The sequence below is a fragment of the Odocoileus virginianus genome, chromosome 19 (genome assembly GCF_023699985.2).
Source record: "Odocoileus virginianus isolate 20LAN1187 ecotype Illinois chromosome 19, Ovbor_1.2, whole genome shotgun sequence".
Taxonomy (NCBI): Eukaryota; Metazoa; Chordata; class Mammalia; order Artiodactyla; family Cervidae; genus Odocoileus; species Odocoileus virginianus.
This window is the reverse complement of record NC_069692.1, coordinates 48492832-49646264: the sequence shown is the minus strand read 5'-3', so window position 1 is coordinate 49646264 and position 1153433 is coordinate 48492832. Positions and strand designations below refer to the sequence as shown.

At 40.0% G+C, this 1153433-nt stretch overlaps 5 protein-coding genes, 2 long non-coding RNA genes and 1 other non-coding gene across 18 annotated transcripts; 4 read left to right on the top strand and 4 right to left on the bottom strand.

Moving 5' to 3' along the window:
- Positions 1-31218: 31218 nt before the first annotated feature.
- On the bottom strand, positions 31219-163883 carry LMBRD1 (LMBR1 domain containing 1). The gene is made up of 16 exons (XM_020897090.2): positions 163714-163883; positions 155430-155606; positions 140212-140272; positions 117398-117495; positions 114971-115038; positions 98369-98457; positions 94767-94840; positions 84748-84873; positions 76152-76304; positions 62720-62784; positions 62266-62368; positions 61622-61726; positions 59361-59510; positions 57986-58064; positions 31814-31905; positions 31219-31682 (listed from the first exon to the last, which is right to left on the bottom strand). Exons 1-16 carry the CDS (start codon positions 163786-163788, stop codon positions 31566-31568), a joined length of 1632 nt encoding a protein of 543 aa, XP_020752749.2. The 5' UTR covers positions 163789-163883; the 3' UTR covers positions 31219-31565.
- Positions 163884-163990: 107 nt separating this feature from the next.
- Positions 163991-166445, top strand: LOC139029720 (uncharacterized). The gene is made up of 2 exons (XR_011481937.1): positions 163991-164097; positions 164834-166445. It is a non-coding gene; the product is annotated as an uncharacterized lncRNA (long non-coding RNA).
- Positions 166446-186976: 20531 nt separating this feature from the next.
- LOC139029735 (U6 spliceosomal RNA) lies at positions 186977-187083 on the bottom strand. Its single transcript, XR_011481940.1, has one exon. It is a non-coding gene; the product is annotated as a U6 spliceosomal RNA (small nuclear RNA).
- A 95311-nt stretch (positions 187084-282394) lies between these two features.
- On the top strand, positions 282395-707251 carry COL19A1 (collagen type XIX alpha 1 chain). Its single transcript, XM_070450224.1, has 50 exons — positions 282395-282670; positions 296535-296661; positions 310877-310951; positions 311790-311889; positions 351324-351447; positions 352979-353254; positions 359730-359810; positions 365454-365579; positions 395869-395913; positions 398634-398678; positions 464617-464670; positions 475764-475817; positions 478057-478092; positions 523478-523531; positions 570999-571052; positions 594742-594795; positions 616007-616051; positions 621926-621988; positions 626828-626863; positions 628076-628111; positions 628201-628254; positions 629105-629158; positions 634677-634730; positions 635383-635472; positions 636232-636276; positions 636382-636459; positions 638471-638506; positions 638610-638663; positions 638764-638817; positions 640169-640210; positions 643045-643149; positions 643238-643291; positions 643524-643577; positions 648148-648201; positions 649566-649619; positions 651732-651776; positions 654058-654108; positions 654194-654238; positions 654658-654684; positions 658992-659045; positions 663449-663493; positions 666377-666421; positions 666523-666585; positions 671355-671390; positions 671526-671570; positions 674342-674512; positions 676246-676312; positions 686961-687089; positions 699065-699142; positions 699315-707251. Exons 2-50 carry the CDS (start codon positions 296571-296573, stop codon positions 699440-699442), a joined length of 3360 nt encoding a protein of 1119 aa, XP_070306325.1. The 5' UTR covers positions 282395-282670; positions 296535-296570; the 3' UTR covers positions 699443-707251.
- A 1107-nt stretch (positions 707252-708358) lies between these two features.
- On the bottom strand, positions 708359-770788 carry COL9A1 (collagen type IX alpha 1 chain). Its single transcript, XM_070450223.1, has 32 exons — positions 770622-770788; positions 769206-769280; positions 768894-768929; positions 768697-768759; positions 762356-762409; positions 762053-762088; positions 759752-759775; positions 759327-759380; positions 758067-758120; positions 757399-757431; positions 756619-756675; positions 754696-754749; positions 749928-749981; positions 748488-748541; positions 745907-745960; positions 744475-744528; positions 744307-744360; positions 744127-744180; positions 743272-743325; positions 742105-742149; positions 741002-741055; positions 740845-740898; positions 732029-732082; positions 731381-731452; positions 730849-730884; positions 729953-729997; positions 728549-728581; positions 725199-725345; positions 724879-724933; positions 723191-723379; positions 716588-716665; positions 708359-709256 (listed from the first exon to the last, which is right to left on the bottom strand). Exons 1-32 carry the CDS (start codon positions 770697-770699, stop codon positions 709069-709071), a joined length of 2046 nt encoding a protein of 681 aa, XP_070306324.1. The 5' UTR covers positions 770700-770788; the 3' UTR covers positions 708359-709068.
- Positions 770789-900523: 129735 nt separating this feature from the next.
- On the top strand, positions 900524-1052051 carry FAM135A (family with sequence similarity 135 member A). Of its 8 annotated transcripts, none has more exons than XM_020897086.2 (22): positions 900524-900608; positions 920414-920504; positions 922299-922415; positions 939683-939762; positions 973157-973296; positions 973409-973479; positions 974996-975169; positions 978173-978299; positions 978981-979134; positions 982819-982896; positions 986975-987024; positions 993792-993947; positions 1015822-1015895; positions 1017185-1017339; positions 1018143-1019913; positions 1022763-1022929; positions 1025158-1025249; positions 1025738-1025835; positions 1027836-1027987; positions 1029809-1029919; positions 1043469-1043582; positions 1050040-1052051. In XM_020897086.2, the coding sequence occupies exons 3-22, from the start codon at positions 922339-922341 to the stop codon at positions 1050243-1050245; spliced, it is 4047 nt and encodes a 1348-aa protein (XP_020752745.1). In that variant the 5' UTR covers positions 900524-900608; positions 920414-920504; positions 922299-922338; the 3' UTR covers positions 1050246-1052051. The 8 variants fall into 8 exon arrangements, with proteins under 8 accessions (XP_020752745.1, XP_020752744.2, XP_070306323.1 ...); XM_020897085.2 differs by having other exon boundaries at positions 1017555-1019913; XM_070450222.1 differs by lacking the exon at positions 982819-982896.
- LOC139029719 (uncharacterized) lies at positions 995520-1007841 on the bottom strand. The gene is made up of 2 exons (XR_011481936.1): positions 1007493-1007841; positions 995520-995842 (listed from the first exon to the last, which is right to left on the bottom strand). It is a non-coding gene; the product is annotated as an uncharacterized lncRNA (long non-coding RNA).
- Positions 1052052-1062126: 10075 nt separating the features above from the next.
- On the top strand, positions 1062127-1094909 carry SDHAF4 (succinate dehydrogenase complex assembly factor 4). Of its 4 annotated transcripts, none has more exons than XM_070450216.1 (4): positions 1067518-1067675; positions 1067830-1067959; positions 1080806-1080970; positions 1094479-1094909. In XM_070450216.1, exons 1-4 carry the CDS (start codon positions 1067622-1067624, stop codon positions 1094586-1094588), a joined length of 459 nt encoding a protein of 152 aa, XP_070306317.1. In that variant the 5' UTR covers positions 1067518-1067621; the 3' UTR covers positions 1094589-1094909. The 4 variants fall into 4 exon arrangements, with proteins under 4 accessions (XP_020752734.2, XP_070306317.1, XP_070306319.1 ...); XM_070450218.1 differs by having other exon boundaries at positions 1067577-1067675; positions 1067798-1067959; XM_020897075.2 differs by lacking the exons at positions 1067518-1067675; positions 1067830-1067959 and adding an exon at positions 1062127-1062276.
- The last annotated feature ends 58524 nt before the right edge of the window (positions 1094910-1153433 follow it).

Genomic DNA, 1153433 nt, shown 5'->3' with positions numbered 1-1153433 from the left:
GAGTTTATTTCCATAGCAAGAACCATCTGTATAACACAAGACCTGGTCATCAGTTTCATTTCACATAAGTCACTGGATAGGAATATACAGCCGTGATTAATTTAGCTTTTATTTTTGCTCCAAGCAAAACACTTCAAAACAAAGTAGTTTAAATGAGCAAATGGAATATTCCTCAAGTGTTATCAGACAAGCAGGAAATCTAATAAAGTAAACCCATATCTAGTTTGAAGAGATGTCAGGTAAGTGGATATTTTGCAGGTTCTGAGCAGTTTTTTTTCATGGTACCTTGAGCATCTACTCTGAAAAGATAGTTTCCAAAATAAGTTAATCCTCATATTTTGAAGAGGAGCTTTAGAATTAGAATTAAAGTAACAGTGGTAATAATAGAATTTGTTGGAAATCATACAATGAGCTTGAGATATAGGGAAGTAGCCCTACCTTATGAAGAGATGGGTCGTTTGAAGGGTAGGCAACAAAAGAATATAGTATTGTTTCTTCAGGGGCAATTATCCAGCTCAGAAACCTTGCACTGTTAATATGAGCTCACAGCTTTGCCATGTTAAGCAGGTATGTATTTCCCAACGGCCAATAAACAAGCAAGCAAGCAAAAAGTACGTAGATAGCTACATCTTAATTCGTGTGTATGTGTATGTATATGTGCGTGTGTGTGTGTGTGTGTGTGTATACATATAACCTCTAACAAATAAACTGCCAGGTATTTCTCCATCAAAGATGAGTTTATTTGGGATCAGCAGAGAATTGCTATTCAGGGTCTGCAAACATGGTGAGCCACATACAAGTCTCCTGACGGCAAGGGAGAAAGATCACCTATTATAAAGGGAAAAGGAAGCTGGGAGGGCTGGAGTAAACAAAGTGTCCATGGCTTTTCATTGGCTGAGTCCTTGCCAGGAAAAAGGAATCTTTCTCTTTCTGACGGTGTGTGACAGCTCCCCCTGCTGGTCTCTCGACTCTATTTAATTGAGGTTTCTATTTATTTACTTACACATATATTTATCTATTAATATAATATATGCATATATTTATACATATTGATTTCAATACATATGTAATGAAATAGTTCATGCAAAGGTCATTTTCTACAGAAGCACAAAGCTGCATAGGTGAAGGTAGGGTGAGTAAACAGAGCAAAAATAATATGGATCATTGAGAAGCTTTTATAGCACTAAAGTAGAATAAAACTGTGAGAGCTCAGAGATAAACATAACCCAACAATAGATTTGCTACAAGAAGCTTTTAGAAAAGGGATAATAACTGTTCTCAAAGAGATCATAAAGGACAGGACATCTATTAAAGAAGAACAATCCAGAATAAAATAAAAAACAAAATGAAATCTGCAATAGACCAAATAAAATCACCGTTGGAAGCATCCAAGAGCTGGTTATTATGAGAGGCTGTTGCGTGATGGAGTGGATAGAATGTGAGAGTCGGAGTCCGAGAATCTGGGATTAAACCTTGTTTGGTTACTTATTCACTGTGTGACCATGAGAAAACCCCTCACTGTCTCTGAACTGATTTCTTCATATGTAAAATGAGTTAATGGTACATCCTAGGCTCATCAGAAACATCCCACTGTACAACCCTGGGAATATAACGTAAATGGTGCCCCTGGTGCCATATGACACAGCCGGCTAAAGGTCTACCATAAAACAATGATATTGCATCTATTTCTAATACATGGTAGGCAGTTCAAACATGTTAGTTCTACCAAAAAGCTTAACAAAGCAGGCCTCATGACAAAATGCTGAGTCAATAGACAATGAAAGTGACAACCATATCCTGGTCACCAGAGGAATAAATGTAGATATTTTAAAATATGCAAAAATATGACAAGCCGGGATAATAAATCTACAAATGACAGTATTTTCCAAAGAAGAACACAGGAGGAATGCATGTCGGCATTGGTAACTTGAAAATGTAAATTAAACAGTTGCAAACATAAATAAAATAGTAACTAAGCTTAGAAATAGGCATCACCCATGTCTCAGGTTTTAAAAAAAGTAATTGGCTGCAAGTAAAAATAATTTTGCAAACATACAATTTGAAAACCGTGTTATATTAAGGAATGCTATGTCACTTCAGTCGTGTCCGACTCTGTGCAATCCCAGCCCTGGGATTCTCCAGGCAGTAACACTGGAGTGGGTTGCCATTTCCTTCTCCAATGCATAAAATTGAAAAGTGAAAGTGAGGTCGCTCAGTCATGTCTGACTCTTGGCAACCCCATGGACTGCAGCCTACCAGGCTCCTCCGTCCATGGGATTTTCCAGGCAAGAGTACTAGAGTGGGGTGCCATTGCCTTCTCTGATATTAAGGAATAGAAAAATAAAAATTCAGAGAAACATCTTCCCCCTCTGGATGAACCCAGGCCAGAAAGTGAAGAAATCTCACTTAAAAACAGTTGAATGAATCAAAGTGTTGCTTATGTGGAAAATCACCAAAATGATGCTCCCAGATATGTAAATATATTAACCTTTTTAGAGAAGTCAGGTGAAGACCTATTCCAGAACGCTAGATATGAAGACAAAATTTTGAATGGAGGCGGCCAGTTAAAACATGTAAAATTAGTGCTGATATACATTTAATGGGAAAATGGGACATATGAAGAATATTCAAAAGGATTAAAAAATACCCAGGACCCTAGGGATTCCAGGAAGATGATGACCTCCTTTCCTAGCACCAGTTTCAATCATTCTGCCCCACTTGCATCAAATGGCTACTGGTGGCAACAGGCAACCAAATCCAAGTAAAGCTGTGGCTCCTGAAAGACGTGAGGTGAGGCTATGCCCAGGGTTGGGTCAGCACCCGGTCACCGGCATGGGAAGCCCGGGTGGACGATCACAGCCACGGTGCTATCAGCCTCGGGTGGAAAGGCGTGACCATGTGCAGACTGCCTGCCCCTGGAGGGATCAAGAAGGATCTGGAGTAATGGGCCTAGGGCACAGGAGAGATGAAAGAGACCAGAACGCATGGAGGCTTCATCCAGGTGTCCTGGTCAGGAGACTGACAGCCTGCCTGCCTCTGCAGTTGGACCAACAGAGGAGACAGACCTATGCCCCACTGCTGGAGTGATTCCCAGTGAGCTGGAAAAGAAAAATAACTTCACATCGGGCCCAGCACCTAGACAGAAAAAGCATCAGTCAGGGCAGAATGCTCAGCAGGAAAGGAGGCACAGGACAAAATGAATGAAACAATAATAGGCACCCTTGAAGAAACTCAAGAGTGCACAGAAAAGTTGCTGGAGCTACCACAATTTAAAGTATAAGAAGATGGTGAATTGATTTCCTACTGCTGCTGTAACAAAGTACCACATATCCAATCACTTAAAACAACACAGAGTCATTATCTTACACTTTTAGAGGTCACAAGCCTAAATAGGTCGTTGGGGTTGCTTTTCTTCAGGAGGCTCTAGGAGGATGTGTCTCCTCATTTTTCCAGCTTCTAGAGTCACATGCACTCCTTGGCTCATGGTCCCTTCCTCTGCCTTCAAGGTCGGAAGCACAGCATCTTCTTTCCTCTCTGACATGCCTTTATGTAAAAAGGAAATCCCTATAAAAGGACCTTTATGATTACCTTGGCCCACCAGGATCATCTAGGATGATTTCTGCATGTCAAGATCCTTATTTATATCTGCAAGTTAGCATATTCATGGGTCCAGGAATTAGAACATGGACATCTCTGAAGGGAGGATTGTTTGGCCTACACCAGACAAAATTATGGAAAAAGACTAGTTGGGTGATAGAGCCAGGATATGTAACATCAAAATTGTGGTCATTTCCAGTAAGAGATAAAGGAACACAGGAACAAAAGCAATTGTTTAATCCTGGAAAAGAATTACCTAAACTAAAGTTCAGGCAGGGTTAATGGGAAAAGAGAAACCTAGGCATTTTCTAATCTGATTCTCAAGTTCTTAGAACAAAGGGATAAATCTTTAAACAGAATAGCGAGTTATTTAGGTAAAAGACTTATGTTAATGTTGGGCTTCTCATATATAATACTGGTAGTGGAATGACACAGTGGAATAAATCTAGGCTCTGAGGGTCCACATCTTTCCTGCCACCAGTGCTGCTTATGAAAATCTGATGATAAACTAGGACTTATTTTTCCCAAATAAAGTATGGAAGACAAGTGGGAGAAAAGTATTGCAATCCAAGAACTCTATACCCAGCCCAAAATTATTCACCAGCAAGTCAAAAAGATGCAAGAATTAGAGAGCATATCACATTCCCCAACTGAGAGAAATACTCTAGAAAGGATTTTATTCAAACTAAAAAAAATGGAGAAAAAAATTTAAAATGGAGCAAAACAGAACCCTCAAAATGGGTGTCTATGAGGAAGAGAGAAATAATGGAGAACATGGATGACTCTGAATGGATTTATCTTAGACCTTCTGAGAAAATGCTTTTAACCATATGATGTTCGTGTAATATTATTGTATATATGACATCAAATCACATATTATTATTAATGCTAATATTATTTAAATGTAAAACAAGCACCCTAAAGCAAAATCACTTCTGAAAAGGAAATTCAATGGAAATTCTGATCTAGAACTAAAATATTAAATTGATTTAACAAAACCAAAGAAGTGATGTGGAGGAAAGGATACAGGAAAGTAAAAATTTTCTGGATGCCTCATGTAGCTGAGAGTGTAGTAGACAGACAAGAGAGGAGGAAAGTTAAGATGCTATAAAGGGCCCAGCTAATAAAAGGTGGGAGCAGGGAGACGTCAAAGAAATGGGTGGGAAATAGAGCATCTTTTAAACATTTTTTATTGAAGTGTATTTGATTTATAATGTTTCAGTTGTTCAGCGAAGTGATTCATACATATAATATATATAATGTATATTTATATATTCTTTTTCAGATTCTTTTGCATTATAGGTAATTGCAAGATACTGAATATAGTTCACTCTGCTATACAGTAGATGTGTGCTGGTTATCTATTTTACATATAATAGTGTGTATCTGCTAATCCCAAAGTCCTAATTTAATCCCCCCATCCTTTCCTCTTTGGTAACCATAAGGTTGCTTTCAATCTATGAGTCTCATTTTTGCTTTGTAAATGCACTCATTTGTATCATTTTCTTTTAGATTCCACATTTAAGCAGTATCATATGATTTATTTATCTTTCTCTGTCTAAATTACTTCACTTAATCTGATAATCTCTAGGTCCATCCATGTTGCTGCAAATGGCATGATTTTATTCCCTTTATTTCATTCTTTTTCTGTTTACTTATTTAGTTGGCTGCAAAGGGTCTTAGCTGCAGTATGTGGGATCTAGCTCCCTGACCAGAAACTAAATCCAGGCCCGCTGCATTAGAAGCACACAGACTTAGCCACTGGACCACCAGGGAAGTTCCTCTTTTTCTCTTTTCAAAGAACCAGCTTTTAGTTTCATTGATCTTTTCTTTGTCTCTATTTCATTGATTTCTGTTCTGATCTATATGATTTCTTTCCTTCTACTAACTTTGGGTTTTGCTTTTTCTTCTTTGTCTAGTTTCTTTAGTTATAAGTTTCGGTTGTTTCAGACTTCTCTTGTTTCCTGAGGTAAGATTGCATCACTATAAATCCCCCTTTTAGAACTGCTTTTACTGCACCCCATAGGTTTTGGGTTGTCGTGTTTTCATTCTCACTAGTCTGAAGGTATTTTTTGATGTTCTCTTGATTCATTGGTTGCTTAGTAGCATATTGTTTAGCTTCCACATGTTTATTTTTGCAGTTTTTTTTATTGTCAATTCTTAATCTTATAGCATTGTGGTCTGTCTTTTGCTTGGAGTATTTAGTCCCACTACATTGAAGATAATTATCAACATGTGTGTTCTTTCTGCCATTTTGTTAATTGGCCTGGTCACAAGGCAGCTGGTTGCAGAATCCTATAGGGTCCCTGTGGTTACTGCTGGTTCACTAGTGGGCAAGCAGAGTCAGGGCCCCAAAGACTCTGGAACTGTTGGCCACCTCTGGCATGTGCAGCTAGATCCTGGGGTTGGTGCTGACTGCAGTCAGGCAGAGCTGGTTCCGGAGTGTATGCACATAACCAAAGCACTTTGCTGTACACTTGAAACTCATACAACATTGTAAATCATCTATACTTCAGTTTAAAAAAACTAAAATTAAAGATATCAAAGAGAAAAAAGTGGGTAAAGAAAAATCATAAACATGGATAAATCTAAATGCGTACTAGTATAAAACAATAAATAATAATAATAAAATAATGTCCACTTTGTATAATTTTTTTAAAAGGATACAGATAGATGGTCTGGAAACATTTGAGTGTAAGCTACAAACTGATGGGGTGACCAGAGATGAAGCACTCTACTTAGTACTTGAAGTATATGACAGAGGTTTATGAGTTACATCCTTTGGCTGAAACTCATTTGCCTCATATATATATATACACATATATATATATATATATAAATATATATACATTTTATATACATTATATATACATTAATATATATACATTTATATATATATAAATATACATATATATATTAATAGAAATTTATGCTCTCAATTTTCAAGGCTAGAAATCCAAAATCAAGGAGTTTGCAGGACCCCATTTATAGGGGAGAATTCTTTCTTATTTCTTGTTGGATTCTCATAATTGCTGGCAGCTCTTGCGGCTCCTTGGTTTGTAGATGCATCACTCCAATTTTCGCCTCGTTCTTCATGTGGTCATCTTCTGTCTGTGTACCAGCTTGTGTCCTCTTGGCTTTCTCAGAAGGGCACTAACCATCAGATTTTAGGATCCATTCTAGTCCAGTATGACTTCATCTTGATTATGTTTGCAAAGCTTTTATTTCCAAATAAAGTCATATTCACAGATCCTGGGATTAGGACTTCATCACATCCTTTTGTGGGACAAAGTTCAACTCACAACAGTCTGTGGCTTGATATTCTACTCTCAGCCTGTGGAATTGGAGAAGGCCCCGCACTCTGGACCCTTGGGACAGCTCAGCATCAGTTCTTATAAGCACAGTTTTCTTGGAGCACGGCTGCATCTGTCTCTATGTAGTGTCTGTGGTTGCTCTCATGTTACAACGGCAGAGCAGCAGCTGCAAAAAATACCCGAAGGATAAATATTTACTACCTGGTTTTTTATTTAAAAAAAAGTTTACATATCCTTGGTTTAAGAGAAGCATAAGGATACTATGTTTAGAATTTAAATTTCCAGAATATGAACTAAAATAATAGAAACAGAGATTGTTATTCCCAATGCAATACAGCCTGATTAAGTCAAAACAAGGAAAGAACGGAGAGAAAGAATGAAGGCTCAGAGGAAGAAAAAAGAAATAACAACAAAAAAAATCAGGATAAATAAAAACCTCAATAAATATGCAGGAATAATCCACATTATGAATAATAACATATATTTAAGTGAGACAAAATTTTAATTAAAAGAGACATATTGTCAGAAATGTTAAGAAATAAACTAAAAATACAGCTATATGCAGATTGTATAGGATAGTGAAAGTATGAAATAAATGAATAAAAAATACTTAAATATTTTTAAAAACTTATAAATCCAAATTAATGTTAGATGAAATAAATAGCAAAACAAAAAGGTCTGTTTTAACAATGTTAATATATGCTATTTTCATGCAAATTGAACTTTATATGTCTAAACCCATCAACTAAAGCTGGATACTATTATAGATAAATATTAAAAAATCAGTAACTTTTAAAAATTTCTAGATGTAAGTATCTATAAACAAAAACAGGAAAATTTTTAATATATCAAAAACTATAAATCTACTATAACATTGCAACATGAAATGCAAAGAGGTAGACAGGTAGTTCCAGAAATATATCTGAGTGTATAACATAATTTTATATTATAACTTAGTGGGAAAGGGATGAATTAGCTAATAAATTGCTGCAATGCTAACTCAGAATGCATCTGGAATAAAATTAAAATTTGATTTAAATTAAAATTTGGTTTCTCTTATATAATAATCCAAAACTAAATTTCAAATACATTAAAGATTTCAATGTCCAGAGAATTAAGTGTTATCAGAAAATATAAGATATGTACAAACTAGTATTTAGGGAATATTTAAAAACCAAGGCCTAGAAGTTTTTAATGAATTGTACATTAGTCAGAATCCTGTCACAAAAGAAAGAAATGCACTAGTTATTTCAGGAGAGGGAATTTAGTATAAAAATTGGGTACATAGTTGTTGGAGGGCTTAGCAGGCAAGAAGACACTGAGAAAACCCAGAGGTATTAACTGCAGAAGCAGTGGTGAACACACACACACTCACACACACACACTCACACACACACACTCCCCTACCCCAGGGTGGGGAGAGCAGAGAGAAGAGGTTGGCATTGTCAAAGTCTAGGAGCTCAATTGGGAAAGGAGTCCATCAAGGCTGTATATACTCACCCTGCTTATTTAACTTGTATGCAGAGTACATCATGCAAAATGCTGGGTTGGATAAAGCACAAGCTGGAATCAAGATTGCTGGGAGAAATCTCAACAACCTCAGATAAGCAGATGAGTAATGGCAGAAAGATAAGAGGAACTAAAGCGCCTCTTGATGAGGGTAAAAGAGGAGAGTGAAAAAACTGGCTTAAAACTCAACATTCAAAAGAGGAAGAGCATGGCATCCAGTCCCATCACTTCATGGCAAATAGATGGGGAAACAATGCAAACAGTGCCAGACTTTATTTTCTTGGTCTCCATAATCAGTGTGGTTCGTGACTGAAGCCATAAAGTTAAAAGACACTTGTTCTTTGGAAGAAAATCTAAGACAAACCTAGACAGTGTATTTAAAAGCAGGCACATCACTTTGCCTACAAAGGTCCATCTAGTCAAAGCTATTGTTTTTCCAGTAGTCATGTATCAATGCGAGAGTTGGACCATAAAGAAAGCTGAGTGACAAAGAATTGATGCTTTCAAACTGTGGTGTTGAAGACTCTTGAGAGTCCTTTGGACTGCAAGGAGATCAAACCAGTCCATCCTAAGGAAATCGACCCTGAATATTCATTGGACGGACTGATGCTGAAGCTGAAGATCCAGTACTTTGGCCACTTGATGCAAAGTGTCAACTCACTGGAAAAGACCCTGATGCTGGGAAAGATTGAAGGCAGGAGGAGAAAGGGGTGACAGAGGATGAGATGATGGGATGGCATCACCGATTCAATGGGCATGAGTTTGAGCAAACTCTGAGAAATGGTGAAGGACGGGGAGGCCTGGCATGCTGCAGCCCATGGGGTTGCCGAGTCAGACACAACTCAGCCACTGAGCAACAACAATGGAAGCTCAGGCCCCTGCAAGCTTGGGCCACAGCCCCTACAGGAGCCTGGCTGCAAGGAGAAAAGTGACCCAGAGATGTCTCAGCTCTGATGTTTGCAATCATCTTGGACTTTGGGACTTAAAAACAAAATGTTTAATAACTGGCCCAGATAGATTTAATTGAACTACATTAACATTAAGTGTTTTGTGTGGCAAAGAGATTTTAAACAATCGGTAGGCAAAAAACAGAATTAGAATAGGACAAAGCCATCATATTCTTGGTGATCTATCCCAACTTAAAAAAAAAAAATCAGAACAAAATGGATTTTTTACAAGAGTGTATTTATTGTTATATTCATTATTTGTACTGCCAGAGGGAAAGAGAAAAAAAATTCCCATCAGTCTGAGAATAATTGAATAAATATGTTTACACACCATGGACTGTCATGCAGGGTTTATGTATAAAGCTTGAAGATTCAGGTTCTTTTAATAGTGGATTAACAAGTATAGAGTCTTCCCTGGTGGTTCAGTGGTAAAGAATCCGCCTACTAATGTAGGAGGCACAGGTTTGATCCCTGAGTTGGGACGATCACCTGAAGAAGGAAAGGCAACACACTCCAGTATTCTTGCCTGGGAAATCTCCTGGATAGAGTCTGGTGGGCTATACAGTCCATGGGGTCCCAAAGAGTCAGACACAGCTTCGCAGCTAAACATCAAACAGGTACATGAGGAGCCTCTGTCAACGGCTGAGGGCAGTCAGATTTTAACTCTCTTGAAGCGAGCAAGTTATTCTGTCACAGTTTTCATAGATGCTGGCACAATAAACCAGACTGCCAGGTCAAAAATGAAGGACTTTACTTCTCATGGCATAACAGAGCTTCTGTTTCTATATCCCAAGGTTGTTTTCTATTCAAACATCAGTGTAAAGATTACCTGGGAGAAAAGTTGCCATGAAATGTGTAGAAACGTGCCCTTCAACACCCTCCTGCATACAAAATCACAAATTCTGAACAAATATAAATATTAAAAAAACTATTTAAAAACTATGGAGAGTGACCAAAAGCAGGCAAACATTGGAAGGAAATCCATCCTTGGAAGAATGGACCTGCATAGAGACCCATTTTCAGACAGTTTTTCCCTGAGGCCCTCTTCAGCCCACACGAACAGAGACACTAGACCTCTGGCAGAAAATGTCTTATTGACTTGAGGATAGAATTTGGGGCCATCAGACTGGAAGTTGAGAGGGAAAACCCTGAAAAGGAGGGAGCCATTCATTGGAAGAAGCCCCAAAATCTATGAAAAAAGCAAAAAGCAATACTTCTTTTAAATCATTGGCTGACCTCTAAATTGTATTTGCATACTGGAGACGCCAAAGGCAATAAAAAGACATTAAAGGCTTTCATATTGGAAGGGCAGAAATAAAACTGTCTTTGCAGATGGAAGCTACAAAAAATATCTTGAAACAATTAAGTCACTTAAATAAGGTTGAAGAATTGAAGGTCAGTATAAAACATCAGTTGTTATAGCAATGAATGGCTAGAAACTGAAATTAAACAATACCATTTACAATTGCATTAAACTATTAAATACCTAGGGATAAGTGTGTCTGGAGATGTATAAAACTTGTACTCTGAAACTTCCAAAACATTGCTGAGAAAAATTTAAAACTTAGATAAATGGAAAGACAGTATTGTGTCTATGGGTTAGAAGACCCAATATCATTAAGATAGCAATTGACTTCAAATTAATCTGTAGATTATAGTAAAACTCATCAAAATCCCAGCAGATATTTTTGTGAAAATTGACAAGCCAGTTGTAAAAATTTATAAAAAAAACAAAGGGCCAAAAAATTTTTAAAGAGGATCAAAGTAGAGAGCTTACAATACCTTACTTCAAGACTATTATAAAGTAATTGAGATAGGGTAGTATTAGCATAAAGATGAACAAATAGTTCAGTAGAAATGAATAGAGATTATAGAAATACATCCAAGCATTGAAAGACAGCTGATCTTTTGCAAAGGTGCAAAGGGTATGCAGATCCTATCTCCGGTTGGGAGGATTCCCCGGAGAAGGAAACAGCACCCCACTCCAGTATTCTTGCCTGGGAAATCCCATGGTCAGAGGAGCCCGGTGGGCAACAGTCCATGGGGTCTCAAAAGAGCTGGACACATCTTAACAACTAAACAACAGCCACAGTAAAATATTTTAAACTTTATTTATGGCTTCAGAATTGGATCTAAATCTCCTAAATTATATCTTAAGCTTTTCTGACTCTTAACCTAAATATGATGCATACCTAGAAATACAATGATATGTCCCCATTTTTTCTCCAGTGTAACAACCAGGTTAAATTGGATCCCAGCTTGAGTTTGAGCTAGGTTGTTTTGCTTTTTAATTGAAATATAGTTGATTTACAGTGTTATGTTAATTACTGTTGTATAGCAAACTGAATGTGTGTTTGTGTGTTTTTAAATATTCTTTTCCATTATAGTTTGTCACAGTACACTGAATATAGTTCTCTGCTATACAATAAGACCTGGTTGTTTAGGCATCCTATATAGAAAATGTTACATCTGTTAAATCCAAACTCCCATTCTGTCCCTCCCCAACCCCTTCTGCCTTAACAGTCACCAGTCTGTTCTCTATGCCTGTGATTCTGTCTCATAGATAGGCTGATTTGTATCATATTTTAGATTCCTCATATAAAGCCATAGTTGTTTTGGAAAAAATAATAAAATTAAAATCTTAGCCTTTGTTCATAAAAGGAAATAAAGATATCACACTTATATATTACTTCTGCATATATAGGAAATATAAAATAATCTATTAAAACTATTAGCAATAATAAATATATACATAATGGTTTTTGGATTCTTTTCCATTATAGTTAAAAGATATTGAGTATAGTTCCATGTGCAGTACTGTAGGACCTTGATGTGTATCTATTTTATATATAGTTATTTGTACCTGCTAATCCCAGACTCCTAACTTGCCCTTCTCTCCCTCTCCTTTTGGCAACCATTTGTTTTCTATGTCTGTGAGTCTGTTTCTGTTTGGTACTTAAGCCCATTTTTGTCATTAATATTCCGCATGTAAATATCACATGGTATTTGTCTTTCTCTGACTTACTTCACATAGTATAGTGTCTAGGTCCATCCATGTTGCTGCAAGTGACATTATTTCACCTTTTATGGCTGCATAATATTTCATTGTGTATATATACCATATCCTTTTATCCATTCATCTATCGATGGACATTAAGGCTGCTTCCAAGTCTTGACAATTGTAAATAGAGCTGTACTGTGATAGTCCTGCACCCATGGGGTGAATGTATCTTTTTCAATTAAAGTTTGTCTCTTTTTCAGATATATGCCCAGGAACGGGATTACTGGATCATATAGCAACGCTCTGTAGTTTTTTAAGGAAACTCCTACTGTTCTCCATAGTGACTACATCAATTTACACTCCCATGAACAGTGTAGCAGGGTTTCCTTTTCTCCACACCCTCTCCAGCATTTTTGTTGTTTGTTGACTTTTTGACGATAGCCAGGCAGACAGTGACTTCAGCCATGAAACTAAAAGATGCTAGCTCCTTGGAAGAAAAGCTATGACAAAACTAGATGGCATATTAAAAAGCAGACACTTTACTTTGCTGACAAATGTCCATATAGTAAAGCTATGGTTTTTTCCCAATAGTCATGTACAGAAGTGAGAATTGGACTGTAAAGAAGGCTGACAGCAGAAAAACTGATGCTTTTGAGCTGTGTTGGAGAAGACTCTTGAGAGTCCCTTGTACTGCAAGGAAATCAAGCATGTCATTCCTAAAGGATATCAACCCTGAATATGCTTTGGAAAGACTGATGCTGAAGCTGAAGCTCCAATACTTTGGCCACCTGATGCGAAAAGCTGACTCATTTGAAAAGACCCTGTTGCTGGGAAAGATTGAAGGCAGGAGGAAAAGGGGACGACAGAGGATGAGATGGTTGGATGGCATCACCAACTCAGTGGACATGAGTTTGAGCAAATTCCGGGAGTTGGTGATGGACAGGGAGGCCTGGTGTGCTGCAGTCCATGTGGTCGCAAAGAGTCAGACACAATTTAGCGACTTAACAACAACAAATTCTGACAGGAATGAGGTGATAGCTTGTAGTTTTGATTCGTGTTCTAAGTCTAATAAGGAGTTGTCATCTTGATGTCTAAGGCATCTGGTGTATCAGAGTTGGTTTTAGGCCCTGTCTTCTGTTACAAAATCAAAACTTGGACTCCACCAGGTTGTATGCGGTGAAACCAGTTTACTGATGCTGGGTTGTGGTGATGGAAAGTGCAGCCTCTTCTGCAGGATTGTAGGAACCAGACGAGGGGTCCAGGCAGCTTAATCCTCAAAAAGCCTGAACTCTGATGGGTTTCAGGGAAGCGTTTTTAAAAGCCAGGTGAGGGAGCGGCATCCTAGGGCGTGTGATCAGCTTGTGCACTATTCTCTGGCTGGTTGATGGTGAGGTCACAGGGTTGTGTCATAGGGGTTAACATCATCAACCCTCAGGCTCCAGTAGGTCTGGGGGCTAGGTGCTCACGGTCACCGAGTAGCTAATTTCTATCATTTGAAACTAACTGTGAAACAGCCGAGGAATGTACATCAGACACTATTCTTTAAGTTCTTCGGGGGGAGGGAAAGCAGTGGATGTGGGACAGGGGTCTGCCCCAGAGGCCCTGCAGGGTCCTACTTGGGTGCATTCCTCCAGGACTCAGGCAGATCGGAGTGTCCGTGGTTCTCAGAGCGACCGCAGGTGCAGTGTGGGGCTGAATCTGCTGGCTTGCTACCTCAGTCCTTATAAGGACTCGCCATCTGCTAATCACCCAGACACTCCCTGCTGACAAGGATGGAGTGTCCAAAACAGGGAACCTACCATGAGCAAGCAAAGCAGAATCAAAATACGCTTAAGAGGATGTGTAACCGGAAAAAAAGTCAGATTGATCATGTGAAAGATAACATTCCCTTTGAGAAAAGTGAAGACACACACAAAATTAAATACAAATCTTAAAGAGAAGACATTAGAGCACAGAAGTAGAGTTTCTGGGGGGAAAGGGTGTACATTGTTCAATTAAATGATTTTATTTAATAATTTGCCATGTGACAATTAAAATCATGTAATTATATAAGCACATAATAATGTATACCATAGAATTGTCAGTCAGTCAGTCAGTCAGTTGCTCAGTCGTGTCCAACTCTAATTCCATTAATTACTATAATTATATAATATAATCATATAATTGGAGAAGGAACTGGCAACCCACTCCAGGGTTCTTGCCTGGAGAATCCCAGGGACAGAGAAGCTTGTTGGACTGCTGTCTGTGGGGTTGCACAGAGTCGGACATGACTGAAGCAACTTAGCAGCAGCAGTAATCATGTAATTATACAATAAATAGTTAAAATTTTAATGGACAAACTAAAAGAGAAAATGATCACAGCTGAGAACAGGGTTACTAGTCTGGAAAATAAAAGATAATCCAAAATATGAAGGAAGAACGCAGAGTGCTGGGGGAACAAAGGGACAAAGGGAAGGATGGCTCCAGGAGCCAGTGGCTCAGCCCCTGCACCTGAGCTCCGTCCTCTGCCGCTTCTCCTAGATGCTGCTTCTGGTCTGTGAGCTGAACATGGGGAGCATGAAGCTGGAGGGATCGTGTGCCAAACAGCCGCCACAAGCTGCTCTTCTGCCTTGCAAATGTTAACTCAGTTTTAATAACAGAAACTCCACAAAAGGACTCATACGTAAAAAGTAAATAGTTAAAGATATTTAAATCGAGTAAAATTATAGAAATAACTTATTTTATCACACCAGCCTAAACTTTTTTCCAAAAGGAAGAGCAGAGTACAAGAAATTTTACCTAAAAGATTGTTATTCGAGCTGGCAAGAATCCTTCCGTCACTTGTTCAGTCAAACACACAACTTAACGCTGATGTGTCTACCAGGCATATCTCCCCAAGCAGTTTAAAATAATCTTCCAAAGAGTAGTGTGTTTCTGAAAACCAAAACCACCAACCTTTCTCACTTTTAACTGGAGATGATTTCCTTTCAAAAATGTTGTTGCCAAGTCTTGATAAGAATGAAAATATGACTGAACACTTACGCAAAAAGTATGTTATTGAAAAGTGGATTTGAGTAACACTTCGAGACTGGAATACCAGACCACCTGACTGGCCTCTTGAGAAACCTATATGCAGGTCAGGAAGCAATAGTTAGAACTGGAAATGGAACAACAGACTAGTTCCAAATAGGAAAAGGAGTACATCAAGGCTATATATTGTCACCCTGCTTGTTTAACTTATATGCAGAGTACATCATGAGAAACGCTGGGCTGGAAGAAACACAAGCTGCAATCAAGATTGCCGGGAGAAATATCAGTAACCTCAGATATGCAGATGACACCACCCTTATGGCAGAAAGTGAAGAGGAACTAAAAAGCCTCTTGATGAAAGTGAAGGAGAGTGAAAAGGTTGGCTTAAAGCTCAACATTCAGAAAACTAAGATCATGGCATCTGGTCCCATCACTTCATGGCAAATAGATGGGGAAACAGTGGAAACAGTGGCTGACTTTATTTTTTCGGGCTTCAAAATCACTGCAGATGGTGATTGCAGCCATGAAATTAAAAGACGCTTACTCTTTGGAAGGAAAGTTATGACCAACCTAGAGAGCATATTAAAAAGCAGAGACATTACTTTGTCAGCAAAGGTCCATCTAGTCAAGGCTATGGTTTTTCCAGGAGTCATGTATGGATGTGAGAGTCGGACTGTGAAGAAAGCTGAGTGCTGAAAAATTGATGCTTTTGAACTATGGTGTTGGAGAAGACTCTTGAGAGTCCCTTGGACTGCAAGGACATCCAGCCAGTCCATCCTAAAGGAGATCAGTCCTGGGTGTTCATTGGAAGGACTGATGTTGAGGCTAAAACTCCAATACTTTGGCCACGTCATGGGAAGAGTTGACTCATTGGAAAAGACCCTGATGCTGGGAGGGATTGGGGGCAGGAGTAGAAGGGGACGACAGAGGATGAGATGGCTGAATGGCATCACTGACTCGATGAGCATGAGTTTGAGTAAACTCCGGGAGTTTGTGATGGACAGGGAGGCCTGGTATGCTGCGGTTCATGGGGTCGCAAGGAGTCGGACACGACTGAGCAACTGAACTGAACTGAACTGAACTTGAGCATTGTTTATAATAAAGCTCAAACTACCCTGAACCCAAATCACCTGGGGCTGGAGGAGCAAGAGAGAGAGACAAGGAGGTTCCAGCACCGTTTGTATTTTCTACAGGTAAAGGATGGGGCAGCTGCTCCTCCCTGGTGTAAAACGATTCATTCGCTGTCTGTAAATGTTTGTTTTCAAAATCCTAACATCATAGATCAAAGCCCAGCGTTAATATTTCTTAACCCTTCACTTTTCACACGGTGTTTACCTAGAGTTTTTGAACTTCAAAGGCTCCTCACACCTTCAATTTATTTGTAAAACTCCTGACTTCTTCCCTGCTTCATTATCAGTGAAGTGGAATAAACAGCTACAGTGGGTATTTTGGCCGGAAAATGAAAATGGTCAGGTGTGCTGACTGCCAGCTTGCTGGGCACAGCTAGGAGTGTAAACAGAGGTGTACACGTGTACTTCCCAAGGTGGGTTCTAGAGTGCCTGTTGATTGATAGAACATGCCATCGAGTGATTCACAATCACATAAAGAAATTTTGGTGAGCAAAGCTCATAAATTATTTACGAAGCAGATGCTGAGGAATGTTGGAGACCACATACACAGCCACCGACCCAAGGCGGGCAGGAGCCTGGGCGCTGAGCGCCGTGATGCTACTGGCCTCACACGCTCTGTCAGTGAGAATCGTGCAATCTGCTTTCCTGAAAGTTCCGGAGCAAGCCTGCTTATAACATGAGACTTCCTCTAGGTGTGAAAGGATTCTGTCTTGAAGGCTGCATTTGTCTTTGTAATCTCAGCATCTCCTGGAAGCTGGCACACGGTAAACGTTCACAATATGTTTCTGATTGACAGCTCATTGCATTTGTTAAGTCACCATGACTCCTTATAATAATGTCTGCACTCAGGCAAATAATGCCAAAGGAATGCTGCTGTAAATGTGAAGAGAGATGTAGCTTGAAATGCTTAAACAGCCACAGCTGGATTACTTCCTTGGTACATGTTAATTGCAGGTCCAACAAGACACTGCCTAAGTGAAGGCCTTATACTCTTAAAAACATAACTCTTAAGACAATTGCAAACGTTTCTTTTCACAGAAGACATCTTCTGTGCCATAATGCCTGGACATTCTCAACAGTGATGATTTTTAACCAGGAAGGTGGGGGGACATGGATGGATGAAATCAAGTAGCCATTTCCCAGCTACTAAGAGAGATGGCTGGATAGACTGAGTTCTGTTGGCAGGAACATCAGTGTATGAAGTAGTAGCAACTACCTTTCACGGAATGTCTACAGAAGCCAGGGGTCACCTTAGGGACACTGGGGTTGTTGTGTAAATGGCCACGCAGACTGGAGAGCCTTGTGGTAGGGGGATGTTCTGAGGCTACATCCAGGGCAAGCCCTTGACCCCAGCTCTTTCTTTTATGGGGTCTTCTGTAAATTTCTATAGACTCTAACTTATTTTTCTTTAATGATTCTAAAAGTGCTTAATCTTATAAGTATATATCTATTTCAAAAGGAGTCAGGACAAGACTGTAACCTTGAAGTTCCTGTGATTTTTATGTGGTGAGAGCAAATCCTGGTTTTGGTTTGGCTTTTGTTTACTTCATTTAAAAATATATGGTAGTAGGACACGTTCACGTCTAGGTCCTAAATGCGTTAAATTGTTGAAATGTGTGTTTTAATATTGTTTTAATATAGTTGGAGAGAAATTCTGGTTCTTTTACATCTGAACAACTTGGATCAGGGAAAAAAGTTGCAGTAGTTATAAAAAAAATTCAAGAGAAGGAGAGGATTGACTGTAACTTGGAAAAAGTGAGAAATTGCTTTTACTGAGTAGAAAAGTGGAGTCATGCTGGGAAATGTGGAGCCTCCGTGGTTGAAATTTCTTCTTTTTCTGTCAAACCAAAGGGAAGAGAAAGACAGTTTTGAAAGAGCGAAGCACACAATTCTCTGAGGAAATTACTTCCGCCACTAAACAGGGCGACGCTGAGATAGCACACCCCTGCCAGGTCCAGGAGGAGTCCTGGGGGTCATTTGTCTTTGATAGTGTGAAACTGCATTCTTACACTGAAAATTGGCACCTGAAGTAGCGTAGATGAAAAGTTAGAACTTTCATTTTTGAAACTTTAGGAGAAAGAGTTTAGAATTAAGGCTAAGAAGAGTTAAAGCTAAAACAGAAAACTAATTCTTTATAGTCTGGTATTTGTGCGTGTTTAAATCTCACTACACATATTTGATCATAATATATTATGCAATTTTAATCCCAGCTGTTACAAAGTCATTGAGTGGAAAAGTTCCTTGGATAGGAGTGTCAGGAGGGGGGGAATTTCCCCTCTACCTTTCTTGAGCTTTTGTGGCTAGAATAAGAATAAAATTGACACAAGACAGATTAAGGGGAGAAAAATCAATTTAATATTGTGTGCACAGGAGATCATAAAATGATGCACAGAGATTGACCAAAAGCAGGTAGTTTTTTTATACTTTATAGAAAAAGAAACAATAAATTTGTGATGAATTGATAGGACAAAAAAAACTGAGACTTTGGGGGCTTAATTAGTGAAGAATTGACACATGTGGGTTTGGGGTACAAAATTGAAGCAGCGTAGTTTGGTTTCTTTGCACAGGCTTCTCAGCCCAGATTCCCTGTTTGGCGGTGAGGGTCCCTCTGCCTCCAGGTGCAGGTAGGTTCCCTTTCACAGGCGAGATTTATTTCCTGCTTTCATGGAGACAAATGGGAGAGTCAGTGTCTGCTTTGCATTGGCCGTTTCTTAGGTAACTTTAATTCAGAATTATCAATATGCCATTGAGGCACATGTTGAGCAGCCTGCCCTAGGGGTCCATGCCTTATACATCTTTGTAGGGCTCCACTTCTGCTCAGATGGTCCACAAGTGTGGTTGTAAAATGGATGGGGAAAGAAACCTGTGCTGTTGGTTTGCTCCTTCGGGAAGCTTGTCCATCTGAACTCTGGGACAGAATCCACAGCCAAACTCAGAAGGCTTCCTGAAGCCTGTATTTGCAAATGTGTGATGTTACTGGGTTAGAAGTATGGCTACCTGGAGAACAAACACCCCACCCAAAGCACTCGCATCCATTTTGGTTTGAAACCCTGGGCCTTCCTATGTCTTCCTAAGGCTTAGATTGGTCTTTGGTGATAACTGGCTGAGTGCCTACTGTGTTGAGAGTGCTTTGATAACAGCATAGGCAGTGCAAGCCCATTTTACAGGTAAAGAAATAGGCTTATAGAAGTAAAATAACTTGCCTAAGTTCACCCAGATACTACGCATCTCAGGTCAGATTTTGACCCAGGTCAGTCTTCTCTCTACTTTTCTCACACTGCCGATGGAAGCAAGTCTGTCTGAGATGTGAGTACGAAGAAACAGAAGCTTAGGTAAGAAACTGCAAGTTCCAGCCGTTAAAGGGGCTGATGTTTCATTTGATTTCACTTTGTTTTTGAACTCCACAGGGATGTGTAGAATGCTTATTCGCTCTGAAAGAGAAAAAAGATTTACAAGTGTAATTTTTTGAATTCACAATGTTCCCAAGAGAAACTGAAGAGAAATTCTCCACGCTGTACACTTAGGCAAACAGAAACACAAATATGTAGACGACAAAGGCTGTACTGTGGTCTTTTCATGGAGACCCAGCGAGGGATCTGGGCGGGGGAAGGAGGCACGCAGTGCTGGGCTTGGTAATCAGGGCCCTGAGTGGAACTCACTGCTCCTATCTCTGAAGTAACTGGGATGCTTTATTCTTGGGTTTCATTATTTGGAGTTTTGAAATACAATTTGAGAAAATAAGATCTCTAAACAGAAAGAAACAGGCATTAATAGCGATCATTCACATGACAAAAGCTTAAGTCTCAAGGGTATTTCCTCTCTAGGGTTTCTCCCCCTCTGGGCTTTCATAACACAATTAAATGTTTTTAAATCTATTGGGTACCTAAACTAGAGGTGAGAGTGCAGGAATATTTCTTGAATATAAAATTTCTGGGGCCCTGATTATTAAAGAGCATTATTAATACAAGAAAGCATCTTAGACATAACAGTAAAAGCAAATACATATTGAGAATTTATCACCTAACAGGCATTATACTAAGCATTTTATGCTAATTGTGTGCCTGCAATAATCCCATGAAGGGAATAATATTCTTATCCCAATTTTAAAAATGAGAAAACTGTGACACAGAGAGAAAAATCACTAGTGGAGTTGGCCTTTCACATGGGAGGGTCTCACACCCACAGATTCAACCAACCAGGGGTCAAAAATGTTCAGAAAGAAAACATTCCAGAAAGTTCCAAAAACCAAAACTTGAATTTCCTGTATGCTAGCAACTTTTTACATAGCATTTACATTGTATTAGGTATTATAAGTAATCCAAAAATGACTTAAAGGATACGGATGGATGTGCAGTAGGTTATATGCAAACACTGCCATTTTACATGTGGGGCTGGAGAATCCACCAACTCTGGTATCCATTGGAGGTGTCTGGGAAGCAATCCCTGCAGATACCGGAGGGCAACTGTACTCACAATTTTCAATCCTGGTGTCACATTTATAATTCTCTTTGACCAAAAGAGAGACACAGGGCACAGAAAATGGAAGTGGAACATAGCTTGGACATAATTCTGTCCATTTCTCCCATTGGGCTCTACATGATAAGATACAGGACAGATACTTGATCAAATAAATTCAGAGATCACTGCATATTCTATTTATTATTATTTCTCTAGGTCAGTTATAACCTGTGAGTTGTCTGAACTCTTTTACAAGTTCATATCACCTTTAAACTCAAAGTTATGTTTAGTCACAAAAAAATATGAAACAGCATGCTATAAGCATTTGAAGAAAATTATCTTCCACCTAAGTTACCAGTGCCCCTTCTGTAGTTTTATTATTATGTCATTAGCCAACTTTTTTTAGTTTACTAAAACTACCTTTAGCAAAACGATCTTTGTAAATTGAAGTACAGTTGATTTAAAAAGCTGTGTTAGTTTCAGGTGCACTGCAAAGTAATTACACATATATACATTTTTTTGCAGATTCTTTTCCGTTATAGGTTATTAAAGGACATTGAGTAGTTCCCTGTGTGATACAGTAGATCTTTGTTGTTTATCCATTTTATACATAGCGCTGTGTGTCTGTTAATCCCAAACTTCCAATTTATCCCTCCTACCTCTTTCCCCTTTGATGACCCTAAGTTTGTTTTCTATATGTGTTGGTCTATTTCCATTTTGTAAATAAATTCATTTGTATCATTGCTTTAGATTCCACATAGAAGTGATATCATATGATATTTGTCTTTCTCTGAGTTACCTTACTTAGTATGATAATCTCTAAATTCATCCATATTTCTGGAATGGCATGGTTTCCTTCTTTTTGGGGGGCTGATTAATGTTCTATTGTATATAGGTACCACATCTCCTTTATTCACTCATCTGTCGACGGACAGCTACTTAGCTCCCATGTCCTGGCTATTGCACATAGTGCAAATGAACAGTGAGGTGCACATATCTTTTCAAATGAGACTTTTCACCAGAATATGCCTAACTGTGGGAGTGCTGGACCATACGATAACTGTAATTTTAGTTTTCTAAGTAACTTCCATACTGTTCTCCATAGTGGCTGCACCAGTTTACATTCCCACCAACAGTGTGGTAGAGTTCCCTTTTCTTCACATCCTCTCTGGCATTTATTATTTCTATATTTTTTGATGATGGCCATTCTGACTAGGGTGAGGTGATACTTCATTGTAGTTTTGATGTGCATGTCTCTAGTAATAAGTGATATTGAGCATCTTTTCACATGCCTGTTGGCCATCAATACGTTTTCTTTGGAGAAGTGTCTATTCAGAACTTCTGCCCATTTTGTAATTGGCTTGTTTGCTTTTTGATATTAAGTTATATGAGTCATTTTTATACTTTGAAAGGTAACCCCTTTGGGCAGCATCATTTGCACACATTCTCCCCTATTGTGTGGGTTCTCTTTCCATTTTGTTTATGGTCTCCTGTGCTGTGCAAAAAGCTTTTAAGTTTAGGTCCTATTCTTTATTTTTGCTTTTATTTTCATTACTATAGAAGACAGATCAAAAAAAATTGTTGTGATTTATGTCAGTGTTCTGCAGTATTGTCGTACAAATGTAACATCTTTAATGCACATTGTGTTTATTTTTGTACAGTGTTAGAGAACACTGTAATTTCATGCTTTGACATGTAGCTGTCAGGTTTTCCCAGCATGACTTATTGAAGACAGTCTCTTCTCCAGTATATATTCTTGCCTCTTTGTCATAGATTAATTGACCATAAATGTGTTGGTTTGTTTCTGGGGTTCCTATCCTGTTCCATTATCTATGTGTCTGTTGGGTGCTAGTACCATACTGAATTTTGATGACTGCAGCATTATACTGTAGTTTGAAGTCAGCAAGCTTCATTTATCCAGCTCTGTTCTTTTTCAAGATTGTTTTGGTGACTTGGGTTCTTTTGCACTTCCATACAAATGATAAATTGTTTTGTTCTAGTTCTGTGAAAAATGCCATTGGTAATTTGATAGGGATTGCATTAAATCTGTAGATTGCCTTAGGTATTGCAGTCATTTTAACAATATTGATTCTTGCAGTTCAAGAACACAGTTTATCATTCCATCTGCTTGAATCATCTTCAATTACTTTCATCAGCACCTTATAGTTTTCAGAAACAGGTCTTTTGCCTCATTAAGTAGGTTTATTCCTATTTATTTTCTTCTTTTTCATGCAATGGTAAATGGGATTTTCTTTCTTTATTTTCTCTGACATTTCATTGGCAGTTATACAGATGCCACAGATTTCTGTACATTAATTTTCTTTTTTTTTTGTACATTAATTTTCTATCCAATATCTTTAGCAGGTTCATTGATGTACTCTAGTATTTATCTGAGCTATTTAAAATCCTAAAAGATGATGCTATTAATGTGCTGCACTCAGTATATCAGCAAATTTGGAAAACTCAACAGGGGTCACAGGACTGGAAAAGGTCAGTTTTCATTCCAATCCCAAATAAGGGCAACGCCAGAAAATGTTCAAACCACCATAGGATTGTGCTCATTTTGCATGCTAGTAAGACTATGCTCAAAATCTGTCAAGCTAGGCTTCCACAGTATGTGAACCAAGAACTTTCAGATATACAAGCTAGATTTAGAAAAGGTCAAATAATATCCATTGGATCATAGAGAAAGCAAAGGAATTCTAGGAATACATCTACTTCTGCTTCACTGACTACACTAAAGCCTTTGACTGTGTGGATCACAACAAACTGGAAAATTCTTAAGGAGATGGAAATACCAGAATACTTTACCTGCTTCCTGAGAAATCTGTATGTTGCTAAGGAAGCATCAGTTAGAACCTTACATGGAAAACCTGACTGGTTCAAAATTGGGAAAGGAGTAAGACAGGGCTGTATACTGTCACTCTGTTATTTAACTTATATGCAGAATGAGTGAAAGTCAAAGTGTTAGTTGCTCAATCATGTCCAACTCTTTGCAACCCCATGGACTATAGCCTGCTAGGTTCCTCTGTCCATGGGATTCTCCTGGTAAGAATACTACAGTGGATTGCCATTCCCTTCTCCAGGGGATCTTCCTGACCCAGGGATAGAACCCAGGTCTCCTGCATCATGTGAAATGCCAGGTTGGATGAATTGCAATCTGTACTCAAGATTCGCAGGAGAAATATCAACACCTCAGATATGCAGATGATACCACTCTAATGGAAGAAAGTGAAGATGAACCAAAGAGCCGTTTGATAAGGGTGAAAGAAAAGAGTGAAAAAGCTGGCTTAGAACTCAACATTTAAAAAAATGAAGATCATGGCATTCAGTCCCATCAATTCATGGCAAATAAAAGGGGAAAAAATGGAAAAAGTGTTAGTCGTTCTAACTCTTTTGCGTCCCCATGACGGCAGCCTGTGAGGTTCCTCTGTCCATGGAATTCTCCGGGCAAGAATACTGAAGTGGGTAGCCATTCCCTGTTTCAAGTGATCTTTCCAGCCCAGGGATAAAATCCAGGTCTCCTGCACTGCAGGCAAATTCTTCACTGTCTGAGCCATGTGACAGATTTTATTTTCTAGGGCTCTGAAAATCACTGCTGACAGTGGCTGCAGCCATGAAATTAAGATACTTGCTCCTTGGAAGACAGGCTATGAAAAATCAAGACAGTGTATTAAAAAGCAGAGACATCACTTTGCCAACAAAGGTGTGTCTAGTCAAAGCCAAGGTTTTTCCAGTAGTCATATACTAATGTGAGAGCTGGACCATAAAGAAGGCTGAGCGCCGAAGAATTGATGCCTTTAAACTGTGGTGTTGGAGACTCTTGAGAGTCCCTTGGACTGCAAGGAGATGAAACTAGTTAATCCTAAAGGATATCAACCCTAAATATTCATTGGAAGGACTGATGCTGAACTGAAGCTGTAATACTTTGGCCATGTGATGTCAAGAGCCAACTCGTTGGAAAAGACCCTGATGCTGGGAAAGATCGAGGGGAGGAGGAGAAGGAGGTGACAGAGGATGAGATGTTTGGATGGCATCATCAACTCAATGGACATGAGTTTGAGCAAGCTCTGAGACAGTGAAGGACAGGGAAGCCCGGCGTGCTGCAGTCTATGGCGGTTGCAAAGAGTTGGACATGACTCAGTGACTGAATACCAACAACATAGATTTTGTATGGTTTTGTTTTCACTGCCATTAGTTTTCAAAGTATTTTTAACTTTCCTGTTTGATTGCATCATTGACCGACTGTTTTTGTTTTTTTTTTAAAGTAACATGTTGTTTGGTCCCCTTGTAATTGTTTTTTTCTTGTTTCTTTTTCTGTGTTCAATTCTAGTTTCATGCTGTTGTAATCAGAAAAGATGCTTGAAATAATTTCTATCCTCTTACATTTGCTGAGCAGCTGTATCCAGTCTGGCCCCTGTTGCCCAGAACATCCCCATCAGGGAAATGGAGGCTGGGCTCTGCTCTTTCCTTTCCACCTGAGAGACCAACAGTCTTGGGCAATTTGGTGTTGCCATGACAACCACACACTTTCTTCTTTCTACTTAGCAGACTTAGCATTGTGAGATGCCGATTAAGTCCTGGGGAGTTGTCTGTTAAGAAGGCATGTGGCTGCTTGGAGAGATCTATGCATCTTTCGATTCCTAAGTGCCTCCTGATGGCTGAGGCCAGCGATATGTCCTGCATCAGCCCCTGTGACCCATGGCAGGGTCTGGCTGGCCTGGTTTCTATCTGATGACACTCTGGGGTGCAGCCTCAGGGGCAGGTAGATGGTGGTCACCGGAAGCCCCAGACTACACCCAGGCCCCTTCTGTGTGAGGCACAGGGTTTTCCAGCAAGCGCTCTGGACTCCGAAGGCTCTCTGCCCCCTCGGGATGTGTGCTGCCTTTAGGGACTTGGTGGTAGGTCTCAACAAATTTAAGACAATAGAAATTATTTCAAGCATCTTTTCTGATCACAGCATCACAAAACTAGAAATCAAGACAGAAAAAGAAACAAGAAGAAAACAATTACAAGGGGACTAAACAACATTTTATTTTTAAAAAACCATTGGTCCATGATGAAATTGAAGAGGAAATTTAAAAATATTTTGAAACTAATGGCAGTGAAAACAAAACCATACAAAATCTATGTTGTTGTTCAGTCACTGAGTCATGTCCAACCTTTTGTGACCCCATGGACTGCAGCACGCCAGGCTCCCCTGTCCTTCACTATCTTAAGAGGGAAGGATTTCAGATCTCTGCAAGGAGATCCAACCAACTGATTTGAAAGGATATCAGTCCTGAATATTCATTGGAAGGACTGATGCTAAAGCTGAAACTCTAATACTTTGGCCACCTGATGCAAAGAACTGACTCACTGGAAAAGACCCTGATGCTGGGAAAGATTGAAGGTGGGAGGAGGAGACAACAGAGGATGAGATGGTTGGATGGCATCACTGACTCAATGGACAAGAGTTTGAGCAAGCTCCGGGAGTTGGTGGACAGGGAGGCCTGGCGTTCTGCAGTCCGTGGGGTTGCAAAAAGTTGGGCATGACTGAGCGACTGAATTGAACTGATGTGGTCAATGTTAGAGAATGTTCCATGTACATTTGAAAAGAATGTGTGTACTGTTTCTTGGGGATGTAGTTAGCTGAAATTATCAATTAAGTTTACCTTTTTATTAGATCATTTAGGATCTGTTTCTTTTTTTTTTTTTTTTCAGGATCTGTTTCTTCACTGATTTTCTGTACAGAAGATCTGTCTGTTGATGTGAGTGGAATGTTAAGTCTCCTATTATTACTGTATTCATGTCAGTTTCTCCCTGTGTGTCTCTTAGTATTTATGTAGTTGGGTCCTCCTGTATGGGTGCATATATATTAACAAGTGTAACATCCTCTTCTTCTATTGATCCTGTTAATCATCATATAGTATCCTTTTTAAATCTTTATGGCCTTTGTTTTAAAGTCTATTTTATCTGATATGAATATTGCAACCCTGCTTCCTTGTTATTTCCATTGGCATGAAATATCTTTTTCTGTTCTGATACTTTCCATCTATTTGGGTCCTTTGCCCTAAAGTGGGTCACGTGTAGGTAGCACATTGTAGGCTCTTGGTTTTTTATCCAATCTGCCACTCTCTGACTTTCAATTGTAACATTCAGGCCATTGACATTAAGGTAATTTTTGATACATAACTTTTTTTTTTTTGCCATTTTAACATTGTTTTCCATTTGATTTGTGTTTCTTCTTCTTGTTTTTTGTTGTTTCTATTGTGATTTGATAATTCTTGTTTGTATTATTCTTGTTTTTTTATTTTTGTGAATCTACTGTTTGATTTTGATTTGTAGTTACCCTGTTTTTCAAGTGTGTTAACCCCTTCCTATAGTTATATAGTTATGACTGTTAGTCATAGAGGCTCAAGCACATTCTTTAAAAAAAAAAAAAATCAAAATTTTCTTACTCTCCTCACCAACATGTTTTGATTTAGATGTCTTCTTTTACATCTTTGTGTTTATCCTTTTGCTGTTTATTGTGGTTATCATTACTTTCACAAAATATACTTTTTTTTAAAAAGTCTGTTTACTGGCTTAAGTGATTAACTTTCCAATTGTGATTTTCTCTTTCCTATAGATTCTTCTTTTTTATTTAGAGAAGACCTTTCAAAAAATTTTTAGGGTTGGTTTAGTATTGCTATATTCTCTTAGTTTTTGCTTGTCTGAGAAATTCTTTGTCTCTTCTATTCTAAATGACAATCTTGCTGGGTAGGGTATCCTAAGTTGTATATTTTTCCCTTTAGGGTCTCTGAATATATCATGCCACTCTTTTTTGGCCTGCAAAATTTCTGTAATCAGCTCACAGCTTTATGGGGGTTCCTTTGTAATTAACTTTTTGCTTTTCTTTTGCTGCCCTTTTAGAATCCTCAAACTTTCATTATTTTGACTGTCTTAGTGTTTGGAGTCATCTTGTTTGGGACCCTTTGTGTGTCTTGTACTTGGATGTTTCTTTCTTTAGGTCTGCAAAAATTTCAGCCATAATTTCTTCAAATGCACTTTCAAACTCTTTTCTCTTTCTTCTTCTAGATTACTGAGTATATGGTTCACTTTATATTATCAGATAACTCTCCTATATTGCTTTCATTTTTTTTATTTGTCTTTCTGCTGTTCTAATTGAGTGATTTCCATTATTCTATATTCCAGATCACTTATTTGTTCTTCTGCATTATTCAATCTACTTCTAAGGGCTTCTCTGTTAGCTCAGCTGGTAAAGAATCTGCCTGCAATGCAGGAGACCCTGGCTCAATTCCTGGGTCAGGAAGATCCCCTGGAGAAGGGAAAGGGTACCCACTCCAGTATTCTGGCCTGGTGAATTCCATGAACTGTACAGTCCATTGGGTTGCAAAAAGGTGGACACCGAGCGACTTTCGCTTTCATTCACTGTCTTTTGCTCAGCTTTTGTCTCAGCAAATGAGTTTGTAATTTTTCTCAGCTCCTCCTTACAGTTTCTGGTTCCTGTTTACAGTAATCAGCATCTTTTTTAAAAGCTTTTTATTTTGTTTTGGGGTATAGCTGACTAATAATGTTGTAATAATTTCAGGTGAACAGTGAAGGGAGTCAGCCATACATGTATCGCTTCTACCTCAAGCTCCCCTCCCATCCAGGCTGGAATATAACACTGCAATTCTATTGATAACCTTTCTTCCTCTCCTCCCTTCCCCTGAAGTTCAGCATGTCCTGAATGGTTTGATGCCCAGCTGCTCAGACAGTCTCTGCTTCCTCCCTCCCTCCTTCGCTTTTCTTTTCTGGCGTGTATGATCTTAGTTCCTTGATTTGAACCTGGGCTCTCAGCACTGAAAGTGCATGGAGTCCTAACCACTGAACCACCAGGGAATTCTCTCAGTAAACTTTAATTCCTCTGCTATTTTCATTATCTCCTTTTAGAACAGACTGAGGAAGTCTGTGTCTTTGTTCTTTCAGGGGAATTCTCTTGATCTTTTAATTGGGAGGGGTTCCTCAGCTTCTTCATTTTACTTATATTTCTCTGACTCTATGAGTTTAGAGGCGTCCCCAGTGGCTCAGACAGTAAAGCGTCAGCCCACAATGCCGGAGACTTGGGTTCGATTCCTGGTCAGGAAGATCCCCTGGAGAAGGAAATGGCAACCCACTCCAGTACTCTTACCTGGAAAATCCCATGGACAGAGGAGCCTGCTAGGCTACGGTCCATGGGGTCACAAAGAGCTGGACACGACTGAGCAACTTCACTTCACTCATGAGTTGAGAAGGTGGTCTTGAAGGGCTGATTTACGTGGGTGCATGCCTGTGGAGACTGCACAGTTTCAGTATTTGGGGTTTGAGGGCTGGCTGTGTGTGGATGCCCGCCACGTCTTTCCTCGGCATGCAGGCCGCTACCCCCTTAACCAAGGGTATGCCTAGCGTGGCGGTGGTGAGCCCGCACTAGACGGCGAGCAGCAGGGCTGTCCCCGTGCTCTGTGGCTGTCAGCGCCCTGTCGTCAGCGGTGTCTGCTCTCCAGTCGTTGCAGTAGAATACCCAGACCACTTCTGAGCTGTGGGTGAATAAGTGGGTTCGGGGCTCTCTCACTGAGACAGGAGCCCCTGAGTATTCCTTCGCTGGAATATCCACTGGGGAGCGTGCTCTGTGGTATCACCTGAAACCCGTTTTGCAGGCTCACAAAGGACTCTGTCTTGGGCACTGCCATCAGCCCTGCTTCAATCGTGGGAATGCCGGCAGTCATCTGTATCCCTCAGGTGCTTTGTTCACCAGTGCAGAACCAGTGAAGGCAGGTGCCAGGGCCGCAGCAGTCATATACGTGGATCCACCAAGGGAACCAGGAGGCAGACTAGACCCCAGCCTGCTTTCAGGGGCACGTGCCCGAGCTTCTAGGGCCAGACCTGTCCCAGCTGCGGGGGCACCTGCAGTCCACTTGGATGTCCTGTAGGCGCTGAGTTTACAAAACTGGTGACGGACTGCCCAGCTGTGTTGGGGGAGAGCTCAGATTCACCCCTTACTTCCTAAGCCACACGACCCCGGGGGGTCAGCTCTGACTTCAGTCCCACCTTGGCCTGTGGGCAGCCTGCTGGTGCTCACGCACTGGCAGAGCCTGCAGAGGCGGCATCAGGTCAGACGGGGATGCGTGGAGAAACAGGCTGCTACGGAGGCCCCGCCGCCCCTTCCCTCCCGTGTGTAGACAGCGGGGACTCAGGGGCCAGGTCACAACCGCTGTGAGCCCTCAGAGAGAGGCTGCCGCCGGCCCCACCCCTCCTGCTGCGCTCCACTTCACATCTGTGCTCACTTCTACTGCAGACCTGGGCTTCCTCACGTACACCCCTGGTTGCAGCCACAGCACACTCCATCCCCTTCAAGCTGTCTCTGTGCGGCCAACAGCAGCCCTCTCCCGGTCTGTCCCCTGAAATCTTAATTTCAGCACCCAGCCCCTCTACCCCTCCAATGCAACAATGGCTGTAGATGGAAGCCAAGGGTATATGAGACCGTCCAGAAAGAAAGTGTGAAACAAGGACAGAGGGGAATAGAATCTTGGTGAAGCACTTTAAGGGTCACCAAAGGAAGGGAGTGAGGTCTATCCAGAAAGACAAAGCATCAGAGCAAGGTGGCACAAAAATTAAGGCAGAGAAGAACTGAGTGGGAGACGGTGCTAATTCCTACGTCTTTTTCAGAGACTCAATGGTACTTTATTTCAAGAATCATACTATGTGCTTTTTATGAGTTCTGATTTGCCTATGTCAGTAAACTAGTAAACCAGAATATAACTCGTGATGAATTCTCACTATCCAGAATGTGTTCAAAATGCCCTATCAACACTATACAGCTTTCCCTATATCTTTTGTAAATTCTAAATCTTTAGAATGAAAAACTATCTTTAATGCCAAAATATGATGTCATATGTTTTAAACTGATCAGTTCACTCATTTTTTCTGGACTACTTATTCTTGACAATACTCCCATTTATGCTGGAATACAAATTTTGAGATTAGTTATTTACAACAATGCATGTGCCTTAAATATTGAGAGATGACAATATATCTAATGGATTACTATATGAACAATATATCTGAGACAGCAAGTAGCCTGAAATTTGCTCGTGAAAGCTATTTCAATGGCACTAGTAATTTAAACTAGAAACTAGAAAACAAGCTGCATAAAGGAGTAATATTTAGTTATCAGCTATACTGTGAATATTATTTTTTGACAATCAGATACAGACACTTGAAAATTCCACAGTACTCTAGAGACCAAAAGGCACAGGCACAAGTGATTTATTATGTTTTTAAAAAGTGTTGAAGGGAATATTAATTCTGGAGGGTTTTTTTAATCAACTCAACACTATTATACACTAGATGAAAAAAAATCTCCACGAACATTCCCTCACAAAGCTGGTGGTTTTATATTTACATAGTTATTATTATAGCAATTTTAAATGTTAATCTATGATACAATAATGTTACTTCAGAAAACATAAAAAATATAGTTTTTAATAGCCATGCTCCCATTTTTGATGAAAGCTAGTCAGTTCATCCTAATGTTAGTCTGACACTTTGAAACGCACATGAGACGCAGCCCGCTGTGAGCGCTGCAGGACAGAGGCCCTCACGCGGAGTAGACAGAGGGCTCGTCGTCACTGAGGTCTGAGTCGTCCTCGTCCACCCCTTCAATGACCGACTTCTTGCCTTTGCAGCAGGACACGATGAACCCGATGACGAACACCTGCAGGGGTAAACAGGCAGCGTGCTGTTTCTCAAACTTGAAATCTCCCAGGAAGTGCTGACTTTAAAACCCAAACCCAGCCACAAATGGGCCAGTGGTGGTCATGGCATCCCTGGGACGCCCGCACTTACCCCAAGAAAGGCCCAGTTCCCAAAGTAGTAGGCGGCACTGAAGAACCAGAACTTGTGAAGGAAGAGGTAGGTCCGCGTGACAGTACACTGATCTAGGAAAGCAAATCGGGGACCCAGGTGAAACGGTTTCTCTCTTCAAACAGACTATGAACACTTTACCTAAAAGGTTGTTAACCAAAACTAAACCAGCGTTAGAGACAGGATGGAAATCTAGGTCTATCTCCAAAGCCCACTCTTTCAATCACTTTACTATAATGACATTTTTAAAAGTGAGCACCACCAATGTAATTCCTGCTGTTAGGTATAAAAAAATTGTATTGGCTAGTGCAATGTAGCTAAACTAGAAAAAGCATTTTAACCTGGAATGCCAGATATGTCCTAAAACAAAACAGTTTTCCTGATGAAGAATGAAAAAAAGAAATGAAGAAAGTAAGCAGATGTGGTTTGTATTAGTTTGCACTTTTCTAAGAATCCAATTAAGAGATTTTGGGGGGAACCTCCCTGGCGGTCCAGTGGTTAAAAATCTGCCTGCTAGTGCAGGAGACCTGGGTTTGATCTCTGGTTGGGGAATTAAGATCCCACAAGCCGCAGGGCAACTAAACCCGCAAGCCACACTACGGAGGCCCGTGGGCTTCAGAGCCCAGGCTCCACCAAAGCCCATGTGCTGTAAGGAAGGTCCAGCACAGCCACGATACACAGATAAACGTTAACTGAATAATTAAAACAGTAAAGTGATGATACCTTTAAAAGGAGATCTTTTTGAGCTTAAGAACACTATTGAAAAGATGGCTGACTTGCTTACTCCCTGAACTTTAGACAGTATTATAACTTGAATCTAAAAACAATCATTTATTTTTTTCCTTCCAAACACACACACACACACACACACACACACACACATGCAATGTATCTCTTAAGGAGAAAGCAGCAGACTGGTTATTTGATATCTGTGTGAGACTCCATACTATTTTATCTAAATTCACTGTTTCCATCAGCTTACAAAGTCCTTTAGGTATCTAATATATGACATCTAAGGAAATACTTGTTTATTAAAACTGCGGCATGGATTTCTGAAAGGCAGCATTTGGTCCTACTTTATTCCAGTCTCCTCCCCTCCCATGAAGCTCAGCATGTCCTTCTGAATGGTTCAGGGCCCAGCTGGACAGGCAGCCTCTGCTTCCTGCAGGAAGACGCGCAGCGTAGCAGGGACGCACCTTCTTTTCATGGGCAGGGCAGCCAAACTAATGCCAGCCCACTGAGCCCCGAGGGCCCCCCTGCACATTCCTCATTCTCTTTTTCAACAGAAAAGTCTAGAAGGAATAGTCGAAGCTTCCTAAGGAAAACCAAGAAGGACTCGAGCAGCAGTGTGGAACCGTTCCCCTCCCCTCAGCTCCGCAGTTCCTGGCCCCCACGGTGACGCCCTCACACCAGGCCGGGCAGCTCAGGCGGCAGCACAGCCTCCTGGGCGGGAACGCCGCCGGGCACTCACTCTGCCCCCAAGTGACAGAACGTGCTTCACAAGAAGGTAACTTAGGAAATCTGTCACTTTTCCCACTAGGTTGGCCCGCATATTCCAGAGTATGCCACAGAGTACCTGGCACTCATATTTAAGATGACTGATGAAGTAAACTAAATTGTCCAAAAGGGAGGTATTTGGCTTAAAAATCATACTGATAAATAATGCACTTTCTAACTTCTTTTGACTAAAATCTGAGAAGACTCCAAGGATGTCAAAACAAGATGCTTGAATCCACGTTGAAAACGAAAGCATAACTTAAATGTCCAGCACAGGAAAGGAGGTGCAGACCCTGGTCTCACAGATCCGGGGTCAGTGCTCACTCGGCCACTTCTCTGCCACGTGAACGGGCACGTCCGGCCACTGACACTCTGTGCATCACCACCTTTCCTCACGGGCTCATCCGAAAGGCCAGATTAGTCTGCAGGCTGGCAGTTCATACTGATTTTCTTCTTTAAGATATAACCAAGCCCACGATAAAGAATACAGTTTTCAAGAGCAGTTCAAATGGTGCCAATAAAAACTCATCTTAAAATTTTAGAAGGTGACTAGTACTCCTTAGTACTAAGGAAAATACTTGCTTAGCTATTACTACTCTGCACGTGTTCATTATTTTTCTGTCTCTACAGTCAAAACAGATACAAATGGATTTGGTGTAATTTAAATTGTATAATTCAGTAAAAGGATACTTGCTAAACAGTAACATAACTTTAAATAAAAATAACCAACTTTTAATGAAGAGAGGAACAGGCTGTTTAAAAAAAAAAAAGCCTGTTCACAATTAATTTAAAAACATCAACGGTATCTTTCATGGGTTAAGTATTACATAAACTCTGCTGTTCAAGCACAAACCCGTTTTTAAAAAAGTTACTCAACCCTCTCAACACTGCTGATGCTCTAAACTTAGAAAATAAAAGTTGTGTTACTCATTTCCACACCTAAAGGTATCTGGGGGGGTCAGAACTAAAGTGAACTGGAAGCTTCAGGGCCAGAACAGGAACAAGATGGTGGCTGAGCTGGCAGAAGCAGGTGAGATCAAATGGCTTTCCCCAAGGCTCTAATAACCCACTCAGTGACACTTTAAGTTGGCTACACCCACTGTTACTTTCTCCTCCACAAAGAGTGTATCTTATTTTTCCTATCACATTATTTCACATGTTATCCCTTCCATTGTTTAAAGATCCGACACAAGCATTCTAAAATAAGAGGGGGAAAAAAAAGGTATGATCATTGTATTCTGCTTTGTGTTGAAAAGTATGTAACAGCTTTTATACTTATCTTTACATGTATTTATCAGTATATTTATATGCACATAAAGGGGCAAATGTCCACAGAGGAATTCTGGTTAATAATCCTCATGCAAATATTTTACGTTCAAGCTACGACTCCACACTGAGCAATACATGGAGGGGCTTCTCTCCTCTTCCCTATCTGCCCTCTCCGAGCTGATCGTCTGCATCACAGGTATCTAGGAGATCTAGAGAGGTCTTTCTACTGTTATCTCAAACACTAGAATAAGTATTTTGAACTTGGTTTAACCTTCAAAGTAAATGTGAATTGCTCAATTTAGGAACTGCAATCTAAAATCACAGGTGTTCAAGAGATTCTGGCTGTTATTCCTCAAAGGGACACACAAACTTCCAGTTAAACCAGAGAGGGCATGTTAACAATTAACAACTAAAAACAGGGGTTCAGACAAAAGCTTTTTTTTCAGACAAGGTGGCCATATGAAAAAGACCAAAATTAAAAGCGCCAAGAAAGGGCACGGAAGCTATCTGAAAAAAAAAAAATCAAGACTTGACTCCTGCTTCTCCACCTTCCCTCACCTATTCTCACTCATCAAATGAGATGAACAACCAACAGGAAGCACAATTCAGCCTCTGTTTGTCACACAACAGCCTTTACAAATGTGCCTATTAAGTTTATACACTTATTTCCTTTTAGACTGCTGGTTATGTCACTGAGAGTGTGTGCTGACTGCCACTAAGATAACTTTGGTTATTAACTATAATAAACAGCACCTTCTACTTTAAATATATTTTGAAAAACAACATTTAGTGCTGATTTAAGCCAATATTAAGTCACCATCATGTTACACCTTCACTTGAAATCAGCTTAGAATTAAGTCTGTTATTTGTGCTTTATTTATAAAATGAATCCTTATGATACGTACGTAATAAAGGGAAGGTATTTGGGGAAATTTATGTGCCACAGAGAATTTTAAAGCAATTTCTTTGACTAGTGAAAAAAGAACTGGGAGAAGACTGGATTCCTTAGAACAACGCTTCCTTTCTCATGGCTGCGTGTGATTATGCTAACTTTAGGTCTTGCTACTATTGGATATTTATAACACACATACAAATCTTAAATGTCAACAGGCTAAGCACCTCGGGCTTTACTGTGACATGATTAGGAATCATTTATCAAATGGCTCTGAGAAGGGGGAAAACATGCTATTGGGATAGAAGGAAGGCTAGCCCTGGGAATCTGAGCTTTAAGCCCCAGTTAATCATCACTGTCAAATGGATTTATAGCACATGAAAGAGAAAGAGCGTATACGAGTATATATAAGAGCAGAGAAAGATTTGAGAAACCAGCAACATATATCCAGTAAGAAAAGGGAGGGCAGAAGAAAATTTTTAATTTAAATATTTGCATAAAAACCAAAATTGTAGGTTTATCTTGAAATTCAACAAATGGCATATAGTTAAATCATGTTTTGTTAAATCTCACTGCAGGCACTGAGTAAAAGGGAAAGAGCAAGCTGGTGAGCATCAAAAGTCACAGAAATTCTAAAAGGAACAGGTTTTATTCTATGAATATATAAACTGTACCAGGCTAACAAACCTAGCACTTGGCCACACGCTTTGCACTGAAAAATAAAGTCTCACTGTGACTGTGTTAAGAACCAGTATAATCAAAGCTCAACACAAATTAAGTAAGTTTAATGTATTTCAAAAGTGCTAAAATATGCATTGCTCCTTTAAGAAAGAATGTACCTAATTTCATTTGTCCTGACCATATAAAATATAATTGGCCATACACAGGTTATAAAGGATAGTTCCAAAGGTAAGCATTAGCATATAAATGTAGGAACAATCTCAAACTGTATTAGTGAACTCTAAATTAATGAGATTTTCTATCACTCTTAATTGTCCAAGATGGTAAAATATGAAGCAACTGCTTTCTATTACCTTAACTTTTTCATAAAATGACAGCAATTTAACAGGTACAGTAGAAAATATTAGGGACAGAAAATGGAGATTTGGTTCTTGAGTTCGCTGTTTATATTTACTGTGAGAGTCTGGACTGAGTCATTTAACGTCTAAGTCAGTTTCTTTCTAAGTGTCATTGATATAATATCTGCTTGTGAAGGATTGTGATAAGATAAACTGACCTTCTGAGAATTAAATTTAGAGAGAATTCTAAATGTGATTTTAAAAAAAGGTTGATGCTTTATGAGCTAGTTCCTTAAGCAAGGATCTGTAGAAAGTAGCTGAGAAGTCTCACAAAATCACCTGGGCTGCTTTAGTGTGGGTTCCAGAAAACTGAGCAACGTTACACCTCGTTAACTTCATCGCACTGTCCCTGCTGAACTTTCATCAACACAACCAACACGCCACCTAGCAAAAGAGCTTCGACAATGAAGAGACTTTCTGTATCTCAAGCAAAATCCAAGAGGAATATGCTGTGATCAACACTTAATTTTCTGGTCTACATGGCTTCCCCAGTGGCTCAGTGGTAAAGAACTCGTCTGCTGATGCAGGAGACATGGGTTTGATCCCTGGCTTGGGAAGATCCCCTGGAGAAGGAAATGGCAACCCACTCCAGTACTCTTGCCTGGAGATTCCCTGGACAGAGGAGCCTGGTGGGCTACAGTCCACAGGGCCGCAGAGAGTTGGACACGACTGAGTGCACGTGTGCATGTGCGCGCGTGTGCACACACACACACATGCGCACACACACACGGCAGCCTCACCTGACACTGGACACACCACATCTGGCTTTCTCAGCTGGATGATACCAGCCAGCATCATTGAGGCCCTCTCCTGACTCCAGGCCCACCTAGAAAGTGTGTGACTGTAAAATTACCTTTCCATACAGATTCCTTCTCTCTGGTGAGAAGTCACTAACCATGAGCCTCTAGCTGCTTTAATGTAATACTTCCTATGGTAAATTAATAAACTGCCATTTGGCTAATACTTTAGTTTACTCTCTCTTTACTTATCTGAGTCAAATACAGATGCTGGAGGTCAGGGTATGACAAGATTCTTAAATAATAATTCTGTCTCACCACTCTAACTTCAATACTGCTCTGCCCCTTTGATGGGTAGAATTAAATCAAATGAGGCTATCGACACAAAGCTATTATTAGTCAAGTAAAATATTATAAGCTTAAAGCACTTAACCATGAACTATTTTAACTTGTTGAACACAATAGGTTTACGAGAACAGTCATTTGCTTCCTGTCCTGTTTCCCAAGACCTCATTAAAGTTACAGAACATGAATAAAGCCAGGAGCAACCTTTAACAGCAAACAGAAAGGGAGAAGGCCACTCAGTGATAGGAGACCTCAGCGATATTCTGGAAGATGGAAGGCCACACTTAAAAGGTCTCCAGTAAAACAGCTGGTTTCCCTCTCATTTATTTAAAAATACAACTTAAGGATCAAGAAACCCCAATCACAGAGTCCCCTGAGATGAGGCTTCCTAGTTCCTGATACTTAAACACAAATTAACATAAATATGAATAAATCATCAGATATATATAGGAGTCTATCAGCATGAAGGGAAAGAATGAGATAAATAGAACTGCTCCAAGATGAACAGAACTCTAATTCTACTTAAATGCAATCATTAAGAAAAATGTTTAGTATCTTCATATACTGACAAGGATATTACATCATAAAACAAAGATGTTTGGAAAAAAATCAGAAACATAAAGTACCCCAAGGAAAGTACAAATGTGTTATATGAAATAAAAAATTCAGGGTATAGTTTGAAGATAAAGCTGAGTACATACCTAAGAATCTAGAGCAAAATGGTAGGCAGAAAATATGAAATATGAGAGGAGACAGATGATCAATTGAAGACATCCAGGAACTAATGGACAAAAGCTCCCCAAAGGGAAAATGGAGAAAAGAGAAACTATCAAGTTAACTTCAAAAGAAGAAATAGATGCACTGGATTTCTCACCAATCAGAAATGAAACATAGATGGTACAATACTTTTAAAAGTTCTTAAAAAAAAATGATTTTTTACATAGCACAAACTGCCCATCATATCATCAAATGTGAGGATGTTGATATCCAAGGACTTTTCAGATATATATTTTCTACAAAGCATTTCTTTTCTTTCTCTTTTTAAACTCTTGGAAAACTAAGCGTTGGGAAGGAAATCCAGAAAGAAGATATGGTTTCTAATGCATCAGAAGTCCAATGAACAGAAATTGTAACATTAGAGCTAAATAGCATAATTAGAAAGCAATCGTTTCAAGTAAGAAAAGGGGTCAGTAGGTACGGAGCAGCAAGTTAATACAATGGATTTCATTCAATAGATAAAGTGAGCAAAAAGAGACAAGATATTAGGTGATGTTAATCTTATGTTACTTCAGGAACATTTTTTTAACAAGATAAAGAAAAAAGGAACAAATTCTAAAAAGTGATTCAATTCTACAAATGCTGGCTGAACAAGACAGAAAAATATACTTCATATATATATTAATGTTTTCTTAATTCGAGGAGCTGACATTCCTACAAAAGAGTAGGCTAGACATAAGATATATAAATGACTACAGATTTAAGACAGAGTAAAGGTCACACCATAACAAGTAAAATTGCTATGGGAATTCAAGTGAAAAAAAAAAAAAGAAAAACTGTACACATGTTTGGAGACTCAAAAAAGAGGGTCAGATTGGAAAGAAACCTTGTAAGATGACCAGGAATTTGACTGACGAAGATGGCAGGAGTTGGCAGAAACTGGCTGCGACGTTTCCAGAACAAACAGTTGCAAAGCAATGATGGAAAAGATGACCAAGTTCAGAAAACTCATGAAAAAAGACTGGAAACATGCAGGATGGGTTAAAAGCAGAATCCTTCAATCCTTGGTGGAACAATGTTATAGGGGAACAGTTAAGGTTCCTACTGAAGGAAGGGCATTGACAAATCACACTGGCTCTACCTTCAAAATCGACCCAGAATCTGGCCACTTCCTGCAGTTCTACCACCACGAGCTCTGCCTTGGATTCCTGCAAAAGTTCAGTTCGCCTTTGCCCTTGCTTTATTATAGTCTATCTCAGGGGCTAGTACATTATACCCAAGAAGGATTCACTCGGTCCATCACGTGTTTTGTAAGTTACGCTGAAACATGACACGCTGTCCACGGCTACCTCTGTGCTTCAGGGGCACAGCTGAGCAGTGTAGACACTACTCCAGGCCCCACAGAGCCTGAAGTATTTATTAACTGGTCTTTTACAGAAAAAAGGTTCCCACACCCTGGTCCACATGCAACACAGCAGTCACAGTGACCCCCTGGGGATATAAGGCCCAACAGGTCACCTGCTCAGTCTTCCAGACTTCCCGTCTGAGCATAAAGGCTGAAGTCCTTCTCTCTGATGACTGGCCCTTCCCCCTCCCCTCCTGCCTCCTGCCCCCAACACCTCTGCACCTGCTGCCCCACCATGGCGTGCAGGCTTCTCTGCAGGCATCTGCCTTCCTTCCAGGCATCTGAACGCACCTCCCTCAGGCCATTCTGCCCAGATGTCAGCTTCTCAGTAAGGATTTCCTTTCTACCCTGCTCAACACTTCAAACCATCCCTCCTTCCAGGCACCACTTACTCTCCTCTGTGCCTGATATACTTATTTGTCTCCTTCTAAATGAGCTCCATGGGCACAGCACATCTGAGCTTTGTTCACTAGTATCACTAGCTTTGTATCAGTAGTATTTAGAATAGTGCCTACCACATAACAGATACCAATTAAAAAAGTTAACTGAAAAAGCAAGGAAAAATAGACGAGAAAAATTAAATAGTCATTTACTTTTCCTTCAACAACTATGCTAAAGCCTTTGACTATGTGGATCACAACAAAGTGGAAAATTCTTAAAGAGATGGGACTATCAGACCACATTACCTGCCTCCTGAAAAATCTGTATGCAGGCCAAGAAGCAACAGGTAGAATATGGAACAATGCACTGGTTCAAAATTGAGAAAGGAGAACATCAAGGCTATATATTGCCCCCTGCTTGTTTAACTTCTATGCAGAGTACACCATGCAAAACACTGGGCTGGATGAAGCTCAAGCTGGGATCAAGATTACAAGGAGAAATATCAATAACCTCAGATATGCAGATAACACCACCCTAATAGCAGAAAGTGAAGAGGTAATAAAGAGCCTCTTAATGAAGGTGAAGGATAAAAGTGAAAAAGCTGACTTAAAACCAAACATTTAAAACCACTACAATTATGGCATCTGGCTCTATCACTTCATGGCAAATTGATGGGGGAAAAATGGCAGCAGTGACAGACTTTATTTTCTTGGGCTCCAACATCACTGCGGATGGTGACTGCAGCCATGAAATTAAAGGATGCTTGCTCCTTGGAAGAAAAGCTATGGCAAATTTAGAACAGCATATTAAAAAGCAGAGACATCATTTTGCTGACAAAGGTCTGTCTAGTCAAAGCTATGTTTTTTCCAGTAGTCATGTACAAATGTGAGAGCTGGAACACAAAGAAGGCTGAGTGCCGAAGAAATGATGCTTTTGAACTGTGGTGTGGAGAAGACTCTTTAGAGTCCCTTGGACAGCATGGAGATCAAACCAGTCAATCCTAAAGGAAATCAACCGTGAATATTCACCGGAAGCACTGATGCTGAAGCTCCAATACTTGATGCTACTTGATGCAAAGAGGTGATTCACTGGAAAAGATCCTGATGCTGGGAAAGATGGAGGGCAGGAGGAGAAGGGGTCAAAAGAGGATGAGATGGTTGGATGGCATCACTGACTCAATGGACTTGAGTTTGAACAAACTCCAGGAGATAGTGAAGGACAGGGAAGCCTGGTGTGCTGCAGTCCATGGGGCTACAAAGAATTGGACACAACTGAGCGACTGTACAACAAAAGCAAATAGAATCTTGGAAATTTAGACATTTATAAATTTTAGAATTTCAAGACACACAGGACTGTGATTCTCAGTATTATGAAAACTGATATGTCAATACCTTCCAAATGTGTTTAAATTGCAAAGGCTGTTATTAATTTTGTATTCCTTAAATAAAGAGGATAGCATTCTAAATAAGCCTATCAAAATTACTATAATTCTAGGTGACCTCATTTATCCTCATCTTTAGACTAAATCTAACTGTCCTAAACTATCTCGTCCCCTCCCTCCAAATGTGCAGAGTATAAGACAAAAAGACCATGTAGTATTTTTAAAGGCCACTACTCCATGTACTTGAGTCAGAGGGAAAGAATAACTTATATTCTCTCAAATTGGATCTTCTTGTTACAAAACTCCACAGAGCTAAACTTAATTAGCTTTACTTAATAAGGTATTAATTCTGAAGTCCATATTCAAACCTGTCTTTTAAATCCACAAAGGAAGAGTTTGGTACCATCTTCATTTCAAATTATGTTTACAGATCACCCACTTGGGCACTCAGCATCACAGCAGACATTAACAAATACTGTCATCACAGACCATCAGTGTCCATTCTTAACCTCAGCCCATAAGGCTAAGATTCTAATGAAATTCCTTGACCAGCTTCATTTCAGCCTGTTAAAACTAGCTTTCCTTAAAATGTACATTTTATTTAAAACTATACATCAAACACCAAGTATAAACTAGTATAGTAACTCCTCTAATGAAATTGGTTTTAAACAGAAATAAGTCTTTCCTGCAAAACACATTTTTTTTCTTTTTTGCTTAGAGATGAAGTATACGTAGAAAAAAAAAAATCACCTGAATCCACTGTTGGTGATAAATGTAAGTACTTGAGCAATACTACTTAGTCACCTTGACTTCTAAATAAAATTTCCTGGAACCAAGTATAAGTAGAAACATTTCATATTCCAGGAAAAAAAATACTACCAAGATTTTGAGAATTACATTTTTTCAAAGTCTCAGAAACTACCCTTTTCCACTGTTACTTTTCAACAAACTGGAAGGAAAAAGGTCTTCTCTACAACCAATAGTTACTGGGCAGAAAGATGCATGCCACTATCTAGACTCTCACTGTTTTCATCCTTAAAAAGGCTTATTAATGTTTTTTTTTTCTTTACTTACAATGAACACTTATTTCTTGTCCTTATTCCACATTTTGTTCTCTGCGGTACAGCCTGACTTTTATATGCTGTCTGTGTGTACATATATATACATATAAATGTATATGTATAAATGTGTATACATATATATATGTATATATTTATGACACAGAGCTGATTTACACTGATAATTTCTGCTGTACAGTAAAGTGACTCAGTTATATGTAGATATACATTCTTTTTATTTTCTTTTCCATTTTGCTTTATTGTAAGATATTGAACAGAGTTCCCTGTGCTATACAGAAGCAACTCAGTGGAAAAGACCCTGATGCTGGGAAAGACTGAGGGCAGGAAGAGAAGAGGGCAACAGAGGATGAGATGGTTGGATGGCATCACCGACTCAATGAACATGAATCTGAGCAAACTCCAGGAGATAGTGAAGGACAGGGAAGCCTGGTGTGCTGCAGTAAATGGAGTTGCAAAGAGCCGGACACAACTTAGCCACTGAACGATGACCAAACACAGTGGAATCTTGCTGTCTATTATTCTGCATGTAACAACAACACCTGCTACTCCCAACCTCTCAATTCACCCTCCCAAACTTCCCCAGCCCGCGGTGACCAAAAGTCTGTTCTCTATGTCCATGAGTCTGTTTCTGTTTTGTAGACAGCCTCACTTGTGTTACATTTTATATTCCAAATCTGAATGATATCATACAGTATGTCTTATTACTTCATTTAGTATGATAATCTCTAGTTTGCATCAGTGTTCCTGCAAATGGCATTATTTCATTATTTTATGGCTAGCAGTGCTCCATTGTACACAGGCACCACATCTTTATCCATTCCTCTGCTGAGGGGCATCTAGGTTGCTTCCATGTCTTGGCTGTTGTGAATAGTGTTGCTATGAACATAGAAGTGCATGTATCTTTTTGAATTATAGTTTTCTAAGGAACTTACTTACTCTCCTCCATAGCGTCTTTACCAACAGTGCAAGAGGGTTCCCTTTTATCCATACTCTCTGCAGCATATTTGTAATTTTCAATGATGGACGTTCTGACAGTTGTGAGATGATACCTTATTGTAGTTCTCATTTGCATTTCTCTAATAATTAGCGATGCTGAACATCTTTTCATGTGCATTGGCCATCTGCATGTATTCTTTGGAGAGATGTGTATTCAGATCTTCTGCTCACTTTTTAACTGGTTTATTTTGTTGTTGCTGAACTGTAGGAGCTGTTTGTGTATACTGGAAATTAATCCCTTACTGGTCACATTATTTGCAAATATTTTCTCCTATTCTATAGGTTGTCTTTTCACTTTGCTTATGGTTTCCTTTGCTGTGTAAAAGCTTGGAAGTCTGACTGGGGTCCCATTTATTTATTTTTGTTCTTATTTCGATTGCTTGGGAGACTGACCTAAGAAGACACTGGTATGATTTATGTCAGAGAATGTTTTGCCAATGTTTTCTTTTAGGAGTTTTTTGTTGTTATATCTGATGTTTAAGTCCTTAACTCATTTTGAGTTTATTTTTGTGTATGGTGTGAGGCTGTGTCTAACTTTATTGATTTATATGCAGCTAAACTTACTGACTGAGCACACATGCGCATCCAACTTTCCCAGCACCGCTTGCTCAAGAGACCACCTTTTCTCCATTGTAGATCCTTGCTTATTTTGTCAAAGACTGACTGACTGTAGGTGTGTGGGCTTATTTCTGGGCTCCCTGCTCTGATTCATTGATCCACATGTCTGCTTTTATGCCAGTACCAAGCTATTTGGATTACTGTAGCTTTGTAGTATTTGAAGTCTGGACAGGTTATGCCTCCTGCTTTCTTCTTTTCTTCAGGATTGCTTTTGCAATTCTGGGTCTTTTATGGCTCCACACAAATTTTAGGATTATTTGTTCTAGTTCTGTGAAAAGCAACCAAGGTAATTTGATAGGGACTGCATTAAATCTGTAGATTGCTTTGGGTAGTATGGTCATTTTAACAATATTAATTCTTCCAAGCCAAAAGCATGGGATATCTTTCCAAACTTTGAATCATCTTCAATTCCCCTTATTAACATTTTTATAGTTCTCGGCATATGTCTTTCACCTTCTTGGTCAGGTTTATCTCTTAAGTATTTTATTTCTGAGGATGCGATATTAAAACGTGTTGTTCTTCTACATTCCTTTTCTGTTATTTCATTATTAGTGTAAAGAAATGCAACCACTTTCCTTATATTAATCTTGTATCCTGCTACCTTGCTGAATTCACTTATCAGTTCGAGTAGTTTTTGTGTGGAGACTTGAGGGTTTTTATATGCCATATGCATATAATGACAATTTTGCCTCTTCCCTTCCAATCTGGATCCTTTTTCTTTCTTTCTCTTGTCTGACTGCTGTTAGGATTTTCAACACTATGTTGAATAGAAGAGGTCAGAGTGAGCATCCTTGTCTTGCACCAGGTTCTAGCACACAGGCTTTCAGCTTTACCACTGAGTATTATGCTGGTCATAAATAGCTTTTATTATGCTGAGGTATGTTCCCTCTATACCCACTATGCTAAGAATTTTATCATGAATGGATGTTGAATTTCGTCAAATGCTTTTTCTGTGTCTACTGAGATGCTCATGTGATTTTCGTCTTCCCTTAATGTGGTGCATCATATTGACTGATCTGCATATACTGGACTATCCCTGTAAACTTGCGCCTTGACTTTTACACTATTTATGCACAAAGTATAAAACATGAGATAATATACACACTCTTCCACTATCATCACGTGGTGAATATTCTTCTGTGAAAACATGCAAAGCTGTATTATTACACTGTGTGTAACGTATTTCAAGCACCATCACTGATGGGTATATACCCAATTGTTGCTTTTTGTTTGCTATTTCTCATCTAACCTTGGTGGGATGTAGAAAATGGTTAGTATTGGAAAAGTAAGAAAATGCAAAAAAGATGTCAAGATTTCTGAGTAAATAAATAGTTGAGGGCACACAAAAGGTTTCCCACCCTATGACATGAGGGAAACGTGTGGAAAAGCTAAATGGGTGAGCGAAGGAAAGGAGCTCAGCCTTGGAACTGAGGTTTGAGAGGTTGACAGGACACGCATTTCATTATATGTAAACCAGATGGTGGTCAGAAAACAGGAACAGAAATCTAAGATTATTAATTTACTGATTAAATTATTAAATCCCCCTTAAATTATCCAGCATCACTAGGCTTATTTATTTTCAACTGTCAACACTCCAAAACACAACTTAGAAAACCTCATCCATTTAATAAAACTATATTTATTAGACTAAGTACTGTGAGGAGAATAAGAAGGGGAACGGTAAAGAGTATTTATAAGGTTTAAGGGCCTGGGCTGGGCCACTTTAATCAAGGTCATAAAAGGTGGAGAACTACATTTGGGCTACGTTTATGACACAAGTTTTATGTTGCTGGATGCAGTGAAATGACAAGTCTCAAAGCAAGCCTTCTGAGGCAACTTATCTTGGTAAGGAGGCTAATGGAGTTGTTTCAGTCAGGAGTTGTCAGCCATTTGTGTTTGTCCTCAGGGGTATTTAACCTGAGGGCAGAGGCGTGCGTCTGTGTGTCTGTTGAGCATTAGCAACATGATATTGGTGTCAGTTCCTCACATTTTATGGGATTCAAAAGCTTAAAAGTTATTGAGCAACATTCAGGAATCATTAAGATTGTGGATAGTCTACTACAAATTGTTACAACAGAATGCCCTGGAATAGATAAAATGTTGGAGTTAGAGTAAATATGGAAAATATCCAGAAAGAGGGTTCTAGGTTTCTGACACTATCATAAGCAACAATTTTGGTTAGAATATCCTGTTTTAGCTCACAGTTTTCAAAGCAAATGCTTCACATAAGAAAGTGCGGAAATTGCTCTATCTTTAAAAATAAGTGAGAACTTTATAAGAATATCTTGAATTGTTTAAGTTGAATTGTACTACCAAATACAGAATATCATCTTTGAATTTAAATTGGTGGGTTATTTAAAATATGAAAAAATTCAACCACCTTTAAAATGCTATGCACTTTTAGAGGTTTAATTTCTGAAAAGTTTTTAATATGTTCTTTGTGGATTTAAACTGTCCTTTTAAAGAACCTCAAACGGAATACATTCTATAAACCAAGTCAAAGAATGACTCATTTTCCACAACTGAATATGTCTATAATTAAATCAAGGTTTACTTGATGCTAACAATCTATATCAGAAATGACAAGAAAATGTGAGAGATCAATTATTTTTCGCAGATTCAAAATTGAAACTACACACACCATGGAATATTACTCAGCCGTTAAAAAGAATTCATTTGAATCAGTTCTAATGAGATGGATGAAACTGGAGCCCATTATACAGAGTGAAGTAAGCCAGAAAGATAAAGAACATTACAGCATACTAATGCATATATATGGAATTTAGAAAGATGGTAACGATAACCCTATATGCAAAACAGAAAAAGAGACACAGATGTACAGAACAGACTTTTGGACTCTGTGGGAGAAGGCGAGGGTGGGATGTTTCGAGAGAACAGCATGTACATTATCTATAGTGAAACAGATCACCAGCCCAGGTTGGATGCATGAGACAAGTGCTCTGGGAAGACCCAGAGGAATGGGGTGGAGAGGGAGGTGGGAGGGGGGATCAGGATGGGGAATACATGTAAATCCATGGCTGATTCATGTCAATTGAAATGTTGTGAAGTAATTAGCCTCCAACTAATAAAAATTAAAAAATAAAAAATAATAAAAAAATAAATACAATAGATTTTTGCAATATTTTAAGTTCAAAAAAAAAAAAAGAAATTACACACAAAAGATCAACTCACTTTCACAAGAAGATACACCTTTTAATCTAAATTGCTAGAGAGTTACCACATAGCATATATGATATTCACTAATTCTTATGTTCAAAATATGTTCCTGTCATTCTGCGGGGCAAAATACATCATGCTGAAACACTGCACATATAAATTTTAACTTTTGGAATTTAAGAAAAATAACATATATTGATAGAAGTGTAAATTTTTAAAAGGATGTATGCATGAAGTCACTTCAGTCCTGTCTGACTCCATGCGACCCTATGGACTGTAGCCAAACAGGTTCTTTTCTCTACTGGATTTTCCAAACAAGAATACTGGAGTGGGTTGCCATTTTCTTTTCATAAAAAGAGGTAAGTAATGTATAATTATATAAATAATGTAACTATAATTCTACTAAAAAGGTAATTACAAGTAGTTATCATCAGTAATTCCATATCCTGGCCTGCATTCGGTACTGCCGGTTTTTAGAACACTGAAAGGAAAGGAGAAAACAAATGTTATACCCTCTGAAGGCAGAGTTCCAGAGAACAGCAAGGAGAGACAAGAAAGCCTTCCTCAGTGAACAATGCAAAGACACAGAGGAAAACAAAAGAATGGGAAAGACCAGAGACCTCTTCAAGAAAATTAGAAATGCCAGGGGAACATTTCATGCAAAGATGGGCACAATAAAGGACAGAAACAGCATGAACCCAAAAGAGGCAGAAGATATTAAGAAGAGGTGGCAAGAATACACAGAAGAACTATACAAAAAAGATCTTAATGACCCAGATAACCAAGAAGGTGTGACCACTCACCAATGGCCAGACACCCTGGAGTGCAAAGTCAAGTGGGCCTTAGGAAGCATCATTATGAACAAAACTCCTGGAGGTGATGGGATTCCAGCTGAGCTATTTCAACTCCTAAAATATGACACTGTTAAAGTGTTGCACTCAACATGCCTGCAAATTTAGAAGACACAGCAGTGGCCACAGGACTGAAAAAGGTCAGTTTTCATCCCAATCCCGAAGAAAGGTAATGCCAAAGAATGCTCAAACTACCACACAATTGCACTCTTGTCACATGCTAGCAAAGTGATTCTCAATACTCTCCAAGCTAGGCTTCAACAGTACATGAACCATGAACTTCCAGACGTTGAAGCTGGATTTAGGAAAGGCAGAGGAACCAGAGATTAAACCACCAACATACGTTGGATAACAGACAAAGCAAGAGAGTTCCAGAAAAACATCTACTTCTGCTTCATTGATGACTACACCAAAGCCTTTGACTGTGTGGGTCACAACAAACTGTGGAAAATTCTTAAAGAGATAGGAATACCAGAGCACCTTACCTGCCTCCTGAGACACCGTATGCAGGTCAAGAAGCAAGGGTTAGAATGAGACATGGAACAACAAACTGCTTCCAAATTAGGAAAGGAGTACATCAAGGCTGTATATTGTCACCCTGCTTATTTAACTTATATACAGAGTACATTATGCAAAATGCCGGGCTGGATGAAGCACAAGCTAGAATCAAGACTGCCAGGAGAAATATCAATAACCTCAAATATGCAGATGACACCACCCTTATGGCAGAAAGCAAAAAGGAACTAAAGAGCCTCTTGATGAAAGTGAAAGAGGAGAGTGAAAAAGATGGCTTAAAACTCAACATTCAGAAAACTAAGATCATGGCATCCGGTCCCATCACTTTATGGCAAATAGATGGGAAAACAATAGAAACAGTGACAGACTTTATTTTCTTGGGTTCCAAAATCACTGCAGCCATGAAATTAAAATATGCTTGCTCCTTGGAAGAAAAGCTAGCACAAACCTACACAGCATATTAAAAAGCAGACATTACTTCGCCAACAAAAGTCCATCTAGTCAAAGCTGTGATTCCAGTGGTCATGTATGGATGTGAGAGCTGGACCATAAAGAAGTGTGAGTGCCAAAGAATTGATGCTTTTGAACTGTGGTGTTGGAGAAGACTCTTTTCAGTCCCTTGGACTGCAAGGAGATCAAACTAGTTAATTCTAAAGGAAATCAACTCTGAATATTCCCTGGAAGGACTGACGCTGAAGCTGATGCTCCATTACTTTGGTCACCTGAGGGGCCATGAGAAAAGACCCTGATGCTGGGAAAGATTGAAGGCAGGAGGAGAAGGGGACGACAGAGGATGAGATGGTTGGATGGCATCACCGACTCAATGGACATGAGTTTGAACAAGCTCCCAGAGATGGTGAAGGACAGGGAAGCCTGGCATGATGCAGTCCTTGGGATTGCAAAGTGTAAGACATGCAACTGAACAATAATAACAGCCATCTGGTGATGTATAGAGGGCCTCATGTGGTTTTTTTTCCTTTTATCTTTTTCTCAACATGAATATTTACTTCTGTTTTCTGAACCATACATTATAATGCAATTTAGCCACTTAACACAGCATTTTTTACCAGATGGACCTTCTCTTCCATAACCAGAGAAGAGCTATTAAATTTAGGACTTTTAATACTGATGTTATATTTTAATTAATTAATTAATTTTACTTTAGAATATTGTATTAGTATGTATTATAATGTATGTTATTGTACAACATACAATATTGTATAATATTGTAATGTATGTATTGCCATACATTGACATGAATCCGCCATGGGTGTACATGTGTTCCCCATCCTGAAACCCCCTCTCACCTCCCTCCCCATCCCATCCCTCTGGGTCATCCCAGTGTATCAGCCTCGAGCACCCTGTCTCATGCATTGAACCTGGACTGGTAATTCATTTCACATACGATAATATACATGTTTCAATGCCATTCTCCCATATCATCCCGCCCTCACCTTCTCCCACAGAGTCCAAAAGACTGTTCGATACATCTGTGTCTCTTTTGCTGTCTCGCATATAGGGTCATTGTTACCATCTTTCTAAATTCCATATGTGTTAGTATACTGTATTGGTGTTTTTCTTTCTGGCTTACTTCACTCTGTATAATAGGCTCCAGTTTCATCCACCTCATTAGAACTGATTCAAATGAATTCCTTTTAATGACTGAGTAATATTCCATGGTGTATATGTACCACAGGGTTCTTATCCATTAGTCTGCTGATGGGCATCTAGGTTGCTTCCATGTCCTGGCTATTATAGACAGTGCTGTGATGAACATTGGAGTACAAGTGTCTCTTTCAATTCTGATTTCCTTGGTGTATATGCTCAGCAGTAGGATTGCTGGGTCATATGGCAGTTCTATTTCCAGTTTTTTAAGGAATCTCCACACTGTTCTCCATAGTGGCTGTACTAGTTTGCATTCCCACCAACAGTGTAAGAGGGTTCCCTTTTCTCCACACCCTCTCCAGCATTTATTGCTTGTAGACTTTTGGATAGCAGCCATTCTGACTGGCGTGAGATGGTACCTCATTGTGGTTTTGATTTGCATTTCTCTGATCAATGAATGATGTTGAGCATCTTTTCCTGTGCTTGTTAGCCATCTGAATGTCTTCCTTGGAGAAATGTCTGTTTAGTTCTTCGGCCCATTTTTGACTGGGTCTTTCATTTTTCTGGAGTTTTTTAAAAATTGGCCCTATGGTCCATACTGCTACATGTCATTTATCTGAGTGTACTCTCCCTAGTCCAGTCACCCCTTAAGGGCAGGACCCGATCCAGGGCAGTGTATCACATTCGGCTGTCTCCTTACTTCCCTGAACCTGAGCCCCTCAGCCCCTGGGCTCCGAGGACACTGACGGGTCTAAAGCTCCGCTTTTCCAGCACGGCTGTCAGCCGTCAGCCTGGGTCTGTGTCCTGTTCCCTCAGGATCTGAGCCCTGTCCTCTCACTGCCAGGCGGTCACGCCCGGAGGCCCAGGCCGTGCTGCCGCTGGATGGTGGTCACCTTGTTTACCTGGCGGGGCCTGGGCCCATTTTCCTCTGAGATGAGCTACCTCAGCTACCCTTCTTCCTCCCACAGTCAATGAACAGTAAGTGGAGATGCCTTGCTGTGGTTTTACTCTGTAGGTCTCTACACCGAGTTTAATTTCAATTACTGTGTGTTCACTTTCAAACACTGCATTTGGTCCATTGATAAATTTGCTAGGGTTCCACTCATTCTTCCTTCTTCCTTTAATACTCTGTTATCCTCTGCAGTATGCTGATCTGGTCTTATTTCTTTCATCACAGTTACTGTTCCATAATCTGTGTTGATAACTCCAGTATCAGAGCCTGGCAGGTCTTTCCTGCTACTTCTGTTAGCTCTCTCATGTGTGGGGCTTTGCTTCCTTGTGTGCGTGAATATCTGACTCTGACATCGTCACTTGCGCTCCTTTGTGGGAATTCTGTGAAGCCAAGAACTAAGGCACGTTCCTCTCATGAGGATTATACTTACTTGCACCACTTACTGCAGTGCCAGTCTGAAACTTCAGTGAGACAAACCCACTCTGCTGACGTGCGTGTGGCCTGCACACCTGCAAAGTGCTAGTCTGCAGCTACAGTTTCTTAGGACTCTGGTTCTTTCTCCTTCTTCCTGACACTAAGGTCAACTTTGCTTCCCGTTTTTTGCAAGTAATACATTTAACCTTGCTTGTGGCTCACCCTCACATGATGGTACCGTCCTCAGAAGAGGGAGGGGCTCTGCTTGGTAAGAGGCTGTTTCCTGTGAGATGCCAGCCACTCACGTAGGCTCCAGACTGTGCTGTCCAACGTAACTCCCACTGAAGATGTGTGACTTTTCAGCACGTGACATGACTACTGAGCCGAGGGAACTAAATTTCTATTATTATGTACTTTTAATTACTTTAAACTAAAAACTGAAGCAGTACTTTAGTAGAACTGTATTTCACCTTTTACTTACTTAAATGGTCACATTGACTTACTTAATGAAGATTAGTGTTTAAATTAAAATGTTCCTTAAATATAAAATACACACTAGGTATTGAAGACTTAATATGAAGAAGGATACAACGCATGATGTAGAGAAGGCTCTAGGACACCCCTTGTTTACCTGCAAAAAAGCCAGACACAAGCCCCCAACATTCTCAGCCTTTGCGTCACGAAAGATTAGCTGAGCTATTTGTCCATACTGATCAATCAGAACAAGCGACCTGCAGATCTGACTTAAGTAACCCTTAGCTAGATTTCCCTCTTTCGCCAGGCCCTGGAAGTCTGCCCTCTTCTCAGTCAGCCAGCAGACAGCCCTTCCTGACTGAGTCCTCCTGGCTGGACCTCAGGAAAAACATGCCATGATCATCCCACTCTCACAGCTGGTTCTTTCCAGCCACAAACTGACATAGTATCTCAGATGACATAGTATCTTCGAGAAAAGTCTGCAGAAGGATAGGTACTCGAAGTTCTGAGAAAACAGGTCCACTTGCTTTTATTAATGATAAAAGCAAAACAGCATGGTAAATACATTTTATTTATTTTGAGAATAAATGTATTTTGAGGCCCTCCCTGTTAATGGGTTTGTTTACTCCAGAACTTAGTATCCAACTACTCTCTAAAGTAAGTATTAAGAGTAAAAGTATGCACATTTTATTTTATTAATTTTCCTCTAACATTATTTTTATTCAGTATCAGTCTTACTTTTCCCTTTGTAGTTAGTATATGTAATTATAACTCTGCTTTAGCGCTTTAATTTTAAATCTGTTCAGCTTTTTGTAATTCATGTAGTTTAGCTTAACACATCAGTTTTTATTTTAGCATTGTCAGTTAAATTAAGTCATCTTAACCATTTGTCCTAGTGAAATTATATCCTAATGCTAAAATCTAAAGCCATAGATTGATGATTTTTAAGGCTGGCTATATACATTAACAAATATACTTACCCAGAATATCCCACAAAAATCAAGCTTGATTTATACAGATCATCACATTTCTAGGTGCTTTACTGTCCAAATAAGACAAGTTCACGTCAAAGAAAGGTAAAATAATTAAACAGGACGGCAGAAATTAAACTTGCAGTTCACAGATTTTTTAAAATGTTCATTTGGAAAGATATAATCTTGCTTCATCCTGTTCTATACTTCCCAAACATTCAATGCTCCTGCTGCAACACACTTTTTCCATAACATGCCAAATAAATTTGTTAACACAGGTTCCTTCTCTGTTTGGTACAGTCTCCAATGTTTTGTTTGGTCATTTAGATTCACTTGTGCTTTGGGGCCCAGTTAAAATGTTATACTGTAGGGAAAACCATTACCTCCTTTGCCTTCCCACAGCATTCTGTCTGTAATTTCATTACAGCATGCCATTCACTTTCCTATTACTATTATTTATTTTCACATCCAAATCCATTAGTCTGTTTGCTTTACAAAGGCAGGGACTGTGTGTATGTCTCTGATGCTGTCTCTCTTTCTGAGAACCTACACAGTGCTCTATTCTGCCAGACGACAAAGGGACACTGATCATTCATCCTCCTTCCAGACTCAAATATTTCTGTATGTTTATATTACTTTTCATAATTCTGTTTGTTTTAACTATTTTTCTCACACCAGCATATAAATTGTGCATGTATTAATGTCTATTAGATTAAATAGCAATTAATGAATATAAAACTAAGAATGTAAAAATTCTTTTGTCATAATTGCATATAAAATCTAAAAATGGATTTCTAATTTGCTCAGGTGGCTCACTTAGAACTGATAAACACTGCATTATGTGAAAGGATAAATTTAAAAAATTGTTGTTTTAAGAGAACTCTGTAAACATGGTATGATAGGCATTGTTTATAACTGCTAAATTATTCTTTAAGAGATCATTTTAAACACAAAAAACCTGAACTGTTTTTAGAGGACTCTTTTAATTCTCAAACACTGTAACATTTAAAAAATGCCAGACTACCTCATATATGAATGCAATATTACTTAAGAAAAAAAGTCTCTAAAATGTACTCAGTATTGGTTAGAGATCAATATATGTGTGTTTTAGAAAAATCACTGCTTTAACATCTTTCTAGGAAGATTATCTCTACCTAGAAATAATGTTAAGTATAACACAATAAATTATAACTTTTTTGTTTCTAAATTGAAAAATTGTTCTCCAAAACTACTTGCAACAGGTGCATAACAAAGATAACATCAAGTGCCTTGTGGGGTATTTCTGTTATAGTGTCATCTATCTTAGTCAAAGTGCCCACCAAAACGTCACAAGTAACAAACAGCGTTGATTTTCTTCTCCCAAGCTGAGGTTTCCTAGTCCACAGTAAACGGACACTGCGGGATCAGTCTTTCACCACACATTCTACAACCAGCCCCACCCACATTTCAAATCTCATGTGAACTGATCATTCCTCTTTCTCCACTATTAAAGTTTTTAACGTATAAAACAATGATTTTCATTCACTTATATATGAATTAGTAGGATTAACATCTCCTTTATGAGTGGCAGTACCCAGAGCATGCTTAATTGTGAATCTGGCAGGAGCCCATCATTGTTTTTATTTCCTTTCTTAAGAAACCTACCCTGACATCCCAAAGTTAATGATCCTATCTCTACACAGCCTCTTCCAAGCATGCACAGGCAATCTGACATTTAGAGATTTGGTAGAGAACAAAGACAAAATATTGGGAGAGATAAATCCATAAATCTAAAGGGTATGTTTTGTACTGCAAAGTAACATTTCAAAGCATAAATCAACTAAAATGTTTTAGAAAAATATTTAACAATTCAAAGGAGATCACTTAAACCACTATAAATTAGACTGAAAAAGAAAAATATCAAATGGGATTCATATAAAAGTTATGGCCAAGTGTATCATTTAACTAAAGCTTACTGATCACACAAATTCATTCAGTTCGGCAATACAGGGGCATTTTAAAGCCCCTTTTACCAGTGCAACTTGATTTTGAAATTTGACCTGTTTTTCTGCTAAGGTTTCAATAATGTAAGAATCTAAGAAACAGAACTTATATTAGAGCTTCAAGATCAGAGCCCTCTCAAAAAATTACAAATCAACCCAACAGTAATTTTTCATTCTATTCTCACTTAGCAAAAAACGACAACACATTTCATGTATCAACCCTACTTGTGAAGTGTGTGTGGGGTGGGGGTGGGGCTGTGTACATTTCAAAGTTAAAAATCTGGACTAAAGCGTCTTTGCTGCTACCAAAGCAGACCGGGAAAATGAAGTCACATTTACTTATAACAGAAACATTTTACTATGGCTTTTTCATGTTTGCTTTCCCTCGATTCTGATTTTGGCTCGTCTCTCGATCTTGTCCTTTCCTCCCAGCTTTGGTCTCGGCCCGTCTTTCCCCTGCACCCTGGACTCTGCGCTTGGTCTCCTCCTTCTCTGACTGTCGGCCTGGCCTGTCTCTAACTCTCATCCTCCTCCAGTCCTTCAGATCATCTTCCCAGACAGCCCAGGCTCTGATGAAGAGCACCAGCTGTGCAGACACACCCAGCAAAAACACAGAGGGATAATTTCATCTCTGCCCCTTGACATATATTCATTTATCACCAACCTATCTCCAGTCAGATCCTTCCCTGTTCACCTAGCAAAACTTTCCCCACTTTCTTTAGCTTTGTGCCCAGTGGCCCACATGATTCTCAGCAAATGACTGAAATCACACCTCAAAGCAAGATGAGACAATCACAGAGAACTTCCTGCTCACCCTCACTAAGAAATTACTGAGTTCATATTGTTGCCTCCTTCCTTGCAATCTAGAGAAAGAAGGATCCTTCCTTCTACCTAAAGCATTCTCTGATGTTCTAACTACTATCTCCTCCAGAACAGAATGACATTGGCTCATCATTCATCCTTTCTCATATTTTTCTTCAACTTTTCCTGCTCCATGAATTCAACCCATCATCCCTAAAGTCTCTCCTCATTTAAAAAAAAAAAAAATTTCTCTCCTGATGCTGCACGCCTTCTCCAGTTTCCATCCAATCCCTCTCAAGCTCTATGAAGAATCTCTGGGAAGACTGTAAACTCAGTCACCGCTTTACACTCCCTTTTATTCAAGGCACGGAGTTTTCGCCTCCAGCAGCCACATCGCTCCTTCCTCTTTCCGCTCCCTCCCCATAGTTCTGTCACCCGCTTCCTCACACTCTGCCCTCTGAGTTCAGCCTGTAAACACCCAACTGCCCGTGAAATCTCCATCTCAAGTCAGCTAAGCAGTATCTATACTTTTTTCTTTAATCTTAGTATCTATTTTTACCTCAGCTTGGTGATACCAAAATTTACCATATTACTCAGAAACTGGAGGCCGTTCCGGAATATTCCACCTCCCCCGTCACTCTTCAGACCCGAGCAAGAACTTCTCTCAACTCTGCGTTCTTTTCACTCTTAGGACCGCCCTTTGCTCCAGGCTTTCGCCATCTCTCCTGGATTACTGTCAACTGCTCCTCCTGGCACCCTCTCCCAACTGGTTTCTATGCTCTGGTCTCAATTTCTCAAATCCATTCTCTCTCTTCTGTAATTTAAGTTATTGAAAACAAGCCAGACCACAGTTTCCACTTTCTTGTGTAAAACCATCCACTGGTTCTTTCCCAGACCTTTCTGATTTGAGTTCTAACTCGGCAACCCCATCCTCCTCTTTCCTCCAACCCCCTACATCTCCACAATTAAAAACTAAATAATAATAATTGTTTTAAACTGTCTGAACACAAAACTGTACGGTCTAAGGTAACTTTGTGCGCGCTGTGTTCCTCCGCCTGGAGCAGCCGTCCCTGGACTCTCCTCTCACCTCGAGAGGCGGCCCTGCCATCCCCGTCTGAAGCCTTTCTTTCTGACCAGCCCACAGCGACCTCCAGGCAGAGCTCATCCCTTCCTCACTGGGCCATCCCATGTTCTGTTCCTATTACTGTTACACCACAACATTCTAGAGCTGACTTCTGCTAAAACATTCCAAATTTATCTTTTTCATAATGGTAGCCCTGAATGACTTATCAAGAAATATATCTGACATACTACTTTACTCTGGAATAAAAGCATTTTGAAGGCAAAAGTAGAAAAAAGTTTTTGCATATCTTGAAAGAATAAATCTGGAATCCTTAATCAGGAAAGAATGCTATAATAGTAAAAGGAAAAAAAATCATCTTAGCAAACAGAAGACAGAAAAAAATGACCCTTTCAAAATTTACAGAGATGAAGACACAGGATCTCAGAGCTTTTGTCAGAATACACAGGAGATACTTACAAAGCCTGGCTCACAACTGCACATTCTTAAACGTCAGTGGCTGTCATCACTAACTTTATTATTATTTTATTAACTAAAGTGACCAGAGTTGGATGGGTGAAAAGCTGTTCTAGGTCATAGGTACTTTTGTTCTCAGTCCTAAAAATTACAGATTCTACCAAAAGTCTCTTGAATTTTTTAAAACAACAACAAAAAAGGCATTTAAGAATGATTTCTTATTACACCAGTAAGTGTGGGGTAAATAATAACCACCTTTTGTTCTTCAAGGGTAACTAATTTATAATGATCCTCTCCCTAATGGAAATTATTATATCACCAAGAAATTCTATTGAAGAGACCAATTTCTTCTTATTAACAAAGTTCCTTTGTCACCACATATGAAAACAAATGCACCAAATGCTTAAGACACCAAAATTCAAAACAAATCTTTTCTTACAGTTATAAATTCTAAGACAGGTGACACAAGCTGCTTTACCTTCAGGGGCATCTGCATCACATCTCTTCGGCACAGAAAGGGTTGAATTGCCTCTATGGTCATTGAAAGTCATATTGCTCTAAAAAATGAAGATGTAGTTAAAATGTAAATACTTATATATTAACATATATATTTTGATTAAAAAGTGATCACATTATGAACTTCATACTCTGTTTTCTATTAAACCACATCTGGCTAATATTCTAAAATGTAAATTTTATGTAAAATTGCAATTAGAATAAAAAGATTCATGGTAAATTTGACATTAAGGCTTTCCTGCAACAATGTTTAGGCCCTGTGTTAATCAATGGAGCTTCTGCCCAGAGAAAACAGCCCTTGGTTTTCCACTGTGGAACGAGAAGAGAATAGCGTTTATCCATGCAAAAGTGTGATCTCATTTCATCAATTCATAGAAGAATGTTTCATAACATGAACTAGAGAACTAGGTGCAAGGGCTAAGACAAGAAGATAATAAAAGGTATAAGAAATGAGAAGAATGACGGAGGTGATCTTTTAGCAATTTATTTCCCAAACTTGGGTCATCTGTGTCCCGCTACTGTGATGTGTGTCTTCTCTCTGATCCACTTACACTATTGATATTTCTAAATGAACTAACTACTAATTACATGTTAAAGAAAGAATGAAGGATAAAAAAGGAATGATCTGGGCAGAATGCATTAATAATGAAAGACTCCATTAAAGTAAGGCTTGAACTGGGCCCTAAAACACAGATTTGATTTGAACTATTAGAAAGCAGAGCAAGAGATATTTTAGGAAAAGGAAACTAAATAAAGGCCAAATTAGATATCGTCAAAATATTTTAAACTGTCAAAATATTCAAACTAGCTCTCCGGTTACAACTAGGAATCACAGGTGGCTTTTGAAAGATAAGACCAAGGAATCAGTGTATCAGGTAAGAGGATCCCCATCAGGATAAGAGAAAGCATAATTACCCACAAATAAAACATTTATAAAGTTTCTCCTAAGGCATTCATGGTACCAGAGCAGACATTTTTTGCTCTTTGCTCACCAAAACATTTTGGGGAGCCGTATTAATAAACTTACTTAAAATATCATTTCAAAGTAAATATTGTGAGTTCTAGTAAAGAGATGAGATAAAGCTCAGCAGTTTGGCAGCATGGGATCCATTTAAGGAACAACTATTATGAAATTCAGTGTTGTTTTTAAAAAGAATTTTTGTATGAAACAAATGTAAATATGCCCAACAATGGAATGTAAAACTAGTTTTAGCAGCATTAAATTTAATTTGATGAGCTAATATTTTATGCTAGCTTTCACAAATTAGAATTTGGTTTTAAAGATTACTATGTTTAAAATGTCAAAATAATGACTTTTTTTTAAAGTTTGTACTTACCTCTATTAAGTAGTTTTGGCTTCCGTACATAACATACTGGGGAGCAAGACTATAAATCATGTAGCTAGTGTGAAGGACAATAAGCAGAAGTATCATGCAGAGAAATAAGAGCGCCTGGGGCCTGGTTCTACCTCTTCTGATTTTATACAACTGGAAGGAAAAACACAGTGACAATATTTCAGCAATACGTTTTACGTGAAGGCACTGAATCTTGCTCATTTGATAGGATGAATGCAGTTCAATCCACCAATTCTTTTTTCCAAAATAAATACTAAGATTTCTTAATCTTTCCAGATAACTGTAAGAATAACAAAGACAATTCTTTCCCTGTAAAGCTTTTAGATTCAGATTCATGTTTATTTTAAAAACTCAAGACCTAGAGAAATATATTAGTATTTTCATGGTTTGTTTCAAAGAATCTTCTAAACTTATTATGTAACAGAATCTGTTAAAATTCAAAGAGCTAAGAATGGTGAACTATGTCTAATTCTATCTACAGGTTAAAAGAGTGAGTTTAAACTCTAAGTGTTAGTAATATATTTATAGTTTTCTATATATTATTGCACAAGGACACACATGTCATGTTTTAAATACTCATTTCTATGATATACTCATGATGTCCTCATATTGTATGTGTGTATATGTGTGTGTGCACGCATGCGCGCACATGTACCCACACACATGCTTAGTTGTGTCTGCCAGGCTCCTCAGTCCATGGGATTTCCCAGGCAAGAATACTGCAGTGGACTGCCATTTCCTCCTCCAGGGTATCTTCTTGACCCAGGGATCGAACCTGTGTCTCTTGTGTCTCCTGCATTGGTAGGCAGATTCTTTTATCAACTGCGCCATCTGGGAAATCCATCCTCATGTTATACTCAACTATAAAACTAGTTTATCATCTAGTTTATGGTAATTTATGATCATCTGACTATAGCTGTTTTCATGTGCATCTTGTATGGATGGATGGAAATTGAAATATGTGGGAGCAGATACAAGAAGCCTGGTGACAGGCCTCTCATTTCAAAGGCAGAGCACACTTTAGCAACTGAGACAGCACCTCCCTGTTTTATTACTCGATTGAATATAATAGTACAATATAGAACAATAGGACTCTAATTCTGGATGGGATATGATCACCTAAAAATGCACATTTCCTGGCCTCCCTATGCCCAGTAGTGGTTGGCAGTGATGAAACATCACCCATCAGAAAGAAAGCAGTCTGCGGGAGATTTCTGGGAAAGTCACGCCTTCTATCAGCCCTTCTCCTAGCTGCTGCTTCCTCACAGAACACAGGATAAATAGAGCTGAAGGAGCCATATCTCAACCATGAGGGAGAAGTCAAGAGGAATAAATACAGAGATATTAGATTTGATGTTTTTGAGTTACTGAAGCAATGCTAGATTTAAAAAATTTTCCACAGCAGGAAGTCTTTCATTAGTTCAAGCCACTAGTTAATTGCATTTTACACACAGCTGGAAGTATGAAGTGATATATCTCATTTTAATACCAAAATAAGAAGAAAATAACCCTTTCTCCAATGGCACAGGAATCTTTCACTCCCAGTGGCAGGGCCATCTTTCAAACTATAGTGTATCCAGTTATGCTGCAATGCAGTTGCGCTACAGCCAAACACAAGGAAAATAACAGAACTTCTAAACCACGGCTTCTCAGCCTCAGCACCACCGACATTTGGGCTGGATAAGTAAGTCTTTGTTGCGGGGCTGCCTGTGCAATACAGGACATTGACCTGATTCCCTGGTCTCCACCCAGCAGTGGACACCAGCAGTGCTTCCTAGTTGTGACAACTGAAAACATCTGCAGACCTTGCCAAATACACCAGGAGGGCAAAACTGCCCCATTTAAGAACTGCTGCTTGAGACAAAGGGGCTTCCCAGGTGACTCAGCAGTAAAGAATCCACCTGCCAGTGCAGGAGATGCAGGTTCGATCCTTGGGTCAGGAAGATCCCCTGAAAGAGGAAATGGCAGCCCACTCCAGTACTCATGCTGGGATAATCCCATGGAAGGAGGAGACTTGCGAGCTACAGTATATGAAGTTACAAAGAGCTGAACACAACTGAGCATGCACGCTCTGGACAAAGAGCGCTTTTATGTTAACATGAAGTGAAAAGGCTATGACTTCCACCATTTTGGTATCAAGATATTTATAACTTCTGTATTATAAACCTAACATAATTTGCAATAATGGAGGTTATATACAAAATGATAGAAAAAAATTAAAAACTATTATAACATATACTCACTCTAATCCAAAAGAACCATATGCCAATATTTCGAATCCCCGCCATTGAAGTAAAAATAAAGTACATAATAATAATTGTTATAAGAATATAATCAAGAGGGAACACCTGAAAAAAATAAAAGTAAACTTAATACACAAACAATAAGGGCTCCAGGAGTCATGCATTGAATACAATTAAGTGAAACTTCATTATGCATATTTGGCAATGTTTAAAATATCAAACCCTGATCAGGCTACTATGATAATACAAATAAATAAATAAATAACCTCTAAGAAGCAAACTACCAAACTACTACCAAATTGTTCAATATTATTATCCTAACAAAAACCCTATAATAAACTAAAAACTACATTTATATATGGAATAAAAGACTTTATTAAAAGGCAAAATCAGAAAATGCTTGAAAAAGTGCACCTTAAGTTTAAATGTATCCCCAATTAAAATAATACATAACTTAAAGATTCAGTAATACACCAATACAATAATTTTTAGAACAACATATCAACGTAGAAGTTATATATAAATAAAAAGCCAAATCAACAGACAGCCCAAGCATATATTGCCAACCATTAACAGGTTTGTCAACATAATAATTTGACAGTGTGTTTGCTAAAGTATAAAATGATTTTTTTTTTTTTACTTACAGTTTGTAGTAAAGGCAAAAGCATATTCAGTGGGTTACTCAGGTTAGCTCCAAAAATTATGAAACCAGAATCTATTCCAGCTGAATGAAGAGCTTTATCCAAGCTATAACAAAGTATATAGTGAATTTACATATTATACCATCACATTTTCAGTTAATTCAGAAAGAATAACATCACAACTTAAGCATGTACATTCAACTGAGTCCAAGAAAACCATGAATAACAAATCAAACATCACTTAAATATCTTACAGATATTGTTCAATTGATATAAACCAAAGAATACTGTCTATTATTGGGCCTTTTTAGTCATTCTTTGAGTTAATGCTGTAGAACAGTTCAAGTAAAATAGCTACTTAAGATGAATAGGCTACATTAATGGAATTCAGCATGGAAAATGTATAGTATCACAGGAAATGTGTAAGTGCTTTAGAAAATGTGTCTACTGTACTTACTTTGACAGGAAGAGAGAAATTACAAACAGCAATGCAACAAAGATGAAAAATATTCCCCAAATGATCTAAAAGCAAAAAAAAAAAAAAAAATCATTAAAATATACTTGTAAAAGTTGATATTAAAAGTACAAAACCATTATGCTCCATGAGTCGGTACCATGTGAAAATGATCTAAAAAATGACCTAAAAATACATTTTAGTCTATAATCCTAGGCATATGTCACTAAATTTTCATTATGAGACTATCTGAGAACAAATACACAGAAGAGAAAAAGCATTTAAAGTCTTCATTGGTAAATAAACAAATGAGACTCTTTGCTAGGTCAAATAAAAGTTCATGTTGACTTATATTCAAATACAAGAAGTTAACTGAAAACTATATTAAGACTAGTACACATAGACAGAAAACCAAAACCAAGAAACTCATCAAGTTATATTAACCTGTTGTTAAAGAACTTGTAACATTTTCTCACAGAAGTAATGAGATATACAGCTGACTCTTGGACAACCCTCTACATGTCAAAAACCTGTGTAGAGCTCATTGTCAGCCCTCTGCACACGCAGTTCCTCCATATCCACACAGTCCCCCAACTGTGGATGACAGAATGCCGTATCATGGGCTACAGAAAAGTGACCCTGTGTAAGTGGACCTGAGCAATTCAAACCACGTTGTTCATGGGTCAACAGCTTATATCTTATAAATAAATTATACCACAGCTTTAGAAAAATCTATATTGCTGGTAATATTTTTGAAATAGAGTATAACAGCACTGAGGAAAATGTCACTAACTCTGTGGAAAAATGTGCTAAGTACTGTAATCAATGGAATATACTTCCTCATACTCTACGCATGAACTTGACAGTGTGAATGGATATGTATGAGACATGAAGAATATGTATGAGCTGTATACAAGGAAAACAATGGAACTGTGTCCCTAAGGAATAAAATTGCAGAATAAAAATGATGAAATCTATGTTTGGGACTCTCAAGATTCCCTTGGACTGCAAGGAGATCCAACCAGTCCATCTTAAAGGAAATCAGTCCTGAATATTCACTGGAAGGACTGATGTTGGAGCTGAAACTCCAAAACTTTGGCCACGTGATAGGAAGAACCGACTCATTGGAAAAGACCCTGATGCTGGGAAAGATTGAAGGCGGGAGGAAAAGGGGACAACAGAGGATGAGATGGTTGGATGGCATCACCAACTCAATGGACATGAGTTTGAGTAAGCTCCGGGAGTTGGTGATAGACAGGGAGGCCTGGCGTGCTGCAGTCCGTCGGGTCACAAAGAGTTGGACACGACTGAGCGATTGAACTGAACTGAACTATTTTGGCTTTTCCTTTGCCTGGAATTGACAGAAATAGATGGAAAATATTATGAATGTTAGGGAGATTTTTCATCTTATTTCACATGATCATTGAAGAATATTTTAGAATTCTGATATGATAAAAGAAAAGTAGAATAACAACACATTATCCTACCCAGCATAGAAAGATAAATCTGGAAATAAATCTTAGGGTTGTGTTCTAGGGAATTCTTTGGTTCTGAAAGAGTACCTTTAGAGCTTACTGGAAGCAGCTTGGCAAGAGGACCAAAAAGGCTATAGCCATCATTCAAAATATGCTGCATATATCCATTTTACATACTGGGATTTCACATGAGCATTTATTCTAAAATGTTTCATTGTAAGTTTGAAGTGACTCCTTTATAGTAACAGAAGATTATTAGTAGCAGAAATAAAGGAGCATACACAATTTTTTCTACCAGGTTTGAGCACTGTATTTGATACCCAGGAGAACTGAAGCCAACATCCATACACTGAGGAAACATACTGTTTCTCAGCAGCCTGTTGATAGCAAATAGCTTGTAGCAGGAGGTAGTACTAGCACCAACTGCCAGCGAGCAGCAAAGCAACAGACAGAGAGCAGGAGAAATCAGCATGCCCTGCCTGGACGCCCACTGTGGAGAAGGGAAAGAGAAGAAAACCCTTCACTACATTCCCAAGCAATTGAGATGAATGAATCAGAGTTAAGACTGTTTAACCATAGCTACTTAACAAAACAAAGAAAAATATTGAAAAGATAAATGTTTTATAAAGACCAAGGAAACTATATATATTTAAATATAAGGACTTAAGTTAGTAGTACTTACAGGATCAAGTCAGTGGTGACCACCTTGGGATGACCTAAATGCTACATATTCCACACTAGCTATGATATCAATTTTGAAAAAACAATTAAGCCAGAGAGATGACACCAGTAAAAGTAACAGAGTAGGAATCTCTGAAAATCCTTTCCTCTTAAAAAGCAATTTAAAAACCGGCATAAATTGTCAGAATCAACTTTTTCAACACTGAAAATGAACCAGAAGCATTCAACAATCCAGGGGCATTTATTTAAGGAAAACAGCTGACTCTTGGTAATGGCACAGAACACTGGCATTCAGATTTGCTCCAGTACCAACCCTTCCTCTCTGTAAGCTGGGCAGCCACCTGAGAAAGCAGAAGTGGCTGGGGCACTTTTGGTCTCCTTCCCAGAGAATTGCCGTTACCTGACCTGCCTGGTAGGTACATGGAAGATCCCACTTGCAAGACTGTGTTTGGCCTGAAATGGAGCTCATAAAGTGCAAGAATTCCTTTTTCCCAGGAAGCACTGAACTTCATGGCCATAAGAGCTAGTCAATATCAGGCAAAAAATAAACTGACCAAAGATTAAAATGGAAACGTAAGGAATGAGATGTCCACAGGGGCTCTGAAAAGTTACTATATATTCCCGGGAATGAAGAAGGCCCTGTGCATGCTCAAAAGACAGGAGAGACCTAAGTGCTAACTCTGGTCGACCCTGAGGTTCTGTCTGCAAGAGCAAGAGTGTGGGCTAAGGTAGCGGTGTAAGTGCATCCCCTGAGTGCTGAAGTTACGTCTGCACTCACATACGGCCCCTCAGCAAGACTGGGAGACTTACGGATTCTAGGTGTTTAAGAAAATCTGTGTCAATAATTAACTAAACCAACCAGGCAGAGACTCCAGTAACTGCAACAACAAAGAAGACAACTTCACAGCATGCACAAGTCACTACACAAACAACGAAAGATGATAACAGCAGATCCGGGGAGAATCTAATCTCCAGAGCTGCTGCATTTTGCGACTTAAAATCGCCCAGGTTTTAACTAAAAACAATAAACAGAAGAGACATGCAAAGCAGCAAAAGAGTATGGCTAATACAGAGAAGGAAAAATAATCAATAGGCACTGTAGTTGAGGAAGTCCTTGAGGACGTTGAACTTACAAGACAAAAACTTTAAAGCCACTATTTTAAATATGTGTGGCTCAGATCATGAACTCCTTATTGCCAAATTCAGACTTACATTAAAGAAAGTAGGGAAAACCACTAGACCATTCAGGTATGACCTAAATCAAATCCCTAACGATTATACAGTGGAAGTGACAAATAGGTTTAAGGGACTAGATCTGATAGAGTGCCTGATGAACTGTGGATGGAGGTTCATGACATTGTACAGAGACAGGGAGCAAGACCATAGCTAAGAAAAAGAAATGCAAAAAGCAAAATGGCTGTCTGAAGAGGCCTTACACATAGCTGTGAAAAGAAGAGAAGCAAAAAGCAAAGGAGAAAAGGAAAGATATACCCATTTGAATGCAGAGTTCCAAAGAATATAAAGGAGAGATAAGAAAGCTTTCCTCAGTGATCAATGGAAAGAAACAGAGGAAAACAACAGAATGGGAAAGACTAGAGATCTCTTCAAGAAAATTAGAGATATCAAGGGAACATTTCATGCAAAGATGAGCTCAATAAAGGACAGAAATGGTACAGACCTAACAGAAGCAGAAGATATTAAGAAGAGGTGGCAAGAATACACAGAAGAACTGTACAAAAAAAAGATCTTCACGACCCAGATAATCATGATGCTATGATCACTCACCTAGAGCCAGACATCCTAGAATGTGAAGTCAAGTGGGCCTTAGGAAGCATCACCATGAACAAAGCTAGTGGAGGTGATGGAATTCCAGTTGAACTATGTCAAATGCTAAAAGATAATGCTGTGAAAAATACTGCACTCAATATGCCAGCAAATTCAGAAAACTCAGCAGTGGCCACGGGACTGGAAAAGGTCAATTTTCATCCAATCCCAAAGAAAGGCAATGCCAAAGAATGCTCAAACTACCGCACAATTGCACTCATCTCACGAACTAGTGGAGAAGGCAATGGCAACCCACTCCAGTACTCTTGCCTCAAAAATCGCATGGACAGAGGAACCTGGTAGGCTGCAGTCCATGGGGTCGCTAGGAGTCGGACACAACTGAGTGACTTCACTTTCACTTTTCACTTTCATGCATTGGAGAAGGAAATGGCAACCCACTCCAGTATTCTTGCCTGGAGAATTCTAGGGACGGTGGAGCTTGGTGGGCTGCCGTCTATGGGGTCGCACAGAGTCGGACACGACTGAAGCGACTTGCCAGCAGCACACATTAGTAAAGTAATGCTCAAAATTCGCCAAGCCAGGTTTCAACAATACATGAACCAAGAACTTCCAGACGTTCAAGCTGGTTTTCAAAAAGGTAGAGGAACCAGAGATCAAATTGCCAACATCCACTGGATCAGTGAAAAAGCAAGAGAGTTCCAGAAAAACATCTATTTCTGCTTTATTGACTATCCAAAGCCTTTGACTGTGTGGATCACAATAACTGTGGCAAATTCTGAAAGAGATGGGAATACCAGACCACCTGACCTGCCTCTTGAGAAATCTCTTTGCAGGTCAAGGAGCACCAGTTAGAACTGGACATGGAACAACAGACTGTTTCCAAATAGGAAAAGGAGTGCATCAAGCCTGTATATTGTCACCCTGCTTATTTAACTTATATGCAGAGTACAACATGAGAAACACTGGGCTGGATGAAGCACAAGCTGGAAACAAGATTGCCGGGAGAAATATCAGTAACCTCAGATATGCAGATGACACCACCCTTATGGCAGAAATTGAAGAGGAACTAAAAAGCCTCTTGATAAAAGTGAAAGAGGAGAGTGAAAAAGTTGGCTTAGAACTCAACATTCAGAAAACTAAAATCATGGCATCTGGTCCCATCACTTCATGGCAAATTAATGGGGAAACAATGGAAACAGTGGCAGACTTTATTTTGGGGGTCTCCAAAATCACTGCAGATGGTGACTGCAGCCATGAACTTAAAAGAAACTTACTCCCTGGAAGAAAAGTTATGAGCAACCTAGACAGCATATTAAAAAGCAGACATAAAAAAAGAAAAAAGCAGAGACATCACTAACAAAGGCCCATCTTCTCAAGGTTATGGTTTTTCCAGTAGTCATGTATGGATGTGAGAGTTGGACTATAAAGAAAGCTGAGAGCCAGAAAATTGATACTTTTGAACTGTAGTACTGGAGAAGACTCTTGAGAGTCCCTTGGACTGCAAGGAGATCCAACCAGTCCATCCTAAAGGAAATCAGTCCTGAATATTCATTAGAAGGACTGATGTTGAAGCTGAAACTCCAAAACTTTGGCCACCTGATGCGAAGAACTGACTCATTTGGAAAAGACCCTGATGATGGGAAAGATCGAAGGTAGGAGGAGAAGGGGACGACAGAGGATGAGATGGTTGGATGGCATCACCAACTCAATGGACATGAGTTTGAGTAAACTCTGGGAGTTGGTGATGGACAGGGAGGCCTGGCGTGCTGCAATTCATGGGGTCGCAAAGAGTCAGACACAACTTAGTGACTGAACTGAACTAGAAGAACTAAAGAAAAGCGTTTCTTAAGAACTAAAACAAATTGAAAACAATGTCTCACTGAATACAGAATATCAACAAAGAGACAGAATTTCTCAAGATGAAAAATGCAGTAATTGAAACAAATAGCTCATTAGAAAACAAAATGAAACGTTCAGCAGATTTGACTGGTCAGGAGAAAAGAACCATTGAACTTCAAGATGAATCAATTGAGATGATCAAGTCTGAGGAACAAGATAAAGCTCCTTGAGGGTAAGAGCTGAGACCTTCGCCTCTTTGCTGGCTGTCGGCTGGGAGCCTCTCAGTCCCCGAGGCTGTGTGCGTCCCTCTTCACATTCCCTCCATCTTCAGTCAGTAACAGCAGCTCAGTTCTGAGTGTCTCTTGCTCACACTTGACTACACCTTTCCGACTCTAGCCATGGAGCTTCTCTGTCTTTATGTATCCGACTGCACTGGGTCTTGGTGGCAGGACTCGGATCTTTGATCTTGGGTGGGGCATGTGAAACCTTCAGCTGTGGCATGTGGGAGCCAGCTCCCTGACTAGTTATCAAACCTGCGCCGCCTGCATTGGGAGCACAGAGTCTTAACCACTGGACCAGAGGGAAGTGCCATTCATATTTACTATTATGACTAACACATTTAGTTTAGAAAATATCTTGTTTGATAACAATGTATGTATTTCCTGCATTTCTTTCTCCAGCTAATATGAATTCCTTGCTCCTGGATTTTTAGTCCTTTTGTGTTAAGAAAGTTTATATTTTTGTTCGTGTACTTGAATTTTCAAGTGCTCCTAGCCCCCATGTTCTTATTCACGCCTTTACGAAACAATGTTTTGGTTCTTATGTGTTCAACTCCCACCTACTGCCTACACAGTAATCTATGAGAAATTCTATTTTCTTTCTCTCCCTTAATTATTCCTATTCCTTGGCTCATATGTTTGTGCTTCACTCTCTGCCGCAGCCCACACCTTCTCTTCACACAATACTAAATGTTCAATATGGTCCTTTTGCTGATGTTTACCTTAACACCTTTTAATAGGCCAGAACTTGGCAACTGGGGATTTCTCAACAAGAGCTCAGGGGTACAGAATCCCCTGAGTTCTTAAATGTTTAAAAACTGTTTTTCTAAAGGATATTTTGGCTAAATACAAATTCCTTGGTTCTGCCAACTAAAACTGGGCACTTGCCATCAGTCTCTGCAAGGACTAAGTCACAAACCACTGCAGCTGCCTACCTTTGACAACCCCTGAGAAGGCTTCGGGTGGAGATCAGGAGTGAGGCACTCTGTGACCCAGGAAAACAGGCAGAACAGGCCTTCAGGGAGTTAGGTATTTTCAGGAGACAATTGTATGAGCCTGATTCCTGCATCTCTTCATTCAGTTCAGTTCAGTCACTCAGTCGTGTCCGACTCTTTGCGACCCCATGAATCACAGCACGCCAGGCCTCCCTGTCCATAAACTCATGTCCATCGAGTCGGTGATGCCATCCAGCCATCTCATCCTCTGTTGTCCCCTTCTCCTCCTGCCCCCAATCCCTCCCAGCATCAGGGTCTTTTCCAACGAGTCATATCCAGCACTAAAATCATTAATGTTGACTTCTGCTCCTCATGACTAGCAATAACCTTCTGCCAACATGTGTGCCTGCCTGCATGCACCCCTTCACTAAAATCATAGATAACACTGACTTTTCCTCACCTCTTCTGAGCAGTTCCTCAGAGCTACCTGAGGAGCTGTCTCCGAGACTGGTCTTCATTTTGCCCCCAATAACACTTAGCTCACAACTCACATTGTGCGTTTTTTTTCAGTTGACAGTTCATACATTTTCATTGAAATTCTTTTTTTTAATGTTCTTCCATTCCTGCCTAGCTTTGTATGTTTCTTGAGAAGTCTAAGTCTAATAATGTTTCCCTCATGAGCTGATCATTTTGCTTGGGAATCTTGAGGATTTTCTTTATATTTGAAGTCAGTTTTAACAGGAAATTACACACAAATTTTTCTGGATACAAATTGGCTATTTCCTGTCTATTCATGAAATAGAGTATTCATGACATGTGGATTCATGTCTATTTATTTTAGGGTTTTTTTTTGGGTGAGGTATTATACCTTTAAATAGTCTGCTAATTTGTTTTGTTTTGCCACTGTATGGAAACCACTACACATATGTAGTTTTTCTTTCTCTTCCATTTCAATACTCGTTTCCTGATTCTTTTTACTTCATCGTATTTTTCTTCTCTTGGTTATCCTTCTGCCTTTCTTCAAACACTCCCTCTTACTAAATTTTGTTTGATCCTATTCTCTTTTGGACACACCATACATTTGTTTTCATTTCTAAAACTAAGTGTATTTTCCTCCCATTTTCCCCTGAGTTGAACTCTATTTCCATCTGATTTTTTTGCCATGTCTGTTTTCTTGCTTTTTAAATAGTGGCAAAATACAAACATAAAATTTACCATCTCAAACATTTTTAAGTGTGCAGTTTAGTTGTATTAAATTCACTCACACTGTTCTGCAACCTATCTCCAGAACTCTTTCCACTTTGCGAAACTGGAACCCTGTACCCATTAAACAACTCCCTAGACCTCCTGCCCCACAACCCTTGGAGAACCACCAGGGTTCTCCAGCTACCTCTTAAAAGTTGAATTATACAGTATTTGTCTTTTGGTGATTGGCTTATTTCACCTAAGATTGGGGGTTTAAGATCAATCATAGGCTCATCTCCAAATTTCCTCTTCTCTCTACCAGAATTTTCCCAGATTGTCTGTTTAACACAGAGTTTTGTAGTAAGAGCTAGAGAGAAAACTTGCTGGATTTGGGAGGTTTTTTATTGTTGCTTTTACTTATAAGTAGTTGATTCTCATTTGCAGATTCTGCATTTATAAACCTACTGCCCACTAAAACTTATTTATGGCCTTAAAATCAACACAGATGGCTCTCGGCGGTCCTTTGAAGACACGCTGTGCATGTGCGCTCAGTCTCTCAGCCGTGTCCAACTCTTTGTGCCCATGGACTGTAGCCCACCAGACTACTTCTGTCCATCGAAGTTTTCAGGCAAGAATGTTGGAATGAGTTGCCATTTCTTACTCCAGGGGATCTTCCTGACAGGGACTGAACCTGCATCTTCTGTGTTGGCAGGCAGATACTTTACCAGTGTGCTGCTTGGGAAGTCCTTGCAGATACATGCAAAGAGGTAATAAGTCCCTGATGCTCACATTCCCAGCTGAGGTTGAACCAGGCAATACTCTGCATTCTTGTCTCAGCTCTCTTACTATAAACAAGTATCCTGTAAGTGGACTATTTACTGCTTCATTCTTTGCATTTTTGTACTTTCTGTACTTTCTGGCAATTTTGTTGTTTAAAATAGCCCCCAAGCATATTGCTGAAGCACTGTCTAGTTCCTAAGACTAAGAATTTATTCAGTTCTCCTGGGTTTCTTCAGTGTATGCATGTTATCAAATTTTTGTATGAAATTCTCCTGTTAACCTGTGTCATGTCAATTTAATTCTTAGACCAGAGAGAAGAATCGAGAAGGATAGAAAAAAATTTCTTTCTCCCCCACAACAAAACATTGCTGAAAGAAATTTAATGAGACATAAACAAATGTAAAGTTGGCTCATACTTATGGTTTAATATGACTTAATACACTAAAAATGACAATACTACTGAAAATGTTCTACAGATACAATTCAATCCCTACCAAAATCACAATGACTTTTTTTTTTTTTTTTTGCAGAAACAGAAAAACCCATCCTAAAATTCATATGGAATTTCAAGGAACCCTGAATAGTCAAAACAATCTTGAAAAAGAACAACAAAGTTACAGGACTCATGCTTCCCTATTTCAAAATTTACTACAAAGCCACAGCAACCAAAACAGTATGGTACTGGCATAAAGACAGACATATAGCCAGTGGAAAAGACTCCAGAGATGAATGCTCACACATATGTTCAAATGATCTTTGACAAGGGGACCAAGGTCACTGAATGGGGAAAGAACAGTCTTTTAAAAGCATAATGCTGGGAAGAAGACAACCTCATGCAAAAAAATGAATCAGACTGTTACCCTTCACCATATACAAATACCTCAAAATAAATCAAAGATCTAAATGTAAGAGCTAAAACTATTAAACTGTAAGGAAAAAAATCTTCATGGCATTGGATATGGTAATTATTTTTTGGATATGACACAAGAACACAGGTAACAAAAGAAGAAAATGCATTGGACATCATCAAAATTAAAAATCTGTATATCAAAAGACACTATCAACAGAGTGAAAACACAAGCCAAGAATAGGAGAATATTTACAAATCATGTATCTGATAAGAAGTATTCAGAATATTAAAAATGAAACTTGAATAAGCATTTCTCCAAAGTAAACATACAGAGCCAACAGTCTAATGAGAAGATGCTCAATGTCAATAATCAAATGAAATGCAAATGAAAAGCATAATGAGATATCACTTCACAAGCATAAGGTTGGCTATTATCAAAACAAAGGAAAATAAGTGTTGACAATGATATGGATAAATTAGAACCCTTGTGTATTGCTCATGGGCATGTAAAATGGTATAGTCACTGGAAAATAGTAGGTTCTTCAAAAAGTTATACCAGAACTGATCAAGAGCTAGCAATTCCATTTCAATATATATACTCAAAAGAACTGAAAGCAGGGACTCAAACAGGTATCTGTACACCAATTACCTTGGAAGCACTATTTACAACAGCCAAAAGTTGGAAAAAACTCAATGTCCACCAACTGATGGATGGATATAACAAAATGATGGATGGAAAAACAAAATTAATATTATTCAACCTTAAAAAGGAGTAAAATTTCAATACATCAAAAACATGAATGAACTTTGAAGAAATTATGTGAAGTCAAATAAACCAGACATAAAAGGATATATAATTCACTTAAATAAGGTAACTACAATAGGAAATTCAGAGAGACAGGAAGCAGGATAGAGGTCATTAGGGGATGTGAGCAGGGCAGGTGAATCAGGAGGCAAGGAGTACAACCTTTAAAGGAAATCAGAGCGTTGGATACGACATAACCTGGTCAGACCCAACTAGGTCTGAGAGGGCAGAAAATTCGACTTCCAGTGGACTTTAAGCCTCATTATATGCTTATTGTAATACATCAGCTAAATGACACCCCACAAGTGCCATAACAACTCCATAAAAGGTCAACAACTGGGCGATGGCTCAATTCCCAGAAACCTCCGCACCTGCCAAGACAGTTAGAATAATCCTCCCACTCATTAACCTATGAAGTTACTCAGCCCATAAAAACCACCCACTCTAATTTCGGGGCCTCTCACCTTCTGAGATGCCCCACACTATCTGAGGAGTATATTTTTCCTGGCACCATTCTCACCTTTTAAGACAGATGGAATTCTGTCTGTGGAATGTGTATCTCTCTAAATAAATCCACTTCTTACCTATCACTTTGTCTCTCACTCAATTCTTTCTGCTATGAGACATCAAGGACCTAAGCTTCATTAAGTCCTGAGAGCAGGTGTATGATCTCAGTTAAAAGACAGTGGGTTCAAGCCCCAATCTGAGCTGTATGGTTTCAGGGGGATGGGGGTGGGGTGGAGGTGAGGAATGGAGAGTTACTGTTGAGTGTTCTGTTAGAGATGATGAAGGTTCTGGAAATGGGCAGTGGGGAGCGTTGCACAACACTGTGAATGTATGTGATGCCACATCGACAAATAGTTTAAATGGTGTATTATATGTTATATATGTTTTACCACAATAAAAAGTCTGACAAGATGAGTGATGTAACTATGGATATGAATTTATAACTTTCTATATGAATATAAGAGGTATAAATATAACAAGCGGTACATAAGGAGCTTTAGGTTATCCAGGCCAAATAGTTGTATACACTAGAAGAATGTGCATCTGTCAGAGGGCAAGTTTAATCAAGTGAATAATGTAGACTGTATGCTTAGAAATGTGCTCAGTACTACACATAAACACTATTTTAAGGATCCATTAACTTATTCTAATTAAATGCTTATTTCTATAAGACTCTTCAACTCAAAACTAATTTTCTTCCTTGAGTTCCATGGCTAATTTGTGTCTTTGTTATGGCAGGAACCAACACAACGTTGTAAAGCAATTTCCCCCAGATAAAAATAGATTAAAAAAAAAACTGGAAAAAATGAGGTACAAACAAAAAGAAAAATAAGTCCCTCTGCTGTTCACCTGAAACTATCACAACATTGTTAATCTGCTAAACCCCAATATAAAATAAAAAATTCAAAAGAAAAAAATGAATAATGAAGGAATCTGTAAATATCTACACCAAGATTTGTACACAAATGTTCACATCAGCATTAATCATAACAGCCTCAAACTGGAAACAACCTGAATCCCCATTAGCAGGTGAATGGATAAACAAGCTGTGATACAGACACAGCAGAATGGTACTCAGCAAGAAAACAGAATGAACCGCTGAAAAGAAATGCAGTAACATGGGTGAACCTCAAAAGCACTGAGCTGAGCCAAGGCCAGACAAAAGTCTACACCTTCCATGATTCCACAGAACATGTGAAAGTTAACCTCAGTGACAGAAGGACGCCAGCGACTGGGGCCTGATGCGGTGGGACCGGGGAGGACGCCCAGCTCTATGCATTGACGTGGATCTTCTCTATCCACAGCCTACATTCTGTGAGATCACTCTGCACACTTTATAAAGTTGTGACCGTCCCTCTAAACACAGGTACAATGAAATGGCACAGAGCATTTAAAACAAGGCAGCTAATGTTAGTGACCAGGTTATAAGTATCTATAAAGAAGCTAATATATAAACAATTTAAAATTAAGTTAAGGGTGAGCACAGTTTCTTTATACCTTTGGTAGTATGAAAACAATCACCTTGGGAAAACAGACTATGGTAAGTCTTTAAAAAGAAACTGGTTCTAACTGACAGTTTTAAAGTGATATACAGTAGATCTAGCTGATTATGTTTTTGAAGAACTCTTTCAGAAAAGGAGATTTTTAGGGTAAGCAGTCAGGTAATTTCCCCATTTCCTTTTGAATTATGAGAGGAAGACCGCAGTCTGAAGAATTTAAGGCTAGCAAATGATGGTTTCAAAAAAAGGGAAATTAATGGTTTTTCATCTTAATATTTTGTACATGTTTTCAGAAACATGCCACCACACAATGAAGCAAATTCTGTTGAAATTTTCAATTTGAATACTGAAATCTATCTGATCGAAAAAGTTCTAGTATGGGTCCCAGATCTCCTATAGAAAAGTACAAAGTTGTAAAACTAAAAGCATATTACATTACTTACCTATATTTTAAGTTTCCCCAAGCCTCTAGCACTTACATTGCTGCTGCTGCCGCTAAGTCACTTCAGTCGTGTCGAACTCTGTGCGACCCCATAGACATCAGCCCACCAGGCTCCCCCATCCCTGGGATTCTCCAGGCAAGAACACTGGAGTGGATAGCACTTACATTACACATGAGTAAATAAAGCTCAGAGAGGTTATGCACCTTACCCAAACTGCCAGGCATCGGAGCTGTGATTTAAAACCAGATGATTTTAACTCTGAAACCCATGCTCTAGGCGCCATGCTGCAATGCTTCCACAAGAACTCAATCTCTCTGAGAGGTCTACGTAAACTTGGAAGAGTGACAATGTAATTCTGTAAAACTCCACTTACCTTCAGGGGACGCAGAGCACCACAGAATTTTGTCCACCAGCTACTTTCAATGAATTCTAAGTGCCTCTCTCTTTTCCGAAGTGTTCGTAGCCTTTCTTCAAATTGTTTTAAGGCGCGTCTATCCCTTGCTGGCAAAGGTCGACCATCTTTGCTCTGCAAATAATAGAGCAAAATAAAAGTTTTTTTTTTTTTTTTTTACCATTAAGGTCTTAATAAAGTACCCATCAGATTTAGCAAGATTCAAACAACAAAAACTTTTTTAGGTTGGACTTGATTCCTGAGGCAAATTTACAAACTGAAGGAAAAAAGCAAAACCCAATAACTTCTATGTGAGAATACACATCTCTGAACCAAGGTCAATGTCAAAATGTGATGTGAATGTGTGCACATTTAAAGCTGAACTTTTCTTGATCCCTATTTTCCAAATACTCAATATGGTAAAGTTATATGGAGACAGATAATATTTTTTTTTAAACACCCCTTTTATGAGGCACTTTATGTTCTTTGCTTGATTACTCTCCTTCACCTCCAAATTCCTCATGCTATCCCTTCACATACCCAGCACTACGCTCCTCCTCCCCTTGGTCAAGAGACTGCGTTCCAGTGTTTACCTGGGCTGATGCTCCTCAGTCCCTGACTCAAACACCAGCAGAGGGATGTAGGATTAGCATGTGCTGTGCATAAGATTTTACAACAGTTGCTAAGAACTGGCACTTTCCTACTCTCCTGTGAATGAGTCAGGTTTCCTTTGGCTTACCTGTCGGAAAGACAATTCCCCCATACTTTCATATGCTATCTACTGTAACCGTGAGCAGTACCTTTCTGTGGTGTCAGGGACACGTCCCTCGCAAACTCCCCCTGCCCCGAAGTGCCTTCCACCAGGTACAGGAACAAACCACAACCATCAGACAACTGCGAAACACTTAAGAAGGTGAAATCTACATTCGCTTTTATTGGAAGGACCAAGAAAGTCTTTACACAGGACACTTTTATTACTTTTAATTTTGGGGCAGCACCATATGGCGTATGGGGTCTCAAGTTTCCTGACCAGGGATGCAACCCTTGTCCTCAGCAGTGAAAGGGCAGAGTCCTAACCACTGGACTGCCAGGAAATTCTCAGCATCGTTTTACAATGTAAAAACATTAGATAATTAGAATGTTAAACTCCTTTCAAGGTTCAAATAGGATGCTGGGAGAGACAGCACACAGTGCTCTGTAACACAGCCCGGGGTACCTCGTGTGAAATAACAGACACATGCAGACCGTGCCCGGACACCCCTTCATCAAGAGATGCGCATGGTCACAGTGATCACCACACAGAGGCACTGCCAAGCTCTTCTGGACCCAGCCATCTCTTCCTTACTACGCTGTTTCCCAAACTTCATCATACCCAACAATCAACAGGACATTTCATTAAGCACAGGTTTCTAGACCCCACCCCGAGAGAATATGACTCAGTTAGGTCTTGAGTGGGGCCTATAGTTTGCTTTCCTACCAAATTCCCAGGAGGTCCTAATGCTACTGGTCCAGAGACCATGCTCTGTGTGGAAAGTGCAAAGTGTGAGTCACTCAGTCATGTCTGACTCTTTGCAACCCATGGACTGTAGCCCGTCAGGCTCCTCTGTCCATGGAATTCTCCAGGCAAGAATACTGGAGTGGGTTATCATTCCCTTCTCCAGAGGATCTTCCTGACCCAGGGATCACACCCGGTCTCCTGCATTGCAGGCAGATTCTTTACCAGCTAAACCACCAGGGAATTACACGGGACTATATTTAACTATTTTCACTGCTTTAAGTACACTGCTTACTATCAAAGTGCATCCTCAAAGGAACCTTACAGAAGGGTATTTTCTGAAGACTAAAGGAATGAAACACTCCCCTCCACAAGACAGATCCAGGCCACCACACTTCAATCATGCAGTACTTCACAGTTTTTCTCACAACTGCCATTCTAACATCAAAAGGACACCAACAAGGTAGATTTACTTCATGGCTGGTTTTCGATTTTTCAGGGAAAAAAATCTTTTTTAGTAAACTGATTTAAGGATCCACTGAAACACAGGCTCAATTTATCTGCCTATTTGACTGAGGGATGGAGCCCGCACTGTTGTGCCAACAGCATAAACCAGTGTCGGAAGAAATGTGCTCAAATGCACACCAGGAAAGGCACCCAGAAGTCAACCAATTATTTCCTTTGGGGGAAAAAATGTAGTTACATTGTATATGGGCAAAAAGGCTTCCCTCCACATGGTCCCCAGTGACCACTCCCTCTTTTGAGGTCACCACCGTCACCGAAACCAACAGAGACCAACAACATCCAACACGAAATCCTCCATGTCCCTCCAGGCAAACTCACTGATGGTTTACACAACAGCTAACATCTCCTGTGCCCAAAACTGATCTGTTCTTTTATGTTTGTTCTCCTTAAATCTTCAGAATAAAACTCTGAGACTGGTAACGGCAATTTATTCATTTATTCAGTCAGTTCAGTCGCTCAGTTGTATCTGACCGACTCTTGACAACCCCATGGACTGCAGCACACCACGCCTCCCTGTCCATCACCAACTCCCGGAGCTTGCTCAGACTCATGTCCATGGAGTCGATGATGCCATCCAACCATCTCATTCTCTGTCACTCCCTTCTCCTCCTGCCTTTAATCTTTCCCAGCATCAGGGTCTTTTCCAATTAGTCGTTTCTTCTCATTAGGTGCCAAAGTATTGGAGTTTCAGCTTTAGCATCAGTCCTTTCAATGAATATTCAGGACTTATTTCCTTTAGGATGGACCGGTTGGATCTCCTTGCAGTCCAAGGGACTCTCAAGAGTCTTCTCCAACACCTCAGTTTAAAAGCATCAATTCTTTGGCGCTCAGCTTTCTTTATAGTCCAACTCTCACACCCATACATGACCACTGGAAAAACCATAGCCTTGACTAGACAGATCTTAGTCAGAAATGTCTCTGTTTTTTAATATGCTGTCTAGGTTGGTCATAGTTTTAGATGAGGAAAATAAGAGCACGTTTTCCCCTTCTATTTCCCATGAAGTGATGGGACCAGGTGCCAGGATCTTAGTGTTTTTAGTTTCTAGCCAACTTTTTTACTCTCCTCTTTCACCTTCATCAACAGGCTCTTTAGTTCCTCTTCGCTTTCTGCCATCTGAGTGGTATATCTACATATCTGAGGTTGTTCATATTTCTTCCAGCAATCTTGATTCCAGCTTGTGATTCATCCAACCTGGTATCTTGCATTATGTACTCTGCATATAAGTTAAATGAGCAGGGTGACAGTATACAGCCTTGACGGATTCCTTTTCCAATGCTGAACCAATCAGTTGTTCCATGTCCAGTTCTGTTTTTTTTTTGTTGTTGTTGTTTTTGGGGTTTTTTTGAGCCAAATATTGGCTTCTCAGAGAGCAGTTTGTAAGGTGGTCTGGTATTCCCATCTCTTTAAGAATTTTCCACAGTTTGTTGTGATCCACACAGTCAAAGGCTTTAGTATAGTCAATGAAGCAGATATAAATGTTTTTCCTGGAATTCCCTTGCTTTCTCTGTGATCTAATCAATGTTGGCAATTAGATCTCTGGTTCCTCTGCCTTTTCTAAAACCAGTTTGTATATCTGGAAGTTATGGGTTCATGTACTGTGGAAACCTAGCTTAAAGATTTTGAGTATTACTTTGCTAGCATGTGAAATGAGACCACTTGTGGGATAGTCTGAACATGCTTTGGCATTGCCCTTCTTTGGGACTGGAATGAAAATTGACCTTTTCCAGTCCTGTGGCCACTGCTGAGTTTTCCAAATTTGCTGGTGTATTGAGTGTAGCACTTTCACAGCATCATCTTTTAGGACTTGAAATAGCTCAGCTGGAATTTCATCACCTCCACTAGCTTTGTTCGTAGTGATGCTCCCTAAGACCCACTTGACTTCACACTCCAGGATGTCTGATGTTAGGTGAGTGACCACACCACTGTGGTTATCTGGGTCATTAAGACCATTTTAGTACAGTTCTTCTGTGTATTCTTGCCACCTCTTCTTAATTTCTTCTGCTTGTTAGGCCCTTATTGTTTATGTCTTTTATCGTGTCCACCCTTGCATGAAATGTTCCCTGATATCTTCAGTTTTCTTGAAGACATCTCTAGTCTTTCCCATTCTATTGTTTTCCTTTGTCATTTTTCATTGTTCATTTAAGAAGACCTCCTTATCTCTCCTTGCTATTCTCTGGAATTCTACATTCAGCTGGGTTTACCTTTCCCTTTCTCCTTTGACTTTTGCTTCTCTTCTTTTCTCAGCTATTTGTAAGGCTTCTTCAGACAACCACTCTGTCTTCTTGCATTCCTTGTTCTTTGGGATAGTTTTGGTCCCTTCCTCCTGTGCAATGTTAAGAATCTGTCCATAGTTCTTCAGGTACTCTGTCTACCAGATCTAATCCCTTGAATCTGATCATTTCCTCTACTGTTTAATCATAAGGGATTTGACTGAGGTCATACTTGAATGGCCTAGTGGTCTTCCCTAATTTCTTCAATTTAAGCCTGAATTTTGCATAAGGAGCTCATGATCTGAGCCACAGTCAGCTCCATGTCTTGTTTTTGCTGACTGTATAGAGCTTCTAGCCATCTTTGGCTTCAAAGAACATAATCAATCTGATTTCAGTATTGACCTGATGGTGATGTTCATGTGTAGAGTCATCTCTTCAGTTGCTGGAAAACCATGTTTGCTATGACCAGCATGTTCTCTTGACAAAACTCTGTTGGCCTTCATCCTGCTTCATTTTGTACTCCAAGGCCAAACTTGCCTGTTATTCCAGGTATCTCTTGACTTTCTACTTTTGCATTACAATTCCCAAAGATGAAAATATATCTTCTTTAGGTGTTAGTTCTAGAAGGTGGTGTAGGTTTTCATAGAAATCAGTCAACTTCAGCTTCTTTAGCTTCAAGGGGGTGGGGCATAGACTTGGATTACTGTGATATTGAATGGTTCGCCTTGGAAAAGAACTGAGATCATTGTGTCACTTCTGAGATTGCATTCAAGTACTGCATTTCAGACTGTTTTGTTGACTATGATGGCTACTCCATTTCTTCTCAGGAATTCCTGCCCACAGTAGTAGACATAATGGTCATCAGAGTTAAAGTTACCCATTCCTGTCCATTTTAATTCATTGATTCCTAAGATGTCCATGTTCAATCTTGCCATCTTCTGCTTCACCACATCCAATTTGCCTTGATTCATGGACCTACCATGCTAGGTTTCTATGAATTATTGTTCTTTGCAGCATCAGACTTTACTTTCAACACCAGACACACCCACAACTAAACATGTTTCTGCTTTGACCCCGCCCCTTCATTCTCTCTGGAGCTATTCATAGCTGCTCTCCACCCTTCCCCAGTAGGATACTGGACACCTTCCAATCTGGGGGGCTCATCTTCCAGTGTTGTATCTTTTCACCTTTTCACACTGTCCATGGGGTTCTCCAGGCAAGAATACAGGAGTGGTTTGCCATTTCCTCCCCCAGTGGGCTGCGCTTTGTCAGAACTCTGCGCTGTGACAGGTCCATCTTGGGTAGCCTCAACATGCGAGTCCCTTCACTACAACAATGCTGGAATCCACCAAAGCATGCAAACTGCTGTATTAAACTTTAATTATTAAAAGGTACATGTTATGTGTTTGGGCACATGTGACAACATCCAATTTTCTTTAGAAATCTGTGTATTTTATATTCGCACAAACTATCCCCATACTCTCACATGACAAAGGTAAAATTTTTAACACTTTCAAAGGATTAAAAAAAAAATAGAGTTGCTTTAATTTCCAGCCATCCTCGTTTTAGTATTGAAAGTCCCATGTTCTGGAAAACTCCTTACAAAGCATGCAAAGTGGGATCTTAGTGAACTTCATTACTGAATGAATGAATGGGCTGAAAGATCATTTCATATTTTCACTGATCAGGTTAATTTCTCCTTCAGTATACTGTCTATTTAGGTCTTTTGTTCATTATTTCTATGTATTGCTTGTCCCTTCTTCTTCTTAACTTACAGATGTTCAGTCTATATCACCTATTTTGCAGATTCAGTTCAGTTGTTCAGTCATGTCCAACTCTTTGCGACCCCATGAATCGCAGCACGCCAGGCCTCCCTGTCCATCAGCAATTCCTGGAGTCCATTCAAACCCATGTCCATTGAGTTGATGATGCCATCCAGCCATCTTATCCTCTGTTGTCCCCTTCTCCTCCTGCCCTCAATCTTTCCCATCATCAGGGTCTTTTCAAATGAGTCAGCTTTCCACATCAGGTGGCCAAAGTACTGGCGTTTCAGCTTCAACATCAATCCTTTCAATGAATATTCAGGACTGATTTCCTTTAGGATGGACTGGTTGGATCTCCTCACAGTTCAAGGGACTCTCAAGAGTCTTCTCCAACACCACAGTTCAAAAGCATCAATTCTTCGGCACTCAACTTTCTTTATAGTCCAACTCTCACATTCATACATGACCGCTGGAAAAACCACACCCTTGACTAGACAGACCTTTTTTGGCAAAGTAATGTCTCTGCTTTTTAATATGCTATCTAGGTTGGTCATAACTTTCCTTCCAAGTAGTAAGTGTCTTCTAATTTCATGGCTGCAATCACCATCTGCAGTGATTTTGAAGCCCAAAAAAATAAAGTCTGACACTGTTTCCCTGTTTCCCCATCTATTTCCCATGAAGTGATGGGACTGGATGCCATGATCTTCGTTTTTTGAATGTTGAGCTTTAAGCCAACTTTTTCACTCTCCTCTTTCACTTTCATCTTTGGTTCTTCTTCACTTTCTGCCGTAAGGGTGGTGTCATCTGCCTATCTGAGGTTACTGATATTTCTCCCGGCAATCTTGACTCCAGCCTGTGCTTCTTCCAGCCCAGCGTTTCTCACGATGTGCTCTGCGTATAAGTTAAATAAGCAGGGTGACAATATACAAGCTTGATGTACTCCTTTTCCTATTTGGAACCAGTCTGTTGTTCCATGTCCAGTTCTAACTGTTGCTTCCTGACCTGTATACAGGTTTCTCAAGAGACAGGTCAGGTGGTCTGGATTATTTCCTCTCAAAATATTGTTAGTTCTTTAAATTCCTTTTGGTGCCATTTTTTTGGGTACATAAATTTAAAAACATAAAAATTTAAAACTTAACAATTTCTTAATTTGCACTTGAGTTCTGAGTCGTGTTTAGAAAACTCCTCTACAAAACAAAACACAATTTTACTTTTACTTTCTCCTAATGTTTTCTAAATGTATTTGATTTAAATTTTGAATGTGTTTTATTACATGGTAGGAAGTTTATGAAAATTTCATTTTTTATCTTTTATACATGATACTCAATTTCCACCTAAACTTATGAAAAACTCTCATCTCTACATTATTGAATCTTCCCAATTAGGAACTGAGGAAGTTCTTCATTTATTTCAATCCTCTATTATATTATTTCAAAAAATTTTATAATTTTCACTAGGAAGATTCTGACATTTCTTATTATTTTATAGTTCACAGTTACTGTGAGTGAGATCATTTTCTATTACATCCTCCACCCGGATGGATTTTGTGTGATTTTTGAATGATTTTGTACATATGAATGGGCACCTTGATGAACTTTTATTAGTTCTATTAGTTTGTCAGTTTATTCTTTTCGATTTTTTTGGTAGATGAGATCTTCAAATAACACAAGTTACTTCCCTTTTCTCCCCTCTTCCTCCCATATTTCTTATCTGACCAAGACCTCCAGGAACAGGACAGACACCACTGTCCTATATGTGCCTTTAACAAAAACATTCCTTTCCTCATTAGGTATGAAGCTCACGGAGGCTTCCTTTGCTAAATAGCTTCTTCTTTTCCCATTTGCTAAGACTCTTCTCTAAACATAGTAACTACAAATTGGCTCTAAATAAAGACCCATTGGCATCTATTAGGATGTTTATATTTCTCATTTATTCTCAATATATTGAACTACTTTATTTTCTAACATATCATCTTTGCATTCCTGGGATAAACCTAATCTGACAATTGTGAAATATTTCCTTACTACAGCAACATTTTTGAATTGCAAATATTTTTACTTATATTGAATTATTTGCCTCTACTTTCATAAGAGAGACCAGTCATATAAACAGTTTTTTGTGTGTGTGTCATATTACCATCTGGTTTCTATATCAGGATTATCATAGTTTAACAGAATAATTTAGAAAACTTTCCATTTTTTCCTATGTTCTATAAATAAGATTTACATCTTACTTGAAGGTGATAGAGGAAGAAAAACTAGTACATAAAACCTGAACATAAGTGATACAGTGCACTCTGATATTGCACATGAAATCAGCATACCTGGGAACTAGCAAAGTAATGGCCATACATAAGTAGAATTTCTGTGTTTTAGTTGTTAGACACAAATGAAAATTCTCCAACTGTTAGTGTCCTACATTTTACAGAAGGTAGTTTTTTAAAGACATGCTTCTTTAAGGATATGTTGCACAAAAATTCAAACTGTATCAAAATATAGGCTCACCAATGTCTAAAGCACAACAGAAAGCAGCACAAAGACAAAGTGCTTTCATGACCCTCAATGGCAATAAAACACCAGCTCACCTTTGATTTAATTGTTTGGATGTGCTGCTCCACTTCTTCGATATCTTCAGTGTTTTCCAGACGCTCATAAGCAGCACTTCGCGTGCCTTTAATCAGATTTAAAGGTAGCGCTGACATGCCATAGGCCTGAAAGAAACAAAAGTAAGACTAATGTTAGCAATACTATTTTAAATATATTAATACACAATTTTCAGGTAAAATAAATGTCCTTTGAAGTAGTAACACAGAGTGAGCAGTTGTGAGGGTCACAGTTACTGAAGAGCAGAGTCAATGGGAGTGAACTGTGAGCGTGTGGTCTTGGGATTCTCCTGTTTATTACACATCTAGTTACACAGAGTGATGTCTGTCATACTAACTACTCCTAGAATAGACTATTGCTCAAAGGACAAGTTACAAAATTAATGCAAATATAATACTTTATCAAAGCAACACATCATAACTGCAGGCTAATCAGGGATTAAGATAGTCTAAATCAATCAGTAAAAAAACCAAATTTACAAAATTATTTTCTGTGGAAAAAACAATTTTATCCAAGTAAATGCAGTAAACTCTCAGTAAAATGTATTTTAATACATGTTATTTCATTAGCATACAATTATTTGTACATAGTTTATTTGTAAGTTCTAAACATTTATAATCTTTTTGCCAAGTATTTTAATCCCTACAAGAAATTTTAAAATGTTACTCAGCATTAAGAATAAACATTATTTTATATTACCCAATTCTATCTAGCCAGATCCAAATGTGAAGTTTTATTTTAACTATTAAAAACACTTAATAGCAATTGCCATGTGACCATTATCCAAAATCGATATTGACCTTAAATCCTTAGAAACAAAATTGACAACCATCACCTCCTTGTTGCAGCAACAGTAAATACAAAATTATGCATTTAAATCTTTTACATTTTCTACCTGAGATACTGACAAACTACTTTAGCCATCATGGTCATGTTAGGCAGGGTTATGAGACTGAGTTCAAATAATAAATGTGGGCAGAAGTGACCAATGCTACTACTTCTTAGGCTTAAACCCAGGCTTAACTCCAAACTCTTAAAATGTCCTGCGTGACCCTGCAGATTTTCTCTCATGCTCTCTGCTACCTGGTTTTTGACTCCCAGGATGATCTCAAATACGTTCAGTGTCATTTTTAATCATTTTGATATTCTCACTGGGTCTCCTTTAGACATTGATTAAATATTGACTATATCACAATTCATATATGTAACTATAAACTCTGACATATCAGGGTTCTTTTTTAATTAACAGAGAATGCAAACAAAGAATATGATTAAAAGGAATTCAGAAATCACCGTTCTATCAAGTAAGAGCAATCCTATAGCTTGTTGTATTTAGATAACTAACTAGCTGAAATTATTACCCAATATGCAAATCCTTGCATTTTCTAAAGGAGAAATACTTAAAATCTTGCATTTTAAATATTGTTAAAACATAAGTTAATGTCCTCATGATTTCCACATCAGCCAAAAACAAAAAGGAGAGGTTGGGGAAAGGTTCTGTTTGTATTTGAAAAAATATATAATTTGGACAGAGTAGAATAATTTTCTTCTAATTAAATTCTCATCAAGTTTATACTCCTAATGACCTTAGTAAAATACAAAAAGGAAATACATAATAAGGTTTAAATTATTTTTAACAGTAAATTTTATATCCTCAAAACACTGAAACTGTAAAGAAAAAAGTCTATGGAAGACAAGGTGCCCAGAGATTTCTGTTGTATAGTCACCCAGTTGTGTCCGATTCTCTGCGACCCCATGGACTGCAGCACACCAGGCCTCCTGTCCATCACCAACTCCCAGAACTTGCTCAATCTCATGTCCACCGAGTCAGTGACGCCATCCATCCATCTTATCCTCTGTCGTCCCCTTCTCCTCCTGCCCCCAATCTTTCTCAGCGTCAGGGTCTTTTCCAGTGAGTCAGCTCTTTGCATCACGTGGCCAAAACACTGGAGCTTCAGCTTCAGCATCAGTCCTTTCAGTGAATATTCAGGATTGATTTCCTTTAGGATGGACAGGTTTGATCTCCTTGAGTGCAATCCACAGAGGTTGTTACCATCCCCTTATCAGTTCAGTTCAGTTCAGTCACTCAGTCGTGTCCGACTCTTTGCGACCCCATGAATCGCAGCACGCGAGGCCTCCCTGTCCATCACCAACTCTCGGAGTTTACTCAAACTCATGCCCATCGAGTCGGTGATGCCATCCAGCCATCTCATCCTCTGTTGTCCCCTTCTCCTCCTGCCCCCAATCCCTCCCAGCATCAGGGTCTTTTCCAAAGAGTCAACTCTTCACATGAGGTGGCCAAAGTATTGGAGTTTCAGCTTCAGCATCAATCCTTCCAATGAACACCCAGGACTGATCTCCTTCAGGATGGACTGGTTGGATCTCCTTGCAGTCCAAGGGACTCTCAAGAGTCTTCTCCAACACCACAGTTCAAAAGCATCAATTTTTCGGTGCTTAGCTCTCTTTACAGTCCAACTCTCACATCCATACATGACCACTGGAAAAACCATAGCCTTGACCAGATGGACCTTTGTTGGCAAAATAATGTCTCTGCTTTTTAATATGCTATCTAGGTTGGTCATACCTTTCAGGACTGTCCTATTCCTGTTCTTCTAGCAGCTCCACATCTTTTAAACATTACTGAAAAAAGTAAATCCTTTAAGACTTTGATGAGTATCACATGATGATCATTCACTCATTCTCCAGTCTTACATATCATTTTATCACAAGTCCACATTGCTATTTATAACCAACTGCCAAGGCAAAAAATACTTTGCTGAACCCACTTTATGCCCAGGTATATTTCTCTGTCTTACCAACCAGTTTCAAAGGAGGCTTATTTTATCCCAATGCTTGCTATTCTGTTTGATGGATCTGGATCTCTAAATATACTAACCTCAGAACTCAATAGTATTTCCTAAGGAATCTGTACCCTACTCAGCATTAAAAACGTGGCCCCTACTTACAGTTTACTGTCAAATGTAAAGTAATCTAAGTTTTCTTAACCAGTTTGCTGGTCTCCCTCACTACAAATTCATCTTCCACACTGTTTCTGAAGCAATCTCTCACACTCAAGTTAGATTGTGGCATTCCTCTAGCTAACATCCACTGAGTCTCCCCAGGACCAATAAGGGTGTTTGCGCCAGCGCGAGTCCCTGGGATTCTGGGCTGGGGCCATCAGAACCAACAGAGCAGATAAGAGGGCAGGGAGACGAGGGGTCTGCTGCCAGTCCCGCCAGAGTGAGGCTACTCCATTCACCTATTTTTATATGTATCAGAATTTCACGGATGGCTGTTTGAAAAAGCAGTTTTGCAATTTTTTTCTTTTTTTTCCAGTGAGAGGATTACCAGTCTTATGACTAGGCACTATTATCTAATCCTGGCCTATAAAAGCTCTTGAAGACCCAGCCCTACCACCCAGATCTGTGCCTCCAAATGCTCATAGCTCCTCATCACTGCAGCTTCAAGCCTTCAGCTCTGCCCCAGGGCCACACTCAGAACCTGCAGTGCCTTATCTAAAACTGCTTCCCTGCTCACCTTCCCAAGTCCAATGCCCTTCAGGTCTCAGCTTAATCACACCATGTCTGAGAAACCTTCCCTGACTTGTAAATGTGCCTTGCTTATAAGTGCAGAACACTGGACATGAACATTACTGTTCTGCACATCTGTTTTATTACTAGGTCTTCCAAACCTGTAACTCATCAGAATCACGCAGCAAGTTCCTGACAAGACAGATTTCTCAGCCAAAGGAGTACCAACTGCAGCAGACTGTTCGATATGTAAGGACTAGGTCTGTTTTTCTTTTTCCAACCCTTTTCAAGAGCGAACATAAAATAACTTCTCTAAGAAAATAATACTTAACCAAAATATCATTTTAAAGAGTTCTTTATTCATATGAACTCTCTTCCTGACATGGAATTTATACATTTTTTAGAAGAGTTAAATTGAATTCCTATAGCTTACATAAATAGAGTAATGCAAAAATTTGGGGGAAAAAATGTATGTCCTTCACAACACCCTGTGGTAACATAAGGCTAGAATACAACATCTTTTTGGGAATTACTCTCTAAAGACAACATGTGAAAGAAAGTAATTACTGATTTGGTTACCTAGCTTGTATCTGGATTACATGCTTAAGTTTCAGTGACTATCAGGAAATTTAACTATAACATTTAGATTATGATAGATGACATAACACATTATACAAAGTATTTATTCATTACAACTTTAAGATCCTTAAACAACAATCTTTTAATTTTAACCTCAGATTTCTTTGAAAAACTTGTGTGAAAACTATCATTTTTCAGAAGCACAAAACTTTCATTGCTTACTACTGCCCTCTAGTGAAATACCAGAAAGTCAACAAGGCTAAAGAGATTATATCACTTAAAATGCTTCCAGGTCAGCCATACTTGCCTCTATAATATCATTTGTTCCAATTTCCAAAAATAAACCATCTGTATTTTAAAACTCAAATGTTTTGAAAGAACATATACAAACTAACACATCTCTAATATGCTCTTGCCTCATGAAAACAGCACATTTTCCCTGCCATCTCTATGTTTTGTAGACAACTCAAGTATTGCCTATAAACTGAACACATGTCCTGCATATATTTATAAAACCTATTATTCAAGGACATGGATGTTGAAAGTAGTGAAACAACATGTATTCAGTGAAGATTTCCAGTCTAAATATTCAGATTCTAAAATACATGTATGTATGTATATGTGTGTGTGTGTATGTCGTTGGTAGTTTAGTTGCTAAGTCGTGTCCAACTCCTGCGACCCCATGGACTGTAGTCCACCAGGCTCCTCGGTCCATGGGATTTCCCAGGCAAGCATACTGGAGTGGGTTGCCATTTCCTTCTCCAGGGGATCTTCCCAACCCAGGGTCTCCTGAACTGCAGGTGGTCTCCTGAATTACAGGCAGATTCCTTACCAACTGAGCCACCAGGGAAGCTCTGTGTGTGTGTGTGTGTGTAATTTTTTTCCCTCACATTTAAGATCAGAGAAATCTGAATGCATCTTATGAACACAGGCAAAGCAGAAGTCATGGCACAGTGGTCATTATCCAGATATTCACAAATTTGGTCATAGCTGGTTATATTACACGTACTTCTCTAGTAGAGTTACAAGCATTTGTGGTACAGCTACTGAGTTAAACTGCCACTTACAATGTCTTGTAAGATAGTACTCTGATTTGACATTAAAGCAAAAAGTTAATGTGTAAGGAAACACAGAACAAAAGAGCAGGCAGTGAAGCAAAAATTTACTGGAACAATTATGATTCCACATTTTCTTGCAATGCAATAGTCAAAGGCTTTATAAGCTTAAGAAAGGAAGGTACCCAAAGTAGAAGACATTTTTGTATTTTGCTACTCAGGTTACAAGAGAAGAAACAATAATGAAACAAAAACAAGAACAGCTTAAATTTACACAGTGGGTGTGTCAGCAGCTTCAAAGAAATTCCAAGAGACAAGTTGAGCACTCAAGAAAAGCTGTCTCATCAATTCTCTTGACAGCATAAAAGCACTCTATAGTGAAACACGGACATGACTGGTCAACTCAAAAAAGTGATTGAGAAGACATGTTCCAAATGTGAAGTTTTAGGAATACCTTTACAACTTATTTCACGTATATTTGCCTTATTTTGCATGAAGAAGATTGGTATGATTTTTTAAGTATGTAAGGCTAAAACACTTCTATCACTGATATAAAACAAAAATGCTAAGTGATAAGACAGCACGGCAGGGACCTTTCCCTTACAGTGGTACCAGCTGAGCTATCAGGGAAGCGCATGAAAGAGGTGCATCTTACAATCAGGTCGGAGACTCAGGGAAGCACGCCGTACGGGAAGGCTGAACAACCTCACATCCAGAGCAAGAGCTCTATCTTCAAAGGTTATGGAGAACCACTGCTTTAGTTCTATGTTCAAATCCTTAATTTATCACTCTAATTTTCTCCACTATTCTTGCCTGGAAAATGCCATGGACAGAGAAGCCTGGAGGGCCACAGTCCATGGTGTCACAAGAAGAGTCAGACATGACTTAGCAACTAAACAACAACACAATTTTCTTTAATCCGTTGGTTTCATTTATAGTAAATCTATAAAGGTGGCGCTAGTGGTAAAGAACCCACCTGCCAATGCAGGAGACACAAGAGACACAAGTTCAGTTCCTGAGTCAGGAAGATCCCCTGGAGGAGGAAATGGCAACCCACTCCTGTATTCTTGCCTGGAGACTCCCACGGACAGAGGAGCCTGGTGGATGACAGTCCACTGGGTTGCAAAAGAGTTGGACACGACTGAGTGACTAAGCACAGCACATTTAGCATAAATATATCTATATCTATACATATGTATGTATAGATGTACATAATTCATAAACTCCTGGAAGACATGTTCATTTTTTTTTTACTGGTAAGTGTACATAATTAAAAGGGCTTTCTAGGTGGCACAACGGTAAAGAGCCTGCCTGCCAATGCAGGAGATGGAAGAGACACAGGTTCAATCCCTAGGTCAGGAAGATCCCCTGGGGGTGGGGGACATGGCAACTCACTCCAGTATTCTTTCCTGAAGAATCCCATGGACACAGGAGCCTGTGGTGGGCTACATGCTATAGAGTCACAAAGAGTCAGACACAACTTAAATGACTTAGCATGAATGTACAAATAAAAAGTTCAGTAGTCTCTGCATTTATAGGCATTTCAGTGCTCCGTATGATACATTTTATATGAAAACAGCATTATTCAACATTTCCCCACTTGGTGGCACCAAAAAATTTAAATGTATGCATAAATAATTTTGCCTAGAGGTTCTGTTTTTAATTTTTTTTTTAATTTAAAAAGTAGCAGATTCTCTTTCAATTTAAGCTGAAAACACTATGTAAGACAACATGTCGTTTGATGTTCTTCTAAAATTGAGTGCTCAATCATCTGGCTATTCCTTTAGATGTGGTACAGTGGATATTATCTTGGTAAAATTTAAATAATCAACTAGTTTCTGAACTAAACAACGTGTATCTAAGTAATTCATACTCAACTGATACATATATTACAAAAGCTTCTGTAGTTTCAATACTAAGAGCTACCGATTCTAGAACAGACATGATTTTACCTTTAATAATTAATTTCTTGTACTCAGGGTCAAGGGCTTCCCTAGTGGCTCAGCAGGCAAGAATTCCCCTGCAATTCAGGAGACACAAATCAATCTATGGGTCGAGAAGATCCCCTGGAGAAGGATATGGTAACCCACTTCCAGTGCTGGAAAATCCCATGGACAGAGGAGCCTGGCACGCTGTAGTCCACGGGGTCGCAAGGAGTCAGATATGACTGAAATGACTCAGCACACACGCACAAGGGTATTTTAACCAAGCCAGTGTGATCATTACACTTGGTTTGATGGCATACATGATAGCTTTCAGTTTCCATTTCAATATAAAATATATGAGTTTGAAATACTTACCTTAACAATAATATTGCTCCTGTAGGGAAGCTCTCTTTCAAAGAGTTTTAATCATTTCCCACATTTTCCCCACCCCCATTCATCAGCCCCACAGCTTAATTTCCACCCACCAAAGCAACACTGTTACAATGTTAGTCAGAACCTATTAACTTTTCCATTCAGAAACTTCCATTGGTTTCTCATCTCAGCAGAATAAAATCCAAAATCCTAGGCATGGGCCACAGGGTGTGCAGAGCCTGCCCTCTGGCCGCTCCTCTAGGCACTCACCTCCTCCCCCCAACCGGGCCTGCCCGGCTGGCCGCACCCCCTGCTCCTGCGAGCACAGCGCGGTGCCCTCCCCAGAAGCCCGCACTGCCCTCCCCGCACAGCTCTGCCCGTCCGCCTCAATCCAATCTCTGCTCAGAGGTCAGAGACACTACTTCCGGCCCTCACTGCCATCTGTGCTCACTATCTTCACAGCATCTGCCTCTTGACTGTCAGAAGACAGTTTTCAGTGGTCTCTGAAGCACATGTTGCAAGCCAGGCACTCACTGCCCTTTTTTATTTTCTGCACGATCTTTTCAAGAATGTTTGTGCAGCAAAGAGCCTGAGAAACAAAGAAAGTATCTTCCTCTGGAGCAAGGGCAGGCACGTCTCCTGGCCACTGTAAAGATTCAGCTCCCCTGCACCCTGGGGTCCCAGCTCTGTGACAGTCCTGCTGGGTGCTCTTCACGTGTCCCTGTGAGGGTCGGGACTCAGGAAACTGGCGCAGGGCAACGTGGTCCCGCGGTCGCTGCCTCTGCTGGGAAACAGAAAGTTCTTCGTCCCCGACAAGCAGTCCTGCCTCTCTGACCAACACCCATGGAACTGTAGCAGTCAGGGAAAGTCTCAGATTCCTCTTGGTTCCTGATGAAGATCCCACTTGTTAGTTTCCTCTATTTCTGATCATTTCTCTTGACTAATCCTTCACTGACTGCGATATCCTCATTTCCCTACAGTTTTCAGAGCAGTTTACAAAAAGTATCATTTGATGTGGACCTTTAAAAATCCTTAAGAAAAATTCACATCTAATGGGGAAGAAATTGACCCACAAAGGGTAAAACACAAACGTATGATCAGCATAACAGATCAGTCACAGGGCAGCAGAGTCCAGGCAGGTCTATCCCTATTATGTTATTAACTTGTGACTGTTTCCTAAAACACAATTCTCCTGCTGCACATGTATTGTGTCAGATGGGAGGTTAATTCCCCAGATATCTTCTTTGTGTAGCAAACATGAAAAAAGCAAAAATGGCAATGAATAAGAAAACTGAGTACTCAAATAAGCACCTGAAAGATACTAAAATGTGCATATTTCAGACTTCTTTTATTACACATTATGACACTTGAATGATTATCTAACAAAACTAGATTCTGCTATCTAACAGCCCATTTCTTTTATATTTCAAGGAAGACGTTCGAACAATCCCCAAAATGTTTTCTTTATAACCAGTATTTTCCATCTTTGCAACTTCATTAATCTGAAAAAGGTTCTATATAGTTTAAAGCTTCCTGCACAACTTTCTTTTGGGAGGCAGGCAAGAAGCATTTTTACTAGCTTTTCCTCTATAATTTGAGCAAAAAATGGAAAAAGCTGTCTGTACACAAGTTAGTGAGGCTATTATAATTCATGTCATACCATTCCCAGAGAGACTGAAGAAGAAAAGAAAAAAAAAAACAAGTCTCTGAAAGTGTAAGATTAGATTCTTTATACTGGAGAAATATCAAGTTATGAAAAATACCTGACTTAAAAAGCCCTGTATCCCCATATGGGCTTTCCCAGTGGCTCAGCAGTGAAAGAAACCTGCCTGCAATGCAGGAGACGTGGGTTAGATCCCTAGGTCGGGAAGATCCCCTTGAGGAGGAAACGGCAACCCACTCAAGTATTCTTTCCAGGAAAAACTGATGGACAAAGGAGCCTGGAGGTCTATACAACCCGTCCACAGGGCTGTAAAGAGTTGGACACAGCTAAGCAACTGAGCACACACACATGCATGCACGCTAACTCACTTCAGTGAGTCCGGCTCCGAGACCCCACGGACTGCAGCCTGCCACACTCCCCTGTCCGTGGATCCTCCAGGCAAGAATACTGCCATGTGGGCTGTGCCGGAGCGGGGTGCCGTGCCCTCCTCCAGGGGATCTTCCCTACCCAGGGACTGAACCCCCATCTCTTACGTCTCCTGCATTGGCAGGTGGGTTCTTCACTGCCAGCACCATCCCCAAATAGGATGAATCTACTCAATTCATTCTAATATGCTTATAAATCACTAAATCTACTACTGCATAGTATATAACCACTTCAAGGTCACAACTTATAAAATTTATTTCTGAACACTAAATTTCACAAATACAGGTAAAATGACTAATTAATTAAAAATGTACCCTCTTCTCAAGAAAAATGAAGAAAGTACTAAATATTAAAGAAGAAAACAGAGCCAAATTCAATATATTAATTAGGTAAAAACTGCTTCATAAAGTGATTCTTTAATTATAGCTCAATTATCACCATCACACTTACTGTGTAGATTATAGCTGCCAACATTCCAATCAAGGTCAGAGAACTAATGGAAAATGACAAGGCAGCTAAACCATCTGCAAAGGAAGAAAAAACAATGTTAAAAACGTATAGCTATTCAAATGTTTATATTCAACAAATCAATATAAAAATTGGGTTTCTCACACATTCCAAAGGAATAAACCCCATAGGCATTATCCTGTTCTTGAAGTGCTAACTCCAAATGGAAAAGTTTTAAAATAGTTTTTCATAAATGGAATTCTTAAAGATCTTTCAGAGTAAGACTTTTTTTCCTTCACACCTCTTAAAATTAAAGGAAATCACTGCCTAATTATTGAGCCTAAAAAGAAATCAGCAGAATATTATATACTCAAAAGTTGACCAAAAAATTCCCTGGCCTTTCTCAACGGCAGACCTTGAGAAATAACATGATAGGAATGTCACTGTCCTTGACCCTTTCTTCCCCTTCTGCTCAATCTCAAACTCCTAGTTTCTTTGTTCTTAACTTTCAAGTAAGTTTGAAAAATAAAGCTTATAACTAAAATCGTAAAGAGTTTATTTCCCTCTTTAACATGAAAGGAGCTAGCATTCTCCCTTACGGAAAAAAAAAAAACACAAACAAATAGGAAATTGTTTCAAAGATAATACAAAAACAGAAATACTATGCTACCAAGTTATATTTAAGAAACCTCTTAAAGGAAGGGGCTACCCCCCGTGACATGAACAGGTTACAAATCTCCCTTCCCCATCACTGCCTTTTCAGCGTATAGTGTGCCCTGGATATCCTCTACTATGTGGGATGTACTACCTTATCTGTGGCTATCACTCCTTTTGCCTTTATGATGGTATAAGTTGATCTTTTGTGACTTTTCAAAGAAACAGTTGGATAACTAATAAGAACCTGCTGTAGAGCACAAGGAACTCTATTCAATACTCTTTAAAGGCCTATATGGGAAAAGAATCTTAAGGAAAAAAAAGAGCGGATATATGTAATAGTGGATTCAATTTGCTATATACTTGAAACTAACATAACATCGTAAATCAACTATACTTTAATAAAAGTTTTTTTAAAACAAAAAAATAAAAAAAGGAAGGGGCTTCCCGGGTGGCTTAGACAGTAAAGAGTCTGCCCACAATGCAGGAGACCCTGGTTCGATCCCTGGGTCAGGAAGATCCCCTGGAGAAGGAAATGGCAACCCACTCCAGTCTTCTTGACTGGGAAATCCCACGGGTGGAGAAGCCTGGTGGGCTACAGTCATGGAGTCACACAGAGTCAGAGATGACTGAGACGCTAACACTTTCACTTTCACTTTAAAGGAAGACCAAAGAGTGGGTTGTGAGAGTGACACTTTCAAATAAACATGCCAGATAATGGAATGAAATACTATGCAAATTTGAGAATTCTTAAATATTAAGAATATTAAAATGTATATATTCTTAAATATTCTAATACTATTAAATATTATTCTAATAGTCAAATTAGAACAATACTAACTCTTCTAGTTTTAATACAGGTTCTACTAGACCAGTATTGACCTAGTTTAAATGCAGTTTAAATGCAGGTCCTGTGGAACCAAATATAATTATTAAATTAATTCATTGTATCAATATCAAATAATAATAGAATTAGAATGACCTACCTTATTAAAGCTAACATCTCAGTTTTAAAATATAATACTTAGGGAGAACATATTACTAACAAGTTCAGAAACTATGCAAGGCAAATTTTTAAGCCTCAATTTTTCAAACTGTAATACTACATTTTACCAAATCAAAGACACTGACGCCATTACTTTTTTGATCTTACTAGAAGTATCAACAAAAAGTATTCATACAACTAAGAGAGGCCTGGCATTTGGCTAATAGCAATTTTAAAATATTTTCACTTATAAAATGCATCATAAAATCAGAGATATGAAGACATGTAAAAATATGCATCCCAGAATTGATAAAAAGGAGTGCTCTGCTAAGATATCTGGCCAATCAAAAAAATTAATATTACTAACAGTAATAAACAAAATGTACTCTAAAATATAGTGTTTAAGATTTGAAGTTTTTTAAATGTTAATTAAGACTAAAGAGATTACAGCAAGTAATTATATAGATAGCATTACAACAGTAATGCTACCTGTAAAACCATAATGCTACCTATATAATTACTGATTCAAGTTATGTGTGTATTATGTGTTAGTCACTCACTCATGTCCAACTCTTTGCGACTCCATTTACTGTAGCCTGCCGGGCTCCTCTGTCCATGGAATTCTCTAGGCAAGAACATTGGGGTGGTAGCCATTCCCTTCTCCAGGGGATCTTCCCAACCAGGGATTGAACCTGGGTCTCCTGCACTGCAGGCAGATTCTTACTGTCTGAGCCACCAGAGATTCAAGTTATACTAGCACTCAAAGACCAGCAAAACTTAGAGAAAAACGTTCAGGGCAAAAGGGCAGTTACTCAAGAGACCTGAAGGAGTTAACTGCAGGAAAAGAAGCAATTTATTTCTCAGCAACAGGGTCAGATGCATAAATCCTGACATGCAGTATCATTAGATGCCAGGCCTGCTACCATCTTCTTGCTGGTATCAGCAAGATGTTAATGGACCACAATTTACAAGATGAAATCTTAAGTGGAAAGCAAGAAAATTAAGAAGTTGTATAGCAAAGACTTTAAGACTTAATTTAATCATCATTTAATACTGTATCTAGGTAAAGAGAAAGAGGTGCTAATCAAAGAATGTACAGTATCTATTAAAAAGAATAAATATAAAAGCAGTAAGAATTTTCCATGTTTATAAATTTTCTAGGTTTCTTTGAAAATAAAGTTACTATGTTCAAATGTACATGAAATTTTGGATAACAAAATACCCATTCTTATTTAATAGCAGTTTCTAATACTAACTATATTTTTTAATGATAAAAAACTTTCTTAAACTGACTTCCTAAACCTGCTTTCTTTCCCCCTCTAAAAATGCAGGCTATGCTGATTAACGTAAGGAAAACTTTTGGAAAAGGAACTTCAAAATGTTTCAGTGAGGTAAATTTGTAATAAAGTATCATTTCATCCACATAAAACCTCTGTAATTGGGGAATTCTCTGATGGTCCAGCAGCTAGGACTCTGTGCTTCCACTGCAGGGGACACAGGTTTGATTCCTAGTTGGGAAACTAAGATCCTCAAGCTACAAACAGCAAAAGCAAAAAAAAACTCTCCAATTTATATTCCACAAAAAATTACCTAATCATGATCAAAGAGCAATATAAGGTTCTTTCAGTTTAAAAATAAAAACCGGTATCTAGCATATTTAACATATTACTCTATATTATTTTAAGTGAATTAAAGACCACACAGAAATTATAAAACCTTTACTGCTAAAATACTTTGAAGATCACCTTTTATTTTCAACATGGTACTTTTATAAAGAAGTCAAGAGACTGACTGTATAACAGCTAGATGGATTCCTCATCTGCCTAGCATCCTTTAAACCATGAGTTAAAAGAATTATGAAGTTAAATTCTTAGCAGTGTAAAAACAGACAACTTCCAAAGAAAGTCACAAGTATCATGAAATATGAATTACTATGGACTTTTTTTTTTTTTTAAAGAATACTTACGACTACTTCCAAGTTCTTCAAACAGGAACTTCACCTTTTCCCACTCTGTAGAATTTTTGTTATCAGGAAGATTCAATGGAATGAAAGCACTACAAAGGAGAAAGTAACTCTGCTTAATGGTTTTAAAGACAAAAGGTTAAATAAAAGGAAATGACCTGAAACTCCATTTCTAGTAATTTTTTTAAGGTGAGGTCAACTTTCCCCCTCAAAGAATTAGCAAATCCAATCTACACCATGTACAGAGGGGTGTGAGAAGTTTCCCATCCGCGTGTTTAACATATCACACATTTGTTCTCATGATTTAATTTCTATATTTGGTATAATTAGTTTCCTTTGTAATACTATGTATTTTTTGCATTTAAAGCTATTTTGTCCACAGCACAAGAAGGTTAAGAATCTCTTGTTAAATCAGAATAGAAGTCATGCTTTCAGTATATTTAAATGCATTAAAACAAATAGAAGGATAATACACTAGAATTAACAGTAAATATCTCATTGTAGAACTAGGTGTGATTTTTACTTTCTTAGTATTTTTCTGGGTATGTCAAGATTCTGTCTAATATACATAATGAAGTAGTTTCACTTATTTTTCAATCTATAACTGAAAAAAAGAGGCAGACAAAAAAAGAAAAGCACTTCATTATCTAGCTCAGAAACAAAACAAGAGACTAAAAACTTAGTACCCCCTTTAGATTGTGCATGTGAACTCTACCTCCTAATACTACCTCCTATCCAACACAATCTTAATTGTAAGCAAAGCTGTAAGACCTATTTTTTTTTCCATTTATTTTTATTAGTTGGAGGCTAATTACTTTACATCATTACAGTAGTTTTTGTCATACATTGAAATGAATTAGCCATGGATTTACATGTACTCCCCATCCCAGTCCCCCCTCCCACCTCCCTCTCCACCGGATCCCTCTGGGTCTTCCCAGTCTACCAGGCCCGAGCACTTGTCTCGTGCACCCAACCTGGGCTGGTGATCTGCTTCACCCTAGATAATATACATGTTTCGATGCTGTTCTCTTGAAACATCCCACCCTCGCCTTCTCCCAGAGTCCACAAGTCTGTTCTATACATCTGAGTCTCTTTTTCTGTTTTGCATATAGGGTTCTCGTTACCATCTTTCTAAAGTCCATATATATGTGTTAGTATACTGTAATGGTCTTTATCTTTCTGGCTTACTTCGCTCTGAAAGGAAACTATAAGCAAGGTGAAAAGACAGCCCTCAGATTGGGAGAAAATAATAGCAAATGTAATAAGACCTATTTTTTTGTAAAGGGGTAATACTGAATGAGTTCAATAATATATTAAGATAGTTATTCTGATAATGTATGCAAGTAAAACAAAGTAATTACTCTAATTAAAAAAATTTTTTTAGATATTTGCTTGCAGGCAGATTCTTTACCAGCTGAGCCACAAGGGAAGCCCAAGAACACTGGAGTGGGTAGCCTATCCCTTCTCCAGCAGATCTTCCCGACCCAGGAATCGAACTGGGGTCTCCTGCATTGCAGGTGGATTTGTTACTAACTGATCTATCAGGGAAGCCCTTACTTGGTAAAACTTATATTTTTTATCCTTATAAAAAGATGAATCAGCAGACACATCATGAGGTTATTTAAATTTCTATTTGCACTGACACCAATTCACTACACTCATCTCAATCTGTGAGACTTATTTCTCACTACTTTTACATAGAGAAGTGATTAGCCACAAGGAAAGAGCAAGACATGTAAAAAATTCATCATTTGTTTCCCTGGTTATAAAATCAAAAACAATTAAATAAAACCATACAGATGGAATCAAAAAATAAAGAACAGCTCATGCATAATATACTGCTATAATGACATTAACTTATATATTAGCACTTGAATAAAAATGTAAATCAAAAAAATATATAAATCAAGCCAGAAAATCTATATAACATTCTTCTATTTTATTTCGATGCAGTTTTTTCAGAGATATACATACATATATATATATGGAAAAAATTGTACATGTATATTTTTGAAAAGTATATTTGAACTTGTTAGTTGGAATATGCGGAAAAATTCTATGTTGCACAAAATATCATCTCCAGTACTATTAAGATAGAAATATGTATTACAAATATCTAAAAACAGCATTCCTACTTGGAATATTCAGTATCTATATCAGTTTTATGTAACCAAAGGTTCTGTCCAATGGGAGAAGAAAGTAATTAACTCTTGCTCTTGACACTTTCATGTTCAAACTGCTGAACAGGGCTCTTAAACAATTCAAATATTTAGAGAAACTTGACATGCCCCAAAACAAAAATCTTAAATGGCCCAAACTACTGTCAGAATAACTTCAAGAAAACACTTACTCTGAAGCAACCAGCAGAGTGCTAACATTCTAGCACTATTATCTTAGGTAGAACTAGAGGGAACAGCTAAAGCATAAACCCTAAGCATGTTCATCAGCCGCCTTGCCACCAGGACCATGTAGTCCAAAAAGACATAAAATACCTTCTCATAAACTAAGAGCAATATCCAGAAGCAGAATCCAAGAGTTATAACTAAATATGTCTACATGTCATGGGCGATAACATTCAAAACATTTAACAATGAATCTCAAGCTTCCCTGGTAGCTCAGATGGTAAAGAATCCGCCTGCAGTGCAGGAGACCCAGGTTTGATCCCTGGGTTGGAAGATCCCCTGGAGGAGGGCATGGCAACCCACTCCAGTATTCTGGCCTGGAGAATTCCATGGACAGAGAAGTCTGGCAGGCTACAGTCTGTGGGATGGCAAAGAGTCAGACATGAGTGAGAGACTTTCATTCACTTCCCACGGCAAAGGCATTCACATGGCAACATACGCTGGCCTTGGTTCTGAAGACACATGCTGAACCAGGATTTACACTCTGACTGGGCCAAGGGTGGGGTAACTCAGGAGTAGCTGCTGACTCACGTGGAAGCATTTCAACCTTTTAACAACCAGAAGAGGTCAAGCAACGGTCACCAGTCAAATATCAGCCCCACAGAACTAGACTGAGACCTGCCAGGCAAGCACCTCCTGACAGATACAGAGGCCACTTCAGTAGGAAGAGCCCAGAATACAGACACTTCCACTCTGATGAGGAGGCATTCACTGACATAGTTATATGACTACCAGGTATTTACTGAATGGTGATGATACTAAAGAAACCAAAAGTGTAATGAGACTTGTGTGATTGAAAGCTACAGATATTTTCTTAACCTCAGTCTCTCTCTCTCAAAAAAAAAAAAGATCCAGCAAACTGTTTATACCTTTATACAGTTATACCCATACAAGTATCTATTCTTTAATAAAATTCTTTTCCCATTTAGGTTATTATGGAATGTTGAGCCAAGTTCACTGTGCTATACAGTAGGTCCTTGTTGGTCATCTATTTTAAATATAGTAGTGTATACACTAACTGAATCACTTTGCTATAAACCTATAACTAACACATCATTGTTAATCAACTATACCCCAACACAAAGAAATGAATACAGAGAACCTCAACTTTCAAAGACACACACTACAAGATCAAGCTAAGAACTAAAATCCTCATAAGATTATAAATTTCCTTTCTGCTCTTAACAATAGTAAAACTGCTTAGAAAAAATCTTCAACACCTAATCTGAGTGAATTAGCTTAATACAGATTATCTCTTCAAGAAGAGACAAAGGAAAGGCTAATGAATTTCAGTAGATATGAAACTGAAACCATGAATTTAAGCAAAATTGAAAATAAGATTTTTACCTCCTACACTCAATCACCAAGTCACATTTATCTTCCGAACAGCCTACCTGTGTGTTCCTCTCTGCTCTCTGGAACTACTCCAGTTCAGACTCTCACCTCCTGACAGCGGTAGCTAACTGACTGATCTTCCTACCCACCATGTGTGTCTCACTGACCAACTCCCAAATGCCCCTTTCCACGCATCTTTCAGTGTTGCAAAAAATTCACACATATTTGCTTTCATGGGTACAAACACCAATATACCCACACCTGCACTGCCTTTCAGTTGCTCAGCAGGATAAAGCTCAACGTCTTCAACTCTGTATGCAAGATCTGGAGCCCACCTACGTGGCTAAGGTCTGGCCTGTCACTTGCCAATACAAACACTTGAAATGCTATCTTACAATTTTTTTTTTCTTTTGTACTGAAGGATCAAGAAGAGATGGAAGGAATACATGGAGGAACTGTACAAAAAAGATTTTAATGAACTGGATAACTATCATGGTGTGGTCAGTCAGCCAGAGCCAGACATTCTGGAGCATGAAGTCAAGTGGGCCTTAGGAAGCCCTGCTGTTAATAAAGCTAGTAGATGCAATGGAATTCCAGTAGAGCTATTCAAAACCCTAAGGGGTGAAATTGCTTTAAAAAAGTGCTGCACTCAATATGTCAGCAAATCTGGAAGACCCAGCGGTGGTCACAGGACTGGAAACGGTCAATCCTCATCCTAATTCCCAAGAAGGGTAGTACCAAAGAATGTTCTAACCATCGGACAACTACACTCATCTCCCATGGTAGTAAGGTCATGCTTAAAATCCTGCATACCAGGCTAGAGTATTACATGAACCAAGAACTCCCAGGCATCCAAGCCAGGTTCAGATAAGGCAGAGAAACCAGAGTAACACTGCCAACATTTGCTGGGTCATAAAGAAAGCAAGGGAATTCCAGAAAAACATCTACCTCTGTTTCATCGACTACGCTAAAGTCTTTGACTGTGTGGATCATAACAAAATGTGGAAAACTCTTAGAGATGGGAACACCAGACCATCTTATCTGTTTCCTGAGAAATCTGTATGCGGGTCAAGAAGCCAACAGTTTGAACCCTGTACGGAACTAATTGATTGGTTCAGGACTGAGAAAGCAGTACCACAGGGCTGTCTGCGGTCACCCTGTTTATTTAACCTATATGCTGAGCATATGTCATAAGAGATGCCGGGCTGGATGAGTTACAAGCTGGAATCAAGACAGGCGGGAGAAACATCAGCAGCCTCAGATATGTGGAGGATACCACTCTAATGGCAGAAAGCAAAGAGGAATTAAAGAACTTCTTGATGAGGGTGAAGGAGGAGAGTGAAAGCCAGCTTAAAACTAAATATTAAAAAAACTAAAATCATGACATCTGGCCCCATTACTTTATGACAAATAGAAAGGGAAAAGGTGGAAGTAGTGACAGATTTCCTTTCTTGGGCTCTAAAATCACTGTGGATGGTGACTGCAGCCATGAAATGAGAAGATGTTTGCTTCTTGGCAGGGAAGCTATGACAAACCTAGACAGCGTGTTGAAAAGTAGAGACATTATTTTGCCAACAAAGGTCCGTATAGTCAAGGTTATGGTCTTCCCAGTGGTCATGTACAGATGTGAGAGTTGAACCATAAAGAAGACAGACTGCCAAAGAATTGATGCCTTTGAACTGTGGAGCTGTAGAAGACTCCTGAGAGTACCTTGGACTGCAAGGAGATCAAACCAGTCAACCTTAAGGGAAACTAACCCTGAATACTCATTGGAAGCACTGATGCTGAAGCTGAAGCTCCAGTATTTTGGTCACCTAATGGGAACAGCCAACTCACTGGAAAAGTCCCTGATGCTGGGAAAGATTTGAGGGCAGAAGGGGAAGAGGGCGTCAGAGAATGAGATAGCTGAATTCCATCACTGAAGCAATAGACATGAACTTGGGCAAACTGCAGGAGATGGTGAGGCACAAGGAGGCCTGGTGTGCTATGGGGTCGCAGAGTCAGACACAACTGGAGACTGAATAGCAACTGGGGAAGGGAGGATCTAAATTCATGTTACACTTTTCACACCATTCTTGAACTATTCCATGCTAACTTCAGTTTCTCCGTTACCATACAGAAGAGACTCAACCTTGTCCCCTCCCCCTCAAACTCCTATGCTGAAGTGCTAAGTCCTCATGTGAATGGTACCTGTACACAGGGCCCCAAGGGTGACTCTCTGACCTGATGGGACTGATGTCCTTGTAGGGAGAGGAACAGATACCAGAGCTCGCTGGTGGCCAGCAGAGAGGAAAAGCCATGTGAAGACACAGGGAGAAGGTGGCCATCCACAAGCCCAGAGGAGAGCTCCCACCAGACACCAAACCTGCTGACACTTTAATTATAGACACTCAGCCTCCAGAACTGTAAGAAGTAAGTGTCCACTGCTGAAGCTAGCAAGACTATGGTATTCTGTTAAGACAGCTCAAGTAGGTGGCTAAGTGGTAAACAATCCACCAGCTAAAGCAAGAGATGTAGAAGACATGGGTTCAGACTCTGGGTCAGGAAAATCCCCTGGAGAAGGACATGGCAGCCCACATCAGTATTCTTGCCTGGAAAATTCCATGTACAGAGGAGGTGGTGGGCTACAGGTCACGGAGTCACAAAGAATTGGACAAAACTGAGCACACATGTACATTATTCCCAACCAAAGAAGACTGATACAGATTTTGGCACTATGAAGCAGGTTTCTACTTTGTAACAAATACCTAAACGTGTGCATGTGACTTTGGAGCTCAGTGCTAGGGAAGGGCCTAAAGACATCAGAGGTTGCGTGCCAGAAAAAGTCTAAACTGCCGTGAAGGGACTACTGATAAAAATGTGGATGTTAAAGGCAATTCTGGTGGGAACTCAGGAAGGAAAGAGTGTTCTAGAGAAAGCCTCTATCATCTTAGAGAAGATATACAAGCTGTTAGAATGCTGGTAGAAATATGGACATGAAAGGTCATTCTGAGGAAATCTCAGCTAGAAATGAAGAATATGTTAATGGAAACTGAAAGAAAGGAGATCATTATTAGAAAGTGACGAAGAGCTTGGCTGAATGGTTTTATAGTGCTTTATGGAAAGCAGAACTACTCGTGAGAGATAAGACTGGATATTTAGCTGAGGAAAATTCTAAGCAAAGTGCTGGAAGGAGCAAGTTGCTTTCTCCATACCATTTATAGTAAAATGCAAGAGAGAGATAAGCAAAAAGGAACCAGCCTTTTGAAAACAGTGAGAAGGCACGTTCTAAGAGCTTGGCTGAACAATCACTTCTCAAGGAGATTAGCACTGGCAGAAACCATCGATTTAATCAGCTGTCTCAGAGAAGACAGGAATAGACAGGGTGACACCAGCAGACACAGCCAACCTGAACTAAGGTAAGGGAGCGCAGATGAGACACGGTAAGGGAAGGCGCTGAGACTCGAGGTTCGTCAGGATGGGGTCACAGGGTTATTTAGCTGAGAATAAGTTTTCATCCTTCAAGAAAGACCCCAAAGTCACTTCAGTTACCATCAGGGCTGCTGCTCCTACTAGACTAGAGGACAGAGCGGCTTCCTCCTCAGTTTCAGAAGACAGGGGCCTCTGCTCAGTTTAGCTGCCAAGGAGCTGAGGCAGAGTCAAGGGGGCAGGGCCAACACCCAGAATCAGGGGGTGGGGCCCGCAGGGCTGCGGAGGGCTGGGGCAGGGACCCACCCCTCGGCGAGCCTGGAGGGAAAAGCACCCAGCAAGGAAGATGATTATTCCTGAGCCTTAAGATCTAAAGGAATCTGCCTTGCTAGGTTCTGAACTGATTTGGCACATTCAAATCTCCTTCCTGATGTCTCCCCATAGGATGGAAATGCCTATCCTGTGCCTGTCCCACCACTGTATCTGGGAGCACATAACCTGTGCTGCACAGATTCACTGCTGGGGAAGGATTCTGACCAGGATGAGGCATCACGTCTCATCCACTTCGGATCTAGATGACATTCAGATGAGATTCAAGACCCAGATTCGATACTGGTCAAGACTTTTGGGCCTTGCTGGGATGAGGTAACTGCATTTTGCACCTGAGAAGAAAATGGATTTGGGGGTGGGGGACAAAAGAAGAGTGCTATAGACTGAATCTGTCCCCACAAAATCGATGCTGAAGCCTCAATTGCCAACAGGACGGTATGTGGATACAGGGCCTGTAGGGAGGTTCAGTCAGTCCAGTTCAGGGGCTCAGTCCTGTCTGACTCTTCGCAACCCTATGGCCTGCAGCACGCCAGGTTTCCCTGTCCTTCACCAACTCCCAGAGCTTGCTCAAACTCAAATCCACTGAGTTGGTGATGCCATCAAACCATCTCATCCTCTGTCATGCCCTTCTCCTCCTGCCTTCAATCTTTCCCAACATCAGAGTCTTCTCCAATGAGTCAGTTTGTCACATCAGGTGGCCAAAGTATCGGAGCTTCAGCTTCAGCATCAGTCCTTCCAGTGAATATTCAGGGTTGATTTCCTTTAGGATTGACTGGTTTGATCTCCTTGCTGTCCAAGACACTTTCAAGAGCTTTTTCCCCAATACCACAGTTCAAAAACATAAGTTCTTTGGCAATCAGTTTTCCTTATGGTCCAACTCTCACATTCATACATGACCACTGGATAAGCCACAGCTTTGACTAGACGGACCTTTGTTGGCAAAGTAATGACTCTGCTTTTTAATATGCTGTCAAGGTCGGTCACAGCTTTTCTTCTAAGACGCAATTATCTTTTAATTTCAAGGCCGCAGTCACCATCTGCAGTGATTCTGGAGCCCAAGAAAATAAAGTCTGTTACTGTTTCCATTGTTTCCCCATCTATTTGCCATGAAGTGATGGGACTGGATGCCATGATCTTAGATTTCTGAATGCTGAGTTTTAAACCAGCTTTTCACTCTCCTCTTTCATCAAGAGGCTCTTCAGTTCCTCTTTGCTTTCTGCCATAAAGGTGGTGTCATTTTTCCATGAGGTTACTGATATTTCTCCCGGCAGTCTTGATTCCAGCTTGTGCTTCATCCATCCTGGCATTTCGCTTGATGTGCTCTGCACATAAGTTAAACAAGCAGGGTGACAGTATACAGCCTAGACGTACTCCTCTCCCAATTTGGAACCACTCTGTTGTTCCATGTCCAGTTCTAACTGTTGCTTCTTGACCTGCATACAGACTTCTCAGGAGGCATGTCATGTGGTCTGGTATTCCCATCTTTTGAAGAATTTTCCACAGTTTGTTATGATTGACACAGTCAAAGGCTTTGGCATAGTCAATAAAGCAGAAGTAGATGTTTTTCTGGAATTCTCTTGCTTTTTCAATGATCCAGCAGATGTTGGCAATTTGATCTCTGGTTCCTCTGCCTTTCCTAAATTCAGCTTGAACATCTGGAAGTTCTGAGTTCACACACTGTTTAAGCCTTGCTTGGAGAATTTTGAGCATTACTTTGCTAGTGTGTGAGATGAGTGCAATTGTGTGGTAGTTTGAGCATTCTTTGGCATTGCCTTTCTTTGGGATTGGAATGAAAACTGACCTTTTCCAGTGCTATGGCCACTGTTGAGTTTTCCAAATTTGCTGGCATATTGAGTGCAGCACTTTCACAGCATCATATTTCAGGATTTGAAACAGCTCAACTGGAATTCCATCACATCCACTAGCTTTGTTCGTAGTGATGCTTCCTAAGGCCTACTTGACTCTGCACTCCAGGATGTCTGGCTCTAGGTGAGTGATCACACCATGGTGGTTATCTGGGTCATGAAGATCTTTTTTTTGTATAGTTCTTCTGTGTATTCTTGCCACCTCATCTTAATATTTTCTGCTTCTCTTATGTCCATACAATTTCTGTCCTTTATTGTGCCCATCTTTGCATGAAATGCTCCCTTGGTATCTCTAATTTTCTTGAACAGATCTCTAGTTTTTTCCATTGTATTGTTGCCTCTATTTCTTTGCATTGATTACTAAGAAAGGCTTTCTGATCTCTCCTTCCTATTCTTTAGAACTGTGCATTCAGACTGGTATATCTTTCCTTTCTCCTTCACCTTTCCCTTCTCTTCTTTTCTCAGCTATTTGTAAGGCCTGCTCAGACAGCCATTTGCCTTTTCGCATTTCTTTTTCTTCAGGATGGTCTTGATCACTGCCTCCTGTACAATGTCACGAACCTCTGTCCACAGTTCTTCAGGTACTCTGTCTATCAGATCTAATTCCATGAATCTATTTGTCACTTCCACTGTATAATTGCAAGGGATTTGATTTAGGTCATACCTGAGTGGTCTAGTGATTTTCCCTACTTCAAGTTTTGTCTGAATTCAACAATAAGGAGTTCATGATCTGAGCCACGGTCAGCTCCTGGTCTTGTTTTTGCTGACTGAATAGAGCTTCTCCATCTTCAGCTGCAACGAATATAATCAGTTTTGTTTCAGTGTTGACTGTCTGGTGACGTCAGTGTGTAGAGTCTTCTCTTGTGTCGTTGGAAGAGGGTGTTTGCTATGACCAGCGCGTAGGGAGGTAACTAAAGTTAAATGAGGTCATACGTTGGGACCCTAGCCAATGAGCATGATGCCCCTTGAGAAGAAGAAGAGCCCCTGGAGACACGCTCCTCCATGCGGGCATGACGGGAAGGAGACCATCTGTGAAGAGAGGCCTCGTCAGAAACCAAACCTGCCTGCACCCTGAGCATGACCTCCACCTCTAGAACGGCGAGAAAATAAACGCCTGCTGTTCACAGCCGTGTGAGCAGACTAATACAGGTGACCCTGAAACAGTGTGGGGGATTGGTGGTACCAACCCTCCAGGCGGTCAGAACTGACTTACACTCGTCCTCAGATACGTGCTCCCTCCACACTCACAGACCCTCAGCATCCCAGTTCCACATCCACATTATCAACCAACCTCTCAGGAGCGCAGGGCTGGCCACTGCAAAAACCCACATGTAAGTGGACCCACACAGCTCAAACCCAGTGTTCAAGGGCAAACTGTTCATTACAGCTGCTATCCACCACTTTTCCTTATCTAGTCTGCTGACCAATTTCCACTTTACCGAATTCTGATTCAAAGATTAATTCCTTTTATGTCTTACCTGATTCTGTAAAGCAGAATTTGCTACCCCACCATCAACCCCTGGCATCTGTCTCTTATCAGAGTCCTTAAACATGGTAACTCAAGTATCTGCATCTCTCTCCACATGAATGAGGACAGAGTTCACAACCCTGCATCTTTATTACTAAGACGGAAAAACCCACAGGGGCTCCAGAAGTGTTAGCTGCATGATCTGCTTAAACCTAGACCACATTCTGGCCATAAAATTATCTACTGTTTTATCAATAAAAAGTTCATCACTTAACAAAGACTAGAAGTGTGTCACTTCAAGAGAGTTTCAGCAAATGCAGCCGATCACTTACCCTAATGCACCTCACACAGACACTCACATGGGCTAAGGAGATAACCGAACAGCACTCTGTGTCCTCCGGTCACAAGCTTCTGGCTGGTGAACTAGAGGAGCCCACGCCCGCCCCGCACATCAGGGCCCTCAGCAGACGTCCCACCGCAAACATGCAGGAGAAAACAAGAGCCCATCAGAGAGGAACACTGTCATTTGCCCCAAAACCTGTGCAACGACCTGGACCTCCTTCCATTCCCATCCTCCTAGACAAGAGGAGGAAACGCCCTTGCCCACGCCGCCATCACAGCCGCCCACTGTCTGAGAGCTCTGCATGCCCCTCCTTCTCACCTGCTACTCCTCTGACCGTCAAGGCTCTCAGTATAAGCACAAAAGGGCTCCAGGGCTGAGAAAGGAGGGAGGCAGCACAGGGTGCGACAATCATCCGACTCATTTCCCAAGTTACAAAGGATAAAGCTCTATTTCTCACTGCATGCTGCTACTGGAAGAACAGAGACTAAAATCTGAGTTTCCTACGGCCTGACCTGGCTGCCTACTCCACATCCTTCCTGAAGGCTAAGACTGAACGTGAACCAAGCTGAGCTCGTGAGGGTCCCTCAGCAAACCTGCTCCTCCTCCAGATCTGCCTGTGGATGACAGTCACCATTCCTGTGGAGTAAAGAACCTGGCCTTGCCCAAAGCGAGGTCTGAATTTTGCCCACGATGCTGGCATGTCATCCAAGTCATACCTGATGGGCATCTGTGTTCAGGACAGAGACTGACCAACCCAGCCTCACGTGGTGGGCCAGAAAGACCAGCATGCAATTTAGCGTGGAGTTGAGATGACCACACAAGCAATTACAGGCTATTGGTCACTCAGACGTGCTGCAATAAAAACACCATGTGAGCTTCCCTTGTGGGAAATACAAGTAGCCCTCCAGCATTTTGAAAGTTCACTTTATTCCATTTCACTTTTCTGAAAGACCTACATTAGTACCTATTTTCACTAGGTGAAAGAAATCTAAAGAAAACTGTCACTTTTATGAAGCAAAAGGCAAAGACAATGTCAGAGTTGGTTCTGGAGTCAGCTGTTACAGAGGCAGTGTGCACCCTGAGCAGAGAGTGACACCACCCAGTTCTGCCCTAGGAACCACACTCAGGTCTCAGCATCCAGCCACCATGACCCGGACCTGGGTCTGAGGCATCTGTGCCCCCTCTGGTTTATTCTGTGCCTCCGTGAGCAAGGCGGGCCCTCAGGTACTTGTTCCTTCCCTTTATGCTATTTCAGTTTAGGAGAGGTTTCCGAGCAACCCTCTAGTTTGGGATGGCAGGGAATCTGTACCCCACACATGTCGTCACACATGGAGGCCACAGGGTGATGGATCCAAAGGACAACAGGCACCTAACATCTGGAATCCTCCCAGACTCTGTCTTATGCATCTCTCAAGAGGCTGATTTTAATCTGTCTTCTTTACCTGTAATAGATGGTAAGTGAAGTGAAGTTGCTCAGTTGTGTCTGACTCTGGGCGATCCCATGGACTGTTGCCCACCAGGCTCCTCTGTCCATGGGATTTCCCAGGAAAGAGTACTAGAGTCGGTTGCCATTCCCTTCTCCAGGAGATCTTCCCAACCCATGGATAGAATCTGGGTCTCCTGCATTGCGGGCAGGCACTTCACATTCTGAGCCACCAGGGAAGCCCTTGGTAGCCATGGATATAATTGATTACAGTGAGTTCTGTGCATCCTTCTAGAGAATTAGCAAAGCTGAGGGTGGTTTTAGGAACCCTCACCAAACAGCTTGAGGTTGGTTTCAAAGGTGAGAGGGGTGCTCCCTGAAGTCTGCAGTTGGGCCAACTCCAGAAGCATCCTCCTTTCCTCCCTGTCTCAGCCCCTCCATGCCTGCCCTGTCAGAAATCCCCGCCCGCTCTCTCCCCAAACCACGGGCAGGATCTCCCCACTGCTGCAACCATCCCATCTGCTCTGGGTGACTGCAAGAGCTCCTAACAGACCTCAAGTTTCTAGCCTGACCACCACAGAGTCAACTCTCAACACACCATCCAGGGATCTCTGCCAAGCGTCAGATCATGTTACTCCCTGAACAAAGGCCCTCAGCAACTCCCGCTCCCAGAGGATGAGCAGCAGAGTCCTGCCAATGCCCCCAGGCCCTGCTCAGGCAGCTGCGACTCCCTCTCTGCACCGTGGCTGGGCCCAGCCCCTCCACTCCAGCCCCCCACCACCCTCGCTTTGTCCTGAAGGCCCCAGAAGCACTCCCACCCCGGGCTCACCAGCCTTTCCTCCGGGTAGAGAACACTGCTGCCCTCCCCTCACACACGCACAGCTGGGCTCCCTACCTCCTCCAAGCGTCTCCTCATCCTGCCTTCTCACAGGGTCACACCCCAACATGGCCTAGTCTTTCCTTTCTTTCTCTGCTCTCCTAACCCCCTACGAAGAACCAATAAATTGCAGAAGAAACTTCAGAATCTGTTTTGTCTGGGAAAGATATCCTGGCTACTATGAAGATTTGTGATTTCACTGATGGTTCTCAGTCATGTTCGAAATAAGGAGCCAGCAAACTACTGAGGGCTCATGTGTGTAAATAAAGTTTCACTGGCACTCAGTCATGCCCTTCGGTTTATGCATTGACTGTGATTTACTGTAGAGCCACAGGAGAGCTGAGCACTGCTACACGGGCTACTTGGTCCCCTAGCCTGAAATACTATCTACTCTTTAAGAAAAGTTTGCTGATCTCTATTCTAGGTAATTTAGATTTACAGACAAGGGACCCCACACACTGACAAAGCAAATTCACATAACTAGATCTGGCTTGATTTAAAAAGCCAAAAATGACTTTAAAAATGTATTCAATAGCTAAAATAAATAACAATACCACTAGAACACATCCTTTCAACAACTGGAAAACACAGGGCCTCTCCCAGCTGACAAGGAAAAGGTCACATCTCTTCCAGCAGTGACAATAACTCAGGAACAAGTTGATAAGGGCTCACAGTGTCCAGTATGCAAAGAGGATCACACAGGTGAGAAGGAAGTCCAACAGTTACCCTGAAACCACTACTCTGACAGCAGTTGTATTGCGTTGCGGTTACAAGTGCATGATGCATGTCCTGTATGCAGGAAGAGCTTACAAGGCGAGGACACTACTCAGCAAACAGAGCTCTAGGGCTTCTGCAAACAACAGATTTAGCAGTGACAGCCAGTTACATGAGTTCCTGTAGACGGACTTTGTGAAACTGAAGACCACCTCTGAGCCAGGGCTATGGTAGACTTCTTATCACACCGTTAATTGTATCACAGGTGGATTTAGGAATCACTTAAGAAACCCCAACTCATAATATTAATTCACTAAGTGTTTTTCTTCTCTAAATCTAAAGTTAGTATCTACAGATGGAATTGTATCTGCAACCCAGTGCCTCTTGTTCCTGAATTCATAGTGATAATTTTGCAAATGTGAAACTTAATTATGTGGGTTTCCCTCATCAAAATAGAATTGGTTCCTTAAAGTCTACCGAGGGTCCTGCTAGCTGTCACGTTACCCTGTGACGGATGTTTCCACCTCTTTCTCCAACCTCCACCCTGTCATCAGTGTACTTTATAGCAAACACAGTGGAACCAGAGCCCTAAAGTCCTGCTGATATAAAGTCCTTCAGTTTTAATTGTACAAAAGCATCTACTCTTGGCCACATTAGCCACGGAGTGAGGTCACATTAATTCAGGAATCTGAGAGTAATGATTTTGTTTTTTTCTTAAATCTTTACAGAGCAAATCAAAGCAAGGTTACAGTGGGAAGGAGAAAGTGGCTTCTTATGGTATTCTTTGGTTTTTTTCATTTTTATTTTTAAAGACTACTTCACAAGATGCAGCTTCTGCAGAAACCAACATGACAAATGACATGTCTTAGGAGTCTTATGTTGGTAGGAATCTGATTCTGGTTCCTTTTTGGGAATGAACTGGGCGGCATACAGGCACAAAAAGACAGAAGTTTGAAACCTTCGGTTCTAAGGTTTTTTTTTTTTTTTACTGATTCCCAACTCACTGTTTATCCTAGGGATCTTAAAATAATTTCCCCACAGAAATTATTTTATTACTGCTTCCACAGCAAATGCATGTTTTTTCTAATTCACTGGTCTTCAGGAATTGAGGTTTTATGCTGTCTCACTTTAATTTTTAAAGCCCACTTATTATCTCTGAAACCTTTCTGTTTGCTTGGTTCTGGCTGTGTTCGGAGTCACACTGATTATTGTGATCAGGCCCACAACCTGACCCAGGAGAGGCAGGCCTTCTTTTTCAGTCTAACAGTGTTCCATGCACATGCACAGGCTCTCTGGCGAACTTAGGTGTTTGTGTGTATGTGTTAGTCGCTCAGTCCTGTCCAACACTTTGCAACCCCATAGATGTAGCCCACCAGTCTCCTCTGTTCATGGGATTCTCCAGGCAAGGATACTGGAGTGGGTTGCCATTCCCTTCTCCATAGGATCTTCTCAACCCAGGGATCAAACCAGGGTCTCCCACATGGCAGGTAGATTCTTTACCATTTGAATCACCAGGAAAGACTATTAAATGTTTAGTTGAATAAATGAAGAAACTTAAGAATGCTGCTAGGAAAAAAAAAAAATCAAGATCTATTTTAACAATGAGAAATGTCTTCCATTAACAGGGACAAATGTTTTCCAAAATGAAATTTTTTAATGTATTAAAAAATATACAAAAACTTACTAAGTTTATAAAAACGTAAGGAAAAAGAATTAAGAACTCATTAGAAATTCCCTGGTGGTCCAATGATTAGGATTCCATGCTCTCACAGCTGAAGGCCTGGGTTCGATCCCTGATCAGAGTACTAAAATGCCACAAGTTGCCCAGCATGGCAAAGAAAGGGAAGGAAAGAGAGACTGAAGGAGGGAAGCAGGGAGAAAAAAAGAAGAGAGACAGAGAGAAAAAAAGAAAGAACTTGTTGACAAAGATTAATTCAAAGTTTTAAAGACTGATGCAACAAATCTGAAAAGAGATGCAGACAAGGATTTTTCATCAAAGTGTTGTTTACAAAAATGGAAAAACTGCACAACATAAATGTCCAAGTAGCCATCACTAGAAGACCAGCCAAATAAATTGCTACATCCTAAGAAGGGAATGCAATATACACAAAAATGATGCATCTGTCCTGAAGAGATGCCTGCAATGTGTCAACCAGTGATTACGAAAAATCACATGAAAAGTAATCGCATCTATGTAAAATTACAACACAGAGGGTATATGGGAGAAGGGGCTTTCTGCAAATATTTGAGCACATTAAAAAATATCTAGATAGAACAATGCAGTGGTTATTGATTGTTGGTGATATAAAAGGTAGCTTGCTCTTTTAAGATTTTCTTGATTTTCTTTCTTGGACTTTTATTAATGAGCCCTTATTACTATTATCATTATCATTAAAATAATGCTGTTTCCACTTTCAGGAAAAGAAAAATCAAAACTTACCCAACTAAAAGAAGAAGTGCACAAATCACAACAAATCCCAAAGTATACTTGAGTGCCATTTTAACTTGCTAGATGTGAAAGGAGAAAAAACATTCCATTTAGTAAAACTTTTAAAATATAAAGTATTCTTGCTACAATGTAACAGTACTTTCTGTCCAATGTACATTTATTTATATTCCACTGTGCAAAGTTCCTCTTTATTGAAAAACAATGTATATAACACATCTTAAGTATCTTTCACACTATACTAGATTTTTTAAATCTTTTCAATGATTTGACCTCATGAAAAGGCAGTACACCTAAAATATAATTAATTCTTTGTGGGAGACTTAACAGTAATTAATTTACTTTAATAAGTACCAGAATATTTAATAAAATATTCCTCAAAATAGAGAGCAATCAGAATCTACAATGCCCAATTCATCAAAATGGGTTAAGTAATAATTAAGCAACAATTATAATATTTAATTTATGTATGCTTGGATATACATATAATATATAAAACATATACTTATAAAAATTTATTTTATAAATATGCATACATATATATAAGGCACATGCCATGCCAGGACTGTTTCTAAGAACTGTACATATGTTAAATTCATTTCATACTTACAACACCCCTGAGATAGGCATTCCCATCCCTCCTTCAGAGATAAGGAAACTGTGGCCCAGAGGTTAAACAGTTTACTATATGTCACATACATGCGAAGGGATTAAACAAGGACTTGAAACCAAGAACTCAGTTCTTTAAATTCTGTGCTTTGCTTGGTACGCATAATATAAGCCAAAGTTTAACAAAAACACAAACTAGACACTCTAAATATATGGAAAGAAAAGTTAATCTCAAAGGAAAAGCTACATCAGCGAGCAAAGAAAACATGACTTGTCTCTAGGCCTAATGAGATCTCTAAAATAATCACCTTTTAAAATTTAACTGTTTGCTTCACATGATAAATTCTTATTCACAAAGGAGTTGAGACAGTCTTTAGGAAAATACCTAAGGTAAAGTTAAGGAGGGTCAACCACAGGGGATGGGGAAGATGCACTTGAGAAGCAGTGAAGAAAGGAAGCACCTGCTCAGCCCATTTTCAACAGCAGATATGTGACTAGCCACTCTACCTTACACACCCTGGGTCTTCAAATACAGAATCACACACTATCTGCAGATAATAATCCAACTTTCTTTATAAATATTTAAACACTTTTTCCTCTAACAAATTGAACTGACTACCACTCTGGGAATCATTTAAAATATTGCTGATGTACTCTGATAATGATCTTAATGCAAATGCTGTAAAGTTTTAATAAGCACGGCTATGTCTAATGCTGGCTTTTGAGTGAATATATTTGCTTATGTATTTAAATATTACAAACCAAAAACAAGTTATAAAACAAATTCCTGTAACTCAATAAAAAGACAAAATAAATTTATTCTTTTTATGCTGTTTTTCCCTTAAACTAGAAATAAAGTGTTCAATTTAGGCAAACACCTTTCAACATACAATTTCTTCTAGGACCTATTAAATTACTATATATTAGCAAAAGTGCTGGTTCTAAACCACCAATGCATTCCAGAGACAGGCCCAACTCAGTTATATACTATATTAATGTGCTTCTAAGATCTTCCTGAAATCTACATGCCAAGGTTTCAGTGAAGTTTTATACCAAGACTTAAGTGACCTCGGTCTGCAGGTTTGGACATGCACGTGCACTCAGGTTTCTGTACTACTGTGGGATCAGTAAGGACAGTCTGCAAGTCCCCCTTTCCATCGGAGAACGCGTCAGCAAACCGCATCCTGCGGGCCACACGCGGCCCCTCCTACCGCACGTCACGCCCACCCAGCACTCCTTACACAGAAGTATGCACCCTGTAGGCCAGGCGTGGCCCCTCCTACCGCACGTCACGCCCGCTCAGCACTGGCCTTACACAGAAGTGCGTGTGCTGGCCCAGCTGTAGAACTGCTGGAAAACAACAGCCACAGTACCGTGACTCCTGGGCACTGGGATGTAGTTAGTTTGACCCGGGGTGTGCTGCAGGTGTAAACTGCACTCTAAATTTCACAGAATGTGAAAAAGAGTAACGTCTCATTAATAACATTTTTGACTATCTGAAATAATACTTGAACATATATTAAATACAATGTGTCATGAAAAATAATTTTAATTTTTAATTGTTTAAGTTAAAAAATAACATTTTATTGTGGCTACTAGAAAATTTTAAATTCACATGTGGATTACATTATATTGCATATATATTGTATATATTCATATATATATATTCACATTATATTCATATATACTATATATATTACATTATACTTCTATTAGACAACACTGCTTGAGAATTCAAGGTCACATTATTTGAAAACAGGAGGAAATAATCCCTCACCCCCAAATTGAGACCTCTAAAATAAAGCTACTTACAGTGCATTTACCAGTATCATCATCATCCTTTTCTTCATAGTAGAAGTAGACAAAAGGGATCCAGAAGAACACACAGAATAATATAACAGAATATAAGGCTGTAGAAAGAATGAGATGAGATATAATAAAAACATAGGAACTTAACAAACGTTTCAAACATATAGGTACACACACCCCAGATTCACTCATCTCTATCTGACCCCTAGACCTGCAACTTGATATATATGTGTAATATCCAAATCAACCTTTTCTGACCCCTGCTTCAAGAAATCAACACCATTATTATCACACAGCAAATCATAATTCAAGTTAACGTTGGGGCAATTTTTAGCAATAATCATGGTACTAAATATGTCGATAAACTGTGGCCTCTAACATCTCAGGTCTTACGACATACACACCACAGCACTAAGAACTTTCTGTGAACGACCTTATGTAAATAAACTAACTTTTATATTCTTTCCAACTTAATACTGAGTACAGCTGACACATTTGCCAGTCACTCAAGTTAAAGAAACAGCTGTAACTGATACGATTCTTTTGTTACAAATAATTTCCCCAACCTATGTCTAAAAGGAGTAGACAGGAGCAGGGGAGGAGATGGTTAGACGGTATCATCCACTCAATGAGCACAAATCTGAGCAAACTCCAGATGACGAAGGACAGGGAAGCCTGGCATACTGCAGTCCATGGCGTCACGTCACGACAAGTCGACAAGTCGAACACGACCCAGAGACTGAGCAACAAAGTTTAAAATATGCACTGTTATGAACTGATCTTATAAAAAAATTAGGGTAGAGAAATTGTAAGAAACAGTAAAATCAGATACAAAGTTAACTGATATGAACTTCTATTTATCTGCTTTAAAATAACATTAGATTTGAGATACTTTCAACCAGTAGTCAAAGTATTGCTTTTAATTCAGCATAGAACTTGAAATTTCAACAGCTATAGATACAATATATATCTATATATACATATATACATATATACATACATATCTATAGCTATAGATATATATAGATTTAAAACAAAACAACAGAAACAATTTTTCAGACTCAAGAAACCTAAGAAATCTGTGTATTTACATTTATTTTCATACACTATTTCATGGGAAATAGTGACTATGCAATTATATAAAGGAACCACAGGATGAGAATCATTATACCCCTTTATCCAAAAAAGTATTATTAAAAGTTTGTTAGTAATATATAATACTTAAAATAAATTATTAACAAATTAAAATAGCTACTTTTAATTACTAACAAATTAAAAGTATTGTTAGTAATGTATAATAAAGCTAAATTACTCCTATTCTCTTGGGAAGAATGACTATAAATTACAGAATTTTTAAACATGATCTAAATACTAGCTAGCACTGTTTCATTTTTCTGGAAGTCACTTATGAAATAGCCCCCACTAAACGCAACATAGTTAAAAAAAAAAAAAAAAACTCAGAACAACCAGACTCTTAACTGATAGAAAGGTCAGAGTTAATTTATACTGCCCAATCACAGCATGACTGTCAGCATACTCAATTCTGGGATTACAGATACTTTGTGAAATCTATGCAGCCTCTGAATATTGTAAGGTACTAAAAATGACAGCAAATATTTAAGGGTAATGAATACTGATGTTTCTACTATAAACCACAGAGTAGCCAGAATTAACATTGTTATTACAGATCTAAGAGCCAGTGGAAATAAACAAGTATTCAAAAAAGTACCAAAATACTAGGTGGGCCATAAAGAAGGCTGAGCTCTGAAGAACTGATGCTTTTGAACTGTGGTGTTAGAGAAGACTCTTGAGAGTCCTGTGGACTGCAAGGAGATCAAACCAGTCAATCCCAAAGGAGATCAGTCCTGAATATTCACCGGAAGGACTGATGCTGAAGCTCCAATATTTGATCACCTGATGCAAAGAGCCAACTCACTGGAAAAGACCCTGATGCTGGGAAAGACTGTAGGAGGAGAAGGGGACAACAGAGGATGAGATGGCTGGATGGCATCACTGACTCAATGGACATGAGTTTGAGCAAGCTCTGGGAGTTGGTGATGGACAGGAAGGCCTGGCGAGCTGCAGTCCACAGGGTGGCAAAGAGTCAGACAGAACTGAGTGACTGAACAACAAAAAGCTTCAAAAAATTAAACATAAAAGGGAAAACACTATAAATCACCCTAAACACTGTATCAATATTAGGACTGAAATAATCAAATAATTTATTAAGAATAGGAAAAACCCTAAATTATAACAGAGTTTATTGGGCTGACAGCCATATGCCAAGCTTGATAAACTGACAGATGCAGTAAGGTCTGGCTTCAGCCTCAGCATGCCTGTGTCTACTACTTGGTGGCCTTGGCCTTGACAGCCACAGAGTGCAGTGACTGTTTCATAAGCATTCCCAGTATTTAGGGGCCAATAAGCATCACTGACAAGGTGCTCATCATTAATCCCTGGGGGCTCAGACGGTGAAGCATCTGTCTGTAATGTGGGAGACCCAGGTCCAATCCCTGGGTCAGGAAGATCTCCTGGAGAAAGAAATGGGAACCCACTCTAGTATTCTTGCCTGGAAAATCCCATTGATGGAGGAGCCTGGCAGGCTACAGTCCATGGGGTCACAAAGAGTCAGACACGACTGAGTGACTTCACTTTCTTTACTTTCATTAGTCATTAGGAAGATTCAAACTAAGCCCATAATGAGAGGCTATAGACTCCAGAATGGCTAAAATTAAACTGACAATACCACGTATTGACAAGAATGCAGAACATACTTCCCCATGCTTTTCAAGAGGGACTATAAACAGCAAAACCCTGCGGAGAACTGTCTAGCAGTTCCTCCCCAAGTTAACATATACCTACCACGTAACTAGACAGTTCCACTCCCCCGGCAATGAAGTGGAGCAACACAGGCAAAGTCTTTCTGCCCAGAGAAGCCTGCCTGAGTGGCAGAGTCCAGGGTTCTTAGTGGTGATGTATAATGCAGGCACAAGTGCCTGAGTGACCAGTTAAGATTACCAGAAGTACAGACTCCAAGAAGGAAAGCAGCTGTATCACAAGTCACATACACAAACAATCTAAACAAGCTGGACTGCATGGTTCTGTATTCAGCGGTATATATCCACTAATCAGTGAGTACTATCAGGTGACATCCAAGGGCCAGGTTTCCAGGTACTGGTCAAGGCTCACCCACATAAGCAGGTTCCCCCCTCAAGAAATGTGAGAAGGAAACAATATCAAGTCTGATTCACAAGAAAGTTGACAGCAATATCATTAACAGTGATCAAAACCTGGAAATGGCCCAAATGTCCAACAACAGGTGAACAGACAAACCGAGTGGTAAAGGCATACAAATGGCAATGAGAAAGAAAAACCTATGAATACCTGTGATAAGGATGGACCTCACAGACCTTAGGCTGAATAAAAGTAGCACAGACACTGGAAGATGTACACCTTCTGAAAGTCGCTCAGTCGCATCCGACTCTTTGTGACTCCGTGGATATAGTCCATGGGATTCTCCAGGTCAGAATACTGGAGTGGGTAGCCTTTCCCTTCTCCAGGGGATCTTCCCAACCCAGGGATCAAACCCAGATCTCCTGCATTGAAGGCAGATTCTTTACCAGCTGAGCCACAGGGAAGCCTACACCTTCTAGTACCTTCTAGTACAGCTTAAAGAAGTTCCAGAACCTAGCAAAACTGGCTTATCATGACCCAAGTCAAAAAAGTATTTGGGGGCAGTTACTGACTTCCCTGGTGGCTCAGATGGTAAAGCGTCTGCCTACAATGTGGGAGACCCGGGTTCAATCCCTGGGTCAGGAAGATCTCCTGGAGAAGGAAATGGCAACCCACTCCAGTATTCTTGCCTGGAAAATCCCATGGACGGAGGAGCCTGGTGGGCTACAGTCCAAGGGGTTGCAAAGAGTCGGACATGACTGAGTGATTTCACTTCACTTTCACTGACTATAAAGAGACATGAAGATATACAGCAACCAAAAATCTCATATGTTGCTATAAGAATATCCAGAAAAAGTTTAGTGGGGACGACACACGGTTCTGAAGAGACTCTGGGATATTGGTCTGTCCAGGGCTGCCCTGACACCACATCCTCAGCCATTTATTGTAATCGGACTGCTCTTTTTCAGTGTCCTTCAAAAAGAGCTCTTCCTTTAGCATGTAAATGTTAAACTGTAAAGAAAGAAACTAAAAATACATTAACATTTTCATGTGCTTCAGATCAGTTCTAATGCCAAGTTGGTACTATATATCTATAAATTTAAAAAATGCTATCATGAAACAGAGAAACTGATTCTTTTAAAGTTATACTTCAAACTGATAGCTATTTTCAAAGGAAAATTATTCTTAACTCCAACAGGAATGACACTCTCAAATCCTGACATCTTTATAAAATACATTTTCCTTGTAATAGTTTTTGCTAAAAGATTGCTACTAACAAGTAAAAGATAAACAGACTTTTTGGTTTAATAGTCCCACTAATATCAAAGAAAACACACTAAAAATGAAATTTTAAACTTCATGTCTACGGAAATTGGCAGAAATTAGACTCATAAAACAAGTTATTTTTTTAAAACAAAACTAGCAAAAACAAAAGAACAGAAAGCCATCAACTCTTAAAAAGCCAGACAAAAACTGTGGCAAAGAATACATGATAATTCTTATGATTTTTTAAATACACACAAACAACGTATCTTTTGAAAACTGCATTTTTAAACTATAACTCACATAAGAATTAACTTGGACAAATCAGGCTTCAGAATTTCTAGACATTCTTTATTCCTCCTGACTACCAACGAGAAATCTGAGACATAGAATAGCTCAGTCAATACTGTAATAGTATAATTAATCATTACAAAGCTTTTTGTTTTAGAGGGTCAAAGAATTAAGATATTCTGGGAATTCTAAAAGCCTTCTAAAATTATCCCACTGGCCCAGCTGAAGCAATCTGGGGTCAAGACTGCCAGCTGCACACACACCACCCATTTTCCTTTCAGCTCACTCTCCTTTTTGTCTTTCCTCCTTCGACTTTCTGCCTCAAATGTGCACACGACAGCTTAAACTCCAGCCACACCTCTGGACTCTGTGGTGACTTTAAGGTGGCAATCAGGTACTAAGGAGGGAGAGCAGAGGGAAGCGAGTGGAGGCCCTGCAGAATGCTGCTACACCAGCCCGGGTACCTCTCTCCAGTCTTACTTTAACTGAGACTGAAAAACCATTCCAGCCATTTATTTCCAATCTGTTCACAGCACATTGCAGGAGAAATGGGGTAACCCAAACATTCACCCCTGAGCCATGTCCTTGGTGATCCTGTCTGGGAGTGGTCAGTAGACGAAGTCCGTGCCCCCGAACACGGCAGTATCGTGATGGGCCACCTAGTCCAGGTTCAAAACATACTTGCCCTGATAACCAGCAGTCGTCTAATAAACGCCAGGCCCTCCAGCTGAAATGGGAGGTATTGTTGCCTGATTACTCAATGGAATAAAGAGACCAAAATCTGTTATTGTCATTCAGTAACACAGAGGTGTGCAACTCTTTGCAACCCCATGGACTGCAGCACGCCAGGCCACCCTGTCCTTCACCATCTCTTGCAGCTTGCTCAAACTCATGTCCATTGAGTTGGTGATGCCATCCAACTATCTCATCCTCTGTCAAGGTCTTTTCCAATGAGTCAGTTCTTCACATAAGGTCACTGAAGTATTGGAGTTTCAGCTTCAGCATCAGTCCTTCCAATGAATATTCAGGACTGATTTCCTTTAGGATTGACTGGTTTGATCCCCTTGCAGTCCGAGGGACTCTCAACACCACAACTGTTGTTTTCTCCAATACTACAGTTCCAAAGTGTCAAATCTTCAGCGCTCAGCCTTCTTTATGGTCCAGTTCTCACATTCATACATGTCTACTGGAAAAACCATAGCTTTGACTAGATGGACCTTTGCTGGCAAAGTAATGCCTCTGCTTCTTAATATGCTGTCTAGGCTGGTCATAGCTTTTCCTCCAAGGAGCAAGCATTTTTTAATTTCATGGCTGCAGTCACCATCTACAGTGATTTGGGAGCCCAAGAAAATAAAGTCTCTCACTGTTTCCATTGTTTCCCCATCTATTTCCCATGAAGTGATGGGACTGGATGCCATGATCTTAGTTTTCTGAATGCTGAGTTTTAAGCCAGCTTTTTCACTCTCCTCTTTCACCCTCATCAAGAGGCTCTTTAGTTCCTCTTTGCTTTCTGCCATAAGGGTGGTGTCATCTTCGTATCTAAGGCTATTGCTACTTCTCCCAGCAATCTTAACTCCAGCTTGAGCTTCATTAAGCATGGCATTTCTCATGATGTACTCTGCATAGAAGTTAAATAAGGAGGGTGACAATATTCAGCCTTGATATATTCCTTTCCCAATTTTGAACCAGTCCGTTGTTTCGTGTCCGGTTCTAACTGTTCCTTCTTGACCTGCATGTAGATTTCTCAAGAGGCAGGTCAGGTGGTCTGGTATTCTCATCTCTTTAAGAATTTTCCACAGCTTGTTGTGATCCATAGAGTTAAAGGCTTTGGTATAGTCAATGTAGCAGAATTAGTTTTTCTGGAATTCTGTTGTTTTTTTCTATGACCCAACAGATGTTGACAATTTAACTCTGGTTTCTCTGCCTTTTCTAAATTCAGCTGAACATCTGGAAGTTCTCAGTTCACATACTGTTGAAGCCTCGCTTGAAGAAGTTTGAGCATAACTTTGCTAGCATATGACATGAGTGCAATTCTGCAGTAGTTTGAACATTCTTTGGCACTGCCTTTCATTGGGATTGGAATGAAAACTGACCTTTTCCAGTCCTAAGGTCACTGCTGAGTTTCTAAATTTGCTGGCATATTGAGTGCAGCACTTTCACAGCATCATCTTTTAGGATCTGAAATAGCTCACCTGGAATTCCATCACCTCCACTAGCTTTGTTTGCAGTGATGCTCCCTAAGGCCCACTTGACTTCACACTATACCATGTTTGGTCCTAGGTGAGTGATCACACCATCGTGGTTATCTGGGTCATTAAGATCTCTTTTGTAAAGTTCGTCTGTGTATTCTTGCCACCTCTTCTTAATATCTTCTGCTTCTGTTATGTCCATACCATTTGTGTCCTTTATTGTGCCCATCTTTGCATGAAATGTTCCCTAGGTATCTCTAATTTTCTTGAGGAGATCTCTAGCCTTGCCCATTCTATTGTTTTCCTCTATTTCTTTGCATTGTTCACTGAGGAAGGCTTTCTGATCTCTCCTTATTATTCTTTGGAACTCTGCATTCAGATGGGTACATCTTAGTTTTCTCCTTTGCCTTTCACTTCTCTTTTCTCAGCTATTTGTAAGGCCTCCTCAGACAACCATTTTGCCTTTTTGCATCTCTTTTTATTGGGGGTGGTCTTGATCTCTGTCTCCTGTACAATGTCAAGAACCTCTGTCCATAGTCCTTCAGGCACTCTGTCTGTCAGTTCTAATTCCTTGAATCTATTTGTCATTTCCACTGTGTAACCATTAGGGATTTGATTTAGGTCATACCTGAGTGGCCTAGTGGTTTTCCCAAATTTAAGTCTGAATTTGGCAATAAGGAGTTCATGATGTGAGCCACAGTCAGCCCCCAGTCTTGTTCGTGCTCCTGTACAGAGCTTCTCTGTCTTCAGCTGCAGAGAGTATAATCAGTCTGAGTTGGCGCTGCCTATTCGGTGATGTCCACATGTAGAGCCGTGTCTTGTGCTGTTGGAAGGAGGTGTCTGCTGTGAGGGTGTGTGCCCCTGCCTTCTCACGGCAAACTGTTGGCCTCAGCCCTGCTTCATAGTACTCCAAGGCCAAACTTGCCTGTTATGGTCACACATAAATCATGCCTCCTCATTTGATGAAAGGGCTTCTATGGCAGCTCAGTGGTAAACAACCTGTGTGCCAATGCAGAAGCAGCAGCTTTGATCCAAACGTCAGGAAGATCCTCTAGAGAAGAAAACGGCAATCCACTGGAGTATCCTCGCCTGGGAAATCCCATGGACAGAAAGAGTTTGGCAGGCTACGGTCCATGAGGTCTCAAAAGAGTTGGACACAACTTACTGGCTTAGTGAGTAACAACTTCAACAATTCGATGAAACCACTGTTTTCATCCTTGCTGGAAGTATTCCCATACGGCTATAAAGAATTCTAGAGACAGCAGAGTTCAGCTGCAGGGTTTGAAGAGTAACAGTTTTGTGAAAGGGTCGCAAGGAGCACTAGCACAAACCGCCATGCTCACATCCATTCCCTGGCTGCCAGTAACACGTGAACAGTTCACGGGAGAAAGGAACCATATGGTGGGGTGAGGTGCTTCCCAGCACTCTCTAACACACGCCAAGGGCACCTGTCGATTCATTTTAGCAAACTAGCAGTCGTCATATTCCAACCTGATGAGAAAAAGATAAAGGAAAATCACAGGCCAGTTTCACCTCTAAATCAAGCTTTAAAAGAAACCTAAACAAGATAGCAGCAAATGAAATCTAGCAAAAAAATTAAAAACAAACCCAAAAAGCCACCACCATGATCAATCTAGCATTATCCAAGGAATGCAAAGATGGTTTAAGAACAATCTATTCCTGCAACACATCACTCAGAAGAGCGAACATATGAAACAAACTTCTCATGATTATCTCCCCCGACAAATGCATTCAGTTCAACAAACATCTACTGAGTATGTTCCAGGCATCATTCTAGGGGTCAAGGACCAAAGCTCACATTTTCCCTCCTCTCACACAGCTTACTTCTAGTGGGGGAAAAAAAACACTTAGAATCACTAAATTAAACTACTCAGAGTACATTTTAAAAAAAATCTTAAATCAGTAGCAAAACCACATCCCAACTGCCAAAAGGCACTTGAAGAAGAAAGCTAAAAAAGCCAATAAATCTTAAAAGATATGCAACTTCATTTCCAAATAAGAGAAATGCAGATTAGTGAATGATCACCTCACGTTTGCCAAACTGGCAAAAACTACAAATACATGGTGATATCAAAGTTTTGGGTACAGAGCAACTAGAAAGAGTACAGCCTCCTAAGAGGACTTAAATTGGTACATTTAGAAAAATGATAGTGCACTGTTTAGGGTGTTGAAGCTGCACATGACCTATGACCCATCGATTCTACTGTATGTATGTATTTTTGCATACATGCAACAGGAAACATGTACGAACATGTTCACTGTTTGCCCAAATGTCCAGAATGATGAGCATGCAGTACACAGTCACGCATAATGATAATAAAGTACACCTTATGCAGTAGCATGGATGAACTCTAGAAACACGTGACTTGAATGAAAACAAGCAAATAATTTCATAGACACTTCAAAAAAGGATAACTAAGGATATAGCCCATACTATAAGGCAAGTAAAGAATTAACACAGACTGAATTTAAACAGTGTTTATTTCTAAGGGGTTGGGGAGGAGATGGCACTGGGGAAAGGCACATAGGGGACTGCAAAACGCTGGCTTCAAACCTCATACCTTGTCTGCTTAATAAATACTCTGCAAGTATGAAAGTATTACGTGTTGAGTAAATACCAAAGCTGTCAACATTTGCAAAACAGCTGTGGCGGGCAGCCTCTGAAGAGGCCAACATCTCTGATACTCATGCCCTGCTTCTGGGTGTGGGCTGGACTAGACTCACTGCTGACAACAGAGTATGACCAAAGCAGGCAATGAGTGACTAAGAAACTCTGGTTTCCATCTTGTTTGCTCCCATGTTGTGAGCCGCCCTATGCAAAGAACATGCGGCAAAAGCTGACTTTGCTGAACACAGACAGCCCAGGCCTAAAGCCGCCTCTGCCCACGCCCCAGGACACCGCAGTCCCTGCTGAGAGCTGCATCTGGACTCTTAACCCACAGGAACGTGAGATAACGTCCGTCTGCGGTCTTAAACTGAGAAGTTTGGGGGCAATTCATTACACGACAAGAGATATCAGCACCACTGCTAATACAGCAAAGTGGTTAACATTCTGATGCATGATCTGACAGTATAGAACTTTCAGAATAAAATCGTCTATAGGTTCTGACTTAGAATACGTCATCTGAAGAACAATTGTTTCTCTTAAGGACTATTTTGGCTGGTTGTTCCTCTCTTTCCAATTAATTCCAAGGTTTATGCTGCAATGCTATTTTTATAACAAGAAACTGTTAAATTGTTAAATTACACAGTCAGGGAAAAGGCTAAGCAATTTACAGTGTAACACACAATTGTGTAGAAACTAATGATGACTAGACTGTTGACTCCAAAGCTACTTAGAAACATTAGCTGAAATACCGGTACATAAAATACACATAAACAGTACATAAATAGACATAATGCACATTAGCGTTACTAACTGACAATTCTTGGAAGCCATGTTGTGTGATACACAAAGAACCACATTCCAGTTTATAACAAACCTTGGTGATTCATAACTTTTCAGCCCCATTTTTCGCATAAGATTCTAACTTTAGAAAATAAAAAGAAATAAGAAAAATGCAAGTCCCCTCAAGTTTTAGGTCATAATAATAGCAGCTGTCCTGCACTGACAGCCTATCATATATCCAGCACTGTGCTATACTCCTCACTTATATCTGCTCATTAAATATTTTCCCAATGACTTTGTAATAAAATTGACATACCACAAAATGCACCAATTTTAAGTTCACAATTCAATGATTTTTAGTAAATGTGTACAGTTGAGTAACTATCACCAGGATCCATTTTTAGAGCAGTTCCATTACCTCAAACAAGCTGCTCTGTGCCATTTTGCAATTAACCCCACTCAACTCCTAGTTTGAGGCAAGGACTGATCTGCTTTCTGTCTCCAGAGATTTGCCTTTTCTGGACATTTCATATTGAGGTAATTAAACAAGATGTAGTCTTTGCATCTGGCTTCTTTTACTAAGCATGGGGCTGAGAGAGTTTTCTTCTTTCTTTCTGTGAAGAGTCAGATCTTATTTCAACTCTGCAGCCTGTACATCTCTGTCACACCCACTCAAGCCTGATGCTAGAGCATGAAAATGGCCACAGAAAACAGGAATGCCAGTTTGCTGAACTCTGACTTAGACTGCACACACAGAACACATTTCACTTCGATACTCCATGATTGCTGGACATGTGGATTCTTTCCAGTTCTGTGCTATTACGAAAAAAGCTGCTATGGAATTTGCATACATATCTTCATGTGGACATTATATCCATTTCTTGAGCATATTCCTTAAAGTGTAACTGCTGGATCACATAGATTAAACTAAAAAATTTAACATTTTCAGTTCAGTTCAATTCAGGCACTCAGTTGTGTCCGACTCTTTGTGACTCCATGGTCACAAAGCCTGCAGGACGCCAAGCTTCCCTGTCCATCACCACCTCCTGGAGCTTGCTCAAACTCATGTCCATCGAGTTGGTGATGCCATCCAACCATCTCATCCTCCTGCCTTCAATCTTTCCCAGCATCAGGGTCTTTTCAAATGAGTCAGTTCTTCTCATGAGGTGGCCAAAGTATTGGGATTTCAGCTTCAGCATCAGTCTTTCCAATGAATATTCAGGACTCTTTTCCTTTAGGATGGACTGGTTAGATCTCCTTGCAGTCCAGGAGACTCTTAAGAGTCTTCTCCAACACTACAGTTCAAAAGCATCAATTCTTCTGCACTCAGCTTTCTTCACAGTCCAACTCTCACAACCAAACATGACTACTAGAAAAATCACAGTTTTCACTATATGGACTTTGTCAGCAAAGTAATGTCTCTGCTTTTTAATATGCTGTCTAGGTTAGTCATAGCTTTTTTTCCAAGGAGCATCTTTTAATTTCATGGCTGCAGTCACCTCTGCAGTGATTTTGGAGCCCAAGAAAACAAAGTCTATCACTGTTCTCATTGTTTCTCCATCTATCTGCCATGAAGTGATGGGACCAGATACCATGATCTTACTTCTTTGAATGCTGAGTTGTAAGCCAGCTTTTTCACTCTCCTCTTTCACTTTCATCAAGAGGCTCTTCAGTTCCTCTTCATTTTCTGCCATAAAGGTGGTGTCATCTGCATATCTGAGGTTACTGATATTTCTCACTGCAATCTTGATTCCATCTTAACTTTTTAGGAAAGTTGAAAGCTGTTTTTAACCCAACACACCATGTGACATTTCTAACAGCAGCACTTGAACTTTCTAGTTTCTCTGGATCTGTCAATACTTGGGATGGTAGCTGGTTTTTATTACATCCATTATGAACTGAATGTAGGTTTGCCCCCAAATGCACAGGTTGAAGCCCTAACCTCCATTGTGATGGTATCTGGAGGTGGGACCTTTGACAATCAGGATTAGATCAAGTCACGAGCAGGACTCCATGACATGATCTGAGTGTTTAGGGTAAAAGGAAGATAGGGCCAGTCTCTGTCTCCCTCTCCTTCCCGCGCTCCCCATGTGAGGACACAGCAAGAAGGTAGCCCTCTGCAAGTCAAGAGAGGAACTGAATCTGTTGGCACCATGATCTTATGCTTCCCAGCCTCTACGACAGTGAGAAATACATGTTTAAGTCACCCAGTCTGCAGTATTTTGTTACAGAGCCTGAGTTGAGATAATCATTCTAGTGGGTGTGCAGCAATATCTCACTGGGATTTAATCTGCATTTCCATAATAATTAACAATGTGAATATCTTTTTATGTGCTTATAAGCAATTTAGAAATCATTATTGATGAAAGTATGCTCAAATACTTTGTTGGGGCCCAGCCCCAGCAGGATCCAGGGGAACCCTCAGGATCGGCGTCGGCGAATGAGAGAGAGAGAGAAAGAAAGAGACCAGACCGGGATGTGCAGCAGAGTCTGGCAGTGTTTTATTTTTCACCGGTAGCCTTTATACCCTAAGTTGGTACATTTCTAAGGGGGAGATAAGCACACAGACTTAGTTTAACATTACATCAGCTTGTCCGTCACAAAACCAGGTGTTCTCTGTATATTTTTTGTTTATGAGAGTCTTTTCCCATAGATTTTTTGTACATTATCTTCTGGCCTTGAGCTTAGCAGAAAACAGAAAAAGTGGCAGTCTCATGATACAGCAGGTTGCAACATAATAGAAATACAATCCTGTTAACATAAAAGTCAATCTTTTTGCAGAAGTTCTCAGCTAAATTTATCTAAAAAGTTTAGCACACAAAGACTCTGCGGCTCCGGTGAGGCAGCCTCTGTTTTAGCACTCCTGGTTAAAATTAACAATTATCTTATTGTTTTTACACTAGGGCTAAACTCTTATTTTTCTAGATCTCCTACTATATTAACAATAGTTTCCATTGCACAACCTCAGCACATTAACATCAATCAAACGTTGATCCAATAACCACTTTTAAAACAATATTTTTTGTATTCTCTAATAGGGCTTCCTCACCCCCCAAAGTGCTCTGTGCCTATTAGGGCCTTTTTTATGGTTAATCTCTATGTGTAATATCTTTTGGCCTTCAGACCTGTTGACAATTTATGGCTTGCACCTGGTGTAACTTTAAGCAACTTCAGTAGCTGACCCTGTCTTTTTTGTGGTTAATCTATTTTCTTTCTATTAGGTGTCATCTCCATGGGAACTAGATAGGATTACATTTTTACAGAACAGAAATGCAAAGGACTGCAAAAACAGCAGATATAGCACAAAACAGTCTCTTAGTCTAAAAGTTAACTACCTGCAAGAAGTCACCAGCTAATGTCTATCTAAAATATTTTCTATTAGGCACATTTGTGACTATTACTTGTGGAGATCTTCTCAACCCACGGAGGGACCTATGCTTAATAGTTTCTTTTGTTAGTGTACTGTGCTTAGGATGTTTAGAACAATCATGAGCATTTTTTGCAATGAGAGCACACATTTATCAAACAAGCCAGAGTGCCAGCAAAAGGGTTTGAACTGAAGCATTTCCTTCATCCCTGGCCCCTTCATAGGGCACCAGCAAATCTAGGAGATTTGTTAATTAGGGTTTTAAGTTGGTCTTTATTCAACGAAAGAGGAGCAGGAGAGCTCTCGGCAGGCAACACAAGAATCTGCAGCAGGGCAAACAAGAACAACCGCAGAAAAGGGGGAGGATACAGGGTGGGGTAGAGGCGAGGCCAACCTGGAGGGTCCCTTATCCTAGACGGCCTTGCCTGTCAGGTATTTTCCTCATGACCTCATCATGGATGGGATCCTGAATGGCCTTGCGTGTCAGGTATTTTCTTCATGACCTCGTCATGGGTGGGATCTCCCACAACAGCTCCCAGCAATACTTTGCTCATTTTTAACTGTTTTTCTAATTAGTGATTGATACAAATTGTTATTATATTCTGTATACAAGCCTTATACAACATATACGATTTGCAAATATTGTGTCTGTGACTTCATTTTTTTAAACTATCTTTTGAAAGGCCACATTTTTAATTTTGATAAAGTAGAATTTATCAAGTTTTCTCTTACTGGCACCTCATAAATTGTGAGAAGTAGTATTTTTATTCTCATTCAGTTCAAGCTCAGGAGGGAAGAAGTGCTTAGTAGGAAGGCAACAGACCTAATCTAAAATATTACACACTAACCACTGTCCTTACTGGTTTGCAAGTATAAACAGTCCTCTGTCTGGGTGATTTCCAAAGCACTGAAGTTGTTCTTTTGTCAATTCTGTATTGCTTTTTGGGAAGAGGCTCTGTCAACCTTCTTACTTGGCCATATGTGAAGTCACATCCCAACCAGATAATTCACTCTTAACAACATGGGAAGTACGAATTATCCCTTCTCATATACACAGTGTTGTGGACCATTTCTGTCTCCCGAAGCTCATGCACTGAATCTAACCTCAGTGTGTTGGTGTTTGAGGGTGGGAGGTAATTAGGTCACGAGAGTGGCGCCCTTGTGAACGGGATCGGTGCGTGACAGAAGGCACAGGAGAGAGCCCGCTCTCTCTGATGTGTCAGGACACAACGGGAAGGCTGCCATCTGCAACCAGGAAGCAAGTCCTCACCAGACTCCACATTGTCAGCACCCCGATCTTAGGTTTCCAAGCTTCCAGAACAGACAGAAATAAATGTCTGCTGCTAAGCCACCTAGTCTGCAATGCTTTTGTTACAGCAGCCCCAATTGATTAAGACAGTACTAAAAAGTGGTCAGATTCTGGATAATTGTTTTTCTTTTTTTTTGCCACACCTGAGACTAGTAGGATCTCAGTTCCCCAACGGGATCAAACCCAGGGCCACAGTAGTGACAGCCTGGAATCATAACCACTAGGCCACCAGGGAACTCCCAGATTCTGGATAAATTTTGAAAGCCAAGCACAAGAGAACATTATACATATTTGATACAACTTGTGAAAAAATAAAGTCAAAGATGGATTATGGACTGAGGTAACTCAGTAGTCAAGGCTATGGTTTTTCCAGTAGTCATGTATGGATGTGAGAGTTGGACTATAAAGAAAGCTGAGGGCCGAAGAATTGATGCTTTTGAACTGTGGTGTTGGAGAAGACTCCTGAGGGTCCCTTGAACTGCAAGGAGATCCAACCAGTCCATCCTAAAGGAGATCAGTCCTGGGTGTTCATTGGAAGGACTGATGCTGAAGCTGAAACTCCAATACTTTGGCCACCTGATGCGAAGAGTTGACTCATTGGAAAAGACCCTGATGCTGGGAAAGATTGAAGGTGGGAGGAGAAGAGGACAACAGAGGATGAGGTGGTTGGATGGCATCACTGACTCGATGGACATGGGTTTGGGTGGACTCCGGGAGTTGGTGATGGACAGGGAGGCCTGGCGTGCTGCGGTTCATGGGGTCGCAAAGAGTCGGACACGACTGAGCGACTGAACTGAGCTGAATGGCAACAGTCCTCGGCAGACCTTTCATGATTGAGCGACTGAACTGATAGAACTCTGCTGCGATTCACTGCCCATCAGGAAATTTACAGAATATTAACAGCTTGAGGATCAGCGGCTCTAGAAATGTTAAGTTTGAGATGTGAACTTTTTGGTAGAAATTGTCAAGTGACCACTGGACACGGATATGAAGTTCAAGAGAGGCCTGCAGGGCAGCGACACCTGCTCAGCACTCAGCGTCTCACACCCCTCCCATGGTGCAGAGGCACTGCTCCAGATCATTACACACATGGGGAAGTCAGAGAGAAGTGAAGGGACCTCAAGGTGCCACGGCACGATTCACCAATTAGGCAGCAAGTTCAGAATAACTGCATAAACTCCAGCTACAAGTTTTCAGCAACTAACTAACCAATGTCCTAAAAACTCTCTTGTGCATGTGCTAAGTCACTTGGGTCATATCCGACTCTTTGCAACCCTGTGGACTGTGTCCCACCAGGCTCCTCTGACCATGGGACTCTCCAGGCAAGAATACTGGAATGGGTTCCCATGCCCTCCTCCAAGGGATCATCCTGACCCAGGGATCGAACCTGTGTCTCTTAAGTCTCCTGCACTGACAGGCGGGGTCTTTACCACTAGTGCCACGTGGGAAACTCTCTTAGGTGCTCCAGAATGCCTGGCACAGGAATGGTTTTGAAACAGAATGGAAGGGAACAGGGCACAACCTTTAAAAGAATGACATAGCCTGAGAATACAACATAAAATGATTAGCACTAAATGGGTCCAAGATGGCAGATGAGTCCACTTCCACTAGACCCTGAGCCTCAGTATTTGCTCACTGTAACACATCAGCAGACTAAGTGTAATGCCCACAGGCACCATGACAGTTCCAAGGCTGACCACAGCATTAACAAATTGGGTGCTGGCTCAATCCTGGAAATCTCTGGCCCTTCCCCAAATAGCCAGACTACCCCTCCCACTACTCACTATCCTAGGAAATTACCCACCCCATAAAAACACCACCCCATGCCCCGGGGCTGTTCTCACCTGCTGAGATGGCACAAATTCTGTCTGTGGAGTGTGTTTCCTCTCTAAATAAATCCACTTCTTACCTGTCACTGTGTCTCTCACTGAGTTCTTTCCATGACGAGACATCAAGACCCTGAGTTTCATTAAGTCCTGAGACCATCTATATCGTGATCTCAACTAGAAGATCATGGGTACAAACCCCCGTCTGGGTCTTGGTTGGGTTCTAACCTGGATGTGTGGGTTCAAGTTCAAATCTGAGGTGCATGGTTTCAGTTTGAAAACTTCTTGGTCAATCTCATTTGTCCCAGTTCCATAATTTAACTCACCTAAATACACACACACTTGGAAAACTATTTTCACTATAGAATTCCTTAACAGCAAAAGGTGAGAATTTATTAAATATCTATGTGGGGTTGTTTGAAAAAGAGCACCCATAAAATGGAAAATAATGCAGTATATATACACCCATACCCTACACACATATATATAGCAGTATTGGAAACAGCCAATTGCTAAACAAGCCAGTTGATCACCAACAGGAGCATGGATAAACCATGATATGTTGTTACAATAAAGTATTATACAGCAATGAGAATCAACAAAGTACTGTTACCTGCAACAATACAGATGATTTTCAAATGTAACACTGAGTGCTAAAGAGGCCAAACAGGAAACAACACACAGGATATGACTCAATTTTTATGGACACAAAAAAGATAGCCCAAAAATCAGTGTCAATTTTCTCTCTCTCTCTTGCAGAAAGAATTCATTTGAATCAGTTCTAATGACATGGATGAAACTGGAGCCCATTATACAGAATGAAGTAAGTCAGAAAGATAAAGACCAATACAGTATACTAACATATATATGGAATTTAAAAAGATGGTAACGATAACCCTATATGCAAAACAGAAAAAGAGACACAGATGTACAGAACAGACTTTTAGACTCTGTGGGAGAAGGCGAGGGTGGGATGTTCTGAGAGAACAGCATTGAAACAAGTATACTATCAAGGGTGAAACAGACCACCAGCCCAGGTTGGATGCATGAGACAAGTGCTCACGGCTGGTGCACTGGGAAGACCCAGAGGGATGGGATGGGGAGGGAGGTGGGAGGGGGGATCGAGATGGGGAACACATGTAAATCCATGGCTGATTCATGTCAATGTATGGCAAAAGCCACTTCAATATTGTAAAGTAATTAGCCTCCAACTAATAAAAATAAATGGAAAAAAAAAATCAGTGTCAAGAGACAGGTTCGCTAGAAGCAAGTGACAGGACAACTACAGACGAGGCAGCACAGCAGCCGTGAACAGCCCTGTGTCTAAACTGCCCTGCACTCACAGCAAAATCAAAACACACGTAAAGAAAAATGATTAAGTAAAAGGAAAATTCACTTAAAAGAAACTAAAGGAAAGTAGATGGTGAAAGAATTAAAACTAAAAATTTCAAGAACAGTCAGAGAAGAGAGAAAAACATTTACAATAAATTATAATAAGTAAAAAGAAAGAATTTAAAGATAAAAATTAATTTGAGGCCAAAACAGAACTCAGATAAAAGGCTAAACATATACAGAGGAGTTATAAGAGGCTGAAATGTGAAACTAAAACAGAACTGAGAGCCAAAGACTCAGGCAAGAGAAGCTTTAAAAGAAAATATCAAAGAGATTTGAAGGCAAAGGTGAATAAACAAAAATATCCCAAAGGAAAAGAAAAACGAGTCAATGTTTCTGGGGTGGGCACAGCATCCTCTGATGAGACAGTCTTCTTCTGAGTACAGGGTCATCACGAGTACAGGTTAAAGGGGCACAAGTAGGCAATTCACCAGCTTCCCAGGTGGCACTAATGGTAAATAACCTGCCTGACAATCAGGAGGCTAAGAGACGCAGGTTCAATCCCTGGATTGGGAAGATCCCCTGGAGGAGGGCATGGCAACCCACTCCAGTACCCTTGCCCGGAGAACTCCATGGACAGAGGAGCCTGGCAGGTTACAGTCCACAGAGTTGCAAAGAATGAGACACTACTGAAGTGACTTAGCACGCACACGTGCGCACGCACACACACACACACACAAGCTAGTCTACCCTCTCAGCTGTCTGTGAGCTCCAGAAAGCTGTGTCTTTGTAGGCAGCTTCAGTTAACACAGCCTGGTAATAACCAATCAGCAGCTGAGGTATCCACAGCAGGATTCACTTCCACAAAGTTTACAGAAAAAAACACCCAAAGTTTTATTAATAAAACAGAAGTTTCTTTAAAACTGTGGTTTCAGGACCTCAGTATCAGCACAGATCAGCAAGGTATCTGCACATGAAATCATCTTCATGACAATGTTAAGATGCTATTTCCCTTTCCACTAGCAGTTACTACATTCTTCACCCCCTAGCACCCCCCAGCACGGGGCACGTGTAATCAGGAAAGTACCCTTAAGCAGAAATGATTCTGAGATGTCCACCCATGAGTGCTCATCTGTTTAAAGTTCTGTTTGAGGAAGTACACATGTAGCATTCTTGTGAGAACCACTTGTGCTATTTCAGTTGTGAGCTACCCTAGGCACTTTTTCTCAAATAGTATCATTTCTGCTTCAAAGAACAAAGGACAGAAAGGCAATAGTAACCCAGATTGGAGTATTAGGCAGGCTCTCTCAGAAAAGGACAAAGTGAACCTGTCACTTCAAAGGAAGTGACAGTATTTGTTACTAGTGGTAAAACTTGAGGTCTCAAGAGAGAATCAGAGATTTTGGGGAAACTGGAATCCAGCACCTCAAGCCTTCTACTCTTCCCATATATAAGTGCTTCTCTGATAAGAAGAGTGGTGATGGTAACAGAATGCCAACGTAAATCAGTCTCTCTGGATGTAATCTACTATTCCGTATTATTTAAAAGGCCTCCAGGTGATGTTTGAAGCTGCCCCAGAAGTTCCATGCTAAGCATTCCTACAGGTAACAAATATCCCCAGAGGAGTTTATTAAAAGACAGCTCACTAAATGGTAAGCTCCAGCTTATGAAACATTATAATAATAATATAATAATGCCCATTCTGGACTAATCATTCACTAATAAGGTGATCAGTAACATCTTGAGGTATTAATTTGTTCACCTGTAAAATGTAGAAAATACATCCACAAAACGTCATTCCCAAAGATCAAAGAAAACGTTGGATGTGAAAGCCTTGCACAGTACCTGGCAAGGTCAGGCAACACAAATGTGTTGGTATGTTAGGAGAGATTAGATGAACTACAGAATCTCACAGAAGGGAACGGGTAAAACAGCACTCTGGATTCTCTGGAATCTGTGTGGCGCTCAGGATGCAGAAGAAGAGAAGCAATGGGCAGTTAGGTACTATCGAGCATTTCTAGGAGACAGCTGGGCTTGAGAACAGTTACCATCTCAGAAGCTATGATACTTAGTTATAGGTCATCATCCGAGTCAAAAACCTACCTGTCATAGCTAAAATGCAGTTAAGTAACTTTATGACAACCATTAATATTATTAATTTAAATCCTCTTGCTTTGATTCCAGAGTCATCAGGAAATCTTTTTTTTCACAATTTGGCTTCTCATGCAAAATTTTTTCCTAGATCAGTGACTCAACTATCCTATCCCAAAGTAGTCTCTCACTACAATCCAAATTATACAGAGAATCAAATCCTAAATCCCTAAGTAATCTTGTTTATAAAGATTAATTTTTCCCCATGCATTTAAAATGACACTAGAGACATACTATCCTTAGGAGGATTAAGAAAAATTATCACAAATCATTTTCTGTAGACTTAATTCTCTCTATAAAACAAACTGGAAAGACTGATGAATTAACACTCCAGTGTAAAAGTCTTTGTACCCTTGACTATGATGGATCAATCCAGTAGGCTCTAGGTTCAACGATAAGACAGGGTTTGTAAACCTGGACTGCACCTAGATAAAATCAGGCTTATCTTGTCACGTTTTGCAGCACAAATGCAGTTTAGTGTCACAAAGAGACAGGCCCCACCCATAAAACTGTTTTGATGATGGGATTTATATCCTGTCAAACTAGAATCAAGATTGCCAGGAGAAATCTCAACAACCTCAGATATTCAGATGACACCACCCTTAATTATAGAAAGCAAAGAGGAACTAAAAAGCCTCTTGATGAAGGTGAAAGAGGAGAGTGAAAAAAGCTGGCTTAAAACTCAACATCCAAAAAACTAAGATCATGGTCATCCAGTCCCATTACCTGGCAAATAGATGGGGGAACAGTGGAAACAGTGGCTGACTTTATTTTCTTGGGCTCCAAAATCACTGCAGATGGTGACTGCAGCCATGAAATTAAAAGACGTTTGCTCCTTGAAAGAAAAGCCATGACAAACCTAGACTATGTATTAAAAAAGAGAGATAGCGCTTTGCTGACAAAGATCTATATAGTCAGTTTTTCCAGTAATCACGTATGGATGTGAGAGTTGGACCATAAAGAAGGCTGAATGCCAAAAAATTGATGCTTTAGGATTGTGGTGCTAGAGAAGACTCTTGAGAGTCCCTTGGACTGCAAGGAGATCAAACCAGTCCATCTTAAAGGAAATCAACCCTGAATATTCACTAGAAGGATTGATGCTGAAGCTCCAATACTTTGGCCACTTGATGTGAAGAGCTGACTTACTGAAAAAGACCCTGATGCTGGGAAAGACTGAAGGCAGGAGGAGGAGCGGGCGACAGAGGATGAGAGGGTTGGATGGAATCACCGACTCAACGGACATGAGTTTGAGCAAACTCTGGGAGATGGTAAAGGACAGGGAAGCCTGGCCTGCTGCAGTCCATGGGGTCACAAAGAGTCGGACACAACTGAATGACTGAACATGCATGCAGTAAATCTGTAACAAAAAGCAACAGTCTGCTTAATATACCACCATTTCAAAAGTTTTCACTTAACAGGTCAAATATAAATTTTGATACATATTTAATGTATTCATTAGAAATAATGAATTCTTTATTAAAACACGGTAAAAATACTTCTAAAATCTACACCAAAGAAACAGAATTTCATAGGTCCTGCAGATTGTAGACAGGTAAGAGACAAAGTTAGAGCCAAAGCAGCTAAATTAAAATCCAATGACATCCTTGAAAAACTCATCCTATCAACAGAAACTTCTACAGATGTTTTTTCAGTGTCCTACAAAAATATTTTTCAACCTCTTGATTCACTGCTGACCAAATAAACAGGACATCCCTTTTCTAATTCAGCACTTAAACATTTTTAAAAAGCACACTTATATGTTTTCAAAGAAAAAACCTGGGAAACATTTAAGTGGTTCTTATAAATAGCTTCCCTAATCCAACACTACGGAAGGAAGAAAGGAAACAGAGGAGGAAGGGCCCGACCACCATGCTGTGCTGGGCTGAGTCACTCAGTTGCAAAGGACTCTTTGCAACCCGTGGACTGCAGCCCGCCAGGCTTCTCTGTCCATGGGGATCCTCCAGCCAAGAATCCTGGAGTGGGCAGCCGAAATCCCTTCTCCAGGGGATCTTCCCGACCAAGAAATCAGACTGGGGTGCCCTTCATCACAGGTGGATTCTTAACCAGCTGAGCTACCAGGGAAGCCCCCAACCCCCCATGACTCCCAGATTAACAGGTTCTGTAGAGTATAAAAAAGGTGATGCTGCAAACTCCCAGACAGTATACTCTACTACTGCCAATACTTAGAAGAAATTTCTAGAACACAGATACTCAAAATCAACACTTCAAGTGGGAAAATGGAAAGGAAGGTTAGCAAACAATGCTATCAGAGGCAGACAGCTGAGGCTTAACATGACTAAACCTCTAGAGAGGGGCAGCAGGTGAACCTTAATGAAGCAAAGTATCTTACAGAAGCTTCAAGATGACTAGGTGAATCCTATACTACTTATTTCTGGTGCTGAAACAGTCATTTCAAATGCAATATCAAAATTTAAAGTTTATATGTAGCTTTATTCTACACTTTGGTGAGCAGCCCAGACAGGAAATGAAATGGAAATTTACTCACTATAGTAACCATACAGTACAGTGTCCTCGATCTGTCTGCTGACGTTCGCATTGGCCCAGTCCTAGGACAAAAAGGAAACAGAAATATTAATGAAACATCTAATTGCTTAACAGTTATACTTAAGTCTTAATATGATCACATATCACTTTAAAATGTATCATTGACACCGACAGGTATGGTCTGTGCCTTCAACAAGTGAGGGACTGATGAGTAAAAAGACAACTGCATTAGCAGGTAAATGTGAGCGAGCATGGGCAGGTGGTTCTGAGGAAGTTCAGGAGATGGAAGTCGACCGTCAGGGGTGGCGTCCCAGGGCAACTGAACAGGGTCTGAAAAACACGGCAGGAAGGCGGGAAAAGAGGGAAGGCACATACATGGGGAGTGAAAACCCGCAAGAAGCAAAATCCAGACTCCCTGGAGCTCCTGGAAGGGGACGAGGAAGCGGGAGTGAGGGAGGGGAGGGGCAGGCGTGAGGACATGTGAGTCGGCTGAAGCACTCTGGTCTCTGGCCGGAGGGCAACGGGAAGCAGCAGAACACTGCGATGCAGAGGGACCGGTATGACTTGCAACTTAGAAACAAGATATTCAGCATAATATACATTTAAAAATACCTAAAAGAAGGAAATTAAACTCCTTTGCATTCAACCCAATTATTTTTTAATTAGCAATTTTAGAAAATTAATTCAAATAAATCTCAAATTTTAAAAAAACTACATTAATTAATTAGAAATGAGGTATAATAGCAAGTCTTTTTGAATACCCTAATTTTACACATATAAAAAATTAAACCTGGAGAGTCTACGTGACTTGCTATTAAGTAACAAGGCTCATTTTAGTATTCAGGTCAATTCTATTCCATCAACACTTTAAGAATCCCACTTACAAGTCTTTTAAGGCTTTAATTATCCTAAAATAATTTAGGTTTTTCTTTTTTTCCCCTTTTTCACTTATAAACACCTACAACAAGGATCTATGAATTTCTAATTGAAAAATGCCTAAAAGAACAAAAGCATGCAAAACTCAAATTTAGCACTACAGACGCAAACCTTGACACACAGTGCACAATAAAAATGCTATTTCTCCAACAGCAATGAAGACTGTGAAAAACAAGAACAGGCTAAACTTTAAAATTATGTTACCTGTATAAAGAAACAAGTAACTACAGAATATTAAGAAGATCCAAATGAAAAATCAGCATTTCCATATGAAAAGGCTGTAAATACCAAATCCATGAAACCATACACTGCCAATCAAAATCCCAACAGCAGGGACAATGCTCTAACATGGTGATTCTAAAAGTCATCTGGAAAACACACAGGCAAAGAGCTAAGAAATTTTTTGTAAAAGACCAACAAGGAGGGATTTAGCCAATTACCAAATCTTATTAATAAAGCATGAAAATCTATTATTAATATCATAGTGACCTTCCATTCACCTAAATGACAAGATTGAAATCATTAAAAAATATCCAGCAGTGGCAAATGGAGGAAAAGCCATCTACACACAGTAATAATAAGGAAGACAATCCGTGACACAGACCATCTTTGCTGGAATCTGTCCTAAAAAGATTCACACAAATCAGACAGATATCATGCACAGGGATGCTGTGAAACAAGCAGTCCTGCCCACTGAACAAACTCAAGACCTCCAGAGGAATGCCTGGCAGCTCTCAAGCCCAGACCCCCCGGCCCACAGCAGGAGGGCTGTCCTCCACCTCGGTCACTCACAGGACCACGGGGCCCAGAGGCTGACCGGGTGCTCAGCCCCTGCGGCATCTGGGGCCCGGAGACAGCGGGTATTCCGGCTTGAGTGGCAGGGCACCCATGTCCAGGGTGTCGATCTACCTAAGGCCACTCTTCCGCCTGCCCCGCAGCAGAGGCGCCTCTGCTGAAGCTCACCACTTCACAGAGCGGGAAGCGTGTAAGAGCATGGGAACCTGCTGACCCTCATTCCCATAAATTACAGCCTCCACCCATCAATGTTGACTGATCTTTCTTCACCCGACAATATTCGGGGTGGTCCACTGGTTAAGAATCTGCTTTGCCATGCACGGGACACAGGTTCACTCCCTGATCAGGGAACTAGGATCCGACATGCCTCCAGGCAAGTAAGGCCACGCGCCACAACTAGACAGTCTGTGCACCCCGACAGAAAGATCAGTAAACAACAGGATAATGTCGTTTAAAATGCTGAAAAACAGTAAGAAACAACAAAAAATGAGACAACCAAATCACCTGGGGAGAAACGATAAAATGTATTATTGTACATTTACAATGTGGAATACCATATGGACATTAAAATCTCTAAAATGTATATAAACTGGTATATATGGATATCCATGAAGTACTTCTGAATGGGGGTAAACAGAACAAGTTGCAATCAATAACTTTAACACTCACAATCCTTGACTAAAAAATGTAATCAAAGAAACACCAAATATATACTACAGAAAAATAAAAATAAAGTTAAGCAGTGCTCACCACACAACTAGAAAAAGCACTGTGGTAAATTCTAACCAATGACGAGAAACTTTTTCTTCAGGTATCCAAATGAATGAACACAACCAAAACTTCAGCTCCCAAAAGCTGTGTTTCTTAAGTGATTGTTTATATAGCAGAACAAATTTTTAAAGATTTTTGAAACGTGAAGATTTTTTGAAACAGAGGATAATTATAGCTATTCCTCTGCAAGATTCCAACCAACGAGGTATTAATGTACCCACTGATAGTCACATAAAAGTTAAACTTAAAAACTGAAGAAGACAATAACCTCAGAAAAAGACAAGTAGAAAGACTGAAGGTAATTTAAAATCAATGGGCTTCCCTGGTAAAGAATCCGCCTGCTAATGCAGGAGACGCAGGTTGGATCCCTGGGTTGGGAAGATCCCCTGGAGAAGGAAATGGCAACCCACACCAGTATTCTTACCTGGGAAATCCCATGGACAGAGGGACTGGGTGGGCTACAGTCCATGGGGTCGTAAGAGTCAAACAACTTAGCACTAAACAACAACTATTTAAACTCAAAGGTTCACTGACATTTAGTGTCTTTTACCCTCAAGTGTTCTTTTATTTAACCAAATCTTGCAGCAGTTAGAGAATATTACTGTTACTATTTTAAAGCAAAAATACGTGTAAAATATACAACATCACTCAAGTACTATTTGTATATTTGGCTTTTATATATAACCTTGCCTTCAAGGTATCTATCTGATTTACTGTCAAAAGAGCTCAGTTTATGACACTTCCTTCTATATTTTGAAAATTGCTAGTTATGCCCTTAATACATTTTACAAACTTCTGCCTCCCAAAGTAGAGACCAAAAAAAAATTCAGGAGACCCAAAGGAATGTGAGAGAAATAAGAACTAATACTAAGTAGAGAATACGCAAGAGGAACATTTTAGAAAAAAGGAAAAGGAGATAAAGTCCATGACGAAAAGGTAGTGATTTGTATACATAAAGCTCCCTAAGCTCCCTTTTCCATCCTTCCAGGAGACCTTTCGAAATGCTCAGTCCAACCCAAAGCTACACTAGGCCCCCTGAACTTTACCAGATAACCTCACTTTAGACCTAAGGCTCTCACTCACAGCTGACTCTGTCCCCGAGAGGACATCTGACGATGTCTCGGAGACAACGGGGCTGGGGGAAGGGACGGCATGCTACTGGCATCTGAAGGAGGTTAGGGTCTGCTAGACATTTGCAGCACACAGGGCCACCCCGCACAGGAAAGCAGCACTCAGGACACAAGCCGGGGATTAAGAAGCCCGGACTTGAAGGTCTCTAAAATAATCTGAGGACCAAAAACAAGTTACTCAACTCACTCCCAAATCGAGACCCCGCTCCACCTGTACTCAGAGACTAGCCCTTCCTTCTGCTGAGTGCATGCGCTATTCACAGCCACGCCTTTCACGCTGAGGCCCGCACCCCTCTGCTTCTGCAAGGACACAACAGCGGGCCTGCAACAATACCCCTCCCTGACCAACATCTCTCCCACTCTACTGAATCCTATAGTGTACGCACTCCAGTAGCTTCCATCAAACACCAGTCACCACAAATAAAACACCCCTCCCTCAGCCCACCTCCTACTGTCCTGGAGGATGAAGCTCCCTGAAAAGCAGCCAGGATCCCGTCGCTGATCCCTCACCTTCCTGCCCACACTGAGCTCACTCCCACCTGACCACCCGCTGCTCCGTAGAGATTCAGTTCAGTTCAGTTGCTCAGTCCTGTCCGACTCTTTGTGACCCCATGAACTGCAGCACACCAGGCCTCCCTGTCCATCACCAACTCCCGGAGTGTACTCAAACTCATGCCCATCGAGTCGGTGATGTCATCCAGACATCTCATCCTCTGTCGTCCCCTTCTCCTCCTGCCCCCAATCCCTCCAAGCATCAGGGTCTTTTCCAATGAGTCAACTCTTCACATGAGGTGGCCAAAGTACTGGAGTTTCAGCTTCAGCATCAGTCCTTCCAATAAACACCCAGGACTGATCTTTAGGATGGGCTGGTTGGATCTCCTTGCAGTCCAAGGGACTCTCAAAGGTCTTCTCCAACACCACAGTTCACCACCATCAATTCTTGGGCACTCAGCTTTCTTCACATCCCAACTCTCACATCCATACATGACCACTGGAAAAACCATAGCCTTGACCAGATGGAACTTTGTTGGCAAAGTAATGTCTCTGCTTTTTAATATGCTATCTAGGTTGGTCATAACTTTCCTTCCAAGGAGTGTCTTTTAATTTCATGGCTGCAGTCACCATCCACAGTGATTTTGGAGCCCCCCAAAAATGAAGTCTGACACTGTTTCCCCATCTATTTCCCATGAGGTGATGGGACCAGATACCATGATCTTAGTTTTCTGAATGTTAAGCTTTAAGCCAACTTTTTCACTCTCCTCTTTCACTTTCATCAAGAGGCTTTTTAGTTCCTCTTCACTCTCTGCCATAAGGGTGGTGTCATCTGCATATCTGAGGTTATTAATATTTCTCCCGGCAATCTTGATTCCAGCTTGTGCTTCTTCCAGCCCAGCATTTCTCATGATGTACTCTGCATATAAGTTAAATAAGCAGGGTGAAAATATGCAGCCTTGACATACTTCTTTTCCTATTTGGAAACAGTCTGTTGTTCCATGTCCAGTTCTAACTGTTGCTTCCTGACCTGCATACAGGTTTCTCAAGAGGCAGGTCAGGTGGTCTGGTATTCCCATCTCTTTCAGAATTTTCCACAGTTTATTGTGATCCACACAGTCGCAGGCTTTCACACAGTCAACAAAGCAGAAATAGATGTTTTTCTCTCTTATTAGATACTTAGTAAATACTAAGTGCAAGAATACATTTAACGTGCAGTAAAAACACAAAGTTCTAAGGTACAATTATCTGCATCTGAGAGCAGGAATGAGGCAATATGAGAGCGTTCAACCCAAACACCTGATAATCTCAGGCCATAAAGAGATTAATCACTGATGGATGGAAAGAAGAAATGAATATTTTAGCTACCAAAACAAATATTTTCATGCCACATCTTAACTAATTTTATACACTGTATAAAATAAAAATATCTGTTCATGTTAATGGCTATTTCTTTTTTTTTTTTTTTTTTTTTTTTTAGTACACTTTAGCTCAGTGGTAAAGAATCCGCCTGCAATGCAGGAGACACAGGAGATATGGGTTTGATCCCTGGGTCGGGAAGGAAGAGGAGGAAATGGCAATCCACTCCAGTATTCTTGCCTGGAGAAGTCCACACACAGAGGAACCCGGAGGGCCAAGTCCATGGGGTCATAAAGAGTCGGACGTGACTGAGCATGCACACTTTGTATGTTTCATGAGACAAAGTTATTGGCCAACTACACAAGGCACTGTAATAGAACACTTTCAGCTATTCTTTACGGTTTTGTGTGTTGTTTTTTTTTAATCTGTGAAGTTAATTATTACACAGAAAAACTAGAAGCAATGAAATTACCTGGCAAAAAACACCCATAGTGCCAGGAGCTAAAAAAGAGGTCAATGGAAACACTTCAAACATTATCACAATATACCCTTGACCCAAAGGCAGGCAGAAATAACTAGGAAGGTAAAGTAGACAAAACAGAGAAAGTACAGTTGACTGCCTGCCTGGTGTCCTCAGCTCCTAAGCACAACGTCAGCAGTCCTTGATGTCTCAAGTTTCCAAACAACTGTACCTGATAAACAGGTTCCTAATCAGTTTAGAGGCTTCAACATCTGAGGTGGAAACTGAGAAACACAGATGACAGACATATTCATTCAGAAATAAGAAATGCAGTTTGTAAAACTTAGGTCACAACATAAGGCATCATGGAAAACAACAACCTGCACATTTTAACAAGGATGAAAGAGATTAAAGATGCTGCGGCACACTTTACCCTGAGACACCTACAGCTACGGCATGAAGTCTGAAACTAGTTCTTAAATACTAATGTTTAAATACTTTAGTCTTTTACTAAGCATCTCAAGAGAATTCATTAATAATTCTTTGCAGAAAATACTCTTTACAGTTTATCAGATGTAGTTTTTGAAAGTCTCTTCAGTTCTCGTTTAACTATTAGCACAGGCCAGCTTCAAATGGCAACTCTTAGGAAATTCACTAGTCCCCCAGCCAGTGCTCCAAAAAAGAGAAAAGACAAAAAGGGAAACTAAGAATATTTTAAAACATCAATTTATATACATCAAAGTATTGGGGAAAAACTGGTATATCATCAAAGCTTTCAGCTGGCTAAAAACAGACATAACTAGACAGAGACAAATATTAATAAGTAAATGAAAAGTAGAAACAAATGAGTCAATTCCTAGGCAGGTTGATAAGAAGTCTGTGGTGCCTGAAGAGGAGAAAGGGGTCTAGGGCTCTACAAGTGGAAATGGGGGCCTGGAATTCTTGAGGAGGAAGAAAGGACAAACATCTTTTTTTTCCTCTACATTCCTTAGTCTTAGTCACATAAAACATTTTTTTTCTTTAAGCCCAGAACTGATGATTAAGCAACAAACAGCTCAGTTTAAACTCTGTACCAAGGATTATACTACAACAACTATCCTGCTTGAGGACAGTTTCTCCTTCCTGACATCCTTCTGGCTAATCCTGTTATCTTAAAATGTAAATTGTGGGAGTGGGTCTAGTAAGATCTTTACAACCTTGGACATTCTTTTGATATATTGTAATAACCAATTAAAACCGTATATAACTCCCTTGCTAACACCAGTGAGGGGGGCATGCTCCCCCCCTTCCGATGTCTATGTCAGAACCTTTCTCTGTCCCTTTTTATACTTTAATAAAACTCTGCTACACAAAAGCTCTTGAGTAATCAAACCTGGTCCCTGGTCTCGAAGTTAAATCTTCTTCTTCAGAGATCATGAATCCGACACCGTTCACCATAAGCTATCACCTTGGGGGCTCGTCCGGGATCTTCAGGCCAAGGTAATAACACTCAGAGCTGTCTCTCTGCTTTCTCAGTACACAGATGTTCTGCTTTACTAACTCTACTGTGTGCTTGTGTGAATGGATGATACGCCCTGCGTGAAGCAAGCATTGAGCCCTGCTCTGCAGTTTCACGATGCCTCAAAATGACTGAAGGCAGCCCCAAAATGGGGAACCTTTTTGGGGGTTTATACTGACCTGCCACTGTCAAGAGATAGCCAACGTCCCTGCGAGGGGAGCAGCCAGAAAAGGGCGAAGCACGTGGATGGAACTGTCCCTTCTTGGGTCACCTTGTCCTGGTCTCTCTGACCACTTCATAACTGCGTGGGGAATCAGAACTACTAACATAGTCTGCTGGATCATGGACTTTCAAGGGACTTGTAATCCATGCTGCTATTATGTACTTTTACTTGGACCCCAAGTATGGAAGCACCTAACCTTGCTAGAAGCCGAAAGTTCCAAGAGCATGTTTGGGCGCACAGCGGAGCTCTAGCTCCAGGAGCGTCTCTCAGGCTAGAGGGCACGCTCTTGGCTGCAGGCCTCAGGGCCAGCGACCTGAAGGCAAGTCTCTGTCACGGCTGTTTCTCCTACCCATGTGGACAGAAGCACTGCTGGTGACCGTGAGGCTTTTGAGGACACGGATCGGGAACGGCAAGGTGTGGTTAGGTCGGGACCACAGCGGGCTCCTTTTGGTGGTGTCGGCTCTCAGCAGACCAGAGGAGGCTCTCTGATAGCTCTTGTCTCAGCTCCCTAGGTGCTCCTCCTGTGCAATCTGTGGACGGGAACTGAAGGACTGGCCCTAGCAGCTTGAGGACAAACACCGCCTTGTCCTCGCTCGCTGACCCTTTTGCTGTCACTCATGCTGGCGTGCTGACGCTCAGAAGGGGCATCGTGGTTGCTGTTCGCCCCCCTCTGACTCACCGCTTCTAGTGCGGTCAGCACTGTGCTCAGGAGTGTGCACAGGCACACGTGAGACGGAGGCTTCCCCTGGCAGTACTAGCTTGGGAAACATTCCCGAAGCTACTCTGGCAAGTCAAACAGATGTCTCGGTGGTAAGGAACTGGAAATCAGTCTGGGATGCATGAGGCCTACCCCTGGGGCACCGCCACCCCACCTCGGTGAGGGAGGGACAAGTAAGATGCCTGCATCGGTAAGGGACAGACTAATTCCGACCAGGGAAGGAAAGCTTTGGTGGAGAGTCTGTCTACACCCCCATCTAGAGCAGGGAAGGATGCTTTTGGTGGAAAGAAGCCGTGGCTGTGGATGCCACTTTTTTCTCTCTTACAGATGGGAGCTAACAGTTCCAGAACCACTCCTTTACAATGTATTTTTTTAAAAACTGGGACAAGTTTGATACCCAGAGTTTAAAAAAACATGCCTGATCTTCTTCTGTGATACTGAATGGCCACAGTATCCGTTAGAAGATGGGGAAACGCTGGCCTGTTAAAAGGTCTCTTAATTACGATACTGTTTTACAACTAGACTGGTTCTGCAGAAAACAAGAGAAATGGGTAGACGTGTGATATGTGTTGCTCTTTTTCTCTCTGCAAGACATGCCAGACTTATGTCCTAAGGGTACAGATTTGGGTATGAAACCTTCAGCTCCCTCCCGTCCTATTTACTTTGCCCCTGTATCTGGGGCTCCCAACTGAACAGGCTGAGAATCAGGGCACCCTTCCAGGAGGAGTTGCCTCACTCTACATAGAAATTCAAACAGTCCCAATGCACTCAAGACTATTTAGAGGGTATGTCTTAGGATAGACATTGACTCCTGACTTGACAGCTCGATTCTGGGGGAAGCTACTGCTTCTGGAGATAAATGGCTTGAACATGAGACAAGGGGAAAAAGGGAACATGAAATAGCCCTCCTCCCTACTGGGAGTCAAGCACTTCCCATAACTGTGCCAGAATGAGGCTAAAACATGGTTGAAGGAAGGTAGGATCAGAGTCTTTGCAAGAGGTAACCTTCAAGGACTCAAGCGAACACCACCAAGACTCTAAACTATGCTAAGCTGGCTGACATAGAACAGGTAGAGAAGGAAACTCCTAGTAAATTCCTAGATAGACTACGGGAGGCTCTCCACAAGTTTACTGACATTGATCCTGAAAGTGCAGAGGGAGAAATGATCTTAGAAGATTTATCACTCATTCGGCTCCAGATATCCACCATAAGTTACAAAAACAGGCGTTTGGACCAAATCAGTCTTTAAAAATTTTAAACTGTTGCAGCTGGCTCAGATGGTATATTATGGTAGAGAATATGAGGAAAATATAAGGTTGAAAAAAAAAGACCAGGAAAAGGCTGAAGCCCCAGCATGACTGTTAGACCTGCTCTGAAACAGCTTGAGAAGAATGCCCAGAGGGACCCAGGTGAAAAGGGATGGGCTTGCTATTACTGTGGAAAGAAGGGGCACCTCAAGCAGGATTGCCCTCAGGCCTCTAAGCTGCCCCGGCTCCATGTCCAGTCTGCAAGGGACCACACTGGAGAAGAGACTGCCCCAGAGGCATAGGTTTCAGGGGTCGGACTCTCAAGACAATCAGGACTGAAGGTGCCTGGGGGTCCCCACACAAGTTCCCGTCCTAATTACACCTGAGGAACCCAAGGTATTAATAACTGTGGGGGCCAATCCATCGATCTCTTTTGGACACTGAGGCAACTTTCTGCTCACCAAAGCCCCTGGTCCACTTTCCTCCCAATCCACTGCCGTAATGGGGCTGTCTGGACAAGCCAAACACTATTATTTCAGTCGTCCCTTAGGCTGCAACTGGGACTCTGTGCTGTTTTCTCACATGTTTCTGATCACGCCAGAGCTTCCCCCACCCCTTCTGGGGAGGGATATACTGAACAAGGTCCAGGCCTCTGTTTTCATGAATATGGAACCTGCTCTTACAACTGAAGAAAATGTAAATCCTCAAATGTAGGCTGATGGAAAAACTATGAGTCAAGCACAAAATGATGTTCCTGTCGTTATCAAACTCAAAGACCCTCACCTATTTCCACATCAAAAGCAGTATCCATTAAAACCTGAGGTTAAGGAAGGGTTAAAACCCATCACTGAAAATTTAAAGGAACAAGGACTATTAATTCCCTGTAACAGTTCATGCAGCACTCCTATTTTTGGTGTAAAAAAAAGTCAAATGATAAATGGAGACCTGTTCAAGCTACACAAATACTAAGTGCCTAATCCTGATTCTTCATTGTCTGAAATTTCTGACTGAATCAAATATTTTTCAGTCATTGATTTGAAGTTTGCTTCTTAGAGTTGAATCTATACTAAATCATCCTCTACCTATGACTTTAAGATGACTGAGAGGATTCTTGGGCATAATAGGCTATTGCCTCATTTGGATTCTGCAGAACTTGCCTGGCCTTTATATAAACTTCTAACTGAGACTCAGCAGGCCCAAATCAACAAGCTGGTTTGGTCCCCAGCTACTCAAAGGGCTTTTAAGGCTCTTCAAACTGCTCTCTTACAGGCTCCCGCTTTGAGCTTGCCCACAGAATCAGAGTTTAGTTTGTTTGTTACTGAAAAAAGGCTATGGCCACATTGCATAAGGGTAGTTGCTATTACTGTCTTGCTAATGCCTAAAGCTCATAAGTTTACTAGTGGGCGAAATCTTAACGTGCTGACTTCTCATGATGTAAGTGGGATCTCAAACTCTAAAGTTCAGAGCAACAGTGGCTCCATCTTTAAAGCTGCTGTAACTCAAGGAGTGTTGAAAGCTCTATGAATAGAGTATCATTCGCAGTGTTCCTGGAGACCCCAATCTTCAGGAAAGGTTGAAAAGACTAATGACATTATTAAGAGGCATCTTGGTAAGCTAACTCAGGAAACAGGACAGTTGGTTTAGTTTTACCCATACCTTTAATAATGAGGGTATGAACTGCCCCCCCAAAATGGGATTACCTCAATGACAGACTAGTTTTGCACACAGATATTGTCATAGATCCTAAAGCCTTATAACTATATGACTCAACTTTCAGCTTTTTCAACAGACATTACCGGGAGGTTAACTCCTGACCCAGACTTTGAGTCAAACAAGCCAGTATTTGAGCCAAGAATGGACATGGGTCTGAGAATCTATGTGGGCTTGCTTCTGCTGACTCCAAAAGTCCTGAGTCTGCCATTTGACCCTCAAGACAACGCTTTCCTGTCCTGGGCTCATTCCTATCACATTCCATAATTCTGGAATCATAATTGCTGGGTCTGTGGAGCACTCCCCCTTCTCATCAATCAAAGACTTCCCATGGTAGGTTTCTCCACTTCAAGGAAAAGACTTTCTTCAACTCTGTGATGACATCCAGCAATCCTGGTGTAACATGGACTGGTTATAACATATGGACTGGTATAACACATTGTACCTTAACTATGGACATAATGTAACTTTTAATTTTGATTAGGTTTTAACTTGGCTTAATGACTATTTTGCCTTGCATCTGTAGCTGTAAAATGGGGTTTGCTTCTAACCATCTGAAAGCTTTTAAGTTACAAATGGTTGTCCAGGCTCCTATGAGTGCCCAACTATTATTTGAGGCCCCCAGATCAGAGACCCTCCATATGAGGGTTAGCAGAATATGTTGCTTCAACAATTTAGGGACTATGCTCCTCAACAGCAGGAAGCAGTTATGCAATGAAAACAACACCCCTTTCCCTTGGCAACATAATTCTCCTAAAAGAAAAGGAGGGAATCAAAGAGTCAATTCCTAGGCAGGCTGATAAGAAGTCTGGGGTCTCTGAGGAGGAGAAAGGAGTCTAGGGGTCTCAAAGTGGAAATAGGGGTCTGGAATTCTCAAGAAGGAGGAAAGGACAAAGATCTTTTGTCTACATTCCTTAGTCACATAAAATGTTTTTTTCTTTAAGCCCAGAACTGATGATTAAGCAACAAACAACTCAGTTTAAACTCTGTACCAAGGAGGACAGTTTCTCCTTCTTGAAAACCTTCTAAGCTAATCTGGTTATCTTAAAATGTAAGTTATAGGAGTGGGTCTAGTAAGATCTTTACAACCTTGAAACATTCTTTTTATTGTAATAACCAATTAAAAATGTATATAACTTCCTTGCTAACACCAGCCGGGGGGGGGGGGGGGGGGCACTCACCATCCCCCTTCTGATGTCTGTGTCAGAAGCTTTCTCTCTCCCTTTTTATACTTTAATAAAACTCTGCTACACAAAAGCTCTTGAGTGATCAAGCCTGGTTCCTGGTCCCAAAGTTAAATCTTCCTTGGAGATCACAAATCCAACACCGTTCACCGTAAGCTATCACAAAGGCCATACAATTGCTGAATGAACCCCTCAATAATGAAAAAGTTTTTAAAAAAGAGAGGAAAAACCTTAACATGGAATTTTTCCCTTCTAATTATTGGTGCCACATTTAGATTTTTGTTGTTGTTTAGTCACCAAGTCATGTCTGACTCTTTGCAACTCCATGAACTGCAGTACTGGCTACCCTGTCCTTCACTATCTCCCAGAGTTTGCTCAAACTCATGTCCATTGAGGTCAGTGATACTGTCAAACCATCTCACCCTCTGTCACCCCCTTCTTTAGCCTTCAATCTTTTCCAGTATCAGGGTCTTTTCCAATGAGTTGACTCTTCACATCAACTGGCCAAAGTACTGTGGATTCAGTATCAGCATCAGTCCTTCCAATGAATATTCAGGGTTGATTTTCTTTAGGATGGACTAGTTTGATCTCCTTGCTGTCCAAGGAACTCCCAAAGAGTCTTCTCCAACACCACAATTTGAAACTATCACTTATTTAGTGCTCAGATTTCTTCATGGTCCAACTCTCACATCTGTATATGACTACTGGAAAAATGATAGCTTTGACTATAGGCCTTTGTCAACAGTGATAGCTCTGCTTTTTAATATGCTGTCTAGGTTTGTCCTTCCAAGGAGCAAGCGTCTTAATTTTATGGCTGCAGTCACCGTCCAAATTTATTTTGGAGTCCAAGAAAATAAAATCTGTCACTATTTTCACTTTTTCCCCATCTGTTTGCCAAGAAGTGATGGGCCTAGATGCCATGATCTTAGTTTTTTGAATGTTGAGTTTTAAGCCATTCTGTTCACTTTCTTCTTTCACCCTCATAAGAGCCTCTTTAGTTCCTCTTCACTTCTGCCATTAGAGTGGTATCATCTGCATTATCTGAGGTTGTTGATATTTCTTCTGGCAATCTTTATTCCAGCTTGTGGTTCACCCAGCCCAGCATTTCACATGATGTATTCTGCACAGAAGTTAAATAAGCAGGGTGACAATATACGTACGGCCTTGTCATACTCCTTTCCCAATTCTGAACCAGTCCATTGTTCCATGTCTATTCTTAACTATTGTTTCTTGATCTGCATGCAGGTTTCTCGGAGACAAGTAGATTTAACAAACATAAAATAAGCACACTAACTACAGCTATACATTTTCTTCTCTAATGGAGTGTTTAATAGAACAAATGCCATAAGTCTTAATAGGAAATACTTTTGTTTCTTTATGCAGGTGAATTCCTAAAGTCTTATTTAAACAAATATAATGTAACCTCACAAATTAAAAATAAATAAATGAAACAAAAAACTAGTATCCAAAAAGGGACTGATTACTAAACTAAGCATGGTCCTAGAACAACTACATGATCTAAGGGAAAGCTCATAATTTCATTAAAATACTTTAGAAATTTCCAGATGAAAATGTAATTCCACAAAATCTAAACAAACCAAATATTCTAAATTTAAAAATTAAAAAAACTCTCCTGCTCAAACAATAATTATACACTGCATATAGGAAATCCCAGTAAAAGCATACACAAATGCCAGACCTGAGATGGGTTATGTCACCTCTCTGAACCTTGGCTTCCTGCCCAGGAAAACCGAGACAACTATCTACCTCACTGGGTTGTTGGGACATTAAGATATGTAAACCATTTAGGAGAGGGTCTGACACACACTGAGTACTCTATGGACACTAGTTACTATCTCTCCACAGCATTCTGCACATAGTAAGAGCTCAATTAATACTTGCTAAATGAATGTCTAACCTATAGAAAAGAACTGCCGTTTTCACAGCAATTGGAATCTAGCCAAACCTAACGCAAAAAAATTACCAAATTATTTAAGTCCAGTTGGCCCAATTCAGGAAGTTATTTTGGAACCATGCATTACTGAGATAATTAAAATAATATTTCATTCAAATATTTAAGTACCTACTATGTGTCAGATGTTGGGCACCTAGAAACAAACAAGACACACTTCCTATCTCATAAAGCTTACACTAGTAAGAAATGTAAAAGTAATCTGCATAACTGAAAAGGAACTCAGAAGCCTTCCAGTCTAATACCATGCATTTTAAATATAAGGAATATGAAGTCTAGAAAAGCTCAGTTTGGCCAAAGACACAAGCTAAGTAGTGAGAAGCCAAGACTAGAACTGGGGTCTGATCATCTGCAGCCTGCATCGCAGTGACTCAAGGTCTTCAATATGACATAGAGATGAAGACCATAATCTGCCACTAACAAAGGTCCTTCTAAGTTGTCTTAATTAGATAATGCAAATCAAGTCAGACTTCAAGGGAGCTACGAAAGGCACAAAAATAAAACCTATTGTGACCACTCAGCAAATTTTCTGATTAACAAAAGGACTTCTTGGATGGCTGAAAATCAGTGAGAAGTCTGTTCCACACGAGCTGTCACATCGTCAGCCTGTGTCCATTTCCATTCTCGCTTACTCCCAGCGACAATAAAACCCAACACACACTGCACCACTACACATTTAATTAAATACTTAATTGCCAAGAACATGAAAGGACAAATAATTACCTTAAATGTACCATTTTGATTTTTCATGTAAGAAACCAAAAATATATCCACTGGAAGAAGTGCTGAAGTGATCAGTGCAATGGCCAGAGAAAAAATGGCAGTTATGGTGGAGACAACTTCACTTTCCCGCTGACTCTGATATTTGCGAACATATATCCAGCAGAACGCCAAAATAGCCTGAAACAGACAGAAAGAAATGTTTTGTTACTGCCTTATCTATGCTCTAATACTGATTTTAGAATGTGTTTTAAAGTTCCTGGTGGGAAACTTCATGTCAAATAAAGATGCTTTCAGATGTACATGGAGAAGTCCCCTACCCCTCATAAACTCATTCAGGATTTATCATTTACAAGGCCAAGTTCATTAAAGCAGTACATTATCACTGGGGTGCCAAGAATTCAAAAGAAACAAGCAAAGGTTGTTGATAACAGTGCTCAGTTACATATTTCCTCACAAACACAGAATGACCATTAATGGTTGACACATTACAGTTGTAACTAGCTCTGAATACTTTTCCCTATACATTTTCCCAAACTAAAGAGGATGTAACTAAAAGCTGTTTCCCACTGTTCATTGCAGCACTATGTACAATAGCCAGAACATGGAAGCAACCTAGATATCCACCAACTGATGAATAGATAAAGAAATTGTGGTACACATACACAGTGGAATATTACTCAGCCAGAAAAAGGAACACCTTTGAATCAGTTCTAATGAAGTGGATGAACCTATTTATTATACAGAGTGAACTGAGTCAGAAAGAGAAAGATAAATATCATATTCTAACGCACATACACGGAATCTAGAAAAATGGTACTGAAGAATTTACTTACAGGGCAGCAATGGAGAAAGAGACATAGAGAATAGACTTATGGGCGTGAAGAGAGGGGAGGAGAGGGTGAGATGTATGGAAAGAGTAATATGGAAACTTACATTATCATATGTAAAATAACGGGAATTTGCTGTATGTCTCAGGAAACTCAAACAGGGTCTCTGTATCAACCTAGTGGGGTGGGATGGGGAGGGAGATGGGGGGAGGTTCAAAAGGGAGGGGATATATGTGTACCTATGGCTGATTCATGTTGAGGTTTGACAGAAAACAACAAAATTCTATAAAGAAATTAGTCTTCAATAAAAAAATTAATTAAAAACAAAAGTTGTTCTATCCTGTTCTTACTACAGAAGCATCACAAAACACCACCCAAATGGAAATTAACTGCTGTTCCTTTGTGACAGTTTAAGAGTTTATCATTTAGCTAAAGATTAACTGTCAACAGTCACCATGCAATCAACATGTTATACTGTAATTCACATTTTAAAGGGTAGTAAACAAAAAAGAATGAATACTGAAAAACGGATGCATGTGCATTACAAGGAACTTTCCACGGAAAAAAGTACACTCCGAGGTACGGAGGCTGACATCTGTAATCCATCAGGTCTTTTCAATAGTCGCCAACATCTTTCTAGAAATTAACACAGAGTAAAGAACTTTATTCTTGCAATTCTAGCATCAGAATTCAAATTCTGGCATCAGGATTCCCTGGAGGGCCGCTACAGCAGTTTCAAATTCAACAGGTCTGGAAAGGGTCCAGAAAACCTGTATTTGTAACAAGTTCCCAGGAAGGCTGATGCTGGTCCAGAGACTACACTTGGAGAATCTCTGCTTTACTCAATCATAGGGGATGGCAGGCAGATCCTAAATGGGTGATTCTCAACCTTGGCTATGTTAGAATCCCCTGGGTAAAAACTCAAAATTCCTTTACGGCCTTCCCCAAATCACTTCCATCAGAGACTGAGGCTTCTCCAGGCATCAGCACGGAGGATGCCAATCTGAGGCAAATTTGAGAACCAAGGTTTTAAATCAGCTCTATAAAAGCTCTGGGACACAAGCTTTGTTCTCTCCTTTCATGCTGTTCAAAAGATTTAACTTTCAGTGTAGACAAGGTATGGGTTCCCTAGAGAAAGAGATCCAGGCATGGCTTCCTTGACATATGAGAAGCCATTTTTGGCATAAGCTACTTTGTGATCTAGGCCTGGCCACAATGCTTGCCCTTGGACAGATTTCAGTAATTAAAGATCTAAAGGGAATAAAATGATGCAGAAACAAAAGACTCTACAGGCAAGAGAAGTAACTACAGCAGACAGTACCTCAGTTGTCAGCACTCCCAGGTCTGTTTTGAAGACTGTCCTGCAGAGTTCAGCTACAAGATCAACCAGAACCTGAGGGATGACGCTCATCTGTCCTGACCCTCCTTGGATTCTGTCTACCACTCAAGCCCCTTCATGAATATCTATGACCCTTAGCTTTATTTTTTTCCCCCAGCAAAAGACATGTTTATTTAAAGAAATCCTATACATCCTTAACATGTTTTCTGAATCTAAAAGTAATACATTTCTTTTTTTTTCCCCAGTTATTTTTATTAGTTGGAGGCTAATTACTTTACAACATTGTAGTGGTTTTTGCCATACATTGACTTGAATCAGCCGTGGATTTACATGTGTTTCCCATCTTGAACCCCCCTCCCACCTCCCTCCCCATGTCATCCCTCTGGGTCTTCCCAGTGTACCAGCCCCAAGCACTTGTCTCATGCATCCAACCTGGACTGGCAATCTGTTTCACACTTGATAATACTCATGTTTTGATGCTGTTCTCTCAGATCATCCCACCCTCACCTTCTCCCATAGAGTCCAAAGGTCTGTTCTATACATCTGTGTCTCTTTTTCTGTCTTGCATATAGGGTTATCATTACCATCTTTCTAAATTCCATATTGTATTGGTGTTTTTCTTTCTGGCTTACTTCACTCCGTATAATGGGTTTCAGTTTCATCCACCTCATTAGAACTGATTCAAATGAATTCTTCTTAATTGCTGAGTAATATTCCATTGTGTATATGTACCACAGCTTTCTTATCCATTCATCTGCTGATGGGCATCTAGGCTGCTTCCATGTCCTGGCTATTATAAACAGTGCTGTGATGAACACTGGGGTACACGTGTCTCTTTCAGATCTGGTTTCCTCGGTGTGTATGCCCAGGAGTGGGATTACTGGGTCATATGGCAGCTTTAAACTTCCCCAACCTTGCCGAGGAGGACTGGGTTAGGAAAGCCCCCCAGTTTTCTCCCTTCTCCTGATTTTTGGCTTGGTTGTGTCTGCTGACTCAACACTCATCAACAGGCAAACCTAGTTTTTCATGTAACATTATTTCCCTTTTGGGTATCATACTTCAGGAGCCAGAAAGGAACTAAGAACACCACCTAACTAGTTACAGTTTCCAAATTCTCCTACCATAATCAAGAGAAAAGAACAGTTCCATCACTGCAGAAAAACCTCCTTTGCCCCTCCGTAATTAACTCCTCTCTCCACTTCCCTGGTGGCTAAGTTGGTAAAGAAGCTGTCTCCAAAACAGAAGATCTGGGTTCGATCCCTGGGTTGGGAAGATTCCCTGAAGGAGGTCACGGCAACCCACTCCAGTATTCTTGCCTGGAGAACCCCTTGGACAGAGGAGCCTGGTGGGCTATAGTCCATGGGGTCACAAAGAGTCAGACACAACTGAGTGACTAAGCGCACCACTCGCTAGCCCTTGACAACCACTATCTATCGTCTGCGCCCACAGCTTCTGCTTCTTCTAGAATGTCAGTGTACTTACATAGTATGTCTTTTGAGTCTGGCTTCTTTTACTTAACTTAATGAACTTGAAATCCATCCAAGTTGTTGCAAGTAATTTCTTTACATTACCCATGTTTCAGCTGGTGTCAGAACAGCAGGAAAAAATAAAGTGAAAAGAAAAATGTGCACTTCGGAACATGAATGGTGGACAGAAAGAAATAAAAGGAAATGTAGGGAGGGAAGGAGGAAAAAAGGAAGGAAAAAGACCTTTATTCAAATTCTTAACAATTTACCAATTTCATTTTGTTTCGGAAAACACTCTTTTTAAAAATGTTACTTATATTAATATTTAATGGGCTTGTTTCTAAATTGACAAATATAGCTTTCCCCAAATTATTTTGGATGTCACTGGGAGATGAGCTTTCTATCCTTAGCAGCAGCTAAGACAAAAAACTGAATAAACTCTTTGTTGGACCTGAAGAAGATCTGCACTTACACAAAGTCTGAAGCGGTAGGTATTACTGCAGAGGAAGGAGCTTGCCAATAACAGGCAAACAAGCAGAAAAAGGGCAACCTAGGCAAAACAGTTCAGCCAGAGGTTCCCAAACTTTTAGGGTTTGGGGAAACTTTACTAAAACAGACCCCAAAGGGCTTTTTGTTTTCAGGTTAAATCTATCAATAGTTACTACATTATAAAATAAACCAACTGTCTTCATCTGTAAGATAAGAATATTTCTTTCATAGCAGGTTATGGGAATTGAATGTAATTCAGCACAGTGCCTAGGCTAGTAATTGCTCAACAAAGAGCAGAAATTATTATTAAATGTCATATGAAATAACATTTTAGAGAATTTCATGAAAGAAACTAATATATAATTCTGCTAACAGTCATAAGGAAAGATTTAGAGCAGTCCCCAACCCCTCCCAAGTGATTCTGACTTAACTGGTTTGGGCCTTAGGGCTTTTAATACTCCCCAGGTGTCTGTAATGAGCAGTCTAGGTGGAGAAGTACCTGGGCAGAGGCAGGAGAGAGAATCACGGAATCAAGGAACACATACTGCCTGGAATCTTGTCAAACTGCAGATTCTGATTCACAGGGCTGGCGTCCCATATCTGTATTTCTAACAAGTTCCCAGATGATCCCCTCACTTGGAGTAACAAAAGTAAACTTGCTTTACAGAAACCGAGACTCAATCGTATATAGTAATGGGAAACACAATTTGAGAGATGGTGTAAGCCAAATTATTGACAATCCTGTGGGGGTGGGGACTAGGGTGAAGGGCTCAGATGGGACATAGTAAATATGGACAGTTAAATTAGAGGCTTGGAGGAGCCAAGTCTAACCTTCCCTTATGTGACAGATGAAAATGAAGTCCATCCTATTTGCCCAAGGTTACAAAGCTGTCAATTTCAGAGTTCTGAATCTTTAACAGGTGATTAGCAGTTCTCAGTGTTAAGTCCCCAGACCCCCAACAGTCCCACAACTCTTTCTGGGGATCTGCAAACTGAAAACTGTTCTCACAATACTACTGAAGTATCATTTGCCCTTTCCACGTTGATATTTGCACTTGTGGTGCATAAGTTATGGTGGGGAAAGTGAAAGTTGCTCAGTCCTGTCAGACTCTTTGCCACCCCATGGACTATATATAGTTCATGGAATGCTCCAAGCCAGAATACTGGAGTGGGCAGCTGTTCCCTTCTCCAGCCGTTCCCAAACCCAGGTCTCCCACACTGCAGGTGAATTCTTTACCAGCGGAGCCACCAGGGAAGCCCAATAGTAGGGAAACTGCTGGCCAATTAAACACAAATCAAAACAACCAGAACCAAACGGGCCACCACACACTCACAGAAGGAAAGAATGACTAACTTCAAACTACAATTGACAAAGCAGTAAATATCAACTTCATTAAACTTCAACCCCTGACTTTTTTAATATTCCATGGAGGAAAACATGAATGTGCTCAAATAGTGATGGCTGTCTCCAGGAAAAAGCACCCTGTATTAAGAGCTGAAAGCCAAAGGAGGCACTATTTCCAAGAAACAAGTTTCACTTGAAAGCACAAATAACTATGTATCAATGACTGGGAGCTTGGCAATTTCTCAATACTTATTTCTGAGACATTTCTTCTGACAAGATCAGTGGTGATACTGATGGATGTGATATTTGATTTATGTAAATAAATATATCCATATTTTGAAGATCTGCTTAGCTCGGAGAACCAGTTATTTTCTAAATGACCAAATGCATCATGTTATAAAACCACCCATAGGGGAAAGAACAAAAGATCATTGATAGGGTTTCAAATCGCGTATTTCATACTAAGAAGCTTCTACTTACTGAGTTTTGATGTGACATTATATAGAACAATGTCACAGTGACCTAAAAGATACTCTGCTTCCAACTACATATCACTAAAACCTCATGTACCTCAACCAAAGTAACCTCTCAAAAGCTTGGATCCAGAAGCAGACACAAGAATCCAGTTCTCTTCTAATAATCCACAAGTTAAAGAGATTTGCAGAAAATTAAACAATGACCCTCATTACTAATTTAGTCCTATTCTAACATCTAATTTCAAACCTTTATTCTATTTTCATTTTGTTCGTGTTAGTATCACCAACTTAAATGCTTTCCCTTCCTTTTCTATCCAGTTTGCCTCTAATCCACTTTCTCCCAAAATTGTTCTCTATTCTCTCAAGTCCTATTTGATTTATAAAATCATACTTCAGTTTTCAGTACTTAATAGACCTGTTTCAAGAATTCTTATTTTCCCACCTATCTTCAGGCCCTCTTAAAGGCCCTCTTAAAGGCCACATTTTGTTTTATTTGCATCCTTCTACAATTTATAGCATAACTGCTATATCTGAAATGCTTATTCGTTGATAATTGCCAAGTTGTTCTCCCTGGACTTTGATACAGGTTATGCGCTCCTTGTTTTCCTCTAAACAGGAAAGAAAGAAATTTAATTCTTCAGGCAGAAAGAAATTTACTTTTACTTCTTAAGTTCTTTTGGCTGGTCTAACGATTAAATTGACATGAGCCAGATCAACAGGAGAAAATCAAATGTTTTATAACATGTATACGGTACATGTTATACATGTATCTCTTGGAGATACCCAAGAGAACTTAACAAAATGGCCAAAGCCCTCACCTTCAATGCCACCTTCAGCTATAGACAGAGGACGCCGGAAATGACAGCTTGGGACCTGAACTGGGAGGAAGGCATTTCCCATGCAAGTAGAAAGCTAAAGTTTGGTTAACAAACTTCTGCTGGGCCAGACAGGGACAAAAGGACACAGAGGGACTCTCTGAGCTCTAGGCCCACCACACCTAGCCCATATTCTTTGCAGGTATCTCTGGTGATAAAACTTACTTTGGAGACAGGGCCCTGATCTAAATTCTTTCAGCGGCTAAGGCAGATGTAAAAAGAAATATTTTCTGAGTCTTCCATTTCTTACAAATAACCAATCTAAGCTAATCCCCATGCCAGAGACATTTTGGGGTGCCAAATTTCGTTCCCCTACAAAGTCACTTGACTTTGTAAATACAATACAATACAAATAAAGTAAATACAATAGTCTGGAAAAGCGCAAGTACAGGCTGTTGAAACCAAAGCCAAACTTCAGGTCTTTCACTTTCTCCAAGCAGAATAAAGCATGTTCCAAGGTAAAGGCATTATTACTTTCTGGGCAGGTGGTAAAGGCTACAAAAGAAGCCTTTTCAAGTTTTCACACACTGCAGGAAGGAGGTAGTTTCTGTTGCACAATCTACAAGAAAAAAAACATACTATACAGATTGCAGACACGGCAACAGAATCTTGAAAGTAACGTAAAATGAGGCACTTGTTACTTCAACAAGTAAACTGGATTTTTTTGTTGTTACTGTTGTTTTCCTACTGCCAAGTGGCATTAATACTTCGGGACACTGAAGCAACAACAGGTCGGGCTGAAGACTACAGGGAAGAGTGAGACGGGGGAGGGGAAGGAAGAGAAATAAACTGAACTCCCAATTAAAAGCGTTTTAACATGGGTTAGGGAAATAAAAGCTAGGCCATCTGGCCCACGTTTTGCTCCATGTTTTGCTGCCAGGATAAGCAGGAGTCAGGAGGCTGGGATGCAGGCACCTGAGGTCAGACAGGTGGGCACACAGACCCTGACCCTGGAAGTAACCAGGACCCCACCTCCGCGGCACAGGTGTCTCAGACATCAAAGACCAGGAAGGAAGTCGAAAGCCAGCGTCAGAACGCACGTCACCAAGGCAATACCGTACAATGGGGGAGAGAAGGCTGCGACCCACAGCCCTAAATGCGGGGACACAGTGCAGCCACTCAGAGCGCAGAGTCGGCTCCTGGGCCGCAGACGCGGCGCCTGCGGGACGCACGCAGGCGGGAGCTGCCTGCCCCCGGGGCCCGTCCTCTGGGCGCCCCGCTCCCCCGAGCGCAGGGGCCTCCGCCCGGGCCCGGGTCCACGGCACTGCCTGCGCTCCGGGGACCACCCCGCGCCCTCAGCCAGCGGCCAGCGCGCCCCTCCAGCGGCCCGCCCCAACCCGGCGCCTCCGCGGCGGTCGCCGCAGCCGGAGGGGCGGGACGAGGAAGTCGGGGCCCCGGCGGCCAGCGGCGGGGCCGCCCCCCCCTTCCCCCGGCCGGGCCCCGGGTCACGCCAAGCGCCTCCCCTACCAGGAGGAGGAGGCCGAAGATGCACCAGCCGATCACCAGCTCGGCGGACGCCGCGCCCGCCGCCGCCGCCGCCATCTTCGCTTCCGGCCGGGACAGCCCCGGTTAAGGGGGGACAGAGAGGGGAGGGAGGAACCGGCGCAGGACGCGGCGCTCGCGCACCCTAAAGGTTAAAGGGGCGGAGGGGCGGAGCGCCGGTTGCCTAGGAGACCCGCTGGGAGCGGCCCCTGGCGACAGCGGCCGGGGGCGGGGCGCGGCTGGGCTCCGTGACGTCACGCACGGCCGGCAGCGGGGCGGTGCTGGGCTCTGAAGGGCGTAGTTTCCCGGCGACGTCACGTAAGTGGCTGCTGACCAGAAACGCCCAGGCGCCCGTAGGCTAAGCAGCAGGTGCGTCAACAGAGGCAAGTCGCCTCAGGGGCTTCCACTGCCATTTTAAGGGAAGAAGCGCCCTAGTCTCCTTGGCATAAGAGCCCCTCAGTTACCAGAAGGCCTCCCCAGGTTGTAGGAATGGCAGGCTTTCCCAGCTGCCCAAATGACTTTCTGATTTGCTGGCACCTGGGCCCAGCCTGAGTAGCTGCTGAGGTGGGCACTGCCTTATCATGGGATGTTATGGCCTTTGTATGGTGGCTCAGATTGTAAAAAATCTGTCTGCAATTTGGGAGACCTGGGTTCCATCCCTGGGTTGGTAAGATCCCCTGAAGGAGGGCATGGCAACCCACTCCAGTGTTCTAACCTGGACATTGGTCTAATCCAATGGACAGAGAAACCTGGCAGGCTATACAGTCCATGGGGTCGCAAAGAGTCGGATGACTGAGTGACTAAGCAAACTTAAATCTCTACATGCCTGTGATAACTTTATACCCTAATGATACTTGACTTTCTGAAAATATTATATGAAATCACAGATTCTAGTGATGTTTGTGAGTGAATGAGATAATCCACATAGACCCAAAGTGAAGCACAGGGAATGGTCCTAAGATGGCCTGCCTAGGTCCACTGGAGTGTGGGTACATTGATAACCAGTGAAATTAACAAAACGTACTTGTAATTAAACCACAACTTTATGTATGAATCTCACATCTCTTTACAATGCATTATGTGGTGATGCTATCCCCTACCCAAGATCTGTTTTAGGCTGGAATCCTGCTGAATGGAAGGAGTGCGGCGTCTCCCTTCCTGCACGATATGAAGGAAGAAGAAAACAGAGAAGATAGTTTTACTGTGACATGTAACATCAAAGGTGGCTTCCTGCTCTCTGAACTTGCCCATGTTTGAATGAGACTCTCCTGCAGGCCATTCACTTTTGCGGAGACCGCCCTCATGGTTTACTGAAAGTGAATTGTAGAGACATCTCTGCTCTAGGAGGCCGCTTGGAAATCCCCCCACCAGCTGCAGGAAACACTACGGCCACTTAAACTTTTGCCTCTCCATGCTAAGCTCTCCTATTACTCTACTAAAGGCCCACTAGCTTGGAGGGGAGATTTAAGATAATGCCAGGCCAGATCTCGTCAAGAAAATTAGAGATACCAAGGGAATGTTTCATGCAAAGATGGGCATGATAAAAGACAGAAATAGTATGGGCCTAACAGAAGCAGAAGATATTAAGAAAAGGTGGCAACAATACGCAGAAGAACTATACAAAAATGATCTTCATGACCTGGATAACCACAATGGTGTGATCACTCACCTAGAGCCAGACATCCTGGAATGTGAAGTCAAGTGGGCCTTAGGAAGCATCATTACGAACAAACCTATTGGGAGTGAGGCAATTCCAGTTGAGCCCTTTCAAATCATAAAAGATGATGCTGTGAAAGTGCTGCACTCAACATGCCAGCAAATTCGGAAAACTCAGCAGTGGCCACAGGACTGGAAAAAGTCAGTTTTCATTCCAATCCCAAAGAAAGACCAAAGAATGTTCAAACTACCACACAATTGCACTCATTTCACATGCTAGCAAAATAACGCTCAAAATTCTCCAAGCCAGGCATCAACAGTGTGTGAACCATGAACGTCCAGATGTTCAAGCTGGATTTAGAAAAGGCAGAGGTATCAGAGATCAAATTGGCAACATCCGTTGGATCATCAGAAAAGCAAGAGAATTTCAGAAAAACATCTACTTCTGCTTTATTGACTACGCCAAAGCCTTTGTTTGGCTGTGTGGATCATAATAAACTGTGGAAAATTCTGAAAGAGATGGGAATACCAGACCACCTTACCTGCCTCCTGAGAAATCTGTATGCAGGTCAAGAAGCTACAGTTAGAACTGGGCATGGAACCACAGACTGGTTCCAAATCGGGAAAGGAGTACATCAAGGTTGTTTATTGCCACCCTGCTATTTAACTTATATGCAGAGTACATCATGAGAAATACATTTAAAAATGATTTTTTTTAAGGAAGCTCCATACTGTTCTCCACAGTGGCTGTCCAATTTAAATTCCCACCAATAGTCTAGGAGGGTTCCCTTCTCTCCATACACTCTCCAACATTTAAAATTTGTAATTTTTTGATGATAGCTATTCTGACTGGTGTGAGGTGATAGCTCATTGTAGTTTTGATTTGCTACAATTATTTTTCTAATAATGAGTAATGTTGATCATCTTTTCATGTGTTCATTTCAGCATTATTTAAAATAACCAAGGCATACCTAAATGTCCATTGACAGAGAAATGGATAAAGAAGATGTAGTACATGTATACAATGGAATATTACTCAGCCATTAAAGACAATGAAACAATGCCAGTTGTAGCAATATGGATGAAACTTGTCATACTGAATGAAGTAAGGCAGAGAAAGAGAAATATCATCCTGGTATTGCTTACATGTGGAATCTTACATGTGACAAATTGAGAGAGTAGCATTGACATATATACACTGTGTGTTCAGTTGGGTCCAACTCTTTTACCATGTATAAAATAGACAGCTGGTGGGAAGCTGCTGTGTAGCACAGGGAGTTCAGCTCAATGCTCTGTGACGACCTAGAGATCTGGAATGGAAGAGTGGAATGTGGGATGGAGTTTCAAGAAGGAGGAGATGTATGATATGTACAGCTGATTCCTAGGCAGTGCTAGTGGTAAAGATCCTGCCTTGCCAATGCAGGAAGCATAAGAGATGAGAGTTCTGTCACTGGGTCAGGAAGATCCCCTGGAGGAGGGCATGGCAACCCACTCCAGTTTTCTTGCCTGAAGAATCCCATGGACAGAGGAGCCTAGTGGGCTCTAGTCCATGGGGTCACAAAGAGTTGGACATGACTGAAGCATCTGAGCCCTGAACACTGTAAGTTAATGATTGCTCAAGAAAGCAGGTTTGCTTAGCAACAAAATCATGCAACAAAAGCATGAGACATGCCCCAAAACAAAACAAAACGGTGGTAACATGAGACCTATATCTTGCTCAGTGAGTAAATGATCAGTAAATTAATGATCCTTAGGGCATGCTGTCTGCACACATTAAAAAGAGGTAGTTTGTGGACCTACCTTGGCCATGTAGGAGCAAGAAAATTCCCCTGCCCAACTTGGAGGAGGAGCTGATGATGGAAGCATGACATCTACTTAAGAGAGACCAAAATATTCTTCAATCCTCTCTACTTTTCCTTTGATTGTAACACTGTAGCCCAGTAAGTTTTGGGGGCATGGCATTTCTCACCCACCTGTGTGTAAGCCTCACAAGCATCCTATTGAATCATTTCTTATCTATCAGGTTGCCTCTTACTGAATTCTTTTCTGCACTGAGACAAAAAGGACTGTGGTACCAGAGCTCTTTGGAACCCTTGAAACTACACCAAATGGTTTCACCACAGAGCCCACACCCCCTCTACACATGACTTGCACCAATAACCTTTGAGAACTCAAGCCATTCCCAGTGTAGCTGCATTGTCCTAGTTCTACTACTAAAACAATCAGCCCTTCCTGGATATCCTGGAGGGAGTCAGCGTACACTTGAGAGTCTGCTGAAGTTTCCCCACGCCTGAGTTGGGTACCAGTCTGCTTTCAGATGCAAGGACCATACTTCAGATTTTCCAAGTAGGTTCGTTGAGGCCTCCCCTACAAGGCTAGGGACTAGATGGCAACATCTCACCCTATCTTTCCATGCACATACACACATCATTTCTTGGTGTTAGAGGTGGGAACTCATAGCACCAATTCTCACAGAAGAATTCTCTTCAATTTCTGTTCTCCTACTCCAGTCTATTTGTCAATATTTTATTTGGCTGAAAGGCTCAAGAATTTAGAATAAATTCTTCTTACATCTCTTTTTAATTCTATATACAAAGGAGAATTTATGGTTGGGAGGGAATCAAAGAATTGAATATCATAATCTCACTACCACTTTATGTGAAATTGGTGAGTTTTTCAATCCTGGAATGAATCTTTTTAAATAGCTGATGTACCTTAAGATTGAATGAAGCTTATTTAATGAACTGGGTTCACTCTTTTGCTGACTCTGAATGTCTAGGTATTGGAGTTGTATTGGGCAGTTGTTTGATTTTCAAATTAGAAAAGCCTTATGGACTTGTGATGCTGATAAGAGAGTGATTAGGTACAAGGATAGTAGTTGTTTGAATCAGGAAGATTGGGAGAGAGGAAAAAGAGAAGGTGACACATGAGCAGGTAGAAATATGCACATCAACCCTCTCTACATTCATCTACCTGGTGGGGGTGTACTACTGATTCATAAGACCAGACCGTTAAGGACTGGAAACAGTCTCCTGAGTGATGTTCTTAAATCTAGGGAGCCTTTCACTACATACCAGAGTTCTTTAAAAATAATAATCATCTTTACTGATTACTGACAATTACAGAAGGAATAGGGCTTCCCAGGTAGCACTAGTGATAAAGAACCTGTCTGCAGATGAAGGAGATGTAAGAGACTCAGGTTTGATCCCGGGGTCGGGAAGACCCCCTGGAGAAGGGCACAGCGACACACTCCAGTATTCTTGCTTGGAGAATCACTTGGACAGAGGAGCCTAGCAGACTACAGTCCACAGGGTCGCAAAGAGTCGGACACGAGTGAAGTGACTTAGCATGCAGGCACACAGAAGGAATACATGCTCATTAATAAATTTGCACACATGAATAACTTAGAAACTGAAAATCTCCTCATAAATGAACACAATCTTCATCACCCCGAGATTCTTGTCTTTAAGTGTTCAAAGGCTTTTTGTGTGCTCATTCTAATGTATTCCATGAGGATGTAAAAGCCCAATAGATAGTCCTTTATTGAGGCTATAGATTGAATATTTGATGTGTGTTCCCAATTCCATATATTAAATTCTAAAGCCCAAGATGATGGCATTTGGAAGTAGGGCTTGTGAGAGGTGCTCCAGTGATAAGGGCTGAGACCTCAAGATGGTTAATGCGCGATGCCAGAGAACTCTTAATCCCCATCTGCTGCATGAAGTTCAGTGAGAACATATTCATGAGTGTCTATTCAGACATTGGGTCTGTCAGCTCTTTGAACTTGGCCTTTCCAGCCTCCGGTACTGTGAGAAAAATATTCTGCTGTCTGTAAACCACCTGTTGCATGGTATTTTTGTTAAAGCAAGCCAAACGGACTAGACCCCTGGAGCTACCATAGAAGCCCTCGCCCGACATCCTGCAAGTCACGAGAAGGAACCAGGATTTCAGTGGACTCTGTTCCATTCTGAGGTCAGCAAAATGGCCTTGTCCAGCCCACTCCCAGGGGGTCTAATAAGAGGAGTTGTTGCAGAAAACTGTGGGCCTATCCAAACCTGGGTCCTCTTGACTGAATGAAGAGGGGCAGAGGCCTTTGGAGGAAGGCAATGTGTGTAAGGGAGCAACTCTCTTCCCCTCATTCCTCTGTCTCTCAGCTTTTGCGTAGTCTTCCTCTAAAGCCAATGGGAGGAGGTTATGCAAGAGAGTCACCCATCAGGTTGGAGCGTGTGACCTAAATTTGGGGAAAGGCCCAGCATAGCTGCAGGTGTGGAGGGTGGCCGATTCACAGAGTGCCTGGTGCTGAGCTGGCATAAAGGCTCGTTAAGGACTATCTCAGTGAAGAAAGGGCATGATTTAGCTCCCCCCCCCCCCCCCACACACACACTAGTTCATTAAACTCACCCTGAAGGTTTTAGTGGATGCCCTTGAGATCTACCCTTTCCATGTGCTTACTCCTGTGAAGGGCTGAAGAGAGATGCAATAACCTCCTTCAGAGAGGGCCTTCCAGATGATTCTGTTGGTTTGATCAGGAACATGTGGGCAGTGGGAATTTGGGGTGTGGTCCAGGTGAGAAACCAAACTGGCAGTGATGACCTGTAGAAAGGTTGTCTTGACAGCAAAACCAGACAAAGACAGAGGGAAAGAAGAAAAGTACAGTGGATATAGAAACCAACTCTCAGCAAAAGAGTTCATGAAGCGAAGACTATCACTCCTCTCTGCCAATCCCACCAGCACTCAAGAGGCTCCCCTCCAGAAGCTGGCAGTGGTGGGAGAGGGGAGGTTTGTGAAACAGGGGGACATAAGAATGGTTTCTCATTCATTCCCTTTATGAAGTCCTTTCAGAAAACCAAAGGTAGGATGAGGGTCAAGTGACAAGTACTATGAACAACAAGGTCCTACTGTACAGCACAGGAAATGATAGTCAATGTTGTATAATAAACCATAACAAAAGAATCTGAATATAAATATATATATATATATACATATATATATATATGTATGTATGTACAAAGGAATCACTTTGCTGTACACCAGAAACTAACATTGCATTGTAAATCAACTATATTTAAATTTTTAAAAAATTTAATGGTAAAAACAAAACAAAAACAAGCCCTTCCAAATAAGGCACTTTGTGCATGTTCAGTTGCTCAGTCGCGTCCTACTCTTTGTGGCCCTTTGGACTGTAGCCCACCAAGCTGCTCTGTCCATGGAATCTTCCAGACAAGACTACTGGAGTGGGTTGCCATTTTCTTCCCCAGAGATCGAATCTATATCTCTGTGTCTTCTGCATTGGCAGGCGGATTCTTTACCGGTAGAGTCACCTGGGAAACCCATATTTCAATTTAAAAAAAATTAATGGTAAAAACAAAACAAAAACAAGTACTATGACGTAAATTTTACAGAAATAGTCTTACATAGGAACTGGTGGAAAGGAAAAAGAAAATTGAAAGTTTTGATTAAAAGGAAAGAACAAGCTAGAAGAAAAATTTATGTCAATGATACATAACAAAAGAAGTAGGATATAGAGGTTTAAGTGGGCCTAGAACTGGAGAGCAGAAGGTGGATGAGTCAGAAACACGGGAGGCTCAGGGCTGTGGAGGGGTCAGCCATCTGAAAGAGCCCCATAGCAATAACTTCAGAAATGAGGCCCAGAAAACAGTCAATCGACCTGTAAAATGGTAACTGCACAGGTTGCTATGGCTTGCACCCTGAAATTACATTTAGATAATAGCAAAATCTAATTATTGATCCATATTAACTGTATGTATTATACCACTGGATGTTAGCATGCTATGTTTCAGAAATAACTGACTTTTATACATCACTAAATTTTTTTTTTGACAGAAATTTAAAATATCAGATTATCCTTCCAAATAAGGCACTTTCTATGTGCTCAGTTGTGTCCGACTCTGTGTGACCCTTTGGACTGTAGCCTGCCAGGCTGCTTTGTCCATGGAATTTTCCAGGCAAGAAAACCAGAGTGGATTAGCCATTTCCTACTACAGGGGCTCTTTCCAACCCAGGGATCAAACCCGTGTCTCTTGCACCTCCTGTATTGGCAGGCAGATTCATTACCACTGGGCCACCTGGGAAGCCCCAAAATAAGACACCAGAAAAGCCTCAAAATGTGTCTTTCTGTCATTTTGTTTGTGCTTCCCTTGCCAACTGATAATCCTCCTTCAGATTTTGCAAATTCTTCTTTAGCAATTTTAATACCTTCAGTCAGGTTACAGTTAAGCCTTGTTGGCCTCAGCTCCTAGGGTCTGTCTTGCTCCATTATGTGTTGATTTAGAATTTCTCTGTCTGTTGTGCTCTGTGTTCTGTTTACGCTTAATCTTCTGTCCAAAGGATTTAACAACGATCCGTGGTGAACATTACCATGTGCCTGAGGCAGTTTGAGCAAGTCTTTTCTTCTGAAAACTCCATCATCACCCCACACCCCACCCCCACTTCCACCCCCCACACACGCACCAATCCTTCCACTGTCAACCAACTTAATGGGTCTTCACAACCCTAAGAAGTTCTCTTTGTGGAAGAGCTTACAGTGTGTTTATAAGGTAATTGGCACATATGGTTGAGAGCCCATTTGGTTCTGCTAGCACGTTTGCTCATTTGTATGGAACTCAGTGGAGAGGCCAGAAGTTTTTGCACAAGAGCCAATCCGTGAAAAACTAAATGTCTAAGCACTCCGATTTTTCATTTAAAATCAAAATAGCTTTTATCCGAGTCCCAAAATATAAGTTATATTAAAAAATGTAGTTCACCTATTTTGTTGTGTAGAAAACTGACAATAAAATGACACTGAAATGTTAATATCTAAGTGTTTCTGACTTGCAGACACAGAAGCAATTTTCCAGTTTCTCATCCTAAAATTAAACTGCATGCAGTATCATCGTGTGAGTTGTAAAATTTGCATTTCCATATTCTTGCAATTATAAACTCTTAATGGATACTGTTTATATAATTCTCCTAACGGGACAAATTTCCCGCATGAGCTGGTGACACAAGTTAGTTTTCTTCTTAAGCTTTTTCTTCTGGTTATGCAAGAAATGATTTATTCATAGTCTAGACATGTTAAAATATCATTTAAAACCTTCAAGTGTTTTTCATTGTGTCAGTTCCTAAATCTGGTGTTTATGTACTTCAAGGTATAAAAAATAAATGTGATTATAGAACTTAAACATAAAGTAATGTCAAAGTCACTTTATGAGTAGAAATTACAATAGAAACTGATTTTAAATGTATGCTATTTAAAAATGATCCAGAACACTCTCAATAACTTTAACAAAGCAAGATTTTTTTTTTTTTTTCATTTATAACACATGTATTTCTCTTTTTGCGAACAATGGGGCTCCTTTCCTGACTCCAGTAGCTATTCTTTTTCATCATGGGAGTCCATTTGCTTCATTTCTGGGCAGAGGTTCTCAGATTATATTTGAAACGAAAGTATAACTGTTAGTGTTTAGTTCCCACATGTTAATGATTTATTGGTTATAGGCTTTTGTAAGGCCAGTTGGTCCTCGTAGTGTCTATGGGGCTAAAGTAGCCTGCTCTAATGCAGATCTAGATCATAAAGTAGGTCTGGATCTAACCATACCTGAAGTCTGCATGTGTGCCCAGTTGCTTCAGTTGTGTCCAACTCTTTGCAACTTTATGGACTGTGTAGCCCACTAGACTCCTCTATTCACAGGATTCTCCAGGCAAGAATACTGGAGTGGGTTACAGTGCCCTCCTCCAGGGGATCTTCCTGACAGGGACTGAACCCACATCTCCTGCATTTCAGGCAAATTCTTTATGGCTGAGCCATCTGGGAAGGTCATCTGAAATATAATGTGAAACAATTTAAAATTGATCCTTAAGTTTTTAAACATTTAATAGACTAAGGAGATTTATCTTTATATTTTCATTTGTTTCCAGATATATATTATCTCTTTTCTATTGTCTTTTTAATGATATAGGGAGTTTCAACCATTATAATAAAATTCTCCTTTTAAAAATATTGTGATTAAAAATAGGAAAGGGGGACAAGATGGCGGAGGAGCAGGCGGACGTGGAGTACATTTCTCTCCACAGATACATCAGGAATACACCTTCAGACACAGAAGTAGGAGGAGGGATACCTGGAGACGCAGGGTTGACAGGAGAATCTGACCACCAGAAAAAGAATATATAGAACCAGGTAAAACTCGGTAGGACAAAGGAACTAGTTGGGGGAACAGGAGTGTTAGTAGGACTGGACCTGAGCTCGCTGGGTGGGAAAACTGAAGCAGGGGTCCAATTGCCACATTGGTAAAATTGTCTGGGTCAGAGGAGAAACATTTGAGGCTGAAAATGAAGCAGCTGATCTGTGACAGCCTAAATGGAATGAAAATCAGACAGTCCTTGCTGCAGCCATACACACCCCGGACAGGGATGCTGGTTCCCTTGAAGACGCAGCAGCTGGGAGCTGGAGTGTAGCATTTGTGGAGCAATCCCAGGGAGAGGGCTGCTGTTGAAGGCAGAGAGGTGGACGGAGGGGACGGGCGGGAGGAGATTGTGGTGGGAAACGCCTGAGGAAAATGCCTGTGGGAAAGGCCAGGCAGCCACGGAAGCAAGGTGATAGTGCTGAGTCATGTGTAGGGGGTGGAGCCATCACCACAGCCTCTCTTTCCCCACAAGCCAGCATTGGCAGCTGAACAATAGACAGGCTGGCCCATCAAGCGCCTGATGCTCAGAACAGCAGAGTAGGACCCCACCCAGGGTGCCCCTATAAGTACCTGGAGCACTGAAAAACAGAGTAGGACCCCAGCCAGGGGAGCCCTCTGAATGCCTGACCAGGTGGGATAACAGAGAAAGACAAGCCAAAGAGGCCTCTGATCACCAGCTGCCAAAGGCTCAATAAAAGCCTCTGATAGGCCCGTAACTCCTGTGGCGGAGGCAGTCCATGTCCCCGTGACCAAGCAGTGCACCACCTTCACTCTCAACCCTCACTGGGGCACAGCTGCCACAGGCAATAAAAAGGTCTTGTATCTATGCACGTGGGATCACTTGTTTGCGACCCTGTGGCCTGTGGCCTGTCAGCCTTCTCTGTCAGTGGGGCTTTCCAGGCAAGAAAACTGGAGTGGATTGCCATACCCTTCTAGAGCACTATATTTCCTGCTGCCCTAGCTGCCAACCTCCCTGAGTAGCTGGTGCTGCCAGAGCCCCTGCAACCCAACCAGCTGCACCACCTCCACACCTGGCCCTCACAGGGCAAACCCAGGTCCTCCAAGGGCAGACTCAGGAGCAAACCCCAGGGGTTGACCCACATGCAAAAGTGGAGATAAAACCACAATTGAGACCCAGGGGCAGTGTGGCTAAGGAAGAAGGCCCAAACCCTTCCCACCAGCCATACAAGCTGCAGCTTAAACCCACTTGATTGACTAGGCAGACTTTGTGTCTATGGAATATATAAAAGGTCATTGAGAACGCCCACAAAAGAAAATGCACTATTTCTGACAGCTGCGGACAATGGAGGCAAGAACACACAGGAGTAGGACCAGATTAGCCCCACAGCAGGTTCAGAGACCCGCGCAGGGTTGGCGGGCATCCTAGGGAGGTGAGGTGGGCTGTGATTCCCAGTGAGGGACAAGACTCTGAGAGCAGAGTCTCAAGAAAAAACACGTATTACTGTTATGTTTTGACTTGCTCTGCAGTTTCTTTTGGATATTTTTCTTTTCTCTTTTTCTCCTTTATTTTCCGCCCCTCTGTTGTAGTAATCTATTTTATTAGCACTATGAAATCTATTTAAACGTTTGAGGTTTTTTCCTCAAACACACATTTTATGGCTAGTATAAACCTCTGCCTCTATATTGGCCTTTTGCAGGTCTGTAGAGTTTTCCTTTGTTTCCCTCCTCTTTTTTAATTTTAGTTTTTAAATTTTTTAAACTTACTATTACTTTTACTACATTTATTCTTTTGTTTCCTTTCCTACTTTTTTCCCCCCTTGCAGTTAAATCTGTATTATATATAAATCTTCATCTACCTCTGTTTAAGTTTTCAATTCCATTCTTTCTTTTCTTTCTTTCCTTCCTTTTTCTCACAATATTTGTTAGTTTTGTTTTCCTTGCTTTATTCCACAGTTAGCACCTTGCTTTAGTTTTGTTTTCCACTTTGTGCTTTGTTAGTTTTGTTCTTAACTGGTGGATATCATTTTTGGTTTCCTTGGTTTGCTGGGTCAATCTATTGTACTTTATTTTTGTTGGACTATTTTGATTATGCTTATGGGCATACATGTGTATATTCCATTTTAAATTATTATTTGCTTGATTTTGTCTGCCATTTGTCTTGGCTTTGTCTTTGGTTTCTCATTTTTGGGTATTTGTTTTAATCCCATTTAATGCCATAATAAACCACCTGTGGAATCTCTTTCCTGACCAGAGATCAAGCCCCAAGTCTTTGAAGTGAGAGTGCTGACTCCAAGGCCCTAAACTATCAGAGAACTTCTAACCCCTTGGAGTATCGAATAGTGAGAACTCCCACAAAGGCAGCCAGTAGTCCTCAAGACATAGCATCACCCAACATCCAGCAGCACCCTGTGCAGGATGCTTCATCCAAACAACAAAAAGGCAAAAGTACAGACTCAGTCATCAGCAGACGGGATTACCACCTCACTCAGCCTTGCCCATCAGAGGAAAAAAAAAACCAACCTAGACTCCTCCCACTAGAGTGCAAGCACAAATCTCACCCTACACGAGGATTACACAAAGCACTAGACCAACATTACGAGGGCAGAAACCAAAAGGAACAGGGATCCCTGAAGAAGAAGAGAAAAAGAAAGGGTATGAGAAAATTTTTGAAGAGATTGTAGTTGAAAATCTCCCCAATATGGAAAAGGAAATGGTCAATCAAGTCCAAGAGGCACAAAGAGTTCCATACAGGATAAACCCAAGGAGAAACACACCAAGACACAGACTAATCAAACTAACAAAGATTAAACACAAAGACTATTAAAAGCAGCAAAGGAAAATAGACAAGTAACATACAAGGGAAACCCCATACGTTTAATAGCTGATCTTTCAGCAGAAACTCTGTAGGCCAGAAGGGAATGACAAGATATATTTAAAGTACTGAAAAGGAAAAATCTACAACCAAGATTACATTACACAGTGAGGATCTCATTCAAAATTGATGGAAAGATCAAAAGCTTTATAGACAAGCAAAAGTTAAGAGAATTCAGTACCACCAAACCAGCTTTACAACAAATGTTAAAGTGAATTATACAGCCAGAAAATACAACAGAAGAGAAAGATCTACAGAAATAAACCCAAACAATTAAGAAAATGGAAATAGGAATATATGTGTATCAATAATTACTTTAAATGTAAGTGGATTAATTGCTCCAACCAAAAGGCACAGACTGGCTGAATGGATACAAAAACAAGACCCATATATATGCTGTCTACAAGAAACCCACTTCAGACCTAAAGACACACATAGACTGAGAGGATAGAAAAATATATTCCACACAAATGGGAAGCAAAAGAAGGCTGGAGTATCAACCCCTATATCAGACAAAATAGACCTTAAAATAAAGAAGATTACAGGAGATAAGGAAGGACACTACATAACGATCAAGGGATCAATCCAAGAGGAAGACCTGACAATTGTAAATATCTATGCACCCAACATAGGAGCACCTCGATACATAAGACAGACACTAACAGACATAAAAGGACACAGTAATAGTAGGAGACTTTAACACACCACTCACCAATGGACAGATCAGCAAAACAGAAAATTCATGAGGAAACATGAGTCTTAAATGATACATTAGATGAGATGGATCTCACTGATATCTTTAGGATATTCCATGAAATGTGGAAGAATACAGCTTCTTCTCAAGTGCACATGCAGCATTCTCCAGGATAGGCCACAGGTTGGGTCACAAATCAAACCTAAGTAAATTTAAGAAAATCAAAATCATATCAAGCATATTTTCTGATCACAACGCTATGAGACTATATATCAATTACAAGAAAAAACTGTGAAGAACACAAACACATGGAGATTAAACAACACATTTCTAAATAACCAACAGGTTACTGAAGAAATAAAAAAAATTCCTAGAAACAAATGACAATGAAAACAGCAAAAGCAGTTCTAAGAGAAACAGAAATACAAGAGGATAGTTTATAGCAATACAATCCTACCTCAAGAAACAACAAGAGCATCAAATAGACAATGTAAATTTACACCTAAAACAATTGGAAAAAGAAGAACCAAAAAAGCCCCTAAAATTAGCATAAGGAAATAAATTATATACATCAGAGCAGAAATAAATGAAAAAGAAATGAAAGAAATAATAGTAAAGATAAATAAAACTAAACCTTGTTCCTTGAGAAGATAAGAAAAATTGACCCTTTAGCCAGACTCATCAAATTAAAAAGAGGGGAGGAATCAAATCAACAAAATTAGAAATGAGAAAAATCCTCAACAAAATTCTAGTAACAGAATTCAACAACATGTTAAAAAGCTCATACACCATGATCAACTTAGGTTTATTCCAGGGATGCAAGGATTCTTCAATATATGCAAATCAATCAATGTGATACACCAGATTAGCAAATTGAATGATAAAAACATATGATAATCTCAATAGATGAAGAAAAAGTCTTTGACAAAATTTAGCACTCATTGATGATCAAAACTCTTCAAAAAAACAGGCATAGAAAGAACCTAATTCAACATAAAAAGGCCATATATAATAAAAACAAAACAAACATTATTCTCAATGGTGAAAAACTGAAAGCATTTCTTCCTAAGATCAGGAACAAGACAAGGGTGTCTACTCTCACTTCTATTATTCAACATAGTTTTGGAAGTCCTAGCTATGGCAATTAGAGAAGAAAAAGATATAAAAGGAATTCAGATGGGAAAAGAAGATGTAAAGCTCTCAATGTCTGCAGATGACATGTTACTATACATAGAAAACCCTAAAGATACTCTGAGAAGGCTACTAGAGCTAATAAGTGAATTTAGCAAAGTTGCAGGATATAAAATCAATACACAGAAATCACTTGCATTCCTATATAATAACAATGAAAAATCAGAAACAGAAATTAAGGAATCAATCCAATTCACCATTGCAATAAAAAGAATAAAATACCTAGGAATAAACCTACCTAAAGAGACAAAAGAACTGTATACAGAAAATTATAAGACAGTGATGAAAGAAATTAAAGGCGACTTAAACAGATGGAGAGATATTCCATGTTCCTGGATAGGAAGAATCAATATTGTGAAAATGACTGTACTACCAAATGCAATCTATGGATTCAATACAATCCCTTTCAAATTACCAATGGCGTTTTTCAGAGAATTAGAACAACAAATTTCACAATTGATATAGAAGCAAAAAGACCCCGAATAGCCAAAGCAGTCTTGAGAAAGAAGAATGGAGCTGGAGGAATCAACCTTCTTGACTTCAGATTATACTACAAAGCTACAGTCCTCAAGACAGTATGGAGCTGGCACATAAACAGAAATGTAGACTAATGGAACAAGATAGACAACCTAGAGATAAACCCACATACCTATGGGTACCTTATTTTTGACAAAGGAGGCAAGAACATACAATGGGGCAAAGACATCTTCTTTGATAAGTGGTGCTGGGAAAACTGGACAGTTAAATGTAAAAGAATGAAATTAAATCACTACTTAACACCATACACAAAGATAAACTCCAAATGGATTAACAACCTAAATATAAGTCTGGAAACTATAAAGCTCATAGAGGAAAACATAGGCAGAACACTCAGTGATATCAATCAAATCAAGATCCTCTATGGCCCATCTTCTAGTGTAATGAAAATAAAAGCAAAAGTAAACAACTGGGACCTGATCAAACTTAAAAGCTTTTGCACAGCAATGGAAACTATAAGCAAGGTGAAAAGACAACTCTCAGAATGGGAGGAAATAATAGCAAAGGAAACAACTGACAAAAGATTAATTTCCAAAATATACACACAGTTCATACAACTCAATACCAGAAAAACAATAAACCAAATCTAAAAGTAGGAAAAAGACCTAAACAGACATTTCTCCAAAGAAGACACACAGATGGCTAACAAACACATGAAAAGATAATCAACATTACTCATTATTAGAGAAATGCAAATCAAAACTACAATGAGATATCACCTCACACCAGTCAGAATGTGTTATATGTACGTTAGTTGCTCAGTCGTGTCCAGCTCTTTGTGACCCCACAGACTGTAGCCCACCAGACTTCTCTGTCCCTAGAATTCTCCAGGCAAGAATACTGGAGTGGATTGCCATTCCCTTCTCCAGAGGAACTTCCCAACCCAGGGACTGAACCCTGGTCTCCTGCATTGCAGGCAGATTCTTTACCATTTGAGCTACAAGGAAGTCTGTACTGGTCAGAATGGCCATCATCAAAATGTCTATGAACAATAAATGCTGGAGAGGGTGTGGAGAAAAGGGAATGCTCTTGCACTGTTGTGGGAATGTAAATTGATACAGCCACTATGGAAAATGGTATGGAGATTCCATATAAAACTAGGAATAAAACCACCGTATGACCCAGCAATTCCACTCCTAGGCATATGCCCTAAGCAAAGCAAAATTGAAAAAGAAACATGTACTCCATTTGTCATTGCAGCACTGTTTACAATAGCTAGAACATGGAAGCAACCCGATGTCCACTGACAGATGAATGGATAAAGGCTGTGGTACATGTATACAATGGAGTACTACTCAGCCATAAAAAGGAATGCATTTGAGTTAGTTCTAATGAGGTGGATGAACCTAGAGCCTATTATACAGAGTGAAGTAAGTCAAAAAGAGAAAGATAAATATCATATACTAATGCATATATAGGAATCTAGAAAAATGGTACTGAAGAATTTATTTGCAGGGCAGCAATGGAGAAACAGACATAGAGAAATGACTTATGGACATGGGGACAGGGGAGGAGAGGGTGAGCTGTATGGAGTGAGTAACATGGAAACTTACATCACCATGGGTAAAATAGATAGCCAATGGGAATTTGCTGTATGTCTCATGGAACTCAAAGAGGGGCTCTGTATCAACCTAGAGGGGTGGGATGGGGAGAGAGATGGTAGGGAGTTTCAAGACACAGGGGACATATGTATGTCTATGGCTGATTCACGTTTAGGTTTCACTGAAAACAACAGGATTCTATAAAGCAATTGTCCTTCAATTAAAAAATAATAATTTTTTTAAAGAAAAGTATTCATTGAGGTTTGGTAAGGATTCCAGAAGGTGGTGATGTTGGGCTAGTATTTTTTAATTAATTAATTTTTTAATTGAAGGATAATTTTGCCCCATTGTATATTCTTGCCTCTTTTGTCAAAAATAAGGTGCCCATAGGTGCATGGGTTTATTTCTGGGCTTTCTATCTTGTTCCATTAATCTATATTTCTGTTTTTGTGCCAGTACCATATTGTCCTGAGGACTATAGCTTTGTAGTATGGTCTGAAGTCAAGAAGGTTGATTCCTCCAGCTCCATTCTTCCTTCTCAAGACTGCTTTGGCTATTTAGGGTCTTTTGTGTTTCCATATGAATTGTGAAGTTTGTTGTTCTAATTCTGTGAAAATTGCCATTGGTGATTTTATAGGGATCACATTGAATCTGTAGATTGCATTTGGTAGTATAGTCATTTTCACTATATTGATTTTTCCTACCTTTATAAGCCCCTTCATATTTGTTGTAAAGCTGGTTTGGTGGTACTGAATTCTCTTAACTTTTGCTTGTCTGTAAAACTTTTGATCTCTCCATCGGTTTTGAATGAGATCCTTGCCATGTAGAGTATCTTGGATGTAGATTTTTCCCTTTTTCCACTTCAAATATATCCTGGCATTCCTTTCTGGCCTGCAGAATTTCTGCTGAGAGATTAGCTATTAAATGTATGGAGTTTCCCTTGTATGTTACTTGTCTATTTTCCCTTGCTGCTTTTAATATTTTTTCTCTGTGTTTAATCTTTGTTAGTTTGATTAGTCTGTGTCTTGGTGTGTTTCTCCTTGGGTTTATCCTGTATGGAACTCTTTGTGCCTCTTGGACTTGATTGACCATTTCTTTTTCCATATTGGGGAAATTATGAACTATAACCTCTTCAAAATTTTTCTCATACCCTTTCTTTCTTCTTCTTCTGAGACCCCTATAATTCATATATTGGTGCATTTGGTATTGCTCCAGATGTCTCTGAGGCTATCCTCCATTCTTTTTTTTTTTTTTTTACTTTATTAATCTCTTCAGCAGTTATTTCCACCATTTTATCTTCCAGCTCACTGATTCATTTTTCTACCTCAGGTATTCTGCTATTGATTCCTTCTAGAGTATTTTTAATTTCAGTAATTGTGTTGTTTATCTCTGTATGTTTATTCTTTAGTTCTTCTAGGTCTGTGTTAATTGATTCTTGCATTTTCTCCATTCTGTTTTCAAAGTTTTTGGTCCTCTTTACTATCATTTTTCTCAATTCTTTTTCATGTAGTTTGCCTATTTTCTCTTAATTTATTCTTACTTCTGTGTTTCTAGTTTGTTCCTTCATTTTTGCAGTATTCCTCTTCTTTTCATTATTATTTTTGAACTTATTATGTTTGAGATCTCCTTTTCCCAGGCTTCAAGGTTGTATTCTTTCTTCTTTTTGGTTTCTGCCCTCCTAAGTTTGGTGCAGTGGTTTGTGTTAGCTTTGTATAGGGTGAGATTTGTGCTGAGCTTTTTGTTTGTTTGTTTTTCCCCTGATTGGCAAGGCTGAGTGAGTTGGCAATCCTGTCTGCTGATGATTGGGTTTGTGTTTTTGTTTTGTTTGTTGTTTGGATAAGGCTTCCTGCACAGGGTGCTACTGGTGGTTGGGTGATGCCGGGTCTTGTATTCAAGTGGTTTCCTTTGTGTGAGTTCTCACTATTTGATACTAGAGGTTAAACTGTGTGCCTGGAATGCGGGAGACCCCCCGGTTTGATCCCTGAGTTGGGAAGATCCCCTGGAGAAGGAAATGGCAATCCACTCCAGTACTCTTGCTTGGAGAATCCCATGGAGAGGAGAGCCTGGTAGGCTACAGTCCATGGGGTTGCAAAGAGTCAGACACCACTGAGCCACTTTACTTTCTTTCACTTTCACAGGGTTAGTTCTCTGGTAGTCTAGGGTCATGGAGTCACTGCTCCCACTCCAAAGACTCAGGGTTTGATCTCGAGTTTTGTGTGGTTCTATATATTCTTTTCTGTTGGTCAGGTACTTCTCTCTGCTCTCGACTGGTGCTCTGTCTGGACTTCTGTGTCAGAAGGTGTATTCCTGATGTATCCATGGAGAGAGGTACACTCCACATCCACCTACTCCTCTGCCGTCTTGTTCTCCAGGCTAGGATTTAAAGAATGAAAAAGAATTTTTCAAACAGCTTACAAGAAGAGTGAGCAAACATTCCATCAAGGGGACAGAAGGCATAAAGGCAAGAGCATGAGGTACCCTGTTCTGGTTGCTTAAGCAATAGGGATGGGAGTGAGAGGAATTAGCCTGTTTAGAGACTAGGTCTTGAGTGGATATATGTTTCCTACTGGGAAGCTTGGGCTTCATCCTGTTCCTGGTGAGAACAGTGAAATATTATAAGCAGAAGAGAAGTCGAATAAATCTTGAATATTAAAAAGTTCCCTTTAGGAAAACCTGAATGCTCGGGTTGGAGGGAGAAAACTTGAAGCAGGGATTTATTTCAGTAAAGATGCTCTTGCTACAGTCAAAGCAAGAGATGATGAAAGCTAACTAAGGCTGTCGGCTTGAAAGGAGGAGTTAAATTTATGAGTAAAGACTCATTTTCAAATATGATATCTAAGTGTAGAGGGTGTAGAGTGAGAAGGAAAGGGGAAGATTTATTGCAAGACATTGGTTTATGCAACTGTGAGAGCTGGCCAGGCAAATCTGAAATGCCATGGAGCAGGCCTTCAGAAGGCAGACTGGAAACTCTCAGGCAGGAACTGACATTGACAATCTACAGGGAGAATTTCTTCTTTCTCAGGGAAACCTCAATTCTGCTCTTAGTGTTACCCAAAAACTGGCTTCACATCTTGTTGGGTTCTGAGCTAACAGACACAATCAAGCCAATGATTGGGAGAAGGAAAGGTTTCTTACTTGCACCAAGTAGGGAGAACACTGAGGATATTTCCCAAAGCAGTGTCTCCCTGAACTGCAAAATTGGGGGTGTTTTAAGTGAAGGGTACATGCGTATTCATAAAGGAGCTTGAGCAGAAAGAGAATTCAGCATAGGATTGTGGCAAAGATTGACAGAGTCCAAGTTTGACTTGACTGAAGTCAGGAGGGCCAATATCATCCCCCCATCCTCCCATCCTCCACCTGGATGGGAGTCTTAGTTCCTGCAGAAGTCAAAGATACATTATTATGTACTATATTCCTTGAGGAGGAACTAGGACTCTGCTTTATGACTGTACTCTTGTTTGGCTTCCTTTTCTCTGTTCCTGTATTCCTTTGTTATTTCTGTATTCCTTAAGATCATTAAACAATTGAGATCTGTTCAAAGGCAAGCACTGTAGCCAGGCTTAGATCACAAAATGGTTTAGGCCAAAATGACTTCTGTTTGCCAAGAAAATCATTCCTGATTCTCCTTCTTCAGGGATCCCCTAATTTATCTGCTTACATTAGGACCTTTCAGCTGACTGGGTCAGACCTATCCAGATTATAGAAAATAATCTCCTCTACTTAGTCAACTGATTGTAGATATTAATCACAAATACAAAATGCCTCCACAGCAACATCTAGTTAGTATTTGATTGAATAATTAAGGACTCTAGCCTAGATAAGTTGACTCATAAAACTGACCATTGTATATCCTTTTTTTTTTTTTTTTTTGTAGAATTCTGACTTAACAGATGTGGAGTGTGGCTGTGACACTAATTGAGATGCAGAACACATGAGGAGAAGCCCACTGGAAATAACAATGATAGGAAAATTGACAGTGTTTCATAGATTCTAAGATGCACTTTTTCTCTTTACATTTAATGTTTCTGAAATTAGGATATGTTTCATAATGGATGAACTTTTACCATTATAATTGACTTTTTTGTTATAATTTATAGTTTGATGGTGTGTTTTACAGTTGATAGCTTATGGTTGACAGCTCATCTTAGCAAGTGAGCTATATACTTTTTTAATTGGTTATTACAATAAATCAAAAGAATTTTAAGGTTTGACAGAAAACAGCAAAATTCTGTAAAGCAATTATCCTTCAATAAAAAGTATATTAATTAAAAAAAAGAATATCTCAAGGTTGTAAAGATCTTTACTAGACCCACTCCCGCAATTTACATTTTAAGATATCAGGATTAGAACTATCAATAAAAAGATCTCACCAGGCCCACTCCCATAAAATACATATTAAGATAATGGGATTAGTCAGAAGGGTTTCCAGAAGGAGAAACTGTGCTCAAGCGGGATACATTATTGTTCTATAATCCTTAGTACAGAGTTTAAACTGAGTTGTGTTGTGTAATCATCAGCTCCAGTCTTAAAGAAAAAACCTTTTACGTGACTAAAACTAAGGAGTATAGAAAAAGTCCTTTCCTCCTCCTTGAGAATTGCAGACCCCTATCTCCTCCTTGAGAGCCCCAGACCCCTTTCTCCTCCTCAGGGACCTCAGGCTTCCCATCAACCTGCCTAAGAATAGACTCTCTCTCAGTCAATGACACCTTAGATTAAAGGAAACACCACAGTGGTTTGGTTTGGTTTCTTTCATTTGAGATGCCTGAGGCACATGGATAGTGCTAGTTCATAGAACATAAGGGTTGAAAACTTACTGAAACTCAGCTAGGAGGCTTGCCATGGAGATAGAGTTTTTATTTATTTATTTTTTAATTTATTTATTTTTAATTAGTTGGAGGCTAATTACTTTACAATATTGTAGTGGCTTGTTATACATTGACATGAATCAGCCATGGATATACATGTATTCTGTAGGAAGAACAAAATGGAATGTAGAAAGAGCAAACAATAACGCCATGATAGGAGGCAGAGGCGGGAAGGGAAAGACCCTCCTCTGGCAACTAGGACGATTATCAGGCCACCCAGATACAGCCAATCAGAACCTGTTTTCGGAAAAGTCCCGCGCGCGCGAACATGTAACCAATCCGCTTCGCTAATTGACCCCTGCTTATGTTTGAAATTGGATGGCCTATAAATATGGGTAGAAAAACCGGGCTCGGGGCTCTCAGCCTGTGCGCCACTGCGTTGGACACAGCGGGGGCCCTAGCTCGAGCTAGCAATAAACTTCCTTCTTGCGTTTTGCATTGTCTCTTGGTAGCTTTCTCTCTTCCCGCTCGGGGATTCGGACATCGGGCATAACATATTCCCCATCCCGATCCCCCCTCCCACCTCCCTCTCCACCCGATCCCTCTGGGTCTTCTCAGTGCACCAGCCCTGAGCACTTGTCTCATGCATCCAACCTGGGCTGGTGATCTGTTTCACCCTAGATAATATACATGTTTCGATGCTGTTCTCTTGAAACATCCCACGCTCGCCTTCTCCCACAGAGTCCTAAAGTCTGTTATATACATCTGAGTCTCTTTTTCTGTTTTGCATATAGGGTTATCGTTACCATCTTTCTAAATTCCATATATATGTGTTAGTATACTGTAATGGTCTTTATCTTTCTGGCTTACTTCACTCTGTATAAAGGGCTCCAGTTTCATCCATCTCATTAGAACTGATTCAAATGAATTCTTTTTAATGGCGGAGTAATATTCAATGGTGTATATGTACCACAGCTTCCTTATCCATTCGTCTGCTGATGGGCATCTAGGTTGCTTCCATGTCCTGGCTATTATAAACAGTGCTGTGATGAACATTGGGGTGCATGTGTCTCTTTCAGATCTGGTTTCCTCGGTGTGTATGCCCAGAAGTGGGACTGCTGGGTCATATGGCAGTTCTATTTCCAGTTTTTTAAGAAATCTCCACACTGTTTTCCATAGCAGCTGTACTAGTTTGCATACCCACCAACAGTGTAAGAGGGTTCCCTTTTCTCCACACCCTCTCCAGCATTTATTGCTTGTAGACTTTTGGATAGCAGCCATCCTGACTGGCGTGTAATGGTACCTCATTGTGGTTTTGATTTGCATTTCTCTGATAATGAGTGTTGTTGAGTATCTTTTCATGTTTTTTTTTTGCCATCTGTATGTCTTCCTTGGAGAAATGTCTGTTTAGTTCTTTGGCCCATTTTTTGATTGGGTCATTTATTTTTCTGGAGTTGAGCTGGAGGAGTTGCTTGTATATTTTTGAGATTAATCCTTTGTTTGTTGCTTCGTTTGCTATTATTTTCTCCCAATCTGAGGGCTGTCTTTTCACCTTGCTTATAGTTTCCTTTGTTGTGCAAAAGCTTTTAAGTTTCATTAGGTCCCATTTGTTTATTTTTGCTTTTGTTTCTAATATTCTGGGATGTGGGTTATAGAGGATCCTGCTGTGATTTATGTCAGAGAGTGTTTTGCCTATGTTCTCCTCTAGGAGTTTTATAGTTTCTGGTCTTACATTTAGATCTTTAATCCATTTTGAGTTTATTTTTGTGTATGGTGTTAGAAAGTGTTCTAGTTTCATTCTTTTAAAAAATATGGAACGCTTCACGAATTTGCATGTCATCCTTGCACAGGGGCCATGCTAATCTTCTCTGTATCGTTCCAATTTTAGTATATGTGCTGCCGAAGCGAGCACAGAGATAGAGTTTTGAAAGTCACCTATACTCAACTGACAGAGAAGGCAATGGCAACCCACTCCAGTACTCTTGCCTGGAAAATCCCATGGGCAAAGGAGCCTGGTGGGCTGCAGTCCATGGGGTCGCGCAGAGTCGGACACAACTGAGCGACTTCACTTTCACTTTTCACTTTCATGCATTGGAGAAGGAAATGGCAACCCACTCCAGTATTCTTGCCTGGAGAATCCCAGGGATGGCGGAGCCTGGTGGGCTACCATCTAAGGGGTCACAGAGAGTTGGACACGACTGAAGTGACTTAGCAGCAGCAGCAGCATACTCAACTGAATATTGAAGCAATGGAAATGGATAAAATCTTTAGGGAAAGCAGGCAGAATGAGAATAGTCGGTGGAACAGTCAATCCTAAAGAGCACCCAACCTTAAAGGAGGAACAAAGGGAAGGACGTGAGAGAAAAAGGAAAGGAAAGTCACAGAAGCAGAGGGAGCACACAATTTTAACAACAGTGCACTGTTGATCAACGTCAAATGTAACGAGAGGACCGGTAAGTACCCACCGAGCATGTAACTGATGACTTCCAGTATCACTTCATGGGGTGGGGAGAAGGAAGTCAGGTGCCCTGGATTGAGGAGTGACAGATAAGTAGGAAGGCAGGGGTCACAGATGCTGTTGCTGATCAGGATACTGTAGCAGCAGCTGCTAATCAGGAAATGAAGAGGATGCAGAGACAAGGAAGGAGCAGCCAAGAAACAGTGGTGCAGCATTGGGGATACAATAGTGCCTCAAGGGATACACACAACAATATCTTTGAGTTGTTTGATAGAAATAATACCCCAAACAAATGGAAGGTGTTAGCATTCTTCATTTCAAAGAAGGTCAGTTTGATAACCCCAAGAAACTCATCATTCTTTAAGGAAACTTAACTAAGGAGGAAAGAACTGATAAAAGAAACAAATGGAGGGGACAATGTCAAAGGCGGTTTCCTTGGAAGTGACCCAGACTTTAACCTGTTTCTAGATCAATAGTAAGAATGTGGGCCTTGGCTAACACATCAAGCTAAGTTTGGTTATCAGATCATTTGACTGACAGCTTGAATTCTAACAAAGTGTGCTCACCAGGTGAGAGGGAAGAAACCAGTCAGTTAGGCAGAGGTCACCCAGAGACATGATTCAACAGTTTAATGACTGGACTATTTACAAAGATGGGAGCACAGGGAAACTAACCCTAAGGTTGGCAGAAGCAGTGACTCCTCCAAGAACAAGGACAAGAAGTTCCTGGAATCTGAGAAGCCCGGTAAGCTTTGGAGAGAGCCGCCACAGTTCCCTAGGGAGAGAGCTCTGGGTGAGAGTCTCTGACCTCCCCTCCTTCTGCTCTCTTACCTCTCACGGGGTCTCCTTTTGAATGAATTTAGCAGGAAGACAGACGGGTGATGAGTGGATTTCATGAAGCAAATGGAAGGCACTCAGCAGAAGAGAGCTGTTTCTGAATGGGAGACACCCTGGGACAATGTTACTCCCCATGAAGACAAAGAGATTCTGTGATGTCTTCTAGCAGTAGTGACAAAAAGTGCTATTCTAATTTTTGCCTAGTTAGTGAGAAACTGATATTTGTATCAGTTTGTATCAGCCCTGATATCCTTGCCTTAATTCAATTCCATTCCTCATGTGGTATTTTATATAATGAAAACAACCAATAGCATATGGTTTTAAAAAGATTCTGATTCTCTGCAAAGGAAATAAATTACTGACAATGTTTTATCTTTATATAAAAATACAGCTTTCTTTTCCATTAAGAGAATTCTCCTCCTTTCAAAAATTTGAACAAATTTATGTTTTAAAAAAAATTACTGAAACTGGTTAGATTTAGCCCTGAAAAAAAATTCAGTGTTAAAATTTCCTGTAGGTCTTGCAGACCAAGTGACTTCAATAATGTTGATTCCATATCTGTTTCATTTTTGGTATCATTATAGACAACTTTAACTAGCAGATAATTTAAGGATTTTATCAGATAAAAAGCCAATGCAATTTCTACAAATATGAGACCTTAGAGAAACTGTACTTAGAACTAGCAGAGTTCAAATTTTGATTCTTAAAATTACTTGCATCAACATACATGTCCACATGCACACTTTCTGGATCAAAAACTCATTATTATTCAGAGAAGATTTTTCTCATATTAATGTGGAAGGCAGAGTTGGTAATAAATTTGTAGATAATCCTCAGGAAATTTTCCTTTCATAACTTTCAAATGATATGTTAGGGGACTGTCTCACCATTGCAAAGATTTGAAATGGTGGGCTAGTGTTACAGCTGGGTTACAGCTCAGAGTTTTATTTGGCAAGCAAAGGAAAGTACACCCTCAAGGTGGGAGGGTGTGTGACCCCAAAGGAAAGGCCTTGGCTTCCTCTTTTTATATGTTTTTGTCTCCTCCCATTGAGCCTGCCCTGTGCAAATTGGGCTAGCCAAGAAGGGAGCGAGTTTGTTTCACCCTAAGTTCTCACTCCAGTCCATGGATTTTCTTTTGTTCCATTTTCGCGGACTTTTTCCTTTCTTTGTCTTTTAGCCACTGCCATTTTGGACTCCTTTTTCTTATTCTAACTACATAACAAAACTAAAGCAAAAAAACCTCACTACTCTTTCTTTGCTAAGCCTTAAAAAACAACCAACTTCTGGCCAATTAAAGAATATGCTTAGTTTTGAAGGGAATATAGGAGGCTTGTAGAAGATAAAGAATTGTCACGTTTCTCATTTCCAACTATTTTTTTCCTCAAGTCAGATTGAAAATTCAAATTTTCACAACTTTTTTTTGAGAATCATTGAGTCTTTACCTTTATTTATCTACCAAAGTCTGTTTATTCTTATCTAATTATCTTGTAACTGAAACTGAACAGGACACTGTGGGGCACCTAGGCCTGAAAGACTTTCTGGAGAGGCCAGGTTATAGGATTGCAGGCCCTGCAGACATCCTGATCCTTACAGCAACCCCACCCTTGAAGCCTTGCTGTAAAACTCCTCACCAAATTCTCTCTGGTTGGGACACACAGTTTTGAGGGGCATGAGCCCACTATGTCCCCCTTTACCTGCAAAACAATAAAGTTATTCTTTTCTGCTTCACCCGAAACTCTGTTTCCAAGATTCAATTCAGCACCAGTGGACAGAGGCCGAGTTTTTGGCATTAGAACCTCTGTGATTCCAGGGCTACTCCCCTTTAAAGAATTACCAGTTGGGCATAAAAGTCTAATTAGAAGCAAGTGAAATGTTTACTCAGTCCCTTGACAAATCACCAAAGGATAATTAGGATAATCCTAATTCTTTAAAGTCCTCTTTAGACCTTACTCTCATTTTCAATCACAGGTCAGCAGGGAGAGAATTAGAGCAGTGCTTATGAAGTTTAAACTTCAATGACCCCTTTGCGCAGGCATGTCCACAGTCCCTTAAAGAAGCCTTGGTAATGGTTCATATGATCTTGGTTTTTCAGTAAAATTTTTGAAAAATAATGTGCTTTCACTGTCATCTTTTGACACCAATATCTCTTTCCATCTAGTCTTTCTCTCCATCACACTCACCTTACATGAGTGCTGGTCAAAGGCATTCTGAGGATCCAGTTCTGGGTGAGTGGGATTAGGGTTCCATTTAGTTTGGGTTTAACAGGATGTATTTGTGTGGTTCACAGCTATCCTTGCACATTATCAAATTATAGCTAGGCATACAAGTGTAGCAGTGGCTTCCAGGAACCCTCTCTGCACACTATTCCAATTGTGATGTGATAAGAAATACATTTTTTTGGTCCCTGATTTCTAGCACAGTGCTCCTTTGAAAACCACTGGAATTTTCTGAGTAATAGGACTGTCTTTTGTTATTCATAATGAGCTCCTTTTCATCACTCTTAAGTTGATACTTATGAAGTAACTTTGGGTAGGGTTCCTAGATAGCCCCAGAATGGGATTAGTCACAGAAAGACCCTGAGATTGGAGGGTTAGAACTTTCAGCCCCACTTATAGATTTCTGGAAGGTCAGACAGGATTGGAATAAGTTCTGAAAAAAGTTCTTAAAGCATATTTGTGAGCTTCCTGGTTGGTGAACACATCCAGGTGCTGGGAGGACGCCATGGCCAGAGAGGGTGTGGAAGCACCGTGGACTCACCTACCCCACACCTGTCCCACGCAGCTCTTCCATTCAGCAGTTGCTGAGTAGTGTTCATTATTATCAACTGGAAAACATAAGTCAAGTGCTAGTCTTAGTTCTATGAGCCATTCTAGCAAATTATGGAGCCTAGCAAATTATCAAGGGAGTTGTCGGAAACTCAGACTTAGAGTCAGTCATTCAGAAGTACAGGTGGCCCACTGGCACTGAAGTGGGACTGAGCCCCTTAATTGATGAGATCTGATGCCAATTCCAGGTAGATGGTGTCAAAGTCGAACTGAATTGTTGGACACCCGGTTGGAGTCAGGAGGATTGCGGAGAGTTGGAGTCAGGAGTCAGGAGTCAGGAGAGTTGGTTGCGGGTGTTAGTAAGTACCACACAACTTCATGACACAAACACACAAAGGCAAAAACCAGATTTCTGTGTTGCGATAGGAAAAAACTTCTGCTTAGCACCAGAAGTTTGTGAGTGGTGGGGGAGACACAATTTTTAAAGTATGAAGCCAGAATTAGGCCTGGGATGTGTTTGCTTGGGGATTTATTGAACTGTGACATTTGTCAGCTATTACATTTTCTTTTCCTTTTCTCCTCATTTTAATGAAAATTAATATTTGAGTTTTTAGGGAGCAAAATTTGCCACCCCAAAATCTATCTCTTTGACAAGCAGAGCTGAAAACAATCCAGGCTCAAAATACTCAGTAGGAATCTGTGACCTCCCCTCAATGGCCTAAAAGAATTTGGATAGAGGGCCTGTTCTTAAGTAGAGCTGTCACCAGAGATCTCTGCAAAAACTATGGGCTGGACTCCAAGACCAGAGTCCACTCTGTTATCCATTGTCCATGGTGGCTCAGAAAAAGCACTTGTTTACTGAACATGTGCTTTCCCATCTGCATGTGAGAACTGCCTTCTTCCTTTGAAGTCCCAAAGTGAACTCCCATGCCCTACAGCATCCTCCTTTATCTTTAACTGAAGATGGTGTTTAAGAAAAGGGCTTCAGGGGCCTCACTGGTGGCTCAGTAAAGGCTCCACCTGCCAATGCAGGAGACTCGGGTTCAACCCCTGGTCCAGGAGGATCCCACATTCTGGGGAGCAACTAAGCCTGTGTGCCACAACAACTGAGCCTGTGCTCTGAAGCCTAAGAGCCACAGCTGCTGAGCCTGTGTATTGCAACTGCTGAAGCCCAAGAGCCCTAAGGCCCATACTCTGCAACAAGATAAGCCACTGCAATGAGAAGCCAGTTTACAACTGGAAAGTTGTCCCCACTTACTGCAACTAGAGAAAGCCCACACACCAACCAAGACAAACACGGCCAAAAATAAATAATTACTTAATAAAATAATATAAAAAAGAAGGATGAAGCCATTTCATAAGCTTGGTTTCCCTGGGTCTCTCCCATATCTTTGTGTTATTAAACCTTTCCTTTTTCTGGCTCTTCCATGCAGCTTGCTAGATCTCAGTTCCTCAACCAGGAACTGAACCAGGGCCATGGAACTGAAAGCACCAAAGTAAAGTCTGATGCTGCTGTAAAGAGCAATATTGCATAGTAACCTGGAATGTTAGGTCCATGAATCGAGGCAAATTGCAAGTGGTCAAACAGGACATCGACATTCTAGGTAAACATCGACATTTTAGGAATCAGGGAACTAAAATAAATGGGAATGAGCTAATTTAATTCAGATGACCATTATATCTACTAGTGTGGCAAGAATCCATTAGAAGAAATGGAGTAGCCATCATAATCAACCAAAGAGTCTGAAATGCAGTACTTGGAAGCAATCTCAAAAATGAAAGAATCATCTCTGTTCGTTTCCAAGACAAACCATTCAATATCACAGTAATCCAAGTCTATACCCCAACCACTAATGCTGAAGAAGCTGAAGTTGAACAGTTCTATGAAGACCTACATAACCTTCTAGAATGAACACCAAAAAAGATGTCCTTTTCATCATAAGGGACTGGAATGCAAAAGAAGGAAGTCAAGAAATACCTGGAGTAATAGGCAAATTTGGCCTTGGAGTACGGAATTAAGCAGAGCAAAGGCTAACAGAGTTTTCCCAAGAGAACACACTGGTCATACCAAACACCCTATCCAACAACACAAGAGAAGACTCTACACATGGACAAGACCAGATGCTCAATATTGAAATCAAGTTGATTATATTTTTTCAGCCAAAGATGGAGAAACTCTTACAGTCAGCAAAAACAAGACTGGGAGCTGACTGTGGCTCAGATCATGAACTCCTTATTGCCAAATTCAGACTTAAATTGAAGAAAGTAGGGGAAACCACTAGACCACTCAGGGATGACCTAAATCAAATCTCTTGCAATTATACAGTGGAAGGGACAAATAAATTCAAGGGATTAGGTCTGATAGGCAGTGTCTGAAAAACTATGGATGGAGGTTTGTGACATTGTACAGGAGACAGGGATCAACAACATCCCCAAGAAAAAGAAATGTGAAAAGGCAAAATGGTTGTCTGAGGAGGCCTTACAAATAGCTGAGAAAAGAAGAGAAGCAAAAGTCAAAGATGAAGAGGAAAGATATACCCATTTGAATGCAGAGTTCCAAAGAATAGGAAGGAAAGATCAGAAAGCCTTCTTCAGTGATCAATGCAAAGAAAGAGGAAAACAATAGAATGGGAAAGACGAGATATTTTCAAGAAAATTAGAGATAACTAGGGAACATTTCATGCAAAGATGGGCACAATAAAGGACACAAATGGTATGGACCTAACAGAAGCAGAAGATATTAAGAAGAGGTGGCAAGAATTCACAGAATAACTATACAAAAAAGATCTTCATGACCCAGATAACCACAATGGTGTGATCACTCACCTAGACATCCTGGAATGCAAAATCAAGTGGGCCTTAGGAAACATCACTTCAAACAAAGCTAGTGGAGGTGATGGAATTCCAGTTGAGCTATTTCAAGTGCTGAAAGATGATGCTGTGAAAGTGCTGCACTCAATATGCCAGCAAATTTGGAAAACTCGACAGTGGCCACAGGACCGGAAAAGGTCAGTTTTCACTCCAATTCCAAAGAAAGGCAATGATAAAGAATGCTCAAACTACCTCACAATTGCACTCATCTCACACACTAGCAAAGTAATGCTCAAAATTCTCCAAGCCAGGCTTCAACAGTACATGAACCATGAACTTCCAGATGTTCAAGCTGAATTTAGGAAAGGCAGAGGAACCAGAAATCAAATTGTCAATATCCGCTGGATCATCAAAAAAGCAAGAGTTCCATAAAAACATCGACTTCTGCTTTATTGACTATGTCAAAGCCTTTGACTGTATCAATCATAACAAACTGTGGAAAATTCTGAAAGAGATGGGAATATCAGACCAACTTACCTGCCTCCTCAGAAATCTGTATGCATGTCAAGAATCAGCAGTTAGAACTGGACATGGAACAACAGACTGGTTCCAAATCAGGAAGAGAGTATGTCAAGGCTGAATATTATTGTCACCCTGCTTATTTAACTCATATGCAGAATACATCATGAGAAATGCTGGGCTGGATGAAGCACAAGCTGGAATCAAGATTGCCAAGAGAAATATCAATAACCTCAGATATACAGATGACACCACCATTATGGCAGAAAACAAAGAACTAAAGAGCCTCTTGATGAAAGTGAAAGAAGAGAGTGAAAAAGTTGGCATAAAACTCAACATTCAGAAAACTAAGATCATGGCATCCAGTCTCATCACTTCATGGCAAAAGATGGGGAAACAATGGAAACAGTGACAGACTTTATTTTTTTGGACTCCAAAATCACTGGAGATGGTGACTGTAGCCATGAAATTAAAAGACGCTTGCTCCTTGGAAGAAAGGCTATGACCAACCTAGACAGCATATTAAAAAGCAGAGACATTACTTTGCCAACAAAGGTCCATCTAGTCAAAGCTATGGTTTTTCCAGTAGCCATGTATGGATGTAAGTTGGACTATAAATAAAACTGAGTGCTTAAGAATTGATGTTTTTGAACTGTGGTGTTGGAGAACACTCTCGAAAGTCCCTTGGACAGCAAGGAGATCCAACCAATCCATCCTAAAGGAAATCAGTCCTGAATATTCATTGAAAGGACTGAAGCTGAAGCTGAAACTCCAATACTATGGCCACCTGATGCGATGGACTGACTCATTAGAAAACACCCAGATGCTGGGAAAGATTGAAGGCAGGAGGAGAAGGGGACAGCAGAGGATGAGATGGCTGGATGGCATCACTGACTCAGTGGACATGAGTTTGAGCAAGCTCCAGGAGTTGATGATGGACAGGGAGGACTGGTGTGCTGCAGTTCATGGGGTCATAAAGAGTCAGGCACAACTGAGTGATTGAACACAACTGAACTGAAGACCCACAGGGAACTCCCATGGTATTAGTCTGTTGTTTGATTTTATACTGTTAATCTATCCAATGTCAATTTAATTTTTAGACCAGTTAGAAGAACCTAGATGGTAGAGAAAAGTTCCTTCCTCCTTGGCAAGTCTAACTTTGTATTCATAATTTTATATTCTTTAAAAAGACCCTCTCCTCCAGAGTTGAAAGTTTCATTTTCCTGGATCTGCCTTGCAGGTAAGAAAAGATTTCTCCTCTGGATTCCAAAAGCTCAGCCTCTGTACACTGGGGTCAAAGCAAATCTTGGAGGCAGAATTTTGGGCGAGGTTGAAGAAAATAGCTTTATTGCTTTGCCAGGAAAAGAGAAATATAGTGGGCTTGTGCCTCTCAAAATTGTCTTCCTGACCCAGCAGGATTTGATGAGGTGTTTTATAGCAATGGTTTAGGGGTGGAGTTGCTTATAAGATTAGATTATGTGCAGAGAACTTTAATGGGCTTCCCAGGTGGTGCTAGTGGTAAAGAACCCACCTGCCAATGCAGGAGATACACAAGATACAGGTTGGATCCCTGAGTCAGAAAGATCCCCTGGAGGACCTACTCTAGTATTCTTGCTTGGAGAATCCCATGGATAGAGGAGTCTGGTGGGAGTCCACAGGGTTGCAAAGAGTTGGACATGACTAAGGCGACTTACCACACACACGTCCCACCCCCACAACCTTGAATCTCACCTCAGGTTATCCTGATGTGTTTCTCTGGTTCCTTTAGTCTGACTACAGGTGGTCTTCTCTGGTATAAAGAATGCTGACATCTTCCATTTTATGAGCTTTAATTCCATTGTCCTGTGCATCTCTTGAGCAGAACCTGGATGCTGCCCCAAGGCTGCACTATTGTTTTTTGGCTGCACCTCCATGTCTTTGCATCCCCTCCATTCCCTGATTAGCAACTGTTTGAACCTGCCTTTTGGTACTCAGGAAAGAGGAGACTGAAATGTGTTCCCTACAAACAAGGAACAGAGGACACAGAAAGGCTTCCAGGCCCAGGAGCCCCACAGTCTCCTTCTCAGTTTCATTCTCTTCCTCCCTCTCTGTCTCCTCCCCAGAAAACCTACCTGACACCCATACAAGCTGGCTTTCTGTGCTAAGTCCCACCCCCTCTTTGATGGGGCCTCTCCCCCACATCTCCCATCTCCATGCTGTATTTCTATGTGCACTGGTTCCACTTCACTAAACTGCTAAATGTCTGGGTTTGTTCCCCCCCTCCCCTCTTCTGACTGCTCTTTTCTTGAGAAGTAGATGTCTGCTCTGAAATTAAATGTAAATAAAATTACTCATCTTTTACATGATTAAGCCATGTTTTCCAAACTTGAATAATAAATGGGCAGAATTTTTTTTAAAAGGGAAATTTCTTAGAGAGACCCAATGTCAACAAGTTATTTTCATGATGCTATTTAATAAGTAAAAATACAGAACTATATATATATATATGCTTGAACTTATACAAAGTATATAGCTTTTAAAACAAATCTAGAAATAAAAATTAAGCAAAATTTATGAAGAAAATGAAATCCATGTTAATAGCATATTTATGTGAGACTCGATAGTGTTTTCCTGAAACAAAATCACCTAGTCCTGAGCTTAATAGTAAGAAAATGCCATCTGGTATATATAATTAACCTATTTTTACATTTTGATTTCAGTATTCAAATCTAGAAAGTGTTTATATCCAGAACTAGTTAGTAAAAAATAGTATTAATGGTATTAATTTAAGTCTTTGTTTGCTAATTAAATATAATCTGGCTTAATGCTTAACAAAAATCCCTGCTAGTGAGCAATTTAGAATTAAGTCACTTGATAATTGTATGAATTTTCTTCTTCACTCGCAAATAATGCAAGTGTTGGGACCACTGGAGTACATGTTAAATGGTTTTGTAATCCAATTATTACTGGAATTGGGAATAGAAAGTTTTCAGTTCAGTTCAATCGCTCAGTCATGTCCAACTCTTAGCCACTTCATGGACTGCAGCACACCAGGTTTCCCTGTCCATTACAAACTCCCAGAGCTCACTCAAACTCATGTCCATTAAGTTGGTGATGCTATCCAACCATCTCATCTGTAAGGTACAGTTCTGGTGAGGCAGAAAAGGAAAGATGACCTCAACAGAAGTAGGTTACCTTTATTCAGGCAAGGAGGGGCGACAGTCGGCCTAATGACCAGGCTGAGCGCCAAAAGGGATCAGGGAGGCTTCATACTTATAGGGAGGTTTGTGGAAGCGATGAGGGAAACGTCAGTCAGGCGGGATATTTTGAGTATTCTTTTGTTGAGATGACACTTGTAGCTGGGCAGGGGGTGATAAGTCTTCTGGGCAATTGGAGGGGGTGGTAGGTTTCCAGACAGGGGGTGATAAGTCCCAGATAGATGCAACTGGCCTGGAGCATCAGGATGGAACTAGAGTTATGCTTTGTTTTCTCTGAAGTTAGATGCTTCAGCAAGGGGCCTTTGAGACTGCTGTTCTCTTTTCTAGGCCCAAAAGACTCCCTCATCATCCTCTGTCATTCCCTTCTCCTCTTGCCTTCAATCTTTCCCAGCATCAGGGTCTTTACTAATGAGTCAGCTTTTCACAATAGGTGGACAAAGTACAGGAGCTTCAGTTTTGGTTTCCTGAGTATATGTCTACTAGTGGGATTTCTGGTTCGTATGCTGGTTTTATTCCTAGTTTTTAAAGAAATCTCCATATTGTCTTCCATACTGGCATGTATCAATTGACATTATCACCAGCAAGAGTGTTCCCTTTTCTCCACACCCTCTCCAGCATTTACTGTATGTAGAGTTTTTGATGGTGACCACTCTGATGGGTGTGAGGTGGTATCTCATTATAGTTTTGATTTGTATTTCTCTAATAATGAGTGATGTTGAGCATCTTTTCATGTGTTTATTAACCATCTGTATGTCTTCTTTGGAGAAATGTCTGTTTAGGTCTTTCCCCACTTTTTGATTGGATGTTTCTTTTTCTGGTATTGAATTGTATGAGTTGCTGATATATTTTGAAAATTAATCTTTTGTCAGTTGTTTCCTTTGCTGTTATTTTCTCCTATTCTGAGGGTTATCTTTTTACCTTTTTTGTAATTTCCTCTGCTGTTAAAAGCTTTTAAGTTTATTTAGGTCCCACTTATTTTCTTTTGTTGTTGTTTTTCTTTCCTTTATTCTAGGAGGTGGATCATCTTGTTTTGATTCATATCACTGAGTGTTCTGCCTATGTTTTCCTCTAAGAGTTTAATAGTTCCTGATCTTATCTTTATGTCTTTAACCCATTTTCAATTTATCTTTGTGTGTGGGGTTAGAAAGTGTTATAATTTCATTCTGCTGCATATAGCTGTCCATTTTCCTCAGCAACACTGATTGAAGAGCCTATCTTTGACCCACTGTATATTCTTGTGCCTTTACCAAAAATAAAGTACCCGTAAGTGCACAGGTTTGTCTCTGGGCTCTCTATCTTCTTCCATTGATCTATATTTCTGCTTTTGTGCCGGTACCATACTGTCTTGATTACTGTAGCTTTGTAGTACATTCAGCTCCATTCTGCTTTCCCAAGACTGCTTTGGCTGTTCGGTGTCTTATGTGTTTCCACATGAAATGTGAAATTTTTTTTTCTAGTTCTGTCAAAAATGCCATTGGTAATTTGATAGGGATTGCATTGAATCTATAGACTGCATTTGGTAATATAATCATTTTCACAATATTGATTCTTCCTACCCAGGAACATGGAATATCTCTCCATCTGTTTATGTCATCTTTGATTTCTTTCATCAGTGTATTATAATTTTCCATATACAGTTCTTTTGTCTCCCTAGATAGATGTATTACTAGATATTTTATTTTTTCTTGCAATGGTGAATGGGATAGACTCCTTATTTTCTGTTTCTGATTTTTCACCATTTGTATATAGGAGTGCAAGTGTATTGACTTTGTATCCTGCAACTTTGCTGAATTCACTGATTACCTCTAGTCATTTTCTGATAGTATCTTTAGGGTATTCCGTGTATAGTATCATGTTATCTGCAAACAGAGAGAGTTTTACTTCTTTTCTGATCTGGATTCCTTTTATTTCTTTTCCTTCTCTAATTGCCATAGCTAGGACTTCCAAAACTATGTTTAATAATAGTGGTGAGAGTGGACAACCTTGTCTTGTTCCTGACCTTAGAGGGAATGCTTTTAGTTTTTCATCATTGAGAGTAAAAGTTGCTGTGGGCTTATCATATATGGCTTTTACTATGTTGAGGTAAGTTCCTTCTTTTTTAAAGAATTTTTATAATCAATGGGTGCTGAATTTTGTCATAGGTTTTTTTTCTGCATCTATTGAGAGTACCATATGATTTTTATTTTTATCTTTCAGTTTGTTAATAAGGTGTATCACACTGATTCATTTGCGTATATTGAAGAATACTTGCCTCCCTGGAATAAACCCAACTTGATCATGGTGTATGAGCTTATTAATATGCTGTCAAATTGTGTTTGCTAGAATTTTGTTGAGGATTTTTGCATCTATGTTAGTCAGTGATACCGGCCTGTAATTTTCTCTTCTTTTCTTTTCTTTGTTTTGTCTTTACCTGGTTTTGGAATCAGGGTGCTTATGGCCTCGTAAAATGAGTTTGGAAGTGCTCCTTGCTCTGCAATTTTTGGGAAGAATTTCAGAAAAATAGGCATTAGCTCTTCTCTAAATGTTTGATAGAATTCCCCTGTGAAGCCATCTAACCCTGGGCTTTTGTTTTTGGGGGAGATTTTTTATCACAGTTTCAATTTCAGTATTTGTAACTGTCTTGTTCATAATTTCTATTTTTTCCTGGCTCAGTCTTGGGAGGTTGAACTTTTCTAAGAATCTGTCCATTTCCTCTAGGTTGTCCATTTTATTGCCATATAGTTGTTTATAATATTCTCTTATGATCCTTTGTATTTCTGTGTTGTCTATAGTAACCTCTCCCTTTTCACTTCTAATTTTGTTGATTTGATTTTGTCCCCTTTTTTCTTGATGAGTCTGGCTAGTGGTTTGTCAATTTTGTTTATCTTCTCAAAGAAACAGCTTTTAGTTTCATTAATCCTAACTGTTGTCTCCTTCACTTGCTTTTCATTTATTTCTGCTCTGAGCTTTATGATGTCTTTCCTTCTGTTGACTTTGGGGGTTTTTCTTCTTTTTCCAGCTGCTTTAGATATAGTGTTAGATTGTCTATTTGATGCTTTTCTTATTTCTTGACGTTGGATTGCATTGCTAATTTTCTCTCTTAGAACTGATTTTGCTGAATCCCATAGGTTTTTGGTCATCATATTTTCATTGTCATTTGTTTGTAGGAATCTTTTGATTTCCCTTATTTCTTCAGTAACCTCTTTGTTATTTAGTATTATTTAATCTCTATGATTTGTGTTTTTTGCAGCTCTGTTCCTGTAGTTGATATCTGGTTTCATAGCATTGTGATCAGAGAAGATACTTGATATGATTTCCATTTTCTTAAATTTATTGAGCCTTGATTTGTGACCCAAGATGTGGTCTATACTGAAGAGTGTTCCACATGCACCCGAGAAGACAGTGTAGTCTTCTGTATTTGGATGGAAAGTCCTGAAGTTATGAATTAGGTCCATTTGGTCTAATGTTTCATTTAAGGTTTGTGTTTCCTTATTGATTCTCTGGCCACTGATGTAAGTGGGGTTAAAGTCCCTAATGGTTATTGTATTAATGTAGATTTCCCCTCTTATGCCTGTTTGCCTATGTATTAAGGTACTCCTATGCTGGGTGCATTAATATTTATAATTGTTATATTTTCTTCTTGGATCGATCCCTTGATCATTATACAGTGTCCTTCTTTGTCTCTTTTAATATTCTTTATTTTAAAGTCTATCTTGTCTGAATAAGGCTTGTCACTCTGGCTTTCTTTTGGTTTCCATTTGCATGGAGTATCTTTTTCCACTCTTTCACTTTCAGTCTGTATGCATTTCTAGGTCTGAAGTGGGTCTCTTTTAGGCAGCATATATATGGGCCTTGATTTTGTATCCATTAAGTCAATCTGTGTCAGGCTGTATCTTTTGATTGGTGCATTTAATCCTTTTACATTTAAGGTAATTATTTAGATATATGTTTGTATTGGCATTTTCTTAATTGTTTTGGGTTTGTTTCTGTAGGTCTTTCCTCTCTCTTGTGTTTATTGGCTACGTAAATCCCTTTACTGTTTATTGTAGGGCTGGTTTGGTGGTGCTAAATTCCCTTAACTTTTGCTTATCTGTAAAGTTTTTTATTTCTCCATCAATTTTGAATATAGTCTTTTCAGGGTATAATAATCTTGGTTGTAGATTTTTCTCTTTCAGTACTTTAAATATATCCTGCCATTCCCTTTTGGCCTGCAGAGTTTTGGCTGAAAGATCCACTGTTAATTGTATGGGTTTTCCCTTGTATGTTACTTGTTGTTTTTCCTTACTGCTTTTAATATTCTTTCTTTGTGCTTAATCTCTGTTAACTTGATTAATATACATCTTGATGTGATTCTCCTTGGGTTTATCCTGTAAGGGACTCTCTGTGCCTCTTGGACTAGATTGACTATTTTCTTTCACATGTTGGGGAAGCTTTCAATTATATTTTCTTCAAAAATTTTGTCTCTGCCTTTCTTTTTTTCTTCTTCCTCTCAGACCCCTATAATGCAAATGTTGGTGCATTTAATGCATAAAATGTTAGTGCAAATGTTGGGACTATTGTCCCAACAGTCTCTGAGGCTATCCTCAATTCTTTTCATTCCTTTCTCTTTATTCTGCTTTTCAGCAGTTATTTCCACCATTCTTTCTTCCAGCTCACCTATCCATTCTGCCTCACTTATCCTGCTATTGGTTCCTTCTAGAGTATTTTCAATTTCAGTAATTTTTCTATTCATCTCTGTTTACTGTAGTAATGTTAATCACTCGGTCATGTCCAACTCTTTGTGATCCCCATCGACTGTAGCCTGCCAGGTTCCTCTGTCCATGAAATTCTCCAGGCAAGAATACTGGAGTGGGTTGCCATTTCCTTCTCCATCATCTCTATTTACTTATTCTTTATTTCTTCTATGTCCTTGGTGATTGTATTAACTGTGTTAGATGTTTCTTGCATTTTCTCCATTCTATTTTCAAGTCCTTGGAGCATCTTTACTATCATTATTCTAAATTATCTACCTGAATCTACCTCTTTCAGGTAGATTACTTATTTCCTCTTGGTTTATTTAGTCTTGTGAATTTCAACCTTGTTCTTTCATTTCTGCTGTAGTTCTCTGTCTTTTCATTTGCTCCACTTGAGGCTTCCTTTCCTCAGATTTTAGGGATGTATTCCTTCTTCATTTTGGTTTTTGTCCTTGGAAGGAAAGATTGGTTGAGTGGTTTATGTTGATTTCATGTTATGAGTGACTTGTGCCTGTGTTCTAGTGGGAGGAGATCAAGCAGATAATTATAAAAATAATGAGAGAGATACACACACTTCCACACCCACAATTATAACCAAAGTATTGTAAAGAAAAGAATAAAAAAATTGATTTGGGAACAAGGGATATCATAAGTGATATCGATCAGTTAAAAGCAGATCTAGCTAGTGTTCAATCTGGAAAACTGGAAAAAGGGGAGAAGAAAAGAGAGTAAAAAATAAAGAGGAGAAGGAAGGGAAAAGAGAAAAGGAAGGAGTAGAAAAGAGGGTAAAAAGTAATAGAGAGAAAAGAAAAAATAGAAAAGCAAAGATAAACAGATGTACGTGAAAAGACATATATATTCAGGAATAGATGTAGCTAGTCAAGAAGTATAAGAAAAGCAGTTGAATATGCCAAAAACAAAATCAGAGAAGTCAGCCCCAAAAAAGGTGAAAAGAATGAAAAAAAAAATCTTAAAATGATTTATTTTTTTTTTGACAAGAAAAACAAAGAGGAAAACTCTATAGCACCGCAGAAGGCTAATGTGAAAGAAATATGTAGGGAGAGTGAACAGTGTGATTTACAAGGAAAAAAAAAGGTTCTCAAGGTCATAGTTCTTGGTTGTGGAGTCTGCCCCTGTGGATGGGGTTGGCTTGGCGTCCTGTGATGTTTTCCTGGTTGGGGGAGCTTGTTCCTGTGTTCTGGTTGAGGGAGCTGGATCTCAGCTGTCTGAAGGGCAGTGGAGAGTCCAGTAGTAGGTTTTGGGGTGTCTGTGGGTTCTGCGTGTCTTTGGGAAGTCCTTCTGGCCCTGGCAGTGTTAGCCACGCCTGTTTCCTCAGCCGCTTCAAATGGCACTCTCAGTCTATCTTCATTGCCACCAGCCCCCTACCTGTCCCTGGAATCATTGCTTGAGCTTCTGTTCCCCAGTCCCACCCTGCATTGAAGGCCAAAGCGTGCTAGTACGGTCTTGCGTGGATCTTTTCTTGGCTCCCCAACCCTGCTTTCTGCATCATGGAGACTTGTGTGGGCTTCCCTCAGCCCTCTGAGCTCAGCGTCTGCGTCACGGGGCTTGGGCGCACTTGCCTTGGCTCCCTGAGCCCACCCTCTGCATCGAGGGGCTTGTGTGTTCTTTTTCTGGCTCCCCAGCTCCTCTGTACCCCGTGGTTTGTGTGCCCCGGAGAGGCCTGTATGCCGCCCCTCTCTTGGCACCTCGGGCCTGCCCTCTGAGCTGCAGGGCTTCTGTGGCTTCTTTCTGTTCCCCAAGCCCACTGTCTGGTCAGAGTCACAGACCATGGCTGAGAAGTGCAGCTTTGTCTGTTTTCTGCCCTCTGAGTCCCTGCTTTCTGAGATTCTGCAGCTCCTCTTTGGGGCCCGTGTGAGGGAGCTTCTCTGCGCGTGGGGATCTCATGTTTCAGGACTCCCTCCCTTCCGGCATAAGCTCCTGCTCAGTTCTCCATCTTTTCCCTTTTTATGTCTCCATCCTTTTTGCTACCTCATTTCATGGAGCTTAGCCTGTCCCCCTGGAGGCCTGGCGTCTTCTGCTGTCGCCTAGGGGTTGCCTTGTAGGAGTTGTTCCATGTCTTGATGAGTTTTTGATGTGTTTGTGAGGAGGCTGGCGATCTCCCCATCTTACTCCTCTGCCATCTTCTTCTACTCCTCCTATCATCACATTCTTATCCCAACCAATGAACCACATTAATACATTCAGTTTCATGTGTCATCGGAGCTTCACTGGGTACAAATGGGGCAGTAAATACAAACTGCAAAAATTATTCAGTTATCAGGGGCTTCAAGTGATTTGGATTATTAGGTAGCTAGTCTGACATGAGTGGGTACCACCCCATCCTGAATGGTTTGTCTTTCCCTCTCCTACTGCAATGCAGGAGATCTGGGATCAATCCCTGGGTTGGGAAGATCCCCTGGAGCAAAGAATGGCCACCCACTCCAGTATTCTTGCCTGGAGGGTTCCATGGACAGAGGAGCCTGGCAGGCTGCAGTCGATGGGGTCACAAAGAGTCGGGCACGGCTGAGTGACTAACACTTTCAACAACAACACCTACCTGGATACTGGTGAGCAAAACATGCCCGGAGACCCTCCCTCTTGTGGTCAAGGACCACTCCTAGGTTTCCAGCCACGTTAGGACCAAACAAGATAAAACCTCCAAAACAGGTGGGTGCAGGCACACCAAGATGTAAAGGTGACTCAAGGTAACTCGGGGTTCACTATGCTGCATTTGCAATAAATCAGCATTTGAATTTTTGACCCATAATGGTTTCACTGGTGTGCTTGTGAGTAAGCACCTGCACACAAAGAGAAAAGTTTTGTAACCTAAAGCTGTCCATCAACTTGTTAAATGATCCAGGATGCAAGGGGGCACTTTCCACCACTGTAAAAACCCAATCCTACCCCACCATGGGGCTGTTGTTTCTGGTTTCCAAACAACCCATTCTCACCCTTTTTCAGGAGTGTACTTTTACTTCACTAAATAAAATTCTTGCTACTTTAAAATGCTCTATGCCTCTTGTCTGAATTCTTTCCCTTGAGAAGAGCAAGAATTGAGGAAATCACCAATCTGCTGGTGACAGGATAGTCCAGCATATACTCAAATTGCTTTTGTAAGATTTCATGAATATATAAGCACAGAATGAAAATAATGGACCTAGAGAGGTCTCAATCTGTAATTGTAATTTTGTCTTACTAATAAAATAATTATTAAAATATTTTGAAGGTTTATTACTAAAATTATGACTATCAGTTTAGTCTGTTGTAACAGTTACACTTAACTATCTTATAGACTCCCCAGATAATTATTTATATATTAAGTATGTGTGGTCTGTACATAAAACCATATGGCAGACAAGAGTGCCTGATCAACCAAAAATTATAACTCTGGAATCTCACAGAAATCTATGGCTTCAAGTCAAGATCTTGGAATCTGCAACACAGAAGTCCCAAAGCTTTTTAGGCATTACTTTCTAAGGGTATCTTGACACCCTTGTAAAAATTATATTTCCCCAGGGTTTTGTGATTGGTAATTTGAATGTTGTGTAAGCAATTCATAAATTCTTATAAATATTGAAATTGATCTTTGTCTTGTGAAAATCTAGCCTCAAAGCACCCATCATGCCCACAAGCCCTACCCACAGGGAAGCTCAGAACACGTTAGCATCTGTGCCATGTGCTGTGTGATTCTGGTTCTGTGGTCAGTTGATGATACTGGAGAAGAGGGAGGGGAGGCAGCCATCTGTCTGTAAACTGGAGAGAAGAAAATAAGAGGGGTGGGCTAGGTAAATGCCCAACATTGACAGTGGGATAAAGTGAATGTAAACTTAGAAAGTTTTGAAATCAGAGAGCTGGCCTGTTAGCAGAGAGCAGGAGGAGAAAGGAACATGGAAAGGAGGCAGGAACCATTACCTGACAATATAAGTTACAAGATAGAAGCAACCAATTACCAAAACTCAGAAGGTAGAAACATCCTATATCTCAAAAAGGAGATAAGAGAAAATTTATTATCAGCAGTGGCAAGTAAGGTAAAGGATCAAAAACTTCCATAGAAGGGGAACTGATGCTAGGAACTGGCTGGATACTGAATAATTATCTATACTCCTGAAGTCCATGAAAAACAGCCCTACGAAGGAAGATTTCAGTTCTTCCTGTGAGGCCTGGTTTGGAGCACTTCCTGGATTCCCAGGAGATCAAGACACATGATGGAGATTTCTCTATTTTTTTTTTCCACATGGAGACTTTTAATAAATTCCACATGACCTAAGACATTCTGAGGAAACTTCTGTCTTTCAACAACAAAGATGCCTAATGAATGCAACCTTTTTATAATTGCACAACACTGTACTCATTAGCCACATATGCACTTACTTACTTAAAATGATCTATTTATCAATTTCCCCCACTTGAGTCTCTAGGCCTGGGGCCTTGTTATCAACATGCTCAGCATTGGCACGTAGGAAGTCATCCATAAATTCTCACCAAATGAGCGAATGAAACAGCCACTCTCAATAAGGACAAACACATAAACTAGTCTTTAATCACCTCTATGTATTGTCCCTTTTATTTGTGCAAAATACAGTGACTGGTATGGCAGCTACATGACACATGCATATAAACACACACACATTTTAATAAGAGGACTAGTGCTTCTTCCGGCAACTTCAGAAAATCAGAACAGAAAGCAGATGTTTGTCCCATGAGAGTTACTGAGGACAAAGAGTGACTGAGCCTCTCCCTCACGTATGCAACAGAGACGACAGACTCACTAGTGATGGGCCGTGGGAGAGATGCCCCAGAAACATATATCATTTCTTCAGTATTGCCCGTCCCTGAAGTCTTGGTTACTGGGGAAAAGAACCCAAAGCCTTCTAGAAGGCAAGCAAATCAAACCCACACTGAGACATGATGTTGGGAAACGCAATTGTGATTTCCATTAGATCTGGGGTTTCCAGGAAAAGCAAGAAACTTTTGGAAAAGCAAGAAACGTTTGAAATAAAATCATTTTGGGAAAATTTGGCCCCTGAAAAAAACATAACCTAAGTAGGTCCCCAAGGTACATGTGAGGATTTATGTTGACTAGATGGGAAATATATCTCCTGATTCTGCCGCAGTGGGTGCCCTTTGGAGAATAAAGGCTGATCAAGGGAAAGTTAATAAAAAGAAGAAGCTGCTATGGATCCCCATGAGCATCATTGTGACCCTATGCCCAAACTTGGACCAGAAAAGCATCCTTGAGGCATCTGGCAGGACTCTGGATCAGCACCAAACCAGAGTCCAAGGGCAGCACCGCCCAACAGGGGCAAGCCACGTGGTCATGGACCATCCCCAATCCTGCACCTGACGTGCCAGCTCACAAGTGTGACTGCTCTCACAACGGGTCTCCCCCAGTGGGTACTGGACGACAGTGGGTGGGGTGGGGGTGGACGAGGAATGCCTCAGAGGGTGAGACTAAACCTCCTGCTAGTCCTCTGGAGGTTTAGTCATTCATTTTTAACAATAAAAGATACGTGACTGTATTGTACCCCAATTTTGTGAAGGCCATGATGTATTTCTTTGTACGGTTTTTGTCTGTTTATGAATATATAGGTCCTTCATTTCCCCCACAGTCTTTTTTGCTTCTGCTCTTTTGTTTCAGAACCTATTTGTGGAAGAGAATACTGTCTCTCTTACGGGCTCAGGGCCAGCTCATCCTGCCCATGCAGCTGGGCGGGGCCGCCGGCCCTGTGCTGCCGGATCCCAGTGAACGACCCTACTTCAGTCACACACCCATCTGCTCCGCTTTGCCTTTTCTGGGAATACCCCAGCTGCCACTTTTTTTTTCTTTAATTCTCCAAGCGATATGCTTGGAGTCATGACTCTCAGGTACATTTGTCTGACCTCCATGTTTTTATCCAGTGGCCCTAAAGAACTGGTTGGGAGTGTCCAGATTCCAGACTCCAGGGTGTTCCAATCATTGCCTTTTATTTGGATATTTTATCAAATCATTCTACTTCTGAGCATGGCATAAGTGATGTTTGCTTCCAAACATGTCCACAAGCAACTGCTTCACGTCAAATATTCAGGTTTTCCTTAATAATATGTAATAATAGTCTCTAGTGCAGTGGGTTTTTTGCCACAGGAGAGGTTTACTATTACCAAGTAACCTTAACATTGGATTTAACACTACTTTTCAGAGTTTACATATATAGTAATCAAAAATATTATTTTGTAGTTCAATAGCATTTTTTATAAATTAAAGACACTTCCTGCTTCATGACAGCATGATCTCTTCAACAACTATTTTCATCAAAATACCATTGACATACACTATTACATTAGTTTCAGGTGTATTACACAGTAATTTGATTTTTAAAAACTTATTATTTTGTACTGGAGTATAGTTGATGAACAACGTTGTGTTAGTTTCAAGTGTACAACAAAGAGATTCAGTTGTACGTATACGTGTATCTATTTGTTTTCAAATTCTTTCCCCCTTTAGGTTGTTATGTAATATTGAGCAGAGTTCCTAGGCTATACAGTAGGTCCCTGCTGGTTATCCACTTTAAATACAGCAGTGTGAACATTTCGATCCAAAACTCCCTAACTATCCCTCCTTCTAAACCTTCCCCACAGTAACAGTAAGTTAGTCCTCTAAGACTGTGAGTCTATTTCTGTTTTGTAAGTTCACTTGTGTCTTTAAACACAGTTTTATTGGAGTGTAATTGTTTTACAGCTTTGTGTTAGATTCTGCTGTGCGTGCCTGCATACTGAGTGGCTCAGTCCTGTCGGACTCTGTGCAACCCCATGGACTGTATCACCACCACCCCCCATCAGGAAGCGTTTAACAGGAGGCTTCTGTTGTGTGCTGTTTCGGATCTGTCAAGAGTCCTCTGTTCCTTATTAATTTCTGAATATTCAGGAATTTAGAGGAGTGGCATGCTGCTCCCTGGACTGAGAAATGCATGCATTTCCTTCATTTGTTTCTCCATATGGTGATAAGTAACTACTTATTACGACCCTCTTCCTTTATATGAACTATACGGTAAAAGTGATTATTTACAACCCTCTCTTTTTGATATGGATTGCCTTATGTTTCCTTGACAATTTGTAAGTCTGGACTTTTGATCTTTATCTTTGCTGAAAAAAACCACCTTGTAAGACAGTATATATTCCCACACTAAGTTGAATAAAACACACTTGTTCCATCAGAGCTTAGGTATGCCTTGGTTATATTAATTTACCATCCTACAATTTTACTGAATTCATTTATTAGTTCTAATAGTTTTTTGATGACACAGTTAGGATTTTCTATGTATAGTGTCATGTATCTGCAAACACTACCAGTTTTACTTCTTCCTTTATGATTTGGATTCCTTTTATTTATGTTTCTTCTCTAATTGCTGTGACTAGAAGTTCCAAAATTATGTTGAATGAAAGTGGTGAGAGTGGGCCTGCTTATCTTGTTCCTGATCCTAAAGGAAATGCTCTCAGCTTTCACCATCAAGTATGATGTGACTATGGGCTTGTCACATATGGCCTTAACTATTATGTTGAGATTTTTTCTCACTACAGGCACGTTGCTGAGAGTTTTTATGATATGAATGTTGAATTTTTAAAAAATTTTTCCTGTATCAGTTGAGATAATCATATAATCTTCATTCTTCAATTTATTAATGTGGTATATTACACTGATTTGCAGATATTGAACAATCCTTGCATCCTGGGATAAATGCCACTTGATTATAGAGTATGGTTCTTTTAATGTATTATTGAATTTGATTTGCTAATATTTTGCAGAAGATGTTCGTATCTAAGGTCACCAGTGATACTGATATATATATATATATATATATATATATATATTGTTTCTTTCTTCTTTTGCTTTCTTTGCTTGTGATTGGGTGACTATTTTAATGGTAGATTTGGATTCTTCTTTTTGTTTGTGTATCTATTACAGGTTTTTGGTTTGAAACTATCGTGATATTCTTATACGGGAACCTGTCAACAGTTGACCCTTGAACAAGATTGGTTTGAACTGCACAGGTTCACATATATATAGCTTTTTGTTTTGTTTTTTTTTTTTTTACAATAAACATACAGCTGAACTTCTGTATTTGCAGATGCAGAACCTGTGGGTACTGAGGACCAGTTGTAAGGAACTTGATTATCTGTGGATCTTGGTAATACAGTGGGTCCTGGAACCTATACCCTCATGGTACCTAGGGACAGCTGTATGCACGTGATTATTTTAAGTTGATGATCTCTTAAGTTTGAAAGCATTCTAACAATTCACTTTAATCCTTCAAAGTTTAATGTTTTAGATATCATATATTACAAAATATATGTTTTGTTTAATACATCCTTAACAGTTTATTGTGGATATAGACAATTTAACTATTTTTGCCTTTCAAATTTTCTATTAGCTTTATACATATTTCATTAAGCTTTACTGGATGCTTTCCCTTACCAGTGAGACGTTTTTCTGTCATAATTTTTATGCCCTTTTCTTTTCTGCTTAGAGAAGTCCCTTTAACATTTTGTGTAAAACTGGTTTAGTTGTATTGAATTCTTTTATCTTTTGCTTTCCTATAAAACTCTCTTTCCTTAAAGTATTTTAATAAATAAATATTCTTAGTTGTAGCTGTTTTCCTTTTATCACTTTGAATATATCACTCCCTTCACTACTGAAAAATTTCTGCTGAAAATCATCCAATAGTCTTGTGGAAATTCCCTTATACATAACTAGTTTCTTTACTCTTTCTACTTTTTTTTGCCATTAGTTATGATGTTTCTTGGTGTGGACCTTTTTGAGTTCATTTTTTGAGACTCTCTGTGCTTCCTAGATGTATCTTTTTTTCCTTTCCCAGATTAGGGATGTTTTTAGCCATTAGTTCTTCAAATGAATTCTGTGACCATTTCTCTCTCTCTTCTCCTTTTGGGACCCCTAGAATGGGGATATTAGTAATGTTGATATTGTCTCAGTTCAGTTCAGGTCAGTTCAGTCGCTCAGTCGTATCTGACTCTTTGTAACACCATGGACTGCAGCATGCCAGACTTCCCTGTCCATCACCAATTCCCAGAGCTTACGCAAACTCATATCCATCATGTTGGTGATACTGTCCAACCATCTCGTCCTCTGTCATCCCCTTCTCCTCCCGCCTTCAATCTTTCCCAGCATCAGAGTCTTTTCCAATGAGTCAGTTCTTTGCATCAGGTGGCCAAAGTATTGGAGTTTCAGCTTCAGAATCAGTCCTTCCAATGAATATTCAGGACTGATTCCCTTTAGGATGGACTCGTTGGATCTCCTTGCAGTCCAAGGGGCTCTCAAGAGTCTTCTCCAACACCACAGTTCAATAGCATCAATTCTTTGGTGCTCAGCTTTCTTTATAGTCCAACTCTCAAATCCATACATGACTACTGGAAAAACCATAGCTTTGACTAGATGGATCTTTGTCAGCAAAGTAATGTCTCTGCTTTTTAATATGCTGTAGAGGTTGGACTAGATCTGATAGACAGAGTGCCTGATGTACTATGGACAGAGGTTGGTGACATTGTACAGGAGACAGGGATCAAGACCATCCCCATGGAAAAGAAATGCAAAAAGGCAAAATGGTTGTCTGAGGAGGCCTTACAAATAGCTGTGAAAAGAAGAGAAGTGAAAAGCAAAGGAGAAAAGAAAAGATATTCCCATTTGAATGCAGAGCTCCAAAAAATAGCAAGGAGAGATAAGAAAGCCTTCCTCAGCGATCAATGCAAAGAAATAGAGGAAAACAACAGAATGGGAAAGCCTAGAGATCTCGTCCAGAAAATTAGAGACATCAAGGGAACATTTCATGCAAAGACAGGCTCGATAAAGACAGAAACGATATGGATCTAACAGAAGCAGAAGATATTAAGAAGAGGTGACAAGACTACACAGAAGAACTATACAAAAAAGATCTTCATGATCCAGATAATCACAATGGTGTGATCAATCACCTAGAGCCAGACATCTTGGAATGTGACGTCAGGTAGGCCTTAGAAAGCATCACTACAAACAAAGCTAGTGGAGGTGATGGAATTCCAGTTGAGCTATTTCAAATCCTGAAAGATGATGCTGTGAAAGTGCTGCACTCAACATGCCAGCAAATTTGGAAAACTCAGCAGTGGCCACAGGACTGGAAAAGGTCAGTTTTCATTCCAATCCCAAAGAAAGGCAATGCCAAAGAATGCTCAAACTACTGCACAATTGCACTCATCTCACACGCTAGTAAAGTAATACTCAAAATTCTCCAAGCCAGGCTTCAGCAATACATGAACTGCGAACTTCCAGATGTTCAAGCTGGTTTTAGAAAAGGCAGAGGAACCAGAGATCAAATTGCCAACAACCTCTGGATCATCAAAACAGCAAGAGGGTTCCAGAAAAACATCTATTTCTGCTTTATTGACTATGCCAAAGTCTTTGACTGTGTGGATCACAATAAACTGTGGAAAATTCTGAAGGAGATGGGAATACCAGACCACCTGACCTGCCTCTTGAGAAACCTATACGCAGGTCAGGAAGCAACAGTTAGAACTGGACATGGAACAACAGACTGGTTCCAGATAGGAAAAGGAGTATGTCAAGGCTGTATATTGTCACCCTGCTTATTTGACTTATATGCAGAGAACATCATGAGAAACGCTGGGCTGGAAGAAGCACAAACCGAAATCAAGATTGCCGGGAGAAATATCAATAACCTCAGATATGCAGATGACACCACCCTTATGGCAGAAAGTGAAGAGGAACTAAAAATCCTCCTGATGAAAGTGAAAGAGGAGAGTGAAAAAGTTGTCTTAAAGCTCAACATTCAGAAAACTAAGATCATGACATCTGGTCCCATCACTTCATGGGAAATAGATGGGGAAACAGTGGAAGCAGTGTCAGATTTTATTTTTTTGGCTTCCAGTATCACTGCAGATGGTGATTGCAGCCATGAAATTAAAAGACTTACTCCTTGGAAGGAAAGTTATGACCAACCTAGATAGCATATTAAAAAGCAGAGACATTACTTTGCCAACAAAGGTCTGTCTAGTCAAGGCTATGGTTTTTCCAGTAGTCATGTATGGATGTGAGAGTTGGACTATAAAGAAAGCTGAGTGCTGAAGAATTGATGCTTTTAAACTGTGGTGTTGGAGAAGACTCCTGAGGGTCCCTTGGACTGCAAGGAGATCCAACCAGTCCATCCTGAAGGAGATAAGTCCTGGGTGTTCATTAGAAGGACTGATTCTGAAGCCGAAACTCTAGTACTTTGGCCACCTCATGTGAAGAGTTGACTCGTTGGAAAAGACCCTGATGCTGGGAGGGATTGGGGCAGGAGGAGAAGGGGACGACAGAGGATGAGATGGCTGGATGGCATCACCGACTCAATGGACATGAGTTTGGGTAAAGTCCAGGAGTTGGTGATGGACAGGGAGGCCTGGTATGCTGCGATTCATGGGGTTGCAAAGAGTCGGACACGACTGATTGACTGAACTGAACTGAACTGAACTGAGAAGTTGATCACAGCTTTTCTCCCAAGGAGCAAGGGTCTTTTAATTTCAAGGCTGCAGTCACCATCTGCAGTGATTTTGGAGCCCCCTAAAATAAAGTGATTTGTAAATTATACTCATTTCCTCTTTTTTTTTTTCTGTTCAACTTGGATGCTTTCCACTACTCTGTCTTCTGGTTCATTGTTCAGTTCCTCTGTTATTTTCTAATCCAGTCTCAGTTCCTCATGGTGCACTTATTATTTTAGTTGTTGTGTTTTTCAGCTCTGTTCAGCTCTTATATTTTCTCTTTGTTGAAATTCTCACTATGTTCATTGATTCTTCTCACGTGTTTGCTGATCGTCATTACAGTCATGACTGTTTTTTTGGCTGTGCAACACAAGTTGTGGGGTATTAGTTTCCTGACCAGGATTTGAACGAGGGACCATGGCAATGAAAGTGCCGAGTCTTAACCACTGGCCTGCCAGGGAACTCTCAGTGGTCATTACCTTGAACTCTTTATCAGGTAGATTGCTCATCTCCACTTTGTTTGGTTGTTTGTTTTCTGAGGTTTTTTCTTGTTCCTTCATTTGGAACATATTCATCTGTCTTCTCATTTTGTCTAATTCTCTGTGTTTATTTCTGTGTACTAGGTAAGATCTGCTACTTCTCCCACCTTGGAGAAATGGGCCTTATGTAGGTGAGGTCCCATGGGGCCCAGTCAGCACACTCCCCTCTGGTCACCAGCTGTATAAGTTCTAGGGGTGCCCCTACCTGGGCTGTGTCTCCCCTTATGTTGTGGCAGTGCTGACTACTGTAGATGGCAGGTAGTAGGTGGGGCTGGCCTCTGGCTTGGTTACCTACAAGGATATGCCACATTCCTTGACATTGGGCTTGCTGGAGTGTGGGACTCAATCCCAGCATGGCTGGTTGCATGCGCTTTGGGTACATAGGGCTCTTACCTGCCTTTAGGTGGTTGGGACCTGACCTCCATGTGGCTTCCTGAATGGCGTGGTGCTGTCCCAGTAGTGGGGAGGGTAAGCCCTGGTGCTTTTAGTTTAGAGTGAGAATTCGAAAATAATGCTTGCCAGTACTGCTTTTATTGTGGTAGAATGAGCTCCCAACAGTGGCTGCCGCCAGTGTCTCTGTCCCCAGAGGGAGTTCTAGCTGTCTCATGACTCTTCAGGAGGCTCTCTGAGCAAGTGGGTCTGACCTAGGCTCCTTTCAAACTACGGGGTCTGCACTGGGACTTGGAGCCTGTGAGATTCTGCATGAGTCCTTTAAGAGTGGAAAATCTGTTTCCGACAGCCCTCTGACTCTCCTGGACACAAGCTCTGCTGGTTTTCAAGGCCGGATGTTCAAGCGGCTCATCTCCCAGTCAGGACCTTGGACTGGGGAGAGTGATATGGGGCTCGGATCTCCCCCTCCTTGAGGAGAACCTCTGCATTTGTGATATTCCTCCTATTTGTGGTTCCCCAATCCAGGGGTGAGGCCTTGCCAGGTGGCGCAGAGGTAAAGAATCGACTTGCCAATGCAGGAGATGCAAGAGATGTGGGTTCAATCCCTGGGTCGGGAAGATTCCCTGGAGTAGGAAATGGCAACCCACTTCAGTATTCTTGCCTGGAAAATCCCATGGGTAGAGGAGCCTGGCAGCTACAGTCCATGGGGTAGCAAAGAGTCGGTCGAGACGGAACACAGATGCACATGCAACCCGGAGTGGAGGTCCTGACTAGACCCCATCTTTGCCCCATCTCCTTCTTTACATTTTTAGTTGTAAAAATTTTTTTCTGATAATCTTCAAATCATTCTCATCAAGAATTATTCTGTAGTAGCTGTAATTTCCAGGTGCCTGTGGAGGGAGGTGAGCTCAGAGTCTTCCTGCTCTACCATACTGACCACACCCCTTCAGCTCCTAATTACTGATATCAGCTTTAAACATACATTAAGTGTATATTTCAATCATTTTGGAGGAAGTAAGTTCCTTATTACCATTATACTTTGGACTGGTTGCATAATTTTCAGGACCCAGGGAAAAATGAAAGAATTCCTTGTTCTAAAAGCAGGATAAAAGTACAGTTAAAGATACCAAAATATGAAGATTTTTTTGTTTCTCCCACTTCTCTCCTCTCCTAATTCACATGTTTTCATTTTCCCATTGCATGTTACTTTAAAAATTCAAAAATATAATTTTTGATTTGAACTTCAAACAAATTAAGAGTATTGTGAATAATTTCAAAATAATGACAATAGATCTTTAAACCAAGCATGAGTTCATCCATATGATTACATTCCCATGAAGCTGACCCTGATTATATACTTTAGCAGCATTTTGCTTGTCCATTTATCTGCCTGGAAGAAATGACAAGTCTCTCTCTATCAAAGATGATTAACAGATAAAATATATTGTATTTCTCTGGGATCCTGTCCATCCAAACAGAAGTTCAAGGATAAGTACTTGTCCATGATGGTTTCCCTGAGCCAGCAGTACTTGGGAATCATCCCGCTTTCTGCCAGTTATGGTCTGAAGAGCTGTGTCTCTGCACCGTGCACATATTGAAACCTTAGTGCCCAATGTGACACTGTTAGGAGGAGGTTGCCTTTGGGAGGTGATTAAGTCCTGATGATGGAGCCCTCAAGAATGGAATATGTGATCTTATGAAAGTGACCCCACAGAAAGAACCCTTGTGCACTGTTGGTGGGGTTATAAATTGGTTCAGCCACTAGGGGATAGAGTGCAGAGGACCCTCAGAAAATGATCGTCGGTGCCACGTGACCCAGCAGTTCCACTTCTGGGAACATAGTGAAAGGAAGGAGCACCAACTCAAAGAGACATCTGCACCCTCATGTTCATAGCAGCCTTAGTCATGGTAGCTGAGACATGGACGGGAATTCCTGGTGGCTAAGATGGTAAAGAATCCGCCTGCCAGTGCAGGAGACCTGTGTCTGGTCCTTCAGTCAGGAAGATTCCCTGGACAAGGGAGTGGCAGCCCACTCTAGTATTCTTGCCTGGAGAATTCCATAGACAAGTAGGCTACAGTCCATGGGGTTGCCAAAAGTTGGACAACTAACACACAGAAGACATGGAAGCAGTCTAAGTGTCCATTGATAGATGAAAGGATAAAGAAGTTGTGAGATTATACACACACAGACACACGCACACAAATGGAAAAATGGAATAGTATTCAGCCATAAAATGAGGAAATTCTGTAACACAAAGTAAAATAAGACAGAAAAAGGCAAATATGGTATGATTTCACTTATATGTGGAATCTCGAAGAAATAAACTAATAGAAGAAGAAATCAGACAGATTACCAAAAGCAGAGGGCGAGGGAGGGGAGAGCTGAAGGGAGGTTGTAAAAGGCACAAATTTCCAGTTATAAGATAATTAAGAGCTAAGATGGAAATGTATAATATGATGACTATAGTTAATGGTGCTATATAATCCATAGGTAAGTTAATGAGAGGGTAACAGGCAGGAAGGCCAGGGGTCTCCAAACAGAGGAAATAGCTGCAAGTGCCACACATTTTTATCTCTCTTAAGCGGCAGGAGGAAACAAACCAGCGATATTTTTTTCTTCTCTATACAAATTTAAAAGGAGGTTTCTCTTAAAATGCTGTGTTGCCATGACACCTGATTTCACCTGAAGCTAACTATTCTCAAACCTTGAGTTAACCAATACATTTCATTTTTCTTATGGAAATGTTTGTCTTAAGCTATGTTAATGTACCCCAGACTCTGTCTTCAAGTTGGTTCTGCCAAATGGCCAAACCTACTTACTCAGATATTGTTCCCCTAATCTATTGAAACGAAACTATTTGTTTGGTAATCTGCCCTTCTACAAGATTCAAGTCAATCATTTTATGGCCGGGGATGAATTATCTGGTGCCATTCTAAATTCTAAGACATTCCTTTCTTTTCATTAACAGACCATGAGTGATTATATAACTTACAGCTAAAGACTAGGAGGGGGTACTCTTTCTGCCCCCTTCTGATGCCTATGTCAGAAGCTTTCTCTATCTCCTTTACACTTTAATAAAACTTTATTACACAAAAGCTCTGAGAGATCCTGCTTCGTCTCTGGCCCCGGATTGAATTCGTCTCCTCCGGAGGCCAAGAATCCCGGCGTCTTATCGTTCAGCAACAACCTTTCATCAAAAGACTAAGTCCTAGGAGTTCTCACCACAGAGAAAACATTTTTATTCTTTTTTTCTTTTCTCCTTTCTTTTCTTCTTGCTGTATCTGTATGAGCTGATGGATATCGGCAGAACCTATTGCAATGATCATTTCACAATACACACGTATATAAATCGAACCATCGTATTGTATGCCTTAAACTTTTTGTGATGTATGTCAACTGTTTCTCTATAAAAGAGGAAAAAACCAAAAGGTTTTACAAAAAAAAAAATAGGCCCCACCGAGTTCCCCAGCCCCTTCCGCCCTGTGGGGGTTCAGGAAGTCTTCCTCCCAGAAGGGACCTCACCTTACCGTGATAGCACCCTGATCTAGGATGTTCAGCCTCCAGAGCTTTAAGGAAGAAAAGCTGATTGTTTACAAGGCACTTGGTTGGTGGTGTTGTGTTATAGCAGCCTGGGCACCCTCACATCTCAAGGCGGGCTCCAGAAACAGGTTTTCCTGGTGACTCAGCAGGTAGAGAGTCTGCCTACAATGCGGGAGACCTGCATTTGTCCCCTGGATTGGGAAGATTCTCTGGAGAAGGGAATGGCAACCCACTCCAGTACTCTTGTCTGGAGAATTCCATGGCTACAGTCCATGGGGTTGCAAAGAGTCAGACACAGCTGAGCAACTAACATTTTCACTTTCCAGAAACAAAAAGAAGAGATGGCACAGGTGTTTGTCCTGTGTAAGCAACAAGCCACTGGCTCTCCAGCATTTTTACTGGTAGCATTTCCAACCACATTTCACCTATTTTGCGGCCTATCTACACAGAGAAGCAATGTGTGCTTTCCCCCATGTATATGCATGAATGCACACAAAGGAGTGTCTCCATTTTCAGGGCTCCTCCCCCCGCCATCTATAGCAGCCCTGGGTAAAAATTTGAATATAACACAGCAGAAACAACACCGGTTTTAGAATCAAATAGCATACAGCCCACTGGCAGGGGGCTCTTGCATATAAAACTAAAAACATCAGAGGCTCAGTTTGTTGTTTGTGGTCTTATATGGTGTTGTCTTTGTTAGGCAGGAATTACATCTCCTAGTATCCCATAGCTTTCAGAGTTTCAGCTACTGTCAGCCACATAAGATAGTTTGCATGAGATTTGGAGGGCAGAAGTGCCATAGCAACTGTATTTGTCATACTCCAAAATTCAGTGCAGGGCACCACGCTCTGCGGCAACTGCCACCAATCTCCTCGAGAGTTTATATGAAGTTCTAGAAATATACTGTGGGTATTCAGTCTGGAGTATCTCCATCTCAAGGTTGCATATTTGAACCTGAATTCAGAATTTTGTCTGAGAATCTACCCCTTAACTTATTGAGTTATTTATTATTGATTCATTCACAAAAAAACGCTATGGTGAATAACCTTGTGCATACTCTGGTATAATTTCGTAGGAGTTAATTTTGCAGTTAATTCCCCAAACAGGAATTTGGGGGTAAAAAGTCCATATTCTGTTTTCCTTAAATAATAAGTTTCTCTCCACAGGGAATGTATCACCGATTAGCAATGAATGAGTGCTTTCTCAACAGAATGTGTTCAAGCTTTTTTGAATGCTTACAAATCTAAGAAATATATCAATACAATTTTCACTGGCACTTCTCTTATTATGATTGAAGTTGAGCCTTCTTTTTATATGTTTAAAGCCATTTTAATTTCTCTGAGATCTACTTGGGTTTTGTATTGCTTGGTTCACATTTCCTATTGGTTTTTGTCTTTTTCCCCTCCCCTGATTTTTAAAATTGAGGTATAATTTGCATATAACATATTAATTTTCAGCGTACAATGCAGTGACCTGATTTTTAAGACACTGGCTAAACTGTAGAAGGTGTACTTCTCATCCTTGTGCTGTGCTTGGTCGCTCAGTCCCGTCCGACTCTCTGTGACCCCATGGACTGTCGTGCCCCAGGCTTCTCTCTCCGTGGGGCTCTCCAGGCCAGAATACTGGAGTGGGTTGCCATGCCCTCTTCCAGGGGATCTTCCCGACCCAGGGATGGACCCCAGGCCACCCACACTGCAGGCAGATTCTTTACCACCTGAGCCACTGGGGAAGCCCACAGGCTTACCTTTTCTTTTCTGAAATCTGTTCTATTTGACCTTGCTTATTGTGCTTTTTTGCCAAGTAAATTTTACAAAATGCTATATAATTGAATTAATTAGTTCTTTTTTTTAAAGTCAGAATTATAAGGGTATCACCACACTGTAGTTATAAAAGAATTCCCCCACATTTTCCTCTAGTATTTGTACAGATTTGGCTTTTTCATTTATATCTCAGATCACTTTATAGTTTATTGCAATATGTGATGTGAGATATAAGTTCACTTTTATCTTTTTCCAGAGAGCTGTTATCCAATATAAATTATTAAAAATCCTTGTTCCTTTTGTGACTTGAGATGTCACCTTTTATCACATACCACATTTTTATGTACCTGGGTCTAATTTCTGTACTTCACTATTCTGTCATATAGGTCACACTATTCTAATCAGTATCATGCATGTAATGTGTGTAACATGCAATGGTGGCAACAATGGTAGTTCCCACTTGTTACACGCTGAATTTTGCCTTCCCCGAGTTTGTATGTTGTAGCCCTAATCCCCAGGGCCTCAGAGTGTGACCTTATAGGGATATAGGGACTTTACAGAGGCCTCAAGTTAAAACAAAGTCTTAGCTGAGTACCAACCCAATATAACTGATGTCTTTATAGAAACAAGAAACTTGGCCACAGAGGCATACAAAAGGAAAGACAGTGAGAAGAGACACGGGAGAAGACGGCCGTCTGTAACACAAGGAGAGAGGCCTGCAACAAATCCTTCCTTGCAGCCTCAGAAAGAACTCATCCAGCTGACACTCTGAGTTTGGACTTGCAGCCTCCAGAACTGAGACAGTGCATTTCTATTTTGTGAGCCACCTGGTTTGTGCTACTTTGTTATAGCAGTTCTAGCAAATGAATTGAGCCCCACTGCCCTCCTTCTGCAGGATTATTTTAGATATTCTTGCATATTTAACTTTCTGCATAAACTTTAAAATTGAGAACTTAAAATTGACTTCAGAAAACAAAACATGTTGGTAATTATATAGACATATGATGCATCTATGTGTTTAAGTTTCAAATTTACTCAATATTCTAGGAAAGTTTAAATTTTCTTTATAGAGTTTTGCATATTTGTTGTTAAGTTTACTTCTAAGTATTTTTATCCTTTTTGTCTTGATTGAAATTTGGGTTTTCTCTTAACTTATATATTCTAACTGATTACTGTGTGTGTATTTTAAGGCTACTTGTTAATTTTATACCTGTTTCATATAAATAATTTGAAAGTTTCCTCTGTATTTTATAAGTCCTAAAATAGTATAGGTATCCCTCAATTATTAATTTCAAAGATTTTATAAAATTCCCTTGTGAAAAAAACTATATTTTTTGTGGCAGTTGTTTTTGTTTTTTTTTTTTTACGAAAACTTGATTTCAAGGTACATGTATGTCTAGCTAGTAGAGACTCCTAACACAACTTTTCTAAGCCATGGGAAATAGCATGTTAAAATCTTCTGTATAAACTACTTTCAATGCTGGTCATTTTCATTTCCTAGAAAATTAAATAAAATTAAGTAATTCATACTTCAAAAATTATTTGGCTTCTGGTTGAAGATGGTGGAATAGAAGGTCGTGTGCTCATCTCCTGTGAGAGCACCAAAATTGCAACTAGCTGTTGAACAACTATCTACAGGAAGATGCTGGAACACAGGGAAACGTGATACCTTACTTCAAAAGGCAAAGAAGAAGTCACAGGGAGATGGTAGGAAGGGCACAATCATGATAAAATCAAATCCCACACCCACTGAGTGGATGACCCACAAACTGGAGAAGAATAATACAAAAGAAGTTCTCCCACTGTTGTGAAGGTTCTGAACCCCCATCAGGCATTCCAGCCTGGGGACCTGACAATGGGACTGGGAATCCCCAGGGAATGTGGCCTTGAAGGCCAGCAGGATTTGATTATGGGACTTCCACAGGACTGGGGAAACAGACTCCAATCTTAGAGGGCACGAACACAATCTTGCATGCACCAGGAACCAGGGGAAAATAGTGGTGAGGCCACAGGACACTGAACCAAAACAGCTAAATGAAGCAGAGATGGGCAACCTTTCAGAAAAAGAATTCAGGATAATGATAATGAAGACACTCCATGATCTCAGGAAAACAATGCAGAAGAATGCAAGAAATGTTTGCCAAAGACCTAGGGGAACTGAAGAATGAACAAACAGAGATGGCTAAATACACTGGAAGGAATCAACAGCAGAAAACCTGAAGCAGAAGGGGTAAATGACCCAGAGGAAAGAATGGTGGAAACCACTGCCACAGAACGGAATGTAGAAAAAAGAATGAAGGAAATGAAGACAGCCTAAGAGACCTCCACAACAACATTAAATGCATTTGCATTATTGGGGTCCAACATTTGCATTATTGGGGTCCCAGAGGGAGAAGAGAGAGAGAAAGGACCTGAAACATTATTTAAAGAGATAATAGCTGAAATCTTCCTGAACACGGGAAAAGAAATAGTCAAACAAATGCAGGAAGCACAGAGCGTTCCAGGCAGCATAAACCCAAAGAGGAGCGCACAGAAACACAGAATCAGACTGACACATAATCACACTGACACGAATTAACGACAAAGGTGAAATATCAAAGACAGCAAGGGGAAAATGACCAATAACGTACAAGGAAACTCCTATCAGACGATCTCGATCTCAGCTGATTAAACAGAAACTCTACAAGCCAGAAAGGAATGGCACTGCATACTCAAAGTGATGAAAGGGAAGAACCTGCAGCCAAGAATTCTTTACCCAGCAAGACTCTCCTTCAGCTTTGGTGGAGAAATCAAAAGCTTTCCAGACAAGCAAAAGTTGAGAGAATTCAGCAGCACAAAACCAGCTTTACAACAACTGCTAAAGGAATTTCTCTAGGCAGGAAACCCAAGTGAAGGAAAAGACCTACAAAAAATAAACCCAAAACAATCAAGAAAATAGGATCATACATATTACCTTAAATGTAAATGGATTAAATGAACCAACAAAAAGACATAGTCTGTCTTTTACATGTGTTTGTATAGACTTCTATTTACCACAGCATTCCACTACATCAAATTGTATTTAATTACTTAAATTGCTAAATTAATCATGTTCCCATATGGCTTGCAATTGTAATTATCTTTTGTTTTTTGTCTGGCTATTGATTATGAAAACTGATATACATCTTTTACTACTGTGAAAAAAAGTTGTTTGCCAAAGTTTAGTGTAAAGTAGTCCAATTTAAAAAAAAAAATAGCCTTTCTTTCACTGGTTAATGTCTCCTGGTTATTTTTATTTTGTATTCTTGATATTTGTTTATTTTGTTGATTTTTAAACCAATATTTTTATTTATTTGTTTTATTTTTCCACTTCATTAACTTCAGCTTTTATAGTTTTACTTTTCTATAATATGTTTGAAGATTATAATTTTTGCCTCAAATTGCTGTTTTGATTATACCTTAATGATTATTTTATATAGTATTTTTTATTGTTGTTTTAGAAATTCTGTAATTATATGTACATTTCCCCTTTCATTGGAGAATTTTTCATTTTTATTGCTATCTATCAGCTATAATACAGTGCCCAGATTTTAAGTTCTTATGTTGATGATATTTTACTTGTCTACTCCTTATAACCATCACCCAGATTAGGCTGTAGAACATATATGTTACCTCAAAAAGCTTTCTACAGCCTCTGCCAAAGGACAACCATTCATTTCCAAATCACTGTGGTAATTATTAATCTGGCCTCTGTCACCACAGATTAATCTTGCCTATTTTTGACCTTAATATATAAAGACCCTCATAGTATATATAGCCAATAACATATGAAAGGATGCTCTGAATCTTTAGTAATGAGGAAAATACAAATTAACCAATACTTGAGAAATGATTCACACTACCCAATGGGAAAACATTTTAAAGGCTGAAAAATTCAGTGCAACAAGAATGTGAGGCGACTGTTCTAGAGGTATCTTGGGAAACATGATCATTCTGGAAAATAGAGCTATTGTTAAGTAACATTGCATGCCTACAAAGTCACTTCAGTCATGTCCCACTCTTTGGGACCCCAGGGACTGTAGACTGCCAGGCTCCTCTATCCATGGGATTTTCCAGGCAAGGATGCTGGAGTGGGTTGCCACTCCAAGGGATCTTCTCCAAGGGATCTTCCCAACCCAGGGATTGAACCCATGTCTCTTCTGTCACCTGCGTTGGCAGGCAAGTTCTTTACCACTAGCACCACCTGGGAAGCTCTATGTAAAGTTAAATCCATACATATCATACAACCTGTTATTTTAACTTTTAGTTTATACCTAAGAGAAATCCCTACATGTGTTCACCAGAAGGCACATATCAGAATGTTGTAGCAATATTATTTAATAATAACAAAAATGATGGAAAAATTCATATGTTTCTTCCCTCTAATAGATAAACAGTAGAGCATTTACACAATGAAATAATATACATGGTGATGAAAATAAACTACTGTTACTCATCATTTTGATAAGATCACAGAAATTAATCTTGAGCAAGAAAGCAAGTTATCAGAAAGTACATAAAGTTTAATTATCTTAATGTAATAGTTTAAAATGAATAAAATTATGCAATATGTATTTTTCAAAGTTACAAACATAGTAAAGCTACCAAGAAAGCTGAGGATTGGTAAATGTGAAAATAATGGTTTCCTTTGTTGTGGAAAAACAAAAGTGTTGTGAGTGGATAGCATACAGGAAGCTTCAACAGATTTTTAAAGCTCTGTTTCATTGTCTCAGTGATGTTTGAGTGCTCATTTTGTTATCACTCTTTAAAATGCACTCAGGCATTACACATACTCACCTATGTCTGATATATTTCATAATTATAAGATAGTTTTAAAAATACACAGTGTCTATTGAAGTAATGCAAACAACAACCTGAACTGTAAGAGACATTACCAGTTATGTTATAGGAAATGTCAACTATCAGATAAATGTAATTAAAGTGTTGTAAATCTTGGTATTACTTGTGAAAGGAATTAGAAACATTCATGTAACACTTAGAGAAGTAATACATAATTTTAATTTCTAGTAGAATCTTGAAAAGGAAGAAACAGTATACAATTTTCAAACTAGCAGTAAAGAAAAAAAGATACTAAAAATAATTGAAAAAAAAACAGAACAGAAAGCAAAAAAAAAACAAAAACAAAAAACAGAAAATAAGATGGAAGACTAAAGCCCAACTATTTTTTGTACATTAGCCAATGCTTCAGTGAAAGGCAAATATTGTCAGGCTGGATTTTTTTTTTGCATGCTGTGTGATTTGCAAATTTTTACTTCCTTGACCAGGGATTGATCCTAGGACCACAGCAATTAAAGTGCTGCATCCTAACCACCAGGGAATTCCCAGATTGAATTTTTAAAATTCTAGTTAAATTCTCTTTACAACAGACATATATAAAAACTAAAGTTACAAATGGGTTTAAAGTGAAAAATGAAGAAAAAAAATCCATCAGCAGACATATTTTAAATGAGAGATAGGTTAAATATTTAATATGCAAAATATATACATATATATAATATATTTGGTATAATTGATATCATATATCAGTATAAAAGATTAATTCTAAATTATTTGCTAAGGAAAGGAGACTAACTTCATAATGACAAATGTTTACTTTATAAACATGATATCAAATATTAAATGTGAGTGTGTGTCTGCTTAGTTGCTTAGTTATGTCCAATTCTTTGCAACCCCATGGACTGTAGTTTGTCAGGCTCCTCTGTCCATGGGATTCTTCAGGCAAGACTACTAGAGTGGGTTGCCATTCCCTTCTCTAGGGGATCTTCCCAACCCAGGGATCGAACCCATGTCTCCTTCATTGCAGACATAATCTTTACCATCTGAGCCAATCAAATGAGTATCTACCTAATAGAATTTAAAATTTATAAGAATTGGTAGATTCACAAGAAGCTATAAACAGTATCTAAATCATCAGATCTCTCTAAGCAATTGTTATAAAATGCAAGCAAAAAATTAATGAGGCTATAGAATTTTCAAGAATAGAGCAAATACAGTTAACCAAACGGACACAAACAGAACATGATAAACAACAAACACAAAATACGTGTCTTTCTAAACACATAGGAAACATGCACAAAATTGTGTCTTCTGGAGCTTCTAGGTTTCCATTCATCTCAAGATGTGTTCAGCTTTACCTCAGTGACGGGGGTTATAAATGCTACTGCAAAGTTTTGCATGATAATTCCAACATTTAGAGCATCTTGGAGTTTCCATCTGTCAACTGTCTTTTCCCTTGTGGCTCAGAGGGTAAAGAATCGGCCTGCAATGTGAAAGACCTGGGTTTGATCTCCAGGTCAGGAAGATTCCCTGGAGAATGAAATGGCAACTCACTCCAGTATTTTTACCTGGAGAATTCCATGGACAGAGGAGCCTGACAGGCTACAGTCCATGGGTCGCAGAGTCAGATATGACTGAGTGAATACCACTTAGGGCACCAGGACTTTCCCTTGAAAGGCGTCATATTTTTGGTATGTCAAGTAATGTTGCACTTAATCATGAACATTTTGAACATTATATGTGAAACTCTGGAGCCTGTTACAAATCTCTGAAGAATGTTGATTTTGTTTGTTGTTTTCACAGGTGATCAGTTTTGGCTTATCTTCTGTGTTATCACTGGAGGACATTGAGAAGGTGTGATCCGTGGTTGACTCTTCAGTTGGACCCAGGTAATCAGAGGCTCCTCACCTCTCCCAGGTCCTTAGAGTGTGTGTTCCACACACCATTCCATATTAGAAGTCAGTTCAAGGATGCAGTCTTGGGATAGAAATGAGGTGTTGGGATTCCCTGTATGGTATAGATTAAGGTCTCTATATAAACTTCTATGGGGCTGGCAGGCAGGTGCAGCAGTCTACTGGTCTTGCAGTGTCCAGGAGAAGCCTTGGAAGTAAGTTTCTTTGCTCAGTATACCTACTACCTCCCCATCTGGGTTGCTCTGCCTGTTTCCTTTGGTCTCTCTTTGCCCTCTGTGTACAGGGGTCAGTTTCAGATGTCACCAGGAAGCTCCCAAGTTTGTGAACCGACCTGAATGAGATGTTGGTTCAGTTGCAAAGCCCTGGCCCCATGTCTGAGTCACTCAGAGGCTAGCCTGGGACGTGAGTGGTGGCTTAGCTTCTAACTGAGCTCTCCAAGCTCTTGCTGCTCTGGCTGTGTTCTGTCATGCTCAGTTTGGGAGAGAGCCTGCAAATGACATCAGCTCTCTGCTCTTTGGAATTTGTCCCTTGTTCTCTGGCTCACAGGGATACCTGGTTTTTCTGGCCAAAAAATTTGGATTCTCTCAGAGGTTTAGTCCCCCATGCTGTTGTGCAATCTGTGTGTAGCTTTGGTGTGAGGTTTCAAGAGAACAGAGACCAAAAAAATAACCAAGATGTCCACCCTCTATTCTTTCCCTTTGTACAACAGGCACCCTTCCTGCCCTTCTCCCAGATCCTTTATCCAGATTCTCAGGATGTGGGTGCCCGCAGTCACCACAGGTGTGAACTGCACAGTGACAAGAAGTTCTTCATTGTCACAGACTCCTTAGTAACAGCAATTCAGTTCTGCAACAAAGGGGGATCTCAGGAGGGCTGGAGGTAAAGAAGAGAGGGGAAAATAAATAGAGATTTCCCCCAACCTCTGTGGCTCACCAGTTTGCTGGCCCTGTGGGTGGAAGGCCAGTTTCTCTTAAAGTTTTTGGTTCGACTTCCAGCTGATTCTGCCCATTCCTAGATCCAAAGCCAAGAGATAAGAGAGGACAGAAAGAAAGGGCAAAAGAAAGAAGGAAAGAAAGGAAGGAAGAGAGGAAAAAGAAAACAGAAAACTTGCCCCACTGTCCCAGCCACTCTTCCATTCCATCTGTCTTCTCCAGTCTTTTTGCTGTTCAGTAGTCAGGTGGCTTCTTTAATTAATTTTGTCCAATGTCTGGCTCTCACCCATGAGAGGAGCATGGTGGCTCTAACTGGGTGGCACTGAGGTCTGGCACAGACTTTGCAATGACACCTGTCCTACAGGCTGTGCTGAAGAACCCACACTCCCAAGGCCACTGTGCAAACACCACACCTAGCACCTTTGGGAGCTAAGAGGGGGTGCAGATATAACGACACCCAAGAGCCAGGGCAGTGGCTGAGGAGGTGCCACCCTGACTGGTCCTGGAGGCTGCTCACCTCCCCCTTAAGTGACTCATCAGCCAGCAAGGAGAGTTGGTGCAGCTGATGCCAGTGCCTGGGTTCCAAGGTGACCTTGTTCTACACCAAGACCACCGCTCAGACAGGGGCCTCCACTCTTACATTCTCGTGGAAAGGTCCCCTGCCTCCCTGCCCTACGGCTGTGTACAACAGCAGAGAGGAGAGTCTCCTCTGGACTGGCAGGCCTGGTGTCTGCAGGCCGCGCTGACCCGAGTCCTGGGACAAGGAGCTCAGTGTTCTGGGCCCTCCACTTCTTCATCACCACGTTTCCCCCGGACAAGCCCAATGTTATGTCTGCACACATGGTTTGGGCGGTGTGTGTTTGTGATCCCTTTTCATAAACCATATTGAAAAGACAGCAATTTTTCCATCTTCTGTGAAGAACCTATATGCTTTCTTTTTCCAATTTTGTGGCTCAGACTTTATAAATTACACTTCAGAATGCTCTCAAGTTCCTCCTCACATCTGCCCATCATTCTTTCTGCTGCAGTTTATTTAATTGTTTCCTGAATTACTCCAGTGGAAATCTCTACTCATTATCAGAGAATATATCTGCATCTTTCCAGAAATAGTCAAATCCCTTGATAGCTTTGTGTCTGCAGGCTAAATTTCAGACACATTTCTCAAAATACTTTAATATAAAATATGAATTTATTTTGGCATCTTGCACTTCAGAATTCAATGTAATTAACTTATATGTGTAAATTTCTTTCAAATAAAGCTTTTTCTTTTCTAACATTGCATTACTGTTGATCATTATGCATATTAAGGAACCACTAGAATCATAAACACCCTGAACTATCAAAACACTTCTGAAGAGAACTTAAAATGTCATTTCTTCTAATGGAATATTGATTTCCATGTCTCACATTTCACAGTGTTTTGTGTTAATACAACAATGAAGGCCATTAACACTGTAATGTTTAATAAATACTAAATAATTTCAGGTTCATTTTTTTAAATATAAATCAAGTGTATATGCCTAAATTATTACAGTCAAGGCAGGAAAGCCCAGGATACAAAAGCAAAGCAAAATTTAAATATCTGTTCATCTCCTTGAAATGCAATGCAATGAATTTGTTACTTTTTGAATGTCACCTATGTGGAAGGATATTGCAAAGCAACGCAGGGCATAGATAGGAACAGATGTAGCTTTTATTCTTAAGACCCTTACAGAATAAAAGTGAAAAGACAAGTATACAAATAATATTAGATTGTGACAAGCATCAATAGAAGTATAAAAATAAGAACCATCATTTAGATGGTTAGCATTACTTTCCAGGTCATTTTCTTCAACATTTTCTTCTTGCCTTTGAAGAAATTGTGACTTAGAGAAGTTGAGGAACTTGCCAAGAAAGAAAGTCACGTATTTGTTGACCTCTAGTAAATGTATCCTGGAGAGGAAATGGCACCCCACTCCAGTGTTCTTGCCTGGAGAATCCCAGGGATGGCGGGGCCTGGTGGGTTGCGGTCCATGGGGTCGCTCAGGGTCGGACACGACTGAAGCGACTTAGCAGCAGCGGCAGCAGTAAGTGTATCCACCGACCGGCTCCCCTACCCTGAGCCTGGCATGCGGTGTGTGTGCTTCTCAAAGAATGGGTAGGACTTCACAGGTGCAGTTTGGAAGGAAGAGGGCATTCAGAAAGGGGAGGAGCATGGACAGAGGGGAGGAGGCGCAGATGCACTGTCAATGCAAACAGTCCATTCAGTCTGAATTTTGGACAACAGTTCTAAAACTTTAGAATATATAATAAGATTTTTTACACCCGAAGACTCCAAGCCTGTAATCCTGCAGATTTAGGTTCAGTAAATAGAAATACAAATTTTGACAAAACATCCAGGGATTTGGTTGGGCACAGGTACTGCAGGGACACCCTTGTTGATCTTTGGACTGAATGGTGGAGGATGAGGTCAAGAGGCAAGAGGAGGGGGTCCCCCAAAAACAAAGCATTAATTTGAAAAGATACACACACCCCAGTGTTCACTGTAGTACTATTTACAATAGCCAAGACATGGGAGCAATCTAAGTGTCCACTGACAGGAATGGATAAAGAAAACATGGTGTATCCACAATGGGATATTGTGCAGCCATAAAAAATCATGGAATTTTGCTATTTGCAGCAACATGGATAGACTTGGAGGATATTATGCTAACTGAAATAAGTCAGACAGAGAAATACAAATATGGTATGATTTCACTTATATGTGAAATCTAAAAAAACCTACAAAAAGAAGTAAATGTAATAAAAAAGAAACAGACTTACAGATATAGAGAACAAACTAGTGTTTCCCAGCGGGGATGGGTTAGGGGTAAACTAGGGACGGGGAATAAGAGGTACAACTAGTCAGTGTCGCATGAGCTACAAGGACATATTGTACCTGGGGAATATAGCAAATATTTCATAAAAACTGTAAATGGGAGGTAACTTTTAAAACTTGTATAAAAAACTAAAAAAAAATTTTTTAAACAGTAGGCCAAAAGGGGCTGTCAAGATGTCAGACAAGATTTTATACAGAATTTGTAAACGGAGAAGACATTCAGAGTTATCAGTAGGAAAGCGACACAATTACCCCTATGATTTAAGAATCTGTGTTGTAACAATATGTACCATGCCTTCTAGGTGAGAACCCAGTGGAAAACTATTGTAACAATCTAAGCAAAATGGGCCTGAACTGCAGAGTAGCTTTAGAATGAACATGAGGAATATGTGTGTGTGTATATATATATACACACACACACATATACACACATAATTTTTAAACTAAAATGTATTATTATAAGCAACATAGGAATAAGGAAGTAAAGAAAAAAGACCTGAGCTTTCATGATTAATGAATGGGAATATAGTATTAGTGATGGTACTTCTAACATTGCTTTTTTGAACTGTGAAAGCAAAATTTCTTTCTTTTTTATTTCTGAGAAGTGAGAAAGAACATGGGAGTAAAGAATAATTTTGGGGAGTGTTAAGTTGGATGTTCTGTAAAGCTGACCAGGCAATTCAAACTGTAAATTTAGAGATTAGAAGAGGTCAGGGCTAGAAAAGTGAGATGAGATTCACTCTCACAGAGGAGATGGTGGGAGACATGAGATTAGACAAAATCATCAAAGCAGAGGGTTGACCAGTAGGAAAAATGAGAGCCCAGGACAGTTCCCTGGGGCAGGCCCACATTTTCGGAGATTGGAAAGCAAGAGTAACAAAAATTTAGGAAAGTCCCACGCACCAGAAGTTCTGCATCCCAGATGTACTTCTCAAGATGAATGCCCCGACATCAAAGCAAGAGGAGCAGCTGGGTCACAAACCATCTGCAGAAACAGAGAAGGTGCCATCAAAGTTCATTCTTATCAGAACCGGTAAAAAGAGGAAGCAGATGTCACCAGGTGGTCCTGTTTTCAGAGGAGGAATTTCAGGATGTTGGAAAAAGTGTTATCCATTATGTCACATCTAACAAGAACACAGGGTGCCCTGAAATGCAAGCCAAGGCAAGATAAAAATCTCAACTGTATTTGATTCCCCCCCATCAAAGCCCATTGACAGAACTAACTGTGATGAAGAAGTAAAAATGATGAAACGGAAAAATATGAAGCTGTTTGATGATTGCATATACTTTAAAATTCAGAGCATTAACTCCATCTTAAGCCACCTGATCCAAGTTATATTTCCATTACAGTTTTTAAAAATTAGTATCCTTATTATTTAAGGACACTTTATAATCAGAAAAAAGTTTCAATTTCATATTCAATATGTAACCTCTTTCCAAACAAGTTATGCTGCTAATATCTACACTTTTATGTCAGTTATCATTTCATTATTTTTTCTTAAGGGCCTATCAAGAAAGGCTTGAATCAAACACTTTGGCTCAATTCCATGTGCACTATGCGTTTGGTTTTAAATCTATCTGCCACCAGCCTAGGTACACTATTTTTTTTTTAAAGAAAATGTATTATCTTGGCATATCTTATTTAACTGACTCACTAACTCATTTAGTATTTACTACACAACTTACCCAAAGTTCACAATTTCTCTATCTAATGAACATTTTTTCCCCTGGCAGCAAGGTCTACCTCAATTTTCTTCCAAGACTTACTTTAAATATCTTTCTTATTACAACTTGTTTTTTTGAGCAGTTCACAGCAAAATTGAGGGGAAAATACAGAGATTTCTCATAAACTGTCCTTCCCAACATGTATAGCCTCTCCTATTATCAACATCTACCATTAGGTGATACATTTTTACAATTTTAGAGTGAAGAACCTATATTGATCCATTATTATCACTCAAAGTCCACAGTTCACATTAGAGTTCAGGAAAAAACTTGGTGTTTTATTTCCTATAGATTTGGACAAAGCTGCAATGACATGCACACATTACTATGGTATCATGTAGAGAATTTCCACTGCCCTAAAAGTCCTCTGTGCTTGCCTATTCATCTCTCCCCCAACTCCCTAATCCATGATCTTTTTACTATCTCTATAGTTTTGTCTTGTCCAAAATATCAGATAATTGGAATCATACAGCCTTTAGCTTTTTGAGATTGGTTTCTGCCACTTAGTCATAGCTATTTAAGGTTCCTCCATGTCTGTTCATGACTTGATGCTCATTTCCTTTGAGCTGATACTATCCATTATCTTGATGTACCACAGTTTATCCATTCATCTTCTGAGAGACATCTTGTTTGATAAAACAGGTTTTTGTGTGGACAAAATTTTCAACTGCTTTGGGCAAATACCAAGGGGGCACAGTTGCTGGGTAGTGTATGGTAAGAGTATATTTTTAAGTTTTGTAAGACGTTGCCAAAATGTCTTCCTAAGTGATTGTAGGATTTGCATTCCTACCAGCAACAAATAGCTTCTGTTGCCCAACGTCCTTGTCAGTATTTGGTGTTGTTAGTATTCTGCGATTTAGTGTATTCTAAAGATTGGATGCAGGAGGAGAAGGGGATGACAGAGGATGAGATGGTTGGATGGCATCACCGACTCAATGGACATGAGTTTGAGTAAGCTCTGGGAGCTGGTGATGGACAGGGAGGCCTGGTGTGCTGCAGTCCATGAGGTCACAAAGATTTGGACATGACTGAGCGACTGAACTGAACTTATTCTAATCTATGTGTAGTGGTATGCGTGGTTGTTTGAATTTTCATTTCCTTGATGACATGATGTGAAGCATATTTCCATATGTTTATTTGTCTTCTGTTTATCTTCTTCGGTGAGATATCTGTTGAGGACTTTGGTCATTTTAAACTGAGTTTTTTTTTCTTGTTGTTGAGCTTTAAGAGCTCTTTGTGTATTTTGAATAACAATTCTTTATGAGATGTGTCTTTTACAAATATTTCTCTCTGTATGTGGCCTGTCTTTCCATTCTCCTGATACTTGTGTTTTAAAATCTACGTTAAAAAATTTAAGTGACTTATCTATTTTTTTTTTAATTGAGACTATATTTACTCATCTTTGTTTCTTCTCTTCTCTAAAATATGATGACGAACTCTCCAAGCTTTATCTCTGAGGTAGTTTTTCAAAGCATGTTTTGCTTTCTTTTCTGCAGTCATCTCAATACTACCCAGTTTTAAAAATCAGTATCGACCTATATCCTGAAGGATCCATTTTTACCTCTGAGGCAGTGGATTGTGTCATTTGGGACTCTGAAAATAGCCTTGTTTTCTGTATCAAGAATCTGATTGCACTGCCATAACTCTTGCACTATTCTGTGACTGTGCTATCAACTGTCCATGGTAATATTACATCTTTATATTCCCTGCTCAGCTTCTGTACAAGTCTAGATTACCCGGCTGGGTCCCAGTCTTCTTTTTTTGTATATTAGCCCTTAATTATTTTAGTTCTCTTGTTTTCTTGAATAATACAGTCTCTTGAGACATCAGCTTGAACACAGCTAATTACTGCTAAGTCCTCCTGCCCTAGGGAATGTCAAGAGGTGAGGATTCTGCTCACTTTTGAATTGGACAAATATGAATAATCAGACTCCTTGCTACTTAACCCTGCGTCTGAAGTTAAATTGCCTGGTGTCTTGCTGGCTAGAGTCTTGCAGGTGCCAATTCTGAACACTTATTCCTCTCAATGGGGCTTGTGTTGGTGGTTAGGGTGGCTTCCTCCAGTGTTCAAATTCTGAATACTCAAATTCAGCTTCCTACTCACTCCTTGGTCCTAACTGCTCTGTCCCTCCCTGCATTTTCAGGGACTGAAACCTGCCTAACAAATGACTTAATTCACTTGTCTGGGCCTGGATATATAAACACCATAAAGTTTACATGTACTCTTACTTCCTCACCTACGTTTGACTGAATGAGCATTTAAAGGTATCATTTAACTTTTCTATATAAGGAGAAAATATTGCAAAATTCAAGTTAAAGGTTTTGTGAAAGGAGTTGACTTAGGTGAATATTAATGCTTTATCCCACATCCCACTGTGAATTTCCTTGAGAGAATTGCATGTCCAGGGGACAAAGTCAGACAAATGCATAAACTGGCTCCATAAATGTGGAGCAGCATTATCCTTGGCTATCTGCTTTGATCTTGTCATTCTCTTTATGTAAAAACTTTATGGTGCCGTTAGAAATAACTGCCCCTTCCCACAGCCCTTTAATTCTTTAAGCCCTTCATTCCACCCCAGGAGATTGACCACTTAATTTCCCAAAGCCTTGTCTTTGGTGGGTATTTCATCACAATAACCTAGTAAATAATTTGATGCTCTGAGTTCCTGAAATTCCATCAATTAATCTAAGCTAGATTTCCACTGCTCTCAACTCCCCCCTCCTAGATTATGTTCTGCAAACATGCCTCCTCATTTACTCTATCAATCATTCAGCAAAGGAAACTAACTCAGCTTGATGGAAGCAGAAAAGTCCCTTGTTAAACAGATACTGGGTAACTCACCCAGCTTCCTCAAGGTTTTACAACAAGGAACAATGACTAAATCACACCACAAAAATAGTCTGGTAAAAATACCCTCATTGTGAACTTAGCTGGGAGAGACTAGCTCATATTTTCAGCTTTCACAGTGGGAAGAGGCTTTAGCCTCCTATCGTGGGAATTCCCCAAACATGGAAAAGGAATTCATGTGTTGGATGGCCAAAGAGAATAAAAATGTCCAGGACACTATCTTCAGCTTGTACTGTGGCAGATAAAAGAAACTGTAATTGGGCTACATTCTTCAAAAGTATACATTTGTGCACATATTAATTTTTGAATGACATATCTGATTCAGGAGTTAATGGGAAGCTCTATCTGTTGTATACATTTATAACAGAACAAAATGAGAAACTGTGGTCTCTAGTTTTACATGATAGAAGAATGGATCAAAAATACCATACAGACAATGTGGGAATTAGCTTGATCTCTTTGCCATTGTTAGGTCAGTCTAAATTCTGGAACCACTGAGCATTCCAATAGTTGCAAGAGGAATATAAATCAACAAAGTATTATATTTCACTTGATAGACTTGACTTTGTCCGTTAACCTCAGTGTTTTTGGATTATTTTTTTATGCTTGATTGAACTGATTTTCATGACAAATATCACAGGGAAAATGTCTGATCAAATACTAAAGCTCTGTTCTTTCCCAGTGTCTCAGCAGCAAAGAATCCACCTGCAGTGCAGGAAACGCAGGCTCAATCCCTGGGTTGGGAAGATCCCCTGAGAAGAAAATGGCAACCTGCTGCAATATTTTTGCCTGGAACTCCCATAAGCAGAGGAGCCTGGCAGGCTACAGCCCATAGTGTTGCAAGAGAGTCACACACAACTGAGTGACTAACCAACAACAATTCTAGGTAAAGAGGAAAAAATAGAGCCAAAGGAAGCTAATACCAGAGCTGCAGAGTTGTTGTCTTTCTCAGCAGATGTGAGGGGTGAGCCGCATCCTGCTGAGCCAGCACTTTACCCGTTCTGTCAGCTCTGTCCTGTTGCTCAGGCTGGCCACTGCATCGCATACAAGTCTATGTTAGCTATTCCTTTCTTCCCAATTTCACCTCTTCCTGTTCTCACTGTCTGGTCACCTTTTGATATCAAATCAACACTAAATGACAAGACTCCATATAATTAAAGACTTGATTGGTGATATCATTATAAAATTCACACATTTATTATGGAACACCCTTAGTTTCATGGTATCATTAGCAGTTAATTGACAGTCTTACTAACAGACTATGGCTATCCCAGGAGAAATTTTGGATTAGAGAAAGACTCCTTACAGCAATAATCAGGGACATGATCCCCTACAAAATACAAAGCAAAAGGAAGAAGTTCCCAAAACATAAACCTTGGTTCAAGATTCTTTCTGACCAGATGATATAAGCTTACACATCATGGTTCAAGAGAAACAGTCTTAGGAAACTAACCAAAATCTGTGCCTTTGTGCATTTGGTTCAATTGACGGATCATTACTGTCTTATTACCAACTGCTGTAGTCCTTCCATAAAGATGAGAATTTTTTTACAAATTTCTTAAAGAAGACTTTTCAAAAAAATCACATTTCTGCAGATTCTGAGAAACATACCCATTTGGAGCACTTATTACACAGATATACTACAGTTCATGTATTATTTTTGAAGTTTCTATCTATATGAATAAAAATTTTAATTAATAATTTTTAGGCAGCTAGATGTTCAATGACAGTTCCTGAACTGCAGAAAAGCATAAGATAAGAACAATTCTATTTTGGAGAAAAAAATATTTGCAAATTAAATGTTATCTTCAAAAATTGGTTAATTCTTTGCAAAGTAAGCTATATGTCCGTGGGAGCATTAATAAGTGGTTAAAAATACTTTTAGTCCTTGACATTTCAAATATTTGTGCCGAGTATCAAAAGCTAATTTGAAAATTAAAATGTAACTATCTGCAAACTTCATTCAGAGGTCCAAAACATCCTGATTTTATTTTGACAAACTTGATGACTCCACATTTTGTCCCTTAATAAACTAGAGTTTTTGTCTTATTAAGAAAGTCAGTGATTTGGCCATTTTCTTCTTACTTTTCCCCTTGAATTTACTTCCTGCTCATCTGATAAGTATAATTTATTTTACCCCAAACTGTCTCAGTAATACTTGCTTTGGAACCCCAGACAATGTTTGGGAGAAAATTGGAAATATTTTTTTCCATGGAAACTAAAAATATGATATGATCGTGAAGGGTTGGCACTTAGTTAAAGGTGATTATTTAAGAAAAACTGACCAAGTATTGTATCCTCTTTAGAGCGAAGCACAGTTGGCTCAGGAGGTGTGAAACCAATTCATTGATGCTGTAGAAGCTACTTACCTCTCATCAGAACAAGTTTCAGCTTCTGAGAAGCTTCAAAATTGCATAGCTTGGATACTGGGGCTTCATTTCTCCCAATATCCACTGAACCCTAGTGTCAGATAGCTATATACTTTCCTGGTGAAAGAAACAGGCTTTTAACTACAATAACAAAACTGATCTCTAGAGTTTTACTAATTACAGATAGAATAACTGAAGAATAGAAAAGATAAAGTTTAAAGTGGTCTCTTATGTAAAATAAATTGTTTTGTCAGAAAATCAATCCTTTTTCTTTGATGAGTGATTTATTAAACATTGCTTTAAGATACCACAATGCTATATGAATGGAAAATATTATGATTTTGAAGCACTGATTGCTACATTTTTCTTATGTCAATCTTTGTTTTTGAAAGATTTTTTCAGACTGCAAATGATTATCCTCATTGTAGCTAATGAATAGTTTTAAAGCTTATGTAGAAATACAGCATGGATATTATGGTGAGTTGTCAACACAAAGGGCATATTTTTATAAATGGAATTCATCTTCACCAAATCAACCTGCATTCTCCTTCTTTAAAAAAAGTCCTTCTTTATAAAAATGTCATTGCATTTCTTTAAATTATTTCCAACTATTTGCATATGCACAATAAACCTAACTGGAGGAGTATTTAAGTTGACCTTAAAGTGTAGTATATATTATTAACTGAAATGAATAATGTAATCTCTAAGCCACAGAAAAATGAAGACACAGCATTCTCTGTTTTAAAATATTTTTAGAGAGGCTCGACTTAATTTTCCATTCAAGATTAAAACAAATTTTTGAAATCAAAACGGTTAAGTGAAATCTTTTTCTTTTAATAAAATGTTGATTGTATTAAAAACTTGATTTTTTTCTAAAATATGCTTGAGTTCATTATAAACTACACTACTGTAAATTAAAGCAGCTGATCCATTAGCTCTGGAAAAAAAGCAGTTCATACTGGAAGCACTGGCATTGTCTAAAACACATCAACTTTGATATTTACCTATGTATCATTTAGTTTTTTGTTAGAAATCATTGATTTTGTACTACATCAACAAAGAGCTACTGCAAGGCATGCTTATTCTTCTGAGGCAATAGGGACTCAAAGGGTGTCATTTAGAATTTTAATAATTAAAAAATTCAAAACACTAAAATGGAAGTTTCTCTGTCCCCACCCCCCAGAGAGAAGACTGTTGAGAGTCTCTTGTACAGCAAGGAGATCAAATTAGTCAATCCTAAAGAAAATCAACCCTGAATATTCATTGGAAGGATTGATGCTGAAGCTGAAACTCCAATACTTTGGCCACCTGATGTGAAGAGCCTACTCATTGGAAAAGACCCTGATGTTGGGAAAGACTGAGGGTAAAAGGAGAGGGGGCTCAATGGACATGAGGTTGAGCAAACTCAGGAGCAGTGAAGGGCAGGGAAGCCCACAGTCAGGCATGACTGAGCCACCGAACAGTAACAACCCACCGGAGAGCTTATTTCACACAGCCTTCAGTTCAGTCAGTTCAGTCAGGTCAGTTCAGTCAGTTCAGTTCAGTCGCTCGGTCGTGTCCGACTCTTTGCGACCCCATGAACCGCAGCACGCCAGGCCTCCCTGTCCATCACCAGCTCCCGGAGTTTACTCAAACTCATGTCCATCGAGTCAGTGATGCCATCCAGCCATCTCATCCTCTGTCGTCCCCTTCTCCTCCTGCCCCCAATCCCTCCCAGCATCACAGTCTTTTTCAATGAGTCCACTCTTCGCATGAGGTGGCCAAAGTATTGGAGTTTCAGCCTTAGCACCAGTCCTTCCAGTGAACACCCAGGACTGATTTCCTTTAGGATGGGCTGGTTGGATCTCCTTGCAGTCCAAGGGACTCTCAAGAGTCTTCTCCAACACCACAGTTCAAAAGCATCATTTCTTCCGTGCTCAGCTTTCTTCACAATCCAATTCTCACAGCTATACATTGACCACTGGAAAAAACCATAGCCTTGGCTAGACGAACCTTTGTTTGCAAAGTAATGTCGCTGCCTTTTAATATGCGTTAGGGAATCTGAAAACTCAGTTGCAGTTCTAGTAGCCAATACTAGATGGCGCTCTACAATTGTCAGTGCTTCAGATCAATTTCCAGAGATTTACTGTCATTGGAATCAAGAGTTTAAGGATGAGTTTCAGATTTGACTCTCTCTTTTTCTTCTTCTGGGATTTTTTAAACTTTAATTTTTTTAATCGAAGTGTTGTTGATTTATGGTGTGTTAGTTTCAGGTATTCAGCAAAGTGATTCAGTCATGCATATATATATTCTTTTTCAGATTCTTTCCCTTTATAGGCTATACAAAATATTGAGTATAGTTCCCTCTGGTGGCTCAGACGGTAAAGCGTCTGTCTGCAATGCTGGAGACCTGAGTTCGATCCCTGGGTTGGGAAGATCCCCTGGAGAAGGAAATGGCCACTCACTCCAGTACTCTTGCCTGGAAAATCCCATGGACAGAGGAGCCTGGTGGACTACAGTCAATGGGGTCGCAAGGAGTCGGACACGCCTGAGCGACTTTACTTTACTTTATACTCAGTCTTACTTAGGGAATTAGAGGCATACGTTACTCCCAGTTATTGCCTTAGTTATTCTTTGCCCCACTTCTGAGTCTTAACATCTGTAAAATTATCAGATGTATTAGTATTGATAAAGAAATTAAGCCCTGCAGTAATATTTCAGGGAAAAATTCACACTGCACAGCTAGCCAAACTCTTGGCTAGAATTCGTGTTCTTGTCTTTGTCCTCTCAAGACTAGCCACCTCCCTGACAAGCACTGCGTTCGTCTATGGGAAGAAGTTCGGCAAGCCCAGATGAGACCTGGATGTTGCTGTTCCTGCGGCATCAGGGTGGTTTCGGCTCCTTTCTCTGAATAATGCCAGGGTCTCCTGTCTCCACCCTGAGGATCCGTTGTAGAAGGGATGGAGGAAGAGCAGGAGGAAAGGACTAGGAATAGCTCACAGAGAAGCGTCTTCTGTGTGCCAGGCAAAAGCTGGGCACTTGACGTGTGTTTCCTTACTTATTTTTTGAAGTAATCAAAGGAGATGTGAATGAGTGATCTCTCGGAAATCTGGCACTCGGGTGAACAACTCCCCAAGGTCAATAAATGGCATATAAAGGATTATCAATGGGATTTTCTACCACTGTAAATAAGGCATCAAGAAGACCGATCATTGTCCCTTTCTTAGCATCTGTCTGTAGTGAGTATGCCATAATTCCAGGTCAATACTGTACACTGTACAGTCCTAACTATTGGGTAATTCAATATAATAGTCAAGTCTATTGGGCTATGAATAGACAGTGAAATCTCAAAGTTCAGACTGTCAGTCAGTGGTAAGGCCAGGTAAGAATATAAGTCCCTTAAATTTAATTTCTGTTTTAAGATAAAACTAAAGCACATGAAATGATCAACTCATATGTCTTTGCTGTTTGCCTTATTTATTATAACTGCTTCATAAACTTTACCAGTCAATGAGTGATCAGGAATCTTTTATGACCATAAAGTAATTTCTTTTCATTTTTTTTCATTTATTTTTATTACTTGGAGGCTAATTACTTTTCTTTGGCCACCTCATGCAAAGAGTTGACTCATTGGAAAAGACTGCGATGCTGGGAGGGATTGGGGGCAGGAGGAGAAGGGGACGACAGAGGATGAGATGGCTGGATGGCATCAACGACTTGATGGGCATGAGTTTGGGTAAACTCCGGGAGTTGGTGATGGACAGGGAGGCCTGGCATGCTGCGATTCAAGGGGTCGCAGAGTAGGACATGACTAAGTGACTGAACTGAACTGAAATGAATTACCTTACAATATTGTAGTGGTTTTTGCCATACAATGACATGAATCAGCCAGATTTCTTAAGCATACAAATAGAACTCTTCATCAATCTTTTTCTTTTTTATTGACGTATAGTTGATTTCAGTTCAGTTCAGTTCAGTCACTCAGTCATGCCCAACTCTTTGCAACCCCATGGACTGCAGCACGCCAGGCCTCCCTGTCCATTGCCAACTCCTGGAGCTTAACTCATGTTCATGGAGTTAGTGATGCCATCCAACCATCTCATCCTCTGTCATCCCCTTCTCCTCCTGCCCTCAACCTTTCCCAGCATCAGGGTCTTTTCAAATGAGTCAGTTCATCACATCAGGTGGCCAAAGTATTGGAATTTATTTACAATGTTGTGTTAATTTCAAGTGTATAGCGCAATGAGTCACTTACACACACATGCGCAACATACATTCTTATTCAGATTCTTTTTCTTTTTTTTTAATTTTTTTTATTTTTTTTTTCAGTTAACTAATCTGATTTATTTTTTTTTCTTTTTTTTTTCCAATTATTTTTATTAGTTGGAGGCTAATTACTTTACATCATTGCAGTGGTTTTTGTCATACATTGAAATGAATTAGCCATGGATTTACATGTATTTCCCCATCCCGGTGCCCCCTCCCACATCCCTCTCCACCCCATCCCTCTGGGTCTTCCCAGTGCACCAGGCCCGAGCACTTGTCTCATGCACCCAACCTGGGCTGATGATCTGTTTCACCCTAGATAATATACATGTTTCGATGCTGTTCTCTTGAAACATCCCACCCTCGCCTTCTCCCAGAGTCCACAAGTCCGTTCTATACATCTGAGTCCCTTTTTCTGTTTTGCATATAGGGTTATCATTCCCATCTTTCTAAATTCCATATATCTGTTAGTATACTGTAATGGTCTTTATCTTTCTGGCTTACTTCGCTCTGTATAATGGGCTCCAGTTTCATCCATCTCATTAGAACTGATTCAAATGAATTCTTTTTAATGGCTGAGTAATATTCCATGGTGTATATGTACCACAGCTTCCTCATCCATTCGACTGCTGATGGGCATCTAGGTTGCTTCCATGTCCTGGCTATGATAAACAGTGCTGCGATGAACATTGGGGTGCACGTGTCTCTTTCAGATCTGGTTTCCTTTTCCTTATAGATAATATATATCAGTAATATATTATATATATATCAGTAATATATTATATATATCATCAGTAATGAGTATAGTTCCCTGTGCTATACAGTAGGTCCTTGTTGGTCTTCAGTGAAATTTTAACAGTTTTTTACAATTGTGTTTATTATGCCATATACACTATTGTTGTTCAGTCACTCAGTTGTGTCCCACTCTTCGTGACCCCATGGACTGTAGCACACCAGGCATCCCTGTCCTTCACCATCTCCCAGAGCTTGCTCAAACTCACATCCATTGAGTTGATGATGCCATCCAACCACCTCATCCCCTGTCATCCCCTTCTCCTCCTGCCTTCAATCTTTCCTACCATCAGGGTCTTTCCAGTGAGTCAGTTCTTCACATCAGGTGGCCAAAGATTGGAGCTTCAGCTTCAGCATCAGTCCTTCCAGTGTATATTCAGGGTTGATTTCCTTCAGGACTAACTTGGTTATGCACTATAAAAGATGTAAAGAAATAGAAGATGTGAATTCTTCCTATACGTTCTTTAAATTACTGGGTAAAGCATATATAAAGGTTTATCCACTACACATGTATTTACTGATGGCTGCATCCAAGATAGGTACTGCAGGTGGTCAGAGCCCTTGGCCAAGCGGACTGTAGGACAGGCCCCTCCAGGTACCACCACACCCAACCATGGATGCATTTCTCTGAACACTGTCCTGGGGAAGTCACTTTCCAGGTGGGAGAAATGTCACTGGCCTTGGGATAAGACTTTCACTTCCTGCCTGGCTTAGAAGAAACCCATATTTGTAACGGGACCCTTAAAATTATTGCCCCTTTCCAGATGTCAAGCTGTGTTTTCCTTCTTTCTTCAACCTTTCAGCCATGTCTGCATGGCATGTCACGATTGCGATGTATTTGGAGACTTGAAGAAAGTGTTTATTATCTAAGTGTAGAGTTTTGTTGTTTATGTTGCATAGTTGAAAGTCTTTACTTCCTCCAGTGATTTATTAATACTCTTCACTTTCTGATTATTCAGAAGTTTGGCAGCTAACCTTCATATCACCTCAGTTATACCCAGTGAGACCTTTCTCATGGCTAATTATCAGGACGAACTTACTTCCAAGCAACTTCCCTTTCTTACTTGTCAAATTTGACTCACTAAAATTAATTTTACAGTTGACATTTTGCAGTATTCCACTAGCTTTTCTCAACGTTTGATTATCATCTTATCACACAAGTGGGAATGATGCTCATACTGAAATGAAAAGCTATGGTTATTGTGTAAGAAATGAAATGTTTAATATTTTGATTGTCTGTGGGAGGTGGATTTGGACCGGTTTTACATTCACGTGTTACTGGGCCCATGTGGACTGTACTCACAGAGTCACAGTGGGCGAGCAGGCTGTCTAGGTTGCTCAGCATCACGTGTGGACGTTTGACTTCTGACACCAAAACTCCTCAGATATCCTGGTCAGTTTTTACTCTTACAGATGATGCATTTTATCCCCCTAAAATCTTCAGGACACCTCTGTGAGGCATTTTTTTTTTTCCCAGTCAAAATTCTGTAAAGCAATCATCCTTCTGAGAGATTTTATTTTATTTTTTTAACCTCCAAATAACCCACGAGGAAACCAAGAATCAAATGAATGATTGGACTTTTCCCAAGGTACATGACCAGTAGGTTCCATGGAACTGGTATTCAAAATTATCCCTGACTCTATATTGAGTACAAAGAGCTCATATTTCTGAGCACCTATTATGCCAGGCAGGACTCAAAGTACTTTACATGTATTAACTAACTTGAACCTCACAACAAGCCTTTGAGGGAGGTACTATCTTTCCCCCCATTTCACAGATCAATAAACTGAGGCACAGAGAGGGTAAGTGGCTTCTCAAATTCCTTCAGTCACTAACTGGCAGGGCCTGGCTGCAAACGTGTGCTGAGCTCTTCTCTGCTGATTGTCTGTGTAGAAAACAATAGGTTTGATGACCACTTTGACACCTCACAGAGGTGTTAGGATTTAGGAGAATAAAATATATCATGGCTGTTTGTAAGAAATCAGGGTCAGGAAGGAAGTGTGCTTCTGTTTCATTGGTGAAGCACATTCCAGCCAGGTAAGGGTGCCTGTATATGGTTCGACAGAGTCAGAAAATGTGTTGTCAGGAGATTTCCCTTCTTTTATCACCTTCATATTTGGAATTCCTCTGAGTGGTTAAGAAATCAAGATCAAAAGGTTAAGGTCAGGAAACATAACCTAGTTGTAGATCATAGGTCTACTTTATATTATTATCAGTTTATTCTGCCCCTGGCTTTGTTTTTGAATTATCACCTTCTCACCAAGACTGGCTTTATAAATGGCCTACTTGGAAATTCGAGAGGCTTATAGTGAAACTCAAAATTTTTCCATTCAGATTCCACAAAATTTTACCAAGAGATTCATTTTTCTCTTTGTATTAAATGTTTCTGGCACCATCTCCACTGGTGTGTCACGACAACTTTTGACAGTACTTTTACATCAAGTTTTTAAAGATATTTAACTCTGATTATCTCCATTCTCAGTTCCTAGATGGGTCCCCCAGTGGAAAACTCACTTTTCTTTGCCCTGGGTGGACAGCTTCTGTGCATTTATAACTCAAAGCTGCCTGGGTAGCTGGTTGATTACCCAGTGAATCTGGTCAATATAAACAGCCAAAGTAGATAAGAAAGGCTGAAGTAACTTTTAAAAATTAAAATTTTACTGCTCATTCTCTCCAGATCCTTGTCTCTGCGGTTCCTTGTTGATGGAGCTCCATGGCTCTTAATAAATGACCTCAGAGAAAGTGGGCCTCCCTGTGGCTCCGCTGGGAGAGAAGCCGCCTGCAATGCAAGAGACCCGGGCTCCATCCCTGGGTTGGGGAGATCCCCTGGAGAAGGGGAAGGCCACCCACTCCAGTATTCTGGCCTGGAGAACTCCACGGACTGTGTAGTCTAGGGGTCGCAAAGAGTTGGACATGACTGAGTAACTTTCACTTTCTTCAGAGAAGGTGTCCCTCTTTCTCACTGTATTCTTGAAATACTGCTATGCTGCCTATATATAACCTGCCGACACAGATGTTGGTTGGCTGTCGTGTTTAGGAACACGTCATAGAACCCACCAAGTCTCACCAGGCTGGTGAAACCCTCCAGTCCAAAATCATAGCTGACCGCTTTTCTTCCACTTCCTGATGCTATTTGCCCTAAAATACTTAGGGCTGTATCTTGACAATAGGCATTTAATAGGATTTAGTTGTTAGTGAGACACTGACCATGTATCATGCTTATATGGTGTATTTCCACCGTAAAATTTATCCTCCAAATGCTGTAGGAAGGTTGGGCAAACCAGATATAAGGAGTAAAAAGAAAAGACCCTTAGAGATCTGGGACTATTAACACGTATAAATCATAAGTAGATTTTCTTCCTAATCCGAGGAGTATACCCTAAGGATAAGGATTTAAAGTTCTTGTAACTTTATCTACAGTCCTTGTAACTGTAACTCCTATTTCTATTCCTAGCTATATAGCTGTATTACAATTTTTTCACTCTCACAAGACTATTTGCTTCAGTATCTTCTAGCCAATAAATTCCACATGTGTCTTAAGCTTTAAAAGGCAGGAGAGTTTTCTAAAGTTGGTTTATTTTGCTGACTTTTGGAGTTTTTTCCCTATCAAGGTCATTTAATATTTCTTTTTATCGTCATTATGGATTTATTTTTGCATTAACATTTTCTCATCCCTAGCACAAATCTCAAGCTCCCTTTGGCCGCTAAGTAACTTAGCTGAGAACTTAAAAAGAACTTAGCTGAGACCTTAAGAAGAACATACATGATCAAAGTATATTCACATTTGAAAAAAATTGCCCTATCTCTCAGGGAAGGTGATATGTAAATATAGTTGTCATAACCCCCAGATTGCAAGGTGTCTCCTCACCAGGACAAAAGGTGGATTCTCAAATTGTTCTCAAATCATTAAGTTCTGCCTACTCCAGTTATGCTGGGTCACATAAACTTTTGCAGTGAATGGGCGGGGATTCTCTCTCTGAGTACCTCTGGAGACTGCTTACCAGTTAGAGCAAAACCTTAGCTCTCAGTGGTTTTCAAATGCTAGTGTGTATCAGAGTCGTCCAAGGAGTTTGTTAAACCACCTAGTGTGGGACCCATACCCCAGTGTTTGATTCAGTGAGTCTGAGGTGGGACAAGAGAATGTGCATCTCTAATGAGGCCCAGATGATATTATCACTGCTGCCTTGGGAAACACACTTCAAGAATCACTGCTTTCATACATGCAAAGAGGGCTATTTATTTACCTGTTTGCCCTTGATCAAAAAATATATATATATATCCAAATTATATGTATATATATATATCTGAATTATAAATATATATTATATATGTTCTTGATTTTTTGCTTTTCTTGATGAGAAATCATGTTAAAAATGATAAAAAACAATAATGATATCTCAGTGTGGTTTTTACTTGCATTTTCCCAATGATTAGTGATACTGACCATTTTTCATATATTTGTTGGCCATTTTGACCTGCGGTCTTTTTTCTTTGGAAAGATGTGTGTACAGTTCCCCTCTCCAAATTTTTAAAACTGTTTGTTTGCTTCTTTGTTTTTGTTATTGAGCTGTATGAGTTTTTTATGTATTTTAAATATTAATCACTTATTAAAAAGCAGAGACATTACTTTGCCGACAGAGGTCCGTCTAGTCAAAGCTATGGTTTTTCCAGTAGTCATGTATGGATGTGAGAGTTGGGCTATAAAGAAAGCTGAGTGCCAAAGAATTGATGCTTTTGAACTGTGGTGTTGGAGAAGACTCTTGAGAGTCCCTTGGACTGCAAGGAGATCAAACAAGTCAATCTTAAAGGAAATCAGTCCTGAATATTCATTGGGAGGACCAATGCTGAAGCTGAAACTGCAGTACTTTGGCCTGTGATGTGAAGAACTGACTCCTTGGAAAAGACTTTGATGCTGGCAAAGATTGAAGGCAGGAGGAGAAGGGGACAACAGAGGATGAGATGGCTGGATGGCATCACCAACTTGATGGACACGAGTTTGAACAAGTTTCAGGAGTTGGTGATGGACAGGGAGGCCTGGCGTGCTGCAGTCCATGGGTAGCAAAGAGTCAGACACGACTGGGTGACTAAACTCATTGGGTATATGGTTTGCAAATATTTCCTCCCATTCTACTGGTTACCTTTTATTTTATTATTTTTTTTTCCATTTATTTTTATTAGTTGGAGGCTAATTACTTTACAACATTGCAGTGGTTTTTGTCATACATTGAAATGAATTAGCCATGGATTTACATGTATTCCCCATCCCAGTCCCCCCTCCCACCTCCCTCTCCACCCGATCCCTCTGGGTCTTCCCAGTGCACCAGGCACTTGTCTCATGCATCCAACCTGGGCTGGTGATCTGTTTCACCCTAGATATACGTGTTTCGATGCTGTTCTCTTGAAACATCCCACCCTCACCTTCTCCCACAGAGTCCACAAGTCTGTTCTATACATCTGAGTCTCTTTTTCTTTTTTTGCATATAGGGTTATCGTTACCATCTTTCTAAATTCCATATATATGTGTTAGTATACTGTAATGGTCTTTATCTTTCTGGCTTACTTCACTCTGTATAATGGGCTCCAGTTTCACCCATCTCATTAGAACTGATTCAAATGAATTCTTTTTAATGGCTGAGTGATATTCCATGGTGTATATGTACCACAGCTTCCGCATCCATTCGTCTGCTGATGGGCATCTAGGTTGCTTCCATGTTCTGGCTATTATAAACAGTGCTGCGATGAACATTGGGGTGCACGTGTCTCTTTCGGATCTGGTTTCCTCAGTGTGTATGCCTAGAAGTGGTATTGCTGGGTCATATGGCAGATCTATTTCCAGCTTTTTAAGGAATCTCCACACTGTTTTCCATAGTGGCTGTACTAATTTGCATTCCCACCAACAGTGTAAGAGGGTTCCCTTTTCTCTACACCCTCTCCAGCATTTATTGCTTGTAGACTTTTGGATAGCAGCCATCCTGACTGGCATGTAATGGTACCTCATTGTGGTTTTGATTTGCATTTCTCTGATAATGAGTGATGTTGAGCATCTTTTCATGTGTTTTTTTTGCCATCCGTATGTCTTCCTTGGAGAAATGTCTGTTTAGTTCTTTGGCCCATTTTTTGATTGGGTCATTTATTTTTCTGGAATTGAGCTGCAGGAGTTGCTTGTATATTTTTGAGATTAATCCTTTGTCTGTTGCTTCATTTGCTATTATTTTCTCCCAATCTGAGGGCTGTCTTTTCACCTTGCTTATAGTTTCCTTTGTTGTGCAAAAGCTTTTAAGTTTCATTAGGTCCCATTTGCTTATTTTTGCTTTTGTTTCTAAAATTCTGGGATGTGGGTCATAGAGGATCCTGCTGTGATTTATGTCGGAGAGTGTTTTGCCTATGTTCTCCTCTAGGAGTTTTATAGTTTCTGGTCTTACATTTAGATCTTTAATCCATTTTGAGTTTATTTTTGTGTATGGTGTTAGAGAGTGTTCTAGTTTCATTCTTTTACAGGTGGTTGACCAGTTTTCCCAGCACCACTTGTTAAAGAGGTTGACTTTTTTCCATTGTATATCCTTGCCTCCTTTGTCGAAGATAAGGTGACCATAGGTTCGTGGATTTATCTCTGGGCTTTCTATTCTGTTCCATTGATCTATATTTCTGTCTTTGTGCCAGTACCATACTGTCTTGATGACTGTGGCTTTGTAGTATAGTCTGAAGTCAGGCAGGTTGATTCCTCCAGTTCCATTCTTCTTTCTCAAGATTACTTTGGCTATTCGAGGTTTTTTGTATTTCCATAGAAATTGTGAAATTATTTGTTCTAGTTCTGTGAAAAATACCGTTGGTAGTTTGATAGGGATTACATTGAATCTATAGATTGCTTTGGGTAGCATAGCCATTTTGACAATATTGATTCTTCCAATCCATGAACACGGTATATTTCTCCATCTGTTTGTGTCCTCTTTGATTTCTTTCATCAGTGTTTTATAGTTTTCTATGTATAGGTCTTTTGTTTCTTTAGGTAGATATACTCCTAAGTATTTTATTCTTTTTGTTGCAATGGTGAATGGTATTGTTTCCTTAATTTCTCTTTCTGTTTTCTCATTGTTAGTGTATAGGAATGCAAGAGATTTCTGTGTGTTAATTTAATATCCTGCAACTTTACTGTATTCATTGATTAGCTCTAGTAATTTTCTGGTAGAGTCTTTAGGGTTTTCTATGTAGAGGATCATGTCATCTGCAAACAGAGAGAGTTTCACTTCTTCTTTTCCTATCTGGATTCCTTTTACTTCTTTTTCTGCCCTGATTGCTATGGCCAACACTTCCAAAACTATGTTGAATAGTAGTGGTGAGAGTGGGCACCCTTGTCTTGTTCCTGATTTCAGGGGAAATGCTTTCAATTTTTCACCATTGAGGGTGATGCTTGCTGTGGGTTTGTCATATATAGCTTTTATTATGTTGAGGTATGTTCCTTCTATTCCTGCTTTCTGGAGAGTTTTAATCATAAATGGATGTTGAATTTTGTCAAAGGCTTTTTCTGCATCTATTGAGATAATCATATGGTTTTTATCTTTCAATTTGTTAATGTGGTGTATTACATTGATTGATTTGCGGATATTAAAGAATCCTTGCATTCCTGGGATAAAGCCCACTTGGTCATGGTGTATGATTTTTTTAATATGTTGTTGGATTCTGTTTGCTAGAATTTTGTTAAGGATTTTTGCATCTATGTTCATCAGTGATATTGGCCTGTAATTCTCTTTTTTTGTGGCATCTTTGTCTGGTTTTGGAATTAGGGTGATGGTGGCCTCATAGAATGAGTTTGGAAGTTTACCTTCTTCTGCAATTTTCTGGAAGAGTTTGAGTAAGATAGGTGTTAGCTCTTCTCTAAATTTTTGGTAGAATTCAGCTGTGAAGCCATCTGGTCCTGGGCTTTTGTTTGCGGGAAGATTTCTGATTACAGTTTCGATTTCCTTGCTTGTGATGGGTTTGTTAAGCTCTTCTATTTCTTCCTGATTCAGTTTTGGAAAGTTATACTTCTCTAAGAACTTGTCCATTTCTTCCAAGTTGTCCATTTTATTGGCATAGAGCTGCTGGTAGTAGTCTCTTATGATCCTTTGTATTTCAGTGTTGTCTGTTGTGATCGCTTCATTTTCGTTTCTAATTTTGTTAATTTGGTTCTTCTCCCTTTGTTTCTTAATGAGTCTTGCTAATGGTTTGTCAATTTTGTTTATTTTTTCAAAAAACCAGCTTTTAACTTTGTTGATTTTTGCTATGGTCTCTTTAGGTTCTTTTGCATTTATTTCTGCCCTAATTTTTTAAGATTTTTTTCCTTCTGCTACCCCTGGGGTTCTTCATTTCTTCCTTCTCTAGTTGCTTTAGGTGTAGAGTTAGGTTATTTATTTGACTTTTTTCTTGTTTCTTGAGGTATGCCTGTAATGCTATGAATCTTCCCCTTAGCACTGCTTTTACAGTGGTTACCTTTTAATGTTGTTATTTCTTTTGCTATAGCTTTTCAGTTTGATGTAGCCTAACTTATTGATTTCTGCTTTTGTTGCTTGTGTTTTTGGTGCCATATCTAAAAAATTATTGCCAGGACCAATATCAAGGAACTTCTTTATATTTTCTTCTAGAAGTTTTGCAGTATCAGATCTTAAATTTTTAGTCGATTTTAAGTTAATTTTTGTGAATGATACAAGACAGAGGTCCAATTTCATTTTTATGTATGTGGTTAACCAGTTTTCCCAACGCTACTCGTTGGGAAGAACATCTTTTCCCCACTGAGTGTCCTTGGCTTACTTGTCAAGAATTTGTTGACCATATATGTATGGGCCTTTATTTATTATTTATTAATAAAGTAAAGTTATTTATTTATAATAAATAAATGTATATATTATTTATTCTTTCTTTATTCATTATTTATTATTTCTGGGCCTTTTATTCTGTTCCATGATCTATATGTCTATTTTTATGCCAGTATTGTACTGCTTTAATTGCTCTAATACTGTACTTTGAAATCAGTAAATGTGACACCTCTGACTTTATTCTTCTTTCTCAGAATTACTTTGGCTAATCAAAGTCTTCTGGGGTTCCATATACATTTTAGGATTTTTTTCTATTTCTGTGAAAAATACCATGTGGATTTTGATAGGAATCACACTGAATCTAGAAACGGCTTTGGGTAGATGAACATTTTAACAATATTACTTCTTCCAATTCATAAACACGGAATATCTTTCCATTTGTGTATGTCTTCTTTTATTTTTTTCACTAATGTCTTCTGGTTTTCATTGTACAAATCTTTCAGTTCCTTAGTTAAACTTGTCCCTAAGTATTTCATTATTTTTGAAGCTTTTGTGAATGAGATTTTTTTTTAAACTTCTTTTTATATTTAATTGTTGGTGTATAGAAACACAAATTCTATGTTGATTTTAAATCCTTCAACTTTACTGGATTCATAGTGAGTTTTCTCACTTGCACATGATCCTCGTTATTCTTTTTCTCTTTCGTAATCGTTGTGATGGTCACTGTCTCTCCTTTCATGCAGCCTATGGGTGTGGAATGTTTGCCACGCACATGTATTTCATAGGTGAAGAAACTGAGGCACAGAACTATTCAGTAACACACCCAATTTCTACAGCTAGTAAGTGACAGATGTGAGATGTGAACCCAAGTGTCTAACCCTGGTGTTTGTCCTTAAACAATGTGCTCTATTACCATTCAATTTTCAAATGACCTAACAATTAACAAATGGCCTTTGAAATAGCTAGAGATACACATTTAGCTGTTGAAATTGCCAATTTTAAAAAATATTTTTGAGGTTAACGGTTAGATCAGATTACACATGTTGCAAAAAATTTGTAGTTGCAATCAGTTGCCAAAAGAATAAAACATGACAGTTCTTGCAAGGCCCGACCTCTGACAACTTTCCAGACTCATCTGCACCACAGCCCACAGTCCAGTTGAAGTCAGTCTGCTCATGAGCCCGTGGAGGAACTGTGCACTTTGGCCCTTCTCAGCCTTTGCTTATGCTGTAGTTTAAGGCAGTTTAAATAATTTTTTCCTAATGCTCTCTAATGCAATAAGTAATCATTTCTTTTTTGAAGACTCACAGTGTGTTAGTCAACATATCTTTCTGTTCTGAACCAGAAAACCCTTGTCACATTTGTCTATTCCTCTGGAACCTAGCAACCCACTCCAGTATTTTTGCGTGGGAAATTCCATGGACAGAGGAGCCTGGCAGGCTACAGTCCACAGGGTCGTAAGACTCAGACATGACTTAGCAACTAAACCACCACCACTAGAAGCCGAGGGCAAAGTCGGACCTCACTCATACCATGCTCCTCCCTGTCTTGGTTGTGCCTGACTCAGAACTGAATCAGTGCAAGCTGAAGTGTATATCACTGAGTGATCCTCCACAATAAATAAGTTGCCTGCTGACTTAGCACTCATGCATGCACGTGGTCGCTCAGCTATTTCAGCTTGGGGCTGAGATTTCAAAACCAGGCCCTCTGAATTAGCATGAGATCTAAGATCTTTCCACAAGGTCATTTTGGTGACACCGTGCTCGAAAACTCTCTATTGTGTTTCTACCGATTTTCACTAGGATGAATTTTTTCCTGTTTCTTCTGTTTGTTTGTTCTATTTCCGTAATATAAGCAGGCTGCCACATTCAATCTGTCGTTTTCTCTCTCTCTCCCTTTTGCACCAGCCTAGCTCTGAATTACTTACATTTCATCCTGCTATTCACAGAACCAACCCATCTCCAACCTCAGTTTTTAAATATGTTGAAAGCATTCTTATCCTTGTACACCCCTGACTTTGAGGTCATATACTTTGAACTCCTCCACATACCCTGAACATTCCTATTTCTCTTAGTCTTCTCACCACTTTTTTCTCAATTAGTCAGTAGCTCCATTAACAGGACATCCTCATATTTTTCCCCTCCCATTTTAATTAAGAACCAGTGTTTAAAGATATTTCAGAATCACTGTCTACTAGTTAACCCAAAATATTTTCACATCTTCTGATTTCTTTGATACATGAAACAAATATGGAAAAATTTGAGATTAAGCAATTATTTCCAATAAAAATACTTGCTTAGATTTCTAAGGTTAGGCCTGAGAAATATTTTTCATATTCTTTCTCAAAGAGTCAATTTTTTTTCTGTAGTATGTTTCTCTCTTTACTACAGGAGTCTTTTTATGTCTTTCAATCTTAAAAGAAAATTGATAATGTTCTCTCACTTGAATTTCTTCTCAGATTGTTTTTTTCTTTATTTTCTCACTCATTTATAATCATTTTCTATATTTTCATCTGTGAGTAGCAGATGTGTGTAGGCTTAGTTATGCTAAAGCAAGAATTAAGTGCCAAAATAGAATTATTCATCCTATGTTGTTATATTTGATTCAGGCAAGTAGATAATGATTATTTTCAAGGCTCACGAGTCAGTATTTATCTGCATTTAAATTTTAAAATTTTATATTACTGATAGAGATATGGATTCAGCGTGTAGGATCCTTGAATAGTCGGAATTAGCAATATCAATGTAAAAGAAAAATTTTAGAGGTTAAAAAATTATAAAATAAGCAAGAAAAAAGGTTAAAGTTGATCATTCTTTAATAACTTAGAAACAGGTGTTGAATCCATATCACCTGCAATCACTGTGCGTGCATGCTAAGTCACTTCATTCTAGCTCTTAGGGATCTCATGGACTGTAGCCTGCCAGGCTCCTCTGTCCATGGGGTTCTTCAGGCAAGAATACTGGAGTGGGTTGCCATTTCCTCCTCCAGGGGATTGTCCCAACCCCGGGATTGAACCCAAGTCTCTTACATCTCCTGCATTGGCAGTTGAGTTCTTTACCACTAGTGCAACCAGAGAAGCCCATCTGCAATCACCAGGGAAGGTACAAAAACCTGAATGAGATCTGCCTTCCTACAGCTCTTTTTTGTTGGTTAGTCACTAAGCCATGTCTGACTCTTTGTGACGCCATGGACTGTAGTCTGCCAGGCTCCTCTGTCCATGGAATTTTCCAGGCAAGAATACTAGAGTGGCTTACCATTTCCTTATCAAGGGGTTCTTCCTGACCCAAGGATTGAACCCACGTGCTTTTGCCTTGCAGGCAGATTCTTTACCACTGAGACACCCAGGAAGCCCATTCCCAGAGCTCAAAATCATATTAAATTTATTTATTATTGGCATCAGATAGATATGGAACACAGATACAGAGGATACTGATGGATTTTAAACAGGATAGAAAAGATACTAAGTTCAGGAAGTTTTATCCTTATACAGCTATGAGATATTAGAATAGGATATGCATTTAAGATTGTTTGCCCGAAAAATGTTCAGACTGTAGCTCTCTTGGGGATTCATAGACCTTTAGGTCAGGAAAAGCTCAGCTATTATCTAGTTCAACTCCCTATCACTTTACCATTTAGGAAACTGAGACCCAGGGAGCTGAGATGCTTTATCCAATGTTGGTGCCGTGTAAGTAACAGAGGCAAGAGTGGAAACCGGGACTCTACATTTTTTGTTTACCTTTCTAGGTACCTACTCATTCTTTTGGCAAATATTAAAATAGACTTGACAATACAAAATATTGGGAACACAAAGTATATAAATTATTTTTGTTTTCAAATTAGTTCGTGTGCAATAAACTAAAAAGGATGGGACAGAGCTGAAGGGGGAACTAGCCAACTGAGAAATAAGTGGTGGAAGGCTGCTCAGAGGTGGTTGGCAAGGCCAAACTTGGTGCCTCTGAGGCTCACAGATCTGGACATTAACAGGGAAGTTCTGTCTCTAGTCTGTATCATGCATCTGCAGTCAGTTCAACTTGAAAGCTGATATTGAGTTATGAAATTAAGACAATCTGGAGAGGAGATAAGATGGTAGAGAAGAAGGACTTGAGCTCACCTCCTCTCCTGAAAACACCAAAATCACAACTGTGAATGCTGTTGTTCAGTCACTAAGTAACGTATGATTTCTTTGTGACTCCATAGACTGCAGCATGCCAGGCCTCCCTGTCCTTCACTATCTTTTGGAGTTTTCTCAAACTCATGTCCATTGAGTCAGTGATGCCATTCAACCACCTCATCCTCTGTCGTCCCCTTCTCCTCCTGCCTTCAATCTTTCTCAACATCAGGGTCTTTTCCAATGAGTCAGCTCTTCACATCAGGTGGCCAAAGTGTTGGAACTTCAGCTTTAGCATCAATCCTTCCAATGAATATTGAGGGTTGATTTCCTTTAAGATTGACTTGTTTGATCTCCTTGCTGTCCAAGAGACTCTCAAGAGTCTTCTTCAGCACCACAATTTGAAAGCATGAATTCTTCAGTGCTCAGCCTTCTTTATGGTCCTACTCTGAGGTCTGTCTATACTGAATAGGAAAATCATAGCTTTATCTATACTGAATAACTGTAGACAAAAAAAGATGAACCTACTAAAAAAGTTATTCTACATTCATACTAAGAAGTCACAATGAACTAGTAGGAGGGATGCATTGGTAATATAATCATATTTCATATCCCCTGGGTGGGCAATCCACTAATTATATTGCAAATGTTCTCCCACAGGAGTGAGAGTTCTGTGTTCCACATCAGGCTCCCAAATCTGGGGTTGCTGGCATGGGAAGAGGAACCCCCAGAGAATTTGGCTTTGAAGACTAGTGGGTTTCATCACAGGAGCTCCACAATAGTTGGGAAAACAAAGACTCCACTCTTGGTTGGCACACACAGGGTTTCACATGCATTGGGCCATGGGGCAAAGCAGTGGTTCCATAGGAGTCTGGGCCAGACATACCTGCAGGTCTTGGAAAGTCTCCTGAGAAGATGGGGGCGAGTTTTGGCTTACTGTGGAAGCAAGGACACTGGTGGTGGAAATATCTGCATGAGGTCTCCTGAGTGTCCTCATTGTCACACCTAGTTTTCACACATTGCCCCACCTAATAGACTGTAGGCTCTAGTGCTGGAACACCTCAGGCTAAACCACCATGAACAGGGTGGGAACACAGCCCCACTTATTAGCACACACGCTGCATAAAGTCATCTTGAGTGTGCAGCTGCCTCTAAACACACCCTTGACATGGCCTGCCTATCAGAGGGATGAGAACCATTCCCACACACAAGTGGGCAGGCACCAGTCCCTCCCAGCAGGAAGCCTGCACAAGCTCCTGGAACAACCTCATCTACCAGAGGGCAGATTCCAGAAGCCAGAGAAACTACAAATCTGCAGCCTGAGAAACAGTGGCCACGCAGAAAGTTAGACAAAGTGAGATGACAGAGAAGCATGTTCTGAATGAAGAAATAAGATAAAACCCCAGAACAACTAAGTGAGGTGGAGATAGGCAATCTGCCTGAAAAAGTTCAGAGTAATGATCATAAAGATGATCCAAGAACTTGGAAAAAGAATGGAGACACAGACCGAGATAAAGCAAACATTGTTTATCAAAGAACTAGAAGATTTAAAGAACAAACAGGGATGAACAATACAAATAACTAAAAGTGAAAAATACACTAGAATCATTAGCAGAACAAGCGAAGCAGAAGAATGAATAAGTGATCTGGAAGAGAGATTAGTGGAAATAACTGCTGCAGAAGAGAATAAAGAAAAAGAATAATGATCTACCCAGAATGGCTCTCATTCAGCTTTGGTGGAAAAATCAAAAGCTTTAGTGACAAGCAAATACTAAAAGAACTTATCATCACCAAACCTGTTTTATAATAAATGCTAAAGGAACTTCTCTAGGCAGAAAAGAGAAGGCCGCAACTAGAAACAAGAAAATTAAAAATGGGAAAGCTCAGTAGTAAATGCACACATATAGTAAAGTTGAGAAAAGGAGGGTATAAATGCAGAACACTGGAAATGCATTTGAAGTTAAAAAACTAGCAATTTAAAACAATATTATATATAAATATAGACTGTTAAAACCAAAGCTTCATGGTAACTGCAAGTCAAAAATCTATTAATGAAATATATATACACATACAATGAAAAAGCAATCCAACACTACTCTAAAGATAGTTATCAAATCACTAAAGAACAAGAGGGAGGGAAGAAAAAAGACCTACGAAAACATATCCAAAACGATTAGCAAACTGTCAATAAGAACATACATATTTATAATTACTTTAAATGTAAATGGATTAAATACTACAACCAATAGACACAGACTGACTGAATGGATACAAAAACAAGACCTATACATATGCTGTCTGCATGAGTCTTATTTCAGACCTAGGGACACATGCAAACTGAAAGAGAAGTGATGGGAAAATGTACTCAATGCAAATGAAAATCAAAAGAAAGTTGAAGGAGCAATGCTTATATCAGACAAAATAGACTTTAAAATAAAGACTGTTATAAGAGACAAAGAAAGACATTACATAATGATCAAGGGATCGATCCAAGGAAAGATATAACAATGATAATTATAAACATGTATACACCCAAAATAGGGGCAACCTCAATATATAAGACAAATGATACGAGCAATAAAAAAGAAATAGCAAAACAATAGTGGGAGACTTTAACACCACACTTACATTAATGGACAGACTATCCAGATAGAGAATCAATAAGGGAAGACAGGCCCTAGATGACACACTACTTGACACTTGTAGCTCAGCTCAGATGGTAAAGCATCTGCCTGCAATGCAGGAGGCCAAGGTTCAATCCTTGGGTCAGGAAGGTCCTCTGGAGAAGAGAATGGCAACACACTCCAGTATTCTTGCCTGGAAAATCCCATGGACAGAAGAGTATAGTGGGCTACAGTTCATGGGATCACAAAGAGTCAGACATGACTGAGCAATTAACATTGCTATAGAATGCCATCTGAAAGCAGCAGAATACACATTCTTCTCAAGTGCATATGCAGCATTCTTCAGGATAGATTACAAGCTTTGCCACAAAGCAAATCTCAGTAAATTTAAGAAAATTAAAATAATATCAAGCATCTTTTGACAACACTATGAAATTAGAAATCAAGTGAAATTAGAAATATATGGGGAAATCTATAAAAAACACAAACATGTGGAGGCTAAAAAATATGCTACCACCAAACGAATGGATAACTGAGGAAATAAAAAAGAAAAAAATCTATAGACAAATGAAAATGAAAACTAAATGATCCCAAAACCTTTGGGATGCAGCAAAGCTATTCTCAGAGGGGAGTTTATAATAATACAATATTACCTCAAAAAATAAGAGAAATATCAAATAAACAATCTAACCTTATACAAAAAGCAACTAGAGAAATAACAAACAAAACCCATAGTTAGTAAAGGGGAAAGAGCTCATACTAATGAAATTAGAAATGAAAAAGAAGAAACTATATGTCAATATGATTGAAAACTTAGAAGAAATGGACAAATTCTTAGAAAGTGACTATCTTCTAAGAACCAGGAAGAAATGGAAAATATGAAGAGACAAATCACACATACTGAAATTGAAACTGTAATTAACAAGCTTCCAACAAACAAAAGTCCAGTACCAGAGGGTTTCACAGGTGAATTCTATCGAACATTTAGAAAAGGGTTAACACCTATCCTTCTGCTGCTGCTGCTGCAGCTTCTAAGTCACTTCAGTCGTGTCCAACCCTGTGCAACCCCACAGACAGCAGCCCACCAGGCTCCGCCGTCCCTGGGATTCTCCAGACAAGAACACTGGAGCGGGTTGCCATTTCCTTCTCCAATGCATGAGAATGAAAAGTGAAAGCGAAGTCATTCAGTCATGTCCAACTCTTTTGTAATCCCATGGACTGCAGCCCAGCAGGCTCCCCCATCCCTGGGATTCTCCAGGCAAGAGTACTGGAGTGGGGTGCCATTTCCTTCTCCAACTATCCTTCTGAACCTACACCAAAAAACTGCAGAGGAAGGAACACTCCCAAACTCATCATATGAAGCCACCACCACCACCTTGATACTTAAGCCAGACAAAGATACAGCAAAAAGACATTACAGGCCAATATCACTAATGAACATAGATATAAAAATCCTCAAGAAAATATTAGAAAACCAAGTCCAACAATACACTACTAAGTTGATCATATACCATGATCAAATGGGATTTATCCCAGGGATGCAAGAATTTTTCAATATCTGCAAATCAGTCAGTGTGCTACACCACATTAACAGATTGAAGTTAAAAACCATATGATCACCTCAACAAATGCATAAAAACCTTTTAACCAAATTCAACACTAATTTATGATAAAAACTCTCCAGGAAGTGGGCATAGAGAGAATCTACCTCAACACAAGGCCATATGTGACAAATTCACAACTTAACACCATAGTCAACTGTGAAAAACTGAAAGCATTTCCTCTAAGATCAGGAACAAGACAAGGATGACCACTCTCATCAGTTTTATTCAACACAGCTTTGGAATCCACAGAAATCAGAAAAGAAAAAGAAATAAGGCATGTAAATTTGATAAGAATAAGTAAAAATGTCACTGTTTGTGGATGACATAATACTACTCAAAGAAAACCCTGAAGATACTACCTGAAAACTACTAGAGCTCATTGATGAATTTGGTATGGTTTCAGAATACAAAATAAATGCACAGAAATCTGTTGCATTTCTATACAATAACTGTGAAAGATCAGAAGAAAAAATATTTGGAAACAATCCCATTTACCATTGCAATAAAAATAATAAAACACCTAGGATTAAACCTACTTACCTAAAGATGTAAAAGACCTGTACTCTGAAAACTGTAAGATGGCAATGAAAGAAAAATAATATTATAAAAAAGATGGAAAGATATACCATGTTCTTAGATTGGAAGAATCAATACTGTCAAAATGATAATACTCTCCAAAGCAATCAACAGATTCAATGCAATCCCTATCAAATTGCCAGTGGCATTCTTTACAGAACTAGAACAAAAAAAATTTTTTTAATTTGTATAGAGACACAAAAGACCCTGAATTGCAAACTTAATCTTGATAAAGAAAAGTGGATCTTGAGGAAACGGGTTCCCTGACTTCAAACTAAACTACAAAGCTATAGTAAATAGAAAAGCATGGTACTGGTACAAAAATGGAAATATAGATCAATAGAACAGTATAGAAACCTAAAGATAAATCCATCCACCTATGGTCCAACAATCTATGAGAAAGGAGCCAAGAATATACAATGGAGAAAAGACACTCTCTTCAATACATGGCACTGAGAAAATTGGACAGCTACATGGAAAGAATGAGATTAGAACATTCTATAACACCATACACAAAAATAAATTAAAAATGGATTAAAGATCTAAATTTAAGACCAGATACTCTAATACTCTAGAGAAAACATAGGCAGAACACTCTCAGACATAAATTGCAGCAATATCTTTTTGGACCCATCTCCTAGAGTAATGGAAATAAAAACAAAAATAAACCAATGGGACCTAATTAAACTTAGAATCTTTTGCACAGCAAAGTAAACCATAAATAAAATGAAAAGACAACACACAAAATGGGAGAAAATATTTGCAAACCAAGCAACTGACAAAGGATTAATATCCAAAATATACAAACTGCTCATGCAGCTTAATATTGAAAATAGAAACAACTCATTTGAAAACTGGGCAGAAGATCTTTGACATATCTCCAAAGAAGATATATAGATGGCCAATAAACACATGAAAATATGTTTAACATTGCTAATTATTAGCAAAATGCAAATCAAAACCATAATGAGATATTACCTCACACTGGTTAGAATGACCATAATAAAAAAAATCTACAAATAATAAATGCTGGAGAGGATGTGTATAAAAGGGAACCTTTCTACACTGTTGATGGGAATATAAATTGCTACATCCATCATGGAGAACAGTATGGAAGTTCCTTTAAGAACTAAAAATAGGGCTAGCATCTGATCCAGCAATCCCAGTCTTGGGCATATATCTGGAGAAAAACAAGGTGCAATAGGACACATGTACCCCAATATTCATTGTAGCACTGTGTACAATAGCTAAGACATGGAAGCAACCTAAATGTCCATCAATAGATGAATGGATAAAGATGTGGTACATATATACAATCAAATAATACTCAGCCATAAAAAACAATGAAATAGTGTCATTTTCAGCAGCATGGATGAACCTAGAGATTATCATACTAATTGAAGTAAGTCAGACAGAGAAAGTTAAATATCTGATGATATAACCTATATGTAGAATCTAAAAAGATGATGCATATGGACTTGTTTATAAAGCAGAAAAGACTCACAGACTGAAAACAACCTGATGGTTACTAAAGGGTAAATGTGGGGAGAAGGGATAAGTTAGTACTTTGGGGTTGAAATGTACACACTACTATGCATTAAATAGATATGCAACAAGGATGTACCTATAGCACAGGGAACTCAATATTCTGTAAAAAAAAAAAAATACTGTTGTTGTTGTTCAGTTGTTAAGTCATGTCCAACTCTTTGCAACCCCATGGACTGCAGCACACCAGACTTCCCTGTCCTTCACTATCTCCCAGTATTTGCTTAAACTCTTGTCCATTGAGTCAGTGATGCTATCCAACCCTCTCATCCTCTGTCCTTCCCCTCCTGTCCTCAATCTTTCCCCAGAATCAGAGTCTTTTCCAGTGAGTTGGCTCTTTGCACCACGTGGCCAAAGTATTGGAGCTTCAGCATCAGTCCTTCCAATGAGTACTGAGGGTTGATTTCCTTTAGGATCAACTGGTTTCATCTTCTTGCTGTACAAGGGACTCTCAAGAGTCTTCTCTAGCACCACAGTTTGAAATCATCAATTCTTTGGTGATTCGCCTTCTCTATGGTCCAATTCTCACTTCCATACATGGTTACTGGAAAAATCATAACTTTGAAAAAAGGACTTTCTGTCACCAAAGTGATATGTCTGCTTTTGAGTATGCTGTCTACATTTGTCAAAGTTTTTCTTCTGAGGAGTAAGAGTTTTTTCATGGCTACAGTCACTGTCCACAGTGATTTTGGAGCCCAAGAATATAAAATATGCCACTGTTTCCACTTTTCCCCCATTTATTTCCCATGAAGTGAAGGGAATGGATGTCATGATCTTCATGTTTTCAATGTTGTGTTTTAAGTCAGCTTTTTCACTCTCCTCTTTCACCTTCATCAAGGGCTCTTTTAGTTCCTATTCACTTTCTGCCATTAGAGTGGTGTCATCTGCATATCTGAGGTTATTGATATTTTACCCAGTAATGTTGATTCCAGGTTGTGACTCATCCAGTCTGGCATTTTGCATGATGTACTGTGCATATAAATTAAGTAAGCAGGGTGAGAATATGCAGCTCTGACATTCTCTTTTCCCAATTTTGAACCAGTTTTCCCCATATCCAGTCCCTCCCATCAGGAAGCTCTTGCACAAGCCTCTTATCCTTATCCATTAGAGGGCAGACAGAATAAGCAATAACTAAAATCCCATAGCCTCCAGAATGAAAAACACAATCACAGAAAGCTAACCAAAATGATCACGTGGATCACAGCATTGTGTAACTCAATGAAGCTATGAGCCATGCAGTGCAGTGCCACCCAAGACGGATGGATCATGGTGGAGAATTCTGACAAAACATGGTTCACTGGAGAAGGGATCATTTCAGTATTCTTGCAATAAGAATCCTATGCACTGTATGAAAAGGCAAAAAGATACGACACTGGAAGATGAGCCCCACAGGTGTTCAATATGCTACTGGGGAAAGGCATAGAAATAGCTCCAGAAAAAATGAAGGGGCTGGGCCAAAGTGAAAATTACGCCCAGATGTGGATGTGTCTGGTGGTGAAAGTAAAGTCTGATGCTATAAAGAACAATATTGCATAAGAACCTGGAATGTTAAGTCCTTGAATCAAGGTAAATTGGACATGGTCAAGCAGGAGATGGCAAGAGTGAACATCGACATTTTAAGTCAATGAACTAAAATGAGTGGAAATGGGCTAGTTTAATTCAAATGACTATTATACTAAGGGCAAGAATCCCTTAGAAGAAATGGAGTAACCCTCATAGTCAACAAAAGAGTCTGAAATGCAGTACTTGGGTGCAATCTCAGAAATGACAGAATAATCTCGGTCCGTTTCCAAAGCAAACCATTCAATATCACAGTAATCCAAGTCTATGCCCCAACTACTAATGCTGAAGAAGCTGAAGTTAAACCACTCTATGAAGACCTACAAGACCTTCTAGAACTAACACCCAAAAAAGATGTCATTTTCACTATAGGGGGCTGGAATGCAAAAGTAGGAAGTCAAGAGATATCTGGAGTAATAGGCAAGTTTGGTCTTGGAGTACCCAATGAAGCAGGGCAAATGTTAACAGAGTTTTGCCAAGAAAATGCACTGGTCATAGCAAACACCCTCTTCAAACAACACCAGAGATGACTACACATGGACGTCACCAGATGGTCAATACCAAAATCAAATTGATTACATTCTTTTCAGCTGAAGATTGAGAAGCTCTATACAGTCAGCAAAAACAAGACATGGAGTTGAGTGTGGCTCAGATCTTGAGTTCCTTATTGCAAAATTCAGGCTTAAATTGAGGAAGTAAAGAAAACAACTAGATCCTCCAGGATAACCTAAATCAAATTCATTATACAGTGAAGGTGATGAATAGATTCAAGGGATTAGAGCTGGTAGACTGAGTGCCTGAAGAAGTATGGGCAGAGGTTCATAACACTGTCCTGGAGGTAGTGACCAAAACCTTCCCAAAGAAAAGTAAATGAAAGAAGGCAAAATGGTGGTGTGAGGAGTCTTTAAAAATAGTTGAGAAAAGAAAAAAAACAAAGGAGAAAGGGAAAGGTATACCGAACTGATTGCAGAGTTCCAGAGAATAGCAAGGAGAGATAAAGCCTTTTTAGTGAACAGAGCAAAGAAATAGAGGAAAACAATAGAAGGGGAAAGACTAGAGATCTCTTCACTAAAATTGGAGATGCCAAGGTAACATTTCATGCAAAGATGGTCATAATAAAGGAGAGAAATGGTAAGGATCTAACAGAAGCAGAAGAGATTAAGAAGAGGTGTCATGAATATACAGAACTGTACAAAAAAGTTCTAATAACCAGGATAATAACCAGTTCTAATAACCACGAAGGTGTGGCCACTCACCTAGAGCTAGATATCCTGGAGTGTGAAGTCGAGTGGGTATTAGGAAGCATTACTATGAGCAAAGCTAGTAGAGGTGATAAGCTGAGCTATCTAAATTCCTATAAGGTGATGCTATTAAAGTGTTGCATTTAATATGTCAGGAAATTTGAAAAACTCAGCAGTGGCTGCAGGACTGGAAAAGGTCAGTTTTCATTCCAATCCCAAACAAGGGCAAGGCCAAAGCATGTTCATACTACCATAAATTGTACTCATTTCCAGTATTTTTGCCTGGAAAATCCCATGGACTGAGGAGCCTGTCAGGCTACAGTCTGACTCTTTGTGACTCACACACTGAGCACATGTGCTAGCAAGGTAACGCTCAAAATCCTTCAGGCTAGTCTTCAACATATGTGAACCAAGAACTTCCAGAGGTACAAGCTGGATTTAGAAAAGGCAGAAGAACCAGATCTCAAATTGCCAACATCCGCTGGATGACAGAAACATCAAGGAAAGTCCAGAAAAGCATCTACTTCTGCTTCATTGACTATGCTAAAGCCTATGACTGTGTGGATCATAACACATCTATGTGGAAGAAGAATTTGAAAAAGAGTGAATTTATGTATATGTATAACTGAATCACTTTGTTATAAATCTGAAACTAGGACAACCTTGTAAATTAACCATACCTCAAAATAAAATAAAAATTAAATTTGAAATAAATAAACAAATGATGTGATAACATTGCAAAAGAAATTAAACATCACATGAAGAATGTGAATATGAAAGGGGGTAGTTGTATTGGTGAGGATCTTCAGCTCCCTGCTCTTAATACATTGACAGAGAGAGTCCTGTAATTAAAAGATTAGGTCACATCAGGAAAATTTCTGTAGACAAAATTCTGTCAACATCTTAGACAAATAAATTTTCACTTTACATTTCTGCTAAGAGTGCAGCCAAAGAAACAAGCATTGCTTGAACTGTTTCATTTAACATTTTGGGTTGGATATAAACCAATCAGGTAGATTTCTTTTTATTAAAAGTTTCAAGATAGTGTTTAAAACACACAAGAAGTCCAATAAAAACAAAATGCTATATTTTATTATATTTTCTAAATTTTTACTTTTAAAGCTTAAAATTTGAGGTAGTAGTAATTTTGCTGCATCAATAGATTATAATTTGTAAATCACAGAATGGTTTATATCCATTATTCATGAAAAGAAAATTCCATGTTTGACCGTTTTTATTAAAGAAAGATATGAAGCTATTTATTATTGATCACATTTTGCTGATTGAATTGCATGGAGTAAAAAGAAAGTAGTATCTTTCTTTCTTAATGTATTCTGACATTCAATGCTTAGTCCAAATTTTTTTCTCTTAATTTTTTTTGTTTATTTATTTTTTATTTTAATTGGAGGCTAATTACTTTACAATATTGTGGTGTTTTTTGCCATACATTGACATGAATCAGCCATGGATGCACATGTGTTCCCCATCCTGAACCCCCCTCCCACCTCCCTCCCCATCCCATCCCTCTGGGTCATCCCAGTGCACCAGCCCTGAGCACCCTGCCTCATGCCTCAAATATTTCTTGAAATAATAAAAGGCTGAGTTTCAAACTTAGTTTATTTTTATAATGCTACTAGGTTTCTCATATTTAAATTTTGATGATAGCATACTAGTCTTTATTTTATTAACATTGTTGACTTATTTTGTTATCTTTTGAAAATATAAATAGCAATAAAGAGCTATGAAAATTTTCTTTTTGTTCCTAATGAGACTACTCAGAACTGTTTTGCACAAAGCAGACTTTGTAAGGTCAAGCATATCTAATTTTCAAAACAGAGTGGACATGGTTTAATATATTATGTACCTTTTACAATTACATGGTGAATGTGAAAAAAATTGGTAATGATATACTATATCCCTTCCCCACTTCCCCCAAAAAAGCAATTCCCAAAGGTAGAAAACATGGTCTATTTTTAAGATAGGTATAATTATTTCTGAACCCTAACATTTTGCTGGTAGTTATATCTATGATCTTGATGTCCCACGTGTCTTTATGATGGCTTATTGAAAATGAAAATCTTGACTTTTACAGAATTTATAAAAACTCTAATCTAGACAAAGGTCATTTTTTAAATAATGGTTAAATGTTGTTGCTTCTGTTAAAAGTTAATAAACTGGCCCGTAATCTTCTAGGAATATATAAAAATGCTTTAGAATAATATTTAAAATAATTTGCAAGCAAATATTACTTGAAATAAGACTTTCAATTCATCTGTTATATTTTAAATGTAACTTGAATTTTACCATCATATTTAAAATATTGTAGTAAACAATTCCCATTAATGTTGTAATTTCTATCCCTAGACTTTCATTTACATTTGTAGTAGCAAAAATATTGCCTTTTGGCACTTGAAATGACATGACTGGCAGAGGTTAATTTGTAATATCTGGTGAAATTGTTGTTGCTTGCTTTTTGTTCTTGATAGTTATACATGCACAATTTGCAAGGCACTATTTTCACAAAATTACAAGAGTATTTCTTGAGAGATAGTAAACAAGGACTCTATTTTTCTTACATGGATCAATGCATATAAGGTATTTCCTCATAAGTATAAATTTAGTCCTCTGGAAAGAATGTAAATAAACGAAAAGAGAGGCTGATAAAATCTTTGGAAATAGTGTGGGGTAAAGTAGGAGCATTATAGTCTACATTATTTGACAGTTTTTGTTTGTTTATGAGCAAAGTAAATGTAAACTCAAATTGACTAAGATGAAAAAGGGGATTCATTGACTAACATGATGAAAAACTGGAAGGTTAGGTTCTGCTTTGGGAAATGTTAAATTCAGATGCTCAAGAAATCTCTTCTTCATTTCCCAGCTCTCATTTATTATGACTTGGTTATAATTTTCAAACAAGTCATCAACCTAGGGAAGCTCTGGAAGCTCTAGGCTCACTGTTAGAACCCACGTCTCTAGAGTGCTAATGAGACCCCAGCTCCGGGTGTTGTGGGGTGACCTGGACCATGCACACATCCTTGCAGCAAGGACGAGGACTGCACTCATCATGCTCAGTGAGTTCACACATTCACTTCTAGACCAGAGAGCTGCTGTCAACTCCACAAGGTCACGCAGACTGTCTACAGGGAAGAGCTGGCTCCTGGGAGGGAACCATATGATATTACCAAAGAAAGAGGCTAAATAGGAAAAAAACAAACATCTGTCTTATGCTCAAGTGTCGGTCATTTTGGTCCACTTACTGCTTGATGACTTCTGCTGACTCATTCTCTTTTCCTAAGACGATGCTTGATTTGAGTGTTAATGACTAGCAGTAAGAATGTGGAAGGAATTGTATTCACTATCCTGTGATTCACTATCCTGTGATTAAACCATAAGAAAAGAATATGAAAAAGAATATATACATGTGTAACTGAGTCACTTAGCTATACAGCAGAAATTAACACAACATTGTGAGTCAACTATACTTCAATAAAATAAAAATATATATAACGGGATAAAACTCAGCCTTTCTCTTGAAGGGTGAAAAACGGTGCTTGACTGACATGGGAACTGAAAGAAGAGGGAGGAGTTAAGAAGTGAGAATCCCTATGCTCAACTGATGCTAGATACTGTTCTGAATGTTCCATATACATTATGTTGTATGATACGTACAGCTTCTCCATAAGGCAAGCATTTAGAATGAGGTTAGGTTTCCGACCTGAACTTTGCAAAGTTGGAATCCAACCTTAGGTATGTCTAACCCCAAAGCTTTTAACCGTTATGCTATGATGTGTAAGCATCATAAGGACATAAAAAGCATGAGGATAGAAAAATATCTTTTTATATGGAATTTAAAATTTATGAACTTAATTATATACGTATAGATAGACAGATGAAGATATACATTAACATACATAAAACAGAATTATTCCTTGCTTCTGGAGGATTTACTTTTTTCCTCTTTTGCCGGGAGCCAGCACACGAGATCCCACCCCTGACAAGGTCGTGAGGAGGAGACCTGACAAGCAAGGCAGATCGGGACCTCAGGGATTTCGAAAAGCTGCCCCGGCAGTCACCTTAAAGATGATCTCTATCTTTCTGATGCTTGCTGTATTAGACTACTCCCTAATTTCTGTGACACAGGTGGAAGGCCTTCCCCGATCTCTTTCCAAACAGAATCAACTTAGAACTTTAATTAATATGTCCCCCGGAAGGTGGTATCCTATAAGATTATCCAGGATGAAAGGAGTGTTTCAATTTAGACCCCTTTGCTGGCATTCTAGCCTGCTTGGCAAATGCGTACTAATGCACATGACTGCTCACAACACCTTAATCATAAACAGCATAAAGAACCTGATCACACAAAAGGCCCTAATAGGCACAGAGCCCTTCGGGGGTGAGGAAGCCCTATTAGAGAACATAAAAATATTATTCTAAAAGTGGTTATAGTTAAAGATTTAGAAAAATAAGAGTTTAGAATTGTTAATTTTAACCAGGAATGCTAAACAGGGGCTGCCTCACTGGAACTGCAGAGCCTTTGTGTGGTAAACCTTTTAGATAAATTTAACTGATAACTTCTGCAAAAGGACTGACCTTTGTGGTCATTAAAGAATAGATTACCGAAAACAGCTTTGCATTCACCTAGGTCATAAAATGTCAATAGGCTCCTAGGCCAGAAGATAATGTACAAGACCCTCATAAACAAAGAAGCATGCAGAAAACACCCTGGTTTCATGAAGGACAAGCTGATGTAATGTTAAACTATCTTCCCCTTAGAAATGTACTAATTAAGGGTATAAAAGCCATGGTAAAAAATAAAGCATTGCCAGACTCTGCCAGACCCTGCTGCATCCCCCTGTCTGGTCACTCTTTCTCTCTCTCTCTCTCTCTCTCTCTCTCTCTCTCTCCCTCGCAGACTTGGCCCCCCATCAAGGCTAGTCTCACGTCTCTCTCTCGCCGATGCCGTTCATCCTGAGGGTATCCCCTGGATCCTGCTGAGGCTGGACCCCGGCACTCTTTGGTACTTTTACTAACACTGTGAGAAAGTACTCAGTATCTTCCCCACCAGTCCATAACCCACCTGCCAATGAGTAATGAGTGTTTAAAGATTTTATGCAATTTGAGATGCGGCTAAGTTCTTCATGTACTAGGAACAGATTTTTAAAATGCAACTGTACATATTACATATACACAGTTATACATACAGAAGACAGGCCAGAACATCTTTTATTTGTCTAGTAACTTAACATATGATTTCCAGAATTGGGATAAATGTTCTTGCTTTATTTTTCAAAAATTATTTTTTGAATGACAGTTTAGGGAGTGGATGTTGTATTTGCCCAAAAAAAAAACCCTCAGGAAAGCAAAGTTATTTCAGAAATCTCATTTTACAGCCATAGCCTGAAGCTGACATATTTTTATCGCAAGGATGAGAAAGGAAAAGCCCAGAAAGAATTTAATAGGATAAACAAACTAAAAAAGAGTCGAACAGTCTCTTCTAAATTATCCACTCTCCTTCAGATGAGTGACTTTTTATTGCCAGTATATCTTTCCCACATGACCATACCCAGCAATTAAAGGCGGTCCAACTCTTCAGCCTTGTTCTCTCACCCCACTTCCCATCATCAGGACCTCTGGCATTTGTGGTTTCCCTGAATACATTAAATATGTTCCAGACTCAAGACTTTGGCACGAACTTTTCCTTCTGCCTCAATATCTCCAGTTTACCACAGTGTCTCCACAGTTCACTCCAGGCCTTCTTTCAGGTTTCTGTTCAAATGTTACCTTTCCAGTGAGCCCTCTGACCCCTCTCTTGAAAATGCAACTCCTTCCTTGCTTTATTTTCCTCCATCACATGTGTCACCATTTGACTTTCCATTCATGAGTCATAACTTTCTGAAGTAACTACCCATCACTTCCTAAGGGACAGAAGTTGTATGAAAGAAGAAAAACCATTTTGTTCATTTTTGTGTCTCAACAGTAACTAGGACATGGTAGCACTCTGTAAATATTTGTTGAATCAACGAATGTTGAATACACAGTAAGGAAGCATTTTCAGAAGGTTTTTAATTTTTCTAAGCCATTGGGAGATAATAATTCACAGAAATTAAATTCCATTTTCCAGTTAGAACATAGCATTGGCACATGAAAAACTGTTATGTGTTCATCTCACCTAGAAGAATCTGCAGCTGTTAAACCAGAAGTATTGATGGAAATATTTGGAGCTGTCTCCATCTCAATTAACTTTCCCATCACAATTCATCTTACTTGCCCTGTTAGTGGTTGCTTCCCAAGAAGTAAAAACAGTGGGAGGAACTCAATAAATATTTATTGTATTAAACCATATTTTTATTAGAATATATATGTGTGCATGAATCCATACACATACATGTTATGTATTATCCTACTGTATACAAAGCTTTTGGTCTTTAGAACCTCTTGATTCTTCATGAAGAGAGATTCTATTTTCTCTTTCATCTTCAACTAAACCACAAAGCCAAATGTCCAACCTTGTAAATTACCAAAGTGTTAACCAAAGCCAGCTGCAATTTACAAACACCCCTTTTATAGGAAGTCAGTTTGAGTATGTGTTCTCCTGAAGTGCTGCATAGCACCTGATCTCTCTAGGTCATGCACCCATTTTTTATAGTTCACAGTCTAACTTAATGAGGACTCCTAAGGCTCCGTAACACTTTCAACATTCTTTGGAGCTTGCACGTGCACATACACACACATGTATATTCATTTTAGAAATCCATTGTGCTTACACATCATGAGGTGACATAATATAGAATTGAAGTTTTTTAATTTTATTTATAAAAAAAGTACCTGTGATACTAATTAATTCATTTATATGGGTGTCAATATAAAACCGTGAGGAAATGGGACAACACAAACACAGTACAATAGGAGACTGATTTTTATTTTTTTAATTGGGGTATGGTTGCTTTTTAATGCTGTGTTAGCCTCTGCTATACAATGGAGCGCATCAGCATATACCTACATCCCCTCCCTTTTGGACCTTCCTCCCACCCACTCCCATCCCACCCATCTAGGTCATCAGAGAGCGCAGAGCTGAGTTTCCTTGCTGGATGGTAGATTCCCACCAGCTATCTATTTTGAAGACTCAATTTTGCTTAGAACACAACAGAAGTCACTCTCTGGTGAAAGGCGCTTAGAGAAGCACATTAACTTCTGCAAGCATCCCAAGAGTTATTTTGGAACAGGAGGATACACAGCTCAGGCCCTGGAGATAAGCTGGCCAATTAACACGGCTCTTAGGAAAGCTTACAGCACTGGAGCAGCGATCAGGGGCCTTCACTGGGCCACAGATACTCGGGTCCCAGTCTGATTCTTAGAAATCAACCCTAAATATGAAGGATCTGTATGTAAAGGCCTGTCCGTCTGTCGATATTTTGTTTTGTTTATTGAGCACACACCAAATCTGCGGCTGTCTCACAGGCATTTATACCCATGGTCCTGTTATAATAGTCACAGAACCTCCTTTCACTCTTGAAAGCGTGCCTGCTTGGAAAGAAATGATCTGGTCCTCTTATTCAAACCCATCTGCGTCAAGTGAAAAGATTCCTTGTCTCTGGCAGTATCTAATCACAGCCCCTTTGTAGCCCACACTCTTGAGGGGACTCATTAAGAGGAAAGACACAGAAAGGCCTAAGAACTGATTTACTTTTGATCACTTAAAGAGTACCTCTTGCTGTTTGTAAATAATTTCAAAATTTTGGTTTCATGTGTGTATATAAATGATTTTAAAATGTGAATAATTTTACCTTAAATGAGATTCTGCTCATATGAACCAAATGTGACTTCAATATTAAAAAAAAAAATTTCATGAATACCAGTTTTTTAAACCAGGGTTATTTTTTCCTTCTCTTTTCCCAAAATAAACCCACAGCCTCCAAAATACTGAAGGATTATTAAACAAAGGAGGAAATATCAGGAAATCGAGTCCTACTATTTTTTCCCCACTGACCACAGCGTGCCATGGTAGGAATCACGTCCTTCTAACATAACTGAGGCTGCTACGCTGAGCCGTGGCCTGGGCTCAACCAGCCACATACCCAACTTCTTTGCTTTATCAGGTTGCTGTGTGAGTGCATGTGGGCGTTTACATAGCTTAAAAAGAGAGGCTCAAGGCTTAAATCGCTGGATTATTAAAATAATGTTTTGCCAAGTCTTGTGTTAGGAAACCTAAACACTAGCTCAACACAGAATTTTTAAGTTTGATTTATTTCACCAAGCCCATAAAACACATAAAATACAGTGTTTAATTTTCTCTTTCACTCTTTATATCTACAAGCGTCTCTGCTGTGTGACAATAATTAGGGTCCGTGAAATGAAAGCAGTCTGTTTCTGGGGCTCTCTTTTTCTCCAGCACACCCTCCTCCTTCTCCCCTTATTCCCTCAGTTTCTCCAAAGAGGTTGGACAGGAATCATCCAGGTCGATAGCAACTCCCATCCAGGTTCAAGAAATAAAATGGCTACGAATGTTGTACCTTCCATGGGAGAAATCTGGTTTCAAGGGCAGAATCTGCTGCTTCCTATCTGTTGGAGCTCAGAGAAGACCACATGATTCTGGGTCATGCCTTCCCTCTCCTGACCCCCTATCCCCTCTGCCGTGATGGGGGCTCACTTAGGAGGACTCATGTCTCTGATGCTTAGTCACAAGCTGTGACACACAGGGCTCATCTGTCATTTACCAGGAAGTGCTCCCTCCCCCCTTTTCCTTAAAGAATGAGCTTTTGAAAACAAAGCAACTTTGTATTTAATTTGTATTGACTAAAATGAATATCAAAACGTGGTTGGCCTAAGCTATTATTTAAAGTCTCTTGGGCTCACCTCTAAAATGTGCCTTGAATTGTTGATTCTTTCCTTCTAAAACTACCCCCATCATCACAGCCACCATCCTTCTTTAGATACAACAGCTTGAGAATTGGTCTCTTCATGATCACTCTCACCTTGCTACACTCCCATTGTCCATGGTAAGCCAGAGACCAATGACCAGGTGATGCTAGTGGGAAAGAATCTGCCTGCCCATGCAGGAGATGCAGGACTCAAGTTCAGTCCCTGGGTTGGGAAGACTCCCTGGAGAAGGGAAAGGCTATCCACTCCAGTATTCTGGCCTGGAGAATTCCATGGACTGTATAGTTCATGGGGTCACAAAGAGTCGGACACAACTGAGCAACTTTTCACTTTTAGGCAAGGAGACCTTTTTAAGTTCATGAACCAACCCCACCTCAGCCTGCCCAGAGTCTCTGCACCAGCTTCTCTTGCCTCTCATCTTTGCAGAGTCGGCATTCAGGTCTCAGCTCTAACATCACCCTTTAGGGATGCTTCCAAAGATTATTGCACCTAGAGTTGCCCTTTGCACTCTCCCACAGTAAGTTTTATTTTTATTTTTTTTAAATCACATCACCTCCATATTATTATAGAGAGAGCAGAGGTTTTTAAAATATGCCAAATTCCCAAGGCTAGGTACAAAAGGCTGTTCTCCCTTAGCTTCCTGAGTCCTTCTCAGTTTGAAAAAGGCTCACTTGGCTTGACAGATTGTCACCAGCAAAGTCATGGGAGCTACAGAAGAAAGAGGGTTTCTTCTGGAAGAGAGGGAGTGAAGGGCTGACAAACTGCCCTCCTCACTCTGTTGCGGGGCTTGGTCTGTCTCCCTGGAGGTGTAGTCAGACTTTCTGAAGATGATCCCAAGGGAGAGGGGCTGGGTTGGCCCCTGGTTGGACAGGGCCTCCTGCAGCCGGTTAGGGGCACTTCTAAAGGCAACAGGGACCCACGGGAGGATGAGGGATGCATCACTGTGCGCTGAGTGAAGATGCTTGTTGTGTGTCCTCCTAGCTATGAAAGATCACCAGTGGCTCCAGGGCTTTACCCTCTTGTATTGGTGCTCCTGGCAATGTGACTCTGAAGCTTCTCCCATCAAGGGATGGAACCTTGACCCTGACTAATTTTGGCAGATAGAATGTGGCTGAAGTGACCAAGGCCAATTCTGGGCTTAAGCTCAAGAGGCCTTGTAGTTTCCACGTGGTCCTGAATTCCTGTGACCTCCTGGATCAGCTAGCTTGTTGGGGAATAAGAAGGCATGTAGAGGAGAGATGACTAGTGCCAGTTAAAACACCAACTACCTGCGAAGCTTCCTCGGATCTGCCTGATAATACCATTTGTGTCAGCTACTGTGTGACTGTCATTTTAACAGAAACCAATGACAGCAGACTGACGTTGATGGAGAAAACAGACCCTTCCTCAACCTCAGATGACACCTACCTCCTGGTAAACCAACATCTCCAGGGTTGGGGTTATAATGCAGAACCGGCTGAGCCGTGACGTCAGCTAGGGACAAGATTAGAACAAGCGCATCTGTCTGGCAGCCCATGCAAGCGAGTCTTTAGATAAAAGACAGTAGGTTTTAATACAGCTATCAAAACACTAAAATTTATGGTGAAGACTTTATAAAAATAAAGAATGGTTCTGTACAGGAAAAGAAAAAAAATATTCTGTAGCGTTTAACACCTGAAGTGCTTAAAAATAAGTATAGATTTATGAACTATCATTATTTCCTTCACTAGCTATGTTTATGACTTCTCATAATTACTTGAAAGGGACTTTATAAACATAGAAGTTTATATTTAATATGGATAAAAATGGGTTTATTGTAAAATAATTTGACAGCAAGAATGTTCTTGAGTATCAGAAAAGTAGGTAAATCTGTCACTTTTGATAGAGAACAGAGTCTAGTCAAATTTACCTTATCTTGCCTTAGTTCACTAGCACTTTGCCTTGTTCACTATCTTGGAATTTCTTTTCCAAGTCAACTTGAAAGAGACTAAAGCATGTTGCAACACAGCATCTGAGTGCATAAAATAATTTTAGGACTAACCGATTTAGTTCATGGTTTTATCTTAATTGCAGTTGATTCCAGTCTTAAAGCAGAGGTGTGTAGGTTTACTTCATGTCATCTTGTAAGGGGATTATATTGTCGCCATGCACCTTTGAGGCCCCTCCTTGGTCTTGCATTCCCTCTCAGTCATCTGTTAGGTAGCTGTTTAAACAGTTTTACAAATAGTTTGGAAAACAAAAATCATGGCATCTGGTCCCATCACTTCATGGCAGGTAGACAGGGAAACAATGGAAACAGTGAGACACTTTATTTTTTTAGGCTCCAAAATCACTGCAGATGGTGACTGCAACCACGAAATTAAAAGACACTTGCTCCTTGGAAGGAAAGTTATGACCAACCTAGACAGCATATTAAAAAGCAGAGACATTACTTTGCTGAAAAAGGTCCATCTAGTCAAGGCTATGGTTTTTCCAGCAGTCCTGTAGGGATGTGAGAGTTGGACTCTAAAAAAAGCTGAGTGCTGAAGAATTGATGCTATTGAACTGCGGTGTTGGAGAAGACTCTTGAGGGTCCTTTGGACTGCAAGGAGATCCAACCAGTCCATCCTAAAGGAGATCAGTCCTGCATGTTCATTGGAAGGACTGATGTTGGAGCGGAAACTCCAATACTTTGGCCACGTGATGCAAAGAACTGACTCATTGGAAAAGACTCTGATGCTGGGAAAGATTGAAGGCAGGAGGAGAAGGGGACGACAGAGGATGAGATGATTGGATGGCATCACCGACTCGATGGACATGAGTTTGAGCAGGCTCTGGGATTTGGTGATGGACAAGGAGGCCTGGTGTGCTGCAGTCTATGGGGTCACAAAGAGTCAGACATGACTGAGCAACTGATCTGAACTAAACAGGCATTTTCAGAAAAAAGTCGCCAAAGCAGAGGGGCTGAGGGCTTGGGCTGTGGATTAAGACAGACTTGGGTACAAATCATGGCTCCATCAGGGCTTGGTTCAGAGTCTTAGTCCTAAGCTGTAAAAACTGGGCAACAGGATTTTCAAAGGATTTAAAAAAAATAAAATATGTGAATCACTTCCTAGCATGTGGTGATTTTTTAAAGTGATTCCATGCGAGTCATAAAATGAGCTAAATAAATTGAGTTGAAAATAAATGTTCTAGAAAGAGGTTACAGTGAAAATAATCACAATTTCAGAGACATTAACTTGACATAATGTTCTAGCTAACTAATCATTTTATGATGTACCAACTTTGATTTCTTTTCAGATGTCATATATAGGACTGGCTATTTTAAAACATTCAGGAGTTAGAATAAAGTTTAATTCGAGGTCATTTTGCATGTTTTAAGAATAATAATGAGTGTTCTCATTTTCAATAATGAAAACTTCCCTGAGGTGTAGAAAAGGAGTGAAGAGGGCATAGGATGAAGACATTTTCAACTAATAAGAACCTGTTGTGTTGATATGTTGCTGTCCTCAGAGTCTCTGTGCTGGGAGTCTTTACACATGAAAATAAGTTATTCTGTAATTAGTGCTATTTTTTAAGACATCCATTAAAAATTATTTATTTTTTAGGTGTGCTGGGTCTTTGCTGCTGTACACGGGCTTTCACTAGTTGCAGCCTGTGGAGGATACTCTTTATTACAGTTCATGGGCTTCTTATTGCAGTGGCTTTTCTTGCTGTGAAGTGCGGGCTCCAAGTGCACAGGCTTCAGCAGTTGCAGCTTGCAGGCTCTAGAGCACAGGCTCAGTAGTGGCTTCAAGGCACGTGGAATCTTCCCGGACCAGGGATCGAACCCATGTTCCCTGCAGCGGCAGGCAGGCTCCCAACCACTGTACCAGCTGGGAAGTCCCTCCTAAAATTATTTTGTCAATGTGGTAATTTAATTCTCTTAGACATAAGCACCAAATGAACCCACCATTTCCCCATACTAACTTTGAGAGTCAGCCTATATGAAGTCATTAGAAAATTGGAAGCCCTCAGTTACTTAACCTCCACACACCCCATTTCAACAAATACTTGAAGATTATACTAAGGACAAATATTGTATTAAATGCTGTGGGTATTAGTAAAAAGAAGACACAGTTCCAGCTCTCAAGGAATTTACAATCAAGTCAGGACCAAACACAGAAAAGTTTGTGAAACGAAGTGTCAAGTAGAGTAACTGTGTGTGCGTGTTTCTGTTCAGTTGCTCAGTTGTCTCCCACCCTCTGCGAGCCTGTAGCCCACCAGGTTTCTCTGTTCATGGGATTTCTCAGGCAAGAATACCAGAGTAGGTTGCCATTTCCTCCTCCAGGAGATCTTTCCAACCCAGGGATCCATCCCACATCTCTTGAGTCTCCTGCATTGGCAGGCAGACTCTGCACCACTGCGCCACCTAGGAAGCCAGGGTGTCTTAAAAAGTGCAAATTATACTCTGCTGTATGGGGGCAGGGGAGGGTCTGTTTGGTGGGAAGAGGTTAGGGAAGGAACTATATTAGAGAACAACCTCAAATAAGCAGGATTCCAACAGCCACCTGGCGTTTCGGTAGGCTGCAGCAACTAGAGACGGAGAAAACATTGGCTATTCATTCTCTGGTCACAGGTCATTGATTTGGTTGGGGCATCGTGTGCATTTAAGGGAACTGAGGTAAGAAGGTGGAGGTTACACTGTCGAGAGCCTTGAATTTCAGGGATAGCTCAGTGGGAAACAAGGCAATTCACGTCCTTCATCTGAAAAGGAGAGAAATGAGCTTGCTCCTTGTTGGTTCTTTTACAAATCTTTATTACAGAAATAGTTAACTCATCCTTTCACATACAATTATTTACTGACAGCGCCCCTTCCAGCACTAGGATGCTGGGATGACTCATGAGTCTATTTATTGTGAAGGACAAAAAATGGATGTACAGTTGACCCACGTGTGTGGGTGTGTCGGGGGGGGTGGGTTAGGGGCGCTGAACCTCCATTCTGTGGAGAATCTGCGTATAACTCTGCAATCAGTCCTCCAAATCTCTGGTTCTGTGACCACAAATTCAACCAACTATGGGCTTCTGCAGTACTGTAGTATGTATGCGGTGAAAAGAATCCACGTGTAAGTAGACCCATGCAGTTAAAAAGCCCGTTGTTCAAGAGTCAACTGTATTTTGTTCACTGAAATCTTTTGACTCTGATGCTTCCACATTTGAATATAGTTTCCCCTTCCTTTAAACTCCTCCATATTTTAGATCTTCTACTGCTGCTAAGTCGCATCAGTTGTGTCCGACTCTGTGCGACCCCATAGACGGCAGCCCACCAGGCGCTGCCGTCCCTGGGGTTCTCCAGGCAAAAACACTGGAGTGGATATTTTAGACCTACTTTGCTTATTACATGCTATATTTTTATTTCATATTGTCATTATGTACATATACATTTTCCCTTTCTTACCCAATGTTCGAACCCAGGAGGTGGGGCTCATGCCCAACCTATCTTTGTATATCCTACAGTGCTTAGCTTAAGAGGGGTTCAAAAATACATGTTGAATGAATAAACAGTTTAATATTTGCTTCCTAGTCAAATCATTATGCTAAGTGTAAGAAAATTTCTCAGTTCTCTTAACCCCATTGCTTTGTTAATTTGTCGGCGATACATAAAACACCATTTTGTTCATGCTTGTTGTATTTTTTATTACAACAGTAATACAGGTTCACTGTAGAAAATTACAGATAAGCAAAAGGAAGAAATCAGAATCTCCCACAGTCCTAACTGAGAGGTAACTACAGCTACTGTTTCAGAAGGGTTTGTGAGGCAGAGTCGAAGTACATTTTTTAAAGCATTTAATACACGTGGCTAATTTGCCCTTTTGAAAGGGCAACTATATTGTGTCCCTTCTTTTGGTGTTGAGAATATTAATCCTGTCAAAACGAGGGGAGCAAAAATCACTCCTTTATCGATGTGCATTTCTTTTGCATAGTAATTTAGTTGAATAATTTTTCATGTGTTCACTGACCATTTGTATTTCCTCTGTGAGTTGTCTTGTCATAATTTTCTTTTTTGCCTATTTTTTATCAGGATCTCTCTCTCTCTCTCTTTAAAAAAAAAATAGTTTTGGGAGCCGGGTGTGTATTAATAAACATTTTCCCCAGTCAGGCATTTGTCTTTTAGCATATTTCCTTTCAGCGTCACCGATCCCTAGGAAGAGGGTCTAATAAACTAAGTGAAAGTCAGACCTGTGATCACCTCTTCCTCTCATTTCTAAGCTGAGTCAATGTCAGGAGCTAAACATCTTCCAGGAACGGAAGCAAACATAGCAACCACCAGTGGAATATTATTTTCTCTATGAGGACATTTTCTGAAACAATGATAAAAATAGCAATGAAAAAATTTTAAATGCCCTATCTTTTGCTGGTTACTAAAAATTTTGAACTAATCCAACAATTTTCTTTTCACCCTTATTTGTATGATAGGAATATCATACATAGTACTGGCTTTAAAAGGAATAGAAAGGGAAGTACAGACTCTTGGTGACAAGTCAGAGTTGGTAATTACAGCTGACAGTGACGTCTGTCCCTCCTCTACGGACGCATTGAAGAATTCCATGGGGTCGGTAGGGGAGTCATGTATGGTTGGGGCACTCCATTCAACAGAAAATGAGCACGCTTATGGTGTGGGAACTAAGAAGTTAGCTGGGGGCAAAACTGAAATTCTTCTCGGAAAATGGAAACCATGAAAGGGGAGGAAAGTGAAAGAAATTACAAAAGGGAAAAAGCAAAGCAACATGGTTGGGAGTATAGAAGTACACAGAAACGAAAAAAAGGAAAAAGAAATAGCCATGAGAAAACAGAAGTGACTGATAAGCAAGGCTTAGAAAACACACAATCTTTACATTTATTATGGGGCAATCATCAAAATGTAGTTCAGTATTAATTTGAATTGTTTAATTTATGTAGGCGGGGAATTAAAAATATGGAACTTTTTAAAAAATGCATTTCAAATGAATTTAGCCCTCTTAAGGCATAAAAATACTGGTTAAAAGTGTCTCCCATGGGCCACAACTGTTGAAAACAGTTTGTTTTTGAAATCTTTAAAAAATTTTTGTCACACATGCATACAGCTAAACTGGGTGTTAGAAGCCCCACAAGCTGTTTGCCGGAATGCAAAGTGCTGTCAGATTCTCCTATTATTTTCAGATGTTCCTTTACCAGCAGTATCTTCAGAAGCAAATGGGAAAACCGATCGTTTATAACTATATTGGGGTTAGATAAATAAAAGGTGCCTGGTTAAGGGATCTTTTGACTTGAAGTCACTTTAAAATTCAGTGAAAAGAATTGGATAAAGGACATAGACCTAGGGATATGATAGTTTGTGATCACAAAATGCAGCCCAGAGTCAAATAATTGCCTGAAAAAATAACCCAGGAGGATTTATTAACCTGGGGATGCTGGCATATCTAGCGACAAAGAAAGCAACAGATAATCATTTTTAATTGTATTTATTTTTCACTTTCTTCCAAACTCAGTTCAATACTTTGAGTAGGAAAATGAGAAATTCAAGATAGAAACAAAAATGTAAGTTTGGCTAGGTTTAAAACCTCTTAAAGGTTATACAATTATTAAAATATTTATGAAAATAATGCTAACATGAGGATGATTTACTTGTATTAAAGAACAAATCAGAGGCAAAATTTCAAGCTTCCTGTTAAGTAGTCTTAAAGCCTTATTTTAAAAATAGTACTAATTAAATGTAAATGTAAAGTTAATAGTCCATGGGAGAAATAAAACCTGGATGCTTTTATTTCAATTAAAAGGTAAAGGACAATTGCTTTGAGAGGGGGAAAAAAAGTCAAAAAAGGGTAATACTATTTAAAAACTTACAGACAGGTCACCACAAGTCTGAGGCAGGTCTGGGAATCCTGCGTTTTCAGATGGCCATCTGAGTAGTGTGACTCATTCAACAGCCTCCTTCCTTGGCCTCTTTCCACAGTGAACCAGAAGCCAGTGATGAAAATCACAGGAAAGCAAAACATCAGGAGCTTTCAAGTTCTGACATATAAACATGGTTTGCATCATCAGGGATGCCAGACTAAAACTTGCAGCATGAGTTTTGATCAGGATGAGAGACAGGTTTAAAAACTACTAGCTGACTCTTCATAGTTGCACTTCAATGAAATGCAAAAAAAGCTATCTTCTAAAATTTTTTTTAACGTTTATTTTTTTTTCCCCAGCCTGATTTTATTTCCTGACCTGTGAACCCAGACATTTACAAAGCCTATTGCTATGGTTTTAAAATAACTTTTAACTTTAACGATTTTCACGATTATGGATCAATACTACAATTTATTTTGTCAACTATGGCAATACTGAACATTAAACCAATTTATCTGTTTTCTAGTGCCTGACTTATCTGAATTCTATAGTGTTTTCACTTTTCTTTCAAATACACATATATGTATATACAATACATATGTATACCTACAATATACATACTCTACATACATGCCCGGACACAGAATATGCTAAAAAATGTCACCATCACATGTTATAAGGGGCCCCAAAGAGTCCAGGATTTGTAGCGCCAATCCATAGAAAGATACAATATTTAAAATCACAAAATACTTCTGTGGAGTCTGAGACAAAACCACACAACTCTGTACATCCAAGCATGATCGGAACACTGATTAACTTTATCTAAACTGATATAACAGCACAAAATGAAACAGAAATGATGTCCCTCCACAGCCCACGTGTTAAAAAACCAGTAATCTACCTTCGAATGTCCGCCGCATACCACACACTTCACCATCACAAAGTGAGAAACTCGAAGCCTTTGTAACCAGCCGTTTCTACGTGATGGGAAACAGCGGATGAAGCGGAAACCTGCAAGGCTCTGGGGCGACGTAGCTGTAATTAAGGAAAACCCGGGCCCGAGTTGGCGGAGTCCCGTCTTGCGGAGTCCTCGTCCTCGCCGAGTGGGAGGGTCACCCGGGGAGAGACTAATAAGGGCAGCGGCGCGCGCCCCGGCCCCACTCGCAGGGCGCTCCGTGCCGCGGTGCTCAGCCGCGCGCCCGCCCGCCCGCCGGCCGGCGAGCCCCGCACGCGGCCAAGGTAAGTGCGCGGCGCCGCGACCCCGCGCCCGCCAGCTCCCCCGCGCGCACGCTCCCCGGCCTCGCTCGCGGTTCTGCGTCTCCGCCTGCCTGCACCAGTTTCCCCGGAGAATCTGGACGCGGGGCCCCGCTCGGGTCTGGGTGCGTGCGGAGCGCACACCTGCCATTTCGCATTCCCGTAGGTAGCTGTAGCCCGGGAGGCCGCCCTGTGGGCACGACGGGGCCGCCCGAGCGCGCGGCGTAGATGCTGGTGGGTCGTGTTCGTGTGTGCCCGCCCTGCAGGCTGCGGGCTTTACACTTAGTTCTAGGTGCTTCTGCCGGATCTGTGTGTCTGTGGAGCCGAGCTGAGAGCCCTGCTGATGCAGTCAGGACACCGAATACAGAAGGAAAAAAAAAAAAAAAAAAATCCGGGGTGAAACGCAGAAAACAAATCCACTCAAAAGAAACCCGTGCCGTTAGAGCTTATTTTTTTAATCTCTGTCTAGAGACGTCCCCCGCCCAGAAAGCGAGGAGACAGTGAAGGGGCGTACACTGGGGGGCGCGGGGCTGCGGCGCCGGCCCAGCGGCTGCTTCTCCGAGCGCGGCTCTCAGGGCTGCGGCGCCGCCGGGGGGTCCCGGGGCTGGGCTCCCCGGCCCGCTCGTCCCGGAGCGCCGGCCCGGCGCCTCGATGGCCCCGCAGCGCGCGGCTCCGGCTGGCCGCCCGCGCGCTGCGGAGTCGGAGAGAAGTTTGTTGGCTCGGAACCCAGCCGGCCGCGGCCGCGGGCAGCCCAGCTCATCCGGAGCGCGCGGCTTGGAAGCGAAAGCTGCCCCGAGAGGGTTACGGCCAGGGGAGTCGGTGGGCCGACCAGCGGGGGGACGGGCCCGGGATGCGGCAGCCCCGGAGGCACCGAGACGCGGACCGCCGGAGGATGCAAGGAGCCGGGTTCCGGAACCCAGCCGCAGGGGACAGCGGGCTGCGGGAGACCCCGCATCCTGCAGATGCCTGGAGTGTTAAGGGCGCCATCCCGGGATTCCACCGGCGAGTCCTCTGAGGCTGGGAACTGGGAGCTTAAAGGAAAACATTGCGGTGCCTCCATCCCCGCTCACACCCACCTTCCCCCGCCACCCCCATCCCAAGACTACCTGGTTCCCTCTTTGGCCTGAAGGAGAAGGCTGCGGAGCCACCAGATGGGAGGGTGGTTCGTAGGCGGGAAAGGATTTTAAATCTGCCCAATAATGGAGATAGACCCTCTTCATCAGCCCCCTTCCCACCCATCCTTACAAAAAACAACAGGGGCCGACCAAAATTGCTTCTTCTGCCCCAAACGAGCGCCGCTGTCGTTCTTTAAGGGATTTAAATAACCTCTTAACTGAGTGAGTCTTTCAGCATCTCCTTCTGGTCCGTAGGGAGAAAACGGTTGGACCTAAGTAGAGATCTTTGATAGGTGCATGCAGAGCCGGAAGGGAGATGTTTAGGTCCCCAGATGCTACGAAACATCCCTAAAAGTCCCTTCCTCGGGAATATCTCTCTTCTGAGTGGGAAAGAGGGCAGTGATCCTCAGGGGTGGAAAGTTCATTCTCTCCCTGGGGGGATAGAAAATGGAGAAAGTTAACAGGTAGGTGCTTTTGTGAAAAGTGGCCAGAAATCTAAGCGGGGTCTCCTGAGAAAGGAGGGAGAAGGTGGACCATGGAGCCGGGAGAGAGCCTGAACCTGGTGAGAAAAGGTCAGAAAAAGAACCAAAGGGGACAGAAAACCCAGTGTGATGACTCTCACAGTTGGGACAATATCTCTGTGCCTGAATCACCGTCATGGAAGCAAACCACCTAAGACACATGGAAGCCCCTGGTAGTCTTCAGAAATGGAAAATTCCCATCTACTTTCAGGTCCTTCAGTTTAATTTTTCCTGCTGCAATTTTAGTTCATTTATTTCCCCAGCAGACAGAAAAGCCTGAGGGGTACACAGAATGGACGTCTTAAAGGCAGGAGAAGATAAGGAGATAGAAGCCATGGTTGTATGGCCAGTTGGGATCATAGGTACAAATTCAAGGGAAGAATGAAAAATTAGCAGGAGTAGAAACTAAATAGAGCTAGCAAGATGCTAGTATAGAACTTTTGAAGAGGATGCTGGAAAAAAAATATTCGGAGTGGGCCTCGTTGAGGAGTATATGTTAAAGCGGCGGAGAATAAGGAGGCTTAGCAGAACAGAGCAGAGGACATTCCAGTCAGAAGGAAAGGCATCCGTGGAGGCGTAGAGGCGGGGCCGGCGTCATCTGCCTGGTAAGATGGAGAATCCAAGCTGGAGTGAAACCTGAGATGAGAGCAGAGAGTCCCTGCCCAGGGGAGACCCAGGAGGAGGGCCGAGAGGCCAGGGGCCCACGGGCGTGACTCTGCAGGCCGTGAGTGAGATAGCCAGGTGAGGAAGCCGCACACTGCGTTTGGAATGATACAAAGATGGCAGATGCGACAGTGATACTAAAAAAAAGAGCAAAGGGGAACACCAGGCCTGCCTTATCCACGCAAGCCTCGGGAGGCCCAAAGCTTCTCTGATCTCTCTCTGGGAGAAGTCAAAGATGATCTTGAAATGCGAGAGTAGTTGATTAGAAAGTTGGTAGAGGCTTCCAAATGGAAACATCAAGAAAAGTTGATAGATTAGGCAAAACCATCATGTGCTCAGTTGCTAGTCATGTCTGACTCTTGGCGACCCTATGGATGTAGTCCCCCAAGCTCTCCTGTCTGTGGAACTCTCCTGACAAGAATACTGGGGTGGGTTCCCATTTCCTGCTCCAGGGGATCTTCCCCAACCAGGGATCCAACCCGCATTTCTTGCATCTCCTGCATTGACAGGTGGATTCTTCACCACTGTATCACCTGGAAAGTCCCCCCAAACATTAATATATTTATTTAAAATTTGAAGTGACATTGGGTCACTGATACATAAATACCTGTTTCAAGCAGAGCTAGAGAATTAAAACCTGACAAAATCCAGATTGGTTATGACAGTCAAATTGAGAATAGTATCTAGAAAGTTGATGGCGACAACTGTCGTTCAGAGAAGTGAGTCAATAAAAGAAACAGTTGTTGAGGGTGGAGAGAGTTGCTTAAACCTGCTGAAGTGTAACCTAGGCCTGGAGATCCCCTGAGAAGTTGGCACTAGTTTTGAAGTGACCGGAGAAATCACAGAACTTTGAAAAAATGTGATAGAGTTGATCAGCTTTAAGAAATATAAATATTAAGAACCAAGGAGTATGTTTTCAGTTAAAGAAGAAGACAAGTTTAAAGTATTCTTTTTGTCTCACTGAAATTATAAAATCTCACTGGTTTATAAGTGAAATTATGTTCACTAAGCCTTCTTTTTAGTAGTTTTTTCTTTACTTCTCTGTAACTGTTCACTTTATCCATATATTGCTGTAATTGTTAAATCTCTATATGGATATATTTATTACTTGATTTCAACCTTTCATTTGTTTAGTTTTAGCCCACATGTATTGCCTTAGACTATATTCATCCTACAAACTTATCAAATGAGGATCTATTAAATGCCAAGTTGAAACAAAATGCAGATATCAGATGCAATCTATTTTCTTCAAGGTATTCAGTACAGAGAGGAGACAGAATACCACAAAGGAGTGTAGCCCCAGCTGAATTGGGGCTGGGTCCCGAGTGCTGGTGGATCGCAAGGTAATGAGCTCCAGGATGGAACTTGCAGACTTCAGAGAGGACGTCGAGCGTGAAATACATGTGGAGGGCAGAGTAGGTGGAGAAAGACTTGGAAGAACGTTCCAGCATGTTTGAAAGCCCAGAACATTTTGGGAACTGGAAATAGTTTGATGGAATAGAGTGTGTTGGAAGGAAGTAGCAGGACATGGAGCCTGGTCAGATGAGCTGAAGCCCAGCTGTAACACAGCCCTGAGCGCCTGCCTCCCTGAGGAGTAGGCGTGGAAAGCACTAGGAGACCCTCAGATGGCAAAGCACAAAAGCCAGGTCTTTGCTTTAGAAATAGAAGTCTTGGGCAGTAGGGTGATGGAGCTTCGGAGAAAAGGACTGGAAGAGAGGAGATTACTGAAGCCTATCACACTTTTCCAGAATCAAAATGGTGAGGATGTGAACTAAAGCAGCTGTTGGGAGGATGGGGAAGTTGGTATGCATTCAAAAAATGTCTCGAAAGTAGACTTTATAGACTTTGATAGAGATTTGATATGAGGGATGAAGAATGAATTCAAGATGATTTTGAAATTTCTTACTTGAATTCCTAGGTTAAAGATGATGCTTGTAATTAACAATGTCAAGAGGTTTCCGTCAAATGTAAGAAGGGCAGAAATGTTGCCAGAATTGCAAAAGACCTCTGCAAACTTATTTCAACTTCATGACTACACTCTTCAAACTCACTTCAATTTCATGACTACACTCTGGAAACTTACTTCAATTTCATGACTACAGTCGATGGCAAAATTATGAAATAAGCTAGAATGAGTCCTAAGCTCTTGAGGATTTTTTGTGTGTATGTGTGTGTGCTATTGTGGACTTGGAATTTTAACTGTATAGACATGACTTTCCAGCCAATTTTCTACAATAGGTTATAGACTCTAGCTTCACTAAAGATAGAGTCTAAAGATTGGTAAAGAACAAATGTGTAACACCTGTTGCTTTTGCTTATTTACAAGATGTGTCTCTTCATAACAGTATGGCCAGATTTCCTTGGTGGAGTTATGTATAGGCACATTGGAGGATAGTCAAGAAGGTTTGATTTACAAATCAACCCACAAAAAAAAATAAATAAATAAATAAAAATCAACCCACTCCCCACTCACACGGCATTTCTTTTTGTAATGAATGCTCTGAAAACAGAGGTTCTCTCAGTCATTTCAAAAATCCAGTCATGGTTTCTTTGTTTTTTTTTTTTTTTGGCTGCTCCACAAGTATGGGCAGAAGGCAGAGATTGAACCCAAGCCTCCTGCAGGAAGTTCCCTTAACCAGTGGACTGCAAGGCAAGTCCCAAGCCTGCTTTTTTATGTCAAAATACTTTGTTGCTCATTTAGCAGCCTATGTAAAACAAATGAGTGTTCCCTTTCTATTTTCTCCTCTTGTTTTTTTTTTTTTTCTTTCACTTGGCTTTGCGGTATTATTTTCTATTTTGGTGTTAGATCTAATGCTTTAAGCCTTTAGCTAAAGCCAAATTTCAGAGATGTAAAACAAGCATTGTTAACTGTTAGATGGCAAAATAGTAAAATTGGAATTGTGGTGCTATGGAAGACTCTTGAGAGTCCCTTGAGCTGCAAGAAGAACAAATCAATCAACCCTGAAGGAAAACAACCCTGAATATTCACTGGAAGGACTAATGTTGAAGCTCCAATACTTTGGCCACCATGTGTGAAGGGCTGACTCACTGGAAAAGACCCTGATGCCGGGAAAGAATAAAAGCAAAAGGAGAAGGGGGCAGCAGAGGATGAGATGGTTGGATGGCATCGCTGACTCGATGGACATGAGTTTGAGCAAACTCTGGGAGATGGTGAAGGACAGGGAAGCCTGCTGTGCTGCAGTCCACGGGGTCGCAAAGAGTCAGACACGCCTCAGCGACTGAACAATGACAACAACAGTAAAATTTTCATGTTCCATTGTAGGAAGATTTGCTTTGGTTTCCTTTGATGCGGTCCTTGACCATCTTATCCAGCAAGGTTCCATTCTGTCATTTTGTCTACATATTGTGTGTTCCTTTGCTTCCTACTGTCTGTTTCTCAAAGATGACTGAAGAGTTCGTTTACTTGCAATCTCCCTGACCAGAGTGACCCAGGGACTGTTTGGCTCACTGCTATATCCCCACAGGCACGTAGTAGGACCTCATCCTGTTGATGGGATGAAAGATTAAGATTTCCCATTGTTCCTTCTGTCTTCTTTGTGCTGTCTGTACACAAATATGGATTACTTTTTAAAAAAGGAATTTAAAAAAAAATCTATGTCCTAGTTCAAATATTCTTGGTTTCGATAGTTGCTTTCTGGAATTTCAAGACCTGGATTAAGAAAGTTTAAAGGATAGTGGCTTTTTAGAGTTCCCCAAACCCAACCAGTCTTTAAATATTCTGGTTGGCAAAGGATGGTGAGAGCAAGGGATGTCGGTGGAGGTCACAGGCCAGCCTTCAGGCGGCCATTGTCTCTCGGCTGTTAGGGCAGTGAGAAATCCACTGCAGGCAGGGCAGTCTGGATGATGTGAGAGGGTTCCTGGCCTCCAGAAGTGGTGTCTGCCCAGGATGCCCTATGTTGGGCACACGTACAGTGGTGACGCTGGTACTCTGCAGTGCTGGGAAGAACCGGTGAAGGCTCCGGCTAGAATCTTGATGGAGATGAGCTAAAACCTCAGGAGGAAGCATATAGGGGTGTGATAGGTCTGCTCACATCCTGGTAGTAACCGTCATGCTGTATCAGCAGAGGGTTTCCAGTTAAGCAGACCTAGGCTTGAACTCCAGGGAGCTTCTGGATGACATTAAAAGTTTCGTGTCTGTGCCAGGCAAGAAATTTCCTTCTCTGGGCCCTACATTTTAGAAGGCTCTGACATGGCCTTGCTCTGTCTGTGCATCTACTCTCAGGGGAAAGAGTCCATAGAGATCAGGGACCCTGCCCTTACCCAAAGCCAGAGCTTTTAGACCAGACTCTAGGCACCCAAGATCCCGGCATACCCTGACCAACTGGCCTTCAGTCATCTTGCAGAATCTGGCAACCTCCTCCTTGGGTACCCCTTCCCGGAGACAGACTAAGCCACTGTTGTGAACATTCCTAAGTCAAAGGGGCAGTCAAGGAGAGGCATCTGCAGGTGCTGTAGACAAAAGTCAGCTTTCTGGCAAGCTCTCACACATGTGAGTGAAGCCCCTCATGGTGCAGATGGAGCCAGGGTGGTGTTTAATCGCTAAGTCATGTTTGTCACTAACTCTTTGTGACCCCGTGGACTGCAGCACACCCGGCTTTCTTGTCCTTCAGTCTCTCCCAGAGCTTGCTCAAACTCACGTCCATTGAGTCAGTGATGACATTGAACCATCTCATCCTCTATTGTCCCCTCCTGCCCTCAATCTTTCCCAGCATCAGGGTCTCTTCCAGTGAGTCAGCTCTTTGCATCAGGTGGCCAAAGTATTGGAGCTTCAACTTCAGCACCAGTCCTTGCAATGAATATTGATTTCCTGTAGGACTGATATGTTTGATCTCCTTGCAGTCCAAGGGGCTCTCAAAAGTCTTCTCCAGGCTCAGCCTCTTTTTATAGTCCAACCCTCAACATCCATACATGACTACTGGAGAAAGCATAGATTTGACTATATAGATCTTTGTCGGCAAAGTGATGTCTCTGCTTTTTAATACACTGTCTAGTTTTGTCATAGCTTTTCTCCCAAGGAGCAAGCATCTTTTACTTTTGTGGCTGCAGTCACTGTCCGCAGTGATTTTGGAGCCCAAGACAAGGAATTCTGACCCTGTTTCCACATTTTCCCCATCTATTTGTCATGAAGTGAATGGCATGGAGGCAGGAATGGGGAACAGTGCAGGAGGAGCTTTGGTCCAGGCCAGAGGCCAGTGCATCCCTTGCAGCCTGCTCTGTTCGGTTTTAAACGTGACCTTGGCTTTTAGTCTTCATGAAACATGTGCTAAGAGGAAAGGAGAAAACACACATTTCTCATCAGTTTTATTAGCTTTATTTTTTACTTTTAAACATTTAGACATGTAATATAGATTTCTTGCTTTACACCCTGCTAATGTTTAGAGCCAGCATGCCTGGCTCTCAACTTACCATGAGTATTAAATAAAATACCATATATAAAGGAAATTCTGCTTCAGAAAACGAGACCATGTGTGTGACCAGTAATCTCCATATCTTTCTTAAAATGCATCAAAAGCTGTCTCTGTACAAGTTTGAAAAAAAGTGATTCGGGAGAGTCACTTGATCGGTAAAGCATTATATTGAAGATTAAAATTTAAATCTTACGTGGGAAGAGTAACACATTATACCATGATAACATTGGCCAGGATGCATTTGTAAAAGTATCTTGATAGTCAGCAGGCTGGGGTCTGAGGGGACAGCAGAGAAAAGAGGCAAGCTTCAATGAGGACGGAGACTTTTGGATGGCGACGAAGCCCAGAAGTGAAAGATCCAGGAAAGGCCCCACAGGTGGGTGGAGGACAGCAATGAGTAGCCGGAGGACCGTCCCCAGCAGGCATCTGGGGACAGTGGGGAGGAGCTGGGGGAGAGGGCCAGGACAACCCCAGAGGAAGTTGTGCCCTTGAGAGCTGTATTGGAGTCGACCTTGGAATTGCCTGCAGCAGAGGGTTAAGATCTAGGAAAGGGGTGTGTGTGTGTGTCTAAGTGTACAAGGATTCATTTTGAGACCTTGATAAAAAGTTTCTTCAAATCTTCCTGGCTGAGTGGAGTACATCTCTAATCAGGACTGGGACAATAGAAACCCCCAATAGCAAACACATTAAAGACATACAAAAAGGAATGATGCATAGTATAATGACCATTGAAATAGTGTAAGATTCTGAAATGCCTTAATAATTATAAAATATTCAGTTATTTTTACTAGAGATTCAAATGTTAAGTGTAATTCACTGTGTCTCAAGATTTGCAAGTTGGCAGTTTCCAATACTTTTGAACTCAAAGAATTATCTATTGAGTCCCTGTTTTTCCAGGTACTATGCTCAGCACCAAGATACAGTGACGGACAAGACACATAGTCTCTGCCCTCAAGGAGTTTAGAGTTGAGTGAGGGCAATAAACTTGGGTACAGACAGAAGAGTCTGAGCTAGAGAACAGCAGGGCCAGGGCATATATCGGTCAGGAAGGGGCTGTTCCGCATAGTAATATTTAAACTGAAAGATGCAGGATGAACAGGACCCAGCACATTCCTGCATGAGGAAATAGCACATGCAAAGGCCCTGAGGCTAGAAAAAGTCAAGAAATTTGAGGTACAGGACATCAGCTGGAGAGATGCTTACTCGGGGCTTCTTTCTAGGCCATAGAAAGGCTTCTGGATTACATCCCAAGTTTGGCCGCTACTATTTAGTTGCTAAGTCATGTCTGACTCTTTTGAGACCCCTTGAGCTGTCCATGGAATTCTCCAGGCAAGAATACTAGAGTGGCTTGCTATTCCTTCTCCAGGGGATCTTCCCCATCCATGGATCAACCCCACAGCTCCTGCTGTATCTCCTGCATTGCAAGTGGATTCTTTACCCACCAGGGAAGCCCTCCAAATTTGATGGGAAACCGTGAAAGGGCTTGAGATGGGCAGGGACATGATACAGCTTTGATTTTAAGGAATGCTCTCCAGTGCTCTGTAGAGAGCAAACCTGGCCAGGAGCCTGTAGTGGAGGGGAACTGTGAGGAGGCTACAGAGGGGTCTACGCCAGGGCAGTCTGAGCCAGGCAAGCGGCAGAGGCGTAGAGAGCAGTGGGTGGCTCTCAGCGGTGTTTGGAGTAGCATTGATGCCACTTGTTGGATGGGGATGCGTGAGATGGCAGTAGGGAAGGCAGAAGAATGCTTAGGATTCTCGTTGGAGCATCTTGATGAGGGTGAATTACAGAGATGAGGAAGAGCATGGTCAAGAAGCAAGCCTTTAGTTTGGTGTTGAGATATACACAGATGCCTGTGTGATGTCTGAGAGGGACTACTGAGTGGGTGGCTGGATGCACAGTCCAAAGTTCAGAGACGGCTAGGCTGGAGCCGTGAATTTTAGACTCATTATCTGACAGATACTACTTAAAGCAGAGAGAATTGGTAAGATGACCTAAGGAGACATTATAGACAGAGAGGAGAGGAAGGCCCACAGATATCACCATTAAGAAATCAGGTAGAAAAAAGATCTGAGAAGGGGATTTAGAAGGAAATACCAGCAAAGGTGAGGGAGGGAGGCTGATGAGAAGGGAGGGTTTCAAGGAGGGAGGGGTCAGCTGTTGAAAATGTCACAGAGGGTTGAGTTAGACACCGGAAGAAAAGGATTCTTCTTTCAAGTTTTTGCTGAACTTGGTCAGAAACATTTCAATAGAGTGGTGGAATGGCAATTCTTTAGTAACTAGAACATTTACCCAACTAAATATAATGTCAATTCTTCAAACGTTTTGAATAAGTGAGATTGAAATTAAGTACTGTTATCCTCCAAGTGGCTCAAATATCTTGGGAAACCTCAAGATTGAACTCATATGCTTGTGCCTATATAACTCTCTGCTTCTTTGTTGCTGAAACAGGAACCAAAGCTTCAATGAACATAGATTTTCAGGATACTTTGGCACTTCTCCATTCTTCAGTTGTCGCTATCAGTCTCAGGCTGAATAGATAAACACAATAGTAAATTTTTACTAATTGTTATTTATGAATATGTGGTGTAAATAATTATAATGGCAGAAACTTTTTTGAACACTGAGTGTGTTCAGTGCCCTGTGATATACTTTTTCCAGGTATTAAGTGATATAGTTGTAGAATTACTCTCAGTTTTCAGATGAATAAATGAAATCTTGATGAAATTACATAATGTTCATAAGCAGGCAGAGCCTGGGCATGAAGTTTTAAACACTGTACTACACTGCTAATTTATTAACTCATAAAAATCACTTCAGTTAAAAATGCAAACAATCAAGCATATCTCTGAAATTGAGATCAATATTTGTGAGCTCATTTATTTGAAATAGAACTGTTTTAACAGTTACCAACTGACTTGAAATAATAGCTGGGATAAGTTTGTAAAGTTATATGAGGATTATGACTGTAGATGGATGAGAGAGTTCAAAAGAAATAAGCATAAAACCAGCTGTTTGATTTTTAGAACCACACATGTGGTTTTCATATTGAAATTACTGCTTCTAGCTATTCATGCAGAAATATCTAAATCTTGAATTAATTTTAAAACGCTGATCTAGGTATTTGGCACAGGCAGAATATCAAAGATGGTAGCTTTAGTTTTTTTTTTTTTTTCCTAAAGAGTGTCTACTGACAACATCTAGCCTTTGGTGCCATGCATTCTTTTCTGTTTGACTTGAATAAACTTTGAATTTTGGCAAAAATGGTGTACTATGATTTGTATATTTAAAACTCTTACAATAGCTGTTCTAATAACACTGCAATTAAATATACTGAGAGGGCCGTTATATTTTCACTTGCAGTCTGTTTCCATGTATTTGTTGTTGTTCAGTCACTCGGTCGTGTCTGACTCTTTGAGACCCCTTGGATTGAAGCACCCCAGGCTTCCCTGTCCTTCACTGTCTCCCAGAGTTTGCTTAAACTCATGTCCATTGAGTCGGTGATGTCATTCAATCATCTCATCCTCTGTTGTCCCCTTCTCCTGCCTTCAATCTTTCCCAGCATCAGAGTCTTTTCCAGTGAGTTGGCTCTTCCCATCAAGTGGCCAAAGTACAGGAGCTTCAGCTTCAGCATCAGTCCTTCCAATGAATATTCAGGGTTGATTTCCTTTAGGATGGACTGGTTTGATCTTCTTGCTGTCAAGAGTCTGCAGTGCTGGGAAGCACTGCAGTTCGAAGGCATCAGTTCTTCGGCGCTCAGCCTTTTTTTTATTGTCCAGCTCTCACATCCATGCATGACTACTAGAAAAACCATAGCTTTGCCTATATGGACCTTTGTAAGCAAAGTAAGGAGAAGGAAACGGCAACTCATTCCAGTATTCTTGCCTGGAGAATCCCATGGACAGAGGAGCCTGGTGAGCTACAATCTATGGGGTCACAGAGAGTCGGACACGATTGAAGTGACTGAGCAAACATGCATGTCTGATAAGAGATTAATTTTCAAAATATACGAAGAATTTCTACAATGCAACAAAAACAAAAAAAACTGGATTAAAAAATGGGCAAAGGATTTAGATAGACATTTATCCAAAGAAGATATACAAATAGCAGATAGAAAGAAAAGTAAAGAAAGTGAAAAACGCTGTCGTGTCCAACTCTTTGCGACCCCGTGGACTGTAGCCCACCAGACTCTTCCGTTTATGGGATTCTCCAGGCAAAAGAGTTGGAGTGGTTTGCCATTTCCTTCTCCAGGGGATCTTCCCAACCCAGGGATCGAACCGAGGTCTCCTGCCTTGCAGGCAGACGCTTTACCCTCTGAGCCACCAGGGAAGCCAATAGCAGGTAAAAGATGTTCAAATCACTAATCCTCAGGAAAATGAAAACCACAGTGAGATACCATCTTCCACCCATTAGGATGATTGCTATTTTTTTTTTAAAAGGCAAAAAAATGAAACAAAGCAAAAAATCATAAGCTAATAATGTTGACAAGGATTGGAGAAATTAGAACCATGGTTCACTTTTGGTGGAAATGTAAAACGTTGCAGCTGCTAAGGGAAACAGTATGACAGTTCCTCAGAAAATTCAAGTCGAATTATCATATGACCTTTTCTGAGTATGTACCCAAAAGAATTGAAAGCAGGGACTTGAACAGATTTTTGCACATTCATGTTCATAGCAGCATTATTAACAATAACTAAAAGATGGGAGCACCCAGTGTCTCTCAGTGGAGGAATGAATAAACAAAATGTGGTATGTACATAGAGTGGAATGTTATTCAGCCTTAAAAAGGAAGAAAATACTGACACATGCCACAACATAATTGAAAGTTGAGGACATTATACCAAGTGAAATAAAGTCACAAAAAGATAAATACAGCATGAGTCCCCATATATGTGACTTAGGGCAGTCAAATTCGTAGAACCAGAAAACAGAATGGTGGTTGCCAGGGGCTGGGGGTGGGAGAAATGATGAGTTATTGTTTAATAGATACAGAGTTTCAGTTTTGCAAGATGAAAAGTTATGGATGGTGGTGGTAAGTATTAAGTGGGAAGTACTTAAAATCATTGAACTATACTCTTAAAAATGGTTATGATGGTAAATTTCAATATGTGCATTTACCAGGTTCCTCTGTCCATGGAATTCTCCAGGCAAGAATATTGGCGTGGGTAGCCATTTCCTTCTCCAGGGGATCTTTCTGACTGAGGGATCAAACCCAGGTCTCCTGCACTGCAGTCAGATTCTTTACCATCTGAGCTGCTAGGGAAGCCCCCTTGCCACCACCACCCCCCCCCATAAAAATATATATGCAAATCACTGTATGTGGAGTGGTTTTAAAAAGATTTCAAAGAAGAGAAATAGGAGGCTCTATGGACATTAATAAATAGGAACTAATCTGAAAATATTTTCAGAGCTTTTTCATGCATAATAAAGTCTACATTAATATATAGTGTCTAATTATAATAAAAGCTATGACAAATGTGGACAGCATATTAGAAAGCAGAGACATTACTTTGCCAACAAAGGTCTATGTAGTCAAAGCTCTGGCTTTTTCAGTATCGTGTATGGATGTGAGAGCTGGACCTTAAAGAAGGCTGAGCACCGAAGAATTGATACTTCTGAACTGTGGTGTTGGAGAAGACTCTTGAGAGTCCCTTGGACTGCAGAGATATCAAACCAGGGAAATCAACCCTGAACATTCATTGGAAGGACTGGACTGATGCTGAAGCTGAAGCTCCAGTCCTTTGGCCACTTGATGTGAAGAGCTGACTCATTAGAAAAGACCCTGATGCTGGGGAAAGATTGAAGGTGGGAAGAGAAGGGGACGACGAAGGATGAGATGGTTGGATGGCATCAACAATTCAATGGACATGAGTTTGAACAAGTTTCAGGAGATGGTGATGGACAGGGAAGCCTGGCATGCTGCAGTCCATGGGGTCTCAAAGATTTGTACATGACTGAGCAACTGAACAGCAACAGCAAATTATATATAATCAGATATCCAATTACATAATTATATATAATGTAAAAATATATTGTGTTCTCCTTGGTGCTGAGGATTTTCTGGGGATAATAATGGAAGGAACTGCATACACTAGCTCAATTCAGACATTTTGTTCTGTTGCAGATCTGTGGCTACTGGCCCCCATGGTTCAGAGGCACCATGAGGCTCGCTGACTCTTGGAAGCTTTGGCTCTGGGCAGCAACGTTCCTGCTTCCTGTTTCCGCTTCCGTCATGAGCAGGGACAAGCCAGGTATCCAGGTTGCCTTTGTGTCCAGTCTCCAAATGTTCCTTATAGTCTTTATTTTAAAAAATTATTGAAGTAAATCTTACTATTGTTGAGGAGGACATAGATTAAATCTACAAGTAAAAAACAGATAAGAACTTATTGTTTTCCCCATTGACCTTCAAGTTACACATTGAGAATGCCTAAATTTACATTTTTCAATATATGTATTAGTCTAAATAGCTATTGTTTATCTCATTGATATTTACAAATATAAGGGTGCATTGTACATCCGTGTGTCTATTTCTCCCTTTCACCTTTAAATGATGTTATTTAAATTATTCAGCTTTTAATATGGAAACTCATTCCCAGTTAGTATTAAGGGATGTTTCTAATGTTAATTAGGGAAAAGTGAAAACAGACTAAAATAGAAAAAGAAATTTAGCTTAATTGTATGTCAGTTTTGTAGTGTCTGAGATGAAGTGAACAGGAAAATAACAGCCTTGAGAGTACTTTTTGACCTAAATAGATAATTGTTATTTAGTGGCTGCATTGTGTCCGATTCTTTTGCAACCACATGGACTGTAGTCCGCCAGGCTCCACTTCCATGGGATTTTCCAGGCAAGAATACTGGAATGGGTTGCCATATCCTTCTCCAGGGTATCTTCCCAACCGAGGAATTGAACCCATGACTCCTGCATTGACAGGTTAATTTTTTACCACTGAGCCATCAGGGAAGCCCTAATATTTACTTACAGTTGTTAAATTATCAACCTCATAAATATCTCCAAAGGATTTGAAGGCAATTTGAAACATTTATTTCCATCTCTGATTTTTAAAAATGATCAAGTGGCTAATTTGGAAAACTTTTCTTGAACATTGAGTTTGTGTAAGTTACTGAATCAGATGCACTTTATATTATGAAGTTTAACACTCTGAAAAGCCATTTGTTAAACAAAGAGAAGCTCTGATTTGCCTTCTGTGCAAATGACTACACATAATGGATTCTGACAACAGTCACACATGATGCTATGTCCTGAGACTATGAGCTGTCTTGTGCTTATTCTTTCGAATATTTCTTTCAGAATTTTGGCTAACAAGGTATATAGAGGTTTATAATACACCCCAGTAGAGACTTTTGAGACTTTTATAACAATCTCTTATAAAGATATAACACATCTGAGTCTCTTGAATATTTTGTAAGTCTTTATGATTTTTCACTAATTTGGCAGGAGGTACACTTAATAAAATAATGTACATGGGAGTTTGAATATGCTAACACCATACGAAGGACATCCTGTGGCTCTCACAATTTCTTTTATCAGAAAAATCAGAAAGACTCATGGCAAAAAGAAGTACATAGGGCAGGGAGTTTATTCTGATAATGTTTTACTCTCCTGAATTTTTTTAATGTCTCTTCATTTTAAGAGACATAGCAGGTAATGCAAGTAATTACTTAATCAGAGGCAATAGGACTTTTTTGGCTAGAAAGGAGAATGAATCAGTTTCCAGGCACATGCTAGTGTGTAATAAGTATTCCTGATGATGATCTGAAGGATCTACACAAATGGTTTTCCAGTTTTAGTGTGAATAAGGATCATCTTATTCTAGGAGTATTGATTCCCTAGTCCCACTCCAGAGACACCTATGATGCAGGGCAGCCTGGGGCAGAATTCAGTAATTGACATTTTTAACCAGCTTCCCAGGTGAATCTAATGCCATATGTTTTAGGAAAATAAAGAAACACTCACCTCTTTGATAATTGTCTCTTCTTTCCTCAGCTTATGCTGCCAGGTTCCTTTTATTTTTATTTGTTTACTTATTAATTTGCACTTTAATAAGTTTTTGGAGGAGTAAGAATATTTAACATGAGCTCCACTCTGGTAACACATTTCTTTATAGCTGATGTGACCTTCCGTTGATTTATATTTAAAATGTATTATCACTTATTGATTTTTGACTCTGCTGGGCTTTCGTTGCTGCAAAGGGTTTTTCCTAGTCGTGGCTGGGGTGCCCTCCGCAGTTGCGGTGCACGAGCCGCTCGTTGCAGAGGCTTCTCCTGCTGCGGAGCTCAGGCTCCAGGGCACGTGGGCGTCGGTACTTGTGGCGCGTGCGCTCAGTAGCTGCAGCTCATGACCCCAGAGCACAAACTCGGTAGTTGCAGCGCACAGAGCTGTTGCTCCGCGGCGTGCGGGATCTTCCTGGATCAGGGATCGAACCCGTGTCTCCTGCACTGGCAGGCAGATTCTTCCCACTGAACCACCAGGCAGCCCCACACTTGTACGTGAATAGTACAGCGTTGTTGGCTACGGATCTCTAGAATGTAATCATCTTGCAGAACGGAAGCTCCCCCAGCTTGGGATTTGCCTGACTGTGATGCTTTTGTACTTTGCTAGCCCAGTTCTTTAATCAGGGTTACCTTAACAAAGGTCCGTCTGGTCAAGGCTGTGGTTTTTCCAGTGGTCATGTATGGATGTGAGAGTTGGACTGTGAAGAAAGCTGAGCACCGAAGAATTGATGTTTTTGACCTGTGCTGTTGGAGAAGACTCTTGAGAGTCCCTTGGACTGCAAGGAGATCCAACCAGTCCATCCTAAAGGGGATCAGTCCTGGGTGTTCATTGGAAGGACTGATGCTGAGGCTGAAACTCCAGTACTTTGGCCACCTCATGAGAAGTGTTGAATCATTGGAAAAGACCCTGATGCTGAGAGGGACTGGGAGCAGGAGGAGAAGGGGATGACAGAGGATGAGATGGCTGGATGGCATCACCAACTCGATGGGCATGAGTTTGCGTAGACTCCGGGAGTTGGTGGTGGACAGGGAGGCCTGGCGTGCTGCAATTCATGGGATCGCAAAGAGTCGGACATGACTGAGCGACTGAACTGACTGACTGACTGTATATGGGGAAATTGGAATGCATATGTTCTGGCTCAATTTACTCTACCAAATTAATCTTTCTGAAAGATTTTCCTGGGTGTGAATTCCAAGTTGATCGTAAGTCTAGTAAGCTTTATGTAACTCGAAGCATGGAGGGAAATGACTAAAGATGAAGAGTTGATTTTATCAGACTGTCTGGTAGGAGGTTCTCTGAAACAACTCACCCTAAACGTGCCGTGGAAGTTACTTGATTGGAAGTATCATTTGCATTATTTGAAAGCGTCAGCACAGCCTGTGGGGAGGATTGCTGGTGAGGATGGCATCCCGAGCCTGGCCTGCCAGGGGCTCCTCTCCTGCCTTGTGTGTCTGATTCACGCGCAAGCTTCCCTTTTTAGTTTCCTCATGTGCAGACCTGTGCGTGTGGTCACTAGCCATTTACCGGAGGGAAGTGATTACAGCTAAAAATAAAATATAACAAATCTGAGGGAGAGGCTAGGATGTCAGCTCTGGAGCCTGTGAAGTTGTCAACAGTCTGCTGTTAAACTTAAATATACGAAGGATCATTTGAGTCTTTTAATTGCTTTACTGAACTCAATGGAGTACTTCAAGGTGACTTGCAATATTGGCTCAGCTGGGGTGGAATCAAGAATAATACAGAGAGATTCAATAACACCTTGAAAATTAAAATCCTGACACTATTCAGAATTAGTGGTTTCATATTCTTTGGTCAGTATTACCATTATGTTGAGATTATAAGGCATACTTGACTCTTTTCACACAGCAGGTAAACAATTTGAATGTGGCTGTTTCAGCTCAGTTGTCAAAAAAACGGTGGGGAAGAGACTTGGATTAACAAATATATATCGCATGCATTAGCTCCAGACTGGCTTTAATCACTTTCTTAAAACATTCCTCTATGATAGAAGCTTATGTATCATATGTATCCTATGGCTTCTCTTTCTGCCCCACTCTCCTTAATCTAGGAGCTTCCCAGTTGGTTCTGCGATGTGCTGTGCTAAGTGGCTTCAGCCGTGTCCAACTCCTTGCAACCTTATGGACTGTAGCCTGCCAGGTGCCTCTGCGCATGGGATTCTCCAGGCAAGAATACTGGAGTGGGTAGCCTTTCCTTTCTCAGGGGGTCTTCCCAACCCCGGGATCAAAGCCAGGTCTCCCGTATTGCAGGTGGATTCTTTACCATCTGAGCCACCAGGCGCTTGTAATAAAGAACCCACCTGCCAATGCAGGAGAAGTAACAGACGCTGGTTCTGTCCCTGGGTCAGGAAGATCCCCTGCAGGAGGAAATAGCAACCCACTCCAATATTCTTGCCTGGAGAATCCCATGGGCAGAAGAGTTTGGTGGACTACAGTCCACAAAAGAGTCGGACACGACTGAAGGGACTTCACGCACACACGCTCCTTAATCTCAGGGAAGTGTGCTAAATTATCATCAAAAGCAATAAAAACAGAAAACAAGGTGAGGAGGCATGCTATTATATAGAGAATTTTATTCTATGTTTTGAAGAATTTCTCATGTTCAATATGGTACGAGGTTAAGAGTCTTTCCCTGGTGGTTCAGATGGAGTAAAGAATCTGCTTGCAGTGCAGGAGACTTGGGTTCAATCCCTGGGTCAAGAAGATTCCCTGGATCAGGAAGATCCCTTGGAGAAGGGAATGGTTACCCACTCCAGTATTCTTGTCTGGAGAATTCTGTGGACAGAGGATCCTGGCGGGCTACAGTCCGTGGGTTTGCAGAGCCAGACAGAACTGAATGACTTTCACATACACGCACACACACACACAAGTCCTACTGCTGATAAATGTACTTTGTAACTCCTCAATTTTTAAAGTGCTGGAAAGCTTCACAGTTATCAAATAAAGATTATGGCTCCTAACCACAGTTATTAAATAAAGCTTCAGAATTTTTAAATAAAGATTATAGCTTCTAACCAAGTATTCTCCTTTGGAGGAACAGCTCTGGACAAAAAATAAACAGTGAAGGTTCTGTGACCCCTTTGTTACCTCTTTGTTAAAATAGTTGTGTTGCGTTTTTTTCTTGTTTGGTCACTCGTCCATATTTCTTTGGTTATATTCTGGTCTGATGTTCTTTACCTCTTTTTGTTGACCATTGTTTCTCTCCCAGCCTAGGATACTCCATAATCCTTTATCATAGGTATTAGCAAAGTATAGTGTACAGAGGTCCTAAGGACAACTAGTAACAATCAAAGGAAAGGCCTCTGTCAATAGGAAGTCTGTCAGCCTGAAAAAAAGGGGAAACCGCCTGAAAGTTCTTATTTTGATCCATTTATGAAAAAAATACAAGCTCGTTCTACATTTGCAGTAAACTTCTGTTCATCTCCTCAACTGTAATCCTGAGACAAATGTTGCCTCATGAGTTTTGTCAGTAAAGGTAAAGAGAACAACTTTCCTCAATACATGTTAGAAAACAAGAGTGACGCCTGTCGGAATGGCTGCCCCCAAAGAGACCACACGTGGCGAATGTTGGCAAGGGTGTGGGGAAAAGGGGACCTTCGTTCACTGTTGGTGGGAATGTAACTTGTTGCAGTTGTTGTGGAAAACTGTGTGGAGGTTCCTCAAGAAACTAAAAATAGAGCTACCACATGACCCAACAATTCCACACCTGGGTATATATGTGAACAAACCCCACTAATTTGAAAAGATACATGCCCCTCAATATTCATAGCAGCATGGTTTACCGTAGCCAAGATTTGGAAGTAACCTAAGTGTCCATCAGTGGATAAAGAATGAAAGATAAAGCAGGCACACACACACACACACAATGGAACACTCAGCCATAAAAAAGAATGAAATTTTGCCATTAGCAACAATATGCGTGGACTTGGAGGGTATTATGCTAAATGATATGCCCCATGGACTGTAGCCTGCCAGGCTCCTCTGTCTGTGGGATTCTCCAGGCAGTAATACTGGAGCCAGTTTCCATTTCCCGTTCTGGAGAATCTTCCTGACCCAGGGATCAAACTTGCATCTCCTGCATTGGCAGGCAGATTCTTTACCACTGCGCCACCTGGGAAGCCCATAAGTCAGACGGAGAAAGATGGAATCTAAAAAGCAAAATGAACTCCTGAATGTAACAAAAAAGAAACGGACCCACAGATGTAGAGAACAAACTAGCGGTTACCAGCGGGGAGAGGGGGTAACATAGGGGCAGGAGGTTAAAAGGTACAAACTATTATGAATAAAATATGCTACAAGTATAAGCATTGGTGCTTGGAATATAGCCAATATTTTATAATAACTGTAAATGGAGTGTAAGCTTTAAAAATTATACAACTATGTTGCACACTTGAAACATATAACATTATACATCAACTATACCTCAATTAAAAAAGAAGAGTGATAAACAAAACGCCTGTGAAACTGGACAGACTTAACTGTGATTATAAAGGTAATAATTGCATAATACTGGAGAAGGAAATGGCAACCCACTCCAGTACTCTTGCCTGGAAAATTCCATGGATGGAGGAGCCTGGTAGGCTATAGTCCATGGGGTCACAAAGAGTCGGACACAACTGAGCAACTTCACTTTCTTTCTTTCTATATAGCTCCCTTTGGAGAAGGAGGTGGCAACCCACTCCAGTGTTCTTGCCTGGAGAATCCCATGGACAGAGGCGCCTGGTGGGCTGCGGTCTCTGGGGTTGCAAAGAGTTGGACACGACTAAGCAACTAACACACACAATTCCATAACACAGTATGTGTACTCCTGAGGATATGAAGAAATAGAAAAAATGAAGCAGTCAAAACAGACAAGAGAGAGACATGTTGCAGTTTGTCAGGAGGCAGCTAATGCCTTCCTTCCCTTCTCTCATCGCACGCATTGCTCCCATGTAATCCCTTCCATCCCTGTGCTATTTGAGAGGAGAAAGAAGGAATACAAACTGCCTTTCGGGAATACCAAACTGACAACTTTTACATATAAGTGGGCGTGGAAAGACCAGAGCAATGATAGGCAAAATATGTTTCGAAAGGCATGTGATCTAGTTTCTGGATTAGAACGCTTACCAGTTGAATAGGAGGCCAAGTCAGCAGGTGAGAACAAGGAGAAGGATTTAGAGATTAAGGGAACAAGTGATATTTTTCAAGCACATGTTTCAAACTGAGAGCAAGGACAAAATACATTTCTACTAAATAATGAGAACAGTATCATAGGTACTTTGTTAGTTTGTTTGGAATGTGATTTTGAGAAGCATGTACAGCACAGAGGAAAAAACAAGGATATGGGATATGAGTTTTGTTTCATCACTGCCATCAAGTCACTCTGTGATCTGGGGGGAAGTCACATAACTTCTCTTAAACGACTTGCTTTCGGGCCCTCAGGTTTCTAATTTTTAGAGGAAGAAAAGGATAAAAATATTTTTAAAATATATGTAATTTTTGTAGGTAATCTCGATGAAATCAGATAATCTTTCCTAAATCTGACCTAGCCTTCCTGTCTGGTGCTTTACCCCCTTGCAGTATGCTTACAACCCTATGAACTGCCCGGGTCCTGCAAGCTAAGTCAGGCAGAAACGAGGTCTGACAACCACTGACCGCGTCTTAAGATAAATCTGTCAAAGACTTCTGCACTAAAATTTGAAAAGGTCTGTTGATTAAGGACCTCTAAGTAGTGCATCTTTTGTGGTGAATTTTTAGTAATCACTTTTGCAAGGTTACCACGAGCCTTTAGAATGCTGCTGCTGCTGCTGCTAAGTCACTTCGGTCGTGTCAGACTCTGTGCGAACCCGTAGACAGCAGCCCACCAGGCTCCGCTGTCCCTAGGATTCTCCAGGCAGGAACACTGGAGTGGGTTGCCATTTCCTTCTCCAATGCATGAAAGTGAAAAGTGAAAGTGAAGTCGCTCAGTCGTGTCCGACTCTTCGCGACCCCATGGACTGCAGCCTACCAGGCTCCTCCGTCCATGGGATTTTCCAGGCAAGAGTACTGGAGTGGGGTGCTATTGCCTTCTCCTTTGAAACATTACCCCTGCCTAAATTCTCCTGTCTACCTGATAAGATGCTGAGATATTTGGGTCTTATCAATAGTTCTTCAAGATACATGCACATTTACCCCAAAAGTATGATTTACTTTATATTAAAATGTGCCATTGCTTAAAGAAATTAACATATCCAACTTTTTGTATCCATTTCTATTGTATTGCCATTATATGCAATGAACCACGAGACCCATGCATTCAGCTTATTGTACCATGAGTCTCATACCCAAGGAATTAGCATTTAGTTGTTTTATTTTCAACAGAAATATAGTTGACTTACAACATTGTGTTAGTTTCAGGTGTACAGAAGAGTCATATTTCTTTTTCAGATTATTTTCCGTCATAGGTTATTATAAGATACTGAGTATAGTTCCCTGTGCTATATAGTAGGTCCTTGGTGTTTATCCATTTTATATATAGTAGTGTGTATATATTAATCCCAAACTTCTAATTTATCTCTCCCCAACTTTCCCTGTTGCTAACTGTAGAAGTTTGCTTTCTATGTTTGTGGGTCAATTCTGTTTTGTAAATATGCTCGTTTGTATCATATTTTTAAATTCTACACATAAAATGATATCATGATATTTGTCTTTGTCTGACTGAAAGTGAAGAGGAACTAAAAAGCCTCTTGGTGAAAGTGAAAGATGAGAGTGAAAAAGTTGGCTTAAAACTTAACATTCAGAAAACTAAGATCATGGCATCTGGTCCCATCACCTCATGGGAAATAGATGGGGAGACAGTGGAAACAGTGTCAGACTTTATTTTTTGGGGCTCCAAAATCACTGCAGATGGCGACTGCAGCCATGAAATTAAAAGATGCTTACTCCTTGGAAGGAAAGTTATGACCAACCTAGATAGCATATTAAAAAGCAGAGACATTACTTTGCCAACAAAGGTCCATCTGGTCAAGGCTATGGTTTTTCTAGTGGTCATGTATGGATGTGAGAGTTGGACTGTGAAGAAAGCTGAGTACCGAAGAATTGATGCTTTTGAACTGTGGTGTTGGAGAAGACTCTTGAGAGTCCCTTGGACTGCAAGGAGATCCAACCAGTCCATCCTAATGGAGATCAGTCCTGGGTATTCATTGGAAGGACTGATGCTGAAGCTGAAATCCCAGTACTTTGGCCACTTCATGCGAAGAGTTGACTCATTGGAAAAGACCCTGATGCTGGGAGGGATTGGGGGCAGGAGGAGAAGGGGACAACAGAGGATGAGATGGCTGGATGGCATCACCGACTCAATGGGCATGGGGTTGGGTGGACTCCGGGAGTTTGTGATGGACAGGGAGGCCTGGCATGCTGCGATTCATGGGGTCACAAAGAGTCGGACATGACTGAGCGACTGAACTGAACTGACCTGACTTACTTCATTTAAATTTAACATTTAGTTTTCATTTTTTTTGTTCAGCTTTTCATAACAGAGCACATATACTAGAGATATAAAGCTATATTTGATTTTTATAAACTGAAGACTTTAGTGAAAAGCATTTTCATAAATATTACTGGAAATGTTCAATTTTATTTACTTCAAAGTGACAGGTGTATTATCTTGGCATCATCATATATTCATTAAGTCTGCAGAAGAATTTAAATAAGATATATACTGTTTCCAACTTGGCAATAAGCTAACATACCTTCCAGTCATTACCAATGCATCATAGTAGGAAGTTCCTTCCATAGTCTGGATATGTGCTTGCCAATCATCTGTTGGAGTCTCCCTATATACACTGTGAAGAATTTAAAGTTAACCTCATTTACAACAGTCATATAGTCATTCAAAGTCATTGTAAAAAATTTGATCAGAATTTTGGTGTTTTGTTTTATAAAAATTACTTTTAGCTTACAGTGCTTTCTCAAAGACAAGCTGTTTTCCTCACTCTGTTGAGGTATTACTCACACAAAGGTCCACAAATCTTAGGTTCACAGTGCAGTGAATTTTTGCATAATGTATTTACACATCTGTGAAACTGTCACTTAGATCCAATTATAGAACTTTCCAGAACCCCAGAAGACTTTCCTGGATCCCATCCCAGCTGACACCCTACCAAGGTAACCAGTACTCTGATATAGATAAGTCATGCAATCTCTTGAACTTCCTATAAATGGAATTCTGAAGTTTGTATTGTTTGGAGAATGGTATTTTTTTCCACTTATTATATCTATGAAATTCATCCAGGTCATTGCATATAGCAGTGGTTCATTCTTTTTTATTGCTACACTTTTTCACTGTATATACCACAATTTGTTTATTTATTCTTGTCAATGAATATTTTGTTGTTTCTAGTTTTAGATGCTTATGAGTATTGCTGTGAGGAATATCCCTTCTAAAAGAACCTTTTGCACTATTTCTGTACTCCTTTTTCTTGAGTTATTGATGTTCCAGGTCATAGAGTTCATGACTGTTTAGCTTTAAGAAATGCTACCAGTTTTCTTAAGTGGTTGTACTGGTTTCCACTCCCATGAACAGCAACATAGGGGATCTTTCCTGCTCCACATCCTCGTTAGCACTTGTGCTGTTCTTTACTTTTTAGCCATTTAGTGGTGCCTCACTGTGATTTTGCTTTGCATTTTCCTGATTACTAAAGGCATTGAGCACCTTTTCTTGTGCAGGTTGGCAATACGAATATTCTCTTTTGTGAACTGCTTAGTTTCTTTTTTTCATATTATCATAGGGTTTTCAAACCTTTCCTAATCAAGTTGTGAAAATTCTTTGTATGTTCTGGATATGATCCTTTGTTGGAAATACATATTGTAATAGTCCCTGGATAGCCTTTTCACTCTTTTAACATTGTCTTTTGATTATTAAGGTTTCAATGAAGGCCAATTTATCAACCTTTTGTGCTTTCTGTGTCCCTATCAATGAATATTTTCTACCCTCAGTTCATTAAGATTTTACATATTTCTGTAGTCCTTTATTGTTTTACCTTTCACATTTATGTCTAAGATAATCTCTAGTTAATTTCTGTGCATGGTGTGAGGTAAGGGTTCAGTTTTGTTCTACATTGATGTTCCACTGATCCAGAATCATTGATTGAAAAGACCATCCCTTTCCCATTGGAACTGCACTGGCCCTTTTGTGGTAAATCAGGAGACCATATGTGCACAGGTCTGTGTTTGGACTCTCTATTCTACTGATTTGTTTATATGTGCACCAGCACTACATTATAAAAATCCCTGTTGTACAATATTGTAGAGCCTCTGGCTTATTCTTCTACAGTTTTGTTTTAGCTATTCTAGTTTTTCTGGAGTTCCACTTAAATTTGAGAATCAGCTTGTCAGTTTTCACACACACACTCACATAGGAATACACACACAACCTGCTGGGATTTTAATTGGTGCTGAACTACACCTAGAGATAAAATTGAGAATTGACATCTTAACAATATTGAGTCTTTCAGTCGAAATACTTGGTTAATCCATTAAGTTATTTAGGACTTTAATTTCTCTCGGCAACACCATCTAGTTTTCAGTGCAGAGATCTTGATGGGATATTTGGTTTTTATAAAAATGATGATGAACTCAGATAAAAATGGATATGACTTCAATTTTCTTAAAAAAAAGGGCAGCATTTACAAAATATCCAGTTTTGATATTATGTAGGACTTGATATCATGTTAAGATTTCTGAGACAGGAGTTTCAAAGTAGCTAAATATTCTTTAAAATTATTCAGCACCATATGTTTTAATTGTGTGTGTCACATCTTATACCTCTGATTAAGTGGTAGCACTGTTTATAACTTGATTTATTCTTCTGAGGCCGTGTCACCACCCTTGAAGTCTACGATCCGTTTGTTAAGTGAGGGACTGAGAGGATGAGCAGCTGACCAGGAGAATCAGTAGTTTCCACTTTCCATAGAGCAGGACACAGTTTGATTTTCAGCAGCTCATCTCTGTGTCATAAAAACTTCGAGGTCATTAAACCCAAACATGAATTTCAGAAAACATGAATTTTTGGGAAAATAAGGTTGTGATTGTAAGATGGCGAAATATTTCATCAATTTAGGTTAAGAATTGTCTAGTTGTACAGTTAGCATATTATAAAAATTGGCTGAAATCACACCTGAAATGGCTATTAATTTCCTAGAATCTTCTTGTTCAGTCACTAAGTCATGTCTGATTTGAACTGCAGCACACCAAGCATTCCTGTCCTTCACTATCTCCCAGACTTTGCTCAGACTCATGTTTATTGTGTTGATGCTGCCGTCCAACCGTCTCATCCTCCATCGTCCCCTTCTTCTCCTGCCTTCAATCTCTTCCAGCATCAGTGTCTTTTCCAGTGAGTTTGCTCTTCGCATCATATGATCAAAGTACTGGAGCTTCAGCTTCAGCATCGGTCCTAATGAATATTCAGGGTTGATTTCCTTTAGAACTGACTGATTTGTTCTCCTTGCTGCCCAAGGGACTCTCAAGAGTCTTCTGTAGCACCACAGTTCAAAAGGATCAATTTTCAGTGCTAACCCTTCTTTACAGTCCAACTCTCACATCCATACATGACTACTGGAAAAACCATAGCTTTGACTATATAGACATCTGTCAACAAAGTGATGTCTCTGCTTTTTACTAAACTGTCTAGGTTTCTCATAGCTTTTCTTCCAAGGAGCAAGCATCTTTTAATATTGTGGCTGCAGTCACTGTCAGCTCAGTCACTCAGTTGTGTCCAACCCTTTGTGATCTCATGGACCAAGGACTGCAGCACACCAGGCCTCCCTGTCCATCACCAACTCCCGGAGTTTACTCAAACTCATGTTCATTGAGTCATGATGCCATCCAACCATCTCATCCTCTGTCGTCCCCGTCTCCTCCTGCCCTCAATCTGTCCTAGCATCAGGGTCTTTTTCAATGCATCAGTTCTTCGGATCAGGTGGCCAAAGTATTGGAGTTTCAGCTTCAGCATCAGTCCTTCCAATGAATATTCAGGACTGATCTCCTTTAGGATTGATTAGTTTGATCAACTTGCAGTTCAAGAGTCTTCTCCAACACCACAGTTCAAAAGTATCAATTCTTCGGCAATCAGCTTTCTTTATAGTCACTTTATAGTCACTTTTGCAGTCACCGTAGTCTGAATTAAGTTTAAATATACCCCAGATAATAAGAAATTAGTGTATACATGTGTATTATTGTATTAGTATATCGGGATATGTAAATCCACTGTGAGTGGAAGCAAACTTGATCATTTCTTTGAACATCATTAATTGCCTCAACACATACTTAGTATTTTCTCAGTGATTTTTTGGAGAAAGCAATGGCAACCCACTTCAGTTCTCTTGCCTGGAAAATCCCATGGATGGAGGAGCCCGGTAGGCTGTAGTCCACAGGGTCTCGAAGAGTCTGACACGACTGAGCGACTTCACTTTCACTTTTCACTTTCATGCATTGGAGAAGGAAATGGCAACCCACTCCAGTGCTCTTGCCTGGAGAATCCCAGGGATGGGGGAGCCTGGTGGGCTGCTGTCTATGGGGTCGCACAGAGTCGGACACGACCGAAGTGACTTAGCAGCAGCAGCAGCAATGATTTTTATCGCATTTACTTTTCATTATAGACCACTTTATTATGGCAGAAGTCTGCTTTTGCTTTTTAGTTTTATTTTAATAACTTATTTCAGGCTGCTGTAACAAAAATACCATAGGGTTTGGAGCTTAACCTACAGACATTTATTTAACACAGTTCTGGAGACTAAGGCTGAGATCAGTGTGGCTAAGATCTTGTGAGAGCCCTCTTCCTGATTTCTTCACAAGATGGAGATAAAGAACTCCTATTTCTCCAGTTTTTGTAAAGGATATTAATCCCATCATGAGGGCTGCATCCCTATGACCTCATTAAACTTAATCACGTCCTAAAGGCCCCACCTCCAAATACCATCACACTGGGGATTAAGACCTCTGCGTAGGAATTTGGGGAGGGACGCATTTAGTCCATTGCTGTCTCCTTCTGCTGTAAAGTTTAATATCACTAATGCCAAAACCTGAATAGAAGTTGTGTTAAAATAGTAGTAGTTCACTTGTTCTAATATTAGAATATACTTTGACTATGAAAATTTAACAATATTAAAGCTAGCTAATTTCCTACTGTCAAGTGTATTGTAGCAATTAGAATATTAGAGCAATAAAATTCTAAAAATAGCTAAGACTAACAAGCATTGTCTGTATTCCAGACGCTTCACGTATATAACCACATGTAATTCTCATGAACACACAATGAAATCGGTAATACTCTTATCCTCATTTAAAAAAAATTTAATAGAAGGATTTAATTTCTTTCCATTTTATCTTACATTTCTGATTGTATTAAATGATTCACATTTATTCAAAGAAAAACAATAGACAATGTACTGAGAATTCTCAATATATTTTTTTTAATAGAAAAACAGTGTCCTGTACTGAGAACAGAGGGACACCAGTTTACACAAGACAACAGAGATAAACTTGAAGTTTCAGGTAAGCATGATAATCTTTCACAAGGAAGCATTTTTGTGTAAAATTATAACCAAACATGTTGTGTCTTGTAGATGGCTCCTTGACATTGTAATTTAAGATGATAAGACCAATATCAATAAATTAAAAGGAAAGCAGGCAGATGATATACAAAAATTTCTGAGAGCAGAATTCTACATTGTTTAACCTGATGACGAACAACTCAACCTCTTGGAGAACAAAAGTTATTTGAAATTATAAAAGTTGTATCTACTGTAGAAAATGTGAAATAAAGAAAAGAAAATGTATGAAAAAGAAGATCTCCATACCCCCATATGGCGATGGCACTCATTTTGGCACGTGCCTGCCCGTCTTTCTCTTTCTTTCTTCCCTTTCCTCCTCCATTCTCTCTCTCCACTTTCCTGCACCCTGACTCTTGCTCACGTAGTCATAATCCATAAACTGCATTTGAGATCCATGCATTTCCCCACATGAACACATATTTTTCTAAAGCATGATATTTTTAAAAAGGCTGCTTAGATTTCAACTGGATGGGTATAGTGCTTTTTATTTAACTAGTTTTCTGTCTTTAGCTATCAGAGCTGGTACAATAAGCTACTCTGATTATTTATTTAGAATCATTCCTAGATCAAAGAAAATTAACACTTGAATCTTTTGAAATATATTTTGTCCTCCTATATCCTAAAGAGAGGAAATGGAAATCAAGAAATTTATGATTTAACCTGAAACAATCAATCTGCAGATAATGACTACAAAAGAATCCGATTTAAAAATCAGTATCTCTGTGAGTTTACTATATTTAATAAAACTGCTGGATTAAATCATTTGTCACACTTCACAGGTTTTGACCTAGGAGAGCGCTTTTCTCTGAGACATATGTTTTGTGAAGGTGATAAAACCTGTTTCAAATTGGGAAGTTCACTTCTTATTAGAGACACCATGTAAGTAAAACAATAATTTTTCTTAATGTTTTTTAATATTACATAAACTACTCTCTAAAGAGATTCCAAATAACTTGTTTAAAAATAAAAATTATCTTGACAGTATCACAATCACTTGAATGCTGCAGTAAATGTGATGTTTTTATACTGTGGTTTTCAATAATCTTTGCAAATTGATCTTGTTCTGTGGTGTTAATTTACATGTATAGATAGAGGCATGATTATTATAAAATAGTAATTAAATCTATTTTTGAAGAAGTATTATTTATGTTTAAATAGACTAATCAAAATTAGATTTTAAAATGTGAATTTGGAACATAAGACCAATGTAGACTTAGAGACAAAGACTGATATTTATTACATTTATTTTCACATGCTTCATGCATAGAGATAAGCTTTATGTTAAATTAAAAGAATTTAGCCCTTATTCACTGTATATATTGTATACACAGTAGGATAAAAAAAAACTTTCTTTTTTTTTGATCTTGATACTTATTTCAAAATGGATTTACCTAAGGCTTTTTTTATTGTTAGTTATCTTTATTACAGTTTTTCTTCTGATAAATGAGATTAAAAAAAATCACTTTCCCTTTAAATATTGCCAATTGGTCAGCAATTATACAAGGCAAGAATTCACCATATGGTTGACTATAGGTAACTGGCGGATGGATCCAGAGTAAATCAGAAAGCCTGAGTCATCAAGAAGGCAGACAGAACATACATGGTTCTGATATTCAGCCTTTGAGTCCAGGATGAACATTCCAGTGTATGACTAAACTGCAATGAATAAAGCATAAAATTCTGCTTGGTTTAATATGCAACACAGATGTTTTTGTGTGAAAACACACGTGGATGTTTCCACTTCCTGATGGGTATCTAGTATTTGAGTTACTGGGTAGAGTTGTTGAAAATCTCAGCTTTGAAATTCTCGAAGAGCAATAGCATTAATTATCTTGTTACCCATCCTCAGATGTATCATGTAAAGCAGGTTCCTAATTCCTTGAGAAAATTTTCTTTTAAACTTTCTATTTTGTGATCCTTTAGATACTTTTAGTTTAATGATATGGTTCCTTGAAAGTAAACTGCTCATTAATTGGTAAGAAATCAGAGGGCTAAGAGAGAGGGTAATTTGATATCAGGGGATGTAACGGTGATTGTCTGCTGGAGAAATTCAGCAGATGTCACTCCACAGACCTGTGCTATCGTGGGTGTCTTAAGCCTGAAAGTGCCTTCACACGCACGCATTAAACCTTCAGGGCTTGACAGCTCCCTGTCTGGGTGCTAATATGCAGGAAAGAAGAGTCAGTTTGTGTCTCATATATTTCATATATATTGCTTTAGATGTTTCTTAAACATAAATTTAATTAATGAATTTAAGAAAGGCAGTAAATCCTTTTCCAAAAATTAAAATGTATGTTCTCTCTCACCTTCTGATGATTTAAACCCCTCTAATTCTGGCCAAGTGGCCAAAGTATAGGAGTGACAATTTTAAGCAGCTACATTGGAAAACTTGTTACCACATTTAGACAGTGCCACTCTCTTTTGAATATGTGTGGTAATAAGTACTATGTATGACTTGAAATTTATTTTTTGATTTTGGGCTCTAAATCATTGTGCAACTGCTGGACAATCAATGTAAGTTAATTCTCCAGCTCTGCACAGGAGAACTCTGGTCCCTCCACTGCAGGAAACTGGAGGGGATCTGGTTAAGCTGACAGCAAGTGTCAAGTAGCTTGGCTCATCTCCACTTACATTTTGCTCTGTGAGCCAAAGATGCTGGGATGCTTCTCTCACATGATGCCATCTTGGTTTTTCAATGAGACTGGAGTAAAGTTGCAGCTATTTATATATTTGTAAATGAGCTGCCTTGCAGAATCAGCATGTGAAAAGGCAGATGCTAATTCACATGGAAATTGGGACTTTTTCTATGCCCAAGCTTGTTTTTTTTATTGTTCTGGCGTCTTCCAGGTTTAGGAGGGGAGATATCTTATGAACTGTTGGTCATTACCCAGTGGACACTTAGTGCCTTTAGCCTGGCTTAACCTGGGGACCCAAAGGCAGCTCTTGAAAGGGTCCTTCAAGTAAACATTGCTGTCCCCAAAAAGGTTGGACAGGTTCAGGAACATCTGACCAACTTTCTATATTTGGTTTTCTTTTCAACTCATGTCCATCTTCAGTATTCCTTAGGATAGGAAATGATAAGTACTGGGGGCTTGCTACCTAGTTTTCTAGAAACATCTTTCTGGAGGAAATTCCCTTAGCATTTTTTTATCTACAAGTTACATATCTCTGGTTATGTAGAAGAAATAATGATTTCTATACACATTGAGAGCAATATTCCAGATGATCATGCTCTGATTAAATTGTGTTTCTGTAATTATCAGGGAAAGTGGTGAAGTTTTGAGAGAAAATTACATAAAACATGCATATGGTGTGGAGCACCTTATTTATTTGGTATAATATAATTCTTTCATTCGTTGTTTGTATATAAGCAGGTTTTTAAATAAAAATGTCTTAGTAGTTGAATACATAAATTTAAAATGTAACAGAAAAAGTGAATTTCCTGATTTATTATTGAATTCAAGGATGGTTAAGAGCCTTATCTCTCAGGTTTGGTGTCTGTACAGAATAATGTGTTGAGAAGGATTCTGAGGCCTTATTGAGTTCAGTATGTTGGAGGGTTATGGCCCATTAGCAAAAAGAGGGGGGAAGGGAGGTTCACATATGTCTCAAGTCTGTAGCTTCTCTAATTTTAGGATGATATCTATGAGTTGGTGGCTTTTGCTACTGAAAATAGTTCTCAAGAAAGGGGGAAAATGAGGCTATGTGTGAAAAAATAATCAGTACAGATTTATAAGATTTTATGCACTTGGATGGTGTAGCTAGAAACAGTTGGAATAACTGACAGATATGGGCCCCTTTGCTTTTGTTACAAACAAATACATCTCCAGTGAAGAGGAGTTGTCTCTATCCCTTTCATTAAACTGGTGGTTGCGTTCTGGAAGCAAAGGTCTATTTAATTTCACAGCTTTACATGGAGAAAATGAGCTTGCGGGGGCTCTTTTCACTTGTGTCTCGTAATACATAATACTCCTCAGCAATAGGAAACCCCACACTATATAGAAAATGTATAGAGTTTTTAAGGAGATTTTCAGTTTTTTTCTTTTTAAATTGTTCTGGCATCTTAAGCCTTAACAGTTCCCTTGGAAATATTCCTAAATATGGGAAAACTGTTATGTGTATTGCATAGCATCATCAGTCTTTGCTGCTATTGAATGATTTACGCTATGGGCATATCTTTTCTACACAAGCCTTCACATTACGCTCAGACTTTTATTACTGTATTATATTAAACAACACTACAATGTACCAGAAGGTTGTCTCCCCTGTTTTTCTAACTAAAGAGGCCAGTTAAGACCCACCACTTACTCATCCATCGCCTCCTTGTTTATTCTTCACATGTCCATTCATTCAGTAAATGTTTATTGAGCCAAAACAATCCATAAGATTGATTTTTCAAGTAGAAATCCAAGCTTGTTTTTAGAGATCTTGCTCTATACTTATAATTATGTTCCATTATTTTTTACCCATCTATTTGCATTTGATATGCAGATATCACCCAATTTCTTCAGTGGCATTAGAATTTTTTGTTATGAAGTTCTGTGTTTTAACTCAAAACTTGTAACAATTATAAATACAAGTTGTAGCTTACTGTAAAAGGTATTTTAGGGGTTCCTGAAATTTTCTTTTCTGATAAGGGTTGAATAAGAAGGAGTATTCAATAAGTCAGTGAAATGAATCCAGTCTAGTCCACAGCTCATCCTTTCATTTGACATTTACTAGCTTACTATGGACTGAGCACTTCCTTAAGCTCTGGGATTGCACTGGTGAAGGATGCAGGTGTAATCTTGCCTTCCCAGAGCCTGCTGGAAAGATACACAGTGCAAAGAAAGCTATGCTTTGTTCTTGCCTTGACCTGAGAGGAAACTGGGCCGTGTTCTCTCATCTGAGCAAAGGCTGCCGGACTCAGCTCCTCTCGTAAAAGCTACGCCTCCTTAAGCACCGCACACAGGTTGATTTTCAGTATTTTCATTCCTTCCCTCATAAGAGCCAGTTTTCCCACCATGTTTAATTTTTATTACTCTTTGGGACCTCTCCAAGTTCTCAAAACCAGTTAAATTCTAAATCTCAAGATTACATTCAGAACTCTGATACTAAAGCTTCTCATTGCTGAAAATTTTAGGAGGATTACTTCATCATTTCATTAAACTATAGAAAATGAATATTTATGCATTCCTTGGATTTCATTTGGGGCATTCTATATAGGAAGTTTCCCATGTAATGAAATGTGACTCAGTAAAAAGCTGTCCAGCTGTTTACATGAGATTGACTGACAGCTGCACATAACTCTGCCAACCAGTCCAGGCTCATACTGCTCACTGCACAGCAAGCCAATGAAGTGAGGGAAGATGGTGGACTCGTGTCCCAAAGAACCATCTTACCCGAGGTGGAGTTCAGGCTTCTTTTCTACTGAAAGGGGAGGCAGTGTCTCTGGTCGTTGAAACTTCTTGGTGTTGGAATCCTTTGTTCTCACAGCATCCACAGGTCTGGTTTCATGGTATTCCTATAAATCCTCAACAAGACAAATGTTATTCTCTGTTCTGCAACTTTTTATCTCTGTATGAATGGAAAAGCACTTTACCTTTAAAGGTTAGAGTCATAAAAATGGGCTATCGTGTATATTGTGGGCTATAGGCAACTTTTTTTTTTATAGATTAACTTAGAGCAAAAGCATTAGAACCTTTAACAAAAGTTAAAGAAACAGATCCAATATAAAATCATATTTGTTCTTCTCTGTTATAATTTTTCTGTCACTATATTTCCTTAACTATAGTTTGGCATACCAAAAATGTACAGTGAGTCATTAAATCATTCATTCTTAAGACAAAGGAAAAACCTGATAGGTTCACAATTAAAAACTTTTAAAAACCATACAACTTATCCAAGTTTTATTTTATTTTTTATAATTTCTTTTATTGGAGTATAGTTGATTTACAATATTGAGTTAGTTTCTGCTATAAAACAAAATGATTCAGTAATACATATATATTAATAAATTCTTTTTCATATTGTTTTCTTTTATGAGTTATCACAGGATATTAAATGTAGTTTCCTGTGCTACCTAGCAGGACTTTACTGCTTATCCATTCTATATGTTATAGTTTATATCTGTTAACCCCAAATGCCCAATACATCCCTCCCCTACTTCCTCCCCACCTCTGCAACCACAAGGCTGTTCTGTACGTCTGTGAGCCTATTTTTCTGTTTCATAGATAAGTTCATTTGTGTCATATTTTAGATTCTACATATAAGTGATATTGTATGGTATTTGTCTTTATTTTCTGACTTACTTCGCTTAGTATGATAATTGGTCGGTCCACTTGTGTTACTGTAAATGGTGTTATTTCATTCTTTTTAATGCAATTTAGGAAAATTTTATATATTAGAAAATAATTTTAAGAGTATTATACAGATTTTAAGAATGCATGGAAATATTTACTTCTGTATCATAAGAACCTCTTATCTTTTTCTAGAAAGTTAAGGGGTATTAGTACATTCCATTAACAGTTTATGTTGAGATGGTTACTTACTGGTTCACAACCACAGAAATTCCCCAGATGAAATCTGAAATTGGTCTCTGTACACAGGGGGCAAGGGGAGACTGCAGAAAGGAGCAGAGCAACCCAGATGGGCAGTCGGCAGGTTTCCTGAGCAAGGCAACTTACATGTGAGGCTTTTCTTGCATGCCACAAGAGCAGTAGATCTCAACAGCCACCGGCCAGAATCACAGTTTATATAGAGCCTTCATGGGGCTCAGTCATGTACACTGTCCAGATGGTCTCAGCTACACATTACTGTCTCAAGGCTGCACCCTTGAAAGAACTCCTACCATGGAAACGGCAGGCAGAAAAGTACATTCCAGAGACAGGGGAGAGGGTTGCCTCTGGTGACCCCGCTGGTTGCCCGGGACCAGCTCACAGGTCATCTGGTGGGCAAATCTTGTCAATGACCTCTTCCAGCACTTCTAAAATATACTATGAAATATTATCAGCTTAGTATGTCCATTTAACAGAAACATTTAGTATTATCATCAATTTAAGTAAGGACTTTCCTCCTTCAGATTTTATATAATTATATAATTGAATTTTATTTTATTTTATATAATTAAATAGTTGGGGGTAAAATTAAAAAGTGTCAGTAATTGATCATATGTATATAGATTCTACCTGGGTTGGGAAGGGCAACCTTTCCATGGAGGAGGGCATGACAACCCACTCCAGTATTCTTGCCTGGAGAATCCCAAGGACAGAGGAGTCTGGCAAGCACATAAAGATTCTACAACATTCATATCTAATTTATTTTGTTTTATTTTATTTTGGACACATCATTTACCATATCTACCATCTTGAAAGAAGTGAAAGAAAGTGTTAGTCACTCAGTCATGTCCAACTCTTTGCAACCCCATGGACTGTAGCCCACCAGGCTCCTCTGTGGAATTCTCCAGGCAAGAATGCTGGAGTGGGTTGCCATTCCCTTCTCCAGGGGATCTTCTCCACCCAGGGATTGAACCCAGGTCTCCTGCCTTGCAGGTGGATTCTTTACCATCTGAGCCACCAGGGGCCCATCTACTGTATTAATGAGTGTTTAAGTGAACGATATGCCGTTGCTGACTAGAGGTATAATGTTGTACAGAAACCTCTAGAGTTTATCTTCTTTTCAATTATAGCTAATTACATGTGAATTATCTCAAATATCCTTATGCCACTTATCTTGAGAATAGTGAAGTACCAGTTAAATCTACTACTTAGGAGTCATAGTAATGCAGGTATTATGATACGGTAATAAAATTAAGGTGTCCTATCTTGGTAATTACTTGGGCCACTTTGATAGTCATTAATTAAATGTACTTGTATGGTGGGATTATATATTACATTTTTTACTTCACCTGTCTTTTTATCCTATGAATTAAATCTTATAAGGGACAACAGCAAAGAGGTTGTGGGAAATATATAGGTATCTGTGGAATGTGCACTGCAGGTTTCCAGAATATACAAAGGAAAGAAAGCATGGAGACACATCCTTGAGTCATCTTTAATCTTATTTGCCCCATAAAAATTCTATGAAGATTAATTAGCTATTAATCTTTAGTGGTGGTAAATGTACTGCTTTTACAATGGCTATAAACCCAAATTTAAGCATGACTTTAAATTTATGAGTTAACCAGAGCACTGATTGTAGTAATATATGATGTTTTGTTATACTAGTGCTTGAGAATACCTTTAGATTTTTTTTGATTGACAGAACTTCCTGTTTCATGAAATAGCACTGGATAGTCTAATCCTCATTCTCAGACACAGAATCAGATAGGAAGATGCAATTATGATTTCAGTGATAAACTTTGAAATCTATGTCGATTCAAGAAAAATAATTATGCCAACCAATAAGTCATTAATTTAGTATCACTTCAGTTCTTTCAGCTTAACCATAAAGGCTAATCAAAAATAAGCATGGAAGTCATAAAGCGTCTCATGTTATTTTATGTGACTCACACCAGTATGGTAATACCTTGTCCATGTCTTGGTTTAACTAGCACTTACATTTCCTAAAATGCATTTTCCAGATCAGGTTAAAGTTCTTATCATTTTAAATGAAAAAGCAATATATTCAAATAATTGACTTTAATAATTTCTCTCACACTAGCTCTGTAATTTGGGAGCGATCACAGGTTCAGTGAAACTTTTAACTTATGTGGACATGTGTGATCATGCCATGCAGAATTACCATCTGGTTGGTTAACTGTGAGACTGAATTGACCAGATGTTGTGTCAACAATTATTTCTCTTATTTGAACCTTCGCAATTTGGGCTTTCCACCTTGGAATTTTTCTGCTTCAGCTGTCCTCTTCCAAGGGGAACCTCTGGTTTCCAAAGATTAACCCTTCACTTGGGCTTTTAATCTTCTCCTTGTCAACTTCCTTTTAGACCTTGATCCACACATGATCCCCTTTGCTCATTTTTGATATCCTCTTCACAGGATCCTGTCCCCTTAATCTACAAATACATATTTAATTCTTCCTTGTTCTAGAAACATGTTCCCTTGACAGTCCCTATTCCTCCCAAACTGCTCAAAGGAAGAATGTAACTGACCACTTTCACTTCCTCACACACCCCGTAACCCATTCAGATATGACTAGGACTCCTGAATACTGTGGAAATGTCTCTTTCCAAGTCACTGGTGACCACTGTTCTGCACCAATGCCAGTGACCTAAGTGGGGCTCAGACCTGCCTTTGTGGATTCATTTCTCTCTGTCACAGTTGTCCACCATTTCTGCACATTGGAGTCCTACACATTCTAGAAAGCTGACCTTCTACACTGCCCTCACTGATGTCCTCAAGCAAGTCTCCTTCTTTTTCTGTGATCCAATATACTTCTAAAATACTTTTTATATAATGCTGAGCTCTCACTCTGGCTCAGATAATGTAAATATTCCCAGGACTCATTACTGTGTGGGCTCAAGTCATGTCATAGTAAGATCAGTGCCTACATTGCCATGACTCCTACTTTTTACCTGCACAACTGCAGAACCTCAGCTCCCTCTTAAAGGCTGTGCTTCTTATTTCCTGGAGCCCCATGAGTGTTGCACGTGCACTCATGTACAAAAGGAAGTGTGTCTCTGTTCTTTGTGTGTGTGTGATTTATTGCTTTCTTATAACATCACAGTTACAATTTTGACCATTTGTCAGTGTACAGTTCAATGGCATTAAGTAACTTCACGATGTTGTGCAGTCATCACCGCCGCCACTCCCAGAACTTTTCTGCCTTCCCAAACTGAAACCGTACCCATAAAACAATAACTCCTCATCATTCTCCCCTAGCCCTGGACAACCATCATTCTACTTTCTGTCTCTTGACTCCTCTAGGGGTGTGGAATCCTACAGCACTTGTCCTTCTGGGTCTGGCTTATATCACTTTGTGCTTCGGTTCCTGTATCCTAATCTCCTTCTAAGTGCTTGTCATCTCTGCCTCTGCGCTCGTCTCCTCCATGAAAAGGCTTCTCCCTAGGATCCAGTCAACCTCCACTCATGACTGCTTATTATCAGCCTTCAGAGCCAAAGCTGCTCTGCAGTCTGTGGCTAAATGGGGCTTGTGTGTGCTTTGGAGGACGGTGGCATGGTCTCTGTGACCCTTAGCTGTCCTGTGGATCCCAAGGCGGTGCTGCTTGCACACAGAACCTCACAGTGAAATTTTGTTTGGCTGTGTGGCAAGGCTTGTGGATCTTAGTTCCTGGACCAGGGACTGAACTCAGGCCACTGCAGTGAAAGTGCTGATTTGTAACCACTGGACTCCCTCTCATAGTGTACTTAACAAATATAATTCAACTAACTCTTGGCAACCAACTCTGTGGCGCTCAAAAGCCCGTTGATATGGATACTAGGCAATCCTGTCTAATATTTTCACAGACAATAGCTCTCTTTCCGTTTATCCATAATAAGAATATGAAATTCCCTTTGCTTAAGAGAGCTGTGTAGGAAAAAGTATTTCATGATACTGTCCCCATTATTTCCAAGTTCACCTTTAATGCCAGTGAAATAAGAAATTCTAATGAAGTATTTCACTCAATTCCCAAGTAATATTGAATACTCACTATGTACCAAGCACTGAGAATTTAAAAATAAAGGTCCTAGTTATTTCTGTCTGGGAATTACAGCACTGTAACAGTCTTTAGATATTAGGTATAGTGGATGTTGGAAGAACCAGAGAAGCCTTCGGGGAACCAGGAAAAGCTTCATAGGGGATATGAAAAGTACAAATCTGAGGATAAGCACAGATTTACCTGGTGGTAGTTGGAAGACGTACTGTGGTGGTTTTAAAGGTCAACGTAATTTGCATACTGGTGAGAAATCCCACGTGGTTAGTAAACACAGCCAGGAGACTCTAGGGGTGAAGAAGGCTGAAGGGCGTCTGAGCTGCTGTTTTGAAAGGCCTTCTGGGTCAGGCTAAGGGATTTGAACTTTACTCATATAAAAAAAGGAAAGGAAAGGTGAAAGATGTCTGGACTCTGAAGAGAAATCAATTATACCTCAACAAAGACATTTTTCAAGAGTGAAAGGGAAACAATAGTGTTGTCTTCTAGAAAAACTAAGTATGCACCACTGGGAAAATCAGACCTTCAGTATTGACCTGGGGCTCCCAGGTTGATTCTAAGACAGAACCCAAACCTGCAGACTCAGGACACTTCACAACTGAGAGGATCTTTTGGGGGGTTGTTGGGTTTGACATGGGATTTGTTCTATATTTTAGGGGGTCAGTCAGTCAGTCAGTTCAGTCACTCAGTCATGTCTGACTCTTTGCGACCCCATGAATTGGAGCACGCCAGACCTCCCTGTCCATCACAAACTCCCGGAGTTTACTCAAACTCATGTCTATCGAGTAGGTGATGCCATCCAGCCATCTCACCCTCTGTCGTCCCCTTCTCCTCCTGCCCCCAATCCCTCCCAGCATCAGGGTCTTTTCCAATGAGTCAACTCTTTGCATGAGGTGGCCAAAGTATTGGAGTTTCAGCTTCAGCATCAGTCCTTCCAATGAACACCCAGGACTGATCTCCTTTAGGATGGACTGGTTGGATCTCCTTGCAGTCCAAGGGACTCTCAAGAGTCTTCTCCAATACCATAGTTGAAAAGCATCAATTCTCCTGTGTTCAGTTTTCTGCACAGTCCAACTCTCACATCCATACATGACTACTGGAAAAACCATAGCCATTTTGGGGGGTAGGAAACCCTTAAAAAAAACTTTTTGAAAGGTAGGTTCTCTGGTCCATCCTCAGTTTTTGTTATCTGAATGTCATCTAAAAGGAGGGCTTGTTTTCAAGGGGAAGTCATTTACAATGTCACAATGAACAAGTGCTAACTGTAACAGCCATAAGATTAGAGAGCCATTCAAGCTTTGTTTTCCCATTAACAACCTATCTGCCTGAATCCCCTCGGCAAACACAAAAAGGCTAAGATTTCAGAGTCTCTGTGGCTCTGGAACTCAAGCATCATCCCCCAGCCTGGGGAGAAGGCATTTCAGACAAACCCTCAGCCCCATGAGCCAAATTGCTTGTAACGTGACAGGTGATGGTGGATGTCAGCTGGACAAGAAATGACTTACTATAAACTCCAAGCATCTCTCACTTCACTCTCAGGAAATGTAACTTGTATCAGATTTCTCTTCCTGGAAGATATTCAGCAAGTCAAAGGCTCCATTGATACTTGTAAATACGGAAGTTCTTCATAAACCCTGCCTCACGCCTATTTAGAATGGAAGAATTAATTTGGAAGCCAGTTCTTGATATTTAAAAATAGACTTTTTTCCATTTAGCCATTTCATTTTTAAAGCAAAGAAAAAAAAAATAAAGGTTGGTCTTACTAAATATGATCTGGAAAACTAACTTCAGCTCTACCAAAATAGACTTTTTAAAAAAGGGCTTTGCTTCAAGGCTTGTGCTATGAGCTAGTAGAATTGCCCCTGGAATCATTGTGATGAGTAATTAAACTTTTTAAACATTTTTGTTCTCCAAGTGTATATCACACTTGATTTTTGGAACACCACTTACAAAATGAAATTTCTTGAGAATAGTTATGTCATCTTGTTTTTCAGTCTATGATCACTGTAATTTTAAAAGTTTGTTCATCTTTGTGGGTTTTTTTTTTTTCCTTATTACATTGCACTTCTTGCCTTATACTCCTTGTTATTTAGTTAGATGAAAGAGCAAAAAAGAAACTGGTGGTCATGGGTTTTTCTTTCTCATCTTCTCTCATTCTGTAGTTTGGTTTTGTCCTTTATTTTCTTATACATGAGATAGAGATAGTACTTGCCACATGACAAACTGCGATTCTTTTAGGAATACTGAACTGCTGCATATGTCAAATTGAACTTGTTGTACAATGAAATTGCCAGTTATTTAATATTCTAATACGTAAAGAAATTTGTAACTTTCTTTATGGTCTTATCTTGACACAAACCACCAGGGTATAGTGGGAAAAAATAAGATCTACTCCCTAGTTCCATCTCTCCATAAAGCAACTTTATCAATAAATACTTGCGTGTACTTTGCAAATATTGCAATGGTGCAGTGGTGCATTATTTAGCATTTTTAAAGATTTTTTTTTTAATGTGGACCATTTTTAAAGTCTTTATTGAATTTGTTACAATATCGTTTCTTTTTTTTTTTTTTTTTGGCTTTTTGGCCATGAGGCATGCGGATCTTAGCTCTCCAACTGGGGATCAAACCCACACCCCCTGCATTGGAAGGTGAAGTCTTAGCCTCTGGACCACCAGGGAATTCCCTAGAATGCATTATTTTTTAAATTTACCGATTTTACCTGGCTTTTGCATGCTTGTGATGCTCTCCATCTGGAAGAGAGTATGGAAAAACACTTTATCCTCATATAGCAGTGCTTATTCTCACGAACTAGACTGCCAGGACCACCCATTATTTGTTCAGTTGACATACTCCTGTCCCTGAGAGACCAGATACCTCTCCTTCCCTAAAGTAGCTTTATGTATAGCTTTGTTAGTCATGGATTCCACAGCTCAAGGGATGAATGGAATGGAAGCTTCCACTGACCCTTGGGCCAGGGAAGCATTAATGGAGGGTCAGTGCTCAGGGTTGTCTTTCTTTCCATAATCTCTTGAAATAGTCACACTAAGGATCATTAATTTTATATCTCAGGGAATTCCATGTCTTTTTAGTTTGGTAACCATTCTAGTGATCTTCTTCTGAAGGTATTAAAATCCCAACATATTACTTCTCACCAGTGGGATAAACAACAAAGACAGCTTTTATCAGAATACTTCATGCTTTTCTTCACATTACGTGGTTTTTGGTATGTACACTGTTCTCACATTTTTCAGTCTTTCCCCCAAATTGTACTCATTTTAAAGGAAATGCTTGGTGAAAAATCTTATATTTTTCTAATAAAGGATCTCTAAGGAATACAGAGAGAATATTCCTGATTGGTTATCATCTTCTGTAGAATGCATGTCTTGCTAAAACCCAACAGACACTATCCCTATTTTAAAGATATTACTGTGTGGTTTATGATACTTCCTGATATGTGCTCAAAATATCATTAGAAGAAGGAACTGTAATAATCTACCCCTCAGGACTACTGGTCACCTAGGATGTGCAAATGTCATGATGAATCCTTACTCAGAGCCCAAAATATGATTTATTGTTGTTACTAATATTTTTATTACTTATTCATTTCTTGATATTAATATTTTACATTTATTTACACTGTCCCTGCCCCCACCCAATACTCAGAAAAGTAGTTTTTTCTCCCTTATAGTCCTCAAACATTACTTTTAAGTCAGGTCAGTAATGATGAGGGAAACTTTATCTTTAGCCTAGAGGATGCAAGCAACTTGATATACTGGAAACATCTGACCTTGGAATTAGGAGTCCCGAGTTCAAGTCCCATCCTGACCTCTGTTATTTAACAGAGGTCATTATTTCACTTCTGTGGCTTTAATTTCTCATTTGTCAAGTGAGATGGTTGCTCTAAATCACTGTTCAGGTCCCTTTCAGTTTTACCAGTGTAGGACTACAGGAAATTGTCATTGTGATTTCTTTTTTAAAAAAACAGTTTACAATAACTGTATTTACTTACTTCGGCTGTGTTGGGTCTTTGTTGCTGCATGGGCTTTTCCCTCGCTGCAGCAAGTGAGCAGGGGGCTACTCTCTAGTTGCTGCACAGGCTTCTCATTGTGGAGGCTTCTCTTGTGGGGCAGGGGCTCTGGGGTGCACAGGCTTCAGCAATTGCAGCATGCAAATGGGCTCAGTAATTGCGGCTTCCAGGCTCCAGAGCACAGGCACAGCAGTTGTGGTGCATGAGCTTAGTTTCTCTGTGGTCCATGGGATCCTGCTGGATTAGGGATTGAACCTGAGTCTCCTGCATTGGCAGGCGGATTCTTCACCATTGAGCCACCAGGGAAGCCCTCATGTGTGGTTTCTTGTAACTGAAACATTTCCGAGGACAAGGAGACTTCAGCTCATGGACACTTTTAGAGAAATCTTGAAGCAGAGATTTTATTTTGTTATAGTCTATAGAGATGTTAAACTTCTTGTCGAAAGTAAGAATACTGATCGTGTTTTTTCCAGGAATTGTTTTGTGTCAAATGTTTTTGTTAACCTGCTTTAGGATTGCATAGGGTTTGTTTTTCCTTGCACTCTTTTTCATCCTGAATGTGACGCAGCCCAGTCTTACAAGGCCTTGGCTTTTAAGGCATTGTGCAGAGTAACACAGACTTCATACTGAATAAAATGTTTGACACCTGCCAAGACCAGCCATAGGCATCATCATGGATTTTCTATGAATGGAAATGCACACATTTTTATGAATGCATCCTATATGCCAGGGGCTGGTCTAGATTCTTGATTTAGAGCAAAAAGTCTGGCAGAGCCTCAGTTGTCATGAAAATCACATTCTAGTGTGTGGAGACAGGCAATACATGTGTAAACTAATACTTCTTTAAAAAAACAGTTGGATGGTTATAAGCCTATGAAGAAAATAAAACAAAGGTAAGTCTTGTATTATATAAACCTTTCAGAGCAGGGACATTAGAGCTGAGATCTGAATAGTGAGGAGAAGCATCTTTGGGATGACTTCTGGGAACAACCATCCTAGGAAGGAATCAGGAAGTACAAAGGCCCAAGACCTCAATGAAAATGATGCGTTCAGGAACAAAATTCAGATCACTGTCACTGAAGTGTAGGTGCCACCCAGACACCAGAATAGGAGGGGATGTGTCAGAAGAAGGCCAGAGTCAGAGCATTAGGCCTTGTGAGCTATGATCAGTGATGTGCATTTTATTCTAGGAGCCGTGGGGCCCTGCAGGAAGGTGATAAGGAAGGGAGGGACCTGGTCTGATATTCACTTAAAAAGTTCATTCTAGCTACTGTGTGCTGGCTATACGTCACAGGAGGAAAAAGAGGGAGAGGAATCAAGACATGTAGCAGCAGTCCAGGGCAAGAGGTGGCAGCTCGCAGTGGGGAGTGAAGGTGGAGCTGGAGAGAAGTGGACAGAGTCAGCATCCACTTCGTGGTGGAAACACTTGCCAGGGATGTGGATGGGGTTGGGGGGCATAAGGGAAAGGCAAAAATCAGGTATTTTTTAGGTGTTTGCCTAGAGCCCCTGGGTGCATGGTCATGTGTTTTATTGAGATGTGCAATCCTTATAAAGTCATGTGTTTGGTAGAAAACGGAGTTCATTTCAGTTATTTAATTAGAGATTCTTTTAATATCCAAGTAGAGATGATGTGTAGGAGTGTAGGTGTGTGAGTTCACAGTACAGGTAAGGGGAATAGTTAAGGTTTATCTTGGTCACATCTACTCTTTGGCTTCACTCCATCTCTTTGGAACTTTCCTCCTAAACTTTCACAGGACACTGGCTGCCCAAGGCATCTCATCTGGGTCTGGCTAACTTAGGGCATTTCCTGCTCTGGATTTATTCTTGCCTTGTGCCTGCCTTATTTAAACTTCTGTGCTTTATAACAATTCCTATAGATCCTGCATCCATGCTTTCCAAGGAGAAAATTAATTATTAGATGGTTTGTTCTTAATAGTAATGTGTGACTGGTTTCTGGGGACTGTTTTAATGATAACAGAGCTTATGTTTATAAAATGCATTTTCCAGACAAAGAAAGCTCCCTCATAGTGGAGTACTAAGTGTTTTGGTTATTCAGTGAAAGAACTTCACAGTTACGGAGAATGTCGTTATCTCTGAGTTCATACCATGTATACAAAAGACAGGGTTTCCCAGGTGGTGCTAGTGGTAAAGAACCTGCCTGTCAATGCTAGAGACATAAGAAATGAGCGTTTGATCCCTGGGTTGGGAAGATCCCTGGAGGAGGGCATTGCAATCCACTCCAGTATTCTTACCTGGAGAATCCCCATGGACAGAAGAGCCTAGCAGGCTACAGTCCACAGGGTTGCAAAGAATCTGACATGACTAAAGCTACTTAGCACAGCACATACAAAAGACAGTGAGTGAAGAATTCCATTGAATATATAATAACAAATACACACACACACAGGGACTTCCCAGATGACTCAGTGGTGAAGAATTTGCCTGCCAATGCAGGAGATGTGGGTTGGATCCTGGTCTGGGGAGGTCCTGTGAAGAAGGAAATTGCAACCCACTCCACCATTCTTGCTTGGAGAACTTCATGGTCAGAGGAGCTTGGTGAGCTACAGTCCAGGGGTCACAAATAGCTGGACACAACTTAGGTCCTAAACAACAGTATACACACAGAGTGATGAAATGCTTCATCCTGTGTCAATATCGTTCCTGTAATACAAATGCCTTATACATCATCGTTTGATTTGTATTTTCTAATGATTTTAAATGACAAACATAGACAGCATATTAAAAAGCAGAGACATTACTTTGCCAACAAAGGTCCATCTAGTCAAAGCTGTGGTTCTTCCAGTAGTCATGTATGGATGTGAGAATTGGACTTTAAATAAAGAAAACTGAGCACTGAAGAATTGATGCTTTTGAACTGTGGTGTTGGAGAAGACTCTTGAGAGTCCCTTGGACCGCAAGGAGATCAAACTAGTCAATCTTAAAGGAAATCAGTCCTGAATAGTCATTGGAAAGGGGCTGATGCTGAAGCTGAAGCTCCGATTCTTTGACCACCTGATGTGAAGAGCTGACTCACTGGAAAAGACCCTGAGAAAAGATTGGGAAAGATTGAAGGCAGGAGGAGAAGGGGACGACAGAGGATGAGAAGGCTGGATGGCATCACCGACGTGATGGACGTGAGTTTGAGTAAGCTCTGGGAGTTGGTGATGGACAAGGAAGCCTGGAGTGCTGTGGTCCATGGGGTCATAAAGAGTCGGACATAAATGAGTGACTGAACTGAATGATTTTAAATAAATTCTGAACAAGAGAGGATTTTTCATTAGTCAAGTGGGAAAGAAGATCTAGAGAATGTAGTATATGTGTGCTCCTGTCCAATTCCTTGTGACCCTATGGACTGCAGCCTGCCAGGCTACATGGGATTTTCCATGGGATTTTCCAGGCAAGAAAACTGGAGTGGGAAGAAAACATTTCTTCCCCCAAAGGATATTCCTGACCCAGGGACTGCAGCCCCATCTCCTATATCTCCTTCTTTGGCAAGCAAATTCTTTACCACTGAACTTCCTGGGAAGCTCCCTAGAGAATGTAGCTATCATGCTATTTGGACAAATATAATCCATTTTTAAAGTCCTATAAGTCCCTTATGATTAATAAGATGATAATTTTTTATCTAACTCCACAAATATGGTTACTAGTACTTTATAACTAAATATTCTGTTGAAAGCATATGGAGAAAGTATTGGAAAAGGTGTATTTTTATTTGAAGTTTCTCACCTTCTGTTAATACCTCAGTGACTTACTTATCATGAAAGCTATGAATTGGGATTTGTAGATTTTATGACTCATATTTTACCTCCCATAGTAGCAAAAATAAGGTTTGTTAGTGTTAATTCTTCCTCATTTCTGTCCTTGAAGAATATAAGATGAATTTATAGGTCATTTAAGGTTAGGATTATTTTTTCCTAAGCTGAAAATAGTAGTACTTTGTAAAACAATGGTCACTCATATAATTTATGCTCATTGCAAAAATTGAGAAAGTAGAGAGGTTACAAAGAAGAAGAAAAATCTCTTAATTTTAATACCAAGAGAGAAGCATTGTAATGTAAATATCTTCATGAAATCAATTTTGAGGTCAAAGTCTCAAATCTGGACATTGCCTTCTGCCATAGCTGGTCATTATAAGGAGTCCCACTTCTGATCTTCCACCTCTTTCCCTACAGTTTTATAGCATTTCCTCCAACATTATGATTGAACTGAAGGCTGTTATGAATACCAGAAATACCAGATACTAGAGAATACCAGAAAGCAGATGAAAACTAAATTTTACAGTTTTTTTTAACAATCTAATAAATTTCAAGTTCAAAAGAGTCTAAAATATGCAAAATACAAAGGGTTTCAGAGATACTCCAGGACTCTCAGGAGCCAGTGTAAAGAGGACTTCAGAGGCAGTAAGTTTCTTGGGCATCTTTGGGTAATTTGAAATGACTTTATTTTGGCTCTCTATGACTTTTACTTACTCATATTTTTTAAAAATTTATTTCAGATTGAACATTTTGTTAATTTGGTATACGTCTGCACCTGTCCATAAATATTTAAGTGACTTTCATTTATGTGAATAAAAGTAGAAAAAAAAGTAGAAAAGTAAAAATAAAAGATTAACTATATTTAAATTTCACTAAATTTTGAGCTCTTCAAAAATAGGTCAATATTAATTTCTGTGAATGAATTATTCGTTTACAACTTTGAACTAGATCCAATGTGTATAAAATGGAGGGAAGGTAGAAAATATTCCATTGAGAATTTCTAGCCTAATATACTTATGAATGACTTTGGCAATCAAGGCTCAACAATATTTTTCTTAATGGGCATATCACTGAATAAGCAATGGATAGAATTTCTTATAGGAAATTACACTCCATTCAAAAATATTCAAGCATGGATATCTTAGACATTGCAAACTGTCATTATATCTCTCTGGTAACAGCCCAGTAATCCAATATGGCCTCTTTTATAACAGAAACTTTGGCAAGATGCAAGGAAATTATTCTGTGTCACATTAAGTGTTTGTGCATGTGTGATATAAACAAAAAGCATTTTTTGTAGTCTGTAAGAGTTGATACATTTTGTAACTTATTATTTTTTAAATGCAAAAATTTTTCTTCAAAAATCACAGTCTTGGCAAACGAAAGCCAGAAAGGTAAATATAGTAATTATAAAGATTTTCATCCATTATAAACTTAGGATAAGAAAAAATAAAATTTCTCTAAACATAACTAAATTTATTTCAATGTATTATTTTAAAACTATATTTATTATAAACATTATTGATACTAATAATATTATTTTGTTTTATTATTTTTGTCAGAAAAGAAATCTTTGATAAAATATAAAACATTTCTAATTTTTGAGTTATATTTTAATTTTTTGAAATAATTATATTTAGTTTTATTTATGAAGTATTAAAGAATCATATCAAAATAGCTGCTTCATTTGCTGGATTGCTCACACCACTTATTTGACAAGTGGTTATAGAGTGCCCTGTTGGTATTGTACTTAAGCTTTGTGGGTGACATAAAGATAGATTAAATGCTGTGTTTGCCTTCAAGGAATTGTAATCTCATGATGAAATGTGACAGGTACCTCTGTGACTATAATCCTGAGTAGCAAGTGAGGGAAAAGGTGTTTTCATTATTTTTTCTTTGTAGCAAGCCACTGCAAAACTAAGTGGCTTATAAGAACAATTTATTATTTCTCGTGATTTTGTGAGTTAGAAGAGGTCCAGGATTTATCTACATGGTTCTGCTTCCTGAGCTGTTCAATCAGGTCACTGAGCAGAATTAAGCTTGCTGTTGGTCTGAATTGGAAGGTGCAAGAAGATTACTGATGATGTCAGCAGGAATGGTAAAGTAAGAAAAGCTCAGAAAATGTACTCATTCATAAAAACAATGAGAACATAGTATAAATGGTCAAAATCAATATTTCAGAACACTGGAAATTAACCAAGGGCTTGCAACAATTATGGGTTTTATTTAAGAAAAACACTGACTGTTAATAGAATAGCTTTGTGGCATTTTAAACTTGTCCTATTCACATGCCTCTCCAACACAATAGTAGGCTTGAAAACCAACAGCTCTATAATCACGAGTGCAACCTAGCAGTTACTGAAGGGAGGAGAATGAGTTTAGAGGTCAATAAAAGCCCTATTTCTAGAGAGTTGTCATTATTTTACCTGACTAGTTGTTTCTCAGAAACCCCTACTTGCAGGGTTTGTCTTTATTTGACCTTACTCAGCTTACGCAGTAAGAACAGCCCTTCCCCCCTGACATTTGTTGAAAATAATCAATAGCAATTGTTTAATATTGCAGTTTCCCAAGACAGCAATTACAATTGGGGCAAATGAGAAGATGACCAAAACATTTAAAAGGAAAAGTTGGGAGAAGAGCTATCCATAGAAACCATTAGAAACCTTCAGTGTATTTTTGCAAATCTACACCTATATGTGTGCAGAGGGATTTGTGGAAACCCAGGAAACATCTGAAAAGGCCCTATGCTCATTGCCCTGACCAAGTCTGAAACTCTTTACATGCAAATAAAGAAGGCTGAAGAGGCTTGCATATTAAGGTTTGGAAGCAACCTAGGTGTCCATCAATAGATGAATGGGTAAGCTGCCTTCCTGAGCATTGAAGACATTCTTCAATATGCACGCACAGTACCTCAGCAGAGGCTTGAATGCTTATAGATCAAAGTCACTTAATTGTTTGATCATTAGCTCCACTAAACTAACTGAGCAGACTCCAGTGGTCACAAATCACAAAGAATGCACAATTTACAAAATTAGTTCAGGAAAGTGACTAAGCAAACAAACAACCACAACCACCACTGTGATAAAAATAACAAATAGCAACAATAGCATAATACTGATGGATGGGGAATAATCTGATTCCCAGAGTTGCCACATTATATTATTTAATATTCCTACTTTTCAATAAAAAATAAAAAATATGCAAAGAAAAAAATATGGTCTAAACACAGAGAAAAGAGCAGTTAATAGAAACTGTTGCTTAGGAAACCTAATTATTAGACTTATTTGGTAAAGACTTTAAATCAGCTATTTAAATATGTTCAAATAACAAAAGGAAACTGTCTGATGAGCTAAAGAATATTATAAAAATGGAGTCTCATCAAAAGGAGCAAAGGATATGCAATGGAAAAAGGATAATCTCTTCAATAATCAATGCTGGGAAAACTGGACAGCCATATGCAAAAGACACACAAAAGTCAATTCAAAGTGAATTAAAGACTTGAATATAAGACCTGAAACCATAAAATTCCTGAAAGAAAATATAGGCAGTATGCTCTTTGGCATCAGTATTAGCAATAAGTTTCTGGATGTGTTTCCTCTGGCAAGGGGAACAAAAACAAAAATAAACAAGTGGGATGGCATCAAACAAAAAGACTTTTACACGGCAAAAGAAACTATCAACAAACAAACAAAAAAGACAACCTACCAAATTGAAGAAAGTATTTGTAAATCATATATTCAATAAGGGGTTGATATTCAAAATATATAAAGAATTCATATAATTCAACAGCAAGAACAAAAAACACAATTTGATTAAAAAAATTGTCAGAGAAGATCAATAGACACTTTTCCAATGGCATACAGGTGGCCCCAGGCACATGAAAACATGTTCAACATCACTAATTATTTGGAAAATGCAAATCAAAACCACAGTGAGATATCACTTTATGCCTGTTAGAATGGCTATTATCAAAAAGGCAAGAAATAATAAGTATTGGTGAGGATGTGGAGAAAAGGGAACCCTTACACACTGTTGGTAGGGATGTAACTTAGTGCAGCCACTGTGGAAAACAGTAGAGATTTCTGAAAGAGTTGATTTATCATATGATCCAGCTATTCCACTTTTGAGTATTTATCTAAAGAAAAAAGAGCACTAATTTGAAAAGCTATATGCACTACTATGTTTATCTTGCAGCATTATTTATGGTAGACAAGATATGGAAGCAACCTAACTGCTCATCAATGGATACAGATGTGGCACATATTTATATACACAATGGAATACTACTCAGCCACAAAAAAGATGAAATCTTGCCATCTGCAACAACATGGGTGGATCTAGAGGATATTATGCTAAGTGAAATAAGTAAGATAAAGACAAATACTGTATGATTTCATTCATATGTGTGCTGTAAAAAACAAACAAAAATAAAATGAACACACCAAACGAACAAAAAACCATGTAAATACAGAACACAAAGTAGTGGTTACCAGAGGGGAAGGGGCAGGGGGACAGCTAGTGAGTGAAGGAGGGCAGCTGTATGGTGATGGATGAAAACTAAGTCTTCATAAATGAAGATGAAACTAAGATATTTCTAGATTAAAACCTGAGAGAATTCATCACTCGAAAATCTGCCCTACAAGAAATATTAAAGGAATTACTTCAGACTGAATGAAGGGAACTAGACAGGAACTCAAATTCACACAAAGAAATGCAGTTAATTGCATAGATAGATTTAAAAAACAGTATGCATTTGTATACAAAACAAAACATATTTTGTTTGTTAACTTTTTCATTCTCTTAGATTTAAAGTATAATTGTATAAGAAACAAAAAATAAATAAAGCAGTAATGATAAATCTAAGTTTATAGGCATATAAAGTCTAAAGATATAGTTTGTATGACAATAATAGCACAAAGGAAGGAAGAGGAAACCACTTTTTAGGAGCAATATTTTTGTATACTATTGAAACTAAATTAGTTTACATCTGAACTCGATGGTTGTAAATTTAAGGTGTCAGTTGTAATTCTCAGGGCAACCACTGGAGAAATAACTAAAAAAAAATTATAGTAAACAATACAAGGGAATAAAAATGGCACACGGGAAGATATCTACACAAAAGACGGCAGTGGTAGAGGAAGAAAGAAACTTAAAAAAGGCATTAAAGATGTAGAAAACAAATAGGAAAATAACAAACACAAATCCTAGTTTAGCAGCAATTATATTAAATGCAAACATTAAATATTAACCACAAAGGCAAAGATTTGCAGGATGGATTAAAATAGAAAACATAATTTAACTATGTGCTATCAAAAAATATACACATTAGATTCAAAGTGAAACTAAAAAGGATTCATTAAAAGTAAATGGAAAAAACATATATCATGAAAACAGAAATTGAAAGATCTTTGAGTGGCTACACTAATTGTTTTTGTCCATTTGGGCTGCCATAACAAAATACTATGGACTAGGTAATTTAAGCAATAGAAATATAGTTTCACAGTTCTGGAGGCCAGACATCCAGGAGTAGGGTACTGGCATGGTTGGGTTTTGGTGAAGTCTCACTTGATAGCTGCCTTCTCTTTGCATCTTCATGTGGCAGAGAGAGAGAGAGACAGAGAGAGACAGAGAGAGGGAGGCTGAGGGAGAGCTCGCTAGTTTCTTGTGAGGGCAGTAATCCCATCATGAGGACTCCACCTTCATGATCTCATATGCACCTAATTACTTCCCCAAGGCCCCCATCTCCAAATACAGTTTCGTTGAGGGTTAGGGCTTTAGCACTGTAATTTAGGGGAGACATAATACAGTCCACAGCACTAATATCAGACAAAATGGATTTAAGGAGAAAATAATAAGGAGACAAGGAAAGGTGTTTTAGTAATGATGAGATGTCACCTCACACCTGTCAGAATGGCCAACCTCAAAAAAAAAAAACCCACAAATAAAAAATGTTGGCAAGGACATGGAAAACACTGAACCTCTGTACACTGTTGGTGGAAATGTAAATTGGTACAGCCCCTATGGAAAACAGTGTGGAGGTGGCTCAAAAAACTAGAAATAGAACTATCATATGACCCAGCAATTCCACTCCTGCGTATATAGCCAAAGAAACCAAGCCACTAGTTAAAAAAGACATATGCACCCCAGTGTTCACAGTGACATTATTTACAATTATTAAGGTATGGAAGCAACCTGCTGTTAAGTCACTTTAGTCGCGTCCGACTCTGGGTGACCCCGTAGACGGCAGCCCACCAGGCTCCTCTGTCCCTGGGATTCTCCAGGCAAGAATACTGGAGTGGGTTGCCATTTCCTTCTCCAATGATGCGTGCATGCTAAGTCGCTTCAGTCGTGTCCGACTCTGTGCAACCCCACGGACAGCAGCCCATCAGTCTCCTCTGTCCACGGGATTCTCCAGGCAAGAATACTGGAGTGGGTTGCCATTTCCTTCCTAGGTGTCCATCAATAGATGAATGGGTAAAGAATATGTGGTGTATATATAAAATGGAATACTACTTAGACATAAAAAGAATGAAATAATGCTATTTGCAACAAAGTGGATGGACTTGGAGGGTGTTATGCTAAAATTAAATAAGTCAGAGAAAGACAAATACTGTGTGATATCACTTATGCATTGAATCTAAGTAATACAACAAACTAGTGAATAAAACAAAAAAAGAAGCAGACTCACTGATACAGAGAACAAACTAGTGGTTACCAGCAGGAGGGTGAAGGGGGAGGGAAGGGGGAAGAGCAACTTTGGGGTGGGGGGTTAAGAGGTACAAACTACTATATATAAAATAAGTTAGCCCAAAAAGGTTGAAAGCTGACACAACAGGGCACACTCACCGCTCTAGCAGCAGCACCCTCAGTGGCTCCTCTCATTGTGGGAGCACTCCATTCATGCAGATCAGAAATGCAGCTCAGAAATGGATCTGGGAGCTTCTAGTCCAACAACCAAGGAGCAGAGCCCGCCCCTGACAGGGCAGTGATAACCACAGAGCAAAAAGGAGGTCCTGCTCAATATCCAGTGCAGGCTCTGCTCACCATAACATCAGTCACACTTCCTATCAGGGACATAATGGTCAGCAGACACTGAGGGAAGAGGTGTCAGGCATCCATACTAAAAACAGCTCTCACATCAAAAAATGCTAAACTCAGGCAGGCTACACAGGGATGTTCCCATGTAAAAAAGAGCCCTCCAAGATTACAGTAGATAATTGTTTCTCCTAAATTCATAGATAAGAGAAATATAAGTTAAATGAAGAAGCAGAGGAACCACTCCCGATTAAAAGATCAAGAACCATGAAGCAGACCTCCTCAGTCTAATAGTCACTGAGTTCAAAACAGAGATAATGAAAATGCTGAAGGAATTAAGAAAGGTTATCAATAGAAGTGCAGATGACTGTAAAAAGGAAATAGAAAGTATAAGGAGAAGCCCAGAAAAATTAGAGAACTCATTTGAAGAGACAAAAACTGAACTAAAGACTATGAATAATATAACTAATAATGCAGAAGGATGAATAAGTGATCTAGAATAATCTTCTAAATCAAGAAGCCATAACAATGGAAATCAGCCAATTAGAACAGCAGACAGAAAACCGAACAAAAAAAAATTGAAAGCAATATCAGAGACTTATGGGATAATACAGAGCATGCCAATCTGTACAAAATAAGGGTCCCAGAAAGAGAGTAAAAAATAAAGGAACTTGAAAATGTATTTGAAAAAATTGTGGTTGAAAACTTCCCAGACCTAAAGAAAGAAACAGATACCCAGAAACAAGAAGCACAGAGGGTCTTGAACAACATAAATCCAAACAGACCTACATCAAGACATGTTACAATAAAAATGGCAAAAGTTAAAGACAGGATTCTAAAGTAAGCAAGAGAAAAAACCAAGAGTCAATTATAAGCCCCCCCAACCCCACCAAATAAGGCTGTCAGCTGATTTCTCTACAGAAATGCTGCAGACCAGAAGGAACTGACAAGATATAGTCAAAATCCTGAAAGGGAAAAATGTGCAATCTAGGATACTCTACCAAGCAAGACTAACATTTAGAATAGAAGGAGAAAAAAAGAATTTCTCAGACAAGCAAAAACTAAAAGAATACAGTGATACTAAATCTACCCTAAAGGAAATATTGAAAAGTCTTCTCTAAGTAGAAAAGAAGTAAGAATACTTAGGGAAGAGAAAATCACCACTGTGAACTAAATCACTTAAGGCAGTATACACTTAAGGCAGATTTAAAAAACAAACAAACAAAAACCAAAAAAAAAAAAAAAATTATGGGAAAGTGATGATAACAACAGTGAACAGTAAAAAGATGAATATGAGGATGCAAAAGTGGACTTCAAAATCATAAAATGTGTGGGAGGAGAGTAAGAAAACATAGATTTTTTTTTTTCTAGAACATATTTGGGCCTATATGACTACCAATCTAAAAGCAAGCAGATATAAGAAGGGATTAACATACTTGAAAAACAGGACAGCCACACACACACACACACACACACACACACACACACAATACAATAGATTCACAAAAGACAAAAAGAAGAGAACAAAGCATAATACAAAATAAAATCATCAAATTACAAAAGGAATAGAGAAAAGAAACATAAAGTCAATGGAAAAACAAGGTTTAAAATGGCAATAAATACATTGCTGTTGTTTAGTCACTAAGTCATGGTCTGACTCTTTCGTGACCCCATGGATTGTAATCCACCAGGCACCTCTGTCCACAGGATCCTCTCAGGCAAGAATACTGGAGTGGGTTGCCATTTCCTTCTCCAGGAGATCTTCCTGACCCATGGATCAAACTTGCATCTTATGCCTTGCAGGCAGTTCTTCACTGTAGAGCCACATCTATCAATAATTACCTTAAATGTCAATGGACTAATTGCTCCATTCAAAAGACACAGAGTAGCAAATCGAATTTAAAAAAAAAAAACAAGAGCTTACACCATGCTGCCTACAAGAGACACAGTTATGGAAAAGGAGGCACATAGATTAAAAGTGAGGGGAGGGAAAAAGATATTTCATCCAAACAGGAATAATAAGAAATAGGGCTCACAATACTCATATAGACAAAATATATTACATCTAAAAAATGCAGAATACACATTCTTTTCAAGTGCACATGAAAGATTCTCTAGGACTGACCACATACTAGGGCACAAACCTGAACTGATTTAAGAGTATAGAAATTATTTCAAGTATCTTTTCTGACCACAATTATAGGAAACTAGAAATCAATCACAGAAAAAGAAACAAACAAAAAATACCCAATTACATGGAGATTAAACCACATGCTATTAAAAAACCAATCAGTCAATGAAAAAATCAGAGAAGAAGTTAAAAAAATACCTTGAGGCAAATGACATTGAAAACACAACCATACAAATTCTATGGGATGCAGCAAAAGCAGTTCTAGAGAGAAGCTCATAAGGATACAGCTCTTCTTTAGGAAACAAGAAAAATCTCAAACAACCTAATCTACCACTTAAAAGAATTAGAAAAAGAAGAATAAGCAAAACATAACATCTGCAGAAAGGAGATAATAAAGATCAGAGAGGATGCAAAGTAGAGAGTCAATAGAAAAATAAATATAAATAAAAATAAAAAATAGGAAGTCGATAAAACCAAGAATTGGTTCTTTGAAAGGGCAAATAACATTGACAAACCTCTGGCCATTATCACCAAGAAGAAAAGAGAGAAGACCCAAATAAGAAATGAAAGAGGATCAATCACAACTGATACCTCAGAAATACTAAAAATACCTTAAGAGAATACTATCAACAATTCTATGCCAAAAAATTTGACAACCCAGAAGAAACGGGCAACTTTCTAAAAACGCAGAGGCCACCAAAACTGAATCAAAAAGAAATGGATAATTTGAACAATGTAATAAGCATGGAAACATATACACTACCATATGTAAAATAGAAAGCCAGTAAGAATTTTCTGTATGACTCGGGAACTCAAACTGGGGCTCTGTGACAACCTAGAGGGATGGGGTTGGTTGGGAGGTGGGAGGGAGGTTCAAGAGGAGGGGACATATGTATACCTAGGGCTGATTCATGTTGATGTATGGCAGAAACCAACCCAATATTATAAAGCAAATTATTCTTCAATTAAAAATAAATAAATTTTTAACAAGCTGCTGACAAACAAAAGTCCAGGACCAGATGACTTCACTGTGGAATTCTACTAAATATACAAGCAATAGCTTATACTGATTCTTCTCAAAAATGCTCCAAAAAACTGAAGAGGAAGGAGCACTCCCAAAGACAGTCTATGAAGTCACAATCACCCTGATACCAAAACCAGACAAAGACACTGCTAAAAAAAAAAAAGAAAACTATAGACTAATATCTTTGATGAATATAGATGCAAAAATTATTAAGAAAATATTAGCAAACTGAATCCAACAGCACATAAGAAAGGTCATATACCAAGGCCACGTTGGATTCATCCAAGTCACAAGGATGGTTCAACATATGCGAATCAATCAATGTGATGCACCAATCAAGAAGAGAAAGGATAAAAACCACATGATCAAGATGCAGAAGAAGCACTCAATAAAATCCAACACCCATTCATGACAAAACACTTATGAAAGTGGGTAAAGAAGTAGTATATTTCAACATAATAAAAATTATTTATGACAAACCCATAGTCAATATATTACTCAACGGTGAGAATCTGAATGCCTCCCTGCTAAAATCTGAAAGAAGACAAGGATGCCTCTCTCACAGCATCTCTTCAAGATAGTATTGGAATTCTTAGCCACAGCAATCAGACAAGAAAAAGAAAAGGTATTGAAATTGGTAGGGAAGAGGTAAAATTGTCATTATATACAGTTGACATGATAATATATATGGAAAACCCTGAAGACTCCAAACAAAGGCTATTAGATAAATGATTTCAGCAAGGTAGAAAGATACAAGATTAATAGGATTAACAGGATTTGGTTGAATTTCTTTACACTAACAATGAAATATCAGAAAGGGAATGTAAAAAAATAATGCCTTGTAAATCACGCCCCTCCCCCAAAATAAAATACTTAGGAATAAACCTCACCAAGGAGGTGAAGAACTTATATGCTGAGAACTAAAAAACATTAGTAAAGGAAATTAAAGATGATTTAAAGAAAATGAAAAGATATCCCATGCTTTTAGATTGGAAGAATTAATATTGTTAAAATGTCCATATTACACAAAGCAATCTACAGATTTAATGTGATCCCTATTAAATTACACATGATATTTTCACAGAAATACATCAAGTAGTCCTAAAATTTATGTCGAATAATAAAAGACCAGAATTACCAAAGTAGTCCTGAGGAAAAAGAACAAAGCAAGATGCGTAGCCCTCACAGACTTCAGACTATACTATAAGGTGATGGTAATCAAATAGTGTGGTACTGACACAGAAACAAACATACCTATCAGTGGAACAGAATGGAGAGCAAAGAAATAAACCCATAGACTTAGAGTCAATCAATCTTCAACGAAAGAGGCAACAATATGCAGTGGTGAAAAGACAGTCTTTCCAGCAAGTGGTTTTGAGAAAGCTGGACAGCCATATGCAAATCAGTGCTGTGAGAACACCCCCTCATACCATTCACAAAAGTAAACTCAAAATGGATTAAAGACCTACATATAAGACAAGACACCATAAAACTCATAAATTGTACCAGTGTTTTCTTAGTTCAGTCTCCCAAGGCAATGGAAATTAAAACAAAAATAAACAAATGAGATCTAATAAAATTTATAAGCTTTTGCACAGCAAAGGAAACCATAAGCAAACTCAAAAAGACAACTTACAGACTGGCAGAAAATATTTGCAAATGATGTGGCCAACAAGTGATTAATTTGCAATGTATATAAACAGCTCATATAACTCAACAACAAAAAACAGACCCAATCAAAAAATGATCAGAAGACCTAAATAGATATTTCTCCAGAGACACACAGATGGCCAACAGACACAAGAAAAATGCTCAGCATGCTAATTATTAGAGAAATGCAAATCAAACATACAATGAAGTGTCACCCAACACTGGTCAGAATGGCCATCATGAAGAGTCTACAAACAACAAATTCTGGAGGTGATGTGGCGAGAATGTAAATTGGTGCAGCCACTATGGAAAACAGTATGGAGGTTCCTCGAAAAACTAAAACAGAGTTGCCATAGGATCCCACAATCCCACATCTGGACATATATCCATACAAATCTATAATTCAAAAGTACATGCACTTCTGTGTTCAAAGCATCATTATTTATAATAGCCAAGACATGGAAGCACACTAAGTGTCCAAATACAGGTGAATGGATAAAGAAGATGTATCTTCTTTACTCATTCACACACACACACACACACACACACACACACACACACACACATGGAATACTGCTCAGCCATAAACAGAATTACATAATGCCATTTGCAGCAACATGGATGGACCTGTATAGCTTGTCACACTAAGTGAAGTAAATCATACTAATTGAGCAAACTCACAACGTGGCAGAGTAGGAGGACATGTGCTAATTCTTCTGTGAAAACTCCAAAATGCAACTAACCACTGAACAACCATTGACAGGAGAATGTTGGATTCCACCAGAAAAAAGATACCCCACATCCTAGGGCAAAGGAGAAGCCCCCAACAAGATGTTAGGAGGGGAGAAATCACATTTAGAATCAAACCCCATACCCGCCAGAGACTCTTGGAGGGTTCAAACAAAACCTTGTGTGTACCAGGACCCAGGGACACCACAGGAGACTGAGCCAGACCTGCCTCTGAGTGTTTGAGTGTCTCCTGCGGAGGAACAGGTCAGCAGTGGTCTGCTGTGGGGACAGGAGCTCTGGCTGAAGCAGACTTGGGAGGGGAGGTGTGTGAGCCCCACCATAAAGCCACTGAGCAGACAACTCACAAACTGGAGAACAATTGTATCAAAGAGGTTCTCACACTGTTGCAAAAGTTCTAGGACCCACAACAGATTTCACAACATGGGGATCCTGCAAAAGGACAGAGAACCCCCAGGGAATTTGACTTTGAAGGCCATCATGATTTGATTACAGAACTTCTACAGGACTGCGGAAACAGATTCTTGGAGGGCACAAACAAAACCTTGTGCACACCAGGACCCAAGAGAAAGGAGCAGTGACCCCTCAAGAGATTGAGCCAGACTTGCCTGTGAGTGTCCAGGAGTCTCTGGCAGAGGTGTGGGTCAACAGTGGTCCGCCATGGGGTCAGGGCACTTAATACAACAGTCCTGAAATGAGGAGGACTTATGACTCCATAAGTCCTTTTGACTATATTACCCCCACCATAGTTTGGCCTAAGGCCAAACTACAGGGAGGGAACACAGTCCCACCCATCAATAGAAAATTGGATTGAAGATTTACTGAGCATGGACCCATCCATCAGAGCAAGACCCAGATTCCCCCATAGCCAGTCCCTCCCATCAGGAAGCTTCCACAAGCCTATTATCCTTATCCATCAGAAGGTGGAAAGAATGGAAACCACAGTTACAGAAAACTAACCAAGCTGATCACATGGATCACAGTCTTGTCTAACTCAATGAAACTATGAGCCATGCCATGTAGGGCCACCCAGGATGAATGAGTCATGGTGGAGAGTTCTGACAAAACGTGGCCCACTGGAAAAGGGAATGGCAAACCACTTCAGTACTCTTGCCTTGAGAACCCCATGAACAGTATGAAAGGCAAAAAGATAGGACACAGAAAGATGAACTCCTCAGGTTGGTAGGTGCCCAATAAGTTACAGTGGAGAAATATCTCCAGAAAGAATGAAAAGGCTGAGCCAAAACGAAAACAGCACCCAGTTGTGGACTGGTGATGGAAGTAAAGTCCACTGCTGTAAGAACAATACTGCATAGGACCCTGGAATGTTAGGTCCATGAGTCAAGGTAAATTGGAAGTGGTCAAACAGGAGATGGCAAGAGTGAACATTGACATTTTAGGAATCAGTGAAGTAAAATGGATAAAAATGGGCAAATTTAATTCAGATGACTATTGTATCTACTACTGGGGGCAAGAATTCCTAACAAGAAATGGAGTGACCCTCAAAGTCAACAAAAGAGTCCAAAATGCAGTACTTGGATGCAATCTCAAAAACAGCAGAATGATCTCTGTTCGTTTCCAAGGCAAACCGCTCAGTATCACAGTAATCCAAGTCTGTGCCCCAACTACTAATGCTGAAGAAGCTGAAATTGAATGATTCTATGAAGACCTACAAGACCTTCTAGAACTAACACCAAAAAAGATGTCTTTCTCATCATCGGGGACTCGAATGCAAAAGTAGGAAGTCAAGAGATACCTGGATTAACAGGCAAGTTTGGCATTGGAGCACAAAATGAAGCAGGGCAAAGGCTAACAGAGATTTTGACATGAGAATGCACTGGTCATAGCAAACACCCTCTTCCAACAACACAAGAGACAACTCTACACATGGACATCACCAGATGATCAATACTGAAATCAGATTGGTTATATTCTTTGCAGCCGAAGATGGAGAAGCTCTATACAGTCAGCAAAAACAAGACCAGGAGCTGACTGTGGCTCAGATCGTGAGCTCCTTCCTGCCAAATTTCAGACTTAAATAGAAGAAAGTAGGGAAAACCATTAGACCATTAAGGTATGACCTAAATCAAATTCCTTATGATTATATAGTGGAAATGAGAAATAGATTCAAGGGATTAAAACTTATAGACTGATAAACAGAGTGCCTGAAGAACTATGGATGGAGGTTCATAACATTGTTAAGGAGGCAGTGATCAAAACCATCCCCATGAAAAAGAAATGCAAAAAGGCAAAATCGTTGTCTGAGGAGGGCTTACCAAGTGCTGAGAAAAGAAGAGAAGCAAAAGGCAAAAGAGAAAAGGAAAGATCTGAATGCTGAGTTCTGAAGACTATTCAGGAGAGATTTAAAAATTTTAAAAAAGTCTTCCTAAGTGATCATATAACTTATACTGTACACCCAGTCAACTCACAAAACTGAAGGGAGAAATAAACAATTCAACAGTAATAGTTGGAGACTTCAATACCACATCTTAAAAATCAATAGAACATTAGACAGGAGATTAGTAAGGAAATAGAAGCTTTGAGCAAATCTACAAGCCAATTAGACCTAACAGACTGTAGAACATTTCACCCAACAACAGAACAATATACATTTTTCTCAACTGCAAGTGAAACTTTCTCCAGAGTAAGCCATATATTATGTTATAAAAAGCAAGGCTCAAAGATTTAAAAGGACTGAAATTTTCCCACTGTTACAGGATTTTAAAAGCAATCCCATTCCTAATAATACTTTTTCCACTCATAACCTTGAGTTCTAATTTTGTCCAGGCACTGTATTTACCTACTGTCTTCCAATTCGTATCATTTCCTTTCATTTTCTGTGAATGTTTTCGTCTTCTGATTTAAAAACCAATTTGGGCAGGAAATTCCCTTTTACCATCTTTATAAACTTCTGTGGTATTTAAGAAACATTTGTGCATATCTGAACTTTGCTAACTAGCAGTCAGTTGCTGATTTGGTTTTACACAACATTGGTCTGGACAGTGTTTATGAAAAATCTGAAATAGTTGCCAAGATTAAAACTCTAAGCTTTTCAGAAAAAAGTCTGGGCTTTTGGCTTGTCTTAAGAAAGTGGGCTGAACTGGCAACACTGGACCTGCTTCCCTACATGGTAAGAGGTGGCTGAAGCTAATTAGCAGCTGTTCCTCTGGATGTGCTGGGCTCTACATTTCTCTTTTCTACATGTGTGTCCTCTACATGAGGACAGCTATCAGTGCTGTTAGTAACTCACTTGCTCTATTTGTTTTTCCTAAAGAATTCTTAGGAGGAAAGTGAAAATTTCTTATATGCACACTTTTATTCATGATAGAAAATCTAAAGCTAGACTTAGAAGGGGCCATGTGTTACTTTTCTTTTTTGTTTTTGTTTTGAGATATTTAAATCTGAATTAAGTTCATAAACTGATTCCTTTAATAATATTTACTGAGTGAATAGCATAGACAAAGAACCTCAGGAAGCTTACATTACAGTTTCCTGGCTGGGCCCTAACACCATGCGGTTGTGACTCTTGTTTATATGAGCGAGGGAAGGATGTCTTCAGTGTTAACACCTCTAGAAGGATGGAGGGTAGTGAGGCTGGAGAAGAGACCAGTGGGTTAGGTGATTGGGTATGGTTTATTTTATAGGTGGGGACGAGGGAGGGGGATTCTTGACTGATTTTTTCAGTTTTACCCAAAGGACCTTAAAGACAGATCAGCACAGAGACATCTGCCATCATGCTGATCAGAAGCTGGTAACAGAAAGCGACACTTTTGAAGTCACCATTTTGGGTTCTTCAGCATGGTGCCAGGTCTCTCCTTCTGTCCCCCTCACTCTGGGTGAGCGTTTTCAGTTGGGCAGCCTTGCTGACCAGAACTGACCCCATCCAGTGCCCCCTTCTATTCTTCTCACTGTCTCGCAGTCTCCTCAGCAATCTTACTGGCTGCTTACCAGGGACAGCCCTGCAGAATAGGTGATGTGCAGGGAGCTAAAGGTCCCAGCCGTCAGTCACTACGTGGCTAAGGTGGCTGGCACCATGAATTAGATGTGAACAAGGCTCCCTGGGCAGCACCAGCGCACTGGTGACCATGTACACAGGATTGTATGCTCCTAATGACCTTCCCTATTGGAAAGAACTCTGCATCAGAAGTCACAGGAAATGGCCTGCCGCCCCACTCCCTCGCCACTAGCTATCTGGGAGACAGCGTCCCTGGGTGAAGAGTGAGGAGCGGAACTCTGAGTCGTCTGGACTCCGGCAGCGCTGGTCCGCGGGAGATACTCACCCTGGAGCTGCACCGAGGTGGGAGTGGCGGGGGTTGCGGCCCTGCCTTGTGGGAGCTTGGGTGGGGGAGGAGGAGCTCAAGGACCATGCCCCGAGACACAGTTCTCTGGGGCTGGACTCCGGGGATAGCGGCTCAGGACATGGTCCTCTGGGGCCAGACCCCACGTCCCGAGCACGCCGGGTCTGGAGTGTGGAGGAAGGAGACAAGCCCAAGGTTGGGTGGCCAGAGCATCCTGTAGACCCACTGTGCACCCTGTCCCTTGGATGGAATGACGCTCCATTCTGGCCAGTCCTCCCCGAGCGCAGTCTCAGCCCCCGGCAGCTTGGGAAAGACCCTGCTCTTCCACTCCCTCGATTAGTGCTCCCTCCTTGGTCCGCATCGAGGGTAAAAGGGCCTTCTCAGGATATGTCAGCCGGGCCTTCCACCTGGCCTTCAGCAGCCACGGCACCTCCAGCCTCTTCTGTGGCGCCAGTGACATCTTCCTGCAGTATTCAGTTCACTGCAGCCACTGTGCTGTCTGGTGGGTCACTTGACTTCTCCTCCATCCAGGTGATGGTGACCATGGCCTCGCCCACAGCATTTTCAACTCGCCTTCTTCAAGAGTTACCCAGAAAACCCTTCCCAAGGCCAAGATTTGGCCTAAAATCTTTGTCAGATCCCACCTGACAACTGTTCCTCAAGTGGCTCAAAGGTGCTTAGGACGCGGGCACTTGATGCAGGGGTGAGCAACCTGAGTGCCCAGGGTTGTCAGTTTTCTCATTGGAGGAGATTTAGGCACAGGAATGGTGGAAACGGAAAGAGAAGGAGGTCATCTTTTTAGTGTGAGTGTGGAGTGACAGACGGTGCTTCAATATTCCACATGCTTCAAATGACCAGCTTGCCAATGTCTGGGTGAGGAGGACTTAATAAAGTTTAAAAGGGGGTTATCGTTTCATTATTTCATTGTTTTCCAATTAAAAGCAGAGACAAAACATAAAAACGAAACGAACAAACAAAAATCTGGCAAGCTTTCACAGCAGGGATACTTCTAGAATTTCAAAGGAGACATTTCTGATGGGTTCTGCAAACAGTACAAGTCCCAGAGTTATTCATTATGGGTGGAAATTCCATTTGGAGATAAGTGCATCTGGTTCTTATATTAACTTCTTTTTAATTAATTTATTTTAATTGGAGGCTAATTGCTTTACAATATTGTGATGGTTTTTGCCATACATTGACATGAATCAGTCATGGTTGTACATGTGTCCCCCATCCTGAACCCCCTCCCACCTCCCTTCCCATCCCATCCCATCCTGTCCCCTTGGGTCATCTCAGTGCACCAGCCCTAAGTGCCCTGTCTCATGCATTGAACCTGGACGGGCGATTTACTTCACATTTCAATGCTATTCTCTCAAATCATCCCATCCTCACCTTCTCCCACAGAGTCCAAAAGTCTGTTTTTTACATCTGTGTCTCTTTTGCTATCTCACATATAGGGTCATCATAAATTCCATATATATGTGTTAATATATTGTATTGGTGTTTTTCTTTCTGACTTACTTCACTCTGTATATTCGGCTCCAGTTTCATCCACCTCATTAGAACCAATTAAAATGCATTCTTTTTAATAGTTGAGTAATATTTCAAAATCACTTCAGATGGTGACTGCAGCCATGAAATTAAAAGACACTCCTTGGAAGGAAACTTATGACCAACCTACATAGCATATTAAAAAGCAGAGACATTACTTTGCCAACAAAGGTCCATCAGGTCAAGGCTATGGTTTTTTCCAGTGGTCATGTATGGATGTGAGAGTTGGACTGTGAAGAAAGCTGAGCACCGAAAAATTGATGCTTTTTAACTGTGGTGTTGGAGAAGACTCTTGAGAGTCCCTTGGACTGCAAGGAGATCCAACCAGTCCATCCTGAAGGAGATAAGTTCTGAGTGTTCATTGGAAGGACTGATGCTGAAGCTGAAACTCCAATACTTTGGCCACCTCATGTGAAGAGTTGACTCATTGAAAAAGACCCTGATGCTGGGAGGGGTTGGGGGCAGGAGGAGAAGGGGACGACAGAGGATCAGATGGTTGGATGGCATCACCGATGGGCATGAGTTTGAGTAGACTTCGGGAGTTGGTGATGGACAGGGAGGCCTGGCCATGCTGCAATTCATGGGGTCTCAAAGAGTCAGACATGACTGAGAGACTGAACTGAACTGAACTGAATATTCCATTGCATATATGTACCACAGCTTTCTTATCCATTCGTCTGCAATGGACATCTAGGTCGCTTCCATGTCCTGGCTATTATGAACAGTGCTACAATGAACAAGGGTACACGTGTCTCTTTCAGTTCTGGTTTCCTCAGTGTGTATGCCCAGCAGTGGGATTGCTGGGTCATATGGCAGTTGAATGAACAGGCTGGTCTGTCTTTGCCATCGGTGGCTGCAGCAGCTCCCAGCTCGTCTGGAGCTCGCCTCAGAAGGTTGCTGCCACTTGAAGGTCCGCTGAGGAGAGTTCTTTTATTTGGCTGGAGAAACAGCAACTGCTGATTGGGTGAGGCTGTATCACGTGATGGTCGTCGCGGGAAGGAGTGGGCTGAGCATCCTCGCGAGAGCAGAGAGCGATGCTTCCAGATTGCAGGAAGTCTGACAACTCAGGCCTTTGACAGTGTAGGTGTTCCCAGTACTCATTTAAGAGGTTTGACGGATATATACAGGTAATATTAATATAATGCAGTAGTGAGGATGGAGAGAGCTTTGTCTGTTTTACAGCAGGGAAGAGGGTGAAGATATGCATATATTTGTAAACCAAGATAAGACGGGTATTGGTGAGGGAGAGGTGGGAGACATAAATGGAGTTTTAACATCTGAAGTACAAAAATGGCGGTAGAATGGGAGATGAAGCAACAGGAAGAGATGATACATTCTCGGAAGACAGGAAGCCGTGGAGTCACAAGCACTTAGAGGAGGAAACTGCTAGGTAGGCGCTGTTGGCACATGGGCCGGGGTGCTTCCCCAGGCACCGGAGAGGCTCAACCCAGGGAGGAATCAGGGCGCCTCTGTGGAGGCTGGAAAGGGTGTGTGTGCGTGCGTGTGTGTGTGTATGTGCACCGGGAAAGATTCAACCCAGGGAGGAGTCAGGGCGCCTCTGTGGAGGCTGGAAAGGGTGTGTGTGCGTGCGTGTGTGTGTGTGTGCACCGTGAAAGATTCAACCCAGGGAGGAATCAGAGCGCCTCTGTGAAGGCTGGAAAGCGTGTGTGTGCGTGCGTGTGTGTGTGTGTGTGTGTGTGCGCGCGCGCGCGCGCCCGCGATGAAAATGAGGCCCTGAGTTACTTCCTCATTCATCATCCAGCCAGACATGAGAGCCGGATAGCCTCCAGGCTGGGGGTAAGCAGATTAGTGAAGAAGCTAAAACTAGAGTTTATATCTGTATCTGCCTATATACAGACCAACCTCCTTTTATTGTGCTTCGCTTTCCTGTTCTTCACAGATATTACTGATTTTTCTTTTTTTCCATATTGAAGGTTTGTGACATATGTGTGTTGTCGGATGGTGGCTAGCATTTTTTCTTAGCAATAACATTTTATGTATGTTTTAGATATAATGCCAGATATAGATATAATACAGTACAGTATTGTGTAAGTACAACTTTTACATACAATAGGCAACCAGAAAATTTGTGTGACTCACTTTACTGTGATATTCACTTCATTCTAGTAATCTGGAACTAAACCTGCAATATTCTTGAGGTATGCTTGTGTACATGCATGAACATATACATATATGCATAATATGTGTGTGTATATGTATTTAACCAAGTAAGAACTTTAGGCTAGCATACCTTTTTCATGTTTTTTCCTGATTTCCTTACTACATGTGACTTTGTCTCTAACACAAAGTGTAAAACAGAAGTTTCAGAATTTTCCATCTGTTTTGGTTGTCAGTTTCAGTGGAGCTTGGTGTGATATTCCCAGTGTCTGACTCTTTGCAACCCCATGGACCATAGCCCGCCAGGGTCCTCTGTCCATGGAATTCTCCAGGCAAGAATACTGGAGTGGGTTGACATTCCCTTCTCCAGAGGATCTTTCTGACTCAGGGATCAAACCTAGGTCTCCTGCACCGAAGGCACATTCTTTACTGTCTGAGCCACCAGGGAAGTCCCAGTTAGTAGTTCCTATCTCAATGTATGATATTTTATTTATATAAACAACCTCTGGCTGTGTTAGCCTCAAGAGAATTTGTATCTGCTACTCATGATTTTTTAAAAGAAAAGCAAGATTCCTGCCTTGCAGAGTGTTTATATACAATGTGGATAAGTTTAAAAGTCAACATGAAGGAATGTATTTCTCCATGGTTTCAAATGAAAGTTTAAATATGATGTGTGTTCACTGTGAATTTTTTCCCTGAAGTTTCTTCATAGATCCAGTGAGACCAGTATTTTGAAACAAGATTGAGGCAAAAGCATACTTGGACTGACTTTAGGCTTCTCTGCTACCTAGGAAAAATTTGCATATTTTTATTTTCTGTAGGAATGAAAAAATGAGCTAAAATGCCTTTATGATATTTAATTTCAGTCTTAAATTGATACCTACTAGGAAATCAGAATTAGGAATTTATTTTGCAAGAGTTTAACATGGTAAAACTTCTTTGGAATAATATACATGTAATTGTTAATAGTGCTCTTTAAAATGCCCTGTACTTCTCTCTACTAATAAAACCAGGAGGTATTATTTATTTTCTTTATAAGTGTCTACTGTTTGCAAGACTGCAGTGAATTCTAAGATTCTATGGGAATATCATGTTGAAGGAATATCACCCCATAGTACAATAGTCTGAAAGTTGCTTGCTTTTACACACCTCAAGCTTTAGCAACACTTATCAGGAAATTTATAAAAAGGGAAAGAACAGGATAAAAATTCCATAGGTAACTGTAGCTGTGACTGCTTCCATATTCATTAGGTAGATGTCTGTAATGAGTTATAAATTCATTGAGAAAATACGGCTGAGATACTGAGTTGCAGAAACCTTCATACTGAGATACTCTGTTCTTGCCTGCTTCAGTTTCCACACAATGGTTCTTTGTTTTCCTCCCACAGTAAGATATTTCCCAAAGGCCTTCCTGAGGAGTTCGCCATAGCTGCCATGTTTCGGGTGCGAAGGAGCGCGAAGAAGGAACGGTGGTTCCTGTGGCAGGTTTTAAACCAGCGTAATATGCCACAGGTAAGGACGGAACCAGAGAGGTATGCTGATGAGTGTTGTCGCTTGAAACTGTGGGCATAAATTTGGGAGCAGACCTCATATCAGAGTATTCTTTTAGAGGAATCATCCACAGAAAATGCAAGTATTCTTAGAGTTAGGGGGCTCTCACTGAGATATGTAATTGGAGAGCCTGGTGGGTGAGACACGATTGAGTTTTGTTTTGTTTTGTTTTTTCTGGATTCCTGTTTTGTCTGAAGACACTCAGACTGGTTGCCCTTGCTTTATAACTGCTTCATTGACACCAAGTGTATCTCACTAACAACTTCTTCATCTCCTATCATTTCTGATATCTCCTATTATATACTTAAAAGCTGTTAATTGTTTCATCTGAAATCCCTAATGAATTAGAGAATGAGATATAAATATTGATTCCATCAATAGAAAATAATTGAACACATGCTAGATGCTAGTTGGTGACAAAATAAGAAATTGGCAAAGCTTGATTTCTGTTCTCAGGGAGCCTAAGGTCTGGGGATGCCACATTGGAGCACGAGTGCAGGGTTATGGTGGCCGAGGACAGTTTGGAATTGGGTGAGAATTGTGGGAGTGTGGAAAAGACAGCTCCCCCAGATGGCCATGAGGCGAGCAGGGATCTAGGAATACTTGTGAGAGAGGTTGATCAGAAAGGAAGGGAGCAGGTACTCCAGGGAGTGAAGGTGAACATCACAGTTACTGATGGGCATCATCTATCTGTGTTTATTTCTGTACATATCCATCAAAATGTTTTTATTACCGTATGTGAAACAGATCTCCAGCCCAGGCTCAATGCGTGAGACAGGATGCTCAGGGCTGATGCACTGGGATGACCCTGAGGGATGGGATGGGGAGGGAGGTCAGAGGGGGGTTCAGGATGGGGAACACATGTACACCTGTGGCGGATTCATGTCAGTGTATGGCAAAAACCACCACAATATGGTAAAGTAATTAGCCTCCAATTAAAATTAATTAATTAAAAATTTTAAAAATGTTTTTCATTTTAATGATCTTTTATATCTGTTATTATAGTCACAATTTTATGATGGAAACATGACTTGAACAGGAAGAATATGCACTCTGTGAAAATGTATTTTCTCTGCACCATGCAAATCATCAAAGGTTAACGAGGTTGATCTCAGTTTCCATGCTAAGGGAAGTGATCATCTCTTATTCTTTTAAAATTAGTGGCATTTAATTCTTGAATTACTTATACAGAGATTTTTACACACACACACACACACACACACACACACATGCGCGCGCGCGTATATACTCCTAGATGTCCTCTCACAAAAGGAGCATACTACACTCACCAAATACCACATATTTAAATAATTTTTGTAGCTGGATGTTTACTGTTCTTTTATCTTAAGAAACCTGATGGACACAAATGTCATTTAGAACATTTTACTGAGTGCCCCAGTTCTACTAACATGCAACTTGAGTTTTTATTTGTATCTTTAATAAGTTTTAAAACTTAATTTCAAACATTTAAAGATCATTTGCATTTTTGCAGGTTTCTGTAATAGTTGATGGTGGAAGGAAGGTGGTGGAATTGATGTTCCAAGCTGCCGAGGGAGATGTGTTGAACTACATTTTTAAAAATCAAGAACTCCGTTCTTTGTTTGATCGTCAGTGGCATAAACTTGGCTTTGGTATACAATCCCAGGCCATTTCGCTCTATGTGGATTGTAACTTAGTTGCAAGCCGGCATACTGATGCAAAGAGTACCGTGGACTTCCGTGGAAGGACTGTTATTGCTGCCCGAGCTTCAGATGGCAAACCTGTGGATGTGAGTTGTGAACTAGTAACATTTATAAATTTAAAGAAAATGTCTTATTAAAACCTTTTTGCCTTTAGTAGCTATGTAAGATATTTCTTTCTTAGCACTGCTTAATTTGCTATCAGATGTGTGAAGCATAGCTATGTATTTCCAGTCATATTTTCACATATATTATTTTCTATCTGTTTTCACTTATTTTTCTCTAGCCTGTGAATTTGAAAGAACTAGGTAATGCCTTAAAATAAGTTATTAAAATTAAATTTTAGTAAAAATTGAAAATATTATACAAAACTAAGCTTGATCTGGGCTTCCCAGGTACTTCAGATGGTAAAGGATCTACCTGCCATGCAGGAGACCTGGACTCGATCCCTGGGTTGGGAAGATCCCCTGAAGAAGGGAATGGCAACCCATTCCAGTATTCTTGTCTGGAGAATTCCATGGTAGGCTACGGTCCATGGGGTCGCAAAGAGTCAAACATGACTGAGCGACTATATACATACACATAAGTTTGATCTAAGTTCATATGTTTTGAATAGAAAGACTGGGAAAAGATGAAGTTAAATGGTTCCAGATTATCTGAAGTTTTCATTCAAGAATAATAGGCTATTTATTCATCCTCAGATTCACAAGTGTTTGTATTGCAGACTATTTTTCATTAGTTTATAATGGTTTTTCAGAGTTCTGTTGGATTGAAACACAACCACTATCTTTAAAATGGGGGGGGCTATATCTAAATTTGATGACTTCACATGTTCTTATGGGTGGAATGATGGGAAAACCCATACAAATAATCTGAGTGCAGACCACCAATAGGAATTGTTAACACAAAGCACTTCACAGTTAGGTTTTATTTCAAAAATATGATTCTGTGCAAGTACGTGTTTGGCTAGCATATTATTTTTAAAGGTTCCTGTGGAAGGCATCAGAGATAGATGACAGATAGATATATAGACAGATATTACATATATATATCACCAATAAAATATTATTTTTAAACTGTTTACTCTCAGAGACAATGAACAAATCAGTGAGAATGACTTAACTAGGGTTCACTGATGATTATTAAAATAGGCTAGAGCAGAGACCAGTTCTGGAGATAAGACATCTTAGTATCAGAGAGAGTGAGCTTGCTTGGGGATCAGAAAGATGGGGTTTTAAATCAGAGCTCATCCACTTAGCTATTATGACTTGGTAATTTATCTTGTTCCTATTATTTTTTCAAAGTCTCAGTATCCTCAGTTATAAAGCAATAATGGTAGATTAAAAATTTCATGGAGTATGTGCCATAATGCATGGTGTATGGTCAGTTCTTTGTATATTCATTTATTTATTTAGGGCCCGACATACCATTTGGTGGGCTTCCCTGGTGGCTCAGATGGTAAAGAATTCGCCTGCAAAGCAGGATACCTGGATTTGATCCCGGGGTTGGGAAGATCCCCTGGAGGAGGGCATGGCAACCCACTCCAGTATTCTTGCCTGGAGAATCCCCATGGACAGAGGAGCTGGCGGGCTACAGTGCGCAGGGTCACAAGGAGTCAGACACGACTGAGCGACTAAGTACAGCACAGCACAACACATGCTGTTCAGTCCTGGCATAAAAGACTGAAAAGCAACAACAAGAACAACAACGCCTACTACTCCTCTCTCAAAGGTCTTAGAGACTAAGTCTGTATCAGTAAAGATGGAATAAGCCTATGTCAGTAAACGGCGGCTGCCAGTAGTAATCAGTATTAATCGACTGTTATGGTCAACACCAAAATCAGACTGATTATGCCAAAGGTGGAGAAGCTCTACACAGTCAGCAAAAACAAGACCGAGAGCTGACAGTGGCTCAGATCAGGAACTCCTTATTGCCAAATTCAGAGTCAAATTGAAGAAAGTGGGGAAAACCACTAGACCATTCAGGTATGACCTAAATCAAATCCCTTCAGACTATACAGTGGAAGTGAGAAATAGATTTAAGGGACCAGATCTGATAGACAGAGTGCCTGATGAACTATGGACGGAGGTTCGTGACATTGTACAAGAGAAAGGAATCAAGACCACCTCCAAGAAAAAGAAATGCAAACAAGCAAAATGGCTATCTGAGGAGGCCTTACAAATAGCTGTGAAAAGAAGTGAAAAGCAAAGGAGAAAAGGGAAGATATACCCATTTGAATGCAGAGTTCCAAAGAATAGCAAGGTGAGATAAGAAAGCCTTCCTCAGCGATCAATGCAAAGAAATAGAGGAAAACAATAGAATGGGAAAGACTAGAGCTCGATTCAAGACAATTAGAGATACCAAGGGAACATTTCATTTAAAGATAGGCTCAATAAAGGACAGAAAAGGTAAGGACCTAACAGAAGCAGAATATATAAAGAAAAGGTGGCAAGAATACATGGAAGAACTAAAGATCTTCATGACCCAGATAATCACGATGGTGTGATCACTCACAATCACCTAGAGCTAGACATCCTGGAATGTGAATTCAAGTGGGCCTTAGGAAGCATCACTATGAACAAAGCTAGTGGAAGTGATGGAATTCCAGTTGAGCTATTTCAAATCCTGAAAGATGATGCTGCGAAAGTGCTGCGCTCAATATGTCAGCAAATTTGGAAAACTCAGCAGTGGCCACAGGACTGGAAAAGGTCAGTTTTCATTCCAATCCCAAAGAAAGGCAATGCCAAAGAATGCTTAAACTACTGCACAATTGCACTCATCTCACACACTAGTAAAGTAATGCTCAAAATTCTCCAAGTCATGCTTCAGCAATATGTGAACCGTGAACTTCCAGATGTTCAAGCTGGTTTTAGAAAAGGCAGAGGAACCAGAGATCAAATTGCCAACATCTGCTGGATCATCAAAAAAGCAAGAGAGTCCCAGAAAAACATCTATTTCTGCTCTATTGTCTATGCCAAAGCCTTTGACTGTGTGGATCACAGTAAACTGTGAAAAATTCTGAAAGAGATCGGAATACCAGACCACCTGACCTGCCTCTTGAGAAACCTGTATGCAGGTCAGGAAGCAATAGTTAGAACTGGACATGGAACAACAGACCAGTCCCAAATAGGAAAAGGAGTATGTCAAGGCTGTATATTGTCACCCTGCTTATTTGACTTATATGCAGAGAACATCATGAGAAATGCTGGGCTGGAGGAAGTGCAAGCTGGAATCAAGATTGCCAGGAGAAATATCAATAACCTCAGCTATGCAGATGACACCACCCTTATGGCAGAAAGTGAAGAAGACCTAAGAAGCCTCTTGATGAAAGTGAAAGAGGAGAGTGAAAAAGTTGGCTTAAAACTCAACATTCAGAAAACTGAGATCACGGCATCCAGTCCCATCACTTCATGGCAAATAGATGGGGAAACAGTGGCTGACTTTATCTTTCTGGACTCCAAAATCACTGCAGATGGTGATTGCAGCCATGAAATTAAAAGATGCTTACTCCTTGGAAGGAATGACCAACCTAGACAGCACATTAAAAAGTAGAGACATTACTTTGTCAACAGTGGTCAGTCTAGTCAAGGCTATGGTTTTTCCAGTGGTCATGTATGGATGTGAGAGTTGGACTGTGAAGAAAGCTGAGTGCCGAAGAACTGATGCTTTTGACCTGTGGTGTTGGAGAAGACCCTTGAGAGTCCCTTGGACTGCAAGGAGATCCAACCAGTCCATCCTGAAGGAGATCAGTCCTGGGTGTTCATTGGAAGGACTGATGCTGAAGCTGAAACTCCAGTACTTTGGCCACCTGATGGGAAGAGCTGACTCATTTGAAAAGACCCTGATGCTGGGAAAGATTGGGGGCAGGAGGAGAAGGGGACGACAGAGGATGAGATGGTTGGATGGCATCACTGACTCGTTGGACATGGGTCTGGGTGGACTCCGGGAGTTGGTGATGGACAGGGAGGCCTGGTGTGCTGCGGTTCATGGGGCCGCAAAGAGTCGGACACGACTGAGCGACTGAACTGAGCTGAATGGCAACAGTCCTCGGCAGACCTTTCAGAAAGGTCTCTCCAAAGTCAGAGGGGAAGTGGGTCTCAGCAGCTAAGCCTGAGGTGTGATTTCCAGCAGTGGGGGGGAGCGTAGACAGACAGGAAGTGATCCTCAGGGAATTCTGAGAACAGCAGTAGGGAGTGATGGTTGCTCTTGCTGGAGCACTGCTGTTGAGTGGCATCTGATTTCCCGCATGGCTAGTGAAGGCAAAGTGGGGAACTGCGGGAACCAAAGAGCTTTAGGACTAGGCTGTAAGTGCCTAGCCTTTGAAGGAGAGGCAGCAATGCGAGAGGAACAAGTTATTGCAAGAGTGGGTTCTGGCTCAGAGCTCTGCTCTGGAGGTTGAGTGTTGTGTCCTGTGTTTCATTAACTTCTTACTCAAGGGAACAGTCTGAGACTAAAGGATATCGTTGTGTGTCCTGATAAAAAGACACTGTGAACATTGTGGTTTTACAATGGTTTTCTGGTTTAATGTGGAATCTTAGTTCACTTAAAAATAATATTATATTCACTTAATAATATTAAGTTCACTTAAAAATAATATCACAATGATGGAGCTTTTAAAAGAGATATTCACTATTTAAGTTAGGCAAGTAAAATACATTTTATTTTTCAAAGATTCTAAATCCTACTAAAACTGTAAGTAAACTAATTATTTTTATCATCTCCATACAAACCCTGTGATTTATAAGACCTGTTGTAATGTGAAAATGTTTCATTTTTTTGGAATGTAATTTATTGAAAAAACTTCTAGTGATTGCATTTTATTGCACGTGTACTACCCATGTGCTTTTGTGTAGAGAGATAGGTGACAAAACTGATAAAAGTATTTTTTAAAACAAATTCTTTGTGACAGAGTCAGTGTATTCTTATCTAAAACACTGTGTCAATGAAAAATTCTAAAGTAACTAATGAATTAAAAAAGCATAATTAAACTAGGCTGCTTGTAGTTGCAGTGTCATAGGTACTTTATTAGGTTCTAATTCATAAAAAATTGGTCATTTATCTTCAGTTAAGTAAAATACTTCATATGAAGGCCCTAGAACAGTGGATGACACATAATAGAATTTCAGTGTTTATTGACCATCCAGGTAACAGTGTTGATGATAAATTAGTTTTAGTTAAGGAAAATGTTAATGGGAGTCTCCTCATTCTTCATTCTATATAATGGGTATGTTACTGCCTGATGTTTCATTAGACTATGTAAGACAGTGTATTTAAACTTTATAAATAAAAGCTTACTTCAGTAACCTTGGAAAAGGTTATAGAGAAGAAATCATTGCGTTTCATTTTTCATTTCATCAGAATTTTGCATTGGCTGCAAATCTTAAGCTGCTCATGAATCTGAAAGACGTCTGGCATTCTTAATGCTTTCTGAGCTGAAATTATTCTGTTCATTTCAGTGTAGAGAATAGTTACAGCCTTTTTCCTCCTTTCTTGCTTTTTTGGTGTTGGGATAGAGATTCCGAGCTAACCACAGATATTTGCTTTCTGTTATCATAGAATTAACTGTTATGTTATTACAGTTGGGTCTCACTGTAGAAAATGATGATCTCAAAGAAATACATACTCTACCTCTGTTACATTAGGATATAGAGAAAGAGGGGGAAGAAAAGAGGAGAGAGAGAAAGAGAAAGATGGGGAGGGGGATGAGAAGGCAAGGGGGAAGAGGCTGTTTATGGCCTATATTATATGTCAAATCATCATATGTTATTAATAAATTATTAAATTTGCAACCATAGACTAATTTAAAACAGTGCCTCTGCCCATCTGTCATATTGAAATTTTGTCAATATTCTGTACCGTTTGCTTTCTCTGATGTGGTTATTTGGCCTTGCCTTTACAGGAATGATTGTACTTCCCTGAAACTACTTTTAATTTCATATCCAAATGCCAACAAATGTGAATTTGCTGAGCAAAGAGAAGAATCAATTATTTTTGCAAAAAGATTGTGAGTCTTGGCCAGGAGTATGCCATATAACATAAAATCCATAGGTATTAAACAGAATCCATGAAAAATAGATAAAACTAAATATCATTTTTTTTCCCCACCTTGGTAAGTGAGCATCTGTTTTAGTCCCTCAAGTTGGAGGTCTGGAACTACAGATAAAGCCTTTTCCATCATGAGCTCATACCTTTTACTTTACTTTTTCTCCAGAATTTTTTTACTTTGAAATATTCCTCATTTTGTGAGCATACTTTATTGTAGTGCATTATCTCTAATTAAATACTTCTTTTTTTTCATGGTTTGAAACAAAGAGCAAAGATTTGCAATTGCTCTTATTATGTGATTTTCTTTACATATATATCTGTCTCAACAACTAGGTCTATTGCTGTTTCTGAAATGGTCCATAAAATCATGAATCCTAAATGAAATAAAACCCAAAATATCTGCCAGTGATTTATTTGTACTAGCTAATTTTTTGCTTTCCAGTTAACATCATTCTCAAATGCCCAAATGTGATTTTCAAACAATATTAATGATATGTCTTATTACTAATTTTTTAATAGATTGAACTTCACCAACTTCAGATCTACTGTAACTGGAACTTCATAGCCCAAGAAACATGTTGCGAGATATCAGACATTCAGGTAAGTTCATTTTCTGGTGTGTGAAGACCATAGAAGGCCAGTTGCCTGGGCTGTAGAGTGATGTGTAGAGCAGCCCAGAATGTGTGCTGTTGAAACCAGTTGAGCAAACAGTTCCAAGCCAGAGACCCCTCTCGAGGCCTTCCCATCATTTCTTGCCACCATTTTAATCCCAGTGTTTTATCCTGAACTTCAGGAATGATATGGTCTTACTTTGGACTCAACATGAGTAAAAGAGAATCCATCCGTGCCTTCATTCCTAAACTATGTTCTGACATGTTCTGATGGAAGGATCATCACTTTCCAGTTGTAGGGGTTTGACATCTGTGATCACTTCTCTCTCCTAGCCTGCCACCCGTTCTGGGCAGTTTTCCTTTGTGAGAGGTTTTTTCACTGCATCTTCCCTGCTCCTATTTCTGGCTTTACTTGGTGCCTAGACTGTTGTATTATCATGCCATCAGCCTTTCCCATCCCCAGGATAACCAGAATAAGTCTCCAAATCACTGCTTTGTAGATTCATTTACATTCTTCCACTGAACATCTCTTATTCAAAAGCATTGATCTTTTGGGCATTGTGCTAAGGAACAAGGCTAGCTAACCTCAATAAGGCTCATTCCCTGCCCTCTACTCATCTCTGTCTCCAAGCCTTTGGTCAGTGTCTGTTCACAACGTTATAAATTCAGTTACTTAGCCTCTAATTCTTAATATCTTCCACCTAACTCTACAACTATTGCTTTCTTGTACTAACCTTTCTTTCAAAAAATACTCAATTCAGTACTTTAGGTATCTCTTATTGCAATGGCCATTTGTGCACCTTATCATTATAGTTGTATTTGTTTTTAATTTATTCAACTTCCTTTTAAATTCATTGATGAGATTATACTTTTGTACGCTTCTTTTATGATTCCTGGTGCTTTGTTTGTAAAAGGGGTCAAAACATTGTTTCTTGACTTCTTGACTGTAGTTTGAAATGGATTAATTCTAAGAAGTCTTTAACAGAAAGAACATATAAAAAGTAAAAGCAAAATGTGAAAATATTATTCTTTGTGTCAGATTTCCCAGAAGTTCTACACTTTAACCACTGAAAATAAAATTTTATTAATAATTTAGTAGTCAAAAATGTTTTAAACTTTTATCACTCACTTTGGGTAGTAGAGTAATAATGTGACCAACTGACTCAAAGCATAGCTATATCTCTAAAAATTGTATATTTTGCTTAAGTAACTTGGTTTAATAAATTGTATCTCTAATCTAGTTCATGGCTCCCATTACAATGAAAGCCAGCCAAATATCTTTCTATAAATATCTGAAAAGATAATTTAGAATGCCAATCTACAGACTTGAAATACCTAGACTTCCTGGAGCCACACATTTAAATATTGAAGATGTGACTTCTTCAAAAAAGTTTCTTTCTTTAGTTAATTGGTTTTTTTAAGCCTTTATGTGAGAGCTCTTAAAACTAATAATTTTCCTTGATTGAAAAGTAATATAATGTTTTTTTATTATTGGTTCGTTTTCTTAAAAAAATTTTTTAATTGAAGGATAATTGCTTTACAGAATTTTGTTGTTTTCTGTCATACATCAACAAGAATCAGCCATAGGTATACCCATGTCCCCTCCCTCCCAGACCTCCCTCCCATCTCCCTCCCCATTCCACCCTTCAGCCTGTTGCAGATCCCCATTTGAGTTCCCTGAGTCACACAGCCAATTCCCATTGGCTATCTATTTTACATATAGTATTGTAAATTTCTATGTTACTCTCTATACATTTCCCCTTCTCCCTCCTCTCTTCCCACCATGTCCATAAGTCTGTTCTCTGCCTGTTTCTCCATTGCTGCCCTAAACATGAATTCATCAGTGCCATCTCTTCAGATTTCATACATATGTGTCAGTATATGATATTTATATTTCTCTTTCTGACTTACTTCTCTCTGTATAATAGGCGCTAGATTCGTCCACCTCATTAGAACAGATTCAAATGAGTTCCATTTAATGGCTGAGTAGTATTTAACTGAATACTAAAGCACCACAGCTTCTTTATCCATTCATCTGTTGATGGACATCTAGGTTGCTTCCGTGTTCTAGCTATTGTAAATAGTGCTGCAGTGAACATCGGGGTGCATGTGTCTTTTTCAGTTTTTATTTCCTAGGAGTGGGATTGCTGAGTCATATGGTGGTTTTATTCCTAGTTTTGTAAGGAGTCTCCATACCATCTTTCATAGTGGCTGTATCAGTTTACATTCCCACCAGCAATGCAAGCGTGTTCCTTTTTCTCCACATCCTCTCCAGCGTTTATTGTTTGTAGACTTTTTGATGATGGCCATTCTGACTAGTGTGAGGTAATATCTCATTGTATTTTTGATTTGCATTTCCCTGATATTGAGTGATGTTGAGCATCTTTTCATGTGCTTGTTAGCCATCTGTATGTCTTCTTTGGAGAAATGTCTCTTCAGGTCTTTTTACCACTTTTTTATTGGGTTGTTTGCTTTTCTGGTGTTGAGTTGTCTGAGCTGCTTGTATATTGTGGAAATTAATTCTTTATCAGTTGTTTCATTTGCTATTATTTTCTCCCATTCTGAGAAAATTGTCTTTTCACCTTGTGTGTAGTTTCCTTTGCTGTGCAAAAGCTTTTAAGTTTAATTAGGTCCCACTTGTTTATTTTTGTTTTTATTTTCACTACTCTAGGAGGTGAGTCATAGAAGATCTTGCTTTGATTTATGTCATCGAGTGTTCTGCCTATGTTATCCTCTATGAGTTTAATAGTTTCTGGTCCTACATTTAGGTCTTTATAATCTATTTTGAGTTTCTCTTTGTGTATGGTGTTAAGTAGTGATCTAATTTCATTCTTTTCTATGTAGCTGTCCAGTTTTCCCAGCACTACTTATTAAAGAGAGTGTCTTTGCCCCATTGCATATTCTTGCCTCCTTTGTCAAAAATAAGGTATCCATAGGTGCGTGGGTTTATCTCTGGGTTGTCTATCTTGTTTCATTGGTCTATATTTCTGTTTCTATGCCAGTACCACACTGTCTTGATGACTGTAGCTTTGTAGTATAATCTGAAGTCAGAAAGGTTGATTCCTCCAGCTTCATTCTTGTTTCTCAAGACTACTTTGGCTATTTGGGGTCTTTTGTGTTTCCATATGAACTATGAATATTTTTGTTCTAGTTCTGTGAAAAATACCAGTGGTAATTTGATAGGGATTGCATTGAATATGTAGATTGCATTTGGTAGTACAGTCATTTTCACTATATTGATTCTTCCTACCCAGGAACATAGAATATCTCTCCATCTGTTAATATCATCTTTGATTTCTTTCATCAGTGTCTTATAGTTTTCTGTATACAGGTCTTTTTCTCCTTAGGTAGGTTTATTTCTAGATATTTTATTCTTTTTGTTGCAATGGTGAGTGGTATTGATTCCTTATTTTCTCTTGATTTTTCATGTAATAATGTTTTGATGTACATAAATATTATATTCTTTACCAACAGTCGCTCCAGCTTGAATTACAAGAAAATTGTTTAAGGAAATAGGCGAATGCATTCAGTGGTATGATTTGGAATTAAATTTGGAATTAAAAGCAGTGACATGACCCCACACATTATGAAAAAAATCATGTTTTAAAGGGATTTAGTTTTAAAGAGTAGAAAATAAGATAGGAATTCATCTCCAAGCTTGAAAAAAATTATAAAAGACCTCTTTTCCTGCTCACAAGTATTTAGGGGGGACATTACCATTCTGTTCCTGTTTAACAGGAAATAGAACATGCTGCATTTACGTTTAATGGAAATGTATGTTTTGGAAAGCTAATTCAGTACATTTGCCATCATTCTGGCATCAACTATATATTTTTTTAATATTTGAACTTAGGAAATTTTAATATACTTACTTAAAAATCTAATTTTGTCCTGTAATTTCAACTCAGACATCCTTTCTGTTATTAATATTTTGTAGCATATTTCAAAAGTGAAATTTATTCAGTATAATCTATAAATATACTTCCTTGCTGCTATTAATTAGATTTTCTTTTTCTGAAGCAGTCAGGTTTCATGACTACAGACCTAGACAGAGAGAATGAAGAATAAATAAGGAGAAAAGGAGAAAATCAGCAACATTTGCTGAAAATAAATGGAAGAGATTATTAAAATGTTGAAGGGCTAATTAACTGAAATCAAAACCAGAGGTTTTATGAAGAAAGGGGTCCCTACTTGTACGTCTTTTGTTCCCTGTTGGCACTTTTTGGAATGTGTGGGCAGTTTTATAGTGAAGCCGGAGACGTGTTTTTGAAGTCATTTAAATCCTAATGTAAAGTAGTGAATCAGTTACCAGAACAAAATTGTGAGCTTCAACTGCATCTTAATTACCTTAACTGAACCCATGGGACACAGGGCAGGACCTGGCTGGAAAACTGTATCAAATCATATGAGATAAATGGACCATTTTAGTGATAATCCTGTGTATTTCATTCTAATGTAATTTTTAGACTCATAGACTTGGAAGTTTAATGTCAATAACTAAATAGCTAATCATTAAATCTGCAGACAGTAAATTTGATAGAACTAGTGAAAAAGACAGGAAACTAATTGCAGTTTTTCTGGGAGCTATTTTTCTTATAGTGTTTACTGTGCTCAAAAGCATTAGAACTACCAATTTTTCAAATTTTTTTGGTTTGAAAAGCAATGTATGTTTACTATGTAAAATTTGGAAAATATAGCCAGCTTCAAAGAAGGAAATAAATATCAATTGTGATATCACCACAATAAATAACCACGGACAATATTTTAATTTTGTATCCTGACAATATTTTCCCAGGCATATATGATTTGAAGTATATAAAGTAATGTGTGAAGCCTTCCCCATAAACTGCAAATTCAGAGATATGAAATTGTAAATTCATGAAAATGCAGATTCAGAGTTACAGACTGTGGTAAGGACTCTTGTAAATGATGTTGAGGGGAAAGGAAACATTTATCTTCTTCAAATGCTCCATCTGGGTTTATTTTTTGATAGAAAAAAAAGCTCATTGCTTTGTAACCAAATTTTACTTCATGTGACCCCACACCTTACGAACCCATTGGAGAAGTGATAAAAGTCATCACTTTGTTACAGGGAAGATTTTAATAACTTTATAGAACAATGGAATGGAATAAGATATACATATTTTGAGTAACTATATACCATCTTAGAGCATAAAAGAGTTTATTTTTTACTTTTACATGTCTTTATCATCATCTTGTTGAAGTAAACAATGTTTTAAAAGTTCGAATTACATTCTTTTTTTCTAAATTTGTTTCCAGAACAGATATACCAATGTTATTTGTGTAAAACATTTTACTGTAACAATTCAGTTCTTATAAATATTTGATGTTGCTGTACTTGTCATAAAGTCACATATAATAGCTTTAGAATTTCTCACCAGACCTGGCATTTTAATACAATTCTAGTATGTTATCGTTGTAATAGAAACACAGGAGGCTAGTGAAAGGGCAAAGTCGTTGTGGACTTTCACATGCTGGTGTGAACCTTGGTTGTTAGAAGCAAGTTCTTGCAGGTAAACCCAACCATGCCTAGTTTGGTGGGAGTCAGTGCTGGGAACGTCACAGTGTTTGGAATTGACTCTGTATCCTAAAGCCTCTTTCTGGATTTCAGTGCCCAGAGCAGCCTGGCTTTGGAGGTCCTGCAGCATCACCAGCACCTGCTCATGCCAGCAGAATATCTGCATTCCTGCCAGCAAAGCAGGGACTCACAGACCAGTGCCAGTGCGTGCCACTCAAGGTATGCTCTTCACCTGTGCCCACGGGAAAGCCACTCCACACTATGAGCCAGGCCTGTGAGTGTGGCCCTGTGCGCAGAACGCAACTTGCCATCTGCTGCGCGTTGACTCAGGTGCCTGGGTCCCTCCGTCCCTGGGTGGGTTAAAGAGAAAGACTTGGGGTTAGGATTCCCTGGATTTCAATCTGGATAGTTCTGAGGCCATCTGACCTTCTTTCCTGGGAGGGAAGTAGAATGAAAAGGAAAATAAAGGGAGGAACCACCTGTACGACAGGATGAAACACCTGCCAGGAATAGGCTTCAGTCATGGAAATTCTGGAGAAGAAAGTGGCAGCCACTCCAGGACTCTTGCCTGGAAAACCCCATGGATGGAGGAGGCTGGTAGGCGACAGTCCATAAGGTCGCTGAGAGTCAGACACGACTGAGCACTTCACTTTCACTTTTGGGAGTTCACAAGCTGAGGGAGTCACAGTGCCTGCCCTCCAACACATCCAACGGTGCTCCACACAGTGTATCTCTGTGCTGTGGAGACTGCATCTGTCCACTCCAAATACCCACCCAGACTTCCCCTCTGCTGTGAGTTGTATAGGGAATGCAGAAGGGTTGTGATTGCCCAAAGAATTTGTTTCGCTTGCCCTTTCCTGGTCAGGAAGCCTGGGTCCATCGAGGGACATGAATGTCTTTTGTGGATGTTGATGACATTATGAGACCTGTCCTTGAAGTAGGCTGAGTGACCTCTGGACAGTTTCCCTTATACCAGTACTCAAGGATAGGAAAACTTGTCCTAGCTCCTAGAGGTCCGAGGTGCTGTTACTTCTTGCATGCTCAGGCTCAGGGCTTCCTGCTACCACTTCCCGTCCTGGCTGGAGGAGTGGGGAGGAAGGTGAGTTAGAAGTTTAGAGGAACCTTACATTTCCTCTAGCAACCAGTACTGCAGTGTGAGCTCTGTGAGAAAGGCTATACGAGGTGCAGGGGGTGTGGAGGAGACCATGCGTCCCAGCCCATGACAGGTCTCCAGGAGGAGATGATGCTGGCAGGTGTTTGCAAGAGGTGGGTAGTGAGCCTTTGGCAGGGGGAGAAGAGACTCCCTGCAGAGGGATCTGTATCAGCTCCCAGGAGAGCAAAGCTTTGTCTTGCTATTGTCAGCTGATTTATAAACTATATGTATTTAGTTCAGTGTGACAGAATATGTGTTAACACAGAATTCATTTCTGCTCATGGAGAAGCAGGCTCACCTGGACAGAAAGGAGAGCAGGTGAGACACCACCGAATGCTGTCAGGATGAAAGAGGATGTGTTCAAAAGTGACTTCAAAATTGTTTCCATCTGATTTTTCTGTGTCCCACACAAATATGAATTTCTGTAAAAAGCTATTGAATATATTTAAGTGCTGATTATTGAAGTAAGGAAGACTGTATCAGCATGTAAATCTGCTTTTGCATTCCTAATTAGGCTGGTCTATTCTATGGTAGCTCATGTGGTGCCAGCGTCTGCCTGCAATGCAGGAGACCTGAGTTCAATCCCTGGGTTGGGAAGATCCCCTGGAGAAAGAAATGGGAACCCACTCTAGTACTCTTGCCTGGAAAATCCCATGGATGGAGGAGCCTGGTAGGCTACAGTCCATGTGGTCGGAAAGAGTCAGACACGACTGAGCGATTTCACTTTCAAAATGTACCTGTAAACCACAAGCAAAATTGTGAAGCAAGAAAGTCTGTTTCTTAGCTGGGGTTTAGCTTTGTTTAGCATTTTCTTCTTCAAATACTTGACAAACTCCTGCTTGCTGACAAGTCTTCACTGGAGATTTTTCATCACTCTATTCAAACAGCTTGCCTTTGTTGAACATCTTATCTGCATGAGGCCTAGTGCTAGATGTTAGAGGAAATACAAAGAATAGGATATGTTCCCTGTTTGTGAGGATTTTTACATCTGCAGGGAGATAGAAGACCTTACAAGGCCACATGTAACAGGTCCTGTAGAGGGTTACAGGGATCCTAAGGGAACAGCTTGGGGGCTGGAGAGAGAGTATGCTGGAGGAGATGGGGACAGCCAGATGGGTGTGGATCTGGTTCATGCTTAGAGACTTCCCTTCCCTTCTCCCCATCCTTCTCAGAATGCAGCTGTCCTCTTCCCCTCTTCCTCTTCTCTGAGTCATGTCTTTTGTTAGCTAACTACTAGATAGATTAATTTCTGCTAAGGTTAAGAATTGATTATGTTCTTACTATTTTCCAAGGTAAGGCAGATTTAAGTTCTTTTCATGTCTTAACTTGGAAGTCCATGGTTTTAAATTATTTACATAATCTCCATGGGCTCCTTATTTTAAAAGAAACTGAAGTCTGCTAAATGACTGATTCATCAAAGTTGCACAGGAAGCTTCAACCAAACCATCCTCACCAGCACTTGATATATTTTGTCTTTTTGATAATAGCCTTTATAGCAGTTGTGAGATGTTACCTCATTGTGGTTTTGATTTGCATTTTCCTGATGATTAGTGATGTTGGTCTTCTGTATGCCTTCTTTGGAAAAATATCTATACAGATTTTCTGCCCACTTTGAATAGGATTGTATGCTTTTTTTCCTGTTGAGTTGTATGGCCTCTTTATGCATTTTGGATATAAAATTATATATCTTACCAAATGTCTGATTTGCAAATAGTACTTCCATTCAGATTTCATGTATAAGCAGTATCATATCATATTTGCCTTTCACCGTCTGGCTTACTTCACTTAGTATGGACCTAATCTCTTGATCCATCCCTGTTTCTAAAATGTCATTATTGCATTCTTTTTTTATGACTGAGTAATAGTCCATTGTATATACATAGCACATCTTCTTTTTTTTAACTTATTTATTTATTTTTTTTCCATTTATTTTTATTAGTTGGAGGCTAATTACTTTACAATACTGTAGTGATTTTTGTCATACATTGACATGAATCAGCCATGGATTTACATGTATTCCCCATCCCGATCCCCCCTCCCACTTCCCTCTCTACCCGATCCCTCTGGGTCTTCCCAGTGCATCAGGCCCAAGCACTTGTTTCACTTAGCTTATTTTATATTGGAGTATAACTGATTAACAATGTTGTTTTAGTTTCAAGTGGACAGCAAAGGGATGCAGCCATGCATATACATTTATCCATTCTCCTCGAAACTTTCCATCCACCCAGGCTACTACATAACATTGAGCAGATTTCCCTGTGCTATACAGTAAGACCTTCTTCTTTATCCATTCTTCTGTCAATGGACAATTAAGTTGCTTCCATGTCTTAGCTGTTGTAAGTAGCCAACACTATATATTGAAGAGACTATCCATTCCTCAGTGTATATTCTTGACACCTTTGTCATAAATTGATTAACCATACATGTGTGGGTTTATTTTGGGGTTCGCTATTCTGTTCCATGAGCTTCCCTGGTGGCTCGGTGGTGGAGAATCTGCCTGCTAATGCAGGAGATGCAGGTGTGATCCCGGGGTTTGAAAGATCCCTTGGAGAAGGCAATGGCAACCACTCCAGTATTCTTGCTTGGGAAATCCCACGGACAGAGAAATCTGGCAGGCTGTAGTCCATGTGGTAACAAAAGAGGTAGACATGACTTAGCAACTAAACAATAACAACATTCTGTCCCATTGATCTATACGTCTATTTTATGTGAATACCATACTGTTTTAATTACTATAGCTTTATAATATAGTCTGAAAACAGGATCCATCTAAATACTACCTAGAGCTCACTCATTTTAGATATAAATACACACACAAACTGAAAGTGAAGGGATGGAAAAAGATACTCCATGCAAATGGAAATTGAAAGCTGAGGTAGCTATACTAATCAGACAAAATACTCCTTAAACAATGTCAAAAGAGACAAAGATGACTTTTATATAATAAAGTGGTCAGTCCAACAAGAGGATTTAACATTTGTAAATATTTATGCACCTAATATATATAAAGGTAAATACATTAAGAAAATATTAACATACCTAAAGGGAGAAGTAATCAGTAATACAATAATAGTAGGGAATTTTAATGCCCCACTACATCAATGGATAGCTCGTCCAGACAGAAAGTCAATAAGGAAACATTAGTCTTAAATGACAGATGAGCCAGATGAATTTAAGAGATATATATAGAATATTTCCTCTTAAAGCAACAGAATATATTCTTCTCAAGTGTAAATGGAACATTTTATGGAATAGATTGTATTTTAGGCCATGAAACAAGTCTTAATGAATTAAAAGGATTGAAATTATATCAAGCATATTTTTCTGACCACAGTGGTATGAAACTGGAAAATCCATAGATGTTGAGATTAAAGAGCATGCTACTGAGTAATATCAGTGAATGAAAGAAAAAATAAAGAAAGAAATTAAAAAGTACCTTGAGACAAATGAAACTGGAAATATAACATACCAAACCTTGTGGGATGCAACAAAAGCAGTTCCAGGAAGGGAGTTCATAGTGATAGGCGCTTGCCTTAGGAAACAAGAAGAGGCTTAAATAAATAACCTGACTTTCTGCCTTTAACAAATTAGAAAAAGAAAAATGAATGAAGTTGAAGTTAGTAGAAGGAAGCAAATAAAAATTAGAACAGAAATAAATAGAATAAAGAATAAAAATACAATCAAGAAAATCAATGAAGCCAAGAGCTGATTTTCTGAAGAGATAAAAAAAAAGTTGACATGCCTATAGTTAGCTAAATTCACAAAGGAAAAAGAGAGGACTCAAATAAAAAATGAAAGAGATATGTCACAACTGATATCACAGAAATACAAATGATAATTAGCATGTTTATTAAATCCCAAATATATAAAATATACAAAACTGTGTGAGTTATAATGTATTAAAAAGTTTTCCATTTATGACACATTTAAAAAACATTAACATTTGTTTTAACATCCAGACTACCCAAAAGTCATAATGACAAGAAATTTTAGTGGCAAGGCAAAAACAGCTGGGATAAAATATATTGATAATCTAGAGAACAAGGCAAATAATTAAACAGTATACTTACTTTATTGTTTCAGTATGTGCACCAGTATTTAATTAAGCCAGAATAACCCTTGCTGTGCAAATATGAATTCAGATGACCATAGCATGAATGTTATCAGCTTTCTTTGCACTTGTAGTAAACATGCATGCATGCATGCTAAGTCGCTTCAGTTGTATCTGACTCTGTGCGACCCTATGGACAGCAGCCCACCAGGCTCCTCCGTCCACAGGATTCTCCAGGCAAGAATACTGGAGTGGGTTGCCAATAAACATAGGTGTATTGTTTTCTTTTGAGGATTTGATTTTGAGTAAATTTCTGTTCTTATTGTACTTTCTGATTCTACAGCTTTAATGTGCAGTGAATAAAGATGGCTTTCCATCTGTGTTTGGGTCTTGTGTATAATTTTCATAATTTATTAGAGTAGATGCTCAAATTAGTGCCTGTATAGTTTGAAGATCAGAAGTCGTTTTTGCTCTTAGGCATATTGAATAGTCGATTTTGTGAAATGATCAGAAGTAGAGTGTTACTGAGGCAACCAGATGGTATTCTCAAAGTTTTCCTTTTGGTCTGTTAAGACCAAGAAAGGATATTTAGGTTGGTGGGGCAGTGTATTAGCAAGAGTATCACTTTGGAGCCTGAATCATTTAGGATTCAATCCTGTCTACTTCTTACTTGCTTTGAAACTGATGCTTTATAATGCTGAGTCAGCAGCTTATTGTGATGAAGAAATACTCAGTAGGAATTTGCACAGAGTAGATATTTAATAAATGTATGTTTTCTCTGCTTTCCTATCTGCAGTGTAATTGCTTACACGTTGAAAGAGAGGTGGGGATAATCCTTTTACGTTGAGTTTAGTTTCTTTTGTGGCTTGATCAAAAGCAAACAGATCTCTTTGTGAAAGATTCCCTTATAATTTTCAATTGATTAAATGTTTTAGGTTATAAAAATTTTGAGCTGTTATTATATGGCTACTTATAATAAATATTAATAATTTAATGATATTTATTTCTTCAAAAGGTCAATGATTTAAGTCTTTCATTCAAATCTGTGTTTATTTTGTTCCCAATATTATTTGACAAGACTTTTCTTTAATATAGTGTGCTGGTTTTTCAAGAGATTCCTTACATTGTTATGCTTAGATGATGCTGGTTAGGAACCATCCAGAGGTAACTGTAATTTAATTTTTCTTATTAACTATAAGGTATATATTACTAGTCTTTTGGTGCACTTTACTTTTGGCTCAAGGAGATAAAACAAGACAAGTTTTGAAAACACAGTTCCCAAGTCTCTTTCCCAATTATGTACTACTCATTACAACATTCCTAAAGGTGTTAAGTTTTGAGAATCCTTACTGTGATCTGTGAATGCTTTATAAAGAGCAAATTTTACTTTTATTTATGCCAGTTTGCTATGAGTTAGACAACTGTTCTGAATAGTCCTGTAAGTAAATCCTGTTCCATGTGTATCAGAACCCACCAGTGGCTTCCTGTTTCCCTCAAGGTAGGACTGACGCTCTTTCCATGGGCCACAGTGTTCCCCGCAATGAGTCAAGCCCGTCCTACCCCACTAACCGTCTCTATATTAGCTCCCACACTCCCGCCATTCATGTTTGTTCCAGGGTCAGTGTACCAGGCTACCTATACCCGGAATATTCTTCTAGATTTTCACTTGGCTCTTTCCGTCACATCATTTAGGCTCTGTCTCATAAATCACTTTAAAATAGAAAGGTCTTTCTGGCATTGTTATGTAAAAAGCATCCTTTCCTTCTACCTCTATGTTCTTTATTTTCTTAGCACTTGTATTGTTACTTGCCATCTTATTATTATGCCTCTGTTTATTTCCCCACTAGAATATGAGTTCTGCAAGCACCATACATAGAACAGCACATAATAGTAGCTAAAAATAGGTTGAATGAATGAATGAATGTTATACCACAAAGAAAGACTAAGTCATCAACTCAGCTGTTTCTGGAACCTGTGAATTCTGTGCCCCAGTTGCCCAGGGGCCCTTGCCAGGCAAGGTGAAGAGTCAGGTTGTAGAGAAAGAACTAGGCAAGCTAAATCATAAAGAACTGTTAGATTATTCACTAATGTTCTACTACACTTTTCCTTTAAAAAGCAAAAGCTTTAGAAAAAAACTTTACATAGCCTTAGTTTGATATTGCCAACTAGTTAGCGAAGAATCAAAAATATTTGGAAAAATGCCCCAAGTTTTGGCTTGACTTAATGTTTACCTATACTGCCTATTTTTCTCCCCTACACTGTGAAGCTTCATTAGTCTGATTTACGGCTGCTTTTTTCTTCATAAAGCTGATGACCCGCTCTCATGGAGAAAGGCGATTTGAGATTCAACTGCTGCTCGTAAAACACATAACTGTGATGAGCATTCTGTGTCAGGTCACCTAATCAAACCGCTCTAACCATGCCCTCTCTCCAAGACTAAACTCTGGATGACATTGCATGAAATAATAATTAATGCTTTTCTTTAATTTAGACTCAATTATTGTAATTTTATGAATCTTTTAATTCCCTTTTCTTTGCAAGTATAGTTAGCAACCTAATTACTTAGCAACCGCTTTACTTTCTCAGTTTTTTAAGACCCTTGTTAATACCTTCACCCACTTCAGAGTTAAAATTCCCTCAGAGTTTTATAAAGGAGCACTTAATTTCAATGTTCCTGGACCTAAGGGGAAGTATGATCTGAGGTCTATTTGGGGAATAATTTTCCAGTTTATTTTTGTATTATTATCTTCCCTATCAAGTTAATTTCCCCCAAAGTATAGGCTTTATGAAATAATTGCTTTGCTGGTATAGTTTCAGAGAAAAAGCAAAATAATTTAAGCTGAAATAAGTCAATTTACTTGACTCTATAATGAAAAACTTGAGTATTGATTTTTTTCTACTACCCCTACCTTCTAATCTCAGTCTATGAAAGTTTCCACTCTGAGTGGTCTAGTCTGTTAACCCAGAGATTACTAGTGAATTTCCCATTATTTCTAATCCAACATTATTTACATGCCCCTTCCAAAGACACATTGCACCAATAATAAATAATTTTTCATATTCATAATCAAAATATGTTCATAATAGTTAAAGAAGGAATATTTTCCCTTTAGTGATAACCTCAGAGAAGTAGGATTTAATATTTATGGTTTTGACTTTTTGTCTATGTCATTATGGAAGTAAAGAATAGTTTTCCATCCTTTCTAATCCAATATTGAACATGTTAGATTAATTGACAAGTTCTTTTTTGTTTTTGTAATTTTATTGCATCTGATATAATCTCATCTAATCTGTAGGAACTTGAAGTTGACATTTACTTGTGTACCTTAAATCAACGTAATAATAGTATTATATACTCATAAAATTCTGATGCATTTATTAATCTCTACTAAGCATTAGTGATAGAGAAATTCAAACAGTTTACATTAGTTTCCACTGTCTCAAGGATAAGTTTATTAGACTGAATTTGTGAAGAGTCATTTAAGCAATTAAAGGTTCAAATCAGCTTCACTGAGCAAATTTTTCCAGGCAAGTGGAAGGGCAGGAAGCAGACAAATGGAATAATGCGGCTTCGGGGATTTTCCTTGAGGATGCAGTGGAAGGTCAGGTACACTAAATATAAAAATATAGGTATCTTGGAGTCTGAAATTTCCTAACTCATTTGATTTGAAAGCACCAGGTACTAGTTGAAGGAACAGAGAAAGAATCATTCCTTATCTTTGACAAATGTAAAAGAAATAGCAAAGCTAAATTGTTTATGTCTGTGTGGAGAAGGTTTGAGTTTTGATTAGCACGTTGATAATTACTGCTAACTTTCTATTGCTTTATTGTCAGCAGTTTGTGAATAATATGAAGAAAGAACTTAAGGTATACTCTTTGGTGTGTGCAAAAGGAACTCATCTATGCCAACCTGAGCAGTTAGTACATTGTTTGAAAAAACTGCTAATGACCATTTCTGTATTTCAGGGTGCAGTTGGTTTTAAAGGTGAATTGGGTACTCCTGGAATTCCTGGGGAAAAGCTATGCTGATTTGCTACTTGATTAAACTTTGTGACTGTTTTACTCAGTTGTACCACATAGGAAGGGAAAGTGCCCAGAACAAGTCTGGTATTTGGGAGGAGGTGGAAGTGAGTCAGCAAACTGTGGCCCTGCCGGAGGGCTGCCAAAAAAATGCCTGCTGTGTGATTTTGTAAATCAGGTTCTACTGGAACATAGTCATGCTCATGTGTCTTCATCGAAGCTAAGGCTGCTTTTGTGGTACACAATGGCGTTCGGTGATTGTGGCAGAGATTCTAAAATGTTTGCTGTCTCGTCCTTTGCAAAAAAACAGTTGCTCCAGAACACTGGCCATTATTCTAAGAGACCTAAGGCTTCTTAATTTCACAGGTTTATATTTGGTATAGTATCTTTTCTGTGGTTGTGGTTTTCAGTCTGCCCTCTGATGGAGATGGATAAGAGGCTGATGGAAGCTTCCTGATGGGAGAGACTGAAATGAGAGGGAAACTGGTTCCTGTTCTGATGGACAGGGCCGTGCTCAGTAAATCTTTAATTCAGTTTTCTGTTGGTGGCTGGGGCTGTTCCCTCCCTGTTGTTTGACCTGTGGTGGAGGTAATGAAGATAGTGGCGACCTCCTTCAGAAGGTCCCATACACTGCTTCAGTAAGTGCCCCCGACCCTGCAGCGGGCCTCCGCTGACCCACGCATCTGCCAAAGACTCCTGGACACTCACGGGCAAGTCTGGGTCGGTCTCTGGTGGGGTCGCTGCTCCTTTATCTTCAATCCTGGTGCACAAGGTTCTGTCTGTGCCTCCAAGTCTCTGTTTCCCAGTCCTGTGTAAGTTCTGGCGGCTCTCTGGTGGGGTTAATGGCGACCTCCCCCAAGAGGGCTCATGCCATGCCCAGGTCTGCTGCACCCATAGCCCTGCGCCTGCAGCGGGCCGCTGCTGACCCATCTGTGCCTGCACAGGAGACACTCAGACAGTCAGACACTCAGGTCTGGCTCAGTGTCTGTGGCGTCTCCTGGTGCGCACAAGATTCTGTTGAGTCCTCCGAGTGTCTCTGGCAGGGTGTGGGACTTGATTCTAAATGCAGTTTTGCCCCTCCTACACTCTTGCTGGGGCTTCTCCTTTGTCTTTGGGGTAAATTTTTTTGGTGGGATCCAACATTGTCCTGTCAATGGTTGTTCAGCAGAGAGTTGTAATTTTGGAGTTCTTGCAGAAAAGCGCATGTCCTTCTGCTCCACAATGTGCATGGGGAGAGCTCTCTGATGAGATGTAAAACCCACAGGGCAACTGTGAACTCAACTGAGCTTCCCAGGTTGCGTGGTCCTGGTTTGGCATCGCCGGCTCCGAGCCTCTGGTTATGCCTCCTCACAACACCTGTCAGTCCCTCTGGCCCTGCCGGGTGCATGGGGAAGGAGGAGGAGGAGTACGGAGGGAAGGGGGGAGAAGGTGAGAGGAAGAAAGTAGGGAAAAGCTGTAGACCATTCAGGTATGACCCAAATCAAATTCCTTATTACTATACAGTGGAAGTGAGAGATAGATCCAAGGGACTAGATCTGATAGACAGAGTGCCTGACGAACTGTGGATGGAGGTTTGTGACGCTGAAGAAGAGGTAGTGATCTAGACCATTCTCAAGAAAAAGAAATGCAAAAAGGCAAAATGACTGTCTTGAGGAGGGCTTGCAAATACTTGAGAGAAGAAGAGAAGCTAAAGGCAAAGGAGAAAAGGAAAGATATACTCATTTGAATGCAGAGTTCCAAAGAATAACAAGGAGAGATAAGAAAGCCTTCTTCAGTGATCAATGCAAAGAAATAAAGGAAAACAGTAGAATGGGAAAGACTAGAGATCTCTTCAAAAATATTAAGAGATACCAACGGAACATTTCATGCAAAGATGGGCACAATAAATGGCAGAAATCGTATGGACCTAAAAGAAGCAGAAGATATTAAGAGGTGGCAAGAATACACAGAAGAACTATACAAAAAAGATCTTCATGACCCAGATAACCATGATGTTGGGATCACTCACCTAGAGCCAGACATTCTGGAATGCGAAGTCAAGTGGGCCTTAGAAAGCATCACTAGAAACAAAGCTAGTGGAGGTGATAGAATTCCAGTTGAGCTATTTCAAATCCTAAAAGATAATGCTGTGAAAGTGCTGCACTCAATATGCCAGCAAATTTGGAAAACCCAGAAGTGGCCACGGGACTGGAAAAGGTCAGTTTTCATTCTAGTCCCAAAGAAAGGCAATGTCAAAGAATGCTCAAACTACCACACAATTGCACTTATCTCACATGCTAGCAAAGTAATGCTCCATATTCTCCAAGCCAGGCTTCAACAGTACATGTGCTGTGAATTTCCAGATGTTCAAGCTGGTTTTAGAAAAGGCATAGGAACCAGAGATCAAATTGCCAACATCTGTTGGATCATCGAAAAAGCAAGAGAGTTCCAGAAAAAACATCTACTTCTGCTTTATTGACTATGCCAAAGCCTTTGACTGTGTGGACCACAACAAACTGGAAAATTCTTCAAGAGATGGAATACCAGACCACCTTACCTGCCTCCTGAGAAATCTGTATGCAGGTCAAGAAGCAACAGTTAGAACTGGACATGGAACAACAGACTGGTTACAAATTGGGAAAGGAGTATGTCAAGGCTGTATATTGTCCCCCTGTTTACTTAACTTACATGCAGAGTACATCATGCAAAATGCCAGGCTGGATGAAGCACAAGCTGGAATCAAGATTGCTGGGAGATATATCAATAATCTCAGATATGCAGCTGACACCACCCTTATGGCAGAAAGCAAAGAACTAAAGAGCCTCTTGATGAAAGTGAAAGAGAAGAGTCAAAAAGTTGGCTTAAAACTCAACATTCAGCAAACTAAGATCATGGCATCTGGTCCCATCACTTCATGGCAAATAGATGGAGTAACCATGGAAACAGTGAAAGACTTTATTTTCATGGGCTCCAAAATCACTGCAGATGGTGACTGCAGCCATGAAGTTAAAAGACACTTGCTCCTTGGAAGAAAAGATATGACCAACCTAGATAGCATATTAAAAAGCAGAGACATTACTTTGCCAACAAAGGTCCATCTAGTCAAAGCTATGGTTTTTCCAGTGGTCATGTATGGATGTGAGAGTTGGACAGTAAAGAAAGCTGAACACCGAAGAATTGGTGCTTTTGAACTGTGGTGTTGGAGAAGACTCTTGAGAGTCCCCTGGACAGCAAGGAGATCCAGCCAGTCAATCTTAAAGGAAATCAGTCCTTAATATTAATCGGAAGGACTGATGCTGAAGTTGAAACTCCAATACTTTGGCCACCTGATGCGAAGAACTGACTTACTGGAAAAGACCCTGTTTCTGGGAAAGATTGAATAAGGAGAAGGAGGCGACACAGGATGAGATGGGTGGATGGCATCACCGACTCAATGGACATGAGTTTGAGTAGGCTCCAGGGGTTGGTGATGGACAGGTAAGCCTGGTGTGCTGCAGCACATGGGGCCACAAAGAGTCAGACACAACTAAGGGACTTCACTTACTTTCTTTTTCTTTGATTTACAAGGTTGCGTTAGTTTCAGATGTGTAGCAAAATGATTCTGTAACACACAATGATATATATCTATTCCTATATAGATATATCTATTTATATAGATAGATATAAATAAAATAAATCTACACTTTCCAGCTTCTTTTCTCCTACAGGTTATTACAAGATATTGAATATAGTTCCCTGTGCTATATGTGGGCCCTTGTTGTTTATCTGTTTTATGTATAGTAGTATGTATATGTTAATCTCCGACTTCTTATTTATCCCTCCCCTCCTTTCCTCTTTGGAAACCATAAGTCTGTTTTCTGTATCTATGACTCTATCTCTGTTTTGGAAATAAGTTAATTTATATTAATTTTTTTAGAATCCTCAAATAAGCAATCATATGATATAGTATCTTTTAATATGCATTTCACTGCAGACATAAATTAAACATTTGAAAATATAGTACCACATGAGATATGATAAATAACAATATAAGAAATCTATTTCAATCCATGAGTAAAATGGTTTTTACATTCTTCGCTAATATTGTAAAGATGATTCTAGGGTGGGATGTTTCGAGAGAACAGCATCGAAACATGTATATTATCAAGGGTGAAACAGATCATCAGCCCAGGCTGGATGCGTGAGACAGGTGCTCAGGCCTGGTACACTGGGAAGACCCAGAGGGATCGGGTGGAGAGGGAGGTGGGAGGGGGGACCGGGATGGGGAACACATGTAAATCCATGGCTGATTCATGTCAATGTATGACAAAAACCACTACAATATTGTAAAGTAATTAGCCTCCAACTAATAAAAATAAATGGAAAAAAAAGAAGTTAGCATACTTATTCAGCAAACTTGAAAAAAAAATGCTATTTTTGTAAATTAAATTGCAATTACCTTGTCTTATTTTTCACTTAAATTGTTAAATTACTAGAGTTCACATGTTTGATGCTAAGAAAATTCTCTTCTTCAGTAAAATAAGTTTAACATAAATTTCCATAGCTCTTCTAGCTGCACTAATTACTGCCTCGTTATCTAGATGGTCATGACCCTGTGGTTATTAACCTAACATTGTCACTAGAGTGAGGCTGAAGTGCTAGGAGGTTCAGAAGGTACTTTCTGAGTCCTGCTTAAGCATGTTTCTGATGTCTGAATGCTTCATTGTTGCTGCTTTTTCTTAGGAATTATTCAGTCCAATATGCAAATTCTCTACTCTTGCAAATGTCAAACTCTGTAAAACGTAGCAGACTTTGTCAGACAGTGATACCGTGCTGCAAGGTATTTGGGCTGCTGTCATTAAACGAAAACTCTTCAATAAGTAAAAGTTCCTTCAGACACCTGTTTAAAGGTCTAATTCCTTCAAAATGCAGTGTCCTCCAGAGAACACTACTGAATCTCCTAAGTCTTAAAAGAGATCACTCCATCCACATTTGCTCTGTACATTCATTTCACCAGCCTCTTCCTAAAGTAACAATCAGATTGTTAAGATTTCAGATTAATGGGGTTTTAAAAATTACTTGAATATGGGAACTCTTTTTTTTTTAAGCCAAGTACAGAATCACTGGAGAACTTGGACTATAAAATAGATTAGACTTCTTTATTGTGGGGTGTAAAGTAAGATTTATATGCATTTACATGATGAATGATGGGAAAACAGATAAAATTTGCCTGTTATACTCTAAAACATAATTTACTAAGATTGGTATTGAATATTGTTAATTGAATTCTGTGCACCAAGATGGCATTTCTTGGATCCTATTTGCAGAAACTCCAAAACTTACAAAACTAGGTATAAGGTTGTCTGTGAAGGAGGCTCTCAACTCCTGAAAAGGTGCTCTCAGCAAACGGGGCTCAGTACAAGAGCTTCAGAGGCTCAACCCTGGCAGAAGTTGATCAAATCCATCTTCATAAGGGCCATGAGAGTAAGAAAGCAGCAGGCAAGGAAGTTAAGAATGCAAGTCAAGAAACTCTCCAGAAAAATACAGGGTTTTTTAGAAAACAGAGGGCATTTTAGGCTGAGCAAAGGAACTGGAGCAAAAATGTGGTGTTACAGAGACAAACACGACTCAGAATTCAATATGCTGCTGCTTTTTTTAGAAGCCCAAATTTGTAGAGAACATTTCATGTGATGATTCATCCTACACTCTACCTATAGTAAGAGTTCGATAAATACAAGAGAACATTCCAGCTGGAGATGATTCATTTGGACCTGGTATTTCTGGGAACAGGAATATTCAGCCCCAGGGGCCCACTTGGTCAAAAAGATGGCAGGAGTGAGTCTCCCAAGATCTGAGTGAAGACACCATCTCCAAGGAACTTAGATGCTAGCGTGGTGCAGTTGTCCTGGCAAACCCGTTTTCATGTTTCCCCGAGCAGTTTGCTTGGCTCGAACTTACTTGTGTTGCCCTCAAAGAGCCTCACAGACAAGCAGAGAACCTGTGAAGCCTCCTGTGATGCTAAACACGGTATCGGGCCGCACTCAGCTTTTGGGTCCTGGTTTTGGCATCTCCCGGGACCTTCGCAGTGTCTGTAGAATCACCAAGTCGTTGACCATATCCCTTCTTCAAGGTCACATAGCCGCTGATGGGGCTAGGTCTGCTTCTAACTTGTCATTCATTTAGCTGTTAAAGGACTGATGGGGCTAGGTCTGCTTCTAACTTGTCATTCATTTAGCTGTTAAAGGACTTCACTCATCAGTGAAGAAATGTCACCTCAAGAGTGTTTTTCTCACTTCTGTAATCCACAGGTTACCATTTATTTAAAATATCTCTAATAAATATATGAAAAATGAAAAGAGCAATAAAGCTGCTATGCTATCTGATGGCATGATTCCTAAGTTTTAAATATTTGACTCTAATGAAGATATATAAATTTTTTTATTTTAAACTTTCAGAAATTTTAAATTAATGGTAAAGATGGGTACTTATGTCTGGGGTAAAATATTTCCATTGTTTTATAATGAAAATAACTTGATTCTGTGTTTCCAAAGAAAAATCTTTCCTAAAGTATCATGTATCCTCAAGGATGTGCTCCCACACAGTCTTAACGCATCACCCGGAGTAACCACACAACATCTCCAAGCTCGTCTTGGACTCTGCTTCTCCGCGTTTGTGATTCTCTGGGATTCTTGTCTTAGAAGTGCTTAAGAGTTCTGTTAAAAGACAAAATTAAAGAAAGATGAATTGGTTCACTTGGAATAAGAACATATGCAAAGTGCCATAGAACATACATCTCAGGTATAATATTCTCAAAGTGAAGTTTTTTTTAAGGTTTAATATCTAAACTAGAAAACTTAGTCATATTAATGAAGGGAAGCCTATCTGAGCAGCACAGAGTAGAATTTGTATAATAACTGCACTTTACACTTACATACAATGTGATACAATGTATTAAATTCAATGATTTGTATGTAAATCCCATTATCCTAAAATAAACCTTTACTTTGATAGCAGTAAATATTTTTAAATCAAGGCCCTGAACAAAGTATTAGTTTCTTGAGGTGGCATTTTTTTTCTGGGGCCCAGGAGAAAAATAGTATAGTGAACACTATATTATGAAATCAGTTGATAGATTAAAGAATCATGGAGACTTTAAAGATAAGAACTATAATATTTAGTTATGCTCTTTTGTAATTATAATATGTATCACCTTTCACAGATTTGCATAGATTTTGTAACCTGATAATATATGTGACCTTACTGCCAACACATGGCAGGAAAATAACTGTTCCCTTTACAGTTATTCAGCTTAGCTAGGATTTTGCCTAAGAGATTTGGTAAGTTTCCTGTTCTGCATTCATATAAGAAAATCTACTCTATGTAGCAAATGTTCTTAGGTGTTAGTCACTAACGACCTCTGGTAAGCCTACTTGGACAGAAACCATGGTCAGTCAAAACGAGTCCTTTGGATGGTCCAGTTTCCAGAAAGAGTGAGTGGTTTAATAAGATCACCCAAGTGCATACATACATAATACAGCATGCACACAAACATACATGTACTCACAACTCAGATCCTCATGACGCGCAGTGGGAGAATGAGATCTGGACACCGGGAGCAAATCCTGCCCTCTATGTTACCTCCAGACTCCTCACTCAGAGCATGCTTGCCTTCGGTACTTGAATATTGCAGATAAAAAACTGCTTCACTCCCTGTTTCATTTATACATGTCATGTATCAGATATGTTTTTTAATGATAGTTTTTAAAAATATGAATAATTATAATCTTCATCCAATAATCTTCATCCCAATAATGTGACAGTAAAGAATTGAATAAATATAGAGCCTAATTTATGCTAAAACCAATTTTTTAATCTTATGAATTATTTGGAATTTGTCCTAAAGTACTTATTATTTTTGAGGGAAAACTTTTAGAATGTTAATTTTACTTTTCATGGGGCAAGTGTGCAGTAAGTGATAGCCATCATTGTTCTACTATCCAGTTGTTAAGTACCCAGAATTAGAAACAACTTGGGTTTGAATCCCAGCTCAAAGCCTTGCTCTGTGTAATTTAGGGTACATCTCTTATTGTTTCTAAGTTCTCTTTTTATGAAGTAAAAATTGTATTGTGTCAGTTTCCAATTTTGTCTTAAAGATGAGCTGAAATAATTCATGAGAGTACCAGCTCAGAACTGATATATAAATATTTGGTAAAAAATAGAAAAAATTTTAAAAGAAAGCAATTTGATTATTTTAGTATCCTAAACTCTAGCTTACTAAAAGACTAAATAAACTAGAATGCATTTGAGCAAATATGTATTATTTATTCAAAACACACTGAGTGGAAAATTTAAAATAAAAGTTGCATATCTTACATAACTTTGGCTTCTTAAAACAAACTGGATATTAGGGCTCTAATGAATTTTCAACCTAACTGAAAATTTCATGAGTACAAACTTTTACAATAATAATAATAATAGCAGCCATTAACTAAATGATTATTATGTGTTAAATGTTTATTATGTGTCAAGAGACTTCTTTACATTATTTCATTAATTCCCCACTATATCTCTATGAGGTATGATTTATTATCATGGTTTCATAGATGGAGAAAATTCCCCAAATTTTCACCACTAACTCTGGGAGTTGGTGATGGACAGGGAAGGCCTAGCATGCTGCAGTCCATGGGGTTGCAAAGAGTCGGACACAACTGAGTGACTGAACTGAACTGAATAAATGGTGGAATCAGAATCTGAATCTGTGCCCACATGAATCCTTTACTATGTTTCTTCTCTGAAGTGCCCCTGAATTGCTCACATTTTTTTTGCAGGCAGTTCCAAATTAGATCTTAAATGTGCTTGCCTGCAGCCTAGACAGGGAGCTGCACAAGGGGCTTTCCTTCTTCCTCTTCAGGGAGAGCGGTGTCCCTTGTCTTGAAGTCTATGGGTTCCTTTTTTTATTCTTTCTTTTTCTTTTTTAAATTATGAAAGTGTGATAGCACACTTACAGGAGACTTGGAAAGTACAGAACAAAGTTACATATAGTTCAACTGTATATTGCAATTACTTTTTATGTAGATAAATTAAGATTTTAATTGGAGTTTCAGTATCAAACTCCAAAAAATTTATAAAATGGACAGAAAAGTAGGAGGATATAGTAGACCTGAAATGCACTATGAACCAATTCAGCATAATTAAGATTTATACAGTTTTCATACAACAGTAAGATACAAGTTCTATCTAAGTTCGCATAGACTAAGAGACACTGGAATATATTCAGGGGGACCAAACAAGGTGCAAACACTTCATGGTCTAAAGATATTGATATCACATAGAGTCTGTTCTCTTATTACTGTGGAATTATGTTATTATAGAAATTCAGTATCAAAAGATATTTGAAAATAGCCCACATAATTTAAAGTGAAATGTGACATTTACCAAGAGAGATCTTTGACTTAGCCATTGAAAGCCTCAGTAAAGTTAAGAGACTGACAAAACACAGGGGGTGATTGCAGAGAAAAACATTTAAATGAAAAATTAACATCAAAAGGAGAAATTAATATCAAGTATACTTTAGAAACCCCAGGTATTTGGAACTTAAATGTGAAGTCTATAGACCCTTTTTTTTAGGCTCAATATTTTGATTTATTAGGAAAAAATGATATTTAGTTTGCTTATTTAAAATACATTTGAACTAATAGTACATAAGTGTTCCTTTTTTCCTTCATCTTCGGCAACACTTCTTATCTTTTGTCTTTTTTTTTTATAAAAGTCATTCTAACAGATGTTAAATGAAATTTTTTGTAGTTTTGATTTGCATTTCTTTAAGTTAATGATCCTGAACACCTTTTCATGTACATGTTGGTCATTTGTATGACTTCTTTTGAGAAATGTCAATAATTTGCTGTCCTTAGAGATAACCCTCCCAACCTCAGAAAATTATGTCCACCTCTTGAAAATTATCATCATGTTTTTCACCAAATGAAAGGATTTTTTTTGTAGCTTTACCTTCTGAAATAAGTAGTATGAAAACAATACAGTTTTATTTTGTTTGGTTTCCAAGTTCAAAATTATACTTGAAATATTCTTTCAAGCTTGCCACATCTGACTCTCTGGAGATCTTGTCTGCCCTGCACGCCCACCTCCAGGCAGGCCAGTCATGGGAACACTCTCCAGATTAACCTAATCTCAACATCTAACCAAAAATTCTCTTTATGCTCTCCACCAAATATGCTTTTGATATCTAAATATGTATAATTTTTTATTCGTTTGACCAAAAAGATTTAGATATTCATTTGATCAAAAATACAAGTGTTTCACTTAGTGCCATGACTTTATTAAAAAAAAAAATCAAACTTGTAGAGGTAAAAAGTCATGTGCAGTAAGACGCCAGAGTACTGTATCTGATAGCGCGGTGAGAGTTGCCAAGTTGCATTCTTAAAAATAGCCCGACTAACTATGCTTATTGTGATCTGTTTTGTGTGACGGGTCTTTTCACCATAAGCTCTGAAGCCCCCAGTATTTGTAGCAGGATGAGACTAAACCGGGCAAATCCATTGTTCCCTAACTGTCTTTGTATTTCTTTTCTATTGGAAAATAAAATGACTCTGATCTTTGCATCTTGATTTTCCCTTAAAAAGACATTTTATGAGAAGACTGCAGCTTCAGGAAATAAAGGCAGATGCTGTTACAATTTATGAAAGCACAGACAAGGGTAGTAGCTGTTGTGAATTATAATGAACTCTGCAGCAGCCCTGGTCCAGATGTAGCATTAATGTCTGGGAAACTCTGAAACTTACAGGAGTGTTTTGAGAAAACTACAGAATTTTTGTCATTTGGCTTTCTCCCTGTATTATCTGGTTTCACCCAGCTTGCCAGTGAAATTAAGAATTAAGACTAATTTCAGAGTTCTTCCCAAGTTAAAAAGTTAAAGTATCTATTTATATGTGACAACTTATTGTCTGAATTGCAAACTAAATAAGGAGAAAAAAAAGTGCAACACAGCTTTATTCTAAAAATGGGATATTTCCGTTCTGTGAATTGTCAAGATTTATAAAACTGGTGTGGACTCTATGTTAGAGAAAATACCTCTTAACAGAGAATCACATGTATACTCTGGTATTTCAGAGAATTCTGCAGTAAATGAAGGTATAGTTAAATCTGGACATAGGATTGAACATCTTATCATAACCAATGTCTATTTATGGAAAAAAATGACCACAAAGAAAACAGTTTTGTCAGACTACTTGTTGGCTTCACTTACTAAAGTTACAAGAATGACACTTGAATGATCAGTGAAAAGCAACTGCCTTTACCTAGAGTGAGTCTCATTTAATTGTCTTATCTGTGGGCAGTATATTGATACAGCTAGCACCAAAATAAACAGAAACCTGAGAATGACAGAGGTAACAGAAGAACAGGAAAAAGAAAAAAAAACTTGCTCACTCTGCAGTTGATTTTATTTCTTAATGGTTTCTTATTCCCTCCTAATGCCTTCCACTCTCACCCCAAGTGGAGCAGTTGGCAGAGAACACAACAGATGGATGACAGGCTCGACACATGCAGGCTCTCTGGCACCCAGGCACTCGACTTTTATTTGCTAAACAGTTAGCCGGATTTTAAGACGCTAGTCTGCTAATGTTCCTGTTTGGTTTAATGCACTGTGAGAATCTAGCACACAAATATTAAAACATTGCCATAAAAATGATCACACAGTCTCTGTTTCTCTGCGTAGGTTAGTGGCTAATTGTTTTATTCTTTTTTAGGATTTATTTTATTGAAGTATAGTTGATTTGCAATGTTGGCTAATTGCTGCGGTGTGGCAAATTGATTGAGTTATACATATACATATATATATATATATATATACACATACATACATATACATTCTCTTTCATATTCTTCCCCATTATGGTTTATCACAGGATATTGAATATAGTTCCCTGTGCTGTGCAGTAGGACTTTGTTGTGTGTCCATCCTGTATATAATAGTTTGCATCTGCTCGTCCCAGACTCCCACGCCACCCCACCCCCCCTGCCCTCCGGCAACCACAAGTCTGTTCTCTGTGTCTGTGAGTCTGTTTCTGTTTTGTAGATATATTCACGTGTGTCATTCTTTTAAGATTCCACATAAAAGTGACATCATATGATACTTGTCTTTCTCTGTCTGACTTACTTCACTTAGTATGGTAATCTCTAGATTCATCTATGTTGTTGCAAATGACCTTATTTCATATTTCATCTTGTTTTATAACTGAGGCTTCTCTGGTGGCTCAGTGGTAAAGAATCTGTCTGCCAGTTCTTTGAGAGTGCAAGAGGTGTGGGTTTGATCCCTGGGTCAGACAGATCCCCTGGAGAGGGAAATGGCAACCCACTCCAGTATTCTTGCCTGGGAAATCTCATGGACAGAGGAGCCTGGCGGCTACAGTCCAAGGGGTTGCAAAGAGGCAGATGAGACTTAGAGACTAAACAACAGCAAACACCGACATACCCCGTTCGATACGGGCACCACATCTTCTTTATCTGTCCATCCGTCAATGGGCGTTCAGGTTGCTTCCACGTCTTGTATTGTGGACAGTGCTGCTTGAACATAGGGATGCACATATCTTTTCTAATTGCAGTTTTGTCCTCATTATTTTATTCCTGGTGTAGATTGCTGAGATATGCAGTAGTGGATTTAGAGACACACTTGATATTTTCTATAGATGTCTACAAGCTCAGATATTAGGATTTTCTTAATGTGGATAGGTCTAAACAAGATTTTAGCAGCTTTGTCAGGGACATCATAGCCCATGGAAGGGCCTTCCTGAGCCTACTGGGTAAGAGAAGAACCACAGACAGTATGTTTCTTTCCTCCCACCATCACTGCATCACAGTGGTGTGATTCAGCATACTGTGATTCAGTAATCACAGATTACTGAATTGAAAACACAAGAAAAATTGCATCTTTTCCACGAAGCCTTCTTGGCCACGAGGCAGAATTAGCAGCCCTGGACTCTGCTCATATAGTACTTTGTTTACGTTACCCACATAGTCTGTGTCCCGGTCCCCAGTGTGAGCTCCTGGAGAACAAGGGCTAGGGGTGCCTCTCGTGCTTGTCACCCCATCACCTGGCCAGCACATGGCACCTGCTTGGTTCTGCCTAATGCTTGTTGAGCTGTTCAGAACTCAGGGCGACTTAGCTCCAGGACAATAGAGAAGAGAAACACAGAGTGATTGTTAGAAAATCATTCTGAGGGAGGATTGGAAAGGCCCCCAAATGCTGAAAGGCTTCAGTGAAAGTCTCCGGTACTGTCTGTAGAAGTGGGGTTTGGGGAAGCAGAAACTGAGGGGAGAGTGTGCAGCCCCAGAACTGGCTTCCCATTTCCCCAGGAGCAAACAGGCTGCCCCTTCTCTCTCAGGCGAAAGTCTCCACGTGATCTTGCTGTCTTGTCCTCTGTGTTAGGTTTGGAAATCTGACTTTCTTACGGCATTGCAAAGGTGTGTTCTTCCTCCGGACGTTCACAACCGCTTCCCTCAGGACTAAAGATAAGTAGCTGATGCCTTCAGCGTGTTGAAGTAACTGGCACAGAGTAGAACTGTAATTACTCAATTACTCAGCACTATGGACTGGAAGTAGTTTGCAGTTACAGGTGTCTTACTGTCCCCAACAGGAGCTTACTGATGATACCGTCCCCCTCGTTATGTCTTCCGTTGTCTCCCACGTGTTAGAATGCTTGATTCAGATGTCCGCTGCTCCTCTCCAGACATTTCAGTGGATGATTCACTTCAGTTGTCTTCTGTTTCCCTGGTACTTTCGTGATACTTCAAGATCACTTCAAGACTACCTTCCAGCTGCTCTCAAAAGAAAGTGAAATATCCACACACTCATTCTTAACAGATCCACTTTAAGAAAGCCATTCTGATGACAAATCTGGAGCCCAGATTTTGCAATGAGGTCAGCAACCTTGGCCAAAATTCAACTCCCTAACTTGGCTATAAATGGAAAGAGATGTTTACTTCCCCAAACTATTTCAATTTTTTTTTGTTTTTTATTTGAATAATGTGGCTTAGATGGCACAGAGTCCGGCTGCAACGCAGAAGACTTGGGATCTTTTGGTCAGGAAGATCCCCTGGAGAAGGGAATGGCTGGCTCCCCACTCCAGTATTCTTGCCAGGAGAGTGCCACGGACAAATAAGCCTGGCGGGCTACAGTCCATGGGGTCGCAAATAGTTGAATTGACTGAGCGACTTTCACTTTCTTTCTTTTTTGTTTTTTCAGTGTAATTTTCACTCCAGTAATTTGAAAAAGGATTGTAAAAATATCCTGTTTGAAAGGAGAACTTAGCACTTTAAGTTTACTACAAATTTAGTGTATATACAAGCAATTTAGCCTTGAAAAAGTAAGTCATAGTAATGCAAGTATAGTGTAATATCCAGAACAAGATTGCATGTGGTTCTGTGTGTCAGTCCTAATCTCTACACTGTGCACTGAGATCATGTGTGGAATAAATAATGTGCTGAGTTCTCAGTGTCACATTTTACAGGAGAGTGTGTGCCCAGGGGACAATTACTATGATATTAAAGGACTCCAAACAATCATTTGAAAAATGATTGGTTTGCTGAATAAGCTTGATGGTGACAGAAAGGGATGTCATGTATAAGACCCATATGATATTTGTCCTGTGTGATATAAGACCAGTGGGCAGGAATTTTGGGTTCAGAAGACATTGTTTCAGTATCCACACATCAAATTGTGTTGTTTTGTACTCCAGGATACAAATTAAACCGTGAACATGCCTGACTTTAAAGAGCTTTCAGTAGGGTCAATACCTTAATATTCTTTGGTGAAGCTGGTGGATACAAATGTATAAATTTACCCCTGACCCTGTGTTTAAGAATACTCTCCCTGCTTGTTTTCTAGTGTGTTCCTCTGCGTATACTGTGCACACACATAGACTCAGGTTAAAAGTTTCTACTTACAGTAGATGTTGAGTTCATCTGTTCCTAACTCCCCACATTTATATCACTGTGATTAGGACATGTATTGACCATGTGTTACCTTTGGTGGGCTGGCTTTGTCTTCTTTGAAAGATTCACAAACATAAGTGATAATAGGGTCTCATTCATTTTTTTTATTAAGAATGTTTTAAATTTGCCTTATCGTGAGCATTCATGTGAATATGTCCCCATGTGTTAGCCAGCAAATACAGGAATTAAAAAAGCTTGAAGTTGTCAATCCTATGCAGTATATAGCTTTTTTAATTTAACAATTTAGCTTTTGAAATGAAGTCTTTACACATAGGAGGAAAAAATACTCCTCCCTGAAATAAAAGAACTCTGATTGGATGAAATATCTGAAAAAAACATAGGGGGTGTATGTTTTATTTCCTAAAATATTTAGTTGAGTGGCAGGAATGTAAGAACCATATAAAAATTCAGTCACAAAAGATTATGGTCTAAATACAGCAGGACTGTTGTCGGAAATTCAGAGGTCAGGTTAGCGATACACAAAATCAGATTTACTTTTCGCTTCCTCCTTTATTGGTTTTCATGCTAGGATTCTGGCATTTCACTTCAGATATTTGTTCCAGTGAAAAAACTCAACACTCAATTTAAGTAAATTTTCTATTAATGAATATGAATTAATTAGTGGAAAAATATTGATACACTTCCAAGTGTACATCAAGTTCAAACAAAAGAGTATGTTCCTGGAAGACTTGCTCTAAGTAAAATGATCTGTCCAATAACAGTGTAAAATATGGAAACAGTGTTATAATAGGATCTCAGACTCTTAATCGAAGATTGAATGCTTAATTTTTAAGGAAAAACATCACCACAAGGTAGTATATAAATCTGTATTTTCTGGGCTTAGGTCTAGTTATTAGTAAATTCTCGTTTACCTGCTTCATTTGCTTAATCTTGGCTTGGTCTGCTTGGTCCTAGGTTTGCAAACCAAATCCTAGGAAGTGTGATTCTTTATTGTCTTTCAGACAACATGGATTTCCTCCATAAGAAAAGACATTGATTCCAGTGTCAAAGAAATCAGGAAAACTGATGATTTATTTTGTATGTCTAGCTGCACTTACTTCCAGGAAATGGGCAGTGATAAAAAGGCTGTGAAATGAAATCCTTTGATCAGTTTTTCAGAAAGCCACCAGCTATGCCTAAACCACACTTCAGTTTTTTAATTTTTTTCCTGATGAGGTTACTTTGAATTCTGGAAAGGGTTTTTTAGATTGCTCTGCAAAGTGAAGTGGGCCTTAAGAAGCGTCATTACAAACAAAGCTAGTGGAGGTGATGGAATTCCAGTTGAGCTATTTCAAATCCTGAAAGATGATGCTGTGAAAGTGCTGCACTCACTATGCCAGCAAATTTGGAAAACTCAGCAGTGGCCACAGGACTAGAAAGGTCAGTTTTCATTCCACTCCCAAAGAAAGGCAATGCCAAAGAGTGCTCAAACTACTGCACAATTGCACTCATCTCACACGCTAGCAAAGTAATGCTCAAAATCCTCCAAACCAGGCTTCAACTGTACGTGAACCGTGAACTTCCAGATGTTCAAGCTGGATTTAGAAAAGGCAGAAGAACCAGAAATCAAATTGCCAACATCTGTTGGATCATCGAAAAAGCAAGAGAGTTCCAGAAAAAACATCTACTTCTGCTTTATTGACTATGCCAAAGCCTTTGACTGTGTGGACCACAACAAACTGTGGAAAATTCTTCAAGAGACGGGATACCAGACCACCTGACCTGCCTCCTGAGAAATCTGCATTCAGGTCAAGAAGTAACAGTTAGAACTGGACATGGAACAACAGACTGGTTCCAAATTGGGAAAGGAGTACATCAAGGCTGTATATTGTCACTGTGCTTATTTAACTTATATGCAGAGCACATCATGAGAAACACTGGGTTGGATGAAGCACAAGCTGGAATCAAGATTGCCAGGAGAAATATCAATAACCTCAGATATGCAGATGATACTACCCTTATGGCAGAAAGTGAAGAAGAACTAAAGAGGCTCTTGATGAATGTGAAAGTTGAAAGTGAAAAAGTTGGCTTAAAGCTCAACATTCAGAAAACTAAGATCATGGCATCCGGTCCCATCACTCCATGGCAAACAGATGGGGAAACAGTGACAGACTTAATTTTTTTGGGCTCCAAAATCTCTGCAAATGATGACTGCAGCCATGAGATTCAAAGATGCTTGCTCCTTGGAAGAAAAGTTATGACCAACCTGGACAGCATATTAAAAAGCAAAGACATTACTTTGTCTTTGTCAACAAAGTTCTGTCTAGTCAAAGCTATGGTTTTTCCAGTAGTCATGTATGGATGTAAGAGTTGGACACTGAAGAACTGATGTTTTGAAGTGTGGCGTTGGAGAAGACTCTTGAGAGTCCCTTGGACAGCAAGAAGGTCAAACCTGTTCATCCTAAATGAAATCAGTCTGGAATATTCATTGGAAGGACTGATGCTGAAGCTGAAACTCCAATACTTTGTCCACCTGATGCGAAGAACTGACTCATTTGAAAAGACCCTGGTGCTGGGAAAGATTGAAGGCGGGAGGAGAAAGGGCTGACAGAGGATGTGGTTGGATGGCATCACTGACTCAATGGACATGAGTTTGGGTAAACTCCGGGAGTTGGTGATGGACAGGGAGGCCTGGTATGCTGCAGCCCATGGGGTCGCAAAGAGTCCGACACGACTGAGCAACTGAACTGAACTGAACTGTGAAGTTGAAGACACACTGTATTGCAGTAATAACTCTCAGTTATTACTCTCAGCAACAATGTTAGATTTTTTTCCCCCTGCTTTCTATTACTCATATTCATCTGTGGCCCATTTGGAGCTTGAATTCATGATAAGAAAGGAGCACAGTCCCTTTGATGGAAAAACCTGCAGTAGAAAGTACATGCCACAGAAACAAGCTTTGAACATTACAGTAGAGACAAGAAGCATTGATTGGAGTTTTCTTTCAATAATGGGCTAAAATGCTGATGGGAAGCTAAAGAAGCTTCTTATTTCTTCCTGTGCTGAGACTGGGAGCACCAAGGGACAGCAAGAGTTTAGAAAAAAACAGCTAATGTCAGCTCCTCCAGTAATTTCAGGCAGGCATTCATTGAATAGAATTCAATTCGATCCCACACTGGATGGGCACCAGAGTTTTGAAACTGATTCAGAGTTAGGAAGGCTCATTCTGTTGACACAAATTAGGTTTTAGATAAAGTCTTGACAGGATAAACATAGTCTGTTAATCTCTTAAACAAAATTTTGCTCTTTAAGACTACTATTTCCTTCAGCTGTTATGCTATGGGGTGCTTAGTCGCTCAATCGTGGCTGACTCTTTGCCACCCCGTGGACTGTAGCCCGCCAGGCACCTCTGTCCATGGGGATTCTCCAGGCAGGAATACTGGAGTGGGTTGCCGTGTGCCATGCAATCCTCCAGGAGATCTTCCCAACCCAGGGATCGAACCGAGGTCTCCCACATTACAGGCGGATTCTTTTACTTTCTGAGCCTTCAGGGAAGCCCAAGAACAGTGGAGTGGGCAGCCTATCCCTCCTCCAGAGAAATCTTCCCGACCCAGGAATCACATGGGGTCTCCTGCGTTGCAGGCAGATTCTTTACCAGCTGGGCCACCAGGGAAGGCCAGTTATTATGCTACTTAATATTATTTTGAGATAGAGTCAAAAACAAATATGCTAACTTGTCCCTCAGGGACTGGAAAAATGCCAAATGATTTTAAATAATCATACATTTCTATGTCAGACCTCTCTAGGAACTTTGAGAAAATCTGTGAGAAGAAAATGAATATGTTTCTGAATACCAGAGTTGCACACTTAAAGCATCAAAAGTTTCCTGGTATCTCAAAATCTTTCACATGTTATTGTGTCACATGAAGCCAATTCATTTCCTGGGAGAGTGATCAGTGGTGTTGATTGGGGTATCATGGTGTTTAGAATAATGTTTACAAAAAAAATTTTTGAATTTTGAGTCAGGAAAGAGCAGAGACAAATTAACACTGGCCATAGGAAAACATTTTCATTATAACAGTCAAAAGACCAGCATCCATCAAAAAGAGAAGCATTCTTCCTTTTAAGGACTTTTGGTACCCAGGTGCCAATGCATCCAGGTATGACCCTAACCTGACATCACCCCAGAGGTGGGTCTTTAGGTGCCAGTTCTCATAGCACATGGCATATAAGAGTGAGCCATGAGCAAAGAAAACAGGGAGCTTCTGACACTACTCTCTTTTTTCCAGAAAGCATTTTTGGCAATGTGCACTGTGTCAGTGTACTTTACTGGATTACACACCATATCTTGTCATCATGTATAACTTGTAATATGATATAAAACGTTATGTTGAACCAACCAACGAAAATAATTCTGTTCCTCATGGACAAATGGGCATACTTCTGTGATGAGTAACAGAGGCTGTTTCCATAGCATGCACCCTGGGGTCAAATCTTAATGTGCTTTGACTAGCACTTTATTAAACAAAATGGGAAGTTTCTAATGCAGTTGTGGGATGCCTGAGGTCTAAAACTATATACCTTTTTAAATAATAGAAATATATTTGTTACATAGATAAGTACATTGTATTTTATTGCTGCTTCAACACATCTTAAACTTAGCCACAAAGTTTTACCTTTGATGTCTAGTATATTCTGTGATAATAGCAGTTTTACTGTGCAACATAGATAACTTAATTTAACTGCAGAAAAGCTTTCATCTTTAAAATTATGCGCATGTATACAGCAGTATGGGGCATCCCAGGTGGCTCAGGAATCTGCCTGCCAATGCAGGAGGTGTGGGTTCGGTCCCTGAGTTGGGGAGATCCCCTGCAGGAGGAAATGGCAACCCACTCTGTATTCTTGCCTGGAAAATCCCGTGGACAGAGGAGCCTGGCGGGCTACAGTCCGCGGGGCCACAAAGTACTGGACACGACTTAGAGGCTGAGCACACATAGAGCAGTAGGCTGCTGCTCAAAAGGATGGAACCAGAAATGTACTAACTGATGAAATGATAAAGATCATTTTAGGCTTAAACAGATTATATTCTTGCTATTTTAAAATTTGAAGACATTATTTTTTTCTTCTTATATTGGAATTTTATTTTAAAAATTCTAAGTGATATCTAACTTCCTTCTAGTTAGTACTTTAAAAAGCTATTGTCTTAAAAAATGTTCGCTTGAAATAAAGAGGTCAGTGGAATTGCTAGTTTGTTTTGAGCTTTCTAAACCTGGAAACTTGGGAGCCCAAGTCGCTTCCTTGAAGCAGCTGAACTCCTGAGGCTCCACTGGGAATGTGCACATCCTCCCAGGGGTATCTCATTCTAGCTTGTGTGCTGTGTGCAAAACAGGCTTGTCAAAGAGATGGCCCATGAATTCCAGCAATGGAAACCGATAGGCCTCTGCTGAAAACCTTCATACCCAGCACGGGAACCAGATGGACTGAAAAGAACTGAAAATTCTCCCAAGTAACTGTTTCCAGTAAAACAGCAACAGGCATGTCTTTAAAACTGATCTAAAGACAATCGACAGGAATGAGCAAGAAAGTATATGCTCTTTGTGTGTGTGTGTGTGTGTGTGTGTGTGTGTGTATAGTTGTTGCTGTTGTTATTAAGTCACTCAGTTGTATCCGACTCTTTGTGGCCCCATGGACCGTAGCACGCCAGGCTCCTCTGACCTCTGCTATCTCCCGGAGTTTCCTCAAATTCATGTCCATTGAGTCGGTGGTGCTATATATATATACACAAACATATATGTACACAAACGTGCACACACACATACACACATATATACACACACATAAGTTTTTAGATAAGAGATCACCAGAACAAAATCTTTTTCATGAGACAGTGCAGAGGGGTGGTTAGATGCACAGAAATGACTTATGTGAACTCTAATTCCAGTTCTATCTCCTGATTGTATAATCATCTGTAAGAAGATGGTCATAACAATTTGTTGTCAGAACAGTACTTGGCCCATAGAAAACCTGTGTCAGACTAGAACATTATGCCCAGAGATTTGAAAGAGAAAATAAAATGAAGGACACTAAGTAGCATATGGGAATCCATGGGCTGTTGAATCAGAGAGATCTACGTTCAAATCTTAGGTGATGCTCCTAGTTAGGTGAAACCTGTCAGAGCCTCTGTGTTCTTATTTTTTAAATGAAAGCACTAGTCCTGGGGTTGGCAGCTGAGGGGTGGATGCAAAGCCCCTGTGCTCACCGAACATTCAGCATTAGAACGCCTTTCCTCACGACTCTAGAACAGGTGGTTAGAAATGCAGAATTTCTTCATTTGTTTGTGTTTTGTGACTAATGAAATTTATTCTGTGTGTTTCTTTTAGGGTGAAAATGGTTTACGTGGCACTCCAGGCTTACCTGGTCAAAAGGTAAACAGGTTTTTTTTATTGTTTCATGTTAGTTAAGAACTTTAATGTCTCAAAAGTTGAAGTTGCACATAATATAGTGAAGGAAATCTGGTGAGACTGAATCAGTCCCCTGACTTGACCACCACTTGATCTTTCTTCCCAAAGAAACCCATGGTGGCGATCCCTTCTCAGAGGAGCTACTCTAGGGGAGAGCTTTACCAGAGGGGCTTGTCCACACACTTCTCTGGAGAATGGGTAGTGGTGCTTTCTGAGGCCTGGGAGTGTGACAGCTGCTCTGGGAATGTTTTCACCCAGAGTCTAAATTTTGGTGGTATTTAGTCACTTAGTCATGTCTGACTCTTTGGCGACCCCATGGACTGTAGCCTGCCAAGCTCCTTTGTTCATGGAATTTCCCAGGCAAGGATAGTGAAGTGGGTTGCCATTTCCTTCTCCAGGGGATCTTCCTGACGCAGGGATCGAATTCATGTATCCTGCATTGATTGGCAGGTGGATTCTTTACCGCTGAGCCCCAAGGGAAAGCTAAATGAAGACTAGAATAGGATTGACTGCTTTTGACTATTTGTGGTTACTTTTTTGTTATTTCCCAGATTGAGCTAAATGTTGTAATAGTTACAATGACATAAAATATTAAATATTGCAAAGATGTTGCAACTGATCTCCTCAAAAAATGTTTCAGAATGATAAATTTGTAAATAATAAGGATTTTTGCATTGGCCAGATTCTTTGGGCCTAGAATCTTTCTCTTCACCAAGGTGAATTTCATTTCATCCTTTACTGTCCAATGGCTGATTTCTTCTCCTGGGGAGAAATATGATTGGATGTGACCAGCATTATTGGAAACAGGAAGACTGGCTTATTCCAGTTTTCTGAAGAGATGAGGGGCCACTTTGGGTGGGGCCATCTGTCATGATATCACCCAGATAACCCACCACAGGGGAGAGCATTATTGATGCAATATTAGGTGCCCACCAGTCATGTCATTTCTACGCTCTGGAGATGTTTCACAGACTTTAGAAACCGAAGTCAGAAGTTACTATAGCATCTAGGTTTTGCTCTGTAGCTAAAAATTACCATAAAAAGACAGGCAGTTGTCTATAGTTATAGCTTTCGAAAAAATCTTCCTTTACTCGCTTGATGAAAATACCAAGATTGATTTGGCAGAGAAGAAATGGCAAGCCTTTGCATTTCTTCCAGCAGTTCTAAACAAAACCCAGTAATACGGCACGCACTGCATCTGTGAGTCGAGTTGCCAGCCAAGGGATGTGTAGATTTATCTGCTGGGAAACAGTTTTGGACTTTCCAGCAGTTGTTCGTGGTAGCTGCTCATGCTGGCATTGTGGCTGAGGTACTGGGCCATTTAGCAGCTTCGTGTCAGCTTGAATCAACAGATCAAGTTAAAGTCTATATTTTGGGAAAAATGGTAGAAAAAAGATAGACCACACATTCAGTGGCAAATGTACCCAAATCTAACTTATTTTATTTCCTGGTACCTTTTTTGAGGATAGATGAAGCAGGAAGTGAAAGTGTTAATGGCTAAGTCGTGTCTGACACTTTGCGATCCCATGGACGGTGGCACATCAGGCTCCTTTGTCCGTGGAATTCTCCAGGCAGGAATACTGGAGTAGGTAGCCATTCCTTCTCCAAGGGACCTTCCCTACCCAGGAATTGAACCTGGGTCTCCTGCGTTGTAGGCAGATTCTTTACCATCTGGGACACCAGATGAAGCAGAAGTAATTATTTAATCATGTGTATATGTGTCCATATATACACATACATATGAGTTTATATATAATAGACTATATATAGACATAGGGAAAAGCTGCATTTCTTTTCTAATGTATGAATGTAAATTATATTGTGCCACTTTGTTTGAAGAATTGCAGAAAAAACCTGGAGATAAAAGCCCTTCATCCCCTTGTCTTGGTGCACTCAGAAAATGTTTACTGAGTGCTGCTTCTAGGTGGAGGGGTGTGTATGACCCTTCCCCAACACTTACTTGCTACCTATATTGTCATGAGTGCCTGGCATACGTTTGGGATTCAGTGACTAGTTATTGATTGTATGAATGAAGCATCAGTGCTCTAAATATCTCTACAGAGTTAAGTGGGAAAAAAAGCTTGTCAGATCAGAGAGGTTTTAGTTGAAGAACAGGGGGCTTCTACCTCTCAGAGTCAGTATGGTGAGTGAGAGCCCACCCTGTTCTGTGCTGGAGAGGCAGGCCATCTGGGCAGGAAAGAGCCTGGCGCTGGCCTCAGAGCTGGAGCCAGAACTCTCACCTCGTTCATCACACAGCTCTCCCTGGAATGGCCTTCATGGAAGTCAGCTTGAGAAGGACGTTCCTGCTAGGTCTCGGGGAATAAACAGTGAGAGTAGTAATAGCGATAGTGACTGACAGGCTTTTCCAGGCACACTATTTGATGCATTCAGTTGTCAAAAAGCCTATGAGGAAGGTCTTCTGGATGGAGAAATTCAGGCTTATGGGTATCAAATTGCATTGGAAGTAGTGAAACTAGACCTTGTACCCTGGAGAATTATTCCTTCAGTGAGTAATTAAAATTTTGTGTAATGTTAATATTGGTTTTGAGCTTATATTTTAGAAGCATTTTAATATATACAGTTATTGATTTTTCAATTTTAGAAACTGTTATATTTATTGTAATAACTACATGTGTTAAAAGTAGGGTGCCTATTATTATACACGTTGTATTCCTCTTCTACAGGGAGAGCAAGGTTTTGAAGGCAGCAAAGGAGAAGCCGGTGAGAAGGTAAAGATCACTTTTCATACTTATCTGTGAGAACAAGCTGTGTTCTTGAAAACATTCTGAACTAGGATATCTAACTTGTTTTTGTGCTATCCATAAAATCAGTTCAATGATTCTATAGAAATTCGGTAAAATATTTGTCTCGCTTAGAGTAGACTTGCCAAATCAATGACTGTCAGACATCTTTCTAAACTTGCTTAGGTGGCAGTTATTTCTGCACACGTCTAGTGAGATCATTCCACTGATACAAAAACAATTCAAATATTTACTATGTTTTTGTGCTATAACAGCACTAAGGCACACATGATGTGTCCAAGCCTCAATAAATGCTTTATTTATATGTCATTCTACTTTATCAGTGGAATTTTACCTGAGGAAATACATAGGTAGAACTAAATAAATTGTAGTAGGATCCAACAGAAAATGGGTGGCACATTCAAAATAGAACAGTATGAAAGAGTTGAATAAAGGGAATGTTTAAAAGGTAGAGGCAGTGTTTTGGAAAACCAAGACTGTGCGGTATCACAGATTGGATGTAGGGAGCTCCTGAAATCCCCTCATGCTGGTTCCCAGACTCAGAGGTAAAGAAAACTCATGTGAAAAGGGCTGCAGATTGGAGCCGAGGCAAGTTGTTAACCCCTCTGTTCAAGCAATCATTCTGAATCAATTCAAACTGAAATCATTTGAATTTCAGTTCAAAGCCAATTGCTTTGAACTGAAAGCACGGAAGATCTTCTATCTTATTGTTGTTTAATTGCCAAGTCATGTCTCACTCTTTTGTAACTCTATGAACTGTAGCCCGCCAGGCTTCTCTGTCCATGGAATTTTCCAGGCAAGAACACTGGAGCGGGTTGTCGTTTCCTACTCCAGGGCATCTTCCTGACCCAGGGATTGAACCTGCATCTCCTGCATGGGCAGGTGGCTTCTTTACCAGTGAGTCACTATCTAGGATAGAAGTGTCTTAGTCATCCGGAATTTCCCTTCACACAATCATTTGCCTTCTTCTGCATTTCATATGTCTAGCTTTATTTTCAAATAGAACAAAAACAGTACCATTCCTTTGTTTCATAAAATGCCATGTAATTGGACAGCAAGAATGGAGGCTGGAAGGGGAAAAATATCATCTCAAATTAGACTGGATAGCCTGTGTTGAGTTTTCTGGGCAGTGGTCAGTAACTTGCTTCTTCATTAGGTATTTATAGAGAGAATGAACATCTATTATAATTATAAGATAAATTATGCATGCTATAAGCTATTTGGTAATTACGTTTCTTCACAGAACAGTGAGAGGGAGGAAGGACAGCTATACCATAAACCTATAACTGAGGAGGACTCCACTGAATGATGGTTATTTTTTAAAAGAATCTTCCTTCTTAGGAGTCTCTTAAATATTCTTGCTTTAGAATAACAGTCATTTCAAGACCGTGGCATTAAATGAATGTTTTATTTACATACATTCCTATTTTGTTAATGGGACTTTACTGTAGGAATAAGAGAGAATGAGCAAGAAAAACATATATTTTCTGTAATTTAAAGTCACCTTCTCACTAAAATCTTGGTTGCTATTTTGATATTTTACATATAGAGTTGGTATTGCTCAGTAATAAATAGTTTCTCACAGGTTATGAGTTACAGAAAAACATTCAATACATTTGGCTTCAAAGATTTTCCTTCTAATTCCTTATATCAGTTAACTGTTGCCTTCAAATAGTCCATTTCACCAAGAGTGAAAATACTTATGGAGAATGTGGTTGAGATATCAGAAAAAAAGCAAGCACCAAAGAGAAAAGACAATATCTTGAATGATAAGTACAATTCAAGTGGTTAATAGTCAAATGTAAGATTCACATAACATCTTTATGTTAGAAAATATGTTCTGCTTTGATTATCATTTACCATTTGTGGGACGTTTTAGCTTTTTCAGTGTTAATGCTGTTTAATTATGATACATGACCACACATATTTTTCCATAAGATAAATGACTGACATCAAGCCTTTGTTTTTAGATTAGTAACTTTTTGTTTCTGGATTAAACAGGAGAATTATGTGAGGTACTCATTTCGGTGTGAAGCCAGAATGAAATTTTTGGACTGCTCGTTGCACAATTTGTTTTCTGAACAAAGACAATCTCATTTGAATTTCAGTTCTTTGTGGAAAATCGAGTATACAGGGAAAATAAGACTCACTGTTCTTCCTTAGTTACTTTAATGCGGCATTTACTATGTTTAAAATCAGACTGTTATAAATGACATAATTCATTAGTTGCAAAGTGAAATAATTTAGGAAGTTATTGTTAGAGATATCATATCTTCCACAGCCACATGGCTTCTGACCAAAAAAGGAAAAGTTTATCAACTAAAAGAAAATGCCACATGATGGTTTTCAGGTGATATTTCTATAAACTAATATAATAAACCAAGTAGAGAAATCTGCTGCTTTTCTTTATGGCGAGAAAAGGAGCTTTCAGGGTGGCTTAATCCAAACCTGTCACATGGTTCCTCAACGTGTTGAAGATGCTGCACTCAGTTCAGACACACACACACACGATGAAACCTGAACAACTACAGAGGACCTTGTTTGCAAGCATATTCCTGAGTCTATTGCACTTTATAACAGGACAGAAGCATAATAATTCATTAGCTGCACATGGACCAGACAAGTCAGTCCTGAAGTGAAAATTACTTGAGGGAATCATTCTTCCTCTCAAAGGTTCATTTACGGTACTGGTAGGACTCTCCCAGAAGACAGCCCTCTTCAGATTCGCCATGTTTTGGTTTATCTGAGGAGCGACCTTGACTCACTGCCCTGCTCCCGGCTAGAGCTTCATCCAGGGATCCCCGGATCTCTGACGGCATGGCCCAGGAGACAGGAAGTGAGGTCTATATTCTGGCTGAGGAATTGACCCCAAGCTGAGGTCCACGTTGGAATTTCTCTGTTTCTGTCAGACTGGTCATAACCATCCCTTCTTTGAGAGATTTTCCTTAGGTTCCTTCAGTATTACCATAGATGTGATGTGGCTACTGCTAGCGATAAACAAAGAGAAGAGTTCACTCTTATTTTTTGAATACATGTTATTAGAGTGTGGTTGATTCACAGTGTTGTGTTAATTTCTGCTGTACAGCAAAGGGACTCAGAAATATATATATATATACACACACACACATATATATATTCTGTTTCATATGCTTTTCCATTATGGAAAATTCCACAGGACGCTGACTGCAGCTCCCTGTGCTATATGGTGGATCTTACTGTCTATCCACCCTACATGTAGAAGCTTGCCTCTGCCATCCCAGTTGTTAACCTGTCCCCCCCAGCCCCGCCCCCTGGTAGCAGCGAGTCTGTCCTCTGTCTGTGGCTCCATTTCTGTTTGTAAATAGCTTCATTTCTGTCATATTTTGGATTGCACAGCCTTTCTCTTCCTTTTACCTAGTTTTCTCTTGGATTTGCTTCAGTTCATGTGATAATCTCTCAGTCCATCCATGCTGCTGCAGATGTCATTACTTCATGCTTTTTTATGGCTGAGTAATATTCCATTGTGTGTATATATATACCACATCTTCTTTATGCATTCCTCTGTTGATGGGAATTCAGGTTACTTCCAGGCTTCTTGGCTATTGTAAATAGTGCTGTGGTGAACATGGGGGTGCATATGTCTTTTTTGAATTATATTAATAGTCTTGTCTGGATACATGCCCAGGAGCAAGATTGCTAGGTCATATGGTGGTTCTAGTTTTGATTTTTCAAGGAACCTCTATTCTGTTGTCCCTAGCGGCTGCACCAATTTATATTTCCACCAACAGTGCAGGAGGGTTCACTTTTCTCCACACCCTCCCTAGCATTTATTGTTTGTAGATTTTTTTAATGATGACCTTTCCAACTGGTGTGAGGTAGTTAAGAGTCAGCCAACTCTTTTGATGTAGCCGAATCATTTCTTGTTATATGACCAAAATAAAGGCAAGAATTAGATTCTGAATATCACTTTAGAAAAAGACCACTGGGCAGAGGTTCAGTAAGGTGATATTTATTCCGAAACCTTGATCCCAGTCTTTACTTTAGATCTTTGTGAAAATAGGAATATTACTTGGCTGCATTTATGAAAGAAAAGAGTAAATAGAAAAGCAAATGTAAACATCTGCTTTAAAACAGAATTCAAATATTTGTAAACCATTGTTTCAGATCATGTAATTTAGTTTGCTTTTAAAATTATCATTTTTATATTATCAATCAAGCCTTAACTAAAGTTTAAAAACTAATTTCTTCATCATTAAACTTGATTCTGCTGTACTTTATTATTAAATATCATTTAATCATGAAAAGCCTGCAGTAGCAACTGTTACTCATGTCACAGTGTTCCTGATATTTTCTAGCTAAAATATTGCCCATTTTGGTTTATTCAACAGTGACATTTAAGAAAACACGGGCACATGTGTGTGTGCTAAGTCACTTCAGTCATGTCCAACTCTTTGCAACCCTATGGACTATAGCCTCCAGGGCTCCGTGGTCCATGGGATTCTCTAGGCAAGAGTACTGAAGTGGTTAGCCATGCTCTCGTCCAGAAAATCTTCCCGACCCAGGAATCAAACCCACATCTCTTATGTCTCCTGCATTGGTAGGTGGATTCTTTACCACTCGCACCACTTGGGAAGCCCAACATGGGCACACATAGCAGCAGATCCTTACAAGGATCTCAGACGCTTCAGCAAGTGTGCAACTTTTCCATTTGGTATTGAAGTTATTTGATCTCTTCAAGATCTTGTAAGTTTAGTGAAAAGGAAAAGAACCACCAAATTACTTTTGTCCACAGCTCCAGGAGATGTGACAGGGTGCAACAGTTGACATATTCTGAAGCCCAGAGTGTTCGTAATTCAGCAGGTTCTAACTCATTTTAAAAATTACAGGCAGCATCTTGATCAATGATCTCTTCTTTTACTCTGAGTTAAACTAATAACAATAACTGCAAAACTAACAAAAGTATATGATTCCTGCTTTAATCCATCTATTAAAACTTTGGAAAACAGGTTGCTATAAATTTCCAGTGACTTACCTGTGATTTGTATTTTCTTCTTACAAGAATATTGTCTAACTCCTAAAGTACCTTAAAATATATTTGTTTAAGCTAGAAAATCACATTTAAATATTTATTACTCTGGTTTTATAGCTATTGAAAATATTGTATCTGACAGAAATTCACTGGAAAAAGTCTCACTGTTGCCTGTTTTTAGTGAATTTATTTAACATATATTGCCGTATTATATTACCATCATATAAGTAATATAATCTGTAATATTCTTTTGTAGAAAATGTGATATTCAAATAAATAACTATTGTAATGTACAGTTAAGTATGCCTTATTAATCCAGAATTTTCTGTATCTAATCATTTGTATTTCTTAATTTTCAGATAACATATCTCAACTTTTCGTAGGCCAGCCTAGAATAAAATATGCATTTAGACATAGTGTTGATTTTATGTATGATGTGCAGCTTTTTGCCTTTGATGGGTGCTTCTAAAGGTGTGATAGGAGAAATGGAAAATGCTTACTATAAAATATCCTTCCTATTTCATAACTCATGAACTCTTGCTTTCCACTCAAGTGAATATTGAAGAGCAACAGCACTGAATACATTTCCTGTTATTCTGTTGCTTTTTATTTTTAATATCAAAGTATATCCAGGACACATCATATATTGTCTTAATACATAAATGCTAGGCTAATGAGAATGATCCAACCAGTCAATCCTAAAGGAAATCAGTCCTGAATATTCATTGGAAGGACTGATGCTGAAGTTGAAACTCCAATACTTTGGCCACCTCATGTGAAGAACTGACTCATTTGAAAAGACTCTGATCCTGGGAAAGATTGAAGGCAGGAAGAGAAGGGGACAACACAGGATGAGATGGCTGGATGGCATCACAGACGCAATGGACATGAGTTTGAGCAAGCCCTGGGAGTTGGTGATGGACAGGGAAGCCTGGTATGCTGCAGTCCATGGGGTCGCAGAGACTCGAACACAACTACGTAACTGAACTGAGCTGAATGAGAATGATTGAGGGAAGGAGGTGAAGAGGGAGACAGAGGACGAGATGGTTGGATGGCATCATTGATTCAATGGACATGAGTTTGAGCAAATGTCGGGAGACAGTGAAGGACAGGGAAGCCTGGCATGCTGCAGTGCATGGGGTCGCAAATTGTCAGACATGACTGACTGAACAACAATGAGAATGATGGGCATTTCTTTAGTAGTATTTTATTTATTTATTTCTCATAGGTTGATTTAAATTTTATATTTAACTGATAACAAAAGTTAGAAGTTGACTATTTTATATTAGTACCACAAATAATTGATTTTGCCTGCCTATCAGTTCAGTTCAGTCTCTCAGTCACGTCCGACTCTCTGTGACCCCACGGACTGCAGCACACCAGGCCTCCCTGTCCAACACCAACTCCCGGAGTTTACTCAAACTCATGACCATTGAGTCAGTGATGCCATCCAACCATCACATCCTCTGTCGTCCCCTTCTCCTGCCTTCAGTCTTTCCCAGCATCAGGGTCTTTCCAAGGAGTCAGTTCTTCTCATCAGGTGGACAAAATATTGGAGTTTCAGCTTCAGCATCAGTCCTTCCAATGAGTATTCAGGACTGATTTCCTTTAGGATTGACTAGTTGGATCTCTTTGCAGTCCAAGGGACTCTCAAGAGTCTTCTCCAACACCACAGTTCAAAAGCATCAATTCTTCAGCACTCAGCTTTCTTTATAGTCCAACTCTCACATCCATACATGACTCCCTATAAATAACTAAAATATTGACTTCTGGCATTGAATATCATCTGGTTATAGTCAGTAAGTCAATCAAGAGTAATCATTTGCTACTAGAAAACAACAATTATGTTTTCAACTAAATTAAGATCTTTTATACTGGAAGATATTTTCACTTTATATTAGTCAATTTTCCATCCAGTGGTTGTTACTGTAAGTGCACATAGAACTTGAGAATTTGAAGGCATAGCTATAATATTTTTCCCATTTAAAAATTGTTGGAGAATGAGAAAAGGCCCAAATGAGTAAGCCTATAAAATATGCATAAATTAGTCTCCAGAACCTTCCAGGGTAGCATCTAGGTCATTTGACGGGGAACAAACATTCCTAGTTTCTATAGAACTGCTCCAGACAGAACCTACACTGAACAGTTCATTGTGGAACTGAAGGTGAGCTGTGGTGGGGTAAATGGATTCACATTCCTGTGTCCCATGTTCTAGCCCAGCTCTGCCCTGCCAGCTGTGTGAATCTGGACATGTTCCTTGCTGTCTTTACCTTAGTCTCCTTTTCTCGAAAATAGAGTTCCTATCTTACAAGATTATTGTGGGAGTAAAATAAGTAAATAAAAGGTGTTCAGGAAATATTTATATCCCCAATAGCCAAAATGTGGGGAAAATGTCAATATTGATATCTGAAAAAAATAGATTTGGTATAATTATGGTCTAATTTTTATTTGCCTAGTACTACTTCCTATTCTAAATAAGTAAACAAAAGACAAGAGGATATATTAGCTACCTCGTATATGTGTGTAATCACTGCAAACTTCAGTGGCTTTACATGACATTCATTTGTTCAGCCCATGCTCCTTTGGTTTAGCAGTTTAGACTGGGCTTAGCTCAGTGAGTTTGTTCCCAGCTGGTCTTGTTGAAGTTTGCTCGTGAGCTCTGTTTGGCTGGCAGGTTGACTGAGGATGGCTGGTGTAGGCTGGGCTTTGATGGACAACATGCAACTCCAGATGGTCTCCCATCCTCCAGAAATTATCCCAGTCTTGGTCTCAAGGTAAAGGTGGACCAAAGAGAGCAGGCAGAAGCATATAAGGCCTCTTGAGGTCCCTAACTCAGAGCCAGCATGCCTCATTGTGCTGGCCAAAGCAAGTCCCAAATCCATCCCTGATTCAAGGGGTGGACAAACAGATGCCACCCCTTGATGGCTGCAAAATCGCATTGCAAAGGGTATGGATACTTAGAAGGATGAAAAATGGGGCCATTTTGTAGTAAACTGAACACAAATGAAACAGAGATTCCTTGTCTGAGGATAATAGTTGAACTCTACCTCAGAGCAAAATGGGTGAATAGATATTTACTGACTTCATTATCCTTCTCTTTCTCCCCTGACTTGCAGTATAATTCTTAAGTTATGTTTAGACAATGGGACTTGTAGACTATGTCAAAAGATATTTCCATACTTGAAATGCTAGAGATGCTTTGTGTATAATAGGAGAATATTATAGAAAATGAATTCGTAATTAGAATGGAAATAGAGTGTTACTATGTATCAAATAACTAAGTCAAGGAATAACTTAGTTCAGATCAGTTCAGTTCAGTCACTCACTGAACTGAGAGTCACTGACTCTTTGCGGCACCATGGACTGCAGCATGCCAGGCTTACCTGTCCATCACCAACTCCTGGAGCTTGCTCAAACTCATGTCTATTGAGTCGGTGATGCCATCCACCCATCTCATCCTCTGTCGTCCCCTTTCCCTCCCACCTTCAATCTTTCCCAGCATCAGGGTCTTTTCCAATGAGTCAGTTCCACCCATCAGGTGACCAGAGTATTGAAGTTTCAACTTCAGCATCAGTCCTTCCAATGAATATTCAGGAATGATTCATTTAGGATGGACTGGTTGGATCTCCTTGCAGTCCAAGGGACTCTCAAGAGTCTTCTCCAACACCACAGTTCAAAAGCATCAATTCTTTGGTGCTCAGCTTTCTTTATAGTCCACCTCTCACATCCATACATGACTACTGGAAAAACCATAGCCTTGACTAGATGGACCTTTGTTGGCAAAGTAATGTCTCTGCTTTTTAATATGCTGTCTAGGTTGGTCATCACTTTTCTTTCAAGGGGCAAGCATCTTTCAATGCAGTCACCATCTGCAGTGATTTTGGAGCCCAAGAAAATAAAGTCTGTCACTGTTTCCATTGTTTTGCCGTTTATTTGCCATGAAGTGATGGGACCAGATGCCATGATCTTAGTTTTCTGAATGTTGAGTTTTAAGCCAACTTTTTCACTATCCTCTTTCACGTTCGTCAAGAGGCTCTTTAGTCCTTCTTCGCTTTCTGCCATGAGGGTGTGTCATCCGTGTATCTGAGGTTATTGATATTTCTGCCGGCAATCTTGATTCCAGCTTGTGCTTCATCCAGTCCAGCGTTTCGCATGATGTGCTCTGCATATAAGTTAAACAAGCAAGGTGACAATATACAGCCTTGATGTACTCCTTTCCCAATTTGGAACCAGTCTGTTGTTCCATGTCCAGTTCTAACTGTTGCTTCTTGACCTGAATGCAGATTTCTCAGGAGGCAGGTCAGGTGGTCTGGTATTCCCATCTCTTTAAGAATTTTATTCTCTCTAAAAATGACTTAGTACTTTTTTAAATATAATATTGTGTGCTTATCAGTTTTAGCTAAATACTGAAACCAGAACAACTGGAAAAAGCAGATCAGAGTTGAAATGTATTTGTAACATTTCACCATTAAAGCTTTCTTGGCAATTATGCCTAGTATTTAAACTAGTGCAAGAATGTAAAATACTGTTATTAATAAGTATAGTACTTGCCTATTATCACTTTAAAGCAGCTGTCAACGTGTCATCTCATTTCCTGTGAATTCTTTCTTGGTTCCCCTTGTAGAATCTAATGAACATGTTGGATATTGGAGAATGGTTTCATTTACCTTGGTAACATGTAACATTTCTGCAACTTTTAGGAAGGGCTCACTTGTTTAATTTGACAGCTGACTTGAAAAATGGGCAGAACAGATGGAGCAGAACAATAACTATGATTTCAAAATACACAGCAATTTATCTGTGGCCAATGCCAATTGGTATGAGAGCAACCATGCCAATTTTCAATTAGCCATGGTAGCAGGCAGTGGGGAAGTGTAATGATAATCCCACAGCCAAGCTGGAGGCTTAACATTAGTCCCCACTGATCGTGTATCATTTTCTTCATTCTTTACAGGGCCAGTGAATAACTCTAGATTATGTCAAATATGTTGCTGTATATTTTAATAGCGATTATAGAAAAAGTAAAATATCAAAAAACAAGATATGAAAAAGAGAAGAGTGACCATCAGGGGATTTCTATTTCATGATTATTAGTCTTTTAAAACATTATTTTTAATAACTGCTTAATACTTTACTGTTTGGATATATAATATTTTACTTGACCAATCCCTTGTTGGAAATATATCCTTCCTGTTTGTATTTTTTAGATTGTTTCTGCTAGTACATGTAATGCAGAATCAGCATACTTTGACAGGCATCTTTAAGTATATCTCTTGTTCTTTCTTTAAATTGGATGTCTGGAATGGGAATTATTGGGTTGATGAATATGCAAAATTTTAAGATTCTTGGTACATGTACTTAAATTACTTTCACCAGCGTTTTATTCAATCCATTTACAAACTAGTGTTAAGTATTACATTTTTCAATTTTTAGTCAACAAACATTATTTCCTTTTAAATTTTTTACTTCTTTAATGACATCAGATTAAGCATTTACACATACAACAGTTCTACATCATATATATTATGAATATTGTTTTCATCTTAAGGTTTGCCTTTAGTATTTACTGTTAATTGATATACAGAAATTCTAAATTTCTTGGTTGATGGTGTTTCTTTTCTAATTCTTTCATTCCTTCTATGTTTTGATATCCTATGCTTTCAAGAAATCGATTAAATACTCACTCACATTTCCTTCTAGTTTTCCTTTTACACATTGTAACTCTTTCTTCCACCTAAAATGTATTTTGGTGACTTTACTGAGATGAAGATGAAACAAATTTTCCTTCAAAGCCTGTCTGATAATAATTTCCTTACACATTTGTTCATGATGCTTTCTTTTCCATATACTAATTCTTACATACCTAAGATCATGTTAGGGGTATCTATCTGTTAGCTGCTATATTTCTGCCACATTATTTTAGCTTTTATGATGCATTTTAACACTGCAAGCAAAGGGGCTTCCCGTGTAACCCAAGTGGTAAATAATCTACCTGCAATGCAGGAGACATGGGTTTGATCCCTGGGTCAGGAAGATCCCCTGGAGATAGGGCATAGCAACCCACTCCAGTATTCTTGCCTGGAGAATCCCCACGGACAGAGGATCCTAGTGGGCTAGAGTCCATGGGATCATAGAGAGTCAGACATGACTCTGTGACTAACACTCACACTGCAAACAGTTTCATTACTCTTCTTTTAAAATGTTTTCTTGTATATTTTCACCCATTTATAGTGCTACTTCTTACATGTTTAAATTTGGGTGGTTACCCACTCTTTGATTTCCTCATCCTTGAATGGAGAATGATAATGATACTTATTTTCTTGGTGTCAAACTTAAATGATGTTATCATCAAAGTATCCTAATCAGTTCCTGGCATAGAGTAAGATGTTGAAAAAGTGCTTTTATTTTTGTCTTCTTTATGAATTTAATTTTGTTCTCCTAGTTCCAAAGTATGACTATTGGTAATTTTATTGGCTTTATTTTAACTATACACATTGCTTTGGGGTAGAACAGAGTGTGCTGAGCCTCAGAGGATTTGGTTGGAGTCAGGAACTAAAGAGCCATTAAGAACCAGGACACTTCTGCTTCCTCCACTTTCTTCTCTGGCTGCGCATTCTCTCCTTTTGTGTGAAACTGCTCTGTCTTAGCGCCTAGTTCTGCCTGCTCGTTGGTACACATAGTATTAGATGGGAGAGTGGCAGCCTTGTTCCCCGGCTTACACTCCTGCATTAACCCATGCCAACCACGCACTGCCGTCACTGGGTCTCATGCCCACATTCTGAATATGGAGACTCTAGGTGATGCACCTCTGGTTCCATCACTTGAGTCTGGAAAGCCATGAAGCCAACTTACAGAGAACTCACAGAATTTTCAAGAAGGGGTGTGAGGTGAGAAGAGGGTAATACGCAGTCATAGGACTAAGTATTGCTGACCTAGGGGAAAGCTCTTGATTTTTCTATCTTTATTTACTCTCTAGTCACTTTACCCAATTCTCTTATTGATTCTAGTTGATAATTTTATTAATTCTATTAACTTTTCCACTGAAAGCAGTGGGCTGTTTGTGACAGTGTCTTCTTCATGCCAATTACTTTAATTCCCTTCATGTTTCATGTCTTGCTATATATTTGTGAAAAAGGCAGGATGCAAAGAGTACCTGTAGGGTGAATACTTAGGAGATTCTGCAGTAGCCAAGGAAGAGATAATTGCAGCTTGTAATTTTTCTGGAGGTGGAGAGAAGTAGACTGATTTCAAGTATAACTTGGAGAGAGCTCCAGCTGATTTTGGTGATACGGGGATGAGAGAGAAGGTGGTGGTGGTAAGAGGTTATTGTCACATTCTGGCTTTTGTATGTTGGAAAATGAACAAATTTGGGTGGTGGTTTATACCATGAGTTTGAGGTGTGTGATGCATCTAATTAAATCTGAGCCTGGTATTCAAAATTCCAGTTCTCCAGTTGAAAATGGGGGGGTGATAGGCTGTAGGAATGGGATTGCATAAGGAGAGGAGTTGGAAGTAGAAATCCTATGCTTGTGAGCCAAGAAGCTTAAACATCCAGAAGTTGAGTGGAGGGAGAAAAGCATAGGTAAGACGCATCTGGGGAAGTACAAGGAAAATCAGTAAAATGTGTTACAACATAGAAAAAACTGCTTAGATGTTCAAAGTGTTGCTTAGCAGTCATATTGGATCAGAATACAGTAAGCTCCCTACATACAAACGTTCAAGTTGTACACTTTCAAAGATGTGAACATGCATCCCATCAGTGTCAGACGTGAGGGAAATTGCAGATTACCCTTCATCTCCTATTGCTGAGGATCTGTCAGTTCTACCCTCATCACATTGTCTGCACCGTCCAGTCAGTATCTCTTCTCACCTGTTCACTCACTGCCAGCCACTGCACTGTACTGCAAGATTAAAGATGCTGTATTTTTTGTGTCTTTTGTCTTTTATATGTTATTTGTGTGAGGAGTCTCATAAATCAATTACAGGACAGTACTCTATAGCCAATTGTGTTAGTTGGGTATCTAGAATAACTTTGTTGGACTTACAAATGTATTGGACTTACGATCGTGCCCTCAGAATGGAACTCATTCACACATAGGGGGCTGTACTGTATCTACAGCTAATATTTACTGAACATTTACCGCATTTTTCTTCTGTGAGCTTCATAGGAATTATTGCCTCATTTAACCCTCCCAACAGCTCTCTGCTGGCATTATCCCCATTCCATAGATGAGAAAACAGGGGCAGAAAGTAGGGGAAACACCAGAGCTCTAACTCACTGCTTCCCTAGATGAGCACATGAAATCGTCCCTATAGGGCACTGGTGACTTTGGGGGAAAATTAAGGACTGACTTCAAGTGCAGTTTGTTAAAGAGTAAGTCACAGGTGGAAAAGTGAAGAGAACGTGCAGAAAACCCTCTTGAGAACTGCCTGTGAAGGGGGCACAGCAGTAGCTGAGAGGCGTGGATTATGGAAGAAGAAACTTTAATGCACCAGGATCGAAAGAAAGCATGAGAACTCGAGAGGAAAATATGCTTGATGAAGATGGAATCCAAAAGAAGAGTACGGACCAAGCTCACTCATACAGACAGCTATAAATGTCTTACATTTCATGAGGAAGAGCAGACTTACGCCAATAATAATATAATATCTAAGACATTTCTGTGAAAATCAAGAAGAAAAAGGTATCACCATTACTATGTAACAGTGTTCTGAAATCTTCAGCAAATGTCAGTTTCCCTTCCAAATTATGGTTCGACTCTATCCATTCCTCTCCACAGCCCCAGATCCCAACAAGCTGTCATCATTTTTAATCAGCCCCTGACTAATCTTCTCTTTTCACTCTGGCTCTCCTCTCATCCATCCTCTGATTATAGAGCCAGATCTTACAAGGCTACTCATGGGCCCTTTGTGCTTGAAATATTTAGTTGCTTCTCATTAAGTTAAAAATTCCAAATTCCTGTAGTTGCCTCTCATCACTCATTCACTCCTCTTTTCTCCTTCTGCTCCAGCCACTGACCTGGTTTCAGTTCCTTGAACTTGCGGACCTTCCTTCTGCCTCAGAACTGCCCATTGCAACACTCTTTTACTTATCACATCTTTAAAGTCGTTTTCTCAAGGGAGGCTTTCTTGATGTTCCAGTGAAAATCAGCTCCTCTTGTTTAATTTTTCATTGTACCTTGGATATTACCCTTACACCACATAAATTTACCCACGTGGGTTTGTTTTTTTTCCTATTTTCCCCAGCAGAACAGTAGCTTCATAAGAGAAAGACCATGTCTGTTTACATCTTTATCTCAGACAACCGACATAATGCTGAGAGCGTAGAAGCATTCAGCTGGTTAATTCAGTGCTGGAGGAGATCAGCGTAGACAAGGCTTAGTGTTTCCTTTCAACCTTCTGAAGTATTTAATAATTGTTATTTTGATTTATCCAGCTCAATATCAAACCTTACTTCTTCAGATTTCATCTATTGAATTTGTGAGGTGGATATAAAAATTAGTTTCATATGTATGAAACTTAAAATTCTGTTTTTTATGGTATTTGTCTTTCAAAGATGTCACTTATATGTGGAATCTAAAGTATGACACAAATGAACTTATTGATGAAATTGAAACAGGCTCACAGATGTAGAGAATAGACGTGTGGTTGCCAAAGTGGAGGGTAGGGGAAGGGTTAGATAGGGGGTTTGGGATTAGCAGATGTAAGCTATCATATATAGAATGGGTAAACAACAAGGCCCTACTGTATAGGACAGATAACTATTTTCTGTGATGAAGCATAATGGAAAAGAATATGAAAAAGGGTATATATATATATATGTGACATATATATATGACTGAATCAGTTTGCTATACCCCAGAAACAAACACAACACTATAAATCAACTATACTTCAATAAAATAAAAAAAAGAAATTGTGTTTCAAAAAAGACAGTATATAAAACATGGCTATATTTAGTAGTATACTAAAATGTGCAGAGAAAGAATCAGTTAACATAGCTCCATTTTTCACTCCTTGCCTTTGGCAGCCACTGTTTAGCTCTTTATTCTAAAATGACAAAATAATACAGTTTTTTTAATACCAGCGTCTTTTAACTTCGTGCTGGTGTGAAGGGTGGTCTGTTGAGTCTGGTGTCATAATTTTTAGTTGCAATTACAGTGGAATTCTGGAACCGTTAATAACAGTGACCTTAGGTTGGTTTTGCAAGGGAATTTATTCAATAACTATTTTATGTAATTTAAGGACAAAGAAATATGGAAATTTGGGACACATCATTATGTAGATGTAGATAAGTAGATAAGTAGACAAGGCACAATCCTCATTTATATGATGATTAAGACAACTTGACTTTGGATAGTTTTTTGCATTAGTAGGAGCTGAGTGTTCTGAAGGGGTGGCTTACTGTTTGAAGTTTGCTTTTGCTTTGACCTTTATTCCAGTTATCCTGTTTCTTCCTTCCAGGCTCTGGTGCGGGCTCATGCATCCATTCCTCTGCTGTAGGCTTCCCCTGCCTTGCTCAGGATCACCCTCTGCATAGATTCAGTCTCCTCCACTCTCCCCGGCTCCTTTTCCCACAGCATCTCCGTAATCTTGCTGCCTCTCCAGCTTTCTTTCCCACCTCTTCTGCTTTCATTTCATCCAAGCCTGAGTGTCTTTTCCAGTTCCTTTCTTTCCATTTTTATTTCAGGTGCTCTGAGAAGGAAAGATAAATTTTAATATACACATATAAACTCATAAACTGGTGACTTGAGTATTTTGTGGATTCAGTAATAAGGAAAAGATCTGTCATGTAGGTCTCCTCTCATATGAGAATGTTCCTTAATCAAACTAGGTGTTAAATTAAGAGGAAGGTAAAGGTAACATATTTTAGTATAGAAGAAAGATATGGTTTTTACAAATTAGAAAAAGAAATAGACTTGAAAATTAACCTGGCATTGCTTCTGCTTAATATAATCATCAAATATTCAAAATGTCTCACTGTTTGCACTGAATCTCAGTTAATATATATACCTCATTAACTACATCTCTTTGTTGGAGGTGATTCCAGATGGTAGGGAAATAATTAATTCAATGTCACCAAATATTAGATGACAGGTGCATCATTTTTATTTAGAACCCAGTGGCATCTGAGCTTCTCTCACAGTCAATGTAAAAGCAACTTGCTGTATAGTCTTCACTGAACAAGTGTCCTGCCAGCCTGACGTAGCAGAATTCCACTGAGCAGAAAGCAGAGGTTTCAGGCAGCTGCTGTCTTAGTGGGCATTGTACAAACAACCGCCTGTGTGACAAGTTATTGCCTGGACTTGTGATCATCTCTTGCTTCTGAGTTTAATATCTTAAAGAATTTAGTTTTGGTTTTTATTTTGCTTGCTAATCCTCACAGTCTTTCTGTAAGACGTAAAAGTAACTCCCATCACCTGTTCTAATAACAATAGAGGATGAATGAGAGAAGCTACAGAAAGCAATCAATACTGGCTTTGTCTTTTCTATGTTCTTCCTTGATGTTCTTCATGTTCTGCTGAAAATCATACCGTGAGATCAAAAATAATGGCAAAATGGTAAAGGATGAATGCTTTGAGCAAGCATTTTGTGGAACGCTGTTTTAAGTCCCGCACTTGTCCCATCCTGGTGTGGACTCTGGTAATGCAGATGGCGTCACCCGCTGGCTGGGTTCCAGGGCTCACAGGTAGTGGTCCTTCCTCCTATTTAAGGTGTACTTGTGTGTATTCATGGAGCTGGGTTCTGGTGAAAACTGAGGGCCAAGTCCCTGAATAGCACCCAGTAGACAGAGGTCAAAGCAAGGTCTCTTCCTTCTGGGGAAAACTCAGTGGGTCATTTCCTCTGACCCTCTATCTTTGTTTGGATTTTGACAACTTCCAGGCTCTGCTCACTAATGGTAATAACAGACAATTCTAAGTTCTTTAAGTCAAAAGGTATTCCCTGTTATTTTAATCAGCTTATCCCAGTTTGACCAATTTATGCCCTTAGCATTCTCAGATTGTTCTTCAAGAGACTGACAGACTTTTGAAGAGTTGACAATAGTGTAATGCCTTCTCCTGACCACTTTATGTCAGGATTGCAAGTTTTTCTTTCATACCTCATGGTTCCATAAGCCCTCATGATCCTCATAGCCTTCACCTTGTGTTGCTGTGGCTTATCAGGGTACTGTTGCTGTGATACTTACAAACTGACAAGATCTTCCAATGTGTTTGTGGAGTGGATAATACAGGCTGTAAAACAGAGTGAAGAAACGTGGGTTTAGTGTGGGTGAGTCCTAATCCTGGCTCCAGCTCTAGTTGATTGCATGGCTCTTCCAGAATCTCATCTGCTAAAGAAGAGGATGAGGCAAGATTACCTCTAAGAACCACAAATGTTTAGAGCTAGAATGAGCCTCAAAATATAAAAGGTCTCTACTATTATCAGGCAGTAGTAATTGTGATACTGCACTATTGCTTGCATCCAAGTGTAAGCATTCATATGTGCTTTTATTTTGGAGTTTCCTCCTGATTTTCCTACTTTTAAACTTTAACTCATGATTCTGACATCTATTACAATAGTCACTTTTCAACTTCGTAATTTTGTAATTTCAGCCATTAATTTTGCATACATAGATTCTGAGTTTTTGAGTAACTGATATAAATATTGAATAAGACAAGGCCTGGTGCACAGGTCTGTAGCTCTGTAGCACTCTCTTGGAGTACTCTTTCTATGACAACTAAACATAAATGGATATAAAATTAGTTTATTTAAACACTTACCTCACTGCAGTGTAACCCACATTTATCTGACATCCCAAGAAATTTTGTTAAATGTCTTACTGAATGAAATAAACCAATCTTTTAACGTTGAATAATTTTTGTTTCTCAGTTCAGTTCAATCACTCAGTCATGTCTGACTCTTTGTGACTCCGTGGACTGTTGCACACCAGGCCTCCCTGTCCATCACCAGCTCCCGGAGCTTACCCAAACTCACATCCATCAAGTGAGTGATGCCACCCAACCATCTCATCCTCTGTTGTCCTCTTCTCCTCCCACCTTCAATCTTTCCCAGCATCAGGGTCTTTTCCAATGAGTCAGTTCTTCCCATCAGGTGGCCAAAGTATTGGAATTTCAGCTTCAACATCAGTCCTTCCAATGAACACCCAGGACTGATCTCCTTGAGGATGGACTGGTTGGATCTCCTTGCAGTCCAAGTGACTGTCAAGAGTCTTCTCCAGCACCACAGTTCAAAAGCATCAATTTTTCGGTGCTCAGCTTTCTTTATAGTCAATTCTCAATTACATACATGGCTACTGGAAAGACCATAGTTTTGACTAGACCGACCTTTGTTGGCAAAATAATGTCTCTCCTTTTTAATATGCTGTCTAGATTGGCCATAGCTTTTCTTCCAAGGAGTAAGCATCTTTTAATTTCATGGTTGCAGTAACCATCTGCAGTGATTTTGGAGCCCCTCCACCCAAAAAATGTCTGTCACTGTTTCCATTGTTTCTCCATCTATTTGCCATGAAGTGATGGGACCAAATGCCATGATCTTAGTTTTCTGAATGTTGAATTTTAAGCCAACTTTTTCACTCTCGTCTTTCACTTTCATCAAGAGGCTCTTTAGTTCATTTTCTGCCATAAGGGTGTGTCATCTGCATATCTGAGGTTATTGATATTTCTCCTGGCAATCTTGATTCCAGCTTGTACTTCCTCCAGCCCAGCATTTCTCATGATGTACTCTACATGTAAATTAAATAAGCAGGGTGACAATATACAACCTTGACATACTCCTTTCCTGATTTGGAACCAGTCTGTTGTTCCATGTCCAGTTCTAACTGTTGCTTCTTGACCCGCATACAGATTTCTTAAGAGGCAGGTCGGGTGGTCTGTTATTCGCATCTCTTGAAGAATTTTCCACAGTTTGTTGTGATCCACACAGTCAAAGGCTTTGGTGTAGTCAATAAAGCAGAAGTAGATGTTTTTCTGTAACTCTCTTGCTTTTTCAGTGATTCAGAGCATGTTGGCAATTTGATCTCTGGTTCCTCTGCCTTTTCTTAATCCAGCTTGAACATCTGGAAGTTAATGGTTCATGGTTTTTGTTTCTAAATATGATATATCTCCTGATAATCATCTTATTCTTTACTAAAAGTATAAAACCAACTTTGTTAATAACTAATTCTAGAATTTTGGCAAGAATAAATATTCATCTTACTCATTATTCATGGATATTTTTTAAATGAGTAAATATTGTTAGATCTAGATTTTTTTCCCAGATTCTCAGAAATTCATGTCAGTGGCTAATTTCCATGAGCTCTTAGTTATCTGTCCTTAATCTGTCTTCTTGTACCTTAATGTTTGTCTTGGTCTCAAAGGTAGTTGTCTAGAATCAATGAATTAAAAAGCCTTCAATTTATTTTCAAAGTAATTTGATGGCAACTGGAACCCAACTTGATACTGGTTTCCTTCAAAACACATGCTAGATTTTAGAACACATTTGTTTGTTCAGTTGTCCATTTACTTGATCATATATTATTTATTGTATACTGGACACTGTGTTCAGCACTAGTACAACAGATAAACGAGAATACATATTCAGAGAGCATATGTGAAGTGTTGGATGGTCTGTATAGGACGCTGTGGAAGGAAGAGAAGGGAGTGAAAACTCTGCCTGGCAGAGGGAAGTGAGCTGGGGAAGGCTCATTAGTGAGTCTTGATGTGTTGGTAAGAGTTCTCCAGAACAAGGGAGAGGAAAATGGTATAGTCCACTTATAAAGCATCAGAGTACATCATGAGAAATGCTGGGCTGGAGGAAGCACAAGCTGGAATCAAGATTGCCAGGAGAAATATCAATAACCTTGGATATGCAGATGACACCACCCTTATGGCAGAAAGTGAAGAAGAACTAAAGAGCCTCTTGATGAAAGTGAAAGACGAGAGTGAAAAAGTTGGCTTAAAGATCAACATTCAGAAAACTAAGATCATGGTGTCCAGTCCCATCACTTCATGGGAAATAGATGGGGAAACAGTGGAAACAGTGGCCGACTTTAATTTTTTTGGACTCCAAAATCCCTGCAGATGGTGACTGCAGCCATGAAATTAAAAGACGCTTGCTCCTTGGAAGGAAAGTTATGATCAACCTAGACAGCATATTAAGAAACAGAGACATTATTTTATTAACAAAGGTCCGACTAGTCAAGGCTGTGATTTTTCCAGTAGTCATGTATGGATATGAGAGTTGGACTATAAAGAAAACTGAGCACCAAAGAATTGATGCTTTTGAACTGTGGTGTTGGAGAAGACTCTTGAGAGTCCCTTGGACTGCAAGGAGATCCAACCAGTCCATCCTAAAGGAGATCAGCCCTGGTGTTCACTGGAAGGTCTGATGTTGAAGCTGAAACTCCAATACTTTGGCCACCTGATGGGAAGAACTGACCCATTGGAAAAGACCCTGATGCTGGGAAAGATTGAGGACAGGAGGAGAAGGGGACAACAGAGGATGAGATGGTTCAATGGCATCACCAATTCAGTGGACATGAGTTTGAGTAAACTCCAGGAGTTGGTGATGGACAGGGAAGCCTGGCTTACTGTGGTTCACGGGGTCGCGAAGAATCAGACACGACTGAGTGACTGAACTGAACTGAAAGGGTAAGAGTAGGGCGAGTAATATCAGTTGAATGGGGAACCAGACAGAGTGTATTGTACCAAAAAAAAAAAAAAAAAGGAAGAAGAAAAACAAGGACCTCCAGAAGGAAAAACAAAAGGAAATAACTTAAGGAAAAACTGACTAAAGCACAGCTTCGGACAGAGCACTCAAGCAGGAGAGCTGTCAGCAGAGAATAGCAAGAGGCTCTCTCTGAGCGGCCAGTTCCGGTCGCTCTCCCCCGGCGGGGGCACTTCCTGATGCCAAGCAGGCAGTCAGTACAGTGGGGGCCTTCTATTCTGAGAGAATCCTCCTACCAGAACACCCATCTGAAGGCCAGTGTCCCTATGAAAGACTCAGGCTGGATTTATTAAGACTAGTTCAGCCTTTTGCTTGGCCTGTCCCAGAAATTTCTGAAGCTCTCTAATTTCTTTATTCTTGCCATTTATAGAAACCGACAGTGTTAGTCTAAGAGGGGAAATGGATTTGACCTGTAGTTTAGGTTTTTCTGCTGTTTGTGGTTCTGAGGCTATTTAATCTAAGTTAGTTTATCCTTTATTCAATTAAAGAAAGAAAAGGTCATGATATATAGCCACTTCTTTTATGAGTCAAATGAGTTTTTAGCCTTTGAACATAAGGTCTAAGGGGTGAATTCCCATGCTAACAAATAGCCATGGTCATTTTTATAGACAAACCCAATTACTGATCTAAATTTCAGTAATTACTAACCAGATGTCGAGACTTTTCTTGTAATCTTCCTCCTAAAATTGTCACTAGACCCCTCAGGAACTCTCCATGTGTTACCTCTGGTCACTGTGTGAGTCAGCAGTAGGTCTTGATGCTGCCTTTCCCTCTTTCAGTTCTTGAGAAGAGGAAGAAATTTCAGGTCTAATGTGAGCTGGCTCCTGCAGGTTTCTATGTTTCCATTCCCTTAGATTGATTGCTGGGCGTGAGAGACAGCCAGAGAGAGAGGGCGAGAATCAGTTATCCAATAGACGATCATTTTGTATGTTCATAGATTGTTTAGTAAAAATTATGATTCCTTGGGAGAAAAATAAGTTTAAAAGGCAGACATTTTGAAAGATACATTCCTGGATATAAACAATAATAAATTAGGAAATGAAGAAAAACACTCCTAAATATAACCCTTGAGCCAAAGAGTAACTAAAAAGGATAATTCATAGAAATTAATGAACGAGAAAATACTTTATATCAAAATATATGGAGCATGAAAAAGCTAAACTGTGGGTGAAAATATGCAATGCAAAACATGTTTAAGTATAAAGGAGAAAATATAAAAATAAAGAGAATAAACTTTTATACAATAATGAGAGCAACAAATCAAAATAAAAAGGCAGAAGAGTTTAATAAGCATAATCATTAAAGTTGATGAAACAATTTTTATTGACATATAGTTGATTTACAATATTAGTTTCAGGTGTATAATATAATGGTTCAGTATTTTTATACATTATATACCATTAAAAAGTTATTAAAAGATAATTCTTTGTGCTATTCAATATATCATTGTTGCTTGTCTAATTTATATATAGTAATTTGTATCTGTTAATCCCATACCCCTAACTTGTCCCTCCCCCTGCCCCTCTCACTGCTGGTAACCACTAGCTTGTTTTCTATATCTGTGAGTCTTGTGTTTTGCTGTATGTATTCATTTATATTATTTTTTTTAGATTCCATGTGTAAGTGATATAAGGTATAAGATACTAATACCTTATACCTCCAACTTATTTCACTAAGTATAACATCTTCTAGGACTGTCCACATTGCTGCAAATGGCAGAATTTCATCCCAACAGAATTTTTTAAAAATTTGCTAAAAGAATAAACAAATCCAAAATCTGGTTTAATAAAATGGCCAATAAAATAAATAAATAAAATTAAGTTAGGAAATAGAAAAATTAAAAAAAGAAATGAGACAAACTGGAAATAAGAAAGAAAATTTATAAATATAAATTTGACAGTAGATAGCATGTGAACTAAAAGAATTCTGAGAGACTACTAGATGTAATTCTAAAGAAAGAATTTTGATGACCTGGAAAAATGGACGATTTTCTCCCAAAAATACAAAAAATGTATCAAGAATAGTTAGAAATTATGACTTCACTAATTAGGTGGAAGAAATTAAAGAGATGATTCAAGATCTACCATTGAAATAAGGACAAGGACTAATTGACTTCTCAGCAGGGTTTATTTAGCTCATGTTATTCAAACTATTTAAACCAAAGAAAAGATGGACAGAATTTAAGAAGTCAGCACAATTTTAATAACAAGCCTAATAAAAAATCTATAACTGAATTTCATTTATGAATATAATATAGATACATATTTTAAAAATAAAATACTAGCAAGTAGAATTCAACAATTCAGTAAAAGAAAGTTCAATACTAGAAAGTCAGTTCAGTTCAGTTCAGTTGCTCAGTCGTGTCCGACTCTTTGCGACCCCATGAATCGCAGCACGCCAGGCCTCCCTGTCCATCACCAACTCCTGGAGCCTACTCCAACCCATGTCCATCGAGTCGGTGATGCCATCCAGCCATCTCATCCTCTGTCGTCCCCTTCTCCTCCCACCTTCAATCTTTCCCAGCATCAGGGTCTTTTCCAATGAGGCAACTCTTCGCATCAGGTGGCCAAAGTATTGGAGTTTCAGCTTCAGCATCAGACCTTCCAGTGAACACCCAGGACTGATCTCCTTTAGGATGGACTGGTTGGGTCTCCTTGCAGTCCAAGGGACTCTCAGGAGTCTTCTCCAACACCACAGTTCAAAAGCATCAATTCTTTGGTGCTCAGTTTTCTTTATAGTCCAACTCTCATATCCATAAATGACTACTAGAAAAATCATAGCCTTGACTAGTCGGACCTTTGTTAGCAAAATAATGTCTCTGCTTCTTAATATGCTGTCTAGGTTGATCATAACTTTCCTTCCAAGGAGCAAGCGTCTTTTAATTTCATGGCTGCAGTCACCATCTGCAGTGATTTTGGAGTCCAGAAAAATTAAAGTCAGCCACTGTTTCCCTGTTTCCCCATCTATTTCCCATGAAGTGATGGGACTGGACACCATGATCTTAGTTTTCTGAATGTTGATCTTTAAGCCAACTTTTTCACTCTCCTCTTTCACTTTCATCAAGAGGCTTTTTAGTTCCTTTTCACTTTCTGCTATATGGTGGTGTCATCTGCATATCTGAGGTTACTGGTATTTCTCCTGGTAATCTTGATTCCAGCTTGTGCTTCTTCCAGCCCAGCGTGTCTCATGATGTACTCTGCATAGAAGTTAAATGGTTCAATTTAAGGGATTTTATCAACATACTACATGATATCAACCACATAAAGAGTAAAAGTTATGTGATCATATAGATAGATACATAATCTTTGGATAATACATAATAATGCAATAATCACTCATAATCAAATCCAGGTAAAATAGGAATTGATGGAATATTTTTACTAAACTCCAATAGCAAATATTTTTCTTTAAAATGGGGAAAACTATATTAGAAATTAGTCAAGCAAAGTTAAGATCAAAGGAGGTAAAATTGCCATCACCATTGTATCACAAGAAAATAAAATAACTTGTATGCTTTGGAAGGACTTTCCTGGTGGCTCAGATAGTAAAGAATCTGCCTGCAATGCAGGAAGCCTGGTTTGATCCCTGGGTCGGAAAGATTCCCTGGAGGAGGCCGTGGTAACCCATTCCAGTATTCTTGTCTGGAAAATCCCCATGGACAGAGGAGCCTGGTGGGCTAGAGTTCATGGTGTTAAAAGAGTCAGACATGACTACTAAGCAAGCACAGCCCACATGCTTTGGAAAAAAGAGATGAACCTCTACCTTTTTTTTACTAAAGTCTGGATTGCATATGTAGAAAGCCTAAGGGACTTTGGTAGGAAAAAATTCTCGATTTCTAAGAGATTTGGGTAATCAATTAGAAATCAGAGTTATATTGAAAAAGCAATAGATTCTCTTTATCTTAACCACAAACATTCACAAGGGTAAATAGGAAATAGTCTATTAATATAAGTTGTAAAAGCAGTAAGAATTGGAGAATTTTGATTAAGAAAGGTGTATGGTATATACAAAGAAAATCAAAGCATATGAAAAAGATCTAAGTGAATATATAAACCATTTTCTTAAAAGCTTCAATATTAAAAGTTCAGTAATTCAGAGTCAATATGTAATTTTGATGCAATACAAATAAAAATGCTGAGATTTTTAAAAATTTGTTTTGATATTGAATAAGATTGCTTAAAATTTATAGGGCCAAATAAATACCTAGAAATAGTAAAAAGGAAAAAAATTAAGAACAATAGTGTACATTTGCTCTGCCAGACATTATAACATCCTATAAAGTTACCATAATAATATAAATGTTGTAACATGTAGTAAAATATAGGTGGAACAAAATTGAGAATTTAGAAATTAACCTCTGAGAATGATTTAACCTCTCTGATTTTATGAGAATTTAATAAATTTAATAAATTTAATAAATACTGTATTTCAGTTCAGTCAAAATGGATGGGTTATTCCACAGATGTGCTGGTACCACTGACTCTACATATGAAAAATATCTTATACCCTATACAGAAATAAATTCCAGATGGACCAAATTCCAGATGGAACATTTTTATATAAAAATCAAAACAAAAGAGTAAATATTTTTCATTTGTACAATCTAAGGACACGGATATATTTACCATGATTTTGAAGCCAAAAACTGTAAAGTAAATGACAAATGTATTAGACATAAAAATTAAACATTTCAATGGTGAAGGGCTGTAGTCAAATCAATTAAAAAATTATTGTTCTGGTAATATTATAATGTAATTACAAGGCAGCCTGTTAACACATGTAACTTTTCAGAATTTTTTTTTTAAGATGGACAAGAATGGATGAACAATTTTATTTTTAAAAGTGAAGAAAAGATATGAACAGGTCGTTGAGTAAAGAGAAAACTCAAAATATTAACAAACGTATAAAAGGCTCAGATTCACTAGTAGTCGGTATGTAATTTAAGGCAATTTTGAGTTATGACTTTACACCATAGCCTGGCACCTGTTGCTGGATGTGATTCAAAGACAAAGGCATTCCCATACATTGCTAGTGGTATGTTTAGAGCTGCAGACTCTTTTGGAAAGCAATTTGGCAACATCTATTTTAAAAGATGTTTAATGCTTAATCTTAAGACTCTGATCTAGGTAAAGTATACTGTATGTATAATGTTCATTGCAGCGTAATTTTTAGTGGTAGAAAGGTGGAAACAGAATAATCATTAACTAGAAAACACTTGAACAAATTATGGTACATCTGTATCAGAGAATATTATGGAACTATTGAAGAGAATATATTAGGACTGTACTGGATAATCTAAATTGATTTGTAGAAAGCAATGTTGGGGGAGAAAATAAGATGCAGAAAATTTGTAGATTATAACTAATTTTAAGGCAAAAAAAGAGAGATATGAAATTCATAGTGTGTGTGTAAAATCCCGTGGGGGTGTGTGTGTGTGTGTCCAGCAGTGATTATATGAGTTTAGATGGAAAATTTGGAAGATTACCTACAAAGTTGATAGCAAAGGTCTAGCATTCAGAGAAGGAATAAAAACAAAAAAATGTGGGAAAAGGAATGTTATTTATTATTATACTTTGTTATTTACATTATATATGTATACTTTATATTTTAAAATATTTTATATCTGAAATATTTTGTATTTATAAATTTAATATATCAAACTTATAAATTTTATATTCATAAAATATATGTATAAATATTTACCTATTATATAAATTTACAGGTACATATATTTTTGAGAATATGTTGAATATTTTATACAACAACATTTTTAAATCTAAATATATTTTATGTGATCATGTTTAGGAATTTATGTAAAATTTCCATATGTTTTAGGTTATTTTTAAATTTCTTAAATTTTATTTTTTTTTAATTGAAGGATGATTGCTTTAGAGAATTTTGTTGTTTTCTGTCCAGCATCAACATGAATCAGTCATAGGTGTATGTATGACACCTCCCTCTTGAATCTCCCTTGCATCTCCCTTCCCATCCCATCCACCTAAGTTGATACAGAGCCCATTTGAATTCCCTGAAACATACTGCAAATTCCCATTGGCTATCTATTTTACAGATAGTAATGTAAGTTTCCATGTTACTCTCTCCATGTATCTCGCCCTCTCCTCCCTTCTCCCTGTGTCCATAAGTCTGATTTCTATGTCTGTTTCTCTCTTGCTGCCCTGAAAATAAATTCTTCATTACTGTCTTTCTAGATCCCACATATATGCTTTAGTATATGATATTTTTCTTTCTCTTTCTGACTTACCTCACTCTGTATAATAGGCCCTAGGCTCATCTACCTCATTATAACTGACTCGACTGTGTTCCTTGTTATGGCTGAGTAATATTCCATTGTGTATATGTACCACAGTTTCTTTATCCATCCATCTGTCGATAGATATCTAGGTGGCTTTAGCTGTTGTAAATAGTGCTGGAATGAACATTGGGGTACGTATCTTTTTAAATTTTGATTTCCTCAGGGTATATGCCTAGGACTGAGATTGCTGTGTCATATGGTGATTTTATTCCTAGTTTTTTAAGGAATCTCCGTACCATTTTCCATAGTGGCTATATCAATTTACATCCCCACCAACAGTGCAAGAGCATTCCCTTTTCTCCACACCCTCTTCAGCATTTATTGTTTGTAGACTGATGATGGCCATTCTGACTAGGCGCTTCCCTGATAGCTCAGTTGGCAAAGAACCTGCCTGCAATGCAGGAGACCCTAGTTCAATTCCTAGGTTGGGAAGATGCCCTGGAGAAGGGAAAGGCTACCCACTCCGGTATTCTGGCCTGGAGAATTCCAGGGACTATACAGTCCATGGGGTTGCAAAGAGTCAGACACGACTGAACCACTTTCACTTTGACTTTGACTTGATTCTGACTAGTGTGAAGTGATAATTTTATTGTAGTTTTGATTTGCATTTTTCTAATAATGAGTGATGCTGAGATCTTTTCATGTGTTTGCTAACCATCTGTATGTCTTCCTCAGAGAAATGTCTGTTTAAGTCTTTTTCCACTCTTGGATTGGGTTGTTTGTTTTTCTGGTATTGAGTTGTATGAGCTGCTTGTGTAGACTGGATATTAATCCTTTGTCAATTGTTTCATTTGCTATTATTTTCTCCCATTCTGAGGGTTGTCTTTTCACCTTGCTTATAGCTTCCTGTGCTGTACAAAAGCTTATAAGTTTAATCAGGTCCCACTTGTTTACTTTTGTTTTTATTTCCATTACTCTAGGAGGTGGGTCATAGATGATCTTGCTTTGATATATGTCATTGAGTGTTCTGCCTATGTTTTCCTCTAAGAGTTTTATAGTTTATGGTCCTACATTTAGGTCTTTAATCCATTTTGTGTTTATCTTTGTGTATGGTGTTAGGAAGTGTTCTAATTTCATTCTTTTACATGTAGCTGTCCAGTTTTTCTAGCACCACTTATTGAAGAGGATGTCTTTGCCCCACTGTATAGTCTTGCTTTCTTTGTCAAAATTAAGGTACCCTTAGATGTGTGAATTTATTTCTGGACTTCCTATCTTGTTCCACTGGTCTATATTTCTGTTTTTGTGCCAGTACCATACTGCCTTGATGACTAGCTTTGTAGTATAGTCTGAAGTCAGGAAGGCTGAATCCTCCAGCTCCATTCTTCTTTCTCATGACTGCTTTGGCTATTTGGGGTCTTTTGTGTTTCCATATGAGTTGTGAATTTTTTGTTTCACTTCTATGAAAAATGCCATTGGTAATTTGATAGGGATCGCATTGAATCTGTTGATTGCATTTGATAGTAGTCATTTTCACAATATTGATTCTTCCTGCCCAGGAACATGGAACATCTCTCCATCTGTTTATGTCATCTTTGATGTCTTTCATCAGTGTCTTATACTTTTCTGTATACAGTTCTTTTGTGTCCTTAGGTAGGTTTATTCCTAGATATTATATTCTTTTTGTTGCAACAGTGAATGGGATTGATTCCTTTATTTCTTTTTCTGATTTTTCACAAAGTATATAGGAATGCAAGTGATTTCTGTGTATTGATTTTGTATCCTGAGACTTTGCTAAATTCACTGATTAGCTCCAGTAATTTTCTGATACTGTCTTTAGGGTTTTCTATGCATAGTGTCATGCCATCTGCAAACAGTGCAAAAATACTGCTGTGATATTATCTGAGACCACCCTAAAATCTTTTCATAAGACATTGATAGTTTTCTTCACTTTAAAGAAGGAGTTATTGCAAATACAATAACCAAATTAAGAGCTTCATTTAAGAGCTGGTAGCACTTGAGGGCAGTTGACTGTTTTTTAGACTTAATTTGGATAAGTATCAGTACAAAAAGTCTCCCTACCTGAGGAGGTTAGGGTCAAAATATAAAATATACATCAAACATGCCTTTTGGGGAAGAGATATTTTCCCCTGAGCATTTTAATACTTGAAAAAGAGTTTCTCACTATTGAAATTCTGACAGTACAAGGTTAAAACTTATATTTAACCTGAGTTTTATTGTGTGGGATGGTTTTGGATTCTTTAGCTTACTGATTCCACTTGTAACAGGTTCTAACTTTCAGCAGAAGAGACTCCAAGTGAACCAGTGAAAGACTAATGCCAAACATGGAGGCATTACTATCACTTCTTTACTGTTTCCTCTGAGTAGAAACACCCTTCTGGACATCCAGTTCCATGGTCCAGTGTGAGTTCAGCGCTGTTAGAAAAGCAGATGAGGATGAGAGGAGACACAGAGACTTTGCAGTTAGGTCTATTGGAGAGAGAGCTTAATCCAAAAAAACCAGGACCACTGGAGAGAGAAGACGATGGGAAGTAAAGACCCACAGGGACCCTGGAGCCTGTATTCCTTCACCATCACTGAGCATCTTCAAAAGTTCCTGAAACATTTCTTTGTCCGCAGAATTGTAACAATTTACCTTATTTCAAAAATTTCTCTTAAAAAATATCTTCCGGGAGTCTTTGAAAGTTCAGGTCATTTAAAATGCATATTATTAATTTTACTGAGTTAATATCCATTATGTTCTAGCAGTATGTATAATATATACCAGGGGACATCTTAAACGCATATTATCATAAAATGAATATTTAAGGACTTTCCACCTACATAAATTGAATTTAATAAATTGTAACAACTACAGTGGGACTATTAGGGTCTTTGGAAAAATACAGTTCAGGGTCTTGTTAAAACATATTTTTTCTTGGTGTCATATTCTACTTAAGGAGTTTGTTCTAGTAACCAAGAGCTTGAATGTGTTTGTCTTGCTGAGTTAAAAATAAAAATTGAAAAGTAAGGTTTTTTTCAGTGACACAGTCTAAATCAAGAAGAAAGCAAATTTTGCAAGCAACTGTATTGTTTTTAGTTTCAAATCACGAACAGAGAAAGGGTCAATTGAAAATAATAGCTGTCAGTAAAAGTTTTATTATTATGTATTTAAAAAGTCTTCCTTCTGTGTGTCAGAAATGTGAAGGTATCTGTGTTTCAGGTTAATCTGAGATTATTAATTGTTACTTATCATTGGGTATATTTAATGAAATCACTGAGTGTAAATTATATTCAGTGGTTTTCAGAATGTGATCCTCAGACCACCTACATCAGGACCTCCTGGGTGCTTAAAATGCCTGCTTCTGAATCCCAAGCTAGGTCTACTGGATCAGAAGTCTAGGCATATGCCTTGCAATTTGCATTTTAATCAGTTCCCCCACAGATTCTTTCACATTAAGAAAAATTTGAGAGCAGCAGTCATTTTAATCTACAAGCCTATAATGTAGTCCGATCCTGGAGTCCTATCTGAACTGAACCCTGCTACCTGCGCATGCACTCAGACCTCAGAGTGTATTCTATCGCGCCTAAAACATTCTTCACAGGATACATATCATGTTGATTCTTAAAAATCAAAAGACACCACTCCAGAGGTGTCCACTCAAGCCCTAAGGATGTTTAGCAATGGTTCTGACTCTCACCTACAGCATACCATTGGACCCACCAACATCAGACACAATGAACAAAACCTCTGTTGTGTTGTCTCGCTCTGTAATCTTCCTCAAATTGAATTATATTAATAACAAATAACCCTATCTCTAATTTTTTTCTCTTGTTTTAGAAGGACAAGCAATAGCCTCTCACCAGTGAAAATTGCATTTATCTGTGGCCCAGCTACAGGGCTACATTGAAGGAAAATTCCTCATTTGCTACTGAGAAGCATCAACTTTGATGGCTGAAATAAATTTAAAACAAATTTCACACTGATGGCTTAAAGTCCTTAAAAGGATGCCCTGGTTACTGGTTTCACTCACAGCAAAGTGGTTGTAACACAGAAAATCATCTAGAGGTGCTTATGTGCTTGAGAAGTTTTTTAAAAGTTAGAATCATAAACACCACCACTGGTATCAAAGCTCTTCAGTTCACAGGCTTCTAGGACCAGGACCAAGCAAAATGCCTCCCAACTGTGCTTAACTGCCTCGGAGGGGAGGTGATGGCTCTTGATTGTGGAGAAGGATTCCCAGGTGTGCTTACTTAGGAGCCCTCTGAATAATACTTTTCCTTCCCCTGTGGAGAACCCCTATCAGAATAGAGTTGTTAACACCATAAAATTGCCCCATAAAATCTCGTGAAGTCATGGGCTTTCATAACCCAAGGTTGCAATAAATGGGAATGTGAAAAGTTTGAAGTTAAGTATGAACATCAAGTTCTGACATGGGAGGAATAAACCAAGTTCAAAAAATATATTATTTGGATCCCATAAAACTTTAAACTAAGTATCTGACATATAAATTCTGGGAAACTCTCAGAAGTGATTTGCTGTTGGCTTTGCTGTTAGAAACAGGCCTTTTAGTTTTTAAAGATTTTAAACTTAAATTAGAAATTACTAAAATGTGCAAAAGCATAGAGTTCTTACAGTTTTCTCTCCTCATTCCTGTAGTTTCATTCTTAACTAACTGCAGCCTTATTTGTCAGTGGGTTGTTATGTTAGAGACAGGTGAAAACTTGTATCATTTTCTCTACTTTTCCTACTGGCTAGACTTGACCAGTATTCTTGCCTGGAGAATCCCATGGACAGAGGAACCTGGCAGGCCATGGGGTCGCAAAGAGTTGGACACAACTGAACAACTACTTGATGATGTGTGAGACTTGACCAACAATTCAATAGTGAATCCTGACGTGATCACTTTTTGAGTAGTAAAGGCCAGAATATAAAGATAGCTCCGTACAGAGTAGAGTTGTGTATCTGAATGATCTGGAAAGGGTTCTTTGTCCTGCACTGCAGGTTTGGTTTTGGATTGGCCTTTCCCTATTAGTTGATTCCCAGATGAAACAGTAAGGAAAAAAAACAAACACCCTCGCTATTGATAAATAAATGCTGTACTGGAATCATTTGGGAGATCAGAACTCTGCTTATGAAAAGACTCCTAGCACCTCTCATATCTCCTTATGAATCACACAAGAGAGTTTGCCGAGTCCTGTGCTAGATGATTTGGGAGAATTGTAAAAAATATATGCTATGGAAACAATCTACATGTCCATCAACAGATGAATAGATAAAGATGTAGTATATATATTACACATATATACCACACACACAACACACACACAATAGAATATTCTTCAGCCATAAAAACAATGAAATTTTGCCATTTGCAGCAACATGGATAGACTTGGAGAGTATTGTGCTTAGTGAAAAAGTCAGAGAAAAACACTGTAAGATTTCACTTATGTGTGGAATCTTAAAAAATTAACAAATTAGTGAATAAAAAAGAAGCAGACACAGATGTAGAGAACAAACTATGGGTTACCAGTAGGGAGAGGGGAAGGAACAGAAATGCAGGGGTAGCAAAAAAATGTTACGGAATTATATGAAATCATGTGTGTAAAACTTTTGAAAATTGTAAAACGGTGTAGAATTTAAAGAATCTTTCTTTCTATAAAAAATATTGAAGGAACATCTCTGTGTGTTAGTAAACTCATAACACTGTTGGAAATTCAAACCAAACTACCTCCCTGCTTCCCTCGGGTAGACTCAGTTTCTCATATCAGCTCAGCCGTCACCTCTCAGGAGGATGATTCCTGAGTCTACGCCCTGCACCTGAGTTCTCTCCTGGAGTTTGGTCCACTTTCCAAACAGCCCTGTCCTCCTGGGTATCAGCGCCCCAGACAGAACCCTTCCATGTCCCTCTCTGTCTGCTTCTCTTCCTGCACTTGCTCTTCTGTGCTTGTGGTAATGACCTCACCACCCTCCTAAGCTTTGTGCAGGCCCAAACCTCCAGTTTCTGTTAACTCTTTTCTCTTCATTCAGTGGCATCTCATTTCTCACAGCTGCCCTGCTTTTTCATTCTTGCACTGTTGCAAGAATGTGTCCTACAGGCCTCACTCCTTTCATCTCCAGAAAATACAGTGCCCATCTTCTGCTCAGAAAGTCATTGCCCCCGCCATGGCTACCCAAGGACCTTCTCACTCCCTAACTGACCTTTGCAACTTAATCCTCCTGGTCTTCTGACTTCATTTCACAGCATTGATCTTGTGCAGAATCCTGTGCTTCACCCAAACCTAGGAACTTGCTAGTCCTTAGATCTCTGCCTTACTCTTGCCCTTCCCTTGTTTTGGAAGAGCCTTCCCTCTTATTGTGATCTGGACATGCATAAAACATGCAGACTTGCCCAGAAATTAGGTACAGAGTTGAATATAGACTAAAATTGAAAAGCCTGAGCCCTAGAATGGAACTGCTGGAGTTCAAATCCTAGCTCTCCCACTTATTGATAAGATATTTTATCTTACTCTACCCCAGTTTCCTTATCTAGAATATGGGGAAAACAAGAGTACTTACTGCATAGTGCTGTGGTAAAGATTAATTACTTGAAGTTAAATCTCTGAGAATAGTGTCTCATGCATGTAAGATCTATAAATTCTAGACACCAGTTGTGAATGGGTAACTGTTATCTTCATTTGTAGAACTTTACCTTCTAAGCAAATTCTCATATAGGTATCAGAAAGTTTTAATTATTAATATGTATGAGTATATAAATTATCTCAATAGTTGTCTAGTTGCCAACCTGTGTCCAACTCCCTACAACCCCATGGACTGCAGCACGCCAGGCCTCCCTGTCCCTTACCATCTCCCAGAGTTCGCCCAAACTCACATCCACTGAGTCGGTGATGCCATCCAACCATCTCATCCTCTGTCATCCCCTTCTCCTCCCACCTTCAATCTTTTCCAGCAGCAGGGTCTGTTCCAGTACGTCAGTTCTTCGCATCAGGTGGCCAAAGTATTGGAGTTTCAGCTTCGGCATGAGTCCTTCCAATGAATATTCAGGGTTGATTTCCTTTTAGGATTGACTGGTTTGATCTCCTTGCTTCTCCACCACCACAGTTCAAAAGCATCAATTCTTTGGCACTTAGCCTTCATTATGGCCCAACTCTCACATGCGTACATGACTACTGGAAAAAACATAGCTTTGACTATACAGATCTTTGTCAGCAAAGTGTTATCTCTGCTTTTTAATACACTGTCTAGGTTTGTCATAGCTTTTCTTGCAAGGAGCAAGCGTCTTTTAATTTTGTGGCTGCAGGCACAGTTCATGGGTGTGAAAAAATACACTTCCCCTATCTTTATGTAAAATATAGAACCAGTACTCAGGCATATTAAAGAAATTATTAAGGACAATTTCAAACAATCACAAAAGTCAATAGAGGAGGATTATGAATCCCTCTGTGTACATAGCTGGCTTTGACTTCTGGCTGATCTTGTCTCAGCTCTGTTTTACTGTGGGACGATCCCTATGTTTCATCTATTAACAGTTCAGTATGTGTCTTCAAATGAGAGCTTTTAGAAAGCATAATGACTATACTATTTTCACACTTAAAATTTTAAACAATAGTTTCTTAGCATCATTAGGTCATCATTTGTTGTTCAGATTTCCAAGGATGGGATAAAAGTCATAAGGTTTTTTAAAGCAGTATTCTTTAGCCAGAATCTAAATGAAGACTCACACATTCCATTTGGTTACCATGCTTTAAGGTGTCTATTAATCTGTTGTTTCCTCTCTCTGTGTCATTTTGTTTTCATTATCTTATTCGTTAAAGAAGCAGAGCTGTTTGTACTGAGAAGTTTTCCAGTGGGGATTTGGTTACATCTCCGTGGTGTAATTTAATATGTTCCTCTCTCCTGTGTGTCTCCTTTAAACGGAGCCTTAGGTCAGCCTCAGGCATGCTGTTTGGGGCAAGACGAACTCAGAAGTGGTGTGGCATTCTCCTACTAGAAGGGACCTAAGGTCTGGAAATCCCTCTTTTTGTGGGGATAGCAGCCACTGATCATCAATACCTATGCCATTAACTCATTTAGGGTTGCAGAGTGGTAATAGTTTAATTCCTCATGCCCTCTATGTTTATTGGCTGGAATATTTCTATAGGGAGGAACTTCCCCTCATCTACCCTCTGACTCGGCAGTGGTGTGGCTCATACAGGAAAGTCCTGCTAAATGCTTGATTCTTTCCATTCCTATACCACTTTTCAAAATAATGAATTGATTCTCTAGTGTCTTCCAGTGTTTACTGCTTATTTTCTGTTTTGCTTTTCAGTTTTGTGAGCCTGTTTTTCTGTATTGTAGTCATCATTGAATCAGTTTGATTACTTCATTTTCTCTAGTTACATAGATTTAAAATACATAAGCCTTCAAGAATTTAATGGAAATAATCTTGCTTATTATAGGGCTTGAGAATCTTAACTATTGGTAGTGTAAGACATCCTGATCTTGTGTGTATATTCTTTCTTCAGTCAAGATTCAATGAGTAAAATTAAATGACAAACTTTATAAAAATAATATCAGCAAAAGTTATAAACAAAATATATTACATAAAACACTGATATATTCTTTACCTCATATGGTAGATGACTTGTGTTCTCCTTCTCTCTTAATGTCACTCTCCCTCCCTCTTCATATCTGTCAAATACACATATATATATCTATAAATGTATGTAACATATTTAATATCATATATTACACAATGATATACATAATATACTACATATGAAATATATGTAAAAGATTAGTTTTCTAATGTAAATATAATTCTAATATAAAATATTAATATATAAAATATATGTGTTAATATATTATACATATTTATGTTATATAATCATGTTTACATACAATTTTTTCCAAATGATTTGAAAATAAGTTATTTAAATCATGGCTTCTTAACCCTGAATACTTGATTGTGTATTTTCTAAGAATAGAGCTATTCTCTTGTATAACCACAGTATAATTATCAGCTTCATAAGTTTACATTAATTTATTACATGTTTTGATATTTAATGAAGAAGTAACACTTGTGGGGAGGTTGTAAGCACCTTTCACAGACAGCAGCTCAGCATCAAGCCAAGAGATAGAAGGTATTATTAGACTAAGTCTATTCTGATCCCTGATTCTCTTCATTCAATCTATTGCCATAATTATTTAACGTTCCTAATGTCACCCTCTTCCACCAGTCTCAGTCAGTCTTTCATCTTTTCAGGTCCTAACACATCCTAGGGCTTCCCAGGTGGCACTAGTGGTTAAGAGCCCGCCTGCCGATGCAAGAGACACAAGAGATGACGGTTCCATCCCTGAGTCGGGAAGATCCCCTGGAGGAGGGCATGGCAACCCGCTCCAGTATTCTTGTCTGGCGAATCCCCATGGACAGAAGGGCCTGATGGGCTACAGTCCATGGCGTTGCACAGAGTCGGACACCACTGAAGCAACTTAGCACGTATGCACATTTATAAGGAAACAAGCTTACAACGGCTGTGATTTTACTGAGGTTAAGTTCTTGGCTCTTTGCTGCTGCTGCTAAGTCGCTTCAGTCGTGTCCGACTCTGTGCGACCCCATAGACGGCAGCCCACCTGGCTCCGCCATCCTTGGGATTCTCCAGGCAAGAACACTGGAGTGGGTTGCCATTTCCTCTCTTGGCTCTTTACATCTTGCTAACTCAAATTAAAGTGAGACTTCATAGAAAAGTTTATAGAAGGTTTATTTTCAAAACAAGCAAGGAAGAGTTTCATCCTAGTCAGGCCAAGAGCTGGTTAGAGGCAGCCGTGGGAAGAGTGAGTCATTGGGCTGGTTGAGATTTGCCCTGGATGACTGTGGAGAGTTTCCTTGTAGATCTGTCATTCTGCCTGGGTTCTCAGCAAGCATCTGCTGTGGACTGAGCTGTCTCTCCCATATGAGGATAAGGTTTCAGCTCTTTTCCTCATCAGCAAAATGAAATGAAATGGAGAATTTTGCACAGGCCTGAAATATTATTACAGACATTGCTGTAATGTGAACATTTTCACACAAATGCACAGATGATTTGGCAGTTTTGAGAATTCATTCTACATGTACTCCAAATCAGCCTTCGAGGCTGTCATTTAAAGTGCCTTTTTTTAAACTCAGAATTCTTGCTGATGATACTTCATACAGGGGACATTTGTGGACAGCCTACTGTGTGCCTCCGACCGCAGGCATCTGAGATGAGGCCGACAAACCCATGCTGCTGAGGGTACATCTCACATCCTGCCCAACCTCAGGCCCTGCCGAGGCTTGGTCAGCCTGCTTACACATCACCTTAGGCCTGGCTGCCACAAAGACTCAGGATTAGTCCTGCTCTTGTGGCTCCCTCCTTTTTAAAGTCTGGTTCATTCATATTCTTTCTCTCTTTCTCTCCCCTCAGTCACTATAAAAATAACATGTGTCTTCTTATTTGTCATTCCTAATGAAGTCACCACAATTTTACGCAAAGGAGGAGAGTGGGCCATGACATACCAGCTTGTCAGCATGGTACACTGGGACCATTTCTACAGATGCATCAGTTTACTGTCGTGTTAGTCTCTGTAGAAGTTACAGCATCAGTTCTTTGAATGTTTCCTTTGTCTCTGTACTGTAGAATCAGTTTCTAAGAAGCTTCGAAATTCAGAGGCTACATTAGCAAACAGAAAACACCACTAGCTAATAGTAGATTTTCCAAAGGCTAAGCTTTCTAGAAGAGAATCTTGACCTCATGGAAATATCAGTTGGGTGTCTTTCTTTTCACAACAATTAGCCAGCTAACTGGTGAGCCACAGCTAAGGAAACTTGACAATGGTTGACTTAAGCTTGTGTAAAACTATGTGTTTGTTTAACCAGAATTATGCCATTGTTTAGTGAGTAAATCAAAGCATAGGCCACTTCTTCCTAATTTGAACTCCAAGGGCTATCTAAGTTCTTTTAAGTATCCTCACATTTTGTGTTTAAAGTTATTTGACCATCCAGTAATGGACTGCCAACTAGATCTGGGGAAATCATTAGTGATACATCAATAAAAGTGTTTCTTGAAAGGATTTGCTCTTCTGATATGATATACACAACAAATTAAGTTTACAATCTATAGTTATCAATAGATCTGCATTTTTAGTTATTAAAGGAATTTGGTATAAACTGATTTTGTAAAAGTTATTTTGTTAGACTAACTTCTTTATCTTTCTTAGAGAGATAACATAATTAGGTTGATGTGACAAATGTAATTAGGTGAGTGATCTTGGCTCCTATCCATTTAGATAAAAGAATTTCAAACAATTTGTGATATAACAAATAAGTTTATCAAGACAAACTCTCTTTGAGACTTCAAAGAGCAGGGGTATGTCTCTGAATGCAAAGTTGTCTCAGCATTTATCTCTATTCATTCTTTGAGTCTTAGGAAGTCATTATTTTAAAAGAACCTTGGGAATGTAATTCATAATGTAACACTTTACATATAAATTCTTTCATAAGATCATTGCGAGAACACTCTTCAGGAAGGTTGAGAAGTTATTTGCTTCTCTTAAAATTGATTCTTTTGAACCGTGGTGTTGGAGAAGACTCTAGAGAGTCCCTTGAACTGCAAGGAGGACTGCCCAAAGAAGCGCAATGCCAAAGAATGCTCAAACTACCATACAACTGAGTTCATTTCACATGCTAGCAAAGTTATGCTGAAAATCCTTGAAGCTAGGCTTCAGCAGTTTGCGAACTGAGAACTTTCAGATGTCCGAGGTAGATTTAGAAAAGGCCGAAGAACCAGAGGTCAAATTGCCAACATTAACTATATTGTACAGAAAGCAAAGGAATTCTAGAAAAACATCTATTTTGGCTTCATTGACTATGCTAAAGCCTTTGACTGTGTGTATCACAACAAGCTGTGGAAAATTCTTAATTAGATGGGAATACCAGACCACCTTACCTGTCTCTGAGAAGCCTTTATGCAGGTCAAGAAGCAACATTTAGGACTAAACATGGAACAACAGATTGGTTCAAAATTGAGAAAGGAGTATGTCAAGGCTGTATATTGTCACCCTGCTTATTTAACTTATATGAAGATTACACCATACAAAATGCCATGCTGGATGAATCACAAGCTGGAATCAAGATTGAGGGGAGAAATATGAACAACCTCAGAAGTGCAGATGATACCACTCTCATGGCAGAAAGCAAAGAAGAACTAGAGAGCCTCTTGGTGAAGGTGAAGGAATTCTGTCTTGAGGTCCCATCATTCCATGGGAAATAAAAGGGGAAAAAGTGAAAGCAACGATAGACTTTATTTTCTTGGGCTCCAACATCACTGCTGATGGTGACTGCAGCCATGAAATTAAAAGACACTTGCTCCTTGGAAGGAAAGCTATGGCAAATTTAGAAAGCATATTAAAAAACAGACATCACTTTGTTGACAAAGGTCTGTATAGTCAAAACAATGGTTTTTCCAGTAGTATGTACATATGTGAGAGTTGGACTATAAAGAAGCCTGAGTGCTGAGGAATTGATTCTTTTGAATTGTGATGCTGGAGAAGACTCTTGAGAGTCCCTTGGACAGCAAAGAGATCAAAGCAGTCAATCCTAAAGGAAATTCATTTGAATATTCATTGGAGGGACTGATGCTGAAGCTGAATTTCCAATACTTTGGCCACCTGATGTGAAGAGCTGACTCATTAGAAAAGACCCTGATGTTGGGAAAGATTGAAGGCAAAAAGAGAAGGAAGTGGCAGAGGATGAGATGGTTAGATCACATCACTGACACAATGGACATGAATTTGAGCTAACTCCAGGAGATAGTGAAGGACAGGGAAGCCTAGAATGCTGCAGTCCATGGGGTGGCAAAGAGGAGGACACAGCTTAGTGACTGAATGACAACAAGGAGACCCTCATGATTAGATTCAGGCCTTTGACTTCCTAGCACCAAACTCACTTCACAAGATAACAGCTGAAACTTTAAACTCTGGCTCAGCAGTTTTTGAGAATCTATCCTGTTTCTAGCTAGAGACATAATTCAGTTCAGTTCAGTTGCTCAGTCTCGTCTGACTCTTTGCAACCCCATGGACTGCAGCACATCAGGCCTCCCTGTCCATCACCAACCCCCAGAGTTTACCCAAACTCATATGCATTGAGTTGGTGATGCCATTCAACCATCTCATCCTCTGTCATCCCCTTCTCTTCCTACCCTCAATCTTTTCAAATTAGTCAGTTCTTCACATCAGGTGGCCAAAGTATTGGAGTTTCAGCTTCAACATCAGTCCTTCCAATGAACACCCAGGACTGATCTTTAGGATGGACTGGTTTGACCTCCTTGCAGTCCAAGGGACTCTCAAGAGTCTTCTCAAACACCACAGTTCAAAAGCATCAATTCTTCAGCACTCAGCTTTCTTTATAGTACAACTCTCACATCCATACATGACTACTGGAAAAACCATAGCCTTGACTAGACAGACCTTTGTTGGCAAAGTAATGTCTCTGCTTTTTATTATGCTGTTGAGACATAATTAGTCACATCTTTATTGTCATCATTATCCCTAATAACAAACCGCAAAATTGGTACCAATTGTAAGCTATATTAAGATGCTAAGTCACAGATATTTTAAGTTAGAGACAAAGTTCTTATTTGGAAAAGAAAAGTTGTATTTTGTAGCTGCTTTTCATTAATCTTTCATATGTGGGTTAGTGATGCAGTTACTTTTAAATTGTGCAGGTTCACTTACATGCGGAGTTTTTCAACAGTAAATACTGCAGTATGACACAATCTTTGGTTGCTTGAATCCATGGAGGTGGAAACTTGGATGTGGAGGATCTGCAGATATAGAGAGCCAACTATAAGTTATACATATATCTCCCATTGCTGAGAGGATCAGTGCCCCTGACTCCCTCACTGTTCAATAGTCAACTGTATACTACATATGTATTCTTTTAGTTTTCAAATTTGAAACACAGGCAAAAGAATTTTGCTTAATATGGTATTCCTTAACTTATTGATTCTTAATGGTGAATGGAAAACAATATATTTTAGTAGTTTAAATTACTGAGAAGTTAATTATGTTGCAAACTTATTTGAAACCTTTAAACCTTAACAAGAAAGGCTGTTAAGCTTTCTTCACAAAAGAAATGTGTTTTAATTGTTTCTGATTTCCTATATTGAGTAGATTTATCTTCATTCCAATAGACCAGATAATAATGAATCAGATAGCTCCCATATTAAGTTTATTTTGTTAAAGGTTTAGACTGATACACACAAAGTGACCTTTGAATGACTCTAGGTATTAGGGGTGCTGTCTCTGCAGCTGACAATTCTGGTATAACTTTATAGTCAGTCTTCTGTATTTGTAGTTCCTCAGTTATAGATTCAGCGAACCACAGGTTTGTAGTACTGTACGTATTTACCACGAGGAAAAAATTGCATATAAGTGGACCCCTGCAGTTCAAACGTTTGCTGTTCAAGATTATGTTACATGAAACATAAAATACATATATAAGGTAGAAGGATTGTTGAGAAACTCTATGCATATGTTGGAGAAATCCAAATAAACCCAATAAAAAGAAAAGTCCAAAGTTGACTTGAAAAAGGACTGCAGCTTTGAATGCATTCTCCAAACCATCCACCAGAAAAGGATGAGAGCCTTATGGGCTTGAGGTGCTAGAGCACAGCTCTTTTCAGACCACTGGATGATGACTGAGCTATTTGGACAGAGGAGTGATCTCAGTGAGACAAGCCGGTTATGTAATGAGAATCCCAGAAGGAAGAGAGATGGATCAACAAGCCAGAAGAAAGAGTCAAAAACTTCCCAAGTTTGATGAAAAATATGAAGGTACAGACCCAAGAAGCTCAGTAAATTCACAGTAGGATAAATACAAAAAGAACGACATCTGGACACATCATAGTCAAACTTTTGAAAAGCAAAAATAAACAGTAAATCTTGAAAGCACCAAGAAACAACTCGTGTATGTGGAACCACATTAAAATAATGGCTAATACCTCTTCAGAAAAAGTGTAGACCAGAAGGCAATAAAATGACATATGCAAAAATATCAACTAAGAATTATATATCCAGTGAAGCTATATTTTAAATATGAAAGCAAAAGTAAAGATAACAAATAGCAAAAATTAATTATTTGCTAGCAAACACAACTAGGAGAGTTACTAAAGAAAGTCTTTCAAGTTGAAAATAAATGGTATCGGGACTTCCCTGGTGGCACAGTGGATGAGCATCCACCTGCTAGTACAAGGGACATGGGTTTGATTCCTGGTCCAGGAAGATTTCACATGCCTTGGAGCAACTAGGCCCACAAGCTGCAGTGACTGAGCCCGTGTGCCCCAGCTACTGAAGCCTGCATGCCTAGAGCCTGGGCTCAGCAACAAGAGAAGCCTCTGCAGCGCGAAGCCCACACCCCACAGCAAAGAGTAGTCCCCACTTGCTGCAACTAGAGAAAGCCTGTGAAAGCAATGAAGACCCAGCATAGCCAAAAATGAATGAATAATTTTTTTTTGAAAAATAAAATAAGTGATACCAGATACCCGTGGACTTAAGTCCATAGAAGGAATGAAAAGGGTTAGAGCTTTAAAATAATTTTAGCAACTGTCTGAGATGCTTTACATCTAAGAAGGTGTGTACTGAATTCATACTATTCATTTGCCTTAAAGTTTCAGAAGGTCTCAGACTTTCAGGAAACATTGGAGTGTCCCTTACATTTTCTTTCTCAGGATGTTGGGTAAATTCTGCTTTTACAGTTCAGCAGTCTACTTCAGGGCTTGCTTTCAGGTTCTTTAATAAGAAAGCTGGATTTTCATTCAGCTGTCATGTTGCTTCAACTGAAAATTATAAATATATAAGTAAACATAAAAGATTTTGTGTACAGCTATTTCTACCTATCTGTTTGTATCCTTTTCTATTGATTTCTAAAAGCATACTTTAAAGCAAAACAATAATACTGTACTGTTAGGTTTATAACATGTGGATATAACATATATGACAATAATGGTAACAGAAAGGGGGAGGAAATGGAATGTGCTATAGTTCACTGAAATTAAGTCAAGATTAGCTAGAATAAATTGTGATAATTTAAATTTGCATATTATGTGTTAGAACATAATTGTTTTACAGAACTTTGCTGCTTTCTGTCAAACCTCAACATGAATCAGCCATAGGTACACATATATCCCCTCCCTTTTGGAACTCCCTCCCATCTCCCTCCCTGTGGTATGTATACACAATGGAATATTACTCAGCCATAAAAAAGCAACACTTTTGAGTCAGTTCTAATGAGGTGGATGAACCTAGAACCTATTACACAGAGTGAAGTGAGTCAGAAAGAGAAAGATAAATACCATATTCTAACACATATATATGGAATCTAGAAAAATGGTACTGAAGACTTTATTTACAGGGCAGCAATGGAGAAACAGACATAGAGAATAGACTTATGGACGTGGGAAGAGGAGAAGAGAGTGAGATGTATGAAAGAGTAACATGGAAATTCACATTACCAAATGTAAAATAGAACAACCACTTAAAAAAAATCTCCAAAAACACTAAATACTCATAAAATAAAATATTATGTTAAAAATGCTTTTTGAGCAAGTTGAGGCAGTAAAGAAAGAACAAAGGTGTGAAAAAGTGAGATATTGAAGTCAAACACAAAACAGAGTCATTTTCCTAGCCCAGTGTCACAAAAGATTTCTTTTATATTTTATTTTAGAAATTGTATAGTTTTGGATTTTACATTTGAGTCTAAAATCCATTTGAGCTAATTCTCAGTAGGGCATAATATTATGGATCGAAGTTCATTTTTTGCACATGGATATTCACCATACCAATAATTACATTAAACGTGATCTAAAAGTCATGCAGAAATACAAGTGACCTGGTATAGACAAACAACTCGGGGGAGGGGGGAAACAAAACTAAGTGACTACAACTCCCTGGTTTCAACATTTATGATAAAGTAATCAAGAAACAGACAAATGGAAAAGTGTAGAATCCAGAAATGACCCCAATGTATGTGTATAACTTACTTTCAACAGAATTACAAAGGCAATTCAGTCAATGGATAGTTTTTTCAACAAGACTATTGGAACAATTAGACATTCATGTCAAAAAGGAAGAATTTTAATCCACATCTTCCACATTATCTATTACACTTATCCATTTATTTATAAATAAATTTATGTATAAATTCTGAGATATGACACTAAAAGGACAACCCATTAGAGATAAAGTTGCTTGACCTTATCAAAATTAAAACTGTCTCTTTGATTAGGCTTTGCCAAGAGAATGAAAACAGATCGCCAGTCCAGGTTGGATGCATGAGACAAGTGCTCAGGGCTGGTGCACTGGGAAGACCCAGAGGGATGGGATGGGGAGGGAGGTTGGAGGGGGGTTCAGGATGGGGAACACAGGTAAATCCATGGCTGATTCATGTCGGTGTATGGCAAAAACCACTACAATATTGTAGAGTAATTAGCCTCCAACTAATAAAAATAATTGGGAAAAAAAGAAAAAACAAACCACACACTGGATAAAATCTTTGCAAACCACATATAAGGTGAAGAGCATTTATCCAAAATATATGAATTAAGCTAAACAATCCAGTTTTAATATGAATGAATAATTTGAGTAGACCACTCAAATAATAGAGATCACAAATAAACATGTGGAAAAATGCTCAACATAGTCACTATGGAAATGCAAAAACAACAAATTTTATTGGGATGGGGAACACATGTAAATCCATGGCTGATTCATGTCAATGTATGGCAAAAACCACTACAATATTGTAAAGTAATTAGCCTCCAACTAATAAAAATAAATGGAAAAAAAAGACCATACAAATAGGTGTTATTTTAATTGTTTTGGTGGTTTCATGGTTCTATACATATGTCAAAACATAAAATTGCATATATTTGTTATGTGCAGTATGTCAATTATACCTCAGTAAATATGTTAAAATTTTTTTAAGTTTAAAAAATGCCATTATAAAAATAAAAAGCCAAAACACATTCTGGGAGCAAATATTGGCTAATCATATCTGATAAATGACATGCATATGTAATAGTGTGTTATTTATTCGCTCAGTTGTGGCCAACACTTTGAGACCCCATGGACTGTAGCCCACCAAGCTTTTCTGTTCATGGACTTCTCCAGGCAAGAATACTGGAGTGGGTAACCATTCCCTTCTCTAGGGGATCTTCCCAACCCAGAGATTGAACCTGGGTCTCCTGCAATGCAGGCAGATTCTTTACTGTCTGAGCCAACAAAATGACCTGGATAGCCACGATGGTGTGGTCACTCACCTAGAGTCAGGCATCTTGGAATATGAAGCCAAGTGGTCCTTAGGAAGCATCACTGTGAACAAAGCTAGTGGAAGTGATGGAATTCCAGCTGAGCTATTTAAAATTATAAAACTTGATACTGTTAAAGTGCTGCACTCAAAATGTCAGCAAATTTGGAAAACTCAGCAGTGGCCACAGAACTAGAAAAGGCCAGCTTTCATTCCAATCCCAAAGAAAGGAAATGCCAAAGAATGTTCAAACTACTATACAATTGCATTCATTTCACATGCTAGCAAAGTTATGTTCAAAATCCTTGAAGCTAGGCTTCAGCAGTATGTGAACTGAGAACTTTCAGATGTACAAACTAGTATGACATGAACCACTACAATATTGTAAAGTTATTAGCCTCCAACTAATAAAAATAAATGAAAAAAAAAACATTAGAAAAGACCAAAGAACCAGAAGTCAAATTGTCAGCATTCATTATATTGTAGAGAAAGCAAGGGAATTCCAGAAAAACATTTTATTTCAGCTTCATTGACTACACTAAAACTTTTGACTGTGTGGATTACAACAAACTGTGGGAAACTCTTAAAGAGATGAGAATACCAGACCACCTAGCCTGTCTCTTGAGAAACCTTTATGCAGTTCAAGAAGCAATAGCTAGAACCAGACATGGAACAATGGGCTGGTTCAGAATTGGGAAAGGAGTGCGTCAAGGTGTGTATTGTCACATTGTGTATTTAACTTATATGAAGATTACAACATGCAAAATGCCAGGATAGATGAATCACAAGCTGGAATCAAGATTGAGGGGAGAAATATCAACAACCTCAGATATGCAGGTGATACAGCTGTCATGGCAGAAAGCCAAGAGGAATTAAAGAGGGTGAAATTGATGAGGGTGAGAAAGGAGATTGAAAAAAGCTGACTTAAAACTCAGCATTCAAAAAACTATGATCATTGCATCTGATCCCATCACTTCATGACAAATGGATGGGGGAAAATGTGGAAGCAATGACAGATTTTATTTTCTTGGGCTCCAAAATCACTGTGGATGGTGACTACAGCCACAAAATTAAAAGATGCTTGCTCCTTGGAAGAAAAGCTATGACAAACCTAGACAGCATATTAAAAAGCAGAGATATCACTTTGCCAACAAATGTCCATATAGTCAAAGTTGTGCTTTCCAATAGTCATGTACAGATGTGAGAGTTGGACAATAAAGAAACCTGGACACTGAAGAATTGATGCCTTTGAATTGTGATGCTGGAGTAGACCCTTCAGAGTCCCTTGGACTGCAAGGAGATCAAGTCAGTCAATCCTAAAGGAAATTCGCCCTGAATATTCATTGTAAAGACTGATGCTGAAGGTGAAGGTCCAATACTTTTGCCACTTGATGTGAAGAGACAAATCATTGGAAAAGACCCTCATGCTGGAAAAGACTGAGAGCAGGAAGAAAAGGGGATGACAGAGGATGAGATGGTTGGATGGCATCACCAATTCAATGGACATGAGTTTGAGTAAACTTCAGGAGGTGGTGAAGGACAGGGAAGCCTAGCATGCTGCAGTCCATGAGGTTGCCAAGAGTCGACAAAACTTAGCAACTGAACAACAGATGTAATATTCAAAAACTTTTGAAGCTCAATAATAAACATTAAAATAAGCAAAATATTTGAATGGACACTACATTGAAAAAAATAATGTGAATGGGCAATAAGCACATGAAAAATCATTAATTATTGAGAAAAGGCAATTGAAAACCAGTGAGATACCTCTATGCATTCACTAGAATGACTATAATTAAAAAGACTGAAAATACGAACTACTGGTGAGAAGCAGTAGTAATCTGACACCTTTACATTGATGAATGATACAGGCACTTTGGAAATTGGTTTGGAAATTTCCTAAAAAGTTACAAGTACACTTACAGTGTGACCTGGCTATTACACACCTACACTTTTGCCCAAGTGAAATAAACCCCATGTCTTACAAAGATGTTTCTGCCATTGTCCATAGAAGAAGTTTTTTAGAATTACTGGAAAATGGGAAACTGGTGAGTGGATAAACTAAATGTGATATATGCATACAAAGAACACACTCAGAAGTAAAAAATGTAAGAAAGAAAGTAATGTAAGTAATGTAATTAAAGTAATGTAAGTAAGTAATGTAATGAAAGTAATGTAAGTAAGTAATGTAATGAAAGTAATGTAAGTAAGTAAGAAATGTAAGAACGTAAGTAGTTACTTACCCATATAGAAACAGAATTATGCTGCATCAAAGAAGCCAGACTGAAAATAAAAAGACTCCATGTTGTGTTGTTCTATTATATGAAATTTCTAGGAAGCAGGCAAAACTGTAGACTAAAATCAAATCGCTGGTTGCCTCAGCTGCAGCTGTGAGGGGCAACTGACTACAAATGGGGACAGGAGAACTTTTCTACATGAGGGCATTTTAATTCTGAACTGTGGTGATGCTTACAGAAATATATAAATTTACAGAAACTCAACCAACTGTACCTATAAAGCATGTCAATATTATAGTATATACATTATACCTTAATAAAACTATTAAAAAGATGTTTAGCCTGTAAGTAGAAATTTGAGGCTCATCCCCATCTAGATGACTCTAGCTGTAAAAGTAGAGATGACACAGGAAAGTCTGCTGAAAAGGAAAGCAGAAGAAACTGTTTTATACAGATCCCTGTAGGATAGCAGTATTCAGACGATGCAGCAAAAAAAGAAAATGTGGCTACAGAAGTAGAATAACAATGAAAGGAATATAGCGTCTCACTAGCAAATAAGCTGGTTAAAAATGTATCCAAAAAAATAAAAGCTAAAAAAAAAAAGTATCAAATGCTACTGATGGATCGAAGGAGGAAAAAGACTGAAAGGTATTCAGTGGTCACACAAGACCTTAGCATGAGTGGTTTTTGAGCAGCAGGGAGGTTCCAAGTCAGTCTGGAGTAGCCTGCAAACTGAGTGAGAGGTAACAGAATGAAGACAGGAAGTATGGGAGGCTGTTTCCAAAAGTTTATCTGGAAATGGAAGGAGCAGATGAAGCAGAAACTGACAGGAGAGAGGGAATTGAGAGATTTTTGTTTTAACAGAAGATTCAATAGCATATTTCAACGGAACCAGGAGGGTGGAACAGAGGGTGAAAGGATTCTTCATGCTTTAGAATAGAGGAAAGTGCAGTATAAACGTAAGTGAATTCATAGGTTTCAAGGCATTAAGGGAACGCTTGTGTGGCAACCTCTGTTTTCTCTGTAGGAAGCATGGCCATGAAAGGAAGAGCAGGAGTCTTCATACCGAGGGTTTGAAGGAAGCAGTAGTTTAAGGACCTGGAATGAGGTTAGTGATCATGGCTTTATGGTGGCACTTATCTGCCCAGTTGTGTGATGCTCTCTAGGATTAGTCAACAGCCAAAGAACACAAGAGGAGGTGGACAGTTGGACTCACTGAGGGACGAGAACAAGTGTGTTCAGAGTGGTGGTGACAGCAATTGAAGTGAGAGATCATGGATGCGGGCAAAAATGAAGACATTGTGGGCTAACAGACATTTTTCTCACTTGAGTTCTTAGAAGCAGGTAGTTTATTTAAGAGGGATCTCAAGAAATAGGAATAACGGGGTGGGGAGAATAAGTCAGGAAACAAGAAATAGATCATAAAAAAGGCACATTTTTAGCTGCTTATCATTGTAGGCAACTGAGGCTGAGTCTTGCTGGGGACCCCTGAGGGGTTGACACATTAATTTACTGACTCCTGTTAGTCTTTGGTAGAGGATTACTTCAAGGGGTCTTAAATCCCCCGACCCCCTTATATGTTGACAGCATCTAGGAGTCCATAGGAACTTAAGTCAGCTTCAGCTGAGAGCTGAGCCCAGGGCATGTGGTACAAGGTAAATTATAGCAAGTGAATGAAATCCCCATGAAATTAAAGTAACTGAGCAAATAACTTGGGATGATAGGAGGAGCTCTTTGGCTGTGTGAAATTTACATTTGTCCTGTTGGCTGTTGATTTGTCATTAACAAAAGGCGATGAGAACGTGCCAACTTGCAGAGTTACTTCTAGAATTAACATGGGCCCTTTCTATGTAAAGTGTTTGGCACAGAGCCTGGCAAATAGTAAAGCACATAGAATGGAAGCTAGTGCAATATTGCTACTATCTATTAAAATATCAGTAGCATTAATAACTATCTGCATTGTGGATAATAACAGATTAATTCAAACTCTAAGAGAGCTTCACTACTTACTGCAATTTTGTTTCAAAGTACATTAAGTTTTGGTATCATTTTTTTTCAATTTTTAGATTGAATTATAGTTAATTTACAAAATTATGTTAGCTTCAGATGTATAGCAAAGTGATTCAGTTATGGGTGTGTGTGTGTGTGTGTGTGTATTGAAGTAAAAGTTGCTCAGTTGTATCCGACTCTTTGTGACCCCCTGGTCTATACAGTCCATGGAATTCTCCAGGCCAGAATACTGGAGTAGGCAGCCTTTCCCTTCTCCAGGGGATCTTCTCAACCCAGGGATTGAAACCAGGTCTCCCGCATTGCAGGCAGATGGATTCTTTACCGGCTGAACCACCAGGGAAGCCCAGTGTGTGTGTGTGGGTGGGTGGGAGTGTATTCGGAAGCCCTTAGTGTGTGTGTGTGTATTTGGGTGCCCAAAAAGTTCCTTCAAGTTTTAAGTGAAAATAAAAGACCCATTTTTCATTTTCACCAAGAACTTTACTGAACAGTGTAAACTGCTTTGTTCTGCTGCCTTCTTCCGTTTTTCAGGCAACTTCATAATTCTTTCTTCCCAAAACTTCTTATCTTTTTGAGAAAAAATCTGTTATAGATGTTTTACAGAAGCCTTTCCAGGGAATTGAATTTTTTCCATAAGAGAATCTTGTAAAGACTGAAATAAATGAACATTCAAAGGTGCAGTGTCTGTTGAATACAGTGGATGAGTCAGAACTTCCACCAAGCTGTAACCATTTTTACTGCTCATCAGAGAGACATGAGGTCTTGCATAATCCAGATGGAAGATTATGCATTTTCTGTTGACTAATTCTGGACGCGTTTTGTCAAGTGTTGCTTTCGGTTGGTCTAATTGGGAGCAGTACTTCTTGGAATTAAACTTTTAGTTTTCTGGAGGGAGCCCATAATAGAGAACTCCCTTCTAATCCCATCTTATACACACCATCACCTTCTTTGGATGAAGACCAGCCTTTGGTGTGGTTGGTGGTGATTTATTTCACTTTCCCTGTGATCTCTTCAGTTCCATATTATTGTACAGTATCCACTTTTCATTGCCCATCACAGTTTGTTTTTAAAATGGAATATTTTCTTTATATTTCAGCAGAGAACCACATGGAGAAATATGATCAAGAAGGTTCCTTTTCCCCCTTTACTTATGTGGAACCCAAAATGGATAACATAACCAAGCTGGTGTAAATTACTTTCAGCATTTTATTTGGCTATCTTGAGTATGCCAACTGTCTCCCACATATGTCTGCATTGATTGTTCTCAAGTCTTGATATGTTCACAGTCAGCTGCAATTGGTCTCCCTGACCTTGGCGCATCATCCAGTGGGGAATTGCCAGCACAAATTTGCAAACCACTTTTGATGCATTTGTTTAGTCACAGCACCATCTCCATACACTGCACAATTTTTTTTTTTGCATTTCAGTTGCATTCTTACCTTTCTCGAAATAATAAAGCATAGTATGCCAGAATGTTGCTTTTTTTCCTTCCATCTTCAGTATTAAAATGGCTACACAAAAATTCACCAATTTTGGTAAGTTTTTTTTTTTTATATATATATATATTTTCTTTTTTTTCTCCATTTATTTTTATTAGTTGGAGGCTAATTACTTTACATCATTGCAGTAGTTTTTGTCATACATTGAAATGAATTAGCCATGGATTTACATGTATTCCCCATCCCGGTCCCCCCTCCCACCTCCCTCTCCACCCGATCCCTCTGGGTCTTCCCAGTGCACCAGGCCCAAGCACTTGTCTCATGCACCCAACCCCATTTGAATCAGTTCTAATGAGATGGATGAAACTGGAGCCCATTATACAGAGCGAAGTAAGCCAGAAAGATAAAGACCATTACAGTATACTGACACATATATATGGAATTTAGAAAGATGGTAACGATAACCCTATATGCAAAACAGAAAAAGAGACTCAGATGTATAGAACAGACTTGTGGACTCTGGGAGAAGGCGAGGGTGGGATGTTTCAAGAGAACAGCACTGAAACATGGTAAGTTATTTTTAAAAGGCACACTGATATGACAACTGTCACAATACAATCTAACAAAATTGTTTTGAATTAAGTTAAAGACAACCAAGTGCTACTTAGTTCAGTTGCTCAGACACGTCTGACTCTTTGTGACCCCATGGAATACAGCACGCCAGGCTTCCCTGTCCATCACCAACTCCCAGAGCTTGCTCAAACTCACGTCCATTGAGTCGGTGATGCCATCCAACCATCTCATCCCTGTCGTCCCCTTCTCCTCCTGCCCTCAATCTTTTCCTAGCATCAGGGTCTTTTTCAATGAGTCGGTTCTTCCCATCAGGTGGCCAAAGTATTGGAGTTTCAGCTTCAGCATCAGTCCTTCCAATGAATATTCAGAACTGATTTCCTTTAGGATGGACTGGTTGGATCTCCTTGCAGTTCAAGGGACTCTCAAGAGTCTTCTCCAACACCACAGTTCAGAAGTGTCTATTCTTCAGCACTCAGCTTTCTCTATGGTCCAACTCTCACATACATACATGACTGCTGGAAAAACCAGAGCTTTGACTATGTGGACCTTTGTTGGGAAAGTAATATCTCTGCTTTTTAATATGTTGTCTAGGCTTAGTTGGTAAAGAATCCGCCCGCAATGCAGGAGACCCCGGTTCAATTACTGGGTCAGAAAGATCCTCTGGAGAAGGGATAGGCTACCCACTCCAGTATTCTGGCCTGGAGAATTCCATGGACTGCACAGTCCATGGGGTCGCAAAGAGTTGTACATGACTGAGCAACTTTCACTTCACTTTGCTTTCTTCCAAGGAGGAAGTATCTTTTAATTTCTTGGCTGCAGTCACCATCTGCAGTGATTTTGGAGCCTAAGAAAATAAAGTCTGTCACTGTTTCCATTGTTTCCCCATCTATTTGCAATGAAGTGCCATGATCTTAGGTTTTTGACTGTTGAGTTTTAAGCCAGCTTTTTCATTCTCCTCTTTCACTTTCATCAAGAGGTTCTTTAGTTCCTCTTCACTTTCTGTCATAAGGGTGGTGTCATCTGCATATCTGAGGTTATCGATATTTCTCCCGGCAACCTTTATTACAGCTTGTGCTTCCTCCAGCCCAGAATTTGTATGATGTGCTCTGCATGCAAGTTAAATAAGCAGGTGACAGTATACAGCCTTGGCGTACTCCTTTCCGAATTTGGAACCAGTCCGTTGTTCCATGTCCGGTTCTAGCTGTTGCTTCTCGACATGCATACAGATTTCTCAGGAGACACATAAGGTGGTCTGGTATTCCCACCTCTTGAAGAATTTTCCACAGTTTGTTTTGATATACACAGTCAAAGGATTTGGTGTAATCAATAAAGCAGAAGTAGATGTTTTTTCCTGGAGTTCTGTTGCTTTTTTGGTGATCCAGTGGATGTTGGAAATTTGATCTCTGGTTCCTCTGCCTATTCTAAATCCAGCTTGAACCTCTGCAAGTTAACAGTTCACATATTGTTGAAGCCTGGCTTAGAGAATTTTGAGCATTACTTTGCTAGCGTGTGGGATGAGTGCAGCTGTGCCGCAGTTTGAACATTCTTCGGCATTGCATCTTACGGAAAAACCAAATGAAGTCTTTGGCCAATCAAATTTCATTTGGTTTTATATATATATGATATATATATATTGGGTTGACAAAAAGAATATTATATATACATATGTGTGTGTGTGTGTGTGTGTGTGTGTGTGTGTATATATATATATGTATCCTTTTTCAGAGTCTTTTCCAAGTTTTTACAAGGTATTGAATATAGTTTTATGTTCTATACAGTAGGTCCTTGTTGTTTGTCTCTTTATATGTAGTGAGTTTGTACATGTTAATCCCAAACTCCTAATTTATCCCTCGCTGTCCTTTCTCCTCTGGTAACCATAAGTTTATTTTCTATAATAGTGAGTCTAATTCTGTTTTGTACATAAGTTCATTTGCATCATTTTTAAAGATTCCACACGTAGGTGATATATGATATTTGTCTTTGACTTAATTCACTTAATATGATAATCTCTAGGTCCATCCATGTTGCTGCAAAAGATATTATTTCATAAATTTTGGTATAGTTTTGAAAATAGTTTCGTCAAAGAATGGGTATTGGAAAAATTTTAATGTAATCTAACTTTCATTTATCTTCTTTCCTTTGGTTGGGATCATATTTAAGTTTTGTCAGACTAGAATGATTTATTGTATTTTCAAAGAAATCTCCCGAGATGTTCTGTTGGTTTTGTTCTTGAATCTTTTCTGCTTTTGAACTTATCTAAACACTGAGAAAAAATATATAAATGGAACTGCTGTCTAACAACCTCTGATGTCAAATAAGTTTTCTTTAATTCTAGCTCATTAAAGCCACAGTTTTGTTTTCACTCATTTTCTTCTCAATGGAGGAAAAAAGGAACAGCTGGTTACTATTGTCAACTTTCTTTTGTTTGGGATTTATTAAGTATGCAATTCTTGAATATCTTTTTTTTTTTCTGTCTGGATGTAGAACTCCCACTGCTTTCAAAGAATGATAGAATTTGCAATAAAGAAGCTTTAGAGCTCACTTAGTCCCAATATATAACCTGTTGAATTAGTACCTGTTAAAATATTCACAATTGTCATTTAGCGTTTCTTTTGTATTCCTTGTGGGTAGTTGCCTGATGTATCCTTTGCTCAACTTCCAGTTGGTATATTATTGTTTTTCTTATGAATTATAAAACCTCTGTGTACTAATGATGTTAAACTTTAAGCCATCATATGAGGCTTTTTCCATTTTTCCCATTTTGTCATTTACCCTTTAGTTTATATTTTTGCCTTACAAGGTTGTAATTAATATTTTGTAAAATACATTATTTTTTCTTATGAATGTCTTCTTTTGTCTCTACACCTAGACACCTTACTCACCATGAGCTCACTTATATTTCCTTCTGCTCCTTTAATATTTTTGTTTTAAGTGGGCTCTCTGACCCATCCAGAATTAACTTTAATGCAAGTTTGCACAGTTACTCCTAATCAAGTCCATGGTGTTTATTATAGCATATTGTTTCAGTCTACTGTAACATTTCATGTCATGAATCTGTTTTATATATACATATATATTCATAATACATATCAATAGCTCTCAGGTGGAAACAATTTCACCATCCATGTGAAATTTGGCAATATCTGGAGACATTTTTATGTCAAGACTGAGGACAGAGAGGGTGTAGAAGAGACTGGCTACTGGCTTCTAGTGAAAGGAGGCCAGGATGATGCTAAACATACTGTAATGTACAGGACAGCCCCCACAAGGAAGAATTGTTAATAATGCCAAATTAAGAGAACTTGATAAGAGGGAGGAGAGGAGAGAGACCTTTGCCAGTTCCAAGCTCAGTAGTGATGTTACCTGGCTGATGCCTGTGGGAGGCACTGTCAGAGACTTTGCCTCCTGCTGTGCAGAAACCCAGATTTCTACGTTGTATTTTCAGTTTTCCCTGGGCTGTTTGAAAACGAATGGGTTTATTAGTTTTAGAGCACAGGCTGTGGAGCCTGGGCTGAATTGGGATCCTGCCCCTTTTAAGTTGTGTGACCTTGGGCAAGTTACTTAACCTCTGTGTTTTCAGTTCCTTTATCTGTAAAATGAGGGTAGCAGTTGTATCTGTACTCTAGATTGTCATGGAATTGCAGGATGCTTAAAGCAGTGCTTGGCACTTAGTAAACATTATAGAAACGTTGGTAGCAATGATAATAGTCAAGTAAATGACTTTTTTTGAACCTTACTTGATCACAGTGGCCCCCTAAGTATAACTATATACTTAGTTTTTACATTAAAAATAATACTTTAAAAATTGATTGCCAGTTTTTGCCACTGATTAATCTGAAGGACTTCCCTCGTGGCTCAGACGGTAGAGTGTCTGCCTACAACACGGGAGACCCAGGTTCGATCCCTGGGTCGGGAAGATCTCCTGGAAAAGGAACTGGCAACCCACTCCAGTACTCTTGCCTGGAAAATTCCATGGACGGAGGAGCCTGGTAGGCTACAGTCCATGGGGTCGCAAAGAGTCGGACATGACTGAGCGACTTCAATGTCATGTCATGTCAATCTGAAGTGGCACATTTCTTCTTTAGCTGTCTGCCATATCTCTTGTCCTCTTCCCATGCAATGTAAACCCCATCAGAATATCAACTCTGTTCTCTATATTATTGTTCATATTATTATTATCATTAAACTTTTACTACTGTCAAGTTGAAGGTTTTCTCATAGACACTTATCTCTTTAGTATATAGAGTTGCTTATGTTTTCTATCAGAGCCTTTAATTTTAAATAAAGACTGTATTTATTTTTTAGTTGCATCTGTAAGTTGATGATTATATCTATGGAATTATATTTGTCTTCTAGTGTCAAAAATTTCAATTTATTAACTTATACTGAAAACATTTTATATCAATATGTAGACATGTGGTGTTTTGGATCCTCTTACTAAATATTTTCTTCTGGGTATTTCTGAAGCTCTTAATTCCCATTTTATTTTTTGTCATATATGCCACTCTCTGGATTAGCATAGTCCAGTGGAATTTTCTATGGTGATGTAAGTATTTTAACCTGCACAGTCCAATATAGTCAGCACTACTGAGCACTTGAAATGTGGCTAGGGTAACTGAAAAACTGAATTTTAAATTTTATTAAATAGCCATGTGTGGCCAGCGGCTACCATCCTGGAGAAACCACTCTATAGGCATCTCTTTACCCTCCATTTCCATTTCAGCATCTTCAGTTTCATTCTAACTTAACCCTATTTCACTGACTGTGTCTGTGTGGCCTTTTGTTTACCTTATATATAATATGTATTTCTTATATTCCAAGTATAACCAAATTATTTTGTGCTTCATTTATTGCATTTTCAATGTGGTAATCATGCATAGTCTTAGATGATTGTTCAGTGGTCGAACATCTTCCCCTTCTTCACTTCTTGGTCTTTGGTCTAATAAATCAACAAAAGACAAATTAACAGGAGAAAAAGTTTTAGTACAAGAGCCCTATAAAAATATGACACCTAAAGTTTAGCTGAGGTTTATCTGCCCTGAGAGCTAAGGAGTGCGATGGGCCAGGCTTCAGAGAGAAGACCACTCACAGGATGAGAAGGGCATGTGTGTGGTAATCAGATGTTTGCCTGCCATGCAGGTAAGTTTTTGGATAAAAGGTGAGCTCTGGTAGGAGCTCCCTTTCTGGGCCAAGCCCCCTATTAAATTCTTTTAGGCAATTAAGGGAGAGAACAAAGCTGTTCCTGAGAGTTGTTGTGTCTTAATTGCCTTTAGCATGAAACAGTCCACATACCCAAGTGGCACATTTTGGGGTGGCGTTTGCTATCGCCGCTTAATTGGGACTGCACCTGTGTATTTCTACTTGTAGAATATTTAAAATATTATATCTTAAAATCAAGTGCTTGCTTTTTTAATTGAAGTAGAATCGATTTTTAGTATTACATTAGTTTCAGGTGTTCAACATAGTGATTCAGTATTTTTTTAGAGTATACTCCATTTAAGGTTACTACAAAATAATGCCTATGTATTCTTTTCTGTATAATATATTCTTGTAATTTATTTATTCTATTCTAAGAGGTAGTTTGTACCTCTTAATCTCATATCTCTATCGCGCCCTTTCCCCGCTCCACTGGTAACCATTAGTTTGCTTTCTATCTTTACGAATCTGTTTCTATTTTTTTATATTCATTCGATTTATGTTTTAGAATCCACATGTAAGTGACAACAGAGAGTATTTGTCTTTTGTCTGACTTATTTCACTAAGCATAGTGCCCTCAAGATCTCTACATATTGTTGCAAATAGCAGAATGTCATTCTTTTTATGGCTGAATAGTATTCCATTGTGTGTGTGGTCTGTGTGTCTGTGTGTGTGCACCACATCCTCTTTATCTATTTGTCTGTTCATGGACACTTAGATTGCTTCCATATCTTGGCCATTGTAAATAATAATGTGAACATTGGGGTACATGATACATTCTCAAATTAGTGTTCTTGTTTTCTTTGGATAGATGCCCAGTAGTGGAATTTCTGGGTCATATGGTAGTTTTATTTTTAGTTTTTTTTAATAACATCTATACTGTTTTTCACAGTGACTACACAAATTTGCATTCTCCCCAACAATGTAAAACAGCTCTTTTTTCTACAAATCCTTGCCAATATTTATCATTTGGGGTCTGTTAAATGATAACTATTCTCACAGGTGTGAGGTGATATCTTATTGTATTTTTGACTGTCATTTTTCTGAAGATTACAGTATTAAGAATTCTTTTTTCTTGACTGATACATATCTGTTTGTCTTTGGAAAAATGTTCACTCTTCTGTCCATTTTCAATTAAATTGTTCATTTTGGTTTTTTTTTTTGTTTTTTTTTGCTGTTGAGTTATATGAACTGTTTATGTATTTTGGATATTAACCCATTATCGGTCATATCGTTTTCCCCATTCATTAAGCTGTCTTTTTGCTTTTGTTGCTGTGCAAAAGTTTTTATGTGTAATTAGTTCCAATTAGTTCACTTTCTGCTTTTGTTTCCTTTGCCTTAGGAGACAGATCCGTGCAAACTTTGCTATTATTTATGTCAGTGTTCTATGTTTTCTTCTAGAATTTCATGGTTTCCAGACTTACATTTAGGCTTTATTTTTTTTTTCCATTTATTTTTATTAGTTGGAGGCTAATTACTTTACATCATTGCAGTAGTTTTTGTCATACATTGAAATGAATTAGCCATGGATTTACATGTATTCCCCATCCCAGTCCCCCTTCCCACCTCCCTCTCCACCCGATCCCTCTGGGTCTTCCCAGTGCACCAGGCCCGAGCACTTGTCTCATGCAGCCAACCTGGGCTGGTGATCTGTTTCACCCTAGATAATATACATGTTTCAATGCTGTTCTCTTGAAGCATCCCACCCTCGCCTTCTCCCAGAGTCCGCAAGTCTGTTCTATACATCTGAGTCTCTTTTTCTGTTTTGCATATAGGGTTATCGTTATCATCTTTCTAAATTCCATATATATGTGTTAGTATACTGTAATGGTCTTTATCTTTCTGGCTTACTTCTCTCTGTATAATGGGCTCCAGTTTCATCCATCTCATTAGAACTGATTCAAATGAATTCTTTTTAATGGCTGAGTAATATTCCATATGTACCACAGCTTCCTCATCCATTCGTCTGCTGATGGGCATCTAGCTTGCTTCCATGTCCTGGCTATTATAAACAGTGCTGCGATGAACATTGGGGTGCACGTGTCTCTTTCAGATCTGGTTTCCTTGGTGTGTATGCCCAGAAGTGGGATTGCTGGGTCATATGGCAGTTCTATTTCCAGCTTTTTAAGAAATCTCCACACTGTTTTCCATAGTGGCTGTATTAGTTTGCATTCCCACCAACAGTGTAAGAGGGTTCCCTTTTCTCCACACCCTCTCCAGCATTTATTGCTTGTAGACATTTGGATAGCAGCCATCCTGACTGGTGTATAATGGTACCTCATTGTGGTTTTGATTTGCATTTCTCTGATAATGAGTGATGTTGAGCATCTTTTCATGTGTTTGTTAGCCATCTGTATGTCTTCCTTGGAGAAATGTCTGTTTAGTTCTTTGGCCCATTTTTTGATTGGGTCATTTATACAGTAAAGTTGCAGGATATAAAATTAACACACAGAAATCTCTTGCATTCCTATACACTAACAATGAGAAAACAGAAAGAGAAATTAAGGAAACAATACCATTCACCATTGCAACAAAAAGAATAAAATACTTAGGAGTATATCTACCTAAAGAAACAAAAGACCTATACGTAGAAAACTATAAAACACTGATGAAAGAAATCAAAGAGGACACAAACAGATGGAGAAATATACCGTGTTCACGGATTGGAAGAATCAATATTGTCAAAATGGCTATACTACCCAAAGCAATCTATAAATTCAATGCAATCCCTATCAAACTACCAACGGTATTTTTCACAGAACTAGAACAAATAATTTCACAATTTGTATGGAAATACTAAAAACCTCGAATAGTCAAAGTAATCCTGAGAAAGAAGAATGGAACTGGAGGAATCAATCTGCTTGACTTCAGGCTCTACTACAAAGCCACAGTCATCAAGACAGTATGGTACTGGCACAAAGACAGAAATATAGATCAATGGAACAGAATAGAAAGCCCAGAGATAAATCCACGAACCTATGGTCACCTTATCTTCGACAAAGGAGGCAAGGATATACAATGGAAAAAAGATAACCTCTTTAACAAGTGGTGCTGGGAAAACTGGTCAACCACCTGTAAAAGAATGAAACTAGAACACTTTCTAACACCATCCACAAAAATAAACTCAAAATGGATTAAAGATCTAAATGTAAGACCAGAAACTATCAAACTCCTAGAGGAGAACATAGGCAAAACACTCTCTGACATAAATCACAGCAGGATCCTCTATGACCCACATCCCAGAATTTTAGAAATAAAAGCAAAAATAAACAAATGGGACCAACCCATTTTTCTAATAGTTCATTAATGTATAGAAATGAAGCAGATTTCTGTATATTAATTTTGTATCTTGCACTTTTATTGAATTTATTGATGAGCTCTAGTAGATTTTCGATGATGGCTTTAGGGTTTTCTGTGTATAGTATTTTGAATTTATATAATATGAGAAAATGTCCTAACTTTATCCTTTTACATATCCAGTTTACTGAGCACCACTTACTGAAGAGACTGTCTTTTCTCCATTATATATCCCTGCCTCCTTTGTCAGAGAGTAATTGAGCATAGGTTTATGGATTTATTTTTGGGCTTTCTTTCCTGTTTCATTTCTCTCTATGTCTGTCTTTTGTGCCAGTGCCATGCTGTTTTGATTATTGTAGATTTGTAGAATAGTCTGAAGTCAGGGAATGCGATACCTATAGCTTTTTTTTTTTTTCCCCAAGATTTCTTTGGCAATTTGGGGTCATTTCAGATTCTATATAAATTTGAGGGTTAGATCTTCTAGTCTGGAAAATTTGGTCTTCTTGTCATAGGTATTAGTGTATAGAAATGCAGCAGATTTCTGTATATTAATTTTGTATCCTTCAATTTTACTGAATTCAGTGATGAACTCTAGTAGATTTTTGGCTGTGTCTTTAGGGCTTTCTATGTATAGTATCATATATGTGCAAAAGTGACAGTTTTACTTCTTCCTTTCTAATTTGGATGATTTTATTTATTTTTCTGTCTGATTGCTATGGGTAGGACTTCTAATATTATTTGACTTTAATGCTGATAAAAGACATCCTTGACGTGTTTCTGATCTTGGAGAAAATGTTTTCAGCTTTTCCCTATTGATTATGGTGTGAACTGTGGGCCTATTATATATGGCTTTCATTATGTTGAAGTATGTTCCCTCACTACCCACTTTGTGGAGAGTTTTTGTCATAAATGGATGTTGAATTTTGAAAAATCTTTTCTGTATCTCTTGAGATGATTATATGACTTCTATTTTTCACTTTGTTATTGTGGTGTATCGTACTGACTTGCAAATATTGAACTATTCTTGTGTCCCTGGGATAAATTCCACTTGATCATGATATATGCTCCTTTTGATCTATTTTTGGATGCAGTTTGCTATTTTATTAATGATTTTAGCATCAGTGACATTAGTATATAGTTTTTTCTTTTTTGTGATATTTTTGTCTAGTGATGCTAGATTTGTGGAATGAGTTTGGGAGCTTTCCTTCCTCTAAATTTTTTAAAATAATTTGAAAAGGATAGATATTAACTCTTCTCAAAATCATTGGTAGAATTCACCTGTGAAGCTATTTGGTCCTTGACTTGAGTTTTGTTTTGTTACTGATTCAGTTTCTTTACTGGTAATTAGTCTGTTCATATTAGTATTTCTTCCTGGTTGAGAGATTATACATTTCTCAGAATTTGTCCATTTCTTCTAGCTTTTCCATCTTATTGGCATATAGTTGTTCAGAGCGATTTTTTATTGTCCTTTGTATTTCAGTGGTGTTGGTTGTAACCTCTCCTTTTCCATTTCTGATTTTATTGATTTAGACTCCTCTTCCCTTTTTTTGTGATGAGTATGGCCAAAGGTTTATCAATTTTATTTATCTTTTCAAAGAACCAGCTGTGATTTCATTGATTTTTCTATTATTTTATATTGTTTGTCTTTATTTCATTTATTTCTTCTCTGATCTTTATGGTTTATTTTTTTTTCTAGTAATTTTGGATTCTGGTCATTTTTCTTTTTTCAGTTCCTTTAGATATAAGGTTAGATTGGTTATTTGAGATTTTTCTGGTTTCCTGAAGTAGTCTTGCATATCACTATAAACTTCACTCTTAGAACTGCTTTTGCTTCATCCCATAGGTTTTTGAATTACTGTGTTTTCATTTTTTTCCATTTAATTTTTGATTTATTCTCAGATTTATTCAGGGATTCATTGGTTGTTTAGTAGCATATTGTTTAGCCTCCATGTGTTTGTAGGGTTTTTTTGAATTTTTTTCTTGCAGTTGATTGCTAATCTTAGACTATTCTTGTCAGAAAAGATGACTGATATAATTTCAGTCTTCTTAAAATTGAGACTTGTTTTGTGGCCTAGAATGTGATTTATCCTGGAGAATGTTTCATGTGCACTTGAAAATAATATACATTCCTTTGTTTTTGACTGAAGTGTTGATATATTTAACTCATCTGATCTAATATGTTACTTAAGGCCTCATTGATGTTCTGTGTGAATGATCTGCCCGTTGATGTATGTGGGATGGCAATGTCCCTCTACTATTATTGTGTTGGTTACGATTCTTCACTGTCTGTTAACACTTGTTTTATGTATAGAAGTGTTACTGTGTTGAGTTCATATATATTTACAATTGTTATATCTTTTTAGATTGAGCCCTTGGTCATTAAGTAATGATCTTTGTCTCTTGTTTGCAGTTTTAAAATCTATTGTGTATAAAAAATTATTGCTACTCCAGCTTTCCTTTTTGTTAATTTAAGTGTAGTTGATTTACAATATTTTATTAGTTTCAGGTGTAATACGTTAAAAGTGAAAGTGAAGTTGCTCAGCCGTGTCCGACTCTTTGCAACCCCATGGACTGTAGCCCACCAGGCTCCTCCATCCATGGGATTCTCCAGGCAAGAATACTGGAGTGGATTGCCATTTCTTTCTCCAGGGGATCTTCCCACCCCAGGGATCAAATCCATGTCTCCCACGTTGCAGGCAGATGCTTTAACCTCTGAACCACCAGGGAAGCCCAGTGATTCAGTATTTTTGCAGATGATTTTCTCTTCAAAGTTATCACAAAATAATGGCTATATTTCCCTGTACTGTACACTACATTCATGTTGCTTTTCTATTTTACCCATAGTGATTTATATCTCTTGCAACTGGCCAGCAGAGCCAGGTCCTGGGGTCTCTAGGTGCAGAGCCCAGGGGTTCCAGAGCTGCTTTGGGACCACTGGTAGAAGAACCCGATTCCTGACATAGCTAGCTGCAGAGTCTGTGGTGTTCTGAAGCTTGTTTCAGCCTAGTGATGAGTGATGTCAGGTCCCAGGACAGCTGGCTGAATGGCCCAAGGTGTCTCAAAGCTCATGTTGGTCATCTGTTGAGTGGAGTTGAATCCCAGGGTGTCCTGTAACTGGTGCCTGCCTACTGGTAGGGGAGACTGGCACTGAATCTAGAGCAGGCTGGATGGTAGGCCCAGGCCATAGGTCTCTGGCTACAGGGGCCTGGACATCCCAGGTCCAGTGTGTGCACACTAGTGTGTGAACTGAATCCTCAGTCCCCTGGTCGGCAGAGATGTATCCAGGGGCATCTGTGGGCTCAGGTTAAGACCAGGGAGTCTTATTTTCCTTCCCCATCACCTGTCCCTCTCTACTCTGCCTTTTGACTTTAGTTCCTCACTGCTTCTCTCTTTGGTTCTATAAAAGAACCTGGCATTCAGACCCTAACAGATGGTTATTGTGCGACATTAGTCTGCCGTCTTCTCAGACAGTTTTCTGAATCCAGTCTTATCCTTGGCTTGACAACAACAACAATAAAATCCAGGGAGTCTTAAGGCAGTCTGCTTCCTTATGAGCTCTGTCCTCACCCAATTAGTTGTTTGTTCTAAGACATCCCAGCACTGGCATCTACAGGTTGTCGAGTTAGTGCAGTCTGGGTTCTAGGGCTGATAAGCCAGAGAGGATTCCAGAGCTTTACTTGTCAGCCCCAGTGTCCACACGGTAGAATGAGCTGCCCATCATGGCTGCTGCCAGCGTCTGTGTCCCCAGGGTGAGGTCTGCCTGCCTCCTTATTCTCTGAGAGACTCCCCAAGATCAGCAGGTGGGTCTGCTTCAGGCTCCTTTCAAATTACTGCTTCTATCCTGGGTGCTAGATCATGTGAGTCTTTGTGGGTGCCCTTTAAGTGCAGAGTCTATTTCCCACAGCCCTGTGGGTCTCCTGAAAGTGATCCCACTAGCCTTCAAAGCCAAATATTTTAGGGGCTCATCTTTCAGGTGCAGGATCCCAGGGCTTGGATCCCTTGCCTCTTAGGAGAACTTCTGCAATTGTAACTATTCTCCCCTTTGTGGGTTGCCCACCTCGGGTATAAGATTTGACTGTACATCATCTCCCTTCTCCATTCCACCTACCTGTCATTGTGATTCTCTCTTTATATCTCTAGTTGTAGAAGAGCCCTTCTGTTAGTTTTCACTGGTAGGTGTTCTATAAATAGTTGTGATTCTGGTGTATCTAGGGAAGCAAGTAAGTTCAAGGTCTTCCTGCTTCACCATCTTGGCCCAGGAAGTGCTTGCTTTTCTTTTCTTGCAGATAAAAATAATAATGTTTATTGTCTTAAAAAACAAAGAGTAGCAGAATATATAAAGAAGAGAATAAAAATAACCCTAGTGGCACAAAGCAGAGATAACTATTAATATTACTGCTACTGCTACTATTACTGCTTTACACACAGAGAGTAATGTGTGATGCACTTAGGGATGAATGGGTTCTCTCTACACACAGCATATTCTCCTATTTTAAAACACTTTACAAATTATACTCATGATACATGTTTATTTTAAGAATTGAAAAACATCGAATATACTGAAGAAAATAAAATTGTCCATAGTCATAGAATGCATAGATTATTTACTTTTATTTTTCTGATTTGTTTTCTTTCATTAGTTCTTCTGAGACTCAGGTAGATTTAGACACAGGTAGACAGGTGGATGATTAGGTAGACAGACTTATATTTTTTTTTGTTTTAATTATGCCATGGATATGCAGCATGCATGCTCATCCACTCAGTTGTGTCTGACTCTCTGTGACCCCGTGGACTGTAGCCTGCCAGGCTCCTCTGTCCATGGGATTTTCCAGGCAAAAACACTGGAAAGTGAAGTCGCTCAGTCGTGTCCGACTCTTTGCAACCCCATGGACTAATGTAGCCTACCAGGCTCCTCCGTCCATGGGATTCCCCAGGCAAGAATACTGGAGTGGGTTGCCATTTCCTTCTCCAGGGTATCTTCCCAACCCACAGATCAAACCCAGGTCTCCCGCATTGTAAGCAGATGCTTTAACCTAGTGGGTTGCTATTTCCTCCAACAGGCAATATTCCCAACCTAGAGATTAAACCCACATCTCTTGCATCTGCTGCATTGGCAGGCAAATTCTTTACCACTGTGCCACCTGGAAAGCCCACCATAGATATGCAGGGTATACCAATAAAAGCATACACCTTTCAGACAGTAATCAAACAAAAATACAGGCAACTATGAGATGTGTCATCAACAATGTTATTAGTGGCCCTTATGAACACTTGTAGCTTTACAGTAATAAAAACAGGTATTCATTCACTAAATTTGTTAAACAATTGTATCTTTTTATATCATGAGAGCTTTCCTATAGTATAAACTAAAATTCATAAACATGATTGTAATGGTTGGAGCATATTCCGTTATATCTCTATGCTGTAATTTAGCCAGTTCCCTATTACTGGACATTTAGAATGTTTCTCTTTTTACTACTATGAATAGCACTACGCTGTACATCTTAGTGCTAAAACTATTCATCTCTGTTTATTTTCTTGGGATTCATTCTTAGCAGTGAAATCACTGGTCCCAGTGAAATGAATATATTTAAGACCCTTATTATATATTACCAAATTGCCCTCCAGAAAGTTCTTTGTTGCTTGTAGGAAAAAAATAAAATAATCCTTGTTCTATTTATACACTTTAATCATTTTTATACAGCTTTTCTTTGAACCCTTAAACTTCTTTTTGGTTTTAGGACTCAGAATTGTTTTTTAATAAATGTTTCTTTCAAGGGATTAGCAAAGTAATCATGTTGTTATAAATACCCAAACAATGTAACTCTTTTATTTTCTCTTAGTAAAGATCTGCAGATATAACATTTTTCACTGTATAAATTGTTTCTTTCTAGGGTGAACCAGGAGAGAAAGGAGATCCAGGTTTGTCAGGCGTTAATGGACAAGATGTAAGCCTTTCTTTTTTCTAACATAGTGTTTACATTTGGCCACTGAAATATGGTTATTGTCTAATGCTACTGAGACTTGACTATGCTTGGAAGAACTAGCTACAATTACTCAATTACTGCGAAGTAAGAATCAAGGTAGTTGTTTTGTGTGTGTGTGTGGCTCAGTAGAGGCCTAGTTTTTTTGTTTTTGTTTCTGTTTTGAAGGCCACTGACTTTATTGGTTTAAAAAGCTTTACAAGGACATTGACTCTTCTGCCAAAAAGCGGGCAAATAGCATAAAACAGACCAGGGAATGGGGGGAGGATCGTGTGATTGTTGGTCAATTTCTGGTGCTAAAGAAAATTGAAGACCTTTTCCGGGAATGACTGAAGGACACTGCTTGCCAGTGCCAAGCAGGCCCAATATTTCTACTGTCGAAACTACCAGGTAGTTCCCTGGTTTTATATACCTCCTATTATATTCATTCTTCACGGTCTTTTCTGCCTTGATATTCTGGCTTCCAGTTCTCTCTCTCCTTTCTGGGTCTTTTTACTTTTTACATATATGCTGCTGTGACCTGTGTTATGAGCCAGGCTTACCCCCAGTCTCGATCTGCTGAGGGGTCTGCCGAAGTCGTATCTCAGGGATGAAAAGGAAAAGGGAGGGGACCCTGTATATCTGTGTCACTCCCCCTCCATTGCACCTGTTCCCCAAGCTCAGGGCTCCTGTCCCAGGTAACGTCAAGTCCTCCCTCCTGCCCCCTCCCCCAAGGCAATTATCCCCCCAGAACTTTACTTGTGTTCTTACAATGGAATTTGGAGGGTAGATAAAATCTGGGTTTTCCTCTAAATGTAGATTACTCTCCTTTCAGGCCATAAGATTCACCATTTACAGTAGATATACTCCTTATTAAGGCAAGTGTCCACAAGGAGAATTATTTTTTCCCATGGTTTCCCTCCTTCACCTCATAAAAAATGTTTTAAGAAGGTTCTGAAGGGTCATACTACTTACTTTTTGGACAGAGGAATAAGGAATAAGCTAGATCGGGTTCCCTAATGCCCAGATGTTGTAAAATCCATCTGGTCTGCAGCACAGTGGGAAGGGAGGCTGAACACTGTAGTCCTGGGGCTTGTGAACAAAGTAAGACCTGGAGGGTTTGTTGTTGGGTTCCTAATTCATGTCTGTTCTTTGCGACCCTATGGCCTGCAGCAGGCCGGGCTTCCCTGTCCTTCACTGTCTCCCAGAGTTCGCTGAAGTTCATGTCTGGTGAGTCAGTGATGCCATCCAACCATCTCATCCTCTGTCGTCCCCTTCTCCTTTGGCCTTCAATCTTTCCTAGCATCAGGGTCTTTTCCAATGAGTCAACTCTTCACATCAGGTGGCCCTAATTGGAGCTTCAGCTTCAGCACCAGTCCTTCCACTGAATATTCAAGGTTAATTTCCTTTAAGATTGACTGGTTAAATCTCCTGCTGTCAAGGGACTCTCAAGAGTCTTCTCCAGCACCAGAATTCAAAAGCATCAATTCTTCAGTGCTCAGCCTTTTTTATGGTACAGCTCTCACACATCCATACATGACTCCTGGAAATACCATGCCTTTGACTATAAAGACCTTTGTCAGCAAAGTGATGTCTCTGCTTTTTAATACTCTGTCTCGATTTATCATAGTTTTCCTTCCCCTGGAGGGGGAGGGGTCCAAAGAGAAGTATCCCAGAAGCTAACCCTACTAATTCACCCAAGCTTGAGGCTCTAGCCCCCACAGCTTTCTTCTCTTACTTCCTAAGAAGCCCTATCTGCACCTTTAACATGACACGCTTCTTGTTCCTATCTTCTTAGAAAGGATTTTTCTCCACCAGAGAGAGGGAGTTAGAAACCAGTGTCTTGGAGCTAGGGGAGTCTGCATCTTCTCTGCCTCCTCACAGGACAATAGGGTACTGAATTGGCCCGTACAGGTAATAGAGCTACTACTTCCCCACTACCCTGTCACTGGAGATACCTGGAGTAGTGGTCAGAGTTCTTCGGTGGGAAGCAGAGCTCAATGTGTGTCCCAGTTCTGTCACTTGTTGAGAAAATCACTTCTGAGAACCTGTTGGGTTCTGAAGTCCCCATCACTGCAATGTCCTTTCATCCAATGCAAAGAGATCATTAAGATTGATTAGGATTAGAGTTTGAAAGTATGATGAAATTTGAAGCCTTCATTCAGGCTTTTGGAACTCTAGTTGCTTGCAGGGAAAACACAGTGAGAGTCCAGCTGGAGTTGGGCATGGACAGTGCTCTGTGGGTGGAGATACGCCCTTGCTCCTCTGAAGGGGGGCGTGTGGCTCATGCTGTGTCTACATGAAGACTGCTTTTGCAGTGTGTTCTATAAAATGGACAGAACTGAAGCTTTTGCCTGTGACTCTGTTCTTTCTATCATATTCTTTATGACCATTTCTTGGAATTCCTAGTGTTAGTAAATGTTTGGAGTAAGTAGTAGTTATTTGCTAAATTTTCATATTAAAAATTAAGAGATTATTATAATCGTCTAAAATACAAGGAATTAGAACCTAAACCAGGAAAACAGATTGAAGAGAGTGCACAGTGATATTACAGAGGTTAAATATATGCAATTTAGTGTTTGATTGTGGCAAAAACATAAAAAGTAGCCCAAGGTTTTGACCATTCATTATGTAAGGATGTTATCTTCTGATAAGTGTAGGTTGTTGAGAGAGATTAACTCCAGTTGCAAAAAGTAACCAAGCTACATGTATGGTGACTCCCTGGGAGAGAGGAGCAAAACAAAGATTTCTAGAAGTTTGTTCAGATAGCATTAGAGAGAAATAGAGAAAGAATTTATCCAGACACTCAAATAAAACTCTGAGAAGGTTTGAGGGGGGATGCAGCCTGACGTTAACTTAGAGATTTGGAAATTTTTCCTTTGGGGTCAGAAAGTAAGGTGATTTGACTTTTCAGAATTAATCAGTTGTCCACACATTATTTGCCTGCTTTCTACTTGCTCAGATCTAAAACTGTCTTGCTGAGAGCGCTCCCAGCTCTGACAATGATCTGGGAAGAGTCCTTCACATAGCCCCACCCATAAGCATGTTATTCCTTCAGCACTATCACTGCCTCTTATAGCTCATTAGGGACATTATAAAGCATGACAAAGCACATTTTCTCACTTGGTTACTTAATTAACATGTCGTTGATATCATTTTCTTTTCCTTAATTTTGCGAAAGGTATTCAGGAGTCATGACTAAGGAGGAATAAGAAAAAGTAATGACAGTTCTCTTTTTCCCTTCTATTTTAAAAAAAGTACTTTGCTATTGTTCAATTACTCAGAATGTCCAGCTCTTTGCTATCCCATGGAAAAGAGATCCCATGGCAAAACATCAGGCTTCCCTGTCCTTCACTATCTCCTAGAGTTTGCTGAAACATGTCCATGGAGTTGGTGATGCCATCCAGCCATCTCATTCTCTGTCACCCCCTTCTCTTCCTGCCCTCAACTTTTCCCAGCATCAGGGTCTTTTCCAATGTGTTGGCCCTTTGCATTAAGTGGCCAAAATATTGGAGCTTCAGCTTCAACACCAGTCTTTCCAATGAATACTCAGGGTTGATTTCCTTTAGGATTGACTGGTTTGATCTCTTTGGTATCCAAGGGACTCTCAAGAGCCTTCTCCAACGCCACTGTTCAAAAGCATCAATTCTTCAGCGCTCAGCTTTCTTTATAGTCCAACTCTCACATCCATACATGACTACTGGAAAAAACATAGCTTTGATTATACAGACCTTTGTCAGCGAAGTGGTATCTCTGCTATTTAATACACTATCTAGCTGTGCCATAGCTTTACTTCCAAGTAGCAAGTGTCTTTTAATTTCATAGTTGCAGTCACCATCCAGTGATTTTGGAGCCCCCCAAAATAAAGTCTGTCACTGTTTCCACTATTTCCCCATCTATTTGCCATGAAGTGGTGGGACTGGTTGCCATGTTCTTAGTTTTTTGAATATTGAGTAGGGATAAAGAATCATATGCTGTTATTTATTCCACTGGTGGTGGTGGTGGTTTTAAATATTTTGCCATTCTTCAAAAACTGGTTTCATGAGGAATTTTAAATTCAATCCTTACCTCAACATTATGGGCTAGAAAGTGCAGGCGGTGAGAGTATCCCTGTTTTTAGAGTAAGAAACAGAGCTTAAGAAAGTAAGAAATTTTCTTTCAGAAAATGGTGAGGTGAGTCTTAATCCCTTGTTTGACCAAAAAGTCTATTTCCCCACTTAGTCACACCACATTTCTCATTGTCTGTTTTTCAATGCTAAAATAAACTGACTCCACAAACCAAAATCACTCAGCATTTATGACAGTTCACTCTGCCTTTCAGTAAGTGTAGGTGCACATTCTTAGGGAATGAAGGGCATTATAATAGCTCTCTCAGTCTGTACTGAAGTCAAGCCATGATGGGGATCATAATTTCAGGAATATTCTGTTGGAGCACAGACTGAATAACCTCAATACGTCAGCTCGCTGCAGCTACTTAACACCTCAGAGAAAATTAAAAGAAATTAATATTCCCATGAAATGAATTCAGGGTCTTTTTATGGTCTTTATTCTTATATATTAAACATATATTGATATAAATGTACCTTTTGGTAATAATTTCTTCTGTGCCAGCTTTAACACATAGTGGACAAGCTCACTTTGGAAAATGTAAACCTCCTTTAGTTTACATCCTTCCCTCCTTTAAAGGGAAGTATGCAGCAGTTCAGCTTTCTTAATGGGACACTCTTGCATTTTGGTCAAGATGGTACTCTGCCTCATGGGGCTGTCTTGCAAGAGCAGAATGTATAGCATCCTTCGTGCTCAGCAGTAACAACTCTTAATCATTAGGGCAAAAAAACTGCTTTGATATCTTACTCAATGCACTCTTGACTCTGTGTGTGTGTGTGTCTGTGTGTGTGTGTGTGTGTAAGAACTTTGATCCTCATGGCACTGGGGTATTGGACTCATATTTACCTTATAGTTTAAATAATGCATATCGCACATATTGCAATTGTCAAAATTTTGAGTTGCTAGAATTTAGCCTTCAAAATATAAGACCTCGACTTTTCACACCTTACAGTTTGTAATTAAATGATTTTGACTGTGACCTACCATGAGATATGTTCAACATTGGCATCTGAGAACACACTTGAGGGAGCATCTCATAAAGTTAATGTGATCATTGAAACCAACAATCTGGGCTCACATTCCAGCTCTGCCACTGCCCACCCGGTGTACTAATTAGCACATTACTTATTCTCTATGTGTCTATTTCTTCATTTTCACAATGGAATGATAGTATTAAGAGCACTTAACTCATAGTCTTTTTTTTTTTAGGGCTAAAGGGGTCATCAAACATAAAGCATTTAAGTTAGAGTCTTGCATACAGAAGAGCTATATGAACATTTGCTAGTATTAGAAACTGGGTTAGAAAACATGTTTTCTCTAGTAGATATAAATAGATCTTTTAATTTATTTTTTGTGGACTTATGTAATCTTGGAAAAGTGAATTTCAATCATTCAGTTTAGTCTCTTCCTCTGCAACTTTATTATTGTCTTTCAAACAAGTCTTATCAGAATTTTAGCATCTGATGTTTCTAAAATTGTCGCGTTAATCTCCTTCCACCAATGCAATCTGTATACTGAATACAAAAATGTTGGAATCACAAAGCTGCAATACTGGCTGCTGACAGCTGGTGCCATTGCTAGGGAGAAAGAAGCAGTCAATAGAGGATGGGGAAAATGATGAATAGATGGGTAAATCTTTTTAACAAATACCATTACTTTGTATCAAATGATCTTTAAAGATGCTGCATACTGTTAGTAAGTAGCTTTTCCAATGAAAATTAATTCATAGTCTACGTGCTTTTATAACTAGTTGCAATACTGTCCTTCAGCTTTCATCCTGCATTTAAAATTTTTGTTGAAATATGGTTGATTTGCAGTTCTGTGTCAGTTTTAGGTATCCAGTGATTCAGATATACATTATTTCTTAGATTAATTTCCATTATAGGTTGTCACAAGATACTGAGTGGAGTTCCCCGTGCTATACAGTAGGCCCTTGTTGATTATCTATTTCATATATTTAATCCCAAACTTCTAATTCATCCCTCCACCCCTTCTCCCTGGTAACCATGTTTGTTTTCTATGTCTGTGTGTCTCTGAATCTGTGTGAATCTGTGTGAATCTGTGTGTCTCTGAATCTGTCTCTTGTTTTGTAAGTAAGTTCATCTTGCATTTGGATAAGAGTACCTGTCTCTCATAACATACAGAGCCCACTACTGTGCTTTTGAGCATCTTTGTGTACAAACATTTTATAGCAAACAGTGGTAATAGATGCCTCTCTTATTCATTATTAAATTCAGAGTCTGATGCATTATATTCTGTATGCTTTATGGTGAGTGCTATGTCTTTTTTTCTCCAGTGCTGAATAGCCATTGATAGCAACACTAGCGTCACATGGGGAGAAAAATTACACTTGAGAAAAGCATTACTGATCTGCTTCTTAGAGCCTGTTATGATGCCATGACCTTAACAGCATGGTACATGAGCTCCATGGATGCACTTCAGTGGCCAGTGACAAAAGTAGAGGCTTGATGAGTGCAGTACTTCCCAATTGCATTTTATTCTATGTGAGTGAAAGGACAGCTGTCGCATGTCCATCAAACTGGCTACAAAACTGGACAGAACAATTAAGTATCCCTTGGAATTCAGCTTGAAAAGCACAAGCAACATTTATCAAGTACCTTAGATGTGTCAAGTATTTTTAAACATATGAGTGTCAGAACAACTTTTCAAGACAGATATTATCTTTTATTGAGGTATAGTTGATTCACAATGTTCTATTAATTACTGCTGTACAAAGTGACTCAGTTATATGCATATATGCATTCATATATATATATATATATTCTTTTCCATTATGGTTTATCATAAAAATACAGTTCTCTGTGCTATATAGTAAAACCTTGGTTTTTAATCCATTTTGTATATAAAAAGCTTATGTCTGCTAACCCCGCCCTCCTCCAGCCCCCTCTCCACTGGCCACCACCAGTGTGTTCTCTGTGTCTGTGATTCTGTTTCCCAGGTAGGTTTATTTGTGTCATATTTTAGGTTTCACAGATAAATGACATCATATGGTAGTGGGCTTTCTGGTTTGGACTGAACTTCACTCAGTGTGACAGTCTCTGTGTCCATCCATGTTGCTGCACATGGCCTTATTTCATTCTTTTTTATGACTGAGGAGTCTTCCATTACATAGATGTGCCACATCTTCATTCATTCATCTGTTGATGGACATTTAGGTTGTTTCCATAAAGACAATGATTACTTATACCTATTTTATAGGGAAACTTAATTAACTTACTTGAGAAAAATGCATGAATCCTTTATTGACTCTTCTGAACTCGACATGTCTGAAGTCATGAGCATCTTCTAGAGAATTAGGCATCTCTGGGACCTGCCCCCTGCACGCCTGCTGGCACATTTACCACGGTCCTCAGAGTTAACGTCAGCCTGTGGCTGGTTGCTCTATTACTGCACCTTGTCCCTGACCATAGATGATTGAACCAGGGATAGTTCAGGTACTTGCTTGACATGTCGGCACATAAGTCCCTTCTCCAGAAGTTGCAATTACAGTTAGTCTGTCAGGTAGGAGTGTTGAAAATTTTTAATGTATTAGTTTATACTTCAAACAGTATTTTTCTAACGTGTAACATATATGATGCTTGTGAATCGTAGAATGTACTCAGAACTCAACATAATGCCATGCCCACTCCAGAGTTAATCATTTTCCTGAATATTGTGTTTCATATTCCTTCCCATTATTAAAAACAATGTCTTCCTACTCATCTGTTCATGGTAATACAGGTTTCTGTCTTGCATGTGTATAGATGTTCCATATCTGTTGCAGAAATGAATATTCACTGTCTTTCTCAGCTATTTCTTTCTTCATGTTTGTTTTTTTCTCCCCCTCTGGATGATGTTCTACCAGTAGGAAGAGAAAAGACCCCTCTTTAGTACACTTCCCAGCTTAGTAAACAGCCCAGCCTCCTAGCCAGTCACTGAAGCTAAGTACAAATCAGCCTTGGGCCCTTCTTTCCCAGGGCCCACCTCCAGCATTTGTAAATCCGTTCTCACTTCTGGCCATCTTTTTCTCTTGCCTGCAAAGCTGTGAGAGCCCCTTTCTGCTTCTGCTCTTGCTGCCTGCAATCTATTTTCATGTTGTAGTCAAAACTCTCTTTTTCTAGAAACACCATCAAACCCTAAATGGCTTCCCCTTGCCCTTAGATCAAAACCCTGCCTTCTCTCCACAGTTTACAGTTCTCTATGTGCCATGACCCCTGACTACCCTTGAGTTCACATCCCACTCCTCGCCTCCTCACTTGCTCATGACACTCCTTCCATCCAGGGGCTGTTGTGCTTGCTGGCCCCTTACCCCTCCCCCAGCACTGTTTCCCAGGCTCAGTGCAAGGCTGGATCCTAGACAACAGCAAACACTCCCTCCTCACTGAGGCCGTTTCCAGCCGCTACCCCCGCTGCCCTGCACTCAGCGCCTTCAGCCTGTGGACCTGGTCACGGTCAGTCACCCTCCTCTACACCAGGAACTCCACTGCAGCAGGAAATCTGACTTTGCTAAGGGAAAAATTATTCTGACACTTACTGAAATGGTGAAAAAGTAGTGAAAGTGTTAGTCGCTCAGTTGTGTCTGACTCTTTGCAACCCCATAACAGTAGCCTGCCAGCCTCCTCTGTCCGTGAAATTCTCTAGGCAAGAATACTGGAGTGGGTTGCCACTTCCTTTTCCAGGGTTTCTTCCCAACCCATGGATCAAACCTGGGTCTCCTGCATTGCAAGTGGATTGTTTACTCTCTGAGCCACCAGAGAAACCCTAAAATGGTAAAGAAGAGTTTTATTCAAGATTACCACAATATGAGTATTACAATGGGGAAGAGAGATTGGCCTCAACTCTGAATATAGCAAGGATGACTGGGGATCTACAGCCAAGGAATAGAGAGTTGTGATCATTGAATGGAATACGCTAAGAACAGACATCAAGGCTGAGGGATTCTCTCTAAACTGACTTAACAAGATTCTTGCTAAAACTGGGCCAGGCAGGCCATGGATGGACAGGGGCCAGGGTTGAGGCCAAGTCAAGGAGAGGGCTCATAGGAACCCGACTCAAGTTTGCTTAATGAGAGAGTCTTTTTGAACTTCTTGTTCTTTTTTTAATGTCTCTCAATAACACTATCTAATATAAATAAAATATATATTATATAATACTAAATGTATATAATAGATTTTAAATACAATTTTAAGACAAATATAAATATGCTATACTTTCTCATAGCCACATTTTAAAAAGTAAAAAGAAGCAGGTGAAAAGAATTTATTAATATATCTTATTTAATCTCATGTGCATGTTATCTTTTCAATACATAACCAACATAAAAATTACTAAGGAGCTACTGTACATTCATTTCTTTGTACCAAATGTTGAAAACCCAATGGTATTTTACACTCATGGCATATCTCCACTCAGACCAGTCACATTTCAAGGGTGAAAAGCTACATGTGGCCCTGGGCTACATATTGGGCAGTGCAGATCTGATGATTATAGTGGTGACTCTACAGAGGGTATCCAGTAAATGTCCACTGAATAAATGGATGACTGAACTAAGAATAAACTTGATTCACAGAAATGGCCATTTTCTTTCTGCGAGTGTTCAGAGTATGTTGGTGCCAAGTTTTACTCCAGAGGCATGTATAAACAGAGTATGTGTTGCTTGATTTGGAAAGGAATGGATATTTCAAATAATAAGAGAGTATCACATTTCATTTATAATTTAATTCTTCACTCATCTTTGTTTTATAAATACCCAGAGGTAATAAAGGAAGAAAGCATAGCTATGAATTTTATTCACGAAGGAGTCTATGCAACCACAAAGGTGTTTTGATTTTTTCTTTTTTAACCAATTAGGTATTTTCATCTATTAAATTTTTTTCTTAAAGTATAAGACTGCAGTTTTCACAAGGTAACAAGTTTTAACAAGATTATTTTACATATCTGGTTTTATTTTGTTCCTTTAAATTCATCATCAGCTTCTATATTGGGTAGCTACAAGTGATAGCATTTGGCATTGTTTATTCACTGTAAAATGTCAGAGCAGTAAGAGCTGGATTCCTCAATTGGGAACAGTAAGATGCCTGGATTTACTGTGTACTCGATGGCTTCAGAATACTTTTTTCTGTTATTGTTCTTCCCTCATCCAGTGTGTTAAGGATGAGAAAAAGTATTTTTCCTGTTTACCACACAGGACATGCCTGTCTTTCCTTCCTATTTGTACTGAAAACATTCAGCTGTAGCACTGATCTCCAGTGAAACCTATTGTGGTATTCCTGACAGCTGTCAAATTCTGAGTCAGATCAACCAGATGCCCACTAAAACACCTAACAGTCCAGAAGACTCATGAGTATGTTTATCAGATATGCTATGTCTTATATAGTTTTACTGCTGTCTTTATAAATCCAGGTTAAAAAAAAAAAATAAGAATTAGAGAAACAAACCAGGCTCTAAAACAGGAGAGAAGACTGCATTTTAGCCCCAACTTTATGAGGGATGGGAAAAGAATATATTCTTCATCCTTTTCCCCTCACAATTAGATTTCTCCATACAGACAAAAAAATGTTTTTGATTTAAACCTTGAATTTTAGGGGCGAGCTTTAAAAAAGCCAAATGAATACTAAATCAGAGATATTTACAAGATTGACAAATTTAAGCCCAAGTGGATACTTCAAAGCTCATATAGATCTTTAGATGATGCTCTCCCAGATGGTGAATTAATGTAATTTTAGCAGGAAGCAAAGTTACACTAATATGCAGTATTGCGGCCTCGCACTGACTTAATGGATCTGTACCCACCACAGCACAGATGTTGTATATCATTTCAGTGCCAGTTTTTCTATACCACACACTGAAGAATGGGATTTGGGAGTAAACACAGTAAATTATGATTTTAAATCTCAGCTAATAACTTGTCAGAAATTGAAGCTTTCTGTGAACTGTGTATAGAAATCACATTGGTTGTGTTCTTTGTACAGGGTGTGAAAGGTGACTTGGGTCCTCGTGGTCCTCCTGGCCCAAAAGGAGAAAAGGTACTGTATTTGCCCAGTCTTTTCTCAAGAAAACCCTGAGAACCTATGCACTGATTTTTCACTGATCCTGTTTAACAGCCGAAATGTAACTTTGTTAAAATTAGCCAAAGGCTATTATGTTTTTAAAAAAAAAAACTGAACAAGAAAAGCCTTTTGGTTCATTCAGTTAGTTTGAAGAGACTAAATGCACAATTGCTAGTCAACAGTAATTTGTTTATAAGATTTCCCTTTTTTCTCCCTCTCTCAACACCATTAAGTATTCATTCCATCACAAATTCGCAGTTATGTCCTGCACTGGGGAACTTTGCCAGTAGCACTGAGATGCTACCATGGTGAAGCAGGTGTCCTTTGTGGGGAAAGAGGTTAATTGTGCATTTCAGTCTTAATCTGAATGCCACTCTTCCTGCCGCATTTTCTCATGTCATTTTATAGTGGCCTATCGGCAGGGACCTTGAAAAGAAAATTAGGAGACAGTAAAAAGCATGAGTTGTTTGGAGTAAGGTCACTGGGTGATCCTAGTTTGATGACAGTTGTACATATGGGCATCTTGAACTGTATTTTGTTCTCCATTCTCAGCATGTTTAGAAATCTTTGTCTGTCTCCAGTATTTACCTTTGAAATAAAGTTGACTGCAAACTGGTCCCCAGTGACTGACTTAAACTTCATCAATGTTCTTTCACAACTGTTGGTTATTTTTATTCAGTAGTTCCCAAAATAATGATCACACAAGGCCGAGTCTTCAGTTTTCAGGTGATTTTGTTAAGTGAGAAAAGCGAATGTTGTAGAGAGACTCCCACATGAGACTACAATATCCAGTGCACCCTGCCACACAGTGTTGATTCCATGGTGTCCACTTGAAGAGGGGTTATGGCAGCAATACTTGATTTTTTTTTTTCTTTATGCAATAACTTTATTTAATTCACCATCAGCACTCTGGGGTTCAATATATTTATCTCCAAAATGAGGGGATTTGATGAGATGGAGGGTCTCTAATTGTCAAATTTAACATTCTAAGACTTGCCTTTTTAAAAAGTATTTCTTTTTTATTGAAAAAGTGAAAATGGTAGTTGCTCAGTTGAGTCCATCTCTTTGCTACCCCGTGGACTCTAGCCCATGAGACTCCTCTGTCCGTGGGATTCTCCAGGCAAGAATACTGAAGTGGGTTGCCATTGCCTTCTTCAGGGGATCTTCCCAACCCAGAGACTGAACCAGGGTTTCCTGCATTGCAGGCAGATTCTTTACCTTCTGAGGCACCAGGAAAGCCCTAAATTTTTTTTTAATTGAAGTATAGTTTAATTTGCAATATTTTATTAGTTTCAGGTATACTAATCAGCATAATGATTCATTTTGAATCAGCACAGTGATTCAAAATTTTTATAGCTTATATTCCATTTAAAGCTATTATAAAATATCAGCTATCTTCCCTCTGTTGTACTATATATCCTTGTAGCTTATTTACTTTGTGCAGAGTGGTTTGTACCTCTTAATTCCCTACCCCTGTCTTGCCTCTCTCTGTGATGCTTGATCTTAATGACCAAGAGTTCCCATGAAATAAATACATACGCTGATACAATAAAGCATATAGGTGACATATATGTAAATTGAAAAATAATAAACATTTGGGTTAACCATATTCTTTAGATTTTGAATTGTTTTTCAATATATCTACCTGGTAATTTGTATTCATGTAATGGTCAGCAAAGCAACGTTAGTATTTAAAATTTCATGACTGTAGGTAAAGCCTCTTACAAATGTTCGCAAGTGCAAGGCCAGTTCAGCAAAGCTTTATGAGGCAATGGGGCTGCTGAACGCATAAAGTGGGGAGACCCACTTATTATTTTTGCTGACCCACTTATTATTACTGTGCTAACTTTGTCAGAAATATAATCTGTCATTGTGACACTTCCCAGCTGCTCCATTGGCAAGTAACCATATTTGAAGAGATACTCTTTCTAATTTTGGATTAGTAGACAAAAGAATAGAAATTAGATTATTTTAGCTTTTCAAAACAAGTTCTGCTGCTGCAGAAAGCATGGGGATGCACAAGGTGATTTTTATATCATGATAGCTAAAAGCATGTGATAAATTTTTCATTGTGAAGACATGTTATCAAGATAAAATTATACTCTTCTTTCTACCCATATTTATCTAGATATTGCCTTGATCCATTCATAAAATTTGTAAATAATGTGAGCAAGAAGGGACTATTGGTAATTGCAGCTTTTCTTTTGTCCTTTAGGGAGATATGGGACCTCCAGGACCACCAGCCTTAACTGTAAGTATTCTTGAAATAAAAATTCATCACTGAAATATGTTATCCTGTTGACTACTCACAGTACATCATGACTATTCCAGAATTTAAGCTATTGGATATTTTGAGAACTGAAAGTGACTTCAAAGTAGATCTAAGCAAACCTCCAGATTTTAAAGATGGAGCTTCTGCCCATAGCAGTGAAGGGCTTAACCTGAGGTCATGCAGGTAGTCACTGGAAAAGTCTGGAAGCAGTACTTAACCTAAGCAATTTTCTTCACCCTGCATATGGTTCATAATTTTTCCCCTTAAGGGTTTGATTATACATTCTTAACATGACATTTAAAGTTGGAAATGGAAGCAGAGACAGTTCTTCTTACTCTAAAAACTATAAAAGAATAAACTAAAATCACCCAATGTGTAAAAATAGCTACCTGTCTAAACTGACTGTTACATTCACCAAAACCCATTCAAGCCCATTGCTTTTCCCTATGTGAGTTGCTTCTAAGATTTGAAAATGATAAAATAGAGATATTTCAGTGACAGATTTATGAGAAAAGTTTATAATGTCCACATAATGGCATTGCTCTCAATTAAATGGTTCATCATTTATTAAACATTTAGTCATAAATATGTAATGCTTTCATATTTGGATACAATTTGCTGTTATAGATTTTCTTCATAGGCCATTAAGGTTTCTCATTTAAGTTAAAGATTTGGTCTGAGAATGACACTAAACTTAATGGAAAAGAAGAAAGATGTTTAACTAAGATCATGTGTAGCTTGAGGCCTCTCAGATTTTATGTTGATATTAGTTAATGACATAAATTAAGAATTTAGATCATCAGTTTCCTGAGCCCTATCCTGATCATAGAAGGCCAAGTTTAAAGGAATCTTCTAGCATCTGGATGAAGGGCCTCCCATTAGGGCAGCACAGGACTTGCAAAGGCTATGTGGTTTTGGTAACATTTATATTTATTTTTGTACTTGAAAATATCATTCTGAACACTATGTTAATATTGTCTTACACAAATAATCTTTGCAGTGCTCACTTAGAATGCAAATATTTCTTCATAAATGGAAAATCTAAGGAAACAAACAAATGACTTTCTTAGGAATAACCAAATTCAATTTAGAATGGAATTCTGTGCTTGAAGCTTTGATTTTCAAGATAGGAATAAAAACTATTTGAGAGGAGGCTTTAACTGCATATTATTCAATTTTTTAGGATTTGTGGAGCTTATTTCTTAAATTATTTGGCAGTGATTTAAATTTTGCTCATTTTATTTAAATCACATGTTTATTTTTGTTAAACTGAGTTATGTGCTCAATCATTCCATGTAGTTATCTGATTACACAGTCATTTGCAACTTGTGTTTGAAGACTAAAATGCAGTCTGTCTGTATCATTTCACCTAATAAGCAAATTTGGCCCCTCAGCCAGAATATTATATTGGACGATATCAATGTCAAGTGACAATTGACATCTTTCTGCCAAGTAACACCGTTTAGATGTCTCTTTGCACTATTCAGCAGCCAGACACCGAAAGAGTACAAGCTGATTTTCATAGTTATCTAAAGACATGAGAAAGACTCCAAAATGGGAGGTAAAGAGAGTGAATTAGAAGGATGTGCCGCTTACCATCTTCCAAAACACATCAAAAAGACATCTACATGTGCTAAAATTGTCATTGGAAACTAGCAGAAGACCTCTTACACAACCAAAGCTGCAAGAAAGATCCCCACACAACTGGTAGGGTAACAAAAAGGCACCGGAGCAGGACCAGTGCCCCGGGAGCAAGCTGTGAAAGAAGAAAAGTCCGTACAGGTGACCCCTCCCCTGGGGAACCCCCTTCACTGGCTGGGAGGTCCATTTGGCCAGACGGAGGATCTGGAGGGGCCTGGACTCTGCCCATGAGGAGTCTGCATGTGCTGGCTTGTTAGCTGTCAGGACAGAGACACTGGCTCTGATGGCGGCCACCTCAGTGCACTTCCCAACCTTATATGTCCTTCAGGTGGAGCTGCTAGTACATTGAGTGGACGACTGCTGAAACTTGGGCTTCTGTGGATGGATGCCAGGAACGGACTCAGTCTAGATGTGCAGAAACAGCCCAGAGGGCAGGAGTGTAGTCCAGGCCTAACCTCCAGGCCAGGCTTATATTAGGTCAGGGACAAGCACAACAGAGAAAAGGATGCGACTTGAACTGCTTCTGCGCAGAACCGGGGGTGCCTGCACCAGGGGTGCATAGGTTCGCAGTGACCACGTGGGTCTCTGTTGCTTCGGCACTCACCCCCTTGGGACAGAGCGCCAACTTAAGGGCCTTCTCAAATGCAACCTTCAGGGCTTCTACTGCAACAACTGGGGAGCAGAGCCTGTGGTTGCCACACACAGGGCAGGGTGTGGATTTACCATTAGGAAGCCCACTGTTAGTCTGCTTGTCGCAGGGCCCAGCTCCACCGGCAGGCTTTGTGAGTACACACACTATGGGGAAGAGGCTGATATCTGAGCCCATAATCAGTGCTGTCACAGCAGGGACATGTAGGGGTCAGGGGGTCCTGCAGCAGCAGACTTTGTTGGCATGCATATCAGGTGAGGGCATAATCCACAGAATCACATGTCTCCAGTGGACAGACCCTAGGGAGAAGCTTGCAGTGGTTCCTTTCCCAGCAGGAGTGCTCCAGTTCCACCCACCTCACACAAAGCCTGAAGCTAGAATCTGGGGGGGACAGGCCCTGGGAGAGCCCTACCACAGAGGCAACTCAGGTCTCAGGTGGCAGCTCAACCACTTCAGTTTCTGCAGCCACAATGCCCTGATCCACAGGGCCAGCCTTACACTAGGTCAGGGACAAACACTGCAGAGAAAGGAATGCCACGTGGGCTGCTTCTAAGCAGAACCCTGGACGCCTGCTTAGGTGGTGCATGCATTCGCTGTGGGCATATGAGCCTCTCTTGCTTCAGCACTCATCTCCTCACCACAGAGCACAAACTCAAGGGCTCACACACAAACTTCAGGGCTTCTACTGCAACAACTGGAAAGTAGACCCCATCCCCAACACGGCTGTGACCGTCACAGAGAGAAGAGGAGGCGCTGCCCAACGTCCAGTGCAGGACCTTCACACAACACCGGTCATAACCTCTATCAGGGGGATAACGGCCAGCACACTCTGGGCAAAGATGTGACAGGCATCCATAGCAAAGACAGCTCTCGAGACAAAGATACTAGACTCACATAGTCTATATAGGGATGCTCCCACATAAAAACAGCCCTCAAGACTACGGTAGTAACTATTTCTTCTAAATTTGTAGAGCCACAGAAGTGTAAGTAAAATGAAGAAGCAGAGGCACTAGTCTCAATAAAAAGAACAAGCAAAATTCCCTAAAAATAATCAATGAAACAGACCTCTTCAGTATACTAGATCCTGAGTTGAAAAAAAGTAATAAAAATGCTAAAGGAATTAAGATTTTCAGTAGAAATGCAGGTCACTGTAACAAGAAACTGGAAACTATAAAGAGGAAACAATCAAAATTAGACAACGCAATTGCTGACAGAAAAACAGAACTGAAAGCAGACTAAATAATGCAGAAGAACAAATAAGTGATCTGGAAGATAGAATAATGAAAATCACACCATTCAGGACAACAGACAGAAAGACAAATTGAAACAAAAAATGAAAGCAGCATATGAGATCTGTGGAGTCATTTAAAGCATGCCAACCTATACACGATAGGGGTCCCAGAAGGGAAAAAAAAGAAGAGGATCAAAAACGTATTTGAAGAAATTATGGCTGAACACTTTCCAAACCTAAAGAAGGAAACGGATATACAGGTATAGAAAGTGGAGAGGGTCCTGAACAAAATGAACCCAATAAGCCCACACCAAAACATATAATTAAAATGACAAAAGTTAAACAGGATTCAAAAGTAAGGAAAAGAAAAACAAAGAGTCAGTTACAAGGGAATCCCCACAGGTTGATTTCTCTACAGAAAATTTGCAAACCAGAATATATATTTTGCAATATATATTCAGAATTCTGAAAGGGGAAAACTTGCAACCTAGGATACTCTCCCCATTAAGATTATCACTTAATATAGAATGAGAAACAAAGAATTCCTCAGACAAGCAAAAACTACAAGAATACAGCATTAAGTTTATCCTAAAAAATAATGAAAGATCTTCTCTAAATAGAAGAGAAGCAAGAATATGTAAGAAAGGGTAAAACCACAATAGGATAGGCCAATTTAATAGAAGGATTAAACAGCACTTAAAGAAACTAGTACATAGATTTAAAACAATAAAAATTTTATTAAAGCAACTATGACTACAATTAACAGAAAAAAATATATACATGATGATGTAAAATAGGATTTAAAAATCACAAAATGCAGAATAAGGAAGTAAAAACTGTAGTTTTTTTTTTTTTTTAAGAATATGCCTGAACTTATACAGCTGTCAGTGTAATGCAAACAGATATAATTCTGGGTTAACATACTTGAAAACCAGAGTAGCCACAAATCAAAAACATTCAATAGATTCACAAAACAAGAAGAAAGAAGCTCAAGCATAATTCAAGAGAAAACCATCAAATGACAAAAGGAAAGAAACAGAGAGAACTGAAAAATCAACTGGAAAATAAGGTTTAAAATGACAATAAATACATATAATCAATAATTACTTTAAATGTCAATGGACTAAAAGCTCCAGTCAAAAGACATTGAGTGGAAAGTTGGATTAAAAAACAAAACAAGTATCTTCAATATGTTGCTACAGGAGACTCACTTTAGGGTTAAAGATGCTATATTGATAAGTGAGGGGGTGGGGAAAGGTATTTCATGAGAATGAAAACAACAAAAAACAAAGATAGCAATACTCATATCAGACAAAATAAACTTTAAATCAAAGTGAATAACAAAGGACAAAGAATGAAATTAGATACTGATAAAGGGATCAATACAAGAAGATATACTTATTAACATATATGCCAATATAGGAACAGCCAAATGTGTAAAACAAATACTAACAGACATAAAAGGAAAAAATAACAGGAATACAATGATAGTGGGATACTTAAACACTGCACTGACATCAGAAGACATATCTTCCAGACAGAAAATCAGTTAGGCAACAGAGATCCTAGATGACACAATAGAACAGCTGGACTTAATTGATATCTACAGGAAACCACATCCAAAAAACCCAGAATACACATTCTTTCCAAGTGTACATGGAATGTTTTCTAGGATAGACCATGTACTAAGACATAAAACAAGTTTCAACAAATTTAAAAGGGTATAAGGGTGTAAGTTATTTCCAACATCTTTTCTGACCACAGTGGTAAGAAACTAGAAATCAACCACAGAAAGAAAAGAAGGGAAAAAAAAGGAGATTAATGTGCTAATTAGCATATCAACATGCTATGAAAAAACCAGTGGATCAATGATGAAACAGGAAATCACTCAAGACAAACATCAGTGAAAACACAGTCTTACAAAATTTAGGGGAAGTAACAAAAGCTGTACTAATGGGGAAATTCATAGTGATGCAGTCTGTCTTCAAGAAACAGGAAAACCTCAAATACACAACCTAACCTGTCACCTGAAAGAATTATAAAAAGAAGGACAAAGTCAATAGTAGGAAGGAAATAATAAATATCAGAAGGATAAATAAATAAAATTGAGATAAAAATAATGGAAAAGATCAATAAAACTAAGAGCTGGGTTTTTTTAAACAGAATAAATAAATCTCTAGCCACGTTCACCAACAAGAAGACAGATAGGACCCAAATAATCAAGAAAAGAAATGAAAGAGGAGAAATAACTACCAATACCACAGAAAAACAAACAAAAATAACATTATGCTGTGAACAGTTACATGCCAACAAATTGGACAACCTAGAAGAAATAAACAAGTATCTAGAAACATATAGCCTGCCAAAACTGTGTTAAGAAGAAATAAACATGTATCAAGAAACATATAGCCTGTCAAAACTGTGTTAAGAAGAAACAAATCTTTGAAAAAGATTGACCACTAGAAGTGAAATAGAATATGTAATGAAAAAAAATAACTTCCTACAAACAAAAGTCCAGGACCATATGGCTCTCTGGGAAATTCCACCAAATATACAAATAAGAATTTATATTCATCCTTCTTAAATTATTGCAAAAAATTAAAGATGAGGGAACACTCTTGAAGTTATTCTATGAAACCACCATCACTCTGATACCAAAATCAGAGAAAGATACTACAAAAAAAGAAAATTACAGGGAAATATCTTTGATGAAGATAGATGCAAAAATCCTCAACACAATATTAGCAAACTGAATCCAGCAGTACTTGAGAAGACTCATACACCATGATCAAGTTGGACAAATACCAGGGTCATAAGAGTGGTTCAGCATGCACAAATCAACCAATGTAATATATCACATTAGAAAAGGAAGAGACAAAACCCACATGATCATCTCAATAGACACAGAAAAATATCTGATAAAATTCAGCATTCACTTTTGATAAAATATCTCACCACAGTGGGTATAAAAGGAACATATCTCAACATAATAAGAGTCGTTTATGATAAACCCACAGCCAACATAATACTTACCAATGAAAAGATGAAAGTCTTCCTGTTACATTCTGAAACAAGCGAGGAAGCCCCCTCTCACTACTTATATTCACCATTGTTTTGAATGACTCAGTCACAGCAGTCAGACAAGAAAAAGAAATAAAGGGTATCCAGATTGGAAGGGAAGAGGTTAAATTGTCATTATATGCAGATGACATGATACTCTATATAGAAAACCCTAAACACTGCACACAAAAACTATTAAAACTGATAAATGAATTCACCAAGGTTGCAGGATACAAGATTAATATATAGAAATCTACTGCATTTCTTTACACTAACAGTGCAATACCAGAAAAGGAAAGTTAAAAATCCCATATAAAATCACAGAAAAAATAGTAAAATACTTAGGTATAAACCTAACCAAGAAGGTGAAAGACCTATATGGTGAAATCTATAAGACACTGATAAAAGAAATTGAAGATGATTTTTAAAATGGAAAGATATCCATTTCTCTTCTATTGGAAGAATTGATATTGTTAAAATGGTCATACAGCCCAAAGCAATATACAGGTTTAATGCAATCCCTATCAATTTGCCCATAACATTTTTCACAGAACTAAAACAAATAATCCAGAAAGCCATGTGGAGCCATAAAAGACCCAGAATTGTCAAAGCAACTCTGAGGAAGAAGAAAAAAGCTGGCGGCATAGCCCTCCCAGACTTCAGATAATACTGCAAAGCTATAGGTATCAAAACATCATGGTATTGGCACAAAAACAGGGATATAGGCAAATGGAACAGAATACAGAACCTCAAAATAAGCCCTCAAACCTACAGTCAGTTAATCTTCAACAAAGGAGGCAAAAATATACAAATGAAATAAGAAAATCTGAAACTAGAAATCAATAAAAATAGAAAAACTGGAAAATTCAAAAATATGTGAAAATTAAGTAACACACTCCTGAATAGTCAATGGGTCAAAAATTAAAAGGGAATACAAAAATATCTTAAAATGGAAACAAAACATACCAAAACTTATGGGGTCCAGCAAAAGCAATTCTGAGATAATTAGCTACAACTAATAAATAACTATAAATTCCTAAATTAAGAAAAAATGAAGATCTCAAACACCCTATAGCTATATACATAAAGAAACTTGGAAAGAAAGAACAAAGTCCAGAGGTAGAAGAATTAAAAAAAAAAAAAAAAGAAAACAACTATCAGAGCAGACATAAATGGAGAATAGAAAAACAGTAGAAAAGATCAATTAAACTAAGAGCTGGTTTTTGACAAACTTAGGTAGATTAACCAATAAAAAAAGAGAAAAAAACTAATATAAAATCCGAAATAAAAGAGGAAACATTACAAATAATACAATATAAACACAAAGGATTATGAAAGACTACTATGAACAATTATACAGCCACAAACCAGATAGCTGGATCATGAATAAATAGAAAATTTTAATGGGCTAATAATGAGTGAAAAAATTGCATCAGTAATCAAAACCCTCTCAACAAATACAAGTCTGGGATCAGGTGTTTTATGGATGAATTACACCAGACATTTAAAGAAAAATTAATGCCAAAGAATATCAAATTATTCCAAAGAATTTAAGAGGAGGAAACACTTCCATGCTCAGAACATTAGGGCAACATGACCTTGATATCACAGCTAGATACAGAAACTATAACAAAACTCGAGACAAATATCCTAGATGTGACAGTTTTCAACAAAATACTAGCAAACTGAATTCAACATCATATTAGAGGAATTATACACTGTGATCCCTAAAGTACAAGTAGGTTTCCACATACAAATAGTTTGTTACACTACATTAAAAGAATGAAAGATGAAAATCATATAATCATCTCAATAGATACAGAATGAAACATTTGATAAAATTCAAAAAACCTTTCATGATAAAAACCCTCAACAAATTCAGTATAGAAGGAACATACTTCAACATAATAAACGGCATACATAACAAGTCCAGAGCTAACATCATCAACATTGAAAGGTTGAAGCTTTTCCTCTAATATCAGGAACAAGTATGAAAAGGTGTACTTGAATTGTATTAAAAGGCGAAAAGATGTGATAGTGAAGGATGAGCTCCTCAGGTTGGTAGGTGCCCAATATGCTACTGGAGAAGAGCAGAGAAATAGCTCCAGAGGAACGAAGAGGCTGATCCAAAGCAGAAACAACTGCCAGTTATTGGATGTGTCTGGTGGTGAAAGGAAAGTCCGATGCTGTACACAGTATCACATAGGAACCTGGAATGTTAGTAAATTGGAAGTGGTCAAACAGGAGATAACAAGAGTGAACATTAACATTTTAGGAAACACTGAAGTAAAATGGACCAGAATGGGTGAATTTAATTCAGATGACCATTATATCTACTACTGTGGTCAAGAATCCCTTAGAAGAAATGGAGTAGCCCTCATAGTCAACGAAAAGAGCACGAAATGCAGTACTTGGGTGCAATCACAAAAAGGACAGAATGAACTCTGTTCATTTCCAAGGCAAACCATTCAATATCACAGTAATTCAAGCCTATGCCCCAACATCTAATGCTGTAGAAACTGAATGGCTCTCTGAAGACCTACAAGACCTTCTAGAAATAACACCACAAAATGATGTCCTATTTATCATAGGGGATTGGAATGCAAAGGTAGGAAGTCAAGAAATACCTGGAGTAACACAGAAGTTTGGCTTTGGAATACAGAATGAAGCGGGGCAAAGGCTAACAGAGTTTTTCCAAGAGAATGCACTGATCATAGCAAACTCCCTCTTCCAACAACAGAAGGGATGACTCTACATAGGAAGATCACCAGATGGTCAATACCAAAATCTGATTGATTATATTCTCTGCAGTCAAAGATGGAGAAGCTCTATACAGTCGCCAAAAACAAGACTGGGAGCTGACTGTGGCTCAGATCAATTCAGTTCAGTTCATTTCAGTTGCTCAGTTGTGTCTGAGTCTTTGCGAGCCGATGGACTGCAGAATTCCAGGCTTCCCTGTCCATCACCAACTCCCAGAGCTTACTCAAACTCATGTCCATTGAGTCGGTGATGCCATGCAACCATCTCATCCTCTGTCGTCCCCTTATCCTCCACCTTCAATCATTCCCAGCATCAGGGTGTTTTCAAATGAGTCAGTTCTTTGCATCAGGTGACCAAAGTACTGGAGTTTCAGCTTCAGTATCGGTCCTTCCAATGAATATTCAGGACTGATTTCCTTTGGGATTGACTGGTTGGATCTCCTTGCAGTCCAAGGGACTCTCAAGAGTCTTCTCCAACACCACAGTTCAAAAGCATCAATTCTTCAGTGCTCAGCCTTCTTTTAATTAATTAATTTATTTATTTTAATTGGAGGAAAATTACAGTATGGTAGTGGATTTTACCATACATTGACATGAATCAGCCATGGGTGTACATGTGTCCCCATCCTAAACTAACCTCCCACCTCCTACCCACCCCATCCCTCAGGATTGTCCCAGTGCGCCATTTTAGAGTGCCCTGTTTCATGCATCGAACTTGGACTGGTGATCTATTTCATAGGCCAACTCTCACATCCATACATGACTACTGGAAACCAAAGCTTTGACTAGATGAACCATTGTTGGCAAAGTAATGTCTCTGCTTTTTAATATGCTATCTAGGTTGGTCATAACTTTCCTTCCAAGAGGCAAGTATCTTTTAATTTGATGGGTGCAGTCACCATCTGCAGTGATTTTGGAGCCCAAGAAAATAAAGTCTGTCAGTTTCCATTGTTTCCCCATCTATTTGCTATGAAGTGATGAGACCAGTTGCCATGATCTTAGTTTCCCAAATGTTGAGTTTTAAGCCAACTTTTTCACTCTCCTCTTTCACTTTCATCAAGAGGCTCTTTAGTTCTTCTTTGCTTTCTGCCGTAAGGATGGTGTCATCTGCATATCTGAGGTTATTGATATTTCTCCTGGCAATCTTGATTCCAGTCTGTGCTTTATCCAGCCTAGTGTTCCTCATGATGTGCTCTGCATGTGAGTTAAATAACCAGGGTGGCAATATACAGCCTCGACGCGCTTCTTTCCCAATTTGGAACGAGTCAGTTGTTCCATGTCCAGTTCTAACTGTTGCTTCTTGATCTGCATGCAGACTTCTCAGGAGGCAACTCAGGTGGTCTGTTATTCCCATCTCTTGAAGAATTGTCAACAGTTTGTTGTGATACACACAGTCAAATAGTTTGGCATAGTCAATAAAGCAGATATATATGTTTTTCTAGAACTCTCTTGCTTTTTTGATGATCCAGTGGATGTTGGCGATTTGACCTCTGGTTCCGCTGCCTTTTCTAAATCCAGCTTCAACATCTGGAAGTTCACGGTTCATGTACTGTTGAAGCCTGGGTTGGAGAATTTTGAGCATTACTTTGCTAGCTTGTGAGATGAGTTCAATTGTGCAATAGTTTGAGCATTCTTTGGCATTGCTTTTCTTTGGGATTGGAATGAAAACTGACATTTCCAGTCCTGTAGCCAATGCTGAGTTTTCCAAATTTACTGGCATATTGAGTGCAGCATTTTCATAGCATCATCTTTTAGGATTTGGAAGAGCTCAACTGGAATTCCATCACCTCCAATAGCTTTGTTCATAGTGATGCTTCCTAAGGCCCACTTGACCTCGCATTCCAGTATGTCTGGCTCTAGGTGAGTGATCACATCATCGTGATTATCTGGGTCATGAAGATCTTTTTTGTATAGTTCTTCTGTGTATTGTTGCCACTTTTTCTTAATATCTTCTGCTTCTGTTAGGTCCATACCATTTCTGTCCTTTATTGTGCCCATCTTTGCATGAAATGTTCCCTTGGTATCACTAATTTTCTTAAAGAGATCTCTAGCCTTTCCCATTCTATTTTTTTCCTCTATTTCTTTGCACTGATCACCGATGAAGGCTTTTTTATATCCCCTTGCTATTCTTTGGAACTCTGCATTCAAATGGGAATACCTTTCCTTTTCTCCTTTGCGTTTCACTTCTCTTCTTTTAGCAGCTATTTGTAAGGCCTCCTCAGACAACTATTTTGCCTTTTTGCATTTCTTTTTCTTGGGAATGGCCTCCTTTGTACAATGTCACGAACCTCTGTCCATAGTTCATTGGGTACTCTCTCTGTCATATCTAATCCCTTGAATCTATTTGTCACTTCCATCATATAATTGCAAGATATTTGATTTAGGTCATACCTGAATGGTCTAGTGGTTTTCTCCACTTTCTTCAATTTAAGTCTAATTTAGCAATCAGAAGTTCATGATCTGAGCCACAGTCAGCTCCCGGTCTTGTTTTTGCTGACTGTATAGAGCTTCTCCATCTTTGACTGCAAAGAATATAATCATAATCAATATAATATATTATATTGATATAATTATAATTATAATATATTATATTATATTTATATAATAATTTATAATAATTATAATTATATAAATTATATAAATATAATTATATTAATAATTATTATATTATATTATATATATAATTATATAATCAATATAATTTCTGTATTGACCATCTGGTGATGTCCATGTGTGGAGTTTTCTCTTGTGTTGTTGGAAGAGAGTGTTTGCTATGACCAGTGTGTTCTCTTGGCAAAACTCTATTAGCCTTTGCCCTGCTTCATTCTGTACTCCAAGGGCAAATTTGCCTGTTACTCCAGGTATTTCTTGACTTCCTACGTTTCTATTCCAGTTCCCTACAATGAAAAGGACATCTTTTTTGGGTGTTAGTTCTAGAAGGTCTTGTAGGTTTTCATAGAACAATTCAACTTCAACTTCTTCAGCATTATTGCTCGGAGCATAGACTTGGATTACTGTGATAATGAATGGTTTGCCTTGGAAATGAATAGAGATCATTCTTTCATTTTTGAGATTGCATCCGAGTACTGCATTCCGGACTCTTTTGTTGACTATGATGGCTACTCCATTTCTTCTGAGGGATTCTTGCCCACAGTAGTAGATATAATGGTTGTCTGAGTTAAATTCACCTATTTCAGTCCATTTTAGTTCTCTGATTCCTAAAATGTTAATGTTCACTCTTACCATCACCCACTCCTGAAGCTTGCTCAAACTAGTGTCCATCAGGTCGGTGATGCCATCCAACCATCTCATCCCCTGTTGTCCCCTTCTCCTCCCACCTTTAGTCTTTCCCAGCTTCAGGGTCTTTTCCAGTGAGTGAGTTCTTCACATCAGGTGGCCAAAGTATTCAAGCTTCAACTTCAGAATCAGTCCTTCCAATGAATATTCAGAAGATTGACTGGTTTGATCTGCTTTCTGTCTAAGGGACTCGCAAGAGTCTTCTCCAGCAGCACAGTTCAAAAGCATCAATTCTTCAGTGTTCAGCTTTCTTATGGTCCAACTCTTACATCCATACTTGACGACTGGAAAAACCATAGCTTTGACTAGACGGACCTTATTTCAGCAAAGTACTGTCTCTGCTTTTTAATATGCTATCTAGGTTGGTCATGGCTTTTCTTCCAAGGATCAAGTGTGTTTTAATTTCTTGGTCTGCAGTCACCATCTGAAGTGATTTTGGAGCCCACGAAAAGAAAGTCTGTCACTGTTTCCCCATCTATTTGCCATGTAGTAATGGAACTGTATGCCATGATCTTAGTTTTCCAAATGTTGAGTTTTAAGCCAGCTTTTTCAATCTTCTCTTCACTTTGATCAAGAGGCTCTTTAGTTCATCTTCACTTTCTGCCATAAGGTTGGTGTCATGTGCATATCTGAGGTTATGGATATTTCTCCTGGCAATCTTGATTCCAGTTTGTGCTTCATTCATTCCAGTATTTCATATGATGTACTCTGCATAAAGTTAAATAAGCAAGGTGACAATGTACAGCCTTGATGTATATTGGAATATACATTTCCCAATGTAGAACCAGTACTGTGGGGTAACAAATAGATTCAAGGAATTAGATCTGGTAGACAGAGTGCCTGAAGTACTATGGGCAGTGGTTTGTGACATTTTACAGGAGGCAGTGATCAAAGCCATCCCCAAGAAAAAGAAATGCAAAAAGGCAAAATGGTTCTCTGAGGAGGCCTTACAAATAGCTGAGAAAAGAAGAGAAGTGTAGGGAAAGGAGAAAAGAAGCGATGTATCAATCAGATGGCAGAGTTCCAAAGAGTAGAAAGGACAGATAAGAAAGCCTTCCTCAGTGATCAATGCAAAGAAATAGAGGAAAACAACAGAATGGGAAAGACTAGAGATCTCGTCAAGAAAATTAGAGACACCAAGGGAACATTTCACGCAAAGATGGGTTCGATAAAGAACAGAAATGGTATGGACCTAACAGAAGCAGAAGACTTTAAGAAGAGGTGGCCAGAATACACAGAACTATAAAAAAGATGGTAATGACCTAGATTACCATGATGGTGTGATCACTCACCTAGAGTCAGACACTTTGGAGTGTGAAGTCAAGTGGGTCTTAGGAAGCACTACTGCAAACAAAATTAGTGGAGGTGATGAAATTCCAGCTGAACTATTTCAAATCCTAAAAGATGATGCTGTGAAAGTGCTGCACTCAGTATGCCAGTAAATTTGGAAAATTCAGCAGTGGCCGCAGGACTGGAAAAGTTCAATTTTCTTTACATTTCTAAAGAAGCGCAATGCCAAAGAATGTTCACACTACCACACAATTGCTCTCATGTCACCTGCTGGCAAAGTAATGCTGAAAATCCTCCAAGCCAAACTTCAACAGCATGTGAACCAAGAAATTCCAGATGTTCAAGCTGGATTTAGAAAAGGCAGAGGAAGTAGAGATCAAACTGCCAACATTTTTGGATCATAGAAAAACCAAGAGAATTCCAGGAGAACATCTACTTCTGCTTCATTGACTAGAGTAAAGCCTTTCACTGTGTGGATCACAAGCTGTGGAAACTTCTTCAAGAGACGGGAATACCAGAGCACCTTACCTGCCTCTGAGAAACTTGTATGCAGGTCAAGAAGCAGCAGTTAGAACTGGACATGGAGCAGCAGTTCCAAGTTGGGAGAGGAGTACGTCAAGTCTGTATATTGTCACCCTGCTTATTTAACTTCTATGCAGAGTACGTCATGCGAAATGCTGGGCTGGATGAAGCACAAGCTGGAATCAAGATCATCAGGGGAAATATCAATAACCTCAGATATGCAAATGACTTCACCCTTATGGCAGAAAGTAAAAAGGAACTAAAGAGCCTCTTGATCAAAGCGAATGAGGAGAGTGAAAAAGTTGGCTTAAAACTCAACATTCAAAAAACTAAGATCATGGCCTCCAGTCCCATCACTTCACGGCAAATAGATGGGGAAACAATGGAAACAGTGACAGACTTTATTTTCTTGGGCTCTAAAATCACTTCAGATTGTGACTTCAGTCATGAAATTAAAGGACACTTGCTCCTTGGAAGAAAAGCTATGATCAACCTAGACAGCACTTTACTGACAAAGGTCCATCTAGTCAAAGCTATGGTTTTTCCAATAATCATGTATGGATGTGAGAGTTAGACCATACAGAAGGCTGAGCGCCAAAGAATTGATGCTTTTAAGGTATGATGTTGGGGAAGACTCTTGAGATTCCCTTGTACTGCAAGCAGATCAATCCAGTCAATCCTGGAAGAAATCAATCCTGAATATTCATTAGAAGGATTGATGCTGAAGCTGAATCTCCAGTACTTTGGCCACCTGATGCAAAGACCCAGCTCATTGAAAAGACCCTGATGCTGGGAAAGATTGAAAGCGGAAGGAGAAGGGGAGGACAGAGGATGAGATGGTTGGGTGGCATCACTGACTTGAATGATACGAGTTTGAGGAAACTCCAGGAGTTGGTGAAGGACAGGGAAGCCTGGTGTTCTGCAGTCCATGGGGGTGGAAAGAGTCAGACTCAACTGAGCGACTGAACAGCAGCAATAGGAACAAGAGCAATGTGCCTATTCTTCCCATTCCTATTCAACATAGTACTGGAAGTCTTAGCATGAGAAATTAAGGAAGAAAAATAAATGAAATGCATCCAAATCAGAAAGGAAAAATGTAAAATTTTCTTTATTTGCAGGTTTTATGATCTTTTATACTGAAAATTTCAAAGCCTCTAACCACAAACTCTTAGAACTGATAAACATGTTCAGGAACCCTGAAGGATACATCAATTTCATTTTGGTACACTAACAAAATACTGAAAAAGAAATAAAGCAATCCTGTTAACAATAGCATCAATAACAGTAACATTCTAGAAATAAATTTAACCAAGAAAATAGTAAGATCTGTGTGTTGAAAACTATAAGACTTTAGTAAAAGACATTGAAGAAAACACAAATAAATAAATATATATGCTGTCTTCATGAGTTGGAAGAAGTAATATTGTTAAAATATTAATACTCCCCAAAGCCATCTGTAGATCCAAAGCAATCCCTATCAAAATTTTAATGGCATTTTTCACAGAAATAGAAAAAAAAAAAAAAAAACTCCTAGCACTCTTATGGAATCGTGAAATATCCTAAAGAGCCAAAGCAATCCTGATAAAGAACTAAACTGGAGGTATACACACTTCTTGACTTCTAACTGTATTAAAAAGTTTTATTAATCAAAACTACGTTTACTGTTGTAAAAGTAGACACATACTGCAACTTAAGTAGACACTGCAACTTAACTGGGAGCCCAGAAATAAATATGTGCATATGCAGTCAACTCATACTTGATAAGGAAGTCAACAGTACTCAGTGGGGATAATATAGTCTCTTCAGCAAATGGTTTGGGGGACAACTGGATAGTCACATGCTGGAGACTGAATTGGTCCCTATCTTACAGCACTCACAAAAATCAGCTTGAAATTATTTAAAGACTTACATTTAAGAGCTGAAACTATAAAACTCCTAAAAGAAAACATAAGGAAAATCTACTTGACATTGGTCTTAGCGTGAATTTTTGGCTATGATTCCATAAGTACCAGTAACGAAAGCAAAAATAAAAATGTGCGACTACATCAAACTCAAAAATTTCTGTACTGCTAAACAGTCAACAAAATAAAAAGCCAACTATGGACTGGCAGAAATATTTCAAACCGTAGATCTGACAAAGGCGTAATATACAAAATATATAAAGAACTCAATAGCAAAATCCCAGATAGTCACATTTTAAAATGAGCAAAGGACCTGAATAGATATTTTTTTCAAAGAAGACATTCAGTTGACCAACAAGTACGTGAAAAGAGTTCAGCATCGCCAGTCATCAGGGAAATGCAAATCAAAACCACAATGAAGTATCCCCTCACACTTGTCAGAAGGATTGTTATCACACAGGCAAGAGATAACAAGTGTTGGCAAGAATATAGAGAAAAGAAAATCCTCATGCACTGCTGGTGGGAACGTGAATCAGTGCAGCCAGTATGAAAAATAGTATGGAGGTTCTTTTAAAAAATTAAAAATAAGACTACCATATGATTTAGCAGTCTGATTTACGAGGATATATCCAAAAGAAAAGCAGTCAGTACAGTTGACCCTTGAACAACACAGGTTTGAATTGCACAGGCCCACTTATATCCAAATTTACTACATGATCCATGGTTGCTAGGATCCAAGGATGTGGAACCATGGATACTGAGGATATCAGCTGTAAAGTTGTACACAGGTTTTTTACTGTACTCCTAACCCCTGTGTTGTTAAAGGGTCAACTGTACTTCAGGGGAATATCCACAGGTCCATACTCATTGCAGTGGTCTTCATAATAGCCAGGACATGGAGACAACCTAACAGTGATTAATGGATAAAGAACATGGAGACACACACACAATTTTTTAGCCGTAAAAAGAAGGAAATCCTGCCACTTGTGACAGTATGGATGAGCCACTGGGCTGTTACACTAAATGAAATAGGCCAAAAACACAAATACTGTATGTTCCTACTGGTATGCGGAAGGTGAAAAGCTGAATTCATAGAAACAGGTAGCGGAAGAGTGGGTGGGAGGGATGGAAAGTGGGGGAGATAGGAAAATGGTCAAAATGCACAAACTTCTAACTTTATGATGAGGAAGTTCAGGAAATATAATATTCAACATGGTGACTCTAGTTAATAGTGCTGTATTATATACCTGAAAGTTACTAAAAGACTGGATCTAAATATCACCACCACACATATAAAAGAACGGTATCTACGTGCGGTGGTGGAGGTGTTAACTAACCTTATTGTGGCAATCATTTCACTGTACATGTGTGTATCTCAAATCATCAAGTTTTGCACCTTAAACTTACACAATGTATCAATTATATCCCAATAAATCCAGGAAAAAAGTGAGTTCCTGATAAATTTGAAATGTCTCTTCTGTTGATATTTTTAACTTACAAAGAAGATATTTATTTCTGTAAGCTAAAACCAAAACTCAATAAGGAAAACTTATTATATTAATAATAACATCCAAATTTGTTTGATCAAAATACAGTTTATTCTAAGATCACAATGTGAATTTATATTTTAAAAGATTCTGATAATTTTTTCTGAAACCATGAAGATTTTGACCTAATCTTTTATTAAAGATAGATATTTTATTATTTACTTACTTATTTGAATTATGATATTTTACACTAGCTTTTTATGTTTAAATATTAAATAGAAATCCTTTACATTTAAATATTCAGATATGATAAGTAAATTTTCTTTATTCTTTGTCATTTGTTGTTAAAATCTTAACTTTGTGTAAATGTAGTGTATCTTTATATATATGACTTTTTTAACTGTTGTGTATGTTTTGTATTCTTATTACTATGAGATTCTCCTCAGCTGGATAATATACTACTGTTTTTCCTTAGAGCTTTGCTAAAATCCCCAACAGGAGCTTTAGAAGCAGGGCAGCGACTGTTCTGAAGTGAGGCCGTCAGCTCACCCCACTCACCCTCCTGCTTTCTTCCTCTGGGATTTACACCTGTGTCAGGAGCAACAGGTGAAGGAAGGTGGGACAGTGCTCTCTCATATACTGTATACCCGAATTCCAGGCCCAGGAAAGTGCCTGTGTGGCTCCAGCCTTGTTCCCTTGGGGAGTTATTAAATTCTCACCCAGATGGCAGCAAATGTTGACACAGAAGCCAGAGGTTAGGTTAATCAACAGCAGAAGCGTCTCAGGCATGCATGCTAAATGACACTTTAAATGCAGTCCTGGGGTCAGATAAATCCAGCTTATATGAGTTTTAGGCACAGAGGGGACACAGACTTCACCCTAAAACCTGCTTAAATACCGAAAGTGACTGAGAGAGGATCTCAGCTGGTCTTTTATAAATCAAATGACACAAATTAACAGATGGCCCTAGTGCACTAGAGATCATATAGTGTTCACCTAGTGAGAGCCTTGAAATAATGCTTTTTTCTAAACTAGTGTGCTGCGTTGCTTTGCCTGTGTGCTCAGTCATGTCTGATTCTTTGTGACTCCATAGACTGTAGTCCATCAGACTCCTCTGTCCCTGGAGTTTTCCAGGCAAGAAAACTGGTGTGAGTTGCCATTTCCTCCGCCATGCGATCTTCCCGACCCAGGGATCAAACTTGCATCTCCTGTGTCTCCTGCATTGCAGGCAGATTTTTAACCACTGAGCCACCAAGGACCCCCAAACTGGTGTGTACAAGATACAAATCAGTTTAGTAGGTGATATGGTCCCTTTCCCTCTCCTCCCGCCCTTTTACCTACTTCTACTTATTCAAAAGCTAACTATGTATCAGTTACTATGCTAGATCTTCAGTCAGTTCAATTCAGTTCAGTCGCTCAGTCGTGTCCGACTCTTTGCGACCCCATGAATCGCAGCATGCCAGGCCTCCCTGTCCATCACAAACTCCCGGAGTTTGCTCAGACTCATGCCCATCGAGTCGGTGATGCCATCCAGCCATCTCATCCTCTGTCGTCCTCTTCTCCTCCTGCCCCCAATCCCTCCCAGCATCAGGGTCTTTTCCAACGAGTCAACTCTTCGCATGAGGTGGCCAAAGTATTGGAGTTTCAGCTTCAGCATCAGTCCTTCCAATGAACACCCAGGACTGATCTCCTTTAGGATGGACTGGTTGGATCTCCTTGCAGTCCAAGGGACTCTCAAGAGTCTCCTCCAACACCACAGTTCAAAAGCATCAATTTTTCGGTGCTCAGCTTTCTTCACAGTCCAGCTCTCACATCTATAGATCTTGGGGACACAGAAATAAACATTCACTGTCACTGCCTTCACAGGACCTGTATAGTTTAAGAAAAGGCTACCAGTTAGTTAAAGCTGATCATTTTATAAACTGGTCATTTGCAATTAGTATACAAATAGTGTACAAATATCAGTACAACTATATTTTCAAAAGAGATTTTTTACTAGGATTTTTATGCTCTAATTTAAAATTATTTACTTTGAATACATTTAAATCACATTTCTCTGATAATGAGTGATGTTGAGCATCTTTTCATGTGTTTGTTAGCCATCTGTATGTCTTCTTTGGAGAAATGTCTGTTTAGATCTTTGCCCCATTTTTTGACTGGGTCATTTATTTTTCTGGAATTGAGCTGCAGGAGTTGCTTGTTTATTTTTGAGATTAATCCTTTGTCTGTTTCTTCATTTGCTATTATTTTCTTCCATTCTGAAGGCTATCTTTTCACCTTGCTTATAGTTTCCTTTGTTGTGCAAAAGCTTTTAAGTTTCATTAGGTCCCATTTGTTTATTTTTACTTTTATTTCCAATATCCTGGGAGATGGGTCATAGAGGATCTTGCTGTGATTTATGTCGGAGAGTGTTTAGCCTATGTTCTCCTCTAGGAGTTTTATAGTTTCTGGTCTTACATTTAAATCTTTAATCCATTTTGAGTTTATTTTTGTGTATGGTGTTAGAAAGTGTTCTAGTTTCATTCTTTTACAAGTGGTTGACCAGTTTTCCCAGCACCACTTGTTAAAGAGGTTGTCTTTTTTCCATCGTATATTCTTGCCTCCTTTGTCAAAGATAAGGTGTCCATAGGTACATGGATTTATCTCAACATCACTCATTATCAGAGAAATGCAAATCAAAACCACAATGAGGTACCATTACACGCCAGTCAGGATGGCTGCTATCCAAAAGTCTACAAGCAGTAAATGCTGGAGAGGGAGTGGAGAATAGGGAGCCCTCTTACACTGTTGTTGTTACTGTGTTGGTGGGAATGCAAACTAGTACAGCCACTATGGAGAACAGTGTGGAGATTCCTTTAAAAACTGGAAATAAAACTGCCATATGACCCAGCAATCCCACTGATGGGCATACACACTGAGGAAACCAGATCTGAAAGAGACATGTGTACCCCAATGATCATCGCAGCACTGTTTATAATAGCCAGGACATGGAAGCAACCTAGATGCCCATCAGCAGATGAATGGATAAGAAAGCTGTGGTACATATACACCATGGAATATTACTCAGCCATTAAAAAGAATTCATTTTAATCAGTACTAATGAGATGGATAAAACTGGAGCCCATTATACAGAGTGAAGTAAACCAGAAAGATAAAGACCAATACAGTTTACTAACGCATATATATGGAATTTAGAAAGATGGTAGTGATAACCTTATATTCAAAACAGAAAAAGAGGCACAGATGTATAGAACAGACTTTTGGACTCTATGGAAGAAGGCGAGGGTGGGATGATCTGAGAGAACAGCATCAAAACATGTATATTATCAAGTGTGAAACAGATTGCCAGTCCAGGTTGGATGCATGAGACTTAGCCTCCAACTAATAAAAATAAATTGGAAAAAAAAAAGAGAATATTGGGTTCAGATTGTGGGTCACATGTATACTGATGGCCAATTCATGTTGATGTATAGCAAAATTGTCACAATATTTAAAGTAATTATCTTCCAATTAAAATAAATGAATTAATTTAAAATAAAAAAAATAATAAATCACAGCCTCAACTATTAAATGATGCTTTCTTATTAACATCCCTAAAGAACTGTAGCTATCTCTTTTTAGGTAAATGAAGTAGAAGTTCTTGTTAAATGTCCATAAAGCATATTTTCTCTTTCTGCTTTAATGAGAATAAATATATGCTCTATAGCATTTTACATATTTATATATACCTAAAAAATATGTATTATAACTTAGTAATTGACAAGCAATTAAATTTGAGATTATTTTGAATTATTTACATATCAAAATCCTTTGTACAGTCTTTCTATGAATTGCCTGAATTTGAATTAATACTACTAGTCTAATAAAGTTGTAAAACCCATATTTAATTCTTATTAACAGGCCAATACTGAGATTATTGAGATTTTTAGGGTACTGGTATGTCAGTAGAAAGAAGGCAGTTGAAATATATTTTAAAATTTAATCCTTTTTTAAATTTGTGGGCAAAAGACTTATGTAGATGAATTAGTTAATAAAATAGAGGGTGTTTCTGTATTGTAGAACTATTTTTATTGACTCTTTATAGAAATATAGGGGAGTTGCTGCTTATGGCCCTAGGAAGATTTATGCTTAGCCTCAGAGAAGATTTATGTCTTGCAAAAACTTACCATCAGCTCATTTGACAAGGAGGTGATTTATATATTTTTCATTAGGTGAATGATTTGAGAATAGCGCCTTCTGCCCTTTGTTTATAGTTTGCTTCTACTTCAAGCAATATTTCAAATTGTTTTCATCAGAATTCTAAATTGTCCATCTTAAAATTCAGTAGTAAAACTTTCTTTCCTAAAAGTGCTATTCATTGGCAATTTAAGACTTTTATGAAAATGAGCTATTTTATTTCAGGTTGAGATACTCAGCAACCTAGAAAAATGCATTAAAATATATCTCAAATGCCATTAGAAAATTATAAAATGAAGATGTCTTTTGAAAAATTATGTGCAGAAAACATGTACTTAAGTCAAAAATCTGCACAGAAATTAGTTTAATTCAATTCTATTCCGTTTAAGCATTAGAAAAATTTTCAGTAGAAACTTTATATTGATCTATAAAGCAGAACCTTAAAATGGTTATTCTCCAAAAGGATTCTAATTATATTCATTCCAGTTACCCCTTACGTTGATTTTAGCAAACCAAAAATTCAGGTGTTATAGCTTAGGAGGTACACAGACCCTTGATCCAGATTGACTGGTAGTGGCTTTGAACCTGACCATGTTGCCTGACTTTTCTATGCCCACATTTGATCATCTAAAAATAGGATTATATTTCTTATTGCATAGTGTTGTAGTGATGATTAAATTAACTAGCACATGTAAAATCTTTTGAATAATGACTGGCTCCTAGTGAGCATAAGTAATGTTCAACTTTTAGCAAGTGATCTTACCATCATTACACTGCTATTCAGGAGCATAGATATCAGTAAGAATGAGGCCTGTATGAAGGAATCACCAAGAAACATTTAAAGAGAATTTTTACATAATCATCTTTATGGTTAGCATTCTTTTATCTGAGAAAACTAATTAAACTGAATTGAACTATTTTATTTTTTACACTAGTATAATCTCCATGAGGGAAGAACCTTGTCTACCTTATATGCAACTGTCGCCCCAGAGATTAAAAATACTTGGTGCAGTGTAAGGATCCAATAAATATGTCTTATTCATAGGCAAAGGAAACAAATATTTTTCACTGATGAAATATTATGAAAACAGTTCAGTTCAGTTTAATTGCTCAATTGTGTCTGACCCATTGTGACACCATGAACTGCAGCACGCCAGGCATCCCTGTCCATCACCAACTCCTGGAGTTTACCCAAACTCATGTCCATTGAATCAGTGATGCCATCCAACCATCTCATCCTCTGCCGCCCCCTTCTCCTCACACCTGCAATCTTTCCCAGCATCAGGGTCTTTCCAAATGAATTAGCTCTTCGCATCAGGTGGCCAAAGTATTGGAGTTTCAGCTTCAACATCAGTCCTTCCAATGAACACCCAGGACTGATCTCCTTTAGGATGGACTGGTTGGATCTCCTTGCAGTTCAAGGGACTCTCAAGAGTCTTCTCCAACACCACAGTTCAAAAGCATCAATTCTTTGGCGCTAAGTTTTCACTGTAGTCCAATTCTCACATCCTTACACGACTGCTGGAAAAACCATAGCCTTGACTAGATGGACCTTTGTTGGCAAAGTAATGTCTCTGCTTTTTAATATGCTATCTAGGTTGGTCATAACTTTTCTTCCACAGAGTGAGCATCTTTTTATTTCACGGCTGCAGTCACCATCTGCAGTGATTTTGGAGCCCTGAAAAATAAAGTCGGTCACTCTTTCCACTGTTTCCCCTTCTATCTCCCATGAAGTGATGGGACTGGATGCCATGATCTTTGTATTCTGAATGTTGAGCTTTAAGCGAACTTTTTCACTCTCCTCTTTCACTTTCATCAAGAGGCTCTTTAGTTCTTCTTCACTTTCTGCCATAAGGGTGGTGTCATCTGCATATCTGAGGTTATGGATATTTCTCCTGGCAATCTTGATTCCAGTTTGTGCTTCATCCAGCCCAGCAATTCTCATGATGTACTCTGCTGCGGGGAGCCAGCCTGACTGCTCAGGCTCCTTCTTGGCTCTGAGAGAGATCAAGAGGTCCCTCTCTGTCCCGCCACCCCTGATTTATTAAAGCACAGGTTGGCCTTTCTCACCTCCATCAAGGAAATTGCTGTAGCGATCTTTCACCTGTTCACCTGTTGCTGATAAACTCGTCATGATTGAAGCCTGTTTTCTATCCAGTTAATGTTCTATTGATTTCAGTTGGGTGCTAGGGTGATGCTTTACTGATCTTAAGTGGAGGAATTTAAAACACCTGTGCCTGTAGCTCTGCACATATGCAAACCTTTGATCTATTAGCAACTCCTGTTAGCATATATATAGGTGTGGTATTCTTCAATAAAGTTGGCAGAGTCAGACGCAAGCTGACTCTGTCCCTCTCAACCCCATTCTTTTCTAGTCTTTTCTTTCCTAGTCCTTTCTTTCCTAGTCCTTTCTTTTATTTCTCAGGTATTTCGGCGATTGCGCCCGTGACCGGTTCGTTTGCCGGCAGGCTCCGGCACTCTGCATATAAGTTAAATAAGTATGGTGACAATATACAGCCTTGACATACTCTTTTTCCCTATTTGGAACCAGTCTGTTGTTCCATGTCCAGTTCTAACTATTCCTTCCTGACTTGCATACAGATTTCTCAGGGGCAGGTCAGGTGGTCTGGTATTCCCATCTCTTGAAGAATTGTCCACAGTTTTTTGTGATCCACACAGTCAAAGGCTTTGGCATAGTCAATAAAGCAGAAATAGATGTTCTTCTGGAACTCTTTTGCTTTTTTGATGATCCAGTGGATGTTGGCAATTTGATCTCTGGTTCCTCTACCTTTTCTAAATCCAGCTTGAACATCTGAAAGTTCATGGTTCATGTACTGTTGAAGCCTGGGTTGGAGAATTTTGAGCATTACTTTGCTAGTGTGTGAGATGACTGCAATTGTGCAGCAGTTTGAGCATACTTCGGCATTGCCTTTCTTAGGGATTGGAATGAAAACTGACCTTTCCAGTCCTGTAGCCAATGCTGAGTTTTCCAAATTTGCTGGCATATTGAGTGCAGCATTTTCACAGCATCATCTTTTAGGATTTGGAAGAGCTCAACTGGAATTCCATCACCTCCAATAGCTTTGTTCATGGTGATGCTTCCTAAGGCCCACTTGACCTCGCATTACAGGATATCTGGCTCTAGGTGAGTGATCAAACCATTGTGATTATCTAGGTCATGAAGACCTTTTTTGTACAGTTCTTCTGTGTATTCTTGCCACCTCTTCTTGATATTGTCTGTTTGTGTTAGGTCCACACCATTCTGTCCTTTATTGAGCCCATCTTTGCATGAAATGTTCCCTTGTTATCTCTAATTTTCTTGAAGAGGTCTCTAGCCTTTCCTATCCTGTTGTTTTCCTCTACGTCTTTCCACTGATCACTGAGGAAGGCTTTCTTATCTCTCCTTGCTATTCTTTGGATCTCTGCATTTCTCTTTTGTTTTTTTGCTTCTCTTCATTTCACAGCTATTTGTAAGGCCTTCTCAGACAGCCATTTACTTTTATGCATTTCTTTTTCTTGGGGATGGTCTTGATTCGTGTCTCCTATACAATGTCAGGAACCCCCGTCCATTGTTCATCTGGCACTCTTATCTATCAGATCTCGTCCCTTAAATCTATTTCCCACTTCCACTATATAATCATAAAGGATTTGATTTAGCTTATACCTGAATGGTCTAGTAGTTTTCCCTACTTTATTCTACTTAAGTCTGAATTTGGCAATAAGGAGTTCATGTTCTGAGCCACAGTCAGCTCCTGGTCTTGGTTTTGATGACTATAGAGAGCTTCTCCATCTTTGGCTGCAAAGAATATAATCAATCTGATTTCTGTATTGACCATCTGCTTATCTCAATGTGTAGAGTCTTCTCTTGTGTTGTTGGAAGAGGGTGTTTGCTATGACCAGTGTGATCTCTTGGCAAACCCTATTAGCTTTTGCCCTGCTTCATTCCATACTCCAAGACCAAATTTGGCTGTTACTCTAGGTGTTTCTTGACCTCCTACTTTTGCGTTCCAGTCCCCTATAATGAAAAGGATATCTTTTTTGGATGTTAGTTCCAAAAGGTCTTAAAGGTCTTCATGGAACTGTTCAACTTCAGCTTCTTCAGCATTACTGGTTGAGACGTAGACTTGGATTACTGTGATATTGAATGGTTTGTCTTGGAAACAGAGATCATTCTGTTGTTTTTGAGATTGCATCCAAGTCCTGCATTTTGGACTCTTGTTGACTATGATGGCTACTCCATTTCTTCTAAGGGATTCTTGCCTACAGTAGTAGATATATTGGTCATCTGAGTTAAATTCACCCATTCCAGTCTATTTTATTTCACTGATTGCTAGAATGTCAATGTTCACTCTTGCCATCTCCTATTTGACCACTTACAATTTGCCTTGATTCGTGGACCTAACATTCAAGGTTGCTATGAAATATTGCTCTTTATAGCATCAGACCTTGCTTCTATCACCAGTCCCATCCACACCTGGGTGTTGTTTTTGCTTTGGCTCCATCTCTTCACTCTTTCTGGAGTTATTTCTCCACTGATGTCCAGTAGCAAATTAGACACCTACTGACCTGGGGAGTTCATCTTTCAGTATCCTATCTTTTTGCCTTTTCATACTGCTCATGGGGTTCTCAAGGCAAGAATACTGAAGTGGTTTGCCATTCCCTTTTCCAGTGGGCCACATTCTGTCAGAACTCTCCACCATGACCCATCCATCTTGGGTGGCCCTACACGGCATGGCTCATAGTTTCATTGTTTTAGACAAGGCTGTGGTCCATGTGATTAGATTGGTAAGTTTTCTGTGATTGTGGTTTCCCTCTGCCCTCTGATGCCCTCTCTCAGCACCCATTGTCTTCCTCGGGTTTCTCTGACCTTGGATGTTGTTATCTCCTCATGGCCGGTCCAGCAAAGCACAGCTGCCGCTCCTGACCTTGGACATGGGGTATCTCGTCACAGCCCCAACTCCTGACCTTGGACGTAGGGTATCTCCTTTTGGCTGCTTGCTGCTCCAGCACCACGCAGCTGAAATATTATGAAAACAAAATATCACTAAATCCCACAATTAAAATGTCAGTGCTGTACTGTGCTTAGTCACATCTGACTCTTTGCGACCTCATGGACTGTAGCCTGCCAGGCTCCTTTGTCCATGGGGATTCTCTAGGCAAGAGTATTGGGGTGGGTTGCCATGCCCTCCTCCAGAGAATCTTCCCAACCTAGAGTTTGAACTCAGGTCTCACACATTGCAGGCAGATTCTTTAACGTCTGAACCACCAGGGAAGCCCAGGAACACAGGAGTATGTATCCTATTGAACTGGGGTCTCCTGCATTGCAGGCAGATTCTTTACCAGCTGAGCTACCAGGGAAGTCCTAAAATGTTAATAGGAAAAATTAAAATCACTGAACTTGAGCTTCATAATGAAAAGTAGATGCTCTCCAGCTGAAGCTAATTAATTTATGGCAGGGATTCTCTTTCTCCCACTTTGAAATTTTTCAACAATGGAAGTCCTGATATCACTTATTGTCCCTGATTTGTTAAAAATCAGTTTGAGAATCATGTTGTTTGTGGGAAACTGGGATTATCTTCTTAGTTGAAGAATCCTACCTTTTGTTTACTGTGCTGTAGTTGTGAATAGAAGTTTTATATTTTCTAATACATTATTAAAGTCAACTTTTGAGAAATAAACAGTGGATGTGGAGACTAGAAACCTAATCTATCCTGAAAGGTGGAACTATTTTTGTTTATTTATTTGTTTGTTTATTTTATCTTGGGCATGTCACTAATATTAAGGGTTTTAAAATTTCCCCACTCTAAAATTCTATTATTTCCTCTTTTGCATTTCCTAATGGATTCTAATTTGTCTAGCTACATATAATCTAATATCTATCCCTTTGATAATGTTTTTTCTTTAGACTCTATTTTGTCACATTATGTTAAAAAAATGAAGACTAAATATAAATAGTAAAGTCAGGTATGGCGCAAATGTGGAGAAAGGGTTTGACTTACAGTCTCAAGAACTGTGAAGGGTATGAAATTCTACAATTTAGCCTGCCACAGTTTCATGGGTCCTGGCAGGGGACATGAGACTCCTGGGTCAGAAACAGTTATTACTGTTCATAGACTCAGGTAGCACAAACTTCATGTTTCTGTGGGCTGCCCTTGCAGCCAAGTCTCAGGAGTAGCTGCTAAACATCCTTAAAAAGAAGAGTTTAGAACTAAAAGGAAATTTGTACTTCCCTCATGAGATATACAGAAATATGCAAGAGCCACTATCTCCCAACAACATCCACCTCTCCTATCTCTGCTGTCTGGACTTTAAAAGGGAAATTTTCCCACGAGTGTGTCACTCATTCAGCCTCTCGGATTGGCCTCACCAAAAGAGGCTGGAACCAAACTTTCAACTAGTCTCATCTAGCATTTAACAAGGGCTACTATTAATAGGATGCCAAGCAGCCTGAGGTGAACCTGTAGTATTGATCTCACCATGTTCCCCAGAATCCCACACCCAACCAGCTGAGCAAGTCACCTGGAGCATTCAGCTCTGTTTTAGAAAACCAGGTGATTTTGTCGGGTTTCTGAACTGACCTTTCCCCTTGACTTGAAACATTAAACCAGGTGCATCAGTAAGGACATACAAATTTTAGTGCAACTTACAGAGACCCATTCTGTCTCTCACTTTAGCCAGGTAGGCTGCTGGAAGGGTGCTGAGTGATCAGTGTTATAAACCAAGTGGCCATTATCTTTTCCATCTAGGGCCACATCCAGCCAACAAGAACATCTAGGTGGCTGAGCTAGAATTAAATCTGAATTCTCTAAGTCACCTTCTGGTTAGGCTGCCACCTGCAGGGTGAGAAGATAGCTCAGAACACGGAGCAGTTAGTGCTCACTAACAACACAGGCAGAAATGCAAAAGGTTTACGGAGAATTGTCTCCAAAACAAATCCTAGCAAATAATTGCTTTTTTGTTTATGACACTACTGCTGACTGTACTGCTGCCTCATTCAGCTTCTGACCAGTTCTAATTCTCAAATGTCAGGTTTGCTGCTCTTAACTTCCCTTCAGTCTATGCTATTGGCTTTTAGTTCCATTTTTTTAATAGAATGCCATCCTGTTTCACAACCACTGTTAGTTTCCCAGTATAATATATTCTGGAAATTTTAATATCTTCATATATCAATAATGTTGAGGATCTTAAATATAAGATTGACCTGAAATGCAATTCATGGATTAAGACTACACATATTCAAATAAATCAAATGTTCCAAGTAATTCTTTGGAAGTGGAAGTAGAATGTTATCAAGGTAGAATAGGGCTTGGGGGTCAGACACATTTGAGTTTAGACCTCAGGTCCCTCACTTATTTTCGGTGTTATCTTTAGGAAATTTGTTTTCTCATCTATTAAAAGGGAAAATTATATTTCTTATTTTTTTTATTTTTTTTCTATTTAATTTTATTAGTTGAAGGCTAATTACTTTACAGTATTGTAGTGGTTTTTGCCCTACATTGACATGAATCAGCCATGGATTTACATGTATTCCCCATCCTGATCCCCCCTCCCACCTCCCTCTCCATTCCACCCCTCTGGGTCTTCCCAGTGCACCAGCCCTGAGCACTTGTCTCATGCATCCAGCCTGAGCTGGTGATCTGTTTCACCCTTGATAGTATACTTGTTTCAAGGCTGTTCTCTCAGAACATCCCACCCTCACCTTCTTCCATAGAGTCTAAAAGTCTGTTCTGTACATCTATGTCTCTTTTTCTGTTTTGCATATAAGGTTATCGTTACCATCTTTTTAAATTCCATATATATGCGTTAGTATACTGTATTGGTCTTTATCTTTCTGGTTTACTTCACTCTCTATAATGGGCTCCAGTTTCATCCATCTCATTAGAACTGATTCAAACAAATTCTTTTTAATGACTGAGTAATATTCCATTGTGTATATGTACCACAGCTTCCTTATCCATTCATCTGCTGATGGACATCTGGGTTGCTTCCATGCCCTGGCTATTATAAACAGTGCTGCAATGAACATTGGGATGCACGTTTCTCTTTCAGATCTGGTTTCCTCAGTGTGTATGCCCAGAAGTGGGATTGCTGGGTCATGTGGCAGTTCTATTTCCAGTTTTTAAAGGAATCCCCACACTGTTCTCCATAGTGGCTGTACTAGTTTGCATTCCCCCAACAATGTAAGAGGGTTCCCTTTTCTCCACTCCCTCTCCAGCATTTATTGCTTGTAGGCTTTTAGATAGCAGCCATTCTGACTGGTATGTAATGGTACCTCGTTGAGGTTTTGATTTGCATTTCTCTGATAATGAGTGATGTTGAGCATCTTTAAAGTTATTAGAATTAAATAAAATCATGTAAAGTGGTTAGTAGAATTCCTGACATGATAGCAGCTACTCAATAGTGTCACTTCCTATCCTGTTCCTACTTTTGACTGTGAGTGTGTAAACATCATCAAAGGGTTTGTTGAAATGATGATGAACTGTTTGATTAGAGCAGTGGTCCCCAAGTTTTTTGGCACCAGGGACATTTCCTGGAAGACATTATTTTTCCCATGGACCAGGGTGAAGAGGATGGTTTTAGAATGATTTAAACCCATTACATATATTGTGTACTTTATTATTATTATATCCACTCCACCCCAGATCATCAGGTATTAGATCCCAGAGGTTGAGGACCTTTGCACTAAATCATCTGCCTTTTGGTTCTGTACTAATAGGAGAGTCTTTTTCTACCCTGTTCACGTTGTTTTTTACTCACTTTTATTTGTTTGCTTGTTACAGCTTTCTGTTAGTACACTGACTCAAATTATCTTGATTTGTTCACTTGATACATGAGTTATTATTTTTCAGAAGTTTGAAAATAACTTTCTGATGCTCCATTTCATTGAAATATTAAGGAAACATCAATTATAATTTACTTTCAAACCAACTTTCTAGTGTTTGATTGGTAGCTTGAAAATTAAAGAGTTTATTCCTAGCTTTCATAGAATTACATTCTGGTTATTTGGAAGCTACATCATTTTACCAACCCAACAGATTGAAAAGTGACACAGGAAGAGCATCCTGGAGGGTGTTTGTGACACATTGAAACTAATCTCATAGATGTTATGTGCACTGAAGTGGAGGTACACAGACATGACGTTAATTCATTCACTCTATAAAATAAATGTGAGTATGTAGGGTAAGGTTTGGCCCCATTTCTAAAAGGTTGTGTTTAAAATAATACTTACATATGGACTAATTTGTCCATTGAACTTCAATATAATTTCCACAGAAATGGAGTTAAGCTCTCAAAAGTATTTAACGAAGTCTCAGGATTCTAATATTTTTTCAAGGATTAGTCTTATTTGGTCAATATAAAAAACCATTAGCATGCATTTTCTCATTTAACATTCACAACAAATCAATAAACAGATAAGGCAACTACTTTACCCATTAGTGCATAAAGCACCAAAATGCACCATATAGTTCATTCTTAATTCACAGAGAGTTCTCACTGATTTTGTGAATAAGAATTATCTGTTCAATATTTAAGCAGCCACCCTGGCATTCTTCAAGCATTCTGCAGAATTAACGAGGCTTGTGTAATCTGTAAAGGCCAACTCCTTTGCTCTGCCATCAGTAAATACAAAGGAATGCCAAATCACTTCAGTGTTCCTGCCTTGAGAACCCCATGAACAGTGTGAAAAGGCAGAAAGACGTGACACTGAAAGATGAGCTCCCCAGGTCAGTAGGTGCCCAATATGCTACCAGAGAAGAGTGGAGAAAAAATTCCAGAAAAAATGAAGAGATGGAGTCAAAGCAAAAACAACACCCCAGCTGTGGGTGTGACTGGTGATGGAAGTAAAGAGCTGATGCTGGAAAGAGCAATATTGCGTAGGAACCTGGAATGTTAGCTCCATTAATCAAGGCAAATTGCAAGTGGTCAAACAGGAGATGGCAACAGTAAACACTAACATTTTAGGAATCAGTGGACTAAAATGGGCTGGAATAGGTGAACTTAATTCAGATGACCATTATATCTGCTACTATGGGCAAGAATCCCTTAGAAGAAATGGAGTAGCCATCACAGTCAACAAAAGAGTCTGACATGTGGTACTTGGGTGCAATCTCAAAAACAACAGAATGATCTCTGTTTGTTTCCAAGGCAAACCATTCAATATCACAGTAATCTAAGTCTATGCCCCAGGCACTAATGCCAAAGAAGCTGACGTTGAGCGGTTCTGTGAGGACCTACAAGACCTTGTAGAACTAACACCAAAAAAAGATGTTCTTTTCATTATAGGGGACTGGAATACATAAGTAGGAGGTCAAGAGATACCTGGAGTAGCAAGCAAGTTTGACCATGGAATACAGAATGAAACAGGGCAAAGCTAACAGAGTTTTGCCAAGAGAGCACACTTGTCATAGTAAACACCCTCTTCCAGCAACACAAGGGAAGACTGTACACATGGGCATCACCAGATGGTCAACACCATAATCAAATTGATCATATTCTTTGCAGTCTAAGATGGAGAAGTTATATATAGTCAACAAAAACAAGACTCAGAGCTGACTGTGGCTCAGATTATGAATTCCTTGCTGCAAAATTCAGACTTAAATTGAAGAAAGTAGGGAAAACCACTAGACCATTCAGCTATGACCTAAATCAAATCCCTTACAAATATACAGTGGAAGTGAAAAGTAGATTTAACGGACTAGATCTGATAGACAGAGTGCCTGAAGAAATATGGACAGAGGTTTGTGACATTGACAGGAGGCAGTGATCAAGACCATCCCCAAGAAGGAGAAGTGCAAAAAGGTAAAATGGTTGTCTGAGGAGGCCTTACAAATAGCTGAGAAAAGAAGAGAAGCTAAAGGCAAAGGAAAAAAAGAAAGATATACCCATCTGAATGCAGAGTTCCAAAGAATAGCAAGGAGAGACAAGAAAGTCTTCCTCAGTGATCAATGCAAAGAAATAGAGGAAAACAGTAAAATGGCAAAGACTAGAGATCTCTTCAAAAAATTAGAGATAGCAAGGGAACATTTCATGCAAAGATGGGCTCAATAAAGGATAGAAATGCATGGACCTAGCCGAAACAGAAGATATTAAGAAAAGGTGGCAAGAATACACAGAATAACTATACAAAAAAGATCTTCATGACCCAGATAACAATGATGGTGTGATCACTCACCTAGAGCCAGACATCTTGGAATGTGAGGTCAAGTGGGCCTTAGGAAGCATCCCTACAAATAAAGCTAGTAGAGGTGGTGGAATTCCAGTTGAACTATTTCAAATCCTAAAAGATGATGCTGTGAAAGTGCTGCACTCAGTATGCCAGCAAATATTGAAAATGCAGCAGTGGCCACAGGACTGAGAAAGGTCAGTTTTCATTCCAATCCCAAAGAAAAGCAATGCCAAAGAATGCTCAAACTACCGCACAATTGCACTTATCTAAGATGCTAGCAAAGTAATGCTTAAAATCCTCCAAGCCAAGCTTCAACAGTATGTGAATTGAGAACATCCAGATGTTCAAGCTGGATTTAGAAAAGGCAGAGAAATCAGAGATCAAATTGCCAACATCCATTGGATCATCAAAAAAGCAAGAGCGTTCCAGAAAAACATCTATTTCTGCTTTATTGACTATGCCAAAGCCTTTGACTGTGTGGATCACAAAAAACTATGAAAAATTCTGAAAGAGATGGAATACCAGACCACCTGACCTGCCTCCTGAGAAATCTGTATGCAGGTCAAGAAGCAACAGTTAGAACCAGACATGGAACAGCAAACTGGTTCCAAATTGGGAAAGAAATACATCAAAGCCATATATTGTCACCCTACTTATTTACCTTTTATGCAGAGTACATCATGTGAAATGCCGGGCTGGATGAAGCACAAACTGGAATCAGGATTGCTGGGAGAAACATCAATAACCTCAGATATGCAGATGACACCACCCTTATAACAGAAAGTGAAGAAGAATTGAAGAACCTCTTGGTGAAAGTGAAAGAGGAGAGTGGGAAAAGCTGGTTTAAAACTCAGTGTTCAAAAAGCGAGGATCATGGTTACAGTCTCATCATTTCATGCCAAATAGATGGGGAAACAATGGAAACAATGACAGACTTTATTTTGGGGGGCTCCAAAATCACTGCAGATGGTGATTGCAGCCATGAACTTAAAAGACGCTTACTCCTTGGAAGAAAAGATATGACCTTCCTAAACAGCACATTAAAAAGCAGCAAAATTACTTTGCCAGCAAAGGTCAGTCTAGTGAAAGCTATGGTTTTTCCAGTAGTCATATATGGATGTGAGAGTTGGACCATAAAGATAGCCGATGGGGAAGAATTAATGCTTTTGAACTGTGGTGATGGAAAAGACTCTTGAAAGACTCTTGCAGCCCCTTGGACTGCAAGGAGATCAAACCAGTCAATCCTAAAGGAAATCAGTCCTGAATATTCATTGGCAGGACTGATTATGAAGCCAAAGCTCCAGTACTTTGGCCACGTGATGCGAAGAACTGACTCATTGGAAAAGACCTTGATGCTGGGAAAGATTGAAAGCAGGAGTAGAAGGGGATGACAGAGAATGAGATAGCTGGATGGCATCACCAACTGGAAGGACGTGATTTTGAGTAAACTCCAGAAGTTGGTGATGGCAGGGAAGCCTGGCATGCTGCATTCTATGAGATCACAAAGAGTCAAACATGACTGAGCATCTGAACTGGACTGAATTGAAGTACAAAACTAAATCTAAAGACAAGCAATGATTTTAAAAAGTGTGTTAAAAGAATTCCTAGAATAGGAAGAATAAGATCACTCAACATATTTAAAAAAATCTTAATTCATGTTTCAGTGCTGTTCTGAAACGGATCACCAGCCCAGGTTGGGTGCATGAGACAAGTGCTCGGGCCTGGTGCACTGGGAAGACCCAGAGGGATCAGGGTGAGAGGGAGGTGGGAGGGGGGACTGGGATGGGGAATACATGTAAATCCATGGCTAATTCATTTCAATGTATAACAAAAACTACTGTAATGATGTAAAGTAATTAGCCTCCAACTAATAAAAAATAAAAAATAAAAAAAAATCTTAATTCACTTATAATAAGATCAATGTAAACTAAAAATGACTCTGAAATACTAGTTTTCACCAGCAAGTTTGGCATTGCTCTCAATTCCTTTGGATATGTACTCAGAAGTAGGGTTTCTGGTCATATGGTGGTTCTATTGTTAGTTTTTCTAGTAACCTTTACCCTGTTTTTCATAGCAGCTGCACCATTTTACCTTCCCACCATCAGTGTACAAGCGTTACAATTTTCCGCATTTTTGTTAACATTTTTTTTTCCAGCAGTAGTCATTCTAGCAAGTGTGAGCTGGTATCTCACTGTGGTTTTGGCTTGCATTTCCCTAATGATTAGTGGTATTGAGGATCTTTTTCTATGTATGTGGCAAAATATGGAAATAACCTAAACGTCCATTGATGGATAAATGGCTAAAAAATATGGTGCAAAGGTGGTGGTAATAGTTTTAGTCCTAAGTCATGTCCAAGTATTTGTGACCGTATGGACTGTAGCCTGCCAGATTTCTCTGTCCATGGGATTTCCCAGGCAAGGATACTGTAGTGGATTGCCATTTCCTTTTCCAGGAGATCCTCCTTATCCAGGGATCAATTCCACATCTCCTGCTTGGCAGGTGGATTCTTTACCACTGAGCCACCTGGGAAGTCTGGTGTATATGTACAGTAGAATATTATTCAGCCTTAAAAAGGAAGGAAACCCTGTCCTACAACATGAATGAACCTGAAAGACATTAAGTGAGATAAGGCACTCGACAGAAGGACAAAGACTGTCTGATTCCACTTGAATCTGAAATAGTCAAACTCATAGAAACAGAGAGTAGAGGATGGTTGCCAGGAGATGGGAGCAGGGGAAATTAGGGAACTGCTGTGAAAAATAGAAAGTGCATGTTATACAAGATAAATAAGTTCTAGAGATCTGCTGGACACCTTTGTACTCAAAGTTAGCAATACTCTGTTGTGCACTTAGAATTTTATTAAGAGGGTAGATCTCATGATAAAAATTCTTACCATAGTAAAAAAAAAAATTGATCAGTAAGAGTCTAAGAGTTTGATAGTACAGTATATGTACACAAATGTAAAGAAACACAGTCATATATTCTGAGAGAAGAATGCCAGGATGCAGTCTCTGTGGATGAAGATTTGATTCTGCCTACCAACATTTCAAATTTTCTCTGAGCCAGAAAATATAGCTACAGATAGTCTCTCTCATTTATGAAATTATGCACAGGCAAGGGTAAAATGTCAGCAGTGTTTGAAATAGTAAAAGAATGGAAACAGTCTAGATGCCCACCACAGGTGAATGGTTAAAGGAGTTGTAGTATTATTCTTACTGTAAAAATAGAAAATGTTCACATTTTCATGACTGCATGAATATTTGCAGAGCCAAGTAGTGTATTTTCCCTTCTTGACTTGTTTTACTGTTGTTTGCTGCTGTTTCTAGTTATCTGTTTTCCCTGCAGTTACCTTCCATACTTTGCAAATGCTCTCACCTGCGGCTTTCAGAGCTCTTACTCATCCTTGGCTGTAAGCTTTCTAGGCCAACTATGACATTCTCATTCTGTGATTCCCTTCATTTCTTCCTGGGCTGATTCCAATGTTTCTTTGCCTTGTCATCTCCTATCTTCATTTTATTCTTTCGTTTATATGAACACACCCTTGAGAAAATTATTAAGAAGATGTAAAAAGGAGGTGAATTTTCTGAGTTTTTACATGTCTAAAATGTTCCTGTTCCACTCACAGTCAGTTGGCAGTCTGTCTTGGTACAAAATTAAGAGATCGAGAATTACTTCCCTCAGAATTACAAAAGTTTCGCTCTGTTGTCTGTTAGCATCGGTGATGTTGCTGAGAAATCTGATGTTTTATGAATTCTTGTTTCTTCCTAGTTTTTTAAGAAGAGAGAAAGCAAGCAAGCATTCTGTTTTCTGATTATCTCACCATTCTTCTCCTAAAACTCTTAATTCAGGGAAACAGAGGGGAAAGACTCTCTTTTCCACTCCTTTTCCAAATGGATAGAAGTACCCTTGTATCTGCTCCTTCCTCTGTGCCGTGTGATTTATGGTTAAACTTTTTGATCTATGGGAACATCTCCCCATAGATGGTGATGACATTTAGATACACTCTTTTGTTGATAGAGTCTAATTTTCAGCCCCCATCTCTGTCTGTGTTGACTCTTCCATTGTCTTTACATTTATACTATTATTACCTTAGTCTTCCTGAGTAAAATTAATGCCTTTGGCAGAAAGGAGGGAGGTCAAAAGAAGTTAAAAAGTGAAAAGTCTCAATTATATTTTAATATTTAGAATTTTTTCTTTGTTATTGTATAGAACATTTTCTCCACTGGAAGTTTGGTTTTCCCCATCTTACTCAGTTTCAGCTTACTTAACCTCATGTTGTATAAACCCATCTTCAGTTATCTGCTTAAACTCCTAGATCTTTTATTAGGTGTATGGATATCTCTGTATACTTATTTCTTTTTTAATCCTAAATTTACTATGTTATTTCCTTCAGCCTAGTTATTTATGTTGCATAGCCAAAATGCAAACATTATTGATACTATTACATTTAGAATTTTATTTCTAACATGATGTCTATTCTTCAGAAGACATTGGAAGATGTATGAAAACAGCCTACGTACAGACTCTCCCTCTTTCTGCAGTAAAACTGTCTTCCTGTGGTCACTGAGCTATGCAATGCCAGCCCAAGGCACAGATTGTTATGAGAATCAAACTAATCATTAAAACTAATATATCATATTCTCCCTCACACAAATCATTAAGGCAGATGATACAAATGGATTTGACAGACCATGGCCCACCAATTTTTTACTTGTCAACAGAGGCTTGAGTTTAACTGAAATCAAGCTGTTTCATGTATTAAGTTAGGGCCAACATAAAGATTTTCATAGCCAAGAATAATTACAAACATGAAATTACTAAAATACGAAATTGCTTATGACTAATCAATAAAAGTGAGTCAAGAATAATTGCCAAATAGGAAGCTACATTATTTTAGATGATAATAAGCATTTAAAATAACTCAATTGGATCTATTTCTTTGTAATTAATGGTTTACATGGATACTTTAATCTCTGAAGTTCATGTTGTATTTTCAAAAAGTAAGTACTTAATTCTCATCAGTGTGAGATAATTTAAAGAAAGAAGCTTGTATTTCTTCTTCTGATGAAGGGCAAACTCCTCCAAATAGAAGTGTAGCATCTACTTTGCAGTACTACCACATAAGAATTTTAAATAACTTGAATTATTTTGGTACCAAGTGGGATTTGAGGATGAAGAATATAGGTTTCTAAATTGGAATTTCTGTAGCTATGGCAATTAATATCCTCAGTAGAGCAGAAGTACAGGGTAAAGTGTAAAGAATCAGAATCTTAGCAGTCATTCATCCATTCAACACCTCCTAGATACAGTCCATATTGCTAAATAATATGCAGAGGGAAATGGAGCTGAGGATACATAGAGGGAAAAGTCACTGTTAGAGAAAAATCTGTGGGACATACAGATGTCCCACAGCATTCCAGAGTCAGAGGCTATGTTCTATTATTTAATTTAGAATATTTCCAGTTTTTATTGGTTGAAACAATAGTGACTGAAGAAATGCTATTTCAGAATCTATATAATAAGAAGAAATGTGATTTTTGAGTTCAGAAAACATAGAAAAAGATTAGTGTTAAAATTTACCCTGCAATCACAAGGAACAATAATTCATTATGTTTCATGTCTAAACTGCTGCCAAAGCTTTCGAATGAAATTGTTAAGTTTTGAAAGCACAGCGAATGACCTCCATTTTTTAAATTGTTGAAGGTAAGATAAAATTGTCCATCCAATTATGGAACCCGTTTACTGTGACTGAGAATGATTGAAACATTCCTGTTCACACAAATCTGTCATAAAGGTTTCTTTTTGGTGACAGCTCTTATCCTTCTCTTGGCAGTGTTACTGAAAAGGTTTGCAAGGGATTTTTCAATATATAGAAAAGGTTCTGCTGTTTTTATTCCAAAAGCATCTGTTTCTTACTGTGTGACAACTGCTTATGATAAAATGATAGGCTTTTTGTGTGTGATATAGAATTCCTTTGCTGAATGCTTACACACCTTAAGGGAGGTTCTTTCTTGTGTTAGTCCTGATAACTCTGTGAAATGGTATAAAACTGGCCACTCCTTTTTCATCGTAAACATTTTTTTTCCATTTATTTTTATTAGTTGGAGGCTAATTACTTTTGACATGAATCAGCCATGGATTTACATGTATTCCCCATCCCGATCCCCCCTCCCGCCTCCCTCTCTACCCGATCCCTCTGGGTCTTCCCAGTGCACCAGGCCCTAGAGGAAACCAGATCTGAAAGAGACACGTGCACCCCAATGTTCATCGCAGCACTGTTTATAGTAGCCAGGACATGGAAGCAACCTAGATGCCCATAAACATTCTTAAATGCTGCTTCTCAGAACTTATATGAAAATTGCTTCCCAGGACTGTGGACTTTATTATACTTTTACTTCGTTGTTTTTGTGTTTTGTTCTGATACCTCCAACTAATGAAATTTGTTCCCATTATTCTCATATTAAAGGCATGAAATTTTCTATAAATACAGATAACTTTGTTTTCCATCTTAATTTTGTGCACACTATTAGAAAGACAGAAAATGCCATGGTGGTAGCCAAATAATTTATACAGATTCTTCTTAATTTTGTGTTTCAGGCCTATGAAGCATATTCCAAAGTAATAACCATAACATTTAAAATACACCTACTTGCATAACATTTTTGTTGAAGTGGGTTTTAGGGATCATATGTTCTGCAACATTTCTGGAAAGAGAGTACAAAGAATATTTTAAAATGAAACTTTCAATTTTTACTTCAGCTCCTTTTTTTGATTGAGAAGTTATGAATATATTTTGCCCTCAGTTCACAAATGAAAATGTGTTAAAATGCAATTAATCTACCATATTAACTCTATGAAATATTGTCTGTATTTGTTAAACACTTCAAAATTCTGCTGCGAACCAGTTAATTCTAAGTAATTTCTCAGTTAAATATTTACATGGGCTTTCATGATGATAAGCTCTCTCCTGTCTTAAATAATCAGCAGATTGTCCAGTGTAACACACTGTAATAGCAACCCACTAGGACTTAAAATGGTTTAGCTGGTTGGGACTATTTTTTGCATAGTTTTATCCTAGCTAAAAGAGGTAACAGCTTTAGGAATTCCTTTCCTTGTCAACATTTCTAATGTCCAGAGTTCTGTTTAAAAATGAATGCTTGTGAGGGGATGTTTACATCATGAATATCCTAAATACAGTCTTAAGTTTCTCTTTCGGAAAGGCAATAAATCTTTATGATTGTAAAATTTTAGGAATAACTCAGTTTAAAGTTATTTTCATAAAGCCTAAGTAGATGGAAAAAGTAAAAAAAAAATGGATAGAAATTATTCTTCACCAAATTAAATTGAAGAAGAAAATAATGCATAGATTATGCAAAGATTCTATATGCACAAAGATACTTAAGACATGATTCTCCAAATGGGAAAATGGTATAAACATGTAAAGCATCAGTAGTAGTCAAAGATTTAAATAATCATAATAGAGATGATGTCACAAATAGTAGATGATTAATTCTTTTTTATATTTGAGCTTTCATAGACTTCAGAGTTTTTTGTTTCTTGAAGTATAACATATATACAGAAGAGTATATATCAAAAGTTGTAGTTCAAAAGATTTTTTGCAAATTGAATATATCCACTTTACCAACATACAGATCAAGAATAAGAGCAGTTAAACCTACCCATGATACCAAAATCCAGATCAAGAATCAGAGCAAAAGCTCATGGTTTTTTGATTCTATTACAGTAAGATTAATTCTTAGATGAACTGTAAGGCAGTTTTACTCTTAGACATCAGAGAGTGAAATGATCACTTTGGATGAGAAATAGAGACAAGACTGAAAGTCCTCCAATGTGGTATTTAAGTCCAAGGCAAATTTTTGAAAATAAATATAATTATATGTAGACCAGGAACCTGTTTCCTACCACTGATGCTCAGTATTATTCTATCTCTGTTTAGTTTCTTATGATCTAGTTTTATAAGTACTTATTAATTCTCTTCTGTAAGTATGATAGAAAAGATAGAAAAAAGTGATTTTTTGTCCTCTAAAACTCATAGTCAACTAAGAGGATGAGTAAAACATACATATGACAGCATTTACAAGGTTAGAGTAAGAAGGAATTATTGAAGGGTTCTGAGGCAAATGCTGAACTCTGCCCAAGTTTAATTTGAGGAGCTTCAGCCTCGGTATAAGTTTTGCTAGGTGATAGGTTAATACATTGTTTGACTTTACTAAATGCAAGGAATAGTTAGCTGGAGAATTGCAAGTAATGTTCAGTTCAGTTCAGTTCAGTTCAGTTGCTCAGTTTTGTCCGACTCTTTGCAACCCCATGAACCGCAGCACTCCAGGCCTCCCTGTCCATCACCAACCCCCGGAGTCCACCCAAACCCATGTCCATTGAGTCAGTGATGCCATGCAACCATCTCATCCTCTGTCATCCCCTTCTTCTCCTGCCCTCAATCTTTCCCAGCATCAGGGTCTTTTCAAATGAGTCAGCTCTTCGCATCAGGTGGCCAAAGTATTGGAGTTTCAGCTTCGTCAGTCCTTCCAATGAACACCCAGGGCTGATCTCCTTTAGGATGGACTGGTTGGATCATCCTCAAATTTTAATTTTCTAATTCCGGAAAAAATATTATTTTTCAATAATTGGTTGACTGATGGTTTACTAATGATAATATTGATATTATTTTTCTTTGTAAATCATCTAATATTTAATACAGTCAGATAAAAATATTCTGAATATTAAGGTAGTAGAGCTAGGGTTAAAATTTTGTCAGGATAATCCAAATAGTGAATTGGATCAAAAATATCATTGGAGATGAAAAATAATCCCACTTTTTCATCAAATTCCTTGCTAGGTCCAAGAGTTAGCAAAGGTCAGGAGTGGGGGAGTACTCAGAATCATGACTGTCTGGGAGGCATGTTAGTGGGTTTATCTGTGAGTATGTCATATCTTACTTTGGGGCTTTTAACAAAAAGTTTCTCATAAATTTTTTTAATCCATTGAATACATTCCAAGTCAAGTTTAATATTTTCATCTTATGTAGGCTTTTGCTATGTAATTTTTCTTAACTAGTAAAGGGAATGGAATTTTTATTACATGTGGCTCAGAATTAATTGTACTCCCTTGATGAATGTTCAGTATGTGTATGTTTTAGTAGCTCACATTTAAAAACACTGAAAGATCTGTCAACATTTGGATGTATATCAAAAATGTTATGTGTAAGTTTGACTATTCATGAAATTATAATAGTTTCCAAGGGTAAAAGGGAAGAGTTTTATCTGAAGCCAAGATTGTGTCAATCTTAAAAAAATGACCCAAGCCCTTGTGATTATCTTTTGGTATATTTTGATTTGAAAATTTGTTTTTCTTATCACGTCAGGAATTTACCATCCTAAAATTGACCTAATTAGGCAACTTTCTTTGGTTATCTATCATTTGGCAGGTGTTTTTGGTTAAAAAAATAAAAAACGGAACTGATCACATTTTTCATTCCCTGGTTTTTATTCCTCATAAATCAATAAAACATAGTCTCTACATGCCCCTGTAACATTAATTTTTCCAAAAATAGGTAAAAGAATAAATACGTACATTTTATGAATACCTGGTCAGTTGTTCAGTCATGTCCAGCTCTCATGGATGGTCCCCTCTGTCCATGGGATTTTTCCAGACAAGAAAACTGGAGTAGATTGCCATTTCCTTCTCCACATTTTGTGAATACTTTGTGGAGGAAGACTCAGGAAGATTTGGGGAACACTGAGCATTGTTGATGGCTTGCCAGGTGGATCAACAGTGATGAATTCACCTGCAGTGCAGGAGGCACAGGAGACATGGGTTCGAGCACTGAGTCGGGAAGATGCCCTGGAGGAGGAAATGGCAACCCACTCCAGTATTCTTGCCAGGAAAACCCCACGCACAGAGGAGCCCAGCGGGCTACAGTCCATAGGGTCACAAAGAGTAGGACTTTACTGAGCGATTGATCACACACACACGAGCATTGGTGATACATGCAGAATTTTTTGTGTAAATTCTTTTTCAAAATTAGTTATAGGAATTTATATTAAATTCTGACCACTTTAATCAAAGAAAAGCTGTCAGAGTGAAAAATTAAAATATATTTGTGATATTTTTGTTCTAAATAAAATTGGATGGTGAAATTACCATGCCATGACATTTGTGAAAAGTTAATTTCTATGAAAAACCAAAAAATGTATACATAATAAATACATCCTCACAAGCACACCTGATGTTTTACTTTAAATGTAGCTATGACTTTTAAGGAAAATGGTTACATTATAAAAATGAATCCTAATTTTCAAAAATTAGATGATAATGCTTCTCTTGAAGGGATGAAGGTGAATCAGATGTTCAAGTGTGTCTTTACTAGATTTCTCATATTCCAAAGTGTTTAAGGCCTTTAATATATTGTAGATTAACCATACATATTTTTAAAACCCTTTAAAAGTGCCACCTTTACCCAAAAGCCTTTTTTTTTCCTCTAACAGTGGATTGATTTCTCATTATGATTTTTTTTCAATAATTAACAGGTACCTGGTATTAAATAAGACAGTGATTCTACCATTTTCCTTATAGCCTGGTGAATCATTTCCTAAATAATCATTTAAAGGGAATTTGGGAAGACCCAGAGGAATCAGGGGGTGAGGGAGGTGGGAGGGGGGATCGGGATGGGGAATACATGTAACTCCATGGCTGATTCATGTCAATGTATGACAAAACCCACTGAAATGTTGTGAACTAATTAGCCTCCAACTAATAAAAATAAATGAAAAAAAAATAATAAAGGGAATTATGATAAATAATTTAAAGAACAAGTACAGGCACCTTAAGACTGATGCAGTAAGGCATCATTCATCTCTTTATGTGGACAATCCAGGGAGGTCAGGCTGGATTTTTCTTGAGGTCAGTTTGTGTTCTGGAGGATGGAGGGGTCTGTGTCTAGTGTCACCTAGAAAGCTCTTACAGGTGAGCAAGCGAGAGGGTGATGGAGCAGAAGGATGGAGGAGAATAATAGATGGTCAAATCCATCTATTTGGAGCTACATCAGTTGGACTTGGGGACTGGATGTGAAAAAGAAGTGAGAGAGGCAAGTGTGGAAGACAAGTTCTAGGTTCCCAACAAGAGCTCTAGCAGGATGGTGCGTGGGTTTACAGAGTTGGGGTGCTGGAAAAGGCCCCAGTTTTGGTGGGAGGGTCCTAAATGTGGTATTGCTGTGCTAAATTCAAATGCTGGTGAGAGCAGAGTAGGTGTATCTGGCAGGCAGTTGGATGTGTGGACCTACAAGCTCAAAGATAAGTTGAGTAAAAATCTTGGCATCATTGGCCTGGAGAAGCCAAGGTCCATGGTATAATATGAGATCGTGGCAGGAGAATGGGGAGAAAATGGGCCTAAACCCGCACGTTGAAAGGCTTAATAGGGAAGGAGGAAGCAGCCAGAGAGACTTGAGAAGCCTCCAGAGGGGTAACATCTTGCCGTCAATCCCAAAGACTTTAAACAGCAGCAGTATTAACATTCTGGTTTTTGTGCTGAGAATTTTTGTGTAAAAGTAATTATCTGTGAGAATCAGGAGATTCAGATTAGTGAACCTGAGGTTTCCTGCACCTTTTGTATAATTGAACAAAAAAAAGGTTATTTTTTTCTACCACTTGGAAAAAAATACTTTTCATGAGAAAGTATTAAGTAATGTCTATGAGGCTAAAAATTAAGTGTTATGAATAGATGAATGTTGAAGCTGATGTCATAACCAGGTGTTTTCTCAGAGGAAAACTACAGAGCCACTCTCAACCAAAAATGCTGTTGCATTTATAGAGTTTAAATACATGAAGAGGCATTGTTTTTCTGCCCGTAATATTGTTACCATTTATTGACAGCAGGTTGATCAAAAAAAAAAAAAAGACATGATTCCAGTGATATGAGAGTCACCCCTGGGAGTGATCACTGGTTAGGAATCTTTCTTTTCTTTTGTTGTGTTAACTCTGAAGATAAACCAGTCAAAGAAGGACAGTTCACTATTATTAATGTATTGTATAGTCTAAGCTTAGAAGAGCTCAGATCACTTTAAAAGTTTTTGTATAATCAATAAAATTAGTATTAATTTTCACAGCATTCTTTGCAAGGCAGGCATGCTTGAAGCAATCTACTAATATGTGTCCTTTTTTCCTTGTAGGGTTCCCTGGGGATACAAGGCCCCCAAGGTCCACCTGGAAAAGAGGGTCAGAGGGTAAGTAAACTCAGAACAACTGGCAGGCATACTAACTCAGAGGTTACTTATTTCTGAACACTTATAAAAAATAAATTGGAATACGGCAGGCGAATGGGCAATGGGAGAATGTCAACTATCTGAAAGCTGAAATTTGAGATTTTGACAGAGCTTTTACAATCCAGAAAATTCTATATATTTTCCAGATTGGCAGCACAAGTGTGGAGATACTGTTTGGGTGAAATGAATTAACTGTCATTTAATCTGGAACACGTGATCCTATTTTGGGGTTTTTTTTGAGTTAAACTCATCTTTGCTGATTTAAGTTTAATGAGTTATCTTTGTGGCGTTTTAGCCTGCTCATGAATTCTGGAAAGGCTGTGGATATTAACTGCATTCTTTAGCCAAATTAAATTATTGACATTAGTGACTCTTTGTGGTTAACTTTTCCTACCTTTGAGATATGTATGTATCACATGAACACATCGTACTTGCCGAGGGAGTATAGCAGTCACCTTCCAGTTCAGTTAGGCTTACTGGATCCCAGTAAAAGGAAGCCTGGCGGTGAGACTTGGTCAGCCCTCCATGAACACTCTCTGCAATGGGGTACCCCATTCCTGTGGCTAACTGTTATTAACTATTTTCAAATCATGCTAAATATTCCAAACATTTTATATGTGCTTTGTTACATGAGTAGTATTTTTAACTTTTGTTACCTTATAGATGAGAATTGCGTGACTCATGGAGTGTAGATACCTTACCTAAAGTTACAGAACTAATGAAAAATCAAGCTAGGACTTGAATTTGGGCTTTCTGACTTTGGATTTCATGTTCTCTTTTACTGTCTCAGCATGTTAACCCCAGATCTCTTTCTTAGTCATTTAAACTTATTATTCCCTGTTCTGCCCCCTGGCAAATAAGTCTGTTGCCTCAGATACATGAGTCCTTCAAATATTTGAAGACCTATGGTATTTTTACCAAGGTTTGCCTTTTGTCGGGTTGATCCACATTCTCTAAGCTCCTCCTCCTGTCTAGATTACTGACTACCTAACATGCCAGTGGTCTTTCCCAGAAAACACTCATGAACCTTCTGAAGGTGTCAGTAATGGAACTGGAGGTATATATGGTATTTAGGGCAGAGTTAAGTGTGGCAAATATTCCCTGTGCCTATGACCACAGGCTTCTTTTGCAACCTAAGCACAGTGCTTCTGTGAATGGCATCACACTTTGTTTTTCCTAACTCCTTCTACTAGGGCAGCTCTCTTTTTTAGAATTTATTTTCCAGAGTTACAGTTAAAAGTTTATTAGGAAAAAAAATGAACTAGATGACATCCAAGTTTGTTCAGTTAAAAAATTCTGTATCCAGTTCTTTTTCCCAGTGGCTATTTCAGTGAACATAGTAGGTCTTAGTAAGTTTGGATGATGAAAAAAAAGAAAACTGTTGTGAATAATAGCTAACATTTATGGGCTACCTATTTCTAATTTCATTTATTTCTCACAATAGCTCTGTGAGATAGATTGTACTACAGGGCTCACAGGGAAACAGAGTTTGTTCAGGAGCCTGAATAGAAGACATTGCTATTAAGTGGATTATGTAGATATTTTAAAACTATTTACAAAATAGTCACGTCTGGGTTCTACTCTCAACACCTATGTGTATAATTATAGTTTCCCTCTTTTTAGCTCTCCAGCTCACTATCCAAGAGTTCATTAATCCACCTGATCAAAGTTTTAAATAGTCTAGGGAAAAAATTGAAGATTACTTCCCTAGATCTGTGCTTTTGAGGCTGTCTTAAGCATTGTACCTACTGGAGGCAGAAGACTAGATGAAATGACCTTGTGTATTTAATGCCTAAGCTTCTTATTTTGTCACAGTCATGGCCAAGATGACTGTTCCATCTAGGACCATGTTTCTGAATTAACTTCTGTCTTCAGCATCCAGGGGACATTTTGCTTATAGTAACTACCCCTTCATGGAAACTGAGTGATCAGTTATACCCCCTAGTTAATCTATAAGGAGCAAAATACATAAGGAACACAATAACAAAATATCCAAAATATGTAAGGAACACATGCAACTCAGTAGCAAAACATGCAACAACCCAATTTTCAACTGGACAAAGGACCCGAATAGACACTTCTCAGAAGAAGACATACAAATGACCAACAGCTGTATGAAAAGGTGCTCAATGTAGCTAATCATTAAGGAAAACTATTCAAAACTGCTGTGAGCTATCACCCCACATTTGCTAGAATGGCCAGTATCAGAAAGACAAGAGATAAGCATTGACAGGTTATGGAGAAGAGGGAACCCAGGCTCCCTGCTGGTGGGAATGTAATTTGGTGTAGCCACCATGGAGAACAGTATGGAGGTTCCCCCAAAAAGTAGATCTACCTTATGAGCCACGAATCTCACCTCTGGGTGCATATCTGAAGGAATGAAACCAGTATTTTGAAGAAATATGCATACTCCCATGATATGGAAGCAACCTAAATATCTATTGACAGGTGAATAAATAAAGAAAATACAGTTAAACACACACACACATACAGTGGAATATTATTTCAGCCTTAATAAAGAAGGAAATCTTGCCATTTGTAACAAAATGGATGAACCTGGAGGATATTATGCTAAACGAAATAAACCAGTCATGGAAAGACAAATACTCACTTATATGTGGAATCTGAAAATGTAAAAATCCATAGAAACAGTGAGTAGAGTGGTGATTACTATAGGATGGGGGAGAGGGCAGATGTGGATCACAGGGTACAAAGTCTTAGATATACAAGATGAATAAGTTCTGGGGACCTAATGTACAGCAATGAGAGTGTAATTAATATTGTGTTGTATACTTGAAATTTGATGAAAGAGTATATCTTAAGGGTTTCCACCACAAAGAGGTAACTATTTGTGAGCAGATGGATCTGTTAATTAGCTTGATTATTGTAACTATTTCACAATGTGTCAAGTATATCAGATCAAGTTGTATACCTTCAATATACACAGTTTTAATTTTCAACAATGACTCAGTAAAGTAGAATGATAATAAAACTAATAAACAGAGTTTTAGTTTCAACTCCAGAAAGTAGCTTACAGTCCCTGGGTGGTTTGAGATGGAAATTATGGAGCTAAGTGGGTGAAGGTAGGCAGTGTGTCTGAATTCCTCCCTCAGTAGCAGCGATTTTTTTTTTTTAAATTTGAGTGGTAAGAACACTTAACATGAGGTCTACTCTCTTAACAAATTTTAAGTTTACAGTGAAATTGTACTTGTTTTTAAAAATAAAGTATAGTTGATTTGCAATGTCATGTTAATTATCGCCGTACAGCAAAGCGACTCAGTTATATAGGCATTCCTCTTTAATATCCTTTTCCATTATGGCTTATCATAGGATATTAAATATAGTTCCCTGTGCTTAGCATAGGAGCTCGTCGTTTATCCATTCTGCACATAAAAGCTTGCATCTGCTAACCCCAACCGACCTCTCTCCACCTCTCGCAGTCCCCTCCCCGTTGCAGCCACAAGCCTGTTCTCTATATCCCTGAGTCTGTTTCTGTTTACAGTGAAACTGTACTTCCAACTTGGGCTGACGTGGTCATTTCAAGGCACCGCCTCCTTTATTTTAATGAAAACTTCTTCCCAGTCAGATCTTCACCGGTCCTACAACTGTGAATCACAGAATAGGATTGATCCTTGTCATCATTAAATTTCATCTTCTGGGTGTTAGTTTCTAACACCATTCTGTTAGCTGTTTTCCCAGTGAAATAGCTCTACTCCACCTTAAATTTTGCTAAGCCTGCCCTCTGAGTCTTCATTCACATCACTAATAAATCCTGAGCAGGACAGGCCTGACTCTCTGTAACCCCAGCAAAGCTGCCACTTTACCGTTGATGTTCGTGTGGCGTGATACAAATCATGTACAAATACATTTGACCTCTCCTTCCTTCCCACCCACATTTCTTAATTTGTCTTGTAAGATAATTACAAGAGTCTTTGTCAGACTAGCTGAAATGAAAAGTATTCAAATGAGGTTCTTTTAAAATAATGATGCTTCAGATTGAAATTGTACCCTAGCAAAGCTTACATTTCAGAAGGTGAGTTAACGAATAATTCAAACTTATGTATTCTTCATGATAATTATGAAGGAACATATTCAAATTATAAAGTTCAACCACTATATTATGCAAATTTACTCCATTTATAAATATGTATAGTCCAGGTAATTTTATATTACTTTTTATTCTATCTTATCAAGAGTAACAGTGTCAGAAACTAAAGAATGTAGTAGAATTTTACAGATAATGTTAGGCAGGCTTTATTATTATTACTACTGCTTTTTCGCAAAGGCTGTATAGTTAAAGGAAGGCATTTAGGGCAGGTATTATTGATGTTATCCACATTTACAAATGATTATTTCCAAATGTGCTCAATGATTCATTCTGCTTTTCCGTTATTTGAAGGGGAAGCACATTAAGGACTTGACATTGACATTCGACATTGACATCCCTCAGTCGTGTCCAACTCTTCACGACCCCATGGACTGCAGCCTACCAGGCTCCTCTGTCCATGGGATTTTCCAGGCAAGAGCACTGGACTGGGTTGCCATTTCCTTCTCCAGGAGATCTTCCCGACCCAGGGATTGAACCCGGGTCTCCCGCATTGTAGGCAGACGCTTTACCGTCTGAGCCACCAGGGAAGTCCACATTAAGGAATAAGTATTCTTAAATATTTTCATTTAGGCCCAGCTTACTGCTACGATTTCTTCTCTGCTCAAGAGTTCAGCACGCAGCTCTTTTGGACACACAAATGTACATCTCTGTATATGTGTGTGTGTGTGTACATACACACAGACACACGCATTGAAAGCTAAGACCAGTAATTTTTCATTTCTCTGCAATTTGCGATAGAAAACAACAGAAAAACCTAGGAATTTAAAATTCTTTTCTATTGACCTATTCTCAAGAAAACCCATATTTTTTTTACAGGTGTTTGATCAGGAAGGAGTTAACTACCACTAAGTTTTTTGAAATGAAATATATAATATGTGCAAGTTTATGTTCCTTACTCCTCGGTATAATGTCTTTAAGGAAAGTAGAAGAAATCATTGATTTGTTAGTTTTTCTCAACAATTAAAAAGAGAGTATCTTCTATTCTACAATATCAGACATGAGTGTCAAATGTAAACATACCTTGAAAAAAATGTTTCCATAAAACATTATAGAAAAATGTTAATAATACTACTGTTATTTCTATCAAGGTGTAAGGACTCTGATTGATAGATTCCTTTTATTTTTCTCTTTAACCCTTTGTGTAGTTTTCTATATGCACAATAAGACCATTAATTTTTCACAAGTACCACACCAAAAATTCTGTTTAAGTTTTCATTAGTTGACTTTATCTTCTTCACTGTCTTATAAGCTACTAAATTTTAGATTATGTGTTCACTTAATAAAGCATAGGAGCAGTGTACTTCTTGTACTTGAAAGCTGCTGTTAACCTTAACAATGTTTGGTGGTGATGTATATCTGAGATTTGTGTTCTTCTGTTTGTGTTTAACCTCCTTATTTCTTCTTTGAATCTTTTACATGCCATTATTTTTTCCCTTTGTTATCTTTTTGAAGTCCTACAAGTAAAACATTTGACCGACACATATTTGGGTCTCACATCTTTTATGGATTAACACAGTTTTTAAAATTCAACTAATGTTGAATATTGACCCTAAGCCTCAGATAAGGATTTATCAGGGAGTAGTGGAGAAGGGCATCCTGGGGACACTTGCCTGGAGACCAAGGAGATGTCCAGCTCATGATGACAGAGAGGGCCCAAGAGGGTGACCAGGACAGGGTCAGGAAGTAAGCAGAAGAGAGTTTCAGGGTGCATAAAGGGTTCAGCAGCATTAAAATGGGGAACAAGGTTGGGGGGGAGATATTGGTTTAAAGAAGAGGTGACTGGAACTACTGCCAAAGTTTTAGTTGAATAAATGGGAGAGAAGTTTTAGTTGAATAAATGGGAGAGCATTGGAAACAAAACTTGCAAGAAAAGATAGGAGAGAATTAGGGGGTGCATTGTGAGGAAAGAGAGGCCGCAATGGGGAATCTAGGGGGAGAAAAGGATGGGAACTGCATGGGAGCCCAAGAAGATGTCTTAGTGAAAAGTGGAATATTTCAGACGGCTGAGCATGTTTGTGAAAGTTTACAGGAAACACCTCAAAAGAACTGGCATTTGTACAAATTCCCTCTAACACATAGATCCTTATGTTTCCCTGGTGGCGTGGCTGGTAAAGAATCTGCCTGCAATGTGTGAGACCTGGGTTGTATCCCTGGGTTGGGAAGATCCCCTGGAGAAGGGAATGGCTACCCACTCCAATATTCTGGCCTGGAGAATTCCATGGTCTGTATGGTCCATGGGGTCACAAAGAGTGAGACACGACTGAGAGACTTTCACTTTTATTTTTCTTAATAAAATTTCCAAAAACATAAAAAAGATTATCAGTTTTTGTCTCCTTGGATTTCTCCTTACAGTCACATTAAGTGCATGTCTGAACAACCTCATGGTTTGAAACAACCAGGGCCTGTTGTTAGTCGCTCTCGATCTCTGAAAGAACATTTATTGGAGAATCAGCTAGGGACTGCCCCAAACAGGAGACTGTTTGGCTAGACCTAGGTGACACCACACTCTTACTTTCTCTGCTGCTGGATCCTAATTTCAATCCTGTATAGAGAATTTATATTTAAAATGCCATATAAGTCATCTTATTAGAGAAGGAAATGGCAACCCACTCCAGTATTCTTGCCTGGAGAATCCCATGGACAGAGGAGCCTGGTGGGCTACAGCCCATGGGGTCACAAAGAGTTGAACACGACCAAGGAGTACGTCAAGGCTGTATATTGTCACCCTGCTTATTAGCTTATATGCAGAGTACATCATGAGAAATGCTGGACTGGATGAAGCACAAGCTGGAATCAAGATTGCTGGGAGAAATATCAATAACCTCAGATATGCAGATAACACCACATTTATGGCAGAAAGCAAAGAAGAACTAAAGAGCCTCTTGATGAAAGTGAAAGAGGAGACTGAAAAAGTTGACTTAAAACTCAACATTCAGAAAACTAAGATCATGGCATCTGGTCCCATCACTTCATGGCAAATAGATGGGCAAACATTAGGAACAGTGACAGACTTTATTTTGGGGGTTCCAAAATCACTGCAGATGGTGACTGCAGCCGTGAAATTAAAAGACGCTCGCTCCTTGGAAGAAAAGTTATGACCAAGCTAGACAGCATATTAAAAAGCAGAGACATTTCTTTAGCAACAAAGGTCCGTCTAGTCAAAGCTTTGGTGTTTCCAGTGGTTGTGTACGGATGTGTTGTTGTTTAGTCACTAAGTCGTGTTCGACTCTTTTGTGACCCCGTGGACTGTAGCCTGCCTGGCTCCTCTGTCCATGGGATTTTCCCAGGCAAGAATACTGGAGTCGGTTGCCATTTCTTTCTCCAGGGGAACTTTCAGACCCAGGGATTGAACCCAGGTCTCTTGCATCTCCTGCATTGGTAGGCAGATTCTTTACCACTGAGCCGCGAGAAGAGCCCTGTATGGATGTGAGAGTTGGACTATAAAGAAAGCTGAGTGCTGAAAAATTGATGCTTTGGATGCTTTTGAACTGTGGTGTTGGAGAAGACTCTTGAGAGTCCCTTGGACTGCAAGGAGATCCAGCCAGTTCATCCTAAAAGAAATCAGTCCTGAATATTCATTGGAAGGATTGATGCTGAAGCTGAAACTCCAGTACTTTGGCCACCTGATGTGAAGGACTGTTTCATTGGAAAAAATCCTTATGCTGGGAAAGACTGAAGGAAGGAAGATAAAGGGACGACAGAGGATGAGATGATTGGATGGCATCAGCAACTCAATGGACATGAGTTTGAGCAAGCTCCTGGAGTTGGTGATGGACAGGGAGGCCTGGCGTGCTGCAGTCCATGGGGTCACAAAGAGTTGGACACGACTGAGCGACTGAGCTAAACTGAAGTGACTAAACCACCAAGTCACCCTCTGTCTAGCTGTCAGTTTAGCTTCTCTGCCTGTGCCTGTCTGTTTTTTTTTTCCTGTTAATCCCCTCCAGGCAGCCATCCCTTTAATTGTCTGCTTTTAACATTCTTCTGCAGGTTTTACTTTTTACTCTCCCTCGAAGTGCTTGCCCCAAGCCGCCTCGCAGCCTGCATGTGGGGTCAGGGTTCCTTGTGTCCTATGAGGCATGGAGGACTCACCCTCCATATAAACCCAGAGGGAGAGCATGTTTTTTTTTTGCTTGGACCCATGTATAAATATGTAAACATACATGTTGTGAATGACGACGAGAGGTTTTGCATGCTGTAACTAGTGGTTCATGTTTATTGCACATGTTAAACTTCTGGCATTCAGCTGGTAGGTTTTTCCATTTCCTGAAGATTTCTCCTTACTGATTACCTTGAGAGTTTTGGAGCGATACCATCCATCTTTGACCCTATCTGCCATCTAGACGGGAAACTGGGCAAGTGTGTACCCTGTGCAGGCCCTGAGAGCTATGCCTCTTTCCCCTAACAGCTTCTCTGAATGCGCAAAGCTAACATGAGGCTCATTGGATGGAATCCATCAAATCTCCACATGTCCCAGCTCTCCTGTTTGCAGCGCTGCATAGATGACCTCAGGGAACTGTTACTGTTGTTCCAGTACCTGATATAGCCAACTTTGCCTTTATTTGACTTTCTTTCTAGAAACTCACCATTTAGGATTATCTAGTTATCCACAGTTTACCTATAAGACTATCAAAATTAGCACTTACAAAAGGTCAATAATTGAGAAAACATTTATTGAGTTAAATTAATATTGGTGAGAAAATATACTGTGATATGAATTCTACAATATAATAAATCATATGTTGGTTTATCTTGTTTTTTAATTGAAATGTAGTTGGTATTATATCAGTTTCAGTTATACAGTGTGGTGATTTGACATTTTAATAGCTCATACTCCATTTATTAGAGAATAAACACTGTATTCCGCTGTACTATACAATATATCCTTGTCGCTCATTATTTTATTCATTATCGCTTGTATCCCTTAATCCTATATCCCAGTCGTGATTCCCCCCATCCTTCTCCTCACTGGTAACCACTAGTTTTTTCTCTATAGCTGTGAGTCTGTTTCTGTTTTGTTATATTCATTTGTTTCTTTTATTTTTTAGATTCTGCATATAAGTGATAGCATACAATATTTGGCTTTCTCTGTACTATTTATTTCACTAGGCATAATACTCTTTAGGTTCATCTACATTGCTGCAAATGGCAGAATTTAATTCATTTTATGGTTATAAATTCCAATTTATATGTTTAATATATATCACATCATCTTTATCTATTCATCTGTTGATGTACACTTAGGTTGCTTCCATATCTTAGCCATTGTAAATAATCCTGCTATGAACATCGCAGTGCATGTATCTTTTCAAATTAGTGTTTTCATTTTCTTTAACTATATATCCGGGAGTGAAATTGTGAGATCACATAGTAGTTCTGTTTTTAGTTTTTTTGAGGAACCTCAATACTGTTTTCCACAATGACTGAACCAATTTACATACCCATCAGTAGATAAGGCTTCCATTTTCTCTGCATTTTGCCAGCATTTGTTATTTTTTGTCTTTTTGATGATAGCTCTTCTAACAGGTGTGAGGTGATATTTCTTTGATTTTTACCTTTCTGTGATGATTACATCTTTGCATGTGCCTCTCTGCCATCTCTATGTCTTCTTTAGAAAAATATCTATTCAGGTCTTCTGCCCATTTTTAAATTGGATTTTGGGTTTTTTTGACATTTAGTTGCATGAGCTGTATATTTATTTTGGATATTAACAGCTTATCAGTCATATCATTTGCAAATATTTTCTCCATTCAGTAGGTTGCACTTTTGTTTTGTCAGTGGTTTTCTCTGATGTGAAAAAGCTTTTAAGTTTAATTAGGTCACATTTATTTTAGTATTCGTTTCCTTTCCTTAGGAGACAGATCAAAAAATACATATTGCTATATTATGTCATAGAGTATTCTGCTGTTCTCTTCTAGAAGTTTTGTGGTCTTCAGACCTGAAGACTTATATTTAGATCTTTAATACATTTTAAGTTTATTTTTGTGTACTATATAAGAATATGTTATGTGTCCTTTTTTACATGTAGATGTTCAGTTTTCCCAGCAACACTTACTGAAAAGACAATCTTTTCTCCATTGCATAGTCTTGCCTCCTTTGTCACTGATCAGTTGACCACAAGGGTGTGGGTTTATTTCTGGGCTGTCTATTCTATTCCATTTATCTATGTGTTTGTCTTTGTACCAATACAATGCTGTTTTGATGACTGAAGCTTTGCAGTATAGTGTGAAGTCGGGAAGCTTAGTAACTCCAGGTTTATTCTTTTTTCTCAAAATTGCTGTATCAATTAAAGGTCTTTTGTGGGTCCATGTAAATTTTAGGGTTATTTGTTCTACTTCTGTGAAAAATATCTTGGATATTTTGATAGGGATTATGTTAAATCTATAGATTTGGGGGATAGTATAAACATTTTAACAATATTAATTCTTCCAATTAAAGAACATGAAATATCTTTCCATTTCTTTGTATATTTTTCTGCATCTATTGAGAACATCATGTGATTTTATTCTTCAGTTTGTTGATATAGTATGTCACATTGATTGATTTGTGAGTATTGAATTATTACTGCCTCATTGGAATAAATCACACTTAAGCATAGTGTATGATTCTTTTTTGTGTTTTGTGGAATTGATTTGCTAATGTCTTGTTCAGGATTTTTACATTTATAGTCATCACAGATATTGGCATGTGATTTTTTTTGTAGTGTCTTTGTCTGGTTTTGATATCAGAGTAATGGTGGGCTCATAGAATGACTCTGGGAGTGTTCCTTCTTCTTCAGTTTTCACAATAGGTGGAAAGAGATAGATAATACCTCCTCTTTGTATGTTTGGTAGAATTCCCCTGTGAAGCCATCCAGTCCTGGGCTTTTGTTTGCTGGGAGTTTTTTTAAAATTACAAATTCAGTTTCTCTGCTAATAATCAGTCTATGCAGGAGACCCGGGTTTGATCCTTGGGTCGGGAAGATCCCCTGGAGAAGGGCAGGGCAACCCATTCCAGTATTCTTGCCTGGAGAATCCCATGGACAGAGAAGCCTGGGGTCCATAGGGTCACAAAGAGTAGGACATGACTGAAGCAACTTAGCACTCAGTGATCAGTCTATTCATATTGTCTATCTCTTATTCAGTCTTTGAAGGTTGTGTTTTTCTAGAAATTTGTCCATTTCCTCTAAGTTGTCCAATTTGCTGGTACAGAACTGTTTATAATAGTCTCTATGATATCAGCTGTTTTTTTCTTCTTTTATTTCTTATTTCATTTGAGTCTTTTCTTTTTGATGAACCTGGTTAAAGTTTTATCAATTTTGCTTATCTTAAAAAAAAACAGTTCTTGGTTTCATAGATCTTTTCTATTGACTGTTGGTCTCTATTTTATTTCTTTCCTCTTTGATCTTTGTTCTTTCCAGCTTTCTTCTGACTCTGGGTTTTGTTCGTTCTTTTTCTAATTCCTTTAGATAGTGGATTAGGTTATTTGAGACTTTTCCTATTTATTAAAGTAGGCCTGTATTGCATCCCATAGATTTTGTAGTCTTGTGTTTCGATTTTCATTTCCCTTGAGGTATTTTCCTATTTTCTCTTTTATTTCTTCATTGACCCACTGGTTTTTTACTAGCATGTTATTTATTCTCTACTTCTTTGTATTTCTCCCATTTTTCTTCCTGTAATTGATTTCTAATTTCATACCACTGTGGTTGCAAAATTATGTTTTTATAATTTCTGTGCTTTCAATGTATTTATATTTGTGTTGTAGCCTCGCATGTGATCCATCCTAGAAAAGTTTCATGTGCTCTTGAGAAGAATGTGTACTCATCTGCTTTTGGATAAAATGTCCTCCTAGATATCTATAAATCCATTTGGTCTATTGTGGACCAAGGCTGCCATGTTGATTTTCTGTCTGGATGAGCTGCCTACTGATGTAAGTAGGCTATTAAAGTCCTCTACTATTACTGTGTTTTTGTCAGTTTCTTCCTTTATGTCTGTTAATATTTGCTTTATGTCTGTCAATATTCGTTAATATTTAGTGCTCCTGTTTTGGTTGCTTATATATTAACAAGTGATATCCTCTTCTTGTATTGATCCCTTTATCATTATATAATGTCCTTGTTGTCTTTCATTGTAGACTTTGCTCTGAAGTCTATTTTAGCTGATATGAATACTGGTATCCTTGCTTTCTTGTCATTTCCACTTTCATGAAACATCTTCTCCTATCTCCTCATTTTCAGTCTATATATTTTAGCTCGGAAGTAAGTCTCTCGTAAGCACCATATAGATAGGTCTTGTTTCCAATCTAACCAGCCACCCTATGTCTTCCTTGGAGTATTTAGTGCATTGACATTGAAAGTGACTATTTATAGGTATGTACTTATTTCCATTCTGTTATTTGTTTTCTCATTGTTTTGTCATGTTCTCTGTTCTTTTCTTCTTCCTCTAGGTTCTTCTCTTCTGGTTTGATAATTGCCTTTAGTGGTATGCTTGTGTTCCAAGTTTTTGTATATCTATTGTAGGTTCCTTTTTGTTTGTCTGTTTCATAGAGTTTTTCACCCTTGGTCTTGCCCTAGAGGGAAAGGAATGGTAGAGATGATCCTTCCCAAGCTTCACTTACTGTGGGCAGTGTATTTCAGTGTTTTCCCCTGAGATTCCTCACTTTGTGTCTTCCCCGGGGGACTGGAGGGCAAGGAGGTCAGAGGTAATGCTCCCTAAACTAGCTGTGGACAGCTCCTTCCAACTGGTTTCAAAGACTACCTCACCTAGGTTAGAGATGATGAAAAGACCCTTCGTCCACAGCTCTTGGGCTTCCCTTGCACTTTCCTTCCCATCCCACTTCTCTGTAGGATCTGAGCGTGGGATGGCAGACATGCCAGGGCACTGGGATTTGCCTCCCTGGAGCTATAGCAGGTGCAGACAGAGACAGTGGTGGAGGACTCAGGCCTGACATGGATTGTGGGGTGCAGGCCATGGGGTTCAGGGTGCAGGTATATTATAGGTTCTTAGTTTTTGGTCACTGTGAGGTTCACATATGTTGACTTATCACTGTATCTATGTATTTGTAACTGATAATCTTTAAGTTTAAACATATTCTAAAAGACATTTTTAAATTCTCCTTTCTCACTTTTTACTTCCCTTTCTCATGTTTGTGCTAGTTACAGTTGGTTTTACACTTTTTGTCTTTTAATCCTCATACTTGCCTATTTAAGTGTTGGTCCATGCGTGCTCTGTTCCTTCGGTCATATCTGGCTCTTTGCAACCCCGTGGACTGTAGTCCACCAGGTTCCTTTGTCCATGGAATTCTCCAGGCAAGAGTACTGGTATGGGTCACCCTTTCCTTCTCCAGGGGGTCTTCCTGACCCAGGGATCGAAGCCGGGTCTCCCATATTGCAGGCAGATTCTTTGCCATCTGAGCCACCAGGGAAGCCATAGCATTTACCACATATTTGTCTTTACTAGTGGGATTCCCGGTGGCTCAGATGGTAAAGCGTCTGTCCACAATGTGGGAGACCAGGGTTCGATCCCAGGGTCGGGAAGATCTCCTGGAGAAGGAAATGACAACCCACTCCAGTACTCTTGCCTAGAAAATTCCATGGATGGAGGAGCCTGGTGGGCTACAGTCCATGGGGTCGCAACGAGTCAGACACAACTGTGCAACTTCACTTTCACTTTCAGTGGGATTTTTCCTTTCTTCTAAATTCTTACTTCTTGTTGTAGTCTTTTCCACTTAGAGAAGACCTTTTAACATTTTTTGTAGAGTCAGTTTAGTTTCGATGAACTTTTTTAGTGTTTTGCTCATCTGAGAAGTTTATCTCTCCTTTAATTCTGAATTTTCCTCTAATTCAGTCCATGGAGTCTCAAAGAGTCAGACACAACTGAGTGACTGACCCACAACAACAAAGTTCTGAATGATTACCTTTCTGGGTAGGATATTTTAGATTGTAGATTTTCCCCTTTCAGATCTTCAAATATATCGCACCACTCCATTCTGTTTGGAAAGTTTCTGAAGAAAAATCAGCTGATAATCTTAAGATTGCTCCCCATGACCCTTTTTTTCTTTTTTGTTGCCTTTAAAATTCTATTTATCTGTAACTTTTGCCATTTTAATTGTATAGATTGGTGTGAGTCTCTGGCTTCATCTTGTTTGTGCCTCTCTGTGCTTCCCATATCTAAAATTCTCTTTCCTTCTCATCTTTGGGAAATTTTTAGTCATCATGTCAGCAAATATATTTTTTACCCCCTTTTCTCTCCCTCGTTTCCTTCTGGGACCCCTATATTGTGAATGTTAGCATGCTTGATGCTGTTACATAGAGCTTTAAACTGTACTTTTGTAAATATATGTCTCTTTTTGCTCTTCTATTTGAGTGATCTTCATTATTCTGTCTTCCAGATCAGTTATGTGTTCTTCCTTATCACCTAGTCTGTTATTCATTCCTTCTAGTGTGTTTTTCATTCAGTTATTGATTATTTATTTCTGTCTGTTTATTGTATTTTCTAGTTCCTTGTTAGAATTCTTAACTGTGTTCAATTATTATTTTCTCTAATTTAGTTAGCATTCTTATTGCTAATGCTTTGATTTCTTTATCTGATAAGTTTTTATTTCTGTTTCGTTATATATACATCAGTTCAGTTCATTTCAGTTCAAGCACTCAGTCATGTCCGACTCTCTGTGACCCCATGGACTGCAGCATGCCAGGCCTCCCTGTCCATGACCAACTCCCGGAGTTTACTAAAACTCATGTCCATCGAGTCAGTGAGGCCATCCAACCTTCTTATCCTCTGTCATCCCCTTCTCCTCCTGCCTTCAATCTTTCCCAGCATCAGGGTCTTTTCCAATGAGTCAGTTCTTCACATCAGGTGGCCAAAGTTTTTGAGTTTCAGCTTCAGCATCAGTCCTTCCAATGAAGATTCAGGACTGATCTCCTTTAGGATGGAGTGGTTGGATCTCCTTGCAGTCCAAGGGACTCTCAAGAGTCTTCTCCAACACCACAGTTCAAAAGCATCAATTCTTTGGCACTCAGCTTTCTTTGCAGTCGAACTCTCACATCTTTATAGTCCAAATCTCATATATATGTGTGTGTGTGTGTGTGTGTGTGTGTGTGTGTGTGTGTGTGTATGTATATATATGTTAGGGGTTTTATCTTGCTCTTTCAATTGAGACAAATCCCTGTAGCTTCTCATTTTGTCTGTCTCTATGATATTAGGTGAAACAATTACCTATGATGGTCTTGGGGAAATATCCTTAAGTGGGAGTGCCCCTGTGTAGTCTGCATGTACCCTGTGACTTTGGCGGGATTGCTGGCTTGATGTGAACAAAAGCTGTGTCTTGCCTCAGGGTGTGCTATCTTTCACTTGATAGGAGAAGGGGCTGCAGATGGTGGGGCTGGAGTCAGACCAGGTTTGAACCTGTGCTTCCCCTCTGCTCAGTGATTTTCATTACCCTCTTGGGGGTGGAGCCAGGTCTCAAGTTGCTAGAGCAGGAACCTTGAGGTTTAGGTCCCTTCCAGTGTGTGCTGTCTCCACTCCCAAGCCCCAAAAGCCTCACCCCACAGGGAGCTGTGCTGAAAAAAGAGGAGGGGTGGGTACTCGGCATGGGTCAGGGTGGGATCCGTGGTTGTCCACCTGTGTTCAGAGATGCATTTGACCTCACCATCAACTATTTCACATAATAAGATATGATTTAGTACTAGTGAGATTTCTTAATAGTATTTTGGAGTTCTTGTCAGTTAGATGTTCTTCAAGATATAGAATAAGAATTTCAGAGAACTTTGAAAAAACACTGTAAGGAATGACATTGTTAAAATTCGTACTTCACAATTTTCTCCGAATATCCTGCCACCCAGGTGTTCCTGCTCACTATAGCTTGATTTCCCACAAAACTGCCCCAAATATAGTTGCTGCAACAATGGAGTAAGGCAGGAAGAAGAAAAAGAGGCTAATATATGTTAATGTCAAACAAATGTCTCCAAGGGAATAGTTGTATGACCAGAAAAAGAATCCTCCACTTTTGCTCACATCTGGACTGGAAGGAAAGATAAATTGAAGGAACAAAATGTTGCAAGACAGAGTCTAGCTCAGTCTAATAGAATCAGGTGGAAAAGACAGACACAGTAGAGCTGTAACCCTGACTTTGTGAGACCAGGCAACCCCTTAGATAAAGTTGAAGATCACATCTGTTAATGACAGTGAGCCTGTGGTCCACTGTGATGAACTTCATTCTAATTAGGGAGTCTCTGCAGTGCCCTTGAAGCGCAGGACGCAAGTGACCTAGAAAGGCTCCAACAGGAGTGAGATTGTAATCAGTGGTTTTGTTCCAATGACACTTATATAGATCATAAACAACAAACTTAGGTTCTTATTTATTTACCTGAAGGGTCAGATGACACTATTGATGATAGGAGCAAGGCTTTGTAAGCTGTCTCTGTTATTTGGCTTGATGAAGAGGAAAGGTTTCATGTGTTCCAAATAGGGTCCTGACTCTGAATGGCTTACTTATTGATGAGAGTGTGCCCAAGAGCTGGTCTCTGCTGTGGAAGAAGACCACTATCTCAAGGGGACTCCTCCAAACTGGAGGCACTCAGACCCTGAGCCCCAGAGAAGCTGGGGGCCATTTCAGATAAATAGGTTGGGGGGTACATTTCAGGGAGATAAAATTGTCACATTTTAGAGCCACAAGGCAAGTCGTCATGTCATTCCAATCTACCAATAAAGGAAACTGAGGGTAGGAAATATTTGGCAGTTTTCCAAGGCTGCAGACTATTAATCTCATTATTCTGTATGACAAGTAGTACCCACTGTCTGTTTTGTGGCCTCATGCCAAAATCCAGATTTGCATGTGGAGAATTTAACCAAAGCCACATTATTTCTCTAATTAAGGCCACATATCAAAAGGGACAAATATGAATAGGTACAATTGGTCCTTTTGTGGTCTCCATGCAAACAGTGTAAAGCCTGCACTTTCAGCCCCAAACCCTGCTTATCTTGCACCAAGAGTTGGGATAGCACTGCCTGGCCAGCAAGGGGGTGGGGTGGGGTGGAGATCAGGGTGGAATCAGAGCTTCTCCCTTTCCAGCTGTTCAGTTCAGCTCAGTCGCTGTTGTGTCAGACTCTTTGTGACCCCATGGACTGCAGCACACCAGGCCTCCCTGTCCATCACCAACTCCCAGAGTTTGCCCAAACTCATCTGCATTGAGTCGGTGGTGCCATCCAACCATCTCATCCTCTGCTGTCCCCTCTCCCTCCTGCCTTCAGTCTTTCCCAGCATCAGGGTCTTTTCAAATGAGTCAGCTCTTCACCTCGGGTGGCCAAAGTATTGGAGCTTCAACTTCAACACCAGTCCTTCCAATGAATATTCAGTACTGATTTCCTTTAGGATGGACTTGTTGGATCTCCTTGCAGTCCAAGGGACTCTCAAGAGTCTTCTCCAACACTGTAGCTCAAAAGCATAAATTCTTTGGTGCTCAGCTTTCTTTATAGTCCAACTCTCACATCCATACACGACTACTGGAAAAACCATAGCCTTGACTAGACGGACCTTTGTTGGCAAGGTAATGCCTCTGCTTTTTAATATGCTGTCTAGGTTGGTTATAACTTTCCTTCCAAGGAGTAAGCATCTTTTAATTGCATGGCTGCGGTCACCATCTGCAGTGATTTTAGAGCCCCAAAAAATAAACTCTGCCACTCTTTCCACTGGTTCCTATCTATTTGCCATGAAATGATGGGACTGGATGCCATAATCTTAGTTTTCTAAATGTTGATCTTTAAGCCAACTTTTTCACTCTCCTCTTTCATGTTCATCAAGAGGCTCTTTAGTTCTTCTTCATTTTCTATTTTTTTTCCAGCTGTAGTGGTGGATTAATTTGTGACTCAGGCAAATCACTCAAGATTCTTATCTAGTTCATCACAATCTAGCCCTCAGGTAGATTATAAGATTAAGCTAGAAGCACTGAATGAATTCTGGCAACCTGTGTTCTATGAAAGAGTCTTATAAATATTGCCTACTCAGCCACAGAAATACTCAAGGAGAATGGAAAAGGAGGAAGCACTGTCTGCCAGGGTGGCAACATGCTAGTGCTCTTGCGTACATCAGTATCTTTATTCAGGGCTTCTCGCTGAAGATCTTAGTAGCTCTCTACCACTCTTTGTTTGCACAATGGTAAAGAATTTGCCTGGCAGTGCAGGAGACGCAAGAAACATGGTTTCAATCTCTGGGTTTGGAAGATCCCCTTGATAGGAAATGAGAAATGGGAGATAGGAAATGGCAACCAGCTCCAGTATTCTTGCCTGGAAAATTCTGTGGGCAGAGGTGTGGTGGGCTACAGTCCATAGGGCTGCAAAGAGTCTGGCATGACTGAGCAACTGGGCACACACACATTAAATTAATCTGGGAAATAGAAACATACATGTTTTCAAAAATGCAAAACATTTGGAACATGAAACATTTTTATGGCCTAATGACTTAAAAGCCAGCAAATTATGTTTGTTTCTAATAAGCGTTACAAGGCTTTGACTTTGTAAAGTTCCATAGTATCTTGAGATACTGTAGATGTTAGTACAGAATTCTCAAAGCAACTTTAACTTTCTAGCACTTTAGTCTTTTCAGTATGTTACATTTCAATTCTCAGGGGAGAATAGAGCCATAGCAAAATAAATATGGTATAACAATTCTAAGAAAAGTTAGAAATTTCTCTTTTATGGATTGTAAATTTGAAATTATATTCAGAATAACTTTTGGATTCCACGAAAATAGCTAAGAAACATTTTTCCTAATTTTCCTTTAAAAGCAGTAAACTTTTAATTGGATTTTTTCATGAATCGTTATAGATACATTTGACAAGCATTTGACACTTTTTAAAATGTTCAGCAGAAGCATATGCTTACATGTATGTGTGTGAGAGTGTTATCTCTGTGCTTTTCAAGTTCATAAGTGTATACATGTGCTCAGACACTATGTACCTTGTCACTTGTGGTCCTAAAGTTACTAAATACGTTGGATGCTAGCAAGAATTGTTACTTGTATTGGTATTGTCAGAGACGTTAGCAGTGTGTCTATGGGATAATGAAAAAGAGCATCTGAAAGTATATTTCATGTCTTGAATGCACATATAATTTATATACATTCAATAATAATAATACATTTTAATTCAATAATAATGATGTCTTATTAAAATTAACCCTAAAAATATAATGAAAAGAGCTAAACACCATTGAAGGAAACATTCACCCTCCTCTGCAGTACTGAGGTTTCTGCGATTTCAGCTCCCCACTGGCTGCCCACTCCAGTATTCTTGGGCTTCTCTAGTGGCTCAGACAGTAAAGAATGTGCCCACAATGCAGGAGACCTGGGTTCGATCCCTGGGTTGGGGAGATACCCTGGAGGAGGGCATGGCTACCCACTCCAGTATTCTTGCCAGGAGAATCCCATGGACAGAGGAGCCTGGTGGGCTACAGCTCATGGGGTCGCAAAGAGTCGGACATGACTGAAGCAGCTTAGCACAGCACATATTTAAGAGTGGGTGTGCAGGTGAATGAGAGGGTTAAAAGTATAGAGAAATAGAAATAAAGGAAAGTTTTGAAGTGGGAGGGAGGTGGTCACCTGATGGGAAATGCTTTTGAGTCATCAGGGCAGATGAGGGCTAAGTAACTGCCCTTGGTGACCTGGATGAGGCTGGTCTCTAAGAGTAACTGTGCTGTGCCTGGGTAGGCGTGACTTTTCACACCTTGGGAAAAGGTCTTGGGAGTGTAGTGGGCACTGAAAAAGGGAGTATGGACTGAAAAAAGTACACATACAGCCTAGAAGTTGTGAGTTATGTTTTTTTTTGGGTGGCCTTAAAACATAAGAACTCTATATGAGGACTATACCCTGGGAGACAGCCTCTCAGACAAGTCTGAGGAACTGTTCCAAGAGATAAGGGAGGAACCAGGATATATAGGAGTATTGGCTGAAAAAAAAATCTAGTCAAATGCCAAAAGATTACTGCTAGTTACAAAAAACAGACATCCAAAGTTAATTGATTTTACTGCTTTTCTATGTATGGGAAGATGCAAGAATCTGGGCTCATTAAAATTACTAAGATATGCATCTTAACTGTCTAGGACCAGTATCCAGCACAGAATGTTTCCTGTGTCTCTCCATCCTGAATTCCCCTCAGGACACACTATTGGAAGGGGAGGGGAGTGGCTACAGTGGCTGATGGCTTGATGTCATGCAATGTTCATTGTTTATTGGAAATAGAGGCGGCATTCTTTATCCACAGGATTGCTGTGCTTAGTCGCTTAGTCATGTCCAACTCTTTGTGACTCCATGGACTGTAGCCCCACAGGCTTCTCTGGCCATGGGGATTCTTCAGGCAAAAATACTGGAGTGGTGCTGGTGGATTCTTTACCAAGGAATCCCATCCACAGGATTATGGACTATTCTTTTCAGAAGCTGGGCTATAAAGAGAGGTGGTGTAAGATCACATTTGGAGAGGTCAAGGAAAAGATTATTTTTTATTTGAGTCCATTTGCAAACTGAAGCAAAGAAGTCAATAAATAGGGGGAAACTGAAGTTGCAAGCAACATAGATTATTATTCATGATAGTAAGCAATCTAGAAGTACCAGAGGTTGAAAGATAAGACACAAGATTAGAACATATGGGAAGTGAGGAGAGGCATGGACACTTTGGGGACAAAGCAGGAATCAAGGCAGTGTGTGTCTCTTACAGAAAGGATTTTCCAGTGTAGAGATAATTTCATGAGACTTCTGCTGCGAATAAGAGGCAAGGGTCTCAAGACTGCATTGTTTTCAGGCCACTTAGATTTACACCTACTACTTCCTTCTTCCATGAACAGCAAACCCAATTCTGCCAAGCAAAAGTAGAGAGAAACACAAAAGTTAGAGGAAGCTGAACTGAAAAATAGGATAGGGGGCATAGGGCATTGGGAGAAGGAAAGGCCTATTGTGATTTCAGAGTTTTTCTGGATGCCTCAAGCGACTGGTAAAATGCAGGCACCTCATTTTACTCCCATCTCCACCTTTTTTCCTTTGTAAATTACCAGTGGTATCTTAGAAGAGCATTTCTGTTATCAGCTGTTGATCTGAATTCATTTATTTTGTTTTATAACTAGAATACATTTGGCTAGAATACAACCCTAACTCCTTGGAAAACTTTGCTTTATTGATATAATATAAATGATGACAGTGTAAAATATTACCAAAATTAAATTGTTCTTAACTTTATTGCTTTTAGCAATTTAAACTTTTAATATTTCTGTACGCATTCTGGAGCCTGCCATTCATTTTTTTTTTCCCTCAAATTTCTGAAACATGCTAATTTATTATAATTCCCAAGCTGGGAGATTTCAAGGAAATGGTTTACCATCTAAGTATTTCTGCCTGTGTCTTTTTGTCAATAAATTCTTATGGTTATAAATTTTTGTATACTATACTGTTAACTTTCTATAGGCTTAAAATCTTTTTCTTTGGGAGCTGATGGAAATAAATATGGTATATTTCTCTGCAGTCATTTCCATAGAGATAAAACTTTTCCAAAGTAAACCAAGGATGCCATAAAAATTGCTAATTCAAAAGAAGTTATGCTTCTACTTTAATATTGAAAATGATGCCCTACTCCCTTTTTTATTTCTCAAAATTGCAAGACCAGAGTGTGTCCAATATGCTTCTGTTAGATAACGTCTATTATTAGAAGAGCCGGGGCTTCCCAGGTGGCTCTGTGGTAAAGAATCCACCTCCCAATGCTGGAGCCACAGGAGACTCAGGTTTGATCCCTGGGTTGGGAAGATCCCCTGAAGGAGGAAATGGCAACTCACTCCTGTATTCTTATCTGGAAGATTCCATGGTCAGAGGAGCCTGGCAGTCCATGGGGTCACAAAAGAGTTAAACATGACTGAGCACACATACACACACACATAAGAAGAACTAAGACAAAACAAACAAACAAAAAAGTGAAATAGGTGAATTCCCCCACAGTATTCAGTGGATTGAAACTTTCAGTTTAAATATTTTCTTCTTAAAACTTACACATTCCTAATTATCTGCCTCATGTTCCACCTCCATATTCCTTCTTCATATCTTGCTCTTCAATTTTAAATCTAACTACCTATAATGAGTTTTCTCAAAAACAATTGATGCTTTCTTTTTATGCCATGTCATTTACAACAATTAGACATTTTCTAGCAATAGCATAATTACAAAGTTGAACAAATCTATGAAACTTTCTCAGATCTTATGGTCATTCATGTTCAGATTTTAAAAGTTTTCCCTTGAAAAACCAAATTAGTACACTCTTGGAAAACATTCTGGCTTAGAACTGTTTCACTCAATCATTTGATTCGTTAAAAAAAATATCAGCATCATCACTTTCTAGAGACATTGGAATGAGCTAAACCAACACTAAGATAGATGATTAATTTGATGGGGAAGAGTCAATCAATGAAACAAGACTGTCATGGACCCTGTGCCTACAGCATCCCCGGGAGGCCCATGTGATGGAGAAAGAGGAAAGGAGACAAAGTTATAGTAAATTGACCCTGCCTTATCTGCATTTTCTTCTAACCTAGCCTTGTGTTTGCTTTCTTTTAAAGCATAGACTACTGTCCACCTAGTGAGAAGGATCTAAAAGAAAGCAGAAGAATGGAAATAGTTGCTCTTATACAAGAGATAGGTGTTAATAAACCAGAGGTGCTGTGTAGTAAAATGCTGCTCAAGTGTACTCAGAGTGTTACTGGACCATGATAAACAAAGAAATTGATAATATGTGTTAGAGAGTTTTATAACAAGTTAACAATTGTGTGATTATTACGTTTATTCAGTAGAGCAGGCTGTGGATGAGTTGGTCTGTTGTTAAACAAACACTGGGAGTTGTAAGAGTGCTGGCTGGCTGCAAGTCACAAACAGTAGGGCCACACTACTAACACGTGACATTCTAAGGTTAGCTTGTCAGTTGTAATAAAAAAAATCTGAGAAACTGTAATCATTTACTTTCCAAATTATACTTTTTATTATTTTAAATTTTAATTAAGTTACAGAAGTAAAATTTACATTTATTTTTAATCATTTTAATCATTTTTTTTAATCTTTAATGAACTAGTGGTAAAGCAGGCTTCATAGGATTTTTTGAACATATGTTTTCAGTATGGAAACAAACTGCCTGATGTCCATGGAAGTGATTGCAAATAAATGAAGAGCAAAAGAATGAATACTGATTTTACTAGGAAATACGATCGCCCGTATACTGAATTCAGTTAATTGAAGGTGAAGTATTAAATCATAGCAAGTTATGTGCAGAAGTCGATTGGCTAATGAAGCAGTAAGATCATTGAAAGTAAGCAACATCTTATACAGGAAACATAAGTAAATTCAAAACTAAAACAGTTTTGAAAGCATGAACACAGACTTAAAAGGCAACTGAAGCAAGGTTCAGTATTTCGTATTTAAACATTAGTGTTTTGGAGATGTCTTTTTAAATCATACTTCAGATTTCTGAGGCTAGAAAACAGCATGCAGTTGTGGAGCCATTAGTGAAAGATGACATCAGATATATTTGCTTGGAAATATTGAACACACGCATGACACAATTGAGTGAATATGTGGCAAAGATTCCATTGCTTGACCTATTTCAAAAAACAAGCTAATACCAAGTCAAAGAACAAACAAAACTAGCAAGACGTTTTTGCTGCATCCTGATAAATGCACTGGTGAAGACCATGTTGCAGTTCTTTGGTAAACGCGCAATTGTCAATGATCGTAATATTAGGAAGAATTTTTTCTTCTTCTACTTTGCTGACAAATATAACTAACTCTGAGCTGGAAAAATAACCTATGAACACAGTCATTAAACTGTGTGAAAGCCTTGTCAGCACGCATGGTTTGGAGTTCAGTTTTTGTCCAGGAGCCTGTTCTGATAGCGCAGCTGCAGCGGTGACAAAGTGTGGAGCAGTTTCCTGATTAGGGAGTTTGGGCCAGAGTGAGAACTAATACCCTGCTCCCTTCATCAAGAAGTCTTGCTCGCAAAGGAGTGTCAGCTGAACTAAACAAGAGGCTTAATGACATGGTAAAAATTGTGAATTTGTAAAGATTAAGATGTTAAACATGAGATTTTACATTTTTGAGATAATATGGAAAATGGTCAAAACGATGATTATTGCATACTGAGGTACTTTGATGGTTATCAAGGAGAAAAACTTAGGAATGATGGTTATCAAGGAGAAAAACTTAGGAATGTTAACGTTAGAGAATCAAATAATTGTTTCTGGCAGTTAAGAAACCAGTCACTAATTACCAGGGAAATGCAAATCACAACCACAACCAAAATGAGATGTCACATCACAGCTGTTAAGATGGCTGTTATCAACAGTTAAGAGCGAACCAGTGTTGAAGAAGATATAGCGAAAAGGAAACCCTGGTTCACTTATGGTGGGCTTGTAAATTTGTGCTGTCACAATGGAAAACAGAATGGAAGTACTTCAGAAAACTAAAAACAGAAGTAACTTTTGATCTAGAAATTCCACTTTTGGGTGCATATTCAAAGAAAATGAAAGCAGGACCTCAGAGAAATATATGCACCCATGTTGACTGCAGCATATTCACAATAGCTAAGACATGGAAATAATCTGTGTTTGTCAATGAATTATTTTTTTTTCCGTAATATAATCATTCCTTTAATTTTGACCCTCAAGATGGCTCCAATATGTCAATGAATTAAATGGATAAAGATTGTATATATATATACACACACACACACACACACACACACACACATATATATATACAAAATATACAGTGAAATATTATTCAGCCATGAGAATGAAGAAAATTATGCTGTTTGAGACCACACAGATGGACCTGAAGGTATTGTGCTAAGTGAAATAAGTCATACAGAGAAAAACAAATACTGTATATCAGTTATATGAGAAATCTAAATCAGTCAAACTCATAGAGACAGACTAGAATGGTGATTACTAAGGACTGTGGGATGAGGGAAATTGGGGAAAAAAACAAAAACAGAAACCAATTGCTTTTCACCTTTTAAAAAAAATGTAATTTGGACAATCTGATAGGTGAAAGTGAAGTCACTCGGTCGTGTCTGACTCTTAGGGACCCCATGGACTGCAGCCTACCAGGTTCCTCTGTCTGTGGGATTTTCCAGGCAAGAGTACTGGAGTGGGTGCCATTTCCTTCTCCAGGGGGTCTTCCTGATCCAGGGATTGAGCCTCTGTCTCCTGCACTGACAGGCAGGAGCCACTGGAAAGCCACTGAGCCACTGGGAAAGCCCAATAGTATCAGTACTTACACGCAAAGTAAGAATGCAGTGTGTCTTTCAATAACTGAAAAAACTGAAGAGCAAAAACTGAAGTTTCTACAGATTGTCACAGTATAGTCCCTTAGTTTCACAATAGTTATCAAAGAAATGATGATTCTTATATTCTTCTGGGTTTGTTGAAGCCAGTTTGAAAGGTGTCAGTCCATCCCTTTCAATATACCTCTGTTAAAGTGATGTCTGTACTGAATGTCACTCAAACAGAACAATCTGAACTGTAGATGAAAGCTGTGTCCTCCAAGTGTCACTGAGCCCAAACCCACAAGTTAATAACGTGAGAGACGAGTTGGGGCAAGGAATAACAGCTTTATCCAGAAAGCCAGCAGACCAAGAAGATCTTGAACTGGTGTCCCAGAGAACCATTGTCCCCTAGTAAGAATTCAGGCTTCTTTTACACTAAAATGGGAGGGGGACAGTGGGTTGCTGTAAGCGTCTTAGTGCAGGAATCCTTTGTTCCTGTAGCTGTCCGTGTAGGTCTGGTCACCGTGTTACTGTGAACCTCGAAGGACAAAGGTGTTACCTTCTGTCCTGCAGTTTTATATCTCTATATGAGTAGGAAAGTGTTATGCCCTTAAAGGCCAGGCCCTTGAGAATGGGCTGTCCTGTACATTTCAGGCAGTAGGCAACATTCTTCACTTGTAACAAAAACAACAGAATACAGAGGTTAAAGTAAAAGAAACAGACCTAATATGGAGTCAGATCTGTCCTTCCCTATTACAGGTCCTCACTGTCAGTGATCCATAGGACAATCCTGTAGGAAAAGGGGTGATTTACACAAGTAGTCTTGACATGTCAACAAACAAGAAGCAAGCTCATTTTCTTATGTTTAAAATTTTAAATCCAATGTAATAGTGTGTGTTTGTTCCAACAGTATATATAGACATTTAATATGGGGAATCACTATTTTGCTCATAAATTTTCTATTATAATTGCAAAGCAACAGAAAGTTCCGAGTATAACAGTGAATCTTTTATTAGCATGTATACACATTTTCAACGATATGGACGATTTTGTACCTTGTTCCTTCCTCCATCTGTTGTTAGTTTGATTATATTTATTAAAGTATAATTTTATGTCTCTTGAGTCCAGTGATAAACGTTGGGACTTACACTCTGTATGTCCTTATTTCTTTTTTCCTAGTAATTTAGGTTAACTGTAGTTTATAAAAGTACCAGTCTACAACAAAATGGAAATTTAAAAACTAATTCTCCACCACAGAGTAGAGAATTACATTGATTATAGGCTAAGACTATAATAACAAACACTTTATTACCAGCAGAGAGAATTTATTTTATTTAAGCAATGCTAATTAAGCTTTTTAAAATAGTTTAACCTTGTAATAATTAAGAGAAATGTGCACATATCCTGGTAAACTCTAGGAATTAACTATTAAAATATACAGTGAGTTCTCAGCTATGCAGTATATGCTAGCAGCCGTGTTCTATATAAAGTGCGGAGGGGTAACATGTTTTACTGTCTGCTCTGCTTTATTCCTGCTGCCTAAGTTAATTCTCCTGGAATCTCAGTGCAGATCAAGACAACTAGTAGGGCCAAAAGTGATTTAAAGGAAGTCTTTTTGTAAATGGAGTCACTGAAAAAGTATTCTAAGAGGAGAGTGCTTTCCTGTCTCACTCTTTGTTTTCTGCCTGGAAAGAAGAAAAGGAAGTTGTGGGTAAAGTGTGAACACTTATCTTCCTTAATATATATATAAACACATATATTTTTATTTATTTGACTGTGCCATGTCAGTTACAGTATGTGAGATATAGTTCCCTAATCAGGAATAAAATCCAGGCCCCCAACATTAGGAGACCAGAGTCTTAGCCACTGGACCACCAGGGAAGTGCCTGACTTACCTTTTTAAGATCTGAGGATCCATTTACACAATGTGATGGATATAGGTGTATAGATAGGCAAACAAGAAGATATAGTTGAAGGTATCCAAGTAAGGGTCTATGAAGAGAACCAAAATTCATGCCCATGTCAGGCTCAGGCTGACTACTTTCTTTGGGTAAGATGATGCCTAAGTTTGACAAGACTAAAAATGGCTTGGTCCCCAAACTGCCAGATTTTGGACCATCTTATCAGTAGTGGGTGCTATATTACAGTGATAATAATAATACATGCAGTATTGTAGCAATAAAAATAATATGTATGGTAATTCTACATTACCCCAATCACTCACAACATCCTTCTGTGTTAAGGATTAACCTCTCCCCTTCTCAGAGGAACACACTGAGGCTTCAGGAATTTAAAGTGATTTGTTCAGGGCCACATAGCAAAATGTTTTTAGAGTCAAGTTCCAAGCAAAGTCTGATGCCAAACTCTGGTCCCACAATAGCTGTTTTTTCAGATGGAGTGTCATGATCCATTAACAGGTCAGAAATCAGCTTCATGGATCACATTCGATCTTTTTGTTTGTTTTTATAGAATATACAAAACAATTTAACCAATCTCAGGGAAAAGGGCGATGTCGGAAGCTTGTCCTCTTGTTTCCTCTGCCCAGCACCAGCCGCCTCCATCGGGGCTGGCCTGATTCCCTCTCTCCCGACCCTGTCGCTCTCCGGGTCTTCCCAACTCCCGCTCGTGCACATAAATTCTGATCGGTGAGTGGAGACGCTGCTCCTGCTGTAGAGTGGCCTGGCTGATGGTAGCTAGCCAATGGAAGGACCATTCTACATTTGATTGGTTCATACTCCATGTGGGGAAATAGTTCCCTGAATTTTTTCATTAGTGAAATGTCATCCTCGGCGTCAGTGAAAGCCGTCAGAGGTCACAGGTCCTGGAATGACGCACCTTCCTGGGTAAGCCTTGGCTCTGTGACCCAGGGAATGGTACCCAGCTTCCCTGAGCCCCTGTCTCCAGTTATACAACCAAAATGATGCTAATGACACCCATCCCAAAGTGATGATTAGAAAAATATGTGGGTAAACAACCAGCTCTAGGCCGGTCACACAGCAGGGCTTCAATGACTGTTATTTATGATGTCATACTTTCAACGTTAATTTCCAAGTATTACAGCACCAGAAAATCCACTAGCACTGAAACATGGGAACCATTTAGTGCTTCTTTGAGAATCCCAGAGACATTTGTGGATTTGTCACCTGGCATAGTCGCTCTGAGGACTCCCCTGGTGGCTCAGACGGTAAAGCGTCTGCCTACCATGCGGGAGACCGGGGTTGGATCCCTGGGTTGGGAGGATCCCCTGGAGAAGGAAATGGCAGCTCACTCCAGTACTCGCCTGGAAAATCCCATGGACGGAGGAACCTGGTAGGCTACAGTCCATGGGGTCGCAAGGAGTCAGACACGACTGAGCAACTTCACTTTCTCTTTCTTTCTGTAGTCGCCCTGCCGCGAGTCAATGGGTATTTAGGGGCTGAAACCCACTAACTAGCTGTGTGCCCAATGTGAGATTGCTGCCAGCAGGAGGAAGGTGCCTTTTCCTCATTTGCACAAGAGCTCTGGATCAGCTCACTGATGGCCCATCTTCTGGGTCATCAAAGTCAGCACTCGTCTGTGGGAGCTGGAAGTGCCGTTCGGTGGCCTTTTCCAATAATAAAGTGCTAGATGAATACAGTTTCACTGCAGTTGGTTCCCCCCAATATTTTTACTTCTCATGGTGTTCAGAACAGTTGTGAGAGGTTCTTTGTCATCACACAGATGCCACACCATCAAGCAGTACATCAGGGATAACTATTTATAACGTAAGTTGATAGAATATTTTTTGAAGTGTTTTATGGACTGCAGATGTTTCATAAAGATTCTTCATTTTTTCTCCTCCTATTCCTTAAAATGTTATGAAATATGACAGAGGCTTTTTTAAGGTCACCATTTATCTAGCTTATTGAAAACGGATACTCTGATTCAAAGCTCTAAAGAAACTGATACTTGGATCAGTAGACCCAGATTTGATTTCAGCTTGCTCAGTTTACACTTTAAACCCCATTTAAAATATTTGCTATTAATGTGCTGTTACAGATACCACTGTTTTGTGTAACTGGAAGTTTTTTTTTATCCCCAACTAGGTGTTTTAAATTTTAGCTGCATAAATTGAAATATTAGAAGTGAGTTATGCTCTTGCCACACTGACTGTATGTTAGCATTGAATTGAGGCTTTACAGGATAAAATTTTTCCAGCAGAGATAAGTAAAATGGTGCTGAATTCCTGGATTCCTTGGGCCATTGATTCTTTTCTTGGGTGAAAGACGTAAGCAACACTAAACCTCAACACAGAAAACCTGAAAAAACAGTGGAGATTGCCTTAGAATAAATAGTGCTGCACTTTTTGTGCTTCTATATTTTGCTACTTTGAAAATATTTTTATTTGTAAATGTTATCTATATACACACACTCAAACATTTCCAACAAGGGTAGATCTTAGAAACATAATATTGAGTACAAAATATTTTGTTAAAGGATACATATAAAAAATAATTTTTACAAATTTCAAAATATCAGATACTACTTATTTATTCATATACATAAACATATATGTGTACATATGTGTGTGTGTAATCTATATGTGTGTGTGCTTATCAAGTACATGAACCAGAAGGGTAACAGCCAATTCCTGAGAGTTATTCCCATTAAATCTGTAACATTTTATTTAGTTTTAGAAAGACTTGAAGGAAATATTGCAAAATACTACCAGTTGTTAATTCTGTGCCGTGCAGAAATAATTATCTGTTACATTGCTCTTTTTATATATGTGCGTTTTAAAAATTTCTCAGCAAAATAATTTCAAACTAATGGAGTTTTTGTCCTGTGTTCTCTGCAACAGCATTAACGACAACAATAATAAAAACACCACCAGATCCTAAAGAACTTTTGAGACATAATCCCACCATTTGAGTGTTGATCCTTGTCCTAAAGTACAGTAATGAATTAATGAATGAAATCATGCTGTCTTCCTCATTAGTGCAGAATCTTCATTTGTCTGGTATCTTTTCAAAGCATTACGCTTAATTCCATTTTAATTGTTAGCTCAGACCAAAATCAGAACATTTCTCGAGCACCTACTATTTCCGAGGCATTAGTAGCCGTTGAAGATAGCCAATGAAAATAGTAGACCGAGCCTCAGTAAACTATGGCCCTCAGGCCAAATCTGAGCCACATGTTTCTGTAAATAAAGTTTTATTGGGACACATCCATGCTCATTTGCTTATATATTGTGTATGGCTGCTCTACAACAACAGAGTACTATGCCAGAGTGAAGTATTTACCATCTTACCTTTCACAGGAAAACCTTGCAGTAGACAAAAACCTCTCCCTCCATGGAGCTTACAGTCTATTGCAGACAGACAATAAGAAAATAAATATCTTAGAATGATTGGTGATGAAACGTGCAGCTGAGAATAAGGAAGCAGGAGAAGGGGTTAGGGATTGTTGTGGGGAGGTCGGAGCAAGCCAAGTCGCAAAGATGACCTAGGAGCAGAGATCTAAGAGGAGAGGGACAGACTGTGTGGCAATCTGGGGAAGCAGCTGCTGCCGCAGCTTGAGGTGGAAATTTCAGGGAGCTGCAGGAAGCTGTGTGTGGCCGGGTGTGAGGGAGAGGATGTGGAGCGGAGCCCTGCGCGCTGTTACGAGGAGCTGGTCTCTTACTTCGAGTAAGGGCCTTGGTTTGTCCTTTGTAAAATCAAGAATATTAATTTCATTCAAAGACTGAGGACAAAACTATGGATCCCACATTTTTAGGCAACATGCTGTTTACATTTGAAAATTTCAACTCTAAGTCTCTTGGCCATCCTGTCAATTCTGACCAGTGTTTGAAGACGAGAACAGGCGAGCTGGTTTGGCTGGATGTTATCACATTTGAAATACATTCCTGCACATGTGGCTTATCCAGTGAGTCAGCCACGCTGACATACTAGTGTCAGTGTGTTCTCTGTAAGCCTTTGATTTGGGTCAGGAGATGAACCCCAATAGTACTAAATTTCAAAATGAGTATTCGAAATATATTTTTTCTTGTTATTTGCCAAGACTGTAGTTGATCCACCAGCTGTATACCTGAATGTGCTGGACCACCTTCCCCATGTTCCATGGAGTATAGCCCCTCCCTCTGGGCGAGTTGGATCATCCTATTCAGGAGGAAGGATGGGCACCAGGGGAGAACTTGCTTGATGCCAGATACCGTCCCTGAGTTCAAGGAGGTTACAGGCTGATTATGGGGAAAGATTACAGAAGGCTCTTTTAAAACTTTGATATTTCTCTTAAACATTTCTCAAGGGCTCATATATTCCAGCCCTTTGTTTTTAGGCAGGTATATTTTTAGTCCTTTTGAAAAAATGGTATAGATGATCTTATTGGAAAACAGAAACAGACACAGACAAAGAGAACAAATGTGTGGACAACAAAGAGGAAGGGAGGGATGGGATGAACTAGGAGGTTGGGGTTGACGTGATAACTGTGATAACTCAAGAGAACATAACTCAGGGAACTCTGCTCCTTGCTCTGTGATGACCTGAATGAAAGGAACTCCAAAGAGAGGGGGTACATGTGTACATAGGGCTGATTCACTTTGCTCTATAGCAGAGAGATCCAGAGACTAACACAGCATTGTAAAGCAACTATAATCCAGTAAGAGCTGTATATATGTATATAGTTCTGGGCTTCCCAGATGGCTCAGTGGTAAAGAATCTGCCTGCCAAGGCATGAGGCAGGAATTCAACCCCTGTGTTGGGAAGATCCCCTGGGAAAGGAAAAGGCTACCCACTCCAGTATTCTTGCCCGGGAAATCCCATGGATAGAGGAGGCTGGTGGACTATAGTCCAAAGGGTTGCAAAAGAGTCGAGACATGACTTAGTGACTAAACAACAATTATATATACATATATATATATATATATATATATATATATATGGGAAATGATGTGATTGACTCAGGTTTGCTTAGCTGATAAACACAAGAGAAGATACTAATGGTACTAATGGTCAAGTCTCTACCTTCTCCGTATATTGTACACTTTTCTATCCTGTTTTTGTTGTTTGTCAGTGATCAATTATTTCGTCACAAATATATAAGTTAAAATTTATATTCACTTCCACCTATGCATAGAGAAACATGACCACAGACAAGTATACCACACAATTAAAGCATGCCAGAGGTAAGATCTGTGTCAATTTTCTCTTTAATCTCCAATATTCAGCATATCGTAAGCAGTTAAATGCAGCGGTGCTCATCATTGATGAAGATCATCTGTTTACTGCCTTTCTCCACTCATTGTATTCTTCTGGCAGTTGATTTCTCATTCTAGTTCCAAACAGATCTGTTATTTTGATTGCTTTCAGCATTGACTCTTGTAGTTCTAGCTGTCGGTGTTTCTGAAGGACTTAAATTAAGGTTCTGTCTTTAGAAACCCAGACGTCCAGATGAACGTGCAAATATTACCAAATAGTTGTATGTTTAGAATCATATAAACACGTGTTCAGATTTTTCTTTTTGCCTTTGATGATCTTGACATCAAATAGACCCCACCTCACATGCTCTCTCCTTTCAATGGACTTAACTTAATCTTAAATGTGATTTTCTCCAAATAATCATCTGGTAAAAGTACTTTATTATGTGTAAGGACAAGATAATGACAGAACTGCATGCGTGCTCAGTCGCTTCCGACTCTCTGTGACAGCATGGACCGTGGCCTGCCAGGCTCCTCTGTCCATGGGATTTCTTCAGGCAAGAATATGGGAGTGGGTTGCTATTTCTCTCTCCAGATGACATAAGTACTTCAGTGTAAACTTTTTCCCCTAGCTTTTGATTTTTCAGCTGTGATCTAACATTGAGAGCTTTTTTTTTTTTTGCACATATATAAAAAGAGTAATGTAACAATTATTTCTGCACAGCCTCCCAGAGTTCCCATTCTTGAAGTCATTGAGACCTTCTGTCATCTGTTACTTTCAGACATCTTTGTAACTTTGATTCTATATTTTAAAAGATGTACAAGCTATGGCATCCTTTCTCAATAGAGACTCTAAGTCATTAGTTAATCATAATATAAAAAAAGATTATAAATTGCTTTTGCATAGCTCTGTGTATATTAATTTAAACATCCTTTTTTTTTTTCCCCCTGCAAGGTCTTTCACTTGACTGAGGCCAACCAACTGATATATTGCTCATTAATCATACATATTAACAGGAGTAGTTTAAGCTTTAAAGTCTAACTCACCATTCTGTCCGCGGGGACTAGTTCTTGTTTTCTAAATGTGATGACATAGTCTTCAGACACTGCTAATTAGGTCTTTCCCTTGAAAATTCATCCTGACATGTTTCAAGAACATTTCTTCCCTTGAGTACAAGTTCATTAAATTATTAATGTCTTTATGTAAGTGTTGCAAGACTACTTAAATAATACAGCTTCCTCTATTTCAAACCATAGTTCCCAGTGAAGGATAAAGTATATCTCACTTCCTCATGTCTTTTTTTCAGTCAAACACAATGGCCTGGGGAAATATCAGAGAATAATAGATATTATGGTCAGTAATGTTAAAGGAAGGTAAAAAAATCCTTTGTACCAGTAAGTGGAAATGGGTGTTAGTTCTCTAGAAAAAAGAAACATAACCAGCAGGATGTGTATACAGAGAGACAGAGACAGAGATTGATTTTAAGGAATTGGCTCACACGGTTGTCGAGTTTTGGTAAATCCAAAATGTGTGAGGCGGAGACCCAGTGAAGAGGTGCAGTTCAAGTCCAAGGCTGTCTGCTGGCAGAGTTCCTTCCTGCCTGGGGGAGGCCAGTCTTTCATCCATTCAGGCTTTGCACTGGTGGGTGATACCCACCTTACTGAGTGCAGCCTGCTTTACTCAAAGACCACCATCTAAACATTAATCTCATTCGAAAACCACCTTTACAAAAACGTCTAGGAAAATGTTCAGCCCAATACCTGGGTACCCTGGCTCAGCCAATTTGAGGCGTAAACTTAACCATCACAAAGTGCTATATAGATAATCAACTCCTGATTATCTACACAAATGGAAGGAAATGTTGCCCTAAGCAATCTAAATCAGATAACCTACAACCAACCAGTTCTATTGAGCCTCTGAATTAAATGATGAGTTTGCAGCAGTTGTTCCTGTGTTATCTACACAGGCAAGTACTTAGGTCAGGCTCATTATGTGGCCCCAATTACAACAACTCCCAATGGTTTCCCACCACAATCAAAGTAGCTAATCTGCTCTGCCAGCCACCCATCAACTGGCTTGTTGTTCTCCAGCCACCCCTGATTCTTGCTGACTCTTCAATCACTTGTGCTCAGGGCTGCGTTCTCAATGTTTCCTCTGCTCCATGTCCCTTCTCAGCCCTTGCACGGCCCACAGATTCACTTGGTTCAGTTGTCTGCTGAGCTCCCCTGATTTTTCTGTCTGAAGCTGCACACATTCTAACTCTGTATCCCTTTTCCCTTGCTTTGCTTTTTGTGATTCATATTGCTACTCAGGATTTATGTCTCTACTCACGTAGTTACCAGATTTGCACAGAAAAGCACAGTTATCAGCACAGCACAATGGTGATGACCAGAAATGACACGGCCAAGTCTCCTGAATTCAAGTCCCAGCTCTGCTGCTTACTAGACATGTGACCTCAGGCAACGTGCTCTGTCACTCAGCTGTCTCATCTGTAAAACAGATACCTCACAGATATTTTGAACACTTTGAAGATTTAATGGATCAGTTTGGTTCAGTCGCTCAGTCATGTCTGACGCTTTGCAACCCCATGGACTGTGGCACACTAGGCTTCCCTGTCCATCACCAACTCCCAGAGTTTGCTCATATGCATGTCCATTGAGTTGGTGATGCCATCCAACCATCTCATCCTCTGTCGTCCACTTCTCTTCCTGCCCCCAATCCCTCCCAGCATCAGGGTCTTTTCCAAAGAGTCAACTCTTCGCGTGAGGTGGCCAAAGTACTGGAGTTTCAGCTTCAGCATCAGTCCTTCCAGTGAACACCCAGGACTGATCTCCTTCAGGATGGACTGGTTGGATCTCCTTGCAGTCCAAGGGACTCTCAAGAGTCTTCTCCAACACCACAGTTCAAAAGTATCAATTCTTCGGCGCTCAGCTTTCTTCACAGTCCAACTGTCACATCCATATGTGACCACTAGAAAAACCATAGCCTTGACTAGATGAACTTTTGTTTGCAAAGTAATGTCTCTGCTTTTTAATATGCCATCTAGCTTGGTCACAGCTTTTCTTCTAAGGAACAAACATCTAATTTCATGGCTGCAGTCATGAGCTGCAGTGATTTTGGAGCCCAAAAAAGTGAAGTCTGTCACTGTTTCCATTGTTTCCCCATCTATTTGCCATGAAGTGATGGGACCAGATGCCATGATCTTAGTTTTTTGAATGTTGAGTATTAAGCCAGCTTTTCACTCTCCTCTTTCACTTTCATCAAGAGGCTCTTTAGTTCCTCTTCACTTTCTGCCATTAGGGTGGTGTCATCTATCTGAGTTTACTGATATTTCTCCTGGCAGTCTTGATTCCAGCTTGTGCTTCATCCAGCCCAGCATTTCTCATGATGTACTCTGAATATAAGTTAAATAAGCAGGGTGACAATATACAGCCTTGACATACTTCTTGTGCAATTTGAAAGCAGTCTGTTGTTCCATGTCCAGTTCTAACTGTTGCTTCTTGACATGCATACAGATTTCTCATGAGTCAAGTAAGGTGGTCTGGTATTCCCATCTTTTTAAGAATTTTCCACAGTTCGTTGTGATCTACAGAGTCAAAGTCTTTGGTGTAATCAATAAAGCAGAAGTAGATGTTTTTCAGAAATTCTTTTGCTTTTTCTATGATCTAACAGATGTTGGAAATTTGATCTCTGGTTCCTCTGCCTGTTCTAAATCCAGCTTAGACATCTGGAAGTCAACAGTTCACATACTGTTAAAGCCTGACTTGGAGAATTTTGAGCATTAGTTTGCTAGTGTGTGAGATGAGTGCAATTGTACAGTAGTTTGAGCATTCTTTGGCCTTTCCCTTCTTTGGGATTAGAATGAAAACTGACCTTTTCCAGTCCTGTGGCTGGATTCAATGGGTACATAGATGTAAACTGTTTTGAATGATGTCTGGCAGAGAGGAAAAACTTTGTATTATGTATTACTATCAGTGTTCCCACTAGAATAAAAGCTCCATGGGGACAGAATGGATTCGAGGTAATTCCAGAGCACAGAGAAGGATCTGGCCCACAGTAAGGACTCATTAAATGTTTGTTGAATGAATTAATGGTTGAATCTGGGCACAGGCCAGCTGAGAATGGGAACTATGCTCTATTACAAAAATGCAGTGAAGAGGTGGCAGGGTGGTGGACTGCACTCCACAGGCCTTTAAGGCCTGCACTTGCCCAGCTTAAAGACCAAAGAGCGAGCCAGGGTCAGCAACAGAGGCATTGGTGGTCTAATGGATGGGGAGCTTACATGTTTGAAGCAAGGTCCTGGGGCCATTACTAGTTATGGGGGAATTGATGTCTCAGAGCGTCGGACACAACTGAGTGACTGAACTGAACTGCTGAAGGGTGGGCTGGTTAGTTACCAGGGAAACAAACAAAGGGCTGTGAGACCCCTAACTGCCCTTTGATAAGAAAAATCACAGCTGGGACCTGGAGCAGGTCCGTAGGAAGGTCAGTCATGTCAGTTGATACAGGTGAAGCAGGCACTGGTTGGGCAGGGGATGTACAGAGAGCAAGAGAACAGCCATCTTGAATGACCTGACTAAGCACAGCTGAGCAAATGATGAGTTAAAAGTTATCAAGTGGTTGAAAAAGCAGTTGGTTAGGTTTTATGTGCGTATGTATATATATATGTATGTATGTATGTATGTATGTATGTATGTACATCAGAGAAATCAATGGCACCCCTCTCCAGTACTCTTGCCTGGAAAATCCCATGGGTGGAGGAGCCTGGTGGGCTGCAGTCCATGGGGTCTCGAACAGTCAGACACGACTGAGCAACTTCACTTTCCCTTTTCACTTGCATACATTAGAGAAGGAAATGGCAATCCTCTCCAGTGTTCTTGCCGGAGAATCCCAGGGACGGCGGAGCCTGGTGGGCTGCCGTCTATAGGGTTGCACAGAGTCGGACACGACTGAAGCGACTTAGCAGCAGCAGCAGCATGTATGTACATACTGTGTAGCAGGATGCTTGGGAAAAGATGTATCTGGGGTTTCTGCCTGAAGAATTCTTCTCTAGAGGGGATGGAAAAGTCAAAGGAGAACATAGAAAGAATCCAGCAAGTGAGCCACAGCTGTCTCTTGCAGGGCTAACTGAGGTAGTACCAGCTCTGCCAGGACACCCTAACCTTACTCTGGGGAAAGGTTGGGTCTGAAAGAGAAACCGTGGGAAGGCTGATGGATGAGGACAAATTCAGAGTTCCCTTTACCCAGTCACACTGGCAAGTGACCTTGGATGCTAGGTTTAAGGAAATGAAGAGTATTCAAGAAAAAGCATACCTAGTATTTACATAATGGCATTCAATGTTTGAAGGTCATCAATACGTAGTCCCAATACTTAAAGTCAGTTATGAAAGAGCAAGTAGTGGTGGACTGGGAAATGCCTTCTGAGCACAGTACTTGACAAGTTGGCAGTAAGTATCAGAGGACACGCGTCTGAATCAGGGCACAAGTGTCTGGGGAAGCCATCTCTGTCAGAGGGACTCTAGCCCCTTCTCATTGCCAAGGGTGTGCAGATAGCTTTCTCCCCCAACATTTCTGTCCCATCCCAGTGACCCCCCACCACACACACTTCCCCTGCCAGACTAAAAGCTGGAGAGAGTTATTGAAAGGTTTGGGAAGGAACTAAAGTCTCACCATCCCTCCCAGGAACTCCTGAGTTTACCTCCAACGAATGAACAACACTTTCCAAACAGCTGTTGTGAATAACTGTCCCTCTTCTTCTACCTTGAAGGCAAGATCCAGGCCTTAATCATTAATATATTTCCCCTAGTGTTAGTCACTCAGTTGTGTCCGACTCTTTGCAACCCTACGAACTGTAACCCACTAGCCTCCTCTGTCCATGGAATTCTCCAGGCAAAAATACTGGAGTGGGTTGCCATGTCCTCCTCCAGAGGATCTTCCTGACCCAAAAATCACACCCAGGTCTTCTGCGTTGCAGGCAGATTCTTTACTATCTGAGCCACAAGGGAAGCCCTATTTCCCCCTAGAACAGTATGTAAGACACAGTACATTTCTACTGAATAAATTTTCTCATCTTTTTGATAGGGTTTGAAGTCAGTTTAAATTTCTAAATGCAATTTAAACCATTAAATTCAAATTGGCGTATTGAGAATTATGCACTGAAAATTCTTGTGTCTCAAAATGGGATGACCCTCATCGTTTCATCTTCTGGATCCTCAGGAGTTCTCTTTGCTTACAGGCAGTTGTTGCATAGCTACAAAATGTATTCCTACGAATTTATTTGGTGCTGGTCAATGCAGTCCTTCTCATCACAACTGCAGTGCTGAAATTCCACCCCTTGAGGGTACATTTCATATGTTAAAGTGTGTCGTCATGTCATAAATGATTTCTTTGTTCCAGTGCTGACTGATAGAGCTGAGCTCCTTCTTTTTTTTTTTTTTTTTTTTTTTTTTAATTTATTTTTTTATTGGTTTTTTTTTTTTTTTTTTTTTTTTTTTTTTACATTTATTTGCGTGTTTATTGGTTTTTTTTTTTTTTTTTTTTTTTTTTTTACATTTATTTGAGCTCCTTCTTATTTAAGGGCTGTGCCTCTGGCGTGACTGAAGCGTACTGAAGAATCGCATCTTCTTGCTTTCCTGTTAATGTTTCTTTTAAATAAGACACTATTTAAAAGTCCACTATTTAAAGTGGTCTATGTGCAGTTGTTTGTCCCTCTACATGTTTATTTTACCTACTCTAGGTGTAGAAAATGGGACAGTTCCCTTAATAAAAGTGAAAGACGCTTGAGGCTCTGACAGTCCTTAGAGATGAGCTCTCAGAGCATAGTTCTTGGACAAGGAAGGCAGTGTCCAAGCCTGGTTCTTCCCCTCCAGTCTGTGAGCAGCCTGAGGTGAGCTTCCAGATTTTGGGGGAGGGATGTCTCTAGCACCCTCTCTCTGTTGCTCAAAGATGATAAAATGTGTCACAGATGGTCAGGAAGCAGTTAAGTCACACCCTCCCGCCGCCCCACCCATGAACTGAGATGAACCAAATGCCTTGGCAGAGATTGGCAATGGCGGGCACAGAAAACAGAGCTCACAATTGAGTCTGAGAGAGCTGGTGGTTTGGCAAGACTATCAGGAGTCCAGACAAGTCTACGTGGAAGCTAGTGGTTGGCCTGCTGGCAGCAGGCAGGGGTGCACAGCCATCATGGGAGCGGTGAGAACCAGGAAGACCTAAATTCCAAAAGGCAAAGTAACAAGCTACAGGGACATCTGAAAATCTGGCTTGGTGGTGAGAAAACAAGAGAACCGCCACAGTTAAAGCAGCAAAGTAACTGAAATTGTGAACGACCAGGATACCGCGTGCCCCTAAGGAAGCCTTAATCCTGAGGATTATGGGTGTTAAGATCAGATACACTAGGGTTTAAATTTTAGCCCCACCAATTAAAAGGAGAGTGATTTGGAGCTCAGTGTTTAATATGTCTCTCTGTGTAAAAAGGGAACAGTATCACCCACCCACAGTGGTTTTGGACAGATTAAAGGAAATAATGTAAGGGGCTTCCCAGGTAACACTAGTGGTAAAGAGCCCGCCTGCAGGAGACAAAGAGATGCGGGCTCGATCCCTGGGTTGGGAAGATCCCCAGAGGAGGGCATGGCAGTCCACTCCAGTATTCTTGCCTGGAGGATCCCATGGACAGAGGAGCTTGGTGGGCTATTGTCCATAGGGTCGAAAAGAGTCAGACACGACTGAATGACTTAGCATGGACGCATGTGTATGTGTCACTCAGTGACTGGACCTTGGCAAGCATTTGATCAGTGGTAGCCATTTTAATAATCATGTGTCATAGATGTTTATGTTTCATGGACAGCTTGGAGCATACAAGGAAAAGTTGATTTTGGTTTCATCCAATCAGAGGGCACTTAAGAGGCCAGACCTTGACTAACTTATCTTCATGATCAAATTAGCAACACTATACATAATAAACAGTGACTGTAGGCCGTATTGACCACAGACCAGACCATTTGGCCCAGACCAGTGCTTCAGTGAAGTGTTGTTTACTCAGATTATCATTTACTCAACTGTAGCTGAGGGGCTAGTTAATATTGTCACATTTCTATCTTGTTTTTGAAAAGCCACATTAGTTATAGGTAGAGTCCATCCAAGAGGAAGAAAGGAAGGGAACAAAGAGATGGAGAAATTGTGACATGATTTAGACATTTTAAGATCCTAACTTAAACGAAAAAAGCAACACCAGGAATAGCGCCACAATATGGATTCATCTTTCCTTAGCTCTGAGCCTTTATCAGATTCTTTGTTCATGCTGAATTATATCCTCTTCCCATGTCCTTACAAGAGCTACTTGTCTGATCCCTGAAATAATGAGACCTTTATGACTAGCCTCGTTGCTGTCTTAGATGTATTTTTAAAGATGTTAAGACATAAAATTCACTTAGGCTATTATGCATTGCTCATACGGGTATTCTCCCATTTTTTCACATGTCGTTGATTTCAAAATGTGCTAACGTTTTACATCAGTCATAAATCTTATTTCCGTTCACAATGTAAAAAAGGAAAACTAACCTTCCAAGATAGCCTGTAATGTTTTCCTGTGTAATTAACACCTCCTTCACAGTTGTGGGTGCCACTCAAGGGCCTGTCTCCTCTTCCTTGACATTTCCTTGGTACCTTGTTCAGGCTGAGTTGATGCCTAAGAGTGTGCTACATACACACGTGGTAATAGGAGAATTCTGGAGAGTAGCCAGCTGCTTTAGCAAGACCTGGCAATTTAGAGAGATTACTTATACACATCTCCTCTGTGGGCTTGAGGTCTGCATGTCACCCTTTATTTCAGTCTGATTACTTCTGAAACTTATCCTTCTCATCATCATCCTTATCAACAACAAAAACCATCTGTCAGATAAGTACCAGTCATCCGTTATTTGCATTCTTGCCTTCTTAATGCTCTTGGATGTCCAAGTGTTTATAAATCAAGTAGCTAATTTAAGATCCATGTGCTCTCACACTGCAAGTCATCCTGGAAGCATCAGGTTATTTTTACTGTTGAAAATTTGTCGATGTCATTTATTTAAATAGACATTGATTTTTTTCCCCCCTTCTGCCAGTATTGACCCATGCAGAAAATGCAGATGGGTGAAGTCACTTGATAATTCAAGTAAAATCATTCCTTTGTAGAAATCTCCTGTTTTTTTTTTTAAATTTTATTGAAATATAGGATATGTTCAGAAAGATGCATGTATCCTGATGATAAAAGTTTGGTAAGTTTTCACAAAGCACGAACACCCTTATAACCAGCACATGGTCCAAGAAACAGAACATCAGCACCACCAACCCTGTAAGCCCTCTAATGCTCTTCAGTTCAGTTCAGTTCAGTCGCTCGGTCGTGTCTGACTCTTTGCGATCCCATGAATCACAGCACACCAGGCCTCCCTCTCCATCACCAACTCCCGGAGTCTACTCAAACTCATGCCCATCGAGTGGGTGATGCCATCCAGCCATCTCATCTTCTGTTGTCCCCAATCCCTGCCAGCATCAGGGCCTTTTCCAGTGAGTCAACTCTTCACATGAGGTGGCCAAAGTATTGGAGTTTCAGCCTCAGCATCAGTCCTTCCAATGAACACCCAGGACTGATCTCCTTTAGGATGGACTGGTTGGATCTCCTTGCAGTCCAAGGGACTCTCAAGAGCCTTCTCCAACACCACAGTTCAAAAGCATCAATTTTTTGGTGCTCAGCTTCTTCACAGTCCAACTCTCACATCCATACATGACCACTAGAAAAACCATAGCCTTGACCAGACAGGCCTTTGTTGGCAAAGTAATGTCTCTGCTTTTTAATATGCTATCCAGGTTGGTCATAACTTTCCTTCCAAGGAGTAAGCATCTTTTAATTTCATGGCTGCAGTCACCATCTGCAGTGATTTTGGAGCCCCAAAAAATAAAGTCTGACACTAATGCTCCTAGTTCCTCCCAAATCCCACATCAGTGACCTGTTGCAACTTCTAACAATTTAGATTAGTATTGCCTGCTTTTATTCCTTACATAAATTGATGAACATATGTTTACACAATTCAACCATATCGATGCATGCAATTGTATTCCATTAATTTCCATCACATATTGTGTTACCTTGTATGAATAATCTACAATTTACTTTATTTTTAAATTAAAAAAATAGATAATTAGCTAAAGGATGGTAGAAGGACACGGCAAAAAAGAACTAACATTTATTATTACTATTTTATCAGATATTATAGTAGGACTGTTTTTGTTTTTAATTGTGGGAAAAAGCGAGTAGCATAAAATTTACCATTTTAACCATTTTCAAGTGTACAGCCCAGTAGTGTTAAGTATATTTGCATCACTGTGAAAAGATTTCCAGAACTTTTCATCTTGTAAAACTACAACTCTGTTCCTATTAAATAACTTCCCAGATCCCCCAACCCCCCAGGTCCTGGACAATACCATTCTACCTTCTGTTTCTATAAATTTGACAACTCTAAGTACCTCATATGAGTGAAATCATACTGTATTTGTCTTTTAGTGGCTTATTTTACTATGTCTGTTTCAGTTAGCATGATGTCATCCAGGTTTGGGCTCCCCTGGTGGCTCAGATGGTAAAGAATCTGCCTGCAGTGCAGGAGACCCAAGTTCAGTCCCTGGATTGGGAAGATCTCCTGAAGAAGGGACTAGCAACCCACACAGTGTTCTTGCCTGGAGAATTCCATGGACAGAGGAGCCTGGTGGACTATAGTCCATGGGGTCGTAAAGAGTTAGACGTGACTGAGTGACTAAACACACACACACATATCAAGATTTACCCCTGTTGTAGCATGTAACCGAATTTTCTTCCCTACTGAATATTGTCCCATTGTATGCACCTCATTTTCTTTTATGTACTCAACTGTCCATGGACGTTTGGACGTCCACCTCTTGGCTATTCTGAATAGTGCTGCTTATGAACATGGGTGTGCAAATATCTCTTCAAGACCCTGATTTTCAGTCCTTTTGAATATAGACCCAGAAGTGGGATTTCTGGATCACATGGTAGTTTTAAGAATCTGCATAGTGTTTTCCATAGCAGTTGCTCCACTTTACAATCTCACCAGTAGTGCATAAGCATTCTGGTGTCTCCAGATCCTTGCCAACACTTATTTTCTGTTTTTTGAAACTAACCATTCTAACCATGTTGTGTGGTAGGAGTTTCCCATATGATCTCTTTTTTAATTAAAATGGGCTACAAAGTATAAGTACCAATTTTACAGCAGTGACATCTTGACACAGTAAGCTTCCATAAGGGAAGAGACTGGGATTCCAATCCAAGTGGTCCTGAAATTGACAGTGAGGTTTTTATTCTTAAAGAGACATGTGATCACAGAACCAACCCAGCACTTCTGTTCTAAGCTATTAGAATTAAGGGCTACTTAAGATCACCTGAACTTGAAATAAGAGATTGAGGCTTAGGACAGGAGTTCTCCAAGTGTAGTCTCCAAGCCATTAGCAGCAACGTTGCTGGAAACTTGTTATAAATGTGAAGTCCCATCTCAGACTGGAAGTGTGGACAGCAGTCTGTTTCAACTAGGCCTCCTGAGGATTCAAGTAGGCCCCTGAGGGTGATGATGTGTGATAAGGTTAGAGCACCACTGTGTTTAAATCAATGGACAAACACAGAAACTGCTGTCTAATAATCTTCGCACTATTGGACACAGGAAACTTACATGTTGAGCACTTTGAGGTGTCCTGGGCACCTGACATGGCAGATCTGCATTTTATGCTTCATACTCCAGTCTTAAGAAAAGTATTGGATTAGTCCAATTGAAATTATGTGGAAACAGTATGTCTCCAACCATTTGGAGATTCAACCAGACTCCAACTGGTCAGAGCTGCTCCTGAACAGAAGACGACCTGGTAACAGGTGTCCTGGTCAGCATGGCCATGCCCAGCTCAGCATTTATCTGCTTTTTGCCGGGATTTTCATCCCAATCCACATCTGAGTCTCCACTTCTTGTCTCACTTTGCAAAGGGTCTAGAGTGAGCCCTGTGATGAAGGGCCTGACATAAGACAGAAGTTGGAACAAATACACAAAAATGGTTCCTCCATCTTCATCAGGGGGGTACTCCTAGCCCCAGCCCCAGAATATGGAATCTAAAAAAGCCAAACTCACAGAAGCAGAGGCTGAAGGCGGGGGGTGCGGGGGATGAGAAGATGTCAGTCAAAGTGCACAAACTTCCAGTTAGAAGATGAGCATGTTTGGGGAAATTATAATGTACAGCATGGTGACTGTAGTTAACAATACTGTGTTTATATGTGAAAGCTGATGAGAGAGTAGATTTTAAATATTCTCAACACACACACACACAAATGGTAATTATGTATGGCAATGGAAGTATTCACTAACTTTATTCATAATATAGAAGTGGATAAAGGCATCAGTTTGTACGCATGAAACATATAGTAGTACATGTCAGGTATGTCTCAGTAAAGCTGGAAAAGAAAATATTGAAGTGTACTTCAGATGTTACTAGAAATTCAAACATTTAAACTGCCAAAGTTGCTGTGTATAATATGTCCTGATAATTTGACAGTCCTCAAAAACCGGGGTTCTTGGCCCCTGCTTGGGGACCTGGGCCTCACAGCAGGAGGTGAGCGGTGGGTGAGCCAGCGGAGCTTCATCAGCAACTTGCCATGGCTTCCCATTTCTCACGTCACTGCCTGAACTATCCCCCCCACTCCCATCCGTGGAAAACTTGACTTCCATGGCACTGGTCTTTGGTGCCAGAAAGACTGGGGACCCCTGCTCAAAAACATTTTGCCTGTTTGTCCACTCTTAGCAAGGAGATGTGAAGAGCATCTGCATTCCCCCTGTGCTCCTCCAGAGATGCACCCACACACTCCGATAATTTCAAGGCTGACTTGAATGACAGTGTAAATCAGCAGTGATGTTCAAGAATTCCAAAGCTTCCCCATACCATACAGAACCACGAATGCTTTTTACTCCTCACCCTCAGCCGTGCCGACGCTGTGTTACAATACCTGGGAGTTGTTTATGTTCAGTATGAACGCTGGGGTAAAAGGTGATCAGTAGCTTCGTTTTCCCCACTTCCTGCCCCAAGCAAAATATATGTCTCCTTTAAGGAAAAGAGACTGCACCAGAAGTTGGTCCTGTGGATTTAATTTACCTCAACCTAAAAGAGAGAACTGAGCACCTCCTCCCGTGTCATTGATTTTGTTTCTTTGTGCTCTTGTGAGTTAATAAACTACAGCACTTCCACTTTCTAAGTCAACTTTTTATCATTGATTAATCCTCAGGGGCTGATTGACTTGCATATACTAAAAGATGCAATATATTGATTTTCAGAATATATAAAATGCAAGACTAGTAAAGTATGTACATATGTATAACTTTTATTCAGTATACAGAATGTTATATATTCATTCCAATCTTACAACCCCTATAAAGAACTCCAGGGTTCAGAACTCTAAAACAGAAGGTACGTGAAAATACTACTAATTGTCTTTCTGGTTTTAATAAAAATTATTTAAAAATCTGCTCTGTAGATGTTAACCACGATTTTTTTTCCTGAAAACAACTGCTGCTGTTAGAGTCTTTGATAGTAGGATCTTAACTTGCCTTCAGCATTCCCCATGCAATCAGTGTCTTATGTGCTAACCTACCTTCCAAACTTTGCTCTAATGCTTCTGCTTATCTTGGATTTCTTACCCCACTCCAAGCCTAGGTGAAGACCAAAGAAATCAGGAAATTTTCCCTGATGCTTTCAGAGCAAGAAAGTTAATCAGTGAAATTGGGCCTTTCTCACAGTTTCGTGAGAGTTTGTGCTCACAATTCTCCTCTAAAAGAATTGAAAGATCACTAATACTTTTACTTTTGAAGTGGCAAGCCTTAATATGTATTAACGTACTACCAATATGGTAATAAAATGAAGTTATTAATAACAATGAAAGAGAATGATCATATTTAGAAACCATACTCAGAAATGCTTCTCATTCAAAATGTACACTTTCCATACCTAAGCTTGCTTCCTTCTATTAGAAAAGGAAAAAAAATTAAGAAAATAAGTGTATAATAAATGTTCTTCAAATGATATCAAATATACAGATACTTAGAACTGTCATTCTGACTCTTGCTATTGTAATTTAGCTAGTTGTAAACTTGGTGAGTTAACAGTCATTTACAGTAATGAAGATTAATAAGCAAGGAGTGAACATTTTAGTTCACTTATAAAACAGCCTAGCCATCCAAAAGGAAGAAAAGAGCTAGGTAATATGCTTCGCACAAGGTATATAATTATAATAGAGCTTTGTGAAGTGCTTTTCAAACTTTAGTGAACACGAGAATTACCTGAAGTGGTTTTGGTTTTTTGTTTTTGGGGTTTTTTTTTTTTTTTAGTGCAGATTCATGGATCCCTTTCCCAGAGATTCTAAACTGGTAATTCCAGGCTGGAGCCCAGAAAAATATATTTTGAATACTTAATCTCACCCTTAGGAAACTCCTTTAAAATTGAAATTCAGATCAGTCTCTGAAAATACCAATTTAAGATGACAAATGCATTGATTATTGTACCTGAACCCATTGAATTATCAGATAAAATGCTAATCTTAGCCAACCTTTCAGATATTTTATATTACTTTGCTAGAGAGTCAAGGTAGACAGCCTGTAAAGGGCTGCTAATAAGAGTCACGATTTATTCATTCCCAGCACTATTGTTCTCGTCCTGGTTGTTAAGAATTGTCCCATAGCTTTTAGACTTCACTGACCTTTAAAGGTCATTTGGACTTGGGATTGTTTTTTAACTTTGAGTTAATTTTTACTGTCTTTGAACTTCCATTTAATACTGTCTCATCTTAAAATAAAATGGAATCACAGTATTTATTATCTGTTTCTGTTTGGTTTCCAGGGAAGACGAGGAAAACCAGGGCCTCCAGGAAAACCAGGGCCTCCAGGACCACCTGTGAGTAGACAGTAGTGTGTTTCGTCAAAGCCTGTCTGTATGTCTGTGTCTTCATCTACAGGTCACTTTAATCCCTTGTAGATAATAATTTCCATCTCTCCACTGTTTAACATGGTCGTGTTCCCTATGCTTTTCACCATCACAAACAAGAGGTCAGGGAGGCTGGTCGCTGGCTGCCCTGGCTCCCACCCACCTCATTCCTGTTCGTGAGTAAGTACATCAACTGTACGGTGACCCAAGCCACGTGCCAGATCAGCAAATCCCGTGCTGAACCCACCTGCGCCCCATCTGCTCCGTGTCTTCACATCCAGCCTGGTGGTCAGTTAGGGGTCTGTGGAAGTTTGCCCACCTTTCTTGATACAGCTGTGTTGCCAGTAAAACTTCATAGAATGTTGCTGCTAAAGATACTCATAAAGATCTCATAGCCAGTTAGCTCATCTTTTCCTTTATCCAAGTTTCTACAAGAGATGCTCCATCTCTTGTGCTCCTGCTCACTCTCCTAGAGTCTGGTGTATGTCCAAGCAACTGCATTGCCTTGCACCCTCTGTGGTCACCAGCGTGTCTGAGTCACAAGATTCCCTGGGCACTTTTAAGGCTTCACTTTATTTCACTGCCGCATGAGCTTCCCTGGTGGCTCAGCAGATTAAGAATCTCCCTACAATGCAGGAGACACTGGGGATGCAGGCCCAATCCCTGAGTTGGGAAGATCCCCTGGAAGAGGAAATGTAAACCCACTCCAGTATTCTTGCCTAAAAATTCTCATGGACAGAGGCGCCTGGCAGGCAGCAGTCCCAAGGGTCACAAAGAATTGGACATAGCTGAGCAACTAAACGCACAACACAATGCACACATAGAAATTGACACTGTTGACTTTTCATCCTTGAAACTCTATTCTCTTGGTTCATAGATACTGATATTTTTCTCCTTTCATTGGATCCATCCTTTCGGTCTCCTTTCTTAAAGCTATTCCCTCTTCTCTTATTTCTATGTTGCATGGTTTAAAAAATCTCAGTCTTCTCTTTCCACCCAGACATCCTCCTGAGTTCCAGACTCCTACACCCCACCACCTGCTCAGTATCTGTACTTGGAGGTCTTCTGCATGCTACAAATGTTGTCTGTCCAAAGCTAAACTCTAAAATGATCCCAGATGTTTGCTTTCTCTCTCTTTGTCCACATCCAAATAGTTCCTAAGTTATGTGAATTCTATGTCCTAGGAGCTCTCATTCTTCATGCCACTGCCTTATTTAGGCCCTTGTCAACTTGTATCTGTTTTTGTAGCCTTCTCCCAGCTGGTCTCCTGGCCTCTAATTTCTACAAGTGGAGTAATGTTTTAAATCATAACTCTGACTGTGTAGGTCTTTGGTTGAAAGCTCTTTAATGGCATCCCTTTCCTTCTAGATGGGGTCCACATTTTCTGCAGACCGGTCTAACCCCTTCAGAGTTTGCCCTTTGCCTCTCTTTGTCTATCCTTTTCTGTGCCCTTCCTCCTTTTGCAACCCATAGTGCCATCTTTCTTTATAATCTCAAAACGCCATGGGTTGTGAATGCTCTCCCTGAGGTCCAGGTGAGCTCCCCCACCTGTAGGGCTCCGCTCAGTCCCCAGATCTCCCATGTAGCCCTTGCAGGTGTTTTCAGCACAAGAGGGTCATCGTCCACGATCCTATGAGCTTAAACCTCCTGCAGAGGGAGCACATTGCTGTGTAACTCAACTCTAATTTTTCTTATCTTTCTGGCCACTGCCTGTGAATTTATTTCGAACCTCTGCTTTATCATCATTGCATAACACAGTTTCTGGCATGTAGCATGTGACTATTAATTATTTAATGAATGAGTCAACAAATGAATGTACTTTGTAGATGAGAAAATGAAGATGGTGAATTGAGTCTCTTTCTAAAGACCAGAAGCACCTGTACCACCACTAGAGGGCTCTAGACTAGACCTCCTAGCAGTCCCTTAGGGTGTGGTCACGTGCCAAAAATAAACAAGATTGCTGCTCTATCCTGGTTTCCTTTCATCCATTTAACCATTCAAGTAAATTGTTCTCTTAGCAATGTACTCCTGTCAGTTGATATTGGTTATGAAACAAGTGAGGGGGGAAAGGCATAAATTGGACATCCTGGAATCCAGTCTTTAAAGGAATCAGCTTTGTTATTCCAAATTTTCTAGCAAGAGAAGACACATTGTAGGATTTTCAGTAATTGTCTTGTGCTATAAACAAGAAAAGCTGGTACAAGCTAACAGGCAAGATTAGACCATCACATAGTTTTCTAAATGTATGACACTGCTTTCAAGACAAGATAATTGTTGTCTCAAAGGAGGAGTTTGAATGATGAAGGTCTTTATGACAAGCTTGCCAAATGTCTAGGAGAGAAGAGGATTATACCAAATCCTGGAATGAGTTCTCAGCTATAGATCAAATGACTTTGCTGAAGAATTTAGAAGATTAAGGAACATGCAGCCATATGAAAGAGTTTATAATAGTCAATTCCACAGGTTTTAGTTTATTGTCAAAGTGTTTGGGAGAGAGAGGTAGTTATTTTATTTCAAGTGTTAGATTTAGAATATAAACTCAGCTATGGGTCCGATACACAGTGTTCATTAAATCCTGAGTACATGGTATTTGAAAGAAAAATGGTTTACTCTCTTTTGTAATATTAGAAAATATCAATTTGTTAAACTGGAAAATAAGGAAGAAGAATCCATGCCCCCCCCCAAAGGTTCTTATTCACAGTTATCTTTTGTTTTAAAAGTATTAGACTATACCATCAGCTCATTTTTTTAAAGAATTGTGGTTCATGGAAACTCTGTCTTTTGTCTTGTTTTGTTTTAATTCGAGTATAATTGCTTTATAATGTTGTGTTGGTTTCTGCCATACAATTTACAACATGAATTTAATTCTAGGATAACTCCTCTAGTTGGTTAAAATTTCTTTTCTCTGAAACAAGTATTATCAAACTCTATCTTGGGGTGCATTTTTTATCAGCTTTTGAATTTTTAAAGTTATTTACATGGTTGGTTGAATTGGTTGGCATGTCATGCATGCCACCATACTATATAAAGTCCCATGAAGCACCTGGTCATTCTTGCAGGAATTAGTTAAGAGCAGCATTGAAAATAGAGGTGAAATACCTGGCTCCCCACATTTTTTATGCCATCTTCATGTTTAATTTTTATATGCCATCTTCATGTTTAATTTTTATATGCCATCTTCATGTTTAATTTTTATATGCCATCTTCATGTTTAATTTTTCTAAACATAATGTACTTTAGCAAGAGGACTGTTATTTCCCAACTGGTTAGAAATGATCAGAGTTTTCCCAAATCAGTCCTTTCATGATCATATTAACTAATATTTTCAGAAAATGGGCTTATAAAAAATTAACCTGTCCTTAATTCACATTGTTTAATAGTTTTGCAAACTATTAAACATTTATTTAAGGCCTACTCTGTGTCTAACACCCTGTTAAGAGCTGGGTTTGCAAAAATGGATATGATATGGTCCTTGCCTTTCACATATTTAGGTTTAGCTCACAGAAAATAGGACTAGAGGATGAAAACTTAGAAAAGATAATGCCAAGGTGGTTTCCTTCTGGAATTGACAACTGAGGCATAAAGGTAGAGCCTTAAAAACATGGAGGAACTCCTGCTCATCACAACAACATGGGTAAACTTGGAGGATGTTATGCTGGGTGTAATAAGCCAGTCACCAAAACAAGGACTGCCTTATTCCACTTTCTGAGATTTCTGAAATGGTCAGATTTGTAGAAGCAGAGAATACAGTAGTGGCTACCAGGCCTGAGGAGTGGGGGTACTGGGTGTAAAGTCTCAGTTTTGTGAGATGGTTACTTTCCAGAGATCCATTGTACAGCATAGTGCCTATAGTTAGTGATATAGTAGTGTGCATTTCATTAAGAAGGTAGATTTCACATTAAGTGTTCTTACCACATACACATGCATGCAGACACACAAGGGACACAGGAAACCCTGCGAGGTGCTGAATGTATCAGTTACCTTGGTTGTGGGGATCGAATCACAGGTGTTTGCATCTGTCTAAATTCACACGTTGTACACATTAAATGTGTGCACGTCTTTATATATCAGTTATGCTTCCCAAACGGTGTCAGTGATGAAGAATCTGCCTGCCAGTGCAGGAGATGCAAAAGATGCAGGTTCAATCCTTGAATCGGGAAGATAGCCTGGAGTGGGAAATGGCAACCACTTCAGTGTCCTTGTCTGGAAAGTTCCGTAGACAGAGGAGCCTGGCAGGCCACAAAGAGTCAGACACAGCTGAGGACCTGAACACACACACAGCAGATGCCTCGATAAAGCTGTTTCTGCTAATATTAAAATCGGGGAGATTCGTCCAGTAAAGCAAATAGAAGGGAAGGAGAGAGCAGGCTGGGCGCTGCTGACAGAGGGAAGCAGCCGTAACAGAAGCACAGGTGCTGAGCCCCAGGAACCCGGGCAGCTGTGGCCCCAACACTGACAGGTCGGGTCCAGCCCGGGCAGTGTCCTGGCAGACTGGCTGGGAGTGCCATGAGTCCCAGGAAGCCAGGAGGAGCCTGTGGGAGCTCGGAGTGGAGCGTCCTAGGCACAGGTCTCTTGATAGGTGACTCTAGTGGGAAGGTGGTTGGATTGTTGAGAGAGTGAGATCCTATGCAACTCTCATAGGATTTACTGTTTAAAAGGCCAGCAGAGTATCTTTTATCTCTGTCAGCATGTCCCATACAGTCATTTGTATTTTATTACCATTTACATATAACTTTCTCCAGGGGATGTTCCCAACCCAGGGATCGAACCCAGGTCTCCCGCATTGCAGGTGGATTCCTTACCAGCTGAGCCACAAGGGAAGCCCAAGAATACTGGAGTGGGTAGCCTATTCCTTCTCCAGGGGATCTTCCTGACCCAGGAATAGAACCAGGGTATCCAGCAATCCAGCAGAATCTGCCCCGCCTGTAATAACGGGAGGCCTGGGTTCGATCCCTGGGTCGGGGAGAGCCCCTGGAGAAGGGAAAGGCTACCCACTCCAGTATTCTGTCCTGGAGAATTCCATGGACTGTATAGTCCATGGGGTCACAAAGAGTCAGACACAACTGAGCAACTTTCAGTTTCACATATAGCTTGAGAGATGTCCCCCTTTACCTGTGGGCATTTTTAGATCAACATGTTTTTCATTTATTTGTCTTTTTCCATGTTATACTGTATGTGATTTGAGCCCTACTTCACAGCAGGAAGGAAGTAACAAGAGAAAGAAGGGAAGGTTGATAGAGCCAAGACCCTTCTAACTGAGACTGGGAGATGGCGTCTGACTCACCCTGCTGGCTGCCTGTGAGATTCCTAAAGCACATGTTACACTGCCTCATGACAGTGTGAAACAGAAAAAATATTAGCTCTCTCTTATCGAACAATAATCAAATAATATGTACTGTCCCTCAAATAAGTGAATAGTGTAGTATACAATTTTAGCACATGTGTTTGAGCAATTAGCCTTCAGAAAAGTTAGGGGAAATTCTTTTATTGATTTATTCTGATCATTGTGGATGTCTGAAAAGAACCAAGGAATAGGAGTTTTCAGGAGGCATGGACCCTTGGATAACAGCATGCTTTGCTCAGTTTCTTCAAGAAAATGTTTTTCCCTCCAAGGCTTTACGAGATGTTCCCTAAAATCTTCCCTAAATCAGAGGCAGTGTTGTTTGACACTCAGGGGAGTGTCAAAGATTTTAGAAAATTAAAGAAAGAAATCTTGAATGGCCTGAAGCATCTCATATAATTAAAACTTTGTAACCAACCATTCTACTTTTGATTCTTTGTTCTAAGGCCAAATTTGTGTTTTTTTTTTTACTTTCTTAAGAAACTTATCTTTTTGTGCCAAAAAGATAAGTTGTTTACAAAAAATAATTTCCCACCACTTTGTGTGTGTGGAAGGAAAACCTTTTTCACCCTAAGAAAGTACATTTCCTAGGGGAAAAAATTCTAATAAAGGGATATTTACTAAAAGTAGATTTTTTTAAACTAATGTTATTAGATTTTCTTTCATCAAAAAAAGATTATTGTTTCATCAAAGTCATGTGTATTACTCCGACTTAGCTTTCCATACTTTATAGCAAATTGTTTTTCTCTTTGAGAAAGCTTTAGTTGACGTTTACATGAATGTAATCTGTGTATAATAAAATTATTCTCAATTGGAATGCTATAATTGAGGAGCAACTGATTCAATCTTAGAGCTGGCAACAACCCTTTATGATGAACATACCTTTTATAAAATGCTGGTCCAGTTTCCTGTTAGTAAGCAGAGCTGACCTTTCCTATACAAAGGAAAGCTCCCAAATTCCCCCAAGTGACTTCTCTCATCTTAGTTTGAATGAATATTCTTCATTGGTGGGAAACCAGTAGGTCGAGATGCCTTGGATTGATAGTACCTGCAAATCCACTAAGATTATGATTGAAAGCAGGTTTTCAGAGAGGAAGCATGAGGCCGTTAAGCATCTGCCTGGGGAAGGAACTTAGAGCAGAAACCCGAGACGGAGCAAGATGAGTCAGGACAGGCAGTCACAGCACCTGCTCTGTGTTCGGTGCTCCACGGCCAGTGCCGTATCGTCACAGCTCTTGTGAGAGCATAAACGATGCTCACTTTACAGTGGGGTGAAGGAGGCTTAGAAGCATCAAGTAACTTGACTGGGACGGCTCAAGTGTAAGTGGTGGTTTAGTCACTAGGTCATGTCCGACTCTTGTGCGACCCCATCCTCTAACCCACCAGGCACATCTGTCGGTGGGATCTCCCAGGCAAGAATACTGGGGTGGGCTGCCATTTCCTTCTCCAGGAGATCTTCCCCTAGTATAAGTAGGGGTTGAAACCCAGGAATGGATCCCTAAAGCTACCTTTATTCTGCTAGCTCCCAGGTCTGAAAGACAAGCTTCTGCATTGCAGCTGGACTAGGGTCAGCCTTACTTAAGCATACCCAGAACAGGACTTGATGTTCCCATGTGAAAACCCAGCACTGCGGTGCCTTGGGATTGAGTAGATGTTCTGGGATGTTTCATCTGACCTTTCCAGGTCTCCGCTTCCTTTTCCATAAACTTGAAATGATAACACCTGCTTCATCTGCCTCCCACAGTTGCTGCGAGCGTCGCCTGCCATGTATGTGAAAGAACTTTTTGGAAATGTAAATCTCTATCTTAAGCATACCCTAAATACACTCATATTATTTTGAACTTTTATGTTCAAAATCCAGTTAACCCAGACTGAAATGTCTGTCAGTGAATTGCTCATGTGCAAGACTGCATGCTCTGTGAATGAGTATGTAATAAGCTGTCTGGATGTATAAACCTGCTCTTGAAGGCACACACAAGGTACTCCCATCAGGTGATGCTATCAGCACATCAACAGGAAGGTCTTTTTCTCCCCTGGTTTATTTTGTGGAACTGACGTCCTCATGGACTTGTTCATCTGTGGCGAGCTGCTGAATTTTATTAGATGTCATATTCTCTAAGTCCCGGCCATCTTCACTTACTCGCCAAAAAAAAAAAAAAAAATTTCTTTGTCTGTAAAGCCTTCCAGTCATCTGAGCAGCATAAAGAATGGAAAATAGGGCCTTGTGTTAGGATGAGGCTTGGAGAGTCTCAGGACGTAAAATGCCTTAGTTTATTTCCAAGTACTCTGGGTTTTTGTTCCTTTAGAAGGAAGAGCAGAGGAGCTGGCAGTGGGGCAGGGCAAAGCATTTAACTAATGAGCCATTAAAAGCCATACATCTGAGCCCACCTTCTGACATTTGCCTCACTTCTCATTCATCATCACTGTAAACATGTTTATTAAAAACGGCAATAATTTGAAAATGTGTTATTATTCCCCTCGGTTGCAGGCAGAGCTCTTGATTTCTTTTCTTTTCTTTTTTTTCCTGGTATTGTCTTTGTGCATTGTTTCATTGTTGTGGTAAGAGAATTGAGCAGTGGGCTCACATGTGTCACATTTCAGCACAGCGATTTATTTGAAAAGAGAAATTCACATAATTTGTAACATGGGGCAGCAGCTCCCTCTACTGTTTCCACTGGAAGAGCTCTAGGAAAAGAATGTTGAGCCAATGTCTGGAAACTCTGCAGTGTATGAGGCTTAATTATAAAGCTGCACAATTTTCAAACTTTATTTTCAGGGTTTTGTTACATCTTATGCTTATCCTATATTTTAAATACAAATACCAGTTCATCAGGGCTTCGCAGGTGGCGCTAGTGGTAAAGAACCTGCCTGCCAATGCCGGAGACATAAGAGACTCAGGTTCAATTCCTGGCTTGGGAAGATCCCCTGGAGGAGGGCATGGCAATCCACTCCAGTATCCTTGCCTGGAGAATCCCCTTGGACAGAGGAGCCTGGCACACCACAGTCCATAGGGTTGCAAAGAGGGGTATGGCTGAAGTCACTGAGCACGCATGCACCAGTTCATCAACAGTCATTTTCAATGTCAATTGGTGCCCTCTTGAAGTGAAAGGCCCTAGCTCAGGGTCTAAAATGCTGACCTATTGTAACATGCTTATAAAACTCTGGCATGAGTTTTGTGGGAGCTGACTCCAGTGGAATTTATGCATTTTTTCTAAAGCAGCGATAGGATTTAAAATATATACAACCATGTTGTTTTTACTCTCATTTTCACTTCGGTGTAGAGCTTCTTTCACCTTTAGGGTATGAGTCCTTGCTCAGTCCTGGGTTATGGTCACACAGCACTTGTTGTTTAGTCACTCAGTCATGTCCGATTCTTTGCTACCATGGACTGCAGCACTCCAGGCATCCCTGTCCTTCACTCTCTCCCAGAGTTTATTCAAACTCATGTCCATTTAGTCAGTGCTGCCAGCCAACCGTCTCACCCTCTGTCGTCCCCTTCTGCTCCTGCCTTCAGTCTTTCCCAGCATCAGGGTCTTTCCCAATGAGTCAGCTCTTTGCATGATGTGGCCACAGGATTGGAGCTTCAGATTCAGCATCAGTGCTTCTAATGAATATTCAGGATTGATTTCCTTTAGGATGGACTGGTTGGATCTCCATGCAGTCCAAGTGATTCTCAAGAGTCTTCTCCAACACCACACTTTGAACACATCAGTTCTTCAGCACCCAGCCTTCTTTATGGTCCAACTCTCACATCCATATGTGACCACTGGAAAAACCATTGCTTTGACCATATGGACCTTTGTGGGCAAAGTAATTTCTCTTTTTAATATGCTGTCTAGGTTGGTCATAGTTTTTTCCAAGAAGCAAACATCTTTTAATTTCATGGCTGCAGTCACCATCTCCTATAAAATGTTCAAACTTCTGTCCAAGGTTCTTCAGGTACTCTGTCAGATCTAATCCTTTGAACATGGTTAAAAGGGTAGATTTAGGGTGTGAAATTGAATTAATTTATCCAACAAATATTTATTGATCATCTACCATGTGATAATCACTATTACAAACCTTGAGGACACACTGTTTTAGAAACAAAACTGTAGCAACAAACAAACCCAAGGCCTCCACGTTTAGTAACTTACCCTCTAGCACGTGGGTGGGCTGGGGGATGATTAAGAGACAATTCCAGAGGTAGACAAAACAATGTCAGCTTAATATGCAGTGCTGTGGGAAATAAACAGGGTACCATGTGAGTGGTTTGGAAAGAAGAGGCGTTGCTCTAGTTAAGGTGTTCCAGGTGGCATCTCTGACCAGGTGGCATCTGGGTGACCTTACTTGAGAAGAAACCAGCCATCTGAGGCCAGGACAAAGAACCTCCCAACTGGAAAGACCAGGATGTGCGGAGGGCCTGAGGTGACAAAGAGCCTGCAGCTTCAATAAACAGAAAGGAGCTGGGAGAAGAATGGCATCAGAGGGGGCTTTGGAGCTGGGTGACTTGGCCTTATGAGGAAGGAGTTGAGGGGTGGGTAATCAGTGGCAAGGAAGATAATCAGCCAGTCACATCTCCCTATTCTAGGTCTCTGTATGTGTTTTTATCTTAGGGGATTAGATTTTTTATTTTGATGTGATGAAATTATCCCTACTGATAACACAAAAGGCATCAGCATTATAGCACATCGTTTCCAGTCTTTGCACGGACAAGGAATAGATTTGTTTGCTGAGAAAACAAGGAAACAGACAAAGCTTTGAGAGTAGCCCACTTCATTTCTCCCCAGCCTAAATCCAGGGGGCACCATGTTTTTCCTTCAAGATGGAGACTCTCGTCACATATAAGTCACTCTTCCCTCTTCCCTGCACCTAGACCTAATGCTTCCTTCCTGATAGGCTGCAGGTTCGGTGAGATGAGCACTTGTAGCTATGAAAGTACGTACTCTGGCAACACCATGAAACCAGTGCCTTCCTGCATCTGTGCCCTGTTATTTATCAGTATCCCCACCCTTCCTGTCTTCATGTCCAACCTTATTTCCTATACACTGAGGACTCAAGATGCAAAGTTAATGTTTCAGCCAATAGCAAGGTCCCCCTCTGTAAGAAGTCAGTACCCCAAACATACTTTGGACCGCTGAATGAAGTGGATGACAAAAGTGTCCAATTAAAGCATTTCGTTTCTTATTAAAACACTCTGTGTGTGACTCTGGGCATTTTGAGATCCATCATGTCTCAACAGGAATCCGGTTCCTTACCTTAACGTTCATCTACAAACCTTGAACCAACCAGGGTTTTCCATTTTTCAGTTTTTCTTTCAGCAAAGAACCTTAGTCTCTTTGGCCTATTAAACAACTAAAGGCCATGTACTGTAATGATAGTATCTTCAGAGGAAATGAACCTAACCATTTATCTATGTCATTGGGAATAGTAATTTTATTCTTAATAAAAATAAGATGACTTCCTCAGATTTAAAAATAAAGACCTCTAAAATGAAGACATGGTCATTTAATCATTTTTATTGCCACTTGTCCCCAGCAGGGTCATGGTCCCAGACAAGACAGCTGTTGCCAACATTGCTAAAATTCCACCGTCACCTTGTGCGGCCCCAGAATCCATAGACATGCGTGCGAGGCAGCTGGGGTCTCAGGTTGGGAATGCGAAAGCTGGCACGTGGGTACCATACCCTAATTACCTCTCTTTTTCTCCCCATGAACAGCATTAGTGAGACACTATTAGCCATTTTCTGACTGCCTGAGTTTTTTTTTTTACTAATTATAAATACACTCAGGAAGAAAAGGATTTTACGTTCTTATAGCCACTGACTCCTTTTTTTCATTCCAGGTCATGTTATTGAAACCAACTATTAAGACTTCTGAGTGACACACGCTGTGTATAGCAATGATGGGACAGTCTGTTTGAAATCCTTGATATATGGTTACCAAACTTGTATTAGTTGGCTCAGTGCATGGATTAAATACTGTTTCTTTGTGGTAGGTAAACAGTAAGGATTTAATAAATCTGATTGGCCTTTGAGAAATATTCAGACAGGGAGGCTTGTTTCCTAAATATCTTATAATTTGTGTTTGATGATATAGTTTCCAAAAGTATCTCCATACGGTATTTAATTTCACTACTGTATAACTCTCTGAAACAGGCAAGAAAAGATTATCTCTATTTTAACAATAAGGAAAGTCTGCACTTTGGGAAGTAAGGGGCTTAGCTAAATCCATTTAGTTGGTTTTCTCTGCACAGCATCTACAACCTGCTAGGAAACTATTTCCATCAAAGGAGAGAAAAAAAGAAGTTGCATGAGTAGAGGAGCAGCAAGTTTTCAGCATTACCTGGACCTGAAACATGGGAGGAAGTTCTGCAGAAAAGAAGATTTGAAGGGGCTTCATTTATATCTGTGGTTTCATTAAAAAGTAAAAAGAGCTAAAGCAAATATGGCAGGTGGTATGAGTCAACAACATTGGATTGTGGATTCATGGGATTTATCATATTATATTTTATCCATGTTAGCATGCTTCAAATATTCCAGATCTCTTTGACAAAACAGAAAATGCATCCAGTGGGATAGACTGAGGTTAGTACCACTGATTTCTTCTTCAGTGGCCTAGAGTGTCAGCATTTTCTCTTTTGCCCGAAATCCTTTGTAGAATGGGGCCAAGTGTTTCAAAAATGAAATCTTTAAGTATTTCTTTCTAGAACTTCCCTTCATGTACTGTCTGTAACTATGCAGTTCAGTTGAGCCAAGAAATGTCATTTGCAGATTTAGCATTACTACAACCTACAGATCAGAAAGAAACCTGGATGTCGTATATTTGAGCTGAAAGTGGAAGCTACAGTCACCCCCAAAATAAAACCTCACTTCACGTTGTCCATGATGTCCCCACCCGTTTGAGTTTGGCACATGCCCTTGGCTGCTGGAAGCCAAGGTGGTGCCCAAGCCAGTGTCTTCTGCCTGGCTATGGTTAAGTTTCAGCAGTCTGCCTTGGAAATCAGTTTTCTCTGCATAGGAAGCATTGTCATCCCAGCAAAACTTCTTTTTTTAAAAACAAAGTTTTATTTTGTTTCAGAATATAGCTGATTGACAGTGTTGTGTCAGTTTCCTGTGTACAGCAAAGTGATTCAGTTATCCGTGTTCATGTATCTATTCTTTTTCAAATTCTTTTCCCATTTAGGTTTTTGCATAATGCTGAGCACGGACTTAGAGAACGAATTTAGGGTTGTGGGGAAAAGAGTTGGGGGAGGGATAGTTAGGGAGTTTGGAATTTACGTGCACTGGCCTTTTTAACGGAGAAGGCAATGGCACCCCACTCCAGTACTTTTGCCTGGAAAATCCCATGAATGGAGGAGCCTGGTAGGCTGCGGTCCATGGGGTCACTAAGTCGGACACGACTGAGCGACTTCACTTTCACTTTTCACTTTCATGCATTGGAGAAGGAAATGGCAACCCACTCCAGTGTTCTTGCCTGGAGTATCCCAGGGACGGGGGAGCCTGGTGGGCTGCTGTCTATAGGGTCACACAGAGTCAGACACGACTGAAGCGACTTCGCAGCAGCAGCAGCAGCAGCCTCTTTAAAGAGAGTGGATATTACCAGTTATGGCAGGTGGAAACTCAGAGCTTTGATAGGTGCAGGCTATGGAGGCCAACCCCTCTTTGGAATGAGAGGCACACTGAGAGACTCCCAAGGTCACAGCAGGGCACCGTGGAGGCACGGCTGTCCCCCAGATGTGGTCTCTGTTGACGTGAACACTGGGGGATGCATCACTGGACGCAGATAATTTGTTTCCCGACGTCCGTCCTTACTAGTTCTCACGCCCCTGTGGCTTTCATCACCTTGTGCGGGGTCAGTGATGTTGCTTCTGTGGGGAGGCAAGCCACTCTGCAGACCCCTGCTGCTCGTTAGATTACAGGAAGCTGACAAATAATATTTTTGCTTTTGCAGAACACACTGAGGAGAGATGAGTAAGAAGCATTTTATGGATGGATAAGCAGAATCACAGCATTAGGGAAGGAATCATTTTTTCTCTATCACGGCATAGTAATCAGCCAACAATTTCCCAACAATGCACTCTATCAGGAATGCAGTGAGCTTTCTACCAGTTAGATGGATTTGTTTCATGGTATCAGGGAAAATAAACTCCTTTAAAAATGATTTTTTTCCTCACTCGGAAAGTAAAGTGTTAAAACCTCCCGAGCTTCACAGCGTAATTTAGAAAATCTGCTTTTATGAAATGGGTTAATTACACCCATTGAATGCATTCACTGTCACAGCCTCATCCTCCCACTCCTGTTCCAGAATGACAAGTGAAACCAGGGACTGTGCAATTTTGGAAAACAATCAGGTCACACATTGAGTATTTTGCTTATTCATACAACCATAAACTGCCTCTGCTTGAGTTCCCTCAATTACACAGCTCAATGTGCAGGCCAGAAGAGACGAGCCCAGCTCAAGTGAGCACTCCTGGAATACCCAGAGGGATGAGTTTGAAAAATGTCCAAAGTGGCAGATGTGAAAAATTCTCATTCGAGATCCAGAAGCTGCCTTCACTGCAATCCCTCACCTGTTAATCCTGCTGCTTCTGAACTTCTGAACCAGGGTTGCTGGCAATAACTTAGACAGACACTTAGGAGCTGTTGATCTTTCTAAGTATAATGCAGGTATATGCTACTTGAGGGGGGCGGTTCAGGGGGACGGCAGGGACATGGCTGAGACAAGAGATCACTGCTTCTCAAAATTCCAGGGGTTCACCCAGAATAAGCATTCGCTGCTGGCTTCTAACAAAGCTGCTCTTACCTTCTTGTAGGGGGACGCCCTTGACAAATGCCTGAACCAGTGTGTTGCCGCATCACTTGAATCCTTTCGATTCCCACATGCTGATACACAAATCTCTCTTCCACAAAAACACACTAGCACAATTATAGTCTTACTTGATGGGTATTTCATCTTCTTACTAAGTGTGACTTCTTTCCCATGACTGTTCTCCGCTGCAATTTCATGCTCATAGGAATGGTCAGCCAATCAAAATGGTCCCTAAGCAGTCTTATCTCTTGGTTAGGTAGTCTTTTCCCACCAACTCTGACCGTGTTGGGGTTTTTCTTCTACCATGTCATACATGCCAAGTTTCCACCCCGCATCTGGTGTCATTCAATGTTTTAAAGTTACTTAAGATGATGACCAAGATTGCCAGCTTCTTTGCTTTTTCTTCTTAGAAATCTGCCTCTCCTTATCCCCCTCTAATCTAAGCTCTCCTTGATGTTAGCATTCCTTGCATCTGCCTGTGGCTTCTCTCTCTGATCCCCACCTTCCCCCATCTTGCCCACTTCCCTCTTCATCTCTCCTTGTCATCCACGGCTCAACACCATATCCCAGAGCTCCCTGCGCCTGGGACTTGTGGATTCTGTCTCTCATGAATAGGTCTGTTATGGCTTACACTTGAATGCCCTACTTGATATTTTTAACCAGCTTTAAGGTGATTTTTTTTTTCCTGTCATCCCTCCTCTCACTGTGAGGCTGATAGAGGAGTTAAAATAACAAAACTGACCCTCACGGGGTCCAGCCAACTTGGATTGAAATCTAGCTCTTGTTTATTGTATGACCTTGGGTAAACTAGTTAACGTTTTATTATAAGAAAAATAAGGTTAATCTGTACTTCATTGGATTGTTGTAAGAGTAAAATGCCATAGCATATATACCTGCCACACAGTTATTACTTTTTGAGGATATCTATTGTTATTTATGACTATTATTGTCGTTATCCCATTTTGTCATCTTCTGCCATCTGCTCATTATTATTTACTTTCTTTCCCAGATTTAATCCAGGCCCTCCCATTTCTAAAGCAAAAATGTTGATGTTTTGCCAGGTTCTTTGATTATAATTCTCATGTAGATTTTCTTCTGAGTCCCACCTCTGACAGCCCGAGTTTGTCTTAAGACTTAACTCCATTTCTCAGAACCTCATGCAAGAAGGTGAGTCCCCAGGCTGGGCTGAGAAGCTGCAGTCTTCAGGATCTGCACCCCCTTCCTGTGCCATCTCCTCCCGTGGCACTGTCTCCCCCATCCCACCTCCACGTACCAGCCCTTCACTCCTCTCCTTTTCTGTCCATCCAGCTTGCTCTCGGGAAATACCTACTGAATGATCCATAGTGTTAGTCGCTCAGTCATGCTGACTCTTTTTGACCCCATGGACTGCAGCTCACCAGGCTCCTCTGTCCGTGAGATTTTCCAGGCAAGGATACTGGAGTGGGTTGCCATTTCCTTCTCCATAGGACCGTATGCAACAATAGCGCAACAACTCTTAGACTTGGTTCTACCACCTGTTTATTGTGTGATTTGGGGGTAAACCTCTGTTTTGTCATGTCAGATGGAAAATATCCATCTCACTTAGTTTTTATGAGAATCAAATAAGGTGACATGTTTTGCAGTCACATGACCCTACCATCTGGAAAATATAAATGAAAACTTATTTAAAGTCAGCCTGAGCTGTGTGAATATGAAACATCTCCCAAGAATATTCGTATTTGAGTCCATGAAGAAACCCAACACTGAATAAACCAGTCTTTCCTTATGGAGTTTTAGGCATAAACCAGAAGGTGGGTGAGACATTTTCAGAATTAAGAGCCCCCTCCTAGGAACCTTAAATTTCACCAAATATGTACTATCTGAGCCACATTCCTATTTTAATCCTATGAAGAAGAACTTGAGGTCTCTGTGTTAAAATAGAACTATAGTATAAACACTTAATGAATCCCCTCCTTGCTTCAGAAATCATACTTTGCAGTTCGGTGGAGGAAGGGGCATGGGGGTTGGAGTGTTGTTATCTTTTTAGCCACTAAAAATCTGTAGCAGAAGCATTCTCAGAAAAATAATCTACTCTAAAATTACCACTGTTTAACTTAATTAAATTCCAAGAGAATGAAAAAACTCATTTAGAGCAAATACTTAGATAAATAAAAGGATGTCTGTTTAAAATAAAAAGAAATTGATTGCCCAAAGATATTCTGAAGAGTATTATTGATTTTTCTGTCAGTGTTAGGAGACAACTTTCCATGTTGTAATTCTGGTCAAAAATCCATCCATGAGCTCTTTTCTGCTTAAGTGGAGTTTGCTGCAACTTTGTTTTCAATAATTTAGCCTTATTCTTACATTATTTTTTTTCCATTTATTTTTTACTAGTTGGAGGCTAATTACTTTACATCATTACAGTAGTTTTTGTCATACATTGAAATGAATTAGCCATGGATTTACATGTATTCCCCATCCCGGTCCCCCCTCCCACCTCCCTCTCCACCCGATCCCTCTGGGTCTTCCCAGTGCACCAGGCCCGAGCACTTGTTTCATGCACCCAACCTGGGCTGGTGATCTGTTTCACCCTAGATAATATACATGTTTCAATGCTGTTCTCTTGAAACATCCCACCCTCGCCTTCTCCCAGAGTCCACAAGTCTGTTCTATACATCTGAGTCTCTTTTTCTGTTTTGCATATAGGGTTATCGTTACCATCTTTCTAAATTCCATATATGTGTGTTAGTATACTGTAATGGTCTTTATCTTTCTGGCTTACTTTGCTCTGTATAATGGGCTCCAGTTTCATCCATCTCATTAGAACTGATTCAAATGAATTCTTTTTAATGGCTGAATAATATTCCATGGTGTATATGTACCACAGCTTTCTTATCCATTCATCTGCTGATGGGCATCTAGGTTGCTTCCATGTCCTGGCTATTATAAACAGTGCTGCGATGAACATTGGGGTGCACGTGTCTCTTTCAGATCTGGTTTCCTTGGTGTGTATGCCCAGAAGTGGGATTGCTGGGTCATATGGCAGTTCTATTTCCAGCTTTTTAAGAAATCTCCACACTGTTTTCCATAGTGGCTATTCTTATATTAATCTGAATCTGTTCGCCTTGTCTTCTGAGAAAGCAGCAAGACCACTGCTCAGGTAGATACCATTTATAATTGAAATGACAACCAACACGTGAGAAACTGGCTATACCTTAAAAACTTTTCTTTCAAAAGATTCTGTTAAATTCAGCAAATGGAGAGGGGGAGGCACTATGTGTATGATAAGATTTAAAAAATGGAAACTCCTCATCTTCAAGGACTTTTCATTCCAGCTGAAAAGACCGACATGTACTCAAACCACCATAATCAGTGTAAAGGTGCTTCACCAAGTTATATATAAAGTTTTAAATGAAAATATATTGATGTATATGAGAAAAACTCACTCAATATTAACTTTCCCAAGATTATTGTATTATTGAAATATCGCCTCATCTTACCATTCCTGCATTAGGCTTCCTAATCATTTTTTAATATCAGAAAAATAATTCCCCATCTCTGCCTTTTCTACTAGCTACTAGAAAATTCAAAATATTTCTTGAAAATTAACCCAGATGGGTTTTCAGTAACAAAGTTTCTATTATATCTCTCCTTATAGCAAAGTTGCCTTTTTAGCATGTTTTGAAGAAAGTTGATTAGTACAACTTTCTTCATGGAGTTAGGGTTTTGATATTTCAAAGGTTGTTAGTGAAGTTAATTGGGAACGCACAAGGCCAGAAAGCAGTTGAGCACAACCTGAAATATGTGTTTGTGAATCCTGAAAGGAGCTCCTGATGAGAGATCCTGAAGAGCTTTGGTGTGCAGAGATGAGTAGTACCCAGATGGTGCATGGAGGCCCCGTCAGCAATTTTGCAGAACTGAAGGATGCTTTCAGAGAAGAGGAGGAAGGAAAACAGTTCAGAAGAGGGCCAGGGGGGGAGCAGAGTGACTGAAGAGCCACAGAGGCCTCAGTTCAGAGCACTGAGGGTGTGCTGGAGCTAACCCAAAGGCCCAGCCCTGATGGGCACAGAGGGCTCACAGCAAAGACCAGGGAGGGGAAAAAAGGCAAAAGCAGGTTCTTCAAGCTCCACGTGCTGCATGAACCGCTGAACAGCGAACGCGCGGCCAACATCAGGACTGAAGAAGCCTTAACAGAGAACCCTTCCATCCTTCAAACACTGGGAATCTATAGCCCAGGATGAAATCCAAGGAAGTGAAAATGCCAGCAGTTCATCATTTTCCACACTAGCATCCAGCGATGCTGGTGGCTGACATTATATTGTTTCTCTGTCTTCCACTTCTAGCAAGGTGTTAGCAAAAAAAAAAGAAAGCTTTAAACTACCACTAACAGTTTATGTTCCCAAGTTGAATGCAGCTTTCATTGACTTCTTCACACCAGGTCCAATTCTTCGCAGCACGAAACAGCATCTGGGTCTCTCCCCACATGAGGCTGATAAACCGCTCAATAATTAACATGTGAGCACAGTTGGGTACTGAACAGGTGTGTCTCGCTGGAGTTCATGAGTGTTTCAAAACTGCTGTGTGGTTGTGTAATTATCACATTAGCCCACATGTCCTGTGTATCCCAATCCAACACAAATAGAGCAAAGCAGGGTGGTATCGGACAAGGCAATGGCACCCCACTCCAGTGTTCTTGCCTGGAAAATCCCATGGACAGAGGAGCCTGGTGGGCTGCGGTCCATGGGGTCACTAAGAGTCGGACACGACTGAGCGACTTCACTTTCACTTTTCACTTTCATGCGTTGGAGAAGGAAATGGCAACCCACTCCAGTGCTCTTGCCTGGAGAATCCCAGGGATGGGGGAGCCCGGTGGGCCACCGTCTATGGGGTCGCACAGGGTCGGACACGACTGAAGCGACCTAGCGGCAGCAGCAGAGTGGAGTGAGACAGAAGTTATGTAGCCATGATATCCGTATAACTGCGCTGCAGGTCATTGTCAGGGACAGGATGTCAGGACACGTTTCTTCTCCATAAACCTTCAACTGGTTTTCCTCGTAGAGCCCCTGAGAACATTAGCCAAGGCTAACATGCCCTCCATGGCTGGCCCCTCTTCTGGGACTGAGTTACCCAAGCATATCTCCTTGCCATGCCTGTAAGCTGTCGCTTCAGCCATGTCCGACTCTTTGAGACCCTGTGGACTGTAGCCCACAGGCTCCCCCGTCCATGGGGTTCTCCAGGCAAGAATACTGGAGTGGGTTGCCATGCCCTCCTCCAGGGGAGCTTCCTCAGAGAAAGTCACCTCTTGAGCACCCAGGAGCAGCTACTAACGCCGTGTGATGCCTGAGGGTTAGTCACTTACACGTGTCTTTCACGTCTTCCTCCTCATGCTTTGTTGATGATCTGCAGGACTGACAGCTCTTAATAAACTTGGAAACAAATGAGTCTGGCTCTCCTCTAGCCGTGCTTTGTATCAGCACGGAAAATAGAAAAATAGCACATCTCTAGGGGATGTGGCTATAGGACAACCACTGATTCCAGGACCCCGGGATCTATGTTGTTTCTCTGACAGTCAGCAGAGGACTGCTTTGGGCATTTGCGTGCATGCTGTTTCTCTGTGGTCACCATCCCCGTCTTGGTGGAGGTTGAGCAGCGCAGGGAGGCACTTCAGCCCTGACTGCAGTCAGGCAGGACATAGGCCCCAATCCCGGCTCTTCTGCCGGTCACCGCAGGGTTTTCCTGTCCTCTGGGAGAGTTTGTGTGAAGTGCTGCCTGCAGGCTGGACTGTTAGCTGTAAATCTCTGTTACATTATGTTTGGAATTTGTGCTCCCCAAAGTATCCTAGGGATTGAAAGAACAAGAAAAAAAGTCATCATAAGTGCTCATCAGCAGATGAAGCCCCAGAGCCTAAAATTTCTGGTTGGCCTCATTTGGAAGACGGCTGTATGAGTCTGACATTTTATGGCAAGAACAGGACATGACAGAGTGTGGAAGTAACTTTTATAGGTTTATCAGTCTTGTGGGTATCTGAATAATGTTGTTCAGACTTTTCTGCTGACCAGTGACCCTGTTCAGCCAGCTCTGCTCTTGCTATTGTTTTTAGAGGGAAGAGTGGCCCTGGGCTCCCCTGCCTCGCCCTGGGGGGTGTGCTTACCCACAGGAACAGGCTTCTGGGTGAAGAATGCATTCTGTATTCATGGAAAACAGGTGCATGCCACAGACAGATAAACAGTCTGTGAAAGACCAGAGCCAGTTCTCACCCAATTTTCTAAAAGGTTAGCCCCATCCCATTATTTTTACTGTCCTCATCCACCATGCCACCTGTCCTGCGCTGTGCAGTCCCTACCACGCCGCGTCCTCCAAGACCCTTCCAGAGGCCCTCTGCAATGCCCTCTGACCACCTTCTCGGTCAAGCTCTGCAAAGGAAGATGAGATGCATTTTGAGTATAGTTGTGATAGGGCAGTATCTAGGGGGATAGCCAGGCAAAATCTCCTTATCATGACTGGAGATAATATATGAAGATAGATTTGGGACATGGAGAGAGGCCTCGCTCAGCCCTCCAGCAGCACTGCCCCCAGAGACTGTGCCAGGCACGGTGCTCCCTCATGTGAAGTGCTAAGCCCAGTTTGGCCTATTTTATTTTCAATTTCAGTATTGTAAGTAAAACAGGCAAGAGCAATCAAACACCCTGTATTCTTCAGGTCACGGTCAGCATGACAAAAAAATTACCCCCAAGATTATTTTAGGCTGAGAGCCTGCTTTACGTTAAAAGAGCAGAGTAAATAAAAAGTGAGTTTGGACCCAGGCTGCCTCCGTTTAGTATTAGCCCTACCGCTTACCAGTCATGTGACCTTGGGCCAGCTAACCATTCCAAATGCTCATTTTCTGTACCTTTGGATTGAAAATAATGAGAGTAGGTACCTTGTGGTGTCGTTGTAGAGATTAAATGAGTTAGTCTATTTGAAACCCTGGTGTAATGCCTGGCATGCAATACTTACTATATAAATGTCTGCTATTATTATTTGATTGATTCTTATGCTCTAGTTGAGAGATGTTATTAATTGCTCTGCTATATTTGGCACCTTAATTGTTCAGCCTTTCACTTTAGTTAAGATGAATGTGTCTGAAACTAAATTTACCCACCACATCACTATTCTTTGCTCTAATTGGCCTTATGATCAACAAACATTCACCATTCACCAAATGCCTACCATGCATATACCCCTAAGCTACCTGTTGTGGCTACTACTAGATATATATGATATCTAAGATTTCTGCTTGCCCCATTAAAAATAGTTACAGAAGGATCAATGTGTATGGAGTCTCCTGTCTGCTGAATTTCAAGAATGAGTTCCTAACCTGCACCTTCTTGGCTGGACACTTTGTGAAATAACCCCAACTCAGTGATTGCTTTCCTCCTCACTTCAACTACCTGACCTAGAATACATCACGCAAAGCTGGCTGATGGGAAGAGAACCTGAAAAATATATAACGCCTTGAGAATTCTTTTCTGACATTAGCTCTGTTTTGATTCCAGCAAGGTAACAGAGCCATTTGTCTTTCCAACTGCAGTAAGCTCCATTCCTCACAAGGCCTATTATTTTCTCACAAGTTACACCACCCTGATTCCATCATCCATCATTACATCTTCCTGTCCTTAACGTTTAATGGCACAAGCAAAGGATTCGTGTTAGAAGAGATGTCACAGGCCGTTCATAAGAAATACCTGTCATAAATGTTGACCAATGTTAATCTTTTCCAGTATACTTAAGGTGTTACCTATATCAGTGAGTACAGAGAGCAAATGTTTCTTAAAATATTTCTTTTTTTAAATTGTAGTGGGTATACAATGTTGGGTTAGTTTCTGGTGTACAGCAAAGTGATTCATTTTTATAATTTTCGTATTCTTTTCCATTATGGTTTATCACAGGATATATCAAATATAGTCCCCTGTGCTATGCAGTAGGACCTGTTATTTATCTATTTTGTTTGTAATAGTTTACATCTTCTAATCCCAAACTCCCAATCCAGCCCTCTCCCCGTCTGTCAACCACAAGTCTGTTCTCTGTGAGTCTGTTTCTGTTTGGTGGATAAGTCTATTCGTGTCATTTTTTAGAGTCCACCTATAAGGGATGACATCTGGTATTTGTCCTTCTCTGTCTGACTTCACTCAGTATGACACTCTCTAGGTTCGTCCATGTAGCTGCAAATGGCATTATTTCACCCCTTTCAATGGCTGAATAATATTCTGTTGTATGTGTACCACATCTTTTTTATCCATTCACCTGTCAGTGGACACTTGGGTTGCCATTCCCTTCTCCAGAAGATCTTCCTGACCCAGGGATCAACCTTGGGTCTCCCACATTGCAGGCAGATTCTTTACCATTTGAGCCAGCAAGGAAGCCCAGTGGACACTTAGCCAGGCCTTGGCTATTGTGAAAAATGCTGCTGTGAACATTGGGGTGCATGGATCTTTTTGAATTATATTTTTCTCCAGAAGTATGCCCAGGAGTGGGGTTGCTGGATCACACAGTAACTCTATTTTTAGTTCTTTAAGGAACCTCCATATTGTTCTCCATAATGCTTGCCTCTTAAAATGTTTCTTCACTTTTCAAAGCTTTTGTTCCCTTTTTAAAATAATAATCTTTGTATAATAGTGACTTTTCTTTGCTCAATCACGGTCTTGTGGCATCTTGCCTTGTGAGAACTTTGCTTCTCTAACACTTTCTCTCCTCCTAGAAGCTTTTGAAGTGTAGGTGAAATATGTAGTCTCTTTTCTTAGATAGCTGAATCTATCTTAGCCTGAACTACTTGAATTAAAATCATGCTAATCTTTGCATTTTCTTATACCCCTCTCCCCAAAATGTAATCCTTGAAAAACTCAGAAAGTGCTCCCCTTCTTTCTTCCTGAAAGTTTTAGGGAGATACTGGTTTCTTTACTTCCTTTGTATCTGCCTGCAGCTCAGCATAGTGCTTCATAAATATTTCCATGTCAGCTGAAAACCACATGTACTTAAATGTCTTAAACCTGACATTATATAGCAGATATCTTTTTGTGGCCTGAAGGTTCATGGGCAGCCCATTTTTATCCAACTAATTCAAAAAGAAGCAATAGGAAAAAAGAAAACTGCTTTTCCTTTATTTTTTAAGTTAATAACACATGAACGGCACACATTTATTTCTATAACACGTTGATCAAAGGCTTCTAAGAAGTGTCAACAATAAAGTGGAGCTCTTCAGCTCTTCCCTTGAGGAGTTTTATGGGTACAATTCCTTTCAATAAAGAATATGCTGATGACTGACTGTCTAGTAATATGTTACATGTTCCCAGTTAGGACCTTTCTTTGGATTCAGGTAGGATTTAACCTAGAAATATATTTGAGAACCTGATAAGTTAATGTCCATGTAATTCTCTATTAATAAGAATACTTGACTTAAACAGACTCTTCCTTTTTCTTACCTGTAAGATTTCAAGAATTCTTAGGCATGTTATTTACATATACATTGTTTTGATAAATGTTTATATATGCCTTTGATTTGTTTCTAATACAGGGACCCCCTGGAGTACAAGGAATGCCACAGACTCTTGATGGATATTATCACAAGGTATGGTTCCTTTCACTCACATCTTGAATACAGAGATTTTATGTGATGTGATATTTGAAAAATAATTGCTAACTGCTCAGACCTTGAAGCGTAATCACATGTGCTTAACATCTTTCTATAATTAAAATATATTTCCAAAAAGCTATTTTGCTCAGCATCTTTTTACAAAACCAGGATTTTTAAAAAATTCATTTCAAAGTTTACAAAACTTCATGTAAAAAACTTAATGCAAAACCATGTTTCACCAGTGATAGCATCATATGTTTAGTTTCCCTGAGGGCAGAAAGAGGTTATTTACTTTCTTAGAACTCTGGGTAGTGCAACAGGTGATAGATTTCTTACCAAACTACCAGGTGCTACACTAAAATCTCAAACAAAGGTTGATACACTCTAGGTCAAGACTGAAATCTCCCACCTTTTAGGAAGGAGCCACTTTAACTTCCCCAAGGTTTTAAATTACAGTTGGTTTGGATGGAATATGATCTGGAAGGGCCCGAGAGCTTTGCCCCCAGTTCTGCCAGGAAGCACAGCAGATGGAGAAGAATGGGTGTGAGCAGCCGAGTGGGACTCAGACACCCAAGTGAGACCATCGAGAGACTCATCGTCCGTCACGTTTGGGATCTGATCACTTTGTGTGGGGCATTCCAGCCGCTGACTCAGATCCCTTTTAGCATCACACTGTATCATTGATAAGCTGCAGATGTGGAGCCACTCCCCTTTATGTCTCTGCTGTGTTCCTGGTCTCCCTTCCTGTTGACTGCTCTTGCTCCTTTGTTTAAAATCCCAAAGAAACACGATGCCCATACCAGCAGGGCCCTCAAAAGTGGCAGGTGATCAGAAAAACGTTTGTTAAATGACACGCTAATTAATTCCAAGCCCCAATTCTTCTTTCATCAGATTAAGTTCACCATGAAGACATGGATTGTTTGTGGCTGATAAATTAAAAATCAAAAGCTTGGAAAGTCTCTTCCACTTCCTGAATAATCCTGTCTTAAATTTTCTCCTTTACTTGGATTTTCCAGGGAAAATGGAAAGGAATGTTCATTATTCTAATGTATATTAGGAAGAATGTTTGAGGTATATTTTATGATTCTTTAGTAAACATTTTCTGAATAGGTCTATCTATACTAGCTTTTCAAAACCATAAGCCTTGGCCTCCATGAAAACAAGTGAGAGAAGCATATCTAAAATTAATCAATTAGGATATGGTGTGTTTCTGTAATGACATCTATTGGTACAAAACAGGGTTTAGTGTAAATACTTCAAAACAATGAGAATGAGTTGCTCTGATGTCACAGTGTCAGCTAAAAACTTGAAGACTACAATATATTACTACCACCCTTAGTATAAAATTTACCAAGTTGCTTCTTAGCTACTTGAATACTTGCTGTGAGTTGCACAGCTTTTAATGCTCATATCTGTACACAAGTCTCTTAACACCACTTCTATACATAGTTTATCTTGCCAATGAGTCAGTTTTCCCTTAAATGAAGATATATAGTGCATTTATATTTTAGAGTTTAAAGTTGAGAACATAAATTTTTTAACTTTAAGATTTTGTTTCCGCCAAAATAGGGCTGACCAGGGCAGGTGAGTGGAGAATCTTTCTGACAGCAAACCAGTTCTTTGAATTTAGCTGTTGCCTCACTTAAAAGAGGGCTTTCCTGGTGGCCCTGCAGTAAAAAATCTGCCTGCAACACAGGAGACACAGTTCGATCCCTGGGTCAGGAAGATCCCTTGGAGAAGGAAATAGCAGCCCACTCCAGCATTCTTGCCTGGAGAATCCGTGGATAAGGGACCCTAGAGAGCTACAACGGGGTCGCAAAACAGTGGACATGACTTAGAAACTAAACAACAGCAACACCTAAGAGAACTCTGGCTGTTGTTACTACCCTTAGAAGACTGGGGCTCAAAGTATTTAGTGTACCTGTGCTCAGAAGATGACCTCAGAATCAGAGCATGGCTGTGTAAACAGGGGAGAGCTTAGCTTCTCTTCCCCAGATGAAACATCGTTACCATGTAACATCAGAAGTCTTTTGACCCACCTGGAAATTAATGGAAGGGAACTTTCCAAAAGCTCCACTGTTTCCTTCTGAGAGTAGTTAGGGCCTTCCACTGAGATCAGGCTGTTCTCTGAGGTCAGCCTACAGGATGGATGGAGGAGCCCACCTTCCCCAAACCTACACCTATCCTGACTCCCTTTCTGGGTTGTAACCACCGTCTCCTCACCCTCAGTTCCACAAAATAAAGGGGCAAACACGCCACGGCGAGTGATTTGTGATTTGCACTTGGTGTGTCCACACCCACCCCATGCCACCCCTATCTACTGGGGATGCTGAAGTTGTTTCAATTTGCAATTCATCACATGCCTGATGGCTTGGCTCTCCAAATAAGCCCAGAGAGAAACTGGGCGCTGAGTGAAACTTTCCTGGAGATTAAGTAATGAACCTTCTATTGAAACACATAAAGTGACATTCCAAGGTTAAAATAATCTTCCTGGCCAAATTGGCATTGATTAACATAACATCTGCATTTGAGTCCTGGGCCTCGGCACCTCAACTTGCGGTAGCTCCAACCGTCCTGCAGCCAGGATTCTGCTGAAGCAGCCACCCCGAGGGATGGGTGGCAGACCACTGAGACACCTCCCCTCTCTGTTCTCACCTGAAAGAGTTTCTGGCTCATCCCCTTGCACCAGAAATCCTCAACGGCAAAGGAATTGCCTTTGGCCCCTGTACGAGAGTTGATACTTTCCTCTACACTTTCCTTATCATCAAAGGAAGAAACTCAGGCCTAAAAAGCCCTCTCCTCTCACAGCACAGATCAAGAATGGAATTAGGGAAGAAAAAAGGAAGCAAGGAACAGAGAGCCCAAGGAGGGAGATGGGGACAACTCCAAAAGTGTGTTTCTATGCATTTTTGCCTGCTCTCTTGAGGATACAATGAGTAAAAGGTAGACTTCCCTCTCCATCAAAAAAATAATTTGCAGAACAGCTGCTCCCATCCTGCAAGACTGTTTGCAAAGAAGCTACAATGCTGAGCATATTCTTCCCCTCAAGGAAAATCTGCTCACAATCCAGTAAACTGATCTGCATTGTCTCCAGCTCTGGGGATTGTAATAAAAATTTGATAGGCTCTGTCAACTGCTAAAGCCGTCGGAACCAGAGCTCCTTACAACAATCTAGATTGGAAAGGGGAAAAAACGTGTTCTCTCTGGAGGCCACGTACCAGCAGATTTTACATTTGATATTGTGTTTTAAAGATCCACATGGAAAATATGTAGTTGGTTATCTTAACATCATCACACTCAGCGCAGTTTGCAGAGAATCAGTCTCATCTGTTGGAGATGGATGCTCTGCCTCCTGGCAACCAATTCCAGCCTTCACTTCTCCAAATCGTTGATCCAAAAAAACCTATTTACCAGCAAAATAATCTATTTTTCCTTTTGAGTATCAAATCACAACTTCATTTTCACATGCACGGAATAGAAAGGACAGAAAACACTTCTCCAAAATCAAATATTCAAGATCTTTCCAAGCAGTGAGTTAAACCCAAAGATGGCACAGAATGTGAAGGCTTCCTAGGAGGCACTACAGGAAACTCTTCTGGGACTAGAAGATTTAGAGATATAATTTCACTCCTAATTTTTTGCCTTCCCCCTCCCAGTGCCATAGGATCCACTAGCTTTGGAAAACATGGAGCTGGGCACAGACATGGGCTTTTGGATTTTTAGCATTATCGTAGAGAATCCTGACACTCACCTGGGTCCCTCCTCCCTTCCATGGGCAGCCACACTCAGACCTGGGGAAATGTGTTCTGTGAGGCCCTGAGTTGCTGGATGTAGAGCCAGCAGCCTTGGCCTTTCTTTTCAAAGAAGCACAGCCCTCTTAGGCCACATGTTAATTTGCTAGAACTGCTCTAACGAAGCGCCACAATCTGAGTGGCTTCACCATCAGAAATGTGTAACCTCAGAGCTCCAGAGGTGTTGGCAGGGCCTCACCATCTCTCAAGCTGCTGGGAGAGGTGCGTTCCAGGCCTTGCTTTCGTGGCTCATTGGCTTGTGACCCCATAACTCTCATCTTGATGTGGTGTTCCCCCATATGTGCATGTCTCTGTGTCCAAAGTTTATTTTTATAAAGACACCATCACATTGAGTTAGGGGTCCACCCTGCTCCAGCATGACCTCACCTGAAGTAATTACTTCTGAAAAAAAAAAACAAAAATTACTTGTAAGTGAGGTCACATGCTGAAGTACTAAGGGTTAGGACTAACATGTGAATTGAGGGGACACAATTCAGTGAATGATAGATAACCAGGTTTTTTTGAACCTTATGTCCCCTCATTCTTGGAATTAAATTCCTAAGGACTAATCTGTGGAGTTGTTAATTACCCCATGTCCTATGAGGGGGTTCAAGCCGTTGGTCTCTTTTATTAGATTGAGCCATAGGAAATTGCTGACATTTGACTCTTGGAAGCCTATAGGGATGGCTGTCTGCTATTCTGCAGCCTGCAGATTTCTGGAAACTTCCATCTTTCCAGAGAATACCCTCCAGAGGGCAGTTGAAATACCTTGAGCCTTCCACCTGCCTGACTATAGATTACGTTAGCCATTTCCCACGAGGAAGCAAAGGACATGTCCTCACATCCAAGAATGCTCTTACAAAATTAAAAAAAAAAATTGGCATATAGGTGATTAATGGATTTCCCTGATAGCTCAGTTGGTAAAGAATCCTCCTGCAATGCAGGATTCCCTAGTTTGATTCCTGGGTTGTAAAGATCCACTGGAGAAGGGATAGACTGCCCACTCCCGTATTCTTGGGCTTCCCTGGTGGCTTAGCTGATAAAGAATCCACCTGCAATGCAGGAGACCTGGGTGTGATCCCTGGGTTGGGAAGATCCCCTGGAGAAGGGAAAGGCTACCCACTCCAGTATTCTGGCCTGGAGAATTCCACAGACTTTATAGTCAATGGGGTCACATTCAGACACGACTGAGTGATTTTCACTTTCATAGGTGATTAACAATATTATACTGATTTTAGGTATAGTATATAGCACAGTGATTCTATATGTTTATAGATTATATTCATTTAAACTTATTGTAAAGTATTAGCTACCTTCCCTGTGCTGTACAATATATCTTTGTTGCTTGTTTATTTTATACATAATAGCTTGTACTTAATACCATACCTCTATCTTGCCCCTTCTTCCCTCTTCCCAGTGGTAACCACTAGTTTGTCCCCTATATCTGCAAGTTTGTTTCTCTTTTTTATATATACATCTACTTGCCTCATTTTTTAGATTCCACGTATAAGTGATGACGTACAGTATTTGTTTTTCTCTGTGCAACTTATTTCACTAAGCCTAATGCCTTCTAAGTTCATCCATTTTGCTGCAAATGTCAGAATTTCATAGATTTTTATGATGAAGGAGTATTCCATTATATATTCTTCACTTCTTCTTTATCCATTCATCTGTTGATGGACACTTAAGTTGCCTCCACATCCTGGCTATTGTAAAGAATGCTGGTATGAACATTGGGGTGCATGTACCTTTTCAAAATCAGTGTGTTTTATTTGAATATATACCAGGAAGTAGAATTTCTGGATCAATGATAGTTCCATTTTTAGCTTTTTGAAGAAACTCCATACTGTTTTCCAGTTACTGCACCAATTTACATCCCACTGGCAGTGTACAAGTGTTTTATTTTCTCTACATCTTTGCCAGTATTATTTATTTTTAGAATTTTGGAATTAGCCATCCTGGTGAGTATAAGGTGATATCTTATTAGGATTTTGATTTCCATTTCTCTGATGATTACAGTCTTGAGAATTTTTTCATGTGACTGTAGGTTCTCTGAAGGTCTGTCTTTGGAAAAATGTCTATTCATTTCTTCTGCCCATTTTTGATCAGGTTTTTTTTTTTATATTGAGTTATATGAGCAGTTTATGTATGTTGGATATTAACACCTTTATCATTCATATTATTTGCAAATATCTTCTCCCATTCAGTAGGTTGCTTTTTGTTTTGTTGATGGTTTCCTTTGCTGTGCAAAAAATTTTTAGTTTAATTAGGTCCCATTTGTTTATTTTTGTTTTTGTTTCCTTTGCTTTCAGAGACAGATCCCAAAAATTATTCTTAGGATTTTTGTTAAAGAGTATTCTGCCCATGTTTTCCTCTAGAAGTTTTAACGTTTTCAGTCTTATATTTAGTTTTTAATCCATTTTGAGTTTATTTTTGTAAATGGTGTTGGAGAATGTTCTCAGTTCAGTTCAGTCACTCAGTCATGTCCAACTCTTTGCAACCCCATGGACTGCAGCATTCCAGGCTTCCTTGTCCATCACCAATAAGTCAGTTCTTCACATCAGGTGACCAATGTATTGTAGCTTCAGCTTTAGCATCAGTCCTTCCAATAAATATTCAGGATTGATTTCCTTGAGGATGGACTGGTTGGATCTCCTTGCACTCCAAGGGACTCTCAAGACTCTTCTCCAACACCACAGTTCAAAAGCACCAGTTCTTCAGCACATAGCTTTGACTAGACAGACATTTATCGGCAAAGTAATGTCCCTACTTTTTAATATGATGTCTAGGTTGGTCATAGCTTTTCTTCCAAAGAGCAAGTGTCTTTTAATTTCATGACTGCAGTCACCATCTGCAGTGATTTTGGAGCCTCCCAAAATAAAGTCTGTCACTGTTTCCATTCTTTTGCCATCTATTTGCCATGAAGTCATGGGACCAGATGCCATGATCTTAGTTTTCTGAATGTTGAGTTTTAAGCCAACTTTTTCACTCTTTCTTTCACTTTCATCAAGAGGCTCTTTAGTTCCTCTAGATTTCTGCCTTAAGGGTGGTGTCATCTGCATATCTGAGGTTATTGATATTTCTCCCAGCAACCTTGATTCCAGCTTGTGTTTCATTCAGCTTGACATTTCACATGATGTACTCTGCATATAAGTTAAATAAGCAGGGTGACAATATACAGCCTTGATGTTCTCCTTTCTGAATTTGGAACCAGTCCATTGTTCCATGTCTGGTTCTTTTACATGTGGCTGTTCAGTTTTCCCAGCGCTTTTACTGAAGAGACTGTCTTTTCTCCATTGTATATTTTGCCTCCTTTGTCATAGATTAATTGACCATAGGTATGTGGATTCATTTCCGGGCTCTCTATTCTGTTCTGTTGATTTGTGTGTCTGTTTTTGTGCCAGTACCATATTGTTTTGACTTTTTAATATAATCTGAAGCCAGAGAGTGTAATAACTCCAGCTTTATTCTTCTTTCTCAGAATGCCTTTGGTTATTCAGAGTCTTTTACAGCTCCATATAAATTTTAGGATCATCTGTTCTAGTTCTGTGGAAAAAAATGTAATGGATATTTTGATAGCAGTTACATTAAATATGTAGATTACTTTGGGTAGTATAACATTTTAACAATATTAATTCTTCTGATCCATGGATATGGATCTTTACATTTCTTTGTATCATCTTCAATTTCTTTAATTATCCTTTTGGAGTTTTCAGAGCATAAGTCTTTCATTTTCTTAGTTAAAGTTTACTCCTGGGTGTTTTATAATTTTTTTTAATGGAGTTGCTTTCTTACTTTCTCTTTCAGACAGTTCATTATTAGTGTTTAGAAAAGCAACACATTTCTGTATGCTAGTCTCATATCCTGAAACTTGACTGAATTCATTTACTAGTTCTAATAGTTTTTTGGTGGAGACTTTGGGGTTTTCTATATAGAGTATCAAGTCATCTGCAAGAAGTGATAGTTTTACTGCTTTCCTTCCTATCTGGATGCCTTTTATTTCTTTTCCATATCTGATTATTGTGGCTAGGACTTCTAGTACATTAAGTAGAGGTGGCAAGAGTGAGCATGTATGTTTTCTTCCTGATTTTAAAGGAAAGGTTTTCAGCTTTTTACTCTTGAGTAAGATGTTAGATGGGCTTTCCTGGTGACTCAGATGGTAAAGAGTCTGCCTGCAATGCAGGAGACCCAGGTTCGATCCCTGGGTCGGGAAGATCCCCTGGAGAAGGAAATGGCAACCCACTCCAGTACTCTTGTCTGGAAAATTCCATGGACGGAGGAGCCTGGTAGGCTACAGTCCATGGGGTTGCAAAGAGTCGGACATGACTGAGCGACGTCACTAAGTCACTAAGATGATAAGATAAAGGTTTGTCATAAATGTCATTTATTATGTTGAGATATGTTTCCACTACACCAGCTTGGATGAGAATTTTTAATTATGAGTGGATGTTGAATTTTGTCAGATGTTTTTTCTGTGTCTATTGAGATTGTCTGATTATTTTTATCTTTCCTTTGTTAATGTGTTGTTTCATATTGATTGATTTGTGTTTATTGAACCACCCTTGCATTCCTGGAGTAAATCCCACTTTCTCTTGATTTACGATCCCTTTTATATATTGCCAAATTCAGTTTGCTAATTTTTTTAAAGGGTTTTTGCTTCTGTATCCATCGGATATATTTTCTTTTTTCTTTGGTTTTCTTTGGTTTCAGCATCAAAGTAATGGTTCAGTTCAGTCGCTCAGTCGTGTCTGACTCTTTGCAACCCCATGAATCGCAGCATGCCAGGGCTCCCTGTCCATCCCCAACTCCCAGAGTTTACTCAAACTCATGTCCATTGAGTTGGTGATGCCATCCAGCCATCTCATCCTCTGTCGTCCTCTTCTTCTCCTGCTCCCAATCCCTCCCAGCATCAGGGTCTTTTCCAATGAGTCAATTCTTCGCATGAGGTGGCCAAAGTACTGTAGTTTCAGCTTCAGCATCAGTCCTTCCAATGAACACCCAGGACTGATCTCCTTCAGGATGGACTGCAAGAGTCCATGGGACTCTCAAGAGTCTTCAACACCACAGTTCAAAAGCATCAATTCTTGGGCACTCAGCTTTCTTCACATCCCAACTCTCACATCCATACATGACCACTGGAAAAACCATAGCCTTGACTAGATGGACGTTTGTTGGCAAAGTCATATCTCTGCTTTTTAATATGCTATCTAAGTTGGTCATAACTTTCCTTCCAAGGAGTGTCTTTTAATTTCATGGCTGCAGTCACCATCTGCAGTAATTTTGGAGCCCCAAAAAATAAAGTCTGACACTGCTTCCACTGTTTCCCCATCTATTTCCCATGAAGTGATAGGACCAGATGCCATGATCTTAGTTTTCTGAATGTTGAGCTTTAAGCCAACTTTTTCACTCTCCTCTTTCACTTTCATCAAGAGACTCTTTAGTTCCTCTTCACTTTCTGCCATAAGGGTGGTATCATCTGCATATCTGAGGTTACTGATATTTCTCCCGGCAATCTTGATTCCAGCTTGTGCTTCTTCCAGCCCAGCGTTTCTCATGGTGTCCTCTGCATATAAGTTAAATAAGCAGGGTGACGATATACAGCGTTGATGTACTCACTTGCCTATTTTGAACCAGTCTGTTGTTCCATGTCCAGTTCTAACTGTTGCTTCCTGACCTGCATATAGGTTTTTCAAGAGGCAGGTCAGGTGGTCTGGTATTCCCATCAAAATTTAAGAATTTTCCACATTTTGTTGTGATCCACACAGCCAAAGGCTTTGACATAGTCAATAAAGCAGAAATAGATGTTTTTCTGGAACTCTCTTGCTTTTTTGATGATCCAGAGGATGTTGGCAATTTGATCTCTGGTTCTTCTGCCTCTTCTAACACCAGCTTGTACATCTGGAAGTTCACGGTTTGCATATTGCTGAAGCCTGGCTTGGAGAATTTTGAGCATTACTTTGCTAGTGTGTGAGATGAGTGCAATTGTGTGCTAGTTTGACCATTCTTTGGCATTGCCTTTCTTTGGAGTTGGAATGAAAACTGACCTTTTCCAGTCCTGTGGCCACTGCTGAGTTTTCCAAATTTGCTGGCATATTGAGTGCAGCACTTTCACAGCATCATCTTTCAGGATTTGAAATAGCTCAACTGGAATTTCATCACCTCCACTAGCTTTGTTCATAGTGATGCTTCCTAAGGCCCACTTGACTTCACATTCCAGGATGTCTGGCTCTAGGTGAGTGATCACACCATCATGATTATCTGGGTTGTGAAGATCTTTTTTGTACAGTCCTTCTGTGTATTCTTGCCACCTCTTCTTTATATCTTCTGCTTCTGTTAGATCCATACCATTTCTGTCCTTTATCGAACCCATCTCTGCATGAAATGTTCCCTTGGTATCTCTAATTTTCTTGAAGAGATCTCTAGTCTTTCCCATTCTGTTCTTTTCCTCTATTTCTTTGCATTGATCTCTGAGGATGGCTTTCTTATCTCTCCTTGCTATTCTTTGGAACTCTGCATTCAAATGGGAATATGTTTCCTTTTCTCCTTTGCTTTTCACTTCTCTTCTTTTCACAGCTATTTGTAAGGCCTCCTCAGACAAACATTTTGACTTTTTGCATTTCTATTCCATGGGGATGGTCTTGATCCCTGTCTCCTATACCATGTCACAAACCTCCATCCATAGTTCATCAGGCACTCTATTAGATCTAGTCCCTTAAATCTATTTCTCACTTCTACTGTGTAGTCATAAGGGATTTGATTTAGGTCATACCTAAATGGTCTAGTGGTTTTCCCTACTTTCTTCAATTTAAGTCTGAATTTGGCAGTGAGGAGTTCATGATCTGAGCCACAGTCAGCTCCTGGTCTTGTTTTTGCTGACTGTATAGAGCTTCTCCATCTTTGGCTGCAGAGAATATAATCAACCTGATTTTGGTGTTGACCATCTGGTGATGTCCATGTGGAGAGTCTTCTCTTGTGTTGTTGGAGGAGGGTGTTTGCTATGACCAGTGTGTTCTCTTGGCAAAACTCTATTAGCCTTTGCACTGCTTCATTCTGTACTCCAAGGCCAAATTTGCCTGTTACTCCAGGTGTTTCTTGACATCCTAGTTTTGCATTCCAGGCCCCTATAATGAAAAGGACGTCTTTTTTGGGTGTTAGCTCTAAAAGGTCTTGTAGGTCTTCATAGAACCATTCAACTTCAGCTTCTTCAGCATTACTGGTTGGGACATAGGCTTGGATTACTGTGATATTGAATGGTTTGCCTTGGAAATGAACAGAGATCATTCTGTCATTTTTGAGATTGCATCCAAGTACTGCATTTCGAACTCTTTTGTTGACTATGATGGCTACACTATTTCTTTTAAGGGATTCTTGCCCACAGTAGTAGATATAATGGTCATCTGAGTTAAATTCACCCATTCCAGTCCATTTTAGTTCACTGATTTCTAGAATGTCGACATTCACTCTTGCCATCTCCTGTTTGACCACTTCCAATTTGCCTTGATTCATGACTTAGCAGCAGCATGGACCTAACATTCCAGGTTCCTATGCAATATTGCTCTTTACAGCATCAGACCTTGCTTCTATCAACAGTCACATCCACAACTGGGTATTGTTTTTGCTTTGGCTCCATCCCTTCATTCTTTCTGGAGTTATTTCTCCACTGATCTCCAGTAGCATATTGGGCACTTACCGACCTGGGGAGTTCATCTTTCAGTGTCCTATCTTTTTGCTTTTTCATACTGTTCATGGGGTTCCCAAGACAAGAATACTGAAGTGGTTTGCCATTCCCATCTCCAGTGGACCACATTCTGTCAGACCTCTCCACCATGACCCGACCATCTTTGGTGTCCCCACACGGCATGGCTTAGTTTCACTGAGTTAGACAAGACTGTGGTCCTGTGATCAGACTGGCTAGTTTTCTGTGGTTATGGTTTAATGTGTCTGCCCTCTGATGCCCTCTCACAACACCTACTGTCTTACTTGGGTTTCTCTTACCTCGGACGTGGGGTATGTCTTCACGGCTGCTCCAGCAAAGCGCAGCCGCTGCTCCTTACCTTGGACAAGGGGTATCTCCTAAAGTAATGGTAGTCTCATAGAATGCATTTTGTGGTGTTCCTTTCTTTTCAGTTTTTTGGGATAGTTGGAGAAAGATTTTAGCTCTTCTTTATTTTGTAGAATTCCTCTGTGAAGCTGTCTAGCCTTGGACTTTTGGGGTTTTTTTGCAAATTCAATTTCACTTATAGTGATTGATCTGTTCTGATAGTCTATTTCTTCTTTATTCTGTCTTGAAAGATTTTATGTTTCTAGAAATGTGCCCATTTCTTCTAGGTTGTTCAATTTGTTGGCCTATAACTGTTTGTAGTATTACCTTATGATTTTTTTGTATCTCTATGATATCAATTCTAATTAATCCTCTTCCATTTATTGTTTCATTTGGATCCTCTCTATTTCTTGATGAGCCTCATTAAAGGCTTATCAACTTTGTTTATCTTTTCAAACAACCAGCTCTTGGTTTCACTGATCTTTTCTATTTTTTTGCTTTTATTTTATGTATTTCCTCTCTGATATTTATTATTTCCTTCTGCTGTTCTTTTTATCATTCCTTTATATGACAAATTATATTTCTTTACTTGACGTTTTTTGCTTGTTTCTTGAGATAGGTCTGTCTCACTATGAACTTCCCTCTTAGGACTGCTTTTACTAAATCCTACAGATTTTGCAAAGTTGTGTTTTTATTTTATTTTGTCTCAAGTAATTTTCTGGTTTTCCCTGTGATTTCTACATTGACCCTTTGCTTTTTTAGTAGCATATTGTTTAGCCTCCATGTGTTTGTGTTTTTCCCATTTTTCTTATATAATTGATGTCTAGTTTCATATTATTGTGCTTGGAAAAAATGCTTGATCTATTTTCTGTCCTGTTAAATTGTTCAGACTTGTTTTGCAGCCTAACATGTGATGTATCCCAAAGAACATTCCATGGGCACTTGAATGTTTCTTTTGCTGTTTTTGGATGGAATGTCCTGTTAAGTCCAACAGGACTTACCTATTAAGTCCAACTAGCCTAGAATGTCATTTAAGACGATGGCTTCCTTATTGATTTCTTTTCTGAATGATCTATCCATTGGTGTAAGTGGAATATTAAAGTCTACTACCACTAATGTATTGTCAATTTCTTCATTTATACCTGTTAATATTTACTTTGTACATATTGGTGCTTCCGTATTGGGTGCATATATATTAACAAGTGTAATATCTCTTCTTGCATTGATCTTTTTATCATTATATAATGCTGTCTTTTGTTATAGACTTTGTTTTAAAGTCTGTTTGTCTGATATGAGTAATGCTGCCTTTGCTTTCTTGTTATTTCCTTTTCCATCCCTTCACTTTGGGTTTGTTTGTCTTTGCCTCTGAAGGGAGTCTCTCGTAGGCATCATACAGATGGGTCTTGTCGTGTTTATGCCGTCAGCCACTCTGTTTCTTCTGACTGGAGCGTTTGGTCTGTTGACACTTAAAGTGAATTAATAGGAATGCACTCGCTGCCGTTTTCTTACTTGTTTTCTGGTTGTTTTTGTAACTCTTCTGCTGTTTTCTCATTGTTGTAGTTTCTGCCCTTGTGGTTTGATCCTTTTCTTTAGTGGTGTGCGTGTATTACTTTCTCTCTAGTTCTTTGTATATTTATTTTAGGTTTTTGATTTGTGGTTACACATATGCTGGCCTGTAACTATTTTTTGTTTTAAACTGGTAGTCATTTAAGTGCAATCATAGTCTAAAACATTTATATTTTTTATTTTCAGCCACATTTTGTGTTTTCAATGTCATATTTTACACCTTCAAGTTTATCGCTTCACTGTTTATTATAGTACATTTTATAGTTTTATTTCCTTTTAATCTTTGTAACTAGCTTAAATAGTTGATTCACAGCCATTGTTATATTTTTCCCTCTTCTAGTGAGATTTTTTCTTTCCATAGAGTCTTTCTTCTGACTGTAACCTTTTCGTTTCCACTTAGAGATGACTCTTTAACTTTTCTTTTAGGGTAAGTTTAGTACTGATGAACTTTTTGAGTTTTTTCTTGTCTGAGAAGTTCTCTCTCCTTCAATACTAAATGATAACTTTTCTGGGTAGATTATTCTAGGTTGTAGGTTTTTACTTTTCAGCACTTTCCCTTCTGGTCTACAAAGTTTCTATAAAATCAGTTGATAGCCTTATGGGGGTTCCCTTGTATATGATTCTTTGTTTCTCTACCTTTAGAATTCACTTTAACGTTTGCCATTTTAATTATATGTCTTGGTGTAGGTCTGTTTGGGTTCATCCTATTTGGGACCTTCTATGTTCCCTATACTTGGATAATACTTCCTTCTTCAGGTTTGGGAGGTTTTCAGACACAATTTCATCAAATGCACTTTTTTACTACTTTCTGTCTGTCTTCTTCTGAGTTCCCAATAATACAAAGACTGATATGCTTGATGTTGTCTCAGAGCCCCCTTAAACTGTTCTCATTTTTTAAAATTTGTTTTTCTCCTTTCTGCTCTGATCGGGTGATTCTCTTTATTATATCTTCCAGATCACTATGTGTCCTGTGCCACCTAGCCTGCTGTTCACTCCTTCATGTGTGTGTGTGTGTCTTGCTTATTTACTGTATTCTTCAGTTCTTCCTGGTTCTTTGTTATATTTTCTAGTTCCTTATTAAATTCTCAGTGTGTTCATCTGTTCTTTTCTCTAATTCACTTATCATTCTTATTCCTAATGCTTTGAAATCTTTAACTGATGAATTATTTATTTTTGTTTTATTGCTTGTTCTCTTAGGAGTTTTCTTTTGTCCCATTTGAATCAAATCTGTCTTCTCATTTTGCTAACTTTCTCTGTCTCTGACATTAGGTGAAACAGTTACAGGTATAGTCTTGAAGGAGTGTCCTTTAGTGGGGGCATCCCTATATAGTCCTTATGTGCCCAGTGGGAGAGCTGGAGCTGACCTGAGCCTGAGTCACATCTTCCCCTAGGATGTGCTGATTACTACCACCTTGGTAGAAAATTGAGCGTGAGATGGCATTAGAGCTGGATCCAGGTGTGATTCACGGCTTCTCCTCTGCCTCGTGACCATCGCCACCCCACTGGGGGTGGGGGCAGGTTCCCAGTTGCTGGAGCAGAAGGCGTGATGGTCAGGCCTGAGATGCTTCTATGCCCTCTGTGTGTGTGCCCTCTGCCTCTCCCACGACCAGCACCCTTGCCTTTAGAGGGAAGCAGTGCTGGAGCAAGAGGACTTGGTGTGGGTCAGCGTTCAGGCTGTGGTGGTCCCGAGACTTTTGGGGTTCTGGACGGCTCCCAATCTGCTGCCTCCAGGAGTGATAGTGATGGCTGTTGCCCGCATCCAGATGCTGTGCCCAGTCTTCATCCCCTACTACTGCATCCCTCCCTCGGCCCTGGCAGTCCTTGCCCTAGTGTGGTGCTGTGCCACGGAGCAAGCCAGCTGGGCCAGGCACTCCGCTTGGGCTGGGGCACACACCGAGGGGGCTGCAGGAACCATGCAGGGTTCAGGATAGCTTTTGTCTGCTTCCGTCCTTCCTGGGGGTAAGCCTCTTCACAAGCAGGCGCTAGGTTTCTTACACTCTCACTGTCAGTGCCGCTGGTTTTCAAGCCCCCTAAGGAGACGTTTCTTCCTGACGTCAGTGCCTAGGACTGGGGTGCCCAAAATGTGGTTCACACTGCTCACTCCCCAGGGAGAATCTCTGAGCCTGTGGAGTCCCCCTTCTCATCTGTGTCCCTCACTACAGGCACAGTCCCAGCCTGATTGCTTCTCTTCCCTGCCTACCCGATTCTGTGTGCACCTCTCTTACAGTCTTGATTGTATAAGAGCCTCTCTGTCAATCTCTCGTTTGTTTGCAGTGAGAGTTGCTCCACACGTGGTTGTGTTATTGTTGTGTTCAAAGGGCGAGGTGAACTCAGTGTCCGCCTACTGTGCCATCCTGGTCTCCCCAGAGTTCTTGAAATGTGTCGGCTGAGTATCACCCCACACAAAATAACCCTCATCACTGCACCACAGAAACTTTTCAACAATATATTCAAAATTGTACATCTATTAAAGCTATGCAAAAGGTTTCTGAGAACCATTCAAATGACATGGCAGCAAGTCACAAAGTGACCTGGTAAACTTAGAATAACATCTGAGGCAGAACTGTGGGCTCCAGAAACAGGAGGACTAAGTCACCAAGAGTCAGACATGGCCGAGCAACTGAGCAACAAGTCTCTTATTTTTTCTACATGGTATGAAAGTCGCTCAGTCATGTCCAACGCTTTGCAACCCCATGGACTATACACTCCAGGCCAAATACTGGAGTGGGTAGCCTTTCCCTTCTCCAGGGGATCGTCCCAACCCAGGGATCGAACCCAGGTCTCCCACATTGCAGGCGGATTCTTTACCAGCTGAGCCACAAAGGAAGCCCAAGAATACTAGAGTGGGTAGCCTATCCCTTCTCCAGTGGATCTTCCTGACCCAGGGATCAAACCCAGGTCTCCCACATTGCAGGCAGATTCTTTACCCGCTGAGCCACAAGGGAAGTCATATTATTTCTATAGAGGTCAAGTAATTGTCTGGTACAATTAGCTTGGAGAAAGCAGAGAGGAGAATCTCACATGTCAACAGATCAATGCAAATGAAGTTCAAGTTTGCCTCTGCCTTGAGTGTTGTTAGCCAAGAGTGGATAACACCTACAGAGGCCACTGAGGGTCCTTATTTAGATAGGTTTCCTGAAAGAGCTATTGCATGAAGCAACCATATGATACTCTGCTTGGCAGTAAATACCATGTTGTTTTTCTGGATGTGAAAACCTCCAGAAAAATCAAGATTTTAGAACAATAGAGTATATGGATAGAATAATATGACTTAGTGCTGTAGAGACTATCTCTTCATCTCACAGCATCTGTGACACCCTTTAGGTTGTTGGGGGATCAGCTAGGGAGGAGGACCTAAACCAAGGTGCTGTGAGATGCTCTCAGCAGATGTCCTTTGAGTACTCCTCTGCTCTGAAAGTCAAAAGCACGGAGCCTCCCAGTCCAAAACCATCCCTGGACAACCTGTGTCTTAGACCTGGGGTCCCAAGCCCCTGGACTACACAGCAGGAGGTGAACAGTGGGCAGGTGAGCAGGCGAAGCTTCATCTATATTTATAGCCACTCCTCATCACTTGCCTTACTACCTGAGCTCCCCTCCAGTGGTGAGGTCAGTGGTGGCATTAGATTCTCACAGCAGTGCAAACCCTACTGTTCACCATACATGCAAGGGATCTAGGTTGCACACTCCTTATGAGAATCATCTTGAAACCATACCCCACCCTGTCTGTGGAAAAATTATCTTCCACAGTATCAGTCCCTGGTGCCAAAAAGATTGGGGGCCACTGTCTTAGATCAAGCATGTTCCACCTTCCCCACACATCTTAGCACAAACACAGCCAGGCAGAGACCCTGATGGGCTGTGCATGGTTATTGGCTCCAGGCCCAAATAGCAGTATTTTCAGGAAACTCCTAAAGTTTTATGTTTCTGTGCAGATTGCACTCAAACAGCTTACCATTTCGTAACTGCTCATTCTTTATGTATGTGACTCAGAGTGTCATACCTCACTTTCATATATATCCTTGCACAGAAGAACTATACAAAAAAGATCTTATAATCCAGATAACCACGATGGTGTGATCACTCACCTAGAGTTAGACATCCTGGAATGCGAAGTTAAGTGGGTCTTAGGAAACATCACTAGGAGCCAAGCTAGTGGACGTGATGGAATTCCAGCTGGACTATTTCAGGTCCTAAAAGTTGATGCTGTTAAAGTGTTGCACTCAATATGCCAGAACTCGGCAGTGGCCAAAGGAACTGGAAAAGTTGGTTTTCACCCCAATCCCAAAGAAAAGCAGTGCCAAGGAATGTTCATACTACCACACAATTGCACTCATCTCACACGCTAGCAAAGTAATACTCAAAATTCTCCAAGCTAAACTTCAACAGTACATGAACTGAGAACTTCCAATGTTCAATCTGGATTTAGAAAAGGCAGAGGAACCAGATCAAATCACCTATATCCATTGGATTATAGAAAAAGCAAGAGAATTCCAGAAAAAAAACATCTGTTTATGCCAAAGCCTTTGACTATGTGAATCACAATGGAAAATTCTTCAAGAGATGAAACTACCAGACCACTTTACCTGCCTCCTGAGACACTTGTATGCAGGTCAAGAAGCAACAGTTAGAACTGCACATGGAACAATAGACTGGTTCCAGATTGGGAAAGGAGTATATCAAGGCTATATATTGTCACCCTGCTTATTTAACTTATATGTTTCACATCATGCAAAATGCCAGGCTGGATGAAGAATAAGCTGTAATCAGTATTTCCAGGAGAAATATCAATAACCTCAGATACACAGAGGACACCATCCTTATGGCAGAAAGAGAAGAGGAACTAGAGAACTTCTTGATGAAAGTGAAAGAGGAGAGTGAAAAACCTGACTTAAAGCTCAACATTCAGAAAACTAAGATCATGGCATCTGGTCCCATCACTTCATGGCAAATAGATGGGGAAACAGTGGAAACAGTGACGGACTTTATTTTGAAGGGCTCCAAAATCACTGCAGACGGTGACTGCAGCCACAAAATTAAAAGACGCTTGCTCCTTGGAAGAAAAGCTATGACAAACCAAGACAGCATATTTAAAAGCAGAGACATTACTTTGCCAACAAAGGTTTATACAGAGGAATCGGGTAGAGAGGGAGGTGGGAGGGGGGATTGGAATGGGGAATACATGTAAATCCATGGCTGATTCATGTCAATGTATGACAAAAACCACTACAATATTGTAAAGTAATTAGCCTCCAACTAATAAAAATAAATGAAAAAAAAATTTTTTAAAAAAGGTTTATATAGTCAAAGCTGTGGTTTTCCCAGTAGTCATGTATGAAGCTGAGAGTTGGAACATAAAGAAGGCTGAGTACCGAAGAATTGATGCTTCTGAACTGTGGTGTTGGAGAAGACTCGTGACAGTCCCTTGTACTGCAAGGAGACCAAACCAGTAAATCCTAAAGGAAATCAGTCCTGGAATATCCATTGGAAGGACTGATACTGAAGCTAGCTCCAATACTTTGCCCACCTGATGTGAAGACTCAACTCATTAAAAAAGACCCTGATGCTGGGAAAGGTTGAAGGCAAGAGAAGGGGATGACAGAGGATGAGATGATTGGATAGTATCACCGACTTGATGTACATGAGTTTGAGCAAACCCTGGGAGATGGTGAAGGACAGGGAAGCCTGGCCTGCTGCAGTCCATGGGGCAGCAAAGAGTCAGACATGACAGGAGACTGAACAACAATAGCAAATGATTTATAACTTAAGATTTGGGGACTACAATTTTTGTTTTCAATTTAGATATCTGAGATCAAAGGTAAGTAGGAAAAATGAGGGACTATCACAGGACCAGTAATATTAATAACAGCAGTTATAAACTACTTATTTTTAATAGAAGTTTTAGTCTCTTTCTCCTCAAATTTTATTTTTATTTTTCAATTTTTTAAAATAATTTTACTTATCTATTTATTTTTGTCTGTGCTGGGTCTTCATTGCTGTGTGTGCTCTTCTCTAGTTGCCATGTGCAGGCTTCTCATTGCAGTGACTTCTCTTTCCAGAACAAGGGCTCCTGGCGGGCAAGCTTTAGCAATCGTGGTTTGTGGGCTATAGAGCACAGGCTCAATAGTTGTGCCTCACTAGCTTAGTCGCTCTGACGCATGTGGGATCTTCCTGGATCAGGGATCGAACCCATGTCTCCTGTATTGGCAGGCAGTTTCTTTACCACTGAGCCACCAGGGAATCCCCCAAACGACTTCTTTTTAACTGGAGTAGCATGAGTAATATGAAGGCACATTTAAAATGTTAAACTGTAACAACAGTGATTGGCTTATTTATTCAACAAATATTTATTGAGTGCTTCCTATATGTTATGTACTGGTATAGGCATGGGGTGGGCATTCAGTTCCAGGTCTCATAGGTCTTACATGCTAACATAAGAAGTTTTAAAGAAATACAAAATTTCAAATGTTAGTTGGTATTAAGAAGGAGAAACACGATGTCCAATGAGAACGTGTGAAGGGAACCTGTCTGGAGACCCTCAGAATGCATTTTATAATAGCTGAGATCTGAGTCATTGCTAACCAGATGAAGAGGTGAGGACAGAGCGGGAGACTACACGGAGAGACACGAAGGATCCTGGTCTGTTTGAGGGGCTGAGAGAAGACCCTTTATGTGACTTTGCTGAGGTTTTGAAGAAAGGAAGTCAGAACGTCATCTAAAGATTACATTCTGACCTCCTATAGAGAACATGTGTGCCAGGGGAGCAAGAGTAGGTTATAGGGGCCAGTGAGGGAACCTTGGCAATGATCCTGCAAGATGTGTTGGTGGCCTTCCAGTGGAGGTAGCTGGAATGAAGAGACTTGGGGCAGAGGCGCCAGATTGGATGACATTGTCCTTAGGAGTAGAGGAAGGCCGTGTCAATGATGAAACCTTGATGGAAAAAGAAAGTCTATGGACAGGAGAGGTTGGATGCACACTTTCTTTCTTTATGTAATTTTTTCAATTATAAAATGAAATTACTACTCATTTTAACAAGTCAAACTGCAGAGATATGTTAGGAAGAAGTTAATTATCATCACCCCACTTCTGGATTAATAACTGTTAGCAATGAGATATTCGCTTATCTTTCTAACTCTAACTCTCTTCTGGAATTTATAAGTGAAAACATCAAGTAGAAAAATAGATATAGGGGTCAAAACTTAGAAGGGAAACACGCACTGGGTTTACAGATTCATCTGTCCTCGTGTAGATAATGCCCCAGCCATGGAATGGATAAGCGTACCTGGGACAAAAGGTTGAATCACAAGAAGAGAGCTGGATGAGGTCCCCAGGAGGTCCAGGCTTGACCAGTGAGGAGCTGGTTGGAGAGGAGAGGACGGAGAGACAGGGGAAGAAGCAGAGTACATGTAATGCAAGTCATGAGCGAACCAGGTGCAGCCGCAAGGTCGATAATGGAACATCCATTACACTGAGCAACAAAGATGCCACTGCTAGTGTTGAAAGTTGTATCAAAACCAAACGAGGCTACTGGATGTTAGCTTGGAGTTAATTCACCCCTGGAGATGTGCTGTCTCTCCAGCGTCACCTCCTGACCGGGTTGGGTGGAGGTCACGGTGAGGACAAGTAGGGTCTCAAAAGTGAGTTTTTCAGGAATGTTTAACAGAGGCAAATATTTCAGGAATATTTGACAGAGTGAGAGACGCAAATGGGATAAAAGCTGTTACAGTGCTCTTATCTATTTTTATGTTAAAGTATGGACTGTTTTAAAAATAAATGGATTTTTAAAAATTTTTGTTTCATGTTTACTCAGGGTAATGTTGGTGAACATGGAGCTGGTGGTCTAAAAGGAGAGAAGGTAATCAAATTTGCAGACTGAGTAGAGACATCTAGGTTTTTACACCAATTCACACATTCACACCAGGGCAGCCCCACTGCCCCGCAGGTTCCACATCAGCCTGCAGGGGGCGCCACTCTCCCCGCCTCCTGAGCAAGCGGGACTGAGCTTGGCCTCCCCTGGAAGCCCTGAGTAGCGGACCACAGGAAGGGAACACTTCCACACTGAGGGGAAATAGCTGTCACATAACTGTCACAGGTAAATGAAATCAGGACACATGTTCCAGTTTGTAGTTAGATGTTTCTTGGATCCACATAGGTGGCAAAAGCAATCTGAAAGGCCCTGTGACAGGATGCCTGAGGCTTGGTATTTTTCTGTCCTCTTAAGTATCCAAGCATAAGCTGTCATGGGAGCATTTTGGGGTGGGGTTTTATCGTGTACAGTAGCAGTTTAACCAAATAATTATTTCAAAACAGCTTTAAAATTAAAACGCTGGTGAATTTCCATTGCCTTCTCATTGTCATCATTCACGAGTTTCATCATATTAGCTGTAAAGATGACAAATGCGCTTGCCTTCTCAAAAAGATGTCTCACTCCTGTTAGATCCTGCAATTGTGATGACCTTAGATTCAGTGGGAAATTGTCATTGTCAAGAAAAAAATGGGGGGAACTATATTCAATATTTTGTAATAACCTATAAGGGAGAAGAACCTGAATATATAGATATATATGTGTATGTAAAACTGAATAACTTTGCTGTACACCTTTAACTAACATGACATTGTAAATCAGCTATACTTCAATTTAAAAAAGAAAAAAAAAGACAAAAGAAACAACGCACATCAAATCCACAGACAGAGATGAGTAGGGCTGAAAATACTCTGCAGGAACATGGCCTGTGAGTGCGCCCTTCCTTCATTCACCCAGTAAAAATTCTCATGATTGAGGGCAGGGTATTTCGACATGAATCCAAGAAAATATGACTTCCGTGCCTTATAAATCTGTGCAGCCCATCTATTCACAAGATCATACCTCTGTCACCAGAAAGAAAAAAATAAAAATAAAAAACAACTGCTTAGAGATAGTCTCCACAGAATGGGAAGCTTCTTATAGACTGACCATTGCAAATGAAATTTCCTGCAAAAAATAAAAATAAAAACCTTGACATTCTTAAAAAGACATCCATAAAAATTGATTATACAGCAGTAATGTCATTTATGTGTCTTGGATTGCACTTCTGGTACATTAACATTATTTCCTGTAACCAAATAGCTTATGGAATTCCTACACCACCATAACGAACACATTATATTTTAAGCAGTTACTGCAGGACACATGCAGACTAAGGAGAAAAAAAAAGAGCTTGTCACTTAGGACAGCTGAGCAAAGAGAGCTGTGGCACTTTTAAAGTATTTAAATCATGATTCATTCCTTGAAACAAAGCAGCTGGCTCCCGTTTTGCTCTGTTCATTAGGAAACACATGTTACTTAGGAATTCTGAAGACCTCAATGTTGAGAAATTTGATTCTGTAAAACAGGTGTATTTCTAACTCTAAGGACACTTTCTATGGCTCAAAATCTTTTCTAATTGCTTCAGAATCTTAAGTGGAATTAGAAAAAGCCAGTGGCATGACTGTTCCCTCTTCCCACCCAAAGAAATACCCAGGGGAGTCTACAGAGAACTGGATACAGTACCTGATATAAATGCCCATGTGAAATGATTTGTAGGAATTTTAATTAACAGGAGAAAGACTGTCCCAGTAAAAAATGCATAGGATGACTTCTAAAATGTAAAACCACCCTTGCTGGAGGAGCAGAATCACCTCTGCCTGCGCACACTCCATACCTGGGCTGAATCTATACTCCCATTCTTGGTGATGCTGTTCAGAGGTCACTGTAGTGAGAATTTGAGGCCCCTTCAAGCTGCTCCCTCAGACCTTTGCTCGCACCCTGGTGGACCCCAGTGGTTCTGAACCTCGGCTGTGCACTGGAGTCCCCTGAGGGCTTTTGGAAATTACCAGTCTCGGGCCCCATCTCCAGGACTCTGATGTGGGGCAGAACTCATGTCTCTGGTTGATCCGGAGTGGGGTTCATGTTGCTGTTATTTAAAAGAGTTCAGATGATTCTACTCGGCAGCCGGGGTTGAGAACTGTTGAGTGATGGAAGGAACCTGGGCTCTGGGGTCAAAAGCTGATTGTGTCATTAACAGCTATGTCTCCTCAGAAAAGACACTCCAATCCTCTGGTCTTCAATTTACTTGTTTGTGAAATGGGCAAAATATATCTACACAGAGTTGATGGCAGGATTTAAATCAAATGAGATGAGATGATCTTACCCAAAGCACAATGCCTGACATATATTAAGCCCTCACTAATGCTTTGTTCCTCACTGTTCATCCATTCTAAACTCTCTTTCTTCTCATGGAGTATCATTTATGTCTTTTTGGTATTCATAGTTATCATACTTAACATCTGGTCTTGATCTTTGCTTCTCCCACCATAATTTTGATGGAGAAGAGATTTAGTTTATGTTGTAGAATGTAAGATTGAGCCAGAAGTACAATTTCAACATACGCATGACTTTTGCTGTATCATACTCCACTTCTCAATGCACGGCTGGCAGAATAGAATCACAAAGCCAGCCTACCATTTGGAACCCAAAGTGGTAAAGAACCCACCTGCCAATGCAGGAGACATAAAAGACAGGGGTCCATCCCTGGGTCGGGAAGAGCCCCTGGACAAGGGCATGGCAACCCACTCCAGTATTCTTCTTTAAGAATCCTGTGGACAGCGGAACCTGGCAGGCTACAGTCCATAGGGTTACACAGAGTCGGGCACAACTGAAGTGACTTAGCATGCACACACACTTCTAGTAAAACACCAAAGTCAATACAAACAGCAATAGAATTGACACAAAAATCACTCCTAGGTTAGCAGCCTCATTCTGATTCAAGATACAGAAAGAAAGAGCAACAAATACTACCAGCTTTTAATGGTAAATAGTGATAGAGACCCAGGCATCCATGCAAGCCACCTGCCAGGACTGAAATGATGACCTCTGCTCTGTAGCTTCCTGACAAAGCCAGGATGCAGTGATGGGATGGTGATGTATCTGCAAGTCGGTCAAGGAGAGCTGCTCCTTTATAGAGACAGAAGAATCAGGAGGTGGAATATCTAAGGACCCCTGAGAAGTTAGTGGTGTCTTTTAGAGCAATTGTCAGAGGAAAAAGATGGAGGCTCCACCACCAGACCTTTCAGATAGCATCCAGAGTGTCAATTTAAATGACTGCCTTTCTCGAAGCTAAGTAAATCCATCACTGATCTTTCGACTCATAATTACAGTCATAAATTACTGAATGTCCATTTTAAATATGAAGAACAACTCCATATGTGTTTAAGATTCAGGTGGGAAATGCTTTTGTTTATAGAGTTTTGTATTGAGGCGCTGGTCTCTAAGACTTCCTCCAAGCCCAGCCACACCTCCATACCAAACAGAGGTGGACCAAAGCCTCTGCCTGGCCCTTCCTCTGCATTTCAGTAGAGACCTGTATATGTTGTTTTAAATACTTAGCAGCTGTGAACATAGTTACTCTTCCTTCAGGCATGTTCCTCTCCCCTTACCTTTTTGTATCAAGCAGATGTGACTTTTATAGTAACTCCTAGACCCTTTCCTTGATTTCTACATTTACTTTATGCAGCTGGCTTGAATTGCTGGGCTTATTTTTTCCCCAGTGCACTAGGCTTTTAACATCTATCAGACCGGTGATAGGAAGGCCAACACTCTATACAGTCTAACACTTGTACAAGACCAGTTGTTTAGTCTGTCGGACCAACAGCAGTCAGCCCCTTAACGTCTCAACCAATTTCTTCCTCTTTTCATTGTGGATAGAACTTACTATGTGTAGGAAAATGAATTCTCCTACAATATGGTAAGTGTAAAACTATTGTTACATTCTATGTTTAGATGGTACACTATAAGGGAAAATACTTGTATTAATAAATGAAGATTAAATTTACAAAATACATTCCACAAATCTGGAAGCCTCCTTAAAAAAAAAAAAAAATGACATTGTCTATCCATTACGAATGACTGACTCCCTCTTCCTCTAAGCTAAATCACAAGATACTGATTAGGATAGAAATGTAAAAGTAAACCAGTGTCTTCAGGGTTGACTCTTTGAGGCTTCAAAAGAAACAGATAAACATATCCACACAGGGGACATGTGCAGAGATGTTCATTGCAACCCTGTTTATAAGACAACAGAATGCCCATTTGTGCTCAGCCTCTCAGTTGTGCCCAGCTCTTTTGCAACCCCATGAACTGTAGCCCACCAGGCTCCTCTGTCAATGGGATTTTCCAGGCAAGAACACTGGAGTGGGTTGCCATTCTCCAGGGGATCTTCCCGACCCAGGAATCAAACCCATGCCTCTTACATCTCCTGCATTGGCAGGCGTATTCTTTACCATGAGCCCCATGGGAAGCCCAAACACCCATGAGTGGGGCTTCGATGACCCCTGATCCATTAACACACTATAATACTATCCAAAGGTTCAGTGAATAAACTAGATCTCTATGTATCAAAAGAGGATGGATATTAAAAACAACATTGAGTTGGGGCGGGGGGGTGGGGAAGTCACAGAATGTCATATACAAGATTAACCAGTGGCTTTTATAAAATTTGTTTTAAATATCCAAAATAGCACACTCTTTATGGTTCCACATATGCAGTAAAAGTACAAAAATGTAGACTGAAAATGTAAGTACTAAATTCATAACAGTGACTCTCTCTGGCACAGAAATAGAGAGGGAATATGAAATTTCCTCTTTGACTTTAAGGTTTTTTTTCTTCCATCTTGGGTGGGTGCCTTGTGCATGGAGGTTTGACATATTCAACTTTATCTTTCTTGTATATTTTTCTGAAATAAAAAAGATACAAGGGGCAGAAAAGCTATGTGCTTGGAAATGCAATGATGAAAACTGTTTTGAAACAATGCTCTTGGGGTTGGAAAACAACCCAGCATTATATACATTCTAGTTGTTGCTCAGTCACTCAGTTGTGTCCAACTCTGCATCCCCATGGTTGCAGCCTGCCAGTTTCCTCTGTCTGTGGGACTTCCATGCAAGAATACTGGAGTGGGATGCCATTTCCTGCTCCAAGAAATCTTCCTGATCAAGGGCTCAAACCCCGTGTCTCCTGCATTGGGAGGAGCCACCAGGAAAACCCTACATATATTCTCATGGCTGCACTTAACAACTGTGTGGCATTCAGGGTTGTTGGTTAATAGTAAATGGAAGCACAACACTGAGACATCTCTATCGTTTAATTAGTGGTACATTTCCTTGCCACAAATATTATTTCTAAAATTTTATTTTCTCAAAATACTCTTTATATGTCCCATCAAGAAGGCCTTCTTTGCAAGCAAACAGTGGTGAATGAGTGCTGGAAACAGTGGAGAGATGTCTTTTTCTTCCTATATCTTCCTCTACTTGAAAAAAGAAAGAAATATCTGAAATAAAATGAACTTGGATTACTGTGTCAGTTAAACAGCATGATGTCTTTAAGGCCACAAAATTTTTTGGGGGAGGCACAGCAGAGCATAATTATCATTATTTTCTCGAAATATTCCTTGCTTGAAAAATAATTGACTTTTGTCTCACATTAATTTTAAAGATCATAATGAATAGTGGATTTCTAAAAGACCTAAAGGCATTGTGGAGTGCTGATAAACACATTATTATGCCAGTAACCTACTGGATTCAGAGCTTCCCACTGCCCCTTGGGGTTAATAGATAAATTCCATTGTTAGAAGGGGTACAAGTTGTGCTACCACCCTGAAGGTCACAACAGGACTCACCTAGCCTCATGCAAAAACTGTCTTCTGCTTTTCTTGAAAGGGTGAAACTGGACCGCCAGGATTTCCGGGATCTATTGGCCCTAAAGGTGAAAAGGGAGAATCTGTAAGTATTTTAGCTTTGAGAGCAGAGGGAGAGTATTCAAAAGATAGAATTAAGATATTTTTCTTAATCAGCCCCAATTCCATGTGCGTTGGTTGTCCCCAGCATAAGGAACAATAGATCAGATATTTGGTCAAGTTCTCTAAATGAGGTACTAAGTTTTTACATGTGTTACCTCACTTAGTTCATTAAAAAAAAAAAATCCCCATCCTTCAGATGAGGAAACCGAGGCACAGAAAGGTTAAGTAACTTCCCTAAGGTCCCTAAGCTAGGAAGTATTGAAACCATGAATCACTCCTAGGCAGGTTGATTCCAGAACCCAGGGTTTAAAAATCACTAAGCTGTCCTGCTATAACTAAAGATAATAGCTAAAATGAATAATAAAATCAGCATATCAAAAGGGCTAATTTATCCCCCCCCAAAAATAGAGACATTTATCTTTGCTCAAACAATTACTCTCAGTGTAGTCTCTGAAGTTATTCTAGGTTTTTATAGGTCAAAATGACTTCTTAAATATTACTGAGGCCAGATTCTTCCAAAATTTAGTTCTTTTGGTGGAAAAAAGTACCTTCAGTATCATTTATATTCAAATGGGACTACCTAAAGCGATGACATGAATCCTAATTACAAAAATATATATATTTTAATTCTGCTTAAAAAAAAAACCAAAACCCCACAGCAGCCTGCAAGAATCAGCAAGAATGACTTAACAAATGTTTCATCTTTGTTTAAAAAAAAAAATGTAACACTTAAAAAAAAATTCAGTTTTACGTCTTCCCTTGCTGGGATGAACAGAGATTATTGGTTGGCCAGAGATAAAAATGAAGAGGTCACTAAAATGCCTGCATGCCTGCCAAACGGGAACAATATGAAGAGTATTTAATATCACAAAGTCAAATTCTCCTTGTGCTTCAGCTTTAAAAATGAAACATCTTTGGCGATGATAGTCATTGTTCTGACAGCTTTAGAGTTCATGCTGCCCCCTTGTGCTCCGAAGTTCTCCTCCTTCAGGGGTCACTCTTGCCTTTGGTTTTCTGTCCAAACCAGTAACAGTCCTCACTGGGGCTCCATGCCTGAGACTTCCAAGACTTTCTAGGAAATCTCCTCTCCCACAAATCAGCGCGGGGTCTGCTGTGCCTTCCATCTGCCAGCTGACTCCGATAACTCCACACTTACGGCACCTCTCCTCACCTTTTATCTGCCCCTTGCCCCCAGCCTGTCTCCCCTCCACATTGGAGCACTGACACCTTCTCTTAATTTCCACATGCTGTGTGGCAAACCAGGATCTAAGGTTAACTAAAATTCTACTGGAACAGCCGGGACTTGTAGAGCAGAAAGAGAAATTTGAGTGGATTAGAGCAGTGCCTCTCAGACTAAATGTGAACTTGAATTGCTAAAGATTCTTTTGAAATGCTAATCCCAGTTCAGCAGGTCTGGGTAGCGGTTAATTACCAAACTCAAGTTCAGTTCAGCTGCTCACTGCGCATAAGCCAACAGTTGCAGAGGCAAGTGTCAGCAGGAAAGGTGCTGTGATCAGAAAAGCCCGCAACCTGGGGAGAAGGTGGACTCATGTCCTGAGACCAACTCCCAAGGTTCTTTTCAGCCAGGACAGTTTTTAAAGGGAAAAGAGTGGGGAGGGGGGCGGGGCGGCAAGAACCTCAGTGAAACACTGAGGCAAGAGGTTGGAATCTGAGTCTTTTTCCCTTTGAGTGCAGACTGGCTGACTATCTCTTCAAATGTGATCTTGATGCATGACCTCCTGCAGGATTACCAAGGGGGCCACTGAGGGAGAGAGCTAGTCATTTTTCAATGGTTTAATTCTTCACTCTTTTTTATCTAGGAAAAAAGTAATAGCTTAGGCAAGGTATGGCGTGCATTAGGCGTGTATGGACAGCATAAGTCAGGAGTTAGTTCCAACTGCTTGGTGATCTCATTTTATATTTAGGTTCTCTTAAGTTCAGAGGGGAACAGAAATGGGGAAGCAGGAGAGGGTCAAAAGAGCCGCTTTCAGACTGAGCAGGTGTATTTCTCAACACACTCAGGCTGTGCTCCTGGCTGTGGATGCTGGGCCGTGCTATGAGCAGCAAGAACTGGGGAATTTCACAGTTCATGAAAGTCTCCCTTAGCTTTCTGTCCTGTTACCAAGGCCCACCCCTGAGACCGCCTTTCTCCCCATCTACCTTACCCTCCCAGCTCTCCTCCTTGTCAGTTTCCTCTTAAGCTGTGAATTATCCCACCTTCCTTGTATTAATACATCTTTGCCTGCCTTTCTCCCAGCTTCCCACAGGAAAAAACACAAATGTCACATCACTAGTAAAGCAGTCTAGCTCTCTGTGGTCTCAGCCTTTCTATTCTGGAACAGGATCTGAACTTAACATGATAACCAGAAGGTCCAAACAGAAGAATAATCTTCATCCAAATCTGAACTCTGAGCCTGAGTGGTACTTTAAATGGCAGTTTGTCCCCTGTTACAGAACATTTACTACATGATTAGGTTAGATATCGGAGTGAAAATGTCATCTAGTTGAACCCCAGGATTTTATAGATAAGGAAAAAGAGGCTCCAAAATGTAAATGACTTGCCCCAGATAGTAGCCACTGGAATTAAAACAAAATATCAGCTCTCTAGACAACCAGGCTCCTGGTTTTGCTTTTTCTCCCCCAACTAGAAGTTACTTAATCACTGTGGCTTGGCAGAGGTTCTAAATAATCAGTGACATAAGTAATGTAACATAATCAGAAATAAGCAGTTTTAAAAGCAGTGCAGCCCATTGCTCACATCTCATTAACTTCATCTCCTATCTTAAAAATTGAATTGATTTTTAGTTAAGACTGAAATGCAAGAATATAAATAAAACTCTCTATATATCTAATATATAGAAACTATTCAATAAGAGATTTAATCATGTTGGACATATATGGGCTGTATTAGTCAGAGTAGGTAGTAAGTAACAAATTAACCCTAAAATTTCTGTGGTTTCACCCCAAGAAAAGCTTCCTCTTACTCATGCTGCCCAGCCAGTGTGGTTGGTGGGGAGTGGGTGTCCTGCTCCACACGACCCTCAGTAACCAGTCAGCAGGCTGGTAAGCACCAGGGAGCTATGCCCTCTGATAGGCACAAACTTCTCAACCGCCACTGCCAGGACAGAAGACTGGAGCGTGGTGAATGGTCTCCGCACGCCTCAGCCTTCAACTGCCCCGCAGCCCTGCCGCACTCATTTCACAGTCAGAATCAGCAGCTTGCCCCACGTAACTGCAGGGAGGTTGGAGACATGGGGGAGAAGACAGGGCCCCCGGAAGTCCCCGGGTCATGAGGTATGAAGTTTTTTCAGTAACCACTCACCGCCTTATGGTGATCTGAAGGTCAAATCTTTACCAGGACCTTTGAGAGCAGCACTGCCTCGCATAGTGGTCCTCGGTCTTGCCGTTGACTTTCAAATGCAAAATAAAATGTTTTAAAATGTATGGTTTCCGTCTTATGATCCATTCACTCAATTCACATAATAAAGCAATTAAATTATAAATAAAATCAAACAGACTGAGTAAGCAAAGTCTGATATTGAAGCCAGGCTGCCTGGGTTTAGGTCCTCAATGACGTCTTACTGGCTTTGTGACCTTGGGGAAATGAACTAACTTCCCTGTGCCTCAGTTCCCCCTCTGTAAATGAATGTACTAATAGTAACTATCCTGTTGACCCACGAGGTTAATTGTATTAATGTATATAACGTGATTAGAACAGGGTTTAATACATTGTAAGAATTCAATAAATGTCAACAATTACTGTTTTATTTGTAAAACTTTAAATTCCCTAATTTAATAAATTTCATTGGACAGCAAAAGTGTACTCCAGAGATGCTATGATAATCAAGGTGAATTGTATGTCTTCATTCACAGATTTTGTAGGCAAGATAAACAAGGGAACAGGGAACATACAGTGGGTGAATGCTGCTTTAGGAAAAACATTAATAACTTAGGGTTACTCAGAACCTTTCTGAATTTCTTCTCGTTCTGGTAGTGGGACGATATCTCCCTCACAGCAGGGTAGTGAAGGTTAAATGACACCACAGTATGTACCTTCAAGAACAGAAGCTAATACAGGGAAGCCTCCCCATCTGTGTGTGTGTGTATTGAGGATGGGTTGTGTTGTTAGTAACACAGTGATCATGGGGAAAGTGTTGCATAATAAGACGCATTCCTTCAAAGCTTTGACTCCCACCAAAACCTTCAAGCCTAAACCCAACAACAAGAACTAGTATCAGTTCCACAGACTTGCACTGTTATTCACCCAATAATTAACCCCTTCATGTCATTTTCATTAAAAGGAAAGTGAAAATTAGTATGTATTTTTACAGTAATGACTTTGTAATTTTAAACACTAATTTAGAACTCTGGCTATATTCTCTAAGCACCAACTTAAGTAACTGGAAGAATTCAAATGAATGTCCTTCCACTTATCACTCCAGCATCTTCACATTCAGTCTGCCTCTGTGTGTGTGTGTGTGTGTGTGTGTGTGTGTGTGTGTATGTGTGACCATCTTCTCTTTGAACCACACCAGAGGAAGCTTTGGCCTTGGACCACATTCTAATTTGTTAAGCACTCAGGATTCTCAAAATAATATTAAGATGATTAAGTTACTGTCCATTTGGGAATATTAAAGGGTTTTCTAATTCAGGTGCACATTGTTCTTCTAAGCTGCACAGGCAGACAATGTGACGCTCTGGGTCATTACATGTTTGCAGCGGAGGTCTGAGTTTGACCTGCAGGATTTGTTCATATCCAGGTTTGGAGAGATTATTTTTTTAAAGTGTTTATAGTTGATTCTTTTTCTATGCATTTTCTTAGGGGGAACCCTTTACAAAAGGTGAAAAGGGAGATAAAGTAAGTAGATGTTTTATCACTATCTTGGGTTTTCTATTTCATTGATTTCTTCCTCTCTGATTTCTATCATGTTTACTTTAGAGCCTTATAGATTTGCTAAGATAAGCTCCCTGAGCATTCTTCTTTTTCCTCTGTGAATTTTGACTCTTTTATTTTGATAAGTATGAAATTTTAAACCTTGTTAAGTTTTATCATGTAATAATACTTCAACATTTAATTCAGATAGTGTTTATTTTCTGTAACACATTACTGTTTGTGATTGGACATGAATGTAATGAAAGATATTCACCAAGGATATTGAAAGTACAAAATTATTGTGTAAGATACAGTTTTTCTGAGGGATGGGGTGGAGAGGGAGGTGGGAGGTGGGGATCGGGATGGGGAATACATGTAAATCCCTGGCTAATTCCTGTCAATGTATGACAAAAACCACTACAACACTGTAAAGTAATTAGCCTCCAACTAATAAAAATAAATGAAAAAAATTAATTAATTTTTTTAAAAGGATACAGTTTTTCCAAAATTTCTGGATTTACCAAACAGGATGGTTTTATCAAAAGGCTCAGTGATAGGTCCACTTTGGTGGTCCAGTGGTTAAGACTCCAAGCTTCCAGTCCAGGGAGTGCAGGTTTGATCTCTACTCTGGGAAATAAGATCCTGTTGAACAGCCAAAAGGAAAAAAAAAAAGGTTCAGTGATTAAGTCATGGAAAATAATTTAATTAAAGTGAACTCTTTGCGGCCAACTTTGTACCCTTTTGTATAACCTTAATTTTTTGTTTGTTTGTTTCATTAAATACATACACCTGATAGTAGAACCTCCATGACATATCAACTTAAATTCTACTCTTTCTTCTTCACCCTTATCTGAAGTTTTATTTCTCTGAACTGTAGGATTAACTGGTGACAAATCATAACAATGTCAGTTGAGTAGAGGACACAGTGACTGCTAATGTACCATGATGATTACAGTGTCAAAAGTGAGATTTGGGAAAAACTGTTACAGAGAAGAAAGAAAAATAAGAAATTATTGTTTATTAGCAATTATTATTTTAAATCATGTTTTAGGATGAACCCTTCTTGACTTCATCATGTCTCCATAATTTCCTCTTTTATCGCATGTCAGCTAATGAAAGTGTAAATGGATTGTAGCATTAGAGACCCTGTCCTCCATCTGAATTTAAACACATGTATGGTGATTATTTCATTTACAGGGAGAACCTGGAATAACAGGATCACAAGGAATAAAGGTAATCCCCTGACAGCCTTCTCTTGCATCTCCAACATATTGAGATTGTGAAAATTAAAGTAACCATTTCTTTCCCACCCATATGTTTAGGGCGAGCCTGGAGATCCTGGTGCACCTGGTGTAATTGGAAGCCCAGGACTAAAGGTACATAAGAAATAACTCAGGGAAATGTGGAAGTTGTTTTTAAGGTATAGCCATTTCTGTGTAAAACAAGGAGCTCTGATGTACCACTCACTTTCATCACAAATGTCAGGGACTTTATCATGTTTTCATAGCGATTCCCCCCGCAGACACATTCCCGTACTGGCTCCTGTATTGGTACACTCCCGTACCATTGCACACGTGGTACCTCTGTCTTTTGGATCACAATAGGATCTTTAAGTACTTTTCAGACCATATTCACAATAGCATCCCTGAAAGCTTTAAGAGTAAAAAATGCGAGTCACATCTATGACCCTGTTTCCTTAAAGAGAACAGGATTTAATTTCCTAAGCCCAAATTCTGCAGCCCACAGGCGCTTGAGTTTCCCACACAGGATTCTATAGGACTGTCCCAAAGGAGGCCCACTGCTCGGAGGCATGAGAAGGATTGGTGTAATGGCCCCCACCCGTGTGTACAGCGAGTTATCCAGACCTCATCTACTGGTGAGAACATGCACATGTGCTCAGTTGCTAAGCCGTGTCCGGCTCTTTGAGACCCCATAGGCTGTAGCCCACCAGGCTCCTCTGTCCATGGATTTTCCAGACAAGAATACTGGAAAGGATTGCCATATCCTCCTCCAGGGGTATCTTCCCAACGCAAGCATCAAACCCACATGAGAACAGACTCATTTAAGTGACAATGTCTTGAAACTGTAAGCCCAAAGCACATTTCAGTGTTACACAGAGAAGCCTGGATACTTTTCTATAGATAAAGGTCACACCACGTTTTATGTATATTCAGGTACAGACTCTAGTTTTAGCACAATTAAAGTATATATCTCCTTCTCTTTTAGGGTCAACAAGGACCTGCAGGCTCTGTGGGACCCAGAGGACCACCAGGAGATATTGTATGTATAGTAGATGCATGTGTCATTTTAGAGAATGTCAGCATCTGTTCATGCAGATGAGTTATACTGCATTTTCCAAGAGCAGGGTTCATCTCCACCACTGAAACTGATCACAGCTATTGTCAGAGGCTGTTAAGAAGGCTCATATCTCTATTTAGTTATGTGAGATCCTTTTGAATATTATTAACCTGACAAATCAGTCTTTAAAGCCCAGGTTAACATTTCCACTATACATCATTATACATGGCTTTTGATTAAATTCTCCATTCAAGAAAGACATTTGCTAAGCTTCTATTATTGTATTCTTGCAGAAGTCTCCAAAAAGGGGGCAAATCTTTTAGCTGAAAATACTTCTATAATGCAATTGGTAAAAGGTCCTCAGGTGCATTATAGCCTAGCTTTGCTGGACTCACAGTTCCCTCTCTCTCTCTCTCTCTCTCTCTCTCTCTCTCTCTCTCTCTCTCTCTCACACACACATATCCTCATACCCCTTAAATGCACTGTTTTTGTCTTTTTCTGGATTATATCTGATTTAAAATACTAGTTTCAGGTGTGCATCATAATAATTCAGTATTTTTATAGATTATACACCATTTAAAGTGACTGCAAAATAATGGCTAAATTCCCTGTGTTTTGCAATACACCCTTCTTGCTTATTTATTCTACACACAATAGTCTATATTTCTTAATTCCCTTTCGTCTATCTCCCCCCTTCCCTTTCTCCCACTGGTAACTAGTTTGTTCTCTATATGTGTGAGTCTGTTACATATGGTTATAGTCATTTATTTTATTTTTTATATTTTATTTTTATATTCCACATATTATTTTTATGTGGAACTATTTTTATTTTATTATTTTATTCCACATTTTATTTTTATATTCCACATATAGTGATAACATGCAATATTTGTCTTTGACATTTCATAAAGCACAATACTCTCTAGGTCCATCAACACTATTGCAAATGGCAAAATTTCTTTCATTTCTATGATCAAGTAGCATTCCACTATATATATGTGGTATCTTCTTATCCACTTATCTGTTGATGGACACTTAGGTTTCTCCCATATCTTGGCAATTGTAAATAATGCTTCTAGGAACACTGAGGTGCATGTATCTTTTTGAATTACTGTTTTCATTTCCTTTGAATATATAACCAAGAGTGGGGTTACTGAGTCATTAGGTGATTTTCTTTTAGATTTTGAGGAACCTCTATCATGATTTCTCTAGTGGCTGTACCAATTTTCATTCCTACCAGCACTGTATTCAGGTTCACTTTTTGCAACATCCTTTCAAACATTTGTTATTTACAGAATTTTTGATGATAGCAATTCTGATGGGTGTGAAGCAATACCTTACTGTGGTTTTGATATGCTTTTCTCTAGATGATTAGCAGTATGGAGCATCTTTCATGTGCCTGTTGGCCATCTGTATGTCTTTTTGGAAAAATGTCTATTCTGGTCTTCTGCTCGTTTTTTAAGCAGGTTGTTTTTCTTAATATTGAGTTGTAACCTCTTATCAGCCATATCATTTGCAGATATTATCTTCCATTCAGTAGGCTGTCTTTTCGTTTTGTCCATGGTTTCCTTTGCCATGCAAAAACTTTTAAGTTTAATTAGGCCCTGTTTGTTTATTTTTGCTTTTGTTTCCTTTGCCTTAGGAGGCAGATTCAAATATATTGCTAAAATTTATGTCAAAGAGTGTTCTGCCTATTTTTTCTTTTAGGAGTTCTGTGGTTTCAGGTCTTATCTTTGAGGCTTTAATTAAGCTTGAGTTTATTTTTGTATATAGTTTGAGAAAATGTTCTAACTTATTCTTTTATATGTAGCTGTTCAGTTTTCCCACTTATTGAAAATGCTGTCTTTTCTTTACTGTATATTCTTACCTCCTTTGTCGTAAATTAAGTGACCATTATTTGGTTTATTTCTGAGCTATCCATTCTGTCACATTAAGCTATGTGTCTGTTTTTGTGCCAGTACCATACTGTTTTGATTACTGTAGCTTTGTAGTATAGTCTGAAGTCAGAGAGTATGATATTTCCAGCTTTGTTTTTCTTTCTCAAGATTGCTTTAGCATTAGGGATCTTTTGTGCTTCCATATTAATTTTAGGATTATTTATCCTAGTTCTGTGAAAAATATCTTGGTTACTTTGATAGTGATTGCATTGAATCAGTAGATTGCTTTGGGTTGTATGGATGTTTTAACTGTATTAATTCTCCCAATCCATGAACACAGAGTATTTTTCCATTTCTTTATATCTTATTTGGTTTTCTTCATCAGTGTTTTATAGTTTGTATAGTTTTTTCACCTCATTGGTAAAGTTTTTTCCTAGATATTTGATTCTTTTTCATTCAGTTTTAAATGGAATTGTTTTCTTGCTTTCTCTTTTGGATGGTTTATTATTAATATATAGAAAAGCAATAGATTTCTGTATATTAACCTCATATCCTGCAGCTTTACTGAATTCATTTATTAGTTCTAATAGTTCTTTTTGTGGAGACTTTAGGGTTTTCTATATATAATATGTCATCCACAAATAGTGACAGTTTTAGTTATTTCTTTCAAATTTGGATGCCCTTACAATGGAGAAAAGATTGCCATTGTTCAGTCACCCAGTCATGTTTGACTCTTTGTGACCCCACGGATTGCAGCACACCAGGCCTCTCTGTCCCTCACCATTTCCCAAAGTTTACCCAAGTTCATGTCCATTGCATCAGTGATGCCATTCAGCCATCTCATCCTCTGATGCCTTCTTTTCCTTCTGTCCTCTGTCTTTCCCAGCATCAGGGACTTTTCCAATGAGTCAGCTGTTTGCATCAGATGACCAAAATACTGGAGTTTCAGCTTCAGCATCAGTCCTTCTAATGAGTATTCAAGGTTGATTTCCCTTTAGATTGGCTGGTTGGTCATCTTGATGTCCGGCGGGCTCTCAGGAGTCTACACCAGCACCACAGTTTGAAGGTATCAATTCTTCAGCACTCCACCTTCTTGTAAGACCAGAAACTACAAAACTCTTAGAGGAAATCAAGCAGAACACTGATGTAAATCACAGCAATTTGGATGCCTTTTATTTCTTTTCCTTTTCTGAGTGCTATGGCTAGGACTTCCAATACTATGTTAAATAAAAGTGATGAGAGTGGGTGTACATGTTTTCTTCCTGATTTTAGAAGAAAAGTTCTCAAGCTTTTCACCACTGAATATGATGTTAGCTTTGAGTTCGTTGTAAATGGTGTTTATAATATTGAGATATGTTCCCTCTATACCAACTTGGATGAGCATTTATCATGAGTGGATGTATGCTTTTTCTGCACCTTTTGAGATTATCATGATTTTTATCATTTCTTTTGTAAATGTGGTATATCACATTGATTGCTTCATGGATATTGAAACATCTTTGGATTCCTGGAATAAATCCCATTTGATCATGCTATGTGATTACTTTTATATATTATTGAATTCAGTTTGCCACTAATATCTTGTTGAGGATTTTCACATCTGTATTCATCAGAGATGTTGTTGGTTATTTAGTCCCTAAGTCATATCTACTCTTTTGAGACCCCATAGACTGTAACTTAACAGGCTCCTCTGTCCTTGGGATTTCCCAGACCATACTCGTGTGCATTGTCATCTCCTTCTCCAGGGGATCTTCCCAACCCAAGGACCAAACTTGTGTCTTATGCTTGACAAGCAGATTCTCTACTACTGAGCCACCACGGAAGTCCTTCATCAGTGGTATTGGACTGTAACTTTCTTTTTTGGTGTGGTTTTGGTATCAGAGTAGCAGTGGCCTCATAGAATGAATTTGGGAGTGTTTCTTCCCCTTTAGTTGTTAGTAATCTTGAAGGATAGGCATTAGCTCTTCATTTTATGTTTGGTAGAAATCACTTGCGAAGCTGTCCAGTTCCAGTTATTTACTTTCTGTAATTTTATAATTATTATTATAAACTCAATTTCACCACAGTGACCAGCCTGTTCAGATTGTCTATTACTTCCTGATTCAGTGTTGGGAGATTTTATGTTTCCACAAACTTGTCTACTTCTTCTAGGTTGTCCAATTTGTTGGCATATAACAGTAGTGTTCTTTTACTATTTTTTTGTATCTTCATGGTAATGGTTGTTATTTCTCATCTTTCATTTCTTATTTTGTTTATGTGTGTCCTCTCACTTTTTCTTGATGAACTCTCATGAAAAGTTTACCACTTTTGTTTATCTTTTCAAAAAATATAGATGTTTGTTTTGTTGATCTTTTCTATTGTTTGGTGACTTTGGGTCTTTATTTCATTTATTTCCTCTCTGATCTTTGTTATTTCCTTCTGCACACTTTTGATTTTGCTTGTTCTTCTTTTTCTAATTCCTTCAGTTGGTAGGTTTGGTTTTTTTTATCTGAGATTTTTTTCTTGTTTCTCAAGTTAGCTTGTGTCACTACAAACTTTCCTCTTAGAACTGCTTTTGCTGTACCCCATAGATTTGGGAAAGCAGTGCTTCCATTTTTATTTGTCTTGATATGTTTTCTGATTTTCTTTTGATTTCTTCATTTTCATACTGTTTTTTTAGTAGCATGTTGTTTAGTCTCCATGTTTTTGTGTTTATCCCATTTTTATTCCTGTAATTGATTTCTAATTTCATGCCATTTTGGTTAGAAACAATGCTTGATACAATTTCTACTCTCTTATACTTATTAGGACTTGTGTTGTGGCCCAGCATGTGATTTAGCCTAGAGAACATTCCTTTTCTATCCTTTCCCTAATGTCAGCCTTGTGTCCCTTGGACAAGTTCCCTGGCCTTCTGACATCTTGGGGGTCAAAACCTCTCCATCAGTCCTCACTTGAGAAAAACAAGGAAGATGCTTCTTGGACACTGACCTGTGTCTGACAATTTGATTATGCTCCATGAAACTGTTAGAATCTCTCCTTTTCCCATCATTTTGGCAGCAGCCCCTTGACATCTTGCTCTATTATCAGTGTTCCCAGACTGAGCCTCCAGGGTTTCATCCCTCAGCGCATTTGGTCATTTGCTACTTTGAACATTCAGTTCACGGAGCAAAACATTTTTGTTGTGCCCCAAGCCATTTGGTGAACCATTGCAGGTGAGCCTAATGGAGAGATCTTACAAAAAACAAAATGCTGGTGGCACAGGCAGAACCACAGGATATATAAGAAATGAGGTTACATGATAGGGACTAGGCTAATAAAGAGAACAAAATAAAAAGATAAAATGCCTCTGCCACCAAGTTAAAGTAGAAGTATATTTTCTGTTTATCCCATTTGGGGAAGTAATATGGATGGGCATTTGGTTAAGTTCTCCCTTATTTAGATTTTTTTTCCATTATATCCAGGTTTCCTCACTTGAAACAATAAGCCACATACTTTCATTAATGTTTTTCTCTCTCCAAGAGACCGAAATCAGTACATTCCCATATGTTAAAATTTAGTTCTTCTGACAAAGACTCAGAGATAGAAGTGTTTTTACAATAAGAAATGTTCTAATTGCTCTTGCCCTTTAATTCTGAATTTTCTAGGGGTTACCCGGAGAGCACGGTATCCCAGGCAAGCAAGGCATTAAAGGAGAAAAGGTATAGCTTCTGTTTCACTCCCTTTGTGTATTAAGTAGCTGAGGAAGAGTATGAGACAGGATCATAAGGGCTTTGAGGAGTGAGCATGGACAGGACATGGCGGCCGGGGCTGCGCAGGGGATAGATGTTCACACGGACTGTGCAGGAATGTTTTCTCTGGAGTTGTTCACTGTACACAATGCGACAGAATGAACTGCTGTGGAGATGAAGATCTCAGAACTTGAAAAGTCTGCTTTATGCTCAGCTATAGGTATAGACCCCACAGGTATAGACCTAAGAAGTCTCAATCTCGTGACACATTTCTTGATGTCTACAAGAAAATAGTTTATTAATATTGAACCATTACTTGAGAATAACTTAAAAAATGTAAAAATTATATGAAGAATAGATTTTCCCTTCTGTTCATCTGTGTATTCACTTACATACATTTCAGGAGGCCATAAACTTATTCTAACATAGCTCTCCACAAGATCCAAGTGCACTTAGAACAGTGTCCGTGTGGATTGGGTGCTCGGTGTACATTGTGAAATGAGTGAATGAGCGAATGCAGTGTGACTGACTTGATGACAATTTAAAATATGGAAGCTGTTGCTGCCACACCCCCCACCGTGAACCTGAGCCGTGAAGTGAGACTTTTACCTTGTTTCCTCAGGGAGACCCAGGTGGGATTACAGGTCCTCCTGGCCTTCCAGGTCCAAAAGGTGAGGTTGGTCCTCCAGGGAAAAGCCTGCCAGGGGAACCAGTAAGTAGCAACCCTTTTACTAATATTTCCTTGGAAAGCCAATTAATCAGTTTGTGTACTCCCTGTTTCTGATCACAAGTATAGGAATAAGTTTAGGTCTGCAGAAAAAAAGAAGCATTCATCTTATTCTTTAGATCAGTGTTCTAATCCTTTTGGAAATTTGATACAAACAAAGGTCTCTCTTCTGAAGACAATGCACATACAGGCACCATTTTACATACAATTTTGGAAGATTTATAGCCCCACCCCACCCCCCGAATCTTCTTTAGGGATCTAAGAAGCCTAGTAAGGTATGCTAGTTTTAAAACATGAACCTTCCTTGGACAATCTTAAAACAAACAAACTGCTTGAAATTTCCCTTCTAGAGGCTCTGCATATATGGCCATAGGCAGTCATCAGTTTAAAAAAAAAAGTCCTTGTGGCCAGGGCTAATCCCAGGACACAGAAAGCTGCTAACCCATATGCCTATTTCATATGCCTTTTTTCCCTCATGCCCTTTGACCTTTTATATAATAATAATGAACAGTTCTCAATATCAGATGCCTCATTTTAAAGATGAAAACATCTTATATTTTAAAGTAACTATACAAAATTTATAACCTAGTAAAATTTATATTCCCTCTTCCTTATTCTTTTACAGAAAAAGGTTTATGCAAAAAAGATAAAGAGCAATGAAATATTTTTGAGTTATAACTCCTAAGATGTAAGTAAACTTTTTAGAAAAAGAAAATATATTCACCTCATTTTCTTATTTTTTAGGGATTAGATGGAAATCCTGGGGCACCTGGTCCACGAGGCCCAAAGGTAAAATATCAAAGATAATTTTTAAAGAATTAATAATTTGCAAAATGTGCCTCGGAAATTCATGTCCCTCGAGCCTCTCACTAACAGAAGCATCTCATTGCATAGGGGGAAAGAGGACTGCCAGGTGTCCAAGGCTCGCCCGGTGATGTAGGCCCCCCAGGGATAGGAATTCCTGGCCGAACTGTAAGTGAAATTCAATCAAGTTCGTGAAACCCGGTTGACCTGTTATTGTGAAATAAGATCCTGTGACATATCTGAATAATAGAAAAGAGTGAAATGGTCAGAGGAGGAAATACAAAAAAATGCTAGTCAGAGGACATGAATTAATGGGCCTTGTAGTTACATCCTAACAGAGAAGGTAGCCACTGTTTATTGATTTACAGATGCTAATCACACATAAGTGATTTTTGAATTAGAAAACGTGGACTTAACCCTTTATTCCTCCATTCTATATATTAAAAAGTACAAAATCATGTTTACAAGATTATGAGAATGCCCCAATATTAGGTTATTCTATATTACTGTTTTCAATTAGAATAAAATGAAAACTTAATTTTTTTTAATTTATTTTTATTAGTTGAAGGCTAATTGCTTTACAATATTGTAGTGGGTTTTGTCATACATTGACATGAATCAGCCATGGAGTTACATGTATTCCCCATCCCGATCCCCTCTCCTACCTCCCTCTCTACCCGATCCCTCTGGGTCTTCCCAGTGCACCAGGCCTGAGCACTTGTCTCATGCAACCAACCTGGGCTGGTGATCTGTTTCACCCTAGATAATATACATGTTTTGATGCTGTTCTCTCAAAACATCCCACCCTCACCTTCTCCCGCAGAGTCCAAAAGTCTGTTCTGTACATCTGTGTCTCTTTTTCTGTTTTGCATATAGGGTTATCATTACCATCTTTCTAAATTCCATATAATGGGCTCCAGTTTCATCCATCTCATTAAAACTGATTCAAATGAATTCTTTTTAATGGCTGAGTAATATTCCATGGTATATTTTAATGGAGTGCATATAAATGAGACATCAAAAATCTCTATGTGTTATCTTAGAGAAGAGATCATAGAAATTGTTTGTGATAGTTAAGACAGATAATAGCCAGTTTTTGAAAGGTTTTTGCTATAAGCATAATAGTGACCATTGTATGTATGCTTGTGGACTAAATAGCAGTAAGAAATAAAATTTTATATTTACTATGAAAAAACATAAAAGATTTTTACATGAGAAAAGTGAGATAGATGGTTATTCTGATGACATGAATTTGGGAATTGGCCTTGAAATAAAATTATCCTGAGAGGTAAAAGAAGATGTAAATAGTGAATGATTGCACTGTGTTTGACTGCTGTTTGATTTTCCAGGGCAAGAAGGAAAAGACCACTGGAGATGGGAGGTTAAACAAAGTAAAAAAGTAGTTTAGGAAATTATTAGGGGAGTGAAGGAGGTTGAAGCAAAAAAAAAATAATAATAAACCAACAAACCAAAAATAACAAGCACACAGAATAAATAGCAAGGAAGCAAAAAAGTAGCTTTGACAATATGAATATTTATTTCAAAGTAAGAAGAGAGAAGGCAGCAAGCAGGTAGTGAAGTCAGGTACTGGAACCCCGGCTCGTTGCTCACCCAGGTAGTCAATCACTTCTTCCGCCAGAGGTCCATAGTCATGCAGTAAGGAAGGATCTGTCATCATTAGGTTCACTGATAATCTTCAAACATGTTTTAGTTACTGCAGATTCCAGCTTTCTAACATAGGAAAGAATAGTTGATTGAAGTTTTATTTCCTACTCCTATCACTGAAAATGGTTCTGGCAATTTCTCCAGGGAAAGGACTCACAGTAAAAAGCAGGAAGGAAGGAAGCCTGAGCTGGTTACCCTGGGGGCGGTCAGTGTTGCCAGATAGAACTCGGATGTGATGTTTATGCAGTCATGGGTGTGCAGGAACCGTGGCAGGGTCAAGACGAATGTCCCAGGCATCCAGGTGTGGTCATGGTGGTACCTCCAGCACTGCATTTGGTCAGGAGTCTACCTGCCACCCAGAACTCTTAGCCTGCTTTGCAGAGAGTTTTCAGGGTGCGCATGGTGGCGAGCCCTGCTGCTCCACTAAGTACAGGACAGTATTTGTTGCTTTATCCCTTGTGGATAATTTATGGACATTCCCAGCAGAATTATGATCACTGAATCTCCTACTCAGGGTTCCCAAGGACCAGCTGGAGAGCCAGGGATTCAGGTAAGCTACTTAACCAAGCTCTTTGGCATAGCAAATCCACTTTGCTGACCCGGGGGGAAATTACTAAAGTTCTGTCCTTGTAACTATTTTCCCCCTTTTGCAGGGTCCTCGAGGTCTCCCTGGGTTGCCAGGAACTCCAGGGACCCCAGGGAATGATGTAAGGACAATTTTTACCTGCTTTCCCTCTCCCCCGCACCTGTTTTAGTCTGCTCTTGTGCCACGGTGCAAAGGTTTGAACATGATGTTTCTGTTTTCAGGGAGCTCCAGGGAGGGATGGAAAGCCAGGTCTGCCAGGCCCCCCAGGTGACCCGGTATGTTTACAGACTGTGCCTGATTTATGTATCTTTAATGCACCCAGAAGCCAAACAGCCTACCAAGCAAGTTTTACTGTCCAAACTAATTAGAATGCTCAGTGACTGCTTGGTGATTTTGTTTATCCCCATTATTTTCTAAAGGGGAAAAAAATTCAAGCTACATCAGCATTTTTGTGTGTGTGGTGAATACTTATTTCCTGAAGGCATAATTCAGTTGTACAATTTTGCCCCAAGTTGAACCTTGTCATATAATGTCTCAATCCCATGGAAAACTGAGTTAAAATACATAGCCACAGATTCTATTCTTTCTAATGCTAGTGTCCAAATGAATTTCATTTTTCTAAATGAATGTTTGTGGATAAGTTTCCCACAATATGGTACATATCTATTGATTCTGTGGCTTTAAAAATGCTGAAATGATTAAATTACAAAACTGCCTTGAGTAGGCTCTTTCAAAATGGGTTTAGGCACTAAATATGTGTCCAAAGTTTTATTTTAGGTTAAACTTTGCTTTGAGAGACTGTGAAATCCCTTTAAATAGCCTCAGAATCGGCAGTTATAATTTAAGAAGCCATATGGTACATGACATTGTATTAAGAATTTTGTATAATAAAATCCAAATCTAACCTCTCAGTTCTAAGTCTCACAAATCCTTCTGCTTCCCACACCATGCAGGCCCTACATGCCTTCATAAGCTATGTGCAGAGACATATTTTGGCCTTTAACTCCCCAATGTAGTGAATCATGTGTGTATTGTCTGAGAGTCTAAAGCATTACTAGGGTTTATGGTGTCTCTCTGAAAGGACATTTTAAGACACGAGGCCAAAGCTCTGCCTGAGTCTCCCAATGTCTAGTTTGCCTATTACTTAAGCCACCTATTGACTCTTTTGAATTCAATGAGAAACAGCTTTAAGGCAAACATTCTGTACTTTCCGTATTTCTCAACAGCCTGATGGTTTGCTTGGCAGAGCAATTTTAACAAATGATTTGTCTTTATGTATAATTTAAAACCAATAATATGTTAAGGTTGGCATGACGGTTGCCTGGCATGACTCAGAATTGAAACGATGACATGTGTGTGTTTCCGTGTTCATGGTAAAGAAATGGTATTTCTCTACTTCTCAAAAATGGTTATGAATTCTGTTAGTGTCCTGTATTTGTTTCTGGATAGGAAGCCTCATGTTAGCCAACCATCATGATGGCAATGGCGAGGCTCTTAAAAGCCTTATGAGAAATCTCAGCTGCCCAGCATTTTGAGGGAAAATATCTACATTTGTTATATGTTTGTATTGTAAGTGCCTGTATATGTCTAAATACCTGTATTTGGTTTTTTTCTTCTTATCCACAGATTGCACTTCCTCTCTTGGGAGACATCGGGGCCTTGTTCAAGGTATTCTGTTGCCATGTAAGAAATTGTGTGCTAATTTCCAGGAAAAATCAGAAAGGAAATCTTTACCAGAGGTTGAGTTAGCCTGAACTAAAATTCCATTTTTTTTAATGGTAGAGCATCTTTCAGACAGAAAAAGGAACATGGATCCATCTGTGTCTTGTGCCATTGGTACTAATCCCCTGATTCTCTTTCTTTCCCGGCCTCTCATGTTGACAGTGGGGGCACAGGGAGGAGTGGGTAGTGCTGAGGTGAGCTATGAGTTCTGAGGTGAGCTATGAGTTCTGAGGTGAGCTCTGAGTTCTGAGGTGAGTGGGTAGTTCTGAAGTGAGCTGTGAGCTATAAGTTCTGAGGTGAGTGGGTAGTTCTGAGGTGAGTGGGTAGTTCTGAGGTGACCTATGAGAGGAAGAGTGCCATTAACACCCTGAGCGGACCGTTCTTCCCCTGGAGTGAGCTTTCTCTTAATGGTGTTCACCACCCCCTGGGCTCTCCACTGCGAAACCCAGTCCTCCTCACAGTATCTTCCCTGGCCAGTCCAGAAGGAAAAGCTGCTCAAGAAACAGCTAGTTTGAAGGCTGAGTTTTATGTCATGGGATTTAACAAAGTGCATTACAAAATTCCAAAGCTGACAATTAACCCTAACACCTGTGACTCTACTAACACTACTCATTTAGTAGATGACTCTACTAAATAAAGATAATCTCTACCTATTATCCACCTCCTAGGGAATTAATCTCACTGCCATTGTTTTCTGTAATACTTCCCTTTATTTGATTTGTAAAAGAGATGGGGCAGGATGATAATGGAACATATGTAGGTTTTGTGTTTGCCTGTTTCTTTGTGGAATGCTAAGATTGAACCCTTTACATTCCACTGAACCTCATGCGTAGTATCTGTCAGTGTATAAATGAACAGTATATTTGTATACACACACATGGGCTACAGGGCTCCCCTGGTGGCTCAGCTGGTAACGAATCTGCCTGCAATGCAGGAGACCTGGGTTTGATCCCTGGATTGGGAAGATCCCCTGGAGAAGGGAAAGTCTACCCACTCCAGTTTGGCCTGGAGAATTCCATGGACTATATAGTCCATGGGGTTGCAAAGAGTTGGACACGACCGAGCGACTTTGACTTTCTCATGGGCTACATGTATGTATGTGTGATTTATTTTATATTCCTAGTATTTAGCCCTGGAGAAGGAAATGGCAACCCACTCTGGTATTCTTGCCTGGAAAATCCCAGGGACAGAGGAGCCTGGTGGGCTACCGTCTATGGGGTTGCACAAAGTCGGACACGACTGAACTTAGCAGCAGCAGCATAGTGGGAAAGAATCTGAAACGATGTATATCTACATATACCTGAATCACTTTGCCATGTACCTAAAATTAACACAGCATTGTAAATCAACTATACTTCAGTTTTTAAAAAATCAATTGAATAATCCATTCCAAAATGCTGCTATTTATTGCCAAAGTCTACAGATACAGTAATTCACCTTCTTCATACTTTTTGAAATATGGAAAGCTTTTTGATTCTCCTAAGTCCTCAAGCATCTCACTACCTTCATAGTTTTTCAGATTTAATAGTTGTCATCCTACAATTAGGTGTGTGTTTCTTAACTCCTTACCAGCACATTAACTAAATGAAATGATCCTGGTGGTCAAATTGGTTTGGGAAACTTTGCACACTCCAGCTCCTTCTAATGTTTTCCAGCACTAAGAAGGACCACCATAAAGAGAATTGTTCTAACCCAGCATTTTTTAGGCAAATTGCCTCAGAATCTTTTCAATACCATACAAAATTAGTCTTCCACGGAGCACATGTTTGGAAATCAAACTTGTCCTCATATACACTGGGTCAAAATATTGAACTTGAATAATCATGGGCTTTTTGTCAACTTCCCATCAATGGCAAATTTCAGTTCCCACTTCATGTTTAAAGATTTTCCACTTGGTTAAAAGGATGAAAGAATAGAGGCTTCTATTGTCCTACCTTTGTTCAGTTGTTAAATTTAAACTATCTCCCCCACTCAGTGGTCCCTATTTTATGCCTTTCCTGACCATATTTTTATAACAATGTATTTAAAAATAAGCCTCTGTAGAGCTTTACATGATAAGAAGTTTATCTTGTGAGCTCAGACACCTAAATTCAGGCCTTTCCAGATCAGCTAAAGATTACAGAGAAGGGGACGGAAAGGTAATTCCACTTAGATTTCCTATCTGCACTTGGATATGACTTAGAAGTCAAGTCCAAGTCACTCAAGTAATTACTTCCCACATGAGTGCTTCAACTAACAAAATGTTAGAAAGCTGTGTATAGGTTTCCAACTGATTGGGCTCTCAGAAGGAAAAAATCCTTTCTTCACAGCTTTCTCTTTTTTTCTTTCTTTTTTAAGGATTTATGCTCTTGGTTGTATGAGCTCTGTGATCTTGCTGATTATTCCAAACTTTATTGCCACCTCTTTTTAAACATGCTGCCAAGTGTTTGGAACTCTGTGTCCTTGAATTATGAGTTTATCTTTTTTTTTTTTTTTCGGCCACACCACAAGACACGTGGGATCTTAGTTCCCTGACCAGGTATCAAACCTGTACCCCCTGCATTGGCAGCAGGGAGTCTTAACCACTGGACAATGAGGGGAGCCCACTGAGGTTATCTTTTAAGATAGTTTTTAGCCCCCCCAAAAGTAGTCATTCTAACTGATTAAATTGTAGAATGACATAGCAGTGACTGTCATTCAGCTCTCACAAAGGTTCAGATAGAAGTTCAAATCCAATCAGAGCTCACTTTCATACATTACTTTGATGAGTCTCTAAGTGATCTTATCTCTATCCTCATTAGAATTTCTGTGGCAACTGCCAAGCCAGTGTCCCTGGGCTGAAAAGCAACAAAGGAGAAGAATCAGGTGCTGGTGAGCCCGGAAAGTTTGATTCTGCAGCCCGGAAGGTAAGAAGACGAGGGTTGAGTGTGGACCAGGGGACCCTGGAAGTTCCACATGGTGCCTTCTCTTATCTGCAACTGCTGTGTCTTCTAGGGCGATCTAGGGCCACAGGGTCCTCCAGGAATCCCAGGCAGAGAGGGACCGAAGGTAGGGAAATCTCTCTTCTGTCCAACCTTCAATTTGGGGTAAAAAAAAAAATCCATTTGAAAATACAGTACCTTTTCTAAAAATATCTTGGAAAAGCCATTTGCATAGGTCATTTATATGTTTCCCAATTCTGTCGAAATGACATGCCCCAAGTGTCCTTAGAGGGATATTTTCATTTTTCCAAAGATGACAAAATGACCGAGCATACTAACTAAATGAATTGTCTTTCTAGGGGAGCAAAGGCGAGCGGGGCTACCCTGGCGTGCCTGGGGAGAAAGGTGATGAGGTAAATGACTCCTCTGACCATGGAACCCTCGGGCTGAGCCTTCGTACATGACACAACAAAAGGACACCAGTTTTCCTATAGCTCATGTCTGATGTTAAATAAATAAAAACAAAAACAGTGTTTTTTTCCAAATGTTAGCACATTTTAAATAATATGTTGCTATTTGTTGTCAGTGGTCCAGTTTTGGGGACAAGGAAATTTAAGCACAAATTTAACATATCAGTTAATTGATATGTTTTCATGCAGGAGGTAAAAATTTTAGGTCTCTCAAGACAAAAGCTAGGGGAAAGAGGGAACTTACTGAAAAGAATCCTAAAGGAGCTCATATAATTGAAGGACTAGTTAGCAACCAGCCTGGGGATAAGGGCAGCTCCAGAATTCAATAGAACTTCCTGGCCCTCTGCTATAACATGATTCAATTTCAGCGGCCTTGGTTTGTCTGTATCTCTACTCAACTTTCAAACTCTTGGGAAGAAAACACGCACACACATCAAAAGGGTCTGCCTGGGCTCGTTTTAATCATCTGCCCACCCTCCCACTAAGGTTCAAAGTCAAATGTGCTTTTGAGATGGTGATATAATTTTCTGACTCTCTGCCATACCGATCTCAGGATAGCATTCTTTCCTGCATAATTCACATTAACTCTTAGAAAAACCAATTAGGATGATGAATTGTTGTTAGTTTAAACAGTTTTGATACTAATAATTCTTAATGAAAGTAAGTAAGCCATCTGGCATATATTAACCTTGATGTTGGTGTAGAAAATCATGACAATATAAAGTAGATCTATTTTTGAGTTGGAGTTATATATTTCATGTTATAAATTACCATGTTATTGTTTTTAATTAATATTGATTCTATTTAAGAAAACAGTGAGGATTGGCTTGTTTTTTTTCCAAGTTAAAAATTGAAGAGCAAAGAAATACAACATTTATTTTCATCCATAAATAAAAGAGTAAAGGCATTTTATTTTCGAAACAAGGAGGAATTATTGAGCTTTTGCATCTTCATGCTCCACAGAAAGTTGCGCTAACGTATACGCGCAGTATCTGATTTTAATAGTCTAACAGCTTTTAACTGCCTAGGTTCAAGAAGTAGGCTTTAAAGGCAATTGAGAAGGTAATAGCAAAAAGATCGGGAAGTAATTGGAATTCGGGTTTTTTATAAGTGACTCTAAATTAAATTTATCAGAAGTTAACTTTTATTGGTTCTGCAGTGAACTGAGCCCCTCCTTAACACCTCCACTGTTTTAGTGTGCGTTTCCTTACGTACAGCTTGTGGATTCTTTAACACGGGGCGCACAGATGTTGCACAAGACTCTTAGACATTCAGTTCCAGCTAGTTCATAAGGAGGTTGTCTTCCATTGTTTCTTCATATCTCATGAAAATTATGAATAAACCTGGGGTAATATGCAACTCAGTTAGGCCTTTTGTGAAGTATGGGTCGATGCAGTGTGTCCCTCTCAGACAGATGGGAAGTACTGAATATCATCTGGTCTTCTTGGACTCAAATACTCCCTGAAATTTTAATTTGTTGACTTGTTTAAGTGAATGAAACTTTGCCCAAGAACATGTGTATTGCCAACTGGCCAATAAATTATACTGTTTTAATACACACATAACAGTCCATGGGATCACAGGAGTTGGACACAACTTAGCAACTAAACCACCACCACCAGTATCTAATTATACAAGATCTAAGACGTCTGCCCTACACTTAGTGGAGAAGATATAGAATGACATCACACTCTCTCTTTGAGGAATTCCTGATTATCATTGAATAGTGATCATATTCCATTTGGAAACTCAAAGAGAAGAGTTGCCTGTTGTTATGGCTTTAACAAAAGTGACATTGTCCTCTGTCCAGTTGTTACAGATGTTCTTTCACAACTCAAGGTAACAAATTGGCAGATACTGACAGAACACAGACTCACCTCTTGTAGTCAGAGGGAATTCTTGCTTGGAATGCAGGTCTTTTTTACAGTATTTTAGAACAATAATCGATCAGTGGGACTTGCAGAATATTGTCAGCCATAAATTATAGCAATGGAAAAATAAATATTCTTGATAGCAAGTGAGCTATGAATTGTAAAATCAAAATATCAGAACAGGGAAAGAACTTAGTTCTAATGATCCTGGACTATCTATGCAATAAGTTTTAATTTGTATTTTAGTTTGGTACAATATGCTAAATCTACTGTCTTACTCTTTAATATGTATTTGTCTTCTTTAATGATGTTCTTGTCTTCTAAAATTATCTTCTTGCCCTTTATACATCCACAGTAACTTTTACCCTTAGTACAGAATTTCAGCTTGTTCAGAGAAAGACTGCTGAGAATGATTTTTTTATTTATGGACTGAGGTTTATTTTAAAGTTTAATGTGGTCATCAAAGGTTAATGAGTCCCAAGCTTATAAATTAGACTACCTAAAGACTCAGCATCTTTAGACTGATTCAGTCTTGAGACTAAAAGTAGCAAAAAGAAGAATATATAAGAACATACATATCTTATACATGTACATATAGAGAGTATTTTATGGAAATGTGGGTATTTTGAGATAAAGCAATTTGTGGCATACCATTTATAGTCTCTAGATACTCAGAGGTCCATTCCCAAAGGAAGGTTTTTTTTCCTTTTCACTTATAGCCCCATAAACAAGTTAATGGTGGGGTAATAAAAAGAGCCAAAACAGCATGCTAACGTGTACTGCCTGCAGATGCATACACACGCGCGCGCGCACACACACACACACACACACACACACACACAGCATTGCCAGTGAAGACGAACCCATCTTGAAGAAAGTTTAGATCCACATTCTTTAACACAAGTGTGCGTAAGATTTTACCCAAGACTCCTATTATGGGAGGCATTTCAGCACTCCCAGGAAGAGTCCTTCCCGCATTTCTTCACCTCCTATCACATGAAAAACCTGAAGGAATATATGATCCCATTAGGCATTAGATGGACATATTCCGTGGAGCTTGATCCTTGATCCCATTAATGCAGTGAACCCTGTACCCTGTGGAACCCTGCTCCTCTAGAACTCCCATAAATATCTATGTAGCAATTTACCATGTAGCAATTCTACCATGGTCACTTTATCTGATATGTACAATATGTACCACATGTATATTTCATCACAGTAAAAGGTAAGGGAGCTTACGATAACAATTAATGCTTTGGCACTATAAAAGTATTACTTAGTAAAGAAAATTGAATCCTGAAAAAGTGGAACCATTCAAAATAGAACTTGATACATCATATGTTTATCTAAGATAATAAATGGGTATTTTAAAGTATATTTTTCTCATCAGAGAAGTCATCTGAGTTTCTTACAGAAAATCTGAGAAATATACAAAAACACTAAAAAGAGTAAAAGTGACCCCAGTTTGTGCTTCTCAGACTGTTGGTGAAAGTCCTATTGTGGTCCACAATCTCAGATCCACAATTCCAAAGCTCAAATGCCTCTGAAAACCTGAGAAATTTTTCCCGAGTTTGGATTAAATTTCTTCGGCGGAAAAATCTGACCTGAAGTCAAATAGAGCCAATCTATGTAACCCATTTGGTGAGAATATCATGTGTTCTGCAATAGAAATATTTGTGTGTTCATTAGCAGGTCCTGCCTTAAATGCCACTGGGAGTATTATGTAATACCAGCATAAGCACATGTGTTTCCTTTAAAGCAAATCTGAAAATTCAGTACTCTGAAGCACATCTGATACAAAGTTTCCAGATAAGACATTGTGAGCCTCCATCAGTCTCATCTCAGGAACTGCATTTCTAATTTTTTTAATAATTTGGACCTTACCCTATGTAACATTTTGTAATTTCCCTTTTTCTATACTATTCAATAGCTTTTGAAACATGATTTTAATAGTTGTGAAATATTTCATAATATGAGCTTATTTAAATTTAATATTCTGCTGCTGACATATCTGATAAAGGAACAAATTAATTACACAAATTATCAGTTAATCTTAGCAATTTGTCCTTGAATATATAAATGTATCCAGTGTAACTAGCATGATGCTACAAATATAAGACAGAGCAAGAGAGGCTTTGTGTTCACTTTTACACTTAAGCCACTAAAGGATTCCAAATTTAAATTCACTGATGAGCCAAATTTCTTAAAATGAACTGTCCAGCTAAACTAAATATTATATCATAAAGCAGATTCCATTGTTCTGCTGGTTGAATGAAGCGTTCGTGTAATGTATTTCTTTGATGGCATTCTGCTCCTCTGAAATTTGTATTTTCATGCTTTAACAGTGCCGGCTTCTCAAAGATGCTATTGATGATTGTGAGGATATGTGAGATGTGACATCAAAAATATTCTATGAATCACCAAACACATTAAATTATGTTCATTACAGATGCCATGCATGCCGCAGCATTTTAGCTCAACATCCTTATTCTTCGAAAGTGGGTCTTTGCACATAACAGACACCTTGTTTCTTGATTAGCCAACATAGATGTTTTGTTTTCAATAGTCAAAATATTTGCGGAACTAAAATGCTTTGTTTCCAATGACATAACAGCTTTTATGGTAGGAACTATCTCTTCCAGGGTCTTCAAGGAATTCCAGGCCTTCCAGGTGCTCCTGGCCCCACAGGACCGCCTGTAAGTATTTGCTAAAACTGTTTTGCTCACCGCTCGTTCTGCTGAGATGATGCCAGGTGAACTAATGTTCCTCCTTGCTTTTTGTTCTCCATTCCTCCATGTAGATTTTTCAAGCATTGCCTGGAAAAGTAGCATCTGACGTCTTGGACTTTTGTTACTGTTACCTGAGGCTGCTAGGGGTTGTGGAGACTTGTCTGTGATTAAGCAAGTCAGTTTGAATAGAAGTTGGATGTAGAAGAGAACATTATCTCTTTTAGTTATAACTTTTTGGCATTGACCTTTTGGATACTCAGATGGTTACACCTTACATGTTAAGCACCATAAACTAAGAATTCATTCTCTAGATGAGGAAAAAAAAAATGGGTCAGGATTATCAGATTCAATTTCATTTTATTCCAATTTATGAATTAAAATATGCTCTGCTTTAGTTGGCACCTTTTTTCACTGTCTCTCAAACACAGTATCACATTCTTTGTGTCTTTAGGTATCCTGTTTTCTTAAAACAGAAGTCTCTTTTCCTTTCCTGCCTGTTAAACCCAATCTCTCCTTAAAGCAGAGCTCAAAACTAGGGTTGCTGGTTAAAATACTGGATATAAGCTTAAATTTTAATTTCATATAAATAAATAGTTTCATAGCATGTTTGTCCCAAATATTGTATTTTTATTTGTTAAATCTAGCAATCCTATTCGAGCCTCAATTTTTGCAATCATCCTCTCCTTAGAGTTCCTATGCAAATGGTATGTAGGAATGTAATCATGTTCCTTAATGTTTTGAATCATGGATTTGCCATAATGAAAATTTTACCATTTATGCTTTCACCGCACTTATATTGAACAAACCTGAGTCTAAATTGTACACTAAAATTAAGAGTTAAGAGCGAAAGTTGTGAAAGGAATCACGGAAATTATAGCTAACTGTTCTCAAAGAAGATTTTAAATTTAATTTTATTTTCCATTGGTAAAATGCAGATCGCATAACTCAATATGCACCTTGTTAATCCTGCTCTATGAAGTATTAAAATGTTGATCACTACCAAAATTATAGCTCATTTAGGAAGGCATAATGTTATGTAAATTGCCATTTAAACAGCAAGGCTAAATTTTTAAATGTATTAAAAGGTTCCAATTAAGGTCATTAAATGTGGTTGGCCAAGGTGAAAAAGCGACCACAGATACAAATTTTTTCCTTCCAAGGGCTTATCAGCAGGATACAGCTGCGGTATCAGCCTGAAGAAATATACGCTTATAGGACTGATCTAATTATGATCAAATGACCTTCAAAATGTATCACTTTGAGCAACCAACTTCCAACACGCTTGGCTTTTCTTGTTGTTTTGGTGACAAACTTGGTTTTGTGTTTTACAGGGCCTACTAGGAAGAACGGGACACCCTGGCCCCATGGGAACAAAGGGTGACAAGGTATAGAGGGAAAATCTCACTTACTGTCCAAATTGGGGTTTGGGGTGGATGCGAGGTGAGACCACTTTTAGAGAAAGTCTGGAAAATCAAGGAAGGCTTCAAAGTAGGACAGGTGTCAGGGAAGGGGGCTTGGAAGGACATAGGTCCCGAAATTGGTCTGAATACAAGAGATATGCTCCCAGGAAAAAGGGTGAAAGCTCCAGGCTGGATACAAGGTCCTGGGCATCCACTGTGTGGAAGGACAGGGTGAGGGCTGCCTCCTGATGAGATGCAGGAAGGTGGCTAGTATCGGAGCATCCAGCCACAGGTGCCAAGGCTTCCAATAGCTCATGGCTCTCAGCATCAGGATTCCAGTAACTGATGGGCTTGCTGAGGAAATCTGGAGAGTCATAGGGGAAGTCCTCTAAAGAACCATCACAGCTTGCTTCATGGGGAGTCCAGTCAATGAGTCAGCAGGGAAGGGCAGCAAAGAGGGGTCTCAGCAGGAAGCTCACACGGTACCCGTTTTCACATCTGAAGTCCCCTCCGCCCGCCACCACCCACCGCAGTGTGATAGAGCCAGCACCTGAGTCACGTGGACTAACTATTCCAATTTGAGAAATTTAAGAATCAGGAATCCATAAGTCACTTCAGTGGCTTATACCCTGAAATGCCTACAGTAGGCATAATGGCATCAAGGAGCAGAGGAATCCCCCTCCCCAAAATTGAAAGGCAACCGTGTGCTTATTCTAGACAGTCTCACACATTTTTCTCTGATAGCATCCCAGAGAGCTTGCCCAACCCCACCAGCCTTTTCTCTGTGTTCTTGATGGAAATTATTCTGTTGGAGATTTGCCTTTTGAAGTTAGTGGGAATTCCACACAGAGATGAGCTTTGGGCCACAGTCAAGAATGAAAATATGACTTTTAATTGTGCCAGAAAAAAAAAAATAGTCCTTTCAGTAGGCACATGTTTTCCTTGTTTGTTGTCCCCTTGCGGTTCAGGAGAACCAGGACAGAATTCTCTGAAGGACTCTGCCAGCAGCCTGCAGGACCTGATGTGTCTTAGAAACATGCAGTGCACTCATGTTATTCAGTCTAGGGGAGATACATGGCAAGAAAAACTTTACAGTTGGTCTTTATTGATAAAGACACAATCAGAAGGTTTATATGATTATTTTGTTACTGAAAAAAAATGGGGAGATTGGAATGAAACCCATCAAATTTATGAAAATGAACTAAAATCCCTCAAAATTCTTGAGCATGATAAGTAAGAATTTACTCTCTGAGTCTTCTTTAATTAACCATTTCTTGCCATTGCCCCTGATAATCAAGAGACTTGGGAGATTGTTAGAGGCTATTCTTTTTTAAAAAAGAAAAAAAGCAGTTACAGGAAGAACTGGTTAAAGACACCAAAGGGAGTATCGTGCCTCTGCTTATCATGGACTAATAACCAGCCTGTGTTTTATAAAAATATAAATCAAATCCCTTGTTTCAAGTTTCAGCTTGAATTCATTTTTCACAGATGTCACTTTCAGTCTGCCTTGCCTCGAAACGGAATGTCTGAGGCTGTTTACATTGTACAGAATGTTTCCTTTAAATAGCACTGTCCCTCGGTCACCTCTGCTCAAGGGGACTTGCCTGACGTTAACTTAGAAATTGAGAGAGGTTTCTCCCCCTGCAGACATAATTCAGATTGTAATTTTCCACTCTAGTTAAAGTATGTGGATGCGCCCTCTGGTTCCCCAAAGGTGAAGGTGGTGGGGTGAGGGTCTGCCCCAGAGAGCTGAGTCCCTGAGCCACCCCCACTTGCAGGAAGTCTGCTCTGCACCCCAAGGTGGGGAGAGTTCCCCCAGTTGCACTCAAAGCCTAGGACCTTATCGCCTGGTTGTATGGCTCCATCTAAAAATAAGCTTTGTCCCTGGGGGTGAAACAGTGAAGATCTGAATACCTGTGGGGAAAGACATTTAGCTTTCCTGTGGTCTAGTAATTCCCCAGGTGAAGGGAAAAGCTGAGCTGAACAAGACTTTGCAAGGCTGACAAAATGACAAGTCATATCAATTTCAGAATGTCTGGTTCATAAACCTGGGGTAGAAACGTCTGTCACTGATGTTGGTCTGTCTCCCCTTTGCAGGGCAGCGAGGGGCCCCCTGGGAGACCTGGGCCACCTGGACCAGCTGTGAGTTGTTTCATGTTTAAAACAGAAATGCATGCTCCTACTCGAGGCTTTTTATAAGCAGCAAAGTCCTGTTGTCTTGCACGAGGAACTATATTCAGTATCCTGTGATGAACATATCATAATGGAAAAGGAGGGGGGACGCCTTTTGTAAAGGGGTTGGACTACGTTTAGGTACCTTCAAGGATGAAAGTCGCCTGAGTGTCATGTATGACTTTGAATGATGGCCAGCATGGCTTAGGGGAGCTCTGACTCTCCCTGTGAGCTCAGCCCTGAGGCACGGCGCTCAGATCTGCGCATTGCCGGCCTCCCTGCTATGGGTTCAGCTCACCTAGATGTGCAGCTGACTCACCGCTGCCCGCCTGGGGGCCGCTCGGAAAGTCATTTAACCTCAATGAGCCTCATTCATGGGAAATAGAGGGGCCATAAAGAGAGCCCTTCCAGCAATGTGAGTTGGTAGAGAAATTGTGTTGTGCTATGTGTGTTTATTACTATCCATGATGCCTGAGATGCTAGGAAACTCTATTTATACAGCGCTTGGTGAATGAAATGTACACGGGCCACGAGTGTTCTCAGGGCTGACACAGATGTTGTCAGGAGGCTGGGGAGAAGACAGGTGGCTCTCCCTGGAGCAAGTCTGCCCTCAAGTGGGGTCTCGCTTGAACAGCATCACAACTTCCATCTCGCCGAATGTTCCTTCCCACGGGCCTCAGAGGGAGAGTTTAAGAAGCCAAACTCACCCAAAGGGGGCAGAAGTCATCTGTGACTTTTTTTTGGAGAAAAATAATCAAAAGTTTAATAACACGTGCACCTCTTATATGCAAGGGAAACATCCAGGAAAACTGGGTAACTCCCTGAAATGGCCCAAGTCATCCCCTGAAATACCGTCTTCACCGAAAAGCAAAAGGAAGTGTATGTTGTTGCACAAATTTATGTCTTAGCTTTCTCCATTGGTAAGTTTCTTGAGATTCCGAAGACAACAAAGATGGGTTGCATGTCTGTGTGCTTTGCACATTGAAGACATTGGCATCTGTTTTCCTAAACCTGCTCTTCATTTTACTTACCTTCTCCCTTGATACCGAAGCAGGGCAGGCAGCACCTGAGGCTCAAACACTGAAATGCGCTCCCTCCCTAGTAGAGAGCACAGCAAAATGCGACAGGAGCCCCCAAAAGGGACCTGTGTTTCACAAGGGACTGAAGAGATCGCCCTCCCCCTCCCACCCGGATCCTCCATAGCTATCTATTCTTCCAAACAAATTCAATGCTGTCTCTCCTGGGAAGCCTCCCACCCTGGCCCTGGAAATCTCAGACCAAAGTATCCCTCGCCCACCAGGACTGTACACAGTAGACACTGAGCATTTGTCACACCGCTGAACTGAATTGTCAGATGGATGAGTGAAATGCTAAAGGGATCAATGAACAGAGCTTTCTCCTTCCTTCTCAAGTGTTTGCAGGGCACGCAGGTCCCGTGCCCTGAGCACCGCGGGCTGCCACGCTCCAGGAGCAGGGCAGTGAGGGATCTTCAGTTTTGCAGCTAAAATGTGGAAATCACAGTAAAGGAAAATGCAAGTTATTGATTCTATGGGGATTTTATTTTTAAAAGGCTAAAAGATCTGAACTAAAATTTTCATGTGCACATTTTTCTTGTATGCTAAAATGTTTGATTATGAAAGCCTCTCAAATGAGTTCTCTTTAAAGACCCTGGGACTTGATTCACAGATCAATTTTATTAGGAAGTTTCTAGTCCCTATTGTTTTAAAGTATATATTTTTGTAGAACATCCATGCAGGGTTGTGAATAAAATCATATCCCCTGTTTCTCTTTATTTTCTATTCAGTATGAAGAGACTGGGGGAAAAAATTACCTTTCAGTAGCCAAATTGTTCCCTATTCACATCTTCATCAGCACTCCTGTATTATGGCCTGCAGGTCAGCAGGCTGTAAACAGTTAGCATAAATTGGCAATTCAGAAACTGAATTTTAATGAGCAAATAATATTTTCCTCTGAATACATTAGTGTCTCATCTTTCAAATCAGCACATTCATCACAGTCCTGCAGAAAGTGTGTGTGTGCACTCCTGGTGGAGCTCACACGCCTTCCGGTTTTTTTTTCCCCTACATTTGCCTTAGAAAAACCAAAAATGGAAACATTGTTATTTTTACTGATAGCATTAAACTCCATTTCTAAAATAGAATAGGAAAAATATCATTTGGTAAAACAACAAAGTTAGAGACTCTCACTATTAACATAAAAGAATAATTCCATATTCCATTTCTTTTCTAAGGGTGTGCCATTCAATGAAGGGAATGGAATGAGCAGTTTATATAAAATCCAGGTATTTACTTTTCTAATTATGTAAAGTCACTTTCTGGTTCCAGGTTACCTCAAATCCTTCTCACCTTTTTCTTTCTCTTTTGAAGGGAGGTGTGAGTGCTCCCAGTTACCCAGGGCCACCGGGACCCCCTGTGAGTACAGTTGTTTGTCATGAAGCATATTTTCACTGAACAGTCACACATACGCAACAAAAAGACATCCTAAGTTCACTGAAAATTATGTGTTAGAAACATAACCAAAGTGTTCTGCAGGAGTAAATAAATGAAACCAATAATAATAAGATTGTATACAAAGTAGAGAAAAATTACATAATTCATAGAGCTGTCACATTTTGGAAATCTGAGAACTAAATCAATGTCCAGGTGATTGCCGTCATGGGAGTTCTATCAAGTTATAGTTCCTCATCTTATGCTTCAAATCCAAACGGTAGCAAAGCAAGGCTTGCACATATTTTTACATGTAGTAAAGCAAATTGGAAAAAAATTCCTCATAGTTTGTGATTTTGCTTCAGTCATTATTTTCAAGGTGACTTCTCATATTTTTCTTATAGGGCCCCAAAGGCGATCCTGGCCCAGTGGTATGTATATTGTATATTCCCATGTTTGTGTCATTTAGAAAATACATATTTATTAGAGTTAAGAAGAGCTTCAGGAGGGATGCCTGCCTTCTGAGATGTTTGTCAGTGAACATGGAGGCAGCCGGCCCATTCCTCACCTCAGAAAGCTTTAGTCCTGATGTCACGGCCCTTGACGTTCCCCCATCAGAGCATTTGTAGAAATTGCCCCGGGCTGGAAAGAGACACGTATACAGCTCCTGAGAAACAGGGCACTTTCTTCCAGTAGGACTATTCTGATGATCATGAAAGTGGATCATGAAAGAAAAATATTAGTGGATCACGACAGAAAAATATCTATTGAAAAGAAATTCTTTAAGATGTCTGCCATATCTCCTAACAACAACAGAGATAGGAGCAGTTTATTTACTTTCGCTGTCTGAGGCAGTTTTTCTGGAGGAGATTTGGTGAGCTGTGATAACCCCATTTACTGGGAGTGATGTGTCAGGAAAGGTTAACCCTCCGCCTGGGGAGAGGTCTCGTCCTCCAGCCCCCAAAGGATGATGACTTTGGTCAGGCATCCTCCTCAACCACGAGGTGTCTCTGGAAAAGTTCTGCCAAATGCAGTTAGATTGTTTTTATTCCCTGGCTGACTTTCCTGTCATGTCCTTTACAAGCAGATGTTCTGTCCTTCATATTTCATTTCTCTGTACTTTGACCTTTGGATATATGCTTGAAACTCAGATGCACCTGAAACTGATACAAATTTTCAAAGCACTTTCCATTGCCAGAAGAGACTGAAGGCCCTTTTGTTTCAGTAGAGTTTGGTAAAACTAGATGAATAAATTTTAAACAAGCAGGAGAGCCATAAAAAGCAATCTTTTCACATCTAAATACATTTTCAAAGGAGGTGCATGAAAGAGCTATTTTTTTCTTATTAGGCAATTAAAAGCTGATTTGTTTTCCCCTAAACTCATGATTTAACCTAGTTAGAAGCATTTTCCAAATATGTCATGTGGGAGCTTCCTTTGTTTTGTGACTCATGCTGTGCTTTCTGTAACATTTTTAATGCTTTCATCCACTATATCCTCAATTCCAATTTCAATCTTCTTTCATCTTATTGATAAAAATTTCCTCTTGGTCTTTCCTTCTCACACTCACACACACAAACATCCCTTCTGGATCATTTAGAGCACATAGGCTTCTCACTGCCTTCCCTGAAACACCAAAGCTTTTTCATTAGGAACTGTAGTTTAAGGTGAGAATGCTCTTTTAAAAGTAGAATAATAAAGGATAAGTTATAATTCCTTTGGATTGGAAAGTGGGTGATAACAAAAGTGTGGACAGATGTGAATAGAATCTGGAGATGAGACTTTGATTTTTTTTTAGCTGCAACAAATGATAAAGAATAAAAACCAAGTGAAGGATGTTCTTTGCTTTTATTTTTTTATTTATTTATTTTGTTCCTTGCTTTTAGAGACATGAATTAAGTGGGTAAAGCACAAAATTGGAATCATAAAATATGAAATTAACAACTGTGTAATCCTTCAGGTTTATCTTAGATAAATCTTTAGATTGTTCCTTTGGAATTCATGTTACCAGTTACCCCCAGGTAGACAAATACTACCTCATACTACAGAGATAAGCCAAGAATGGTGGAGTCACAGGTCACTGAATGAAATGAAGTGAAAGTCATTCAGTCGTGTCCGACTCTTTGCGACCCCATGAACTATACATTCCATGGACTTCTCCAGGCCAGAATACTGGAGTGGGTAGCCTTTCCCTTCTCTAGAGGATCTTCCCAGCCCAGGGATCAAACCCAGGTCTCCCACACTGCAGGTGGATTCTTTACCAGCTGAGCCACAAGGGAAATCTAAGAATACTGGAGTGAGTAGCCTATCCCTTCTCCAGCAGATCTTCCCGACCCAGGAATCAAACCAGGGTCTCCTGCATTGCAAGCAGATTCTTTACCAGCTGAGCTACCAGGTCACTGAATAGAAAATGGAAAATCCCCTTGGGGCTTTGGGGGAAGATTTCCAGCTTCCTTCAAACCCCAGGCCACCAGACTTGCATCACTGTCTCTAATCTTCTCAGTGAAACTTTGCAGATAAAAATCACCCTTAATTGAATTTATTCTTTTCTGAGGTGATCTATTTAATTCCCTTGGTATTCACTTTATAATTGGTTTTCAATTAAATATTTATTATTAGCTACTTTCAAACAAATGTCGATTGATTGGCTGAACACTGTCCAACCAATTCCTCTGCCCTAAGGATAACTGAGAATGTAAACAAAGAGAATCAAAAAGCTTATTTCCTTTGTCAATAACCCAAGGCCTCTATTACAGAGCTTCATTCAGAATAGAATCTAAACACCTTTTCTTCTGATTAACAGGTTACATATTGGTAGATGTCTGAAAAGATTTTTGGAGCAAAGAAAGTATCCAGATCATAAGCTTCTCATTAAGTATCTCATAGTAAGGACAATATCATAACTCATAATAGAAGTTAGTGTTGGTGGTATTTTTGAAGTAGATTAGTATTAGGCATGCTAAAATACATTTACAGAGAATGAACTTGGAAAGCTACATTTTCTATATGATTATGTTTAAAGCATCCAGTGTCCTAAGAAAATATTTGTAGTTAACATTAATTCATGGGTCACAGCAAACTGAGGAAAACTCTTAAAGAGATGGGAATACCAGACCACTTTATCTGTCTCCTGAGAAACCTGTATGCAGATCAAGAAGCAATAGTTAGAATTGGACATGGAACAATGGAGTGGCTCAGAATTGGGAAAGGAGTACATCAAAGCTGTTTATTTAACTTACATGCAGAGGACATCATGCAAAAAGCCAGCCTGGATGAATCACAAGCTGGAATCAAGATTGCCAGAAGTATCAACAACCTCAGATAAGCAGATGATACCACTCTAATGGCAGAAAGTGAAGAGGAACTAAAGAGCCTCTTGATGAGGGTGAAAAAATAGAGTGAAAAAGCTGGCTTGAAGTTCAACATTCAAAAAACTAAGATCATGGCATCCGGTCCCATCACTTCATGGCAAATAAAAGGAAAAAACAGATTTTTTTTGTGACAGATTTTATTTTCTTGGGTTCCATGAAACTAAAAGAAACTTGCTCCTGGGAAGGAAAGATATGACAAATATAGACAACATATTAAAAAGTGGAGACATCACCTTGCTGACAAAGATCCATCTAGTCAAAGCTATGCTTTTTCCAGTAGTCTTCTACGGATATGAGAGTTGGACCATAAAGAAGGCTGAGCCCCGAAAAACTGATTCTTTCAAATTGTGTTGCTGGAGAAAGACTCTTGAGAGTCCCTTGGACTGCAAGGAGAGCAAACCAGTCAATTCTAAAGGAAATCAACCCTGAATATTCATTGGAAGGACTGATGCTGAAGCTCTAATACTTTGGCCATATTATATGAAGAGTTGACTCATTGGAAAAGACCCTGATGCTGGGAAAGATTGAAAGCGAAATGAGAAGGGGGCTACAGAGGATGAGCTGGTTAGATAGCATCACTGACTCAATGAACATCAATTTGAGCCAACTGTGAGGGAGAGTGAAGCACAGGGAAGCCTAATATGCTGCAGTCCATGGGGTTGCAGAATTGGACACGACTTAGTGACTGAACAACAACAATCAAGCCACTTAGTCTCTTAATTTAAAGCCCCTAATGTTTATTGTTGTAAGTTAGCAGCTTCCTTCACCCTAACCTTTCTAAATGGGTTCCTTGAGGACCTAAAGTCAGCTGTGACCACACACCAGTATATGAAACAATTTTTTTAGCAGAAAGGCTTACTCATCTCCTCTCAGTGACCCGTCAGCAGTGACTGCCTCTGGGGCTGTCCTCTGAAGCGCCCACAGTTCATGTCCAGCTCCAGGGAGTATTGAGGGATGATAAACTTTGGTTTGAGAGCTCCATCTTTAGTCTTGTTTTCTGACAATCTAGAAGCCTTAGGTACCTCACAAATGCAAAGTTTATTAAATGCCAGCCTTTTCTTCTATTTCTTATTGAAGCTGGAGTTATCACTGACTAGAGGAATTCATTCAGAGAAGATTAGTCAGAATAAAAACAATTAGAAAAAAATATATACTTTAGGGAATAGCTTTATTTTCTGGCTCTTTTCAAATACCAAATGCAAGAATACAGATGCTTGAAAATAGAGCATTCTGTTTACTTGCTAAATTACCAATCAATATTTGAGAAAGTACTTTCTAGGCAAAAAAAATAAAAAATCCTTGCTTTTGAAATCAATGATTTAAAAACCTTTGATTGTTGCTTTTGTGTTCTTATGTTCATATTTAACAGGGAGAACCTGGTGCAATGGGGTTGCCAGGACTAGAAGGATTTCCTGGTATAAAGGTAAGTGCAAGGTTAAGCGTGTGTTCACCAGTTCAACATTCAAAAATGTTTATTGAGCACCTACCATTGAACCAGAAGCTCTTTTAGGTTTGGGGATACTTAAGAGAACAAAATAGACAGAAATCTCTGTGCTTGTGAAAATTGTGTTTTAAGCAGGGAATGCAGAAACTAAGAGAATAAATACAAATAATTAATAATATTGTTAGTAAGTGCTGTGGAAAGAAGGAAAACGTAGAGGAGATTAAGGGATCAGGAGTGTGGAAGGGGAGAGTGTGATTTTAAATCAGGTGGTCTGAGAAATCAGGAGCTAAGCAAAGACTTGGAAGCAGTCGGGGGATGGAGGTGGTCAGTTAGCTAAGCCCCTGAAGCCAGAAGGAAGAAAGTTCCAGGCAAGGTGAGGAAGTTCTTGAGATGTAATGTATAGCACAGTGATGCTAGGTAACAATACTAAACTGTATGCTTGAAATTTTCTAAGTGTTCTCAACACACACACCCACACCCACACACACAGTGACCTGTGAGATGACGGAGATGTGAATTAGCTTGATTATGGTGATCATTTACCGATATATATGTATATCACATCATCAAACTGTACACCTTAAATATAAACAACTAGAAAAAGAAGGCCTTACATGCCCTGAGACAGGAGCATTCCTGTACATTCAAGGAGACCCGGGGAGTGAGCGAGGGAAGCATGCTAGGAGATGAGGTCAGAGAGGTGGGGTGGAGGTGAGGGGCAGGTGAGGTGAGCACCCTGCCCAGCAGTCTGCTCGCTGGCCCATGGAGGACCAGGGCCAGTCTGCAAGTTTTGTCATGGGTTTGGAGGCAAGGTAAGCACAGAGATGGAGAGTAAACGTTTAAAAAACTTGACTTTTGACATTGCCATAATATCCAAACATGTGATCCACATTGGTTCATGATACATTAGAAAATAAATAAGCAAGTAAAGTGGTCCTTCACCACAGGTAGTTTGAGAAGCACTAATTAATAAAGAGGCTTATCAGCCATCGTAAAGACTTTCTCTTTCACTCTGAGTGAAATACGGAGCCGGTGGTGGTTTCTCAGTAGAAAAGTGACGGACCTGCAACTGGAGTATAAGGAAGGCTCCTCTGTCCATGGGATTCTCCAGGCAAGAATACTGGAGTGAATTGACATGACCCAGGGATTGAACCCATGTCTCTTACATCTCCTGCATTGGCAGGCGGGTTCTTTACCACTAGCACCACCTGGGAGCCCCATGAGACAGGGAAGGCTCAGACTGTTCCCATATATGGGGCAGTGGTGTTGGTTCAGACAAGAGCAGAATCAGTGGAGCTCATGAGGAGGCTGAGGCTCTGGACGTGTTGTGAACGAAGGGCAATAGGACTGATGGCATGTGGGTCTAAGAGAAGAGTCAGGGATGGCTCCATGGTGAGCACCTGAGATGATGGCATGTTATCAACAGAAATGAGGGAAGCTCTACACAGAGTCTGTTCAGAGAGGGTAGGATGAGAATGATCCATAGTATAACTTTGGATGTGTGACCAATTATGGGAATTATCTACTAGACAGCATAATGGGGGTCCTGGAGTAGGCGGTACAATAGAAAAGTATAGAGTTTAAAAAGAGGTCTAAGTGCAGATATAAATTGATTGTGTAAGCCTATAGGTGCTATCTGAAAGTCAAGAGGCTGGATAAGATCACCAAGAGAATGACAGTACATTTTTTTAAAAGAGGAAAGGATCATGGACTGAGCCTTGAAGCCCTCCAATATTAAGATCAGGAAGAAAGTAGAGGGTGAGCAAAGGAGACTGAGATGAAGGGACCAGAGAAATAAGAGGAAATGTTGGTGCCCTGGAAATCAGTGAAGATTGTGTATAGAAAAGAGTGATCATCTGTCTCATATCCTGCAAATAGGTCGAGTAGGATGGCCATGTAGGAACCGTTCACCAGAGAAATGATTACTGTTTCACTGTGGTGGTAAGAAAAATTTCTGGACTTGAATGGTCTAAGAGAGAATGACCCAAAAAAAAAAAAAAAAAGATTTACACAAAGCGAAAACAATGTTCAAGGACTTTTGCTGCAAAGAAGAGTGAAGAAACAGGCCAGCAGCTACGGGAGGAAGCAGGGCTAGGTGCCATAAAATAGATTTTAAGACCACAGAAGTACCAGACAGCTTCTAGGCTAAAAGAAAGGTCTGGTTTAGTAAAGGGGAAGGAGCGATGAGATAGGAGGAGAGGGGAGAAGTGCTGGAGCGGCATCTTCAGTAGCTAAGAGGGAAGGGACCTGGGGCATAAATGCCGGGCTTCAGAGAGGAGCCCGGATAGTTCATCTGTGGTAGCTGGTTGGAACCAAAGTGCAGGGAAACAGGAGCGGGGACATGGGCACATGAATTGATTGGAGTCTACAGAAGTTCTTGCCTGATTGCTTCAGCTTTCTCAGAGGTGGAGGATCAAGGTCTCATCTGAGAGTGAGGGAGGGAGAAGAGTTTGGAAGTTTGAGGAAAAGGTCTGCTACGAGAAGGCAAGTCCAGGAACCACAGAGTACGGTGACTGAGCAGAAGCCCCTCGAGACTCCTGGTCATAAACTGAAGTGAGATTGTGTCTATGCGCACAGAGAGGAGGGGAGCTGGGTTTAAACGAGCTCCCGTTTGGACAGATAAGTGAGAGGAGCGAGGATGGGACTATGAGCCAGCAGTGTGTCGGGAGTGCTTACAACCAGTGACCACGGGATCCAAACTAGGTGAATAAGCTAGAGGGGCCGTCTAGGGAGGGACAGAAAATGAAAACTTTTCTACTAGGTGGAGTAGAGGTCTTTGTGACATCAAAGTTTTGGGGAGTTCGAGGTACTCAAGGCATGATTTACAGTAATGGAAGATGGTGGTCCAAGGTTGAATGCAGGCAGTGGAGGTTACAGAGACAGAGTTATTGTTTTTGACAAGGTCTCAGGAATAATTATGGAAATAAGAGTTCTGCCAGATCATTAAACTAGACTGGTTCGAAGTACTGTGAGACCCAGTTGTTGGAAGAACCATATTCTCAGACAGGAGCCCTCTTAACTTCATCTTTATCAGATATGCAGGTATTTCCAATGAATGAATAGCCCCAGCACATTCATTTCCAAGGTAAAAACCCTGCAGTTTAAAAGAGCACAGTGGAACTGAGGACTACCTGTTTTGGTCCTTCACCCATTTTTCTATTAGTTCTTTTTTTTTTAACTGTAGCTATGGTTTATATAATGAAGACACTACTATATTGTATGATGGAGGCTTTATCCTAGTTGGTCCTTGCCTTTCAGTTTTATGTTTAATCTTACAGAATTTATATGGAGTATACTGTAAAGAGAGGAATTAGACTTTTTCCAAGAAATTATTTAATTATTAGCACTATTTGTTGAATAATACAGCCCTTTCTTTACTAAAACCCTATTATATATGTTGGTCTGTTCCTGAAGTTTCTGTTATATTGCATTGATATACTGCTTAATCTTGGGCCAATATTCCATATTTCAATTATTATAGCTTTATTGCCTGCTGAAATATGGTATCACTAATGTCGTTATTATTCTTCTTTAACTTTTTCTCTTATCCTCAAATATATTTATTATCCAAAGTGAACTTTAATATCATTTGATCAAGCTGCAATTTGTAAAAATTGCATTAAATTTATAAATTAGTTTGGGCGCAATGACACCTTTACAACGCTGTCTTGCCCTCCATGAGCAAAACATCTCTCTCCATTTAATCAAATCTTCTTTTATGTCCCTCAGTGAACTTACGAAGTTTTTTAATGTCGACTCTGCCCAACAAAAATTGCCATTTTACTGCCCTATATATAACCATAAGTATTTTTAGCCTTGTCAGCTTTATCTAAAATACCACATTGCCTTTGGAAAAAAGGTTGAGTCATTCCACTGTTTAGAGAAATTCCAGGGGTCTTATTGGCCTCATGAGGAGAAACCACAAAATCCTTAGTTCTAAACACATCATTTTAACCCTACATCCAATGAGACAAGTCTATTGAAAGCTTTTCAGAAGACATTCAAGGCCTTAGTTTTTTAATTATTGGTAATAAGTTACTTTTGAATATGTGGAATAAAAGTATTGGCTAATTTTACCTGTAAGTATTATGGGGTTCTGTCTTAAAGAATAGGTTAACAGAAATGATACCGTAAATGCTTGTTTTCATTAGTACTATTATTTGCTTTGGTATTATGGGGAAAAAGAGAGAGAGAAGTCTTTAGTAGGTTCCACTCGCTGCAGTTCTTATTTTATCCTTTCCCCATCTGGCCTCTAGCTTCACACCAGCTAATATCGACAACATTTATAAGTTCCGAAGAGAACTTATAAATTAGTATTTGAGCATCAGTGTTAGCAGTGGAGATTGTGTAGGTTGATTCTAAGCAGTACATGTTTTTTTCAGGGAGATCGAGGGCCGGCAGGTCCCCCAGGAGCGGCAGGAATCTCGGTGAGTTCAGTCTATCTCACGTTGTTCTCACAGGTACCAGCCGCCAAAAGGGCTGGAAGCACTGGCTGACTCCTGAAACTCCCAGTTTAAGAAACAAAACCCCAAAAGTTTTTTTAAACCCACCTGTTTCTCTCCCACCTCAAGAATGCTCCTGCCTTTATGTTCATCTTTTAAACTTTTTCCTTTATTTTTTTCTTCCCAACTCAACTTTCACGTGCAGAGGGAAAGCCCATTACCTGTGCCAATGCATCAGTACCACACAAGTCTGAGAAACTTGTTGGGTTTCTCTATTCTTAGAATATTTCAAGGTTTCCTAATCTTCAGAAGGCAAAGTTCTCATCCTCAGGCAATGTGCTTCAGTATCTTCGTATTAAGCTGCCATCTGCCTGAGTTTTCCCCCAGCCTGGTGTTATTAGCGGAGCTTTATTGCTGCTAATGTTTCCTCATAAACTAGCCCTTTAAGCCTCTCAATCATTTTTGTTGCTCTCTGGTGTCAAATGTTTTAAATCTCATCAAGGTCTTTTCAAATGAATAGGAAGTGCACCAGGAAAGGTTAAAATCATTTCTCAGAGCCCTGGGGATCATTTTGATCTTCATTCATGATGCGCTAATTAAAATTTTGTGGTCAGGCTTTATGAATAAGAGCCCATTTATCCTCACCAGGTGCCCTGCAGGGTGAGCCAGGGTAGGAAAGTCAGTGGAAGCCCTGTGCTTCAATCACAGGAACGTGAGGAAGACAAGAAAGGGCCCTACCATCTCTGCACCACCCACTGACCTCTGCCAACACCCACCAGCACCCAGAGCCTCCCAACAATCCTCCCCCCATCCCTCAAAAGGCCAGCAGCCACCCTGCTTCCCTCTGTCTCATTGCTGAACCTAACAACAAAAAATAAAGACCCGTCCACACAGCAAACCCCTCCAGTGTCCTCGTCTATAAAATCCCATGGGCAGAGGAGCCTGGTGGGCTGCAGTCCATGGGGTGGCGGAGAGTTGGGCATGACTGAGTGACTAGCACACTCCATAGAGAGGCATCCTGTATGGAGGATGACACCCCCTTCCTGACCTGTTTTAGGTCAAGTCCTGAAGTGACTTAGCAGCAGCAGTCTTAGTGTGATTGTAAAAGTCACATGAAAATACTTTATTTAGCAAGCACTGCAGAGTTTTTGTTGTTCAGTCACTAAGTCCTGTCTAACTCTGCGGCCCCATGAACTGCAGCACACCAGGCTTCCCTGTCCTTCACTATCTCCAGGAGTTTACTCACATTCATGTCCATTGAGTCAGTGATACCACCCAAGAATTTTTATACCAGAAAGCATTCTTCTTGAAAACTGGCTCACACTTAATCCTGTTCCTCCCCAGCTCCCTACTGTTCTAGCAACATATTGGTACCTGCCTTTGGGATCACCTTGGGTCCCCTCACAACCTGCATCTCTCATATTCACACCCCATTTTTGTTTCCCTATGGCATGGTGAAGTGTAATGCCCTACTGTATTCATCCAGGTGGGACTCTAAATTATGTTCAACTAAGTCTGCCATAAAAGCAAAAATACTAGCAACCACTGAAGTATTTAAAAGATCAGTGACAGACTCAAAAGACAATCCAAATGAATAATTCCAAGAATATTTTTGAAGGATGCAGCATGATTGAAATTAGAGGCTGCCCTGCCACTTGTTTGCGTAGATCTAATGCATTTACCTAAAATGCAGTTTTCATATCTCGTCATTAGGATTAACTGACAGTTACAACAATGGGGAAGGGTTAAAAAAATGCATGCTATATATATAAAAACTGGCTATAAAAAAAGTTTAAAAACTGTTACTTTAGTTTTTATAACTGGACCTTATTGCGGCTCAGAAAATGAAATAGTTCAAAGATTCTGGAAATAGCTACACACCAGTGTGAGTGTACTTAATACCACTGAATTGTTCACATAAAATGGTTAAAATGGTAGATTTCCCGTTATGTATGTTTCACCACAATTAAAAAAAAAAATTTTAAGGTGATGGTTCTGGTTGAAGCAGGGATGTTCCACTTGCTCTGCACATCACAGACCTCTGCTGAGAACCAGAGGGCCCAGCCCTGCTCCGCCTAGAAGTCTGTCCCTTCCTATTGCGTAAACAGGCCATCCAGAGCCTTCCCGTGGCCTTCCTCCCCTCCCTCCCGGGAGGGCAGGTGCATACTGGGGGCACCGTTCCCGCCCCAGGTGCTCTGAGGTCCCTGCTGGGGCTGCCTGGCCTTTGGGATCTTCATCTGGAACTCCAGGCGCAAGTTCCCTGCGCCCCTGAGTCCATGCCAAGGCCCTTTGGGACACTGGCTTTCTCAGCTCTAACGCATGCCCCAACTCAGGTCCACGAGATTTCAGGAGCTCCTGCCACACTTGGGCAGTGGGGGCCCAGGATGCTATCTCGGGCCTGCGTCTGCCTCCCTTCACCACTCAGCCATCACTGATCTGCCAAGGGGCTGCCAGCAAGTAGAGAAAAAGCCCAGGTTTCCTTCCCTGGAAACCTGCTGGGATTTCTATGGTCTCAGCCCCACACCAACATCCCCATCCACATGAGGTTCAAGGGGAGGAGGTGGCTTCTCAAGGACAGGATCCTCAGGCCTGGTCTGGACACTTGGGCTCGGCCCACTGCTACCTGCGCTGGTCCGACTCCCACTCCGGTCTTGCCCAGTGGTCTCTGGTGGACACCCACACATGCACTGAGGGACTGCCTTCCTATCTGCACGGTGGAGTGTGGTCCCCAGACTCTGTCCAGCGGGGGTGGTGCATCAGTGTAGAACCACACCTGCACACAGGTGCTGACACGCGGGTGTGGAAGGAAAACACGTGGCCTTGTTCAGTAATTTAGCGCCTAACATTTCCGGTGATCTGATTCCTCAGGGGAAGCCCGGAGCCCCAGGCCCCCCAGGAATTCCGGGAGAACCGGTGAGTTCCTGTTTCTTCCCTGGCGGTTGTCCTTATGTTGACTGCATGCAGTTCTAAAGCTTTTCTTGGCAACTGATGTTTGTCTGTGGACATGTCTACAGGGGGAGAGAGGCCCTGCTGGAGACGTAGGTTTCCCTGGACCAGAGGGACCCTCAGGAAAGCCCGTAAGTCTTTTTCATTATTTAAAATTTGCCTGTTTAAGAAAAGTTCTCAGCATTGCCTCTTTACTTGTCACCTCGAAAAGTGAGATTTGAATACATAGTTTCTGAGGAAGTGAGAGCAGGTCTGCCACTGGCTTCTTGGGGTGTGGTTCTCCCTGAGGGCCCAGCTCCCTGTGAGTATGTCTTAAATCACCATGGGAACAGTGAGGCCTTTTATTTTAAGTGTCAGGAAATTAGACTCATTATTTCTTAGGTCTAATGTTCTCAGCCCAGTGAAAAGTGAAATGGCCTGTCATATCCTGAAATAGGCAGACTCGCAGATTTAACACCTGTGTATGGAGCTACAGTAGAAAGAGGCTCTGTCTCAGGTTCCCTCCTTTATCTGTGGACTTGTCCTTACACCTTCGTTAATCACTGCCAAATGCATCACCCACTCATGTCCTAAAAGAGCTCTTGGCTACTGAGACATAACATTGATATGACGTTGTAACAGTCATTCTGATTAATTCAGTTCACTCAACATATGAAGCAGACAGAACACATTCAGTCCATTCAGCCCACCCCTGCCATGTGCTAAGGGTGTGCTGGGCCGTGAGGGAGGGGGCAGATAGAGGAATAGCCAGGGTGCTCTTTATAGACGTCCCTGCTCCCTCTGCTGGTTTCTGTACCATGGATTGGGTGGGAACAGGTTGCTGTTAGGAAGGGGGTGGCTGAAGGTGACCAAACAGCACAGAATTCAGGAGGCTGCTCCGTCCCTGTGAAACCTCAGGGTCGGGGCATTCCCTGGCCACCAGCTCCCCAGAGGCGCAACGTGAAAAAACCGAAAGTATATGCAGTTTAGAGTCAGGGAGATCTGGGTTTGCGATACGACTCCAAGGGTTTGTGAGTCACTGAGGTGACACGACATGGTGCGATGTCCAGTGCCTGCCAGGGAAGGTGGTCCGTTAACATTCGTCTCAATCTCCACCTCCTCTCCCCTGCCTTTTACCAACTCCCCATCCCAACCCCTGTCAGATTCTCTCAGATGCCATCGCGTTCCCAGGGAGTTATGCAAAAAGCAATTTATTCAATCAGTGAATGCTTCTTGAGCACCTGTGACATGCCAGGCACTGTTCCGGGTGCTTGCAGCTCCTCGGATTTATACTCTAGTGTAGGGATACGAACCAAAAACAAACAGGCATGGTTCAGATAGAAGATGATCTAAGCAGGGTAAAGCCCTGGAGTAGCATTTCAATAGGGCGGTCAGACAGGGTCCAGCATTGGCGCAAACCCTGTATGATGGGAGAGCTCAAGCCATGGGGAGGTCAGGGAGACAGCAGGGATGGGGACATTGTTTTGAGAAAAAGGAAAGGCTAGCAGAACCTGCCGCGTTGAAGGAAGGGCAGAAGGCACAAAGTCAGGAGGAAGGTGAGCTGAAGGAGATCAGGAGAGACATGGAGAGGCAGGCAGTGGCCAGACTGTGAGGAACTTCTGAGTCAGGGAGGCAGTTCGGGTTTCATTTGAAGTCTGATGGAGACCCATTGGAGCATTTGTAGTGGGTAAGGAAGTGACTGGACTGCATTTTCGAGGACCACTCTAACTCCTGCCTGGAGAGCCGACGATAGGGAGAAGGGTGGAAGCAGACAGAACCTTGAGGAAGCTTTGGCATGATGTGTCTTGAAGGCAGAGCCGTCAGTACTTGCTGATGGGCCAGATGCAGTGGGTGAGAAAGAGATACAGCAAAGCTGTGGTTTGGAGTCTGAGCAGCCTGGTCAGTGTGGTACATTTGGTGAGACCGGAAGGACGGGAGATGGGTGAATGTGGGAGGAAAAACCAGGAGTTTACTGCTATAAAATGTTCATCTTGAAGCACTAGTAGACTGCTAAGTGGAAGTGTCAAGTAAGCGGTGGATCCTTCTGGAATTAATGGAGAGGCCAGGACTGCAGAGACTGATTTGGGCCTTTCAACCTGAGCCTGGATGAAATGAGGTCACTGTGAACTGGGAAGAGAACAGAGACACTAGGAGAGGCTCTGGCTGACGGACTGAGAAGGGGCAGCCAGTGAGAGGTGGAGAAGGCCGGGCGAAGGAGAGTTCCTGTATGTGGAGGGAGCCAAGTGTTTGAGAGAATGGAGAGGAAACCGCATGGAAGAGTATCAAGGGAGCTTAAAATTCTCCCCTGGGTTTGGAAACGCAGGCATCACTGGGGGAGAGCGTACAGCATGATGGTATCGTGATAAGAATGACCTGGTTGAGAACTTTCCTTGTGGTCTTGTGGTTAAGAATCTGCCTGCCAATGCAGGAGACGTGGGTTCCATCCTTGATCTGGGAAGATCCCACGTGCCACAGAGCAATTCAGTCCACGCTGTGAGCCGCAACTACTGAAGCCTGAATGCCTAGAGCCTGTTCTCCGCGGCAGCAGAAGCACTGCAATGAGAAGCCTGTGTGCTGCTACCAGTGAGCGTCCACACACAGCACCAGAGGCCCCTTCATCAATGAATGAAAAGTGAAAGTCGCTCAGTCGTGTCAGACCCTTTGCGACCCCATGGACTACACAGTCCATGGAATTCTCCAGGCCAGAATACTGGAGTGGGTAGCCTTTCCCTTCTCCAGGGGATCTTCCCAACCCAGGGATCGAACCCAGGTGTCTCCTGCATTGCAGGCGGATTCTTTACCAGCTAAGCCACAAATATAAAAAAAGAATGACTAATGATATAAAAAAGAAAGGGGACATTGGAAGATACAAGAGAGTGGGCTCTGAGTCAGGAGAGAAGACTCACACGTGGAAACTGGTCTTCACAAGGAACGGGCAGAACCTCCTTCTTAAGAGGAGGGAGGAGCAGAAGTCAGAGTTATGAGCACAGGTGGGTGGGGCTGGAGGCAGAATGGTGAGTGGGTCCCCTACTGCTGTTTTCTCCGTGAAGGATGCAAGTCATCACTGACCATGAGGAATGGGCTGGTAATGCTGGTAATGCTGGAGGTTTCATGAGACAGGAAAATAGGTGCAGGTACTTTTGGAAAGAAGCAGTCAAGTCGAGAAATATCGAGGGGTTGCTTGGGAGCTGCTGCCACAGGTGTGCTGACCAGAACACCTGAGCAAGGGCCCCCTTCTTCTTCAACCTCAGGCCACTGCTCAGATGCAGGTGTGTGGTAGATGGACACCTGAGTTAGAAAGAAGCGTAGGGGTCTTTAAGATAAGTGAAATGAGAGGGAGAAAGGTAAATCCATTGAGGTTTTTGTAAAAATTTCTGAAACCAGGACCTTCCCCACCCCCTACTGGTGACAAAGAGCAAGTTAATAATATCTTCATAGAGAAAAGAGACAGGTTTCCCTGGTGGCTCAGTGGTAAAGAATCTGCCTGCAATGCAGGAGACGCGGGTGTGGTCCCTGGGTTGGGAAGATCCCTGGAGGAGGGCATGGCAACCCTCTCCAGTTTTCTGGCCTGGAGAAGCCCATGGACAGAGGAGCCTGGTGGGCTACAGTCCATGGGGTCGCGGGAGTTGGCCATGACTGAAGCAATGAAGCAGCACTAGCGGAGAAAAGAGAACGCATATGACAGTCACTAATGAATTACAAAAGACAGGAAATTATCTAGAAGTTTGTTCATTTTCTCGTATTGCTACCAAAAACGTGAATTACATTTTTACACCAGGTTTATCTTCTCTTATTCAAATGACATGGTTGTTTCTTTCACATCGTCTCCTTAACCAGCTTTATCTTTTGCTTGTGTTTCTGGATGGCATGAATCCATAGAACTCGATGTTTCAGGCAACATGGTCTTAGTTAAAGTGCTCTAGGTAATTCCCAGGATTTTCAGGGAGCTTGGGGGAGTGGGCTAGGTTCCCAACCCAGTGTGATTACAGCAGTGAAAACACTGTTTGTCGGGAGATCCATCCTTGTAGACTCCGTCCCAGCCCAGCGAAAGTCTCCCAGGCTTTGCAGAGGAGGGAGTCCCTGCGCCTGCCTGCTGCCGAGAAATCACTTCCTCGCCTTGGTCTCCCTCTTCAGGTCAAAGTTCGGAGACAAACCTGCTGTGGCTCTCTCAGTATCTGATGTGATCCTGAGTGCTTTCCCCAGCCGGGGCTTCTCCTGGGCTCACGAATCTGCAAGCAGGACTAGGCTTTTTTATCAACTACGGAACTGCCTTGTAGAGTTTGAGAAGCTTCCAGTTTACTAAGAAGAAACCAGTATTTAATACTCTCAGAAAGCACAATTACAAATTTCTCACTGTCCTTTCATATTTTTCAACTGAAAAATAGCAGTTGTCTCTGGCTGACAGTTTATTTCATAGCAGGATCAGGCTGTAGCCATGTTATGAATTTATCAAGCAACAATAGAGGCCATTTACTGAGAATGACTGTCTTAATTGTTGAAAGTGAGCAATGAATATCATATACTGGCCACCCAGCACCATGGGAAGTCTTCTTATTTCTCAAAATGGACCTAACGTAATAAGTGAGGAAAACAACCCTGTTGACTATAGTGAGCTAGGCATTTTCTGTTATTTCCCTAAATTCCTAGTTTTAAGGCCATTATTTATCCTCACTTTGTGAGTGGAGAAGCTGATGCTATTAAGGTTAAGTAAATTGCCTGAAGTAAATGGAACTCGTAAGTTATAGAGTCAGAATTTAAACTTGGGGCAGATTCTGTTGGTTTTGTTTTCTATTTCACCACACTGTCTCACCAAAATCTCGGTGGCGATATGATAAAGTCCTTGAAACTTTACCCTTTTGTTGCATTTAATTATTTCTGTTAATGCAGAATCAGAAATACTGACCATTATTTGTCTTTACAGGGAATAAATGGGAAAGATGGATTACCAGGTGTTCAGGTATGGAAAATGCCATTGAAAATAAATGTTCTAATGCAAAACTACATCCAGATCGCCTGCCAGAATTCCTGGTGGAGTCGATTGATGAGAAATCTTGGCAGGCAGTGATTTTTAGTGCTGACATTTGTTTTTCAGGGCATCATGGGTAAGCCTGGAGAGAGAGGCCCCAAAGGAGAACGGGTATGTACATTCCTACTATGACTGTTAAGTCCATCTCCACAACTGCCCCATCATTCGAATTACACCATGATATTTTTAGACCTGCTAGAAATCTCCTGATATGAAAAAACTTACCATGTACATAAGCCAGGATCTCTGCCAGGCATAAAACAGGGCCATTCGGGGACCCAGCAGTAGGCCTTAGGGCAGTTACGCCTACCTGCTTGGCCTTGATTCACAACTATGTCTGGTTTGTGATCCCAGTTTGGAAAGCTCCTATCAGCCTCCTGTGTCAGATACATGACCCACTGTACCCATCACCCATGTGCTTTTCACCTAGAGTAGGGTTTCTCCACCTCAGCATTGTTGATGTTTGGGGGCAATAATTCTTCGTCATAGGTGCGCATCCCACGCTTTGTTAAGATGTTTAGCAGCATGCCTGGCCTCCACCCACTAGACGCTGTACCATCAGCCTCCCTCCAGAACTGTCACCTTGCATTTCCACATGCCTCCCAGGGAGCAGAGGTGTCGCTGAGGACACCCCCACCCCCAGTCTGGAGCAATAATGCTTGGTGGAATAAGGGGCTGGGGTCGGAGGTAGAGAAAGACATATAGAGCTACCCGTAATGCCAGTTCTGGTGTGTGCTTTTAGTGATGTTGTTTTGGTTGTTGATATCAATGTTGCAACTTCCCATTATTTTCTCTAAGAAACCTTAACATTTTCTACTAGAATTGGATTTATTCCTTAGCCACAGGTTCCTTGAGCATTGTTATTTAGGGGTTCTTGTCAGGGCATGGGGGCATGTTCTTATGTACTGGTGTCTATTTTACTTATCCTTACACAAATAATCTGGCTTCCCTGGTGGCTCAGTGGTAAATAAGCTGCCTGCAATGTAGGAGACCCAGGTTTGATCCCTGGGTTGGGAAGACCCCTTGGAGAAGGAAATGGCAACTCACTCCAGTATTCTTGCCTGGGAAATCCCATGGACAGAGGAGCCTGGCAGGTCACATGGGGTCACAAGGGTTCCATGGGGTCACAAAGAGTCAGACATGACTTAATTATTGAACCACCACTACCACCACACAAATAATCCATGATAACTGAAGAAAATACAAAAATAGAGAAACATAAAGAAAAAAGAAAAAAGTCTACCTTATTTCACTACACAGAGATAAGCACTATTGATATTTTGGGCCTATTTCCATCTCACTGTTATACATAATATAATATACATGTTTGCTTAATGCATCGATGCAAGTGAGCATATACTTTTAAAAAAAATGGGTTCATACTTTTTGGTAAATGACTCTTTTCACCTAACATATGATGACCATCTTTCCACGTCAGAAAACCTAGATCCACACAGACCTTTTAGTGGCTATATGTTATTCCAGTATTTGGATATACCTTCTCCAAGGTATGTGGAAAATACCTTGCCCCTTTTTCTGGGATATTTAGGTTCTTTCTAGTTTTTATAATAAACATCCTTGTACCTAAATTATAAATAATTTTAATTGTGTTTATTTTGCATATACTCAAGGTGTGCTAGCAGTTCTTCCGTTTCTCTCTTTTTTTTTTTTTTTGTCTTATTCATCTCAGATATTTTTACAAATGTGACCTGGGTTGATATACTTGTATCAGACATTTTTTTTATAACTAAGGCAGTAGAATTTAAATTAGGTCCAAATGATTTTCTTCTTTGTGCATGGCTTCATTCTATATCTCTTCATTTAGGATCAGATAGACCTCAGTAACTATTCATTCATTTCATTATTTTTTAAATCAGGAAAAATAGAGTTTGAACTTTTGCAGAAGAATCACAAATAGAAGAATAACAGTAAAATACGGGGCAGGTTAATGCACCAATCTTTCATATTCAGTGTGATCATCACCTCCTGGAGCTGTGGAACTAATATTTGAAATGCAGAAACTGAAATATCTGCCAACATACACACATATTCATTCATTTATATTCCATCTCTCTCTCTCTCTCTCCCTCTCCCTTGCTCTTTCATACTCTCATGCACAAACTTATATGTAGTAAACGCCTTGCAGGAAAAAGTCAGCATTAAAGAAACTTCTCAGATTCAAGCACATCTAATTTGTTACAGCATCTCATTCAATGAATTTTCTTATAGTTCATTTACATTATTGAGTAAATGATCTCAGTAATGACCTTCCACCCGAGTCACCTGCTTTGAACATTCCCAAAGGCTGTTTTTTCTCACCTTCCTCAGTCACGTCCCTTTAGGACATAGAATGCACTCACACATACACACACACGCAAGTGCACACATGGGTAAATCATGAGTGCCAAAACCAACCCACAGAAACTAACAAAGACCAAACATACAGGAGAAAGCATAAAAAGAATAAAGTACCTGATTTAGGAGAGATTTTGAGCGTCCTGAAGCTTTTCCAAATGGAAGCTTTCAGTGATGAACTCTTCTTAGCCATCGTCCTCTGTTATCGCAAAGGAGACCCAGGCCTGAAGTGGCGGCGCCACTGTGGACTTTCAGAAATGCCGTCAGTCTGGACTGACAACGGGGTGCAAGTTAGCTCGTCACTGACTTGGAGCTGAGCGCTTTCTGAGTGCCAAGTTAACTCACTTCTCAGCATCTTCTATTCAGTGGATACTGCTAACAGCCCCCCTCTAGGGACAGGAAGCAGGGTGCAGAGAGTTTAATCCACTTACCAAAGGCTCCACAGCTAACACATGCCAGTATGAATCCAGAACCTTTGCTAACATGGTTCTAGAAGAGATCATTCTAATTCGTTTTTTTCCCAACAGGGTGATCAGGGAATTCCAGGAGACCGAGGCCCACAAGGTGAACAAGGAAAACCAGGCCTTCAAGGGATAAAGGGGGCCATAGGTCCTGTGGGGCCCCCAGGAAACAAGGGCTCCCCAGGGTCCCCTGGGCATCAGGGCCTGCCAGGCCTCCCCGGCCTCCCTGGCTCCCCGGTAAGTGGGCAGAGAGCTTCTGGAGCTCCTGGCTGGGACTGCAAGTCATAAACCTTTCCAGATAAAATGAACCTAAGCTGGCCTCTACAAGCGCAGCAATCATGTCATTTACTTCAAGTGATGTGCCAGGTCCCACACTGAGTACTCACTGAACATTCCCTCCTTAGATCCTCACAACTAACCTGAGAGGACAGGTGACCTCACCTTCCACCTTGACAAATGCAGAAGCCGAACTCCGACCTGTCCAGGCTCACAGTGATCTAGGGGTCAGACAGACCCAGCTCTGACCAACTCCAGGGCCTTGCCCTCAAATACGATCGATGGTAGCCCCTTCCACTACACGGAAAACACACATCTATCTATGTTAAAACTCCATTTTGTTGACTCTCAGAACAACGAATCTGCCCTGAGTGGTGCTTTGAAGTGGAAACCCATTTGCCCAAGAGGGTATCTGGCTAAGGAGGCCCGTGTCTTTATAAGCATCCTCAGGAGGTGGTGGCTGGCCATTCTGCAGAGGAACTGAGTCAGAGTATGTCCTCTTCAGGAAGTGGGGGGGGGCAGTCCTAGTGTGAGACCAGGAAATGAAGGACATGCTGTCCCCTGATAAACAGCTAAGTCCAGAGGTTGGGCCGAACTGGGCGTTCCCACCATACTCTCTCACCCACTCTCGCTGTGTTCTGCTTAAATCAAGCCTGAGCAGCGAACTCTCAGTGCTGCGCCAGCCTGTGGTACTAGATGCATTCATTCAAACAGTGAAAATGAAATACTGTGAAGTCCCACAGAAGCTCTCACTCTGCCAACACATCATACTGTCTTTAATGCCGCACATGTATCCGTGGATAGTAACCACCAAATGCAAAGCAGAGTAACAACATACTTTGAAGCCTTAACCACTGTGAAAAATAATAGCTCCCTTTTAAAACTATCAAGGTCCTGAAATAAAACATTACTATTATAAATGTCAAATGCTATTATAAATGTTAGGCTCTTGGTCAAATTCATGTAGATTTATTTGTAAAGAGGTTAAAAAGTCAGGTGGCATCATCTACATACTTCCCTTTACCAGACTCCACAGCATTTTCTATCAGGAAAATTTCAGACTTCCAGTGACCCATCAGTTAAGAGTCCAGCTGCCAATGCAGGTTTAATCCCTGGTCCGGGAAGATCCCACATTCCACGAAGCAGCTAAACCCATGTACCACAACCTGTGAGCCCATGTGCCACAGCTGCTGAAGCCTGTCTACCCCAGAGCCCATGCTCCTCACCAAGAGAAGTTACCAGTGAGAAACCCGAGCACCGCCACTCAAGAGCAGTCCCCGATCACCACAAATAGAGAAAGCCCACACGAAGCAGTAAAGACCCAGTACGGCCAAAATTAAATAAATAAAAATTGTAAAAAGAAAAGAAAATTGCTGAATACAGGTTTGCTTGCAGTGTGCAAATTGCAAAATAAACTTGACCATGAAGTGGGTAAAACTTAGTAAGCTGTAGCTCATGAATGAAACATGTTAAAGAATCAGCCCAGTTAGTTCTCATCCTTTGAAGACACATGATAGAATTGGCTAGATATGGACTTTACCACTATCCAGGGATTAGTACAAAGGACAAAACTATTTTGCTTGATCAGTGGATCTCTATAGACATTTTACGCATGCATGCCAACCCACTGCTTCTCTTCTTTATTCATTTGTGCTAGGCTCTGTATTAACAGACCTTTTCTTCCTCTTCTTTAGGCTGATGTGGTTTCATTTGAAGAAATAAAGAAGTATATTAATCAAGAAGTTCTGAGGATTTTTGAAGGTGAGGTTTGCTGAGTACACATTTCTGAATTGTCCCCGCTTCCTCCTCCCCCTCTGCTGTTGACAATCTCTCCAGCAGCGTTTGTGCAAAGATGCTGTGCACTATCTGCCTTAAGAGGTGGCCTGTCCTAGCATGGGGCAGCTCAGATAGGAGCTTCTTACTCACATGGAGCTAAGTCTGCCTCCCTGTAGGTTCTCTCCTTACTCCTGGTCCGTACCCACCACCGGGAAAGGACCTTCTCTTCACACGACAGCCCTCTGAGTGAGCATCCGCAGTACCCTTCCTTAGTCTCCTCCATGGAGCAAGCGTGTCCGGTTCCCCCACGTCATCGCCCTGGAGAAACAGCCCTCGTTCTCCAGGAGTATTATGACCAGGCAGAGGAGAGTGTCTTTAGATCTAGACCAGGTTCAGTGAACCATGGCCACCAGCCCTGTCTACCTGCCTCTCGTTGTTGTTATAGCCACAAGCTAAGAATTGATTCTACCTTTTTGGCAGATGGAAGGAGGTATTTGCTTGCATGCTAAGTCGCTTCAGTCATGTCCAGCTCTTTGCGACCCTATGGACTGTAGCCTGCCAGGCTCCTCTCTCCATGGGATTTCCCAGGAGTGCATTGCCATTATCTCCTCCAGCTGTCTCTTTTGTCTCCCGCATTGGCAGGCATGTCTTTTACCACTAGTGCCACCTGGGAAGCCCATGGAAGGAGGATGCATTTCTAAATTTTTTTTTAATCAAAATAATATTTTGATGACATGCGAAATGGTCAGAAATTCAAATCTGTGTCCATAAATAGTGTCATAGGAGTGCAGTCACACTCCTTTCTTTATGTATTTTCTCTGCTCGCTTTCATGCTGGGCAGCAGGTTTAAGTATATGACAGGGACTGCGTAGCCTACCAGGCCTCAAATATTTACTTTGTGACCCTTCAGCAAGAAGGCTTTCTGACCCCTGATTTAGACACTTCAATAATGCAGCCTAAGATAGTGTTCCTTAAAAAAAACTTGTCTGTATCACACTGTTGATTCATTTTGACTTTTAAGTGAACTAACAACCCTCCATCCACCTTATAGAAACTTTAAAAAAATTGAGTTTTTCTCATTATGCTTTGTGTTCATTTGTTAAATGTAAGTGATTTTTATGTCTATTTTTACTCAACTTCAAGTGATCCTTGTACATACATTGTTCCAACCTGAAAATATCTTTTGGGATCTTGTCTTGTTGTAGGGCAGGTTGCCTGACCCTCATAACTTTGTGTCATCTCTAAATTTCATAGGTACGTCATAGTTTTTAATAGAAATGTTGAGTTAAAAGGATTAGGTCCAAACACCATTGAGTTCCTCCTGCCCATTTGTAAAGCATCTATTTAATCTATTTTAGCGAGCTCTAAATCCAAATAGTTGTCTTAAAATCTAATCCACATTTCTTTATTTACAAGGATATTACATAATTTTGTCAAATAGTTTGCAAAAATCATTTCCCTCAACTATGAGCTTAATAAGGTGAGAATTGTCTTTAGAAAATAAATCCACATTGGTTCATGGTTCCTGCTTTGCTAAGCTAAACATACATTGTTGAATTTTCCAGGGAGTAAGATTACAGGATACCCCAAGTTCATCTTAAGGCTTTCACTGCCAGCATGGAGTTATCATCTCTCCAGGAACCCTGATTATTTTAAGTAGAAATTAGTAAGACAGAACAAAATGTCAGCACTTGAGTGGACATCATCTTATTTCACCTGAGCACTAAAGAGAGAGCAGAGTAGCCCAGGGACTTAGGTTGCTTCAGTGACAAAATAGAAAACAAATGTTTTTTGAAAGGTCATGAATTCATGCTGCTGATTTCATCTTGCTGTCTACTAAGTATCTTTATCTTGCTCTGACATGATAGTTTGTAATACAATTATTCACTCTTTTTTTTTTAGTTATGAGTTTTCTCCTTGTAATTTTAATGTTGCCCTTATATATTAGAAGCTCCTTTTCTTTTTTGACTTTAGAATCAAACATCATGAAATAGGCTCCAAATTTTGCAATCCAGACATTCCCCCACAATAAGCATCCCTCAAACATCTGAAAAGGAAAAAGACATCTCAAGCTCTCATGGAAACAGTGAAAAATAATAGAGGCATAAGCAGGCCAGGTAATTTGCAAGATTCAATGCAAAAGGAAAATGCAAGTGCATTGTTCAAAAATTATTAAGAATTATAAGAAAGCAACAGCAAAACATTAGACCAAGCAGGGGCAACCTTCTGAGGGTGGAAGGTAGCACATCTGTAAAGTCAGCCCCGAAGTCAGGACACCTGAGACCTCAGGTAACATCTGTGTCTTTAGTGGCCCAGAGCCTTGAGAAGGGGAAGCCCCTAGTAGCTCAGACTGTAAAGAATCTTCTTGCAATGCAGGAGACCTGAGTTCAGTCCCTGGGTCAGAGAGATCCCCTGTAGAAGGGAATGGCAACTCACTTTAGTATTCTTGGATGGAGAATCCCATGGACAGAGGAGCCAAGGGCTGCAGTCCATAGGGTCACAAAGAGTCAAACATGACTGAGCATACCACACTCACATGCACACAAACACACGCACACACACACACACACACACACACACACACATTAGTAAGTATTATCCTGCTCTCATCTTTCAATATATCTACAGTGAAGATATTAATTTATATATGTATTTGTATACATGCTCTATACGGTCAGCAAAAACAAGACCTGGAGCTGACTGTGGCTGAGACCATGAGCTCCTTATTGCAAAATTTTGGCTTAAATTGAAGAAAGTAGGGAAAACCACTAGGCCAATCAGGTAGGACCTAAATCAAACCCCTTATGACTATACAGTGGAAGTGATGAATAAATACAAAGGATTAGATCTGTTAGACAGAGTGCCTGAAGAACTATGGACAGAGATTCATAACATTGTACAGGAGTCAGTGACCGAAACCATCCCAAAGAAAAAGAAATGCAAGAAGGCAAAGTGGTTGTCTGAGAATGCCTTGAAAACAGCTGAGAAAAGAAGAAAAGTGAAAGGCAAAGGAGAAAGGGAAAGATACACCCAACTGGATGCAGAGTCCAGAGAACAGCAAGGAGAGATAAGAAAGCCTTCTTAAGTGAACAATGCAAAGAAATAGGGGAAAGCAATAGGATGGAAAAGACTAGAGGCCTCCTCAAGAAAATTAGAGAGATCAAGGAAATAGTACCTGCAAGAATGGGCATGGGGAAGGACAGAAAGAGTAAGAACCTAACAGAAGCAGAAGATATTAAGAGGAGGTGACAAGAATGCACAGAGGAACTATACAAAAAGTCTTAATGACCTGGATTACCATGAGGATGTGATGACTTACCTAGAGCCAGACATCTGGAGTGTGAAGTCAAATGGGTCTCAAGAAACATTACAACGAACAAAGCCAGTGGAGGTGATGGAATTCCAGCTGAGTTATTTCAAATCCTAAAAGACAGTGCTGTTAAAGTGCGGCACTCAATATGTCAGCAAATTTGGAAAACTCGCAGTGGCAACAGGACTGGAAAAGGTCAGTTTACATTCCAATTCCAAAGAAGAATATTCAAATTACCATACAATTGTCCTCATTTCACATGCTCGCAAGGTAATGCTCAAAAACCCTTCAAGCTTGGCTTCAACAGTTCATGCACTGAGAACTTCCAGATGTACAAGCTGGATTCAGAAAAGGCAGAGGAACCAGAGATCAAGTTGCCAGCATCCATTGGATCATAGAAAAAGCGTGGGAATTCCAAAGTTATCTGCCTCATTGACTACAGTAAAGCCTTTGTGTGGATCACAACAAACTGGAAAGTTCTTAAAGGTATGGAACTATCAGACCACCTTACTTGCCTCCTGAGGAACTTGTATACTTTGGTAATGAGTCTCCTTACCAAAGCCCCAAAACCGAGAAGGGAATGTCCTCATCTCTGGTCTTGAAAGAAGCTCCTGCCGTTATGTGCAGTTCTGAGAATAATAAACCACCTTTCTTGTTGGCTTTTCCTTTCTCTTCCCCCAGGGCTGAGCCAGGGCAACCTCCAGGATCTCGTCCTCGCCAGGCTCCACTCTGCAACCCCCAAAACTGACCAGCAGGAGAGACAGCAGCCTTGACGCCTCTCTTCTGCCTCACGTCAGGCCTGGGGTGATGGTTTTGGGGTTTTGTTTCTTGGGTTTTTTTCTTTTTGGCCATGCTGGGTTTTCAGTGCATCACGCTGGCTCTCTGGTTGTGGCACATGGGCTAGGTTGCCCCACAGCAGGTGGGATCTTAGTTCCCTGACCAGGGATCGAACTTGCATTCCCTGCATTAGGAGGTGGATTCTTAACCACTGGAACACCAGGAAAGTTCCAGGCCTGGGATGTAGCTGGGCCCTGGGACCTTGACTGTGGTCAGAAGGAAGGAAGTGGCTCCAGCCCGGCCCAGCAGGTAGACTGAGCGCAAAAGCACAGTCCCTCTGGGTCCTCCTGACACAAGCTCCCTCCTCCAGCTGAGAAAGACCCAGCCCACCTTTCCTGGGGACCAGCCTGGAGGCTCTGGGGCTCCAGGGCGGCTGTGATCACGCCCCTCTGATGAGCGTGACCTATTTGGACAATAATCCCTCTGTTCCCCCAGACAAGCCAATTCCTCTGCTCCCTCTTCCTGTTATTGCAGAGGGGAGGGGGCTGTTTCCCCCACTTCCAGGCTCCAGAACTGAGCTGAGTCAGGAGAAGAAGCAACAGTTAGAACTGGACATGGAACAACGGACTGCTTCAAAATTGGGAAAGGAGAATATCAAGCCTGTATCTTGTCACCCTGCTTATTTAACTTATATGCACAGTACATCATGTGAAATGCTGGGCTGGATGACTCACAAACTGGAATCAAGATTTCCAGGAGAAATATTGACAACCTCAGAGAAGTAGATGATAACCACTCTAATGGCAGAAAGCGAACAGGAACTAAAGAGTCTATTGATGAAGGTGAAAGAGGAGAGTGAAAAGCTGGCTTAAAATTCAGCATTCAAAAAACGAAGATCATGGCATCTGGTCCCATCACTTCATGGCAAATAGATGGGGAAACAATGGAAACAGTGACAGACTTTATTTTCTTAGGCTCCAAAATCACTGCAGACAGTGACTGCAGCCATGAAATTAAAAGGTGCTTGCTCCTTGGAAGAAAAACTATTACAAACCTAGACAGTGTATTAAAAAAAACAAAAGACATCACTTTGCCAACAAAGGTCCGTAGAGTCAAAGCTATGGTTTTTCCAGGAGTCATGTACAGATGTGAGAGTTGGACCATAAAGTAGACTGATCACTGAATTGACCCTTTTGAACTGTGGTGTTGGAGAAGACCCTTGAGAGTCCCTTAGACTGCATGGAGATCAAGCCAGTCAATTCCAAAGGAAATCAGTCCTGAATATTCACTGAAAGGACTGATGCTAAAGGTGAAATTCCAATACTTTGGCCACCTGATGTGAAGAGCTGACTTATTGGAAAAGACCCTGATGATCGGAAAGATTGAAGGCAAGAGGGAAGGGGATGTCAGAGGATGAGATGGTTAGATGGCATCACTGACTCAATGGACTTGAGTTTGAGCAAACTCCAGGAGATAGAGAAGGACAGGGAAGCCTGGTGTGCCGCGCTTCATGTGGTCACAAAGAGTCGAACACGACCTAGGGACTGAACAACAACCACAAATTTGTGTATATACATATCATCTCATAGGTAGACAAAATTGGAGATGTAATTTTTAAAAATACTTGCCACATCATAGTCTCTGTTTCTTGCACTCTGCTTCTTTCAGTTTGTTTAGGTCTATCATACAACTTAGAGGGTTCCCTCGGCACCAGTCATCCTTAGCCATCTGCTCATACAAAAGCATGGGTTCTAGAAAAAACTGATGGACTATTAGGAGTGAATGGTGGTGTTGCCAACCATGAGCTTTACTGTAGGTAGTCTAGTTGGGTTTTTTTAATTGCAGGACCCTCAACTTCAGTGTCTTGAAGTCTCATTCTGATCAGATTCCCCAGAGGAAACATTTGCGTTACCTGCCTGGCTGCTACCATCTGGGGAGCAGGGTAGGAGGCTCCTGCTGGGGCCTCAGCTGCAAGCACTGCAGTTTCCATCTCTTCTCCTTGTTCTCATTCTGGAAGCCTCAACACAGTCTGTGGTCTTCCGTGCAGAGATGGTCTGTTTGCGCTTTTCAGATAATAAACCTTCAGGCTGAAATTGGGAAGGGGCAGTGAGCCAGCTGCACAAGCAGAGAAGGGGATTTCTAAGACCATTTCCTAAACAGGCTTCCAACCAATCTCCCTCATTTCAGTTCCCCTCCTTCACCCTCACTTCCACATGTAACTCATGCAGTCAATTCTAAATATTTTAAAGATTTTATGGTTTGACACAGGCTGTCCCTCAGCTTCCAGTGCAAAGATTTGATTTTCGTGAGTCTGTGAAGTTATGCACACTCCACCATCTGAGAGCTTCCAGAGTTTAATGTCATCTCCTTTCATGATGTCATTCTCCTATTCTCATGGTTTTATGCCTTTAAAAATAATTTACCATTGTTTTTGTAGGGATGTAAGAAATAGTTAAAGCAGACACATGTGTTCAATCTACCATCTTTACTCATAATAACATTTCAAAGCAACAAAGGTAACAAAGGATTAGATCCAGCCAGAGTTAGATATAGCAATAACAACCCTTGAGTCATGATGAGCCCCTGAGCGAATATGAAGCCACCAAATGATACTGCTGAATTAACAGTTAACATGAAACTGGAAAATCATTCTTAAGATATGAAAGGAAATTGCTCTTCTGATATTTTTGTTCATTAGGAGATTACTGTATTTAATTTTGGTTTCCACATTTAAGAGATACATGGAAAGCCCCAGAGTAGTAGAACCAAAACGTGATTTATAGAACAGATTACCAAGCCTATGAATAAAAGTTACTTAACCTGAAGGCCAAGATGTAACAATATTATCAAATTGATGACTGATTTCCCAAGGGAAATCACTCAGTAACTAGTCTCTGTTTCCATAATGGAGTAACATAAGAAAATAAATTGAAGCTCTATCAAGAAAATGGGCAATTAAACATTTGAATGGGCTTTAGGAGAAAAAGATGGATCTCTCTTTGAAAATATTTACAAATTCTATCTCTGAAATAGAAGGTAGACCATGGGTTAGATGTCTGAGTGTCCCTTCCTTCTCTGTCTTAGGTACTTTATCACCACATTAATATTTGTGTCTGCTTGATATTAACGAGCCCTTTCTCCAAGGAAGGCCCGCCCCTGGTCTCATCTGTTAGAATGACCGCTATGACTGCTGTGGGTTTGCCTTGGCAGACAGGCTCTGTGTGTCTGCTTTATGCATGCGCCTATCCAGACTCTTTAGTTTCCTGCCTCATTAGAAAGTGCAGCCAAAAACAGTTTATTGACCAAAGATCCGTGAAAACAGAGGAAAAACAATTAAGAATACAGGCCTTTATAATTTATTTACTGGCTCAGAAATGTATTACTTAAAATTATAGAGCATTAGAGTGTGGTTCAGAGGAAGTAATTACTCTTATGCTAAATGACTCTTCCTGAGCGTTTCTTAAAGCTAGATAATTTACAGCAGAAGTAATTATTTAAAAAATTATTGATGCCCTGTAAATAAATTCTTCAGTACCATTTTTCTAGATTCTGTATACATGTGTTAGAATACAACAGTGGAGAAGCAGGCATAGAGAATAGACTTATGGACATGGGGAGAGGGGAGGAGAGGGTGAGATGTATGGGAGGAATAACATGGAAACTTACATGACCATATGTAAAATAGATGGCCAACAGGAATTTCCTGCATGTCTCAGAAAGCTCAAACAGGGGCTCTGTATCAACCTAGTGGGGTGGGGTGGGGAGGGAGATGGGGGGAGGTTCATGAGGGAGGGGGTATATGTATCCCTATGGCTGAGTCATGTTGAGGTTTGACAGAAAACAGCAAAATTCTGTAAAGCAATTATCTTTCAATAAAAAACAATAATAAACTAAAAAAATACATCGGGATGGGGATGTAGTTGGGAGGGGCGTTCAGGATGGGGGACACATATACAGAGTGGCTGATTCATGTCAACATATGGCAACAGCCACCACAATATTGTAAAGTAATTAGCCTCCAATTAAAATAAATTAATTTTTAAAAATTTAAAAAAAACTTTTCCTGAAAATATTTAAAAGCACCAAAAGCAAAGTAGTTGTAAATTCAATTCATATGTTAAAGAGGAAGAAGTAGTGATAGGAATATTTTGTTTAGACATTGAAGGCATTCAGAGAGGTATGTCTCAAATTAAGAAAAATTGTACTGAAGTATATATCTATCTTTTAAGTGCAAAACAATAACTAATATGCAAAGTTTCAAGCTGTAAACATTGAATTTCATATTTTTATAAAGTACTCAGTTTACAATTAAAGATATTCTATCTGTATTTAATGGGATGATTTGCAAAACTATATATATATATATAAATTGCAAATTTGTTTTATATACTGTTACTCAAAACAGATGTATTCACAGCAACCAAACATGGCCCAGATAGAAAGGTAATGAAAAGTGTTATGGAAAGTCAGTGAGTTAATGTCACTTTTAGAGATGAGCTATCAGTCCCCTTTGGCCCCCTTCATCACAGTCAGTAAATCTTCCCTGGAGATTCTGGTCCTGCGGATGCTGTCCTGTTTCCCTTCTGGCTTTTTTTGATTTCAGATGTGAGTGTAGGGTGATTACTCTTTCGGTAAGTACAGCTAATACTCCATGTTTGTTGGGGCTTTTTCTTTAATAATTCTATTTGAAAATAATTTTGCTTTACTTCCTAAACAGTGTGTGGACCTACATTTTTTAAACAAAATTTCTCATTGAAAGCCCACTGAAAAATAGGTTACTCAAGAGTAACTTGTTCTTTATCAAAAATTTATAAAACAGACGTATCTGTTGAAGTGAAAAGTATCTTCCAAGTTTAAATAAAACTACACTGAGTGAAAAGTCTGGAGAAAGCTGAGGTACCTCTTTACAGGTCTCTGTGATTTGGCCCTTGTTTTTCCCAGCTGGCAGCTATGGATTCTAATGTGTTACATTTTGTCCTTACTTGCAAAATTTACACTAGTGTAATCAGTAAAACACTTGTCTGGAATTTTTCACATGAAAGATTCATTTCTTAATACTTATTAGCTGTATCTTCAAAAAATTGTGGTTAGTTTCACAATTGAAATCATTTGAATTTGCTTTTTAAAGAAAATACATGAAAAGAATACTGTTTCTTTTTCTCATAGCAAGGATATGCCCTCCTCCAGTTTTCTGATTTAAATCTAGCTGTGTATGTATTAGGTTTGTTAAATATGAGCTCTGTAACTGTGTTACCCACTCGGTCACTTCTGACTCAGACACTGGACTACAGCCGCAGGCTCCTCTGTCCATGGCCTTCTCCTCGCAAGAATACCGGAGTGGGTAGCTGTTCCCTTCTCCAGGCCATCTTCCCAATGACATAGTGGTAAAATATTGAACATGCTTCTGAGGTGAAATTTAAATAATGGTCTATGTGATATTAATAACCAAGAATTCTATAATAATAAGTATAACTGTGACTTGATTATTAGAAAAATAATTCTGAAAATAATTATATGACAGATTTATAGTCATAAAATAAAGCTTATCAGCAGGTAATCATTATAGTGCATGGGACTTATAAAAACATAGATAATACCATATGAGTTACCTATTGCTACATAAGAAAGTTTCTCAGAACTTCAGTGGCTTAAAACAACAGTGGTTATCATCACACATTTTTTCTGGGTCAGGGACTTCCTGAATTGCTTAGTTGTGTGGTTCGGACTCAGTCTGTCATGAATTATGTTCAGAGTGCCAGCTTACGTCCCCTGCGGGCTTGGCTGGGGCTGGGAGAGACATGTCCAGGCTCAGTCATGTGGCTATTGGCAGATGGCTTCAGTTCACCCCATGTAGGTCTGTTTGTGTCCTCAGGATGTGGCAGCTGGCTTCCCTCAGAATGAGAAGCTAAGAGAGAATGCAGCCAGGAAGTCAGCAGCCTTTATGAATTAGTCTCCCTACTTGCCTTTTTCCTATTCATTAAAAGTAAAAGAAAGTCCAGCCCACACTCTGTAATAGGAGGATGAGGCTCCACCTAATTCCACTCATGGGGTCGCAAAGAGTCGGACACGACCGAGCAACTGAACTGAACTGAACTGAATTCCACCTGGAAGGGAGTGTCAAAGACTTTATCAGCATATTTTAAATCACCACAGGCACGTTAACAGTATTGCTGGAAAGAGGCTTAAATTTATTATAACAACCATTTTTTGAATACAAACCTGAGTTCTCTCCACAAGTCACCACAGAGGTTAACCAGGCTCTAGGACGTTGCCCACTAGGTCAGCAACATCTCTGAATCACTGAAGGACCTCAGAGCCTCTCATTGTCACAACTTACCTGTCTTCATGTTGAAGCAACCTTGTACAACTGTTTTACTTGAACAATCAAAAGAACTCTTAGCAATCAGACCACTTGGTAAACTAGACGTACATAAATTGAAAACCAAATCAATTTTTGTTGAATTTCATGAGAAACAAATTTGAAAACTTTTGACATACAAAGTATTTCTGTAACATGATGTATTATTTTTCCTTTCATCAATGAAGAGAGGATGGCTGTGTTCCTATCCCAGCTCAAGCTCCCAGCAGCAATGCTGGCTGCTCAAGCTCATGGGAGGCCTGGGCCTCCAGGCAAGGATGGGTTACCTGGACCTCCTGGAGACCCTGGACCCCAAGGTAAGTCTTCAAGGACAATATTTGTTTACCAGCTATTTCACTCTCAGTATATATAACATGCTAATCACAGTTAAGTCAACAATTATGCATATTAATATACAATTTTTGTTGTTTATTTGCTGTCATATCCAACTCTTTTGCAACCTCATTTCCTTCTCCAGAATATACGTTAAAAATATGTATTAATACATCAAAAATATGTAAATAGATTATATATATTTGGTATATATTTTTTATAAATTTGTTTGTACTATACATGTAATATAGGATATCTTGTTAGTATTTGACATTCCAGAAATAGATTTTTAACTATTACTCATTCAAACTTAAAGCTGATCATTATCTGCTAATCTAAATGTATTTAATAATTTTGCTATGATAATAACAGCAATAATATGTCATTATTTATCATTATTAACTCAGGTGTCTCCTCAACGTTTGCACAGTATCTCCTTTTCAGTTCAGATCAGTTCAGTCACTCAGTCATGTCCGACTCTTTGCAACCCCATGGACTGCAGCACACCGAGCTTCCCTGTCCATCACCAACTCCCAGAGTTTACTCATACTCATGTCCACTGAGTCGGTGATGCCATCCAACCATCTCATCCTGTCGACCCCTTCTTCTCCCAGCTTCAATCTTTCTCAGCATCAGGGTCTTTTCCAATGAGTCAGTTCTTCGCATCAGGTGGACAAACTATTGGAGTTTCAGCTTCAGCATCAGTCCTTCCAGTGAATATTCAGGACTGATTTCCTTTAGGATGGACTGGTTGGATCTCCTTGCTAGCCAAGGAGCTCTCAAGAGTCTTCGCCAACATCACAGTTCAAAAGCATCAATTCTTCAGTGCTCAGCTTTCTTTATAGTCCAACTCTCACATCCATCATGACTACTGGAAAAACCATACTTTGACTAGATGGACCTTTATTGTCAGAGTAATGTCTCTGCTTTTTAATATGCCATCTGGGTTGGTCATAACTTTTCTTCCAAGGAGCAAGTGTCTTTTAATTTCATGGGTGCAGTCACCATCTGCAGTGATTTTGGAGCCCTCCCCCACCAAAAAAAAAAGTCTGCCGCTGTTTCCACTGTTTCCCCAGCTATCTGCCATGAAGTGATGGGACCAGATGCCATGATCTTAGTTTTCTGAATGTTTAGCTTAAAGCTAACTTTTTCACTCTCCTCTTTCATGTTCATCAAGAGGCTTTTTAGTTTCTCTTCACTTTTTGCCATAAGTGTGGTGTCATCTGCATATATGAGGTTATTGATATTTCTCCTGGCAGTCTTGATTCCAGCTTGTACTTTATCCAGTCTGGCTTTTCTCATGATGTACTCTGCATGTAAGTTAAATAAACAGGGTGACAGTATACAGCCTTGATGTACTCGTTTCCCGATTTAGAACCAGTCTGTAGTTCCATGTCCAGTTCAAACTGTTGCTTCTTGACCTGCATACAGATTTCTCAGGAGGCAGCTCAGGTGATCTGGCATCCCCATCTCTTGAAGAATTTTCCACAGTTTGTTGTGATCCACACAGTCAAAGGCTTTGACATAGTCAGTAAAGCAGAAGTAGATGTTTTTCTGGAACCCTCTTGCTTTTTCAGTGATCCAACGGATGACAATTTTATCTCTGTTTCCTCTGCCTTTTCTGAATGCAGCTTGAACACCTGGAAGTTCACGGTTCACATATTGCTGAAGTCTGGCTTGGAGAATTTTGAGCATTACTTTGCTAGTGTGTGAGATGAGTGCAATTGTGAGGTAGTTTGAGCATTCTTTGCCATTGCCTTTCTTTGGGATTGGAGTGAAAACTGACTTTTTCCAGTCCTGTGGCCACTGCTGAGTTTTCCAAATTTGCTGGCATATTGAGTGCAGCACTTTCACAGCATCATCTTTCAGGATTTGAAATAGCTCAACTAGAATTCCATCACCTCCACTAGCTTTGTTTGTACTGATGCTTCCTCAGGCCCAATTGACTTCACATTCCAGGATGTCTGGTTCTAGGTGAGTGATCACACCATTATAGTTATCTGGGTCGTGAAGATCTTTTTTGTATAGTTCTTCTATGTATTCTTGCCTATAGTTTATTTTGCCCATAGTTTATTATGCCTGTAGTTGCATGAAATGTTTCCTTGGTATCTCTAATTTTCTTGAAGAGATCTCTAGTCTTTCCCATTCTATTGTTTTCCTTTATTTCTTTGCATTGATCACTGAAGAAGGCTTTCTTATCTCTCCTTGCTATTCTTTGGAACTCTGCATTCAAATGGGTATATCTTTCCTTTTCTCCTTTGATTTTTGCTTCTCTTCTTTTCACAGCTATTTGTAAGTCCTCCTCAAACAACCATTTTGACTTTTTGCATTTCTTTTCCTTGGGGATGGTCTTGATCCCTGCTTCCTGTACAATGTCATGAACCTCTGTCCATAGATTTTTAGGCACTCTGTCTACTAGATCTAATTCCTTGAATCTATTTGACACTTCCACTCTATAACCATAAGGAATTTGATTTGGGTCATACCTGAATGGTCTAGTGGCTTTCCCTACTTTCTTCAACTTAAATCTGAATTTGGCAATAAGGAGTTCATGATCTGAGCCACAGTCAGCTCCTGGTCATGTTTTTGTTGACTGTATAGAGGTTCTCCATCTTTGGATGCAAAGAATATAATCAATCTGATTTCGGTATTGACTATCTGGTGATGTCCATGTGTAGAGTCTTCTCTTGAGTTGTTGGAAGGGGGTGTTTGCTATGACCAGTGCGTTCTCTTGGCAAAACTCTATCAGCCTTTGCCCTGCATCATTCTGTACTCCATGGCCAAATTTGCCTGTTACTCCAGGTGTTTCTTGACTTCCTACTTTTGCATTCCAAAAATTCAGTCCAAAAAACTTTTGCACTACGGGATTTGTTTTTAAGAAATATTTGCCTGTAGTCATGCTGTATTTATAATCCTGTCAAAAGACACCAGGAAACCTTATTATAGAAAAGAGAAGGGCTACTGGTCAATTCGTGGTGCCTAACCACAGCTGACAGGAACTGAAGGGTTTTTCTCTGGTAGATAAATAGATTGAAGTACTCAGAATATGCAGTTATGAGTGTAACTTCAAAGTTTTGCTCGCTCAATTTAAAAGTTTTTTCAAAAAGGAAAAAATATGCATATAAAACTGCTACCCTCTGCATGATGGATGATTATAAAAAACTACTGTTACCCTAGAGACCATGGAAGCTCAGAGACTGTCAACTGAATCAGTCCTCTTCTTGACACAGTGTGACTGAATCTGAGGAAAAGCTGAAGTGAGAAACCCAGCATAGAAGAGACAGAATGTGGGCCTGAGCGAGACACCAGGTGTTCTGCCCACACGCAAATTCTGTTTGATGATGGCTCTTCAGAACTTTCTAAAAAGGACATTTTTCCAGTGTTTTTCAGGAAAAAATCCCATTTCATTTGAAATGACATAGTTTGGTTTGAGACATGCACTATAGAAAGAGACTTTTATTGTCTCATTATCTATAAGAAAGGACAGAAATTTAAAGGGGTTTTATAGAATTTTCTTGACTTATCAGAGAAGCTGGAGCATGTGGAGAGCAATGAGAAATTGACATGAGACTTCAAGCATGCCCGGCAGATATTATGGGGTGGTTCCAGGCCATTACCAGGAAGTGGACATCGCAGTGAATCAAGTCGTGTGAATTTTCTGGTTTCTCAGTGCATGCGAAAGTTGTGCTTGTACTATTCTGTAGCTTGTTAGGCATGCAATAGTATTATATCTAAAAAAAAAAACACGTATACTTTAATTAGCAGTTACTTCATTACTGAAATCTGCTAACTGTCCTCTGAGCCTTTAGCTCTTCGTAATCTTCTTCTCGGCGGAGTGTCTTGTCTCCATGTTGGTGGCTGATGACTGATCAGGGTCCTACCTAGGACCCACTGTAGGTTGCTGAAGCGTGGGGTGGCTGTGGCAATTTCTTAAAATAAGCCAATGATGAATTTTGCTGCATCAACTGACTCTTTTCACAAACAATGTTTCTGTAACAGCAGTGCTGTTTGATAGCATTTTGTCCATACTTGAAGTTGGAGTCAATCCTCTCAAAATTCTGCTGCTGTTTTATCAACTAAGTTTATGCACTATTCTAAATCCTTTGTTGTCCTTTCAACAAGCTTCACTGCAGCTTTACCAGGAGTAAATTCTATCTCAAGAAACCACTTTCTTTGCTCATACATAAGAAGCAATCCTTCTTATGTTCAAGTTTCATCATGAAATTGCAGCAATTCAATCCCATCTTCAGGCTCCACTTCTAATTCTAGTTCTCTTACTGTTTCCAGTACACCTGTTGTTACTTCCTCCACTGAAGGTTTGAACACCTCAACATCATCCATGAGGGTCGGAATCAACTTCTTCCAAATTCCTGTTAATGTTGATATTTTGACCTCTTCCTATGAATCATCAGTGTTCTTCTTGACATCTAGGATCGTGAATCTTTTCAGGAAGTTTTTCTATTTTCCCCCAGATCCATCAGATGAATCACTGTCTATGGCAGCTATAGCCTTACAGAATATATTTTCTAAAGAATGAGACTTGAAAGTCAAAATGACTCCTTGGTCCATGGGCTGCATGAAAATAACAGGAATCTTGTTGTGCATTTCTGTCAGGTCTCCTGGGTGACCAGGTACATTGTCAATGAACAGTAATATTTTGGAATGAATCTTTTTTCTGAGCAATAGGTCTCAGCAGTGGGCTTAAAATGCTCAGTAAACCATGTAGTAAACAGATGTGCTGTCATTGAGACTTTGTTGTCCCATTTATAGAGCCATGACAGATATAATAATCATGAGAAATTTGAAATATGACACCAGTAGACTTTTTTGCCCCAGAGTTGCTACAGACCTTCAATTTGTAAAAGATTCAGTATCTGCAAAGTGCAGTGAAACCAAATATGACTCTTTTAGAAGTTCACAATCTAGTTTGCACGGGGAAGGTCCTGCTCCTACCAAGATTCTGATGATGAAACGTGTGAACCCTCTTTCAGCACCCTGGTCCTCCTACAGCAGGAATAAAGGCCAGTGTGATTCTGAGTTGAGTCACTTCTCTTGCATTTTTCCTAAATTCCTGATAGAGGTCATTGTTGACACTTTTTTAAATTCAAAGGCATTTCCAGACAGTTTTAGATTTTGACCTCCTGTGGGTTTCTGATTATTGCCTTCCCATTGTGCACTTGGAGAAGGCAATGGCAGCCCACTCCAGTCCTCTTGCCTGGAAAATCCCATGGATGGAGGAGCCTGGTGGGCTGCAGTCCATGGGGTCGAGAAGAGTCGGACACGACTGAGCGACTTCACTTTCACTTTTCACTTTCATGCACTGGAGAAGGAAATGGCAACCCACTCCAGTGCTCTTGCCTGGAGAATCCCAGGGATGGCGGAGCCTGGTGGGCTGCCGTCTGTGGGGTCACACAGAGTCGGACACGACTGAAGTGACTTAGCGGCAGCAGCAGCAGCAGTGTGCACTGAGAGACGCGCTCTCCCTGGTGTCCTGCATTCCCACCTGGGTCGACACTGTAGGACCTAATTTGTTCTTGCTGCCAGGAGTGAATAAGAAGGTACCACATTAGGATCAAAGAAGTCCTGAGAAGCATGATCCAGCTGAGGTCCCATGTACAAGTAAGAAAGGCAGATTTTTCCAGGAGATCTTTCCCCTTGGAAGAGTTTTTTAAGAAAGCACTTACTTATTTTTAGTTGTTTGTTGGTTTTAATTTTTAAATTTTATTAAAGTGTAGTTGATGTACAATATTATATTTGTTTCAGGTGTACAGTATACTGATTCAATCTTTATATACATTATAAATTAATCACCACTGGTCTAGTAACCACCTGTCACCATAAAAAGTTATCACAATGTTATTGACCATATTTCCTATGCTGTATATTATATTCCCATGAATTATTTATCATATTCCTGGAAATTTGACTGTCTTAATCCCTTTCATCTATTTCCCCCCAAACTCCCACTCACCTACCCTCTGGCAAACACCAGTTTGACCCCTGTATCTGTGACTCTGTTTCTGCACAGTTTTGTTTATTCATTTGTACTACATTGATTCTACAAGCTAGAATCAAAATTCTCCAAGCTAGCCTTCAACAGTACGTGAACCGTGAAATTCCAGATGTTCAAGCTGGATTTAGAAAAGGCAGAGGAACCAGAGATCAAGTTGCCAACATCCATTGGGTCATAGAAAAAGCAAGAGAGTTCCAGAGAAACATCTACTTCTGCTTTATTGACTACACTAAAGCCTTTGACTGTGTGGATCACAACGAACTGTGGAAAACTCTTCAAGAGATGGGAATAACAGACCACCTGATCTGCCTCCTGAGAACTGTGTATGCAGGTCAAGAAGCAACAGTTAGAACTGGACATGAAATGGTGGAATGGTTCTAAATTGGGAAAGGAATACATCAAGGCTCTATATTGACACCCTGCTTATCTAACTTATATGCAGAATACATCATGAGAAACTCTGGGCTGGATGAAGCACAAGCTGGAATCAAGATTGCTGGGAGAAATATCAATAACCTCAGATATGCAGAGGACACCACCCTTGTGGCAGAAAGTGAAGAGGAACTAAAGAGCCTCTTGATGAAAATGAAAGAGGAAAGTGAAAAAATTGGCTCAAAACTCAACATTCAAAAAACTAAGATCATGGCATCCGGTCCCATCACCTCATGACAAATAGATGGGGAAACTATGGAAACAGTTACAGACTTTATTTTCTTGGGCTCCAAAATCACTGCAGATGGTGACTGCAGTCATTAAATTAAAAGACACTTTCGCCTTGGTTGGAAAGCTACAACCAACCTAGACAGCATATTAAAAAGCAGAGACGTTACTGCCAACAAAGGTCCATCTATTCAAAGCTATGGTTTTTCCTGTAGTCATGTATGGATGTGAGAGTTGGACCATATAGAGAGCTGAGCACCAAAGAATTAATGCTTTTGAACTGTGGTGTTGGAGAAAACTCTTGAGAGTCCCTTGGACTGCAGGGAGATCCAACCAGTCCATCCTAAAGGAAATCAGTCCTGGGTGTTCATTGAAAGGACTAATGCTGAAGCTGAAGCTCCAGTACTTTGGCTGCCTGATGCAAAGAGCCGGCTAATTGGAAAAGAGCCTAATGCTGGGAAAGATTGAAGGCAGGAAGAGAAAGGGATGGCAGAGGGTGAGATGGTTGGATGACACCACCGACTCGATGGACATGAGTGTGAGTAAGCTCCAAGAGTTGGTGATGGACAAGGAAGCCTGGCGTGCTGCAGTCCATGGGGTCACAAAGAATCAGACACCACTAGCAACTAAACAGAACAGTACAGATCACTCACTGTTGATCATTGATTGATTTCTGGATATTGAACCATCTTTCTATCCCTGAAATAAATCTCACTCAATCATGATTTATGACCCTTTTCATATTTTGTTACATTCAGTTCACTAATATTTTGTTGCAGTTTTCACATCTGTGTTTTTTGGGGATATTGGTCTGTAATTTTCTTTCCTGGTGGCATCCTTGTCTCGTTCTGGTACCAGGGTAATGCCTCATTGAATGAGTTTAGAAGTGTTTCTTCCTCTTCGATTTTTTGGAATAGTTTGAGAAGGAAAATTGTTAACTCTTCATAAAATGTTTTGTAGAACTCACCTGTGAAGTCCTGAACTTTGCAGTAGTTTTCTTTTTTTAATTACTGATTCAATTTCATTAATAGTGATTGGTCTATTCAAGTAACATTTCTTCTTGATTCAATCCTGAAAGAGTGTGTTTCTAGGAATTTATTCATTTCTTATATCAGCTGATATTTTTATGGGTGTTTTCTTGTACTTAACTTTTTTCTTCCTTACTTCTTTTAAGATTCTTTAACTAGCTGTTTTAATCATAATATGTCTTGGTATGGACCTCTTTGGGTTCATCTTCTTTAGGACTCTCTATGCTTACTAGGTGCTTTCCAGGTGGGACTAGTGGTAAAGAACCTGCCTGCCAATGCGTGAGATGTAAGAGACGTGGGTTCAGTCCCTGAGTCGGGAAGATCCCCTGCAGGAGGGCACAGAAACCCACTCCAGTATTCTTGCCTGGAGAATCCCATGGACAGAGGGGCCTAGTGGGCTAGGCTCACAAAGAATCAACCACAAGTGGGGTCACAAAGAATCAAGCACAGCTGAAGTGATTTAGCACACAGGTACATACTTCCTAGGCTTTGGGGTCTGTTTCCTTCACCAGATTAGAGACCCTTTCTGGTCCTTTCTCTCTCTCCTTCTTCTGGGGCCCTCATATTGTAAATGTTAGTAAGCTCTGTGCTGTCCTAGCTTTTTACTCACTTTTTTTTCCTTCTCTGACTGGGTGATTTTCACTACCCTGTCTTCTGAATCACTGATTCTCTCCTCTGCATCCTGTAACCTGCTATGGATTCCCTCTGCAGTATTTTTCATTTCAGTTATCGTATTCTTTAGTTGTGATTGGTTCTTTTTTATACTTTCTGTCTCCTCATTGAAGTTCTCCTTGGGTTCATGCATTCTTCTCCCAAGTTTGGTGAGCATCTTTATTACATTGAACTTTTTATCCGATTAGTTGCTTATCTCCATTTTTCTCAAGAAAAGCTTCCTTTTCTGAGGTTCATCTTGTCCTTTCATGTGGAAGATGTTCCCTTATCTCCTCATTTGGCCTAACTTTCTGTGTTTATCTCTCTGCGTTAGGTTTATCAGCTACATCTCCTCGTCTGAAAAAGTGGCTTTACGTGGAAGGTGTCCTATGGGGTCCGTCCGAGGGCACGATGCCCCCTGGTCACCAGAGCGGGGTGCTCCCAGGGTATCCCCTGTGGGACTTACACATCCTCCTGTTGTAGTTGGGTCATGGTTGCTATGGGGGCACTGATGGGCAGGAGTTGCCCCTAGCTGGCCGGCTGCAAGACCCAGCCATGATTGTGACAGGCACGCTGACATAGGGGCCAGACTCTGAGAGTGGGAATTGCCTTGGGGGGCCCATGTCATCCGGTGCTGCCCCCGCAGTGTGGAACAGGAGCTGCTTTGGGGTGATGGGCCGGGGTAGTTCCTCAAGCAGTGCTGGGGAGAGGCGCCCAGTGTTGTAGCTAGGGGGATGGAGAGTGTCAGAACGCTGCCCACCAGCGCTGGGCCAAGCAGATGGAAAGGGAGGAAACAGCACTTACCAGCACATCTGTCCTCAGGACAGAGTCCACTGGATCCTGCCCCTCTGTCACATGCTCTGAAACCAATCAGTGAACCACTTTCTCATAGGACCCAGATGCTCTTATTTTTTTTTAACTATTTCAAGATCAAGTTTTATTATAGGAAGGCAAAATTGGTTTACCATTTGAAAATCAATTAATGTAATTTACCTCATAACCAGATAAAGGAAAGAAATTACTTATGGTCATATTAATAGATTCAGAAAAAAGAAACTTAATTGATTATATCCAACACCTGTTCATGATTTTAAAAAAGAAAAAGCAAAATGTTGGCAATTTCAGATTAGAAAGTATTTTTTTCTCTTTCTTATTTTTTAAATTATGAAAATATGAAAAAATACAGGAGACTTGGAAAATGTAGAACAAAGTTACATATAGTTCCACTATATATTACAATTATTTTTCAATAGATAAAGATTTTTAGTTGGAGTTTCAATATCAAACTCTCAAAACTTAATGGACTGAATATACAGAAAAGTAGAAGGATGCAGTACCCCTGAAAAGCAGACCCAGGTGCTTTTCAAGCTGTGCTTGCGTGCTGGGACTCAGAGCAGGTGGGCTTGTGCAGGAGCCCTCACGGATGGCGGCTTGGTTTCCCACAGCCCTCAGGCTCTCCTGGAGGTAGGCCCTGCTGGCTTTCAGGCACAGGCGTTTGGGGACTTGTCTTCCCAGGGCAGGTCTCCAGGGCTGGCAAGCCCCACAAGGGACGTGGACCCCCGCTCCTCGGGGTAACCTCCTCAGCTGGACTGTCCCTCCCCTAGTGGTCAGCATCCCAGGGGAGTGGCCTCTGACTGGACCACTTCTCTGCACCTCCTGCCTGTCTTGATCTGGCCTTTCCTTTATATCCTCGGTTGTGGAACATCTGTTCTGCTATCTTCAGGTCATCCATCCTCAGAGATAGTTGTTTCATATACAGTTATAGTTTCGGTGTGTCTATGGAAGGAGGTGAGCTCAGGGTTTTCCAGTTCACCGTCTTGATCCTGAAAGAACTTAAACTTTTCTCAAGCACATGCTGATTTCCCACCTCTGTGAAAATCCTCAAGAATGGATGCCACACTTCAAAGCCTTATCCATTTTAGAAAGAGCCTCGCACACTAAGTGGATGTGGGGTTAGCAGGAGAAAACAGATCCTGCCTTCTAGCTTCCATCAACATTGGAGGGACAGTATTGGGAATGATTGTTCTTACTTTTGAACTTACAAAGTTCAGCTGTTATTGGTTCATAATGAGGGAAACCTGTTATTTGTAATCCAGTGGCCCAAAGAGTAGTTCGTGTGACTGATAAAGATTTGACTTTTCAGATTTGTTAACAGTAGGGGCCTTAGGAAGTGGGAGGCGTGTGTGTGTCAAAATGACGAAGGACACAGTGGTCAAACGGGGCAGGACAAACAATGCGTAAGGCCTTCAAACAGCTTGTAAGGCCCTGCATGAAGAATTATCCTTCCCAAATGCCAGTAACACTCTTTTTCTGACCTCATTTTTCCAGCATACATATAAATGCACTGACTTAAAACTTTAGAAATAAACCCCGAGAGTCAAAATAGAAATCTCCAAGGCTACCACCTGAAAAACTACAGCAAACACAGTTCTTCAATGACAAGAACCTCTAGTCACGTTGGGTTAGGACACTGCTGCTGCTTTATTTGTTTTCCTACAGAAGCTACACTGATGCCAAACTGTCATCCTGCACCTACAGGCCATACACACACACGTCTCCTTGCAGACAGACCAGCCTTCAAGTCCTTTCCAAATTTCAGGAGAGGCCTGCCCTAAAGGCGTGAAAAACTTATTCTAGAAAAATGGGGAAGCTGTTACTGACCTTATTAGCATTCCTATCTGAACATTTTGCTGTGAAACAATTATAAAATAAGACCCTCTGGCTTTGGGGCAGCCTTCATAATGAATGAGCCTAGGACCTTAATAGGGAGTTGGAGTGAAAATTTCTCATGTGCTTTGTGCAGTTCAACACCCCTATCTATTAACAGCAGGTCAGTATTAACCTAATGATATGAGAGCTTTGTACAAATACATTTTTACCTTTGACAGGAGATATATAAATGTTACCCTATTTTACAAATACATAAATTATTTTTTCTTGTTTTATGACTCCTCATATGCACTGAGATTCATGTGGAATAATGTATTTTGCATCATATTAAAATCTGAGAACTGAATTTAAATACATAGCTTTTAGCAGATATGTTCTTCATTTGAAATTATGTTCCAGTGTTATTAATCCTTGTTAACCAAAAGTTCATATTTCTTCAGTTATTTTCTTTCTTCCTAATTTTTTAGCCTGTGATATTAAGCACTTACTGAGACGACTTAGTGAGAGTCAACTTAACAAGGTCTCTGTAATAGTGGGAACTGGCTGGAACTATTAAATATACTCCAGGTAGTAAATGTTATTTTACTGCAGAAATGTTTATAAATATAGACTTGGAAGGGTACTTTCAAATGACCTAACTGCAAACACTTTTCCTAATTGTTCACATATGTTGAATGAAAGTCACCTATAGAAAAGAAATCCTGGGGACATTTCACATTTGAATATGTGTAAATTTAGGATATTGTGCCACGTGTTCAGGCCACTGTTGTGGGATCCAGCATTGTACTGAGTATCTGTAGCACAGTCTTTAGATATAAATGTGTGAAGATATTCCACTGGGTGTGCTTTACACATGCACGTCAAAGCATCCTCTGAATGCGCATCAGTCCGAGAGCACGCTTACTTTTTTGTCTCTCTTTGTTTATCTCCTCCTTAGGCTACCGAGGACAGAAGGGAGAAAGGGGGGAACCGGGAATTGGGCTTCCAGGGAGCCCAGGTCTTCCTGGGACTTCAGGTAATAGTGATATTATCTTTGCAACATGAGCCAGCCTCCAAAAATAGGAGCCACACCTGCCCCCTGTGGCCCTTTGGTGTCGCTCCGGTTGACATTGAATGACTCGTGTCGGTTGGAGGGAGGGAGGAAGATCTATATTCCTGCATTCTGATGGGGTCTTTTATTTCATTAGCTCCAGGCTTGCCAGGCTCACCAGGTGCCCCAGGGCCCCAGGGCCCCCCAGGACCTAGTGGAAGATGTAACCCAGAAGATTGCCTGTATCCCGTCTCACACGCCCGACAGCGAACGGGTGGGAAGTAACCACACCCGAGGAAGACTCGACTCCAGTCACCTCTCCTTGCTGTTGGAGCTTTCTCAATACTGTCAGACCCTCATGATCGTGGGTGACTTTTTTTTTTTTTTTGGTGTAGGCCAGACATTAAAAACAAAAATCGGAATCCTATTCCTATAGTAACTGCGATATCAGCCTTTTTAGAATTTTTTCCAAATTCATTCCATATGTCTTGCTTCACCATTATTATGATTTTTATTCAGGGTTTTCTATGAAATATGCAAGCACATCTTATCATTAGTTCTTTTTTAAGAGAAACTGATACCTTATGATTTAGTAGACTGATGGTGATGTACGTTTTGTAGTCTCATCAACTTGTATTTGGCCTTTCATTTCTGAATTTCAAAGTTTCAGACTTGTCTGGAAGTTTCCTCGGTATTTAAACTCACTATCATTGCTGACAGTTTCGTTAGCTTTTTTGATATAGTGCATCGCTCCTGCTGAATGTTTTTTGACCACTTTCATAGCTTAAGAATTCTTATACCATCCTTTATCCATTCTACTTATGTAGAGAAACAGACAGGCAATAAGACCTTCATAACTTAGATTCTGGAAGAAAACTCAGGAGGCTGTTTTATCAGGGAGCCCAAAATCCTACCAGAGCCAACTACTGAAATGATTTTGTTGATCCTGTGTAATGAGCTCCTGTCAAAGCAGTCCCACCAGCATGGGTGTGTCCTGCGTAAGAAGGAAGGAGCGAAGCCAAGGCCCAGCGCTGTGGTCCCTTTGCTGAGTTTCTCATTTGGGAAACAGAAAGCTGATTTTTCTGGGAGGTGGCTGGTGGTGAAGGCACCCAGCTGTCTTTGGTACTTTCAAGTTTAAAGGGCCTCGCAGAGTCTTTGGGCCCGAGTCCATTAGCCTTCTGACCTCATCACTCTCAGATGTTAAGAACCAGCCACCAGAACAAAGGATGGGGCTTCTTGCAACTGGAAAAGAAACCTCCTTGTGCTAGAAGATGAGCGTGTGGTATCCACAGATGCATATCAACAAGCGGAAGCCTGGAAGCTGTAGGAAGAAGGATGCATCCCAGAAGCTGCAGCTACAGGTTCAGGGCCGTGAAGGAAATCCATGAGACCGAGCAAGAGTCCGCGCCCTTCAGGGCGGACACTGCCCAGACCGCATCCCTGACCGGGAACGGAAACATGTGATGGCCAACAGGAGAGACGAGTGGTAGTCTCATGGCCTGGCTGTACATTGTTTTGAGAAACTGTTGGTTGAAAACGATGTCCTGGAACCCTGGGCAGGAGGATGTTGTTGAAATCTGAGTGGTGGGTCCTAGGGATGCTAAGAGTGTGCACCCCCCCAGCCACTGCCCCGCCACAGACATCTGCCACTGGGGCAGACTGTGAAAAGCTGTGAGCACGGTCTGTGGACAGCCTGCCTCCATGGAGGCAGCTTTGTTCAGATGTACCTGGGGTTTGAACTGGTTTTCATTGTAGTTGGATGAACTGATGGTCAGGTACTATCTACGTGGCTGTGCATATGTACAACCTTTGTTATTTCATGTTGAATGATGCTGTATATTTCACTTCCAAGTTTATTTATTTTCATTTCCAAGGTCATTTTATTTATTTCAAGTGTTGTTAATTTTAAATTTATTTTCTCTTTCATTTTCTTTCCTGTGCAATACCTCCAATGGTGCTGTGTTTTAGACTGACACAATCAGAATATACATATACATTTTCTTAGTAAAATTATCATTTATCCCCACAAAATGTACAGAGGTCTAGAATCTGGTGCTATGTGTATATCTTGAGCTTTTAATTTGTGGAGCTTAATTTGTTGAATTTTCTGAAAGCTTACAAACTCCTCTGCCATTCGTTAATTTACTTGAATTTGTCATAAAGCTGAAAACATTTTCTATGTTTTCAAAGATTATTTTTTCATATTAATTGTTTTCTTATTCTTTTGCTTCTTTGTTAATTCAGAAGTATTTATTTTGGCATTTTACTGCTTTCATGAACTTTTTTGTCAATGGTGATCAATGCATTGTTTTCTTGGAGTCGACCCCTTCACAGACGCAAGAAGACTCGGTTCATTTTCTTGTTTTATAACTCTGCTCATTTTGATTCCAGAGAATATTTCATGTGTCCTTTCTACAAATTAAGTATTTCCAAACCTTTCTTTTTCTAAATTCCATTAATGCTGGACTGGTTTATTCCTGTTTCAAGGGTCTGGATTTAGTTAGGTGATTCGAGGAGTTGATGTCAATTATAAACTCGAGTTGTCACAGTGACTCAGGCCCTTTCTAAACAACTGACATTTGTGATTCAATCCTACTTGGGCATAACCAGAGGAAAGGGCTGCATCACATGGAATGAGCCTCTGCTTGCTGCCTGTCCAGGATGCAGCGAACAGCAGCAAGAAGGGCTGCACCCAGCAAACACAGCACCAGTAAAGTGAAGACCTGGCAGTTGCCTGATTCTTTGAACAAAAAGAAAGTGAATAATTAAGGCCCCAAACAGGGCGTGAAGACTTCCCCCAACTGCCTTGGTGGTGGCCAGTTCTCTTGTTTCGTTTTGTTCCATTCCAGAACCTTTGTTCACTTCCACGCAGAAGTCAGCAGTGTCCACAGCAGGGAAGAAGAATGACCACATTTCATGAGTTATCTCTTGTCTGGACTCCACACAACATAGTATGTTTAAATACAAAGTAATTGCAGCCCATGATGGCAACAGGCTTCCCACGTAGCACGAGTGATGAAGAACCTGCCTGCTAATACAGGAGATACAAGAGATGCAGGTTCAGTCTCTGGGTTGGGAAGATCCCCTGGAGGAGGGCATGGCAACCCACTCCAGCATTCTTGCCTGGAGAGTCCCATGGACAGAGGAGCCTGGCGGGCTGCAGTCCACAGGGTGGCAAAGAGTCAGACACGACTGAAGCCACTTAGCATGCACAAACATGATGGCAATTAAAAGTTGTGTGTTTGCCCTATAGAAGTATGTTTGAATTCCAGTCTAACATTTTCTGTCAAGATCAGCTAACACTGTCAGATAGAAATCCTTCTATGCAAAGAACAAGATTTGACTTCAATTAATATTTATGGCCTCTAGACTCTAAAGAAAAAGGAAGAATAATTCATGACTTTGTTTATTCTTCTCTTCTGCTGAAGACATTAACCATTTTTTCATAACCATAACAGAAACACAGCCAGTCTTAGCCTTTGAAATTTTTCACCTTGTTATCAAAGTTTAATTTAATCAATGACTTTAAAGTATTGATAATCCCATATGCTTATTTCTTTGTTTCATAACATTGTTGAAACTTTAAAATTTTAGACACTTTTATGATAGAGCATCAGTAATTATCTTAAGATACGTTATCTGTAAAAGATGTCATTTTATGTTTGGATTATAAAATAATTTATGAGTATGTTTTAGGAGTTAAACAAGATTGAGCTTTTCTGCAGTCTTTCTCCACTGTAGAGAACCTGTGATATATCACCTCTTGTCCACCAGATGGTGTCTTAAGCAATTTGTATCAGAAGAATTGAACAGACTTCAGAAATACAAAAGGCTAGAAATAGCTGAGTAGACAACTCCATCAAAACCTTTGCTTTTGCATTTACTCTTTTTTACTTTTGTAAATAAGTTCTTGTTAATTTATGTTTTGTTATTTTGTTTTATTTATGTTTTCCTCACTTTAAATATCTTTATGAAGCAGGCACAATAATCTTTGATTTGTTGGCTGTTTCAGTTTTATTTCATAAGTGTATTTATATAGCTAGCTAACTAGCAAATTTACTATTTGTAACTTCAGTTTGTACACTACCCTCGTATTTTAGTGATTAACAGGAAAACACTTGAGAAATCATCTTATCTATTAAAGAGGATAGAAAGTCTCTTTTGGCAAATAAAAAGAATTTAGCTTATCACAAGAAGTAGACCATTTATAGAATTAGACAATGTCCAAACCTTCATATTGCTCAAAGTACTTAAAAGTTTACAATTAGATTTGTATAATTATATTTTTTTAGAAATGTATCACTATTTACAAAAGTAAGATAAGAAAGACTATTTTTCAAAATACCATTTAAACTTTCCTAACATTGGCGATAATATCCTAATATTGAGAATTTCCAAGTTATATGCCTAAGGTTTTTCCAGTGAAGTCTCAGAGTAGTTTCACAGATTTGTTCATTGCTCTTGTTTTTAAATTATTTTTCACATTTGTCCATGCCCACCTCCTTCAGACACACCAGTGTTTAATGTCATTGTTCCCCAGTGTCCATTCTTAAACGCTAGTGTGGAGACTTGGACCCCCTGTTATAGCCCCCTCTCACAGCTTACACAGCCTTCCAAGAGGGAGAGACAGAGACCAAGTTGAATTTTTGTCTTTTATGCCTATTACTTCAAATTGACTCAAGCCACTGAATTGTATTCACTCATTAGTTGACTGGTTAAGGTAGCGTTCATGACATGAAACATGTTTAACTACTGGGAGTCTCAGGAAATAAGACAGATTAATGACCTCAGTCTTGTGTGGTGTGACTGGAGCAATACCCCAAACACTTCACCCAGCAAAATTGTGCCAGAGTAACTGCTCAAGTTAGTTACACTGAATGAAGAACCAGGTGAACACAGAGAAAACTCATCCAGAGGAGCAGACCCAGAACAGCAAAAATTTACCTCAAAGATAGGGCAGGCTTATAAAACCAAGCTAAGAAAAATCTAAATGGAAAAATATGCCGTGTTCAGAGCCAATAGGCTTCCCTGGTAGCTCAGTTGGTAAAAAATCCACCTGCAAACGTAGGAGACCCCAGTTCGATTCCTGCCCCCAAAAGATTCCCTGGAGAAGGGATAGGCTACCCGCTCCAGTATTCTTGGGCTTCCCTTGTGGCCATGCGGGAGACCTGGGTTCGATCCCTGGGTTGGGAAGATCCTCCGGAGAAGGGAAAAGCTACCCACTCCAGTATTCTGGCCTGGAGAATCCCCTGGACTGTATAGTCCATGGAGTTGCAAAGAGTTGGACACGACTGGGCAGCTTTCACTTTCAGAGCCAGTAGTGAGTGATATAGGTTACAACTCCAGGAGTTAGCTACTTGCTTCATGAATTTGTCAAAAGAGAATACTAATAAAGGAGAGATTTCACTAAATTTGGGGGTAGTTCAGTAAGATTTGAGTTTATCAGAAGGGTGCGTGTCGCCTGACAAGGATAAGCATATGGGTGTAAAGATGCTAATTGCATTACAACGTTTTATTTTGCTCTTTTATTTAAAGTACATTTTAGGGATAAATATTTTTCAGTGTATTAATGTATTTAAATTCAGATTGTTTTATGACATACTTTTAAACTATTTATTTTTAAAATAAGACTTTGGGTGCATTTTTGTCCATTCTCTTTGTTCTCTTATCTTACCTCATCAAGCTATGTAAGGTTTAATTCAGCATACTGCTGTTAAGTGGAATGGCACTAGGTTTATGCTAAATCCCACGTGGTTATACTGCTTTGAGGAGTTGATTCCTGTATGTTTGTGTTACATAATGAGTTTGTCACTTATCTCAGCAATAAAGGATTTGACCCTCGATCAGGGAGTTCTGAGGTGCAGTTGTTAGCAGCATCTCTTCTTTAGCTGAAGCTCCACATCTCAGCCCTGCTGACGGGTGTCAGTCAAGGGAGGCTGCAGGCACACTCACTCCCAAGCGTGAGCCCACAGATGCCGAGCTTGCAGACTGGCCTGTTGCGGGGCTTATGTCAATACCATGCTCGTTATCATAATTTCGTTTGGCACATGAATCCACACTTAGCTTGTAAGAGTTACAGTCATAGCCCAGCTCAGTGGCAGCTCATAAAAAGCTTGGTCTGATGATTTTGGATGAGAATTAAAAGCAGAAACAGAGGATCCAGGCCTTTGTGACTTTGGTCACACATGGTGATCTCCTCAGTAAATCATGTGGGCTTGAGCAAGATGAGAAATGTCAGAGTTAACTTTTCTCAGAAACATAAGCTCTTCCATACTGAGTGATGGGCCATTAGGTTAAATACACAGCATGTCTCTTTAACAGAAATGAATCCCATCAAAACCTGCCAGTGGATTTAGATTCCTGCTTAGACTGGGAAACGATTTACAGAGTTCTTAACGATCCTCACCCTCAGGTCCATCATGAAGAGTAAAGTAATCATGTGCTCTCTAAGGGATAGTCTGAAGTCTTTTCACACAAAAATCTTCAACTTGGAGGCCAGAGACAAATTCAGACAAATCTTAAAGTTTCCTGGAGCCAGTTCCCATCATTTGCTTTCTCTGTAGGTATTCTTGGAAAATTTGGCATCAAGAGCGAGATGTGAAAGGGATTGTTAAGGGGAAAGTTAGCATGGATTCCCATTTATTAAGATTAAAAATAGGATCAGTCAGCATCCTCTTCCTGATAACCAGATACATTAAACTGTATGTATAATGTACCAACCAATGCATTCTACTTCCTCTAGTTAGTTCTTTAAAGAGCGTTTGGGCATGTGTATCTATAGTCATATGTTCTTACGGTAAACCAATTCTGATTTAATATTTACTGAGCCATATGAATTAATACTGCCATGTCCTGGATCAAAGCTCATTAACAAAGACTCAGTACCTAACTGAAAAGTGTCAGTTTTACTCTAGGAAAAAAAAAAGAGACTTGACCTATATTTATTGAACACAAATGTTCTTTTTTCTGAAAAGATATTTTAAATAATTTACATCCATTCCCTGTTTGTAAACAGCAGGATTACTTGTTGGCAAGTGTTTTTCTTAATATTGCTTTTTCACACCTTTTGCCAGGGCTCCCAGAAAATGTTTAGAAACCATTTTCTTGATATTTAGTGTGACTGTATGTATTTCTAGTGATCTTCCCCCGTATTGGTTTATTTTTAAACTCAGACATGTTAATTATCAGAGAAGCTGTAAGAGCCAAAAAAAATAAAGAATACAGAGATTTATCTTCTAAAGCAGGGATTTACATTAAGCTTATTTCAGGTTGCAAGTAAATCAGATTTTACTTAAGATATTTAAGGATAGCAATATTCATGTAGTTAGCTTGAAATAGTGTGTCCATAAATAATAAAATCAATCATGAAACTGATACGACTACTCATTCATCCCCTTCTGCTAGACAAAGTCAATTATCCCAGACTGTGCCGGGGAATTTATGTGCTCAGTCACCAGGAAGTGATTTCCACGGTTCTTACCCAACCTGTCAGATCCATGGGATGGAAAGCAGGTCACAGTGTCACAGACACACTGGCTTAGAATTAGATCATCAGCCCTTGAGTGAGTAACACGCACGTCTCTAACCACTTGTAATTACCTCCACACTCTTCTCAGCAACTCGGACACCTTCCAACTTCCCCGAGGTCTGGAGGATTTCTGTTTTGCTGAAGAGAGAGATTTGGTCTAATTCAGGATTTATCAACATTCTTTCATGGAGAGGATCAATGAGATGCTTTTATTTGCGATTTCTCCATCAAGTCTATACTGCTTCTGGAAACTGTTTCTGAGCTGGATTTATGATGGATTACTCCCACCATTGGAATGTGCTCATTTCACACAATCTCTTTGTAAGCGGTGGTTCCAGTCTGCTGTGTGTATGGAGCTTGCTATCCAGCCTTTTGTATATCAAGTTTGTAGAACAGTTGATTCAACTTTTCCTTGAAATTTTATTTTTTTTAATTTTCTTATGAATCTGATAAACCTATTTATCAGAACTGAGAAACATATTTATTTGTTTATCTCATTTTTCTTTTATTGTATCTGACTGTGTATCTGACTCCAGTTAAAATAAAACCACCTTGGTGAAAATAAAGGTGATTTCTTGGCATTTATTAGATTACATGTCACAGCACCTGAAAAGGTTTGCCATTCATGTGGAGCCCATGTAAGTAGTTATGACCGATGTCTCTGTCTGCAAAGATGGTCTCTTCCCCAAGGAGGAGGACCGTCCTCCCTGGCGTGAAGGTGGCACTGACTATGCAGCCCAGCTGGAATCGTTCCCCTGCAGATAACCCACACCAGGAGCCCGGGACTCGAGGCTGTGAGCGGCTTCACAGAAACCCAAACACATGTTACCTACTGATTGATTTAACCAAACGAATGGGGCTAAGGTTTTAAAATGCTGAGAGCCCAGCTGAGGGAAGAAATGTGTCACCAATGAGGTGAGGCATCACCCCTATCAGGGCTCACTCCCCTTGACTTGAGAGAACGGAGTTCCATAAACGGAGAAGATCCTGACTGGCGCGCTCTGCTATGCCTGGGACAGGCGTTCATATGCCCTGTGACACAGAATGGCTATGTTAAGGCTGGTCGACAGTTAATGCAGATGTTGACAAAACAGCAGGCCAGGGTGATTATGTAAATAGTAATGGAGTGCTTGCGTGGCCAGGCAATACCTATCTTATTGATAAGAATACAGTGCTTTAGCTGAGCTGCCTTTATACAGTTTATAAGAAAAAAGAGCACAATATAAATCATTTGTGCAGTGAAGCTCTAAACAGGACAACACTGAAATGAAGGCAGCACTTTCTCTCCTAGGAGCCAAGCAAGGCTAGACTTGCGGGCCCGTGCAATCTGCCACAGCATGCAAGCAGATTGGTGCAAGTGCATTTGTACATTTTTCTGGAGGACGGGTTCATAACTTTCAGTTCATTTCTAAAAGGTCCATGAAACCTCCTCTACCGACCCCTGCAACCCGCCACGCTCCCCCCGCCCCATACACATACATACAAAGAACTCCGTCACAAGGCCACAGCCTCTGGGGAGCAGTAAGGGCTTTTTAATTTCTCTGTAGAACAAAGCACCAACATTATAAACACAGGCCTACAGAAATGCCAGTACTTAAAAAGCTTTACATATCTGAACAATGGTAAGTGACTTCTTTTCGTTGAACACAGCTATAAAAAAACATGCAAGAAAGTAAGAAACCATATTTATTGCTGCTTTGGTACAACCAGAGACGTGACCTCAAACCTTGAAAATAAATAATCTCATCAATAAAACTACTGAATGGTGGGGTATTAAGATTCTTTCTTTGCTTTCACATGGACGAGCCCCAAATACGGATGGGTTTGGATACAGTACAGTTCAGCAGAAAGGCAAGCTGATGCTGAGAACCCCACGGGTGTAAGGCAACCACCCCAAGTGGCACAGCAGCCGCGGAGTCCCCAGGAGCACGGTGATGGGGATCTAAGCACCAATTCTGTGGACAGGAGTGGGGCTGCTGCTTAACTAGTCTGGTAAATCCTTGCAGAGCTGAAACGAGAGCACGCGCTCACTCCAAAATGGAAATAACTACTGCATCTGAGGTAAACCAAAGAGCGGTCTCTGTTTATTGGCACAGTGGCCTGTGACGTACCCCACAAGGATAGCACACGTGAGTTCAAGGCCCTGGGGACGGGACTGCCGAGTCACTCAAAGGGAGCGGTGTTGTCTGTCTGTCTGTCTGTCTGATCCACTGCTCTGTGGCTCCCCTCAAAGAGAAAGGAGAGAGGATTTGCTGAATAGCACCATTGTCCTAAACCTGACGGTCAGATGGGATTTCTAGGGTACCGGTGAAGGGGGATGTTCCTCCCCCAGGCGCCTTCCTCAGGCGTGGTTTCCACCGACAGTCGCGTGGCACCATGCCCTTCACTGGCTGGGACCTTTGGTGTTGAACGCCCGCTGACCGGCCTGCATGGTGCAGGACGCTGGCTCGCAGAAACCAGGAGGGCCCGGGGGACCCGGGGGGCCGGGCACACCGGGGATGCCCGCCGGCCCTGGGGGGCCTCGCTCGCCGTCCCGGCCGTTCCTCCCGTAGCTGGCAGGACCCGGGTCACCTGAAACAGAAGGCGCGCTCGTGAGCAGGAGGCCCACAGACGCAAATGCAGAAGGCACGGCCCCTCGCCGGCCAGCAGCGTGTGCGGGGGCCTGGAGACATGCTTTTACAGACGACAGCATGGCCAAACTAGATCCGGATGCTGACAGGATCCCTTCATGGCAGTTGAGTCGCTGCAAAATTAAAAGTGTTAGGAAACCCCGGGATCTCTCATCCCCCTCCCATCTGCCGGATACAGCAGCCTCTCCACACAGACAGACGTCTGCTGAGCCCGGCAACAGGCCAACTCAGATGCCAAACACACCTGGATCTCAATTTGTTAATAATTCATCAATACAGTTTGTACTTATTACATGAGGAAATTACAATATGTTGAACCCAGTGGGTTAAATAATTATTCCATCATCATATGTATATAATTATTAAAATGAATTTCACCTGATTCTGACTTTTTTAACTTGGCTACTAGCAGATTTAAAAATCATACACGCCAACACGCGTTTGCACCTCACGCTGTATTTCTTCAGACCACGCTGCTGTAGCAGCCGCCCTTCTTTGTAGCGGGTGATCAATTTCCAGGCAGGGAGACATGCCCCTCGGTGGTTGGAAGATGCAGACAGGTGGCTGGAAGGCCTAGCTCTGCCGTACAAGTCGTGTGACATCAGCAAGTCACTCATCGCCCCGTCTCCTCATCCACAAGATGGATGATGCCTGTCTTAGAACTGAATTCTCTGCCTGAGTGCACCCGATGAATGACTATTAGAATATTATTGCTTCATGTCTCTTAGAAGACTGTACAATGCACCCCACAAAGCTCCCTGAACCCCTTCTCATCAGAGTTTTACCCCAGCAGGAACTGCACAGTGCCCTAGGCTCTTGGGGTGCATTTCTTTCTTTTGTCAAGTCCAAAGATGGTTTGGTTCATCCATGAACCAGTGAAGCATGGAGTCACAGACCCCATAACAAAGAGATGCATTTCTGTGACCATTTCATTGCACCAGCATGCTGTCACACGATGCCTGCAAAGGTGGTGACACCAGAGGCGTGTAAAAGGAATCCTGTGTGCCAGGATAACACAGTATCTACAGAGATCCTCCCTTGGGTCCAGGCTTCCCTGGTGGTTCAGATGGTAAAGAATCTGCCTGCAATGCAGGAGATGCAGGTTCGATCCCTGCATCGGAAGATGCCCTGGTGAAGGGCATGGCAACCCGCTCCAGTATTCTTGGCTGAAGAATCCCAGGGACAGAGGAGCCTGGCGCATCGCATGGGGTCACAGAGATTCGGACACGACTAAGCGACTAACACTTTCATTTCTCCTCATGTCCACGGTCTGAACTTGGCTATTAAGCCAAAAGCTGAAAACAAAATCTATACATTCAATTGTATTCACTTAGATTTAGTTCCTTTCCCTGTTTCTCAGTAGTTTTTAGTTTTTTGTTCCTATTTTCAGTTCAGTTCAGCCGCTCAGTCATGTCCAACTCTTGTGACCCACAGCACGCCAGGCCTCCCTGTCCATCACCAACTCCCGGAGTCCACCCAAACCCATGTCCACTGGCATCCGGTGATGCCATCCAGCCATCTCATTCTCTGTCGTCCCCTTCTCCTCCTGCCCCCAACCCCTCTCAGCATCAGGGTCTTTTCCAATGAGTCAACTCTTTGCATGAGGTGGCCAAAGTACCAGAGTTTCAGCTTCAACATCAGTCCTTCCAGTGAACACCCAGGACTGGTCTCCTTTAGGATGGACTGGTTGGATCTCCTTGCAGTCCAAGGGACTCTCAAGAGTCTTCTCCAACACCACAGTTCAAAAGCAACAATTTTTCGGCACTCAGCTTTCTTCACAGTCCAACTCTCACATCCATACATGACCACTGGAAAAACCATAGCCTTGACCAGATGCACCTTTGTTGGCAAAGTAATGTCTCTGCTTTTTAATATGCTGTCTAGGTTGGTAATAACTTTCCTTCCAAGGAGTAAGCATCTTTTAATTTCATGGCTACAATCCCCATCTGCAGTGATTTTGGAGCCCAGAAAAAGCTTATTTATCCCATTTTCCTTCTGTTGGTCTTGTTGCAGTGATCTGGTCTTTTTTAGCTGCCTTTTTACACAGCCCACATCCTTTTAGAAGGAAACTACACTAGAGACACTGCTTTACACCTAACATTCTTCCCATTATACTTACTATTAGGTCCACAAAAAGCCACATTACAGGACAAAAATGTAGCGAAGCTTTAAGAAAATAATTATCTCTGACTCTATACATCTCAAGGCTGTAGACAAGCAGATATAAGTGATTTCCCTTCATTTATCTCATAAGCCTTCATTTGACTACAACAAGTGACGAAGCAGGTAATTCAGTGTTCCCCTCTCAAGACAAGGTCTAACCCTAACCCACAGCGCCTGTTGACAAGGCTTTAGCAGAACCCTGCCTTTAAGCAGAGCCTGTTCAGATTTCCTGGCATGGAGACAGTTAAAGGTTGAGTTAGCCTTTTAAGGCTTAAAAAGAGAGGCCAGATATAAATGCCTTTAAGTGGTCAGGCTGGACAAAGGGCAGCCCACGAGCCCGCGCCGGGGCTGTGAACAGTGCCGTCAGGACACAGCGTGCCCGCTGTCTGCACACGGCCCTGGCAGCTCGGCACTACGCGAGCACAGGTCCGGGCTGCGGCAGAAGCCTCTGGCCCTCAGGGCTCAGAAAGCCTGGCCCTGCAGCAGGGGAAGCAGAGGGCGGGAAAGGAAGAGCGTGCACGGACACACAGCGCGAAACAGCCAGCCAGCAGCGGCTGCGTATAGCGCAGGAGCTCAGTGGCTGCCCCGTGATGGCCTGGAGGAGGAGGGGAGGAGTGGGCGAAGGTTCACGAGCGAGGGGCTATCTGTACACTTAGGTGTGTATGCTTACGCACATATGCATATATATGCATGCCGTTGTTGTATGGCAGAAACCTCTTTTCAACTCATGGGGAAGAGAAAGCACGAATTGAAATTGCTCCCACTCTGCTTTGCCTGCCTCATGGGTGTCTGAGCTACACTAACAGCCTAATAATTGAGTTTTCTGAAATTTCAAGGACCTATAAAATGTTCCTGTCAAACGTTTATGATTTCTAAAAATGAATGTGTCATTCCCTGTACTGACACTCGAGGGCAGTCGTGTTACACGGACAGGCCCAGCCTCAGCCCTCATAACACCGCAGTGCAATAAAAGCGACGAAGACGCAGGCGGAGGAGGCACTGCACCCCACTCCAGTGCTCCTGCCTGGAGAACCCCATGGACGGAGGAGCCTGGAGGGCTGCAGTCCATGGCGTCGTGAAGAGTCAGGCACAACTGAGCAGCTTCACTTTCACCTTTCACTTTCACGCATTGGAGAAGAAAATGTCAACCCACTCCAGTGTTCTTGCCTGGAGAATCCCAGGGAGGGAGGAGCCGGTGGGCTGCAGTCAGTAGGGTTGCACAGAGTCAGATATGACTGAAGCGACTTAGAAAGCACAGGCAGACTCAAGCCTAAAGCGAGGGTGCCCTTTCTGTCTGGGGACTTCACTCGGGATCCACAGGCAAAGCTCATCTATCTGCAAACCTTGAACAAGAAGCCTGGTGCCATAAGCGTGAGTCAGTGTAACGTCCGGGTCACGTTCACACACAACCATCATTTAAGGTCCTCATTCTCCCAGCACGTTTAGATACACAAAGAAGAGGTCAGGACCCACTCTTAAATATCTTCAAATCCCCAGGATGTGAAGCAACTGGTCCCCAGTGGACAAGTGCAGTGGCAACAGGCAAAGAGTTCCTGGTGAAGGCACACTCACCAAAGGTCTCTGTGAAGAGACAGACACGGGAGAGGTGGGGCCAGGGGGCAGGGTCTAAGGTCCCAGAGGCCTTGCTCAGAGTGGTCCCCACAGCTCTGGGACAGGGGCAGAAAAGGAAATGTGCCAAAGTCAGCGGCCAGAATGGCAAGACTGACTCAGCACACACCTGGACCGCCCACACATCACTCTGTCCACAGTGAGAACCTGGACACGTGAATGTCGGCCTTGTCACTTACTAACCAACCGAGAGATCTTCGTCGAGGCCTATGACCTTTGTGAGTCTGTATTTCCTCAAGCATAAAAGGAGGAATAATAATAACTAAAGTTGCAGAACTGCTGCCATAAGCCAGGTGCTATGCTAAGTGCTTTCCAGGTATAAACACGTTCTTCCACAGACACTCCTAAGTGAGGAGGGTCTTCCCATGCCCGGGAAGCCTGGCTCCACAGCCCGTCCCTCCTACACACCTGCCCTGCCCACCTCTGGCTGTGAGATGCAAACTGGATGATCTGTGTCCACCTTTAGACAGCAGGGCACTACAGCCAAGACGACAGCCCCTGCAATTGTCATGATAAGAACCCAAGGTCTGTATCGGACGAGGACCATCACAGCCCCAAGGGGCACGGAATACTTCACAGTGAACACGCTGAGAGGAGGGCGGACAGCGAAAACAGTCCAGAAAGAGCAGAGCTGTTCTGACAACTGACAGATAATGAAGGTATTGCATTTCTTCCAATACATCAGCTATGTTAGCCCCAAGAAGAATGACCAAACGCTCTTCTTTCCGTTTAGAAGGACCCGATTCCCAGATTCAACAACAGGTCGCAGAACATCCTATTCTGCTGGTTCTCTCCTTTGCTTAGATATGTGTTTATCTACAAGGCTCCAGACAAGTCCCGAACACAGCCCTGGTGAAGGCTCCCCTGGGTCCTAAAGTCCTCCCATTGTCAGGACTGTGAGAGATCAGAAATCACTTTCCTACCCACACTCCAAGCTCTCCCAAGGATATTTAAAGTGGCCCAGCTACTTGGTGACGTGATTTCCTGGGACCAGCGCTTTGCACTTGTGGTCTGGAGTCACAGTGATTCAGCAGACCGAGGGTCTGAGGCGTTCAGGGCAGCCCTAACTGACAGAAGTTAGAGAAAAAGTCAGCTCGGCACTTCATCCACTTTGAAATGCAAAAGTGAATTTGTTACATTAATAATAGTTCTCATAACCGGCATTTCTGGAGCATCCACTACAGCCAGAAACTGTCCTAGGCTCCTTTCATGGATTGATTTTTCTTTAGTTCTCAGAATTAGCTCTCTAGAAGATGGGATTATTGATTACTATCACTCTTTTTTAAGTGGGGACACTGAGGCACAGAACCAGTCAGGAACTAGCCCAACGCCATAAAGCTCGGAAGTAACGGTCAAGGTGTAAAGCCAGATATCTGAATTACAGAGCCCACACTCCCAAGGGCCCACTCTCAGAGGACTCGATTTAGAGGCAGAATGGCCCCCAAATCTCTTGTTCAGGGACTTGATGGATTTAGGAAACTGTTACCTGAGTATGTTTAGGCATAGACACGGGGATGTGAGCCAACCCAAAACCAAGGCCGCAGCTGGTGCCAACTGCATGCTTCGGAAAGTTAGCCTCGATTCTTTAAAGACTAATCTGTAACTCTGAGTTTGCCCTGAGTAATGTCCCCTCAGTGAAAATGTAACTAAAGCACAGAAAAAGAAAGACCGGTAGAACCAGGAAGGGAGGGGTGAGGGCTGGAAAAATGCAGAAAGGAAATAGAAAAGGGCAGGTTTCAGAGTCCTGAACAAATCTGATTTTAACAAATCAGATTTAAGTCTTAACTCCAAGACTAAAATGTAATCATTTGCTCAAGGAAGACCAGCTGAGGGTCACACAGAGCTGCCAGGGATGATTTGCCCTACCTGACCACTTGCCCACACACGGGTGACTGGTGTCCCAGAAAGCAACCCACGGATCCCCTTCCAGGCCAAGCAAGGGTCCAGGGGCACCATGCAAGCTGCAGGTGAGGATAACACGCCCCCTTGGGACACAGGACACTGCACAAATACAGGCTGGTCTCCGTCTTCCTATTTTTAAACTCAAAACGGGATTTATCAACAGATTTCTTTGAAAGCACAAGTCACCAGATATGATCATGTATTTTTGGTAAACTGTGTCAATAGTACAAGCTGCTGATCCAGGAACTGCAATTTGTCAACAAAATGGGAGGAGAAATTGTCAGGATCTCCTTCAAATACATGGATAATTAGGTAAATTGTAATAATGTCACTTTATTAGCCTTCAAACATTCTATTCCTGCCATGGATACGGGAGACAAACACTCAGTAAAGTCTGTTTTCCTTTTCTTTCTTCGAGACATCCATCGATGAATCCAGACTTTACTATTTATTAAAATCTTCTTCCCTGGGTCCCACTCAACTCTAGCCAGATTTTCTTTCCTTTTCTGATCACAAAGGCTTCCTTTTCCAATCACAAAAATTCATCAACTTGTGAAAACATCTTGACAGGCCCACCAATTACCATTTTAGAAAGGCAGCGTTTGAGCTATCTCCAAATGCATTCATATTTTTTAAAATTGTTTTAAATGAGAAAGTGATCACCAGGAGCAATGAAATGGATAATTAGAAAGCAATGATGTCTTGGGGCTGCAATTATAGCCATGATTGACTATGTAAGCCTCCAGCAGAATTAGAAAACGATCATTTCTTCGCTAGATTTCCCTCAACCAAGTTTTTCAGATCCACGGTGGGAGTGTGGGCCCCCTCCCCTGACTAGTCTCCCCAGGGACTTCAGGGGGCCTTCCTGAGCCCTGGCCCTGAAGCACTCAGAGTGTTTACTGGAGGCTCAGGCTATTCACGCTCTTCACCTGAACTGGCTTTCAGCCCCCAGGAGGCTGCTTCTGCACTTGGACTGGCCGTCGCATCCAGTGGATTCACGTGGGGCAGCCTGGACTGCGGCCGCTCTCACACAGACACGACTGTGTCACCTCGGTCTACCCAGCTGGGCTACGTTCTTGGAGTGACTTTTCCAAGTAGGAATGTGCAGGTTTATTTATTTGGGGATATGGGTTTCTGGAGAGTCTGGGTGTTTGAAGGAGAAGCTTTCAGAATAAAATTTCAGTTATTCCCTGTGCAACATGAATAGCTGAAAAGTTGGATTTGTCTTCCTGTTGCTCTGACTTTTTAGTTAAAAAAAAAGAAATGGAAACTACTCCTGAGCTAGAAATGGACAGGACCCCATTTTATAGCAATGCATTGTGGCTGGGCCGCAACAGCAATTTTTAAAGTATTTATTTAAGAAAGTAACATTTCAAGACATGTATTCTTATCTCAAAGAATACAGACATGATTTACAGACTATTTAACTCTTCCGTAAAGGTGGTCTTCAAAAATCAATGCTGGTCATTATTATCACATGATAAGCAGAGGTAATCAAAGAGCCATACTTTACAGTGTGATCTAATTCGGACCACCTGCTCGATACCACTTCCCACCTCATCCTGCCTTCATCCTTACCTGGGAGACCGGGAGCTCCTGGCAAACCTTTGGGACCTCTTCCTGGGGGACCACGATCCCCTCTCTCTCCTGCATCACCTGTGTGTCATTAAAGAAACGTTACTTTTCTATATGTCTATAAAAATGAACATAAAGCACAAACATAAATTCAACTTAAAGCAAAGCCCATATACAGAAACCAAAAAGTTATGACGTTGCCACAAACTAGGTCTTAATAAGTACATAGTAAGGCAAAAATCGAGTTAATTATAATAAGATATCTAAGGGGAAAAAATCAAATGATTGTATCAGTAGATGCTGACAAGCCATTGATACAACATTCAATAAAGTAAGTACCAAGCTACTTCCCTAACATGATAAAGTCCATCTATCTCAACCTTGAAGCTGGCATAAAGATTAACAAGAAACACAAGGAGTAGTTTCACTAAAGTCAGAACATTATTAATACAAACATGCCCACTTTATCACTCTTATTATTTGGTTTGAGCCATCCCTGCTTTCAGGTGACATGACTGTTTTTCTTAAACCCTAGAAAATCAACTCAAAATCTACTATAGACAATAAGAGAATTCAGTATGTAGCGAGGTACAAAATACATGGAAATCAATATCTGTTATATATATAAACAACAGCCAGTTATACGATGCAGTGAGCAAAAATCTCATTTGTAATGATGACTAAATCATCAATAACTAGGAAAAGAAGTTTAATCAGAAATATGCAAATCCAATAGGAAAGAAAACTGAGGGAACTTCCCTGGGGGTACAGTGGATAAGAACCCATCTGCCTCTGCAGGAGACACGAGTTCCATCCCTAGTCCAGGAAGAGTCCACACGCCACAGAGCAAGCGAGCCCGAGCACCTCGGCTACTGAGCCCACGCCCCAGAGCCCAGAGCTGCAACGACTGAAGCCCTCCCACCCACCGTGCTCCATAGCACGAGAAGCCGGTCCGCCACAACGAACAGCGGCCCCCGCTCACCACGAGAAAACCCTGTGCAAAGCGGCGAAGACCCGCCGCAGACAAAAACAAAAATAACTACTTTTCAAAAGGAAAGAAAGAAAATTGAATGGAAGCTTAAAAGCAATCTAAATATCCATTAAAGAGATATATACACTATGGAACTCCCAAAGAGTGGAATATCATGCATGGGTAAAGAAGAGTTAGGAAGAAGGTCTGTGAAATGATGCCCGAGACACTGTTAAGTGAAAAAAGCAAGGCCCAGATGACTTACTAAAGGACGATGTGATTCGTTGCTAAAATGACATAGGGAAAATATATATATATTCATAGATCCTTTATAATGTCACTGGTAAGGGCATGTAGGAAACTAAAAACAGAGATTCCCTAATGGAAGGATAAAGGGAACCAGGCAGATGGGAGCCAGGGCTGAGACACGACACTCTTCACTAAGTACTTTTTTATACATTTAAACACGCTTGAACCATGTAAATTTAGCATCACCAAAAATAAATTAATGAAGTTTCAAAATGTAAAGTGTGCTGTCACAGTGCCTACATTTCATTTCTGTCTCATCGTTTATAGGGAATGTACTTTGGATTGCAACCAACCATGTGCATTTGCAAGACAGTTGATTGAATTCAGGAATTCAGCAGCCACAGAACAAACCCTGCATTCATTATCCTGGCCCCTAAGGCCAAACTTAGAAACTTGGCCTCATTAGCAAAACACCCTAATACCTTAGTTAACAGGTGTTAAAAGACATGACTACTCCTAGTAGAAGACAACCTCTACTGCCCCATTAGCAAAGTAGCATGCTACTACTATACTACATCCTTAGAAGATGCAACGGCATTTGATCTTTTTATCCAAATATTCGTATCAATCCAACCTCATTAAATATCGACAGGTTTGTTACAATTTAAAAAACAAAATCATGCACAGAACAAAAACAGGAAGAATATCTGTACAACCATCTGTGCATTTGTCAAATAGTCAAAAATCTCTAATTAAGAATGTTTAGTGATCATACTTTGACTTTAGCTGTGAATGTCCTTGTGTGAACATTTATATGATGAATCAACATTTTGAAGATAATTTAAATTTTATAAATATTACGTAAGGAAATACATAATATTCAAGTTCAGCTTGAACTCATATATAAACTAGTTTTTTCTTACACTCATCATCAATATGACATTACTGGAGTAGGAAGATATGACAATTATCATTTTAAAAACTAACAGCTTAAGCTCTCTTGTTAACTTGGCAATTTAAATGTCATTTCACTATAATTGTCAAGGCTGGCAGTGAGAAAGTGCCACATTTTCTGAAAACATGAGAGGATTATAAATTAAAATGCAACTTTCACAGCGATGGTGACAGTTAAGCATATTCTAGCATGAAGCCACACCAACTTCAAAATGTTTGCAAGGAATAAGACCACTGCCTCTTTAAAGGAACTTATATATGTGTGTGTATATATATATATACACACATACATATATGTGTGTGTGTGTGAACCAAGTCATATGAAAAGATGAATATAATAGGTAAAGTGATGTGAAATTTCCGGAGAGATATGAAAACCCTTAACAAAAAATCATAATTCTAGAACTGAAAAATACAAGATCTGAAAGTAAAAATTCATTGGATAGGATTGCCAGCATATTTGGACACTGCAGAATGAAGGGAACACAGCGTGGTAACATTAAAACAACACTGTATGATATGTAGAATAGCAGTTTTTACAAATTAAAGAAAAGACCCTTGTCTCCGCTTCGATGCTGTTTCTGGCGGTCAGTCATGGAAAAAGACGCTGTCGACAGGCCCGGGACGCAGCCCCCCGCAGCCTGCAGCAGCCGCCGCGTGCGGGCTCTGCCGCCCGCAGGGTTATCTGCTTCGGCAAACACTGGTCACATCTCCCTCCAAGACGCAGCAGACCTGGCCTGGGGGCTCAGACCCACCTTTGTTAGCCTGCTGTGTCAGAAGGACATGTAAAAACCTGAGAAAAGATGCTTTGGGTAAAGTGTGAAGGGGATAGACACTTTGAGTAGAAAACAGCTTTCTATGATCAGAGTGGGTGAAACTGGAGAAATTCATGTGGCTCCAAAATTGCTACTGAATTTGTCTATTTGGAAGCTATAATCGACGCTCCATCTTCAAGCGAGGATGAACACTGGAAAAGGTGAGTCTCACGTGGGCTAGGCGTACTTTCCCTAGCTTTCACTAACACGGAGATATGTCTGCTTGACGCCCACTAAAAGATTTAAAAATACACACAGCCTGTCTCAAAGGGGCTTAAAATTAACAAACCACAAACATTTATAAAGAGTATTTATGACAAGAAAGACTTATTTAATTCTGCGCAGCGTGAACCCAGGGCCAGTCAGGGGTCACCTTTCATGAAATGAGCACACAGCTCTAACACGTTTGTGTGAAAGTGTGTAAAACATGTCGGCAAAAACAAACAAACAAAATACGGGAACACAATGGAAGCTTTGAGTATGGTCTGAGGCTTATTTCTACTAGCTCCTATTAAAAATGTTCCACTGTGTTTTTCAAAGTAACTTTTAAGGAAGAAAACCATAATTTGATTAAGACAAAGCCTGAACTGTTAAAAGCTTAGTAAAACTGATTCATTAATAGCTAACCTTGTCTACAGAGGAATTTCTCTGGAAAACACCCTCAAAGTGACTCTATGGCAAACCCAGACTCCCACCATCCCTTCTCTTATTAAGGATGAAGAAAACGGCAATGAAACACCTCTTCTCTGATCAGTAGAACAGTTAAGTTTCAAATGGTGGAGTGTTTATTCTCAAGGAAAATTTGAGCTCTAAACTTTGGGCATTAGAACACCACGCGTTTTCTGCTAAGTAGGACTATTTATAGGTCTGTGGAGGACAAGAAAGGTCAAGTCCAGCTACCTAGAACCGTACATCTTCAAATGTCTGTCAACACTGAATTATATAGAAAATTTGACTATTCCTTTCTGCCCACATCCCAGTCTTAAGAAGTAAAACTCAGAGATGATGCTGCTTTAATGGAACCAATGCCAAGGAAGGCATGAAGGAGATCAGGGAGAGAAAGTACTCTAGAAAAAAGAAAAGAACAGCCTCACTTCTAGATTGTAAGTTATGTCATGAATCCTGCAGGAAACGAGGAAGTCCCAAATACGATCAAACTCTGCTTAATGGATGAACTCAGTGCCAGAGACACTTCTGGGGTTTCAAATATAGAAGTATAGTTTTCTTCACCCCAAAATGAGGTTCCCTTGCTGGAGCGCACCCAGCCCCACCCAGACACAACTCTGCACGGCAACTCCCAGCTTCGCTGGAAGCTTCCAGGTCATGCCACCTGTGTCAGGAGTGCTCCCCAGTCCTTGGCGCACATTCAGATCACCTGCAGAATATTTTTAAAGTCTGATACCAAGTAATCAGGTGGCGCTAGCGGTAAAGAACCTGCCTGCCAATGCAGGAGATGGAGGAAACGTGAGTTCAGTGTCTGGGTCAGGAAGACCCCCTGAAGGAGAGCATAACAACCCACTCCAGGATTCTTGCCTGGAGCATCCCATGGACAGAGGAGCCCAGTGGGCTTAGAGTCCACAGTGTTGCACAGAGTCAGACACGACTGAAGTGACTTAGCACCAAGTAACCAAGCCAAGTAGATCGCAGTATCTGGGAAGAGGCTGCAGACACGGGCAAGGTTGACGGCTCCTCGGGTAAGTCGTGTCCTTAGACAGAAGACGGAACTTCAGGAGCCGGCTCCTACGAACTCAGGGTTAAGCTCAGCCCCATGGAGGCTTCCTTAGAGCCGGAGAAAACAGGTCTGCGATCCCCATCACCCTACACGGCGGTCCTTCCCAGGGAAAACAGGCAACCGCCCCGCACAAGCACATCTCTGCTGGCGGCCCCTCTCCAAAGTCTCTGACTCAGGGAGCCTGGGTGTGCGGGAGGATCTGCCTTCTGAGCAAGGTCTCTGGTGATGCTGAGGCCGTGGGGACCACTCTTGTGAATCACTGCTCTTTGTTTCCCTTTAGTGACCACACGCAGGCAGAGGAGTCACCGCGGCCGGGGCACAACAGAGACAGCTAAGCCACCAGTCGGACCACGGTATGGGCTTCCCTAGGACGGTTTACGTGTGTGGGTGAGTGCAGTGTGATCACAGGGAGCACCTCCGGTACGAATCCCTAAACAGAAGCTCAGAGCAGGACCGACATGAATGGCTAAGGGATCCTTTCAGAAAAGAGGTCCAGCTCTGTAAGCTGACCTCAGAGCTCTCTCCATAGGTGACTCTGTCCGGCCTCCAAAAACATGGCAACTGTGCCAAGTTCACAAGAGACTCCAATTAGGGCTCTTTTTTTTTTCAACATGTAGCTCTTCATATGCCAAAAAAAAAAGTAATGAACAACACTGCTCCAACTGAGGGTGTTGTGAACTAAATGCATCTCCCATTCAATTACAGATCCAGAAAGACAGCTTGCTTGACCTCTGACCATTTGCACCATATTTATCCCTAATTGGAGCATCACTGTCTAAAAAACAGAAGTCCCTCTCTTGTTTTTTTTTTTTAATTTATTTTTTTATAGAAGGATAATTGCTTTACAGAATTTTGTTGTTTTCTGTCAAATGGAAACTTACATTACCATATGTAAAATAGATAGCTAATGGCAATTTGCTATATGGCTCAGAAACCTCTCTTGTTTTTGACACCACATCTTTCTGAAGTTCCCAGAAAGCTGTCAGTCACTCATCCTAATACAGAATCTCCACACTTTTCATCCTTTCTGTAAATTATCCAGGACACACTGCCCGCAGGCTGACCTACTCATCTGAACTAGCAAGCACCATCTGAGGCAGCCAGTTCTCCTGCAAATTATGCAGAATACCTAACACACTCACAATCCTATTTTCCTACAAGACACCGGTTTCAAGAGCTTAACTTGCTCTAAATAAAAGGAGAAGAAACAAACTCTCTCACACCCTCTCAACACGTTAAATAAGGAATACAGTTGTACTTCAGAGCTGAAAAAAAAAATCCATCAAAAACTGATATACAATGCCACTCTTTAAAAGAAGAGGGGGATTTCCCTGGTAGTCTAGTGGTTAAGACTCTGTGCTCCCAATGCAGGGGGCATAGGTGTGATCCCTGGTCAGGGAACTAAGACCCCATATGCATATTTTAGGCAAGGCCAAAAATAAATAAAAGAAGAGGGAGGCAGCTTTAACTTGCGATGAGATTTTTCTGATGTCCTGCTAACAAGTCTCGTTAGTTGAAGTAATAGATACAAACACTCTTGAGCCAGCTGCCATCTTAGAATAACTCTAGGATGATTTCAGGGTCTCAAAAAACAACAAACAAAAAACCTCAACGATACTGAACTTTATCTTGAACTATGGCTAAAGCAGCATGACTGGAAAGATCAGACCAAAAGTCGAGGAACCTGGATTCTGGTATTGGGTCTACTGCCATCACACACCAAAGTCAAGAAAATACCAGATGACAGCTCTTTAATCTTCACCATCCCCATAGAAAGAATGGTAATCTCACATCACAGACACCTGGCACTTGCCAGGACCAGTGAATCCACCGAAACAAAAAGCCAGCGTGTGTGTTCCTGGTTCCACGTGGGCAAAAGGCCTTACCTTTAGGGCCCCTCACACCGAGAGCACCGGGGGGGCCCTTCATGCCCGGGAGGCCGCGGAGTCCCATCTGGCCCGGAAAGCCATTCTCTCCAGGGGGGCCCGGGGGGCCGGGGGGTCCAGGCCGCCCAGGGAGGCCCGAGGCTCCAGAGTCTGGACGCTTGAGACTCGCAGCCATCTGAGCAAAGTGCTCTACAAGGTAGTAAACAAAACCAGCCGGGAAGTCAGAAACAGGAAGGCGATTCAAGGGAAACTCAAACTATTTCAAGTGCCTTTTTTTTAAAATGCGTCACCAGAGCTTCAGAACTGGGGGTGAGGGATGAGTAAAGCTCAGTTGGTTTTCCCCGGGGCTTGCTACCCCAAGGCGTCACTGATGCCACTGTGTTCAGCCCTCTGGGGGGAGAGCTGGTCCTGCTGCCTTGAGGCAGGGGAGGGGATAGAGACCCTTAACCTTTAGGACTGAGCCGTGTCCAAAAGGATGTGTGTCACCTGAACCTGGCTGGTTATCTGAAAACCCAAGATGGGAAGGAAGTAAGCTGCTCAGCACAGCTGGAAGTGGACGTCCTGAAGCTGTGTCAAAGCCAAGGACATTGTTCAGAATTAGTACTGAGACACCGTTTGAGATCTGGGCTCACGTGCTTAGCTTGAACATACTACTTTACGTGAAATATCCTGAGGATTCATGACTTGCTAATAAATCTCCTTCTCAAGTTTTTTTCATGCATGGAAGATACACCAGACATTAGAGAGAGCCTGCTTCTTTGGAATGGTCACAATCTGTCTTAAAAATTTATAACTGTGTAGGCTTTTTCAGGAACCATTAAATAGATCAAGAATCATCTACCAAAACCAGAGAATAAGAACATTTTCCCATTAAAATACTCTAAGGGAAATATTCTACTGCAATATTTTTTAAAGCTTTGGGTGTGAAGGAGAAAATGAAATGGAAACATATTTCTCACCAAAACTTCTAAATCATTTAAATGTGAATACCCTAAGTGGGCCTTATTTAAGTGAGGGTTAGCATAAAGTCATACTTTTCTCAACATGAAATGCTTAAAATGGAAATATCCTTTCAAAATAAGATGCCTTCAATATTGGTTTCCAAATATAGAGGTGACAATTTCATCCTGGAAAACTCTACGCATCTACTTGACAAGCTAGACTATCTCATGAACACATAAAAGGGAAGTGTTTCTTCATGACAGAATTGGTTCCAACTAGAATCAGACAATAAATAGGGATTGCCATAACTACAGACAAATTGAGATAAAGGTTAAGAAATGTGAAAACATATATCACCATTTTGGCAAAATTCCAGTTATAGATTTTCTACCTATGTGGTGCACGAATGGAAATAATGGCCTTAAGCTTGTTATGGGCAGAAGTCTACCAATTGTTTATCACATAATCTGCAGAGAGAGCCTAGGTCAATGCCAGGGACACACCAAGGCTAGGACATTAAGAAGGGGAAGAGTCTGAGAATTGTTTTCCAAAGGAGGGGGGAAAGCGCATGTGTGTGTGTGTATGTCTGTGTGCGTGTGTGTAGGCTGACCCAGAAATGTACTATTTTTCCTTGAGGCTATAAGCAAATGGCAACAAACTATACAGAACAGAAGTGAAATTAATACTATTCAAAATCCCCCACCCTTTAAAGCCTACAAAAAGTCAAGCCATGAAGACTTATTTACCTTGTATGACTCTCATGCAAACCTGCTTGATGTGCTGATCAGTCGGCGCTCTGCCCTGGGACGGAAAAGACAAAAGCCAGTTTGTCCACGAGCGAAGCCCACAAAGAGGGCATTGTTGAATGGTAAACCGGCAGGCTGGGCAAGGGACCAGTGGCTGGATTTACAGAACTGGCCCCACGCTCGCAGCGGAGCTGAGGTCAGGTCCCTCCCAAGCGCTACCGCAGCCCGCAGTCCGCAGCCCCCGGCCCCCGGCCCCCAGCCCCCAGGCGGCGCCTCCAGAGGAAAACCCCCGGAGCCGGCCGCGCTCACCCCACACTCACCGGGGGGCCCTGGATCCCCGGCAGGCCGGTGGCGCCCTGCTCCCCCTGCACGCCGCGTGGGCCCGGCGGGCCTCGGGGTCCTTCCTCTCCGGGAAGCCCCCGGCTGCCTTCGGGCCCCCTCAGGCCAGGCTCCCCAGGGTTCCCCGCCTGGAACACAGGGGCGCACGTTAAGTCCAAGCTGAACACAAGGGGGGTGCCTGCTTCAGATTGATATAAGCACTGACACTCTGCCTCCCAAGTTAAAAATCTAACAAGCACCAATAGGCATTCGCTCAGAGGTTACAAAGCCTCAAGGTGAACACACGTAATGCCACACCATTAACTCTCCAGTCTCTCAGAATTCCAATGCAAGTAAACATTGTAAAGATCTTTCTTTGGGGCCTAGATATTATTTTGAAATGTTAATGGAAATAACATTTTAAAATCACATTCTACATATTTTAAGCCATTTCTAACAGCAAGTTCGTTTTTAATAAAACGTGTTAACTCTTTTGGGCCACAGAAAGTCTACTGAGTTCACAAGACATGTTACACTGTGTATCACCAATACAGAAAGCATAAAAGAAAGATATTTCCAAGAACATAAGTTATTTAGCCTTTATAACGTTCTTTCGAGATTCTGAGGAAGCCAGATGTATCCAGGAATTATAAAACACTAACATGAATTGAATCAACCCATTTAAAATGTTGCATTTAAGATACCAGAACAAAAAGAGTGAGCCCATAATTTATCTAAGGATACAGGAAGTTAAAAATCTAAGTAATAAAGATGTTTTAAAAAATCAATTATTTCCTTAAAATGAAACCATATACCAGTTAGATTTTTCTTCTGAAAGCAGACCACTAAAAGCATCTTTATAGTCTTCATCTACAAAAACTGTTTTAAAGAGAAACGAAATTAATCCATTTTTTTGTTAAGCTACCTCCAGTGGAATTTGACAAAGTAGTTACAGTGACTGTTGTTTACAGAATAAAAATGAGAAGATAAAAGTGAAAGAGTATGGGGGAATGCCACTGCTCTAGATCTGATATTCATAAAGCTGCTCCATCCGGCTTCCTTTTCATACCAACGTTTCTCTAGGAAAAGTCAACTCATTCAACATTCAGATGTTTTAAACTGAAGGAAAATGGTAATGAAGCAATGGTTCCACCAGACACATCTTAAGAAAGCTCAGGGATGCTTTTTTCAACCTCTCTTTGCACAAAAAGAAAAAAAAAGATATTCATCTAAGCCAACTTGTCAAAATTGCTTCTTTAAGAAATTATTGCTTAAAAAAATTTCCTGAGAGTCAGGCTCAAGGGAGAAAGCTAAGGATGTGCTGTGAAACTAAAGTTGGGTATTGTCAGGTCACTAGAATGGAAGGTATAGCAATTTCTAAAAAAGCCCAGTATGTGTGTGCGCTCAGTCGTGTCCAACTTTTTGTGACCCTTGGGACTATAGCTTGCCAGACCCTTGTCTACGGAATTTTCCAGGCAAGAATACTGGAGGGGGTTGCCATCCCCTGTCGAGGGACTCTTCCCAACCCAGGGATTGAATCCACATCTCTTACGTTCCTGCATTGGCAGGCATGCTCTTTACCACTAGTGCCAACTGGGAAGCCCAGATGGTACACTTTAATTTCATCAGTATTCCTTGGGTAGTGACAGAAAAGATGGGATGGGAAGGGAAGTGATCAATCAAGAGCTAATTCCTAGTACTGCATCCAAATTTAAATGAAATTAACTCATTTTGACATCTGCATTGTTCATCCACCTTTTTCTTTTATAACTTGAATTATCACCTTTGAACATTACTGATTATTTCTAGACAGTGAGGTAGGATTTCCATTATCAGATTCTGTCCAGGCTTACCCTTTACGGTGTTTCTCAATCCTAAACCATTCTAAGGCATAAAGATGTTCTTTGAAGTTTGACTGTCGCATGGTGTTTAGAGGTTGTATATACACAGGTGTGTACATTTGTGTGTGTGTGTTCGTCATTCAGTCATGCTGACTCTTTGAAACCCCATGAACTGTAGCCCACCAGGCTCCTCTGTCCATGGAATTCTCCAGGCAAGACTACTGGAGTGGGTAGCCATTCCCTTCTCCAGGGGATCTTCCTGACTCAAGGATCGAACCCAGGTCTCTTGTATTGCAGGAGGATTCTTTACCATCTGAACCACCAGGGAAGTCCAGTATGAACACAGGAAAGATGATATAAAACTTTCCATATCGAGGTTGCGTGAAAATCCCTAGACAGGGCACTGTAACCAAGGCTGGGAGTGTCCTCCCAGAGAAGGTTGGACTAAATGCTTAGGTAGGAGGTACTAATCTAAGGAAAGAGAAAGAGAAAGAGTGCCCCAAAAGGAGAAAGAGAAAGAGTGCTCCAAACTAGAAAAGCACATGTTGTTAAACAGCATATGCCAAGTAAAAAGAACCACAAACAGATAATGTCCAGAGAGGTCAGAGATGAGGCTGGTGAGGCTGCAACCGCTTCACTGAAGGCTTTGTATTCTTCGCCAAGAGTCTGATTTCATTCTACAAATGCTATTCTTGAAGGGTTTTAAGCACAGGAGGGACAGATATGTAAGCTTTATCTTTTAATCTAGATGTCACTGACTGTCATCTGTTGGACAGAAGAATGGCAGGGATTCCAGACAAAGGAACGTCTTGGAGATTAACAGAAGCTCCTGGTAGATGCCCTTGACACTGAAGTCTAAGCTTCATCCTTTCTCCTTGAATTATCTTAAATTTGTTATTGCATGAAGATGTATATACCTTTCAAATTAGCAAGTCATTCTAGGTATGCTACTAATTGATTATATAAATCTGAATACATCTAATTTCTATGGACATCAGATTAGTTTCTGAAAAGTGAGAAACTGAATGAAATGATCATTTTCTAGCCCTAATAATTATCCATATTTTCTTGTGTACCATGCCTATATCTTACTTCTCCAACTAGAACACATAGGAGATTATGAAAATTATTGAAATATTTGCAATGATATGACTGACAATGAAATTCAGTTAAGTTCTTGTCACTGCAAAGCACAATCAGCTCTTGTCAAACAATCCATTTGTGGAAGAAATTACAATATATACTCAGTGAGCCATTTATAATATGAAAAAAAATAAAAAAAACTTCCTTTATAGTAGTTAGGTCAAAAGGCAGATCCATTTACACTGTTATGAGTTTTTTTCTCCTTTGGACTAATCCACTACTTAAAGCATAAATTTAGACATTAACTTCCTTAAAGGTAAGTCCTTTTAGAATTGAATTTTACAGAATGATTTCATAAAGCAAAGCATTCTGTTTTTATAGCTTTATTGATATTTTATTTTTATACCATTACTATTCATTATACTTACAGATCCCTTTGGGCCAGGTAATCCTATATCTCCCTAAATCAATAAAATGAAATCATATTAGAACAATGTATTCACATTTGATAGTTTACTAAAAAACACTGAAAAGGTTATCATGCTGCCAAAGTCAATAGAAAACCATGAACAGAAGAACCCTGATACTGCAGGAAAAAAATATGAGTCAAAATTTGGATTCTGGTCCCAGTTCTGCTATTTAACTTCGTGACCCTGTGTAAACTTCGTAAACCCCCAGCCTTTGGCTAACTCGTCTGTTAAATAGTAGGGTTGAATCAGGGCTCTCCAAGGTTCCATCCAGACCTAAAATGCTAAGTGTCGAGAATTAAAACATGTAAGTCAAAAGATATTAAACTAGCATGCTGTTATAAAACATAATAGACATTTAAATCAGATTACTTCATTTTTGAAACTCTAGCAGTATTCTGAAAAATCCCTCAAAGTCTATCAAATCAAATATGCATGCTTTAAAAAAAAAAACTTGCATATCTCCTACCACTAGCTCTAGGTATGAATTCAGCTCATGTTAGCACATTGGTGCATATTCATTACAAAACAGGATGATTTTTAAACATTGTCTTAGCTTATAAAATGAACAGTTTCAGTGGAATATAAAATTGAAATCACCCTTTTCTAGTTTATCTAATAGTTTAGGCAGCTTTGTCTAATTCAGATGTTACATTTATATTAACTCTAAATCCTAAAAAACCTGAATAAAATATTATTCAGCATTTTCTCCTGAACTAAAAATCCTCTGAAACTATTTTCTGAGAATTCTGTCATTACCACAGCAAAGGACCAAATGTAAGGTCCCACACTAGGTAGGTTCTGTTTGATTCCATCACAATGGGAAGGAAGAGCCAGCAGACAGAAGTGCTGGAGGCAGTGATGATTTGTTTACCTTCTCCCCGCCTTCCTGGAGCTTCAGCAGAAGCCTTCTCTGGAGCTGGTTTTAGACTCCAAAAGACCATGGAAAACACCCACAGTCAGGCTTTGGAGTCACAACTTTCTATCTACAATAAACTATTAATATAAACCACAATAAAGTTTTAGCTTTGTTTCCATGATAGGCACTATTCATAGATTTTCTGCAGTCATATAAGAATCACCTGGAATTTCTAGATGGAAAAAAATGAGCAAACGTGCCCTCTAAAGGGAACACTTTGTCCTCCCAGTGCTCTAGGCCAGATCTACCAACACCGGGGTATTTTCCCTGCATTTTGCTTGACCGTGGCTCAGTTCTGGGGGGTGGTTTGCGAGCTTATGTAAGAAACATCTTAACCCTGAAAGAAGTCAGCAAGGATAGCAGGGCCAGGGAAAAGAAGAAGGAAATACATCTGATACAATTCAAAATCAGTGAAGCTCCACCAATATCCAGGAAAAATGTCTTACGAGTTCACCCCTTTCTCCAGCTTCACCCTCTTCACCAGAGGCGCCCTAAAAATTAAAAGTCACATTTTAAAAGTTCTTAGTCCCTTGGTTCAAATTTACCCAGTCAACACTGATAAAAATTCAGAAGTTCCCACAGTTCTCCTAAGGTCACACAGAAATATGACACATTCTTAAGGGTTTTCCAACCTAGCTGTCAGGGGCTAGTCCAACCCAGGACCAGAGAAAAGCCAGAAGTTGAGTTTCAGCTAAAGTTAAGGGTAAATGACTGTGTCAGCAACTAGATAATTAGGTAAGACTTAAGAAGGGCTGTTATAGGTGGGGGAAAAAAAAACCTCAGGACAAAAACTAACTCTAATTCACATGCATTGTATTTGCTAAGTTCTTAGTGAAGAAAAACTAGAACACTGTGATGAGGCTATGGAGGCTCCATCACTGGAGTAAACCCATCTGGTGAACGAGAGAGAGGGCCCCTCTTTTCAAAGGAAGGATAGTGTGCATTCTGGAAGGCAGGGCCACTGTTAACTTGGATTATTAAAACAGTAGATAAGGTTACAAACCTAATTAGACCCTGGGTCTCACTCACTATACAGGGCGCTCAGGGCCATTGCACTGGGACGACCCTGAGGGTTGGGATGGGGAGGGAGGTGGGAGGGGGGTTCCGGATGGGGGACACATGTACACCCATGGCTGATTCATGTCAATGTATGGCAAAGACTACTACAGTATTGTAAAGTAATCAGCCTCCAATTAAAATACATTAATTAATTTCAATAAATAAAGCTCTTGGAGCCTCCACATTTTACCCACGCCGGCAGATCAGCCCATGCCCCCTGCTGGTGAAACACATTAGCACACATTAAACACACGTTTCACAGGATTCCGACGCCGGAACCTACCTGTTCACCCTTTGGACCGGGTTCACCAACTACACCCTGCAATGAATAAAACACGCTTTTTCAATATTTTGAGGTTTTTAACTATACAATCTCAAGTGAACCAACTCCCCTACTGGGCTGGTGAACAGGAACAAGGATGAATAATCTCCATCTCCTCATTCTCTAGGCAGAGTTGCATCAGACCTGGAGAAACTGACAACCATCCAAAATCACTAGCGACCTGAACTGCCCTCTGACCACATCCATGTAAAATGTGACTAGTAAGAGCAGAAATTGAGAACTGAATAGGAAGTGTGATTACAGCTGAAATTTTTCCTTTACTCGGCTTTTATTTTTTCCCTTCTGATAAATGATTAATAGATTTTTTTGCTTCTTAATCTCAACTCTCCGTAATTTTAGAAATCTTTCTTGACAGCTCTCTATGGCAATGCCTAGAAAAATTCTCCCTTGGGCCAAAAGCAAGCTTGGTTTCTCAACATAGTAGAAATCACCCTTCCAAATAGGGAACTTTCCAGAGGGCTGGGTATCTTACCCTGTCACCTTTCATCCCAGGAAGTCCAGGGGGGCCAGGCAAGCCAGGAAGGCCGGGGCTGCCAAGAGAACCCTGAAATAAAACACATCCCCAGACCCGCTGTTACTGTGACGCTGACAGCACACACACCAGACGTAACTCACGCCTATAATAAAAGTGCTGCGGTTAGTTTAAGGCTGCTGCTCAGACTTCCCACTCTCCCAGGAGAAGACAGTCAGTCCTTCCTCCATCCCGCTTCTGAGCTCCCTGATTCCCAGGCTTGCACACCTTCCCAACAAGGAAGGGCTCTTTGAGCTGAATCCCTGCCTCCCCAGCTGTGTAAACATCACCGCTGGAGAAATGAAAGGCAGCTTTCACACACGGTTCTCTCCCAGTCCAAGAACAACCATGGCCAAATGGAGCACTTCGTATCTCCCCCAGTTTTAAAATAAATGCTACAAACCACACTGATTAAAATACCCTCTGAGGGTCTCCTAGATTTAATTTGAATTCCCCATTTACATTTCACACATTCACATAGGAACAAAAACCAAACAAGGATGATTCCATTACTCATTGCAAATTGGTTTTCTCTCTTTGCTCTTTTTAAAATTTTACTATGTTTTGCATAAAGCAAATCCACTGCTGAGGACTAGAAATATCACTTACCAGTTTACCCGGTGGCCCTGGGGGTCCCACTGGTCCTACTTCACCTCTGCTGCCCTAGAAATACACGAGCAGGACAGTCAACCAGGCAGTCTGCCGAAATGCAGATGCATGATTACTACATCAACAAAGCAACCAAGCTACCTAGGTTTGTGTTTACACATACACAAAGGTCACCGAAGCATTCTCCCCGTCCTCAACTGAAGGCAGAGACCTTTATATAAACTGTCTGCAGCCTCCTCGTGTTCCTCCTGAGCCCTGACAGGCCTAATGCTGCTCACTGTGAACAGACAATAGACATGTTCAATAGACATCACTCCTGAAACATCTACAGGAAGTGGCAAATAGGAATTTTCAGCACGTACATCACCATCCAACTTAGATTACGTTTATTTGTGTATACGCTTTTTCCTCTCATTTAGACTATGTGTTCTAGAGGTACAGGCATAGTAAAATTTTGAATTCCACATAATTGTCTAAAACCCAGAGTAAATTTCAGGTCTACAGTACATTTTAAAGCAGTAGCTGGCAAATGATCTTGAACCTCAAAAGAGTGGAAAAGACACAGGACAGAGATGTTTGCCTTTAAATTACCTCTGCAACTTCAAAAAGACATACATAGAAGAAATTTATAAAGTTTCTGAAATAATTCTTCACTCCACTCATTCTACATATGTCTTAAAAGATTAAAGACTTTGGAAAGTACAATTTATAATGTAGTTGCACCAAAAGAACACTAATTTCATTCTGTGAACCAATTTCAATTTTTTATTGGGAATGCTAAGTAAGCCCTTTGAGAAAAGGAATCACATGAACTCTTCAATTTCTTTCCCTGAGAACTTCATACACTTTTATGAAATCTGTTAAAAGCGTGTTTCATTTCTAATGAATGTTCAACTAAGCTGAACACTGAGGTTGCTGGATAAATAATTACATTTCCTGGATGATGTACATAAAAATGAAGGTAGTCTTTTGAGTTTGTTTGTGTTTAAAATGATATGACAACTTCATATTAATGCTTGATATTTATAAGTGCTTCTGATAAGATTATCCTGATCTGACCCATACGCTATGTATTCATCTATAAAAAGAACAAAATGTCAAAGTCCATAAACTTTCTGCATTTTCAGTTGCTCTAAAGGATCAAGAAATGTCTGCCAAATTACAAGCCTCTATGAGCTATAATTTCATGACTACCATTCCTTATGACTTATAGGTGATTTAAACAAAATGCTCTTAAATCCTTTAAGCTAAAGCTGAAGCTCCAATACTTAGGCCACCTAATGCGAAGAGCAGCAAGCTCACTGGAAAAGACGCTGAGGCTGGGAAGGATTGAGGAGAGGAAGAGAAGGGAGTGACAGAGGATGGTTGGATGCAATCACTGACTCAACAGACATGAGTTTGAGCAAACTCCAAGAGACAGTGAAGGACAGTGAAGTGCTTTACAAAAACTTTCATATGAATGTTCTGTCTAATGTGTGAGTTTGAATGACACATTGGTCCTTAACCCTTGTGAGCAGCCTGGAAGCCCAAAGCAGTGCCTCATGAGAACAGATACTGGAAAGAGGCAAGTCAAGTGAAAGCCAGCCACTGTGATAGATTCTTCTCTGTGTCTCTACACATAAAGGTTGGGCTTCACCCCATCACTTTGCTCCAGCACTTTGAAGTTCCAGGTAGATTTTCTTCAGTATATCAACTCTGTTGGCATCTTCTAATTATTTCTGAATTGCACCCTGATTAAGATCCTAAATATCATTGGGATAAAATGACTTTAATTCACAGAACAATTAATAGTCACTGGTGGAAAACATAATTAACTGTGTCAGAAAGGGAAAGCAAGGTTCTTGACACAACCTCAAGTATTCATTTCTAAGTAAATGAACCATTATGCCATCCTATCCAAGACAAAGATGATTGATACACCTTTTTTTGTCTTCCACAAACCAAAGGGCTAAATGTAAATAAAGGATTATGTAACCTTTCACTTACTTTTTGGAGAGATTAATCATCTTTTCAGGCAAAGGCAAAGATTCTCTCTGCTGGAACCTTATTTTCTCTGTCTTTCATGAGCTGTTATTATTCAGTTCCTAGTCTTTTCCAAGCCCTGGCAGCCCTTGGTAAAACCAATGAAGAGCTCAGAACCCAGTCTAGGTAGCCCACTCTGCTGACCCACAGCCACGACAGGGCCACACACATAGGACTGCGGGAGGGGTGGGTGAAATGTTGAGCAGTCACTCTCCTACCCCTGCACAAATACATGGCATGTGGGTCTTTATTTTTATTCTACTTCCATCCTATAAATCCTTTGCCATTCCCAACTTAGGCATTTCTATAGAAATTATTTCACTGTGAAAAAAAGTTAATGTTTATTTTCACAATGACCAAACAGCTACAAAAGTTAGGGCAAGATATTGTCAGGGCCATTCTTAAGAGTTCTATGTGTTCTAAAAACATGCATATTCTTCCCCTTAGTTCTTTAATTTCACCTGTAACTAAGATGAGCATGAGCAATCAAGACAGAAACAGTAATCTTTAAAAAAACAGGTTAAATTAAATACATCCTGCAGAGAGCCATTCACCCTAACCTGGTAACCACACGTGTGCTAAATAAATGATAAATCTCTAATGTTTGAACAGCTTTAGTGAAACCATATTTTCAGATGTGGCCAGGGAGGTTGGTAGGGAAATAGTTATTCTGCCACATGGCTGATATTAGAAACGTCACAACAAAAGTCACAGCTTTTAACAAGAGATTTGGGAGGAACCAGAACAAAAGGCAAAATCCCGCCACTGAAAATGTGAAGACCATTAAGAAAATGCTCTATTTTTTCTCTTGAGTGCTCTGAGCCACCATATGTGTCTCCAACATGTTAAGATACATCTGCCAATCCATCTCTATTTAAGACGTCAATCAAAGCTTTAAAAAAGATGCAGACTTCTACCAGTAATTGCCAACTCTGCCTGTTCATCGGAATCCCCTAAGGAGTTGTTAGAAATATATTTGACTGGTATCTTCACCACCCCACCTCTCCATTCCCCCCCTCCCACCGCCCACCAGTCCTGATGCCGAAGGTCTGGGGTAAGACCCAGGAATCTGTTGGGGGTCGTGTTCTGTTTGAATGTCTTTACCAGCTTTACTTAGACTTTTGTTGAAGGCTCACTGCAGAAGTTCCATAAGCACTAAACTCTTAAATTTGCTAAGCGTGTTTCGTGTTATTAGAATTTGCCGAGCTAACTTCAAACAGAAGATACCCAGCAGAGCCTTGACTTTGGAGGCCCTGGAGGGCAGAGACGAGGATCTGGACACTCGGCCCCAGGACCGGGTCTGAAGTCCAGCCCTGCTGCGCACCAGCTCAGCCAGCCCTCTGCGCTGGCAGCAGTAGTGTCAGCCGCTCAGTCGTGTCCGACTCTTTGCCACCCCATGGACTGTAGCCGCCAGGCTCCTCTGTCCATGGGATTTTCCAGGCAAGAACACTGGAGTGGGTTGCCATGCCCTTCTCCAGGAGATCTTTTCAACCCAGGGACTGAACCTGGGTCTCCTGCATTTGCAGGCATATTCTTTACCATCTGAGCTACAGGGAAGCTCTTCATCTATTTCCTCATCTGTTAAGTGGGTTTTGAGAGGATTAAATAGATACATGAACTACTTAGAACAATATCCAGCTCATAGTAAGCACCACAGATATGCTAGTTACTATGCTCATCCTCATAGCTCAGTTGGTAAACCATCTATCTCCCTGCAATGAAGGAGACCCAAGTTCAATTCCTGGGTCAGGAAGATCCCCTGGAGAAAGAAATGGCAACCCACTCCAGTATGACTGCCTGAAGAATCCCATGGACAGAGGAGCCTGACAGGCTACAGTCTGTGGGGTCACAACAGTTAGACATGACTTAGGGACTAAACCACCAACCACCATGCTCATCCAAGGTTTTATCTAAGAATAAAGACATCAGTCAAAACTATGGTTTTCAATCAAATGATTCATTAAATGTTCTTGGCCTTTCAAACCTCCCAAATTTCTTTAAAAGCACAGGTTGTGTTTGGGGAAAAAAGTCTCTAGTCCTCACTTTTTGCGTTTCTGTCAAGATCACTGATCACCAAGAAGGCACTCTTTTTATAAGCAAACACTAGCAGCTACTTTGCAAAGTTCGTTTCAATAACTACAAATAGATACTTCAATACAGAAGTCTCCCTTTCAAAATGGGACTATCAGACTTCTAAAATATCACAGAAAAAAATCAATTTTATTACACTTGGGCTGTCATAATTATTTTACCAAAAGAGTGGGCTTTACTCTGCTGTGGTCTAGATTGTGTTGGTTGATACATCTGCTCGATTACCCAAAATGCTAACTAGCTGAAAAACGAACATTACCCTCAGGACCTCTGCAGTTTCAGATGTGGGAAACTATCACTATACTTAGTCTGCATTATACACTAAGTGCCGCTTTCTGGCAAAAATACGTTTAACCTAGAAGATCAGTTATGATTCCTAAAGACTGTTGCTTTTACAAATCTTTTTCATAGTAACACCTGAAGATCATATTAGTCCTACTAGAAGGATAATTTTGTCATACAAATATTTTTAAAATCTATTGAGTTTTACCACACTGGATAGTTTATAGTTCTCTCTAATGCAGGTTTAAATATCTCCTCACACACAGGGGCAGACCACAATCTGCTCACACTGCAACCATCACAGCTGCTCCATAAGGCACCGGCGGGGACACTCCAGAGCCTGGGGGGGCAGGAAGGTGGGCCACTCAGCAGCTCACCAAGCGGGACCTCTGCATTGAAGCTTCTGCTGATGGGGTCGGGGTAGGGGATGCCAAGAGAAACGAGACAGGCTTCCGCACACTCCAGGAGGGCACAAACTTCAGAAAACCTGGGGTAGATCAGCATGGCACTCATCCCAGTCAAAATCACAAGAGCAGAACAAACCCAACCCACTAGACAAAAGCTCTGGCAAGTTCTGAGAAGCCTGGAAGGGGAAAATGGACCAGAAGCCACTACTCAGTAACACCAAAGCAGAGGTCTCAGCCACCTTCCAGCTCTGGGTCCCAGGAGTCACCCAGATGCGGGTGTAGACCCTGTAGTGGAGTATAACGGAAAAAGCCAGAAACACAAGCCAAGTGGAAAAGATATGTGCTCGTGTGTAATCACTGGAGATGCCAAAACTCCACTATTTTTTGCTGTGGCATTGGCAGAAATTGGTGGGACAATGGTGAGGAAAGTTGGGGAACACAACTTCAAAGACACATTTCAGTTAGCCTTGATTCTTTCATAGGACACATCAGAAGTGGGTTCTATTTCTTCTGCTCAGCTTCCCAACTTGAGATATGCAGGGAAAACTGATCAAATTTGTGAAAAGTAGTTGACAAGGCAGGAACTTACCTATGAAAATGAATTTAATGATGTAAAATGAAAGAACACATGTCTCTTTCAGTAAGTAGATTTGGTGTTAAAACTCTGCCCCAGAACTATAATATTTATAACCTCCCATGATACTCTTCTGAAAAGTTTATAGTAGGTGAGAAGTCAGTTATTGTGGACAGAAACAGCATGGCAGAAGTCATCATTCCTCCCATCCAATGCATTTCAAGGAATGTTTATTGAGCATAACCTTACAGTGGGCCTTGAATAAAAAGACATAGGGAACACAAACATGGATCAGACAGGTCCCTGCCTTTCTGCAGCATCCACACCATGGGGGCAAAAAGAGATCAAGGGTTACAGGTTCAGAATAAGAGAGATCATGTCTCTCAGAGGAGTAGGGCATCATAAGAGATGACTCCATTGCAGACTTAACACTTCAGTCGTATCTAGGAGGACACACGGGTTGTTGAGTTAGAGAAGTAGGGGAAAAACCCATTCCAATTGCAAGGTGTCACAAAGTATAAACAGGCAGACTAAGAAGTATAGAGAGTATTTTGGAATTAGCATGAAGTTGAGCTTAGCTGGAACACAGGCTCTGAGCAAGGGAGAAAGGGGAAATAAAACTAGAGGACAAACAGACACTTTAGGATTTCAGACTCTTTCATTGTCCGTGGAAACCCACTGAAAGTTTTTAAAGGAAGGAGAGAAGTGATGAGGGAAACTGTGTTCTGCAAAGATCATCCTGGAGGTGCATGCAGATGTGAAGTCCTACTCTTCTCCAGGCTTCTGTGTTTGCTCCCAGGACTGTGGGAACACAGCTAGAGTTCTGGCAATGCAGGACACTCCCCTGCCCCTGCCAGAGTCCTGGAGCAGGAACAGCTATCCTGGCCTAAATACCAGGAGCATCCTGCTGGGAGACGCGGGCAGAAGGAGGAAAGATGTGAGCAGGAAAGGCAAATCAGGAAACCTGCAGTAACCGAGCAGTAGGGGACCGCCTGGGCTGGGGCGGGAGGGCCTGGAGTGGGGAGCGGTTGGGCTTCAAAAGAAGAGGAAGGTGGGAGACCTTAAAGACGCAGTGGTCAAATGAGCAGGTCCCCCTGCGGGTAGGAATGTGATGGAGGAGGAACACTGTGGCTTTGAGCCTCAGTGAGGAGACAGTGCTTCCCAGGTGATGCGAGCGGTAAAGAACCTGCCTGCCAGCGAAGGAGATATAAGAGACGCGGGTTTGATCCCTGGGTTGGGAAGATCCCTTGGAGGAGGGCATGGCAATCCACTCCAGTAGTCTTGCCTGGAGAATCCCATGCACAGAGGAGCCTGGAGGGCTACAGCCCAGATCGCAAAGAGTCCAACAGGATTGAAGTGACTAAGTATGCACACGCCAGGGCAATGGTGGGAAGAATACGGATGCTTACAGAAACTGAATAATCAGAACGGCAGTGAGGCTCGAAAACTTACACAGCCATCACTCCCTCTGAGCTGCCTCCCCACCTTGAGAGGATGAAACACCGCCCATCTCCTTTTGGCTTCAAGTCCATTGGTTTCTACATCCCATAGTCCTAAGCTGGAGATGGGCCAAGCCCACTCCACCTGCGAGGCTTGTGTTTAGTGCGTGGTCCTGCCTGATATCAGCAGGGGCCTGGCCATCTGCAGGGGGTCCTGCCATCTGCAGGGGCCCGGCCTTCTGCAGGGAGTCCTGCCATTAGCAGTACTGTACTCAGTTTTCTGCTCTATAACACGAATATGACACGTGCTAGTCCACTTTCCTAAGGTTCCTGCGCCCCTCCCCCACAGTGTTCAATCTTTCTGTAATTTTAGAAATGCGATCAAGCTCTGACCTCATTCCTTGACAGTCAACTTAGGGAAAGTATTTTAATTAGAAATTCACAGACTTCCAGCCAGAGAGGAGAAAAGGGTAAGTGAGGCGTGAGGGGCAGGAGCTAGCTTCTTTGGCTGCAGAGAAACGTCTGGAAACCGCCTGATAGAAGCCAGTGGACAGATATATGATAGAAGTTCCACTCTCAACTGGGATATTTCACTTTTCTGAAGCATGAAAATCCCCACTCAACATGCTCAAGAAATGCTCTTCAAAATGTAATGGTGGTGTACCTATGGCTGATTCTTGTTGGTGTATGACAGAAAACCACAAAATTCTGCAAAGCAATTATCCTTCAATCAAAAATAAATAAATAAAGTGGGGGAAAATAAGCAACGATGATGCCTGGAGACGTTTCTGTGTTCTCACTTGGAGTTGTTTTTGTTACCCAGCAGGCTTTGAAAACAAGAACTTAAAATGAAGACAAGGAAGAATTTTTTTCAAGTTAAAATTGAGTGCATCAGTTCCTCTCTAAGGGTTAAACTGTATCTAGTGAGAAAATGTACATAGCTATATTTGCTGCAAAATAAATGCATGGGTCACAAACTCACACTGAAACAAGCGTGGCAGGTTCTCAAAAGATTAACATAGAGTTACTGCATGACCCAGAAACTCCTCTCCTACACAGGTACTCAAAAGAAGTAAAACAGTCTGCACAAAAAAAGTCTACATTTTCTACCTGTAGAAAAATGTTCACAGAAGCATTATTCATAAGGACCAAAAAGTGGAAATAATCCAAATGCCCATCAATGGCTGAATGAATGAATAAAATAAGGTGTGTCTATAGAATTGAATGGACACGAGTTTGAGTAAACTCCGGGAGTTGGTGATGGACAGGGAGGCCTGGTGTGCTGCGGTTCATGGGATTGCAAGGAATCAGACACAGCAGAGCGACTGAACTGAATTGAACTGACAAAATGGAGTGTTATTTGAGAATAAAAAGGAATGAAGTACTGATACATGGTGCAGCATAGAAGAACCTTGACACATTATGCTGAGAGAAGCCAGTCATTAAAAAATCCACATATTGCATGATTCTATTTATATGAAATTTCCAGAACAGGCAAATGCATAGAAAGTAGATGAGTGGTTTTCTAGGGTTAAAAGGGAAGGAGGGGAAATGTTGAATCTGCAAGTGGATCTGAAGTTTCTTTTTGAGGTGATGAAAACATTTTAAAACAGACTGGGTGACGGCTGCACAATTCTGCAAATGTACCAACCTCAATGGATCACACACTTTAAATGGGTGAATTATACAGTATATGAATAATATCTCATAGAGCTGATTTATATTGCGGTAAAATACTTCCTTCAACATGGGATGAGAGTAGAAAGACTCATCAAATTTCTTTTTTAACATATTTCATCTTTATTTCCACTTTCTGGAGAAAAGAGCATACTGTATATCTAAATAGCATTCCTGTTTCATTGGTTAATCTGGATTAGCAAATGTCAGAAGGCATTTGTGGATGAGTGACTGGATGAATGAATAAAAGAAGAAAAGAGGGAGGGAGGGAGAGGGGAGCAGAGGAGGCACTCTGGGAGGGGTCTGCACAGAAGGGATACTCACAGAAAGGCCCCGAGGTCCTCGGGGTCCCACTTCTCCGGGCGGCCCCTGGCGGCCCTGTTAGAAGAAGACAGGCAGAGAAAGAGTTACACTCCCTAACCCTTTGCTTTGTCAGGACAACAGGTTACAAGGCATGAAAAGGGAACTTAGGATACCTTACCGGTTTGCCAGAATTCCCCAACTGACCGGGCTTCCCTGGAGCACCTGTGTTACCCTGAAGGTAGAACACAGTAATTCAGACTAATTTGGAAAGTAAATAAGCAGAATGATCAACCTGACTTGCCCAGACCAGGCCTTTCTTACACTTAAACAGCATTAACTTCCTGATTTTACACTGAGAATATGGGAGGATGTAGACTCTCTTTCTTGATGTATACATCAAAGTTCTTTAGATTTAGGATACTGTTTTGTCATTCCTGGAAGTTTCAAAAGTTCCAAAAATGTTAAAAAGTGAAGGTCAAATATCAAAAAAGGAAGGTCTTTAGCCAGACAAGAATAAGAGAGGCTTTTTTTTCTTTTTACAGTATTAATTATATATGCCTTTCTTTATCATTTCCACCTCCAATACACTTCTTTGAACCTTTTAACCTGACAGTAACACCACTAAAACTGTAAATAAAGGATCATGCCGGCATGAGGAAGCAAGGGATGTGCCAGCAAGCTCCGGGGAAAGCAGGTATCTGGGATGCCATCTCCACTATCAATTGCTCATGGCCTGCTACTGGGGGGCGCCTCAGCTCAAGACCGTCTGGGCCACTACGACTGAAAGGCTGGAGCCACGTAATCCAATTGTGACCAATTTCTACAGTAGTCACAGTGGATCTGTTTTATTTAAAGTAAAGCTATATTTTGTCCCTTTAATTTTTTCTTTTGGCTATTGTTTTTAAGTGCTTGCATATAAGCACTTAACATTGATTATTCTGTGAATAATATGCTTAATATCTTTAAGTTTCAGCTAAATCATCTTAATATCCATTGACAAAACCTCTGTGGCTTAATAATATCTTCCCTATTTTAAGTGGTAAAGAGCAATGAAAGCTTCTCTGTTTTACACTGGCAACTGATGACTCTTTCAAGAAGGAAGTCTGATCAGTAACACTTTGTCAAAGTACTCTTTCTGCAGCTGCAGTTCTCTTTGATTTCTCCCTAAGGTCAAATATAAATTCAAAGGCAGGATGGAACTATTTTAAATGATAAACAAAATACATCAGGAAAATAATGAAAATAGAGAAAAATATTAACTGCAAAGTTTTCATCTTTTACCTTTTCACCAGTCACACCCTTTGCGCCAGGAATTCCAGGTATACCCTGAAAGAATGCACACGGAGTGTGTGTTCAGTCACCTCATCTGACAACCCATGAGATGCCAAGTCCACTGCACACTGCCAAGGGGCTGAGGGCATCGTGACGACCTCAAAGCTGCAGTTTGGGGGAGAGCCTCCCTAGTTTCCCAGTTCTGAAGTTGCAGACCTATGCACAATATCCACAAGCCACAGACTACAGACCTATCCACAAGCTACAGACCTATCCACAATATCCACAGGCCACAGACTACAAACCTATCCACAAGCCACAAGACTTTGGCTTGTTATGTCTGAACACCCTGGAAGCAAATTCTAGCTCTAAACTAAAGTTACTTTTTAAGGGTAAACTTTACTAAGGTCACTTTTTAAGGGTGAACTTTCAAATTAGAATCTGGTCCTATTTTCAGGTCAACAGGAACTCTTCCTGGCATGATTTCATGTACAGAATACAAAACAGGAACCTGTCAAAAACACTAAGCTGCAAGAAGAAAAACAAAATGGCAGGAAAATGCTGGGTCTAACTGAGATTTGGTGCTATCCAGAGGCCTAGTATTCTCTGATTATTTTTTAAGTGTCAGATATCATAATAAACTGGAGGGCAGTCCTCAAAATTACCAAGTAGCCCCTTTAACTTGAAATATGTGCCTCCAAAGAGCCAAGAAAACACATGGAATAATCTACATGAACTTCCAGCCACAGTAATGCAGGAAAACACCAATCTGAATAATTCAAAATAGCACACAATCAAAAGATGAAATCTTATAGCTCACATGGTTCCCTGAACATACTCTCAACCTTATGGCTCAACCCTGGTCCTAGGGCTTCAGAACTGGTTCAAGTAGGAGGAAGTATAAAGCCCAGACCACAGCTCAGGATTGGTGAAATGATATAAAGAAAATTGACTGAACTAAACAGAGGAACAGATGCAAAATATAAACTTAAATCTTAGTGTGGTTTAACTAGTTATTCAGAGAAAAAGTACAAAAATGTACAACTGTAAAAACACAAAATTAAAGCATCTTTTCTTCCCTAGAACTTATCAAAATATACAATATGTTTCCCCCTCAAATGCATATGTTCAAAATATGTATATAAATCAATCAACATTAAATACTCGAATACTTACAGGTAATCCCTGCAAACCTGCTTCACCAGGAGGCCCGGGTTTCCCTGGTTCCCCCTGAAAAAAAAAAGTTTTTGTTGAACCTGTATGAACTATTGTCTTCCTTTTAAGAAAAGGAAAGACAAAAACTTTCTAAGTAGAAGGGCTATCTGCACAGCTGACCTTATGTGCACTTTTATAATGTGACCTTGTTCAGGATGGGAAGGTGGGATAGGACTTAGGATGGAAATGCCATCAAAACATGAGATTTCCTTCTGCCTATGTTCATCAACAAGGCAGTTTTACTGAGCTTCTGAAAACAAGCAAACATTCTTTTTGTTTTTGGTGTTTTTTTTTTTTAATCAAAGTATAGTTGATTTACAATGCTGTATTAACTTCTGCTGTACAACCAAGTGACTAATATACACATGTATAGATTCTCTTAATATTCTTTCCCATCATGGCTTATCCCAGGAGACTGGGTATGGTTCCCTGTGCTGTACAGTGGGATCTTATTGTTTATCCATTCTTCATATAATAGTTTGCATCTACCAATCCCAAACTGCTAGCTCTTCCCTCCCCCATCTCTCTCCCCCTGGCAACAAGTCTGTTCCCCATGTCTGTGAGTCTATTTCTGTGTGGTAGATAAGTTCATCTGTGCCATATTTTAGATCCCACATATAAGTGATATTCTATGGTATTTGCCTTTCTCTTTCTGACTTCTAAGAATTTTGTATTGACCCTTGATTGGAAAAACTAAAAGGAGGGGAAAAAGCCAAAGCCAGCTCAGTAAATGTCCCAGTGACATAATGATGGAAGCTCCTTGGTGGGCCAGGGCAGAGACCACCCCATCGCCGTTAGATTAAATTGCACGGCTACCTTTGTTCCTGGCATTCCAGGTATTCCGTCACGGCCATCCACACCTGGCAAGCCCTAAAGATGCACAAAGAAACACAGTGTCCCTTAGAAACACATCCCTCTTCCTTTCATTATTTTATAAAGTTTTATTACAATAACCACTTTGAAGAATGAGCTTGATGACTATAGCTCAGGACTTACCGTGTCCCCTTTGGGCCCAGGGAGACCAGGAATTCCAGGAGAACCTTGAGGGCCCTGCAGGGCAGAGGGAGGAGACAGAACAGAGACAGTTACCATGTGTACTTAGGTCACATCAAGGAGATCTGCACAACCTCCATGCTGGTGGTGATTAACGAGGATTCGACTCACTCTGTCTCCCTTGGGACCTATTTCTCCTGGAGGTCCTCGCTGTCCTTGGTCACCCTGCAAACACAAAATAAAATTGTGCTCATATGAACAGAATTAACTTATTGATAGGCTTGAAATTAAAAAATTCTGTCCAAATTATCTTACATTGCTCTTTCATCTCAATGGCTTTGATTTATCACGGATGCCTCAAGAAACCTTTTTATAAAAATTATATTGTCCTAAAAATTGATATTATCATAAAGATAACCAAGACTTACATGCCAATTGATTTCACTGTAAATGCATAATGCTTCTGCACTCTTTGGATGAACAGCTATAATAAAATTAAGGTACACACTGCAGGTAGCCTTGACATCGGGCACTTTGTCCACACATCCTCTAGCCTCATTGACTATCATGGTGGGTTGAGGTTTGGATGAGTTGCCAACCTTTTCTCTGTATTTTACTTACTTCTCCAGTCAATAATAATGATTTCTGTCAGAACTATCCAGTTGATGATATGGTCAGGTGGTAACAGATGAGAGGACGTGTCTTCCTAAAATATAGCTTTGGTTGATTGGTGAGCTGCTCTGAAACCTCAAATGGCTTCCGATTGCTACCGGATCACTTACAATTGCCCAGATTGGCATAAAACACTCCATAATGTTCCTCTACCTTGTCTATTCCAGCTCATCTTTTAACAGGAGCTCCGCACTCAGGCAGTGGCAGCCCTACAGCAGCACACCCCATCACCCCAACAGGGCTGCTCCCTACCTGTCCTCGCTGCTCTATCCCACCTCGCACGTGTTTGCAGGTCCACCTTCCTCCAAGGTCTGCTTGGCGCACGTCTGCAGCTTGATCTTATGATGTTATCCTCCAATTACATTCTTTCTTTCCCACTGGACCTTGACAGTTGGAAATTCTATTCCACTTATACCTTTTCTACTTTTTCATGTGGTATGAGTATCAGTGAACCATTTTTTGGTTTATTTACTTCCAGAAAAGGTGTGCGGTAGTCCACATAAGGACACATCTACACATGGCCATCAAAATATAAAATAATGAGACCAGAAATCATATGAGAGGAAAAGCATAGAACTAACTACCCAAGAACTCAAAATGAGAGAGTTACTGTGACTCCTGGCATCCTGGCAACCACAGTGAAAGGAAAAAACACAGCAAGCAAAAAAAAAAAAAAAACAATTTGACCAAACTTATGAGAAAAACAAAACCCATGTCAAGTCAGAAGAACATTTCTCTGTACAAAAGAAAAAAATAAAGATGTTTGACTTAATTTTTAAAATTTTAATAAATACAAAAACTATTGCCCATTTTTCCACTTAATTAATATATAAATGATACCTGCACACATACATACATATATTAATAGCAAAAAATCTACCACTGATCATTGCTAAAAAATCTATCAGTGGATCCCATGAAAAGTACTTACAGGTGCACCAGGGAGCCCCTGAGGCCCAGGTTCTCCATCTAAGCCCCGAGCACCCTGCAAATAAATAAGACAAGGAAAATGAACTCAAGATCAGTGATGCACGCTAAGGGTACTTCAGTCTTTCTAAAGAATTTCAACAGCCAGATAAGAAAGAGGCTTTGTGTCTTGTGTTGCAGTATATACTGATATTCATCAGTAAGCCCAAGAAGTATTTCATCAGAAACCTCAGTGGTGAAAACACCGGTTTACATCTTCTCATTCCATCAAAAGCACTACACCAAACATTTGATACCACCTTGGATATCTTAAATGAACAAACATAGCACCCTCTCCTGATTGCTTATGTGAGCTACTTACTGAGAGAACCTGGAAAGCCTATTGGGAAGGTTTGGTCATCATGCTCTGGGGTTCCCAGGACCCCAGTGGGAATTCATTGATGATGAAGACCAAGGCGCCACCTAAATAGCAGTTGCCCTGGACCCTGTAGCTGCCACACCCAGAAGAGATTTCTGTGACTCTGGATTCCCACCCAGATCTAGAATCAGGACTCCAGATTTGTGATTTGGAAGAATAAACTGCAAAGAAGGTGTGAGCATCCCCTCTTCCACCCTGAATAGACAGTAGGTTCAGTTTGTGTAAAGTGACTGATCTGTTTCCTCCACAATAGCTTCACCCCACCAAGAGATGCTGGCTAAAAACTACAGGGCTTTATAAATCTAATTTTCACGAAATTATCTCTGCCTGCCTTATCTGTGGTACACATCCCCTCCTTATTTTCATTATAAGGATCAAAACATGATTTCAAAACAAAAATATGGGATCTTAGTGCTCTACGTCTATGCTACATGGCAAAATACAGCCCCCTCCCCTTGTTGAAATCTTTTTCTCATTTACCACTCGTATGAGAAGGCAGATGGGCACTTGGAGAGAACAAGCCCTCTCCTAATGAACAGGCTTGGGAGGAGGAGATGATGAAAGATATTTAAAAAAATAGTCAAAAGGGTATTGGGTAGATGTCAAGCCAAGAAAACCAGGTGGATGGTGTCTGCAATAAGAATTAAAAATTAGAAAACCTTTGATAGAGGGTTCAGACATGGGTAGCATCAAAGAAGCAGAGGCACCATGGAGCCTTGAAAGTCTTTCATCCCTAAAAACTGGAATAGAGCAGAAGGCATTCTCCATCCACCAGGAAGGAAGAGGTTTGGGAGACCTGAAAAAGCCTTTGAATTCATAGCTCATGTTGCTGGGAGGGAGCAGAGCCAGCCCTCGTGTTACAGAAATGGCTTTGATGCCTCTCTCTCTCTCTCTCTCTCATTGCTGCTCAGCACCAGCTCAGACCCAAACTGCTGTTACTAGGTAACCACAGCAAGGGTCTGAGTTCACCAGAAGAGCTTTTTTCCTTTATATTGAAAGCAATCTGACCACAGTCAGAGGCAATGAGAAAATTTTGAAAACTACCAAGTAGCAAAATACCTCAAATAAAGAGCATATCAACAATGGTAATTGGTTGCAAAATAAGGGTCACATATTTTAGATGATTTAAACCAGAAAACCAGCAAAAGCATGGGTATCAGCAACTTCAAACTAAATGGGATTTGTTACTTAGTAACAGAAGAGTACCAACAAAATGTTACCTAAGGTAACATGAATACAGAAATATAAAAATATGTTTTTAAAAACACGATGCTTTTAGAAAAGAAATATTACAGAGGAGATGGAAGAGGGAGCCAAGAACAATGAGAAAACCCAAGGAGACAAAGAAAAAGTTGGAAAAAAATCAATCCACAAAACTGTGCATCTATTTTCCTAGAAGGTTGGAGTTCATTTACTAAGCACCGGCAGTGTGCACGTTATCCTTTCCTGGTTGTGAATGATAGGCTATGTGATTCCGTGTAGAGCAACAAGGATTAGTCTCAGAGGTTCTGTGAAGACTGAGGTGAGGGTCAGACAGGGTGATGGGCAAAGTGCCTTCTTCTTAATTTTCTGGAATCCTACAAATGGGTTTTCTTAATAGACTTTCTAAAAAAGTGCGGACCATTTTCTTAAAATCTCAGAGAGGTTAGACACACCCCCTTACTCATGTAACACACACACACAGAGCAAGAAAAATATTTCTGAGCTTATCATGAACTTTCAAGTTTGAGCTGTTTTCACGTTTGTTATCCACTCGGACAAGCAATGCCTGCCCTGCCCTCTCCACGGAGTGGCAACGCCTCCTCCGTCTGGCCAGGCATTCTGCCTTCCCCCACTTCTCCACCCTCCTCCGCCTCTGCCCTGAACCCCAGGTGCTGCGTCAGAGTCAACTACTGACAATGACAAGATATGAAATACAACAGCCTGCTTACTCCTGCTTACCCTCAATAACTGAAGACACACAGTACATAACCAGTATCAACCAGTGGATGACTCATTTCTGTCATCTATGTTTATAACAGAAATGTAAGAACCTAACCAAACTTCTACAAAGCACCCAATAAGAAATAAAAATGTGATGTTGTTGAAGATAAGAAGATATTTTGAAATGGCCCAAAACTTAAACATGTATGTGTATTGATTTTGAATATCACCATCATCATTTTACCTTTTCCCCTTTCTCGCCAGCTACGCCGGTAATGCCTCTCAAACCTTGAGCTCCCTTGAAAAGTAAACAAAAAGAGACAGAGAAGTACATTCTTTGAGTTGAAGCACATATGCTTTGATGTCATAACCAAAGGTAACAATGAGAAGAGTGATACGCTTTCCTAATTTAGAAGAAAAATCCAAAAGGAATTCTGCTGATGGTAAAACTCTTTTTAAAAATTCTGGAGACTTCCACAAATCTGGAATTGGAATAACAATTGATCACAAAAAGAAAATACCATTAGCATAAAAGAATTATGGAGAAGGAAATGGTAACCCACTCCAGTATTCTTGCCTGGAGAATCCCATGGACAGAGGAGCCTGGAAGGCTACAATCCATGGGGTCACAAGAATCGGACATGACTTACTGACTAAACTCCTACTACTACTATTTGGCTTTTAACTCACACACAGAATACACTGCCACTTTTGCCTCCTCCATGGTTTGTAACTTGGTTACACGTCACACGGTAGTGATTTTAAACCTTGGAGTAACTTTTCCCCACCAGCGGATGCCACCCAAGGCAATTAGGCTCCCAAGGTAGCCCAGGAAAGCTTCTTCCTATGGATGTAGCTGGGGTCTCCATCAACCGCTTGCCATCACTCTTTGTTACACTGTTTCTACAATAAAAGATACTCTGAATTTCGGTTTGGGGCAGTAGGAACCCATCTTATCCCTTCTCCGGCACGGCAGCAGGTAATCCTCAAAATGAGGATGCAGGGTGTTATTTCTAGAATCTGCTTCAATCCTGAATGCTACCATTCTAGACTTCTGGCCCCACCAGCAGCAGGGATCCAGAAACAGATGCTGTAGACATGCTGCCTGGGGAACAACAGGGGCAGACACTCCATCGGGAAAGCAGGGTGGCCCCTTCCAGACAACTTGCTAACAGTCCACACTGGCTTAAGATAAACTGGCTCTAGGCCAATCATTTCCCTGGGTTCGCAGTGGCTCCACACCAGCTCTGTTTTGCATCCAGGTCAGTCCCATTCTCTGCAGAGCAGTTAGGACCGGCCTGAAATATACATTTCAGGATGATCCAGCTCAGGACACAAAATGAGATGTGACCAAATCAGATTAAAGCAGCTCCCTTACTGACTGTGGCTCACTTATTGACTCTGAACACAATTCAAAAAGAATTCCAGAAATATTAGGGTCAATAGAAGAGATATGGGAATGACATGTATTATCTCTCAAGGAGAGCTTTTGCATAAATATTCCAAAAAGCATACTTTGTACAAATCAGTGTGTTCCTTGACAGATGCTATATTTTATATAAAAAATGAAAAAACTGTGAATTTTACAGAAATATTTTTGCATGACCTCTCCCAAACTCCAGAAGTAATGATATCCTCCAGTGACCACTGGGATCATGCAGCATAAGACTGAAAAATACTTAACCGGAGGTCCTTGAGCTCCAACTTCTCCCAGTCCGCCCTGGTCCCCTTCTTCACCCTGAAAAGCAACACAGAGAAGGGCACCAAATGCTCTTCCAGGAAGTGACCTGAAAGGGGCTCAATCTAAGTCTGCACCCCCTGAATTAGTCTATTATACTTTCTTAAATTATTTTATGTGAATAGTCCATATTAATTGAATTGAATTAATCCATATTAATTGAATTAATATTAATTCAATTAATCCATATTAACTGAATTCAGAAAATACAAACAAGTATAGAAATAAAGTCACCCCAATCCCACTTTTCAGCTGTAAACACCAGTAACATTTTAGATGCTATCCTTTCCAAAATTTTTCTAAAGAGAGAGAGGAGGAGAGGGAGGGGGGAAGAGAGACACAGAGAGACAGAGAAAGGGTGTATATGCATTCAGGTACTAAGTGTGTGTGTGTGTGTGTGTGTTGTGGGTGTATTATTAGGAAAGTGTGACCACACTACACAAACTTTTCCATAAACTATATTTCTACTATGATTTTCATTTTAACTTTTTTATTACAGTTTTCATACCATGCACAATTTTTTAACATATTTAAATCAGTCTTTTCTTCCATGACTTCTACCTTTTACCCTTAGAAAAGCCTTATCTGCCTCCCAAAAATAAATATTCATCTACATTATTCTTTTAGTAATTGTATATTAATTTCTTATGTAGAAATATTCCATTATCAGTCATTTATTTTTATGTAAATATAAAGTAGAAATCTCCTTTTTCCTTCTTGTCACTGTTGTTCAGTCGCTAAGTCGTGTCTGACCCTGTGACTCCATGGACTGTAGCACGCCAGGCTTCCCTGTCCCTCACTGCCTCCCAGAGTTTGCTCAAGTTCATGTCCTTTGAATCAGTGATGCTGTCCAACCATCTCATCCTCTGCCGCCCTCTTCTCCTTTTGCCTTCAATCTTTCCCAGCATCAGAGTCTTTTCTAATAAGTCGGCTCTTCGCATCAAGTGGCCACAGTGTTGGAGCTTCAGCTTCAGCATCAGTCCCTCCAATGAATATTCAGGGTTGATTTCCTATAGGATGACTGGTTTGATCTCCTCGCTGTCCAAGAGTCTCTCAAGAATCTTCTCCAGCATCACAGTCTGAAAGCATCAGTTCTTTGGCGCTCAGTCTTCTTTATGGTCCAACACTCACATCTGTACATGACTACTGGAGAGACCATAGCCTTCACTAGACAGACCTTTGTGGGCAAAGTGATGCCTTTGCTTTTTAATACACTGTCTAGATTTGGCATAGCTTTCCTTCCGAGAAGCAAGCATCTTCTAATTTCATGACTGCAGTCACCATCTGCAGTGATTTTAGAGCCCAAGAAGAGAAATCTGTCACTGCTCCCCCTTTCTCCCCTTCTATTTTCCTTCTTACTGGCACTCTATTCAATATCATTTACTGAATAATAGATTCTCCCCACACAGATTGGAAAATTCATCTTTAACATATATTAAATTGATAAATAAACTTGCTTGTGGAATTCCTATTAAGCTCTACCAGTTTTCTATATGATGTTGTCAATACCACAATATTTTAATTATCAAAATTCTATAATACATTCTAATCTTTGGCTGGGAAAATTCATTTACTTTTATTTTTCATTTACAGTTACTCTTATTTTTCAGATTTTCCTAAATGTATAGCCTTAGGCATGAACTTTAGAATTGTTGAGCAGAACATCACACACAAAAAAATGCTGCTTGCTTTGTACTAGAACTTCATTAAATTAATAGATTATATAGAGAAACAATTTTTACAATACTGAATCTTTCCATTGTGGAACTCAGTGTATCTTCTGATTTGGTTAAAATGTTTCCTTTTTCTTTCCATCAATAAAGTTTTGTTCTTTTCTTCAAACTGAATACTTAAGTGTGTTTTACAGTATCTTGACTAGCTGGTGGCCACTACCAATGGAATCTTCTTTCATCATGTTTTCTAATTATTGCTTTGACTTTTTATATTAATTATATAATTTCTGATCATGTATTTTTTACTTTATTTATTTATTTGGTTGCACCAGGTCTTAGCTGCAGCACGTGAGTCCAGTTCCTTGACGAGGGATCAAACTCAGGCTCCCTGAATTGTACTGGGTCCTAAGAACTGGACCACCAGGGAAGTCCCTCTGATACCATTTTTAAATGTTAGGATATTCTAAACAGAAATCCAAGGACTACTATTTCTTACAGAAAGATTACTTTATGGACTCTGAGAAAGTCATTTTCTCTCTGACTAGGATTTTGCTTTTTATAATAGATATACTACCCTACATTTCCTACGGTAACAAATAAATTGTGAAGTTAGTTATTAGAAAAATAACTTAATTTTTAATATATGTACATAATAGTAGATTAAAATCCAATTCTATTGTTTCTGACCTGTTTCAATTCACTTATTTTCTTGTTCCACAGGCTGCAACTTTGCATTTGGAGATTTTTTTTCACACATAGACAAAGAAACACCAGAAAAACTTAGCAGCAGTATTAATATAGAACATTTGGCCACACGTAGCAAAGAACTAGGCTATACCTAAACCATTTACACTTGATTTCTGAATAAACTCTCAGAATCTTATATAGTGGACTTTTGTTAGTTCATGGAGTGGATAATCAAAACATGTATAATTAAATACTACTTGTATTTCCCCACTTAAGTATAAAAACAAAAGTGATTTTAATTTTTCATTAGTAGAGCTTGGGATATTTTCCCATTGATTCTTGTTAAAACTTAGAGTAACATAGTTGATTTAACTATTTCACCAATAGATGAATAGCACACAGTAACTAATCAATAACCATAAAGCTAAATGGCAAATTTAGGAATAGCAATTTATTATCATTTTACTGAAAGTTTTTTTGATGGTTCATTCTTAGATTCATAACCAAATTATTTAAATATTCATTAACTATTTTGTGGAGTAAATTCAAGGCAGAATTGTGAATCTGAAAGCAAACTTCAGGACCCTAGTCTTAATTTTCATCTTTCTGCTTTCAGCTCACAACTAAATGCATCCATTAGCCTTTTCAGGTTTCCTTTTTAAGGAGTTATATTATCTTCATAGATCAATTTTCAAAGACAAACACTGAAAGTTTAAGTGACATATGCATGTGAAATAAATAAGGAATGATCAACAATTTTTAATTATGAAAAGTTTTTTCATGAACATTTTGGCCAGTTACCTAACACACCAAGAATTCTGCAGGTTCCCCACTTAAGACCAAACAAATTTGAAAGTCCAGATAACTAACTTGCATAGGTCTCAAAAATACTAGTTTCATGGGTGAGTAGAGAGACCTCTGATTGACTATTTCATTCCCAAACCCCATGGGATGGGGGAGTGGAAGTTTCCCTAACAGAAGGGGTCACCAAAAAAAGAGGAAAGGATACAGGGCATCAAAACAGCAGAAGTCCACTAAGTCTGCTTTACTATAAATATTACCTCGAGGTGTCTTTCAGTGTGGTTTAATACTCTGTTTCTGTGGTTAGATCATATTCTATTATATGGATATGTCATACTTAAATTAGCCACATCAGACATATGTGTTCATTTCTGTGCCCTTAGCACTTAGAATAAACCCTGGCACATAACAGAGATTAATAAATATTTGTTGGTTTTTTTAGTTACAAATTTAAAAATTCAATGGAGGAACAGGCACAAAGAAAAACATCCAAAGTACTTGATGTTTTTATAATTTTCTCCAATTTGTCATCAAGAATTCACCTGTGATGTGCCAGATGAATAAAATGGCTCTACTATTCAGAGCCTAAGTAATAAAAGACTTTTAAAATGTTAAGTTCACACTGTAATAAGGTACAGGAAATTGGTTTATTTATCTTCATTATCTGAGACTGTTCAATAGTTTTTCCTAAGGAATTCAAGAATATGAGTGCCTGAAGATATTAATAAATTTCTTCTCAAGCTCTTAACCTCAAAAGATAGACTTCTGCCACCCAGTACAGGTGTAAATGGACTTATTCAACAAAGTCTAGGCAACCCACATTAATAAGAGCAGTTTGACTTTGTAAAAATACTATGGAATTTACAGGGACAAATATTCTAACATATAAGAAGTCAAATTCCTAGTTACTCTAAGGCGATTTCATTCTAGTGGATGAAAAAAGACAAATAGGTCACCTTACTTTAAATTTCAGCCTTGCAGGACGCACTAGCTCCACTATAAGTTGTGTTGTGGATTCCAAATTTCTACCCAAAAAACAATATACGTGCTATTGCTAGCTTCCAAATGACTCAAAGCCTAAGCTATATTGAAATGAAATCAGAAACAAACAGAAAAATTATTTCAGAACTTGAGAAGCTATAAGCCAATTATCAATTCCCTGTTTGCTTGTCTCAGCAACACTTGCCATAAAATTTTACACTTGTCATAAAATGTTGTCTAGTGGAGTGGAACAACCAGTGTGAATAACATTTGACTATCAAAAGCATCAAGGGAAAGAGCTGAGTGTGGTTGATTAGAAAAGGAAAGCAAGGTGTAGCAACACAGGAAGGAATGAAAGTGTATGGTGCTTTCTTCGTTCTTTTTTTTGTAACTGAACAACCTTAGGATATGATGCTTCGTCAGAATATTGATGCATCTGCTGAGAACTTTTCAATCATCATTGGAAAAGGAAGGGGCAAAAATCATGCTTTGTTATTCCTTATAAGCCCTTACAATGAAAGTCATTACAACCTCTTAATCACAATGTACCCAATAATATTCCTTGTCCTTACCTTGTGACCTTGTCTTCCAGGTTCACCAATCTCTCCTTTAGCTCCTTTATGACCCTAACAAATGCAAAAATGCATAAGTAGAAAAGTAAATAAATGTGTTGGATTTGACACAGAAAGGGGTCAGATGGCTCATAAAGTGACCTTGCTCCCCTACATGTAAGTCAACGTGCTGCTAAGAGAAAGGTTACGTCACAAAGAAATGACAGCCTTAGAAGAATTTTAGAATACCATGTGTACTACGCGACTGTATACGATAGGTATCAGTTTTAGTTAACAAACTCTGTCCTGGAATAACAAATCCTCCAGTACCTAGGTCTGTAACTAGATAATGACACTGCCTGCTGGTGTCTAGAGCCCTTCTTCCCCAACTTCCTCACAGCTGGGCCAAAGGGACATTATGTCCTCCAACATCAGTAACTCACTCTCCAGACATGGACCGCTGACCCACCAGACCAGCTGCCCCCTGCTCTCCGGAGCCTCCTCTGAAAACCCTCTTCCTCCTCTGCACCCATGGCCTTACTCAAGGCAGAAGGGCTTCCCCCAATGTGGAACTTTCTGCCCCTTCTTCTGCAGTTTAAGCACAAATTCAGTTCAGTTCAGTCGCTCAGTTGTGTCCGTCTCTTTGTGACCCCATGGACTGCAGCACACCAGGCCTCCCTGTCCATCACCAACTCCCAGAGTTTACTCAAACTCATGTCCATCGAGTCAGTGATGCCATCCAACCATCTCATCCTCTGTCATCCCCTTCTCCTCCTGCCTTCAATCTTTCCCAGCATCAGGGTCTTTTCCAATGAGTCCGTTCTTCGCATCAGGTGGCCACTTCAGCATCAGTCCTTCCAATGAATATTCAGGACTGATTTCCTTTAGAATGGACTGGTTGGATCTCCTTGCAGTCCAAGGGACTCTCAAGAGTCTTCTCCAACACCACAGTTCAAAAGCATCAATTCTTCGGTGCTCAGCTTTCTTTATAGTCCAACTCTCACATTGACTAGATGGACCTTTGTTGACAAAGTAATGTATCTGCTTTTTAAGTGCAAATAGACATCTATAAACAGCAGTCAGCGAAGGCTGCAAAACACGAGAAGAAATTCCCATCTTTCATTGTCAGGACACCTGTCCTAACATTTTGGATCAGTAACATGAGATAAATGTGAAATAAACATTCCAAAAATTTTCTATCAGTTTTGTCCTAAAAGCCCTTCTTGTTCCCAGAGTTCAAGTTTCCATGAAAAATAACACACCCTTCGAGGTCCACGTCTTCTGCATGGTGGGTGCACACCCAAGCTAGCCTCAGAGAAAACTGCAATGGGAAACTCATTGCCTCAGAGTCTTTCGGATCTTGGCACAACTCCTCCAATCTGGAATTTTTCAAAATCATTTCAGACTCATAGAGTAGAGAGAAAAAGTCGATTAACCCCAGCATTTGGTATTTATTTCTTTATTTCCAACGGGCAATTTTGAAGCAATTATGATGGCAGAGTGAGAGAAAAACACTTTTGAAAGTGTCTTTTTTTCCTCTATTTTGCACAGTTTTTCCAATTTCTTTTTAACTAAAACAGTTTGAAATACATTATATGTACAGTCCTTGGCGCCCGTCTCTCACTATTGGAGGAAACTTCTGAACCTTCATCTGGTGTTCTAGAGTCTCTCAATCCAGTGCATTCCATTGATATTTCTTCCCTGAGAAACAGAAGCACTGAATAGCCAAGTACCTCTGTCTTGTGAGCTGTCAGCGTACCAGCGGGAACTTCCAGGACTGAAAAAGGACCGCAGACAAAGCCACCGGACAAGCGACACAGACTTGCCTAATCCATCAGAGTGTGGTCTGTGCACAAGCAAGCTCAGTGCTTCAGGGAAAGCCTCGGTTTTTCATATAGATAATACTCGTGAAGATAGAACACAGCACAGACATTATTGTCTTACCCTCATGCCTGGCAGACCTGGGTATCCCGAACGACCCGGTGGGCAGGAATTGGGACACTGCCAGAGAGACAGAAAGAGAGTAACCAAGAGCCTCTGCTTCATGATAAAATGATACATCCTTTAGGGTTTCCAGCTGCAGAATCCCAATGCAAGTCTATTCATTAACTAACTCTGGCTACTCTTTCCTTTTTTATTTACTTGTAAACTCAGAAATATTCCTAGCTTACAGAAACACAAAGAGAACATAACAAACCCTTTCCCCACGTATCCACCATCCAGATTTAATTAATACTACTATTTTGCCATATTATTTCAGATTCAATTTGTTCAAGAAAGAAAACATTTACAGACCAACCTCCCCCACTCCAATCCAACAGCTCAGTCCTAAAGGTCACGTTGCCCCTAACAAATGGACCAAAACTGTGTTTAGTGCAGTTTTCCTGTACTGTTTGAATATCAGTCTATGAGTAAAACAAGCCTCAGAGAGCATTATTGGACTTCGATCTTCTAAAATTGGAATGCTCTGGTGAAAAGCTGGTCCCCTTCATAAAGTAAGAGAGATTATGGAAAAAGAAAGATAATTCCATAATGAAAAAGTTAGTGTGAATATGTATAAGTGACCAGTCCACCAGTCCAACAAAGTGCTCTGCCATCTGAGTAAAATAAAACATGAAAATACAACATATTCTAGCGAGATCATCTCAAAGAGAATTCATCTTCTAAAGAGAATTCCTGGACTTTGACTTAAAACTGTATTTTATTCAAAGGAAAATGTCTTACCAATGGATCTCCATCATGAAAGCCAATTGTTCCCTAAAGTAAGGAAAATGTGAAAGTTAAGAATATAGTGAAATATTTAATTCATCCTACTAGTAATAAAATGTTCATTTGACAAATACAGTATTTTTTCAATAAGCTATAAGGAATAAATAGCCTGATATGCTAATATTCTAGAAACTTCACTCATGGGTCTTTTCTGTTTGGAGAAATCTAAATTTTAGTACATTATTTCTTTCACAGGATTGAAAAGAAAGTAAAATGAAAGAATAGAAAATATGGAGAATTCTGAATCATAAGTTAAAAGTATGGATTACCTCCCAATTAACCTCATTTTTTAAACTGCTCATTGTGTAAATCCTTCATAAAAACTAGTTCATTTGAAAATGTTCCTTTTATATGTCCAAGTTTTGAGCACTTCAGAAGTCAAAAGCCTCAAAGCACTTCAAATATAATGCATAAACCATTCCTTTGAAAATCACCGTTCAAATTATTGTGATTTCTCAACTATACTGGCCTTAAAAGACCATGCTCTGAATGAGTGAAAATATCATAGCCATTTTGAAATTTTAGGACAATGATTCAATTTAAAAGTCCTTTCATTTTTGGTTCTTAGGATTCTATAATCCCAACTTTCAGACACAGAGAAATTCAAACTGCAAATAACTTACACTGGGTCCCGGGGGGCCAGGGGGGCCCGGTGGTCCTCTTTTCCCAGGATCGCCCTAAGTTATTTGAAAATTGTGACACAGTGATTATACACACGTCAAAACACACTGCACAAAAAGGTGAGATATGAGAAACTGACATTCCTACAAACCCTGCAGGGCTCAGCCCGCATAGACCTGCCACCAAAATCGATGGGTGACCCGCAGTCCAATTAGTTCCACAAAGTTAGAAGAGTAAAGGAGTTCCAGCCTCATCAAAGTAATAAAAAAGGCGGAGGGAGGCTTGGGGAAAAAGAGCCACTTCTCTATACACAGATCACTTTACTCTGGAAACACTACGCATTTTTCCAGTTGATTTTCAGGGGAACCAGAATAGTTGACACTGCCAGCGCCGCCCAGCTAAGGGCAGCTCACGCCTGCCTAAAACTGTAAACAGGAAGGCAAGCTCTGCAGGGCCAGTCAGCCCTGGACTCTTCACCCAGAAACTGTCCCTCACTGTCACTGCACGCACTTGAGCAAAGATGGCTAAATACGCCATTCAGATGAAAGTGGATTCCAGTTAGAATCACCAGCGCTTCCTCCCCGCACACCTTTTCCTTCTAATATTCTATCATAAACCAAAAGCACCTTACAATCTACTTTATAATCATTTTATATGCATTCTTGCATTCAGTAAATAAATCTGTCAAACAGCAGCACCTACAGAGAAGCTAAAAAGGTATATATGTGGCTCCTGCTTTCAATGAATTTACTATTATCAATTCTTCAGATAACATCACTACTTCAAGATTTTTGGAATATTTATTGAATATTAACATCAATTTCTTCCATGAAGTTCAGCTCTCTACTGATTAAAGTTCTGTTGGTTCAATTATGATTTTACAATGCCAACATAAATGTACACGGGAATAATTTTAGACTATTCACTCATTTCATTCAGAGGAACTGATACAAAAGTTTGGACCCCAATCCCAACTGAGTCTGTAAATGAAGGTGACAGTTCTTGGCTTAATCACTAATTCTAGAAGCTGGGAAGGAAAGTTCAGCTGAAAACTTTGGGGGAAAAAATTAAAATCACTCTACAGAAATGAGATAGCATTATTACCCTGGTCCTCATCAGTATTATAAACTGGAATTAAACTTATCTGCCATTTCTTGGATTTGCAGGGGGAAACACACACAGGGCAATTTGCCATCCCCGGTAACATCTATTAAGTCAACAAACATCTGTCAACGCGCTGCGTGTATGTATGTGGTACTCACAATCGGTCCAACACGGCCAAGCTCTCCAGGGAGCCCTGCTCCCCCAGGAGGACCCTGAAATCAACAAATTAGAGGGACATGGTGACTTATGATGTTTTCATAATTTATGACAAGTGATACCAAATACGATAAACGATTGACTCAGAATGATGTATCTGTGCTAGCTTTGGCTTCCAATGAGACAACAACTCATCTGACCAAAGAGAAACTACTTAAAATGGAAATTCCTTACATTAACAGAAATTTCTTAAATTAATACAATATTTTTAGTAGAATAGGGGTGCTGTCATAGTAGCCACCTAAGATCCCTAAGGGAGGGCACTGTCAACACCACTGGTGGAGTGCTGACTGGAGCCTAAGGTTGGGATCTGAGACATGGGCCACTCTTACAGACTACATAAAACAAACCAACAGACGATACTCACAGGAGGTCCAGGAATACCACGGCCCTAAAAGGTTAAAATAAAGGTTGTTATGATACAGGACCCATACTTCATGTAAATACAGTAGTTACAGAAGTAACTTCTGTAAATACAGAACTAACTCAGTTCTAAAATGAACTATAGAGTCTATCACTAAACAAACGTAAGATGCTCAGTCGAAAAGAAAGGACTGGGTAAAGAAAGCAAACTCGGCTCTACTTCTAAATGAAGAAGCTTGCTTCAGCTCTTCAAATGTTCTTTCGATGTCTAAGCTAACTGGTAGTATTTTTTTCAAACTTTTTTTTTTTAAAGAAAAGCAAAGTAAAGAAAACCCACTCCAATATTCTTGCCAGAAGAATCCCATGGACAGAGGAGCCCAGCAGACTATAATAGTCCATGGGGTCGCACAGAGTCGGACATGACTGAGCGACTTAGCACAGCAAGTAAAGAAGTTATCCATGCTTGCGGTCAGGAGAATTTACCATTACTCACAAAGAGGCACATCACAACTGGACATTTTCACATTCTTTTTGACTACAGCCTTTTACAAAATAGTGAACATGTGCTATATAGTAGGTCCTTGTTGTTTATCTATTTTATATGCAGTAGTTTCTATTTGTTAATCCCAAATTCCTAAATTACCCTCCCTTCCTTTCCTCGCTGGTAACCACACGCTTGTTTTCTATGCCTGTGAGTCTATTTCTGTTTGGTAAAGAAGTTCACTTGTAGCATATTTTAGCTTCCACATATAAATGATATCATTTGTCACGATTTATAAGAAACCGACATTAAAAGTAAGACAACATTGCTCTAAAATTTATAATGTGATATTTGGAAATTGCCCAGATATTTAGCACAGAGAGGAAGGGGAGGACCAAAGTGTTTAGGAACACACCCCTTGACAGGTAAGGCTATGTGTCCAGACACCAAATCCAGCAGAAATGGAAAACAAAACAGTGTCACTCCTGAAATGACCTCCAGTGGGATCCTCATTTATGCTGAATTTTATTTTAAAACCAGTCAGTCTGTCTCCCACTCCCTTACATTTACTATCTCTTGAGCAACATCAAACTGCGTGTAACCAGGGATTGAAACCATGCCTCCTTATGCAGCCTCAAAGCCTCAATTCTAAGCACAGGGCCTAACACACAACAAGCTCTAACTCTGCGCTGGCTGAACTTAATAAAACTGAGCACCGCTGTCCTCGGGGCTCAGTCTCCCAGCCTTGGGCCTCCTCGTCACTCTCCTCTGTGGGCTTGAATCCCTCGTGTGCACAGCTGTCTCTGACACCATATTCCTGACAGCCTGTACTTCCAGACTTCGTATTTTCTAGATAGAAATATCTAAGATAGACTTACATATTTTCTAAAATATCCATCCATATATGAAGCATCCAGGGGAATCACATCCTCTGATAATGATGTTATTATTTCTAATTATTTAGGCAGCCACAACAAGCATGAATTTCACATGAGTAATATGTTTCAATGGTAAATGGGGAGTTTTCAAGGCATTCTTTGAAAAATTACTTCTATTTGAACATTGTAATATGTGGATCAATGTGGGAAATAAATGTTATGCTTGAAGATACTAAAGTAATCAATAAGTTATTTCATTATCAAGAGACCTAGAGATTTGATGAATTTGTTTAAAGCCATCTCTATAAGATGTTGAGCTATGAGTTAAAAATGTGTGAGGAAAGCCAGCAAACTAGTCACCTCTGAAAAGAGACTTAAAATGGAAAAGATGAAATATGGCAATGGAAACAGAGCAAACAGGAAACAAAGAGGAAAAACACATATTAATAGCAAGAACAAAAAAGGAATGAAGAACAAATAGAAAAAAAAAAATAGCAGCCTGAGAATCCAGTTCTCCTATGGAGAGAAATAACACAAATCTGCTGGATCGTGAACGTGGAAAAAGACTCGCCAGGGAAGCAGGTGGGTGATAACATGGCTGGTATTTCATTAGACATAAAACCAGTTGTGAAGAAAGTGGTGTGATGCTGAGGTCTAAACACCAAATACTTAGATTTGCTGCTGTTACACGAGAAACAGTTTCCATCAATGGGAACAGAGAAGGGATTATTTCCATTGGTAAATGCCACCTGCAAACAGATGTATGTATTTTACACCATACATTCAAATTGCTCTGAAATTTTCTACTCATAGTCACAATGCTTATCATAGCAGATAAGCCATAATTTCTTTGTGATGTATATTACGTAGAAAACTAAATTGAAAAATTTCACAATGGCAGAATTTTACCTAAAGACAGATTATAAATCACTTCACATTTACTTACTGGAAATCCACGAGGTCCTGGCACACCAGGTTCTCCCTAAAAATAAAAATAGCTCCATTGTACTTAGCTTTTTTAGCATGAGCATGTAAGTATGCAAACTGTATAAATATTAAAATCATTAAAACACTCCATCTTAGTGTTTGAATGCAATTTAGTTCAACTGTTATAAGACATAATTTTGGTTGAACAAGTGTATTTCAGCCACTTCACAACTAATCTGTTAATTGATCTGGAAACACTATAATAAAATTATGCTTCAGCATTTAATTGATACTAGCAATTAATACCAGGTGGCTAACTTACTTTTTGTCCTCTTGGTCCAACAGAGCCTGGGGATCCATCAGGACCTGTTAATCCCTAACAAAGCAAGATGATATTAGAACTAATACAACATCCTTAGGCAAGCCACTAAGTGGATAACTCCATTTTATTTATTAATTACATGCAGGATAGTTTACCTATGTATGGTAAACACCTATGCACCTATGTATGGTGCAAGTCTTTATAAAGAAAAACCTTTCTGTATTCCTACTCAAAGGTAATGTCTGACATGACATCTGACTGTTATAGTTACTTTCGGTTAATAAATTGTATCCTGTTCATAACTTGCCACTAAATGCACTGTTTATCACAGGATTCAATAATTTAGTATTTTTGTCTCTGCTTTGAAAAAATGGGAAGTAATAATTACGATGTTTTAATAGGAAAGTCTAACGGGACAACTCCAATACTTTGGCCACCTGATGTAAAGAGCTGACTCATTTGAAAAGACCCTGATGTTGGGAAAGATTGAAGGCAGGAGGAGAAGGGAACGACAAAGGATGAGATGGCTGGATGGCATCACCGACTCAATGGGCATGAGTTTGAGTAAACTCCGGGAGTTGGTGATGGACAGGGAGGCCTGACATGCTGCAGTCCATGGGGTCGCAAAGAGTCAGACACGACTGAGCGACTGAACTGAACTGAAGGAGACGATAGGACTTGGCTTTGCCACTTAGCCACGTTATGTATCTCTTGATTTCATTTACAAGGCAAAATGTTTTATACATGGATGTCTCTGTACTCTCAAATAACATCTTTAGAGTTAAAACGTTCCTTCAATAGTGATTAAAGCTAATCAATCTCATTGCCTTTGGGTCACCTAAAGCCCCTCAGGTATCTCCTAGCAATGACAACTGCTTATGGAAAACATTAACTTTTAAAGTTGAATCATTTTAGAGCAGGTTTCTAGGCTATCTCCTTTAGTGAAACAGCTATATTAAATATACATTTTCATGTGTGCCACTCACTATGTGGACTCTAAGTCCATTGCTGTAAAGCACATTTATAACATCACACATAATGCTAAGGTAGTTATTAAAGCATCACTTCCAACCATTGTTGCTTTCCCTACCAGTATTTATTTTATCATCCTAATATAAAATAGGTATCAAAGCATGCTAATACTACACGTACATCTAAATTTCCACATCGGATGAAGACATATTTTTATCTTTTAGTTTTTTCTACTTTTAGCTGTTGTCATTTATAATATTGAAATTATACCATACAAAATACAAATATATGTACCTATATATGTAGATATATACGTACATATATGCACATATATGTATATACATGCATAAATAAATAACTTATAAAACCTATTAGCAAGATTTTGAAAAAAATTAAAATGTTAATCTAGGAATTCCTTGAATATATGAAAGTCTAACTTAAAAATGAATCACCAAGGTCCATATGTAATTGGTCAGTCTGCATAAATAACAATAAAATGCATTCATGTTACTTCTGTAGAAAACAATTTCACGAGCCACCATTTTTACATTTCTCTGCATCAATCAATTTCCTTCATAACTCCAAAGACTGAATCAAAGGAAGTAGAAAAGAATGAGTTGACAATATTAATTATTGGAAATTTACCAAAGAAGAAAGTTATTAAGCACACGTGGAAGGATTTTTGACAGACTGATTTTCAGTCTCTCTAGTGTAACTAACAACGCTCTAACTTGGGAACAGGCCTTAACATCTCAGCTGCTGAGCGCCTATGGTAAGGGAGCACTGGCTTCTGTCTGTCAGCAAATAAGCCACACCCCCGGGAGCTCTCTGTAAACACAATGGCGCAAGGGCTCTATAAACCTCCGGGCGGGTCTGACTAAAGGGCTTCCGTCTGTCAGCAAATAAGCCACACCCCCGGGAGCTCTCCGTAAACACAATGGCGCAAGGGCTCTATAAACCTCCGGGCGGGTCTGACTAAAGGGCTTCTGTCTGTCAGCAAATAAGCCACACCCCCGGGAGCTCTTGGTAAACACAATGGCGCAAGGGCTTTATAAACCTCAGGGCGGGTCTGACTAAAGGGCTTCTGTCTGTCAGCAAATAAGCCACACCCCCGGGAGCTCTCGGTAAACACAATGGCGCAAGGGCTTTATAAACCTCAGGGCGGGTCTGACTAAAGGGACTTCCAATGTCCACTTCACACATATACTCTCTAAGGCCCGTCCTGGTCAGTCCCCACACACACAGCCAACTAACAACCTTTAATCAGGGACTAAAACCACTGACAAAGTTGGAAGACAGTAGCTACTACATAAGGTAGAACTTCAGCTGCATGATAAGGAAGCAGAGTGGTTGGATAACCTGGAAGCTGCTTCCAGACACTTCTTGTCTCAACTGTCTTCCATAAGGCATGGTGAAAGAAAGTGGGGCTTCCCTGGTGGCTCAGAGGTTAAAGTGTCTGCCTCCAATGCGGGAGACGCGGGGTTAGATCCCTGGGTTGGGAAGATCCCCTGGAGAAGGAAAGACATGGTAAACCACATCTAATCACCAGGAGGCTGCGAGTTAATGAGAATGTATTCTGGCATCCGATCTAGTGAACTCTGTTGTGACACAGCCATGCATTAAACCATAGGCTCCGTGAGGACAGGACTCCATGACCATCACAATCTGAGTACACTGCCCGAGCATCTAACACATGCGGCACAGAAGATTACAGAAGGCTACTGAACAGAAGACTTGAAGACTTCGGGCTAGCCTACTGGGTGGAAGGATTTCACACCTGTCCCTCCACATCATCTTCATTTTTGGTTCAAATCCCAGCTCTGCCACTTAATTCCTAGACCACTGTGGGCAAATTACTCAACTGTATAGAGCCTCAGTTTCCTAACCTGTAAAACAGGTATAATGTTAATATCTACCTAACATGGCAACTTTGAAGATTCACTGAGATATTGTACACAGAGTGTTTACAACAGTGCCTGGAACAGCAGATGCTAAGTAAATGTTGAGCTCTTCTTATTATTATCATTATTATGTAGTCAGATTATCTAGAAGCTAATGAAGTAACATTTCCTGCTCTCTGGGAGCTTAAAATCTCATTCAGAAGAGATTCTGCAAAGAAAAAAAGAACCAGCAAAAAATCTGGATATTAACCACAGGCACTGTGCTTCAGAGCCCCCTCACATTTCTCTGATGTCCGACTATTTCCCCTTACATGGCCTTTCAGAATAATCTCTTTATTACTCACTATCCTAATCATATAACATCACAGATAATAGTTGTATACATTCAGAGGATGTTCTAATCTCTCTCCTATAAAACATAACTAACTATAATTCATGTACTTAATTCTAATTCCTCTTTTCTGTATCTTAGACAGATGCTATAAGAATGAAAAAAAAAAATACTCTTTTAGAGCTCTTAGAGCTAAGTATGCCACAGCATAAGTGCCTATAAGAGTATAAGTTATTAATGATAACAGCACAGTTGTCCTTTGAGTGCAGAGCTCGCAATCAAGCTTGGATTTCTTTAATGTTATGTGTCTATAAGGGAAAAGAATCAACTTAAACTAAGGAAAAGAAGAGTTTTTTATATATGTATATAAGTCTCCTACAACTTACATTTACAAACATATGCATGAAACTCCAATTTGCAATCATTCTTATCTGTCAAAGAAATGACAGAGGAATATATTGCCAGTGGCAGAAAGAACTGCTTTCATATGAATGTTTATGAAGATAAGGTTCTATACGGGATAAAATTAAAGCCCACTGTATCCTGAAATTTCCCACTGCTGCTTGGCAAAGCAAGCAGCCCTCACTAGTAATCTCCTTCCAGCATTCCACCACTCAGTTCAGGAGACCCAAGCCGTAATCTTACAAGACTAACTGCCATGACTCATTTACCCTTTCTGTCAAAAATCCACCTAATTCAGGATAATAACCTTTAAGCCGTGTTCTTTTCAGATTCTTCCAAACACCATCTGATTAACCATTTGTTAACATTATCAAAAAATGCGGCATGTTTGTGACTGCACTTAAAAAGAGTTTTACACAAATGGAAATCAGTATAGTTAATTTTTTGCTTAGTTCTAAGCATGAGTTTGAGTAACCTCCGGGAGTTGGTGATGGACAGGGAGGCCTGGCGTGCTGCGATTCATGGGGTCACAAAGAGTCGGACACGACTGAGCGGCTGAAGTGAACTGAACTGAAGAAATGTCTAAAATACTGGCACATGCATGAACTTCTTACTTTTTTCTCTCCTTCCTTTCCCTTTTTCTTTTTCTGTTACTTTTCTCTGCCATCCCAGAAAATTGATTCAATGCCCTCATCAGGATCTTACAGAGCCAAAGTTCTATGATGTAAGGAGCCTTACTATTTTACACCTTTTAACTTTGGAAATCTTATTTTGAAATGGAAATCTGTGCTATGATACAGCAATTATAGACAAAGAAAAAAGTACTTGCAATTATTGGTTACATTGTACTTCTAAAGATTTTGAAGATTTTTCTTTTTTATCCTATTTCTGTTTGAGTGTGGAAATTACTTTATAAAGTAAAACCAGACATTGTCTTTATGACTTTATGGTACTAGAGGAAGAATAATTTGTTGAGCCTGCTACAAAAGCACCATCAAACCCAGACACAGACAAGTCTAGTCGTTTGTCTGAAATTATGCAACTCAATAGTAAAACAAGACTTTAGGTCATTCATTTATGTTTTATGTTTCAACCATGACAAAAATTAATAATAATAACAATATAGTCATTTAATCATCCATTTTCTTTTCACATAAAACAAGGTCGAAGGTTGAAAGGAATGCAGAAATAAATCTAACCTACTGGTTTATTTGCATTCATCAGACTTTTTTATTTGGATGCGACAGTTCCAAGTAATTCACTGTGTTTCAAAGAGATGTTTGACAGCAAACAAGTTGCATAATGTCAGTTCATATTATACAAATATTAGGTGGATATTCAGTTTGTGTTGTCCAAACATTAGTCCCTACTGACCTCATGCACTGCCACTTTGCCTACATAGAAAGTTCAAAGTAGGGTCTTTTTGAATAAAGAATAAAACAAAATTAGTCTTCTAAAGCAATGAATTGTTGCTGTTGTTGTTTAGTCCCTAGCATAGACAAATATCCCCATTGTACTAATCTTGATAAAGAAAGTACATCTTAATAACCACTAACATCTAGCTATTTTTCTTTTTCTCAAAATGAAGACTCAGTCTTAAACTCTAGCCAAAAGTTCTCAGAATCTATAATCATAGGTTTTCAAGGACTTTGATTTAGAAAAGTCTTTAGTTTGGGGAAACCATATAAGGTGATAACTTGAAGGATAACTCGAGGAGCCCAGCACTGTCTGTTTTCTGAGAGCAGAGGCCTGGATGTCACTTTACTGTGTATCCCAGCCGGGAAGTCAAGGAGTGGCCCTCAGTAAATTCTCAATAGTCCAGTGTAGGGAGAGAGGAGATGAGAGCCGGGAAGTCCTTTCCTCTGAAGAAATGTTAACTAGAGTCGGGTTTACCAGGCGGCTCAGCATCTGAGCTGGCCTCCCATGGGGGCAGGCAGGTGTGTGACTGGGTGCGCTGGGGAGAGGCCGCTGGTTCCCAGGCTTCAAGCATCCCTAGTTAGCTTGTTTCTATCAATGAGTGCGAACCAAGGAAACACCGAGGAAAGACGGAGAGCTAGGGTGTTTTTTGTTTTTTTTTTTTTACTTAGATTCTAGAAACCATGAAGCAATCAAGTCTGAGTCTTCTGAGCTGGATTTCTCTAGATTTTATTTTTTTAATTTTTTAATAATTTATTTTAACTGGAGGCTAATTACTTTACAGTACTGTAGCTGTTTTTGCCATCCAGTGACAGCAATCAGCCGTGGGCGCACATGTGTCCGCGCGCCCGGGCCGGTGCAGGACGAGCCCCGCCCCACACTCCCGGCGGGCAGGCTCTCCCCAAGCCTGTCTTTCTCTGGTCTCCTCCTTGGGGTTTGGGGGGCTCTGTCCCTCCCTCTGCCTGCAGGCCCTTCTCCTAAACTCACTTAGAAGGTGCCGGGGAAAGGCCAAGAGCCAAGCCCCAGCAGCCCGCAATGGGGTGAGTGGGGAGTGGCAGCTGAGAGGCAGAAACGGGTACCCGCCGCTGCTCCCGGAGCAGAGAGGGGGACACGCCAGTGCCGCGCCCCTCGGGGCCTCCCACGCGCCCCAGACCCTCGCGCAGCGCGTCTCAGCGCCGAGCCCGCGGGCACCGCCACGTTCAGAGCCACAGTCTGGCCTTAGCTTGGACCGCAGCCGCCTGCACGCGGCACTCCTCTCTCTCACACGCACACACACACACACTGGGCCTGGCTTCACAACCCCAGCACCCACTACTCACGTCGGCGCCCGGTGTGCCAGGCTTGCCTGGAGCTCCTGGTTTCCCCGGCTCTCCAGGGGGACCCTGGGCAGGGAGGGGACAGGAGGGGGAGAAAAGGAAGAGAAAACGGAGCAAAGTTGAGCCTCATTGGATGCCCTGTGATCTGCAGACCACATTGGGAGGAAGGAAGTGGAGCGCCAAGGCGCTGATGTACTCACCGGGGGGCCAGGGGGACCTTTTGGACCGCGATCACCCTGGAAGGCAGGAGGGAAAGCAGGGCAGTGGGTGAGTGGAGGGTGCTGGGGCCCCTCCGGGTCGGGGACAGGACAGATGGTGCGGGGCTGTGACCAACCGCCCGGGCCACGGGACGCAGGACCGCCTCCCTCTCAAGTCCCCAGGTGTCTCCCAGGGCCCCACTCCCAGCCCTCACCCATGTCCCTTCCCGCCTCTGGGTAGGGGGGCTTCGGGCCCCCTCAAAAAATCCACCCGAGCCGCTGGGAGAGGGGCAGGGGCTGGAGGTGGACACTTACGTCGATGCCGTCGATGCCCGGGACTCCAGGGGGACCCGGCGGCCCCGGAGGACCCTGCTCACCTGGGGGGCCCCTCTGACAAAAGAGCACACGCGGGTTAGGGGAGCACGAGGAGCAAGCACAAGAAGGTGGGCCCGAGCGCGCCGCCTCCCCGCAAAGACAGTGCCCCGTGGAGGCCAGGTTCAAACCGAGCGGAACACGCGGGGACCAGACTTCCAAGGAAACGCGGTTGCTTCCCCTCCTCGAGGTTCTGAACGAGGCCGACAGTGAGGTGAGAGCAGAATCTGGGCCCCCAGAGTGGGGTCCTCCCGTCTACGGAGCTTTCAACCCAACGGGGCTTGTGGGGAAGAGGGGGCCTCTTACTCAAAGGGTTGGATCATGAAGATGGTGGTCACTGAATTCCTGAATTTAATCAGGAAATGCAGGTCAGCCTTTTGGATAAAGTGAGACAGCTCAGAATCGAGGAGCGCCACCCCAGATCAACTCCAGGATGGTTTTGTAGATCTGTCTGGGTTCCGAAGAAAACTGGGGGGCCCTCTTAGGGAGAGACTGGGAGGCCGAGAAACCCGGCGAGGGCCCAGCCTCTCTTCAGATCCTCCTCTTGGAGGTCTGTGCACCTCGCTTCAGAAAGACGCCAAATTTCAGGCCGACCCCAGGGTGTGACCCCTTTTATAGATTGCAAATAGCTCCGCTTTGATGGCGCTCGACGGAAGGCTGGCCTCTGAAAATTTAGACGCGTTTTAGGAAATGTGGGAATTTTAGGTTTTTTCTCTTCTGAATTGAAGGGGGGGAAAAAAGGCTTCTTTCATCAAAGAAACCTTGGTTTTTCTAAACTCCCGGTGACCAGACAGGTTACAATAGGGTCTTTGTAAGTGAAACCTCAAACGGCGCCGGGTCTCCCGCGCCCCCGCCCGGTGCGGCCGAAATTCCTAGGTGAGCCCGGGCCGCCCAGTCCACGCAGGCGGGATGCGGAGTTGCCTGGGATCGCGCCTCCCCCGGGCCGGGCCCGCCCGGGACTGGGGGCTGGGAGGGAACGGAGGGAGGAGGGGAGCGCAGCTGGAAATTAAAGCCCCGGCCTCCAGCCTCCTGGGGCGTCCACGGCCCGAGCCTGCAGTGTGGGGCCGGGTCGGTGAGGGGGCGCCCGTTCTCGGACCCTCGGGGTGTCCCCTCGAACCCCCGCCTCCCACCTTGTTCGCCGCAGGTGCGCGGCCCGAGGATGCGCGGCCGTGCGGCCCCCGGGATGCTCAGCGTCTCCCCGCGCTTCCCGCGACGGCTGCACCCCCGCCTCGCCCTGCGCGCGCTTGGAACGCTCCAGCGCTTCTCGCCCCCGGCTTACCTGGTCGATGGTCTGGAGAAAAGAAGAGAAGAGGGGGGAGACAGTGAGAAGGCGGCCCCCCAAACCCGCGCACAACTTACTTGAGCGGCGCACAAGCAGAGCCCCGACAGCAGCAGTCGCAGCCCGAGGGCCCCGCGGCCCAGCGCCGCCCAGGCCATGCCCGCCGCGCGCGCAGTGGCGCTGGTCCCCGCCAAGAGCGCCCCCGGGAGCCGGGGATGCGAGGGGGCGCCGGCCGGGAAGGCGTGAGTTCCTCCTGTTTATGAACTGCCCCCGAGAGGGTCCCAGGGATTGGAGGAGAGCTGGCGGGCCAGGAGGACGGATAGAATGACAACAGTCTCCCTTAACCCTTTCCCCGCCTCCGCCCCCACGCCCCTGGGGAGCCTCTCGCGGTCCCCAGAGTCTTCTCCGGTGACCTGTGTGCCACCGAGGGCTTGAGTAGTCGACTGGCATTTTCCTGGACAGAGGCTGGGGGGTGAGAGGTCCGGGGGCTGGGGAGGGTCGTAAGCCACCCAAGCTGGATCCATACCCCTTCCGCCGCCCCCCTCCCCCGCGCAAGTGGTTTCTACCCGCCAGACTGTGGGTGGGACCCGCGCTTCTTCAATATCTGGCCTGTGCAGCAAAAGCCTGGACTTTTAGACAAAGAGTGAGGACGGGGCGAGTTTGCGGAGGTGTAGAGAGGTAAGCTGGCTGCAAGCGGCCTTTGCAGGTAGTCTAGGGACTCACCGTGATCCTGGCTGGCAGCTCATGGCAAGTTTCTCTCCGGGGTCGCAGCGGGTCACAATGGATCAGCATCCATTGAAGTTCAAACTGGAGAAAGACAGCAGCCAGTCAGTTAGGTCTCTTTGGAGAACAGAAGTGGGTCATTTAAAAGGGAGATGCGATGGTAAATGTGGTCCAACTGTTGCGTCAGGTCATCAATTCATCTCAGCGGACTAGGACTCTTGTTCTTTGAATACAGTTTTTCCAGGGGGAATGGACTGGAAACCCTTCCCAAGTTTCTCCTATCATTGGATGTAGATGACTTAGCTCTGCATTGCTCCAGCCAAGCCCTAGGCAGGAAACCCACCAGGGATATTTACTTCCTATTTCTGTTCCCACCACAACCTTCAAGAGGTAGATTCTATTAAAATGAGTCTCAGAGAGAAGAGGTAACTGTTCTAGGCACAAGCCAATAAATGTCAGAGTCTGGATGGGAACCAAGGCCTACAGAACGCCACAGAGGACATATTCAATAAGATTTCACTCAGGAAAAGATTAGAAACAGACAGCAAAGAGGTGGCACCAGGAATAAAATAGCAAAAGGAAAATTGGTCCCTGGGAGAATATACATGATAGATATTGGCCATTGAGTGTCTCTGCCTAAAATGGAAATAAGATCTAGAAGTGGAAGGAATGAGAGAAATCTAAGACTCAGGGAAAAAACAAGAAAATAAAAAATACTTGAACTTTGCATAATACTTATATTTTCATTGGTTGAAGAGAGATTAAATTCCTGGACAACTAAAAGTCGGCTGTGTCCTAACAGCTTCTTACGTTTTAGCAGGTGCTAAGGGAGAGAGAAAAGAAGGACAGGAAAGAAACAGAAAAGGAAGAAGGGCCAGGTCTGAATGTGAAAGCCTCAAGTGAGAAGGTATTAAAAAAATTGGTGTACCCACAGGAAGCCTGACACCAGGTACTACTCTGGCCCCTCTTCACTGAGGAAGTTCCTCACCAGGCATTTCCAATCAGATCCGTAATTCTTGATCAGTTGATTCTCCTGGCATTATGCAGATGTCTAAGTAAGTGACCAGGTCCCAAAGCTAAACAATGCATCTAAATGTAAAGTGATATAAGGTAAAGTGACCTCTTTTCTTCATCCAGTGGTGATTTACCCTCCATCCCTCTTGCCAAAAGGGCTCAATCTACCAGATCTAGAATTGTTAGATGCATTTTCCCATTGTTATAAAAGCATCCAGAGTTGAGGTTACTAGACGAAAGATCAAATTTGAAAAGAATGAAAGATGAGCTCCTTCCCTTCTACCCACAGAGGAAGGGAAAGTTAAACAAAAGGTGGCTTTTCATTTTATAAAGGGGTGATTTTCATTTTATAAAGGGGTAAAAATAAGACATGAAGCTTTGACGTCCCCACACTGATGCCCCTTCTCACATGATTCTAATTGCCCTGGAGTTCTCTTCCTGTTTTCTTGTTTCCCTCAACCTTCCCATGCCTTTTCTCCAAAAATGTGGACAACTAGGGAAATGAATTAATTGGGATGAAAAGAAAGCTAAATCAAGACATATTTTGAGATGGATAGGTGTCTACAAATTGTATGAAAATGATGCCCGATCAGCATACACAGTCGTGTGTTCTTGGTGTGAATTATTTTACATATTGACATCCTACAAAGGCACTGCTTTCCAAACCACACAGTATCTTGCAGCTAAGGATATCACTTTAATCAAACACTTATTTTTAATCAGAATAGTCTTGTTTGCTTGGGAGGGATTTTATTTTGGTTCTGTTCTAAACTGCAGGGGAAGTTTTAAAAAGAAGATGAAAGAATGGACCAGCCTTTCCCATAATGATTGCTAAACACGAGGCACCGCCCCCAACAGCTCTTGCAGGCCAGTCATATATGGGTAAAGGGGCTCAGAGAGGTTAAGTCACTTGCCACAGGCCACACAGCTAGTAAATGTCAGAACTGGAATTCCAAATGTGCCTCAAAAATAAGGTCAGTCTCCCGAGAGAATACACCCAATCTCCAGAATGAAGTATGATTTTTCAAGCAGGTACCCCTAGCACTTGGTGATTGAACACTTGCATTAAAAATTAATAGAAAAGACAGATCTAGAAATAAAAACTGCATAAATTTGTTTCCAACATGTACTAGAAAACTTCAGAACTATACTAAGACATTTCATTAAGACAAAAAATTTCCCTATTTGCATGCTTGTTATAGAAATATATCCAGAAACAAAATTTCTGCTGTTGCTCCCCAAATTAGCAGCTGCTTCTATATGCAGTTACATATTCATGTGTATGACAAAAAAATATGACATATAGGAAATATGATTTTTCTTCCTTAATGACCAGATAAGTATTTTACCAAAATAAGAAAAGGTTTCTCCCCACCCCTAACTCTCAAAATACAAGAGACCACTCATACAATATTATTCCCTAAGTCCTTGGAAAATTGATACCAAACTGGCATTCATTGTATGTGTGTGATATTTTGATTCTCAAAAATAATTCATACCTTAATCACCTTGAGAAAGTTTAATTATACGGCTAACCAGAAAACCTATATCCTTTGGATAGTTCATTTAAGTTACTTATTGCAAATGCAAAGTAATTTGTTAAGCTATTTTCTCAGAAGTGTAATTCTCTCTGGATAAATGGGCACACCTGTGTAAGCATGCACGGTGCAGTTGTGATGCAGGATAAAAGGGAATGAAATGAAATTCATCTGTGAATACAGGTGGGTTGTGACAGAGTGCCACCCAGGTCAGAGGTTTCTGAACACATCTCTACTGCTTCCACATAGCCACCACCTACGCACTATACAATAACTGTTTGGGGGCATGCAATATTAATTCCAATTTCCATGCTAATAATTTTGAGGCAGATTGGCAGAGTTCCCTAGTAAAAGTCACTTTCATTATACACCTAAAATGTTGATTTCCGCACATCTCATTTTCAGACCTGCAACCATTCTTCTCTTTGAATACCCATGGACAAAATATTTGTGACAAATATTTTAATTTAGTCTTTTACTTTTGAAGTCCCAGTAGAAGCCAAGCATTAAGGAAATATACTAGAGAAACCACAGGTGTTTTCCTTTTCACAATAGAATTACAGTATGTTACACTTGAGAAAAAAATTCTAGAAGAGAAGTAAAAAAATGTTTTTTATGAATCTGTTAAGCAGAACATAAACTGCCCTAGGCCAACCTATCTTTCTCAACATAAAATACTTCTGCATTGTTTCAAGAAAAACAGTTGTGTAAATGTAAGCTACCTTCATCTGCCCAAATTCGTCATTACCCAATTCTTTTCCAAAAAAGGTGTAATTGTGCCAGTCCAGGTTGGATGCCTGAGACAAGTGCTCAGGGCTGGTGCATTGGGATGACCCAGAGGGATGGGATGGGGAGGGAGGTGGGAGGGGGGATCGGGATGGGGAACACATGTGAATCCATGGCTGATTCATGTCAATGTATGGCAAAAAAACCACTACAATATTGTAAAGCAATTAGCCTCCAACTAATAAAAATAAATGAAAAAAAAATAGGATATTCCCAATTAAAGAATAAAAAAAAAAGGTATAATTCGATCCCCTAAGGTAGAGTAGCTGGAAAGTCCCAGGGACGGGAGTCTATGGGGTCGCACAGAGTCAGACACCACTGAAGTGACTTAGCAGCAGCAGCAGCAAAGTAGAATATCATCCAGAGGACAACACATTAAAACATGGAATTTTGGCCCCGACCCTTAACTGTTATTCGGGCTAGAGATTTTTACTTATTTTGCTAGGATATCAATAAATATTAATAAAGTACTTAAGCCTTTCATAAAAGTTAGACAAAAACTAATAGCAGACAACTATCTTTTCCTCCTGAAAGAGAATTCTAATGACAAACTATGGGACTTAGCTCAATATTAAGGGGAATGGAACAAGGCTTAATTTTTTTTGCAAACTGAATTATTAAATTTTATATACAATGCCTAAAAACTATCTCTTCAAAGATAAATTCTTAAACAGGAGATATGTTTCATTAACAGTTTTGTCTAGACAGTGACAACAAAGGTTTAGAAAAATAGCTTGAAACCACAAGTTATTCACAAGGAATTCAAAAAGAATTCATGCTTCTTTTTAGTTTATGAAGAAATGTTGGTTTCTGCCATCATAAGGGAACTCCTCTAGGTGAAGCTTCCTGGCAACTGAGCAGGAGGCTCTGAGTTGCCATGAAATCGAAAATCCCCCTAACTCTATGTAGATGCTAGGAATGTGGTTAAATATGCTTTCCATTTACTCATTTTTAACTCAACATATCTTCATCTAACATTCATGTTCTTCAAGAGAGAGACTATAGAAGGCACAAAAATGTTTAGTCTATAGGACACTATCTAAGCTGAAAAACGCTTTGACAATTAATACAATGGTAGTAGAGATGAGAAAGATATATTTCTGGCTAAAGCCATCAACAGGGGGGTCATATAACCTGGAATTCTAGGTTTTCCTAAGCAGAGATTGGGAAGGTGAAGAGGTGACAATAACTGGGAACAAGGGTGGAAAGTTATGCAGAGAGAAGGGACAGACTCGCTGTAGCAAAGAATTTTTCCCCCTTGAATTCTAAGGAAAATAATTTGAATATTATTGAGTAGATAATTATGGGATTGTCATCAAAGATTTTTTGCTATAGGGATGGGATGAGGGAAGGTGGCCTTAATTAGAAGGGCATTTCAGGGAGATGATGTGGTAATAGACGCTGGTCCTTTGAGGCATAAGGCAGTTACTGTAGCAGAGTATCAAGAAGAGCTACACTCTGAGTTATGGAGAGGTGTCCTGCGTGTCTTCCTCTCATGCCATATGCCCCTTCAGCTACCATCTTGCTTCCTGCTCCCCTTCATACAGAGCTCAAAAGAGTGGTCTATGTTCATTGCTTCCAATTCCTCTCCCTTCCATTCTGTCTTTAACCCTTTCTGACTGGCCTTTCACTCTCAATACTCCAGGGGATCTTGTCTCAAGACCAGCTCCATTGGTTTCTAACCCAGCAGTTAACTCTACATCCTCATCTTATTTGTCACGTCTACAGCACTTGAGTGAGCTGACCTTTCCATTCTCCCTGGAATACTATTTTACACCAACTTTCCAAGTTACACAATATCCTGGCTCTCTCCTCCACCATGGGCTGCTTGTATTGGTCTCTTTGACAGAATCGTCCTCACCTCAGTAAATTCTAAATGTTGGTTGTTTCAGGCCTCAACTTTAGAGTTTCTGTATTACACTCAACTTTCATTTGGTCCATCGCTTTAAATAAATATATACTTACAGCCCCCAGAGTTCTATTCCCTGCTGGACCTATCTCTTGAACTCCAGAACATATGTAACTACCTGCTCGGTATCTTCACTAAGGTATCAATCTCCTTATCAAACTTAGATATTCCAAATCAACACCTGATATTATCACTGACACCTGCTCTTCCCCCATGGTTTTTTATGTCTCAATAAATGGAACCTCTGTGCTTCCAGTTACACCAAAATTATTGGAGTATGCATGATTCTTTCTCTCTTACACATAAAATTTCATTTGCTTTACTCTCAAAATGTTATATCAAGATTTGATCACTTTGCTCCAGCTCCATCACTACAGCCTTGTTCTAAACCCAGACCATCCCTGCCAGAACTATTGTAATAGTCCCTTAACAGCTCCTCTTAATAAACAAAATTAACAAACCTCTAACTAGGCTCACAAAGAAAAAAAAAAGAGAGAAAGACACAATTAAACAAAAAAAGAAAGAGGAGACATAACAACCAATAACAGAAATTCTAAAAATTGTAAGAGTATTCTATGAACAATTATTACCAACAAATTGAACCTAGAAGAAATGGACAAGTTTTAAAAACAAAAAGCCTGACAAGACTAGGTCAAGAAGAAACAGATCATTTGAACAGATCTATTACTAGAGGCGAAATAGAATCTATAATAATAAAATACTCCAGGCAAACAAAAATCCAAGACCAGATGAATTCACTGGGGAACTCTACCAAACATACAAAGAATAACTTATACCTTCTCAAACTGTTCCAAGAAATTGAAGGGGAGAGAACACTCCCAAACTCATTCTATGAGGCCACCATCACCCAGATACCAAAACCAGACAAAGATGCTACCAAAAAAGAAAATTACAGGCCATTTTTTGGGTGAATATATATACAAAAATCCTCAACAAAATATTAAAAAAATCAAATCCAATAATACATAAAAAGAATCATACACCATGATCAAGTTGTATTCATTCTAGGGTCACAAGGATGGGTCAACATACACAAATCAATCAATGCGATGTACTACAGTAACAAAACAAAGGATAAAAATAACACAATCATCTCAATAGAAGCAGAAAAAGCATTTGACAAAATTAAGCATCCATTCATGAAAAAAAAGTGTTTCAAATTTGGTACAGAGGGAACATATCTCAACATAATAAAGGCCATTTTTGATACTCATAGCCAACATAATACTCAAAAGCAAAAAGTTGAAAGCCTTCCTATTAAATTCAGGAGCAAATCAAGGATGACCACTCTCATGACTTCTTTTCAACATATTCCTGGAGGCCCTAGCCACAGCAATCAGACTAGAAAAAGAAATAAAAGGTATCTGAATAGGAAAGGAAGAGGTAAAACTATCACTAGTTGCAGAGGACATGATACTCTGTATAGAGAATCCTAAAGTCTCTACACAAAATCTATTAGAGTTAAGAAATGAATTCAGCAAGATAACAGGATGTAAGATTAATATACAGAAATCTTTCATGGTTTTTTTTACATTAATAAAATGTCTGAAAGAGGAAGTAAAAAATCATTCCAGTCATCTTTTCTGACCACAATGCAGGAAGATTAGATCTCAATTACAGGAAAAAAAAAACTATTAAAAATTCCAACATATGGAGGCTAAATAACATGCTTCTGAATAACAAATCATAGAAGAAATCAAAATATGCATAGAGATGAATGAAAATGAAAACACAACAACCCAAAACCTATGGGACACTGTAAAAGCAGTGCTAAGGGGAAGGTTCATAGCAATACAGGCTTACCTCAAGAAACAAGAAAAAATCCTGTTTAAAATTGCATCAAAAGAATAAAATACACTAAAATAAACTTAAGCCAAGAAGGTGAAAGAGCTATGCTCTTAAAATGATAAAACACTGATAAGGAAATTGAAGGTGATACAAAGAAATGGTAAGATATCCCATGCTCTTGAATTGGAAGAATTAATGTTGTTAAAATAGCCTTACTACCCAAAGCAATCCACAGATTTAATGCAACCCCTATCAAAATACCCATGACATTGTTCATGGAGCTAAAACAAATAATCCTAAGATTTATATGGAACCATAAAAGACATAAAATTGCTAAGTCAATCTTGAGAAGATAGAACAAAGTTGGAGATATAACCCATCCAGACTTCAGACTGTATTACAAAGCTACAGTAATCAAAACAGTTTTGTATTGGCACAAAAACAAACACATAGCTCAATGTAACAGAATAGCAAGCCTGGAAATAAACCAATCAGTGGGCAATTAATCTATGACAAAGAATGTAAGAATACAGAGGAGAAAGCACAGTATTTTCAACAAGCTGTGCTGGGAAAGTTGGACAGCCACATGAACATCAGTGAAATTAGAATATTCCCTCATACCATATACAAAAAAACTCAAGAAAGTTTAAAGACCTAAATGTAATATCTGAAACCATAATACCTCTAGAAGAGAAAACAAGCAAAATATTCTGTGACAAAAATCATAACAATATTTTCTGAGATCAGTCTCCTAAGGCAAAAGAAAACAAATGGGACCTAATCAAACTTACAAGCTTTTGCACAGCAAAGAAAACCACCAACATAAAATGAAAAGACAAACTAGAAATTGGGAAAGAACATTGGCAAAGAATGCAACTTACAAGAGATTAATATCCAAAATATACAAACTGTTCATATAACTTAATATGGAAAAAACAAGCAATCCAATCAAAAAATGAGTTGATCTACTTAGGTGTTCTGACATTTTACCAAAGAAAACACACAGCTGACCAACAGGCACAGGAAATGATGCTCAATGCCGTTAATTATTAGGAAATGCAAATCAAAACTGCAATTAGGTATCACTTCACACTGGTCAGAATGACCATCACCAAAAAGTCTACAAGTAAATATATTAGCATATAGCTGGAGAAGGTTTGCAAAAAAGAGAATTCTCTTACATTGTTGGTGAGAATGTAAAGTGGCTCAATCACTAAAGAAAATAGTATGGAGTTTCCTTTTAAAAAGCAAAAATAGACCTACCATATGATCCAGCAATCCCACTCCTGGGTATATATCCAAAAAAAAGGTAAAGCCAATGTTCTTAGCAGCACTATTTACAATAGCCAAGATATGGAAACAATCCAAGTGCCCATCAACAGACAATTGGCTTAAGAAGATGTGGTGTACACACATACACAGAATACTAGCCACAAAAAAAGAATGAAATTTTGCATTTGCATCAATGTGGATGCAGAGAAGGCAATGGCAACCCACTACAGTACTCTTGCCTGGAAAATTCCATGAACCGGGTGCCTGGTGGGCTGCAGTCCATGGGGTCACTAAGAGTCAGACACGACTAAGTGGCTTCACTTTCACTTTTCACTTTCATGCATTGGAGAAGGAAATGGCAACCCACTCCAGTGTTCTTGCCTGGAGAATCCCAGGGACGGGGGAGCCTGGTGGGCTGCCATCTCTGGGGTTGCACAGAGTTGGACACGACTGAAGCGACTTAGCAGCAGCAGCAGCAGCAACGTGGATGGGCCTAGAGAATGTTATGCTTCTAGAAGTAAGTCAGACGGAGGAAGACAAATATAACTTTTATGTAGAATCTAAAAAATAATACAAGTGAAAGGGAAAGTTGCTCAGTTGTGTCTAACTCTTTGTGACTGTATAGTCCATGGAATTCTCCAGGCCAGAATACTGGGTGGGTAGACTTTCCCTTCTCCAGGGGATCTTCCCAACCCAGAGATCAAACCCAGGTCTCCCACATTGCAGGCGGATTCTTTACCAGCTGAGCCACAATGGAAGCCCAAGAATACTGGAGTGGGTAGCCTTTCCCTTCCCTAGAAAATCCTCCCAACCCAGGAATCAAATCAGGGTCTCTTGCACTGCAGGTGGATTCTTTACCAACTGAGCTATCAGGGAAGCCCATAAACTACTATACATAAAGCAGATAAGCAACAAGGAATAACAGCATAGGGACTTATATCATAACATCTCATAATAACCTATAGTGGAAAAAATACTCTCTCAAAAGAGACTGACTCATTATACTGCACCCCTGAAACTAATGCAATATTGCAAATCAACTATACTTCAAAAAAAGTGTCTCCTCCTAAGAGGCCCCTAAATGCCCTGTCCTTTTCTCCCCCTACAATACATTGTCAAAATTCAGCCAAAGAGATGCTTTGAAAAGAAGAAAACATGTTGCTCATCTATTTGAAATCATCTGCCAGCTTTGCACCTCACACGTGGCAGGAAAGCCGGCGTGTTGACCTGCTCCCCACTCTCACGTCTGGTCCCTCTCCAGTCTCAGGGCTGGCTTCCCTCCATCTCATCCCAAACACGCTGGTCTCCAGGCTTGCTTCAGACCCAGTGGACAACACCAACGCCAGGTTTTTAACTCATCCTGTCTCTTGAAATCCTCCTCCCCTAGATCACATGTATATGCTCACTCCCCCAACTGCTTCAGGTTTCTACTAAATGGTTTTTTTCCCTCAAGGAGGTCCCCTCTCCAGGCATTCCAGTTTTCTTCTTTTTTCTCCATAGCATTTATGACTACCTGGTAATATTATAAATTTATTCATTTACTCACCTATCTCTGCCTCCTCTCTCTAAGCTGAGTGAAGCACCATTGTAGCTTCAATTTCTGTCTATAACTTAGCAGATGTTTAGTAAGCAGTTGTTGAATATTAAATGTACATAGAATTGATAAAAAAAAATTAATGAAGAAAGAATTGATAGTATTTGCCTTCTGGTTTGATTACAACTTAGGGCAAGCCACTTCCCCTGTCTGGGTTTCAAGTTCTTCATGTATAAACTGAGAGGTTTGAACTACATAGACTTAGTTTCCTATATCTTTGAAAGACCAGGATTCTATGGAAACTGTGTTGTAACCAAAGAAACTAACCACACAGAGATTAACATGAAGGGAAGTAAAAATGCCATTGAATTATCTCTTGCCTTCTAGCCACTCAGAAGACACAATGAAGATTTCTGTATGTTCTTAGCCTGTACACATTTTAAGAAAAATAGAAATACTAGTAACACTGATTGTTTTCAGTTACAACAGTCTGGGTATAGCTGAGGCCAATAAAATTTTTCATATTTTCAATTTTCCATTGAAAGCAAGCTTGGCCATCATTTAGGGTTTACTCTAGTTATCCTTAGCACCTTCGCCCATCATGGCTCCTCCTGTGTAAGCGGCTCTTCTGTGTGTTCCTCTGGTTTCATTGCCACCTAGTGGAAAATCTAGCTGATGTTGTTAATATGGTCTGTAGTGTAGCAAGCTTTATCTCTGAAAAAACTTGAGAGCATTCAAAAATATTCTGATCAAATCACAACACCAAAGTGTTATAAAAAGTATTTTGATGTTGAAGCTGAAACTGCAATACTTTGGCCACCTGATGCGAAGAGCTGACTCATTTGAAAAGACCCTCATGCTGGGAAAGACTGAGGGCAGGAGGAGAAGGGGACGACAGAGGATGAGGTGGTGTCACCGTCTCAATGGACGTGAGTTTCATTAAACTCTGGGAGTCGGTGATGGACAGGGAGGCCTGGCGTGCTGCGGTTCATGGGGTCGCAAAGAGTTGGACACAACCGAGCAACTGAACTGAACTGATGGACACGTACAGGTAACACCATCATTTCTCTTGTATTTAATACTTCCAATTGAAAGAGGATGTTTAAAAAGCACCTGTCAAAAACAACTTAATAAGCAAACTTAATGGTTTAGATGTTTTGTATGGTAGATGTCATGCATTCCTTAAATCACTGAAAACATAACTTTCCTATAATATTTTCAAACACCAGAAATGATATTAATCACCACCTCATAGTTTATTTTTCCCATGTTATCATTCATGAAGCTCTGCTTGTTTTTACAGTTGGGAAGTTAGTATGATTTAATTCTGTGGAGTAGAGAAAAGGACATGGTTTCTGCATCACGAATTTTGCTAATTGTATTTTCTCTAAATTTAACAAAAGTAACGTAATGCAACCCATTTGAAATAGACTTTTAAAAGCATTGTATCTGTCTGATTAATCATGTTTTCTGCATTGATTTATTCAAAATGTGCATAAGGTAAAGGATTTGAATCATGTATTTATAAAGCCATATATACTTTCATCATTTGGGCTTTCAAATAAGCCCAAACCCCTAGTGTACATCCTGAAAAGGTAGAAAGGCTAACTTTGTTTTCTAATAGAGCTGTGCCAAATAACTCTCCTGGGCAATCATGCTGACAACAAACAATAAAGAACCTGCCATAAAAAAGCATGTTTTTATGGTATGATGCCAGGAAACTGAGCTTTGCAGTGAAATAAATGGCACCAACTTAAAATATGGGCACAAAGGCAAATAGAAAATATGGAATTTATTGCTATGAAATCAAACTAACCATGTATTATAGCAGTACATTGGGAAAAATATAAATGCTCTGAGCCCACTAAATAACCATGAATGATGTGAAGGCATTTGAGTTGTACTGCATGTGAGCAGCTGTCTTGAAACCTCCTGAAATTGGTTCCCTTTTCCAATTTAGAAAAGCGAAAGAGACAAAAGTTGGGCCAGATTGGGAGAAATCACAAACAAGAGCAATATAAATGAGTCTCTTAGCGTCAGCACTCCATCAAATGTCATTTTCTACTGCATTTTCATTATGCAGTTCCAAGGGCTACCTTTTGACATCAATTAATACCTTTGGAAGGAATGTTTACTTTTCTAAAGAAAAGCGAGTGCTGATCCTGAAAAAAAGTATTCAATTCATGTACAGTGTCAAAGATTAGAAGGAATCCAATTTCATGAAGAAAAATAGAAAAATACACTGCAGCTTGTCGCTTTCATGCTATTGGCACATTTCATTTTAATTTAAAATTTCTCACAAGTAATAGTAAATATTTGCTGTCTCCAATCAATGGGAAGTGCCCCATCAGTACATGTCTCCTACCCCTCAGAACACTCAGATAGCACCATTTACCACTGTAAGTCTTTAAAGGGACCAGTAATTGCCAGCAACTTCAGATTACAGCCAAAGGGAGAAGATCACAGACCATAAACTAAAATAAAAACAAGAGTGTAGGGACAACTCATGGGCATTTGGGTTTGTCTGGAGACTTGCATGAGTATTTGACTAGTCTTAGTCTAGAAAAGTGAGGAATAGTGCAGGGAAATTAATGAAGCTAGAAAAGAGGAGAATTCATGAATTCGAGAATTCCCATGTGAGAGTCCCTTTTCCTAGAACACTGGATTTATCTCATCCTGGATAAGTCTGTTCACCTCCAAATTCCTCTCAGAGGCCCCTCCCCTAGGAAACACCCCTGGACTTCACTCCTATGCCTCCCTACCCTGATGTGAGTGAGGAGCCTGTCCCTTCATCCACTTTCCTGCTGCTAATCGTGTTACGTTATCACTGCCCACTCGTCTCAGCCACTCACCCTCCCAGAAGCTGGGAGAACAAGACCCATGGCCTGCACCCCATGCACCCAGTATAGAGGCACAAACTGAAATTTCACTAAATGAATACAAGTAGGACCAACGTCTGAGGACAGGTTTTCTACTGTGTAAACTTCCTTCTTTTAAAAAAAGAATTTCAGTTGTCCTGCAAAGTAGATTCTAAAAAATTTATGCAAATCACAAATACCTTCCGAAATGAAAATGATGATATCCTTTATAAAGAAAGAAATGTGGTAACACATATTTCTATTTTTCTCAAAGGAAAGTTAGTTGGCACAGAGAAAATAGGGAAGACTAGAAATTTTATGCCCAACACTGTTTCTCAGAAGCCAAGAAATCTACATGAGATTGTGTCTTCCACTGAAAAAATGGAGCTCATCCTATCTGTGCTTGCTATCTTATGAAATTGTTGAAAGGATAAAGTAAGTTAATGAGAGAAATAAAAGCACTTTTAAAGCTTTAAATTGGTATATTAGGGGTATTAAGATTCTAAAAAGGCATAAATAGGATTTACTTATGTGGAATTTTCTCCTTATTTGTCTTATACAGGGTAAAAATTGAGGAATACATTTTGGTAACAACTTTGGGCTTCCTAGGTGGCTCAGATAGTAAACTGTCTGCCTGCAATGTGGGAGACCCAAGTTCGATCCCTGGGTTGGGAAGATCCCCTGGAGAAGGAAATGGCAACCCACTCCAGTATTCTTGCCTGGAAAATTCCACGGACGGAGGAGCTGGTAGGCTACAGTCCATGGAGTCGCAAAGAGTTGGACACAACTGAGAGACTTCACTTTCACTTTCACTTTTGACATTGACATTGTCACTGCCTATACTTGAGCGTACGTAGGATTTGGAGGGCCTATAATTAGTTACCACACCACATCATCAAATACAGAACTTTAATGAGACTTTAGGTTCAAGTCTCTTTTGTGTTTCCTTGTGATGGAGTCAGAATTCAGTACAAAGAGAAAAAACTGCTCATGCCTATTGCAAATACTTTTAACATGGACAGTGTGCTGATTCTGAAAAGCTCCTTGGTGGACCGAAAGCAAAACATATCTCCAGTTGCCAGGTTCTTTGTTGCATTCCTGCACAAGGCAGAATAAAATCAAAGATGACTGGTCCTAACTGGTGTCCACTGTGGTGTGAGACTCCACTTGGCAGGCATCGCAGAGTTAGCTGTGACATGACTGGTTAGACTACAACATAATTAATGATACTACAATTTTACTACTCTGGCCATTAGACACTTAATATCATCCGAGCATGCAGAATTCAGAATTATAATGATGACATGCTTTCAAGAACAGTGAATTAAATCAATTACACAAGCACTTGATTGATATTCATCACAGTGAGAATGTACTCTAAAGTCTCCTTCCCCTCGCTCATGGTCCAGGAGTGACACAAACATGGCAGAGGCTGCGTTGTCTGAAGGCCACCCCCGTGCCATTGAAAATATCTTGCTGCACAAAATTTCAAGATGGTGCACCTGTGGCCCCATTGGCTTTCTAGCCCAGCCACTTGAAGTGTGATAACTCATTAGCTGGAGAAATACTTGCTCAAGTGTCTACAAGCCAGAGCAGTAACGTGGCAGTTATAAATTGCTTCCTGTCCATCACAGAATATAGAAATTTCACACTACCCTTCACACTAATCACAATTCTTCCCTTGAAAATAGATTATTTGAACAATTCCATTACTGAGATGCCCACTAACCTTTCTTTCTTTGGAGAAGCATGCAGGAACCATTCAAAATCATTGTGTCACCCCTGCTACACTCCATGATATGAGTTCTGTGACTAGAATTTAACAACTCTGCCAGAGAGAGATCAGAGAGTGTATGGCATTTGTTTATTGAGCTCTAAATCCTTTGGTTTTTTTCCAAAAGATCACTTGCTTGTAAGATTTAGTTTTTAAATTTCTATAATATTATATACTATCCTTTTAAAGAATAACTCAGTGAATGTTTAACAATTCAAAATCATAGAACTATATGGTACTAGTTGGCACAAGTTTATGTGTCCTTATGTAATTCCTTATCTTTATATCCATCAGTCTCTACAGCAAAATCACAAACAGAGCTCTAAAATCCTTTACTTTCGTAATATGTCAAGCAAGACCTACTTCTAAATAAAGAAATATTGTGCCATCTACATCATTTCTACATCTTCTGGGTCAGATACCACATGACTTCCTATCTCACCTCGCACACCCTGCAATTACTACCTCTGAACCCCACTACGCCCCGTCACTCACATACTCACATTTTTACATGTACATTTCATCCAAACCAGCCAGGCTCCTAATCTTTGAACATGGTTTATTTCCTCTCTATCTCTTTTTGCTTTCATTCTTTTACTCTCAGCTAGAATGTACTTTCTCCTCTTCTTTTACCAATTCAAATCCTGCCATGTCAAGCTCCATTGCTTCTGAGAAGAATGGGATTCTTGATTAACTGAATCTACCATTCATCTTAACCTTACTTTGAATATGGCTATAGGTTACTTATACATAATATGTATCACACCAGTGTGGGTTTTTGCAGGTTGCCTCAAAGGATTCCAGGTGCTCCAGGTGGTCATGTAGCATCTTCCAGGTAGACTTTCAGCTACTCAGGACCAGGACCTGTCTACTCAACTGGCTCCGCTTCCCCATTCCATGCTACGCTCAAAGGAGGCACTAAAGACATTTTGAAAAACTGATTGAAAGGCCTTTGAAAAAATGAGTAACTGTCCATTGTTTGGGATATTCAGGTGATTTTTAAAGATGCTGAGGTCTTAATTTTCACCATTCTGGATTCATTTTAATCTCCCTTAGTGTATGGCTGTATACTTACCGGAACAGAAACTTGAGGATTATCCACAAGTTTTCCCAGCACAGCAAAGCCATCAACATTAATCTGACCTCTTGGCTTTATCGGTAAGGACTCAATCCTGTTGCAGTCAACGAAAAGAGTCGCGCTGCTCCTTTCCACGCCAATCATGAGCTTATGCCACTGGGAATCGAACAAGGAGGGCAAATTCGAAAAGGCTGCAGTTTGGAGACTTCCATCCAGCCCCTTGTATGAAAATGAAACAGATTTTGTTTGGCCATTAATCTTCACGCCAACTTGCTCCTTCCCTGAGGAATCCTGAATCTGCCAAATGCTCCAGTGCTTTTCAAGTGTGCTTCCAGTCATCCGAAAAGTGGTTAGAAAGGAGTATTCTTCAGGCAGCCCACTGGGATACAAATGCCTGAGTAAAATTTTAAGACAGTAAATATAACTCTTGTTTTTTGTACTCAGGAGTATTACCATAATTCCTAATTGTGCTATTTTAGATTCTAGACCTACAGAAACACCACAGTGTGAAAACCATGGGCTAGTTGTTCTTTCATGACTGTTCATAAAGACCTTTACTGAAGTCCATTTACAGGCATCAAAGTTCCATCTTAAAATACACATTAAATAAAAAACTCCCTCATAGCTAAGGAAGGTCCCCAAATGCCACATAATTTCAACAATGTTACTATTTATACTACCTAAAGAGCTACTGTTCAGCAATCCCAGCTCAAAAACACATTCTGCCAAAAAACACATTCTTGCAAAGTTCTTGGCAACATTCTTCCACAAATGACAGAAGAGAACATTTGAAATCCAAATCAGATCTACCAATTTACAACATGTTTAATTAAAGCAGGTTCTTAAAATTTTATTTTGATGTAACATGTTAAGATTATTTGTTATTTTCATAATTGTTTGGATTTTCTCCTCCCCAAATATAACCTAGACTCACATAAGCATTTTGAGGATTGGTCACTTGCAGACGTGAGATCAGTCCCTTCACACTGAGCATGTTTGTCTTTTCCAGGAACTTCAAAGTATGAAGTTAAAGTAACAGCTGGTTGCTTGTCAGTGGACGTGCGACAAGGGAAAGATGACCAGTTCTTACTTCTCTATTGCAACTCAGTTGTTCCCCAATCTGCCAGTTAAAACTGTGGCCCCTTCCTAATTTACTGCTTTAAGTGACACCAATAAGACGTCAGTGTCCCTCCTGCATCCTCCTCGTCTTTGGAGGTAGCCGTCTGGAGCAGCACCAGCTACTTGGGTGGTCTCTTGAAACCAAGCAGCTCAAGGCTGAAGACCAAACTTTTAAAAATCAGGATCTAGTAAATGTAAATATCACCTTCACATCTCTGTCTTCAAGGTTGTATCATTCTAATTCCCTCCTTGTAAGCCTAGAAAAATTATTAAGTGAAGGATAAATCTTAGGAAAAGTGAAGTCTCTCAGTGATGTCCGACTCTTTGCGACCCCATGGACTGTAGCCTCCCACATGCCTCCGTCCATGGGATTTTCCAGGCAAGAGTGCTGGAGTAGGTTGCCATTTCCTTCTCCAGAGGATCCTCCCGACTCAGGGATCGAACCCGGGTCTCCCATATTGTAGGCAGACACTTTACCTTCTGAGACACCGGGGAAGTTTAGGAAAACTAAATGCCAATTAATTTTGTTTGACATTGCTTAAAACAGTTATGGACCAGGACCCAAAGCCTCAGATAATCTTCCTTCAGATCATACTCCAGTTTTATAGCCCTCTTCTGTGTAAAGAAGAAAAGATATGAAATATCTAAGTGGATAGTGGTTTATTTATGACAAACTAGTATGGTGGTGGTTATGGTGATTTAGTTGCTAAACCATGTCTAACTCTTGTGACCCCATGGATTGTAGCCTGCCAGGCTCTTTTGTCCACAGGATCTTCCAGGCAAGAATACTGGAGTGGGTTGCCAGTTCCTTCTCCAGGGGATCTTCCCTACCCAGAGATCGAACCCAGGTCTCCTGCATTGCAGGCAGATTGTTTTCTGACTGAGCCACCTGGGAAGTGTCAACACATAAAAATGTATTGTGTTGGCATATGTGCAATTCCAGTTACATTAAGATATATTGTTGGGGTCAAAAGAATCCCTAGACCAAAAGATACCTCAGTTCCAAGAATGTTTAGTTATAAGTGAAAATATTCAACTTGCTATGATTTTCTGTTCTTAACTATAAAAATTTTATCATCTTTATTAAAGCATAAGCAAACATATAACTTTTTTCACTTCAAATATTTTTGCAAATCTTCAATAAAATGGGTCAACTAGGTCAAAAAGTGTCATTGTTTTGTTAGTTTTATAAAACTAACAAAAATGTGAAGCTTTTCTTTTTTTTGAGTACTCTTAATCATCCAAGTACTTCTTTTAGCCATTGTTTTCTAATATGACTGGCTTTTATTTATAATACTGGGTAAATTTCATTTGCAGCTTTTATTTTTAACTGATTACTGGTGATGCTTATTATTCTCTTGGAAAAGCTTTCAATTCTCTACATATATTTTATATTTGTCATGTGTATGGGAGGTTTAAACATGTACATTTAAAAAGATTCACTTTGGAGCTTAAGAAGAAAAAATACATACAGCAACTATTTACTATCCTATTTCCCCCAGATGGGGATGTCTAACATACATATTTCAATATTTTTTAACAGAGACTGTTTCCTTTGACTTAAGATTTTTCAGACTGTACTTATTCCAGGGAGCCCTCTGAGAAGAAGCTAAGAGGTTCACTGATGACAGTTTAAGCTACTGCCTACTGTGTGTAATTATAAAACCTTACAGAATGCTGTACACCCCATCTAACCAACTAAATTAATTTGGAACTAGGAGATACATTTTAAAGTTTTATTCAATGGTGAAATTTGGCAATTTTGCAATTTAAATTACATAATAGTCTTCTGCATATTCTTTTCAATAATTGACCTGAATTTAACTGGATACTTAAAGAACTGGGGCCAGTAGTTAAAAATAGTTATTGTTGAGGTGTGAGGTTATCCAAGAAAGAGGATAAACCTTAATGCTTTTTCTCCTCTTACTTAAAGCATTAACTTCCTAGGCTTTTAAAAACGGTACATGTCACCTATTATTTGTTTAAAGATGTACTGGGGAAAGCTGTAGAATTTCATCAAGGAAAACAAGTCTATTTGTTTTGATTCTAGAAGTCACAGTAACTTCTTCACATGACTCCTTCACAAAGACATTGGGAGGTTAACTGAGGGATCTCTCCCAGTTTGTGCTTCATCAAATGTTCCTGCTAAATAAGCAAAGAGATTATGTTGAAGGTAGGATATGACAAAATGTCTTCATTTACTTCTGACTTGGTCATGTAATGACAAATTGTTGTTTTTTTTAATGGGAGGTATTGGGGTCACTAGAAAACAATTCATTTACGACATATTGTTAAGTCAAGAGCTCTCTCTCTCTCCATATATGTGAATATAATATGTGTGTATACAAATATAATCAAGATTGTCATGTTATTAATCTTTCAAACTAAGTTAATGCATTAAAAGGTAAGAGGAGAAGCATAGTAAGAAGAGAAAATTCCTTTTTGGTTATATATATACCTGTACTGAAATATACCCAATACCGTTTAAAACTCCTCACAAGTCTAATTCATAGAACAGCTAGTCCCCTTGTCTTTTTTGGATACCTAAGTTTCTGTTCTTGAAAATATGCTATGCACTTCGATAAGTAAGCTTGACGGTGTACATAATTTAAAAGAGGCTGAATCTATAAATGATTTATTTCATTATGCTACAGTCTGTACAGAATATCTTAAAAGGAGAATCATACAGTTTGAATAAAAGATAAGAAGTCCTTGGACCATGGAACATTTATTTATGACCTTAACCCATGAAAAGCTAAAGATTGTATTTGTTGCTGCAAACAAACACAAATGTCTGAAGCACGAGATGAGAATGTAAAACTCTTATGCCTAAAATAAAGAATTAAAAGCATCAAAATTATGTGGTTATGAATATTGTTTAAAAATTGGAAAGACAAATAACCACAAATTACGATTCTGTCATGTTAGCTCCATGTGCTATAGTCTTCCTCCCGCGAAGATCAGCCTGTATTCTCCAGCACAGAAATCCCCTTAAAAGTCAAGGCAGTCCACTGCATGCGTGGTTTGAGAACAATTCCGGTTTCTGCCTTTTTTGAGCAGGACTGCTTAGACTTCCCTGGTGCCTCAGATGGTAAAGTGTCTGACCCGGGTTCGATCCCTGGGTTGGGAAGGTCCCCTGGAGAAGGCAATGGCAACCCACTCCAGCACTCTGGCCTGGAAAATCCCATGGACGGAGGAGCCTGGGAGGCTACAGTCCATGGGGTCGCAAAGAGTCAGACACGACTGAGCGACGTCAGTGGGATGGTGCAGGGCAGCTCAAAGAGAAAGGGTCCTTAAGGTGAAAAGACCCCCGCAGCGCTCTGTTACAGCAGACACCGCACCAGCGCCCCTGTATGCCAGGCTCTCCTGGAGCCCTCTCAGTTTAGTGACATTTGCTCTTCATGGCAACCAGTGGCATTGTTACTATTCTTCCTAATTCTAACCTGAGGGAACTGGGTCAAAGGCAGTTTAAGCAACTTGCCCAAGGCACTCCATCCATCTCAGCCCTGCCTCTCCTCCTTCCCTTTTTATATCTTTCTCCTACTCTCTCCTTCTACTTCCTTCCTCCTTCTTCCTTCATATCTTAATAAGTTAAACAAGAGCCTTTAGTCTTTGTGGGGACAGGGAGTAAGAAAGAGAGAATATGGAACATTAGTTGTAGCCTATGAAAAATATTTCGTGACCACTTTAGGTGCTTAGAGAAAAACAACAAGAAAGACAAGGAAGGCTGCTTGGCCTCCACCTTGGAACTTAGAGTTAATGACAGTCCAGACAGTACCTTAAATTTAGAGAAGAAAGGTCAGCATTAAAGGTCTGGTGTCATGTTCAATTATTTTATTAAAGAAATAAAAATCAGGGTATTCAAAAGCTTATTTAAGAATACATCCAGCCCTTCTGTACATGAAAAGAAAATATATGAAAAATATCAATGGCTATTATCATGCTTTTAATCTTTCCAAATGCAACTGGTTTCCAGGGTCACCATGGAGTAGCGGTTAGAGGCACAGCCCCTGAAACAATTCTGCCTGGATTTCAGTCCTCTTAGCACCTCCTCACCCTGTGACCTTATGCAAGTAACTCAAACTTTCTGGCCTCAGTTTCCTCTTCCATGAAATATGGATTAAAATGTCCCCACCACAAAATTGTAATAAGGATTCAATTTGATGTTGATTAGTAAATCTAGAAAAAGAGCTTATACATGTACTATTATTGTTTTATAAAATATAGTATGTTCAAAACATGAATTTCTGTATGCAATCTGGCACTATATCAGAATATTCTAATTTTGCCAAAATGTTCACTATTATAAATGCTTAGCATTTCTATGATATTCTTTTACTGTTCTAATTAGTCATTATTTACCTTTACATCTTAATTTCTATTGAAGTCCTAATTTTCTTGTTCATATACCAGAGAAATCTTAACCATATTTTTTACAGTGCCCTAAAACATTCAATCAGCATCATTATCACATTTAAGGTATTTAGGTGATATAAAGCTGAAAACCCTGAAGCTCATTCATAACAATGTCATGACTCAATACTTTCACATGCATTAAAACACCTCAGTTATAAATGATTTAAAGAAGAAAAAGCTTAGCTCCAGAGAAGGACATACAGGATTTTAAAAGTATTATCACTGCCATTGTTTCTCTTATCATTATTCTAGTTTTAGTTTTGTCTGGATTTTGCCAGGAGCCAAGCATTGGATGTGTGGATCTATTTCAGCACCAGGATGCTTGAACAGCGCCATTGTGAGCCTTCTAACCACTGGGTGGTTTCTAGTTAAATTTATGCTTAACCCCTGGCACTTTTCACAGAGGGTCCTTTCAGGCAAAAACCAGACAAATTATAGAAAAACAGAGAGCAAAGTAATAAGAACATGTCCTGAATCAATGTATAATAGTCTCAGTGATTTTTTTTCCTGGAATGGAAAGTAAATTACACTCTGAAAACATGAAAAGCATTCACATATTTGGGCACTAAAGATAGTAGGCAAATAAATTCCTTCATCTTTAAATAAAGTCATGGTCCAAGAACTATTGAGCTGGGGAAGACTCTCTAACATTGAATAGATTTTCATTTTTTTAACTGTGTTTGAGGCAAATAACTAAATCAAGTATTTTTTTTTTTATATTACCTGGTTGGAATCCTGAAGTCTACATTATTTCCCAGCTTGTAAGCCACCTGTAAGGCAGTTGATCCAACTACCCTCTGGATAGCTCTTCTGGATGCTGCTTTATCTATCTGGAACTGAGAAATCAAGTCATATCCTACAGAAAGGGAACACAAGATAAAAGTAAAATGAGACTGGTTTCATTCCTCTCCAAAGCCTTCCAAATAAAAGATGCATCAGGTAAATTTATAGAAAGCATGCGTGCTCAATATGATACACTGCTCCTCACCTGGTAAATCATCTTGTCCAATCCTGACCTTTGGACAGAGTTCATTTTCACCATTGGAATCTGAATTAACAGGGAACCCTGCAAAAGAGATAGCATGTCATCTTACCTCAACCCCTACAGAGATCATAGGAATATACCAATAATAATAAGAGCTGAGCAACTATTTAAAATGCAATATTATACGAAACAACTTCATTACTAGTAGTATATTTGGCTTTAACTCTACAACTTTATGATTATAATTTATTCATATTCAATCCATCCTGGGTTGAAGCCACAAAGTTGCTTTAATAACTTGTGTTGGGAAAATGTTCCCTTTGGGGAAGTTTGGAATTTGTTCTTTTTGGAACCACATCTGCATGATGTTCTGAATGGCACAGTGTCAGAAGCCTATTTGGTTTGGGCTAGAATATATTGCTTTAAGCATCACAAATTTTAGCAATCCTGAGAGAATCCAGAGCCAGTTCAATGGCACTTCTGAGGAGTGGAGTTCTTAAGAATCTTTGTCAAATAGAGGAAGGAGCTGAGGATTTCTTAGGATTCCCTAAGCCTAGATAAATAGAGACAATGCACTTGATTTCATAAATTTCTTCTAAGAGATCAAATAAAGGTTCCAACTAGAATATTACCAGCATCTTAGAATGGGGAAGAATAGTAAGGAGAAGAAAAGAAATCATGCGAATTAAACCCTCAATCACAAGGAGTACGAAAAATCCTAGAATGAAATTTGGTGTTTCTTAGCAAGTAAAAGGTTGTAGGGAGGGACTCTTTTTTTCAACAACACAAAAGGCTTCTTGTAACTGTCCAAACCCAGTGCCCTTCTGAGACTCACCTGGTGACAGACACTTCCTAGATTTCAGAAAAAGCATTTTCCAGTTACATAGCTTTGGCCTGCAATTTCAGTACATCAAACACACTCTTTATACCTCATCTGACCTCAGATTATTGGCTTCTATCTATTCATCCATCCATCCATCCATCAACATTACCAACCACCATCTGAACCAGGTTGGTGCTGGGCCAGACACAGGTGAGGTTTCCTGCCCAGCTGTGGTCACAGCCAGGACTTTTGCACACGCAGCACTGAACATGGGCATCACATACACCCACAGCCAAAGCAGGACTGAAGAAGGAGGGTGTGAAGGACCCTGGCTGCCTCACTCAGCCAGACCTGCCTGGTCCTTTCAGGGAACAAGAAGTATTTTGAAATCGAGAAACTGGGACCTCTTACTTGGGCGACGCTTGACAGTCACTGATGCCCAGGTCCCCAGGAAACTGCAAACAAAGAAGAGAACTGGAATTTTCCTGCAGAGGAGAGAAGAAAATTGACTTAAACAGGAGTCCCTCCAGGTGGGGACTATGCCACTATTTTAAAAGTGGCACACCTGATGAATGCAGGCGACTGGTCCTCAGTCTAGTTTATTTTTTCCATTTTCCTTATTAAATTCAATTGAGAGAGTTAATGAATTCCGTTTCACAACTCCTATTCTAAAATGATCATGAGACTACTGGTTTCTCCTGTCTCGCTTTCCCCATAACTACCTGTCTTGCTAGAAACATCTACACCTCTATCTCTGTCTCTGCGTTCTTTTATCTTCTTTTTCTGCCTCTCCATTTTGGCGGCTGTCTCTCTTCTCTCTCTCGTTTTCGCTCTTTTCTCTCTCGCTCATCTATCTCTCTGTCTCCCTCCTCTCCCCTGCCCACCTTGTCTCCTCCCATCCTATCGCTACTTGTGAAAACACAGACCCCCGGCTCTGAGCGCCCCCAGTCCAGTCTCCCCACCACTGTTTTCCATCTCAAAGTCTTACCACAAGCTCCTCATTTTCCCAACTGGCTTTCTTTCGTTGCCAACAGTCCCAGTGAAGACGGGACTGTAGGGGAGCCGATACTCCCCCAAGACACCTTCAGGGCCACCCCAGGGCTGAGTTCCGGGCCAGCTTTGGTCCCTCCTGCCCTTGTGAGGGCTAAAAGCAAAGGGAGTGGACCAGAGGCATCTGCTGATACTTTAAGCCAAAGCAGAAGGAAGGGGTGGGGAGATGCCGCCCAGTAAGGCCAGGCCTAGTCAGGGGTGTGTCCCCAAAGCTAACGAGGTTATACAGAAGGAGGGACTAGCAAGGGAACGTTTGCTGAAAAGAGAAAAAAAAAAAAAAACAGGATGTGGAGAAGTTCACAGGCAAGCTACTATAAGGACACAGTGGAAACTTTGAGAACTGCTATAGGAATACAGTGGAAGCTTTTAGAGGAAAGCAGGGATATGGGGATTCGTGGGGGCCCTGGTACCCAATCAACCTTTTTCTGAATCTCCATCTGTTCTGACACTCTTCAGTTGTATGTCCTCCAGCAAAATGGTTAATACATCTGTAGCTCTGTTGCCTTAACTGTGAAACAAGTTGAAAATAGTTACCCCCAAACAGTTGTTTAGAGAATTAAACTGGATAGCAAGCAGAGTCTCGCACCTGGCTCAGGAGAACCATCATTATTCCCATCATCGTTGTCATTGTAGTTAATATTTCACCATGTGTGCCCCTCTACTGAAAGTACTTGAAGCCTGATAACATATAGTTTTCATGACATTATAAGGTAAGACTAAAATTATTCCCACTTTAGAGGTGAGAAAACTGAGGCACAGAATATGAAGTAACTTGTAACTTCAAAGTTGCACGACTAATTTACTCGACACTTGTGAGCTCCCTGCACTTGATAGCTGGAGATCCTGATAAAATCTCATGCCCCAGGTCTTATTTCTTCCTAAACTTTATAGTTACAGTACGAGTTGAGCAGAACATCCTTGGAAATCAGTGACATCTTATGCTCTAAAAACAAGTTGAGTGCAAGTTACAAGGACCACGGATCTGGAGAGAGAGATTTATATCAGTCCCGTGTCAGACATACCCACCTTCTCCCAGAAGCTGAGCAGGTCAAGAGTGAGTCCCCACCCCACCCACTTAGGACTGTCCAGCCCAAACTCAAGGACTTTCAGGGACAGGGGATCCAAAAATCCTAATGAGTCATGGTATCTAGCATGAAGTAGTTTTGCTTCCTCGACATTTCTTTAATTTTTATATTAACTAAAATTTTTCTTTCTCTGCAAAATAAGCAGTGTTTCTTCTTATGGTTTGTTTGTTCCCCTTGCCTCATCCCCACCCCCCCCCCAAAAAAATTCCCTTCCTCTTCTGCCTCCTTCAGCTCACTGAAGGGTTTGGCTGAGGAGATGGGAGCTAGGCGAACTCCACCACCCATTTGCTTTCCATTGCTTTTCTCCCCACAACACTGGGACATCTGTTTCCTTGTGTTGTTTGGAGTTTCCCATGCATCCCTGTCCTTCTCATTCCATCTATCCAAGATGATTTCCTTGGGCAGTCAATTTGGCTGAGTCACATAATTACAGATAGTCCTGCCTTAGCTTACTCTTAAAAGTCAACCAGGGCTTATCTTATATAAATGGAACAGTTTACTAGCCCAAAGAACTGACTCTAGATAAACCTCACTTAGTCTTTAGAAACATCAGCAATAACTCACTCTTAAGTAAGAGTGTGTTCAGACTGAGGACAGAAAATCTCCCCTGCAGAAGCTGGAGCCCTTGACCTAGAAGAGCCCTCACTTCTGTGAGTAAATAAAGAGTGACATCAAGATGTGATCCAGTAAGTGCTATTCCACAAATATGACAAACTGGGTCAAAATGATCAAAGTGGGGGTTGCATTATCACAGCCATTCTTAAAACAATGTAAAAAGCTTTTGAACAAGCCAAATGAAATGATGAAATTCTGCACTGGTTTCTAGTTATAAAAGGAATCTTCTATTGCACAGCATCTCAGAAAGCACAGAAATCCTCATCTCTGTTACCTTCTGACATCTGCTTCTAAAGGGCCATATGGGTCCCAATTCTCTTGTTAGTAACCTAATTATGCTCTGTGTAATTAAGGGGGCCTAGGCTTCCTGTACAAAATCAGTGTTAGATCTCCTTTATGTGGCAAAAACCAACACAGACCAGGTTGTAATATCAGCTTTTATCTGCTGCCAATAAACTTTAAAATTGTTTTAATAAAATTCAGAGAAAATGATGATTAAAAAAGAAAAGAATTGACTCTCTACTGGTAGGACATCAAAGGAGACATCTTGACATCCCAAAATCACACAGGGTAAAGCCAACCCTAGATCCACTGGGAAAAGGGCTTTCTCCAAAGGCATCCTCTCCACTGAAGCTGTCTATTTGCTAAACAAGCCTTCTAATATATTACTCCAGGAAAGAACTGGCAGATTTCCCCATGGAATTATGTTTTTTGAGAAATTCTTTTGTTAAGTGTTTTAGAAATCTCACCTCTGCTTTTGTTCCTGCCTCATCCCACTTTGAAGAATCTTCTATAGCTGGGATCTGAAGGCAAAGTTTTAATAAAAAGATAAAAGGATAGAGAAGAAAATGGGTTTGCTTATAAGTGATTTGGTGTATTTCCAGCTTGGCAGTTTTATTTAAGATGGTGAAGAGCAAGCAACTACTCTAAAAAAAAGATGTAAATCCAGAGAAAAAATATATTTTTAAAAATATATATAATATAGAATATTTTTTTAAAAAGATATTTGTATCTAACATGTATATTTAAGGACAGTTTTTCCCTCCTCCTCCCACCCCCATTTTCTATTAGTCATATTTTCTAATATGACATTAACCACTATCATTGTGGCTCAGACTGTAAAGAGTCTGCCTACAATGCCAGAGATCCAGGATCCATCCCTGGGTTGGGAAAATCCCCTGGAGAAGGAAATGGCAACCCAGTCCAGTATTTTTGCCTGGAGGATCCCATGGACAGAGAGGAGCCTGGCGGGCTACAATCCATAAGATCACAGAGTTAGACCTGACTGAACGACTCATATGACATTAGGGTCTGAAAGGGAGCAGGACAAACCCTACACTATTCCCATCTGCTCATGCTGCACCCTAAAATCATAGGTACACAAGTTTTTTCATCATTAACTCCATTGCCTCACTATACCTAACAGTTCTAATCCTGAAAAACCATATGGAAATGAAATCTGGTTGTTTATGTCAGGCTGCAAATGCACCAAGACAGCTTGATGTTTTAAATGATCCATTTTATAAACAAAAGTATTTGATACAGACTAATTGTGCTTTAACCTCTCTTCAGTTAAGTTCAGTTCAGTCGCTCAGTCATGTCCGACTCTTTGCAACCCCATGAATCGCAGCACGCCAGGCCTCCCTGTCCATCACAAACTCCCGGAGTTTATTCAAACTCATGACCATCAAGTCAGTGATGCCATCCAGCCAGCTCATCCTCTGTCGTCCCCTTCTCCTCCTGCCCCCAACCCCTCCCAGCATCAGGGTCTTTTCCAATGAGTCAACTGTTCGAATGAGGTGGCCAAAGTATTGGAGTTTCAACTTCAGCATCAGTCCTTCCAATGAACACCCAGGACTGATCTCCTTCAGCATGGACTGGTTGGATCTCCTTGCAGTCCAAGGGACTCTCAAGAGTCTTCTCCAACACCACAGTTCAAAAGCATCAATTTTTAAGCGCTCAGCTTTCTTCACAGTCCAACTCTCACATCCATACATGACCACTGGAAAAACCATAGCCTTGACCAGATGGATCTTTGTTGGCAAAGTAATGTCTCTGCTTTTTAATATGCTATGTAGGTTGGTCATAACTTTCCTTCCAAGGAGTAAGCGTCTTTTAATTTCATGGCTGCAGTCACCATCTCCAGTGATTTTGGAGCCCAAAAAAATAAAGTCTGACACTGTTTCCACTGTCTCCCCATCTATTTCCCATGAAGTGATGGGACCAGATGCCATGATCTTAGTTTTCTGAATATTGAGCTTTAAGCCAACTTTTCCACTCTCCTCTTTCACTTTCATCAAGAGGCCATAAGGGTGGTGTCATCTGCATATCTGAGGTTATTGATATTTCTCCCGGCAATCTTAATTCCAGCTTGTGCCTCTTCCAGCCCAGCATTTCTCATGATGTACTCTGCATATAAGTTAAATAAGCAGGGTGACAATATACAGCCTTGATTAACCCCCCTCAAAACACTGTGCTCTACATAACATATATACACGCTGATATTTTCCTTTCTATCAACCCAGAATTCCATTTACTTACAGTTTAAATTGGGGAACATCATCACAAATAATCAGTTTCCTTGATCATATACTTTCTTCCATTTGCTCACTCAGTCATTTGACAAACACTTCTTGAATCAAGGCGTGTACCCCAAGTGTATGTCACTGCTACCAAGTGTCAGGAGTTGAAGAGAGAAAAAGTACAAATAAAGACAAATTTGCCCTGAGGAAGATCATGGCTCAATAGGGAACCAAATGTAAGAACGACTGCAAAATAACCAGTGAAAGAGGCTCACCATCACTGAAAACAAGTATGAACTCAGTCCAGGAGCACTGAGAAATTTTTCAGTTAAAAAAAACAACACACAATTGACCTTTTACCCATTTTGCTGACCCTCCAACCCTCTGTCTCTTTGGTAACTACCAGTTTGTTCTCTGTATTTATGATTTTTTTTTCATTTGTTTGTTTGAGGTTTTTTTCAGATTCCATATATGAGTGAAATCATATAGTATTTGTCTTTCTTCTTCTTTGTTTCACTTAGGATAGTACTTCCCAGGTCCATCCATGTTGCCACAAATGCCAAGATTTCATTCTTTTTATAGCTAAGTATGCAATATTCAATTGTATATATGTATCACACCTTCTTTATCCATTCATCCGTTGATAGATGTGGATTATTCTCATATCTTGACTATTGTAAATAGTACTGCAACAAACATGGGGGTAAGTATATATTTTTAATTAGTGGCTGCAACAAATTTATAGTCCCATCATCAGTTTAAAAGGGGTCTTTTTTTCCCCCACATCCTTGCCAACACTTGTTATTTCTTATCTTTTTGAGAATAGCCATTCTAGTAGGTGTGAGGTGATATTTCATTGTGGTTTTGATATGCATCTCCCTAATAATTAGTGATATTGAATATCTTTTCATGTATCTGTTTCCCATCTGCATGACTTCTTTGAAAAATGTCTATTCAGATCTTCTGCCTACTTTTTAACCAGGTGGTCTGTTTATCTTGTTGAGTTGTATGAGTTCTTCATATATTTTGAATGTCAAGCCCTTACCAAATATTTTATTTGTAAATACCCTCTCCCATTCAGTAGGTTACCTTTTCATTTGATGATGGATTCCTTCACTGTGCAGAAGCTTTTTTGTTTGATACAGCCCCGTATGTTTACTTTTGCTTTTGTATCTCTTGCCTTTGGAGTCAGAGCCACAAAAGCATTGCTAAGAATGATGTCAAGGAGCTTTACTGCATATGTCTTCTCCTAGGATTTTGTGATATCAGGTCTTATATTCAACTCTTTAACCCATTTTAAGGTAATTTTTGTGTGTGGTGTAAGATAGGTGTCTAGCCTCATTCTGTGCATATGGTTGTACAGTTTTTTAACACCCTTTGTTGAAGAGACTCTCCTTTCTCCTTAGATCCCCTTTCATAAATTAACTGTCCATATGTGTTTATATCAGTTCAGTTCAGTTCTGTTGCTCAGTCATATCCGACTCTTTGCAACCCCATTGACTGCAACAGGCCAGGCCTCCCTGTCCATCACCAACTCCATCGAGCCAGTGATGCCATCCAACTATTTCATCCTCTGTCGTCCCCTTCTCCTCCCACCTTCAATCCCTCCCAGCATCAGGGTCTTTTTCAAGGAGTCAGTTCCTCACATCAGGTGGCCAAAGTATTGGAGCTTCAGTTTCAGCATCAGTCCTTCCAATGAATATTCAGGACTGATTTCCTTTAGGATGAACTGGTTGTATCTCCTTGCTGTCCAAGGGACTCTCAAGAGTCTTCTCCAGCGCCACAGTTCAAAAGCATCAATTCTTCAGCATCTAGACTATTGGCCTGCAATTTTCTTTTCTGTGTTGCCCTTGTCTGGTTTTGGTATCAAGGTAATGCTGGCCTCATAAAATGAATTTGGAAGCATTCTCTACTCTTCAATTCTTTGGAAGAATTTTAGACATATAGGTATTAAGTTTTCTTTGAATGTTTGGCAGAATTCATCAGTGAAGAGATTTGGTCCTAGACTTTTGTTTACTGGAAGATTTGTGATCATTGATTTCTATGTCATTACTAGGAACCTGTTTATTCCAGTTTCTTTTTGTTCATGATGCAATTTTGGCAGATTGTACATTTCTAGGAATTTATCCTTTTCTTCCAAGTTGTTGAGTTTGTTGGCTTATAATTGTTTATACTAGTCTCTTGTGGTCCTTTGTATATCCGTGATATCAGTTATAACTTCTCTTTCATTTCTAATTTTATTTGAATAGTCACTCTTTTTTTATTGGTTTGTCTAGCTAAAGGCTCACCAATTTTGTTTATCATCTCAAAGAATCAACTTTTATTAATAGTTTTATTGATCTTTTCTGATGTCTTTTTAGTCTCTATTTCATTTGCTTCTGCTGTGATCTTTATTATTTCCTTCCTTCTACTAACTTAAGGCTTCATCTGTTCTTCTAGGCCTTTTATTAATAGATATAAAGTTAGATTGTTTACTTGAGGTCTTTTCCTGTCTTCTGAGATAGGCCTATATTACTGTGAACTTCCCTCTTAGAACCTCTTTTGCTGTATCCCATAGATTTTGGTGTGTCATATTTCTGTTTTCACTATTCTCTAGGTATTTTTTAATTTCTCCTTTGATTTATTGAATGAGCCTTTGATAATTCAGTAGCATATTGTTTAATCTCCACATTTTTTTCAGTTTTCTTCTTGTAATTAATTTCTAATTTTGTACCATAGTGATCAGAAGAGATGCTTGATATGATTTCAATTTTCTTAAATTTATTGAGACTTTTTTTGTGACCTAACATGTGATCTAGCTTGGAGAATGGTCTGTGTGCACTTGAGAAGAATATGTTTTCTGCCAGAACATGCCATCTAACAGCAGCAGAATACACATTAATCAGTTCTTATATTTCTTCCTCTGTTCCTCATTTACACATGTTTAGTATATTTGATTAATGTGCTATTTTAGCAAAATCTTCCTTACTGATTTTTTGTCATGGTGATCACTATTCATTGACATAAATGGGGTGTTAAAGTCCCCTGCTATTTTTGTAGTGCTGTCAATTTCTTCCCATAAGTTCACTAACATCTGTTTTATCTATTTTGGTGTTCCTATATTAGGTCCATATATATGTATAAATGTTATATCTTCTTTCTGGATTGACTCATCATCCTTACATAATGCCCTCCTTTGACTTTTATTACAGTCTTTGTTTTAAAGTCTATTTTGTCTGATATGAGTATATCTATGCCAGTTCTTTCCCCCTTTCCATTGTCATGGAATCTCTTTGTCCATTCCTTCACTTTCAGTTGAGTGTGTCTTTCCTTACGAATTGAGTCTCTCATAGGCAACATATAGATGGGTTTTATTTTTTTATTCATTTAGCTACTTTATGTCTTAATTGGAGAATTTATTGCATTCACATTTAAAGTAATTATTGACAGACATGTACTTACTGCCATTTTGTTAATTTTTTCTGGCCATTTTTGTATTTCTTCTCTGTTTCTTTCTTCATCTCTTGCTTTCTTCCCTTGGGGTTTGAGTGCTTTCTTTAATATGTTTAGTTTGCTTCTTCATTTTTTGTGTGTATTTACTATACATTTTTGATTTGTGGTCACTGTGGGGTTCACCTATAATATTTTATGTATACCATGGTCTGTTGTAAGTTGATAACTTAAATTTGAACGTGTTCCATAACTTTACGTTTTTACTTCCCCCACCAGGTTTTATATTTTTGACATCACCTTTTATGTTTTCATTTAATGCATCACTGAATTACTGTAGTTTCAGTTCACTTTAGTACTTCTGCCTCTTAACCATCATGCTTGCCTTATAAGTGATTAATCCATTACATTTACCTTTCCTGGTAAGATTTTTTTTTTTACTTTAGTATGTCTTTTGTTATTTATTAGTACTGTTTCTTTTTAGTTTGGAAAAGGAGTATGTCAAGGCTGTATATTGTCATCCTGCTTATTTAACTTATATGCCGAGTACACCATGCGAAATGCCAGGCTAGATGAAGCACAAGCTGGAATCAAGACTGCCAGGAGAAATATCAATAAACTCAGATATGTAGATGACACCACGTTAATGGCAGAAAGCAAAGAGGAACTAAAGATACTCTTGATGAAAGTGAAGAGGAGAGTGAAATACCTGGCTTAAAACTCAACATTCAAAAAACCAAGATCATGTATCTTGTACTATCTTCATGGCAAAGAGATGGGGAAACAATGAAATTGTGACAGACTTTATTTTCTTAGGCTCCAAAATCACTGTGGACCATGACTGCAGCCATGAAATTAAAAGATGCTTGCTCCTTGGAAGAAAAACTATGGCAAATCTAGAGAGCATATTAAAAAGCAGACATTACTTTGCCAACAAAGGTCTGTCTAGTCAAAGCTATGGTTTTTCTAGTAATCATGTATCGTTGTGAGAGTTGTATCATAAAGAAGGCTGAACGCCAGAGAATGGATGCTTTGAACTGTGGTATTGGAGAAGACTGTTGAGAAACCCTTGGACAACAAGGAGATCTAACTACTCAATCCTAAAGGAAATCAATCCTGAATATTCCCTGGAAGGACTGATGCTGAAGTTGAAGCTCTAATACATTGGCCACATGATGCAAAGAGCCAACTCATTAGGAAAGACCCTGATGCTAGGAAAGATTGAAGGCAGGAGGAGAAGGGGACAACAGAGGACGAGATGGTTGGATGGCATCACCAACTCAAAGGACATGAGTTTGAGCAAGCTCTGGGTGTTGGTGAAGGACAGGGATGCCTGGTGTACTGCAGTCCATGGGCTCACAGAGTTAGACACAACTTCTTAGTTAAAAGAAGTCCCTTTAACATTTCTTGTTTTGTGGTGATGAACTTCTTTAGGTTTTCCTTATCTGGAAAATTCTTAATCTCTCTTTTAATTCTGAAAAAATAACTTGCCAGATAGAGAATTCTTAGTTAAAGGTTTTGTTTCCACCACCCCTCCTTTGGCCACTTTACATATTTCATGCCACTCCCTTTTGGCCTACAAAGTTTCTGCTAAAAATATACTGGTACTCTTATGGGGTTTCCCTTGTTCATAACAAGGTATTTTTCTTTTGATGCTTTTAAGATTTTCTCATTATCTTTAACTCTTATCATTTCCATTATAATATGTCTTAGTCTATCTCTGTGGGTTCAACTTATTTGGAACTCTCTGGGGTCCCTAGACCTGGATATCTGTTTCCTTCCCAAGATTAAAGGGGGCCTCAGCTATTTTTTCATTCAAGTAAAAGTAAGTTTTATGGCCTTCTCTCGTCTTTGCCGTTTTGGACTTTTATAAGGTAAATGCTAGTCTGCTTGATGTTGTCCCAAAGGTTCCTTAAAATACCTTTACTTTTTTAAATTCTTTTTTTCTTTTCCTCTCTAAGTTCCATTATTTTGTCTTCCAGTTCACTGATCTATTCTTCCGCTTTGTCCAGTCTCCTGTTGAATTCCTCTGTTGTATTCTTCAGTTCAGTAATTGTATTCTTCCACTCTGTAAATTCTATTTGGTATTTTCTTATATTTTCTCTCTTTGTTGAAATTTTCACTGTGATCATCCATTCTTCTCCCAAGTTTGGTGAACATCCCTATGATCAATATTTTGACTTCTTTATCAGGTAAATTGCTGATCTCCATGTTATAAAGATTTTTTTCTGAAGTTTTGCCTTGTTCTTTCATTCAAAACTTATTCCTGTGTTTCCTCATTTTTCTTGACTCTCTACTTGTTTCTGTGTATTAGGCAAATCATCTACTTCTGCCAATCTTGAAGGAGTGACCTTGGGTAAAAGTCCCAGGGGGCCCAGAAATACAACCTACCCTAGCCACCAGAGCTGGGTGCTCAAGGGGCATCCCCTGTGTGGTCTGGGCATGCCTACTTTCTGTGGCATGGGTGCTCGATTTATTTATTTGGCTGCTCCAGGTCTTGGTTGTAGCATGCAGGATCTTTGATCTTCATTGCAGCATGCAAGATCTTTAGTTGCAGCAATGCAAACTCTTAGTTGTGGCATATGAGATCTAGTTCCCTGGCCAGGGATTGAACCTATGCCCCTGCATTTTAAGCATAGAGTCTTAGCTACTGGAACACCAGAGAAGTTCCTCACTTGGTAAATATTTGTTTCTGACTTTTCTACCATGAGCCCTGAACTAACCTCAGCACATAAATAGGACAGAGCAAAACCAGGTCCCTGCCCTGGGTAGCTTATATGCTGATGGGGATGTGTGGGTATGTGAAAGTCGCTCAGTCGTGTCCGACTCTTTGCGACCTCATGGACTATATGGTCCATGGAATTCTCCAGGCCAGAATACTGGACTGGGTAGCCTTTCCCTTCTCCAGGGGATCTTCCCAACCCAGGGATCGAACCCAGGTCTCCCACATGGCAGGTGGATTCTTTACCAGCTTAGCCACATGGAAGCCCCGGAATACTTGAGTGGATAGCCTCTCCCTTCTCCAGAGGAGCTTCCTGACCCAGGAATCAAACCGGGGTCTCTTGCATTGCAGGAGGATTTTTTACCAACTGAGCTGGTGGGGAGACAGATACTAAATATGTTTACAAAAATAAACAAGATAATTTCAGCTGGAACTGAAATTTTTAAAAGTATTTAAATTATAAAAGATGGCAAAGTGTGCTAGAGGAAGGGAGGGGTTGGTTTAGAGGCTGATCTAGACGGAGGAGTGAGAAAAGTCTTATCTGAGAGAGTAAATTTTGACTCAGACAAGGCGAGAGTGAAGACGTTGATGAGTGGTACATTAGAAAAGGACTGGATGGGGGAGTAGAAGTTTAAGTAACTGAGTAGATGGTGATATTTTCTAAAATGCAATTAGGCGGACTATAGGGGAGGAGATGAGTAGGGGATCTTGAAAGTCTTGGAGTTTGGACTTTATTCTGGCTGCTAAGCAAATGAGCGATGAGGTTATGGACAAGAACAACTTTTTTAGGTGTGTCTTCAGAAACATGGTTTTGGCATTTCTTGAAAGATAGACTAAATGGATTTGATAAATATGCACAACTGAAACAGAAGTTTCAGAAGACAGCACTTACATATGTAATTGTGGTATATTCTATTTTCTGTTTTATCCTATTACATTTTTTAGTGATGATGATCAACTCAATAAATTGGTTTCAGGACCATCTAATGGGTTGCAACCCATGGTTTGAAAAACACTGGATTAAGATATAGTAGGCACTAGAAATGCCAAGAGGTATCTTTCCTCTTATTTCCTGGTATGGGGCACAATAGTTGAGATGCCCAATAAGATTCTTGAATGGCAGGACAAGTTCCTTGTTTTTTTACATGAATGTCTTTTTAAAAAGTATCCATTTGAAGTGACATTGCCATTAATTTATAACATTAAAGATGCCACGAGTCCCACATTTAGTTGCATTATAGATTAAAACAAAGAAGAGGCACTTCAAAAACTGGCTTCCAAATAGTATCTAGGTTTAAGTTTTCTTCCATCTCTCTTGTCTTTAAAAATAAAAGACCCAAAATGCCTAAGGGCACATACCAGTTGTGTGAGGTTGCCACAGATTAGCCACAATGAGAACCTGAAATTTATCATAGAAATCTGGCTGAGAGGTGATTAATAATCAGAGAGTTGCTAAAACTAAGACCTCCACAGTTATGTATTGGGTTATTTTTACTATAAAGAAATTTCTCCACAATCAAAGCTCTATTTTTAATCTGCTTATTTTGATTCTATACTTGTAATCATAGCCTAATCATATATAGCAAGCAAATAGAGACCCATGATGAAAGCCATTTCTCTCTGAAATCCCTCACAAATAAATGCGTTCTTGTCATGGACCATTAATACAAGAATACAACAACAAACCCCATCCCCACCCCAAGTCTTTCAGTATGTTACTTTTGCTTCCTCTGAAATATTAATATGGGCATTTCCATGTCCCCAAGAAAGAGAAAAATCAACTCCCCTCCACTTTATATGTGCCTCCAATACATATTGCTACATCTGCTGCCTTGTGGGTCTTCAGTTTGTGGAAGCTAACACACATCCTGAGCCTCTTCTTGTACTTCCAAATAACTTCATATTTGGGTCCCTCAGCATATTTTCCTGCGTACTATAATCTCCTTTTCTAACAGTTGTTCCCAAAGGCATACCAGAGCCACCTGAATGGCTTGTTAAAACGACATCCTGGGGTTTTCACCACCAGAGTTCCTGATTCAGGAAATTTCAGATGGGCATGAGAAGATACATTTCTAACAAGCTTCCGGTGCCTCTGGGGCTACTGGCCAAGAACGGCTGCTCATAAAAGAAAAGTTTTCAGCTCCATTAAGCTACTTTTCCTTTTCACAGCTAACATTGGCTGTAGCGTTTAATAAGTATTTGAAGAATAAATTTTAAAAATAGTTATCAGTTGAACTCATAAGACTTACAGGAACTTTCAAGCTCATGGAAGAAAAAAAACTGTACTAATTTCTTTATTGGGTATATGTTAAAGAGATTTACTTGAAATTAAATGAAGTGTAGGAACTCAAGCCTTCCCTTCTATACTATTATCACCTATTAAATAGAAAGTGTGTTCCTGAATTCCATGTTATCCTTTATCAGTATATTTAGAAAGATCCTTGATTCTGAAATCATTCTTTCTCTTTTACGAAAGAACCCTTAAATAAACCTCATTTAATGTTGCATCACACGAAATCTTATATGTATTCACTAGCTTCCACACTCTGGGAAAATGTTTTGTCTGCACTAGATGGCAGTGTGATCCTGAAATTCGAAACCTAAACTAAGGCATCAGCCTAGGATCTAATTTCTTAAAGGAGACAACTTTTGATTTTAAACAAACATCCCATTCTTGGTTATGTTCTATATGTATGCATTGGATTATTATAATTGATTCCATTTTGGAGTTGCTCTCAGAGTAAATGTACAAATACAATGCACGCTGATTGTTCAGAAAGTCTATTGAAGGACAAAGACATTAAGTAAACAACTAAATTTAATTCTGCCCCAAGAAGTGAGTCATCCGCTCTCTCCACCTCTCACTACCACCAAATTGAGCCTTATCACTAAGTGGGTCATCCACAAGGTTAACAGGGTGGGTTAAAGAGGAAATTAGTTAGGTTCAAATCTCAGCACTAACCTCATTAAGCTGTGAAACCCTGAAGATATCATTAATCTCCCTGTAACTCAACTTTCCCATGTGTAAACATGAATAATAAAAGCATCTACCTAACAGGTATATTATAACAGTTAAACTAGAGTTTAACACAGTGACTGGAACACAATAAATTTCAGCCATAAATGTTTTTGTTGCTGTAACTCATTCTCCTCAACTTAATTCTCTCACTCAGCCCCACTCTGCTGGGACAAGTGATGGCTCATTGAGATCGCCTTAGAAAAGCTTTCCTTGTGTGGGTTGTGTGGTTGTGCTAGAAGCTAAAAACTCCTAGATGATACACCACTGGTGGGAAATCCACCCACAGTGATCAAAGCAAACCAATTGAAAGCTCCCTCTTCCCTTGCATATGTACATCTTTGACTGTTTGCTACACTTTTATGATTCTTTCTCCTACAAAACTGCTCTTAATGAGCCCCATAAAGTCACTTGAGCATCAGTAAAATCTTCTCTTTCATAACGCACTGTGGTTTTCCAAGAACATTTATCATCATAATCTCCTTTGCATCCCAAAGCCATCCAACAAGACAGATGTGACAATCCTGTTTTCCTGCTGAATAAATGGGTGAAGGTGGAAGGGAGCTGCCTAAGTTCATGGTGACAACAGAGGTCCCCAGTCTATTGACTGAATCTTGAGCAGATAAAAAGAAAAGGCAATGCCATCCATCACCATAAAACGGTGAAACTGCTGCTTACTCTCTCTCTCTCCTTACTCCCTCTAAATATATTTGGTTTCTTCATTTTAGAAGTAATATGTGATCACTATAGAAAAGGGCTTCCCTGGTGGTTCAGGTGGTAAAGAATCCACCTGCAATGCAGGAGACCTGGGTTTGATCCCTGGGTTGGGAAGATCCCCTGGAGGAGAGCATGGAAACCCACTCCAGTATTCTTGCCTGGAGAATCCCCATGGACAGAGGATCCTAGCAGGCAATAGTCCATGGGGTCGCAAAGAGTCGGACATGACTGAGAGATTAAGCACAGCACACATAGAAAAGTAGAAAAAAGAGATAGAGAAAGAAAAAAGGAGGAAAATCACTCATTGAGACAACTCACTATTACCATTTAGAATGTTTTTTCCAGTTCTTCTTCTATGTGCAAGTTGTGATCAAATTCTACACAGCTTCATGATTTCCGTAAATGCACGTTGCAAAGAATTTGCACATTTTCTTTCCCAAAATTTAAATGCAAGGATGTGTCATGTACAGAACAGAAAGCAAAGTCCAGTGTAAGAACTTAGCCCTGAAGTCAAGATTACAGCTTTTAATTCTAACTGCAGTAACCTCGAAAGAGAAAATAACTGTAGAGAAAGGAACCTTTGAGTAACTGGGGCAGATTCTTCCAGCAGTCCACGGTTTTTTGAAAGACATTCCTTTTCTCACTCAAAGCCACATGGGACCTTAAACTCACAGCCAACTGACTAACCGCAAAGCAGCGAGGCATGGCAGACATTCCGGAGGCACCGGGGGCCACCACAGGGGAGCCCCGCCTCCTGCCTTTCCTGCATTTCAAATACCCTTGAAGCCACCACTGATGCCAGGAATAGCAATGGCAACCGACACGTGGGCAGGTGATAAAGAGTCTTTGTCCTCAAGGGCTGACCTTAGAGCCCCCACAAGCTGAAAGGGCTCTAGCAATAGAGCACTCAGTGATTCCAGGCAGAGGTCCATCCAGGATGGACCAGCAGGATTGCTGGGCAGGGAGGATAGGATGCTGACAGAGGTTCAAGAGGGGGACCGCTGGTGTCACCCCATCTGTCTCCACGAAGGGCTCCTCCCAGGCCTCCAGGGCTTTTTCTAGAAGCGCAATATAAGGAGGGAGTGAGAGAAGAGATCCCTCTGCTATGCCAGGAACTGCTTCATGCTTGAAAAGGTGTTATCCTCTCCATCTACGCAGCTCACCATTATCGCCATTTTATAAGTGAAGTGAGTGAGGCTCAAAGAAACCTTGCTAAAGGACACTCCAGATGAGATGCCAAAGCTAAGCTTGGGTTTATCTGGCACCACAGCCAATATCTGTCCTATAATTTGTTGCTTCTGAGTCCACACACACACTCACACACATGAGCAATGATCTTAAGTACATTTTTCACCTTACTATGCATCTACTTCTACACAATTATTTTCCTTTCTTCATAAACTCCAAGCTTCCATGGTAGTGTAATTACTTCCCTATTTCACTCATTTGTCCACATTGTAAAAGTATGAAACTACAGTCTATATTGGAAATATTAAAAAATGAATAAATAAATCCCCAAGCTAAAAACCCCTTCAAGAGCTGATAAAATTTGTCCTTGTACAGACAACAAACTTGGTGCCCTCACTAAGCAAACTGTGTCCAAAGATTTGTTTCTTGGGTGCTTTTGCTGAAACTACAAAAAGTAGTAGTAAAGATCTTTTCTATATTTTCAAATGGTTCTATTCATATCAAAATTTGTCTCAAATTTTAAACTCTCTCAGGTTAGGGACCTAGATTATTTATAACCTCTCTTCCTTTATTACCTCCTGCAGCCAGCCTTGTATATTCATCAGCAGTCAACACTTCAGCCAACAGCATATTTAAATCACAATGCTGTGTACTAAGGAAACTTTCAGAGCCAAATAATGCCTTATCTGTCCCCAAAGAAGAAGGACACACACACCTTAAAACTGCTTCAGTTTTAAGTTTAACTTTAGCCTTAAAGGACTCCTCAATGAAAATAAGGAGAACCACAAAGTACTCTAGAGACAGAAAGGCAAAAGTAACCAATACTTTCAGAGAGATTCTAGAACATTTCACAGACAAGTGACACTTTAACTTGACCTTAAGGAATGAATCAGATTTTACAGGCAGACAAGGGTATAAGGAGTGACAAGGCAATTGGAATAAGGAGGACAGAACCTCAGAGGCATCATGATGAGAGGCATGGATTGAATTATGTCAAAGGCGTGACTTCACCTTTTTTAACTTTTACATTGTAGTATAGTCAATTAGGGCTTCCCTGGTAGCTCAGCTGGTAAAGAATCTGCCTGCAATGCAGGAGACCCCAGTTCAATTTCGGGGTCAGCAAGTTCCCCTGGAGGAGGGCATGGCAACCCACTCCAGTATTCTTGCCTGGAGAGTCCCCAGGGGCAGAGGAGCCTGGCAGGCTACTATCTATGGGGTCGCAAAGAGTCAGATACAACCAAGCAACTGAACACAGCGCATAGTTGATTAACAATGTTGTGACAATTTCAGGTATACATGTACACGTATAAAAAACAACTTCACTTTTTGAAATATGATTTCTGTGTCATTATGGACTTAGGGGTTAAGAAAACTAATCTACACATTTACTAAATAAATGAGGGCTATAACAGTGTTTATGACTCTCTTTTATTAGGCCACTGATCACATTCATATTTTGTCACTGGAAAACAAATCGGCAATCCATTTGCTGCCATGGAGAAGGGAGAAGTAAGAGCTTTGATTCTAGGCTGGCACAGTTCCAGGAGAAACTTAACTGTTGTCTGCAAAGACTTCTCAGTTTGAGAATTCCATCAAGACATAAGGACCACCAGGTGCCTGATACCAGGAGCCAGGGCAAAGGAAACATGGGGCCTTCCCTAGGACACAGAAGTTATTTGCTACCACTTAAATTACAAGTTGTTTTTTTCCCCTTTAGTATCAGTATTAGACTACAAAGCCTGCCTGTAGTCAGGCAGTCTGCCTGAAGTCAGAGGCTAGGAAGGATCAATGGCATAATCAGTTAGCAATGCTTTCATTTCCTTGGGGGAAAGCTGATCAGTAAATAAAGATCTACATGACTTTAAAAGGGTTTCCCTGATAGTTCAGTTGGGAAAGAATCCGCCTGCAATGCGGGAGACCTGGGTTCAATCCCTGGGTTGGGAAGATCCCCTGGAGAAGGGAAAGGCTACCCACTCCAGTATTCTGGTCTGGAGAATTCCCTGGACTGTATAATCCATGGGGTCACAAAGAGTCGGACACAACTGAGAGATTTTCGCTCTCACTTACTTTAAAAAAAATAAATAACAGCCTAAAAGAATCCTGGTACATGCTAAGTGATGACTTCAGGATGCAAGAGTGAAGGCACACGGCCAAGAACAGCAGACGTGTTGTGTGCAGGGAGGAGATTTGAAACTGAAGTTGCTATGAACAGTGAAATGAGCTCTGGAGTGTAGCTCAAAAGGGAGGCCGGGGAAATGCAGTGTAGCCGGAGCAACCCAAGTTTGAAATCAGCATGCCCATGGCAGATTTCCTAAAACCTATTCTGTCAAGTAGAACAAAATAGCGAAGAAGCAATAGAAGAATAAATGACCTAGAAATATTGGCCTCTTCAAGCGGAACTTGCTACAGAGGGCTGGTTTCGGAAGCAGAAGTGGAGAAATTGCAGCCCCACAAGGCTTTCATCACCATAGATGTTCTTATAAGCTTTGTTAGCTGACAGGACGCTGTTGAAAGTCAGAAGGACGTGTGAAATATTATTACAAGAATCACGGGAGTAACCACGAGAAATCTGTCTCTTGGTACAATACTGGGAAATGTCATTTGGCTACAGATTTGTACTATAATAAAGTTGTACATAAATACACGCTATAAACACAGAAAGCAAGAAAGAAATGACTTTGATGTCATATCCAGAGGCTCAGCGACAGCTCCTTGGTGTGTTATTGACAGCAGTTATTTTACAAGAAAAAGAAAATCCACCAAGTAAGGTGACCTCACTGGACTATAAATAATCATAAAATTAAAAAAAAAAGGAATTGAAAGGTTATGAAAAAGCCTCAGGATTTTGTTGTGTTGCCCACAAAGCCTTATCACTCTGTCACTCCTGTGTCCAGAGTCACTGGCAACAAATTCAACTATAATTTGTATACTAGCCATTTAAGTGCCACCTGTAAAAATAAATTTTATTTAAAAATAAATAAAATAAGTACCACTGTTTTATCAAGTGAAAAATAGTGAAAGCATTTTAATACAAGACTTTCCCCAGCATGGATATATCTTCCCTCTGAGCACCCTTCAGAGTCCCTAACAAGCAAGCCCACCCCCTGCATGAAACTCCTTCCACCCTAACCTCCAGCCAGGTGCTCTGCCCTCTCTTTTTTTTTTTTTGAGCATTTTTTAAATTGAAGTATAGTTGATTTACAACGTTGTGTTAATTTCTGCTGTACAACAAAATGATTCCATTATATATATATATGTACATATATATATACAAATATGTACACTTTTTAAAATATTCTTTTCCATTATAGTTTATCACAGGATATTGAATATAGTTCCCTGTGCTGTACAGTAGGATCTTGTTGTCCATCCATTCTATATGTAGTAGTCTGCATCAGCTAATTCCCAGCTCCCAATTCATCCCTCTTGCACACACCTGCTTGGTAACCAAAGTCTATTCTCTACCTCTGTGAGCCTGGTTCTGTTTCATAGGTAGGTTAGTTTGTGTTGTATTTGAGGTCCCACATATGAGTAACATCATATGACATCTGTCTTTCTCTTTCTGGATTGCTTCACTTAGTATGACAATCTCTAGCTGCATCCGTGGCATTACTTCATTCTTCACCGTGGCTGAGTAACAGTCCATTGTGTTTACGTACCACATCTTCTTTATCCATTCATCTGTCACTGGACATGTAAGTTGTTTCTGTGTTCTGCATTCTGATTGCTCATGGGAAAAGCCATTTGCAATGAATAACTTCCATTCCCCAGGCAGGAGGGTATAGTGGAAAAGGCAGAGGCACCTTAAATCAGGAGACTTAGACTTGCTATCCCCTTGTTCCACCAGTAATGTCCTTCATTGGTCTTGAGGCTACGGAGCTGGCTTCCTTTTCTGCCCAGTGAGGACCGCCTCAGGGGTTCACTGTGAGACCCAAGCTCATCCAGGCAGGAGAGTGACAAGTATCCTACAAAGGTATACCAATTATCATTTGAGAAGTATTTAGGGAGCACCTATGATGTGTAGGACCACAGTTTTAAACACTGCATAGTAACCACAACTGAAGGAGGCAAACTCCCAACTCTCAAAAAAATGACCTTAAAACGGAGCAGAGAAGTGAAGACTATATACCTGACCCAGTAGCAAATATTAATAGTAAGTTCCCTAAGCAATACCCCATGACTTGAACTCAGTTTGACCAGCATCCGTGATATAAGCTCTTGAGATGCAGAAGTAAGCACTGTGGGTCTCTGTCATCTGTCTGGCAGGACAGGCAGGCACGCAGTGACGCTGCCAGTATAAGAGATGTTGATAAACTTCATAAAGAAAGAGCTTACTTGGCATGGATTAGGTCTGGGCAGACAGGCAGACAGAAAGGCTTAAGCCTAGATGCGGCAGAGCTTTGTTGCTAAAGATTGGGTTTTTTTTTTTTTTTTATTTCCAGAAAAGGCAAAAAGGCTCAGATGTGGCCTTGGACCCACGAGGGTAGCAAGGCAGGTGGATGCTGGGGGAGAGTGGAGGTGACTGTGGAGACTCAGCTGCCCTGGGAAAGAGTGAGGGTGGGTTTGCATCGCCTGACCACTGAGGGGAGGGAAGAGAATGGTGTCAAGAGAGCCAGGGTATCAGGCATGGAGAAGCTCAGACAGTGGTTCCAGGAGGACAGGACCTACTCAACAGATTTCTTGTTTACCTCTTTTATAAATAATAACTTTAGGACTTCCTGGTGGTCCAGTGGTTAAGAATCTGCCTGCCAAATCAGGCAACACAGGTTCAATCCCTGGTCTGGGAAGATCCCACACGCTGTGGGGCAAGTAAGCCCTTACACTGCGACTACTGAAGCCCCCCTTGCTCTGCAACAGGGGAAGCCCCCGCTAACCGCAATTAGAGAAAGCTCATACACAGCAACCAAAACCCCAGGGCAGCCAGAAATAAGTAAATTTTTAAAAATGATAATAACTTTAAAATAGCAAGTGTATGGTGTTTGCTACATGCTGAGCATTGTTCTTTTTATCTATATTAACTTATTTAATCGCACAGTAACTGAGAGAGGAGGACACAGTTGTCCCCTCTGTAGAGACAAGGAAAGTCTGACCACATTTGTGGGCTGAGAAGGAGAAATCAATATCCAGAGGGAGAGCAGAGATGCTATCTGAACTCAAAAGAAGGGTTGCTCAGGGATTAGGGGTGATCAGTATTTTCCTCTCCACAGTTTTTAACTCCTAACTTCTCTACCATAGGCATTATGATCTTTGAAATTAGAAAACTAAACAGTACAAAAATAGGCAATCATGTTACTGATTTATATTGCCTTTAAATTAGTCTTTATGTCTTTTACGTAAAAAATAAGCTTTCCAATAAGAAAGTTAAAATCCTGAGAGTAGGAATGGTGTCTTATTTCTTCTTTTCCCCCACCGTCTACACCTGGTGTGTGTGTGTGTGTGTGTGTGTGTGTGTGTGTGTTAAAGGGAACAAAATTAAACCCAACCAAACTCAGACCATTGTTAATATTGCCTCAGATTTAGCTCTCTGCAGGTGAACTACCCTATGTCTTTTCGGATGAGCGCCTTTAGGACGTGCTTTAATCCTTTTTCCTTCCCTCTTTCATTGCCCCGTCTCCCACCCCACCACTTAAGGACTTAGAACACAGGCGCATTCCTCTGGATCCACCAGATAGCTTGTGTTTTCCTGCTGCTGGCTGTCAGGGCAGGAGAGCTCTCCTGTGTTAGGGATTCACAACTTTGCCCTGAACTATCACTTGGATATCTAAGTAATTATCTAATTATACCATCATATTTGTTTACTTGTCATTTTCATAAGCTAAGTTATAAATTAAATTGAAGTCTTTTACATTCAACCTTAATGTAACTTTCCTTCAAATTCTTGATTTTTAAAATTTTGTTGTTATTGATGATCTTGTTTGTTTTGAGAAGAGAAAGCAAAAATGCCTTTTTCCCTGTATTTTGCTATTCTTTCCTTTCTCCTGCTTCCCTCTTAGCAAACCCATCCCTGAAGTTCCTGTTTCTCTTTCTTCCTATGAAAACTGTTCCCCTTGGTTTCCTCGGGGCTATACGTTAAATCTTCAAGGAAGAAAGCCTGAACTCCGAGGTCCATTCATAAGAAACACTTACTCCCAAGTTCAATACAGGTCCTGCAGGGCTTTGTCAGGAAGACCACAGTCGCGGCAGAAGGCAGTCGTGGGCGAGGAAGAAAGGCAAGTATCGGCTTCTGTGGACCCACGTTGAGTCCATTCACGAAAGATGGAGACGTCGTGTGACCAGTTTCCCACTTCTTCCAGGAGTGCAGGTGGGAGGGGTCCCAAGAGGGGGTGAATGCCTGCAGAATAGGGTAGATCGACCCACCAGTCGCCTCCCCCACCCCCATCCTCATCCCCACCGCATGGAAGCTACCACCATGCTCTGTATGTATCATCTGGAATCCTTCCAGTGGTGTGCAGGATAACTGTCCTCATTTCAATATTATAATATAAAGAAATTTTCAAGGCTCTGATAAATCAAATGACCTAAGACCACACTAGTGGTTCCTGTGGGCTGAAGCCCATCATGCATAATGTATCTGAAGAAATACATAGAGAAGATTTTATAAGAGTTAAGCAAAACTAAGTAATAAAAGATGGAGGACGAGTGGAAATAACAAAGTGTCAGACTCTACATGAATTCAAGCAAATGTGAGGCATAAACAAGATAACCTGCAGCTAATTGATGGATTACAAATCACCCCAAGTCAAATTCATAAACTTTATAATATCCTTGAAAGTATTCAGATAAATACTGTGACCTTAGGCAAAAAGGATTTTCTATTCATATGCATGAAATATTTTGTTCCTAATTATTTCTCCTTAGAGTGAATAATAATGTCTCATATAAATATGATTTGTTGCTTAAGTTTTGGTATTTCAATTTGTCCTATATATTTCCAAAGAAAAATAGAATCATAAAACTGCTATGAAGAACTGTCTAAAAGGGATAAAAACTGTTGATTTATAATTTACATTTTAGCTGTGTGTATTTGTTCTCAGCATATATTTAAATCTGAGTTATATCACCACATATTTTGGGGCCAGCATAATTGCAAGGATGTTCCTGAAGCAATTCATGTCTGCTGCCTTTTTCTTAACATTATTTTATACTCCTAATTTCTCCCTACATGCCAGTCTTATCATCTGCTTCCTTACAGTTGACCTTTGGCAAAGCATAAACCAAAGGAGACTGCCTTCCGCTAGCCACACATGGAGAACAGGAACTGACACCCACTAGTGGTAAGGACAGTGAGTCTTGACCATGTGACAACCAAGGGCAGAGTCCCTGTGTGACTCTTTCAGTAGGCTGGCAGAGAGGCAGAGTTCTTGGTGCTAACCCTTAATTCATTTTTTAGTGTGTGCTGCTAAGCTACATGATCTCAAGGTGAAGAATCCAACCGATAAGCAGGACATATGGGTTTGATCCTTGAGTCAGAAAGATCTCCTGGAGAAGGAAGTGGCAACCTCCTCCAGTACTCTTACTTGGGAAAATCCATGGACAGAGGAGCTTGGAGGGTTATAGTCCATCAGGTCACAAAAAATCGGACACGACTTAGTGACTAAACAACAAGCTTGTTCACCAACTTAAAAAAATTAAAATACTCTTAAAAGTGGTTGGACAACCAGAGTTACAAGTAGTAAAATCAACAACCAGACCTAAAATTGTCAGGGTCTCAATTATTTCCAAATTCTCCAATACTGTGTGTTACAAAACACTGCTGACATCTGGAAGAGTTTAATAAAATGTCTTTACAATACCATTTCCATCCATCTTTAGGATATCTCTTTCTCAGAGAAATCCTGGACGTGGCACATTTCCATGCTTACCATAAAGATCTTTTTTTTTTTTTTTTGAGGTATAGTTAATTTACAATGTTTTGTTAGTTTCAAGTGTATAGTAAAGTGATTCAGTTATTTTTATATATATTTTCTTTTTCATATTCTTTTCCATTACAGTTTATATAAGCTATTGAATATAGTTTCCTGTGCTCTATTGTAAATCTTTGTTGTTTATCAATTTTATATATATGTATATGTTAATTCCAAACTCCTGATTTATAGCTCCCATCACCCCTATCTCATTTTGTAACCATGAATTGGTTTTCTATGTCTGTGAGTCTATTTCTCTTTTGCAAATAAGTTCATTTGTATTATTTCTTAAGAGATCTTTTATTGAGGAAAACCAATAGAGGCTTTATGTTGGAGAGCACATTGAAAATCAAAAATGAGACTTCCCTGGTAGCTCAGTAGTAAAGAATCCTGCTGCAATGCAGGGATACAAGAGACAGAGTTTGATCCCTGGGCTGGAAATATCCCCTGGAATAGGAAATGGCAACCCACTCCAGTATTCTTGCCTGGAAAATCCCATGGACAGAGGAACCAGGTGGGCTACAGTCCATGGGGTCACAAAGAGTTGGACATGACTGAGTGACTAACACTTTCGCTTGTCAAACAAAGTGTCACCTCCAGGCAAGCCATAAACATGCATGACATGTTTCATGGCAGCCAAATCTAAGGAAGCACAGAGAAACTCAAACCCAGTTCAAAGCAGGTATCAGTATCCATGTGAGATGGTAGCAGTCATTGATGACAAAAACTGCACAATCTAGACCAAATGATCATACGATGATCCTGCACAAACGTACAAACATGACCAAAAAAGGTTAAAGCTAGGCATCATTATCAAATCCAAAATCTGCTTACATGTGTACAACTAGAAATTAAATCTCTCCATCCTTTATGCTAGAGACCCTGGGAAACAGGGCAGCAAGGGATGCCAGAGACCTACTCAGAAAGGTCAAGGCTCTTCCCACCCGAATGCTCACTACGGTGAAGAGAGCGTGGAGAGGCTGAGGCCATGTTTGTTGGTGCCTTGAGTGACCGCAGCCTCTTCTAAAGTATTTCAGGGCTCAGACTAAGGAAGGTGAAGAACACTTCCAAACCCTACTGACTGTTGAGACCTGTCAAGGGTCTAAAATTCTAACCCCTGGCAAGCTAAGAAGACAAGCGACCATAAGTTCACAGATGCTGGTAGAAGACAGGAGACTCCGGGGTCAGAGACCAAGGACAGTTTTACTCTTCATGGCTATAGCCAGAGAACCAGCATTTGGGTCGGGCCCTGAGCGCCAGTTCCCACAGGGGACGTGAAGAAGGCCAGTCAAGGTCTGCATGTGGGATGGAGCATGCTGCAGGAGAGCTTAGGAAACCCCAGTTAAAATGTGCAGTCAGCCCAGCAGACCTTACTCTGGAGGGAGACACACCTATTACACAGCAGGGTAAACAGACTTCCCTCATAGTTCAGTCAGTGAAGAATCTGCCTGCAATACAGGAGACCCCGGTTCAATTCCTGGGTCGGGAAGATCCCCTGGAGAAGGGATAGGCTACCCACTCCAGCATTCTTGGGTTTCCCTGGTGGCTCAACTGGTAAAGAATCTGCCTGCAATGTGGGAGGCCTGGGTTCGATCCCTGGGTTGGGATGATCCCCTGGAGAAGGGAAAGTCTACCCACTCAAGTATTTTGGCCTGGAGAATTCCATGGACTGTATAGTCCATGAGGTCTCAAAGAGTCGGACACAACTGAGTGACTTTCACTTTTACTTTACTTTCACAAACAGACTTGACTTCCCTCCAGATAGAGGCAGTATCTCTACCTTCCAAGGCCGCTCAGCACAGCACCATCCTCCTCACCACCCCAGTCCCAGATGGCTGCATGTTTTCCTTTTCGTTCCCTGGTGATTTCGCTGCACTGAATCCAGTCCTTGATTTTGTTCTGGTGCCTGGACTTCTTTTCAGCCCCAGCTCTGAAACTGGCCCCTGAGTCACCTGCCTGAGGACAGCCTCCTCACCTGTAGGCATTAAGGCAAGGAAGAGCCGCCTTCTTGTTTTGCACTTAATGAGGCCATGACGCACAGAATGGCATCTAAAACAGAAACTTTGTGGCATCTGAGCATGAAACTCTGACCTTGATAACAGTGGAACATGCACAAATGAAAAGGCACAGGTTGCTGATAATGGGGTTAAAAGACAAAGCAGCTCACCATGACCCCCTCATTTCTGGGCTCAAGCAGATTTCCCAGCCTGACACATGCACTGAAGGGTCTCAGGCCATCCTCTAGTAACCTTGGTCACATTGCAATGTCATTATAATATCATTTGAATTGTGGTTTTGCCCCACCCACACCCCATACCCTGCCTACGGAGGTTTTGTTTAGGTGCTCACAGGGAAGATTCAAAATGATGGCTGGTGGAAGCCCAAATGAGGAACCACTGATGATGCAACCCTAGGGTAGGGAAAGGAGAGTCCACCTCACACAAACCCTGGAAGATTAACCCCATACTGAAAACCTAAGGGACCCCCTATTCACGAGGATGCTCACGCTCTTCTTTGAGTGTATGACTTTCTGCCGGTTCAGTTCAGTCGCTCAGTCACGTCCGACTCTTTGCAACCCCATGGGCCACAGCCCGCCAGGCCTCCCTGTCCATCACCAAATCCTGGAGTTCACCCAAACTCATGTCCATTGAGTTGGTGATGCCATGCAACCATCTCATCCTCTGTCATCCCCTTCTCCTCCTGCCCTCAATCTTTCCCAGCATTAGGGTCTTTTCTAATGAGTCAGCTCTTCGCATCAGGTGGACAAAGTATTGGAGTTTCAGCTTCAGCATCAGTCCTTCCAATGAACACCCAGCACTGATCTCCTTTAGGATGGACAGGTTGGCTTTTCACTCCTTCCTTAAGTAAACTGCTTCTCTGAGTGCTCTCCCACATGTACTGTGCTTATAACAAACTCTGTGCTTATTTTAGAATCATGTTCTCTTTGTAGAGTTCTTTCTTCAAAGACAAGGACCATCCCATCCCACCCTTCAAGGTTGTCACAGGGCGTTGGATTTGAGCTTCACGCATCATACAACAGATTCTTGTTGGCTGGCTCTTTTACATATGCAAATGTATATGTTTCACTGCTAGTCTCTCAACTGGGAGGTGGAAGAGAGGTTCAAGAAGAAGGGGACACATGTATACCTGTGGCTGATTCCTGCTGATGTATGGCAGAACCAACACAAGGTTGTAAAGTAATTATCCTCCAGTTAAAAATAACTTTCAAAAAGAAGACAAGGCCCAAGGCTCCATCACCTGCTGAAATGATGCCTATCTCATGCCCCCAGCAAGATGCTCCCAGAAGTAACCAGTGGCAGCTTCCTTAGCCTCACTAGTTCTGGCACCCAAGATGCCCTAGTAAGGAACTCCCTCCCCTCAGCACATAGTGGCTATGAAATTGCTTGTTTCTAGGCTGGGTAGGATGGACAACCCATAGGCAACTGGATAATTGGGTTCAGTCTGCTCTAGCTTTTTATTCCTTTTAATGAGCTTTCTAGGGAAGGAGGGGACTCGTGTCATGCATATGCAATTTTCATTAATGCTATTTGGAATAGTCTTTCAGTCTGTAAATCCAATATGTTGCCATAGAAACAGTTTTCCATCTGAAATGCATCCAGTCAATTCTGAAATTATCATTCCGAGCACCGTTATAAACTGGAACAAATCCAACAGGTACCCAGAACATCAGCACTTAGGCAGCAAGCTGCGTTTTCTCATTTTCAAGTGAAAATATGAAGAGAGAAGAACCCAACATTGATAACCATAAAAACACCAAAAATATTCAAAGTAAGAACATTTCTTCTTGATTATTTTATTCTTGAAATAACATTAAAATAAAGCTATACGCTCCATCCAGAGAAGACAAGGTGTATTTTAAATAACTAAGCAGAATGCAATGTGGGGGAGATGGTTCATTTAAACAGCATTATTCCTAGCGAAGAATCCTGTATATTTACTTATTGGGAGAACTCCAATCTTTGGAGTAAAGTTTTCAAGATTGATTGATCTATCTTGGTTGTGGTGGGTCTTCACTGGTGCCCAGGGGCTTTTCTCTAGTTGCTGCAAGCAGGAGCTACTCCAGCTCCAGCGCGAGGCTTCTCCCCGTGGTGGTTTCTCTTGCTGAGGAGCACGGGCTTCAGGGCACATGGGCTTCAGGAGCTGCTGCCTGCGGGCTCAGTAGTTGCAGCTCGTGGCTCTGGAGCTCTGGCTCAATGTTGTGGTGCCCGGGCTTAGCTGTTCCCTGGCACGTGTGATCGTCCCAAACCAGAGGTCGAACCAGTGTGCCCTGCGTTGCAAGGCGAATTCTTAACCCTTGAATGACCATGGAAGCCCAGAGTGAATTCTTAATACTCCCTTGTACCTCTCTTCTCCTTGAAAATAGTTTAACCGCTTAACGTTCTGAAATGAAAACTTATTTGGAGTTACATAGCCCCTGGAAGCGGAGTCACGTCCTGAAATAAGGACGCAAAATTTCCAGAATTTAGGGACACAACCAGAAATTTTTCCCGTGTGGAATTTATGATAAAAAGAATAAAAATAAAGTTAATTAAACAGTCCATCATTTAAATTAATCCAACTCAAATGATGATAAGCTCATGTGTTGGCAATAAAACTTAGAAAGAAAGAAAGAGAAGTCGCTCAGTCGTGTCTGACTCTTTGCGACCCTGTGGACTGTAGGCTATGAGGCTCCTACATCCATGGGATTCTCCAGGCAAGAATACAGGAGGGAGTTGCTATTTCCTTCTCCAGGGGATCTTCCCAACCCAGGGATCGAACCCAGGCCTCCCGCACTGCAGGCAGACGCTTTACTGTCTGAGTCTCTTTCTAGAGTTCACACTATTTTGTAAGATTTCCTCAGGAAAACATTGTGTAGAGCCTAGAGATCAGCACTGTTCTAGGGAACGTTGTGTGGTGATGGAAATAAACTCAGCAGTGCTGTCCAGGATGGTAGCTGAGGCCACATACGGCTATTGGGCACTTGTTTGACGCTGTTGCTATTGTTTAATTCTGGATTTTATATGCATCTCAAATCACTTAGGAGGGCAACCACAAACAGGGATGGTAAAACTGGCAAGTAGTGGTTTAAACAAGTATGGAGCATATGTTTCTCACTCAGTAAGAATTCCAAAAGCAGACAGCTCAGAGCTGAAGAAGTTATCACGAGAATCATCAATAGTGTCTACTGTTTTCCTGCTGTATTGTCATTTGCTTGTGGATAGTGTCCGCAAAATGGCTGTTGACTCTAAGCGTCATATCCACATTCCAAGAAGAAAAAAGAAAGGATAGTGTAAGTAACAAAATCTTCTCTTATTTTCTTCTTGGGAAATAAGAAGACAGGTCTTTCTCAGATGTCTCCCTTCAACCTGTTGATCAGAATAAATAACATGACCATACCCAGCAGCAAAAGAAATTACTTTTCACTTTCCAGGTTCCATAGTAGAGAAAAGAAAGGAAGAAGGTGATTTGAATAGGCTTCACTGGGCCAGTAGCATGCCATGGGCGCTTGAATGGAGCTCCTGCCGCCACAGAGTGGAACTTTTTAAAAATGCTGATTTAAATTTGAATTGTGATGTGAATTCCAATTCACAGTGGCAACCATATGAATAGCACACCTTTGTATCTTAACAGTAACAGGAAATACTCAGGGTCGAAGTCACACTGACAAGGTTTAAACAGCTGCCTTCACCATTCTTGTTACTTCTTTCTCCCCCATGGTTGGGTTGATGTAAAGATTCTATGTGTTACATAAATGCTATATAAATCTTAGCAATTGTAGTTTTTTAGTTTATTCTTATCAAAGTACAGTTGATTTACAATGTTGTGTCAGTTTCAGGTGTTACACACATTTTTTTTAGATTGTTTTCCCTTATAGGTTATTATAAGATATTGTGTATAGCTCCCTGTGCCATACAGTGGTCCTTGTTGATTATTTTATATATGGGTGTGTGCTAAACCTCTTCAGTCGTATCTGACTCTTTACAATGCTATGGACTGTAGCCCACCAGCCTCCTCTGTCCATGGGATTCTCCAGGCAAGAAACTGGAGGGCGTTGCCATTTCCTTCTCCAGGGGATCTTCCCGACCCAGGAATCAAACCCACATCTCTTTAGGTCTCCTGCATTGGCAGGAGGTTTCTTCACTACTAGCACCACCTGGGAAGTCCTTTTATTTATAGTAGAGTGTATTTATTAATCCCAAAATCATTCTAAAAAATTATACAAAAGACCTTATTTACAAACAAAAATAGACTCACAGACATAGAAAACAAACTATGGTTACCAAAGGGGAAAGGGAGGGGATAAATTCGGAGTTTGAGATTAACATTTGTTATTACTATATCCCAGCTCAACGGTTTATTAGCCTTATGATCAAGTTACCTAACCACACAATATATGAATAATTTCATTTGCAAAATAGAGTTAATAATACTCCTACATGGAGTTGTTCTGAGGATTAAATGAAGAAATACATCAAACTGCTTTGCATATGCCCATGGAAGCATCCAATACATGTCAGATATTATTATTCAATTTTGATTGAAGTCATATTTGAAGAAGAGAAATTTCTGTAACTTGTAGAAAAAACTGGAGAAAACGAGGTAAGGTTATAATGATTTATGGTGGATGAGCCAAAAATAGTGGGCTAAATCAAATTTGTTCATCATCAAAATGTAAGACTTTAAAGCCAGAATGATTCCACCAGGAGTCAAAAGATACATGAGATTCATCTTGACACAGTCTGCCAACTTTCTTTTTTCATATTGCAGCCCCATTATCCAAGAAAAAAATGTATATTATATACATAATATGTATTATATATTTATATTATATATGTTGTAGACACATATTCTATAGAATATGTATGTTTATATGTATATTATATATGAAAATATGTATTTCTCTCATCTTCGCTCACATAGTGTTACTTTTTCCTTATTTTCAGTACCCCTTAGCACAGGAAAGTTAGGTAGAACAAACACATCACTGCATAAAATCTCGTTTCAAGTACCTTCAAGATGTGTAACACCCATCAATGACATCCCCAGCTCTAAAAACAACATATTTATAGCCACGACTTTACATATCTCAAAAGATTTCTTAATATGGTGTTCAAATAAACCAGTAACTCCCACACATATGTTAACTCTCTATTTATATCTTAACTACAGAACCAAATGATAAAACAGCTAAAATTTAGAGAAGTTTTAAACATATTTTTAAAAATGTTTCTTCAAATGTGCAGAAGTATGTGAAGTCTGGAAAAGCTGAATAGGAATTCTGCGAGTTGTGGCTTAGGACAGTTTTCTTTTATGAAAGGACCTGGTGTGCCCTTCTCATCATTTTTCTGGCCTCTCCACAGCAGACAAGGACAGTTCTTGTTTGTCCGGCAGTCTCCTTGGTAAAGTCTATGTAGGTCAGAGCAAGAAGCAAAAAGCTTCTTTCACTGAGAAATTAACTCAGAGCCCGCTTTATATTTAAAATGACTGACCATACAGTTGCCTGAAAGCAAACACGTGGCCGACCCCTTCCTCCCAGATGTGTGTTCACAGATCCTGAAGACACAACAAACCTTCAGTGTTGAGACTGCAGGTTTCCTGGCATATTTAGGACTCTGCTGATGACAGTTTGTGAAATTGCCAGCGCGATGCCAAAGGCATAGCAGCGTGTGGTTCTGCTTGGCTGTGGCTGCTCCCCTGGATGAGCAGTTAGTTGTACATCAGACTCCACCTTTGGCAGACAAGGTCATCTCATTTTGTCTAATATTCAAGTACAAATCGGAGTGAGAGGACGAAGGTATGAGGGTTGGAATTCGATTTAGACACAGCAGGAAGATGCTGTGAGTTTGATTTTCGAAGTCTTGCCAGATTGTACTCCAGTGCCTGGAGCTGACTGCCAGGAAGGCAAGGTCACCTCTGTGCTGAGTCCTTTCTCAGGAGTGAAAGTGAAAGCAAAAGTGTTAGTCACTCGGTCATGTTTGATTCTTTGTCTGACTCTCTGCGACCCCATGGCCTGTAGTCCACCAAGCTTCTCTCTCCGTGGGATATCCCAGACAAGAATACTGGAGTGGGTTATTATCATTTCCTCCTCCAGGGGATCTTCCCAACTCAGGGATTGAACCTGGGTCTCTTGCGTTGCAGGTAGACTCTTTACCATCTGAACTACCAGGGAAGTCTTCTCAGGGATGGTTCTTCTGTTGAGTTGAATTTTTAACTGACACTGGTGTCTGATGACAGTGGTTCTGACAGTGACCTTTAACTGCTTTATTGAGCTAATATGCGCCATGCAGATGGAAACTGGGGTCTCTCCACTACCTGAGTTCTTGATGAAAGTGCTCTGTTCTTCCAAGGCCCAAAGCCTTCCCCAGGATGTTGCAGATTTTCAGGTGACTATTTAACTTATATGCAGAGTACATCATGCTAAATGCCAGGCTGGATGAAACACAAGCTGGAATCAAGATTGCAGGGAGAGATATCAATAACTTCAGATATGCAGATGACACAACCCTTATGGCAGAAAGCAAAGAGGAACTAAACAGCCTCTTGATGAAAGTGAAAGAGGAGAGTGGAAAAAGTTGACTTAAAACTCAACATTCAAAAAACAAAGATCATGGCATCCAGTCCCATCACTTCATGGCAAATAGATGGGGAAACAGTGGAAACAGTGAGAGACTTTATTTTCTTGGGCTCCAAAATCACTGCAGATGGTGACTGCAGACAGGAAATTAAAAGACACATGCTCCTTGGAAGAAAACCTATGACCAACCTAGACAGCATTTTAAAAGGCAGAGACATAACTTTGCCAACAAAGGTCCATCTAGTCAAAGCTATGATTTTTCCAGTAGTCGTGTATGGATGTGAGAGGTGGATCATAAAGAAAGCTGAGCACTGAAAAATTGATGCTTTTGAATTGTGGTGTTGGAGAAGACTCTTGAGAGTCCCTTGAACTGCAAGGAGATCCAACCTGTCCATCCTAAAGGAAATCAGTTCTGAATATTCATTGGAAGGACTGATGTTAAAGCTGAAGCTCCAATACTTTGGTCACCTGATGTGACTAGAAAAGACCCTGATGCTAGGAAAGATTGAAGGCGGAGGAGCAGGGGCTGACAGAGGATGAGATGGTTGGACAGCACTAGTAACTCGATGAACATGAGTTTGAGCAAGCTCCAGGAGTTGGTGAGGGACAGGGAAGCCAGGCATGCTGCAGTCCATGGAGTCACAGAGAGTCGGACATGACTGAGCGACTAAACTGAACTGAATATTCCCAAGACCACTTCTGCCTTGGCTTCCTGCGTCCACAGATGTGTCTCTATTTCACTAGGCGTCAATATGTACAGAAAATACAAACCTTTCATCAGTTGCCATCCCCCCCCGCAAAAAAAATAGAATACATTCACAGAGAACATTCACATGGTTAGTAGAAAGACTGAAGGTTTCCATGGCAGGGGTGCGGGCGGGGTGGGCACATTTGAGAAAAGGTCACCTGAAAATTAAACGGCCATAAATTTAGGTAAGTAAAAAGACAGACTCTCTCCCACTGTCTGGCCCTGCTCCACACTGTCCTAGAGGATCATGGCACTATGAAGAAAAGTTACTTCCACAGAAGACTGAATGGTGTTCTGGAATGGGGTTTGCATACAATAAGTATATACTGGTAGTAAGAAAGACATAAATGAAAAAAATGGCCAATAACTGCTTCCCCTACACACACATGCATAACTCTATTTCATCACCAAAAACCAAAAATAAAAGAAACCTTTCAGTTATTACTGTGGCCCAAGTCCACATTCATGATAATTGGAAATTTTTTAAATTTAAGATTTAGCTTCCTGATTAAATATGTTGTGTGAACTACTAGATATTGGCTTGTTTCAAATTTTAAGTTGCTTTGATTTACCCCTATGTAAGGGATTTGGAAAGAATCCCATTTAGCAAGCAAGCTGTCGGGGCAAGGAAAGGAATACTAACACACTAAAATCACTATCTATACTTAAGAGAGCCTGTAGCCTTGATTTAAGTGCTAGGCTAACAACAGAATCTCATCATACTTCTGTGTTTGCTAGCCAATGCCACAGAAAAGCAAACTGACACAAATGAGGTTTTTGGATTAATTTTCTAGTACAAGATGGCTTGATTGTCACCCTGGCAACGTAATTTAAATTAAGCAGAAGGAAATGGCAGAGTCCTTAAATAGATTCCTGCACACTGTATTGGGATTCAGAAGTGTCTTGTTTGAGGACCAGTGCGTATCTTAATGTGATTTACTTGTGGGTATCAGCTACGGCTATTGAACTGCCAGGTCAGAGGGTGAGTGACTTTTGTGACCCAGATGAATGATTGTACTGCAGAAAACAATATCCAGCTACCGTCTTGCTACTCTGATAAGTGATGGTAGCTGTTATGGCTCTGTGTTCTAACCAGGTGAAATTCTATCTGACACCCTAACAGGGGTTCTCCTGGGTGTGTCCAGTTCTTGGCGACCCCATGGACTGTACCCCTCCAGGCTCCTCTGTCCATAGGATTCTCCAAGAAAGAACACTGGAATGGGTTGCCATTTCCTCCTCCAGGGGATCTTCCTGACCCAGAGATCAAACCCATGTCTCCTGTGATGCCTGCATTGCAAGCAGATTCTTTATCACTGAGCCACTGCTATATAGAGTTCTCCTAGTAAATGGTTTCAGAGAGTTTGATGCTATTGGTTTATGACTCAGCCATACTCTTACACTCACAAGAATGTCTGCAAGATGAGACAAGCTTATTTGGACTCAGAACTAAATTAAAACACTTAGTTACCATAACATAACAGAGTGTGGTATTGGTCTGTGAAGCCAACCTATCTCTGTCCTTTCACAGTCAGACTCCTGATCAGACTTGTTCATGATGACTAAAGATATAATCTTTTTTTTTTTTCTACTTGAGCTTCCTTACTGCCTAAGTTTGCCTTCCTGGTTCAAACCAGAAGGGTTTGTCTGGGTTTGGCAGGGTGCCGAGCAGCTGCTTAGGACACTCAGCTTCCAGCCTTCCGCAGTTGCTCTGACACCTGTGGTCCAAATAATGCTGGACACTTTCCTACTGCCTTTGGTTTCCAGGAGCTGTTTCCTCTTCAGTTGCCATCTCCCCTCTCTTATTCCTATCTGGATAGATAGTGTGGGGTTACGCTCTGTAGGAGGCAAGATAACGGTCCTGCAAAGATTTCCACATGTCAGTTCCCAGAACCTATGTTACGCTGCATAGCAAAAGATGTTGAAAATGTAAATAATGGTAGGGATCCTGAATTACGAAGATTCTCTTGGATTAGGAAAGTGTGCCCGTTCAAATCACTTGAGCACTTCAATGTAGAGAGATTTCTCTGGCTGGAGTCAGACAGAGAGATGAGGCAGAAGAGAGATGAGACAGAAGGGAAGGTAAGAGGTAATCAAAACCTGAGGAGGGCTTGACTCACCACTGCTGGCTTTGAAGAAATACTCTTTTCAGGAAGACATATATAGAGGAAAAGCCCAGCTGTGTCTATAAAACCTTTTTGCTAATACCTTAGAAATCGCCAAAGTTCAGAAGGTTGCACAAAGGGCTGTTTGAAGAGACTAAAAGTCTCTATATTCATAGATCCTTTCAGCCAGACCAGCAGAAACCATAAATAGAGATGAGATTATCCAGGAAAGATCTGTGTACAAGCAAATCCCCGTGACATACATGGAGACACACAAAATCCTTAAGGCTGTTGTGGCAGCAGAAACAACACCGCCTCGGACGGACAGGGGCTGGCAACCCCCACAGTCTGTTACCTGTGCAAACAGACTGATAGAACTACTCAGCTGCAAACAAGGGCTGCGTTTCATGAAAGAGAAAGCACAAAGCAAGAGCCCAGAGGGCGTAACCCAGAACCAAGCTTCCCTCCAACCTTGAAATCTAACGGAGTTTGCACGAAGGGATTTCAAAATCACGGGTCACCGGTGACTCCCTTCTCCCTGTCAACCAGAACGTCTGAAACTGTCGCCTGCTGCCCATCATGTCACTGTATGTTTGGAGGAAACAGCTTGTTTGTTTAGTTACACAGGCATAAAGATGGAGAGGAGCTGTGCTCCAAGAAAGTTTCACTCATAGCTGATTTAGATGAATCAGGTGATCAGATTTAAGACTCTAGAGATGAGATTTTTAAATCTGCTGTAATGAGAAGAGACCGTGGAGAATCTTGGTATGCGATGAATGTATTTTGTTATATGGAGTGGACATGAATCTTTGAGTGCCGGAAGGTAGGCTGAGTAAGCAGAAGAGCAAGCTCCCCAAACTTCTGTAATTCCCAGAACAATGTTACTCTGTCTGGCAAAATGGAGGCATAATCCCTTGTCCATGTAATTACAGTCATAGACATTAAAATAGCCATATTATACTGGATTATTTGACTGGACCTAATATATTCTTAAGCAAGATGCTTAAACATAGGAGAGGAAAATGGAAGAGTTAATAAGAGAGGTGCAACAGAAAAGAAGGCAGGAAAGATAAGGCAAAAGGAGAAGTCACAAGAGATAAGTATGAGAAAAACTGAACTACCATTGCTGCTTTAAGGATGGAGAAAGAGGCCATAAGCCAAGGATGCAGGCAGCCTCTAGAAGCAGGGAACAACCCTCAGTCAACAACCGGTTCAGAAATGGGGGACTCAGTGCTGTTCCACGTGGAACTGAAATCTGCCAAATGAGCATGGAGGGGGATTCTCCCTCCAGTAAGACTTAAGGCTGACCGGCACTTTGATTTCAGCCTATGGCACATTTTGCAGGGAAACCAGCTGAGCCTGGCGGGCTTCTGACCTACACAACTGCAAAATAATAAATTTGTGCTATTTTAAGCTGCTGAGTTTGTGATAATATGCTGATAACAACAGGCAACTAATACACATTCACTTACAGAGTCAAATTTAACTTGTTATAAAAACATGATCCTCTCTGCTTTTCTCATGACTTCCCTGGAGGCTTAGATGGTAAAGTGCCTGCAATGCGGGAGACCTGGGTTCAATCCCTGGGTCAGAAGGATCCCCAGGAGAGGGAAATGGCAACCCACTCCAGCACTCTTGCCTGGAAAATTCTATGGACAGAGGAGCCTGGTAGGTTATGGTCCATGGTCCAAAGAGTCAGACACAATAATAGTATGGTCCCTCCATAACTTCATAGAACCTAAAATCAAAAAGTCATTTTAAATGGCCCCGTCTTTCACATAAGTAATTTCAAACATCCGTTTTGTGGCTTGTGCCCAAAACTAAAATGGTCTCTGTTATTTTGCTGCTGTGTTTAGGAAGAGTCAGTTTAAAGACTCAAGATCTAAAACATACTTCTCCAGAATCAGCCAAATCACAAGACAGTGGAACTTGTGTGAATTACTCCCCTGAATCTTAGGTGGGGAGTTTGGGTTCCAGAAAATCAAAGTGGTGTTGGAGGAGAGCTCTCGACGAGATTCAGAGGCATGAATTCCAGACCCGGCTCTGATACCAAACAGTTGGACAGCCTCTTGGAAATCGATTTGCCTCTCTACATCTCATTTTTTTCCCTCTAGAAGAAAAGGGGTGGGACCTCTGGGGCTTCCTTGAAGAAGAGCTGCTTGGTTGCCACCTACAGTCCTGGTAAGCCTCAGTGAGGTATGAGAAGGGGCAGATACCGGGAGGAGGGCAGTCTGGCAGGGTCAGCCGGTCATGTTCCATATGCCACGTGCTACAGCATCACTCTCCTGACAACCCAGTCAGCAAACACAGAGCCCAAGATGGTCCACAAGGGGGCTTAGAAGAATTCACGCCACTTGCTGGCCAGTTACCTCTGACGAGGCTTATCTGGAAAGGGTGAGGGCTGAGAGAGGAGTAAAGTAGTGATTGGGGCTTCCCAGGAGGCACAGCAGTAAAAAAAAAAAAATTGCCTGCCAATGTAGGAGACTCAAGAGATGCAGGTTCAATCCCGGGGTTGGGAAGATCCCCTGAAGTAGGAAATGGCAACCCACTCTAGTGTTCTTGCCTGGGAAATCCCATGGACAGAGGAGCCTGGGGTCACAGAGTCAGACACAACTGAGCAACTGAGCATGCATGCACGCACACACAAATGTTCACCAGTTTCATAGCTATGGACTGAGTGTGCCTCCCCTCCCAAGTTCACACTCTGAGGCCTGAACCCCTGTTGTGATGTAATTTGGAAAGGAAGCTTTGGACGGGAGTTGTCTTCAGATGAGGTCATAACGGCAGGCCCTCTGCATGGGATGAGTGTCCTTCAAGAAGAGACACCAGAGCGCTTCCTCTCGCGTCCACCCTGTGAGCACAAAGCCAGAAAGCGGCCGTCTGCAAGCCAGGAAGAAAGCCCTCAGGAGAACCCACTATGCTGGCTCCCAGGCCTCAGACCCCCGGTTTCCAGACTGGAAAGAGAAATGCCTGTGGTCAAGTCTGCCGTATTGAGTAATGGCAACCTGAGCAGACTAAGACAGTTGGAAGGAACAACTTCAGTTTTTGCTCTGTAACTGCTATTTTATTTAACTTTCCTATGAGAATATATTAGTGTATTTTTTGTTATTTAAAATAACTAAGAATAAATCCAGGGAAAGAGCCCTATAGCTCACTTAGAGTGGTATTTCAGTTTTCTGTTAGACTCAGGACCGGACCAGACCAGCTGCAGGTCAAACCAGCCATCAATGAAAGACATCAATTGTCAGTTTCATCAATGCATGCATGCATGCTCAGTCACGTCTGTCACGTCCAACTCTTTGCCCCTCTATGGACTGTAGCCGACCAGGGTCCTCAGTCCATGGGATTCTCCAGGCAAGAATACTGGAGTAGGTTGCCATGCTCTCCTCCAGGGTATCTTCCCAACTCAGGGATCAAACCCTGGGTCTCCTGCATTACAGGCAGATTCGTTACTGCTGAGCCCCTGGGGAACCCCAGTTTCATCAATATTCACTCTCAGTTTGGAAGACATCTCATCTATTCACTTCTCTATGTTAAAGTGACATAATTAACAAGTATTGCAGTGAAAAGATCCTTTAGAACAATGTCAAAAATTCAAGAAAGTATTGAAATGTACCTTTTCTGATGACATTTAAAAACATATATAAAGTTCAGCAATTACTTTAAAGGATGACTTTATGAAAAAGAAACATACATAAAATTCATTAAATGCAGACCTTGGAAATTATCTGTAGAACAGTTCATATAATATTAGAGAAAATATTTAAAGAGGAATCATAACTTGTCAAATTAAATATCCCTTTTTAAAAGGACAATTATATGCTTGTTATCAAAATATAATTTAAAATGTAATTGTTACTCTCTTGGCATTTATAATTTAGTGGATCAAACAGATATTCAGTTCAGTTCAGTTCAGTCACATAGTTGTGTCTGATCCCTTGCAACCCCATGGACTGCAGCACGCCAGGCCTCCCTGTCTATCACCAACTCCCAGAGCTTACTCAAACTCATGCCCATTGAGTCGGTGATGCCATCCAACCATCTCATCCTCTGTCGTCCCCTTCTCCTCCTGCCCTCAATCTTTCCCAGCATCAGAGTCTTTTCCAGTGAGTCAGTCTTTTGCATCAGGTTGCCAAAGTATTGGAGCTTCAGCTTCAGCAAGAGTCCCTCCAATGAATAATAAAATAAATTAGTACACAACTATGAACAATAATTTTTATTTTGTCTATATTCTCTAAGCAATTTGTCCATAGTACTTCTCAGCTATTGCTATTACTCTAGCTTGCTTAAACCCTAATCAGCTTCACCATCCCCTCTATGTATGTAAAGAGCTACACACAATGGAGAGACTATTTCATCAGGTACAAAACACCGGCCCAAAAATGAGTTGAGTTCCAGCTCTGCCACCAAGTGCACTTGCAGACTCTGTGAAACTTAGATTCTATAAAATTAGGTGGCACCATAGATATTCCCTGGTAGCTCAGTTGGTAAAGAATCTGCCTGCAATGCAGGAGACCCCAGTTTGATCCCTGGGTCAGGAAGATTCCCCTGGAGAAGGGAAAGGCAACCCACTCCAGTATTCCTGGGCTTCCCTTGTGGCTCAGCTGGTAAAGAATCCACCTGCATTGCAGGAGACCTGGATTTGATCCCTGGGTTGGGAAGATTCCCTGGAGCAGGGAAAGGCTACCCAAGTCCAGTATTCTGGCCTGGAGAATCCCAGGGACTGTATAGTCCATGGGGTTGCAAAGAGTCAGACACGACTGAGCAACTTTCACTTTCACTTTCATAGATGTTCCTGTAGGGTCTTTCCAATTTTAAAATCACGCAATGTCTTTCCAATCTGAACATTATTTTATATTCCAACCATGTGTTGTTTCATAATAAATAAAGGCTGTGTCTTTTAAAAGAGGAAGGAACTTGAAAATTTTCAAATAAAGATTTCACACAAATAAGTAATAAGAAAATTTGTAAGAACATAATAGGCTTGGCTTTAAGAAATATATAATAAAGAATGTTCAGTGTGGTCCATAATGTACAGGTTTGGTGGTAGCAGAAGGACGCTTGACCTGTGTGATGGTAGCATCTTTCTCTGGAGGTCTTCAAAGACAGAGCAGTTGCGGAGGGGCAGCTTAGAAAGCAAGAGGACAGGATGACATGGCAGGCACATCCCAGCTCTCTGAACATCATCTGAGACATTTTCTTCAGAATTCAAGTATGTTTTTTACTATAAAGAAAGAGCTCTTTTAATTATCCATGGACATGCATTATTAATCAAACTCCTCTTTGAATCATAATTCATGCCAAAGTCCCTAGAAGCTAAGATCGTGTATGAGAATTTATGAGAACTGGGAACTCCACCCAGAGGTCATTGCAAGGACATTAAAGGGCATTTACTTTGTTTGAATGGGATGTACTTTATGAATAGGGCTGATTCGCACCTGCTGCAATACTCCAGGGGAATTAAACATGCTAATTTAATTATGAGAGTTTCAGAGCACTCTTGGCAGAAAGGCATTCGCCAAACTTCAATTATTTTTAGATCTATCTTTGAATTTAATTTAAAATGTGATTAAATTCCTTTTCCTGTTATCTAAGCTGATGTAAAGTCATTGTTTAAGCTCATTCAAAAACAAAAGAATATTAATCTTTGGTTTCTTCATGTAGCTTACATTGAACAGTAAGTTCATAGTTGCATAGTCTTATTTATATTTGATGATATTATTCTCCAAACTAAACATAGGTTTTATATTGGACAGTCTTGGACACAGTGTGGTACAAACATTAACTGGTTTATTTTCTCCCTGTTACTGCTTTCAAATATACTTTGTCAATTCTTTCCTGACCCTTAATAACATCGCAGGCAGACCCCATAGCTTTCTGGCCCCTTTGACTATTTAAGTATCCAGTCCAGATTAGGGCAGTTTAAAAATCTGAGACAAGTGCTCGGGCCTGGTGCACTGGAAAGACCCAGAGGAATCGGGTGGAGAGGGAGGTGGGAGGGGGGATCAGGATGGGGAACACATGTAACTCCATGGCTGATTCATGTCAATGTATGACAAAAACCACTACAATATTGTGAAGTAGTTAGCCTCCAACTAATAAAAATAAATGAAAAATAAATAAAGATGCTAATTAAATTTTAAAAAAATCAGATCTACAAATCTTATAGCACAGGGAGCTATATTCAATACCCCATGATAAACAGTGATGGAAAATCATATGGAAAAGAATATGTGTGTACATATATATATATATATGTACATATATATATATAACTGAATCACTTTGCTATACAGAAAAATTAACACAAAGTTATAAACCAACAATACTTCAACCTAAGGCATTTTTCCAATCTTATTAATATATTCAGTTTAGTACTGTGACCTCATCTTTCCAAGCAGTGCCAAGTGCAGCCTGAAGGCCATGATGTGTACGCAGATCACGATCTGCTTTTCTCTCCTTCAAAGACGGGGAGCAGAAACACGGCATTGAGAAACTAGGGATACGCCAGGTCCATCAGTACTCGTGCTCAAGGTTTCCCAGCCCTGTGCATCCGAGTGGGGACGGGACTAGCTCTTTCCTAAATGGGAACCTAAGGGGAACTAAGGCTAGATTCTAGCAGGGCAGCGTGGGGCTGGATGTAGCTGAGGTCTCCGTGTCAGACTCGGGAGAGACGCTGTGCACACAGCCCGGGTCAGACCAGACGGTGGGCAGACTCACGTCTCTGTTTGCTGAGCCCTGCAGAGTTCATGCGTGTCTGCTATCACAGCATCACCTATCCCGCATCCTGATGAAGGCGAAGACAGACTGGAAGATGGAGCAAAATGCATTGGTTACACTGGGTTTGGAGCTCCCCTGGTAGCTCAGACAGTAAAGAATCCACCTGGGTTCCATCCCTGGGCTGGGAAGATCCCCTGGAGGTCTGCACGGCCACCCACTCCAGGATTCTTGCCTGGAAAACCCCATGGACAGAGGCGTCTGGAGGGCTACAGTCAGTGGGGTTGCAAAGAGTCAGATGCAACTGAGCAACTAAGAACAGTACACTGAGTCTGACCCCCAAAAAAGAGAGAGAATGAGAAGGTGGTTGCCTGAGAAGGCAGTAAGCCCGTTGGAGCCCACTGGACTTTGTCTGTTCCAGGTGAGAAGGAGACAAGAAAGAGAGACACTGCCAAAGCAATAAAAGGAGGCAACAGGAGGAAAAGAGAGGTCCATCTTCATGAAAAGAAATGAAAGACTGAGATTCACAGCAACAGTGAAGAGAGAAGTCTTGGAAGGAATGTTTGCTCAAGGACAAGAGCAAAGGAAAGTAAAATGGGAGAAGAAACAAATGAGAAAAGGAATGATTAAAAGTGGAAGAAAACCTAACAATAGCGAAACGGACCACTTCCTCCCATCTTCAGATGGAGACATAATCAAGGGAATTTCCAAATGGCTGAGCTTGTGTCATCTTGTCTCGCATATTTAAATGTTTTCAGCCTCATCCCCGCGGACTCCTCTTAAAACCTTGTCTTAATTTACTCTAAGCCTGATGTCTTCTAAATCTTCCATGTTTTTCAAGCCTCTCTGAGCGGTCACTTCTATGCTTCCTCTAAATTTCATGCATTTAGATTGGCAACTGTGGGGTAGAAGAGCGTTTACCAGCCTGACTCAATGGGAGCACAAGGTCACTGCCTACAGCTACTGCAGGCAGGCGTCTTGTTTGCGTCGGACACCAAACATAAGAAAAAGGCACACTTAATTTGAAAAAAAAAATGGTTGGGAAAAAAAGTAAGCTACATAAAAGTGTGTTCTGCTTTATATTAAGAAGAAAAGAAGGGAGGGAAGGAGGGGGTAGGGGGAGAGGGAGGACGGGAGAGTTTCCAGTTCTAAAATCTCTGGAAAGTTGTCTAAGACATCCTCTCTCCTATTTCTGCTCTCTCCCACTAAGTTCCTAAGCCAGTAATGTCAAGTCAGTAGATAACTAAGTGCAAAAGTACTGTTCCCATCACATGAGTCAACAGAATTAAAGGTAATAACTCCTGTGTGCCAGTATCACGCTTTAAAAACAAGGGGTGGTTGAGGGATGGATTGAGAGTTTGGGATCAGCAGACACAAACTCTTATACATGGATGGATAAGCAACAAGGTCCTACTGGATAGTACAGAGAACTGTATTCAGTATATCCTGTGATGAACAATAATGGAAAAAGAGTAGGAAAAAGAATATGCATGTGTATAACTGAATCACTTGGCTGTACAGCAGAAATTAACATAATATTTTAAAGTAACTATCTGCCAATAAAATAAAAATTTAAAACACAATGATTGTTGTGTCATCTTGTCAGTAAATGAGGCTTCGGGGATCTGTCTTCAGGAGCACAGAGTCACTGGCAGGGGGCTCCTCCACACGAATCACACTCAGGCCCTGCGTCCGTCCCACCCTGTGTCTCTCTCCCCACCCACTGTATTCCACTTTCTCCCAGCCCTTCCTCACCTTATACTCAGAAACTCCGGGTCTTCAGTTCCTGCCTCCAGTCCACCCTGAATACCTCCTTGAACCATCATCTTCACCATGTCTTTCTCAGACCTAAAATCTCTCCAGGTTTCCCCGTGGTGTGCTGCAGGGCCCATTCCATGGCGTTAACAGATAGGCTTCAACAGGCGCTTTGAAAACACTGAAGTTCTGGGCCAGCTTTTTTATGCTGTGCATTGTTTTGCAGGTAAGAATATTCTGTTTTATCACATCCTCCTTGAGGCCCTAAAAAAGGCTGAGAACCACCAATCTAGGGGCAAAATCCAAACTCAGCCTGCAAATCTGCATCCTAAGCACATCTTCACTGGGTCAGTTCTCCTCCTAGTCATTCATGTGCTCATTCAATAGATATTCACTGAGTACTTCTCTGTTCCGGACATGACAACAGACACCAAGGATCAAGTGAAAGTACAATTTCTCCCCTAATGAATTTCCAAGCTCTCAGCACAACATCCTGCTCAGGTGGGTAGGGAATTAGGTCTGTGGCCAGGCATGGCATTTCAGGAGTTGTAACAAGGTATGGATGTGGAATAACAGAAATGGCCCTTGGGATCAGGAACCAAAGGGGAAGGAAAGTCATATCCAAAGGGATCCCATCAGATCCAAAGGGCAGTGCTGGGCAGAGGTGAAAATGAAGCAGTAGCTGAACCCAAAGCTCAGCCAAGCTAAACAGAGCAAATGCCCTCATGGAGGTAACACAGGATGGAGCTGATTGAGAATCTGGGGGACCCACACCTGCACCCGGGTTTCCTCCCCACCCTCCCGCTGTGCCAGGGTGAATGATGTCAGGACTCTGGGAAACAGCAAGAGGGGGCACTGAAGTCCTGGAGGGCCTTACAGCGGTGGTCACACACCCGCTGACCCTTCAAAGAAGAGCAGGATCGTGTCAGATGGACAGACAGGAAGGCAGGACATTCCATAAAAGGGAACATTAAGTGCAAAGCCCAGAGACCTGATGCAGAATGTTTAGGGGAGCTAACAGAGCTTCGGTACAAGTAGAGGTTTGGGGCAAATTATTTAGAGTTGACAGTTGATAACCCTAAGTACACTGATGCTTGGTATTCCAAAAGAAAATGAGATTTGTAGTTCAGAACACAAGAGCAGGGATAATTAGAGCTTGCTAAACCAAGCCCCTTTATTTCACAGAGCAAGAAACTTGAGGTTAGGTGGGGAGTATCTGTTTCACCCAAGTTCAGTTCAGTTCAGTCACTCAGTCGTGTCTGACTCTTTGCAACCCCATGGACTGCAGCACGCCAGGCCTCCCTATCCACTACCAACTCCCAGAGTTTACTCAAACTCATGTCCTTTGAGTCGGTGATGCCATCCAACCATCTCATCCTCTGTCATCCCCTTCTCCTCCTGTCTTCCATCTTTTCCAGCATCAGGGTCTTTTCAAATGAGTCAGCTCTTCGCATCAGTTGACCAAAGTATTGGAGTTTCAGCTTCAGCATCAGTCCTTCCAATGAATATTCAGGACTAATTTCCTTTAGGATGGACTGATTGGATCTCCTTGCTGTCCAAGGGACTCTCAGGAGTCTTCTCCAACACCACAGTTCAGAAACATCAATTCTTCGGTGCTCAGCTTTCTTTCACCCAAGTTAAGTAATGACAAAGTAAATGCTGCGTCTTTGTCTGTTGGTCCCAGCTTTGATGATGCTTCTACACCACACAGCCAGCCCTGGACCTGATCCAAATGATTTCTCCTCACACCCAAACTATTCAGAAAAAAAAAAACAAAAGTCCATGTCTACAAGGTCAGAGGGTAGGTAGGAAAATGATGATCTTTCACTTTCGTGGGTTATGATACCGAGCAGCTTTGGAGATTCTAGTAAGAAACAAAGGTGGGTAGACCTGCCAAGGGCACCAGGACTCCACCACCCCTGCCCGGGCCAGCATGAGGACCAGCCTTGAGTCTGGCGCCTGGGCAGTGGTATTCTGGCAAATGTTGACCCACGAGCATTCGTTCAGGGCGAGAAGACAGGAGGCTCACCTTCAAAGCACTCCCACTTCTGTGCAGCAAGGAGTCCCTTCACGGCCAGTCGCCACCGTAATGTAACAGAGACGCTGACAGTTACATCGTGCTGGTGACGGACAGTCAGGGCTCAGAAGCCAGGACATGCTGGTTCACACACAGCACTACAGGCAGGCCTCCATAAGCCCCTCCTGAATCCATCTACAACCAGCCCACCAGCGAGGTCTTCAGCCTCCCCAGCTTCTGTCTTGGTTGAGCCAGGGCTCCCCATTCATGGCAGACGCAGTAAGATAGTTCATCTATTTTGCTAGTGCGTGCTGGGCTTCCTAGAAGAATAGAAAGAGACTAAACCCCACCTTCTAGGCCCAAGAGCACTAGCCAGCTGCTTCTGACCTTGGCTCACGACCTTGAACTTGACCTTGGTCCCCATAGTGGGGTGCTCATCACACTCCAGGGACAAGAGTGACCAAAACACTGGCCCAAGTAGAGTTGGGACACCATCCCCTTACAAAGTGTCTCAACGGCCTCAAAGGAAGTCCCAGGTTTCCACTGCTTCAGGAGTTCTTCCATTGTCCTGAAATTAACAGCACTGAGATCAAGTTTCCAGACGGAGCTCAGGAGCCATTAGGCAGAAACTGAGGTCAAGGGTGGCTCCTGGGGACAGTTTCGAGCCGTGAGGGGCCATAGGGAAGGTCACCAGCCACAACCGATTTCACGCGCTGGTGAAATCACAGCTGGCTTCACACAGCGGAGTGTGACCGACGGGCTCCAGGCAAAGCACTACATACAGCCCGGCGTCCCTTAGGACCTGGGCCACAGCTTTGCAGCCACGCCAAGGCGGCTGTTTGAAAGGTCCTTTAAGGGAAAGCCTTCCAGGGCCGGGGCTCGTGCAGGAGCGTCCCCTGCAGGCCTTCACCCCTTAGCCAGCCCCGCTGGAGCTTCTGGAACCACCACGGGCAAGCGTTCTAGCCCCGCTTCTGTCTTCTGCATCCTTGGCCCCTGTTGACTTTGAGTCACCTGGCCACTCTGCGGCTCGCTGCTGCCCCCTCCTGTCGCCAAGTGGTAATAACTCCACAGGCCCCATCCTCTGGACCAGCACCCAAGGTCCCGGAAACCCGCCTTCTGCATTTTCCTCTGTACTGTGTGCAGGTCTTCCCGCTTTGTAGTCGGGTTTCCTGGACAACTCTCTCTCCTGGATCCCTTCCTAACATGTCTGTGGACAACTGTGAGTCTTTTCCTGACTTTCCTCTTGTTCCTTATTAATTAAGAGCGTCTTCAAAGAGACAGTTCAAGGACGTTCTTCTCTGTTCATATATTCACTCGTGGGGAAACCATCCGCATACAGATTTTCAAGCACAGCCTCAGTGGAAGTCGTAGATTTCCATTCCAAGATCTGTGTTGCATTTTTCTCTGTGTGTTGCATTTCCACCCCTGCGTTGTTCCTTCTCTCTCTTTTCATTCTTATTTATAGATTTCTGGGCTGGAGTTAAACATTCAGTGGGCTGTCTGGCCCGGCCTTAGAATGACAAAAATATAAGAGCCAGGCTTTAAGGGACAAACTGTGTAGATCTTTCTGAGAAGATTAGATGTGTACATCCAGCAAACCTCTGCTGGAAATTCATCAGCACTGGAAAAATTAGTTGATCAGACTCAAAGAACAGGCAAACATATACACAAACCAAAACAACAGGGTTTTGGGTCATGTACATATGACGAACCACTCAACAGCATTCGGGCAGAAAAAAAGCACTAGCCATGTGGTTTTCACTAGCCTTTGCACCCCTCCCCTGTATAACCCCATCAAAAAATGAAGAGCTTTATAATTTACAAATATACACACATATGCTAATTCTATTTTATAAAGAGATGGAAAGATTCACAGCATGCCAGTGTCAGTTCTAAACCTGATAATCTATTGAGGTAAGTTCTAAGCTTATCTTTTCTAAATTCATCCATAATAATGAGATTTTTGTTCATTTGAATATAAATGCTATAGCTGAGTATCTGTAAGCAGACTTTATTAAAGTCCTCACCCAAGTTATTACTGAATGTGTTGCCTATGTGTCCAACAGGATTTTCTTTAAAAAAAATTAACATTTACTCAGAAGTGAGCTAAAATGAGTCCATAATGTAAACAAATCACCTCATTTCTATTTTATATAATCATACTTTATTTTACTTTTAAAATTAACCTCGGCATTTTCCATTTTTAATAAAGAAGTATTTTTCTGTCATTGAATAACATTAGCTGAGCTAAATCAAACTGTATGCTGCCAGTTTTATAAAAGCAGTCCACTCTCAAGTAAGCATAACTTATCATTAGCAATGTAATATACTTATTATAAGATGGCTTTTTTAAAGCTTCGTTAAATGTTGCCAATAAACACATTACCAGCAATAGATTTTACATATCCTAAGGAATGAGGCATCATTTTTGAGCTTTAACAGGACAAACGTAAGGTTATTCAACCTATAGATAACCCATATTATAGATATCCATCACTATTACTTGAAGGGAAGTATATTAAATTAAAACAATTTCAAATGGTGAACATAACCAATCTTTAATATGGAAAATTTCAGAACTTAAGAACTATACTTGAATGCAGGTATTACAAAAACTGACAAGAAATAGCAAATTCTTCAATTGTCTGCAAACAGAAATGACTGTAAAATACAATCTGCCTCAATTATAAGTGATGAGAAACTATTAATAAATTAGTATGCCTTGAACTTATATGCAGAGTACATCATGAGAAACTCTGGGCTGGAGGAAGCACAGGCTGGAATCAAGATTGCCGGGAGAAATATCAATAACCTCAGATATGCCGATGACACCACCTTTATGGCAGAAAGTGAAGAAGAACTAAAGAGCCTCTTGATGAAAGTGAAAGAGGAGAGTGAAAAAGTTGGCTTAAAGCTCAATATTCAGAAAACTAAGATCATGGCATCCGGTCCCATCACTTCATGGCAAATAGATGGGGAAACAGTGGAAACAGTAGCTGACTTTATTTTTCTGGGCTCCAAAATCACCGCAGATGGTGATTGCAGCCATGAAATAAAAAATGGTTACTCCTTGGAAGGAAAGTTATGACCAAACTAGACAACATATTAAAAAGCAGAGACATTACTTTGCCAACAAAGGTGTGTCTGGTCAAGGCTATGGTTTTTCCAGTGGTCATGTATGGATGTGAGAGTTGGACTGTGAAGGAAGCTGAGCACCAAAGAATTGATGCTTTTGAACTATGGTGTTGGAGAAGACTCTTGAAAGTTACTTGGACTGCAAGGAGATCCAACCAGTCCATCCTAAAGGAGATCAGTCCTGGGTGTTCATTGGAAGGACTGATGCTGAAGCTGAAACTCCAATACTTTGGCCACCTGATGCAAAGAACTGACTCATTTGAAAAGACCCTGATGCTGGGAAAGATTGAGGGCAGGAGGAGAGGGGGACGACAGAAGATGAGATGGTTGGATGGCATCACTGACTCAATGGACATGGGTTTGGGTGGACTCCAGGAGTTGGTGATGGACAGGGAGGCCTGGCATGCTGCAGTCCATGGGGTCACAAAGAGTCAGACACAACTGAATGACTGAACTGAACTAAACTGAACTGAAGTCCCAGGTTTTTGTATTTCAGGCAGCTAACATAAAAAAAAAAATAAATGACTGATAAACTGATAAAAACTTTGTGTAAACATATAGCTCAGTACTTGAACAAAAGAGTAAACATAAGAGCAGTCATTAATTTGCTGATGGTTCTTAACAGTTTCTTGGACATCTACCAACGTTTGTGCACTCAGAGCTCTGTAGGAAACCTATAGCTCTTCAGTACTGCCACTAGATGGCAGAGACCTGGCGACTCAGCCTTAGTCTAAAAGTAGTTAAAACTCTGGGAATGGTTCTGTTCAGTTCAGTCGCTCAGTCGTGTCCGACTCTTTGTGACTCCATGGACTGCAGCACGCCAGGCCTCCCTGTCCATCAACAACTCCTGGAGTCCACCCAAACCCATGTCCATTGAGTCAGTGATGCCATCCAGACATCTCATCCACTGTCGTCCCCCTCTCCTCCTGCCTTCAATCTTGCCAGCATCTGGGTCTTTCCCACTGAGTAAGTTCTTCGCATCAGGTGGCCAAAGTATTGGAGTTTCAGTTTCAACATCAGTCGTTCAAATTAATATTCAGGACTGATCTCCTTTAGGATGGACTGGTTGGATCTCCTTGCAGTTCAAGGGACTCTCAAGAGTCTTCTCCAACACCACAGTTCAAAAGCATCTATTCTTCTGCGCTCAGCTTTCTTTACAGTCCGACTCTTACATCCATACATGACTACTGGAAAAACCATAGCTTTGACTAGACAGAACTTTGTTGGCAAAGTAATGTCTCTGCTTTTTAATATGCTGTCTATGTTGGTCGTAGCTTTTCTTCCAAAGAGTAAGCGTCTTTTAATTTCATGGCTACAGTCACCATCTGCAGTGATTTTGGAGCCCAAGAAAATATAGTCTGTCACTGTTTCCACTGTTTCCCCATCTATTTGCCATGACGTGATGGGACCAGATGCCATGATCTTAGTTTTCTGAATGTTGAGCTTTAAGCCAACTTTTTCACTCTCCTCTTTCACTTTCTTCAGGAGGCTCTTTAGTTCTTTGCTTTCTGCCATAAGGGTGTATCATCTGCATATCTGAGGTTACTGATATTTCCCACAGCAATCTTGTTGATTCCAGCTTGTGCTTCATCCAGGCTGGCATTTTGCATGATGTACTCTGCATAACAGTTAAATAAGCAGGGTGACAATATACAGCCTTGACGTACTCCTTTCCCAATTTGGAACCAGTCTGTTGTTCCATGTCCAGTTCTAACTGTTGCTTCTTGACCTACATACAGATTTCTCATGAGGCAGATCAGGTGGTCTGGTATTCCCATCTCTTGAAGAATTTTCTACATTTGTTGTGATCCACACAGTCAGAGGCTTTGGCATAGTCAATAAAGCAAAAGTAGATGTTTTTCTGGAGCTCTCTTGCTTTCTTGATGATCAAGCGAATGTTGGCAATGTGATCTCTGGTTCCTCTGCCTTTTCTAAATCCAGCTTGAACATCTGGAAGTTCTCGGTTCATGTACTGTTGAAGCCTGGCTTGGAGAATTTTGAGCATTTTTGCTAGCGTGTGAAATGAGTGCAATTGTGCAGTAGTTTGAACATTCTTTGGCATTGCCTTTCTTTGGGCTTCTCTTGTGGCTCAGTAGGTAAAGAATCTGCCTGCAATGCAGGAGACCCCAGTTCAATTCCTGGGTCAGGAAGATCCCCTGGAGAAGAGATAGGCTCCCCACTCCAGTATTCTTGGGCTTCCTTGGTGGCTCAGCTGGTAAAGAATCTGCCTGCAAAGTGGGAGACCTGGGTTCCATCCCTGGGTTGGGAGGATCCCCTGAAGAAAGGAATGGCTACCCACTTCAGTATTCTGGCCTGGAAAATTCCATGAGGTCGTAAAGAGTTGGACACAATTCAGAATGGTAGGCATACAGAAAAGTTTTTATAATACCTTGGGTCAAATAATTAATGTCTTTATGCCAGATTCATATTTCCCATATGAAAATTTAGGATACTAGAATTTAACAAGTTGGCACACATTAGAAAAGGGAAGAAAATGGTAGAGGAAAAGAAAGATATTTTCCATAAAATTTGCTTATTTTTAGCTAGATAAATATTATAACAGAATAGCATAAGGGAGAAATACAGAGGTTAAAATCATGATTCTCCCCTCCACCCACCTTGGAATGAACACAGAATATATATCTGCAACTATTAGAAACACACAGTTACAGATTAACAGCTTGGTTGAATTTAAATTGAAACCATCTGGTGGTGTATTGAATGACTTAAATGTCTTTAAATATAATGGTAATTTTCACTCCAAACAACATTTTTAAACAACTTACTGGAAAAAAAATTCACATACCATATACTTCAACTTATAGTGTAAAATTCAATATTTTCCAATAAAGCCACAAAATTATACAACCATCACCACAATCTAACTTCAGAAGATTTTGTTTCCTTTATAAGAAGCCCTGTACCCACTGTCAATACACATTCTCTCTACAACCCCCCACTCAGCAAACCCTAATCTACTCTGTGTTTCTATAGATTTGCCTGTTCTGAATATTTCATATAAATGGAATCATACAATATGTGGCCTTTTGAGTTTGGCTTCATAAACTTAGAATAATGTTTTCAAGATTCATCTATGATGTAGCATGCATCAGAACTTTATTCCTTTCTATTTATTACTGAAAATATAAAATATTCTATATATCACATTGATAACATTATATAATGATAAGATAGATCACATTTTCTTTATCCATTCATCAGTTGATGAACATCTGGGCTGTTTCTACCTTTTGGCTATTCTGAATGATGCTACTGTGAACACTGGCATACAAATATATGTGTTTTCAAATTCAGGGGGTTATACCTAGGAGTGGAGTCCCTGGATCATATAATTCCATGTTTAACCTTTTGCAGAAATGCCAAACTGCTTTCCATAGTGGCTGCACCATTTTATGTTCCCACTCAAGCTCATGCTCATGCCTGGTTGCTTCAGTCGTGTCCGACTTTGTGACCCCATGGACTATAGCCCACCAGGCTCCTCTGTCCACGGGATTCTCCAGGCAAGAATACTGGAGTGGGTTGCCATTTCCTTCTCCAGGGGATCTTCTGACCCAGGGATTGAACCCAGGTCTCTTATGTCTCCTGCACTGGCAGATGCGTTCTTTACAACTAGCACCACTAACCAATTTTTATATTTTCTTTAGAGATGTACCTATCGAAATGTATTGCCTGTTTGTAATTGAGTTGTCTTTTTAATTATTGAGTTCTGTTTGTTGTTTATATATTCTGGATATAAGTCCCTTATCTGATACATGATTTGCAAATATTTTTTCCAATGCTGAGGGTTGCCATTCACTTTCTAATGGCACCCTTTGCAGCACCTAAGTTTTTTTCCCATGTTTTAATCTTCCATTTTTTTCTTTTGTCACTTTTGCTTTTGGTGTCATACCTAAGTAGCCATTGTCTGACTTAGGGTCACAGATTTACTCCTGCTTTTCTGTAAGAGTTTGATTGTGTAGCTCTTCCATTAGGTTGATGACTCATCTTGAATGAATTTTTGCATGTGTGAAGTTTGAGTCCAACTTCATTCTTTTGCATGTGAATATCCAGTTGTCTTAGCATTATTTGTTGAAGAGACTGTAATTGCCCCCATTGTTGAATTGTCTTGGTCCAAGCAACGTATTATAATGTAAATAATTTGTATGTATTTGGAAGCAAAGTCAAGGATATTGCTCCAGGGGCTTTTCTGAAGCTCAAACAAAGACTACTACTCATTTATACATTTCAAATGAGTTTGTGATTTCAACATATCACCATGCTTAGCCTCAATAGACACTCAAATTAATGAATAAACATACAAATCTCTTTGCCATTTCCTATTTTTCAAAAGCCAATTTATATATCTCTTCATTTTGATTTTGTACATTTTACTTGCAAATTATAAAATCCTTGAATTGTCTAAGACATGACACTGTTAAATTCACTAAATTCTTATTTGTATCTGTTTATTTTGCCTCTTGATAAAGGTGTTAGTATAAACTTCTTTCGAAGACTACCTATGTTGAAATAGCATCTGACTTTGAGTTTGCTTCACATTTTATTTTTATTTCTCAAGAGTGCTATTTCTCAAACTTGACCTCAATCTGCTAGTAGCACCTGCGGATGACTCACAAAATGCCTTATGAACTTACTCAATAAAAACTGATGTACAATGTGATGAGGACAGTTAACCATCCGTTACTGAACATTGGACAAGATGTTTTACATATGTTAAGCCATGGTGGCCAAGTCAATAAGCTACTGAACTTGGATTCAAATCCAGATCTGTGTGACTCCAAGGACAACATGCTTGGCCTCTCCATGGTGTCCTTTGGAGATAGCAATGTGCGTTTAATAAATGTGTCTCTAGACTCTCTTGCAACCCCATGGACTGTAGGGTAGGTTTATATTTGCGCATAAAACCAACACTACAATGGGAAAGTTTTTTAATTTGTATATGAAAATACATCAAAATCATTGAAACAATATTGTCTTCAAATAGCATGGATCGCCTCGTGAATAGTCTTATTGGCAATTGAGATGTAGTTTTTAAGTGGAATTAAGCAAAGGACAATGTTTTTGGTTTTTTAATATGCTGTGCTTAGTCGCTCAGTCATGTCCAACTCTTTGCAACCTCATGGACTGTAGCCCGCCAGCTTCCTCTGTCCATGGGGGTTCTCCAGTCAAGAAAACTGAAGTGGGTTGCCACGCCCTCCTCCAGGGGATGTTCCCAACCCAGGGATCTAATCCAGGTCTGCCGCATTGCAGGTGGATTCTTTACTGTCTGGGCCATCAGAAAAGCCCCTTTTAATATGCTACTTTTGGGTTAAACAAACATCCATCCCAGGTGGTGCTAGTGGTAAAGAACCTGCCTTCCAGTGCAGGAATCATAAGAGATGCTGGTTTGATCCCTGGGTCAGAATGATTCCCTGGAGGAGGGCATGGCAACAGACTCCAGTATTCTTGGCTGGAGAATCTCATGGACAGAAAAGCCTGGTAGGCTGCCATCCATGGGGCTGCAAAGAATCAGACACGACTGAATCAACTTAGCATGCAGACATATAGATGAGATTCAGATTTATAATCTAAATAGTAACACTGAGGAGGCCCAGGAACACATAACACTTTTTAGTTCAAAACATGTGCCCACCCAATATCATCATACGAATGTAACTGTGAGAAACAGAACACAATGTGAAACATGAAAAAACTTATTCATTGAATTTTCTTTTTATTCTTTCATTCAGCAAATATTTAGAGAGTGGTGATTAAACTCTAGGCATTATCCTAGGCACCAAAGACACATCTATTACCAACCCAGGATTCCTGCACCTGCGGCCTTTCCTTGCAGTGAATAGACACAGATAAGAGCACCTAAAAATAAAATAAGCTCATTCTTTATGGCAAAAAAAAAAAACCTATAAAGAAAATTTGAAAGGATGATGAAAAGTTATGAGAGGGAAGGGCTAATTTGGTTCAGAGAGTCAGGAAAGGTCTCTATGTGAAGGTGACATTTGCACTTATGCCAAAAAAAATTGATAAGGTGCCAACTATGCCGAGATCTGCAAAGAGGGAGTTTCAGGTCGAAGGAACAAACAGAGCAAGTGAAGACACATAGAGATGAGAATAAGCTGCTGGGGGAAGAGGTCAATTCTCAGGGATGGGACACAAGACAGGAAGGAAGAAGGTGTGCAAGAGGAAGGCTGGAGAACAGGCCACATGGGGCTGTGCAGTCTCCTGTCTGCTGTGGTAAGGTGTATCTAACAGCAGTGAGGGGACCTTAGAGGATAATAAGCAAAGAAACAGCACGGCCTGCGGATATGGCTAACATGGTCAGATTCAGGGCGTATTTTAGAGGCAGAACCAAAAGATCTTGCAGAAGTTTCACCTGTACAGGTAGCAGAAAGAAAAGAGTTAAATGCATGAAATAAGGTCTTAAATTGCACAGCATAATTCAGCCTTGTATTTTTGTACAACGGAAGAGAAAATGTAAATCTCCTAACCGAATTGAAATTAAAGCAAAAGCAAAACTCCCTCTTTCATTTTCCTCTTACATCCTCTGGAGAATGTTGCCATCATCACATTAGACTGTGCAGTCCAACAATTTTAATCACACCAGGTGATTCTAGGTACAGAAAATTGTTCCACGAAAAAGAAAAAAATAACCTATTTTGCCAGATTCACCAAAGGACTTTTCCTTTAAATAGTTGTGTATGCTCCTAGTGGCCAACATGTCTAGGGGTACTGACTCCATCCTCAGCCTTTGTCTCTGCAAACTACTCTTACCTTAATCCTACCCAAGGAACCAGCCCAGCTATCTATGTCTGTACCACATCATCTCATACCCTACCCCCAAGACAGGCCTCCCAGCTAGCTCAGCTGGTAAGGAATCCGTCTGCAATGCAGGAGAGCCCAGTTCAATTCCTGGCTCGGAAGTTCCCTTGGAGAAGGGATCAGCTACCCACTCAATATTCCTGGGCTTCCCTGGCGGCTCAGGTGGTAAAGAATCCACCTGCAATGCAGGAAACCTGGGTTCAATCCCTGGGTTAGGAAGATCCCCTGGAGGAGGACATGGAGAGACACTCCAGTATTCTCGCCTGGAGAATCCCGTGGACAGAGGAGCCTGACGGGCTATAGTTCACGGGTTCGCAAAGAGTCAGATGGTACTGAGCGACTAAGCACAGCATAGTACCCCCAAGACACCGGTGATTGGGCAGACTGCCAAGGGCTGGCTAATTTACTGACAGCTCAAAGGGATGACAGAACGAAGATAGAGCCCACTTGTTCTTGGTTCTGGGACTGACAGGCTGTGGAGAGAGAGCTTGAATCCACGCAGAGCAAGATGAAGCCTAGTGTTTCTAGTTCTAGGGGAGTGGAAACTGGAGGTTTCAGGCTGGCATGGGGAAGAGGGGAAGCAAGGCCAGCACGAAGGCAGGAGAAAGCATAGACCAAAAAGAAGGAACAAGAGACCATGGAGACTCAGAGAAATCCAGTCCTTTGGGTGTCTTGCAACCACAATTCCTGGTGAGACACTCCTCTACTCCATTTAAAGATGAGGCTGTTTACAAATACTGGGCTTTATTTAACTTTTATTAAGAACAAATATGGGGCTTCCCCAGTGGCTCAGAGGTAAAGAATCTGCTGCAATGCAGGAGACACAGGACATATAGGTTCGATCCCTGGGTTGGGAAGATCCCCTGGAGGAAGGCATGGCAACCCACCCCAGAATTCTGGCCTGGAGAATCCCATAGAGAGAGAAGGCTGGCAGCCTACAGTCCATCGTGTTGCAGAGTCAGACAGGATTGAGGCAACTGAGGATGCATGCACGCACACAAGAACAAATCTACTACAAGGCCTGGCTGTAGGGTGTTGTTGACAACTGACCTGTCTTTTCCATTTGAATGAAACAATGATTCTGCCTCAGGAAGAGGTTTTCAAGACAGTTGCTGACTGCCAGCATCCTCAAATCCTCTATGACTCTAGGAAAGAAAAGAAGGGTAGAAACTAAAACTCCTTTTGTCCAAAAACCCTAACAGACATTCCAGGTCACTTAAAACTTCTGTGATGGCCACCAAACTAACAGTGGAAACTGCAAGAGAAGGCATTTTTCCTGGCCAATTTGATTTGACCCAGCCCTCATCTGCTAGCTGAGATTAGACTATGTTTGGTGATAAGATATGGTATATGAGAGTTACAAGTGCGTTATCACATTGTGCTATATCATGGGGCCAAAAATAAAAAGAAACGTGAAAGGTTATGACTAGAAATGTGTGGGAAGCTGATAAGTAAGGAAAAGGAAGTCTGCAGTGTGACAAAGTCCACAGATAAATCTCACCACGTGCAGCAAAACTCAAATAATAAATACGCTGGGCACCAAAAAATCTAAAATAGAAACAAGGACAATACGATATATTTTCAGCTGTAGATTCCCACACAGACTATATTCCCAAATATGTTTATTCTACACACATAGGAAAATATGAAGAAAATCTTGAAAGGGAAAACATACATCATAAGAAACTGTGGTACTGTGAAAACTATTGGGAAGACACAGGAAGATTCTGCCCAGTTACCAACTTGTGAATCTATGGAAATTGTGGCTAAAGGATAACATATTCATGCTACCAAATTCTGATGCAAAGCATCTGCAGTCCCAGCCATCCATTGTTTCACTGAAGTGGGAAGGGATAAGATGTATCTAAACCCGCTACATGGGCAAGCTGCATCAATAGAGAATGCTAGGTTCCAGCAGAGTTTCCATTCTCAACAAAAGATGGACTGTTCTCAGCTTTCTCAGCAATCTTGATAAGATCTGAAAAGATGTGTCTGTCAGAAAGTTGATAAGAGCTTAGCTGCAGTGTAAGTACTGATAGAGAACCCTCACGTCAAACCCTTAAAGGCTATTGTAATAAGTACAATAAAGTGGTTATTGCTGGGCAGTCACTAAGTCGTGTCCTACTCTTTGAGATCCTATGGACTATTGCATGACGGGTTCCTCTGTCTTCTACTCTCTGCTGGAGTTTGCTCAAACACATGTCCATTGAGTCTGTGCTGTTACCTAGCCATCTCATCCTCTGCCAACCCCTTCTCCTTTTGCCTTCAATCTTTCCCAGCATCAGGGTCTTCTCCAATGAGAACTCCATGAAAAGGCGAAAAGTTAGCAGTGGACAAAGAGGAAAAATGAATGACTGAGGATCTGCTCCAAACATCGCTTGTATCAAATATCAAATCATCATCTACCTTGTCATTTCTTCATCACCTTTCAAACCACCTGAAGCTACTCAATACATAACTGAAATTTCTAACCTCACACCAAAATTTCTGCAATCACTTATCAGAATACAGATCACAATTTCAAAACATTCTTTTTTTAAAAAAGAAAAGATAAGAAAAAAGAATAGTGAGAAATGTACTTATTTGTATGCCAGATATCTCGAGGTTTTCCAAAAGCATGACCTAATCTAAAAATGTTCTGGAAGCATAAGATGAAGTCATATTTTTTTCCATGTACCTTATAGACATCTTGCCAACCTTATGGGAGGTGTTCAGAAGGAAAATATGAGAGATTATGATATTCATTTGAAAATCACAGGTCACTCTCAAAAAGGACAGTGGGTTGGCCCAAAAGTTCATTCGGGTTTTTCCATAAGATGTTATCAAAAACCCGAATGAACTTTTGGGCCAACCCACTACATGACGTGTTAGAGAAATCTTCAGAATGTCTAGGAGGAGGAATATAAAAGGAAATTTCCTTTAATTCTTTTCTTCTGTTTTGAGGGGAAAAAACAGAAATAAATAATTTGAAAATATCAATTTTTTTAAAAGCACTTTTTTTGCAACGTGCATTTGTATACACCACTGAACCACTGTAAACAGGGTGATGGATTTCCAACTGATTTTTCATTACTAACTAAAATTTTTCACCCTGTACGCTTTTAGATAGTGCCCAGTGGGCCCCAATCCAAGCATTTGCACAACAGCAGAGATGCCTAGAAGATGCTGCAGCTCCCAGAGCAAGTGGGGCTAGATGGAGCATGTCCGCACTGAATTCATGACTCAGAAATCCTTGAGGCTATAGTCAGCAGATTATAACGGCTAAGATGAAAGCCATTTTCAAGAATAATGATGAGATGAACAGTGTTTCTGAAAATTAAAGTATATTATTGAAGACTCAGATAGCAAATAGCAGAGTATAAAATCAAATTTTGCTTTCATATCATGTCCAAAATGCTTTTTTGGTTGCTGTTTTTAAACCTATAGCTTTTCTTATGTGGATTTTATAAGTCTAAGCTTTCAAAAAGTAATCTATATCAAAATAGGTTTTTCCTACTCTGTGAGTTAAGAATTCATTGCTGTGGGATCTTAAATAAGTTATTGCTCAAAAAAGATTAGGAAGATAAGGTAGGAGCAAGTTGCGTGCATGCGTGTTCAGTCGCTTCAATTGTGTCTGACTCTTTGTGACCCTATAGACTCAGCCCACCAGGCTCCTCTGTCCATGGGATTCTCCAGGCAAGAATACAGGAGTGGGTTGCCATGCCATGATCCTCCAGGGGATCTTCCAGACCCAGGGATCTAAGCCATGTCTCCTGCATCCCCTCCATTCCAAGTGGATTCTTTACCACTGAGCCACTAGGGAAGTCCAGGAACAAGTCGGTAATTATTAAGCTAGTAAGCTGGTAAACAAATAACTTTTCTACAGATACAGAAAAATAAAGCAACCACGAAGTTCAACACAAACTACCAGCAACCTCTGGTTGCATAAATAATGGTTCTCTCCCTCAGCAGATCCCCGTCAACACAGGAGCCTGAAAACCTAGGACTGAGGAACTGTGATGGTTAATTTTATGTGCTATTTTGATGAGGCCAAAGCATCCAGATATTTGACCCAGTGCCAATCTTGATATTGCTGAGAAGGTATTTTTATTTTAATGATGTGCTTTTGTGTGTGTTCAGCTGCTCAGTTGTGTCTGACTCTGCAGTCCTGTGGACTATAGCCAGCCAGGCTCCTCTGTCCATGGAATTTTCCAGGCAAGAACACTGGAGTGGGTTGCCATTTCCTCCTCCAGGGTGATGATATTCACATTTAAATTGGTAGACTTAGAGTAAAGCCATTTATCCTCTGGTTGTAGGTGGGCCTCGTCTGATCAGTTGAAGGCCTCCAGAGACCAGAGTGAAGTTCCCCAGAAGAACAGGTAATTCTCCCTGCAGTCTGCCTTTACAGTCAAGCTGCAGCATCAACTCCCACCTGGGTTTCCAGTCCGTCCTGCAGCTTTGAACTTGACAGCCCCTACAATCACAGGAGTCAGTTCCTCCAAATCTCTCTCTTTTTATTCAGCTCAGTCAGTAAAGATCTGCCTGCTATTTCAGGAGACCCGGGTTTGATCCCTGGGTCAGGAAGATCCTCTGGAGAAGGAAATGGCTACCACTCCAGTATTCCCCTGGAAAATTCCGTGGACAGAAGAGTGTGGTGGGCTGCAGTCCATGGGGTCTCAAAGAGTTGGGCATGGCTGAGCGACTAACACTTTCCCTCTCACGCTGTGTGTATGTTACTTGCTTAGTTGTGTCTGACTCTTTGCAACCGCATAGACTGTAGCCCACCAGGCCCCTCCGTCCATGGGATTCTCCAGGCAAGAGTACTGGAGTGGGGTGCCATTGCCTTCTCCATTCATCTTTGTGTATATATGTATATACAACAACCAAAGAGAAACACTCTCTCTCCTGCCTTAGCAGGGTTTTTTTCTCCTAAAAAAAAAAGAGACATGAAGACTACCACCTGCCTTACAGTTACTTTTAAACATCTGCATCTCCATGAAAAGAGTGAAGGCAAAGCTTTTGGATTTATTTACTCAACAAGCACTCACAGAGCACCTATGACACAGCAGACCCTTCACCGTCCCAGCAGAGAACCAAAGAGACTCAACCTCAGCCCTCACGGAGTTTATCATCCAGCACCAAGATACATACGATAGGCAAATAAACTACCGTCTAATGGATTCAATGGTGCAAGTGCGATGAAGAACAGTAGGGCAGGAAAGGGAGATAGAGAGGGCTGCTGCTTTAAATCCAGGGGTGGGGAGGGCCGGGAGGGTAGCAGGGGAGGAGAAATACCAAGAGAGGGAACGGCAGCTATAAATGTCTGAGCTGAGGGTGTGCCCGGTGCGTCCAGAGAGCAAGGAGGCCAGGAGCTAGGGCAGAGACATCCAGGCAGAGAAGGACAGAGGTCTCTCTGAGCGAGGTGAGAAGCCAGAGGAAGGTTTCGAGGGAAGGAGGGACTGATTGGCAGTAGACTTTGACAGCTCCTCTGTCGGGCTTCTCATGGAAGATCGGAGTCTGGGCATGCAGATCCCCGGGACTAACAGGGACAACTGTGAATCCCAGTGTTTCACTTCAGAGGGAATCAGGAATGTCGGTAGTATCAAGGAAGGAAAGCAATAACTTCTACAGATACAGAAAAATGCGACAGGAAATTCAACAAACTACCAGCACCTCTGGTTGCATAAATCAGGTTTTCTCAGAGATCGCCACAAGCTGAAACCTAGCACTGAGGAGGATGGTTTAATTTTGTGTTATTTGAACCAAGAGAAATGCATCCTGAATTCTGGGGTATATTTAGAGTGCTGGTGTGTTGGGTAGTGTGTATGACGCTGCAATCTATGACATAGCCAGCCAGTGCCTCTGTCATGAATTTCCAGCTAAAAATATCCATTTTCTACCAGGGTAAATGATATTCACATTTACATTAGGTCTGTGCAGCTTAGAAAGGTAGCCAGTTCTCTGGTTGTTAGAGTAGGCCGTGCGTTGATCAGTTTAGCAGGCCTCAGGCAGAGCAAGTTCCCAGAAAACAGAGGATTCTCTGCTCTGCTTTACAGTCAGTGGCAAACTCCACTGGGTCCTTGCCTGGGAAACAGCCCATGACAGAGGACCCATGGTAGTTCCTGCAAGCCCATTGTTATCGCCAAAAGTAAGACTGCTGGCTATTTCAGGTATCACTTTTCCCTTTCAGGCATTTGGAGAAAGAAATGGCTAACCACTCCAGTGTTCTTTCCTGGAAAATCCAGGGTGGCAGAGTGTGTGGGCGCCGTCCATGGGGTCCACAGAGTTGGGCATGACTGAGCGACTAACACCCACTTCCCTACGCTGTCATGTTCTTACCTATTCATGTCTGACTCTTAACCAAACTCTAGCCACCAGGTCGTAGGATTCTCGGCGAAAATATGTTCAAAGACATATTATGTCTGATTCATGTTAATGCATGGCAGAAACAAAACACAATATTTTAAAGCAAGTATCCTTCAATTAAATATAAATTTTTAAAAAGTCATACTTGTGTGAATGCCATGAGTCTAACTAATGTGAATCAATCCTCTTGAATTTGAATGCTTAGAAAATGTCAATGTTTCTTGCTAAACTGAGGAGGAGACTCTAAATCCCTGGCAATGCCACCCTGAAAGGTTGGCAAAGGTGGTGGGGTGATTCGAGTTGGACTTTGATGAGAGAATAGGAGTTTGTTAGCTGAAGAATTCAGGAGGGATGTTGTAGGAGTGAAATATGCAAAACCACACTGGCAGGAAAGGAAGGTTTTTGTTCGCATAGTTGTCCAGCATCCATGAAGCAGAGACTAAGCATTGGAGCAATGTTGAGATACATTTGAAAAGTTCTTTGTGGTCAGATTATTCCCTGAATGCCTTAATGAGAAGCTTGGATTCTCTCCTAAAACAGGGAGGGTGGCTGCTATATGTAAGCAGACTTGGAATACAATGGAATATAGAATTGTTTTAGAAAATGTCTCCAACATGACGATGCGAAGGATGGACTGGACTGGAGAGAAACTGGATGTACTGGGATGCATGAGGAAGAGTCTCCCCGGGAAACAACATGGACCTGAACAATGGCAGGGACGATGGGCCCAGAGGGAAGTAGAATCGACAAGATGACACAAAATGCCCTGTGCGCGAACATTAACGGGGAATCTCGGATAGATTGAGCTTAGCCAGATAGTTGGACAGCAAGATCATTAACTCAGACAGGGAAGGGAAATGGGCAAGCAGGTTTTGGAGGAGAATATATTGAGTTCAGTTTTGAACATGTTGACTTTGAAATGTTTATGAGTCATCCAAGTGGAGACATCTAGAAAATGGAAACACAGCTCTGTGGCTCAGGAGGGCCACGCAGGCAAAGCTGCAGCTTCGGGATTTGCTGTGGAAGACAAACAAAATCATACAAGTTGATAATTTAGAATAGATTAGAATTTGGTAGTATGAGGGGACAGTTAAATGAATAAAATGCCAGATTAATCTTCTAGAATGCCAGTTACCTCATGGGATTGTCCATTTGAAAGCTCCAGTGGGAGAGGAGACCTTAAAAGCTCTCCTTCTCATCCACCCACTCCCACCCCACACACACATAAATTCGTAACTATATGAGTTGATGATGTTAATGTGACTTATTGCATGATCACTTCACCACATATACAAGTATCAAATCATGATGTCATATACCTGAAACGAATATAATGTTACATGTGTCACTTGCATCTCAATGAAATAAATTAAATAATAGAAATACATCTTTGCACACACACACACAAGCTCAGTGACTTCTCACTCATTTTTATCCCCTCTTCAGCCTGCCATCTGACACTTGACAGGCTAGATCATCCTCATCTTTTCATTCTATAACCACCTCCCACCTGCTTCAGCCCAGACAGGCTTCTCACTGTCCTCACAATCCATTAAGCTGACTGGTATACCACCTGTCCATCTGTCTCCTCTCAGGTAATCAACTTTACCTGTCCTTCAAAGCCAAGTTAATTTTAAAATAATCTATGAGAAAGGTGGAAGAAGAGAAAGTGAGAATAATTACTAAAAATTTTGTCTATTTTACCTTATACGTGGGCTAGGAAGAAGAGAAGGGAAGGGACTTTGCTGGCTGACCAGCGGTTAAGACTCCATGCTTCCACTGCAGGGGGTCATGGGTTCAATCCCTGGTTGGAGAACTTAGATCTCACAAGCTGCGTGGGCAAAAAGTAAAAAAGTAAATAAATAAAACTTTAAAAAGAGGAGAAGGGTGAAATGATTAAGTAAATAACTAACAATGTCTCTATGAATACAGTGACCAGTAACTATACACTTTTGAAAGCAAACATTTGCTATTGATATTGAAGTTTCCCACTCACTTCAAATAGTAATGTCTTGTTTTTTAGTAAAACAGCAACTCCTGGATTCAAGGTTTCCAGCTTTCTGTTGAATATGTGAATAATTGCTGGTTGGCAGGTTTTGATCCAAGCACTGCAATTCAAGCACTAGAGGAAAATGCCTGTGGAGCTTTTTGAAATTACCCAAGCTCCTGGAGATTCTGTTATCATTTCCCTTGGAGGCTAGTCTGCTGCTTGAGAACCCCTAACTTTGAGTCTTCTCATGGATGGATGTATTACTTGCCTCCTGTATGGGTCTGAGAATCACTGCAGAACATGCTGTGCTGTGCTTAATCGCTCAGTCATGTCCAGCTCTTTGCCATCCCGTGGACTATAAGCCGCCAGGCTCCTCTGTCCATGGGGATTCTCCAGGAAAGAATACTGGAGTGGGTTGCCATGCCCTCCTCCAGCAGATCTTCCCAGCCCAGGGGTTGAACCCAGGTCTGTCGCATTGCAGGCAAATTCTTTACCATCTGAGCCTCCAGGGAAGCCCACTACAGAGCCCTGGGTATGGGAACTGGCAGACCTCTTACAAAATCTCGGGTTGGTTATTCCCAGAGATAAAGTGAATCCTCCCCAAATTGAGAGCAATTAATTGAGTGACTCCAGTTCCACAGAATATAAGGAATAACCCCCAGAAAATATTAAAAAATATAAGGAAATTTTCCCCTTAAACTGTCATGCAAAATTTTAAAAATATGTAAGAAATGCAATATCCAAGTGAAAAATAAGTCAGCAGCCTGTCTCCAATCTGCTGGGTGATATATTTAGCATATGTATAATTAAATAAGCTGACTTTAAAGTTGTTTTGAGAGTCTAAACTGCTTAGTTTCCTCCTGTGACTGCATGGCACTCCGTGTCTTCCTCATTGTCACTCATACTGGGGCCACCGTGTCCTCCAGAGAGGCCGGCTGTGTCTCCTGCTCTGCGGTGTTAATAGTTCTTAATGATATGGGTACAGATGCACTGGACCAGTCATTCTGTGTTCAGTTTATGAATACCAAACAGTCCCAAGCTCTTTGGATGACTAATACCTGCATGTATTATTGTCATTCACTCAGAGCCAGGATTTATTTAGCATCTTAAATTTTAATGGCTCTGTGTTTAATTTTGTTAACAAAAGCAAACGGAGCTCTTTGAAATAAGTAAGCACTTGGCTCTAATGAAAGATAATAAGGTACCAAAACTTATTCTATAGAGTTCTAGCCCAGAACTTTAAAATCAGAGAAAATCAGGTGATCCCTTACTTTGTTGGCTCCGGCTCAAGGTGAGCCGCAGAATCACACGGCGAGCTTGTTCAACAGATGGATTCCCAAGCTGGAAGGTTCTCGTGAGATCCCCAGATCTGCGTTTCACACAAGAACTCAGGGTGATCCTTGAGCTCAGGGTGAGAGCTCCTGGCTGACCTCTTCACATACTCAGGATGAACCTGAGCCCCAGAGAGGTTAAAGGACTTTGCCAAGGTCATACAGCTGGATCATGACTAATCAGGCCAAGCAGAAGCGATGGAGCCTCACTCTCAGCTCTGGGCTCCTCATCCCGACACCTTGCGGGTCTGGACTGCTCCCCTTCTATGTCCCTGAGGCAGGAGCGGTGCCTCTCTAGTGCTTCCTGGAAGGGACACTCCCAGTTCCCTGCAGGTGCCACAGACGAGAAGGAAGCTACCTCTGTGCCAAAAGCAGCAGAAAAGCTGTCACCTTCAGGAGAGGATAAAGGACGCCAGCACCCAGCAACATTAAAGCCAAGTGCCAGGAGCTTGGAGAGATGGACCGAGATCACTCTGAAATGGCAAGTTCACTCATGATTCACTGAACATGAGTACAATTGTAAAAAATCAAAACTCCATTTTTAGTTAACTTTTGTGTATGATGTTACAGGATGCTCTCATTTCATTATTTGACATGGATCAGTATTACCCAGCCACTAAAAAAAGAATGAAATAATGTCATTTGCAGCCACATGGATGGACCCAGAGACAATCATACTGTCAAACAGAGAAAGACAAATATCATATGATATCACTCTTATGTGGAATCTAAACAAGGACACTAATGCACTTATTTACAACAAGAAACAAAATAACAGATGTAGAAAACAAAATTATGGTTACCAGACAGAAAGGGGGAGAGGGATATATCAGAAGTTTGGGATTAACATATACACACCACTATATAAAACAGATAAACAAGGACATACTGTATACCACAGGGAACTCTACTCAATATTTTGTAATAACCTATACACTAAAGAACTTTAGCTTTTTTTTTTTTAAATCTTTATAAAAAATAAAAACAAAACTAGTGCTCCTGATAGCTAAATCTCAGAAGGGCCTGAACTTACTTATCTTTCTGAACTTCACTTTATCTGTAAAAACAATATGCTAAACCTGCACACTATGCAGAATTATCAGGAATATGCTCATATTATCTGAACTCTGTTTCATGCAGTCCTGGGACACTGTAGATACTCACAAAATGTTATAATTTTAAAAAATATTCTTATGTGGTGGGCAGGTCAGGGAGGTTCTAATTACAAACACATCAAAGTAAAATTGTTGATCTTTCCCACCACTAGAGTGCTGTACAGATTAAAAACCAGGGCAGATAGAGGATGTCAGAAAGATTTATAAGTTTTAAGAGAGCACCGAAAGAAGGCTGAGTGCTGAAGAATTGATGCTTTCTAACCAGTGGAGAAGGAAATGGCAGCCCACTCCAGTGTTCTTGCCTGGAGAATCCCAGGGACGGGGGAGCCTGGTGGGCTGCGGTCTGTGGGGTCGCACAGAGTCGGACACGACTGAAGTGATTTAGCAGCAGCAGCAACCATGGTGCTGGGGAAGACTCCTGAGAGTCCCTTGGACAGCAAGGAGATCAAACCAGTCCATCCTAAAGGAAATCAACTCTGAATTTCGTTGGAAGGACAGATGCTGAAGCTGATGCTCCAATACTTTGGCCACCTGGTGAGAAGAGCCGACGACTCATTGGAAAGACCCTAGTGCTGGGAAAGAGTGAAGGCAGGAGGAGGGGATGACCTAGGATGAGGATGGCACCACTGACTCAATGGACAAAAGTTTGAGCAAACTCTAGGAGATAGTGAAGGACAGGGAAGCCTGGCGTACTGCAGTCCATGGGGTCGCAAAGAGTTGGACACGATTGGTCTATAAAACAACAATATAAAATAACACAAATGCAGCTCATGTAATATAATGTCAAATGAAAGAAGTAATGCTGAACAAAGACAGCCACAATTAAGCCATATTTTTTGGTGATGCATAGTCAGGTGGGGCAGAGTTAGAAAGCAAAGCAAGGAATTAGCCAAAAAAAAAAAAAAAATGTTAGCAGGATATTGCTTCCAGCTAAAAGGTATGGCGTGAGTGGCCGCCGTAAGGAAAGGCACATGGGGGACTTCTGGGATGCTGGCTGTGTTCTACTTCTTGACCTGGGAGCTGGTTACACCTGTGTCCCCTTTAAAGCACTTGTCTCTTTTTGTGTTGTATGTGTCTCTATGAATATATGTTATACTAATATTTTGCAATTAAAATTTGTAAAGGATTTCAAAAGCCTGAGGGCAGTAATACAGGTTCCCAGTATAGATGTTGGGTTGCATCTGCATGAACTGCTAAAATTAGAGCCCAGCTGTGCCTCCGGTTAGTGTAAATATTTGTCTGTGTACCAGCGCAGAGGACTCACACTGCAGAGGTCTTATGATGTTTAATTGGAAGGCATTTGATCGAAGGTTGCCAGGATTCATTCAACACTAAATATAATGCCCATCTAATTCCATATGACTTACCCGTTTAGTGCTGACTATATTAAAAATCATCTTAAAAATAGTCTTGTTTGCTTGATCCACCAATGTTTTTAGCTGTAGTTTCTATGATTCCCAACCAAACATGGAGAAATAATATATATCCTAAAGGAGAAGGTGAGTAATTTTCTGAGCTTTACAAGGGCAAAGGCCGTCATTTTGCAACTTAAAAAAATTCTTGAATTTATTTTGATTTAGGTCTGATTAGCCAGGAACTAAACTAAAACTTGAAGATGTCAGAAGATGAAGTTACAATCAATGGCTTATCATTTCATTGTTTGAATTGATTCACACTATTAATACATCTAGATAAGACAGCTTTGGATGGTGTGCCCATGTGTGCTGTTTTAAGTTATACAATATTTAGAAACTTAGAAACAATTTGGTATCAGAGTTGATGACAACTGCTTCCACAAACTGAATTCTTAACATCTTTTTAAGTTCCTGTGATTTAATATCTGAAAATGGACCTAACTTATTAACATAGTACTTCAAAATTAGTTATTTGGATTTACTTTAATGAAGTATATCATTATAAACAAGAGAGTACAATTTATATGTGCAGTTTAAAAAATAATAACAAAACACACACCCATGTACCTACCACACAACTTAAGAAATAGATCAAACTCTGTTCCCTTTCTCCTCCATAAGAGGCAAACACTATTTTGAATTTCATGACTATCACTCCCTGCTTTTCTCTGCAATTTTCATGTGTATGTGGTACATATAATTACATATATTGCTTAACTTGACATGTTTTAAGTATTGTGTGTGTGTTAGTAGCTCAGTCATGTCTGACTGTTTGCAACTCCCATGGACTGTAGTCCGCCAGGCTCCTCTGTCCATGAAATTCTCCAGGCAAGAATACTGAAATGGGTTGCCAGTTCCTGCTCCGGAGGTTTTAAGCATTAAATAAATGAAATCATGTAGCAGCATTCTTCAATAAATTTTATTTATTCAGCATTCCTTTTTTTTATATTTACCATATCAACAAGTGTATCTGTACTTCATTCATTTTCAGTGTTCTTTATTAAATTTTCTGAATATATGTCCTAAAGTACTGATTCTTGCTTTCATGAAAAAGGTATTTGGGTTGTTTCCATTTTGAGGGTTTTATTCTGTTACCAAAAATGATGCTATTGACATTCTTAGACATGCCTTTTGCCCATGTGCAAGTTTCTCATGATTGAATCTCTAGCAGTGGAAATCCTAGATCATTGGTACACATATCTTTAACTCGAGCAGATAATGTCAAATTGTTTTTTCCAAGTGGTTGTACACAGTTACGTTCTTAAATGGCTGAATTTTCTTTTCACTCCTACGAATTACACAGCAGTAGTAACTTTCCCTTGCAGATTCTCTTGCTTATAAGTATTAGAAGCAAACTCTGAAAAGCGACTTGTCAGGCTCACATAACCACGCTACAGAAAGGCCAAAGGTTGACTCTAGGTGTGACTGGAAGCAGGAATTTTAATTCCATCAAGACTGTCCCTCTCGTTCTCATTTCTGCCTCCCAGTGATGCCTGCCTCATTCTCTCCGAGCAGCTTCTCCACCAAGGAAGGGACACTGTCGTCTGTAATTCCAGATTCACTTCCTTCCAGTGTCTCAGTTCCAGATTGAACAATCCTAATGAGAGCTGGACTGGGGCAGCCTGGGGTCCAAGCTCATTCCTTAGATTGATAATCCCTGTGACCAGTGGGTGAGGCCCTCTGATGGGGTCACAGGACCACTTATGTGGCGGACAGTTAGGAGCTTGGTTATCAAGGAAGAGGGGTGACACGGTGAGCTGATGACCAGTGTCAAATGCAAAGAATGACTCTAAAACTGGGATGATGGCTAAATAAAATAAACCTTGGCCAAACCTTGCATGACGTGTAAAGTATGGCACAGAGGATGTCACACCTGAGGACACGCCTGTCACACCCAGACTCCTCCACCGCCAGAGGCCGAGGAAGGTACCTCCCTTCCAGGTGCCTGATGTCACTTGCGGAGGTGTCGCAAGTGGCAGACATGGGAACAGAAGGGCCCGGGCAGCTTGAGCATATCTTCAATGGATTGAACTTCACCTGAACACACTGTTTAGCTTCTAGGGCCAGAGTGGGCTTTTAATGTAATAGGCGTAACATGGACTGTTTTTCCTACCAATCAGAACCTAGACTTCAGATAAGACTTGTTACAGACAGAAATGAAGAGGCCGCGTCTGCTTCCGCATAACTGCACTGCGGTGTGAGCCCACACGGCCTTGAAATTCCTGCCTCTGTCTTCCGGTTCAGGCGACCTCCCCTTGGCCCTCCTGGCTGAGGGCCCCCCAGTCTCTGCCTGGACCCTCTCTGCCTCAGCCTAGGCGTCTCAGGGCCTTGCCATCAGGACGCCACATGGAGTCGGCATCCTCACACCTGGAAGTGAAAGACCAGTTGTACGAGATACAGTCAGTGTCCAGACAATATTCCCCAGTTTCCATGGACGCCAGCCTGACTCCACTGGCCAACTTGGTTTTGGGGCTGAAGACTTTCTCTGGACACCAATGGCTACTCACAAGCAGGAAACACCAGATAACTAAGATCCTTTGGGAGCAGCACCAATGACTGTCCGGGAGATAAAGACCTCAGCCCCTTTGCCAAGGTGTGGGTCACCTGAGATACGTGTTCTAATGTACCCCCCAGCCTCCCCAGCAAGGTTAGACGCCAGTTGCCCACGTGGTAACTTGGTTGACAGCACATCTGTGAGATAATAGAGAATCTGTATTTGGTCTCTGCCTCTGGTTCCTGGAACAGAGATCCTGAGAACCTTGTAATTTCCTAAAAGTAATAAGAGCACAGGAAATATCACTTGCTTGAATATTTGGTCCTTGACTCTGGTTCCTGATGTAGGGCTCCTGAGAACCCTTGTAATTTCTTGGGTGATGAGAGGGTCTTCTCTTCCAATGAGGCAACTCTGAGTGAGCCCCTAGGTGGTTCCTGGGTGGAGCTGGTCACAAAAAAGAACAAGCCATGGTTAGAGGCTTGGAATTTTAGCCCTACCCCCACATTCTCTTGAGAAGGGAGAAGGGCTGAAAATGGAGTGAATGATGGGTCAGGCCTGCATGATGACGCCTCCATAAAAATCCCAGTATTGGTGGGTTTAGGGGCTTGCAGCTTGCTGAACACATCCGCCCTGGAGGGGGCTCAGTGTAAGGCAGCCCACCTCCGCCAGGACAGGAGCTCCCGTGCTCAGGACCCTCCCAGTCATCTTCATCTGGCTGCTCACCTGTATCCTTTAAAATATCCTTCAAATTGGTAAATGTACATGCTTCTCAGTGAGCTGCTCTAGAATTAATGGAATCTGAGGAGGGCATCATGGGAACCCTAGTTGGCGGCCAAGTCAGACAGAAGTGCTGGGTGCCCTGAGGATCTGCTCCTTGTAGTTGGCACCTGAACAGGGCTGGGGCAGTCTTGGGGGACCGAGACCTTAACCTAGGGGATATGACACCACCTCCAGCATGTGGGGTCAGAGTTCAGTTAAACTGTAAGACACTCAGCTGGTATCATGGCAAACTGCTTGGAACACGGAAAAGACCCCACACGTGTGGTGATCAGAAGTGTCACAGTGAAGTGTTCAGTGTGATAAGTGAAGGAGACACACAGGAGAAGGACCATGGGGTATTCCAGCACTGCACCCTTACTGGCTTTCTTCCATTATACTTAACTTCTCCACTAACCTATTGGTGTTTCCTGGGAACATGCCCCAAGTAAATCCTCCTGTATCCAAATCCTTTCCTCGGGTTTGCCTCTGAAGGGGCACGTAAGACAACAGGGAAACAAAACGTAAGAGCCTCCAAAAACATGACTGTGATGTACCCAAATTTCCACAGGAGAGTCTGAGGTAAGCTCCTCTCAGAACTCTAAGCAGAAAACTGAGGTGAAAGCCCTTCACCCTTTCATGTAATTAGGGCAAAGCTAGGACAAATGCTTCCAGAATCTCTTCCTTCCTTCACTTCTCTCTCCTCTTTTCTATGCTGGAACACAAGCAAGCTTTCGTTGGACATTACCTATATCATATCTTGCTTCTACTGTTGGAAAGCAGGCCTCTACTTATCTGATATAAAGTTTTCACCATCATTGGCTGAAGGTGTATCTTTTTAAAATTCCATGAGAAATCTATGTGCTGGGTCATCCAGATTCAGCCCTTGGTCAATAAGGTTAAAGAGGAGAGTGAGAAAGCCAGCTTGAAATTCAATATTCAAAAAACTAAGATTGTGACATCTGGTCCCATCACTTCATGGCAAATAGAAGGGGGGAAAGTAGAAGTAGATTTTATTTTCTTGGGCTCCAAAATCACTGCAGATGATGACTGAAGCCATGAAATTAATAGACACTTGCTCCTTGGAAGGAAAGCTATGACAAACCTAGACAGCATGTTGACAAGCTGAGACATCACTTTGCCAATAAAGATCCATATAGTCAAAACTATGGTCTTTCCAGTAGTCATGTATGGATGTGAGAGTTGGGTCATAAAGAAGGCTGAGTGCCAAAGAATTGATGCTTTTGAACTGTGGTGTTGGAGAAATCTCTTTAGAGTCCCTTGGACTGCAAGGATATCAAACCTGTCCATCCTAAGGGAGATCAACCCTGAATATTCATTGGAAAGACTGATGCTGAAGCTGAAGCTCTAATACTCTGGCTTCCCGATGTGAAGAGCCGACTCATTGGAAAAGACCCTGTCGCTGAGAAAGACTGAAGGTAAAAGGAAAAGGGGGCAGAAGAGGATGAGATAATTAGATTTCATCATGGACTCAATGGACATGAATTTGAGCAAACTCTGGAAGAGAGGACAAAGTAGCCTGGTGTGCTGCAGTCCATGAGGTCGCAGGGTTGGACACAACTACTCAGATGATTGAGCACACAAAATCCTCTCTCAAAACTTACTGAGCGACTTCCACTATTTTTTTAATTTCAGAAGCTATCACCTGTTTTTATTCTTCATTCTCTCTGAAATATCCATCTCCCTGATGGAAGCAGAGATACTGAAGAAAAAGAAAGGAAATAAACAAACAAAAATCAAATGAAGAATACAGAATTTCAGGCCTTTCCTACAAAACAGGTCAATTTCAAACAAATAGTGCACCTAATATTCAAAGAATTTAAAACCAAGTTGTCCTTCCTGACAAAATAAGCCTGAAAAACAGGTGATCAAGCAAGAGATAACGAGAGGACAGGAGATGAAAAGTGAGCTTATGACTCTTAGAATGAACTCTTCTGAATATGAAATTATTCAGGGCGGGAAGGGTGAGCCCAACTTTCTCCACTCCTGCCCCCACTCTAGGCAGTTTTCTTTACCCTTTCAGATTCTTCTGATTAAACAAAGACTCCACCTTCCCAGAGGGACAATCCAAAATTTTTACCAGCCCATCTGCCCCTGTTACCATAGTCAATTTGAGCACTATTTGGTCTATATTTTAGCTGTAAAATATAACTAAAATATATTGGGGCATCCCTGGTGGTTAAGATGGTAAGGAATCTGCCTGCAATGCAGGAGAGCTGGGTTCAATTGCTAGGTTGGAAAGATCCCTTAGAGAAGGAAATGGCTACCCACTCCAGTATTCTTGCCTGGAGAATTCCATGGACAGAGGAGCCTGGCGGTCTACAGTCCACGAGGTCGCAAAGAGTTGGACACGACTAAGTGACTGACACACTTTGCAGAAATGAATTTCTCCTTAGACCCCCAAAAAGGAAAACAGACATGGATAAAAGTATATCCAGAAACAAAGAGAATAGGCTTGAAGAAATAACAAAATGAAATGAAAAAGAACAAAGAGATAAAAATAAGGAAGAAGATGGCAAATAGGGATGGGACAACATAAAAATTATCACTATCCTCAAAGAAAAGAGCTCACGAAATAGAGGGAGGATCAAGTGTACATTTGTATAAATATTCCTGAAATAAAGATTCAAATCCAAAAATTGCAAAGACATAGCTAAGCCAACACTTCAGAAAATTTGACTAGGACTACTTATTCAGACATATCCCAGAAAATGGATTTGGGGAGGGAAGTTGTAGTAAGTTACACAGGCAAGAAATAAGGAAGCACATGAAAATCAGCTGAAATAAGAAAGAACAGGAGAGTGTGGGAGAACAAGATGGTGGAGGAGTAGGTGGGCGTGGAGTACATCTCTCTCCAGGGATACATCAGGAATACACCTTCAGACACAGAAGTGCATGCAGAACACCAGCTGAGAGTGGACAAGAGTACCTGATCAGTGGAAAAGAATATATAGGACCATGCAAAACTCAGTAGGACAAAAGAACTAGGGGGGAAAACAGGAGTGTTAGTAGGACCGGACCTGCCCTTGGCGGGTGGGGGAAGTGAAGCAGGGGGTCCGATTCCCACAGAGGGGCAATTGCCTGAGTCAGAGGAGAAACATTTAAGGCTAAGAGTGAAACAGCTGATCTGTGGCAGTGTAAATGGAAGGAGAATCAGACAGTCCTTACCATAGCCATACATACCCCGGACAGGGACACAGATCCCCTGGAAGGTACAGTGGCTGGGAGATGGGGTTTAGAGATTGTGGAGCAATCCCAGGGAGAGGGCTGCTGTTGACTGCGGAGGGACAGATCGAGGGGGTGTGAGGGAGGAGATCGTGGTGGGAAATGCCTGTGGAGGAAAGCCAGGCAGCCATGGAAGCAAGGCAACACTGCTGAGTCACACGTAGAGGGTGGAGCCATCACCATAGCCTTGATCTCCCCACACGCCAGCACTGGCAGCTGAACAATAGACAGGCTGCCCATCAAGCCCCTGACGCGCTGAACTATGGAGTAGGACCTCACCCAGGGTACTTCTGTAAGTGACTGATGCAGGAACTACATGGTAGGACCCCACCCAGGGTGCTTCTATAAGTGACTGCTGCAGGAACTACATGGTAGGACCCCACCCAGGGTGCTTCTATAAGTGACTGCTGCAGGAACTACATGGTAGGACCCCACCCAGGGTGCCCTTTTAAGTGCCTGATGCGCCGGTATACAGAGAAGGACCCCAGCCAGGGCTTCCCTCTATGTGCCTGACGCGCTAAACAACAGAGAAGGACCCCAGGCAAGGGAGCCCGCTAAGTGCCTGAACGGGCAGAACTATGGAGAACAACTGGCCAAAGAGGCCTTCTGATCAGCTACGAGAGGCTCAAAACTCTGAGCGGGCCGTAACCCCTGCAGTGGAGGCCAGCCGTGTCCCTGCACACTCGGTGCCACCAGGGTCCCCGAAAGCCAAGCAGCTGCACCACCATCACATTCAACTCTCACTGGGGCAGAGCTGACACAGGGGAAAAAGTCTTGCATCTGTGCACACAGGGTCGCTTTGGTCGTGTTCAACTCTTTGCAACCCTTTGGACTGTGGCCTACCAGGCTTCTCTGTCAGAGAGGGGTTCTCCAGGCAAGAAAACAGGAGTGTATTGGCCAATACTGGTTGCCATACCCTTCTAGAGCACTATATATCCTGCTTCCCTAGCCACCAAACCCCTGAGGACCTGGTGCTGCCAGAACCCCTGCGACCCAAGCAACTGCACCACCTCCACACCTCGCCCTCACTAGGGCAGACCCAAGTCCTCCAGGGCAGACTCACTAGCAAACCCCAGTGGATGACCCACATACAGAGGTGGAAATAAATCCACAATTGAGACCCAGGGGCAGTGTGGCTAAGGAAGAAGACCCAAACCCTTCCCACCAGCTGTACAAGCTGCAGATTAAACCCACAGGATCAGCTAGGCAGACCCTGTGTCTATGGAACATATAAAAGGGCATTGAGAGCTCCCACAAGAGAAAACACACTAGTTCTGATAGCTGTGGACATTGGAGGCAAGAACACACAGGAGTAGGACTAGATTAGAATCTGAGCTGCCCCCACAGCAGGTCCAGAGACCAGCACAGTGCTGGAGGGCATCCTAGGGAGAAGGTGGGCTATGACTCACAGTGATGGAAAGAACTCTGACAGCAGTGACTCAAGAAAAACATTTATTATTCTTATTTTTTGACTTGCTCCATAGATTCTTTTGAATTTATTTTTCTTTTTTTCTTTTTCCTTTTTTTCTTCCTCTGTTGTAGTTGTCAATTTTATTGGCACTAAGAAATCCAATTAAGCTTTTGAACTATTTTTTTTTCCTCAGTCACATCTTTTCTTGTTGTCATAAACATGTGCCTTTATGTTGAGCTTTTGCAGTTCTGTGGAGTTTTCCTTCTTTTTTGCTTTTCTCTTTTCTTAATTTTAGCTTTTTAAACTTACTGTTATTTTTTCTACATTTATTCCTTTTCTTGTTTTCCCTACTGTTCTTTTCCCCTTGCAGTTAAACTTTAACATATATAAATCTTCTTTATCTGCCTCTATCTAACTTTGAATATCTATTCTTTCTTTTCTTTTCTTTCTCTGCTTTCCTTTCAAAATATTTGTTAATTTTATTTTCATTACTTTATTCCCCAATTGGCACCTTGCTTTAGTTTTGTTTTTCAGTTTGTGCTTTAATTAGTTTTGTTCTGGTGAATATAACTTTTGGTTTCCTTTGTTCACTGGGTCAATCTATTGTAACTTATTTTTGTTGTACTGTTTTGACTTTGCTTATGGGTGTATATGTATATGTGTATATTCAGTCACACTTTCTATTGTTATAAACCTCTGTCTCTACACTGAGCTTTTGCAGTTCTGTGGAGTTTTTCTTTGTTTTTTTTTTTTTTTTCTTTCTTCCTCCGTTTTCTTTTTTTATAATTTTAATTTTTAGTTTTTAAAAACCTATTATATTTTTCTACATTTATTCCTTTGTCTGCCTTTCCTACTGTTCTTTTCTCCCTTGCAGTTAACTTTTAATGTATATAGATCTTCTTTCTCTACCTCAATCTAACTTTGCATATCTATTCTTTCCTTTCCTCTCAACATATTTGTTTGTTTTGTTTTCATTGCTTTATTCCCCACTTGCAACTTTTTTAGCTTTGTTTTCCAGTTAGTGCCTAAGTTAGTTTTGTTATTAACTGGTAAATATAATTTTTGATTTCCTTTGTTTTCTGGGTCAATCTACTGTACTTTATTTTTGCTGGACTATTTTCACTCTGTTCATGGGTATATATGTGTATGTGTATATTCCATTATTTTAATTATTATTTGCCTGATTTTTGTAACTGCCATTTGTCTGGGGCTCATCTTTTGTTTCTCCTTTTTGGATATTTGTTTTAATCTCACTTAATGCCATAACAAACCACTTGTAGACTCTTCATTCCTGATAAGAGATCAAGCCCTGAGCCTTTGGAGTGGGAGCACTGACTCCAAGACCCTAGACTATCAGAGAGCTAACCCTGAGAGTATGAAATAGTGAGAGTCACACAGAGGAACCCACTCGAACATACAACCCAGCATCACCCAACCACCAGTAGCACCCTGTGCAGGACGCCGCATCTAAACAACAAACAAAACAAAAATACCAACACAGTCATCAGCAGACAGGACTACCACCTCACTCAGCCTTGCCCATCAGAGGAAAACAAACACAAACAAAAACTCAGCACAAATCTCACCCTATAAGAAGCTCACACAAACACCTGGAAGAATTAAAGAATAAACATACAGAAACAAACAACACAATTACTGAAATTAAAAATACTCTAGAAGGAATCAACAGCAGAATATCTGAAGCAGAAGGATGAATCCATGAGCTGGAAGATAAAATGGAGGAAATAACTTCGGAAGAGCAGAAGAAAGCAAATAGAATGAAAAAACTGAGGACAGTCTCGGAGACTTCTGGGACCATATCAGACACACCAACATTTGAATTACAGGGGGTCCCAGAAGAAGAAGAGAAAAAGAAAGGGTATGAGAAAATTTTTGAAGAGGTTATAGATGAAAATTTCCCCAACATAGAAAAGAAAATAGTCAATCAAGTCCAAGAGGCACAAAGAGTCCCATACAGGATAAACCCAAGGAGAAACTTCCAAGACACAAACTAATCAAATGAACAAAGACTAAACACAAAGAAAGAATATTAAAAGCAGCAAGGGAGAAGCAATAAGTAACATACAAGGGAAACCCCATACATTTAACAGCTGATCTTTCAGCTGAAACTCTGAAGGCCAGAACGGAATGGCAGGATATATTTAAAGTATTGAAAGGGAAAAATCTACAAACAAGATTACTGTACCCAGCAAGGATCTCATTCAGAAATGATGGAGAAATAAAAAACTTTTCAGACAAGCAAAAGTTAAGAGAATTCAGCACCACCAAACCAGCTTTACAACAAATGTTACAGGGACTTATATAGTCAAGAAATAAAAGGGAAGAAAAAAGACCTACAAAATTGACCCCAAAGATTTAAGAAAATGGCATTAGGAACATATATACCAATAATCACTTTAAATGTAAATGGATTAAATGCTCCAACCAAAAGACGCAGACTGGCTGAATGTATACCAAAACAAGACCCATATATATGCTGTCTACAAGAAACCCAGTTCAGACCTCAAGACATAAAAAATGAAAGTGAGAGGATGGAAAAATATATTCCATGCAAATGGAAGCAAAAGAAAGCTGGAGTAGCAATCCTCATATCACAAAAAACAGACCTTAAAATAAAGAAGATTACCAGAGATAAGGACACTACATAATGATCAAGGGATCAATCCAAGAGGAAGATATAACAATTGTAAATATCTATGCACCCAACATAGGAGCACCTCGATACATAAGACAAACATTAACAGACATAAATGGAGAAATTGACAGTAATACAGTAACAGTAGGAAATTTTAACACCCCACTCACACCAATGGATAGATCATCAAAACAGAAAATTCATAAGGAAACACAAGTCTTAAATGATACACTAGATGAGATGGATCTCATTGATATCTTCAGGACATTCCATCCAAATGCAGACAAATACACCTTCTGCTCAAATGCACATGGAACACTCTCCAGGAAGACCACATCTTGGGTCACAAATCAAACCTCAGTAAATTTAAGAAGACTGAAATGGTATCAAGTATCTTCTTGGGCCACAATGCTATGAGACTAGATATCAATTGCAAGAAAAAAACTGTAAGAAACAAAAACACATGGAGATTAAAGAACATGTTTCTAAATAACCAACAGGTTACTGAAGAAATCAAAAGGGAAATCATAAATTTTCTAGAAGCAAATGACAATGAAAACACAACAACTCAAAATGTATGGGATGCAGCAAAAGCAGTCCTAAGAGGGAAGTTTATAGCAATACAATCCAACCTCAAGAAACAAGAAAAACATTGAATAGACAACCTAACTTTTCACCTAAAACAACTGTGAAAAGAAGAACAAAAAACCCCCAAAATTGGTAGAAGGAAAGAAATCATAAAGATCCGAGCAGAAATAAATGAAAAAGAAATGAAAGAAACAATAGTAAAGATTAATAAAACTAAAACCTGGTTCTTCAACAAAATTGACAACCTTTAGCCCCACTCATCAAGAAAAAAAAGAGAGAAGAATCAAATCAACAAAATTAGAAATGAAAACGGAGAGGTTACAACAGACAATGCAGAAATACAAAGGATTATAAGAGAATACTATGAACAATTAAATGGAAATAAAATAGATAACCTGGAAGAAATGGACAGATTCTTAGAAAAGTTCAGTCTTCCCAGACTGAGCCAGGAAGAAATAGAAATTGTAAACAACCCAAATACAAGCACTGAAATTGAAGCTGTGATCAAAAATCTCCCAAAACCCAAAAGTCCAGGACCAGATGGCTTCACAGGAGAACTCTATCAAACATTTAGAGAAGAACTAATGCCTATCCTTCTAAAACTCTTTCAAAAAAATTGCAGAGGAAGGACCACTTCCAAATTCATTCTATGAGGCCACCATCACCCTGATACCAAAACCAGACAAAGACAACACAAAAAAGGAAAACTACAGGCCAATATCACTGATGAACATAGATGCAAAAATCCTCAACAAAATTCTAGCAAACAGAATTCAGCAATGCATCAAAAAGCTCATACACCATGACCAAGTTGGGTTTATTCCAGGAATGCAAGGATTCTTCAATATACATGAATCAATCAATGTGATACACCATATTAACAAACTGAAAGATAAAAACCATGTGATCATTTAAATATATGCAGAAAAAGCCTTTGACAAAATTTAGCACCCATTTATGATTAAAACTCTTTAAAAAATGGGTATAGAAGGAACGCACCTCAACATAGTAAAGGCCATATATAGGCCTACAGCAAACATTATTCTCAATGGTGAAAAACTGAAAGCATTCCCCCTAAGATCAGGAACAAAACAAGGGTATCCTCTTTTCCCACTATTATTCAACATAGTTCTGGAAGTCCTAGCTACTGCAATCAAAGAAAAAGAAATAAAAGGAATCCAGATTGGAAAAGAAGAAGTAAAGTTCTCACTGTTTGCAGATGACATGATACAGATGACATGATACTGTACATAGGAAACCCTAAAGATAGTATCAGAAAATTACTCAAGCTAATCAGTGAATTTAGCAAAGTTGCAGGATACAAAATCAATACACAGAAGTCACTTGCATTACTATATGCTAACAATGAAAAATCAGAAAGAGAAATTAAGGAATCAATCCCATTCACCATTGCAACAAAAAGAATTAAATATCTAGGAATAAACTTATCTAAGGAGACAAAAAACTGTACACAGACAATTATAAGACACTGATGAAAGAAATCAAAGACGACATAAAGAGATGGAGAGATATTCCACGTTGCTGGGTAGGAAGAATCAATATTGTGAAAATGACTATAAAACCAAAAGCAATCTACAGATTTAATGCAATCCCTATCAAATTACCAATGGCATTTTTTTCACAGAACTAGAACAAAAAATTTCACAATTCATGTAGAAACACAAAAGACCCAAATAGCCAAAGCAGTCTTGAGAAAGAAGAATGGAGCTGGAGGAATTAACCTTCTTGACTTCAGATAATACTACAAAGCTACAGTCATCTAAACAGTATGGTACTGGCACAAAAACAGAAATATAGAGCAATAGAACAAGATAGAAAGCCCAGAGATAAACCCATGCACCTATAAGTACCTTATTTTTGACAAAGGAGGCAAGAACATACAATGGGGCAAAGACAGCCTCTTGAATAAATGGTGCTGGGAAAACTGGACAGCTATATGCAAAAGAATGAAATTAGAATAATTCCTAACACCATACACAAAGATAAACTCAAAATGGATTAAAGACCTAAATGCAAGACCAGAAACTATAAAACTCTTAGAGGAAAACATAGGCAGAACACTCAACAAAATAAATCAAATAAGATCCTCTATGACCCACCTCCTAGACTAATGGAAATAAAAACAAAAGTAAGCAAGTGGGACCTGATTAAACTTAAAAGCTTTTGCACAGCAAAGGAAACTATAAACAAGGTGAAAAGACAATGCTCAGAATGGGAGAAAAGAATAGCAAATGAAACAACTGACAGGGGATTAATTTCCAAAATATGGAAGCAGCTCCTACAACTCAATACCAGAAAAACAAACAACCCAATCAAAAAGTGGGGAAAAAACCTAAGAAGACATTTATCCAAAGAAGACATACAGATGGCTAACAAGCACATGAAAAGATGCTCAACATCCCTCATTATTAGAGAAATGCAAATCAAAACTACAATGAGATATCACCTCACACTGGTCAGAATGACCCTCATCAAAAATTCTACAAACAATAGATGCTGGAGAGGGTGTGAAGAAAAGGGAATGCTTTTGCACAATTGGTGGGAATGTAAATTGGTGCAGTCACTATGGAAGACAGTATAAAGATTCCTTTAAAACCTAGGAATAAAACCACCATATGACCCAGGAATCCCAGTCCTAGGCATAAACGCTGAGGAAACCAAAATTGAAAGAGACTCATATATCCCAATATTCATTGCAGCACTATTTACAATAGCTAGAACACGGAAGCAACCTAGATGTCTATTGACAGATGAATGAATAAAGAAATTGTGGTACATATACACAATGGAATATTACTCAGCCATAAAACGGAATACATCTGAGTCAGTTCTAATGAGTTGGTTGAACCTAGAACCTATTATACAGAGTAAAGTGAGTCAGAAAGAGAAAGATAAATACCGTATTCTAATGCATATATATGGAATCTTAAAAAATGGTACTGAAGAATTTATTTACAGGGCAGCAATGGAGAAAGAGACATAGGGAATAGACTTATGGACATGGGGAGATGGGAGGAGAGGGTGAGATGTATGGAAAGAGTAACATGGAAACTTACATTACCATATGTAAAATAGATAGCCAATGGGAATTTCCTGTATGTCTCAGGAAACTCAAACAGGGGCCTCTGTATCCACCTAGAGGGGTGGGATTGGGTGGGAGATGGGAGAGAGTTTCAAAAGGGAGGGAATATATGTATTCATATGGCTGATTCATGTTGAGGTTTGACAGAAAATAACAAAACTCTGTAAAGCAATTATCCTTTAATAAAAAATAAATTAATTAATAAAGAAAAAGAAAGAATAGGAGGAAATGAATTCAGGATATTTAGGGTCATGACATGCTGAAAGGCAGACTTGCCTAGTGGCTAAGTGGTAAAGAATCTGCCTGCAATGCAGGAGACTTGGGTTTGATCCCTGGGTCAGGAAGATCCCCTGGAAGAGGGCATAGCAACCCACTCTAGCATTCTTGCCTAGAGAATCTCACGGTCAGAGGATCCTGGCAGGCTGCAGTCCACAGGGTCGCAAAGAGTCAGACATGAGTGAAACGACTAAGCAGCAGCGGCAGCATGTTGGAAGGCTGCAGTGTGGTTGTTGAAAACCTGAAAATTGGCTGTGTGATTAGACCCCAGCCCTACCCTTTATTCCCCTGTCTGCTGACAAACTGTCTTGCCTCTCTGTGCCTCAGCTTTCTTACCTTTAAAATGCTAGTGGCGGAGTTCCCTGGTGGTCCAGTGGTTAAGAATCCACCTTCCAGGGCGGGAGACACAGTTTGAACCCTACTGGAGGAACTAAGATCCCACATGCTGCAGGACAGCTGAGCCCATGGGCTGCAACTAGAAAGAAGCCCCCGCACCACAACACGAGATCCCGCATGCCACAACTGAGACCCCAGGCAGCCAAATAAATACATGCTTTAAAAATAAGTAAATAAAATGGTACTTTAAAAATAAATAAATAAAATAGTGACAGTAATAGCTACCCACAGAATACAGTAATGATGAAGATTGAGATGATACATGTAATCCTCTTAGAAAAATGCTCAGCCCATATTAAGCACAATTAATTATTATTATATCACAGAACTTGGTAATTTTCTGAAAGCAGAGAGTCAGAGAGAGGGAAGAGACAAAGATGACTTCTAGGCTTCAAGCCTGGCAATGGTAGCCCCATTCATTATCAAGGAGAATACAGAAGATAAGATCATAAAAAGTGTCCCCAATTACGGATTCATTTTGAACATTTTATGATGAAGCATCTTTGGACAGATGAGTAGAGCTTTCCCCTGGGCGTCAGGCGCTCTTGGGAGAGCAGTCAGGGCCAGAGCCAGATGCAGACATCTTTAGTGAGTGCTTGAAGCCAGGGATGTGAGTGAGATCTTGTTTGTGAGGCACGCAGGAGAGAAGGAAAGGGTGGGCACTGAGCCACAGGAGATCCTCACTTAGGGGCTGGACAGAGAGTGAAGGGCTGTGATGAGGGCCCAGGAGAGAACAGACGAGGGGATCATGATACAGCACAGCACCGGGGCCTTGGGGAGCCTGTGATCGGGAACACAGATAAATGGTTAACCTCCATCCAAAGAACGACATGCCCCCCCTGCCCCCCCGAGAAAGAAAACCCTGAGGATCTGTGTGGGAGCCGAAAAGTGAAGTGTGTAGACTGTCGCTGGTAAAGCTGAAGAGAGTTTCCATCTGGTGCTTCAGTTTTGTCTATAAAGTAAGAGCAAGGCCACCTGCGGCCACATACAGGAAGTCAGTGCAGAAGTGGAGTTTAGGGTCAGCTAATGATGGCAGGGTGTGTCCCTTCTCAAAGGGGAAAAACAAGTCTCATCAAGGACTCAGCAGATATGCAATGAAAAGTATGAACTATAGTATTGCAAGAAAAAATTTTTTGGCCAGAGATTTTTCTTAGCAATTTTTCCAGTGTTCTGAATGTAGAAACAAGAGCCAGGATGGGGAATTTGAGATAAGATGTGGCATGCAAAATTTATTACATGGCTACTTTTATCATAAAACAAAGTATAAAATAACTAAATTGAGTCCTTTTCAAGATTTACCTGGGACTGGAGCATTGGCTTAGGATACAAAATACCTGTATTCAACTTCACATCCCTATTGTCTATTGAAAGGATTTTAATCCTTTAATAAAATCACTCATAACATACAATGGAAAGTATTTCCTAGAATTTTTTAAAACTAATGAGAAGGAAGCTTGAATATACTGATTAACATGTAAGCAAGTTATTGGAAAAGGAACGATTATTGTTTTAATATCCTCTCAGTTACTCTAAAAGATTCCAAAACTGATTGTATAACACGCTATATAAAGTAAGGCTTAGTCATAGAACCATCAGTCTCATACCTGGGTTTTCATGCTTACTATAAACGTTTGAAGGATTTCTTATCCTCCAGCTGAATGGCTTAAAACTCCCATAAAGCTCACTACACAGAATAAAAAACACATCTTAGATATAATTATTTCAAGTCATTTATACAGATAAATGCATTTCTGTTCACTTTCAGCATTCAGTAGTTTGTTGTAAATTGGAGTATTATAACTAGGAAATCATTTCAGGGATCATATTAAAGACACAATTTATTAAATACTTTAAACATTATCCACAAAACAACATTAGGGCATAAGAGTGACAGTAGAGATCTCTAATCAAAGAATCATTACTTCACCTCTTTTCAAGGATTTGGTTGTCTATACAAAAAAAAGTTTAAAAAATGGGTATACAAAAATTATGTTAAAGAAATGGGTCACTTCAACGATTTGTTGAAGTACAATGAATCAAACTGAGGCCAAAACCAAAAAAAGGAGACTGAAGATTAGTCATAGCAAGTGGATAAATGCAAGTAAGAGGTGCATTTTATAAGCAAACTTATAAGGCAACTTCTGCAAAATAAACTCTCAACAATGAATATGGAGAAGGCAATGGCAACCCACTCCAGTTCTCTTGCCTGGAAAGTTCCATGAATGGAGGGGCCTGGTAGGTTGAGGTCCGTGGAGTCGCTAGGAGTCCGACGCGACTGAGCGGCTTCACTTTCACTTTTCACTTTCATGCACTGGAGAAGGAAAGGGCAACCCACTCCAGGGCTCTTGCCTGGAGAATCCCAGGGACGGGGGAGCCCGGTGGGCTGCCGTCTATGGGGTCGCACAGAGTCGGACACGACTGAAGCGACTTAGCAGCAGCAGCAGCAACAGTGAATATTATGAAGAGCAGCCCCTGGGCACCAGTTTCAGACCCACATCTAACAGGTCTGGAAGCCACAGAGGGCTCTCCACCAGGGAGAACCCCAAAACTGAGCACCCCTTTAGGTCCCTTCTCTTCATTTCCTCCCTTCTTTGACTCTTTATCTGACAATAAGTCAGGTCAAATGAAAAACAGTGAAGGTTCACGTGGGTGAGTTCATAATAAGGCAGCAGAGGTGTTCTGTGTCTAGAAGAAGAAACAGAGGTCCTGAGAGCTAGACTGAGAAGATAATAAATCGGCTAGGAGTGGCGGGGGAAGACCCTTTCTCCTCAGCAACATGGTGTTTGCCTGTGTGGCGTGTGATGACTTCTGGAAGGCTTCTGGCTGGGACCATCTGCGTTAGATGTGGGTATAAACAATTTTCAGAATCATGTTCTAAGTGGATATCATATCACAAAATACCAGTGGCTCTTTAATAACTCATCACATATGCATCACCCCTACTCATCATATAGAGAGAAACTCCCTCTGATTTGACTACAGTGGAATATGAAACATGTCTTTTTTTATTCTATGAGAACCCATTTTTCTTTACTAGATTTTCTTACTAAAGGGAAATCAACACTTGTTTTTCTGAAACCTATACAACTGATCCTTTGTCAGTTCCTTACTGCTATTATTTGAATTTACAAAAGTTGCAATGCCTAGACAATTTAGGTTACAATGATATTTGGAGATGAGAGTGCTGACAATTCTTGGATATGTTTGAAAACCGGCAAATGTGTGGCTCTCAGCTACTTTCGCTACCTTATTTGATGCCTGCTCAACTAAACTGGGTGCTCCCGTTCTATTATTCCCTACTTCTATTATACAAACCATTAAATAAATTATTTAGCCGCTATTGTTCTGAGTTCTTGGATTTTTTTTTAACATCACAATTCTCTAGTTTCCAGTATGTTATTTCCTGTTATGAAAGGATTCAAAGTAGTTTGTTTTTTATTGTTGTTTTTCAAAGACAGGGAGGCGGGCCAGTGGTACGCGGGGATGTTTCGCAACGCTGCTTCCTTCCTACACACACACACACACACACACACACTCACAGGCCCTAGGTAAAGAATTGCCAAATCATCTGAAGTCTTCAAATCACCCTTTCTGGCTCTTCTTTCCTCCCTGGGAAGCACGTCCTGCCCTTGAATTGCACTGCGTCCTGAGTTCTCCCCCTTTCCTTACAGAGAGCCCGGCCTGGGTCACAGCTCCCCAGCTCCGGGGTGACAGTGGGCAGCTTCTCCCAGAACACACGCGCTGTCCAGCAAAGCTAAGGGAAGAGGCGGGCTGGCCCCTCCGCTGGCAGCCTCGGTCTTTCTGGGGCACCAGGCTTTCTCCTTCCTGCAAGTTACATCCTGTCTGTAGCCAGACTGGCCCAACAACAAGGCCGTATCTGTTAAAGGCAAACTTGCCCCAATACGTGTTGGAGAAGAGGGGTGTGGGGGAGGGGAGAGATACAATAGGAAAGCGAATCTTCAAAGAGTTAAAATCCAGCCTCTCAAAATTTCATAATACTCAGTCAAGTAAATCCTTTTTACTTTTTTTTTTTTACTGATATTTTGTTCTAGAAGATAACAATATTAGCATATTCTAGAAAAGAAAAACTTGACTTTAATAAAACATCATTAAATCAGAGATGCATGATTAAATGTTATTGACAAAAAATTATTTTGGAGTTACCTCATATACTTAGGTTTAATGAAGTCTTAAGTATATAGAATTATTTCATACACACATTAAGAAAATATGAAATAGGTGACTGGGTGGAGTTGAAAAAGATGCTCTCAAATATTTTATATTGTCCATGCCTTATATACATTGGGTTTTATGTGTTAGAGTGTTTGTTACACTATTCAGGATACAGTGGCTTTTTAAATAGAAATATAGTTGATTTACATTGTTGTATTAGTTTCAGGTATACAGCAAAGTGATTCAGTTATGAATATACATATATATTCTCTTTCAGCTTTTTTTCCTTTATAGGTTATTATAAACTATTGAGTATAGGTCCCTGTGCTATACAACAGGACCTTGTATAATACAGTGACTTTTACTAGGACTTGTGAAATGATTTTTTTCTAGCTTGTGGAATAATTTATTGTGGAACAGCTGAAAAGTTTCTCTAGTTTACTAATACTTCAAAGCATAATTTATTTTCTCAGGAAAAGAACTGGAAAGATTGGCCCCAAATTTAAAATGCCACTCTGGTAGTTTAGTATTCAAAAATGAGTAACTACATGGAGTTACCAGTGATGTTTTAAAATTTGTATTCTGGCTATATGTACAGGGTTGGGCTTTTTGGGGTGGGGTGGGGGGTTTTTTTTGGTTTGTTTTTTTGGGAAGACCACGGTAAGATACCAAAGTGATCTAAGAGTCTTCATTCCAAAATGTTTCCCCAAATAATTTCTGAACCATATGGCAGAAATTTGATACAGATAACTAAATTTGCTATCATGTTTCATTATTGTTCACAGTGAAACCAATGAGAGAACTAGGCTTTAGATACTAATTAATACATTAGAAATATGAACTTACATAGTCTTTTAGAGATACCACCTTTAAGTACTCTTATTCTTAAAAAAATAAAATAAAAAACAAAGATCATAGATGAAGGGAAGAAACAGATTGAGTGACACTAGATGCCGGCCAGACACTGGGCTAGACACTTCACATACTGTCATTCAACAGTATGATTAGATATGAAATTTTTTAAGCTGTGGAAATTTTCTTTTTCTAAACCTGTATAGCTCTTTCTATTTTATTGAACTAATAGTCTATTTACAATGTTATGTTAATTTCTGCTGTCAGTCAGTCAGTGAAGTTGCTCAGTCATGTCCAACTCTTTGTGATCCCATAACTGTAGCCTACCAGGCTCCTCCATCCATGGAATTTTCCAGGCAAGAGTACTAGAGTGGATTGCCATTTCCTTCTCCAGGGGATCTTCCTGACCCGGGGATCGAACCCAGGTCTCCCGCATTGCAGGCAGACGCTTTATCATCTGAGCTACCAGGGAAGCCCAATTTCTGCTGTACAGTGAAGTGATTCCATTACACACACACACACACACACACACACAAACATTCTTTTTTCATATTCTCTTTTATGGTTTTCCAGAGGATGTTGAATATAGTTCTCTGTGTTCTACAACAGGACCTTGTTGTTTATCCATCCTATGTATAATAGTTTGCATCTGTTAATCCCAAATGATCGGTCCATCTCTCCCCCATCCCCCCTGCTCTGGGCAACCACAAGTCTCTTCTCTATGTCTATGAGCCTGTTTCTGTTTGTAGATAAGTTCACTTGTGTCATAGTTTAGATTCCCCATGTAGGCGATATTATATGATATTTGTTTTTCTCTGTCTGACTTACTTTACTTAGTATGACAATCTCTAGGCCCCCATGGTGCTGCAAATGGCATTATTTCATTATTTTCTATGGCTGAATGATATTCCATTGTATATAAATACAAGGGAACAGTATATATTCCATATATTTGTATGGGTGTGTGTGTATATATATATATATATATATAGATATAAAACATTTGGGTTGCCTCCATGTCTTGGCTATTGCAAATAGTGCTGCAATGAACAATGAAGAGCATGCCTCCTTTTGAATTACAGTTTTGTCCACCTCTATGCCCCTGGAGTGGGACGGTGGGTCCTGTGTGAGCCAGCGTAACTCTTGACCCACATGTCATAATGCAGAGATTATTTGCTCTGCCCTATGCTCCTCTTGCACAAGATCTTCTCTTGTTCAAGTCCTATTTCTTGAATCATCCGCTGCCTCAGGCTTGATGCGGGGCAGTCTCTGAAGGTCTAGGCTAGTACTTCAACTTACCTTTCAAAATATTCCCAGTACAGGCCACACCTTCAGTTCCCAGGTACCCAGTGACTCACGCCCCTCTCCCAGCCTACTGAGTAGGCTATCAAAGCCTCCTTTATCTCTCTGGGTGGATACAGAGTCATTAAGCTTAAACATGCCCTTTGCCAATAGATTTGAGGGTTGGGTTTAGTTATTAACTCGGGGAGCCTCCACCCAGCTAACTATTCTAGGAAATAATTGGGTGAGTCAGGTGTTTTTATATTCATATTTCATATTTCAGCAAACCAGTAATCCCAGAGTACTGTGACTGAAGGCTGAATGTCCTGGAAATCTTGCCATCATGTCTCCATCATGACACAAACTCTGAGGATAACAGGAGAAAAGTGCATTGTCAACAGAACTATGTTTTATGGTTTTTTAAACAGCATTGCCTTATTTGTTATAAAGGGTCAATAAGTGTTTGTCCATGTCACCTTTGATGAGGCTGTGAGCTGTTCCATAAAGCACAGTGCAGCACCTTCACTGAGGGAGTGGGGGACGGGGACTGAGCGTCTGTGTTTAAGTGGGAATGCAACTCGAGAAGTGCTTCCTCTGCCTGGAAGACAAACAGCCCCGGGAGCATCTGCCCTCTTTCCACTCAGAGAAAAGCCTAGCCTCCTTGGTGTGTTTTCCTTGTGGAAGCCTGTGGCATGACTGTGCAGGCAAGACGGCTCTGGGACACGCCTTCCTCCAGCCGGGCACACACCCAACTCAGAGCAGGAGCTGGACGCCAGGAGGAGGAAGACAGCAGCAAGGCAGCACCTCTCCTTGGTCATCAGGGCAAACACGATCACTCACCTGCTTGGGACCTGAGGATGCTCGTAATGCACAGAACACCACGAACGGGACCTCACTTCTGAAATGTAAGGACATGAGGGAAGTTTAATCCTCTGCAGGAAAAACATTCTCCTGAAATCAAGTAAGTTAATTCTGTGTTCAGTACTTTGTTGTGCAGTAGGTACTGAGCTAAACACCTTACATGCTTTTGCAATGGACAAAGTTCACAATTCCAAAAAGTTGCTGTTCTTCCACCATTTTACAGAGAAAATTTGGGGCAGTAACTTGCCCAGAGTTCCACAGCTGAGCCAAAATGTAAAGCAAAGTTTTGTTTCTTTTTAAGAGCCAGAACTATTGACAAGTATATTATATTGCCTATTCAGTTCAGTTCAGTTCAGTTCAGTCGCTCAGTCGTGTCCGACTCTTTGCGACCCCGTGAATCGCAGCATGCCAGGCCTCCCTGTTCATCACCAACTCCCGGAGCCTACTCAAACTCATGTCCATCGAGTCGCTGATGTCATCCAGTCAGCTCATCCTCTGTCGTCCCCTCCTCCTCCTGCCCCCAATCCCTCCCAGCATCAGGGTCTTTTCCAATGAGTCAACTCTTCACATGAGGTGGCCAGAGTACTGGAGTTTCAGCTTCAGCATCAGTCCTTCCAAAGAACACCCAGGACTGATCTCCTTCAGGATGGACTGGTTGGATCTCCTTGCAGTCCAAGGGACTCTCAAGAGTCTTCAACACCACAGTTTAAAAGCATCAATTCTTCGGCGTTCAGCTTTCTTCACAGTCCAGCTCTCATATCCACACATGACCACTGGAAAAACCATAGCCTTGACTAGACAGACCTTTGTTGGCAAAGTAATGTCTCTGCTTTTTAATATGCTATCTAGGTTGGTCATAACTTCCCTTCCAAGGAGTAAGCGTCTTTTAATTTCATGGCTGCAGTCACCATATGCAGTGATCTTGGAGTCCAAAAAAATAAAGTCTGACACTGTTTCCGCTGTCTTGCCATCTATTTCCCATGAGGTGATGGGACCAGATGCCATGATCTTAGTTTTCTTAATGTTGAGCTTTAAGCCAACTTTTTCACTCTCCTCTTTCACTTTCATCAAGAGGTTTTTTAGTTCCTCTTCACTTTCTGCCATAAGGGTGGTGTCATCTGCATATCTGAGATTATTGATATTTCTCCCGGCAATCCTTATTCCAGCTTGTGCTTCTTCCAGCCCAGTGTTTCTCATGATGTGCTCTGCATATAAGTAAAATAAGCAGGGTGACAATATATAATCTTGACATACTCCTTTTCCTATTTGAAACCAGTCTGTTGGTCCATGGCCAGTTCTAACTGTTGCTTCTTGACCTGCATACAGGTTTCTCAAGAGGCAGGTCAGGTGGTCTTGTATTCCCATCTCTTGAAGAATTTTCTACAGTTTATTGGGATCCACACAGTCAAAGGCTTTGGCATAGTCAATAAAGCAGAAATAGATGTTTTTCTGGAATTCTCTTGCTTTTTTGATGATCCAGCAGATGTTGGCAATTTGATCTCTGGTTCCTCTGCCTTTTCTAAAACCAGCTTGAACATCTGGAAGTTCATGGTTCATGTATTGCTGAAGCCTGGCTTGAGAATTTTGAGCATTACTTTACTAGTGTTTGAGATGAGTGCAATTGTGCAGTAGTTTGAGCATTCTTTGGGATTGGAATGAAACTGACCTTTTCCAGTCCTGTGGCCACTGCTGAGTTTTCCAAATTTGCTGGCATATTGAGTGCAGCACTTTCACAGCATCATCTTTCAGGATTTGAAATAACTCAACTGGAATTCCATCACCTCCACTAGCTTTGTTCATAGTGATGCTTTCTAAGGCCCACTTGACTTGCCTATTAGTAACTATCTAAATAAAACTAATGTGACTAGCATGCAGCCTGCATATCTAAGCTTAAAATTACTCAGTATTTTATATAAATATATAAAATATGGGCTTCCCTGATGGCTCAGACAGTAAAGAATCCACTTGCAATGCAGGAGACATAAGTTTGATCCCTGCATCAGGACGATCCCCCAGAAAAGGAAGTGGCAGCCCACTCCAGTATTCTTGCCTGGAGAATTCCAGGAAGAGGAGCCTAGTGGGCTATAGTCCATGGGGTCGCAAAGAGCTGGACATGAGTGAGTGACTAACACTTTCACTTTCACATATATATAATAGCATATTTTGATATAAAAATTTTATAATTAAAAAAACCACAAAATAAAACTTTCAAAGTAGATATTCTACCACAATAAGAAATAACTTTCAAAACATGGGTAAAATTCATAATACAAGCAACATCAAAATTCAGTTCAAACAAAAGCTAAGAGAATTCAGCATTACCAAAACAGCTTTGCAACATATTCTAAAGGAACTTCTCTAGATAAAAAAGAAAAAGACACACCTAGAAAGAAGAAAATTACAAAATTAAAAACTCACTGGTAAAGGAAACATACAATAAATGTAGGAAATCTTTCACACACATAGATAGGAGGGACATTAAAAGTAGTATAAGTAGTAAAATCATCTGTACAAATGCATGGTTTTAGAAATGAATTTGAAATTGAGATCAGTAATTTAAAACAATCCCAGGTAACTCAGTAGTTAAGAATCTGCCTACGAATGCAGAAGACATGGGTTCAATCCCTAGGTCAGGAAAATTCTTTGGAGGAGGAAATGGCAACCCGCATCAGTATTCTTGTCTGGGAAATCCCATGGACAGAGAAACCTAGTGGGCTACAGTCCATGGGTTGCAAAGAGTCAGACACGACTGAGCACACACGTGTGCACATACAGACAACTACACAAAAACCTCATAGTAGCCAAAATGCAAACCACTGAGAATCACAAAGGGAAAAAAATGGATTAAGATTTGACAAAAATGGATGTGAAGGCTCAGGCAATTTTATACTTCTCTCTGTATTTTTATATAAGTGTGAAATATTTTACATGGAAATACATTTATAAGAAAGCAAATCCCTCACTACCTATCTGGCGGAAATTCTGGCCCTTACTTTTACCGATGGTGCCCTGAGTAACCATGGGGGTAACATGGGATGTACTGTCCACTTCATCACTATGGGCTTTTGCCGTCTTCATATGTGACCTCTGAGGCTACCAGAGAACTGACATCTGACCAGCAGACAGGGAGAGAGAGAAAATCACACATGGGAAACTTTTGTTGTGGGCTAGGTCATGAAATGGTACCCATCACTTTCACTAACATCCTGCTGATAGAACTTAGTCACATGGTTGCTTCTACTATGGGAGGCTGGAAATGTAAAGTAACATGTACCAGGAGGAGAGAGAAATAGGATTAAATAGCGAAGCAACCTTCCCTGATCTATCCTCCTGGGCATGACATAGTCTTTCACTCTTCTTCCCTACTTACCCCTTCACAAGAAAACAGTTCAAAACCCCATTCAGTCACTGTATCCAACTCAGGATCAAGGATCTCCAAGAGAGGGTCTTTTTTCCATCAGGTAAGGATGCTGCCTAAGAAACTGAACACCTATAAATGATAAATGATCTTCCTATTTTCAGTTAGAAAATTCACTGGGAGATGCCTTGAAGGGGCATCAACTGAAAGTTGCAGATATTCAGAGTAAACTAAAAATAACAAAAAGAAATAGAAGAAGGAAAAGAAGACAGGCTAATCAGAGGCTTTGTTATTATCAGTGAAATAGAGACAGTTTTAGACAAATGACTCAAGAGACCTTGAACATATCAGCTGTGGAATGTCAAAGCTCTTTTATTTGCTTGTGGACAGAAAGGAGGAGATGGGCTAAATAACAGTATCTTCATCAAATTTGAAAATCCTCAATTTAAAATCTTATGCTCTTTGTCTACCTGTAAGAAAGGCAGATTATTCATTTGTTTACAAAGGATTCATTAGCTGATTTCAAGCAGGACTGGTTTTTATTGCCCTGATATTGTGCTGTGTCTGTGCGGTGTGCTAAGTGCTCAGTCGTGTTCAACTCTTTGTGACCCAATGGACTGTAACCCACCAGGCCCCTTTGTCCCTGGGATTCTCCAGACAAGAATACTGGAATGGATTGCCATGCCCTCCTCCAGGGGATCTTCCTGACCTAGGGATCAAACCCTTATGACTTACTTCTCTTACATTGGCAGGTGGGTTCTTTACCACTAAGTATTAATCCCTTAAGGATTAAAAAATAGGTGAGTTCTATTTCAATTTTTTTCAGAGGCCCAGAATTTTAAAGTAAATATCATCTTAACATGCATTCTTAATGAGTTATTTCATGAAATGAAACAAAGTATGTGACAGCATAAATATAAAAGAGAACGTTCACTGAAGCCCACTCTGTGCAAGGCACAGAGTCATAGAAGGAAGGACAGGACATGGTTTCTACTTTAAAGGAATCTTTAAGTCATGTAAAACTCAAAGGAAGATTAACATCTTCTGTTCCAGGACACTACATATGAAGTATTACCTAGGAAACTGGAAGTTCCCTTATTTTTTTTTTCTTTCTGGAATTCCAGGGCGGCCTCAGCATGGGCCGGCAGGGCCCACCTGACCCTTCTGCTGCTGCTGCTGCAGTTAAGTCGCTTCAGTCGTGTCCGACTCTGTGCGACCCCACAGACGGCAGCCCACCAGGCTCCGCCGTCCCTGGGATTCTCCAGGCAAGAACACTGGAGTGGGCTGCCATTTCCTTCTCCAGTGCATGCATGCATGCTAAGTCGCTTCAGTCATGTCTGACTCTGGGCGACCCTATGGACAGCAGCCCACCAGGCTCCTCTGTCAACGGGATTCTCTAGGCAAGAATACTGGAGTGGGTTGCCATTTCCTTCTCCGGAAGTTCCCTTATTTTAGGAAGAGACTAGAAAACCCTACGTCATTGTCTTACTCTGTTTGGATTATTATAACAAAATACCATCAACTAGGTAACTTGTAAACAACATAAAATTATTTCTCACAGTTATCGAAGCTAGAAGTCCAAGATTAAGACACTATCAACTTCAGGGTCTGGTAAGGGCCCTCTTCCTGGTTCAGATGTCATCCTTGCACTCTGCCCTTGCATAGTGGAGATGAAAAGGGTGCCTTCTGGGCTGCTTTTATAAGGGCCTTGAGAGAGCATTATGAAAAACTGGATGCCAATAAATTTGACAACTTAACGAAATTAACAAATTTTTCTTGAAAAACACAGATTACCAAAGCTTATTGAAGAAAAAATAATACCTATAACCACCTTAAGTCTATAAAAAATTAAAAACATAAATTTGTAGTTAAAACTTTTTTCTCACCAAGAAAACCTCAGGCCCAGATGGCTTCACTGGGGAATTCTACCTAAGATTTCAGGAAGAAATAAAGGTATCAATTCTACACAAAATCTTCCAGAAAATTGATGAGGAAGCAGTATTTCACAACTCATTTTATGAAGTTAGTATTACCCTTATGCTAAAATAAGACAAGCACTTTTCTGGTGGCTCAGACGGTAAAAGAATCTGCCTGCAATTTCTGGGTTGGGAAGATCCCCTGGAGAAGGGAATGGCAACCTACCCCGGTATTTTTGACTGGAAAATTCCGTGGACAGAGGAGCTTAGCAGACTACAGTCCAAAGTGCTGCAAAGAATTGGACATGACTGAAGTGACTTAGCATGCATGCAAAATAAGATAAAGATATTACAATAAAAAAGTCTATAGTCCAATATCCCTCATTGACATAGATCCAAAAAATGTGAACAAAATTTCAGCAAATTGAGTCTGACACTATGTTTTAAAAAGACAATACATCATGACCAACTGGGGTTTATCCAGGAATGGAAGATTTGTTCAATATTTGAAATTGCTCAATGTAATTCACCATATTAACAAGCTAATAATGAAAAACTATATATTCATCTCAATAGATTCAGAAAAGGCAGTTGACAAAATTCAGTGTTCAATCATGATAAAAATTCTCAGCAAACCAAGAATAGAACTTCCTCAACCTGAGAAATGACATCTACCAAAAAAAGTAAACAAACAAAAGCCAAAACCAAACAAATAACTTCAGTTAACACTGAAATTAAAAGACTCTTGCTCCCTGGTAGAAAAGCTATGACCAATGTAGACAGCATATTAAAAAGCAAAGACATTACTTTGCCAACAAAGGTCTGTCTAGTCAAAACTATGGCTTTTCCAGTAGTTAAGTATGGATATCAGAGTTGGACTATAAAGAAAGCCGAGTGCCAAAGAATTGATACTTTTGAACTGTGTTATTGGAGAAGACTCTTGAGGGTCCCTTGAACTGCAAGGAGATCCAACCAGTCCATCCTAAAGGAAATCAGTCCTGAATATTCATTGAAAGGACTGATATTGAAGCTGAAACTCCAATACTTTGGCCACTTGATGCAAAGAACTGACTCATTGGAAAAGACCTGGATGCTGAGAAAGATTGAAGACAGGAGGAGAAGGGGACAACAGAGGATGAGATGGTTGTATGGTATCACTGATGAGATGGACATGAGTTTGAGCAAGCTCTGGGAGTTGGTAATGGACAGGGAGGCCTGGCGTGCTACAGTCCATGGAGTTGCAGATTCAGACATGACTGAGCGACTGAACTGAACTGAACATAAAACCTCATATGAAAGATGGAATATTTTTTTCTAAGATTAAGAATAAGACAAGGATGGTGATCCCACAATTTTTCTTCAACAATGTATAGGAGGTTCTAGTCAGTGCAATAACACAAGAAAAATAAATGAGAGGCCTCCTGATTAAAAAGTAGTAAAACTATCTTCATTCACAGATGATGTTATCATCTATATAGAGGGCCCAATGAAATCTACACAAATAGCTATTAGAACCTTTAAGTGAGTGTGGCAAAGTTGCAGGATATAACAGTTTACAAAAATCAATTGTATCTCTATATACAAATAGCAATTGGAAATTTAGAGAAAAACAATAAAATTTACAATAGTATCAAAATATGAAATTCTTAGGGATAAATTTGACAAATATATGTATGACCTGGACTCTGAAACTTGAAAATATTGCTGAGGGAGTTCAAAGAAGACTCAAAAAACTGAGAAGACATGATAATCATTAATATTATTAAGATGTCAATTTTTCACAAATTGATCTAATGATTCAAAATACCACCAAATCAAAACTCTAGCAAGTCTTAATGTAGAAACTGACAAACTAATTAAATGCATATGAAAATGCAAAGGATCTATAGTAGCAGAAATAATTTTGAGAAAGAATATGGTTGAAAAACTTTTTACCTAGCTTCAAGACTTACAAGAGTAAAAAATAAAGCTAATCAAAACATAGCCATATTAGCATAAATATATGCCAATAGGTCAATGGAATAGGATAGAAGTTCAGAAATAAACACTCATATATCATCACCTGATTTTTCAACAAAGGTGCAAAGGCAATTCAACGGACAAAGAATTGTCTTTTCAACAAATGGTGCTGGAAAAAATGGATTTCAATATGCAATAAGTAAAGAATTTCAATCCATATCTCACACAACGTATAACAATAAACTCAAAGTAGATTTTAGATTTAAATGTTAAAACTTTCATAACAAAACATAGGAGAAAATCTTTGTGACCTTATTTCAGTATGTCCAGAATATATAAAGAACTCTCAAAACTCAATAACAAGAAAACAACCCATAACAAAATGTGAAAAAGAGTTAAAGACTTCATCAAAGTTACATGATGACAAAAAACTCATGACAAAAGCCTCTCTCCACACATTAGTTATTAGATAAATATAAATTAAAACCACAATAAAATATCATTATATACTTATACTATTATATACTATTATAAGTATTATACTATTATAAGTATACTATTATACTTACACATTATATACTATTAAGATACTAACATTAAAAAAGATTGACCATACCAAGTTCAAGAGGATTTAAAGCAATTTTCAAACACTAAACACAAACACTAAAGAAACTTTCAAACACTGCTTGTGGGAAAGCAAATTAATAAAATCACTGGGAAAACAATTTGATAGTTTCTTTAAAAATTAAACATACACCTGCCATATGATCCATTCATTCCACTCCTAGGTACTATCAAAGAGAAAGTATATATTCATATGAATACATGTAAAAATGTTCACTGCTGTTTAATTTGTAATAGTCCCAAACTGTAAACACCACTCCACCACTACTGCTATCACCGGATCATACATTGATTCCCTAACCCCCAGTGAGACTGTACTTGAAGATAAGACTTACGAGGCATTTAAGGTTAAATGAGGTTTAAAGAGAGGTACTCTAATTCAATAGGATTGGTGTTCTTGTAAGAAGAAGAAGATATTGCTCTTTCTCTTTCTACCATGTGAGGACACAACAAGAAGGCAGCCTTCAGCAAGCCAGGAACACAGCTCTCACCGGGAACCAAACATGTCAGCACCTTGATCTTGGACTTTCCAGAACTACGGGAATTAAATTTCTGTTGTCTAAGCCCCCCAATCTATGGTGTTCTATTGTAGCCAGAGGTGACTAATCCAATGGAGTATTACTTAACAATAAAAAGGAATAAGTTATTGGGATGTACAACATAGATGAATCTCAAAATAATTGCACTGAGTCCAAGAAGTCAGACAAAAAATGTAAGCATTGTATGATTGAGTTCATTCATATAAAATTCTAGAAAATGAAATCTAACCTATAAGCAAAATAAATTGGTTTGGGTTTGCATAGGGTTTAGCATGGGTAGGGAAAGGGACGGGATATAGAATTACAAGGAGGCTCAAGAAAACTTTTCATGGTCAGTCATTAAATATGCTCCTTATCTTGATTACAGTGATGATGTTACAAACATCAATAGGTATTGTACATGTTAAATAAGTGCAATTTTTGTCAATTCTATCTCAATAAGCTATTTTTAAATCTAATAAAATTTCACTTTAAAACTTGTAAAATTTTCATCTACAGATTTCAATCTTGACAATATAGTATTTATATGATCAATTTAAACCACCAAAAAATTGCTGTTGTTCAGTCTCTAAGTTGTGTCCAACTCTTTTGCAACCCCATGAACTGCAGGATGCCAGGCTTCCCTGTCCTTCACTATCTCTCAAAGTTCACTCAAACTCATGTCCATTGAGTAAGTGATACCATTTCATCCTCTGGTGTCCCCTTTTCCTCCTGCCCTCAATCTTTCTCAGCATCAGGGTTTTTTTTTTCCCAATCAGTCAACTCTTTGCATCAGGTGGTCAAATTATTGGAGCTTTAGCATCAGTCCCTCCAGTGAATATTCAGGGTTGATTTCCTTTAGGATTGACTAGTTTTGACCTCCTTGCTGTCCAATGGACATCTCAAGTGTCTTCTCCAGCACCACAATTTGAGAGCATCCTCTCTTCAGCACTCAGTGTGCCTTATGGTCCAACCTTTACATCTGTACATGACTACTGGAAAAACCATAGCTTTGACTGTATGGACCTTTGTCAGCAAAGTGATGTCTCTGCTTTTTAATATGCTGTCTAGGTTTGCCATAGCTTTTCTTCCAAAGATCATGCATCTTTTAATTTCATGACTGCAGTCACCATCTACAGTGGTTTTGGAGCCCAAGAAAAGAAAGCCTGTCACTGTTTCCATTGTTTCCCCATCTATTTGCCATTAAGTGATGGAAGTGGATGTCATGATCTTAGTTTTTTGAATGTTGAGTTTTAAGCCAGCTTTTTCACTCTCCTCTTTCATTCTCAAGAGGCTCTTTAGTTTCTCTTCACTTTCTGCCATTAGAGTGGTATCATCTGCATATCTGAGACTGTTGATATATCACCCCACAATCTTGATTCCATCTTGGGATTCATGCAGGCATTTTGTAGTATGTACTCTGCATTTAGGTAAAATAAGCAGGGTGACAATACACAGCCTTGATGTACTCCTTTCCCAATTTGGAACCAGTCTTTTGTTCCATGTCCAGTTCCAACTGTTACTTCTTTTCCTACACACAAGTTTCTCTGGAGACAAGTAAGGTGGTCTGGTATTCCCATCTCTTGAAGAATTTTCCAGTTTCTTGTGATCTACACAGTCAAAGGCTTTAGCATAGTCAATGAAGCAGAAGTCTATATATTTTTGGAATTCCCTTGCTTTTTCTATGATCCAGCAAATGTTGGCTATGTGATCTCTAGTTCCTCTGCCTTTTCTAAATCTGGCTTGTACATCTGGAAGTTTTTGGCTCATGGACTGTTGAAGCTTAGCTTGAAGGATTTTGAGTACTTCCTTGCTAGCATGTGAAACAAAAAAAAATGAGTAGAAGATATTTTCTTAAAGGAGTTACAGTAAAATCTTCTGTTAGCTTTCAGTTCTTAAACTCTGCATGGTGACAAAGCAAGAAAAAAGAAAAACAACTGCCAAGAAAATTTTTTCTTAACTTGTAAAAGCAAATACAAAGGCATATGTTCTTGTCAAGGAATTTCTACAAATAGAATCATCCAAAAGCTAACTATTTCTTCACCTCCCAGATCACTTTAAACTGCTTTTTTCCCCCATGAATAATTAAAAATGTGATTTATGTAGCTTTTAAAAACAGTGAAAATAATAAATAAATTTGTATTTCTTAAAGAAAGAAGCTTTTATTTTTTCAATACCTGAGAGAAATTTGGCAACTGTTAAACACTTTAAATAATCTAAGGATAGATTAATTTGGTAGTTACCCAAGGGAAGGGATTCTCTGATAGCTCAGGTGGTAAAGAATCTGCCTGCAATGCAGGAGTTCACCGTTCAATGCCCTGGTGGGGAAGACCCACTGGAGAAGGGATAGGCTACCCACTCCAGTATTCTGGCCTGGAGAAGTCCAAGGACTGTATAGTCAACTGGGTCACAAAAAGTTGGACACAACTGAGAGACTTTCACTTCGCAAGGGGAAAAAATAAAACATAATGAGAACTGTAATATAGAAAAATGATTTTTTTCCTTTTACTGCATTCCCATCAATCTTTCCAATGTAAAAACTAAGAAGTGGAAAGAAGAGTTTTCTGGTGAAAAGATTTTAAACATAAGAGGTTAATTTTGCATTCTCTATAGTCCACAAATGGTAATGGGAGTTTAGAATTGTATGTGTTTTAAAGAGGAAATTAAATACTATTTATGGATGGATGTTTATTATAAGTTAAACTGATCTATGAATGTCCCATTACTTATCATTATTTCCTTCCAGTGCCAGGAATAATCAGAAATATGTACCTTTCCTTTTTTTTTGGTAAAAGATCTTTGTAATAATTTCATAGGGCTTCCCAGGTGGCTCAGTAGTAAAGAACCAGCCTGTCAGTGCAGGAGATAGGGATTCGATTCCTGGGTTGGGAAGATCTCCGGAGGAGGAAATGGCAACACACCGCAGTATTTTTGCCTAGAAAATCCCATGGACAGAGGAGCCTGGTGGGATACATTCCATGGAGTTGAAAAGAGTCGGACACAACTTAATGATTGAGCACATACACACAATAATTTCACAACATTCTCATAAAGTAGCTTCTTATTATGATGTCCATCTTACAGATCAAGAAGGCCTAGAAAAGAAAGTTATGCAAATATATGTTGTAGATATTAGAATACTATTTTGAATGTTTGATTATGTGTTCGATCCATAAATGGCAGGGGAGGAAGATCATTAAAAGATGCTTGGAGGTGGGGAGGGAGATGGAGCTGTGTGTGAGGGGAGAGGAGAGCAGGATGGGTCTGGGGTGTGTTGAGTAAGAGGAGTTGGCAGGAGAGCTCTGTGACAAGGTCTGATAGGAGGCAGAAAGAATCTTTGTGGCCAGAGTTAAGGATCGGGACTTGAGATTAGACTGTGTGAGTCCCTAGAAGAGTGAGACAGTTGCCCTGATACACTTACTATCACAGATCAAACTGTAACTAGTATATACATTATTATTTTTAAAACATCATGGTACGCTTTAAGCACATGAGGAAGAGAATAATTCAGAAATCATTTCAGTACTGTCACATGGTACTAGATAATTATTCTTCACAGGAATGATTCAGTGGGGGTGGTGGTAGGAGGAACATCTTCTTAACAGAGTCTCTCTGAATAACCCAAGCAGATACTCTGGCTTTAGGAAATCCAGATTATCTGAGCTGCCACCAAGGAGTCACTGTTTGCCCCTTTCACACTGTATCGCAAAAACTTGTTTGCATTTTTATTCATTATGTAGCTATTGGGTTTTCTTTTTTCTGTAGTATCATTATTAAAGACTACATACACTTAAAAAACTGTGTTGTTTAATATAGAGTCAAACATGTTTTGCTTTAATATACTCACTAGGTTCAAACTCAGATGAATATACAGTAGGAATTCTTCTTTCCCTTCCCTCACAAAAAGCCCAGCCCTCCAAGTTTCCCTCTCAGAAGCAACCAACATTACCTGGTAAAAGAGAAAGAGAGAGAAAGAAAGAAAGAAAACTGCTTCTTCTTCTTCTTCTTCTTTTTTTTTTTTTTGAGGGATTGCTATTGTATTACAGGGAAGACTGAGTTTTATATTGTGATTGTGCCTTCGTAGTTATTAAGTCATGAAAAAAATGTTATGACATTAAGTTATGAAGTAATACATTTGCCCTTCTGGTTTGTAGTTGTTACTAACCCATGAAGGAAGTCTTATAATGAAACTTTGTTTTGCCCCATCTCATATTTGGTAAGATTATATAACCTTTAAAAAATTTGTCTTGAGTACAGTGAGCATGCTCTCAAGTGTTTGCAAATGATTAAATCTGTATTTTAAACAGACTCAAGAATGGTTGCCCCAGAAGGGGGTTTAGTATTTTATTAATATTATAATACTCTACTTACTAGAAAATAATCCAATTCCTTAAAACAAATTGTTTAAAGGAAGTCAGAATTCCCTGTATAAAATGCCATAAAGAATCACATTCCTGGAAAAAGCTGTGGAATGATCTGACCACATCTTAATGTTAATTTAAAATTTTACAGTTGATAGTGACCTCCTTAAAGCAACAGGAGTGTTTTAACCATCATAAATCCCAAGAAGGAAAAAGTAAGTTTACTTGCTGAGTGAGTTGATATCTAGCAACAAATAGATATCTTTCCACTAGGCTATTTCCAGGTTTACAATATTCATTTCTTCTAACCCCTCAAGTCTTCAACTGAGCCAATATTGTGCGACTGTGTAGAAGTTTAAGAGAACACTCCAGTTAGAAGGACTTAGGAAATATTTGAATACATTCTATGCCAAAGTTAAATCATGTAGACCATAGCTAGTAAACCATGGGATAAAAAGTATCCCAACTTTGCATCCTTTGAGCATGCATGGCTTGAATAGAAAATGACATATATAACATGACGTAGTTTAAATGGTAAGCGTGTGAAGTGTGACACAAAACCATTAATCAGCAGCATAAAGACTGACTCAAAACCTGCGGGCATAAATGGGAAGTAAATTTAAAGTCACAAAATTCCTAAAAGAATATAATTTGATTGTTACAAAAGAAACTGAAATCTAGAGAAGTTAGGATTACACAGATTATACAGACTTTTCAGATTAGTGTACTGCAGAGCTAGAACCTGAACCAGATAACCTGACACCTAGGTCAAGGCATTCTGCACTCTAATACTGTCAGGAGATAACATTTTTTCTAATTTTTAAGAGAGTATTTTATATTCTTCTCCTGACGAATCGTTTCCAGAAGTCTTGTCTAACTCTCTAGGTGAGTTAGAAGGGAGCTCTTCTTCTGGGCTCCCAAATGACCTCTGCCTTCCCCAATTTTAACTCTGGTACAATGTTTTGACTTGTGAGGTACCTGTGTCCCCTTATTAGATTGTAAACTCCCTGAGAGTTGGGAATGACTTACTCCTCATTGCATCCTGGTAACTAGCACAGTGCTTGGCACATATTGAATAAGTAATGAAAAAATACTAGTTAAATTGATCTTTCCTTGAAATCCTTTAAACGGGAACCATGATCTGAACTTTGCCTGCTTCTCTAGCTTCACACCCCCAAATTGTGGCACAAAATTGCTTAATCTCATTCTGTGCAAGCATCAGTTTCTGGCTGTATGGTTTTGTTCAAGCAATCGTTTTTCCCACACCTTTCCCTACCGCACTCGGCCCTCAAACACACATATATTCCACTACATTAACTCTCTGGAATCATTTCCTCCCGGAAGTCTTTCTTGATTCATGACTTCTGCCAACCTAAATCGGATTAATCCTATTCTGAGCTCCAGTAATTCCTTGTGCATGCATCTCTAACTACACACATCACGTTATGAGGCAGTTCCATAAACACTGCACCCAAGTTCTGTTTTATTCATGTTGGGATCTCCAAGATTAGTACACTCTGGCACACAGATGATTTTAAAATGCGATTTGAACAGAAAGAATACATTAATAGAGAAGGAACCTTGGCACAGGGTGAAGTTGAAGGAAAGAATAGATATGGAAATGCAAATAATTGGATATTCAGTATATTTTCCTAAGAAACACAGAACTAAAAAATAAAAATATAAAAAGGCTTTCAATTGTGAGTCTACAATTCAAATCACAAAACAAACTTTTTATGTAAAAGGACAGTAAAAACACTATTCTGCTATTTTTTTTTTTTTTTTACAAAGACAACGATTAGGAACTACAATGGCAAGCCTTTCATGTAAATGCTAATATACTGGTTATCATAGGACAAAAAGGCACTTTTAAGCATGTTTACAACACATACTAAGATGAAGAAAATCCAGAGGTTAAACTATTTTCAAAACCTGCCCCCTCAAATGGCCTACACTACAAGGCATCGGTTTTATTTCCAAATTGGTGCACAAACCTTTTTCTTTCCATTTTTATTGTTATAAGGTATTACATAACATAAAATACAACCATTTTAAACAATTTTATTCTTATTTAAGTACAGTTGACTTACAATGTGGTGTTAGTTTCGGATTTACAGTGAAGTGGTTCAGATTCTTTTCCCTTACAGATTATTACAAAATACTGAGTATAATTCCGTGTACTATACTGCGTGCCCTTACTGGTTACCTATTTTATATATAGGGGTGTGTACCTGTTACTCAAAAAAGCCGATATCCGTCCCTCGCCTCCACTCAAACCACTTTAAAAAGTGCAGTTCAGTGCTATTAAACGCCATCACCACTAAACACCCTCAATTTTAAAACACACGCTGCAGCCGCAGCTTCCTTCTTTTCAACTTCGCTTTTGTAACACACTGAGCTTTCCACACCACAAAAGGTTCAGAAACTAGGGAGAGTGAAGTAGTAGATCCCGAGATTATCCTTCTCGGGATCCGCCAAGGGAATCAAAGAGTTACGTTCAGGCGTCCATCACCAAGCAGTAACCATAGCAACACAGATACCTCCCCCCAAAGGCTGCACTGAGCCCCCTCCTAACCCCAACAGCAGCTGTCCTTCCCCTCCTACTGCGCAAGGACCAGGCTCTTCATCCCGGATCGGAGGAAGAAGGTGAGGAAGAGGGAAGAATAAACGACAAAGCGAGAAGTACAGCCCAGCAGTCGCTCTCCTGGCCCTCCCTCGTCTCCCAGGCCCTAGCTCTCACCCTCCTGACGCCCGCAGTCCGGCCCTTCCCAGGGGCCAGCGCCTTTTATTGACGCCAACTTCCCGTTCTCGCGGGAGCTTGGGAGCCTGAGCCCGATAGGGTGGACACAGCTCTCAAAATCTCAGTCAGCGCTGTGTCTGGAACCGAGGCCCGGGAGCGCCGGGCGCGCGTGGGGCGGAGCGCAGGCCTTTGAGGGCGGGGCCTCGCCTGGCGAGGGGAGGGCGCGGCCGGCTGGGCGGCCTGGGGGCGGGGCCGCGGCCGGGACCTGTGGCTCGCAGGTAGCGCGGCCCGCGGCGCTCCCTCGGGGACCGGCACAGTGCGCATGCTCGCTGGCCGCGCGGGGCCGCTCGCCGGGCGGCGGTTACGAGCCGGCTCTTCAGCGGCGGAGGTTGCGGTGCTGCGACGACGATGTGAGGGGCCCGCGGCGGGATGGTGCTGACCCGGGCGGGGCCGCTTTCTTCCACCGAGACCGCGAGCTCCACGGTTCGACTGGCGGCGGCTGCGGCGGCGGCGGCGGCCGAGCCGGGCAAGAGGTGAGCTCTCGACGTCCGGCTGTCCTGGCCCGCGACCCAGTTCGCGTCCCCTCCCCGCGGTCTGGCGGGGAACGGCCTCCTCTGCGCCCGGTCCCCGCTCGCGGCTCCGGCCCTACCCGGCCGCTCCGGGTTGAAGCCGGCGCCGGGCCCCTGAAGGTCGGCGGGGACGGCCGGCGGGCGCGCTCGGGCTGTGGAGTCGCGCTGCCCGCCGCGCCTCGGGCCCGACCCTCGCGCGGCCCGCGAGCTCCCGGCCGCTCTTCACCCCCTGCGCGTCCTCGCGCCTTCTCCCTGCCGCGCCGCGCCCCTCATCCCCAGCGGCCCCTCCGTGGGAGGCGGGGTGCCCCTGGGTCCCCTCCCTCCTCTGGGCGCTCCTGGGCCGGCTCTTCGCCAGCCGCCGGCTCCCTTCTCCGCTCCCTCTGTCATTCCTCCCTTCGCTCGCTCGGCTCTGCCCGTTTCCCCCCTTCGGTTCTTCGCCTTCCCCGTCTTGCTTTAGCTTCTGACAGGGTTTTGCTTCAGCATCACTCGGTGCAGGACTTCATCTTCGGAGGCCCTGGCGCCCCGAATCCTTCCTCTCTGCTCTGACTTCACCCCTCTCCGTCTGACGATCCCTGCCTGTCCTCCCCTCTCTCTCCATCCTGACCCCAACCCTTAACTCTCGAATCTTGATCTTTTTTCCTCACTAAAACTGTTGCTTTTTTCCCGTTTGCATAGGTCGAGTCTCTTAACTCCTCTCCGTTTTACTTTTTATGAAATCTCTGAAGAGTTCTAGTCTCTTTTCAGTTCAGTTCAGTCGCTCAGTCGTGTCCGACTCTTTGCGACCCTATGAATCGCAGCACGCCAAGCCTCCTTGTCCATCACCAACTCCCGGAGTCCACCCAAACCCATGTCCATCGAGTCGGTGATACCATCCAGCCATCTCATCCTCTGTCGTCCCCTTCTCCTCCTGCCCCCAATCCCTCCCAGCATCAGGGTCTTTTCCAATGAGTCAACTCTTCGCGTGAGGTGGCCAAAGTACTGGAGTTTCAGCTTCAGCATCAGTCCTTCCAATGAACACCCAGGACTGATCTCCTTCAGGATGGACTGGTTGGATCTCCTTGCTAGTCTCTCTTTACTTTCTACCTAAACTAGGTAACTGCTCAGTGTACTTAGTTCAGTTGACAGTTTTATGAAATCTTTCATTCTTCACTGACTGGAAGTACCAACAGGAGTGACAGTAGCTGTAACCTGTTACACTTAACTGATCGAACCTTTAATTTTCAAGAATTATGTTTACCTGACATGTCAAGAAGAAGCAACTTGAGGAGAGGCTTGGTGAAAATATAAAGGCTAACCTCCAGACCTAAGGTTAAAACTTGGAGATTTTATTTTCCTCCAGGAAATAAAGTTGTCCAGGAACGAAAACTAAGTTAAATTTATCAAAAAAATTTTAAAAATTAGTTATTGATTTGATATTTTATACATTTGACATTGCAATTGATCGCATCATTTTTGTGATGGTCTCTGTTCTCTGCCATAAGTGCTAACAATTTTTACTAACATGGAATTAGTGTCTTTACTAAAGGAGAAATTTAGTAAGGGGACAGAAGTATTAAATTTGTGAATTGGGTAAAAGAACTTTCTGAACAGTTGCGGAGGTTTTTTTCCTCCATTTCATTGTGATCAAAATTTGGCTTATAAAAATCTTCTCTATATAAATAACATTGTAGGATCTTATTTTGAATGCATCTGCTGAAGTAGTCACTCTCAGTGAAGTTTGCCTTTATTCTAGGGCCGAGGAGCAACTGGATTATGTATTTCATTCTGTAACCTCAGAGCAGCCCACAAACAGTAAATTCTTCCTTATGTTTCTGTGTCAGGTAGAGTTGAATTTTTCTGTTTCTGTAGTATAGAAGGGATGCACCAAGACAAAAATGTGTACTTTCTTATTTGACATGATATTAGTATAAAAGCAGAGCTTGATGTTGTGAAACCACACCTCTTTTGGAAGAAGCAGCAGTTGTGTATGGTAGGATGTGATGAACTCAGCTTTTAGGATTTTTTAAAATGATTTGTCCAATGTAGATAGAGATAACTGTTGCTTCTGAAGGAAATCTTCCCGTCTTTCAAAGGCGAGTCCTTCTATTTCTAGGTAACTGTTTATTAAAAAAGTAAATGCTTACACATTCTTGTTGGTATTTATAGTAAGTTGATTCTGTGCTCTTAGAAATGAAAATAAAGATTCATGGTGGACAATGGGCACATGGCTGGATGTCAGAGGATCTACACTCTTACGATGACTCATGACATTAATTTGTAGAAGTCACTTAACCTGTGTACCTTCAGTGTCTCTCCTTATAATATGTGAGTAAACAAGTGGCTACCCACTAATCTTTCAAAAGCGAAGTAAACCCTAATCATTTAAGCATGCTTAGGGCCACCACAGACAAAAATTGCTATATAAAACACTTGGTTTTTGTCTCTTTTAGACTATGTCATAAGAGTAGAATTGAATGCTTAAATCCCAGATCACTGCAATTTAGATTTGGGGTTTTTGTTTGTTTGTTTGTTTTAGTTTCAGACTTATGTGAAAAGTTTAGTAGCATGTGTTATAAACATGGCCTAGTTTAAATGAACCTTCATATGCAATGAAACAGACACTGCCGCATTCAGTATGTTTGCCCTATGTTTGCCAGAATTTGACACTGAAAATGTAAAGTTAACAGTGTTTTGGTAACTTTCATGAAATTCTGTTGTCTTACAGTTTATATTTGTTTCCTGTAGCTATGGACATTTGAGAGCAGAGGTTCTTTAGGTGTTAGACAAGACTAGGATTTCCTTTAATTCGAAGTATTAAGAATGATTAAAAGTGAGTTTTGTGATATGTTCTATTGTGTGTTTAAATGGATGGAGATGGGAGCATATGTCCGAAGTGAGTAATGTTGTTTCCTTTTTTTCCTTGAGTTGTTTGTCAGGAAGGAGGTTTTGAAATGAATATGAGTAAGAAGCAAAGTGGTAGTACAGAAAAAAGCATTCCTAATGGGCCCAGTGGATTTTCAGAGAAGTTGGGAAGCACAAGTTGTTAGGCAGGTCTAGATTTTTCAGAAGGAATGTAGTGAAATATCTTCACAGTGGGTTTTAACATTTTATTTTTAAAGATTGCCATTTTTTTTAATAGGGTCATACTTGGTTGTCAGTGATGTTCTAAATTTAATAACAATGAGCCTCTTTTTTATTAATGGAAATATGAAAAGTGTCAGGTCCTTTGAACATAGAAATTATAAATCTTTCCATTTGAGAAAACTGAGGCTTAAAGAGTCTGAATTAGAATCCAGGTCTATCTGCTACCAAGTTAATGATGTACTGAAGAAAGCAGGAAAGCATAAGCTGTTAAGAAAACATTGTTTCTTGGAATATTTTTTAGGCAGAGGATTGTACTTTTTGTTTTGATTCTGAGCTTTGTTCTCTGTTGATGAAAATATTTTGAGAAATGCTGAGCAGATCCCGGAACTAGGTAACAGATAATGACTGTGAAATAATGAATTTCTTTTCATGTTAAAAGGAGTGACTAATTTTAGTTCTTTGGGCTCTTCTGGGATTTTTAAGGTATGTAATAACATGACATACTCAAAGACATTCTGTGTTGTGTCACTGTCAGGTGTGTTTGATGGCACATGAACAGCATGAAAACTTTACGTGAGCTGCTCTTAAAAAGCCCTGCCCTCCCTGGGGTGCCTTTTACTAGGTGTCCCATAATGAGCAGGAGGGGCTCTCCTCTGCTCTCCTTACTGCTTCCTGCAGTAAGTCAACCATCCAAATGATCTCAGAGGCTACTGACGTTCTTTCTGCATTAGGTTTATGCTTTGTTTTTCTATGGATTTTCTCATATTAACACAGTTATCCAAAATTAATAGTGTTCTGAGGGTGCTCCTTAATCTTAAGTGTCAGTTCTAAGATGAGAAGTAATGTATTTCTCTATTATTAGACCCAAGTGTTTAAACCCAGATTTTTAAGAAATCAGAAGATAGTAGGGCTTCCCAGGTGGTGCAGTGGTAAAGAATCTGGCTGCCAGTGCAGGAGATGGCAGATTCCATCTCTGGGTCCGGAGGATACCCTGGAGGAGGAAATGGCAACCTGCTGCAGTATTCCTGCCTGGAAAATTTCATGGACAGAGAAGCCTGGTGGGCTTCAGTTCATGGGGTTGCAAAGAGTTGGACCCAACTGAGCACACACATGTGCACAGGAGATGTCAGTGCCTTTAAACTTCAGATTTTGTATTTGTGGGTGTGAGGAATTTGAAGATTTCAGGATTAGGGAATAATGTTAATTACATGGAAAATGGAATGTAGTTAATTTGTCAAGTGTATTTTTTTTTTATCAACATTGCATTCTGATTTCAGGTTTTCTTTTAGTAGGGGCATATTTATTTCATGGCTTGATGACTGTTGAATATGTTTCCTAAAACAATTAAAGTGTAGACTTTAGAATTATATAAGTTTAAATATAGGCTGTGAAGTTTGACACTTTCGAGGGTTTTGTGCTTTTCCATTGTTTCTAACCATATGACCTTGGATAAATTGTGTAAACTTTTCGCTCCTTAGTTTCTTTACCTGTAAAATGGAGTAATAATAGCTCTTTCAGATTTTTATGAAAATGAGATTAAGTAATGTTAATAAGAGCTACTTGTATAAGAGTAAGGGCTCCAAAAAGTTCTCAGTGTTTGTATTTGATATTGCTGTTTGGTCTACATTTGATATCAACAGGCAAACATATAGCTTTTTAAAATATAGTTTGTCTTTCAAGGTTTTCTGCTTATCTTTCCTCTGGAAGATCTCCCTTTTACCCTTGCCCTAGAAGAGAAGAACTTAGTACTCTATTCCTTTCTTAAATATTTCTAAATATAACTTGTGCAGTATTGTGTATGGCCCTCAGGAGTTTATTGTGTTGAGTGATTAAGTGACAGCAAAAGATTCTAGACCAGTGATTTTCCTTACTTTCCATGTCCCCTTTATTCATAGCAATTCTTTTAAGCTCCTTGTCATTGTAAATCACCTTTTAAGATGAGAGATGTTATTGATGAAAGGGTGTTGCGTGTGTGAATAATTGTGAGGGCAAAAAGGTTAAAAGCCACCTGAGTGATGGTGACCCTGAGTCAGGAGAGTGCCAGGCGACTTGGCCATTTTAGAGTAGGATGTAATCCAGTGGCTTAGTGTGTTTAGCTCCAGAAAGAGGGAGCTTTCAGAGCTCATCAGCGTGTCAAGACTTCAGTCAGTCTGAAAGGGAACTGAATGTAAATCCAGAAACAGGACCATAAGCCAGATATTTATACTGAACCAACAAATGCAGACTTAATCAATCTAGGTGGCCAGAGTTACACCAGATACCTGGATTACAGGTGTACAACCCTATAGACGTCACTGGCTGGTTATTCTCAGTTTATGGCTGTCTGGTTTGACTTGATCAAGATTAGCTCAAAGGCCTGAGGGCCTTGAAGGGGCCTGACTTTTGTGTTTTGGAGTTCTGCTGTGCCCTCAGCGAGTGGTACGTAGGAAAGGTGGTGGCTGAGGATATTTTGTCCAAGAGATGGATCTTCCTACTCTCACACAGAACTTGGATGTTACAGAAATATTTTATTATTCACAAAGTTATGAGAACAGCATTCTGAAGGCTTCTTGGGTGCCCCTCTTTGGGGCCTCCTGCTTATTCATTGGGAGAAGACCCCCTGCCCCAGAATGGACCCAAAATTGACTATTATTAAATGGATTGAGTTAACCTTCTAAAAGATCTAAAAGATCTCTTTGTTCCCATCGTATTCCTGTTTAACAAACTGTAATTGAAATATGCATGTTAGATTAGATGCCCTTCACCTCGCTGGTCCTGGATCCCAGGGTCACTCTCAGTCCCTTGATGTCTGTCATAGTGTGAGTCCCTTATCTGGTTGGGCTTTAACTTGATGTTCTCTCACTTGGTTTCAGTTCCTGTGTGTCTGTCTGAATGGGAACATCTCATTACATTCAGTGTGAACATTTAAAGACATGTAGGTTTTTGTACACTTTGGCTCCTAAGTGCAAGTTTGCTACATTGTATAGTGTTCATCTGAAGAACTAGTGAATTTTTTTCCTAAAGCTGAAAGAAAAAATTGACTGTGCTTTACTCATTGAGAAATGATGTATTAATTCCTAATGTGGAGCTGTTCTACAGATAAGTGGTTCCATAGATGATTTTTGCCTTATATGGTGTCTTTAGTACCTAACTTCTGCATACAGCTGGGCATTGTTATTTGGACTGTCAGTATTATAGGCTCTGAACCCATTTGTCCCATGGCTGCTAACCTGGGAATGGGATTCAGAAGCTGGAGTCATTGGCTTCATAATTGATAGAAGTGGTCCCTTGATTTCTTGGGTTGACAAAGGGAGTGTCTGAAATCTCCCATTTGTTTAGCTTGTTTACCTTCAGCTTTAGGAGAAGGAACCATCCTCAAGATACCTATTTTGGGTTTGTAGTTCAAGAGTCAAGGCTGTTCGCTCTTTGATTTCTGAGAGAGGATCTCATCATTGCCTGTGGTCTCCAGTCTATTTTAAGGAACCTCTGAGCTGTGCCTCTCAGTTTCAGACATGTCTGTGTCCTCTTTAGGTTTCTGAAACAGTCAGAAGTTCAGGCTAAGTTCAGAATGGTTACCTTTTGTTTCAGGATGGTGTGGGTGGTACAGGAGCATCTTCCATATTTTTCCAGATATCCATGCCTGGACTCCCCTTGCAGATACTGGAGGTCTCAACTGATCCGATGCGAGTGAACAGCCTTGGTCTTAGAAGCTTGGCCAAAAGTGTTTAAGCACCGAGCACTGTTTCTGGGACAGTTACTGTGCACTCTAGTGGTTGGGGGGATGGATTGGCATTCCTAGGCTCAGATCCAGTAGAAATCTGAGAGAGACATGTAATTAAACATGTCCAAGGAACTGCATTTTTAAAAATAAAAACAAACTGATAAAATTAATTTGTATAATATATTTTATTTAATCCAACATATGTAAAATATTGTTTCAAGGTGCACACATGCTAAGTTGCTTTAGTCGTGTCTGACTCTGTGTGACCCTATGGACTGTAGCTTGTCAGGCTCCTCTGTCCATGGGATTCTCCAGGCAAGAATACTGGAGTGGGTTGCCATTCCCTTCTCTGTATTTCAAGAGGTGGTCAATATAAAAAACATTATTGAGATATTTACATCCTTTTGTGTACTAAGTCTCTGAAACCCAGTGTGTACACCTACAGCATATCTCAATTAGTAACTACATCTGTAACAGTTTAAGTAAAATAGAGTCCTGTCAGCAATAAAGTTATGTTTAATTAAAAAATATTTACACTGCTTCAGTGTTTGGATGTAAATGTAAAAGTAAAAATTTTAAAATGCATTTCTTTAGTCACAGTAGTTGAGTTTTGATTGTGCAGTAAATCAGATTACTGACCACGTGTGGCTCATGGCCCTGGTGTGGGATGGACCGGCTCTCAAGGCCCAACTGTCTTTCAGACCAACAGATGATCTTGCTTCTTTGGGAGCAGTCTGCCTTTCCCTGAGGTATTACAAGGGGATTGTCAGGTTTGACTGTCAGAGAAATATCTCCTCAGATTTCAGAGCCATTCAGCTAATGGTTCTCGTTTCATAGTAGGGCAGTTCCTGTTTGAGGTTCCCCTGTGGCATTTTTGGGTTGAAGGTTATAGTCTATTTAGCTAAGTTCTTTCTTAGGGACCTTGGAAATGACCCAGATAGGGGCCTACTTCAACAGACCTCTCAGATTACTCTGTTCAGGCTACTTTGCCAGGGCCAAGATAATAGAGCAGATGATCAGTCTCAGATAAGTCAGGGTTCCTACAGCTTCACAGGCTCAGATGAAAGTGACAGATCTGAGCCTGCTAGCAGACTGTGGAAAGCCATGGTGAAGGGAGTTCCTGGCAGTGGAAAGTCTCCCAGGCATTTCTGGGTAAAAGGAAAGAAGTCCTTTCTTCACCTTCTTTCACTCTTGAGAGAAGACAGGGCAGAATTTCCCTGTTTCATGAAGGATCTTTGCCTGATGAATTGAGTGGAATGAGAACCTATGCTAAGTCGAAGATTGCAAACTTGGAATGAGTTTGCCCTGTAGAGGAATTTGATTTTAACTGCACAGGTTTTGTTTGCCTGTTTTATTTGTGTTTGTTTTTTAACTAGTTGGCAGCATCTAAAATTTAGGAGAAATTTAGGTAAAAACTCTTAGAAATTTCTACTTGAAACTTTAGAAGCCTGTGATCATGCTGGGTCAGCCAGGACTGTGTCGAGCTAGTGGCAGTCCTTCCGCAAAACGGGAAAGAAGAGAGTCCCATAGAGCCCCTGGACTCTGAGAGTCCTCTGAATTTCTCTTTCCTTTCTCTTTTGTCTACCTCCATTTCCTTTAGTCTCTTCTTTGAATTTTTTTCTTCTACCAATATGTAAAAATAATTCTTTTGGGCTTTTTTTGGGGGGAGGTGGATGAAAAATAGATTTATTAGTATTACTCTGTGTATATATGTACATGTACTGTATGTTTCCACTTAGGGAATAATCAGTAAAAAGGGATAAATTGAGAAAAATTAGGCAGCAACTAAAGAACAAAAAGCGCAGCAGGATATGAGAGGAAAAGTGAAGGAAATTACTAACAAACCTTGGATTTATACTGGTAATTAATTTTACAAAGATTTGTTCATTCGCGTCTGTTTTCAGTTTATCAGTGTAATAATTCCTTTCTTCAAGTTGGTTGGATTTAAATAGAAAATAAATAATAGTTAATATTTATGGAATTATTGTTCAGTTGCTCGGTCATGTCCTACTCTTTGCGACCCCATGGACTGCAGCACACTAGGCTTCCCTCTCCTTCACCATCTCCCAGAGTTTGCTCAGAATCATGTCCATTGGGTTGGTGATGCCATCCAGCCATCTCGTTTGTCCTCTGTCGTCCCCTTTTCCTCCTGCCTTCAGTCTTCCCCAGCATCAGGGTCTTTTCAGTCAGTTCTTTGCATCAGGTGGCCAGAGTATTGGAGCTTCAGCTTCAGCGTCAGTCCTTCCAGTGAGAATTCAGGGTTAATTTCCTTTAGGATAGACTGGTTTGAACTCCCTGCAATTGAGGGGACTTTCAAGAGTCTTCTCCAGTACCACAGTTTGAAATTATCAGTTCTTTCCTGCTCAGACTTCTTTATGGTCCAGTTCTCACACCCATACTGGAAAAACCATAGCTTTGACTATATGGACCTTTGTTGGCAGAGTAATGTGTCTGCTTTCTAGGATGTCTAGGTTTGTCATGGCTTTCCTTCCAAGGAGTAAACGTCTTTTAATTTCATGGCTGCAGTCACCATCTGCAGTGATTTTTGAGTCCAAGAAAATAAAGTCTGTCACTCTTTGCATTGTTTCCCCATCATGTTGCCATGAAGTTATGGGACCTGATGCTATGATCTTCGTTTTTTGAATGTTGAGTTTTAAGCCAGCTTTTTCTCTCACCTCTTTCACTTTCATCAAGAGGCTCTTTAGTTCCTCTTTGCTTTCTGCCATAAGGGTGGTGTCATCTGCTTATCTGAGATTATTGATAATTCTCCTGGCAATCTTGATTTCGGCTTATGCTTCATCCAACCTGGCATTTCGCATGATGTACTCTGAATAGAAGTTAAATAAGCAGGGTGATGATATACAGCCTTGACGTATCCCTTTCCCAATTTGGAACCAGTCCGTTGTTCCATGTCCGGTTCTAACTGTTGCTTCTTGACCTGCATACAGGTTTCTCAGGAGGCAGGTAAGGTGGGTCTGTATTCCCATCTCTTGAAGAATTTCCCACATTTTGTTGTGATCCACACAGTCAAAGGCTTGGCATCGTCAATGAAACAGAAGTAGATATTTTTCTGGAATTCTCTTGAAAAATATTCTCTTGAGTTTTCTGGAAATCTGTCTTTTGCTATGATCCAGTGGATGTTGGCAATTTGATCTCTGGTTCATCCACCTTTTCTAAATCCAGCTTGAATCTCTGAAAGTTCTTGGTTCACGTACTGTTGAAGCCTAGCTTGATTTTGAGCATTACTTTGCTAACATGTGAAATGAGTGCAATTGTGTAGTAGTTTGAACATTCTTTGGCATAGCCCTTCTTTGGGATTAGAATGAAAACTGACCTTTCCCAGTCCTGTGGCCACTGCTGAGTTTTCCAAATTTGCTGATATGTTCAGTGCATCACTTTCATAGCATCATCTTTTAGAATATGAATAACTCATCTGGAATTCTATCATCTCCACTAGCTTTGTAGTGATGCTCCCTAAGGCCCATGTGACTTTGCACTCCCAAGATATCTGGCTCTAGGTGAGTGATCACACCATCATGGTTATCTGGGTCATATAAGATCTTTTTTGTATAGTTCTTCTGTGTGTTCTTGCCACCTTTTCTTAAGCTCTTCTACTTCTGTAGGGTCCCTGCCTTTAGGTTTCTGTCCTTTATTGTGCTCATCTTTGCATGAAATGTTCCCTTGGTATCTCTAATTTTCTTGAAGATATTTCTAGTCTTTTCCATTCTATTGTTTTCCTCTATTTCTTTGCATTGTTCACTTAGGAAGGCTTACCTATCTCTCCTTGCTATTCTTTGGAACTCTGCATTCAGATGGGTATATCTTTCCTTTTCTCCTTTGCCTTTCTCTTCTCTTCTTAAGGCCTCCTCAGACAACTGTTTTGCCTTTTTGCATTTCTTTTTCTTAGGGATGGTTTTGATCACAGCCTCCTGTACAATATTACAAACCTCTGTCCATAGTTCCTCAGACATTGTCTATCAGATCTAATCCCTTGAATCTTGTCACTTCTGCTCTATAATCATAAGGGACTTGATATAGGTCATATATGAATGGCCTAGTGGTTTTTCCTATTTTCTTCAATTTAAGTCTGAATTTGCCAATAAGATCATGATCTGAGCCACAGTCAGCTCCCAGTCTTGTTTCTGCTGACTGTATAGAGCTTCTCCATCTTTGGCTGCAAAGACTAGAATCAGTCTGATTTCGGTATTGACCATCTGGTGATGTCCATGTGTAGAGTCATCATCTCTTGTGGTGTTGGAGGAGGGTGTTTGCTCCTCCAATGACCAGTGCATTCTCTTGGCAGAACTCTGTCAGCCTTTGCCCTGCTTCATTCTGTACTCCAAGGCCAAACTTGCCTGTTACTCCAGCTTTCTATTGACTTCCTACTTTTGCAGTCCAGTCCCCTATGATCAAAAGGACATCTTTTTTTTTTTTTTTGGTATTAATTTTAGAAGATCTTGTAGATCTTCACAAAACCATTCAACTTCAGCTTCTTCAGCATTAGTAGTTGGGGCATAGCCTTGTATTACTGTGATACTGAATGGTTTGTGTTGGAAACGAACTGAGGTCATTCTGTCATTTTGAGATTGCACCCGAGTACTATGTTTCTGACTCTCTTGTTGACTATGATGGCTACTCCATTTCTTCTTAGGGATTCTTGCCCACAGTAGTAGATATGATGGTCATCTGAATTAAATTTGCCCATTCCAGTCCATTTGAGTTCACTGATTCCTAAAATTCACTCTTGCCATCTGCTGTTTGACCACTTCCAGTTAACCTTGATTCATGGACCTAATTCTTGCCCACAGTAGTAGATGTGATGGTCATCTGAATTAAATTTGCCCATTCCAGTCCATTTGAGTTCACTGATTCCTAAAATTCACTCTTGCCATCTGCTGTTTGACCACTTCCAGTTAACCTTGATTCATGGACCTAACATTTCAGGTTCCTGTGCAGTATTGTTCTTTACAGCATTGGATTTTACTTCCACCACCAGTCACATCCACAACTGGGTGTTGTTTCCGCTTTGTCTCAGCCTCTTCATTCTGTCTGGAGCTATTTCTCTGCTCTTCTGCAGTAGCATCTTGGGCACCTACTGACCTTGGGAGTTCGTCTTTCACTGTCCTATCTTTTTGCCTTTTCATAATGTTCATGGAGTTCTCAAGGTAAGAATGCTGAAGTGGTTTGCTGTTCCCTTCTCCAGTGGACCACGTTTTGTCTGAACTCCCCAACATGTCCCATCTATCTTGGGTGGCCCTGCACAGCATGGCTCAGAGTTTCATTGAGTTAGACAAGGCTGTGATCCATGTGATCAGAACAATTATACCAAAGAAGTTCTCACACTGTTGCAAAACTTCTAGGCTCCACAACAGATTTCCCAACCTGGGGATCCAGCAAAGGAACTGCATATCCCCAGGGAATCTGACATTAAAGGTCAGCAGGATTTGATTACAGAACTTCCACAGAAGTGGGGAAACAGACTCTTGGAGGGCACAAGAAAACCTTGTTTGCACCAGGACCCAGGAAATAGGAGCAGTGACCCCACAAGAGACTGAGCCAGACTTGCCTGAAAGCATCCAGGAGTCTCCAGTGGAGGCGTGAATTGACAGTGGCCTCCCACGGGGTCAGTATCATTGACTACAACAGTCCTAGGAGCCGCGGGTGCTGACCTAAGTCCTTTTACAGAAAGTCACCATTACCCTTACCATAGTTTGACCTCAGACCAAACTACAGGGAGGGAACACAGCCCCACCCATAAACAGAAAATTGGATCAAAGAGTTACTGAGCATGGCCTTGCTCAGGACCCAGTTTTCACCACAGCCAATGCTTCCAATCAGGAAGCTTCCACAAGCCACTTATCCTCATCCATCAGAGGGCAGACAGAATGAAAACCAGTCACAGAAAGCTAACCAAACTGATCCCATGGACCACAGCCTTGTCTCACTCAGTGAATGAAGACTAGGAGGTACGTGGGTGAGTCATTTGGATACCCTGGAGGGAAGAGTGTCCAAGGGAACAACTGCAAAAGCCCCGAAGCATTAATCTCTTTGGTGTGTTTGAGAAATAGCAAGCAGTGTGATTGGAGTGGGCTGAGATGAGGAGGAGATGAGGTCAGAGAGGTGGAAGAACCAGGTTCTGTAAGGTCGTCATATAGGCCATTGTAAGGTAGTGCTACTGAACATGGTGGGAAGCCCTTGGGGGCTTGGAATGGAACAAAGAGAGACGATTTGAATTATTTTCAAATCATGTATATTATCATATAGCATTTTATTTTATTGTATGTAATATATAATTATTAACATATGTAATATAAAGGATCATTTGCCTGCTTCTTTGAAAATAGCCAGAAGGGAGGACATATTACTTAAGGTATAGGTTAGGTACAGTTGCTGTGATAAAGAGTTATAAAACAAAAGTCTGAGCAGTCTAGATAAATTTGACATCTGTGCTCTATGAAACCATTCCAGAATCCCTCCATCTTTCTGTTTTACCATTTTTCAGGGTTCTGTTTTAATCTGTGTGGTTGATACTAGATCACTATTAAGAAGGAATTCCAGCCTGTAGAAAAAGGAAGCAATGAAATCCGGAGCCAAGAATTTCCTTTTAAACAAGTGAGGCAGACATTGCATATTTGTCTGTGGACTTCAGTTTGCAGTCCACAGAAAGAGTGGATTGGCCATACTTGCCTCAGGGCTGGTTAGGAAATGTTGTCTCAGGATTGCTGATCATTCAGCAGGAAAAAAAGAGGAAAACAGAAGTGACAAGTTGTCAACCACAGTCTTGCAGTTCGCCTACCAAAGTATCTGTGTGTATCCTTCATCCTGCTTATTGAAAATACTCCAGTTCCCATTGCCGAAGGAGACAACCCAGGATCCATCCTCCTGTTACATTAATCCAATGGAGAGAGCAGATCCACCTGTTAGATCTGCAAGTCCAGTGACCTGGAGACAAAACACAGTCACTGTTCCTCCCTTGCCCCTCCCACATACACCTGACATAGTGATGGATCAAAAACAGGAAAAGAATAATAAAATTTTCCATTTGGGTAAGCAAACAATGAGAGAAGCCACTGGGTGAGGGTAATGCTGGGCAGTAATGGTGTAGCAGCTCTTCTGGTAAGAATGCCTATATTCGTTGTACTCTGACCCCTGTCTTTGCTGTCCAGGTGTTTCTTTCTTATGTTAACCTCCATGATCACATCTGAAGTTGGTACTGAAAATTTTCCCAGTTGAGAAGGCATCTAGTTTTCATAGTTAGCTTTCTGCTTCGGTAGGCTTGCCATCCTGCAAGTTACACAGTCAGAGGTGTTTGCAGGTTAGCTTTTAATATCTTTGACAAATACAATTCTCTCAAAAATATAGTAGGATTCATTTGTGTTTGTCTCCATTCAGTTCTGGTGCCAGTGACTATGGCAAAATAGTTCTTTCCTGCTGGTTCTTAAGCCTGACTTATTTATTGCTTTTTTGTGCACTCAGCACTTTCTCTTTGTCTTGAAGTCATCTGAAATGGAGGCATTGCTGAGAGGGATGGCAGCACCCTAATATAATCTTATCCACAGTGCTGTATTTCTTTGTTTCATCAGGAAGTCTTAAAAGTTCTGTGAAAAATGCCATTGGTAATTTGATAAGGATTGCATTAAATCTGTACATGGCCTTAGGTGGGATAGTCATTTTAACAGTATTGATTCTTCTAATTCAAGAACATCTTTCCATCTTGTTTTTGTGGACTCCGATTCTTTCATCTGTGTCTTAGAGTTTTTGGAGTACAAATCTTGCCTCCTTAGGTAGGTTTATGCCTTGGCATTTTATTCTTTTTGATGCAGTGATAAATGGTATTGTTCCTTAATTTTCCTTTCTGATAGTTCACTTTTGTCTACAGATATAGAACAGATTTCTGTATATTAATTTAGTACCCCACAACTTTACTGAATTCATTGATGAGTTCCATTACTGTAGCATTGTTAGGGTTTTCTAGAACAGAAATTTTTTTTTTTTTTTTTGGGCTCTGCTTTCTCTTTTATTTGTAATTAATCACTGTGGTTGATAAGATCTCATCTTTGTCCACTTTATTTATTTTTTTTTAATTTTTATTAGTTGGAGGCTAATTACTTTACATCATTACAGTAGTTTTTGTCATACATTGAAATGAATTAGCCATGGATTTACATGTATTCCCCATCCCAGTCCCCCCTCCCACCTCCCTCTCCACCCGATCCTTCTGGGTCTTCCCAGTGCACCAGGCCCGAGCACTTGTCTCATGTACCCAACCTGAGCTGGTTATCCGTTTCACCCTAGATAATATACATGTTTCAATGCTGTAGAACAGAAATTTTAAGATGTGTATGGAAACACAAAAGACCTCAAATATCCAAAAAAATCTTGAAAAAGAAGAGCAGAGCTGGAGGAGTCATACTCCTTGACTTCAGGCTGTACTGAGGCTATATACTGAAGCCATATACAAAGCTATGTACTGAGGCTATATACAAAGCTATGTACTGAGGCTATATACAAAGCTATATACAAAGCTATATACTGAGGCTATATGCTGAAGCTATATACGGAAGCTATATACAAAGCTATGTACTGAGGCTGTGTACTGAGGCTATATACAGAAGCTATATACTGAGGCTATATACAAAGCTATATACGGAAGCTATATACAAAGCTATGTACTGAGGCTATATGCTGAAGCTATATGCTGAAGCCATATACAAAGCTATATACAAAGCTATATACAGAAACTATATACAAAGCTATGTACTGAGGCTATGTACTGAAGCCATATACTGAAGCTATAGACAAAGCTGCAGTAATCAAAACAGTATGGTACTGGCACCAAAACAGACATATAGGTCAATGAAAGAGGATAGAAAGCCTGTACATAGACCCTTACTCTTATGTCAATTAATCAATGACAAAGGAAGGAGAATAGACAGAGGAGAAAAAACAGTCTCTTTAATAAGTGTGCTGAGAAAACTGAGCAATTGCATGTAAAAAAATGAAATTGCAGCATTCTCTAACTCCATATACAAAAATAAACTCAAAATGGATTAAAGACCTAAATGTAAGTTTGGATACCATAAAACTCCTAGAATATAACAGACCAAACACTCTAATAAATCAAAAATAAACAAATGGAACCTAATCAAACTTATAAACTTTTACACAGCAAAGGAAACCATAAAAAAGATTTAACTACAAAATGAGAGAAAATATTTGCAAATCATGCAACTGACAAGGGCCTAATTTCCAAAATATACAAACAACTCATACGATTCAGCAGAAAAAAAAAATCAAAAAACAAAGGAGCCATGCAGGTGGCCAATAGACAAAAGAAAAGATGCCTAACATAGAGCCATTAAAGAAATGAAAAGCAAAACCTTAATGAAATATAATGACTATCATTAAAAAGTTTACAAATAACAAATGCAAGAGAGGGTGTGGAGAAAGCGTTCCCACTGATTGGCGACTTAGTGCAGCCATTGTGGAAAACAGCCTGGAGGTTCCCCAGAAAACTAAAAATAGAGTTACTGTGTGGTCCAGTAATCTCACTCCTGGGCTATGTATTCAGGCAAAACTATAATTCAAAAAGATACATGCATCTTTATGTTCTGTAGCAGCACTGTTTACAATAGTCTAGACGTGGAAGCAACCTAAATGTCCCTCGATAGAGGAATGGATGATGAGGATGTGGTATGTGTGTGTATATTAATATATGTGTGTGTGTACATATACATATATATGTGATGACATACTGCTCAGCATAATGACAAAGGAGTGACTTAAGGCCATTTACAGCAACATGGCTGCAACTAGAGATTATCATACTAAGTGAGGTATGTCAGAAAAAGAAAGACAAGTACCATATGGTATCACTTAAGTGTGGAATTTAAAATTAAACTTAACTACAGACATATAGAACAGATTTGTGTACAAAGTGGGAGGGTTTGGGGAAGGATGGTCTGGGAGTTTGGGGTTAGTAGATGCAAATCATTACATACAGGGTAGAGAAACAACAAGGTCCTTCTATATGGCATAGGGAACAAATAATACTCATTATCTTGAGATAAATCATAATGAAAAACAGTGGATATATGTTTGTATAACTGAGTCACTTTGCTGTGCCATAGAAGTTAACACAACATTGTAAATCAACTGTACTTCAATAAAAAATAGAAACTACAATGAGGTATTGTCTCACACCAGTCAGAACGGCCATCATCAGTAAATGTTTGCGAGGGTGTGGAATAGAGGGAATCCTCCTACACTGTTGGTGCTAATGTAAATTGGTACAGCCACTATAGAGAACAGTATGGAGTTTCCTTAAAAACAATAGGGTTACCATATGATCCAGCAGTCCCACTTCTGCATGTACATCTGGAAAAGATGAAAACTCTAGTTTGAAAAGATGCATGCAACTCACTGTTCATAGCAGCACTATTTACGGTAGTCAAGACATGGAAGCAACCTAAATGTTCATCAGCAGATAAATGGATAAATATGTGGTTCATATATACATTGGAATTTTCAGTTCAGTTTGGTCGCTCAGTCGTGTCCGACTCTGCGACCCCATAGGCTTGCAGCACACCAGGCCTCCCTGTCCATCACCGACTCCTGGAGTTTACCCAAACTCATGTCCATTGACTTGGTGATGCCATAAAAAAGAGTAAAATAGTGCCATTTGCAGAAATGGATGGACCTAGAGATTATCATATTAAGTGAAGTAAGTCAGATAGAGGAAGACAGATAATCATATGATATCTCTTATATGTGGAATCTTAAAAAAAAAAAAGATACAAATGAACTTATTCACCAAACAGAAATAGACTCACATAGAAAACAAACTTATCATTACCAAAGGGGAAATGTGGGGAAGAAAGGAATAAATTAGGAGGTTGGGATAGGAGATATAAAAACCACTATATATAAAATAAATAACAAGGACCTATTTTATAGCACAAGGAACTATATTCACTATCTTGTAAGAAATTATAATGGAAAAGAGTTTGAAAAGGAATATATATGTAACTGAATCACTTTGCTGTATACCTGAAGTGAATACATTCTAAATCAACTATACTTCAATGAAAAGTTTGTTGTGAAAAAAGTCTTAATAGAAATCTTTGGGAAAAGTACTAATAATCTTATCTCCTGATAATGCAAATATTGAAGGAGTTGACTACAGGGACCCATTTCTACTCTTTATTTCCTTCCATCTTTCATTGCCAACTGGCCAGTTCTTGCCTGGGTAAAGGCAGCAAAGAACTGCTGACACACATGAACGTTGTGTTTCTTTTCATATTCTTACCTTTAGGTTCTGAGGTTTTTATGGGCACCACGTTCTGTAAGTTATTGTTGGCAACAGTTTATGGCATGTTTTGCTCCAATATAACCAGGGTCACCATTACTTTTTAATAGTTTTGTCTGTTACTCTGTTGCCTGCTACCCAGTGACTTAGCCAGTGCCACATATTTAAGAATTTTGTTATGACAGTTCTCTAATTCTGGTATTAATTTCTGTATTGAAGAAAAGGCTGCTGTAAAGGGATACAAAAGTGAAATGGCTTAAATGAGGAAAAAATACATTTCTTCCTCAGACAACAGCCCTACTGATACAGGTGGTAGAGATGCTATGTCCCATGAAGGAAATGAAGACATGAGGAGTAAAAAAAATGTTGGATTTGGACTCAGATCCTAAGCCTTGTTTTAATCAATGTGCTGTACTTAATCTATATTAATCTGTTCCTAGTGGCTAGTGAGCTTTTTGAGGTATCAGGAACTTACCTGGGCCTTGACCTCTTGCATTTCCTATCTTATAGTAAGTGTTCAATAAATGTTTGAATGAATACCTATTTTATTTCTGAGTAAGTTAAGGCATAGAGACCTAACCAAACTTGACACACAGTCAGGGCTAGAACACAAGAAGATTTGTACAGGAGAAGCTGGCTTAGAGAAGAGACTACTTCCATGAACAGGAAATATATAAAGGCAGTATCATTTTGATCTCCTTAGAAATAGTTACTGTAAAAATCTTTTGATGTGATTATTAAGCTTTAAAATAACAAGGAAGGTGGTAAAGTCTATTTATATATGATGGAAAGAAGAAAAAATGTGTGAAGAAGTGTGAATGTGGTCTTTATTCTAACATTTTTAGTACCTAAAATAATTATACCAAAGGCAAAAGACTTTTTTTTAAATTTAAGCAATAAATATTTGGAGTGTGGAAAAAAAAAAACTATCGACAGTGTGTCCAGGCACCTGTTTCATCAAAATATTTTAAATAGCTCATAGCATATGTGTGTATGTATATATACACACGTTTCATATCTCTCTATTTTATCTGTGTGTGAAATTTCAGAAATCATTTCTTCTACCAAGGGAATGACATATTTTAAAACTGTGAGTTCTACATCTTAAAAATTGATAAGCTTAGGACTTCCTTGGTGGGTCCAGTGGTTGGGAGTCCACCTGCTGGTGCAGGGGACACAGGCTCGGTTCCTAGGCCAGGAAGACCCCGCATGCTGTGGGGCAGCTGAGCCATGCGCGATAACTGCTGGGCCCACATGCCCAGAGCCCGTGCTGCACAGTGAGAGAAGCCCGCACAGGGAGAAGCCTGTGTGCCGCAACCAGAGAAAACCTGCGCACAGCAGCAGAGACCCAGCACGGCCAAAAATAATAAACAGAAAATTCTTAAAAAAGTGAAAAGCTTATACTGTTTTGGGTGTTTATGAGGATTGTTTCTGAACCACTGAACTAAGAAAATACTCCTCTGTTTATTATTGTGCTTGGAAGTGTACATAAGTGAATCATAACAAAGATAGCAGTTACTATTGATGTGTGAAACTGAATGAAAACAAATTTCTAACCCTATTCATAAGCCTTATGGAGGATATCGATCTTTTGGATAAATTGAAAGTACTAAGTAACTAACAAAGCATAGGTTTCCTTAAAATGGACATTTGTATGCCTCCTATTTTGTTTGAGATGTTATTTTTTCTTTCTCATAGGGGGAGCACTATTTTTTTTAGCAAGAATCACTAACTGGAAGTGCAGCATTGGTTATTTAATGATATTAAAATGAAGTTTTGATCAGCAGAGGTAAGACTATGGCATTTCTTTTGCGTTTAATTCATAATAGATCAAAATATTTGCTAGATTTCTATGAAGAACTGTTTTAAGAAATGTGAAGGGTCAATATTATCCCACTTGCAAATAACAAATTAGCCTTCCCAAGCACCATGGATGTCAGCAGAAGACTCAGGACTCCTCCTGGGTCAGAGAAAAGGACGGTTTATATTCAGGGTAGTGGCAGTGGCTGCAGTACGAGGCAGCCTGCATACGCGTAGTTTGTGTTATATGAGAGGACGCCTGAGCTGAGGGACCTGAATCTTTCGTGAGGGACAATGAGCCTGCTGATTTATGCCTCAGAGGAGACTGTCTCTATCACATGAGACCAGTAGAAAGATTTGCCCTTAACTCCAGTATGAGACACTGTCCCTGATTCCTGACGCTTTGCTAAACCTGTGTCCTTGAAAAATAGTCTGAAATAAAGGCAGTCAGTGTCTCTGCTTGCAAGACATGCAGAAACATAAGGACTCTCAGAATTGTCTTTCAACACTTTTTACTACATCAAATTGCTTTTTAAAGTATGTATTATTGATAAGGATGATTGCAATGATGCTTTTTGAAATGGTGTGAAGATGGAAATTATTGAACTATTAATACCTAACAATAGGAGATTGTTTAAATTATAACATCACAGTATAATAGTTATTAACATAGATATTGGTAAAAATAAATGAAATAAGCAGATTAAATGTATACATAATTTGATCCTACTTTTATAGAAATTGTACAAATATACACATATATAAAGAATATATACCAAAGAATGTATTTCAATGGATAGAATTATAAATGTTTTCTTTTTTTGCTTGTCTCTTTCTTTTTGACCTCTTGAAAATGAACACTTTAGACTTTTGTAATGAGGGGAAAATTGTTTTTAATTAAAAAATGAGCAGTCATGTAAGAACTTCACCTGACAGAGAAAAAGCTTCATAAACTTAAATGGGAATTAAAGAATGCCAATTCTTTTTTTGACTCTGAGTTGCCTTTATGTGAAGTGCAGTGTAGAACTGCTGCTACTGCTGCTGCTACGTTGCTTCAGTCGTGTCCGACTCTGTACGACCCCATAGACGGCAGCCCACCAGGCTCCCCCATCCGTGGGCTTCTCCAGGCAAGAACACTTTAGTGGGTTGCCATTTCCTTCTCCAATGCATGAAAATGAAAAGTGAAAGTGAAGTCACTCAGTTGTGTCCAACTCTTCACGACCCCATGGACTGCAGCCTACCAGGCTCCTCTGTCCATGGGATTTTCCAGGCAAGAGTACTGGAGTGGGTGACCAGTGCAGTGTGGAACTAGAAGAGAATAATTAGGTAATTTAATCTTTCTCTTAAAAAGTTACCTTTTACCTATGATAAAGTCAAGAGTTACTTTTAGCAATTTTCTGTATTATTTATTATCACATAGTTGTCACAAAGAGAAACAAATCTTAGAAAAGCATTCAAACAGGGCAGATCTTCTAGGGTAGTGCTGTTTAGTATTTCCTTAGTACGTGATGGACAGGGAGGCCTGGCATGCTGCGATTCATGGGGTCGCAAAGAGTCATACACGACTGAGCGACTGGACTGAACTGAACTGAACATGTGTATAGTGAGTATAGATTCTGGTGCTGTACAGTCAGATCAAGCTAAGTAAGGAGCACTAATGAATTGTCTTCATTTTTATTTCCTGCCTGTGTATCATACTCTGAAATATGTTTAATGTTAGTGATTTTGTAAGTTGGCATTTTTTTTGTGCTTCTCATGATTTTTTTCCCCTACTTTAACCAAGGTGCTGTTACCAGATTTTGTCTTCTGAGTATAAACTAAAAATGACTGAAGTTCAAGCAATGGTAGAATTCTCCGTGGAGCTAAACAAGTTCTACAATGTGGATTTATTTCAGAGAGGGTTTGTATTTTATTGTGAAAATTATGTATTTTGCATAAGATAAGTTTTACAGTTTTCATTTAAATTTAAGAACATACTTTGGTTCGAGCATATATAAAGAAAACAATGAGCTATGTTCAAGGGTTTTCTTAGTGAAATTTTATTTCTAAGTAAATGAGTATTATTCCTATGGACTTAATGAAGATTCTGGATATATTTAATTTATGTTTATGAATTTGTACTGAGCATTGAGAGGACTTCAAAGAAAATTGATAAGAAAGATTTCATTTCTGCTTTTTTAAAAGATAACAGTGAGTGGGCTTTCAAAAAAGCAGAATATACACACACAATATACATACACAAAAAAGCTTAGTAGGAATACAAAATGATGACTCTTTAAAAAGTATATATAGAAAGTGCTCTAGGAATCAGAAGCAGAAGACCTTTCTGGGCTAGCACATCAGGAAAGGCCCATTACAGGGGGATAGGGTCAAAGCATGGATAAGAGTGATAGGGAGAGGATAAGGTGAAAGACCCTCTCGGTAGGAGAAAACATTGTGATTCCAGTCTTGGAAGTAGGAATGAGCATGTTATTTAAAAGAGTCGTAAGAGGCTGGATATTTTCTGGTAGAATTGCCGAAGAAAAGACAGCAGAGGGAGGTTATGTTTGTGAAGGGCTTTTGCTGTCTGGAGGAGAGTTGATACTAGGGCTTGGGGTAGCCACTGATGGTTTCCAAGAACGGATGACATGGTTACCATTATTACAGTTAGTACTCACTGGCATGTGGAGAGCGTGACGATACTGAACGGATGGTCCGGCAGGAGAGAGAGGCCCAGGGGAGGGTAGAGGGCTCACAGCATCTCAGGCTGTGAACCTGAGTCTCCACGCTGGGGGTGGGAGTGGTGGGGCCATGACTGAGGAGATGATGAAGGAAATAATGCTATTGTTGGTTGTTTACCTCGGCTCTGCCATCTTGTTGTAAAAACAAAGACAACTGTGCTCTGCTCCACATGGCCTCTGACCCATCAGCAGGACAGCTTGGGCTTGTCCCCCTGGCAGAGGGGCCAGTCCAAGAAAGCGAGCAGAAGGTGCAGGCTCCCCGCATTGACACAGTTGTCACCCACTGTGTTCTGCTGGCTAAGCCTTCCCAGGTCTGGGCTGGTGGGTCTTTGGCCACTGAAACTTCTGTAAAACTTGATGGGAATTCTGCGTTTCTGGTGTGGTTGATTCCGTGCTCTGAAACCCACACCCACAGTTGTCTAGTGAGACATGACTGCTCTCTAGATGAATCACTACTATGTGGAGATCAGAATTCTGTGGGATCCTGCCCTTGAACTTCCTAAAAGCCCTTTTGTCAAGCTGAAAATGTCTGCTTAGACACTGCCCTTAGCTCTTTTGGAGATCTTAAGAAAGGGATTTACAGCCACACCCTTGATTAGATCTTTGTATGAAGTTTTATTTTCCAAACCAGGAAGTCTTGGTTCCTCTCTGTTTTCTCTAGTTTCTGCTTATAAAATGACCAAGTGTTTCTTTAGCTAATCTCTTTCTTGCAGAACCTTACTGTACTTGGCTCAGAGCAACCAGGTGACATTTTCAGCATTCTGCCAGAAAATTAGCTTGCTCAAGCCAAAAAGTTTCTTTTAGATACAGTCTGACTTCTTTTAAGTTATTGTTCGAAAGCATAGTTACCAAAAGTTTATCACTACAAAACATGGGTCACTTTTTTAAGTGTCATATAGTTTCCTTATTATTTTTCTTGCCTTTGTAACTGTAACTACTACTTTGGTCCCAAAGTCAATGACACGTATTTTGTTTTTATTAGTACCAGTTTCCGTATTAGTTATTTATTGCCACAGTAATGCAGCTAACAAAAAACCCAAAGCCCTAGTGGCATCACACGGTGAACATTATTTGTTCTCACAGATCTGTGGACCAGCTGGATGGTTGCACTAATCTGGGTTGGCTGGGCTCGCTCACAGTTGGCTGTCAGGGAGCTGCGGTGGTGTAGAATGGACTCCCCTGGTTGCACTTAACTCTGCTCTGTCACCTCTCATCCTGCAGTGTTATTTTCACTGGGGATGCAGGAGTCCAGAGAGACAGAGAAGCCTTACAAAAAGACCTGGCCTTGGCACCAGCTCACAGTCCTCTCTGCCACAGCATACTGCCTAAGACAAGTGGTCAGGCCAGCCCAGGTGCAAGAGATGGGGACTCACACCCCACTTGTTGATGGGAATCTTACTGTGAGAGGCGTGGATACAAGGGTGGATGAAAAAAAATTGAGGACCTTTAACAGTCAGTCTCCCACACACTAATGTTTTTTGGGGTTTGTTATTAATTTCTGTGAGATCTTTTGAGGATATTAAGTGAAAGTTGCTCAGTTATGTCTGACTCTTTGCGACCCTATGGTCTACACAGTCTGTGGAATTCTCCAGGCCAGAATACAAGAGTGGGTAGCCTTTCCCTTCTCCAGGGGATCTTCCCAGCCCAGGGGTTGAACCCAGGTCTCTCACCTTGCAGGTGGATTCTTTACCAGCTGAGCCACCAGGGAAACCCAAGAATACTGGAGTGGGTGGGTAGCCTATCTCTTCTCCAGCGGATCTTCCTGACCCAGGAATCGAACTGGGGTCTTCTGCATTGCAGGCGGATTCTTTACCAGCTGAGCTATGAGGTTATTAAGAGTAGGATTTAATGACTGATTCCATATGGAGGATGTTGCAGAGACAGAAAAAACATTAAAAATTATGTTTGTGGAGGTGTGACTTTACATGATGTCTAGGATTACTTTGAAATAGCTCAATAAAGAAAAAAATTACATATGAATCAAATGTGGCAAAATCTTTTTCATTGGTGGAAAATGGGCAGTGGGGATTGAGTTCACTGCTCTACTTTTTACAAATTTGGAATTTTTAATAAAAAAATTTTAATGATATTGCTGAAGTTTTCCATCCCATTGACTTGGACAATGTTAGTGATACTCATGTACATAACAAAGTTACGTGGGATCATAGTGTGGAATTTAAGGTTGGTTCATTTTGTCAGGTTGTGAAGTAAGATCCAAGTAGAGACAGTTCATAATTGAAGATCTGGAACTGGAAATACGGTCTAAGTGAACTGCTCGTCATCTTACTGTCAGCCATCATAAGCATAGCATATATGATTGCTGCTTTCATTTATTTTCTGTTGTTCTGCAATCTAGTTTCCACATCCATTGAGGTCTCTTGAAGAATGTTGTTACTGATCTTTAAAAAATCTACTAAATAGAGGCTTATTGTTTTTAGATATATTACTTGACTTGTTTATTTGTAAGAATGTTTTTAAGGATATAATTTAGTCTTTTTTATATTCTGATTTAATTAGTTCCTACCTTTTAAATCTTTTCTTTATGCTTCTTATTGAACCATTACTGCCTTTGCCATATAAGTCAGTTAACTTGGAGCTTGTGTTTGCTGTTATGTTAAGTAACTGTCAGCTTTGATATATAAACAGATACATTTCTCTAAATTTATATTTAAATGTGAGGAAATAAAATATGTCTTTTCTAGTTTATTTTCTGTATGTGAAATGACTTTTTAGGAGACTGATATAAGAAACTTAAAAATTCAAGAAATGAAATGGAGGCAGACCTCACAAATACTACAGGTACAACTTCTGAACACTGCAGGAAAGTGGGTATCACAGTGAAGTCACGTGAAGCTTGTGGTTGCTCACTGCATATAAACGTGATATTTATACTAAACTGTAGTCTGTTATGTCTAATAATACAGTGTACATACTGTAGGTAAAAAGTACCTTAATGCTAGAAAATGCTAACCATCATCTGAGCTTTTGGTGATCTTTTTGTAGTAGTCACATCAAAGATTACCTATCACAGATCACCATAGCAAATATAATAGCAATGAAAGTGAAATTTTGTGAAAATTACCACAGTTTCTGTGGCACAGAGACACAAAGTGAGCAAATGCTGTTGGGAAAATGGCACCAATAGGCTGCTCAGCACAGAGTTACCACAAAACTTCAATTTGTAAAAAACACATGATCCACAAGGTACAGTAAATGGAAGTGTGATAAAGTGAGATCTGCCTGCAGTCCTTTGGAGTACACTACTTCAATGTTTTAAAAATAACATCGATAACTGAATAGTGCCGGAGTCATAGCCCAGCAGGAACTAAATGGGAGTAGAGTATGAATAAGCACTACTTGTGCACGTTTGGCAACAGTACTTGTCCTGAAGTCCCTAGGGCTGAGTGTTTAATTTTGCCAGTGTTGTTACACATTAAAGAACCAGTTAGGCAAGGCCTAAACTCCAGGCTCCCAAAGAAAGGCAACCCCAAAGAATGCTCAAACTACCACACAGTTGCACTCATCTCACACGCTAGTAAAGTAATGCTCAAAATTCTCAAGCCAGGCTTCAGCAATACGTGAAATTCCAGATGTTCAAGGTGCTTTTAGAAAAGGCAGAGGAACCAGAGATCAAATTGCCAACATCCGCTGGATCATCGAAAAAGCAAGAGAGTTCCAGAAAAACATCCATTTCTGCTTTGTTGACTATGCCAAAGCCTTTGACTGTGTGGATCACAATAAACTGTGGAAAATTCTGAAAGAGATGTGAATACCAGACCACCTGACCTGCCTCTTGAGAAACCTGTATGCAGGTCAGGAAGCAACAGTTAGAACTGGACATGGACCAACAGACTGGTTCCAAATAGGAAAAGGAGTATGTCAAGGCTGTATATTGTCACCCTGCTTATTTAACTTATATGCAGAGTACATCATGAGAAATGCTGGGCTGAAAGAAGCACAAGCTGGAATAAAGATTGCTGGGAGAAATATCAATAACCTCCGATATGCAGATAATACCACCCTTATGGCAGAAAGTGAAGAGGAACTAAAAAGCCTCTTGATAAAAGTGAAAGAGGAGAGTGAAAAAGTTGGCTTAAAGCTCAACATTCAGAAAACTAAGATCATGGCATCTGGTCCCATCACCTCATGGGAAATAGATGGCAAGACAGCGGAAACAGTGTCAGACTTTATTTTTTCTGCACTCCAAGATCACTGCATATGGTGACTGCAGCCATGAAATTAAAAGACGCTTACTCCTTGGAAGGAAAGTTATGACCAACCTAGATAGCATATTAAAAAGCAGAGACATTACTTTGCCAACAAAGGTCTGTCTAGTCAAGGCTATGGTTTTTCCAGTGGTCATGTATGGATGTGAGAGTTGGACTGTGAAGAAAGCTGAGCGCCGAAGAATTGATGCTTTTAAACTGTGGTGTTGGAGAAGACTCTTGAGAGTCCCTTGGACTGCAAGGAGATCCAACCAGTCCATCCTGAAGGAGATCAGTCCTGGGTGTTCTTTGGAAGGACTGATGCTGAAGCTGAAACACCAGTACTTTGGCCACCTCATGTGAAGAGCTGACTCGTTGGAAAAGACCCTGATGCTGGGAGGGATTGGGGGCAGGAGGAGGAGGGGACGACAGAGGATGAGCTGACTGGATGACATCACCGACTCGATGGACATGAGTTTGAGTAGGCTCCGGGAGTTGGTGATGAACAGGGAGGCCTGGTGTGCTGCAATTCATGGGGTCACAAAGAGTCAGACACGACTGAGCGACTGAACTGAACTGAAGTGAAACTCCAGGTAGGCACAGAGAGAGAGAACATGTGACATCTGAGTAGGTCTGTTTCTATCGTAATTACATCATTGTTTCCTTAATGGTAATCAAATAGTCAAGATATTAACAATGTAAAGAAAAACTACCTTTGTTTTCATTTTAATCTGTCCTTTCTTTTTTAGTATATGGTAGATTGAAAACTCTTGAAAACAAAATTGAGACTCTAAAGCATTGTTTATAAATTTGATGTTATTTAATGATATGTGGATGTATGTCTTATAAATGAGTGCTATGAGAGCGCAGCATAATTAACTTGTTTTGAGTTTATTTACTGGCAATACATGATTTCAGGGTGGTGGTCTTCCCAAATGACTCTTTCAAAATTCATTTCTCAAGAGGGCTTAAAGGGGAAGAGATTTTTGCCTTTTAAATATACATAGAAGATTGTTGTTCGGACATCTGCTCTCAACAGCATAAAGGATATGAAAGTGAGATTAAATTCAAGATATAACAACTAAAGTCTGGTATTAAACTGGAGGGGAAGTTTCCTCTCTTTGGAGACCACTGCAAAATTATTAGAGCATTTTTTTCTGGAATTCATTAAGATATTGCTATCTATCGTACTCATCTGCACAGTTTGTTACTAATTCAAGAAAAGGTGAAATACTTTTGCCAAAATGTTAATTAATGTGCTGCTTTCTTCAATGAGAAAGTCTTGCTTAAAAAAAAAAAAAGGACTAACTAGAATTGCGTGCTCTGAGATGAGGTTGATTTACTTTATTTCACTGCAGATTGATAACATGTCACAAAGATGCACCTGTGTACATACCACAGTTTAAGGAACACAGCTTTCGAATTAGTGAATGGCTTCTAGAATGGAGTTGAGTTTAATTCATTTCAGAAGGAGGCAAATGGACCAGCTTTGCATGCATGCATGATGCTAAGTTGCTATAGTCGTGTCCGACTCTGCCACCCCATAGACTGTAGCCCCCCCAGGCTCTCCAGCATTGGATTCTCCAGGCAAGAATACTGGAGTGGGGTACCATACCCTCTTCCAGGGGATCTTCCCAACCCAGGGATCAAACCCATATCTCTTATGTCTCCTGCATTGGCAGGCAGATTCTTTACCACTAGCACCACTTGGGAAGCTGGGACTAGCATTAGGTATTCTCAGATATTTAGAAAGTGTGAGAACTTTGACAAAGTGTTACATGTTTTAACAGTCTTTTGAAAAGCAAGTGAGATGTTATCAATATGTTTGCAGGTGTGTTTGGGATAGTCCATAATCATCATAAAGCAAGTAAGGGAAACTGGGGTGTGAAAGTTGAAACAATATTGATAGTAATACTGTTGTTTTTTATTTTCTTTAGTATAGAGGTTCTCATAAACCAGTTTAATTGCATATGTGTAGCTACAGCTGATTTTCCCATTCAGTCCTACACCATTTCCTTGTCATAAGCTATATCACTGCAAGGTGAGTAATATATTACGATTTGGAAATAAAGAACAACAAGGATATGGACTTAGAAATTGTTTTCTTAAATTGTAGTAACATCGCAAGACAGTGGAACTGAAATCCTCTTTGGAAAGGTTTGTGGAACCCTAGAAACTAGACTCCATACAATAGTCTTTAAATGCTCTGAACTAAATAAATCTTAAATCCTTTCCATTTATGATTCTGAGGTGGTTAAACTCATGAGAAGTTTATAGTTTGATTTTAAAATGACTGTGAGCCAAAAGAGAAAATTGCATGCTGATTTTTTTTTGGATTATTGACATTGATTACAACTTTGGAAAAGATAATCCCTTGCCTATAATGTCATGTATATGTTGTGTAAATTTCAAAAATTGGGGACTTCTGATTAAGTGGTGCTGATTGGGACTCACAAGAAATCACCTCAAGTTTTCTTCAACGCCTTCAAAAGGGTCTAAAATTGTCTGTTTTTTCAGTAAGGTATAAGAACTGAGAATATTCTGTAATAAGTTAATCAGTTTTTCATGTTAATGAATCAGCCACTCTGTAGTCAGAAAGTTAGTTTTCTCAAAAGCAGTTTGCATCAGTTGTTAGACTATTTCTAAATCTTTAGATTTCTCTCATTGTTGTGTCCTATCTCATTCTTGAAAAGTGATGCCATGGTATAGGTCTGCCATTTGTGGCCTGTGTGAAACAGGACGTCTGCATTCTTTGAAGAATCATAATGACGGAGTTGATAGTGATTGGGATCCCCAAAATTAGACAGTACTGGCCTTGACTGACCTGTGTATGAAGTATAAATAAGCAGAAAAATCAAATTATGAATAATGAAAAAAAATAGGGAAAACAGAAAAATGGTGTACTGTTAATGTTGTCAATTAGCTAGAAGGAAATCTTTCCATTAAAGGACAGTTTTTATTCTGAGAAATGTCTACACGAAAATCAAAGCATAAATGACTTTAATGCAATGCAAACAAACACCTATGGGAGGAGAAACATGAAACTTCTGAGTTTGTGTACTCACAAATTCAAATTTAACATGTTTCCATATTAGTGCAAATAATTAAATTATAAAACAGTTTACACAAAGATGAATTTATTTATGGGTCAAATATTACTTAACCCAGGGACTGTCTGTATGGATTTTATGAGAGTTCCACCTGTAAGCAACAAGATGTTCTCAAACAGGTAACCAACGAATTCAGCTCAGTAATAAACAAGAATAGATCTTTCCTGATCTTAATAAAACTTTTTGAGATAGCAAGTAAGCCCTTTATTTTCTTGACAAAATTAAAGGATAGATTTTAATTGTTAACATATTGGGGTAAAAAGTTTACATTTCAAAAATTAACGAGTTCTCTAGGTATCCAGTTTCAAAAAATTTTACCTAAAAAGAAATGTGAATCTACTCAAACTTTTTTCTTAAAATTACTCATGATCCTACAATAACACAATATCCCCTTCAGGAAAAATATAGTGACCACAGTATTCTGTCTTTAGTAACAATAGGAAGATATTCTAAGAAAATATAGCATCTTAGAAAATATACTCGTTATTTACTCTTTTTGAATATATTACTTGTGATATGTTCTGAACAACAGGAAAGGGAGTAAAGATTTAGAACTCTAAAGAAGTTGTAATAGGGAATTGACTTTGAAACATATTAAAATGATAAAATAAGTCAAATAATACATTTATTAAATTAAGTGTTAGGGTTCTTTAAATTTTGCTCATTTTGAACAGATTAGTGAATTGGTTCTCCAGATTCATTAATAAAATATGGAAAAGGAGAATGATGGTAGGAGGAGTAATTGTTAAATTTGGCATCTTACCTAAATGTAAAGCAAAATTTTTAAAAATGTCTTTCTATGAAATCTTATACCTGTATACTAATGTTTCTGAAAATTTTGATTGCCTCCTAATGAAATTAAAGTTTAAATGTGGTTACTGGAAAAAAAAATAAGCAGGCTAACCAACATTAACATAGCAAGTGAAAGAACGGAAAACATCAGCAACATCAAAAACTGTAGAATAAGATGACAAATACAAACATTTAAAATTATTGTGACCATAAAACTCAAAATAGTTTTAAGTTTTCCTGTTTAAAGGCAGACTTTTGGGTTTTAAATATCACATGTTTTAAGAACAGATACGTACAGATTAAAAATTCTTACTTGATGAATTGAAGCTTTTCTCATTATGAAGGGAAATGATTGGCGAGGGAAATGATTGGCCAAGGAAATGGCAACCCACTCCAGTATTCTTGCCTAGAGAATTCAACGGACAGAGGAGCCTGGTGGGAGTCCATGGGATCGCAAAGAGTCAGACCTGACTGAAACGACTTAGTGCATCATTATGAAAATACTTTTATATCCTAATAATGCTTTTTGCTTTTAACTTTGTTCTAATATTAATACTGTAACATCAGTTTTCTTTTGGTTAGCATTTACAAAGTGTACCTTTTACCATTCTTTTATTTTCAAACTTTCTCTATCCTTGTATTTTAGCTTTGCCTGTTGTAAACAACATACAGTGGTATTTCCTTTTTCATTCTTTGGAGCATTCTTTGTCTTTTAACTGGAACATTTAGTCCACTTATAGTTAATGTGATTGTTGATAATGTTTGTTTTTCTATCTGTTATCTTATATTTTGTGCTTTTTATATTCCCTCTTATATTTTTTCCCCATGTCTCTCTCTCTCTGTCTTTTTCATGTTCTGATTTCTGCAGAGATCTTCAGGTTTATTCTTTGAGAGAGATTTTCCTTTTCTTATGTCTGGCCCTTGGAAAATACCAATCTAGGACCATCTTTTGTTTCTTGAAGGAAAATTTTGAAACATATCAAAGCACAGTAAACACATACAAACCATCTAGCCAATAATTATCAAAGTTTTTTCCTCTTTATTTTATCTCATTTCTTTTTTCAATATCGCTAATGCCAGAAGGCTTTTGTTTTTGAAAATCTGCAAAGTCACTATGACACTTAAAGAAATTTTAAAAATAATTTTTTATCAAATAAAACAGGGTTCTCATTTCTTCAGTCATCTTATAAATGTGTTTTTATAATTTATGTTTGATTTAGTATCCCACCAAAATTTATAGGTTGCATTTGAATGTTAAGGTCTCTTACATTTTTTTTTTAATTTATAATTGCTCAGCTTAGGTAGGCGTAATTAAATTCCGATAGTTTTTGAGAGAAATTGTTCATAGGTGATGCTGTGTTTTTCCTGTTACATTACACCTGGGGGCATAAAATGTCTCTTTTCATAAATTTGAGTAAGGTGTTGTCAACCTGATATATCCATTATGAAGTTCCACATCATTTAATTGGTGGTACCTATTGATAACTTTTGTCCAGAGTCATTGTTTTATATTACTAAGGTTTACAAAATGGTGATATTCTATTATTTCTTCTGCACTTATTGGCTGTAATTCTATGAAGAATTTTACCTCATTAGCTATTTGGTTACTTTGAAATACAGTTTATCCTGTAGAAAGAAAGGCATGGTAGATGTTTTATTCCTTTCTTTATTTATTAGTTTTCAGAATATTGTGTTGTTGCCCTAGCATCTTTCACATATTGTAAGTTTTTATTTAGTACAGGCATACCTTGGAGATATTGTGAGTTCAGTTCCAGATCATCACAATAACGCGAATTTCACAATAAACACATTCCCAGGAATTTTTTTATTTCCTGGAGCATGTAAAAGTGGTTAAAAAATTAAATGTGCAATAGGATTGTGTCTAGAAAAACAATGCACATACCTTAATTTAAAAACACTTTATTGCTAAAAATTGCTCACCATCATGTGAGCCTTCAGTGAGTTGTAATCTTTTGGCTGGTAGTCTTGCCTTAGTATTGATGGCTGCTGACTTATCAGGATGATGATAGCTCAAGGTTGACATGATAATATGACAAAATAAGACAGTGAAGTATGCCCCATTGGTTGACTCTTCCTTTCACCAACTATTTCTCTGTACCTTTTAGCAGTGTTTGATACCATTTTATCTGCAATAGAAGTTCTTTCAGAATTGGAGTTAATCCTTTCAAACCCTATCCCTACTTCATCAACTAAGCTTAATACTCTTTAAGTCCTTTGTTGTCATTTCAACAGTCTTCACAGCATCTTCAGTAGATTCCATCTAAAGAAACCACTGCCTCTGCTCATCCATAAAAAGCAACTCTTCTTCCATTAAAGTTTTATCATGAAATTGCAGTAATTTAGGCATATCTCAGGTTCCACTTCGAATTCTGGTTCTCTTGCTATCTTAGCCACATCTGCATCTTAGTCCCTCCACTGAAGTTTCGAACCCCTCAAAGTCATCTATGAAAATTGGAATTAGCTTCTTCCAAACTCCTTATTTTATTTTTTTAAACATTTATTTATTTGGCCTTACCAGGTTTCAGTTGCTACCCTCAGGATCTTTAGTTGCAGCATGTGGGATCTGATTCCCTGACCAGGTATCAAACTCTGGGCTCCCTGCATTGGGAGTGAGGAGTCTTAGCTACTGGCTCACCATGGAAGGCCCCAACTCCTATTTTAATGTTGATGTTTTGACCTCTTCTGTAAATCATGAATATTCTTAATGGCATCTAGAATGATGAATTCTTTCTGGAAGGTTTTCAATTCACTTTGCACAGATCCACCAGAGGAATTACTATCTCTGGAAGCTATAGCCTTATAGAATATATTTTTTAAATTATAAGACTTAAATTGGAAATTACTCCTTGATCCATAGGCTGCAGAATAGATGTTGTGTTATCAGTAATGAAAACAACTTTAATCTTGTTGTCTATCTCCATCAGAGCTCTTAGGGAACCAGGTACATTTTCAGTGAGCAGTAACATTTTGAAAGTCATCTTTTTTTCTGGGTAGTAGGTTTCAACAGTGGGCTTAAAATATTAAGTAAACTATGTTGTAAGCAGATGTTATGTCATCTGTTCTTTGTTGTTTCGTATATAGAGCCCCAGCAGAGATTTAGCTCAAGAACTTTCAGAATGGTGAAAGAGCTTTGACTTCAAGTTAAGTCACCAGCTGCATTAGCTCCTAACAAGAGAATCAGCCAGTTCTTTGACATTTTGAAGCCAGGCATTGACTTCTCCTCTCCAGCTATGAAACTTCTAGATAGCATTTTTTCCCAATAGAAGACTGTTTTGTCTGCATTGAAAATCTGCTGTTTAGAGTAGCCACTCATGAATTATCTTAGCTAGATCTCCTGGGTGACTTGCAGCTTCACCTTGCACTTCTATGTCATGGAGATGGCCTCTTTGCTTAAATGTCATGAACCAGCCTCTGCTGGCTTCAAACTTCCCTTCTACAGCTTCCTTGCTTCACTCAGCCTTTGTAGAATTAAAGGTATTTAGGGCCTTGCTCTGGTTTTAGACTTTGGCATGAGGAAATGTATAGCTGGTTTCATCTTCTCCTTAGATCACTGAAACATTCTTCATGTCAGCAGTCAGGTTGTTTGCTTTCTTTTCATTCGTATGTTCGCTGGAGTAGCACTTGTAATTTCTGTCAGGGCTTTTCCTTTGAATCTACAGCTTGGCTGGCTGTTTGGCACAAGAGGCTGAGTTTTCTGCCTTGAATGTGCCTTCCTCACTAAGCTTAATTAATTCTAGCTTTTGATTTAAAGTGAGAAACAACCAGCTCTTCCTTTCACTTAGAAGCCATTGTAGGATTGTTAATTGGCCTAATTTCAATATTGTGTGTCTTAACTGGGAAGCCTGGGGAGAGGGGGAGAGATGGGGGTATAGCCAGTTGGTAGAGCTCTCAAAACACACACAGTATTTATGAGTTCAGTGTCTTTTTTTAAAAAATTTTTTGTTAAAAAAAAATTGGCCCAATTTTATTTATTTATTTCTACTTTTTGGCCACGTGGCACGGGGGATCTTAGTTCCCCAACCAAAGATGGAACCTGTGGCCCTCCAGTGGAAGCAGTCTCCACCACTGGGCTGCCAGAGAAGTTTCAGCTCACTGCCTAACATGAGTGGTTCCTGGCACCACAGAACAACGACAGGAGTAACATCAAAGTTCACTGATCACAGATCACCGTAACAAATGAAATAATAATGAAAAAGTTTGAAACACACCTGAATTATCAGAGGATGACACTGAGACACAACGTGAGTGAATGCTATTGAGAAAATCATGTCAGTAGACACTTGACGCATAGTTACTACAAACCTTCAACTTTTAAAAAATAAAATATCTGTGAATGTTGTTGTTCAGTCTCTCAGTCCTGTCTGACTCTTTGCGATCCCATGGACTGCCACATGCCAGGCTTCCCTATCCATCACCAACTCCCAGAGCTTACTCAAACTCATGTCCATCGAGTCAGCGATGCCATCCAACCATCTCATCCTCTGTCTTCCCCTTCTCCTCCCACCTTCAGTCTTTCCCAGCGTCAGGGTCTTTTCCAATGAGTCAGTTCTTCGCATCAGGAGGCCAAAGTATTTTTATCATACTTGATGGGTTGTACTGCATCATGACTTCCTGATGTTCAGCGGGAGCCCTGTAGGTTGATTTCTGCAAACTTCTCATGGGATAATCCAAGCAGTGTTCGTCTCCTGCTATTGCTAGTTGTTTCAGACTCTAGTGATATTCCCTGTTCTACATTTAGAATCAGCCAAGGGGCTGTAGTTCCTTTTAGTGGGAAATAGTGTTTACAGATCATAATATATGTGTTAAAAGTACACATTTTTATTGAATCATTGTTTCTAGGCCTTCTCAGTTGACACAGAAAGTACACTTTTTTAAAGAAAAATACTTCATAAATTTTTGCTATTTTCCTGTTATAACTTTTATTTTTTTAACTTTATATTTCTATCTCTTTTCATTTACAGTGAAAGTCTTGGTTCCTAATAACATAATTACTCGTTGCTTTATTCATATGTGTGTAGATATGTCTAAGATAATTTCAAAATAATGGTAGCAACATAACCAGCAAGACTATTAATGTTGTTTGGAACCGCTTTGGGGTTTTCTTTTATTGTATATCCCCTAAGGAACAGGCACTGGAAGTACTGTGTTTTAAAAATCACTTGAAAGTACTCTGTGAAATGGCAATTAAGTAGATACACATTAAGTTCAGTTATTTTAGGGTGGTTTAAGGGATTGCTTTTTAAATTTAATGTATTTTGCTTTTTTTATAAAAAGATTTTATGATTCCAAAATAAAAACTCTGAAGTACGTTCATTGAAAAGGGCCTTATTTTCATCCCTTTTCCTTCTCTTCACCCCCATTTCCCTGTCTCCCCACCTATAAAAGCCATTTTATTTTTTATTAGTTTTGTGTATGTCCTTCTTCCTTTTTATTACTTTTTTTAAAAGGCAAAAAATACATAATCATATCCTTTATTCTCAAACAAAGGTAGCATAATATACATATTCTATACTTGGGGCTTTTGTCTTTAAAAAATATATCTTAGAGATCACTGCTTTATATTATATATAGATATGCTAAATATAGATAGAGATATGCTAGTGGCACTAGTGCTAAAGAACCTGCCTGTCAGTGCAGGAGACATATGAGGCATGGGTTGGATCCCTGGGTTGGGAAGACCCCCTGGAGGAGGGCATGCCAACCCACTCCAAGTATTCTTGCCTGGAGAATCCCTAGGACACAGGATCCTGGCAGGCTATGGTCCACAGGATCGCAGTCAGACATGACTGAAGCAACTTAGCATGCACGCACACATATATAGATATATGTATATATGTATATAAGATTATGTTTTATAACTGTGTGGTACTGCATCATAGTTTATTCAGCCAGTCCTTTATTGATAGACATTTTTTCTCGAGTTTTCTTGTTGCAGTTAATACTGCAGTGAATAACCTTATGCTACCTCACTGAAAGTTTTTCTAAAGTATCTTTGGGAGATAGTCTAACAAGTGTGATGCTAGGTCAGAGAGTAAATATGTGTGTTTTTGCTCTTTGTGGCTAAATTCCATTCCACATGGGCTTGCACCCTTTTACCTCTCTAGCAGTGCAGAATTCCTTTTTGTCCAGACTGTCACCAACAGAGTATTTTGTCAAATAGTTGAATTTCTGTCAATGTGATAGGTGAGAAAAGATAGCTCATTATAGTTTTAATTTGTGGTTTTTAAAATTATAAGATTGAACATTTTTTCATGTATTTAAGAGACATTGGCATTTCTTTTTTGGTGAACCATTTATTAATATCTTTTTCCCACTTTTTTTAGGTTAATTGGTCTTTTTCTCTGTTTTTAGATGCTCTTTATGTATTAGGAATATAAGTCAGGTTTTTAAAAGTGAAATTAAGATTTGTCTGAATGGATCAGCAGATGCATTTAGGACAGAAACAGCTTCATTGTGTTGCCTGCCTGACTGATTTTCTTTGATAGTTCTATACTATTTTGTTACTTCTTCAATAATCTTATAAAGATACATTTTAATACTTGGCAGTTTCCGTTGTTTTTTAAGCAAGAAGTTCTAAATAGCCTAGCTCACCATGGCCCTTAAAAAGGATGTATTTTATCCTGTGTTTTAAAAATTTTGTTGCTTGATATTTTATGTAAAAAATGGTTAACATATGCACAGTCTTGAAAGTAGCTAACACACACAGTTGAAAGTTTTGCTCATTGTTGGAGATTTGTACCTTAAAGTACCATTAATTCTAATTTTAAAAATGTATTTGCAGTCATAATAGGCTGCTTTTACAAATGCAAAAGGAACATTGTTTAAAATAACATATGTAATTACTACCAGTGGTTTGTTTTCCCTGTGTTTCTAGTACTCAGCCCAGTGGCTAACACATTGGTGGGTTCTCTATAAGTTGTGAATTAATGGTACATGTATGTATTATATGTACACATGCACATTTAATTTCAGGGAATTTTAAATAAGATACTCTAATGGTATACCATAAATGCAGTGTTGTTTAAATGTCTTTGAACTAATGTGTACAAATCTATTATAATTGTGGGTGTACACTTATAAGTAGGTCATAGTTCCTATGTTTAAGGAGTTTAAAATGAAACATATCAGTTGTTTATTCTTAGCTCTTATATGGCATACCTGAATATTTCAAAATATCAGTGTTTGATTTACTCTTTAATTAAAATTAAAACTTTGCTATCTAATGCCAAGGTTCCTGCTTTTTCCACTTTGATTTTTGTTCTCAGTCATCTCATGTTTTCAGGGTGACCTCATCTTAATCTTAACTCAGCATCTATCTCTGTAGCATTTTGCCAGTTCTCTTTAGGTCCAAACTGTGATTTTAAAGGTTCTAAGTTTAATTGACCACTCTTTCTTTCACTCTTTAAATCTGTCATTGTCCATATATTCTCTCCAACGCCATGCTTTCCTAGATATCATAGTAATAAATTTATGTATTTTAAATAATCTTTGTATTATTTACAGATTTATACTCCTGCCTAGGAAATCATTAAAGAAAAATTAAGATTAAATATTCAACTCTCTAGTGTCCATCTAAACTCATCCCTGATTTATAATCATCATTTAGCTTTTAGTAACCCTTTGTGTATGTGTGTGTGTGTTTGTATACACAGATACATATATCCTCCATTACATGCACAAACTTATAGTGTAATGATGTTAAAACAGAAGCATTTGTTTTTACGTCATAATTTTTTCTATTTAAATTGATTGTTAATGACTGGTAGATTTATATATATATATATATGTACATATATATATTCTTAATCTTGTGCAAGTAAAAGTACATAAACAGAATAGCACTGACCTTGAATAAAATTGAATTCTTTCAACATAATACATGTCTTATGGTATAAACCAATTTTTTAAAGCTGTTTGCTATTAATCCTGTGTTTTCTCAAAATTGTGCTTAAGAATATTTTTATTGTCTTTTAAATGAAAAAATAAATAAACCAGATTAAGCAGTGAAAGAATCCTTAGTAAACTCCTTTACTTAGAATCTTTAGTAAACTCCTGCTATTGTTATGACATTCTCTCATTTAAAGTAAGAATGTTTTTGTCTTTACATATGGCTGTTTCTCTTTGGGTTGTATGCAATGCAGTTGTAATGTTTGATCTGTATGTGGATCTGGTACACTGTTTTCCACCAATAGTAAATACTATGGGAGATTGGTAAAGCAGACGAACTTTATTTTTTAATACATATAGATACATAGAAATAGGGGCATTGCATATTTTTTAAATGTTTTGAAGTGACTTCTTTTGTCTCTTTTGCTTTAGTTTTTACCAGATTCGTGCATCTATGAAAATTCCACCAAGAGTTCCACACAGAGTAGAAGCTAGTTTGCTACATGCAGCAGGTAAGCCAAAGAATATTCTCAATTAAAAAAAAAAATGAAGCAAGATTATAATGACCAATAATGACTTTTCATAATTATTTTTATCTTTTAATTATGAACACAAGATGCCAAAGAGCATCATTCTCATACTCCATACAAGAAATATATTTGAGGTCTCAGTAAAACAGGCTTGATTATATATTCCTTGTCTCCATCTTAGGTTTCTTAGGATGAGCAAGTAAAAGAAAGTATGTGAAATTTCCATGAGAACAAACATAAGTAAGGGTGATATCAATTACATCATGTAATATGTACTTTTAACAAATGCATAGTGAATGTAAACACATAATTTGACATATGATCACAAAGCTGTTTTATGATAAAGTTTTATAGTATACGTTTTGAGTTTATTTTTTCACCTACTTTTTTTTTTACTTGATTAATGAGAAAATAAAGCATCAGAAAGTATAAAATAGACATGTTGTAACAGCTCTTTTATTCACTCATGTTCTAAAGAGACACTCTAGCATTAAAGGATTTGAGCCAAAACTAGTGGTCCTGATGTAATCATTGGGCATTTTTTTCAGCTTTCTTGATAGAGTATATTCTATTAAGCAGTTAGAAAATACAATGATTAATGAAACATACTAGAGAGTTTTCATTTCTAATATGAACTACTAGTTTTCAATGGATCACAAAACATTAAAAAACACCTAATATAAAGCTAACTCAATGAAGCTGTGAGCCATTCTGTGCAGGGCCACCCAAGACAGATAGGTCATGGTGGAGAGTTTGAACAAAACATGGCCCACTGGAGAAGAGAATGGCACACCACTTCAGTATTCTTGCCTAGAGAAAACCATGAACAGGGTGAAAAGGAAAAAATATGAAAGATGAGCCCCCCAGGTTGGTAGGTATCCAGTATGCTACTGCAGAATAGAAGAATAGCTCCAGAAAGAATGAAGAGGTTGGGCCAAAGTGGAAATGATGCTCAGTTGTGGGGGTGCAGGATTAGAAAGTCAAGAGTTACCTAGAGTAATAGGCAGGTATGGCCTTGGAGTACAAAATGAAGCAGGGCAAAGGCTAACAGAGTTTTGCCAGGAGAACATACTGGTCATAGCAGACACCCTCTTCCAGCAACTTAAGAGACTACTGTATACATGGACATCATCAGATGGTCAATAGCAAAATCAGATTGATTAATTCTTTGCAGTCAAAGATGGACAAGTTCTATACAGTCAGAAAAAACAAGACCTGGAGCTGACTGTGGCTCAGATCATGAACTTACTGCCAAATTCAGGCCTAAATTGAAGAAAGTAGAGAAAACCACTTGCCCATTCAGGTATGACCTAAATCAAATTCCTTATGAGTTTACAGTGAAAGTGACAAATAGATTCAAGGGATTAAATCTGGTAGACAGAGTGCTTGAAGAACTATGGACAGAGGTTCATAACATTGTACCAGAAGCAGTCACCAAAACTATCCCCAAGAAAAAGAAATGCAAGAAGGCAAATGATTATCTGAAGAGGCCTTACAAATAGCTGAGAAAAGAAGTGAAAGGGAAAGATATATCCAACTGAGTGCAAGCTTCCAGAGGATAACAAGTGGAGATGAGAAAGCCTTCTTAAGTGAACAATGTGATGAAATAGAGGAAAACAATAGAATGGGAAAGACTAGAGATCTCTTGAAGAAAATCAGAGATACCAAGGGAACATTTCATGCAAAGATGGGCACAATAAAGGTCAGAAATGGCAGGGACCTAACAGAAACAGAAGAGATTGAGAAGACGTGGCAAGAATATACAGAAGAGCTATACAGAAAAGATCTTAATGACCCGGATAACCAGGTCATCGGATTATTAATAATCCGATAACCGGATAACCACGTCTGGTTCAGTCACCTAGAACCAGACATCCTGGAATGTGAAGTCAAGGGGGCCTTAGGAAGCATGACTGTGAACAAAGCTAGTGAAAGCGATAGAATTCCAGCTGAGCTCTTTCAAATCCTAAAAGATGATGCTATGAAAGTACTGCACTTAATACGCCAGCAAATTTGGAAAACTCAGCAGTAGTCACAGCACTGGAAAAAGTCAGTTTTCATTCCAATCCCAAAGAAAGGCAATGCCAGAGAATGTTCAAACTACTGCACAATTGTGCTTATTTCACATGCTAGCAAGGTAATGCTCAAAATCCTTCAAGCTAGGCTTCAGCAGTTAGTGAACCAAGAACTTTTAGATGTACAAGCTGAATTTTAAAAAGGTAGAGGAACCTGAGAGCAAATTGCCAGCATCTCTTGGCTCACACACACGCACAAAAAAAACAAGAGAATTCCAGAAAAATGTCTACTTCTGCTTCATTGACTATACTAAAGTCTTTGTGTAGATTACAACAAACTGTGGAAAATTCTTAAAGAGATGGGAATACCAGACTACTTTACCTGTCTCCTGAGAATCCTGTATGAAGGTCAAGAAGGGACAGTTAAAACTGGACATGGAACAATGGACTGGTTCAAAATTGGGAAAGGAGTATGTCAAGCGTGTATATTGTCTCCCTGCTTATTTAACTTCTATGCAAATACATCATGTGAAATGCTGGGCTAGATGAATCACAAGCTGGAATCAAGATTGCCGGGAGAAATATCAACAACTTCAGATATACAGATGATGCCACTCTAATGGCAGAAAGTGAAGAGGAACAAAAGGGCCTCTTGATGAGGGTGAAAGAGAGTGAAAAAGCTGGCTTAAAACTCAGCATTCGAAAAACTAAGATCATGGCATCTAGTCCCATCACCTCATGGCAAATAAATGGGGGAAAATTGTAAACAATGGCAGATTTTATTTTCTTGGGCTCCCAAATCACTGCAGATGGTGACTGTAGCCATGAAATTAAAAGATAATTGCTCCTGGAAGTAAATGTATGACCAACCTAGACAGCATATTAAAAAGCAAATACATTACTTTGCCAACAAAGGTCCATCTAGTTAAAGCTATGGTTTTTCCAGTAGTCATGTATGGATGTGAGAGCTGGACAATAAAGATGGCTGAGGGATGAGGAATTGATGCTTTCCAATTGTGGTGTTGGAGAAGACTTGAGAGTCCCTTGGAAAGCAAGGAGATCAAGCCAGTCAATCCTAAAGGAAATCAACCCTGAATATTCGTTGGAAGGACTGATGCTAAAGCTCCAGTACTTTGGCCACCTGATGTGAAGAGCTGACTCCTTTGAAAAGACCTTGATGCTGGGAAAGATTGTGGGCAGGAGGTGAAGAAGGTAACAGAGGATGCAATGATTGAATGGATTCACTAACTCAATGGCCATGACTTGGGCACACTCCAGGAGATAATGAAGACAGAGAAATCTGGTGTGCTGCAGTATGTGGGTTGCAAAGAGTCAGACACAATTACTGACTGAACAACAACAGCATAAAGCTGTATTGAGCACAATTTAGTTCATTTTTGAAATTTAAAAATATATTCTGGCAATCTGATGTGCTGAAGATTATCTTTCTTAGCATACTGTGAATACTAAAATGCTGGTTCATGTTAAAAGTTTAATGTATTTTACATGATGAAGAGTTTATATGTTTTTGAAGACTGTCAAAATGCTCATATTGCTTATGACCAAAAAGATGTATATTTCTTTTAAAAAGAAAAAAATAAATTTTTTTCTTGGCCTTTTGTACATGTTCAGTTCAGTTCAGCTCAGTCTCTCAGTCATGTCTGACTCTTTGCGACCCCATGAATTGCAACATGCCAGGCCTCCCTGTCTATCACCAACTCCTGGAGTTTACTCAAACTTATGTCCATTGAGTCGGTGATGCCATCCAGCCATCTCATCCTCTGTTGTTCCCGTCTCCTCCTGCCCCCAATCCCTCCCAGCATCAGGGTCTTTTCCATGAGTCACCTCTTCGCATGAGGTGGCCAAAGTACTGAAGTTTCAACTTCAGCGTCAGTCCTTCCAGTGAACACCCAGGATTGATCTCCTTTAGGATGGACTGGTTGGATCTCCTTGCAGTCCAAGGGACTCTCAAGAGTCTTCTCCAACACCACAGTTCAAAAGCATCAGTTCTTCGGCGCTCAGCTTTCTTCACAGTCCAGCTCTCACATCCAAACATGACCACTGGTAAAAACCATAGCCTTGACTAGACGGACCTTTGTTGGCAAAGTAATGTCTCTGCTTTTTAATATGCTATCTAGGTTGGTCATAACTTTCCTTCCAAGGAGTAAGCGTCTTTTAATTTCATGGCTGCAGTCACCATCTGCAGTGATTTTGGAGCCCCCAAAAATAAAGCCTGACACTGTTTCCCCTGTTTCCCCATCTATTTCCCATGTATTAATGGGACCAGATGCCATGATCTTAGTCCTCTGAATGTTGAACTTTACATGTTAATGTATATATTTATTGTCAATAGGTCTTTTGTAAGTCTCCTTTCTAGGAAACAGAGGTTAAAGCAACTAGTGTTATAAGATGGATTGCTCCTCCCTTTTTGAAGTTCCTTAATCTAGTAAACTAAATGTCTTGCTCTATTGTATTTCTTAAAGTTGCCTGTTGAAAAAAAAAGCTAGAAAGACTTCTTTTTTCTGGACTTTTTATTTGCTTATTTTTTCAGCTTTATCAAGGAATAATTAACAATTTTACATATTAAAAGTGTACAACATGGTTTGTTTTATATATATACATATATACACTATATAATACATATAAATATGTGATTTGTTATACAGATACAGTGTGAAAAAATTGCCATAATCTAGATAATTAGCACATCTATCACCTCACATAGTTTTTTTGTGTGTTTGTGGTAAAGAAGGCTTAAGATTATTCTTAACAAATTTTAAGTATACAGTACTTTATTACTAGCTATAGTCACAATGCTGTGCATGAGATCTTCAGAACTTATTTTTCTTATAACTAAAAGTTTGTACCCTTTGAACTACATCTTACAATTTCTCTCACACCCCAGCCCCTGGCAACCACCATTTGGTTGTCTGTCTCTATGAAATTCACTTTTTTTTTAAGCTAGCTGTGCTGGGTCTTAGTTGTCACATGCAGGGTCTAGTTCTCTTAACTGGGATTGAACTCAAGCTCTCTGCATTGGGAATGAGGAGTTTAACCACTGGATCATCAGGAAAAGTCCCCAAAATTGATTTTGTTTTGTTTCCACATGTAAGTGATAACATCCAGTATCTGTCTTTTCTCTGTCTGACTTATTTTGTATAGCATAATGCCCTCCAGGTTCATCCATATTGCTGCAGATGACAGGATTTCCATCTTTTTATGGCTGAGTGATATCCATTGTGAATATATACACTGCGTTTTCTTTATCTATTCATCCACTGACAGACACTTTGGGTTATTTCCACATCTTGGCAGTTGTGAATAATGCTGCAATGAAAATGTGCATGCAAAACTTTCTTTGAGATACTGATTTCATTTCTTCCAAATATATATCTGGGAGTGGGATTGCTGGATCATGTGGAAATTATGTTTTTGATATTTTGCGGATCCTCCATACTGTTTTTTATAGTAACTGCACCAGTTCACATTTCCCACCAACAGTGCACACAAGTGTTCTCTTTTCACATTCTAACATCTCTTTTCACATCATGACATTTGTTATCTCTGGACTTGTTTTTTAAATAACCAATCTAACAAGTGTGAAGAGATAGCTCTTTATGCTTTTGATTTACATTTCCCTGAAAATCAATAATTTGTGATGATTAGTGATGTTGAGCACCATTTTATGTACCCGTTGGCCATTTGTATGTCTTTCTTTTTAGTGTTTCTACTTACCTATTCATTGATTTGGTTAGTGGTGTGCAGGATCTTCAATCTTCCTTGCGGCATGTGGGATCTTTTAATTGCACGGTTTGAACTCTTAGTTGTGGAATGTAGGATCTAGTTCCCTGACCAGGGATCAAACTTGACCCCCCTCCATTAGGAGCATGACTCCATTAGGAGTCTTAGCCACTGGACCACCAGGGCTTCATGGGTTCTTTGGAAAAAAATGTCTGTTCGTTTCTTCTGCCCATTTTAAAATCAGATTGTTTGTTTTTGCTAGTCAGTTGCTTGGTTCTTTATAGATTTTGGATGTTATCCCCTATCAGATGTATGATTGGCAGATATTTTATTCCATTCAGTAGGTTGCTTTTTCTTTTGTTGGTGGTGTCTTCCACTGTGAGAAGCCTTGTAGTTTTATGTAATCCCACCTGTCTGTTGCCTTTGCTTTGGTGTCAAACATAAATATTACTCAAGACCAAGGTAAAGGAGCTTTCTCCCTGTGTTTTCTTCTAGAAGTTTGTGGTTTCAGGTCTTAAAATTTAATCCATTTTGAGTTAATTTTTCTGAGTAATATATAATAGGAGTCCAGTTTTATTCTTTTGCATGTGTATATCCAATTTTCCCAGCATGATTTATTGAAGGGATTTTCTTTTTCTTATTATGTGTTCTTGGCACCCTGTCAGTTATTATTTGATCATATGTGTGTGGGCTGATTTCTGGGCTCTCTTTTTTCCTTCCATTGATCTATGTGCCTGTTTTTATACTACTACCATACTATTTTGGTTACTATAGCCATGCAATATAGTTTGAAATTAAGAAGTGTGATGCCTCCAGCTTTGTTCTTTTGCTCTTAAGATTGCTCTGGCTATTCAGGGACTTTTGTGGTCTAATACAAATTTTAGGATAATTTTTTCTATTTCTATGAAAAATGCCATTGGAATTTTGATAGCGATTTTATTGAATTTATAGATCACTTCAGGTAATATGGATATTTTAGCAATGTTAATTCTTCTAATCTAAGAACATAGGTTATCTTTCCATTTATTTGTGTTTTCTTCAGTTTCTTTCCTCACTATCTTACAGTTTTTAATGTACAGGTATTTCATCTCCTTTGGTTAAATTTATACCTAAGTATTTTATTGCTTTTGATGCTAGTATAAGTGAGATTTTTCAAGTAGTTCATTGTTAATGTATAGAAATGCAATTGGTTTTTGTATGTTGATTTTGTGTCCTGCAACTTTACCAAATTCATGGATTAGTTCTAACAGCTTTTTGGTGGAATCTTTAGGGTTTTCTGTGTATAAGATCATGTCATCTGTACAGACAGACACTTTTATTTCTTCCTTTCCTATTTGGATACATTTAATTTCCTTTTTGTGTGTGTATGTGGTTAGGACTTCCAGTACTATGTCAGAAAGGAGTGATGAAAGTGAGCATCCTTGTCTTTTTCCTGAGTTGAAAGGAGCACTTTCAACTTTTTACCATTAAGGATGATAGCTGTTGGCTTGTCATAAATGGCCTTTATTATATTGAGATACATTCCTTCTGTACCTAATTGATTGAATTTTTGTCATGAAAGTATGTTGAATGTTGTCAAATTATTTTTCTGCATCTTTTGAGATGATTATATGACTGTTACCCTTCATTTATCATCATTTTCTTAATGTGGTTTATGTTTATTGATTTGCATATGTCAAATCAATGCTTCCCAGGGATAAATGCCACTGATTATAGTGTATGATCCTTTTAATATGCTCTTGAATTTGGTTCGTTAGATATTGGTTGGTCAAAATTTCCTTTCATTTTTAAAGTAAAAATAAAAGGCACATTTTTCATTTTCACAGAGAAATTTTTTTGTTTGTTGAACAGTGTATTCACCATTTTGTTCCACTACCTTCTGCCAATTTTCAGGCAATTTCATAATCCATCTTCGCAAAACTTTTTATCTCTTTGAGCAAAGAACTGTTCCAAGTGCCTTTTACAGTCTTCCAGGGAATTGAATTTTTTTTCCATTAAGAGAATATCATAAAAACCACAATTAATGAACATTCAGAGTGCAAGGTCTGGTGATTATGGCGGATGAATCAGAACTTCCCAGCCAAGCTGTAATAGTATTTGGTTATTAAAGAAATATGTAGTGTTGCATTATCTTGATGGAAGAGAGTGTGTTTTCTCTTAACTGATTCTGGATGCTTTCATCAAGTACTACCTTCAGTTGGTCTAATTAGGAGCAGTATTTGTTGGAATCAATTATTTGGATGAAGACCAGCCTTTGGTATGGTTGGTGATGGTTCATTTTGCTTGCCCCATAATCTCTTCTTCCCAGATTATTGTACAGTATCCACTTTTCATCACCATCATAATTTGTTTTAAAAATGGAACATTTTCAAAAAACTAAAAATAAAAATGGAACATTTTCATTACATTTAAGTAGAGAATGTCATGCAGAAATACCGTCAAGAAGGTTTTTTTCTGTTTAACTTATGTAGAACCCAAACATCAAAGTGACTAACATAACTGAGCTGGTGCAAATGACTTTCATTTCTTGATTTGGATATTTTGAGTATGTTGGCTGTGGTATAACATTAATTTGTTCTCAATCAGTGGCTCAAAATGATCAATATCGATTTCAACTGCTCTAACCTATGGTGGGGCATTGTCCAGTGAGAAATCTCCAGCACGAGCTTTGCAAACCATTTTGACACATTTGATCAGTCACAGCACCTTTTCCATACACTGCACAAATCTTTTTTGCATTTCAGTTGTATTTATACCTTTCTTGAAATAAGCATAATATGGCACACATGTTGCTTTTTTCTTCCATCTTCAGTATTAAAATGACTGTACAAAAATTCACCGATTTTGTGTTTTTCCTGCATTCTTTTTTTAATTTTTGTATTGAAGGATGATTGATTTACAGAATTTGCTGTTTTCTATCAAACCTCAAACCTCAACATGAATCGGCCATAGGTATACATATAGCCCAATCCTTTTGAACCTCGCTCCCATCTCCCTACCCATCCCACCCCTCTAGGTTGATACAGAGCCCCTGTTTGAGTTTCCTGAGCCATACAGCAAATTCCCGTTGGCTATCTATTTTACATATGTTACTGTAAGTTTCTCTGTTACTCTTTCCATATATTTCACCCTCTCCTCTCCTCTCCCCATGTCCATAAGTCTATTCTCTATGTCTCTTTCTCCATTGCTGTCCTGTAAATAAATTCTTCAGAACTGTTTTTCTAGATTCCATAGATGTGTGTTAGAATACAATATTTCTCTTTCTCTTACTGACTCACTTCACTCTGACTCACTTTACCTCATCAGAACTGACTCAAATGCGTTACTTTTTATGGCTGAGTAATACTCCATTGTGCGCATATACCACAACTTCTTTATCCATTCATCTATTGATAGGCATCTAGATTGCTTCCACATTCTAGCTATTGTAAATAGTGCTGCAGTAAACAATGGGATACATGTGTCTTATTCAACCCTGGTTTCCTCAGGATATATGCCTAGGAGTGGGCTTGCTGAGTCATATGGTAGTTTTATTCCTAGTTTTTTAAGGATTCTACATGCCATCTTCCATAGTGGCTGTATCAATTTATACTCCCAGCAACAGTGTAATAGGGTTCCCTTCTTTCCACACCCTCTCCAGTATTTATTATTTGTAGACTTTTTGATGATGGCCATTCTGACTGGTGGGAGGTGATATCTCATTGTAGTTTTGATTTGCATTTCTCTAATAATGAGGGATGTTGAGCATTTCATGTGTTTGTTAGTCATCTGTATGTCTTCTTTGGAGAAATGTCTGTTTAGGTCTTTTTCCCACTTTTTGATTGGGTTGTTTGTTTTAGTGGTATTGGGTTGTATGAGCTGCTTGTATATTTTGGAAACTAATCCTTTGTCAGTTGTTTCACTTGCTATTATTTTCTCCCATTCTGAGGGTTGTATTTTCACCTTGCTTATAGTTTCCTTTGCTATGCAAAAGCTTTTAACTTTAATCAGGTCCCACTTGTTTACTTTTGTTTTTATTTTCATTACTCTAGGAGATGGGTCATAGAGAATCTGCTTTGATTTATGTCATCGAGGGTTCTGCCTATGTTTTCCTGTAAGAGTTTTATAGTTTCTGGTCTTAAATTTAGTTCTTTAATCCATTTTGAGGTTAGCATTGTGTGTGGTGTTAGGAAGTGTTCTAATTTCGTCTTTTTCCATGTAGCTGTGCCATTTTCCTAGCACCACTTATAGAAGAGGCTGTCTTTGCCCCGTTGTATATTCTTGCCTCCTTTGTCAAAAATGAGGTACCCATAGGTGCATGGGCTTATTTCTGGACTTCCTGTCTTGTTCCATTGGTCTATATTACTGTTTTTGTGCCAGTACCATACTGTCTTGATGACTGTAGCTTTGTAGTATAATCTGAAGCCAGGAAGGTTGATTCCTCCAGCTCCATTCTTCTTTCTCAAGACTGCTTTGGTTATTAGGGGTCTTTTGTGTTTCCATATGAATTGTGAAATTTTTGTTCTTCTTCTGTGAAAAATGCCATTGGTAATTTGATAGGGATCTCATTGAATCTGTAGATTGCATTTGGTAGTATAGTCATTTTCACAATATTGATTCTTCCTACCCAGGAACATGGAATATCTCTCCATCTGTTTATATCGTCTTTGAATTTCTTTCATCAGTGTCTTATACTTTTCTATGTACAGTTCTTTTGTCTCCTTAGGTAAGCTTATTCCTAGATATTTAATTCTTTTTGTTGTAATGGTGAATGGGATTGATTCCTTAATTTCTCTTTCTGATTTTTCATTGTTAGTGTATAGAAATGCAAGTGGCTTCTGTGTATTGATTTTGTATCCTGAGACTTTGCTAAATTCGCTGGTTAGCTCTAGTAATTTTCTGATACTATCTTTAGTGGTCATATATGGATGCGAGACTTGGACTATGAAGAAAGCTGAGTGCTGAAGAATTGATGCTTTTGAACTGCGGTGTTGGAGAAGACTCTTGAGAGTCCCTTGGACTGCAAGGAGATCCAACCAGTCCATCCTAAAAGAGATCAGTCCTGGGTGTTCATTGGAAGGACTGATGCTGAAGCTGAAACTCCAGTACTTTGGCCACCTCATGCGAAGAGTTGACTTATTGGAAAAGACCCTGATGCTGAGAGGGGTTGGGGGCAGGAGGAGAAGGGGACAACAGAGGATGAGATGGCTGGATGGCATCACTGACTTGATGGACATGAGTTTGAGTAGGCTCCGGGAGTTGGTGATGGACAGGGAGGCCTGGTGTGCTGGGATTCATGGGGTCTCAAAGAGTCGGACATGACTGAGCAACTGAACTGAACTGATCTTTAGGGTTTTCTGTGTTTAGTATCATGTCATCTGCAAACAGTGAGAGCTTTACTTCTTTTCCAATTAGGATTCCTTTTATTTCCTTTTCTTCTCTGATTGCTGTAGCTAGGACTTCCACAATTATGTTGAATAATTGTGGTGAGTGTGGACACCCTTGTCTTGTTCTTGATCTTAGGGGGAGTGCTGTCAGTTTCTCACCATTGAGGAGAATGTTTGCTGTAGGCTTATCATATATGGCCTTTACTATGTTGAGGTAGGTTCCTTCTATGCCCATTTTTTGAAGAGTTTTAATCATAAATGGGTGCTGAATTTTGTCAAAGGCTTTTTCTGCATCTGTTGAGATTATCATATGGTTTTTATCTTTCAGTTTGTTAATATGGTGTATCACATTGATTGATTCATGAATATTGAAGAATCCTTGCATTATTGGAATGAACCCAACTTGATCATGGTGTATGAGCTTTTTGATGTGTTGCCAAATTCTGTTTGCTAGAATTTTGTTGAGGATTTTTGCATGTAAATTCATCAGTGATATTGGCCTGAAGTTTTCTTTTTTCGTGTTGTCTTTGTCTGGTTTTGGTATCAGGGTGATGGTGGCCTTGTAGAATGAGTTTGAAAGTGTTCCCTCCTCTGCGATTTTTTGAAAGAGTTTTAGAAGGATAGGCATTTGCTCTTCTCTAAATGTTTGATAGAATTCTCCTGTGAAGCCATCTGGTCCTGGGCTTTTGCTTTTTGGGAGATTTTTGATCACAGCTTCAATTTCAGTGCTTGTAATTGGGTTGTTCATACTTCCTGGTTTAGTCTTGGAAGACTGAACTTTTCTAAGAATCTGTCCATTTCTTCTAGGTTATCCATTTTATTACCATGTAGTTCATTATAGTCTCTTAGAATCCTTTGTATTTCTGCATTGTCTGTTGTAACCTCTCTTTTTTCATTTCTAATTTTGTTGATTTGATTCTTCTCTCATTTTTTTGTGATGAGTGTGACTAAAGGTTTGTCAATTTTGTTCATCCTCTCAAAGAACCAGATTTTATTTTATTTTTTTTATTTATTTTTTTTTTTCTTCCATTTATTTTTATTTGTTGGAGGCTAATTACTTTACAACATTGCAGTGGTTTTTGTCATACATTGAAATGAATTAGCCATGGATTTACATGTATTCCCCATCCCGGTCCCCCCTCCCACCTCCCTCTCCACCCCATCCCTCTGGGTCTTCCCAGTGCACCAGGCCTGAGCACTTGTCTCATGCATCCAACCTGGGCTGGTGATCTAAGAACCAGATTTTAGTTTTATTAATCTTTACTATTGTTTCTTTTATTTCTTTTTCATTAATTTCTGTTTGTATCTTTATGATTTCTTTCTTTCTACTAATTTTAGGGTTTTTTTGTTCTTATTTTTCCAGTTATTTTAGGTGTAGTTAGGCTGTCTATTCAATGTTTTTCTTGTTTCTTGAGGTGAGATTTTATTGCTGTAAACTTCTCTCTTAGGACTGCTGTTGCTCCATCCCAAATGTTTTGAGTTTTTATGTTTTCATTGTCATTTGTTTCTAGAAATTTTTTTATTTCCCTTTTGTTGTCTTCAGTAACCTTTTGGTTATTTAGAAATGTGTTGTTTAATCTCCATGCATTTGTGTTTCTTACAGTGTTTTTCATGTGATTGATATCTAGTCTCATAGCATTGTGGTCAGAAAAGATGCCTGATATGATTTCAGTTTTCTTAAATTTACTGAGGTTTGATTTGTGACCCAAGATGTGGTCTCTCCTGGAGAGTGTTCCATGTGCATTTGAGCAGAAGGTGTATTCTTCTGCGTTTGGATGAAATGCCCTGAAGATATCAATGAGATCCATCTCATCTAACGTGTCATTTAAGACTTGTGTTTCCTTATGAATTTTCTGTTTTGATGATCTATCCATTGGTGTGAGTGGGGTGTTAAAGTCTTCTACTACTATTCTGTTACTGTCAGTTTCTCCTTTTATGTCACTTAATGTTTGTCTTATGTATTGAGGTACTCCTATGTTGGGTGCATAGATATTTAACAATTGTTATGTCTTCTTCTTGGATTGATCCCTAGATCATTATGTAGTGTCCTTCCTTATCTCTGGTAATCTTCTTTATTTTAAGGTCTGTTTTGTGTGATATGAGGATTGCTACTCCAGCTTTCTTTTGCTTCCCATTTGCATGGAATATATTTTTCCATCCTCTCAGTTTCAGTCTATATGTGCCCTGAGATCTAAAGTGAATTTCTTGTAGACAGCATATATATGGGTCTTGTTTTTGTATCCATTCAGCCAGTTTGTGGCTTCCCTTGTAGCTCAGCTGGTAAAGATTCTGCCTGCAATGCAGGAGACCTGGGTTCAATCCCTGGGTTGGGTAGATCCCCTGGAGAAGGGAAAGGCTACCCACTCAAGTATTCTGGCCTGGAGAATTCCATGAACTGTATAGTCCATGGAGTCGCAAAGAGTTGGACACGACTGAGCAACTTTCACTTTCAGCCAGTCTGTATCTTTGGTTGGAGCATTTAATTCATTTACATTTAAAGTAATTATTGATATATATGTTCCTATTGCTATTTTCTTAATTGTTTGGGGTTGATTTTGTAGATCTTTTTTCTTCTGTTACATTTCTTGACCATATAAGTCCATTTAACATTTGTTGTAAAGCTAGTTTGGTGGTACTGAATTCTCTTAACTTTTGCTTGTCTCAAAAGCCTTTGATTTTTCCATCAATTTTGAACGAGGTCCTTGCCAGTTACAGTCATGTCATTTGTAGATTTTTCCCTTCTGGTACTTTAAGTTTTTCATGCCATTCCCTTCTGACTTTCAGAGTTTCTGCTGAAAGATTAGCTGTTAAACGTATGGGATTTCCCTTGTATGTTATTTGTCACTTCTCCCTTGCTGCTTTTAATATTCTTTCTTTGTGTTTAGTCTTTGTTCATTTGATTAGTATGTGTCTTGGATGTTTCTCCTTGGGTTTATCCTGTATGGGACTCTTCATGCCTCTTGGACTTGATTGACTATTTCCTTTTCCACGTTGGGGAAATTTTCATCTATAATCTCTTCAAAAATTTTCTCTTCTTCTGGGACCCCTATAATTCAAATGTTGGTGTGGTTGATATGGGCCCAGAGGTCTCTGAGACTATCCTCAGCTCTTGTCATTTTTTTCACTTTCTTCTGCTCTTCCGAAGTTATTTCCACCATTTTATCTTCCAGCTCACTGATTCGTTCTTCTGCTTCAGATATTCTGCTATTGATTCCTTCTAGAGTATTTTTAACTTCAGTATTTGTGTTGTTTGTCCCTGCATGTTTATTCTTTAATTCTTCTAGGTCTTTGTTAATTGATTTTTTCATTTTCTTCATTTTGCCTTCAAGGTTTTTGATTATCTTTACTATCATTATTCTGAGTTCTTTTCCAGGTAGTTTGCCTATTTCCTCTTCATTTATTTGGACTTCTGTGTTTCTGGTTTGTTCCTTCATTGGTGTAGTATTTCTCTGCCTTTCATTATTTTTTTTTAACTTACTGTGTTTGAGGTCTTCTTTCCCAGGCTTCAAGGTTGAATTCTTTCTTCCTTTTGGTTTCTGCCCTCTAAGGTTGGTCCAGTGGTTTGTGTAAGCTTCTTATAGAGTGAGATTTGTGCTGAGTTTTTGTTTGTTTGTTTTCCTCTGATGGGCAAGGCTGAGTGAGGTGGTAATCCTGTCTGCTGATGATTGGGTTTGTATTTTTGTTTTGTTTGTTGTTTATATGAGACATCCTGCATGAGGTGCTATTGGTGGTTGGGTGATGCCAGGTCTAGTATTCTAGTGTTTTCCTTTGTGTGAGTTGTCACTATTTGATACTCCCTAGGGTTAGTTCTCTGGTAGTCTGGGATCTTGGAGTCAGTACTCCAACTCCAAAGGCTCAGGGCTTGACCTTTAAGGCTTCAGGTGTGGTACTCTGGTCATTTCCTGTAGCAGTGAATGACATATTCTCTTTAGTTCAGTTGCTCCGTCGTGTCTGACTCTTTGCGACTCCATGAATCCCAGCACACCAGGCCTCCCTGTTCATCACCAACTCCCAGAGTTTACTCAAACTCATGTCCATCGAGTTGGTGATACCATCCAGCCATCTCATTCTCTGTCGTCCCCTTCTCCTCCTGCCCCCAACCCCTCTCAGCATCAGGGTCTTTTCCAATGAGTCAACTCTTTGCATAAGGTGGCCAAAGTACTGGAGTTTCAGCTTCAGCATCAGTCCTTCCAATGAACACCCAGGACTAATCTCCTTTAGGATGGACTGGTTGGATCTCCTTGCAGTCCAAGGGACTCTTAAGAGTCTTCTCCAACACCACAGTTCAAAAGCATCAGTGCTTCGGCGCTCAGCTTTCTTCACAGTCCAACTCTCACATCCATACATGACCACTGGTAAAACCATAGCCTTGACCAGACGCACCTTTGTTGGCAAAGTAATATCTCTGCTTTTTAATATCCTGTCTAGGTTGGTCATAACTTTCCATCCAAGGAGTAAGCGTCTTTTAATTTCATGGCTGCAGTCACCATCTGCAGTGATTTTGAAGCCCCCAAAAATAAAGCCTGACACTGTTTCCCCTGTTTCCCCATCTATTTCCCAAGAAGTAATGGGACCAGATGCCATGATCTTAGTTTTCTGAATGTTGATCTTTTAGCCAACTCTTTCACTCTCTTCTTTCACTTTCATCATGAAGCTTTTTAGTTCCTCTTCACTTTCTGCCATAAGGGTGTCTTTATGAAATACATGTTGAGTCCCAAGAGAATATAACTCTCTTCCACTTGGATTTCTGACCAAATAAAGTAACAGGGACCTGACTTACCTTTCAGTTACCTTTCAGTTAAACATATATGTATGTGCTGTACTTAGTCCAACTCTTTGCAATCCCATGGACTACCACCCTCTAGGCTCCTCTGTCCGTGGGGATTCTCCAGGCAAGAATACTAGAATGGGTTGCCAAAACATCTGTGTATATCTATTCTTTTTCAGATTCTTTTCCTGTAATTTTCTTTTCCTAAGTTTCTTTGTCTGGCTTCTGTATCAGGGTGGTACTAGCCTTGTAAATTAGTTTGAAAGTGTTTCTTGCTAGTCAGTTTTTGAAGGAGCTTGAGAAGGATTAGTATTAATTCTTCTTTATATGTTTGGTAGATTTCACCTATGAAGACTTCTGATCCTGGACTATTATTTTGTTGGGAGATTTATTAGTGATTCAGTTACCTTACTCATTACTGGTCTGTGCAGATTTTCTTTTTTTTTTATCACTCAGTCTTGATAAGGTACGTCTCTAGGAATTTATCCATTTCTTCTAAGTTATCTAATTTGTTGGGGTTATTGTTCATCATAGTCTTTTATTCCTTGTAGTTCTGTGATATTTGTTGTAATGTCTCCTGTTTCATTATAACTTTATTTGAGTCATCTCTTTTTTTATAGATTTGTCAATTTTGTTTATTTTTCAAAAAAAACCCAGTTTCATTCATCTTTTCTGTTGTCTTTCTTACCTCTATTTCATTTACTTCTACTCTGATCTTGGTTATTCCCTTCCTTCTGCTAACTTTGGGCTTTGTTGTTCTTTTTCTAGTTTCTTGAGGTGTAAGGTTATGTTGTTTGAGACCTTGCCAGGTCATTGGTATGACAGAAATATTACAAGTAATTAATATTTTTTGCAGAGTAGTATTATTTTGACATTGTGAAAATTTGTGTTTCAGAAATACCTAAATGAGCCTTCTTTCTAAGTGCCTTTTGCTAGGCACTGTTATTTTGGTTTTTATTAGTTATAAGTCCAGATTTAGTCATTGTTGTTACCCATTCAGTTTCAAGTTTCTGAGACAGTCAACTATATATTATTGACTGTGAGATGTCAATGACCTGATAGCTTGCTAGTTTTCAAAAGAAAGTATCTTAAAAATAAATTGTTTATAGTAGACACCAGTTTTTATGAGAGTCACCTGGATTTGGAAAACAGTAGACATCCATGATATGTAATTTTAACCTATAGAGAAAGCATTACATATGTATAAATAAAACATTATACCAGAAATTTTTAAGAGATTGTATGAAAGAGTGAAAGTGTTAGTCACTCAGTCATGTCTGACTCTTTGCAACCCCATGTAGCCTTCCAGGCTCCTCTGCTGTATACTTTTAATTAAATTATAGCAGCTAAAATGGCAAACACAGGAACTAGATTTTTGACAGCAGGAAAAAAATATGTAAACATTTTTTCACACTTTTTTCTCACTTAAAAAAAAAATAGCCAGCTGCTGTCTCTCATGCCTGAAATGTAGAAACTAATATGATTACACAAGATCTTTTTTATTCCAAGTGTTTTATTGGTGTATTTTCTTTAACTCTAGTTTGAAATGTCACATTTTTGTTCTTTATGGTACACAAAGGTGTCGACATTTACTAATAAAGTAGCCCTGAATGCGTTGTGAGATATGCTGCTTTTCCTGCCCAATACCAGAAATGGTTACCTGTCATGTGTGTGTCATGTTCCACAGCTTCTGAACCATCCTCTGAAACCTCCATGGTGATACAAATCTGTCATTCCAATTGTATTTCCTGCCATGCTACCTCAGAATAGCCTATTATGTGGAATGTTTAAGTTAATATGAAAATTACAGGTAATAATGGTTGATGCAGTGTGGTGACTTATTAGAGGCTTACAGCTATAGTAGATGAAGTATTATGTTCTCATGTTCAGGTGAGTTTCCTCACCAACAGTCTGACAAGCAAAGAGCATAGCAGGCAGCCAGTTTATTCCAGTCCAAGAGGTTCTTTTTCTTTCTATCCTTCTTCCTCCAAGATTTGTTCCATTTTAAAATCATTAAGAGTCCTTGAAATGTATGTACCTTTTTTTGTTACCTTTTTAATTTTAGTAAATTTGTTAGGAAAATGTATCCTTTCAAAAGTTTTTTGCCTTCAGAAATTACTCCTATGTATTTGACTGACTTTCTTTTAATAAATATATACCACTGACTTCTAGAGTCATCTTTGGGAACAACATAAATATCTTTATGTTAAGTCTCTTTTCACTTCTGTTCCTTAGTAGTTGACTTTTTCTTCCAAGGGCTTGACATTTCTCTGTACTTTTTATTAACATGTCCTATTTTTCTTCTAATTTAAATTTGTGCTTTTATCTCAAGACTATTTCTTTCCAGGTTTATATTTTACCGTATGCTACACCTTATGTATATTTCTGGAGAACTTTTGGAAAGATGAGAAAAAATGATTTTGTCTGTGAGTTGCAGTAGGGCAGGTTAGATGGGTTGGAAATTTTATTGCAACATATTTAAATTATTTCCAGCATGAGATTGTGCTGACAGGGAGAGGTTTGGGTCAGCACATAGCTGTCATCTGTAGTAACATCAGTCATGAAAGACAATGTGCATTTATGGGCTGTTGGAAATGGAATAATAACAGTGCATTCAGAGATTTCTACAACAGAGAGGACATTGCTGGTTCATGGAATCTGGCCCCAGCTTGAAAGGTTAGAGAACTGTGTACAATTTCGATAAAAAGTTGAGTAACAACTAGCCATTTCTAATAGTGATAGTGTTTTTTATAAAGAAATATATACTGTTTTATTTGCTGTTTGATACTCATCCCTTTTCTCTGAAAAACAAAAAACTTTTTGTAAATAATATATGCAAATAGTTAAAGATCCATTAATCCAGAAAGATTAGTAGTGAAAAACATAGCTCCTTCTCTAGATGCATCCACTTTTAACTGTTTCTCTAGTCCTAATGGTTTCCTCTCCATGGACATTCCACATCCAGTGATGATAAATGACAATTCTCACACCACTTCCTCTCCTCCTGCTTTTTAAGAGATACCATTAATCCCACATCTCTCATTGATCATCACTGGAACTTGATATGATACATTTAAAGCTAAATATGACAGATCTCTCATTTTGAAAAGTAAAGATATACATAATCTTACCTCTTTTTTTCAAATTTTCTTTTTCTCTCAACTTCTCAGCCTGTTAGATATATCCTTTGTTTTACATTATTAAGATTGCTAACATTCATATTCAGATTTGGAGCTGTAGTTAAATCTTGTATATTTTGTCTATGGGTTTATTCCAAATGTTAAAAACAAGTAAACAACATTTGCATTTTTATGGTAACACAAGAGGGAAAGGGTTTATAAAATTGAAATGAGCTTCCAACATAAAGAAGAAGAGTTTCCGGCAACACAAGGCAAATCTAGTTCCTGTTTTGGTATTGATCATGTCACATGTGACATCGAGATAGCTATATAGTTCTGTTTTGGAGTCAGAGATGTAGCTTTGTTGTGGTTAAGAAAGTAGTTATGTGGAATCAGGATGCCAGCTTCCTTTTATGTTACCTTGGAAAACTCAACCTCTTGCAAGTTTTGGTTTCTCATCTTCAAAATGTTAACCTGCTTTACAATAAGTGAAAGTTCATAGCAAACTGTGACGGACCATATACATGTCGGGTATTATTAATGGACTTCTATTAATACAAGAAAGTAAGAAGCTGTCTAGAATGCAGTTTGTAAAGTATATAATATTGCGAAGAGCTGAAACTTCCATTAAAATTAATTTGATGTTTTCCTATGATTTTTATATTTTCTATTATGCAGTATAGCATATCTCATGTTAATAAGTAAATCTAATTAAAAAAGAATCAATTAACCATTTCTTGGATAAGAAGTATGAACCAGAATGACCAAAGTCAAGAAGGGAAAACTCAAGGAAGGAAGAGACCTCAGAAAAGACCCTAGACTCTGTGACTTACAAAGGAAATCTGGGTCCTTGGGCTTCCATTTCTATTCATATAAAACCAGCTTTATGTGCAGAGAGTATTTGAATTTAGACGTAACTAGTTTCAAGTCTTACTCTGCCATTTACTAGCTGTATAGTTTTAAGCAGATTATTTAGTTTCTCTGAGCCTTTCCTAATTAGTGAAATGGAAATAATCCCTGTCTTACAGTTTGTTTTTGAAAGTTAAATGAGAAAATTCAGTAGAGAGGCCCAGTGTGGTGCTCTGTGAATATTGGGTGCCTTTGTCCTGCTTCTTTTTCTGTTTTAGCTGCCCTAGATGTTAAAAAACTGAAAGAGGTAAACTCTAGGATCTCAGCACCTGTTGATGTTGGGAGAGACAGTCCCTGAATGAAGAGGAGGCTGGGGCCATTTTCCTGCCTTTACCTGTGCCGCGTGTAAGGGCCAGCCTTGCTTGTGCACCGTGGAGCTGCTTGACATGGTTTTGCTCTCTTTAGAACCATCTTTGGGTCTTTTCTTCCCCAGTGAGACCCCTTTTCCCTGCTAGCATGGGTGTTCTGTAGTAAGCATAAGAGTTAACTGCACATATGTGTTTGAACTAGTTTTTCAGTGCATCATAGAGACCAGGCATAGCCTGTGGAGCAAACAGCAGTGACATTTACTTCCTGGACGAATTATTTATGTTATCAGAGCCTTGGTATCTATAACATGGAAATTAACCCCTGCCCTGTAAGATTGCCTGAAGGATTAACAACAATATATGTAGAACACAGTGCCTGGCACATAGTAAGTGCTCTATAGATGGTATCTAGTAGCTATAGTGAGAAGTAATAAAAAATAAGAAGTAATTAAAAGTAAGTTATTTTTCTTTTTATTGAATAAATTTAACATTTTTATTGAATAAATATAACATGCAAGTTTAACATTGTGTACAAGTTACTTTGATACATTTATATATTGTATTGTGTGATTGCCATTGTAATAACATCTATCACGTTACATAATTACAATACAGTATTGTCTTTATTCATTACATTGTGTAGTAGATCTGTATGGCTTATTTACTACTCATTTTTACCCTCAACTTATTTCACTTAGCATAATGGGCTCAAGGTCCATCCATGTTGTTGCAAATGACAGGATATCCTCCTTTCTTGTGGCTTAATAACATTGCATTGTGTATATGTCCACCACATCTTCTTTATCCTTTCATCTGTTAATGGGCACTGTGGGTTTGATTTTCATTTCCCTGATCATTAACCATGTTGAACATCTTTTTCCATGACTGTTGGCCATTTTGGCATTCTTTTTGGGAAAAAATCAATTTAGTTCTTCTGTATGACTGCTATTTTTGAGGGGAAAGAAAGGGAAATTGTACAAAATTCAAGCAGTAACACGCAGGGAGTCTTATTACCAAAAAAGAATATTCTCCAATTTGATAGCAGCTTCACAACTAGATAAACATTTGAACTAATAAGAAATCAATCTGGCTTAACAAAAGGAAATTTTCAGCTATTAGTATTTGACCAGTGTTTTTCTAAGGCCATCTCTTCTGGATAAGATTCTTTGTGTGTATATATATTGCATTCTTCTTCCTACCTACTACCACCCAGTGTTTTTATAGTGGTTAAAAAAATTAATGTCAAGAAAAAAAAAGGAAGTCTGGAAGTGAGGGCTAGTTATCAAAGTAAGGAAGGGTTGGCCCAGTGCTTTGCCTTGGGGGCTTGTAATAAAGCATCAGCATTTTGGAATGCTGCTACAAGAACCATCTCTCTCTCCCCTGTTAGTTGTCTCCTTAAGCTCTGCCTACCCACCAACCTTTCAGAGCCTTCCTTTGAGAGTCACTGAAATATTGTGACAGTTTTGCTGAATTGTAAAGGTTGTCATGACTTGACCCCATCCTACGTGTCTGACTTTTGTTTCCTGCCATTGTCCCTTTAGATTCGCTGGAACAAATTTGCTGGGTTTCACCTCCCTTGTATTCTGTGCACCTTCCTCCTCCTCTTCGTCTCCTTTATTAGCCTGTAAATGACTCCTGTAAGCAGTGACACTAGGCCCTGTTGTCATAGCACTTTCTACAGATCTCTTTCAGCTCTTAGCATCTTATAAATTTTTCCAGTTCATAAATGGAATTCTAATACAAACAAACAGAATCATTCAATAAAAATGCTTTTTAAAATGAGGGAAGTTTAAAGAAATATACAGCTGGAGGCAACTCATATTATGTCATTAATCCATTAATGTTACCAGTAATCAAATAATTGTGAAAAGAAACAACTGTGAAAGGAAAACACCATGAAGTTAAATCTTGCAATAGGCTCTGCATAGATTGTGAAACTTGAGCCCATTTGGCACACAAGCTTCCACATTCTTTCCTTGGATTCAGCAGCTTCCTCTGTCATTGCCATTTGCTGTCTTTTTACCTGGTTGAAGAGACAGTGATAATTACAGCACCATTTGCTTTGGTCTCCGGAAAGAGGGAGTCAGGAGATTATCACATTGTACTACAATTATTTGCTTGAATGTTTCTATCCAGATTAGATTGGGAACTCTGAAAACAAGAGCAGTATTCTTATTTATGTTCATATCTCTTAGTTCCTGATGTTTTAGAGGCAAATTATGGTTGAATGAACACTCGCTTGTTCACAGAATAAATAAGGGATACAAATGCTCACTGTTTAAACAAAGGAAATGAAAATGCACAAAGATGGTGATAAGAAGAAAATCTGAATTGTCATGATTTAATGGAAATAAAGTCTTTCAAAGTGTAGGATTGATGTTTGGGGTTAGATGACTGATAAGCAAAGTGAAAATAGAATCATTTCAACAAGGAGATAGAGCACTAAATTAAGATGTTCAATGAAAGTTCATTTATTCAATAAATACTTGCTGAGTACCTATTAGGTGTAAGACATGGTTCTCACTCACAAATTAGAGCAATGAAAAATGTTTATGTGCTTCCTAATCTCATGGAGAAAGGTTATTATCAAATAAGTATTGAAAAGTAGGGAAAGTTTCTGATTCAAGACAATGAACTTGAGTACAGTGTATATCTGGGTTTTCTTGTTTCCAAGACTCCTTGGTAATAACAATAGAGAAGTACAAGAAGGAATAAGAAAAATATTGAAGTGAGTTTTGAAGGACAGGAAGCAGAGTGGGAGCTGAATGACCTTTTCAGGACACTTCCCCCCCAAGAGTGTAGACAGGAATAGCAGACTAAGGAGAGTGAGATGGGGGCCTGAAAACAGGGACAAATTAAAGGTCTGTAATCGGGTCAGCCAGGCACCCCAGGCCCAGGGTACAATGTCAGGAAATTAATGTTAACCTTGGGGAGCCTGACAGGCTACAGTCCGTGGGGTCGCAAAGAGTTGGACACGACTGAATGACTAACATTTTACTTTAGGACAAAATCGCATAGCTTTTGTCTAAATAAATTGCCGTAGATTACTTTATTTTCTTGGACTCCAAAATTACTGCAGGTGGTGACTACAGCCATGAAATTAAAAATGCTTGCTCCTTTGAAGAAAAGCCATGACAAACCTAGACAGCATATTTAAAAGCAGAGTCATTACTTTGCCAACAAAGGTCCGTCTAGTCAAAGCTATGGTTTTTCCAGTAGTCATGTATGGATGTGAGAGTTGGACTATAAAGAAGGTTGAGTGCTGAAAAACTGATACTTTTGAGCTGTGGTGTTTGAAAAGACTCTTGAAAGTCCCTTGGACTTCATGGAAATCAAACCAGTCAATCCTAAAGGAAATCAGTCCTTAATATTCATTGGAAGGAATGAATTGGAAGCTGAAACTCCAATGCTTTGGGTACCTGATGCGAAGAGCCTACTCATTAGAAATTGCCCTGATGCTGGGAAAGATTGAAGGCAGGGGGAGAAGGGGATGACAGAGATGAGATGGTTGGATGGCATCACCAACTCAATGGACATGAGTTTGAGTAAGTTCTGGGAGATGGTGATGGACAGGAAGGCCTACTGTGCTGCAGTTCATGGGGTCTCAAAGAGTGGGACACGACTGAGTGACTGAACAACAATGTAGGTTAAAACTTTTTTTTTTAAAAGTGCATAACATGAAATCTCTTCTAGTAACAAACTTTTCAGTGTTCAATAAGTGTTTCTAATTGCATGCACATTGTTGCTTGACTGAAACTGTAAGTTGAGCATGGTGAAACATAAACTCCTCATCTCCCCCAGCTTCCAGCCCCTTTCAACCACTCTGCTTTCTGCTTCCATGAGTGACTATTTGAGAGCCCTTGTGTAAGTAGAATCATGGCAGTATTTGTCTGACCTGTCACATGCACTTAGCATAAGTCCTCATCGTTCATCCGTGTGGTAGCATATGACAGGATTTCCTTTTTTTCTTTTAAAGCTGAAAATATTCCGTCTTATATCTCACTTTCTTTATCCATTCATCTGTTGATGGTCATTTCAGTTGTTTCCACCTCTTGAGTACTGTGAACAATACTTCAGTGAACATAAGAGTGCAGATATTTATGTCTTCTATTCTTTTGGATAAATACCCAGAAGTAGGATTGCTAGACCATATGGTGGTTCTATTTTTAATTTTTTGAGGAACCTCCATACTGCTTCCACAATAGCTATACCATTTTACATTCCCACCAACAGTACACACAAGTTCTCATTTCTCCACAAGTGCTGACTGTCAACCTTGCCTTCATGAAATTTCTGCTCCTTCCTCTTGAAATTTTCTTCTTTTCCATCTTGACAAACTTTTTAATGATATTTTAACTCAAATGCTATATTGCCACCAAAGCCTTTCCTGACTCCACTGACCAAGTTCATCATCATCTTATAAGATGCCATAGCTCTCTCCTTCTCTGTAAAACTTAGTGGAAATGCAATTTACAGAATTAGATGAGAGTGAAGAGAGTGGTTTTTTGGTTTGATCTACTTAGCTTAGAACAATGCATGACATAGAGTACCTTTACAATAAGCATTTAAAATTTTATTGTGAAATGTTCAGATATTTTTGAAGCTAATATAAAACATTATTAAGTGATAAAAATACACCCAGGTACCTAACCCTTCATTTAAGAAATGGAATATTACTAGTACCATAAAGGCATCCTGAACACTTCTCCTGACTTTTGTGTTAATCATTCTTTTGTTTTGTTTACACTTTCATGACCTACGAGTGTCTGCCATGGACGGGTCTGGTTGAGTTTGGAAGAACTAAGTAATCTGGTGTAAGGGATGCTGCAGTCACACTGCGCTTTGCAAAAAGCATCCATGAGAAAGCCAAGTTGTCCCTGGCTGTGGTGCGCTTCTGCGTGCTGAGGGGCCTGAGGATACCTCTAGGGGAGTTAGTAGGCAAGGCCAGGACTGAGCTGTGTGAAGCACAGAGCCACACATCCAGGGCTCCCGCCAAGGCGGTTGTGTGATGGAGTGCTGGATGTACAATGCATGAAATGGGCTGGTGTGCGTCTGCACTTAGCACTCAGCCTTCCTTCCTGCAACTCTTAGGGGGAAGGCCAAGCGGAAAGCCTCTGTGAGGTGCAGAGACTGCCCTTGTGTGATCTAGGCTCTCACAGGGCAGAAATGTCCTGAGTATATCCACGAACACAGCTAGTGCTGAGAGGAATCTGGCCAAGCTTTTAATTTGTCCTTGGGTTAAAAAAAAAAGGCACCATGGCAGCAAAAGTCTTTAAGATGGTAGACCTCAACATAGCTGTCTGTTCTGAGCACACTGATCCAATCTTGGTGCATCACCTCTGTCTAAGACAGAGGGCCTCTTTGGAAGTGTCCTCACCCTCTTCCTGCCGCTCCCTCAGCCTCCCTTGTGCGTTAGTCTTCTTCCTTCCATCTGTTTTTTCTCTTGGTCTTGTGTCTCATTTTGGTGGAGCCTGTTCTCCAACATATTGTTGGGAATTGTGGCATACTTTTTTTTCAGACATAAAGACTGAAACACTTAATCTCTAAAATGTCTTTATTCTACCCTTACATGTGTTTAGCTGAGCATAGAATTCTAGGTTGGAAAGGAATTCTCTTTCCTTCAGAATTTTGGAAATGTTGGCCCCTTGTCTTTTGGGGTTGCAGCTTGACTGTTGAGAGCCCCAAAGCTCTAGTTGCTGGTCAAGGGATGTGATCTTTTCCCCTGTCAAGAATCCTGTGGACTCCTCTCTCTCTTTCTGCGGCCCTAGCGCACATGATGATGCCCCTGTGGTCTCTGAGGCTCACTGGGCCTTTTCCTCCCAGAAGCACATGAACTTCAGTTCGGAGAAATGTTCTGTTCGTTATTTTCTCCGACCTGTTTTCTGTGTTCTTTCTTTATGGAACTTCTTTCATTTAGATGGTTGATCACCTTCACTGGTTCTCATAGTTTTTAGTATTTTTCCTCTCACTCTTTTTCCATTTCTGTCTTTTTGTTGTATTTAACAGGTTTTTTTTATTCAACTTTAACCACCTTTTTGAGCTTTTTGCTTTTCTCTTTCTCCCTTTCTCTTTCTATTTCCCTTCTTCCCTTGCTCTGCCTCACCCCATTATTTTCTTTTGAAACTCAAATGCTCTTTTGTTCTGTGACTATTTCTTTGTTGTAGAAACATTTTTCTTATTAAAAATTTATTGTATTGAAATATAGTTGATTTCAACGTGTTTTTACTGTACAGCAAGCTGATACATATACACACGTACATATATATGTATTTATATGCATTCTTTCTCATGTTCTTTTCCATTATGGTTTATCACAGGATAGTGGATATAGTTCCCTGTGCTATACAGTAGGACCTGGTTGTTTATGCATCCTATATACAGTAGTTTGCATCTGCTAACCCCAACCTCCCAATCCATCCCTCTCTCACCACCAGTTATAGTAGTATTTTCTTATTTCATCAATGCAATGTCTTTTCTCTAAGAACAACAGTGATAGTTTTTTAAAATTTCTCTCTACAACTTGCTTTTCTCTCTGCTTTGGTTTCTAACTTGCATGTTGGAAGCATTCTTCAGATGTCTGATTGTCCTCAGGTGTCTGCAGGAGGAGACAAGGAAGCTGATTGGAAAAGCATACCTGGGACTTGTGTCTTTGAGCTTCATAGTGGGGTGATGTTGGTGAGCTGATTGCTAAGGAATCTTTGAAGTCAGCATCTATAGATCTTATCTAATAAAATAAATTTGCATAATACATCTATTATAGATATACTGACTTGTCAGATTCCCCATGTCAAGGGTTGTGGAAAATCAGATTTTACCTTGTAAGTTGTTGAAAGTAATCCATGGTTTCCCAGTTTCTGTACATCTTGTGAGCAGAGACTGAAAGGCTTTTGCTCCAAATCATCTTTTTAAAGATGTTGCTGTAGTAAAGAGCTTTGGGAGGTATGGATAGTGGCTCAGATGGTGAAGAATTTGCCTGCAATGCAGGAGACCCCTGCAACGCAAGGGTTTGAGCTCTGGGTCAGGGTGATCCCCTGGAGAAGGGAATGGCTACCCACTCCAGTATTCTGGCCTGGCATGAACAGGGAAGGCCAGCGGGCAACAGTCCATAGAGTCACAAGGAGTCAGACATGACTGAGCAGCTGACAGACACACACACTGAGAGATAAGGTCTGGCTCCAGTTCAAAGTTTACATGGGTTTTTCTTATAGCCCCTTAAAAAAGATTGAGGTTTCCTAAGCTTAGAGTTCCTCAACTGTGACCAGAACCACACTGCATGAATAGTATTGACCTTTGTCACCCCCATGTTCCCGGGGGGTGAGAACATGGGGAACGGAGGTGAACTTGAAACTCAGGCTGTTGCTGTGTATCTCTGGCCCAGGAATCCCGTGTCTCCTGCCAGCACCATGACACTGTGGCCAGCTACCTTATTGGTTTGCAAGTAGGGTTAGATCTTAGACTCATCACAGTTCCTCAGATGCCAGAGAAGGCTAGCCTGTTTCCTTCCTAGAGAGGAAGAATCTAACTGCCAGCCTTCTGGGTACCCAAGGAGGAAGAGCTCTGCGAACTTCTGCATCCAGGGTCAGGATCCCTCTGCTCATACCTTGGTGCTCTCTGCTTTGCCAGGTGATCGCCCATTCAGAGGGCTCTGTTTCACCCTCTCCAGGAAACAAGCTTCCAGACTTCTCAGGTGAAGGGGGCCCATGGCGGGGAGAGTATATGGGAGTGTGTTCTGTTCCTTGCTGAGAGGTCAGCTTCTCCATTAAGTGTTGCCTGGCTTCTCTGTTTAAAACCGCTGTCTTTCTCACCTGCCTTCAAACACACTGTGTCATTCTTCTTATTTACTATTTTATTCTCTGTCTCCCTTCCCATTAGGATGTGAGCTCCAAAAGGTCAGAGGTTCTTATCTCTTTAATTTTACTGTTTATCTCTAACACCTAGAAAGTATTATGTGATGACTAATGGATTATAATAATAGCTGTTGTAATAGGTATTCAGTAAATACTTGTTGACTGGATGAATGAATAAATGAGTGGGATTGTGCTGCCTTTTGCCCTTGGCTCCTGATTTGAGGATAAAATTTAAAGAGTTTATTTTGTAAATCATTGGTACATCTTTTTGAAAGCTCTAAATGTTGATGTTAATTGAGGACAGAGGTGACCCTCACAGAAGGTTAATTACTGTCACTCCAAAGCAGTTTAGGATAATTTATTCTGTGTACAGTTTCTTTTTCTGTACTTTAGAATCCCACTCAGGGCACTCCTGACAGTGGGGTTGTTTCAGTTCAAACTGTCACTCTCACTCAGTAGTGCTGGATGTGCGTAGTTTGTTGGCAGAGCTAGTAGGATTTACTGAAGATCGGATGTAGGCGTAAAAGATTAGTAACGATTGAATTAGGGCTAGTAAGTGGCAGAGCCTGAATTTCAACCACAGTCTGTCCTTATACGTGAGGTTATGCTTCTTGAATAAGAAAACAACAGCAAAAAAAAAAAAAAAAAAAAATGAATTAAAGGGCATGGCCGATGAGGTAGGAGCAAAACCAGGAAAGTGGGACATCCAGGATGCCTTCAGGAAGAAGAGAGTATGTCACTGATGAGAGGCTGATTGTAAGTCAACCAAGATGAGCTCTAAGAACTGAGCATTCCTTTTAGCAAAGTGGAGGTCATTCTTTGGTCTTGATAAGAGCAGTTACTTGGCCAAAGTCTAGTTAAGTGTGGATTAATTATCATATAAGAATTTACCCCCAAACTTAGTTTAAAACAACAAACGTTATCTCACAGTTTCTTTGGATCTGGAATCCGGAAGTTGCTTAGCAGCTTACCTCTGGCTCATGGTCTCAATAGGTTGCAGTCTGTTACCTCTGCTGTGTCACAAAGATCCCCCCAGGACTTTGTGGGAGGTGAACACGAGGATATGAAAGCCACGCGGTGAGAGTCAGGGTGGGGGCCTCCTGAAGATCAGCTGTCATGAAATGGGCTAAAGAGAGAAAGGAGGGAGGTGAAGCAGGGACATTAAACGCAGAGAATCGTTTGAGGCGTTTGCCAGAAAGGGGGTCAGAGAAATGGGGAACTTGTCCAGGGGGTGTCCGTGGGTAGATGCCCTAGTGGAGCTTATATCTTTTTGTGAAAGAAGAACCAAACTTCTTGGTTGAGACTGAGGGAGAGGAAGAAATATATGAAATAGTCATCTGGGAAGGTGGAGAGAGAATGAATTCTGAAAATGTAGTGTGACTGCTTGGAGAAGGCAATGGCACCCCACTCCAGAACTCTTGCCTGGACAATACCATGGATGGAGGAGCCTAGTAGGCTGCAGTCCATCGGGTTGCTACCAGTCGGGCATGGCTGAGCGACTTCACTTTCACTTTTCACTTTCATGCATTGGAGAAGGAAATGGCAACCCACTCCAGTGTTCTTGCCTGGAGAATCCCAGGGACGGGGGAGCCTGGTGGGCTGCCGTCTATGGGGTCGCACAGGGTCGGACACGACTGAAGTGACTTAGCAGCAGCAGCAGCAGCAGTGTGACTGCTCGGCAGCACTGAGAAAGGGGTACCGATGGCACTGGACCATAGAGTTTAAGTAAAAGTTGGGGAGGGAAGTGAGGACTTGAGAGGAAGCAGAGGGCTGAGAAGAGTAGGATTCGGGGACTCTCCTCCTTAGAGGGCGGTATCAAAGGATTGCTGAAGTGCTGGTCTTAGAATGAACTGGAAAGCAAGGCTGGGGCATGAGAGAGGGTGTTGATTGAAATGTAAGTTACCAAAGGATTGCAGTCATTGGTCATGTAAAGCTTTAGGGGACCAGTCTAGGAGTGGTAGCTAGGAGGGCTGCAAGGCAAGAACCCTGAGGGAAGGGGAGGGAATGAATTGGGGCGATTTATCACCCACAGTGATGCCTGGAGTTGTTTGAGGCGAAGTAATGGCAACTCAGTCCAGCATTCTTGCCTGAAAAGACCCGTGGACAGAGGAGCTGGAGGACTACAGTCCATGGGGCTTCGAGAGTCAGACACGACTGAGCGACTAAGCACGCACGTGCACACAACCTTGACTTGAGTGCTAGAGCCTTCAAGCATGAGGGCTTCCAGGAGTCTGCAGGTGGCGCGTGGTGCTGCCCGACTCCCTGCCATTCGGAGGTGGTGGAGGTGGCCACAGGAGGCACAGAGCCTGTCTGCAAGCACCAATGGGTGCACGGGAGCTGCGGGGGCGCAGGAGGGCATCATGGAGGAGGAAGAAGCCCCGCCCGCTCCAGAGCTGCAGCCGTTCTGGAGCTTTCTGAGGTGACAGATTGTACCTCTGCGTTATCTGAGTGCTTTAAAGTTTTTCTTTCCATTGAGTAAACTTTCTTCCTCTTTTCACCTCTGCCCCTTTATAGAAGTTGAGTTTGTGATCTACTTGATTTCCTTAATATATGTGTGAAGGGAAAAGTTGTAAGTACGTTACAAAGCACTTCTCTCCTGAACTGTGCTCCACCATCCCCAAGTACTTCCTGTATAACCCAATGAAAGCATCAGATTATAAAACTGACATTGATACCTCCCTGCCACTGTATCCTCAGACCCATTGAAGTTTGTGACCACTCCCCACAAAGGCCTTTGCAGCAAATGATCCAGTTTAGAATCGTGCCCTGTAACAGGTGCTGTGCCTCTTGGGTCACCTTCATTCTGGACAGTTGCTCGGCCTGTCCTTGACTTTTAGGACCTTAATGCTCTTGAGTACTGTAATCCCGATAGTTTGTAGAATGTCCTTGATGTTCGCTGCTCTGCTTCCCTCGTGCTCCGTGATAGGACTGTCTCAGGAGTGGTGCTGTGCTCATCTCATGGTATCTTATTAGGTGGCAGTGCCCTCAGCGTGTCCCATTCATGTGCCGTTAACTTGGATCATTTGATCCTCTGTCACTTCTCCACTATAAAGTCAGTCTTTTTCCCTTCAGACTTCTGGGCTTTTATTTGTTTATATCTGTGGATTTGTGAATTTCTCTCTTATCCAGTGCATGTTAATCCATTTCTCTCATAATTTATTTTGATGTTCAGTTGATCCCAGATCTGACCGGGATAGCCGCTTCAACCTGGCTTCCTGTTCTTTTAATATGTCCCCTCATTTCTCTAGCACTTCCTTTCTGGAGTGAAATGATGGGCCAGGCTTGTCTTGTCCTGTTTGTGCCCAGCTCTGAAGTCAGCCATTTCTTCAAAGCCCTGGTTCCTCTTAATGAGAACAGTGTTAGGAGCCAGTACTAGGGTTGTGTTCTCAGCCCCTTTGAGTGGACAGAGCTGGTGAGGATCTCTATATACAAACATGTATTTATACATACATGGACACGTTTACACCTGTTTTTCTTTATCTAGGCATATAGAAAAGCCTTGAATTTGCATCAGTGTTTCTGATTCTCATCTAGTGCTGCAGGACTCACTCTGTAGCTGGGTCTCCTTTCTGTTTTTGTCCCTCCTTTGCCTGGAGGTTTCGGTGAGGAAGCTGGCTGACACTGTCCTTGAGGCCCTTGGTTACCTGTCAGTCCATTCCATGAGCAGGCTGCTGTGTCCGCGTGCCTCTGGGGCTTCAGCCCCTCACACAGCTGCTGGCTCCGGGACCCTCCTCACCCCACCTGAGCCTCTCCTTCCTGCAAGGAGTCTCCCCTCCTCTTGCCAGCCCTGTTGGAGTGCATCAGGCTGCCGCTGCCCACACCCACCTTCACACTCAGGTGGGAGTTCCACCTTTTTGTGGTGCCCCTCTGCCAGGACCCCTCCTCTGCAAGCCGTAGGTGTCCTCTTGTACAGTTGCCCCTCATCTCATATGAGTGCCCAGCGCCCTGCTCTGCCTGGACCGCCGTCCCCACCTGCAGAGGTGCTGACGTCACCCACGGGGACACCCTCCTTGCTCCCGGTGGACTCGGGTGTCACACTCTGAGCTCTGCCCGCAGAGGTGCCCACTGACCAGCTCTAGCTTCTGTGAGTGCTTTTTCTGTCATGTTACTTCTGGGAGATATTTCCCTGGAGAAGGAAATAGCAAGCCACTCCAGTGTTCTTGCCTGGAGAATCCCATGAACAGAGGGGCCTGGCAGGCTACAGTCAATGGGATCGCAAGAGTCAGGCACGACTTAGCGAGTGAACCACCACCACCACCATTTCTGGAGGATAGAGTAAAAAGACAGCAAGTAGGCTGTTGGGATGAGCTGACACCAACAGCCTGGAGGCAGACCACCCTTTCCAGTGTGCAGTCTTCTGTAAGATGCTCTCATCTCCGACGCCAGCTATGACTGGAGGATCCACAGGCTCCCCTCACTTCTGATCATGTGGCTGCAAGTTGGGAGTCCTGATCTCCCCTCAGGTTCAGTAACTCACACAGCTCTACTTGTTATTAAAGTTGTGTTACAGCAAAGAGGTGCAAAGCAGAGCCATCCAGGAGAACAGACGCACTCAGCCAGGTCTGGAGGGCCCCAGAGCTGTGAAGCTCCCGTTGCTCTCTCCCCAGGGAGTCGGGAGTGCATCTCCCGCCCAGGAAGCCTGTGTAGCAACACAGCGAGAAGGGGCCACGGCGCAGTTACTCGCGTTGTTTGGCGTTGCCTCATGTGGGTGTGACTGGCTGGCTCAGCAGCCACATGCCTCGGTCTCCAGCCCCCTTTCCTCCTGGACGCTGGGCGTACAGCATGCGGCTGAAAACCCCGACTTTCCGGTCACAGTCATCTTACGGGTGTGGCCAGTCCCCGTCCTGAGTCCTCCTCATCGTATACTATCTGTGCTACTGTGAATAACAGACACTTCTGTCACTGAGAAATTCTGGACTTAGAGGCTCGCTCTCAGGAATTAGGGAGAAAAGCCAACCAAATTCTTTATTCCCAGGGCTTAGAAGTTACTTCCTAGCAACCAGGACAAAAGCCGACCAGATTCCTCTGCTGTATGGATGAATTGTTCACTCTAAAAATCCACCTTGAGGTTTCTGATTTACCTTCTCGGATTAAAATTAGTTGTACAAGAGTTCTGTAATGGTTATAATGTTCTTATCCATTTTTATCATAGTAATTAGTAAACTTTCAGAAATGTTCCAGTACTGCTATATAAAATAATGGTGTTGGAGTTGTATAATCAAACATATAGTATTTTAAAGTAACCACAAGTTTTAATTATATTTTGCCTTTTACCTGTCAATTGCATATCTTATCTATTTTAGGTATGACTTTAGCCTTTCCAGCTTCAGTTCATGATTCTCTGATTTGCAGTAAAACATTTCAAATTCTATATAAAAATGAGGAGGTTGTTTTAAATGATGTCATGATCTTCAAAGTTAAAATGTTGTTGGATGAAAAAAAGGTAAACATTTCTTCATATATATTTAGATCAATATTTTTGTAAAGCCTCAAGGCATATTTCTAACTTTCTATAAAATGTTCAAAAGGCATCTCATAGTCTGATTTCTCTTCAGATTGAAGAAACCCTTGAGGAAATGAATTTTCTGTTATCCTTGGATCTACACTTCACAGATGGAGATTATTCGTGAGTAGGCTAATCAAACAGTTAAAATCTGTAGTCATGTGTGACTGTTATCTGTCCCTATTAAAGTCCCCATTTTCTTCTTGGAACCCAGCCTACCCTCTTCTTATTTATTTTGAACTTCTCCCCCCTGGGAGAGTCTCATGGGAATGGTTAGACCTGCTTTTTTGTGCTCATGCTGATTCCACGAGCTGTAGGTAGCAAAGCCAGATGAGATGAGAAACATGAAACAGCTTCTGAGACTCTTGGAAATTGCGCTGTTGATACAGCACCACTGCCTTGCGGCATTTAAACCTGCCTAACTCCATTCCACTGTGTCACGGGCTACTCTTGGTGGTGTAAGTGATGCCAGCTTCAGGCGGGCCTTTCTTGATTTCAGAGAGTTACTGAGACTTGGGACTCTTAGATCTGACAGTTGTTTCCAAGGTCCATGAGGAAGGTTTAGGACTGGCTACCCTGGTTCAGGAAGATCTCCTGAGAGGGAAACGGCAGCCCATTTCAGTATTCTTGCCTGGGCAATCCCATGGACAGAAGAGCCTTGCGGGCTACAGTCCATGGGGTCACAAGAGTCACACACAACTTAGTGACTAAAACAACCCTAAACTTGTCCACACATCTGGACAAGTAGTCACACATTTTAGGGACAAGCTGTGCTTGTATCCATTTAAAACAAGAAACAGAGATCCATTTTACTATTCTACTTTTGTAGAAATGGTTCTTGAAAATTGTATACGAATTCAGACTGCTTATGGCATCAATGTCTAGACAGCCACAGTGCTGAGAGGCCTGATGTGAGATGCCCTCTTTACCACTGCAGAGAAATAAGAGTCTTTACGTGGTAGCTGCTGCTCCTCTGGGATGCTTGTTTATTGCAGAGGAGTCCTTGAGGGGATTTGTTCTTAAACCAAGTCAGAACTCTGTTAGTAGGGTAAGCTGAAATGAGTACATAGTTCATAGCTTAGGTACGTGTTGGTTAAAAATATGTATATATTTGGAAGTAATTTTTGTGGCATTGTTTCAGTTTTTGTATGTATAAATCTAATGACTAAATATTGATGATAAAATATATACTAATTGCTTATTTTTGAGCAACGTTTAATAACAAAATTTTTTACCATAAAAAGTTTCAAATACCTTTTGGGATTTATCATAATAGGATTTGACCTACATGATACTGCAGCTTTACTATAAACAGTATTCCCTATTGGAGTAAAATTTTAGGATGAGAGTATTTCCTAAAGTATCAAAAAAAGACTCATTTTGTAGGCACAGTAGTGAAAAACAGTCCATTAACATGGAAACTGTAAGTACAGATAGAAAACTGTAAGTAAGATCTGGTTATTTCTTTACTGTTAGATTTCATATTGTCTAATGCAAATGTGATCCTTTAAAAAGTGTTCTCATTTTGTTTTTAAAAAGTAGTTAAGTAATTAAATATTTTGATAGTTTAAATTACTCAACAAAATGTTGGCCTTCACTGAATTTCCATACTAACACACAAACGGGTTGCTTTTCATAGGGCAGATGATCTGAACGCCTTGCAGTTAATAAGCAGCCGCACGCTGAAGCTGCACTTCAGCCTCCAGAGAGGCCTCCATCACCACGTTAACGTCATGTTTGATTACTTCCACCTTTCTGTCGTGTCTGTTACAGTACATGCGTCACTGGTTGCGCTACACCAACCGCTGATAAGGTAAATGTACCAGCTCCCTGATCCTTATTAACATAGTGTCTTTTATTTTTATAATGAAAGCATATGCTTTGGCGAAGATAACTGAAATAGGAATTTCTAAAGTCACACTTATTTAATACTTTCATCTTTATACTAAAGTGTTAGTAAAATTTAAGAGCATAGGAATATTAAATTGATGACTTTTTTATTGCAAAAATATGGAACAATCTTTGTCACACTGACCAGGAGAAATAATACAGTCTGGAAACAACCATATAGTGTTGTTTAGTGTAGCATTTATGTAGCTGCACTATAATTCATTCTCTGGGGAGTACACTCATCTTTTCATAGCTTTTTTTGTCTTTTCTCTGAATGGACTTAGTTGTATCTTCTTAAATCTATACTATACAATAGTCCTTGTTTTCTAACTTATTAACCAATTTTATGGATCTTTACCAAATAAATCTTTTTAAACTATATTGTATTAGCCTAAAGGTATATAATATTCTGGATCATAATGAATGCATGTGGATAATTGTTTTTTCTGCTCACTTCCATGGGGAGATGAATTGTCATTCATTAATGTGAGAATAAAATAACATCATGCTTATGGCAGGGGCAACAAAAATGACACTTTTAAATCAGTAACTTATGTGAAAAGATTCCATATTGACTTGATTTCTGAACTTCTTTATAATTTCTGGCATAAATCTTATTCTAGCAACTGATATTAGGGATGATGCTCGAGGGTTAAACTGACTTAGCAGAAAACTAGGTGATTTTTGGAATTACCCTGAGAATTTATAGAAAACCAAGACACTTTAACAAATTTTCCCCCTAGTAACACCCTGTTGCATATCTTTAAGTTGCTGTAAAAATCGTGAGCATGTCTTCCTCTGTGTTGTCCTGTGATGTCTTTAGAACATGGGGCCAGGAAGAGTCTGTTTCTCCTGATGACCTACTTTTGCCTTCCTTATTCTGTAGTAAGATCTGTAGCTAGTTATTGTATGAGTTTTGTCTTTCCTGTTAGACCTTTGAGAGCTTGTTCTCAGTTGCTATAACTTTTTAAACAGGAAAGTGTTCCTATTATTATACATAATTTTATTATAAACATCTTCAAAACAATTTTAGATGTCAATTAAATAAACTAATATTTAATAACATGATAACTCAGTGAAACTTCTTTGATGGGAAAGTGTATTTTTTGAAATACAGCTTTTGAATAGTATATTTGGTATGAATTACATGTTAGGTTTTGAAATTAAAAGTTTTTATCTGTTTATAAAATACATTCCTGTAGTCTTCTGAATTTCTTATTTTATAATTTCAGTAAGAATCCTGAACTATACTATTCCAACCATTCCTTTTTCTTTGTAACAAAGAAATACATTTATGGCTTAGTTTTTTTCTGAAAAAGTGTAGGAACAGTTCATTAAGTTTCACTCGGGTGAAAAGTGCTGCTTTTTAGTCCCTGATTACATAGAACTCATCCTGGTAACATCAATGTGTGTTTCCTCTTGCAACACAGCTGTTTTTGCCACAAGCTAGTAGGGGAGAGAGGCAGCTCGCATCCTAGAGACCTTATGCTGGAAGGAGAAGACACTTTTGGCTCAGAATCAGAAGCCAAGAGTATTAGCTGTTGGCTCTGGTTCGTGATGGGAGAGGAGACTGGGACGCCTGTAACAGCTGAGGTTGCTCCCCTTTCCATTGTTGCCTGGGCTCTGAAGTTCCCTCTTTTGCTGCTGGAGCTGTGCCCTAGAGGGAGCAGTGGCTTTCCTGTACTTCTTGGCCTGTAAACTAGATGGTTGGGTAGGGAAGGAAAGCAAGGAAAGAAGAAGGCTCTCTGCTGGTGGCATGCAGTAGAGGGTCCTGTTAACGGTAACATTCCTCACTGTGTTTCTGTGAAGACAAGTTTTTTCCTGAAGTTTTGTTATGACTGGACTTTCTAATCCTCTAAAATAAGTGAAAAAAATTAATTTAGAATATTACCTTTTTAAACATTATTTTTACCTAAAACAATTTCTATGATCAACCCAACTATAGATATAAATCAGTTACTTTAACTGGGTTTTGGATTTCTTTCTTTACTTGTTTTTTGCATAACTTTTTTCTTATACTTGATTTTTTTTAAGTATAGCTTCTTTGACTCAATCCCGGGAAACTCAGTTCTGTCATAGCAGGTGGAATTTACCATTGCCTTGCTATAGCCTCTTGCCTAGAATCTAGAGATTTCATTGTTGCAAAGCAAATTGATTTTGCACATGAAGGCTGCCCTCTGCTTTTGGTACGTTTGATTCACTTTCCTGTCTTACCCCTTTTGCCAAACTGCCAGACAGTCAAATGTTTTGGCCTTCTTATAATTAGCTAGTACTTAATCTCAGAAAAAAAAGTTGTCTGTGATTTTTAAACATTCAGGCAGAACGTGGTTCTTATTCTGTAGAATTTGTGATATATTAAATGTAATGTTAGTACTAATAGCAGTGGTTCATACCCTGTGTGATTGAGGTAGTGCCTTGAAACACTTACCAAGAGTATCTTAGAATTTATAGACTTTTAGTGAAGAGAAAGGAAATACCTTGTTTTTGAAGAATAAAGAGAAAAAGTAGACTCATGGTTTTCCTTTTTCTGCCCTTAAGTGGGACCTCTATTTCTGTAAGAATCTCCTATATTTGAATGTTAACTTTGTGAATTTGGTCACCAGTTCTGACAGGTCAGTATTTCCAAATTAAAGCTGGACCCTCATTTGTCACTGAGCTACTCTTGATCCCACTCTGTCTCTCTCTCCTAAAAGCCCAGTAATACAGAAGTAATCTCAAGCATCAAGTCTTAGTTTTTTTTAATAATAATATTTCAGATTTTAAATGAAATATTGTAAAAGTACTTTAAGAATACTTTAGAAATCATAATCTTGCAAAGTCCTTGCTTTTTGTTCTATTCCTCAAAGACTTTCTTTTGTAAACATTTAACTTCACACTCTATAAATAGACTGTTATGACAACAATAATGTGATGCTTGTTCCTCCAGTTTTCCTCGTCCTGTGAAGACGACTTGGTTAAACAGAAATGCACCAGCACAAAACAAAGATTCTATGATTCCTACTCTTGAAAGCGTGGTCTTTGGTATTAACTACACAAAGCAGTTATCACCAGACGTAAGAACTGATGTATTTATAAAGCCTCTTTTCTCTCTTGTTTTGAATGAAATGTGTTTTAACTGTTATATATCTGTGGACCTGATAGTTCTTTTATGAATTATTTGAGCTCAACGACTTATAGATCTAATTAAACATGATCTTCACAAGTTGATTGGTTCCAGTTTTTTATGAAAATGAACCTGGAGCTTCAAGATTTTACAAAATTTAATGAATAAAGTTCTTTAACAGGCAGTGCCTTTTTTATCTTGTTACTGTCACCTGTTGCTCTCTTAACGGAGCTGGTAGGATCGTTCCAGAGAAGTCTGTGAAGAGCCACTGCCAGAGTTGAGACCTAACTTGCAGCAGTACAAGTATAGCTGTTACTCCCCTAAAAGAAGAGAAGGTTCATACTATAAAAACAGTGTCCCGCAGCTGAAATACAATCTGAATCTCAAATTTTCAAAAATCATCATTTGATCTGCTTGTTTTTAAAGTCCAGTGAAACTAAGATTTCTCGAGTCACATTTCCTGTGTTTAGATTACCTGTATGAATGAGAACAACTTCCTAAGATGCTGCTAGACTTCCTACATGTTTTAGAATAACTGTGGTTAGTAAATCCTTTGTTTTTCTAAGTTTCCGGTGTGCTATTCTCAGACTCTGGTTACTAACATTGTGTCCCAAATCGCCCCTTTGTCCAGGGCTGCAGCTTTGTCGTCGCAGACTCCTTCCTGCGTCACGCCTACCGTTTCCACTACACCCTCTGCGCCGCCCTGCTGCTAGCCTTCAAGGGGCTGCACAGCTACTTCATTACGGTAACAGAAGAGCTTCCCTCTTGTCAGAAACTAGACCTGGGTATGTTGAAAGGAGCCAGGCCCTCTTCGTTCTCATGCTGCTGTTATCAGCGTGGCCATAGTTTCTGCACTAAACTTGCTTCATGTGCTTCACCTTTACTGCTCTCTCAGCTCCATCTTTTTCAGTCTTTGATAATTACTTACTGAAATTTTTAAAAATTTTATGATATTGAGAAATAATTTCTTGGTGCTAAGTTTGAAATGAGTCTTTTGATAGATTTTTTTAACAGTATGTCAGTATACTTCTTCTCTTAGAATATAACCAGAAAGTGTACTGGAAAGCAAATGTTTAATAGAATTATTGGATAGGAAGATAAATTAGGGAAAATAAATTCAACAGATTAGGTAACGTAAATTAAATCCATACTTCCAAATAGTTAACAGTCTAAGCAGATTATAGGTATGTGGAACCTTTTGTAAAATATATTGATTTTAGGTGATTTCAGATCCTCTTTCTTCTGTTTCACTTCAGAAAATAATAACATTACTCAGTTTTAACATTTTGAAAATCATTTAAATAATTTCTAAAAATCAGTCTTCAGCTTTAGTCCATTAATATATACCTGTAGGTTGTAACACATAGTAAAAAATCATTTGCCTTGATTTTATATGCCACTTATAGTTTGCAAAATACATATATCATTTCACACAAGGTTATTGATTTATGAAAATGTTTTTATTCAGACATTTTATGAAAGTTTTATAAGCTTTTATTTTCAAATATCAGCTAATAGCTCATAAAAAGCACATTTTAATAATTTTTTGGAATAAATTATTTTCATCATACTTACTTGAATGAATGAGAAATTGCTTTTTGAATTTTACTGAAGTTGATCACTGTTCTTATTTCTTTGTTTCTCAAGGATCTTAGTCTTTTAACAATATTGATGCACTATCAAAAATAGTCACTGTTACTGAAAATAATTCTTGGCTTTGAGACTAAATTAGCCCACTTTTATAATTGCCTACCTTGGACTACAAAAGAATTGTAAGAAAGTGAGATGATCTGTACCTCACTTAAATTCAGCAAGCTGTGAGAACAGGCTGTTGAATTTATTTTCCCTAATTTATCTTCCTATCCAATAATTCCATTATTCAAATATTCCATTAAACAGGTATTACTCAGTTGACTATTTAGAGTGCTTAATTCAAGGATCTCAGTGTAGCTCCTTTACAAACAGAAGAAAGGTTGTTCTTTTTTGGCTCATGTGTTCTTCCTCAAGACAAAAACAGTAGCACAGAAACATTTTGGTTACTTTTCTCTGAAATATTCTTTTTCCTTGATGTTTTACATACTTAGCATCCATCTGTTTCCCTTAGGAAAGTTCTTTAAGAGACTACTGCCTCAAATGTTAACTTTTAAAAATGTTGTTTTTTGAAAATGAAAGAATTGTTTATGGAAAGAATTGTTTATAGAACTAATTTAGGCTATTATTTATTCTCAATTAATGGGTAAATTATACTCCATTTATTTTTAAATTTTGTCCTTTGGAACTCAAATACATTTTCTTAGGAGAATTATGTGATGAATTTTGGTTAATTTAGGTTTAACGGTCAGACCACAAAACTGTCAAACCATAATATTAATAAAGGACAATACTGTGTTCCTGAAAAGTAGTGGTTAACACAGAAGCCATGTGTAATGGCATTTCTGAGGGGAATCTGTTAACAGTTTAGGTGTTGACTGTTGGAGAATTCACAGGCATCACCATGTAGTGCTTAGGCCTGCCTGTTTGCACCACCGTTTTCCCTTACTACTTGTAAGTAACTGGGACCATGTATGCAGACTGACTCCTGCTCTAAGGGCAGGAGGGTTGATGGCATCCAGATGTGCAGAGTGTGTCGGGAAGGAAAGATGAGGGCATGCAGAAAGCAGAGGGTGTTAATGGAGGAATTCCCTCGGGCTGAGCAAGGTGCTGAGGAAAGGGCAGGTCTCTGTCTCTGGAGAGCTTTGACCTCCCTGTTCCCTTAATGAGGAATCAGTCCAGCATTGAGAGAGGCCAGAGAAACACCCCCAACTAGGGGCATTCCTTGTGGTTTTAGTACAGAGCACCCTAAGTGAAGTGGGCCTGTCCATGCCTGTGTAATTTTCAAATCATTTTAATGTGTAATATTTTCAAATGAAAAACACTTAAACCATATTTTAACTTAGAAAAAAATAATTTTCTCCAAAAGGAAATAATGTTTAAACAGGCATCTCTTGTCAAAGGCAAAGATTTCTTTCAAAGCATAGACAGTATTACCACTTTATCACTAATTTAGCTAACCTCAGTTTGATAATTCTTTTATTTATATGCTTTTTAACTTTCTCTCAGATAAAGATGGCTCATATGACACACATATATTATTTTGAGCTTATGAATATAACATAGAAAATACCATAATTTTTTAAAGCCCTTATATTTAATTTCAGAAGTCAGTTACTAAATAAATAAATATCAATTTTATTCCAAATTATTTGCTTAAAATATTTCACTAGAAAATAAAATTCTAAAGCAAACCCGGACTTAAGTTTTAGATAAGTAGATAATAGTGGTAGAATAAAATTATTAGTACCTTACACATAGTATTTACTCAAAATATGTTTGGTGAGTAGATGAGTGAATGTAATAGCACAAAGACGGTTTTGTTGACAATTGAAAAGTACATAGGCATCAGCACATACTTTATAGTAGTTTCCTAGGGATTTTAAAAAATCAATCATCTTCAATAAATATTTATTAGTAATACTTCGGGTTATCCTTAAACTTTTCATTATTATTTATATTTTGTTTTCTATTTGTTGCGAATTTTATTCTTGAGGGTGTCTTCTAGGAAAAAATCTAAAATTTTTGTTAACTATTCAGAATAAAACTATTGCACTTTCTAAACTGTTAACATTGTTTATTTTTATCCTAGCAAAACTAAATTTGTAGGTACCAGATATTTCTGTAAAACACTGTTCACTAACTATTATTATATCCACCAGTTTTAATAAGTTTATAAAAAGTAATTCTTGGTTAGAGGGTGTATTCTAGTTCCTTCTACTATTTAGCACTTTTCTTGAGCTTTCAGATAAGTCTATATTTTAAGTAAGTCTATATTTCAAATAAGTTTAATAAAGTCTTCAAATTCTGCCATGCTATGAAGAGTTTATCTAAACTCCATTCCCTTTTTAAAAATAATGCCTTAAATTCCATTTTGCTTGTGTCTTTTTCTTTTCTCGTAGATGAATGATGTACATTTTTTTTAATGGCAATCAGTTAAAATACTGGTTTGGTAAAGAGCTGTTTTTGAAAATGAGCATCATGAATTCTGAAATCTAGGCTTTAGCAAGTCATGAAACCTTTTTGGCCCCAGTCTCTACACTTGTAAAAGCAGAGGATTGACGTTGCTGATCTCTGACACCTCTGCCAACTCTAAAATTCTGAATTTAAGATATTAAAACGTAAAAATAATATTGGATTATGAAATGTTGAGTGGCACATGCACTTAGAAAAAAGAACAAAGTAACGTAAATATGAATGTACATCATTTGTAATTCTAATAATCTAATTAACTAACTGAAAGATTCTGCTTTGGTGTTCTAATCTAATTGCACTAGCGGATCAATACTAAATCTATTAATAACAAAGTGGAAAATTCTAGTAAATTTTGTTGTAAAAGGAGTATAGTAACTAGTGCTGTGTGCAATCCTTATAACTAGCCAAAGCCAACATGCAGGTCCTTTATGAGCGCCTTCTCAGAAGAAAACAGCCACCAACCCAGAAAGACACCTGTCTAGGTACGTTCACAAATAGGTTAAGTAAATAATCCCTTTTAATCAGTATGAAACTTTGCTTTAATTTAGTATCAAGTTTCATAAATATGTATTTTTTAATACTGTATATTCTCGCCACCCTTACTTAAGAACTTACTTTAAGAATCAACTTGAATTGTAGATGAGCTTTGGTTAATTCTTAGTTTTTAATGTTCAGGTTTTTGGAACATTTAAAATTGGAAATGTTAAATGCAAAGATTTCTTTGTTTTTTTTCCCATATTTATTTTAGAGTTCCTGGAAAGAGCACTTTTTAGAAACCATGTTCATTGCCAGAATTTTTTAGTTTAATGGTAATGGCTTAAATTTGTTCAGTTTGTCTTTGGGTAGGGCTAAAGATGATAAAATGTGGTTTGAAAACTGAAGCTAATTTCATGCATTACAGAAATAGAGAAACATCTTTAATATCTGGTTTTGTTTTTTGAGTCAGTTTGCATTTATTTTTTTCTAAATTTAAAAAGCAAAATACAGGAATATCAAATCACTGCTACCCAGATATATTACATATTTGAAAAGAGATAATTCTGATTTCATTTTTTCATTGATATATTTCTCTATATGTTTTAGACTTTTTTTCTTGAATAGCAATAGTACTTAATTTATTATCTTTCCCTAAGTATATTGAAAGTTTTTACTTTGAATAGACCATCACAATTAACATTTTTTTAAAGTTATGAAAAGTTATAGAAATAAAAAAATAAAATGAAATCACAGCATTTGTCTCTCAGTTTTCAGAAGTATGCCCAAAAGGAAATTAAGGAGCCAAAATCTTTCTCCACATTTCTCAGATGAAAATTAGCTCAGAAATATTTACACTGAGTCAGTTTTCACTAAAATTGTTACGCGAGAAACTTAGCAAGAAGGAAAAAAGAAAAGTTGAAGATTTATTTATGGTCATTATTTTGGAACATAATTTTATCCTCTCGTTAAGTATGTTAAGTATAAAGTTAAAGAATTCATGGTGTGAAATTATGGTCATTTATGACATATTTTAGTATTCTTTTTAGCAAAAAATTGTACTTCTCACTTCCTATTGTATTGCCAGCCTATCAGTTTACATGTGAGCTTGCTAAATGATTTTTTAAAATGCTGCTCATTTAATAAGGTCTGTATAAAGAAGGGCCCAGTTTTTGGTTGGATGGGAAAAGACATGATTCAAAACCAAAACATAATGAACTTAGTTAAATAATACTTCTAAAAATATATATTTATCTTTTATCCTTCATTCCTGGCATTATATTAGCATTATCTAAACTGTACTGTAAATATCTGTTGAATGAATGAATAGATGAGTGGGTAAATAGATTTAGAAAATAAATTTAAGATACATTTACCCTTTGACCTAGCAGTTATACTTTTGTTCATAGAAAGGAGTACTGGTGTTTTGTAGCATAGAAAGGATTACTACTTTGTAATGGTATTTGTACATGCATGTTCATCACAGTATTCTTAGTGACAGAACACTGAAAACACAGATAAATGTCCATCATTCAGCAAAGAATAGAGTATGAAGAAAATTATGAGGTCCCTACACTAAGGAATATTATATAGCCATTTTTTAAAAAGTGCTTTAGAGCTGCATATCAGATTTGCATGAAATATTACTGAGAGATTTCATGCAGAAAGTTTGCAAAATACAGCCCATTTTTATAAAACAGTAACTCCAGATCAAATATATGTGTATATTTGAAAATATGGAAGGATGTGTTCTAGGTTGCCACCTTGGATTAGCAAGAGGAGCCAAGTTAAAAAAAGTTTGTAGGGAGTTCCCTGGTGGCCTACTGGCTAGGATTCTGGGCTTTCGCTGTCATGGCCTGAGTTCAAAACCTGGTTGAGAAACTGAGATCCCACAAGCTACATGAAATGGCAAAAAAAAAGTAAGAAAATAATAACCTTTGTTATTCTAGAAATTTTATGTAAATCTCTAGAAAATTATATAAATAGATACATAGGCATTTTAAAAAGAAATTAAACTCCTAAATTATTATCTTAAGTAATAATTTAATATCCTAAATTAATATCCTAAAATTTAACAATATCCTAAATTCAAATCCTAAATTATTTTGAAGTCATTTCAACCCAAAGATTTTGAAGTTAAGTTTTACATTTAAGCATCCCTTAAGGTGTTTGCGTTGAAGTAGCTCTCAAGAATTATAATGCAAGTAGACCAGGTTCTGCATTTAAGCTCTGGTATGTAAAGGTGACAAAAGTGTATCAAAACTCTACAAAGTTTATGCTCATTTTTAAAAAATTAATAGGGTATGTAGCCTACTGAGATCAATTTTGCTGATTTTCTTCTGTCTCAGGAAAACATCATGAGTGATACGAAAATAGATGTTGGTATATGAAAGTTTACGATTTTAACACAGGGTCTGCCGCAGATTTTTTTTTTTAACATAACATTAGAAACCACTGATTTATCTGATAGTGAAGTAATTTGTGAAATCAAAGCAAATTTCTTTAGTTATCAGTGGTTACTTATATATATTTTGTGAATTACAAAACATTTGTGTGTCCTACTGGTTTTAGTTATCAGTTGAGTATTTGTTGTTCAGATCATAGCTTGGTTTGTTCTCCACAGCAGTGTAACTGCTTATTTTATCAAATTGAAATGTTTACCATTCTTTTATCAAGAAGTAAATATTTACTATACCTTATGAGATAGTGAGCTGAGGAATGAATTCAAAGATACCACAAAAATGTTTTCTTGTCTTTGTGTGAGAATGATCAACTAAAGTCACTCCAGCAGCAAGATTACGGAATTTTGTGTCTTGATAACTGCTGTTAGAGTTGTCCTAGGAAAACTCATTTTAGTTTGATTTCAGATAAACTTAAGTGTATCTAAACGTGATATTTTAGACATTAGCAAAATCTTTTCCCTGCAAAAAATAACTGATCTTTCTATTCTGTTGGTTTCTATATTCCTTTGTAAATATTACCATTTTAATTGTAAGTTAATCAGCATTCCCCCTGTGTAAATGGTTATAGCGTACATTAAATATAAGTCAAGATTACATAGAAGAAATGGCCTTGGTTTTAGACTGCCTTATAGGAAACTAAATTTATTGAGCTAAGATATAAACTTACATTTTTGTTGAAAAGAATTTTGCCATTCATTTTCATTAAATAACTTATATTCCAGGTATGTTTTTATTATTTTGACTTGAACTTTTTAGAAATAGCTATTGTAAAAAGTAAAGTATGTGTATATGTAATACAAAATACTAAGATTACTAGAATTTTTAATATGTGAAATACAATAAAACTTTAGTTATATGTTTTATCTTTTCCATGATGCAGTTGTGCAAGTTACTTGAGGCATATAGTCAGTACTTCTTGACAGTGTTAGACTCTTAATTTAATAATACAGGCATACTTCACTTTATTGCGCTTCAGGATACTGTGTTTTCACAAACTGAAGGTTTATGGCAGCCCTGTACCAAGCAGGTCTGTTGGCACCGTTTTGTGTTTCTGTGTCACATTTTGGTAGTTCTCCCAATATTTCAAGCTTTTTTATTATTATTCTTATATTATGGTGATCTATGATCAGTGATTTTTTTTTTTATGTAACTATTACAAAAAAAATTAGAACTCATTGAAGGTTCAGATGATGGTTGGCATTTTTTTATCAATACAGTATTTTTTAATGAACGTATGTACATTGTTTTTTTACACATAATGCTATTGTATACTTAATATACTACAGTATAGTGTAAACATAACTTACATGCACTGAGAAACCAAAAAATTCATGTTGCTGGCTTTATTGCAGTATTTTCCCAATTGTAGTGTTCTGGACCTGAACCACAGTATTTTTGAGGTATGCTTGTAATCAGAACATATAATTTAATAATCATCACATTACCTGCTTAATTTAATGTATTTATGGAAGTATATTACATTGAAATTTAATTCATTTAGTATAGTCCAGATATTTTGCAACCTCCTAGGTTTTTAAAAGTAATTTACTTATAAAATTTCAAAACTAATTTTCAGATATATAACATTGAAATACTTACTTTAATTACTGTTTACTCCTTTCAGAGGAAATGGATGTAGAAGCTCGACTTACTGAATTATGTGAAGAAGTTAAGGTATTTGGATTTTTAAAATTCCCATTACCAAATTATTTGAATGTATTCTGTTTCCTTTTTAAATACTTTATTGAAAATAAATTATTATTTTTTCCTTTCTCAAATGCAAAGATAAAATTGTTGATTCTAGGTAGAAACACAACTTAGTTGACCAACATTTGACTTGAGTGTGAAGTTAAATTATCTTTTTTTCTAATCATTATTGATTAGAATCTTTTTTTAAATTTTATTTTATTTTTAATTGGAGGATAATTACTTTGCAATATTGTGATGGTTTCTGCCATACATCAGCATGAATCAGCCATAGGTATACATGTGTCCCCTCCTCTTGAACCTGCCTCCCACCTTTCTCTCCATCCCACCTGTCTTGTCGTCACAGAGCACTGGCTTTGGTTTTCCATGTCATACAGCAAATCCCACTGGCTGTCTATTTAACATATGGCCGAGTAATATTCCATTGTGTATACGTACCACAACTTCTTTATCCATTCATCTGTCAGTGGACATCCAGGTGGCTTCCATGTCCTAGCTATTGTAAATAGTGCTTCAATGAACACTGGGGTACATGTGTCTTTTTCACTTATGGTTTCCTCAGGGTATATGTCCAGTAGTAGGATTACTGGGTCATATGGTAGTTGTAGTCCTAGTTTTTTAAGGAATCTCCATACTGTTCTCCATAGTGGCTGTATCAATTTGCATTCCCACCAACAGTGTAAGAGGGTTCCCTTTTCTCCACACCCTCTCCAGCATTTATTGTCTGTAGACTTTTTTTGATGATGGCCATTCTGACAGGTGTGAGGTGATACTTCATTGTAGATTTGATTTGCATTTCTCTAATAATGTGTGATGTTGAGCATCTTGTCATATGTTTATTACCATATGTATGTCTTTAGAGAAATGTCTGGTTAGGTCTTCCTCTCACTTTTTGATTGGGTATTTTTTGTGTGGGTGTGGTATTGAGCCACTTGAGCTGCTCGTATATTTTGGAGATTAATCCTTTGTCATTTGTTTCATTTGCTATTATTTTCTGCCATTCTGAGGGTTGTCTTTTCCACCTTGCTTATAGTTTCCTTAATTGTGCAAAAACTAGGTCCCATTTGTATACTTTTGTTTTTATTTCCATTACTCTAGGAGGTGGGTCTTATAGGATCCTGCTGTGATTTATGTCAAAGAGACGTGTCTGCCTATGTTTTCCTCAAAGACGTTAATAGTTTTTGGTCTTACATTTAGGTTTTTACTCTATTTTGAGTTTATTTTTGTGTATGGTGTTGAGACGAGTTCTAATTTCATTCTTTTCCCGTAGCTGACCAGTTTTCCCAGCACCACTTATTGAAGAGACTCTCTTTTCTCCTTTGTATATTTTTACCTTCTTTGTCAAAGATAAGTTGCCCATAGATATGTGAATATTCTGGATATTCTGCATATAAATGAAATAGCAGAGACAATTAACTGATCAGAAGTGTGCTTTTTCCTCCTATTAGTTAACTCAGAGACTTTCTGGACAAATTTTTTTTAAGCATTACTTGGATTTACATACTTTTATAAAATGATATTGTTTAGAAATGGAAATTTATTTTATTTCAAGAAATGAGTTTCTCTTGGTTTATTTTTCTACCAGTCATTCTTGCAATTAAATTGAATAGATTTTTGTTTTTCCTTTTCTTCCCCATGGAACTAAATGTTTTGACTGTTTTAGGATCCCTGTGTATTTCACTGTTGTTTAGCTATGTTAATGGAAGACATCAGAAACATTAATCAAACAAAAATATATATTTGACTTTGGGATATATTTCTGTATATAAATATAAATGAGAACTTGATCCCTTTGAAAAAGATATTTACCTTCTTGTAAAATTATACATAGAAGAGACAATTTCATATCCCATTCTAGCAGCTTTCCCCACAGTTCAAGTAAGTTAAATGTCTTCTTTTAAAAAAAAAAAATCACTTATATCGTTATAATAGTTGTCCCAAAGGATTTTAGAAATAATAAGATGTTTGTGATAAATGTAGAAAAAATATACTGACTTTTTCTCTAAAAGAACAGAAAGACAAATCAATGGAACTAAATAGCGCTGGAACAGTCATTAAATATGTGTAAGAATTGAGTATATGATAAAATTTCACAAACATTCAGTTACATAGTAGCATGGCAAAATAACATGTTATAGAAGCAAATTCTAAATGGACTTGAAGAGTTAAATGTCAAAAAAACCTGTAAGACAAATATATGTATACTTGTATATATAAACAATCTATCCTTGGAATATGAAATAACTTCTTCAGAGTAACAGTAAACAATATGATATTAATGATTTAAAACTTCTTTAAAACAAAATATATAGTTGAACAGAAGCATTAGACTGGAAGAAAATATTTGCAATACCTGAAAGTGGCAAATGATACTGAAAATATATAAAGAACACCCCTGGGAAAAAGGGGTACACATAGAAGCAATGTACAAAACACAGTTCTTAGAGCAAGTTAGCTGTTTAGGTGACACTCATTCTTACTGAAGACCAAGGAGATGCAGATTTAAGCAATAAAGTGGTTTTTTTACCTTGAAATTTGGAGAAATGAAAGTGATTGCTAATCTCCATTGTTGGTAAGGTGGTAAGGAAACTAGTGTCTGCATAGGCAGTTGGTAAGGGTAGAAATGGTACATTTTTTAGGTCAGTTCATCTGTTCCAAAAACACCCACATGCTCTGCCACAAAATAGTTTTTATTTAGAAATGTATCCCACAAAAAGTACTAATTCATTTCAACAAATATAAAGCATTATCAACTACCATGTAGCCATTTAAAAGAATTAGGTGAATCTCTGGAGAAGGCAATGGCAGCCCACTCCAGGACTCTTGCCTGGAAAATCCCCTGGACGGAGGAGCCTGATGGGCTGCAGTCCATGGGGTCGTGAAGAGTCGGACATGACTGAGTGACTTCACTTTCACTTTTCCCTTTCACGCATTGGAGAACGAAATGGCAACCCACTCCAGTATTTGCCTGGAGAGTCGCAGGGACAGAGGAGCCTGGTGGGCTGCCGTCTATGGGGTGGCACAGGGTCGGACACGACTGAAGTGACAGCAGCAGCAGCAGCAGCAGAAGGGTATGGCAACCTGTATTGACCGATACACTCCAGTATTCATGCCTGGAGAACCCCCTGAGAGAGAAGCCTGGCAGACTACAGTCCACAGGGTCACAAATAGTTGGACACGACCAAAGCGACCCTGCGTGCGTAGACGCAAGACTCTTTTATCTGTGGCAGCTCTGCCTCATTGAGAGTTGAGTGTGAAGGTGGCGCAGCTGCTTGGTTTGCAGGGACCCTGGCGGCACCAAGTGTGCAGGGACATGGACTGCCTCCGCCGCAGGAGTTACGGCCCTCTCAGAGTCTTTTGTCGAGCCTCCTGTAGCTCAGAGGGGCTCTTTGGCCAGTGTTTCTCCATAGCTCTGGCCGTTCAGGCACATAGAGGGCCCCCTGGCTGCAGTCCTGCTCTGTAGATGGGCGCATCAGGCACTTAAAGGGGCTCCCTGAGTGGGGTCCTACTCTGTAGTTCAGTGCGTCAGGGGCTTGGTGGGCCAGCCTCTCTACTGTTCAGCTCTCGTTGCTGGCGTGTGGGGAGAGCAAGGCTATGGTGATGGCTTCACCCCCTACGCATGACTCAGCTGTATCTCCTTGCTTCCATGGCTGCCTAGCTTTCCTCCACAGGCATTTCCCACCACAGTATCCTCTCTCACATCCCCTTGATCTGTCCCTCTGCAGTCAACAGCAACCCTCTCCCTGGGATTGCTCCACAATCCCTAAACTCCAGCTCCCAGCTGCTGCACTTTCTAGGGGACCTGTATCCCTGTCCGGGGTATGTATGGCTGCAGCAAGGACTGTCTGATTCTCATTCCATTTAGGCTGCCACAGATCAGCTGTTTCACTCTCAGCCTTAAATGTTTCTCCTCTGACTCAGACAATGGCTCCAATGTAGGGATCGCACCCCTGCTTCAGTTCCCCCACCCACTGAGTGCAGGTCCAATCCTATTAACACTCCTGTTTTTCCTTGTAGTCCCTTTGTCCTACCAAGTTTTGCATGGTTCTATATATTCTTTTCCGCTGGTCAGGTACTCCTGTCCTCTGTCAGCTGGTGTTCTGCATGACTATGATTATGGTGAGATACAGATTCCCATACCTTGTAGATCTTTTTCAGAGATGAATTTGGCAGTATGTATCCAACACCATAAAAAAATATTCCTTCTCAATTCATACCAAATAAACAATCAGAAATTCATGTGTAATGTAATTTGTGATATTATAAAACATTAACCTAAATAAAGACCCAGCGATAAGACAATGGTGAAACAAATCATGGGACACTCATAATGTAAAAACATTGTGCAACCTTAAAGGTGATGCTTTCAACAAATATTTGATGATGTAGGAAAATGCCCATACTGTGTTATTCAGTAAAAGTGGCATAAAAATATGATTCTATTTTTTTCCTTTCTGTAACTGAAAATAATTGAAGACTGTATACTAAAATGAACTTTATTTTTTTTTCAGTCAAAAAATGTTAATGAATGCTATGAAAAGGTATACATCTATATAAAACAAAATAATGAATTTATTTTTAAAAATATACAAGTATAAATGTCTTATTATTCCTACATTTATATATATATAAAAATCTTGTCAAACTTAATTCCAATTTTCTTTTTAATATAAAAAAGAATTATTATTTCTATTTTGATATTTATCATAAAGAGTTATATAAACCAAAGGAGTAATTTGTTTATAGGATGCTTTTCCCAATAATGAAAATACCAAAAGTCCCTTCTCAGAAACTTGATGCCATGCTGCCTGAGAAATACAGTTTATAAATACAAGGTATCTATACAGCCTTGCTCTCTGGGGGGAATTATTTTTACTTGTGTGTAGATTATACCAGGTGTAGTATTGCTTGCCTTACACAGTACTCTTTAATTACTGTCAAATACCTAATTCTAGTCTTCTTTTGCTAACTTCATTAAACTCATTCTTGAAACCATACTACAGGTTTCAGCTTATTTATACTCCATTTTTAATCTTCCGTGTGTTAAGAGACATAAAAAACTTGGTAGCTTTATTTCTAATAATATTTATACATCATCCCTGAGGCAAAACCCTTCGTAGAATTTCTGTGTGTGTTGAGCTGGTGTTTATCATCTGTTGACTCGTTAGCTTCCATTCTAGAATTCTGGAATTTGTCAGTATTTTCTGAATTTCTCCTTGTATTCTGGGAACTTTTTCCTTATCTGAAGCCTATAATTCCTTATTCATTCATTCATTCATTCGTTTGCTACATATCTGTTGAGTGACTACTGTGTACTGGTTACCAGTCACACAAGTGAATAAGACATGATTCCTCCCCTTACTTATTTTGCTGAGTTTTTGTTTTATGTGTCCTCTGACTTAAGAAGATAAATGGAAGCTTGGTTCGGGTCAGGGAAGAAAAGCCTGCTGAATTTCAGACTTTAAAAAGGGGTCTGTATAAACAAAGAGAGTATCATATATGATGAGCAACATTTAGGGGCTTCATTTGTTTTTTAGAAGGGGACTGGTGAAGATATAATGAGTATAGTTGGGGACGTGGTGAATTGTCCAAGCATAGTTGTCCAATTGTTGTTGTGTCTAGACATCAGGGATACTTGATCCAGAGACATAGATGTAGTGGTGGTTGGTGTGCAGGTGGAGATGAGCTGTGGGAGTGGCTGTTAACTTCAGTCTGAATACACAGCTTCCCCCATCTTTATGGTAGGAAAGTGAAATCAGCACCTGTGTATATATTTAAAGTAGATTTCCTAGTGTTACTAATAATTAAAGGCAAATTTTTCTATCAAGATACTATCTGCGTAGAAACTGACTGCTGCCTTAGTGGATAAAACGTCCTTCTGAGAAACATCATTCTGCTTTATAGTCTTTGTTATTCTTTGTTTAGAAGTTCTTTATCAATTCAAGAAAACTAAAAGCCTTCAAGAAAATCTACCTCTCATTCAGTACTCTTAATTTCTGTCATCAATTAAGATGAATATTTAAATAAACAGGACAACTTAATATCACTATTAGAACATTCATAATATATATACATATAATAAATATATATTTGTTTACCCACTTTTCTCTCCTCATTGGACTGTGAGCTTTTCATGTTAATCTTAGTGTCTGTAGAATGTAGCCCCCTGGCATGTAAAATGTGCTTAATAAATACTGGATGCATGAATTGTTAGAAAAGAAGAAGAAAGAAGTGTTTGACAACTCTGGGAAAGGGTTTCTGTGAGCAAAATAAAATCTAGGAGCAGAGGTGTGAAGGAAGAGAAGCTTTAGAGAGAATCTCAATCCTTTGAGGAGCACGTGACCTTTAAATTACTTAACTGATTGAAAATAAATCATAAAGATTTCACAATTTTTCAAAAATTTTATAACTTTGATCATGATTTGTTGTGCTTAAAATTCCTAGTTTTAGTGTTTGGATTTGATCATGTTCTATAGAATCCTGATTTGTAACTTTAGACTATATCTGATATTCTTTCGTGTATTGAAATATTGGTTAAATTGTCAGAAATGCTAGAGTAACTACCAAGATAGAAAAAAAGCCATTGGTCAGTTGGTCTCTCTCTACACACGCATGCAAGCATGCACAGATGCACATATTTTAAAACTAAGAAATCTGCCTTTGTATTAATATACAGTATATGTGTTACAGTAATTCTCAGAGAGTAGTTAAGTTTTTTTTTCTTGTCATTTCAGAAAATAGAAAATCCTGATGAACTGGCAGAACTTATAAATATGAATCTTGCACAACTTTGCTCACTTTTAATGGCGTTATGGGGACAATTTCTGGAAGTTATAACACTACATGAGGAACTAAGACTATTACTAGCACAAGAGCACCATACTCTGAGGGTAAGTTATAAAAAAAATTATTTTAGAGCATTTTAACGAGTATTGTCATTTATCTTTAGAAATTTCTTATGAATAAAAATTCTGATTTTTATCTAATATGTTCATAAATGAGAAAAGAGACATCTATCATTGTGGTATTGTTTGATTGTTATCAAAGTTAATAATAGAACAATACACTTGAGTATATGACCTATCTCAGATACAACCCTTGCTACTAAGAGACACCACCTATATGAAATAAAATATACAATACAGGATAGCTCTTGGAATCCAGGAACAGGAATTATCACTAGATCTCTTAAGAAAAAGAAACCAGAACTAAAAAGCCATCTCAGAATAGACAGAATGTGTCTCTCCAAACCTCGTACTCCCTCCTTTTCTCTCTTCTTCCTTCACCTCATTTAGAGATATACATTATGAACTTTGCAGGATTGGGGGAGTAATCTAGACATGCAGTTTGTTATAGGTCTGGTATGGACAACTATGCAGAAAATTTTGTACAATTTGATTGTGTCAAGAGGCTTCAAGATGTTAAATCTCTGTCTTTTCAGCCTTATCTCCTTATGTACTCTGTATGCACACTAATTTTCCTGAATTAGTTCCACAAAACATCATGTGTATTTTCTTTTCTTTTTTGGTTTTTCTTTTCTTAATTATAAAGCACAAGTGAAAGTGTTAGTTGCTCAATCATGTCCAACTCTTTGTGACCCCATGGTCCCTCCATGGAATTCCCTAGGCAGGAACACTGGAGTGGGTTGCCATTCCTTGCTCCAAGGGATCTTCCCAACCCAGGGATCAAACCAGGGTCTCCTGCGTTGGCAGGTGGGTTCTTTACCATCTGAGCTGCCACATAAAGCACAATATATAATCAAAATCAGAAAAGTTCATAAAACATGCACATTTTAACAAGCAGTTAAAAGCACATACCCTTTTAACGATCACCCAGAGCAAGAAATAGAATTTTGTCAATACCACAGACATGTTCTGTGTATTTGTTCCAATTTCTACCCCTTTATGACATTTACAAGGAATCCCCATCCTTCTTAGTAAGTTCCTTCTTTCTCTTTTCGTTATTCAGCCTATATTACTGAATTCTACATAAATGAATTCATACAGTATGTATTCTTTTGTATAGTGCTTCTTTCAGTCAAGATTTTGTTTTGGAGATTAATCTATTTTGTTGTTGTTGTTGTTGTTGTTAGTAGCTGTAGCTTGCTCATTTTCATTGCTATACTGTACTGTATTTCCATTTGAATATACCTGCAATTTGTCCATTTTACTGTTGATAAGTGTTTGGATTATTTCAGATTTATAGCTACTGTAAACTAAGCTGCTATGAATGTTCTTATACATATTTCCTGTCATAACAGTTTCTGTGATATATTTACCTATGAAAGAGATTGCTGTGTCATAGGGTACAAATAATGTCAATTCTATTATATAATGCTACCCTGGTTTCCAAAATGGTGCTGGTTTTCACTCCCACAAGCACCATATGAAAGTTCTTACTCCACCTCCTCCCCAATTCTTAATATTGGCAGACTTTTAAACTTTTGCAAGATGGATATAAAATGGTGTATCATTTTGGTTTTATTTGTATTTTTTGATGACTTGGTAATAGTTGAGCACCATTTTGTATGACTGTTGGCTGTGTAGATTTCCTGTTTGTGAAGTACCTGTCCAAACGGGCTGCCCATTTTTCTATTGGATTAGTTTTATTTTTCTTCTTGATTTATAATCGTTTTCTGTGTGTTCTAAGTACTGATCTTTGTTAAATGTTTTATAAATCTTTTCTGATTTCATGTTTTTTTCCACTATCTTCATGCTGTCTTTTGATGAAGTAGAGGTCTTAATTTGTCGTTGGAACTCAAGAGAAAAGCCAGACAGATATACACCTGTATTTGGACATAATATGTACAGATCAGCAAAGAAGATGTGACATTTTCAATAAATGATATTGGGACAATTGGGTATTATATAACTGAATTATATAAAATTCAGTTCCAGATGGACTAAAAACAGACATGAAAGGCAAAATCATAAAGTTTCTAAAATAGAGAACTATCAGAAGTATTACAGAAGTAGTAAAACTTACTCCCATATATTCTTTGTCAGAATCCCAGGTTACCATTTTGGCACATTTGCTTCATCATTCCTTCTTTTTGTCAATAGATATACATTCCCAGTCACTCAACTGGTAAAGAATCCTCCCACAATTCTGGAGACCCCAGTTCGATTCCTGGGTCAGGAAATTCTCCTGGAGAAGGGATAGGTTACCCACTCCAGTATTCTTGAGCTTCCTTGGTGGCCGGGGTGGTAAAGAATCCACTTGCAATGCAGAAGATCTGGGTTCAGTCCCTGGGCTGGGAAGAGCCCCCTGGAGGAGGGCATGGCAACCTACTCGAGTATTCTTCAGTCCATGGGGTCCACAAGAGTCAGACACAACTCAGTGACTAAGCACAGCACAGCCCACATGTAAATAGACACACACATATATTTTTTTTCTGGGCCTTTTGATAGTTACAGACATCATGCTCAGTTTTTCCTTAAATATTTCAGGGCATATTGACTAAGAACAAAGATATCCTCTTACTTAACCACAGTGCAGTGATCAACTTTAAGTCATTTAATACTGAAGCTAAAGGCAAAGGAGAAAAGGAAAGATAAACCCGTTGGAATGTAGAGTTTCAAATAATAGCAAGGAGAGATAAGAAAGCCTTCCTCAGTGATCAGTGCAAAGAAATAGAGGAAAACAACAGAAAGGGAAGGACTAGAGATCTCCTCAAGAAAATTAGAGATACCAAGGGAAAATTTCATGCAAAGATGGGCACAATAAAGGGCAGAAACCTAAAGGCAGGGACCTAACAAAAGCAGAACAGATTAAGAGGTGGCAGCAAGAATACACAGAAGAACTATACAAAAAAGATCTTAAATGACACAAATAACCATGACGGTGTGGTCACTCACCTAGAGCCAGACATCCTTGAACGCAAAGTCAAGTGGGCCTTAGGAAGCATCACTATGAACAAAGCTAGTGGAGGTAATAGAATTCCAGTTGAGCTATTTCTAATCCTAAAAGATAATGCTGTGAAAGTGCTACACTCAATATGCCAGCAAATTTGGAAAACTCAGCAGTGACCACAGGACTGGAAAAGGTCAGTTTTTATTCCAGTCCCAAAGAAAGGCAACGCCAAAGAATGTGCAAACTACTGCACAGTTGAACACATCTCACACCCTAGCAAAGTAATGCTCAAAATTCTCCAAGCCAGACTTCAACAGTAAGTGAACCGTGCACCTCCAGATGTTCAAGCTAGATTTAGAAAAGGCAGAGAAACCAGAGATCAAATTGCCAACACTGCTAGATCATTGAAAAAGCAAGAAAGTACCAGAAAAGCATCTACTTCTGCATTATTGATTACACCAAAGCCTTTGACTGTGGATCACAACAAACTGTGGAAAATTCTTTTTTTTTTTTGCATTTATTTTTATTAGTTGGAGGCTAATTACTTTTCAACATTGCAGTGGTTTTTGTCATACATTGAAATGAATTAGCCATGGATTTACATGTATTCCCCATCCCGGTCCCCCCTCCCACCTCCCTCTCCACCCCATCCCTCTGGGTCTTCCCAGTGCACCAGGCCTGAGCACTTGTCTCATGCATCCAACCTGGGCTGGTGATCTGTTTCACCCTAGATATACATGTTTCGATGCTGTTCTCTTGAAACATCCCACCCTCGCCTTCTCCCACAGAGTCCACAAGTCTGTTCTATACATCTGAGTCTCTTTTTCTTTTTTTGCATATAGGGTTATCGTTACCATCTTTCTAAATTCCATATATATATGTTAGTATACTGTAATGGTCTTTATCTTTCTGGCTTACTGCACTCTGTATAATGGGCTCCAGTTTCACCCATCTCATTAGAACTGATTCAAATGAATTCTTTTTAATGGCTGAGTAATATTCCATGGTGTATATGTACCACAGCTTCCTCATCCATTCGTCTGCTGATGGGCATCTAGGTTGCTTCCATGTCCTGGCTATTGTAAACAGTGCTGCGATGAACATTGGGGTGCACGTGTCTCTTTCGGATCTGGTTTCCTCAGTGTGTATGCCTAGAAGTGGTATTGCTGGGTCATATGGCAGATCTATTTCCAGCTTTTTAAGGAATCTCCACACTGTTTTCCATAGCGGCTGTACTAATTTGCATTCCCACCAACAGTGTAAGAGGGTTCCCTTTTCTCCACACCCTCTCCACCATTTATTGCTTGTAGACTTTTGGATAGCAGCCATCCTGACTGGCGTGTAATGGTACCTCATTGTGGTTTTGATTTGCATTTCTCTGATAATGAGTGATGTTGAACATCTTTTCATGTGTTTTTTTGCCATCTGTATGTCTTCCTTGGAGAAATGTTTGTTTAGTTCTTTGGCCTATTTTTTGATTGGGTCATTTATTTTTCTGGAATTGAGCTGCAGGAGTTGCTTGTATATTTTTGAGATTAATCCTTTGTCTGTTGCTTCATTTGCTATTATTTTCTCCCAATCTGAGGGCTGTCTTTTCACCTTGCTTATAGTTTCCTTTGTTGTGCAAAAGCTTTTAAGTTTCATTAGGTCCCATTTGTTTATTTTTGCTTTTGTTTCTAAAAGTCTGGGATGTGGGTCATAGAGGATCTGGAAAATTCTTAAAGATGGGAATACCAGACCACCTGACCTGCCTCATAAGATACCCGTATGCAGGTCAAAAAGCAACAGTTAGAACCAACATGGAACAACAGACTGGTTCCAAATTGGGAAAGGAGTACGTCAAGGCTGTATATTGTTACCCTGCTTATTTAACTTATATGAAGAATACATCATGCAAAATGCTGGGCTGGATGAAGCACAAGCTGGCATCAAGATTGCTGAGAGAAATATCAATAATCTCAGATACGCAGATGACACCACCCTTATGGCAGAAACCAAAGAACTAAAGAGCCTCTTGATGAAAATGAAAGAGGAGAGTGAAAAAGCTGGCTTAAAGCTCAACATTCAAAAAGCTAAGATCATGTTATCCAGTCCCATCACTTCATGGCAAATAGATGGGGAAACAATGGAAACAGTGAGAGACTTTATTTTTTAGGGGCTCCAAAATCACTGCATATGGTGACTACAGCCATGAAATTAAAAGATGCTCCTTAGAAGAAAAACTAGACCAACCTGTTAAAGACAGCATATTAAAAAGCAGAGACATTACTCTGCCAACAAAGGTCCATCTAGTCAAAGCTATGGTTTTTCCAGTAGTCATGTATGGATGTGAGAGTTGGACTATAAAGAAAGCTGAGCACTGAAGAATTGATGCTTTTGAACTCTGTTGTTGGAGAAGACTCTCGAGAGTCCCTTGGACTGCAAGGAGATCCAACCAGTCAATCCTAAAGGAAATCAGTCTGAATATCCATTGGAAGGACTGATGCTGAAGCTGAAACTCCAATACTTTGACCACCTGATGTGAAGAACTAACTCACTGGTAAAGACCCTGATACTGGGAAAGATTGAAGATAGGAAGAGAACGGGACAACAGAAGATAAGATGAGATGGTTGGATGGCATCACCAGCTCGATAGACATGATTTTGAGCAATCTCTGGCAGTTGGTGATGGACAGGGAGGCCTGGCGTGCTGCAGTCCATGGGGTCACAAAGAGTCAGACATGACTGAGTAACTGAACTGTACTGAAGTATTGATACCTACTCCATGATTCATTTTTAAATCTGGTCAGTTGTCTTAATAACACCCCATGTGACAACCTTTTCCAGGATCAGTTGCAGTCAGTTATCACATCCCTTTAAACTCTTCAAACTCACTTAATCTTGATTCTTCCTTTTATTTTCTTTGTCTTTCACAACTTTAGCCAGTAATTTTTAGACCAGTGTTCAGTCTGGTCTTCAATTTCATTATGTTTAGATTTAGATATTATAGTATTATTATTGCTACATTTTATTTCTTTTTCAGTCAATTTGGTAAATTATATTTCTCAAGGAGGGTTTTTTTTTGGTCTCAGTATATTGATTTATTGGTCTTAAATGAATTCAGAATAATTCTGAAAATTCTTGAAAAGAATTCAGAATAATGATAGTAAAGATGATCCAGGATCTTGGAAAAAGAATGGAGGGCAAAGATTGAGAAGATGCAATAAATGTTTACCAAAGGCCTGGAAAAACTAAAGAACAAACAAACAGAGATGAACAATACTTTAGAAGGAATTAATAGCAGAATAACTGAGGCAAAAGAACAGATTAGTGACCCGGAAGACAGAATGGTGGAAATCACTGCCACAAAACAGAATGTAGAAAAAAGAATGAAAAGAAATGAGGACAGCCTAAGAGACCTCTGGGATCATACATATTGCCTTAATAATTGCCTTAAATGTAAATGGATTAAAGACCCCAACCAAAAGACATAGACTGGCTGGGTAGATACAGAAACAAGACCCATAGATATGTTGTCTACAAGAGACCCACCTCAGACTTACAGACTGAATGTAAGGGGATGGGAGAGGGTGTTCCACATACAGTGAATTCATAAGAAAGCGGAGTAACAATACTCCCATCAGACAAAATGGACTTTAAAGAAATCCATGGCTGATTCATGTCAATGTATGGCAGAAAACACTACAATATCATAAAGTAATTAGCCTCCAACTAATAAAAGTAAATGGAAAAAAAAAAGACTGTTATAAGAGACAAATAAGGACACTTGATAATGGTCACGTTTCAATCCGAGAAGATATAACAATTATATACACACCCAACATAGGAGCACCTCAATATGTAAGGCAAATACTAACAGAGAAATCGACAGTAACAGAATAATAGTGGGGGACTTTAATACCCCACTTTCATCAGTGGGTAGATCATCTAGACAGAAAATTAAAAAGGAGCACAGACCTTAACTGACAATTTAGATTAGTTGGATTTAATTTATATTTATAGAGCATTTCACCCAAAAGTGGTGACTTTACATTCTTCTCAAGTGCACATGGAACACTATCCAGGATTGACCACATGCTGGGCCACAAGGCAAGTCTTGGTAAATTAAAAAAAATCAAAATTATATCATTTTTTCTGTCACAAAGCTCTGCGATTAGAAATAACCCACAAGAAAATACTCTAAAAAACATAAATACATGGCAGCTAAACAATATGCTACTCAGAAACCATTGAATCACTGAAAAACTCAAAGAGGAAATTAAAAAAAAAACTAAGAGCCAAATGAAAATGAAAGCACAATGGTCCAAAACTTCTGGGATACAGCAAAACAGTTATAAGTGGAAAGTTTATGACAATACACAATTACCTCAAGAAACAAGAAAAATCTCAAGCAACCTAACCTTACACCTAAAACAATTAGAGAAAGAACAAAAAGCAAAGCTACAGTTAACAGAAGGAAGGAAATCATAAAAATCAGAGCAGAAATTAATGAAATAGAGACAAAGAAAAAAATCTCAAAGATCAATGAAACTAAAAGTTGGTTCTTTGAAAAGATAAGCAAAATTGATAAGCCTTTAGCCAGAAACCAAGAAAAAAAAAGGGGAGAGGGGAGGATTCAAATCAATTAAATTAGAAATGAAAAGGAGAAGTTACAGCTAACTCCATAGAAATACCAAGGATCGTAGGAGACTACTATGAACAATTGTATGCCAATGAAATGGACAACTTTTAGAAGAAATGCACAAGTTCTTGGAAAGGTACAGTCTCCTTAGACTGAACCAAGATGAAATAGAAAACATGAACAGACCAGTCACAAGCCCTGAAATTGAAACTGTTATTAAAAACCTCCCAACAAACAAAAGTCCAGGTCCTGACTTCACAGGCAAATTTTATCAAATGTTTAGAGAAGAGCTAACACCTCTCCTTCTGAAACTGTTCCAAAATAATTGCAGAAGGAAAACTCCCCAGCTCATTTTATGAGGCCACCATCACTCTGATACCAAAACCAGACAAAGTAACCCCCCCCACACACACACACACAAATTATAATCCAGTATCACTGATGAACATAGATGCAAAAATCCTCAACAAAATACTAGCAATCTGTATCCCACAATACATTGAAAAGATCTTACAGTATGATCAAGTGGGATTCATCCCAGGGATGCAAGCATTTTTCAACATCCACAAATCAATCAAGGTAATACACCACATCAACAAATTGAAGAATAAAAACTATATGATCATTTCAATAGATGCTGAAAAAGCTTTTGATGAAATTCAGTATACCCATTTATGATTTAAAAAAACTCCAGAAGGTGGACATAGAGGGTACATAAATCAACATAATAAAGACTATATTTGACAAACCTACAGCTAGCATCATACTCAATAGTGAAAAGCTGACATTCCCTCCAAGATCAGGAATAAGACCAGGATGTCCACTCTCACCTCTTTTATTCAATGTAGTTTTGGAAGTCCTAGCTATAGCAATCAGAGAAGAAAAAGTAAGGGGAATCTAAATTGGAAAAGAAGTTAAATTATCACTGTTTGCAGATGACATGATACTATACATAGATCCTAAAGATGCTACCAGAAAATTACTAAAACTCATCAGTAAATTTGGTAAATTTGCAGATTACAAAATTAATACACAGAAATCTGTTGCATTTCTCTACACTAACAATGAAAGATCAGAAAGAGAAATTCAGAAAGCAATTCCATTTACCATTGCATCAAAAAGAGTAAAATACCAGGGGATAAATCTACCTAAGGATACAAAAAACCTGTACTCTGAAAACTGTAAGACACTGATGGAAGAAATCAGAGAAGACATAAACAGATGGGAAGATACACCATATTTTTGGACTGCAAGAATCAATATTGTCAAAATGACTGTAGTACCCAAGGCAATCTACAGATTCAGCACAATCCCTATCAAATTACCAATAACATTCTTCACAGAACTAGACCAAAAAAATCTCAAAATTTGTATGGAGACACAAAAGATCCCAAATAGCCAAAGCAAGCTTAAAAAAACGGAGCTGGAGAAATCAGGCTCCCTGACTATACTACAAAGCTACAGTCATCAAAACAGTATGGTACTGGCACAAAACTAGAAATACAGATCAATGGAACAGGATACAAAATGCAGAAGTAATCCCATTCACCTATGGCCAATTAATTGATGACAAAGGAGGCATGTTAGAAAGACAGTCTCTTCAACAAATGGTGCTGGGAGAATTGGACAACTACATATTTTAAAAAAATGGAATTTAGATCATTTTGTATGTGTACAGACCATATACAAAAATAATCTCAAAATGGATTAAAGACCTAAATGTGAGATCAGACATTGTAAAACTCCTAGAGGAAAGCATAGACAGAACACTCTCTGGTATAAATCACAGCAATATCTTTTTCAATCCATTTCCCAGAATAATGGAAATAAAAACAAAACAAATGGGACCTACTTAAACTCAAAAGCTTTTGCACAGCAAAGGAAACAATAAACAAAATGAAAAGACAACCCACAGATTGGGAGAAAATATTTGCAAATGATGTGACTGATAAGGGATTAATCTCCAAAATTTACAAACAGTTTGTGATGCTTAACAGCATCAAAACCAAGAGAGCACTCAAAAAATGGACAGACCTGAATAGATATTTCTCCAAACAGGACATATAGATGGCCAGCAGACACATGAGAGCTGCAATGAGATACCACCTCACACTGGTCAGGATGGCTATCATCAAAAAACCAACAAAAAATAAATGCTGGTGAGGGCATGGAGAGTAGGCAACCCTCTTACACTGTTGGTGGGAATGTAAATTGATATAGCCACTAAGGAGAACAGTATGAAGTTTCCTTAAAAAACTAAATATAGAGCTACTGTATGACCCTGCAGTCCCACTCCTCAGCATATATCAGGAGGAAAACATGATCTGAAAGGATACATGCACCCCAGTGTTCATTGCAGCATTGTTTACAATAGCCAAGACATGGAAGAAGCCTAAATGTCCATTGACAGAGGAATGGACAAAGAAGATGTGGTATTGCTGGGCACACACACTGAGGAAACCAGAATTGAAAGAGACACATGTACCCGTGTTCATTCTGTTCACAATAGCCAGGACGTGGAAGCAACCTAGATGTCCATTGGCAGATGAATGGATAAGAAAGCTGTGGTACGTCTACACAATGGACTATTACTCAGCTATTAAAAAGAATGCATTTGAATCAGTTCTAATGAGGTGGATGAAACTGGAGCCTATTATACAGAGTGAAGTAAGTCAGAAAGAAAGACACCAATACAGTGTATTAATGCATATATATGGAATTTAGAAAGATGGTAACGATGACCCTATATGTGAGACAGCAAAAGAGACACAGATACAAAGAACAGACTTTTGGACTCTGTGGGAGAAGGCGAGGGTGGGTTGATTTGAGAGAATAGCTTTGGAACATGTATATTACCATATGTGAAATAGATCACCAGTCCAGATTGGATGCATGAGGCAGGGTGCTCAGGGCTGGTGCACTGGGATGACCCTGAGGGATGGGATGGGGAGGGAGGTGGGAAGGGGGATCAGGATGGGGAACACATGTACACCCATGGCTGATTCATGTCAATGTATGGCAAAAACCACTACAATATTGTAAAGTAATTAGCCTCCAATTAAAATTAATTAATTTTTTTAAAAAGAAGATGTGGTATGTATATACAATGGAATATTCCTCCATTAAAAAGAATGAAATAATGCCATTTGCAGCAACATGGGTGGACCTAGACCATGTCATACTGAGTGAAGTAAGTCAGACAGAGAAGGATAAATATCATATGACATCCCTTACATGTGGAATCTAAAAATAAATGATACAAATGAACTTACTTACAAAACAGGAAGAGACTCACAGATTTAGAAAATGAATTTATGGTTGCCTGGGGGAAGGGATAGTTAGGGAGTTTGGAAGATCGTGAACACACTGCTGTATTTAAAATGAATAACCAACAAGGACCTATTGTATAGCACATGGAACTCTCCTCAACATTATGTGCCAGTCTGGTTGGGAGGGGGATTTGGGGAGAATGGATACATGTGTATAAATGGCTAATTCCCTTTTCTGTTCACGTGAAACTGCTACAGCACTGTTAATTGGCTATACTATACTCAATACAAAATAAAAAGTTTAAAGTCTGAAAAAAATGCTGGAATTTCAGTTTAAATAAAATCTATAGATCAATTTAGACAGAATTTTCCCCTTAATTATATTGAGCCAATCTGAACATGGCCTGACTCCCCATTGACTTAGGTCTTCTTTAATTTCTCTCAGAAGTGTTTTGTGGTTTTCAGTCTCTTAAATTTATTCATAAGGTTTTTATGTGATTATATTATATGATGTTATAAATGGTCTTTTAATTTCATTTTTTTAAAGGTTGTTACTAGAGTATAAAAGTACAATTGATTTTTGTGTATTGACTTTATATCCTATGACCCTGCTAAACTTATAGGTATAGTATACTATAAATCTAAATTGGGTCATGTTGATTCATAGGGATGTTTAATCAGTATTCTGGATTGCCATTTTTTTCCTCTCTGCTTTGCTGTTTTAAAGACATCCCGTTATCATCTGTCCTCCGTACTCTGTGATATTAAATCAGTCATTGATATCAGGGTTCCCAACCCGTGGGCCGCGGACGGGCCTGCACAGCAGCAGGTGAGTGGCAAGCCAGTGAGCAGAGCTGCTGCTGTGTTTACAGCTCCCCATCGCTCACAGTACCTCTTGAGCTCCAGCTCCCGTCAGGCCAGCAGTGGCATGAGATTCTCATAGGAGCATGAACCCTACTGTGAAACTGTGCCTGCAAGGGATCTCGAGTGTGCTCCCCTTACGAGAGTCACCTGAAAACCACCACCACCACCCCCTTCCATGGGAAAATTGTCTTCCACTAAACGTGTCCCTCCCTGCTGCCCAAAAGGTCGGGGAACACTGATTTATACTGCTGTTTTCCTCCAGCTGCTGTTAGGATCTTCTCTTTATCTTTGTTTTTTAGCAATTTAATTCTGATCTGTCTTTTATTTTCTTAGTTTATCTTCCTTATGATTTGCTTTAATTCTCAGATCTGCAGTGTGATATTTTTATCAAAATTTTAGCCATAACTATAAATTTTTTTATGCCCCAGTACTTCCCTCCACTCTCTCTCTGGTACTCTCATATCACTTATGTTACATTTTTGATATTTTGAGGTCTTTAGTTTTTTTTCTCCATGTTGTTTGGAGTGAATAATTTTTGTTATTCTATCTCTGAATTCACTAACTCATTTCTGTAGTGTCTGATCTGGTCTAAATCTTATCTAGTAAAATTTTCATTTCTGATATTATACTTCTTACTTCCAAAATTTCCTCTTGGTATTTTTTTTTTAATGGTTTCATTTTTCTGCTGAGGTTCCTCATCTCTTCCTTCATTATGATCAGCTGCTCTCAGTCATTTGGTAGTGTATAATTATTGCCTAGAAGTACTTGCATGGACTTCTGCTTTCTGATCTGGATTGTAAGAGACCTGGACTTCATCACTTCCTTTCTACCAACAAGAAGAGCTGAAGAAACCAAATGTCAACACATCTTTTTACATTCATTTGAGAATTGAGGCCGCATGATAAACTTCTGCCCACCTCCCCCGAACTGGAAAGAGAGATAGCCAGTTACAGAGAATCACATCTTGCTAAAGCAGAAACATATCCATGAACAGAACAGTACCAGGGGAGCAAAACTTACACTGTAATTGACAAATTTCTGGAGACTCGGTGTGGACAAGTTTGAGATAGCAACTCCAGAGGGCCCAGTCTTAGGGCATACCCACACTTTTATGAGTTTTAGCTCGAGGAACCCTACCAGATTTGCATAATGATGATCAGAGAATCCCCTCTTGCAGGGAGAGGTGGAAATAGTCACTTGTAGATACATTCAGAACATTCTGTCCTTCTTAACAAGACCTTCCTCCTCAGAAGCTGTCTTTCTGGAGCCCAGCTGACCTGGAGGACCCAATTCCAACCCTCTCTAGCCATTCACTTGGGGAAGGAAAATTCCCAACTTACATTATTAGAGAATTGCAAATTAAAACAATGAGATGGCATACACACCTGTAAGAATGACTAAAATCAAAAACATTGACCACACCAAATATTGATAAGGATGGGGACCAACAGGAATTCTCATTCATTGCTGTTGGGAATGCAAAATGGTGCAGCCAGTTTGGAAGATGGTTTGGCAGTTTCATACAAATCCAAACATACTCTCACATTACAATCCAGCTATCATGCTTTTTCATTTTTTTCCCAAATTAATTGAAACTTAGGTCTACACAAAAACCTGCACATATAGCAGCTTTTTTCATAATTGCCAAAACTTGAACCAAACTGTTCTTCATCAGGTGAATGAATAAACCTTTGTTTATCCATATAATGGAATATATAATTTTTTTTCAGTAATAAAGAAGAAATGAGCTATCAAACCATTAAAAGACATAGAAAAACTTTAAAAATATATTTTTGTTAAATGAAGCCAATCTGAAGAGAGTTACTTACTATGATTCCAACTCTATGACTTTCTGGAAAACGAAAATCTAAAGATACGATCAGTAGTTGCCCAGGGCTCAGGGGAGTTGGGAGAGAGCCAAGTGGGTGGAGCACGGGAGGTCTTTAGGAAAGTGGAGCTGTCCTCTGTAACGTTGTACCGGTAGGTGTTTGTCCGTCCTCTGTGACGTCGTACCGGTAGGTGTTTGTCCGTCCTCTGTGACGTCGTACCGGTAGGTGTTTGTCCGTCCTCTGTGACGTCGTACCGGTAGGTGTTTGTCCGTCCTCTGTGACGTTGTACCGGTAGGTGTTTGTCTTCAGTACGTTTGTCAAAGCCCATACCATGCACAGCACCACGGGTGAACCTTGATGAAATGACGAATTTTAGTTAACGATGTTTCAGCATTGGTTCATCAGTTACAACAAATGCGTCAAATTATTGGAGAAGGAAATGGCAGCCCACACCAGTATTCTTGCCTCGAAGACCCCATGGACCGAGGAGCCTGGCAGGCTACAATCAATGGAGTGGCAAAAGAATGGGACACAACTTAGCAACTGACCAACATCATCAAATTATAACAAATACAAGACACAAATAATAGGAAAAACTTGGGGGCTTGGTGTATACTTGGAACTTTCTTTACTTTCTGACCAATTTTTCTCTAAAACTGCTCTTTAAAAAAAAAAAACTTTAGTTTTAATTTTTTTTTTAAAATTCTTGCTTGCTAATTCTAGCATCTGGGTTATTGTGGAATCTACTTCAACAAACTGCTTTTATCTCTTGATTATAAGGTACATTTTCCCACTTCTTTGCATGTCCAGTGGGTGTTTTTCAGGGCTTGAAGCAGTTGCTCCATGTATTTTGTCCACTTTTGTAAGTTGATTTCAGTAGGGTCAATCCAATACCAGTTTCTCTGTTCTGGTCTCAGTGAAGTTAAGTAGTGCTTTTCAACTTTGGCTGTGTATTAGAGTCATCTTGGGAACTTTAAAAACTACCGGTGCTAAATGGGGCCCAGACATGAATAGATTTTTTTAAAGTACTCCAATTGATTAACAGGGTTGGTGGTAGTAGTGGTTTAGTCACCAAGTCACGTCTGATTCTTTGCTACCCTATGGACTGTAGCCTGCCATACACCTCTTTCATGAGATTTCCCAGGCAAGAATACTAGACTAGGTTGCCATTACCTTCTCCAGGGGATCTTCCTGACTCAGGGATCAAACATGTGTCTCCTGCTTGGCGGGCAGATTCTTTACCCCTGTGTCACCTGAGAACAGAGTTAGGCCTTTCCCTAAATAAGAAGATTCTGCTAGGGGGAGTGGGAACTGAAATCTAGCCTGTCTTCCCTCGAGGCAGGTTCAACCTGCCTCTGGCTATGGAAAGAATATCTGGCTATGGAAATAATACCTTTTTGTTTTAGTTCCTGTTCTTTTGTTTTCTTTTTTCCATTATGGTTTATCACAGAATATTGAATATTGTTCCCTGTGCTATACATTAGGGCCTTGTTTATTTGGTTTGTATATAATAGTTTGCATCTATGAATCCCAGACTCCCAGTTCTTCCCTCCTGTCCTCCTCCTCCTCCTCAACAACCACAAGTCTGTTCTCTGTGAGTCTGTTTCATAGATAAGTTCATTTGTGTCATATTTTAGATTCCACATATAAGTGATATCATTGGGTATCTGTCTTTCTCTGTGACTTACTTGACTTAGTATGATAATCTCTAGGTGCATCCATGTTGCTGCAAGTGGCATTATTTCATTCTTTTCTATGGCTGAGTAATATTCCATTGTCAGTACACACACATACACATACGTACATGTTCAGTCACTCAGTCATGTTTGACTCTTTGCGACCCCATGGACTGCAGCATGCCAGGCTTACCTGTCCTTCACCATCTCCCAGAGCTTGCTCAAACTCATGTCCATTGAGTCATTGATGCCATCCAACCATCCCATTCTCTGTCGCTCTCTTCTGCCTTCACTCTTTCCCAGCATCAGGGTCTTTTTCAGTGAGTCAGCTGTTCTAATCAGGTGGTGAAAGTAATGGAGCTTCGGCTCCAGAAGCATCAGTCCTTCCAGTAAAATTCAGGTTTGACTTCCTTTAGGACTGACTGGTTTTATCTCCTTGCTGTCCAAGGGACTCTCAAAAGTCTTCTCCAGCACTGCAATTTGAAAACATCAATTCTTCAGTGCTCAGCCATTTTTATGGTCCAACTCTCACAGCTATATGACTACTGTAAAGACCATAGCCTTGACTATACAGACTATCGGCAAAAAGTGATGTCTTTGGTTTTTAACACACTGTCTAGGTTCGTCATAGCTTTCCTGCCAAGGAGCAGGCATCTTCTGATTTCATGGCTGCAGTCGCCATCCACAGTGATTTTAGAGCCCAAGAAGAGGAAATCTGTCACTGCTTCCACCTTTCCCCTTCTAATTTGCCGTGAAGTGATGGGACCAGATGCCATGGTCTTAGTTTTTTTAATATTTAGTTTTAAGCTGCCTTTTCCCCCCTCCTCCTTCACCCTCATCAAGAGTTTCTCTAGTTCCTCTTCTCTTTCTGCCATTAGAGTGGTATCATCCACATATCTGAGGTTGTTGGTATTTCTCCTGGCAATCTTGATTCCAGCTTGTAACTCATCCAGCCCAGCATGTCTCATGATGCACTCTGTGTGTAAGCTGAATAGACAGGGTGACAGTAAACAGCCTTGTCATACTCTTTCGCAATCCTGAAGCAGTTGGTCATTCCATACAAAGTTCTCACTGTTGCTTCTTGACCCGCATACAGGTTTTTCAGGAGACAGGTAGAAGGTGGTCTGGTATTTCCATCTCTTTAACAGTCTATTATGATCCACACAGTCAGAGACTTTAGTCAATGAAGCAGAAGTAGATTTTTTTTCTGGAATTCCCTTGCTTTCTCTGTGATCCAGCAAATATTGACAATTTGATCTTTGGTTCCCCAGCTTTTTCTAAACCCAGTTTGGACATCTGGAAGTTCTTGGTTCACATAATGCTTGAGCATAACCTTACTAGCATGGGAGATGAGTGCAATTGTCTGGTGGTTTGAACATTCTTTAGTACTGCCCTCCTTGCTAATTGGGATGAGGATTGACCTTTTCCAGTTTTGCGACTACTGCTGGGTTTTCCAAATTTGCTGACATATTGAGTGCAACACTCTGATAGCATCACCTTTTAGTATTTTAAATAGCTCTGCTGGAATTCTATCATCTCCACTAACTTTATTGACATTTAGTGCTTCCTAAGCAGTGCTTCCTAAGGTCCACTTGACTTCACACTCCAGAATGTCTAGCTCTAGGTGAATGACCACACCATTGTGGTTATCAAGGTCATTGAGAAATTTTTTGTACAGTTCTGGGTGTTCTTTCCATCTCTTCTTGGTCTCTTTGCTTCTATTAGGTCTTTACTATTTCTGTCCTTTATTGTGCCCATCTTTGGATGAAATGTTCCTTTGACATTTCCAGTTTTCTTAAAGAGATCTCTAGTCTTTCCCCTTCTGGTGTTTTCCTCCATTTGTTTGCATTGTCCATAGAAGGCCTTCTTGTCTCTCCTTACTATTCTCTGGAATTCCGTTTTCTGGAACACCCAACTTAGTTGGGTGTACATTTTCTTTTCTCCCTTGCTTTTCACTTATCTTCAGCTATTTGTAAAGCCTCCTCAGACAATCACTTGGCCTTCTTGCTTTTCTTTTTCTTTGGGGTGGTTTTGTTCGCTGCTTCCTGTAGAATATTAGGGAACTCTGTCTGTAGTTCTTCAGGCACTTTCTTTACTAGATATAGTCCCTTGAATCTATTCGTCACCTCCACTGTATATTCATAGGTGGTTTGATTTTAGTTGTTCTGGCTGGCCTAGCAGTTTTCCCTGCTTTCTTTAGTTTAAGCCTGAATTTTGCTTTGAGAAGCTTATGATCTGAGCCACAGTCAGCTCCAGGTCTTGTTTTTGCTAACTGTATAGAGCTTCTCCATCTTCTGCTACAAAGAATGTAATCAATCTGATTTTCCTATTGACTATTTGGTGATTTCCATGTATAAATCATCTCTTGTGTTGTTGAAAAAGGGTATTTGCTATGACCAGTGCATTCTCTTGGCAAAACTCTGTTAACCTTTGCCCTGCTTCATTTTGTCCTCGAAGGCCAAACTTGCCTATTATTCCAGGTATCTCTTAACTTCCTGCGTTTGCATTCCAATCCCCTCTGATGAATGCTGTGCTGTGCTTAGCCACTCAGTTGTGTCCAACTGTTTGCGACCCCTGTGATGAATAGGACATCTTTTTTTGGCGTTAGTTCTAGGAGGTCTTCTAGGTCTTCATAGAACTGATCAACCTTCAGTTTCTTCAGCAGCGGTGGTTGGGGCAGAGATTTGAATTACTGTGATGTTGAATGATTTGCCTTGGAAACAAACAGACATCATTCTGTCGTTTTTGAGATTGCACCCAAGTGCTGCATTTCAAACTCTTTTGTTGTTTTTGGGGGCTACTCCATTACTTCTATGGGATTCTTGCCCACAGTAGTAGGTAAAATGGTCATCTGAGTTAAAGTCACCCATTGCTGTCCATTTTAGTTCACCGATTCCTAAGATGTCAGTGTTTATTTACTCTTGCCATCTCCTGCTTGACCACGTCCAATCTACCTTGATTGTTGGACCTAACTTTCCAGGTTCCTATACAATACTGTTCTTTACAGCATCAGATTCTACTTTTATCACCAGGCACATTCACAGCTGAATGTTGTTCCCATTTTGGCCCTGCCGCTTCCTTCTTTCTGGAGCTATTAGTAGTTGTCCTCTGCTCTTTCCCAGTAGCATATTGGACAGCTTCCAAACTAGGGGACTCATCTTTCGGTGTCATATCTTTTTGCCTTTTTGTACAGTTCATGGGGTTTTCAGGGCAGGTATACGGGGGTGGTTTACCATTTCCTCCTCCAGTGTATCACATTTTGTCAGAACCCTCCACTGTGACCTGTCTGTCTTGGGTGGCCCTGCTTGGCATGGCTCATATCTTCATTGAGTTACATAAGCCTCTTCACCATGACAAGGCAGTGATCCATGAAGGGGTTTTCAGGAAATAAGTCTAACGAAAAGGGAGCTTTGTTTTTATCCAATATGTGCTTTTTAAAGGGCTGATTTTTTCTTAAATTATTTCTGACCATTTTACATGGAAACTTTGTAACGTTCCTCATGGTTCCCTACCTTCTGAAGTAGAGTGTACAGAACCTAAGTTAGCCTTTTGAAAAAAAGTTAGTTACCATTATGCACCTTGTGTAGGGAGGCATTTTTGTTTCAGCATCAAGTTGTTTCTTTGGCCTCGTATACTTAACATACACTTAATGCCTCTGTACACAATCTATATTCAGTAACTCTCCTTTTCCCTTGGTTCACTTGCTCTTTTAATGTACTGTGGAGTGGGAAACCAAATAACTTAAATCACTTAAAATTGTATCTAATAATAAGCATAAATCAGTTTTGTATAAAAAGTGGACTCTAAAGTATCCTACTGTGAGCATAATGCAAGAATGTAAAGAATATTTGTTCAGTAAACATTTGTGAGATGTGTTCTTTCTTCAAGGCAACATAAATAATACATCACATATTTAGACTCTACACTAATGATTAGACTTTAACTTGGATGTGGATATAGAAAATTATTTAGTAAATAGTAATAAAATATTATGTGTTAATAACATTAAAACACATTTTGATATAAAATTATTTCATAAATATTATATTTAAGACAATAATGTATTTATGATAACAAAATATATTCTAATACATATTTAATAAATATTTTAATACTTTAAAATTAGTAAAATATTATATTTAATATATTTAATAAAATATAAATATTGCATTTAATAATTTTAACATATTTAATAATAAAATATATTTTAATAATTATTTGCTAAATAATAGTTTATTAAATAATAATTGTATTTAATAATATATTCTATTTAACAATAAATACTATTTATTGAATGATATTTAATAAAATAAGTTTCCTTTATAATTAATTTTAATAACTATAATAAACATAGTTACACTGATAACAAACACTACTTAAAATTATCATAATAAACCTTATTTAGCACTTTAAACAACATATTAGGATGAACCAGATAAAAGAAATATTTAATCCTGTAAAGCACTATAAACACCCATTTTGAACCCTTGAAGGCTATTTTTTTTTAACTTCCTGGTTAAATTTTGAATAGTTGATGTTGCCAAATGAGTGGATTCTTTAAAATTAGGGTACATACTCAAAACTTGTTTTATAATTATGTTTGCATGCTAAGTCACTTTAGTCGTGTCTGATTCTCTGTGACCCCGTGGACTGTAGCCCACCAGGCTCCTCTGCCCATGTGGTTCTCCAGGCAAGAATACTGCAGTGGATTGCCATGCCCTCCTCCAGGGATCTTCCCGACCCAGGGGTCAAACCTGCGTCCCTAATTAGTCTCCCACACTGGCAGGTGGGTTCTTTACCACTAGGGCCACTGGGAAGCCCACAACTATGTATGCCAAAGTATTAATATCTGTTACTCATATCCTGAGTTTGAATTTGTAAATTTAACATTTTTTCTATGAATGCCTTTTGCCCAGAATTAAGCTGTGCTGCCGTCAGGTGGCAGTGATGCTTAGTCATGGTCTCAGCATGGTCACCAGTCTTATTCATCACATGTTGCCACTGCATGAAAATCAGGGCAGGAGAAAGTTTAGGGGAGAACTTCCATCTGGGCTCAGAGAGGAAAGGAAAGAAAGACTTTCTGGTAATAGGGAGTCTTGATGCAGAAGGGAAGAGCTCAGTGGTTGGAGCACAAGACGACACTTTTTCTCGAGTCCTTATTTGAATCCCATGTGTATCACGGGCCAGCTCTGTTGTCTTGGCCAAGTATTTAACTTCTTTCTGCCTGTTTTCTCACTTGCTCAATGAAAATATATTCACTTCATAGGGTTTTCGTATGGTTTAAATCAAAGAATAAAAAAGTAAAGTGCTTAGCATGGAGCTTAGGAGGGAGGCTGCTTTCCAGAAATGATGGCTCTTATCGTAGGAATCTGAGAAGGCAGGCCCAGCTGCAGTCGCAGATCACTTCAGGCTAGATTTCCTCACACTTTATAGCCCTCAGGAAAACCTCTCTGACAGACAGGCAGTTTTCCCCCATCTCTCCGCTAGTGTTGGAGAGCAAGCAGAGGCAGTTGCAGCATTTGAAGGTGAAGACACAGTTGCATCCTCCCCTCACAGATGCCTCATGCCTCCCCTTGTCCCTCTGAAGGTCCTGCCTCACCAACTCAGGGGGACAGGCTGAGGAAATCAGAAACTCAGTTGGCTGTATCTTGATGACGAATAAGACATTTCTCCACTTAATTGTGTATTTAAAACCAAAGAACCTCAAGTCTTCTTTCCCTTTAGGAAAAAGTTTCAATGTAATGTAATTCCTAGCTATAATCTGATTTCTCTCTCCACGTACCCTTCAAACAAAATATATTTTCCATGCCCTTACTGGTGCTTCAATTGCTGTCCGTAGCTGACAAAGCCTTTGAATAATTAGAAATGAAAAGGTCAAAATACAAATATGATGGAAGAGATATTCAACTAGACTTGACCAGTATTTACGAAGCACTTGCTTTTATAACATACCAAGATATATTTTAGGGAGATAGCAAAGATCATCCCAAACATAGCTCCTGCTCTAAAGAACATTACACATTAGGAAGGGAGACAATTCACATAAACAGTTATTTTAAGGAAAAATGTGGTGAATGCTACAATGGTAATTGTCATAGCTTATATTTACATATACCTTCCAGATTAAAAAAGAAGTATCAAACACATTATTATGCTTACTCTTCATAATAACTCCATGTGTAGACTAAGTATTAAGTGTAATTGAAAGCAAGTCATCGAGGCTCCCAAGATGGCAAAATGCCTGAGGTCACAGTGTCAGTGAGTCTGCCCATCAGCTCGCCTGACATGTCCTGGGCTGCCTAGCACACAGCATGGAGCAGGAGCTAGGTGGTCCTACCATTTTTTCGTGTGCTGGGTACTCTTCTTGGTGTGGGGGATGTAGCAGTATGTAAAATGGACAGCATCCCCGTCTACAAGGAGGATGAATGGTGAATCCATAATGTAAGCCGAAATTTCTTACTTTGCATTCTATTCTTTTCTTTTAACTCATGCAGTAAGTACCAACATACAGAGGTTTGGCAACAGAGGAGGTTAATCTTCACAGGGATGGTTATGGGGGTCCTCGCGGAGGGTGTCTTTCTTCCTGCCACCCAAAACCTGATTGACTTTTTAGATGTGCCATGTTATTCATACTGCCTTTTGGAATTTTTCAGGTGCGCAGGTTTTCTGAGGCATTCTTTTGTTTTGAACATCCAAGAGAAGCTGCCATTGCATACCAGGAACTTCAGTGAGTAGCACAAATCCAGTTTAAATGATTTTGTTTCCTTTAATATAAGATATCATCTCAGAATTTATCATGGCAGAATATACAATATTTACAGAATTTGAAGTTCAGAAATCTGTTTAATCAAATGTGTTTAATCTTGTGAACTGCTTCATGGAAGACCCCTGGCTTCCATAAAGGAGCACACCGTTAACCCCATCCCACACATGAGATCTACCCACCCTGGGAGTCCCACAGGCCCTGGTGCCAGCCTTCCATCTGGTCCTCTTGTATCTTTATTTTCACAGGTCAGAGTCTCTTACCTTTACAAGTATGCATTGCAGGTTCTCACAAGTAGTCTGACTGGCACTTCTTGCTGTTATATAAAATATCTGTAATTCAAATATCCAGAGTAGATGCCTTCCTTTTTCCCTACTGAGTATTTTTAGATCTGGTTTTCTTTGACTTTAAAGAATATTTTGAGGACATTATGCTGAGTGAAAAGAAGTGAGACATAAAAGAATAAATTATATATGATTCTGTTCATATGAAGCTCTGGAACACATAAAACTAAGGTGAAGTTAAAGTCAGGACAGTGGTTGTCTTGGTGTTGACTTGGGCTGAGAGTTTGCCTGGGATGACATTAGAATGCTCTCTAGACAGGTGGAAATGTTCTGACTATGTGTCCACTTGTCAGAACCATACAGCTAAGGTATATTTGTTTCAGTGCCTGTGAACTGTAGCTCAAAAGAGAACTGTAAATAATCATAGGGTGTGTGAGTGGAGGTCCAGACAGAGCAAGAGGGAAAATGCTCATTGTTGACGTTGATGGGATTATTGTGCTTTTCTGTGTACTTTGATTTGTTTAGGAAATTTTTCATAAGAAAAAGTTTTTTTTAACTTTCATATTAGAAAATTATATACCTTTTTTAAAATAGCTGTTGTGTTTGTCAGTATGTGTTAAGTAAGCAGTAGGAACGGAACACTTTTTTTCAACATTATCATCAAATCATTAGTAGGCATTTGACCTTTTGGCCTTTCTGTCCTATGCTGTTCTCAGCTAATTAGGAAGTTCATATATTAAGTACAGATAAATCACTTTGAAGTAACATTTGTCAATAAACCATAATTTTATAAGTCAATAATTTTCATTGTAGCAGGTTTTCTCTCTGAGCCAGGAGCTCCTTTGTCAGGAGCTTGTGCCTTGAGTGGTGGGGAGCCCATGACTGATGAAGGGCCAGTGCCTGGGGGACTATGCAGTGGAACTGGTGTGATTATCTCGGTTGCAGTCTGACGTGAGACATGTTTTTCAGTGCGCAGAGTCATCTCCAGATGTGCACCGCTATCAAAAACACTTCCTTCTGCAGCTCTCTCCCACCCCTGCCTATCGAATGTAGTGAATTAGATGGAGATCTCAATTCATTACCTATTATCTTTGAAGATAGGTATTTAGATTCAGTTACTGAAGGTAAGTGTAATCTAACTAAAATATGTAAGCTATGTATCATTGGCAGTATATTCTACCTACTATACATAAAGCCATTCCTTAATGTGGAATGTTTTCCCCCTCTAGTTTTATTTATTTTTGAGGATATTAGAAAGTTATAGTCAGAAAAAGTAGTTTTAATAATATGAGTCTTACACTTTGTCTTAAATCTGAATTTCTTTTTCTTTGGATAAAAGACTTAGATGCACCCTGGATGGGAATTCAGAGTCTTCAGAGATCAGAGTCCAGTAGAATGGATAAGTGTGAGACTGAAGAAAGTGCTCTAGCTGGACTTTCCAGCCCAGAGTTGAAAGGCAGACCTGCTGGGACCTCCAGTTTTTGGTCTACAGAAGGTGAAAAGCAGCTAACAAAGTCTCTAAAAGGAAAGAATGAAGAATCAAATAAATCCAAGGTTAAGGTTACTAAGCTCATGAAAACAATGAAACCTGAAAACACAAAAAAATTAATAAAACAGAACTCTAAGGATTTGGTGGTTTTGGTAGGCTACAAATGCTTGAAAAGTACAGCATCAAATGATCTCTTTAAAAGCTTTGAAGGCAACCCTTCACATAGTCAGAAGGAATGTCTGGACCCCACAATATATGGATATAATTTTGATCCAAAGACCTACATCAGACAGACAAGTCAAAAGGAAGCTAGCTATTTGCCAGCTAATACAGAGAGAACTGAACAAAAGTCTCCAGATATTGAAAATATGCAACCAGACCTGTTTGATCCTTTGAACTCTGGCAGCCTAAATCTTTGTGCAAATTTGTCCATTTCAGGTAAACTTGGTATCTCCCAGGATGATAGTGAAATTGCACAAGTGGAACACAGTGTGGCATCCAGAAGCTCATCAGACGATTGCCATGATCATCAGTCTGCCCCCACTTCAGGAGTTAGGACAATTGAAGTTAAGCCCTGTAATAAAGACTGTTTCAGTGGAGAGAAAGTAACTGTTAAAATAGGCCCTTGGACAGAGCTTCAAAAAGATGAAATATTTGTGGATAATTTACAACTGCCCAACTTTGAGTCCTTAGACTCTAACGGTAAATCTAAACCTACAGAAATAACACTTGAAAAGGAAGCTTTGCAGGAAGCTATGTGTCATTCTGTCGGAGAATCGTTAGCTAAGTTAAGAAATAATCAACCTGCTTCTACAAGAGAATACCACCTTGTACTGAGTGGAGACTCCATTAAGTTACCAGACACTAGTGCCACGTGTGCCTCATCTCGGTTCTCAGACTCAGGTGTGGAAAGTGAACCAAGCTCTGTTGCAGCGCATCCAAACCCTGACATAGTCTTTGAAACTGTACAAGGGCAAGGTCTTTACATCAGTGAAAGGTTATTTCCTCAGCTTTTGATGAAACCTGACTGTAATGTAAAGTTTTCACTAGGCAGTCACTGTACTGAGAGTACAAGTGCTTTCAGTGAGATCCAGTCATCCTTAACATCCATAAATTCTCTGCCTTCTGATGATGAGCTGTCACCTGATGAAAATCCTAAGAAATCTGCTGTATCTGAATGCCACCTAAGCGATAGCAAAACTGTGTTAAATCTAGGAACAATTGATGTGCCAAAATGTGACGATAGGAAAAAGTCAAGTATTATTTTGCAGCAGCAGAGTGTCATATTTTCAGGGCATTCGGACAATGAAACTATAGAAATACATTCCTTAAATTCAAGCACTAAAGACCCTTTACAATTTGTTTTTTCAGATGAAGATACTTCCAATGATGTGAAAAGTAGTTGCAGCTCCAAACCTATCTTGGACACTGTGTATAAAGACTCCCAGAGTCCTGATAAATCCAGTGACTCTGTAGGAACCACAGTTCCATTAAGTTCAGAACTGGCTTGTTCAGGCACCCCTTGTGTTGTTTCAGATTCCGTTTCCACCAGGGCAGATAGCAGTGAAGATAGAACTGTGAAAAGGAAAAATAGCAATGCATTAAATCCCAAACAAATGTGTTCAGAAGCCCCTGCAGTTAAAGATGAAACTTACCTGGGTACAGGTGATGCTTTTTCAGCCAGCCCTGATATGGTAAAGCAAGGGCTTGTGGAAAATTATTTTGGCTGTCAAAGTGGTACAGATGTTTCCGACACATGCGCTATTAGCTACAGCTATTCAGTTAGCCCTCAGAAAGAAATTTCTGGAAAAGAAATGAGTAGTCCTCAGCAGGAGCAGGGTAAAGATGAGGAAGAGGAAGAGCAGGATCAACAAATGGTTCAAAATGGGTATTATGAGGAGGCAGATTACTCCGCTCTTGAGGCCGCAGGAGATGCTCACCGTGCAGACAGAGCTGACCTAGGAGAAGAAAGACTTGCCAAGTCTGAAAGACTGGCCAGCGACTATCTGAGGGATGGTATAACCGTGCCTACTGTCTGTACTTCTGGCTGTCTGTCCTTCCCGTCTGCACCACGAGAGTCCCCTTGTGGCGTTAAGTACTCTTCCAAGAGTAAGTGTGATGCTATCACCAAGCAGCCAAGCAGTGCCTCCCACAGCTGCACCTCATCGCTGTCCTGGTACGAAAACTCGCCAAAGCCTCAGATACAAGCGTAAGTAGTGGAGCGTGACGGCACGTGCTGCAGAGAGAGAACATGTATATGTCTTTCTCTGGAAACATGCGTATTTCACGTTCTCTGACTTCTGTAATACAGAAAGTATTTCTTTGATTAGCTGTCCAAAATGGAGACGTGAACTCAGTATGCTCCTTGAGACAGACCTGTAGATTCCTGTATGATTGTCCTACTCTATAGGTTGTACATCCCTGATACTACTTTTTCATTGGTAATTGTGTGGTAAATGTGTGGAATAGTTGAGCTTAAAACCCTTTTTCACCATCAATACCTCATATCTCCCCCATTTACTCCCAGACAGAAGTTAGGTTTTATAAGGACATCTAGCAATTAAGGACAATATTAGATAATTACTAGAAACTTCCACAGCCTACCAGACTCGGATTGCCTCAGCTAAGTCAGTGGTTCCAGAATTGAGATTTAATGGTCCAGTTAAAAAAAAAAAAAATCCAGAAAAATTTGAAGATGACATAGATTTACTAGTATGGCACTGTTTTCTACTACCTTACTCCAGATAGAATTATAATCCCTAGTGTAAAATGTCTAGGTTTGGCTACTGTAGGTTTTTAAGTTCCCAGATTATTCTGATGTGTGCACATAAGTGAGATCCATGGTGCCTACAGCTAGTGAACCCACTGAGATGAGAATTTATTGTTATTCAGTCACTCGGCCGTGTCCAACTCTTTGTGACCCCACAGACTACACCATGCCAGGTTTCCCTGTCCTTCGTGATCTTCCAGAGCTTGCTCAAACTCATGTCCATTGAGTTGGTGATGCCATCCAACCATCTCGTCCTCTGTCGTCCCCTTCTCTTGCCTTCAGTCTTTCCCAGCTTCAGGTTATTTTCCAGTGAGTTGGCTCTTCGCATCAGGTGGCCTCAGTATTGGAGCTTCAGCTTCAACATTAGTCCTCCAAGGAATATTCAGGGTTGATTTCCTTTAGGATTGATTGATTCGACCTCTTGCAAGGGACTCTCAAGAATCTTCTCCAACACTGCAGTTGGAAAGCATCGATTCTTCAGTGCTCAGCCTTCTTTATGGTCCAGTTCTCACAGCCACATATGACTTTACAGGCCTTTGTCAGCAAAGTGATAATCTTTCCTTCTTAATATTGCTGTCTAGATTTGTCATAGTTTTTCTTCTAAGGAGCAAGCATCTTTTAATTTCATGGCTGCAGTCACCATCTGCAGTGATTTTGGAGCCCAATAAAATAAAGGCTTGTCATTGTTTTCATTGTTTCCCCATCTGTTTCCCTTGAAGTGATGGGACTGGATGCCATGATCTTAGTTTTTTGAATGTTGAGTTTTAAGCCAGCTTTCTCACTCTCTTCTTAATAAGGGTGATGTCATCTGCATATCTGAGGATATTGATATTTCTCCCAGCAATCTTGATTCCAGCTTGTGCTTCATCCAGCCCAAGCTTTCGCATGTTATATTCTGCATAGAAGTTAAATAAGCAGGGTGACAATATATAGCCTTGACATACTCCATTCCCAATTTTGAACCAGGTGAGAAGAGCCTATTGAAGAATTATAATGTGCTAGGAAGGGGCTTCCCTGGTAGCTCAGCGGTGAAGAATCCACCTACCAATGCAGGAGACATAGGTTCAATCCTTGGGCCTGGAAGATCCCCTGGAGAAGGAAATGGCAAACCACTCCAGTATTCTTCCCTGAGAAATAGTCATGGACAGAGGAACCTGGCAGGCAATAGTCCATGGGGTTCCAAAGAGTTGGACACAAAGTGACTAAACAGTGACAGATGTGCTAAGAAGTTGGAGGTTGTTTCACCTCCTGGCACCTCAGTCTCTTCCTGAGTCAAACATGAAAGCAGTATTCTTTACCCAGTGTGTCCCCCTCAGTTTAGTGTTCAGCAGCTTCTTTGAGTTTTACTTTCATCAGCCCAAATGATATAATATTAAAATAGTTTATAATTTTTCATGTTCTAAATCCCCAAGTTGAATAGATAAGTCTATGCCAATTTTATTTAATCACATCCCCCCTTAGTTCTATTCCTTCTTACTGATATTTTTAGAGGAAAATACAATTAACTTAATCTACTAAATATGATACCTGCTGTTCTCACCAGTACACTGTGTAGAATAGTGCCTTCTTTTCCATTTATGCAAGATTAAAAAGGAGCAAGGGACTTCCCAAGTAGCTCAGCTGGTAAAGAACCTGCCTGCAATGCAGGAGACCCTGGTCAAAACCTGGGTCGGGAAGTTCCCCTGGAGGAGGGCATGGCAACCCACTCCACTGTTCTTGCCTGGAGAGTCCCCATGGACAGAGGAGCCTGGCAGGCTACAGTTCATGGGGTCACAAAGAGTCGGACTCGACTGAGTGACTAAGCACATATAGCACAAAAAGGAGCAAGGAGGGTAAGATTTGGTCACAGGATCAGCATCAGACTGTTACTCTTTGTGGTACTTCTCCCAGCTTTTCTGTGCATACGATATAAAGTTCTGTAGAAAGCGTAACTGCATTCCGAATATTTTCTAGTGGATTTCAAGTGTAAAAGAATTTTTTTAAGTGATGTTAGGGTGTAATTACTCATTGTATTTGATCAGAGTATGTACTAAAAAACAGGGATCAAACCAGGTCTCCTGCATTGCAGGCAGAGTCTTTACCAGCTGAGCCACCACTAAGCCCTAGTAAAGAAAATCACTGTCTAATTTCTAAATCATTTAGGTGATCCCACATATTCAGTATTTTACAATCAAATATTTCTGGGTTTCCTTTTGTGTAGTTCTCTAAATTCAGCAGATTATCTTTTTGGTTCTAAAAACTGAATGTAATACTTAGAAAAGAATATCTTTTGTAACATTTTGCTTTAGCTTCCTTCAGGCAAAAGATGAATTGAAGCAACTTAAACTCCCCGGGTTCATGTACAGCGATGTCCCTCTGCTGGCATCCTCAGTCCCTTATTTCTGCGTGGAGGAGGAGGAGGAGGAGCACTGTGAAGATGGGGTCCACCTCATTGTCTGCGTGCATGGCCTGGACGGTGCGTGACATCTGTGGGCATAACCTGCACCAGCTCAGTGTTTTCTTTTCCTAGTAGACCTCGTTTAGTTTTATTTAATCCTTGACCTGAAAAAAGAGTTCTAAACTGCTGATATTAATTATCTTAAATTATGTCTTATTTTGATGAGTATAATATTAGATTTTTTTAAAGCAGATTTTCCATGAAATTGATATCCACATGCCGACATTTTGCTTATATTAACTTGGGGTTTTTCTGTCTGCTCTCTTATTGTTATTTTCATCAACTGTCACTCATGGCAATCGTTTTGTCTCCCTTTGGTTGTCTTTCTGCTCCTGTCTAGCTTGGTGCTTTAAATTTTATGGATAAGAAAAATCAATACCTAAGAATAAAAGATTCACTGATTAATTACGGTATAATTTAAATTCTTAATACCTGGTTTTACTTGCTCTAATTTTATGACAGCTAATTTGGTTACTCAGCAGCCTATTTTTCTTGGTTAGGAACTGCGTTAGAAGATACCAGATATCTCTAGACTAGCAGAGTATTACTGTGTTATAATGTGATTCTGTAATAACGAGTAACAAAAGATTTTACGGATTATAAAAATGCTAAAGTGAAGTCTCCCAGTCGTGTCTGATTCTTTGCGACTCCACAGACTCCTACCAGGCTCCTCTGTCCATGGGATTCTCCAGGCAAGAATACTGGAGTGGGTTGCCATTTCCTTCTCCAGGGGATCTTCCCAACATAGGGATCCAACTCTGGTCTCCTGTACTACAGGCAGACTCTTTACCGTCTGAGCCACCACAGGTCTAAACTAGTAAATTCTCATTAAATTGGAGATTTTTAATTAAAAAAAAAAAAACTGCAACTCAAGAAATAAAATACCTCAAATACTAACCTCTTTCCTTCACCTAATAAAATATTCAAAGAATTATCCTCCAAGAAAAGTTTCTTGGCTTAATAGAATCTCTGATAAAGTCCTCTTTGAAATTTCCAAGAAATTTCCAAGAAACACTATCCCATGTTAAAGAAATTGGTCCAGAATAACAGGAAAAAAAGATGGAATGGAGCCTATTTTATTCCTTGAAGTTAACCTAACCTTGTTATTAAATCTGAAAAAGATGTAACACCCACACTCCAAAAAAAAGTGGAGCAATCCAACATAAATATACTTAATAAGACTCTAGTAACACTGTAGAAAAATGAATTAGTTAATTGATTAAATGTCTCCCAAAACCCTCCAGCAAATGAATCAATATATTAAAGTAGCTACAGTAAATAGAATTTAATTCCCAGAATGCAAAGATAGGCAAATATAAAGAAATTTATTAATAAAATATATTAGTAAATCAAGTAATGTAAAATTCAATATTCATTTCTAGTTATGACAAGTAAGCATCAAACTTTAAGCCTTAAATAGCACTAGTCTAATTCATTAATGTAATTAAGCATGTATACTTACAGCTCATGGAAAATATATACCTAGTAGTGAGATGCTAGAGGCATTTCTTTTAAAAATCAGTAATAAAACAGTTAATTTTGTCTGTTCATGACATAGCTAAAAGGAAGGATAAAGTAAAAATGCAGCAATTGATAATGATATGTATATATTCCTAAGTAAGCCAAAAGAACTAACTGAAAAGCCACTTAGACTAATTTTAAAGGTACTAATTATTTATATTTATGTATTATATATGTATATACTAATTATATTTATGTATGATAACTGTTATAAATATTTTATATTTATATATACATCTTTTAAGTTAGTAATTAAACTGCTTTAGATTATTTACATAGATTTTTATTTCTATTTGTCTGACCTGGTACTGCCAAAGAAAAACTCAATAGACTAAATCAAAAATGCACTCATTTGGTTAAATGCTCATGCAGAGAGTGATGGTGATGAGTTGGTCAGTTGGTCGCTCACAGCCTCCATTGCCAGTGGTCAGCAGAGCATGTGCTGACCAGGCGACAGACAGGGGGAGCTGGGGTGGGCGCGGGGGGTTGAAAGCATCGTGCAGCCAGACCTCTGGAGACACAGGCTGTTGGCGGACATTGTCTGCTGATGGCGATCAACTGTGACATGAACACTGTGGGTTCTGGTACACAGGGTCTTGTCTCTTCACAGCTGACTTAGGCCCTCCACTTATCCTCAAGACGGTTAACAACCTGTGAGGATGCGTGCTGCATCTTTTGCTTTATCTTGTCCTTTAGACAGAATTTTCATTTTCTTCATTTTCTAGGTAACAGTGCAGATCTCCGATTAGTAAAAACTTACATTGAACTTGGGCTGCCTGGGGAAAGAATTGATTTTCTTATGTCTGAAAGAAATCAGGTACAGTATATCTGTGTTTTCAGTGAAAGCACACATGCTTCTACCAGTTTCTACCTAAATAGTGCTTACTACAAAATGTCTGTAGTAGTAGAAATAATTTTTCTGATTTCTGTGAAATTTAACATTCATGCCTATCCTAAGGAATTTGAAATGATTTATAACGCAATTTATGAACTCTTTATATGTGCAAAATTTCTAATATTTCACATTTCTATGCAAATATTTCATTAAAATTAAACAATTTTAAATAACCTTATGTTCAGTTCTGGTAGTGGGCTAAACAGTTAATCTAAACAAAGTATTAATGAGAACACTGAACCTTTTTATCTGGAAATTCACTGCTTGTTCATTTTAGTATAATGAATATTACATTCACTAACTTATCTAAAAACTGGTCTTTAACCGTATTTTCAGTACCCAAATTAAAGGTAATGTTTATAATTCAGTTTTTCTTGTGTATATCATGTGTGTGTTTTGCTTTTGTTTAGAATGATACTTTTGCTGACTTTGATAGCATGACTGATCGCCTTCTGGATGAGATAATACAATATATTCAGATATATAGTCTAACAGTCTCAAAAATAAGGTAACATTTCTAATTTATGTAATTATTTTTATGTCTCTATGAATTATAGCAAAATTACACAGAATGTCTGGAAATTTTTTGTCCTATTCTAAAACATAGGAGACAGCGATTCAAATTAATATAAAGAGAAAAAATTAAAAGATTTTAGGGAAATACTACATATTGTATAATTCTGTTTATGTGCATTGTTGAGAATTGGCAAAATTATATAGAGAGAAGTAGATCAATGATTACTTAGGACTGAGGGAGGAGGAGATGGAGGCTGATGATAAGTAAAGAATGTAGGATTTCTTTTAAAGGTGGTGGAATGTTCTAAAATTTTTTATAGTGATGCTGCACTCCTCTGTAAATACAATCAAAACCATTGAATTGTATACTTTTAGTGGGTGAAGTTTATGGTATATGAATTATATCTCAATAAAACTGTTCCCAAAAAGAAAAGTTGTAGGGAGATATATGTAAGGAAATGAAACTGTAAGAATATTTTCAGTGTCATGACTATACTTTGAGAGTGTACTCATGGGTATAGTATAGTATACTGTGTAGTATACTGTAGCATAGTATACCCAAGCAGGAGATGATGATGAACCCAGTATGTCTCATCTTTAATCACATGTTGTGAGTAGACAAGGGAGAGAGAAAAGTAATTGTTTCTTCTAGTCCAGTAAGATATAAAGAAAAAATTAAAAATAATCTTCTTGCCTCATAAAAGAGTAGAATAAGCTGATGGTTGTCATATCCCAGGTAGGTCAGAGGAGGAGGCTAGCTCTTTATACTATAGGCCTTTGTAAAGTCCATTTCCAGTTAGTATAGAATAGGGACGAAGAGCAGAGAGAAGCAGGTTTTTATCTGAAGTCATTTTTTAAAAACAAATTTCTGTTAGAATATGGTGAGAGATGTGAGTATGTTGTCGGCGGGGAGAAGAGATTGTTTTCTAATTATTTTTGTCATTTATGAATTTTCATTTGTTTGCTAAATTTTCTGGAGTCATCTTGTATTCTTTTTATTAATTTGTTATTTTATGATGAGAAAGTAAGTCTATTAATAGTTTTAGTTTTTTCATTCATCTACAAGAGTATGGCTCTTTTAGATTAGATTGTCAATTGTAGTGAGCCATAAAATCCAGAAGCTTGATCTAGCTCATTGAGAACTGTTTGATATCAGACTTGCCTTCCCAGCTTCAGGAAATTTGTCAGCTCCTCCCTGGTCGTTGTCTATAAGCCGTTGCTGAGACAGCTTTCAGGCTCTCTTCTTTCACTGTTCATTTTCCCCAGGGATGCATGTACTGTCTATTCTAAAATAATGGGAAGCAGAAAAGGCTCTGTTTTTTTTTTTTTTTTAGGCTCTTTTGATTTAAACTATTCCTTCGTAAAGGTGAAATCCTCTGTATTAGTTATTATTTTGGTCTAATCTTACACTTCAAGTACAAAAATGCATGTATATTTCATGTGTATTGAAATGTGTTCAGTCAAAGAGCTCCCCCACTGTGGAGTGTGGACCAAAAATAAGAGAAATGGTGATGTAATGTCTCCTAAATCATCCTCACTGATACGATTTCATTATTTTGTTTTAAATCATGACTTAACAAGTAAATAATTGCTGTGTGTACCTAAAAAGGAAAATTTATCATGTAGGCAATGTGTTATTACTTTTTAAATGTATTTCTAAGCAGTTACAAACTAGGAGCAAAAATTTTCTGGTAAGTGATATCTTTTTTCTGTAGATTAAATATATAAATTATATAATCATAGGAATTTTTTGCTATTTTCTCACATTTATTTCCTTCAAAATGTAAGTTCCGTCATTTCAGAGTATCAAATCATATAAACATATAAATGTATAAAATAAAACATATAAAATAAAATCATATAAACAGTTTTAAAACATATTAGAAAATTTTATATTCTTAGTATTTCAGATCTCTGTATAGTGATAGCAGCATTGACTTTTGTTTTTGAAACTAATGCTATGGGAGAAATGTCATTTTTTTTCTCTTATAGCTTTATTGGACATTCGTTGGGCAATTTAATAATCCGTTCAGTGCTTACAAGACCACGGTTTAAATATTACCTCAACAGGCTTCATACCTTTCTTTCACTTTCTGGACCTCACCTTGGTACACTCTACAATAGCAGTGCTCTTGTTAATACAGGTAAGAAGTTTTATTGTTCAGTATAAAAAAATATGGCCTGGGGAGATTTAAATCCAAATTTAATATTTTCCAATGTTTATCTTAGAGCCAGTTTGTCACATACTTGGAATTTCATGAAACAAAAGATGCAGCTATTTTTCTGTTTTGTCATGCATAAGAAATAAGCTGATAAACTCATTTCTGAAAATGATACTCTGTTGAGATATTTGTCAAGCCACAAGAGCATTTTTTTCTCTTTTTTTATTAAGTGTTTCTTTCAGTAAATATTAGTGTTGTAAACAGGCTATTCTGTTATTCTATTAGTTGAGCAGATAACAAATAAATGGCTATAATTAACATATAAAGTTACAAAATAATTTATATAGAATGTTAACTCTGATTTTGATTTGATAGCAATAAAAGGATATTATGAGAAAATAAATTCTAAACTTTTCAAAGAAATTAAAATAAAAATTAAGACCTCAATTTTTATTAGAATAAATATTCTCACTAAGAAAGATCTTATACTTTATTTGTCCTTATTTGGCTTTTTTTTTTCCCTTAGAATTTTAAAATGGCTTTTCTAGTATAGTCAATTGATTCTCATTGAAAGAATAAATTAGGTTTCAACCTAACTTTTTTCATCAAGCCTTGATACTCTTATTTCCATTTTCTCCTCTACTTCTTTCATTGACAAATAAACCACAACATTTTCATTTGAATCTCATTTTGAAGGGTGGCTTTCAAAATCTGGCTTGTTCTAGATTTTTACAGTTTGAAAAAGAGGGCAAAAGAAAGTTGAAATGTATAAATAATACAACATAGAACCCAGTATGAATAGGATGCAGTACTTTGAATTGGTTTCTTTTCAGTTTCTTCCTTCACTAAACTTTTCCCCAGATAGGATTGTAGCTAGCAGCTTTAATCAATTAAAAGTTTTTTTTCCTCTTTTCCTCATTCACCTCAGTAATGTTAGAATCAACAAAAGTAGAAATGACTTTATGACTGTAAGTCTACAGTCTTGAAAACCAGCTCCAGAGTGATTGAGGTTTCAGTTAAGCGGAAGGTGCACTTAAATACAGAAAACTGGACTTCCATGGTGGTCTGATGGTTAAGAGTCTGCCTGCCAATGCAGGGCACACCAGTTTGATCCCTGGTCCAGGAAGCTTCCACATGCCACAGAGCAGCTAAACCCACGTGCTACAGCTACTGACCCCACGCTGTAGCGCCTGCATGCCTCAACGACAAGTACCCCCCCCAGCCACGAGAGAGCCCCGGGCACAGCAACAAAGACCCGGCACAGCCAAAAATAAATAAATAGATAAACTATTAAAATAAATGCAGATAACTGATAATATGAAGGCATACAATTAAATATGAAATTTTAATTATATTCAGTGTTACTAGAAAACATCAACTAATGGCTCATCCCGGAAGTGAGCTTTGATTGCTCTGAAGCCTCGATGCTCAGGCATGTGGAGCTACTACTGTGTTTGAAGTTATATCCCCTTTTGCTTCATCTTAAAATGAAGAAGTATATCTAAAGGTGTAATATCCCCAAATTTGTTCTTGATAGACCATTACCTGTTTAATTACAGAATCAGATAGAAATAGGAAGCCATCTGTTAATCCATCGTTAACCCCAGTGTGTTTGTGTTTATATTTATTATCAGAAAATGGAAATATTTTGCAAATACATTTTTTATTAACCAACAAAATGCTAATTCGAGCCATATCATTTTAAAGTAAAATATGTATATTAAAATTAATAACCTTGTCATATGGTACTATATTTTCCAGTTTATAACTCTCACATGTCTCATACCATTAATAATTTTCTAGGTCTGTGGTTTATGCAGAAATGGAAAAAATCAGGTTCTCTTTTACAATTGACGTGTCGTGATCATTCAGACCCTCGCCAAACTTTCTTATATAAGCTTAGTAATAAAGCAGGTAAGTATATAGTAACAGTTTTAAAAACATGCACTTGAAAACCTCTTTTAGAATAAACCTTTAACAAATAAATTAACAACATGTCTTTCTGATGATTAAAAAACTATCAACTGGTTGTAATTTCTTTTTTTTTTTTTTTCCATTTATTTTTATTAGTTGGAGGCTAATTACTTTACATCATTACAATAGTTTTTGTCATACATTGGAATGAACTAGCCATGGATTTACATGTATTCCCCATCCCGGTCCCCCCTCCGACCTCCCTCTCCACCCCATCCCTCTGGGTCTTCCCAGTGCACCAGGCCCGAGCGCTTGTCTCATGCACCCAACCTGTGCTGGTGATCTGTTTCACCCTAGATAATATACATGTTTCAATGCTGTTCTCTTGAAACATCCCACCCTCGCCTTCTCCCAGAGTCCACAAGTCTGTTCTATACATCTGAGTCTCTTTTTCTGTTTTGCATATAGGGTTATCGTTACCATCTTTCTAAATTCCATATATATGTGTTAGTATACTGTAATGGTCTTTATCTTTCTGGCTTACTTCACTCTGTATAATGGGCTCCAGTTTCATCCATCGCATTAGAACTGATTCAAATGAATTCTTTTTAATGGCTGAGTAATATTCCATGGTGTATATGTACCACAGCTTCCTTATCCATTCATCTGCTGATGGGCATCTGGGTTGCTTCCATGTCCTGGCTATTATAAACAGTGCTGCGATGAACATTGGGGTGCACGTGTCTCTTTCAGATCTGGTTTCCTTGGTGTGTATGCCCAGAAGTGGGATTGCTGGGTCATATGGCAGTTCTATTTCCAGCTTTTTAAGAAATCTCCACACTGTTCTCCATAGCGGCTGTACTAATTTGCATTCCCACCAACAGTGTAAGAAGGTTCCCTTTTCTCCACACCCTCTCCAGCATTTATTGCTTGTAGACTTTTGGATAGCAGCCATCCTGACTGGCGTATAATGGTACCTCATTGTGGTTTTGATTTGCATTTCTCTGATGATGAGTGATGTTGAGCATCTTTTCATGTGTTTTTGTGCCATCTGTATGTCTTCCTTGGAGAAATGTCTGTTGAGTTCTTTGGCCCATTTTTGGATTGGGTCATTTATTTTTCTGGAGTTGAGCTGGAGGAGTTGCTTGTATATTTTTGAGATTAACCCTTTGTCTGTTGCTTCGTTTGCTATTATTTTCTCCCAATCTGAGGGCTGTCTTTTCACCTTGCTTATAGTTTCCTTTGTTGTGCAAAAGCTTTTAAGTTTCATTAGGTCCCATTTGTTTATTTTTGCTTTTGTTTCTAAAATTCTGGGATGTGGGTCATAGAGGATCCTGCTGTGATTTATGTCGGAGAGTGTTTTGCCTATGTTCTCCTCTAGGAGTTTTATAGTTTCTGGTCTTACATTTAGATCTTTAATCCATTTTGAGTTTATTTTTGTGTATGGTGTTAGAAAGTGTTCTAGTTTCATTCTTTTACAGGTGGTTGACCAGTTTTCCCAGCACCACTTGTTAAAGAGGTTATCTTTTTTCCATTGTATATCCTTGCCTCCTTTGTTGAAGATAAAGTGACCATAGGTTCGTGGATTTCTCTCTGGGCTTTCTATTCTGTTCCATTGATCTATATTTCTGTCTTTGTGCCAGTACCATACTGTCTTGATGACTGTGGCTTTGTAGTAGAGTCTGAAGTCAGGCAGATTGATTCCTCCAGTTCCATTCTTCTTTCTCAGGATTGCTTTGGCTATTCGAGGTGTTTTGTATTTCCATACAAATTGTGAAATTATTTGTTCTAGTTCTGTGAAAAATACCATTGGTAGTTTGATAGGGATTGCATTGAATCTATAGATTGCTTTGGGTAGTATAGCCATTTTGACAATATTGATTCTTCCAATCCATGAACACGGTATATTTCTCCATCTGTTTGTGTCCTCTTTGATTTCTTTCATCAGTGTTTTATAGTTTTCTATGTATAGGTCTTTTGTTTCTTTAGGTAGATATACTCCTAAGTATTTTATTCTTTTTGTTGCAATGGTGAATGGTATTGTTTCCTTAATTTCTCTTTCTGTTTTCTCATTGTTAGTGTATAGGAATGCAAGAGATTTCTGTGTGTTAATTTTATATCCTGCAACTTTACTGTATTCGTTGATTAGCTCTAGTAATTTTCTGGTAGAGTCTTTAGGGTTTTCTATGTAGAGGATGATGTCATATGCAAACAGAGAGAGTTTCACTTCTTCTTTTCCTATCTGGATTCCTTTTACTTCTTTTTCTGCCCTGATTGCTGTGGCCAACACTTCCAAAACTGTGTTGAATAGTAGTGGTGAGAGTGGGCACCCTTGTCTTGTTCCTGATTTCAGGGGAAATGCTTTCAATTTTTCACCATTGAGGGTGATGCTTGCTGTGGGTTTGTCATATATAGCTTTTATTATGTTGAGGTATGTTCCTTCTATTCCTGCTTTCTGGAGAGTTTTAATCATAAATGGATGTTGAATTTTGTCAAAGGCTTTTTCTGCATCTATTGAGATAATCATATGGTTTTTATCTTTCAATTTGTTAATGTGGTGTGTTACATTGATTGACTTGTGGATATTAAAGAATCCTTGCATTCCTGGGATAAAGCCCACTTGGTCATGATGAATGATTTTTTTAATATGTTGTTGGATTCTGTTTGCTAGAATTTTGTTAAGGATTTTTGCATCTATGTTCATCAGTGATATTGGCCTGTAGTTTTCTTTTTTTGTGGCATCTTTGTCTGGTTTTGGAATTAGGGTGATGGTGGCCTCATAGAATGAGTTTGGAAGTTTACCTTCTTCTGCAATTTTCTGGAAGAGTTTGAGTAAGATAGGTGTTAGCTCTTCTCTAAATTTTTGGTAGAATTCAGCTGTGAAGCCATCTGGTCCTGGGCTTTTGTTTGCTGGAAGATTTCTGATTACAGTTTTGATTTCCTTGTTTGTGATCGTTTTGTTAAGATCTTCTATTTCTTCCTGGTTCAGTTTTGGAAAGTTATACTTCTCTAAGAACTTGTCCATTTCTTCCAAGTTGTCCATTTTATTGGCATAGAGCTGCTGGTAGTAGTCTCTTATGATCCTTTGTATTTCAGTGTTGTCTGTTGTGATCTCTCCATTTTCATTTCTAATTTTGTTAATTTGGTTCTTCTCCCTTTGTTTCTTAATGAGTCTTGCTAATGGTTTGTCAATTTTGTTTATTTTTTCAAAAAACCAGCTTTTAGCTTTGTTAATTTTTGCTATGATCTCTTTAGTTTCTTTTGCATTTATTTCTGCCCTAATTTTTAAGATTTCTTTCCTTCTACTAACCCTGGGGTTCTTCATTTCTTCCTCCTCTAGTTGCTTTAGGTATAGAGTTAGGTTATTTATTTGACTTTTTTCTTGTTTCTTGAGGTAGGCCTGTAATGCTATGAATCTTCCCCTTAGCACTGCTTTTGCAGTGTCCCATAGGTTTTGGGTCAACTGGTTGTAATTTCTTAATGAAATTGACTCATAATTAAAACCAAACAATTGATAGCATGATTTAATTTTTTATATGGTTGTATTTATTTTTTGTGAGTTGCACAGCTATTTTGAGATTATCCTAAAAATTTTAACGTTTATAGTTCATACCATGAGTCATTTTTTGAACCAGGCCTCTGTATGTCCTAGTTTTCATGTCCTTCTAGCTGCCCCCAACCCCAGTCTTCAGCCCTTTTTTTAAACTGCCACGTAATTTTTTATTTTATTATTATAAATATTTCTGGAAAATGTGAGAAACTAATGGCTACCCACTCCAGTATTCTCGGGGCTTTCCCAGTGGCTCAAATAGTAAAGAATCTGCCTGCAATGCATGAGACCTGACTTTGATCCCTGAGTCAGGTAGATCCCCTGAAGAAGGGAATGTCAACCCACTCCAGTGTTCTTGCCTGGAGAGTTCCATGGATAGGGGCTATAGTCTATGGGGTCACAAAGAGTCAGACACGAGAGACCAACCAACACTTTCACTTTCAAACTATTAGTAGTTATTCCTTCTACAAAATCTGGCCACTGGATGAATCTGGTTAGTCATCTCTCATTAAGTGAGAGGAAGTGAAAGTGAACGTCACTCAGTTGTATCCAACTCTTTGTGATCCCATGGACTATACAGTCCATGGAATTCTCCAGGCCAGAATACTGGAGCAGGTAGCCTGTCCCTTCTCCAGGGGATCTTCCCAGCCCAGGAATCAAACCGGGGTCTCCTGCATTGCAGGCAGATTCTTTACCAACTGAGCTACCAGGGGGTGTTAACCGGTTATTAAATATATTCCCTATCTTGCATGAATATTCTGAACTTTTACTCCCAGAAGCCCCCAGCTGGTCTTTCCCCATCCAGTCTCACTCTCTCTAAGTGACCTCACCTCTGACCTTTCATCTCTCCCTGACTTACTCTCTCCTCATGCTCACATCTTCCCGGCATGCTCTTTCCACTGTGTCCTTTGAAATCTCCCCTTGTGGAGAACAGACTGCATTCATCTGTGTCCTTTGCACAGCCCATGATCTCTGCATCCTGCCGAGTCCCCCAGCCCACAGTCCCCAGCTCCCTGCTCCCCCTGGCGACAGCAGAGGAGTAGCACCCTTTTTTGCTGAAGGGCTGGATAGTACACATTTTGACTTATGGTCCATGGGATCTCAGTTGTTAACGACCTAACAGACCACTGGAGCACAAAAACAGCTGTAGCCAACACATGAGCTGATGAGTGTGGCTGTGATTCAAACAAACTTTATTTATGAAAGAAGCAAAAAGGCAACAGTCCAGATCACACAGGCCACACTGTACCACCTTTGCTGTAGAAGCAGCTGGACTTCTGATTTCTTGTTACCAAGGCCCACCTAGAGGGGGAGCATCTCCTCTTGCTCTCCATCCCAGCACAGCAGTTATTCCTCCACCGTCTCATGAAACTGCTTCCTATGAGGCTTATCCCACCCAGGCTCCACCGCCTTCTTAAGTATGATGACCTCCTGCCTGGTCCCTCCTTGCATGGTCAGTGAGAACTTTGATAGGAGTTCATTGACAAATATTTACTGCACAGTTATGCTTTAGGAAAAGATATTTTCTTGAATCTTAATATGCTTAATCCTGGCATCATTTTTGGTAATTCCACAAGCAGCTCTTTAAATGGTTCATCAAGCATTAAAGAGCCTTTCTCAACCCTGGTAACGTTCCATTCCACTCTGCTGTGAAACCACACATGGCTACACGCTACCCTGAAATTTCAACCAGTTTTTCATTCTGTCACTAATATCCTGTCATCTTTGAACACAGGCATCCTTTGCTGTAGTCACGTCGTACATGTTTGTGCTTCCCGCGTTCACTGCTTACTCTACCAGCATTCCTCCCTGTGACTGCACATCTTTGCAGAACTAATCTTCATTCCTGAAATTACACTCCACACCATCACCTATCCAGAGCTTTCCCTGATGCCCTGTCTGATTTAATTTTCCTTCCCTGCTGGCTCAGATGGTAAAGAATCAGTCTGCAATGCAGGAAACCCGGGTTCAATCCCTGGGTTAGGAAAATCCCCTGGAGAAGGGAATGGCAACCCACTCCAGTATTCTTGCCTAGAGAATTCCATGGACAGAGGAGCCTGGTGGGCTAAAGACTATGGAGTTGCAGAGAGTTAGGCATGACTGAGTGACTTTCACTTTTCACTTCTGTCTGAGTACCCAGTATATACCTTCGTATCCTGAGTCTTCTGTCTCCAGACAGACCTCATTCCAGTCCTCATTTACCTGCTAGATACCTGTGCTTACATTTCAAACTAAGTGTGTCTGAAATTGAACGTTTTCTTCTGCTGCTTCCTCTTCTTTCAACCTTTTCTAAATGGTACTTGTCCTCTGGATGACTTGGTGTGAAACATCTCAGTCACATCTGTGGTGGATCCTGCTTCATTGTGTATACCACATCCTGAATTGTGAGTGTCATCTCTGAGCTGCTCTAACATTACATATGAACCTCTTTTATCATACTCATTACAGCTTATCTCATGTCAGTCATTTTTATGTCTCTTGGCCTTTTTTCCCTGAGTAGGGTCTGTCATGACAACTCTTTCCCACCCCACTCCAACATGTACCCTCCCTCAATACTACTTACAATACCCTCAAGAACCACTTAGCATAGTTCTTCCCAGTAGGTGTTCACTACAAAGCCATTAAATCAATGAATGATCTTTTCAATGTTATGTTCAGTACCCAAAAGCAGGTCAAATGTTGTATGGTAAGCTGAAAATCAAACCCGTGTTTCTTGAGTAACTTAAACTAGTAAACTTGAGCCCTAGCCTTTTAAATTTAATTTTCATCTTCATCTCTATCACCATGTCCTCCTCCTACTCTTGAAACATTTGATATGAACACCAGGCAGATTTAGTCATTGAATACAGCCCACTTCATTTGAGTCTTGCTTTATCCTTTTCAGGATTCTGCCTTACATACTGTTATGAATGTGAGGAAGATAATTGGAAATGGTTATCTCATGTGTTATCTGTTATTAGAATCCAGGAAAGAAAGGTTCTTTTCTAGGTTAAGTTTTATGATTTTGTTTCTAAGGGTACAAGTAATGAGTTATTCACAGTATACAGAAGTATATGCTTGAGTCACAAAATCACAAGATATTCCTACAACATCACATGGTTCTCATGTGAGAAAAGCTTAGACTGACTAGAAACTTTGTGTGTAGCTATGGAGTTTGTACCACTGCTGCTGACAGGATTTTTTGTTGTTATTCAGTCACTAAGCTGTGTCTGACTGTTTGTGACCCCATGGCCTGCAGCATGCCAGGCTCCTCTGTCCTCCACTATCTCCTGAGGAGTTTGCTCAAATTCATGAGCATTGAGACTGTTGTTTTCTCTGCCCATCTCATCCTCTCCTGCCCACTTCTCCTTTGATCTTCGATCTTTTCCTAGCATCAGAGTCTTTTCCAGTGAGTTGGCTCAGGTCACCGAAGTACTGGAGCTTTAGCTTCAGCATCAGTCCTTCTAATGAATATTCAGGGTTGATATCCTTTAGGATTGACTGGTTTGATCTCCTTGCAGTCCAAGGGACTCTCAAGAGTTTTCTCCAGCACCACAGTTCAAAAGTATCAATTCTTTGGTACTCAGCCTTTATGGTCCACTCTCACATCTGTACATGACTACTGCAAAAACCATAGCTTTAACTGTATGGACCTTTATTGGCAAAGGGATGTCTCTGCTTTTTAATACACAGCTTAGGTTTGTCATTTCTTCCTTCCAAAGAGCAAGCGTCTTTTTTATTTCATGGCTGCAGTCACCATCTGCAGTGATTTTGGAGCCCAAGAAAATAAAGTCTGTCACTGTTTCCACTTTTTCCCCATCTATTTGTCATGAAGTGATGGGACAGGATAGGAAGTATACAAAAGGCAAAACTGAATGTAAATGTTCCCTGGGGTCTGTGTATCTATACTGCATTTTACAAAGTAACAATTAATTAGCAATAGTAATAATAGCAAGGCTTCCCCTGTGGCTCAGTAGTAAAGAATCTTGCTGCAGTGCAGGAGATGAGAGTTGGATCGTGTTGGGAAGATCCCCCAGAGAAGGAAATGGCAACTCACTCTAGTATTTTTGCCTGAGAAATCCTATGGATAGAAGAGCCTGGCGGCCTCAGTCCATGGGGTTGCAAAAGAGTCAGACACAACTTAGCGACTGAACAATAACAACAAGAACAATAATAACAACATAAGAAAAACACGAGAGAAAGTATAACTGTAAAATTTTACTGTAAGCATTCTGTAATCCATGGCATTCCCCTCCCAACAGATATTTACATTACTTTGTAAAATTATTTGTAGAGCTGAATAGATCTTTTGTGCTTGAATTCTTTTTTAAGAATTAGTTATAACTTTTGCTTACAAGTTATTGATTTATTATTTGCCTTATAATGTGTGGCAGGACTTTCATCTCACCTCTGGTTGTACCAGCACTGTTTGGGAGTCAAACTTTGAAAGCACACGTGGATACTAGTTTTAGCAGAAACACTGACAAGTTTACTTAATCTAAATAACACTCAGTTTTTCCAGTGGTACAATGGGTACAATCTTTAACCATTAAAGGTTAAACAAGATAATTCATGTAAAATGATCAGCATTCTGAATAACATAAAACTCAGTAAATATTAATTAGTAAAAACACCTCTAAATGAAGAGGATCCTGAACTAAAATAGTATTATGGATTTATAAATCTGTTTGGGGAGTGTTTTTTAGCTGAACTGTCAATATTGCTAGCTATAAAATTATTCAGATGACTTATGAAAATGCTAGCCTGTCATACCTGTGAATGCATTTACCTCCGTGACGTGAGAGCCCGCTTGCCCCCTTTGCAGCTGAGACACAGACATGTGGAGCAGCCAAGCGCCCGCTGCTGCCCACAAGCCTGTACCAGCCTGCACGGCCAGGCCAGCCCGTGCTGAGCCAGGACCATGTACTCACAAGGGTTTGAGAAGGCTTTTCTAATTTTTGGTTTAAATATCAGCAAATATTCATTAATTGCTTTTAAATTATAATATTGTCATAGGAGTTGGAGCAAGTCTCTCCGAGCTATGTTTTTTCCTTTTTTTTTTCTTTTTATCATCTCAATGAAATATGAGTAGTCAATTCCTAGGAAACCTCTACACCTGTATATGTACATATAATTCTTTATTCACAAGATAGAAATAGATGGGTTCACATCAGAAACTTTAAGTAAATATTAATAAAACAGGAAAACATAGAGCAGCATTTACTTAACGGATTTACTTAGCCAGTATGCCATTCTCAGGTATTTTTAAACAGGAGCCCTGCTGATAACTGTTTTATTATACTTTACTTTGCTAAAGCTAAATACAAAGTCTGGGATGCCTTGGTCCGATTATTGCTTCTGTTTCATCTGAACGGACAGTTTCCTTCTTTTGAGAAAGCCTAAAATCATCTGTTTAAAGCAAAACCAGACTCCTACCCTCTTCCCTTTTTTATTTAAGCAAGGCCTCCCCCATGGGTCTTCATTTTGAAAGTCTTTTTTTATTTCTGCAATGTATCATTGGGTAATAACTTTGCTTAATCAAAAGCTAGAACTAGAGCAATATGGAAGGTAAACTGTATCTAGATTAGGTGACAGCAGTACTGAATGGTCAGGATCACAGAGAAAGAAGGGTCAGGGGTGCTCCCAGCATTCCATGATGAGGCCTCAAAAATAGCCAAAGTACAAACTATCCATTGTTAGAATTTCAAAAACCAAATATCCTTATTTTAAGATCTTTCTAAATACATCTGCTTAGACTCTCTTTACCAGCTGTTGAATTCTGACAAATAAAATATAACAATTAAAGAAGTCACTTGCAGTACCACTTTGGCACAAAATAATTTTTTCTTACAGCAGATTAGAGAGATGTTTAATAATAGATATGACTTGATTTGTAATTAACATTTGTGTTTTGTTTCTGAAAGTATAGGAAAGCATCAGCTCACATTATTTTAAGTGAATACTTTCAAATGTGTTTAAAATAAATGAGTAAAAATAAGAACAATTTAATATTGTGTAGAATATGTCCCTTTAGAAAGCACAGGATTTCTCATCCTCTCAGCACTGGGTATTCTGGGCTGAATGTTCTTTGTTGTCAGGGTCTGTCCTGTGCATTGTAGGATGTTCAACAGCATCCCTGGCCTCTGCCCAATACATAGTACACGCACACCTTAGCCCCTCATGTCCTAGCCCCTGCTTGTGAGAAACACCATTGTCTCTGGACACTACTAAATGTTCCGTGAGGTGCAAAACCACCAGTTCAAAACTGCTATTTTTGTCAATTCCAGAAAATAAACAGAAATGAGTCAATATGAATTGCTTTGTGCATGCATCCTAAGTCGCTTCAGTTGTGTCTGACTCTTTATGACCCTATGGACTGTAGCCCAACAAGGCTCCTCTATCCATGGGATTCTCCAGTGAATTGCTTTAAAGCTCATTAAATTTTTCATGAAAAAGAAATGAGCAGTCAAAAGTATCAGGAAGACTAAAAAATGAAGATGAAATTTACTATTATAATGTTCATTCATACATAAGTCATGTAATTATACATTCCAGAAAAATTTTGAATATTTACTTTTTATCTTGGCAATCCTGAAAAGCAAATAAAATATTTAGGAACTTTTCTAGTTAAACTGTCTCACTCTACAGATGGGAAAAGAGTATTACTTTACCAAGTTAGAGGTAACTTTTCAACCAAAAATTAGTCACGTTGGGCTGAGTGAACGTCAGTGGACAAGGCTGTCTTTGAGCAGGTAGTCAGTACAGGTGCAGAGAGGATGAACCTACAGTACAAGGCTCTCCAAACACAGCCTTGAGATGTGTCCGTCAGCTGGACTTTGCTCACATGAAGTGCTGCCATGATTCCCACCAGCACTGCACCTCGGGGTCACTGTACTTCCTCTTTGTGCTTCTGCCCTCTCCAGCCAACACTGCTACACAGGAGTGGAAACAGACTCAAAAGAGGGGCCAGAGTCTGTTTCACTTGGCTAATGCAAAAAGCAGGCCTTCCATACAGGATGCTCAGTATCAGTAATAAATACACTGTTGTTGAAAACATGTTATTAAAATAATTCAATTTAAAATGCATTTTTAAAGTACAGTGCCTTTTTAAAGTACAGCGTTATCTTGGAAATCACATTTTAAAATACAACAGTATCGTGTATCTATATCAATGTTGGTGTCTTTGATTGTATTTATCATCATGGATCAGTGAGCTTAAGGGTTTCTTGGACACCCCCTCCTCATCGTTTCTTGGTTTACATACGTCCACTCCACCAAGCTGCCTGAACCTAGGAGACACCGACCCTCCTCAACGCACCAAGGATCTAAATCATCTAAAGCAGTGATTCTGAGCCCGAATGCCATTATTTCTGTAGAAGCACAGCAGAATCTCTGCAAAGAGTGATTATTTGGGAAAATATATTTAAATTTTAATTTAATGACTATAATTTTTATAATATAAACTATAGAAATAGAGTGCCAATAAATGGGGTGGTAATTGGAGGGGAGCATAAAGTCCAAGGACAGATTTGTTGAGTGAGTGACTTTTTTTTAATATGAGAGATATGTAATATTTTACATACTGGTAAAAATGTAAAATATGCTGGTGTTTTGAGAAAAAGTACAGAAATGACCATTACTGAGCAAGGCTGCCACAGGCTGTGCAGCACCATTGCTGTCAGTGTGATGGGAGTGATGCCCCCGGAGCTGTGCAGTGTGGTTGCCTTTACAGAGAACACACAGGCATACATGTTGCTGCTGCTAAGTCACTTCAGTCGCATCCGATTCTGTGCAGCCCCATAGACGGCAGCCCACCAGGCTTCCCCGTCCCTGGGATTCTCCAGGCAAGAACACTGGAGTGGGTTGCCATTTCCTTCTCCAGTGCATGAAAGTGAAAAGTGAAAGGGAAGTCATTCAGTCGTGTCCAACTCTTAGCGACCCCATGGACTGTAGCCTACCAGGCTCCTCCGTCCATGGGATTTTCCAGGCAAGGGTACCGGAGTGGGGTGCCTTCTCCGGGCATACATGTTAGGTAATAGAAAAAGCCAACTCTGCTGTTACATGGCTGGTTTCATGCAGCTCAGGATAAAATTTCAGTTAACAGTGTCAGATTTAGGAAGCACAGCACCTAAGGTAACTGGGTTAGAAGTGAAAATGATGTGCCGTGGTATGGTGGCTTTCACATTTTTTGGCTTGTTGACCCCTTAAAAGAATTTTGAAATAGTTTGTATCCCCTTGTATAATTTTATAGTGATACCTACAACTATTTTCTATAATTTTAAATAGTTGCAAGAGATGTATTTTCTGGCATGTGACGTAGTATACATTTACTATAATTATATTTTCATAAAAATGTAAAGACTTAACTTTGAGCTATAAATTTAGCTCATTTAATTTGTGGGAAATATGTGCCATAACATCTAATTGACACAGTCATTTCTCAACTATCAAACAATCGATCAAATCAAACTTTTTGTAAGAGAAAGTAAGACTTCATTTTTGGCTTGATTCTCCCGGGGTATGTACCATAAGAAGATCTGAAATAGATTGGAGAAATATCTTTCTCTCATAAGATAGGAGAAGGAAAAATCATTTTTAGAAAAGTGCTCATATGGAAGCTGGGATGTAGAAACCAGTTTTCTTAAAAGATGTAAATGCTCATCTGCCCCATGGAGTCTTAAATTACCCCAAAGGATAAGTGTATGCCAGCTCAAAAACCTCTGCTTAGTTCACACAGATGATTCCCAGAGTCACGCCAGTGAAGACACTGGTTCCAAATGCTGTCAGAGGGAAATGAATTTGTCTCATGAAATGTGAGAATGAAGGGGAAAAAATTTTCTTAATCTTTCTAAAATATAATTTTTAAAATGTTTATGCAACTGAGTTAATTCGTATTATAGCCATTCTGTTATTTCACTTCTGTTCCTGTAATTTTATATATTCAAGTGGCCACAAAGTAGTATCTTCTCATTGACAAAAGAAGGGATGACCTTATATTTGGCACAGAAGGTATATACCATTTCACCTGACTGTTTGTCAGTCTAAACCCTTCTTGTCAGTAGGGTTCTTAAGTTCCAGGGAAGACGGGGAGCTTCGATGAAGGCTTTTTATATTCTGGATCCACAGTAGTCCCCACAATTGACTGTCCCTAAGAATCTGAGTTTTAGGGCACAAAAAGTATCAAAATTTTATTCTGGAACATTCCAGAACAAAATTTTATGTACTAGATAACCAATTCTAATGTGTTACCAATGTCTATATGTACTTTATTTAATTAATCATATAAAATTTGATTTTGTATTTACTGGTCTGAGTCAAAGAATAAAGTGAGAAGATCACTAGTACTAAAATGGTCAGGAATCTAGTTTCAGTATTTAAATGAGTTATTTAGCAAAGTATCCCAAGGACACAAGCCCTAAATTCACCTAGTTTACTGAAAAATTTAAAAATTTAGATAGACCTAACAAAAAGTCTATTGAATGGATCATAAAACTTTTTATTAAAACTTCAAAGTATTTATCATTTTAACATCATGCTTAAAAAAGGAGAAAATATAAGTAACACTACACAAGGGTTAAATGCAAACTTAAAGTAAAAAGTCAGCTTTAAATTATTTCATACAGAATGTTTTGTTTTTATGGAAGAGTGTACTTTTGTTACCTTGGGATATAATTCTGAATATTGATGAATATCCTTTGGAAATAAGAACATTATGACATAACATTATGATAAATTTCAGTCCACCTGTCCAGTTTCTCCCTCACCCCCATACCACAACCCTTGCCCTCTCTCAGTGCAGACACGCAGTTCTCATATCAGCACATAAACTACATACAATCAAACTGGCAGTTTTGGTAGAGAATACCTAGAAATTTGGAGAAGGAATTCATCAGGTACTTAAAAAGGCATAAACTTAATACTATTGAGGAAGTACATTTATGGTCACTTAATATGATACTAGTAAGTTATTTAAAATCTGGTTAATTGTTGCACTATAACTCAGTATTTTTTTCTTCACAGGGCTTCACTATTTCAGAAATGTTGTCCTAGTAGGATCTCTGCAAGATCGCTATGTTCCTTATCATTCTGCCCGCATTGAAATGTGCAAGACAGCTTTGAAGGACAAACAGTCAGGTAACGAAGTAAATTAGAAATATTTTAGAGCGTTCTGTCTACATATGAGTCTCTCCCAAATTTTTCTTGCATTCATGTTCTCTCTTCTTTCTCTTGTCCTTGCTTTCCTCTGGCTTCCTTTTCCACCTGCTGATTGTAACAGCTATCCTTTCTCCATTTTTCTTCATTTGTTTTCTTCTGCCATGTAAGATGTTTTGGCCAGTGAAACAGTAGTTGTTCTTTTGAAATCTCTTTTTCATATAATTACAAATGCTTCTCCATTTTACTGCTTCAAAAGTAATGTGTGCTTCAGTTTCCTCTGGTTTCTTGGGATTGGTGGTTGTGGTAAAGGTCATGCTGCATGTTTGGCAATACTTTACTTTTAGTCAAAAAGTAAAGTAACTATACTTGTTGGCAGCAAGCAGAATAGTCAAGAAAAAAGGAGTTATCTTCGACAAAGGAGGCAAGAATATACAATAGAAAAAAGACAACCTCTTTAACAAGTGGTGCTGGGAAAACTGGTCAACCACTTGTAAAAGTATGAAACTAGAACACTTTCTAATACCATACACAAAAATAAACTCAAAATGGATCAAAGATCTAAATGCAAGACCAGAAACTATAAAACTCCTAGAGGAGAACATAGGCAAAACACTCTCCAACATAAATCACAGCAGGATCCTCTATGACCCATATCCCAGAATATTGGAAATAAAAGCAAAAATAAACAAATGGGACCTAATGAAACTTAAAAGCTTTTGCACAACAAAGGAAACTATAAGCAAGGTGAAAAGACAGCCCTCAGATTGGGAGAAAATAATAGCAAACGAAGCAACAGACAAAGGATTAATCTCAAAAATATACAAGCAACTCCTGCAGCTCAATTCCAGAAAAATAAATGACCCAATCAAAAAATGGGCCAAAGAACTAAACAGACATTTCTCCAAAGAAGGCATACAGATGGCTAACAAACACATGAAAAGATGCTCAACATCACTCATTATCAGAGAAATGCAAATCAAAACCACAATGAGGTACCATTACACGCCAGTCAGGATGGCTGCTATCCAAAAGTCTACAAGCAATAAATGCTGGAGAGGGTGTGGAGAAAAGGCAACCCTCTTACACTGTTGGTGGGAATGCAAACTAGTACAGCCGCTATGGAGAACAGTGTGGAGATTTCTTAAAAAGCTGGAAATAGAACTGCCATATGACCCAGCAATCCCACTTCTGGGCATACACACCAAGGAAACCAGATCTGAAAGAGACACGTGCACCCCAATGTTCATCGCAGCACTGTTTATAGTAGCCAGGACATGGAAGCAACCTAGATGCCCATCAGCAGACGAATGGATAAGGAAGCTGTGGTACATATACACCATGGAATATTACTCAGCCATTAAAAAGAATTCATTTGAATCAGTTCTAATGCGATGGATGAAACTGGAGCCCATTATACAGAGTGAAGTAAGCCAGAAAGATAAAGACCAATACAGTATACTAACACATATATATGGAATTTAGAAAGATGGTAACGATAACCCTATATACAAAACAGAAAAAGAGACACAGGTGTACAGAACAGACTTTTGGACTCTGTGGGAGAAGGCGAGGGTGGGATGTTTCGAGAGAACAGCATCGAAACATGTATATTATCTAGGGTGAAACAGATCACCATCCCAGGTTGGATGCATGAGACAAGTGCTCGGGCCTGGTGCACTGGGAAGACCCAGAGGAATCAGGTGGAGAGGGAGGTGGGAGGGGGGAATTGGGATGGGGAACACATGTAAATCCATGGCTGATTCATGTCAATGTATGACAAAACCCACTGCAATGTTGTGAAGTAATTAGCCTCCAGCTAATAAAATAAATGGAAAAAAGAAAAAAAGAGGAGACCAAAATAAAATCAGAAATGAAAGTGGAATAGTTGCATCTGACACCACAAAAATACAAAGATCCTAAGAGACTGTGAACAACCATACACTGATGAAATGGACAACCTAGAAGAAATTAATACATCTCTAGAAGTGTAAAATCTCCACAGACTGAAACAGGAAGAAACAGAAAATATGAACATAATTACCAACAGTGGAATTTACTCAGGGAAAAAAAAAAAAAAACCCTTCCCAACAAATACAAGTACAGGACCACACAGATTCATTGGTGAATTCTACCAAAAGTTTCAATAGAGGTAATAGCTATCCTCAAACTATTCTAAAAAATTGAATGTGAAGAAAGATTTACATTATTCTACAAAGCCAGCATCACCCTGATACGAAAACTGGACAAAGGCACCACAAAAAAGGAAAATTACAAGCCAGTATCATTGATGAACATAGAAGCAAAAATCCTCAACAAAATATTAGCAAACCAAATTCAACAATGTATTAAAGGGATCACACATCAAAAGTGGGACTTACCCTAGGGATGCAAGGATAGTTCATTATCTGCAAATCAATTGATGTGATTCATCACATTGACAAATGATAAAAAACACATCATCATCTCAATTGATGCTGAAAAAAGTATTTGACAAAATTCACCATCCATTCATGATGAAAACTCATCACAGTGAGTATAAAGAGAATATATCTCAACATAATGAAGGCCATTTATGAGAAACAAAACCCAAAGCTAACTTCATATTCAATGGTGAAAGCTAAAAGTATTTCCTCTAAGACCAGGAATAAATCCACTCTTGCCACTTTTATTGAAATAGTATTGAAAGTCCAGAACACTAAGATCATAGCCGCTGGTCCCATCACTTCATGGCAAATCGGTGGGGAAACAGTGGAAACACTGACAGACTTTATTTTCTTGGGTTTCCAAATCACTGCAGCTGTGAAATTAAAAGATGCTTGCTCCTTGGAAGAAAAGCTATGACACACCTAGACAGCATATTTTAAAAGTAGAGATATTACTTTACTGACAAAGGCCCCTATAGTCAAAGCTATGGTTTTTACAGTGGTCATGTATGGATGTGAGAGTTGGACCATAAAGAAGGCTGAGTGCTGAAGAATTGATGCTTTTGAAATGTGGCGTTGGAGAAGATTCTTGAGGGTCCCTTGGACTGCAAGGAGATCAAACCAGTCAATCCTAAAGGACATCAATCCTGAATATTTGTTGTAGGGACTGATGCTGAGGCTGAAGCTCCAAGACTTTGGCCACCTGATTCAAAGAGCCAACTCACTGGAAAAGACCCTGATGCTGGGAAAGATTGAAGGCAGAGAATTGGATGACAGAGGATGAGATGGTTGGATGGCATTACCAACTCAATGAACATGAGTTTGAGAAAGCTCCAGGAGATGGTGAAGGACAGGGAAGCCTGGCATGTTGCCGTGCATGGAGTCACAGAGTCAGACATGACTGAGTGACTGAAAAACAACTCATAGCAATCAGGCAGAAAAAGAAATAAAAGTCATCCAAACTAGAAGAGAAGAAGTAAAACTGTTACTGTTTGCAGATGTCATGATACTATTTGCTTTTCTATACACTGATAATGAACTGTAAGAAAGAGAAAGCAAGAAAACAGTCCTGTTTGAAATTCCATCAAAAACAAAATCCCTAGGAATAAACAATGAGATGAAAGACCTATACTCTGAAAACTATGAAACACTGATGAAGGAAATTGAAGATGATAGAAAGAAATGGAAAGATATCCATGGATTGGAAGAATTAACACTGTTAAAATGTCTATACGCCCCCAAGCAATTTACAGGTTCAAAACAATCCTCATCAACATACCAGTGGCATTTTTCACAGAACAAACAAATAATCCTAAAATTTATATGGAACCAAAAAAGATCCCAGATAACCAAAGCAATCTTGAGGAAAAAAAGAACAAAGCTGGACAGTCAAACTCACTGACTTCAGACTATGCTATGAAACTACTGTAATCAGAACAACATGGTGCTGGCCAAAAAACAGCCACAGAGATCAATGGAACAGACTAGAGTCCCCAGACATAAATCTACACACCTATATGGTCAGTTAATCTGTGACAAAAGAGGCAAAAACATACAATGGGGGAAAAGATAGTCTCTTCGATAAGTGGTACTGGAAAAACTGGGCAGCTACATGTAAAAAGATGAAAATAGAACATTTTCTCACAACATATACAAAATTAAACTCAAAATGGATTAAAGATATAAGATTAGAAACCATAAAAGTCCTATAAGAAAACATAGGCCAAAAAAAAAAAAAATAGAACACTCTTTGACACAAGTCATAGCAGTATTTGCATCTGTCTCCTCTCAGTGGGCTTCCCAAGTGGCGTTAGTGGTAAAGAACCCACAAAAGCAAAAATAAATGAGACCTAAATAAAACTTTCAGTGTTAATGCTTTTGCACAGCAAAGGAAACCATCAAGAAAAAACAAAAAGACCACCTGCTGAATGGGAGAAAATACTTGCAAAGGATATGACCAGTAAACCAAATTAAATACACAGCTCATACAACTCAACATCAAAAACAAACAAACATAAATAAACCGAATTATCAAATGGGCAGAACACCTGAACAGACATTTCTCCAAAAAAAACATACAGATGGCCAGTAGGCACATGAAAAGCCTCTCAACATTGCTAATCATCAGGGAAATGCAAATCAGAATCACAATAACAAATGTTGGTGAGAATGTGGAGAAAAGGGAATCCTTGTATATTTGTAGTGGGAATGTAAACTGGTTCAGCCATTGTGTCAAACAATATGGAGTTTCTTCAAAAAATTAAAAATAGAACTACCATATGATCCAGTAATTCCACTTCTAGGTATATTGCCAAAGAGAAAGAACACACTAATTCCAAAAGATACATGCACCCCAATAGTCATAGCAGCATTGTTTACACTAGTCAAGATATGGAAGCAATCTGTGTCCATCAACAGATGAATGGATAAAGAAGATGTGGTACATATATACAGTGGAATATTACTCAGCCATTTAAAAGAATGGAATATTGCCCTTTGTAACAACATGGATGGACCTAGAGGTATTATGCTTAATGAAATAAGTCAGAGAAAGATAAATACACAATGTGTTATCACATATATGTGGAATCTAAAAAATAAAGCAGATGATTAAATATAACAAGAAACAAATTCACAGCTACAAAGAACAAACTAGTGATTACCACTGGGGAGAGGGGTGGGGGAGGGGCAAGATATGGGTAGATACAAACTACTAGGTGTAAAACAAACTATAAGAATATACATGCATGTTAAGTCGCTTCAGTTGTGTCCAACTCTTTGCAACCCTATGGACTCTAGCCCACCAGGCTCCTCTGTCCATGGAATTCTCCAGACAAGGATACTGTAGTGGGTTGCCATGCCCTCCTACAGGCGATCTTCCCTACCCAGGGATCGAACCCATGTATCTTATGTCTCCTGCATTGGCAGGGGGCTTCTTGACCACTAGCACTACCTGAGAAGACAGAAGAATATACAGTACAGGGAATGTAGCCAATATTTCATAGTAACTTTAAATGGAGTATAATTATGAAAATACAGAATCAGTGTATACCTGAAACTAATATAATACTATAAATCAACTATACTTCAATTAAAAAAAAATTTTTAAGCTTTTTTGTAAATCTGTATGATAGTAATCCCTCTTTTAAACACTTCTCACTCTTCTTTCTCTAATTAAACTTCTGTATACTATTCCCTTCTTGTCATTCCTCCAGACTACATCCTTTCTCTTCTCTGAAATTTAGTACCTTCATCCCTAAAATTCATGTTTGATGGATATGTTAGCACTCATCTGTTAATAATGAAGTAATGTATGAGCATTAAAAACTGTCTTGCCCCTTTTAAGGCAGTTTGTGCTTTTATGTGTATATATGTATGTAAAACTTTATCATTTATGCCTTGCATGCTCTCAATAAATCCATTATAAGAATTAACCAGAAATAGAAAAAGGAGCACAATTTTGGAATTAAAAGTAAAACCAAGCATTAAATAAACCTGCAGGTCAAAAATAGAAAGAATTCTATTTGATCTTTGTGCCAACTCACATTGTTCTTCTGATTATGGAAAGTTACTATTCTTTCTCAAAATAATTTAGAAATATGTGGAATAATGCTAACTGCCATGGAAACTTTTTTAAAGTGTTTGCTGTAGACTCGGGTATTAAATTTAGCCTTGTCAGAATGTCTCATCATGGCTCCTCTACAGTCGTAAGAGACTGCATGTTCAAGAAAACTATTTGCTCTATTATATTCATTATTTTTAATTAATACCAAGTTGACAAAAACAATGTATAATAAATTTGTTATTTCACTGGGCTAGATAATGTGATCATTTATATTTTCTCTACAATAGTCTCAAAAATTATATCCAAGCAAAAAATTCTTTTAAAAGACATATTTCTGCTTTAAATGGAAATAATGTAACTAAATTTTTAAAATTATATAAAAGTTGGAGAAGAATTTTTTTCAGTTATTTTTGTGAACTGATTTTCCTTTTTTATATTTGTCCCATAGGACAGATCTATTCAGAAATGATCCACAACTTACTTCGCCCGGTTCTGCAAAGCAAGGACTGTAACTTGGTTCGATATAATGTCATCAATGCATTACCCAATACAGCTGATTCACTCATTGGCAGAGCTGCACATATAGCTGTTCTGGATTCAGAAATATTTTTAGAGAAATTCTTTCTGGTTGCTGCCCTCAAATATTTCCAATAGAATTAAAAACATTGGTAGAGACTTGACAATTACCTCATTCAGCAATGATTTAGATAATCTATTATAATAAACTATAGATGCTGATAAGTTCTAAGAAATATTTATACCTTTTTATATGGAAGATAATTTATATCATCCATGTTTAGAGCTTTTTAAACATCAACTTTACTTTCTAGGTAATGTGCCTGTGCAATATTTTTTAATTTCATCTTTTTACTTTTCTATTACTTTTTCATATATTTTGCTACATAAGTATTTCAGTGAAACTTTAAGCCCATATGTATGTATGATTGTTTTATTATTGGCTTTCCACAATCCTTACATCAGACACATCATATTAAAGGCCATTATTGCTAGAATCACTCCAAAATTACTGCAGATGGTGACTGCAGCCATGAAATTAAAAGACGCTTGCTCCTTGGAAGAAAAGCTATGACCAAGCTAGACAGCATATTAAAAAGCTGAGGCATTACTTTGCTGACAAAGGTCCATCTAGTCAAAGCTATGGTTTTTCCAGTAGTCATGTATGGATGTGAGTGTTGGACAATAAAGAAAGCTGAGCGCCAAAGAATTGACGCTTTTGAACTGTGGTGTTGGAGAAGACTCTTGAGAGTCCCTGGGACTGCAAGGAGATCCAACCAATCCATCCTAAAGGAGAGCTGTCCTCGGTGTTCATTGGAAGGACTGATGTTGAAGCTGAAACTCCAATACTTTGGCCACCTAATGCGAAGAGCTGACTCCTTGGAAAAGACCCTGATGCTAGGAGAAATTGAAGGGAGGAGGAGAAGGAGACGACAGAGGATGAGATGGTTGGGTGGCATCACTGACTCGTGCTAGACAGGGAAGCTCCAGGAGTTGGTGATAGACAGGGAAGACAGGTGTGCCATAGTGCATCGGGTCACAGAGTCAGACACAACTGAGTGACTGAACTGAATTGCTAGAATAGCATGAGATTTTAAATTTTCTAGTATGGGGGTATTATTTAGTTAGTCATAAATTTTACTTTTAACATTTTACTATGTTTAACTGGAAATAAAATTATGGCTGCTAAAACATATTTTTTGAAATCAACTATCTTGCCCTCTCAAACCAGGTAGTTCATATATGACAATGTTATAAAAGTTTTCTATAAAAAGTTATTATTACTGTTGCTAGTAAACATCTGCCATGCCTATTAAAATATATTTTCTACAGGTGATTTCAACATTATTTCTTATATTGACTTTTATTACTGGAACTTTTCATGTTCATGTTAGCAGCATCTAGAGATTTTTGAATGTTTGAATGCCCTCTGCCTTGATTTGGTTGGAATTTTGCTAAATTTGGTAATGTTGCTTGAACTTTCTGACTACATTTCTTTAACTTTTTCATGGACTTCCTTATATGTACATAATAATTAAATGTTGAAATTTATGAAATACTTTTATGAATTTAGATAATTTTTAAATATTGCTAAAATTTGTTGAACTAAAGAGAAGTGTAAATAAAATAATTCATGGAACAAAATAATTAACTTTACATGTTTGGTGACACAGATGCAAATGTTTTGATATATGGAGATTTTAAGTCTCTTGACTTTACTCAAGGTGCTGAATAGCATTAAATTCACTATTTTCTTTTCCTGTTTTACTTGTGAAAATAATAATGCACTAAAGATAGATAGAAGGTCTATTTGCATTTACCAGTTGTGATAGAAGGCTTTTGTAAATATGTATTGTAAAATTGATGCATGTTTATTTTTAGTATTGTGTTATTGCCTCTGCTGCTAATAAATGAACAAATGACTATCTGGAGGAACAGCTAAAACACTCACTTATTTTCAGAATACTAGAGGTATATTTTTATTTATAATTGGATAAACTATATTAATTAACTTTTATAGGACAGTGTGATTGTGTAACTTATACCTTTGTGAACTATTTTTATAATTTATGTTATTTGCATATGTTAAAACATATTTCATTATGCTCCATAATTATTTACTTTTTAAAAAGCATATGAAAATTTTTGAATTGAGTAAGCAATAATATTCCAAGTACATTATAACTGGAAAATGTAATTGCATTATTCACCCTGTATTTTTGCTACACACATTTTTTCATCTTCACATTCCTTGGTCCTGAGTTTAAAATACCATACTTTTTTCTTGTATTTCTTTTCATTTCTTATTTTAACTAAAAGAAGTTTCACATATGAGTTTGAATAATCTGGGTTTATCAAAGTATTCATTCTTATTAATAATCATACTGTTGTTTTTAAGGGAAAATTGCTCTTATGATCATGGTTGGTTGATTGGATGTTTGTTGTTTTAATGCAGTTTTAAAAACATACCAGTGATCATGGTTTCCAGTCCAATAGATTTAACTTCTGATTTACCAGAGAAACTGTTATACACTATTCACCTTCAAATTCAGAGTGCAGGGGTGGGGCAACAATCATCTGATACAGTGTAGTTGACTCTTAGAGAATGAATGTCATTAAAGTTTACAGCAGTTAGAATTTTGGGTTGTAAACAACAAAAATCATTGTGATTAACTTAAGCAGAAAAAGAATTTATTGAAAAATGTATGTAGTTCACAAAATTGACAGAAAGACTAGAAAACTACTCTTAGAAAACAGGTAGAAACCAAGGAAGCTAGGTGACCAAAATTATAGCCAGGTTCCCACTCCAGAGGAGCTAGAGGTTTGTGTATGTTTCTGCTGGCAGGGATTCCTCTGAAAACTGGATTACATCTGCTGCTTTGCATCAGTCATTCCAGATTCAAAGTTTCTTGAACATGTGATTGACAGGCTATCCTGTGCCAGCACTCAAGCTGCCAGGCACCCACCCAGGTAAGTATATCGGGCTTTCTCAGCTTCCCCGGTAGAAGATGGGACCATTTCTTCTGCCAGAATTCAGGAAGGGCTGTGATGACTGAGCCCCAAAGAGAAAAACACACCAAGTCCACTACAGTCTACCTCTCTGCCTTCCCAGCATCACAAGTATCGTACTCACACATTTTTACAGATGCTTCCTCCTGACCCAACACTGCTAACACCCCCGTCCAGCTTCAGGTCCAGGATCTTGGTGTTCTGTCCATCTCTCCGCTGGTTCTATAATGATCTTGCCTCAGTAATGTGCAGCCACAGAGAAAACTATGACTTCATCACCACCCCCCCAATGTACAATGAGAGAAAAGAAAATTTTTTTTCCATTTATTTTTATTAGTTGGAGGCTAATTATTTTGCAACATTGCAGTGGTTTTTGTCATACATTGAAATGAATTAGCCATGGATTTACATGTATTCCCCATCTCAGTCCCCCCTCCCACCTCCCTCTCCACCCCATCCCTCTGGGTCTTCCCAGTGCACCAGGCCTGAGCACTTGTCTCATGCATCCAACCTGTGCTGGTGATCTGTTTCACCCTAGATATACATGTTTCGATGCTGTTCTCTTGAAACATCCCACCCTCGCCTTCTCCCACAGAGTCCGCAAGTCTGTTCTATACATGAGTCTCTTTTTCTGTTTTGCATATAGGGTTATCGTTACCATCTTTCTAAATTCCATATATATGTGTTAGTATACTGTAATGGTCTTTATCTTTCTGGCTTACTTCACTCTGTATAATGGGCTCCAGTTTCATCCATCGCATTAGAACTGATTCAAATGAATTCTTTTTAATGGCTGAGTAATATTCATGGTGTATATGTACCACAGCTTCCTTATCCATTCGTCTGCTGATGGGCATCTAGGTTGCTTCCATGTCCTGGCTACTATAAACAGTGCTGCGATGAACATTGGGGTGCACGTGTCTCTTTCAGATCTGGTTTCCTCAGTGTGTATGCCCAGAAGTGGGATTGCTGGGTCATATGGCAGTTCTATTTCCAGCTTTTTAAGAAATCTCCACACTGTTTTCCATAGTGGCTGTACTAATTTGCATTCCCACCAACAGTGTAAGAGGGTTCCCTTTTCTCCACACCCTCTCCAGCATTTATTGCTTGTAGACTTTTGGATAGCAGCCATCCTGACTGGTGTGTAATGGTACCTCATTGTGGTTTTGATTTGCATTTCTCTGATAATGAGTGATGTTGAGCATCTTTTCATGTGTTTTTGTGCCATCTGTATGTCTTCCTTGGAGAAATGTCTGTTTAGTTCTTTGGCCCATTTTTTGGTTGGGTCATTTATTTTTCTGGAGTTGAGCTGGAGGAGTTGCTTGTATATTTTTGAGATTAATCCTTTGTCTGTTGCTTCATTTGCTATTATTTTCTCCCAATCTGAGGGCTGTCTTTTCACCTTGCTTATAGTTTCCTTTGTTGTGCAAAAGCTTTTAAGTTTCATTAGGTCCCATTTGTTTATTTTTGCTTTTGTTTCTAAAATTCTGGGGTGTGGATCATAGAGGATCCTGCTGTGATTTATGTTGGAGAGTGTTTTGCCTATGTTCTCCTCTAGGAGTTTTATAGTTTCTGGTCTTACATTTAGATCTTTAATCCATTTTGAGTTTATTTTTGTGTATGGTGTTAGAAAGTGTTCTAGTTTCATTCTTTTACATGTGTTTGACCAGTTTTCCCAGCACCAGTTGTTAAAGAGGTTGTCTTTTTTCCATTGTATATTCTTGCCTCCTTTGTCGAAGATAAGGTGACCATAGGTTCGTGGGTTTATCTCTGGGCTTTCTATTCTGTTCCATTGATCTATATTTCTGTCTTTGTGCCAGTACCATACTGTCTTGATGACTGTGGCTTTGTAGTATAGTCTGAAGTCAGGCAGGTTGATTCCTCCAGTTCCATTCTTCTTTCTCAAGATTACTGTGGCTATTTGAGGTTTTTTGTATTTCCATACAAATTGTGAAATTATTTGTTCTAGTTCTGTGAAAAATACCTTTGGTAGTTTGATAGGGATTGCATTGAATCTATAGATTGCTTTGGGTAGTATAGCCATTTTGACAATATTGATTCTTCCAATCCATGAACACAGTATATTTCTCCATCTGTTTGTGTCCTCTTTGATTTCTTTCATCAGTGTTTTATAGTTTTCTATGTATAGGTCTTTTGTTTCTTTAGGTAGATATACTCCTAAGTATTTTATTCTTTTTGTTGCAATGGTGAATGGTATCGTTTCCTTAATTTCTCTTTCTGTTTTCTCATTGTTAGTGTATAGGAATGCAAGAGATTTCTGTGTGTTAATTTTATAGAGAAAAGAAATTATTAACAGTTTAAGCACACGCATGAGCCAGTGAGGAAAAAAAATACAACTAGAGTAGTGCTTTGCAAGTTTCCTTGGTGAATTCCGTGGGGACTCCACAACAGACCAGCTGAAGCATAATCTCCAGTGCAGGATTTGAGGAGCAGCATGTTTCATGTTCCAAAGCTCTCCAATTTCAAAGCAAAACCATGGTAAATACAGCCCTCAGTTCTGCCACTGGTCACGAGGCTAGATGGTTATGAGCTGTCACCACTGCCCCTTATTCCCTGTTTGCTTTCTGTTCAGCCAGCACCTCAGCTGATAAGGTTTCTTTACCCAAAGATCTGAGGCTTGGGTGATCCTGCCTCTACATGCTTGCAATAGTCTACTTAATGTTTACAGTTCAACATGATATTGTGAACAGGTACTCCAGGAGACGAGGTCCTCCAAGTTCTAGGCAGTCTCTACTCCCTTTTCTCCCATGGTCATAGAGCCCATCACTACAGCTAGCAACCTTAAGTACTACTTCTAACCCTTTACCCAGTTGTTCAGTCACTAAGTCATGTCAGACTTTGTGTTCCCGTGGACTGCAGCATGCCAGGCTTCCCTGTCCACTATCTCCCAGGAGTTTGCTCAAACTCATTTCCATTGAGTCAGTGATGCCATTGAATCATCTCATCCTCTGTCATCCCCTTCTCTTCCTGCCCTCAATCTTCCCCCAACATCAGGGTCTTTTCCAGTGAGTCAGCTCTTTGCATCAGATGACCGAAATACTGGAGCTTCAGCTTCAGCATCAGTCCTTCCAATGAATATTCAGGGTTGATTTCCTTTAGGATTGACTGGTTTGACCTCCTTGCAGCCCAAGGAACTCTCAAGAGTCTTCTCCGGCATCATAGTTTGAAAGCATTGATTTTTCAGCACTCAGCCTTCTTTATGGTGCAGTTCTCACATCCACACATGACTACTGGAAAACCATAGCTTTGAGTATAGGGGCCTTTGTTGGCAAAGGGACCATCTAGGTTGGTCATAACTTTCCTTCCAAGGAGCAAGCGTCTTTTAATTTCATGGCTACAGTCACCATCTGCAGTGATTTTGGAGCCAAGAAAATAAAATCTGCCACTCTTTCCATTTTTTCCCCATCTGTTTGCCATGATGAGCTAAGAATAACCAGTTGGCAGTCCCAACTTCCAACTCAGAGAAAACACTGTATCCCCTTATGCTCCACACTGGGCACAAAAGTTGGCATACCAGCAGAACCTGGAATCATGGAGATGGATGGTGAGCAGTGAGGGTCTGAGACTGTGTTTGTCTTACTTGCCATCTTGCTTGCTGCAGTTCCATGGATGCTTGAAGGCAGGAGACTCCTGCGTCAGAGACAAGAAACTTGATTACAGCAAAGTCATGGCCAAAGTGTCCACACCTTAACAGCAGTTGCTAGAACCTCAGCTCCCATGGCGATGCAGACAGACAGGTGGCGCGTGTCCACCCAGTGCAGGTCCAGGGCCAAGCATTTGGGTTGCATTAAGGGAGAGGAATCCAGGGCTGAGACCCAAGCCATTAAAAAAAAACTTTTTATTGGAGTTGATACACAATGTTGTATTAGTTTTTTGTGTATAGCAAAGTGAATCAGTTATATACTCACTTTTATTTTTTGTTAGATTCTATTCCCATGTAGGCCATTATAGCGTATTGAGTAGACTTCCCATGGTTTATATTGTTCTTTTCATGTCTGAGCAATATTCCATTGTATACACACCATTTCTTCTTTATCCGTTCTTCTGTTGATGGACATCAGGTTGCTTCCACATCCTGTCTACTGTAAATAGTGCTGCAGTGAACACTGGGGGTGCACCTATCATTTCCAGTTAAGGTTTTCTCTGGATATATGTCCAGGAGTGGGATTGCTGCATCATATGGTAATTCTATTTTTTGTTTTTTAAGGAACCTCCATACTGTTCTTCATAGTGGATGTACCAACTTATATTCCCACTATCAGTGTAGGATTGTTCCCTTTTCTCCACATCCTCTCCAGTATTTATTGTTTGTCAATTTTTTGATGATAGCCATTCTGATCAGTGTGAGATGATACCTCATTGTAGTTTTGATTTTCACTTACGATTTTTCTGGAAACACAGAAGACCCTGAATAGCCAAACTAATTTTGAGAAAGAAAAATGGAGCTGGGGGAATCAGACTCCCTGACTTCAGACTATACTACAAAGCTACAGTAATCACAGTATGGTACTAGCACAAAAAGAAACAAATAAATCAATGAAACACATTTGAAAGTCCAAAGATAAACCCATGCACCTATGGTACCTTATCTATTACAAAGGAGGCAAGAATATGCAATGAAGAAAAGGCTGTCTCTTCAATTAGTGGTGCTAGGAAAACTGGACAGTTACATATAAAATAATGAAATTAGAACACTTTCACACCATACACAAAAACAAATTTAAATGGATTAAAGACCTGAATGTAAGGCCAGACAATACAAAACTCTTAGAAAAAAACAGGCAGAACACTCTGACATAAATCGCAGGAGGATCTTTTTTGACCCACCTCCTCGAGTAATGAAAATAAAAACAAAAATTTAAAAATTGGGATCTAATTAAACAAAAACTTTTACACAGCAGAGAAAACCATAAACAAAACAAAAATACAACCCTCAGAATTGAAGAAAATATTTGCAAATCAAGCAACTGACAAGAGATTAATATCCAAAATATACAAACACCTCCCTCATGCAGCTCAATGTCAAAAAACAAACAACCCCACAAATAACCCAACCAAAACATAGGCACAAAATCTAAATAGACACTTCTCCAAAGAAGACACATAGATGGACCAAAACAGCACATGAAAAGATGTTCAACATCACTGATTATTAGAGAAAAGCAACCCAGGGCTCTTTTTTTACCTGACAACACACAATCCAGGTCTTTCCCCCAGGAGAGCAGCAGTTAAATAGTAGTGATGCTGTGGTTGCCTTGACCTACTTAGAGGCCCATGTGACCATCTACAGAAACTGCCCTGCCAGGCAATGAAGCTGCAGTTGGCATGCTCAGCAGTGATACGCAGGAATGCTCGACCCATGGAAGTGTCTTCCCAGAGCTGTCAGATGTCACAGCAAGGCATCAATCCCTCCGCTACTCCTGGGGCACCGTTACTCTGTCAACATGAGAGCTACCACTGAACACGGTTAATTCATTTAAAGCATATGCCAAATCCTGTAGGACAGGATCCCAAAGTGTATTTTTCTCACATGGGGCTGTCCTACAAGACCAGTTGCTTCTGGGCTGATGATAGGACATGTGATGAAGCTGGTTTATCCCACAGGCCTCTGTACCCACAGTCATCAGTGAGTTCTTTGGTAAGAAACAGTTTTGTAAGGGAGGTGACATGAAGTGTATGGAATGTAAGTTATTCAGTAAGTCCACAGGTGAAGTGCATAAAAGAAGCACAAGTCAGGCATAACAATCCAAACCCCAAATAATTGCTTATTCCTATACAGCAAATTGCTACCTCCTTCATCATAGATGTAGGAGACCTGGGTTCAATCCCTGGGCTGGGAAGATCCCCTGGAGAAGGGAAAGGCTACCCACTCCAGTACTCTGACCTGGAGAATTCCATGGGGTCGCAAAGAGTCGGACACGACTGAGCAACTTTCACTTCACTCTTCATAGTAGAGTCACTTATAGTCAAGAGCCACCACTCAGGCCGTTCCATACTATATCAAGATTGGGTTTGTCTTTGCAAGTAGTGGTGCTAGCCCATCAGACTTGGCCAGGGTGAAACTATATTAACAATACAGTCATGTCTCCATGCCACTGTGGCTGCCTTGTCAGGGATGCACTAAACAAGCACAGCTGTCGTGAGGGGCAGAGACTGACTGATGCCTACAGAGTTGTCGCGGTGGTAACCAGCCGCTAAGAATCCCTTCAGCGATCCCCCTCCTGCTGGCATTCTCCCCTGGTGTAATCCCCTCTCTCTGACATGGGCTGTGTTTGCTGGTTCACTGCTAATTAAGAATTCAGCAAAAGTGATAGGTCGTCACTTCTGAGGTGAGATTACAAAGGGACTGTGCCTTCCATCTCCAGCAGTCTCCATTGTTCTCCTGCTTGTTCATGGACTCTCAGCTGCCATGTTGTAAGATGACTTCTGGAGAAGCCCATATAGCGCGGAACTGAGGAAGGTCTTCAGTCCAAAAACTGCAAAGAACTAATACCTGCCAATAATCAGGTGGGTGAGCTCAGGAGCCGATCCTCCCATAATCAAGCCTCCATGTGAGACACGAACCCAGCTCACAGCTTGACTGCAATCTCATTTAATACCTAGAGCCAGAGGCACAAAAGCAGTAAGAGAATAGATGTTTATTGTTTTAAGCCACAAAATGTTGGTATGTTAGGTAGCAATAGATAACCTACAGTAATCTTTTTCTGTAGTCAAAGCTTTGGATTTTCCAGTAGTCATGTATGGATGTGAGAGTTGAACCATAAAGAAAACTCAGTGCTGAAGAATTGATGCTTTTGAACTGTGGTGTTGGAGAAGACTTGGTTCCTTGGACTGCAAGGAGACCAAACCAGTCAACCCTAAAGGAAATCAGTCCTGAATATTAATTGGAAGGACTGATGCTGAAGCTGAAGCTCCAATACTTTGGCCACCTAATGTGACTAGAAAAAACCCTGATGCTAGGACAGGTTGAAGGCGGAGGAGCAGGGGATGACAGAGGATGAGATGGTGGGATGACATCACAGACTGTATGGACCTGAGTTTGAGCAAGCTCCAGGGTTGGTGATGGACACAGAAGCCTGGCAAAGAATTGGACATGACTGAGCAACTGAACTGAACTGAATCTCGTTCTGCAAAAGCCCTTTTGCAACAGGACCCTTCTTTTGAGCATTCAGTGGGACCCAAATGTTATGCTTTGATGTCATTTGGAGATGTCCTAATTCCAAAAAAGTATCACAAAACCTTTACATTTTCCCAGTCCCTCATCACTTGTTTCAGTGCCCATGAAATGATGCATATCTTTATCTCAAGTTCTGTCTCCTTCCAGGCAGAGTATAAGATAAAGTCCTTCCCTCTGGGAGGATTTATTTTTACTTTTTTTGTCTCTGCTGTTCTTCAAGGCACCTATAAAATGGGGCTCGAACTACCAAAGCAGTCATTTGCCAGCTGGTCAGTATATTGAGCAAAACCCTCTGTAATTAATTTTGAGTTTTTTTCCTCGATCAAGTGGTCACATGGAACTCATCATCAAGCTGTAAATATGAACTAAGGGTGAAAAGGTGTGTGTGCAACCTACCGAGCTACTTGTTAATGAAACCTGCTGGGGTTTTGGCTTTGGGCCTTTCTGAAAATACCACTTCATCTTGGTGAAAGGAGTCCTTATCTAGGAGAAACAGATGTCTCTCATTCAGAGAACTCAGATTGCAGCCATGTGATGTTACTTGGTCAGACATTACCAGGGCCAAGTTCAGCTCAGCTCAGTCACTCAGTCATGTCTGACTTTTTGCAACCCATGGACTGCAGCACGCCAGGCCTCCCTGTCCATCACCAACTCCCAGAGCTTACTCAAACTCATGTCCATTGAGTCTGTGATGCCATCCAACCATCTCACCCTCTGTCGTCCCCTTCTCTTCCTGCCTTCGATCTGTTCCCAGCATCAGGGTCTTTTCAAACAAGTCAGTTCTTCACATCAGGTGGTCAAAGTATGGGAGTTTCAGCTCGAGCATCAGTTCTTCCAATAAGTATTCAGGACTGATGTCCTTCAGGATGGACTGGTTGGATCTTCTTGCAGTCCAAAGCATCCACACTCCTCCAACACCACAGTTAAAAAGCATCAATTCTTTGGTGCTCAGCTTTGTTTATAGTCCAACTCTCACATCCATACATGACTACTGGAAAAACCATAGCCTTGACTAGACGGAACTTTGATGGCAAAGTAATGGGCCCAAGAGCAAGACAAAAACTTTGCTAAAAATATATATATATATATTATATTATATATTATTATTGTTGTTTTTTATATATTATTTATATATAATAATAATATATATTAAATATAATAATCTCTCTCTCTCTCTCTCAAAGGGACGCCACTGTGATTCTGTGTAGACCTCCACGGGCCATATGAAGCCTCCTGCCCTGCCATACGTTCTCCGAACGTCACTGGAGCCGCTGGACCAGGAACGCAGAGGCACAGTTCTACCTCCCTGCAGCTGGACCAGACGAGAGCCTTCTGCTCGGTGCTGCACTCAAACTGCATCTTCCAGTCCGCCCGGTAAGTGGGTGCGAGTTCACTGAATAAGCAGACATGTAAAAAATTAGAGCGAGAGAACTGAGGAGAAAGAAACCTATTGCACGAGCAAAGAGCAGCAGGTGCCCAATCTTTGTGGCCTGGAACAGCGAGCTCCCAAGAGACCTTCACCTTCAAGTTGAGGCGAAGCAAACAGATTAAGATGAACAAACGAAGGCATTCCCTCCGTTTGGGGGGATCCACCTTCAGACACAATTTGAGGTTTTCATCAACATGGGGTTAAGGGTAGTTTGGGTTGTTCTTCAAGAAAAGGCTGAGCTGTTCCACTTTTTCTTGCAGACCGTCCAGGGCCGGAGCGCGGATTTCCAGGGCCGCTCCGCACCCCAGAGAGGCCAGCTCCGCGCCAGAGAGAGCGCCGCCCTTCAGGCCCCGCCCCCGCCCCGCCCCCGGCAGCACGCAGCCCCGCCCCAGTCGCGGGGCGTGCCGGGACGACGCGACCCGCTAACACCTCAGGGCACGCCGTTGCGGACGCCGCGGGAGTGGATGCCATGGCTGCGTTAGGCCTCGCTTCTTTGCTGGGCCGCGTCCCGGCTACAGCGTGGAGAGCGGCAAGTAAGGCGCCCGGGCCCGGGGCCGAGGTCGCGGGCAGGGTCGCGAAGGCCCAAGCCCCGAGAGAAACGCGTCCGGCGGGGCGGCGGTGTGCTGCCGTCTCGGGGGCCTCCGGGGCCGCGGAGCCTCCCTGTTTAGCGGACTCGTGCGCTGGCGGGTCCTTCTCTCCCGGGCTCAGGTGGAACCCGAGCGGCACGGTCACAGGGCCCGCCGGCCGCCGCACTGGCCACCAAGGGGGGCGGAAGTTCCGGGTCCTGGAGGGCGCGCCGCGCGCTAGTGCGCGGGCACAGCGCGAATAAGCGGGCCCTGTGGCAGTGCACCCGTCGTTTACTAAGGGTATTTACGTCGGAAAGGATTTATGGCAGCTTGCAGTACAAAATATGGGAGAGCACTGAATTTTGGAAAAGTAGTCCAAGGCAAAAAAGTGTAATAAAAATTAAATGAAGCCAGGAGACTATTAAAGTATGCATGCTTTCAGTAAAAAACAGACTTTTTTTTTAAAGCCCTTTTTGTTGACAGTTTTTCTCGATATATGTTACAGCCTTAACCCACAGAATGTTCTAAGCATAGTTTTAATTTAGGACATCCTGGAGAAATTGAAAGTGGAAAACAGTTCCAGCCGGCATCCTAATGGGCCCAAGATGTTTGCTTTCATACATACATACATATATATATATATGTTTTTATTTATATATAGCTTGTTTTCATTTCTATCATCATTTCTCCCCAGACATACTGCTTTTTGTTTTTGTATTTTTTTCCGACTTTAAACTTTTTATTAGTGTATAGCGGATTAACAATGTTGTGGTAGTGTCAAGGGAGCAGGAAAGGGACCCAGTCACACATAAACATGTATCCATTCTCTCTCAAACCACCCCCTCCTGCCCTATCCAGGCTAGCACATAACATTAAGTACAGTTCGACTGGCTAAACAATGGGTCTTTGGTTATTCATTTTGAATATAGCAATGTGTACATGACCCAGACATGCCACTTGCTGATTGTAAAAATTGTAAATGGTCTGGAAATGAATAATATGGAAAGTAAAAGCCCCCTTGCTATGCAAACCTCAAAGTAATAACTGTATAAAATTTTGCTGTGGGTTTATTCAACATCCATTTTTCACTAAGGTTAAAAGCTTAACAAGTGTTTCATACCAAAAACTTATACAACATATATGAGTGAAGAAGCAAAGCCAACATTTATGAACCCATTCTCCAGTTTAAGAAATAGAATGTTTCCATTGCTGAGCTGTGTGCTGCTTCGTTTTGCAGTTGTGTAACTTTATAGAAATGACTTCATGCCTTTTGTATTTGTTTTACTTGATTTTTTCAACCAACATTGTTTTGAAATCCATCCATATTGTTATGTGATGTTGTAATTAGTAAATGGTGAGAGTGTATCATAACCTGTAGGGGGTTTCCCAAGTGGCTCTGTGGTAAAGAATCCGCCTGCCAAGCAGGAGACGTGGGTTCCATCCTTGGGTGGGGGAAATCCCCAGGAGAAGGAAATGGCAACCCACTCTAGTATTCTTGCCTGGGAGATCCCATGGACAGAGGAACCTGGCAGTCCCTGGGGTCACAAGAGAGTCGGACACAACTTAGCAATTAAAGACACACACATCATACTTTTTTCCTTTCCCCCTCTCAGTAGACATAGTGTAATTCGGGAAGCCCCAGGTTTGGCTGCTACACATCTGGTGTATATGTGGGTGCACTTGTACAAGAGGTTGAATTCCTGGACTATGTGGTAAAGATTTGTTCAGTTTTACAATGTGATGCCAAATCGTAAAGGCATTTTTCATTCCTACTGGCAATTTATACTTCTCCCAGCAGTATATCAGAGTTCCTCTTTCTCCAAATACTTGCCAACATCTGATAGCATCAGAAAATTTAATTTTTGTGTGTAGGGTGTTGAAATAGTATTTCATTATGATTTTGCATTTCTCTGGTTAGAGAAATGAAACATCTTTTCAAAAGTTTTTTTATTTTTCTGGTGAAATGTATCTTCATTTTCTTACTGGATTGTTTGTCTTGCTTATCTATATTCTTTACATATATTTGACCACTATGCCTTATTTTAAGTTGTGTATGTGTGGCAAATAGCTCTGTTTGAGGATGACAGAAATGACAAGTGGTTACTGAACTGCGAAGGCATCTTGAGACTGAAAAAGGGAGGCAGGGACGTTCATACAGTCAGTTTGTCACAGGGTGACTTACAGACTGGGGTCAGGCACACAGCCATCAGGAAGCATTAGCAGCTGTACTCCACACTGCCAAGGGGCCGCTGGGACAGTTTTATAGTTAACCTAGGGGATGAAGGTGTGTGGGCTTCCCCGGTAGCTCAGCTGGTAAAGAGCCCACCTGCAATGCAGGGGGCCCTGGTTCAGTTCGTGGGTTGGGAAGTTTCCCTGGAAAAGGGATAGGCTACCCACTTGAGTATTCCTGGGCCTCCCTGGTGGCTCAGAGAGGAAAGAATCTGCCCGCAATGCAGGAGACCTGGGTTTGATCTCTGGGTTGGGAAGATCCCCTGGAGAAGGGGATGGCAACCAACTCCAGTAGTCTTGCCTGGAGAATCCCATGGATGGAGGAGCCTGGTGGAATACAGTCCATGGGGTCAAAAAGAGCTGGACACGACTGAGTGACTTAACTAATTGGTCTCATGGCGGCTGGGAATATGTCAGCTAAGGTTTTCATCCTTGTTTAAGAGTACTGAACAATTTAGGGGTCACCTGATCCTAATGATTATTAAACAGTATCTATCAACTACTGAGCCCCTGACAATAGAGAGCGATTTACCCCATACAAGTCCTGGGTAGGGTCAGCAGAAAGACTGGAGGAACTATGTAGGCCCAAGATGTCACTTAAGACATCAGCCATACAAGCTAGGTTTGTGAGCTGTTTTTGTCACTCTTATGGTGTCTTTCTTAAAAAACTGTCTTCAGAGCTTCCCTGGTGGCTCATTGGTAAAGAATTCACCTGCTAGTGCAGGAGACATGGGTTCGATCCCTGGTCCAGGAAGATCCCAAATGCTGTAGAGCGGCTGAGCCTGTGCACCTCAGCTTTTGAGCCTGTGCCCGAGCCAGTGGACTCAACCACTGAGCCCGTGTGCCACAACTGTTGATGCCCATCCACCCCGTGCTCAGCAACAGGAGAAGGCTCTGCAGTGATGCGCCTCTGCGCTGCAACTGGAAAGTAGCCCCTACTCGCTGCGACTAGAGAAAAGCCCACAGAGCAAGAAGACCCAAAATAAAAATAAAGCCAAAAATAAAATTTAAAATAAAATTATCTTCAGCAGTAGACAGAATAAAATCATGTATCCGATTGTACAATTTCAGAGCTTCAAAGGAAAGGTATCTTTTGGTAAACAAATTTGTAATGTTATCTTCTTGTCTTAATCCTTTTGTTTATTACCGGTGCTTTGTAGTCTTCTGTAAGAAAGCCTTCCCAACCCTAAGGTCCTAAAGATATTCTCCTATATTTTCTCCTTAAAGGTCTATAGTTTGGCTTTTTTGTATTTAAGTCTTTATCCTACTAGGAATTTATTTTCATGCATGGCGTGAGGCAGGAAACTGATTTCACTTTTTTTCCATGTCAGCAACCAGTTGTCCCATGTCCGTATGTTGGACTTACCCCCACCCCCCGATGAAATGCAGCTATCTTACATATGCTTGGACACCTGGGTTTATTTCTTGGCTCTCTTTTCAGTTTCATTGATCTATTTGTCTCTTCTGTGATGTAATACCTATCTTAATACCTATCTTAATAACCATACTTTTGTAACAACTCTTTTTTTTTTTCCATTTATTTTTATTAGTTGGAGGCTAATTACTTTACAACATTGCAGTGGTTTTTGTCATACACTGAAATGAATTAGCCATGGATTTACATGTATTCCCCATCCCAGTCCCCCCTCCCACCTCCCTCTCCACCCGATCCCTCTGGGTCTTCCCAGTGCACCAGGCCCAAGCACTTGTCTCATGCATCCAACCTGGGCTGGTGATCTGTTTCACCCTATATGTTTCGATGCTGTTCTCTTGAAACATCCCACCCTCGCCTTCTCCCACAGAGTCCAAAAGTCTGTTCTATACATCTGAGTCTCTTTTTCTGTTTTGCATATAGGGTTATCATTGTAACAACTCTTAATATTTAGTAGGGTAAGTCCTTTCATGTTGTTTTTCAGAAGTGTCTTAGCTATTCTTGAATATATGCTTCCATATAAAATTATTTTTAAAAAGTTTCTGCTGGAATTTGGTTACAACTGCTCAGTATATTCTAAGATTATTATTTTCTAATTGCTGATTATGTATGGAAACACAGTTGACTTGTTTATTGATTTTGTATCTGGTAACCTGGGTAAATTACTTCATTAATTTCAATAATTTATTTGCAGATTTTGGTGGGGGTGGTGCTGGGTAGACACAAATATTGCCTGCAAATAATGAAAATCTATTTCTCCCTTTCCAGTGTTTATATCTTTTTTATTTTCTCTTGTTTTTCTGTTCTTGGTCAAGTTTTTCAGTACAGTGTTGACTAGAAGTGATGGTATGCATACTTGTTCATAATTATAAAGGGAATGTGTTCATATTTCATCATGCAGTATTAGCTGTAGATGTGCCCTTCATTAGGTTAATGGAGTTCCTTGCCATTGAAGGATTGGGGTTTTGTTTGTTTATGTAGTTATCTGTTTTTTTAAGACTGAAGAAATCCTGAAAAATTCATTTTTCTTCATCTTATTTTTAATTCATTTTTCTTGTTTAATACGGTGGGTTGGTGAATTACAGATTTTTCTAGTGCTGATTTACTCTTGGATTCCTAGAAAATATTCAGATATATCAGAATGGTTATGTTACCATAATATTGGGTGTGGTATGCTGATACTTTGTTTTAAAACTACCCCATAGTTTTCCTCTTTGTAATTTCCTTTTCTGGCTTTGAAATTAAAGTTATTCTAGCCTTTTACAAGGAATTTAAGAGTCTTTTCGTCCGTTTCTTTAAGATTGAAATAAGCCATTCCTTGAGTGTTTGTTACAATTTACATGCAAAACTGTCTAGACCTGCCCTTTGGTGTGAGGTAAGATTTTAAATTACTAGTTTAATTTCTGTAATGATTGTTGTGGTATTTATCAGATTTTCTCTTCTTAATTAAGTTTTGATGGATTTTTCTAGGAAATTGTTCACTTTGTATACTTTAACTATATATAGTCATAAAGTTCTAATTTTTGCTCTCTATATAGCTATGTGGGCTTCCCACATTTATATTATATTTAAGTCTTTATTCTACCAAGAATAAAGTCGCCTGCAGTGCAGGAGACTTCAGAGACTCAAGTTTGATTCCTGGGTTGGGAAGATGGAGAAGGGCATGGCAACCCACACCAGTATTCTTGCCTGGAATATCCAACAGGTAACACTGGAACCATGATAATTCTCTTATATATAAACAGCATAAGACTAGATTTTGGTGAATTTTTATTTTGAAGTCTGATAGTATATACCTTTTAACTGGAGAGCTCAATCTATTTGCAGACACTGTAAGTCACCTACACCTAAATCTTCAGGTTGTGAACTTTCAAAGATGGGAACATGTGTTCCGTCAACGTTGGGTGAGATTGAAATTGCAGCTTGCCCTGCATCTATTGCTGATGCTTCTTCAGCTCTACCGTCTTCCACCTCCTCTCTTTCCTCCAGGTAGTAACTCTTGCCTGTTCACTTGATGCCAGCCCTTGTATGGCAGTTGTTGAGCTGTCATACTGTATTTTTCAAGATACTGTACCATAAGATTAAAAATGTTTTCTTTATTTGTGTGTTAGTTTTTTATGTATTATTTTTGTGAGAAGTTTTATAAACTTATAGTACAGTACTATATAGCCCACTGTGATACTTGGGTGAAAAGTGAAAGTTGCTCAGTCATGCCCGACTCTTTGCAACCCACCCCATGGGCTATACAGTCCATGGAATTCTCCAGGCCAGAATACTGGAGTGGGTAGCCTTTCTCTTCTCCAGGGGATCTTCTTAACCCAGGGATTGAACCTAGGTCTCCTGCATTACAGGTGGATTCTTTACCAATTGAGCTACCTTTAACAGGGGAAGACTAACTGTTGTACTTACAAACAAGTAGGACTTAACAAACGCTCTTGGACTGGAACTTTGGTATGTAGGGGACTTACTGTATGTTGTGCTTAGTCACTCAGTCATGTAAATTGTGTCCAGCTCTTTGCAACCTCATGGGCTGTAGCCCACCAGGCTCCTCTGTCCATGGGGATTCGTCAGGCAAGAATACTGGAGTGGGTTGCCATGCCCTCCTCCAGATCTTCCCAACTCAGGGATTGAACCCAGGTCTCCCGCACTGTGGGTGGATTCTTTACCATCTGAGCCACCAGGGAGGCCCAGCAATGCTGGAGTGGCAGCCTAGCCCTTCTCCAGGGGATCTTTCTGACCCAGGAGTCGAACTGGAGGCTCCTGCATTGCAGGCGGATTCTTTACCAGCTGATCTCTGTTGGACTTATGAACAAGTAGGACTTACAAACACTCTCAGACTGGAACTGTTTTGTTTATCGGGGACTCCAGTTCAGTTCAGTTGCTCAGTCATGTCCGACTCTTTGCGACCCCATGAACCGCAGCACGCCAGGCCTCCCTGTCCATCACCAACTCGCGGAGTTTACTCAAACCTATGTCCATCGAGTCAGTAATGCTATCCAACTATCTCGTCCTCTGTCGTCCCCTTCTCCTGCCCCCAATCTCTCCCAGCATCAGGGTCTTTTCCAGTGAGTCAGGTCTTTGGATCAGGTGGCCAAAGTATTGGAGTTTCAGCTTCAGCATCAGTTCTTCCAACGAACACCCAGGACTGATCTCCTTTAGGATGGACTGATTGGATCTCCTTGCAGTCCAAGGGGCTCAAGAGTCTTCTCCAACACCACAGTTCAAAAGCATCAGTTCTTTGGCACTCAGCTTTCTTTGTAGTCCAACTCTCACATCCATACATGATCACTGGAAAAACCATAGCCTTGACTAGACAGACCTTTGTTGGCAAAGTAATGTCTCTGCTTTTTAATATGCTATCTAGGTTGGTAATAACTTTCCTTCCAAGGAGTAAGCATCTTTTAATTTCATGGCTGCAGTCACCATCTGCAGTGATTTTGGAGCCCAGAAAAATAAAGTCTGACACTGTTTCCACTGTTTCCCCCTCTATTTGCCATGAAGTGATGGGACTGGATTCCATGATCTTAGTTTTCTGAATGTTGAGCATTGAGCCAGCTTTTCCACTCTCCTCTTTGACTTTCATCAAGAGGCTCTTTAGTTCTTCTTCACTTTCTGCCATAAGGGTGGTGTCATCTGCATATCGGAGGTTATTGATATTTCTCCCAGCAGTCTTGATTCCAGCTTGTGTTTCTTCCAGCCCAGCATTTCTCATGATGTATTCTGCATATAAGTTAAATAAGCAGGGTGACAATACACAGCCTTGAGGTACTCCTTTTCCTATTTGGAACCAGTCTGTTGTTTCATGTCCAGTTCTAACTGTTGCTTCCTGACCTGCATACAGGTTTCTCAAGAGGCAGGTCAGGTGGTCTGCTGCCCATCTCTTTCAGAATTTTCCACAGTTCATTGTGATCCACACAGTCAAAGGCTTTGGCATAGTCAGTACTATATATTTACTGATAAAATTGACCTTATTTCTGCCATCTCATTTTTTGTACCTTCTATTTGTCATACTTTCAATTAAATGTTTTCTTCTTTCATTTTTTTCCTCTGTGATTTTGAAGATACGCATTGCTTTTTATTGGTTACTCTTGAAATCTGAATGCATGCTTGAGGAGGTTGAAGTTAATTAATATCTTCATGTTCCTCCTAAACAGTACAAAGCTTAGAAATGCTTTGAATTCATTCACCCTCCTACTCTGTTGTTCAGCCTTTTGGGGTTGTGTGTGTGTGAGTGTATGTTTTCTTGTGTATATGTTAGGGTGGAATTGTGTAGTAACACAAATCAACATATTACATTTTTATATAGTCAATGTTTAAAACTTCTGTTTTTCTCTTTTAATCTCACACTTTACTTTTTGATTCAATTTCTTACAGTACATTGTTTAGAAGTTCCTTTTGGTGATAGTCTTGTGATAAAGTTTCTCAGTGCTTTTTTTTTTAAACATGTATTTTATTTTTAATCTGAAAATATGGTTTATTTCTCTCGTTCTTGCAAAGTAGTTTCAATAAATGTATCATTGTCTCACAGCTGTCTCTCTTCTGGCTTTCTTTATAGCTGTTGGGAGGTCCTCTGTCTAATGTTTGTTCCTTCATTAGTAATCTCTGCTTTACCTAGTTACTTTTTAGATCTTCCTAAAAGAGAAGAAGAATGTTGGCTTCTTCATTGTACTTTGTGTCTAGATGTGTTTTCCTTATTTTTTTTTTTTTACTTGCAGCTGTGTTTCCTACATCTGAAGATTCCTGTCTGTTGGATGTATCCTGGTCTTTTCATTATCTCCTTCTGGAACTATGATTAAACAAACATTTGTTAGCCCTCATTTTATCCTCCAAATATTTTAACATTGCTTTTATTATTTTTATTTCCTTGTTGCTATGCTTTTTTCTGTATAATTTCTTCAGAACTTTATTCTGGGCCACAAACTCTTTTCAGCTGTATCTATTCTGCTATTTAGGCCTTTTATTGAGCTTTAAATTTAAATTTGTGGGTTTTGGGGGTGTTTGTTTGTTTTTGGGTTTTGTTTTTTTTAAATATTGGCCTAGTGAATTTTCACAGTCTCTTACTCATTTTTCTCTTTGGCTCCATTTTTATTTCCTTAAACATATTAGTTATTTTAACTTTTATTTAAGTGGACAGATCTTTATGGTCCTAGCTCCGTTGTTTGTTGATATTGCATATAATGCCTTGTTTCCTTGAGTGTTTTATTGGTATTCCCTCCTTGAGACTTCTATAAGACGTGAGTTGAAAAACTATTTGTCCTCAGAGGATTTGCTTCTCCCGTGTGTCTGAAAGCACTTCAGCCTCAGACTAATCCACGATGTAGAAAGATGCTCCCCTGAGAGTCTTTTGAACCTTGCACATAGTGTGTAATCTGACATAGACACAGATATGATCAACCAGTGCTTTAAAATATCAAGAGGGCCTTCCTTTTTAACATCTTTACACAGAACAAAGGTGTTCATTAACTAGAGTTTGTCTTCTAATCCCTTGCCCTTTGGACCAGCAATAGGAGCATCACCTTGGAACTTGTTAAAATGCATAATCTTAGGTCATACCAAATCTACTAAGAATCTGCATTTTAGTAAGATCTTCCCCAGGTAGTTATATGCACTATGCATGTTTAAAACTCTTTCAAATCACTGTCTTTTGTCAGTGCATGAGCCTTCCTGGGTTCTGGCCTCTAGTAGGCTTTTTGTTTTGCTTGGGTTCAAAAGACTGTGCTCTCCCAGCTGTCCTGAGACCTCCATACAATAAACTCTAGAGGAGAAAGACACAGGTTATATACCAGCTTAACTGTTTATCTTACAGGAATGCTTTGATACTCTTATCATTGTTTCCTTTCTTAACATTTCTTTCTCTGAGTTAGAAATGTTTTGTGTGTGTATATATATGTATTTTAATTTTTTACCTTTTTGGATTATTTTGGCTATACGGTTTGGGCATCTCTATCAAATTGCTAGAACAGAAGTTTTGAAAAGGTATTCTTTAGTGACAGTTTATTCTTTTTCCTTTGCTTTTATTAGTTTGCTTAGAAAGTCATCTTCTTGCCTGTAATGTTCTTATAGACACAATTGTAAATAGGCTTTGGATAAGGCCAAAGCATCCCTTGAAAAAGAAAATGTGAGCTTTATGGTGAATGTCCTCATTTCTGTAAAGGAGCCCAGTGTCCTGTCTAATCATGTACTGTGCAGAAATAAGGGAAATATTTTGCAAAAGTAGGAAGTCAAGAAACACCTGGAGTGACAGGCAAATTTGGCCTTGGAGTATGGAATGAAGCAGGGCAAAAGCTAGTAGAGTTCTGCCAAGAGAACACACTGGTCATAGCAAACACCCTCTTCCAACAACACAAGAGAAGACTCTACACATGGACATCACCAGATGGTAAACACCGAAATCAGATTGATTATATTCTTTGCAGTCAAAGATGGAGAAGCTCTATACAGTCAGCAAAAACAAGAGTGGGAGCTGACTGTGGCTCACATCATGAACTCCTTATTGCCAAATTCAGACTTAAACTGAAGAAGGTAGGGATAACCACTAGACCATTCAGGCATTACCTAAATTAAATCCTTTATATGACTATACAGTAGAAGTGAGAAATAGATTTAAGGGACTAGATCTAATAGACAGAGAGCCTATTGAACTATGGACAGAAGTTAGTGACATTGTACAGGAGACAGGGATCAAGACCATCCCCATGGAAAAGAAATGCAAAAAGGCAAAATGGTTGTCTGATGAGGCCTTATAAATAGCTGTGAAACAAAGAGAAGCGAAAAGCAAAGGAGAAAAGCAAAGATATTCCCATTTAAATGCAGAGTTCCAAAGAATAGCCAGGAGAGATAAGAAAGCCTTCCTCAGTGATCAATGCAAAGAAATAGAGGAAAACAATAGAATGGGAAAGACTAGAGATCTCTTCAAGAAAATGAGAGATACCAAGGGAACATTTCACGCAAAGATGGGCTCAATAAAGGACAGAAATAGTATGGACCTGACAGAAACAGAAGATATTAAGAAGAGGTGGCAAGAATTCACAAAAGAACTGTACAAAAAAGATCTTCACGACCCAGATAATGGTGTGATCACACAATGGTGTGATCACTCATCTAGAGCCAGACATCCTGGAACGTGAAGTCAAGTGGGCCTTAGAAAGCATCACTACAAAGAAAGCTAGTGGAGGTGATGTAATTCCAGTTGAGCTATTTCAAATCCTGAAAGATGATGCTGTGAAAGTGCTGCACTCAATATGCCAGCAAATTTGGAAAACTCAGCAGTGGCCACAGGACTGGAAAAGGTCAGTTTTCATTCCAATCCCTAAGAAAGGCAATCCCAAAGAATGCTCAAACTCCCGTACAATTGCACTCATCTCACATGTTAGTAAAGTAGTGCTCAAAATTCTCCAAGCCAGGCTTCAGCAATATGTGAACCGTGAACTTCCAGATGTTCAAGCTGGCTTTAGAAAGGGGTTATTTGTTTATTGTTGAAGAGTTTGACATTTCTTATAGACAGCATATTAAAAAGCAGAGACATTATTTTGTCGACAAAGTTTCCGCTAGTCAAAGCTATGGTTTTTCCAGTAGTCACGTATGGATCTGAGAGTTGGACTGTGAAGAAAGCTGAGCACCGAAAAATTGATGCTTTTGAACTGTGGTGTTGGAGAAGACTCTCGAGAGTCCCTTGGACTGCAAGGAGATCCAGCCAGTCCATCCTAAAGGAGATCAGTCCTGGGTGTTCATTGGAGGGACTGATGCTGAAGCTGAAACTCCAGTACTTTGGCCTCCTCATGCGAAGAGTTGACTTGTTGGAAAAGACCCTGATGCTGGGAGGGATTGGGGGCAGGAGGAGAAGGGGACGACAGAGGATGAGCTGGCTGGATGGCATCACTGACTCAATGGGCATGAGTTTGAGCAGACTCCAGGAGTTTGTGATGGACAGGGAGGCCTGGCATGCTGCAATTCATGGGGTCGCAAAGAGTCGGACACGACTGAGTGACTGAACTGAACTGAACTGAACTGAGTATTTTGCACGTTATTCCTAACCCAGCCCACTGGCCACAACTTGGACATGTGGCTGCTTGGCTGCACAGAAGGCTGGGATATGTGATCCCTAAGTGAGTGGCCTGTTGCTCAGCTTGATCACAGACGGTGGGAGTGGGTGTTCTCGAACTCAGTGGAAAGGGGGATGCAGCTTGGCTGCTGGACGCACTGAGCAGTCTTTACCACATCTGCCCAGTGTCCCTTTTCCAGGAAATGATCATGTTCATACTAAACAGAGTTATTATAGATTGCAGTTATATAAATAAGTTGACATTTTTTCCAGCTCCTAACACAGTGCCTGGCACATTGGCACCTAATGCATAATATTACTTTTATTATTTATTGTCATATATCTGCATCATTTAAGAAGCAAAATTTTAGCTTCAGGTTTTGTTTTTATGTTATACTTGATAGCCATGGATTTTGTGACATTTTTATTTCGCATAAATGCTTATGAACTTCTAGAAAATTTGAAACATACCATACACTCACCAAAAGCAAGACCTGGAGCTCACTGTGATTCAGATCATGAGCTCCTTATTGCAGAGTGTTTTAAGTCACTCAGTTGTGTCCAACTCTTCGTGACCCCGTGGACTGTAGTATACCAAGCTCTTCTGTCCATGGAATTCTCCAGGCAGGAATATTGGAGTGGGTAGCCATTTCCTTCCCCACCTTATTGTAAAATTTAGGCTTCAATTGAAGAAAGTAGGGAAAACCACTAGACCTTTCAGGTGACCTAAATAAAATCCCTTCTGCTTATACAGTGGAGGTGACAATTAGGCTCAAGAGATTAGATCTTGAGATAGACCCAGTGCCTTAAGAACTATGGACAGAGGTTAGTAACATTGTACTGGAGGCAGTGAACAAAACCATCCCAAGAAAAAGAAATTCAGGAAGGCAAATTGGTTTTCTGAGGACGCTTTACAAATACCTGCGGAAAGGAGAAGTGAAAGGCAAGGGAGAAAGAGAAAGATACATCCAACTGAATGCACAATTCCAGAGAATAGCAAGGAGAGATAAGAAGGCATTCTTCAATGAATAATGCAGAGAAATAGAGGAAAACCATACAATGGGAAAGACTAGAGATCTATTCAGGAAAATTAGAGATACCAAGGGAACATTTTTTACATGGATGGAACTGATAAATGGTAAAGAAGAGATTAAGAAGTGATGGAAAGAATACACAGAATAACTATATAAGAAAGATATTAGTGACCCAGATAACCATATGGTAGAATCACTCACCTAGAGCCAGGCTTTCTGGAATATGAAGTCAAGTGGGCCTTAAGAAGCATCACTACAAACAAGCTAATGGAGGTGACACAATTCCAGCTGAGCTATTTCAAATCCTAAAAGATGATGCTCTAAATGTGCTGCACGAAATATGCCAGCAAATTTGGAAAACTCAGCAGTAGCCACGGGACTGGAAAAGGTCAGTTTTCATTCCAATCCCAAAGAAGGGCAATGCCAAAGAATGCTCAAACTACCACACAATTGCACCGATTTCACATGCTAGCAAGGTAATGCTCAAAATCCTTCAAGTTAGGCTTCAGCAGAACCAAGAACTTCCAGATGTATAAGCTGGGTTTTGAAGAAGCAGAGGAACCACAGATCAAATTGCCACCATTCGTTCAATCATGGAGAAAGCCAGGGAGTTCCAGAAAAACATCTACTTCTGCTTCATTGACTGCACTAAAGCCCGTGACTGTGGATCACAACAAACCGTGGGTAGTTCTTAAAGAGATAGTACCACCAGGCTGAAAACCACAATCACAGAAAACTAATCAATCTAATCATGTGGACCACAGCCTTGTCTAACTCAATGAAACTATGAGTCATGCTGTGTAGGGCCACCCAAGACAGATGGGTCATGGTGGAGAATTCTGACAAAATGTGATCCACTGAACAAGGGAATGTCTAACCACTTCAGTATTCCTTCCTTGAGAACCCCATTAACAGTATGAAAAGGCAAAGAGATAGGACACTGAAAGTTGAACTCCCCAGGTTGGTAGCTGCCCAGTATGCTACTAGAGACCAGTGGAGAAGTAACTCCAGAAAGAATGAAGAGACAGAGCCAAAGCAGAAACAACACCCAGTTGTGGATATGACTGGTGATAGAAGCAAGGTCTGATGCTGTAAAGAGCAATATTGCACAGGAACCTGGAATGTTAGGTCCACAAATCAAGGGAAATTGGAAGTGGTCAAACAAGAGATGGCAAGAGTGAACATCGACATTCTAGGAATCACCGAACTAAAATGAACTGGAATGGGTGAATTTAACTCAGATGACCTGAGTTAAATTATGTCTACTACTGTGGGCAGGAATCCCTTAGAAGAAATGGAGTAGCCATAATGGTCAACAAAAGAGTCCAAAACACAGTACTTGGATACAATCTCAAAAAGATCAGTTTTCATTCCAGTCCAAAGAAAGGCAATGCCAAAGAATGCTCAAACTACTGCACAGTTGCACTCATGCTAGTAAAGTAATGCTCAAAATTCTCCCAAGCCAGGTTTCAGCAGTATGTGAATCGTGAACTTTGAGATGTTCGAGCTGGTTTTAGAAAAGGCAGAGGAACCAGAAATCAAATTGCCAACATCTGTTGGATCATCAAAAAAGCAAGAGAGTTCCAAAACACTTCTGCTTTATTGACTATGCCATGCCTTTGACCGTGTGGATCACCACAAACTGTGGAAAATTCTGAAAGAGATGGGAATACCAGACCACCTGCCCTGCCTCTTGAGAAATTTGTATGCAGGTCAGGCAGCAACAGTTAAAACTGGACCTAGAAGAACAGACTGGTTCAAAATAGGAAAAGGAGTACCTCAGAGCTGTATATTGTCAGCCTGTTTATTTACTTATATGAGTACATCATGAGAAACGCTGGGCTAGATGAAACACAAGTTGGAATCAAGATTGCCGGGAGAAATATCAATAACCTCAGATATACAGATAACACCACCCTTATGGTGAAAGTGAAGAAGAACTAAAGAGCCTCTTGTTGAAAGTGAAAGAGGAGAGAGTGGAAAAGTTGGCTTAAAGCCAACATTCAGAAAACTAAGTTCATGGCATCCAGTCCCATCACTTCATGGCAAATAGATGGGGAAACATCTATGGGCAAATAGATGGGGGGCTCCAAAATCACTGCATATCGTGACTGCAGCCATGAAATTAAAAGATGCTTACTCCTTGAAAGAAAAGTTATGACCAATCCAGACAGCGCATTAAAAAGCAGAGACATTACTTTGCCAACAAAGGTCCATCTAGTCAAGGCTGTGGTTTTCCCAGTGGTCATGTATGGATGTGAGAGTTGGACTATAAAGAAAACTGAGCACCAAAGAATTGATGCTTTTGAACTGTGTTGTTGGAGAAGACTCTTGAGAATCCCTTGGACTGCAAGGAGATCCAATCAGTCCATTCTAAAGCAAATCAGTCCTTAATACTCATTAGAAGGACTGATGCTGAAGCTGAAACTCCAATATTTTGGCCACCTGATGCAAAGAGCTGATTCATTCGAAAAGACCCTGATGCTGGGAAAGACTGAAGGCAGGAGGAGAAGGGGACAACAGAGGATGAGGTGGTTGGATGGCATCACTCAATGAACATGAGTTTGAGTAAACTCTGGGAGTTGGTGATGGTCATGGAGGCTTGGCGTGTTGCAGTTCATAGGGTCGCAAAGAGTCAGACAAGACTGAGCAACTTGACTCAACTGAGTACTGCCAGACCATCTTAACTGTATCCTCAGAGATAAAGAGATTCAGGTAAAGAAGCAATAGTTAGAACCGGACATGGAACAATGGACTAGTTCAAAATCAGGAACGAAGTACTTCAAGGCTGTATATTGTCACTTTGGTGCTGATTACATCATGCAAAATGCTGGATTGAATGGTAAGTCATAAGCTGGAATCAAGGTTGCCGGGAGAAATGTAACCAACCTCAGCTATGCAGATAATACCATTCTAATGGCAGAAGGCTAAGAGAAACTAAAGAGCCTCTTGATGAGGGTGAAAGAGGAGAGTGAAAAAGCTGGCTTAAAACTCAACATTCAAAAAAATAAGATCATGGCATCCAGTCCCATTATTTCATAGCAAATAGATGAAGAAAATTGGAAACAGTGACAGATTTTATTTTCTTGGGTTCCAAGATCACTGCAGATGGTGACTGCAGGCATAAAATTAAAAGGCACTTACTCCTTGCAAGAAAAACTATGACAAACCTGAACAGCATATTAAAAAGTGGGGACGTGACTTTGCCAACAAAGGCTTGTATAGTCAAAGTTATGGTTTTTCAGTAGTCATGTATGGATGTGAGAGTTGAACCATAAAGACTGAGCTCCAAAGAATTAGTGCTTTCAAATCGTGGTGCTGGAGGACTCTTGAAAGTTCCTTGGCCTGCAGGGAGATCAGACGTTCATTCATCAAACATCAAATATTCCCTGAATATTCATTGGAAGGACTGATGCACTTATGTGTCTGAAGGTGTATTCCTGATGTATCCATGGAGAGGTGTATTCCACGTCCACCTACTCCTCCACCATCTTATTCTCACTGTATTTAGTTTCTTAATCGTTGAATTTTATGGGCCCTTTCATTGAGGAAGAAAACTAATTTGCATTACAGTTGGTCATTCAGAGAGTCAGCCATGTTGTCAGTCACTGAGATCTGTGCAGTGGATATGCAGAATGTATTATCTTGAAATTGTTAATGTAGTTTGTGATGTTAACTTTTTGTAATCTTGCAAACAAGTCATGTAAATTCCAAATTGAGTGTGGAATGTATGTATATATGGGAATATATGTATGTATATGAATATATGTATATTTGTGTATATATGTATACACACACAGATATACATACAAATACTTGTATGTGTGTATATTTGTGTGTGTGTGTATATATGTAATTTTTTAAAGCAGGGGTAGGATGATGTAGTGCTTGTTAGAAAATGAATAAAATATGTGTAATGAAAGAAAATTCTAATTATATGTAATACTACCAGGAGCTTCCAGATAATTCTATAATAATAATAGATACAATTTGTCACTGTGCTAGGTGCTTTGAATGAATTGCCCTATTTAGTCATCTCATCAGATAGGTACTGTTATCTTCAATTTAGAGGGGGAAGAAATGGATTTAAAAAGGGAAAACAACAAGGATCAAGCAACTAGTAAGCAGTTATTTTAGTTTCCTATTGCTGGTATGATGAAATACCACATACTCAGTGGCTTAAAAACCCTTATAGTTCTGGAGGTGAGAAATGTGAAATGGGCCTCTCTGTGTGGAAACCAAGGTGTTAGGGTTGTGTTTCTTCTGGAGGTTCCTGGGGAGAATCTGTTTCCTCCCTCTTCCAACTCACAGAGGCTGCCCAGTTTCCTTATCTTGGTGGCCCTTTCCTCCATCGTTGGAGTCAGCAACATCGTCAAGTTTGTCTCACACTGCCCCCTCTCTGGTTCTCTGTTCTAATTCTCTCTTCCCCGTTTAAGGACCCTTGTGATTAAAGTACACCCACTCAGATCGTTCAGGACAGTCTCCCTCGATCAGGGTCATCTGATTAGCAACCTCAGTTCCACCTGCTACCTAATTCTCTTCCACCATCTGACCTAACCCACACGAAGATTCTGGATATTAGGTTCTCACCCTACGTCAGGGCCGTTAAAGTGCTGCCACAGTGGTGGCCTGGAACTAGTACCCACCTCTGTCTCTAAAGCCATTCCTTCACAGACTTGAAACCCCCCATCCCAGAGGTGGTTTTTCAGAGTGGTTTTGCCCTTATTGAACATTATCTCAATAAGGGTTGGATAACTTTCATAATACTGAAAACTTTTGTTTTTGTGGTTCAGTCGCTCAGTCGTGTCCATCTCTTTGCAACCCCATGAACCACAGCACCCCAGGCCTCCCTGTCCATCACCAACTTCACTGGCGCTTACTCAAACTCATGTTCATTGAGTCGGTGATGCCATCCAACCATCTTATCCTCTGTCATCCCCAATTCTTCCCACCCTCGATCTTTCCCAGCATCAGGGTCTTTTCCAGTGAGTCAGTTCCTCCCATCAGGTGACCAAAGTATTGAACCTTCAGCTTCAGCATCAGTCCTTCTAATGAATATTCTGTAAATTTTCCTTTCTCATTATAGCATGGAAAGTGATCACATTTATACATTGCAGGTGCCCTGTGGGCTTTCCTGGTTGCGCAGTGGTAAACAATCTACCTGCCAGTGCAGGAGACATCGATTTGATCCCTGAGTTGGGAAGATCCCCTGGAGAAGGAAATGGCAACCCACTCCAGCATTCTTACCTGGAGAATCCCATGGGCAGAGGAGCCTGGCAGACTGCACTCTATGAATCACAAAAGAGTCGGACATGAGTTAATGACTAAAACAACAGGTGCCCTGTACATTTGAAAACGTTTAATTGACAGAAAAAGGACCATTATTAGAATATAAAATTCCTTGTGACATCTTGAAATTTAAATACTAAGTATTATCATTTAAAAGTTCCTACTACCTAGTTACTCTTAGTGACCTGATTCCTGGTATTTGGGCATTGTTTCAAATAAGAATCATTATATATGTTTTTACAATTTTGATGTTGATTAACTTATTTCAAAGCTCTTCTTTTCAAACTGATAGCATTGGTTGCCGCCAAAGAAGGGAACTGGCTGTCTGAAAGGGGCAAAGGGAAGAATTGTCACTATGTTTCCTTTTGTACTTAAAATTTTGATAAATGTGAATGTATAAGGTTAAAACAAGTAAGTAAAAATATTAAATTTTGGAGTAGAATAAATGAATAGCTTCTGTTTTTTTCACAGTCTTCACTCTGCCAGGATCACCCCTTCTGTGTAATTCTTTGAGGAAAATAAGTTCTCAAGGAGGAAAAACTGAACCTAGCAAACAACCTCTTAAGAAGCCAAAGTTACCAGAAGGTCGTTTTGATGCGCCAGAAGATTCCAATTTAGAGAAGGAACCCCTGACAAGTGAGTATAGTTAAACTCCTCTCTTAATGTCTGAGGTCTCAAAGAAAGTGTTTCTGTTCCTGAGAAAAAAATTAAAGATGCATATTATTGTTTATAATTCTTCATTAACAGTGATAAAGAATATTTCAACAATGAATAAAATTGCTGTATTGACCATCAATATGTATGGGTTTTAAAAAGAGATTTACAGCCCCTTGGCAGTGATTGATTATATTTGCTCACGGATTTGATTCCATTATTCACATGAAAAAATAAATGAATTAAGACCTACTTTGATGCAAACAATGGAAACCTACTTAAACAGCCTAAGCAGATGGTAGGGTGTGTTGTTAGTAAGGTGCAGGGAACAGGTTAGGCTCTCTAGGGCAGTGATGCTGCTGGCCATTGGAGGAAGACGGACCTCAGGATTAAGCACTGTGGAAACCAGATAGTCTCCTTTGTTCTCTTGTCTCTGGCCGATACTGAACTGTTTTCTGTCTCCATACTCCCTTCTGAGTCCACTGGGCAGAAAGTAACCGCTCCCAGCAGCTACTCAGTTCAAGAGAATAACTAAACTGAGAATACAGTTTCTTAGTCTTAGTTTCAAATTTCTTAAGAAGAAAGCTCATTGGCCCAGCTTGGATCTGGTGTCCACAGCTAAGTCAGCCAGTGGCCAGGGTCCTGTCCACTTTTTCACTTTTCACAAGTGGAAGTGGTTGTTCTCACTGTAACCATGTGATTTGGGGAAAGAAGGGGAAGTTTGGAGAACAAAGAGGTTTTCTGGAGAGGAAGGATGATAGACCAAACATTATTTTGTATTGAGTATGTGCAAATTTTGGCTTATGTGTTAAAGCTCTGGTTTTTTTAAAGTACTGCTTTGTTTTCATGCTGTACCCTTCTGTACCTTTGAATTGTGGAAAATGTGCAAATACTAGCTATTCAAAAAGTAGTATCTCATACAGCATAAATGTAAACATGCCACTTTTTAACTGTGACGAGGTTGCCCTGCTTGTGTGATTTTTCCAGTTTCATGAGAGGTAACCCATCTATATAGTGAAGCATCCTAGGTGAGAATATACCAATAGAGGATACAGGGACCTGTGTCTGGAATTCTTTCTAGAATATAAAACTTTGGGATTTTGCTCACTCGTGAAATATTTCAGTTATGTCACTGTGCCAAGCCCAGTCTAATAAGCAGATCAACCAGCCAAGATGATGGAGACTTCTAAAAGTTGTTATAATCTGGAGGTAAAATGTTCCTTTGAAGGTTTTAGCTAAGCACAAAAATCTGAAAGGAAAGATTTCCTTATAGTGTCTCACACAAAAGCAGCAGTCTCATAAATAGACCCTCACGTATGCTTAAGTAATTCTTGACAAGCGTGCTGAGACCATTCAGTGGGGAAAAGAACAGTCTTTTCAACAAGCGGCGCTTTGAAAACTGGATATCCACATGCAAAAGAATGAAACTGGACCCCTTCCTTACCTTATACCATATTCAAAAACTAACTGTAGGTATATCAAAGACCTAAACTTAAAGAGGCAAAACTGTAAAACTCTTAGAAGAAAATTGGAGAAAATCTTTATGCCCTTGGATTTGACAGTGATTTCTTGCAAAAGCACAACCAACAAACATAAAAATACTTGAATAAGACATCATCAAAATTAAGAAATTTTGTTTATCCAAGAACATTATCAAGAAAGTGAAAGAAATAACCTATGGAATGGGGAAAGATATTTGTAGATCATATATCTGAAAAGAATTAATATCCAGAATACAAAAAAATTACAACTCAACAACAGAAACAACCCAATTCAAAAATGGGCAAACAACTCAAATAGACATCTCTTCAAAGAAGATATACAAATGACCAACATACGTTTAAAAAGATGCTCAACGTCACTAATCATTAAGGAAATAAAAATCAAAACCACGGTGGCACACCATTTCATACCATCTCTGTAGTTTAAGAAAAACTGGAAAATAATAACTTATGGTGACAGTGTGGAGAAATTGGAACCACATGTTTCTGGTAGGAATGTAAAATGATACAGCTGCTATGGAAAACAGTTTTGCAACGTCCTGAAAAGTAAAATATAGAACTACCATGTGACCTTGCAATTTTACTCCTACATATAAATCCAAAATAATGAAACAGAGACTTAAACAGATATCTGCACATCCATGCTGTATTCACAATAGCCAAAAGATAGAAACAACTTAGCTGTCCATTGATGAATAGATGAACAAAGGTTGTTCTGTACACGTAGTGAGGTACTGTTCAGTCCTAAAAAGGAACAGCATTTTGATATATGCCATAACATGGGTGGACCTTGAAACATTATTCTTAGTGAAACAAGACAGACACAGAAGGACAAATATTATATGATTTCACCTACACTAGGTATGCAGAGTGTGCAAATTCATAAATTCAGAAAGTAGATTAGAGGTCACCAAGGTCTAGAGGGAAGGCGGAAGGGAAAGTTTGTTTAGTGGGTACATAGTTAATACTGGGGATGATGAAAAGTTTGGGCCATAGTGTTTTGGTTATACAGCATTGTGAATATTTAATGTCACTGAGTTGTACTCTTATAAATAGTTAAATATATATTAGATACAAAGAAGAAAGCATATTTCAACAGTTAGTCATCTGTCTGACATTGCTAGACATTCATCTTAATTTTTGGGTTACTGAAGTTTATGTTGAAGAGACATTACCAAATCCAGCAGATGATTTGCAATCTTCATTTTATCTGAACTGTCTACAACCTTTGACAGTAACAAGTACTACTTATGGAAATCTTCTGTTTTGGTTTCGGTTATGCTGTCTTTAGTTTCTCATTCTACTTCTTTAAACATTTCTTCCTGGTCTCTTTTTTAAACTCCTCTGTATCTGCTCAACTCCCAAATGTATGTATTTGCCAGATCTTTGTCCTGAGCCCTCTAAACATTCCTCCTGCTGCTGCTAAGTTGCTTCAGTCATATCCGACTCTGTGCGACCCCCCCATAGACGGCAGCCCACCAGGCTCCTCCATCCCTGGGATTCTCCAGGCAAGAATACTGGAGTGGGTTGCCATTTCCTTCTCCAATGCATGCATGCATGCTAAGTCACTTCAGTCGTGTCTGACTCTGTGCGACCCTATGGACAGCAGCCCACCAGGCTCCTCTGTCCACAGGATTCTCTAGGCAATGATACTGGAGTAGGTTGCCATTTCCTTCTCCACTAAACATTCCTAGAAGAGTTCATATCTTCCTGAGATTATCTGAAGTATCATGTATGTGTTGATGATTACACATTTATACCTTTAGTCACACCTCTCTCCTGAGCTGCTCTTATCTACGACTGCAATGTATTTGTTTGCATATTCCAGATATATTTCAAATTAATACATCTAAAACTGAACTCATCCCCTTCTCAGTGTTCCCTTCTACCAGGCCTACTCCAGTCCTCTTCCTTCTGGAATCCCTATATACCCCATCAACCCAGTCACCCAAGCCTGAAATCTGGGGATAATCCTGCACTCCTACCTCTTCCTGTGGCCTGGATCCAATCACTAACCAAGTCTTTTTGGCTCTACTTTCTTAACATCTCTCAAATTCACTCCCTCTTTTCCATTCTATTGTCGTTCAGCCCCAAGTTGCGTCCATGTCTTTGCAACCCCATGGACTGCAGCACGCAAGACATCCCTGTCCTTCACTATCTCCGAGGGTTTGCTCAGTTTCATGTCCATCGAGTCCGTGATGGCTATCAAACCATCTCATCCTCTGCCACCGTTCTCCTTGTGCCTTCAGTCTTTCTCAGCATCAGGGTCTTTTCCAGTGAGTCGGCTCTTCTCATCGAGTGGCTGAAGTATTGGAGCTTCAGCGGCAGCATCAGTCCTTCCAATGAGTATTCAGTGTTGGTTTCTTTTAGGATTGACTGGTTTTCTCTCCTTGCAGTCCAAGGAGTCCATCCTATTAATAGAGCCTAAATTCTGGCTGTCTCTAGTTCTTTTGGTCTCCTAACAAGTCTGTCCTCTTCCTTGTTGTCTTCCTTCTAATCTAGTCTCACAGCCTCTAGTACATACTTTATGGCTAGCCACCCTGTCTGATGCAAAGGTGAAAAGAGGAAAGGAGAATGAAATATATAGATTACTATGAACAGGACACTGTGTGGTAACCGTCATGAGAGATACACAGAAAAAGGCCAGAGAGAAGTAGACAAAAGAGAGAACATTTGAGCTGAGGTTTAAAGGAACAGTGAAACTGTGATAAGTAGATGGCAGTTGTGGGGGAATGTTTCCAATAAAGAGAAAAAGGAATGATCAGAAAGAAAGGACTGGGGACATGACACGTGAAAGAAGTAGCCAGTGAATAAACTGTGTGTAGTGGATTAATAGAAAATAAGGCTGGAAAAGTAGATTCAGTTCAAATCTGAGAGGACTTGAAGTAAATGGGCCTTTTGCAGTGGACAGTGAGGAATACACTGAATGTTACTGGATGGAGATTGTTTTAATCATCTTAAAGTATAATCTGCATATAATAATATTTACCCATTTTAAATGAAACAGTTCATTAAATTTTAACATGATTATAGTTGTGTAACCAACACAAAGAATAACACAGTTCCACCCCTCAAAGACTCCCATGCCTCTTTATACTTAGTCTCATTCTCACATCCCCCTGGCAACCTTTGATCTCTATCACTATAGTTTTGCCTTCTTTTTGTAGAATTTTAGCCAAATCATACAGTAGATAGTCTTTTGTGTCTGCCTTGTTTCATTTAATATGAATGGGGGTTGTATCCTGTTTTTGAAATACTAATTCATCTTTCTATGCAGGTTAGGCTGGAGCCATGAGAGTTAGAAAACGGAGATGAGTTAGAAATCTGTTGCATTCATCTAGAATGAGACTCAGAACATGATTTGGAGTTGATTTTGGATACCCAGCCTCCAGAACTGTAAGAAGATTAATTTCTGTTTTTTAAACCACCCGGTTTCTGGTATTTGATTATGGCAGCCCAGGCTGCACTAAGGCACCAGTGAGTCCCAGAGATAGGGGAGGGGGAGAGCTTCCACTTGAGAGGCTTTCAAAGGAAGTCACAGCAAGGGGTTCTTTAGGAAACAGAATAGTGATGAGGGGAAGGACAGCTTATTCACAGTGGAGACAGAATTTTTAAATGAATGAATATTTGAAAATTTTCTAGGTAAATTCTGTATCTCCTTTCTTTTGCTTAGAGAGGGACTACAAGATTTGGATGACGATTTAGTTTTCTAAAGAGACGTAGTTTGGGGAGGTTGATTGAGATGATGGAGTAAAAGGACATGGAGCTCAACTTCCCTCACAAACACATCAAAAATACAACTACATATGGAACAGTGTTCAATGGAAACTGGCAGAAAGAGTGGTATAATCAAGGCTGTAAGAAAGATCCACACATAATTGGGTTGGAAGGAAAGAAAAGTGATCAGGTCAGGACCCATGCCCTTGGGAGAGGACTCAGAGGAAATGGGAGAGTACATGATGGAGACATACTCTAGGGAATGAGCTCTGAGAGCCACAGATTGGGTGCTCCCATCCTGGTATCTTACACAGTGGAGGCAAGCCCCCTTGGCTGGTTGGATGGTGACTGGGACTAACAGGAAGGCAGTGGGATACCTGAACTCTGCCTCTGAGGAGGGTGCATGCAGGCTTAACCCAGAGGCAGGACAGAGAGAGGTCTGCTCCAGCAGCTGCCAGCCTTCTTGTGACTACGTCAGTGTGCACCTCAACCCAAGACAAGCCAGTTCTCTGGCCCCATTCACACCATGTTGTGGTGTGGCCCTGAATCTGGTAGCCACAGCCAGAAAGAAGATTCAGCCATAGGATGCAGAGGTGATCCAGTCCCAACGTGGCTGGCATGAGTTGAGAACCTGGACAGACCCCATTTGCTTTAACACTTCCCACTCTGGGCAAGGAGAGAGGAAAAGACATAATTAAAGGGAACAGAACCAGCTCATGCCTACCCTTTGGGCTTCAGCTCCAGCAACCCGGGGTCATACCTTACCTCAGTAGGGCAGTGATAGTCACCTAGCTGTGGCAATGGGAGTCCCATCCCACACCTGACCCCAGCTCTCGCCGCTCCACCACCAGGCCCACCTTCTGCCAAGGAGATGGCTATCCGCACAGCCAGAGGAAACACGTGACCTGAAGCCATGTCAGATTCAGGTCTCCCACCAAAGGCATTCAGCACTCACAGTCTGTATAGGGGCACTCCCTCATAAGAGCACCCCTTCAGACAAAATGTTTGATCTAAATTCCTCAAGAAAGAGAAAGTTAAGCAAAATAAAAAGGCAGAGGAATTTATCTCAATAGAGCAGTAGCAAACCCCTGAAAAAACAACTAGTGAAATAGATAACTGACTAGATTAAAAATTTAAAGCATTTGTTATAAAAAATGTTAACTGAATTAGGGGAAAGAATATATCTGCATAGCAATATTTTTAAGAAGGGACTAGAGAATATAAAAAAACTCCAGAAATGAAGAATTCTTTAGCTGAAGTAAGAAAGCACACTGAAAGGAGTGAGTAGCTGGCTGAGTGACACGGAAGAATGCATGTGTGATCTGAAAGACAGAATAACGGACACCACCCAGTCAGAACAGCAAAAAGAAAGGCGGATTTTTAAAAATGAAAACAATCCAGGAAATCTTTGGAATAGCATATGAGGGGGTTAGAAGGAGAAGAGAGAAAGAGGAGATGGAAAATGTATTTGAGGAAATTATGACTGAAAAATTTCACAGTTTGAAGAAGAAAACAGGTACTGGAAGAGGATCCCAAGAAGATGAATCCAAACAAATGCTTTCCAAGACATACCATAATTAAAATGGCAAATGTTGAAGAGAGAATTCTGAAGGATGCAAGAGAAAAATTATCATATACAAGGGAATCCCTATAAATCTATCACCTGATTTCGTTGCAGAAACTTTACAGACCAGAAGGGAGCAGCAGATATATTCAAAATCCCAAAAGGGAAAACCCGTAACCCATGGTACTCTTCCCAGCAAGATTATCATTAAAATAGGAGTGATGAAGAGCACCTCAGATAAAAACAGAATTCATCATTACTGAATTTACCCTGAAAGAAATGTTGAAGGGACTTCTCTAAGTGGAAAATCAGTCCACTATAGGGAAGGGGAAATCCTGCTATAAAAGGCAAATGTATAGTGAGGACTAAGGACCACCCTGCTTATTTAACTTATATGCAGAGTACATCATGAGAAACGCTGGGCTGAAACAAGCACAAGCTGGAATCAAGATTGCCGGGAGAAATATCAGTAACCTCAGATATGCAGATGACACCACCCTTATGGCAGAAAGTGAAGATGAACTAAAAAGCCTCTTGATGAAAGTAAAAGAGGAGAGTGAAAAAGTTGGCTTAAAGATCAACATTCAGAAAACTAAGATCATGGCATCCGGTCCCATCACTTCATGGGAAATAGATGGGGAGACAGTGGAAACAGTGTCAGACTTTATTTTTCTGGGCTCCAAAATCACTGCAGATGGTGACTGCAGCCATGAAATTAAAAGATGCTTACTCCTTGGAAGGAAAGTTATGACCAACCTAGATAGCATATTAAAAAGCAGAGACATTACTTTGCCAACAAAGGTCCGTCTGGTCAGGGTTATGGTTTTTCCAGTGGTCATGTATGGATGAGAGAGTTGGACTGTGAAGAAAGCTGAGCACTGAAGAATTGATGCTTTTGAACTATGGTGTTGGAGAAGACTCTTGAGAGTCCCTTAGACTGCAAGGAGATCCAACCAGTCTATCCTGAAGGAGATCAGTCCTGGGTGTTCATTGGAAGGACTGATGCTGAAGCTGAAACTCCAGTACTTTGACCACCTTATGCAAAGAGTTGACTTGTTGGAAAAGATCCTGATGCTGGGAGGGATTGAGGGCAGGAGGAGAAGGGGACAACAGGATGAGCTGGCTGGATGATATCACCGACTTGATAGACATGAGTTTGAGTAAACTCCAGGAGTTTGTGGTGGACAGGGAGGCCTGCCGTGCTGTGATTCATGGGGTCACAAAGAGTCGGACATGACTGAACGACTGAACTGAAGGACCACCACTTAAATAAGTGTGCGCACACTCAATCTTCTGCAATTCTTTGTGACCCCATAGACTGTAGCCCACCAGGATCCTCTGTTCATGGGACTTTTTTTTCAGGCAAGAATACTGGAGTGGATTGCCATTTCTTTCTCCAGGGGATCTTCCTGCCCCAGGGATCAAACCCACATCTTGTGCATTTCCTGCATTAGCAGGTGGGTGGATTCTTTACCACTGAACCACCAGGGAAGCCTCATACCTATCAATAATTACTTTAAATGTCAAAGGACTGAATACTGTAATCTAAAGACATAGGGTGGCTAATTTAATTAAAAATGAGTTCCTTCTATATGTTGCCTACAAGAGACTCACTTCAGAACTAAAGACAGAGACTTAAAGTGAAAGAATTGAAACAGTTATTTCATGCAAATAAAAATGGCAAGAAAGCAGGGGTAGCAATACTCAGATAAAGTAGACTTTAAACAAAGACTGTAACAGCATAGAAGAAGGGCGTTATAATAATGATAAAGGGGTCAATTTAATAAGAGGATATTATCATTAACATATTTGCTGCTGATACAGGAACACCTAAATGTATAAAGCAAATATTAACAGAAAAAAAGAGAAATTGATAATAACACAAAAATAGTAGGGTACTTACACCATACTTAGATTAATGGCCAGATCATCCAGACAGAAAATTAGTAGGGAAACACTGGTCTTAAATAATACAATAGACCTCTTGGACTTAATGTATATGTACAGGACATTACATCCAAAAACAAAAGAATACACATTCTTTTCAAGTGCACATGAAACATTCTCCAGGATAGAACACATGCTAGGCCATAAAAGAAGTCCCAGCAAATATGAGAGGATAGAAATTATATCAAACATTTTTTTCTGACCATAGCAGTACAAAACTAAAAATTTATTACAGAAGGAAAAATGGGTAAAGAGCAAATACTTAGACACTAAACAGCATGCTATTAAAAAACCAGTGGGTCAGTGAAGAAATCAAAGAGGAAATGAGAAAATACCTCAAAACCAAAGAAAATGAAAATGCAGCACTCCAAAATGTATGGGGTACAGCAAAAGCAGTTCTAAGAAGGAAGTTTATAGCAATACAGCCCTTCCTCAAGAAAGAAAACCACCTTACCTACCACCTAAAAGAATTAGGAAAAGAAGAACAAACAAAGCCCAAAGTCAGCAATAGGGAGAGAGTAAAGGTTAGAGGGAAATAAAGATCAATGAAAACAATAGAAAAGATTAGTGAAACTAAGAGCTGGCTCTTTGGAAAAATGAACAAAACTGGTAAAGTTTAGTCAGGATCACCGAAAAAAAAAGAAAACCCAAGTAAATGAAAGGAGAACTAACAATGAAAATCACAGAAATACAAAAGAATCACAAATAGTTATATGCCAACGAATTGGACAACCTGGAAGAAATAAGTTTCTAGAAACATACAACCTGTCAAGACTGAGACAGAAAGACTTACACAACTTGGACAGACCAATCATTATAGTGAAATTAAATCTGTAATTTTAAAACTGCCAGCAAACAAAAATCCAGGACTGGCCAGTTTCAAAGGAGAATTCTACCAAACGTGTAAATAACAGCTGATACCTAACCTTCTCAACCTATTCCAAAAAAGTGAAGAGGTCAGAACACTCTCAGATTCATTCTACAAGACCACCAGTAATGACCCTGATATCAAAACCATGCAGAGACACTACAACAAAAGAAAGTTACAGGTCAGTATCTTTGATAAATATAGATTCTAAAATCCTCACCAAAATATTAGCAAACTGAATCCAAAAATATATTAAAAGGATTATATACAGTGATCAATTTGAATTTATTTCAGAGACACAAGGATTGTTCAATATTTACAAATCAATTAATGTGATAGAGTACATTAACAAAAGGAAGGATATAAATCACCTGATTATCTCAATAGATTCAGAAAAACCTTTGAAAAAGTTTATTATAAAACTCTTCATCTGAGTGGGTATATAGAGGGAACACATCTCAACATGATACAGGCCACTTATGACAAATCCAAAGCTAACATCATATTCAACAGTAAAAGCTGAAAGCCTTTCTTCTAATTCAGGAACAAGACAGGGATGCCCACTCTTGGCACCTATTTAGCATCATATTGGAAGTTCTAACCACAGCAGTAGAACAAGGAAGATAAATATGTATGCAAATGTGAAAGAAGTAAGTCACTATTTGTAGATGAATGATACTGTATATAAAAATCCCTAAAGCCTCAATCCAAAAACTACTAGAACTAATAAATTGTGTAAAATTACAGAATATGATTAATATACAGAAATATGTTTCTTTTACATACACTAATAATGAACTATCATTAAAAAAAAACTTCTTTAAAATCACATCAAAAAGAATAAAACACTTAGGAAAAAACTTAAAGGTGAAAAACCTCTGCTCTGAAAACTGAGACAGTGATGAAGGAAATTGAAGATGATGGAAAAAGTGGGAAGATATCCTGTGCTCTTGAACTGAAAGAATTAATATTGTTAAAATCACTATTCTGGGTCATACTACCCAGAGTAATCTGCAAATTAAAGGCAATCCCTGTCAAAATAACCATGTCATTTTTCACAGAACTAGAATAAATAATCCAAACATTCATATAGAACTACAAAAGACCCCCAAATTCCCAAAATAATCCACAGGAAGAACAGATCTGGAAATATCAAGCTCCCAGAATTCAGACTGTACTACGAAACCACAGTAATCAAAACAGCCTGGTACTGGCACAAAAACAGACGCATAGATTAATGGAACAGAATGGAGATCCCAGAAATGAACCCATGCACCTATGGTCAACTAATCTACAACAAAAGAGGCAAGACTATACAATGGAAAAAGAAAGCTGGGTTAGGAAAACTGGACAGCTTCATGTAAAAGAATGAGATTGGAACATTTCCTCACACGGCATACAGGAATACTCAGTGGATTAAGTATATACATGTAAGACCTGAAACCATAAAGAGAACATAGACATAACACTCTGCGACTTAAATTGTAGCAATATTTTTTTGAATCTGTCTCCTAAGCAAAAGAGATAAAAGCAGAAATAAACAGATGGCATCTAACTAAACTTAAAAACTTTTGCACAGTGAAGGAAACCATGGATAAAATGAAAAGACAACCTGTGAAATAAGAGAAAATACTTGCAAACAATTTGACCAACACAGGGTTAATATCCAAATATATAAACAGCTCATACAACTCCATATTAAAAAAAAAACCCAATCAAAAAATGGGCAGAAATGGGAATAGACATTTTTCCAAAGAAGACATAGAGGTGGCCAGTAGGCACATGGGAAAAAATGCTCAATATCACTTAGAGAAATGCAAATCAAAACTACAATGAGGTATTGGCTCACAGTGGTCAGAGTGACCATCATCAAAAAGTCAACAAATAAATACTAGAGAAGGTGTGGAGGAAAAGAAACTTTCATACACTGTTGGTGGGAATGTAAATTGGTTCTTACAGTATGGAAAATATTATAGCGATTCCTCAGAAACCTGAAAATAGAACTACCATATGACCCAGCAATTCCACTCGAGTGTATATATCCAAAGAAAGTGAAAACACTAATTTGAAGAGACAGATTGCACCCCAGTGTTCATAGCATTATTTACAATAGCCAAGATATGAAAACAACCTAAATGACCAACAGATTAATGGGTAAAGAAGATGTGGTATGTATGTACACACACACACACACGCACACACGAATATTATCCAGCCATTAAAAAGAATGAAATCTGCCATTTGCAACAATGGAAATGGACCTCAAGAATATTCTGCTGTAAAAAAAAGAGAAAGACAAATACTTGCTTTGTATCTCTTATATGTGGAGCCTAAAAAATAACAACGGGATATATAGCAAAACAGTAATAGACTAGCAGGTATAGGAAGCTAAACTAGTGGTTACTACTGGGGAGAGGGAAGTGGGGAAGCCAAGATAGGGGTATGGGATTAAGAGATATAGACTACTATCTTCAGGATTTCCCTGGTTGTACAGTGGTTAAGAATTTGCCTGCCAGTGCAGGGGACAGGAATTTCATCTCTGGTCTGGGAAGATTCCAGATGCCACAGGGCAGCTTAAGCCAGTGCAAAGACACAATTACTGAGCCTGCATTCGACAGCTACTGAAGTCTACATGCTCCAGAGTCTTTGTACCTCAGCTCCTGAGCCCACAGCTGCAGCTCCCAACGCCCTCACGCAGTGGAGCCCACGTGCCACAACTATAGAGTCCATGCACCTCAACGGAAGATCCCCTGTGACGCAGGGAGGATCCTGTATGCCACAGCTAAGACCCAGTGCAGTCAGATAAATGGATATTCATTATGTAAATACCTTTGGAAAAAGAACTGGGTGGTTCTAAAGGCTGGTTCCTCTCCTGCTCTACCCAGGTACAGTCAGGACAGTGTGTGTGCCAAGAGCAAGACTGCAGCCAGAATGTGTGAATTCAAACTCACTTTCACCACTTTTAGTAGCTGTGTAACCTTGAGCTCCTCATCTGTAGAGTGGAGATAATAATTGTTCCTGTCCCAAAGGATTATTATGAGCAGTAAATTAATTAATATGTATAAAGTCCTCAGACTTGAGCATGAACTCAAAAAGAACATTGCTATTATGAACACCTAGTGTTAACAGTGATAGCAGCTGTTAGGCACATGCAGGAGACCTGGGTTTGATCCCTGGGGTGGGAAGATCCCCTGAAGGAGGGCGTGGCAACCCACTCCAGTGTTCTTGCCTGGCGAATCCCATGGATAGAGGAGCCTGTTAGGCTGTGGTCCGTGGGGTCACAAAGAGATACGACTGGGTGACTAAGCACATGCACATAAATGGCAGTTTCAGGTAGCCAGTTGCTGAAATCAAAACCATGTGATGAGGAACATTAATACTCTTAGCCAGAATTAATTGAGCATTCTTATGTACCTGGCACTGTGCTGGACACTACATGCATTTCTTTTCTTATTTCTCAAGATAACAAGGCAGGTATGATTGTCCCCAGTTCACTCATAAGAAAAATAAGGCATTGAGTCAAAGTAATGTTCAAAGTAATCTTGTTTCACAGCCTTTCAAACCCTGTGGATTTGAAGTCTGTATTCTCTGTACCCCTTTCCTACTGTTCTAATCCAGCCAGTCCCCAGATGAGAGCCTGAGAGGGGTCTGAGAATTCTAAGTCATTAATGCAAGTAATAAAGTTGATTGAGTATGAAGATTATATCCTAAAGTGATCTCTCAAGCTGGGAAGAACCATGTTTAGAGTGTTTAAGGACTGCATAGTAGTAGCTTCATCAGTAGCATCCAGCCTCGTTAACTGTCAGCTCAGCACCCTCATCTGCAGAATTGACGATAATGCTTTTCCCACCTCCATTAACTGCTTTTTTTTTTTAACTTATTATTTCTTCAGAATTTCCAGATGATATTAATCCTGTTACAAAAGAGAAAGGTGGACCCAGAGGCCCAGAACCTACCCGATATGGAGATTGGGAACGAAAAGGACGCTGTATTGATTTTTAAGCCACATGTTGTTTAACTGCAGTATCTTTTTCTGATAGTGTACCTCTGAATTAACTTATTTTTGATTATTGTCTTTCTGTACATCATTTAAGTCTCCTAATTTCTATAATGTGTTTTAAAATATATGTGATAGCTTTGGAAGAAAATATGCTGCTATAAATTAGGAAAGAGGAAATATTTTTACATTAGCATATTTTAATTTAAATGTTTTGGAGTATTTAAGGGATGATTAGAGCTGCAAACTTTCATTTCTTCATGTTTCAATTTAAGTTGACCAGTTGTTTATAAAATACAAGTGTAAATAAAACATTTTAAAAATGATTCTGTTGCCATGTTCTAAGTAATTGTGACTTTTTCAACATGAGTTAAGTAGTGCACTACAGTTTGGTAAGGCCACAGTAACAACAGATAATCTTTAACTCTGGGGCCAATTACTTGGGTTCAAATCCCAGCTCTACTGCTCACTAGCTTATGTAACTTTGAGTAAGTTATTTAACTTCTCTGTGCTTCAGAATCCTTACGTGTAAATTGGAGGTAATATTAGTTCCACCTCATAGGACAGTTGCGATTAAATGAGTGACTATGTATGAACCACTTGGAGCAGTGTATAGCACATACTTCTCAGTGAGTTAGTGATCCTTACATCATAAATGTATTTTCTCAGGTCTCTAGGCTGCCTGGGGGGAAAGGTTAAAAAACTGACATTTGAAATACTTGAGTTGAAATTGTTTTATATGAATATAACATATAAAAAACCACTAGTTAGATATTAGTGATTATTTGCATGGATGAACTGAGCTGAAATGTAGTTTCTGTTAAACATTAAGTTCAAGCTAATATGAGAAAAGCAGGGGATGAAATGGGCCAGCTTAGTTCATCAGTTTTGAGCATTCAAAAGCTCCTACCCTGTGGCCTTTGGATAACTGGGTTGGGAAGAGTCAAGTCGAGTTTACAGACCTGGGATCTGCTGAACCCTTATAAGGTGTCCTTTACTCTCCGGCCTCACGCAGCCACCGGACTGGACCTTCGGTCCCCAGTCTACATTTAAATAACTTGGGAAGGAAGGTTCGCAGAGCATATAGAGTGCAGCAGGCTGGTGATATGTGACATGGGCTATGAGTGCAGTATTATCTGAGAAGGTTGTAGGAAGGCTTGTTTAACGAGAATAAACTTTCTTTTTTTTTTTCTTTGGAAAAAAAAAATAAACTGTTTAAAAAGGGTATCCTACTTCAAACCATCCAGTGTGGTAACTGGGATTAGTTACTCAGTCTTTGTATCAGTTATCTCTCTCAGTCAGCATTTGTTCTTCTAATTACAGTTTCTCTGTCTGCTGCGAAGTAGTAACCACATTTCTTTAAAAATATTCTATAATTTAGTATACTGTATTGGTCTTTATCTTTCTGTCTTACTTCACTCTGTATAATGGGCTCCAGTTTCATCCATCTCATTAGAACTGATTCCAATGAATTCTTTTTAATGGATGCATGAGACAAGTGCTCAGGGCTGGTGCACTGGGAAGACCCAGAGGGATGGGATGGGGAGGGAGGTGGGAAGGGGGATCGGGATGGGGAACACATGTAAATCCATGGCTGACTCATGTCAGTTCAGTTCAGTTCAGTCGCTCAGTCATGTCCGACTCTTTGTGACCCCATGAATCACAGCACACCAGGCCTCCCTGTCCATCACAAACTCCTGGAGTCTGCTCAAACTCATGCCCATTGAGTCGGTGATGCCATCCAGCCGGCTCATCCTCTGTCGTCCCCTTCTCCTCCTGCCCCCAATCCCTCCCAGCATCAGGGTCTTTTCCAACGCGTCAACTTCACACGAGGTGGCCAAAGTATTGGAGTTTCAGCTTCAGCATCAGTCCTTCCAATGAACACCCAGGACTTATATCTCCTTCAGGATGGACTGGTTGGATCTCCTTGCAGTCCAAGGGACTCTCAAGAGTCTTCTCCAACACCATAGTTCAAAAGCATCAATTCTTCAGTGCTCAGCTTTCTTCACAGTCCAACTCTCACATCCATACATGACCACTGGAAAAACCATAACCCTGACCAGACTGACCTTTGTTGGCAAAGTAATGTCTCTGCTTTTTAATATGCTATCTAGGTTGGTCATAACTTTCCTTCCAACGAGTAAGCGTCTTTTAATTTCATGGCTTCAGTCACCATCTGCAGTGATTTTGGAGCCCCCAAAAATAAAGTCTGGCACTGTTTCCACTGTCTCCCCATCTATTTCCCATGAGGTGATGGGACCAGATGCCATGATCTTTGTTTTCTGAATGTTGATCTTTAAGCCAACTTTTTCACTGTCCTCTTTCACTTTCATCAAGAGGCTTTTTAGTTCATCTTCACTTTCTGCCATAAGGGTGGTGTCATCTGCATATCTGAGGTTATTGATATTTCTCCTGGCAACCTTGATTCCAGCTTGTGCTTGTTTCAGCCCAGCATTTCTCATGACGTACTCTGCATATAAGTTAAATAAGCGGGGTGACAATATGCAGCCTTTGACAAACTCCTTTTCCTATTTGGAACCAGTCTGTTGTTCCATTTCCAGTTCTAACTGTTGCTTCCTGACCTAATGTATGGCAAAAATCACTACAATTTTGTAAAGTAATTAGCCTCAAACTAGTAAAAATAAATGAAAAAAAAACAAAAATATTCTATAGTCAACCTCCAGTGAATTTTTGCTAATTTTAACATTCCAGAAATAATCTATTCAATTTGTTCATTAATATTAATTAATTTATTTTGTACCATATAGTTTTGCTTGTGTTCCACACTAATCATCATATGTGATACACAAAAGACAATTTATATACTTCAAAAACAAATATAAAATATGTTGCAATGAAGTGTATTAAAATAATAGAATCCTTAACCTCCATTAACAATAGCATGTTCAGGATAATTATATATTAAGAGGTAAAATCTGTTGGCATAAAAACATGTATAGTCTTTTTTTTTTTTAATGTATAGTCTTTATGTCCATCAAACATTCATGAAAGAACCTGAAGACTCACGGGAGATGATGTGGTGGCAATGGAAGTGTGTCACTCAGATCTCCTTCGAGAAGCAGAGTGGACGGAGGACCCCAGCTGCTGCCCCTGGGACCCACCACTGTGTTCCTGATGAAGCTACACGTCCCCCACCAGTGAGTGGGTGTGGTGGGACTGCGGTGAATGAGTGTGCTGGCCTGGCCCCCAGAGACTCCCCACGAGCCTTGCAGGCTTTTCTCACGGCTGTGCTGCTGAGTGAGACTCTTCCCTCCCAACCCTTCATCCCCGCTTTCCGCTCTTCACAGGTGTCAGACTCAGCCTCCTCCTTCCCTTTATAGCTCACAAATGTCGTCCCAGTAAATCTCTTTCATGTTTAATCCCATCTTAGCATCTGTTTCTCAGAGAAACCAAACTAAACATGGATAATTATAAAAGAACAACTTACAGGTTTTCAGAAAATGTCATGTAAAGTTTGTGGCTTTTTCGAGTATAATTATAATTTAAACACTAATTTTACATTGGAGATTTCTGGGAAATTGTAGGTTCAGCATTGGTGTACAAAGTGCCGTAGTTTGAGTCTTGTACCTAGTAGGTGTTTTGGTGGAATTGAATCATTTCCGGCATTTTTTTCTTACTTTGATGTCAGTTGCTATAACCCACCATAAGCCAAAATACAATATTATCAGCTATTAAACTGTTAAACCTACTATTACCTCTTCCAACAATACAAGAGACGACTCTACACGTGGACATCACCAGATGGTCAATACCAAAATCAAATCCATTATATTCCTTGCAGCTGAAGATGGAGAAGCTCTATACAGTCAGCAAAAGCAAGACCTGGAGCTGACTGTGGCTCAGATCATGAGCCCCTTATTGCCAAATTCAGACTTAAATTGAAGAAAGTAGGGAAAACCACCAGACCACTCACGTATGACCTAAATCAAATCCCTTATTACACAGTGGAGGTGGTGAATAAATTCAAGGGATTAGATCTGGCAGACAGAGTGCCTAAAGAAGGACAAATGTTCGTAACATTGTACAGGAGGAGGAGACTAAAATCATCCCCAAGAAAAGAAATGCAAGAAGGCAAAATGCTTGTCTGAGGAGCCTTACAAAATAGCTGAGAAAAGAAGAAGAAGGCAGAGAAGAAAGGGAAAGATAGGCCCAACTGAGTGCAGAGCTCCAGAAAATAGCAGGGAGAGGCAGGAAAGCCGTCTTAAGTGAACAGTGAGGATGGGAAAGATTAGAGATATCTTCAAGGAAATGAGAGATACCATTTCATGCAAAGATGGGCTCAATAAAGGACAGAAATGGTATGGACCTAACAGAAGTGGAAGCAATTAAGAAGAGGTGGCAAGAATACACAGAAGAACTGTACAAAAATGGTCTGAATGACCCAGATAACCATGATGGTGTGATCAGTCACCTAGAGCCAGACATCCTGGAGTGTGAAGTCAAGTGGGCCTCAGGAAGCATTACTACAAATAAAGCTAGTGAGGTGATAGAATTCCAGCTGAGCTATTTCAAATCCTAAAAGATGATGCTGTGAAAGTGCTGCACTCAATATGCCAGCAAATTTGGAAAACTCAGCAGTGTTCACAGGACTGGAAAAGTTCAATTTGAATTCCAGTCCCAAAGAAAGGCGATGCCAAAGAATGTTCAGGCTACTGCAATTGCACTCACTGTACAAACTGTACAATTGTGTGCGTTTGACATGCTAGCAAGATAATGCTCAAAATCCTTCAAGCTACGGTTCAACAGTATCTGAACTGAGAACTTCCAGATGTACAAGCTGGATTTAGAAAAGGCAGAGAAGCCAGATATCAAATTGGCAGTATCTGATGGATCATAGACTCGTTGGGAAAGACCCTGATGCTGGGAGGGATTGGGAGCGGGAGGAGAACGGGATGACAGAGGATGACATGGCTGGATGGCATCACTGACTCGATGGGCATGAGTTTGAGTAAACTCTGTGAGTTTGTGATGGACAGGGAGGCCTGACGTGCTGCGGTTCATGGGGTCACAAAGAGTCGGACACAACTGAGCTACTGAACTGAACTGAACTGATGGATCATAGAAGAAGCAAAGGAATTCCAAAAACCATCTGCTTCATTGACTACACTAAAGCCTTTTACTGTGTGGATCACAACAAACTGGAAAATAGGAATACCAGACCACCTTACCTGTCTCCTGAGAAACTTGTATGCAGGTCAAGAAGCAACAGAGCCAGACATGGAACAATGGACTGGATCCAAATAGGAAAAGAAGTACGTCAAGGCTGTATATTGTCACCCTGCTTATTCAACTTACATGTAGAATGCATCATGTGAAATGCCAGGCTGGATGAATCACAAGCTGGAATCAAGATTGCTAGAAATATCAACAACCTCAGGTGTGCAGATAGTATCACTCTAATGGCAGAAAGTGAAGAGGAACTAAATAGCCTTTTGATGAGAGAGAAAGAGGAGAGTGAAAAGGCTGGCTTAAAATTCAGCATTCAGAAAATTAAGATCATAGCATCCGGTTCCATCACTTCATGGGAAATAGATGAGGAAAAAGTGGAAACAGTAGCAGATTTTATTTTCTTGGGCTCCAAAATCACTGAGGACAGTGACTGCAGCCACAAAATTAAAAGATGCTTTCTCTTTGGAAGAAAAACTGTGACAAGCTTAGACAGTGTATTAAAAAGCAGGGATGTCACTTTGCCAACAAAGGTCTCTATAGTCAAACCTGTGGTTTTCCTGATAATCATGTACAGATGTGAGAGTTGGACCATAAAGAATTTGAGTGCTGAAGAATATATGCTTTTGAACTGTGGCTGGAGAAGACTCTAGAGAGTCCCTTGGACAGGAGGGAGGTCAAACCAGTCAATCCTAAAGGAAATCCACCCTGAATATTCATTGGAAGGATTGATGCTGAAGCTCCAATACTTTGGCTACTGATGAGAAGAACTCACTCATTGGAAAAGACTCTGATGCTGGGAAAGATTGAAGGAGGGAGGAGAAGGGGATGACAGAGGATGAGATGGTTGGATGGCATCACCTGACTCAATGGGCATGAGTTTGAGTAAGCTCAGGGAGTTAGTGATGGACGGGGAAGCCTGGCGTGCTGCAATCCACGGGGCCACAAAGAGTCAGACACGACTGAGCGACTGAACAACAACAAAAAGACATGTATGGTGTCCTCAAGCCATCTCTGGCCCAAGAGGAGCTTTCTTGGTGGGCATCCCTCTTACAGCCACTGGAGCCAAAGCTGCCAGGACTGGCTGCTCAGTGAATTATAAGAATTATTGAATGACCTGTGAATATTAAGTGTTTGTGATTAGTAAGTGTTCGATATCAGTTCTGGTGCTCTGGGCACTTTGTTCTGCATGTCCCTCCTCGGATCCTTCACTTGTAAGAACTCTTTCTGACAGTCCAGCTGCCTCTGGGGCTTGGTTCTCACAGACGCCGTTTGTGCGTCTCCCCATCCTGCTCCTTCTCCCAGCTGGCAGAGCAATACCATAGACTCTCTCTAAGCTAACCTCTCTCTGTGATCACCCGAATCTGGGTAAAGAATTAAAGAAAAATGTAGGCTTCTCTACTGTTGGGGCTTCCCTCATAGCTCAGTTGGTAAAGAATCCGCCTGCAATGCAGGAAACTCCTGTTTGATTCCTGGGTGGGGAAGATCTACTGGAGAAGGGATGGGCTACCCACTCCAGTATTCTTGGGTTCCCTTTTGGCTCAGCTGGTAAAGAATCCGCCTGCAATGCGGGAGACCTGGTTTGATCCCTGGGTCTCTACTGTTGAGGTGTTTTAGATAAAGATGATAGAATCTACTCTATGTCAGTGGTTATTAATCTTTTCAGTCTTAAGGCCCTTTTGTACTCTAAAATCTTTTACAGCCTGTAAATGGTGTAGGACACCAATGAACTTTTGTTTATGTGTCTTATATCTGTCAGTACATGCTATATTAGGAATGAAAGATGAGCAATCTTTAAAATGTTTAGTTAATTTTAAAAGAACCTAATAATAAGCCCATCACAAGTTAACATAAAATAACATCTTTTTGAAAAGCAGCTAAGGTAAAATAACTTTCTGAAACAAAAAAAAATTAAGTGATATTGCATTCTATGTTTATTGTCTTCAATGTCTAATAAAAGGCAGCCGTATCATCTCATATCATCTGTTGCGATAATGTTTTAATTGTGGTGTAAGGAAGAAAAGATGTCTTTATGCAGATATGTAAATAGAAAAGAGAGTGTCTCATAGACCCCCTGAAAGGGTCTCAGGGTCCTTGGACCACACACTTTGAAGAACTGCTGAGCTGACCTACGTTGAAAGTGTGCTAGTTGCTTAGTCATGTCCGATTCTTTGCCACGCCATGGACTGTATCCCGCCAGACTCCTCTGTCCATGGAATTCTCCAGGCAAGGATACTGGAGTGGGTGGTATTTACTTCTCCGGGGTCCTTCCCGACCCAGGGATTAAACCCGGGTCTCTTGCATTGCAGGCAGATTCTTTACCGTCTGAGCCACTCATCAGGGAGGCCAGACTTAAGTGACAGGGGAAGTACTAAATACAGACTCCTCAGAAAGGCGAGCAGAACAGGTGGGGCCTCCAAGATCAAATCTCAGAGCTCCAGAGAGCACTGGCAGGAAGCTGCAGGAAGCTGCAGCCTGAGGTCATCAGCGGCGCCTCTGCGGGCAGGATGCTGCTGCTCTCACCATCACAGGCCCCAGGACCGCTGAGGCTGCCGCCTACCACGCCGGCAAAATAAAGTCCAGGGCATTTCTCTCTCCTCTCTCCTCCCCTCTGCTGTGGGTGGGTCCTGAAGGTGGAGGTTTGCACCCTGGGGCGGGGGCGGGCCCTGTATGGCAGGTAGGTGCGCTTGTACCAAGTTCAGGGTGGGTAAGACAGGCTGCACTCTGGGGAGCCGTCTGCGGAGATAGTGTTCCAGAGAATTTTGACAGACGCAGATGTTACCTGTCCACCACTAGCATCAGAGAAAACTAGCTGAGAAGCAGTTTCATTGGGGCATACAACGTGTAAGTGTAAAATATATGAAATATATAGGCATGTAAAAGGTTTAGTAATCCCTCAAACATGGCTTCCCAGGTGGCGCTAGCAGTAAAGAGCCTGCCTGCCAGTGCAGGAGACCTAAGAGATGTGGGTTCGATCCCTGGGTGGGGAAGATCCCCTGGAGGAGGGCATGACAACCCACTCCAGTATTCTTGCCTGGAGAATCCCATGGACAGAGGAGCCTACAGCCCATACGGTCGCAAAGGACACGCCTGAAGCGACTTAGCACACACACAAACATGTTACATGGCTATTCCTGCTCATTTGAAGAATGTTTCCATAATAGCAGTGTAAAAATAAAGTTTAAATAATCCCAAAAATGTGTTCAATGTCTGTTCCTGATCATTTGAAGACTCCTTCCGTAAAGTTTGGACATTGGAGCCTGTGATTTATTTGTATGCCTTTTACACAGCCTTCCTTATAATGAATATGAAAAATTAGTTACATGAAAATTGGTTAAAATTTAGCAGCCTGTGTTCTTTTAAAATACCACTTAGGTATATTTAGGCCCTGTGTTTCTAACCTAGTTGTAGCAAGTGAAATCTTGTCTGAGGATTTGAGTCCTCAGTCCTGTTAGCAGTTGCTGGTGGAAGGAGTCAAGGACACATTGAGAAGCAGTTTGCTGTTGGTGCAGGTGTAGGAAGGACACGGACATCAAAGGAGCATTTTAGAAGCAACTTACAAGGGAATATTGGAGACTGAGACTATGCACAGGGGAAACCAGGAAAGTGTCTTTGCAGGCTTGCCTTTAAGTAGTCCTTTTGGAAAAACCTGAATTTATAAACTGACGTGTTAGACTGTGGACGGTAACCACTGTCTTAAACCACTGTGTTCCCTAGCACAGGGGGTCTCTGTGTTCAAACTGGCATCTACAACTTCAAAGTTATATAACATTTGGATTCTGTGGTTTACCAGAAGAGGTTTATATTTTGTTTCATTCCTAAGTCAATGACTCAGGTAAATCAGCTTTTTTATTTTTAAAAAAGCTTACATAAGGTTTTATTTTTGACATTTTCTAATTTGCATCTGCGGTCAGAAGTCTGAGAACTTTTGAGTGGGTGGTTGCATATTAAGTCTGGGCCCTTCATTATATGAGCCACGGTCCTGCCACTGTCCATACGTACATTCCAAATGCTCCAGCAGGGCAAAACATCCGGATCTTGTTATTTCACGGGTTTATGTCAGTAGGCTGACTAGAACGCCCCCTGCCTTCGTCTGCCATCAAGTCTCGTCCTTCTCTCGTCCTTTGTAGAATGAGGCTAGGCATAAGGTAGAATCGTAAAATGCTCTTCTCTACTGCCAAAACCTGTCAGACCCTAACGCTTCCCCAGCTCGTCAGCCCCGGGAGCCCATGCCCTGCCAGCAGCTCCTGCTCGCAGAGCCCTGCCCTCACGCACACGTCTGCTGTTCTGCTTCTGCTGACTTGGCCCTGACCCTCCAGGCCAGTGTTCTGGGGAGTTTTTCTGTTCTGCAGGGGTGGTGGTTGTTCAGCTGCTCAGTTCTGTCTGACTCTGCTACCCCATGGACACCAGGCTTCCTTGTCCTTCACTGTCTCCTGCAGTTTGCTCAAACTTGTATACATTGAGTTGATTATGCCATCCAACCATCTCATCCTCTGTCACCTCCCTCTCCTCTTTTCCTCAGCCTTTTCCAGCATCAGGGTCTTTGCCAGTAAGTTGGCTGTTTGCATCAGGTGGCCAAAATAGTGGAGCTTCAGCTTCAGTATCAGTCCTTCCAAAGAATATTCAGGGTTGATTGCCTTTAGGATTGACTGGTTTAATCTCCTTACTGTCCAAGGGATTCTCATGTCTTCCTCAACACCACAGTTCAAAAGCATCAATGCTTCAGCTCTCAGCCTTCTTTATGATCCAACTGTCACATCCGTACATGATGCCTGGAAAACTCTGTAGGGATTAGAATTCCCTAAACTGCGTATTTAGTGAGGATTCTGAGTGCAGGTTAAGTTCTGCCACTTAGGTGCTCTGAGTGGGACTTGAAAGGGGGTGTGAGGAGGCTGTGGTCCTGCTTGACTGCTGTGGCCCCTGGCACAGGTGGAGACTGGCTCTGTCCATGGCCCACGTCAGCATCCAGTCACTAGCCCTGCAGGGCCCAGAGGCACGGCCTTGGGGACAACCGTGACTCCCGAGGGCTGGGCAGCTGCTGTGGTAGTGTCCTCTCGTCCTGACCAGTTCCGGACAGAGAGGTGAGTTCCACTTCCCTCGCTGCAACCGGGCGCTGTCGCCCCTGCCAGAAGCCACTCTAGAGACCTTTTCCTTGAAGTTATTCCTAGAAGCTTAGTCTCATCACTGCCCATCCAGCCCTTCCAGAAATGTGGTTGGCACTTGAATACCTTTCTGTTTAGAATAGCTGGAGCAATTTCTGTTTCCCGTGATGAACCTTGACTGTCTGGTATTTATCTACACATAGACCGTCATGTCAGCTCTGTTCCTGGACTCGCCCGCCCCTTTCCTCTAAGTCATCTGCAACTCTCTCCAGATACCTGACCACGCACATGGCAGTCCTTCCACAGCTGACTAACAGGATTTCCAGAAAGACAGAGAAACAGAGAAGAAGAAAAGAGAAACAGAGTAGAAATTATTAAAGGATCAATACAAGGCTATTTAGCAGCATCAGAGGATCCGCTGCCAGATTAAAGAAGTCCACCAGCAGTGACTCCATAAAATTACAGGCGATCAAGAATAAAGATAACATCAAAAAGCTTCCAAAAAAGAGACATTTTTAAATGTCACATAGAAGGAACAAAAAAGGTAACGAGCTTTCCAATAGAACACAAGAAAATAGTAAAAAACAATCTGATACAAATTTTGAGGGTAAATATTTTTTTTAATTTAGAATTAAATGCAGCCAATATAGCTTGCCAATCAAGTGTAAGCATACAATATACAAAATCAAGTAGGGGAATAGAATAAAAACGTTTTTACACAGTAAATCCTAGGGGAAAAGGAACAGCTTTAGTCACATGTACTTCATCTTAGAAAACTACTGATAACTGTGCCTTAGCAGAAAAAGAGCATAACCAAAACAAACAAACAACAACAAAACATAAGAGCTTCAACACGAGGGAAGTTTCAGGACTTGCTCCAGAGGAAAGCGAAGTGGGAAGCGAGGGGAAGGGGACACAGGCAGGGAGGTGGAAATGGTGGTCTGTCATTTAACACGCTTGAGCAGTCAGTCAGTTCAGCTCAGTCGTGTCCGACTCTCTGTGACCCCATGGAGCGCAGCACGCCAGGACTCCCTGTTCATCACCAACTCCCGGAGTTTACTCAAGCTCATGTCCATTGAGTCAGTGATGCCATCCAACCATCTCTTCCTCTGTCATCTCCTTCTCCTCCCGCCTTTGATCCCTCCCAGCATCAGGGGCTTTTCCAGTGAGTCAGCTCGTCGCATGAGGTGGCCAAAGTATTGGAGTTTCAGCTTCAGCATCAGTCCTTCCAATGAACACCCAGGACTGATCTCCCTTAGAACGGACTGGTTGGATCTCCTTGCAGTCCAAGGGACTCTCAAGAGTCTTCTCCAACACCACAGTTCAAAAGCATCAATTTTTTGGTGCTCAGCTTTCTTCATAGTCCAACTCTCACATCCACACGTGACCCCTGGAGAAACCATGGCCTTGACTAGACAGACCACTGTTGGCTTTGTTGGCTTGAGCATTAGAAAACTTATTTAAAACATTTGACAAATATTGGAGAATTTAGGAAACATTAACAGGTACCAAGAAAATGATTAAATTAAAAAATGAAATAGTTATTAAATTATTAACTCCCGGAAAAACAAAACTTTTTGTATAAGAAAGGATATGTAGCTTCAGTACACTATTTGGCTCAGAAGGTATGTGATTATCACACAATCCTAACAAATCCTTACCTGTATGGAGAGGAGGGGGAAGAAGTGGGCAGAGAATAATACTGTTGACTGTACTATAGGAAGTCAAGAGATATTTGATGAAACTGGTGAATCCAAGGATGACGGCGTATGCATATGATTTAGAAATCTGGCAGTAGATACCCAGAGAATCAAGCAGAAGAGCTGAAAGTAGTTTCATTCATTTCTTAAATGAAAATATTAGGTACTATTTTAAGAATTTGAACATATTAACACATATATGTGGAATCTTGGAAAAGGTTACTGATGTACCTAATTGCAGGGCAGGAACAGAGATGCAGACAGAGAGACGAGACTTGTGGACCCAGCAGGATAAGGAGAGGGTGGAATGAATTAGAGTAACACTTGACACATATACACCACCATGTGTACAACAGCTAGCTGGTGGAGAGCCGGTGCTCTGTGACGACCTGGAGGGGTGGGATGGGGGTGGCGGCAGGGAGGCTCCAGCCGGAGGGGATGTGCTTAAACAGAGCTGATTCTCACTGTAGTGCAGCGGAAGCCAACACAACGTTGTAAGGCGGTTGTACTGCAATTAAAATTTTTTTTAAATAATTTACACAGGTTCGTTGTGGAAATATAGAAAACACAGTATAAAGAAGAAAACAAAAATCATCTATAAAACCTCTGTACTCACTTAACCTTTGATGTTCTTCAGTAATCTAAGTATATATACCTGCTTTTTATATCTGTTATTCCTAACAATTTCATAGTGAAAATGATGTTTCACTGTTTTAATCTTCACTTTTTTAGTCACAAGTGATGTTAAACGCTCTTCTCCAGTCAGCTTTTGTCGTCTCCTGTTAATTGCTGTCTCTTGTCTCTCGCTCATTCCCTGTTGGTTATTGGTCTTTTGTTATCAATTTGTATGAAACTTTTTCTTTTCCCTTGTGGTATTTGTGTTGAAGTTTTTCTTATTTTTGTGGAGTCAGATTTTTTTTTTTCTCTTTGTATACCTTGGCCTCTGTGACCTTAATTACTGGATCCCTTCCCAAGTTCCTTGGTGGTTCCTGCCCATGATGAAGTCTTAAGTTCTGTGTGCTTCCTGGTCTGGCCGTTGACCTCTGTCGAGGCCCCTCCTTCAAGGTCAAGCCGCACACACAGGCTTTTCAGCACCTCCACAAGAATGTGGATCAACAACCTTCCGCCTGCAGTGCCCTCTTCCTTACCGTCTGCCCAGAAAGCACCTGGTGATCTGTGCCTCACATCCTTGACTATCTTTCCTGTGTTATTTGCACAGCCAGCTATTACAGACATACTAAGTTGTCTCGCAGTTGATTTTAATTCTTTGTCTTCAGTCAGTCTGTGGACGCCTTGCCTGTCTCGTACCTGGTTTATTTTGTCAGCTGTGTGCCCCGCTGGCAGCATGGTGCTGGTCAGCGAGGAGACACACAGCAGATGTTGGCTCAGTGTTGGACCCTTCACTATTCGTAGTGGGCAGAACTCCAGTGGCCCCCGAGACTCCTTCTCCCTGGTGTTCGTAAGTAGGATGAGAAAGCCGTTCCCTTGATTAGGCTACACTGTATGGCAACAATGATGGAATAGTCCTTCCGGTGGTCGAGTTACCTTTGTAAGAATCCACTGTGGCCAGCCAGGGGAGGAGTCTCCTGCTGGCTTTGAAGTAAGACCCTCTGTTGTGAGAGTGCCGTTGGCTGGGCCCCAAAGGCAGCTTTCAAGAGGTGAGCATGATCCCCAGTCCTACCACCACAAGGCTCTGAATCCCGTGGACCACGTGAATGAAGTTTGAAGCAGGTTCAGAGCCTCAGATGAAATCCCAGCTCCAGCTGACGCCTGGATTTTAGTGTGGTGAGACCTGGAGCAGAGGACCCAACTCCCCAGAACCCAGACTCTGGGCCCAGGGAAGCTGTAGATTATGTTTGCTGTTTTACCAGCAACAGGAAGCTGGTTACAGTGTTCAAGCTGGTGTTACTAGGGCATCGGCTCGAACCTCAGCGCCAAGGACTCGGCTGGTTTTAAGACACAGCATTTGATGAACTGGATCCTTCTTTTCACTAGTTGTGCGACACAATTGCTCTCAGACCTACTCCGCCATGCTGTTGCTCTGTCTCAGAAGAAACGAAGCCCTGCTACCTCCAGGCCTTCTCTGGGCCACTTCCCCAGTTCCTGCTCTGAGGCTCCTTCCGGCTGTGTTCCGTCAGCCTGTCAGACCACGCTGGTTTCCTCTCAGTGAGCCTGCTCCCCGGGCCGGATCCTGTGAGTGAGCTCTGCCTGCTATTTATTGTGACATTTTTGTGTGCGGTCTTGCTCCGCTGCAGCCCGCAGCCTGGTCTCGCTGACTGCCAGGAAGATAAGACTTCCTTCTCATAGTGTTCCCTTAATAGGTTTCCTAGCCCGGATGGTTCTCTAGAATGGGGCCAGTTGCCTCCCTCAGGCGAGATACAATAGTTAATCCTAAATCAACTTTAAATTGCTGTAAAGATACCCCACAAATTCTTTCAGGAGTTTATTTATTAAAGAGTAATGCATTATTTTCTTGAAAACATCCAAAAATACTAAAAGGCGTGGAATTTTCTCAGGCCTCTGATGTCGATATGAGACAGGTTAGCAAAAAGTTCTGCTTGAGTTGCATGGCATGGGATAAGAACAGGTGGGCGGCAGTTAAGAAAGGCGAAGGAGGGGCAGGCACGGCCTGTGTGCAGCCTGAGAAAGGGAGGGCTGGGGGGTTTAACCCAGAGACAGGCTTGGTCTCAGTCTGAGACCCGTCCTGGTCTAACGGCAGTTGTTCTAAGGATGCAAACTGCGCCTCAGCACTGCCCTCGTTCTCAGCAAATGAACCACGACCCTCAGGCCCTTACACAGGCCCACTTTTTAAAGCCCACCCCACTTTTTAGAACAATTACATTCAGTTGAACTACCAGTATTATTTGTATTTAACCTTTATTGAGGAAACCTAAAAACAATGACTAGAAATGGGAGTCAGCTCCAGCCAAATTACAGAACTCTCTACCATATTCAGATACTTTCCAAAATTTAGAGCACCTGAAATGTGAGAGGCAAGGATGGTTTCAGAAAAGAATCCTGCTGATGTTGCTTCAGCTGTGCTGAAGCAAAGCTCCGCTTCTGGCTGCAAGCAGCCCGGCTCAGCTGAGGGCCAGTGCAGGGCTGCGGTGCCCCAGATGGCCTGCCAGGCCCTCCACCCACCCACCGCCCCCATCGCAGGCCAGCGGGCAGGCCTTGTCACTGCTCTCAGGCTGGGTCACTAAAAAGATGCTTAGGCGTGAAATGTCATAGCTATTTCAGTCATTGAAATACAAGACAGTTGCCGTTTTTCTTCAAAATTAGAGTGCCAGATAGATCTTGCAGGACACGCTCACAACTATTTCAAGACCTCATATCAGGGTTTAAGTCTGCTCCACAAACTTTCATTTCCCGACTCTTTCCCCACTATGCTCTCTGACACTCCTCACATCAGTCACCTCCCAGAGGCCCGCCACATCCTCACTTGTTTCAAGTTACAGGCATTGCTCATTCAGTTCACTTCATTTCAGTTCAGTCACTCAGGTGAGTCCAACTCTTTGTGACCCCATGAACCACAGCACACCAGGCCTCCCTGTCCATCACCAACTCCCAGAGTCTGCTCAAACTCATGCCCATCGAGTCGGTGATGCCATCCAGCCAGCTCATCCTCTGTCGTCCCCTTCTCCTCCTGCCCCCAATCCCTCCCAGCATCAGGGTCTTTTCCAACACATCAACTCTTCGAATGAGGTGGCCAAAGTATTGGAGTTTCAGCTTCAGCATCAGTCCTTCCAATGAACACCCAGGACTGATCTCCTTTAGGATGGACTAGTTGGATCTCCTTGCACCCAAGGGACTCTCAAGAGTCTTCTCCAACACCACAGTTCAAAAGCATCAATTCTTCAGTGCTCAGCTTTCTTCATAGTCCAACTCTCACATCCATACATGACCACTGGAAAAACCATAACCCTGACCAGACGGACCTTTGTTGGCAAAGTAATGTCTCTGCTTTTTAATATGCTATCTAGGTTGGTCATAACTTTCCTTCCAAGGAGTAAGCGTCTTTTAATTTCATGGCTTCAGTCACCATCTGCAGTGATTTTGGAGCCCAGAAAAATAAAGTCTGACAATGTTTCCACTGTCTCCCCATCTATTTCTCATGAGGTGATGGGACCAGATGCCATGATCTTAGTTTTCTGAATGTTGAGCTTTAAGCCAACTTTTTCACTGTCCTCTTTCACTTTCATCAAGAGGCTTTTTAGTTCCTCTTCACTTTCTGCCATAAGGGTGGTGTCATCTGCATATCTGAGGTTATTGGTATTTCTCCCGGCAATCTTGATTCCAGCTTGTGTTTCTTCCAGCCCAGCGTTTCTCATGATGTACTCTGCATATAAGTTAAATAAGCAGGGTGACAATATGCAGCCTTTGACAAACTCCTTTTCCTATTTGGAACCAGTCTGTTGTTCCATGTCCAGTTCTAACTGTTGCTTCCTGAACTGCATACAGGTTTCTCAAGAGGCAGGTCAGGTGGTCTGGTATTCCCATCTCCTTCAGAGTTTTCCACAGTTAATTGTGATCCACATAGTCGAAGGCTTTGGCGTAGTCAATAAAGCAGAAATAGATGTTTTTTTTTTTTTTTTTTCTGGAACTCTCTTGCTTTTTCGATGATCCAGCGGATATTGGCAATTTGATCTCTGGTTCCTCTGCCTTTTCTAAAGCCAGCTTGAACATCTGGAAGTTCTTGGTCCACGTATTGCTGAAGCTTGGCTTGGAGAATTTTGAGCATTACCTTACTAGCATGTGAGATGAGTGCAATTGTGCGGTAGTTTGAGCATTCTTTGGGATTGCCTTTCTTAGGGATTGGAATGAAAACTGACCTTTTCCAGTCCCATGGCCACTGCTGAGTTTTCCAAATTTGCTGGCATATTGAGTGCAGCACTTTCACAGCATCACCTTTCAGGATTTGAAATAGCTCAACTGGAATTCCATCACCTCCACTAGCTTTCTTCATAGTGATGCTTTCTAAGGCCCACTTGACTTCACATTCCAGGATGTCTGGCTCTAGGTGAGTGACCACACCATTGTGATTATCTGGGTCATGAAGATCTTTTTTGTACAGTTCTTCTGTGTATTCTTGCCACCTCTTCTTAATATCTTCTGCTTCTGTCAGGTCCATACCATTTCTGTCCTTTATTGAGCCCATCTTTGTGTGAAATGTTCCCTTGGTATCTCTCATTTTCTTGAAGAGATCTCTAGTCTTTCCCATTCTATTGTTTTCCTCTATTTCTTTGCATTGATCGCTGAGGAAGGCTTTCTTATCTCTCCTGGCTATTCTTTGGAACTCTGCATTTAAATGGGAATATGTTTCCTTTTCTCCTTTGCTTTTCACTTCTCTTCATTTCACAGCTATTTGTAAGGCCTCCTCAGACAACCATTTTGCCTTTTTGCATTTCTTTTCCATGGGAATGGTCTTGATCCCTGTCTCCTGTACAATGTCATGAACCTCTGTCTATAGTTCATCAGGCACTCTGTCTATCAGATCTAGTCCCTTAAATCTATTTCTCACTTCCACTGTATAATCATAAGGGATTTGATTTAGGTCATACCTGAATGGTATAGTGGTTATCCCTACTTTCTTCAGTTTAAGTCTGAATTTGGCAATAAGGAGTTCATGCTCTGAGCCACAGTCAGCTCCTGCTCTTGTTTTTGCTGACTGTATAGAGCTTCTCCATCTTTGGCTGCAAAGAATATAATCAATCTGATTTCAGTGTTGACCGTCTGGTGATGTCCATGTGTAGCATCTTCTCTTGTGTTGTTGGAAGAGGGTGTTTGCTATGACCAGTCATTAGAAGGCATTAAAGACCTTTGCCACATCCTTTGCCACTGGGCATTAAGCAGTGCCCTGTGGAAAGAGACCAGACGTGTCGTCTTTGTTATTGCTGCTTACACTCTTATTGTGGAAAGTCGCAAAAATACACAGAGGTAGAAAGAGTAACACAATGTGTCCCCTGTGTAGCCATCACCAAAGTGTAATGGTTGCTGGTGTTTGTCTGAGTTATTAGTTTTGTTTCATTACCCGCTTAACACTTTTCCTCCCCTGCAAGATACTCTCCAGCCAACAACTTGAGCCTGAATGTGTCATTTTCATATAGAGGAGTTAAGCAGGTTTCGGAGGATTTCAGAGAATGTCCCCTGGCCGAGCAGCCAGTCTAGCTCGGGGCTGACACTTGGAGGTGTCCGCATGAAGGAGGCACTAGCCCAGAGCCAGGATGCTGAAGTCAAGGGATTTGTAAAGTACACCTGTTAGGTGTTTAGAATAGGAAACAGGAGTCCAGAATGGCGGTGGCTAAAAGACAAGGAAGGGGAAAGCCCATGAAAATACAACAAAGGAAGGTCCAAGGACCAGAGGGAGGACCTCAGGAGAAACAAACAGCCTCCTGGCTAGCCCAATTTACATAGGGCAGGCCCAGGGTGGGGGGAAACATATAAAAAGAGGAGCCAAAACTGGGCTGGGGTCTCTCTTCTGTTCTTGTCTTCTGGGTCGGCAGGCCCTCATGCCTCCAGGATGTATTTTCCTTTACTTTCTAAATAAAACTGAGCTGTAACACAGAGCTGTAACACTGGTTCATCTGAGGGCTGGGCTGTAAAACTGGTCCGTCGCTTCAAATTTGTGTTGTGACAAGACAGAACTGAGGAAATTACACACTCCCCCGACACATCTTTTCTGAGAAAAAGTTGATCTTGAATGCAAAGCAAAAAAAGAAAAAAAAGGTTGTTCTTTTAAGGTTTCACCTTAAGTATAGGAAGATTGTGCATATATTCACTTCAAGGTATTTATTTTAGGTGTAAAATACTCATAATGACATTGGGTTAAACATCCTGTTGCGAGTATGATGACAGCCTGTTGGGTCTCCATTCTTCAGTTCTATCGCTTGCTCTTAGACTCCAGGAACGGGGATTTCACAAATTTTAGAAAATACATTGAAAAGTTTCATCATCTTTCACATTCAGGAAAATTATCATTATTGATTCAGTTCTTTGATTACACAGTATGTTTCCATTTCTTTTCCTTTGAGAAAATGGCAGTTAGACTCATGGCAGCTGTTTTATTCCTTAAGCGAATCTCTATTTCCAAATATTCAATACCTCAGACAGCCCGTCTACCTTTCCATGTAAGTGTAACCCAGGTGAACGCCTCCTTCTTGCCCTGGCGTGTTTGGGAGAAGGGGTGTGTCCCTTTGTCCTGTGTGATTAGTCCTCGGTGCAGTGGGGTCCTCCCTGCTGTGGCTCACAGCCTGTCTATGCCTTCCTCCCCACCACCTCTGGTGGGATGCTGAAGACGCAGCCAGGCTCAAGGAGGGCGGCTGGAAAGACCGTGCTTCCTGCAGGGCAGAGTCCGTTCCCTCTGGGGCTCACGCAGCCTCTCCTGAGGGTGCGGGGCGACCGAGGCTGCGTCTGGGGCAGCACACGACAGGGACGGCCCCACATTAACATGATGGTTGTTCAGGAAAAACCCACTGAACTTGGCTCTTAGGTTCACTTCAGTTCAGTTGCTCAGTCGTGTCCAACTCTTTGTGACCCCATGGACTGCAGCACACCAGTCTTCTCTGTCCAACACCAACTCCCGGAGTCCACTCAAACTCATGTCAATCGCATCAGTGATGCCATCCGACCATCTCATCCTCAGTCATCCCCTTCTCCCACCTTCAATCTTTTCCAGCATCAAAGTCTTTCCCAGTGAGTCAGCTCTTCACATCAGGTAGCCAAAGTATTGGAGCTGCAGCTTCAGCATCAGTCCTTAGGTTAGTGGTTTCTTTTCATTGTGATGGCCTCACCAGCCTAGTTATGGCACCCCACTCCAGTACTCTTGCCTGGAGAATTCCATGGACTGAGGAGCCTGGTAGGCTACAGTCCATGGGGTCGCAAAGAGTTGGACACGACTGGGCGACTTCACTTCCACTTTCACTTTGCCAGCCTAGTAAGCAGAGACGAATGTTATGTTTTTAAGATGTTTCCCATCTCTTTTACTCTATCAGGGAAGTAAGTAGCTGTTATGATGCAGGCTCTTGGAGGGGCACTAACGCAGACTGCCTCTGAAGGAGACGGGAGGAGGGCTCAGGCTGTGACTTCAGCTTTCCCCCGCCCCAAGCAGCAGCCGGTGTAAACACCCCTGTGGGGGATAGAGCGAGGGTGCTTGGGGCTAAAGGCCAAGGCCACAGCCTCGAAAACTGCACTTGTTTCCTGGGCCCACCACAACGAAGTGGCACAAACCAGCTTAAGCAATAGGAGTGTATGCTGTCATAGCTCTAGATGCTAGAAGCCTAAAGTCTGGGAGTCCCTCTGAGACCCACAGGGGACACACCTTCCTCATCTCTTCCTGGCTTTTGAAGGGACACTGGCCATTCTTGGGGGCCCTTCCTCTGCAGGTCCAGTGTCTCCCTCCACAGTCACACAGCTTTCTCATTGTGTCTCTGGGTTCACATGGCCATCTTCTGATGAGGACACCAGTCACGCTGGATTAGGGCCCACCCTCCTCATCTTAACCAATTACACTTTTTCCGAATATGGTCACATTCTGAGGTTCCAGGGGTTAGAGCCTCAACGTATCATTTCCAGGGAAACACATTTCACCCTGTAACAGGGCACAAGAGACCTTTACCGAGCCTGACGTGAAGGAGGCCTCCTGTTCAAAGGAGCCTTTGAATAGACCTAGGGAGCTTTCAGAATGCTAACTGCCGTCCGCATTGGTCAACCAGCAGCCAGAGGGTCTCCCTGATTCTTGACTGGACGCAGTTACAGACATTTATACTACCTCCAGGAGGGGAAGGAGGCTGCCCACTCTACCCATCCCCAAAGAGTAGCCTGTGCTTTCCTTTCCCTGGGTGAGGGGTAGAATGGGGACACAGCCCCGAGCGCCAGGGGCGGGGTGGAGGACCACACTTGACATCTGTGTCCTCAGCACTCCCTTGGCTGTCCCCTCCTCCCACCTCCTGCCTTTTCTCACCACGTGTCTCCTTTTTTCACTCACCCTCCACAGTTGCTGGTGTTTTACTTCAGGATACTCTCCTTTCATTCTGCCATTCAAAACTTTTATGGCTTCTATATACATGGGCACACACACAAAAAGTCAGAACTGCCACCTCCTCCTGGTCGACAGGCTTAGCAACAAAATGTTGCAGTGACAATTTTTCTTTACTATATCCTATATAAAATGTGTAAGAAGAACCCATTCTCCTGCCAGACCCTATAGGCAGCAGGGAAGGGATGGAAAAACGTGCATCTCCTCAGAGTCAGTCCCCCTGGTCCCCAGGGGCCAAGAATATGGGAGCCTGAATTTTTTTCTTCCAGTTATATAAAAATCAAAGAAATGCCCCATTTCTGCTCAAATTCATTTGTGATACCCCACTCTGATTTTTCCTTAGTTTAAAAACTAAAATCAGTCTGCAGTTTTTTAAATCACATAAATAGCAACCTCCCACTCAGAGAGAAAATGGAAGCCTCTGTACACTCTTCTGTAATCAGAGCAACTTCACCCAGTCACACAGAGGGGGGAGATACAGGAAATAAAGTACAACAGGCAAACTATATTTATAAAATCACAAAAAATTATGTAAAAGCATTTGTTATATTTGATAAATACAACTAATAATCAATAAAAATTGCTAAACCACTTGATTTATTGAATAACTTTCAAAAATTCTCCTTTAAGACAATGAAAAGGCAGGTCTGCAGGAAACTGTCCTGTACCCTCCCTTAGTAGAAAATCATTAAGGTGGTTTTAGCCATCTGAATGCAGGATCATTTTACAAAGAGGAATTCAATTTATTTTATATTTATAAAATTTTATATAAATAAAGGGACTCATTCTCCTGAAGCTTTATCAGCCATAACCTATAAGAAATGTAAGGATGTGGAGAAGGAAATGGCAACCCACTCCAGTATCCTTGCCTGGAGAGGAGCCTGGTGGGCTACAGTCAGTCCATGGGGTCGCACACAGTGGGATGTGACTGAGCGACTAATCAACACCTGCTGCTGCCTGGGGAGTAAGTTACAGGGCTGAGACCCGCCCCCAAAAGAGGGCAGTAAGACAGAGAGGGTGTTGCAGACTTGGTCACCTCCCTCCCCTAGTCAGTAAAGAACTCTACTTTCTCTTTAGTCAGTAAAGAATTGTATCACATCCAATTAGTCATCAAACAAACAAACGAAACCCTCTCATCTCTTCCTTTCCCTTCCCATGGATTATAGCAGTCATCTTTATTTTTGCCCCTAGTCTTTCGTTTTAGAGTCACAGACTCCCTGCTTAAAATCTCTCTTCCTTGCTCCGCTCAGTACATTAAAGTTCATCTCCACTGTCTTCTACACAGCGCTGCCCATTAACCTTCCAAAATCTACTTTTGTGAGGCTACTCACTTTCCATTGTTTCTCTGTTGCCAAAGGATGAAGGCCACACTTACTTGCCTCCACCATGGGGCTCCACCCAACCTGTCGGCCTCACCCCTGCTTACTTGTAACAGGGTCTGCGCTTCTGCTAACTGCATCCCCGACCCTGGGACTTCCATGCAGCAGCCTGTTCCTCTCTCTCGGCCCATCCAGGTCCTCCCTATCCTGCTCCCAGAATGATCTGCCCTTGTAGGGTGTGCATCACAGTTTCCACAAACTGCTAGTTATCCTGAAGTGAGAGGATGTCTTTGTCTTTAAATAGTAAGCTTCACAACGGCAGCGACTCTGACTGTGTTTCCGTGCCTCTCTTCATGGTACCTGAAACAACGCTTTGTCTGGAATGTCAAAACCAATCAACATTCGTGGATTAAAAAAAAGCAACGTAAAGATGGAAGGAGGCAAGTGAGAACAGGCCGATGCTCGGATCGTGTTCTTGCAGAGCTGAGAGCAGTGCCTTGAGTCCCGCGTCTCAGGGAGAACCAGGGTGGGGCAGATGGCGACTCTGAGGGGTGGGACTGCGGTTTCGGGAAGGATGCGGGTGAAGGTAAGTGCTTACGCTGGAGTCTAGGCTGAGGCCCTGACCCAGGCTGTAGATCGGCAAAGAGCTTGATGATCTCCGGGTGCAGCCGGTCACGGGGCGGAGCCCAGCGAGGACCACGCTGACCTGCTGCTCAGAAGCTCCTCCCACCCCGCCCCAGGGCCGCTCTTCACAGGACGTGTCAGCTGTCCCTAGCTTAGAAAAGCAGATTTCCGGTCTGAATTTGTTTTACTGGAGGCGTCTGTGGTAAATGTTCACGTAGTACTTTCCTCCACACTCAGCCATTTCAAAGACTAACATAGGCTGTAGATGAAACTGATGGTCGAGCCCATAGACGTCTTCTTGACTTAGAAGCGAGCTGCTGCCTCCACGTTAAGAGTCTCAGGAAGCCTGTTTGCTTTCTTGTCTGCTTGGGGGTGGGATGGGGCGAGGGGGGAATGAAAGTATTAATCGCTCAGTTGTGTCTGACTCTTTTCGGCTCCATGGACTGTAACTGGCCATGGGATTCTGTCCCTCTGTCCATGGGATTCTCCAGGCAAGAAGACTGGAGTGGGTGGCCATTCTCTTCTCCAGGGGATCTTCCTGACCCAAGGATCAAACCCAGGTCTCCTGCATTGCAGACAGATTCTTTACCATGAGCCACTGGGGAAGCCCCTTAAAATCATAACGTGTGTGTGTGTGTGTGTGTGTGTGTGTGAAAGTCGTTCAATCGTGTCCAGCTCTTTGTGACCCCATGGTCTCTATGGTCCATGGAATTCTTCAGGTCAGAATACTGGAGTGGGTAGCCTTTCCCTTCTCCAGGGGATCTCCAGGGCATAAAAGAGCCCCCTAAAAATGTACGCACGTTGGTCCAGCAATTCCACCTTTATTTAAGCTGTACCTAAGATTAGGATTACAGTGTTGTTATAATAGCAAAAGACTAAATACAGACCCCACCCCCAGTCATCATCAGGACTGATGAGCCGGCTGCAGTGCAGAGCACTGTGTGGCCCTGGAGGACGAGGCCCGGCCGAGTGACAGCCTCCGGGGTGGATTGTTCGGTGAAAACTGCAGGACACCGGACAGCAGGGGCAGCTCTCCCACTGCTGTCTGTGCCTGTGTTGGGGGGGGGGGCGGGGGCGGTCTGTCATTGTGCTCACGGGGGCGACATGTTAAAAATAGTTTTTTCAAGTGTTGAAATAGGGTAAGAAAATTAAAATAGTCTAAGAAGGTATATAGGTATACCCATATATAAAAAGGCGTAGACCTTCTTACCCTATTTGAATTTTCCCTATATGCATGTATTACCTTTTCAATTAAAAAGAGCTCATTTCAAAAGGCTCAAAAGATGAAAATCCCTTCCAGAACCAAAATTGTATTATATCATTATTATGCATTACACTGTTCAGTAGAGAAACTTCAAGAAGCCGCTATGATTCGAGGTATGAACATCAGAAAATGATTGTTCATGTGTTTGGAGACTTAGGTACTGCTGCGTATTTTAATTTTGTCACCAGAGGTTTGCATCAGAATGTGCCATAGAGTAAGTTTGCTTATTTCTTTCCAGGATGAAGTGAATAATCTACAAAGGCTGGCTCCTTGAAGCCTGAGGGTAAGTTTTAGAGGCACGTCCCTCTCCAATGCAGAGAAGGCATCAGTCAGGGTGGAGTAGAAAGTCCTGTGTTGTGTCAGGCTTTCAACTTCCTTTCCCTGTCACCTCGAGCGAATCAGGTCTCCTGCAGTCAACTTTCTTCCTACGTAAGGGAGAGGTACTTCTGCTGCACTGATCTCCAGGTGGGCCACAGGGAGCTGGTGAGGGATGGGAATAGAGAGGCTGATCATGTCTAAGGGACTGTTGATCATTTCACTACTCAGCATGTGCAAGTCACATTGAAAACATCCCCAGAAACAGTAGCCTGACACTCAGCCGTCAGCTCTCTGGAGTTTTCTGAGAAGACAGCCACTGTGGACCCACTGGCTCAGAACACAGGGGACAGCTCTGCTCACTAACATGTGTAAACTGAAACCTCATTGACATGAGGTGACTTCAGAATGAAAGTGAAGTGAAAGTGAAATGAAAGTGAAAGTGTTAGGTGTTCAGTTGTGCCAACTCTTTGCAACCCCATGGACTGTAGTCCCCAGGCTCCTCTGTCCATGGGATTCTCCAGGGAAGAATATGAGGGGGGGGGGGGGGGTGCCATTTCCTTCTCCAGGGGATCTTCCCAACCCAGAGATCGAACCCGGGTCTCCCATCTTGCAGGCAGGTTTGATAACTGTCTAAGCCTCCAGGGAAGCTGACTTCAGGATGGTGGGGCAGAAATGCTCACGCTAAGATTGGAGGAAACAAAATACCCAGAACCAAAACCCCAGAGACTCATAGTCCGGGTAGCAAACTTCCCACAGCATCTTGCTTTGGGGAAACTGTCATCTCAAAGGTGGGTAAAGATAAATAGGGATGAGAAGACAGTTTTAATAACTCAGAACCCAGATTTACAGTTGGGAAGGCTTTTTCCACATTTGAGCCCAAAGGAAAGGAATGAAGGGAACTTTTCCTCCATCACGTAAAGAATGCAGGTGGATAGGGGCCTCGCTCAGAGGCAGGAAGGGACACATGCGTGCCTTCCCGGGCCGTTTGCAGGTGCACTCACACAGACCCTTGAGCCTCCAAAAATGAGCCAAAGCTATTATGCATTATAGAGGTATTAGTATGGCAAAGGGTATTGCCTAATAATTCAGTACATACATTAAGATGGTTTAAAATTCATTTACTGAAAAGAAAAATTTATAGTCAATCCATCTTCAATCGGCAATTTTAATACATTTTAATAAATAAATAAAAGTTTATTTTGTAAATTTTTAGGACTTCAAACATTAAATGTAAATGAATGTAAATTTATTACATTTAATAAATGATAGCCAAAGGTTATTGTTTGTCTTTTTTATATTTTCTTTTATATCAACTTTAATATTTTTATGAGGCAACTTGAATAATAAATCATAAGACATTTCTTAATTATTTCTTACCTCTGTGACTTTTCTCATTACTCTACTGTTCCCATAACAGATTTTCCTCAGCAACAAGAAATTAGGGGTTTAAAAAGAAATGTTACTTCTGTGATGCAGGCTCAGGAAGACTTATTAGAAAAGAAACTGTGTTAACGAGAAAGTGGGGCCGGGATATTATTGGCTGAAGAGCTTAATATTCACCGCAGGATGATATATGCTTAAAAAAACCAAAAGGGAAAATAAAGCCTCCATTTATGGAAATAAAGCGCTCGATGCACAGGAAAGCAGTAATTCTATTTTCTGCGGATCAAACCACAACCGAGATAGAGTTCAGTTTGGGGAAACACAGACCGTGAGGGCTACGAGAGTGGACCCCTTCCCCCAGAACAGGAGTCTGTGAACAGCCTTGGGAGGAAGCGCTGGGGGACTGGCCTGGGGCAGAGAAACAGGAGGGATGTAGGTCGCTGAGCAAAGAGCGGCAGGCGGGGGAAGTGTGAACTCGGGTTATGTTTGTCCACAGAACTAGGGTCCCTTTCCAGAAGGAGAGAGGTACGTGATGGGGTGAATTATCTGAAACTAGGTTCCAGCAAACAGAGCTCTCTGAAAATGGAAAGTAGCCACCCCCCCCCCACCCCCGGAGATGCAGGATGAATGCCATGGACAGGGGCGCTTGGAGCAACACTGTCCGACGGAACCTCCTGCAGAACAGCGACGGCGGCTTAAACACCAGTCACAGCCTGAAAGCCGGGAGCTACCTCTTATCGGCGGGAATGTGTAGGACCGCAAGCCCGGGAAACAGCATCTCAAGAAACCCTTAGAGAACTGCTCCCAGGAGGCAAAGGGTTACACAGAAGTTCTGCAACAGGGGCAGGTAGTCTGAACATCGAAAGATCATTGTTAATTAGAGGAAGCCAAGTATTCAAGATAAGGAATTCAGCATTTTTCTACATATGGGGACAGGTAAGAGTCTGGGCTTGCTGCGGTCATTGCTTTCAGGGGCATCTCAGTCATCCTGGGCCGGTATCCTGTGTCTTTCCACATCCAGCACTTCCTTGGGCTCCCCGTGAGGCGGGCCTGCCATCTGAGGGCTGTCAGATCACACGTGTCCTTCTCCTTCCTGAGTGTCCGTAGGCCTCGCCGGCTCACGCTGGAGAGCTGGGATCACTGATGACCGTGACATCCTTGTTTACCGACCTGGTGGGAAACGCTCCGCTTCTCAGAAACGTCCTCCATCCGTCCTGCCGTGACTGGTGCCGCTGCCACGTTGGGGGAGCGCTCCTGAAACCAGGCTGGTGTGCCTGAGAGACCAAGCTATTCTGAGTGATTTTAGCATGAACAGTCCTATGAGGCTAGAGGTGACCACATTGGAAAACGCAGGCAGAAAGCCTAGAAGTCCCTGCAATTAGCTGGGGTGTGAACTAAACCCGCTCAACAGCCCTGTTCTCGCCTCCTGATGCCCCTGCCCAGCCCCCACTGACACCAAGCTGCCCGTGTGTCCTTGACCCCATGCTGCCAGGGCACATTTACAGGCTTGCCCTGCAGGGTGCCCTCGTCCGGTGAGTTCCATTTTCCTCACCCTCCCTCACATTCTCAATGATTCTTCTGGAAAACTTTCCCCCCATACCCTCAACACTGTGCCTCTTGTGTCTGGGACACGGGTCTCTCAGTGACAGCCTCATGCTGCATTCCAGCCAGTTGTTGCAATCTCCGCTGACCCCCTTGCTCCAGACGCTTAAGGGAAGGGCGGCGCCTTGGGCTTCCATAGTGGGGCCGCTGAGCAGAGATGCTGCGTCAATGTGTCTGATAATCTACCTAAACACGAATGTATAAAATGACACCCAGAAATCTCCATATAAGGGAGGATGTTGCAACTTACAATTACAGGTAAGGATGAAGAAGTCAAGGTTTTTAAATAATTTGTCCAATAAGGAACAGACTGGTGATTGCCAAGGGGAGGTAGTTGGAGGAGGGATGGAGTGGGAGGTTGGGATTAGCGGCTGCAGACTACTGTATATAGTGTAGGTACATGGCACGGGCCTTTTGTATAGCACAGGGAAGCTCCGTCAAGATCCTGTAATAAACCACAGCGGAAAAGAGTATTTTATAAAGAATATATATATGTATCTATATACATGTATATATATATATGTGTGAGTGACTGATAGTCACCCAGTTGTGTCCGACTATTTGTGACCCCATGGACTATAGTCCTCCAGGCTCCTCCTCTGTCCATGGGATTCTCCAGGCAAGAATACTGGAGTGGGTTGCCATTGCCTTCTCCATATGTGTATTTATATATATATATATAAAACCAGATCACTTTGCTGTATAGCAGAAATTAACACAACATTGTAAATCAACTACACTTCAAAAATACTGATAAAATAATTTGTCCAATATCATGCAAAAAAAAGAGAAATTGGCACTTGATCTTTCTTCAAATACGTATTTATTTAAATTGATTGGTGATTGCTTTACAATATTGGTTTGATTTCTGTCACACATTGGCATGAATTAACCGTAGGTGCACATATGTGCCCTCATGATAATGTTTTAGCTCTCATCTCACTACCTCATCCCTGAACCTCACTCGGTCAGATTAAATACAGTTGCTCTGAGAGAATTTTAATTAAAGTTCTTAGAGCCACAGGGGATCTCAAGACAGTTCCTGCCTTTTAGCAGTGAGATCCAAAAAGGCTAAATAAATTTCTCAAGTTTATTCACCTATGAAGTGTCATAGTTGGCCTTAAAACCAGATCTCCTATTTATTAAGAATTCATATCTTGGGACTTCCCTGGTGGTCCAGTGGCTAAGACTCTGAGCTCCTAATGCAGGAGCCCTGGGTTCAATCCCTGATCAGGTAACTAGATCCCATATGCAGCAACTGAGACACAGTACAGCCAAATAAATTTAAAAAATAAAAAATTTAAAGAAAAGAATGCATGTCTCTGTATATCAATATTAGCTGTTATTTTAAAATTAAATGTGTTCACATTTTCCTGATTCCAAAATAATACTTGTTTTTTTATAGAAACATTGGAAAATACAGAAAAAATAGGAAAGAGAATAATGATCATATAATTTCCAAATGCAAAGGTTCAATTATTCATCCATTCCATCAATGTCTACTACCAAACACCCCTGGGAACACAGTTGAAGTTGAAATAAATTGAACTTATCTTTCACTGAGTGAGGAGGGATGAACACCATGGAGACTCACAGGGTCTCTCAGTAAGAAAGTTGAGACTCTCAATAAGAAAGTTATAAGATGATAGAAAGAATTATTATCGAGTTTGTGCCTTGGTTGAGTGATGGAGGGAAGCTTTAAGGAAGATGAGAAGAAGTTTTGCTCTAGACTGGTTCCTGTCAGAAAACAAAACAGTTCTGTGACTGGGAATCTCAAGTCTTATATCTAAGGAGGGCAGACGAGGATGAAGCTGTCACTTATAAAGAAGCAGTCACTCATTTTGTCCAAGTGAGGAGGCGCTTCAGGGTAACTCATGGCCTTGCTTTTGTCTATCCTTAGACAAAGCTATAAATTGGCCTTACTTATCACATTTTTTCATGGTCTCGGAGTTACCTTGCCTGAGGCCAGTGTTCTCTGAGATGCTTTGTGTTTGATGAGAATATAACATGGCCCAGCCATGTCAGGCGTTCAAAAAACGAAGATCACGGCATCCAGTCCCATCACTTCATGGCAAATAGCTGGGGAAAAAGTTGAAACAGTGACAGACTTTATTTTCTTGGGCTCCAAAATGACTGCAGATGGTGACTGTAGCTACAAAATTAAAAGACACTTGCTCCTTGGAAGAAAAGCTATGACACACCTAGACAGCAAAGATATCACTTTGCCGACATAGATTCATATAGTCAAAGCTATGGTTTTTCAAGTAGTCATGTATGGATGTGAGAGTTGGGCTAAAAGAAGGCTGAGTGCCAAAGAATTTTTGCTTTCAAATTGTGGCACTGGAGAAGATTCTTGAGAGTCCCTGGGATTGCAAGAAAATCAAACCAGTCAGTCCTAAATAACCCTGAATATTCATTGAAGGATTGATGCTGAAATTGAAGCTCCAAAACTTTGTGTCCACCTGATGCAAAGTGCCAACTCACCGGAAAAGATCATGATGCTGGGAAAGATTGAAGGCAGGAGGAGAAGGGGGCGACAGAGGATGAGATGGTTGGATGGCATCACTGACTCAATGGACACAAGTTTGAGCAGAATTTGGGAGAAGGTGAAGGACAGGGAAGCCTGGTGTGCTGCAGTCCTTGGGGTCACAAAGAGTCGGACACAACTTAGCGGACACAACTGAAGAGCACCAACAACCACAATCAGGCAAGCCCTGAATGTCAGAGCCTGCTTCTTCTTGTCTTTCCTTCCCAATCCAGCTCTTCATTCAGTAAATACTGACCAAACACTTAGTTGTAACCCAGACAAACAAGTCAGCAGGTAGAGAATAGAGGCTGGTGGATGTTCTCCTGGGGTTTACATTCTAACATGGGATTTGACTAAGCAAACAAACAAATGTCAAAGCAAGGCAGGTCGTGCTGACCTTCAGGGTCAGATGTTAGGAAGAAACCTACAGGCCAGGAAGAAAGCCCCGAGACAGAGGTTCTGTTTGGGGGAAGCCCACTGCTGAGCAGCTCCGAGCAGAGGTCTGAATGAAGTGCAGCAGAAAACCCTGAAAGGTCTGAGCCAAGAGAATTCCAAGCAGAAGGAGCAGCAGTAGAAAGTCCCACCGGGGACTTGAGAGTAGGCTTGGCACATTTGCAGAACAGCCAGGGGGCCCGAGGGGTGGCAGAGAGGGATGAGCCCCAGTGAGGGGCAGAGAAGGAGTCAGACCACGTGGGCCTTTGTAAGCGAGGACCAGCTCTTGGATGCTATTCTAAGTGTGACGACTCATTGGAGAGCTCTGAGCAGGCCGTGGACGTGACCTTGCTCACATGTTTAAAGGGTCATTCTTGTTGCTGATAAGGGAAGAATATCCATGGGGGGGTAGTGGGAGAGACATGATGTCAGCTAGGAGACCCCTTGTCAATAAAATACAACTCCTGAGTCCCGGTGGGAGGTGACACAACCATACCATGTGGCAGGCACATGTTACACGTAGCAGCTGAGCACCTGACCTGTGGCTCGGATGGGCTTTAAGAGTGAAATACACGTGGGATCTAGAAGACAGCTGAAACATGTTGTAAAATTATGTCCTACATGTTTTATAATTTTCATATTCATTACACACTGAAATGATAAAAATTTGCATATATATGGTTAAATAAAATCAGTCAGTTCAGTTCAGTCACTCAGTCGTGTCTGACTAGTTGTGAACCCATGAATTGCAGCACGCCAGGCCTCCCTGTCCATCACCAACTCCCGGAGTTTACTCAAACTCATGTCCATCGAGTCGGTGATGCCATCCAACCATCTCATCCTCTGTCGTCCCCTTCTCCTCCTGCCCCCAATCCCTCCCAGCATCAGGGTCTTTTCCAATGAATCAGCTCTTCACATCAGGTGGTCAAAGTATTGGAGTTTCAGCTTCAGCATCAGTCCTTCCAATGAATACCCAGGACTGATTTCCTTCAGGATGGACTGGTTGGATCTCCTTGCAGTCCAAGGGACTCTCAAGAGTCTTTTCCAACACTATAGTTCAAAAGCATCAATTCTTCAGCGCTCAGCTTTCTTCACAGTCCAACTCTCACATCCATACCTGACCACTGGAAAAACCATAGCCTTGACTAGATGGACCTTTGTCGGCAAAGTAATGTCTCTGCTTTTTAATATGCTATCTAGGTTGGTCATAACTTTCCTTCCAAGGAATAAGCGTCTTTCAATTTCATGGCTGCAATCACCATCTGCAGTGATTTTGGAGCCCAAGAAAATAAAGTCTCTCACTGTTTCCATTGTTTTCCCATCTATTTGCCACAAAGTGATGGGACTGGATGCCAAGAGGGTCATTTTTTGAGTTTTGAGTTTTAAGCCAACTTTTTCACTCTCCTCTTTCACTTTCATCAAGAGGCTCTTCAGTTCCTCTTTGCTTTCTGCCATAAGGGTGGTGTCATCTGCATATCTGAGGTTATTGATATTTCTCCTGGCAATCTTGATTCCAGCTTGTGCTTCTTCCAGCCCAACATTTCTCATGATGTACTCTGCATATAAGTTAAATAAGCAGGTTGACAATATACAGCCTTCACGTACTCCTTTTCCTATTTGGAATCAGTCTGTTGTTCCATTTCTGGTTCTAACTGTTCCTTCCTGACCTGCATACAGGTTTCTCAAGAGGCAGGTCAAGTGGTCTGGTATTCCCATCTCTTTCAGAATTTTCCACAGTTTATTGTGATCCACAATGTCAAAGGCTTAGGCATAGTCAATAAAGTAGGAATACATGTTTTCTGGAACTCTCTTGCTTTTTCAATGATCCAGTGGATGTTGGCAATTTGATCCCTAGTTCTTCTGCCTTTTCTAAAACCAGCTTGAACGTCTGGAAGTTGACAGTTCACGTATTGCTGAATCCTGGCTTGGAGAATTTTGAGCATTACTTTGCTAGCGTGTGAAATGAGTGCAACTGTGTGGTAGTTTGAGCATTCTTTGGCATTGCCTTTCTTAGGGATTGGAATGAAAACTGACCTTTTCCAGTCCCATGGCCACTGCCGAGTTTTCCAAATTTGCTGTCATATTGAGTGTAGCACTTTCACAGCATCATCTTTTCAGGATTTGAAATAGCTTAACTGGAATTCCATTACCTCCACTAGCTTTGTTCATAGTGATGCTTCCTAAGGCCCACTTGACTTCACATTCCAGGATGTCTGGCTCTAGGTGAGTGATCACACCATCGTGATTATCCAGGTCATGAAGATCTTTTTTGTACAGTTTTTCTGTGTATTCTTGCCACCTCTTCTTAATATCTTCTGCTTCTGTCAGGTCCATACCATTTCTGTCTTTTATTGATCCCATCTTTCATGAAATGATCCCTTGGTATCTCTAATTTTCTTGAAGAGATCTCTAGTCTTTCCCATTCTGTTGTTTTCCTCGATTTCTTTGCATTGATCTCTGAGGAAGGCTTTCTTATCTCTTCTTGCTATTCTTTGGAACTCTGCCTTCATATGGGAATATCTTTCCTTTTCTCCTTTGCTTTTTGCTTCCCTTCTTTTCTCAGCTATTTGTAAGGCCTCCTCAGACAACCATTTTGCCTTTTAGCATTTCTTTTTCTTGGGGATGGTCTTGATCCCTGTCTCCTGTACAATGTCATGAACCTCTGTCCATAGTTCATCAGGCACTCTGTCTATCAGATCTAGTCCCTTAAATCTATTTGTCATATCCACTGTATAATAGCAAGGGATTTGATTTAGGTCATACCTGAATGGTTTAGTGGTTTTCCCTACTTTCTTCAATTTAAGTCTGAATTTGGCAATAAGGAGTTCATGATCTGAGCCACAGTCAGCTCCCGGTCTTGTTTTTGCTGACTGTATAGAGCTTCTCCATCTTTGGCTGCAAAGAATATAATCAATCTGATTTCAGTGTTGACCATCTGGTGATGTCCATGTGTAGAGTCTTCTCTTGTGTTGTTGGAGGAGGGTGTTTGCTATGACCAGTGCGTTCTCTTGGCAGAACTCTATTAGCCTTTGCCCTGCTTCATTCTGTTCTCCAAGGCCAAATTTGCCTGTTACTCCAGGTGTTTCCTGACTTCCTACTTTTGCATTACAGTCCCCTATAATGAAAAGGACATCTTTTTTGGGTGTTAGTTCTAAAAGGTCTTGTTAGTCTTCATAGAACCGTTCAACTTCAGCTTCCTCAGCATTACTGGTCATGGCATTGACTTGGATTACCACGATATTGAATGGTTTGCCTTGGAAACGGACACAGATCATTCTGTCGTTTTTGAGATTGCATCCAAGTACTATGTTTCAGACTCTTTTGTTGACCATGATGGCTACTCCATTTCTTCTAAGGGATTCCTGCCCACAGTAGCAGACATAATTTAACTCAGGTCATCTGAGTTAAATTCACCCATTCCAGTCCATTTTAGTTCGCTGATTCTTAGAATGTTGATGTTCACTCTTGCCATCTCCTGTTTGACCACTTTCAATTTCCCTTGATTCATGGACCTAACATTCCAGGTTCCTATGCAATATTGCTCTTTACAGCATCAGACCTTACTTCTATCACCAGTCACATCCACAACTGGATGTTGTTTTTGCTTTGGTACCATCCCTTCATTCTTCCTGGAGTTATTTCTCCACTGATCTCCAGTATCATATTGGGCACCTACCAAACTGGGGAGTTCATCTTTCAGTGTTCTATCTTTTTGCCTTTTCATACTGTTCATGGGGTTCTCAAGGCAAGAATACCGAAATGGTTTCCCATTCTCTTCTCCCAGATGCTCCAGCCAGTCAAACATTTGATTCATCCTTGATTCCTTTCTTTCACATCCATCAGCAAACAATGTCAAATTACCTTGGGAACACATCATCTGTCACACCTTCACCCACCATCACCTCAGCACCTTTACCACTCTCCCTAGACTGGTGCCATCCAACTGAAAGATAATGCAAGCCACAGGCATGCTTCTCAATTTTCTAGCAGTCAGATTTTAAAAAAGTAAACAAGAAGCAAGTGATCACCAATGTAGAAAAACAATCTTATGGTTTTGGAGTGGGGAGAAAGGGGAGAGGGATAAATTGGGAGATTGGGATTGACATACAGGTACTACTATATATAAAATAAACAACAAGGACCTTCCATCTCTGGCTCAGACGGTAAAGTGTCTGCCTGCAATGTGGGAGACCCAGGTTCTATCACTGGGTGGGGAAGATCCCCTGGAGAAGGAAATGGCAACCCACCCCTGTACCCTTGCCTAGAAAATCCCACGGACGTAGGAGCCTGGCATGCCACAGTTGATGGGGTTTCTAGTATCTGAGACACCAGGGAATCCTCTTAAATAAAATACATAATTGCAGTTGGTTTCACTTGCTTTTTTATTGTGTTACTATGTATTACCAAAATACATATCACAAAGTTTCCTATTTTGTATTTTTATTTTTTATCTTTAAATTTTTACTGGAGTATAGTTGATTTGCAATGTTGTATTAGTCTGCTGGACAGCAAAGTGAAACAGTTATGTGATACATATACATATATCCACTCATTTTTAGATTCTTCTCCCATATAGATCCTTACAGAGTAATGGGTAGAGTTCCCTATGCCACCGAGTAGGTCCTTGTTGCTTATTTTATATATAGTAGTACCTGTATGTCAACCCCAATCTCCCAATTTATCCCTCTCCCCTTTCTCCCCACTCCAAAACCATAAGATTGTTTTTCTACATTGGTGATCACTTGCTTCTTGTTTACTTTTTTAAAATCTGACTGCTAGAAAATTGAGAAGCATGCCTGTGGCTTGCTTTATCTTTCAATTGGACAGCACTAGTCTAGAGAGAGTGGGTGAAGATGCTGAGGTGATGGTGGGTGAAGGTCTGACAGGTGATGTGTTCCCAAGGTAATTTGACATTGTTTGCTGATGGATGTGAAAGCAAGGAATCAAGGATGAATCCAGTGTTTGACCTGGAGCATCTGGGTGACAGCTGGTGCCTTTTACCCAATGAGGGACTGTGGGAACAGGCGCAGGTTTGATCAGACGGTTGTCAGGTCCTGGAGGGTAAGTCCAGGCTGGAGTGAGTGCAAAGAAAGGCTGGGAGGTGAGGAGGAGGATGCAGTGATGACAGGATACCCTTGAGCTCTCAGCAGAGAAGTCCGAGGGAGCCGTGGGCGCAGGGAGGCTGAGAGACTGGGATCTGGCGCCCGGTGGGGAGGCTGCTTAGATGCCTGGCCCTCCTGCTGGCAGCGGGGTGGGCGAAGGTCACTGCGTGTGGCAGGTATGCAGGGAGCTGCTGGGGTGCGGGCGTCTGCAAGTTCCCTCCAGACGGATTTCACGTTGTCTGTGAAACGGGAAACGGGCCATCTGCTGAGAGCTCACCTGGGAGACCGCATTGAACGCGTGAGCAGCCGTCACCTCGGAGAGCAGGAGCGAGGTGGTCTGAGGTTTCAGCTCCCGATCACTGTCACGCTCTCCAGAACCAGTCACCCCACAAAGCGCAGAGCTTCCAGCACCCTCCGAGACCCTGGCCGCTGGGGTCCTTGCTCTCCTCTCTCCAGCGCTCTTTTCCTCCACTTTCCCCGCGACCCGCCAGACCCTAGAGCCTCCGGACCACTGTGTAAATGAGGACTGCACTGCCACAGTTTCCATGTCAAGCCCCTCACTTTCCAGCCGCCACCTTCCAGTTTCAGCTTATTAACTCCTGTGGTGCCAGCGCAGCCGCCCCGAACCTGGCAACACAGCCCTCTCACTGGCCTCACCCCACTCCTGTGTCAGGCCCCGCCTTTCATTTATTTTCTCTTCTTTTCTTTCATTATGCAATACAAGCTGCAATTTCTCCCATATTGATAAACGCCACTTTTTTCCTCCTCCTTCTACTATGACAATTTCTCTCTTTCCCTGTGTAGGGGAAAAAAAAAAATAAACACTCAAAAGAATTGCCTGTGTTCCCTGTGACCAAGTCATTTGGTCCCATTTTTTCTGGAAACTTCTCTCTTCAGCCTTCCGTCACCACCCACTCTAATTCCACACTGCAACCTCTGATTTATTCTTCACTCTACCAGGGGTTTCATCTTATTTCATCCTTCTCTTTCCTTGACTTCCAAGACACGCAGGTTTTCTGCCTCTCCTCTCTCACTGGCTGCTCCTTCTGAACAACGAAGACTCCAGACCTTGAACTTCCCTTTTTAACTTCCACTCGCTCCCTCAGTGACAGGAATCAGCCTCGTGGCGTTAAATGCTTCTGACTCTCAGACTTTGTCTTTGACCCAGGTCTGTGTCCCAAAAGCCAAGCTTCTGTCCAACGTCCCACTCCACATCCCAGCTGCAGTGTCTAATGTCATCTCAAACCTGGCATGCGCCAGTCTTCTGGGACGTCCAGGCTTCCTCGGCCAGGGTTCGCGGCAGCTCCGTCTCCCCAGTTGTTCAAGCCAGAAGCCCAAGCAACCTGGGAGCCGTCTTTGAGTGCTCACAGCCTCATACCTCGCATCCCGCGGGAGACATGCCCGTCTCTCCCGCCGCGGTCCACCCCGGGTCTTCCCTGACTGCTCCAGACCACATGCTCTTTCGAAGCTCATGCCCTCCTGGTCTGTGATAAACCCTGAGTGCGTGGGGGCAACAGGGGTGTAAGGGGACGTGGAGAAGCTTTCTGAACAAAAGGAAATGAAAGTGGGAAAGAGGAACGCAACCTCTGTGGAGGACTGCTGGTGCTCCGCACGGCTGTAACCCAGGAGGAGGTTGGAGAAACGCCCAGGGGCCAGATCCCCGGAGGCTTTCCCTGCTAACAAGGCAGCGTGAGCTGCATCTTGCTGGCAATGAGGGTCCTTGAAAAGTCATCGGTAGGGGAAATGGAAGCTGATGCATGTTGGAAAGACTGCTCTGAAGGAAAGATGGGAGATAAGGATCCCAGGACACACCCGTAGAAGACGGGAGTAGGCTCAAAGCAGAACCGTTGCCCGAGCGGGAAGACCGGGACTGGAAGAAGACAGGCCCTGTGGAGCAGAGACAGGGAAGGCCAAGCCAAGGAATCGGGAAAGCGCAGCATCTCTTTGATCCGGGGCAGCACAGACCCTGGGGAAGGGGCGTCAAGGGCAATTTGGTTCCTGCCATGGGGGTGTTTGGATGGTGGACAGGGCAGGGGCAGAAAGCTCAGAGGAGGAACGTTGAGTTTCTGCCAGGCAGACTGTTCCAGGTCCAGGAAGTCTTGGGTGAAGACGGCCAGAAGGCTGGGCATCTTGGGTCAGGGCAGACTTGGGCTGAGACGTGAACTGAGGAGTCATTTGGACAGACGCCCTTGTGTTGTGGCCGGGGTCCTGGAACTGCTCAGCAGTGGTTGCTGAGGGAGAAGAAGAAACATCACTCCCAGGGTGACCTGTGGACAGAAGGAGCCCCCGGGGGTCAGAAGGGCTGGAGGGCAGATGAGAACAAAGGGAGGGTGGCGTCCCGGAAATTAGGGAAGGGCTCTCCGGAAGGGGAGTGGTCATCGAGCAAGGCAAGCGTTGTCTCCGTCAGCCCAGCTGCGTAACGAACACCTCGGACTTGGGACTTTGATAGCAGACAGCCGGTTCCCACAGCTCTGGAGGCTGGGAAGGCCAAGATCAAGCTCCCAGGGACAGGCCTCTTACTCTCCTGTAAGTAAGACCTCTTACTTACAGACCTTCTTGATCCATCCTCACACGGCAGAGATGGAGACAGAAACACAGAGGAAGTACAGGTGAGATCTGGTCTCTCTTTGGCTTTTTTTTCCTATAAAAATGTGGGGTTTTTTTGCTGCACTGGGTCTTGGTTGCAGCACGTGATGTCACGGGCTGTGTGGTGGTTGGAAAAGAATTTCCAGACACAGTATTTCAGAAATGAGAGAATTTATTGAGAACAAAGAGCAGAGATAGTGTGGGTGCTGCATGCACAGTGGCCAGCCTCCTGCAGACCAGGAAGAGTTGATGACCCGGGAGAACAGCAGGCGACTCGAGGGCCTTGTTCCAAGACCATGCATGTGAAACCTGGCACCTGTGACCCCGTATGGGACTTCACAGGTGGAGTCTAGTTTCCTGACTGCTAGACCGCTGGGGAGGGCCTCTATCCCTGCCTGCTCTGCTCTTTTGTTTGTTGATGTTTTTATTCCCTGACTCATTTTTGGCTGCTCTGGCTCTTCGTTGCTGCATTGCCCTGGTCTCCACGAGTGGGGACTGTTCTCTAGTTGTTGGGTGTGGCCTCCTCACTATGGCGGCCTCTCTTCTTGCAGAGCACGGGCTTCAGTAGTTGTGGCTCTCAGGCTTAGTCACTCTGTGGCATGTGGGATCTTCCCAGATCAGGGGTCAAACCTGTGCCCCCTGCAGTGGCAGGCAGACTCTTAACCACTGGACCACCAGGGAAGTCCTCTCTTCTGCTTCCACTAATCCCATCATTGAAACCCGATTACATCCCAAAGGTCTTACCTCTCTGAACACTGTCCCGCTGGAGGTTCCAATTCAAACATATGAATTTGGAGGAGACAACATTCAGTCCCTCAGAAGAATTAAAGGGGTTTTCAGAAGTCGGGAAGCATCAGTGGCCTTGGTTGGAACAAACTTTGGTGAAATTGTGAGTGTGGAAATCTGATGGCAGATCAAGGGAAACTTTGGAAAGCCCAAGACCACAATCTCAGTCCAGCACTCCAGAATCTGCTGCGAGAGAAGGAAAAAGATGGGCATGCTTCTCTCTAGATGGACAGGTCTGAGCTGCTCACAGGCATCTAGAAGGTGTCAGTAAAGAATAATATGGCCACTTAAAAGTTCTGGAGAGGAAGGAGACTAGTGGAGACAGGTCCTTGGGTAGCAGGAGAGGATGCACCCAGAGGAAGACGAGCGGGACAAAAAGCAAGTTTGCTTCTGCTGGAGTTAGAGGGAGGGAGGGAGGCTGGGCCAGAGACGGTAAACCCGTAGGTATCAGCAGGGCCAGCTCTGGATGTGTGACTGTGCACTAGCCATGTTCAGCCTCACCAGGAGTCCAGGCTTGCCCACTTCCACATTCTTGATAATGTTCTGTTTGAACTTTTTTGTTTGTTTGTTTTATCTCGTATGTGGAGTCCAACAGAACCAAGAAGCATGCCTGTGAACAGGGAACATATACCTGATGCCCATGTGCTCACACTCAATTTCAAGTCCACAGACACGACAGGCGACAGGGAGCCCACGGATATGCATGAAAATATATCAGGGAGCTGTTAGAATATTTCAAAGGGTTCAGAATCTCTGGGTTTGAAAACCACTGCGACCCTGCCAAGCAAATGTCTATTAAATTTCCTTGGTTTATATTTACATTTAAAATTAAATTCAGACAACACAGAACTGATTTGTAAGACGAGTTAAACCTTTTTAGAAAAATTGTTCCACAAAAACCACCAGCTCTAGATGTACTAAAATTTATATTTCAAAATAATTTGTCAGAAATGTATCTCAATGTTGTCATAGCCAATAAAATACTCTTAAGAGCTAATAGTTGCATCAGCAGAAAGATTCTTCTCAAAACGAAAAAATATCAAAAACTATTTGCAATTTTGCATTTGAAAAGAGCAACGGATGTTACTTTCAATTAGTATAATTGAAAATGAAGTTGTTGAAAGTAAATATTGTGCCAGCCTAATTAAAGAACTTATAGATAAGTGAGCCAAAATAATCTTGTGATTAGAATGTCACATTAGGAAAACACTGTAATATTGTATTATATACAATTATGATACCAAAGATAATATTTTTTGCAGTTTGTGAGTCTATGTTCTTTCTCTTCTATTCTATTCTATTCGTGCTTGCTCAGTTGCTCACTTGTATTCCACTCTTTGCAACCCCACGGCTGTAGCCCAGCAGACCCCTCTGTCCATGGGATTTCCCAGGCAAGAATACTGGAGTAGTTTGCCATTTCCAACTCCGGGGATCGTCTCTACCAGGGTATATGTTGTTAATATACAATATTTTTATTTTAATATACAATTGTTAATATAAAATTAATATAATCTTTTTGAAAGAAAAAGCTTTATGTTTTAGTCCCTGTAGCTGCATTTCTTTTCTTAATTCTAAAATTAGGGTCCCTGCATTTTCATTTTGTATTGAACCCTGCAAAACATGTGATCCTGAACCTGGCTATAAGGATGGGATGATGAGGGTATCCAGGCCTCATACACTCAATTTCTCTTTTTCTTCCTGAAAAGTTGGAGGCAAGGAAAATGCGGGTGTTAGGGGGTGGAAGCAAGGTGGAGTCTGAGTGTGTGCCCCTGGGGGAGTGTTAAAGGTTTAAATTGATACGTGCGGAATCAGCAAGGGAACGGAGCACTTTGTCCAAGGACTTGAAAATACTTTCAGTGTGGTGACTTCTGTAAGCTTTCTTTCTCTTTTTATTACTAAGCTATAATATATTGTTTATTTTATGACCAGCCATAAAGAAAATTACATTTGGGGATTATCTATTTCTGCCAAAATATTTGCCAGGCTAATACCATGCTGTGAAAGTGGAATACAATTAGCTTGACTGGATATGAAATCAGTGGTGTGCTGAAGTCTCGGCTGCTGTGGATGAAAGAGAATCTTTGTGAAAGAGTGGTGCAAACTGTAATGCCTTCCAGTTGTGACAGTCATTACATTTAATTTTAGTAAACAATCTATGAAATGTGAATTGTAAAATGTGTTTTTGTATATAAAAGTAGAATATTCCAAAACATAAAATTGGCATATGCTCTTTGTTGAAAATTAAAAAATATTGTCACATAAATAAACAGATTACCCAAGTCCTTCTTTCAAAGTCAACTATTGTTATTATTTTGAAATTTTTTACAGATATTTTGTTGCAAATGAATCAGAATGTAATTCTGATCCTGCAGTTACATATTATATAAATTCTTCATAAAAATATTTTAATGTTTATATGATGGCCCACTGTGTTGCTCTGTCATACAAATGTATCCATTTACCCAATGTTGGGCATTTAGGTTGAAATCAGATTGATTATATTCTTTGCAGCCAAAGATGGAGAAGCTCTCTACAGTCAGCAAAAACAAGAGTGGGAGTGGACTGTGGCTCAAATCATGAACTCCTTATTGCCAAATATATACTGAAATTGAAGAAAGTAGGAAAAATCACTAGACCATTAAGATATGACCTAAATCAAATCCCATATGATTATACAGTGGAAGTGACAAATAGATTCAAGCGATTAGATCTGATAGAGTGCCTGAAGAACTATGCATGGAGGATTGCGACATATGTACAAGAGGCAGTGATCAAGACCATCCCCAAGAAAACAAATGCAAAAAAGGCAAAATGGTTCTCTGTGGAGGCCATACAAATAGCTGAGAAAAGAAGAGAAGGGAAAGGCAAAGGAGAAAAGAAAAGATATGCCCATTTGAATGCAGAGTTTGAAAGAATAGCAAGGAGAGATGTGAAAGCCTTCCCCAGTGATCAGTGCAAAGAAAAAGGAGGAAAACAACAGAATGGGAAAGACTAGAAATCTCTTCAAGAAAATTAGAGATACCAAGGGAACATTTCATGCAAAGTTGGCCTCAATAAAGGACAGAAATGGTATGGACCTAACAGAAGCAGAAGATATTAAGAAGAGGTGGCAAGAATACACAGAAGAACTATACAAAAAAGATCTTCATGACCCAGATAATCACAATGGTGTGATCACTCACCTAGAGCCAGACATTCTGGAATGTGAAGTCAAGTGGGCCTTAGGAAGCATCACTATGAACAAAGCTAGTGGAGGTGATGGAATTCCAGTTGAGCTATTTCAAATCCTGAAAGATGATGCTGTGAAAGTGCTGCACTCAATATGCCCGAAAATTTGAAAAACTCAGCAGTAACCACAGGACTGGAAAAGGTCAGTTTTCATTCCAATCCTAAGGAAGGGCAATGCCAAAGAATGTTCAAACTACTGCACAATTGCATTCATCTAACACTCTAGCAAAGTAATGCTCAAACTTCTCCAAGTGAGGCTTCAACAGTAGGTGAACTGAGAACTTCCAAGTGTTCACGCTGGATTTAGAAAAGGAAGAGAAATCAGATATCAAATTGTGAACATCCGCTGGATTATGGAGAAAGCAAGAGAGTTCTAGAAAAACATCTACTTCTGCTTTATTGACTACTCCAAAGCCTTTGACTGTGGGAATCACAACAAACTGCAGAAAATTCTTCAAGAGATGAGAAAACCACAATACTTTACCTGCCTCCTGAGAAATCTGTATGCAGGTCAAGAAGCAACAGAACTGGACATGGAACAACAGACTGGTTCCAAATCAGGAAAGGAGTACATCAAGGCTGTATACCATCACCCTGCTTACTTAACTTATATACAGAGTACATATGCGAAATGCTGGGCTGGGTGAAGCACAAGCTGGAGTCAAGATTTCTGGGAGAAATATCAATAACCTCAGATTTGCAGATGACACCTCCTTATGGCAGAAAATGAAGAGGAACTAAAGAGACTTTTGATGAAAGTGAAAGAGGAGAGTGAAAAAACTGGCTTAAAACTCAATATTCTATGAACAGCCCAAATAAAAGCACTGAAATTGAACCTGTGATCAAAAATCTCCCAAAAAACAAAAGTCCAGGACCAGATGGCTTCACTGGAGAATTCTATCAAACATTTAGAGAAGCACTAATGCCTATCCTTCTAAAACTCTTTCAAAAAATTGTAGAGGAAGGAACACTTCCAAACTCATTCTACAAGGCCACCATCACCCTAATACCAAAACCAGACAAAGACAGCACACAAAAAGAAAACTACAGGCCAATATCACTGATGAACATAGATGCAAAATCCTCAACAAAGTGTTAGCAAACAGAATTCAGCGACACATCAAAAAGCTCATACACCATGATCAAGTTGGGTTCATTCCAGGGATGCAAGGATTCTTCAATATATGCAAATCAATCAATGTGATACACCATATTAACAAATTAAAAGATAAAAACCATATGATAATCTCAATAGATGCAGAAAACAGCCTTTAACAAAATTCAGCACCCATTTATGATTGAAACTCTTTAAAAATGAGCATAAAAGGAATCTACCTCAACATAGTAAAGGCCACATATGATAAGCCTACAGCAAACATTATTCTCAATGGTAAAAAACTGAAAGCATTCCCCCTAAGATCAGGAACAAGACAAGGGTGTCTACTTTCCCCCACTATTATTCAACATAGTTCTGGAAGTCTTAGCTACAGCAATCAGAGAAGAAAAAGAAATAAAAGGAATCCAGATTGGAAAAGAAGAAGTAAACTTTCACTGTTTGCAGATGACATGACACTGTACATAGAAAACCCTAAAAATAGTATCAGAAAATCACTAGAGCTAATCATTGAATTTAGCAAAGTCTTAGGATACAAAATCAGTACACAGAAATCACTTGCATTTCTAAGTACTAACAATAAAAAATCAGAAAGAAAAATTAAGGAATCAATGCCATTCACCATTGCAACAAAAAGAATAAAATATCTAGGAACAAACTTTCCTAAGGAGGCAAAAGAATGGTGCACAGAAAATTATAATTCACTGATGAAAGAAATCAATGATGACACAAACAGATGGAGAGATATTCCATGTTCCTGGGTAGGAAGAATCAATATTGTGAAAATGACTATACTACAGAATGCAATCTACAGATTCAATGCAATCCCTATCAAATTACCAATGACATTTCTCACAGAACTAGAACAAAAGTTTCACAATTTATATGGAAACACAAAAAGACCCCAGATAGCCAAAGCAGTCTTGGGAAAGAAGACTGGAGCTGGAGGTATCCATCTTCTTGACTTCAGATTATACTACAAAGGTACAGTCATCAAGACGGTATGGTACTGGCACAAAAACAGAAATATAGACCAATGGAACAAGATGGAATGCCCAGAAATAAACCCATGCACCTATGGGTACCTTATTTTTGACAATGGAGGCAAGAATATACACTGGGGAAAAGACAGACTCTTCAATAAATGGTGCTGGGAAAACTGGACAGTTACATGTAAAACAATGAAATTAGAACACTTCCTAACACCATACACAAAAATAAACTCAAAATGGATTAAAGACCTAACTGTAAGACCAGAGACTATAAAAGTCTTAGAGGAAAACATAGGCAGAAAACTCGATGACATAAATCAAAGCAAGATCCTCTATGACCCACCTCCTAAAGTAATGGAAATAGAGACAAAAGTAAACAAGTGGGACCTGATTAAACTTGAAAGCTTTTGCACAGCAAAGGAAACTATAAGCAAGGTGAAAAGACAACCCTCGTAATGAGAGAAAATAATAGCAAATGAAACAACTGAAAAAGGGTTAATTTCCAAAATATACAAGCAGCTCATACAACTCAATACCACAAAAAACAACCCAATCAAAAGGTGGGGAAAAGACCCAAACAGACATTTCTCCAAAGACATACAGATGGCTAACAAGTACATGAAAGGATGCTAAACATCGCTCATTATCAGAGAAATGAAAATCAAACTACAATGAGATATCACCTCACACCACTCAGAATGGCCATCATCAAATAGTCTACAAACAAAAAATGCTGGAGATGGTGTGGAGAAAAGGGAATGCTCTTGTACTGTTGGTGGGAATATAAATTGATAGAGCCACCATGGAAGACAGTATGGAAATTCCTTAAAAAACTAGAAATAAAACCACCATATGACCCGAGGAAACCAAAAAGACACATGTATCCCATTGTTCATTGCAGCACTATTTACAATAGCTAGAACAAGGAAGCAACTTAAATGTCCATCAAAGATGAATGGATAAAGAAGTTGTGGTACATATACAGAATGGAATGTTACTCAGCCATAAAATGGAATGCCTTTGAGTCAGTTCTAATGAGGTGGATGAACCTAGAGTCTATTATACAGTGTGAAGTGAGTCAGAAAGAGAAAGATAAATATCATATTCTAATGCATATATAGGGAATCTAGAAAAATGGTACTGAAAAATTTATTTACAGGGCAACAATGGAGAAACAGACGTAGAGAACAGACTTATGGACATGGGGAAAGGGGAGGAGAGGGTGAGATGTATGGAAACAGTAACATGGAAACTTACATTACCATATGTAAAATAGATAGCCAACGGGAATTTGCTGTATGGCTCAGGAAACTCAAACAGGGGCTCTGTATCAACCTAGAGGGGTGGGATGGGGAGGGAGATGGGAGGGAGTTTCAAAAGGGAGCGGATATATGTATACCTATGGCTGATTCATGTTGAGGTTTGACAGAAAACAACAAAATTCTGTAAGGCAATTATCCTTCAATTAAAAAATAATTTTTAAAAAAATGTCAACATTCAAAAAATGAAGATCATGGCATCCGGTCCCCTCACTTCATGGCAAATAGATGGGGAAACAATGCAAACAGTGACAGACTTTATTTTTGGGGTGCCAAAATCACTGCAGATGGTGATTGCGGCCATGAAATTAAAAGACACATGCTCCTTGGAAGAAAAGTTATGACCAACTTAGACAGCATATTAAAAAGCAGAGACATTACTTTGCTAACAAAGGTCCACCTAGACAAAGCTATGGTTTTTCCAGTAGTCATGTATGGATGTGAGAGTTGGACTATAAAGAAGGCTGAGTGCCAAAGAAGTGATGCTTTTTTTAAATTTATTTTTATTAGTTGGAGGCTAATTACTTTACAATATTGTAGTGATTTTTGCCATACATTGACATGAATCAGCCATGGATTTACATGTGTTCCCCATCCTGAAGTGATGCTTTTGAACTGTGGTGTTGGAGACCACTCTTGAGAGTCCCTCCCTCAACGACTCTTGATTGCAAGGAGATCAAACCAGTCAGTCCTGAAGGAAGTCAGTGCTGAATATTCATTGGAAGGACTGATGCCGAAGCTGCAACTCCAATACTCTGGCCACCTGATGTGAAGAGCTGACTCATTTGAAAAGACCCTGATGCTGGGAAAGATTGAGGGCAGGTGGAGAAGGGGATGACACAGGATGAGATGGTTGGATGACATCACTGACAAGATGGACATGAGTTTGAGCAAGCTCCAGGAGTTGGTGATGGACAGGGAAGCCTGGTGTGCTGCAGTCCATGGGGTCACAAAGAGTTGGATACGACTGAGCAACTGAACTGAACTGAACCTGAAAATTCCTCACGGAATTTCATTCCAGTTAAAATGTTTCTAAAATTATCTAAATATAATAATCTTCCATTTCTCTGCTTGTCCCTCCTTTTCCCCCACTTTATAATGAACAAACCAAAAGTGAGTCACTGACCTATCTGAATCTTTGTTACTTAAGACCACTGTGCATAATATATATATATGTATATATTATTATAAGGCAAAAAAATACTAAGACCAACCTACAGGAAATTACCTTTATGAACTTATTTTCTGTTACACAGCCTCACAATTGAAATGCTTGAGAATTTCTTAGCAGGGAAGAAAGGTGAAGATTCAGGTATTGCATGAGGGATGAATTAATCACTGCGGGAGAGAACGCAGGCTGGAAATGGGTTGAGGATCGCTGACAGATACAAGAAGCTGTCTTCTGTCACCTCCAAATTGTTTAGGTGTAAATAGGTCATCTGAAAGCACATTTAGATTTTCCCAAATGACCACTCTAACTCAGAATGCTTTGCTCCCTCTCTGTTCAATTCAATCTCTACTGGTTGTTCCAGAATACATTTCTGAGGTCAGGAGACTCGGAAGAGTTAAGCCCTTTGCAGATGCCTTGCTTGTATTGGGGATTAATTTACTCCCACAACAGGATCTGGCTGATTAGCACGTCAATATGTCTGAAGAAAATTCTATGTTTCGTGCATCACTGAGACGCCTGCTGCCTCTCTAGGAGGCTATGTGAAAATAGCTTGTGGAGTAATCTTATTTTTGTCTTTTTGTTACCATGAGTTTTCCGCAAGAGCTGGCCTTTTCTAAATTGAGGCTGACTAACCACTTACAGGACTAATTGGTATTGTAGGTTGATTGGGAGAGAATCTATTTTTATTTTAGAAAGCACATACCAAGAAGGATTGTTTGGTGGCTTGCTTGTCAAATGACTTCCCCCTGCCACAGTGCTATGTGGGAAGGTGATTCTTAATCACTGCTAGAGACTGTGTCCATTGTAAGCAGCATCACTCAAGCACATAAACCAACACAACTTTACAAGTTGGGGCAAGAGAGGACAGGACCGCTGAACCTGGGTCTGCCACAGCTGGCCTCTGTGCCTTGCCACTGGAGTAAATCTCCAAGACAGAGTTTTGGGTGAAGTAGAAAAGAAAAGCTTTATTGCTTTGTCAGGCAAAGGGGGACACATTGGGCTAATGCCCTCAAAACTGTGTGTCCCCACCTGGAGGGGGGTAGTGAGGAATTCAGAGAGGGCATGATCAGCTCGCGGACGTTCTTCTGACTGGTGGTGAGGTAGGTGGGAGTCAGCATCACCAGCCTTCTGGCTCCAGCCTGCCTGGGGTCTACAAGCTTTGGGCATCATACCTCCTTAATTGTTCACTTCCCCTACCTGGAGGGGTTTTCAGTATCTGCAAAACATCTCAAAGATGTTGTTGTGTGTATCCCTTGATGGAGAACCAGGACCCTGCCCTGAGGCTGCACTGTTTCCTACTGTTTCCCCTTGTCTCCATATCCCCTCCCCTCGCTGATTAACAGCTGCTTGAATCTGCCCATTGGAAGTCAGGGAAGGTCCTGGAGGCTGAAGGAAGGCTGTTTCCTATGATTAAAGGACCGGGACCTCAGACCGGCTTTGTGCCAAGGGTCCTGCTTGGTATCAACACTGACCTCTTGTTTTCACACGTGTCTTCATTACTTTTTCAAGTTAGAGGCTAGGACTAAAACCCACTTGCAAGGCCTTTCCTTTGAGGGTTGAACACCATGAAGGCTGAAGTCATCTAAGGAGGCTTCATGGGGAAACTGAGATCAGAATTCGATGCGGCTGTTGCTGTCGGACTGTTGTGGGGATGGGAGGAGGGTTACAAGCCGAGGGAAGAAAACGAACAATTGGGGTGAGCCTGAAAGATGGGTGGAATCAGCCAGACTAGAAGCCTGGGACGTGGAGAAGGCGCCTCCAGCAGACGCTGCAGCGAGAGTGAAGCACCAGCGGAGAACCATAGGCTGCACTCCACTATCTGCGTTATCCTTCTGAGTGAGTTTGCTTCCTGAGTAAGCAGTATCCTGGGGTGAGAACTCTTGGAGCGGTGGTGGGAAAGCCGTCATCCTTGGAGGCATGCTCCTTAGCAGAGGATCACTGGTAGGTTGTGACCCCTTGATTCCCCCGGGACCCTCCCCCAGCACCCGCGCTTTCACGTAGATACAGATTTCCTCCTGCCTCTTCTCCCACCTTGACTTTTGAGCTTGGACATGGAATTTGATTTGGTCAATCGGATATCAGCCAGCATGACCTTAGTGTACTGGGATTTGTTCCTCTGGAATTCTGCCTTTGCCGTGTGACAGAGAAAACCCGTGAGGAGAGAGACCTGACTGGCCCAGTCATCCCAGCCACCTTGAAGGAGGAAACAGACAGAACAGGCTCTCATCTTGAAAGCAGGACTCCATCTTGGGCCGGACTGTGGACTTTGAGCTACATGCCCAGTATCTATGGAAACGACACACCAACTGGAAAACCAGGCCCCTGGAAGGAAGAACCCCATGGCTCTCCATAGCCTAAAAGAATGTCCTAATTATCTGTGTAACTGAATAGAATCATACATTCTATTATGCTTATTGGGGTATGACCACAGGCCTATTGATAATTGTCCACTGTTACTACCTAGGCTTAAGGCATATGAATCACGGGTTCTTTTCCTTTGTTCAGACTAGTTTCAGAGAATTTGGGGAAGTGGGTTTGGGCACATACACTTAGGGTATATAAGGTTTTCACAAAAATTGTTCAGGGTCCTTGGCTAAGAGGAGACTCTGCCTTGGGTCCACCGGTGTAATAAGCTGCACTCCACTATCTTCATTGTCCTTCTGAGTGAGTTTGTTTCCTGGAGCATGCGGCTACAGCAACCCCACTGAACCACCAGACGGGTCATTGAGGTCAGACTGAGTGAGGCCAGCCAGTGAGGCCAAGCCGGGGCATTCTGGATGGTCACGGGGCATGGGGGAGTGGATGTGACACCATGGAACCAGCCAGCTGAGACCAGGCGGGTGCTGACCCACGGGCTTGTGAGTAGTCAGGTGGCGGTTGTTCTAAGGTACTAAATTTGGGGGTGGTTTCTTACACAAAACAATTAGGTGAGTAAGGTGAAAGATTATGTCTCTGGCTGCTCTTTCTTGGTCACCTGTGTGGGTTCATCATGCTTGGTTGATTGGTTTTAGTTGCTAAGTCGTGTCCGACTCTTGCGACCCTGTGGACTGTATGCAGCCCGCCAGGTTCCTCTGTCCATGGGGATTCTCCAGGCAAGAATACTGGAGTGGGTTGCCATTTCCTTCTCCAGGCTTAGATTTAAAAAAAAAAATATTTATCTGTTTATTTGGCTGTGCCAGGCCTTAACTGGGGCATGTGTAATCTTCAGTCTTCGCGGCGGGTTCTTGCAGTTGAGGCATGGGGAAGAGTTGCCGCATTTGAACTCTGAGCTGCAGCATGTGGGATCTAGTTCCCTGACCAGGCGTGGCACCCAGGTCTCCTGCACTGGGAGTGTGGAGTCTCAGCCACAGGGCTGCCAGGGCAGTCCCCATTATCACGTTTGTTGTTGCTTTCATTTCTGTGTCTGACTGTGCGACCCCGTGGCCTGTAGCCCACCAGGCCTGTCTGTCCGTGGGATTCTCTAGGCAAGGATACTGGAGTGGGCTGCATTTCTCCCTCCAGAGGATTTCCAACCCAGCGATGGATCCTGCGTCTACTGCATTGGCAGGAGGATTCTTTACTGCTGAGCCAGCAGGGAATCATGCTTCGCTTGATAGTTAATAAACATTGATAATCTTTAAGTCTCAATCCAGGTCCTCTTGGTTGTCAGTCAGCTCTCCCTCACCACGCGATTTCATCCACTTCCACAGCTTTTTAAATGCCGTATTGAATCATGAGTTTGTACCTGCAGCTCAGCCCTCCCCCACCAAGCTCCTGGTTCAGATGTCCACCTCCTGCCCGACACCTCCAACTGGATCTTTTACAGGCTCTCGGGCTCAAGATTACCTAAAACATACTCCCGCTTTGGTGTTCACCCAATGACTACCACGAATGCAGCTGCACAGGAAGAAATGTCACTCACGGGTCCTCCTCTCCCCAGCTTTGAGATAGAACTGATAATTTAAAATTGTATATATTCACGGATCCAACTACATGATTTGCTATATATATATGTGCATGCATACATTGTGAAATGTGTACCATAATCTAGCTAACTACCATATCCATCACCTCACAAAGTCCCAATTTCTTTCCTCCTTTCTTTCTTTTCATGCTTATAGCATTTAAGATTTATCCTCTTAGCAAATTCCAAATAGACAACACAATATCGTTAGCTAGAATCTCACTGTTGCATGTTAAATCTCCAGAACATAACTTCAGGGTCATCCCTGACCTCACCTTCTCCCTCCTTGCCTCTGTTGTCCATTACTAGGTCTTGTTGGTTTCACCTTCTCAGCACATCTCAAGCCCACCCACTTGTGACCATCTCCACAGCCACCACGCCAGTCCAGTCTTCATTATCCCACTCAGACCCCCAATAAGGATGCCTGACTGCCCTCCCTGCGTCCAGTCTGTTCCCTGCCCTGCTGCTAGGGATGCTATTTCTCAGACATAAATCTGATCATGTCACTCCTGAGTTTTAAGCACTCCACTAACTTCTTATAATTCTTGGGATAAAGATCAGAGTAACAGTTGTGGCTGGAAAGGTTGTGTAAGTTTGAGGCCCTCCTGAAAGGGTCGATGATGAATAATGTATTGTCAAGTCTTTTTAATTTTATTCATTCTGGTGGGTAAGTGGTAATCTCACTGTGGTTTTCATGTACACTCCCATAACGACTAGTGATGTTGAAGATGTTTTCACATGCTTATTGGTCATTCATGTATCTTCTTTTTCGCGCGTCTCAAGTCTTTTGCCATTTTTAGTGGGTTGTTTGTCTTTTTAATATTGATTGCAGGAGTTACTTATATATTCTCTAAATAAGTTCTACTTATGGTGCCTTACAAATATTTTCTCCAAATCTATTGCTTGCCTCCTTATCTTCTTTTTTAAAATATATTTTTCAGGGAATTTTCTGAAGGTCCAACAGTTAGGACTTTGTACTCTCACTGTCGGGGGCCTGGGTTCAATCCCTGATTGGGGAACTAAGATCCTGCAAATCCTTCAACACAACCAAATATATATGTATATGTATATGTCACATGGCTAAGTGACTGAACAACAACAATAAAAACAAAACAGAAATGCATTCGCAGCCTTATTGGGGCAGGCAAGGATCCCACAGGAAGGTTAGAGAAAGGACAGGTGTTCAGCTGTGAGGATGCAGGGAGCAGGATCAAACAGGTGCACAGACCTCCACAGGGATGAGCCATCTCCAGCTGCCTCTGTTTTTGGGTTACTCCTCTCACACTCAGCTTCCAAGAGGACAGTGTCTGAATGACCTCATTTGGTCACATGCCCCTGGAGGTACAGGGACCTTGGGGGACAGCCCTTCCTTCAGAACTGGATTCAACAGACCAAGGGGGTGATTGCCCCAAGGAACATCTGGGGTGCTTCTCCTGGCAGAGGTGGGGCTGGATTTTGGGAGGAAAAAGTCAATAAATGCCCAGTATTCTCAAAAAACAGCGGAACACACAGCCTTTGGCTTGTGTTTGTGTCTCCTAATTAAGGTGACATAACCTTTAGTCAATTATCTTTGAGTCTTCCCTCAAATAACTGGCCTGAGTTGTATTACATCACTGCCCAGGCTACCTGTGTGAAAGCAGAAAATCTGACTACAGATGAGCTTCACTGTTGTTGTGATTGTTTTAAGTCTTGAAATTGACCATGCATTTCTGATTACTGAAGATTTTTGTAAGTTGTTGCTCAGTCATGTCCAACTCTTTGTGGCCCCATGGGCTGCAGTACACCAGGCTTCCTTACCCTTCGTTACCTCCTGAGTTTGCTCAAAATTATGTCCATTGAGTCGATGATGCCATCCAACCATCTCATCCCCTTTTCCTACTGCCTTCGATCTTTCCCAGCATCAGGGTCTTTTCCAATGTACCAGCTCTTCACATTAGGTGGCCAAAGTATTGGAGCTTCGGCTTCAGCATCAATCCTTCCAATGGATATTCAGGGTTAATTTCCTTTAGGATTGACTGGTTTGATCTCCTTGCTGTCCAAGGGACTCTTAATGGAGAATCTTCTCCAACATCACAATTTGAAAGCATTAATTCTTTGGCACTCAGCCTTTATGGTCCAACTCTCACATCCAAACATGGAGACTGGAAAAACCATAGCTTTGACTATACAGACCTTTGTGGGTAAAATAATGTCTCTGCTTTTTAATATGCTGTCTGGGTTGGTCATAGCTTTTCTTCCAAGGAGCAAGTGTCTTTTAATTTCATGGCTGCAGTCACTACCTGCAGTAATTCTGAAGTCCAAAAAAATAAAGTCTGTCATTGTTTCCCCATCTATTTGCCATGAAGTGATGGGACCAGATGCCATGATCCTAGGTTTTTGAATGTTGAGTTTTTAAGCCAGCTTTTTCACTCTCCTATTTCACTTTCATCAAGAGGCTCTTTAGTTCCTCTTCACTTTCTGCCATAAGGGTGGTGTCATCTGCATATCTGAGGTTGTTGATATTTCTCTCAGCAATCTTGATTCCAGCTTATGATTCATCCAGCCTGGCATTTCACATAATGTACTCTGCTAGAAGTTAAATAAGCAGGGTGACAAGATACAGCCTTGACATACTCCTTTCCCAGTTTTGAATCAGTCCATTGTTTCATGTCCGGTTCTAAGTTGACATGCAGAAACTCTGTAAAATCTAATATTAAGTGGGGAAAGGGTAAAAGACTCAATAAAATATAACATGATCCAGACCAGATGTGAATTAGGGCAAATATAGACATATTTTTGTGTATTAGATTCCCCTTTTTTACTTTATTTTTTGAAATTCATATATAGAATTTTTATTTTATTGACATATTAGAGTTTAACTGATTAACAGTGTTGTTTTAGTTTCAGGCGTACAGCAAAGTGATTCAGTTGTACGCGCATCTATTCTTTTTCAAATTCTTTTCCCATCTGGGTTGTTACGTAATATTGAGCAGTGTTTCTTGCGCTGTATAGTAGGTCCTTGTTGGTTATCCATTTAAAATATGGAACTGTGTACTGTCAATCTCAAGCTCTCTAGCTAGCCCTACCCCAGATTCCTTTCTTTCAAAGATACTTAAAAAGTTATGTTTCTCCACCTTCTGGTTACCAAAGGAGAAAATTGGAAGGGATAAATTAGGAGTTTGGGATTAACATAAACAAACTATCATATATAAAATAGATAACCAACAATGATCTACTGTATAGCCCAGGGAACTATACTCAGTATCTTGTAATAACCTATAAGGGAAGATAATCTGAAGAAGAATATGCATATAACTGAATCATTTTGTTATACACCCGAAAGTAACACAACATTGAAAATCAACTATACTTCAATTTTAAAGAAAGAGTTTGGAAATTTATGTTTCCCTACATTGAAGAGTGTGATGTTGTGGGCTCTTGAGACATTTGCTCAAACTCACACATTTGGAAACAACTCCCTTCATGAGGCAGGTGGGGGGCAAGCGTCTGGAAGTCACACCCCTGCAAGACAGTGCACACTCTGCTCACCGCAGATTGCACGTGGCCCTAAACGTCAGTGGAGAGTGTCCCACGCCAGGTCAGCTGATTGTAGGAAGCGCACATACGCTAACGTAGCTGGTGCAAGGCTGAAAACAAAACAAAAATAAAGTCTGGGTTTCTGCTCTTTGCGGTTGTTTGTCTTCTGTGTGTTTACGTATTGCTGAGTGTGTGTGTATGTTCCTCTGGCTTCAGCGCACTTGGCTTCGATTTATTTTTTGTCATTGCTGGATCTAACTTGTTCTATATGGTTTTCCATCCTGAGGGGGTAGCACATCTTATGAAAAGAGCAGGGCCCGAATACCAAAAAATGACACCACAAATGTCAGTTATGCTATTAAATGTCTAGACAACTTTCAACAAAGTACTCCACATCTCTGAGCCCCAGTTTCTGGACTGGGCAGCAAGAATTTCAGTTGTCCTTCTAGGTACATAGTCGACTTGCCCGGTCCCCCTGGTATTAGGAGGGGTCATGCACGTGCTCTGGCCAGTGGGTTGAGACTGGGAGCAGGTGTGTGTCCCTAGGGAGAAGCCTTAAGACAGCTGTTGTCGTCGTTCAGTCGCTCAGTTGTGTCCGATTCTTTGCGACCCCATGGACTGTAGCCTGCCAGGCTCCTCAATCCATGGGGTTTTCAGGCAAGAATACTTGAGTGGGTTGTCAGTGCCTTCTCCGGGAGATCTTCCCAACCCAGGGATCAAACCCGTGTCTTCTGCATTGGCAGGCAGATTCTTTACTGCTGAGCCCCCAGGGAAGCCCTGTGACGGTTGTCATCTTGCCTTTCCCCTGGAAGATGACAGAGTCATCTGGTCCCTGTGTGGAGCAGAGTCCCTGCCAACCCAAAGCACCTGCATATAGCATCACCATGCTGTTTGACGTCATCAGGACTTAGGGGTTGTTTGTTGCTCAGCATGACTCAGCCCATCCTGGCTGCCATTTTCTGACATGAATAGTGAGTTCAGTAGAATTTACCTCTGAGGTTGTTGTTGTCAACATGCAGAGAGAATCCTTCTACTCTTACCCTTGTTCTCACGGCTCCTCCACCCTCCAGCTCTCTCTCGTCTACGTCACTCCATCCAGACGCACTTCCCCACCCTCCCACTGTCCCTCTTTTATGGTGTCCTCTGTGGAACACTGGCTCCATTGTGTTCACACTCTCTAAACTGCTTCTCATCTTTTTCTCCCCAACTGGAAATGGAATTTCAGAGCCTAAAGGGGCCTCCCCTCTCTAAGAATCTGCAGAAACAAACCTTCAACCTCACTCCCAGCCTTGAGCATCTACAGACACCATGACATCCTAGACTCATCAGTACCAGTTCCTGCTCCTCCCTGGGAGCTGCCGCCAGATCTGTTTTCTTTAGCTGTCAGCATCCATTCCCTAAGGACTCCTGACTGCCTCTGCTCCCAGGGAGCCTGTGGTCACTGGGCTGCTCTACCAGGCCTCTCCCATGCAGCTCAGACACCTCCCTGCCTGTCCTCCCCACTCCCACTCATGCTTCACATAAGCTCTGCTTCCTACCCATCAACCTCCATCTTCTTCTTCTTCTAACCACCTCCACCTCTCCCCCAACATTTTATCTAAACTGCAATCACAGTCCCTGGGGCGCCTCAGCAGAAGATTCCTCTTCCCTTGTTCCTGGCTAGGGGCCAGTCACACAGGAAAACAGTGCCCCTTATGCACCCGTGACTACATGCTGTGTGTGTTGCCTAAAGCGAAAATAAATGACTTTTCCAGAACAGCTAGCATTGTTCACTCTTCTAGTCCCTGAAGTTTCAAAGAGTTGGATATGACTGAACGACTGATCACGCATGCTTACTTCTCAGAAACCCCTCCTTGAAAGGTCTCTGTTCTCTTCCTGGCCTCACTTCACCTTTCTCTGTCCACTCATTTGGCTGGCAACCCCCAGAGTTTTGTCTTCGGGATTATCTACATGTTTTTCTCCAGGGAATCTCACCCACCCTATGGCTTCTATGACCATTTAAATGCAGAGGACTCCCAGTGACCAGCACCAGATTGTCTCTAGACAAGAGCTCTAGGAGTAGCTATGTGATGTCCCAATAGACCTGGGGACACCTTATACTGAACACACCCTCAAGCAAACACCTTTTCTCCTCCGACCCCAAATCTGTGCTGTCCCTTCTATTTTGATCTGGCTTAATGGCATCACCATTTACCTGTCTCCCGATTTGGAAACCTCCCTGTTGTTCTCACCTCCTTCCTCTCAAACCCTGCATACAGTCAGCTGCTAAATCTTGCTGTTTCTAATTTTAAAATATCATTTGATTCTGTCTCTTCCAAACCCTATGCTACTGGCTTAAAATAGGCTCTCAATGTATCTTCTCTGGACTGTTTTTACAAGCTGTCTGTAATCTGTTTTTCCAATAAATTTCCCTCCATCCCCTCCTCCAGCTTGCTACTGTAGTTACAGAAAACAAAGCTAATCAGGTTTTTTCTTCGTGTAAAGGTTTCTGGTGGTTCTCTATGCCCATAGGGAAAAATTCCAACTATGTAGTTTGGCTACAAAGCTCTTAACCTCCTGGTCCTTCTTCTTCATCTTGATTCCTTTCCTCTGTTCATCTTCTTCATGCACATGCTGGTTCCTGTCCCTCCCAGGCCCAATGCTTCCAGCACAGACCATGCATTTTGAGAAGTCTACATATTTTGTTTCAAACTGTTCTGTTGGCTCCTGTCTCACCCTCTTCACTTGAAAGCTTCCTACATCTGTTATAACCAAGTTTAAGCATCACGTACTTGGTGAGGCCTTCCCCAGTTCTTCCAATTCTTATATTGCTGTTCTGTTCCTTTGGCTCCCAGAGTACTTCATATTTGCTGCAGACTTTACAATGTGTCTCTTCATTTTTCTATTAATATGTTTGTCTCTCACCCTGGATAGACTGTAAATTTCAGATTATTGGAGAACTGAATAGAAGTTGTTGAATACATGATGAGTGAACACAATGTTGTTCTTGGTACCAGTCTCTTCTGTTCTTCTTACTACATCTGTAACAGACAATCAACTTGAACTTAGGTTCTTAATGCCTTCGGGCTGACCAGCTGCATGCAGCCAGGCTATTCAGTTGTGTAGCCACAAATGGCCACTGAACACTTGAAGTTCTGCTAGTACAAGGTGAAAGAAGCTGTAAGTGTAGAATATACACTGGATGTTGAAGACAATATGAAAAAGAGAATGTAAAAATATCTTGCTAACAACTTTTAAAATTATTCACATGTTGAAATGATAATATTTTGGATACACTGGATTAAATCAAATATACTATTAAAATTAATTTCACCTCTTCCTTTTTTATTTTTAAATGTGGTTACTATAACATTTAAAAGTACACATGTGGCATACATTAAATATAGATGTTGCTGTGACCCTTCAACCCATTATGTAGATGATCTCTTGGTGGTGAGACTGTGTTGTTTTTTGTTTTTTCCTTTTTGAATCCTTGCAGTGGAGGAATTTTTTTCCGGCGGGGATGGGGAGACACTAAAAAAAATGATATTTGTTAACTGATTACTGCTGGACCAACTTTCCCAAAACATCTCCTTACATTTTTTCCCCATTCATGGAGTCGCAGAGTCAGACACGACTGAGCAACTGAACTGAACTTACTCTCCTAGTGAAGAATTTACAGGTTTTCTATCATCAGCTACTACATCGAGGCCAGATTGCCTTGTCTGGTGTCACAAGCCTTCTTCAATCCTGTTGCACTTGACTTATCCAGCCTCATCTCTCATTTGTCCTAAGTAGCACCCCTGTCTTTCTGTCTGTTTTCCAAGCTACTTGAAGTCTTTGTTTCTATGCCTGCTGCTCTTGCTTAGAATCTCCCACCCTGGCCCCTCTAAATCAAGCCAGCCTTCAAGATAATGGCTCCTACTTCTGTCCCCCACATGACTTTTCCCCAGCTTATTAGCACTTACTTTAATGTCCTCCTAGTTATTTGTAAGAGACATGCAGTTTAAGCTGTAATTATTCATTTACTCAACATCTGCCCTGCAATCACCATTCAATGTAATTCCAAAAACATTTTCTTCTGTGCCAAGAATGGGGCTAGGTGAGCCTGGGGTTGGGGGTCACCTTTCTGCAGGGCTTGGGTTAGGAATTGGCCAGATAACGCACAGATTCCTGCCCAGCACCTTTCCTAGCATTCGTCCCACCACAGGCCTGGGCCATATTTGTTCTGATTCCTTAGGTTCCATGTTAGAAATTGCTAGTATGCCACATCATGCCAAAATTCAGACTCCTTCACCCAGGGTTCAAAGTCCACGGACCTGGATTGGGAAGCTCTGGGCTCTGAGAAAATGTCTTCTTTCCCTATTCTTCTTGCATTAAAAGTGATTGTATATTATCTAGGGTGAAACAGATCACCAGCCCAGGTTGGATGCATGAGACACGTGCTCCGGCCTGGTGCACTGGGAAGAGCCAGAGGGATCAGGTGGAGAGGGAGGTGGGAGGGGGAATCAGGATGGGGAATACATGTAAATCCATGGCTGATTCATGTCAGTGTATGACAAAAACCACCACAATATTGTAAAGTAATTAGCCTCCAACTAATAAAAATAAATGGGAAAAAA

Bases quoted from the DNA above. Each gene is read 5' to 3' on its own strand.
- LMBRD1 (XM_020897090.2), bottom strand. From the start codon at position 163,788: ATGGCGGCGGCGGCGGCGGGCGCGGCGTCCGCCGAGCTGGTGATCGGC. The intron at 62,785-76,151 runs GTAAGTGGAGTT...TTTTGCTTTTAG, and splicing joins GTGCTCTGCGTCCCCTGAAG to ATCATTTGGGGAATATTTTT. The intron at 59,511-61,621 runs GTGAGTATATGT...TTTTCCTTCCAG, and splicing joins TATGGTTCTTTTGGATTAGA to TTGTATAAAATCAGAAGAGG.
- COL19A1 (XM_070450224.1), top strand. From the start codon at position 296,571: ATGAGGCTCGCTGACTCTTGGAAGCTTTGGCTCTGGGCAGCAACGTTC. The intron at 571,053-594,741 runs GTGAGTAGACAG...TTTCTAATACAG, and splicing joins CAGGGCCTCCAGGACCACCT to GGACCCCCTGGAGTACAAGG. The intron at 638,664-638,763 runs GTAAGGACAATT...TTCTGTTTTCAG, and splicing joins CAGGGACCCCAGGGAATGAT to GGAGCTCCAGGGAGGGATGG.
- COL9A1 (XM_070450223.1), bottom strand. From the start codon at position 770,699: ATGGCCTGGGCGGCGCTGGGCCGCGGGGCCCTCGGGCTGCGACTGCTG. The intron at 768,930-769,205 runs GTAAGTGTCCAC...CCTGCCTTCCAG, and splicing joins CGGGCATCGACGGCATCGAC to GGTGATCGCGGTCCAAAAGG. The intron at 732,083-740,844 runs GTGAGTATCCCT...GTGTATTTCTAG, and splicing joins GAGGACCTCGGGGCCTTTCT to GGCAGCAGAGGTGAAGTAGG.
- FAM135A (XM_020897085.2), top strand. From the start codon at position 922,339: ATGACTGAAGTTCAAGCAATGGTAGAATTCTCCGTGGAGCTAAACAAG. The intron at 1,017,340-1,017,554 runs GTAAGTGTAATC...TTTGGATAAAAG, and splicing joins TTTAGATTCAGTTACTGAAG to ACTTAGATGCACCCTGGATG. The intron at 1,019,914-1,022,762 runs GTAAGTAGTGGA...ATTTTGCTTTAG, and splicing joins CCAAAGCCTCAGATACAAGC to CTTCCTTCAGGCAAAAGATG.
- SDHAF4 (XM_070450216.1), top strand. From the start codon at position 1,067,622: ATGGAGAAGGGCATGGCAACCCACACCAGTATTCTTGCCTGGAATATC. The intron at 1,067,676-1,067,829 runs GTAACACTGGAA...CTAAATCTTCAG, and splicing joins TTGCCTGGAATATCCAACAG to GTTGTGAACTTTCAAAGATG. The intron at 1,067,960-1,080,805 runs GTAGTAACTCTT...TTTTTTTCACAG, and splicing joins ACCTCCTCTCTTTCCTCCAG to TCTTCACTCTGCCAGGATCA.